Genomic DNA, 1,153,433 nt, shown 5'->3' with positions numbered 1-1,153,433 from the left:
AACATGTCCATGAGTTCTCTTTTTTTTTTCTCTCAATCCCTCCACCCCTAGCTTCATATCAATGTTATGTATAATAGACAATATTTGATTCTTTGTTTTCACAATATAAGCTTAATTGTATGTTCACCATCTTATAAACTCCTTAGGCTCTGAATTTCTCTTTATTTTTACTTTTTTTCTCTGCTTACTTAACAGCTAATCTCTAGATAATATTTTGTAATCTCTACAAAAATGCATGTGTTATTAAAAAATAAATGCCTCAGAAAAGCTCAAAAAAGAAAACTGTTAATATCAGAGTTCCACTAAAAATAGCCACTTAACATTTACATATAAAAATCATATGTCCCTGTCTATGTGCATAAACAAATATTTTAACAGAACTGGGACTGCACCATGCATGCTGTTTGAAACAGTTAATATATCATATAACCTTAAATATTATTTGACAACCACAGAACATTTCTACTGCATACACTACAATCTGGGTTCTATCAGCAACATGCCAGGGAAACTATTCCTGCAATCTCACCACTGCTTTTCTAATTTCCCAGTGGAAGGGACACTTTTAAGAATTTCTATTAGTAGCTAGTTTTTATCATTCAATTAGGGGATTCAATCTACATGGATGTGAATAAAAATATCTGAGTAGTCATATTTCGGTTAAGTGGTTTTTATGTGTACAATATCAGTGAACACTATCTGAAAAAATTTATTTGTGATAATATATGTATTTACTTTTCTTACTGATTTGTTTAGTAGAGTCAGCAACATATCTTACTGGGGTCATTGCAAAATCCACCCACGTCATCTGTTTATCACGTATTTTTTCATACCAACATCCACTCTAGGTACCTCCTTACAGAGCTGCTGCTACCATTTTTGTCTTTCTGATCTTATCTTCATTTCTTTCCTGTTCCATCTCAGGTCACTTGAGGTCAAATATATCTTTGGCTGCCCTTGATTCTACTCTGTGATCTCATTGGAATTTACATATTCTATTCTTTTTACCTTGAATAGCCTTTTCTTTTTTATCACCTAGTGATTGCCAAATATTTAAGCTTCATCTGAAATCTTCCCATTCACAATGATTATTTTTATTGTTTTAACTTTTTAAAATTAAATTTATTGGTGACATTGGTTAATAAGATTACATAGGTTTTGCCTTGGCCTGTGTACTCAAGAGTTAGAGTGTGGGCCATGTATGAAAGGGTCACAGGTTCCATTCCTGGCCAAGTGCATGAACCTGGGTTGTGGGTTTGATCCCCAGCCCCATTTGGGGCACATGCAGGAGGCAACCAACAGATGTCTCTCTCTTACACTGATGTCTGATGTTTCATTTTCCCTCCCGCTCTCCCTCCCTTCCTTCTAGTCTCTCTAATAATCAATAGAAAAAATTAGACAATAAGGCATGTCTACTCAGTTGCCTTATTGATTTGCTCTCCCTTATCAGTTATTTTGAAATTGTTCATGTATCTCATTATACTTATTTTACAAATAAAAAGTACAGTTAAAGAAAACAAAAGCATCCATGTAGTTTAACACTGATGCTAACTAAAGAATACAGAAATCAAAACACTTTCAAGTGATTCTTAGAGTGTACAGAGTCTATCGACATGGCTGACAAATAGATGGTTTGTAGGTAGTTTTCAAAACACATTTAATCATTTAGAATTAATCAGGAAATTCTGAATTGATTCTACTATAGTTTAATAAGCATTAGTTTGGTCTCACAGTGGAAATCTCAATTTCTTAGAAGGAGAGTTCATGGTTTAATTCTTACACACAGCCTATTATAGTCCTTTCCAATGTGCGTCCAGCACATCTCAATGCTAATATGGAACTGTGCAATAGACATTATTGATAACTCAGTTAAAGCATTTGAGGAGATAATAGCTTATTCCAAATATATAAAAATATTACATTTTGCATCTTATAAACTATAATTCCCATGTTAAATTTGGAATAGCGTATAAAGTAAGTTTACTTTAATAGGTGTATAAAAACAGTGTTAAGAAGTTACTCATTATTCAAATTCAAAATATTTCAGCTTTTGTTCGATCCACATATTTAACAGTGCTTAGGAAAAGGACAAAACATCAATTAGCAAAAGGTTGCTAAGCTTATAAAATAGTTTTAAAAACTACTGGGAGCTCCAACCTCCATAAAGAATGTCAATTTTATGTTAATGAAGCTATTCCTATGAAAGTCCTAGGAAACTTAATGGAGAAAAAGAAAGCATAGGAAAAAAGAATATGACTTGCCAAATTAGTAACTTAATCGCTCATAAATACCGGGGGGTGGAACAAAGCTCATGCAGAAATAGCTTTCTGCAACCTTTTTCTCTCAAAAAAAAAAAAAAAAACAAGAAAACAAGAAAAAAAAAAACACACAAAACAACCAAAGTATAAGCCTACTAGGAATTCAAGACACTTTATCTTTCTCCATGCTGCATTTAATAGAAAACACTTTCCGTAAAAGCTCTAGGCTGTGTCATTACAATATACATCTATGTCAAGACTTGATACCCAAAGGAAACATCTGACACAAATTCAGAGGTCTTTTAGCAAACATGCGGCTAACCAAGAATTATGCCTTGTATCTGAGTCCAAAGAGCTGATAATTTGTCACTTTATTTTTTTTTTTAATACTCACCCAATGATATTTTTCCATTGATTTTTTTTTTAGAGAGAGTGGAAGGGAAGGGAAAAAGAGAAGCATCTCATCAACTGGTTGCCTCTCACTCGTGCCCCAACTGGGGCTGGGTATAGAACCCAATCAGGAATCGAACCCACTACCCTTCAGTCTGAGGGTCAACACTACCCACTTTGCTGCATCAGCCAAAGTGATAATCTTCTACTTTAAAAGCTAGAAGTCCTTTATAAAATTTTGGGTTATTAACCCCTTATCAGATGTATCATTGGCAAATACGTTCTCTCATTCAGTGAGCTGTATTTTCATTTTGTTTATTGTTTCCTTTGCTGTGCAAAAGTTTTTTGTTTGATGTAGTCCCATTTGTTTATTTTTTTCTTTTATTTCCCTTCCCTGAAGAGATATATCAGAAAAAAACATTTCTACAAGAAATGTCTGAGATTTTACTGCCTATATTTTCTTCTAGGATTTTTATGGTTTCATGTGTAACATTTAAGTCTTTAATCCATTTTGAGTTTATTCTTGTGTATGGTGTAAGAAAGTGGTCTAGTTTTTATTTTTTTGCACATATTTGCCCAATTCTTCCAACATTATTTATTGAATAGACTATCTTTACTCCATTGTATGATCTTTCCTTCTCTGTCAAATATAAATTGACCATAAGTTGTGCATTTATTTCTGTGCTCTCTATTCTGTTCTTTGATCTATATGTCTGTTTTTAGGCCAGTACCATGCTGTTTTGATTACTATGGCCTTGTAGTACAGTTTGATATCAGGTAGCCTTAATTCCTCCAACTTTGTTCTTCCTTCTCAAGACTTCTGTGGCTATTCAGGGTCTTTTGTGATTCCACATAAATTTTTGGAATATTTGTTCTAGTTTTGGTTAAAAACACTGTAGGTATCTTGATTAAAAACACTGTAGGTATCTAAAAACACTGTAGGTATCACTGTAGGAATTGCTTTGAATCTACAGATTGCTTTAGGTAGTATGCAATGCAGATTGGTGCAGTCACTGTAGAAAGCAGTATGGAGTCACCTCAAAAAAATAAAAATAAAAATAGAACTGCCTTACCACTCAGTGATCCCACTTCTGGGAATATATTCAAAGAAACCTGAAACTCTAATTCAAAAGAATATGTGCACTCACTATGTTTGTTGCAGTGTTGTTTACAATAGCAGATTTGGAAGCAGCCCATGTTCCATCAGTAGGTGAGTTCTCACTCAAGTACCTTATCATTTTCTTCACACATCTTCTTCCTCACCTAATCTAGCTATATCGTCTTCAAAATATTCCATGGCTTCCATAGCCTCTTTGTTTCGGTTCATACCATTCCCTCTACATGTTCATACCATTTCCTTTTCTACTAGACTAAGTCTCCATTTAAAAAGACATCCTATCTTTTTCTGTCGTGAATTCCCAGACACTAGCATAGTGCCAGCATGCATTTGGTAAATATTTGTTGAACACATAAATATATGAATATATTAGTTAACTGACTGATTTATTATACAGTTAGGTTAGTATGCCTCTAGAGGCCAAACTTTTTCTTTTTTAATCATCCTCATTGGATATTAAGAAAAGATGTGACATTAAAAATGGTAAAATCCCAGCATTAGGAAAAGTGAGAAGGCTGCGAATGCCTCTTCTTTCCTCTATGGCAGATGACTTTAAATAGATTTGGAAAGCTTGTATATACAGTGCACTTATGTCCCAGTATTCTCAGGACAGAACTGGTTTATACTTGCTGTATTTGCTTAATTCTTGATTCTTTTGATTCTCCAGACTGGCTCAGTTTAGACAAAAAGTATATAGCTACCCTATTGCATATGATTTTGAACTAGAAGCTCAGGTCATCTATATTTGAGTAAATATAGGAATAAGTAAGTTTATTATGAATAGGGAATAGGACATGAAATTGACAAAATGTTTCCCTAGGAAAAAAGGGAAAAATAAGACAAGGATTCCACAAGTAAGTAAAAACTAAAAATATAGACAGCAATAATTATACTATATAAAAGATCTTAAAGATGTGCTATACATTATATCTGGACTTACATGCTTGATAATGTTGTGTAAAATCTTTGGAAGAAAATATACACCTTCCAGTAAAAGATACCATTCTATATTTAATGATAATGTACTGATTTAAAAAATTAAATTACAAACATTTAAATATAACATTGCATTTATATTTGCAAAGAAGTTTTAAATTCTATTAATTTCATTCTCTAAAAAGTACTAGTGTAGTGTAGCATCCAGACAAAAGGTATCCTTTTATAATTCAGAAAGAATCTTAGACTTAAATAGTATTAGTGCAGCCTTATAGCCCAATAGGGGCCTCTTTAAAAAATAAATTTATCCCTATTGGGGAAAAAAGCCTCAAAAGATGTCCATAATTAGTCTTATAAATGTGCTCTCAACTGTGCACAGAAAAAAGAAAAGAAAAAGAAAACAGTACAAAACTTAGGTTTGAAAATAGAAAAGGTGAAAAAATGCAACACAAAAAATACACATATACTCAAGTGTGTATATGCATGGATTTCTAATTCTACATTGTGAGACCTTGAAGAAGAGGGATTGTATTTTTTTAATTTATGTATTAATTCAGTCCCAGATTTAAAAAATAGTTATTTTTATAAATTAATTAGAAGAGGCAAATGTTAACTGGCTATAATGTGCTGTTGGATATTGCATAATATTATACTTAAAAGTATGGATTTAAATCTATATCCTGGGATTGAAGTCAGATTTTATAAAAGATCTTACCTCACATGATTATTACAAATATTAAGTGAGTAATTAATTATAAAGTGCTTGAACATATGCATATAACAGTGCTTGCAAGCTTTATTATTGTTATTGGTATTATTACTGAGATAAAAGATCAGCTTTTATTGCGCATTTGTTCTTCTAATAGTGGAGGAAATAGACAGATAAATCCATTAGGAAGGATGTGAAGAATTCCAGAGCTATAATTATTTTCATTTATATTCGCATTTAGTAATAAAGGCAGTGATATTTGCTCAATAAAAGATACACTGCTAACAATATAAATGACTTAGATCTATGTGTGTGTTTATCTATTATTTTCCACATCATTTAAGTAATTGTATTAACTTAAAGAACAAATAACATTTTTTCATTAAGGCTCAAGATTTAGAGTTTCATTAGTACTCTGATATTTTTTAACTTCTTACTAATACAAAGAGCTGCTATTATTTCATTATTTTTATAACCGTGGTGTGATGGAAGAGTCAAGGATAGTGAACGTTGTGAATCACTCAATTCTAACTATAATGTAAAATAAAGGAGTACATTAGCAGTAATAAGGTATTTTATCTGTTCAAAGAATAACACACTAGTTTAAGCTATTATGTGTTTCTTTCATAAGTTGATGGTTCAGTTTCATCAAAGGAGTGAAAAAAATTAGGAACAAAATACAAGATGATGACTTCCTAGCCCACTGGCTTTTATATTAAAATATTCACATTCGCCATAAGAATACACAAACTCATTTGTCTATACTATTAAATTTTCATGATTTTATTTCTGAATAATATGTCACAATTGTATGGGGTCCAATAATAAGAATAAGAATAAGAAATATTCTCTAATAAGATTGCCTATGCCTGCACCTTCAAAGGACAACTCAATTTTGAAATAAAACACTTTGGGAGCCAATACATTAATTTGCTATTGATGAAAATCACATTCAAGAATCTTGAGAGGTCTGAACATTTTCCATGTGTCTTATAAAAATATTTACCTATATCTACATTATTTCATACAGAACACTGATTTGTTATTTATATCATAACATTTAACATCATGCATTATTTTCAAATGGATTTTTTCAATATGGATTTTTCAAAATGGATTTTTTCAATAAATACATACATTAGAGTAAATAAATTTTCTTTATGATTTTCTTAACATTTTCTTTTCTCTAATTATATTATTGTAAGAGTACAGTTCATGATATTTATAACACACAAAATATGTGTTAATATACTATTTATGTTATTGGCAAGGCTTCTGAACAATAGGTCATTAGTAACTAAGTTTTTGGGAAATCAAATGTTACAAGAAGATTTTCAATTGTGGTGATGGAGGGGTCTCAGTGCCCTTAACGACTGCATTGTTTTAGGGTCAACTGCAATACAAATTCTTTTCTTGAATAGAGTGGCTCAAACTTTGCAGAAAGCTTTCTTTCAAAAACTCAACAATTCATGAAAGTAAAGCATGCTGCCTGCTTTGTTTTTGAGTGTATCTTCAGCACCTAGAATAGGACCTAGCATATAAGTACACAATTGTCATTGACTACACTTTTTTATTTTAATGTAGTAACCAATCCCATAGAACATCTCACTATTAAGTTATGACAAGCTTCTAATTTAGAATTGTCGGGGGGGGGGGTAGTAATCAAGCCCATTCATTTATTCATTCATTCAGTCAGTCAGTCAAAGTGAAAAATACCTAATGAGAAAAGCAGCACTAAGTACAGTATTAGGCAGTGAGAATACAGGAGAGAGAATTACTGGAGACTTGGTTACTGCTTTTATGTACCTGTAAGTATAGCAGGAATAAAATCACCATTAGCTCTTGATCATAAAAGTGATTTCTATCTCAGGTTTATCTATGACCCAATCAATATTAATATTTCTCCAAAGTTTGAATAAAGGGGAAGAGAAGAGAATACAAGTCTATTTATAGTCTTTAATATTTTCAAGAAGCAACTAATTTGATTAAGTATTCTTCTTGTATTTGACCACCTTATGTCAAAAAGTCAAGTCTAATATAATATTAATGCAATATATATAGTGTCTAAATTTGATTTATTTTACTTGTATCTTCTGAGACATTCCTTTTTTATACATTTCTGCTTGTAACTTTGCACAAAACATTATATAGCCAAAGTCACTGACAACATTTGCTAACCTCAAACCTAAGGATGTTCTTTGAATGCTATTACTTGAGTTAATTAGCCTCAGTAAGTTTCATTTTAGTGCTTAAAATAATGCTGATCTCACTACTACAATGTGCTTCCCATTCCCATAAGCACTTGTCCTGATAGAATAATACCATGGGGAGGCCCATAATTGTTTGTCTCTTTAAGGAAATTGCCATAAGAACTACTGTGCTTGGAACATTGAGAGGATAGCTTCAGAACATTTGGCCTCCATGGTTAAAGGGTCTGTGTAGTGAGTTACTTAGTTACTCTTCAGCATTCTATATTTTGAGTCAGGTGTGAAAATATAGGAAGGCCAGTAGGAAATGTGTGAAAATTGCTGGACAAGCATTAGCAAAATTAAACCTAGTTCAAGATATTAACATCAAGTACATTTTAATATAAGTTTATTTAATGATGCCTGTAGGGAGTGGCTCTAGGGTCAAGCCTCAGATTGACCTGTGGCAGAGCCACAAACAAGTCCCAGCTTGGAGGGCAGAGCCCTCTTAGCTTAATTAAGCTTAACCTTATAGCCCTCCCTAGTTCCTTCCTAGGTAGCTAATGAGCTGTGGGAGGTGCAGCAAGTGCTGCCAAAACAAGGTGAAACTCACAAGAACATTGTAAACATGTTGACCACTTCCCTTGTTTTGATCTCACTATAAAATAAAGCCTCCGCTTGTAGGCTGGGTCTTTCTGTGTCCTCATCCAGGCACAGGAGGTCAGCTGAGCCCCAGATGTATTCTCTTATCTGTCTTTTCTTTAATCCTTCATCACCCCACCTCAGGATCACCGAACCCTTGGCTGTGCTGGCCTGGCACAGAGGCCAAGAGAGGGTACTATAAAATGACATATGATAAAATCCAAAATCCCATGAATCCTTAAAAACTAAATTACCATTACATAGGAAATACAAAAATGAAGTCTATAGAAATAGCAAACTAATTTTTCTCTATCAGTTTATGTTAAACAATGTACCTGAAAGTAAGAAAGATGTTGAAGAATTAAATGAGGTTTAAATAATAGTGTAGGCTTATAAAATATAGTGAATCTATAGTCTGAAAAGATAAAACTTCCTACAAATTCTCATGGAACATTTAAAAACCTTGGCTGCATATTATTATGCAAAGGAAATCTCAAAAGTTCAATAAATACCAAATAATATAGGAATTGTACTTTGACTATTATAAGTAAATGTAGTAAAAATAATGAGAGACAGAGAAAACAAAATAGTAGAAAAAAAGCAATGGAAAATAATTTCAGAGAGAAAAATGGAAATTACAACCAAAGTTGCTAAATATCTAGAAAAATGTTTTTATGTAAAATTATATATCTCAACTTATGGATACTCAAAACCATTCTTATAGGAAATATCAGTTTTAATCTGTTTTGATGTTAAAGATAAAATATAATTGGATTAATCATCTACTTTAATAATCTAAACACAATAAAAATTAGGAAAAATGTATTTAAGTAATGAAGAATGAGTTGAATAATAAATATATACAAGACGCCAAAACTGGTTTGGCTCAGTGGATAGAGCATCAGCCTGTGGACTGAAGGGTCCCGGGTTCGATTCCGGTCAAGGGCATGTACCTTGGTTGCGGGCACATCCCTGGTAGGGGGTGTGCAGGAGGCAGCTGGTCAATGTTTCTATGTTTCTAGCTTTCTATCCCTCTCCCTTACTCTCTGTAAAAAATCAATAAAATATATTTAAAAATAAATAAATAAATAAATAAATAAATAAATAAATACATACAAGAAACAATCCTATCTAAGAATAATACCCTATATAATAAAAGGCTAATATGCAAATTGTCCCTTTGGGCGGGAGTTCGACCAATGGGGAGTTTGACCAGGTGGAGGGGCCAGCTGGCTAACTGCCTGTGGCCCCTCCCCTTGGCCAGCCCCGCCCCTGATTGGCCTCTCAACCCTGGTCGGGGGCCAGGCCAGCCAGCCAACCTCCAGTATACCCTCCCCCCGACCTGGCCCAATTGGCCCGATTGGGGCTAGCCGGCTGGACCCCACCCTTGCACAAATTTGTGCACCTGGCCTCTAGTATTGTAATTAAGGAAGACAGAAAGAACTATACATGCACTGAAATAAAAATGAGAAAAGTCACAACATAGCTAGAGTAAACTGAGTCAGAGTACTTTATAAAACTCATGCAAAAATTTAAAGTATTAGATAAAAATTTAAAGTACAAATTTTAAAATATTATTATGGCCCAGGCAGCATGGCTCAGTGGTTGAGCGTCTACCTATGTAACTGGAGGTCACAGTTTGATCCGGTCAGGGCATATGCCCGGGTTTCTGGCTCCATCCCCAGTTTGGGGAATACAGGAGGCAGCTGATCAATGATTCTCTCTCATCATTGATGTTTCTCTCCCCCTCTCCCTTCTTCTCTGAAATCATTAAAAATATATTGAAAATAAAATAAAATAAAAATTTCATTATGAAATAGAAAATTTAAATAGTTAAATACCTTGGAAGAAATTGGTAAACTGTCAGACTAATATCATTAGTAAAACTGATTAATATTTTCTGAATACGTAACATTCTAAGCTCTGACTAAAGAGGTTTATACAACTTATTGCATTTGCTTCTACTGGGATTTCTATGAGGAATTTTATGACTTTTTTTCAATTGTAGTGCAATAATATATACTTTTTTAATTTTGTAAGAAAGGAAGAAAACTTTGCTATTTATTTTGTAAATTAATGAATCTAGCATTAATATTAAATCTAAGAAAGATAGAAAAAGACTGAAATTTGCAAATTAGTATAACTGAAAAATGTCTATCTAAAAACTGGAAGTATTACCTTATTAAATTCATTCATATATTACGTATTTGTATATTTCAGGTAAATGAAATTTTTTCGTGGGTTGCAGTCTCATCTCTAGGCTTAACTGGGGAAAGATCTTTCTGCATAATCACTTTGTTTTGGCAGAATTCAACCCTTTTTGGGCTGTTGAACTAAAGGCTTCAGTTTCTTTTTGGTTATTAGCCACAGGTAACACTCAGTTCCTTGTCATATGGACTCTACATAGAATATTACACATAACAATTAGTTTTATTAAAGCCAGCAAGGAAGAGGATCCTCCAGCAAGATGGAAATTATTATCTTATGAAGCATCATAATGGAAAATTCATTTCATTACCTGTGAAATATGCTATTAATTAGAGGCAAGTCATTGGTCCCACCTATACAAGAAGAGAGAAAATTACACAAGTATGTACATACCAGAAAATGGAGGTGATAGGTAGAGATATCTTATCTCTTCCCATCAGAATTGAAAAGCAATATTTAAGCAATATTTATGGTCTAAATAATACACATTTAAGAATATCACTTCTCCTAAAATTACTAATATTTTGGACATAATTCCAATTAAAATAACCTTTTATTTTTTCCTTGGAAATTTACAAAATTATACTAAACTTTTGTCTGGAAATTAAGCACGTAAGAAAAATCAGGATAAAGGAAAATAATAGAGTAAAAAAGGACTGGTCAGCTACCAATTACTAAAATATTTATTATTATTAACACAATTATTATTGACAAAAAGAAAAACTTTGTTAGTAGAGAGAACAGAAAGAGTCTATAAACAGTCTCAAAGATATACTAGATTTTGCTAGATGATTAAGATGACATTTAAATACCAACATAAATTTCAGGTGGCTAAAAGATTTATATTAAAAATACAATTTGAAAACATAAATTATTAGAAGAAACCTCGCTTAATAAGTTTAAAATTTGAAGTATAGTCAGCCTTTGTAAGCTTGGCCTAAAACCAGAAGATCATAAAGTAAAAGGCTGAATAATTTGATTGTATAAGGTTTTTATATAAATATTTTATAAAATACCATTAACAAAGTAAAAAATCAAGAAACCATATGAAATGTTTGTGAAACATAATAATTGAAGTTCTAATTTAATTAGCAATAGTTTCTTTAAAAAAAAAAAAGAAAGAAAGAATAAACGGGAAAAACATAACTAGTGAGAGAACAAAATTTTAAAATATATATTGAAAAGACTCTAAAACACAAGATAATTTAAGACATGCAAACTAACCAACAGCAACAACAAAAAGATGAATTTGAATAAGCCATTAAAATAAGCTGACATCTAGTACATGTAAGGCAAACTAAAATAAAAAGTCTTATACTGTTCAAAATAATATAAAATTTGTTATTCCTAAATTCTAACGAGATGATGTCCTACTGTTCCATAGTTACTACGACATAGGGTCCAGAATGTTCTCAGGGAGTTGAAAACAGATGTGAATGCCTATGCTTACCAGCCAGAGAGAATCAATAAAAAGCAGGTTCACTGAATGTTTTAGCTGGTGTTATCTCATAAGAAGAAGTCGACAAGATTTCTGGAAGGAAATGTACGCCTAATGCCACTTGAGTAAGTTCTTGGGTTGGTAAATAATGATGTGGTGAATCAAAATAATGAATTAAAATGTGTAGGTTTTAAAAAGAATTATGACAAAGTGTATTATGCATATCTTTTTATTTTTTGTAATTTTGATCCTCTGACACGTGGGCCTCACTGGTATTGGAGGGACTGCCTCTCCCAGGGTTGGCTAATTTTTTTAGAGCGAAAGACTTGCCTGTGAGCCTGACTCCCATCTGCAAACCAACCAACTCAGAGTCCGTACTAAAACTGTTATTACCAAAATTTATTTTGTGAATAGTAAATGGTTATTTAAAAAAAAAAAGCATAATAACTGATTCAGAGAAAGAAATGATGATGTAATATAAAGGATGGTCAACTGACAAATGCCAAGGTAGTATGTTTCCTTAGGGATATTTTAGATTTAAATACATCATGATGTTCCAGTTTTAGAGTAAAAACAAAATTATGTTTGTGGCCTGGTATATGGGATTAAAGGGATTATGGCTTAGGGCTTAAATCAACAACAACAGCAAAACTTTAAGAAAGAAATAGCTTACCTTATAATAGACAAATATGCAAATTGACCGTACCTTCGCTACGCCCAAGCCACGCCCACCAACCAAGCCACGCCCACCAGGAAACCGTTGCAGGGACGCTGGGTGTGGTGGAGCCCAAGGCCGGGAAAGCCGCCCGAGGCTTTCCCGGCCTTGGGCGCCAGCGGGGTGCCTGCTGGGATCGCAGGAGACCACTGGGGGTCGGCTCCTGCGATGGGTCGCAGGGACGCTGGGTGTGGCCGAGCCCAAGGCTGGGAAAGCTGCCTGAGGCTTTCCTGGCCTTGGGCGCCAGCGCCAATCGCAGGAGACCACTGGGGGTTGGCTCCTGCGATTGGTAGCAGGGACGCTGGGTGCAGCCGAGCCCAAGGCCACCGCCCAGGGCCAAGCCCGGACCCTGAAAGAAGGCAGAAGGCGGTGGCCACAGCCAAAACCTGGGTCCCCGGTGCCGGCAGAAAACTGGTGCAGGCAGCCAGGTGAATGAAGGTCTATTGCATGAATCTTCGTGCAAACGGGCTACTAGTTTATTATAAGAATATGAGGAATATAAGCTAGCCCACAGAATAGAAGGATACAGGTAACAGGAATAAAAAGATAGTTTCTACAAGACACTAGAATATTAGCTCCAGAATGAACCAGTTGTTGTTAGCTCATTTTAAAATTCTAGGTGGAAAACATTACACTAATTTCACCTAGACCAAATGTTCACTCCTCACCCCAAAGAAGGTGAATATGGTAGTTTGTGACCAAAACTGATAAAAATGAAGAAGTGGTGAGAAATGGAATAGGGTGAACTCAATTACATCTTTGATCTTTTAGATAATGGTTGCACTGCATTTCTGCTGTTCCAGTAATAAACCAAAGTAAAAGCAGCTTTATACCTGATTCTATGTGTCATTTTTTTTTCTAGTCTGTGAAGCTGGGACTGCACATAAGATCCTTGGCAGAAGGATGTCATGACTGACAAACAACAATTTTCTACAGAGAATGGATAATTTCACGAAGAAAAATGTACTTGCTGTTACTAAAAGTGGGTGCTGTATGAAGAAATAAATGATGGAAATTCATCAGAGATAGTTAATTTGATGAGAGACAAGTAGGATAGTCATTTCAATTCAAAAAAGATTCCCACATGAGACAAGACACTAAACGGCATAATGCCTAACATTGACAATCATTCTCTATGAGTCTCCCCAATCATTTGGGAAGATTTTCTGTGTTTATCCGCTTGTCCAAACCTATTTCTGAATTAAATTGACATATGGAATCTCTCCAAGGCATCTTCTTCCTAATAGTAATTAAACCCTGGATACGGAAATATTATCACTTCCAACTGTCAACTAGGTCAATCCTAAAATGTCTGAATGCCAATGTAATAATCTACAAAGAGATATTCCGAATGTATGTGTTATCTGAAGCATAATCTGAGTTTCCAAGAATTTCCTCCCTCAAGCTGGACTCCATCTAAATTGGTAGTACTCTTCCCTGCCTGGGTCTTATGGTTAAGTTTAAGACATTTCTTGAAACCTAACATGTGACTGTTAGGTAATCTACTATTCCCTACAACTGTACATTACAAAAAAAGAAAAAGGTAAAATAATCATGTAATTGCCTTCATTGTTTCTAATCTAAATAAATTAGCCTTAAAAGGCATATTACTACATTTTAACCTTGGGAGAGTTGTTTGTAAAAGATAGTTCAAATAATTTAGCCCCTTTGTTGGCATTTTAGAAACCAACAAAGCAGTAAATTTTTGACTTTAGGATGTGATGTAACCTTTTAAATTCCACCATATATTTATTTATCTATAGGGTAACAACAGTGATGGCTCATAATAAAATGATAGATGTGGACCAATTTCTCAAAGAAGCTTCTATTCTGCAAATTGAAATAAAAGAAAGAGCGGCGTTGTATGGACCAGCAATTTAAACTGCATGATCATCTGAATTCCAGTTTCGCTAATAGCTTTATCTCATGCCCCACTAGAAGTTAGGCAATTGTTCATTTAGCTAGAAAGGAATTCTCAAAAAATGTGTCAGGCAATATGAATTGTGATCACTACTTTAGACGTTTTGTAGAACAATGAAAATGCTAGTCCAGAAGCTGCGCTTTTCTTGTAAAGAAAGAGCACTTTATCATCCACCTACTGGTTAACACAGAGCTGTGGATAAAGGGTCCAGCAGGCAGCACTGAAAGTAAAATGTGAATGTTTTCTTAAGAACTGAGAAGGAAAAGGAAGGTTTACCAACAAATGTTTCTTTTGAGACTTCAAGAACCAAAGTTAAGGGTTGTGAGTACTAATATAATTGCTTATCCAATTTCTCAAAATTTTATACACACTGATGAAATATTGAAAGGCGCGGGGTACAATCCAGTAAGATGTGGCCTTAAATCTTCCAGCCTTTATTAGCTGTGTGGCATCACATCTTAAATCTTGTGTTTCATTATGCATAAAAATGATCAAAAAGTTCTTGAGAAGACTCAAGGAAAGAAGGAAAGCACCTACCACAACTTCCAATGCATTAGTCAATTGTTTTCTTTTTTTTTTTAATTAAATTTGTCGGAGTGACATTGATTAATAACATATAGATTTCAAGTATATATTTCTATGACACGTGATCTGTATCTTGCATTGTGTGCCCATCACTCAAAGTCAAATCTTCTTCCATCACCATATATTTGACCATATATATATTTGCACTAACTCCTCCCCCTTCCTTCTGGTAACCACCATACCGTTGTCTGTGACTGAGGTTTTGTTTGTTTGTGTTTCTTGTTTGTTCATTTCTTGCTTTTAGTTTTATAACCCCCATATGAGTGAAGTCATGTGGTTCTCAACTTTTCCTGTCTGACTTATTTCTCTTAGAATGACATTCCAAAGTTCCATCCATGCTGTCTCAAATGACAGCATTTCATCTTTTCTTATGGCTGAGTAGTATTCCATTTATCCAGTCATCTATCAAATAATACTTCAGTTTTTCCCATGTCTTGGTCACTGTGAATAATGCTGCAATGAACTAGGGGTGCATATATCTTTGTGAATAAATGTTTTCAAATTTTGGGGATAGATACGCAGAAGAGGTGTTGCTGGGTCATATGGTAACTGTATTTTTAGTGTTTTGAGGACTCGCCATACTGTTTGCCATAGTGGCTGTATTAGTTTACATTCCTACCAGCAGTGAATGTAATCTCTAAAACCTCCTCAATGCTTGTTATTACCTGTCTTGTTGATAATAGTCATTCTAATAGGTGTGAGGTGGTATCTCATTGTAGTTTTAATTTGCATTTTCCTAACAGCTAGTGAGGTTGAGCATATTTTCATAAATCTGTTGGCCATTTGTATGTCTTCCTGGTAGATGTGTCTGTTCAGGCCCACTGACCATTTTTTAACTGTATTGTTTATTTGTTTTGTATAATAGCATATGAATTCTTTATATATTTTGTATATTAACCCCTTGTCAGAACTGTTGTTTGCAAATATCTTCTACCACTCAATGGGCTGCTTGTTTGTTTCATTGGCAGTTTCTTTTGCTGTACAAAAGCTTTTTTAGTTTGATATAGCTTTTTTAGTTTGATATAGTAGCATTCATTTATTTTTGTCTTTACTTTCCTTGCCTTTTGAATCAAAATTCATACAATTTTCTCTAAGACCAAGGTCCATGAGTTTAGTACCTATGTTTCCTTCTATGTAATTTATTGTTTCAGGTCTTAAATTTAGGTCTTTGGTCCATTTTGAGTTAATTTTTATAAATGGGGAAAAACAACAGAATAGTTTTATTCTTTTGCATGTAGATTTTCACTTTTCCCAGCACCATTTATTGAATAAAAGTATAGTTATTAAAATGCAAATATTATGGATGATAATCATAGCAAGAATGCAAGAATCTGTATAAAATAAATTGCATTTCTAATGATGCCAGGCTAAAGCCAAATCTGTTTTTAACAATGCTATTTTTTTCTTACTTTTAAAAACACTATTGATTAAGAATAAAAATTCCAGGATGGAAGTGGAGGTAAAAATCAACACCAAAGTATGGTGAGGCTTAAAACACATGCATATCATGTTTGGGTGTGATGATAACATGAAGCATCATATAATTCACCAGTAACTAATCTTGTTTCCATAACTATCCAGCATCTTAAACAATAACAATGATGCAATGCAATGGTTATGTGATTCCAGTGGTCCCTGAACTTCCATTTTGTAAATGAAGCTGGACTGTGACCTAATGCCTTGTCTAGTGGCTCTGATGTCTGATTTCCATCATTGTTCCCCTTTAAGATGCATGTGGGTTTTATGTTAATTATACTAGAAAATCCTATGTGATACATATTTTATGAGATTTAATATATTATACTAATTTCCTATGGTGGAAGATGGGTACTTGAATGTATAGACTTCTAAAGTAATAGGGTCACTTGAAAAAACCAGGTCTACTTATGACTTCTAAGATTCCCAACAAATTACCTAGAGAATAAAAAGAATAAGTAGATTTGGGATTGGTCTCTAAAATACTGTCAACTTAAATTCCATGTGACTATTTTAGAAATTCTGCTATCAATGGTACACATGGAAGCAAACTGAAGGAAAGCTTAATTTGGTTTCCATCTTCTTAATCTATATAAGAAGTTAATGGAAGTGGTGTCATTAAAACAATGATAATATTCCTTAACTCAGGAAGAGAGGATGAAGTTGAATTTGAGGACAAGAATGGGGCACAAGTTTTCAGAGGCTAACTATTCTGAACTCTGAGAAGCACATTATCTAAATGTATCCCTTCTGTTATTTGTATTTTTTAAATTTAAAATGCAGGTTATGGCAAAAGTATGTTTACTCTGATTCATATGGGAAGAAATACAATAATCCTATATAATAAAGAGCTAATATGCAAATGGTCATCACACCCTCACCCAGTAAGGGCTCAGACACTCAACACTGGGAAGAGAGGAATGGGGACCAGCCAGCTCTTGTGGCCCAGGAGAGGGACAAGCTGCCTGCCCCGCAGTCCCGGGTGCCAGCGCCTGCAGCTGCGGCCTGGGCAAAGCTGCCCACCCATGGTCCCCTGCGGCTGCGGCCGGCCTGGGTGAAGCTGGCCTGAGTCCTGGGTGCCTGCCACCAGCCAGAGGGAGGGAAGCCCAGGTCCGGGGTGCCTGCGACCAGCCGGAGGAGGGAATCCTGGGTCCCGGGTACAGGGCGAGGCAGAGGCGGTTAGGGGTAATCAGGCCAGCAGGGGAACAGTTAGGGGTGATCAGGCAGGCAGAGGTGGTTAGGGGGCGACCAGGCAGGCAGGCAGAAGGGTTAGGGGCGATCAGGCAGGCAGGCAGGCAGGCAGGCGAGTAGTTAGGAGCCAGTGGTCCCAGACTACGAGAGGCAGTCAGACATCCCCCAAGGGGTCCTGGATTGGAGAGGGTGCAGGCCGGGCTAAGGGACACCCCCCCCCCATGCACAAATTTTGTGCACCGAGCCTCTAGTTATTTAATAATAATATAAGAATAAACTGTATACCTACTTTTGCCACACCCTGTATTTTATCATCATCATCTTCATCAAACTACCAGCATCACCTACACCAGCCATTTAGTAATTATTCTTTTTGTTTATTTGTTAATCCTTACCAGAGGATATTTTTCCATTGATTTTTAGCGAGAGTGGAAGGAAAGGGGAGAGAAACATTGATGTCAGAGAGACACATCAGTTGGTTGCCTCCCTCAGGGGCCCAGACCAGGGCCAGGATGGAGACTGCAACCAAGGTACATGCCCTTGACTGGACTCAAACCTGGGACCCTTCAGTCCACAGGCCAATGCTCTATGCACTGAGCCAAACCGACCAGGGCTAGTAATTGTTCTATTGGAGAATATTTTAGTTTAGGCACAAAATCCTTTTCTACTTTCTTACATCTGGAAACCAAGTACTATAAACACTCAATAAACATTTGATTATATATTATAACCCTCATCCCTACCACCCCAAAAAGTGAAAATGTTTAATAGACATTTAAAGGTTCCTATTTAACTAACCTTGGCAGTAAAAACCACATGACTTCATGTATCACTTCAGAGAGCCTCAAAACTATCTCCCCAACTTCACACTGGCTCATTCTATTTTAAATGCCAGCAAAGGGCAGGTGATTGCATTTTAAATGTCTGGAGTGACTTTCTACTAGCTTTAAATTATTGGCTATTGCTAACCCACAGAGTTGACAACACACTCTCAGTCCACTTGGTGGGCAGACTAATAAGGATGTCCTCAGGGTTTGCATTACCAACAGCTCCTGTTGAGTTCTGCTCTGTGGGATCTTTAAAGTATTGTGCTGTTTTAATGGACTTTTCTCTATGTGCTTCTGTCTAGGATCTCTCTTAGAAGTAACTTCACTAAGTTTTAGATTAAAATGACAATTATAATCTTCTCAATTAGCTAATCAAAATGTGAATAAAGCTCATGCAAAATCAATTACTTAAATGATGACATTACAGATACTATAGTGCAAGATTCAGGAAAATAATGTAAAGTAATATTTCCAGACTGAGAATTTTAATGTAATAAATATTGTATTTTACTGATAAATCCCCATATAACGATGTTTCATGTTTACCATTTATTAATTTCTGTTACACAGTTATATAATATTATTTTTACGAACTGCTATAAAAGTTCAAGAATTCAATACCAGTAGCAATATCACTATAGAACCATCTATAAAATTCAGTATGTAAATGTGTGAGCTTAATTTTCCACATCTTAACAAGTGCTGGTGGCATTTCAATAACAATCTACTGGTCAGATAAGAAGGTAGCTCTGAAAAATGCAGCCAAATCAAAGAGCAAAATAAATGAGAATATCCAGTAATTCCTGATAGTGATATTTAATAATGTAGCATCCAGAAGTATGATTTTAACTCTGATTTAAAGAATGATAATACTAACTTTGGAGATCAGGGGGAAATATTATTGTATATACTGATAATTGCTATTTGCTCTCTATTTATTAGATTTTTTAAAAGGTATATTGTCTCTTTAAGAATTATTTTTTAATGTCCCCAAAGAATTACAAAGGTTATTATAAAACTGCAGTAATAATTTAAAGCAACCAAGTGTAAGAACAAGCTTAGTATTGAAAAAAATTTTAAATATTATAAATGCTTTTTCTCTATTCTCCAATTCTAAGATCTATAAACAAAAGACAGCCTACTGCCTTCTTAAAAATAAATCTTCGGTTTCTCATCTATTTTATAAAAGAGTAACAAATTGAATACCACAAAATTAGGTGGGTGAGTTTATGGCTTGTTTTAGCAGAATCAAAAATAGGGCATATGAGGCATTTTAAAAAATTGAGTTTCATATTTTATAATGCCTAACAATAGACTTTGGGATCAATGAATTACCACATCAATTGTACTTTGAGTAAAAATACCCCTACAAGATTTGGAAAAACATAGAGTATTAAAAGGAAAGGTTATTGAACTTGGAATTTGGAGAGCTGGATTTCACTCCAAATTTTGGCATGACAGATATTTAAAGTTTCTCACAGTTTTGATCATTGTTAATAAAAGTGTTTGAATCCCAGACAATTAGATATATTTTAAAATTTCCCAAACGAACTTTAGACTTAAAGAATAGTTGAACAATTGTACAAAGAGTTTTTATATATCCCTCTCACAGTTTCCTCTAAAATATCCATTTCACAGAACTGTAATGAAATTGTTGGAACCAAGAAATTAACATTGGCATATTACTATGAACTACACACAAGACCTTATTCGAATTTTATCAGTTTTTCTAGTAATGTTCTCTTTTTGTTCCAAGGTCAAATCCAGGATCACACATTACATTTAGTTATTCTTTTTCCTTTGTCTCTTTTAGTGTATAACAGTTCTTCAGACTATCCTTGTCTTTCACGACTTTGACACTTTCAAAGAATATTAATAATTTACCTTGTCCAATGTAAGTTGACTGAGTCTGAGGCATCTTCATGACTAGAGTGAAAATATGTATTTTTGTCAAGAATATCACAAAGCTGATGTTGAGTTCTTAAAGCATCACATCACAGGACCATACTCTGCTGCCTTGGTACTGATAATGTTGACCTTCCAGGTTTCTCCACTGTAATGTTGTTGTCTTTCCTTTGTGATTAAAGAATATTAAGGTGCGTATTTATTTACATATTTATGGATTCACTATTATTTTTATTCTCTGGGTTATAACCAAATACTATTATATTTATTTTGTTGGTCAAGTAGGTAGTCCTTACTTCAGTTTGATGGATGTTTTATACTAAGACTGCATCTTTTTGTGAGCATGACTTTATTTTTTAGTTTTGAAGAAAAGATAAACCAGAAACAAAAGAGTTTGGTTTTTTGCCAGGCATGTGTGGAAAAGAATTGGAAAGAAGTATTGTTAATAACATAGCAGAGATTAGAAGGAAGTGACATTTCTCATCTTTTGTATATTCAAACTGCTAGAATTATAGTAATATTTCAGATATTTCAAAGACAAATCAAGAATTAAAATCATCCAGGATGTGGGAAAACTCAAAGTGGTATACAAACGCTAGTAAATAAGCCTAACTCTATTAGCATCCTGATGGGTGCAAAGAAAAGAACTATTTTAAATAACTTCAGAAAATAGTACCTTGACTGGATATTGTCAAGGACAAAAAACAAACAAACAAACAAACAAACATATGTATGTAACAAATATGTTTCACACAGAGATATGAGTAGCAATTCTGAAACTTCTTTGGATGAATACTATAGTAATCAAACAAGTAAATATATTGTAGTTAATAAGAGCCAGGTTTGGAGAAAGAATTTATAAATACAAAAGGCAATTTGTCTGTGGTATTGGAATGAAGTTTAACTTATTAGCATATATATATATTAGGTCATTCATACAATTAGGTCATTCATAAAATACATTGCATATATGCATAAATAATTAGATGCAGAAACATCGATATGTTTATTTGCAGGGATTAGTGTACATGTATTCCCTAGCTCTGTGCAATGAGAAGTCTGGGAAGCAATGGCATCCCAGTAATAATAAATACACCTGGAGCCCAGATCTTGGATCCTAAATGCCATTGTTCATTTAAATATATTTAGAATACATCAAGACTCCTTGTGGAGTCAGTATCGTGGCAGAAAAAAATAGTTTAAAGTATTTTAATGTTCTAGCTCTAAATTATTCAGTTTTGTTCACTAGGGGAAGAGCATCAAGCAAATACTCTTCTATTAGTTTTAAAGAAACTGAAGAAGACATCTCCTTAATAGTAGGATTAGAGCAGAGGTTTTCTTCATATTAAAAGGAAAATACTGATGTTGATGCAAGCCAAAAAAACAACTAAGGAACCCTCCACTGTGTGTAAGTCATACGTATACTTGTTCCAATAAAAACTGATTTATTTCTTTATCCAATACCTCTAATAAAGGAACAAGCATTTTTATTTTTATGAGAATTCCCGAATACATTATGTAATAAACATATTTCCTCATTACAAAAAAAATATATGAAATATGCATAATAAGCAGTATCTAGTGAGATGAGTATGCCACAAGTTATGCTTCACAGGTATATTCCAGGAGCAGATGTATGAAGAATACACAGATAGCTATAAAACAAGGTATACTCTCTCAGCATTGCAAAACAATAAAAAGGCTGTATTCTGGGAAACAAATATAAGTAAATTTTGATGAGTAAATTTTGATAGGAGGCTGTTTTCGGAGAAATGTGACATTTGAAGAGGACCATGAAAGGTAGGCTTTGAAAGGGCATGAAAATGCTAGGCTGTGGAAATCTAATGTGTTAAGACACTGTAAAAAAAAAAAGTGAGTATTTCAATGTGTCTTAAGTTCAAGCAATTAGTTACGTATTGCCTTTAAAAGGTGGCAAAAAGTAAAAAGTTAGAAGTCATTGTGTTAAATCACTGTCATTTATTCAGAGTAGTTCAAAGCTGAGCAAATATAGGATTAATTATTTCTGCCCCCAAAGTTTCAATTTTCCTACTGGGACCAGTAGTCAGCCTGGGTATGACTTTCTCATGTAAGAGAGCATCTCTCGCTTGTGTTACATCAGCCAACATCCCTTTAGTCAAAACGAGTCATGTGCTCAGGCCCAGAATCAAAGAATAGGAAGTGTGACTTTGCCCTTGTAATGAGTAGAGAATGAATATTTTCAAAAAATAATCTTGTATGAAAAACATGTTACTATTAGTTTTCTTTCTACAAAATATCTTCTCTGCATTCTATAAAAATTACTATGGTTATCTCTTGTTATTCGAATGTTTCTGGATCAAGGAATACTAATTTATATTTTTTGTACCAGTTATGTAATCCACTACCTTGACTTTAATATTTTAGCTGCTCATGAAACAGACATTTGTAATAATTAAAGTTTACTATATTTACAATAACTCAAAACAATATATCAAGTGCTCATTTTGGTAGCACATGTACTAAACTTGGAATAATAATAGAGAAGATTAGCATGGCCCTTTCACAAACATGACATGTAAATTAATGAAGCATTCTGTATTTTCTTGTAAGGACTAGCAAATAAGCCATAGAGATTCAATGCATACTATAATGAATATCTTATATAATAAAAGCCTAATATGCTAAGTGTACGGTTGTCAGTTCAACCAATCAAAGCGTAATATGCTAATAATATGCTAAGGCTGCCCAACCGCTCGCTATCACGTGCACTGACCACCAGGGGGCAGACGCTCCAACTGGTAGGTTAACTTGCTGCTGGGGTCCGGCCAATTGGGACTGAGCGAGATGGGCCAGACATGCCCTGGAGCCCTCCTTTGGTCCTTCCCCCTGCTGGCCATCTTCCCACATCCCTCCCTGGCCCTGATCATGCACTGGTGGGGTCCATTGGCCTGGCCTGCACCCTCTTGCAATCTGGGACCCCTCAGGGATGTCGGAGAGCCAGTTTCAGCCCAATCCCGCAGGCCAGGCCAAGGGACCCCCCACTGGTGCATGAATTCATACACCAGGCCTCTAGTAGATAATAATATTGTACTACAATATTATGTGACAAATATTGCTTCAATAGCAATATATAAATGTATCAAAGTAACATGCTGTACACTTTAAATTTATGAAATGTAACGTCAAATTTAATAATTAAAAAAAGACAGTCCATAAAGTTATATATTTCATTGAATTCATTATTGATTTTGAAATGTTTGTCACAGAACTGAAACTGAACTATTTTAAAGGAGAGAAATATAAATGATATAATTGACTTAAATGGTGCATTTTAGCTATAAAATACTATGGTAGCTATACATGGTTTTAAAAAACATTTCCCCCTCAGCTTTTAGAGAAAACTGAATTTAATTAAAAATACACCTGAAAAAAATGCTTTGGGACATATTGGAAACCAGTCTAATCGCTCAAAGCATGGAAATATGTATTCTGTAAGAACTTCTGTATCCCAAAGTCAGAGTCTAGCTGGAGGATTTCCAACTGATGTCTAGTTATTGGTACAGAAAACCTCCTAGCTTTCCCAGTCTGAACATAATTCCATGTGTACTATCATGTACTTCCTGGGGAAATATTAGGTTTAAAAATGTGGTATGCATAGATGTGAGAGTTCATACTTCTGTTACGTTGCCATTATTACTCAGCGGGGAGTTCAAATGCTAATATAAGGTACTTTAAACTTTGGGTCTCCAATTTTTTATAAATTACTATATTTACCCTAAGTTTTAAATCTATAGTAGAGAGAAGGCAGGTATTTATTTGTTCATAGTTTTTTAACTTTAAAGACCTGGGAGATTGAGCTATCTTACACAAACAATATAGGAAAAAAGAATATATCTGGCTTTCAAAATGTGTAAATAATGGAAACCATCAATCTCTCTATACAAAGTTATTATGTTTTCAAATAACTCCTAGAATGTGTTTTGAAAGTTGATCCTCCAGTTTTACACATGTGGTCAAGAAAACTGTTCCAAACTTACTATATTAAAGCAAGCAATATACTACGAGTGTGTGTGTGTGTGTGTGTGTGTGTGTGTGTGTGTGTGTGTGTGTATGTGTGTAACAACTGGTGAAAGATCTGAGAACTTTAAAGTATACAAGTCATTTTAAGTTTGTATGTATAATCTTAAGACTCAATAAATATTAAACCCATAGATGATATATGTCCGTAATAGCTATTTTGAATGTGGACATTTATCTTTTGTCTGTATTTCAGTGGTGTTCAAAGTTTTTCTCATTTGATATGAGATTGTACTATATATATTTACTATATATATTTCAGAGGCAAGATTATGTGAATCTATTCTCCTAAAAAAAAATATATATATATATATATGATTTGCTTTAAAATATTATTTCCCCTCACCATATTCCTTTCTCAGAATAAATAAAATATAACCAATTGGAAATGAACAATTCACCAATTATCAATTTATATTCAAATCTCATCAATTTTTCTATGAAAATCATACCTAATTCCAAGAAAGAATACTAGTATATATGATACTGTATCTCTGCTTTCCTATGAATTCACAAACTGTGCTTTTTAAATGACTGCTGACCACTGGATATTATGACCATACCAGTTCTTTAGAATGTAGAAGTGAAATATAGCACCTAACAGACTAATTTTTTTGTTGACAATGTACTATTTTTACTACTTAAATTTAAATATTACAAAATCATGCATAGAGTAAAAGTTCTACATAAAAAGTAAAAAGTTACATTTGAGCCATCAATTTATTTTATTTGAATACAGCTCTTAACAAAAATTTCAGTGTGTCCAGGGCATGCAAAAATAATTATTCTCCTTATTACTTGAACACTGTGACTAACTTTGTTTACTATTAAAACCATGTTTTCAACAGCACCCCCATGAACTCAGGTTAGATCTAATATCATAGCCCTGATTCCTGAAAGTCATTAAAAATTGATTGATCTGTAACCTCTAGCGTATTGTTTTTCAGCAGAAGAGTTTGCTGAAAATTGTCCAGAAATATAAACTAAAGTATTACCTCCGATGAATATAAAATTTGTTACATTTCACCAAAAAACATCTCTCTTTTAAATAGGTCTTATTTTCTTCCTTATGTAATTCTAACTTCTCCTAGACCAACATCTGGGTTTTCTCTTCAACCCTAACCTTAAATCATCTTAAACTCGTTGAGGATGAATGAATGCTGTCATGGTTACTTAGATCCTGAAAGGGTGAGAGTAGAGAGAGAGTGGACCTGAGTTTCTCTTCATAGAAATAAGCACATTGCAATCATCAGTTGGATTTCCCATAGCATGCAAGAGAAATCAAAGTGGGATATTTCTCCTCAATACACCTAGGCCTTGCAGAGTTAGAAATTTGAATTTAATGTCACTTTTCTGTTTTACAGAATAGTCTATTGATTATTAGAAAGAGCGAAAGGGAGGAGAGAGAAATATTGATGTGAGAGTGAAACATCTATTGGCTACCTCCTGCATACCCACTATGGGGATTGCCTATAACCCAGGCATGTGACTTGACCCGGAATTGAACCAGCAACTTTGGGTACACATGACGATGCCCAACCAACTGAGCCACACTTACACTGACCAGGGCTAATGTCACTTTTCTTTATGAAATGCTTTTGTTGTGGTTGAGTCAAATAGCTCTATGGATAACAGCAGTCACATTCAGTGAGCTCTGATTTCTGATATGTGCTGTTGCTAAGGGTCCTTGGAGAACAAGAACTAAAGACCTTTGACCTTTCTGTCTTTAAAAAATGAGACCTGATTCATACCAACATTGCATCTGGACTTTGAGGTTTCTGGGGGTTTTTTGTTTGTATTTTTTAAAAATATGTTTTTATTTATTTTAGAGAGATAAAGAAGAAAGGAGAGGGAGAGAAAGAGAGAGAGAGAAATATTAATGTGAGAGAGAAACATGGATAGGCTACCTTCTGCATGCCCCTTACTGCGGATCGAGCCCAGAACCAGGGTATGTGTCCTGACTGGGAATTGAACCAGAGACCTTTAGGTGCATGTGATGATGCTCAAGCAACTGAGCCACACCAGCCAGGGTGAGGTTTCTGTTTTAAGAGGGTGAAGCAATCCCGTTCATTTGGTGATTGAAGAAAAAGCCTTCTCCACATATCTCCCCTACCTTTTGCCCCTTCTGCCTTTTCACAGCCATTATTTTCCTTAAGACAAAATAAAAGTATTAACATATTAAGCCATGTGAATCATGGAATATGCTAAAAGTTGTTTTTTTTAGCCATTTGGCTATGCATTCATTTAGTTCATATCTGTCTTGAATTCAAATAATCATGGGCACTTAATCTAATTTGTGGAGTTAATTCTGTGAGCAAGACAAACCTGGTCCTTGCTCCCATGGAGTTTATGTTGCACCTCTTAAATTTTACCACTCTCTCCTGTATTTTTTTCTATTTGCTTTCCAGCTTTAGACTGTTAACCTGTCATCAAATTTACTGATTCTGTCCTCAGCCACGATGATTCTACTCATGAGCCCATTCAAGGCAACATTCACTTTTGTTACAATGCTTTTGATTTCTAGCATTTTCTTTCAATTCTCACTCAGACCTTCTATCTCTCTGTTTACATACCTACCTGTTCTTGCATGTTGTATAGATATATTTTCCATTAGAAGCCTTGACGTGTTAATAAACAATTATTGTTAATGATCTACCTGATAATTCAAACATCTTTGTAATATCAGAACGTGGTGTTGATATTTCATTTGTCTTTTCAGATTGTGTTTTCTCTTGCTTTTTGGCATGAATAATAAATTTTTTTCTTTCCTAATAATTTTTTGAAAGACAGACATATTTTGGGTAATAGAAACTGAGGTAAATAGGCCTTCAGTGTCAGGATTTATATTAATTATGTTAAGAGTGGGGCTGTTTTATGTTTTCTGTAGCTTTAAGTACCACAAGATTAAATCATCTAGTTTCCTTGTTTTTGCCACCATTCTTGACTTTGGACTTTCCTAAATATTCCTTATGAGAAAGAGACTGCCTCGTTCAACTCTAACCCGCTGTTCTTATACTAAAGCCCTATTGGTATAGTGGTAGGGGATAGAGGAAGAGAAACATAATGTATAAATACCAGTCTTGAAATCTGGGCTGTAACTTTCATGAGTGTTTCTCCAGTGATTACGCCCCCTCCCCCCCCTCTCACCGCCTTTTCCTCGGTTCTCTACTCCCTCCCCTGACTTCAGTGTGTCCAATCTATTTTTTGAAGCCCTAACTCCTGTTGATGATATTCTTTCTCCAAACTTTGGATGAGACACCAGCAGAAGAGGCTGGGCTGGGAAAAATTCCTTTCCTCTAGTTGAGGTAAAGCTTTGGCAGTCTTTTCTTTTGGAGAGTAGCTCTTTGCTATGGAGAATATTCTGGGTTTATTTCTCAAGGATTAATCGTCTCCTCCTCCTTCTGGAGCCATGAAGGTATATTTCTCGGACTTACACATGAGAATCTTAGTGGCACCACTGGAAGTACCACTAAAGTGTGGGACCTCTCCAAACTGTGGCCTCAAAAGTTTCTCAGTCTCATTCTACTTCACACTCAGCCTTCCTCTGTTCATCAAAATTACCATTTAAGTTGTCTTACTGGTTTACCATTCCAGTACACATTACTCCAGCTAACCAGACCTCAGATTAACTCTCTAGATGGATCTGTATCATGACATTTGTGTTGGCAGTTTGCCCTGCAATGTTAATTCTCTGATGAGTGGAAGAAATCTCACTGCTTTACAGTTGGTCAAGATTTTTCTTATTACAAGAACAGGTGTAACTGTTGAATAAAATAGATCCAGAGACATAGAAGCATAAAACAAACTGTGGAATCTCAGAGGGGAGGTGGGGAAGAGTGGGTGGGTGGGAAGCATTCAACCAAAGAACTTGTATGCATATATGCATAACCCATGGACATAGACAATAGGGGGGTGAAGGCTTGGGGTGGGGGGTGGGGATAGGCTAGAAGGGGTCAATAGGAGAAAAAAAGGGGACATATGTAATACTTTCAACAATAAAGATTTAATAAAAAAAACCACAGATGTGAGAACTTCTAAACTTTACTGCATGGAACTGAAATTTGACTTCTATATTTCTAACTAATGAGGTTGTGGAAAACCATAAAAGGCATCATGAAGTTACTGGCTTGCTTACCCCTGCATATGTATTTGATATGAGAGCAAGAGATCATTGTAATTGATATTATTTTATATAAGTGTATTTAATAAATATTGGCTTTTTAAATTTTTGTGCTAAATGGTTTAGCTATTACAACATCCAGGGTTTTAAATTCAGCAACAAATCCATATCTGTCACATTCTCTTACGTTTAGTGCCTATGTGCTATTCCCTCGCCTGTATCTTCTTTTCATTATCATATTCATGACTTGCCAAAGAGTTAATATAACTCAACAGACAGTGCCAAATTGGCAAAGGGGTGTCCACCAAAGCTATTCATCTACTTCTTTTTAAATTAATTTGCAAATCAATTTAATAAGTTCTTGAAACTTCTGCCATCCACAATCAACACTTGATTTGGGGTGAGGGCATCTACATTCTCATTTTATTACATTTTGACCTGTGGGCCCATGTCCAGCAGAGAGAGAAAAGAATATAACCTTTGATCTCAATCTGGTACTTTAATCCACTTTGGCAAAGGGTGAAACCACTTGGATGGAATAGCCAATCGACAGATTTGCTGCTCTGGAAAATAAAAGTGTGCCTTGTGAAATTATGCTTACAGACTTTTTTTGGTCTTTAGAAAAAATTTCCCCCACAAAAGTTTATTTGAACATAAATAGAGAGAGAAACTCAGAAAATAAATATTAGAAAAGCAATAAAAGATCCCTTTATAGGAAATGGCTTGCCCTCAAAGGAAGAACCACATCAAACCCAGCAAAAGACCAAACCTTTCTGTTTGCTCCTGTGAGTCCACCTGCAAGAGGCAGACAGACATTTGGGATTTTGAGGTGATGGCCAGGAAAACAGATTTATGAAGCTAAGTCTCCTCTACAAATTGACCAAATGTATTTAGAAATGAAAATTTGATTTTATTATTATTAGAAAAGCCAACCTATACTAGATAAAGAGAAAAATCAAGACAAGATTATATATATATATAATATATATATATATAATATATATGCACACATATTTAATTTTCACAACAATATCCATAATTATTAACTAGAAAACATTATAGATGAAGCCAAACAGTACAGCAAAAAAAATTATTATAGGCCTGGCCCAGCTGCCTGCTTTAAAAGTATTAAGGGCCCATGACTCCAGCACATTCATTTTATGTGAAAATAAATTTTCCTGAACCTTTTATATTTCAGGACACAGAAATATATTTTAATTATACATTTTTGCTTTCATTTTTTAAAATATAATTTTTAATTGTATGTTCCTTAACATTCTTTAGTATTATTGAATTCTCACCATTCATCTTTGTCTCATAAAATATAATTCACATAATTGAAAAACAAGAAACTGAAGGATAATTGATAAGATCAGGCTTTGGTTAAGTTTCTAAGTGTTAATTTTCATAATATGAAATTCTTAATTGGCTATAAAGCTATAGTATTTTTAATTAGCGCTTATTTTCACAAGGAAAAAAAATAGATATTTCTTAGTATTTAATTTCTGGGAGGGATTTTAAAAAGTTTCGAAATTCTATAAGTCACAGTTGAAGATGCTAAGACTTAAGAGTAGAGATAATTTGCTTTGTTATCACAGCCAGTAAGTTATGGATTAATAACTCAAATTTCCATCTGTTGAATTTCAATTCTGTGTTCCTATGTCTTACTACTGTGTATATTTTTCATCTTCTCTAGCCATCCATTATTTTGTTGCTTTATTTTTCCTTTCTGCCTTTAATTTTTCCTTTCTGTCCTTTAACTGAAGCTCAGGACATTGAACATAATGCATTGGTCACTGTTTTTCCCTGTTTATTTTGCATTGGTGTTTCTGAAATTGGTTCACTTGAAAATTACAAACTGTAACATTTTGTTCACATAATAAAATTGAACTTGCTAGAGTTTTCCAATCCACACCCCCCGCCCCGCCCCAAATCCTAATACAGAAATATGATTTAGTTTATTGAGTCAGCAACTTTTCAGAATAAGTTACCCTTCTGTTCCCTACACTCTGGTGAGATTTCTAGAGTTCCCCCAATCTGTGCATCAGAAGAGGCTGCACAGAGTAGAGCATCCATGTAGGGCTGCTGCAAGGAGATCTTGGGAGGCACTGAAATGTTCCGAAATTAAGGTAGCCCATCACTTCGAAATAGAGTCTATGATGTATATTTTAAAAATTCATTTGAAATGTCACTGCCTTCCACTAAGTACTCACTATGACAGATTCTAGTTTGGTGCTGATTTCTTTTACAAGCAAGTCATAAAGTTTTTGAAAATAAAGTTTACATTGAAAATGCCAGCAAACATTTAATTATTTAAAAAATCAGAGCCTGAAAAGTAGAGAAAATATATATTTCCATAAATTATCCCTGTGTGTGTGTGTGTGGTTTTTTTTTTAAGAGTAGGGAACTTTGGTGATTGTTTATATATGATTCAGTAGCTTTGGTTCATTTTCCTTAAAATACTGTATTAGATAAGAAAATTACTAAAATAAATATATTAGTACACATATGTGCATTACAATTCAACAAGGATAATTGCTGGAAACTGTTATCTTTTTTCTAGCCTTTGGGCTACATGACACCAGAACACAAAAATTCCAAATGTCTTTTTAGTCTTTTCTTTTAAAAAGAAATGGGGCCAGCTAGACTGTGTGTAGCATCCAATAAGCTTCCTGTACCTAATTGGTTTCAACACACAAAGTGGCAGAAGTTTTAAGCAGCAGAATTGCATCATAGATACCAGCACAATGCAATGGCTTATTTTTAGCTCTTCTCTAGTCTCCATTATAGCATGGTCTATCCACAATAGCAACGTCTCAAAGTGAGATGTCCATTATTGTGAATTTCAAATTACACACTGCCGGAGTCTCTGTATCCTAAAGGACCATACAACCTCTCCCAGGCAATCATTTATATTTTCCCAGTCCTTTTTGCTTTCCAATCTGGCCTGTTACCAAGTAAGAGAGCAGAGCACAATTGGAGCATGAGTACCTGTTTTACTGATCAAGAGGAGTAGGCTGGAATTTCTCTGCTACATCCCGCTATAAATCAGTGCCTTAAAAAATACCTGCCATGTTAACAACAGATCACTATCCACTGACGCAGACAATGTTACCACACAGGAGGAAAGAAGTTGAGAAGTTAGGAGACAGCATTTGATTCGGCAAAGGAATTAAACCTGAAAATAGCAAAGAGAATCTCGGTTTGCTGCATATTTTAATACTATATTAAGTGTACTGGAAGAGCAAATGCAATGAGTATGAACTATAATCTTCATTTATTCCTTTTTGTTTAAATTATATTTTTATTTATTTCAGAGAGGAAGGGAAAGGGAGAGATAGAAAGATCAATGATGTGAAATCAATGATGCCTCCTCCTGGGGATCAAGACTGCAACCAGGGCATGTGCCCTGACCAGAATAAAACGATGACCTTCTAGTTCATAGGTAGACACTCAACCACTGGGCCACACCAGCCTTGCTATTCTTTATCATTCATTGGTGGAAATTTTCTTTGGGATGACAAGGCTAATCAATAGAAAAAAAATAAATCACTCAGTAATACTGGGATATAAAATCAAAAGCATAGAGACTTGTAATAACTAAAACATGGACATTTTTAGTTATAAAGACAATGTTTACACTTTCATAATTTTTATCTTTTTGGAGAATTTATAGCTCTATTCATTCAAGACTTGCACTATCCCAATATGATTACTAGGGCAACATTGCAATTACTCTAAGCAATTGAATAAGCTCAGAAGACTATAGTAAATAAGAAACAAAGACTCGAACAGAAACTGTTTCATCATTTACCATTTATGTTTCCATTCAGTTTTTCAGGACCCAGTTGCCTTACTTAATTTCTTTTTTTATGTGAATTGTGAGAATTCAAGATTGCATGCATGTGTGTCTACTTTCACATACATGCTTGTTGAAGCCTTATAAATGTGCACAAGGATGAAATAGGATTGGTTGACAGGCAGGATATAGAGCTAAGCGTAGAGATAAGATATTGGAGAATTACAGGCTGAAGAATTAATGCTAAAGGTAAAGAAATAAAATATTGGGGGAGTATAAGGTACTTTATAACTGGTATTATTTGAGCAGGGTAGGAAAACTTAGAGAGTTCATAAAAGTCTAGCTTTACATTAATATTTAATATTCAAGCCCTCATGTAAGAATATCAAAAACACTAGCAGACTGCTATATGAATGTGGTTGAGGGTTGGAACGAGATTCAGACTTGCTGGATATTTTTAAAAGCACTTAGCAGTCCTGTTCAATAAAATATTCTTCAACCAAAAATTGCTGTTTCAATCCTGAAACATTGATGTTTAAAGACCGCGGAGCTCTGATCGCACACCCAAGACCTTTGTTAATAATTATATTGTTGCCCAGTCATCGTAGCTCAGTGGTTGAGTGTCAACCTATGGGCCAGGAGTTCACAGTTCAATTCCCAGTCAGGGCACATGCCTGGATTGTGGGCATGCAGGAGGCAGCCAGTCAATGATTCTCGCTCATCATTGATGTTTCTATCTCTCCCTCTCTCTTCCTCTCTGAAATTAATAAAAAAAAGTACTTTAAAAATAATATTAATTATATTGTCCTTGATATTGCAGTAAAATGTTCCAATCTTGACTAGATGTTGTAAACACTACCATTGCTCTAGGCCCTGGGACAATTTGTCTATAATTTCTATTAGCAGGTGCCCCCGCAAAGGTTCTAGTACTTTCCTTACTGCCAGTCCCCAAAGTAAAGTCTCCAGGGAATTCTGTCTTGCCATAAGGAGTGTACGGGTTCCTTTTCTCTTTTCAGTAAATAGGGAAATATAAAATAATTATTTCCTTTCATTTAGTTTGAGTAAAACTGTCCAATTCCTTTTCTTACTGCCTAATTTCCTGGAAAATTCCTTGGTTATAATCCTGAATGAATTGGCATTGCATTTCACTTGGCTTCTACACGAAACATCCGGTTTTGAAAGTTACGTCATACCAGTGTTACAAAACTGAACTCAGAGTAGTTTTTACAACATGCCCAAACCTGTTGAAGTTGTAACCCTGTCAGATAAATTTCTACTCTCTTGTAATATTAATATTGAGGATATCTGCTGTTATTACATTTGTTCCTAATTTAAGCAGTTCATCAAAATCAGCAGAGTGGTACATCTAAAATTATAGATTCTCGGACCCAGTCATTACTTACTGAATCAATGATACCAGATGATATGCCAAATGCTGCCCTATGTATTCAGATATAAAAGTTTTGTTTATTGCTTTGTTGTTATTGGTTTTTTCAAATTGTTTAATAATTTTTTCACTAGAAAAAGAAAAAAACAAGGGGAGAGAGAGGGAGAGAGAGAGGAAGAGGAAGAGGAAGAGGAAGAGAGAGAGAGAGAGAGAGGAAGGAATGAGAACAAAGCATAAATTGGCTGTCTCCTGCATGCCCCACACTGGGAATTGAGCCTGAAACCCAGGCATATGCCTTGACCAGGAATCCAACTGCTGACCATTCAGTGAATGGGTCAGTGCCCAAACAAATGACCCACACCAGCCAGGGCTGGTCAATATTTATTTTAGAACCTGAAAAGTAAGTTATATTATTTACAAATTGAGTGTGTTTTCCATATAAGCAGTTTTACATATTTTGAGTATTTAGCGTTACAGATTTTTTAATCTTCATGCACATGCTTACAGTCTTCCTTTTGTTTTTCTCTTAGCACACAAATCTTAGAGTGTAAATCTGTCATGAAACTAGTTGGATATTTGGTACTTATAAAAGCTTCATTTTAAATTTCCTGCAAGGTAATAATTTTATCATTATTAGATAGATATATAAGTAGAAACAATTTTGATATTCAATAAAAAATTGTAAAAACAAAAACAACAACAAAAATTGTAAACACACACACACACACACACACACACACACACACACACACCAACAACAAAACAAACAAAAACACAAACACACATTGTGCCCTGGAAAGTTCCAGCCAAGAGAATTGAAATGTCTGCCCAGACATCCTAAAAAATGCTGCCAAATTGTGGAAAATAAGTGGGAGGAGTTACTCAAACAAACAGAAAAAACATTTTCAGGAACACAGAAAAAAGGAGATATACACAGACATGGGGAAGAAGATGCATCTTTAATGGACTCAATCACCACAGATTATAAGACACTATGCATTTGCAGCCAGTATTATTTAGTAATTTAAAGCCTCTTTTAAAACCTTCAGTAGACAAGGAACTATAGAAGTAGCAGAAGGTTTATTATACTTTTTAGACATATTTTAAAACTGAATAGGTCATGCAAATTCTTCTAGTACTCCTACCTTTCATGTTTCCACAATCATACATATTTTATCTACCTCCACCTCTTTCATATAATTTTTAAAAATATGTATGCAATGAATAGAGTAGAACCCTAGGAAGAACTGTCAGATTTATAGATTACCAATTAGTATTTTATTGAATAGTCTTCATATATGTGAAATAATAAATGCTGGTATAACATAATATAAATGGTTATTCACACTGTAATTTTCTAAGAAGCATGATTCTGAATAATTTCAGTATTTTTAAGGCTATCATTTAGAAATTGTAAAGCTTCATCACATGGGAAAGTAAGGTTCACAGAAAAAAAAATTTTTTTAAAGCCAATGTTTTATATATACAATGAGCATTAATATCTTTTTAAAATTGAGCATCTATAAGAAGTTCAGACTAGGGAAAGGATAAAGCTATAATTGGTAAAAAAGCAATAGTCACTCAGATTCGCTAGAAGACAGAGATGGAAGGGAGGAAAAAGCTGTTTCTTTTACACTCACACTGCACTTCTGACAGCAGATGTGTGGGCCTTTTCCCCACACCAACTAATTCTCCAACTCTCTAAGACACCAACTGGATGTCCTACAACTTACTTATGACAGTGACTGGAGTTAATACAGACCCCACTGGTTAAGAGCTGTTCCAGGAGACTTCACTACCCTTCTTTAGACACCAATTGTAAGTCCAGGTTGTCATTCAACTGTGCTTCTAATCAATTGACTATAAATCATAGATTTCCATAGCCCTCTTCTCAGGTTTGATTATTTGTTAGACCAGCTCACAGAACTCAGAAAAACTTTTACTTACTAAATGACCTGCTTATTATAGATTACCCCTCAGAGACATCCACATGGAAGAAATGCATGGGGCAATGTATGGGGAAAGGGGTGCAGAGCTTCCATGCTCTCTACTCTCGATTCCAATAATTACAGGCTGTTGTTGTTCCTTGTGATTAAGCCCCTATCACCACCTTTCCAGCACCTCCATGTGCTGGAAGCTCTACAAATCCCTGCAGGGGAAGATTTTGTAGAGGTTTTATTGAGTAGGCATGATTAATTAAATTATTGGTCATTGGTGATTACCTCAACGTGGCGGGAAGGGCTGGAGAGTAATGAGAATTCCAACCCCATGCCCTAGCTGGTTTGGTTCAGTGGGTAGTCAGCCTATGGACTGAAGGGTCCCAGGTTCGATTCTGGTCAAGGGCATATGCCTGGGATGCAGGCTCGATCTCCAGTAGGGGGCGTTCAGGAGGCAACTGATCAATGATTCTCTCTCATCATTGATGTTTCTATCTCTCTCTCCCTCTCCTTTCCTCTCTGAAATCAATATAAAATATATTTTAAAAAAAGAAAATTCCAACACTCTAATCACATGGCTATTTCACCTGTTAACCAACCTCCCATCCTTCTGCTATTCAGTTACCCTGTCACCTGTCATCACATTAGTACACAAAAGAATATAAATTCCTAGGTGTTATAGGAGTTGTATATCAGGAAATGGGGTCAGGGACCAAATATTATCATAAGAATTATACATTTCTTATTATGTCACAGGGATGTTTTGCACTGTAGCTTGGACAATTGTCATGTTTTTTATGTGTATGTTTATGGAATATAATGGACTGCACTGATTTTTCCCAAAATTTATATGTTGAAGCCATAACTCGAAGGGTTATTCTTTTTACAGATAGGGTCTTTACGGAGGTAATTAAGGTTTAATAAGGTCATAAGGCTTGGGCCCTAATCTTATAGGACTAGTACCTCCATCAGAAGATAAAATACACCAGAGCGCTCTCTAAAGTGTATACAGAGGGAAGGACACAATAAAAAAGCACTTTTTACAAGCCAGGAAGAGAATTCTCACCAGAAACCAAATCTTCCAGCACCTCTCTTTGGGACTTCTAGACTCCAGAACTGTGAGAACAAATTTCTGTTGTTTTAACCCCGAGTCTATGATATTTCTTCACGGCGGCCTCGGCAGACCAGTACAAAGAGGCTTGTTTTTATGTTGATCGATCATGGTCACAGACTGAAGTTGACATATGGAACTCCTGTGAGATTGTTCATTTCAATAGAATACCTCTGTCTATTTCTGACTAGCAGGGCAGTTTATATAACACTATGGTCTGACTGATGGTACGAGGGCAATTCCCGGTTGTTAGGGGCTGCTTTCCTCTTTAAACTTGCATACATCTAAGCTACTCTTGGGGTTTTGTTGTTGTAGTTGCTGTTTGGTTTTATTAATCTGAACTAACACAGACGGGACTAGGCATGGTCTGAGAAAACAGGCAGTAAGGTGAAGTTTTAAGGCTCTCTCTCATTATCCACTGTAGGGAAGGCTCCATCCTGAATGAACGTGGACCATAGTGATGCCCGAGGAAGGAGGACTATATCTGGAAGATTTTTATCAATGGTGACCTGGGAAAACATCCCAGGGGTGGGAGATGCCTTGACTGGTTGGTGAGATGATAAAGTCATTTGCAAGTCGTAGGGAAAACAATGTCTACAAAGGCAGTAACATTGCCTTTTTTTTTTTTTCCTACCAAGTTACATTAATGTCCTGACGCGGAATGATTGGGAAGAAACTGAAGGCAGTTAATACAGTTAAAGAGGATCAGAGTAGGAGCCTAAGATCCTACTTGGTAGCCTGTAAAAACGCCCTTGGCTCCTACACTAGAAGAGTGACTCAGGTGAGTATATAACTCAGGATCTGAGTCATAGAAGACCAGAGATGCTTAAATGTTGTCAAGACTGGCTGGTATGCAAACGTCAGGCATAATTTGTAAAACCTGGCATCCTTCAATGTGTGGTGATGTATTTCCACCTGGAACCCTGAGAACTTGTGGAGTGCACACCATTCAGAGACTGAAGAGGTGACCCACCTCTGTGCAGTACGATGCAGCACTCCTGTATACAGAAAGGTATATATAGCCTTTTCTCTACAAGACAACTGATGACTCTCTCAGGAGCTGCTTTCCTAACTGCCAGGCTCAAAACAGGAGTTATACCATAATTATCAGGGGGACATGTTGAACCTGATAGGGTGAAAAGTAATTAGAGGCAAAAAGAACTGCAGGATCTGACCAGCATATACCATATAAGCCAGCAAATGTTTCTGAGATTTTATTTGAGGGATCAAGGGGACTATAGCATAACTAAATAAATAATAATTATCATAGGCATTTTCTTAGAACAGGAAATAATAATAGCTAGGCAAGGATTTCAAGGGACTTTCTGCTATGGTGGTCCTTAGAAACCTGGAGAAAGTAATGGCTCAAGTTTAGCAAAGTGTAAATGCCCGAGTTGCCCTGACAGATAGTAAGAGTGATATCAAAAAGCTCAGGTAGGTGAGTGTGCTGACTGGTTATATGAGCACATGTTTTACCAAGGCTGTACTAGATGTATGATATATCATCAATTCAGTGCACCAGTGATAGTCTGTGAGATATTCAAACAGTCTAGATCTCTCTGGATAATATGAAAGGGAGCAACAGAGTTAACATAGCCCTGGGCAATCCGTAACTAAATGCCACTATCACTTCCAAGTGAATGTGAGGTTTCTCTGATTCTCTCTCCGATTAGAGATATAAACAAATAAATTTGATAAATCTATGGCCTCATATCATGTGTCTGTGATCATGTTAATTTTCTCTAGCACAGATACTGCATCTGGTAGAGTGGAATTAAAGTCACCACTTACTTGAGATAATGGAATTTAATTTTTATGCTCCGCATCCTGTCTCATTTTTCCAGGATCTGGACTTGTGAATTAAATTGAGATATAGTAGGGCTACCACTCCTGCATCCATTAATTTCTTTTTATATCCTCACCCAAAGATATGTTTTAGATAGAGAAGAAGGGGAAGGGATAAACAGGAGGGGTGTGGGGAGAGAGAGATGTGTGAGAGAAACACTGATGGGTTGCCTTCCATACTCACCCTAACCTGGTATCAAGCCTGCAACCTAGGTATGTGTCCTGACAGGGAATGGAACTCACAACCTTTTGGTGTACAGGATGATGCTCCAACCAATCGAGTCATCTGTCCAGGGTCATTAGTTTATAAGGTGCTATTATTGTTTGCTATACCCACAAAGATATGATTGTTATTTAATTAAAATCCTAACTGTGGGAGAGGATCAGTTTCAGAGGAACCACAGGCTATGACCAAATGTAGAAGTTATGCCTTATGCCAAACAGACTCATTCTGATTATGTATTTAGTAGTTAGTGTTAAGAAAAATGAACACCAGGTCAATCTGTGGACTCATTGTGGAAACACTGGGTCTGAACTCAATTTTATACCTATTCCTTTTGTGTCTCAAATGTAGAGCAGGGTAAGAAAAAAATAGTTAAAAACTGGGAAGCATCTAGGATTTACTCTGCTTGCAAGCTAACAAACAAGTCAGCCTGCCACAAGTTCATGGATGCTAGCAGAAGACATGAGTCCCCTGGGTCAGAAACAAATTTTATTACTCACAACATGGGAAGAATCTTGAGTTTCATGTTTTCATTAGTCCCCCCTGTTTTCCAAGTCCCATTGGGGGTCATGTGAGTAATCCAGGTGGATATTGCACAAAGAGTAGCTTTGCATCACAGTTGAGGATCTCATGCTTTCAAATCCAAATCAATGATAAAACACTATTAGAAAACTGTATTCAAATACCTCCCCAGAGGTAATGATAATTACATTATCATTGCCATAACTCAAATCTGACCTCTGCCCTGGAAGGATAAACTATCTTTATCTTCTAAGGCTGTTATATACAAACATTCTTTAAAACATATTTCAGAACAGAAGTTGATACAAGATATGTAAAAATTGGGAGTACCATGGAAAATTCTCTGCCAACATTCATGATGCTACTTCAGGTCTCCAGACATACATGTCAAATTGGACTTTGTGACCAGCATCATCAAAATTCTTGGGTATTCCCCCAATTCCTCTTCTCACCATCAGAGTGCTTCAGTTATTTTGGGAGAGGACTGAGGTAATTATTCCCATGTATAATTCCATTGTGGAGTCCTTCCTCCTGAGTACCTAACCTTTAGTTCAGTCAATTTTCTGAGTCAGAAAACTAACTTAGGTTTAGAAAGTAAACAAAGAATCATTATGTTTTACAGGGGCAACTGCCCTTAGAGACACAATCTTCCATCGTTGATATCTTTGGATTTTACAAAGTTAGAATAACCCTATTGACTGCCCACATATTTTGCCCTCAAGATACTGTGTGCTCCTAAATATTCCTTACACTCTTTAGGGCGTGGCTGTCATTCTGACATGATTACGATAATTGAACACGTGGTAATCGGGTCTATATAATTTTACACTTCTAATGTCCCAATTATTATCAGTACACACAATATTATAACGGAATCTTTCTAAGGTCTGCTCTGGCTTTCAGATGAAGCTACCAGTGAACAGCCAAGATGCTGGTGACTGCCCCACTCACCAGTGCATCCCACATCACTTTGGTAAATGGAGTGACCTCCAAACCTTCCCCTGGAACATGCTCATCTTGTGGGTTTTGCAGAGTGGATAGTACATTCGCCTTAACATGCTCATTGCAAGCATCTCCACCTCAATTAGTACAGCTTATTGCTTGTTTTGTAATTCTAGCAACCATCATTACAGCAGGTTGGTACTATCTCCAGCAATAGGAAGTAAATATAGTTGCTTTTTTAAAAATATTAAATAAGCTAATAAACTCTCTGCAAGACTAATCAAGAAGAGAGAAAACACAAATTAACAATATCAGCAATGAAAGAGTAGACAACTACCCAGATATACTACAGTAATCAAGAAAATAATAAAGATATGTATAATGAACAACATTATGCCAGTAATTTGAAAACTTAAATCAAATACAAATTTGTTTTAACAAAAAGATCAAATGAAAGTTCTCAATAATGAAAAACTAATTTTTCATTTAAAAATTAATTTATTACATTAACAATATCATGGAGAAAAGTGTATGATCATCTCAGTAAATGCAGAAAAAAAACTTTTCATAATATTCAACTTGCATTTATTTTTTTAAATCATCGATTTAGGAATAAATCATAGTTCCTAATAAAGGAAAACTTTAAAAAAGAAAGAAAAAATATAATATTAGCACATAAGAAAGCATTACATTGAGTAAAAGAAATCAGATTCAAAGTATATTTAATCATAATTTATTATTTTATTTGTATGAAACCTCAAGATAAGCAAAATAAATCATTGTAACATAAATCAGAAAAGGGTTTTCTCAGGGTAGGGGTGTAGAGGATTGGAAATTGACTGAAAAGAAACATTCTGGAACTTTTCATGATAATGGAACTATTCTATATCTAATTTTTTTATTTTATCTATTTTTCTGTTAATCCTCACCCAAGGATATTTTGCCATTGATTTTTAGGGAGAGTGGAAGAGAGGGAAAGACAGAGAGAAATATTGATGTGAGAGATTGGTTGCCTCCTGCACCGGCCAGGGAGAAGCCTGCAACCGAGGTACGTTACCTTGACTGGAATCGAACCCGGGACCCTTTGGTCCACAGTCCGACACTCTATCCACCAAGCCAAACCAGCTAGGGCATTTTTACCTATTTGTAGTCAATAGTGTTTATATAAAATGTAATACAACAAATATTTATTGAGTGCCTACACATCATTCATTGATGACTTCCAAAATCATATCTTCATCTCCCTACTGAGCACTGAATTCCTTTATCCAACTCTCAACTTGATTTCTACAACTGAATATATAATAAATATACCAAATATACAAGTCACTATGACCATAGGTCTCAGGTTAGCCAGAACAATCTAGTACATTTATACTTATAGTCATTGTCTTTGCATAATTAGTTTAATGCATTTCTAATCCACCTCAAAGGGATCTTGATTTAGGGACATTCTATGCAAACAACCCTCTGGAATCCACTCCCCAATTTAGTTTTATTCATGGTAATAACAGCAAATCAATTCACCTAAGCACTTAGTCCAAAATAATGTTTCATTCTTGACTACACTCATTTGCTTATATTCTGTCTGCCAGAAACTTCTATCATTTATGATTTCAAAACATATTGAATCTAACCAATTTATTACATGCCACAATCATTTCAGATTTATAATACTTTCATTTTCCTTAGAGGGTGCTTTTTCCTCAAATTTTACAACCACATGGCATCCAGGGTGAAGTTACTAAAATCTAAATTAAATCTTGCCATTCCATTACTCAAGCCCTTAAATAGCTTCCCATGACTCTCAACATGAGGTCCACATTAAAACTGATAATAAATATTCTATATAATTTTGCCTATGCTTATCTCCCTGGGTTAATTTTCTATCACTATATGCTTTATTTACTCTGCTTTTGTCAAATATAACATCTCATTGTTTCTCTAATGTGCCATTTTATGTGACTCCAGAGCTTTAAATTTATTGGCCTTTTCTGATGCTAGCTTCCTCGCTTTAATTCAAATGTCTTCTCAAGAATTCTTTTAGTTGGGAGAAGAAAATTTCAATGAATCTCTTACATTTCTTCATGCCCAATTATTCAAAACACACTTACTTAAATTTATTTACATTCAATGACTAAGATACAGAATCTATCTATCTATCTATCTATCTATCTATCTATCTATCTATCTATCTATCTATCATCTATCATCTATCTACCTACTACTTACCTATCTACCAAGATGGCAAATATAAAGGTTTCAATTCTCTTCCCAGAGAAAAATTGCTTACCTTTCAGGGTTATCGAAATAAGGTTTCTCTCTGGAGAGGAAGGTGAGCATGTTTTCTAGAAGTCACATTATAAGAATTCCTAAATATTCCTGAGCTGTGTCACAGACCACCGTATATACAACATCCACTGGGCCCGCCTATGAAGCACCCCAGTGGGACTTGCAAGCGTAAGGCAGTGATACAAACATGAAGTTCATGCTTCCTGCTGTACTCTGAGTAACCTACTTTCTAAATTCGTTTGGGTTTATTGTCTTCTCATCAGCTGAATCAACTGAAGTGTGGTGAACCATCCTAGAACCTAGAAGTTGCCACTGCACTACCCCTTAGGAACAACTTGGCTACTTAACAATAAAAAATACTATTCACTTAATTTCAAGGAGTGTGTGGCCACCTTATCAATAACAATTCTCAGACACCAGCTAGCGTCGGACAAGTGGTAAGGCAGTGATAACAGTTCTTAGTTTGGGAAATGGATTCATATGTTCTCACTTAAAATATGACTCTGTCAGAATTTATCTTTGATGAGATTAAATAGTACTGAATTGATGCAATTAATTTATGCTTTTAATTGAAAATTATTTGATTTTGGAATGTATGGGTTGGCATTCTCAAAATCACAAAGCAGAAACCAATTTTAGGGTGTTAAGAGAGATTTACCATGGTTATAGTACCGTATTTATCTTAGAGTGAAATTCACCAACTGCCAAGCATTTTATTCACTAAGGAATAACTTAAAAAGAATAATGACAACTACAGCAACAAATTGTCAAACAACAACAACAACAGCAAAACCCATCCAGCTATATATGAATAGGAGACAGATGTGCATTCCAACAAAATATTTAAAGGTAAAAGAAACTCGATACAAATAAATGTATGTCTATGGATGAATGTGAGTATGTCCTTCTAAAAGGAAAAGCATTCTATCGGTGTGTTCTGTGATTTAGAGTGAAATTCTGCAGTGTGTTTGGCTGCTTTCTGCTGGTAGATTCTTTCAGGTGTGATTTTCAATTTTGGTTACTTGTATGTTGAAAAATATTCTTCTGCATTAAAAATTCATCTGGAATCTTCTTTAATGGTTTCAAATTATTTTATCCTATATTATAATCTTGTTGGGTGGGATGAAATAGATAACTAAAAATAAGCAGGCTTATGACAATATTTTATTGAATAACTTTAATATGTGTTAGAGGCTCACATATATTAAATTCTTTAAATGTACCAGAAACTGTTGTAAACACTTGTATATATTAACTCTTTGAAATATCAGTATCCATTGAGCTAGCAATTGTTATCTCTATGCCAAGAAGAGGAAAATAAGACACAGATACGTAATCTGTGCAAGTTCACATAGCTAGTAAGGAGTAAATCTGAGATCTGTAGTTATTTTGATTATTTTGTTTAACTGCAGGCCTGATGCTAAAATAACTACATCAAGATCTATTAACTATTATGAACTTAAGAATTAAATATATGGAAAGGTTAGTACAGTGGTCGGCAAACTCACTAGTCAACAGAGCCAAATATCAATAGTTCAACGATTGAAATTTCTTTTGAGAGCCAAATTTTTTAAACTTAAACTTCTTCTAATGCCACTTCTTCAAAATAGACTCGCCCAGGCCGTGGTATTTTGTGGAAGAGCCACACTCAAGGGGCCAAAGAGCTGCATGTGGCTCGCGAGCCGCAGTTTGCTGATCACGGGGTTAGCAGAACTAAATACATGATATAGGGATGATAGACTTGCAAATATTTAGAATACTATTATGCATCCAAAATAAAAATCAATATAATTATCTTGTTTTTACACATATATACTTAAGTAATGACATATTTAAACAACTCCTCATTCCAGTTATAAAACACTCGAGTCTTCATTAGATACTACATGTAAGTGAAATCATGTGGTACTTGTCTTTTACCGACTGGCTTCATTTAACATAATACTCTCCAGGTCCATCTGAAACCTATATACTTTAATTAACCAATGCCACCCCAATAGATTCAATAACAATTTTAAAAAATACTCGAGTCTTTAAATGCCTAATCTTTGTAAGCATGGAACCAATAATGTGCTTTATTTATTCTGACCCTGGGATAAACTCTGTTATAATGCTCCTTTGTGAGCCATTGAAATGAGTATGGGATTTTAAAAACCATTTATCCTTACACATTGTGGGTCAAATCAATATAAATATAAAAATGTAGGTCCTTATAATATAGCTATATAAAAATGATAGGGGAAAAGAAAATTGAGTCATTTGATTTTTGTGTTTTTTTTTTCTAGTGCCCAGCCATTATAGAAATGATGTTAATATTTTCATTCCACCATACAAGTATACAGTCAGTCCAAAAACCATTTTGATCCAATGAAACACAATAAGAACAAAAAGCAACTCTTTTGTTTTATGTCAAATAAAAGTAATAGCAAGACAGGCGGAGGGGGTCAAACTGCTTCAGCCTTAGAGCTTTCAGAGCCCAGAGCACCCGATCTTAGCCTGTGAATATTTTGATATATATATATATATATAGTTTGAGAAAATAATCATGCAGATTTTAGTTTCTAAACCAGGAATTAGCAAACTATAGCCCAAATGCTTAGTGTGGCCTTTTGCCTGTTTTTGTTTTGTATGGTGAGCTAAGTAATTTTATCCCTAATATTTTAAAAAAATATCAAAAGTATGAAAATTATAGGCAGTCAAGCTTTAGTGTATGTAAATAAGGCTTTTTAAAAAACACAAGCATGCTCATTCCTTTATGTTTTGTCTATGGCTGTTTTTGCACTACAAGAACAGATTTGAATAGTTATGAAAGACGGAATGGACTGCAAAGCACAAAATATTTGTATCTGTATCTTTATAGAAATGTTTATTGCCCCTCACATATACTATCCTTAAATGAAACATTGAAATTAAGATGCTGCCAATTTAAACTGTGGCAGTGGCTGATTATTTCCATTTTTATTTAAAAATATGATAAGTAATATGTTTCCATTTTTTCAATATGTAGTATTTTTGTATTATACATATTATTCTATTTAGCCATAATGTTATTTAAAAAAAACTTGAAGGGAATCATTATTTGCCAGGACATGGATGTCATTTTTTTTATTTAAATCTTTAATGTTAGAATAGATTAATGTTGGGAATAAGGCTAATGTTTGGTGATTTTACTATACCCCAGATTTCCCAAAAGCAGTTTTCAACTCCTGGTTATATTTTTAAAAAGCTCTTGGCTTGTTTTATTAGCAATTTGATTTTCTGGCAGCTTACATTATTAAAAATTAAATTCATATTGATGGCCTAGATTAAAATCAATGATTATCCCTAGATAAACTGTTCTACAATATAAGTGATAGCTCTGGATTCTATCTTATTAGAAGAAAGCTTTTTCTCCAGACTTATTTTTCCATCAGAAAATATTCTGGATTGATTATATAAAAACTTCACTAGTTCTGTAGTTAAGTCACACATCTAAGAAAGAGTGGGATATCCTTCATACATTAGTGTAAATAGTACCATTCATTGACACTTACTGTAAACTGCAATTTGACTTGGAATAGTGATAAATGATCTATTCAATTATTAATGAATCCCAGTGTTGCTGTAACTATCTTCTCACTAAATTTTTATTTCTAAGGACCCCTTTATACACATAGTTTTTTTAATCACTTTTACATGCCCTTGACTATCCAAAATGTGCACTGCATCTCTAAATTCCTCTTGAGCACCAAACCAGTGTCTCCAAGTGTCTGGTGAATATCACCCTGTATGTTTCATAATTTAATCTCATAATGTCCAAATCTGAATACATCTAGTTTTCCTTGCCCCTTCCAACTTCACTTCATGGTCATCTTCTTAATTTCAGAGAATAGTGTCAGTCTCCTCTCACTTGAAGCCAAAATATCAGCATTATTCTAAACATTTTCCTCACCACTTCTCCTCATTGCCACACACTGAAGCAACTAGAGATCAATATTTATAAATGTTAGCTTCTACATATTTCTCTAAGTACTAAGTATCTAAGCATTCTCTCCTCTCCATTTCAACAATCATATCCTTAGTTTGGTTTATCATTCTGTAGGTTCTTGTTTTTTATATTAGTCTCTTTACTAGATTCCTAAGCTATCTAACCTCCATAATGTTTATAAAAACAGTTTAACAATTCGGTTTTAAATAATTCAGTTGACATTGCTCAAATTAAATGCAAATACTGTGTTATCGGCATAAAGAGCTCTGAGTCTCCATCCTATCGCCTTTAAAATTCATGCCTTTCTACTTTTAAATGTCCCCTATAAGTTAGCCGTGAAGAACTAAGGGCATTTTCCAGCACACAGACCAGTCTCCTTGTGTTTTGGGGCCTTCTGACCCAATACTGTCTCTACCTGGTCTGTTCTCTTACCTTTTCCACTTGACTAACTCCTGTTGGTTCTTTCAAACCCAGTTGTAACATCATCTTAAATGTTTTATAGTGTTGTCAGTGAAAATGGCAAAGAAATCCAAAAGTTCATCCTTCCATAAAGTCAATGAGAAACTTGTAAAAACTATCAGAACCAACTTTCTTCTAACTCTGGAAACTCACCAAAAGCTTTCAGCAATGAGAGTAATGAATGCTTAAGCAAGAAAAGCCATCTAACTCTTGGTAAGAACAGAGAGCTTAGTGGTACCTTAAGTTACCCCATTCCAATTTCACATTCCCTACTTATGCAATGTCTTTGAAGATAGCAACCCATAACCCTTGTAGGGCGCCAGTGCTAAAGGGAACAAAACAAAGCTCATTTGCAAAGAATGGTGATAGTTTTGACCTCTCTAGTGGTTCCCTGGAAGACCCTCCAAAGGTTTGCCATGATTTTGACTTAATAGAAACTCTTCTGGTGCTGAGTCAGATATCTAGGGCCGTGGTCGGCAAACTGTGGCTCGCGAGCCACATGCGGCTCTTTGGCCCCTTGAGTGTGGCTCTTCCACAAAATACTATGGCCTGGGCGAGTCTATTTTGAAGAAGTGGTGTTAGAAGAAGTTTAAGTTTAAAAAATTTGGCTCTCAAAAGAAATTTCAATTGTTGTACTATTGATATTTGGCTGTGTTGACTAATGAGTTTGCCGACCACTGATCTAGGGTATTTGTCAAGTAAAGGGAGATGTATTAGCCATTGCTCACTGGGACAATGAATAATCTTTGGGACACATCATTGACTAACTAAAAAGCTTAGGAGGAAAAGCTGGGAATAAGATGTATCAGGGTAATAAACATTTTTTTAAAACTCCAACATATTCCTGAGAGTATAGAAGGCCATGTGAAATATCAGAGCAGGGAAAATGCTTGAGAAAGAACAAAAATGGTCCTATGCTCTCACCTCTGACTGCTTTTCAGGTGCTGCACAGAGAGGAAGTAAAGATTAAGGCAGAGTTGTAAACCGCCTGGCTGAGTGTTGAAGGCATAACTAACATGCATACAGAGGCCATCAGCAAAGACTGGGAGTTTATTGTTTCCAGGTCTGTAAGCAAATCTCGGTCCAATCTCTATTCACCACTAAACTAACAGAACAGAGACATTAGTGGCAACACATGACAGAGAATAGACACTTTACAAAATTAGTTTAGAAAAGTCACACAAGTAATCAATAGCAATGGCTACGGGAGCAATAACAAACCTGGGGAGGAAGGATAACTGATTTACAGAGGTGCCATTTTTCTAGATTTAATATTAGCATATTTCAGTTTTCAACAAAAAAAAATATGATGCAAACAAATAAGCAAGAAAGGATGGCCTATGAACAGAAGGGGAATAAACGCAATAAATATAAACTGTCCATAAGTTAGATCAAACATTGAACTTACTAGACAAAGAGTAATCTATTTATATGTTTTTATTTATATGAAATGTCCAGAATAAGCAAATTCATTGAGACACAAAACAGACTAGTAGTTTTCAGGAGAAAGGAACAGGGGAAAATGAAGAATGACTTCTTAATGGAAATAGAGTTTCTTTGAGGGTGTTTAAATTTTTTTGACTTATAGAGTGTTGATGGCTACACAGTATTTTGACTATACTACATCTGACTGAATTGTAAATTTTAAATGATTAAGGTGATGGATTTTATGTTATGTAAATTTATCTCAATAAAAATTATTCTCTCCTCTCCTACCCCCAAAAAAGACTTTCAATGCTTCTCCACATTAAGTTTGGTCCTCCGTATAGGTATCATCTGATGCCTTACAAGATCACAGCACCTATTACATTATCTCTATCAGATTCTCTTGAAATTGCCGTTTTCTTCTGTATCTTTTCAACTTGACTATGTGTTCACAGAGATTAGTGACAATGTACCTCAGCCTGAAGCTAGATCTGTGCTTGATGTACATGTCAACTACAATGAAAAACTTAACACAGAGCCTTTAGATACCTACTAGGGATTTCTTTATGATCACAAGGCTGCTTCAAAAGAATGGTAATTGCCCTGAAAGGAAGTGTCAGGAGCTAACATGGTAAAAGGAAAATGCTATAGGTATTCACCTTTCAGAGGTGGCCAGAGAGAGCCTTCCTTTGAGATATCAAAGAGCTTACTGAGGAGAGATGATAAGCACAAATGAAACAGTTCAGCTATAGCACAAGATTTATAAAATTAAAATACAGGAGATTATATGCATTAAAAGATATCAGGGGGGAAAAGTAAAATATGGGAGGGAATGCCATAGAAAGAGCTACTGGGGAAATTGGGACTGGGTCTGGGCATGAATAATGGTTATTTAAACCTTCCTTGGGGAAGTGACTCCCCACTTCCCTATCTGTAGACTGAGTTCTGCCTCATCTAATTGGGTTGTTGTCAACATGAATGTGGTTAGTAGACATCCTCAAAGCCTAAGACAATTCACTGAATATTATGGAGCAAAAAAAAAAAAAAAAAAAAACATTTGAAAATTATCCTAAGTTTGCAGGATTTGTAATGCCTCTAACAGAATGAAAAAGACAAGAAGGGAAATCTATCTTGAGTGTAAAATGATGACCTTAGGGTTGGACTTGTTATGTTTGAAGACTATGTGGAACACAGATACAAAAATGTCAGAATTCAGAGGTAAGGAGTGAATCTTCCTTAATATAAACCCAGACTTTTTACAAATAAGTAAAAATAGATGCTCTTCAAATTCACTTCTGGGTTTTGTTGCTTTAAATGACACATAGACATTTATGTAACAAATAAGGAAAATGTTTTTTAGCAAACTATTATTTAATTTGGATTTCTACAGTAATCCTTGATGTAATGATTGATCCATTAATCCAATTAATCAATATTAATCAAGGCCCTAATATATGCTAAGAACAGAGGCTGAGGATAGATTGGTAAACACTATCTACAAAGTCCATGCCCTTATAGAGCATATATCATAATAAAGTTCGGCATATGTCAGTCAAGTAAGGTCTTAATGATTGATTTACAAATATCAGTATGAATGTGCATTGCATAGCTGTTGTCACATAAAGGTTTATTTTGTCGTTTTTTTACCTCCTGCTCTTCAGCAAATTAATTCACTGTTATTAACTTCATGGCAAACCTCATGTGGTACTGCCAAGGAGAAGCGTTTTTACTAGGCTTCAGTTCTGAGCTGTCCATACAGCTTCCTTAATTTGCTTTTGTTTTATGTAACAAAGACGTACCGAGTAAAAATAAGTGCTTATCCCTGGGGTACAGCTGAGAAGACAAGCATACCTAGGTATATCTGATGGTAGCCCTATACCAGAAAGATTTTATAGTCTAGAGCAGTGGTCGGCAAACTGCGGCTCGTGAGCCACATGCGGCTCTTAGGCCCCTTGAGTTTTTAGCAAAGGCCAGCTTAGGAGTACCCTAATTAAGTTAATAACAATGTACCTACCTATATAGTTTACTTTAAGTTTAAAAAATTTGGCTCTCAAAAGAAATTTCAGTCATTGTACTGTTGATATTTGGCTCTGTTGACTAATGAGTTTGCCAACCACTGGTCTAGAGGGTGAAGCAGAAAAATACACAAATATGAAATTTTTAGAGTATGGGATGAGATGTGTAGATTGTTAAGCTCTATATATCAAACCAGCGAAACTCAGTGTTTTAATCAGAATTAGGATATTATATTAAAGGTTAAATACCAGTGTCCCAGGATCATGGTCAGCATCAGAATACCTGAGTCACTAGTGTATTGAGCGGCAAGAGTGAGAGGAGGTATTTTGTATCCTGTTTCAGTCCCTGTGTATACATATAGTATACTCTCCATTTGCAAAATGCAAGATGGTACCATTTTGCTTGATTAAAACTATATTTAGAATCACACATTCATTTCTCCATACTTCAAATTTTAACCCTTTAAAATTATTGACATTGGAAATATTTTTAAAATTTAAAAAACAGTAAACTTACCTCAGAACTGAAAAACTGAAATTCTATAAACAGTTCTTAAACCATGGACACAGACAATAGGGTGGTGAAGGCCTGGGGTAGAGGGCAGGGTTAGAAGAGGTCAATGGAGGAAAAGGGGGAATGTATATAATACTTTCAACAAAGATTTTTTAAAAATTTTTAAGTAGATAAAAAGTACTTTTTAAAAAGACTAAAACCAGAATATATATTCATTTCAAATAAGCTGGGAGGAATTATAAAAAAATGATCATGTACTAAGCCACAGAGACATTTTTTACTAAGTTCCATAAGATGAATTAATTTGCATGGCTGAGGTAAAATTATTCTAGAAATTTATTTTGAATTTTTGAGCAAAGACATTCTGGTGACAGGCAACTTCAACTCTTATCACTGAAGAATGGATATGAAGATGATATAAAAAGTCAAGGAAAAGTATACACAAGGTAGTGCAATGCAGTGGAAGAAACTCATAGAGCAAAATACAGAAGTCCAATATAAGTGATGAGTTCAGGAGATGGCATATAGTTAAACTTGGCCAGAATTTAATTATTATGAAGGACATGCTGGGAAAAGACAATAGACCCAAAATTTAAGTCTGTATAAGCTATGACTCTTTCATTGGCAAAGTATGTATTTTCTATGCAGCTACAAGATTCTAGAATGTGCAGCTGGATAGAGAAACATATTTTCACATTTTTGCTCTTCCCAGGTAGCATGATAACTGGCATAAAAGGTTTAGTAGATAATGTTCTATCTGCTTTATCAGAAACTTCTTTAAAAGAATTTTGATTTACTTGGCTTGCTTCATTGTCCATCTCTAAGTCAATTTTTTTGAGTCAGGGGATGAAGTCCCATTTGGTTTTACCTAAGTTATGTAACCACCAACACGCCACCCTACTGTCAAAATTGTTCAAATGACTCATTGTTTTCTACCACAAATATAGAAGTTTAAAACAACAGTTACTCTTTCACATTTTCTGTGGTCAGGAGTACAACCATAACTTAGCTGGTCCTTCACTCAGAATCTCAGAAGGCTGAAATCTGGGTTCAGCCAGGTTGCGTTGCATCTATGTTGAGAGTTTAGCTAAACTACATAATATTGCCACCTCAGTATCCACGTGTGTGGTCGGGAGCCTTGAAATGACACTAGCCCTTTGCTAGAGTTCGTGCCCTAGAAAGCAGTCTCCAGAGTCCCAGGTAAGCATACATTGCTGATAAGACTCCTCCGACCTCCCTTGTGATAAGCACTGTACCCACCTCCTAGGGCCTTTCTCTGTGCATCTTTGATAAGATCCAATTGAAGCGTATAAAACTAGTGCCCTTTCGGGTTTGAATTGATCAATCCACCCTTAGCTAGGAAGCCCAAAGCACTCCATCCCATGTACCCTAATAAAGGCATGTGCCACAGGTTCTGAGGTGCTCTGTCTGCCTGCACCCCGCCTTGACATTCCCACCACATGGACTCTGGAGGTATGCCTGGCAGCTGCCCCAGGATCTGTGAGGAATAAACTTCTCTATTTTCACTTCCCTCAGTGATCTCTCCTTGAAGCCTGGCTCACCACCAACACCCTAGGGCAGTGGTCGGCAAACTCATTAGTCAACAGAGCCAAATATCAACAGTACAACGATTGAAATTTCTTTTGAGAGCCAAATTTTTTAAACTTAAACTTCTTCTAACGCCACTTCTTCAAAATAGACTCGCCCAGGCCATGGTATTTTGTGGAAGAGCCACACTCAAGGGGCCAAAGAGCCGCATGTGGCTCGAGAGCCACGGTTTGCCGACCACTGCCCTAGGGTATGCCGAACAAAAGTTAATTTAACAGAGTCACAATGTTCTGGAAGGTAGACTAGGGACTTATCCACTTCGAGTCCCTGAGATTATTGACAGATTTTATTTCTCGTGATTGTAGGACATTTCTCTGTGTTCTGTATGGTCATCAGCCAGGGAGCAGCGCCTAGATACTATTTGTGTTTTTTTTGCCACGTGGCCCTCTCAACACAGGAGACTTCTTCCAAGTCTGCAGATGCTTTTTTCTTCAATTTGCTTCTCCTTTCTGGACCTCATGCCATTCTTGAAAGTTCCATAATAATTTCCCACAATTATCATGCATTTATTTTAAATTATACTTTAAAAATCAAAACAGTCTGATACAACTTTCCACCTAGATTTGCTTGTTGTTTGTATTTTTGTTTTTGTATTATCACACATAAAAAAAGCCTTTTATTGACCATCTTTTTCTTTTATCACAACTCTTATAAAAACAATGCCTCATTTGTAGAAATAACCTTTTACAACCCTTTTCCTACTAGGCTAGTCCAGAAAGTTTCAATTCATTGATTAAAAGCAATGTCTACAGGTGAATGACATAAATACCTCTCTCTTGACAAGTCTAAGAAAACCACTGAAGAAATGGGCACATTTTTGAAATTCTGAAAGAAGACTGTTATGTGTATTAAATGTATTTGGAAGACCATGCTTAAAGTGTTAAATCTTCCTCTAGGGTTATGCACACCACTTCAAGTTGACCTCATTTTACTAACGAACACTTAGAGAATATATTTGTTATTTATAATTAAAGCCAATTAATTATATTAAATATCTAAATTTTATAGGAAAATGAATTTATTGGAAACCTATAATATGATGATAGTTTTCAAGGAAAATGGGAATTTACCATGTATTTAAAAGTAGAAGGGCCCTGGCCTAGTGGCCCAATTGGTTGGAACATCGTACTGTACACCAAAAAGGTTGCAGTTTTGATTCCCAGATGATCAGGAATAAAAATAGTAAGATATGATACTGAACAGATAGGCAGTTTGGTAAATAGGAAGTTTGGTAGAGAGAACATGTCCTTAAGCTTGGAGCCCAAAATTCCTCCATTAAAATTCTATCTCTGCCATTCATTAAACATGTTACCTTGAGAAAATTACCCAATTTCTCTAAACTTCATTTTAAAAATTAAATTTGGAAAGCAATGTATACCGATTATGCATTATGTGTGTAATGAGCCTAGCATAGAATATGACAACAAATAAGTGCTAAATAAATGTGAGTTATTGGAATGGAAGAGTTTAAGCAGGGAAAAGCCAAATCTTAAAACTTGTGATGGATCATGCATGGATTTTATCATGAATCACCCACAAATGATTTTAAATTACAAAGTATATTGTAGGGTAAATATATTCTGAACCATTTAAACTCAGCTTCATTTTCTTTGAAAAAATTAAAATGACTGCTTTTAGCACTTGATCAAAGATCCATTTTCCAAATGTGTTATATTTATTGTGTGTCATTTTTCTAGCATTTTCCATTACATAACTTTAGCTAACCTAGTTTAGTATTTTTCCACTCCATTTAATGTATGCATCTTATCACAAATAAGTGTGATGGTCTCACAGTCTTCCTGTATTTGGAGAAGAGATCTAAAATATAATTCAAATATTAAATTTAATAACTGAAAATCACATAATTTTTAAAAGCCATTTATCAATAGTTAGTGTTGACATGAGAGGAAAATAAAGACTTGATAGACAAAGTACATTGCATCCAAAGTGTTTCAAAATGCACTAAAAGTGACAATTTATAAACTTTAATTATATAAAATTATACATCACAATAAATAGGAACCTCAGACTTCTTCCATGATCAAACTAAAGACATATCCTATATAATAAAGATGTAATATACAAATGGTCATTACGCCGTGAAGCCTAACGACCCACCACGTAAAGACTGGATCATGGATCTGCAGGAGGGTGGGGCAGCGAGCTACAAGCAGGCAGCAGAGAGCTACAGGAGGGGGCACGGCAGCAAGCTATGAGGGGAGGGCAAGGGGGGATGAGGGGAGCTACAGGAGGGCAGGACAGCGGGCGGAGAGCTACTGGAGGGCAGCAGCGAGCTACTGGCGCACAGATTCGTGCGCAGAGCTACTAGTACATCTATATTTATAAAATAGCTTTCCAATGAAATACTGGGACTTCTTGGTAGCTTTCTGTGGCATACTAGCTATAAGTGGTATATAAACAATAATTTCATTTGGTTTATGGAAAACCGTAAACATTTAATCCTAATTCTAGGAGAGAGATCATCAGTTTGAATCTTTCTCTTCGCTTTTCCAATGCTATGATGATACCTACAGACAGAAAAGTTTTTAAAATTTCTGACCTGGCCAGTTTGGCCCAGTGGTTAGAAAGTCGGCCCACAGACTGAGGGTTGTGGGTTTAATTTCGGTCAAGGGCATGTACTTTGGTTGCAGGCTCGTACTTTGGTTGCAGGCTCAATCCCAGCCTCGGTCAGGGCACGTGCGGGCGGCAACCAATGGATATGTCTCTCTCACATAGATGTTTCTCTCTCCCCACCTCTCTCCCTTCCACTCTAAAAATCAATGGGTGGGGGGGAATTAAACAAATATCCAATACTGTGAATTAATAATAAATACATTCATGAGGGTATATAAATTTTTATATTATAGTTAAATATCTTGTTTATATTACATTTCATGAAATTATAGTCACTGTTAGATGGTTGGACTGTTTCCAACACAGTTTTCTCTCAGAAAAGTTAAGAAAGTCTGAAATTGACCTTAATCCTAAGGAAGCAATTTTAATTATTGGTATGTCATTTGTCTTTACAAATGTCTCCCTGGGTTTTCTCTATAATTAGTTATAGGGATCCTTTATTCTTTCAGGGTGGTCTAAGGCAATACCCTAAGTGAATTCCAAATATTTTCACTCCTATTCTATTTTTATGGCTACAGCTGAATCATTTGATGATAAATATTCATAAAGGATTTTTTTTCTTCAAGAACAAGTATACATTTATTTTTGAAAACTTTTATCCAAGTTTTTTATTTTAAGTAGAATTCCTCCGCACCCTATGCTACATAGATTTCCTTTAGATGCCCCTTCCTTTTATTTCTAATTTGAAGCATTCATAACTATAATATCAATGTTTTATTTTTGAGTGTCTCTAGAAGCTTCTGAGTTACTTTCTCATTTAGAACCTGAGGCTGTTGGGACCTATCTTAATTCTAAACTGGATGAAGTATGTATTCAAATGTAGACTCAGTAAAGTAACTCATTCTCTCACCAAATTTATTTTGTCTGTTATTTCATTTACCTGTTTACTCGTTATTTTTAGGGAATATGTATTGAATGGCTACCATGGGTCAGAAAAGGAACTATGTTACAGGTCTCAGTTACTACTATAAGCGAAATAAACTATAAATGTCAAGATAATGTGATAAAATCCATGCTAAAGAGAAACAGTTTTCCAGGACACTTCACAGGACAACTGAATATTGTACAGGTCAGGAAACCTTTTTTGGAAGAGGTGATGTCTAACCTGATTTTAAGAGGGAACATGCAAGTTAGGTAGTTTGGAGTATGACCATGCCAAGTATGACCATAATCTCTGTCCTTAAATAGTATAGAGTCTAGTTAAAATATAAAAATAAGCCAGGTAAATAAATGTAAAGGAAATGAAAGGGGAATTGCGGGGGAGAGACCACACTGTGAAAGCCTTGGACTATTTCCAAAACCTTCAATCACCTCATATTGGAAACATTTACATATGTTTATGTACCAAGGTCTCTATGTGGGTTTGAGGTCACGGGTTATGGAACAAGTGCTTCAAAAAACATTCCCTTTGTTTATTTTTCAGTAATATCTTTTCATGCGGACTTTGTACAATGTATTGAAGGTTATAAACAGCATGCTCTCTAGATGTTCTCAGTATCAGATATATATTCCCAAGGATGTCACTAAAACACTCATACTTACTTGCCTTTTCTCTTCTGCTACAAGATCAGATTTGTTCTACTCACCTTTGACTCTTTTATCATACATGCACTCCCAAATCAAATTAAGCATTGTGACAGTATTACTATTGTCCATACTAGTTATGATTTATTTAAAATAAACCACCAAAACCTAGTTCAGTTAGTTTTAAAGAATTCTTTCAAAGTTTACTTCAGAGGAAAACATTAGAGGAGAAGGACAAAGTTGCCATGGTTTTTATGCAGAGTCCTTTCCTGTCTTTAATAAATCATTGTGTGAAATCTACATAAATGACTTGAGTAAAATACTCTGAAAGACATTTAGTTTGCTATCAGTGAAAAGGTAATGACACAGCATGTATAAATGTAATAGTTTGACAAACAGCTATACAGAATATTATAAAGCAAATTGAGAAAAAATAGGATTATTTTTAAAAGGTAATCATAAATGTATATAGATTTTTAGTGGCAAATAAATCAGTGTTGATCAGTATAGCTGAGCAGTCTTTGATTCTAAAGATGTCAGGCATGGATTTACTTGATAGATATTGTGTTTACTGAATAATGACTGAAAATCAATTTGATTCCTCTTTATTCATGCTTAGGATCAGACTATGCAAAACATTTCATATTATCTAAATCCAACAAAGCTAAAATATTGATTGCACATCAGTTCATTGAAAGTGGAAGACACAAACAAATATAAAGAGTGATTATCAGATTGACCATATTGAGTAATTTTTTAATGGGGGAAGAAACACAATTTTAATAATGTACATACTTATGCGAGTCCCTCAAAGAAATGACTCCAAAATTACCTAAATTTTTTGCATCAGAAGTGTTATTTTTAAAAAATAAAGTTTCTTAAAAAACATCTTTAGTTTTAAAAGGTACTCTTTTATTTAGATCACTTCCATGTAACATGCATAATTTTTAAATACTGCACACTGATTCACCTTTCCTCTATTTAATTTTCTGAAAATAGAAATAATAAAAACACGAGAGAGTGATTGTTAAATTTAGCATAATAAATAGACATTAAGCTAATCAAAGGTAGTAAGAATACTAATTTAATTTAGCTGATGCTATGGTGAAAATCTATCCATCCTTTCTAATGGAGTCACCTATAGGTGTTTTGGATTTAATGTACCAAAATAGCTGCAGCATTACAGTAGATGTTAGTTTCAATAATTCATCTTTGTAATAATACTTGGCAGGTTGGAAAACTTCAATTGTACACCAAGTAGTATATAAGAAATTATAACTATCTAGAGCTTTTAAATCTTTAGTTGGGTGCCCGTTGAGTATATAGCTAAGGAATGCTATGTCACTGTTTGCATCTTTATTAGTTTCTATGAAGAAAGAAAAGCCAAATTTAGCGCTGTTAAAAGAAACATGCATATTATTTGACTATAAGTCCTGCAACAATATAATAAAAGGTGAATAATATGCAAGTGATATTCAGAGAATAAAGGATAGTTTAATTTATTCACAAAAATAGTATTTGAATAGCTACAAAGTGTCTAGAACTATGCTAGGAATTCACACTATAGACATAATCTCTGTCCTTAAATAGTATAGAGTCTAGTTAAAATATAAAAATAAGCCAGGTAAATAAATGTAAAGGAAATGAAAGGGGAATTGCAGGGGAGAGTAAGATGGTCTATAAGATGTATGTAACTATTTGATGGTATGTAACTAAAATTTTGAGAAGTTCTAGAATAAGACAATAACAAACCTGAAATTTCAAAAATCACATAAATAATGTTTCTTAACACTGCCAGGTCTTAATTTGTTTGGAATTCTGTTCACTAGCAGTATGGTTCACCCTGCCTCAGTATTTGCTGTAATGAAAGGTATCTGTTTCAGCAGTTGCCTCTTTTCATTGATCTGTTTATAATTTATAAATGAAAGACTCATATTTCCTATGATCTAATCCAATCAAATTATGTGCTGAACATCAATAATTGTGTTTATTATATTTCATTGTGAAATTTTCTTTCAATCATGATTATTGACCAGTTTTAATACATATCTTTTAAGTAGCCCAAGCACATGTTTGTTTGTGTGTGTTTTTAATAAAGTTTTTAATTGATTTCAGAGAGGAAAGAGAGGGGGAGAGAGAAAAAGAGGGGGGAGAGAAAGAGAGAAAGAGAAAGAGAAAGAGAGAGAGAGAGAGAGAGAGAGAGAGAGAGAGAGAGATCAATGATGAGAGAGAACCATTAATCAGCTGCCTCCTGCACGCCCCACACGGGGATTGAGCCTGCGGCCCAGGCATGTGCCCTGACAGGGAATTGAACTGCAACCTCCAGGTTCATAGGTTGATGCTCAACCACTAAGTCACGCTGGCTGGGCAGCACTTGGTCTTAAGCTGACTTATTCCTCAGTACTTCTACCTTGTACTCTTTTACCAAAAACTGCTTATGCCTATTAGGTTACAACTCTAGAATGAGCCATTATCCATGTTCCCTTCATTACTTAATACCCTATAATAATAACAGTTAGATGCAATTTAACTCCCAAACTCATCTGGCCTTACAAACAGACCTTATCTCCATAACTACAGAATATGTGATATTGACAAGAACATCTCTTTGATAATAATAATAGTAAATAACAACATGAATAACAAATTTGTACTATTTATAATTTACCAACCAATTACAAGTAAAATAATTGACCTGACATATAAACAAAAATTAAACGTAACCCATGAAAACAAGGATAATTGGCATTATTTAGATATCACAGAGATAATAAAAACAATAACTTCAAGAGATAAAACAAAGACTTAAAATAATTTTTCTAACTGTAGCATTTTTTCCAATCTGTTATACTCCCTTAAGATTATATTAAAAGTTGGTATATTAAACATGTATGATAGAAAGTTTATATGAAATGGACTACACATGTATGCTTATGTTTAAATTATTTATGAAATGTCATCTAGACAAGTAATTAAGCATGAATTAAGAAACCAAATTCATATTTAGTGTATTTTGTCTAATCATAAATAAATTAATGAATTATAAAAAATGTGGAAAGCATATTTGTGAGTTTAAATGAAAGCATGTTATTAATATGAATAATATCCAAATAGAAATATAAATTTTATGTTAAAGAGTGGATCAGCAGATGACAATCACAATTTTTCTATACAAGCTACTTAGAGTATATAAACTATAAAATTAGTACTCATCACTTATAACAATCCTTTAACATGTATATGCGTGCATTTATTTTCTAATTTTAAGGAACATAAAACTAAACAAAGGTTCCTTGAGGGATCAATTTAAATTATCTGCCTTTCAAAAGCTAAACACATAATAAAACAAAAACTGACAGATGCTGACATATCCCATTGGTAGTCCTGAGTTAAATGTGTTCCATAATTTCTGACTAAGAAGATAAGAATTATAGTGAAATTACCAAGTAGAGAATGGTTTAGAAATGAACTCTACACCACATTCTTTCAAAATGGTATTAAAATCATAAAGCATAAATGATCAAAATGAGAGCATAAGCAAAAGTTAATATTTGCACTGACAACTAAAATATTAATTTTAATTTTTTTAGAACAAGTCCTAAAATGGTTGGGGACTCACAAAATTTTAGAGATAAATCTTTCTAAACATAGCCACTGAATTATCACTGAATAAATACATGTAGAAAAACTGATTTGCCAAAATTCAGTGGATAAATAAAAGGAAATACTCATTTTTTAGAATCACTTACAAAAATTGATATTTAGTGTGTTTTCTTTTTTCCCTTTGCACTTACTCCTATTGAAGACTTGAAATATTACAGGTGAAGAAAAGCAGACTTATAATACTCAGGACTACTATAAGAACAGAAAATATAATTTGAAAAGAAATCCTAAAAATGGAAGCCATCAAAACAAACAACAGTTTCTGTATGAATATTTAATGTTAATTAATAGCAAAAATATATAATAATAAATCAATAGGTCTCAAATTATCTATTTCTTTAATCATAATGTTGTTATGCTTTTTCAATAAGAAACACTGTCAACTGCCTCATTTAACTATTTTTGCAGAATTTAAGCATCACTCATGGTAGATATGGAATCTTAGAGATTAGATGTAGAATTTAGTAATACTTTTTCTCTACTGATTATTAACATTTTCGCTCGATTAATGTAGCCCTTTTTGGTCTACTAAATTTTTGTTTTATACCTTTAAAATTTCAATTATATGTGCAACTACAGTCAAAATCACATTTTGAAACTACTTCTGGATATCAAAGTTTGACTCAAATAACCCAAACAATATGATTTTACAACCCAAATAATTACAAAATACATTGCATGTAGTGGGTGCTTAACGTATTCTGTTAAGGGACACATAATTTGTCTCTGCATGATGTGAAAACTTGCTTTGTATTGCTACTTTCTAGATGCTGTACTATTGGTGTTAGAATGAAAAGAGATCACCCTTGTAAAGACCGTATCTAGATATTTAATCTGTTAATTCTAATCTCTGATATTTCAACAATAAAATTTGAGGAATTTACAGACTATGTAGAGTTATACATATTGCACTTCACAAGGAAGAAATGAAAGTATATAGAAAATGAGAAAAATTACTTTTTATCAAAAGGTAGTAATCAATGATTAGGAGATAATGCATTCAAAACCAAAGTTTCTACCTGAAACAAAATGACAAGAACAGATCTCATGCTTGGAGACCACCCACACAGAAAAGAGTATATGACAGGAAAATATGACAAAGATCATTTTAATTGCATTGTGGTTGTACTTTTTCTTCATGCACTTACCAGGTTGGCAACTTGACATTATTATTTTTCATCTACTTAAAAGAGAGAAAAAAAGCTATGTTCTTTGTGCCTCTTCATATCACGAACTAAGGGGTCATGAACCAGCTAGATATAAATGATTATTTTATTTTCATTATTTTGAGTATTTAAGTATTGTTTTCATAAATAGTAATCAGTATTTAGTAATATGCACATCATTAACTTTGCAAATATTTAGAAAGCTATGTTAGTTTTGGAAAAAAGTTGTCTTTTTCAGGCAGATATATTTAAAGAGGATTAAAATAATGAATATCTTCTTCCCAATCTATTTAAGTTATGACAGTAGTAAATAAGTATTGTTTCTGAGTCAAGTAGAATTATATACTTAAATTAGATTAACTGTTTTAAACTCTTTTTACTAAAACAAAATAAAAGGCTATTTACAGGTTATGGAAATAGCCTGTTCCTATTTATTGAATGTAAAGATCTGCAAAATATTCTGCAATTCAGGTCTACTTTGGAGATTATAAAGAAATATCACTAATTGAAAAATACATGTGTAAATATATATACTCAAGTATTAAATGTCATTAGAAAAAAGGATTGATTGAAATCAATATGGGGTTAGCAAAACAAAAAGGAAAATGAAACTGTCCGAAATTATCTCACATATAAGAGGAGAGAGAAGATAAAGAAAACATTGGAAAGACTAAAAATATGATATCATCAAAAAATATGATATCAGATAGACTAATGCCAAGCAGATCAATAATCGAAATAAATCAAATTTGACTCTCACAAAGGAATATAAAAATTGTTCAAAATTGGTCTTCCTAAGAGGCACATATCTAAAATAAAACGAAGGCATGAAAACTATATATCAAATAAACGCTATCAAGTATAATAATTATGACAATATTATTACATAAATTATAATGTTTGCCAGTATTATTACATCAGGATGTGGCAGTCATGAGACTATGCCTTGCAGACATTCTATTGTAGGGAGTGTAAGTGACCCAGGGCTATTCCACCTTTGAAATCCATCCCCATTTGACTATATCATAATGCAGTGCATCAGAGATACCAAGGCACACCAGTTCTTGGCAGAGACAGGACCCCATTGTCAGCTGCCTTTGGTTCAAAGACTCTGATGGCTTTACAGCATTCTCCCCACACTGCTCAGCAGTGTAGGCTGCTGTCTACCCATCGTTTTCCCACTTTCCTTCCCTCAAAATTAGAACCTCAATCATTATCTGGCTCCTCGCCCACTCCTTTCCAACTCCCTATTTTCTATAACAAGGGGTCATGTTGATAAACATTTACTTGTATCAAGTTTTGGGCTATTTATCGTAACAATATATGAAGATACAGCTGTATGTCTTTGTTGGAAATAGGCATATTTTCCTTTTGGGTATATATTGAAGTGTGAAATTTCTGGGATTTGGTTCGGTCATATACTTTGCTTCCATAGCTAATACCTAAGAGTTGTCCAAAGTGCTTGTACTTATTCATAGTCCCAAGAACATTGTATGAGTTTTGTGACTGCTTTACAAATTCAGCCACCTTGCTATTATCAGTCTTTAATTTAGACATTCTTGTGGATATATTAAGAGCTCATGTCAATATGTTTTCTCCTAAAATATGAATCATGGTGTTTATTAATTAGTCACTCATATATATTTTCTTTTTTTTTTTTTTTTGGACAAAATGATTTTTCATACCTTTTGCCCATTTCTTAAAACTTGAATTGTGTATACTAATAATGAAATGTGTTTGTATACTCAGGACATGAGCCCTCTGTCAAATATCATGGTACAAAAATATCTCAGTCCATGGCTTGCCTTTTTATTTTTTTAATGGCACATTTGATGTCAATAATTTATAAATTTCAATAGAGTCCAGATAATAACCCTTTTATTTGATGGTGCTTTCTGTGTTCTGTTTCAGAAAATGTTGCCAATCTAAAAGGATAAAAATATTCTTCTGTGTTTTACCCTAGATTTGTTATTGTTTTACCTTTCATTTTTATGTCTATAGTCTATTTTAAATTAATTTGTGTTTATAGTATGTGGTAGGGTTCAAAGTCCTTTTTTATCTTCAATATTCAACTGATACGGCATGATCTATAGATTCTCTTTTCTGTTTTATTGGCCTATTTGTTTGTGTTTGCTCTAATATTACACCATCAGCAATTATAATTACTTCTTAGTTAATTTTAACATCTCATAGTGTAAATCTTCCAACATTCTTTTATCTAGTATGTTCTTGGCTATCCTAGGCATTTGAAATTTCCATATAACTTTAGGATGATTATGTTAACTTTTTAAAAAAGAGGATTCTGATTAGGATTGGATTATGTCTATGAATTGATTTGGGGAGATTTAACATTATAAACATTGTGTTTTTCAATACATAAATAAGGCTTAGCTTTTCGTTTCAGCTTTCTATATTAATTTTCCAGAGTAATATTTTACAGTTTCCAATAGAGATAACTTGTATATTTCAAAAGATATATCTTAAGGTATTTTGTTTTTAACTCTGCAGTAAATATTACCCTTTTATCCTTTTATAAAATTTTAGTTTTAATTTTTATTGATGGTATATAAAAATAAAATTGAGTTTTGATTGTTCCCTTAATGTGCTTAATTCACATTTAACTTTTAAGAGTATCTCTGTAGACTACTTGGTTTTTCAATACACAAAACTATAATGTCTATTCATAACAAAAGTTTTATTTCCCTCTTTTAAATCTACATAAACTGTATTCAATTCTATCTTATTTTCATTTCTAGGGATTACAGTGCAATAACTGTACACTTGAAACCTAGATAACTATTAACCAATGTCACCCCAATAAATTTAATAAAAAATAAGTTTAAATAGTGCTATTAGACAAGCTGTGTAATGTTTATTTTAAACTAGCGTTCCCATTGTAGGAAGTTTCCTGCAATAGGGCTTCCTGCCGCACTCTCCCCCACCCCGCCCACTCTCCTTCCTTCTCCCCCGGCCCCGCCTCCGCTCCTCCCTTCTCCTCTGCCCCGATTGCTTGCTTCTCCGAAGCTTTGCTCCCTTCTGCAGCTCTTGGCTTTTTTCTATGCTGTCTTGATATGCAAATTAACCGCCATTTTTGGTTGGGGTAATTTGCATACTCACCCTGATTGGCTGGTGGGTGTGGCTTTGACGTAGCAAAGGTGTGGTCAATTTGCATATTTGGCTATTATTAGGTAGGATAAATACTAGAATAAAATGAAGAAAGTTCCCTATGTCCTAGTTTTCAAAGAAGATTTGAAATAAGATGTTTCTCTTCAATCACCATATGCATGTATTTATTTATATGTATATTATGTACATAAATGTATATATGTATATTCATGAAAATATTCAGATTCATTTATCATTAGACCAATCCAAAATCATGATAAGCTACCAGTTGGAATATCTAAAATTAACAGGAATGATCAACTCAAAATTGACTGAACACTTAAACATAAGACATGAAATTGTAGAACTTCTAGAAGAAAACATAGGGGAAAAGCTTCTTGACATAGATCTAGAAGAAAACATAGGGGAAAAGCTTCTTGACATAAATGATAAAATGCAAAAATAAATAAGCATATCTATATCAAACTAAGATGCTTCTGCACAGCAAAGAAAACAATCGACACAGTGAAAATTCAACCTACAGAAGGGGAGAAAAATATTTGCACACCATGTACAAGATAAGGGGTTTAACTCATACAACTTAAGAGCAAAATTTTTAAAAATGTTAAATAAAAAGTGCGTAAAGGACCTGAATAGACATTTTTTCCAAAGAAGACATATAAATAGCCAAAAGGTACATGCAAAGGAGATCAATATTGCTAATCTTCAGGGAAATATAAACCAAAAGCACAATGAGATATCACTTCATACCTATTATCAAAAAGTCAAAAGATAAGTGTTGGCAAAGATCTGGAGAAAAGGAAAACTTTTTTTCACTATTATTGGGAAAGTAAATTGGTACAGCCATTATGGAAGATATTATACTATATGATACAGCAATCCGACTTATGGATATATATCCAAAGTAAGTAAAATCACTATCTCAAAGATATATATGAACTCTTAAATTTACTCCAACATTATTCATTATAACCAAGATATGAAAAGAATATGTGTCCATCTACAGAAGCATGGATAAAAATGTGTGAGACACACACATGCACACACACAGAGAAATATTACTCAACTATAAAAAATGGCAAAAATTCTGCCATGGAACCTTGAGGACACTATGCTAAATGAAATAAGCCAGGCACATAAAGACAAATATTGCATAATCTCACATGTGGAATCTAATACAGTCAAATTCATAAAAACAGGGTAGAATGGTGGTTACCAGGGGCTAAGCGGGATACAAGGGGAGATTGTCAAGAGCATGAACTTTCAGTTTTAAGATCAATTAAATTCTGGAGATGTAATTTGCAGGTGGTAACTATAGTCAATAGTACTAAAATGTATACTTGAAATTTCCTAAGACAGTAAATCTTAAGTGTTCTCATCACCAAAGGAAAAGAAGGGTGATTGATATGTTAATTATTTGATTATGATAATCATTTCATAATGTATACTTATATCAAAACATCACATTGCACACATTAAATGTATACAATATATTTACTTCAATAAAGCTAAAAAAATATAAAAGGAATGACTATATCCAGTAGTAAAGAAGATGAGACATGTAAAATGATATGACTACATTGAGAACAGTTTTGTCATTTCTTAAAAACTTAAGTATACAAGCGTTCTCAATTAGTTATATCATTCCATATACAGGTACTTACCTAAGAGAAAAAAAAGCATATGCCCATGGAAAGATTTATACACATATGCTCATAGTGGCTTTATCCTACCTAATAAAAGAGTAATATGCAAATTAACCATCACTCTGCTACACCCACAAGCCACGCCCACCAGCCAATCAGAGCGGGTATGCAAATAAACCCAACCAAGATGGCTACAGCCACAAAGAGCAGGAGGGAGGCTTGGGTTTCCCAGGCAATGGAGGAAGCCAAGCTTTCCACCTGCCCTTGCTGGCCTAAGCCTCCACTCAAGGCTACAAAGTTTCAATTGTAGAAGGCAAATAAACTCCAACAGAAATGGCTGCTGCCATGGAGCAAGCAGGAGGCTTGGCTCCGCTCCAGGCTACAAAGTTTCAATTGTAGACGGTAAATAAATTCCAGATACCAGGGCCTCCGGTTGGGTCGCCAAGGGGCGTGGCTGGCCTGCAAACCACTACAGGCCCCTCACTCGGGCCGCCCCATGCCCCAAGGGAACCCCCAGCCTGATCTGGAACACCCTTCAGGGCAAACCAGCTGGCTCCCACCCATGCACCAGGCCTCTATCCTATCTAATAAAAGAGTAATATGCAGATTGACCATCACTCCAACACACAATATGGCTGCCCCCATGTGGTCAAAGATCCTGCCCCCATGAGGACACAAGATGGCCACCACAAGATGGCCAGCAGGGGAGGGCAGTTGAGAGAGACCAGGCCTGCAAGGGAAGGCAGTTGGAGGCAATCAACCCTGCGGGGGAGGGCAGTTAGGGGTGACCAGGCCGGCAGAGGAGGGAAGTTGGGGGCAAACAGGCTGGCAGGGGAGCAGTTAGACATCAATCAGGCTGGCAAGGGAGTGGTTAGGGGGTGATCAGGCTGGCAGGCAGAAGCGGTTAGGGGCAATTAGGAAGGCAGGCAGATGAGCAGTTGGGAGCCAGCAGTCCTGGATTGTGAGAGGAATGTCCGACTGCCCTCGAGGGGTCCCAGATTGGAGAGGGTACAGGCTGGGCTGAGGGACATCCCCCCGCCCCCGTGCAGGAATTTCGTGCACCGGGCCTCTAGTCTGTAATAACCAAAAACTGAAAACTACCTCAGCATTTAATAGATGAATGTTTAACATGATAGTTTTTTAAATAGACTATACATATCAAAATAGAGGGAAGTTGCAAAATAATTAGGCAAAGTAAAATAAGTCAGACAGAGAGAGAAAGAATACTTTTTATGGTTTCATTTATGTAAAACTGTATATATGCAAGATAGCATATATAGTAATCAAAAGTAGAAGGAGTTTTAATTTGGGAGGGAGGAGGAGTGAAGGGTGGGAAGATGTAGAGGGAGGGGTTACAAAGGAGAAGTAGGAAATTGAGGCGAAGATGTGATGGATTCATTATCTTGATTGTATTGATCATTTTAAAAGCTATCAAATAGTGCACTTTAAGTATCCGTAGTTTATTTTATATCAATTATACCTCTATAAAACTGTTAAAAAGAAGAAAGGAAACAAATACTCTAAAGCAATTATTTGATTTTCAAACTAATGTGCAGCAGGACAGTCAGAAGAACTTATTAAAAAAAAACACACAGATCGCTGGGCCTCAATCCTCATTGGGTCCGCTATGATATATCTGCCATGGGACCTGAGAACTTGAATTTCTTAAAGCTCTCAGGCATTGCTCTGCTGGTCCAGAGACCGAAGTTTGAGATTCACTGCTTTAAGTCTTGGCTACTCAAAACATTATCCATCCTGGCTGGTGTGTCTCAATGGTTGAGCATTAACCAAGAGATCATTGGTTCAATTCCCAGCCAGGGCATTAAACTGGGGTTGCGAGCTCAATCCCCAATGGGGGCATGCAGGAGGCAGCCAATCAATAATGTTCCTCTCGCATCGATGTTTCTATCTCTCTATCCCTCCTTCTTTCAACTTTCTAAAAATTAACAAAAACATTTTTTTAAAAAAACCAGGTTATCCTTAGACTGGATGTCTTCAGCATCACCTAGGAGCTTATTATATAGTATCATCTCAGGCCATATCCTATAGCTCCTGAATCAAAATTTTCATTTAAACAGCAGATATTAAATGTCTTATAAGGAAAAAATGACACATTAAATAAGATGTGTGGCACGAAAATATTGTTCCAAACTGTGTAAAGAATTTATAAATCTCATTTACTAAAAGAGAAAGGAAGTTTGGTCTTTCCCCCCTGCCCCTTTAGATAATATACATGATGATTAAACTAGCCTCCTGATATGTAGCTCTCAATTTACTTTAAATTCCCGTGTGGGATTCTGCACAATTTGTACATTAGTACTCATTCGGACAAGGTTGAAAGCAAGTATAGTTTCGTCTCCCTCTACCTCATTCTGTCTGAAATGACTAATTCTCTGCTATGGTCTTTGATTGGAAATATAAAGTGAGACTGGAAAAATTATTAGCTGAGTTAAGGCATTGAAAATGTGCATTTTCAAGAGTTTCTGTTTGAAGGCTACCCTATAAAAACTTGAAATGATGAATCTAATACATCATTTAGAGTTTAAAATGTAGAACACATTAAAGGTTTATACATAAGATCATTTTCAGAGCTGTTGCAAGGTTATATTCATTGTAGTGAGTTGACTAAAGAAACCCCATTTCCTCCCAAACATCTCAGTGAGATTCTTTTGGTTGAAATTGAACAGGATAAAATATTAATATCTTTATTTAAATGCTTGTTGGACATGTGTGGACTTTTATGTCTTTAACTTAAGATATGTTATTCCTTGAATTCTAATTTCTTCATGAGATCTTAAACTCTTGGAAATACACATTTTTAGAGGATTTAATAATTTTGTTATCCTTTGACATTGATAATCTTAAAATATTTGTAAAAAATGTTATGCTGTCTTTTAGGCTCTGTATAACTTTTCTTTCGGACTAATACAAGATAGCAGATAGAACAGAGAGTACATTTTATGCCTAGGGAACTGTGTATACTTGATCCATATCACAGCCTATTAAGGACAAAATAAAAAAAATGCATTCCAGTGCTTCCAGATAGATACACAAAGCAGCAGTGGTTGACATTGGCAGAGCAGAATTATAAATATGGGCACGTGGCTCTGTTCTCTTCCCAGGAGGGCAGTTACAAGAGTAGTTGATTGTAATTCTAGCCAGTAAGTCCAATATACTATGCAATACTGACTGAACTTTATATTGACTCAGTAAGCATTTATAACCCAGAGGTTACTCAGCACCATTCTCAGAGCTTCTGACTTAATTGGCCAAGGATGGACCCAGGTAATGGTGTATTTTAAAATTCACCAAAGAGGATTCTAAGGTGCTGCTATATTTGAGGACCACTAAGTTAGTATAAAAAAATGGAGAATGTAAAATGGAATTCCATTCTCCGTTCCTCATTTTTTTTCAGCCTACTTCTAGTATTTTTGGCCATTTACGAATACCATACTCTCCCTCTCCATGGGAAAGGTGTGACCTACATGATTAGAGATCTAAAATGAAGAAATTAAGAAATCTTAATGCATCCCCTGCTGCATTTTACCACTTTTTAAATATCCCGTCTTCACAAGTTTTCTGATATTTTATGTGGAAAATTGTAGGGGCAGGCCTTATTCTGCAAAGTGATTTCTGTGTGGAAGAGGGGAAGAAACAATGGGAAGTTATAGATCTGAGTGTATGGGCAAAGTTGTAGCAGAACTATTTCATCATGGTCCTGTAGCAAATACAGTGGCTCTCCACACAGATGCTCCCTTCAGGATTGAAAGTGCTACCTACTGATGCCCACAGCTGGATCTCTGTGAAAGTTCTTAGGCAAAGGGAGTTGCTTGCCCAAAGTAACTCTTCCTCTGCAGAGATGGCCTTCTTCCAATGACCGTTTCATGCAAGGGTACAAAGCATTCCCATATCTCCTATCCATCAGATACAATGCAAGATATTGCTGAAGAGCTACTTCAGCTTCATATCAACTCATGAGACTGGTTGAGCATTTTGTTGCAGCTACATTGCAGGTCAAGTTTTCCCTCTGCCCTGTCCTATTTCCTTGAGTCTCTGAAAGGGATTGTTTTCTAAAGCATTTCCTAATATTCCTAGGACTCAATTTTCTGCAGAATCAAGCTATTGACAGATGATGTCAGGAGAAAGAATCAGTCCCTAAGAATGGTATTTTGGAGAAGAATTATTCATTGGCTATTGACAATGAGAATCCCTTTACTGGGATAGGTGTAATACTGATAGTTTCTGGCATGAGATAGTGTAATTACTAACATTTTCATCAATGATGAACTGGAATGGTGTATCAGTGGAAGGAATGCACTGAAGTATAAATATCTTGGGTAATTGAGAGGTTCTGGGGAAATAGTAATTATGAGAAACATAATTGTTAGAAGTATTGCTAGGAGTGATCAATAAATTGGAGAAAGATAGCAAAAACCTGAGTTAACACATCACCAATTTAAGACTATGTTTAAAAACCATAGTGCCACCTTGTAAACATAGATAAAGAATTCTACTTCCTGAAGCTAGAAAGCAGAAAGCTGAGGCTCAAGGTCAGCACTTAATTATAATAGTACTAATAATGCAGCTCCAGAGAAGATTGGACCCTCAACCCTAGAGATTCCATACATGATCTGAACCCTAATTTGGAAGGAGTGAGAATTTTATACTTGGGATTTGGGACATGTATGCCAATGCATATAAACATCTGAAATCTCCATATTCTCCTGAACTCTCTGAAGCTGCAGAATATCCTAAATCCTCTGGGACTTTTAGTGCTCCCCAGAATCCTGGGACACCTCCATGTTAAAATCATGCGTGCAACTTGTTCAAAGAAAATCTACCAAGCACTGTCTTAAAAGATAACATGTGTCTCCCACAGATTCTCTATCTTTTCTCCTATTTTGTCCATGAGAGCAATGGCCAGGGTTAGGAGACAACATAACTCAGCTGGAATGGCACTTGATCTACTAAGGGCTATAACTGAAAGAGCTACATAGCCCTGACAAATATATTTAACAGGAATCAGAGCCCATGTAAGAGACTGGAGCAGAAAGTCTGATATTAAGGGTGTCAGGACATAAAGTTAGATAAGGGAAATTTATAAAATTGGGATCAATCTCCTGTGAAACTGGATTTAAAACTCTATCGAGGACACAGGAGGTAGTACTCACCTTATAGGGAGGTAGTTGAAGGCCTGGAGAAGGATGTCCTCCACTAAGTGAAAAATAGGAGCCATAACTATCACAGCTGGCAGTATAAAAAAGGATTGAGAAGCTCAGCAAAATGGAATGTTGAAATGGATATCTATTATGTAAGGCTGAAAACCACTAGTCAACTCTATTTTAAAGGAGGCCTGAAGGACACTCCATTTACCCAGTCAATAAGGCATGCACTGGTGAGACACTGAGAAGTAGTTTCTCTGTGAGATTCTGTAGCCCAGACCTGACAGCTGGAAAGGCTGTTACCGCACTCAGTTCCTTGAGAGCAATGGTAATGGTGATGGTAATGGTAATGAGTTTCCTGGAATAAAGAAGACCATGTGAAGGTTCTTAATTGTCAAAAACAAGATGGAGTTTTTGTTGTTGTTTTTCATTATTGTCATAAGCCAACAATATCATAGTAAAACCAGGGTAGAAGATGACATCCAGACAGAGATTTTTTAATAGGATATGGAATCCTAGGGGGAAAGATATTTAGGGCAAGATGGCTCTATCTGCATAATCAGTCTGAACAATCAAGATGAATTATAGATGCATTATCAGGAGACTCAGGACAGCCACTCACAAATGCCATCAAAAAGTCATGATAGTGTGCCTACTTTCCGGTCCTGGGCCAGTTTTCAGGCCCAGAACTATTTGATTGAATGAAGGAGGGTCCAAGTTCCCAGAAGAAAGGACCCTGAAAAAACACATTATGTGTAAATAGTAATAATTCACCTAGGCTCTTCCAAAAAAGGGTCAGGGCTATTTACTCAGAAAACAATATACTACTAGGGAACTAGGAATACAAAAATATTTGGAAGATTGATGGACAGAGTCCTAGTTGGTGCTGATATATGATGCCTGAAGCAACATCACTCTTGTTAGAGTGGCAGGAAGGGGGGCCCACTAGCAAATAACTAGCATAGGTCTGGCCTACATCAAGGTCCGATAAGTAAACAGCCCATCACCTAGTCTTCATTCCCCTAATCCCTGAGTATATAATTTAACTGGACATTCTTGTGACAAAACCAATCCCAAGATTGGTTCCTTCGCCTGTATAGTAAAAGCCTATTGCCGTAAGGCCTGCAAAACCACCCATTCCCCTAGCCAAGTTACCAAAATAAAACAATATCACATTATCAGAGGAAATAGGAGAGGTCAGTACTACCTTTAAGCACCTAAAAAAATCCAGCATCATGGTCTCAGTTATATTCTCACTTATTCATCATGCCAGCCTTATAAACACAAGATAATGACAGTCAACTGCCTTAAATTTAAACAAGAGGTTTTACATAATGACAATACTACTGGGGCTTGCCATGCTTTCTAAGTGGTGTTATTCCTGCAGGGCCATATGGCCCAAGTAGTATAAGGGCTACTTGTACTACTTAACCCTAACCCATTTTGCTTCTGTACAAGAGGAGCTATCTCTTCAAGGGCATATTACCATGAACCTTACTGTAAAAGTGTAAGAATCAGTTGACATTTACAATGTCCCCAGGCTATGTTCACTCTCTCCCCCGTCTCACAGAATACTCCCTAGGAATCTAGACCGTCAAGATATTCAAGACTATCAATTGGTTCATTATATTAATGGCAGGAAAATCAAACCAACTGAGCAAAAAGAGCAAGTATGTTTGAAGATTTGTTTCAAAAGGTGGGAGATAAGCAGTGAAATGCTATGGAACTGGTCAGAGCCGTGAAGATTTTAGTTGTCCAAAGCTTTCCTCAAATGTAAAGAACAATAGATTGTATCTTGCCCCACTCAAAACTACAAAGGAAGCACAGAACCCGACAGACACTTTATATTCTGTGTACAGCATAATTCACACTGGGTGTTACTACTTTGATCCGTTTGCCAGGTGACTGGAAGTCTGGCAGCCTTTAAAGAGACCCAGAGCAGAAAAGTTATCTGCAGCAGACACAGGTTGTGATCCCAGCAGCCCTTGTACTACTTGGGCCATATGGCCCTGCAGGAATAACACCACTTAGAAAGCATGGCAAGCCCCAGTAGTATTGTCATTATGTAAAACCTTAATTTTCTACAGCAAGGTTATGTCATCATGTGAAAACAGAAGCTGGCATGCTACTATGCACTGGAAATATGGAACATCTTACTAAAAGGTATCAAGTGACCTTGAATTAAGAATGTCTGTCATAAATAGTTTCTGTCAGACCTACTGAGTTACTGAGTCAAAGGGTTGGCGAGGCCTGGTAGCAATGCATCATAAGACAGAAGTGTTATATGAAACACAGGGTACAGGTAAGTCCAAAGGGCATAAATGAGCTCCACAAGCAATACTTCTCCCTCAGTTCAGACCTCTGGGTGCCCAGGTGTGAACAGTGGAAGTGTTTAAAATAGACAATGATTAGCTTGGTTTGTACATGGGTCAGCTTATATATGGATACAAACTCAAGAGGCATTCTTTCTGTGCTATAGCCACATTCAGGTATGGCCCTGAAAGCAAACAGTGAGGTTCAATTTCCCTCTTTGTTGAGTTCTGACTTGAAAAATTCAGGTCAAGTAAACCTGTCTTTAGGGACCCCAGTGCTGTTATAATGGGCCCATGATAACAGCAATAAAGAGAGCTACCTCAACTAACTAAGGCTAATCTAGCTACTGATGCCCCTCAATATCCAACATAAGATATATTATGGAATCATCTCTAGGAGGCAGCAACCAGCTACTTGGTTCTAATGTAACCAAGGTGATTGATTACATTGGACTCCTTTCACCATTGGACACCTGCCATTTTGAATAAAACTGACGCACATTCTTAACATGGCTTTGCCTTTCTTTCTTATAGGACCTCAGCCAGCATCACTATGTAAATATTTGTATAGTGATCCACTGGAATAGGCCCTTCATTATATCACATAGGACAAAGCAGATCATGTGTATTACTGAGAACATGATCATGAAACTCATTTATTCCCCCACATACCACACACTCAGCAACCATGAGCCTGAAGAGGAAAAGAAACATATTTTGGAGGTTCACCTAAGACTCTAGCTTGGAGATGATACCTCACAAAGATGGACAGCCATCCTCAGGATGCAATATATATGCTAAATCAATATCAATGAAAATTATACAGTTCTATGTATGAAATATGTAGAGTACATGAGCCAAGAAACCAAGAACCACAGAAGTGGCCACTTTCACTCTCACCTCCAGTGACTCACTTAGGGTTTTTGCTTTCTGTCTCCACAACTCTAAGTTGTGTGGATAAAGGTCTCCTGGTGATCAGTGGTGGAGTTCTACCAGAGGAAATAAGCAAGAGTCTGATTAAAAGTAAAGTTACAGCTGCTGCCTGGTAATTTGTACTTCTTGTCTTAAGGGTCCAGAAAAAGAGTCATTATGCTGTCCTGATTTTCAGAGGGAAGCTATTACCCATGGGACAGGAAAGAATACACTGATATTAGGTGATCTATATAATCCAATGTAACTCCCCGAAAATGATGATGGTAAATGGGTAAGAGCAGCAGTCACAGCCTAAGAAGAATATGGCAGCTAGACCCATCCAGGAATGCAGAGGTGGCAGCTAAAGGTGAGGAGAAGGTAGAAGAGGAGCAAGGTGGTATATCTAAGTTGCTGCCCTGAAACCAGCTATACTGTCAGGGACTGTAATTCATTCAATTAACTATCCTATATAATAAAAGGCAAATCAACTGAACCGCGGAACTACCAGTCACTATGAAGCGCTCTGACCACCAGGGGGCAGACACTCAACGCAGGAACTGCCCCCTGGTGGTCAGTGCACTCCCACACTGGGGGAGCACTGCTCAGCCAGAAGCTCTGAGCCGGGCACATGGCAGGCGAGTGTAGCGGCGTTGGCGGGAGCCTCTCCAGCCTGTGCGGCAGCGCTAACAATGTCCGACTGATGGCTTAGGCCCGCTCCCCAGAGGGCTCCCGGACTGCGAGAGGGTGCAGGCTGGTCTGAGGGACCCTCCCCCCCCGCCCCCCCAGTGCACAAATTTCATGCACCCGGCCTCTAGTATTTTTATAAGTTTTCCCAAGGTAAAAAAAAAAAAAAAAAAGAACAACCAGAAGCCCTATTCCCAAAAGATACGATCTTTATGCATATACAAAACAGATGAAATAACAAAAATAGTCATTTCCCCAGCATCTTGAAATACTGCTTGGTAATAATAGTTGGCTCTTGGCTAAACAGATTCAATTTTCTTAAGTTTCCATGCTGCCTTGAAGAGAATCCTGTACCCAATGACTGGTCTAGGATAGGTAGAGAGGCCTGACTCTCTTACATCAATAAGGTACATCTGAGCTTCAGAGCTCCTCATGGAATTGCATGAGATCTCTATCACAACCACTCTCTTTCCCCTGTCATACTTCCCCCAGCCTCTTAGGTATGGTGGATGAGATGGAACATATAAGAGATGCACTCAGAGAAATATCCTGGAACATATCAAATAGGATTCTGTAAGCCAATGTAAGGAGCCTGTGTTTGACATAAGTATAATAAGAAACAGGATTTTTACCTAGGTGAGTGATATAGTCTAATTTTCCTTTTGAAAATATCACTTTTTATGTGGAAGTGGGTCAAAGGAGAATAAAAGTAAGAATACCCTTAAAATGCCTATTGTAATAGTCCAAAAAAAGTAGTTGTTTGAAATTTGGATACTAAGGAGTTGAAGTATGAATATGTTGGTGTGAAATCAACAAGACTCGACATTTAATTGAATTATGGTATGATTTACTAAAATAAAGATCTTGGAGATCAGGTTAGAGAGATAAAAAGAAAACATTGCATATTTTTATACAATGACTCTGACTGACAGAATATATCTATTTTCTACAATTAAACATTTTTATTAGGTATTTGGTGCCCATCCTGGATTAAATACTGACTTCAACATGTCAATTAGAATAAAATTAGGCTTTTTTACCATCAGCATCAACCTTATAGTCAACAACAACAAAAAGCCATATATTTTAGTCACAGTACTTTGGTATAATAGGGTTAACTTAAAAACTAGGAGCAATATACATTATTTTTGGACAAAATTGGTTGATTTAAAAAATTATACTAGAGAAAGGCAGTTTTTTCTTTTTCCGAGTAATTTGAAAATTCTTAAACATAAAACCTCAAAATATTTTGCAATCTTCATTTTACCAGAATCTTACTTAGTTAGATGATTTTATTGAATTTGTCTCACAAGTGACCTGTTATACATAGAGCAATTATGCAGGTGCCTAAATGTAGCAGAGACTTGGTATCCTAGGTAACCCTGTGCAAGGATATGAAAACTCTCCCAACTACAAAATGAGTTGGGTCGATGTTCAATTTATGCTTAAGGTTAAAAAGTAAAGAAGCAATCTCTATTTTACAAAAACAAAATCCCTTCCAGATCCTTCGGTTTCTCTAAATGTCTTTGATGGATTAGCTTTGGCAAAGTAATTGCTACAGCTGACCATTATTTTATATTTAGACTGTGAGGATTAAAGTGAGATCAAGTAGGTATAGGAGGAAAATGGTCACAATTAGGCAGTGATGCTTACATTTATTTTAATTAACTCCTCTTTAGACTCTCTATCCTTGAGAGCTTTCCAGATAAATTTCATGACTGAGCCTCTTATTCAACAACTAAGTACATCCATCTCTATTTTCTCTCCACTTTGATCCACTCTTTTCTCTTTCAGACATTTAACTGTCATCCTTTAAAAAAGAAATGTTGAACATATGTTTCTGTTAAAGATTTATTTCTGAGAATGAGGACAATTTACTCATGAGTAAAATTAGAGTAGGCCATTAGACTTCCAAATAACACCCTGAAACTATGCCAGATATCTTTTATGATAAACCTCTGATAGTATTTTATATATATATATTTATATATATATGCCTAAGCAACAGAACAACCAAACGACAGTTTTTCCACTCATTACTTTTGTGGTTTTCTATACGTTTTTTTTATTCACATACCCCCCCCCCAACCCCTCCCATCAAAATGCTCCAAGAATCACCTAGAATAAGTAAAGAGAAAGTACTCTGCAATCTATAAGTGTCTAAGCAAATAATGTTTACTAATGATTTTTTTCTCTTTTCTAGATAAATCTATCTGCTATTGTTAGGGGCAAAAATAGAATATTGGGAATTAGCTATGGTTATGGGAAATATTAATCATGCTCTGCTAACCATGATTGCTTTGTATTGGTTAAAGAAAGGACATTCTAACCTGATTGGGAGCTGTACGCCCTAGAGTCAACCTTGGACCTGGGAGTCAAACTTGAAATGTGGTCCATTCTCGTTCAAGAATTGCTTATTATTATGGAAAGATTAACAACATTGTTGCCCAAACAATGGCATCCCACTCCAGCCCACATTGCCTCCTTCCCCATGTAATCTATATAAGCAGCTGGCTTATGGGGGTTTGCAGAACAGATTTTTGTGGATGATCTACTGCTCTCCCATACTGCCGGCATTATTGGAATAAACATTTATCTCTGTGTAACTGGCCCAAGTAGTAATAGGCAGTATGGACCCATTGATTGTCTGGTTACACTATTATTTTCTTTTCAAATGTAAAGATTGTGCCATTCCAAAAAAAAAAAAAAAGCAAAAATAACAAACAAGCAATATGGCTAGGAACTAGAAATTATTCCAAAAACATGTCTAAAAGGTTATATTTTTTAAGTTTTAATAAAGTGTTTTGAATATAAACTCCAAGAAAATAATTTGCAATTTGCCACAATTAATTAAACCTGAGGGAATGAAATATTTTAATGGTAAGAAGGTGCTCTGTGGAGAACCAAAGAAGTTTATTGTCAAAACAACATAATTTTTAATGACAGATATTTTAATGAATGGGTAGTGGATAAATGGATATCTTTCATCAAATAATAGAAAAATATTTGCCTCAGAATGCTAATCATTTTTCTTTCTGGTGGCATGAAATAGACCAACTCAACATTCTCTGAAACCTTCACAGCCTGTGGCTACAAATATTCCATAAAGTCAAAAGATTTCTTCTTCCCCTCCCAATTTTGAAAAGTTAATATTTTGACATGTTTTTGTCTTGTCTTTCAAGAGACAGAATTTTAGTAAGTCTTCAGAGACTATTTGAGAGACTTCTAGTTATTATCTATAACTCTAAGTTTAGCACTTTAAAATTTACAGGTATAAACACAGGCATATTTATGTTTCAAAATTTGCTGTGATTTGTTTTAGCATAATTGTTTTAGCACACTGACCGTTGACCCAGAAAACATGATTTCTCATTTCTCAATGATTTATTTTTTAATTTTTTTGGATTTATTGGTGTGATCCAGATTAACAAAAGTATACAGGTTTCAGGTGCACAAATCCATACCACGTCATCTGTACACTGTATTGTGTGTTCAGCACCCCAAGTCAAGTCTCTGTCCATCACCATGTATACCCCTCTACCCTCCTCTTTGAAAAGAATTCTCATTCTCCACAGAACCAGTTTTCTATGGGTCAAGACATGTAACTTCTTCTACGTTCTGAAAACATGCAGCTCTTTTTGTGCACAGAGTACCTTTTTTAAAACCAGAAAAAGTCCTTTCTACTAAAAGAACATGATTCCCTCAGGATGAAATTTTATGTGAAAACAAAGAATAATGTATTTACTAAGCATTACTGTGTTCAAGAAACTTGACATAAATTATTTTCAATTCTCAAAGTTCTGTGAATACAGACAGGAAAAACTGAAGCCAGGGAGAGGTTAACTGACATGCCTAAGTTCACACAACCCAGAAAAGTCAAGGTAAAAAAACACACACAAGATTATCTAACCGAAAAACCTGTGTTCACTACTCATTGTTCCCAGAAGGTTTCCAGCTAGGAAAAGTTACTTCTGAGAGATGATGATTCACCCTTCTGTGTATAATTTTCCTGACCATTTAATGTTATGGCCTTCTTGGAGGAGCTTTTCATACTGAAAATATATCTGGTAAATCTTTTCCTAAGTACCACCCACAACTTAGCCTTAAGCATATCTGCATATTTTTTTAGCACAAATTATTATGTTCCAAGCCCTGTGCATGGAGTTGATGAGTCTAATCTAAATAAGAAAATGTTCCTACTTTTAAAGAATTCAGTACTTAGAACACATAACACATAAGCCATTGCAAGTTTACATTTTGCCAGAGCAAGAGAAGAGAAAAAGATAAATATTGAATGGGTCTTTTCTGTGTACTAGATTCTTCCTATTCCTTGTTATCATTTAGCTCTATAAGGTTAGAATCAGTGACCTCTTGGTGTTGATCAAAGATCAAGTTATCTACTTAGGGATACGTGAACATGTAAGAGGAAGAGTTGGAAGTTGGACCAAGTATGTGAATTCTAAAATATAAGCACTTCCATTTCTACCACACAGCTTCTAAAATTTGGTTTAAAAGGATACTTTCCATTTCAGTTAAGAAATGTTGAGAGCTGTATCCTTTCTACACTGACAAGAAAAAAAGCTGGAAAATGACAAGTTAACTACTTTACCTGAGGGAATTGAGATTGCAGGGCAAACTAACCCAAAATATGTTTAAAAAAACAACAACAAACAAACGAAAAATTGACTAAAAGGAGAAACAGGCAGTTGCTTACCTGGGACAGAAGTTTCCAAATGTCACAAAATCCAGGAAGGGGAGTCTTTTTTATAATTTTTTAAACAAATCTCAAATGGTTATGTGTGGAACTAGTGAGTTTTGAAACCCATAAGAGATGCAGACCTATGGAGACTGATACCCTCCTGTGGGCTTTTCCTTCTGGAACCCCAGCGAGTTCTAACAAGATGAACAAGTATCCCCAGAAAGCTTCCCGGTGGTGATGGTAGGACAAGGGCAGCCCCTGCTGGTACCCACCCAGGTTCCTCTTTGCTATTTCCCCTCAGGAACAAAAGCCTTCACCTGAAAGGGGAAGAGTTAGAGACTGTAGCCTGAGGGCCCTGATGGAAATCCACTGCTTTGGAAAGGGGAAATAGGAAAACAAAAGAAAGCCTTACTTCTAGGGGTGGGCAGGATACAGGCGGTCCTCGGGTTACGTCAGACTCCACATACGTCGTTTTGTGGTTACGTCGCCATGTCCCATTTATTTATTAAAAAAAAAAAAAGTTCCGTCATTTCGACATATGTCCATATGTGCTTTATGTTTTTTATTATTTATTTACCACAAGTAAAGGTCAGGAATTGCTATCTTTCTTTTACATTTTTGTTACTGTGTCCCTTCCTTACTGCTGTGTGTGTGCTCCGTGTGAGTGACGTGGGTGCTCCTGTAGGTGGGTTCCGACTTACGGCGAAAATCACGTGACGTCGCGCCGTAGGAACGGATCACCGACGTCACCCGAGGACCTGCTGTCCCCGCGAGACTTTGTATTTACATCTACAGAGATAAGGACCTTCTGTGAACACCACACTCCCAAGACTGAGGTTCACAGTGCCTGCAGTCACACTACAACCAAACAGGACAATTTATGCTTCTCCGAAAAAGTTCTATGCGTGCCCTGCTTGGTTCTTTCATGTGCACATTTATAGAGGTTAAGCCATGCATTAAGCACTATGCCTATACTGTATCTATCACTGGGAATAAAATAATGAATAAAAAATGTGTTCTCTGCTTCCTAAAGATGTTGTAATCTAATAAAGAGATATTCAAGTGTACCTGCCAGAAATTGAATCTAACTCGCTTAAGCCAAAAAGGGATTTATTGGCAGGATATCGGATTGAACTGAGGCTTAGGAACCTGGCAAAATCCAACAAGCTCTGAAAGCAAAGGCATTAAGAACCACAAGGAAGGATTGGGCTTGCCCACCGCGTTGCTGCTGTGGCAGATATGAAAGTGACCTCTGAGTAGCTCCGTGTTTTTCTATCACCCCTTTAAGTTTGAAAGTCCTGAAGGAGAAAATCTGATTGACTAATACATGTTCTATATTGCAAGCTGACAATCTGTGCTGCTATTCAAACATTCTTTAGGCAAGCAACAATATAATGACTTGGCTGTAGTAAAATTTCATTTTCTTTAGGCATATATTTTAAATAAACTTTGAGGCATAATGTGCATACAATAATATTCAACAATTTTAAGTGTATAATTCAAGGAAGTATGACAAATGTATACTCATGTTTACATTTCCATTCCTTCAAAATTCCTCTGTGTCTCGTTGAAGTAAATACCCAGGAAACCACTCTTTTTCTTTCCGTCCTTACCTTTTAGTTGTTTTTCTTGTTCTGATTTAATGTAAAATCAAGTCAAACGATTTAATTTAAATAAAATAATACAACATATCCAATTCTGTATTTGGCTTCTTTAGCTCAAAATATTGTTGAGATTCAATTCTGTTGTGTGATTCAACCCTCAAGATTCCTGATTTTGCTTTGTTGCTGTGTAATATTCCATTTTATACCTCAATATGTTTTATCAATTCACTTATTGGTGAAAATTTGAGTTGGAATACAAATTAAGGTAGTATAAGTTCCATCTTTCTTCTTATTTTTCCTAGTTATTTTGGCTATTCTAAGTTCATTGCTTTTTCACATAAATTTTGTACCAGCTGGTCAATTTTAACCAAAAAAGAAAAAAACCTGTTATTTTAATTGGGATTTAGTTAAATCTAAATCACAACTTGCAGAGAATAAATTAAAATCACATTATCAAGTTTATGTGCATAATATAACTCTCTGTTTGATAGTTTTCATTGTACATGCCCTTCACCTTCCTCAGACCCACCACTGTAACCACTTCCTTAAAAGTTTGCTCAGGAGATTCTAGACTCTCCATATCATTTACTCTAAACCACTATTGCATTCAAGTTTTAAGGACTCCTTCCAGCCTCACATTAAAACCATCTCCAGGTATTCACACAGAATATTATATTTTATGCCACTAGAGCGTGCTTCCAGGTAAACAAAGCCTTACTTCCCCAGCCTTATATATTTATCCAAAAAATATTCTCAATATTCAACTCTATACATGTTTCTGCTCATACATATTCACCTATTAGACAGTCCTAAGACTTGTCTGATAAAATAAATTACTCATAGCAGAGACTGTATTTCCTCTCTTTGACTATACTGACAGTTGAACACATGTATAGATTTGAGTCACAAGGAGAAAACATCTATCACAAGGCACTCACCTCAGGTAATGTATTTACATTGTCCACGGTCAAGGGGAGATTGCCTTCCAGCAATAGTGACAGCGCTCCTCTCCAAGTCCAAGGACATCAGGAAAATGTGGAGGTGCAACATTCTCAGCTCCATCTTTCCCAGCAATCCATCAAGTTCCTCGACCCCACTTATTCACACCACGCCTTGATGTCAGGACACCCACAGAAGCTGAGCATTCCATGTCTCTTGCGTGTGTTCAACGCTTATAATTAAACCCTGGGCCTCTTTTTGTTGTTTGGTTTGGTTTTCAGGGCTGTTTGTCCTCCAGTTGCAGGTAGTAAACAATGCAAGAAGGCCTTCTTGTTTTTCTAGCATGTCCAGAGTTGAGAGTTGGCTGAACTGAGCCTGCCATCCTTTTTCCTCAAGACTTGTGAGGCTACCTCCACAAGCCTTATAAATAGCTTGCCCTCAGAGCTTTCAGGTGCTGGAGCTATTGCATACACCTGTGATCTCCTCCACCTGGGTCTCATTCAACTCTCCACAGTTGTCTTAAAAAATGTGGTTGGTAAAGCATATCTAGAGTTTCCAACACCTCATTTATGACTGGTGATGGGGTCCTTGTTGACATTTGACCTATGAGGGAACCAATTTCAGAATCTCATCTTAAGGGGTTACTTTCTATTGCTACTTCCAGTACCAACTGTTTGGTTTAGGTTCCTCTCTGAAAGCAGGTCCTGAAACAAGCGATTGAAACATGTTTTTAGGTGTAGGGTTTTTTTGTTGTTGTTGTTGTTGTTGTTGTTTGGGGGGGGGGGGGGACGTTGGGAAGAGAGAGAAGTAACAGAATGGAGAGAGTGGGACAATGGGACAGGTAAAGAAGAAAAGCTGGTGGTTGAGCAACACAAGCTGGTTACCATTGTGCTTGAGCAGTGAGGACTCAAACCACTCTCAAAATGTGAGAAAGTACATTACATCTTCCAGTTATCCTTCCAGAGAGCATGGAGGATAAAGCATCTATCCTCTCATTCCACTGGCTGGGACTCACTTGAAGGGCATTAAATTCCCCTCAGTTCCTGATTCCTCTCATTGTAACTGAGTGGCATTCCAGAGCAGAGAGGCCTCAAGGGAACATTTGATTTAGGAAACGGGCAAAGGTGTGTGACCATCTATCCTAGTTGTGTGAGCTGAAATCTGATGGGCTGAAAGGACGTGGCACGGAGCCTCACGTGCAACCATTGTAACAGCACAGGACCTGTGTTCCTACAGAATGCCTGTCACTTAGTAGGATATCAATAATAATTTTTAATTTATTAAATTGTGGATAAATTAATAGAGTTAAATTCTAATGAAACCATGTGCTTAAAACATTAATCTAACATTTACTACTAAATTCTTGGGGAGGAGGGATTCCTTTATTGATTATCCCCATAAGCTATAAAGTCTCCGCAGAGAAGAGCTATCTCCTTTATATCATCAATAAACACTTTCCATTTCTGTGTTGCATTTTCTCATCCATTGGGTATGCTTGTGTCCTTTAGTTCAGTAGTGTGTTTGTCAGTAAGAAGAGTGTCTGAATTCTGATGTGCATTAACGTGAAATGTTCCCAGTATTTATATCCATTTTGAGGCGAGTGCCTATGATATATCTTTGACATTGATGTCCTAATATAGCTCATTCATGTCAGATTTCTTTTAATCCCATCTACCTTGGCTGGGAAATTATTTGAGGAAGGCGGGTGAAGGTGGGGGATTCATCTCTGTGCTTGCTCATGCTGCAATTATTTCAGAGGCTGAGGAAATTTAACAATGTGCTGCACTTTAAGTGCTTTGTGATAGTCATCATCTTTGATCAATGTTTTAAAGCTTCACCGCTGCTAGAGAGGATGAAAAGCAATTAAACAGAATTACTGTGGAGTTGTTATTCAAGGTCCATCATGTTTTTCATTCTTTTCCTCCTTCTGCTCTTAAGAGTAATATGTTTTATAACATTCTGACACAGGCCATCATGTTTTATTTTGAGTGGTAGTAAATATCCTGTCTTCCAAATGAAGTCATTGATAAAGCATGTATATGTTGAATTGAAAGATTTATTCTCAATAGGTTATGTTTATCCTCACTGGGAGACTACTTTTTTGAATGTGCATGTCTACTACTCCATTTAGATCTGGCTCAAAAATACAATCAATGAGGTTTGAAGTTGTTTTGCCTTACATAGCCATTCATTAGTTGAAATAGAGAAATACATAAATTTTCATTACAGTTAGAGTAATGATTTAGGAGTTATACTGACTTTTCATGTATTCTGAATTAAAAGAAGTAGAATATATTAAACAACAAATATTACATATAGAACATATATTAACTGTGAGAGCATTAATGGTCTATTTTGAATAAGGACATTAGCCAAACATTTAATTTTTAAAGCATATTTATGCATAACAAAAGTTTTTAACTTTAATATCATACTGAGGTAAAAAATAATTTAGTATGATTAAAATAATTTTTGCTATTGGGCAATAGGCATAGTAAGTCACAAATGTAATATGCTAATTCAGAATTAATGTAACTACTCTTTGGAGACAAATGCCATAGAAATTTTATTTGACAAAATTAATTTAACAAATATTTATTGAACACTATTTGGTGGATAATTTACTAGTCTTTGGAAATTTTAATAAAACATCTCAAGATGTCTACACTTTGTATTTTAAGTAAATAACTTGACTCCCACCATTTCCTGTCCTAGAGTCTATAAAAAAGGGTGTAAAGGAAAGGCTTTAATTTCACTTATCCCTTAGTAAGAAATTAGCAATCATTTAATATTAAACTATTAAATAACCCTGACAGGGTGGCTTAGCTGGTTGGAGTGTCATCCAGTACACCAAAAGTTTGTGGGTTCGATTCTGGTCAGGGCATATACCTAGGTTGTGGGTTCAGTCTCTGATTAGGGCACATATGGGAGTTAACCAATCAATGTTTCTCGCTCTCTCCCTTCCTCTCTCTCTAAAAAAGAAAAATAAATAAATTTAAAAAACTATTAAATAGCATTTAGAATGCCTGCTGTTATTCAACATACATATAAAATAGTCATTTAGTGGCACTAAATTTCAAATAATTCTGCCCAGTAAAAATAGAAAAACTTCTTATAAGAGATACTATTTAATTATATATCAGAAAAGGAGTCATTTTTATTACAAGCAGAGAAAACACATAAAAATTATTAAAGCAAATGAAGCATATGCATATATTCAAGTTGCTTTATTGGGAATAAGATTTAAACACAACATAAGAACTTAGAGATGAATATGGTTAATCACAATAAATGCAATAGTGGAAGAAAAATTTTAAGCAGTATTTAAAGTGAATGAATAAAATAAATTGGAGAAAGTAGAGGAGAAGATACTCCTAAGATAAATTGTCATAGTCAGAAAGAAAATTGTGTGGCTGGGAATCATATGGGGCAGGGGTGAGAGGGGGATGGCCGTGAGGGTTGGGGTGGTGGTAATAATGAGTGACCACAAATGTATGTACTGGGAATGATGGGAAAGAAAGACAAAAGAAAAATATAGAGCAATAAATTTGACAATTTAGAAGATGTTCTTTCAACACAAAATAAATTAAACACGAGGTAGCATAAAGCCCAGGTTGTACTGTCATTTTTTGCCATGATTTAAATAGAATAATGAAGACTCATCAAAAAAAATCTCAAAGAAAAGTTTTACTTTTTCTTTTTATAAACTTTTGGTTCGATAAAGCAGACAAAATCAAAGAAAATGAAACGAAGGAATGTATTTTTAATACTGAAATTAAGAATATGTCAAGGTCAAAACATTGATTTCTAAAAGAGATTTTAGAAGTATGAGAATCAATAAGTGTGGAACAGTGGGAAGACTATTTTAGACAATACATAAAACATCTCTACTGTTTTCTGTGATTATTTTAAAAGCAAAGACCATAAGGGGCTCTAGGAAGTAGGAGAAAAATAAAAGGAATTCAAATATGAGCAATAAAATAAAGTTGCTTTGGTTCTTATCCAGGTATAGTAACTATGAGTAAGTTTAAAAAATAAGAAAGCCTTTGAAAAGAATAAGCCATTGTTAGGAGATCTCATAAAATAATAATAATTTGATCATGTTTCTATATTAAAGAAAGAAAATATTTAGATGATTTTAGTAGTAAAAAATTTTAAAGGTTGGGGAGCATGGAGGTACTTCAGATTTAAAAAAAATTGAAAAATCTCTCAAAAAAGTAGCAACTTGACTCAGCATGCCCCATACCTCTCAAAAAGTGGTCGCAGGCCTGGCACTAGCAGCTGCTTGTCTTGGTTCACAGTTTGGCTTCTCCTGGGCTTCCCAAGCCCAACACAAGTAGCAGTCATCTGCTGGCCACCCGCCCTATAGCTTGTTCTAGGTGGCTGCAGGCAGGGCACAGGCAAGGGCTGACTTTTCACCTCCCAGGAGGCCCTAGAGCCAGTGCACCTGGCGGACAGCTTCAGACCACGCCAGATTACAACCCTATACATCTATGAGCAACACACTCAAGGGGCAGACTCAGTGAGCAAGAAAGCTACACTGAAGCAAGCCCTGTTCCATAGGGGTGTCCCCATTAGAATCTACACTAATAAAAGAGCAACATGCTAATTGACCATACCTTCACAATGCCCACCAGCCAATCAGGAGTGGGTATGCAAATTAACTCTACAAAGATGGTGGGCTAATTTGCATACACAGGTGCCAAGCAGCCCGGGGCGTTCCGCACCACCCCCGGCCACTCCGGGCCTCTGGGCAGCTTGGGAAGGCAGAAAGGTGGCCCCGGGTCAGAGCGAAAAGGTGGCTGCAGCCAGAACGAAGGCAGTCCCGGCTGCCAGGGGAAGGAAGGCCCATTCTTGCACGAATCTTCGTGCATCAGGCCTCTAGTTGCTTAATAAGTATAACCATTGCATAATAAATATTTATTGCATAATATTATTTTTATAAATATGCCATAATGTTGACATTAATATCATTGAGTCAACTTTATTTTTATTTCTACTTGAGGCCTGGTGCACAGATACATGCACATTGAAAATAAATTAATTAGAAGGTGGTCGGTGGGGACGGGACTGGGTGAGACGGGCTGGACATACCCTGGAACCAACCTCGCACGGTCCCTCCCTGGCAAGCCGCACCTGGGGTGGCGCCGGGGCTTGATGGGCATCTACGGAGTGAGCAGGGTCCTTCTGGCAGATGGGTTCTCTCGGCCTGGCCTCTGGGGATCAGGCCAAAACAGGCAGTCCAACATCCCCCGGGGCAGGGGGGGGAGGTGTCCCGGAGTGCAAGAGGGCACTCTGCAAAGCTGCTGTTGCTTGGCAGCTCCTGTGTTGAGCGTCTGCCCCCTGGTGGTCCTTGCACGTCATAGCTACCAGCCAGTCGGCTGGTCAGCCGGTCGGCTGGTCACTTAGGCTTTTATATATAGGTCATTTGCTTTGGTTTTATTACCAGAAATTGTCAAAGGTAAAAAATGGTTTTAACCGTTTTACATATTCTCATATTTCCTAGTGACTTTAGAGGGGGAAAAGTTTGCAGTGGTTTTCTATGGCAATCATAAGCTAGGGAAAGGTCTTTCTTACTCTGCTCTAGTGTCACAGTTATATTTCCAGCAGCAAACAGTGAGATGGAATTTAAGGGGCAAGATCTTTACTGGGAATCAATACCTGTGAATGGAGGAAGCTGGATTGAGCTAAAGGAAAAAAAAACAAACTACAGTACAGGACTGACAAAGGCTCAGCCAACACGGCAGGGAGCTCTGGAGTATACATTGCCTGTTAGGATGTCTCCTGCCCTGTTGAAATGACAGAACCTTTATATCCTCACCTCATTTAATAACTGCACATAGGTTGCCACAGGAAGGATGTGATGTTGGGGAAGCTGGCTCTCTGTGACTGAGGCTGGCATGTCTGAGCTGACAGTTAGACAGCTGGCTGCTCTCCCTGCTGGTGGGCATCAGTCCTTCTTTGAAGCGGAAATTGGGCAGCACATACCCATGTCTACAACATCTTGCTGTCTAGCTGTGTCAGGTTCTCTTAGTTGAATTCTTTTCTCTTGAGTTAAATCTTAGATTCTGCCTCTTTGAAATGCCTTATTCTATTCTTTTTAAAAATTTTTATTTAAACATGTTTAATGTTGACATAATTACCCACCTCCACTCGCACACACTTCCCCTCCCTTGGCCTTCACCAAACTTATTGTCTCTGTCCATGGAATATGCATATATGTTTTTCAGCTAATTCCTTCACCTTCTTTATCCAGTCACCCCCATCTTGATGAGGTTATTTTGTAGCAAATTTTCAATATTCCAACAGGACTAAGTTGTTTAATGTGGTTATTCCCATTTGCAGCAAGAAAATCCTAAATGTGTGTCCACTCTTAATAGTTAGGGCCAGAGAAAAAATAGCCAGGATGTTTAACATCATCAATTCATAAATTAAGTATATTATTGTATATTATTATCTGATAGTTTTCCCCATATTAAAATATTGGAAGAGAAGCCCCGCCAGTGTGGCTCTGTGGTTAAGTATCAACCCATGAACCAGAAGGTCACAGTTCAATTCCTGGTCAGGGCACATGCCAGGCTTGTGGACTTGGTCCCCAGTAGGGGGTGTGCAGGAGGCAGCTAATCAATGATTCTCTCTCATCATTGATGTTTCTCTCTCTCCCTCTCCCTTCCTCTCTCTAAAATCAGTAAAAATATATTTTAAAAAATATATATTGGAAGAGCAATTATTTGTTTCCTGACCCACTTAATGACCTTGCCCTATTGTCTCTGTCTGATGTAATAAGTAGACATCAATTATCCTGAACTGATTTACTGAGTTTTTTTTTAGTCTTGATACTAATAAAATTATAATTACCAGATATAAATAGTATACAAATTAATTTTACAAACATTACATTATCCAGCATTCAAAAAAATCTACAGAGGGAACAATAATAAAAATAACATTTATTAACACTAATATTAACAGCACACTGTGAAGTATTTACACAGATATCTCATTCAGTATTTCTGGCAACTTTAGAATTAGGCAGCATTAATATAGTCTCCATTTTACACATAAAAATATTGGAACTCAAAGAGAAGCACCTTGCATTTACTAAGCAATCAATGTGTGAATTAGAGCCAAGGACTTTAACAAAAACATTCCTTTGTTTCAGGAAGACCACATATAGTTATAATCCTCCCATCCCAGGTGAGAAACCTACATTTTTTTAAGGGAGGTCTCTCACACCATTTGGCTAAATGCAGTGACTAGAAATCTCAGTTAATAATAGAAGGAATAGTAGAGTATATTTTTTAAAAATTACTATAAATGGTTATTAAAAATAAATTAATATTTGAAAATAAAAGCTAATTTTCGTTCTGTTGGGAAATACGATTGACAATCAAATAATATTGAAAAATAATTAAATATATAAAAATATGTACTATGTATTATTTAAGAAAATACTATCACATTCATGATCAAAAAATGTTTTACTGAAAACAGCTTAATATAAGGTGTATTTTATTAAAATATTGCCAGTGCCAAATTTAATCTCAAGGAAATAATATAAAAATGATTCATGCGATTCTTCATTTTGAAATAGGAGACACTCTTTATGAGTGTCTGTGTACGGGTGTGTGAGTCTTTGGAGAAATGCTGAAAGAGAGTGAATTTATCATTTTTGGAAGTGATTCTCCAGATTCTTTTTTTGGGAACGGTGAAGTGCTCTCCCACTCGTTGGTTCCCTAGGAGTGTCCCCAGGTGAAATTCAAAACTGGTTCTTGTTCACGGAGGCCAAGGCGAAATGGAAGAAAAAGATAGACCACTCCAGACTGGTAGGTGGGAAGTACACTTGAAACTTTTATAGTTTTGTGAACCAATGTTACCCAATAAATTAAACAAACAAAACAAAAACACAGAGAACTTGTGTTCTATAAATAAGACAAGAACAAAAAATAAATTTTTACTTAGAATACTTGATGGAAATAGACACACCTTAATAAATAAAAACCCCATTCAGAAAAAAATATATATATATATTAGCAAGGGACCTTACATACAAGACTTATTTTGGGTGGCAGCCAGGAGATGAGATCTCTACACCCTTCTATAAGAATCTTACAGTTTATACAAAAAAAAAAAAAAAAAGTTTATACAGACGGCTTAATGGGACTCAGCATGTATGACATCCACCGGGTCTCAACAACACATTCCTCTCTAAAGGCTTTGTCCTGGAAATAGCAACTACTATGGGAATAGTGAATGGAAGGTACATTCCAAGAACAGGGGGTGGGTCAGGAACTCTGATTGCCCAGGTCCAGCTTGCAAGTCAACAGGCAGTTACATCCTCTCAATAACCTCCTCCATCACCACTATCTACAGTTTTACCAAAAAGGACAATCCTTTACATGACTCTTAGAAAGTATACACCAGACTTGGCAGCTTACAACACACATTTATTGTCTCACAGTTCTATGGGTCACAAGTCCAGGCATGGTCTGGCTGGGTTTTCTGCTAAGGGTCTGCGGCTGAAATAAAAATGTTGGTCAGACTGATTTTTTTTTTTTTCTTTCTGGAGAAGCTAAGAAAAAAATTGCTTCCAAGCACATTTAGACAGCTGACAAAATCCAGTTCTTTTGTAATATAGTATTGACGTTTTCATACTTTGATGACTGTCAGCCGGGGCTACTTCAGCTCCCTGAGTTTGCCTCCATACTTTGCTGCTTGGTGCTCTCCATCTTCAAAGCCAACTACAGAGAATCTCCCTAATGTTGAATCTTCTCACATTTTGAAGGAATATTTCTCACCAGGAAGATCCCATTTCTTTTAAAGACTCGCCTGATTAGATCAGGCTCACTGAGGACAATCTCCTTATCTTAAGGTCCACTGGTTTGGGAGTTTAATAATTACTTCGATAAAACACCTTTTAATATACAATATAAGCATAATCATTGAAATCATGGCTCATCATATGAACAGGTTCCACACATACTTAATAGGAGGTGCTTATACAAGAGTAAGGTCCATTGAATTAGAATTAGAATGAGAATCTATCTACCACACTCTCTTCCTGATCCTTATCAAAGACTCCTCCCAAATCCATGGAGGAACAGTCTGAGTTCCTCTCTTGATAGCAGGGCATGACAGTTTCAACAATTTGGCCTTGACATTAAAGATGATATCTCAGCATATTTATACCATGGTTACTTAAAAACTTCACTAATATAACAGGCCCCTGAAATTTTCCATCACTTTGGTGTATATACATCTTACTAAGGCATCCAGAGGACTTACTCAGGTTCAACTAGCACGATACCATTAATACAGCATGATGTTCTAGGAAATGTCAATGTTAACATCTCTGAGAACTAAATTGTGACTGACAAGAGCATGCACATATATGTGGACAAATGTGGACTAAGTTCTAAACACTTTTCTCAAAACCAATTTAGAAGATATTTGTTAGGACACTAGTTAAATACCAAATTTTCCAAGTCCCCTGGAGGTCCCCTCAGAGAATTCTGCTCATTGTATTCTGGTTCAACCCCTTGATTCAGGGGCTCATCAAATCTATATCTGGGATAAAAATAAAAGAGGGGTATTTATCACTCTAGCTGACCTCCAAATACTCATTGTCTCTTTGTAGTGTATTATGCCTATGTCTCCCCAATTGTGTTTGGTCTATTCCCCTCAGGAGTGAAACAGAGAGTCAGTTACATTGCTATTTTCTTCCCACTGTCTCAGAAATTGTTTCATCCAGGTGTAAATGTCTATTTATTGGCTGAAGTTGGAGTAGGAAAAGAGAAGTTCATCGTCACTTCCTATTTCTATACTTCCTTCATCCTGGAAGTCTGGGATTCCTGTTAAAAGCTCTGACTATTGTGTAGACACATCTTTCCTATCAGCATTCCAGCCTGTAAACAGCTCCAATTTGCTCCTTGAATCACTAAAAGCCAATCGGCTGGAGTTAGTAGCAAGCTCAATGGTACTAGCTTTATGTGGCTTTTGCTGAAGAAATAGAAGTTCCATGAGGCAAAGTTCAGTTTCCAGCGAGGGCTCTGGGGTCCACTTGACTTAGAATGTTGGGGGCTCCCTCTCTGTTCATCAAGCATCTGTTTGGGGAGGCAGTATTGCCTTCTTGGCTTTGTTGTCCTCTAGTCTGTGGAGACTCAGGGAGGCATGATGGCAATGTGGCAGTGGGAAGAACAAAGAGTTTTTTAAAAAGGAATATGGAAGATAAGATAAGCAAGCCTCCTTTACTGCGTGTTTGAGAACTCAGAGGCTGTGTGTTGTGGGGTTGAGAATGAATACCCCAGATCACTAAAGGACAGTAGTCTCCTAACGCAGGCCTTCCTAATGATATTTCCCCCTCCTCTTTTACGTTCCAGATGTTTCTTGTCATTACCCCAGTTTGTCCAGTCCTGACAGTTTTCTCCCCGTCAGTTGTTTTTATTTATTTATTTATTTTCATCCAGTCTGGTTTTTGAATCAGCCACACAGAACTTCAGTTGCTGGCAAACGTCCCGGGAGTTTGGCCCAGAGCTAGCAAACATTAATCTCTCAGACATCCCTGCAATTCAGGAGGGGAACGTTTCTAATACAGCAGGCTGTCCGCAAATGGAATCAGAGTCAAAGAGAGTCTCTTTTGATTCCTAAGTTCAGTGGCTCTCTTTTCTCTTCTGATGGGTCAGTCTATTGCTTTCATGAGAAGTGAGGCTCCTATGTTAACCACTGTCTGCCAGCATTCACTCATTGAAATCAGTATTTAAATTTCTAGCAATTCCAAATGAATAAAAGGTGAGTCTAGTTGTGTCTCACATCTACAGGGGGAAAGCTATTCTAGCAATTCCTCCAGGTATTTTTACATATCTATTTGTCCTGAAATGTTCCCAAAAGATCCTGGTGTTCTCTGCAATATTAGGATGCTTTAGCACCCCCTCTATAGGACGCTGGGATCTTTTATTGTTTTCTCCTTGTCCTTAACCTTAAAGTTCATAAAGGACTAGAGACTCAGGAGAGGGAGTCATTGAACTGAATTACAAACAGGTTTGAATCCTTGTAAACAAAGAAATGTAACTGGATACTGGTTACTAGCAGTTTTCTGTCCCAGGCTCTCATTTCAAGTTGAATGCACCTCACAAGGATGCCTGAGTGATCTCCCTTCTCCTGGACACTGCATTCATTCATGGTAAGTTGTGGCTTTTCAGGCAAACAATGAAATAACTAGACAACTGGCCCTCCTTATAACCCAGAGTCTTGACTCTCTGTGGTCCTGGTGACACTTGGGCAGGAATATAACCATTAACATTTTCTGTAACCCATCTTCATGCCCAAAGGGTATGTCTCTCATATCCAAGGTGGACCACCTGACCATGATCTCTGCCCCTCCAGGTGACTTAACTTCAACCAAAGATATGTGTGTCCCAGCCTCTAGGTGGTCAAAATGAACCCATCTACTGTATTCCAAAGGCCATTTCTGGTGCTGGAAGAATATGTCCTTTGGGAGAATGTAACATTTTAATTTTTATCATAGATTATTAAGATTGCTTTGCAAAATTGCACTTTGAACAGTCATGTGTATGGCCCCATACTAAAATGTAAAGCAAGAATTTTGTCATAGTACTCATTTATAGTCCTATATACTAACAACAAACAGGAGGAACATTTTGAAAAATTAAAGCATTCATCAATTGGAGCAAATGTAGCATCTAGGAGATGTTGATAATAGGGGAGACTGTGTAGTTGTATATTCAGAAAGTATATGGAAAATCTCGGTACCTTTAGTTTTGTTTTGGTGTGGCAAGGATGTCCTCTCTCACCATTCCAGTTCAACATAGTACTGGACTCTTTGCCAATGAAATAAGAAAGTAAAAAGAAATAAAAACTGTAATGATTAGAAATGAAGAAATCAAACTATCTATATGCAGATGACAAGATTACCTATGTAGAAAATCCTAAAGAATGGACCAAAAACTTCTATACATAATAAACAAGTATAGCAAATTCACTAAATAAAAGGTTAATATGAAAAAGAGTTGAGCCTGGCTGGCATTGCTTAATCGTTGAGCCTCAACCTATGAACCAAGAGGTCACAATTCAATTCCTGGTCAGGGCACATGCCCAGGTTGCAGGCTCCATTCCTGGTATGGGATGTGCAGGAGGCAGCTGAACAACGATTCTCTCTCATCACTGATGTTTTTCTCTCTTCCTCCCACTCCCTTCATCTCTCAAATCAATAAAAATACCTTTAAAAAATTTTTAAAGAGTTGAATAGGGAATGCCTATGGATTTCTTTAGACTGTTGAAACTATTCTGTATGATGTTGTAACGGTGAATACAAGACAGTAATAATTTGTCAAACTCTGTAAAACTTGACAACACAAAGAGTAAACCTTATGTTTGTAAAATTTTACAAAAGAATATAAATGTATTACAACTGTATGAAATAACTTCATTGAAGAGGGACTGGGGGAATAAGATGCTGACCTAGGTACCTTTGTAAATGAATGAAATTTGTGAGACTAAAGACAAAAGGAACTGTACTTAAGACTTGATAAAGTTGTTTACCATGAATATATAGGGTAACAATTCTGAAACAACTTTTCTCTAGTACTCTAGCCTGTGAATTATAGATGTCTTGGCTATCTCAAATTCTAAACTTATCAACTTACAAAGGTTGCCAGGCTCTGTTTGGGTTCTGTGCTTACTTAATTTGTCCTCTCAACAATCTTTATCTTGTACTACATTTGGTTCAAGCTGAAATTGATGATTCTTACATTGTGTCTGAATTTTAGTTGTTTAAGACAAATAGGCAAATGTGTTATTCTATCATGTCTGGAAGTACATTTTCTGATGTATGTTTTGCAATAAATTCTCCTACTATATGGATGGCTTATTAAAATTTTAAATGATGTCTTTTGAACATAAACTTTTTAGTAATAATTATGATACAATTTAATATATTGAGTTTTAATAATGTGTTTTGTTTTATGTTTAAGAAAGCTTTGTGTATTCCACTGTGAAAAACAATAGTCTCTTATTTTTCTTCTAAGCGTTTTATAATTGTAGGTTTTACTTTTAAGCCTATGATCCATTTTTGGGTTAATTTTTGTTGTTGCCGCTATACCAACTAGCTCTCTATGAAGCAATTTCCAAAAGAATGAAAAAGGTATGTTTTGTCCTGGTGGGTGTGACTCTGTTGATTGAGAATTGTCCCATGCACCATGAGGCCACCTGTTTGATTCCGGTAAAGGCACATACCAGGGTTGCAGTCTCCATTCCAGTAGGGAGCCTGTAGGAAGTAGGCAATAGATGTTTCTCTCTCATCAATGTTTTTCTCTCTCTCCCTCTCCCTTTCTCTCCCTCTAAAATCATTAAAAAGAAAACTTTTCTTTTTTAAAAAAAGTATGTTTTTATCATCTTTCTGAAGTTGTTTCTTAAATATCCAGTATATTTTATTAGCCTTTTTTTTTAATCCAGTGTTCCTGTTTTTACTCTTGGGTTAGAAATTATTTCCTTAATCCATGTTTATAAGTACTTGATATTTATAGGTAGATTTTATGTCCCCTGGTAGACTTTGCTCACTCTAGCTCATAAAATGTGAGGTATTTAATCTCTTCTCATTTGTCAATTCACTTTCTTAATCTCTCATATTGCTTCTGCTGTGAGCTCCTGTTTTTAATTTATTTATGTATTCCTAGGATTAGAATGTCTATAACTGAATATATTTAAGCAGGTGAGTTCACATCAAATAAAGTGAAAGCAAATCATTATTTTCATGTTTGTATAACTTTACAAAAGTTGCACAAACAAAAACAATTTTCTATATTAATTTTTTCAACAGTTGATTGAAATGTTTATATATGGGTTGTGCAGGAGGCAGCTGAAGCATTTATATAGTATTTATATAGCATGCTATTTACATATCACATTTTAGCCATTCTGTAACTTCACAATTTTACAACTGATACTTTTTAGAGTAGCTACTACATCTTTGTATGAAGCATTTATATAGCATGCTATTTACATATCACATTTTAACTTTTTAACTTATATATATATGTCTCATACTTTTGTCTATTGTTTAATTTCTTTGTGTTTTTAAATTCTCAAATGCCCATTTCTGTACTTAAGTAATATGTCTAAATTCTAAAATATGATTGCTTCTAAAATTTATTAAATATTTGAATCCTGTCTCTGTTAGTACCAATAATATTGCCTTATTATCCCTGTATACCTAACTTTAAAGTCACAAATGTATAGAAAGATGTAGTAGCTACTCTAAAAAGTATCAGTTGTAATATTGTGAAATTACAGAATGTTTACAAATAATGATGGGTAAATACCTTTTTTAAGATAGAAACCCTTTCTCTGATGAAAATCAATTTTTTTAAAAAAATCACCATATGAAAATCAGTTAATTTAAAATAGCTGAAAAACCCTTAAGTATGCCATCTTGGTATTGAGATTTTTTAACCTACATTTATTTTTGTTTGTTTTGTGACACCAGAGTCATGTGCATCTATTTAAAACATTAGTACATCAAAACATAGTCATGACAAATAGTAAATTGTAGTTAGGCTTAATATAAGAACCTGTTCCAGGCTTCCTTTATGTAATGATGATATAAATTAAAAATAATTCTGCCAGTTGATATCAGTTCTATTCCATACATTCCATTAAGTATGAAAATCTGATCAGTTTATTTCCCACATGTTGTTAAAACAGAAAGTTAATGGATACTTATAGCCTTCACAATGTGTAAAACCAACTCGAGCTTTTACTAAAAAGAAAAAGTTAACTTTTGTTAACCAATTATGCTCTTTATAATTACTAGCCAATACAGAAAAAGAAAATTGTAACGGAAAACACAAACTGTATTTTCCATGGAGTAAGTCTATAAAAATTAGATCTCAAAATCAAACAGCAACATAATTGAGGTTGTCCAGAAAAATTTACAAGGAGAAAGCATTTTCCACTCACAACTCTGGGAAAGGTAAAAATAGAGAGTTTGATGAAGAATTAAAAATTAAAAGAGAAAGCATCTCCATATCACTTCATCTATCCAGCCTCAATATTAGAAAGTATATTCAAGGACACTTCAATGTTTCTGTGAAGACATTCTGACTATCACCAGTTTCAACTTTCTTTGCAACATCTCACATTACAGTATTATACACACAAAGACACAGAAAACCTTAAATATCAGAATATTGCCATACACTAGGACTGAGAGTCAACCTAACACTGGGCTGTAAGAATAAAAGGTAGATAGAACTGAAATGAGAGAAACATTGTCTGACCGTTCCTTCTGGAATCCTAAGGCTCTGCCTCATGAAACTGGCCGGAGGAAAGAAAATATCTCATACCTCCCCTTGTGGATGCACTTTCCTTGTGTCACACAGGAAAAACAACAACAAAACAAGACAAAACCAAAAACCCACTCATATGCAAAATCCCTAGAAAATGTGGGTTTGTTGTTGTTTTGTTTGTTTTGTTTTGTTTTGTTTTGTTTTGTTTGTTTTGTTTTAAAAAGGGGCACTAGACCATGAAGAGAATCAGGATTCTGGAGATGCTGGGGGTACCTATTTCAGAACTTCTCTGACCCTCCCAGAAATACATCAACTTTCCCTAAGTCCTTAGAAGTTTCCAGACCCTTGACATTCGCTGATGGTTTTATCTAATAACAAGTAATGCACCCTATTATAATAATGTCAAGTTGTTAAGAGTGGCTGAGTACAACTCTGTGGAAATCAGTGATAAACAATAAACTTCCCCAAAGGATAGCAACCGAGATTTACTTACAGAGAATGATTAAATAGACTTGTTTCACAGTTCAAACACTCAAAAAGGTTTTTGCATTCTTCAGAGGGAGACTGTTTATTGCTGTTTATAACGCAGTATCATTGTCCACTTTGTAATTCCCTTAGATATCACCATAATTATCAACTATTAAGGAGCGCATATTCACAGTATACAGAAAGTTACAAAATACATCAGGGATTTTATCTACTCTTAAGAAGTTTTATACTGCAAACTCAAATGGCAATAATGACAATAATGATCTCAGATAATGATCTGTATTCTTCTCTCATTTTTTGGCTCAAGTAAAACATATTGATATCTCTTTGCATCTACTTTGCCATTCCCTATTGTCCATATGATAGTCTGCCACAATTAGAATTAAAATCACATTTATTCTGTTCTCTGTATGGCTTGAAGTCATAATGTGTCATTTTTCACACACACAAAAAAATTATTTTCCTCTATATACTGAAATCAAAGATGTGTCAGTACATGAAAAATAGTAAAATAAGGCTATTTGCAAGAATTTTTAAAGGCATATTTTACATATTCTACTTTAACTGCTAATTTTTAAAATTTGAATACTTTTTCCTGACATGAATGATTTAGTTAACTATTCCATTTTTGTGAATTCTTTTCCTTTCTGTTCCTACCCTTCTTATCTTTTCTACCATTCTCTATAATAATTTCTATCCCTTCAACCTCTCTTGTTTCTTTGTCATTTTTCTTTCTCTCCTTCCCATTGGCTTCCTTCTATCTTCTTTCTTCCTTTTACTTTATTTTTTTCTCTTTATTTGCAAGTATAAAGAAAAAAATATCCATTGTTACTCTCTTCAGAAATATTGAGCTCAGAAATTATATTTTCTCCCTTATCTGATTGATCATGTATGTTTGTGGGTGTACATGTGTGCAATTGTACGTATGCAATTATTATAATTTTGTATTAAGTTTTAAAAATTAGAAAGTGAAGTCTTCTAAATTAGTTATTCTTTTTCAAGTTTATTTTGGCTATTCTAATTCTGTTGCATTTCATATGCATTTTAGAATCAGCATGTAAATTTCCACAAAGAAGCTACCTGGGGTTTTGATGGGTTTTTTTGTTTGTTTGTTTGTTTTTAATCTGTAGATCAAATAGGGTGTATTGTTACCTTAAAAATGTCTTCCAATCCATGAATGTAGGAAATATATTTATTTGTCTTCTTTAATTTGTTTCTACAATGTTTCTTAGGTTTCAGCAAAAGTTTTGGACTTATTTTGATAAATCTACTTTTATGTATTTTTGATGGTATAGGAATTTAAATGAAATTGCTTACCTAATTTAATTTCATGTTTGCTTATATTTACTATGTAGGAAACCATTGATGTATTTTGCATTGATCTTGTGTCCAGAATACTTGCCGAACTCATTTTTCAGTTCCCATATTTCTTGGTGGATTCCTTAAGATTTTACATAGAAGAACATATCATCCTATATAATAAAGAGGTAATATGCAAATTGACCCTCACACCCTTGCACAAGATGGCCACCCCCAATGTGGTCAAAGATGGCCAGCAGGGGAGGGCAGTTAGGGGCGACTAGGGATCAGGCCTACACCAGCAGTCGGACATCCCCCAAGGGGTCCCAGATTGGAGAGGGTGCAGGCTGGGCTGAGGGACACCCTCCCCCAGTGCACAAATTTCGTGCACCGGGCCTCTAGTATGTAAATATATGCTTTATTTTTTCCTTTCCAATATAAAGGTCTTTTATTTTATTTTGTTGATTAACTGCCCAGGATAAAATATCCAGTACAATGTTGAACAGGAGTGAGGAGAGTAGACATCCTTTTTTTGTTCTGATCATAGTGGCAAACCATTAATTCTTTCATTATTTAGTATAATGTTATCCATAGGGTTTTCATTTTTTTTATCATCTTGGAAATATTCTCTTCTGTTCCTAGTTTACCACATGTTTTTTATGGAAGGGTGTTGGACTTTGTCAAATGCATATCTTGCATCAATTGAGATAACCATGTGTTTTTTTGTCCTTTATCTTATTGGTATAGGTTATTACATTGATTTTTATATGTTGAAACTACCTTGCATTCCTTTGACAAATTCCACTTGGTTATGGTACATAATCCCTTTTATATGTTTAGGACTTGACTTGCAGCAATTTGTTGAAAATTTTGTCTATATTGGTCTGCAGTTTTCTTTTGTTGCGATGTCCTTGTCTAGTTTCAGTATCAAATACAAGCTATCCTCATAGGTTAGGAAATACACCCTCCTCTTCTGTATTTTGAAAGACAAGTGTTATTCCTCTCTAAGCCTTTGCTGGGATCATATTCACTAGTGAAGACATCTGGTGATGATTGTCTTTTATTACTTTTATTGCTGACACATTTCTTCATGTGTTATGGATCTATTCAGAATTTTTATTTCTTCTTCAGTCTGTTTTGGTTGCTTATGTTATCTAGGATTTTGTCCATTTCATGTAGGTTATCTAATTTGTTGTCATATAATTTTTCATAGCACTCTATTCTCTTAAATTCCCTATTAATTTCTAAAGGGCCAGTAAAAAACTTTCCGTCTTAGATTCTGGTTTTAGTTGAATCTTCAGTCAGCCAAGAGGTTTACAACTGTGCTTTAGCCTTCACTTCCTGCTTGTGCAATATCAGTCAGAAGTGAGAGCTTAGGGAATTCTTAGGTCTTTCCTGAGCATGTGCAGAGCCCAATGCTTATGCGCACTCTTTTATTAGTTTGTTTATTTTTATTTATTTCAGAGAGGAGGGGAGAGGGAGAGAGAGAAATAGAAACATCAATGATGAGAGAGAATCATTGATTGGCTGCCTCTTGCATGACCCCTCACTGGGAACCGAGCTTGCAACCCGGGCATGTGCCCTTGACCAGAATCAAACCCGGGACCCTTCAGGCCAAAGGCCAATGCTCTATTCACTGAGCCAAACCAACTATGGCTATTTATTTATTTTTTAAAATATATTTTTATTGATTTCAGAGAGGAAGGGAGAGGGAAGAGAGAGAGAGAGAGACTCATTGATCAGCTGCCTCCTGCATGCCCCACACTGGGGATGAGCCCGCAACCTGGGTATGTGCCCTGACCAGGAATTGAATCATGACCTCCTGGTTCATAGGTTGATGCTCAACCACTGAGCCACAATGGCCGGGCTATGTGTGCTCTTTTAGGTTCTCAAAATACATGGGAGATTTTCAAAGCCCTTAGGGACACCTGACTACTCAGTTTTTCCTTTTACGTTTTTTGGTTAGTCAATCATTTGCTCCAACTGTTATCTATCAGGCACTCACAATGTTAAAATGTTTGATCAATTACCTCTGACTTCTAGAGAAATGTGTTTAGCACTGGGTGAATTGGGGTGAGATCAGATAAAGATGTGACTTTCTAGAGAGTATACCAGGGAACTACTCCACAGTTCAAATGACTATTTATTTTGGAAAGAGGCTTTGAAAAACAAGCTCTATTCTGCTCCCACCTATACCAAGAAAGCAGGCTATTATTTTTTAAGGCTACCACTGTACTGGAGAGTCGGATATGGGACAAGGGTCAGTTAAAAGGTCACAAAGCTCTGTGTTCTCATAAGGATTAAGTCATTTTTCTTGACTAAATGCTTCCTAGGTTGCTTGAAGCCTTATATTGAATTCCAGAATTCTGAAAGTATTGCTTCTGACCATTTTGGCCAGTTTTCGATAGCTTTTACGTAGGGGCAAACTCAGTGGTGCTTCATGTCACTGCCATTTTCATTTAACATACATATTTAAAGCTATGCTATTAAGCATACGTATATTTAGCATTGTGACAATTTTCTATTGTGTTTACCCTTTTATTTATATGAATTATCCTTTTATTTCTAGCTCCCTTCCTTAATGTGTATTTTGTCTTATATCCTCATAGCTACATTGGTGGTTTTGTTTTTTTAGGATTTTTTTTATATTTGCATGTTATATTTTTATACATCATTCAATTTTCTGCTTTAAGTGAGATCATATTATCTCGGGCTTGGGAAGAACCAGGAGCTTTTTCAAAATAACCAAATTCCCAGGTTTTCACAGATCCACCCCTTAGCCAATTGATCTCGATTCCAGGTTAGACTGACAAGCCTCTGTAGTCTAGAACCTCCCCTGCACCATTGTGACTCCTATTGTGCATGTGTTACCTCCTCCTGCTCCCCCCAAAAATCCAGCGCAAGAGAGAGAAGGGAGGAGTGTTCATCTTTGGTGGAGCAATGCTGTGACCCCCTGGAGTGTGTCATTTCCTGGTTGAAACAAACAGGGTCATGCTTCGCAGATGACCATGCTTAACGATGTCTGATTCTCTTTATTAAAAACTAGTTAACGACCTATGCTAACACTAGCTGCCATTTCTCTTTGGTTAAGTTTCCATCCATGGTAAGTGAACTTCCTTGCACTTCAGTTTGCAACATTCCGAACTTCTGCTCTTATTCAAGAAGCCACATTCCAAACCTTATGAAACAGCACTTAATTTAATTAGGAAAATGGGGAGAGGGCAGTCAAGAGAGACTAAAAAATATTAAGGTTTGTATCCCAATTTTCTGAGAAGTTCATATTCCTTATAAATTAAGTCTCACAACAAGTCTGTAGGGTAGGCAATTAATTTAATCCCTTCTTACACATGTGTAAGGGATCTTCTTCAAGGTCATACACCTAAAAGTGGTATAGGCATGATTCAGATTTAATATGATTTTCTCAAGTGCCCACAGTCATATATAATCACAGGCTCAATATTAAATTATTATTCTTTAATTAAACAAAAAGAATGCTTCTTCAGTCAATTAGTATTATACTGCTATGCAGGGTGTCTGCCCTTAGAGTGTTTTTTTTTTTTATCACATTTGAAAAGATTTAGTAACTTTTTAATAAAATGTTGCTCTGTGGAATTAGAATATAAAATATATGGAAAATCATTGGATTTAATCTGACATTGGTTAGATAAAAGTTATAGCAACATTGATAAGGAAATCTATTAAGTTATCTAGGAAAAGTACAAACCTCAATAGTTCTTGACACCCAATGCATTTTGGCCTAATAAAGATTATTATTTTCTTAAGGAAGTGAATGTGATAAATATTTGATGCTGAGCCAATTTTCCTGTACATTTCATAGTCATAACCAGCTTCTCCAATACTTTGTCCCATAAACAAAGCACACATTTTACTCCCTCCAAAGCTCAATTATTATCTAATAGCCTCTGAATGCAATAACCCTGTGATGTATATGAGACAGCAGATAATTAGAAGTTATTTTTCAGTATTCTGGACGTCCTTTCTTTTTGTGCCTCTTTAAATAGACATAGTCCACCTCTGCAAATCTTACTATAAGTAATATTCACAGCTTAGGTAACATGATACAAGATTATGATTTCACTTTTACTATCAAACCAAATATTATATATCTAAGATGCCAATTAAGTTCAAGTCTCTTATTCTAAATAACTAGAATGAAGTAAAATGGGAAAAAAGTTTCTTTTAATATTAGAATATATTTTTACTGATTTCAGAGAGGAAGGGAGAAGGAGAGAGAGATATAAATATCAATGATGAGAGAGAATTGTTGATCAGCTGCCCCCTGCATGAGGGCATGTACCCTGGCGGGGAATCAAACTGTGACCTCCTAGTTCATAGGTTGGCGCCGGTTTGGCAAAACAACGGTTTTTGTAATGCTTTTGGTTTATGCAAACACATTCATGTTCGGATTAGTCATAATTAAATGAAGGATTATGACTAGAACTCTGAGCACATTCCAATGGCCAATTTTGCAAATAAGGACATCAGTAATTATCACAGTAATTATAGAGACAAATAATTATAAAAATGCTCCTTCATGCCTCTATTTTCTTCTCCATCATTTAATTTGTTCTGTTTCTTCATCTTTTAGAGAAGTGTAAAGATTTATTTTCACATAAGACAATACTATTATTCAAATTTCAGATTTACTCTTCATTGTGTGTGTGTGTGTGTGTGTGTGTGTGTGCATGCGCGCGTGCCGGAATCACCTAACAGTTACAGAAGATAAAACAAATGGAAGACAGGCACCTTGACCTCAGTAGCTTTACCTTCCTTGGTTTTCAAATTGGTGACAATCGATTTAAATGATTTTGTTTCATAATTATCCATTTAAATGGGAAGTGTAACATTAATTTGAGTTTATTTATTGAAAAGCTATGTCGCTAGGAAGATAAAGTTAGGTGATCTAAGAAGTTAAATTTATCTTTCAATAAGCTAAATTGGATTTCCTTCTACTTTTTAAAGAGACTGTATTATTAAAAGAAGAGGCTATTCCTGCTTACGGTGAATTCTTGTATTTTGCCATGTTCTAAGTACCAGATAAGCTTTACCAATTATATCCTCCTGTTCAGCACTTAAAGTACAATGGGTCAGCTCTAAAATAGACCAACTAGCAGCTATACCAAATTTGATTGAAGTTTGATCTTTAGCTTCAAATGGAATAGATACGTTCACTAATTAAACTTTTTTATGGTGAGGTATAGTATGTTACCTTCTTTCTGAAACATTTTTAAAATTGTCTTACCTAAATTGCCATTTTTCTTCACAAGTATAGACTTTAAGATGCAAATTAAATCCAAGTCTCTTATTCTAAGTAAATAGAATAGAGTGAATTGGAAAAAAAAAAACAAGTTTTATAATATATATATATATATATATATATATTTTTTTTACTGATTTCAGAGAGAAATGGAGAGGGAGAAAGAGACTCCCTGATTTTGATGGCCTAAATTGAAGAAAGGAGACCTATCATTCTTCTGTCTTTTTTACCCAAAGGAGTTAAATTATTATTTTTTTCCTGAGAAAAATAATGTTGCTCTATAACATACTGGGTATAACCGAGGTATCTGAAATCCAATTGTGTTCATTCGAATGTCTATGTTTGAGTTTTCTAAATCCTTGAGTCTCAGTTTTTTCATTCATAAATGGTAATAAAATAGTAATCAAAGTATACAGATGCCAAATTATAATGTGTATACCTGAAAATTATACTGTTATTAACTACTGTTACCCCCAATAAATTTAATAATAAAATATAATTACTTCAAGGAATATAGTTTTACAGTGAATGTAATATTTGAGTACATTGTTGGATACTTTGTTTTCAATACATATTACAAATTATGTTATTTTATTATACTGATATCAATTTTAATTGACTAGAGCGATTTCATTAAAAATAGTTAAAAATTCGGATTAATGATTGGTATCCTGGAATGGATTAATATCAGAAAAGCATAATGGAGAACTGAGAGCCAGCATTTGAGTCTTAGAACACTCTTACCTCCACAAAAGGAGTTGTTTATTGGTAACTGCCCCTTACCTTAGGAATGGAAGAACAAAGCTAACCATTAGTTCTGGATTGCATCAGAAATGAATAGGTAAAACTCATGGAACTGCAGTCACCAAGAACTGAGATTTTCATTCTAATCCTCTCCACAGCAGTTCAATGCAAATTTAGCTCTGCCTTTTAACCAATTAAGAGGGAGTAAACCTGTCATTGGCTCTAGCATCAATCCAATAACCCTGTCTACAGATAATTGAAAATATTTTCTGCGTTAAGAAGCAAAATCATTTACATAATCAAGAGCTGTTGCTAAAATTCTATAAATCCCTTTTTATTGCCTATTTTTATAACTATAGAGGCAAAAATGGTAATGTACAACATGGGCAGCATCCTTAGCCAACAGCCATTCAGGACAGTAAGGTTCCAAGTAATTTAGTACTTAATTTATTCTAAATCCTCATAAATTCACTACATGTCAAGTATTATGCTTGATTCTGGGGAAAATGAGATAAAGAAGAAGACAAGGTCATTATTTAGTGAAACTTAGCCTCTGGTAAAGGGAGATAGAAAATAAATAAGAATATAATGACATTGATCAGTAGTACTAAACTACATAGTAAAAATATGTAAATTGAGATAAAGAATAGGTATAACATCACTACATTTCCAAGAAAAGCCTTATCCTGGTGATAGTCAATACAATACTCGAATGTCAAGAAATGAAGTCAACCAATGGAGTATTGTTAATGTCAAGCTTTTACGGATGTCATATGAAGTTTGGATATCATTCTAAACTTAATGGGAATCCACTGAGGTTTAAACAAAGCATCTTCTGGGCCTGAGTATCCATGGGAAAATCATTCTGTTCAAATACAGAAAATTAATGAATTGATGCATAGAGACTAAATTGAAAGGGGGTGAATTTTTGTAACAGCATGGATAGATCTGGAGACCATTATGCTAAGTGAAATAAGCCAGACAGAGAGAGACAAATACCTTATGATCTCACTTATGTGTGAAATCTAATGAACATAAATAAACTGACAAACAAAATAGGAACAGAGACATGGGTACATGGAGCAGACTGACAGCTGCTAGAGGAGAAGGAGTTAGGGGGGGCACTATATGAAAGAAGGTGAAAAAATTAATAGACACAGACAAGAGTGTGGTGATAGCTGAAGAGAAAGGGAGGTGAGGGTAAGGTGGGGGTGGGCAAAGGGGAGATGTTTTCCTATAATGAATTGTGCCCTTTCAATCTATAGATTCAAGTCTATTTTAAGAATATTTTAATGTCTTACATATTTATATCTACTATTTTATTTCCATTTGCACTGTTCTCTGTTTCTTGAATACCAATTATATAAGGTGTCCCCAAAAATGTATACACGTACTTTGAATCATTATAAAGGCAGTGTTTATTAAAATACATCTCATTTTCAAAACTGAGCCATCAGCTGTGAAAGTGTGTGTACATTTATTTTGGGACACCCTGTATATATCTTGATTCTACGTTGTGTCTGTAATAATTATCTTCCCTCCTTCCTTGTGCATATATTTTTGTTGTTGTTTTGCTTTCTATTTTGCAGTGAGGCTTTCGCCTTATGAATTGCTCAGGCCAGGGAATAGGAGCGGAAGTAATGTGTGCTACATCGGAGAGGGAGTATGAAGCATATCCCCTAGGAGGCCATGTGCAGTGACAAACTTTGTTTCTCCCAATGAACAATAGTTTAGATGATGAATAATCCACCCTCTGGGTCCCTGAGTAAGAATGAAATTGACCAGAACCCTATGCCAAGTTAAGTTGAATATATAGTATGAACAAGAAATAAACCATTGTTCTTTTACAGCAGTGGGATTTGGAAATTGTTTCTTACTGCAGCATAACCTATCTTTTCCTGACTGAGGATAAAGAACAATTTGATTTTCTCACTTATCAGTCATACAATGTCTTCAATTTTATTTTGTTTGTATCTTCATCCTCTTAGTTATGTTTCCCTTTTTCTATTAAGTAAAGTTTAGACTGTTTGGATCTATGTTCCATGTGTTTAAACTGTTTTCTCGAACCTTCCCTTTTTGTATTTTTCTACTGTTTTTTAATATTTTTTTAATGTTCCACTTCACTAATTTGCTTTTTTTGGTTAACTTAGTATCATAAAATGTCTTCAATTCAAGAAATAATTTTAAGTAATGTTTCCCCATTGGATTCAATATTCTTTGGAATCATATTTAAGATACAAATTACATTTTTTTCCTAAGACTTATTTTCTTATATTAAATTTGATTCACTGAATGATTATATATTAGTTTCTTTCATTCTTGGCATTATTTTCTTTCTAATTATTTCTCTATCTTTTGCAATGGATAATTCTTATTCACTAGTGTTTATTTCTGTAGAGTGTATGAAAGGGGTAGGGCTATGTTTAAGTTATTATTTCCCTAAAGCATTTCCTTCATTCTTCAGTGCTACCATTGACTGGCCAAACCCACCTATACTAAAGCTTTCCACTTAATAACTTTAGCAAATGCCAGAGGGTTCAATACTATTTCTATTAACTCTGGCTTATATATCCCTTGAAATATTCCTACTGCATCAACCATATATTTTTGCTATTGATTTGATCTCTGGTTTCCCTAGTTGTGTTTCTCTCTAGAATCTGAAGCTGAAATCTTCTTTTTTTACTGACAGAAACTTCCGAAGACTTTTGACACATTGACGGCAATCTTTCTTATTTTTATGTGTTATTGTAGCTTTAGTCTGAACTCTGTTTTGTTGTTTAAACTTTTTATGGGACATGGGAGCTTACAGGATAGGTGATCTTGATTTTGTCTGGAGTTTTTGTCTGGTGTCCTAGATTTGCTTCTCTAAAGCATAGTACAATTTCTTTAGAAAATGTGACTGTATTTTCCAGTCTGTTGTGGTAATTGTATACCTGCCTCTTGTTTCAATGGCTTACTGCCAGCTTCAGGTAACCTGTTAATTTCATTAGCATGTTTTGCATGAACCCAAATGAATCACAGATAAAGATACTCAACAGGATAATATCAAGAACCAGGTCCTATCCCTCTGTTCATTTCAAGTTGACATTGAGTCATTAATCAACATTCTCTTGGTATTCTCATAGAAAAGTTATTAAGCATACCTAACTATGTTATCGGGAAGTTCCAAATGTTCCACCAATTTCTCAATAACACACACACACACACACACACACACACACACACACACACACACACACACAAAAGGATTTGACAATAGCCCTGCTAAAATTCTTTTACTCTGTATCTTTAGCAATTCATATCTGGCCTCTCTGCCTCCACTGCTCACTTGACTGTTCTCTGTACAGGATCCAAAAGAATCTTTCAGATTTGATTAGAATACAGCCCTGATCCCAAGGCATCAATGTATTTATTAGTCCCTACATGATCTGAGCTCTAGTTACTTCCTACCAGTCTTGTAAAACATTGTCTTTCTTCAAAAATTTTTCAATTGCTGATTTTCTTCCATACAATGTTTTCCCCTTACATAGGGACATGGCTCTCACCTAAATTGTCATCTAGTAGATGACTTCCTTTATTATTCTGTTTCAAAGAATGTGCCCCTTCCTTCACTTTTTATCTCCTTATACTGTTGTAAGGTTTTTCTTAGTGTTTGTCACTACTTGACATTACATATCATATATCACGTATAGATAGATGATAGATTTCGATGTAGGTATAAGCCTTGATATAGATGTAGGTATAGGCATTGATATTGATATAGACATAAATATATACTTATATTAATCAATTATGTTTTTACCCTTTTTCTTTTCTCATTAATAGGGCAGGGCCATTGTTGTTTTATTCACACATCTACCCTTGTCCTTTTAATGAGTACCTGGCACTCAATAGCTATTTGCTGAATAAAAGTCTAAATTATGAAATGAAGGACTCAACTCTCCTCATCTATTTGTCTATTAAAAAATAAATTTAATTAAATGGCATGATTTTTTGCATTTTCATTTATATGTGGAATCTTAAAAAATAACTCACAGAGAGTTGAAAAGTGGTTAACAGAAGCTAGGTGTAGAAAATATAGGGAAATGCTGGTTGAACTGGTACAAACTTCCAGTTATAAGATGAATGAGTTCTGGAGGTAATGTACAGCATGGTAACTATAGTCAATATCATTGTGTCATATACCTTAATATAATAAGAGAGATCTTAAGCATTTTCACCACAAGCACACAAATAGAAGTAAACTATGTGAGGTCAAGGATGTATTCATTTTACTGTGGTAATCATTTCGAACATATATGTATATCAAATCATTATGTTCTATACTTTAAGTTAATACAATGTTATTTATTAATTATATCTCATTAAAGCTGGGGAAAAATAAAATTAAAAAGTTTAAAAGTTAAATAAAGTATTTCCTCTGACTCCAAGAGAATACACTGTAAATCAAAACAGAAAGACAGACCAGCCGGTGTGGTTCAGTGGTTGAGAGTCGACCTATGAACCAGGAGGTCAGGGCACATGCCCAGGTTGCAGGCTCCATCGCCAATGGGGGGTGTGCAGAGGCAGCCCATTGATCAATGATTCTCTCTCATCATTTATGTTTCTATCTCTCTCTCTCTCCCTCTCCCTTCCTCTCTGAAATCAATAAAAATATATTTAAAAGAAAAGAAAGACATGAAAATTCTCAGATACACTGAAATTAAATGATCAAAAAATAAAATAATAAATTGTTCAACTTTGGTTCATCAGACAATACAATGTAAATAGTAAAAAGGCAGGATATAAATTAGGAGAATTTTGCACAGGAATTTCAAAACAGAATTTGAGGCAAGTTCCTAAAAACATGTGAAAATTTTCTCAACCACAGTAGTCATCAGATAAATCAAGCCAGAATAACACTGTTCATCCAACAATACAAGTAAACCTAAAAACAAATAAAAATAATAAAACACCAAGTGGAAACAAGCCTGTAGAGCTACTGGAATACTCAAACATTGCTCATGAGAATATAAATTTTATACAACCGCTTAGTAACATTGATTGATATTATCTATGAAAGCTTAGAAAAGCACAGCCTATATATCCAGCCATTTCGGTATTGTATACATAGGCAGGAAAAGACACGTGCAACAATGATCATCCCAGCGCCGTTCAGAGTAGCCCAAACTTGAAACAAACTTCCCCACTTTAATTAATGGGGTGCGTTTGACATTTGGATGAGAGTGTCTTTCTTATTGTAGTATAATTACCATCCCCTGGTCCACCAAAAATAGCAGTACTGTTCCCTAGTCATTTTGACAACCAACGTGTTCCCAAATATTTTCAAATGGCCTCTAGTAGAGAAGTACAAATGCTGTCGTGAATTACATTACCTGAAGGCCAAAGAATGGATGATCCTGCAGAATAATAGATACAGAAATAGGACATTGCAGGAGGACAGGAAAATAGTTTCAGGGATTTATATTCTTTTTCATGTGCAGAAATGCAGCCTTTCTCTAAAGGATTGTGAGGAGTTTCGGGAAGAAAGACTTAACAGAGTACATTTAAATTACTTTGGAAAGTGAAAAATTTCACCTTTCTTTGTGGAGTTGGGATCTCATTATATAGTTACACAACCATTAAGTGGAAAGCTTCTACTTAGACTTTCAATGCCAAGGAAATTATCCTGGTAGGAGTGAAACAACGTGTCTCAAACCTTCTGGCCCTTGTAGAGAGAGGCAGCAGCCCACTGAACCTGCCATGCTTGGAGTGGTTGGAGGGAAAAGGTTGTACCAGAGGGTAAAAGTAAGATCCAAGATGCTCCAGGAGGACATCATACAGGATAAAGCAAAAAAAGTGGAAACAGCTCTTCCCCGCCGTAAGTCTCAAAATGAGGAACTCTCACCCAAGTAGATACCAGCAAGAAAATATGTGTGGGGTTCCTTAAGAGGGGGGCAATAAAGAGCAGACTCTTGTCCACCTTAGTCTGAATAACAAAGAGTAAGGGTAGAGGCTACTATATCATCCTTCTTATTAATGAATACTAGCGTGTGGGGTGTAGCTTAGTTTAGCACAAAATAGGACTCCCAACTAGATCCCCAAATGAGGCAAATTTACCCAGTCATTGCCATCTTGGACCTGAAAAGTCCTCCCATGAGCATGAGCCGAGAAGTGTTACACTCTCTGTGGGCTGGTTAGCTTCCAAGAGAGATGATAGAAACTGAGTTCAGTATGTCCAGTTCTTTCTTTTTTTTTTTTTCTTTCAAATTTATCAATAGGGCAATGTAACATACATCCCTGGGGATGAGTTAGTAAAAGTGGTAAGAGGCCAGGCCTCTATTTAAAGGAAGAAAATACCAGGCATGAGGAGAAAGTTTCCTTTATTCTGTCCTAGTATTTCCCTTTGACATATTGGGCTTAGCAATGGAACCATGGTTAAAGAACTTTGTGGTATTCCACTGGCTCAAGCGATTAGCAGTTTATCTGAGTAGTTCTATGCATTTCATGAGTCCGTTTCTCCAAACATCTGTAAATCAAAACAATACATTCATTAAACTAACTCCAAGATCACTCTACACTGTCAGCTAAAAAATCCCTTCTTCTTCTATTTTCATACCAAATTAAGTGCAGTCAGATTATTTAATATTTTATATCAATTAGAACAAACTCAACAAACACAAATAACATAAAAATACTTAAGTAATAAGATATACAAATATACTTCAAAAATAAGTACATACCAAAACTAGAAATGTCTTCTAATTTAACATAAAAGTTTCTAATACATTTTAGGGAAAAATTCAAATTCAAAGGTTATACTTCCTTATAATGATGTTAAAAATTCAATGAATTGAAGTTCAAAATGAAACCCTCTTCTATTGTGGATTACTGATTAAATTCTAAAGTATTAATTCAAATCCTAACCATTTTCCCAATTCTCTTAATCTGTTAATGTTTTTGTTGAAGGGATTCCTGATGTGTGCTAGGAGCCAGAAATTACATCTCTGGAATTGTATGTTTCCTGCTGAGTCCCAGAAGTTGCATTAGTTTTTCTCAAGTGTCATAAGTACTACATTTATTCATTAACCAAATATTTATTGTCTCCTGTGTGACAGGAACTTTTCTAAATTCTTAGGACACATTAGTGAATAAAACATGCTTTTTCTTTTTTTAGAGAAGATGACATCAGCTAAACAATTAATAATACATTAAATAAGTTACATAAAATTCTTGAATGCGCTATTGGAAAAGGGTAAAGAGAATAGTGATTTGGGGGCTAGGAGCTACAGATGGTAGTTTTAAACAGAATGGCTGGAATAAGCCTCATTCAAAAGGCACCATTTACACATGATTTGGGGTGGGTGACTTGGGAGAGTGAGCCATGTTGGCATTGGCCATGAGAGAAATAAAGTCAGAGTTGCTCCAAGATTCAGAGAGTAATTCGACATCTGGGAACAGCTGGGGTTCTTCCAGTCACTGTCCCTGAAGTCTCTCACTGATATGGGCACAATTCCTTCAGAGCTTCAGGAGTTACCATCATTTGAAGCCACAGACATCTAATAAATGTAGTTTACTTTTACTTGCCTGAATTGTATAATTCTAGCTAGGAGGTATGTTTTATTCAGCTGAGCCTCTAATCCAGAAATAGTCTCTATCTGTCATGAATGCCTTTGCTGTGTCTTCTCTTAGCTTGGGCATATTCCCCCAGGGTACAGGTAAATATGCCATCAACCCACCTACAATGGCTATATTCTAATATTCAGCTCACCCTCTCTCAACTATATCTAGAGTTTTTAACCTCTAATATGTCTGTAATAATTCTAATGGGTAATTTTCCAATTGCTCTTATTATCAATTCCAAAACCATAGCTTTCAGAAGTATCTCTCAATAGTTCCCTGAGTGCTGATTCCCTTTTAGGAGTAATTTTTATCTAGTCTGGGCTATTTTCTTTTTCCCTTTTAAATTTCTTTGGGTGTCAGTCACTTTTTCTCAATTGCATTTAAAATACTTCTTTCATTTAATGGCCTTGTTAAGAGCAGTTATATACCAGTACTTATCAGTGTAGCCTGCCCTTCAAGATCTCATTTTCCTCTTAGATATATCTAATCTGTCCTCTAAGATCTCAACCTTTTTCTTAAAAATATCTCTTTCTCCAATTTAATCATCCTCACTTGTTTCATTTTGTTTTTGTTTCCGTACTGTTTCTATCCTGATCATTAAACTGAAGCACTCTTCTCAAATCAATCCAGTTTCTTCTTGATTTTTAAGCAAATCTGACTCGAAGATTCAGAGGACTCCAGACCCAGATCATTAATGCTGCTTTATTAGTTTGCAATGATTTCTTTAAGTTGTTTCTCTGCTTCAAGTCATAAAAGTCACATTTTATTTTAATATACAGGCTATCACTAATATTTCTTTTACAATCAAACATTTTTAATGGGAAAAACCACAAGTTGAGTCACAGAATATTAAGCTCTGGTCAGAGCTTAAGTAATTAAAAAATCCAGTGCCAATTTGGTCTCAAAGAATGGAGAGGGATGCCTAAGAGTCTGTGGATAAGCCATATGAATCCAAAATTATCTAGCTACTTCATGGTTCCCTCCTTTAGCCTGAATGGAGAATTGAATTTGAGCCAGCCTATCTAAAGCTGCCTAAGTATGCCTGGTGTGAAGAAGTAGGAATTAGGGCCTCATCAATACTCTGTAGCAACATGAAGCCCTGCTTGAAGGCTTATCGTATTTTTATACAATATGAGAATATTTGAAGAGAATATTTCAGAAGCCAAAGAAGATGTGTTTTCATCCCATGTCCCACAAGTACTGACAGGATGATTTTCAACAATTTACCATGTCTATGTCTGAGGTGTTCCTTATCTGCAAACAGATTGGGATTGTTAATACAAAATAAAACTGAATACATAAAAAGTACATTGAACAGTGTCTTGCATAGGAGAACTAAATAAACGGTCAGTTCTTTAATGATATGAAAATATACACCTATTAAAAAAACATAAAATCTTTTTTAGAAATGAGTTACAATATAAAAAAGTGAACTTCACAGGGTTAGAGGATGCACCTCTGTGGAAGGAAAGGTGAAGGATTCCAGTCATCCAAGGACTACATGTGATTAACGCGGTTAAAGAAAAGGGGATCCAGACCCGACATGTATCAATGACTGATTGGGAAATATTATTTTACTTTTCATATGTATGACTGTCCCTTCCAACAAATCCTAATCAAATGTTCTAAACACAGCAATGAAAAAGAGAACCACTTAGGAATTTGGGATGATGGAGTTTCAGAGACGCCATTTCCCATCACATTCTTAAGCAGAGGGAAATATTTTAGGAATTTTGAGTTTCCCATATTTAATTCCAAGAACTACAGCCTTAGAGGAAGAGTATTTTGCATGCATTGCTTCTTAACACTTGATTTTTTTTCCACCAGAGAGGAACAGTTTATCACTCCCCAGTGCTTCCTGTCACATGGCCTTCAGTTGGGCGGGTCTCCTCAATGTCTTCTACCTTCTAGTTTGATTGATTGTGATTTTGAAGTAACTGATTCTATATTAGTCTCACAAGGTGTTTTAGTTTTGTTTTGTTTTGAACCAGCTTTATATTCCTTGATTTTCTAAGTCCATTTCAGTAGGAGAACCAATGTCAGAGAAACTTTATACAAACTCAAGCCTAATACCCACTCAATATGTGTCATTTTCTGTTAGCCAAACTAGCTCTTATGTTCTATATATGAAAATTATCATACTCTGGACTGTATAATTCTTTATAATTCCCCCATTGTTCCTTATACTAGTAATCCATGCCCAATAATTCAAAGAAATTTTTCTTAACACATTAAGCGCCCAGTCAGTCACCGGTGACTGACACTATACTTTCCGTCCGGAAGACAAAACAGGCTGGGTGCTTAAAGTGTTTAAGAAGAATACTCTGATGAAGAACATGAGTAGGGTCTCTAAACAGATTGAGGTTTTATGAAAAATTTTCTACTTAGTTAATTTACAACCCTTAGAGATTTATTTAAATGGTTTGAGTTTTAGCTATAAAACTAGAGGCCCAGTGCACAAAATTCGTGCACTCGGGGGAGTCCCTCAGCCTGGACTGCACCCTCTCCCAGTCAGGGAGCCATCAGTTACAGATACAAAATCAAAACATTGGATTCTTCTGTTTTAATTTTATTTCTATTAATGTTAGTTGAATCATCTAGGTCATTTCATAAGAAGCTCTACACATTACTAAATAATAACAAGCACATTAAGACAGAAACATCAATGGTAAGCAAGCACGAGTGTAACATCATTTTAATATTGGGATTTGTAATGTTTCCTCAGAATCTATATATATTTAAAAGCCTAAGCGACCATCTGACCATCTGACCAGTAGCTATGACATGCAATGACCACCAGGTGGCAGATGCTCTTACTGGTAGCTATGATCCACACTGACCACCAGGGTTCAGATGCTCAATGCAGGAGCTGCAGAGCTGTGGTGACTTGGCAGCTGCGGTTCGTGGTGACTTGGCAGCTGCAGTTCTCGGGTGACGCACCTGGAACCAGAGAGGAGGGAGCCCGATTCCGGGCTGTGTCATCTGAGAACTGCCCTCTTGCAATCCAGGACCCCTCAGGGGATGTCAAAGAGCCAGTTTCAGTCCGATCCCCACAGGCCAGGCTGAGGGACCCCACCAGTGTACGAATTCGTGCACCGGGCCTCTCAGAATAGTAATTTATAAGCAAATGTCTCATGTTTCATTCTCCTCCAGAATTTTAAAATCTTGGAAAAAAATTCCATTAAGCATAACAAATCCTTAACATGAAATTTAAATAGTTGATAAGCTTCTCATATTGCAATTGTTAGCTTAGGGTTCTCAAGAGATTTGGCTCTGAAATCACATACAATCACTTTTCTGCCAAAGAAAATTACAGCAATTTAATGAAACTGTCACACACTGGACCAAGCAATATACATATTAAATAGATCAGTTCTCAAAAATTGGACTTCAAACTTCACGGCTTTTTATTCCAACAGAATAGCAAAAGATGCTCAAACCTGGGCATCTTTTTAGCGTAGGGAGCAATTTTTTCTCAATAGTGAAAAGTCCTCTGGGATCTAAACTATTAGTCCTATAAATTTTATGTGATCATATCATTTATCACTCTAACTGGAACACTTTGAGAATATCAAGAAGGGTTATTAATAATTATATGAGGCAACAGGTATAAACTGGGACTATGTGGAACAAACGATGAGGTTCGTTCACTCTATTAAGTTCATCTGAATTGAATAAAATAGTTGTTTGGTTTTTTGTTGTTGTTAGATTTACAGGTTCTTTCTTCTAGTTCTGTACTAATGCCAGTCCTTGAAATGTCTCACCTTAGGGTACTTTCTATAATTTTTCAACAGACATATTTTTGGGTTTTTTTGTGTTTTCTTTGTTTGTTTGTTTCCTTTTTTTTTTTTTTTTTTAGGGATTTAAGATTAGCCCCTGGGTCTGCTTAACAATATTCTTGGCACTTCTATTACTCTATTTCTCTTCTCCGTAGGCATTAACTAAAAGCAAACAAACAAAAATCACATATCTGTCGGGGTACCTACATCTATCAGTATTTTTTCTTTGTGATTATAAATTAAATAATTTCCTAAATGTCTGCATTCCAAATAAGGCACCCTGCAGACAGTTTTGAATGTTGGTAAAACTTCTGTGGAAGGTATTTCTTATTTTAGTTCAAATCTCTCAGAAAATACCAAAGTCAATAGCATAATATGGGGAGTGTTCTTTTAAATGAATAAATGTAGCTGATTAAAAAATGTTTTAATTTAAAACTCATCTGTAAAGGAAACATAGATGACAAAAATGTCATGTACAGAATTTTCTGCCTGCAGCAGAGTGAACTGATTGAGATAACAACCTTCAATATGACAGTCTGTAATGCAAATAAATACGGAATCATAACACTGAAAACTCTATTAGTGCTGCTGATATAAAGCGAATTAAATATAATAACCTTGTAAATACTCATATTTCAATCAAGATCTGAGCATTTTTATGTCATTTCATGGTTCTACTTTGAAGCAATAAATCATTATCTATGTACTGCTTTGCCATGATTAAAGTTTAAATGGATGAACTAAATTCCACTGAGCTTTGTAAAACCTTTAAAACTGAATATTGAATAACAGCTCTGAGCAGTTTATAAATAAAAACATTCAAATTCAAAGCTCTTTCACTATAGCTTAAGGCCAGGATTTTGATACATAAAGAACATTACAATCTATAAGTAACTGGAGTTTATCAAACATCTTTTATTAAGCTTTCATGAACTGAAAGATGTGTCTCTTTTTTTTTAGTTAATACAGAAAAACTTTTGGCATTCTGTAAAGTAACATAGTGTTCAAGTTAAAAAATCACAACTTAGAACTTTCTAAGCATGACTAAAACTCATGGTGCAAACTCCAGAAACATACCTGACATATGTCACTCATCCAAACCGATATTACCATTGGAACTACATTACATAAATGAATGAGAGTCAGGTTAACAAGACGATGTAGGATGTCCTGAGAGCACACCTCTTGTTGGAGCTGAATCCTAGGTATATAATACATAGACAAGCCTTTTTATAATAGATAGATCTTCCATGCCTTAGTTGCTACTCTAATGGAGTGCAAGGAGTTCTGGTTTGAATAATTAAGTAGTGTCAGCAGTAGAGTAAAAAATCAAAGTATTTTCTAAATATCCTATTATTAATTCACTCATACTTCCATTTATTGATTTATCTACTCAACAGACATTCATTGTACCCCGTAGATGCAGAAATATACACTAAGTAATGTAGAGACTCAATTAAAATGAAACAAAAACTCCAGAACCCATCCATGGTAGACAGAAGAATAAGCACCAAAGATGTCTACTTGCTAGTCCCAGAAACCTGTGAATATTTTACACAGCAAAAGGGACTTTGCAGATAGGGTAAATTAAAGATTATGAGGTAGGATTATCCTGGATTATCCAGTTGGTCCCAGTGAAATCACAAGGATCTTTATGAATGAAAAACATTTGCATCAGAAAGAGGAATTTGAAACTATTACTCGGGTGGTGCTGAAGACACAGGAAAAGACCAGAGGTAAGAAAGGCCAGTGACCTCTTGAAGTTGGGGGAGCAGCCTCTTTCCTAGTTCCCCAGAAGGAGTGCAGCCTTGCCCACACGATGACTTCAGTGTGCTAAGGCCCATTTTGAACTTCTGGCCTTCAGAAATATTACATTAACTTAATCATAGTTTATATTATTTAACAAATAACTAATTTATGTTGTTTTTAAGCCAAGTAGCCTATAGTAATTTGTTATAGCAGCAATAGAAAACGAATGCACTGATTTAAAGGCATTTGTAGGTTGTGAACTACAGACTAACTATACAAGCTAACAAAAAACGTCAATATCTCTTTGAGAGATAAAAGACTTGAAAAATGATAATAAATACTAACAACTGGTAACATTTATTGAGCACTTATTACATACCAGGCACATTAATCTAGTTTTCACAGCAACTCTTAATGTAAATATATCTGTCACCATTTCTGAGGTGGAAATGTTTTTTTAACATATCATTACTGATTTCAGAGAGGAATGGAGAGGGAGAGAAAGATAGAAACATCACTGATGAGAGAGAATCATTGATCGATTGCCTCCTGCAGCCCCCCCCCCCCCCCCCCCCCCCCCGTCCCCCACAACCTCCACTGGGTCTTGAGCCCACGTGCCCTGACTGGGAATCAAACTGTGACCTCCTGGTTCACAGGTCGATGCTCACCACTGAGCCATGCTGGCTGGGCAATAAAATACAATTTTTTAAAAAGATTCTCTGGATAACAAATTAAATCCTGTAGATAGGTTGCAGGGAATGAGTATTAAAAGGGAAAAAAAGTTTGGAGATCACTTTTCCTAAATTCCTCAAATTATTTCAAAGGAAACATTTCAGAGGAACTAACTACACAGTCAGAATTCAGAATGAAATGGGCAAGATAAATAAGAGAGAAATACTTTGAGTTGGAAATGTGTCAAAATTTCAAAGATGTTAGTAAAACTTGAAGAGGTAAGAGATGAGGAAATTAGGGGGGAAATATTTTCAGTTAAGTAGGGCCTGCTATGTTTATTTGCAGAAGGAAACCATTAATAAAAAGACTAATGAGATTATTTTAGGTACAAGAGAGCGACACAGGAAAAAGCAGAAAAAAAAATTGAAATAACCTATAAAAAGTGAAGAAGTAGGGGGGAGGGGGGAAGGGAAGGAGATAAGAAAGACATCTTTGTAGAGATGAAAATGAAAGTGCCTCAGGTGAGATTAACTCGCTGTGAGAAGGCAAAGATTCCGGCAACATAATGATTCGGCAGGAAGCTGTACTGAAATGGGAAGATCATTGCCTTTAGTCACTTTGTAACTACAAACTGGGTATCTCTAACTTCTTAATCTTAGTTTTCATATTATTTTTGTGGAAAGTGGTTTGTAGAGGATGAAACTCTTAAAGCAGATAAAAGTTAGGATATAGTCTACCCACAAAAAGGTCACATAGTTTTCATTGCTTTGTCAAAGAATGTTTTATCTTTAAGGCACTCCGGCCTTTCTCCAATATACATGACTTTCTGCATTTCCTTTGTCCATGGATATTTGCAGTGTGGATTCTGCTTGGAGTTTCAGTGAGCTTGAGAGTCTCTGTTTGTTTCTCAAACTGCTCACTCTTCCCCCCTGTTCTCTGTGCTCTGGAAGGCTGATGTTTGTGGGTTTCATCAGCGGCTTCCCTTGCCTTTTGTCTTTCTCTCTCTCTTTTCTTTTTAACTGAATTTATTGGAGTGACATTGGTTTGCAGACCGTACAGGTTTCAAGTGTACAACTCAACAAAACATCACCTGCACACTGCATCATGCGTCCATCACCCCAAGCAAAGTCTCTTTCCATCCCCATTTCCCCCCATTTGCCACCTCCACCTAGCTCCCATCCCCCTTTCTCTCTGGCTATGACCACACTGTTGTTTGTGTGTGTGTGTGTGTATATATATTTTTTGGTTAATCCTTTCTCCTTCTTTCATCTAGTCCCCCCAAAACCCCTCCCCTCTGACAGCTGTCAGTCTGTTCCATGTATCTATGCCTCTGTTTCTATTTTGTTCGTCAGTTTATTTTGTTCATTAGATTCCACATACAAGTGAGATCATATGGCATGTCTTTCTCTGACTGGCTTATTTCACTTACTAGGAAGACAAACAATTCAATTAAAAAATGGGCAAGGGACCTGAGTAGACACTTCTCCAAAGAGGACATACAGATGGCAAAAAAAAAAAAAAAAAAAAAGCTCAACATCACTGACCATCAGAGAGATGAAGTTAAAACCAATGAGATATCACCTCACATCTGCCAGAATGGCTACCATCAATAAACCAACAAACAACAAGTGCTGGCGAGGATATGTAGACAAGGGAACCCTTGCACACTGTTGCTGGGAATGCAGACTGAAGCTGCCACTGTGGAGAACAATATGGAGTTTCCTCAAAAAATTAAAAATGCAACTGCCTTTTAACTAGTGATACACTTTTGGGAATATATTGGAAGAAAATCAAAACACTAATTCAAAAGAATATATGCACCCTCATTGCAGCATTATTTTCAATAGCCAAGATCTGGAAACAGTCCAAGTGCCCATTAGTAGATGAATGAATAAAAAAGCTGAGTATGGTACATTTACTCAGCAGAATACTACTCAGCCATAAAAAAATAAAATAAAATAAGGAAATCTTACCTTTTGTGTCATGAGCATGGATGGCCTCCTGTCTTTTAATCTGAGTCTACAAAATTAACTCCTCAGTGTAGGAAAGAGAATGGTCAGAGCCACAGGTTGACTGCTTCCCTCTACCAAGGGAATATTCTGATTATTGCATTATTGCTCCTTCACATTTCTCCTTCAGGCCTTCTTGTGATAATAGCTCCATCACACTGTTGCTTGGAAGTGTTTGTTTCACTCTCTCTGGTTTCCCTTAACTCTGCCAACAACTTTATAAATAATTGTGTTTTCTCTTAATTAAATTTATTTCAATTACCCCTGTAATGTGTGTAATCTGTTTCCTCCAAGTACCATGACTGATGCAATTGGTGAATACATGTGTGTGCACACAGCAGAGCAGGTCTACATTTAGACAGGTTCCCATTTATTAGCTATATTATAAGATTATATCCCTTATTAGTCCATACTGATTTTTCTTTCTCTAACACTGGAAGTGTGTTCTGGTCAGGTCAGTTACTTTGATACAACTATTTAGGTGTCTTTAGCTTGGGTGAGTTCATCTAGCCTACCATGCTATTTATTTATCTTCTTAATAAAGATGATAAAACAGAAGCAGATAAATAGAGATTATTTTGCAAGGTCTTATTATTATCTGTATCACCTTGAAAAAGTTATTTCTCACCTATAAACTGTGGATAATTATTTCACCTAACAGCTTCAATGACTAAATTAAATAAGTAATATATGGAAAGTGGTTTAAACTGTACATAGTACAGGAATATTAGCTGTTCTTTGTCTTTTTTTGTTCTTCTTGTCATTGTTATTATTGTTGTTGTTATTATTCCGATATAGTACAGAGTACAGGAATATTAGCTGTTCATTGTCTTTTCTCATTCTTCTTGTCATTGTTAATATTATTGTTGTTGTTATTCCAACATAGTGCATAGTAGAGGAATATTAGCTGTTGTCTTTTCTTCCTCTTTTTGCCATTATTATTATTATTATTATTATCATTATCATCATCATCATCATCATTATCATCATTCCAGTGGGATCAGCCATCCAACAAAAGATGTGAGTTTCTTAGGGTCCAGACAACTCCCAGTGAAGTCACAGAAAACAGCTTAGACTTAACACCCCTCCATTCTATGATTCTATCAAAGCTAATTTCATTATTCTCCATATATGCCTGTTTACCTCATTCAATACCATAAACCCTAGACTTCTAATATATGCATTATCACCCAGAATATTATTTCTATATCACACTTCATATCTCACAATCCCACTAAATTTCCTTTTCTCTTTTGTCTCAAAAGCTCTTCATTTTACCTCCTGAAACTCAGTTGTTCATCAGCAAATGCTAGAAATTCTTCAGATGTGTCATGCCACTCAGCTCTTCTTCAATGGCTATGTTGAGGACACCCCATTGACCTCACAACATTATCAAATCTATCCCTGTTCCTTCTTGTCATATTTATCTTTACCCAACCTAGAGTTCATAACTTATATGAAGTTCAATATAACTTATATGCAGGCACCCTCTATCAGTCAAAGATCTCAGAAGAACAGAACCAATAAGATGTATGAATTTGCTAACAAGATGAATTGATTGTTGCATCTGGCAAGTCTGATATCTGTAGGGTAGGCCGGAAGGCTAGAAATTCTGTTACAGTTTTTTTTTTTTTTTTTTTAAGTTATAGGCCAATATATATTTTTTAAATTGTTGTTAATTTCATAGAAGAAGGAAGAGGGAGAAAGAAATAGAAACATCAATGATGAGAGAGAATCATTGATTGGCTGCCTCCTGCATGCCCCCCACTGGGGATCGAGCCTGCAACCTGGCATGTGCCCTTGATCAGAATCGAACCTGGAACCCTTTAGTCTGCAGGTTGACGCTCTATCCACTGAGCCAAACCGGTTAGGACTGTTACAGTCTTAACCTTTTGCACTCGGATGTCGAGATTAAAATTACTCTTTGAATGTATCAACAATTTGAAATATAAAAAAAATCCAAATAAATAAGTTTGTATGAAAAGAAACTCCAGTTTTTTATTCTACTGCCGCGCTTTGTACAATCTGGGGTATTTAAAAAATTAAATCCCGAGTAGAATAAAGGAATCGAGAAAAAAGCAAGCGAGTGCAAAGGGTTAAGGTACAATTCCTTCTTCTCTAGGAAAGCTAAGTTTTTCCTTTTTAGGCCTTCAATTGATTTGATGATGGCATCCACAAAATGAAGTGTAATCTTTATTAAAATACATTAATTGTAAATGTTTATGGCATCTACAAAATACCTTCATAGTGATATCCAGACTCGTGTTGACAAAAGAATTGGTCACTATAACATAGTCAAGTTGACACAGAAAATTAATCATCATACATTCTTCCATTTAGATACTTTTAAAAAATGATTTATTGGTGGGGGGAATACAGCTATTAGTTTATTTTGACTACTTTCCAACTATATTTCCCCAGTAAAGTCATGGTTCCAATCATCAAGATAGGTATTTTAGATCTCTCCTATAATCTTAAACTTCATTCATTAGGTAACTTCAGAAATAAAAAGAATTCAATATTTTTATAATTCAAGAAAAAATAAAGTATGACTAAAGTATTGACAAATAGATTTATTTTATAAAAAGCTGGAATATGAATTATAACTAAATAATCTGATTATGTAATCTCACACATATCTGATAATTATAGCAAAATTTTATAAGGTAGTAAAGTAATATATATTAAGGATAAAGTTAAACCAAAAAAAATAAAAATTATAACAATGCATAAAAAGATGATCAGTTTCACACTCAGATATATTTTAAAATATATATATATAAATTATATACATGTAGAAATATTTAGATAGATTGAAAGATGCTTCTTAATATTGTACTTTTTAGCTTGTCAGTTCATTGGTGAACATAATGGATTTACTACTTTAAAAGAAAAACTGATGCTGGCAGGATCAATGTGAGTGACTGCTGTCCACCAACACACGAAATGGTGATGGATTCCCATTTCTGGCTACTGTTCTTGTTACAACCCAGGTGGAAACATTCTTCCTCTAGTCTATCATTAAAAACTCCTACACACAAATGAAGGCAGTCTTTGAATGCAATGCTATATGATTTTCACTCTTGAAAAATGAGGAAATAATTTTTTGAAGATGGAATGTATTACTATTTTTAGTATAATTTTTACATGTTTGTTTGCTTGATTGATCTCCTAATTCACATCTAAGATCAAAATTTTGATCTAGTGTATGAAAATGAAATATTTACACATTTCCATCACTATTCTCCATAGTAGTTACTGTCATTTATAAACCCCTATCTGACAGCAGATTTAATGAAATAGATTGCTATTTGCAATAAAAGATGAATGAGTGAGTATAGATATTTATTTTCAAAATGCCATTGAAATGACATCATATACAAATTAAAAATAAAATTATAACAATGCTAGTAATGGAACAAGATGCCACCAGTAATTCAGAACTTTGAAGAAATGTCTGGAAGAAAATAAGTAGATGGCATCAGAGTGATAGAGATTGAGCAGAAGAAAGTACAAACCAAAACAAGTTAATCTTTCTAGGATGTGAGTTTAACTTACATTATTATTATTATTATTATCATTATTATTATCATTATTATTATTATACACTCCATTTTTTTCTTCTTTATTGCCTCAGTGATGGGGTTTACCAAACCATTTAATACTTCCCTGAAAGAACTTTCTGATGTTAATAAAGGATCAAGAGTAAGATTCGGCCCTATAGGTCAGACTAAGAGATACTCTTGTGATGAGTATACCACACGGATCTTCAGGGCCCTGCAAGTCAGGAAACACGCAAGACAGATGGGGATACAGGGACTGAATCACGAGGTGAACTAGGACAATGCGAAGAGCCCCAGTGTGAAAAGCTTTATAGACACATTGGTAACAAGACAGCCTTAATTAATACCCTGAAGAGATACTAATAGAAAACACTTCTTTTTTTCAAACAAAAGTCAAAATGAAATTAGTTATTTAGAGAAACATAATTATGAGTTTAAGAGACAATATGATAAATAATGATTACAAACACCCACGATAAGAAAGATTGGTATAAGAAGGCTTTCTTGTAAAAATCACTAATTGCATCAGCTTTTGTTGTCATGTTCATTCTCATTCAATAACAATATCATAATAAGCATCAACTTCAAACATCAAGGACATGAATCATGAAAAATCAGTACTTTCAACCAGCATAGATAAGATCAATTATAAGCTCCTGGTAATAGCTCACAGATTTCAGTTTAAGAGAACTAGAGATTTTTCATGAAGCATTTTTTTCTTTGCACAGACTTACACAGAATTATTTCAGATATAAATAAAGCTTACTAAATTAATTAACTTTGATATTTCTTCTAAGGTGTGTTCTCCACAGCTATAATCAAAATATTTGTGAACCATTCTCAACAAGTTACCTTTCCTAAGGAACTTGTGTACCAGTAACTTTTTAATTTTTATAGGTAAAATTTAAAATGGAACAAAAGCTTTTTCAAACAAAGTCAAATTTAGTGATTTCTAAGTGAAGAATTCCTGAAGTTAAAGATTAAATCCACCATTCCACCACCACCATCAGTATCATCATACTTAATTTACAAGACCCACATATCCTGTTTGAAAATTTATTAAACATGGTCCATATTATGTAAAATGAAAATTATCTTCCTATCTCGCCCCTTTTCCTATTTCCATTCTTCTGGAATGTTTTAGAATATGTTTTTCTAGGTTATTTTTTTGTGACCAAATGGAATAAAAGAGTATTTTTATAATTTTAACAATAACAACAGAAATGAATTTATTGCTTTTTGATCATGTGTCCTGCATTGTCTAAATTGTTGATATATATTATCTCTTCTCACTTAATAAATGCAACTCCATAATACCAGAGTTGTTAATATCCCTATCTTATAGGTAAGGAAATAGACATTTTAAGTAAGCTCAATACACTTGTATCTGTATGTATGTATATCCTATCTAATAATCTAATAAAAGGGTAATATGCAAATTGACCATCACTCCAAACACAAGATGGCTGCCCCCATGTGGTCAAAGATGGCTGCTCCCATGTGGACACAAGATGGCCGCCACAAGATGGCCAGCAGGGGAGGGCAGTCGGGAGGGACCAGGCCTGCAGGGGAGAGGGCAGTTGAGGGTACCAGGCCTGCAGGGAAGGGCAGTTGGGGGTGATCAGGCTGGCAGAGGAGGACAATTAGGGGCGACCAGGCTGGCAAGGGAGGGCAGTTAGGGGTGACCAGGCTGGTAGGGGAGGGCAATTGGGCCAGCAGGGGAGCAGTTAGGCATCAATCAGGCTGGCAGGGGAGTGGTTAGGGGGTGATCAGGCTGGCAGGCAGAAGTGGTTAGGGACAATCAGGCAGGCGAGCAGTTGGGAGCCAGCAGTCCTGGATTGTGAGAGGGATCCCAGATTGAAGAGGGTACAGGCTGGGCTGAGGGACACATACAGCGCCCCACCCCCATTCACAAATTTTGTGCACTGGGCCTCTAGTATATTAATATTTGTGTATCTGTGCAACATACATGTACATAAATGTGCACATACATATGGATATGTTTGTGGACACTGTTTCTGGAAAAAGAAACCTTGAAGATAAATTTTTGGGTCAAACTATGGGGTTATTTCATGTTTGACAGTTATCAAAAAATTGTTTTCTAAAGAGACTAGAACAAATTTTCTTCTCATCATCTAATCACATATGGAGAAGTACTTTACCTCATATCTTCAGCAATACTGGACCTTATCAATCCTTTATTATATTTCTCAATATAATGATTTTAAAGATGTCAAATTTGTTCTGTTATTTGCAGCTATTTTTCCACTAAGATGTAAGGGATATTAACCCCAAATTATATATGTTTTATTTATTTATTTTTAATTTTATGTTTTAATAAAGAAGATGCTATCTCCTCACAGTATGTCAGACACTTGCAGGTATCAGTCAAGTAACAAGTTTTTTAAAGAAACTTATTATACTTGTACATTTTCTACTATTTTGTAAAATGGGATAGTTCTTACGATCAAATAATCTCTTTTTTTTAATTTCTATATTGATTAAAGTATCACATATTTGTCCTCATCCCCCCATTCCCATCCCACACCCCTCCCCACACATGCCCCCACCCCCCTGTTGTCCTTAATCGCTGGTTAGGCTCATATGCTTGCACACAAGTCCTTTGGTTGATCTCTCCCCTTTACTCCCACTCTCCCCTCCCCTCCCTCTAAGGCCCGACAGTCTGATCCATGCCTCCTTATTTCTGGGTCTGTTCTTGTTCATCAGTCTATGTTGTTCATTATTTCCCTTAGATGAGTGAGATCATGTGCTATTAGAAATACACTTATAAGAACCGAAAATGAGACAAGCAATAATGGTTATGGTGACAGGCAAATGAATCAGTCTATAGTGAGTTTCTTTCTGGGCCAACAGTTCTTTTGAGGCCCAATTTCAATGTCCAACAGTTCCTTATGTGTACATGTCAGCACTGACATTACAGTTCTGGATGATGGACAAAAGCAAGACACCCATGAAAAACACACAAGGTGTCAAAACAAGCCAGAGGAAAATCATTTGGGCAAAAAAATGAAATAGGATCCCAAGTCAAATTTATAGAAAATATTCCTTTATTAACTTTTGGTCGAGAATATATTTGTATATTTTCAGAAAACAACTCCGAGACCATGTGGATTCCAGCAACAGAGAGGAATTGACAGGACTACTCCAGCCATGAAGACAGAAGAGAAGCATTCCAGAGATGGAAGACGCTGACATGGCCTTCCCATACTAGCAGTTAGCAGCTGTGCATCACTGCAGGTTGCCGAGGACCAAACCAGAGAGAGTTGGACCTGCATTACCACCATTTGTCCACCATCCAGAAATTATATATGTTTTAAATATTTCTTGTCAATCAATTTTGTGTCTATCCTTGGATGGTTTTGATCCAAATCCTCAGCCTACTGAAAAAGTGAATACAAACCCTTAAAATTTATGCCAGATTGCTTTGACCTCTTTAGAGACCTTAGAAATGAATATGTCTCTGACCTACATTGTTTCTCCTGGGAGACACAGAAGGTTCTCTTTGTGTCCTGTTATCTAAGATAGAGCTATATTGCCTCAATAATCAAGATGAGAAACATCCTATTCTGAAGATATACTTCCTGGACCTTATTATGAAATTTCTGACTTGCATTATCCTGTTAAATACAATATAAACTTATTGAATTGTAATCATTTCAACCAAAGAGCTTATGAAATAAAATACTCACTTGAAAACTTTTATATGCAAGACAAAAAAAAATACTCTTTTGACCTGATTATTATTGTATTTTCCAAACTATATGGAAAGACAGTAACCTATTAAGTCATGTCAACAATATAAAATATGTATGCACAGGATTCAGGTATCAAGTAGACACTACCATAAATAAATCAAAAGTTTAAAAATTACCAGCATAATAGAGTGTTTATAAATATATAGCCATTTACAGGTACAGAGAGGGCTCTGATGTTTGACCACTTGGCGGTTAACACAGGAGACGTCCTTGAGGTGGATACACCTGTGAAATACTAAAAGTTTCTTTGCAACTGTTAGTCAAATAAGTGGGTTTAGGAGCATAGTTATGAATACAATTACATGCATTGTCTCTTTACTAGATACTTTAAATTGGTGTGTTAGTAAAGTTATAGCTCAACCTATTTATATATTCCACTCAATTCAATGGTTTCTTCCAAACACCCTAAGTAGAAAAATTAGCATTCCTATTTGACTGCCTACAACAGAGATTAGTATTTGCATTAGAAAGACTTGTATCTACTCTTACTATACACAGAAAGAAAAGTTGGGGGAGGAACATAAAATTTATAAACATAAAATTTATAAACTCCCTTTTATAAAAGAAGAAATGGACACTTCAACATGAAACTTCATTAATAACACAACACAGTAATGGAAACCAAAGTTTTAAAATACCAAGTCTATTGTTATTCCTGCTACATTATAAAATGCCAGGTAAATTATGAGCATCAATATTGAAAAATCCATCCATTGAGAGATGAATGAATAAAGAAAATGGATAATGAAATACATATCATTCAGCCATAAAAAAAAGAATGAGCCCTGACCAGTGTGGCTTAGTTGGTTAGAGCGTTGTCTATACATGGAAAGGTTGCAAGTTCAATTCCCAGTCAGGCCATATATTTAGGTTGTGGGTTCCATCCCTGGTCAGGGCGTATATGGGAAGCAACTGATGTGCGTTTTTCACATCGAAGTCTCTCTCTCTCTCTCTCTCTCTCTCTCTCTCTCTCTCTCTCCCTTCTTCCTCTCTCTAAAATCAATTAAAATAAAGAATGAAATCTTGCCATTTGAAACAACATAGTTGAGCCTTGAGAGCATTATGCTCAATGAAATAAGCCCAACAGGTAAAGACAAAAATACTATATGATCTCACTTATGTATAGAATCTAAAAATATATACATGTCAATACAGAAACCAGAGTAGTGGTCGCCAGCAGGGTTTGGTGTGCAGATGGTTAAATGAGAGATGAGAATCAAAAGGTCAAAAACTTCCAGTTATAAAATCAGTGACTCATAGGGCCATAATGTACAACACGGCAATTGTAGTTAATAATATTGTATTGTATATTCAAAAGTTGCTGAGATTCAATCTTAGAAGTTCTCATCACAAAAAAACTGTGTAACTATATATAGTGACATATATTAAGTAGACTTACTGTGGTCACTTCCGAATACATTCAAACACTGAATCATTATGTTGTACCCCTGAAACTAATATAATGTTGTATATCAATTAAACCTCAATTATTTAAAATAACATTTATACAAAAATTAAAATTCCAAGACATCTTTACCTTAATTAACTTAAAGTAATGGACCAGTAACCCTATAAATGATGTATTCTTAAAAAAAATAATTTTTAGAAAACATAAATATGGAAGCCCAATTTATATAATACTTATATGGACTTATGTTAGGGTTAGAAGTAAAAGAATATATACAACTTAATTGAAATAGTTATATTTTAAGTAAATCAAAACACATCATTGTATTTTTCAAGTTAGGGAAAGTGGAAGGGATGCTAAGAGTGAGATGCCAAACATAATTACTTATTTATGTTTTTAAGGAAATTGTACAGTGAATTTGATTTGTATATTTCTCTCTACATTTAGACTGAAAAAAACAAAACCTGAATGTAACATAGTCTACAATATCCTTTAAGTTTGACTGAAATATTTTAAAATAAAATCTAGGTATAATCAACTGATACAAGATTTCTGGCCAGAAATCCTAACCCTGCAAAATATGGTACAACTCATATTAGTTATTTTGCTAACAGACAAGAAAAGATTTGAAGCCCTGGAGATTTTGACTCAGCTTTCTTGTTTTAAATCAGTTTCATTTCTCCTAAGGCTGAATATGAGAAATATTTCTTCTTTAATGCTAGCCACTTTATCTCCCTTTTCTCATGTTAATTCCTATTGTTCTCCATTTCTAGTACAAATACACATCTACTACAGGCAAATCTTGCCAAGGGATGTTTCTATTGATGGTGAATTCTTGTGATAACTCTTAAAAAGTTAATATAACTATTATGGATCACATTTTGAATCATTTATATTAGATACGGTTTAACATTTTCCTTAATGTTGTATTTCCCCCCCCTTAGTGTTTTCTCTCCAGCATTAAGCTACATTCATTCATTTTGAATATTCCCGCTGGCAGGTTACTATTTGATTAGCTACATGAAAAATACAAGTTCAACATCAATTCTATTAAAATTCACTTTTATTTCAGTAAATGACAAAGAGTAACATCAAATATCTATAGGGCAGAATAATATAGCGGTGTCTTGCTTTTCTCTGATCTTACTTGTAACAAAGGGGCCCTCAAGAGACACCACATTGAGGCCTCAGTGACAGAAGGCTCTGGGAGCTCATGGTTGACTTTGTTATTTGATAGCTGACCCAGGAAATCTCTGACTGCTGCTCACAAGTGCCTGCTGAAAACAACTCAGCTGGGCAGAACAAGTGCTGAGACTAATGGCAACAGAGAATCCAAACACCTGCTGTCTGGTGAACTGAAATAGGCAACTACAAGCTGGAAAAAGAGATTTAGAAAAACAGATACCAAAACCACACATCTTCAAGAAATTCTGCCTTGTTTTAGGTATTACACAGTGCCCAACCTGAGTGAAGATTGTATTTCAAAGAATTGTTTGGAGCCCAGAACATACAGATCTGTGAAAAATAGAACATAGATATTTTGGATGTAAGGGGCTGTGTTGAGTCCCAGAATATAAGCTTGTATACAACAGTCAAGATTTCCCTTCAGCTGTGAGTGGCCTTATGCCTCCCTAGAGGGTTGCATGGAAATAAAAGCCAAGGCAGAGGGCATGGTGGATTATCAGGAATCCAAGGTCATAGAAAAGTGTGGACTTTTGTTGTGGTTGTTGTTGCTGCTGTTAATCCTGAGGATATTTTTTTCCATTGCTTTTCAGAGAAAGAGTGGAAGGGAAGGGGAAGGGGAAAAGAGAGAGAGAAATATCAATGTGAGATAGAACCATCGATTGGTTGCCTCCCTCACTGGCCCCAACCAGGGGCTGGAAGTGAACTCGCAACCCAGGTACCTGCCCTTGACTGGGAATTGAAACCACCACCCACTGTGCATGGGCCGATGCTCTAACCACTGAGAAACATGGGCCAGGGCCATCCTCTTCCTTTTCCTTAGTGAATAAGGACTGACATTCCAAAGCCATTTCTGAACTAGACCATAAAGCATTCAGGTATTTTCAAGCCAAGTGAAAGTAGAAATCTGCTCTTACACAGTAGATGTGGGCCTTGTGGCCTAGTGTAGGTCTAGAAATAGGGGGAAGAAACAGATCAGAATAATGGATATGCTGACAGCATTTCTGGATTTTTCATTGCTAATAGGAAGAACAAGAATGGAGCCAATATGTTGGAGAATGTCCAACAGAAGGAGCTAGTAAACAGCAAGGTCTAATCATACCATGAGACACTTGTCAGGATTCCCCTTTGAACTGGAGTACATAGAAACTTTCAACATTCCAAAGAAGGGCAGCAAGAAGTAATTTACCCTACTCAAGAAAATCTTTGGAAAAGCTGCTCCTTAATAGTTCTGCAAAAAAATATCTATTTCTACTTTTGAAGTATATGATACTGCACCTGAATATCAGCTGTTTTAATAATAATAATAAAAAAAAACAGTGATAGTTTTTGTGACAAATCCCATGCATCCTGAAAGGAATTGCCCTTTCTTCACTAAATGTTATTGGGTAGAATCTGACAGGTGTCTTCTCAAAGATTACTTTGAGGATCGGGTTGATCAGAGGGCTTAGTACAAGTGGTGGGGTAAAGGATGACCTCACTAGTTACACCAGGAGGATGGTTAGGCTACAACCCCCTACATTTGCTGGGTCTGATAAGAGTCTGTAGGAATTCAAGCTTGATGAAGTGAAGGTTGTCCCTGATGAATGTGGTTGAAGGCAAATGCATGTACACAGAGGTTTTTAAGTAGCATCAGCTCCAAAGTCACTGTGGTCTTGACAAGGAAGACAGTATTTAGGGCCTCAAAAAAGGAGCCCAGATTGTCTCCATAGGATCTTTTTTAAATAAATCTTTATTGTTGAAAGTATAACATATGTCCCTCTCTTTTCCCCATTGACCCCCTCCAGCCTGCCCCCGCTATTGACTATAGGATCTTTTTTAAACACCAGCCTAATGAAGGGAACTGTGAGCTACTTCTTTGTGGCAATAACATTGCTTAGTGCTGCCTTTCTGACTGTTGGAATCCAGTTCCCTCGTTCATGTTTGTCTCTAAGAGGGCTCAGAGGGCATTAAAAATGAATTTTATTGTTCCCATCAGAAGCATCAACTTCTGTAGTCTCCATGTAGTACCTCTGATTCTGCATCTGGGTGCACTGTCTACAGTGGTTTATACTGCTTGAGTCATTGCCCCTGCCCTAACATAGACTGGTTACTGCACTGCAGCTACGCCTGGCCGGCACTTTATGGGAAAGTTAATTTCTTTGCCTGTCCTTGGCTGTGCCCTGGGTCAACCTCTCTCAAGTGGCCTCCTAGGTCCGAGCGCAGGACAAAGCCAGCCTTGTTCCCTTCTCCACTTCCGTGAACACCATCTCTTTCACCAATACTGTCCCTGTCAACAGAGCACTTTCTGTGCTAGTTTGCAAATAGCCCTTCCGATGCCATAGACTCTCATAGGCTTTGTCGAGATGCCAATTCCCTGCCCCAAAGCCAGGTGCTAAAAGGCAGAATGATAATCTCCCTATTGCTCCCCGAACCCCAGAGGCCATTCTGCAGCCAGAAAGGCTCTCTTATTTCTGATCTACCAGACCAAAGTGTTCCAGCGTCTCCTGGTTCTTCCCATCATTTGGCTCACTCTACACTGAGAAGCATGTCTATGGCCACAATCCAAATGCAATATGAATAAAGCAAGATAGAAATTAAATGGCCAATATCTGCATAAGTTGTTTAAAATAAGCCTCAAGAGGACCATAGAACCTCTGTTTTTTTTCTTCTGTGTATCTTATTCCAAACAATTTATTGTCAAATAAATGAATTTTGAGTTTCTTTGCTATAAAATATGAAGTGGCCATTAAAATGAGGGAGAAAGTGCCTACCAAGAGACATTCAATGACCAATAGTTGAATAAATAAATAAAGAATGAATGGAGAACTACTTAGATTAGAAACATATGGCATGCAATGACCTCAAATTTTCCAAACACTTTTCAAAATGTTCTCCCTAAACTATTTTCACTTAGCTTATATAATTTTGTCTTTCCTTAATAAATATGAAATTTAAACACATAGAGTTAGATGCTTAATATTTTTAAGAAATTATATTATCTAAATATCATAGAGTATGCTTTCCTTATTTTATTATATGTGTCTTTGTATGTAGGTACCCTTTTTCTTCATATTGGACCTTCATTATAGGAAGAATCTGATCTGAGGTTTGTCATCTGGCAAAAAAAAAAATGAGTTTTTGAAGTAAAATAGGCACTAATGAATGCTCAGACAGGCTTTGTGGTCCTTCTTGATGAATGTGAATGAAAATGATCAATCAAGCCTATGATTCAGCTGTTACGATATACATCATTGCTGCTATATGATGACAGCTCCAATATGGTCTTCTTAATCTTGCTTTGACGCCAGTATGTCATGCAGATTTTTGTGTAATAGTAAGAATATGATGAACAGCCCTTACATTTTAAGAAGCTTCACATAATTGTATTGATTCTAAAGTTGATGAATGTTGACTCAGCTTCACCCGATTAGAGAGAGAATAAGGGAAGTGCGTCTGTATCATGAGGACTGGGGGCCATCCTTTCGGCTTCCTAAGGTTGTAGGAGAATTCTAAGGCTGTGGTACTTTGTGAGATACCTGGACATTTTTTAAAAAAGGCTTTTTGATCTGTAGCCCCAGAGTGGTAGCCACTAGAATTGAGTTACAAGTCGGTATTGTCATTTGAGGAAGGCAGCTCCAGTTCCACCACGCTAAGCATTGTCAAAGAGCATCTGCTGTCAGTGTTCACTTTCCAGGAACCCTGCGCCACCCCCTCAGAGGTCTCATCTGAGGATATGTTCACAGTACTCAGTCCACTAACTAAATCTGCCATGGTTGCCGACTTCCAAGTAACCCTTTCTAAAAAACCTGTGTGAGCACAGCAAATCTACCACTTCCAGACTTATTAATGGCATCATTTAGTCTGCCAATGTATGCTTAAAACAAATTCCTGGGTTGAAGTGTTATTTTGTTGTATTAAAATAAAGTCTCCACAGCACAAATCATCTTCTTTTGACTGAGAAGACCAGCCTCTTTTGAAAAACATTCAAGTCTTTTTGAAGTAGTGGAGAGAAAAAAACCTGACAATCAATAATATCTATCATTTATCTATCTATCTATCCATCTATCTATCTATCAAGAGTTATAGAGAAAGATACATACCAGTAGAAATATACTAGTAAGACAAATACAGATTAATATATTGATACATTATCCTCACTGGGAACCTTACTTACTCATTTATATAACAAAGTATTTATGGGGAAATTTTAAAACATGGTATATTCAGGTATATTCAACTTTTGACTATATTATCACTAGACCCAATTCTTCATGTTTTTTTTTACATTAAAAAAAGAGAATATAAACAAAATTTAAAATAAATTAGACACAAAATAAACCATATGAAAAAACTAGGGACCTTAAGATAGCTGCTGCTACTATGGTGTCACTTAAAAAACATTCTTGCTGATTAGTCGGGTAGCCCCAGACAATGTAAAGTAGCTGAAAGGATATTTTCTTTTCAAAAATACTTACAGTTGCTACATGTGAAAAATGATATCTACATATATCTGCATCTTTCTCTATATAGAAGAGTATCCTTTCCACAACTTTTACAACTTTAATATATACCATCCAAAATATGTTCTTGTGAAAAATAATTATGAATCAATGAAAAAAAGTAATTATTAACCACATAGCACATCAACAGTCCTGTGTTAATAAATCTAAGTAATTTTTAAATTAATGTGACATAAAAATGCCAGGATCTGACTCAAGATCAAAGGCAAAGACTTTTGAGAACATTTGCGATGAACACAGTTACTTCCTCAGGAAAGGTCTACCCTAGAGAAGAGTCAAATGAAGCATCTGTTTCTTGTTAATTTCCTGAAGAAAGAAAAATTGTGAAATGTTCTAAACTAAGCTGAAGTAATCAAACAGCTGCTTTTGTGGCAAACAGTGAAAGGGATTTGGGGATGTTTTACTTTAGGGGATCTCTGGAAGAGACTTTTATCATTAGCATAAAGAAAATGTGATAACTACATTTACCTTTTAATTGCGTGCCATTTTATTGTGGTTGTTTATGTGGTAATCAACTTAATGTCTCATCGGTACCTGAAAATAGTGCAAAGTTATGAAATTTGTATAAAGAAAACATAAAACATTCCACTCCTATTAGACATTCACAAATCTTACAATAGAATTGAATATAGAGTGTTGATTATTTTTGACAAGGTAGTCCAGAGGAAAAAAATAAACTGTTATTGATCTACTTAAATTATACATACACACACAGAGAACAGTCTCTCTCAACTTCCAGATACAAATATTTTTTAAAGTAAATAGTAATCAATATGTATAAAATATAGATGAACAACCTTACTTTTGGTTACTATAAATTATTGATCACCTGAAAGTGAAAAAAAGTATATTCCACTGGATAAGACCACTTATGCATTTTATCAGTTATTCACCAAGAATAATTTGATGTAAAATGACCTAGAGTTCTAATTCCACCAAAACATAAGTGTAATCTACCAAATTTGGTGGGAGGTACAATACATTTCAAAATTACTTTCTATTACAAAAGAAGATAACATTCTAAAATTATTTATTCAAATTGGGGGCGGGGGGAGAGATTTAAAATGGTGCTAAAAGTGATTTGGAGGATTAATCTAATCCAAAGATATGCATGTTTCCTTACCCATCACCATAAGTAACTTGAATATTACAAGTCTCAATTGGAAATGAAAATAATTTCTAAAGTCTCTGTACTATAGTCTAAAAGTTATGGAAACTAAGAACCTTTGCACAAAGGCAACAACCATGTTTAAGCTATTCACGGCTCTATCCTCAGTACCTCCCATGGTACTTGGCTTATAGCATAAACACTCATTAAATATTCAATAAAATAATTAGTAAAATCCATTCCCTATTCCTTTGGGAATTCTCAAATACAGGGTTAGACAAAGGAAGTGTTCAGGTGTGAGTACATGAAACAGTTTATTCTTGTGTTATTATTACTACTAGTGGCCCGGTGCACGAAATTCATGCACGGGGGGGTCAGGGGGGTGTCCCTCAGCCCGGCCTGCACCCTCTCCAATCTGGGACCCCTTGAAGGATGTCCTACTGCCAGTTTATAGGGATTGGGCCTAAACCGGCAGTTGGCCATCCCTCTCACAATCCGGGACTGCTGGCTCCTAACCACTCACCTGCCTGCCTGCCAGCCTGCCTGATTGCCCCTAACCACTCTGTCTGCTGGCCTGCTCGCCCCCAACTGCCCCACTGCTGGCCTGCTCACCCCCATCTTCCCTCCCCACTGGCCTGCTCGCCCCCAACTGCCCCACTGCTGGCCTGCTCACTTCAAACTGCCCACCCCCCCCCGCTGTCCTGATTACCTCCTACTGACCCCACTGATGGCCTGCTCACCCCCAACTGGCCCCCCCTGCTGGCCTGCTTACCCCCAACAGCCCCACTCCTTACCAGCCTGATCACCCACAACTGCCGTCCCATCCTGGCCTGATCACCCACAACTGCCCTCCCCTCTTGGCCTCTAACTGCCTCTACCTCGGCCCCGCCACCATGGCTTTGTCCAGAAGAATGTCTGGAAGGTCGCCTAGAAGGTCTCCCTGTCTAATTAGAATATTACCCTTTTATTAGTATAGATAGAGACCTGGTGCATGGGTGGGGGGCAGCTGGTTTGCCCTGAAGGGTGTGCCAGAACAGGGTGGGGGTCCTGCTGGGGTGACTGGCCAGCCTGAGTGAGGAGCTTAGGGCTGTTTGCAGGCTAGTCAAGCCCCCCAGTGGGGACCCTCACCCTATGGGGGTGTGGCCAGCCTGGGTGAGGGGCTGAAGACTGTTCTCAGGCTGGCCACACGCCCTTCAGGGTGGGGGTCCCCACTGGGGTGCCTGGCCAGACTGGGTGAGGGGATGATGGCTGTTTGCAGGCTGGCCAAGCCCCCCAGCAGGGACCCTCACCCCATGGGGGTGTGGCCAGCCTGGGTGAGGGGCTGAAGGCTGTTTTTAGGCTGGCCACAGCCTCTTCAGGGTGGGGCGGTCCCACTGGGGTGCCTGGCCAGCCTGGGTGAGGGGCTGATGTTTGTTTTCAGGCTGGCCATGTCCCCCGGCGACCTAAGCTCCCACCCCTCTTTTGTTTCTTTTTTTTTTCAGCACCTCCTTGAGCGGAGGCCAGGGCCGGCTGGAAGCAGGTATCTGGCATTTATTTATCTTCTATAATTGAAACTTTGTAGCCTTGAGCGGAGGCCAGGGCCAGCCAGAGCGGGCGAGAAGCTTGGCTTCCTCCATCGCTGGGGGCAACCCAAGCCTCCTGCTCACCCCAGCTCCGTGGCTGCAGCCATCTTTGTTGGATTAATTTGCATACTTGCTCCTTATTGGCTGGTGGGTGTAGTGGAGTGATGGTTAATTTGCATGTTTCTCTTTTATTAGTGTAGATAGCCTGTGTGTCTTTTTCCATATGAACAGCTGTAAACCTACTTTTGCCCACCTCTGAATTTGAGAATTTCTTTGCAGACCTATCGACTACTTATAAAAGTTCCTTACTGGGAGGGTGGGGGTAAGGGGGAGAGATCAACCGAAGGACTTGTATGCATGCATATAAGCCTAACCAATGGACACAGACAACAGGGGGATGAGGGCATGAGTGGGGGGGATAAGGAGGGGTAATGGGAGAATAAGGACACATATGTAACACCTTAATCAGTAAAGAAATTTAAAAAAATAAAAATAAATAAAAGTTCCTTTCTTGCACAAATGTGTATATATTTTTATCACTCTCAAACAGAATTAGAGTAAAAATGATCGTTGGAGTATGATAAATTTTTATCATTGGGCACACACCTGGTCTTACTTGTTTTCTTTACTTACTTGCTTGTTTACTTACTTACTTACCCTTCCACTCTCTGCCTTCCCTCTCTTTTAAAATCAAGTAATATGTTCTATAAACCAACCTCTCCAGAAACTAAGACTTTTATAGTAATTTGCATCTAGCCATGTGAACCTCCCCTATCCTATGCTCCTGCCTCCCTCTCCCCAAATTAACCAATGTACCTTAATTTTTATTTGTTATTTTCTTTACAAATATTTTTATCTCGTATGTATATATCCGGAAAGTGAATGTGAGTAAATAGACATATATGTAGTTTTGAATCTTTTAACTACTTAAGGACATCATTAAGTGTATAATTTGGGATGACTTAATTTTACTTATTGTGCTTTTAACTTCCATGTATTATTAAACCACACTACAGGTCAGTAATTTATATGATTCCACTAGTATCTCAATTTATTTATCCACTCTTGTCATAGGGGATCATCTCTTCATTTTTTTATTGTGCTATTGTTTATGGCATTTTTGTGAATGTCTTGGTACACATTACTGAATGTGTACCAAGTTCTAGGTTACCAAGTGCTAAGTAAGAGGATGTGTGAATGCTTAACTTTATGATGTAATGAGTATCAAATGGTATTTCTTCCTTGTCTTGATTTGCATTTCCCCAATTACTAATTAATTTGTTTTAAAGAACAAAAGACCTTAATTTCAAAATTAGCACATTTATTTATTTAAACAAAAAGCCCTATTTTGTACTGCTTAAGAAATATGTTTTAATCCATGGTATAGGGAAGGAAGTCTTAAATAGTGCATAAGCATTCTAATTGGTGATAATGTTGGAATTCTTCAAAATTGTTGCTTTTTTTTGGCCTTTAACACTCATATATAAATTTTAGAATCAACCTAATACATTTCATAAAGTACAAGTGGGAATTATGATTGGAATTTCATTGACTCTATATATTAAGAAAGACTAAAGAAATTCAGGTTTTCTATCTCTCTATTTATTCATTTAACAATACTTTATATTTTTGCTTGTAAGTATCTTTTCTATATATTGTGTTACTGATTATGAGATCTTTAATACTATTGTAAATTATTTCTTCTCAATTATCTTTTTTACATGTTTGTCACTGATGTAATGAAAAGCAATTGATTTTTGAATATTAATCATATCATTACCTTTAAAAATTGTTCTCTTTTTCAATGATTTTAAAACAAAACGTGTTTCTAATATTTTCCATTTAGATTCCCATTTTTGTCTTAAGTAATTATAATAGATGCTTTTTAACTGGTTAGAAAGTTTCTTCTTTTCCTAATTTACTGAGAGTTTTAAAATAAATTTCTGTCAAATTTTACCAAATTTCTTTTTGGTGTCTATTGAAATGTTTGTGTACTTTTTTTCTTCAACCACTGCTATGTCATATTCAGCCAAATTCAGTAATTTAGTTAATATTATTTGTATAGCTCTGCTAAGGACTACCAATTTTCTATTTTGTTTTTTTCCTCCTCAGTATTCAAATAAACATTCTATTTTGGAAAATTTAAGATTCTTTAAGACCCAGATTTAATTTAAATTAAAGTGCCATAGATTTGGTTTTCCCATATATTATTTTTTAAAGCTTCATGCCCTGGTATCATTACTATCTATGTAGCTATCTATATATAAGGCTAATATGCAAAGTGTCCCCTCGGGAGTTTGACCGGGAGACCAGGAGTTCGATCACACACTATGATGTGCGCTGACCACCAGGGGGCGACACAGAATGAAGGAAGGTCCTGGCCAGCATCTGGGGAAGGGAGGCCCTGTTCAGAGCTGGAAGGCCCCAAATCAGCTCTGATCACTGGCCAGGCCTAGGGACCCTACCTGTGCATGAATTTCTTGCACCAGACCTCTAGTTTTTATATATTTTTCTCATTTGGGGGCAAATATCTCTAGCAAATATCTTCAGGTTTTATGATAATGATAAAATGTAACATATCCAATACACAAATGCCTATTTGATATAGGATAAACAAAATTATTTAGTCACATAAGCCAAATATGAATCCCTATTGTACCAATTAGTTTTGCAACATTCTGAAATTCATGCTTCTTTGCATATTACTTGATTTTTCTGTACTAGTATAAACATTTTGTTTTGTTTATTATTATTAAAGGCCTGATCTGTATGAAGTAAACAAAATATAATAGGTATTAATTATTATTGTGCCATTGAAGGTACGATTATTGATATTGTTCTATAACATTAAATAACAATACGTAGGCATAACACAAAGAGAGATTATATAGGAAAACTTTTTAGGATATTATATTACATGTATAAATAGCAAACTTTCAAATAATTTGAGAGTGGTAAATATGAGTACTTAAAAGTAAAACCTCCCATTTCTAAAATTATAATTTAATTAAGGCTTGGAGTATCCAAATGAAATTCACATTATCTTCTTTTCCTTAAAGGGACCACTAATAACCATTTACATATGCACAGTATAAAAGGCAGACTGTGCAGAATTAGGCCACCTTTGGGCTGATTCCGGATACATAATTGTGGACCTAATTCTCTATTTTGAGTATGAATAAATGATTGTTTCCATAGATACATGATGACTAATTAGAATAATAAGCTTTTCAAAATTTATTTTTCTCATGAGAACTCATTTGTGATGCATTATATATAGTTCCTATATCTTTAAAAAATACTAATCTTGTGCTTTATATATCACTATGGGTTAATGTATAGAGATAATTTATTATGAAACATACTTTTGGTAATTATAATAGAAAAATTAAGTTAATAGACCACTTGCACAATCTTTGCAACAGTATTTTTAGAAAGCCTGATTTTACAAACACGTATATGTTATAGCCTTGGATTTTGTATGCACTTATTATGCATAAGTTAAATAGTTAAGGATTTAATGTATTCTTTCATATAATCCCTATATAACCTGCCAGGCTTTAAATATTATAGAATAAATTTATTTTCATGATAAAGGTTATATTGTTAAAATCCTTTATTTTTTGATGAGCTAAAACATTATTATGTATTAAATATTTTTAAATGTGTATCTCGCGTACTTTTATGTATTTGAGGTACCAATGACATATATAATAAAACTAGAAGCCCAGTGCATGAAATCTGTGCATGGGTGCAGTCCCTAGGCCTGGCCAGTGATCAAAGTGCAAGCATCTGGCATGGAAAGGAAGGTGCCAGCTGACCTCTGGGCCCTGGGCAGCACTTTAGAGAAAGCATTTTATTAAGGGCAGAACAATATGCAGTTTTGCTCATCTTCCTTAATATAAGAATATATATATGAATTTCATGGTAAATGGGTGATTTTCAAACAAAATTGTTTTCTTAAAACAATTGGCCATAAATACTTGTTCTCCAGTAAAGTTACTTAACAAACAATAAGGAAAGTCCCATTCCAGGCTAAAATCCTATGTGTTTTCTTCCAAAGTGAGTTAAGATTATGGGAGAATTATTCATTTACCAACTTGATCAGGGTTTAGTAGGATTGGCTGAAAATACAACTTTTTACAAGGGCTCAATTTCACAAGGCCTTGAACTTTTCTTTCTTCTCTGAGTCTAAAGTCCTCTACATTTTTTCTAAAGATCTAACATCACCTTTCCTAAGGCAAAATTACTATGGCATGAACAATCTCTCTTTTTAAAAAAATCCTGGTGCAATGGGAAGAATGAGCAATAATTATAATTTCTTCTGATTGGCTGGAAAGCACATTCACTCTTTTTTTTTTTTTTTAAATGATACACCTGATCAGATGGATTTAATTTATTTTTTAAATGAATCTTTATTGTTCAGATTACAATTGTTTCCCCTTTTTCCCCACATATCTCCCCACCACCCAGTTCCTACCCCCCCTCTGCCCTTACCTCCCCCCCGCCCCGCTGTCCTTATCCATAGGTGTATGATTTTTGTCCAGTCTCTTCCCATACTCCCCACACAGACACCCCTTTCCCCCTGAGAATTATCAATCCACTCCCATTCTATGCCTGATTCTATTAAGTTCACCAGTTTATTCTGTTCCTCAGATTTTTAATTCACTTGACTTTTAGATTCACTTGTTGATAGATATGTATTTGTTGTTCATAATTTTTATCTTTCTTCTTCTTTTTCCTCTTTTTAAAGAATACCTTTCAGCATTTCATATAATGCTGGTTTGGTGGTGATGAACTCCTTTAGCTTTTTCTTATCTGTGAAGCTCTTTATCTGCCCTTCAATTCTGAATGATAACTTTGCTGGGTAGAGTTAGTCTTGGTTGTAGGTTCCTGCTATTCATCACTTTGAATATTTCTTGCCACTCCCGTCTGGCCTGCATGGTTTCTGTTGAGAAATTAGCTGATAATCGTATGGGAGCTCCCTTGTAGGTAACGAACTGTTTTTCTCTTGCTGCTTGTAAGATTCTCTCTTTGTCTTTTGCTCTTGGCATTTTAATTATGATGTGTCTTGGTGTGGTCCTCTTTGGATTCCTTTTGTTTGGGGTTCTGTGCGCTTCCTGGACTTGTAAGTCTATTTCTTTCATCAGGTAGGGGAAGTTTTCTGTCATTATTTCTTCAAATAGGTTTTCAGCATCTTGCTCTCTCTCTTCTTCTGGTACCCCCATAATTCTGATGTTGGTTCGCTTGAAGTTGTCCCAGAGGCTTCTTACACTATCTTCAACTTTCTGAATTCTCTTCTCTTCATGCTTCTCTGGAGGAGTGTCCTTAGCCTCTTTGTATTCCAAATCTTTGAGTTGATTCTTGCAATCCTCTAGTCTGCTTTTGGGTCTCTGTATAATATTTTTTATCTCAGTCAGTGTATGTTTAATTTCTAGTTGGTCCTCATTGAATTTATCGGCCTTTTCCATGAAATTCTTGAAAAACCTTATAATCGTGGTTTTGAACTCTATGTCCAGTCGCTTGTTCTCCTCCGTTTCTTTGGTTTGTGATCTGTTTCCTTGCCTTCTCATATTCTCTGCTTCCCTAAGTTGGTAGGGTAGTTTTGTGTACAAGGTGTCCTATTGGTTCAACGGGTCAGCCTCCCAGTTACTTGAGGTGGACACTCTTGGTGTACCCTTGTGTACTGTGTGTTCCCCAGCAGGAGCTACAGCAAGGGCTAGTTTTCTCCTCCTTTGCTTGGGCGGTTTTGGAGCAGTCTGACTGGAGCTGCAGTTAATTTGGTTGAGCTGCCCCAGAACAGGCCATTTATATGCAAAAGCCGCTGAGTGGAGCCTGGGCGGGTTTGTAGAATGTGCGGGGCGGGGTCTCAGGGCTGGGCGGGGTCTCAGGGCGTCACTAGGCTGGGGCGTGGCCAACGGTGATTGCTGCCGTCAGGTGTCTCTGCCTTTCCACTTTTCCAAGTCCCTGCGCCCCGCGCTCCAGCGCAGTAAACAATGATTGCTGGGCGCACCTCTGCAAAAAAGTCACTCTCACTTTCCGACCCGATGGCCGAGAGTCCAGCTTCTCCCTGTAGGTGCCTGGGTCCCCCGAGTGTCCCCAGAAACTGGATTTCAGAGTGATCAGGAGCTTGTCTCCCTGCGGGTTGAAGAAAAGCCGCGCACCCAGCCGCCCGCCGCCGGCCCGATTCGCGTGCCTCCGTACCTCAGCTTTTCAGCGATTGTGTTCCTTTCTCTTCTTAGTTGTAAATCTTCCACTCAGCCAGCTTTCCCGTGGTTCTGGGTGGTAGACGTTTTTGTCTTTTAGTTGTATTTTTGAAATTGTTGTGTGAGGCAGCAGATTAGTTGTTTAACTATGCCGCCATCTTGGTTCCTCCTCTAGCACATTCACTCTTGATGAATTGCTGTGCTAGTGGAATGTGAACTAGTTTGATGGGGGGCGGGGTCTTAGTCAAAGGACTGAAAGAAGGATTATAAAATATAATATATGCAGATAACCTAGGTGCCAATCCACTTATGAATGTAGCCTTACCTTCATTGGTCTGAATGATTTTTAAAAACTCTCCTCTCTTAAGCAGTCCAGAGACGGAAGACACTGATGTGGCCTTCCCATACTAGCAGTTAGCAGCTGTGCATCACTGCAGATTGCCCAGGACCAAACCAGACAGAGTCGGACCTGCATTACCACCATTTGTCCACCATCCAGAACTGAAATGTCAGTGCTGACATGTATACATAAGGAACTGTTGGACATTGAAATTGGGTCTCAAAAGAACTATTGGCCCAGAAAGAAACTCACTACAGACTGATTCATTTGCTTGTCACCATAACCATTATTGCTTGTCTCATTTTCGGTTCTTATAAGTGTATTTCTAATAGCACATGATCTCACTCATCTAGGGGAAATAATGAACAACATAGACGGATGAACAAGAACAGACCCAGAAACAAGGAGGCATGGATCAGACTGTTGGCCCTCGGGGGGAGGGTATGGAAGAGTGGGGTTAAAGGGGGAGATCAACCAAAGGACTTATGTGCAAGGCATATGAGCCTAACCGGCGGTTAAGGACAACAGGGGGGTGGGGGCATGTGTGGGGAGGGGTGTGGGATGGGAATGGGGGGACGAGGACAAATATGTGATACCTTAATCAATAAAGAAATTTTAAAAAAATAAATTAAAAAAATTAAAAAAAATAAAAATAAAAACTCTCCTCTCTTTAGTTCTAGAGAATAAGGCAGTGCCAAGAAAGTTTACAAAAGGAAGCAAACCCAATGCAGGAATATACTGAGCAGGTGATTAACCTGGATATTCTATGTGGTCAAATATAAAGATAGTATTTTAACAAAAACAGAAAGAGGGAGTATTAAGTATCTAGCTGTGTACATAAAGAGTCAGAAAGTAGGGCTATATATTAAATTAGTTGCCAATGTCTTACATGGTGTCTTGGTTTTTCGTCTTCTCATTTTATGAGATAAACCCTAGCATTCTGAGTCACAAACTTTGTATGAGGAAACAGTTGAAACTTAGAATCCAATTAAAAAGACAATATTTTTTCTTTACCCAACATCCTGAGAGGAAGACTGCATTGCAGTGCTAAAAGCATAAATCTATATTAATATACTATAGCTAATATGGACTTGAATTATATAACTCTTGGATAATGATATTTATTTATCTAGTCATTAAACCATTTATTTAACTAACTCATTAATTTATTATTTAAGCAAAACTTACTCAGAATCCAATGCATGCTATGTATTTTGCTAGTTGCTGAGCGATAACATTATTTTATTTCTCCCTTTAGGAACCTTCCAATTATATAGTAAAAATAATCGGGGGGGGGGGGGTTCCATGTGTTTATATATTTTCTCTGATCATTAAAGTCCCAAACAAAATCTTAAAATTCACTTTAAAAAGTAATCAACTTGTCTAAGATCCAGTCCATCTTTTCCTATAGTATCTAAGTATCCTTAAGACTTGTCACCTCCCATCTCCCCTAGCCTTCTATCTCCCCTGACCTCCAGCAAGACTATAATTCCCAATTAAGCCCTGAGAATATGAAAATAGAAAATATGCATATCATATGTCTATAATGTATCAATAAATGCTTAACAATATGTGTCAAATTAAAATATTAACTAAGTGAGCAACTCACAAAAATTCAATAAACATCTTTCTTTTATAAAATATATTTTTGTTGATTTTAGAGAAGAAGGGAGAGGGAGAGAAACATCAGTGGTGAGAGAGAATCATCAATCAGCTGCCTCCTGCACGCCCCCTACTGGGCATGTGCCCTGACGGGGAATCAAACATGACCTCCTGGTTCATGGGTCCACGCTCAACCGCTGAACTACACCAGGCAGGCATATTTCTTAAGGTATATATAAGGTATATACTATGCTTGTTTAAGACTCTCAGCAACTAGCCCAATGTGTATAAAATATTTAAGCAAACTTTAAAATATGTATTAAATTTAATAAATTTTTAATAAACTTTTGGAGGTCATTTCAAATAAAATGGAAGTAGAATCTATATTACGTCATTCAATTAAAATATAGCAAATATATACATTTATAAAAATATGTATATAAGAGGAAGGGGTAGCATTCTATCCAAAGGAGAGAGAAAATGACTGTATAACCATAACCAGAGTTTCTAAATAACACTTACTTACACTAATGAGCTTAAGATTTCTGCCAAGTCTATTTCTGTTTCACATGCTACTGATAAAAAATCTATTAATAAAGGAAAAATGTAGAATGTAGGTTTAACAAACTTCAAATATAATGAGATAATTACATTTTAAAATGTCAAGATGCATGCACTTCAAATTGATTATTTTAGGGGGTAGGGTCAAGATGGCAGAGTAGGCACATGCTAAATCACTTCCATCTATGAACAAATCACTATTATTCAACAAACATCGCTGAGAATCACCGGAATACTAGCTGAACAGAATTCCTGTAACTGAAGATATAAAGAAGAAGCCACGTGGAGACAGCTAGGAAGGACAGAGAGGCAGTCTGGTCAGGACCCCCACCCCTGGTGTAACAATTCACAAATGGGAGGGGTATCTGAAGTGAGAGGGTCTTGAGGAGCAAAGGGCCTAAGCCTCACACCAGGCTTTCCAGCTTGGGGGACCTGTGCTTGGAAGAGGAATCCTCAAAATCCCCTTTGAAAACCAGCAGGGATATGTGAGAAGATGAAGACATTCAGATGGCCAACAGACACTTGGAAAGATGCTCAACATCACTAATCATCAGGGAAATGCAAATCAAAACATCACCTCAGATTGTCTTTTATCCAAAAAGACACCAGTTAACCAATGTGGGCATGTGTGTGAAGAAAGGGAACGCTTGTGCACTATTGGTGGGATTGTAAACTGATACAGCACTGTGGAGAACGGTATGGAGATTCCTAAAAAAAAAAAAAAAAAAAAAAAAGAACTATTACATGGCCTAGCAATTCCACTTCTGGGTATTTATTTTATTGATTTTTACAGAGAGGAAGGGAGAGGGATAGAGAGCTAGAAACATCGATGAGAGAGAAACATCGACCAGCTGCCTCCTGCACACCCCCCACCAGGGGATGTGCCCGCAACCAATGTACATGCCCTTGACCGGAATCGAACCTGGGACCTTCCAGTCCGCAGACCGACGCTCTATCCACCGAGCCAAACCGGTTTCGGCAACACTTCTGGGTATTTATCCCAAGGAATCAAAACCACTAATTCAATATATATATATATATATATATATATATATATATATATATATATATATATCCCTTTGTTCATGGCAACTTATTTACAATAGCCAAGGTATGGACAAAACCTAGATATAAATATTGAGGGGATATGCCCACCAATACATGAATGTATAAAATAGGTGAATGAATAAAAATGATGTGGTATAGCTCTGGCCAGTGTGGCTCAGTTGGTTGGACATCATCCCGAGCACCAAAAGGTTGCTGGTTTGATTTCTGGTCAGGGCATATGCCTGGGTTGCAGGCTCAATCTCCAGTAGGGGGCGTGCAGGAGGCAGCTGGTCCATGTTCCCCTCTCACATTGATGTCTCTCCCTCCCTCTCTCTTCTTCTCTCTTTAAAAGTCAATAAATGCCAGGGGGTGGGGGAGGCCGGGGTAAGGTCAATGGAGAAAAAAAGGAGACATATGTACTACTACTTGTAATACTTTAAACAATAAAACAAACAAACAAAAAGTCAATAAAATATTTTTTAATGATGTGGAATACACCATGGCATATTACTCAGCCACAAAGACAAATGGAGTCTTGTTATTTATGAAAACATGGATAGACCTAGAAGATATTATACTGAGTGAATTAAGTTCAACAGAGAAAGACAAATATCACCTGACTTCACTTTCAGGCGAAGGTAAAACAAACAAGCAAAACAAAATAGAGACAAACTCATAGATCAAGAACATACTGATGTTTGCCAAACTCGAGGAGAGTGGAGAGATGGGCAAAAAGTGTGATGGGATTAAAAAGCACAAAGTCTCAATTATAAAATAAGTCATGAAAATGTACAGCATTGGGAATACAATAAAAAATATCATAACTATGAATGGTGACAGATGGTTACCAGATTTATTGTGGTAATAATTTTATAAGGTACACAAATTTCTAATCACAATGTAGTATAATGTGGTATACCTAAAACTAATATAATATTGTATGTTAACTATAATTTAAAAATTAAAAAATGATTACTCTTGCTGAATTAAAATTTAAGGTTTGCAATTCTAGCAAACAAATTTGAAGTAGTGAGACATTATCTAGTTAATGACTGTCAATTTAAAACAATTATGATCAAGTTTTTCAGTTATGCAGATGTAGCCCAATGGGTACTTTTACTTAGATGATTTGCAAAACATTTTGTTATCAAACACAAATCTACTTAGATATATTCTGTACTCTAAAACCTATGGGGGAAATTTCTAGCTTTATCACATTACTTTACACAGTCATTTTTCCCCTAAGTTCTATAATATCGTTACTAACAGTATCTTATTCTACCATCTTAGAAATTAATGGCTATGTTGAGTTCTTTTAACTTATAGTCATTATTTCTGACCCTTCTTCTGATAATTAACCTTTCTTTCCTCTGTTTCTGTTAAAATTCTTCTAGAATAATTCATGAATTTAGGTATATTGGTCCTAATTAACCTAAATTTCTTGCTACAAATTAACCAAGATATTTAGTCTCTTAAAATAAGTTAAAGCAAAGAAATACATCACTATAAATAGAAATCTACATCATGAAAAGCATGAGAAATGTGTAACCACATGCAATCCTGATTAGCTTCAGAACTTCCTGGAGATTTATAGATTTGATTTGGTCTAATACATCTTTTATGAGTAGTAAAATCCCCAAAGTAGAATAATAATAAGGTGGAAATTAATTTTTTAAAAAACACTAAAATGTTCACATTGTTATCTAGTCATTTTTGAAGTTGAAAATCTTGTTATAATGCCACAGAAATTTGGGGGAATTGTTTGAGATGGAAGATGATAAATATAACTTTTTTTAAAGAAGGGAAAATCATAAACTTTCACAATTACTGAGAGGTGTATAGAGGAAACTTTTTTGAAGGAACAGCCCTTCTCCCAAGTACATAATTCACTCTTTCAGTTTAATCAATTAGAGAAGTCTCTGATCTACAGCTTCACTTTTAGAGGTTTTGGTCGCCTGCAATCAACCATGGCCTGAAAATATTAAATGCAAAATTGCAGAAATACCAGTAAACAAGTCATGAGTTTTAGTAGCATAATGAAATTGTGCACCAGCTCCATCCCACCTGGGCTGTGGATCATCCCTTTGCCCAGTGTATCCACTCTGTACAGGCTACCCACCCAGGGCTCACTTAGTAGCCATCTGGATTATCCATCATGGTATTGCAGTGCTTGTGTTAAAGTAAATCTTATTTATTTAATAATGGCTCCAAAGTACAAGACTGGTAAAGCTGGCAATTTGGTTTTCTGAAAGTGAAGCCATAAAGTGCTTCCTTTAACTAAAAAGTGAGTAAAATTATAAACATGTCCTTCAAGTGAAGAAAATCTACGAATTTTCTTAATTATTTGAAATAGAAAGCGTACCACAATGCATACTTTGTAAGTTCTTGCAAATGGCAGCCTAAAATCCTTTTACTTTAGTAAGTATAATAAAATTTATAATATATTGACCATTTCTCAGCATTTGTTTTATTTTTGATGTAATAACTTCAAGATACTTTCAATCTTTCTATTTTAAAACTCATATTAATCCAAATAACAAATGACACTATAAGGAATTTGTAAATGTCAACAAAAATATTTTTTCTTGTATAATGTAAGATGAACTATGGTTATCACTTGTTAAATAAAAAACAAACCAAATTTCTATATTCCTAGTGCACCCGTTAGAAATGTTTTTGACTACTGCTTACAGAACACATGACTGACATTTGTTTCATATTTCAAGAAGGCTAGCAGCAGTCACCTCTCTGTCTCTCGGCTTTTTCTCATGACCTTAATATGGCATAGCAGCTAAAGCATCACAATCTTACAGAACACTATCCATGATAAGGAAAAATTCTTAATCCCCTCTCTCCTAGGGAAGAAAATCTTGCCCAAAAGCCTTAAACAGATACTCACTATGTCTCTTTGGCGAGAACTCTATCATATGTCTGTCCCTAGAAAAATCATTTGATAAAGGAAAAGATGAATATCTTTATAGAATTAAACTCAAAATAATTACCCTCTGGGGCTGGGTGTTTTACTGTAGAAATTTTATTTGAGATCTGTTTGCAAGTAAAGAAGAGGAAGAATGCCTGTTGGGAAAGCAATCAAACATGTCTAATACACATATTAAAACATAATTAAAGACTGCATTAAAAGGACATGTATAATATGATGTTTAGCCATATCATATCATAACTGACATTTTAAATTTAAAAACAAATGTTTTATCATACACCATGCTTTGAAAGAGCTTCCCAAATCCAAGAGGATGGAGATAACTCTGTAAACATGAAACCAAATAAAATATTCCAAGAATAAAATGATCCAAGTTTTCATTTTGTATTATCCTCACATGGCCTGCCTATAGCATTTATGGCTTACAGAAAAATACAAGTGTTCTCCCTGACACATTATAATGGAAATTGGAAATCAAATGTGGTATCAATATTTCAACTGAAAAAGAGCCTGGATTTAGAAACCAGGATAATGGGATTCTTAGCTCCGTAGATACAATACTTCTAATCCTACTTTATCAGCAGCTCTGTGAAAACAGTCTTCATTTCATTCAGCTTTGACTTCGAATAATGCTCACCTGTGATCAGCATGTGGCTGTTTTTAGTACACAATTGTTATGATGTGTGAAGCCTACAGTAATAAAGCTCACTCTTTTGCATCTGGACCTAAGTTAAAACTTCAAAAAACTTATTTTGTAAAAAAAAAAAAAAAAAATTGAAAATAGATATCTACATACATGTAGGAAGCCTGGTACTGTCTGCACCTCTTTGAGTAAGCTGAGTGTTAAGAAAACATTCAAATTGCAATTTTTAGTACAGCCAGTTTTAATTATTTTTCAATATGGAAGACATGTTTATTCCGTGACGTTCAGCATCCTTTTATAATGTTACCCCAACACCATGCTTTGAGAAACTATCTCTTCCTCATGGGGCAAATCAAAGGACAGGTACATAATGTGACTGTGGCAAAATCTCCCCAGAATTCAAATCTTGGCTTGAAAATAGTTGCAGATGCTAATGATAACATTATTTCTGGGTGTTCTTGTTTAAAACTTTATGATGATCCTACTTCCTTTCCCATGTGCTGCCTGTTGGATTTGAGCCTAGATTCCCAGCCTACATTCATTTCTGTAAACTTCCAATGTATTTCCTTTTAAAATAATTTCCTTTTCAGTAAGGGAATAAAGGTCATTTTTATTGCTTTTACCCCCCCCACAGTTGTCTGATGTTTTTGCCAAAATATTATTATTTAATTAAGGAATATTCAGCCTGTGTATAGGAATTATAAAAGTATGTTCCTCCTATGGGATTTATTTTGTAATTTTGCTACTATATTGTCAAATCCTCATGCAAATAGTTAAAATTTAGAAAAAGCAATAGTCATGTTTGGGGATCAGTTTGTAAAAAAGATAAAAGTAGAAATAAATGTTTTGAAAATGTATTTTAAAACACCTTTTTTATTTTCCAGAGCAAAGCTTCATAATGAAAGGACAGATTTGCAGTATACCAAATCTCAATTTATTGGAGTTCTTCCATCAGTAGTTTCATTAATATTAAGCTTGTGAATATTAATGTCATATTATGTATATTATATATGGTAATGCATACTGGATTTCTATCAACTTCTGTCTAAATGTTTTCCAAATACTTTAAATTTCTTGAAGACATCTGTTACTACTACAAAAATAATAAGAGTCAGGGGAGCTAGCACGAAGCTTCTCAGATTTTAGTCTACACATATACGACGAGTACAGGTACAAGATCTGACTTCTGTTACATTCATCAGCTGGTACTTTCCCTACTCTGAATGAATGTAAGCAATTTTCTCAGCCCAGAGACTATAATAATAATTGCCTCCATCAGTCCAGTTTTGTCAAAATTTATTTGTAATTCATATGATAAAAATAACTTGCTTGTTAAAAAAGCACATTTCATGAAGAAAATTATCCTTTTTGCCAGTCATCTCTCATAATTTTAAAGCTTATTAATGATTTATTTTTTATTTCATTTTGGCTATTTCTGTTGGTTAGAGTATCATAATCATGATTTCAACCCCATTGGGGCCTATTGTTTTTATCCAGCAAAAACAAATATTGTGATTGTCCTCCAAAAAAAAAAAAAAAAATGAGCATTGGTTAATGTGGTATGTGCTGTCAGTGTGTAGAAGTTCAGAGCTCAGGGATCATGGACCTGAAGTTTAAGGGTATTTCCACAAGAGAGCATCCTTGCATTTTCACTACGATGGCCCAACAACTTTACAGTTTAAAGAACTGGCAATAAAAAGAAAGTCTTGGAAAATAAAAACTTCACTCCATGTCTCCCAGGCAATAACCACAAAGCTTTCAATACAACTCATAAAGGCAGAAATTCTTTTTGAAGTAGGAATATAAAAGAATTAAGGTTTAAAAATTTTAGATTCCCAGCCCAACTTATATTTCCTACATTTCTTACTATTTCTTTTCAGTTAAATGTTAGAATTGAAATGTGTAAATTCATTTCTCTCACAGATGGTAATGAAACAAAACTTTAACTTGACTGCTCATTAGAATCCTTTGGGTTGCATTTACAAATTCTCAATCCTGGGTTCCACACCCAGAGAATCTTATCTAATTGGCGAGTTTTGAGACCTAACAATCATGTTTTCAAAAGCTCCCCCAAGTGATTCTAATGCAAATCCAGGGGTAAGAACCATTGTTCTGAAGTAATGATGTTATTAATGAAAGATGCAGCGCATGAAAAGAAATATGAGCCCCGGGTATTCTAAACTTTAACTTCTATATTGAGAGAACTTCATAGTGATCTCTCTAATTAGTGGCTATTTATACCATTGCACAGAAAAAAACCTTCTATTGACTTTATTTGAGCTGTGCTAGTAGCGGTATCATATCTCAATGTGGTTTTAACTTACATTTTTTTTCTGATAAAAATAATGTTAATCACCTTTTCATTTGTTTATGCCTAGTAGCATAACCCCTCTTTTGAAGTATTATGATCATAATTAAGACTTGATAGCACTGATATAAAGATAAACAAAGCAATAACACAGATAGAATCCAGAGATAGATCCAAACATATGGACTCATAATTGTTAACTAGGTTACAAATGAAATTTATACATAGATTTTTTTTTTAGTCCCAAAATAAATTGTATATTATAATCTACATTTTTCTACCACTTGATTTTATAAATAGGACATTTAAAAATAAATGGTTAATTTCAAATGACTGTGGATTATTCAATTATATGAATGTAATTAAATTAGTATCCTATTCTCTTTTTCCATATATCTTTAGATTTCTTTCTGACTTTTTATTATAAATTTTATCTAATGACTATCTGTAAAATAGATTTATCAAATTATGCCATAATATTTTTAAATTGTGGTAGAAACATTTAACACAAGATTTACCCTCTTGCCTGGCCAGTGTTGCTCAGTGGTTGAGTGTCAACCCATGAACCAGGAGGTCATGGTTCGATTCCCCAGGCAGGGCACATGCCTGGGTTGTGGGCTTGATCCTTAGTGAGGGCATGCAGGAGGCAGCTGATGGATGATTCTATCTCATCATTGATGTTTCTATCTCTCTATCACTCTCCCTTCCTTTCTTTGAAATCAAAAATATATTTAAAAAATATTTACCCTCTTAACAAAATGTTAAGTGTACAATACATTATTGTTAACTATAGGAGCAGTGTTGTGCATCAGATCTCTATAACTTATCTTTCATATATGAAGCTTTATACTTGTTGAATAGCAATTCTTCATAGTCCCCTTTCCCAAGCTCCCAGAAACTACCATTCTACTTTGAGTTTATTTTAGATATCTCATATAAATAGAATCATGCAGTATCTGTCTTTCTGTGACTGACCCTTTTCACTTAAGTAAATGGTTAATTTTAAATGACCGTGGATTATTCAGTTATATGAATGTAATTAAATTAGTATCCTATCCTATAATATCTTCAAGGTTCATCCATGAAGCCACGTATGGCAGGATTTTCTTTTTGTTTAAGGCTGAATAGTATTTCAATTTATGTGTGTACCACATTTTCTTCATCCATTCATCAACAGATAGATATTTAGGTTGTTCCTAACCCACATCTTGGGTTATTGTGAATAAAGCTACAATGAACATAGGAGCAAATATGTCTTCAAGATACTGATTTGAACTATTTTTAATAATTGCCAAGAGTAGAATTACTGGATCATATGGCAGTTCAATTTTTAATTTTATGAGAAATGTTTATGTTCTTTTCCATAGCAGCTGCATCATTTTGTTCCAACCAACAGTGTACAAGTGTGCCAATTTTGCCACATCTTCACCAACATTTACTATCTTTTCTTTTTTGTTAACAGCCACCCTACTAAGCATGAAGTGATCTCAACATGTATCTGACAAAGGGTTCCTACCCAGGTTACATAAATAAGTCCTCCAAGATGATTTCTACATGAAGTTCTGATAATCACAAGAAATCCTAACCACTATACAGCTTGAGGTATTGACATAGTTTACGTAAAACATTGAATCCTACGCATCTTAACCTCTCTCGGAGGTCCTTGAGGAATCCGTGTAAGAGCTCTACAGTTGAAAACTAACGCTTGAATGTTGACATTTAAAGCAGCACTCTAAATAAGAAAACAACTTTGTATTTGGCTGCTTGCTTCTGTTTTCTCCCCCAGGAAGTCTTTCGGGGGGACCTCATTGTCAAGCAAGAAGGCACTGCCAACATTGTCAAGCAAGAAGGCACTGCCAACACTTTCCAGCAGCTGCGACGATTTAAGTTGTCCAAAGCTTCACCAAAAGCAACAGTTCACCCCTGTCACTGGCTGGTATGTTTGCTCACAAAAAGATGTTTCATGATTTGTTCATCGAATTGTGATGAACGCAGGCATATACTAGTTTTCCGATCAATTCTAACAAACCTTTACTTAGCTCCTCTGAAGAGCATGATAATAAAATATAAATACACGAGAGTCTCAGATCACAGTGAATGCATAGGGTGGGCAAAAATAGGTCTATAGCTGTTCATATGAAAAATCATACAATAATCCTATATAATAAAGAGGTAATATGCAAATTGACCATCACTCCAACACACAAGATGGCTGCCCTCATGTGGACACAAGATGGCCGCCACAAGACGGCCAGCAGGGGAGGGCAGTTGTGGGCAATCAGGCCAGCAGGGGAGGGCAGTTGGGAGGGACCAGGCCTGCAAGAGAGGGCAGTTGGGGGCGATCAGGCCGGCAAGGGAGAGCAGTTAGGGGTGACTGGGCCAGCAGAGGAGGGCAGTTAGGGGCGACCAGGCCTGCAGGGGAGGACAGTTGGGGGGACCAAGGCCTGCAGGGGAGGGCAGTTGGGGGCAACAAGGCCTGCAGGGGAGGGCAGTTAGGGGGGACCTGGCCTGCAGGAGAGGGCAGTTGGGGGGGAAAGGCCTGCAGGGGAGGGCAGTTGAAAGGGACAAGGCCAGTAGGGGAGGGCAGTTAGGGGCAACCAGGCCTGCAGGGAAGGGAAGTTAGGGGCAATCGGGCCAGCAGGGGAGCAGTTAGGCGTCGATCAGGCTGGCAGGGGAGTGGTTAGGGGGTGATGAGGCTGGCAGGCAGAAGTGGTTAGGGGCAATCAGGCAGGCAAGCAAGCGAGAGGTTGGGAGCCAGCAGTCCTGGATTGTGAGAGGAATGTCCGACTGCCCATTGGTATCGGGCCTAAACGGGCAGTCAGACATCCCTTGAGGGGTCCCAGATTGGAGAGGGTGCAGGCTGGGTTGAGGGACACACCCCCCCCCATGCACGAATTTCATGCACTGGGCCTCTAGTCCATATATATAAAAGCCAAGCAACCTGAATGGCGGAACGACAGAACAACCGGAAAAACCAGAACAACTGGTCATTATGATGTGTATTGCGGCAGCCAACTGGCCCGATCAGGTCCCGATCAGCCCCCCAACCTCCTGCAGCCCCTCCCCACCGGCCAGCCCCCCCACCCCCCATTGGGGGCGGGGCCGGCCAGCCAACCTCCTGCGTCCCCTCCCCCCGCTGACCAGGTCCAATCAGCCCCCATCAGGGCAGGCCGGCCAGACCCCACCTGTGCACAAATTCGTGCACCAGGCCCCTAGTTAATGAATCATAATACAAGAATAAACTGTGTTTTACATACTCACAACTGTAAACCTGCTTTTGCTCACCCCTGTACATTCTCTTGACTACCAATAAGTTATTTTATCTTCCTGACAGGAGGGCAATCTAGTGAAAAGGAAACACACGTACACATAAGAAAGATAACTCTAAGTACAGTGGGAGAATAGCACATCATTTCTGCTGAAAACATGATGACAACAGTCTCCTGCAATTTACTTCACACCTCATCTTACGCACCATGGTTTACCCCAGCAAGTAATAATAATGTCTTTCCACTGAACACCCAGTTTTCTGGTTTGGAGGGGACAGTTTATCTACCTCTTTTTGGGCCCTAGTTCTTAACCACTTTTGTATCATCCGTTCAATGCCTTGCTCATTGAATATTACCTGAATTGATTTCACTGTTTTAATTTACCATTCTTCTCACAACTGTACATTTGAATTAAAAATCTCTGCAGCTTTGTCTTTTTGTTCCAGTAATGCAATTATACCCAGGACTGAAGTAATTCAGTTATTGTGGGTTGATTTGGTAGCTCGGCACCATCTATAGCATTGCTTCCCCCAAAAAAGCATATTCCTGAAATATGAAATGCATTTATAAACAACTTTGAAATATAAATAATTCATAACTTGGAAGCTTACGAAAAAATAAGATGAACTTAGTTATTCCGAGAAGTCAGTTGGTAGCAGCACTTCATATGCATCTGTTAGCAGTAGTGTGTGTGTGTGTGTGTGTGTGTATGTGTGTTTGATCTATTCTCCATCCCACCCCATGCCCCCAAAATAATGATGATATGACCACGGGTGTTCCTTAACATTTGAAAAAGGCTGCACTAAATAGAAAAAAGAATATAAAGATAGCATTCAGTCTCTGGTTTCTCTGTTATTAAATTATACATTGCTTAATTCATTATTCCTTTTGGGGGCATTTAAACTATTCTTTAAGTAGCACACTTTGGGAATATTCTAATCTGAATATTCTAAAGGAAAATATAGTTTCACATTGAATTATTAGCAACCAATCATTTGGTTAAGTGATGTTAAGTTCTATGCATTCAAAATTACATAAACAATGAACTCAAGTATATGACATTCTGTAGCAAACAAAATAGGAAATTAATAGTTTCTTCATTTAGATTAGCCTCTGAGATGCAAATATGAAGCAATGTATTCATATTTGAGGACAAAGGGGGGATTAGGAATTTCCAGGTTTCTTCACATACTTTGTGACCAGGCCAGTGCTTTCAAATAATCAGAGCACCATGGAGCTGAAATGGGCTTTAGAGATCATCTCATCCAGCACCATTTTTATCATAAATTTTTGAATCTCTGAAGGGTGCCAATTCTCTAAACAAGAATATTCTAGCAGAGAAAATAACTTTATTATGTGTTTCTAAATAGTTGTTTGAAGTCCTGATTAGTGTAGTAAATCCTGTAGAACTTTTATACTCTGTATTGTTTGCATTTCTCTGTTATGTGAATTACACTTAAGAAAAATAAAATACAAAAAGTTTGGGTTTTCCATGATTTCTTATAAAACCCATTAGTCAAGCTGACATTTAAGTGGTTCTTTTGAAAAATAAAAATTAGTTATCCAAATAGAGCACATCAGAAATAGTATTACTTTTTTTTTTCTGTTAACTAGCAAATTCAATAATTTCTATTTAGCCATACATGAGAAGAGTTGACTATAGGCGCTAAAAAGGCAAATTCATTCATGTTAAATGCAAAATATGATTTATAAGTCCTATAGGTCTTGAGGTTATTTATATTCAAGAGCATTTCTATACAGCAAAGAAAACCCTAGAATCATTACTGAAAGATGTAAATTATCTCTATATATAAAAAGCCAGCAACCGGAACGCTGTAACGACCAGAACAACTGGTCACTATGATGTCCACTGTGGTCAGCGAATGGCCTGATCAGGGGGTGGGGCCAGCTGGCCAACCTCCCATGGCTCTTCCCACTGGCCAGCCCTGCTCCCAATTAGCCTCTCCTACCCCAATCAAGGGCAGGATGGCCGGCCAAACCCCCTGCAGCCCCTCCCCCCAGCAGGTCCCGCCCCCAAATGCCCCCCCTACCCCAATAGGGGGCAGAGCTGGCCGGCCAACTGCCTGTGGCCCCTCCACCTGGCCGTCTCCACCCCTGATCGGCCCCTCCACCCCATCGGCTTGAGACCCTTCCCCCTGGCCAGCCCGATTGGGGCCGGGCCGGCCAGACCCCACCTGTGCATGAATTTGTGCACTAGGCCTCTAGTATGTTTATAAGACTCAATTGAGGAGAGATTGTAAACTTCCTTCTGTAATTCATTTCAGACTTTTAAAATCCTATTGTCAGAAATTTCTTCTTTCTATCTAACCTATATTACTCATGTTTCAGTTAAATTCATTACTTTTTTCCCCCTCCATAAAAATTGAGAACTGCTGAGATCGAGCTGATTTAACTGAAACAAATTGAATTGTTTCCCGGATTACTATGTCTTTGAAGAGAATATTCTAAAAACAGAGCAAATGGGTAACTTAAGTAGAGTTAAATATATTGAATTACCAACAACAAAAATGTCCACTGAAATAAGAGGTAAAATAATTAGAAATAGTGGGATTGGTGGTACATTTACTTTTTCTTGGTTTCATACTGCTAATTCCTTAGGTAAAAATAGGTAAATGCTCTCATTGCATTAAAAACAACAGAAATAGAAAAATATGTAAGTACACATTCTCAGAAATGTCAGAATATGTAGAACTCTCCCTAAATAGAGAGTTCTATATATTCTGAAATTTTTATTTTTAAAAGAATGCATCTCAATTCTCTTTGATTTAACTGAGCTTACTAAATGAATCCTGCAGTTCCTATTTAAGTTGTTGAAACTTAGTCACCAAGTGATTATAACAACTTAGGAAAGATGAGAAAATCATAGCTTAAAATGCAAATCTAGGTGCTGACTTTTTGGAGTATTTTCAAACCAAGTTCACATACCGCACATTATTAGCACTCCCTAGTTTGATCAGTAGCTGCTCTGCCTATGACTTTCAAACCTTTCAAGGTTAGAGGAACTATGAGAAATCCTCGGCTTTGGAAGAAATGAAACAGATGGACACAAAGATCTGTCTTTGAAAGAAATGGTACTTCATACTCGGCATTAATCTGTGTAGTACCTGTAGTTGACCTGAAGATGTGTATGACCACAGAGAAAAATTAGCCAGTTCACAGCAAACTTGAAACATTTTATCCATAGAGAAGAAAGCAGAACTTCAACAGAAAGGGAAAAGTCACTGCCTTAACCGATTTGGCTCAGTGGATAGAGTGTTGGCCTGCGGACTGAAGGGTCCCAGGTTCGATTCCAGTCAAGGGCATGTACCTTGGTTGCAGGCACATCCCCAGTAAGGGGTGTGCAGGAGGCAGCTGATCGATGTTTCTCTTTCACCAATGTTTCTAACTCTCTATCCCTCTCCCTTCCTCTCTGTAAAAATGAATAAAATATATTTTTAAAAAAAGAAAGGGAAAAGTCACTTCTAAGAGATTACAAGTCAGACAACTTGCACTTGACTTGACTTTGCAGGTTCAGTGTTGAAAAAAGAAAAAGAAAAAGAAACGTGGTTGGCCTCCACCACTGCCCTACTCGAAACTGTAAGACTTCAGAGGTTTTTCTCTTAATTTTTTCTCATTTTCAGCCTTTCCCACCACTATATTAGTATCATTTTATGTAATAGAAATAATATATATTCAACTTCTCTTTTAGACTATTTTTTAAGCTTTAAAAGAATTCATGTGAAGAGAGAGAGAAAACAAAATTTGTACAGAAATATCTCATATGCATACAAGAAACTGCCACAAGATTAAAAGAAGGTCCAGGTTCGGTAAAGGAAGGAAACAAACCACAGATAATGCTTAAACCCAGAAATATATTTCCAAACTTATATGAACTCCGTACACTGAAGTTACGATTTTTTTTTTTTCTAAATAAGGACTACACCTGAGATACTAGTTAATGATACAGGTTTCTGAGCATCAGCCTTGACTTACTAAATCAAAATCTCTGAAGGTGCGTCTCGGAAATTTGCATCTGAAACACGCTTCCTACATAATCACCTGAGTCTCTAAAAGTTGACAACATCTCTTGTAGTGTTTTACAAAGATAAAAAGCAAACAAACAATAAACAATACCTCTTCTAACAAGAGACATTTTAATGATGTCAGGTTTAAGTCCCTTTAGACTGATTAGCTTGGTTGAAACAGGATCCCTTCCCCTTGCCAGAATGCCGCCTCATTAATACTGGTGTCGGCTGGTAACAAGAGTAAAAGCAATCTCCTTGAGGACAGAAACTATGTGGTTCATGGTTCTAGCCCCAGAATGGAGAAGGCACATAAATATTTGTCAAATGAATGGGTGAACATGATCAGAAAATGTGCCCTACCAGCCAAAGGGCAATCAATTGCCTATTCAAAGCACAGCGAAGTCTTTTCCAAAATGTATCACCGGCTCCAACACCTTGAATAATCCAGCTCTGAAATATATTGAAGGCAATGGTGTGTGGGGGAGACTAATGGAAAATTACCAGCCCAGAATGAAAGCAAGTTGAGTTCTTGACCTTCTCCACGCGTTTCCTTTTTACTATGCAAATCACACTATTATTGTTTTTATCACTGCTGCTCGTGGTACTCTTTGTGAGCAAATTTATTGACATACTATTATTTTCTCTACGTCTTTCTATTGCATGTCTTCCCTTTAAACTTTCAGTCATTTTTTTTTTGATGTAACTGTTTATTTTATTACAAACATGGTAAGTAGATACTTAAAAATCATAAGAAAGTTTACATTTTACTTACATTTCTTAATGCATTGATTTTAGAGCATTACACTTTTGGCAGAAATTGAGTGCTAGAAAGGGGAAAAAATCAATAGCTAGAGAATAAATGAAACACTCTAGCAGAGGGTGGTGATTTTATGGAGGACCAAAGCAAAAAGCTTTGTGAATAAGAGTGTAATAGTCTGAAGAATGCATACATCTTCAGGGATACAGTTTGCAGAAAAATGTTGCTATACAATAAAACTTGACAACCCAACAGTCAGGCAAGATAATCATTTGATCTATTTATTATAATTCCGACTTTCTGAAAACTTGGTAAAATAAAGTTCATGATTACTCAAATCAAACATTTTTATTTAAAAAATGGAAAGTGAAAAACTAATGGGTGGTTTTAAAATGAGATGAATTTTGTAAGAACAGAAATGGTACAAAGATTACCTACCACCATTTCCAATTTAATGTATATACAGCATACATTTCAAGTATTATATATTATTTATAAATAATATGAGTATCACCTTTATAAGTACATTAATTAATATGAAATATTTTACAAATACAATACCTACCATTATGAAAATAATAAAATGTTGACACTTACAAAATAAAAAAGTAGACATTGAAAACATGAAAAGAAGAAGGCAAGGAGAGCATCATAGACCATCTCAAAAGCCCTGAGATTTTCAAGGAATTATTATCAGCCCCAAATAACTTGTGTATGGGGGAAAGGGAGAATAGTGGAAACTGAACCTATGTAATAACTGCTTTGTTGATGACAGGTGAGAGCTTGACCCATTTTTACGGTCCATTTTGTTTCAAACCCGAATACCCCATTTTCCCATCTGCATGAACCTTTCCAGGTTCAGAAACACCTGCCAACAAACTGTCCTGCTCATCCCTTTTTCATGTGAAAGAAAATAATGGAACTCTTTTGCCTTTATAATTATTTTCTTCTGAATCTCTCAGTTAAAAAAATTTTAAAGTATGAAGCACTTTTTTTGCAGTCTCTACTTTATTGCCCTCCCTTCTCATCTGCTTCAAATTCCTTCACACAGCAAAATTATTGTTAATGCCTACAGGTAAAATATTTTAAAGATCCTTAACTCCAGTTAATTATCACACCTAAGAAGAATTGGATCTATTTCTCAGGCTTGATGGGTCCCTTTAACTTGTGGTTATGCTAGCAGTAAATCACCATGATCCATGCTTACTTTTGCTTATGTGTGAGAGTCTAGGAACATATTACCATTTGTGCTGAATGAGGCAAATATTTACAAAGTTGATAAAAAATAAACAGACATTTAGGAGTTTAAAAATGGTGTACTAATATTCAAATCTGAATATTTCATTTTCATAGAATTTTGTATATTTGAATTTGAAATATAATGTATTTAAAAACTCCATTTCTAAGCCTCCTCTAACACTGGCATTCACCATGGTGCATGAAACATTGTTTCTGCCAAGTATTTAAATGGAAAACCCATAGGCATGCAGTCCCTATGCATATGATAAACCATATACTAATAACAGGTATACATATTTCTTCACAGTTTACAGTGTTGGAGCATATATTATCCTATATAATCCTCATATCATTTGTGTGAGGTTTCATTGTCATCACATGGTCTTATTTAGAAAGAAATTAAGAACTTTAGATTATTCTTTATTTTAAATTAAGCTAGTAAATGTCAAAGCTCAGTCTTGAATTAAATTGTATTACTAATGCATGTGTCTTCTGTTAAATTCTGCTCCAGGTGACCAGAATGCATGGGTAATAAAGCCAAAGTCAAGAGTGACATCACTCCAAAACGTAATTAGATTTATTCTAATCCAATAATGTGTCATCTTAACATTGATTGAATGTTAGTCCCCTGGTAAATACTTAACACAGATAACTACAGTTATTAGAAAAAAAATTGTGGATAGTTCAGGAGAAATCATAACTGCTAGGTAAAACAAATCAAACTACATATAATGCTGATGGTATATTAATGTAATTCCAAAGGCACACTTGACTTTATTTCTTTCTGTCTTTTTTCATATCTGCCTATCTCTATTTATAAAGATATAAGTTTAAAAATATGAAATATCAATGTTGTAGAGAAACTACTATTTCTACTTTTTCAACATTTCAGCTGTAACATGCCTTTATTAGTATAAATATTTTTAAATGCTTTTGAAACACTTCAACAAATATAAAAATGTTTCACTGTTTTTATTATCTTCTCCCTCTCTCCCTGTGGTTTTACTTATAATTTTGTCTCTGAGTTTTAAGCTCAATCTAAGATGAAGATTGTGTCCTTTTACTTTAACGTATTAGTTCTCCATAGGTCTCCAAATCCCATCAATCAGTTAAATGACTTATTAGCATTTTTTCTAAAAATAGTATAGATTTGAAATATAAATATATATTTGGGTTTTCTATAACTTCTGCCTAGACTTTGCCAATGGTCCATGGCCTAACATAGTGATTTCCATGTAATATGTATTCATTAAGTGTTTATAGAATTAAGGTGGAAATGTAGGGGTAGGATTTCGTTCATGGAGGAGAAGTGATATTGAGTAGAATGATGGATCTGTCAACTTTTAGGCAATTTAAATTCTCTTACCATGTGTGATTCACATTCCCATGTGAATTATTCATTGCTCATAATTTTTCTTCCTCCATTTATAATCAGAAATGAAACAGGGAGGAAAAAAATCAGAAGTAAGATGAGAAAAGATTAGACTTCTAAACTTCATGAAAGTTAAAAGTTTGCAGATATGAAAGTTTGTCCTTTACATAATTCAAATTATTCATTTCTAGTAACTCATTAATGACAATTTCTTTGTAAGTGAATCCCTTCTTATTCATGCTATTTTAGATTGGTCATAGAATACTTTGAAAAGATGAAATTTATTCCTGTCTGGATTTTAATAAACTTGTATGTTGGAGTGGAATTTTGGGAATAATTTGGTTTCTTTTTCCCATCAGGCTGGAACTATTAGGGTAATCTTGGCCAGATATACAAGGGTCAGAGAAAATCTCATCCAATCTACGTAGCTTTCTTCATTGAGACAATGTTAAAGACATGATCTCAGAATAGTCCCGGAATTTGACCACCCAAAGCCAATTTTCCTGTTGATAAGCTTTTAGTTTGTGTTCCACTTCCATGCAATTTTCTTTTTCCCCCAAAGTGCAGGCATTTCAATTCAACACACAGGCAATGGAGCTGCAAACTGCTGGTTTGTGTGGTTGAATGTTTTCCTTCCTCAATCCTTTAAAATAAACGAATTCTTTTTAAAAATTTACTTATTTTTTTCTTGCAATCATTCACAACATTTTTTTTTGAAAGGCTTGCTAAGTGCACTGCACTGTGAGAGATGAAATCATCTTAGCTCTGCCTTCAAACCTAGTTGGGGACTCAGACAGGTAAACAAGTCATTACTCAATACACTGGGATGGGAGGTCTAAGAGAAGCCGATGCAAAGCACATGGTGGCATAAAGACAAAGATGTTTCCAGAGAAGGGCATATTGAGCAGGATTGTTTTAGAGAAGAAAAGAATGGGCTTGGGAAGGTACAGAAGTGAGACAAGTATTTCAGCCAAAGGGAAAACAGTGTGAACAAGATGAAGCATTTGGAGAACAAATGTGATTAAAAATACACCTCTTTAGGAGAACAAACATATATCAAACTAAAGTGGGAGGTTTATGAAAACCAAGTCCGCGGCTAAGTGTTCAACTCGTTGACCCCAGTGCCTCCAAAGTAAAATGATGGCAGCAAGTTCTCAGAAAGAAGAAGAGGAGAAAAGCATTTCTATTGGTTGGAAGCATGGAGTGGAAAACAATGCTAGCTACTAAGCAAGGGCTCACTACTTCTTACTCTTTCTCTCATTGCCAACAAATTTTAACACTTGGGAAAAGACATAGCGAACAATATAGAACAATGCAAAAGATGGAACATTCTTGATTCTTCTCTTTATATAATTCCTTACACATATTTTATTCATCAACTTGTCCTGGCACTAAACCTCCAAAACATATGCTATACCAGTTCACTGCTCTACTTTTTTATGAATTTTCACCAGTGTCTTCAACATATCTGCCTCCACTACTTAAGTAATCTCCCAACTGATTTACTGCTTGTCAGCACTGACATCATGCCCACTACTCCTTCATTCTCCACCCAATTTCCAAATAGTCTTTCTGAAATAAAACATATAGGTCAATCCCTTTTGTGAAAATACCCCAAGTACTTTTTATAGCACTTTTTAAAATTTATTTACATATTTATTTAAAATTTAGATACAGTAAAATACATTATTTTATGTGTACAGTTCTATGGGTTTTGTCAAATGCTCAGGGTTATATGTCCACCACTGCAATCAAGAAGTAAGGAAGGGATTTTACAAAATAAAAAGAAATAAGACTAATGGTTCAGCCCCCTGTTCAGCCTGTAGGTGCCCATGCATATTCTCTAAGTGGTAGACCTCACATCTCAGTGGACACTTGAATGAAAACAAAGAGATAAACCACATAAAGATTCAGAGGCATTGAATTCCAGGCATAAGAAATCAAAGCTGGGTGAGAATAACTTTTGCTATATTTGAGTTATAGAAAGGCCGGAGTGACTATAATACTGTGAACAAAGGGGAAAATAGTACAAGATGAGCTTGGAGAGGTGGTTAGGACCAGCTCTTTGAAAGCCTTATAGGTATGGTGAAGAGTTTGGATTTTTTTCTAATTGTGATAACAAGAATGATGTGCTTTAATTTATGCTTTGAAGATACTTCTGCTGGCTGCTCAGTAGAGAATAAATTGAAAAGAGAAGTAGAATCAGATTATTCAGCCAGCATACTGTAGCAGTAGCTCAGAACAGCATCTCATGGTAGTTTGAGCAATATCAGTTAAGATGATAGATATGGCTGAATTGGAGATACATTATGGAGATTGAAGAAGTAAGATTTTCTCTGGGATTAGATGTGATGGTGCAGTATTGCAAAGAAGAGAACAAAAGGATACATAATTCTATTCAGTTTTTGGCTGAAGAAACTGTAGAGTGAATGGAGACATTCTTAGTGAGAAAAGGTCTATCTATTGGCACTTGCTACATTTAATATTCATTGTTATATCTAAGTATTATTGTACAAATCACAATAGATTTTTAATTACACAGAGTGCGGCAAAAGTAGATTTACAGTTGTGAGTCTGCAAAACACAGTTTATTCTTATATTATTATTTAATAATTATTGTATTATTTTTCCATAAGAACAACAGTAAGCCTACTTTTGCCCAACCCTGTATTTAAAAGTGTATTATTTTCTCTATTCTCAGCCCAAGTGACACCTCTTGTAGAACTACTCCTTGATGTCTCCAGGCTTATCAAATACCTCTTCTCTGTTCTCATATTATTCTGGGTTCACCTCTGATATACCTGATAATTACAGATATAGCACTCCTTTCATGAGCCCTAGAAGAATTCTTACCCTAGGATGTAATCAATTAATAGCTTTTAAATATCTAGTGTTTCTTTTTCACATTTTGATTTTTTAAATCATATTTCCCCCCGAAGAAGGACTTTCTACAAGTAATATTTTGAAGATATTGAAGTACCAGACAAGCACATTGGTTGAAAGGAGCACAGACAGCAGGAGATAGAAGAGAAAGAGACGTATCAGGAGACAGACCATTACATTTATTGGGGTGGCATTGGTTAATACAATTTAAAGGAGTAAGAGACAATTTGCCCAAATGAAATGGCCCAAATTCAGGTAAGCAGATGTTCACCTACAGTCAAAAGTGCTGCTTTGATTCCAATAACTTCATAATATTTTATTTAATACTAGAGGCCCAGTCCACGAAATTCATGCACGGGGGGGCAGGTGTCCCTCAGCCCAGCCTGCACCTTCTCCAATCTGGAACATCCCTCTCACAATCCAGGACTGCTGGCTGTCAACTGCTGGCCTGCCTACCTGCCTGATTGCCTCTAACTGCTTCTGCCTGCCAGCCTGATCACCCCCGAACCACTCCCCTGCCAGCCTGATTAATGCCTAACTGCTCCCCTGCTGGCCCGATTGCCCCTAACTGCCCTCCCCTGCTGGCCTGGTTACCCCTAACTGTCCTCCCCTGCAGGCCTGGTTGCCCTAACTGTCCTCCCCTGCAGGCCTGATCACCCAACTGCCCTCCCTTGCAGGCCTGGTCCCTCCCAACTGCCCTCCCCTGCTGGCCTGATTGCCCACAACTGCCCTCCCTATCAGCCATCTTGTGGTGGCCATCTTGTGTCCACATGGGGGCAGACATCTTTGACCACATGGGGGTGGCCATCTTGTGTGTTAGAGTGATGGTCAATTTGCATATTACTCTTTTATTAGATAGGATACCTCAGAATTTTTTTAATGTAACAATTTATTCTCATCTTTTGCCATCAGGTTTATATATATTTTTTAAATATGTTTTTATTGACTTTTAGAGAGAGAGGAAGGGAGAGAGACACATAGAAACATCAATGAGAGAGAAATATCATCTATTGGCTGCCTCCTGTACCCCCCCAACGAGGATGGAGTCCATAACCGAGCATGTGCCCAGACCAGGAATTGAACTAGTGACCTCTTGGTTCCTGGGTCAATGCTCAGCCATTGAGCCACACCAGCCAGGCCAGTTTTGTATTTTTTGATAGTTTAAAATATGATTCTTTTTTCACATCCAAAAATTCATTTTATCATGGCTTTCTTCCTTAGTTCACATGGAGATTTTTTTTCACATCCCAGAGATGAAATTTTGCCAATATTCCACTTAAATTAATCTTTAGATGGTCTTTAATTGCTAGTTGTTATTATGCTCACATAAATATTATAGATAAAACTAACATTTTCTCCTGAACATAGTTTTGCCTTTACTCTATTACATGACCATAACCAAAGCTGAAACCATTTTTTGTTACTCTCAGCCCAAGCAAATTCCAAGATGTTCGAATACTGATCTTCTCCCCATAATTTTTACTAATATTGTTGATGCAGTTAACCTGTGGCATCCAGCTTCTATATAATATAACAGAATAGAGTTTTGCTATGGTTACACAGTATTATTAAAATACACTAAGTTAAAACAATGCAGCATATATTTTAAATTAATATCTCATATAAGGTAATACCATGTGGAAGTAATATTTTAGCTTAAATATCTATTATCTATACAAAATAGTTAGGAATTCAATTACCCAGATATTTTTGTTCACCCCCACACATTTAAAAACAACTTAGCAACAAGTGAACAAACAAGAAAAAACAAACAAATGAAAACTTAATAGAAACAGACAACAGTATGGTGGTTACCAGAGGAAAAGAGTGCGGGTGCTAATGAAGGGTAAAGGAGGTCAAATATATGGTGATGGATGATTTCACATTGGGTGGTAAGCATATAATGCAACATACAGATGACATATTATAGAATTTATACTTGAAACCTATATAATTGTATTAACCAATACCAACCCAATAAATTTAATGGAAAAAGAAAAGAGTACAATGGGTATAGAGACTTTGTAATCAGTTTACAGGAAACAAGTTTTGGAAAATTATTTAAAGAAAAGACTATAATGATGAATAATTTTGGAAATAGATATAGTGATGTTTGCATACTTTCAAATGCAACTAATGTCACTGAATTATACACTTAAAAGATGGCTAAAATGGAACATTTATGTTATGTATCTTTACCACAATAAAAAAGACTATATATATATGGAAAATAATAACAGCTTAACCACAGAAAAAGTCATGTAGCTCCAGAGACAGTTTCTAAAAATGCTTCATGGGTTGTTGAATTCAGGATGTAAATACCTCTTAATATCTGTTCTATTAGGATTTTTTAATGTATGGGCATTTGTGAACTTTATTTGCAAAGCAGTAGCATTTAATTAGAAATGTTTTTAGGACATTTCAGATGGACAATGGGTGTAATGTACGAAACATGCAGTCTTGTAACCACAATGGATCTAAGAAAGGCAATTTACAGAAAATAAAATATTTTGGGTCAATCAAATTGCAAAAACTCCAAGTATATTTTATCCACATAAGCAGATTGATGCAGCAGAGGTAGAAGGTGGTAAGGATGAGGAGAAACTTGCTTGACCAATTTGCTACAGATACCACATAGCAAAAAGTACTTGATACGTAGATTATGAACTAAACCTTATAATAGATGCAATGATATAACAAATGTTGTTTACTTTAAAAAGTGTACACATTTATTGGGAATAAAGGAAACTATATAATTGGCATCAAATTGATTTAGAAAAATCACAATTACTTACAACTTTTAATATCCTCATTAAGGCTACAAATAATAATATCTTATTTACTAATTATCTTGTGATTGACTTGATTATCATACCATTATTATCCAGAAACATTAAATCAAAGTGACAAAAGTTTAGTAATATTTTGTTTATTAAAAAAGAGAATGTCTGCATAATTTAATATTTTCTCTGATTTCACAGAGAAAACACTTTTTTCATAATAAGGTATAGATTATCTTTAATATTCTATATAATAAAGAGTTAATATGCTAATTAGACCAGATGGCAGAACGACCAGTAGACAGGGGGCAAGGGCCAAGGCAGCCAGGGCTGTGAGGGCCTACTGTTGCACGAATTTTGTGCATCGGGCCTCTAGTATATATATATAAAAGGCTAAGTGACCGACCGTCCAACCAACCAGCTGGTACATATGACATGCACTGGCAATTTAAAAATAGACGTTGACTCGCACGTGCGCGATACATATAAAGCTCTCACTGGCACCAATCAAACGTATGTTTTAATTTTATAATACTATATCATATATACTATTTTGATATGTAATTTTTTGCAGTAACATAATTATTGCATGAATCTTTCTTCTAATTAACTTCCTTTCAATGTGCACGAATCCATGCACTGGGCCACTAGTTTACTTATAAGAGATGTTACCATTTAAGTGGGTTAAAAGTTTCATTGCCTTTAATCTCATATTCAAATGTAAATCATTGTGTCTCTATCTTGTAATATTTTCTTGATTATTTCTAATTTTAAACTAAGTTTCACATTCTATTTTTTTCAAGTGATAGATCACACAGTAAATTTTTATATTCTTGAGCATCAAAATTCCTTATGTTTGAAGTTGTTTATTGAACCAGGATTGAACCCACACTTCTTATATTACATCCAAATAAATGATTATCTGTATCATATTATGCATATACCACAAACTAAAACATACACACATACAATATATTTCTTCTCTGTTAAGAAATTATAAAGTTCTCTTTCTAGCCTATAGTTCTCTAAGTGAAAAGTCCAGTTTTCACAGATTTATTTATTTAAATAAACATATATGGCAGCTATTCTGAAGCACACAACTTTATAGGTCTTTTCTCTAAAATTACTATTTATTCCTCAACAATTATACACAATGAGGCAACAGATACAAAGTTATTAATATGACTTACAATAAGGTCACTATGATTCATGTCTTTATTTTTTGTTTTGTTGGAAGATTTCAATTAAACACTATATGATACTGGAGCTAAAATTTTAGCTCTTTATGCATTTAAAAATTCATATTGGTAGTTAAAATTTATTGGGGCAGCATGCATGCCTGTTTCTACCAAGGGATATTGTGTAAGCTGCTTATCTTTCAAAAACTCAGTCAGCATTGCCCACAGCAAGGACATCATGGGAATATAGAGGAGATAAAAGGAACAAGAGATAAAAATAACAGTTATGTTTCATGATATGAGGCACTAAACAATAGCAACATAGCAACAGTTCAACCAATGAGAAGTGGGCTCCCAAATTTGGTGTGGAATCTTAGTAATAAGTAAGTCCAGAGTTATACACACACACACACACACACACACACACACACACACACACCATCTATGTAGCAATTCTAAAAATGTTCCATTGTAATGCAGGTCCAACTCCTGATCCTGTGATTAAGGAAAAAAAGCACTATTAAAACAATAAAATCTATAGCTTTGAAAGTATTCAACCTGCCTGTTATCAGATGATGCTGTGAGAACATATAAGTACATGAAGCAGGATCTTAGCAGCACCTAAGTCCTGGTCTAAGAAGCATCACCCCCATCACCATGATATCCATCACTAGCCAGAAATCTGGATGGAATCCCATTCCTTGGGATCCAGGATGAAATAATATTGAGTATAAGTATTTGTTGGTTAATGTGCTATTTTTACTTGATGCCTAATAAGTATTATGCTCCTTAGAAGTCTAGCAAAAATGGTGCTTAATTTGATCACTCCTAATAGAGGGTCAGAAAGAAGTGGGAGATGCTGTGAAAATCCCCACTCCTTTCCTTCAGATTCCCCAGATTCCCCAGCTCACTCAGAAGCCATTGTAAACAGAGAGATTAAACATTCGCCCAAATTCCAATCATTAAGCTCTTCGTGAGCCACACTTCACCTCCTGTCTAACTTTTAAACATTCAATTAATAAGGTGCTAGTTGAGGCTGCCTTATTAATTGAATGTGACCTGAATTTTTCTTGCCAGTCAATTTCTAAAAGACCTACTAGAAGGGTTGAATTCATGTTGCCAAGATGCTTGGATGGGAACAAAGATGGACAGAAATATATATGTGCTGCCTCAGTTTTATTAATTCTTTTTCCTTGCAGTAAGATGGCATCTAACTCTATAACAAGTGGCTATTAAATGAATTTCCATTTTTTTCACAGCCAATAGATGAAACCATCAGAAATCTTCAGCAAAAACCCTACTCTAATAAAACTACAAGATGTCCATGGAGACATTTCCCAACACATTGTATAACCTGATATGAGAAAACACTAACAAAATAAAGAAAGTGTAACCTCATGCTTTCATTTTGCCATTGGAATTAATGTATAAAATTGGCTGCCAATGAATATGACTACCCCCAGTATCTATTAGAAATTGTTTCTCTGAAAAATATTCTATGAACGAATTACATTAATTATCGGGCATAAAATGAATAGCACAAAGTAATTTGGGAAATTTTTATTAGTGAATTGGGAAAGGAGAGAATTTGGAATTAATTATTAAAGAAGAAAACTTACTATAATATTCAAAACTGATTAAAACTACGATTATGAAATAAACTTTTCAATTTTTTTTTTTCCAGACCCTTGGCTGGCCTTTCTAATTTATAGAAAAGCCCCAAGCTCAGAGCTGACCAAAGCAGAACAGGCATTCACTCATCATGCTACTAAGGACTTCCTATGATTTTTTAATAGTCTATGCTTGCAAAAGAATAAAATCAGTAATCTTTTTTAAAAATATATGTTTATTGATTTTCAGAGAGGGAAAGGTAGAAGCAACAATGATGAGAGAGAATCACTGATCTGCTGCCTCCTGCATGCCTCCTACTGGGGATTGAGCCAGAAACTCAGGCATGTGCCCTGACCAGGAATTGAACTATGACCTCCTGGTTCTGGTTCATAGGTCGACACTCAACCACTGAGCAATACCAGCCAGCCTAAAATCAGTAATCTTTACAGTAAACCGATATGAAAAGTAGTTAATTATAATATCATGAGCTAAGAAAATGTCTGAAATCTCACAAAGGCAAAAAGTGTCTGAGGGATTTTTAAACCTGTTTTTAAAACAAATAAGAGATCTCAGAATTGAGCTAAACACAAGATTTGCCAAGCTAAATGTCTTAGGAAGTTCTGAGTAAATGTGTTCAGATCAAAGTTTTCTGCCAAAAAAAAAAAAAAAAAAAGAGTTTGGGAAAAGAAAAATGTTGTTGAAAAGATTATATTGTGAAAATAAAACTGTGAGGCCTAGATGCTCTGTTTTAAGAGAAATAAAGTAAAGAAAAAGAGTTAGATCATGAATATATATATTTATTGTAAAGAAATGTTGCCAGAGGAACATTCAATATTAATTCTAGATTCCAAACTAAAACTATGCCTGTACTATTCAATCAGATACCATAGTGAGACCTTGACAAAATAAAATATTTATATACAAATCAAAGCATTCATAAAGGAATATAAAATTTACTCTTGGATCTGCTACTCTAACTCTATAACAGCAGATGGTATTCAATATAGCATAAGTTTACTTCCTTGAAAGAAAACATGATTTGAAAACCATAAGAAGTTCTCTGGTAGTAAAATAATATAGCACAGATTAGGGTTTTGTCCTTGTTGTTGTTAATTTCAAAACCCTTAGAACGTTTACAGAGACTTTTAAATTATGATTCATAATCATTTATTTATTCATTTAACTATAATTTATTTAGAATACTAGAAGCTAGAAAGCCAAGAGCTATAAGTTATATAGACTTTCTGTCTTCTAGCTTTCATTCTAGTTGAGATAAAATTGAAATAGAAAAAAAAATGATTAAGAACATGACAGTCAGAAGTTACATGAAGAAAGTAAACCAGGGTTCACTGAGTTACTTGCATATGTAACTACCTAAGAAATAACTTGAAAGTGCTTTATATGGCAGGGGTGGTGTGAGATATATAGACACTATATAAAAAGCAAAATTTGTTCTGAAATTTTAAGAGCAATTTCATAGCATTTATATAATGTTTCTAGTTTTTAGCCTTGATTTCAGAGTACAAAAATGTGAGTGGTTTTTTTGTTTGTTTGTTTGTTTTTCAAAAACTCAAGCTATAATTTGAACTTTTCTGAACTAAGAGTCAGAAAACCTGGATTCTGGTTATTTATGCATTACTCGTTCATCTTTCCTTGAACATGATTGTTCATTCACTCAATTATATATTTATTACATGCTTACTAAGTACCACAAAGTCTTGAGTGGAATTCTTGATATGCAGCAGTAAGTGCTACATGTAAAGACTACTTTTTATTTTCTTCATAGAACTTACAGCAACTTGGATTAAATGTGTATTTTTAAACCACTTGTATATTTTGTCTTTCCTTATCAGAGGGAAATCTCCAAAGGTCAGGTAATATATCTGTGATGTTGACCACTTTATATCTTACACTGCCAAATAGTAGATGCTCAGTAAACACCTACCTAAAAAGTAATAAAGAGAGGAGTGGGGAAAGGAGAGCCAGAAGGGAAGAAGGAAGGCAGGGACAGAGGGAGAGAGGAAGGATGGAAAGAAGAAAAGAAAGGATGGAATGTAAAGAAGGAAGAAAGGGAGAGATAGAGGGAATTTAATGTGTGTTTATTGACTGTCTACTATTTGTCTAACAGTAGAAAAGCCTTATTGTTTAACCCTGTCTAAATCCTATTGTTTAACCCTGTTAAACTGTTTCTTGGATCAAAATAAACAAGCGACAAACAAAACAAACAAACAAACAAACAAACAAACCCTACCAGTTTAATGAAACTAAATACACACTTGAAGAGCAGAATGGCTATTGCCATGGAAGAGAAAACCACAAATGAGGGCCAATAATCCAGTTTAGCCCAGAAATCAGAGAATGAGAGCTGGAAAGGTAATGCTGAGTTCTGTCACAACTGCATGTCTTCCGATGCTATAATTCTAACATCACACATTTTACTGAAGTTCAAGTGAACATTTCTAATGGCCTATTAGATATTCACTACAGCGCATTCTAGTGTTATATAAATTCACTGTTTCCAAACAGACTTTCTCATCCTATTCTCTACAACTGTTCTCCATCATGATTTTTTCACTTAGAAATCCTGATCACCAATCTGATTATGAGAAAAACAAACAAACACAACAAACTTGAGAGCTTTTTCTTATCTACTCTATCCAAGTGGTTTCCAAATCCTATCAATGTTCCTGATAAACATGTCACAAGTCCTTTCTCTCCATTCATACTTTGTTTCTTTGCTAAATATAATGGCTACTAACAAGAACTCCCTACCCCTCTTCTTGGAACTTTTATCTTGCAACATAAATAATTTTTTAAAACCCAGGTATAATTATGTCATCTCCTTGACTGAAGGACTGTAATGGCTCTCCTTTAGTAAGGATAAATGTAGCACAAATACAAGTTCCCTCATGATTTGGTCCATAAATATCCCCCCTACCTCATGTTCCCTATGCTCAAATCAAACCCAACTGCTTAAATTTCCCAAATGCATACTTTGTTTTCTCATCTCCATTACCTTGCATATGTTGTTTATTCTGCCTTTAGTGCCTTAGCTCCTTGTGTACATAACTACAAATTAATTCTTTCTTATTCTTCACTTTCCCAACCCCCTCCTAGATAATATTATACAGCCTTAGCAACCATGTGTATCTCCTCCTAGAAATTATCACAATGCTATGTAGTAGGTGATAAATTGTCTTCTCTATTGAATTTTGAACTCCAGGAGGGCAAAAAGTCTTATCTGATTCACTTTTTGGTGGATAAGTTTATTTCTAGTTATCTCCAATGATCAAACTTCTCTAATCTTTATTTTAAAAGAAGAAAAATATTCCAGGATCTTGCATCTTATTCTAAGACAGAATTCTTCTCACACAGACCATGTGTACATGCATGAACACCTGCCTATATATGTATATTCAGAATATTGTTTTCATATTAAGAGAAAACAGATCAAAAGGATGCTGAGCTCTGGCCTGGTGGTTTGTTAGTTGAAGAATCATCCCACACACAAAAGACTGTGGGCTCAATTCCCCATCAGGACACATACTTAGGTGGCTGGTTTAATCCCCGGGCAGGTACATACAGGAGACAACCAAAAGATATTTCTCCCTCCCATGGACATCTCCCTCTGGCCCTGCCTCTGCCTCTATCTCTCTCCATCTCCCTCTCCCTCTCTGCCTTCTACCTCTCTAAAAAAAAATAAAAAATAATAAATAATATATATATATATATATATATATATATATATATATATATATATATGTATATATATATATATATACCGTATTTTCCGGCGTATAAGATGACTGGGCGTATAGAAGATTTTCCTGGGTTAAAAAGTCGTCTTATATGCCGGAAAATATGGTGTGTGTATATATATATATATATATATATATATATATATATATATATTCGTGGGTGAGGATTAATAATGATAATAATAATATGTTGAAATATAAAATTTCCCTGTTGAGGCAAATTAGCATGCCAATGATTGATTACCTCTGATTGGTAGAGTTTTTCAAGTTCTAATGCATGTGAATAAAGTATTTTAAGCTACACTGTTTTCTTCCTATCATTTTCTTAAGATAATTCAAAGGTCTAAATTACTCCAGGTGTAAGTTTTAAAGAAGTAAGTTACACATATAATTTATCATTCACACACACACATACACACACACACTCATCTTTAAAAGTTGGAGATGAAAAGCAATGAAATGAACATTTAGTTAAGATGGATTAAACATATATATTAAATGCTAACAACAAGACAAATCAATCAGTACAAACCAGCATCTTTTATTCTTTTATAAAAGGAAAAAATACAAAACAGTCTTAGTAGAAAAAACAACAACAAAATCCTTGGACAGACAGTTTAAATTTATTTATGATTTCTAATTCTTGATTAAATAAAAAACAATACAAATGATTCAGTGTATGCTATTAACACAACAAGCTAGAAGCCAATATTGAGTAAGACAAACTATTCTATTATCAAACATACTCAAGGAGAAAAAAATAAATAACACTTGGTAATAGAAACTCTAATTATGAGAGGCAAACATCCTCAGACACAATGTACCAGACAGATATATCTTTATGAAGGGAAATATGAAACATGCCCACACCACTAATCACCGCCTACTTTCTTGATGCCCCAAGGTTGAATCTGTGAGGATGCTAATGTAAAAAGAAAATCAATTAGCATTTTTAAAACCTGAATCTAGTTCCTCCGTATTTTTTTTTTGTTCCTCCGTATTTTTGTTTACCCTTTAACTTTTTTTAGTGGCATTTCATACACAATAATGGAAACCATTTCTAAATGCTCAGAATGAAGGCTTATATCATACTTTAGTGAAATAGCTCATGTTTTTATTGTTCTCCATCCCATGCAACTGTAAGCTTCTTGAGAATAGAGTCTTTTTACAGACCATGGACACGGGCAATAGGGTGGTGAAGACCTGGAGTGGGGGAGGGGTTAGGAATGGGGGTTGGTGGAATGTAATATTATCAACAGAAATATATGTATACTAGAGGCCCTGATGCATGAAGATTTGTGCAAGAATGGGCCTTCCTTACCCTGGCTGCCAGCACCACCTTTGCTCCAGCCTGAGCCGCCTTTTTTTTTCTCAGGCCTGGAGCCACCTTTCCACCTTCCCATGATGCCCAGAGGCCCAGAGCAGCTGGGGCGGTGCAGAATGCCTGTGTATGCAAATTAACCTGCCATCTTTGTCGGGTTAATTTGCATACTCCCTCCGGGTTGGCTGGTGGGCGTTGTGAAGGTATGGCCAATTTGCATCTTACTCTTTCATTAGTGTAGATATATTTTAAAAGAAGACTACTTGGATCCAATCTAGAACTTGAGTTGTAGTCACTTGAACACCTTGGGTCCCAAACTCCAGATTTTATTACAGATGTTGTTTTTCCTAGAGACCCATTTGGTTTGAATCTCGTTCAAAGTGCATGTTACCAATGATCTAATGTCATTAAAGAGAAGCGTCCCAAGTGTTTCTGAGATATATGCAGTTTCAAAGGGCATAATACCCAAGGCTCATGTCAATGAGCCAAATATAGTCATTGGTAATATTTATGTGATGTGCTACTCTTTAATTATTGTGAAACTTCTTTCCAAAGGTAGGTAGAAATTGGAGCCAATTATCTATAGGAATATACGTCAAGGAAACCTGGAATAACAAGGAAATGGTACACCAGGCACACTGAGCTTTGATTCACCTAGTCCCATGGTCGGCAAACTGCGGCTCTCGAGCCACATGCGGCTCTTTGGCCTCCTGAGTGTGGCTCTTCCACAAAATACCACGGCCTGGGCGAGTCTATTTTGAAGAAGTGGCGTTAGAAGAAGTTTAAGTTTAAAAAAATTGGCTCTCAAAAGAAATATCAATCGTTGTACTGTTGATATTTGGCTCTGTTAACTAATGAGTTTGCCGACCACTGACCTAGTCCCACAGCAAACACTAAGGGATATATTTAAGCAGTAAGAAGTGATGTGCCTTTCATTGGCAAGCGGGGATATTACTCAAGTCTACACACATATCCTGACCCCATAAAAATAGCAGAGTTCTCTGGAAAAGGAGTAATGGGCTACACCCTTTATTCAGGGGGTGATACTGGGTGCTGTTGTAGGGATTTGAAAGTCACAGCAGCTTGCCCTTTTGTCTGAGACCACTATTGTTTTCCTGGCTTTGAATAGCCGTTTTGTGTGTATTAAAGGGCCTATGACACTGGACTGAGTCTTTAGTCACCTTCCTGGCACCCTCCTCACAATGGAAGTCCTGCTGATTGATGCCTAAAGTAAGTTTAATACAAAGCATCCCACTCTGGTATAACTGAATTGGGGACATAAAGAAAGTGGAAGGATATGATCCCAGCATAAAACAGGATCATAGTTTTAACCATTCATGGTACCAGACAACAAATGTTGAGTAGCTGGAGAACTGAGACCAGTTGCAAAAGTTTGACTCCAGGCACTTTGGCCCTTTGGCCAACTGGTTAAAAAAAAACAAAAATGCTAGAATCTGAAGTAAGCAAAATGTATCATTTCCCTGTGGCTTCTAATGGCTCAATAGAAGAGGCACCTGAGGTTTTGCAAAAGAAAACCACCAGATTAGATGTCTGGCTGGCAAGGAAGCAGATACTAAAACTGTGGTCCCCATGGCTGGAAAGAAGACAGCTGCAATGGGGGTGCTGTGATTGGCTGAGGTCCTGTGGGCCTTGCAAGACCCAGCCTGGCAGGAAGCAACTTTCTAGGCACGCATTTGCAAACTACTGAGGTATTAGATATGGGAAAGGGTATAAAAAGGAGCCAAGTGCTTTACCTTATAACGATGCAGTTCTAACTGCCAGAAAGGAAGCGGGGGGTAGTGGTGGGGGGGTGGAGGGGGAGATAAGGACATCAGATCACAGGAAGGAGACAAAATAATTTAAAGTTTTGCTATTATTTTTAATTGCAACTGTTTTAAGATGTGTGAGCTCGTCTTGCTGCTTTTACAGACAGGCTGCAATGAGAGCACTGACGAAGCACCGTGCTTTGTGCAAGCTAATTGGGTTACAACTAATGGTATTCAGAAGGCTGGATATCAGAAATAATTTTCTCATTAGAACAGGTGGCCTCCAAGTGCAAATGTAAAAGTACTTGAGACGGAAAACTTTAATTGATAAAGTGTGGTGGGTCTGTGTATGTGATCTGGCCGGAAATAAGGTGGCACCGTTGATGCCCTGAGTGCTACATGGCATTACGGTTCAGAGCAACCCCACTCATTAGAGGGCAATTAACGATACCGGAACTGGTGAGCAGGAACTTTTCCTGTGTCATGGAACCCAAGAATGAAGACTGAACCCGCAGCCCAGGGGAGTGAAAACCAAGCAGGAGTTTATTGCACGCAAATACAGGCTCCTAGCTCGGGAGGGAGAGTCAAATGCGTTGCCCCGGAAGCACTCTGCTCGGTCCCCTTATATCTGCGAAAGGCCTGCTCTTTGTCTATCTGTGCCCTTCTCTGATTGCTCACTGGCCTTTTTGCAACATTTTGATTTGCACTTGCAAGAAAAACATCCTGGTTTCAAAACACCCTGTCTTTCTGCTATCCATCCTGTTTTTCTGCAAAACACATTGTTTCAACTAGCTCCATGACTCCTCCTTCTTCCACCCCTTACCCTATCTACCTAATTCTGTTTTAACTCCTTTCATTGGGACCTCATAAAATGAATGGCATTATCTTAGGGTCCATAGTCATTGAGCAAAAGCACTTCCACAGAATTAAATCATAAAAATATGCCAGAGGATGTACCACCTAGAGCTGTACTTAATAAATATAAGCTGACACGTTTTTATCGGTTCAAGATTCTAATATGTTGAGTTAATATGGCCTTGGGACCATGCATATGTCCATTTCTGGCATAATTTTGGTGAGGTAAAAATGACTTCTTTGGGCTGAAGCTAATTGAAATAAGGGGGCAAGGGTGAAGAGCAGACTGGGTGCTGAAACCAGGGAGGGATTGTCAGTGCATCTTAATCCTCCCCCATGTGACTCATGTAAAGAAAAAAAAAGATATTTTCCTGTTTTTTATAGATTTTTTTTTTAAATTGTAGTTGGAAGCTACAGTCTCTCTGCTGGAAAGTGTCAGAGTGGGTAAATATATGTATGTTCTTTCAATATAAGGTGACTCACATTAGGGTAAAATTCCTCAAAAAAAGACTGCAACCCAGTGGGAGCTGACAAGTGTAAACACTACCCTGAATGATCCCAAATGGAAAGAAGAGCTCAAGCATGATGAGAAACATGTAGACTTGCTAAGATGCTAAGCCCTTACGAGAGGTGGTCAGCTGAGACTTTTCTAATGCAGGTCAAAGGTGCCGCCCCCCGCAAGGAGCTCAGGCTTTAGGTGGAAATGATTCCATCGCAGGAATGGCAATACAAATGCTTTCTGGTATAGTAAGTCTCCTGCATGAGTGCAGACACTGATTTGACAAGCAAAGCAAAAACGTTGGCATCACAAGCCACCAGGCAAGTAATGGATGTGAAGTAATTCATGGGGCATTTTTGCCAATTTTTACTCATGGTAACGCCATGTAGTTACCCTGCCCACACGAAGGGAAAAATAAGATGATCCGTGCCTTTTGGAAATTTGACAAAATCATAACTATCTGCTCTGTATGAATTTACCCAGATACAGTGACTTTGTGCTCCTTCTCTATTTAAGTCATGCAGTTGGTTCCTGCAGGGATGCAATGTCAAGCATGCCCTTATGGTATGCCTTACTTCATGCAGAATGTTGAACATTTGCAACTGAGCTTTCCATAAAAATAATTCACTGAATGCCTCATGTTTTAAGTGTAATTAAAACCTCTGGTGACAAATCTAAGATGACATAAAGTGATATATAAAGACATTGAGAGATGTGCAAATGTAATGTAACAAAAATAAATACGAGACAAATTTATTACCATCCTTTATGAATTGGGTCTTGGGAAACATATATCCCCAGCCTGATTATGAAAAAAACACACATAGAAAATCTAAAATCTAAATTGAGGAACATTCTGCACAATATCTAATGAGTATTCTTCAAAACTGTCAAGGTCATTAAAAACAAAGGAAGTCTGAGAGAAAATGTCATAGCTAAGAGGAGCCTAAGGAAACATGAGGACTTAACGCAATGTGCTCTCCTTGATGGGATACTGAGCAGAAAAGGGATATATATTTGGTAAAAATTAAGAAAATCTGAATGAAGTATAGACTTTAGCTAATTATGATGCATCAATATTGGTTCATTAATTGGAACAAATATACCATATTAATGTAATGTCCTAAATAATAGGGTGAAACTCTCTTCACTGTCTGTAACTTTCCCTAAATCGAAAGCTGTTTTAAAAATCAAAGTTTACATAAAAAATAGACTAGATCAGCCTTTTCTTAAAAGCTGCTTCTATTATTCCATGATAAAACCTCAGGCACTGTTAATATGTGTGATAAATAATAGCATTATTTATCACACATATTAACATTCTGGAATACATGAAGTCCTGGAATGATGGCATATTATAGAACTTTTATTCCTTTGACAATGAATATGGAGCATAATGAATGGAATGGGAAGAGATATGCAATGAAGATACCACTTTAACTCAGTTACACTTATGTTTTCCAGAGTTTATTTAGTATTAAAGTATGGTTTTGTATGTGTTGTTTTGGGGGTAGGAGAGTCAATTAAAAACCATGGCACACCCTGAGGAAGAGTATGCTTTAAGTTCACTAGGAATGAAACACAGCTATAAAGTTCTTTAAATGTAATGATTTGGAAAAAATTATAAATCACTGTCCTAACTGATGTTACAGACATATAGAGATAAAGGCTCTTTTCAGTCTATTTAATCCCGCCATGGAAGCTGTTTGATAGGGGTTTTTAGGCTATTCTCCAGTAACTTCTATTATCCAAACTATTTGGTACACCCCTTCTAGAGTTACTCTAGAAACCTAGGTTTCCTGGTCTGAGACCAATGATATGTTTATGGAATGAATATTCTCCCTGAAGTCCAGTTAAGAGCATTTTACTTTCCATTTTATTAAAAGAACCAAACCCAAGGCCTTGTAGTCAGGACTTGTAATCAAGAATTCAGATACTATCACACATTACAATGAGATTTAATCAACTATTCCTGAATAAGTTTATCAATGTTTTCTTGAGCAAAGCATCCATGCAGAAATGCAATGAGGAGAAAGCAGGTAGGAAGGAGAGGACATTAATAACAGTTCAATTTAGCAAGTATTTATTACATGCTCACTGTGTGCCTGGCAGGGAGAGGGAAAAGTTGTTTTACATCATTGTCCTCACGTTCATACATTTCTATTTCAAAATTTATTGTAGTGAAATAGAATGAGGAATAAGTCCTGATGTTATAAACAACATACTTCACAATGAATTACCTTAGTGCCAAGACTGCTTGCTTTAATGGTCTAATCAGTGTTTCTAGCCCATTCATATAAACACATTTTTCTATATTTTTTAACACATTAACTTGCTTATGGTTAATAATCAAACAAAATACAGCTGTTAAGCATATACTAGCTATGAAAGTCTTAGAATGAATATAGAGACAATTATTCCCATGTCATTCCAAAAGCTGCCATCCTGTGCAGTTTGTGAGAAAAGCCTCAACTGGCTCTTATACGTAATTTATCATCAGTTACACAATGATCCAAAAACTGAAGTATCCCACAGGAAAAAAAAAAAGGCAGAAAAACAAACTAAATGTTCAGATATCTGAATTTATACATTCCTCTTCCCAAATTTCCGCAGTAGGATTTTACCTATTTCACAAAATCTACCTTGAAACAAGATTGCTCACAATAGGGATAGCTGAAATTTGGAGGTATATATATATATATATATATAGATATATATATATATACACACACACACATTAACATTATATATATATTAACATTATATATATATATGTATCAAACAGAGAATTTGTTTTTGAGAAAATATTATCTGGATGGGTAACTTGTTTGACCACTTGACTGAATTCAACAAAGCAATTGATCAATTCATCAAAGCAAAATATTAGCTTATAATTTATTCAATAGGTTCATTCATTCATAACTGTTGGTGTAGATTTGTAGATACATGAAGACATTCATAACATCTTCACACTGCAATATTCCTCTTTTCTTATTTATCTTTAAATTTATTTTACAGTTAATTTTTATACTAACAAACATGACAGGGCTAAAATTACTTAGCTAAAAGAGACAAAACCATTTTACATTTCCTGGCTCTCAAGGTTTCCTTTAAGGTTCTACCCTTGGCTCTCTGATTTGTTTTTCCATTCAAGGTTCCATGGTAGATTGACCACCTCTTATTTCACAATAAACTTCTAATGAATTGTGTTTGCATCATATCACCCTGTACTCTTACCTATTGGCATAATAATATTCCTTCATTTTATCGATATCAAGGTTCCAAGCCTAACTTAGCAGCTAACACTATACCAAGCATTAATTGAAATATTTTTTGATAAATGCAATTTTGTTGCTCAAAATACACAGTGGACTTCCACCCCCAGCTGTGTGGTGGACTAGACATTCTGAAATGCCTTCCGGCACTGCAAAACACACAGATGTTGTTTCTGTTCTCTTTATTATATGCACAAGAGAATACTAAACAGTTCTGAAAGGTCAGCCCACATCTTTTATGTAATCCAGAGTGTGTAAAACTCTTCACTTTTTATCCTTCAACTTATAAAGATGCTAGCTTATGAGAAATTTGTAAAAAAAAAACAACAACCCACAAATATTGACTAAAACAGTATTTCGGTTTTTTAGTTGTTTGTAAAGGTTTGTATAGTTGGTTATAGAGTAACAGTTTGTAAATCTAACTATTGTATAAATTTATCGCCTCATAAAGTTCACTTAAACATATTAATCACATTTTTTTCATGGATCATCTGCAAAATAATTCTCCAAACAATACTGCATTAAAATTTTAAACAGAATTTTGCCTTGAGGTGTTTTGGTATTTTTTTTTTTTTAATTTCAACAAACTTGCTTAGAGACTTATGCTAAAAAGAACCTTTTAGGCAGAAATGTCAGAAAACATTTAATTTTTGAAAAAATGTTTTAGTTAGGCCAAACTTAAATTATTAACTAACTAGAGGCCCAATGCACAAAATTTGTGCAAGAGTAGGCCTTCTTTCCCCCAGCTGCCGGCACCGGCTTCCCTCTGGCACCTGGGACCCGGGTTTCCCTAGCTTCATCCGGAAGGTCGTCTGGAAGGATGTCTGGTCTAATTAGCATATTAGGCTTTTATTATTATAGATATTCTCATAGAGAAAAATGATTGTAATAGATAACATAAAAATGTGTTTATATGTTGATTTAAATTTAATACAGAATCTAATATTTTATTTAAATACACTTTAAAATATTTATTTATCTAATTAAGAACAAAATGTTTATTTTAATGGTATTTTTAAATCATCATGGTTGTACAACAGAGCTACAGCAAGACTGTTTTTAATGGTGGTGCAATCTATCCATTATCATCTATTAATTTGAAGGGTTAGGTATGACAAAACATTTTTAAAACTGTACACAAATATACATTCCCTTCAATCCTATCTAATAAAAGAGTAATATGCAAATTGACCATCACTCCAACACACAATATGGCTGTCCCCATGTGGTCAAAGATGGCTGCCCACATGTGGACACAAGATGGCTGCCACAAGATGGCCAGCAGGGGAGGGCAGTTGGGAGGGACCAGGCCTGCAAGGGAGGGCAGTTGGGGGCAATCAAGCATGTAGGGGAGGGCAGTTAAGGGTGACCAGGCCAGCAGAGGAGGGAAGTTGGGGGTCACCAGGCCTGCAGGGAAGAGCAGTTGAGGGGTACCCAGGCCTGCAGGGGAGGGCAGTTAGGGGCAAACAGGCTGGTAAGGGAGCAGTTAGGCATCAATCAGGCTGGCAGGGGAGTGGCTAGGGGGTGATCAGGCTGGCAGGCAGAAGTGGTTAGGGGCAATCAGGAAGGCAGGCAGGCGAGCAGTTGGGAGCCAGCAGTCCTGGATTGTGAGAGGGATGTCCGACTGCCCGTTTAGGCACGATCCTGTTAGGATCGTGCCTAAACGGGCAGTCGGACATCCCTCGAGCGGTCCAGATTGGAGAGGGTGCAGGCTGGGCTGAGGGACACACACCCCCCATGCACGAATTTCATGCACCAGGCCTCTAGTATTGAAATAAGAATGGTGCTGATTCATTTCTCCAATTAGAAAAGTAAAATATTAATATTAATGTTTATTTTTACCAGTTGAGGGCATAATCAGAAAAACAGCATTACTACTATTACTCCTCAAAAGGAAGTATATTAAAAAAGCATAAAGCCCGACAACATGCACATCACCAAAAATAACTAAAGTAAATCTAAATCTGAGTTATATCTTTATACAAAAAGGAAACTTGGACACAGTTTCAGAGGGAAGACCATATGACGACACAGAGGACAGCCACCTAGAACCCAAGGAGAGAGGGCTCGGGAGAAACAGCCATGATGACACCTAGATCTCCAGACTCCAGAATTCTAAGAAAACAAATTGCCATTGTTTAGGCCATACAATCTGTTGTCCTTGATTATGGCAGCTCTAGCAAATTAACCAACCCAACATAAAGTCATGTTATGTATATAATGAATTTATCAAATTAACTAAATTAAATTAATTCTAGAAGTTAGTAAAAACAGTATAAGCCATGAAATGAAATGAAATCCTAAAATTTCTAGAACTTGAAAAAGATACACAAAAATTGTTGGCTCAGCAGGAATTGAAACTTCAATATAAAATAAAACAAAACACAAAAGCTCAGCCCTTCAAAACTTATTGAATGCAAAGCTGTAATCAGGAAAAATGTTCATATTTAAAAGTTTGCATTAATAATCAGAGAAGATATGAAAATGAAATAAATTAACCATTTTTTGAAAACTTATAATAAAAGTGGTAATGAATATTGATAGAATATGATGACAAAATTTATAGAAATTGTGGAAAATCCACAGAATTGGTAATAAAATTTACAGAGTTGGCTCCTTCAAAAATGAAATGTAATCCCCAAATAAAAAAAAATAAAAGTGAGTAAACATTAGAAATATAGACTTGTGTCATAAATGAACATAATTATAGAAACTAAGTAAATATATTGTAGAAATCGATATGGACAAAAAGTAGATTAATGGTTGCTTAGGGTTGAGAGGGTAGGGCAGGGAAATAGGGTTGTGATTGCTAATAAATATAAAATTCCTTCTTAAGATGAAGAAAATGTTCTAAAATTGACTGTGGTGGTGATGGTTACACTTTTGGGGGTGGTGTGATTTATTTTTTTTAATAAATTATTGAGGTGACATTGGTTAATAAGATTATATGGGTTTCAAGTGTGCACTTCTATGATACATCATCAGTATATTGCATTGTGTGCCCACCACCCAAAGTCACTCTTCTTCTGTCCCCATATACTTGACTCCCTTTTCCCTTTACTACCTCCCCCCTCCCCTTTCCTCTGGTAACCACCATACTATTATCTGTGTCTATGAGATTTTGTGTGTTTGTTTTTTTTCATTTTTTTTCTTTCAGTTTTATGTCCAACATATGAATGGTTTTCACAACAGCATGGATGGATCTTGGGAATATCATGCTAAGTGAAATAAGTCCAACAGAAAATGTCAAGAACCCTATTTTTTAATATGATAAAAAAAAACGCATTGAATTGTGTGCAATGCAAGTATCTTCTCTAAAGAAGACAAAATCCAAAGTGACATTTCATTATTCATTTTCACATACTGTGGCCTATGAAAACCTTCCTTCACTCGTGCAACACAAAAAGCTAACTCTCATTATTCTATAGTCAGTCCAAGGTCACTTCACCTGGCTCTTCCAGCCCCATAGTTACGAATGTGATCTGTGTTTTTACAGCACTGTGTTGATACTCCAGTTACAAACATTACATATGATCATAATTATATATTATCAAATCAGTTCCCTCTATTACATTATGAGGTTTTTTAAAATATATTTTATTGATTTTTTACAGAGAAGAAGGGAGAGGGATAGAGAGTTTGAAACATAGATGAGAGAGAAACATCAATCAGCTGCCTCCTGCACACCCCCTCCTGGGGATGTGCCCGCAACCAAGGTACATGCCCTTGACCAGAATCGAACCTGGGACCCGTGAGTCCGGAGGCCGATGCTCTATCCACTGAGCCAAACTTGTTAGGGCCATTATGAGATTTTTTAAGGTAGGTCTTGAGTCTTCATTTTTATAATATTCACCATTTAACACACTGTACAGCTCATAGTAAAAATAAAGGAACACACAAGCTGGAAGTAACTTTCTCTTTCTGTATTTATATGCTTTATAATAAGAGGCAATTTTTTCTTTTTTTTTTTTTTTTTTTTTTTTTTTTTTAATATTTTTATTGAGGTATTATATGTGTACATATCTTACTATTACCCCCCACCCCACACCCACACATGCCCTCCCCCCCCCAGAGTTTTGCGTCCATTGTTTATGCTTATATGTATGCATACAAGTCCTTCGTTTGATTTCATAACTCCCCCACCTTTCCCAAACTTTCCCCCTGTACTTTGAAAGTCTGTTTGATGCTTTACTGTCTCTGTATCTATCTTTTTGTTCACCACTTTATAATGTTCTTTACTATCCCTAAATGAGTGAGATCATGTGGTATTTTTCTTTCATTGACTGGCTTATTTCACTTAGCATAATGTTCTCCAATTCCATCCAGGTTGCTGCAAATGATGAGAATTCCTTCTTTTTTATGGCAGCATAGTATTCCATTGTGTAGATGTACCACAGTTTTCCGATCCAGTCATCTGCTGATGGGCACCGAGGCTGTTTCCAAATCTTAGCTATTGTAAATTGTGCTGCTATGAACATAGTGGTGCATATATCCTTTCTGATTGGTGTTTCTAGTTTCTTCGGATATATTCCCAGGAGTGGGATTACTGGGTCAAATGGGAGTTCCATTTTCATTTTTTTGAGGAAACTCCATACTGTTCTCCACAGTGGCTGCACCAGTCTGCATTCCCACCAGCAGTGCACGAGGGTTCCTTTTTCTCCGCATCCTCGCCAACACTTGTTGTTTGTTGATTTGTTGATGATAGCCATTCTGACAGGTGTGAGATGGTACCTCATTGTTGTTTTGATTTGCATCTCTCGGATAATAAGTGACTTTGAACATGTTTTCATGTGTCTCTTGGCCTTCCTTCTGTCTTCTTTTGAAAATATTCTGTTTAGGTCTGTTGCCCATTTTTTTATTGGATCATTTATCTTCCTCTTATTAAGTTGCATAAGCTGCCTGTAGATGTTGGAGATTAAACCTTTATCAGTGATAGCATTTGCAAATATGTTTTCCCATGCGGTGGGCTTTCTTGTTGTTTTGTTGATGGTTTCTTTTGCTGTAAAAAAGCTTTTTATTTTGATGTAGTCCCATTTGTTAATTTTCTCTTTAGCTTCCATTGCCCTAGGGGCAGTGTCAGTGAAGAAGTTCTTTTGGCATATGTCTGAGATTTTGTTGCCTGTGGATTCCTCTAGTATTTTTATGGTTTCCCGTCTTATGTTTAAGTCCTGTATCCATTTTGAGTTTATTTTTGTGTATGGTGTAAGTTGGTGATCTAGTTTCATTTTTTTGCATGTATCTGTCCAGTTTTCCCAACACCATTTATTGAAGAGACTGTCTTGACTCCATTGTATGTTCATGCCTCCTTTGTCAAATATTAATTGAGCATAGTGGTTTGGGTCGATATCTGGGTTCTCTATTCTGTTCCATTGATCAATATGTCTGTTCTTGTGCCAGTACCAGGCTGTTTTGAGAACAGTGGCTTTGTAATACAGCTTGAAATCTGGTATTGAGATCCCACCTACTTTATTCTTCTTTCTGAGGATTGCTGAGGCTAGTCGGGGTCTTTTTTTATTCCAGATGAATTTTTGGAGAGTTCTTTCTAGGTCTGTGAAATATGCTGTTGGTATTTTGATGGGGAGTGCATTGAATCTGTAGATTGCTTTGGGTAGTATGGACATTTTAATGATGTTGATTCTACCAATCCAGGAACATGGTATATTCTTCCATCTGTTTACGTCTTCCTCTATCTCTTTTTTCAGTGTCCTGTAGTTTTCTGCGTATAGGTCTTTTACCTCCTTAGTTAAGTTTATTCCTAGGTATCTTAATTTTTTTGGTGCGATGGTAAATGGGATTGCTTTTTTAGTCTCTCTTTCTGTAAGTTCATTATTGGTGTATAGAAAAGCCATAGATTTCCTGGCGTTAACTTTATATCCCGCTACATTGCCGAATTCATTTATTAAGTCTATTAGTTTTTTGATGGAATCTTTTGGGTTTTTTATGTACAATATCATGTCATCTGCAAATAAGGACAGCTTCACTTCTTCTTTTCCAATTTGGATGCCTCTTATTTCTTCTTCTTGCCTAATTGCGATAGCTAATACTTCCAGTACTATGTCAAACAGGAGTGGTGAGAGTGGGCATCCCTGTCTTGTTCCTGTTCTTAGGGGAAATGGTTTTAGTTTTTGCCCATTGAGTATGATGTTTGCTGTGGGTTTATCATAAATAGCTTTTATTATGTTGAGGTACGAGCCTTCTATTCCCACCTTGTTGAGAGTTTTTATCAAGAAAGGGTGTTGGATTTTGTCAAATGCTTTTTCTGCATCTATTGATATGACTATGTGATTTTTATCTCTCAATTTGTTTATGTGATGTATCACGTTTATTGATTTGCGGATATTGTACCATCCTTGCATTCCTGGAATAAATCCTACTTGGTCATGGTGTATGATCTTTCTGATGTATTGCTGGAGCCGATTTGCTAGAATTTTGTTGAGGATTTTGGCATCAATGTTCATGAGGGATATTGGCCTGTAATTCTCTTTCATTGAGTTGTCTTTATCTGGTTTTGGTATTAGGGTGATGCTGGCTTCATAGAAGGAGCCTGGAAGTGTTCCTTCCTCTTGAATTTTTTGGAATAGTCTGAGGAGGATAGGTTTTAGTTCTTCCTTGAAAGTTTGATAAAACTCTCCTGTGAAGCCATCTGGCCCCGGGCTTTTGTTTGCTGGAAGCTTTTTGATGACTGCTTCAATTTCTTCCATAGTTACTGGCATGTTGAGCTGTTTAGAATCTTCCTGATTAAGTTTTGGAAGGTTGTATTTTTCTAGGAATATGTCGATTTCCTCTAGGTTGTCCAGTTTGTTGGAATAGAGTTGTTCGTAGTATTTTGTAACAATCCTTTGTATCTCAGCGGGATCTGTTGTTATTTCACCTCTTTCATTTCTGATTTTGTTTATTTGGGTCCTCTCTCTTTGCTTCTTGGTGAGCCTGGCTAGAGGTCCATCAATCTTGTTTATCCTTTCAAAGAACCAGCTCTTGGTTTTGTTGATCTTTTGTATTGTTTCTTTGGTCTCTATGTCGTTTATCTCCGCTCTGATCTTTATTATTTCTTTCCTTCTTCTTACACTAGGCTTATCTTGTTGCTCTCTCTCTAACTCTTTGAGTTGTTGGGTTAGGTAATTTATTACCATTGTTTCTTGTTTTTTGAAGTAGGCTTGTAGAGCTATGAACTTCCCTCTCAGGACTGCTTTCATTGTGTCCCATAGATTTTGGATTGTTGTGTTTTCATTGTCGTTTGTTGCCATGATGTTTTTTATTTCTTCCTTGATGTCTTTGGTAACCCAGTCATGGTTTAATAACATGCTGTTTAGTCTCCAAGTATTTGATTTCTTTGGGTTGTTTTTATTGTAGTTGATTTCCAGTTTTATGCCACTGTGATCTGAGAAGATACTTGATATGATTTCTATCTTCTTGAATTTGTAGAGACTTTGCCTATGACCTAACATATGGTCTATCTTTGAAAATGACCCATGTGCACTTGAGAAGAATGTATATTCTGTGGCTTTGGGGTGAAATGTTCTGAAGATGTCGATTAATTCCATCTGTTCTAGTGAGTCATTTAGGTTTGATGTTTCTTTGCTGATTTTTTGTTTAGAGGATTTGTCCAATGGTGATAGTGGGGTATTGAAGTCTCCTACTATGATTGTATTACTGTCAATCTCTCCTTTGATATCTTCCAGGAGTTTTTTAATGTATCTTGGTGCTCCTGTATTGGGTGCATATATGTTTACCAGAGTTATTTCTTCTTGATGGATTTCTCCCTTTAGTATTATGAAGTGGCCTTCATTATCTCTTGTTATGTCCTTCACTTTGAGATCTAATTTGTCAGATATAAGTATTGCAACCCCAGCTTTTTTTTCATTTCCATTTGCCTGGAAAACCTTTTTCCATCCCTTTACTCTCAGTCTGTATGCATCCTTTTTTTTGAGGTGGGTTTCCTGTAGACAGCAGATATCTGGGTTTTGTTTTCTTATCCAGTCTGTTACCCTGTGTCTTTTGATTGGGGCATTCAATCCATTTACATTTAAAGTTATTATTGATAGGTACTTATTTGACGCCATTTTTATTCTATACCCCTGTGTACCTTCTTTGCTTCCTATTTCTTTCTTTTTTTTTTACAGCAGACCCTTTAGCATTTCTTTCATTGCTGGTTTGGTGGTGATAAACTCCCTTAGTCCTTTTTTGTCTGTGAAGCTCCTGATTTCACCTTCAATTTTGATTGATAGCCTTGCTGGGTACAGTATTCTTGGATTTAGACCCTTCCTTTGCATGACTTGGTATATTTCATTCCATTCCCTTCTGGCCTGATGAGTTTCTGTTGAGAAATCAGTTGCTAGTCTGATGGGGGTTCCTTTGTATGTAACTGTCTGTCTCTCTCTGGCCGCTTGTAAGATTCTTACTTTGTCGTTGGTGTTTGCCAACTTAACTATAATGTGCCTTGGCGTCGGTCTTTTGGGGTTCATTTTGCTTGGAACTCTGTGAGCTTCTTGGATTTGTGTGGGTTTTTTCTTCCCTATATCAGGGAAGTTTTCTGTTATTATTTCTTCAAACAGGTTTTCTATTCCTTGCTCAGTTTCCTTTCCTTCTGGCACCCCTATTATCCTGATGTTGTTTTGTTTTGTATTGTCCCGAAGTTCCCTTACGCTCTCCTCAATCTTTCTAATTTTTGTTTCTAGAAGCTGTTGTAATTGGGTATTTTTTTCCATCTTGTCTTCTAGCTCACTTATGCGGTCCTCTGCTTCATCTAGTCTACTCTTGATGCTTTCTATTGAGTTCTTTACAGCAGCGATGTCATTTTTCATTTCTTCTTGGTTCTTCTTCATTTCTTCTTGGTTCTTACTCATATTGTCGAATTTGTCTTCCATCCTTTTCAGCCACCCTATGACCATTTCTCTGAATTCTTTCTCTGATAGGTTGTTTGCCTCTAAATCGTTTACTTCCTTTTCTGGTGATGCCTGTTTCTCTTTCCTGTGGGGGCTGTTTCTTTGTCTCCCCATGGTCTCTCTTCTCCGGATGTCTGGTTATATAGATTTCTCTCTCTGGCGTTGATTTAAAGGTATAAAATACAACACAACCAGGCACAACAGACAAGGCACTGAACAGAATTGTATTCACGATATTAATAACCTCCAATAAAGGTAACCACCAGAGAAAGACAAATTAGGGAATAGGAGTGGAAGAGGGAGAGTAAAAAGAAAGAACAACAACAACAAAAAAAACAAAACAAAACAAAAAAACAACGAGTGTGAATCTGTACTGGGAAAAGAGCAGAAAGAAAGAAAAGAAAAAGAAATAACAGAAAAGAAAAATAAAAGAAAAAAAAAGTAAGAGAGACAAGAATGATACTAAGAGAGAAAAGGGGAACAAACTATATATATGGGGAGTAAACTCCACTAGAACAACCACTATTCCCAGCAAATTCCAGCAACACGAGCCTGGAGATTAATACAAACTGCAACAGCAGATAATATCAAGTGAGGCAAGGGAAAACAAAAGTAAAAAACAAACAAAAACAAAGCAAATAAAAGAACCAACCAAACCAACAAAAAGAATAATCAAAACTATCTCATAAAAAAGCCTAAAAATTCAATCTAATCAACATTCAAGCAAACAACAACAAAAGGCCCGAGAGAAAAATAATTTTTTTAAGGTAGCGTAGAGAGAGGTTTGTATGGATTTGGAGCAGGGGGTTGGGAATTAGATATATAAGTAGGGTGAAGTTTTAGCAGGGAGTAAACTGAAAAAGTAGGGAAAATCTAAAGCCAGAAAGGGTTAAGATAAACTGGGGACCAAAATGGGAAAGGTTAGGAGGAGAGTGATGGCATAATGTTAGCTTTGAGATAGGGTAAAGCGATTGTAAGGGAAAGATGCAAATCGAATGTAGGACACTAATCCAAAAAAAAAAGAAAGAGAAAATCAAATGACATTAAAAAAAAAAAAAAAAAAAAAAAGTAAAATAATAGTAATAATAGTGTTGATTGAAAATAAAAATGTAATAATTAAAAAGGTGAAAATCGAGTGAGGAAAAAGAAAAAAAAATTAGTTTCTTAAGTAAAAGATGCAAAAAATGAAAATAAAAAAAATATGAGAATAAAAAATTTTAAAAATTGAAAAAAGAATTGAAAATTAAAAAATAGGAAGACTAAAATGTGCAGTAGCGGCTGTCATTCACTTCCTCTATTATTCTGTTTGGTACGCCTTTTTCCCAGTCTGGGCGGTATTTCAGTTCAGCTTCATTCCAGGGCTCCTCAGTGTTGGAAGCCAGTCCTGCTTTTTAAGCCAGCCGTGTCTTAATTTCTCGTATTTATTTTTAATTACACCAGAGACAATTAGCGTTTCAGCCCCTGGGTGGCAGTGTTTCTGAATTGACTTCCGGGCCTCTCTAGCTCTTTTTTCTTTTTTTCCCCTCTATGGCACTCACTACCGGTTTGTGGAGGTATGCGCCTCAGAGCTGCCTCTCTGATGGTCACACGCAGCCCTGTTCCCCAGGTTCCGAAAAAACACCTTCCCCCTGCAGTCTTTCAGGGTTTCCACCTGGGTTTTTCTATGTGTTGGGCTTAGCAATCAGAGTCGGAAAGAGCCCAGGTGTGCGGACCGTGGGTCTGTGCCCCAGACTAAGGAGCCTGCACTCCTTTGAAAATTATTAGTCTGACCCTCCTCGTCAGATTAAAATGAGTTGCTTTCAAGAGGTCACTTCTGTTAGCAGCTCAGAAGACCCCCCTCCTCATTCACGGATCAGGGCAGTTCCAACTGCCGCCGATTTTTCTAGGCACAGACCTCCCGGCTCCTGCCGGTCCTGCGGTCCTGCGGCTGCCGCGCTTCCCTCACCCAGCGCTTCCCTCACCCACCGCGGGGATTAGAAACCGCCCCTCATTTCAGGCGAAATCTGACCTTTCCGTGGTGCAGTGAAGAGTTTCTTTGAATCCGAGTGTTTGCGCTGATAGGGGACCGGTGGTCTGGTGCTCCCAGCAGTTCAGTGTTTGCAGTTGTCGCGGAAAGTCAGGTTTCCAAGAAAATCCTCCTTTCCTTGCAAGATGGCGAGGCGCCCGGCGAGCCCGCAGCTCCAGGAGGGGACCCAGCCCCTGTGGGTGCTGCGTGGTCAGAGGAACACTGCCCAGCACTCCCCCGCCTTCTCCTGGAGTTTAGCTGTCCCTTGGCTTGCCCTCATACACTCCCTCTGCGAGCCTCTGCTGCTCCGACTCTCCGCCCCAGGAACAGACTCCAAACCCGACTCTATTCCGTCGCCATTTTCTCAAGAGAGGCAATTTTTTCTTGAATAAGCAGATATACTGCTACTTTTGTTCAATATCCATGTCAAAGCACCAAGAGGAGCATAGCTGTATGTGAGATGAGACCATTGATTTTTTTTTGTTTGTTTTGTTTCTGTCATTGTCATAATTTCTCTTTGTAGTCAAGGAAAAATCATCTTCCCCATTCATGTTCTAATGAAAGCAATTGCCTCCTGATTATCCAACGGGGTGGAAATGTACGATTCTGCAACTATAATATCCTAGTTTAATTTACTCAGTATATTAATTAAACGTAATAATTATGTTTCAGGGGAAAGGTTTCATTTTTGTCAGAATCAACTAGTAATTTTGATGAAAATGATTGTTTTGTCTCATAAATCCATAGAGAAGATGAGCACATATTTTCATCTTTCTTATTTCATATTATTTATTTTTTACCTATATCTATCTAAGAGATATGGACCTTTTAGTTTAAGGTGATTTTAATTTGATTGGAAGCCTTTCCTCTCTCTCTGTCTCAAAAAAAAAAAAAAGAGTTGATCAAGAATGTCAATGCTATAAAAGGCATTTTGAGAAGTGACAGCTTCATCAAGTTCCAATATGCCTTCTAATGATACCAGTATTTAGATGACTATTTGCACATCTTTGAAGATAAATTTAAAAACTGACATCCTACAGCCAACCAAACTTGGAAGTGAGGGAAACTCCTCTTTACCCTCTGGATGCACTCACTTAGCATTGCCAGGAATGCTTTGATGGTGCCCATCTTTTAAAAGCATCTTCGCATGAAAAAGCAGAAAAGAAATGGACATTGGCAGGATGAAGCTTGAGGCTCTTTAAGCTGTCAACTTGTCATTTTTCAGAGAATTATGTGTAGCTTAAAGTGGTTTTACATTATTTCTAATGCTGTCTTTAATGTTATTTCCCATGAGTTGGTTTCACTCTATGGACCAGAGGTAAAATATTTCTTATACAATTTATTTTTCCTGGGTGTTAGATATATGTTTTTACCCTCTTTAATTTTTTTCCCCACTACACTACAGAGTTTACTTAAGGGAGTCTTACCTATGATGAGACTTAATTTTTAAGGGCTGAGGATATTTTTTATGTCATAAAGTATCTTGTTTGAAATTCGCTTCATCATTTTGAAGCACTAAGAAATGGCCTTGGCAAACCCATGAAAATCTGGTTCCTACCGTAAAGTGCACTGCCTTTAGTAACTTTCATTTTGGGATGAGAAAATTTAAAGCAGAGAAAATATATTTTCCTTTTTAGCTCATTATAGTCATAAATCCTATAACTAACAAATGGATAGATTTTTTTTTTTTGCAACAGCAAATTAGCTACAAAAGAAGCAGCATGATGTTATATAGATAGAAGAAATACAGAAAGGTTTGCTTTATTCTATCGTCATTCCATTTTCTGACCACTTGAAATCTCTTAACATCAATGGCATTTACACATAAAAAGAAATTACGGAATTTCTATTGCTCTAATGCATGGTTAATGCAGTCAATATAGTCAGGATGGGTCAATATGAGTTATGTTACCTGACCTGGAGAGAAAAGGCCTGGGTTCATAACTCACTCCTTCCCCTCACTGGTTGTGAAATCTTGAGCAAAAGGTTTAGCCTCTGAGCCTCTGATGAAATATCAGATGCCTGCTTTAAATGAGTTCTATTGAAATTTAAGATATATTTGCAAAGTTCTCAGCAGAGAGCCTGACTCAAAATCGGTTCTGAGTAAAATGCTAGTTTGCTCTGTATTGAACAGGAAAAAAAAATGTATGAAGGGATTAGCCGATGCTGCATTTTTTGCCCTGTATTCACCATTAGTCTTGTCTTCCCTCTTCCTCACTATCCTGCTGCTCCCCCTGCCCCCATTGTAGAAGCAGCTCAGTCTTTAACATGCATTACCTTAAGGGAGAGGACATGACCATCGCCTGCTGACCAGCCAGCTGAACCCGGGCGATGGGGGGCTTCTTACCGTAACCCTTTCCTGTCCTTGGACTTGATGTTCTGCCCTCTATTCCCACAGCCACAGCCGAAGCTGTTTTCCAGGACACAGCCTTGGAAAGAGCAGTGCATGGGGAAACCTTGATATATGTGACTGAATCCCTTTAAGGCCTCTATATAAACACTTAAGATTCTAGCAGGTGTGTATGGAGATGTACTCTGCTCACAGCCGCACAAAACAAGACTCTTTTGTCGGTTCTCTTATTTAGTAATCCAGTCGCCTACCTGCCGGAGTCTTCTCTTCCTGGGTCTCCATCCGCCCTGTGGGTACAGGGCCAGTTTCTGAACCAACCAAGAGCGAGCCAATGAGGAGACAGACAACATGAGTTTTGGAAAAGAGACTTGAGAGGTGGGAATCCCCAGTGCTCTGTGTGAGAACCAGTGGCCCGTAGGTTAGATGCTGTGGACCACCCCTCACCCCCCACACTCCATGTGAATACACAGATGTTCCGGGTGCATTGGCTGATCTAAAACACTTGTTGCAGAGCTGCGCTGAGCTCACTCAGGCAAAGAAGGGCAGAAGTGGCTGCAGCTGGTAAGGTAAAAACGTGTGAATTGTCATTGTTTGTTAGGATTAATTAATTATATGTTTATGCCCTTTCATGCAGTATGCCCTACTGTTTTTCTTTAGTTCAGAAATACATATAATTTAATTAGACATAAAACAAATACTGGGATGAATGTCAGAAGGTCTGAGTTCTAGATCTGACATAAAATAAGTGACTATTTGAATGTCGAGCAAATCACTAAATGTTTGTCAACATTGGTCTCATCACCAACTAATGGTTGGATTAAAATATCTGAGCTTAAATCTTTAAGTGGTCAAAATAAATAAATTTAGATAAAGAATTCGCTTTTGAGAAATAATGTTTTAACAGTGAAAACAAAGCTTGGTTCTAAACACTTCTTTCTTTTCCACAAGTATTGCCAAATTTCTTGTATTATATTGTTGAATTACGATAAATAATATTTTTGTGTTATTATTTGTACCACACTCTGGAAGACAGTCTCTACCGAGATAATAAATGAATGTACATCACCAGTATTGGCTGTTATAGTAATGTTGATTTATTTTGCAAAAGATGCATAATTAGAAATCTTTAAAGATGAAGAGAAACACATCCATCTTATTTCACCACTTTCTATCCACATCCCAGTGAGAACATCATAGAAGATCAATGACTTACAATAATAATAACTAAATGTGCCATTTGCTAAAAAGTTATGTCCACTAACTTTTTTTTATCACTATATTAAATAATACAGGGAGAAAAACCTAGGAGGAAGATACGATTCATTTTTACTCATGACATGTGGCAATAACCAATAATGAATACTAATAATTAAATATAGGACATTTACTTAATTAAGTAATAAATTTTTAGATGAGTTTCATCTTAATGATGAATTTTTCTTGCCTATTCACAGAATCTTTACCACAGTTTAATTATGTATATTACTCTTAAAGGAAGTAAAAATTGAAAAGGGAAACATTTTCTGTAAAAGTTGATCCAACAGAGATTAAGATTATGGATCTAAGATCTTTCCATTTGTAACCTATGACAGGTGAATATGTTCTTGTAAACTTTTCATATAATAGAGAATTATGTTCTCTAAGCAGAGAAAATGTACTGTTAAAGCAAATACATAACTATGTTGCACATGCCTGCAACATTTTCCTATGTATTTAGAAAGAGATTTAATTCATATAAAGGAATTATACTGTGTATTTTCTTATTTCACCTAATAATGTGTCTTGGCAATTTTTCATGTCCATTAATAGACATCTACCTCATTTTTTTCAGTATGAAATAATAGTACAAATTACTCACATTGAAATTCACACACTATTCACAGTAGTGGTTCTCGTTTTTTCTCTGAGAATCTATTTCTTATTATGTTGAATCAAAATTACAGAATTTAGTTGTGTGGTTTCCAAGCTCCTGCATAACTAGAATAAATAAATAAGGTGAGAGATAGACTGTTCCAGATAGAACTGCAGATAATGAGACAGCTTGACTGGAGAGAAATGAGAAGTAATCATCTACCAGAAAAGTGTGAATTATAAAAATGATAAAAATTAGCATAACCAATGGACACGGACACTGGGGCAGTGGGGGCTTATCCTGGGGGTTGGGAGTGGCCGGGGAGGGGCCAATGGGGGAAAAAGGAGACATATGTAATACTTTAAACAAAACAAACAAAAAAATGCCATAGGACTTAAAAAAAAGATAAAAATCAGATAAATGACTCAATTATAAAACCAATTTTTAAAAATATATTTTTACTGATTTCAGAGAGGAAGGAAGAGGGAGAGAAAGATGGAAACATCAATGATGAGAGGGAATCATTGAGGGGCTGCCCCCTGCACGCCCCCCACTGGGGACTGAGCCCGCAACCTAGGCATGTGCCCTTGACGGGAATCAAAACCTGGGACCCTTCAGTCTTTTGGCCAATGCTCTAACCACTGAGCCAAACCAACTAGAGCATAAAGTCAATTTTTATTAATTTAATATAAACATACACACCATGTTTATGCTCATTGTCTGCCTTATTTCAAAAACTATATGAACCTTAAAAGAAATTATTTTAAATGACATAAAAGTTCTAAAGAAAGGAAGAACAAACTTGTCCAGGCAGCGAGGTAGATAGGAGAAAATGTGGTTTGTACAGTAGAGTCAGCACTGAAGGATTCTTCCAGTCCACACCTTCAAGCAGTCATGCCCCCGTGCTGCCACCCGGCCACCTCCCTCATCCCCGGACGTGCTAGGAATAAGCTCTGGACCAGGAGCTGGAGAATGTGCACCATATCCATTCCAACGGAGGGTGCCTTTTGGTGGCAAAGGCAATAGAAGCTAAAGGTTGTGGTTGTGATAGTGTGTTCAGTAATAACCAGTGACTATGAGAGTGCTTTGAATAATGGAGCTGATATTGAACATGTATATAAAAAAAGAAAACGGCCGCATTGAGGCCCAGATTAATTTTTGCATCTAACTTATATCTAACTTAAGGAAGGTTTCAAATGAAAGTATATATATAATTTTATTTTACTTTTTCCATCACCATTTATCCCTCTATCCCCTCTTCTACCTCCTCCCTCTCCCCACTCCACAATTACCATATTGTTGTCCGTGTCCATGAGTTCTCTCTCTCTCTCTTTTTTTTGGGGGGGAGGGGGGAGTTCAATACTTCACCCATCTCCCAACCACACCCCACCCTCCCACACACACATGCACACACACAAACACAACCAGAGCTGTCTGCCTGCTTTCTATCTATTAATCTGTCTGTATTTTGCTTAGTAGTTTAGTTTGTTCATTAAATTCCACATATGTGTGAAATCCTATGGTACTTACCTTTCTCTTATTGGCTTAGGAGAACATTATGCTAAGTGGGGAAAAAAACCTTAAACGAAAACAGAGGACTCTTCAAACTAAGACTATTTTATTTATTTATGTATTTATTTTTTTATTTGCCATCTTGACCTTGTAGGCATTACAGGCCTGTTACTATTGTGGGGATACGCAATAAAAATCAATTCTGATTAGCAGATACAAAATGTAAATAAATTAAAGAGCTCTAGAGATACTGGGGTCACTCACAAAAATAAAATAAATAGACTAGGAAAGTGAAGGACCAGGTAAATAAAAAATTCTATGTAGCCCTAACTGGTTTGACTCAGTGGATAGAGCATCAGCCTGCAGACTAAAGGGTCCCAGGTTCGATTCCAGTCAAGGGCATGTACCTTGGTTGCGGGCTCTCTCTCTCTCTCATCGATGTTTCTAACTATCCCTCTCCCTTCCTCTCTGTAAAAAATCAATAAAATAAATTTTTTAAAAATTCTATGTAGTAGGAATTAATTCACAGCCATATTTTCAAGTCTTTTTGACACAGTTCAAGATTCAAAGCATCTAAAGTAAGTCGCATTGAACAAAGCTAAGTCCTGTGCCCATTTATGTCTAGGGATCTCCAGAAAACCCTGACAGACAGCTCTATAAAAATTATAGACAAGGAGAGAGAGGTAATAACTAGAAAAGAAATAAAAGTGTAATTTAAAAAAAAAAGAAACTCATGGACACAGACAACAATGTGGTGATTGCAGGGGGAAAGGGGATGGGTGGAGTTGGAAGAGGGGATAGGGAGGATAAATGGTGATGGAAAAAAAATAAAACAATACTGGTCTAATTATAAATAAAAACATAACAGTTGAAATTATATGATATGAATAGAAAAACATTCAAAACAAAAATTACTGTTTATAATAAGTATCTCAAAAGCTATTATGTGCATGTTGGTTAGACAGGAGTCATATGCAGGCTAGAGTAATTTCTGAATAATACCCAATAACATCATGTCTAAATCATCTAACTAAAGTGAGAGTGAAAGATAAGCAAGTCTGAAGACCCTATACTGTTATGAGGTTTGAGCTGCAATTTGAATTCAATCTCCTTGTCAACCAAAGCATGAGTCACATCAGAGATCCTATTCCACCATAGAAAAATTGATGTTAATACCTACTATTTGAGGCATCAAAACAATTGTTTAAAATATAAAACATATGTGCTGTATTTTGAAACAACTATTTTGAATGATACTTAAGCAGTTATGCCCTCACATATTTAAGAAGTTCTGATTCAAAAAAGGTTTTCTCACCTAGCCAGCATGACTCAGTGATTGAGCATTGACCTATGAACCAAGAGGTCATAGTTCAATTTCTGACCAAGGCATATATCCAGGTTGCAGGCTCAATCCCCAGTGTGGGGCATGCAGGAGGCAGCCGATTGAATATTCTCTTTCATCATTGATGTTTCTATCTCTCCCTCTCCCTCTCTGAAATCAATAAAGATATGTTTTTAAAAAGTCATATCCCATAGTTATGAATAACTGAGAGAAATAATTGTATTATTGCTATGATATATGTACAATACTGAAAAACTGCCATGTTAGAATCGCATAGATAGCCTATAAAAATATGAAGGGTTGATAGAGCTACTCAAGTACACAACATTTAAATGTAATGTGTAGAAGTCAGTGATATTTTAGCATTCTGCACTCATTAATTTTCTTACAAATTAACACACTGTAAATTTGTTAGATGTAAATGGCAATAGCTTTTGGTTACATACCACTTCTGAATTAAACACTGGTTTGCTCTGCAAAGGAAAAAGGAAATAAAAGCTTACAGGTGCATTAAACATTTATCTGTGCTATTCATATGAAGATGATCAATTTTAGAATTCTTCCGCATGCAGGTTTTATAAGAGCAAAATAATTGATGCAGAACTGTTGATCCGAGCAGCAGCATAACTTACTTATCAACAAGTCAACGACATGCTCTTTCCTGTTGCCCTAGCTCTCCCAGGGTCTCTGTGTATGTTAGCTGATTAGTGATTTTCAGATATTATAACAGCATCCCAAAAATCCAGTATTATAATTTCTATTGAGGAAAATCTTCACATATATATTTCAGTTAAATTAATTGTAAAAGTGGGTGTGTTTTTTCTTTCTTCAATATTTTTAAAATTTTTTAAAATATATTTTATTGATTTTTTTACAGAGAGAAAAGGAGATGGATAGAGAGTTAGAAACATTGATGGGAAAAAAACCTCGACCAGCTGCCTCCTGCACAACCACTACTGGGGATGTGCCCGCAACCTAGGTACATGCCCTTGACCGGAATCGAACCTGGGACCCTTCAGTCTACAGGCCGACGCTCTATCCACTGAGCCAAATGGTTAGGGCTTTCTTTAATATTTTTACACCTGTTTTCCATTCATTAAATAGCCATTGGCACCCAAAAGCTTATTTGAGTAAACCTGGGTGGGGGTGTCTATTCTCCTTCATGGGAAAAGTGACCTATGTGAAATTCAGTATCCTCTTTTAACTTCTGCTATAAAGGTGCATGTTTAAAATGCAGGGGCCTTGCTCCCATTCCTTTTGATACATTAGGTTGTCAGGTTGTTTTGATGTACACAAAAATCTTAAAAATTCGCCCATATATGGCCCAGAAAAATCCAAATGTCACTTCCAGAGAGAACACCTTTCAACATTATCAGAATTTGACTAACGCAAAATCATGATTTGCCTGAAAAAGCCCAATGTCCTAACATCTCTCTCTAGTGTTTTGCAGAATGACCAGCAAGCTTCTCAAAATGCCATAAATAGGTTTTCAACATGACTTCTATAATACCAGAAACCTTGCTGTATTTTCCTGCACATTTTCTCCTTCCATGTACTATCTTCTTAAATACTCTAAATAGACATTTACACAATGTATTGGTCTGACAAAGCCTCCCCATATTTTTTTTTTCTGCATTTTAGCAGGATGCCCTGAGCATAATATATCTTATCGACGCCAGATCAGACAAATCTCAGAGTAAAGGAAAAACCAACTGCTTGCTTCAGTGCAGAGTAGCAAGTAAAGAGGACCAATCAGCATGAATTATGTCAATACTAAACTAAATTTAGACCTAAGCAGCCCAAGCAACTCCCTTGGCTGCCCTCATTTCCATTGATTAGAGATGTTTAAAACCTTTCATTGATTAGGGTCAAATTCCTTGAGGATAATTTTAAAATAAAATGAGAAACAATGATGTTTTTAATACGTGTTTTTGTGTCTGTTACCAAATTAAAATAACTTCCTTGCTTCATTTATAAGGGGAACCTCTACTTATTCACTATGAAATGAGTCCTCTCCTGCCAAGTCCACTAATGATGTAGTTGTTAAACCATTCATTCATCCATTAAATAACTTATCAAATGTCCAATAATTGCAGGATGCTCTACAAGTATTTGAAGTTTTGAAGGGGGAAAAAAATACACTCTGTCCATCAGGACTGCAAACATTAATACAAAAACTAAACGGGGGGGGAAATGACAATAAATGTTCCAACAGGCATATGCACAAATTTCTACAAAAACATAGAAGAAGGTCATTTTGTTCAAACCCAGGAGAATAAGAAATGAATCCTACAAAAAAAAAAAAAAAAAGTCACCGGAATTTTGGTTTGCGGTTTCTGCAGTTTCCCAGGCAAAGTGGGAACAGAAGTAGAGTAAATGTTAAGGAAAAGGAGCAATGGAAACTGGTAGAAATTCACAGATTTTTCAAATATATTTTGAAGAAAACATATAGACATTGGAGAATTTTAAGGAGACAGACTAACTGGTATTACGTTTCAGAAAGATCACTCTAAGTCCTCAGTAGACAATGCACTGAATTGGCCTGGGGGCCCACACAAAGTCAGGGAGGATGGGATTCACAGGAAGACACTGCGGTGAGAGATACTGAAAAACAAATTTTGGAAGAGGTGAGGGACAGAGAGGGATTAAGAATAAACTTTAGGTTTCTCTGCTTTTGTCTGCTGTCTAGGTAATTAAGATTCAAAAGTTCTAGGCTTTAATTGTGAAATAAATAGGAAAATAAATTAAAGAAATTTGATAAAAATATAAGAACTATTTCAAACAATAATATTATTAAACTATATAATATTAAGAAACGATTCTATTGGATTACCTAAAACTAGCCTTGGTTTTAGTTCGTAAGCCAGTCTAGTCATCAATGAACTAAGTAGATACTTAGCAATATTGATAAATCAGAGTACTACTGTCTGCAACTCATCTGAGAACCAGCAATACATCCATTAAGACCCCATTATTAAGAGCCCAATAGGTATTCCTCATCCTCCATAAATGAATTATGAATAAAACAAAACCAAAAGCTGTTTGAGAGATAACAAGAATTAAAGAATTTGCAGCAGATGGTACCAGCTGTGCACATTTAATTCCAGCTCAAACAATCTGCCAAACAGACAGAACTGCCTCTGCATTGGAAATTGGAGTGTCTCAGAGCCAAGGAAGGAATCAGAGTACTCTTTCTGAAATTAGTTATCAAACCTTTTACTATAATTAATGTTAGTGGACACAACACTTTCCTTTCCCTGCTTTCTTTGCACAATGTGCATTCATTCTCTCTCTCTCTCTCTCTCTCTCTCTCTCTCTCTCTCTCTCTCTCCAACCCCCATAACTATATACAACCAATGTTTCCATCAATTAAAAGAAAGAACAAACTCAAAGAGTTAAATTGTCAAAATGCCAGATACTAGGCATTCGGTAAATGTATGATTGGATAGTATTAAAAAGGGTTTATTGAAGACATTTTAAAGATATATTTTTAAATAAACCCTAACATATTTTAATATATTTATAAGGACAATAACTATAAATAACAAATCATAAGTAAAGCAAAGTAGTATAAATGTCACAAAATAATCTATAGGCTTAAAAAAAAGATATGCTTAAATTCCATGGAAATTAACAAATACCACAGGACTGGAGAAAATAAGACCTGAATTCAAAGTTGAAATTTGGAGAGGCCAGTGAAAGATAAGCAAGTATTAAAGGCCAAGAGAGCAATATCAACAAAGGCCTAAATGCAGAATGCAAACACATTCAGTTGTGTACATTGATCAGAATGGACTCTGCAGAAAGAGGGAACATCCCTGAGTGGGCCTGACTGTGAGAGTTAAGACCATCAATTGCTCTGGAAGATAATGATAATGAAGAGACAAGAAGGTATTTTGAGAAGATAAGAGAGCCATGATAAAATGATTATACATAGTACATGATAGAATGGGTAGAAGCTGCAAGCCCGAAGACAGTCAGAGTAACTTAGAACTAATGTATGCCTGAGATCATTATTACCTAGCTTAGGTGATGGCAGTAGAATAGATGAAAAGATACACAGTAGAGTTGAATATAAAGGAGATATTTTCATATATTAGTGTTCAATTCTACTGCAAATATGAGAAGAACAGAGGTGTAAAAATGAGGTTTTTATAATAGTTGCGGTGAAAAAGGGAGTAACTACAGAGAAGTTCAATCAGAAGAACGAAATTTGGTGGAGTGCATGAAAGATGAGTACAATATTACTACCTTGAGTCTGAGATTTTAGGAAGATAATAAAATGCGCAGCTAGGACTCAAGCTAGGGCTTGAGAGTTCTAGATCAGACTCAAATATTTATGTAAAACTCATTCTAAAAGATGTAAGAGTCAAAGGAAGACATAACTGTTTTTGCAATAAAGGAATATTAATAATAATTTATGAAGTCTCAAAATATTCCAATGAAGAATGCTCCAAATTTAGGGTGGAGTAGAAAGAAGAACCCATCATCGAATTGAAATCCAGTAGCCATGTTCATAAGATTAATGTCTTGGCAATTTCAGGTACTGTGGTTTTTTAGGGCTGCCATAACCAATACTACAAACGTGGTGCCTTAAAACAATAGGAATTTATTCTCGCACAGTTTGAAGTCAAGATGTTGGCAGGATCGATTCCTTTGGGAGGCTCTTAGGGAGAATTCATTCCCTGCCCCTTTCCTAAATCCTGGTGACTGCCAGCACTCTTCGGTGTTTCTTGGTTCTTTGATTCATTATTCCAATTTTTACTTCCTTTTTCCCATTGTCTCCTCTTTTGTGTCTCTGTGTCTAAGTCTCTTTCTTTTTAAAGGACACATCACCGGATTTAGGGTCCACTGTAAATCCAGTATGATCTCATCTCAAGGTTCTTATTTTACTTATCTGAGTAGTTATATCTGCAAAGACTCTTTGGAAAAAAAATAAGGTCACATTCACAGAGTCCAGGGGTTAGGATGTGGAAATACCATTTTTATTTTTATTTTTTTGGCCACACTATTCAACCAAAATTCGAGGTACTATGAAAAGGTATGGAGTGATAAGGTAATTTCTTATACTATCACACCTGTTGAGTGAATTACTAAAATTCTGTGAAGTAAGCAGTTATTCTCATTTTACAGATGAAAAATTAAGTGATAGCTCTCTTACCCTAAAGGCATTTTCAATACCAGTTTGTTTGTTTTTTATCTTGAAGACATCACTGCATATTGACCCAGACTCAGAAAAGCATTGATTTTATTGCTTTTCCTTTGGAAAGGAAGAATTTGTGTTCATCTGTCACATCCGTTCTCCTCACAATCTTCTCATCACTTGAGTGAGCAAGCTTTCCAACTAGGCATAGAGTTATTTGTTTGTTTTGTCATTATTGTTGCTTGCTGATTAGAATTTGCTTGTTTGTTTGTTTTTATTTAGAAAAGGGCAAAGCTAATTGGGAAAAATAAAGAACAAGATTCATTTTGTCCCAGGAAAAACACCCTCTAAAAATTTTAAATGGGCAAATTGAGTTATTATGATATTGTAATTAAGGGATAGCTTAACCTCCTAAGAAATCGTATGACTATTATATCCGTATAGACATGTTATGTAATGCATTCAATTCGTGGTTCATTTGAGCCTAACCTAAACAGGTGAAATCTCCCAAAATTCAGATTGGTATTCATATACTGGATAATGAGGTAAATTATGCATTTTCAAATATAGCATTTGTTCATAGTGTTACTATAAGCAAAGAAAAAATATTCTAGGTCTAGTAACTGATTCAGATTATATATTGATATTATGTTGTATAGTTTATGTATTACATATTACATTTATAGTATCATATCATTTAAAAATTATTGAACCTTATTTAGTGTGTTTATAATAAATGCCTGAGGACTTCAATCAACTAAAAGGCTAAATTGATTCCTTTTTGTAAATCACTGCAATACAAAATACCAAAACAAATTGATTTGCTTATCAAATGAAACAATTCATTGACTGAGCTGCTTAAAAAATGTGCCACTGGAGGTTTACTTGAACTGACCAATCATTAAGGTCCATTAAAGAAAAAAATGTAGGAATTATTGGCAGGGACTCATTACTTCCCATTTCACACTTCTCTCTCACTAATTTTATCTTTCTGGCCTCATCTCCCATATCTTTTCTAAAAGTATCACTTCACCTAATTGACTAAATCCTAAATATGTTTATAGCATATAAAATTTACTTATATTTCTAAAAGACAACCTCCCCTCCAATGTTCCTGTCAAACATTCCTAGATGTTCTAGAAAGGCTCAAATGTATATCTCTTCCTTGAATTTTCTTTCAATTCCCCCAGTTATAATCTCCCAACATCTTAGCATTTTACAGGTATTTCTTCTAAAGTGGTTATACTGTATTGACATTCACTATTATTACTTGAAAATATATTCTATCCATCCTATTACATTGTAAGCTCCTTGAGGATAATGCGTAATTCTTATTTATATTTCCTTGCAATAGGAGCTCAAAATGATTTCTCAAATAAATGAATGAACACACAGATGAAAATGATACCTGCTACATAAAGAGTAAAGATGAAATTGATCCCTGCCCATGTGGGACAGATATTTGTACTTACAACCCAAATTGGATTATGTGCAGCTAAACCAAAATCAGCTGCATTGATTTTCTTCTCTTTGGTGGCCAAAATGATCATTCTAAGCAAAGGTAAATGTTATCTCTGAAGAAAGAATGCTTATAGTATTTGGCTTCCTGTACTCTTATTCTAGGAAATATTTCAACATTTGTTCATTTTAGATAAATTTGGAAAACCAATGAAATAACAGTTGTTTGTGATCATTGGGGAAGTTTAAACATTGGGACAAATTATGCAGTAATAAATATTCATTCTCTTAATATGGTTCAGACACAAGCACATGTATAGACTTAAATGGATTATAGACTTCAAATTTGTGAGTTTTTTAAATCTACTTCTGAGATTATGGTCAATTATAATTTGAAAATAAATGCTCACAACTTTCTAGAATTCACTTTCAGTAGTAAGTTTGATTATTGCTAGTGTTTAGACTCTTCAAGAAAACTCCACAAACTTATGTTTAAATAGGTAAATGAAATAAAACATAAGATCTCACACATGCTACCTAATCTATGATAGACTAGAAAGCTGCAAAATAAAATGTATTGGGGTTTTACTATATTCTGAATATTTGAAAATATGCATTTATCTCAAGAATTTATAATCAAGTTTGAAGATCAGCAGAGATTATGTGGATGAGAATAAAGTCAGAGTGTTAATTTGTAGGAGGTAACAATGAATTTATTGGCAGATATTTCAGGGCATGAAATAAAATATGCATTGCATTTTTATAGTAATTTTGATCATTTTGGTGTCTTTTGAAATCCACTCTATTTATGTTCTCTAAATATGTACATATTCTCAAGTGCATTTGAGGCTGATACCACATATCTATATTAGAGTTTAGAAAGGGATGATAAAAAGATCTGCTACACCGGGGAGTTGAGATTTATTCAGATCATGACAGCAAAACAACTTTATTACATATGAAGAGACCTGGATTTTCTTTATTAATCATGGAAGCTACCATTTGCTTAACTTTTTATTTATTTCTATTCCTCTACACAGAGACAAATGATATAGGCCTAGTGTTAACAGGAGAGTGAAATACACCTCAAGACAAACAGAAAAGTCTTTAAACATTTTCTCAATTCTTATCTCTTTTCTTTTAGGATTATTACCCACATGTGCCCCAACATGTTTCTCTTCTTTTTTTAAAAAAAAATCTTTATTGTTCAGATTATTACAGTTGTTCCTCTTCCCCTCCCCCCCCCCAATAGCTTCCCTCCACCTGGTTCCCACCCCATACTATGCCCTTACCGCCCCCCCCCGCCCCCGCACTGTCCTCATCCATAGGTATATGATTTTTGTCCAGTCTCTTCCCACACCCCCCACACACTTTTTCCCCCGAGGATTGTCAGTCCACTCCCTTTCTATGCCCCTGATTCTATTATATTCACCAGATTATTCTGTTCATCAGACTTTTTATTCACTTGATTTTTAGATTCACTTATACAATAAATAGATATGTATTTGTTGTTCATAATTTTTATCTTTACCTTTTTCTTCTTCTTCCTCTTCTTAAAGAATACCTTTCAGCATTTCATATAATACTGGTTTGGTGGTGATGAACTCCTTTAGCCTTTTCTTATCTGTGAAGCTCTTTATCTGACCTTCAATTCTGAATGATAGCTTTGCTGGGTAGAGTAATCTTGGTTGTAGGTTCTTGCTATTCATCACTTTGAATATTTCCTTGCCACTCCCTTCTGGCCTGCATAGTTTCTGTTGAGAAATCAGCTGACAATCGTATGGGTGCTCCCTTGTCGGTAACTAACTGTTTTTCTCTTGCTGCTTTTAATATTCTCTCTTTGTCTTTTGCTCTTGGCATTTTAATTATGATGTGTCTTGGTGTGGTCCTCTCTGGATTCCTTTTGTTTGGGGTTCTGTGCGCTTCCTGGACTTGTAAGTCTATTTCTTTCACCAGGTAGGGGAAGTTTTCTGTCATTATTTCTTCAAATAGGTTTTCAGTATCTTGCTCTCTCTCTTCTTCTTGCACCCCCATAATTCTGATGTTGGTACGCTTGAAGTTGTCCCAGAGGTTCCTTACACTATCTTCATATTTTTAGATTCTTTTTTCTTTTTTCTTTTCCAGTTGGGTGTTTTTTGCTTCTTTGTATTTCAAATCTTTGACTTGATTCTTGTGATCCTCTAGTTTTCTGTTGTATCTCTGTATATTATTTTTTATTTCAGTCAGTGTATGCTTAAATTCTAGTTGGCCCTTTTTCATATCCTTGAGGGTCTCACTAAATTTATTGGCCTTTCCTAGAAAATTCTTGAAAAACCTTATAATCGTGGTTTTGAACTCTATATCCAGTAGTTTGCTTTCCTCCATTTCTTTCATTTGTGACCTGTTTCTTTGTCTCCACATTTTGGCTGCTACCCTCTGTTGATAGAGTGGCTTTGTGTGCTAGGTGTCCTATAGGGCCCAGTGGCTCAGCCTCCCCAGTTACCTGAGGTGGACACTCTTGGTGCACTGCTTTGTGGGCTGTGTGCATAGTCTTGTTGTAGTTAAGCCTTGATTGTTGTTGGTATCACTGGGAGGAATTGACCTCCAGGCCAATTGGTTGTGAGGATCAGCTGTGTCTACTATGGGAGAACTTCTGTGCTGGAGACACGCTTATGAGGCAAGACTTGCTTCAGTGGGGCTTTGGTGCTCACTGAGTCTGCACCCTGAGTGTGTCCCTTATGGATCTGAGGAGTTGTAATCTGATGGTCCTACTCTGACGCCTCAGTACACTGGCTCTTGGATCTCCAAGGAGGTGCTAATTTAGCCTCTGCCTGAGGCCACCCAGCAGGTGCTATGGAGAGATCTGCAGATTCCTCTCTTTGTTTGGGTTTTGGAGGTGCCCAGATGAGGCCCAGCTGTGAAGCAATGCAAGCTGCTGCAGGGCCTTGGGCCTTCTTTTGGATATTCTGGGTCTCTCTGACTCAGCTGCAGTTTGTTAGGTGAGTTTAGATTTCAAAGGACCAGGTCATTCATATGCAAAAGCCTCTACGCACAGCTTGGATGGGGCGGAGTCTCAGGGCAGAGCAAACAGCAATGGCTTCCCGTCAGCCCTGCCCTAAGAGGCCCTCGGGTCTCAGTGTCCCTTGGTAATCGCTGCAAGCACCTCTGAGAGAAAGCCACCCTCGAGTTCTGCCCGCTGCCAGACAGTCCAGTTTCTCCCCGTATGAGTCTGGGTCCCCAGAGTCTCGCCTGGAACTGGAGTTCAGAGCAGTCCAGAGCTTGTGTCTCCCTGCGGATTGAAAAAGCCAGCCACGTACTCAGTTGCCAGCCCTCTCTGCGCACCTCCGTACCTCTGCACTTTACTTCCGCAGCTCCTCTGAGTCTCAGTGTGCTTTTCTCTTCCTTTCTAGTTGTAGAATTTCCACTCAGCCAGCCTTCCTGTGTTTCTGGATGATGCCCATTTTGTCTTTTAGTTGTAGTTTTTTTTTTTTTTAAATGTATTTTATTGATTTTTTTACAGAGAGGAAGAGAGAGGGATAGAGAGCCAGAAACACCGATGAGAGAGAAACATCGATCAGCTGCCTCCTGCACACCCCCTACTGGGGACGTGCCCACAACCAAGGTACATGCCCTTGACCGGAATCGAACCCGGGACCCTTCAGTCCGCAGGCCGACGCTCTATCCACTGAGCCAAACCGGTTTCGGCTAGTTGTAGTTTTGAAGTAGTTGTGCGAGGCAGCAAGTTCAGGTGTTTACCTATGCCGCCATCTTGGTTTCTTCCCATGTTTCTCCTCTTTCAGTGAAATGTGCTCATATCACTGACAGTAAACTTTCTATACATTGTATACTATATACTATATATTTAAAAGGCACTAGTTAATAAAATTTCAATGTTAATGTACTAAATTTATTATGTATGTTGGTCATGTCAAAAATAAGTTTTTGTGTGTGGGTTGTTGTGGGTTTTTTTTTTAGTTAAAGTATGATTTATTTATATGAATACAGCAATAGATACTGTTTTCAGTTGTAATATTTTTCCATTATTCCATTCTTAATAGACTATTATTACTCTTATGTAATATAGAAACTTTATTCTCTGATTTTCTTAATGTTGTTAAAGCTTAAAAATTCTTGAATGCCTGCTAAGCTTCACTATTCATGAAATTCAGAGGAGTCAGGATATAAGAATGCCTAGGAAGGCACACTTAATAGCATTTCCAAGAGCCTGTCTCCATCTTTCAACAATGCTTCCTGATGAACAGTGGGACACATACTTTTATCCACCTCATAATTGATCTTCTTAAATATGATTGTTTTTAAAAAGTTGCCTTATCATGAATATTAGAGCTCTTTCTTTTCTCTTCACCTGAATAGGAACTATTGCAAATCAAGGAAAACTTACAGACTTGAATTAGAATTCCCTCATTATTCAACATTTACCTTCCAATATTTTATTTCCCAAGAGTTAGAGAGGTCAGAAAAGACAGTTCCAATAATGGACATTTATAGAAAAATGAGGAAATAAGCTCCTCTTTTTCTCCTACTCTCCAGCAACAAATTCTATATTTAAAAAAATGCAAACAAATGGGGAAAAGCTTGCTTGACTTTTTGTAGATCATTAAAAATTTTAGTTTACTCTAACTAGATTTCTCCCACAGACTCACAGTTTTGAATTTGAGCCTTTTAATTGAGAAGTGTATTGACAATCATTGGGCATTCAGTTCTAAAAGGCAGCAATGTTTCTATAACAAAATAAATACTGCATTTGGACAATAATACGCATGGAAACTTGTATCTCTGTGACATCAGTTAAGAAAAAAACCCCCACACAACAAAACAACACTTTCTAAGTTCCTGACTCTGTCAAAAGGATATACACTTCTTTTAAAAATTAAAAGTAACCCTTTCTCAAGTCTTTGTTGCTTTTTTCTCAGTGTTCTCACTCTGCTTTGCTCATTTCTCTGTGATGTGGCCCCTATAATGCTAAACCAGAGTAAATACATAGAGAGGATCAGGTTTAATATAGAGCAATTTTTGAAAAGGTGCTTATTTTCTCCCTTTCAAGAGCCATCTGAGCCCTTTTTAAAGATCATGCTTAATGATATTACGTAAGTATTGTGGGCAAAACTGAAAAGGAATGGAAATCTGGCACTAAAAAACCCTGTCCATTTCTGATCTAGAGTCTTTTTAAAAGCTATCAAGGGTACTTAATCATTGTGATTGGCTTAATGATCCTTGCCAAGTCACTTTTTTCCTTGACCTGTATGTAAGATCAATAGGTTGCAAGTAGAAAAAAAAAAGAGAGAGAGAGAGAGAGAGAGAGAGAGAAAGAAAAAGAAGAAAAAGAGGATGGTGGCGGTATAGTAACTGGCAAATATAAACAAAAAGTTTTCTCTTTATATGTCTACATACATATTTTAAACTTGATCACCTTTAGAGTATCTTATAACTCTTTGTTTTTCTATGATTACACAGATAAATTTACTATAACAATTATATTTTTGTTACTAGACTATTTTAGAACAAGCATCTTTGGAAGCTAGCATAGTAGAGCAGAGTGTGCAAGCATATTGACTCAGAAATTGGACAACAGTGGTTCATATTTCCTTTCAGACATATTACCTTGAGTAAAGCAAGATGGTTAACATCTTTGTGTATCAATTTCTTCACCTATAAAATGAGGATAATTGTAGTACTTGTCTCAGCAAGTAGTATTGAGATTGAATAACATATGCCAGGTAAACATAACACAATGCCAGGCACACAGGAAGCACTGAATGTTTGCTATTGTGTTAGCTATTTTTTTTATCTTCTCTTTCTAAAAGTCTTAAATAAATTGGTGCACCCCTGTGCTGTTTTCCTACAGATCAGATGCGATAGATGGTTTCTACCTCCTAAATGTCGGCACTGTATTTTCCCTTCTAGAGAAATTGAGGGGTTTCTCATGCAGGATTCTGGCTGATAATGTTATGTTTCTGCAATAGCTTTGGAAATGCTCCCTTGAAGAGGAGTCGGTTTAGCTTAAAAGACAAGAATGCGATCCAGCACTAAATGTATTGGATTAAATGGCCATGCTCCTGATGATGACCTTGGATAAACACTTGATTTCTCTCTGCCTTAACTTTTCCCATCTGCACCATAGGATTTTCCACTCGGTCTCAGGAGCTGGCAGGTGCGAGTAAAGAAAATGTTTGTGATTTATTATGAGCTAGAGAAACTAGAAACTATAGTACTGTTCAATGTCTTACGAACTAGTAGATAAATCTTTTAACAACTTCACCTTAAAATGATAGGCAGGATTCATTTAGGAAAAGATAACTGGATTACAGAATTAGCATGTTTGAAAAGAAGTATCAGCAATTGGTATCTTGTAGTAGTCATGAGAGTCCCACAGTCAAAGTCTTTTTTTTTTCTTCCTCACAATAATTCCTGTTAAAATACTCCTGACTTTTGAGAAATAAAGATTTTGGGCATTTTTTTGTTTGCTTAAAGTCCTCCTCTCTTTAAATAATCATGTGTTCATGTAGATTACATATACCCAAGAGTTTTTGTTTTGTTTTTTCCTTTGGGTGAAAAGTGAATTGAGTGGAGGTGACTAACTCTGCACACCTGGTAAGGAGGGTTGTGTCCAGTGTCCTCATTAAGTCCAAGGACCTGTTTGCGTCTGCCTCCTTGTTCAGCCCAGCAAAAGCAGCAGCAGCGGCCACACACCCAGGCATCTTGACTGTCATCAGTGCCAGAGCTGCCACTAAGGCGGTTGACCCGGCTACTGACGTTTTCAGTGTTGACCCTCCTAAGTCACCCTTTAGTCCCAAGCTTGTGGCCCACTCCCCTTAGAAATCTGCACATGCGACCTCCTACGGTGGGAAGCCCCGTTGGGAAGGAGCTGTTTTCTGCCACACCGCCCTGAAGGTTCCCCTCCGTATGTAATGAGGTCAGCAGGCGTCTGCAGCTTTTACCTCTAGGTAAGGCTCCCTCCCCAGGAGAAATCCTTCGCTCACACACACACACACACACACACACACACACACACACGAGAACATACCTGAATGCACACCACACATATGCACTGCGCGCGCACACACACACACACACACACACACACACGGGAAAACACCCACGCATAGAAAATCGCACCTTCCATCATCTTCCATAAACACGCACTCTTACCCTTTACTACAGCACAAAGCGCGCATGTACACACGCACACACACACACACACACACACACACACACGCACACACTCACGCACACTCACTCCCTGGGAGAATCACAAAATGCCACGCACCCGGGGAGCTCAGAATCCCTCCTTATGCTGCAGACTGAACCCACTCACCACGCACGCCTTCTAGGCGGCTCGCTCGCAGCCGTGCCCCCCTTCCCAGAGCCTAACTCCCTTCCGATGCACCCGCCTTGCTCCCCCGAGCCGCCAGCTCCACCCAGGAGCCCAGGGACCCAAGCTGGCCAGGGCACGCTTGTGGCGTATGGGACGGGAGCCATCGTTGGTAGGCAGTGTGGGGAGCCCCAGACTCAAACTGGACAGTGCTCTAAGTTCTGTAGGTAGATGCCCATGTCCCGGATCGCCTTCAGCATGCAAACGGAGCCAGAAGCCCTCACAGGGATCTGTTCCAGAACCAGCCCGGTCTCCCTCCCCTCTTCTGAGATGGGACCAGATTCCCGATCACCAATCTGGCGCCTAGTCTAAGGAACTTGTTGGCTGTAAGATCTAGAACAGCTGGGGGGAAAACATTATTTAGGAAATTGACACAGCAACAAAGCAAGCCTGGCTCGGGACACTACAGCTCTCCCACACCAGGGGATGCGGGGGAAAGGGGTCCCCCTTAGAGATGGGGAGAGAAGCCGGCGAGCTAACCACGGCCAGTAGATGGCGCGAGAGCTCTTCCCTTGCACAATCTTAACCCTTGCGTGGCGCGTGGGGCTGCCACGTCCAGACGGATTGATCAGATACACGCATTTCCCGTTTTGAAAGAAACCTTCCATTTACATATTTGGGACCGATTCGGAATGAAGACCAATGGGTCTGTCCTAGATAACCATCACAGATAAAGTAGTTTAACTGCGGCACCCGTCAGCCGACAAGGCGGTAGGGCCGAGGACAGGGCGAACTATTGGGGGGAAATGACTCTGACTCCTTCCCCACCCCATCCCACCCCACCCCCGGCCTGGTCTCCGATGGAATCGGTTTACGGAATCACGAAAAAAAAAAAGAAAAGAAAAAAGAAAAAAAAAACGGTTCCCGGCTTACGCGTAAGCCTTTGAATATGTAAATGCCTGTGTGCAAATAAATTCTCCTCTGCGCTCTCCCCTTTGCAATTAAATCACAGGATAACAAATGCGAGGCGCCTGCCTGAATTATGCTGCAACGACAGTAGTAACACATGCCCCATTGTAACGCGTGGGCATGGATGGAGCCCGATTCCTCCTCATCGCCGTTTCCCCAAAAGCAACCCAGACCCTCCGGTCAAAATATTCCTTGAACATGCTCCTCTGCTCGCCGGCTGCCATGGAGAGCTCACTAGCATAATATTTCTTGGGCTGCTTTCACGGGCAGAATTGATCTATTCGGGGGAGGGAGAAAAAAACACACACACACACACACACACACACACATACCAAGCCCCCTGCATTTCAAACATTGTGGGGAGTTTGTCAGGGAGCGGAGCTGGGCTTTAAGAGGCTCACTAGTGGTGTCTGGTGGTTCCTGCAAGGAGCTAGAATTGAGGTGGATTTCGGTGGAGGGGAGAAAAAAAAAGGCACAAGAAAAGCCGGAATCCAGAGTACGGAGACTCTGTGCCCCCGTCGGAGAGATGGTTGAGTCCTCGTCAAGGTTGCTGTGGTATCCCAGAAACACCATTCACTCCGAGCTGTGACCGCGCACCGACAACAGCAACAACTCCGCTGCGCCGGGCTGAGGAGCAGGGATCGGGAGCTCGCGGATAACATGAAAGGGATCCGCAAAGGGGAGAGCCGAGCAGAGGGATCCAAGCCCCTGGAGCCTGGCAAGAGAAGATGCGCTAAATGTGGCCGCCTCGACTCCATCCTGATGAAGAAAATGGGGATTAAAAGTGGATTTACGTTTTGGAACCTCGTCTTTTTATTGACGGTGTCTTGTGTGAAAGGTAGGTCTGCATTTTTTTTTTTTTGCTTTTTTTTTTTTTTGGGGGGGGGGGGTCCCGTCTGCTTTGGATGGAGGTGAGCTGACTCGTCACCAGAGAGAGAGAGGCTGGTAGGTTACTTTGTCATTTGCACCGGTAAAATAATCGTAATAATACTGAAGAAGGAGTTGATTCACAGCTCTCCTTCTCCCCCCCCCCCCCCTTTCTCGGATAGGAAATGCATTTTGCTTGCCAGATTTGGCGTTCAATGCAGTGATTGAGCTTGTGCTCAATAAATATTCTTGCAGTATGCTCAAACGGATACGTGAGTTGGTTCTTATAGCCTCTCTAACTAGTGGATGTCCAGGCAGAATTCCTCTGCAAGACTTTTCTCGGTGGTGGGGATTACCTTGATTTCTAGTCAAAGCAGTCAGGTCTGATGCCTGGGTTGGAATATTTATATTGAAGACACTCCGGCAAATGCCTTTTCTAACCCTTTCCGGTAGGAAAGTTGCCGACAGGCTAGGAATGTGGTAGTTTTAAATGCATTAGGGCACAGGGGTCTTCCAAGCATCCCCCCCACCCACCCACGCAAATATCTTCATGTATATGTGAACAAATTCTATGTGGGCTCTTATGCGTTGGTACATGGTAGTAGGGGAGCTTAGCTTCTCTGGGTCCTGTGGTAGAGGTTTGGCTTAAAATGAGGCTTTCAAAAACGGTCTGAGACACCTTGAAGTATAAAGATCCACCCTTGGGGATGAATGAAGGTAGGAGGAAAGTCATTAGCTGACGACCAAAAAGAAAAATCCCCAGCAAGTCTCAGCGTTCAGACAGGTAGAGTGAGTGTCACATGCACAGACAAGGGGAGGTGGTGGGTGGGATGTACAATTTATTCCTAAACAGGAAGGCAAGGGGGGACAGTCAGGATCATTGGAAGGAGAACTGTCCTGGGGGGGAGCCGGAGGGGGGGAGGAATAGATCCCCAGCTCTATTCCACAACTTATCCTGCACCCTGCTCCCCATTAATTGCTGCAAAGAATACTCAGGGGGTGTTTATGACTCATGCCATCCTTTTTGAACAATCACCTCCCCATACTCATGTCAGCTCTAATAGACACGATGGATCTCGCTTTCAGTGAAGCTAGTTTCCAATCCGGGGCGTCTGTGTGTCACGGGGAGGTGGTGTGTGTGTGTGTTGGTGGGGGGGGGGCGGGGGAGGAGGCGGCGGGGGTGTCTTGGCCCAGGCGCGCCAAGGCTGTCAACACAAACTGGCCGCTTCTTCCTTTGTGGAGGAGCGCCTCTCCGAACCGCAATCCGCCGAGTCTCTATGAAACAGTTTATTGTCCAGCTTGCAGCTGGCTGCGCCCCCCACAGAAGGCAAGCCCATTTGCATTCCGTGGAAATGACAACTCATGTTTTGGGTGGAGGGGTTACCGCTCCCTCCATTAGGACCCATGATGGGTGGTGGCACGTCTCGAATTTTTAATGGACATCTCGAAATGCCAAGAAGTCGCCCTGGTCTCTCCGGCACAGCAACAAGCCCTGCAATCTCAGCCTTGCTCCCCAGAGCTCGATGCCCACCCCTCCGCCCCCAGCCCCGTGAACCTCAGCGCAGCTCTGCGCCCCGCCGTTGGTTCTAAGCTGCGTAACTGCCCTGGCGAGTGCACAGAACGCGTCTCGGGGCTGCTTGCTAGCACGGGGGGGATGGGGGTTCGTCGCCGGCTCCAAGTGCGGGGAGCCTCGCATGGATGCTTGGTTCGCCTGCCACTGTGGGAGTCCTTGGTGAATGGATGGCCCCGGGGCTGCCTGCTAGACGCGCGATCGGCGTGGGGGAGGCGCAGGGGAGCCGGCCACAGCGCCGCGCAGGGAGCCCGTGCGGGTGGCTCCTGCCGGAGGCTGACCCGGGGTTAAGCGCGAGTTTTCAAGGGATACCTGTTGAGCCAAAACGCATTCAGGGGGCAGGCAGGCAGGGGGGGGGGGGGGTCTCCGACGCAGAGAGAGCACGCCCGCCCCACGAACACCGAGCCTCGCCGCCTGCAGTCCCTGCCCAGCGGCCCGCACCTCCCGCATTTGCCGAATGAGGCGGCGTGCGGGTGGGAAGGAAGAGCGCCTTCGTTGGCCTTCAATGGCACCGGAAAGGGGACCCCCTCTCCTCTCCTTGCAACTTCGCGTGAAGCTAAGGGGTCACCACGAAGGATATTTCGGTTTGGGGGACATGGGGAGAAAAGTAGTGTGGCGCACTCTGCTTTGGTCCGGTCCAGAACCAAGGTTCTAACGGGCCGTTTAAAAAAAAAAACACAACAACGTGCTTCATGGTAGGGAGGTCCTTGAGTGTCACTTATCTGCCCCTTGGAAGGCACCTCCTCTATTTCACAACTTGGAACGCTGTCCTCAAATTCGGAGGAACCAACGCAGGCTGTGCGCTCTAGACCTGCTCCCTCAGGTCTGGTGGCGCCAGTGTGGGCAGGTGCTGCGGCTTCTCCTGCCCTCTCTCCCCATTGTGTTCCCGTTTCTCCCGAGTCTCCAGGCTTTCCTGAAAATGGCCCTGCTGACAGGGCACCAATGCGGCTGCCCCTCCTGTCTGTGCCCGCCTTGGTCTTCCACGCGGGCTCTTCTGGACTCTCAGGCCCACGGGGAAGCTCAGCTCTGGCTTTGCAGGTCCAAAGCCACGCGGGCTCCAGGGCGCAGAAGTTCAGGGGGCGCAGCTTTCCACGTGAGCAGCTCCGCCTTGAGATTGCCACCTGGTGTCCGCCCTCTCCGTGCCTCCACCTTCCCCCCTCGGCCTGCCACAGCCAAGACAGAGGGGCTCCGGGGGAGGAATCGCCTCCGAATAGGAGACAGAGTGGCCCTAGGTAGTAGGCCTGAACCTCCAGAGTGGGGTTGAAGAGACAGCCAACCTTCGCTGGGTGTTTGATCTCCACGGTCATCATCTAAATGTGCAGGGCAGCCAATTGGGGATGGGGTTGGGGGCGGGGGGGGGGGGGTGCAGGGCAGGGGCTGCTTGGAACGGAGGCTGGCTGGTTTCAAACGGAAACACTCAAGCACAAACCCACGCCGGCAGAGGCTTCTGAAATGCAGCCTGCAGCTGCAGCGTGTCTGCCTGCTCAGGGCTCACTCGGAGAGAGAAACTGTGGCTCTCCAAGTCGTGCTGAAAAGTCCCGCCCACGTAAACACACACGCGTGGGGGGGGGGCGCGGGGGGGTTTCCCACACGCCTTCTCCTGAGATCCCAGTGAACCGAAGGGACAGAACACGCTGACCTTGGTCCACAGCAGGTGGGAGCCAGGGTGCGGGTCCTGCAAGCCCACGCCAGGGCGTGCTTCTAGGGTTTTCTCTTGGGACCCTGGACTTCCAGAAGGATCCACGTTGGCCGGGAGCCTTAGCACTCCGAGGAGGTCTCGCTCCCACCACAAAGCTCTTCTGCAAGACTGGGGCTCCCCCCGCCCCCCACTCCCCCAGTTAATCACCACTGGAAAGGGTCTTGTCTCAGGCGTCCACGTGGTGGGAGAGCTGCCTCACCTTTCAACCTAGCCTAGGGGGGGCCCCGCCCCGAGATCTCAAGGGCTGACACCCTCACTCCCCGCCCTCAAGACTGGAGTCTGACCACCCGGGTCAGGAAATGAGCTTTTCCGAGAGGGGTGGGGTGGGTTAATGCCTGTACCAAACAATAACAGCAAACAAAAGACCGCCCACCGCCAAGCCACCATCCCCAACCAAAACCCTCCCCTGGAGGTTTTGGAGACGGAGCCTCCTGCTGGGAGATGACCTTTGCGTGTGAGTCAGACGTCCCTGTCTGGCCCGCGTTTGGACAGGTGTTCCTCCCTGCCATCTATTTCCTCTGGGAGTAGGAGTTCATTTCTTTTTAGCAGGCCAGACTCCCCGAAATTTCCTAGGACCTCTGAGGTTGCAACTGAGTGCCTGACTTGGGTCTTGGACGCGTGCCTGCATTCGTGTGTGCGTGTGCGTGTGTGTGTGTGTGTGTGTGTGTGTGTGTGTGTGTGTCGCTCGGAGGGGAAGGTCCACGTGGATGGACACGGAGGGGGGGCCTTTGGGAGGCCTCGTGAATGCGGGGAGGGGAGTCGGAGGAGAAAGCGGGTGGTCGGTAACAGTACGTGCATGTTCCCCAGACTCTGGATGGCCGGTGAGCTGCGCCACTGCTCTCCCACATCTGACCCGGGCGCCCCGGAAAGCTCCCTCTCCCCAAGCTGACCATAGTGCTGCCCTCTCTCAGCCTCAACTCTGACAGGCGCGGGGGAGTTGGAAAACCTCCCGGGGAGCAAGTAACGGGATTGCTGATCCTCTGCGATCGCCCGCACCCCCACCCCAGCCCCGTCGCTGAAACGCAAGCAGGGGAGCCGGTGCCAGGGTTCCAGCGCCGCAGTGGCTTGGTTGGACCCTAGAGAGGGCAGAAGAGAGGGGAGGGCGCAGGGTCACCCCGGTCGCCGGTGGTCCGCTCCCCTCCCAGCCCAGAGCGGAGGGCTGGGCGCGCTGGGGGACCGCAGCGCATTGCAGAATAGTAATGAAGCAGGGCGCCCCGGAAAGAGAGGTCCGCTCCGGCCTCAGGCGGAGTCCCTGCTCCCTGAGCGCGGCGCCTTCGGGGAGGCTTGGCACGGCCCAGGAGCTAAGCCAACCCAATTTACCGCCCTGAAAAGGCTTGAACGGTACCCAGAAATCTGAGTGGAACTTGCCCTGGACAGTTACCTGGTTGAAATTGTTCTGAAATGTCATTTTTGCAGCGACAAATTTTCCCGAATTTTCTTCTTCTGGTGTTTGGGGAGGGCTGGCGCTCTCTCTCTCTCTCTCTCTCTCTCTCTCTCTCTCTCTCTCACACACACACACACACACACACACACACACACACACACACACCAGTGGGAGCAAAAGTGTGAGCAGAAATAATTAAGGAGCACGTTTTAGCCTCTTGCAAACCCGATACCAGCTCCTTGGAGATCCTTCAAGGAGAACGGGGGTGTAATTACTCACTATATTAAGTACTCCAGGAGCATCGACTTAGTTGCAGGAGTTATAACTGTTCATGATATTACTTAGCGTTACTATTTGTGGGATAACTAAGTATATTTGGGGTATACATGTCTTTTCCCTGAACACACAACCTGGTGTCTACAGAAACAATGGAATAATAAAATGAAGCAGTAGCTAATGGCATCTATACACAGTTCTACATATAGTGTAAGTAAAACGCTACTATAAGTGAGATCCGGGAAAACAAAGCGCTAAGAGAAGTAGGACATTAATAATGCCTTGTGCTTATGTGGAAACAAACACTGATGTTAAATGCTTTCTACGATCTCAAATAGCAGTAAGTAAAACAGACTAAACTTCAGTTCCTTAGGCTCCAAATAGACTTCCTCCTGTGTCCCAAGTGGTGACTTTCTTCTATGTATTCATCAGGGTCTCTAGAAAGCACTTCAGGAAATCAAATACTTTCAATGTTTGTCCAGTTTGTAAAATACCTTGGAGGCACCCAACAATATGTCTGGCAAGGAACCTATTACTTTAGGCAACATGACTATTTGAGAAAATACGCCATCTTGCATTTTGAATTCCAGTGTTTGGGAGATTAGAAGTACAATGCTTGCAAAGGACGAGATTATGAAAAAAAATGTGTGAGATACAAATAAAAAATGTAAGGCAATTTTATTTGATCTATGTATACATTAAAACGTAACTCCTGTTTCTATTCTTTCTTCCATTCCCTTTACTCATAATTTAAAGGGGTTTATAATTTCGGGATACAATGGCAGTTCTGATTGGGATTTTGGATGAGGTCTGTCTGGTAAGGATGATAGAACAGACACCATTCTTAGCAAATTCATCTTTTCTCTCAGAGTGAGTGGGTGGGTGATTCATGGTACTTTCCAGGGAGATCAAACTCCATGTCTTCAAGATTTCCTCAGAATTAGACCCTTATGAGGCTCTCATTCTCATCAGGATTATCACTTTAACCAAACCCCCCCCCCAAACAAAAACAACAACAATTTATTGAATGTCTTCCAGTGTTCCTGGTCTTAGTACTAATGGTCAACTTTCTCTCAATCCTCCCACCTTGCAGCCATGAAATGTGTCATGCCATGAGGCCCTTCATTAAACTATTTCTTGGTGCCTGTTGAGAATTCATAAGGATTAATATTTTCTATTATTAATTGCCCACAACCCAATTTGAAATCTCCTCTAAGAAAGTCTAAATGTAGACCATTACCATATGCATCATCACTTGCCTTGTAATTGGATAACAGGAATATCAGTGACCAGCATGTGGCATTAGATCTCACAATATTATTCTACTGGCTCCTAAGTGGTTGCTCTACAGTGATTTTCTAAATGTTCCTGAGCAAGTAGCACCCTCTGGAAACATGTTAGAAAGATGAACTCCCAGATCCCCACCACAGGTCTATTGAACCAGATGCCCTGATAGTTCGGCACAGACATTGCTGTTTTTAATAAGTCATCCAAGTAATTCTGATGTACTCTACAATTTGAGGATCACTGGGGTAAAGTGGAAAGAGCAAGGGCTCTGGAGTCACCATGACCCTGATGTCAAATAATGATTCTACTAGCAATTCAACTTCCTTAGCTTCATTTTCATTATCTATTTTTTAAAAAGTTTAAAATATCAGAAGGACTATAAGGAGATTATAGAGGTAACATATATAGTGCCCAACACTAGCAATTGTCAGTATTATCAAAATACATGTCCATGTACAAAGCCAGTATGAACTCTCACACACTTTATCCCTTACACAAGCAGCCTTAACTTTTCCATAGCAGTAAATAAAAAAATGCAGCATCTTCTCACTAGCTATTATTGCACGTTGGCCAAGTTCCCAGGCTGTTATCCATTTGAGAAACACTCTGAAATGTCTACTTATCACCGTTACTCGGCTACTTCAGGTGCTGGCTATGTGAATCAAGGCCAGACCCATAGCTTCAAAATGTGACCCCTGATTCTGGGCTCATTTCATCTGTTACATTTCCATATTGATTTATTTTAATATTGATTAATTAATGCAATTACATGAACTTGTGTTATTCATCTTGTCACAGATCATAGTGTTTACAGTGCTGGAAGGATTCTTAAATATCAGCTAGTTCCATGCTAATATTTTGATACAATAAATGCACATGCCTAGGAAGGATAAGTGATTTTTACTAGGTTACAAAGATCATTAGCTCCAGCATTGAGACTAGATCATTGACATTCAAGTTCATGTTCAACTCTCTTTGTACTATGCCTTATCAGTTTTACTACAGAGCTTGCTCAGATGGCACCAATGAAGAAAATCACAACAGTTAATATTTAAGTACCACATATCAATTAGTGATTATATGTTGTGTGGTCAAATTTTTAAAATGTTAACCACTTGTTTTGTAGAAGACAAAAAGAAATAATTATGTAATAAAAACAATTTCTAAAACATATATGTATGTCAAATAAATAATCATGTTTTAATAATCTATTTCATAACAATATGTCTATAAAATAAAATCAGTATATTGACAGCTCTTTATGTCTCATAGAGAACTTTGAGGGATAGTACTTAAAATGAAATTCTTATTTATTTTTTCTTATAATCTGGACAAATTTCATATTTAAAAGCTTTTAAATCTAGAAAAATTATTCTTAATTTTTTCTGCATTTTCATTATGTTCAAGTCTTATTAACATAAAATTTATTCATTCTCTGTCATCTGCATTCTCATGTGCATATTTCTCTGACATGGTCTGTATAAGAAAATGCTGTCATTCAAAACTCTACCATAGGAAAAATAGTACATTGTGTAAACATTAATAGCACAAGAACAATCAATGATATTAAGGGGTTATCTTTAATTTTATTGATATAGGAGATCTTTTTTTTTAACTTTCTTCCAAAAGAATGGGATATGGGAGTAAAATATCCAAAATAATGAATGCTAGTAAATTTGAGTTTAAATGTTCAGAATGTGATTGAAATATAGAACAGTAATGAGTGATTCTCTTAAAAGCTGAGTTTGTAATATTCAAGATTATGAAAGTCTTCTTCCTGTCTTTGCTTTATATTAGCTGATTTTAAAGGAATAATTATGATTATATATTTTTAAATGATTGTAAGAATTATAAAAAATATTACATTTAAAATATGATTGGATACCATTTTGAAAGGAAATTTATAAGTGGAAATAGATTCTGCAGAAGTGGATTTATTACATTTTAATAACTTTGAAAAAGCCAGAGTTCCTGCCATAGTTTTCTATTATACAACAAATCCATCTGGTTGACTCCAAAATGTTCAGAGGTACTCATATAGAGAGAGGATATAAGACATTGTTATGTTTTGGCAAATAGTATCAGGACATAATTCTTTGTCTTTTTTTTTCTTATGTGGGAAGCTATATACTAAGCCCTTTATATTTAGTGTGTCATTTACATCTTAAACAGTGATTCTCTCCCTCATTTTCCTGCTTAGAATTCTGTCAAGCATCTTGTGAGGTAGCTGTTACCTCCTATGTACAGATTACTATCTCCACTTACAAATTATCCACATTTCTTGAGGCCAGAGAGGTGCATAGACTTTCCAGGATTATTTGATTAGCTAGTTGTTGAGTGAAACCTGAAATGATAATAGATTTATAACTTCATAGACTTATCAAAAACTAAAGCTATAAATGACTAAGTTACTAATGAAAACTTTTCATTTTTAAGAGAAAAATTGAGACTTCAGAAATTTAATTTAAAAGAAAGTCTAAAATTAATATTTATGTTATTTATATATCTCATAGTTACAGTGACATATATGTCTCAGTTTTGTAATTTTTCAACATATTTTACTTGTCGTCCTTTATTCTCTAAAAGATTCTATAAAATAAATGTGAAAGGTATTTTCTACTTTTATAAGCAATAGTAAGTGAAGTAAATATGCAGTAATACATAAGTTAAATATGTTGACACAATACATAAAACTCTTTAGTGCATTAAGTGCAAAAAACAATTCAACTATAACTCTTAGGTTCCAACCCAGTGTCTTGAGAGTAAAATTAACAATTTATGAATGCAGATGAATTTATGGACTTCACATATAAAATATATATGGGCATAAAAATTGTTTATGAGTTGTATTATGATCCTTGTAAAATGAATTTGTTCCTTTTGGTACCTTAATCTTCCATTTGATTCTGTAGAAATTTAAAGATGGGACAGCTCTGAAAACCTATTTTTACTACCTAGACTAGTGTCAAATAGTCAGGAAATGTACATTAGATTTATTTGTGGGCCAAGGGAAGATACTTAAAGATATTCGTATCCAAGTTCCATCAATACAGTCTACTTCATTCCGTAAGTACACCCTGGTAAAATGTATAGGTGTAGCTGCTTATCTTCACTTAAAGAGGAAGCAGGTAAGAGAAATGAAGTGACTTGCCAAGCTAGGGTGCAAACCAGTCTTTTCATTTCCTGTATAGGGCACATTTCTCTTTATTGGATGCTGCCTTATGAGCCTCCTTAATTGTTCCTAATTGGTTTATGGGAGTAAAGCTTCTTGAGATGAAAGCACACTGTGCTTACCCCAAAATCTTAACCAGATTTATGGTAAAACAGTATTTCCTGAAGCAATTGTGTTAAGAGACACACATACACACATGCAAATGGGAAACTTAATATACAATTTAAAGATTAACCTAAAAATTAAATGCGAGCAATGAAATATATATCATTTATAAAAATTAAATCTATTTAATAGATTACATTTTCTTGTGAACATGATAAAATGTGTTTTCATATGTAACAAGAGTACTATCTTTTGTCCTTTCTGAACGTCAGACACCCCCAATGTAAACTAGCCTTTTTCTTCTTGCATTATTAAAAAAATATTTTTTTTGGTATATATTTTAGAGATGTTATTTTTACCTACATTTAAAATTTTAAAGCTGAGATATCCTAATAATACCCTCTTGTACAATGTTCGTAGAGCATATTTGTTACATTGAACACTTTTTTATAATGGGACATCCTTATTTTGTTAAGTAGTTTTGCATCTTACAACAGCTGGATATAGATTTCTCCTCGGTTGGCAAAAGTCAGAGATAAAGGTACATCTACAATCTGTCTCCAAGTCTATTTCCTATAATTATGAATTCTAGAAGTTTTGTAATGTTGAGAATTGATTGTCAGCCAAGTTCTTTATTTTAATATCAACTCTATTTTTATAATTCACTTTAGTTCATTGAAATTTTAAATCAGAAATCGACTTGACATTTTGCTTTGATGATTTTGGTGATGGGAAGGGGAAGTGGATTGTTAACTAAAATACATTTTTTAAGCTTGTTCACATTCCCGTTAACCGCTTGTTTCATGGTTACTTAATAAAATTGTCAGCTGTGTTATTATTTTATATTATTCTAATTTTTCAAATATCTATTTTAGTTTTCTATAGGGACATATCTTTTATTATTTTGTTTCTTTGTTTACCCTATGAGGATTCTCTGATTTGAAATCCTGAAGAAAAAATATTAATTTTATTTTCTCTTATAACACCACATAACAGGTTCCTGAGGTTTATGAACTGAGTGGATACTTTAAAAATATGTTTAAGCTGTATTTTATTATGAGTATTTTAATGTAGAGAAGTGAATATGAGTCTACTCTTTTATTCTATTAAAGCATAATAAGATACTGTTAATTTCAGGTAATTTGCAATTGTTAGAAATGACTTGGCTTTCAGTCTTTAAATTATATTTTCAGATACAAAAATGACTCTTCTGAATCTGTTATTGGACATATAATTTGAATTTTCCCCAAATGTTGGTAGTGAATTTATGCTGATCTACCTGCATGTTCTATCTAACATTGAGCTCTGTGTTGCTAAAAGCTGCATTTGCAAGATAACAGATCAAAGTTAGGAGAACAGGCAGAATAAACACAACAGAATCTCCTGGAGATGAAACACAGGATACATTAGATTTATTGGCTCTGTGCTCTGATGGACTGAGCTATGTAGTCTAGACAAAATATTTACTCAGTATTCACATGTGTAGAGAAAACCCGAGTTAAGGTTTTTTGACTAATGTCTAAATCAAAACAGCTGAACTGATTCAAATTTTCGTGTAAACAAATTTGCATCCAGGCTGCTAATTTGTGTGCCAATTTCCAGCTCCATAACTTCTAAAGATGAAAGAGATGATAAACTCTCTTAAATGAAGTTTGCAATAGAAATGCTGACAGGCACGTGATTGCTTGTATTTAATTCATGTTCAATGCTCTCTGTTCATGACTTAAAAAAAAAATAAAACTTTCATCTATAAATTCTACTAGTACTTGAGTGCTTTTTCATCTGTTAAATCTTTATAAAAGAGGTCAAATAGTAACTCTTAAAATCAATTTTCTAGCAAAGTGCTAAGAAATCTTTAATTTCTGTGTTAGCTTGGCAGTATTCATTAACATATTACAGATGAAAATCAGAAATGACATTTTGAACTTAATTTTTAAGTATTACCAATATGTAAGTCCATAGAAATCAGCCATTTTTCAAGAATTTGAAGATTACTACCTATTTTTACCTGTTATTGCATCCATTATTAAAATCTCCCCATTTTATAAAGACTTCTTTCTAATTATGCAATTCTTTCAAAAGCAAAATTCTCAAAGGTCTCAAAAGAAATTGGAAGATGTTAGAGATGCTAGGTTATATTTTGTGCTAGTAGATATAATCTTAATTGTTTCTATTTTCTTTTGGTTAAAGTCAAGTTTGGTTATTATGTCTTTTATTAAAATAGTATTATCTTGAATTGAATATTGTAGCTTTGACACATTTTAAGTTAAGTGCTATGAAAGATGCAGTGGTCAGTAGATTTTATGACTACAAAAAGAAATGGTGACTTATTTGATCAGTTCTGGAACTTATCAATAGCTATCAATCATTTATTAAGGACCAGTATGTATGTGAAGTCTTTGCTTAGACTTGGGAAGCCAGGGCCCTGACCCTGTGTGGCTCAGTTGGTTAGGTGTGGTCCGATACACCTAACGGTGGTAGGGCTCAATTCCCTGTTAGGGCAGGGTGCAGGTTCTGACCCCAGTAGGGGGTGTGCAGGAGGCAGCCTGTTGATGTTTTATTCTCACATAGATGTTTCTCTCCCTTTCCCATCCTCTCATTCTAAAAAGTAAAAAAAAATCAATTAATAAAAGGGTATACCTTGTTACTACCCTAAAAGAAGACATAGCCTTTATTTTGAAGTAGGCGAACATAATACCAAAGCAATTTGGTGATTGTAAAATTGTTTAATTCTTCAATGGGCTTCTTTTATCATGAAATATCAGTGATATATCACCTTTATTTACACATCTTATATAGTAAATCATTATCTTATCATAGGTAAGTATTAACATTCTACAGACATTGTTTGAAACTTTGCAATGAAATGCATCATTTTGTGGTTTAATCTAATGTAATTTCCCTTGTAATTTTCCATTAAAATGTTTATTGACTCCCATCTGTTCAGCCAACTGATATTAACTAGTTTATCCAGTATTAATGATGATCCCACATGTACTTTTGTAACAGTGTTTGTACAGTTATATAATAGCTTGTGATCAGCAAATTGTGCTTCTTACCCATTTTATTTTTCCATGTTAGTTTTTGCTTCAGAACTCCTCATTTAGCTTGCTAATGCTTTCAGATTAAAATTTAAATTTCTGCCCCTTCACTTAGTGACTCATATGAAATGAGCCTTGAGCTAACTTATCAAGATGAATACATGCAAAGGGCCAAACAAATAAGTAAATATAAAATATAACAGTTTCTGTTATAATCTTCTATTCCTTATTATTGTCTTTATTGGAGACTTAAATAAGTAGATTATATTTCATTTTGCTTTTTTAAAATCTGTAATATAAAGGGCAATAGAAGAATTTATGAATGGCTATAGGATGAAATACTGGCATCGATTAATACCAATTTTGATACATAGGAGTCAAATAGAATAATCTATCTTTACAAGGTTAGGATATTCACCAAATTTGATCTAGTATTTCATATTTATTTCATTTCCCCCACATTGATTGCTTTGATGATACATGGTTATTTTAATGTTTGCACCAATACCCTACTTCATAATTTCCATCTCCTTAGTCCCTTTCACATTCCATAAAGCTTCTTCATTATCTAATGATGAGAATGTAATATGTAAGAAACCAGATTTGCTGTCTATTCATGCAACAAATATTGAAAGATTTTTCAATTTCTAAGTCTCAAAATCTTGACTTATTCATGTAAGATAAAAACCAAAACATATCTATTATCTATGTAAATTGCTATCTTCTGTTTTGATTACTTCAGCAGGGTGAAAAGGTAAATTCATAAGCTTGAAATATGTTTTGGATTGTTCTACTTAACTTGGTAAAACTAAAGGAAGAAATTTCCACATGCGTTATGGTGAATTTCCAATGCTTTCCACAATACGTAGGATTAGGTCCTTTTATTGAAACCCCAAAACGAATGCATGGGAGACACATCTGCAGGATAGGCTGACTTGTTTTCATCAACATTTCAAAACCAATGTCTTAGTTTCTTCCTTTCTTTGCCATAACAAAGAAAGTGGTCCCTTTACTTTTCACAAAGCTCATTACACAAATAACCAGCCCTGCACTGCCTTTCCATTTGTTTCATCTTTTCTTCTCAACCTCCAACTCTCTTTTCCATTCAAAGTATTACTGACACTTTATATATAATGACAGTGTTATAACAAGGACTCCTTGCTTATAATGAAGCGGAGAGGTTCTCAAGCTGCCTTGTTTGTTGTTAATACATAGGGGAATCTCACAGAAGTCACCTGTTATGATACACAGACAGCCTTGTTGAAAATTAGAAGGGGTCATAGATTGGTGATGGTTGCCTACTCAGCTAGTTCTAAGAAAGGTGTTTGGATGAAAGAGGCAACTCTGTTACACACTCTTCAAGTACTTTAAATTCCAAAATTAAGTGCAGTCAACAAAATCTTATTGATAGTGAATAAACACAATGCCCAATAAGCATATTTGGTCTTATTAATTGTATATTTAAGCACACATATTCACAATTTATGAATTCTGTCTCCTACATTTTTCTTCAACTTTCATAATGTTTTATTTTTCTTTAAAGTACTTGTGAAAACATTTTCCTCAGTAAGATATCTCATTAGGCATTTCTACTTCAGAATCTTTACTTCTTTTATCATCTTCATGGCAGGAAAGGAAACCAATTGTCCCTGACCACTGCTGTGGAGTGTTAGTGCCTCTCATTTAGGCATCTCAACTTGGCATGATAGATAGACTTAACTCCTTTTTAAATTTGAGGAAACAACTTAGAAGGAGGAATTTAGCTAGCAAGTGCAGAAAATGGAGTTCAAATGTGGCTTGCCCACCTCAAAGCCTTTGCTCTTTTTATCACATTGAAAAGGATTTAATTGACTTTGATGGGGGAAAATTCCAGAGATTGAGATGACTTCTTAATTTGTTCACATGTACAAGGTTATTTCTTTTCTGGAGTGAGTATTTATGAACATAGAACAATTTATTTCATATGCTGCAAGATGAAGGGAAGGCTATAGAAACAGGAGAATTCAGAAAAGTCAGACCGGTTAGGTTACCAGAGGGAAAGGCCTCATGTCAGTGTTTGGACATTGTTGAATCTTTAGTAAGTTACATATATATAACTGTACATATATGTGCATGTGTATATATATGTGTATATATAATAGGTATTGTATTTAATGCTACCTAATATTGTATATTTTTTACAAATTAAAATAGAAAGTCATAATTATAATTTATGTATAAGGCCTTATTTCATATTTACTTATCTTTTTCCTTATTTTCAACAGCCAAGACTTTATGGAAAACTTCCTATGAATTTATTTCTTAAAAATGTAAAAGAAATGAAACATATTTCCTTAATTCATAACTACTGAGTGAAAGAGAGTTTGTCAATGTTCGTAAATCACCTAGCATGGGATCTCTATACCTAACTTAGTTACCTTATAAACAGTATAAGCACTCCTTAAATATTAGGAGAATTGAATTGGATTAAAGTTAATTGAATTCATTAATTTAATTTAAGTCCAACCTGCATTCAGAAAAATCAATATATATTGCCCAAATCTTGTAGTTGCATAAACTTCAAATGTTTCCAACTCTTTCAATAGTGGTTAATGATATCCAACAACTTCTAGGAAATAAAAGAATACATAAAAATTTTGTGTATCTACTCAACATATCAAAGAATGAATTACCTTTGCTACTTTCACTTTTGAATATTTAATGCATTTCTTTTACTTGAGCGATCTGTATAAAGTTCCTTAGTCAAAATATCACTACCTCCATTACAATCAGAATAAGAGCTCAAAGAAACACTGAGCCCTGATAAGTTAATTACCCTGGCATCAAAAATAATTGTTCATTGTGAGGCCCCTTTAGCACATATTTTCAAATAAAATGGTGAACTAGCCTGAGAAAGACGAGATAAGTTTTATAGCAGGTTCATGATTTGAGTATTGCACCCATGTTTGTCAGTCTGGGGGCATGAGAGACAGTGGCCCTCCAGACTGAAGGACTTTAATGTGCTTTTTTTTTTTTTTTTAATCTTTAGCCCAGGATATGTTTATTGATTTTTATTTTATTTTTAAAAAATATATTTTATAGATTTTTTACAGTGAGAAAGGGAGAGGGAGTTAGAAACATCGATGAGAGAGAAACATCCATCAGCTGCCTCCTGCACACCCCCTACTGGGGATGTGTCCGCAACCAAGGCACATGCCCTTGACCGGAATGGAACCTGGGACCCTTGAGTCCGCAGGCTGACGCTCCATCCACTGAGCCAAACCGGTTAGGGCTGTTTATTGCTTTTTAGAGAGAGAAGAAAGGAGGAAGAGAGATATGAGAGAGAGACACTGCTCGGTTGCCTCAGGTACACAACATGCAGGGGATCAAACTTGCACCCTACGTGTGTGCCCTGATTGAGAATCGAACCCTCAGCCGTTTTGGTGTGCAGACAATGCTTCACCCAGCTGAACCACCTGGCCAGGGCTGTAAGTCATATTTTTATTGTACCCTCTCTACATCTGCCTCCATCACCAAGTAGAACTTTTCATGCAGGACAGTCCATTTATAAGCCACCGAAGGATGCTGCTAGTAAATATGTCTCATACCCCCATGTGGCAAACATTTTAAATGTTATTTCTTTGGCTTTCACAATGAAATATACTTAACCAGTTCACTGCCACGCATCCAAAACGGAAACCATCCCCACACACCGTGATATTTTGAATTTAATTTAAAAAAATCAATTTGCAACAAATATTATAAAAATAAATATATTACAATTCGGGTGTTCTTGAATATTTCCAGCTGAAAATTCTCACGAAAAATGATTTTAAAGTTGGTCAGGGCTACCACCTAGGGAAAACATTTCTTTTTATAGACGCACTCGGCGTGGGGAAGGTCTGCTGCTTGTGTCTACAGACACTTATGGCATTTAACAATTTGACTACATGACAAGACTTTTTTTTTTTTTCAGTTTACATGACATGAGATGTTAGATCATTGTTTACTCTTTAATACAGTAGCTCCCTCTTATCCTCAGTTTTACTTTCTATGACTTCAGGCCACAGTGGTCCAAAAATAGTAACTAGAAAATTCCAGAAATAACCATTTATAAGTTTGAAGTAGCCTGCTTTTCCTAGCAGTGTGATGAAACCTGCCATTCTCCATTACCACAGGGGTGTGAATCACCCCTTTGTCCAGTGTATCCATGTCACTTGGTAACCAGTTAAGTCTAGGTTGTCAGGTATACTGCTGTGCTATCACCGTGCTTGTGTTCAGGTAACCCTCATTTTTACTTCACAATGGCCCCAAAGCACAAGACTATCGATGCTGGCAATTCAGATAGGCCAAAGAGAAGCCGCAGAATGCCTGGCGGGTATGGCAGAACGTAATGGTTGGCTAACACTGTGTCACAATGCCTTCATAATGCACCTCCCTTCCTCTCATCACATAGCATTGCATCATCTCACTTCATCCGTGAGATGGGTGAGTACAGTTCAATAAGATGTTTTGAGAAACTGACAGAGGGAGAACTTCATTGACATGACTTTTCTTAAAGTAGAGCGCGTGCTTGAATAGCACTCTTTCCTTCAACATCGTTTGGATATAACGGTGATGGGGGCAAAAAAAAAAAAAAATGACTCCCAGCTGGTGCCATGTCTGTGTGGAGTTTGCACTTGCACGTTCGCCTCTATGTGGTTTTTTGCTGGGTACTCCAGTTTCCTCCCACATCCCAAAGATGTGCACATCGTTCCTGCATGTGTGTGTGTGTGTGTGTGTGTGTGTGTGTGTGTGTGTGTGTGTAGCCCTGTGATGGAAGGGAAGGGTGTCCTCTCCAAGAGGAGTGCCTGCCTGGAACTCTGGGCAGCCAGGACAGGCTGTGGCCACTCATGACGCTGAACTTGAATCAGCAGATTGGAAAAATCATCATCTAACGTGCTTTTATTCATTTTTCTTAAATGTACAGCTCACATTTATTCCAATGTTTAATATTCAAAGTGTTTGGGGTCTTTATTTAGGAGTGTGGTGATGTTTTTTGTGGACAGACCTGTGCTGCAGGAACTCAACTCCTGTTTACTAGTATATCACTTAGCCTGTGGTAAAATTGGTTCCATTGTTCTTCATACTGCTTGAAGATGCAGTTTCCAAGAACCACATGACAGTAAGTGAGAACCTACTCACTGTGTATTATTGTAATTGTTGTACCTTTTTATTAGTTATTGCTAATACTTTACTGTGCCTAATTTATAAATCAAACTTTATCATAGGTGTGCATGTATAGGAAAAACATAGTGTATATAGGGTTGGGTATTATCTGTGGCTTTAGGCATCCACTGGGGGTCTTAGAACATATCGCTCTCAGAAAGGGGGTTTATTAGATGAGGAAATTAATTTTGCCTCCCTAAAAACCTAATATTTTTTTCAAAAGGCCCCTGAATATCTGGCAGACACAGTAGTTGTGGTGCTAATGTGATTCTCTAATTATCAAATTGGCTGCTTATGGCCAAATCTCTGTATGAAAGCTTTTTCACCTGTTGAAAAGCTCCAAATACACTAACCATGTTTTTAAAAAAATATATATTTTATTGGTTTTTTTACAGAGAGGAAGGGAGAGGGATAGAGTTAGAAACACCGATCAGCTGCCTCCTGCACACCCCCTACTGGGGATGTGCCTGCAACTAAGGTACATGCCCTTGACCGGAATCGAACCTGGGACCCTTCAGTTCACAGGCCGACGCTTTATCCACTGAGCCAAATCAGTTAGGGCACTAACCATGGTTTTAATTTAAATTATTGCCATTCTTCTTTGACCATTGATGTATTTCCTCCTTCTGTTTAATTTCCTGATATTTTTTTGAAACAAAATTAAATCGGTTAATAACCTGTGGAGGCGGACAATAATCTCCAAAGGAAACTGTTTGCTACAATATGATCTTAGACTTCTTAGTGGTTCAGTAGTATGGGAGCAAATGGAGGAACAACCATTCTGAACAGAATAAAATTCCATTCGTTTACACTTAACAAGATAACACATAGAATTTAATGTTCTTCACCTACTATAGATGACCATGGTACTTCATTATAGTCGTCTAAAGTATGCATATTTATTTTGCTTTCTCGTTCTATATGTGCTATTTCTGCAGTGAGTTTTAAATTACTGGGCTTTTTTAAAGTATATTTTTATTGATTTCAGAGAGAAAGGGAGAGGGAGAGAGAGAGAGAAACATCAATGATGAGAGAAAATCATTGCTTGGCTGCCTCCTGCACACCCCCTACTGGGGATCGAGCTGGAAACCCAGGCATGTGCCCTTGCAGGGAATGGAATCATGACCTATTGAGCCCCACCACTCAGGCAAATTACTCTGTAGTTTCCTAGTTTAAAATATTTGCCTTACCTTATTGAAATATCATCTCTCCTCAGATACATTTCTCTAGGTGCTTTCAAGTTGAAATTAAACTCTTCTTTCCCCACATCAACCCTAAATTTTATTTGTATTAAAATTACAGCTATTACCATTATCTGCCTCATATTTAGTAATTTATGCATATTCTATCTCCCTTATGTAACAGAGAAATATGGGAGGTCAGTGGCTGTGTACTTAGCAATCATATATCTCCAAGGAATCTTGCACAGTTCTCTAGAGGTGGAAATTTAATAAATGTTGCTTGCTTTAAATTATACTGAAATACAATAGAATATGAACCGACCTACCATATTCTGACATTTTAAATATTACTTTTTATACTATTATTAAACTTTTTTTATTTCAGAGAGGAAGGGAGAGGGAGAGAGAGAGAGAGAAATATTAATAATGAGAGAGAATCATTGATCAGCTGCCTCCTGCAATTCCCCCCACTGTAGATGGAGCCTGAAACCCAGACATATGGTCTGACCAGGAATCAAACCGTGACTTTCTGGTTCATAGGTCGACACTCAACCACTGACCCATGCTGTCTGGGCTATTTTTATTAATTAATAATTAATATATTCATATTTATCCTTTTTTCTATTCCCTCTAATCTTTTGTTATGTTAAACTTTAGTCCTTTATCATTTTCCGTCGTAAGTTGCCATTAGACTTGATTATTTTTGCCATTTAACCTGCCCTTGTTAATGTTTTAATTTTCTTTTGCTTGTCTTTTTTACCTGTTTTAGAATTTGAAATGTCTCTTGAAGCATTATTTCTATTTCTGGAAGTTTATGACATTGCTTTAGGTTTCTTGTTTTAGAATTGCGCTAGCCTATTACTTGTATTATATCTTTTTCTCTTAGATATTCCCACTTCTTCAAGATGTATTATATCAGTTCACTCATAAAATTCTATCTTTATGAGCTTCCTTTTTACCCTTTTGAGGTATAAAGCAATAATAGTATTCAAGGTATCTTTGAAGTTTGCTTCCAAAACACCCTCTCTCCTATTTACATTATCCTTTTGACATGTCTTACCATCTCTATTGACATTATCTTTCAGATCATAAGATTCTTTTTAAACCATTATTTTCTCGTTTTTTAATTTTTTTTTTTACATATGTCTTCATTTATTATATTTAACTTGTGGAAGTTGGTGCAGATATTTAAAATCCCATGCATTTTGCCCTGACCGGTTTGGCTCAGTGGATAGAGCGTCGGCCTGCGGACTGAAGGGTCCCAGGTTCGATTCCGGTCAAGGGCATGTACCTTGGTTGCGGGCACATCCCCAGTGGGGAGTGTGCAGGAGGCAGCTGATCGATGTTTCTCTCTCATCGATGTTTCTAACTCTATCCCTCTCCCTTCCTCTCTGTAAAAAAATCAATAAAATATATTTAAAAAAAAATAAAATCCCATGCATTTTGAAAACTTTGTACCTCTATGTGACTGTTTGACTCACCAAATTGTTCCTTTCTATTGTTAAAAATTTTACTTTGCAAATTATTTTCCTCAATTTTAAACATTTAAACATGCATTTTATATTCCTATTTTGAATCTTCTTTATTGGGCATGAGAACTTTTTGGAGGAATGAAAGTGATGTTGACAGGATTTGCTCTGAGAGACACTATTGCTTGTTATGTACTATATCTACTTAAAGTTGCTTCACGAATAACTTTTTTATTTCCTTTTTGTCTCCAGGCAGCCAATTATATTACTATAATTATCAAAGCTGCTTATCATTCTATAATGTGCTTTTTTATATTACCATGTTGTAGTTATATTTCCAAAGAATCAATTGTTTAAAAAATGTCTTCTTCCTCAGAGTAGGGATACAGTAGACATCAATTTTTTCCCGATTTGATACACAGGGCATTTTATGATTGTTAGCTTATCTCTTGATTCAGAAAATAATAAAAGAAATCAACTAAGACCATATGAATTCAGATATATTTAATCTGTAGAAAATATTTTTAGTAAAAATAATATGACCCTACCAATTGACTGGTTTACAATAGGCCAATCACATAGCTGAAAAAATGCTTAGGTATTTAGGGGGTTGGCCATCAATGGTCTGTTTTTACTCACTTTTTGGTTAAGTGGGAATGAAGCAGAAAGTGAGAATAGCGGTATACTCCAGCAACTTTATTGCACTCCTGCTGCTTCAAATGCACAGGGGAGCTTAGGATTCTACAAGCAGCTTTCGGTGCTCAGGTAGATGTAACATGTGAGTGATTATTTGCAAAACCGACGTCGTTTATAGACATAAAATCATAATAGTTCTCCACAGCATGAATGAATCTGGCATTTGTTTTAGAGATGCAATCATTTCCAATGCCAATTTTTTTTTACTTTAAAAATTTAATAGCTTATATAGGACTACCTAGAGAAAGCTGCTGTTCCCCTGTAATGTTATTGGCAAGCAGAATAAAATTGCTGTAAAAAATATAGCATGCAGCCTGGCCAGTGTGGCTCAGTGGTTGAGCACCCATCTATGAACCAGGAGGTCACGGTTCAGTACCCAGCCAGGGCACATGCTACTGGGTTTCCTGCTCCCTCCCCAGCGGGGGGCATGGAGGGGGCAGCCAATCAATGATTCTCTCTCATCATAGATGTTTCCATCTCTCTCTCTCCCGCTCCCTTCCTCTCTGAAAACAATAAAAATATATTTTTTAAAAAAGAAGAAAAAATGTAAACCAGGAAAATTGCTTTACAAAAATATAACATGTAGGTAGCAAAAGTCTGTACACTTTTGTAGCGCAGCTACCACCCACAGAATCTGAAGCAGAACATTTTCAGATGGTAGGCTCCAGGTTGGATTTTTTCCCCCCCAGTTTTTAAATTTGATCATCACTTTGCTTCATCCACTGAAAATTAATTGTGGTAAGATTTTTTTAAGCCATAAAAAGTAAAAGATTCTGATGAGTTGATTTATGTACCACACTTAACATTCCACGATAACAAAAGCAATGTGTAGGACATAGTAAAAGGAGAACTAAAGTATTTGAACATATACTATTTATTTATGTACAGGTTTCTCCCATTGTCCAAAAGGAGAGTGTAAGCTGAAATGACATAAAGGGAAGAAACAATTACCATTAAATTATATGGAAATACTTTTTAGTATTCCCAGAGGCCCTAAATAATCTGCCAAATCATACTAAATATCTTAAAAAAAAAAAACTAAAGTGACACTGGCATACAATAAAAGTAGGGATTATATGATAAATACACAGCCTGTAAAAAGTAAAAATAATACATGTACAGTGTAGAGTTTTACTTATAAGAAAAGACTGATTTCCCCTAGCCAATTTGGTTCAGTGGATAGAGTGTCAGACTATTGACTGAAGGGTCCCAGGTTTGATTCTGGCCAAGTCTCCATCCCCAGCCCTAGTTGGGGCTTATGTGTAAGGCATCCAGTCAATGTGTTTCTCTCAAATCAATGTTTCTCTCTTTGTGTCTCTCCCTTTCCCTTCCACTCTCCCTAAAAATATCCCTGGGCGTGGATTAACAAAAACAAAACAAAACTATTTTCTCCTTAAGTATAAGTTAACAGAACACCACAATTTGTTCACCCATTAATCCACACATTTCATTTTATCTATTACTGGGTGCTGAATAAAAGAGACCATTGAGCGACTAGCAGAACCGATAGTATGTTCAGCAGCTTTTAATTCTTTTTTTTTGTGTGCATGCAAATACATTTATGGGGATACATTCTGAGAAATGCCTCATTAGGAGATTTCATCATTGTGCAAACATCATAGAGTGCCCTTACACAAACCTAGGTGGTATAGCCTGCTACACACCTAGGCTCTATGTAGCCTATTGCTCCATGGCTACAAGCTGCACAGCATGTTATTGTAAAAAAACAGCATGAGATTAAGTCAAGCACAAGAGAAAGTGATGCAATGAAAAGATGTGATAAACACAAGATGTATGCAGCTGCTGCTGATGTAGCATGGCATACTATGTTACAGCAAAAAAAATTTAATAAGCACAAAGAATACACTTTAAAATAGTGATAGAAGTTTAGTATAGTAAACATAACCAGTAACAGTCCATTCATTATCATTATCAAGTATTATGTACTATACATACTTGTATATGCTATACTTTTTATACAACTCTCAGAGTAGGAGGCTTATGTATACCAAAGACATGGGGAATGTGTTACAACTGAAACAGTGGATTCATATAAACAAATTGCTTCAAAGAGACTTTTAAAAAAAGTAAAGAAATGAATAGATTGTAAAGCAATGTGTGTTTTTTTTTAAATATTCTCATTCATGTTGACAAGCCTTGTTAACCAATTTTGAAAGACTTGATTCCACATAAAAGCAAAAGCCTATCAATTCCACAACTAATTCCGTTCAAGATCTGTAAATTCACTTAACTTTCGTGTTATCTGTTTTATTCCATTTTCTTTCCACTTGAACAAAGCGTCCTAAAACCCCAATTCATTATCACTATTGAAAAAGCATGTTAAGTATTTTTCTTCAAAATGTAACATATCCCATGTGTTAGGAATGCTCCACATTACTTTCTGTCTTCTCTTTGTATTTCATTATTTAATTTATGGTAGTTTGAATATTTGCCATATCACAAGACTTAGAGTTTTGGGAGTATGAGAACTGTTAATTTTTCTGTTTTGAGGGTTTCCCATCAGACCTGGAACAAAGTCGTTGCACAAGGAAGCTTAGTTAACTGCACAACTATGGATTTTAAACATCTAGACTTCTTTTCTGCTGCAGATGAGAAGAATTTGCAGTTACAATAAAATAACAGAAGATTTTCCTTCATTAGACTTTAAAACTAGTCTGTTTTGAAATGTCATTTGTATAGAATGCTGTCATTTTCTGTGAGGTATAATGTTAAATGAAACCATTTAAAAATAGAATAAAATACAATTTATTTAGATTCTGTTCACCTTAAAAATAATTTCAGTTATAAATAGATTATATATATTTGTAAAGCATATTTCAAATTGTATTTTTAAGTTTGTGACCTTGCTATGTGATATGAAATTAATTTCAGTATTATTAGGGTGTAATTAATACATCTAAAGTCAACCAAAGATGCATTTGTGATTAACCTAAAATGTGATAGCAATTTAATAAATATAATTTCAAAATAGCTATGGATGATTTATGTGGATCAGGTTAATGTACCATGTCCTATTAATTATATGTTAATTATATACTATTGTTATATTATATATTAATTATACACCATGTTTCTTCACCTCTATTTCTGAGACCCTGGTTCCCAAGTTGTAATTATGTGCATATGTGAGAGATAAACTGACTAGGTATTTTTATTTTCATACATATAATTATGAAAGTTAAACTATGATCTTTCATTCTTAAGTGGCCTCCCCTTGAGCTTTGGATGTTTCAATTTATAAAATAGCAAACATTTTCATTTTAACCATAGATTAATAAAGTTTCAAGTAAGCAGTATATTTTATTTCATAAAAAGGAAACTGGTCTTTGGATTGTTGTTCTTAGAGAAATTCAATTAACCTTAGCTTTCTCAGCTTCCTGACTCTTCAGGTCCTCCCAGTTCAATTAATACTTCCATCTGGTGAAGAAAAGGCAAAACTGCAGACACAAAATCCCTTGGAAAAGAAACTCATATCATCTACCATACTGCCCTCAGCTCTTAATGCCTGAGTTTATTCTTGTGTAAGGATTAAAGTTGGCTCAAAGTTGTGTTTCCATAACTGGACCTGGCTAATAAAACATGTACAAAGGTTGACTTAATAAAAATATTTTGTGACAAGTGATACTTCCTCTTATGTATAATAGCAATAAAAACATCAAATACTCTACAGGGCTTACTTCTGTAAGCTAAATTTAATCATAACAGCAACTCATAATATTTATTAAGTGTGGTATAATCACAATTTGTAAATATTAATAACTTGCCTGAGTCCACAGCTAGTAAATGGTAGACAGGATTTCAATACATACTTTTTTTTTAATCCTCACCCCAGGATATTTTTTCCATTGATCTTTAGAGAAAGAGTGGAAGGGAGGGAGGAGAGAGAGAGAGAGAGATAGAGAGAGAGAGAGAGAGAGAGAGAGAGAAGAGAGAGAGAGAGAGCAACATCCATGTGAGATAGACACGTGGACTGGTTGCCTCCCACACGTAGCCTGGTTGGGATGGAACCTGCAACTGAGGTATCTGCTTTTGACTGGGAATCAAACCCATGACCCTTGAGTCTGAGGGCTGAATCTCTAACCACTAAGAAACACTGGCCAGGGCACAACCCATACATTTTTGACTTCTAAAGTCCGAAGTCATAACCATTATGCTGCAGATAAGAAACTTTTGCAGTAGTTAGAATTCAAAAAAAATTTTTTCAATCATAAAACTGACCTAATACACTGAAAGGCTCTTGTTCTGAAACTGTCAGTCCCATGAATATGTTGCCAATGAGGGATTAGTTCAACAGCTTAATTAATATTTTAATGAATATGATTAATTTAGAAATATGGGTTCAGTATTTCTTTTTTGTCTAGAGTGCTATAATGTCTATAAGCAGAGGGAATGAATCATTGGTTTTAGGCTTTTACGCACTTACGAGGCATTGTGTCCTAATTTTGAAAAAAGTTGGCTCAGCTGATTCAGTCTCACAAACCAAACTACTTACAGAAGTTTGTGGCTTTAAAATTAGAATCCTATGAAAACCCAGAATTCATACATGCAGTGACATATATTTTTGTTCATTGAGTTCAAGAAATATAAAGGTTACTTTTCTAATGAGGGTATTGTGCTTTTAAAGAAGACAATCCAGTTATTTGATATGGGGCCCAGGTCAGAAAAAGATAAGCAGCACAGAAAATGTGTTGGTGTCACCCAAATCCTAGCTTCACTGTTTCCTGACTAAAGTTTCTTTGGCCTCCATGTCTCTGGTGGGTGGGGCTTTAGCAGGACATCGGTTGACTCTAGGTATGTGGAGTTGGGGCCACACAGCATGATTCCTTACTTGACAGTCAGCAATCTCACAAGCTAGAATGATTGTTTTTCTGTCACAATTTCTTGTAACAAAATACCTGTACAGATCACTGCCCCTCTGTGAGAGGTTAACCAAGGGCTCATTTCCCACCTCACAGCATGTTTATGTTTTATACATTCAAAGTGGGCTTTCCCATAATACAGTTCTAAAGAAAAGAAGATGACAGGTGCAGATCTGATTCTGCCTGAATCAGCTGTGTGGACATCGGAGATCCTTACACCTCAGGGTCTCATTTGCCTTCTCTACAATAGGAAGAGGTTGGACTGGATATACCTATGTTGTTCAACATAGATTCCACATACGAGTGATAACATGTGATAGTTTCATCAGGGATATTGGCCTGCAATTCTCTTTCTGTGTAGTGTCCTTATCTGGTTTGGAGATTAGGGTAATTCTGGCTTCATAGAAAGAGCTTGAAGTGTTCATTCTTCTTGAATTTTTTGGATTAGTTTTAGGAGGATGGGTGTTAGTTCTTCATTGAATATTTGGTAGAACTCCCCTGTGAAGCTGTCTGGACCATTGCTTTTTTTGCTGAAAGTTTTTTTTTTTTAATTATTTATTTATTTATTTATTTTTATTACTGCTTCAATTTCATCAGTAGTTATCAGTCTATTCAGGTTTTCTGATTCTTCCTGATTGAGTTTTGGAAGATAGTATTTTCCTAGGAATATGTCCATTGCGTCGAGGTTGTCCAGTTTGTTGGAAGAGAGTTGTTCCTAGTATTTTTTATGATCCTTTTTATTTCTGTGGGATCAGGTCAGTTGTTACTTCACCGCTTTGGTTTCTGATTTTATTTGGGTGCTCTCTTTTTGTTTCTTGGTGAGACTGGCTAGAGGGTCATCAATCTTGTTTATCCTTTCAAAGAACCAGCTCTTGGTTTTATTGATCTTTTGTATTTTTTATTATTATTATTATTATTTTTTGTCTCTATGTCATTTATTTCCACTCTGATCTTTATTATTTCCTTCCTTCCACTTACTCTGGGCTTTTTTTGTTACTCTCTTTCTAATTCTTTAAGATGTAGGGTTAGATAACTTATTACAAGTTCTTGTTTTTTGAGGTAGGATCCACTGATCCACCACTTGTGTCTGTCTCCATAAGCTTTGGCCACAAGCAGGAGGGGTCAATCTGCCCTCTACACTAGGCTTGTTAGTCACATGGGGCTTCACCTCTGCCTGTGCTTGCCTGTCAGCCAGCTGTCAATCTTAATCACCCAAAAGTCTGTTTCTGACAATGCTTGAGGAGGGGGCGGTGCTTTCTAGCTTTCGGGGAGTATGGTGGGTGTGTTTTCCTGCCCCAGAGCTGCTACTCTGTGAGTGTCCTAAGATATTACTCTGTCCTTGTCTGGAAAGAGATCCTTGTATGGAGATCAATGGGGTCCGCTGGGACCCTGGAGTTTTTATCAGTCTTGTTCCTAGAATAGTGAAGAGGATGGACCCTCTTCCAATCCAGTCACTGAGGCCCCTTGAAACTGCTGTTCTAGTCCAGAGCTAGGCCTCTGCCTTTGTTTCCAATTGTAAAGCTCAAATTGAGGGCGTGGCAGGCTGTATCACCTGCCCTGAGGCTACTGGGCGGGGCTAGCTCCTCTCCAGAGAAATGGCCTTTTAGGGTTGGAAGCCTATGACTCCTGGCTACTGCTTTTCCAGGTCTCCCTGCCCTGCTTCCCTCCCTCACCTCTCCTCACACACCTCAAGTCCACACCTCCCTCCCTGCACCAAAGCCTCAGGTGAGTGGTTGCAACGGAAAAATCTTGTGTTCTGGGTTCAGAGATTAAAAACAAAAACAAAACAACAAGGAAACTGCGACCTTCCTTCCCACCAGCACCGTGCTGAGCCGCTTTCCCCTTTCGTGACATCATCTTTTTTGGGGACCACCTTTCTCGGCTGGGTCTTAAGTCCAGACCCCAGGCAGCCAGCAGCTCTGAGGCTTTTTCTGTTCTCAGTTGGATGTTCCACCTGCCGCTGCTGGACATGACTCTGGTGCTCAGCCTGGGCCGGGCTTCTATTTTCCTGCGGGAAGAGACTCTCTGGTAAGCACAGTGCTCCCTCCCTGGGGTTGGGCCCACTCCTCTGGAAACCTTGGCGCCCTTCCTACAGGTCTCCAGGTGTTGTCTGTCCTTCCTTGCTCTAAGTCTCCTCCTCAGCTGGGCCTCATTTGGTAATTCTAGGTGAATGTTCTCCAATTTAGTTGTATTTCCAGTCTGGCCCTGGTGCATGACAGGTCTGCCTATCCAACTGCCATTTTTCTATTGCAAAGCTCTTTAAACATATTAGCCTAGTTAATCCTCACAGCAGTCCATCATTCGGGAGACTTCTTCTGCGGCCATTATTTTGAATGCACCTGAGTTGAGGAGTGTAAAGTGTGCAAAATTTAAAGAGTACAATGTCAATGATAGAACCTTGGAGACCACCCATTTCTAAAAGCAGAAAGTGGAAAATGGCCTAATGAAAGAGACAGAAGAACAACTGATGGAAGTTGGAAAAGAACCTTGAGGGTTCACTGGTAGGAAAGAAAAATAAGGGTGTACAAGGAGGAGGGGAAGATGTACAACACTGAAGGAATTAAAGATTAAGAGAAAAATAATTTAGGAAGGTTCATTGGATTTGGCCATTGATAAACAACCTTTTAATGAGTTGTCTCAGTAGAGTGGTGGAGGCATAAATCAATTTGCAAGGAATTAAGAAGATCATGGGTGATGATAAAATGTAGACACATTTACACAGTTTCCTTAATGAACCTCTGATGTGGGCTATTGGAGGGGTGAATAGAACAGGATTTCCTGGAGCCCTGGTAATAAGAATTTGGATACATAATACCCACTATAAAATATAGCACAAAAGCAAGCAATTAAAAATCCACAATTATCAGTGTCTGTATTTGTGCGTGAGAATTTATTTACCATGCAGAGAATATGGAGAATATATCAGCATCTATGTTGATGGATATAAGGCAAGGAGTAAATAAAAGAAGAACCAAGTAAAGTTATGTAATACAAATATGTATTTTTACATATTTGTCTATGTAAAAATAAAACTGAGCCTGGCCATGTGGTTCAGTGGTTGAGCATCAATCCATAACCAGGAGGTCATGGTCCCATTCCTGGTCAGGGCACAGGCCCGGGTTGTGGGCTTGATCCCCAGCAGGGGTGTGCAGGAGGCAGCTGATCAATGATTCTCTTTTTTTTTATTTAAAAAAAAATTTTTATTGATTTTTTACAGAGAGGAAGGGAGAGGGATAAAGAGTTAGAAACATAGATGTGAGAGAAACATTGATCAGCTGCCTCCAGCACGCCTCCTACTGGGGATGTGCCCACAACCAAGGTACATGCCCTTGACCGGAATCGAACCTGCCACCTTTCAGTCTGCAGGCCGACACTCTATCCACTGAGCCAAACCGGTTAGGGTTCAATGATTCTCTCATATTGATGTTTCTATCCCTCTCTCCCTCTCTGAAATAAAAATATATTAAAAAAAAATGAAACTGATACCAAACCCAGGTTCTGTTGCTTGCCACTTGGAAGCCAATAATCAAGAGACCAGGGCTGGTGGAAGGAGAGGAGGTTTATTCAAGAACAGGCAGTATGAGATGATAGTGGACTGAGGCCTTCATAAGAAGGGAGAGGGCAAACAGAACAAAAATCATTGGGAGGGGTTTGAAAAGTTATCTATGTGCCTGGCCAGCACAGTCTGTTCTGATAAGGACCTTGAAACTGGTCAAGGGATGGTTTGGTGCGGGTCATCCTGGTTTTACGTCATCCTGGTTTTACGGTTGAAGGTCAGCAAATCTCCCAGAGCTGGAACACCTAAAGGTGGGAATCTGCATCTTTTGAGGGTAGTTCCTAAAATCCTTACACAAACATGCTGTTTATCTACAAGTTACACATTTAGTCAGAGTCAGTATTTACAGAAACAACGTCAAAGGAATGGTAAAGAATGGTGGAGTGTGTTACAAAGCAATATGGATATTTTAATTAGGAGAACTGGATGTGTCTTTCCAGAGATAAGGAGGGCTATATTTGGCCCTCTACTTTCAGGCTAGAGATTTTTTCTTTGGTATGCAAAGGAGGTCAATTAGCTTTAAGTACCTAAATGTTATCCAGATTAAGAGTGCCCCAGGCAGCAGCTGTGGCCCAGTGGTTGAGCCACCCATGAACCGGGAGCTGTGGTTTGAGGTTTGATTCTGGGTCGGGCACATGCCTGGGTTGTGAGCTCCTTCCTCAGTGGGGGTGTGCAGGAGGTAGCCTATCCATGATTCTCATCATGCATGTTTCTATCTCTCCCTCTTCCTCTCTGCAATCAATAATATATATATATAATAAATATATATAAATATATATTTTTAAACTGTATTAAAAAATTAAGACTGACAAAAGAATTCCAGTCTATTAATTCCCACTGAGAATGAGGAGTGTTCTGAGGACACAGATCCCTGCTATGTCTATGATCATCCCTTGATTTAAAAATACATATGTAAGGTTTTATTATTTGCCAGGAACTGTGCTAGGCATAAATATATGATGCTGGTCAAGATATGTTCTTAGGGGATTTGCAGTGCCTCTCTTTTGCAGTCAAGCTTCATGACTTGTTTTAATGAAAATGGTTAGGAACTAAAAAAATTTAGATAATGTAACACAATGTCTCATTCAGGAATATTTTTCAGAAATAAATCACTTTTTGGTTCTGCACCTGGAAACACTGGGAATTTTGTTGCAAATATTCTCTCTACATTATGTGGAAATGTGTTCATACTTCTTTGCTCCTTTAATTTGCATTTATTCTTGACTATTAATTATGAATATAAATAATATTAATATTATGTCAATGCTTTTATTTTCTCTTTAGATCAGAAATGCCCTTGCTCATGCAAACGTTATAGAATATAGCCCCACATGTTTAGAATTATATCTATATTGCCTAATTTAAAGAACTTCTTGAGTTTCCTCTTTTATTATTTTTGCCTCCTAACCCTGTGGGTCAGCCTACTTATGTCAATGAATGTTGGCAACTTCATTTATTTAATTTCCAAGTTTATGAGGAAGGTCTTAATGTTGTAGGCAGTGGGAATGGCACCCAGTATTAGGCCCATGGGATGGGACTGACCTGGGTTCAGCAACCGTAGTACTTGGGTTCTGGCTAGGAAAGAATTCAGAGCCAAAACCCAAGTCTAAGAGAACATCTATTGATAAAATGACAGAGGAAAAGGTATTTCATAGAAGACCTGGGCTGAGGAAGTGGAAGGGCCTAGGGGCTCGGGAGTGAGGAAGCTAATGGTAATGCCCCTGAGGGGTGGGGGAAGGGAAAGACCAAAGGGAGCAGTGTCCCAGGAGGGTGCGCTCTGGGCCCTCAGTACTAAGGGTTTAAGGGTGGAGATTTCAGGGGAGGTCTCAGGGGAAGATCTCAGTAGAATATGGAGCAGTTTTCCAGGTGTGTCCTTTCAGGGTGGTGGTCTCCATTGATTGATTGGCAGACACCAGGGCAGAGGTCATTATTCAATGTACCTGACCTCAGCCATGGCTAGTTTTGCTGCTATTTTGGGCCTGGAGCTGAAATACAACAGAGGCCCAGAGGTTATCTACAGGGAGGAAAGGTCAGGTGGTCCAAACTGCATGACCAGCTATATGCGAGGGGAGATAATTAAGCCTGGGGATGAGGTCCCACCCTACAATTGTCCTTTGCTAGGCATGCAGGGCTTTCTGACCTGGTGACCTTCTGTTCCTGGCCCGTCATCTTGGCTCTGCTCGTGTCTGTCTAACTGCCTACCACATTACCATGACCTTCAACTACTGAAAACAATTTCCTGTGTGTGGGTTGTTTTTAATTTGTGTTTTTAATTATTTGTAACTATAATATAGAACCACAGAAAATTTCCATTGATTTAGTGGCTTTTCATTAAACTCAATTGAAGAACTATAAAAAATTATGTTGCCCATATTCTTATATATTGAGATTTGGAGACTTTTGAGTTAGATCCTTGAATTCCCTGCATATTGTAGAATATTCCGGTAGAATTCCTGAAGAGAGGTGGCTAATTTTATGTTTGTTTAATTTTTTTTCACTATTTTACAAAATAGCTTTGATTAACTGTTTAAAAACATTATTTTCTATCACTTTAAACATTGATCCTAGGTGTACTTTGAAGAGTTACTTAGAATATTAATTCAATGAGGAGTCTATTGGTATTTGTACATTGGCTTTGGTGGAATTATTTAGTGTTAATTTTGGCAAATGCTACAAATCAGGGCTTTTTTTTTTTTTTTTATAGCCCCTTTACTGGTAAACACTATATACTCTGTGTACCATCATACCACATATTAGCACATAGTATTTCACACAGAATTCAAAGTGTATCTATGAGACAGAAGTGTACATGGATAACTATGATGAAGTTTGCAATGTACATTGTTAAAGTCATTGTCAATGAATACCTTAAGTTTAGCTAGCTCCTTGAATGTAGCACTACCCCGATACCTCAAATTAGATCTTCAGAGCACAAAGACGTAGACTTTATCCTCATCCTGGATAAAGGAGTTGAAGTAGTTTCAATTTTAATGTTGTAAAGTTATTGTACATGTTGGCTCACTTAAATTTCAGTGAAGTGCAATTCAAAAGATATGTAATGAACTCTTGCTACATCCCAATCACTGAAGTAGGTTCTAGACAGAGCAAAAAAGACATATATCCTTTCTTCAAGGAATTTAAAGGCAAATTCTTTAGTGATAAGATAAAACTTCTACAGTCTATTAATATCAAACATTATTGATTATAGTTCTTAATTTAATTGGAAGATTTCACACTTATCTTTTTTTAAAATTGTTTTTCCTTCATGCCTATTATTTCAGCATGCGTAATTTTTATAAAAGTCTAATTTAGCTACCTTTTCTAACTTCTGTAATCTACTAAGTTGGTAAACACAACGTGTGTGCTGCTGTATGTACTCAATATTGTTAGAGACTATATTCAGCTGACCATAAATTTACTAACAGACCATTGTCAATACAGTTTTAGAAATATCTGCAATTCACCACTTTATATGTTCCTGGATTCTTCATATATGTACCACCATGATAAAATAGGATAGCTATATAAGCACTTAATAAATAATAGCTTTGATTATTAATTTGATCATTAATACTTAACAAATTTGTTTTTTAATTCAAGACATACACTCTGTGGAATTCTCTTTTAGTAGGTTATAAATCAAAATAAAAGACTCTGTAGCATAATCCTTGTTTTATATATTAAAAAACTAGAGCCAGAATACATATACATAAACTATGCCTAGTACCTTGATTAAATTCTGTAGCTTAGAATTATACTATAAACCATATTTCCTGACTCCTGGTTCATTGTTTTGTCCAATATGCCATGCTTTATAACATTTGTTCTTAGTAAACTGTTACTGGCATCTTGTTTTTCAAATGCACTGAAATGTCTGTGTTTCTTTATGTAAGATTCCAATTTACCTGCTTAACATTCATATTAAAAATTATTTCCTGTATAAATACTATTATCTCTTTTCTAGATAAAACTAGTGTTACCTTTACATGCTTCTTAGCATTTGTATACAAATCTATCACAGCCCTTATCACATGCCTGTTTTTCCATCATCCTGGTATGCTAAGAGTATACATTTTATGTCATGTGAATCTTTAAGTATCAGAATTGAACTTAACCTTTGTTTGTTTGTTTGTTTGTTAAATCCTCACAGGAAGACATTTTTTCCATTACCGTATATTCCGGCGTATAAGATGACTTTTTAACCCAAGAAAATCTTCTATACGCACAGTTGTCTTATACGCTGGAAAATACAGTAATTTTTAGAGAGGTGAGAAGGAAGGGGAGATGAGGGAGGGAGGGAGGGAGGGAGGGAGGGAGGTAGGGAGAGAGAGAGAGAGAGAGAGAGAGAGAGAGAGAGAGAGAGGAAGAAAGGAAGGAAGGAAGGAAGGAAGGAAGGAAGGAAGGAAGGAAGGAAGGAAGGAAGAAAGAAAGAAAGAAAGAAAGAAAGAAAGAAAGAAAGAAAGAAAGAAAGAAAGAAAAAAAGAAAGAAAGAAGAAAGAAAGAAAAAGAGTTTTGCGTCAAACTCTTTTTCTTATATTTCTGAAATCTGCTTTCTCTCTTACTCTGAAGTTTGACTATTTTACCACATACAGCTTCTAACACCACTTCTTAGCCTTGTGATTTATTAGGTGATGACAATGGTTGTAAGATCGTATCTGCAAGTTGTTATATTATCCAGGGACATAATTCAACACAACTCATTTAAAACAGTTTGATATCCTCTAAATAATCCTCTCTCTCACACTGACCTTCAAGCCACTCTTAATCATGATTCTTCTATCCTCTCTCTAAGAAAAAAAGAAAAAGCATGCTTTCACTTTATACTATGGACCATTATCCAATATTCCCCACCCCCCTCATTTGTCAGTTTTGAAGATAACCTTTTAAAGGTTTTTGTTGTTGTTGCCCTTGCACTTATAATTTTATAATACTTAAATTGTCCTAAATTTTAGTCTGCCTGATATTGATCATACAGGTTCTGCCATCTTCGTTTGTCTTTTTAAAAAAATATATATTTTATTGATTTTTTTACCTAGAGGAAGGGAGAAGGATAGAGAGTTAGAAACATTGATGAGAGAGAAATATCGATCAGCTGCCTCCTGCACTTGTCCTAATGGGGATGTGCCTGCAACCAAGGTACATGCCCTTGACCGGAATCGAACCTGGGACCTTTCAGTCCGCAGGCCGACGCTCTATCCACTGAGCCAAACATGTTAGGACCTTTGTTTGTCTTTAACCTTGGACTGTACTTACCCTTCCTGGCACACCCCACCTTCTGGATTTTCACATAACATTTTATGTGAAGTTTCCTTTGAAATTGATTTAGTGTTTTTTTTCCCTAATTATTACAATGATTTATCATTATAATTCCCAGATTTTTATTTGTATTTTTATAGGTCTTACTCCCCTTATTTCATCTTTTCAATTAATAAAAATGATATTACACTTCATTTTGCAGTTTATAAGTACTTTCATATACCATTTGGGTTGATAGAAATTATTATTCACATTTTATTCATGAGAAAAATAAGTCATATTAAGAAATTTTCCCAGGTACCTATCTCTCAAATGACAGAAATGCAATTTAAATCCACATCTTCTCATATGAAAGCTCATGAATTTCCTAATAGGTAATGCCTCCTCAGGTTTTGGAAGCCTATAATTTTTTAATGTTAATTTTGTGGAAATGATTTTTCTAATAGTAAGGATATTTGTATATATGTGTGCATATGTATATATCCATATAAATCAATCTTAAATTGATAGAGATACATATGAAAATTACAATAACAATTCTCATTCCTTTCATGTTTGTTGGGATTAAGTATAAAGAAAACTTCTTTTACTGCTTTATGAGATTGCTAAAGAAGTATATTTGTAGTAATGTGTTAAGTGATCTTCATAGAGTCAGATTGAAAATCTAGACAATTTATGTTCACCATTAATAACATGCCCTTCATTAGAACATTACTATTTTATAACTTATATAATAAGGACCTAACTCCATATCTTGCACATAACACATTCATAGCACACACACATATTTTTGTAAAATTTACATAACATTTTATATAACTTTATAGATATATAAATTTTTAAAGAAAACAAATGGTTGTCACTTGGTTTCTTTGGTTTTTAACCTGCAAAAAAAAGATATATTCTTGATTCTGGCAACCAGTGTCATTTTTGTGTGTCTTTCTTTTCCCAAAATGGTTTTGCCATGTTTGCTGAACAATGTGAGCGAGTGAAGAGATATCCTATCCAGACAGATATCAGGATGTAACATTAGAATTATAATAAAGTTGTTTCAATTTTATAATATGTAATTTCTCAATTTATAACAAAATACAGGTATTGAAAAGTTGCTAAATCTCAGTCACTGAATTGGGTTCTAGATAGAAAAAAAAAAAGATATCCCTGCCTGCAAGAAATTTGAGGCTAAATTCTCTTATGATCATATGAAACTTACATAGTTTATCAATATGAATAAACATGTTAATTCATCTTTTTAATGTTTATGTTAATAAACATGTTTATTCATTAAATGTTTATTAAGGTGTTTTCAATAGCTTGGAGCATGACTAAATTATCTGGTTGTTACATATAAAGCCATGGTAATAGAAATACATTATTTTGTGTATATTATGTATTTTATTTATTATAAAAAATTGCATGTATTGACATTCATTTTTGTTATTCAGAGAGCATATGAAAATATGGTCATAAATTTTTAAAATATAGAGCATATATTTAACCCATTCTTTTAAATTTTGGAAGAAATCTAAAATTTGTACGTTAGATTCATTTTAGAAATTCTACAGTACACATTTTTAATTAAGAAATTATTCAAATGTAACATTTCAGGAAAGTAGTTATTAATATTTCAAATCTATATAATTACTTCATTAAGTTGGCTTTGGTAATAAATTTGGTGGTTGATTTTTTTTTCCAGTGTCTTTTGCTTGAAACTAAAACTTTTCATGTGACTAGATCATAAGGCATTATTGTGTCATACATGAAACCTCAACAAGTACAGTGGTAACTACTCTGGTTCAGATGGGGGCCAATGCAATTTTTTCTATCATTCAGGGATGGAAAAGCTCCCTATTTTTAGCCAAACACAAATGTTTATAGTCAGGAAATATGGCTTGATGGATAATATGAAGTTTTTATCATTATAATTTCAAAAAAAGTATTTACTTTTACATTTGCTATGGCTTCATTTAAAACAGCTGTTCTGGGTTTTTCAGGAAAATTTTTCACAATATTAATGCAAAAAAATTGCTTTTTCTTTAGAAGTTCATAATCATAGTAAGCAATCATGTTTTATTATGGCTTTTTTCCTTTCTATGTCCTCTGAAAAGAAGAAGCGGGGAGAATGGGAAGTTTTCAAACCTCAGCCTGGTGCTTTTGCCAGATTTTTTATATTTAGTTTCCTTTTTTTGCCCTGGATTTGTTACCCAAACAGCAAGCCAAGGTTCTTTCTGGGATCATGTCTCACAAAGTCGAAGAATGAAACTGCAGACCAGAAGAATCTAGCAAAAACATGGAACTTATCATAAGCAGATACAGACTCCCCACACGGGGGAGAGAGAGGGAAGAGTAGGGGTTGGGGGCCAAGAGAAGGTTGCCACCAAATCTTACTTGTCTAGGGGATTTTATCCACTATGGACCTGTTCTTTGTCTATCTGTGTCATTCTCTGATTGGCTCCTTCTATCTCCCTTGTCTGGCAACAATTTCAAAATCCACCCAGTGTTCCCCATCTTTCTTCCTCTTTCTCCCCTTCTCTTGAAACATTCTGCATTTGAAGGATAAACATTTTTGTCTTGTGACGTCTTGTTTTCTGTAAGACAAATATTTCTATGGTTTTGGCTAGCTCAAGTGGTCACGTTTGCACTTCCTCCTTCCCGTGTTCCTACCCAGTCTGTCTATTCACTTCTAATTCCTCTCCGTATCCCCTCCAATCAGGAAATCCCAACTGCTGTTGGGAACAGGGGCGATGACCACTAAACCTGCTTCCTGCCGAGTAGGGGTGTTGATTGGAAGCAGCTGTCAGGGTCCCATTGGTGTTGGGTGATCTAGGGGGTCCACGGAAGAAGGTAGCTTTCCTTTGTGGTTTCATCTGTAGGACCATTTAGAGTTTTATATCCTCTATGTGAGAAGAAACAAAATGCACCAGGAGGTTAAATAAGCAAGGGCCAAAGATAAGTAATAAAACTAGCACAAATAAAGGGCCAAGAAGAGTAGTCAGCCAGCTTCTTAGGGATGGGATCATTCTCTTTAATTTGTGTCCAGACCTCTCAGGCAAGAGATTGTGAGTCCCTTTCCTTCAGCCAGGCTGCTTTCTGGAGGATTTGGGAAGTATGTTCCTCCACCTCACTAGAGGTGTTCATGGATATGCAGCAAGAAGTATTAATGGTGGCACAAACCCGACCTTGTTAGGCTAACAGATAATCTAAAGACCATGTGGGCTAGAGAGTCTCCAGACTTCTGAAGATCCCTGAAGTGTTGGCCAGTGTCCTCAGAGACTTGAGAAACTGTTCTGGTTAGATTAGTGCCAGGGACAGCTTTATAAGTGACTCCCATCTTAATCCTAAAATAGCCACAATTAGCCATTACTTCTAGGACAATCTGCATGATAGGCTCTCATCTGTGACAGATTAAGCCCTTTGATGACTTGGAAAAGAAATGTTGTTGAATGATGGAGTTATTGAGGATTTTGGTGGTGGTTTCATTTAACATGAGCTGTCTGTCCTCTGGTCAAAATCCAGCACACTTTTTCCAGTCCAGGCACCGGAGTCCCCATGATTCCGATTTATTGCCCCTTGCAAATAGATATCCTTCTGGGAGGCACAGGAGACCAGGAGTAGAGGGGAGAGTGGAATGGGGATCCAGAGTGGCATAGATCTGTTCAAATCCTGAAGGTTTAATGCGGGGGGAGAGTGCTTCAGAGGAGCCTGTGCTGGAAATTATAGGTCTTAGTAGAGTGTCTCATAAACTGCTGGTATATGGCTTTTATTTATCATAGTTGTAATTAATGCTGTTAATAATAGTACAACTCCTGGTCTCACTAGTAACCCTGAGTGGAGAATTGTTGCATTGTACAAGGTAAGGCTCCTGATGCTATTATAGCAAACAGCCTGCTGAGAGGAGTACAGGAAAAGTTCCTCTGAGAGATTGAATGTATTGCATACGATTCACCAAGGCAGTTGGGGTCTCAGGTTTGCTTACAATTAGGATCTATATTTGTCATATAAGAGTACTGTTCCATGGAGCTAGTTAAAGCTGTGTTTTCAAGAGCTCCAGGAATGATAATCAATGAATTGGAGATGCTCAAAGGTGCTCCTGTGAGGGTGAGATTACGTGACTCTGAGAGGGATATGGGAGAGATGAACACCTAATCATTAACATCTGACCCTGAGGTATGCTGCTCAGAACACACCCAACCGTCAGGGATTTGGAGAGTTAGTATAGCCGAGAAATTTATTAAAGTATTTTCTCCCCAGTCCCCTGCTGTGTAGGGGTTAAGGAAAAGGGCTACAAGTGAGGGTATTTTACTTATCCTGGCACCATGCAAAGAAATAGCTCTACCCTGATGACCCCAGCAGTGTCGAGCCCCTGTGTCAAAGATGATAAGGAATATCCCTAGGAGGAGAACTACCCAGAACAATGGCTTCTTTCCTGGTTTGAGACCCTATTAGCTTCCTGGAGCGCGGCTACTATGACCTTCTCCATTTTCAAAGCCTTGGCTTGGTCGCTCTTGTTTTTCTGCTTTTCCTCCTCCTGGTCTCTATGATAAAATACAGAGGTGGCAACTTTCAGGAGATTCTCTAAGGTACTCTTGGGACCAATATCCAATTTCTGTAACTTTCTCCTGATGTCTGGATTCAACTGGGTGATAAATTTGTCCATTAAAATCAGTCATCCCTCTTCTGTGTCTGGGGTCATATTGGTGTACTTAACAGTGCCTCCCTGAGTATCTCTAAAAAGGCCGAGGGGTTTTCATCAGCCCCTTGATTAATGGTGGGCAATTTAGAGTAATTAACAGGCTTTGTTTTACTACATTGGAGGCCCTCGACAATGTTTTATCTTCCACATCTCAATTTCAGGATTCCAATTAGAGTCCGGGATTTAAGACAAATTAAGAGTACTCTAGGAAAATTCCTGGAGTGAAAAGAGGACCTGTACCAGGGTGGGGCAAAACTCTCCACCTGCCCATTCAACTAAGGGATATACCCCTGGGTCAGGCTGAGTCCAAGTCTGGTTTAGGTGTGGGTCTCGTTGCCAGAGGAGAGGTTTTCTCCAGGAGCCCAGGATATGATGGGCAGGAGGCTGATGGTGGGATTACCATGGAGGATTTTGGGTAACCACTGTCAGAATCCTTGCATAATTCTGGTTTGTCTCTTAGGGCAAAGAAGCCTGAACATAGGGAATTTCTGACCACTTCTCTTCTACAAAAAAGATCTAGCTGTAAAATGGTGGTATAATTAAGGCTCCCATCAGAGGGCTAGCTCTCCCCATCCACTAGCTGATACTGGGTCCTGGGTGCAAAAAAGATCAGGCGCTTCTTCTTTAAGTCTGTGGGTTCAAATGTATCTCAGTGTTTAAGAATGCAGCCCAAGGGGATGTCTGCACGGGGTGTGGATGGAGCACTTCCCATCTGGAAGAAAACACAGGAAAGGATGCCCAGCATCCCCTCTTTTCTCTTTGGGGCATCCCCTACCTAGACAAAGGGATGTGAAGGAAACATTTTTAGCTCATTCCCCTAAAAGTGAATAAGTGCCTCATTGTGCACGACTGCAAATGAGGGTCTGCCAGACTAGTCAGGCTAACAGGCAAGGCCTGGGGTGCCCAGATGTGTAGCCGGTCGCCCTTCCTCCTGATGTGGGGAAGCTTATTGTAATCCTTGTTCCTGCTGGGAAATGTCTAAGGTGATCCCAGTGGTTCTGAAGCATCACTGAGACTCCCAAAGGAGTTGAAAAAGAAGGGCCGGATAACAGAGAGTTTTCAAGGGGCGGGGGGTGGGGGGCAACTTCCCGGTGCCCAAGGAAGGGAGTAGAGAGCTTGAGCTCTACTCTGGTGCCCAAATCTTCCTTCAAAAGACCTTCGCCTTCTACTTGACTTCCTGTGTTTATGATTAAGGATGGACTGATGTAAAAGGGATGAAACCCCACCTTTACCAGGACAAGGGACCTAAGGCTGCCTATAAGGTAATTCATTCTCCTTGGTGGAATAGGAGTTTATGATACGATGTCCCAGGGAACTCAGAGGGACCACCTGTAAATAATGTTGGAGGGCCTCTTCTAATCCCGGTTGTCCCCTTTTTTTTTCTAGTCCTCAAATCCGTCCGCTACTCTCACAAAAGGGGAGAAGTCCTGACCTTCCACCCCAGCTCATCTCAAATGCTTTCTGACAGATGGGGAGGTGCATGTACCAGGGACAAGCAGTACCTCCTGAACAGAGACATTCCCGTTGAGGTTTTCCTAGAATTCTAGTGAAGACTCAAACCCACTCAGGTCCCCACAATTCCATAACTAGTTGCCTAAAAAAATAGGGCTCCTGAGGATTAGGTCCGAAGAGGCATTGAGGAGTGATGGGAGTCCTCCTCTCTCACATAACTGGGTTCCTATGTGGTTGGGGACACCAAGAACGGCAGATCAACCAGCCAAGACCGGGACCTGAGGAACACAGTATCCCTCTACCTGCAACCTCGGGCAGGAGGAGGAAAAAGGCAGGAAAGCTTGAGCAGATCTCTGGCAGTAGAAATTCTAACAAGAAAACAGGCCAGGGTTGGGCTGTGTGTGTTTTTTCATAGCGTGCCTTTCGTTGGTCAGACTTTGTCTTTCAACTGGTATGAAGCCTACTGCTTTCTAACGCATCTGACAACCAATGTATCCTGGCATGGGAGTCTTCTCCCAGGGGCTGCCCTGCTGGCATCTAATTGGTCGACCCTTGCCCACAAAAAGATTACGCTTTGAGAAAGGAGTTGCCCATTAGGTCTGGCAGTCAAGCAAAGCTTTTAGGGGGCTGATGGGCATCCAGGGCTGCCTCCAAAACTAGAAGGATAGTGAAAGTAGAAGCTATAGGGTCCGTTTGCTCACGTTTGACATCAAGAGTAGAGGGTATATCCTGGATAAGGCCCCAAAGTTGATACCCAGACAGGGAGCTGAGGTTCTTTCTGGGATTGCATCTCACGAAATCAAAGAATGAAACCACAGGCCAGAAGAATCAAACTTTTCATAGTGTGCCCAGCAGCAACTTCAACATCCACCCAGTGCTCCCCATCCTCCTTCCTCTTCTCTTGCAACATCCTGCACTTGCAAGATAAACGTTCTTATCCTGTGACATCTTGTTTTCTGCAAGACAAATATTTCTGTGGTGTTGGCTAGCTCAAGTGGTCACCTTTGCACTTCCCCCTTCCCCACCCTTACCCTGTCTGCCTATTCCCTTCTGACGCCTTTCAGATTCTTTATGTACTTGAAATAATTGTTTTCAGACCAGAGACTCTTTTTAGTCAGATCCAAAAATACATCCATAGAAGGTACCATAGAAACCGAACGTAAATATAATTTAAAATGTTCAATTCCGCATTAAAAATCCTTGGCTTTTCTTCTACACGAGTATTCTATGTTACTCTAGCGATATTATCTTTTCAAGAAGACTTCCAGAAATAGAGCTGTCAAAATTAGTCTCTGGCTGTTTAATTATTCATCATATTTGTAATACAAACAGTTTTTCATTAGTTAAAATTTAAAAAAAAAAAGGATGAATCCTAGTGAAAAAGCAATGCTAAAATGGACACAGCTGCGGGTTTATTAAATTGAATTTATTCCTAAGAACTCCCACTGATTCTAAAGATAGTTTTGCCTGAGTAAGGACTGAAAAATTGTTCTTTATATTCAGAGGGTGCAGTTGTATTTAATGCTTGTATAGTTATTCTGTTCTGTCTTGATATCAATAGGGCACCTGGTTTATAACTTAATGTTCAAAACGAAAACACATTTCCTGAAAAAAAAAATGGAGGCTATAAAAAATGAACCAGCTACTTTAGAGATATACTTTACTAGTGCACATTGTTGTTGTTTTTATAACAAATTATTTACTAGTAAAATAAAATGTTTTACTCTGTACTAAAATCTCAGAGTTCCTCTCTATATTTAGTTACTTATATCTTAATATCAGTAATGGATGTATTTATTTAAACGTATTCATATCATTTTTTAAGTTAAGATAAAAAACCTCTGGCTTCAAAGAATACTATCAATTTTCCTTCAAGCACCACTTCAGAAAGAATGAATGAGGAAGATGATTATGAATAAGATTAGTAATTCTAAACAGTGAATAAGATTAGGCCAGATGTTTTATCTTATATTAATAAATATCCTCACTAGATTATTAAATTCTGGGACATTATATATTCACCATCTAACTTGCAATATTCATAGAAGGCACAGATATTCTTTTGATTAGTTTTAAGCAACTTCTCCTGTACTTAAACCCTGGCTTTACAGCAACCCACATTTTAAAGAAAATAGAAATCCAGAAATTGTATGTAGGTATGTATTAAATTTATTTAAAGTTGAAACATAATATTGGTATTTTTGGCAAGGGATTCTAGTTGCTTTCATGACTATTTTCTCAATTCTCCAAGAGTGTCAAATGTAAATTAATGTCATCTTATTATGATGGCTAATTTTATTATGATGTGTTAACTTTGGTGATAAGAACTAATAGTCCTTAGTCATGAAGAAAACTGTCAAATCAGAAAATTAAGGTAAGACCTTTTGCCTCTCAAATGATGATATAAAATGACAGTCAAAGCCGTGAAGAGCCATCTGCTTGAAGCAAAGATGCCAACTTTTCTAATGGTCTGCATTGTGCTTAATGGAAATTCCTGCCTTTAAAGGCATATTAACACATTTAATATATTTTTTCTTAATCTGGCTTTACTAACTTTAACCACATTTTTAAAAAGCTATTGAAATCATTTCACTTCCTTGGGTCTTTTTAAAAATCTGTGTATTTCAGTTGAAAGTTATGATTACTTGAAGGTCTCAGTTGCCTTTTATATGCTTCTTTATATACTGTTAGAGGCCCAGTGCACGGATATGTGCACTGGTGGGGTCCCTCGGCCTGGCCTGTGGGGATCGGGTCAAAACCAGCTCTCCAACATCCCCCAAGGGATCCTGGATTGCGAGAGGGTGGTTCTCAGGTGACGCACCCCGGAATTGGCCTCTCTCCTCCCTGGTTCCGGGTGCGTCCCCCAAGAATTACCGCTGCCAGGTGACTACAGCTTGGCATCTCCTGCGTTGAGTGTCTGCCCCCTGGTGGTGAGTGTGCATCATAGCTACTGGCCAGTCGGCCAGTCGGCCGGTAGACCGGTCACTTAGGCTTTTATATATAAAGATATGTATTAGCCTATATCTTGCATTTCTGTCTACTGAGTTTTAGTTCCAAACTCACTTAAGAAAAAAATAATGCTGTCTTCTCCTTTTCACAGACCCATTCCCTTAGATCTCAAACAGCATGAGATACCTCAAAGGCCAGTTTTATCACTGCCCCCATGACTTCTCCATCGCTGTAGAATAGTGTCCACATAATCCAGGCATTCACGAGTCTACAAGGCTCTGAACCTACATTTTCATGATCTCTTTCTGCTCCTCCAAATGGAAACTCCCTTTCAGAGCCAGTGGGCAACCCACCTTCTAAACTTAGCTATATCCTTTGCTTTTTTTCACTTATCTCACTCTGGAAATCTTCCCTTCTTGCTTACCCATTCGTATTTATCAAGTTTTTTTGGTTGTATCACATATTCCAGCTTCTTGGATGAGGACTTCTGAAATTGACCCCTTTCCACTGAAGCAAATATCAGAAAACCCAATTCTTGTCCAAGCCCTACCCCAGTTATTAAATGACCTAGCAAAATAATGAATCTCATACTCTCCGTCTATAAAATACATTCAAATAAGTGCCCATTGAGTTTCTTCCTGTTTAAATTTCAGCATGCCATGACGCTAAACATCCCTCCATAGAGCCAGAGGAACATATTTCTAGAACTCTGAGCAAGCAGTAAGGAACACTCAAACAACATTCTCTCTTCTTTATGTTTGCTACATATTATATGAAAAATATGAATAAGCATAATTCATTGAAATGCCACCCAAGGCTACCATTCCTGGTGCCTCCTACAGGTCAGACACTGGACCAGAAACTTTACATTTATTTTTTCCTAAGCCCCCACCCCAATTTTGAAAATATGTATTAGAGCCCTTTGAAAAACAAAACAGTAAAAAAAAACAAGAAACAAAAATGTGGAGAGGTTATATCATATGCCAAGAGTCCCAAATAATTCATGTTGGAGTCTGATTACAAATAAGGTTCTGTGGATTTCAAAGCATATCTCTTTTCTCCATGTTATTGCACACTCAAATTTACTATTTTGTAACAACTATCTCAAGTGCAAATCAGAGCTAGCTCTGAATGCCAGCAATATGTGGGTGCTGTGCTAAGTGCTTCTATGAAATATTTTCTATTATTATTTTTCCTTCTTTACTTGACAAAATTGAGAATTAGAGAACTTAATTTTTCTAAGTACTGTTGGTACAAAAAAAACCCCACACATTTTCAAACTTATCTTGCTTCTAGCTTGTATAATATAGTGATTCTATTTCACCCCATGAGTTATTATTTACCTCAATCTAGGATCTAGGACCCTATCAAACATTTCCCCTTTTTTCCTACTGGAAGTGGAAAATCTATGAATTAGTATATTTCTGGATTAGGAGACTTAGGGAAAAAACAGAACAAAACTAATTTATAAATGGGTGCAAATGGTTTGTCTGCTGCATATTTTATGTCTGATTTCTTAACCTCCCTGAAGCCAATTTCCATGTTTTTTAAAAATACAATAATGGTTTCTAAAAGATTAAATGTGAAGATATAAGTGCAAGTGTTTTGCCAAAGGAGATGCCAAATACATTTTTAATTTTCCTTTTCTGAGAAATGATTTTTTTTGGATTATGATATACAAACTGGCAAGATTTCTAGGTCAATTGCTCTTACTGAATTACTTGCCAAATGAGAATGAGACAGGTTTATTTCCATTTTTATCCATTACCTTTGTGAATCTACCCCTTTTCTATTTATGTCATTTTTTTTTTGCTTGTTTGTTTATTTTGGTATTGTTTTGGGGTATGGGTGCGCCTGCTTGCGTGCAAGCATGCACTTTTAGTGTGTGTGTGTGTGTATGTGTGTGTGTGTGTGTGTGTAGTTATCTATCAAAATTTTGGCCACTGGAACATTGTTCCTAAAATTATTCATTTTCATGGGAGTGTATCACCCTGCCTTTGATAACTACACAGTGTCTTGCTCAATTATTTTGCCAATGAGATGTACGTTGAGCACCTTCTCTTTTGGATAATGTTTCCAAGGACTTTTAGTTCTTTTAATTTTCTTTCCTCAAAATTTAGAGAAAACAGGGTGCACAGAGTTCTGAAGGTTTATTTTATTTTCTCTCAGTGATTGGTCTCTTCCTCATAGCAACTTCTTGCTCTTTATTTTTCCTTCCTCCTCCCCCTTTTACCAGCACTCCTTCTTTTCTTTTTGCGCCTCTACTACTCTGCTTTCTTCATTTTCAGTTAAAAGCCTTTTTAGTAAATTTTAACTAAACTAGAACATGATATTACCTTCAGAAGAGTTAAACAGGAGTTTTGTTAATGCCTAGTTATGATTTCCTGTAAATATGTTCTTTTTTTCCAATGTTGAGTTTTCACCCCTTGGCTACTATCTCAGTTTTAATATCTTAACTTTCTCATGGCTGCAGGGGCTTTATTGTTTGAATATAAATCTGGGAAGTCCTAGAGTAGCTAGGATTTTTAGTGAACATACCCCTATTTAATAACAGTTCTTTGCATAACTGATGAATATATGTTTATTAACTAAATTACACAAGGGTTCATTTAATTAATTATGGCTATAATTTCCTTAGTGAGGAAACTACTAATTTATAGTTTTTGACCTATATAAACAAATATTCTGGAATTTGATAAATGCCATACGTACATGTAAAAGTATCTATTGTCAAAATAATATGCAACTATCCATTTCAAATACCATTGACTTAAAGCAAAAGCATATGCTTAGCTCAAAAGTTTTCAAGTTAGTTGGAATTGTCTACTGATCTTAGCTGGATTTGATCACATGACAGGATTGGGGGCCACAGTGGGAGGGGCTGGACAGGGGCACTGAGGATGGGCCGAGACCCGCCCCTGTGCCCACTGCAGCCTTGCGGCCCACAGTCCCTTTCAAGATGCATGAATTTGTGCTCTGGGCCCCTAGTATGATTATAAATTACAAAAAGACTAGCTATTTTTAGTAGTTCTAGCATATCAACACAATTCCCCTTATATTTTAGTCTATATTAAAGTTATTTTATATACTTATCTATAGTAATAAAAGGGTAATATGCTAATTAGACTGGGTTGACTGGACATCTTCTGGTCATCCTGCCTTCCTTCTGGACAAAACCACAGTGGCGGGGGCCTAGGCAGAGGCAGTTAGGGGTTAGATCAGGCCAGCACAGGGGAGCAAGCAATTAGGGGGCGATCAGGCCGGCAGGATAGGGCAGTTAGGGAGTGATCAGGCCAGCAGGGGAGGGCAGGTAGGGGTGATCAGGCCGGCAGGGGAGGGCAGTTGGGGTGACCAGGGGAGCAGTTAGGGGGCGATCAGGCCGGCAGGCAGAGGTAGTTAGGGGCAATCAGGCAGGCAGGCAGAGGCAATTAGGGGTGATCAGGCAGGCAGGCAGGTGAGCAGTTAGGAGCCAGCAGTCCCAGATTGTGAGAGGGATGTCCAACTGCTGATGGATCGGGCTTAAACTGGCAGTCAGACATCCCCTGAGGGATCCCAGATTGGAGAGGGTGCAGGCTGGGCTGCACCACATATTTTGTGCACTGGGCCTCTAGTCCTATATAATAAAGAGCTAATATGCTAATTAGACCGAACAGCAGAACTACCGTCTGGACAACCTTCTGGAAGAACCCAGGGCTGCGAGGGCCAGCTGGGGCTGTGAGGGCTGGCCAGGGCAGCTGGGGCTGCTAGGGCCAGCTGGGGCTGCGAGGGGCTGCGATGGCCGAGACCCTTGCACGAATTTCGTGCATCAGGCCTCTAGTTGTTAGATAAATTTTCTTAAGTTTTGCATTTATGCAAATTTCAGTATCAGTTTGGTAAACTTAGTTTCTTTAAGCAAGTAGCATGCTACATATAATTTTATTATTATTTACTTGAGGCCTGGTGCACAAAATTTGTGCACTTGGCGGGGGTTCCTCAGCCTGGCCTGTGCCCTCTCGCAGTCCGAGAGCCCTTGGGGGATGTTCAACTGACAATACAAGAATAAACTCTATATGTAATACCTTAATCAATAAAGAAAAAAAAAAAAGAGAATAAACTCTGTGTTTTGTGTACTCACAATTGTAAACCTACTCTTACCCACCCCTATATATAGTGGGATACTACTCAGCATTAAGAAAAGATGAAATATTGCCATTTGCAATAACATGGATGGATCTTGAGGATATCCTGCTGAGCAAAATGTCAGCCAGAAAAAGTTAAGAACCATATACTTTCACTCATAAGTGGGATATCAAACTGAAAGCAACAAATGAACAAACAAGAAATACAAACAAAACTCAAAATTTAAAATTGGTATTATCTTACATCCACCTTTTTTTCATTTATTGTTTCAAGAAATATTTATTGGGTACTTTTTTATGTGCCAGGCACTATCCTATTTGGTGAGAATAACATAGTAAAGAAGACAAGAGCTCGCTCATATACACAACACAGATAGGCAATAAAAATAAGTAATGAAATAAATAACATTTCATAGTGTTAGTGTGATTTGATAGAAGGTGACTATGTATTAGACAGTTATATGTGTTAGAAAATTTATGCTACTGTTCCAAATAACTTCCCTGATGTTCCTTTAAAGAAAGAATATTCCTTTCAATATTCTAATTTGGTACTAATCTACAAGCTGATTAATAAGTTATTCAGAAAGGCACTTGCAAGCATGCCAAACTCGTGGCTGGCGGGCCACATGCCTCCTTTATTTAAAGCATTTACTATGTGCCAGCACTGTTCCGAGCCTATGACAAATATCGACATATTTGAAAATACAAAAACATCAGAGTATTTGAAGATCTGGTAGCCTATTTGAAAAAAAAGAAAAAGTACATGAGAATTTATTCACGAATCAAGTTTATAGATGTCAAATGATGAAACCGAGCTAAATAAGTAGAATATACATACATTAACTTCCTGCATACTAAATGGAAGTAAAATAATCACGAGTAATTGTAACTCAGATCTACATGCGACGGTACAGGTAACTTGGCAACTGATTGGTTGTTCTCTGATAGAATGCTTTATTAAAACATTCAGATTGCTCCTGAACACTTCTTAATGTTACCTGTGTGACCCATATTTCTCTTATAGAATACAAGGTCCTCTGGGTCATCTAAGAGCTCCATGGTGTTACATATAAGAATCACTTTAAAAAATGATTCCCAATGGGAATCTTGTCTGACTACCAAGTCTGAGTGCTCTGAGGTGCGTTTAAAGCATAATTAAATCCCTTTGCATCCCTTAGAGAGTTACTTAGAAGAAGGAAATACAGCATTCTTAATGTAATTAACTATGACATGGTTAGTGGAGTGGACATTGATTGTCATTTGGAGTTCCTCTCCTCACTGGTTTTAACTTAGGGAGAAGAAAATCAATTACTATTGTTGGCAGGAGGAAACTGATACCCAAGCTGGCTTCTCTTCCAGGATCCAGATAGCACTAACTCTGAGTAGAAATTTAAGTAGGAAAAAGTTCCTTCATAGAACAGGAAATTTGTTAACAGAAAGTATTAATAATTAAAGATAGTGTTGAATAAAATAACAGAAAATAAAACTTCATTTAGCAAAGGTACAAGATCAGGGAACGATAATGATGAAGTAAGGCTCAGTAAGGAGATTTACTTAAAATACTAGGAAATTTAATGTCTGTAATGACTACACAGAAATTTTTTAAAAATAATCACACACTTTCTTTAATACTTCATATAAATTTTTAATTTTTTAAGACAAAGCAGTCAAATTGGTCATTGACAGCCTTAATAAAGCCATGAATTAATGAATATGGGGACAGAAAGGTTAATAAATTAAATGGATTGCTTTTATTTAAATTATTTATTGTATTTGTGTTTGATGTCAAATTTTGGTAGTTTATTTACAAGGGCCATAATGATTTCAGAAAAAAAAATTGTCACTAAAGTAGTATCACATTGAATATATTTAAAGAGCACATATATATCCGCTATGTAATTTTTGACATTCCTTGAACATATACTATGCTATTTCATTCTCCCTACCTTAGGATTTGGCTTTCTCTATTCTTTTCTCAGCTTCCAATGACATGTCATCCTTTATGGCCAAACTCAGTCACATCTTATGCTAAATCTTCCTAGACTCCTCCAGGCAGTTCTTTATTCTGGTTTTCTTGGCACCTTGTTAACACCTGGACTACATTTCTTAATATGTTTAATTAGGATTTCATTGGTTTCTTTCAATACAATACTCAATTTCTTGAGGACAGGGTTTATGCCTTTCATCTATATATTTATATCATCTAGCAACTTTTTTTTTTCACTTGGTAGGTGAAAAAATGTTCATTAACTTGAAGAGCATAGAGGTGCTTAAGATTGTAGCTTAGAAAATAATGTTATAAAATGTAGCTTAAAATTTTCCTTTGCTACACTAAAGTGAAAAACACTTTGGAATCCTGAGTTATTTAGCACTTTAAGGACATTCTCTCGCCCACACTTCTATTTTTTAGAGATAAAAACTCAATTCGGATGGATTAAATGACCAATTTAACATTTCCTGATTTTGTTCCAGGGGACATAAAGTTAATAGGTGTTCAATGAATAAGGACTTCAAATGACACATTTGTTTTAGACAATAGTCTTATATTTGGAAATTCACACTGCACATTAGTGTATAAGAGATTCTGAAAATTTTTGTAAGCAGTAATCCTATTTAACTTTTAACTCAGCATTTTCCTAATGTGGTTGATCATGAAACCTTGTGTGTGTGTGTGTGTGTGTGTGTGTGTGTGTGTGTGTGTGTGATTCAACAGACAATAGAGTTCCTTAGTATCTACTTATAAAAATGCTAGAATATACTAGTATTTAACATTGCCAGCAAGATATCTGGGGACAAAATAATCTCCAAAATACATATTCCATACATTCTAAGTATATTTTAAAACTGCAAAAACCTTTCTTAATAAAATAAAGCATATAACTGTTTTATAAAGAACTTAAAATTATGTTATTTCATTTGATGTTATAAATGTGTGCCAGGCGGTTTGATTTATTTTCAAACAGATGCAGAGACAAAGGGCTCCCTCAAATTAAATGTTTATGTTGGATGCTTTTTCACAAATAAAATTGAGGAACAGAGTAATAGTTTTCTTGACCTTGAATGAATCTCCAAACATGAGTTTTTTCCATTGTCCATGTGTAAGAAACCTAACAAAAATAAATCTAACAGCTTTTGTTATTTATTGTAATGTATTCGTGCTTACAATTTGTGTTTGTTATCCTTGGCGCTAAATGAAGCTGTACCCACGGTGAAACTGCCATGCAGCTGTCTCTTTTCACTAACAACTTAACACCAATTGGTAATCTATAAGTAGTAGTATTTGCCCACTCTAACATTGGGAAGATTGCATTGTAATTTCTTCTCGGTATATGGAAGTGGAGAGTGTAGGCACCTTATTCATGAAACATATTTATCATGCTTTCTCCCACGTCATCTTGCTTTTCAAGTTAAATAAATACCTCTGTCACTATAAGGATGAGATGAATTTCCTTTCAAGCTTACTTGTTTTCATCTGATCATTCATGGTTATGTCTTGTACATATGTCTTATTTTGGATTTTTCAGTGAAAATTCTATCAGCCTCCATGAATTCTTGAGTGTTGTGCAATAGAAAGGGAGATGCAAAAGTCCTGTCTATGAAGCTTTCAAAAGCTACTTAGCACCAATAGCAAATTGTCAACAGTTCTTATCAAATACAGTATGCTCTTCAGATTCTATAGTGTACAGAAATAAAGTATAAGACATACATTTTTTCCCTCAACCTATAGAGAGATAAGATGCATACTTCTTTCAAAGCATGACTATATGGTACATGTAACATTATACATTTTTACACGAAAGTTAATTGTACAACAAATTAGAAAATATATCATAATAGCATATGTAGAATGAGGGGAAAGAAGGTAGGGAATATAAATGTGCAATGGAAAAACCAGAAAGTTATCACCAGTTCTTTTTAAAAAAATTAAATGTATTGGGGAGACATTGGTTAATAAAATTACATAGAGTTCAAGTGTACACTTCTATAATACATCATCTGGTATATTGCATTGTGTGTTCACCATACTTTTGACTTCCTTTACCCTTAACTACCTCCCATTGCCCGGCATTTCCCTCTGGTAGCCAATATACTGTTGTCTGTGTCTATGTGTTTTTGTTTGTCTGTCTTGTTTGTTCACTTGTTGCTTTCAATTTTATATCCCATATGAGTGAAATAATATGGTTGTTGATTTTTTGCCATCTGACATTTTGCTTAGCATGATACTTTCAAGACCCATCCTTATTGTCACAAATGGCAGTATTTCATCTTTTCTTACGGCTGCATAGTATTTTGTAAAGATATATGTACTCCTATGTTCATTGCAGCAGCATTCATGTGGCCAAGATATGGAAACAACGGAAGTTTCCTTAAATAGTTGAGTAAATAAGATGTGGTACATATATACATCATCAGTTCTTGAGTCTCCAAATAACTTTCTTTCTGAGTTGCCGTCTTCTTGCTGGTGACTTTATAGATTTCTTGTGAGGACCATCTGAGGTAATATGTATGAAACTGCTTCCTAATCTGTTCTTCAATAAATGTGTACAATATTAGTATCATCACCTATAAGTCCAAGAAGCATTTCCTGAATACCTGTTGACAAATAAATCATTATAGTGATAGGATCCTGACCTTATTTTACACTCATATTCTAATATTTTAGAATCTAGTGATACCATATTATTCTAAAAGTCAGTATATAATTCAGGTGAATGATGTGGCATCTGTACCAGATTTTTGCCTAAACTAACTTTGACTTTGGTTAAGTTACTTAATCTCTCTGGGCTCATTTCCTCATCTATTCAGTGAAGATAACAGTATGGCCTATACTATAGCATAGGATTTTTTATTTTTTATTTTTTTACTAATAATCTTTATTGTTCAGATTATTATAGTTGTTCCTACTTTTTCCCCCTATAGCTCCCCTCCACCCGGTTCCCACCCAACTCCATGCCCTTATCCCCACTCCATGCCCTTATCTCACTAAATTTATCGGCCGTATCTAGAAGATTCTTGAGTAACCTTATAACCATGGTTTTGAACTCTATATCCAGTAGTTTGCTTTCCTCCATTTCTTTCATTTGTGACCTATTTCTTTGTCTCCACATTTTGGCTGCTTTCCTGTATTGATAGCATGGCTTTGTGTACTAGGTTTTCTATAGGACCCAGTGGCTCAGCCTCGCCAGTTACCTGAGGTGGTCACTCTTGGTGCACTCCTTTGTGGGCTGTGTGCACAGTCTTGTTGTAGTTAAGCCTTGATTGTTGTTGGTATCACTGGGAGGAATTGACCTCCAGGCCAATGGGCTATGAGGATCAGTTGTGTCTATGATGGAAGAACTTCTGTGCTGGAGATCCCTTATGGGGCAAGACTTGCTTCAGTGGGGCTTTGGCGCTGACTGAGTTTGTCTCTGACCACTGGGTACATTGGCTCTTGGATCTCCAAGGAGAGAGACCACCCAGCAGGAGCTACAGAGAGATCTGCAGATTCCTTCTCTTTGTTTGGGGTTTGGAGGTGCCCAGATGAGGCCCAGCTGTGAAGCAATGCAGGCGAGCCTTGGATCTTCTTTTGGAGGCTCTGGGGCTCTTTGACCCAGCTGCAGTATGTTAGGTTTCAGATTGCAAAGGGCCAGGCCATTCATATGCAAAAGCCTCTGAGCACAAATTGGGTGGTGTGGGGTCTCAGGGAATCACCAGGGTGGAGCAAACAGCAATGGCTGACCATCAGCCCTGCCTGGAAGAGGTCCTGTGTCTCTGTGTCCCGTGGCACCGTGCAGGAGCAATGATCGCTGCAAGCACCTCTGAGAGAAAGCCACCCTCGAGTTCTGCCTGATGCCAGACAGTCCAGTTTCTCCCCGTATGAGTCTGGGTCCCCAGAGTCCTGCCCGGAACTGGAGCTTTGTGTCTCCCTCCGGATTGAAAAAGCCAGCTGTGTACTCACTCAGTTGCCAGCCCTCTCCACACGCGCCTCCATACCTCTGCACTTCACTTCTGCACCTCCGCTCCTCCTCCGAGTCTCAGTGTGCTTTTCTCTTTCCTTCTAGTTGTAAAAGTTCCACTCAGCCAGCCTTCTTGTGGTTCTGGATGATACCCATTTTGTCTTTTAGTTGTAGTTTTGAAGTGGTTGTGCGAGACAGCAAGTTCAGGTGTTTACCTATGTCGCCATCTTGGTTTCTCCTATCATAGGATTTTTGTTAAGATTAAATAAAAGTTAATATAAGATATAAGAACCGGTTACTACATGACAGTGGCACTCACCTGTCAATGTCATACAAACAAAATGCAACAGAATAGGCACTTAGGGAGTTTGGACAAGTGTTTTAATGTTTTATATAATGTTTAGAACTGTGATCTCTTAATAAATGGACAGTTTTCACATGAAGCATATTTGAATTTTTACAATAAAATGTTTTATTTCTTTAAAAAAGAAGTTAATATAAGCAAAGTGTTAACTGTTCCTGTCACCTGGAATACACTAAGTCTGTTAGCTACCCTTGTTGCTATCATGTTCCAAGATTAGATGCTATTTTAACATCATAAAACTGAGGGACAAAGGAAGCAAACCCCCTAGCGTCACACAGGCACAGAGTGGAACCCCTATAGGTCCTGGCATCAGGCTAAATTGTGTCTGAATTGTAGTCCCGTTGCTACAACTTATCTAGGACACTTCAGTTCTCTCTATTCCTCCCTCTTATCTTGTCAGCTCCCGAGCAACAGAAGGGAAATGTATCAGCACTCTTTTGTTCATTTGGTATAAGTGACATTTCTCTCTTTTGCTACCTAATTCTGTATTATATGTGGGTCAATATTCTCTACTTCAATTGTAATCTAGACCAACCAGCACCTTAGACAAAAGATTATTTATACTTTACTCTAAAAACGAATTCTAATTTGCTGTTTGTAGAGTTTGAGTGTTGTCTCTGTCAACTTTAGGTATGAGACACCTCTCTGTCTATTTTCTCTGGTATAATTAGTGGTCATAGTAAGGGTTTTTAGATTAGATGGGGAATTTTCCTTTAGGAAATGTTTCTAAACTTTTCATTAGAACAAAAAGTTTCATACTGTAAAACTTCAGATTTAATCAAGAGATATATTTGTCAGTTAAAAGATCCCCCAAACCAGCTATAACTTCTCATAATTTCTTAATGGCATGCATTGTCACAGTTATGGCATTGCTTTTCTACTATAAATAAATTGCTTCTAAAGTCAGGGAGCTCTTTGAGGAATTTATGCAAAGTCTCATGTACAAACTAATTATCCCATGTTACTACCATGGGAAACCAAGTGGAGCATTTATACATATTTGATTTGGTTTCTAATTATTACAGTGTTTCATCATAGCAAGCCAATTTGAAGAACACTTGGAATATTTGAACACTTGAAATATGCATACATAGTGCCTATTTTTTTTTTTTTTAGCAGCGATATCTGGAACAAATTTTGCTTCACTTTATTATGGATCTCCTGTATAGTATCATAATATTTCCAGATATTTCTGTTGAATGTAAATATCTACTTAACTATGTATATGCTAATCTCATCCATGTAATATCAATGGGATGTCTGAGAATGTGTCAGTATTTCTTTGCCAGTATTCTTTTCACCCCTTTGCGGTTTCTATTTCACTAGTGTATCAAGCCTGTCAATTTCAGAAAGAACTAGGGGCTTTCCCAGTTCTGTCTCCAATGTGAAAAATCTTTTCCTATCTCTCCTAACATGGAACTTCCTTTATAAATGTTATACTGCACTCATAGAACTGAGTTCTTTTAAGATTCCCATGCTTTCAGATGTAGGGACACTAGTAGGTCCCAGAGAAGTTCCACTATGTATATAAACCAAAGATAACATCATTCATACTTTAATTTAATCATTTCTTAATGAAGAATTGTGAGCTCCTTTAAGTGACAGATCTTGGTTGAGGCCAAGTCCATATATAGGAGGTAGTAAAGCAAGTCATTTTATCCATTAACTTTACGGATCTTAAAAAGAGTATTATTTTCTGTAATTAAAAAATATTCTGTAAAACTCTGAAGAGGTTCACACGTGGTGATGGGAAGAACTGAATAAAGAAATCAATAATTTTAAAATGTGTTATGCTCTTTAATGAAGATAAATGGTGCAGTAAGATTATCCTGGAATTTTATTAGGGGGGGGGGAGCGGGGGAGTTCCCTCAGCCCGGCCTGCGCCCTCTCGCAATCTGGGATCCCTTGGGGGATGTTGGGCCTAAACAGGCAGTCGGACATCCTTCTCACAATCTGGGATGCTGCATGCACCAGTGACCATACTTTTCATACAGGTGAAAGGCTTCTTGCTGTTGTATGGGCAGCTACATTTTTTTTGCCCTGATTATAAAAAGTAGTACATACATGATCCTTCTGAGGCAGTAGTAGCATTTCCATCTTATGGGTGGAAAAACTGAAGCAGAGAGAAGTAAAGTAATTGGCTTTGTCACACGGTTGTAATTGTCAGAATCAGGGCTGACCACAAAATGTGCAAGCCCTTATTTAATAAGCCAGAGTCCATGCATGCCATCGCTGCATCATCCTGTTTTTTCAGTGTTAGAGTAGCCTTGCCAGGTTTTAATTTTTAAATCGAAGAGACTGTTCCCAATATATAGGGTAGGGTCCCTAGGCCTGGCCAGCGATCAGGGTCATCTGTGGGGTGACGGGCAGGTGGCCTGTGCCGCCTGCTGGCCGGCCCTGCCCCCTGCCACTGCTGCCACCGGTTGCTTCCCTCTGCGGGGCAATGGTGGGGTGATTGATGGTGGGGTGATCGGGAGCCCCCTGCCGGCATCTGTCTTAGCTGGCCTGGGGCCTGCGGGCTGGGGGAAGCTCCTGCATTGAGCACCTGCCCCGTGGTGGTCTGTGCACGTCATAGCCACCAAAGAGGAAATAACATTTTTTTTCTGGGTCTTAAGTATAAGAACACTTCTCCAAATTAAGAAGTTGGAAATTATGTAGAAAGGAAACAGCATAATTGAATGAAATACTGTGTTGAGACCCTTTTGGCATCATTGTGTTGGGTTTATAGGTGTGGGTGCAGTGACAGATTTGAAAGGTAAGGCAGGTTTAACAAACCCAGAGGACAGAAATAAATGAGCTTTGATTGGAGACCTATTATTGGCAAGATAATTTATAATCATCATTTCTCTAATGTTTATAGAGATTCAATGAAGTAGAAATCATGACCCATCATTTAAAAATGAAAAATCTGCAATGTAGAGAGGTTTAGAGTTTCCCAAGGCCACACGGGTAAGAGACTGTAAACTGGATCCAAGGCCTGGAATAATATCTGCCAACAGAGCTTGGCCTGTTTACACCCCACAGACTGCCTCAAGAAGTTCACTACAGAGTGTAAAGGATGGATTGAAAAGAATTTAATATTAAATAATAGATATTTTATTAAATAGAAAGTGTGGAGTCACCACACATGATTTTAACACGAGAGTGACATTATCAGTCTGGGTTTTATAGGACAACTTTGGCAGCTATATGGACAACAGAATACAGCAAGGGAATCTAAGATAAGGATGACAGAGGAGAAAAAAATAGCAATAAGAAAGAACAGTACTGAACATTACTTATGTGTCGCTAATACTCTACAGATTATCATTTAATGCTCCACAAAATCCTTAAAGTTGGACTATTTTACTAGGCTTACTTTTCAAATATGAAAGGGTGATCAATTATTCAAGGTCTGTATCAATTTTAGCCCTAAAAATTCCTGTCTTTCAGGACATCCTTCAGTCTAGTGCAAACCTAGATTGTTGGTCCCCTAAGTCTTGAATTGGGCAAATAGTTCACCCAGGATCAAACATTTAGTATATGGTGAAGACAGAATTTAATTTTAGACATTCTTACCTTGGAAACATATATATCCTTGGGCAAGTTACTTAATCTTTTTATGATTTAGTTTCTTCAAGGGCAGAGTAAAAATAACCTCAATTTCCACCTCATGGAGTGTTTTAATGATGGAAATAAAATGCCATAATCCATACCAGTGCTTAATAAGCCAGTGTGTGGAACATCAGAAGTGCTCAATACACGTTAGCCACTTTATCCATGACTGCACAAATTTTATATGAATCTTTTTATAGGAAAGATAAGAGAATGAACTGATAGCGAAATAGGCAGAGTGAGTTAAGGGCTCAAGAGTTTTTGAAGGGTGTTGTTTTGTTGTTATTGCTGGTGTTTTTATTTTTTTAATTTAAATTCTTTATCGTATAAAGTTTTACATATGTCTCCTTTTCCCCCCATTGACCTCTCCCCAGCTGCTCCCGCCCCCAGTACATGCTCTCACCACCCTACTATTTGTGCCCATTGGATATGCTTATACAGTATGTATGCATACAAGTCATTTGGTTGATCTCTTACCGCCCCGTCCCACCCTCCCCTGCCTTCCCTCTGAGGTTTGGGTCTGTTAGATGCTTCTATGTCTCTGGATCTATTTTTGTTCATCTGTTTATGTTGTTCATTATATTCCACAAATGAGTGAGATCATGTGATATTTACCTTTCTCCAACTGGCTTATTTTGCTTAGCATAATGCTCTCCAGGTCCATCCATGCTGTTGCCAATGGTGAGAGGTTTTTTTTTTGTTTTTTTTTTACAGCAATGTAGTATTCCATTGTGTAGATGTACCACTGTTCTTTAATCCACTCATCTACTTATGGGTGCTTAGGCTGTTTCTAAATCTTAGCTATTGTGAATTGTGCTGCTATGAACATAGGGGTGCATATATCCTTTCTGATTAGCGATTCTGATTTCTTGGGATATATTCCTAGAAGTGGGATTACTGAGTCAAATCAGAGCTCCATTTTTATGGAAAAATCAGAGCTCCAGTTTTGAGGAAACTCCATACTGTTCTCCACAGTGGCTGCACCAGTCTGCATTCCCACCAGCAGTGCAAGAGGGTTCCTTTTTCTCCACATCCTAGTCAGCACTTGTCCTTTGTTGATTTGTTGATGATAGTCATTCTGACAGGTGTGAGATGGTATCTTATTGTCATTTTGATTTGCATCTCTCAAATGATCAGTGACTCTGAGCATGTTTTCATATGTCTCTTGGCCTTTTGTATGTCCGCTTTTAAAAAGTGTCTACTTAGGTCCTTTGCCATTTTTTGATTGGATTGTTTATCTTCCTTTTGTTAAGTGGTATGAGTTCCTATAAATTTTGGAGATTAAACCCTTATCAGAGATAACATTGACAAATATGTTCTCCCATGTAGTGGGCTCTTTTGTTGTTTTGTTGATGGTTTCTTTTGCTGTGCAGAAGCTTTTTATTTTGATGTAGTCCCATTTGTTTATTTTCTCCTTAGTTTCCATTGTCCTAGGAGCTGCATTGGTGAAGATATTGCTACGACATGTCTGATATATTGCTGCCTATATTTTCACAAAAAAATCTATGCCTCTTCAACTTCTTCCTAAATTAATGGAGCTGCTATCTAGTCAATCTGTAAAACTGAAAACAGCAACAATAGGTTTTTTTAGTTATACAGATTGACTAAATAGCAGCTCCATTAATTTAGGAAGAAGTTGAAGAGGCATATATTTACTTGTGGAAAACATAATAAATTCTGTGCTTAAAATAATGAATTTAAGGTGTAAAAGGCCATTGATTTTGTCCCAAATATGTATTCTTAGTCCATTGCAGCCTGCTAATAATAGAAATTAGCTGCAGATGGACAGGTCTCTGTGAACTGGAGTAATACAAATTTAACACTAATTCCCCTGGCCCTTCTCTACTCCATTAACAACTGTGTTGTGGTAACTTGCCATTTACATCTTGATTTATTTTCATAAATTTCACGCAGTAATGAGGCAGAGGAAAGAAAAGAGAATAGCGAGAGGAGTGACAGCTGTCCTCGAAGACAGCTGAAACTCAAGAATTTCAAGCACTCCGGTACTCATGCTATAATTACTCCCATGGTGCTTTAGAGCTCATGATAAACAGGTATCTTGTCTGATTACCAAACATGTCTCAGGAGCTAATATCTGGGTGCTAAAAATATCTCTGAAATGGAAGTCAATGAAGCTAACATTGTGAAAAGAGCAATTCAGATAGCTGAATGATGCCTTTCCTGAAAGGAATGCACGCTGGTAAATTCAGAACTTGAGTTAACCACAATCATGTAAATGTTTCTCTCTGGATTGAATTTCCTTAGTGATAATTTTGTTAGGTTGGTAGTCTATTTGAAAAGCCACAGTACACATATTCAGTTCAATACAACGACCATGCCTGGGTATGTACTGTGTGCCAGACATTGGTTTAAGTGCTGTGAGTTAAACATTTTTTAAAAAGATGTCAGTTTCCTACTCAAACTCAGTCAGATGGTTCAGAAAAGGCACCAGATAACTATAATTAGATAGGGCAACATGCCGTAGAGAGGATTGGAAGGTACAAAAGCAAACTAATCATCGTCCACTCAAAATGGCTTTCTTGGGGGGATGGTAACAAAATTTATTTATTCATTCATCCAAACCAGAAACCTGGTCTTTCTCCCTTGTTTTCCACCTTACATCCATTAATATCCTTTATCTCCACTATATTCCAGTGGTGCTTTTTAATCCATGCTGGTATAATTGTCCATGAGAACAATTATATTTGCCTCTGATTCATCTCAATCTTGCACATAAAAATGAAAATATGATTATGGATTATCCCCTGCTTAACATCATGTATTTTAGCTCTGTATTATCTATACTCATTAGCATGGCACATACAGATAATCAAACATTGGTTCAATTAATATATGAATGAATGCATTTATTAGCTATTGACCTATCCAAGTTCATTGTTGACCTTCCCCAAATATCAGGACATCTGGCTTTATGTTTATGCCATGGTCTGGTTCTTCTACATGCTACTGCTCCTCTGCTCTGTTATCCCTTTCAATAATATTCACATTATGAGATCCTTGTCACCTTCCCATATATATTTCATCTTCCCCAGCCACCTTCAGGAAGAGTTAAAATCCCCCCATCTCTGTTCTACATGCACTATGTCTAATTACCTCTGTGTTATTCATCTTTGGAACTCTTTAACTGACCAAGAAAAACTTGTGGCCATGAATTGTATCTTGTTTATCTTCTTAACACTATGCCTCATGTAGTCTTTGAAACATAGTAGGTTACTAATATACCTGCTAATAAAGGTCTGTATAAGGTGGGCAAGTGATGTGGAAATACTGCTGTATTCCTAAAAGAATAATAACAACCATTTCTTAGTCCATTACATTTTACAGGTTACCCAATTTCAACAGGCATCTAATTTCAGTCTCGCTGATGAGAGGTCAGTTATTATAAAGGTAAAATGTAACTACTAGTATGCCTATAGTAAATGAGAAAATAAATTGTCTGCTTTTTCCCCCCAACAGGTGGATATTTAACAATTAAACCAGCAAGCATGTGCCCAATTAATGAATGAAAAATAGCTGGACTTTGCTATCAAAGCCATACATACTTCATTCATTTTGAATCTTCTTTAAGAGCCAACAGAATGGTCTTCTGATGTAAAGGAACACTTCCAATTCAAAATATCTCTTGCCTTTCTGGGTCAAGAGGATAATTTTTCTAAGGTTTAATTGTAATAAAAGATTTAAAATGTTTCATAGTGTATAAGTTCCATATATGCCATCACTGGAAACTGGAAGCTCTCTTCCTGCAGGTTTCTCTTTTAAAAAAATATTTGGATCATACATTTTCTGCACAAAGATGTTCTCACTTAGTATGCTTGAGAAGCATTTGAAGTGGCAGCGTAAAATGCAATTTCTGGGCTTAATCTCCATAGACTGTTGTTCAGTGGGATTGAGTCAAGGTCAGTAATCTCTTTAAATAACCATTGCAGCTTAATCTGATCTGGTGGCCTAGGATCACATTTCAAAAAAGATTGGTGGATGTACCCTAACAACTATGAATGTCACTGAATGCCCATTCGTTGTTTTTAGGGTCAACATATTAATATCTTTAAGGCTTCAGTTTTCTTACTGGTAAAATACTCGTTTTTACTCGTTTACAGATACATATTGAGAGAGCGGTGTCTTAACAGTATGTGCTGATTATGTTAGGCAAAAGGAGTACAGAGATGAATAAATGTAAAAACTATTATTTATTAGAGGTTTCTTATGTGCAGGCACTGATTTAAATTGGTGTCACGTTATAAATTCACTTAATATTCACAATTACTTTACTTAGTGACAAAACTTATTCTCATTTTTCAAAAACGAAAAGTGAGTCAGGGAAGGTGCATAATTTACTCAGGAGCCTAAGCTTGTAATTGGTTAAAATAAGATGGAAATCCAATAATTTTGCTTGAGAAATAACTACTCCTCACCCTTAATAATCACGTTTGGATTCTGCCTACAAAAATAAAAAAGGCAGAACAGAGAAAAGGAAAATACTGGCACAGCTTCTGCTAAATTTCCATATATTTGGGCTTTTCCAAAACATTTTGTTTTTTTGGCACAACATTTCTTAAACGGCAACTAAAATTCAAGGCTGTTTTAGAGGAGCAGCTAGAATCTCATTAAAGATTTTCTACTATCTAATGATACAACTTTATATTTAACTAGAGGCCCGGTGCATGAAAATTCATGCACTGGGGCGGGTCCCTCAGCCTTCTCCTCATTTCACCTCTGCTGCTGCCACTGACGGCAGTGCAAGTCTTGGCTGGCCCTGGTTACCTGCGCCTCGGGCGACCCTGGGCGGCTGGGCAGCCGCCATCTGAGGCTTGCCTATGCCTTGGGCTGGCCCTGGGTGGCTGGGGGGCTGAGGGCAGGTCTGGCCGCATCATGCGCCTGCTGCCCCCACCCCTGGCTGGGCTGAAAGGACTGGGGGCTCTGGCAGGGCTGAGGGGACTGGATGCCGCCATCTTTGTGATGGTGTGATGGTCAATTTGCATATTCCCTCTTTATTAGATAGGAAGTTTCATAGAAACATCTAAAAGAAAATCAGGAAAGCTCCAAAATAAAAACCTAATAGAAATAAATAGATAAGCCTCATATAACAAAAAAAAGCACACCAAAAATAAATGACCACTAAATATGAGAAAACCATTCAATTGGATTTTAATAAAAATGCAAATTAAAATGGCAATGTAATAGCAGGACTCATCTCTCTTGAATTGCATCTTTTAGTGCTTTCCATTCTCTTCTTTTCTCTCCCCACATCCTGCCATAAACTTGAAATATTCTTGCTTCCCAAGTACAATCTTGGGTGCTTCATCATTGTCTGCAAATTTCTTTGGGACATTTTATTCTCTTTCATCATTTCAAGTAAATGTTAAAGACTCCACAAATTTTGTCCTCAGCCCTGTCATCTTATTTGAGGTTAAAAATCATATGTAATACTTCAGTTCTCCCAACAAAGGACAAGAACAAAAAATGTTAGGCAAAGCCATGGTGTGAAGTCACCACAGTGTCAATTGAGCACCTCTTCTTCAGGGTGTACTCCTGATCCGTTCTCAAACCATCCAGGGGGCATTCATGAATTCAGTGAGCTCAATCTTATTGTGTACATTATGTCATCATGGCTGGGCATAAGCAAGATCTTAATGTTTTAGGACATTGGTAAGCCATCTTTTATTATTTCGTTTTTGAATGGGTATGCTCCCCCCCACCCCCGAGTCCTTACTTCTTCTATTTATTAGGATGCTAGAATAAATTTTTAAGGTAAAATTGTGTTTGTGCATATACTGTTCATTAAACTATTTCCACATTTATTCATCTGGTTTGAATGTAAAAATAAAACGTAGAGTCTGTTTTGGGTACTGGTGCTGAGGTTATACAAATTCAAATGATCCCTTTGGCCACCTAGCAGGTAAGAATTACTAGGTTCCACAACTAAGGTCACTGGGGAGCAACCGAAAAGCCTGGCAGAGGAGAAGATATTTGTATCTTGTTTGCTTTTCCTGGTAGTGAAGCTCCATTGTGGACTTTCATGTCAGCACTTACATTTTATTCTATCCTCCGGAATCTTTTCGTACTTCTCAAAGCAACTTCATTATGCTTTCTCCCATGCTCACGAAGCAGCTGAGTGGGTGCAGGGAAGTGTGTCTTCTGCCATCAACCCAAGAATCTTGTGCCACCAGAGAGAGAAGAAGAGAGGAAGCACTAGGGCTTTTTTGTGTATATGCTTGCTAGCTCCTGATTGGACCTTTCAAAGAATTCTGTCTTAGTAACATTCTTGGGATGTATTTGTATGCCTCACTGCCTTGTGATTGGTTACCTGCATGTTGCCTATCTTAGCAACATCTACCGGTATACATTTTAAAGCTTGCTTTTTTCTCATGGGTTCCCTCTTTCTCCCCTCCCCCCGCCCCCAAGTTGGGGTGTCTTAGTAACTTCCTCCTGCTGGCTTCCCTGGTTCTATTTTCCCTTCCCATGGTCCCACCTCTATCTACCTAGCTTCCTTCTGTCTCCTCAGTGGGACTATGGGTATTATTATCTATATATATATAAACAGGTAATATGCAAATTAGCCAGGCATTACGACCATTTAGGAGGAGGCTGCATCAGGACCACTCAGGAGGAGCTGTGTGCGCAGATGGGCAGGAGGGGACTGCGTGCCGCCCCCAGCCCCAGTGGACACACGCCAGGGCCATGGTACAGCTCGGAGCATGACCCCGGTGGGTGGCGGCGGCGGCCGAAGCGAAGCAGCCCAGGTTCTGGTTGCTGGAAGGAAGTCGGTGCCAGCAGCCAGGGGAAGGAAGGCCTATTATTGCACAAATCTTTGTGCGTTGGGCCTTTAGTTTCCTTATAATTGTGTTTTTTCTAAATATTTTAGAGAAGCCCTCTTTCATATATTTATATATATTTCTTCCTTTACCAAAGTGGCCATTTGGTTGTTAAATTAATGTGTTTTTGACCTCCCAGACCGTATACTGCAAGGGGACATGCACTCTTCTTATTCCTCCTTGTATTCCTCAGAAACTTCCATGCGAGGGGGCATGAGTGCCCTAAATGTTTGTTTAACAAATGAGTAGATAATTGGACAGTACTTAAGAAGAGTTTTCCTTCTTTAATAGGGATGGGTTTATTTTAATGAAATTTGAGCTCCCTAGTCCTGCATTTGCTCAAGCCTCTTAAAAACACAGCAAAGAGTTTAGTGATTTTCTTTTTGTAATTTTGCATTCGATTTCTTAAAGTGGGTTCCCCAGCAGAATAAACTTCAGGCCTTAAAAGCCAGAATCTGTCTCTGCTCCTTGAATGTTCGTTATATTCATAAATTTCTCCTTCACATGTTGATGTTTCATTTTGTACAACCCTCTGTATTTCTCAAATATATTATATAAATTGGTTTTTCCACTTACACCTTAATTATCCTATGAAATCAATTTAATACTTCAGTTCTCCCAACAAAAGCCAAGAACAGAAAATGTTAGGCAAACATTGTGCTCCCTTTTCCATAGCATCTAGGAAACCATTTTAGTTTACCTGTAGTGATAAATTCTTATCAATTGTGACAAATAAAAAGAAAATCTCTTAAAATAATTTGATAACTTTATTGAAGAGAAACATCTAATTCTGGAGTCAAGAAATATTGTGCAAACTTGGCATTTATATCTGGAGACAAAATTTGGATCTATTCCTAGCTGAGAGAGCTGACTGCTTGGAAAAGGCCGGAGGGAAGAAGTGAGAAGCAATCTTCTGAGATTTGTCTTTTTTTTTCCTTTCTTCTTTTTGGCTTATTTGTTTTACTTCAGACTGTAGATCTTCAAGGCACCGTATTTTGGTTACATCACACATTTTGCAAAGCATTTTGTCTCTGAATAACACATTCTCAAAGGCATGAGAATATAAAGCATTCTTTGGGTAAGATGGAACTTTTATTTGATGACTTATTTATAAATTCAAAGTAATCAATTCAGTACCCATTGTTTGCGTCACAGAATACAGTACTAGTTTAAAATCGTTTTTGCATTTTAATGAAAGGTTATTGGGGCACTTTGGTTTCGAAATTGGATGTGTTAGTAAATTGCAGTTGCTGTTCATTGCCAGTCTCTGGTAAACTGGCCACTGTTATTCTTGATCAGCAAGTTGTAGGAACATTAGACCTGGGTGAAGATCTATTTCCATAAACGGACTGTATAGTGGTGCCTCTTTTCCTAATTATTTCTCCTTTTTCTAAATTAATAAGAGAGGGAACAGATAACCGTTTTTATGTGCAAACATTTCAATAATACAGAGTGGGACAAAAGTAGGTTTATAGTTGTGTGTATGCAAAGCAGAGTTTATTCTTGTACTATTTACTAATTATTGTATGATTTTCCATACAAACAACTACAAACCTACTTTTGCCACACCCTGAATATTCAGGAAAATATAGTTCACAGGTTGGATATTTTTTTCAACTATATTTTATCCATGTCCTAGTTTGAGGAATTTAAGGATGTGATGGCAAACAACTTGAACTGAACTAGAAAAACATAAATTGTTAAATTAAAATGTAGTAAAATACACATGTTGGAAAGATAATTTTCCAAGCCAAGGTTAAGTCATAGGTCATAAAAATATTAAAATGAACACAAGTTAACATTTTTATTGTACATACTAATCAGTGAAAGAACCAGATAGATATTATAAATGGTTAAAAAGAGAATCGTTTAAAGAGTAGACACATTTTTAGAACAGGAATACTGAAACGAATGTGCAAATGGAGGCAAACTGGAAAGTCAATTGAACACCTACTGGAAAGGGCCAAATTTGCATTGCTATCAGTTTTCTACAATTTGCATAGTTGTAAAATGGCTTCCATAGAACAGGAATCAGATAAACTGAAGGGGTGTATAAATAATGCATAGTTTTCTATTGATGTACAAAATTTTCCTGTACATACAAGATCATTAAAGTATAAAGTTATAATTTTCTGTTTTGTAGCTCTAAGATAAATCTAACCTTTGTTCAAATATAATAAAATACACAAAGGTTACATTATTAGAATAACACAAAATCAAAATGTTATTAACTTACAGGGGGAGTGGAGCATCTGGAGACAGAACTCATTGCAAAACTCTTTTCGTAACGACATCCTTTCTACCTTGCTTACTGGCACCTAATCTGCTTAAGTGCTAAAGCAAAAACTTGGGAAGTGTTTCTTACCAGGTCTGTGTCCTCATGTTACATATGCACTAGCCTATCAGCCAGTTCTCATATCTTACTTCCATTGTTTGTCTTAAATCCATCCAGTTCACTCCATTTTATTGCCTCCTTCCTAGAACAAGCTTGTATTATTCATACTCCTCCTGAACATTTGTAATAGCTTCCTTACTGGCACTTTTGTGTTTGCTCTCATCACACGCAATTCTGCTACCCACAAAATGCTCAGAATGTGTGTGTGTATAATTCACAGAAAACTCTTTATTACCAAAAGGGGATATGCAGGCTGCTTTTTGTCATATATATATATATATATATATATATATATATATATATATATATATATATATTTATATATTGCCTAAAATGAGAGAGAGAGAGAGAGAGATTGGTTTCATTGGCCCAGTGTTTCCCAGAGTGATGATTTTAAAATGTAAATGAATGTTATTTTATGCATTTAATGAAATTGAGCTGGGCAACTCTCCTAAAAGAGGTAGTGTAGATTACTGAAAACAATATATTATTCTAAGTAAATTCTAAGTTACTTATAAGTTTTATTATGTTATTTACACTAAGGAAAGATGAAAATGGAATTGAAATTGAAAAATATTGGGAGAAGTCAGGTATAATATCAATATACTAAACAGGGGCCAAAATAAAAGACTAATATTGTGTTTATAAAATCAAAGATAACATCACAAATTATTTTATAATACATGAATAAAAATATTTTTTTTCAAATAAATCAACACAGATAAATATTTTATTTTCTCCCAAGCCATTTTGAGTACAGATTTGTAGCAGGTGTTATGTATGAAGGCACAGAATATAGGAATACCATCTGTGTGTGTCTAATTCTAGCCAAAATCTTTTCTCTCACTGTTACTGAAAGATTAGGGGATTTGATTTTGCTTCAGAGTGGGTGCTGGGACTAGTAGCTAATCCTGATGATCAAATGAAAATGATAATTTTGAACACTCAAAAAGTTCTCTTAAAACATCAGCGAATTTTACATCATAATACCGCTCTCCATTTTTTATTTTTTTTTACAAACTTGGCATAAATATACATTCCGCATGTGTTTTAGGATGGTGTGAAAAAAGCAGCCAGATTTCTTAAAATTGTTTGCCAAAATCTAAGGACTTCTGTAATTCTGGGGATAACATCAGGACTCCCTCTACTGGATATATGCTTGCTTTATTTGCATTAAAAGCAGTGTTTAAATCACTCATGAAAAACTAAAAATTAGCAGAATGATAAATTAAGATCATACAATCCAGTCCCTCATGTTTTATATCAGGAAATTGAAGCCCAAGGTATTAACAGATTAATCCTTGTATTCATCCCCTATGGCCTCAAACATCTAAACTACCTAGAGCCAGCCAAGAAAAAGTTTACCAAATAAATATGTTAATTACTAAGGATATTAAGAGAAAAAAGATATTAATTGTAGGTTTGTGTGCTAATGTGAACATATTCAAAATAATATTGTTATGGGACTTCATAGAATTTAAAAATTACAAGATACCTTGAGGAACAAGAGTATTGTCTTACATAGAAAATAATTTTTCTTTCCAAATACAATACCAGGAATAATTATAATTGGCCTTGCAGAGTAACAAATCCTGAGTGAGCAATAAATCAATGGGTTTAATCATATTGACCTCACCTTTACTGTACTTAACTAGTATGGATCTGTAGACTGTAACTAGCTTTTGCCTTATAGTCACATGAGCTTAAAGTCCTTTTCAGTGTTTTTAACTTCTACTTGCTCTAATTTTGTTCTCATTGAAATACTCCCATATGAGCACTTTCCTGTAAAAAGTGTTAAATTCTGTGTTTTCTTTTTATAAGTTAATAACTACAATTCATGCAACCATTTCTCATAGAGGCTATTTCAGAATCTTTTAATATTTTTGTTGATCTCTTTGGAATCTCTTAACTTCCCTTTCCAGATTGAGTAGTTGACACTATTTTTTGCTTAAAGATTAACTTCACAATTCATATGTGTAATTAATCTGTGATTCTTTACCTATATCCAACTATTGTTTGTTGTGATAACCTTCCAATATCATTAAGTCACATTAACCTTATGAACATTGTTGCTGAGTTTCAGGGCAGCTGTCATCCAAGCAATGCAAAACACATAATAATAATAATAATAATAGGCTTGATTTGCATGAAATATAAATTGTGGAAAACAAAATAACAATTCTGCCTCTGTTATATAGCAAAAACTGCTGACATATATATAAAAATATATATATTATAATTATAAAACAATAAAAATTAAAAGTACAATACATATGCTGTCAGTATTCAATATGATATATTCAAATTTTATTCATATGCTTATTTATACTTGAGAAAGCATTTTAAAAATAATGTAGAAATTGATAAAATATTGTCTTTATCCTCAAAAAGGATATAGTTGAGAAATATGTTTGAGAAGACAAATATATAAGCAACTACCTATAGTAGAAACATTTCACATTCACTTAAAAATTATCTAAATTCTTGTGAAATAACATGAATTTTATAAATATTATACTTAAAAATTATGGACAATTTGAAATATATGCAAAAGTAGAGAGTATAATATAACCTCCGTATACCCATAACTCAGCTTAGACAATTATAACCTCATGGCTAAGGGTTTTTTTCTAGCTTTTGTTCAGTTATAATTGACGTATAAATTTAAGGTATACAACATAATAATCTATACTAATAAAAGGGTAATATGCTAATTAGACTGGGAGACCGGACATCTTCCTACCGTCTGACTTCCTTCTGGACAAAGCCATAGTGGTGGGGGCCGAGGCAGAGGTGGTTAGGGGCGATCAGACCAGCAGGGGAGGACAGTTGGGGGCCATGAGGCCGGCATGGGAGGGTAGTTGGGGCCATGAGGCTGGCAGGGGAGGGCAGTTAGTGGTCATAAGGCAGGCAGGGAAGGGCAGTTGGAGGCCATCAGTTCGGCAGGGGAGCGGTTAGGCAGTGATCAAGCTGGTAGGCAGGCAAGTGGTTAGGATCCAGTGGTCCCGGATTGCAAGAGGGCAGTCGGACATCCCCTTAGAGGACCCGGATTGGAGAGGGTGCAGGCCGGGCTGTCCCCCACCCCTCCCCCTGCCCCGTGCACGAATTTCATGCACTGGGCCTCTAGTTGTATATATTTACCACAATAACTTTAGTTAACATCCATTACGTAATATGGTTACAAATTTTTCTTATGATGAAACTTTTTAATATCTACTTTCTTAGCAACTTGCAAATATACAATATTGTACAATTAACTATAGTCAACACGCTGTACATTACATTCCCAAAACTATTTTATCTTATAACTGGAAGTAGGTACCTTTTGACCTCCTTCATCCATTTTGCTCTCTCTCTCTTGCCTTTGGCAACCACCAATATGTTCTCTGTTTCAATTTTTCTAGATTCCACATATAAATGAGATCATACAGTATTTGTCTTTTCTGACTTATTTCATTTAGCATAATGCCCCCAAGTTCCATCCATGTTGTAATAAATGGCAGAATTTCCTTATTTTTATGGCTGAATAATAATCCATTGCGCATATATATATAAACACACACACACACACACACACACACACACACTGAGTGGCCAGATTATTATGATTTATTTATCTTCTATAATTGAAACTTTGTAGCCTTGAGTGTAGGCCAGAGCTGGCCAGGGCTGGAAGCTTGGCTTCCTCCATCGCTGAGGGCAACCCAAGCCTCCAGCTCTAGCTCTGTGGCCACAGCCATTTTTGTTAGGATTTATTTATCTTCTATAATTGAAACTTTGTAGCCTTGAGCAGAGGCCAGGGCCGGCCAGGGCTGGAAGCTTGGCTTCCTCCAATGCTGGGGGCAACCCAAGCCTCCTGCTCAGCTCCAGCTCTGTGGCTGGCCGCCATCTTGGTTGGGTTAATTTGCATACTCACTCCTGATTGGCTGGTGGGCGTGGCTTTTGGGTGTAGCAGAGTGATGGTTAATTTGCATGTTTCTCTTTTGTTAGTGTAGATATATATCACGTTTTTTTATCCACTTATCTATCAATGGACACAAGTTGTTTCCATGTCTTGGTTACTGTATGGTACAATGAACATTGGAGTGCAGATATCTCTTTGAGAGTGATTTCATTTCCTTTGGATAGGTACCCAAAAGTAGAATTACTATATCATAGTGTAGTTCTATTTTTATTTTTTTGAGGAGCCTTCATACTGTTTTTCATAGTGGCTGAGCAAAATTCACATTCCCTCCAACAGTGCACAAGGATTCCCTTTCTCCACATCTTTGCCAATATTGTTATCTTTGATCTATTTGATAATAGTCTGTGGCATTAATTTGCATTTCCCTGATGATTAAATACCTTTTCATGTACTTCTTGACTATTTTTCTGTATCCTGTAGAAAAAATGTCTATTTAGTTTGCCCATATTTTAATAGAATTGTCTGGTGTCTTTTGCTATTGAGTTTTATGAGTTTTTTATATATATTTTAGATTTCAATCCTTTATCAGGTATATGATTTGCAAGTATTTTATCCCATTCTGTAGATTGTCTATTCATTTTGCTGATGGTTTCTTTTGCTGTGCAGAAGTTTTTTGTTTGTTGTAGTCTCACTTGCTTATTTTTCCTTTTGTTGTCTTTGCTCTTGGTGTCAAATCCAAAAACACTCATTGCCAAAACCAATTTCAAGGAGCCAAGCTGTTTTATTTATACTTGTAATTACTATTCCCTACTCATATGTTATTTTGAGACACACCCAAGGAGTAAAGATAATCCATTATTAATCATACAATAACTTTATATTACCTGACTTTAAGATAGAGCCAAGCCCCTTAAAGCTGTAGACATTTGAAGAAATGAATCATTTTTATGGGAGAATTAGAGTAAGCCTAGTGGGAAAAGACCAATACACAGTGCAGGGCTCGGAGAATGAGGAGGTTCAATAGGGATGTAAGTTATAGAAGATACTTCTTGTCATAGGAGCATAGTAATATCACTGTAAAGTAAAAGTATATAATATGTTTAGGAAAGGATAGATAGCCTGAGAGTGGTGATTATGTTTTAAAAGGTTGGACAAAGGCATTTGCAAATGGCTCTGGATGCCATAACTAGAGTTTTAATTTCCTTCTTTTAGGAAAATAGATACCATATTTTTGAGAAAATTTATGCATGTATTCAACAAATGGTCTATAGTGATCTTTCACAGTATTCATTTTTAAGCTTTAGTAACTATTCATTGATTCTACAGTTGTCCAAAGGATAAAGCCAAACACCTAAGTACAGCATATTTTGAAAGCTATTTTTGAAACCTTAGCTTCAAGGAAATAACCCAATTTTAATAAATAAGGGTTTATTATATATTTAAATACTGTGGAGAGAAGAGAGCCTCTTGGCTTTAACACCAATGATTTACATAACTGTGGGTCTTTTTAGTATCATTGTGGAAGCATAATTTTTCATGGTTAACACATCATCCCAGGACAGTAGATATTAAAAATGAGTAGATTTTATTTAAAGAGCAAATAAAAAACACTATCTCAGAGGAAAGGAAGAAAAGGGGATGGGAAGAGATTCACCAAAGAACTTACATGCGTATATGCATTGTCCATGGACACACACAATAAGGTGATGAAGGCCTGGGGCAGGGCAAGAAACGGTGGAGGGGGACAATGGGTGAAAAAGGGAGGACATCTGTGCTTTCAACAATACAGATACATTTTTAAAAAACACTATGGTTTAGAAATATTGAATATAAAATATACATTAAAGTTTCCTTTTAATTTAAAAATGCAACAGAAGGCAATGTTTGTGATACTAAATGTCAACATATTAGTTTTAATTCTATGATTTTCTTGAAAACATTCTCAGTGAAGTTACATGGAAATATGTAAAATTAAAAATTTAATGTGAATCTCTATCTCCAAAGTATTACATGTTTCTTTTTTTGACTAATTTGCAAATTCAATTTATTTTAATAACCCTTTGAATTTATTTTTACTCCTGAATTATGAAAATGTATTATTTTAGATGTAAGTAATTTATGAATTATGATTAAACTAAATGTCTCAAAAATCTAATGATATAGAGTCTGACAATTTTGAATTCTTAATAGCAGCTTAATTTTCAACTCTTGTGGCTGACACTTCCACGTTAAAGTGAGTTATCTAAAATTTTGTTCTGCTTATATTTACTCTAATTCATACACCCCTGCTCAGTTCCCTTAAGGAAAACTCATCAGTCCTTGCCTTAGGCCTTTTTGTAGTTCAGCATTTCCTATGAATGTATTCAATATTTCATTTGAATGGTCTCATGAGAGATATTGAGATGTGAGTTCTGAAAAAAAGGGTTCCAAGGCCATTCAGTTTGAGAATTAAGCTGGTCCATTAATTTCAACTTTAAAATGCACATAACAGTGTAACTAATTATAGGTTTTAAGAAACTTGTATAGTAAAAAAAACTATTTCCTCCCCCTGCTGGCCCGGTCACCCCTAACTTCCCTCCCTTGACAGCCTGGTCACCCATAACTACCCTCCCCTACAGGCCTGGCCACCCCCAACTGCCCTCCCCTGCAGGCCTGGTCCCCCCCAATTGTCCTCCCCTGCTGGCCATATTGCGATGGCCATCTTGTGTCCACATGGGGGTGGCCATCTTGTGTGTTGGAGTGATGGTCAGTTTGCATATTACCTCTTTATTATATAGGATTCCATTTGAAGGCAATTACTTGGAGAATATAAATGTAAAGGTAAGGCAATATGGTGATAAGATCTCTTCAACTATACACAAATAGATAATATTTCTATTTCTATTCATGTCCTCCTGTTTTATCCATAGTCTGTAATAGCCCTTTAAAAAAAAAATATATATATACATATATATATATTTTTAATATAATAATATATATATATATGTATGTATGTATTTCAGAGAGGAAGGGAGAGGGATAGAGAGATAAAAACATAAATGATGAGAGAGAATCACTGATTGGCTGCCTCCTGTATGCCCCACACTGGAGATAGAGCCTGAAACCCAGGCCTATGCCCTGACTAGGAATCAAACCATGACTTCCTGGTTCATAGGTCAACGTTCAACTATTTAGCCACACATACTGGGCTGTAACAGCTCTTTTTAAAGACCAACTCTAGTGAAAAAAAAAAAACATGCAAACAAAAACTTAAAGAGCACTTCTTCTAAAGATGCACATGGATGTTGTAACAAAAATGTGTCAGACCTACCTTTTATAAAATATTAACTCAATGAGTGATTTTAGTATGATTGTGGAATAGGAGGTTCAAGCCCTGTGCCTCCACAAATGAAAATACCTTTATGCGAGATCAGATTCTAGGTGAAAGATCAAAGCATTCCAGTGGCACACAGAAGTGAGAAAAGGTTTTATTGCAAAGGGTAAGAAGGACGGTTTCATTTGACCCACATCACCCTTTCCCTAAGCCAGCATTGAGAGAGCACCTGCGGCCTGCGAGTTCTCTTGTAGGAGAAAGAAAGGGTGAAGTGATCATTCACCTCCCCCAGATTTTGGGAGCAATAGTTGACAGGCCTCCTTCTGTTGCACTTCACCCAGAACACCGAGGGAATAGCATGGCTAGATCACTTGGGGTAGCTAAGAAAGAAAAGGGAAGGGGGCTCTCAACAACTAATGTGCAGCTCTCAACAGCTAGACCCTGGCTCCTTACACTGAGCCTGACTGTGTCTTCTCTTCCTGGCCCCATCCACCCATTAACTCTGCCAACCCACCCACACAGAACCTCTGACTGTGGTCATTGGGGAAAGGCTTGTCCTGCCTAAGGCAATCTGTAAAGACTGGAGACGATTATTGTTCCTTCCTATGAGCAGACACCAATGCAAGGCTACAAGAACCCAAAGAATCAGGAAAGCATAAGCCATGAAAGGAACAAAATAAAACTTAACCAGCACTAAGGAAATGGAGGTCTAAGAACTGTCAAAGAGAGAATTCAAAAATAACTGTCTTAAAGAAGCTCAGTGAACTACAAGAGAACACAGATATTCAAATAAATGAAATCAGGAAAATAATCCACAACAAAATAGAAGCTATTAAAAAGAAGCATGAAGAAATTTAGAGCTGAAGTATACAATGACTGAATTGAAAAACTCAATAGAGAACTTCAATAACAGCCTTGCTGAATTAGAAGAAAGAATCAGCAGACTCAGAGGTCATTTGAAATTATGCAATGGTGAAAGAAAAAGAAAAAATGGTTGAAAAGAGTGAAGAAAGCTTAAGGGTAATAATAATAATAATAATAATAATAATAATGATGATGATGGTGGAAGGGAACTTTCGAAGCTGATAGATATATTTAAAAAGATAATCAACAATGAAAAGGCAACCTTTAAAATGGGAGAAAATATTTGCAAACCAAATATTTAATAAAGAGTTAGTAGTAGTCATAATGTATAAGAAATTCTTACAACCCAATAACCCCAAACAAACTCAATTAAAAAATGGGCAAAATCACGAATTCAACATTTCTCCAAGGTAGACATATAAATGGTCAATAGTTATGTGAAAGGTACTGAACTGCAGTAGTCATCATGGGAATGCAAATCAAAATCACAATGTGATATCACTTCACGTTAAGGTGGTCATTATAAAAAAAAATAGATAAGTATTGGTGAGAATGTGGAGAAAAGGAAACTCTTGCACACTGTTGGGGGAAATATGCATTATTAAAGTCACTGTGAAAAACAATGTGGAGGTCTGTAAAAAAAATAAAAATAGAATTCCCATTTGATCTAGTAATCCCACTTCTGGGTATATATCTAAATGAAATAAAAACAGAATCTTGAGCGGACATGTGCACTTCCATGTTCATTGCAACCCTATTCACAATAACCAAGACACAGAAACAACTTCAATGTCTATCAATGAATGGATGAATAAATAAAATGTGATATACATGTCACTATTATTCATATTATTTTGCCTAAAAAAAGGCAAGAAATCTTACCATTTGCAAAAACATAGACACACTTGGAAGAAATTATGCTTAGTGATATATAAGCCAGACACAGAAATTTGATACAGTATGATTTTACTTATATAAGGAACCTAAAATAGTCAAACCCCTGGAAGCAGACAGTAGAGTCGTGGTGGCCAGGGGCTGAATGAGAGGGGGGGAAAGGAGTGGTATTAATATTATTTAAAGTGTACAAAATTTCATTTATACAAGATGAATAAAACCTAATGATCCATTGCACAGCTATAGCCTAAGATAATACTGTATTTGTATACTTATAAATTTGCTAAGAGAGTAGTTGTTATATTATGTTCTTATCACATTAATAATAATAATAATAATAATAATAATAATAATGGTAGAAAGCAACTTTTCAAGGTGGTGGGTATGTTTCTGGCTTGGAATGTGGGGATGGATTCATGGAAGTATACTTATCTCCAAACTCATCAGGTTGTATACATTAAATATGTACAGTTTGTGAAATGTCAATCATATATAAGGTGATTTTTAAAAAATAACTTAGAATTAATTATAGTTCTCAATAGATGAAAAATGCAAAATTAGAAAACTTCTAGAACACACAAGAGAAAATCTGTGTAAGCTTGGGTTTGGTGATGAGTTCTTTGATACAACACCAAAAGCATACCCCATGAGAGAAAAGTATTCATAGGTTGGACATTATTAAATTAAAAACTTATGCTCTGTGTAGTGGGTTGAGTCCTAATCCTTGGAACCTATAAAATTTACCTTAAAAGGGAAAAAGGGTGATTGTAAATCTGATTAAGTTAAGGATCTTGACATGGGGAGATTACCCTGGATTACCCATCCAGTCCGTAAATCCAATCCTTATAAATAACAGGTAGAGAGAGATTAGACACGAGAAGAGAAGAAGGTGAAGATGGAGGTACAGTCATACAGGAATGCCAACCCCCACCCAAAGCTGGAAGCTAGAACCTCTCACCCCAGAACCCACAGAGGGAGTATGGCCTTCCTGACACCTGTATCCCAGTAGAACGAATGAACTTCTTGTCTCCAGAACTGGGAAAGAATACATTTCTGATGTTTTAAGCCATCAGTTTTGCAGTAATTGGTTATAGCAGTCACCAAAACTAACACACTCCATGAAAGACACTGTTGAAAGAATAAAAACACAAGCAGTGAACCAAGAGAAAGTATTTGCAGATCTTATCTGTTGAAGCACCTATATTCAGAATCTTTCAAAGGTACATGTGAACGATTAATGGGCGATAAGGAGTCTTTGATGCAAAAAATGATTTTGTGTAATTTGACTATAAACTCAAAAAAGAAGAATTGTGGCCAAGACCCCAAGTCACTGTGTTATAATGATTAACCTTATAAGACTAAATGTGACTTCATGGTAAAGCAATTAGACTCAAAATATAGACACACCTGGGTTCAAATTCTTTTTTAAAATATGTTTTTATTGATTTCAGAGAGGAAGGGAAGAGGAGAGATAGAGACATCAGTGATGAGAGAGTATCACTGATTGGCTGCCTTCTGCATGCTCCCCACTGGGGATTGAGCCCACAATCTGGGCATATGCCCTGACTAGGGATCGAACCATGATCTCCTGGTTCTTAGGTTGATGCTCAACCACTGAGCAATACTGGCCAGGCTGGGTTGAAATTTTTGATATGCCACCTGCTAGCTGTGACTCCTTTTACTATTGTGAAACTCTCTTAAGCTGCTGTTTTCCCAGTTGATTAGAGGACAATGTAATGGTATCTAAAGCAGACTGTTATAAGCCATAATATCAAGTATATAAAAATTTGAGTACAGTACTGGCACATATTGAGTTAATGTTATTATTATAATATCTGAATATGATTGATATTGGTTTATAATAAAGCTATAGTTTTCGCATTTATTTTTAAAAGTCAATCAGAAGTCAGAAAACATTTTTACTGTTGTGATTGGAAAAGGAGCGGTGCTTGCACTAATTTTCCATTTGTGGTAGCATATGTTACTGGGCAAGAAAAACACACACAAACATAACTTTCTGTTATGCTCTTAAAGATCTTCTCTGAAGAAAACTTAGTGGTAAGAGGAGTTTATGTGTGAATATTTCAATTACATTTATTTCTGTATTGTGCTACTAGAAATAAGATAACTGTTTAATTAGTTGCCCCCAATGAAGATCAATTGAACAGAATTACTTCCTTTCTGTGTAGATAGTTGTGCATTAGAGCTGCAAAACAGTTCCGAGTCCATTAATATGGGTGCATTCTATTGGGAAGCTAGAGAGCATCATGGGATGGATGTTCACTGCTGCACCTGCACTTTTTGTATACTTATTTTTGGCAGGCATAAGTATATAGTAATCACCTGAAGGATGCAATTGAAATATACCTGCCCCAAGGCACTGCAGGTGCATTAGCCAATGGAGCTATTGGAAGCTGACATTTCTAAAATGATAGGATGTATTTAAGGCTATCCAATATCTGTGTTTCATAGGACCCTGGCAAATGAGCCCATCCTTCAAGCCATCTCTATACATTATCATGAAAAATGATCCACCCAAAGAGATCTCCTTTCGAGCTGACATAATTATACAGGCAGAGGAATGAATGTGATGTAGAGACACTATCTTAATTAAGATTTCTATTTTCTAGCTACGCACATTAGAAATGATGGCAGTGGGTTCCTTGAAATGAGGAGAAATCCTTCCTTCTCACTGTAAGACTGAAAAATTAGTAAGTCTTTGCTGCTCAGGTTAAAAATCATTTTCTTCTTTGGGGGTGTGGGAGGCAGTGATGCAAAGGCCAGGCTCTGTCTCTGAGATTTATTGTGAATGTGGTGAGGAACCAATGAGAGATTTCATTTAGAACATGTGGCACTCACACTGACATTCTGTGAAGATCACTGGGGAATCAGAGAGGAGATTATGGTAGCAATCCAGACAAGAGATCCGGGTGGCTTGGGCTGAGGTTGTGATAGCAGTGACTGTGAAAAGAAAATGGAGTAGAGAAATATTAAATGAAATCATTTTCTAAAGTAACTTATCCCCATCTTTTGTTGTTGCTGTTAATGATCATTCTTTACTGGAAGTGTGATAGGGTAAAAGATGGTCTAGAATATCATGTTTAGTATCTGTAGGAGATTTCATTTTTTTCCTCTGCCTGTTGGTTTTATGAAGTCTTTTTGGTTTGGACTATCATGTTGCCATTTTATTGCTTGATTTTGCATTTATCCATATAACAAATTTTTGCCTTTTTTATTTCAAATGCATATATACCATATAGAGTAAATATTAACCAATATTTATTTTGAATTTTAGAAGTTTGAAAATAAAGTGTGGTAGTCTCTATCTTCTGATTTCACCTCAGTCTCCTCAACATGCCACTATTTCCTAGATTCATTTAGTACTAGCATTTTTTCATTTTACATTTCCTCTTGAATATGGCTAAGTACATCTGTATTATAAAATGTTTTCCATTTTATCATTTTCATTGCTGATATTATTTTACTACAACTAGCTTTTTTTTTTTCTTAAGAATTTCCTGGTCAGGCGAATAAGTGTATTTCATTATTTTTAAATGGTGCATGTTGTTTTCCACTACATAGTTATAATTTTTAAAAACAAATCTTTCTCTTCAGGGTCATGTAAGTTGTTTCACAAATATTGTTATTATAAATAATGATGGAAAACATACTGTACACAATTAAGTGTTGTAATGATGATAGTTTTATTCTCAGATAGATTCTTAGATGTGGAATTGCACAGAGAATATGAACTTCTGATAATTTTTATGACTTTATCACTCCCAAATATTGACTGAGTACATCAATATTTTTTTATTTTACATACTTATTGTAAATATTTATTAAAATGTTTATTGGTTATATTGTGTGATAGTACATATTATCATAGCTTTAATAACACTGTATATAAACATACTAAATATACATTCTTATGTTTCCATACTTGATATTAAAAATATCTAGTGAAGAGAGATAGCTGCTTTGCCTAACCTATGCAATTTGCCATGGGCTAAACATTCTCATTAAGATATTAAGCAATACTACTTCACACTGTCATAATCTTGTTACCATAGCACAGTATCAGGAATGGTGGCTTTCTAACTATAGGGAAATTGGTTCTCAACTTTTATGCAAATTATTTTTATTACAAAAAATTATACAAGAAAATATCATGTGAAGATCAAACAATATACTTACTTTTGATCATGGAGGTTATCAAATGAGAAATATTTTCAATTTTTCTCTTTGCCTCTTTTCTATGGAGCATACTAGTATAACTAAATAATGACTTCTACTGCTACAGTTATCCTATATAATAACAGCCTAATATGCAAATCGACCAAACACTGAACGATCAGTGGAACGACAGGTCGTGGTGACACACACTGACTATGAGGGGGCAGATGCTCAATGCAGAAGCTGCTCCCAGCCCACAGGCCCCAGGCCAGCCAAGGTGGGTGCCAGTGGGGGTCCCCACGATCGCCCACTGTTGCCCCACAGATCAGCCACGATTGCCGGCCAGGCCTAGAGACCCTACCCATGCACAAATTTTGTGCACCAGGCCTCTAGTTTAATCATATTTTCCCCTGGTCTCTATGGATGTCACATTTGTCAGTTGTGTTCTGTTTATCCTTGTATACCCCCAAACTAGCAGAGTTCCTAGCCCGTAGTTTTTTTTTTAAATAGTTTTTAAATCAAAATGTTTGACCAGCTAGACTTATGTGTTCAACTTCAATTTAAAATTTCAAATGCATCCTTTTCCAATTGTAAGCTACAAATGCTGTTTCCCTGGAAGCTTTACAGAGATATAGACTCTTCTGGATAACTTATTTATATAGCTTGTGGCCAATCAAAGCTTAGGAATATACTTTTAAAAATCTATCTCAATTTCCCTTTGAGATCAGTCTAGTTCTTAATATACACTTGTATGTAAAATTAGAAATAATACTGAGCATAGCTTAAATTGGTCATTGAAGCATTATGATTAGTTTGTATTAGGACTATATTTCCTGCTGTTAATGAACTAGTGATATTGTTTTCTGCTCATATGATTTATATTATAAATTGTGCTTCACAGCTTGTGCAATGATACAGTTCCTATAAATGTCATGAATGTTCAGTTGTTTAAAATTACAATTTCACAGTAATAAATTTTAAGTGACCTATTGTTCTACTAAGACTATATTAGTTTTGAATTATTATTTTACACCACATGGTAGAAGGAACGTAGATTGTCTTATCTAACTTTTTTGACAACTTATTAAAAATATGGTATTTCAATGAAGTGTTTTATATAGAAAATTATTTTTATTTCTGCTAGAAGAACTAATGAAGGTATTTAATAAACATTATGAGAAAATATATTTGTTAAAGTATTTAAGGTATTTATACATCATAAGTTCTTCTTTCATTACATAATAAATTCCACTGCTTTATTGTCTAGTGACAAATGTGCTATGGGTTCAAAATACAGGTTTATATCATAATGCAAGCCTTATTCTGTTAGTCATTTTGTTTATTAATTGATGATCACTGAATTTGAAATATAAAGCTATGTAACATAGTGTGACATTTATAGTGACTAGAGAAGTAATAATATGCACAGTGATTGTTGTGGGAGGGGAATCAATTCAGAAAAGAACAGAATCACAATGAGTTTGCAGTGAAATCAAAAGCCAGCAGGTGGAGCTTTTCAGTTACTGTTACATAATCTGGAGTTAAGGCTGTTATCTAAAATAAAATATAGGACATTTAGATATTCCATAAATGGTCATTTTTTTCAATTAGAACTGTTCACTCACTACTAGTAAAACCTAGAATATTTTCAGTGAAATAATATTTAAGTACCCTTATTGATTTATTATACACTAGGGGCCCGGTGCATGAAATTCGTGCATGGTGGGGGGGTGTCTTTCAGCCCAGCCTGCACCCTCTTCAGTTGGGAATCCAGAACTGCTGGCTCCAAATCACTCGCCTACCAGCATGCCTGATTGCCTCTAACCACTTCTGCCTGCCAGCCTGATCAACGCCTAACTGCTCCCCTGCCAGCCCAATTACCCATAACTGCCCTCCCCAGCTGGCCTGGTCACCCCTAACTGCCTTCCCTTGCCAGCCTGGTTGCCCCTAACTGCCTTCCCCTGCAGCCTGGTTGCCCCCAACTGCCCTACCCTGCAGGCCTGGTTCCCCCAAACTTCCCTTCCCTGCTGGCTTGGTCACCCCTAACTGCTCTCCCCTGCAGGCCTGGTCCCCCCCAACTGCCCTCCCCTGAAGGCCTGCCCCCCCCCCAACTATCCTCCCCTGCAGGCCTGGTCTCCAACTGCCCTCCTCTGCTGGCCCAGTCACCCCTAACTGCCCTCCCCTGCAGGCCTGGTCCCCCCCAACTGCCCTCCCCTGCTGGCCTGGTCCCTCCTAACTGCCCTCCCCTGCAGGCCTGGTCCCTCCCAACTTCCCTCCCCTGCTAGCCTGATCGCCCACAACTGCCCTCCCCTGCAGGTCATCTTGTGGTGGCCATCTTGTGTCCACATGGGGGCATCCATCTTTGACCACATGGGGGAGGCCATTTTGTGTGTTGGAGTGATGGTCAATTTGCATATTACTCTTTTATTAGATAGGATGTTTTCCTTCCTGTGAGTTCATCAAGCATCACATTCCTGGTTATAGTACATTGAAATTCTATTGGGACTGAAGTCACATAGTGCTTTCATATTTAAGTAATAACTGTTTATAATGTAGTCACTTTCCATGTGTCACAGTGTTATATTGCCTCAAGCACAAAATGCATACAGTATTCCATCATGTGGTCATAGCCAAAATAAAACACTGTGGCCAGGCACACTACAAAGTTCTTTTTTAAAAAACAAACAAACATATTTTATTGATTTTTCACAGAGAGGAAGGGAGAGGGATAGAGAGTTAGAAACATTGATGAGAGAGAAACATTGATCAGCTGCCTCCTGCACACCCCCCACTGGGGATGTGCCCGCAACCAAGGTAACATGCCCTTGACTGGAATCGAACCTGAGACCCTTCAGTCTGCAGGCCGACACTCTATCCACTAAGCCAAACTGGTTAGGGCCAAAGTTCTTGATATGTCCTAATTTGTCTACAAATCATTTTGACAGAAATACTATTATCATAGCACTACTTTTTCATTTTACAAAATACAGAATGGCCGAGGCCAAGACACAAGCTCTGTATCACATAGCTGTAAGGGACTGAAGTAATCCCTGGTCTGCCTGAATCCAGAGCCAGTCCTCTTAGCACTAACGTGAGACTGCTTGTATAACTTATTTTAAAGTGTATTTGTATTGATTTCAGAGAGGAAGGGAGAGGGAGGGAGAGATAGAAACATCAATGATGAGAGAGGATCATTGATCAGTTCCCTCTTGCACGCCCCTATTGGTGATCAAGCTGGAAACCCAGGCAGGGGATCAGGGCATATGCCCTGACTGGGAATCGAACCGGGACCTCCTGGTTCATAGGTCAACGCTTAACCACTGAGCAATGCTGGCCGGGCTGTGTAACTTTTGTTTTTTTTAATCCTCACCCAATGATATTTTTCCATTGATTTTTAGAGAGAGTGGAAGAGAGAGGGAAATATAGAAAGAAATACTGATGTGAGAGAAACACATCGATTGGTTGCCTCCTGCATGAGCCCTGACCAGAACCTGGGCCAGGGAGGAGCCTGCAACTGAGGTACGTGCCCTTGGCTGGAATTGAACCTGGATCTCTTCAGTCCGCAGGCTGAGGCTCTATCCACTGAACCAAACTGGCTAGGGCCAGGATGTATAACTTTCTAACTGCCTCTGCCCCATCCCACTATTATCTTGGTTAAAAAACAAACAAACAACAGCATTGGAAATATACATCAAATTTGTTTAAGAAATCCCTACCAACAAAAAAATTGAACCCTAAGGGCAGATTTTAGGCAAACCTGAAGCAAACCTCCAAAACTTGTCATAAACTTGTCTATTCACTATTTGCATAAACATCTTTTTTGTATCTTTAGCTTGGACTTTGAAACTTAATTTCCAATATTGAAAGTGGTGGGTATATCTAAGGTAGCCCACAATAGCCCATTCCATTTTGAAGGCATACCACTATGATTTAAGAATCAAGTCTGGAATCCACATGGTCTCGGAGTTGTTTTCTGAAAATATACAAACATATTCTCGACCAAAAGTTAATAAAGGAATATTTTTCTATAAATTTGACTTGGGATCCTATTTCATTTTTTGCCCAAATGATTTTCCTCTGGCTTGTTTTGACACCTTGTGTGTTTTTCATGGGTGTCTTGCTTTTAGCCTTACAATTAATTTTCTAAAGTATTAATTTTCTAGATATAATTTACTTACAGGATATTTTTCCTTACATGATATTCTTCTACTATCCCCTCCTTTTTTGATTTAAATGTTAGGAGGCTTTTGAAAATTTTATAATGTAGTCTTGATGGCTTTTAAATTTTAATTTTTTGCACTATAATATTACTGTTTTAGGTTCATTACATGGTGCACAATTTTATCATGAGATGAACTACCAATAAAAATTTTAGTTAACACTTTAGGAACACCTTTTTGTCCAGTATAATTAATTTTTCTAGAATATTCGCTTGTTTCAGCTAGCCAATTTAAATTTGCCTGAAAACTTGACTACTATTTTACTGTCAAATTTATTACTCTAACAACAATCTTATTTTACCCTGTAAATATTAGTGGAAGGGATTATTTGCCTTGGTCGAGAATATGTTTGTATATTTTCAGAAAACAACTCCGAGACCATGTGGATTCCAGCAACAGAGAGGAATCGACAGGACTACTCCAGCCATGAAGACAGAAGAGAAGCAGTCCAGAGATGGAAGATGCTGATGTGGCCTTCCCATACTAGCAGTTAGCAGCTGTGCATCACTGCAGGTTGCCCAGGACCAAACCAGAGAGAGTCGGACCTGCATTACTACCATTTGTCCACCATCCAGAACTGTAATATCAGTGCTGACATGTACACATAAGGAACTGTTGGACATTGAAATTGGGTCTCAAAAGAACTGTTGGCCCAGAAAGAAACTCACTACAGACCGATTCATTTGCCTGTCACCATAACCATTATTGCTTGTCTCATTTTCGGTTCTTATAAGTGTATTTCTAATAGCACATGATCTCACTCATCTAGGGGAAATAATGAACAACATAGACGGACGAACAAGAACAGACCCAGAAACAAGGAGGCACGGATCAGACTGTCAGGCCTCAGAGGGAGGGGAGGGGAGGGTGTGGGTAAAGGGGAGAGATCAACCAAAGGACTTGTGTGCAAGCATTTGAGCCTAACCAGCGGTTAAGGACAACAGGGGGGTGGGGGCATGTGTGGGGAGGGGTGTGGGATGGGAATGGGGGGATGAGGACAAATATGTGATACCTTAATCAATAAAGAAATTAAAGAAAAAAAAAGAATCAAGTCTGAATGCTCTTTCCAATGTATCCTTCTCATATGTGGTGAGCTTTGGTTGACTGTAAAGAATATGGAGCTTGCCGAAACCGGTTTGGCTCAGTGGATAGAGCGTCGGTCTGCGGACTGAAAGGTCCCAGGTTCAATTCCGGTCAGGGGCATGTACATTGGTTGCGGGCACATCCCCCGTGGGGGGTGTGCAGGAGGCAGCTGGTTGATGTTTCTTTCTCATCGATGTTTCTAGCTCTCTATCCCTCTCCCTTCCTCTCTGTAAAAAATCAATAAAATATATTAAAAAAAAAAAAAAGAATATGGAGCTAAAGACTTTCAGTTCTTTTTAGGTATATAATTGCCATATACTGAGATGGAAAAGACTTAGGAAGGCACATATGTAGCATTGGGGGAGTAAATTGGAGAATATTAACATTTTTAATGCTATGTTATATGGAAAATCTCAAAGACCTCCATCCCCTGAAAAAAAATAGATATCAAAAAAATGTTTAGCAGGATGAACCAGTGTCATTCATTAATTTTGTAAGCCCTTCAGAATTTAGTTCCATTCTTAGTCTGTACTACTTTTTCCAGAAACTAATTCTATGATTTGTGTTAGGCATTTTTCCTTGAGTCCCCAAGATAGAGTAAATAAATTCTTATTGAAACTCCTCTAACTCACTTAAAATTTTTTTAGAGTAAATTCAGGCATTCAAATTTAGGAGTGCAAAACTAAGTTTACTAATTTTGAAAAGTGCCCTATTGCAGTTGTTTTATGCTTCAGGAATGATAATTGTGTAAGAAGCAGAAGTGAGAAGACCTTTGAACTCTATTTGACACAGCGTGTTCCGATTTTATCTGGCATCTCCTTTTATATACATACAAGGGTCTTTCCTTAACTTAAATTGGTGACTCACATGTGCAAAGGACAGCCTAAGGATATTGTATTCCTTTAGCAAAGATAACAGCAAACTAGAATGTTTTGCTACAAGGAAAGCAGATCCTATGAGGAAGCTTGGGGACAAGAGAAACAAGTTAGTGGGAAGTTTTAAAAAAGGAAAGTAGGTCACTGAGACAAGCAGAAAAATATCTTTTTAAAAAATGAAGTAATTCTTAAAAGGTATACTCCAGCCAGCGATTAAAAAAAAAAGAGGAATAGCTTGACTCAAAATCGCAGAAAACTATTTATAGAGAGAACCATTACATGATTCAGGGTGGGGGAAAAAAAAATGTCTTCTCTAGTAAGTGTGAAAAACTGATAAGGAACCTTGCCTAAAGAGTGAATCCACCTTAAGGGAGAACCCTTATAAGGTCATTAAGTAGAACTGGTGAGAAAAGCAAAAATATTGCCAGGAAGAAGTGAAAGAACTTTTGAATAAACTCACTTTGAATAAAATAATGCCAAATTTGAAACAAATCTAAAAAATGTCTTGATGCAGAAAATGGTCCTAAAACGGGCACACAGGAAAAGAATGTGAGGTTCACAACTTTGAGGCAATTGAATAATTTAGTGTGTCAGTGTTGTACATAATTACTATTCTTTATAGGCAAAGGGATATAAACAGAGCTCAACAGAAAATTGGTCTTGTTAGAAGAGCATTTAGAACAAAAATACTTTATCAACCCTTCTCTCTCCAGCCTCTTGTTTCCCACATTCATATGAGATGTTTTTTAAAATTAGTAAGCCACTCTTATTCATAGATATAAGAGTCTCTTCCTCTGAGGAACATTTTCTAGCTAAATTAAGACAGGAAAGGACAGAGATATCTCTGGCCTGCCTGAACAGCTTATAAAAGTAATAAGTCTCTGGCCAAGAGAGAGAGAGAGAGAAAAAAAAAAAAAGAAGCTGCTTTACTCGTTTGAGCAGAGAAGCCAGCGGTTTCAGTCTCAAGGCTTGGCAGGATGAGGTTGCTAGGTACCATAAGGTAGATCAAAAGTAACTCCAACTCTAACAGATAAGATGAATATGTGAAGGACAAAGACTAGACACGGAATATTGGGACAAAGGAAACATTTTCACAGAGGATGGAGGAATGTTGCAAATAGGGGAAAGAAGGAGAGGGCATGTGGACTTTGGCCTTAGTAGAGTGACCAATGAGGAAAGCGTGGGGTGGTCCTAAGCTGGGGAAGAGTCCAATTAGAAAGGGTCATGAAGAGACAAAGAGCCACAGCCTTTATAATGCCTTAAGACAGCGGCCACCCTGCTTAGGGGACCCCTCTGTCCCTCTGTGCCAGGAGGGACAGAGTCTTAGGAATTTAGAATTATAGTTTTACAGATAGTATCTGCTTATAATAAAGTTTCTTCTGCTTGCAATACCAGTAAAGTTTCTGTACTTCTCACCTACCTACTAATTCGCTCCACACCAAGTTGCTGGTGTTGTAACCCTCTTATGTCCTCTGGTATCTCAGTGCAGAGATTTGATGTTTCACTTCCCTTCCCTCTTATCTATCAGCATGGGGAGTAGGACCTCCACAAAAATCCCTCCAAGGTGTCTCTATTATCATTGCTGCTACCGGAAAAACCCAGTTTCCTCTCCTAGATAATTGCAAATCCTATTTCCTCATCTCCCTCCTTGCACCCTTTTAGCTTCTGGTTTGCTCTCCTCATGCCAGTACTTCATATCATCATTTGAAAACACACATTGGGATCATGTATTCTTCAGCTCGTGTCTCCTTTACACTTCCACAGAAAATATGAAATCGCTTTATGGCTTTGCATTGAACTGAAAATGCAAGGCAATTTCCTCAAGGCAAAGACCTACATGACCTGGCTTCTTTTTACCACACGCAAACCCACCTGTGTTCCCTATCTACTGCACTTTAGCCACACGGGTCTCCTTCTTGTCCTGCAAGCACTCTTTAGGTTCCTTCTCATCTTTGCATATTGTCTATTCCTTGCAGTCATCTTATTGTCTGTCCCCTCCTATTTGAAATACTCCTGGTATAATCTTAAATGTCACCCCTTCAAGAGAACCTTCACTAACCCACTGCATACACACAGCTCAGGCATTCATGTGCTGTTTTTGCCCTAGGCATAACATTGCCCTTGGCAGGTGTGCAGAAATGGGAAACAGGTGCTCTATTAGTTTTGTAGGGCTCCAGAAACAATTACAATACACTTGGCACTTTAAAACCAACTCAGAAACTCATTCTTTCACAGTTCTGGGGTCTAGACGTCTGAAATTGCATCATAGGCAGGACTGGGCTGCCTTCAAAGGCTCCAGGGGAGACTCCTTCCTTGCCTCTACCAGATCTGGGGTGCCACGCGTTGTTTTGATTGTGACAGCATACTTCTAATTCTCTCTGCGCCCATTTTCACATGGCCTCTGTGTCTCCGGGTGTCTTCCTTTCTCTAAGGATAACGGGTCGTTGGAGTTAGGGCCCCAGCTAATGCAGGATGATCTCGTGAGATCCTCACATTAGTAATATCTGAAAATATGCTAATTCCAAATCATGTCACACTCTGAGAATGAAAATGTCGGTTTTGAAGGGACAGTAGTCAACCCTCTACACACTGGTGCTTTTGTATGGCCATTGAATGGCACGTAGTCAACTGTAAAATATGTAAGAAATATCCGTTATTTTTAAGGAATGTGACTTTTGAAGTGACAGACATTCATGGAAGCTAAAGTAAAGTCATGGTGCTAAGAGGATTAGTGTTCATGTAATAAATAGAAGTTATTAAGCAATTGAAGAGAAATGGTAATTTTTAAAATAAAATTCTTGTCTGCAGGAAATTCCACAGTTTTATTCTGTTTTCCATTCTCACTGATGACAAGAAACCATGGGTTAAACCAGAAATCTTGCCAGGGCTCTGCCATGTTTGAACAGTGTCAACATGGACAAATTTAATTTCCACATTTAAAAGGGGAATGCTCATTCTTGTCTCAGAGTTTTCTTAAGAATTAAACTTGATAATGTCTGCAAAGCACTTAGTACAATGCCTGGAGTTTATGGATCACTCACCAGCTGCATTCAATATTGTCTCATTGTAATGGTAAATAAATTCAGTTCTGTGACTTAATAAAATATTGCTTAATTTAAATACATGATTCTAATTCTATTCAGTATAACAAATTTACCTTTACTTATCTCCATTTTTTTCAAAATCATTTTTAAAACTACCATGATCAAATAGTTAATTTCTTTGGACAAATACAATCTAAGGTAAATTATCACTTCCCAGTCATTACATTTATTTTTCTTTTCATTATTTCTTAATGTATTTAAATATAAATGTACCTTATATTTATATTTATTTTACAGGCAGCCTTCAGGCTACTTCTAGTGTATGTATATGCAACCACTTCCCACTTTCCTAGATATAGTAATTTTACTAATCTGATTTCAGTCTACTCTTATAGGAAATATTTTTATAATCTGTATGTAGAAATTATCAAAATAATATTTACAAAGTACTTCTAACTTTATAAAATACTAGAGGCCCTGCGTTGAGTGTCTGCCCCCTGGTGGTCAGTGCGCATCATAGTGACCCGTCGTTCTGCCCATTCGGTCGATTTGCATTTTAGTTTATTTTAAAGTATTTTCACATGTGTTATCCATCTCATTTATTATCCACTGATTCACCCAACAAGCACTGCATTGGCTAGCATTCTTGGCACTAAGCTAGATGCTGGGAAAAAGAACTAAAAGCCATGCTCCAGGACTTAGAAAGCACATCAATGGAGTGTGGTCTGTGCTGTGATGGTATATGCACCAAGTGGCACAGTATTTTAAAGGTACAGTAAGTGGTTCAAAGTTGTTGTTGTTTAACATACATAATAGGGTTACAGGGCAAAAGGGAAAAATAGGGAGAGGTAACAGCAGATGCAAAGGCATGGAGGCTTAATATGACTGAAGTCTTGATTTAAAGGAGAGGGGTGGCACAAATTATGAGCAAGGGAAAAAAACAAGAGTCAGATAGTAGAGGGCTGGAAAGTCCTGCCATGAATGTGGAATTTATTCTTAAGATAATGGAAAGCCATTGAAGAATATTAGGTTAGGTATGATTTTAACTAGTTTTAGAAAGCAGCAAATTAGGAATTACAAATACATTGGAGAAGAGTTATATAGGAGGTATGGGGAATAAGGATTCCTAGTAATCCTTGAGAGAAGTGTGAAGGGCCTAATCTTTACCTTATAAGTGAGGTTGAAAAGAATGGAATAGCTTCAAGTGACATTAAAAAAATGACTTAGAAAAATAAAAATTAAAAAGAGAATGAAAATTGGATGTCACTTCTCAATTAATTTAGGTGACTTAAGCTCATTTAAATAGTAATTGTTCACTCTTGAAATATAACTATTGGCATACATAACTGTTGCCTTTGGAGAAACAGTTTTATTGTAGGGTCTGGAATTTCCAAGGAGAGTCTGAAGTTAATTTTTTTCAGTTTAATTATTGTCTCTTAGTTTTTGATATGTTTTAGTTACCTAAAGCTGGAAAAGAAATTATACCCAAAATTTAGTGGCTCAAAACAAAAACGGTGTTTTATCTCTCACCATTCCCTGGGCTGCCTGGGATCAGGCGACTGGTTCTTCTCTTCTGTGGGGTGTTGCCAGGGGTCACTCTGGTGTGGTCTGGTCTGCCTAACCTAGGGCCCCAGTTGGGACTACAGAATCCAAAACGGCTTTGCACACACGTCCTGGGCCTCTTCCAGGGCTGCCGGAAGCCTGTGACTGGTTGTGTCTTTCTTCAGCAAGGCGTTTGATTTATGGCATGGTGGCCCCAGGCTCCAGGACTGAAATTGGAAACTGTCAGGCTTCCCAAGAGCTAGGCCCAGAACTGGCACGGCCTTCAGCTGCGTCCTATTAGAAAGAGCAGTTCATACAGCCTGCCCCGATTCAAGGAGGAAAAATATATTTCACTTCTTGATGGGTGACCTGAGGATGTAGGGATGGGAGGAGTTATTGGGAAACTTGCTACTATACTGCATCATTGGTGCTAACCCATTTTGCAGATCATCTCTGAAAAGGTATTATTTTTTTCTAATTATTATCTTCTTTGAAGTAGGTATTATAAATTTAAGGGTATATGGTAACTTGGAAATGCTTACAGAACAGCTTATTCCTCAGACTGACAATTGAATATAGGCATATAAGAAATTATTTTTTCTTTGCATATGCCCATGAAATATTCTTGAGACCTATGATATCTCTATAAATGCATTAAGCATCTATGCTGTTCCTTGTACTTTCTCCAGTTTCGACAGTGATGATAAAATTTCATGAGCGAGCAATTCTTTTGCTATAAGACATAAAATTTATAATAATCCCACATAGGGAGGAAAAATCTCTTTATAATCTAATATTTTCTGATGAGAAACATTAAAAGGAGTGGTTTATATGTCCCTTTGGCACGTGTGCTGGTCAATGTTAGAAATGGGTAAAGTAGGTAAAACAAATGATGGAGTTGAAGAGTCATTGATTTTGTGGGGGCGGTAAGAAACCCTCTACCTTACAACAAAAATTGTAATTGTGAGGCTCCTAGGAATCTTTTATTTCTGGGGTAAGGTGATTATTTTATTTCAGAAGGACTAGAGAAGTGTATCATTTTTCCCTTTTCACTGATTCCTCATGGTCATTCATACTTGACATCCTATATTCTAAATCAAAGAGTAGTAAACTAGTAACACTATTCAGGATATGATACTAATAAATATGTCTTGCAGTTGTATAGAAAATTATCTGTTTGAATGAGGCAAAAATCATATGGACTTTATTCTATATTGGTTAAGGGTCTTAAAATGAATGTAATTGAATTTATAAACACACTGAAAAATCTATATGATACATGAAAGCCTACAGTTGAAGAGGACTGTTGTAAAGAAACATAACCCTAACACACACACACACACACACACACACACACACACACGCACACACACACACACCATGACCACTACTACCTCCCCATTATCATAAAAAACAAAGCAAAAGCACAAACAAACAAATTAACAAAATGGTGTCTTTGGGCATTCTATGAATAATTTTCTTGGTTCAATTATGTTATGTATTTGGAAGGCTAAAACCTTTTTAACTGAATAGGAGGACAATCTGGGGTTAGCTCCTCACTGCTCCTCTTTCCAGAAACACCAACCCCTTTGATATCCAGGGCTGATTTTGTTAAAATTTATAAGCTATCTCTTTTCCTCCCCACCCTTGCTTCCCAAAGCTGTGTGCTCTGGGAAAGAGAGGCACCTGATCACGTCATATTTTATGTAGGAAGCTGCACTAAATATGTCAGAGCAAGGGCCAGGGGTTCACTTGGCCTCTGTTTGAGGTAAGGGTCTACAACCTATTAAAGCTGTGTGACCTTGAGAAATTATGTAAACTCTCTGTGTTTCTACTTCCTTTTCTGCAAAATGAGAATAGCAATAGTAAGTGCCTCAATGTGCTGTGATTAAAATCTGTGAATGAAGGTTACACAATTTAGAAGAGCATTGTGCACACATATCAATTAATAATTGCCTTTAATCTTTAAGTTTCCTGTGAATAGATAGCAGTCTTTGCTAAATGCATATTGTGGTCAGGACACATTAAGCTTTATCCTCACACTTTCTCGTTTCTAATTTTCTGCTGAGAGAACCTGAGGCAAAGGTCTTTCTCAGTTGTACTTATTTGGTGATTTTTGCCATTTTCAGGGAGCTCTCTTATCCTCATTGTGCCCAAGCCCAACACCGACCCTTTTTCTTAAGGATTGACTGTTTTCTTGGAGGTATTCACTCCTAGGAAATGTAGTCATCTTCCCTTTGCCAACTTCGGCCCTGCTTTGGGTTCTCAGATATTTCTTTTCACAATGTATGTGTTAAATATCATTTCTGTTTTTGTCATCATCCTTTGAAATACTCTTTAGAAAGAACGATCTTTGGTTAATATGAAAGCTTGTATCTTGACAGTAAGTCTCAAATATATCTTGCTGCTAGCAGCCATCTGTCAGCAGGTTGGAGCTGGACTGTCACTAGCGTTGAACTGAAATACACTTTCAATGGTGTGAAAACCCATTCAGCAACAATTTATCTCTCACCTCCTTTTGTTCCCCTGTACTACGTCATCCGCAGAATTTGAGTCCCCTAGAATGGCAATATCATCTTAGCTGTCACTCATGCTCTCAGTGCCTTCAAACAGCGCATGGAAGAAAGCCTACAAGAGAATTCAGAAGTCCTGGTGATTTGTTTGTTGATGTGCCAAGGGCTATAACTGCTCTTTGGAATCACAAAAAGCCTGGTTTTCACCTTTACATGCCTTTCAATGTACTATTCCTTCTAAAGTAAATAGTGACTCTAGGCCTATAGAAAAATCCACAGAGGTGTGGAAGAAGATAATACACAGAACCATTATTATTAGCACTAGGTTAACATGTGTAAGGTAATAATAAGAATGGGGAAAAAAAGAAAATCATATTATTGCAGCTGCAGTGAAGAAAAGTAAATGTCAAAAGGAAGATAAGTTGGAAAATACAACCTGAATGCCTTTCAGTTACTTTATTGGTATAGAAATATTTTCTCTGCTCTTTCCAGCTCAGCACTTTCTTGCAAAGATTTTTTAAAAATAGAAGTGTTCATTAAATAAACAAGACAGGCAGCTCATGTCTGGAGGACTATCGGACACCTCTCTCTGGATTTTGTCAAGTGTGAGGAGAAGGGAGATGGAATGAACAGTACCCCCAAATATAATAATCTGGAATAAAAATTTTATTGCCCATGGTATCTTTATTTTGTCATAAAGAAGAAATGGTGGAAAAGCAAGTTAAATGTTAAGACACTACCAAATCTTGTATTTCTCCACTAGTACCCCAAAGCTGTAAATTTGCTATAAACAGTAGAGAACATAATACCTGTTTGTATTCTTAGCCATGGCAAAGCATAAGATCATTAAAGCAATATTTATTGTCACATAACATAAATTATTTTATAATTTCTATGCATTGTGATGATTTTCTTGTGTATTCCTCACAATAATTTTATTATTTTAGTACTTGATTGGAGAGAAGGAGTTTCCCATGCTCAATGAATGATAGTGCCTTGAACTACTGAATTCCCTTTGAATTATTTTTGCCTGAATGAATATTTCAGTTGATTATTGTACTATTGTTCTAGACATAGGCTTTTAGAATGAAGAATTATGTTGTTTGAAAATAGATGCTGAGAGGATGTATAACTAAAGTCTACAAAAACAGTAGTACAAACATTAAAGGAAAGGGGTGGACTTATAATGCTCTGATGTCCTGACTCTGTTCAGGAAGTGATTCGTATTAATGTATAACTTACCCTAATAAACATGGACACACATTTTACTCTCTAGGGTAACGACTAACATAGGGGTCAATCTTTTTGGCATTGGTTTGGGCAATGGTCTATTGGCTAGGACACCAACTGTAATTCCTAACTAAAAACAATTAACTCAATCAAATGGGTAAAGGACTTAGACATTTCTCAAAAAAAAAAAAAAAACACATACTAAATGGACAACATGTCTAAGAAAACATGCTAAACATCACTAAACATCAGGAAAATGCAAATTCAAACCACAATGAGATATACTCACATCTGTTAGGATAGCCATCATTCAAAACATCCAAAAGAAATAAACAAACAAACAGAAAATAAGTGTTGCTGGGTATGTGGAGATTTTTGAAACCCTTGTGCACTGTTATGAGAGTGGAAAAGGATGCAGTTGCTATGGAAAGCAATATGGAGGTTCCTCAATAAATGAAAAGCACACTACCATATAATCCAGCAATCCCATGAATGCATATTTATCCACAGGAGTTGAAATCAGGATCTCAAAGAGATAATTGCACTTCCATGCCCATTGAAATAGTATTCATGATAGCCAAGAAGTGGGGGACCATCTAAATATCCATTAAAGGGTGAATAAAGAAAAAGAGGTATACATATGCAATTGAAATTAGCTTAAAAAAAAGGAAATTCTGTCATATTCCACAACATGGTTGAAGCTTGAGGTTATTATGCTAAGTGAAGTAAACCAGTCACAGAAAGGCAAATACTGAATTACTCTATGCCTATAAAGTATCTAAATTATTCAAATTCATAGAAGCAGAAAGTAGAATGGTGGTTGCCAGGGAATAGGGTGATGGGAAGATTAGAAGTTATTGTTTAATGGGTGTAGCATTTCATTCATGCAAGATGATAAAGTTCTAGAGATCTGCTGTACAATATACATAGATTTAACAGTACTGTACCTTTCAAAATTGGTAAGAGGATAGACTTCATATTATGTGTTGTTTACAAAAATAAAAAAGGATACTCTGACTGTTAAGTTTTTTTACTTTATAAGTCTTTATCACACAAGGGCTGTCTCTCTATAAGAAAAAGTGAACTCTTGATGATGAACAGAAAGAGCCATGTCAATATAATTGGGCACAAAATCCAGACTGTAATAAATAAACACAAGTGTGAAAAAGGTAAAAAGTAAATATAAGTGTAAATGTTGGTCTATCATGGAACTTGGTTAGCACAAAATAGAATAAAATAAATTTAAGCACATTCCTTAAAATACTGTACAAATAGTCTTTGCATAGTTCTCTACTGTTTAGAAAAGGTAATATATGGCATCAACAAAAGAGAAAACATTTAAAATATATATTGTTAATAAAACTCTTGTTGACAATGTGAACCAATTCTTATACATTATAATTATTTTTTTTTTCAAGAATAAATCAACTGTTTAATTTTAGTGGATATTAAAAGTTAAGGTGTGAAAAATACAATGTAAGGCACTCAGAAACTGTTAAAGACTAAATCTATGGAAATTTCCCATGCCAATTTTTGAGACATGTTTTCCATAAACAAATACTGAATTATCTTGATCAATTTGCTTTCATGGCAAAGTGTGCTTACCCCAGTCATTCTGTAAATAATAATGATCTGCATCTCCCTGCTTCCTTATGTTGTAGTTTGTCAGTTCCATTGAGACACTCTAAGGTAATGTCCTTTTAATCATGATATATGTGATGAATACATGAGCAAATGTGGAAGCAAGATCATCAGAGGAGATGGGTGGGAAAGGAGATAATGCTTCACATGAACTATAAAGATCGATAAGTAGCTGTGGATTTATGAGAGCAACGAGTTACAAAAAATAAGCAATTGTTGTTTCATTCAGAAAAGGCAAACATGGATTACCAAACAATAAACAGAAACCAAAGTGATTGTGTCCAAAAAGAGAAGTGAGTGTACATGGTGTACCCCTTAAAAAAACATGTTAAGGCTATGGAGAGGCAATTCATAAAATAAGAATTATGAATGAATGAGAAGCATATGATATTTGATTTCAATGGGAATCAGAGAAATGCAAGATAAAATACATGACATCTTTTGTCTTGCAAAATTTGCTTTGTGAAAAATCTGGTATTGCCAATATTGGGGTTGAAGGTAGGAAACACTTCCTAACCTGGTGATAGCAGTAAAAATTTTTATATTTATTGAGGATAGTTTGGCTCTTTCAGTTCCATTTCTGGAACTCCATCTGAAGACTATTTCACACAAGTATACAAGGCTATACATTTAAAGTTACTCTTTACCACTTTGTAACCACAAAGAATAAAGCCTCGAATAGGAGATTTATTAAATAAATCATAGTACAGGCATACCTTATGCCGTCTAGCTCTGTAGTCATTACAAAGAAATGTAGTAGAAGTACACATGGGAAGCATAAGTAAATGAGGGAAGATTTTATTTAATATATATTTTTATTGATTTCACAGAGGAAGGGAGGGGGGAAGAGAGAGACAGAAACATCAATGATGAGAGAGAATCATTGATTGGCTGCCTCCTGCATGCTCCCTTTCCCGGGCCTGTGCCCTTGCTGGGAGTCGAACTCGGTCTGCAGGCCGATGCTTTATCCACTGAGCCAAATCAACTAGGGCTTATTTTAGTTTTAAAAAACTCTAGTTACTTCTGATTATTTTGTGTTGGAAAAAGTGTACATTATGAATAATGTAATGTTCATCAAACAAGCTTAGATATAAAAAATGAAATGAAGAATACAGATAAAAAAGCTTGGGAAAAGGTATAATTTCTAGTTTGCCTGGAGAATTTAAAAAAAGGAAAGTAATTGAAATGCATGAATCAACAGGCCCTTGAGGAATTAGTGGACAAAGCTGAGCATGTTATTTTAGGACATACGTCCTTTATCTAAAACTGTCAGGGTTATGGGGCTTGAGAACATATAAAACCACCCATAGATCAGTTTGCAGATGAAGGGATTCATGCCTGCGTTTAGTTATGAAGTTCAAATTGGAAGCTGTTCAGGCAGAAAACTAATAGAAACGGGTGATAGCTAATTAACCTAAGGCTTCACAGTAATTGCTCGGCAAGAAGCAATTTAAAAGGGACCTTTCCCTTTTTTTACTTTGAAAATAGTAAAATGCCCTATTTGACATTTGGCGTTTTAGCAAAAATACATGTATACACACAAATACTGGCTTTTAAAAACTTCTACCTCATTCAACTTCTTAGTAGGTTTTTTAAAAGGCAAAGGAATCATAAGACCTGCGGTTCATGTCACAGTGAATATTCCAGGCTTAGAACTTTGCCCTCTATGGAGATAACTGGAGTAGATTCCTGAAGTTACTGTGGTTAGGAGCATAGGATTATATTGATTCATCCAGTCTCCAGCCATAGATCTCACCACTAGTCAGTATTGTCAGCTAGCAAAAGAAAGGTGCTCCTGAACGGGGTGTGGAAATAATGTACAGCATCCCAAATCAGCCTCTGTCTGCCACAATCTACAATCTGGCTTGCCATCTTTCTTGTAAGGTTCTTTGCCAGGAGTCAGTTCCAGCATGTCATAATTACAAGAGTTTCATCAAAAGGTTGATGAAGCTTGGGGGCTCAACAAGGGCTGAGCCACATATGTAATCATCTGTTGGAATGGCTATAAAGCATCTCCCCCAAACCTGAATAAGATAATTGTTTACTGCCAGACAGCTCAGGGCATCTTAAATCTGCATGTTATTGCCTCCTGTTGGCCAAACACCTGAACAGCTGTAGGCTATTCTCCAATCTGACAATGCTTCTGTAAACCCTACCCATTGATACCCTACCCTTTGAAGTGTATTATTGCCTTAGGAGAAATTGTGTTAATAAAAAGCATGGGGTCCTGAGACAAAGAGAGTCTTTAGTTCCTTTAGCTGAAGCTCCTCTGACCCCCATGCCTTTCAAACCTATCTTTCGTCTTTGGACTTCTTATTGAATCTACGCACAGCCCTTTCTCCAGATTGCTGAACCCTTCGTAATGCTGGGACAAGAACCCTGGCAGTTCTTCACACTTTTTTTTTTTTGTTTCTTTTTTAAAATTCATCTTATTAAGGTGACATTGGTTAATAAGATTAACAGGTTTCAAGTGTACATTTCAATGATACATTACAGTTTATTGCATGTGTGACCACAACACAAAGTCAAATCTCCATCTGTCACCATGTTTTTGGCCCCCTTTACCCTTTACTACCCCCACCCCTGTTCCCTAGAGTAAGCACCATACTGTTATCTGTGTCTCAGTTTTTGTTTTTTTTTCTTGTTTATTCACTTGTTGTTTTTAGTTTTATATCCCACATGTGATTAAAATAATATGATTCTTAACTTTTTCTGTCTGACTTATTTTGCTTAGCATGATAGTCTCAAGATCCATCCATTTTGTTGCAAATGGTAGTATTTCATCTTTTCTTATGGCCAAGTAATATTGCATTGTATATATGTACCATATCTCCTTTATCCAACCATCTACAGAAGGACTTTGGTTGTTTCCATGTCTTTACACTTTTAAAAAAGATCCGCCTATAAAACAAAAACTCATTTCTTCCCAGAGAGAGCAGCCCCAAGTTGCCTGCATTTTCAACAACTACTTCCAGGCACAGATAATTTGGGTAGTATGACATTCCATATTAGCCAAAGTAGCTAATTTCTTCTTCCCCGGGTTAGCTCAGTATCTCTGAATGACACTTTCATGGCACTTAAGCTTCATGTTTGACCCAAAAATGTGTAAATGATACCTGGGTAAAGAGTTGTCCGAGAGTCAAACCCTCAATAATTTAGACCTCCTATAGAACTAGTATGAAATCTATAGGATGGCTGATGACAGTTGCCCAAGATTCAATTTTTCAAAATATTTTCTCTCCAACATCAGGTTTCACTTGTTGCAATTAAATTAGGATTGTGTTCATTTTGGACCAAACCACTCTGGTTTATGACAGAGCAATTACATTGATTTTTTTTTACTTTTTATTTTTTAGGTCTGAGTCTGCTAGAATCAGACTATCCTAAAACACATTAATAGATGGTAGAGATATAGATACCCAAATGAGTTATCATGCTTTACCAAGAAAAAGTGGAGTTAATTTTTTAAGGTCCTAAGTGCATTCTAAAATCATTAGTTTTATTTTATTTTTCAATTATAATTTACATTCTATATTATTTTGTATTCATTTCAGGTGTATAGCATAGTGGCTAGACAATCATATACTTTACAATGTGATCCCCTGATATTTCAAGTACCAACCTGGCCCCAAACATAGTTACTACAATATTATTGACTATATTCCCTGTGCTGTACTTTAATTCCCTGTGACTATTTTGTGACTACCAATTTGTAGTTCTTAATACCTTCACCTTTTCCAGCAATGCAGTTATGAGTATCCAAAATTAGATTGGAAACTACCTCAGGGAAGATATCATGTTCTAGAACTGTGTTTGTCTGTTGAATCATGTAATAGATGATGAGTCACATATGTGGAAGATTTCATTTCATCTACTGGTATAAAATTGCTAAACACAATACATATGATAAATGACAAGTCTTCTAGTATTTTGCTAGTTATGTCTTACCTTTTTAAAAAATTTGGTAATTTACATAGCTCTAAAATTGTCATTTCTAAAATGATTGTAACATTGATCTTGGAAAAACAATAATGGATCTGGATTATTCTTGTTTTACATAGTGTTAATGTCTGTTTATTTGTCTTTTTGTTGCAGGATTTATTTATACATGTGGTGGCACTTTAAAAGGACTTAATGGCACTATAGAAAGCCCTGGTTTCCCATATGGATATCCAAATGGTGCAAACTGTACATGGGTAATAATAGCAGAAGAAAGAAATAGAATACAAATTGTTTTTCAATCATTTGCTCTAGAAGAAGAATACGACTACTTATCATTATATGATGGACATCCTCATCCCACGAACTTTCGGACAAGGTTAGTGGGTTTTGAATGGAAGAATGGAGAGAAAATATTTTATGAGTAAAAGCAGTTTATTTTACAAAAATGATTAATATTTGTGGTGCAATTATAATAAAGTCATATACACCATGTGTTATTCATTTGGAAATATATTATCCCATGAATAAATTAACTCAGAGTCTCTGACTTCATGATACGAGTATATTTATATTATCTTGCAAAAAAAGTTAATATTAATTGAATTGTGACCTCTTTAGAGTGGATAAAGATATTATGTTTTTAAAAATATTTATTTCAAGGCTTCATTCTTTAAGGGCATAACTTTTGATAAAGTGAATGCATACCAGGAAATGTGTCTTTCAGTGGTATGTACCTAATTTTAATATATATAACAATATGCAGAATGCTTAAAATAAATATTCATATGGTAGTAGAATACATGATTTGTAGATAATATGTATGATTTATAAATATAAATATCTGAAAAACAGGCCCTTTTATGTCACCAACTGGGACATTCACATTTCTGTCCATACAAATGAAATTATTTTTAAGCTGGCTGATAAGACAGATGTGAAATTAGCTGGTACCCTGTGTGTTATTTCAGTGGTTCTTCAGAATTTCTTTATGGCAGATAGAATATGTAAATATAAATATTTTTGCTGTCTTACCAAAAATTTCTTCTAAACATAGATCTACTCTTATTCAACCAGTTCAAAGTGCCAGATATTACATATTTCATTGAGTCCTAAAATTTCACCCAAGCGTGTACACATTTCTTTAACTGTAGTAAACTGTTTTTCAAATCTCCAAATCAAAATATTCTAAGCAGATAACCTATAAGAATTAAAGGCTTTTTACATACTTGACTATGTTTCCAGTCAGAATGACAGTTAAAAATGCCTGAATTGTTGTTTCAAACCACATGTCTATGCAAAGAAAAAGGTCACTGGAATGATTACAGGTGAAATTTTGTTTTTCCATTTTTGTGGGTGATACATTCATTAGAGTATTTCTAGTTTCTTCTTTCTTTTACACTGTGTAAGTCATTCAGTATTCATCCTATTAAAAAATATACAGTGTGGCTGACTTATTTGAGAGTGTTATTTCATCATCATTGCCACTATCATTAAAAAGCTGGATGCCTTTTGTTAATGACAGAGCATTAAGTCAAGATAGTAAGCAGACAGTGCAGTGTGTGTGTTTCTGCTTGCCTGTCGTACTGTGGAGGTGTGAGTGTCTGCCTTCACCTGTACCCAATCATATTACAGGCTGTAAGAGAATAAAGAAAACAATTCTCAAACTGTCAAGCCAGTTAAAATGGTATATATACAAGTTTAAAAATAAAGACTTCTGTATATTTTCTTTATAGTAGCAATGTATGCTCTGTAAGTGGTGTAAAATAAAAAAAAAATAAAGCTCTCTTAATGCTATCTGGTAGTTTCTAACCACCAATTTAGATAGTTTGGTTTGTGTAAGAATCTATTCTCTCTAGATCCCCTTGAAAATGAAAACACATTTTTATTTTACCCCTGCTGTCTCCTTAAAAACAATAATTGTGGCTCCTGGGAAGTTAAAAGACTTTGTCAGATGGGTCAAATCAATTTTTTTTGTCCTCATTCTTTGCTTCTTAATCTGTAAATGAAGGAATAATAGCACTTACCAGATATTATGAGGATTACAATGTAATGAAAGCTCAATAACCTAACACTTAATCATTTATTGAGTCCCTTGTACTGAACACTGCTAAGTATTTTTTATTCTTTATATTATTTAACTTTTCTCTTACTCAAACAATGTGAAAGATTTCTATTATTATCATCATTTTACAACTGGGAAAATGAGGCTTATGTTACTTGTCCATGTTTAATACTGTTGAAAGTAGAAAGAGGGAGAATTATCATTGCAACACAGTTTTTTAAAATTTCTTTATTGATTAAGGTATTACATATTTGTCATCATCCCCCCATTCCCATCCCAGACCCCTCCCCACGCATGCCCCCACCCCCCTGTTGTCCGCGACCACTGGTTAGGCTTATATGCATTCGTACAAGTCCTTTGGTTGATCTCTCCTCCTTACTCCCACCCTCCCCTACCTTCCCTCTGAGGTTTGACAGTCTGATCGATGCTTCCCTGTCTCCGGGTCTGTTTTTATTCATCAGTTTATGTTGTTCATTATTTCCTATAGATGAGTGAGATCATGTGATATTAGAAATACACATATAAGAACAGAAAATGAGACAAGCAATAATGGTTATGCTGAGAGGCAAATGAATCAGTCTGTAGTGAGTTTCTTTCTGGGCCAACAGTTCTTTTGAGTCCCAATTTCAATGTCAAACAGTTCCTTATGTGTACATGTCAGCAATGATATTTCAGTTATGGATGGTGGACAAATGGTGGTAATGCAGGTCCGACCCTCTTTGGTTTGGTCCTGGGTAACCTGCAGCGACGCACAGCTGCTGACTGCTATTATGGCAAGGCATCGTCAGCGTCTTCCATCTTTGGACTGTTTCTCCTCTGTCTTCATGGCTGAGCAGTCCTGTCAATTCCTCTCTGTTGCAGGAATCCACATTGTCTTGGAGTTGTTTTCTGAAAATATACAAACATATTCTCAACCAAAAGTTAATAAAGGAATCTTTTCTATAAATTTGACTTGAGATCCACTTTCATTTTTTGCCCAAACGATTTTCCTTTGGCTTGTTTTGACACCATGTGTGTTTTTCATGGGTGTCTTGCTGTTAGCATTACAAATGAAAGTTAATTTTCTAAAGTAAAAATTTTCTAGATGTAATTTACTTACAGGATATTTTTCATTACATGATATTCTTCTACTATTCCCCCCTTTTTAGATTTAAATATTAGGAGGCTTTTGGAAATTTTATAATGCAGTCTTGATAACTTTTAAATTTTAATTTTTTGCACTAAAATATGACTGCTTTAGGTTCATTGCATGTTACACAATTTTACCATGAGATGAAATACCAATAAAAATTTTAGTTAACACTTTAGGAACAGCTTTTTGTCCAGTACAATTAATTTTTCTAGAATATTTGCTTATTTCAATTAGCCAATTTAAATTAGTCTGAAAACTTGACTACTATTTTATTGTCAAATTTAATAAGATTTTTCTCAGTTCAGAGCTTATAATCATTAAAAATATGTTTAATGCATAATATATAACTCATAATCCTATATAATAAAGCCTAATATGCTAAGTAACCGGTTGTCCAGTCAGCCATTCAACCAATCAAAGCATAATATGCTAATGATATGCTAAGGTCCATCAACCGCTCACTATGACATGCACTGATCACCAAGGCACAGACAGTCGACCAGTAGACCAGTTGCTGTGATGCCTGTTGTACTGCACTGACCACCAGGGGCAGACGCTCCGACTGGTAGGTTAGCTTGCTGCTGGGGTCTGGCCAATCGGGACTGAGCGAGAGGGGCCACACACGCCCTGGAGCCCTCCTGAGGTCTCTCCCAGGCTGGCCAACCTCCCCTGTACCTCCCCAGCCCCGATCATGCACTGGTGGGGTCCCTTGGCCTGGCCTGCGCCCTCTTGTTATCCGGGCTGAGGGAACCCCACCCCCTGAGTGCATGAATTTCATGCACCGGGCCTCTAGTTAATATATATGTATATAATCTCCAGCGTTTATCTATTCACATATGAATTTAAGCCTATTTTTAAATAAAACATGGTAAGATAAATAATAAAAACAAATTTTAAAACATGCATAACAAAGATATAAAACACGCATAACAAAGAAATGTAAGCCCTAAATATCATACTGTCCATCCTAAATTCATTGGTTAATCTCTTCCAGCTCCCCCATCCCACCCCACTGCCCGTTTCCTCTGAAATAAGTCAGTCTGTTTCATGCTTCAATGTCTCTGGATCTTTTTTGTTCAACAGTTTATTTTGTTCATTTGATTCCACATATGAGTGAGATCATGTGATACTTGTCTTTCTCTGACTGGCTTATTTCGCTTAGCATAATAACTCTCCAGGTCCCTCCATACTGTCTGAAAGGGTAAGAGATCCTTCTTTTTTACAGCTGCTTGGTATTGCATTGTGTACATGTACCATAGTTTTTTAATGTTTTTGAGATTCCCACCACATTTTTGCATGTGTCAACCGTTTTTTTTTTACATTTTATTTCTGAGTAACATTTCATTCCATGAATTGTTTATTCTCCTGTTAATGAACCTTTAAGTTGTTTTTCTTTGGGGTCTATAAATAAAGACACAATGACCATTCATGTACAGCTCTTCTATTGGATGCATTTTCATTTGTCTTTGATAATACTTAGAAATAGAATTATTGGGTTATTGAGTATCTATATGTAGTTTTATAGAGGAAAAAACACACACACAGAAAACTCCCAAACAGGTTTCCAAAGTAGTTGCTTCATTTTATATTCAGCCATAATTCTATGAGAGTTTCAATTGCACACATTGTTGTCAACCTTTGAGGTTGTCAAGCTTTACTGTGTTTTTATTTTGCATTTCTGTGATGGTTAATAATATTGAACACTTTTAAAAAGTGTTATTAACCATTTATTTATATATCTTACGAAGTGTGTTCAAACATTTTGTCTACTTTATAAGCGGGTTGATTTGTCTTGATATTGAGTTATGTGTTTTGATGCAATCTTTATGCCATTTTTGACAAATATATACATTGTAAATTTTTTCTTCAGATCTGTGACTTGCTTTTTTCATTTTATTACACTATCTTTTGATGAGCTGAAGTTTGAAGTTTTAACAAAGTCTAATTAATAATATATATTGCTAATGCTTATCAAAAGATAGAAAAGATAGTGCTGTATTTCTCCTGAAATTTTAGAACATATTTAGGTCTATGATTGGTTTTGAAGGAGTACAAGAGTCTAGATTCATGTGGGTATAATAGTGAGCAAGAATTAGCATGGCCTATGTCTTAATGATAATTGAAACTATAAGTCCCAGCTGGCTGCTTCTGGGCACAACTATAGTTAAGTATATTTAAGGAGTTGTTTTTTTTTTTTTTTTGTTTTAAATTACTACCTGATCAACTAAATTTTGGTACAAGGTCTGTCATATATTTTTCCTATTTCTCTGATAAAACTTTTTACCCTTTCAGTTTATTTACATTGTGATTGCCCATAATCTATTTATTTCTTTTGGTCATAGTTATAAAATATACTTCAATTACTGTAGCTAAACTCTGTGCTTTATTTATCCTTTTATAGTTTTTGAATGTCAATTATTTAACCAGTTTGTGTTCTCAGTACTGTGAAGACAGATATAAAAGAGTAATATATTCTGCCATAATTTCTTGTTTATTTTTATAAATTTGCTGGATTCTTGACATAATCATGGAATTCACAAGCCTTGGGGACATAATCAAGGAACAGTAATTAGAAAGAATAAACAGCAATCTGAAGCTTGAATTCCCACTTGTGTAATTGGTAGACCTTTTCTTCCTCAGAAAATGTTGGCCGTGTGCCCATAAATGTTCTCGAGCAGCCACTATAGTTCTCTTCTGACATAATTAATCTTGTCTCCTTTCTTTTCTCCAATGCTCCCTGGATTTCCCATATCACTTCCTAATACTCGTGTTAAAATCCCTCCTCACCCTAACTGCTGCTCATTTTACTGAAACTCTCCTTTCCTGTACAATGTTGTGGTAGAAAACGGGTTTCCCACAACAATTATTAGAAAATTTCAAAAGGACTTGTTAGGCCATAGAAGTAAATGGCCGTAGAGTGTTCTTTGTGGCAGTGCACCCTAGTGATTTAATTGTACTCTAAAGGCCCCTTACCCAGGTTTGACTGAGAATGATAGAACTCAGTCTGATTTGCTATCTCTGCAGACCCCCTTCAGAGGTAGAATCAGTCCTTGTATCTTGATTATCTCTCTTGTATAATAAAATGCAGAGGCTATAAATATGTGTGTGTGTGTGTGTGTGTGTGTGTGTGTGTGTGAACTGCATGTGATATTAACAATTGTTTGCTCAATAAGAAAAACAATACCCGTTTTGCATGTTTATATATTATATGGATGAGTTCCACCTAATGACGTCATGAATTTTGCTTACTGTTAATCTAACTGTGACCTTGATAATAGCCTTGTGTATAATATATAGATTCCACAAGTCACAGGATTGAGGGTAGAAATAGGTTTTTCTCTGGGCAAGCTTGAAAAAGATATGTTGTGGTTAGTACCTTCCTTTTCAATGCTTTAATTGACTGAAGATTTGTTGTATCACCACGGGGCATGCAAGTGAATTAGAAAAAAAAAGCCAATTAAAATTTTGATGCACCTTAGGCAGTTAATGACTCTTCTCCTTAGATAGCATTCCTCACTTTGGAGCATTCAAATTAATAATTGGATAGATCTCAAGGATGAGGTTTCTAAACTTTTTGTCAACACAAAAGACTCTTTCACATCTGAGCAAGGCAAGGATTCAAGAGTATACACAATCAGTTGTTGTTTATACTAGGCATGTTGCCAAAAAGAATGGAGGTGGCTTTTAGTGAAGAAACAGACTTAATTAAACCATTAAAGCAGGGGTTAAAACATAAAACAAAAGATGTCAGCAAGCAATTTTAAACACTTTGTTCCCTGATTAATATTTATCCAATCTTTTATAGAAAATCTGTGAAACATTAACTACTGTTACTCTGCTCTCAGTAAAACAGCACTGACATCCTAAAAGCAAACTATGCATGGTGTTAATAAAGTACTAACTAGAGCTATTTTTGGGCAAGTCACTTATTCTCCGTAAACATTCATTTTTTTTTACCTGTAAAATGGCATAATCTAAAGCCTGTTTGATTATCTCACAGAGAACTAGTTGATGTTCTCATATATGTTTTAGCAAAAGAAAATTTCATATAGAAATCTCAAACCCTAAATAGAAATTTTAAATTAGACATCCCAGAATTAAATCCTGTGAATTCTTTTAAATTTGTTAATGTATGATATTCTACGGAAAGATACAGTTATTCTGTATCTGTTAAAAATGAACATTTTCTAATACACATTCTATGCCATGCTACTCATATACAATTCTTAGTAGATCATTTCAGATATTATTCCCAATACTTTTATTATACAGATGAAAAAAGTCAATTTCAGAAATACTGATAATTTCTCCAAGGTCGCAAAATTAGGTGTTTAAGAGAATGAACTTGTAATCTTAATAGTTTAGAGCACAGCTAAATAGCTGTATTTATTTACATTTTTCAAGCATACCATTTTTACAATAATGGATTAGAAAATTTACCTTAAATTAGACAATTACAGAATCAGATAACTTTTACTGACTACTTATTTTATAGTCATTTTACTAAATCAAAATTAGGAGGTTAATAACATTAAAAGGCACATATTCATATCAGAAAGTACTATTTTAAAAAAACCACCTATTTGCTGTTAAGACATGACATACATCCAAAGGCATATTTATAGTGTCATAAAAATAATTGTACAATGGGAGCAGCTAGAAGAGTTAGGTAAAGGGGAGATAAATGGTGATGGAAGGAGACTTGAGTTTGGGTCCTGAACACACAATACAATATACAGATGATGTATCATAGAATTGTACACTTGAAACCTATAAAAGTTTATTAATTAATATCACCATAATAAATTCAAACAAAATTTAGAAAAATAATTGTATAAAAAAGACTATTCTTTCATTAATGTTTAAAGCTTAACATTCTCATGACATGTAGAAATTATTGAGCCCACATAGAAAAAGAACTAAATGTATCAACAATGATATATAATTGGGGCTAAAGTTCGGGAAGACAAAAATAAATTAAATTTAAGAATTCAAGAAACTTAAATAATAGTTTTCTATATAATCTTCCTCATTAAATGCATGTTTAAAAACACTGATCATGAAGAATATAAGGGATCATAAATTTGTATACACACTTACATCAAACATAAGGACTTTATAAAAATCAGTGGAAAAAAGTGTGTCAAACTATTGTTATCCTCAAACTATATTAAAGTCAACGCATTGTATTTGTAATGTATATTTCTTTAAAATTCGCTTTTATGAAGTACTTGAAAATCAAAATAGAATTTCAGGATACTGCTATATACAGGTTATGGCAAAAGTAGGTTTATAGTTGTGAGAACGTGAAACACAGAGATTAATCTTGCATTATTACTTATTAATTATTGAATTAGCTAATGGGATATAATTATGTTTCAGACTAGTAGGAATAGTTCAGTAAAAAAGAAATTTTAATAATACCGAAGTAATAACTATAATTAGCATGTGTCCATATGTCAGAGGACATGGAGTCCAGTATGCCAGGTGAGGGAGTGGGTTTAGGACAATAAGCTTTTATATATATAGACTAGAGGCCCGGTGCATGAATTTGTGCACCAGTGGGGTCCCTCAGCCTGGCCTGTGGGGATCAGTGGATCTCCGCGCTGCCACAGCTAGGCCTTATCCACCAGCTCGTCGGGTTCCGGCCCACTGTCTGTGTCGATCCTGCACAGCACAAGTAGTGTGCGAATTGGCAGGCGGCCAGGGAGGAGCCCTAGCCTGGGCTGGGCACTGCGCCACTCCTGCTCATCCTGGCCCACTGCCCATCCTATGGCGATACCAGCGTGCCCATGACCGCACCGCCGTTTGTCATTGCAGCCTCACTCCTTGTGGCATCGGAGAAGCGGCCATGGGCTCATGCCCACTCAGTCCAGAGGCCTGTGCTGATCCTGGTCCTGTTCAGGATTGGGGAGGGATACGCAGGGGGAGTGTCCATGGGAGAGGCTCACTCTGCTGCAGCTGTGCTTGCCAGCCAGCCATGAGCCTGGCATCTGGCACCTGTTAGTCAGCTGAGCAGCGCTCCTGCTGTGGGAGCTCCTGCATTGAGTGTCTGCCCCCTGGGTGGTCAGTGTGTATCATAGCTACTGTCCAGTCGTCTGATCGCTTAGTCTTTTATATATAGATAACATGTCTCCAGAAGGTCATATGAATTCTTTTCTAAATGGAATGATTTTATTTATGGCTCTGATGGGCTCTGATATCAATTACAAAAAGTGTTCTATTCACCTTCATTCCTCTTCAACAAGTTGAGTATAAATAGCAAAGTTTAGGAATAACATTTTCATATAGGCATTGTGTGCAGACAGCTCCTCTAGGGGAAATCTTCCACATTACCTTCTCCTTGCTCCTGAGTTCTTACTGTTTCATCTCCTCTCTGTGTCCTTCATCTATAGCCAGACATTGAATTCTGTTTTATGAATTTTTCATCTCTGTTCTCTGCCATTAGCACCTCCCCTTGGTTAGTCCACATCTCTAAGATGGGCTGATATAATGACTTCATCTAATCTCTTGAAGTTCTCTTCCTCTATCCTGGGATGATAAGAGAATGTTAAAATAGTAAAATATTGCAATAAATGGTGAGAACATATTATGTTTTTGATTAATTCATAATAGATGCTCAATAAAATGTTGGTTGCAAGTGAAAAACAGTTTTTGGTTATGAAACTGATTCACCATATTGATGCATTACTTTTTAATTTTTAGGTCAACAATGAAAATAAAATTTTGAAAATGATCACATAAGTTTATATTCTAAGTGTTCGTAAATATAAAATGAATCCCACTAGTAATTTATAAATGACTTTTTATTCTAGTATTATCAAAATGTTTTGAGAGTAGCCCTAGCAGGATTATTGCCCAGAATTAATGAAAATCTTGGGGAAATACTTTCATGTAAAAGCCTAAGTTCTCATTTTTTAATTCTGACCTAACTATGCTCTCATAATGCCTTTCATCCCACATGAAATAACTAAATTTTTATTATGGTATCAATCTTATTTTCATACTCTCTCTAATTGATCTTGTTATTATCTATTAGTTCATGCAGCTAATATGTTACTGGGCATTGGGTTAAGGCCTTTGGGTTAAAAAATTCAACTTTGTTTATATCAACCAATTTTACTTTGTACATATTGCCTCTTCTGTGTACTGTCACCTGTAAATTACTGCATGATATAGAACAAAAGAGAAAATTGACATTTTTCCTAAAAAATATTAGGAATAGCTATCATTTTGTAGGTTGACCAAGTGCATGTTACCAAGCAACAATTACATAAATTTTCATCATTAACATTTTAAAATATAAAATAGTTTTTACCAAGATTGTACAACAATTAATATAAAAACCTAGTATAATCTCTTCTTGGTCTTAAATAGGCCTGAAATCTTTGTGGTTAAGAAAGACTTTATCTGTTTTTGTATCTCTGATATTTACTAAAATGACGTAACTATTCATTAACATTAGCCTAATGAGTAGGCCTGAGATGATCATAATTATATTTAATAGCTTAAATATAAGATTATACAATTTTATTAAATTGTCCAAATTAAACTTAATATTTTCTTGGGAAGATTTATTTGACTTATTTAGCTTTCCTATCTGATTTACTATTGTGTCAAATTGTTAGTTAAATTTTTCAGATTTCAATTCCCTTAGTTAACCTTACTATGGTCTGCAAACTAATTCTAACATGCAATTCCAGTGTGTTATATAAATAAAAATGATGAAAATAAGGACAATGTAAGATAAATATGAGTGGCTAACTTATACAAAATGTTGTGAAAAGGTATTATTGCCTAGCAACTATATAATTGGTATTGGTAATAAATTGATCAGTAACACCATTTTTGTAGTCAAGGACCATCGTATTGCCTATAAATACATATATCCAACCATATGACTTTGATAGTCACATCTGTGTGTGTGTGTTTAACATATAATTCCTTAGCTATATGCCTAAATAGATTTCATCCTCTAGTATTGAAGTCTACTTGAGAACTTCAGGAAAAAAACTGGTATCATCAGATTCGGCCAATCAAGCTGACATCTTCCTTAAATGAATCTTTTTTTTCCCCTATTATTTGACATTTAAAATTTTTTCTCTGCAACCTCCTTTTTTCTAATTTAATAATGAAGATTAGCTAATATTGATTCAAGGGATGTTGTACTCTCAGATTGTAGACTTTAATATCGTTAAAATATCCATACTACCCAAAGCAATTTATAGATTCAATGCAATCCCTATTAAATTACTCACAGCATATTTCACAGATCTAGAAAAAATACTCTTTACCTTCTTTTAATATTTAGATACATAATCTATATGAAATTGATTTTTGTGTAAGGTATGAAGTAGAGAGCAAGGTTTATATTTTCATTTTTTCTGTCCTTTTTTTTTTCTATATGAGTATATCTTTGACTAAGCACCCTATATAGAAAATAAATCTTTCTCTACACCAGATCAGATTATCACAGTCAAGTAGCTATTTATCTGTGACTGTGTCTGGACTCTATCTCATAGGTCTAGTTAGTAATAATTGAACTAATACCATACTAACTTAAATACTGTTGTTTTATAATAGCATTTTAGGAGAGCATTTAAGAATCACATTATTAAAAGTGAAACATCAAGATATACAGAAACATTATTTCTAAAATAAAAATGAAATATTCATACCATTATTTATTATGTTTGCTAATATGTAATGATCTTAATCATCATCAGCGTTATGCAATTAAAATTTTACAATTGTTTTATCTTGACAATGTAAAAGAATTTTTTAAAATGCTTTATATACAGTAAAACATCTCATAACAGTATACAAATAATTTATAATTTCATTTGACCTAGTCCAATTAAAAATGTTTGGTTCTGAATTATGATGATTTTAAAATAATAGATTAATGGACTGAATGATTTTGCACTTGACATTAAAATTTTCATTTGATAACACTAAATTAGTTCATAAATCATGTCTAAATTCACTAATTAATTAGGTAGACAAATGACTATACATATGTTCTGTCATTGCATTCTCATATTACTTTTTCTCCATAATGTATTCCAATGAAGAAAGATTATAACTTTATTTAACCTAAAATGACTAGAGAAAGTTTATAAGGTGCTATGCATTCACCAGTAGTGTGTATATTATAACTGGCTATCAGTACATATATATATGTATATATGTGTGTGTGTATATATATATATGTATATATATATGAGAAAGAGAGTTATGAAAATTTATGAGAAAGTGATTTTGGGCATAGTGGGTATAATTAATGGCTATGTACATCTTGTAAGAGTGGTTATGTTCTCAATTGCTTCTATCTAATAGCTTTGGGATGAAAAAGTTAAACAGAACCAAAATTTCTGAAAAAGTCAAAACTTTCCTAAATTTTAGACTAAGTCAAATTGTATAGTATCTTTATCATAATATCTTCAATCATTATCATCATAAAGCTATATTTAAACCTCTGCAATTGCAGTGTTCTCTTTTTTGTACCACATAATACTACTTCTTAATGCATTTATTACTTATATAAATCCATAAAACTGGTGGGTGGCATAGAATCTCAAAACCTTTCTTATAATCATTTTAGGTTGATGACAATTATAATCTGTCTTCATCACTGGAACATATCACAAAGAATATAGAACCCAAACACTATATATATATATATAATCTATCTATATCTATATCTATATCTATATCTATATCTATATCTATATCTATATCTATATCTATATCTATAGCTATAGCTATATCTATATCTATATCTATAATCTATATCCTATATCTATTTAGGGACATTGAATGTGCAATCATTTCTCTTTTTTGAAAAAACTCTTTGATGCCTGGAAAAAAATAGACAAACAAAATTCCATATTTCTAATATACACATGTTTTAAATACATCTATATGTATAAAGAGCCAGGGTTGTAACATCCAAAATGACCACAGGCTTGACTGAACACCAGACTGTGTGTGCAGCAGGTGAGCAGGCTGAACTGCTGACCTCTCAGAGAGAGAGAGGTGGGGCTGATCATCATCATCAGCAGCAGCTGCTGGTGAGGCCCGGAGAGAAAGCAGGGTGATCAGACCCTGCTTCTCTCTCTGGGCCTCGCCAGCAGCCAAACCTCTCTCTCTCTCCCAGAGGTCAGCAGTTCAGCCTGCTCGCCAGCAGCCTGGGGTGGCTGCTGATCAGCCCCGCCTCTATGATCAGGCCCGGAAATAGGCCGGGAGATGCTGACTGGCATAGAAACCGACCAATCAGAACCAAATCTGGGTGAATTGCAAGGAGCCAATGGCTGCCTAGGAGGTGGAGCTTTTGATGCTGACTGGCATAGAAACCAACCAATCAGAACCTACTCTGGGTGAACTGTGAAGACAGAACCTAAGGTGGGGGCTGAGGAGAGGTTTTAAGGACAACAGCTGTTTGGTATAAGGTGTAAGAAAGCAGCTCAATTTTTTAATGACTGGTTTGGCAGCATAGTGCATATGGCTGGCTATCAGTCCAGATATAGGGATTATGTGCTTTTGTCTGCCAAGAGCATCTCCTCCTGCTGAAAAAGCCTCCCCTCCCCCATTTAAGCAATCCTATCCTATATAATCTATCTATACTAATAAAAGGGTAATATGCTAATTAGACTGGGTTGACCGGCCATCTTCCAGACATTCGACTTCCTTCCAGACAAAGCCATGGTGGTGGGGGCCAAGGCAGAGGCAGTTAGGGGCGAGATCAGGCCAGCAGGGGAGGGCAGTTAGGGGTGATCAGGCAGGCAGGCCGAGTGGTTAGGGGCGATCAGGCTGGGAGGGGGCAAGGTAGGGGCGATCAGGCTGGCAGGAAGAGGGGTTAGGGGCAATCAGGCAGGCAGGCAGAGGGGTTAGGGGCAATCAGGCAGGTGAGTGTTAGGAGCCAGTCATCCCCCATTGCGAGAGGGATGTCCCAGATTGGAGAGGGTGCAGGCTGGGCTTAGGAACCTCCCTCCATGAACAAATTTCGTGCACCGGGCCTCTATTATATAAATAATATTACTCATATAAATTATATGTTTTGCTAAATCTAAGAGTTCAGCAATAATGCCTTTCTGGGAAATATAAAAAGCCATTAATTCTTATTGATGTGCGTTGCATAACTGGCTCAAACAAAGAATTGTCAGCATGAAAGAATGCAAAGTATACATTTGTAAAGTCATGTTTTTTTTCTTACTGAATGTAAATGACCCATTAAGAAATAAAGTAAAATTCCCACGTGTATAAAATGTCTGTTAGATGTCTTTGAAATGTACCAAAAATAATGTCAAGGTTTTGGGGGTTGGGGGGAATCAAATTGATTCCAGTGTCAGGAATTGTGAGTTCCTAAAGGCAGGTGTTCTCATCTGGTCTCTTCATCTCTTTGACTCTCCCTCCCTCCCTCTCTCCCACTCTTCCTCCTTCTTCTCCTTTGTCTAATTGAGAAGCTTTATTAATGGTTGGGGTGTAATAATGCTCTCATATCTTTCTTTTCATAGTTTTGTCTTAAATTTACCTTAAGCAAATAACATGTAATCAGTCTTTACTAATTTACATACATAAGTCTAGAAATGCTAAATTGGAGGAAAGAAAACAACAACACAGAAGAGCATAATAGAACATATTTGAAGGATTACACTTGTTCAAATAATCCAAGTTCATTATAAGTATCAAGAATTGGTGCCACAAGAAGAAAATTCTGATAGGTATGTGAAAGAACTTTCTGATTCTCACATCTGCCATCAAGAGTGGATAACAATGGTAGCAACTACGCATGTAATGCTTTCTAAATGCCATTTTCCAAGTGACATGCTTGCCTTAACTTATTTAAAACCGACCAGAATTTAAAGGGTAGGTCATAAAGATTTTCATCTACATTTTGACAGAAAACAGAATGGGAGGGAAGTAACCTGCCCAATGACACAAAATAGTACATGGCAACACTGAGATTTACTCCAGGTAATTCACCCAGGAGTTATCACTTAATGTGTTTATGCTATTTAGATGAGTCCTGGGTAGGTTTATTATCAATTTATGGTAGAAATAATATTTAACATGTGCTAGGCACTGTGCTACATTTTTACAAACAATATCCCATTCAATACTCACAATATTGCTATGGGATAATTTCTAGTATTATACTCATACTTATTTGATTTAGAATAGTACCTTACTCAATATCAAATTGATGAATAAGCAGTAAATATATATTTTTCCATTTGTATACTCTAGAATCCAAGCTCATAAGCACTAACTTCATCTTTCCAAAGCCCCGAAAGTTGGAAATAATATGTTCATTAACAATTGAAGGTGTTTATGCAAGCTGGGGACACTGTTAAATAGATTTAAATGTCTGACATTGATTAATTGACTGACATAGCTTTTCTGCACTTCATATTTCTCAGTTGTTCAAATAGATTGCCTTTGGAATTATGATCATTTATATCTTTAAAGATAAATGAATCGCCGAAACCGGTTTGGCTCAGTGGATAGAGCGTCGGCCTGCGGACTGAAGGGTCCCAGGTTCGATTCCTGTCAAGGGCATGTACCTTGGTTGCGGGCACATCCCCAGTGGGGGGTGTGCAGGATGCAGCTGATCGATGTTTCTCTCTCATCGATGTTTCTAACTCTCTATCCCTCTCCCTTCCTCTCTGTAAAAAATCAGTAAAATATATTAAATAAAGATAAATGAATCAATGAATTAAAAAAAGATCTGGAGGCAGGGGCAGTATTTGCAGCAGACAGAGAAGACATTGTAAAGGTTGGGTTTGGAAAGAAATTTCTAATAATATATTGTATGGTTCCTGGATAAAATATTGATCTTGCAGATGAAATTTCAACACCACTGGAAAAGTGAGTTTTATGTAGATGGAGTGACTGTAGACATGAGGTGAGGATATTCTCAAGCTGTTTTCTTTGCTGAATAGAGGTTTCTTAGCACTTGTGCATCCCTTGGGGTTCAAGCAAAACAGAACAACATGGAAATACTTAAAGCATAACATATTTAATAATAAAAATTTCCAATTTAAGGCTGGACCATGAGTGTCAGAGAGAATGTACAGTAGCTTTCAGGAAATAAGGAATTTGTAGAAATTGTAGAAAAATACCAGTGATAAGTTCAATTGTTTGTAGCACCAAAACAGTTGTTTAAATAAGAATTCTGGCAAGCTGGTGGAATAATCTGACTTTAACACACACTGAATCCCATGCACTTACCTGCCAAGACATAATGATAGCTGACGCTTTTAACTTACATTCCAAATTTTATGGAAGTGTGTTCTTTGGTAAAATCTAATGGAGAACACCACTGATAATGAGAGATATTCTGGCAAGTGTAGTTCTAAGATTTAAAGGCACTTGAATACAGTGGAAAGATTAGAAAAGTGTGAAAATGAATTCTGGCTGCTTATCTATTTATCTATATGTTTATTATGTTCACAGTCATATCCGTATCTCCCCTGATCCCTATCAATATCCAAATGTATATCAGCATCTATTCAATTTCCATATCTAGAGCTGTGCATAGTACATGGTCCTAACATTATGAATTTGCCTTTCTCACACATGATGCCCTCTCCGGGAATTTTATATTTGAGAGAAGCTTCAGATCATTTACTCTCAGCAAATGATCTAATTATTCAAATATGGCCATGGCCATCTTTTTCTTTAATAGTACAATTACTGCCATCTTGACATAACCATGAATTATTTGCTGTGCTTCATGTACCCAGATATCAATAGGGTATGCATGATTTATTCTCACAGAACAGTCATTACTTTAAATATCTACTTGTTCCTGCGTTCTGCTCATTCATTTTGAAATTAAGTAGGTTAATAGTTTGTTTCAGCAGAGAATTCCCTCTATATCACCTGTTTCATTTTTGAGAACTGTATAACTAAAGTAAAATGGTAAGATAACTCATATCCAAGAATCTTATTTTAAGTCATGATAAATCACTGTGAAAATGCTGGTGTTATAATACAATTTATCTCAACCACAGCATGCCAGGTTTAGACAAAAGGGCAGCGGGTTTTGAGTCATATCACTAATGAAATTAATTTTTAGTGGCTATTTTTTATGTTCCTGAAAACATACCAGGCCATTCCACATGAATTCTCTTATTTAACAATCACAAAAATCTGAGATTTTGGTAATGTTACCACTTTTATTGTTAAATAAAGCCTCTCTCTGTGTGTTTTACCACTACTCATGTCTATTTTCCTTCAACCTCATTATAAGCAGAAATATGCTATGGCTTTTTAAAATTGACTTTATTGGGGTGACATTGGTTAATAAAGTGATACAAGTTCCAAGTGTACAACTCTACAATATATTAACGGTATATTGCATCATGCACCACTGAAAGTCAAGTCTCCTTATACCACCATTTATCTCCCTTTACCCTCTTCTGCCTCCACTCACTGTCCTTTCCCTCTGGCAATCACCATACTGCTGTCTGTCTCTGTTTTTTTGTTTTTGTTTTTTTGTTCCTGTTTTCCTGACCCAATAATATTTTTTCCATTGATTTTCAGAGTGGAAGGGACAGGGAGAGACAGAGAGAGAGAAACATCTATGTGTTTGGATTGGTTGCCTCCTGCAGGTGCCCTGATGGGCTCGCCTACTAGGGATTGAGCCTGCAACTGAGGTATGTGCCCTTGACAGGAATAAAATTCGGGAGCCTACAGTCCATGGACCGCTGATCTATCCATTGAGCCAGACCAGCTAGAGCTGATTATTTTTTTAACAATTGGAGTTATTTTACATTGTTATGATTCTTGAGAATACTAGTTAAAAAGCACAATTTTTTGATGTGTTAAAGAAAGTGTTCTGATGGAATTCACTTTCTCCTACCACCCCAATTCATTAATTTAACTGTTACCTAATTGAGGACCTTTCATAAGTATGCATTTCATGAAAGCACTGGTCATAAACTAGTGAGTTGTTAGCATTGACTTCACAAAACTTCATGTCCAAAGGAGAAAGAGACATGCTTAGTAAATAGTCATACCCATAAATATTAAATTGTAATATGGAGACTTGTAAAGAATGTAACTAAAGGGACTCATAACTGAAAGAGTTTATTTTCAAATCAAGCAACAGGAGGGAATAAAAAAGGAGCAAATCCTCATAATGCTACAACTATTAAAAATAAGTTTAAAAGCATAAATCTTCCCTTATTTACTGAAATAAAAAAATTAAATATCCCATTATACAAGATAGTACAGCTGGTTATTTACCGTAAAGACAACGTCAGAAAACTAGATTTTAAAAAAAGGAAAAAAATCTTCAGATTATCCTCTCTATTATCTTGGAGAATTTAATAGTAAAAAATCTTTTAAATGCTGTCTAAAAACATTTAATTATTTAACATATCAAAGTGAGTGTAAATCTGAGATTACATATAAAATAATTTTTACGTTTATGTGTACATTAAAAGTTAAATTTTTTATTTCTTTTAAAAAATACATTTTATTGATTTTTTTACAGAGAGGAAGGGAGAAGGATAGAGAGTTAGAAACATTGATCAGCTGCTTCCTACACATCCCCTACTGGGGATGTGCTTGCAACCAAGGTACATGCCCTTGACTGGAATCAAACCTGGGACCCTTTAGTCCGCAGGTCGATGCTCTATCCACTGAGCCAAACCGGTTAGGGCTTTTTATTTCATTAATATGCCAAAGATAAAGATAATGAACAGGGTACTCACTAGAAAATGGGACACAATAAGTTACAGTCTTAGACATGACTCTGTTGTGAATTTGATCAAGTTGTTTAATTTTTCCCAGTTTCTTGTATCCTCTAATATGAGTATACAATTGCATGTCTTACCCACATAGAGAGATTTTTTAAAGTTATATTCAAATAAGTTTTACACTAATGGGCTCTGCATCTGCTTGCATTGTACAACATCAACATGGGTCTCAGTGTTCAATAGGTTCCATGCAGCTTCTATTTTCAATTATTGCATAAGCTAATATTTTAGAAGCTTAAAAATTATATTAAAGAGCCCCCAAAAGAGCTATGCATTGGTTTCTTATTGCTGCTGCCAAAAATTCCCACAAACTAGTGGCTAAAACAACATAAATTTATTATCCTGGAGACCTGAAGGCTGACGTCCAAAATGAGTTTTGGCTGAAATCAAGGCATCAGCATGGCTGCGTTTTTCCTGGATATTCTAGGAGTGAATCTGTTTATTGCCATTTCCATCTTGTAGAGGCTGCTTATTCTCTGGGTTGTGGTCCCCTTCCATCTTCAAGCCAGTAATGGCACTGGACCTCTGCTTCCATTATCATATGTCCTTCTCTTCCTCTGACCTTCCTGCCTCTCTGTAATGAGGACCCCATGGATTACTACTTTAGGCCCATCTGGATAATCTAGGGTATTTTCTTCTCAAGATTTGAACTTAGTCACAGTGGGAACTATTTTATTTTTTTACCTGTTTATTAAGAAATAAATTTGAAAAATATCTAGAAAAATATTTAACAGCTAATTAGTTACCCAATGACCCTGCGATTTCACTACTGGATATATAGAAATATGTATATATGCTTATAAAATTATAGTAATTTTTATGACAGTATTATTCATAAAAGACCTAGCTGTAAAAATATTCCACCAACAGCAGAATGGATAAATTAATTAAAGCATATTCATAAAATATAATCCTATATAGACATGAAAGTTAAATTCCATAGTAAGGCTATAAAAGTACAAACATAATGTTGAGTTAAAAAAGGCATATGCAAAATAATTTTATTGTATAATTTCATTTATATAAAGCTCTAAAACATGCATAACTAATTTGTTTTGTAGAATTTACGATAATGGTAATCTTTGGAGAGGAGTGAGATAGTAACAAATGGGAAGGAACATTAGCAAGTACTCAATATGCCTTGCAATATTTTTTTTTTTGTTTTTTGTTTTTTTTCTTTTTAAAAAACAAACCCTTGTGTCGAGGGCTGACTTTCAATAGATCGCAGCGAGGGAGCTGCTCTGCTACGTACGAAACCCCGATGCCTTGCAATATTTTTAAAAAAATATTTTTATTGATTTCAGAGAGGAGGGAGAATGAGAGTGAGATAGAAACATCGATGATGGGAAACATTGATCAGCTGCTTCCTGCACGCCCCTTCCTGGGGATTGAGCCCACAAGCCAGGCAGGGGCCCTAACTGGGAATTGAACCTGTGACCTCCTGGTTCATAGGTTCACACTCAACCACTGAGCCACACCGGCCAGGCACAATATTTTATTTTTTATCTAAAATATATTTAATTTGTGATAATTCAGCAGTACATATACTTTTGATTTATGCACTCTTCTATATGGATGTTATAGTTCATTGAACATATGTGTAAACAAGGAGACCAATATTAGAAGATTAAATATATAATCTTTTATGCATATAAAAGTATAACCCAAATATATCTGATTATACATAAGTGACACATTTAAAAAAATGATATCAAAGGATTAAAGGTAAAAACATGTTCTAGACTAATTCTAATAAATGGAAGTTGTAGATTTAAGATAAATTTTAAGATCACATTATTCTTAGAAATAGAGTGGAAGTTTAAGACAAAATATTTAATTCACCAGGAAATAAAATAAATTAAACCTTTATACATTTAATAGTGTAGCACCAACATATATTTTGAAATGGACATATTAGGAGCTATCATCATATCCCTTTAAATAACTAGTAGATCAGATTTAAAAAATACAGCCAATGCTAAACACCCATATTGTTGGCAGAGTAATAGTCCCAGAATAAGGGTTGCCTCAGAACCTGTGAATATGGTATCTCACATAGCAAAAAGGAACTTTGAAAATGGAATTAATATTATAGATGCCATAATAGGGAGATACCTGAGCCATCAATGTGAACACACCTAATTACATGGGAATCTGAAAGAAGAGAACTCTCTCATGCTGAAGGAAGAAGAGGCAGAAGCGATAACCCAGAGGTGAGATAGGAGGCGTGACCAGAGAGATTTGAAGAATGAGAAGGACTTGGAACTGCCTTTGCTGACTTCGAAGATGAAAGAACAGGGCCACAAAGCAAGGCATGCAGGTGATCTATAAACACTGAGAAAACCCCACTGAGAATAACCCCAAGTTAAAGCCAACAAAGAGACAGGATCTTAGTCCTACAACTGCTTGGAACTGAATTCTGGCAACAGCCTTCTGAACTTGGAAGTGGAAGCAGATGGAGTTCCAGTGGTTCCAGAAAGCAACACAGCCCAGCTGACCCCTTGATTTCACCTTTGTGAGACTCCAAGCAGAGAACCAGTTGAGCTACCCTCTGCCTAGACCTACATAACTGTGTGATAAGGATGAGTGTTGTTTAAGTTTGTGGTAATTTGGATTAGGAATAGGAGGATAATATGCTTATTCTTTATAAGAAAACCAGGCACATAATAAAAAAATTTACACTATCTGACCCATAAAGCAAATCTCAATGAACTTCAAAGTATTAAATTCATACAGAAAATGCTATCTGACTATAATGCAAATGAGTTATACATTGGTAACAAAATATAGCTAAAGCAACTCGTGTGTTTATAATTTCAGAAATATAGCTCAATGGGCCAAAGAGGAAATCACAGTGTGAATAGGTCTCTTGTGGGATGTAGCTTATGCAGCAAACATAAGAAAATTCAAAGCTTTAAATACTTTTATACTCTAGAGAAACTGCTACATAAGTGTGTACCAGTGAACTTTTAACAAAGGGGTTGATGAAAACACAGCAGACACATTCTAAACAACCCAAACGCCCATCAGCAGTAGGATGAATAAATGAAGTGTGTTATCTCTATTCCAATGAATTCCCATGCAGCAATGGTTCTCGAAATGTGACCCCTGGATCCTTGAAGGTCCTGAGACATTTTTAGGAGGCCCACTAGATCAAAGATATTTCTGTAATAATTCTGAGACATTATTCACTTGTTTCACTGTGCTCACATTTGTTCTCCTGTTACGAAAGTAACAATGGGTAAAACTGCTCATGCATTAAAGAATCTGAATTGGTGACCTCAAACTATGCTAGTACTCACTAGTCACTGAATTCTTTATGACAGCCTACCAAAGTGCAAACAAAACAATCCTATTGTACTTAAGGAAGTTCCTGTTAAAGCTATAATTATTTCATGAAACATCCCCCCACTGGTACCCTTGTTTTCAATGACCTGTGTGACAAAATAAAAAGTATGCAAAAAATCCTTCCTGTGTCTGCCAAAATATGATGGTTGTCCCAAAGAAAAAGTGATATGATTGAGCTGTCAGTTGAACTAACCACTTTTTTCATGGAACAAACTCTTTACTTAAAGGAATGACTAACATAAATTACTGTTGGTCACACTTGAGTATTTAGTATATGTTTTCTTTTTTTATTTTATTTATTTATTTAACATTTTTATTTTTTAAATTTTATTGGGGTGACATTACTCAACATGACCATATAGGTTTCATGTGTGCATTACTAATTTACAAAATCTGTATATAGGACCATGTGCCCACCACCCAGTCAAATCTCCTGTCATCTCGTATTAGGGTTAAAAACTTGAATCTGACTTGTTCCTTCAGGGAAAACAAATGCCAGGATTTGTTTTCAATAATGAAGTCTGAGTTTTCACGTAAAAAATTAACTTGTTGTGGTTGATTATTTTAAAATGAAAGAATAAATGTACATTTAAAATTTTCTCAGCTTCAGTTGAAATAGGGTAGATCTAGCCCACAAAACCCCTTTGGGGTTCTCAATAATGTCCTATAACGTAAGCAGTCCTAAGACAAAGCTGAGAACTACTGCTGTACAGCAATGAAAATCTAAGGTAATTTCAGCATAGATTAATCTTATACATTTAATGTTGATTTTAAAAAGCAAGTATAAAAAATATAATTACATTGCATGCAATTTTACATAATAATTAAAATGAGAAAAAGCAGTTCATAGAAATAAAAATTATGTATCTTCATTTGTTTTAGGAACATTATATTCCATGAATGTGCTTTTTAAAAATTTTTTCTTTTGGAAGTGTCAATTGTAAATTACCTTATTTATAATTGAGCTTGTAATTATATGCAATAAAGTATTAACCAGTTAAGTGATAAATTATGAGTAAGATGGTAAATATTTATTATGTAAGCATATGCAATATTAACCAAAATGTAATGAAATGTAATAGAACTTACTGGAATTTTAGAATCTGATAAAAACAAAATCACTTTAGAAATTTCAGTTTCAAGATTTCATAATTAGAGCACATCTCTTATTTCAGTATTAAATTTCACTAAATATTTCCCATTTTTACATACATTTTTAACTATTAGGACAATAAATTATTTGACAAAATTATAAATGCTCACTTGTTAAAATCAGCATAAAATATGCACAAACACATACTCTCACAATTCATTTCCCAAAGTTTGAATTAAACAATATTTTCATATAGATGATGAATATGATAGATACAATAAACATTAATGTGTACATATTCATAAATAAATAATAAAGTATTATATTTATATATACAGTAATTGCTTTTGGTAAGTGAGATCTAATCAACATGTCATAAACTCATACGTATGTATATACCTATATGTACATACATACTTATACAAAGCTTGGCGATATGATGAAATTACTCTAATGCTCTTTGAACCCTATTAGGTAAAATGTCTGAGAAACTAACAATTAATTCCTTTATGTTTTTAGGTTAACAGGATTCCATCTGCCACCACCAGTAACAAGTACCAAATCTGTGTTCTCACTACGTTTGACCAGTGATTTTGCAGTTAGTGCTCACGGGTTTAAAGTATATTATGAAGGTAAGTGATGTAATACAAAAAGACCACAGCATAGCCTAATGTAGTCATAAGGAAATTCTCCAGGGTGGAAATGGAAGAATCACCCAGAAGAAAGATACAGTTCATCCTGTTACCTCAAATCCTGTCCCGGATCACTTTGTTACTCACCATTAATGTATAATAAAATGCTGAAATTGATGGGTGTTAATGCTTCATAGCAGTATGCCTAGACATAGAACAGTCTTTCCCTGAAATCTTAGGAAATGAGACCATGAAATCACTATAAGGTTAGAGATTAACAAAGTGAATAAAATGTGAGAGTTAAGGGAAACTGGGCCTGATGAGAGATTCAGGCAGCATGGTCTCCACCCTGCCCCCCTCTGAGCTTTGCCTCTGCCGAAAATCAAACCAGTAATCTGTCTTCTCTGCAAGTTCAAGTCAAGAAAAAAAATCCCACTAAGACACAAGAGTTAACATCTCCTGTTGTAAACCCACCTTTCCAAGCCCAGAGATCTAGAATCCCTTAACAACAAAGAGGAAAACGAAAAAGTTCTTGATACTGAAGATTTTAATCTAGAAGTTTGGTACAAATTCATTTGGCACCAAAACATGACTTGAACTGATTGGAGGACACATCATCTTGATTGATCTCACATAGTGTGGGAATTTATGTGTTCACTACGGAAATATTGTTTGATAATGGGGTGGTAACCCAGGCTCTGTTGAGGGTGTTAAAAATGTATAGAATCTGCATGTTTTCCTTTTTAAAAATGTAAAAATATTCCAATGGCAAAATAATCTATTCCTGAGGCTTTCAGATAGAGGTCACGGACTTGTAATTTCTTCCATATGTGATGTGACAATAAAATTCACACCTAGTTGAGGTAACAGCCCCTGCTTTACTCATAGGAATAGCAGATCAGATTTCAGCCCACCTCCCCAGGACTGTATCACACCAGATCTAATCCTATTTTATAATAGACAAATATGCAAATTGACCACACCTCCGACACACCCACAAGCCACGCCCACCATCCAATCAGAGCGAGTATGCAAATTAACCCAAACCAAGATGGCTACAGCCACAGAAAGCAAGGTTTCCTAGGTAACAGAGGAAGCCAAGCTTTCTGCCAGCCGTTGCAGGCCTAAGCCTCCACTCAAGCTACAAAGTTTCAATTATAGAAGGTAAACAAATTCAAACAGAAATGGCGGCAGAACGGAGCTTGAGAGAGCAGGCCAGGGTTGCCGCCGGCAACAGGGGAAGCAAAGCTTTCGGCACACCCTGGCCGGGCCCACCTGCTTAAGGCAACAAAGTTTCAATTATAATCCCAACACAATTGGCTGTGGGCCTCGGAAGGAGCCTCAGGCTTGGCTTTGCTCCAGGCTACAAAGTTTCAATTGTAGAAGGAAAATAAATTCCAGATACCAGGGCCTCTGCTTGCGTTGCCAGGGGGCATGGCTGGCCTGCAAACCACCACAGGCCCCTTGCTCAGGCCGCCCCACGCCCCAAGGGAACCCCACCTGATCCTGGACACCCTTCAGGGCAAACCAGCTGGCCCCCACCCCTGTACCAGGCCTCTATCCTATCTAATCAAAGAGTACTATGCAGATTGATCATCACTGCAACACACAATATAGCTGCCCCCATGTGGTCAAAGATCCTGCCCCCATGTGGACACAAGATGGCCACCACAAGATGGCCAGCAGGAGAGGGCAGTTGGGAGGCACCCGGCCTGCAAGGGAGGGCAGTTGAGAGGGACCAGGCCTGCAAGGGAGGGCAGTTGGAGGTGATCAACCCTGCAGGAGAGGGCAGTTAGGGGTGACCAGGCCGGCAGAGGAGGGAAGTTGGGGGCAAACGGGCTGGCAGCAGAGTGGTTAGGGGGTGATCAGGCTGGCAGGCAGAAGCGGTTAGGGGCAATCAGGAAGGCAGGCAGGCAAGCAGTTGGGAGCCAGCAGTCCTGGATTGTGAGAGGGATGTCCGACTGCCCGTTTAGATCGGGCCTAAACGGGCAGTCGGACATCCCTTGAGGGGTCCCAGATTGGAGAGGGTACAGGCTGGGCTGAGGGACAACCCCCTTCCGTGCACGAATTTCGTGCACCGGGCCTCTAGTATTGTCATAAGTACAAAAACATAGTAGCAGGGGTGGTTACTCACTAAAGCACATGATCATTCAAAATATGATATGTTTAAAAAACACACTAGAAAACAACCTTATATAAAATGGAATTGCTTTAGGATAAAGGTTAGCAGTTTGCATGTGGGGCAGGTTTTAAACTGAACATTTCATCTAGTGCTACCTTTCTCATTAGAAAACAAAAATACCCTCTAGCAAACAATTGAGTAAAAGTGTTTTGTCTTTTTTCCATCTGAAATAATGCCCCGGTTGCAGCAGTGCTCAGCGCTATTTTGTACCTAGTACATTATTGAACTCTTTTGTCTAGCAACGGAGGATGCATCCCAACACTTCATTTCCTCCATTGTGATAGTAATAATCATTACTTTAAGGCGTTTTTACCACAGTTGAATATTTTTATCTTAGCAACTTAATTCATAGTTTAAAACACAAAGGTTTAATTTTAAGTAATGTAATTTTGGCAACATTGAAAGAGTTAGTAATGCAATAGTTTTTCTATTAAAGACTCCTTACTAGAAAATCTGTTTCTGTGCATGTACGTATAAAGGTATTTTAGGTTAGTTTATTATTTTGGTGAGTAATAAGTATGCTGAAAATGTAGCAACTTGGAAGATGACTTATGATATTGCTGTGTTTTCTGGTTTGACTGTCAAGTTGTATGAAATACACTAAAATATATTTTTAAGGCTCCCCATTCTTTCTACATATGCAACATTAAATTTCTGCCTGACATTTGTGCTTCAGTGAAATGGACTCATATGTTTTTGGGACATTTAAATGTATGTGTGGGAGTTCCTGAATTAAAATATAAGGTACTCGGCATCCAGGTAGAATTGAAGGATTGGCTATCACGCTGCAGAATCTTCAGGTATTGATTTGTGATGGGTATCTTTTACTATGTCTGTTAGTTTTATATTGCTACCATAACAAATGGCCACAAGTTTAGCAGCTTAAAACAATGGAAATATATTATCTCACATCCTGTAGATAAGAAGTCCTGCTTGATCTCTGCCAGTTACTCTGCTCAGGGTCTCAAAGGATGAAATAAAAATGTCAGCTTGTTGAGCTCTTGTCAGAAGACTCTGTAAAGACTCTATTGCTGATAGCTCCTATAGGCCTCTCTCTTCCTTACACTCACTTCCTTGAGTCCTACATCTGAGAGCCAACACTGGAGCATTGAGTCCCTCTCCCTGCCTTCCTCTTCTGATACATCTCTCTACTATCTTCTCCCTTGTCCCCCTCTACATATCTGACTTCAGCTGGAAGTATTTCTCAGCTTTTAATGGTCTATGTCAGTGGCCGGCAAACTGTGGCTCGCGAGCCACATGCGGCTCTTTGGCCCCTTGAGTGTGGTTCTTCCACAAAATACCACGGCCTGGGCGAGTCTATTTTGAAGAAGTGACGTTAGAAGAAGTTTAAGTTTAAAAAATTTGGCTCTCAAAAGAAATTTCAATCGTTTTACTGTTGATATTTGGCTCTGTTGACTAATGAGTTTGCCAACCACTGGTCTATGTGATTACATGAGGCTACCGAGTAATCAAGACTAATCCTTATTATATCTGCAAAATCCTTCTTGCCATGTAGCATAACATATTAACAGGTTCCAGAGATTTTTTTTCTGGAGCGGGTGTTGGTGGTCTTCATTTGTCTTACTGCCCCAGGCACAACGCTATGTAACACTTTACAGAGGGCATAGCTATAAGCGTTCATTATTTAACCAGGGTCAATGATGCTATAAAAGCCAACATGTATATTGGTTGTGACATCCAGAACACTTAGTTTAAAATTTGAAAGGCTGTCCTTTATTTTTAAAAATTTTATTGTTGAAAGTATTGCATATGTCCCTCTTTTCTCTCCCATTGACCCTTTCTAGCCCCTCCCCGCCCCCTGCTCCAGACCTTCACCACCCTATTGTCTGTAACCATGGGTTATGCATATATGCGTACAAGTTCTTTGGTTGATCTCTTCCCATGCACCTTTCCACTCTTGCTGAACAAAATAAACTGATGAGCAAAATAGATCTAGAGACATAGAAGCATGGAACAGACTCTTGAATCAAGCCTGTTCTTCAATACCCACCTCAACCCTCACATTTTGGATCCAGGTTATCATCTAAAGTTACCTCACACTACAACTCTGTACCCTACCCATGCTGTAGTAAAATTAATCCTCTAGTCATTTCCTCTACATTTATCCTTGCATCCTTTTTTTTAAATTTCAAGATGATCCTAATGTCTGAATCTCATTTATTTTCTTTTCATCTCCCTCTACATAATAATGTATTATTTTCTTCATTTTAAAAAACTTTTCCAAGACTTTGTCCTTATGGATTAGGATTTATAAAAATGCTATTTATTAGTGATATTTGTGCATTTATCTATGTTTGTCAAACTGCCAACACTGAACCACATGCATTAGGATCATCTGGCTAACGACACTGTTACTGTTAGGTATCATTTAATGAGTAATTTCTTTTCAGCCAATCACAGTGCTAAATATTTTATATGGATTTTTCTCACACTGAAAATTTTTTAAAAATTGCAATGAGCAGGGATTTAACAAAGCAATAACCTTAATGTAAAAATATGTTTAAATGCCCTGCCAATGTAAATTGTATACATTTAGGAGACTTATTTTTATATATAACTATAAACATAATTCCATTTATAGTTAAGTGGATGTAACCACATAGAATTTAGTATGAAAGAACATTACAAAAATAAGAATTACTGAAAATGTTGTGTATTGAAACAATATGTATTACAAAAGCTGCAATATATTTTTGTATATAATATGTGACCTATGTATTATTTTTCCTTTTAAATTAATTAATTAAATCATTTATTTATTTATTTTTATTGATTTCAGAGAGCAAGAGAGAGAGATAGAAACATCAATGATGAGAGAGAATCATTGATTAGATGCCTCCTGCATGCCCCCCCACTAGGGATCAAGCCCGCAACCCGGGCATGTGGCCTTGACTGGAATCGAACCTGTGTCCCTTTAGTCTACAGGCCCACGCTCTATCCACTGAGCCAAAGTGGGTAAGGCTATTTGTCCTTTTGAAATAATTGACATAAAAAAGAGTATTTATACTATTTACTATTCTATTCAGCTTCCTGTCACACATGTTTATTAAATGTTTATCTTTGAAAACATCAAATTATTTTCATGATTTTAATTTCAGGGGTTAATTTCAATTCCTAAGCTTTAACAATTTAAACTGTAATATGAAATTTAATGAAGAGCTTACAATTTAGAATCAAGTGAATTATGCTTCTGGCAAGATAGTTGAAATGTGAGAAGATAAATTTAAAATAAAATTACATACATAGTTTGCTGGCCATAAAGGCAGGTTAGATTCATAAAAGAAGTAAATGAATCTTCACCTTAAACACTTTTATGAATAAATGAGAAATATTTTTTAGAAAGACAGTGCAAGGAGATATCATATATGCGAACACATTTTTTTTTTGCTTCTGATCAAATTCAAGTCTTTTGCCTTTTGGGTTCCATAGAGTCAGCCTACTTAGGATTTGAAACATCCTAATTCTACAGTGGCCTTCTCACTAAATCATGAGTATCTTCTCGTCCATCTAAATAGTTGGAAGTGTTCAAAATCCCAATCCAGAGAATGATACAAATCAGCCTTTTCCTTAAATATTACCTTTAAAATGGAATGAAAAGACAGTTATAATAAATATGTGGATTTGGTTGGGTATACACAAACACTTATTACTACTTGTTCTACATCATTTATCCAGGAAGACATAAATCACTTTCAACTGTACTCACAACAAAGCTTCAACAGTATTATGAACACTATAAATGTTTTTAGAAATTAAGCCATACATTTTAAATGTTTTGTGTTTCTGCACAGTGTGGCATATACCACCTCTGAAACTAGATAGATCTCCAGCCTTGTTTCCCACCACCCTTTGCCTCAACTTATGAAACAGTCACATGAACATATTACATTTCCACATATACTATGCTTTTTTAAGCTATTCTACCTTCAACCTCCAACTCCTCTGCTCAGATTACCCTGCACAAACCTCTGACCAGCCCACTTATTTCTTATCCTTCCAGATTTGTGTAGACCTTAATCAACTTCAGAAAGTCATCTATGGAAGCCAGGATTGAGCCCAACAATGCCCAATGACCTTTTCTCTATGTGCACAGATATTTACACACCTTATCACAATACTATATTCTACCATTTTAGAGTTTTCACTCACACTAGTCCGTGAGAAACTTGAGGATATAGAATATATTTTATTTGTTTTGTAAAAATGTCCCATATTTCAGCACATTCCTGGAACACTGCAAGCACTTAACAAATGCTTGTTAAATTCAACTGATATACAGGATATCTAATAATGTTATCAGTGATGAGGAAAGATTAAATACATCTGTCTCTTTCAAAGAATTATAACTCCAGTGAATGTGTTAAAAGGCAGACATTTGCCATGTTTACCCACTTAGAAATTGGGTAAACATATATTTACATTAAATGAATAAGGTCTAGAAAAATTATTGGCCTTTACTTGAGAAAAGCCATAAATGAAACATATAATTATTTTTGCTATTTATGGATATTTTCTTTGCTTCAAAATCTTTACTACCTTGAACTAAATGGTTCCTTTCTTTTTTTGTGGGGAGGGAGTTCATTGACACCAGAAATAGTATTAAATAAAACAAAAGACCTTATACAATCTGATGGCATTTTATGCCAATCATTGGAGGGGGTAGTATTATAGTGCTGGGATTTAAAACACAAGGTCACCACTAACTGTAAACATTTCTAAAGCATTGTATGTAATTGTTTAAAACATAATATAGTGAAAAAGAATTAGAGTTAAATCAAAACCACAATTTCAAAATGCAAAAAATAGGAATATTTAGTAAATTTATTTAAATGAAGAAAGTGTAAATGATACAGAACTGAAAGTATTAGAAATCTCTATATAATGGAAAGTGAATATAAATTAGCCAACTCTATATGAACATTTCCAGCTAAGAATTCATACAAGCCCATTTTATATATACATGACATGATTCTGGCAAAATTAAGCCAGGATATTAAAAATATTCACACATTTTATAAATGGTGTGGAATAAGTTTTAACAATAACCTTTTACATGAATGGAAACCCGTGATTTAATTCCATACTTTATTCATGCCAGAAGCATAGTTGGTTTTAATTTTTTAAATTGATATTGGTATCACACACCTTGACTTATTAATGATTAAGACATTTTGTATGCACAGTATCTCACTGTGGACAAAAAGTTTTGTTACAGAATTTACCAGGAGACCGAAAAATACACAGGGAGTACCCAGAGATTCAGGATAAACCCATTTATTTTCAGATGTTTCAGGTGTACCAGTACAGTGACTCAGGGGGTCAGTTCTCCAAATCCCTGAGTGATTGAATATGGAGGAAGTTTTCCTTTATACCCTTTGGTTTCTTTGTCTCCCAAATATGGATCAGGCTTCCGGACCTTTCGAGGGCTTTGTGAAAAGCCCCATGTGTTGGGATGGGGGATGTGAGATTACACCCAAAGGCCTGGCCTGGCGCCAGCGCTGATAACTAATGCTGGATGTTGGGCGACATTTAACGCTGGTGGTCTTGATCTGGCATCTAGAAGGGTTCAGGAATCTGGAGAAGGGGCTGTGCGTAAACTAAATAAGAGTATAGAGACGAAACATAATTTTGAAAGGCATATTTGTGGGGAGGGCAGAGGAGCTTGGTTAAAGAAACCAAGTTCTCCTTGTCTCAGGACCCCTTGCTTTTTATTAACACAAATTGTCCTAAGGCAAGATGGAGTTATACACTTCAAAGGCCAGGGTTAATCTACAGACTCCATTGTCAGATTGGGGAATAGCCTACGGCTATTCAGGTGTTTGGCCAGTAGGAGGCAATAACATGGCAACAGCCCTGAGCTGTCTGGCAGCAAACAATCAATTTAATGCATCCTTTTCAGGTTTGGGGAAATGCCTTCAGCCATTCCCAACAAGCGATATATTTGACTTAGCCCTTGTTGAGTCCCCAAGTTCCATCAACCTTTTGATGAAACTCTTGTAATTATGACATGCTGGAATTGGCTTAGGGCAGATAACCCCCTCAGGGGTTTGTGTATGGTTCATGTTTTATGGCCTCTGCAAAAAGGGACTATTCTGGGAAATAGGTTCTGCAAGGCAGGACAGGCATCAATGGAGTTAATTATTGGCTAGCAAGAGTGTGCGTTAGAAGGCAGTTTACTGGCACAGATTCAGATTGCTAGCCCCCACAACAATGTCTTATATTTCCCATCAGTTTTAGAATTGATTATTTGCTATGATGTTTTGAACTTTCAAAGTCTTTTCAACATAAGAAAATAGCTACACGCATTTGAGTGTTTTCTTATAAAATACAATCTTAAAAAAAGTAATGATTCATCTTTGTGGTTTCTAGTAATGTTTTCTTATTTTTTCCCACATAGCATAAGGTATATTCTTATGCAGGATTGCACTAAGATCCAGTATTTTTAGACAATGTTACCAAATAACCATATAAATAGAAATGCATCCAAGGTGAACAATCTTCATAGGGCACCTTCACCTCATTTAAGTTGAAGTTGCTCTTTTCAGATAATTTTTCACTTAAATATAAAGCAGATTGTTACAGTTTTGTTAGTGTTTTCATTACGTGGCTATATAAAAAAAGGGTTTTGATTTCTTCCACAATTTACCATTTTATTATGAGGCATTTTTTTGGGAAATCAAGTAGTTCAGGGATGTTTTGTATAACCAAATGCTCTTTTATTAATGAAGTCTCTCAATGCAACTGTTATAAATAAGCATCTAGATCTTTAGCTATATTATCAGTATTATCCTGGAACCAAAGTTAGATGGTTTTCTTGTTCCCACAATCGCTTAATGGTTGTTTTAAAATGTGAATATTTTCATTATTTACAATTTCTGTTTGGGATGATAGTTCTGATGACCACCTTTTAAAACAACTACTATACAGTCTTCAAATTTGTTTTTAAATGGTGTCTTTACTAGAGACAATAAGTATACACTGCAGCAAAGTGAGGTGTAATGTTTTCTTCCTGTAAATTATTGGTCAATACAAAAGGCCACCCACCCCCACTCCAAGGTCTTTCTTCTATCTTCACCAAAATAAGCTGTAAGTTCACTTACAATTCCCTTTTTCCAGAAAGTTAAAGCTACATTCAATCGCAAATTTTTGCTGAACAAAACTTGTACCATTGTTTCATGATCCTGAGAAACCTCAGAAAAACAACACAAAACAAACACTGTATTTTGACGATGGGTGTCTGTGAAGAATCAGAATCACTGGAGTTAAGCAACTATGTTGGACTCTGATGGTGTAATTCTTCAGGCAGGTGGCCTGCACAGCCAGTTTACTTTCTTTATTTGCCATGTCACAGCCCCAACATCTAGGGGACTGTTCTTTTCATCACAAGGGCTTGGAAAAGGATAATAAAGTCTCCTTCTGCGGTACATCACCTTACGTAGTTTGTCTGGGCTATTCACGGCTTACCCCATTGTTCTATTTATGTAAGTAGCCGCCTATTTGTAGATGTCTTATCCTTTCTATTCATGTTCTTATTAGTGAAATTAAACATCCCTTTTTCTAGGAAGATCAGTGGAATGATCCTCAATATTATCACAAAAGTTTCATTTGTTAACATTGTAGATTTCAGATCTCTTGAATACCAGCCCCTCAGTCCAGCCCTGGTGCTGATGAATTGTGCCTGGAGTCCAAAAAGTCCCTTTGCATCTGGGAGAGCCCCACTCAGGGCCATTCAGATGTGGCTGCCTGCCATTTATTCTAATAGAAAAACAAACCAGTGGTGTGTTCAGTTCCTTGTTCCCTAAACACAAATGCGATGGGTGTGTTTTATTTTATTAACTACAATGTAGTCGGCAAGGGAAATGCATAAAGTCAGCTTTATACAGCTTAAACACAGAAATTAATAATGCAATCACTATTATATGAGTTGTCACACTGGTAACTGGAATCTAAGGAAAAAATATATTATGGATATTTTTATAAACTTTGAAATGCACTGGTGAAATACGTTATAATTATTTGAAAACATGGCTGGGTCCTGGTGAATATTTTCTCTCCTCTAAATAATGCTCCCTGTTAGCTCATGGACATTTTACAGACTGACCCCTGTGCCATTCCCAACCCACGTCTTTCAGGTGGAGATAGTGGGAGGCTGTCTTTAAACAAATTTAATGAGCTTGGGATCGCTTTTTCACTCTGGCTTGACCCTGTTCTTGCGGTGGAATGTTTATTTGCACAGTGACAGACTCGTCTGAAATATGCGTCTGGTCAGAGGTCCGACCCCAGAGGGTGGTGCTGGGAGGCCTGAGTAGACCCAGCCTCCCCTCTCGCTCCTCAGGTGGGGGAAAGGGTTTAATAAACAAGCAGGGCTAAGCCTGCTCTGCCCACCTCCACACCCCTGCTCAGGAGAGCCAGAGAACCAGTGACCTGGCACACATGTAACCTGGAACTGCAAAGAAGATTCTGCAAAATAAACCTGGTTAGGAAATTCACCAGATTGGCGCGTCTTCTCTGCGCATGACACTCTTCCAGGATGGGTGTGAGTCTTCAGTCTGCACCCAGTCTGACCATCTGCCTCTGGGTTCTGAGGTGCCCTGTGAGGAGATCCAAGTTGTGCTGCTGAAGCCCCTGCAGAGTGGCGGCTGCTGGCTCTTCCCCAGCCTGGAGGTGGAGAGGGAACCCTTTGGCCTAAGCCTGGTGGAGATGACTGAAGGCGAATACAGGCAGCTGCACCAGGAGGTAGCAGCGGAAGGCCAGGAAAGCCTGCTGGAGACAGGCCTCAACACTGCCTCCCAGGCGGGGCTTCCCAGGGGCGGAGCTTCACAGCAGCCAAGGTTGCACCTGAGGGAGCAACAGGGCAGTGGGAGGGAGGGGGTGATGGAGAGGAGGCCTCCGAGGTGGCCCCGCTGGCCAAGGGCAGCATTTTATGCTCATAGAGCATAAAAAAAAACACAACAAGCTGAAAATGAGAAATTGCTAAAGTCAGTGATATATGACCTACTTAATCTTTGTGCCTCATGTGGAAAAGATGAGATGGTATTCAAGGTTGTAGTTTATTCTCCAGAAATAGAATGATTAAACCTAGTAGGTAATTTCATTTCACATTGAATTTCCTTCTTTTATATAGGTTGCTGAATGTGTCATATTTGTCAACTGCTATAATTTATCATTTTGATATGAACGCTAGAATTAAGTTTAATTGAGACAGTGATTAATTCAATATTCTAATTATATGTCAAATGTAATTTTTGTGTTTCACAGATTCGAAGGCTATACATTGGGACAAGTTGTTATAATTGATAGAACAAAAATAGAAGTTTAAAAGAAAAAGCATAGTATGAGATAGGTCAAGAAATTAATGTGTGAATTTATCTTGATTTCCCCACTACCAAAATGTGGTACATTAGAAAAATTAATTTTATGTTTATTATTTGTTTTTAAGCATGATAAAATATCACAGAAAATTAAACTTAACATGGATTCTTCTTTATTAAAATACTATAGGCCCAGTGCACGAATTCGTGCACCAATGGGGTCCCTCGGCCTGGCCTGCTGGATCGGGCCAAAACCGGCTCTCCAACATCCCCTGAGGGGTCCCAGATTGCAAGAGGACACAGGCCAGGCTGAGGACCCCACCGGTCATGATAGGGGCTGGGGAGAGACGCAGGAGGTTGGCCAGCCAGGGAGGGACTATGGGAAGGCTCCAGGGCATGTCCGGCTCGTCTCACTCAGTCCCGATTGACTGGACCCCAGCAGCAAGCTAACCTACAAGTTGGAGCATCTGTCCACTGGTGGTCAGTGCACGTCATAGCGAGCAGTTGAGCAGCCTTAGCATATCATTAGCATATTATGCTTTGATTTGTTGAATGGCCGACCAGATGACCGGACACTAAGCATATTAGGCTTTTATTATATAGGATTATGCTATTTAATAGGGTAACATTTAATTTCATGAAAAAGTAAACATAGCTAAAATAAAATATGCAAATGAAATATTTCAATAGGAATAATAACAGGTACCAATCATTTTGATTCAATTAACATACCTACTGTATTAGAGGAAATGATATATCTTCATGGAGAAGTAATTATGTCATCAAATTCCATTTTCAGTACTTGTTACACAATTCTCAGCTTTAAGATGTAGTTTTTAGGAATTTTCACCATACACATTGGACAGCATAGTTTACAAAATGTCTTCACTATTTCAATAAAAAGTATATACCTTTTCTATGTAGTGTGATATGTTAACTTGTAAATATATTATTTAGATTTTGTATACTCTTTAAATAAAAAAAAAAATTAAAAGTGAACCTATAATCTTAATGAATGTGGGAAGATGTTAAAACCTTACTTAATGGACTGCCACAGTGAGAAAGGAAAAAAAAAAAAAAAAAGCATGCTTTTCAGTTGGCCAGAGTTGGGGGAGTGGAGTGGGAGAATAATCTTAGTTCCTGCAAGGACATAATGGACTAAAGTAGATGGGAAGTAAATTATAAAAAATCAAAAGAAATGCAAGAATCTAATCTGAAGCAATGTTAATTAACAATACTCTTTGAACAACATATTGGTTCTTCCTCATGGAACCAAATGTGAATTGACCTCAAGGCACTCTTTGTGGTACTTTTAGTATTTCAGGTGACTAAATATTAATTCCATATTGCTCTTTTTTTAAAAAAAATGTATTTTATTGATTTTTTTTTTTACAGAGAGGAAGGGTGAGGGATAGAGTTGGAAACATCGATGAGAGAGAAACATGGATCAACTACCTCCTACACGCCCCCAACTGGGGATGTGCCCACAACCAACATGCCCCTGACTGGAATCGAACCCGGGACCCTTCAGTCCGCAGGCCAATGCTCTATCTACTGAGCCAAACTGGTTAGGGCTCCATATTGCTCTTTTTAAATCTAATTATTAAATTAATGATAATATTCCCAAACATATAGTTAAAATAATCGAATCTTTCAAAGTAGTTTTCTTCATATTGATTTGAATTTATAATAATTTATTTGGTTATCAGTCATCTTTGAAGACACTTTTCAGTACTTTTGCTTCTGTCATGGTGCTTCCCATGGAAGACTTTATTCCTCAGTTTACAAACAGATCTCTGACAGTGAGCTCTTTTGGTCATCACTTCCAGGCACTAGTCATCACTAGCTATCCTTCATACAAAATTTCACTGTGTCTTTCCATGTCCAAACATGTCAAACTCGTGGCCGGCAGGTTTGACATGCTTGGCGTGCATTTGTTTCTCATTGGGATATTTAAAGGATTTTTCCCCCACAAAATTGTAATTTCCATCTGTTTTATATTGCTGCATAACAAATTGCCATCAGTTATTGGACACACATGGCACACCTTGTAATTTCATCATTCTGTAGGTCAGAAGACTGGGCAGGCGTCAGCTGGGGTCTTAGCTAAGATCTCACAAAGCTGCAGTCAAAAAGTGTTGACTAGTCCTGTGATTGAACCTAAGGCCAGGGTTCTATTCCAAGTTCACTTGTTGCAGGGATCATACTGCTTAGCAGCAATGTAACTATGGTCCTTATTTTGCCAGGTATTGGCCAGGAACTTTGCTTAGTTTTTATAGACTGTCTGTGGCTCCTCATTGTTCCTCCCCACAAAGACAATTCTCAGTCTGTCTTTCTTCCAGCTCAGCGGGAGAACATCTCTCTGACTTTACTTCCCGCTCCAGCTTGCCTATAACATAATCTCAGGAGTGATTGTCTCATCACTAGGATTGCTAGTGATGACTAGTGGCTGGTATACTAGTATAATGCTAACTAATAGAGGGGGCCGTTACTCCACCATAGCCAAAAATTCCACCTACACTCAGGAGGGGGACGGAAGTCTTGGAACCCATCTTAGAATTATGCCTCATATATCACTCACTTAGGTGATAGTTGAAAAAGGGATAAGAAGGGAAAGAACGAGTTTAGAAGATGCATTTTATAATCAATCAACTTAAATGGCTCCATTTTTAACTAAAAAGAGATACACTTAATGGATTATTTACATTTTTCCCTTTACTTTGTTAAATTACATCAGTAAATAGCATATTTTTAATATGTTAATGCATAGGTTAAATACAATTTAATTATAATCTTATGATTAAAGTGTACTTCAGATTTTTATTTTTAAGGATTACATTTTAATATTAATGCATATTTGATACAGCATGTCTTTCTTCTTAGTAGTAACTTTAGGGTAATGGAAATGTTGTTTGTTTTCTAATGCTAGACATGGTGTTGTAAAACCTAATATTTAATGCTGACTTCATCACTCAGATGTTGTGAGGCTCAGTTCTTCATAATGAAAAATGAGTAATATACTGATTCTTCAAGGTTGTTTTGAAGATCAAGGGAGTGAATGATGCAACATCTACAGAGTAGTGCCTCTTATATAAGCACTATTCAATACATTTTAGCTGGTATTTTTTTTTCAGTTCCACCATACATATACAATATTATATATTGACATTATAGATATACACTTAATATTACATATTGACCTAATAATCAATATATTGAATACATAGCCCTGGTGTGGCTCAGTTGGTTGGGGTGTCATCCTACATACCAGGTTTGACTCCTGGTTGGGGCACATACCTGGGTTGCAGGTTCGATCCCCACTTGGGGTGCTTATGGGAAGCAATCCATTGATGTTTCTCTCTCACACTGATGTCTCTCTCTCTCTCTCTCTCTCTCTCTCTCTCTCTCTCTCTCAAATCAATGAAAATATGTCCCCAGGTGAGGATTAACATATATATATATATATATATATGTATATATGTATATATATAATGTTGATATATATTATTAGTATATATTGATGTATATTATAATGTTTAGTCGTGCCATATAAACTCTTTGAATTTCTGTTTTTTTCCCAAAAGGAACTCTATATCCAACTATTGGTTTTGTTTTCTTTAGAGTGTTGTCAAATAAGAAAATAGATGTGACAATTTACCCAAGTGTTATTTAGGCTAAATAAGTCATGCTGGAGCATCCTTGGCTAAGGTTTCCCAGAACCATAGCACAGCCAATGGAGTAATTCATTTTTAGCTTGAACCAAGGAAACAAATGACACTTTTCATGGACACACACACACACACACACACACACAATGCTCTTCCAGTGACAAAGGTCAAAACCCTGACAGCGGCAGCTCTGAGCTAACAGGTCATTCATTGCTAGAGACAGAACTGGAACATGATGAGGCACTAATTCTAATTGACTTGAAAGGGGGGCACAATGGAAGAAAGGCAAGTTTTGTGTAGGGACTAATTGAATAATGATTGTTATTCAGTCCTTTGAATAAGTGCATAAGCAAAAATCCACAGGAACTTTAGGGAGAATTATAAGGTCTGTGAAGCAAAGAACACTTTATTGTAAAACTAGTTATGACTAGTATAAATCTTTATTAATGGGTGTCAAATATAATACAATGATGTAAATATTGATGAATGTAAATGAATGATTAGAAAATAATAAATCATATTGCTATAGGTATACATAAACTATTTACATTATTTACTAATTATATGCTAATGAAAAACATACTGTTAGGCCACAGAACAAAGGCGTATTAGTCAACATTGAAAAGCTGAAGAGAATAATGATTTTGACCTAGCTCAAGGTTTCCTAACTTGTGGTACATTGCTACATGTATGCTTTATATTCGATGTGATGGCACCTAGAATAGGCCAGATCCTCTTTTAATGTACTAAATTCTAGGAGTTTTGTTGTTGTTTGTTTCCTTTACTCCATTTCTGCAATTGTGTCTCTGTCTTGTGTATTATTATTTTTTTCCTAATAAATATTTTCCATTGCTTTCCATAAAGGATAAAGCTATTTCCATTAGCTTTCATCTTAGGGTAAAAAAAAAGCAAACAAATAAACTTTTTTTTTTTTTTAATATTTTATTGATTTTTCACAGAGAGGAAGGGAGAGGGATAGAGAGCTAGAAACATCGATGAGAGAGAAACATCGACAAGCTGCCTCCTGCACACCTCCTACCGGGGATGTGCCCGCAACCAAAGTACATGCCTTTGACCGGAATCGAACCTGGGACCTTCCAGTCCGCAGACCGACGCTCTATCCACTGAGCCAAACCGGTTTCGGCATCTTTTCTTGATCTTGAATTACTTCCATCCCTTGCTCCATTGCTCTGGTTCTCCTTATAATAATGTCCTCACAAAGTTTTCTATATTTTCTATGGTCACCGTCTCCATTTTTAATATGCCTCTTTGAATACATTTTAATTAGAATTTTGCCTCCATTCAATTGAATCTTATTGTCAAGGTTAACAATGATAAAAAATTGACAGATTTAAAGGTCAGTTCCCAAATTACTGTTCCTCTCTTCAGCATTTAACACATAGCACTTCTCATCGCTTCTTCTTAAAACATTTCTATCTCTTGCCTCCCAGGTGCCCTTTTTAATCAATGATTTCCCACTAAGATACCATCATTCTTTACACCTCCAATGCAGGTCCTCCTGATTTTATGTGTTGTGAACTGACTATAACATTCTTCAATAATAATCAGTTCAAAGTACATCTCATTGGCTAAAGGAAGTTTATTACTCAAGTTTCTAAAGAGGTTGGCTCTGTCACAGGTGATCTTGGCTAGACTAACTCATGTTTCTGCTTATTGACTAATCTGGTTTACCTCATCTACAATAAATGGAGAGATTTGGCAATACTCAAGGCTGTCATCCACTAACATGATACTCAGGTATGCTCTCATGCCTATACTAGAGAAATAAAACTGAGAAAAGTGAAAATGAAGAAGTAATTTTTAAATTTCTGCTTGATTTGGTCTACTAACATCCCCTTAGCTAAAGGAAGTCATAAAAGCAAGTCAAAGATCAGACCATGAGGGCCTGACAAAGTTATAAAAGGCAGAGGTCATATATAAGGGGGAAGATAGGATGAATAAATGGTGGCATTTTTGGAATTATTTCAGTATATATGCCTATCATATTTTACACCATGAATTCTAAATTTTTTCATCCCCATGTCTTTCTCAATAAATGGCATCACAATGGTTCAGAAACTATGAGGTCATGCTTTATTCCTCTCTTCACCTAGTAACTTACATCTAAATCAAATGAAAATATTGAATAACAATACTTTTTGAATCTTAACACTTGGTGAACATCTTGACTACTAAGACCCGAGTCCTAGCAACCATCATCTCTTCCCTGGATTAAATTAGAATACTACCCTAGACATTTACCTGGCTTCCTAGCTTTTCCCCTTGCCTTTCCAGTACCTGTGCATTCTTTAATAATGGTCAGTTCATTACACTTCCCTACTTAAAAAATTTATATGAGACTTCTACTTATATCTAATTGGCCAGATTATAGTCACATGGACCGTGGCTGCACTGGAAGTTGGGAAATGTGGTTATATTCAGGATTTTAATGTGCCCAGCTAAAACTTACATTACTATGAAAAAAAGGAATAGAGGCCAATGAGGAACAATAGGCAAGTCTCTGCCACAAAAACAGCACATATTCATGCAGATCTATCTATTATAGGTTTCAGTCCATTTTTGTTTTACTTACTTATGTTTGAGTATCAAAACTTTTAAAATAGGCTGTGAAAGTCCCTGGTATATTTTGCCTGCATTTATAGAAAGAGAGAAACCTTTTCATTTTTCTCCTGAAAATCATATTATAAAAGGTTAGTTAATAAAGGCTTTTGAGAAACCCTGTCATTACATTCTAGGTATAATCTACGCCCCCGCCCCATAGAAAGTTCCAATTTAATACAGAAAATCGTGTCTTATGTAGTAGGGTTTTACATATTGTAATAAGAAAAGAATGCTTGCAAACAGTTCGTATTTAAACATTGCATGTATAAAATGCATTTCTTTGTTACACAAATCTGCATCAAAAATAAATTAATTTCCCTTAAAAATTCAAAAGGACCTCAAACTTCATTCTGTTACCTAACAATGAGTTCTCACAGTAGAGAAGAATTGCTGTTAATGACACAGTTGGAAGCAGAGTGCAGTGTAATGATTATTTAATCTTGATTATCTAATCTCTTGTCTTTACTGTGGTGTTAGCTTGATTTCTCATTTTCAGATTGGTAAACTGCAGCTATTCTGGCAGCTGCCACAGAAATTTTCATCACTTATTGTAAGTAGTTGGATGTTAAAATCCAAGTCACAGAGATAGTACAGAGCTGAATGACTAGACTGCAATAAATTGAAAACATTAAATGTCTCCTCAGCCTCGGAAATGATACCTGATGATATTTAGAGAAATAAAAAGAATTCCATTATATTAATACTAGAGGCCCGGTGCATGGATTCGTGCACCGATGGAGTCCCTTGGCCTAGCCTGCGCCCTTTTGCAATCCAGGACCCCTCAGGGGATGTCGGACTGCCAGTTTTGGCCTGATTCCTGCAGGCCAGGCCAAGCGACCCCACCAGTGCACAAATCCATGCACCAGGCTTCTAGTGTGCAAATAAAATCTGGTTAATCTCTTCCTGCCCTCCCCAGTCCCCCCTTTCCTCTGAGATTCATCACTCTGTTCCATGTTTCCATGCCTGTGCATTGAGCATTTGCCACCTGGTGGTCAATGCATGTCATAGCTACCAGTTGAACTGTCGGCTGGTCACTTAGGCTTTTATATATATAGATTTCATTCTGGTCATCAAATTAAAATGTATGTGAGTGACTACATGTTCCTAAAAACACCAATGATAACTCTAAAATGTTGATTTTTCTTTCCATATAAGTAACATAAAGCTTTTTAATATGTTGACATTAAATATTTAGTTTTCATGATTATTATTTTATTAAAATTTAAATCTTAAATTTTAAATTCATCCCTAGCTAGTTTGGCTCAGTGGATAGAGCATTGTCCTCTGGACTGAAGGGTCCCAGGTTAGATTCCAGTGAAGGGCACATGACCAGGTTGTGGGGCTTGATCCCTAGTAGAGAGTATTCAGGAGGTAGCTAATCAATGATTCTCTCTCATCATTGATGTTCCTCTCTCTCCCTCCCTCCCTTTCTTGCTGAAATCAATAAAAATCTATTTAAAAAAAAAAATTTAAATTCATGTTGCAGTTACTCAATCTTAATGGAAAATTGAAATGATATTCTTCTGTATATAGAAAGGTGTTAATATTTTTAGTATAACACATATTTGCCTATTTAAAATTGTGTAAATATATTTAGTTATTTTTCACATAAACAGTTATCTTGCTTACCAAGTCTAATATTCAGTGCACATCAAGACCTATCAGAAAAACAAACAAACAAAAGCAAACATAAAAATAATCACAGCACTTCTCTTGTGTCGTCAGCAAGGAAGCTTTTCTGAAAAAGTCAGTGATGTGTGTCAGAGGACAAGATAGAATCCTCCCACTTGAATGATGTTTTTCATTTTGAAGTGACATCCATTCTTTGAAATTTCTAATACTTAATGCCTTAGGACCAACCTCTTTTACTGAGAGATCTTAGAGTGTTTTCCTTTCTGAAAACCTGTACTTCTTCGCTTTCATTTTGCAATTTACTTTTTTGTACTTAAGACATTCTTTTTCAGAAGAGTCTAGGCATTCAAATACCTGGTATTTAAAAATAGCATTCAAAGAACTCATCTGGCCCTGGCCTAATGGCTCAGTTGGTTGGAGCATCATCCCATACACCAAAAGGTTGTGGGTTCAATTACCAGTCAGGGTATAGACCGAGGTTGCAGTTCTATCCCATGTTGAGGGTACATATGAGATATAAGTATGGGGGGCAACTGACCGATGTTTCTCTCTCACATTGATATCTCTCTGTCACCCCCTTTCTCTCTCTCTCAAGTTAATAAAAATATATCCTCAGGTGAGGATTAAAAAAAAAAAAGAATTCATCCAGATGATTGTATATAATTTAGTGTATAATTTAATATTATTCTGAGTATTTAAGATGATATAAATTCTTTCTGTGAAAAAATACTTGTGATGAAATAGATCAACATAGGCATAATTATTATTATGTGCCTTTACTTTACTGCTAAGTGCCTTATATATGTAGGTGTGGATCTCATTCCACAATATTACGTGGCAAAAAACGAATTTAGTAGATAATAGGTAAAATTGATAATTGCTTCAGATTTTTTATAGGCTCAGGATAAACTTGTTATTTTTATTTGAAATAACAAAAGTCTCAGAGTTTCAGAATATTTTTGTCACCTGTCCTAGCAGCTTTAAAGAGAATGAAAACTACTTGGATGAAGAAAAGAAAAAAAGGGGAACTACAAGGAAAAAAAGCAAAACGATATTGGCAATATATTGACAGTATGATTAGACCATACATGTTAACTGAAATGTTCCTCTTTTTTAAAGGTATTTTATTGATTTGTAGAGAGAAAGAAGGGAGGGGGAGGGGAAAGAGAGAGAGAGAAACGTGGATGTGAAAGTGAAACAATTGGCTGCCTCCTGCATGCCCTCTGCTGGGGATCACAACCCAGGCATGTGCCCTGACTGGAATTCAAACCACAACCTTTCTGTGCTCTGGGCAATGCCCAACCAATTGAGCCACACTAACCAGGTAGGGCCTGAAATGTTCCTCTTAACAACCCCTTTTGATTTGTCTCATTATCTACAATGTCCAGGTTAAAAAAAAATAGACTAGAAAAGATTAAGTAACTTGCTTGTAACCAAAAATAATGTATCTCATTAAATCATCTTTTCATGTTTCAACATATTTAAGAATAAATAAGGTTATATTTGATATACATAATACTACATTTATTTAACATACAATTTTTCATTTAATTAGAGGTGTAACAGAAGTATGTTGTTTTTGTCTTGATGTGAAACTATATTAAGTACAGATGCAGAAACTCTTAGAAATTGTCATAAAAAATCCACAGTATAATACACTTGGCTTTTATTCATTTAAACATTGTATATATTTCTTCTTTCAACACCTTTTTATTAATAATAATATAGTAACAATAAATACACTTACTTAAAGGTAGAATATTTAACATTACTGGTCTATCAGATAATTTTATAAATACTGCAAAAAATTAAAATATTTTATCTTATTGCATAATGTCAAATTTTTAACAAGGAAAATTTATCTGCTATATAACTGAATACTTCTTTTAAACCCCAAACTACTCAGAAACACTTATTGGTTAATGCCTTATTCTAAAACTTCATTTCTTAGTCACAATGAAATGTTTAAGCTACCAGAATGTCTGGGTGAATTAGAGATGAATATCATTCTAACGTCTAAAGCAAATTTAGAAGATTTAACCTAAAGCTTATATTAAATATTTTAGTTAACATCCTCAACTTGGTTTACAAATATTTGTTCTTTTAAAAAGTCTTCACTTTGATCAAATTCAGATTCCCAAATATAATGCTTCTCCATGCACAGAGAATCCTTAAATTCCCATCATTAAGTCAGCAAACTGCTTACCAATTTTTATCAGTCGCTCTCTTTTCTTTAAAGAGGGAATTTATGTTTATTAGTTGCCTTTTAACATTTCAGAATCAGCTATCTGACCACCCCAAAATTGCCAACTGGAATTTTGACTGGGATTTCGTTAAATAGGCAAATTAATTTAGGATAACTAATATATATATTTTTTATTAACCTGAGTTTTCCAATCCAAGAACATGCTATATCCCACAATTAATCAGGTCTTTAAAATTTTCCCTTATTGACACTGTACAGTTTTTGAACAGAGAACTTAGACATAGTTAAAGTATTTGTTTTCATATATATGGAGGTTTTTATTTTAATGCTAAGGTAAACACTATTATTTCTAAATTTTTAATTTTTACTTATTTTTCAGTGGATTATAAAGAGCAATGACCACTTATTGGTTGGTCCTACTTACAGTTACCTTTTGAATCTGTTTGTAATTGTAATAGGGTGACTTTAGACATTTTAAATTTCCTACATTTGGTTTTTATGAATAATAATTGTTTTATTTCTTTTCCAATTCTTATATCTTGTCCCAGTTACCACTGCTGTGTAAAGAAAAATACATTTTTTTTTTTCGAAGTCCAAGATGTCTCACTCACAGTGGCTGAGACTAGATGCTAGCTGTCAACTGTGAGCGAGCTACGGGAGGACTCAGGCATGCCATCGCCCACAGGACAGCCTTGGGGTGTGGGACTTCTTACACAGCAGCCAAGCTTTCCAAGCACAAGAGGTCCACCGGCCCTAACCGGTTTGGCTCAGTGGATAGAGCGCTGGCCTGCAGACTCAAGGGTCCCAGGTTTGATTCCGGTCAAGGGCATGTACCTTGGTTGTGGGCACATGCCCAGTGGGGGGTGTGCAGGAGGCAGCTGGTTGATGTTTCTCTCTCACCAATGTTTCTAACTCTCTCTCCCTCTCCCTTCCTCTCTGTAAAAAAAATCAATAAAATATATATATATTTTTAAAAAGAGGTCCACCAATAAGGCAGCAGCTACATTGCCTTTTGTGTTCTAGCTCCGGTGTCACGTGGCATTGCTACTGCCTCATTCTACTGTTTACAAGCGAGTGGCACGCCTGCCCACACTTAAGCGTAGGGGCCATAGACCTTACCTCTGGTGAAGAGGAGTGTCAGCTCATCTGTAGTCACTGTTTAAGATGGTCTCCATCTGTAGTCTGCTCCCAAACTATTTGCATTGCTCCATCGTGCAAAATGCACTCACTCCCTCATGACCCCACAAAAGTCTCCATTATTTATGTTACCCGTCTCGAAAGCGATGTCCACTGTCTGAACCTTAATGTCCCTTTGAAGATGAGGTCACTCAGATTCAGATCCTTGAGTAACATCATCCCTCCAGTTCCAGAGGCCACGAACTATGAGGGCTAAGTTACCTTACTCCTCCTCCGCACAGTCAGCATACAATGATGGGATGGATCCTAGACTCTCCATTCCCATAATCACAGGCTGTTGTTCCTTGTGATTAAGCCCTTAGACACACAATCACCTCGCACACAAAGCACCTGTTAAGGAGCGGGGGCGGGGCTTCCTCAGTGGGACTCCTTGGCAGCGCAGGAGCCAGCCTCGGAGGCCTCTGGGTTGGTTCTGCGGCTGTTGAAGGTCCTGCCTGGACCCCTGCGGGCCAGTCTCCGCTGCGGTGCAAGGTGTGCGGGCGCGGGCGGGCGCTGCGGGAGGGCCCCGGGGGTTCCAGGTGAGAGAGGCGGTCGGTCTGCATGTGTCCTCGGACCCGTGCGGACCCCGGGGAAGTGGGTCTGCTGGGTTTGCGGGGCCTGCAGGGAGGAGCCATCTCCGAACCCGGCCGCTTCCATGGAGGAGCCAGGCCCAGGCCTCCCTTTAGGGGTTGGCAGGTGGTGGCAGGTGTCCTAGAGCCCCCAACCCTCCCCCCCTTTGACCTCCAAGGACACCCTAATTTATTCCTATGGCTTTGCTTCTAGGGGGTTCTTTGGCCTTTAGGTGGTGGTCCGGGGAATGGCGAGGTGGTGGGAAGTAACCGGGTGAAGGTTTGGGGTAACCGGGTGAAGGTTTGGGGTAACCGGGTGAAGGTTTGGGGTAACCGGGTGAAGGTCTGGCCTAGTCCGCACCCCTAGGAGCGGGGAAAGGTGATAGCCGAGCGCGGGAGACTATTTAGGGTCACTGTTAATAGGTCGACTATTTGAAAATAAATCATCAATGAGGAGCTTGGACCCTAAGACGCTGAAGGTAAGGAGGCTGTACCAGAACCCACAGTGGTTGATGCTGGCTTGAACATTTCCACCTGCTAGGGCCGCGGTCGGCAAACTGCGGCTCGCGAGCCACATGCGGCTCTTGGGCCCCTTGAGTGTGGCTCTTCCACAAAATGCCACGGCCTGGGCGAGTCTATTTTGAAGAAGTGGCGTTAGAAGGAGTTGAAGTTTCAAAAATTTGGCTCTCAGAAGAAATTTCAGTCGTTGTCCTGTTGATATTTGGCTCTGTTGACTGATGAGTTTGCCGACCAGCTAGGGGGATGGGGAGGAATTCCTGCGGCAATTCCAAGGGCGTTAAAAGCAGGGAAGGCCGGCTGTTTTGCAGTGGAGGGAACCGAGGCCCAGAGCTTAAATGACCGGCCCAGGTCTGCGTGATTGGCTTAATGATCACGTTGGGATTCAGCCGCCAGTTGTTGCTGTGTGAACTCGGACCCCTTATTTTCCCTCTTTGTGCACCTGCCTCCCCAAATAATAGATACACTAATACCTGGAGTTGCTCTTAGAATTAAATTACGATGTGTTTAAAATAGGACAGGGGAGCCGGTCCTGTGAACTGCTCGGTAACAAACGATTGGAACAAATTGTTATAGTCCGAATCTTGTTGGTCACTACACGGACACTGTAGTCTGAGTTGTGTAAGTCCTGTTTCCCGGGAGCTTAAGTCACATTTATGGCGATTCTGTACCTCAGTCATTTCTACAGCTGCGTTTGGGCTTTATGAGTGGAATCACTGCCATGATGTCCATTTGCTATAGTTACACTTAGAGGAGAGGGAAAGAATTGTGGGGAGTTCTGTGCTCCAGCCAAGGGTGCACAAGCAAGCAAGTTGGGTAAATGGATCACGAGAAGGATAGGATGATCGGTGTTATGAGAGTGAATTTTGCAGCACAAACAGATTTTCTCACCGATCTGAAAATGGGTTGGCAGCATCCCTCCACACCTTATTATCTTAACTCAACCATTCAACTAGCACATTATCTTCCAAGGACCACTAGGGGTAAAGGGTTTGTCAGAAGTTGTTGTTGCAGTTTTGGTGGTCAGGCTATTTGCATCCTTTCAATTACAGAGTTCCCTTTGTCCTGCAAGATAGCTTAGGGATTCTGTGGCAGTTGGTGGTAAGTATAAAGGCTCAAGAGACTTGAATTTCAGGCCCAGTATAGTAACTAGCTTACAGATGACCTTGGTTTCCAATGAGAAGTCTCTTGGATACCTTACCATTAGGGGCTATTGGGTGGGACAAATAAGATGGTGCATGTGTAACTACTTTTAAAGTGAAATGAACTGTGCAAAAATAGAAAAGTGGGCAGCTCATAATTAGTCCTAGGAAATGAAAGTGCTTGACCATATAATTGCAACATAGATAGCTTACAGTAGAACTTTGTCAGGAAAGTGTGGGTTCAGTGCTTTGCTACTGCAACAAATGTAGTTTTAAATGATGTTTCAGTGTGACTTGTGAACATTATTTGGAGAATTTTATCTTTAAAGAATTTAGAGAATCTTCAGCAATAGTTTTTGAGTGGTCACATCTTCAACCTCTCTAGTTTACAGAAAAAAGCAAGTGCTATGAAAAAAAAAATTGATTCCAATGTCACTGTTAATGGAAAACAAAATTTAAAACTGTAAGTAAGATAGTATAGGTCTATGTTTAAATGGATGAGCATTTACAATAAAGGCTACTTCAAAATGTATGAGCTTTTTTTTCACCTTTTAAATTTCTTTTTCTTTTTACTGGGTTCACATGTAGCAAAACCAGAATGTACAAAAAGTAGTAGTAAAGTGGTTTATCTATGATAGAATCAAATTTATTTTAAGTGGTTATATTTTCCAGTGTAAGACTTAACAGTTTCGTAGTTGCTTTAAAACTCAAGAGTTTTAGAACCATTAAAACTTAAATGGCATTTCTGGGCAATACCTAGTAATGTACAAAACACTGCTAATGTTGAGCACATACTGTAAGCCAGATGCTGTCATAAGCACTTTACAAGCATTTTGTTGATGCAACAAATCTAAGAAGTAGTTAGTGTATTATTCTCATTTTAGGGATGAAGAAAGCGAAGCCCAGAAGTTAGTAATTCACCCAATATGCCTTTTTTTTTTTTAAGTAGCTGAGGAGAAATTGTAACTTTTGAGTTGCCACATATAAACACTACAAATGTCTATGACCTTGGACAGATTATGTGATTATCAGCCTTAATTTTCTCATGTGTCAAGTGGGGATGATAGAACCTCTTGGGGTTCTTGAAGGATTAAATTAGACAACCTAAGGTATCTAAAACCCACAAGATTTAAAAATTTTTAAAATATATATTAATAGATGAGTAGATAGCCTACATGAAAGACTTCTTTATTTTTTTATTGCCCATTTTTAAGATCACATTTTTTAAAACAAGAACAATAGCTAGATCACTTCTTGTACACCAATCCTTCACAAACTCTTACAAAAAAATAGAAGACATGACAATACTTCCCAATTCATCCTGAGGCCAATATTGTCCAAACAAACCACAATAAAAGAAAACCATGGACCAATATTTCTTGTGCAAATAGACTTACAAATAAGCAACTTGAAAAGATAATATCTAAAAATTTAAATTTAAAAAACAAAAATAAATTGACCCTCCATTTGTTTAAAATATTTTTTTTCTGAATGCACCCTTACGAGGATAATGTTTCTGTCTTTGAGAGGTGACAGATTTAACACTTATTTAGTGTTTGCCCATTCCTAGGGTTGATTTAAACAGTTGTCTAGATTTGCTAAAATCCTATGCAGAATATGTCTGCTTCTGTTAAATAGAATGTGTTCAGTTAAAGTTTATGAGCATTATTAAATGTGCATAATAATATAGACTGTATTTAAGAATATATGCTAATAATTAACCATAAGTAGAACAAAACCTTAGATCTTCCATCATTCTTGACCCTTGTTCTGTCAATAATTGTACATGTCTATTTCTCTTTTAATTTTCATCATTTTTTTGCTTTTAGTATGTATGTGTGCCTATATTATTAGCTGCATAAATATTCTGAAAAAAGTATGATCCAGCCTCCACGAATTGTGGAAATAACAAGTTAAGAACTTGTAGTATCAATTATTAAAATTTATATCTTAACTTTTGTACCTACAAAGTATAACTCAACTTTAATTTGACTTTTAAATTTATTGCTAGGGAAGAGACTAGAGATAAAAAAACAAAACAAATGTTCCCCCTACATAAAAAAATAATGTTACGAGACATTAAATTTGTTGCAGTTGGAAACACAATTTTGGGAGGAACACTTACAATAGTGTTACACATACTGTTTCCTTTTTTTTTTTATTTTTAGTTTAGATTGAGTTTTTATGAGAGTAATGTTCATAAAAGAGCCAGTGAACCAATAAATGGTACTTATGGATGCTCAAATGCCATAATGCAGGCAAGGCATTTGATTAACTTAAATGTTATTGTCCAACACACTGGACATTACTCCTATAATAGAAGTTGATATAGATTTGATCATATGTATTTTATTTTTTAGCCATATGAGGGGTAAAAAATTCATGTTTTTACTTTGTTTTACTATTAGTCCACCAGATCCTTATATTAAAAATATATTTCTTAGAATTAGTGGCATAACCTGGTAGCATATTAGAAATGAAAATATTAGGCTCAACTTCAAACCATCTAGATAAGATTATGCATTTTAATATATCTCCAAATAAATTTTAATGCATATTAAAATATGAAAAATACTGGTCTAGGTCAGTGGTCAGCAAACCGTGGCTCACGAGCCACATGCGGCTCTTTGGCCCCTTGAGTGTGGCTCTTCCACAAAATACCATGGCCTGGGCAAGTCTATTTTGAAGAAGTGGTGTTAGAAGAAGTTTAAGTTTAAAAAATTTGGCTCTCAAAAGAAATTTCAATCATTGTACTGTTGATATTTGGCTCTGTTGACTAATGAGTTTGCCGACCACTGGTCAAGGTAATTTAAGGACATATCCAAACAGTGAAAAAGTTAGAAGAAAATTAGTTTAACGGCATTTGTTAATTGATCACATTGAAAAAAATAACATTTTTTGAAACACTCTTTTTCTTCTAAGTCTCCTGAAAAATTTGATGATAATAGTTTAGACCATTAATAGTTTCAAGAAGTCTTAGAAAAGTAATATGTAAAATATGAATTTTTCACAAGTAAATATAAAATTTTCACAAGTAACCAATCCTATATAATAAAAGGCTAATATGCAAATCGACTGAACAGCAGAAAGACCGGTTGCTATGACGCACACTGATCACCAGGGGGCAGAAGCTCAACTAAGGAGCTGCCTCCTGGTGGTCAGTGTGCTCCCACAGGGGGAGCACCACTCAGCCAGAAGTCCTGAGCTGGGCTCACAGCTGGTGAGCCCAGCGACAGTGGCAGTCTCTCCCACCTCCGCGGCAACACTAAGGATATCTGACTGCCAGCTTAGGCCTGCTCCCTAAGCCATCAGTCAGACATTCCCCAAGGGCTTCTGGACTGTGAGAGGGTGCAGGCCGGGCTGAGGGACACCCCTCCGAGTGCACAAATTTCGTGCACTGGGTCTCTAGTATTTTATAAATTACATGGAGATTACATAGCAATTCATTTAATTCATGGAATAAAATTTTGTCCTTTTCAAGTCAAAGGAGATAAAATTTTAAGAAAGTAAGTTCATTTTTAATTACAAAATAAAGAGTAATTTTGTCATTCACTTAAATTAAAAACTTTTATAAAGATTTATTGGAATAATGTTATTGATTTCCACTTAACATTTTTTTTGGGAAAAAATGACTTGAAATGACTCTTGAAATGAATCAGATTTTTAATATACAACTAAAATAGATGCAACAAATGGCCAGGAATACAGATATTCACCAGGGCTATAGCCTGTGTCTAAATCATTGTTCAGTTTTCATGCCAAACCAGTTGTTACTGACATTCCTGGTTTTAATGAAAAAAAAACACACACAAAAAAAACTCACTCAATTTCTTTTAGAAAACTACTTTCAAATTGCCTTCCTACTTTCTAATTTTTGCATAAAATGTTACCAATCAATGCCTAGTAGAATGTACAATTTATGAAGGAAAATATTTTTGTATATTATATTTAGTTCTATAATTCTATGTCATAAAATTCTCAATAAATATTAGTTCAAGGAAGGAATATTTCCACAGATATTTTCATAATCTCAAAATTAGATCACAGTAAGTTATGACATTAGTTGAAAATAACAAGATAAAATTTAATTTGTTCCATTTGAAAATATTTCCACAAAAGCATACTTGAGGTACCATTTTGTATTAACATTAATTATTAAGTTCCAAATGCTCATTTATAGTAAAGTGTACTCTATGCCTAGTTGACATTACACTTTAGAGAGATATGCATATGTCCATGACCCATTTTTTCTCACCTATTGGCAAATAACCTTGAACAGTTAATTATTCACTATAAGAGGAAAGTTTATGAAACAGAAATACCTATCATTTTTGTATAGCAAATTGAAAACATTTATTGACAATAAAGATATAGGGAAATGGTAAAATTATTTGCATCTTACTACCAAATACTAATTTATTTTACATATTACGACTATGAGAGAATAGGAAATATTTGTGATATTTATGTTTAGTAACAGAAAATAATTTTGTATTATTACAGTAATCCTGAAAAATTCACATGCAAAATAGTGTATATATTTGTATTCAAAGAAATACAGAATTGAAGTAGAGTTTAGGACATGCAACTAAGTGGGCTAATTTATGATTTTCTTTAATCACATCTTTATATAGAGGTGGCAGGTGTTATAGGGAACATTTATAAGCTAATGGGTGCAATTAGGATTGTTGTAAATCATGTCCATATGAAAAAAATTTAGCTGAGAAAATTTAATTTGAAGGAGATAAATGAGAGTGTTATAAAAATATGATAATCTCATAGCAATTTTCTAATTGTTTTAAAAACTAACATAGAAAAAATGGACTAAAAAGACTAATAGAATAGACTAAAGAACAGAATTACAACCAGATTTTCTGGGCTTCAGTGTTAAAACATTAGTAACAGGATAACGCCCAGTGTAATGTAAAACAAAATGAAATCTCTTTAAAATGGGAACAGACAGAAGTAGTTGAGTACTCTGTAATTGAGTGTTCAATAGTAGTTGAATTACCCTTGTATTGGATGTTTTCAGAGAGAATCATTGCATTGCATTTGATGGAAGTCTGGCTGAAAAAAATCTAAACTCTTACAATTTAATAGTGCTGCTCTTAGTTTCAGACAAAATATATCTGAGACTCTACAAAGACCTGAAGGTTGTATGAGCAGTCTTAATCATTTTACAGATTATTGGGCAACACAAAAAATAGCAAATAATTTTTGAAAGTAAAAGGAAGATTACAGATCATTTCAACCATTCCTATCATTCTACAAAGGATGAAACTGAGGTTCAAAGATGTTACGTGACATTAAACTTAAGTCAACAGATGTAATCATTGTTTATCCAGCACCTGTAAAAGGTATTTTTAAAACATCTGGCAACTTAGACAAAGTATTTAAAGGAGGTCTTCATTAACAGATCTGCTATTTCTCAATTTCTATACATGTATGAGTTTAAAACATCAGAAACCAAAGGATTCAGAATATAATCTCGACATCCCATAAACATGCTTTCATGGATGTAGTTAATTCAAGTCAACAATCTTGTGATAATTTTCCTCTCTGCATTTGGTTGCATGCTGAGCATGGTGGACACAGTGATAAATAAAGCAGTCATAAACCCTGCCTTCAAGTGGTATAGAGTCTAGACAAATGGCCATGAATCTACACTAATAAAAGAGAAACATGCAAATTGACCATCACTCCGCTATACCCACCAGCCAATCAGGACTGAGTATATAAATTAACCCAACTAAGATGGCACCAGCCACAGAGCTGAAGCAAGCAGGAGGCTTGGGTTGCCCCCGGCAATGGAGGAAGCCAAGCTTCCCGCCTGCCCTGGCTGACCCTGGCCTCCGTTCAAGGCTACAAAGTTTCAATTGTAGAAGATAAATAAATCCCAGATACCTGCTTCTAGCCAGCCCTGGCCTCTGCTCAAGGAGGCACTGAAAAAAAAAAAAAATTAAGGGGCTGGGAGCTTGGGTCACTGGGGGGGCATGGCCAGACTGAAAATGGCCATCAGCCCCTAACCCAGGCTGGCCAGGCACCCCAGTGGGACCTCCACCCTGATCCGGGACACCCTTCAGGGCAAACCAGCCAGCCCCCACCCATGCACCAGGCCTCTATACTAATAAAAGGGTTATATGCTAATTAGACTGGGAGACCTTCCAGGAGACCTTCTGGACGTTCTTCTGGACAAAGCCATGGTGGCGGGGCTGAGGTAGAGGCAGTTAGAGGCCAAGAGGGGAGGGCCATTATGGGTGATCAGGCCAGGATGGGATGGCAGTTGTGGGTGATCAGGCTGGTGGGCGGGGCCATTGGGGGTAAGCAGACCAGCAGGGGGGCCAGTTGGGGGTGAACAGGCCATCAGTGGGGGTCAGTTGGAGGTGATCAGGATAGCAGGGGGGGTAGTTTGGAGTGAGCAGGCCAGCAGGGGGGCATTTGGGGGCAAGCAGGCCAGTGGGGTGGGAAGGTGGGGGCGAGTAGGCCAGCAGGGGGGACAGTTGGGGGTGAGCAGGACAGCAGGGGAGGCAGTTGGGGGTGAGCACACTGGCATGGGGATGATCGGGCTGGCGGGGGTGGAGGCATTTGGGGGCGAGCAGGCCGGCATGCAGAGTGGTTAGGGGCAATCAGGCAGGCAGGCAGGCAAGCAGGTGAGCGGTTAGGAGCCAGCAGTCCCGGATTGCTAGAGGGATGTCCTACTGCTGGTTTAGGCCCAATCCCTGTAAATTGGCAGTAGGACATCCTTCGAGGGGTCCCAGATTGGAGAGGGTGCAGGCCAGGCTGAGGGACACCACCCCACCCCCCGTGCACGAATTTCATGCACTGGGCCTCTAGTACAGATATAAGAGGAGTAATTGTAAGTGTAATGAATGTTACCCTGACAAATTATGTCACTACAATATATATAGCAGACAGGTGATCCATCTAAGACTGGAAATGAGGAGGGAGCAGATAACATTAGAGAAAACTCAAGAGCAAAGATTCAACAATGGAAGATTTGACTGGGTTGTGGGCACACTATGCAACATAGAAATGATATATTGTAGAATTGTACACTTGTTACCTATATAATTTTATTAACCAATGTCACCCCAAAAAATTTAATGAAATATATAAAAAGAGATTCAGCAACATGTGAGAAAATGGGGTAGCTGGCATACTTAATGTCTTACAATTTAAAATTTTAATTTCTGTAGGAATTAATACAATTATATATATATTTTTCTCTGACTTTGCCAAACTTGCTTTACTTTTTTCTTAATTACTATTTTATAAATTCTATGAGCTCATATTATGATCGTAGGAGAGTGTCTAACATATAGTAGGATCTTAATAAATGAATAAATGCAGAGCAACAAATATGATTTTCACCCCCTGAGGTGTACAAGATAATTAACTTTAAAATTCTCTTTAGTTGAACTTAATTATTATGTCAAATGTCCATAATGGTGGGGAATTTCACATAAGCCATTCTTTGGTCCTCACCTTCTTCAATTTATGTCTTAGGCTTAAGCAGTTGAGTCATCTCCACATACATGTAGCATTTATCTGCTTAAAAGGGCCCTTTAGCACCAATGGTCCCCTTGCTTCAGTTCTGTGTTTGATGGGTGCATTTATTCCTTGGTCTCATTGGCCAAGGTGATGTATGCCACCTTCCCAGTTTATGGTCTTACCACCTCTGTGGCTCTGCTCAAGAACCATGTCACAGTTATGCTCTACCCAAGATTCATGGGTCTCTCTATTCCATTTCCATAAGGCAGCTTACCTTTCTGTATATATGTGTATACTAATTTCTTACTCTAGCCTGGCATAGGTAAGTTTGAGAAAGAAAGCTTAGTTAAGATAATTATTTCTTTAGTTATGACATAAGACTCACATTAAATGTTTCTCAATCATACCTTGAGATGACTATCATTAAATTTTATCAGAACCCTGTATACCTGTAGGTATAAGTAACATCACTCATTAATTTTTTTTTTTTTACTTGGGTTCTGACTCTCTCCTCTCTGACTAAGGGGAACACACTTCAGACATATTCATTTAGGGCAATGCAATAGGATCATTCATAAAGAATCACAGTATTTGTTCATATTAGGGAAGTAGCAAACAGGTAATGTTCCATCAATATTTATTTAAACAAAACTTCCATTAGAAACAACATATGAAATATTAACACCCAGATGATAGATTAACAGCTAGCATCTCATTTCATACTTAGTATTGGTGGTTTTCAAATATAACCTAATGCTGACTATAACTTCACAGACATTATTTACTCAGAGGAGAAAACTACTGATATGTCTGTCAAATTCTAGGTTCTTTGTTATTGCTCTTTACTCATCATTTAGAAGATATTATACAGCACTAGAAGGAGATATAACCACATATGAAGAGAGGAGGAATGATTAAGGTCTTGAACTTGCTGAATTACTAGTGTTTGGTTGTTTAAGTGGTGGAGAATCTTCTTTTACATGGATGGATACTCAATATATGGAGTAGGAAGAAAATGCTTTGGGACCATATATATCTGTTTAAGTTATTTCTACAGCTTCACTAATTTTACTATCCTCCTGTAAAGCTGCTTGACTGGAGTTCTTCCAGAATAACATTTGCACATCATGAAATACTAAATACTCAGCAGTAAGGTACTTGAATTTTGTTATAACCTTTATTGTCTTTGGGAGACCAGGAGGCAGAGTTCAGTATATCAATCAGCAGTCTATGTGGCAGGCCCAGAAGGAGGTTGCATAGGTATATGATCATCGAACCAGCTGTGTATTTGGACCACTTATTTTTTCAAACTAGCTAAATGTTATATTTAAAGGGTGAATTTAAAATAATCTTTTATGACTTTTTTATTATGACATTTTTTCTGGTATGGGAATTGGGACAAAGCACTATGAATACACATTTCATGTTTCTTTTTGTAACTTTAATTATTATCTTTACCATACCCCTATAATTAATGATATAGGGATGTGGAAAAGTGAAACTTGACTATGGAAAGTTAATAAATTAAAGATATTATGACAAATTAAAATATGCCAGAAGTTCTTAAAGAAATTGGGAATGCTTTCTTCTTCCAAAAAAGTCATCAAGACTATAACTATAGCTTAGTTTATGATATTAACAACCAATATAAAAATATACTAGTACTGAAAGAAAAAAGAGGCAAACCATAACACTGGTAACACTGAATTATAAGAATCAGAGGGGTATAATTTTAGAAAATGACCCAAGAACATAGGTGAACAACATTTTGTTCTCTCTAACCATCAGTAGTTCATGAGTTAATTTCATCTAAAGCATTGTAGAGCACTGTGTGGACAAACCAACCAACAGTGGCCAGAAAAACTAGCCGAGATGGACCACATATGTGTGATGGATCTGACTCCAGGTCAAACATCTGCTTTTTCAGGCAGACTCATAAACACTATCTGTGGAATTTAATTGCAAGGATAAGATTATAATGTATATATGCAATGAAAAGTTATATATACACTGAGTGGCCAGATTATTATGTCCACCCCATCAGTACTTCATTGGGCCACCTTTTGCCTTCAATACTGCGGCGATTCTTCTTGGCATTGACTCCACGAGATGTTGAAAGGTGATGCGAGGAATCTGACACCATGCCTGATGAATAGCACTGTCCAGTTCTGTGAGATCTGATGGTTGTAGAACCAGCTGCCTGATGGCTCTTTTAACTTCATCTCACAAATGCTCAATTGGATTGAGATCTGGTGATTGTGGGGGCCACCTAATCAAGGTAAAGTCTCCCTCATGTTCTTGAAACCACTCCTGCACAATACGAGCACTGTGGCATGGCGCATTGTCTTGTTGGAAGAAGCCATCTCCATTGAGATATACCTTCAACATGATAGGATGAACTTGATCAACGATACTTAGGTATGTTGTGCTATTCAGACGTTGTTCCACAAGAATTAAAGGGCCCAAATCTTGCCAGAAAAACATGCCCCAAACCATAACACTGCCCCCACCAGCTTGAAGGGTTGGACTCATGTATGTGGAGTGCATGCTTTCATGCGGTTTCCGCGAAATTCTCACTCTGCCATCTGCATGATGCAACTGGAAACGTGATTCATCAGACCACATGACTTTTTTTCCAGTGCTCGACTGTCCAATCCTTGTGTTCCTGTGCGAATTGGAGACATTTTATCTTGGTAACTGCAGACAGCAAAGGTGTTCGAACAGGCATTCGGCTTCCATATCACATACGATGCAGTGTACGGCTAATTTGCCTACAAACGTCAGGTGGTCATAATAATCTGGCCACTCAGTGTGTGTGTGTGTATATATATATATATATATATATATATATATATATATATATATATATATATATATATATATATATATATATACTGTATACATATTTGTGTAGAATTATCTAAAAACATTGTATATTTTAAATCATATTGTGGCTCTACTAATTCATATGGATTTTAATAATGATGAAGGCAGAGGCATTATTTGGTATCCATGCAATATTTTTAAGGGTTTATTTACTTTAGTTTCATACTCCATTCTAATAAGGAAAATACAATGTAGTTATTACTCAGAACTAACAGAAAAGATGAAACACTTATAATGATATTAACCCAAAAAATAATTTTTGTTTGGAAACTCACAAACTCAAAATTTCTTTTCATTCACTAAGTTTCTTTTTCTGAATTCTATGCTTACTTGTCTGACACTACTACCAATTGGTTTCATTTGAATTCTCTCAAAGAAATATGTCTTTGTAATTAATGGTGTCTTTTTAATATGGTACATTTGCTTAGTCATTATATCAGAAGTTAATAAGAGTAGAATGTGCCTCTTGAAAACCAAACTGCCTTGACTCCTCAGCATGTTTATATTAATTCTCACCCATGTAATAGCAGAGATTGGAACTCTGCCTAGTGGAAAAGAGAGCAAAAACAATGCATTAAGGTAAGAGCTGAGACACTTAGGGACAAGAGAAGAAGAACCCCTATACAGATTAAGCTTTTCCTGAATGCTCTTCCCTGATGTTTTTGGTCAAGAAATTCATGTAACTACTGTCCCCTCTGCTCTCTTCAATCCTTTTTACATTCTTCAGTGCATCATTTAGACATTTCTGGTGTTTTAGGTAAGACAGTGCTTTTCCATGCCTTCTTTAGGATTCATGTAAATATAGGTTTTAACACAGTGTTTGAAAAGAGTATGATACTTAAGACATAGTTCATCTAAACTCATCATTTTAATAATTATATTGATCATTCTTATAAAGAAATAAAAATACAATAACATATTTAGTTAACTCTATATTGCTTAGAAAAATTTAAACTTTAATCTATTCAGGCTCAAATTAATTACATATAGATTTTGAGATTCCATTTCAACAAGCAAAAAAAAAAAAGAACCCCACAAAAACATTACTATCGAAAACCAGTTGTTTTCTCAGATCATAATAGGAATCAAAATAAATGAGAAAAATAAAACCTGCAATTTTCTGGCAGGTGTTTCTTAGTGGTTGAGCATCACCCCATGAACCAAGAGGTCATGGTTTTGATTCCTGGTCAGGGTACATACCTGGGTTGCAGGCTGATCCCCAGTGGGAGGTGTGCAGGAGGCAACCAATGAATGTTTCTCTCTCATTGATTTTTCTATCTCTTCCTCTTCTCTCCTCTTTAAAAATCAATATGTTTAAAAAAAGAATATCATGAATAAATATAATTTAGGTGAATAATTATAACAGTATATATTATAGTTGCATCAAGTAATATATTTGCTATTTATAAAACTTCTAAGTTAAAATGAATATGCTAAGAAAAGATATTTGGGTGTTTACTAGTAATAGTTAATCAGCACATAGATAAGCCAAGACTAATTTTCACATGTATACTTGGTAGCTGAAATTATTAATCATCTTATATAATAAAAGCCTAATATGCTGAGTGTCTGACCGTTTGTTTGACCAGTAACTAAGATGTGCCCTGACCACCAGGAGGCAGATGCTCCGACCAGTAGGGACTGGACAATGGGGACTGGGCAAGACGGGCCGGACATGCCCTGGAGCCCTCCTGCGGTCCCTCCCCGCTGGCCAACCTCTTGTGTCCCTCCCTGGCCCTGATTGTGCACCTGTGGGGTCCCTTGGCCAGGCCTATGCCCTCTCACAATCTAGGACTCCCCAGGGGATATTGGAGAGCCCATTTTGGCCTGATCCCTGCAGGCCAGGTCAAGGGACCCTATTGGTGCACGAATCTGTGCACTAGGCCTATAGTATATTATAAAGGCTTATCTAAGAACTAGAACTTAGATTCAATGAAAGTAAATAGTGCTATCCATATATACAGGTAGAGGATACTAATAGATGTAAATTCATGCTTTTAAGAGAGAATAATTTATTATACTATTCCAGTTATAATTTTATGCAATATTTACTGTTTTCAGGAAATATAAAGCCTCAATTGTAGATGTCAATACATGGAAATGTTACCTAATTTTGGCTGATGACTTGAGTGGGTTATTGAAGCAAAAGAGAGAAAGAATGACCAGTTTCAATAAAGGCTAGTACAAAATAAGAAAATAAACCAATGCAAAATTAGTACAAAAGTCAGTTACATTAAATGTTTGAGGTTTTTTTTTTTTTTTTTTTTTTTAAAGCAGAAGCTGCAAGAATATAAAGCACAAAGTACAGAGAAAACATATGTCTCCTCCCCCCCGCAGGCCCCCCAAAAAGCAATTGAAAACAGAGTTCTTGAGAAAATCTCCGATAGGTTTTGGAAGGTATGAGGTTGTGGGACATCTATCTGATGGAAAAATTATGGTATCACTTATTTATTTGGTTTAATAGGAGATTACATGCTGTAACAACTTGCTATAAAATATGGGATGATTACTTTCATTTTCAGCCCACATTCAGGTTTTTCACTTTCCCTGAGTTTCTTCCTTGGGATTACTTGTCTACTTGCTTACTATTACTAATCAATAATATTGCTTACTAGTAATAATAATATTGCCCCTTAATGGTAGAAACACATCTTGTTTACCTTTATATTTCCTTTCATTTTATATCAACAGACAAATATATACAGAATTACACACACACACACACACACACACACACACACACAGCTTAGAATAAGTTTTGCCTAAAAAAGTATTTAATATAAATATGATAAATACATGAAAAATAAAATAATGAATAGACATTAAATAAATATTTAATAATTGTGAAGTATGTTAAAATCCTATATAATAAAAGGCTAATATGCAAATTGTCCCCTTGACTGGGAGTTTGACTGGGAGTTCAATGGAGAGTTTGACCAGGGGATGGGGCTGGCCAGCCAACTGCCCGCAGCCCCTCCTCCCAGCCGGCCCCACCCCGATCGCAACCACCCCCCCCCCCCAATTGGGGGCAGGGCTGGCTGGCCAATCTCCCACATCCCCTCCTCTTGACCGGCCTGGCCTGATTGACCCCTATTGGGATGGGCTGGCCAGACCCCACCTGTGCACGAATTCATGCACTAGGCTTCTAGTATACTATAAAATATAATACTATTGATATATTTTGAAACTAGTATATGTTATAAAAACCCAGTGACTAATACAATAATAAAGGCTAATCTTTATTTTTGCTGTGAGCCATTTCCTCTCTTGAGTGTTTTATAATCGTTAATCTTTTAAATATTCAAAGCAACCATATCAGGCAGATATTACTGCCATCCCTATTTTATAAATAAAAAAAAAGTAGGATGCAGAGAAATTTGTGATTTTCTAATGCTATAAATCTAGGAAGTTGTATAGCTTGCATTTGGTGACATACTTGGTTCCAGAGCTCAAGTTTAAAAAATGCTAGAATGATATTAAGTTAGGGTAAACTTGTAAAAGTAGCATTAAAATCTGACCTGCTATTTTTTTGAATTCAGCATTTATCATAGACTTGAATAAATATTAAAATGACCTATTTAGTAAAAGAAGTTACTAGAAAAAGAAATAATATTAAATACCCTTTTTTAAGAAGGAGAAAAGTAAAGTATACGTCCGGATGTAATAAACAGGAGGAGCATGATTCCAGAATAATACTTTATTTTTGCAATAACTACCTACAATTAATCTCATCTTAATTAATCTTACCTTGTAGATAACTGCCAAAACACAAAAGCAGAAAACATTTGTGAAACCTTAACGACAAAAGCAGGAACATTGAGTGATCTTCCCTATTTCTTTCAAAGTATGCCACAATGTATATAAAGCCATAGGAATAGTTATGAAAATGAAATTTGTAACTAAGTTATATGCTTGATTAATAAAAACAGGTCAAATGAAGTATTTCTTTACAAAGTGCATTTGTATTGATTTTCATAGAAAGGAAGGGAGAGGATGAGAGAGATAAAAGTGTCAATGATGAGAGAGAATCATTGATTGGCTGCCCCCTGCATGCTCTCTACTGGGGATCGAGCCTGCAACCCAGGCATGTGCCCTTGACTGGGAATAAAACTGTGACCTCTTAGTTCGTGGGTTGAAGCTCAAGCACTGAGCAGCACTGGCCATGCCAAATGAAATATTTCAATGAGTTGTTTAGAAATGTTTCTATTAGGGAAAATGATATCAAAGCAATAATAATTTACAAGTGCTAATAAAGAGGGTACATTTAGCATTTTAATTTGTAATCTATTTTGGTATGAAATAATTCAAGTATATGAAGTAACCATGGGCAGTTCTTAACTTTGTGATGATGATAAATGATACTTATTTCTTCTCACATAATTCTCTGGATTCATTTAATTATTTGTAACTATGTTATACTTTGAAAAACTTATTCTACTTAGTTTGTATTTTTTAAGTTAATGTTTTATCACACTTGGAACTTGTTTTCTTGAAATGATGCATTTGCTATTTTTTTATGATAATTTGCCATATGTACTACTAGATATTTTTCAAAATATTATAGAGACATATTAAAATTTCTTTTTTTATTTTTATAAAAGCAAATATTAGAAGAAAGAGAGGAATCTACCCTGTTTTTTATTGAATTGTGAATGTCTTGAGATTTTTCAACAAAAATTATTTGTTGAATTTAAGTAATTATTAGAAAAAGAACAGATTTCAGTATAAAATATTAGAATGCAAGAATTTTGGAACTCTACCTAATTTCTAAAGGCTTTATGAGAAAAACAGTGTTTAAAAATATGTAGGGATAGTTATCTTTCTTATATCATCTGCATTATTTGAAATTTATAAATTCATATTCCATATTTAAACTTCATGTCTAATCATTGCATTTATTGCTTCTTTCAACAAATAGTTAGTGTCTACATTACTCCAAGAACAGTTTGGGTTTTGGGATTGTAGTAATTACCAAAATGAAGACCCTGTGATCATTGACTAACATTCTATTCAGTAGAGATACAAAATAAAGTGCTCTGAGGAAAACTAAAGCACATTTAGGATATATAATTAGATATATGAGAGTGTTCTTTAACAAGACTAATAAGGAAATGTCTCTGTAAGACAATATTTGAGTGTAGACCTGAATAAAATAAGTTTGCAAAGTAAGTCCTTATCTAAAGAGTGAACAATCTAAATCCATGGTATAGCAAACTGATATTTGCTTGGGGTGTGGGAAAAGAAACACAAGGAGGTAGAAGAAAGTAAGATGAGGAAGCCAAATAGAAGAGGTACTTATAAGTCAGTGGCAAGATAAATTGAGTCCCCCTATATTGCTTTATATTTAAATAGTTTTTTAGACTTAAAGAAAAGTGGCAAAAATAAAAACAGGAAAAAGAACATTCATATAACGTTTTTTTTCAGATTGACCTATTACCAGTTTATTTATTTGCCCTGTCTGCTTGTCTTAGTCTCTCTCTGTGTGTATATATATATTTCCTGTTAAGCCATTTGAGGGTAAATTAAAGACATTATGGTTCTTTACTTCTATTATTCAGTGTACATTTCTTTAGGGATATTTTCTACATAGAGTGCAGTTTCAACTTCAGTATATTCAACATTGACAAATTGTTATATTTATATTCCAATTTTGTCAGTTGACACAACATTTATTCTTTCTCTTAATTTTTTGAAACTTGCTTAATTTTTCAAATTACAAAAAAGGCGGGTTTATTATCACAACTAGAGGACCAGTGCATGAAATTTGTGCACTGGGGTGGGGTGGGGTCCTTCAGCCTGGCTTGTGCCCTCTCCCAGTCTGGGACCCCTCGCTCCTTATTGCCCTCCTGCTCCTTGCTCCTTAGCACTGCTACGGAGGTGGGAGAGGCTCCCGCCACTGCTGCTGAGCTCGCCACGGGCGGCACTCCCCCTGTGGGAGCGCACTGACCACCGGGGGACAGCTCCTGCATTGAGCGTCTGACCCCTGGTGGTCAGTGCGCATCATAGCCACCAGTTGTTCTGGTTGTTTTGCCGTAATGGTCGCTTAAGCTTTTATTATATAGACTAGAGGCCTGATGCAGGAAATTCGTAGCCCCAGCTGCCTTGGCCCTCGCAGCCCTGGCTTCGTCCGGAAGGTCATCCAGAAGGACGTCTGGAAGTTCATTCGGTAGGGTGTCTGGAAGGTTATCCAGACAGTCGTTCTACTGTTTGGTCAATTTGCCTATTATGCTTTTATTATTATAGATTGAAAAATGCAAATAGAGTTATTAGAACTCTTGCCAACATTCCTCATACCTCATTCCCTGTTCAAGCTCACCAGTGTTAATGGCATAGCATAAAAGTTTCCTAACCATGTCTCATTTCCATGTGGATAAACAATTAGATCATAACTTTTTAGCTTTTTTTAAAGGCATAAGCTTAATGTATACATAACTAAGCAGGTACCTTTATCACTGATGAGTATCTCATGTGTATCACTCATAGATGTATTTCATTGTACGACTGAGTAACAATTCAACTATTTGTGGCTCAGAATTTTAGATTATTGTTACTACAAAATATAGTTAGTAAGCTTCATGTTCTTGTTGCTTTTTCTCTGTATGCTATATGGGATTTCTGGGTTAGACTAATACATTCTAATATGTTTTGGATTACTATCTGAAAGCATATGAGCAATTCTTTTTTACCAGCAATGTATGAAAATGCTAGTTTTCCTGCCTCTTTGTCAAAATAGATTTAGAAGTTGAAAATCTCTCTCTCTCTTACCAAATTTCTTTTGAAAATTATTTACAGAAGCTGAGCTTGACTGAGGTAGAATAAAAGACTGAATCAAGCATTATAAACTGTTTCAAAAATTTATAAATGGCTCAAAGATGATGAGAGAGTTTGAAAGGTTATGCAGTCTAGTAGAGAATGCAGCCACACAAAAATAAGTAGTACAGAAAAGGCAAGTGAACATAGGAGGATTTATCAAGATTTTCTTATTTGTTTTACATGTGCTTGCATTATACCATATAATGTTGGAAATAATTAGTGTGAAACTGAATTATTATCATATTTACTTGAGAGTAAACAACTTTAAGAAAATATTTGCAGTCCTAAGATAATGACCCAAAGTCACACTGACATTCTCTCACTTTTAATTGAACATCCATTGAGAAGATAATGATTTTTTCCAAGGTCAGCTGTAATTAATTTGAAGGCACTTTTGTCTTGATTAGTAATTTCACTGATACCATTAACAACAAATGGTCCACCAGCCTGATAAAGGTTAAATCTACAAATCTAAAGTTGTGAAGAACAACTTGAGCCTATTGTATTAATGTTTAGCTTTCCTTTGGCTTTCTATCTATGACAAGAAAATATTAAATGGAAACTCTTAAAACCTATGTCGATCACTTCTTCGGTTTTATTTTGAAACTGATCAATCAAAACATGTCAGACTTTTTATCCTCTTCTTGAAGCTTGAAATAGAGTCATTAAATTTTGTTGTTCAAATCACAGACAAAGCTAGTCTGTCAACAAGTTTAGATCAGTGAATTCTTCTGCTTCTCTAAAACCATAAAAATGGTATTTTATTAAGAAAACTAGAGGCCCGATGCACACAATTAGTGCAAGACTAGGTTTTTCTTCCCCCGACTGCTGGCACCGGCTTCCCTCTGGCACCTGGGACCCAGGCTTCCCTCACAGCCCTGGCTTCGTCTGGAAGGTCTTCTGGTCTAATTAGCATGTTACGCTTTTATTATTATAAATAAGAGCTTTTCCTGTGGTTCCATCACCAGGGCATGCTTTATGAAAGACTTAAATGTGTTCACACTCTAAGAGTCTTAATGATCTGATTCCTAGAATCATCTCTTAGTTTTATATCATGTTGGTATCACTATTATATATAGAACTAGAGGCCCGGTGCATGAAATTCATGCACGGAGGAGGGTTGTCCCTCAGCCTAGCCTGTATCCTCTCCAATCTGGGACCCCTCGAGGGATGTCCGACTGTCCAACGGGCAGTCAGACATCCCTCTCACAATCCAGGACTGCTGGCTCCCAACTGCTTGCCTGCCTGCCTTCCTGATTGCCCCTAACCGCTTCTGCCTGCCAGGCTGATCACCCCCTAACCACTCCGCTGCCAGCCTGTTGGCCCCCAACTTCCCTCCTCTGCCAGCCTGGTCACTCCTAACTGCCCTCTCCTTTAGGGTTGATCACCTCCAACTGCCCTCCCTTGCAGGCCTGGTCCCTCTCAACTGCCCTTCCTTGAAGGCTTGGTGCCTCCCAACTGCCCTGTCCTGCTGGCCATCTTGTGGTGGCCATCTTGTGTCCACATGGGGGCACGATCTTTGACCACATGGGGGCAGCTATATTGTGTGTTGCAGTGATGATCAATCTGCAGATTACTCTTTTATTAGATAGGATAGAGGCCTGGTACAGGGGTGGGGGCCAGCTGGTTTGCCCTGAAGGGTGTCCCTGATCAGGGTGGGGTTCCCTTGGGGCATGGGGCAGCCTGAGCGAGGGGCCTGTGGTGGTTTGCAGGCCGGCCACGCCCCCTGGCAACCCAAGCTGAGGCCCTGGTATCTGGAATTTATTTTCCTTCTACAATTGAAACTTTGTAGCCTGGAGCGGAGCCAAGCCTGCGGCTCCCTCCGCGGCTGGCAGCCATTTCTGTTGGGGTTATAATTGAAATTTTGTAGCTTAAGCGGTGGGCCTGGCCAGGGTGTGTGGAAAGCTTTGCTTCCCCTGTTGCTGGGAGCAACTCTGGCCTGCTCTCTCAAGCTCCATTCTGCTGCCATTTCTGTTTGAATTTGTTTACCTTCTATAATTGAAACTTTGTAGCTTGAGTGGAGGCTTAGGCCTCGCAAGGGCAGGTGGAAAGCTTGGCTTCCTCTGTTACCTAGGAAACCTTGCTCTCTGTGGCTGTAGCCATCTTGGTTGGGTTAATTTGCATACTCGCTCTGATTGGATGGTGGGTGTGGCTTGTGGGTGTGTCCGAGGTATGGCCAATTTGCATATTTGTCTATTATTAGGTAGGATTATTAGGTAGGATTCTACAGTGTTTCTGATCTATAGGTACTCAGAAATTATTTCACTTTAAGATGACCAAAACATATATTAATCTACTGTGTATTTCAGACTAGAGATACATTTAAGATTTTGTTTTAAAGAATTACATTATTGTCTGCTATGAATAATATATAAAAACAACATAGTACTGTAAGCATATCCTTATTAAACCATCACTCACCAAAGCACTTTCAAGCATTCCTTTTTTTTTTTTTTCCTGAAACAAGTTGATTCAGAGGGTGAAAGAGTGAAATGATAATTTGTAGATTTTTTTAAGGGAGAGTTATTGAATGTAAAAATTTGAAGGGAGAGAAAGAGACAGTAATATACCTAGAAATGTTTTCTTAATCAGAAGGCAGATGATGTAGAAGATCAGAAGTTATATTTTTCTTGTATACTGTACTCAGAAAAAAAATCATGTCTCTTCTGGTTCTCAATAAATGTATGACACTCATGCTAGGGCCATAATCAAATCCTCTAACATGCATTATGAATTTACTAGGGGTGGTGGTCAAGGAACTACTATGAATGTATAAAATAACATCTCCCCAGTTATTACACCCCAAACACACTCACTCTATCTAAACACATGGCAGTGGGTGGGTAAAAATAGATATCAGTATACATACTTTTCTTTATCACAGTATATTTTCTTACTGCTTTTTAAAAGATTAATTCAAAGTTATACAGATGTATCCCCTCCCCCCCATTAATCCCTTCTAGCCTGCCACTTCCTGTGCCTCAGGCCTTCACCACACTATTATAGATGTCCGTGGGCTATGCATATATGCATATAAGTTCTTTGGTTAATCTCTTTCTACCCACCTACCCACTCCTGTCTTCCCTCTGAGATTCATCAGTCTGTTCCATGTTTCTATATCTCTGGATCTATTTTGTTCATCAGTTTATTTTGTTCTTTAGATTCCACATGAGTGGGATCACGTAATCCTTGTCTTTCTCTGACTGGCTCAGTCTGTGAAATCCTGAAGAAGAAAAAAAAAAACTCGTGCTAGTTTTGTCGTCACACCTCAGACTTCAAAAGTTATGGTCACAGTGTGTGATAAGTGCTTAGTTTAGATGGAAAAGGCATTACATTTGTTGGTGGAAGATCTGAACAGAAAAAGGTATTTCAATTGATGGCAGCATGTTATGCCAAAAAGCATTGAGGCAATGCAAAGACTTCAGGAAGAGATCCTGTGAAATGAGTTACACCAAGTCACTTACTACAAGTAAGGGAGAGTTACAATAAGATATTTTGGAGTAGAGAGACTGCATTCACATAACTTTTATTACAGCAGTGTTATAATTTTATTATTACTAGAGGCCTGGTGCACGAAATTCGTGCATGGTGGGGGGAGGTGGTGTCCCTCAGCCCGGCCTGCACCCTCTCCAATCTGGGACCCCTCGAAGGATGTCCTGCTGGTTTACAGGGATCGGGCCTAAACCAGCAGTCGGACATCCCTCTCACAATCCGGGACTGCTGGCTCCTAACCGCTCACCTGCCTGACTGATTGCCCCTAACCACTCTGCCTGCCAGCCTACTCGCCCCCAACTGCCCCCGCCACCAGCCTGCTTGCCCCCAAATGCCCCCCCACCAGCCTGATCACCCCCAACTGCCCGCCGTGCCAGTGTGCTCGCCCCCAACTGCCCCCCCCTTGCTGGCCTGCTCACCCCCACCCCCCCCTCCCCACTGGCCTGATTGCCCCCAACTGACCCCTGCTGGCCTGCTCACTCCAAACTTCCCCCCCTGCTGTCCTGATCAGCTCCAACTGACCCCCACTGATGGGTTGAGGGGCTGATGGCTGTTTGCAGGCTGGTCAAGCCCCCCAGCAGGGACCCTCACCCCATGGGAGTGTGGCCAGCCTGGGTGAGGAGCTGAGGGCTGTTTTCAGGTTGGCCATGCCCCCTCAGCGATCCAGGCTCCCAGCCCCTCCATTTTTTCTTTTCTTTTCTTTTATTTCAACCCCTCCTTGAGTGGAGGCCAGGGCCGCTGGAAGCAGGTATCTTGGATTTATTTATCTTCTACAATTGAAACTTTGTAGCCTTGAGCAGAGGCCAGGGCTGGCCAGGGAAGGCAGGAAGCTTGGCTTCTCCATTGCCAGGGGCAACCCAAGCCTCCTGCTCACTTAGCTCCGTGGCCGCCACCATCTTGGTTGGGCTGATTTGCATACTCACTCCTGATTGGCTGTGGGTGTAGTGGAGTGATGGTTAATTTGCATGTTTCTCTTTTATTAGTGTAGATTATTAGTGTAGATTATAGTTGCTAATCTCTTACAATGCCTAATTTATACATTAAACTTTATGTATAAGAGAAATACATAATACTGTATGTACAGGGTTTGGTAGTGTTCACAGTTTCAGGCACTCACTGGGGGTCTTGGAACATATCCCCCGTGGATAAAAGGAGACTATGTATTTTTTTTTTTTTTTTTTCTGCTTCATCCACAAGGAGGCATAAATGTGAGATACAGTACTGGAATCCTGCTCTCTACTTATAGCTCAGATTATCTTAGCCTTCCTTTAGTACAAATTGTGCTGTATGTATTTTGTAAAATAAACTTTCAGAACAATTCATACCTCTAATGTAGATCTCATCTTAGCAGTGTGAGACTTCATCGAATTCCCAAGTTTGGATAAGGTGTTTTACTTCAGAACGTTGGTAGCAACACCTGTTATACTTACTGTTAAAATAGATGAAGGTATAATAAATGAAATATGGAAAAATCTTATATCCTAAATATAATGGAACAACTCACACCCTTAAAATAAGTATTGTATTTAATATAATTACTAACTTACATATACCTCAGCAGGTTATAACCTTTGAGAGGCCAGAAAACACAGGTATGTTGTATTCACACTGTGTCACAAGTGGCAAGCACATTCCCTGCTACTGTGGAGGTGCCACACATTTATGGAAAGAGTGAATAAAACAGTGTCACACATTGTGAGTCTTTGCAGATTCTTTTTAACCTTTGTTCTTTTGAAACAGTGGTGTTTTTCTTACAAAGAATCTATACAAGACTTCTTTTAAAGTACTAACTTACTGCATGATCTATTATAGTTCATAAAATAACAATATAAAATGGATCTTTCTCTAGAGAGATGTTTTAAAATGGATTCCCTACTGTAGAAAGTGAAAAAAATGCGCATTATTTTCAGAACATTTGTTTATTTAAAAAGAGAAAAATCAACTTATGCATATCAATACAGAAATATATGTATACCCACACATAGATACTACATATACACATACACATATATAATGTGTGTAATGCTATGTATATACACATAAATTGTTGTTATTATGTGGAAAAGTCATAATAGTGAGATTTTTTCTTGTATTATTTTAATTTTCATGTCTTCATGTTTTATTTATCCTATATACTGTATAGATTTGCTGAGAAACTTGAGTGTAATATTTTAAAACTATAGGTAGGAAATGGATCAAAATAAAGAATGATCTATGTTACATATTATAATATAATGTGGACAAAAATATACACTGCAGGAATATGTTTTGTATTATGGTGACACTTCTCACATTTAATGACTGGTTGTTATGTAACAGTCACTGTACCAAGTGCTTTCACATATTTTATCTTCACGCATCCAATCTAGAGAGATGTGATATTTTTCTCATGATACATAGAAGTAGCTTTTTATTATAAGCCTTTCAGTGGTATTTGATACTTCAGTTATATACATTTTATAAAAATTACTATACAAAAAAAGTAAAGAGAAAAAGCTTATAAAGCATTATAAAAGCACACTTAAAAAATTAAGTTGACAAACAGGCCAAAATTGGATCACCAATGGCGATTTATCCTTCTGTAATTCCACTAATTGTCCAAAACTAGGTTAACAAAGCGTCAAATACCTAGACATCTGCTTCGATGAAAAGTAGATTGATTCTAAAGATGATTCAAGGACACTTTCTTCTTTAAATGTCATTATAGAGCTATATATTCATCGCCTATATTACATGTTAGTGTAAAGTCTACTTATAAATAGGTTGCTGAATCATTCAATGTCTATATAACATGTTATAAATAGGTTGCTGAATCATTAGAGTGTATCATGTTGTTTTCACATTAAATACAACTGGGTTGGCAGCTTGAACCAAAGATAAATCAGTCTAAATCAGTCTACGTAGACATGTGCCTGAGTCACATCAGGTTCTGAGAATGATGACAAAAAAAACCAGGCTACCTTGACTTAAGTGCTATTTAAGTATATTGAGTATAGTTGTTATTTGAGGGTTGCTTATAGTATTACTTTTGGAGTTTCAGATGAAAATTTTTCAGAATGAAAGGCAACAACATCAAAGAAGGTCTGTTCAGCAGTCCCATGACAAAGGCAGTTCTAAGTGGCCTCTCAAAAGGAATGTCTACTGGTCATCATCAGAGTGCCCTCTGGTGGCCTAGTCAAGTAATTCAAGTTCCTTCTCACAGATGAACAAAGACAATAGAACTTTATTCAGTTTCTAAAAGAGGCTTTTCGTCACTGGCAACAACCCGGCAACAGTAATTTGCAAACCCTGCCCTTTATTAAAATTCATTGTTGCTTTCAGAGTTAGAGAACTATAATTTGAGAAATCTGAGCAAGACCAAGAATAAATAACATTTTATATAATCACTTTCAAAAACTGCTATGTAATTAAACACATGTGCAATTAATTTTAAGCAAAAACAGCAGCCATTATGCAGTGGAAAGTTGCTTGATATTAACCCTGGTTTATAGCAACAGAATGGGTATGATGTCAAGTGTTACAATTTAGCATGGTTTCAGTAAATTTACAATTTCATTAAAGTGCCATCAATAGAGCATTGATTTTTCTTTACTTTTACCAGCTTTGTCCCTCTGTCTTAGTAGCAAAACATGTGGTGCATTAGTTGTGGAAGTTTGGGCTACAGTTGTTGGTTATGTAATGCCAAAAAATCTATGTTGAAATTCCATTTATAAAATAAAAACTACCCCAGTGAACTGGGTGGAGGGGTACATTAAAAGGTGCACATTTAGCTATTCCAATTCCTTGTAAATGATTTATTAAATGCACTTTAAAAATGAACTAATAATGCAGTAATTTGATTTACAGGGGATAACATAAAAGCAAAACTGTGTGCTAAAGTTTTTAAAGAAAACAAACATACAATTTCAAAAAGTCACATGTCTTTTGACAAGGCAAGGGCCACCTTAAAAACATTATGACTATGTAACTCTGGTAAAACTCCATTTTAAACAGATGCTGTGAGGAATGCACGTATTTTTTTTAATGATATGTTTTCTGGTAATAATGCAGTAATAAAAAAAAAAAGGTAAAACAGGGCATCAAACAATTTACCATTTAGCTCAAGATCTAGTTAATGTTTAATTTAGACCATTCTGGGACACAGATGAGCAGAGAAGATCGGTTACATAAAGCTCATCATAATTTTGAAATGTAATATTTCCACTTTCAATAAACCTTTGATAGTAAGCTACAGGAGGATTCTGACATTGTACAATACCCGAAGACAACTGCTATAAAATGCAAGGGACTGAATTCTCAATTAACTTCACGCATTCTTAAAATGATGCCAGTAGAGGTTCAGAAAATAAAGAACTGCAAAACCCAGCTTTGAAATAAGGATATTTATCAGAGCTTAGACTCCTTATAGCAGACCTATGACTGCAGGAAATGATTTGAATCCATAAATAAGCTCCATGCAATGCCATCTAAATCAAGATAATGCAAGATCTTGAATATGAAGCTGTCTGTAGAAAGAGTTCTGAGATAAAAATGGTCTGGATTTGCTCCCTTTAACCTGATAGTGGATCTTGTTTCTTTGTGAAATTTCTACTCTTAAGACAATTAATTCAATTAGTGCTTAGCACTTTCTAGATGGCAGGGGTTACACAATGCACTGGGAACCATTGGTGAACAAGAGGCATAGCCTCTAACCTGAAGAGATTTGCAGTCTCCATAAATAATAAACTGGTAATTATTTTTTTGCATAAATGCTACTAAACACCATATGCATGTACTATACATATGTATGTATGTACATCTATGTATGTACGTATGTACAGCCTTCAGGTCGGTGCAAGTTTGGATGAGGAAGAAGGACTAAGTATGCAAATGGATTTGTTTTGTTTCAAAGAAACTGAAAGGAGGACTGTTCAGGCTGTAGTAGTGTGTTCAAGAGCACATGGTGGTGCTATAAATGATAAGAGAATTGTTACAAGGTTTAAACTGGAAGTGCCATGCTGTCATTTATCACTGTGCTGTGTAGGCAGATGGATTGCAGGGAGGCAAGAGTGTGCATAGGCAGACCAATAGGAGCATATGACAGCATTCAGGAGGGAGTGCTGGTTGAAAATAAGGTGGCAGCAGTGGAGATGGAAAGAAGAGAGCAGGTATGATGTATATTCTGGGGATAAATATGGTAGAGTTTGAAGATGAATGGAAGAAAAGGTATGAGTTGAGTCAAAGACAGGAGGAGGACTCCCAACCTTCTCCTTTTAACAGCTGGGAAGGCGGCAGCACTGGTGACTAAACATGGCAAAGACCTGGTAGAAAACAGGAAACTCATTTTGGACATGTTATATTTGAGATGCCCAGAAGGCCTCTGAATGAAGATGTGAAATAGGCAGTTGGGTGTATACATCAGGAGCACAGAGAAGAGGCTGGGTTGAGATAATTGAGGGAGTTTCAGCCTGTAATCAAGCACTGTTCTCCTTACTCATGTTCTGATGGCCGAGGCCCTCACCCTGAGAGAGCAGTCCCCCCAGCAGGAAGCTCATTGATGTCCAGATAATTCTTTCCTTTTTTCTAACCTCTAATAAATCATTTCATTATGTGTCCATTTACTCAGCACTTTGTGATGTCATGGCAATTACAATTTCCATGTTGTTTATATGTAGCATGGTGTAGTGGGGGAAAAAATCATTCACCTCACATCAAAACTGACAGCCACCACTTATTAATGGTGTGAATTTGGACAGGCTGCTTCAATGTGTCTGAGCCTTTATATATTCATCCTCCATGAAAATAGGCAGCTAAAAATACCCCGTGTACCAATAGAATAGGTATGTGCCTATTTTCTGTTGGGGAATTCAACCTAAAATATATCACAGTAAATAAATCAAAACACGTGATGAAGCAATTTTTAACTTAAGGGGTTTACTAAAAAGAACTAAGTAGTTTAATACCTGACAGTGGCTTAAAAGATTACCCATCCAGCCCGCCCCCACTCAACAGCCTAGGCCTTCATCCTCCTATTGTCTGTGTCCATTGGTTATGCTTCTATGCATACAAGTTTTTTGGTTGATCTCTTATCTCTGCCCCCCCGCAACCCACTCCCATCCACCCTCCCTAGCCTTCCCTGTGAGGTTTGATGGTCTGTTTGATGCTTCTATGTCTCTGAATCTATTTTTGTTCATCAGTTTATGTTCATTAATGTTCATTATATTCCATAAATGAGTGAGATCATGTGATACTTATCTTTCTCTGACTGGCTTATTTTGCTTAGCATAATACTCTCCAGTTCATCCATGCTGTTGCAAATGATAAGAGTTCTTTCTTTTGGGGACATATGCAATCTATAATAATAAAAGCATAATATGCTAATTAGACCGGACAGCCAAACGACCTTCCAGACGTCCTTCTGGACGACATTCCGGACAAAGCTGGGGCTGCGAGGACTGAGCCCCTTGCATGAATTTCATGCATCGGGTCTCTAGTACTTTCAATAATAAAGAATTAAACGACTATCCCACCCAAATTGTATTTTTATACTAGAAATATACTATACTACTAGTATATTACTAATACCCATTTTAAGTGTGAATTTAGTTCTTATTAGCATACTGATGGTTATAATTAATACTCAGCATCTATTGGAAATTAAAAATTAGAAATTATATATTACAGGCAGAAAATTAAATTGTTGATTTGCCTCTTGAGAGTTAAGTAATTTCATAGAACATCTTTAATATTGGCTCTTTTTAATGATTTTGATAATCCTACATATTATTCCAAATGATAATAAATATTAACTAGATTAAGTACAGATTCACAGAATCCGCTGAAGTTTCTGAAGTGGTCAGCAGAGAGCATCAGTGTAGCTACTGTGGTTACACTCCTGCTCTGAGGGAATAATAATTAAATAGTAATAACTAAAATTGCAAGTTAATTGAAACAGTTATTTAGCTTATATAAGAAAGGTTAATACTGAATTAAATGTAGTAATGTGCTTTGTATATCGGAGAAACAAACAAACAAACAAACAAAAACACCTGTCCTTAATCTATACTAATAAAAGGGTAATATGCTAATTAGATCGGGAGACTGGACATCTTCCTACTGTCCAACTTCCTTCTGGACAAAGCCACGGTGGTGGGGGCCAAGGCAGAGGCAGTTAGGGGTGATCAGGCCAGCAGGGGAGGGCAGTTGGGGGCCATGAGGCCAGCAGGGGAGGGTAGTTGGGGGCATGAGGCCAGCCAGGGAGGGCAGTTGGGGGCCATAAGGCCGGCAGGGGAGGGCAGTTTGGGGGCCATGAGGATGGCAGGGGAGGGCAGTTGGCGGCCATCAGGCCGGCAGGGGAGGGCAGTAGGGGGCCATTAGGCCAGCAGGGGAGGGTGACGATCAAGCCAGTAGGCAGGCAAGTGGTTAGGAGCCGGCGGTCCTGGATTGTGAGAGGGATCAGGCCTAAACCGGCAGTCGGACATCCCGTGCGGGGTCCCGGATTGGAGAGGGTGCAGACGAGGCTGAGGGCCCCCCCTCACCCCCTGGTGCATGAATTTCATGCACTGGGCCTCTAGTTAATGTATGAAAGGAAAGGAAATGGTATTTAAAAATATTGGTCAGGGACATTTTTGTTAATTTTGTATGTGTGTTATATAGTAGAAAGTTTAACATATTTCCCAAAATAAATATTTTATTTCATCTTTATTCAAAGGAGAACTTCAAAAGCTATATGTATAAAATCCAGGATAATTTTTTTTTTCAAAGAAGAATTGTAAAAGCTATATTTATACAATCTTTCCTTATATTAGGAAATTAAGTCCAATTATAGAATACAACTTGGATTGTTTTCTAAAGGGTAAAATTCAAAGTTTGAGTAACAACAATGTGTGTTTTATCATGAAAAATATTTTTAATTTGGTTTTATATATATTTACGCAGAATATTCATGATAGACACTATACATAAAAAACAAACCAACCTATGTTACTGTTCTTTCCCTTTATAAATGTAAGAACTCTACATCCCTGAAAAGTAAATTTTAAATGTTTTTTAAACCTGTTGAGTTATTGAGTTTATTGTAAAATGTGACCAGAATTATTATGTATATAGTATTTTATGGTTTATTCTGGGGATAGATAAGAATCATCCTTGTGTGAGCCACTTGAGAGGATGCTGCAAATCTCTCTTGAGATTGTTGGGATTTGACAAGATGATGGCATATGTGCTGAGTAATCGTGATAGTAACTAACAATAGCTTATACTCAGTGGTTACCATGTGTCAGGCAATGCACTAGGCATGTTATAAGCACAGTACCATATAATCCTCATAACAACCACTTGCCATGATTATTATTACACCCAGTGAATATACAAGAAAAATTGGAGCTCATGGAGATTAAGTGATTTACCAAAGGTCACCCAGGTACTAATCCATGGCAGAGCTAGAATGGGAGTCCAGGGTCACAATTCCAAGTCCACATGGTAACCATTACACAATAATGGATAGCAAGATGTGTTAATCTTTTTAGACATATTGTCAAGTAAATAAGTATCCATGTATCCAGCATTTATCCATTCATCAATACTATCCACCCTTTATAACAGAAACAACTATATTTATTAAGATCCTATCTGCTTATCAAATATATGTATGTAACATCAATGCTGAGTCCTACTATGGTGTTTTCTTCATTAAGTTGACTTCTTGTAAAAAACAACCTCTCCATTTAATTTTGTCCACAAAGATTAGAAATGGTATTATCCAATAAGTCAGATAATTAAATAAGTTACTGAATGTGAATATAAAAATAATGTACAGCTAAAGCCATGTTGTAAAAAACATTTAATGACATGCATAATTTTTATAATCTATTATTGAGAGAAAAATAGAGTATAAAATATTCTGTGCCATATGATCTTTATTTTAAGGCATATATTTCCATAGAAAAAGCCTGGATGTGAGCTCATATTGCTGATTATTTCTGCATAGCATAATAGTTCTGGTGAATTTTGTGATTTATCATTCAAAGATTTTCTATGGTAAATATGTATTATTTTTTGTGAGCAGAACATACATATAATCAAATAATAATCAGATGACTATTTTTACATGGTTAAACTGTTTATAAATGTTTATCCCTGCATTCTTTCATTTGATCCTTACAGGACCCCTATCTGATACAGAAGGCAAATATTATCACTCCATTTAATCAGTAAGCATTTATTGAACACTTATACAATATACTCTAGGCTAAAATGACACAGAGGACAAAGTAGACATGGCCCATGCACTCATGAAACTTATAGGAAAGGGAAATTGCTCTACAAAAGGGTTAAAATACTCACCTGAGGTCACACACCAGAGTATCTGGACCTGAGCTAGATTTCAGATCTTCTTGAAATCACTTTTTTTACTAGTTTCAGGAGAACTCTTAAACAAAAACACTAGAATAAGAAATGATTATATAAGAAGAGAGAGCTAAAATTGGGGGTGTCATTGATGCCAGCAAAACGCGAGGCTTTCCGCATGGGAAATAAGAAGTCATGATAGATTCCTGAGCCCGGGGCGTGACTTTGGCTGATGAATAGGAAATTAGTTCACCATCGGCATCAGGCCTTCTTTTCTCTAGTTGAAGAAACTTCCTCGCTGATTCTGGTGTCCTTTTGCTCTCTGTTTCAATTCAGCTTTGATTCTGTTGCCATAATTACATTTTCAATACATAACCCTGATCATGTCATTTAACTTTGGGGAAAGCCTTCCATGTACCCAGGCAAAATCTTAAAGTAATCAACAGTATTCACAAGCTGGCCCCGGTTTATTTATCTAACTTTGCCACTGTGTGTCTACAGGGCCATACGCTTTAAACTCTGTTCACTCCAATCTGCTTTGTCTTACCCAAACAAGTCTTGTGTATTTATGTCTCTTGGTTTTGCAAAAGTCCCTTTTCTGAATGCCTTTTATCTCATCCTCACCAAGCGATCTTTTATGCATAATTTAAGATCCATTTCAACATATATTTTCTCTGAGTTTTCTAAGTAAAATTAACTGGTTTTTCCTTTCTTTTCTGTCTTTCCCCTGGCGCTTTTCATATGACCTAATATCATAATCTAATATTCCAGCGAGTTTATTCTTCTAGAGCAGGGGTCCTCAAACTTTTTAAACAGGGGGCCAGTTCGCTGTCCCTCAGACCATTGGAGGGCCGGACTATAGTTTAAAAAAAAAAAACTATGAACAAATTCCTCTGCACACTGCACATACCTTATTTTGAAGTAAAAAAACAAAACGGCAAAAACACCCGCATGTGGCCCGCGGGCCGTAGTTTGAGGACGCCTGATCTAGAGAATGTCTACAGAGCAGAGAGAATTTTTGGGAAGACACAGAACCATGCTGGGCACACAGAAAGCCAATAATGGTATAATGAATTAATGGAGAAAACAGTAATCATTTTCAGAATGGATAAGAAATATATGCGCTGCTGTTAGGAGAGCGTGTGCTCTCTGACCTTTTCTGTCTGCATTTTAAAACAATTAGACAGTAATCATAGCAGTGATATATGGATCAGAATACTATCTTTATTACTCTAAACCTGGAGAGGAGGCTACCGTGAGCCCAGGACCTAGATTCAGCTTCCCATTTTTAGCCTCTCAAATACACCTACTCGTCCAAAAAACGAACAGATGGTAAATGGAAGGGCTCTCCTTTAGGGCCAGAGCCTCCCCATGAGTTTACTCCATAGGAAAAAAAAAAAAAAAAAAAGACAGGAATATATAAAAAGTTTTCAGACAAATAGCTTAAGGGGGCAATAGACAAAAGAGGCTCTCCTGCAGGTCAGCAGTGAGACAAGTCTCCCGTGGAGTGAGAAAGTGACATTTTCTGCAGACCTTAGAAGAGGATGGTATTTCCTCATAAAATGGACGGAAAGGCTTTGAAAGACAAGTTTTCTTGTTGTATAAGTTGTCTTCAAATATTTGTATAGGAGGGATATATAACTGTTTCTTTGAAGGGAAGTGAAGGAAAGTAGGCTAATTTTTTTTGAAGTTATGATGGATATGAAGTTATTCCAAAATACACTTACTGTTATGCAAAAAAAGCTATATTAATTTTTAAACATTTAATCACATTTAGCTCTAGGCTCCTTCTGAATGTGATATAGGAGATGAAGTCTGTTATGCATTGGTGAGTCCTGGGACCCCTCTCTGTTTACCCAGGAGTCCTTAAATGATCTCCCTGCAAAATTAGGGTTGTTAAATTTAGCAAATAAAAATACGGGACACCTATGTAATACTAAAGATATATAAGACATGCTTATATTAAGTGATTATTCATTCATTGTCTGAAATTCAAATTTAAATACATTTTCTCTAATTTATCTGGCAATTCTATTTACAAAAGAAAATCACAATGCTTATTTCTCTCTGGCTCACAAATTCCATTTGAAGGCTTAGTGCCAAAGCTCTTTTCTTGACTTCTAAGACCAAATGTTTTGAGTAAAGCTCTGTCAATATTCTGTGTTTTAATACGATTTCTATGAAATACAAAAGTTGTCAACAAGCACCTTAAGTGTGAAAAACACAAGTATATTAATGATTCTTGGAATGGGGAATGGGTAGTAATATGGAGAACTGGCAGTGTCATGGGAAATTATTTTCAGTCAGTACTAAGTGTTTCTTAATAAGAAATAAAGCAATAAAACAATATATCAATAACTTGCTTTTACAGTGATAATATATAAGATGATATAAAGAAAATGATGAATGCCCTAATCTCTTGATGTCAGTGAAGTAGAAGCACAATGACCTGAAATTAAGTGGAGGGGACTAAAGCAGAGAGAGAGCAGGGGCAATTAAAGATGGAGGAAAATTTCTATAGCCTATACTTAAAATTTAAAAACAGATATCTTATAGTAAGTGCAATTCTGCACTTGGACAAATAATGTTAAATCTACCTGGTGGCAAGCTATGTGTAATCCACAGGAAGGGTCAAGTAGCAGAAAGCCTTTGAAATTCAATAGCATCAATGTTAACTAGCATATTTTATTACTATTATTTTATTTTAATAGACTTTATTTTTAGAGCTTTAGGTTCACAGCAAAATTGAGCAGAATATGCAAAGTTTCCCTAAACCCCTTGACTCTATATACTCATAGCTCCCCCTATTTTTAAATCAACAATGTACATTATTATGCATCTTAGATTTATGCCTTTAACATTTATATATATATATATATATATATATATGTGTGTGTGTGTGTGTGTGTGTGTGTGTGTGTATATTTATATTATCACTGTAAAAGCTTAGGCCCACTCCCCGCGGGGATCAGACCTAAGCCATCAGTAGGACATCCTCCAAGGGCTCCCGGGCTGCCAGAGAGATGTCTGACTGCCAGCTTAGACCCGATACCCTGGGGAGCGAGCCTAAGCTGGCAGCTAGACATCCCCCAAGGGCTCTCGGGCTGCCAGAGGGATGTCTGACTGCCAGCTTAGGCCCGATCCCCCAAGGAGTGGGCCTAAGCTGGCAAGTGGACATCCCCTGAGGGGTCCTGGACTGCAAGAGGGCACAGGCCGGGCTAAGGGACCCTTCCCCCAACCCCACGAATGCAGAATTTTCATGCACCGGGCCTCTAGTGTGTGTGTGTGTGTGTGTGTGTGTGTGTGTGTGTGTGTATGGTATATATATATATATATATATATATATGGTATATATATATATATATATACCTTGGGGGATCAGGCCTAAGCTGGCAGTCAGACATCCCTCTGGCAGCCCGAGAGCCCTTGGGGGATGTCTAGCTGCCAGCTTAGGCTCGCTCCCTAGGGTATCGGGTCTAAGCTGGCAGTCAGACATCTCTCTGGCAGCCCGGGAGCCCTTGGAGGATGTCCTACTGATGGCTTAGGTCTGATCCCCGCGGGGAGTGGGCCTAAGCTGCAGTCGGACATCCTTAGCACTTCTGAGGAGGCTGGAGAGGCTCCTGCTATTGCCGCTGCGCTCGCAGCTGTCAGCCCAGCTTGTATCTGAGCGGAGCTCCCCCTGTGGGAGTGCACTGACTACCAGGGGGCAGCTCCTGTGTTGAATGTCTGCTCCCTGATGGTCATTGTGTGTCATAGTGACCGGTCTTTCCTGGTCATTCCGCCGTTAGGGTCAATTTGTATATTTCCCTTTTATTATATAGGATACATATATATGTAGAAGTGGTGCTCAGGCATATAAATTAGGAGGAATTTGAGCAAGTTTTTTTTTTCCTAGCATATAATGAACATTGTAAACTATGATAGTAAAATATTTCCTTCTGAGATAGGTGCTTTTTGATTGAGTTTTATTACAGTACACAGCTTAGTAGGTTTAAGATTGCTAATTAGAAAAATGAGACTTAAAATGTTTATAATCTGTATTTTCTTAAAGTCTTTAATATAAAAATGATTACTTTCCTCATAATATAGCTCCAAGATCATCTAATGAAAATACTGTCTATAAACTATCTGGGGCCTCTGCCTAAGAACCACTGCACCAGAATGGAACATCTGTTACAATCCAAGAACCTACATTGACACATCATTACCACCCCAAATCCATAGTTTACATTGCAGTTCACTCCTCTTATACATTCTAGGGGTGTGGACAAATGTGTAATGGCATGTATCCATCATTATAATATCATACAGACTATTGTGCTGCCCTGAAAATCCTTTGAGCTCTTGGCCTAGTCATCACTCCCCCTCCTCCACTGTTTTCCTTTGTTCATTCACATATCTTTGAATGCATACTTTAAATAAAGCAGTGTGCTGTACAAACAATAAGAACAAAGAAAATCAATCTTGTAGTTTCAGAAACATATGGCATTGTTGTAAAGTACATTTAGTTAAATATTACAGTAAGAATTAAATATTTTAACATGCAGCTTTATGCATAATTATCATATGATTGTCCTTTTAAAATGATTCAAGGGCAGTATGGCAGTATTATTTGTTGTTTCATCATGTTAAACAATCTGTCCTGTACAGGTCCAACAAGTTTAAAATGTACAGTGTATAACTTTTTGTCAAAGGCAGTTGGTTCTTGATGCAATGAACTTTCAGATTTGTTCAATTTATGGAAATCAATAGGCATTCTGTTTTACAACTTTAATGTTACTTTATGTTGTTTCTCCAGAATCAGAAGGTTAAACAGTGTGCATATTTAATTTTAATTAAAATGACTTATGCAGGTAGATCCAACATATTTGCTAATTTGATGACTCCAGATCCTTTAAAACAGTACATATTCATAGTAAATATGTTTTAATTAATTCAGAGATATAGTGCATACTTAAAATATCTCACCTGAAAGAGATCATTTGGTTTTAGGATTTTACAGAACTTTTATACACCTGTAACCAAATGCACCATATGCTTACTAAGTGATGCTCACTGTATAGTTCATTGATCGCTTTCCGATTGATGTATGAGCACTGGGTATGCAGTTTTGTGTCAAGATAAAAAGGTAAAAACATTGACTATTATTCTCTCCTGAAACATAAAAGGATTTTTAAATGGCAATAACTCACAGGAATATAGATAGATAATGTGAGATGATAAAACCAGACTGACAAAATTTGGGAGCTAGTAATTGGATGAGCCAGTAGTAATGAGTCTAAGAATTCACCAGAAAGTTGGATCTTCAGTCACAAGTTGGGAAAGCCAAGAAGTAATTGAATTTGCCTCTCTGAATGTCATGAAAGTCTTATAAATTGGTGGCAACAGGAACCTCTACAAGAGGCAGTGAAAGTCACGCTTAAAACAGGAAGATTAGTTGAAAATCCAACTAAGAAGCAGTGAGAGAAACAAACAAGCAACTATGTAACTTTCACTGAGTTTAAGTTGAATGCTTGGGAAGATATTCAGACAAATGGCAAAGAGTTTGAGGTTGAGTTTATACTGAATGTGGAATTTTTAAAAAGGGGAAATTATTAATACTGTAGGAAACAGAAACTTATGCAGGAAACAAAAGTAACCAATATTTAATGCATATTTATTCTAAGAATGCTAAAAATAGCACTTAAATAGTTATAATGTTAACACTAAATATTTCAGCTAAATTTTTATGGGGAAATGTGTTAGGAGGGGGATAGTTTGGGGTGACGAAAGAGAGTAAGTCTTTTTCTCTATTGTGAGGAAATAGTTTATATGCCTTAAAAAACAAATCATGAGCCCTAACCGGTTTGGCTCAGTGGATAGAGTGTTGGCCTGAGGACTGAAGGGTCCCAGGTTCGATTCCTGTCAAGGGCATGTACCTTGGTTGCGGGCACATCCCCAGTAGGGGGTGTGCAGGAGGCAGCTGATCGATGTTTCTCTCTCATCGATGTTTCTGACTCTATCCCTCTCCCTTCCTCTCTGTAAAAAAAATCAATAAAATATATTTAAAAAAAAAACCCAAAAAACAAAACAAACAAATCATGAAATAGCTATATAAACATTTTTTTCAGAGACAGAGGTCGATATCAACCCTCCCTCAATTCCCCCCCCCCCACCACATACACACACTCCCAGTAATGCACATCAACTACAACAGATTCTACCATTCCATGAACATGCAAGGCATTCTATGCCACAAAGTCTTTGCATTGCAGCTCTCTTTCCTGGAATGTTTTTCCCTGGGATATCCTTATGGTTAGCTCCTATACCTCCTTTAGTCAGATCTGCACTCTAATGTCACCATCTCAGTTTTGTCTTCCCTAGCTAACATATATAAAACCTCTACCTCCCCCATCAACCTTTTTTTTTGCTTTATATTTCTCTTTAACACTTATTATCAAATAATACCCTAAATATTATCTGTGTCACCTCTCCACCACCATCTCACAAGTTTAACTCAACAAGCTCCATGAGGGAAGGAGTACACATTGCTCTCTGTGGTATCCCCAGTGACTAGAACAGTGTGTGGCATGCAGTAGGTGCTTAATAAAAAAGGAACCATTAGATAATATAAGTGAGTAGATAAGTGAAAATAGAACATCAGCTTATAATGAAAGTAATTTCTAATTGTATATAGTTGCTGAATAAAATAAAAAGAAACATTTTGAAAACTAAAATAAAGGTTATGCTTTTAGTGCACATGAATTATTTATATTTTAATTAAATATTCCTAAAACATATTATTCCAGAAAATAAAACATGATTGATAAAATGCAGCAGAATATAATTAATGTTTTCTTATCTGAATTCACGTGGCTTGCTCTAATTTTTCAAAAGGAAAAGTTAGAGAAAAAGAATTCTGAGATCAGAGCTATTTTATTGTCTGATAGTTCTTGCAAGACTCCATTTCATTAACAATTTCATTATGCAGAGCTCAGTTATTGTCATTCAGAAACAGTTGAGATATATGCCATTATAGAGTTTGCATGCATAAATAAGCATATTATTAATAATCAATGGCAATTAGCACACCAATGTACTTCCTCTTAAATTTAATTATATGCTGATTAAGAATGTTTGGGTACGTAATTAAAATAAGAAGGTCCAATGATACTTAATTTTTGCTTATACTCATATTATAATCCTAATAACTCCAGTCCTCACTCAATCCATGCGTAGTTCTTATTAATTTTAATCAGAAGTATGCTTGATCACTGAATAAAGCCTGAAATACAATTGGTTAGGTTGCATCAGGGAAAATTGTCTGCATTCTGTCAGTATGGAATGAGGAGTCTAGTGCAAGCAAATGAACAGAGAGATAATTGTCATAATTGTTTTCAATTAGTTTTCATAGCTTTGGTGAAGCAATTTCTATTGTACTATATCATGAGTTATAACAAGTACCAAAACTAGTTGTCATGATTACTGTGTGTCAGTGCTGAAAATGGTAAAGTATATTCTTGTCCTGGCTGGGTTGCTCAGTTGGTTGGAGTGTCATCCTGTACACCAAAAGTTTATGTCCTTAATTTCCGGTAAGGTTGTGGGTTTGATTCTGGGTCAGGGCACACACCGAAGTTTCGAGTTTGATCCCTGGTTGAGTACATGTGGGAGGCAACCAATCGATGTTTCTCTCTCACCTCTCTTTCTCTCTCCCCCATTTCCTTTCTCTCTAAAAATCAATAAAAACATATCTTTGGGTGAGGACTAAAAAAACAAAATAAAATATATTCTAAATGTTAAGATCTCAGTGAAGATAAATGAATTGAATAATAATGTAAATGCATTGCTAGGAAATTTTTGTCGTTGTGAAATGTGATGTGGTTTCTGAATGCAATGAAATTAGACATATTCAATGAGCTCAAGCCTCATAAATACATATTTTCTGAGGAAAATGAGTGCATGTGCAAACAGCTATCTTTTAGTATGAAACAAGTGACCATTATGCACTACTATGTTCATTGCAGTCCAAGGGCCATCAGTAGATGAGTGGGTATAAAAGCGGTGGTACATTTACACAATGGAATACTATTCAGCCATAAAAAAGAAGGGAATCTTACTTTTTACAGTAGCATGGATAGACCTGGAGAGTATTATGCTGAGTGAAATAAGCCAGCCAGAGAAAGACAAGTAACATAATTTCACTCTTATATGGAATTTAATGAACAAAATAAACAAAAAGAAAATAAAAACAGACTCACAGATACAGAGAACAGACTGACAGCTGTCAGAGGGGGAGGAGTTTGGAGAGGCTGGTAATTAGAAAGGAGAGTGGGAGGAGGTAGAATAGGGTAAATGGGGATAAATGGTTATGGAAGGAGACTTTACTTGGGGTGGTGAACACACAATACAATATACAGATGATATATTGTAGAATTTTATACCTGAAACCTATATAATTTTATTAACCAGCCACCCCAATAAATTTCATTAAAAGTGAACTTCAGAATATAGAGATATCAAAAACACACAGCATGGTTAAAATCATAGTGAGTTACTATTAATTGGCTTAAGTAGCCCATACTAATATTAGTAATGCCTATGGTAGCAAAGAAGAAGCTGCAGTATTGAAATCCGCATTGGCCACAAACTAATACATGTCAGAGATAAGATTCAAAGCCAGATTTCTTTATATTTCACTTTCTAATGATAAGGTCAACTGCAAGGATGCAGATCAGCTAGATCAAGACCTTCTTTGATCTTTTAGTTTTTAGTTCTCTTCCAGATTTTCAGAGCTAGCCCTATAGGGAGGAAAGGTTGAGCATTATTTTGGAAAAGTAAAATAGTGTGGATCCATTATACTCCTTGTCATCCAGGAAACTCTCCAGGCCCTGGTTTCCACTTCCCTACCGTTCATGTCCCCATAAAGTTTGTTGTATCATCCTTTGCTTCAACTGGGATTTGGCCCTTTTCCCCGCTAAGGCTGTGGTCGGCAAACTACGGCTCGCGAGCCACATGCGGCTCTTTGGCCCCTTGAGTGTGGCTCTTCCACAAAATACCACAGCCTGGGCAAGTCTATTTTGAAGAAGTGGCGTTAGAAGAAGTTTACGTTTAAAAAATTTGGCTCTCAAAAAAGAAATTTCAATTGTACTGTTGATATTTGGCTCTGTTGACTAATGAGTTTGCCGACCACTGCCCTAAGGGAATTGAATTCTCAAGTAGATATGAAATAATTTGGACTTCTTAGATGTTTCTAACTTTCTAATTATCCTTTGAATTAAGCTAATTCTGTAAGTAAATAAGTATTAAGAGCCAAGTATATCTGAATTAAAGAGTTGAAAGATGCACATGAGAAACACAGTACCTGCCTTGATTATGGCCACAAGTCAATTGAGAAGATAGGGTTTACACATTAAAAGATAGAGAACAATGCAGAATTTAAATAAGGTGGCAAAATGAAATGTCATAAGATATTTGAATAAGTGATCAATGATTATAATAGAAAATAGAAACTTTTAGTTCTAGAGCAAAGGTGGTACTATGGACTGAAGTGTTTGGGAAAACTTCATGCAAAGGGATTGGTTTAAATCTTCAAGTGCAGAAACATTTAGATAGAAATAGGAGACACTTTAAAATGCTGTAAACCTATGAAGCAGGATCACGTGACATTTTGGGGGGAAGTGACTATTTGCTGAAATAGAGCATGTGAGTAGGAGTGCATAGGGAGATATAGGCAATGCATAAAGGGTATGGTTGTGGAGGATCTTGACCATCAGGTGAGACATTGGATTTTCTTCTGTAGGCAGAGTTGGAAGGATTGTCTAGGGCCGTGGTTTGCGGCTCGCGAGCCACATGCGGCTCTTTGGCCTCCTGAGTGTGGCTCTTCCACAAAATACCACGGCCTGGGTGAGTCTCTTTTGAAGAAGTGGCGTTAGAAGAAGTTTAAGTTTAAAAAACTTGGCTCTCAAAAGAAATTTCAATCGTTGTACTGTTGATATTTGGCTCTGTTGACTAATAAGTTTGCCGACCACTGGTCTAGGGGTATTTTGAAAGAATTAATTTATAATCTCTGAAAAAGGGTGAAAGGGGAATACCTGCATATTAGGCAGTTTAATCAGACACATTTTCTTGTTCTCCATTACACAGTTTTTCAATCTGAAAAATTTTTAAAAGAAACAAAATCACATTTCTAAGACTCATATAGTGCATGTGAGTTAAATACTACATCTGTATGTACCTGCTTGAGCCTGAAACATTGAATCTAGGCACAGGCCTAGATTGTCTTGCAGACTCAATGTTTTACTACAGCCCCTTCCAGCATTTTCTAGCTTCCTGTGAGTGAAACACAGTTGTTGTATGTGTTGCCTCTTGCTATGACTCCCTTATGCTTGAAATATAATTTCAACTGACTCTTTTTCAGTCTCCTGCTGTTCAGGGGATGGTGGTGAGGTGGCAGTGATTCCAGGTAAACTGAATTTCAGAGGTGGCCTCAAGGAAGCAATCCCCTTATGGGGCTAATGCTGTATTAATCAAGAGGTCCAGCCTAGAACCTATTCCTAAAAACTGTTAAATCCCATTTACGCTTTGAAAATTGGTTTTTATTTCTGACATTGATGAAGTATTTGTAACAGAAGTGGTGCATTGAAAGAAAAACCTAAGATATTTGTTACTGGTTTGTGGTTAGGAATGGTAGCAAGGAAACATATTATAGCAAGTGTGTTGAAGTAATTGTTTATGACAATGTGGATGGCAGACCGCTGAAGCTTTAGCTCAAAGGGATGAGGTTCATAAGAATGTTGTTAAGGTGGGCAGGCTGCTCTCGGCTGCCTTTTACAACAAAGACAAGAGCTCAGGAATATATTGGCTTATTTTTCAAGGAGAGATTTAGGGAAATATAGTCTAAAATCCTGGTTAAAGGGATTGGAAAAGTCAACTGCTCCTGTACAGCAGGGGTAAGAAAGCTTGATTAGTTTTTTTTTTATTTTCTTATTCAGGACAGCCCTGGGGCAAAGATTAGGTAAAGAATATCTCATGCCTGCACATTACTTCAGATCAGCCCTGGTAGTCCCAGTTGAAAAGAAAGAGAAGATACCTTAATCAATAAAGAAATAAAAAAAAAAGAGAGAGAGAAAGAGAAATGGTTAAGGTGGGTTTTGGGTAGGGCCTGAGTATTTACTGGTCCATGAAAATAGCTGGAAGCAAACAAACGAGTTGCCAGTGAGATTTGGAAGGAAATGTCAGCCAAATAAATTCTAAAACTCACTGGCCAAATCCCTTTGGTTGTTCAGTCCTTCAGGCCGTTTTCACGCACTGGACCTGCAGGCACTGTGTACTTCCAAGGGTAGTCTCCCTCCCCACACTCACCGCACATTCTGCTGCAGAGAACCTGGGCAAGGAAGAGCTGTTCACCAGGAAACGCCAGGGGCCAGCCGAGGGTACCAGACAAGGCAGCACTTCTCAAGGACAGGACCAGGGCCTTCCAGGATAGGAGGAGCTTCGTCATTTCTGGCCAAAATGACCTATTCACTTCCATGACCATTTTCTCCTCTAACGGGTCACGGATCCATGAGGAAGTGCAGGTGGCCTTCATGGAAAACACACACATGCAGAAGCTTCTGTGCTTCTCTGGGAAACCTTGGGTTTGAGAAGGATGGAGCCATGAGAAGGGGTTTTGTCAGGAGCAATGGGAAGGGAGGGAAAGTTTCTTTCTCTGAACATCCTCTGATTCAACTCCCAGACTTTTTGATAGTCCAGCTTCATCATATAAATGCAATGCCCCACAGGATGATAGAGCAATAAAATGGAAAAAAATCAGGGTCTTGGATAACCTGAGGTAATAGTCTGATCCATCCTAGCCTAAACCAGTCAGAGAATCGCATACAGAAAATCACTGCTGTCTCTTTAAACCATTTTATTTTGAGGCCTTTTGGCAGAATTTGCATAGCATTGTGACCCTGAGACAGCTCATTTAAAGGCTCTCCAAAGTGTGCCACTCACATTCTTTTCTGAAGTTTAATTCTGTGTTTCCTCATATGTATAGTATTCTGCTTAAGCCATTTGCTTTGCATTTTGCCCTTGAGCACATATTGTACATTCTTTTCTCTGGGCCTTTACTCATATAATTTATTTTACTCTTCTCTTGACTCCTCTCTAAATAAAATCCTACTTATCTCATACAGTATTCTTCCTTTTGTAAAAGTATATGATATATTTAGCTTATGGAATCCATTTTATTATTTAAATGCCAAAAGGTCACTATGCATGCTTATGCTTCTAAATGAGTTATCATTTCAAAAAGAACAGAATTGGTGTTCTATTTTTATATCCCTTTTACATTTATACCTCAGGCTTCAATAATTATTTGGTGATTAATTAATTGCTGAAATACAGTGGCATCTCGCACTCATTGGGTGAATATATAATTTAGTAAATTATCCACAATCAGTTTAACATTTTTTAAAGAATTAAGTTACTTTTATCTAAAAGTCTTAATACAGATACTTGTCCCAATTCTGTCATCGGGAGAGCAGAGTCTATTCATATTTTTTCTATTATTCTGAATCAAGCTATCAAATGCTACCCATGCCAGATGTAGCATTATTCCATTTTTAGAAACTGTAATGTGAGGATGGCTGCTAATATATACTTTGTGAATATTCTGGTAGCTGCACAGGATAGAGTTAGGTTTAAATAATCATATTTTTAAATACTTTATTACATTGGTGGTTAAATAGTTTGCAAAAATAATGTTTTTCATTAGTTTATTTTAGATGAGAAAATGTGTTTTGCCAAAAAAGGGCACAAATATTTGAAATTGAAAGAACATTAATTACCTTTTATTCACATATTCAAAATTACATATCCAGTAATTGCTAGTCCTTTGTGCAATTGAATTTTCTTCATGGTATCTGATTATTGCTTTCTAACTGACTCTCAAAAATTTATCTATATTGCCTGTGAGCTGTACCTTTAAAAACAGAATCTTGCCCTAACAGGTTTGGCTCAGTGGATAGAGCATCGGCCTATGAACTGAAAGGTCCCAGGTTTGATTCCGGTCAAGGGCATGTACCTTGGTTGCGGGCATATCCCCAGTAGGAGGTGTGCAGGAGGCAGCTGATCAATGTTTCTCTTTCATCAGTGTTTCTAACTCTCTATCCCTCTCCTTCCTCTCTGTAAAAAAGCAATAAAATATATTTTAAAAAAAAAATAAATAAATTAAAAACAGAATCATGTTGTCTAGACAGCATACATTTTTATGTATTTGATTTCACACTGACTCTTCCACTACTTCATACTTCCTTCACTTGGAAATATATTCAGCCCCCTGAAGATTTATCTTAATTTGAAAAAAAAAAAAAAAGGTGTAACGATAAACTTTTATCTTTCTACTGCTTGAAATGCTTGGTAATATATTTGCATCCTCTCCTCCTCCCACCTAGCCAGAGTACAGGCTATTTTCCTCTTATACATACTAGCTAAGAAAATGCTAATTTGCTCTCATTTCTCCTCCAGCGACCAGTAGTTTGTTAGAATTCCCTTTCATTAAGTGAAAAGAATAAAGGTGGTAACGGACATTCATCCTTTTGATTGCCAAATCTGAAAATAAGCTTTTCAAAGTTTCAGTGTGGCTTTCAAAATGCAAATGTGGCCTAATGTTTGCTCCATCTCTAGCATTTCAGTGCGTACAGGGTGTAACCAGTAGTTTATGAATTGTGCACACATTTACGAACTGTCTTATAGAAGTTAATGCACTTTCATAAAACAACAAAAACATACACATACTAGTATTTGTTTTGTTTCAATCTTTAATTTCTTTATTAAGGTATTATATATGTGTCCTCATCCCCCATTAACCGCCCCCCCCCCCGCCCCCACTCATGCCCTCACGCCCCTGTTGTCTGTGTCCATTGGTTGGGCTTACATGCATGCATACAAGTCCTTTGGTTGATCTCTCCCCTTTTCCCACACCCTCCCCTACCTTCCCTTTGAGGTTTGACAGTCTGATCGCTGCTTCTCTGTTTCTGGATCTGTTTTTGTTCATCAGTTTATGTTGTTCATTATATTCCATAAATGAGTGAGATCATGTGGTATTTATCTTTCTCTGACTGGCTTATTTTGCTTAGCATAATGCTCTCCAGTTCCATCCATATTGTTGCAAATGGTAAGAATTCCTTCTTTTTTACCGCAGCGTAGTATTCCATTGTGTAGATGTACCACAGGTTTTTAATCCACTCATCTGCTGATGGGCACTTAGGCTGTTTCCAAATCTTAGCTATGGTGAATTGTGCTGCTATGAACATGGTGCATATATCCTTTTTGATTGGTGTTTCTAGCTTCTTGGGGTATATTCCTAGAAGTGGGATCGCAGGGTCAAATGGGAATTCCATTTTCAGTTTTTTGAGGAAACTCCATACTGTTCTCCACAGTGGCTGTACCAGTCTGCATTCCCACCAGCAGTGCAAAAGTGTTCCCTTTTCTCCACATCCTCGCCAACACTTGTCGTTTGTTGATTTGTTGATGATGGCCATTCTGACAGGTGTGAGATGGTACCTCATTGTCGTTTTGATTTGCATCTCTCAAATAATTAGTGCGTTTGAGCATGTTTTCATATGTCCCTTGGCCTTCCTTCTGTCTTCTTTCGAAAAGTATCTATTTAAGTCCATTGCCCATTTTTTGATTGGATTGTTTATCTTCCTTTTGTTAAGTTGTATGAGTTCCCTGTAAATGTTGGAGATTAAACCCTTATCAGTGATAACATTGGCAAATATGTTCTTCCATGCAGTGGGCATACTATTATTTGAATGACACAATATGTAATTTGACCCATACAAGCATGTCAAACTTGTAGCTCGTGGGCCGCATGCCTCGTTATTTTGGCCTGTTTTATCCTTTGAGTTTGACATGCTTGGACCCATACAAGATCCCATGTTGCTAATGTGGTCCAGTGCTTATCATGACATTAGATTAATTCATGATATGCCTACAGCTCTCTGATATTCTACCATTCCACTCTGTTTTGTGTCTAAACATCTACTCTTTCAAACTCTGTGTGATAATCATCTTTTATGTTTTTACATTAAAGAAATCAATCAATTCTTTCTTTTGCTTGTTAACAATATATCAGGCAATATGCTAAATTCTTGAAACACAAAGATGAATTAGAAACCCTGTTCTCAATATGGTTATTGTCTAGCAAAAAAGAAAATGTATAAAGATACAAATTTTGCCTGGCCAGGATGGCTCAGTGCTTGAGCATCGGTCTATGAACCAGGAGGTCACAGTTGGATTCCCAGTCAGGGCACATGCCCAGGTTGCGGGCTTGATCCCCAGTGGGGGCTGCTGGAGGCAGCCAAGCAATGATTTTTATCGCATCATTGATGTTTCTATCTCTCCCTCTCCTTTCCTCTCTGTTACCAATAAAAAAAATTTAAAAAGAAATAAATTTCCTTGTTATATATGTAAATTCATATATATAAATTAAAGTCCATGGGAGCATGATAGATGAAATAACTGATTCAAAATGATCTCAGAATATTTGCTAAACAAAGTCTCCAAGAGAATTCTTAAGCAACACCATTTATATCCTATATAAATGAAATGACTCAATGCCTCAGTATCTGTAATAAAATAACATTTTGTACCACTAAAAAATATGGAAAAACGTATTACTTTGTTAAGTGCTTTGAAGTCTTAGGATGAGAGGTACTAGGTGGTTTAACTTAATGTTATGCTCTTCTAAATTATTTTAATCATCTGGGAAATAAAGCCCTGAAATTAATTTTCTGTAAGAAGTACAAACAACTTGATTTTCCTTCCCTTAGTAGATATAATTTTACAATGTTTTAAAGCATTGTTAATTGGTCTTAGCAGGATTATACTTCATATATTTGACTGGATAATTATTGAATTCCAGAGTAATGGTATCCCTTATCCTTTCATTCAATTTTCTAGATCAGGTTTTCTTCTTGGTGTTTTGCTAAATATTTTGCCTTTCATAATTATCCATGTGCTCCTAATGTATTTGGGTTTTTTTTGGAGCCAAGTTTGTTTTAATATGTTTACTAGTAAGTCACTCTTTCTAAATTGCTTGGTAGAGTTTTATTGAATTTCTCCAAGGAACACATGATGAAAACACTGTTCTTCTATAGTTCTTTGTATATGCCCTCTTTCAGGATTTACATTTTATTTTAAACATGTTTTTCTTTACAAAACAAAACAAAAAAAAACTACTATAGATTTCTTAGGCTGTGGTACATCAAATATATCATTTTATAATCATAGTGCCTGGCATAGTGCTTGATAAATAGTATCAACTAATAGAGGAAGGAATGCATGAATTAATGACACCTATAGGAAAGCTTTGTGAATTTGGTTATACAAATCTTCTACACGAGTTGAAATTATCCCTTGAATTTTATATATGACTTATATAATTAACTCAGTTTTACCTTTGATTAAATTGCTATTTTTTGAATAATTTTAAAGACAACAGAATGACATAACATAGTACATTAGCATTTAATAAAGACATGACTCTACATCTAGTAGATTATAACTTAAACACACCTAATTTAGATGTCTCAAATGCAAAGTTAATTATGATAATAAAGTTGCAATTTGATGAGCTAATAATATCTTCCATGTATTGAGTGCTTGCTCAGTATATAAATGAATAGTATGTATTACTTCATGTAGTCATATCAACAGCTCTATTTGATATTAACATATCTGAGTAGTATGCATATATTACTTTGGCTGCTCATTGTTTTAAAATTAATTTTGATCTATTAAAAATCATTCATATTCAATATTCTAGTATTAAGCTTGTAAACTCACACAGTATATATCATACATAGGAAAATCTCTGCTCATGTATATTTTGGATGGATTTCAGTAATTTATTCTCTATTTTCTTCTGAAGAGCTTACAGTATCTCCCCCAAGAGAAAAAAATGACATAAATAGTTCCTCTTTCTATTCATAAGCCTATGCATTGTACATGCATTCACTGTATGAACTTATCTTTGGTCAACCCTTATGTATTCCCCCCCACCCAAAATCAGTTTCTACCCTATCATATTCATAGAACCTATACTACCTATATTGCTAAATCTAATAACTATTATAGTAGTTTGATTCTCATATTTTAAAATTTTCCATATACTTGTTAACTCTTTTTCTTATCCAGCTAATCCTTATCCTATTTCTGATCTCAATTTAAACCTTATTTCATCATGAAATTCTTTTCAGACCTCCTATTAATCAAGAGTAATTGTTTTCTCAATCATATACTTCATTATAGCCTACACATTTGTTTATTTCACTTGTCACCTTATAATTACTGTTCTGTAATCAATTATTTATTGCCTTTGTCAACACCAGGTTATAAACTCCACGAGGGAAGGACCATGTGTGTCATTTGCAAATCTATATTCCCATGAGTATTGCCCATGATAGCTGCTAAATAATCATTTGTAAAAAGAACATCTGCTTTTCATGGGTAAAACATACAATTGTAAAATGATCTGAGACTTTAAACTTGGAAACATCTAAACTTGAGCCACAAGTCTACCATTTATTAGTTGGGTGGCCTTGAGAAAGTTACTTAATCTACCTGAGCCTCAAGATTTTCTTTCTACAGTGGGGGAGTCATCTATGTTGTTGTGTATTTTATGAGATGTAATTGGGAAAATGAATGTCTATGTATAGCTCAGAGCTGACCTCAACAGTTAAATTAAGATGGTTAACTTTCTTAAATTGTAAACTCTTAGAAAGCAAAGAAGATGGTGTTGCTTTAACTTGTGCACATCACAGAGCAATGTTAATAGTAACCCTCAAGAGCTTCTAATGAATAAATTAGTCGTATCACTTACCAAGTACAGTAATTATGCTTCTGTTTAACTAATATTGACAAGTGTCACTTAACTATAACCTCTGTATAACACAATTGGATTTTTTGTTTTTCTTAAATCTTTTCCAGGTAATTTTTTGTTGCATCAACAATACTTTACCCTTTAGAATAGTTTATGTTGCCAGAATGCCTTCATATTATTTGCTGATAATTGCAATAACTCTGAGGAGACAGAATATATAAAATATACATCTTTTCATAAAAAACACACGTATGAGTTTTAATTACTCAATCATTTGCTATGGATAGAGAAGTAAACTTACATAGAGGGTCTCTGACATTTTCAGAGAAGTGTTTTGAAAGTAAAATCTTCAGATATGTTTTCCAGTAATCTTCTCAATTCACTAAACTGTCTACTCTAAGTATTTCTCTTTTATCTACAAACTTTATCTCATGAGATAGATTCCAAGAATTAATTCAAATTAGATTGCAGTACATGGGGAGATTCTTTTATATATTTACTAGTGGCCCAGTGCACGAAATTCGTGCATGGCGGGGGGGTCCCTCAGCCCAACCTGCACCCTTTCCAATCCGGGAGCCCTGAGGGGATGTCCTGATGGCTTAGGCCCGCTCCATCCAGGCTGCAGTCTGGCCTCCCTCTGCAGGAGGCGACCGGGCTGATCAGGGGAAGGTGCTGCCTCCATCACCCAGCTGCTGCTGCCACTGCCAGCTGCCGCAGCTGCCAAGGTGTTTTCATCAACACGGACTCTAGTCTCTTCACCACAAATAAATGTCTGTTCTGCTCTGTAAAAGTACGTGATTTTCTAACCACTCTGCTATACATCTGCAACTAATGCAGAATAATAATGAATGTAAACTAATTGAAAAATTAAATAAGAGTTTGAATTTCAGGAGAAAAGGAAGACATACTCTACCATACGCAGTAAAGCAGATTATAAACCAATTATTAATATGCATGTTCTTGCCCTACCCAGTTGCTTAATGGTTAGAGCATTGGTTCAAGGACTGAAGGGTGGAGGGCTATATTCCTGTCAAGGGCACATACTTTGCTTGTGGCCTCAATCCCTGGCCCCCGTTGGGGTGCGTGTGGGAGGCAACCGATCAATGTGTCTCTCTCATCTCTCTCTCCCTGTCTCTGTCTCTCTCTCCCTCTTCTTCTTTCCTTCTATTCTCTTTAAAAGTCAATGGAGAAAATACCCTCCAGTGAGAATTAACAAAAAACAACAACACAAAAGCATGTTACTTATAATAATTAGTGATTTTAACTGTTATAAAATCATTATTAAGGGAAATAGAAATTTAAGATTTATCATAGAATCCATCAAATGTACATGCAAGATAAGCACATTGTGCTTGCCATATCAATTCATTTCTGAAGCAAATAATTACATCTAAAAGCAGAATTGTCAAATAGACTATTTTCTTCTTTCATCAAAGATATCACTAATATATTGATCAAAGGTTTAGATATAATCATAGAATCTGACAAATTATATCTGATAGTCAATCCTTAAGCAAGGATTAAAGTGGGGTTGAATGTGATTGGGGGGAGGGGGAGTACCTAAAGTTACGTTCACCATACTGTTGCTGAGCATTGGATCTATTTTTTAATGCAATAATCTATCTATATATAAAGAGGTAATATGCAAATTTTCCAGGATGCCATAACATCACGACCACTCAGGAGGAGGCTGTGCACGCAGGTGGGCAGGAGGGGACTGCGTGTGCGGTGAGGCAAGCCATGGATGGCACAGGCCTGCGGAGAACAGGGCCTACCAGCCGGGGCATGCCGGCAGTCCTGCCTCTGCGCGTGAGCTGCAGAGGAAACACCTTTTCTGACCACTCATTGGCTAAGCTCCCGGTACACCACTCTCAGTGTTCTTGGTAACTTGGGTAATAAGAATCCAAGAAGGTGATCTAGGGTTTTTCCACCTCATTCCTGGAGGAAAAAACCAAGGCCCGATGCTGGAGGGGCTAAGAAATGTCATATCCTGCCCTAGCCAGTTTGCCTCAGTGGATAGAGCCTCGTCCTGCTGAATGCAGGGTCCGGGTTCGATTCTGGTCAAGGGCATGTACCTAGGTTGCAGGTTCCTCCCTGGCCGGGGCCCAGGTCAGGGCGCTTGCAGGAGCCAACCAATAGAAGTGTCCCTCTCACATTGATGTTTCTCTATGTCTTTCCCTCTCTCTTCTACACTCTCTAAAGATCAATGGAAAAAATATCCTCAGGTGAGGATAAAAACAAGGAGAGAGAGAGAGAGAGAGAGAGAGAGAGAGAGAGAGAGAGAGAGAGAGAGAGAGAGAGAAAGGAAGAAAGAAATGGCATATCCTATGAAAGAGATACCTTGAAAATGCCTAAAGAAAGTTTATAGCACACCCTTCCTGGCACTGCATGTTAAAATGGACATGGAGAGCTTAGAGAGATTTCCAAAATTAAAGGGCTGGAAGAATATTAAAAATAGAATCCATGAACAATGGATATGGAATTGGAATATATTAATCTTGAGTGTGGAGCATCTTAACTGTCTTCATGGGTTACTCAGTTTACCGAGGATGATGGTAGTTGTTCTTACTTATGAAGGTCAAAAACAAGGGCAATCAAAAGCAGTAATTACCTGAAGGTGAGAACCAGATATGTTTTTTTGAGTTATTTATTTTAGTTTCTTTTGAAACAGCCTAAATATTCTCATCTGTCTATTGGTTTAGAAATAATTCAGCCACAGGCAGATTAGGGCAATTCATTAAGATTTCAACCAGTGTTATTATTCATTCATTGACTCAATTCATTTGTGTTCCATTTTTGCTTTAGGTACTTTGTTGTGGGTAATGTTTATTTGTTCATTTAGGTCAAAGTTAAATATGAGTATAACAGCTATTTAGAGCTTTCCTCTTTCTCTTTTCTTTTATTCCTCCACCTAACTGCTTCTTCTGAAATAATTTGGAATCTGATTTTCCTTCTAAATATGTAACTTTTTGATAATTGAAGTACTGACTTTAATTACTCTTTAGGGGGTGAGAAGGAAAAAACTTTATGGGTTCTAAGGCCACAAATAGTATTTTCATTAAAAGTATTCCTTTGTTAATGCTATATTCAAGGGATTGAGTTGTTATTCAGTTTGTCAAAACTGATTATGACTTCATCATTTCCTGCAGCATATATTTATTAACTAAATGAATTTTCAAAAAAAATAACTCAAAATTAACTATTCATTTTAAATTTATTTTGTAAAGAATTGCTAAAAATTCACAGAAAAGAAATATGTTTTAAATTTCACTGAAAATTAACTTATAGCATATGCCTGGGAAAAATAGTAAGGTGGAATATTAAAGATGATTAAACTTGGTTACCAGTATTTAAAATATTAATTTATGATGTATCATTACATGCTAAGGAAGCTTAAGGAAATTGCCTATTATTTATAAAAACATTGATATTTAATTTCATTAGTTATATTCTTTTTTAGGTTTGAATCTAAAAAATAAACATGCCTAAAAGAACTAAAAGTCTATTTTGGGTAAAAATTCAAAATTTCAGTTCTGTAAGCATTTCTTATCCATAAATGACCATTGCTTTTGTAAAGTTGTAACTTCATATTATGAATTTTTTTAATTTTGATGTTTATTTAATACTGTTATTGATATTTTTAATATTACAGTGGTTTATAATTATTTTGTTTTAAAATAAAATGATATGCCCTGGCTGATTTGGCTCAGTGGATAGAACGTCGGCCTGTGAACTGAAGGGTCCGAGGTTCGATTCCGGTCAAGGGAATGTACCTTGGTTGAGGGCACATCCCCAGTGGGGGGTGTGCAGGAGGCAGCTGGTCGATGTTTCTATCTCATCGATGTTTCTAGCTCTCCCTAACTGAAAAAAAAAAATTAATAAAATATATTTTAAAAAATAAAATAAAATGATAGCCCTAGCTGGTTTGGCTTAGTGGATAGAGTGTTGGCTTGTGGACTAAAGGGTCCCAGGTTTGATTCTGGCCAAGGGCACATGCTGGGGTTGTGGGCTCGATCCCCCCAGTAGGGGACGTGCAGGAGGCAGCCAATCAATGTTCTCTCTCATCATTGATATTTCTATCTCTCTATCCCTTTTTCTTCCTCTCTGAAATCAATAAAAATATATTAAAAATACAAATATCTTAAAATGAAATGATATTGCATGGAATTTACTAACTGCACAAATGGGATGAATATAAAAAATGTAAAGGTACTTCATTTTTGCCTTCAATGTCCTTTTTAGCTTTTTATTTTGCAGTAATTACATATTTTCAGGTAATTTATGAAAACAGTACAGAATTTTCATATATTTTTTATCCAGCTTCCCTTAATATTAATTACATACCTAATCATAACCTGATTGTCCAAACTAAGTTTCTGGTAGGAACTTAACATTTGAATAAAACCATTAGCTAGACTTTAGGCTTTACTCAAACTGGAATACTTTTTAGTATTCCTATTGATTATTACTTATAGAATAAAAGTACTATAATTTTATAAATTAGAAAATTTAGAAAATAATATAAGGAAAAAAAATTCTCTAACTTAATTAAGCTCTATAAATTCGTCTATTTCTATAAATTTCTCTCCATTACTTTATTTTTAAAGTGAAATTGTATTTTTGTCTGAAGTGAATATTACTTTAAATATTTCATATTTGTATGCTCATATATTTTAATCATCAACTAATAAGATCTGACAATAGGAAAAGTATTTTGATATATTGGGCATTTTCCAGATATTTTGCATATTGATCTAATTAAAACTTCACAATTTTATATACTTATTACAATTCTTATTATATTTCCAGGTTAAACAAATAACAGAGCTGGAATTCTAGACCAATCTCTAACTTCAAAGATGTGTTCATTTTTACTGCACTATATTTTCAAGTGAAAAAAAATTTCCATCCATATGTGTATTTTTTTCAGATAAATGCTCATGGTTTAGGCTTAAGTACAAGTATCAGAGTAAGGAGAGATATTAATGTTACTTGATTTGTTTATTACTATGTTAGTAAAATGTAACTTTAAAGAAGCGAAGCAAATGGTATGAATTTGTTTTAATTATATGTACAATATGAGTAATACTGATTTTAGCATTACTAAAAATATTAAGCAATATTAAATTTTTTCAGCACAAAAAATGACATTTGTTCAATAAAATTTGGTTCCCTTACCAATTTTCTCTGTTCCCTTTATTCAAATGAAATACTTTTTGTGTGACTCCTCTTAAAAGCATAGGATACATCTTGATCTACATTCTTACAAATCTAAAACATTAAAATATGTATTAAAATAACTGTAAACTCTCCTTTCCCTGTCTTCTACAGAATTACAGAGTAGCTCTTGTGGAAACCCAGGAGTCCCACCCAAAGGAGTATTATATGGTACAAGGTTTGACGTGGGGGACAAGATCCGCTACAGCTGTGTAACTGGATATATCCTGGATGGCCACCCTCAACTCACGTGTATAGCCAATACAGTTAATACAGCCTCATGGGATTTTCCTGTACCCATCTGCAGAGGTAAGGAGAAATGGAGAAATACAATGTTAATTTTTATGCTGATTGAATATTTGACACAATAAAATCATTTTGAAAGAGTTGCAGTCAGAGAGTATATTTGTAAAAACATGATTGGTCTTTGGTAATTGTTTCTTTTATAATATTTGAAGCTTAAAATTATATATACATATCATATACTACATGACAAGTTTAGAAAAAAATGCTTGCTAAGGAAATACTTTATTTTTAAAATGGGACAGTAAATACATTTATATTTATGTACATATTTCTGCATACATTGTGTGTAAGTGTCTTCATATTTATATTAGAAAAATATGGAGTTCATGATGTTTAGAAATATAATTAGACAGTCAAGTCATGTTTTTTTTAATTTTGAAATATTGAATCTTTTAAAGATTTCTGGTAGATAACTTAGCATAGGGAATTATGAAATTAAGAATGCTGTATAGTTTCTTATCAATACTGATTAACATGATTTGTATTATAGGGAAAACACAATCCTACATAATAAAAGGGTAATATGTAAATTACCATCACTCTGCTACGCCCACGATTGGGCCAGCGGGAGGCGCAGGGGGCGGGGACTCGGGGTGGCCGGGGTGGTTGATTGGGCCGGCGGCGCGAGCTCAGCATCTGCGCCATGGCTGTGCTGCGGCACAGAAGGGGCCTCTGGGGCAGCAAGCCCACGTCCTGCTGCGGACCATCAAAAGCGGGGAGCGAAAGCAGGGGAGCTGGCTGGCTGTCTGCTCCGGCACCAGGCCTTTCGAAAGCCTCCATCGTGCCGGAGGCTTTCAAAAGGCCTGATGCACCAGTGGACAGACAGCCAGCTCCCCCGCAATCAAAAGCGGGGAGCTGTGTGTCCGCTCCAGCACCAACGGACCCCCTGCCATCAAAAGCAGGGAGCAGGCTGCTATCAGTGTCTGCGGAGCGTGCTAGGCTTTGCGGGACAGTGGATATGGCCAGGATGGCAGGTTAGGCCTAGGGGACCCTACACGTGCATGATTTAATCATGCACTGGGCCTCTAGTAATATAATAATACTGGAGGCCTGGTGCTCAGGTAGGGTAACTAGGCCTAGCTGGCCATCAGGGCTGATCGGGATTTCCTTCCCCAGATGCTGGCTGCCAGCCAGGGCCTTCCTTCATTCTGTGTCGCCCCCTGGTGGTCACCACACATCATAGCAAGCAGTTGAACTCCCGAAGGGACAGTTTATATATTAGCCTTTTATTATATAGGATGGACAAAGGTTCAAAGTACAGAGACTAGAGGATAGAACAAATTCAACATTAGCTGAATTCATGGATGAATTGTGCCCACAGAAATACTGGGCACAATACTGTTTTCTCTCTGGCCTTCATATTTTCTAACAAAAGAGTATCTCATATAGCTTTTGACAAGCTTTTGTAATTCCTCTACAGATGGGATGTAGGAATGTCCAACTCCTCATCTAAATTACTTTGTAGTTTACTCTTAAACATGTCACCACAAATGCATGCAAGAGAAACCCTTGGAAATCAGACACAGCTAACTTCTTATCCCAGCTCTGACCTTTACCATGTGAGTTATTATCAGGCAAATCGTCAACTCTGTGAGCGTTATCTCAGATTTATCTCTTTTAACCAGTGAGAGAAAACAACCACCACCACCTGTTCATTCGTTGTGAGGATTAAATAAAGATACCTATACCTGCCTCTTAGTAAAATATCTGTGTATGACATTCTTTCAATGTTAGCTTCCTTTAATGCTGCTGCTACTAATGGTAATGCTACCACTGCTACTGTTACACTGTTAACTACTGCTGTTTCTGCTGCTGGTGATATTTCTATGACTACTATTAGCTACCATTTATTTGTGCACTTATAGTGTACTAAGATATCAGAAGCATAATCACTTTTCAATTTCACAACAATAGGAAACCGAGGTTCAAGGTTGCTCAGTAAATGTCAAAAACTAGGAAGAGTATGAGATTTTACTTAACTTGCAAGTTAACAAGTTTGTCTGCCACAGTTACTTGAATGGTCATAGAAGGCACAAGGCATTTGGGTCAGAAACAAAGGAAGTTCATTATTCACAGAGGTGTTAGGACCTAATGCATCACCATTTGTGTCAGCTCTGCAAGCCAGATGCTGGGGGAATGAGAGGAAGAATGTGCGATGTTTCCATATGTAGTTGGTGGCATTATCAGAGAGGAATCGTGAACTTAGGGAAATGGAATCCTTTACAGTGGGCACACCTGCCCTTTGCTCTGGAGAGAGACCTTACCTCTGTCTCGCAAGCTTGTAAGCTAACTTGCCCTTCCGTCTGGTGGGAGACACTATTTTTTTTTTTCTTTGCATCTATTTGCTACACAAACGTCTCTGAAAAGGCAGCCTGGTACAAAGATGTGCGGAACTATTAGAGTCCAGGGGAGAAATGTCTGCCACCGGTCAATTGGGTATGATGGCGATGTCAGATTTGAACCCATTCTGTCTGGTGTCAAAGCCTGAGCTTGCTACCACTTTGGCACTTCACCAAAATAATTAGCATCTCTCTTCAAAAGGGTTTTATTGTGAGAGGAAATGGTGCTGAATATATGAATCAGCCAAAAGACATATATTCAAGTTTTTAAAAGTGTAAAACTCCCTTTATCAAAAGGACTTAAGATCGTTAAAACCAGGAAACATTTGTACTAGTAAGCTGTTTCAATGGAGTAGTTTCAGTTCTATCTGAAAATTAAATTCTGTGGTGGGGCTTCTTCTCTATCTCAGTTTAGAGCCTGTTTAATAAGAAAGATGAGTCTAAATACTAATTCTGTCACATATTGACTAGGGCCTTTGAGCAAAAATTATTGTTATTTTGGATATTATTTCTTTAGCTATAATAAGATGAACAGATAGAAATACCAAAATCACACTACCGTTAGAGTTTAATATGATAGTGTAGGTAAAGGGCCAGGTACATACTAAGTTATTATTTTTGCTCACTTTATCTTTCTAATTTTCTTTAGCACTTGTCATCTCCTTCTGAGAGACAGGAATTATGCCAACAAAAACTGCATGAAAATCCATTATTCTTATATCCGCGTCTAAACCTAAAACAATGTTTCAGTCTTAGTTATTGTTGATATTTTGTTTGATTTTGCCATATACTCAGCTTCCCTACCCATCACCTTCAAGTACCTTCAGAATTACTTCCTTTGACTCTTTGACTTCCATTCTAACCTCTATGGTTAAAAAAACCCACTAAAATAAATAAAATAAAGTGGCTTCTACTGTTTTTGAAAATTCTGCCACTTCAACTTCATCTGTCCAATTTGCATTTTCTTCTCCTTAGCAGTAATACTAATGAATAATTTACTCATTGAAGTATATTTATTAAGGACCTATAATGTGCAAAGCATTATTTCTTGTACTGAGGATCAAAACATGATTCAGAAACAAGTTTTGCCTTTAAAAACCAAATTCTAGTGTGGCTGATCATAATGTAATCATATAATTAAAATAATATATGATAATTGCTTTAATATCAGAATGTGTAGTGTGTTAGGTACCTTGATAAGGAAAATCATAGATTCTCTCAGTTGAGTGGAAGGAAATTCGGTTAGGGACAATGTTTTAAGAGAGGCTCACAGAGAGGTCTTGCTGAAAACACAAACTAAATAGAACAAGAACATTTTCAATGAAGCCTCATTTTCCTTTTAACCTCAAAATAGTTCTCCGTGTTACTAATATTCACTGGCTAAGGTAGAGTATATAAAGTGCCACTTAATAAAGCACATAATCTAATTTTTTAAGGAGCAGTTTATCTCCCACTGACCATTTTTAAAAATGAAAACTGAAACAGTAGAGGAATAGTGTATTTTGATTTTGTGTAGTTGTCATTCATTATGAAAGAAACGATGGGAGACTGTTCAGTCCATGGCTTCCCTCCTCTGTTCTTTGCCATTTGAGAGTATGCAGATCCTTTGTTTTATAATCTCACAGGGGGCTGATAACCCTGTAATGATATCCTTATTGCTCTCCCTAGAGTTTACATAGAGTCTCTCCTTGATGAAACTCTTGTCTTTCAGGGAGTTCTTTGGATGCTTCCTAACAATGATAGTTTAATTAAGAAAAATGAATGCCACATCCACCTAGAGGGTATGGTGCAAGGGCTTTTGTGTTCATTCTTAGGCAAGACGAATTTCATCAACACCATCTGCTATTATTGGTAAAAGGCAGCTAACTGCCTGATGCTGGGCTAAAGAATATTCGATAAAAAGTGAAACCGAATCCTGTGCTCTCAGTCTAGAATGAAAATACCGGGCACACGTGCCTTTTCTGTATCCCTCCTTCAATAGACATTTGCATGACACGGACTGCCACTGAGCTTTGATGTGGCCTCAGAGTCCTCTTCATTCTATTGCTCCCAACATTGTTGACTAAATAAGAACAGTTGGCAGACAGTGTAAAATGAATATGCTCTTCCTAGGTTAAACAGTCTAAAATTCATAATGTTATTTGTATTAAAAATGGCATTTGATATACACATCTCAGAGCAAACTGATAAAGGTACATGTAAAAGTTACACATAAATTATAGTATTATCAATGCCACTAAATCTGGGTGTACACACACACACACACACACACACACACACACACACACACATCACGCTATTTGATTGGAAGAATTAACATTTTAAGATTTAAGGAGTCAATCATAGACAATTTAAGGTTGTATTAGGATGATTTTAGATAAATTAGAAAAAATATTTGAAAGGTGTTATATTTCCTTGGGTGATTTGATAACTTTATAGTTAAAAGTAAAGATTTTGGGCTCTATGTAAGGTTTTGCGATAGCACAAATTATTGAAGTGTATAATGTAAAATACTGACATTTATTTTGATCTGACAGGTGAGATGCTGATGGGGGAAGGCTTGGATGTTAGTGATGTAGATGTCCTAGTCAACTGGTGCCATCTAAAGCAAATGTTTGACAGTACAGATAGGCAAAAGGGCTAATAAGTGAACTGTTGTCTCTGACAAAGCAAAAGGAATTGCAGTTATGTAAATTAGCAGTGAAGAGTGAAAGGGTCTTCTGTGTTTTATTCTTGGGAATAAGTCTGATTTCTACTGCAACATGATAAAGAAAATAGCTAATGGAAAAGATAGCAGCAGCTTGTATAGTCAAAACATAATATTATTCTCCTACTTTAAACCTCTATCAGTGATTCAGGATCAAAGCATGATACCGAAACATGGAATTGGGATGAGCGGTTAAAGGCAATAGTGGGAAAGGGGAAAGAGGGGGGAGGTTTAGCCAGATGTTCTCTATATGAAAATTATACCGAAAGTCCCCCAAAGAAGTAGTGACTTCTAATCAAAGGTTAAAGGCAAAACAAATAAACAATCAGAAGACCTAGCAAAGTGTGTTAAAAAAATAGTAAACTTTGTAAAAAATTATTGTTTAAACTGGTGTAAGGGGCTGGTGAAAAGATATTCACTTTGTTTATGTGTTCCCAAGCTTAGGTCTCTGGAAACCATCTCAAAAGGCACTAGAAAACAGAAAATGCCATTTATTCTGTGTGTATGTACTGACCACACACTTATGCATGTATAAATGCTGAGATTTGATATTCACAGATATGATACTACATTAATAATAGATCTGGTTATTGATAAAAGCCAAGTAAAAATAATGAAAAATGAAGAAAACTGGAAACTGTGTTTTTGAATTGAAAACCCAAACACATAAATAAGTGTCATGTTTGGTTCATTCCCTTATAGTGATTAAACATTAATAAGCTGCAATGTGAAAAATGAAACTCTTTTCTATTGTGAGATTTTCTATACTAGACCAAACTTTACTTTTTTGAAAATATATTTTTATTGATTTCAGAGAGGAAGGGAGGAGAGAGAGATAGAAACATCAGTGCTGAGAGAGAATCATCGATCAGCTGCCTCCTGCATTCCCCCCACTGGGGATCGAGCCCGCAACACAGGCGTGTGCCCTTGACTAGAATCGAACCCAGGACCCCTCAGTCCGCAGGCCGACGCTCTATCCACTGAGCAAAACTAGCCAGGGCAAACTTTACTTTTTTAAGCTAAAATCTGCAGTTTATTATTATTTTTATTTGATCAAGAGAACCTAGTAAACAGCCTTCTTTTTTCCCCTTAAATACACTCCCAAAGCAGAGGATATTTTAGTGTAACTCCTTTAATCACAGAAAAAATAGTGTTAATGAGAAACTGATCGATGCCAAAGAAAAAATAATTCAAATTGACTGTTGAATATCAAACTGTCACGATCCAGGCCATGAATTAGGAATTCATTTTTAGAATCGGGGTTTTTGTGGTTTGATAATGTTGCTCAGAAATAATGGCAAGAGTAGTGGAGAAAGTTAAAGCCTGTGCTAAAACATTGCCATTATTTCTGAGCAACATTATTTGGGTAGAACATCTTGTTTTCATTTGTCCTATCATTTCATATAAAGTGATCTGGTCTCTTTATGTGAACTGCTATATTTGATAGTAACGAGGAAAATATTGTGTGTGTGCTTTTTAAATAAATAAGCAAGTTAAGCATGAATCCTTTGGTGATAGGGTTATATTATCACCTCAAAGACTGCCAGCAATACCTGAGTGATGTCTGGCCACAAGGAAGAATGACAAATGCCCAGGTCACCTGCTGCTTCTTCATTTCTCCCTAGAAAAATGCTGACTCTTTTATCAACAATCAGACCAAGATTCAGCTGCCCTCTCATGTACCCTAGCCTTGTTCTGAGAAGTCCATTTGTGTGATAAAATGATGACATTGTTTTAGTAGTAGCCAGCATGGTAGTGCAAAGGACACATGATTTGTACTTAGGGGCATAAGACCTGTGAGTTGATTTGTCTTCCTGCCACGTATTACCTGAGAGTGTTGTTTCTTATGTAAAAACTGAATATTTTGACCAATTTCAGGAGATTGTAAATGTTAGGGAGATTAGATTAAGTGAAATAATGTTTTAAAAAAATTGCTTATATAATGCCTAGCACAAAAAAAGGTACTCAAAACATGAAAATTGGTTCTAAACAGATAAAATAGTACTTTGTAAAAATAATGTGAAAATTATAGCTATCACTGATTATGTTATATTTTGTTTAAAATATTTAAAAATATTTATTGACAGTTAAATATGTGCCTAGAGTTTTGAAATAATGGAGAGTATTTTTTAAAACAAGAGAGTAAACTCTAGAACGAGTAGACATTGGCTTAGTAAAGGCCTTGGTTCGCTCTATGTTTCGGCTGCTGAGAAAATATAGAACTTTTATCTAGATATGTAATTTTTCAGTCTTGTTTTCTCATTGGTATAATAGGGAAATTCCTCATTATTTTATAGTATTATGATGAGGAGTATATTAGTTGATATGTGTATAAAATACCTAATCTATAATATTCAACAAGTAGTAATTACTATCTTATGCTTATTGTCTTCATTAAAACAGGTATTTGAAGTCCAATCAGCAGAGAATGGATGTTTCTAGGTTCTAGAACCATATAGTCATTGGGAATTAATTTTTTTTCAGAGTTGTAATGGTTAAGTCCCACATTGGTGTAGTAAACTAGTTTGGGATCAGCAAATAATATACACGAGTACTGAAAATATATTTCCCAAGGCAAACATAGCATTTCTGAGTCATTTATTTCTGGAAGTACTAATATTTAAACTATCCTATATAATTAAAGGCTAATATGCAAATCAACCAAACGGCAGAACGACCAGTTGCTATGATGCACACTGACCACCAGGGGCAAACACTCAACACAGGAGCTGGGCTCATGGCTGGCGAGTGCAGTGGCAGTGGTGGGAGACTCTCCTGCCTCCACGACAGCGCTAAGGATGTCCGACTGACAAATAAGAATTTAAAGTATTTGTTCCAAATGAAAGATCCAGATCATCTGAAGGAAGTTTAAATTTTTTGAGGAAGCTATAACAAATAGTTTTTTTTAATGTTGCTCCCAAAATAGAAATAGAGTTTTATAGACATCAAGTAATACTCATTTCTAACACATATCTACATTTTAAAACATGTAGACATAAAAAGTTATGTTATCTTTTATTCAAATGATTATGTGGGACCATGACTTAAATGAAAAATTTTGAGGCATGCTTAGCCAAAAATATATTGACAGCTTCAGAATTCCCTGTGGTGAAATAGACTGCTCAATGCATGATAAGAACCTTGAAAAGCAATCTTCTAACTTCCTGCTAGGACATAAACTCAGTGAACCACAATAATGACCATCTGGTATTCTGTTGCTCTTTGTAAAGCCACCAGTCTAAAGATAAGGAAAAATAATTTAGGATAAAAGAATGGAGGAAGAGGATGGTAGTGCACCAAAGACATTGGATAATGTTATGTGACACATATTCTAATGGACTATTGCCATGTCAGAGTCCTTATTTTTTTGTGCTAAGAAAGCAAAATAATAAGAATTTTTTATAGGAATTATTCTGCAAAACACTTTACACATTTTTTATTATTATTATTGAGCTCTTTCTCCTCTATGAAGTTTGATTGGTCACTACTAGTCTAGATAAGTTATGTTAAGGGTGTGTGTGGTTGAGACATTCAATGATGAGAGATCTTCCATACAGTTAATAATAGATGACAAAATCCAGTGTTTAAACTTGTATGCCTTTAGTAACTCTAATTTTTGGTCTTTGCTGAATGTGCTTGAAATCTAAAATTTTTCTATAGTTATTTTTCTTAAGCTTTTTTTCCAATTATGGATCTGACCCAAAAGAACAAATTATTTTCTTTTTATTATATAACTAGGAGCCCGTTGCACGAAGTTTCATGCAATAGACTTTCCTTCACCTGGCTGCCGGCAGCAGTTTTCCGCCAGCAGCAGTTTTCCTCTGGCCACCCGCCGATCAATCGCAGCGCCTCCCGCCAGCACGATCGGCCACCCCGAGAGGAACTCCGATCGGGAGGCACTCTGATCGGCGGGTGGCCAGAGGAAAACTGCTGCTGGCGGAATACTGGTGCCAGCAGCCATGCAATCGGCCACCCCGAGTCCCACCCCCCGCGCCTCCAGCCAGCCCAATCGTGGGCATAGCGGAGTGATGCAATTTGCATATTACCTTTTTATTATGTAGGATTATTATGTGTGTAAAACTGGCAGTAACTATCTTAAAAATGAAGTCTTGAAAAATAACTATTTTGTCTATCATTTTTGTTCTCATATTTATTTTACCAATTCCTTATGGTTTTGACCAAGCAATTTTTTCTTTACTTATTGATCCCTATATTTGAGGATACCATAGCATTCTAAATAAAATATTAAGGTCACTTATTACATATTTATATGTAACTTATAGCTAACATAAAAAATCAATTGATGCAGCATGAAAACATGATACACATAGCAAATAAGTTAAATGCAAATAGGGATATCTATGTTAAAAGAAAATAACAGAAGAATAAGGTGAAACCAAGAGCAAGGTTTATACACAAGCGTAAAGTTCTGCATTTTTAGATGCTTGATAGAATCAGCATTTCATTTCGTTATAATTCATCTGGGAATATAAACATCTGAAAAATATTAGTTCATAGTCTCACAAAGTAAAAGAAAATAATTTGAGTTGGAAAAATAAACTTCTAAGCAAAATGAGAAATTCTGTGTGTACTATATGACAAAGAAGAAACATTGTAATTTAATCATCTATACTCATTCTATAGAGAGTGGATACTATCTAGATTCCTATTTTATAGATATGGAAATAGAGTGACAGCAAGGTTAAGAAAATTTCCCAAGGTTAGTAAAAGGCAGAGCTAGGAGTTGAAATCAAGCAATTTGGCTCCAATACCATCTGTATTCTCTCTTTTTCGTTGTTTTGATTATAAAACTTTTTTTGCATTTTTTCTTTAGTCTTAGCCTATGCAGATGCTTTAGAATTTTTGTTTTTAAAATTTATCTTTATTGTTAAAAGTATTACAGATGTCCTCCTTCCCCCCATTGGTCCCCTACCCCCTGCTCTCCTCTCCTCAGACCTTTTTTTCCTCTTAAACATAACCAGTCAACCAACAGAAGTCTTAAATCTTAAAACAACCTATTGTCGAGTGACTGTCTTGTTTTCTACTTTATTTCAACTCAAATTTATTAAGAATGATCTTTTCTTGTTTGTATATTTTTTCTCTTCACGAAACACTTTTTCAAATTTCAAAATATTTTAATGAATGATTATAGAGAAAGTACTTTCTAGGTTTAGGGAACAAATGTATTTAGTCATATATAATGTGTATAGTCATTGAATGTTTATAGCTGTTTGTATAACTTGGGGAAACTAAAAGTGAGTTTACTTTGGGTGGAGAGGAGATAATACAATTTCAACTGAGAAGATCTGTTAAAATAATCTTTTGGAGAGTTTTTAAGCCTAGAATAAAGAGCTTGAAACTTATTCTCTAGGCAGGTGTAAGCCATTAAGTATATTTGAAAGGTTTTTTTTAGATAGTAAGCATGGTTTTTGGACAATATGGCAAATGCTGTTCATCTAAATGTATTCATCATAAATTAGAGACCATCAACAGTAGGCAGAAAGTTTGTCTTCCATTTTTGCATACACAAAAGAAATTTGCAGAGAAATGGAGGATCATTGATGGAAGTTTCTATTTGCCATCTGCATCATCCCTTCATACTACTGGAACAAAATAGCATAGAATGGGTAGCTAATAAACAACAGAAATTTATTTCTGACAATTCTGGAGTCTGGGAGGTCTAAGATTAAGGCACCACTATACTTCAACATATGAATTTTGGACCATTACATGCATTTAGTCTATGGCACCATCTCAAGAGTAATAATAATTAATGTTTATTAAGTCCTTACCATGTTCTAAGGATAGTTCTATGGATCACATTAGAATTATCTCATTTTACCTTTATAAAAGCTTGTCATTTAAGTATTATGATTTTCTTATTATAAGTATCTACTGAGGCTAGTGGAGGTTAAAATCTTGCCAAAATTCATGGTGAATAGGGATTAAACCTAGTGAATTAGAACCATTTTTTGTAACATCTTTGTGAGATTCTAGAACTATTATAAATGTCCAATTAGAGTAATATTTCCTATTTATAGTACTCTGAATTTATGGAAAGACTATCCCAATTGCTGGTAAAAGGGGAGTGAATCCACCATTGCTAATTAAGACAAATTAAGATCCATTCCCTGGGATACTGTGAATGCTCAGAGGATAGAGTAAAATTCCCTTTAGTGAGAAAAATTGAGTGGCTGTTGATATCTACCTTAGTAACTAGTAAAAGTTTAGTTAGGAACATGCTGCAGTTCGCTCTGGAACATTTTATTAGAAAGACCATCTTTAGATTCCTTGTGGGACTCTCTTTCCTTCTCCATAAGTTTTAGCATCTTCAGTGCATGGTCTATTTTGATTCAATATCTTTCCCCTGAACAAAGCATATTGTTCCTGAATTATATCGCAGATGATTACTTTAAAGATTAATGAGAGAATTTCTTGGTAATGGTCAGAGATTATATTGTATGGCATATGGGAGTAGATTATTCAATGAGGACATTTTTATGATTCCCTTCCCCAGCAATCCCCACTAATGTCAAAGGTAAAATTCAGTTGTAGGGGGATAATTTGTGTCCATGAATCCTTCTAAAATTTAGCTAAATTTTATTTTAGTTTAACAAAGTAAATATTACAAGTTATGGTTCATTTTCCTTTGTATGTTATAGATACACAAGGTCCTGAGAAAATTAGTTTGTTTCATACAAAGACATTCTTCTACCAACTATAAAACTTAAGAATTCTTTCTAGTTTAAACTACTTTCAACATAAAACACATGGAGTGAAAGTTAAAAATAAAGATGGAAAAGGAATAAAAATAGTAGAAAAAGAAAATGTGAAAATGATTATAACATAGCTATATGACTGAACGTATTGTGTAACTTAGCCATTCTTATTTATTGGATTCAATATTTAAGACTATGTATTACTCTTCCAGTTGAATCAATGGATATCATCTAATATGCATCAATGAACCTTGCATTTTAAGCAATTTATTATTGAGGAATATGTTAAAAAACCATGCTAAGTCTTTTATGGATTAGTGTAGAAGAAAAATTTAGTAAGACTATTTCTATTACAATCATCATTATAAACTTCCCAAATAATTTCCCAATAAAACTTGTTACCTAGTTATATAAATGGATAATGGAAAGCAGTTGACTCCATAACTTTAAATAAAGTTTATTCTGTCAACTTATGTTTTCAGAAAAAATCAAGGTATTCCTCTCACCTATAGTTATTTACAAAAATATTAATGACCACATTTATTTCACTCTCTGACATAGCTTTTTAGTATTGTTTTTCCTGAGGACAAGTGTTTGGATTTTCATTCTATAATATTCTGACTTAGTAGCCAGATAGATTAGTGAGCAGAAGCCCCATTTCATTTCATTTAATATATAAAAGTTGGTGTATGGCTTGTATCAGACTAGGCTAGATCATATGGCAGTAACAAATAACCCCACCAGCTCAGTAGCTTTGTAAATGAAGGTTGGTTTATTTTTTTTCTCAGTCTGCCTACCCAGTGGCAAGTGGACTTTGCTTACCAGAGTCACTAGCTATCTCAGGATTATAGAGGCCTCTTCTCAGGACATTTCCCCATAACTGCTGTGGCAAGGTAAAAAAGGAGGAAAAAGCAAAAGAAAAAGGCAATTAAAATTTTGGTAAGGAAGTGAATGCCATAGGGTATGCCCACTTTTATTTCATTGGATAAATAAATAAATAAATAAATAAAATAAATAAAATAAAAAATAAAATTCACCTGACTACAAATACTTTAAACTGGTAGAGAAGTACAAGCCTACCACAAGCCCAGAAGTAGCAGTCGTAATACCTAGTGACTTTAAGGAACAGAAATTATATCCGGATTTCCTAATAAGGTGCCGTTCCTGAGCTAAAATGCAATATTGATCTCTGCTAACAGGCTAAGATATCTCAGACACTTGAATAACTCTTTAGAAAATCTTGCTAATTTTAAGAAATCATCTAGCACCATCTTCTTTACTCGCCTCCATCATTGTTCTCCATCATGCATGTGTTGTAAAAGGGATTATTACTATAAATTTAGGACATATTTCCCATCATCAGATCTTTTTTTATCAAGCAAGTCCTGTAAAAATTGTGTACAATACTTACATATCTAAATCTAGATCTATATACAGACATTTATAACCAAATGGTTCTGATCATATGTTTTCACAGCACCATATTACATATGCTGCTGTGTCTAGAGTGAATGGCTGTTACGCTTAAATTTGCAACTTTAGTCAGGGAGAGGCTCTGTGACTTTTAAAAGGATAAGAGAAAATATCACTACCTGTTTCAATGTGCTTAAATAAAGGCTTGGCTTGGGGTGATGGGCGCACAATGCAGTGTGCAGATGATGGCTCATTGAGTTGTACACTTGAAAGCTGTATGGTTTAGCAAACCAATGTCACCCCAATAAATTAAATTAAAAATAAATAAATTTAGTTACTATAATAGGTGAGGAAGAAAAAAGAATGAAATTGGGTAATTTGCATTTGAAAACTACGAGCTTGGACAAAGTCAACTCAAGGGATGGTGTTCAACTTAATTTATTGTTCTCTTTTGTCACCTCATAAGTAAAATTTAAAAAAAATACAGAAAAAATCAGTGGGGGGATCTTGCTTATCTTACCTGCAGCTCGCAAATCCACAAATGTTCCGTTCTTGTTCCTGCCCCTCTTCTCATCGCGGAATCAGTAATGTCAGCTTTTCTTTCGGCAGATTGATTTAAAAAAAAATTTTTTTTTCATTTTTGTCTAGAAGTATTGGCTTACCATAGTTTATTACAAATCTGCCTATTCAGTCACAATTTTCGGTTCGGTTAGTGGTGATAGCAGTGTATTTTTTTCTGCCTTAGATGTTTGTGAACAAATATATTCTGTGTTTAAGTTCTGCCCCTCCTTTTACTACCTTTTACTGCTACTTATGTTTGGAAATTATTTCAAAATTTGTCATCATGAAAGCTGATCTATAAACATATTCTAAGAATTGAATTTTCTCAGGAACCTCACTAGAGGCGGAAATGTTATGGTTTAAAATTCAGAACAATACTTTATTTAGTATTGTAACTTCCCAGAGAATAGTATAAATTTGATTTCTTTGCTTTTCTCTGTGAGGTAGCCATTTTTACAGCTGTCACAAAATTAGATTTAAGTTCAGCATAAGGAAGTTATATATTCATGGAGAGATGTGTTTATAAACATATTTCATCTTCTGAAAATAGAACTATTTCTGCATTTTGAGCCTTTCTTTCTGAAATGCTGAGTGCAAACAGAGAAAGTATATGAAATACACAATGATTTTCATCAACTTCATCAATTCCTAATGTATTTAGTGTAACATTTTGTGAGGAAAATACATCTGAGGACCTTTAAGCATTAAGAATACATGAAGCTATTTAAAACATTAATTATTTTGGCATAAGTAGACTGTATCAGATGAAACGGCTCTATATTGTAGCATACAGAAATTTCCCAGATTTTTATTAGCTTTTGAGGAAATTGAGGAGAAACAAAAAAATAAAAAAGAATATTGTCAACAACTATTAAGATTTTAGATTTTGCCTTACTTAGAAGCTAGCAAGTTAGCCTGCCACAGACTTATATACACTGGCTAAAACCAAAACCAAAAAACAAAACAAAAAACAAACCCTCAAAAAACATGAGACCCTAGGGGCAGAGACAAAGGACCTTATTAATTTAAACACAGCAAACATCATGAGCTTCCTGGTCAAATCAGTTAACCTTGCATAAGTTGCCCTCTGAGAACCACAAAGCAATGTGAACTATCACAGGTGGACACTATATGCAGTGAGTTTGTGTCATGCTGAGGGATTCCAAACTTAAGAAACTCCAGTAGTGTAAATGCAGACTTTTAGCAAACCCACCTAATATTTGCCCCAAAGGAAGACATTCCTTGTGTGTGAGTGTTGTAAATATTTAACAAAGGTTTTATACTCTTACACATACTGTATAATTTATTTAAAAGTTATTAAGTACAGCTCTAGTAAACACATTGTATCTTTAAGGATTAATTACTCCTAAGATTCTTCTCTTCGTTTTGTAGCACAACGGGAAGCCAGTTCTTCATTTCACCCAACTTAAAACATCCCTTAACTTAAAAAAATAGGAATGGTCATGTGGGGATCCATAACTTTCAATACATTATTTTTATTATCCTTGTCAGGAAATCTCCTCTCTGCTCCAGAGGGAGACCCTATCTTTATCTCCCTATGCTGTTTGTTATACTAATGTCCTTATAAAGATAGTTTAAGACAAAAACTTAATGTTGTGCCCAGTCACAGTAGTCAAAGGATATAAAAGTGGGGTGGGGGAGAGAACATTTATCTTGTCTTTTTAAAAAATTTTACATCTTCCTCATCATATAATTTTTGCATTGATTTTCATATTTTTAAAATAACTTGTCTTGATTACTGAATTTTTAGCATCTGAGATCAGTGTCTTACTTCCCTGACTTTCCACAGTGGCTGCACCTTTTTACATTTCCACTAAGTGTGCACCATGGTTCTAATTTCTCTACATCTTTGCCAACACTTCGATCCTTTTTAATTTTTTAAACAGTGGCCTTTCTAATGAGTGTGAGGTAGCCCTGTAACCTTATTTTTAAATGATAAAAAAAACAGCCTTTAGAATATGATAACTCTTATGTCAATATTGTGGAAATATAGTAGTAAAAAGAGAAAAGCTAGACAGGAACAGATGATGATTTATTCTGTTTTTAGTATGCTAGACACTGGAGATACAACTATAGATCAAACAATATTAGCTATAGTTCCTACAATCAGAGAATAGGATAGTAAATGAAATATATATTTGCAAATAACCATACAGAAACATATGTAATTATAAATTATAATGGCTGATATAAATGAAAAGGTCCATAAAAAAGATAAGGTGCCATGAAAACATATCTGTTGATTGGCAATAAAATTTAATTGCTGTGATCCTGGTTTATGCAGCGATATTGCAACTGTGTCCTATTTCACTTACAACATATTTCTATTTGGCACTCTGGGAACCTGAATAGAGATAATCAATGCACCTACTTTTCTTATAAGATTAATTTAGTAATTTTCCTTTCCTAGCATTTTTTTTATTTTCCTTTTTAATCTAAATCTCAGTCTGCTAAGCTCAAAATTCTTGCTTTTGACTTGATGCCAGTTGTAAGGTACTTAATAGTGGGAAACAAAGAAGAAAAACATTCAAGAAAATGATTGGCCATCCATAATCCTGATTGTCTAACTCCTGATCCCAGGAAATGAAGGAATCTTTTAAAACTCATAGCAAGCCTAAGAAATTGGGAGGCTTCATATACTCATCTCCCAACAGTTCTGTAGACAGAGGATATGTCTACACATCCTCTATTAGTAGGAAAACTGAGTAACCTAAATGTTGTCATTAATCCCTCAGTATATAGTTACATAATCTCTCTCTATAAAAGCCTAAGCGACTGGCTGACCTGCTGACTGGTCATCCAGCCAACTGTCTGGTAGCTGTGATGTGCAATGGCCACCAGGGGGCAGATGCTCAATGCAGGAGCAGAAACCACAGTCATGGAAACATGGAACAGACAGATGAATCTCAGAGGGAAGGGGGCAGGGGGAAGGTGGGAAGAGATTAACCAAAGATCTTATATGCATACTAGAGGCCCGGTGCACAGATTTGTGCACCAGTGGGGTCCCTTGGCCTGGCCTGTGCCCTTTTGCAATCCGGGACCCCTCGGGGGATGTCAGAGAGCCAGTTTCAGCCTGATCCCCGCAGGCCAGGCTAAGGGGCTATTTATTTTAAATGGCTTTCTGAAGAAAATACCTTCATCTTAGGGCACAAAGAGAGACACATTTATATTAAGTTCACATGCGAAGATATTAGAAGTTTAACCAGGTCTAGTAGCAGTGGTAATAAAAAAGGAGGATGTGACAAATAGTGCACATTCAGAAATTTCTCCACCAGATGGGAGAAACATTCAGTATACAAAATATTTCAATATGCCTTATCTCTTTTTATCCTTAAACCAAAGCCCCGAAGTAGGTATTGTTACATTCAGCATTACTTTTCCTTATCCACTCCTGCACAATGTGTTCACTTCTGTTATTCTGTTGCCTGAATTAAAGTGTTTACTTACATAGGCAGCCCTGCTCTAAGATTCTGAGTTCCCCGAGGTTATGTTCTGTGTGCTCAGAATTCACCCCATAGTAAATGTTGATTGAGTCAAATGAGTTTCAGAGATTAAAAAAAAACGAGTTTTACAAAGAAGGACACACTTGTTAGGTAACAGTACTGGACTGTGAACTCGGATCTTGTGACTATCACTTTCATAGTCTCCAAATTCCAGCTTTGATACTCTCTTATTTTGCTTTAATAAATTTCAGTGATCAAAACTTTTATGATCTTCATCACTCCTCGCTACTTTTGAACACTCCAGTGACTGTTTTCTCTCAGTTATATTCAGATGTCCTGTCAATAATCACACTATTAAACTGTTTATAATTATTCAGTTCTTTAGATAATATTCCTTAAAAGCAATAAATCACTCATTCTTGTTTGTGCATACATTTTTTGTTTGAATTTTAAAAAGTACATGAAAACTCAAGTCAAAATGAAAAAGAACCAAAAATTAGAGAAATTTGCAGTAAACGGTATATTTTGCATTTGTGCATTAAATTTGACTTTTATTTTAATGTAATTTATCTTATAATGACATTGATATATATTTTAGAATATAGAGTGATGACTGACTGATGCAGTGGATAGGTTCATTTCTTACCTCTCATAGTATTATAAGCTGAAGGGAATCATTTCAAGTAATCTAATTTGGTATTAATGAACTTAAATGATATTCATATGCATTTCATAGAAACTAAATAAGAGGGTAGAAGAGAAGGTAAAAAAAAAAGAGTATGACTGTGATAAGTCAATCTGCATGACAATCATTTTTTAGTAGCATTAACATATCACTGCCTCCTGTTGCATCCTCGCTACTTTTGAACACTCCACTGACTGTGACTCACAATCTTTAACAGCTCTGTATAGAAGTCTCTGTTATATTGAAATGAAATCCCCATGAATTTCATCTAGTGATTCATATTGTTCCAATTTTGCAAACAACAGGTGGAGGAGGTCTTTCAAATATTGGAGAACAATTTTCATAGTCCTAGTGCCCATCACCAAGTCTTTCCTTTTCCAGAGTAATCATTGTTTATTCTCTTTATTATTCATCTTTTAATAATCATAAATCTTCACATATTCCACTATGTGGAATTTTCTCTTAATAGTTTAGACTTAGCCAAAGAAAAAGAACTTTTCTAACTGTATTAATTTATATACTAGAAAGAGCAATCTAGTCAAAAACAAACAAACAAACAAACAAACAAACGCACAGTATAAACTAAAAAGGACTTTAAAGACTAAATAGTCCTATCCCCTTATCCCATTTAATAAAGATGGAATATGCAAATTGATCGTCACTCCATCACAAAGATGACGGTGCCCATAGCCACAAGATGGTGGCGCCCAGCCCCTTCAGCCCCACCGGAGTCATCCTTTTAGCCCTCACCGCAGTGAGGGGCAAGCAGGCCCCCACAGAGAGCAGACACCAGGGCTCCTGCAGAGAGCAGACACCAGGGCCTGTGGCAGCAATGAGTAGGTAGGTCAGCAGAGAGCAGAGAACCACGGGGAGCGGGCCTAAGCTGTTAGTAGGACATCCCCTGAGGGGTCCCAGATTGGAGAGAGTGCAGGTCGGGCTGAGGGGTCACCCCCCTACCCCCCATGCACGAATTTCATGCACTGGCCCTCTAGTTTTATATAATCACAGTTGTCATTGGTATTTGAAGCTTAGGTACAGGGGATTGAATTAACCATGTTTTTTATTCCTGGAATATTGTTATCAGAATTGTTTGCAAGACTTCAAGATCCTTTTCTTGTCTGGATATGGGTATTTATATGTGGACATATGTATATTGAAATATTTTATCTCCATTTCATACTCCCATGCATCTCCCTTATGAGGATTGCTCAGATGTGTATGTTGCATCCTTTATTTTTGAATTCCTATAAAATACATAAGTGCAAATGAATTCTTGATTTGTCTAATTATTTCTAAGCTATTCTTCAGAATGGCCACACCTGGTTGTATTCCCACTACGAAAGCATGGACATGCCTGTTATGCCTTGCCAAACTTGTCATAATTAAAATTTCTAATATTTACCAGAGAAGTTTAGTATTTTTCCAAGATCATACAGTAAGATAACGGCAGAAGTAAAATGCAAGTTTAAATATTCTTTATTCCAAACTCACTACTTTTTTTTACCATATCAAAGTATCTGTAAAATAACAGTTTATTTGGTTCTATTTGCAATTTTAGGTTAAAAAAAATCAGTTGCAAAACTGACTAAATTCCTCTGAACATATGAGAAACTTCTGTTAATGTTATTATATTTTAAAATTAAATAAACTTGCCTCTGCAAATTTGCATGTCTTACTATTTTATATCACTTATTATTTGATAGGATGTTTTATACATTACATATATATTTCCTGTGTTTTGCCTTAAAATGTGATAATTGATAGTTTCCACTGGCTTCCAAAAAAGATCTTAGCATGATCTTTAAATTGAGAAACATTTTAATGAACAAAGTATGTTAAAAATAAACAGTAAATAAAATAGTAAATAAAAATTAAATCAGAAGGCTAGAAAACGGATAAGGATGCTTACTATAAGGTGTGAAACAATGGATGCACTATCCTGAGGCAGAGAAATGGATGTGGTGTTTGTTAGTGATTGATGTACAGAGAAATGTGACAGTTGGGAGCCTGCCAAGGTAAAATTTTTCACCTACAACTATTATGTATTCTCCAAAGTTAAAACCTGATTTCCTTTTCTATGATGCTCACATTTCATCCCCAGTAGCTTAATTATTGATGGGAAATTATTTGTGCTCTCAAATGAGATCTCTTATTGTGGAAAAGCTATACTTCCGATGACACTTTCAGACAAATAAGCAATGCTGGGTTGGCAGTCTCCACATGTGCTGAATGATATCTGCCTCCATTCATTATTCATTCATTCATTAAGCAGTATTTTACTGAGTCTTTTTCCTGTACCAGGTACTGGAAATATAGTCGTGAGCACCACAGACACATCTCATGCCCTCATGGAGGTTACTGATCTGTAAAGAAGCAGTTTAATGTATAATTTAAAGAATTATACAGAAGATACAACTGCAGTTGTTGTAAGTGCCATGAGGAAGTGATAAAATGTTCTGTGAGAAGATTTAACTGATACAGAGGGTTATGAAAGGCAACCCAAGGGAGTGACATTCAGACTGCAATATGAGGAATAAGTAAAGCCAACACTGCGAGGAGGAGAAGGGTGGTAAAGAGAGCTTTGTAAGCAGATGGAAGAACATGGTCAAAATAAGGTGAATTTGGGATTTTCGAAGAACTAAATAAAATCTGGTACATTTGCAGCAGAGTAAGTGAGATAAAGTGGAGTGGAAAATGTGGGTGTAAACCTACTTAGAAATGAGGCTGTGCTGCAGGGCATTGTAAGGATTTTACGAATCTGTGTCTATCCTGTGAGCAATGGGTTACCACTAACTACTCCGGGAAAGAGCAAGAGTGCTGGTGTTGTGCGACAATCAAACGTGCCTTTCAAAGATCCTAGTGACCAAGAAAACATGGGGAGCAGGAGCTGAGAGGAAGCTGTTGTAGTGTTCCCTGCAAGAGGTGCTGCTGACTTGGGCAAGGGTGGTCTGAGCGGAGAGGGTGTGATGTGATGAATAGGAGACATTTTTAGGAAGGGAATAAACATAAATTTCAGATTTTTAAAAATCAGTGGATGTGTGGATGAGTGATGAAGAGTTATCAAGCAAGATAGTTTTTTGGGGAAACTCACCTTTCATTGACCTGTATGATGGCAGGGAAGCATATTGGAACCAGGAAATATTAGTTTTGCACATTTTTATTTTTAATAAATACCATATAAATACCATACAGATATATGGTATTTAAATGGTAAAGTAAAAAGAAATGGAATTACATATATATAGATCTGAGAATCTCTGGAATATAAATGTTGGAGAGGAAGTGTGGAATGGGGAAGAGAAGCAAGCCCGGGTCTACGTCGAGAGGTACTGACATATATATAAGACCTACAATAGTGGGAGATCCAAGAAATGAGAAATAGTAAAATCTCCCAGACATAAGAAAAGACCAACAAAGTGTGTTTCATGACCAGAGTCATGAAAATTAAGCGTTTTGGGAAGAAATATGTACCAACTGTCAACTGTTATGTTTAAATTTTACAATTAGGTAGAAGAATGAGACCGTAAAGAGTTTTATGCAATGTTTAGTTTTTGTCTAAGTCTTATTTTTCTTTATCCCTATCATTCTTATAGAACTCAATAAATGATTACTAAACCAAACTGAGCAAACAAGTTATAATTAGAAAGCATCTCTTTAAATCATCTTCCTTTTATTTTTATGGAAGGAAAAGTATCAGTATATGGTACCTTAGTTTACTTAATTATTAGAGTCACTTTAATCATGTTAAATTATTAATAATTAAATATAAGGCTTCTACAGACATAAAATATAGACTGTTCAATGTTGTATTTGTGTTCTATGACATAATTAAACACTCCAATAGTATAAAATGCATGTGTGCAATTATGCATATCATTGCTTTAAGTCCAGTAATCCCAATCTAGTTATCCATTAAATCCATGGTCATTCTGATCCTGGCTGGCTTTTATTAAGCATGAATTGCTTTTTACCTTCAAGTGGTGATAATTTTCATTTCCTTATAATTCAATATTTATGAAGAATTACAGACTGTATTTTTAATAACCGGGATATTTAATATATTTAGTTCATTCATTAGTCAAAACAATAAAAAACAAACAAACATGTAATCACAAAAATTGCAAATTGCATACAGATCATGAAAGAAAGAAATAAGAGGCTAAAATGAAATAAAGGGATTAAATGAAGAATAATACAGAACTATTTCCATCATGTGGTCAGGAAAAACAGCCTTCAGTGGGTGATACATATCTGGACTCCAAAAGATGATAAATTTCCCATTGAGGAGTAAAGAATATTTTAGGCAGAAGAAAAGTCATACCATTCCTTGAAGTTTGAATTAGGCTGGAGTATATGGTGAAATGAAAAATGGTGTGGATCTGGCAGCACGATGGGGAAGGCACAATTCGGGGACCAGGTTGTGTTGGTTTCTGGGGCTTACAGAAAAAAAAAAAATCTCAGTTTGTTTTAAATGTAATCAAAGCCATTGAAGCATTGTGGGAGAGGAGTAACATGTTCTGATTTGTATTGTTAGACTATACATTTTGCTGCTGCTTGAGAGATACAGATTGGAGGGGTTTAGAATTATGTAAAGATTCAGTTGAGCAGGAGGATGCAGATGACAGTCTGGATAAAGGATTGAACCGGGAGATGTGAAGTTGGCACATTGAGGAGTTATTGGAGATGGAAAGAACAGGACTTGCTGCTGACTTAGATATGGGGCAGTGAGGGGAGGGAAAGGATGAAAAATACAGAGGGTTCCTGTGTGAGCACCCGAGTCAGTGATAGCGCTGGTGGTCGGAAGAGCATCAAGTACAGGCTGGCACGGAGCACTCAGTGTTACTGCTGCATGCCTGCATGGTCACTGCATGGAGGAATATGGAAGTAAATTACAATCTTTTATTGATATGAAGGTTAAGATGCTTGTGAGATATCCAAGTGGACATGACAGGTGATTGTTATGTGTGATTTTGGAACTCTCATCTATAATTTGTGAATCATTCTTCATTTAGTAATCTCCTTTTCACAAATGTTAATGAAATACTTTCCAGGAGCTAGAACTCCTCTATTTAAAAAAATAAAATAAAATAAAACAACTATTGAGATGTAAGACACAGCCCTGCTCTCAAAGCGTCTCTACTAGTGTCCTGAAGACAGAAAATTAAATGTATTACTATAATGTGGTGTTATTGTGCTGTGCAAACAGATAGGAACAGTTGTCTGGCCTGAAAAAGTCAGAAAAGCCATTCTTAAAGAAAATACTAACTGACATGCTGCTGAAAGCAAGGGTTAAGAGTGATCTAGTTAGGCGGGAAGAGGTCAATGGGGGAAAAAGGAGACATATGTAAAACTTTCAACAAAGATTTAAAAAAAATTATCTAGTTAGTAAAGGAGGCAAAAGGGGAAGGAATTATGGAGGAGGAGACGGGAAACAGTGAGACTTGTGCTGACGGTGGGAGTGTGTGCTGTGTTCATTAGGAGCAGGAGAGTGGTGGAGGTGAGCTTCGGAAAGAACTGAATCCTGGAAAGTAAACGGAATCTTCTGCTTTTTCTTACAAATATAAGAATACCTAAATTGATCAGTAAACAACAATATAAACAACAACATAAAGATGAGTCTGATGTTCTTTTCCCCCATTCTCTTCCTTTTGCTTTTTCCCCCTCATTTTTTAAAATTCTTTTGACAATCTATGTTACCATTTCCATATCAATCTCTCTCAAATTTTACTTTCATTAAAATTACCTTTATTGATCCCACCCACATTATATGTATTTTTATTTTTTGAGTATCACCTTTATGTAATATTCATTTATCTTTGTTACTATATTACTTTTCAAATATATACTTTATGTTTATTTCAAATCTATACATTCTGTTTTTACACACAAGTGTATGTGTGTGTGTGTGTGTGTGTGTGTGTGTGTGTGTGTGTGTGTTGAATTCAAACATTCTTCCAATTTGTCTCCTACTGGGATAATTCAGAGTGATGTCATGATTTCAACATCATCTGATTAGCAGCCTTAATCTACAACTTTTTCTCTTTTGCCTTGTAAAGTCACAATCATAGGTTGTTAGGGTTAACTTTAGAGTAGGTATTATTTTGCCCACCACACATTGTTAACACTATCTTTTTTAAATCCACATGTTGCTACATGTTAGCTATGTAATGGGGATACATTTTTTAACCTCTTTGAGCTAATTTCTTCCTGTTTAAAATAGTTCTGTGAATATGGTTTAATTAAACAATACAAATAAAATGTCTAACAAATGGTTTGCATGGAATATATGTTCAGTCAATGAAACTACTAAATCCAGTGTCCATAACAATTAGCTAGTCCCTGTAATTTCAGGTCAAATGATGTCTTAGGAAGGAACCATATAATTGTCTAAAACCCTTCAGCCGATGTTGGGCCGCGCCAGCACAGCCAAGGGTTCGTTGAGCCTGAGGGAGGGCCGGTGAAGGAGGAAGAAAAGGCAGACAAAGAGAATAAGCTGGGTCTAGGTGGATCTTCTGTGCCTGGCTGAGGCCACAGAACAGATCCAGACTGCAAGCTGATGGTTTATTTTATAGTCAGAGGTAATTTACAATGTTCTTGTAAATTTCACTTGTTTTGGCAGCACTTGCTGCACCTCCCACAGCCCATTAGCTACTGAGGAAAGATCTAGGGAGCAGTCACAAGATCAAGCTTAATTATGCTTAGAGGGCTGTGCCCTCCAAGCTGGGACTTGTTTGCGGCTTTGCCAGCAGGTCAGTCCGAGGCTTAACCCTATAACTGCTCCCTACACAAAGTGATTTATTTTCTTGATGTGGAATGAAGAAGGGAACGAGATAGACTGAATGAACAGAAATGTACAACATTATATACACTTCTTTTTATACATCACTAGAGGCCCTTTGCACAAAGAATCGTGCAATAGACCTTCCTTCACCTGGCTACTGGCACCAGTTTTCCTTCTGCCTTCTTTCAGGGTGGGGGCTTGGACCCCAGCGGCGGCGGCGGCAGCGTGGGGCGGGAGCTGCCCGGCCCCATGCCGCCATCCGCTATTGGGGCGCCGCCACCACCCAGGTCCCTCAGTGATAGGAGGGACCCGGACGCCGCCGCCGCTCCGACCCACAAACGCTGAGGGGCGGGACCGGGCGCCACCGCCACTCCCACCGCGCCTCCCGCCAGCCCCATCGGTCCCCCCTCGGCCCCATCAGTCCCCCCTCAGTGGCGGCCGATCTGGCCGTTGAGAGGCGCAGGGGGCGGGCTTGGAGGGCACAGCCCTCTAAGCATAATTAAGCTTGTTCTTGTGATTGCTTCCGCGCCTCTCAACAGCTGGATAGGCCACCCCGAGTCCTGCCCCCCAGCCTCCTGCCGGCCCAATCGTGGGTGTAGCGGAGTGATGGTTATTTGCATATTACCCTTTTATTAGGTAGGATGATCTTTACTATTACCTTGCTTATTTCTTAACTAGAGGCCCGGTGCATGAAAATTCATGCACTGAACGGGGGGGTCCCTCAGCCTGGCCTGGCCCCTCTCACAGTCTGGGACCCCTCGGGGGCAGGAGGTGACCTGGCAATCAGGGGAAGGCGACGCCCCTATCACACCTCTGCTGCTGCCAGTGCTGGCAGTGCAAGATTCAGCCGTCCCTGATTACCTGAGCCTCGGGCGGCCCAGGAAAGCTGGGCAGCTGCCATCTGAGGCTTGCCTGCGCCTTGGGCTGGCCCTGGGGGGCTGAAGGGACTGGATGACTCCTGAGGCAGGTGCGCAGAGCGGCCGGGCCTGCCTAGGGGCGGGCCCGGCCTTGCCACATGCCTGCCGCTCCAGCAGGGCTGAGGGGACTGGATGCTGCCATCTTGTGGCTATGGGTGCCTCCATCTTTGAGGGAAAGGCAGTCAATTAGCATATTCCCTCCGTATTGGTTGTGGGTGCTGCCATCTTTGCTATGGTGTGAGGGTCAATTAGCATATTCCTTCTTTATTAGATTGGATAGTAATCCCCTCAATCCATATTTGAAATACTATTTAATGGTATGAGATACATTTGGATAAATATTTATTTTAAAATATTTCTATTTTAGTTGTCTTTGATATCTTTTTTTTTTCTTTATTGATTAAGGTATTACATATGTGTCCTTATCCCCTCATTGCCCCTGCAACCCCTCCCCACTTGTGCCCTCACCCCCTGAGTGTCTGTGTCCATTGGTTATGCTTATATGCATACAAGTCTTTTGGTTGATCTCACAAGAAGAACTTTGAACAAATCTCAATTTTTTCCAGAAATTGAGTTTTAATGATCTTTAGCTATTTGGTAGGATTTTCTTCTTATGTTTTAATAGAAAAATTTAGATAATAAGCCCTTTTGGGAGAGAATTTACTTGCTGAATATTTTTGTGTGTTGATTGGTTTGTTTGGACATTTTCAGCTATTGTATAGCATTTTGAGGTCAGAGCCCAAGCCTCTTCAGCTCTAGATTGAGGGGAAAACACTGAACTATTGTATTCCTTGGGGAGAAGGTCTCGGGGCACAGTTAGGTCTGGGAATTAAATAGCACAGGACGTGAAGCTTTTACTTGTGTACCTCATTAGTAGCATTTAAAGTAGCTATGGTAGTTGGTTCTAATAAATCCATCTTCATAGAAAACAGTGGTATACTCCAAAGCACATAATAATATACACTGGAAGCATTAGCAATGCATCCTGATAGCCTTTTCCTGAGGACAAGAGAAGCAGATGGTTTTCCCCCAGTATTTAACACAGTCGATTGTGCATGACTAATTCTTTTGCTAATCTTGTCTGGTGTCAATCTTTTGGTTTTTAGTGGAGGCTTCCTTTGGGGATTTAGCAGCACACATGGCTGACCTGTATGCTTCTTTATCTTCAGGGCTCAAGTGAAATATTAGCACACAAAGCTAAATTGATTTGGAAACATAAGGCACAAAAAAATCTGGTTTTATGCAAATGTTAACACTGTGTAAAAAAGCCCTTGGACATCATTTAAAGTGCAGCTTTACCTCACTAACTGGCTCACTGACGTTTGGATGGATGCTAAAATTAACCATTTACAAAGACGTAAGCTTTGCTTGTCCTGGGGCCCTCCATGTAAATATGGATGTTCTATATTTCTGTTCACCCCTATGTGACTGCACAGCCAAGTTTTTATTTTTTCACGCCAAGAGAGAAATTATGCAAAAGAGCAGAGTATCCAAAACTCATTTACATTTGGCTCCAACTTACCTCCCCAGTTATAATGAGTTTGGACTCTATAACAGTCAGTGTGCATTCCCTAGCACATGGTAAGTGACGTTGTGAAAAGGTGACCCAGACAAAAAGCAGGTAGCAAGGTTTTGGATGAAAAATACAGCTAAAATTTATAGGTGAGATATAGACTGGCTGTAATTTTTGATAAATGCATTTTTGCTATAGCAACTTTTATTGTATTACAATCTGATACATACTTCTTATAGTAGTATGTTATATAAGCTTGGTATTCATATTATCTGCTGAACAAATGAAAACACTGTTTAATTTTACATCTAGCATAAGTCATTGATTAGAGGCATTCATTTCATTACCTTTGAATTTCTTAATCATATAAAAATCTATTTTTTTATAAACACATTCACATGTATATAAAAACACTTTGTTTTGAAATAGGACATTGTATTACAGGTAAAGGGGAATCAACAAAAATAGCAAAATTATCATGTGCATAATTTCCCATTTGATTTCCATCTCATTTTAACAGATAATTGTGCATTATACTATTACCATATAACAAACAAACAAACAAAAGGAAAGAAAGAAGAGAACAGAAGTAAGAAGCATACCAAACTGGCGTGAAAATAAAATACATCTGACCATTGCTGCTCAGAATGTACATTTGTGGTACAAAACATACAAATTCTCATTTACTTTAGAATAAATAATAAAATAAAGAACAAAATCTTCAAAGGGTCAGATTTACTCAGGTCATTTAATCTTAATATGAATGAATTTCTTGATGTATATTGGCAGCCTGCAATTTTTAATTAAGTGGAAATATTTCAAGGTACTGTACATTTTGTCAACATCGCTATAATAAAATAATGAATTTTCACAAGAATATTCTATGTCATATTGAAAACTTTAAAAATAATTCTACTTAATATTGCAGATGGATTCATTGTAACCATATTTTAAGACATTTAAGGGATGTGTGTATACATGTGTACACATTTGTATGTGTGTGTACATATTTTACATTGTATATTTAGGCTAACACCTCAATTGTTAATTTAAAAGCCACTAAAATTTTTTTCTATTGAATACTAGTAAACATCTGAATCATTTAAATAAAAACTTAAATACTCCATTTAAATCCATATTTTTCAGAAAATAACAAAACCTGTAGAAATATTATAATGATAGTTTTATTTTCATAAATCACTGTAATCTTATCATTACAATTTATTAATAAAACAAATAAAAAATGTAATGTGCAGTCCATATTTCATTTGTTTAGCCAATAAGAAATTTTGTATTGTTTAACTATTTTTTTCTATTGATTGTAATTTATATACAGAGGATGACAAATTGAGGTAGAAATTTGAAATAACATTTTTTTTTTTCATTATATGTGGCTAGACCTAGTTAGGAGGGATTTTCTAGAAAAAGTAAAAAGGATGATCTTTGCCTTCGATTTGTTTTTTTTCTCTCCACTTTGGATATCTTCCATTTCCCCATGCTGTCTCCGTTACTGTATATGGTGATACACTACATTCTTGACTTGTGTCACTTGTACTTTACATCACTCAGTAGTGAGTACAGTGAGTGGTTAAAGCTATTCACTTAGATGACTTCATTGAAACTTAGCTCTACCACTTTTTAACTGTGTGATCCTGGACAAGTTAGTGACCGATATTTGCCTTAGTTTTCTTTCCTGTAAAACACAATTAATTATTGCTTTATTTTGTTCTATTTTCCTGATAGAGGTATTTTAGGATTAAATTTGAGAATTTATTTTAGAGGCTTAGAACAGTACCTTTATGCACACAATGAATATCAGCAATTTTAACAAAAATTAACTAGCTTATGACTCAAAAATGTATGATGCAAAGAATTTATGGTTTCTAACCAATAGGATCCAAAGCAAAGTGATATTTAAGTATAGTAAATTCAGGAGCAGATTGAGAGAGAGCCTATTTTTAAATGATAAATCAGGTCTTGTAAAAACTTCAAGTTATATGACAAGTGCTCTCCTAATTTGCCTTTTCATGGGGCTTTTTCATGGACAAGGACTGGCTACTTCCCCCCCCTCACTTTCTATTGTCTTCTTACCACCATGTTTTGTAGCAGAAAATGAGAATCAAGCAGCAGCAGTAAGCATGCCATTTAACTAGTAGAGATGGCAAGAATGAAATGACAGATGTGGGACCGAGAGTGCCTTCTCTCTCCCCCGTGCTGTGACATTGTTGCCAGAGGTAATAACAAGTCAATTTTGCCATCACCTTGCTGGAACTTTCTCCTCACCAACAAACATAAAACTCTTAGGATACTGATAAAGAAAACAGAAAATACGTAAGTTGGAGATTGTTAGCAACATTTAAGTCAATAGACATGCATTATCAAAATAATGATAATTTTACAAATACGAAGCCAGCTAAGAAGGTTAAGTAAATTGATTAAGGTCACACAATTTGTTAGTTTCATATTTATCCCCAGGTCTCTGTGATTCTAGAGCACCCACTTTTAAGTTCAACGTAATAGGTACTACTCATATAATTGTCCAAAATTTCATGGACAAACTGGGGAGTAAAAATGTATATTTAATCAGGTAATATATTATTTTGGTACCTACCGTAAGCTAGTCCTCTGTTCTGGGAACTTGAGGTAGTGCTATGACTAATGTATTGGTAATGTAGTCAAGATGTCATGACAAGTGTATTCTCCGGTACATGAGGACACAATAACAAAAATTACTGACTAGTGATAAGATGAATAAAAAATATATATAACAAGGTGAGTGACAAGGACTGATGGGGGATTATTTTAGCTGGTATAGTGATTAGTTAAGGAAGCCCTCACTTGTTTGGATGGCATCATGTAACCAGTCTTAGGAAGATCTTGAGAAAGATGACACAAGCCTAGGAAACAGTTATAACACAGGTCCTCAAGGTGGAAGGAATTTTGTTAAACTTAAAAAATGAAAATTGAGTACTGAGGCTTGACTTTACTGAGAGCTTGGTGGATTAAGATCATTTATTGTCAATCATGGTAAGAACACTGGTTTTATTCCAAATTCAAGAAAAGCTGTTAAATGTCACAAACAGGAAAGTCTGAGTGACATAAACGAATTTTCATTAAAATATTCTTTTGATTTCCATGGGAAGAATATATTTTAATGGGACAAGTGAAGAATTGTCAAAGTCGGTAGCATATTAATTTGGTCCCAATGAGAAATTATGAAGCATGGATAAGTAAATCAACCAAAAATATAGTGAGACATAGACAAATAAATATACATTGATAACATAGTGACTGGCACAAAATGAATACTCAGATACGTAACTATTATTAGTTGTATTAAACATCTATGTTCAAAGAACTCAGTGTTTATCTGGAAAGATATGAGAAATACACATACTCTTAAGTTTAATGACTGCTTATCATAATGCTTAGAACAGTGTTAGACAAGGTTAAAATTATTTCTCTTAATAAAAGGATTTGCACACACAACTGTAATGATACAATATAAGAGTCAGAAAGATTGAATTGAAGAGGGAAATGCTTTAATTTTCTAAGAAATCATTCAAAGTCCACATGAAAGTCCCTGATATCCTCCAAAGACATTTTGTTCAGTATCATTTAACATAGATAGGTACTTTGGCTATGTTAGTGCCAAACATATTTCTAAGCACTGAAGCACTGAAAATATGATGATGAGAAAAACAGACATCGTGTCTTACATAGAGGGTTAAATTCTTTTTGCTTAATTGAACCTTCCATAAAATAACAGATGCACCCAAATTTAAAATTTTCCATTTTTTAAAGTAAATTAGGCTCAAGTTCTGTAATTTCAGATAAAGTAAAATACTTCATGAGATTTATAAAAATAAACACAAGACATGATGTCGCTCAAAATTGCATCACATTTACTAGTAAATCTGAAATTGGGAATTCCTTAGTTTTGGAAATTAAAACAAAATGCACTTGACAAAATGATTTCCAGTAGGATGGATTACCATTGTCTATATAACTAATAGTTTATATTGCAATAATAAGCACATCTTGACATCACAAATATCTAATTCAGTAAATATTTATTTCTCAGCCATGCAATATCCATCGTAGATTTGGTGACACATCTTGATCTTGTAGTTATTCCATTCCCATCTGTATTGTTTTCTTGAGAAGTTTGTGAATTAAGATCATTTAAGGCCATGGTTAATAAATTGGTCTTATTCCAAATTCAAGGAAAGCCATTAAAATCTTATAAACATGGAAATAAGTGTGACATGATCTGATTTCCACTTTTAAAAAATACTCTAGGATTCATCGTAGAAAATAAATTTTAAAGGGACAGGAGAAGATGGGATTAAAGTCATAGTCTAAGAGAGGAATCGTAAGTCACTTTTGCTCAATTCCCATTGCACAGCCATTAGCTCCAATGGACCAACCTAACTTTCTGATGGTCGTATATGCAGTCTTCTTGAGCAAAAGTGGGAGGAAATAGGTCAGTACACACATAATCTTATTTCTGCCTCATAATGTTTGCAATCAGAATCTTGGTAGCAAAGATTCCTCATGTATAAATGATAACTATTTCTTCATTTTATTTATCATCGGCCACTCTTTCAAACTCCTACACTCTGAGAGCTCATTCTCCAGATGAGAATTAATAATGCCTATTGAAATTTATACAATCAATCACTATGAACTGAAAAAAGATTTTTGGAAAGGATGATTGCCACCCAAATTAGTGAATATGTTTTATTAATGTTAAAGATTCTTCTTCAGCATTTGGATGGGTGCTGAAGAAGATGAAGCTAAATTACATAGATTGTGGGATGGTCGATATACTTGGAGGGTAGTTGAAGTGAATAGAGTAGAAAACACCACCTTGGGAGTAAAGTGGTATTTATAATGAGAATAATAGAGACCTTGGAAGACAATGTGCTTTTGAAGAATTCTCCTTCTTAATAATGTTTTTATTTAAACATATATACAGAAAAGTCACAAATTACAAGTGTGCAACTTGGTGAATTTTCACAGAATGAACACAGGCCAGATCAAGAACAGAATAGTACCAGAAAGTCAGAAATCTCTCAAATACTTCCAGTCACTACCTTGCCCTTCCCTGAATGTAAACACCCCTCTGATTTCTAGCACCACAGATTTTTGTGTGTGCCTATTTTCAACTTTTATAAAATGGAATCTCACTAATTTATCCTTCAACCAGTAATACTCTTTGTGATATCCATCATGTTGTTGCATGTAGTAACAGTTTACACATTTTTCATTGATTGATAGTGGTACATTATAGGACTAAAACACTATTTCTGTGATATTTTTGATGAACATTTGGATTGTCTCCAGATTTGGCTACTATAAGTGATGTGTCTATGAATATTCCCATAAAGATCACTTGATGCACATCTGAGAAAATGCCTAGTAGTGGGAACATTAAGTCATAGGATATGGGTAGCTTTATTAGGCAGCTTCTAATGAGTTTTCTAAAGTGGCTGTACTGATTTACAGAAGATTCTCTCATAAACTGATTTGTAGAATTAATTTACGGGCAAATTTGAATTCTAGTTGATTCATATCCTTGCTAAGTACTTATGGTATCGATATTTGTCATTTTAGACATCCTGGTGTGTGTCTAATAGAGAATCATGTGGTTTTAATTTGAATTTGGGATGACTAATGAGCTGAGTACCTTTCTTATATGTCCATTGACGGTTGGTTGATCCTCCATTGTAAGATGCCTATTCTAGTCTTTTGTCCATTTTTCTGTTGTTGTCCTTTTTCTTGGTGATTTATAAGTGTTCTTTATAATGAGCCCTTATCAGCTTTGTGTATTGGAAATACCTTCCACTGTGTGCCTGGACCCCCTTTGTGAAATCACTTAAGGAATAGAATTCCTAATTTTAATGTAGTGTGATGTATCTATTTAAGAAAGATTTGTCAATTCTAAGGACATGAAGGTGTTGTCTTATATTATGTTTCAGAAGCTATATTGTTTTTCCTTTTACATTTAGGTTATAGTTCATCTGGAATTTACTATTGTATATGGATAGATATCCAATTGACCAAGCACCATTCAATAAAATGGATGTTTTAAAAAGGTGGTATGTCTATATAATGGAACATTATTGAAAATAGAATGAAGTGATGATACTAGTACATGCTATAGCATAGACAATCATTTAATTGTATGCTTTGGATGAATTTTATGGCATATGAATTATGTCTCAATAAACATATTTCTAAATTTTTTTAAAAAAGATGTCATATTCCCAGTGCTCTGCAGTGCTGTTTTTGTCAAAAATTGAGTGTTTCACTGTGTGTGTGTGTGTGTGTGTGTGTGTGTGTGTGTGTGTGTGAGCATGTGGGTCAGTGTATGTGTATGTGATTCTGAAGTCTTTATTTGGTTCAATTGCTTGACTAGTCTATATTTACTTTTAATTTTTCATTGCTTTGACCAGTGTAGCTTTATAATAAATATTAATACAGATTATTTAGCTTTATTTTCCTCTTCAAGATTGTGTTAGTTATGCTTAACCTCTTTGAATTTCTGGATAAATTAAAAAAATAGCTTGTCAATTTACACAGACACCAAATTTTGATTGGGATTACACAAAACCATAATCTTGGGGAGAACTGACATTTTTATATTTTTAATCTGAGAGCATGGAATATCAATCTATAATATCTATAATAATAAAAGCATAATATACTAATTAGACTGGACAGCCGAATGACCTTCCGGATGTCCTTCCAGATGAAGCTACAGCAGCGGGGGCTGAGGCAGAGGCGGTTAGGGGCAATCAGGTAGGCAGGCGAGCAGTTAGGGGCATCAGGTATCAGGCAGGCAGGCACGCAGGCAGTTAGGGGCGATCAGGCAGGAATGCAGAATGGTTAGGAGCGATCAGACAGGCGAGTGGTTAGGGGCGATCTGGCAAGCAGGCGAGTGGTTAGGGGCCATCAGGCAGGCAGGCAGACAGAGTGGTTAGGAGCAATCAGTCAGGCAGGTGAGCTGTTAGAAGCCAGTGGTCCCAAATTGCGAGAAGGTTCAGGCCTGGCTGAGGGAATTTCGTGCACCTAGCCTCCAGTCTATTTATATAGATCTGTATATTCTCTCATAAACAGAAATAGAAATTCCTCAGTGTTTTCATGTTTCACTGTTTTTATTAAAAGGTATTTAAAATATCTTATTAGAAATATTTTAAAATTTCAGTTTCTAATTGTTTATTGATGATATATTTTTATATGTTGCCCTTTTATTCAATGGTTTTGCTAAATTTACTCATTAAGTTGTATATTTTATCTGGTGAGTCTCTTTATTCTACATTTTAGTTTTCTACATATATAATCCTGCATTTACAAACAATGAGGCTGTAATTTATTGAAGTTAAAAATGGAGAGAAGTTTAAAAATTAACTAACTTCCACCTCTGGGTTCTGAATAACAATAAGCATTTTCCAGTTTTGCTACCTCTCTTTTCCTATAAAGCTTTTGACCTGCCACATACATTTTGTTCCTCGAATTTATTTGGCAATTCCTCTCATCCTCCTACTTTGTTTTGACTTTGCACCAGTTATCATACTATTCCTCTCCTTTTTAACAGTAATGTAGTCCTTGTGATTCTCTTTTTATTCTACTGTATTGATGTATTAGAGATAATAATTAATTTAATGATCACTTTAAATAATTACTCTTTATTTTATATATAATTCAATGAATTAATATAAATTTCTACTACATGACAGTCTTTAAAAATAATAGACATATGATATTAACAAAAATGGACATAATCTCAGCCTTTATAAAGATGACAAATTAGAGATTTCAAATACCCATGTGGAAGAAACTCTTCCATCAACATGTGGCCTTTAAGGTCACCCAGGACCACAACATCCAGATCGCATAAGTAGAAAAAAAAGAATGAGAATAATATTTTGGTAGGTTTTTATGTGAAAAGCTTGCAATAGTAGCTCATTTCACTAACAACCAATTCACCAGAATTCTAACCACAGTTAAATGACCTGACTGAGATGTCAGGAGCTCTGGAAAATGTGCCCTGTTTGAGCAGCTGCTTCCCAGCAACAACTGTACCTGGGGAAGTGGAACAGGAATTTTGGTGCTTAGCTACTTGTCTGCCACAGAATGATGCCTAAAAAACTATGCTTTCTTATTTGAAAATAATTTCGGCCATTATACATTCAAGTAGTTTTATATGCTTTACATGTTCACATGCCCCACAACTTTTTTGGCATTTTACTATCACTTATGCTAAACTCCTTAATATTTTCTACAGGGGAGAGGTTTGTTTGTTTGTTTTAAGATTTTCTATGCTCCTTGCTTCATGTTGAATAGTTTCTGTTGCTCTGTCTTCTATTTCACTATGATTTATTCTGTAGTATCTAATTAGCTGTAAGGCCCAGTGAGCAATTATTTTTATTTCTAATAATGTAGTTTCCATCTCTTAAAGTTTCATTTGGTTATACCTTGTATCTTTTCTTTATTTCCTTACTATGTTCCCTGTGTTTACTTTTTCTGTAATGGGCTATATCATAGATATTTTAAGCTTTGCATGGCACCTGTGGCCTCTATTATATATTTAATTATCTTTGATTCTGGTTTGTTTTACAGTTGTATTTATAATCCTTTAAAATTATAAAAATCACTAGAGGCCTGGTGCACGAAATTCATGCACGGGGGGGGGGAGGTGTCCCTCAGTCCAACCTGCACCCTCTCCAATCTAGGACCCCTCGAGGGATGTTCAACTGCCCGTTTACAGGGATTGGGCCATGGGGGTGTGGCCAACCTGAGTGAGGGGCTGAAGGCTGTTTGCAGGCTGGCCACACCCCCTTCAGGGTGGGGTCCCCACTGGGGTGCCTGGCCAGCCTGGGTGATGGTTGATGGCTATTTGCAGGCTGGCCAAGCTCCCCAGTGGGGACCCTCACCCCATGGGGGTGTGGCCAGCCTGGTAAGGGGCTTTTTTTTTTTTTTTTTTCAGTGCCTCCTTGAGCAGAGGCCAGGGCCGGCTGGCAGCAGGTATCTGGGATTTATTTATCTTCTATAATTGAAACTTCGTAGCCTTGAGTGGAGGCCAGGGTTGGCCAGGGCGGGCGGGAAGCTTGGCTTCCTCTTGCTTGCTCCAGCTCCTGGGCGGCCACCAGCTTAGTTGGGTTAATTTGCATACTCGCTCCTGATTGGCTGGTGGGTTTAACGGTGTGATGATTAATTTGCATGTTTATCTTTTATTAGTGTAGATTATTAGGTCTCAGGCAATAAAACAAGGCACAGACAAGATATGGTCTGAGCTATTATTTGCCAACTTTTGCTTTAAATAGTAGGACATAATTATAATATCTGTTATAAAGTCCTGGTCTACTAATTCCATCATCTCAATCATTTTTGTTCTGTTTCTACTGATGGGTGTTTTTCTTCGTAATGGATCATAATTTTTATGCTTCTTGATGTGACTAGTCATTTTTACTGGATGTTGGTCATTGTGAATTTTAAGTTATTGAATGTCTGGATTTAGTTGTCTTTCTTTAGAGGATGTTGGGCTTTCTTCTGATATATGTGAAGTTACATTTGGTTCAGTTTGTGTCTTTTGTGGTTTATTTTAAAGTATTGTTAGGGAAATTCTAGAGTAACCTTTACACCAGGGATAGTTTAGCCCTTCAACTGAAGTGCATCCCTTCTGAACCTTCTACTGAATACCCTGGTTATTTAGAGAGGACTGTCCCCCTTAGCTGGAGGACACTTAAAAATTCCCAGCCCTGTGTGCTCTCTTGGAACCATTCAGCAATCAGATCCCTGGCCTCTCTTTGTCTGACTTCATGCAGTTTCACCCATTGCATATATTTGTTAGTATTTAGCTAAGATCCATGGGGCCACAATGCAGGTTTTGTGAGTTATTTTTCTGAAAAGCTTCCTCTCTTCTGGAATTCTATCTTACAACTTACAGACCTCATGCTCCCTGAACTCAGCTCAGGGAGAACACCATATTCTACTCATAATCACCCTCTCTAGCCTATTGTCCTGAATATGCTTAGACAGAAAGCCAGGCAATTATAGGGATTTCCGCTTTTGTACCCCCCTTTTCCAGGGATCACAGTTTTGTATGGCTCTGGGCCAGTGTTTGAAAATAATTATATTTTGCTAATTTTTAACAAAAATAAAAGAATGTAAATTTCCTCCTTGTTGCTCTGCCACGGCTTCTTGCTGTAAAAATATTATTTTTAATATTTAAACTATCATAAACAAATGCTTATATTTTTATTTTTAGATTCTGAAAAGTATTTTAAGCTGAATATAAAACTGAACAATCAAACTATAATCTACATATTTATTAATTACTTGCCTCAGTGCACTAACTATCCCTCTCATTTTCTCAACATGTCTCTTAGGAAGATAATTATAAATTAACATGGAATATTTTATCAAAAGCATATTTGAGTATTCATGAATAAACCTTCCATTTTGAGATGCCATTATGAATAGGTTTTTTTTTTTTCTCTTTCCATGAGGTGTTCATCTGCATGAATGATGAATGTTTTTCTTTGACTTAGAAATCTGTTTCCCAGATAAATTTAACTTCATCTGTTTTAGTATGAAAGGAGCTGGACTGAGAAATGAAGATGATTAAAACCCTTTAATTTTTCTTCATAATCATAAAAAAAACTACTTTTCTTTAAAACTTGGAACAGCATTAGTTGTTGTTCCTTGACAAACATAAAATAAAACTAGCAATCTGGAAGTGCTATTTAACTACCCAGGTTCTCAATTCTCTTCTCTATCAAGAAAAATTTATTTTTTAAACACAAAGATGCATAAGGTTGAACTATTAGATGTAAACAAGGACAGTTATACTAATGGAACTGCTGCCCTGTATCTATAATGTAATTGATAATTAATGAGTGTATTATTTAAATGTTTTGTCTAATTACGAGGCAGACAAAGGTGTCTTGGGAAGGAACACAAAGCCCCACATAGATGTCTGCTTTATTTGTGAGCTGATGGGGCTGATGCAATGTTGAGATTCAGCAAAGGAGATTTGCAGAAAATTTTCCCAAGATAAACTTGGAGATTGGATTGAATGCCTCACATATGGAATTGACCAAGTGTACTCATCTGCTAAATTTACAATTCTTTCTCTTTTGTGATAAACAAGCATATTTCCAGTCTACCTACCCTTATCCCTAAGCTATTTCACAAGAAACTAGTAGGGCAGAGCACAGAGATCAGTATCTGAAATTATGTGTTACAGAAAATTGTTCTAGTGGTTTTTGAAGCTTTTAAATTGCCATGTTTTGGGGGCAGTTCCAATTTACAATATCTTAAATGTAATGTATGATCTAAAGACAAAAAAAGTCAGGTATTTTTGGTACCTAATAAGTCTAACAGAAATTGAGAGTAAATAAAATTTAATTCTATCAAAAAATACATTTTTGGAAGGTGCTGAAATATTTTCTTAATTTTTGAACTTCAGTAAAACTAATTTTGATTTTATTTTCATACTTTCTCCCTGCTCTATGGCAAGAAATTAAAGAAGATTGTTTAGCAAGTTTACATAAATTCAGTTATTTTAAAGTTAGAAATAGAAGTTATTTGATGATACATTTACAATATTGTAAACAATTAAAATGAGATTTAATAACATTTTATATTTAACTAGAGGCCTGGTGCACAAAATTCTTGCATGGGGGGTGTATTTCTCAACCCAGCCTGCACCCTCTCCAATCTGGGACCACTTGAGGGATGTCCGAATGCCCGTTTAGGCCCAATCCCATCAGGCCTAAACGGGCAGTCGGACATCCCTATCATAATCCAGGACTGCTGGCTCCCAACTTTTCGCCTCCTGCCTTCCTGATTGCCCCTAACCGCTTCTTCCTGCCAGCCTGATCACCCCCTAACCACTCCTCTGCCAGCCTGATTGATTCCTAACTGCTCCCCTGCCAGCCTGTTTGCCCCTAACTGCCCTCCCCTGAAAGCCTGGTCATTCCTAACTGCCCTCCCCTGCAGGCCTGGGTCCCCCTCAACTGCCCTCCCTTGCAGGCCTGGTCCCTCCCAACTGCCCTCCCCTGCTGGCCATCTTGTGGTGGCCATCTTGTGTCCACATGGGGGCAGCCATCTTTGACCACATGGGGGCAGCCGTCTTGTGTTGGTGTGACAGTCAATTTGCATATTACTCTTTTATTAGATAGGATATCTATACGTTTTAGCAATAGACTTGAATACATTAATAAATTAAGAGGCAATTGATAGTATTTTTTCATAAGGATTTCAAGTCATAAGGATTAGTTTTTTAAAAATTCTTCTTTTTAAAAGACTGCATTACTTTCATTGATTCTATTGGCTGAATCAATTTTTTTCTCTATATTTTACAACACATTGACTCTGAAAGTTATTAACATGAAACTTGCAATCATCCAGCTTATGTATATGTGTATGCATACATACATAAAAAAATTACCACAGTATAAATTTTACAACCTATTCCCTTAGAACAAGAGTCTGTGCGTGCATATACTAACCTTTTGTTATGCAAATGATACATATAAAAAAGCAGTTAATATTCAAAATTTATAAAAAACTTGCACAACTTAATATCAAAATATTAACAACACAATTAAAAAATGGGCAGAGATCTTTAATAGACATTTTTTCAAAGAACACATAGGTGGTCAACAGGCATAGGAAAAGTTGCTCAACATCAATCATCGAGGAAATGCAAATCAAAACCTCAATGAGATATCACCTCACTCTTATCAAAATGGCTATTAACAAAACACAAAAAGTGCTTAAGTGTTGAGGATATGGAAAAAAGGGGGACCTTAGTACCTTGCTGTGGGAATGTTATTTAGTGCACCCATTTTGGAACATATTATGGAGGTTCCTCAAATAATTAAAAATAGAACTCTCACACCATCTAGCAATTTCACTTCTGGGTGTTTATCAGAAGAAAAAAAAACAAAACCATGAATTTGAAGAGATGGAAATACCCATATGTTCACTGCAGCATTAGTTATAGTAGCCAAGAAATGGAAGCACCATATGTGTTTATCAATAGATGAATGGATAAATAATTTTTGGTATGCATATACTATAGAATATTACTCAGCCATAGAAGAGAAATAAACCTTGCCATTTGTGACATGAGTGAATATAGAGGGTATTATGCTAAGTGAAATAAGTCAGATAGAGAAAGACAAATATATTATTTTACCTGTATGTGAAATCTAAAAAACAAAACTAATGAAGAAACAAAATACAAACAGACTAATAAATGCAGAAAACAAACTGGTGGTTGCAAGAGGGGTGAAGGGGTTAGGGGATGGGTAAAATAGTTGATTAAGACGTATGAATTATACAGCTTAGGAATATAGTCAGTAATATTATAATAACTTTTTATGGTGACAGATGTTAACTTATTGTGGTGATCATTTTATAATGTATATAAATATTAAATCACTATCATGTACACCTGAAATTAATAGGATATTGTATGCCAATTATACTTCAGTTAGAAAAAAATAAAGGCTACTGACAGGATTTGTACCAACTCACTTTGACCAGAGATCAGGCAATATTACTTAACAAAGGGAGCCCAGGACTAGGTTTAAGGGTGTCATGGCTTGTTCCAGTGCTGCATTTCATGTGTCCTATCTCTGCTTAAAATAAAAATTTTAGTTTATATAATACATTCTGCTCTCTGAGTCTATGATTACAGAAAATGTATTGATTTTTATAAATACTGTATTAAGTTCAGGCCAAATCATAATACATAGGTTCTAGCATTCAAATTGTGCCACCTAGACAAAATTCTGCCTATCTGGCATGTACTATAAAGCAATCTTTACCTGTTTCACAATTCTATCATGTAAGGATTCTATGATAGTTTGTGTAGTAAAAAAGATGTCAAACAGCAGTGCTGAACAAATAAATTGTTATAAGAATTGGCAAGAGCATTGGTTTGTATGCTAGAAGATCTGAATTCTTATTCTTGTTTTCAAGTATAAGCAGATCCATTTTAGGCTTGAAGTCATTTTGCTGTAAAATAAGAATTTGCCTGGAGTGATCTATTCTACAAGTTGCTCTCCATTTCAGGTGTCATACAAAGAATTTTATTTGTATGCCCTGGAGCTTGGAGAACACAATGTATTATTTTTAAAACCATGGATGAAATATTTAAATGTCTCTTGCAAACACATAGGGCTGCATTTGGGAAGAAACTGAATTTCCACAGAGGAAGAATATATAGAACATATTTTCCATTGACCAAATGCAGGACTTTTGTGAGGGATTTCTGGCCTGGAATGGGCTTAGATCCTGCCCAAGAGGCTCACCTCAGTGATAAGAAGACATAGTCAGGCTGAAACCGGTTTGGCTCAGTGGATAGAGCGTCGGCCTGCGGACTCAAGGGTCCCAGGTTCGATTCCGGTCAAGGGCATGTACCTTGGTTGCGGGCACATCCCCAGTAGGGGGTGTGCAAGAGGCAGCTGGTCGATGTTTCTCTCTCATCGATGTTTCTAACTTTCTATCCCTCTCTCTTCCTCTCTGTAAAAAATCAATAAAATATATTTTAAAAAAAAGAAGACATAGTCAGAAACAAAATGGAAATATACTATTCTATACCCATGCTATGAAGGGAAATGTAAGCAGTCAGCAGAGAAACATACTCAGCCAGGAAGGAATGATTGGGATATCTCGGTGGTTCCCATAAAAAGGCTCATGACCAAAAGAACCATCATTTTTTTATCATCTACCATAGTTCTTGGAAACTTGTACCAAATCAGGATCAAGGAAATGAAAGTTTCATGTCCCCTGATTTCTTCCTACCTCAGGAGGAGTCACAAGGAGCTCAGTGAGTAGGGGGGATGAGTAGAAATACTAGGAAGGAGCATGGGGAGGAAGAAGCCACTTCTCTTCCTCAGCTCTGCCCCATTTGCCACAAGCCCAAGCTATGGGGAGCAAAGAACTTTAAGCCAATGAAATATATATATATATATATATAAATATATATATATATATATATGCACTTGACTAATCAAGACTGGACATATTAATTGATCAGTTGACATTTTTGAATTAAAAAATGGAGAAATGTATTCCTTTAATCTGAGTGTGAGCTGAAATATCATATGTCTGCCTACAATTTTATCTGGAGACGGAAATAAATAACTCACAGAGCTGATTTCAGTAGGTTATGTACCAGTTCCACTACAAATATATAATAGTGTAACATTTTATTTCCAAAGCAGTACTCAACCTTGGTATTGGTACTGAGAAGAAAAAGAGTAGAACTAATTTGTATTTGAGGATGGGGGCAGCAAGACACATTTACCAGACACTAAAGGTAAAGTATTGAGGGAAGGCATTGTGTGCTCTGGCAAGAAAATTATAGTCCTATATCTCATAGTCTGGACAGGAGCACCAGTTCATTTTAATTACTCTAAAAATTGGTAAGACTTGTAATGAAAAGAAATATTTATCATATTTACATAGTTTGTGATTTAATGTAAATATTTTATATGTAATATATATATATATATGCTTTAAATTTATGAATTGTGGAATTAAATGAATAAAGAGTGGGGCAGAATGAAGCTAATGTTATTTGATGCATAGAACATGGTAATAAAGTTATCACCAGTATCAAGGCATTTTGCTATTTCCTGCCCTTTGTGGAGTTAGATAGGATGCTGCCCACCTCTATTTATGAAAGCCATGAAATATTTGTCTTTACATGAAATAATAAGTGGTCATTATAGAACTAGATTTTTCCTCAAATGTTTGACTTGAATTGGAAGAATTCCCTGAGTGGATTAAGACAACATAAATCTTGAGGCAAAAATTGCACAAGTAATTTAGTAACTTGTTAACTTGACTGGTCTAAACAGTGTTATGACAAGATAGCTTTTATAGCTTCAATTTCTTTATTAATCAGGATCTTGATCTTATACTTTCACACTAAACATAGCTGGTCATGTAGCCCCTCTGTTATTATACACTGTTGATCAAAAGTAGATTCATGTAGAATTTATAATTCCTATTTGGAAAATGAAAACCATAAGTCCAAAAGTATAGTTAATAGAAAATTTATAATATTGTATATCCATATATCATGTGAATACCTAGAAAAATGTATATTATACTAGAGGCCTGGTGCACAAAAATTCATGTACTTGGGGGTGGGGGGTCCCTCAGCTCGGCCTGTGCTCTTTCGTAGTCCAGGACCCCTCAGGGGATGTCAGAGAGCCAGTTTCAGCCCAATGGCCGAATGACCAGTCGCTATGACATGCACTGACCACCAGGGGGCAGATGCTTAACACAGGAGCTGCCCCCTGGTGGTCAGTGTGTTCCCACAGGGGGAGCGCCGTTCAGCCAGAAGCCGGGCTCACGGCTGGAGAGCACAGCAGCGGTGGTAGGGAGCGGGCCTAAGCCATCAGTCGGACATCCCCTGAGAGCTCCCATACCGCGAGAGGGCACAGGCCGGTCTGAGGGACCCCCCTCCCCCCAAGTGCATGAATTTCATGCACCGGGCCTTTAGTAGGGAATATATTACCAATGATATATTAGTTAATATGTTATTTCTCTCTAATTAAAGTTTTCTGGGCATATGATGTATTTTTATTTAAATTGCAGTTCCACAAATATTTTCTTTTTCTTTTTTTTTTCAATTTTTTTTTATTAAGGTATTATATGTGTACATATCTTACCATTGCCACCCCCCACCCCACTCCCATATATGCCCTCACCCCCCAGAGTTTTGCATCCGTTGGTTATGCTTATATGCATGCATACAAGTCCTTTGATTGATCTTTTATCTCCCCCACCTCTCCCTAACTTTCCCCCCGTAATTTGACAGTCTGTTTGATGCTTTACTGTCTCTGTATCTGTCTTTTTGTTCAAGTTTATAATGTTCTTTATTATCCATAAATGAGTGAGATCATGTGGTATTTTTCTTTCATTGACTGGCTTATTTCACTTAACATAATGTTCTCCAATTCCATCCAGGTTGCTGCAAATGATGAGAATTCCTTCTTTTTTATGGCAGCATAGTATTCCATTGTGTAGATGTACCACAGTTTTCTGATCCAGTCATCTGCTGACGGGCACCTAGGCTGTTTCCAAATCTTAGCTATGGTGAATTGTGCTGCCACTCCTGGGAATATATCCGAAGAAACTAGAAACACCAATCAGAAAGGATATATGCACCCCTATGTTCATAGCAGCACAATTCACAAATATTTTCAATAGCTTTTGAATCATGCCATTAACAAAACTCTATTGTATTCTCTCTCAAATTGTTTCTTCATTTTGTTCTTTACTACATAAAAACAAAAAACAAAGCTCAGCCTTACCATAAACATGCACAAAGTGATTAAAGATTTCTCGTTACAGACTTTAAGGATGATGTTTCTTTTATTTTGCTCACTTTATTAGCTAATCTATGAAAATAAAATCCTGGTTCTGTTATCCTGAGATCAATTGGAGTTTAGATTTTACTTGTATTGCTATTTCAAGTAATGGTTAAAAAATAGTCAAGATATACACTGAGTGGCCAGATTATTATGATCTCTAAATGCATAATAATCTGGCCACTCAGTGTATATATATTAGAGGCCTGGTGCATGAATTCGTGCATGGGTGGGGTCTGGCCAGCCTGGCCAGGGGGAGGGAACTTGGGTGGTTGGCTGGCCTGCTGGCTGGTCGAACTCCTGGTCAAGGGGACAATTTGCATATTAGCCTTTTATTATGTAGGATATACACTGACTGGCCAGATTATTATGCATTCAGAGATCATAATAATCTGGCCACTCAGTGTAGTTTATATGTGTGCTTAAATTTTTTTTCATTTTATTTTATCTCTATTAGGTATATGCACTTGGTATCACAGCATTTGGTCTGTTATTTTATTTGAAAATGTTAAAAGAGTTGCATTTCTCTTAATGACATATCTGAACATTTCATTCTTGCTCTTAACAGCTGAAGATGCATGTGGAGGAACAATGAGAGGATCTAGTGGTATTATATCAAGCCCTAGTTTTCCCAACGAATACCATAACAATGCCGATTGCACTTGGACCATTGTAGCAGAGCCTGGGGACACGATTTCACTCATATTTACTGATTTTCAAATGGAAGAAAAGTATGATTATTTAGAAATTGAAGGTTCTGAGCCACCTACAATATGGTAAGTAGATGTTTTTTATTAACCTAACATTGATGTTGTTGCCTAAGGAAAATTGGGGATCAAAGAATAGTTATATGTGGGCCTTTAAGGGTTTAAATTTTTGAAAGAACTTATAATTAACAGAAAAATTTTAAGTGGCAGCTGTCAGAGCGAAGGGATATTTTAGAAAGTCAGGGCAGTGATAGAGCAAATAGGTTAGTATTTTGAAAGACAGAGCTTCCCATCAGTATTTCCTTACCACTCTATTCATGGGAAGTGGTGTGGTTTCATCAAAACTTGAATAAGGAAATTACATTTCTAATGTAATCTACAGTTGTGTTCTTTAGTATGCCTGTCCATACTTGATGGTTCCTTTCAAATTAATGGAATAGTCCTGGAAGAAATTTGGCTTTATTTTTGTAGTTAAATCTTATATACCCTTTTATCTGAAAGCAAAATTTAAACAGTATATTCCGAGTGAGTATGGTCTCTTTCTTTAGACACTCAAGACATGTTCAGAAAACTGCAGTTTTCAAAACATAATTTTAGGATATGATAGTTTTAAGAGAAAATATTCCTTTATGCCATTTAAACAAATTGAATGAACTTATTATTAAAGGGTAAAGTAGATTATAAATCAGTAATTGAGTAAAGAATGATAAGATTAGTGAAGGACAAAAATGTATAAACATTAAACTAGGAAGGGCCTTTTAAGCCACACAAAGGATTTGATAAGAACAATCAGAATTTATTAAAGTCTTTTTTATCAAAAACAATTACATGAAGAGGTCTAAATTCTGACTTTTCAAATGGTTATTCTTATGTGTAAAAGTTGATGTTTCAGTGGGGCTCAATTAGCTGTGGGAAGACCACTTGAGAGGTGATTGCTGAAATCCAAAAACAAATCACGGTAGCTTGGATTATGATGGTATTGATGGAGATAAAAAAAAAAAAAAAGTAGAATGAGTTGAGAGATATTTAGGAGGTAAAACAAAAAGGGTTCTGTAGTGGATTGAGGAGTGATAAAAGAAAAGATAGTGCTAAAATAAAACATAATTTTCTGACATACAAATTGTTAAAGGCATATTGGAAAATGTTGAATGAAGGTCAAGTCTGTAGTAGAGATGCTATGAATATTGACATTTTTAAAGATATATTTAGTTTGAAGAATCTTTTAGACATTTTATCAACATTATCTAATAGACAACTATGTCTATATGAGTCAGGAACTCTGAATAGAAGCATAACTGGTATGTAGTCCACGGTGATGGTAATTGAACCAGTAGACATCAGTAATCATGGCTAGATAGAGACAGGATGGAATGAGAAGACAGGAGTGGAAGGGGACTAAGTCTGTGCATCAGTAACATAAAACCCGCGCTGCTTTATTTTCTGGAGTAAGCATGGGACAGTGGAAAGAATGAATTTTCAAATTGATATGAACTTTTCAATTCAAGAGAAAGCAGATGACAGACTCTTGGGAGAAGCTGCAGTCAAATTTCAATGGCTGTGCAAAGGAAAGCATGGAGATTTTAGCCATGTTTGCAATATACCACATACAACAGGACAATTTTAATAATTCAGTATCTCCTATATTTGAAAGTAATGGATTTTTAAAAATTAATGTTTATTATCTTTCATGAAAAAAATATGTTCAGGATTTTTTCATCTCTATATTCAACAAGATAATTACCCATTTGTTTTGGTTCATAGAAAATATTGTTAGTCTTCAATATATCATTAACTTTATGAGCTAGAGTATATAATTCATGCTATCATCCCAAACATCTTTTGGGGAAATTACTTCAGAATTTTTCTAAAGGAACTATTGTCTTCATTTAGCTAGGCTTGAATGATTGGAAAGTAAAAAAAAAAAAAAACAAAAAAAAAAAAACATTAAAAACACCTTTTTGGCATATCAGGGATTGACTGGGAGTACGAAAAAACATTAATACATTGTTCCAGGAATACTATGACAAAAATGAAACAAAACAAAACAAAAAACAGCAATACAATTGCAGAGGAAGAAGAAAGGGTCAGGTTGAGTGAAAATTACGTAATGAGAGAGAGTGGAAGTAGCTGAGAAAGACAGTAGAACACCAATGATATGCCCTAAAGCTGTGGTCAGCAAAGTGCAGCTCACAAGCCACATGCAGCTCTTTGGCCCCTTGAGTGTGGCTCTTCCACAAAATACCACGGCCTGGGCGAGTCTATTTTGAAGAAGTGGCATTAGAAGAAGTTTAAGTTTAAAAAATTTGGCTCTCAAAAGAAATTTCAGTCGTTGTACTGTTGATATTTGGCTCTGTTGACTAATGAGTTTGCCGACCACTGCTCTAGGGAGTTGCTACTTGGAGTTATTAAGAAAAATATACGGTTATTGTTCAATATTATGATACTAGAGGCCCGATGCACGAGATTTGTGAAAGAATGGGCCTTCCTTCCCCTGGCTGCCAGCACTGCCTTCACTCCTGCCAGAGCTGCCTTTCCGCCTTCCCATGCTTCCCAGAGGCCCAGAGCAACTGGGGTGGTGTGGACCGCCTTCGTCGTTGCCATGGTGATGATGCAAGCATCCTGCCCTGCCCCCTGCCACTGGGCACCTGCATATGCAAATTAACCTGCTATATTTGTTGGGTTAATTTGCATACTCACTCCTGATTGGCTGGTGGGTGTTGTGTCGTGAAAGTACAGTCAATTAGCATGTTACTCTTTTTTTTTAGGTAGATATGCTCAGGCCCTAGCTTATTTGGCTCAGTGGATAGAGCGTCAACCTGTGGACTGAAGGGTCCTGGGTTTGATTCCAGTCAAGGGCTCATGCCCAGGTTGTGGGCTTGATCCCCAGTAGGGGGCATGCAGGAGGCAGCCAATCAATGATTCTCTCTCATCATTGATGTTTCTCTCTCTCTCTCTTCCTCTCTGAAGTTAATAAAAATAAATATGTTTTTTAAAAAAAGATATATGCTCCGCTGGGTTGAAATTTAATCCTTAATTCCATTCTTGTGGGGTAATGTTGGCAATTAAAATCTGTTGAAATCAGCCTGAAACATTTGCCCCAGGGTTTGAAGAGAAATTCATCTCCTTTTGACATATGATCCCAAGGTATGTGGTTTATGTACTAGTAAGCAAAGTACAAACCTATCTGCTTACAACATTTTAAATGATCAGAAAAAGAACAATGATTTTTCTAACTTTTCATTTTTTCCTTATGGTGTGGATGTGTTGTATAGTTTCTTAAGAAATAATAGTTTTAAACCAGGGTTTTAAAGGAGTTGTGATTGGGGAAGGATTTTTATAAATTCTAGTGTTTCATAATTAAGAAATATTTTTTAATTAAATTGGAGTTCATGAACATACTAAATGCATACTGATTAACACTGAAAATTCAGTTAAAAAGAAAATTCAAGTTATACTTCCAATTTACTCAGGAAATAAAGTATAATATCACTCAAGGAAATTATTAGATGAGGTCATATTTAAAAAGTAAATACTTAACTTTTCAAGTTTGAGCATAAGTAAAACCATTATATTTGGTAGAAATGTCTTGCTGAATCCTCAGGTAAATTATATAAATTCTTTATATATATTCTTCATATTAATATAATAAATTATATATACACCCAGGCACATATGCTTCCAATAATGTCTTTGTACTTAATTTACCTTTGTCATATTATCTATTGTTAATATATATTTTTTTCTTTTTTAACTCTTCTTTCTTCCACAAGAACAGTTTATCTTCCACTATAACCACTTGTAATGATAAATTCTAAAACTTCATGGATTTCACTTTTTCAAATTATTCTGTTTCTTGAGGGAATGATTGAAGGAGCATGACAGGATCGGGTTACTAGGAATCACTGAGTGCTGAATGGCTATGAAGATACTTTTTGGAATGAGATCATGGATTTTGACAGAACTGAATCTGTCTTGTTAGAGCAGGATGACATTATGCAAACTCACACAAAATAGAGTGCTCATTTAGCTATTCACCATGTTCTCATCTTTACTCCCACCCTTGCTTCCCATGCTCCAGTAATAATGGCATCCCTTCAGTTTCTTAAAATAGGACACAATTAATAAGTCCTTTGCAAATACTATTTAATTTTCCTGAATGTTCTGCCCCTCCTTCTCCTTTTTTTTTTTTTACCTGACTAATGTTTATTCCCTCTTCTAATTACAGTTTAAAAAGTACTTCCTCTGTTATGTCTTCCCTGAGTATCTAAAGTAGGTAAAATCATCCTGTTGCACTGTCTACATCTTTTAATATCCACTAGAGTTTAAAATTCCTTGTTCACTCCTTCTATTCCTCAAATACTGTAATCTCAGTGGAGGCAGATACCATATCAATTTAATTTAAAAATCTTAGGGCTGTGTCCAGAGCATATGATGTACCTCATGCTTTTTAAGTAAATGAATAAATGTTATTTATTTATTTTATGCACCAGAAAACATGTCACCATAACAACATAGTCTCTCCCTGAGAGTAGATATTTATGGCAAGACATATTATAATTAGAAGCTTGCTCAGTGATCACAGAATTAGAACAGAAAAAGGCAGTTATTATTTTTAACATTCCTTAGCTACCATAGCCAAATTTAGCCATTCCAGAGTGACATACTTGCCAAAGGAGTAAGAACAATCAAGTCTATGGGCTGGTGGACTGTTCCATTGAGTTGAATTCTTTCCCTCACTATGTAAACTGGACAAGTTATAATCTGCCAGATGAAGATTTTGCTTCCTAGCTTTTACATTCCATTCTTGCCCCGTTAAAAATCTTCAGAAGCTTTCTTGATTGAAGTTTGAGTGTTCTTGAAATTCGTGCAAGAGTAGGCCTTCCTTCCCCTGGCTGCCAGCACCGGTTTCCCTCTGGCACCTGGGTCCTGGTCTTCCCTTGCACCCCCAGCTTCATCCAGAATGTTTTCCAGAAGTATGTGCAGTCTAATTAGCATATTATGCTTTTGTTAATAAAGATATACCATATCTTTCCTAGGAAAAATTAATCTTGTAGAAGCCTGGATGCATAATACATGCTAAAAATAAGGTCTAGTTTTCATTCATTCAACAAACATATCATACTTTGTCTTGGGGGATATATTTAACAGTACACTTGTTAATAAAGTATTCATGAATTCTGATTACACGGATAATATATTATCTTCTCTAGATACCTTATGATATTAAACACTAATGAACCAGAGCTTGTATAGAATAGTCCAGTGGTTCTCATCTTACAAATAATTCTTGTTATTGTGTAATATTTTTCATGATCTTCTTGATGATAGAACCACATTTGTCTGCTATAATAAAGATTACATACTAGACATAACTGAAAATCATCCTGGGATAACTTTTTTTTTCCTGAAGTATGTTGCCTTGTACTTATATAGTTGACCCTTGAACAACTCAGGAATTAGGAAAATTGACCCCTAGTACAATTGAAAGTCTGTGCATAATTTTGACTCCCCAAAACATAGGTGTCCTTTAGTATCTATGGAGAATTGATTCCAGAATCCACTGAGGATAACATAATGCATGAATGCTCACGTCCCCTATATAAAATGTTACAGGTGAATACATGTAGTCAGCCCTCCACATCCAAGGACTACCAACTGTGAACCAAAAACAGATATGTAAAGGGGGCCAACTGTATGGTAATAGATGGTAACTGGACTTTTAGGGTGATAACTGTGTAGCATATACATATGTCAAATTAGAATGCACACTTGAAGTTACATATTATTATGTTTTTTTAAACCATCTCTTCATAAAAATATGATTAATTATTAGATGATTAAAAATTTGACATATTTCTGTTTCTGGTGACATTATAGTTGTAAATTATCTTCCTAGACTTTCCCATGTAATAAAACATGGCCCACACTATTATAACCATAGTTTATAGTTTTATTACATTTTTTCACTTGGTGGTCACTCTACCCTGTAACTGACGATATGCTGTAATGAGATAAAGTTTCTCAACTTGTATTCATAAATGTCACAAAGAAAGACCTTTTAAAATATTTTTAAGAGTATAAATAATTATCATTTACACATGTGCTATTTCTACTACTAAATTATTGGGTAAGCTCAGGTAAAAGATTTACCGTTTCTGAGTTTTACATCTCTCACAATTTTCCTTGTGCTTTTGAATATTGAATGAACTCTTTAATATTGTCCTTCTGGGTATTGTGGCATTGCCCTCTATATTTAATTTATTATTTAAATTATTTAGAATTCATATTATCGAGGATTAGACCAATATTAAAGTCAGTTCATGAATTTGTCCTTGATAGTGGCAGCAAGGAAATGGATAACTTGCTGAATAGGCATCAACTTCAAAAGGTTAATTGTGTGATTCTTAATCTAGAACTCTCATAGATAACTTATTGTGTATAGCATCCATGAGTTTATCTTAAGTTCTAGTTGAATACGTTTTTATTTCTGTGATTTTATTATCACATATAAATAATGAGATCCATGAGTTCATAACTTCACTTTATAAGTAAAATTTCCTATTGTGTTTGTTTTCCTTAAACTTTGTCAGTTTTTCTTTTTTAATCCTTACCTATTAATTTTTAGAGAGAGAGAGAGAGAGAGAGAGAGAGAGAGAGAGATTAGTTGCCTCCTGTACATGTGCCAGGACCAGGGATCCTAAGTATGTTCCCTGACCAGGAATCAAACCTGCAACCTTACTGTGCATGGGACAACATTCCAACCAACTGAGCTACCTGGCCAGATCAAATTTCATCAGTTTTTAAAGTTGGCTTCCAGTGTAAATGCTCTGTAGGAATACCATATTTGTAGAGACCAGAAGAAATTATGACTTCTTGATTCTTTTATCTAATATTTCCTGTCAAATTATCTTTGATAAATCATAAAATTTACAACAGTAGTCAGCTTTTATGTTACGGGTAGAACATTTTGACCTTTCCAGAAGATCACTGGGACATTGCATTTTCTTTTCTGAGTATATTATTTGATTTCATGTGAGGGTCAATATCAACATGTATCAGTGTTAATTATCTTAATAATATTGGGTGTCACTTAAATAGATTGAGATAGATTAATTGCCCTGAATACTCTAAGCATATTTTATTACTGTTACCTTCATAAATATTCTTTCAAATATTCAATCCTTTGTCTTACTGTTGATGAGAAATGAATTAGTCATGGCTCTATTAGTCTGGTACTACTTACTATATATACATATTGAAGCTATTTCATGATCATCTTAATCAGAAAATATATAACACTTAGGATGATCATCTGAAGTTCAGATATTATATTTATAATGCAGGAGGGATTATATGTTTGAATAAATGGAAAAACTAAGAGTAATAGTTATAAATCATAAAAGAAAAAATTTGGTTCAAGATAAGTAGACATTTAAAATAAGGAATGCTTTACCCAAAAAATAAATGATTGCTTATAGGTAATAAGTTTCTTTGAAAAGATTTTTACATAGGTGTCAGCAATTTATTATTGGCAATAAAGTATTTATGAAGTTAATAGTGATTATTCTGAATGATTTTTGAAATGTGTTTCCAATGCTAGTTTTCTATTTTTATTGGCAATCTTTTCAGTACTTACCATATGTTACTAGCATCAAATGATATATATTTGTCAAATAAAATTTCATCTAGCCTGAATTTTGCTTAGAGACAATGCTTGCTACAATACCAACTGATTAGCATATATTGATCATTTCAGCAATAATAATGTATGCCACTATAAAATGTAAAATTATAAGAAACTAGTAGCCCATTTGCAGGAAGAATCCTGCAAACGGCCACTGTGGCTGCGTGTGCTGCCACTGCCGCTGCCGCTGCCGCCACCATTGCGGCCGCTGCTGCCCGGGCTTTCCCTCTGGCAGCCACCTTGCTTTCCGCTTTTCCTCCCTCTTCCTTCTAAGTTGTCTTCAGTCTTCACTCCTCCCTCCCTCCCTCAGCATATGCAAATTAACCGCCATCTTTGTTGGGTAATTTGCATACTCGCCCTGATTGGCTGATGGGCGTAGCGAAGGTGCAGTCAATTTGCATATTACTATTTTATTAGGTAGGATGAGATATAATAAATGTCTGAAAACACTGTTTTATCATAGTATTTGAACTGTTTAAACATAAAATATCTGTTAAAGTAATTGCCAAGTGTAAAATTAGTCATTTTACAATATGAAGGCATAATTTATAGAAAACCACTCATGACCTTGGAATAGACTGTTCTAGAGAGGTTAGAAATTTAGAATGGCTTTCTTTTCAGATTCAGTTTGTGACTTAAATACAGTTGTGCAATATTTTTATGGATTATAGGGAAACTCTATAGCAATAAAACAAAGTAAGTAGAGCTATAAGGGGTGTTGCAAAGATAATAAACACATGGCCTTAGCCTCCTTAGCTATCTGGTCTACCAAAGGTTCTGACTATATATAGCATGTAACATTATATGATACAAAATTTCATTCATTAAACCTCTGATTGGAGCAGGCAAAAAATATTGCATTCTCATTTCCTTGTTATACAAGTTTCTGCAAATGAAATACCATTAAAAACCTGGTGGAAAGGTATGCCTTAAGGTTATACATCCCATAGTTCTTGATAATATTCAGTTCAAATTGAAATAACTTAATTATATTCTCCAAGGATCCATTTTCAGAGTAGGTGCAGCTGTTGCATTTTCTGTTTTAGAAAGACAATTATAATTACAGGCAACTTGCTTAAGATGGGAGTTATATTGTGTTATAATTTTTAGGGAAACAGTGAGAGAGCACGTGTAAGAAAATCTATCAACAAATTTATTTTTTAAGAGGGTCATTTAGTGTTTACTACATACCAGGCAGTGTACAGTATATACAGTCAAAACCAGATATAATACTTAGCAAGATCACAATCTAGTAAGGAATTTGTCTATAAATAAACACTTCCATGAGATGTTCTCATATAAAGCATATCTGGAGCAACACAGAGGCAAAGACGGCTCAAGGATTTAAGGGAAACTGCACAGAGGGAGTACATTTCAGCAAAGTCTTAAAGCAAGCCTTATAATTAATGAGGGTGACAAGACATGGTGCCATGCTCTGGCCAGGTGGCCCAGTTGGTTGGAGTGTAGTACCCTACACCAAAAGGTTTTGGGTTCGATTTTCCATCAGGGCACTTACCCAGGTTGTGGACTCAACCCCCAGTAGGGGGTGTGCAGGAGGCAACTGATCAGTATTTCTTTCGTAGATGTTTCTATCTCTCACTCTCTTTTCATCTCTCTAAAAAAAATCATTAAAAGCCTATTTTAAAAAAAGAATGCTAAGAAGTTTCATTTGGGTAAAAGATAGTGTACTATTTTTTCCTTGAGAAGTGGAAATTCCAGGGAGATTATCTGATCATGAAGATCTTGGCATACTTTATTAATATAGTTGGCTTTTATTCTGAAGGTTGATTAGGAGTATGGGTACACATAATTATTTAAAACAGTAAATAACATAATCTGACTTGAAATTGCAAGTATCATTATGAGTATTGATTGAGGATGGAAAAAATGTAGGCAAGCATGCCAACTCAGAAGCTTTGAAAATTGGCCCCTGTGAGTGATGGAAAGAATAAGAACCAATAAAGTTGTTCTCAGGTTGAAGGTTAGGAGGATTATATAAATTTAATTTAGTAGATGGTGTTTGGTATTTGCATATTAGTTGAGTCTATGGGATATAAGAGATAGGGGAATTGAGCATACCTAAACATTTTCTGATTCTAAATGAAATGATAAATATTGGAAAAGTAGTAGTTTAATGGGAAACAAATATATAATTATTCAAATATTGAATTTTCAAAGAATAAGACAAGAAATGGTTGGTAGGAGAGGTTTTGAAGTTGAGTGAAAATAATTTTGAGGAATATGGATGAAGTTCCAGGATACCTGAGTTCAAAGAAAATTGTGGAATAATAAAAACTGAAAAGGAACAACTTTGAGATATGGACAGGAGGAGATATTAGTGAACAAAATTGAAAGCTATAAGAGGGGAAGGAGAAGAACACAGAAAGAGAGGTTCTATGGAAGCAGGGAGAGGGACAGTTTCAGGGTGGATAGTGTCCCTGAAGGTTGAAACTCAAAAATCAAGAAAGAAGTAGTTAGAAGGATTTGGAAATTAGAAGACCCTTAAAAATTCTGGAGATAACTTAATGCTAATTTCCTCTCCCTTCTTACCAATTTGGGGGATGGTGGAGTATTCAGTTAAAAATAGTCACCTTCTAATACTCCCAGGTAACCAAAACGGCCATGTGAAAGAACTTTGGTCAATGAAATTTGTGTACAAGTCATTGAGTTTTGCCTTCTGAGAGAGAAATTTGAAAAAGCATACTTGGTTAGGATTTTCTTTCACTATTTCCCCTTCACCTTCTCTCCTACCTCCTGGCCTGAAATGTGATAATGATGGCTAAAAGGGTGGCGATTATCTAACTGCAAGCCTCATGATGAAAGCCATCATTATGTATTAGCTAGAGTCTAGGAGTGAAACAAATTAATTCTGACATTTCAGTCGCTTACTAAACAAAGGTTTATTTCTCAGTTGCAGTATCATCTCTCTAGGGCAGTGATTTCCATCCTTTTCCATCTCACAGCACACATAAACTAATTACTAAAATTCTGTGGTACACCAAAAATATAGTACATTTTATGCTGATTTCACAAAAATAGGTATACTTTTAATTGATTTATAAAATAATAATTATACATCTTTTGTGCTCTAAAGTGACTTAAAAAAATCAGGTACTTGTATATCAGGATTTCTGGTACCAATAATTAACCAATCAGTTGCATCCTTATTAGGACATGTGACAAATTAATAAGATGCAACTCTATTATATGACCTATATATTTATGGTTCAACACAGGACATTCACACCGGATGACTATTGTTGTGTTGCTTGTTGTCATTGTTTAATTTGACTGTCTAAGGCAAAAGAGGTCAGTGCCCCTGACTAAGTAGTCAGGTACTGCATGTTTTAAAAATTCCTGAGGCACACTGGTTGAAAATTGCTGCTCTAGGGCAACTGCCTTTTAAATAGTAGCTTGGGGATTTTAGTCTGTTACTATCTTGTGTGTGCAGTTACAGCTCAGGGTTTCTAAGTCCAGGGAGGGAAGAAGTGAGATGGAAAGGGTCAGGAAAGGGCTTTTAACCGCCTTAGTTTGAAAGTAACACTAGACTTCTGCTCTTTGTCTGTTGGCCTGAACTAGTCCCAGGGCCTTGCCTGGCTGTAGGAGGGCAACAGTGCACATCTTCAAAGTGCTCAGGAAGGGCAGGAGTACTGGGAGGCAGGGAGCATTAGTGATGCAATCCTCTAAGGCACCTTAAGCAGTTTATCAACCCTGAAATGCCAACTCTGGAAATTTTGCTATATAAGACAACATATTCCTGCTTATTAGGGCTACTATAAACCAAGTTTTGTATCTGGAAGGCAAATAGAATTCTAACAGGTTTAAGAAATGTTTAACTTACTTTAAATTAGTTTACATTCATGGAATTTAAAATGTTAGATATTTTTTGTTCAAATTCTATGGTACCAAAACAAAAGCAGACAGAGGTAGCACCATAAATGAGTGGGCGCTGAAACAGCAGGGCTTGTTCCAAGCTTTCAACAGTGGAACCCAAAGGTTTGCTCTGTTTTGCTGTTTCCTGTACTGTAAGATAAGAGGATTTACCTTAAATAAATTAGGCAGGCGCGCACACACACACACACACACACACACACACACACACACACACACACTCTAGAGGCCTGATGCACAAAATTCATGCAAGAGTAGGCCTTCCTTCCCCTGGCTGCTGGCACTGGCTTCCCTCTGGCATCCGGAACCTGGGATTCCTTTGCAGCCCTGGCTTTGTTGGGAAGGATGTCTGGTCTAATTAGCATATTATGCTTTTATTATTATAGATATACTAGAGGCCCAGTGCACGAAATTCGTGCACTTGGAGGGGGGGGTCCCTCAGCCCAACCTGAACCCTCTCGCAGTCCGGGAGCCCTTGGGGGATGTCTGACTGACATCCTTAGTGCTGCTGCAGAGGCGGGAGAGGTTCCCACCAATGCTATTGGACTCACCAGCCATGAGCCCGGCTTCTGGCTGAGCGGTGCTCCCCCTGTGGGAGCGCACTGACCACCCGGGGGCAGCTCCTTATTTGAGTGTCTGCCCCCTGGTTGTCAGTGCATGTCATAGCAACCGGTGGTTCTGCTGTTGGGCCAAAACATCCCCCAAGTGGTTTCAGATTGCGAGAGGGTGCAGGCCAGGCCGAGGGACCGCACCGGTACACAATCAAGGCCTGGGAGGGACGTGAGAGGTTGGCCTGCTGGGGAGGGACTGTGGGAGGGCTCCACGGCATGTCTGGCTTGTCTTGCTCAGTCCTGATCGGCTGGACCCCAGCAGCAAGCTAACCTACCAGTCGTAACCTCTGCCCCCTCGTGGTCAGTGCACATCATAGTGACTGGTTGACCAGTCAACTGTGTGTCCCCTGGTGGTCAGGGCATGTCATAGCGAGCAGTTGAGCTGCCTTAGCATATCATTAGCATATTACACTTTGATTGGTTGAGTGGCCAACTGGACAACCAGACACTTAGCATATTAGGCTATTATTATATAGGATATGTTCTAAACTATTAGGTGTCATTGTAAGTGCATGCCAAATTAAGGCCATTTTAAAGTAAATTAGGGAGCTTAATAAAGTTTATTTGATTTGGTCATTGTGTCACAGAGCAAGGAATTTAAAATATATCAGAAATGTCTTTTGTTATCTCTTCTCTTTTTAATTATTTGTCATCTTGTTTGCATAAAACCTTTGTTTAAGTCATCCAGTGTGGTACTTTGTGATGATGGGAATCCTAGCAAACTATTACAAATTATTAGTGGAAGTGATTTCTTTCCTATGGGCCAAGTAATGTATGGAGAGGAGAAGGTTTGTTTTGTAGATTAGGTAACATGGTGTATAAAATGAGCTTGTCATACATAGTAAACAGGAAATGGTGTTGCTATTGAAATTATCCACACTTTGATTTTGTTAATAATGTGATGGTCAAGACAACTGAAACCAAACAATCTTATTTTGCATCCTTGCCCACCTCTTTTTAGCTGGGTGGCAACTTAAATTTTCTCGACTTTATTCTCTTTTTCTCTAAAGTGAGCATGATATTAATGCCCATGGAAATATGAGTTGTACACAGAAGAGCTCAGGGTGAGCTTACTTTGAATGCACAATACATTTTAGACATTATTTTCAGTTGTCCAAATATTTCCTTCTGTTACTTGACAGTAAAGATTACCTTCACTAAATAAGCCTTATCAATAACAGTCCTTTTACTTTCACCCCAAACTTTTCACTTCTACTGAAAAGTTGCTATTTTGCTAAAAAAATAAACTCACTTTAGACAGCACTCCCCCCCCCCCCCCCCCCCCCCCGCCACACACACACACCTTTTTCCTGGAAATGCGATTTTACATGAACAGTTTGTTTTAACTTTGGAACACTTCACTGAACAATAATGAAAGTAATGAAATTGTATTCAGTGTAGCTAAGTCAGTCTCTGTAGTTAATTAGGTGTCCAGAGAAGTGCAATTATGTTTTAAACCACCAGGGCACTTTTAAACCAGTGAAGTGAAAGGTTGCCCTGGTGATTTTTGGATAGTGCTATGGGAAATTCTTTCAGGCCATTTATTATCTTCAAGTTAAAGAGCCATATTAATTATTTCAAACTATCAGCACACTATGTATGAACTTCCACTATCACTGGTTTCCTGGGTGCTGAATTTAGAAGAAAAAAGAAACATGAGAAATATTTTATAGTATACTAGAGGCCTGGTGCATGAATTCTTGCACCAGTGGGGTCCCTCAGCCTGGCCTGTGGGATAGGGCCAAAACTGGCTCTCTGTTATCCTCTGAGGGGTCCTGGATCGTGAGAAGGTACAGGCCAGGCTAAGGGACCGCTCCGGTGCACGATTGGGGCTGGGGAGGGATGCAAGAGATTGGCCAGCCAGGGTGGGGCCACGGGAGGACTCCAGGGCATGTCTGTTCCATCTCGCTCAGACCAGATCGTCCGGACCCCAGCAGCAAGCTCACTTACCAGTCGGAGCATCTGCCCCCTGTACATGTCACAGTGACTGGTTGACCAGTTGACTGTGTGTCCCCTGGTGGTCAGTGCATGTCATAGCGAGCAGTTAAGCGGCCTTAGCATATCATTACCATATTATGCTTTGATTGGTTGAAAAGCTGACCAGACAACCGGACACTTAGCATATTAGGCTCTTTTATTACATAGGATTAGAAAAGCATCAAAATAAATCAGATAATTTCTGGGTTTTCCTTTCTACTATAACCTTTTCTATCAATTTACAAATATTTCAGCGTCCATTTTGCCTGCTAATATTACATCCAAGTAGGAAATATTTTATATTAAAGACTGGTGGCATTCTTTTTAAATCTATATTCTACCATTTTAGTGAATTCTTGATTATTCTGTCTTTAATGTGGATCCATAATACTGATGGCCATGTGTTTAGGGTGTAGTCTCAGTAATGGAGTTGAACCAGAATGTTTTCTAATTGATATTTGCAGAGGTGGACTAGCTTCAGTGATGTGCTGCTAAGTTCCTTCTCCCAAAATAAAGGGAACATTTGTCCTAATTTATGGTATGTTTCATTCCATGGTCCAAGCTACTAACCTGCTGTCTCTGAACATGGAGTGTGAAGACGTACAGAATTAGACTCACAAGCTGGTACCAGGAAGCTCCAGCTTACCACTGGTTGGCTTTATCTTATTCTTCTATTAATTGCCCTTCATTGATTTTCTTAAAAGCTTAGGTTTATCCCATTGTATTATTGATAAGAGTATCAAATGCTTTTAGAGAGTGAAGTGAGCTGAGAAAAATAAATTATTTTAAAAATGTCTTTTTAAAGAATTCCAAGTTTTGTGTAACTTGTTTATTATTATTTACTTATAGGTTGCTTGCTCTGTAAACATATTAAGTAAACTTAACATTAAATAAAGCAAAAAATACAATTTGTATGTATCTTTTAACAAAATGGGACAAAATGAGGCATTACTGATGCATACTAATTGTATTCATAAATTTTTAAAAATCTTATACACCACTCAAACTATTTAAAGTTAAGTAATCACTTAAGCTACTTAACAATGATTGAAGATGAATTCAAAGCAAATGATATAATATAAAGTTATTGAAATTATATTTTTAAAAAATATATTTTTTATTGATTTCAGAAAGGAAGGGAAAGGGAGAGAGAGTTAGAAACATCACTGATGAGAGAAAACCACCTATCAGCTGCTCCTGCACACCCCGCACTGGGGATGGAGCTGGAAACCCAGGCATATACCCTGACTAGGAGTTGAACTGTGACTTCCTGGTTCATAGGTTGATGTTCAACACTGAGCCACGGCAGCTGGGCTAAAATTATTGAAATTATTTAAACTTTCTGATTTAATAAACCTCTTCAAATTGTACCTATAATGAATACTATAATTTAAAGAATTTAGAAAACTCCTTTAATATATTGCTCAATATAACAGCACTTAGCCTGTTAACATATGATTTTTAATTCATAATTATTCTTACATTCATTGATATTTAGCTTGCTATAAAAATCTATAAGCATAAACTACACTGAAGGAAATAGGATATCTTTAACTGAACAAGCTCAATGGAAAAGCATTTAGTTTGTAGGCAATTGTTTCCAACAAATGGAGGTGAAAATGCTGTGACATGGATCAGTAGTTTGCAGACTGATTTGTTGAGAACAGCAGGAAGCTAACAACCAAACTTATAAGATAGTGTCCCTGAACAGTATGCTTGTTTTTCAGGTTAGCGTTTTAATTTTCAAAGGAAACCAAGTGTATAAGTAGTGAGTCTGACATGGATTGAGTTGCAATTTTATCAGCAAATTAAATATAAATCTGAAATGCAGAAAACAAATTCTATATTAAACATGGAGCATGCTATTTTATGGAAAATGTAATTTCTGTTTTAAATCAATATGGTTTTTAAATGAATATCTATGAATTGAGGATATGCTTTGAACAAATAACTTACTGACTCAAAGCAATGACTTAATATTAGTTGAATAGGAAGTTTCATGGAGGAAGGAAGAATGTTTTATTCTTATAGTGCACACTGAAAGGATAAAAATTGAAATGTGAATTCTAAATTATCCCTATAAGGATGTAAATATTTTTTCTTTTTTTATACTTTTCTGTTCATATTCTGTACTAGTTAAAATAAAGGGAAACTTTGTTAAAATGATTAAAACATTTGAATTACTTCTGAAAAAGGAAAAATGTTTATGTAAACAGTTAAAATTATTATTCAAATTAGTTCTTACTTGTAAATTTCCTTTAACAAAATGATAATCAGAAATCTCTGTATCTATAATATAGTGTAATTCCTTTCATATACACATATATGAACCACCCACAAAAACAGAGAATATTTTTGTGTAGTGTCACATGAATTCAGTGATGGTATAAATAAGGCTTTGCAAAACAAATTCCAAGACCATAGATTTGGGAATTAGTTTGAATATGTATATATGTAACTTGATGAAATGTCAATGAATAAGCAATGAAAGTTGTATGAAATGAATTTGAATGCTTTGATAAAACAACTAGAGGCCTGGTGCATGAAATTCATGCACTGGTAGGGTCCCTAGGCCTGGCTGGGGATCAGGGCTTTTCTTCATTCCGTGCCGTCCCCTGGTGGTCAGTGCACGTCATAGCAAGTGATCGAACTCCCAGTCTTCTGGTTGAACTCCAGAGGGGACACTTTGCATATTAGCCTTTTATATATATAGATAAGGATGAATGACTAAAAATCTCTGTAAATTAGGTATGAATAAGATACATTTAAAGATAGGAAGACAATAACAGAAAATAATAAAATTATAAAGTAATAGAAAATAGCAAAAAATAGAAAAAAAAGAGAGGGATTTAAAAATTGAGGTTGATTAATAGGGGTCTCATCATGGCTGGTTTGCTTGATGGTTAGAGCATTGGCCCTTACATAGAATGGCCCTGGGTTCAGTTTCTGGTCAAGAGCACTTACCTGAGCTGCAGATTTCATCCCCGGCCCTGGGGGCACATGTGGGAGGCAACCAATGGATGTGTCTCTCTCACATCCATGTTTCTCTCTCTCTCCACACCCTAAATCCCTTCCACTCTCTCTAAAAAAGATCAATAGAAAAAATATCCTTGCATGAGGATTAACAAAAAAGTGTCTTTTGTTATTATTTAATTTTAAAGAAATTGGAATGACAAGAAATTATGCTTCATGAATTATACATAAATATATCAAAATTAACTACAATTGAAACTATTAGACATTTATTTAAAGAAAAAATCTTGGGTTTATATCAGAAGTTAGATAAATGAGTACATCTACATATATAAAGATATAGTATTTAAGAATTTATGTGCCTTCTTACAAATTGTTTGATACCCTGCTTTAATTTTTTTTATTATCTATGTGTCCCAATAAAATAGAATAAAGTGTTTCTACTATAAAACATAAGCATAATTCTAAGGGTATAAATAATAGAGCTACAGCAATGAAATATTAAAAACACAAGGGGAACTAAACCAGTTCTTAAATTAAAAACAGCTTTATGAATTTCAAAGAGAAGGTAGGTAAAGGGAGGGGTAGAGAGGGAGAGATTAACCAGGGAACTTACATGCATATATCCATAACCCATGGACACAGACAGTAGTCTGGTGAAAGCCTGGGAGGGGTGGCTGCGAGGTGGAGGGGGTCAGTGGGGAAAAAAAAAAAAAATAACAAAAAACAAAGAGGACATCTGCAATACTTTCAATAATAAAGAAAAACAAGTAAAAATAACTTAATGACAAAAGTTTATTTGAAATATGTTAACAGTGAATTCCATCTATGGCTTTCCTATCATTAATTCCAAAATACTGGACAATGTCATTTGTATGTTTTTTCTCAGCCTCACATTTCCTTCCCCCCACTAATCCAGTATCCAGGTCATGTTCCGAGGACCTCAACAAGGATTTAACTTTCCAACATACACATTTGCTCTGCATTATGATTCACACAGTTATCTTGGATGCCTTTAGGGTTTGGATGATGACCCCTCTAATACTCCAGAGCAGTCTGTTTGGCACTAATGCTCATTATCTGTAGAAAACTGATGCATAGATGAGTGGATAAAAAAGCTGTGGTACATTTACACAATAGAATACCATATGGCTGTAAAAAAAAAGATCTCTTACCCTTTGCAACAGCATAGATGGACCTGAAATTATTATGCTAAGGGAAATAAGCTACATAGTCAGAGAAAGCCAAGTATCACATGATCTCATGTGTGGAATCTAATGAACAAAATAAACTGACAAAAAATAGGTCCAGAGGCATGGATGCATAGAACAGACTGACAGAGGTCAGAGGGTAATCAGGTGGGGACGGGAAGATATTAACCAAAGAACATATAGGTATAGCCCATGGACACAGTACTGTGGGTGGGGCAGGTGTTGGGTGAAGGGGGACAAAAAGGAGGAAAGAGGGGTATCTGTAATACTTTCAAAAATAAATTTTAAAAAAGATAGCTGATGCAGAAACCTTTGAAGTAGCTAAGATTTTTCAGGAGGAGTGTACTTTGCAAAACACAAGAATCATAGCATGAGATTCCAAACTAGAGAGAAGGGAAATATGGGATCATCAGGGATCTGAGGAGAAGCAGGCGCACACATGGAAGGAGATAGAGTTATGCCGTCATGGGAGATAAAAGAAGGGGGTGTGTTCTAGGAAGCCAACTGCATAGTTTCTGCGGTGTGTTCTAATACAACCCCCTTTTCTTCCATAGCATTTTTTCTTCTTGAAAATAAATGACATTTCTTTATAATATGTAGTACTTTTTACGACATTTATGAATAACATAGCTCTCAAGCAAATATTTTATTTTTTAAAACATTTTTTTATTTTTTAAAATTGTCAATTATTGTTAAGATACTATATAACAAAATAGTGATTAGACATTTATATACCTTACAAAATGATCACCTAGATAAATCTGGTACCCATCGGGACTTATACATAGTCATAACAATATTTCTGACTATATTCCCTATGTAGATATTTTAAAAATCTGTTTTTATTGATTTTAGATACAGAAGAAGGGGAGAGAGAGAGAGAGAGAGAGAGAGAGAGAGAGAGAGAGAGAGAGAGAGATCAATGAGAGAGAAACATCAACATGGATTGCCTGCCTCTTGCACACCTCCTGCTGGGGATCAAGCCCACAAGCTGGGTATGTGCCCTTGACTGGAAATTGAACCACTAACTTCTTGGTGCATGGGTCAACATTCAATCACTGAGCCACACTGGCTGGGCCCCTATGCATATATCTTAAATAAGCACAAATAGAACTGAGAAGTATTACTATTTTTATTTTGGTTAATTGTATTTTGTCACCAATTTGTCAGGTTTACAGTATTTTGTTCCAAATCGCTTCAGCTCTCAGAGTCCCACATAAGCCTTGGCATGAAAACAAGGCCCTGCAGTCCTCAGAACCTACTGCTAGGTTAATTGCTCTTAATTAACTTGTAGATCTTATTAAAAGAAAAAAAGTGTTATACTTCACTCATCTGCTGCTGAGTCTCTAGCTGCTCCCTAGAAATGCTTTCTGTTTTCCTCTGCTCTTCACACAGAAATTTCCTAGGGCCTACTTTTCCAACCCAAACATTTCCAATGAAAAACCCAGTAGCAAAGGTGCCAGCCCATCCTATCTAATAAAGAGGGAATATGCTAACTGACCCTCACGCTGTCGCAAAGATTGCAGCACCCACAGCCACAAGATGGCGGCGTCCAGTCCCCTCAGCCCCACCAGGGCGGCAGGCGTGCGGCTGCTCTGTGCGCCTGCCTCCGGAGTCCCCCAGTCCCCTCAGCCCCGCAGCCGCCCAGGGCCGGCCCGAAGTGCAGGCAAGCCTCTGATGGTTGCTGCCCGAGGCTCAGGTAACCAGGGCCGGCCGAGGCTTGGCTGTCGGCAGTGGCAGCAGCAGAGGTGTGATGGGGTGTCGCCTTCCCCTGATCTCTGGGTTGCCTCCCGCCCCTGAGGGCTCCCGGACTGTGAGAGGGGGCAGGCTGAGCTGAGGGACACCCCCTCCAGTGCATGAATTTTCATGCACCGGGCCTCTAGTATCTAAATAAATGTCTTCCTATCTTCTTTGTTCCCAATAGAGAAAACTTTCTTTAGAATAACTGATGTTTCAAAAGTCATTCAGGGTTCAGATACTCAGGTTAGTTAGCAAATGAGATTTGTATCTTTCATAAAGCTACAATTGCAGACTATTTCTAACATGTTAGGCAATAGACACTTTTAGAATTTACCAACAGACCAAATAATTTTATATGCAGTTTTAAGCAATTGTTTTATTACAGTGAATCAGCAGTTCGTGAACATATGAGCATGGCAATTGTATCTGATTTATATGTTAGCATGCATTGTCCTGCATCAAAGGCAGTATGTATGAAGTAGGAGGGAAATAGGTAGACTAGGGACTATGGAAGTAGTAGAATTAATTTAAGGGCAGCCGGTATCGGGTACGATGATCGGATAATTCTAAATAAAGAACAGATCTTTATTTTCCTTTTTCCATGTGCTAGATTTGTGTCTTGAAACACAAGTCTACTAGGCTTGGTTTTGTGCAGTGATAAGAGTGTAAGTTTGGGATATATAATCTAAAAATAAAAATTGTTCAGATTATTTTGAGTTGCCTAGAGGTGTGAGCCTTTGTGTTTTTACTGTCAATTTATAAACTGTTTAGTTGTTTAATAATTATGAAATATTTTTTTGGGAGTCATGAATGGACTCTGTGCTATGTTTATAAAACATTAATGTTATGTAATTTTTGAATACGTTTGCCAATTTCCAGATGATTATAGCACCCATCACCTCTTGCCGTGCTAGCTATAATAAATTTTGTTAGTTAATAATGAAGAATACTTATAAGACATTTATTGAAGTCTATATTATATTCAATATGCTTTTTGAGCTATGTAGTTTTTTTTTTTTGTTGTGTATGTGTATTTTAGTAGTTGACATTCAATTTTAAATTATGAACCAACCACAGAGTAGAATTTTATAAAAGTCTGAAGCTCAAGGGAAAAATTGGGATTTCAATTATAGACTTCAGAATCAAAGACTATGGGGGATATTTAATGCTTGGCGACTTGGTGAGATCACTTGGTTGAGTGCATACTCAGAAAAGAAGGTGGCCCATGCCTGGCTCAGGAGACTGGATCCAAATATTTTATAAGGAAAGGAGCTAGTACACTGCATTAAAAATGACGGGCTAATGGAACAGAAAGAAATATAGAGTGTAGAATGAATGATAGTAAGTAACAAAGTACTAATTGCATAGATGCTGTTGAGAGGTTGAATAATATTAGGATGCGAAGGGAATTGGCAAGGTTGAAGTTGTTTCTTGATTTCTTGTTGCAAGAAACTGTTATAGGATACGCTAAGAGTTGAGAATAAAGCAATGTTTGGTGTGTCAGGTAAACAGATGTAGTAGATTATAAAATATACTATGTGATTATAAATTTTTGAAAGAAAGTAATACAGGGAAAGGGGATAGACAATGCAGAGAGGAGATAAAAATCCTATATAATAAAAGCATAATATGCAAATCTGCCAGCAGAAGGACCATCTGGACGACCTGCCATGACACCCACTGGTGCCAGGCCAGCCAAGGCTACTGCGATGTGATTGGTCGGGGGCCCATCCATCGCCCCATGATAGCTCTGCAGAGGGAGGCCCAGGCCACTGGCCGGTGGGGCGATCAGTTGGGGGGGCTCCATGATCGCCCCAAAGAGGGAGGCCCAGGCCACCTATGGGCAGGCTGCGGTGGGTGGGTGGGGCCTCCCTCTGCGAGGGAAGCCGGGGTCCCGGGTATTGGCGGCCTGAGTGAAGCCTGGGTCCTGGGTGCCAAAGGGAAGCCAGTGCTGGCAGCCGGGGGAAGAAAGGCCTACTCTTGCACACATTTCGTGTATCTGGCCTCTAGTTTTACAATGATGATTAGATTAGCCATTACACACAGACAAGGTGTGGTGAGGAAAATGAGTGAGTCTCAGGCAGGTATGTCTGAAAAGGTGTTCTGGAATAAAGAATTACTAAGTGCAATACTCTTGGCACCTTTAGATTCATTTAAGTAAGTAGAATGGTTGGGAGCTTAAAGGGACTGGGTTGGAAAGACAAGTTAGATGAAATTAAGGAAATTAAAACTGTGTGTGCATAGAATTTTTCCCAGAAGTGGCACTTTGATGGGAAGCAAAGAAATGAAGTGAGGCAGTTGCTTAGAGGAAAACACATCGTAGTGGTAGGGTCTCTCCGTAAGAGTATAAAGAATTTGACTGAAATGAAATATTTTATATGAGTACAAATGAGTACTATATAATACAATTTTAACATGAAATACCTGACATTTATTTATCCTTAATCTATTCCAAGGTCATTCAGATAAATGTCCCCCAAATTTCCTTCTGTAATTATGAAAATGAAGAACATTTACATTTGCCATTATAATATCCAAAGCTTATTAATAGGTAAATGAAGTAAATTTTGAAAATGTACCAGAAACAGCTCTTCAAATTCATTATGAGAAAAGTGAAAGTAAGTTTAGGGTGAAGTCCTTAACAAAATCCCCTCTTAAAAAAATTAGCATGTAAAAAATTGCACGTAAAAAAACAACAACCCTTCTTTCCGCAGTTTGTTATTGACATATCATCTTGTCACATTTGCTCTTTTCCTTTATTGGAAAATGTGATGACTTTTTTCCTGAAGGTTAGATGTTGACATTTAATGCAATTCAGCACGCATTTACTGAGCACCTGTTATATGCTTGTGCTATAAACACTGTGAGGAATTTCAAATGAATCCCTGACCTTCAGGAAATTATAGTATAGTTCAGTGGCCAAAGTGGTTGGTAGTGTCTTATCACAAATCATCATTTTTGTTGAAGTCAGTGCATGAGGCCTTAAAATTATTTAAATATATATTTACATTGTATCCTACTTATATTGTTGGTAGCCAATAAACATCTTAAAAATTCTAAGAGGGCATAAAGTTGAGTAACTAAAGATTAAAAAACAGTAACATTTGCAAATATAGAATTCAGAAAAAAGAATTCACATTTAACATGAAAAAACAATATATTCTCTCTATAGAAAAGCTTTATTTTTTACCAAGGGAGAGATATAAAATGTATATATACTTTGAACAGGTACCCAATGTATTAATTTTTGAGATGTCACCAAGTTAGTTCACAAAATTACCTCATTTGAAAATTAAATATTGAATGGGTAATAGTTTGTCCATCCAGACTATGTGCTTTACTCACTGGAAGCAGTAGGTAGAATGAAATGACTCTTAGAATTTCCAGGCTAATGTAACCAACATTACCAACAGCATATTTCTCAATTTAAGTCAGAAATAGAGCATTTACTTAGCAAAACATCAGCTTTAAAATAATTACCACATTTTGAGTACATTGTAGGAAAATTGTTAGATTATTTTTTACTTTTAATGTTGACTCCTTGCTAAATTGTTGAAGTTAAATTGGAAGATGACAATTTGATAATAATCTAAATTTATGCCCTCTCCCCTTTTCACTCCCTTTCTCCCACCAAAATGTATCACTGTTGGAAGCTTCACTCTTTTGTAGAAATTTGAATTGTTAAAAAATGAGAATGCATAATTCTATCTGAAATTATACAGTTAAAAATAGGTCATATGGTTCTCTATATAAAGTATTTTGATATTTCTGAGGTGTTTGGATTGGTTCACATGCCTAATACTTTATACTTAAAGTGACTTCATGCATATTTACTTACACAAAATGCCCCTTAGACAACCGTATTTGGAGAGCAGTCATTACTGGGCACAAGCTATGAATCTAAAAATATTTTTATAGATTCAAAAAGCTTAAATATGTGGATATATACCAATATATATATTATGCTTTAAAAATGTTTATCTTTTAAGTTTTCAGCATTACTCTGTAAAGCTTGATATGCTCTTATTCTGGCTTTGGCGTGTTATTTTTACGTCACTGGAAGAGGTGGTCAATTCTTTTATGCCATTTTCTTCTTGAGGACGTGGTAGCCTTTCTGAAACACTGCCTCTGAACTCCGCTGGCAAGCTTAGAAATCAGGTCATACATAATTTACTGCTGTAGGTAACTGAATGTGCAGCATAGAATACAGATATGTTTAGAACAATGTTTTTGCACATCTTAAATTCAAATAGGTTTAAAAGTTTACAGAATAAATTAGTATTTCTGTTCTTGTATCCCATTCCCTCTTATCAGTCCTAATACGCGTTATGTTACATGCAGTCTTGCAAGCCAGACATGTGCCTTATGACTCCAAATGTTTAAACATGTTATTTCACTTTAGAAATCTTAGTGTTTAAATATCTATTTTGAATTTTTTGATTTGTATTAAAATTGAGGTTAATTTCCTTAATGAAAAATTCTTGTTTTATTTCCTCTAGAGATAACAGATTGTATCTACTGTTAAAAAACAAATCCTCTCATGAATCATCATTTTGCCATTGAGAGTATTTTTATAAGTTAGTGAGATGTGCTCTAATGTTGGACATTATCTGAAAATTCTGTAATGTGAAACAGTGTGACATTTACCCTATTATACCATATGGGCATGGGTGTATCATATACTTAAAAATCACTGAAAACAGACTCCTGGTCACAATTGATGTGGATTTTAAACAGGGAAGAAATATTCTAACTGCTTCCCTTAAATTTTTACATTCCTTCCTAAGCTTGTTTCTAAAAATGTGCTAGCATCAAATCTTTCTTATTTTAAAACCTTTGTACAATTAAAAATATATGTAAATGTGCCATAGAATATAGCTTGTCCTTTTATTCCTGAGATCTTCATATTTATTGATCTGTTTTTGTTTTGTATCTATTGTGTTTATCTGTTTTTTATTATTAAAAAATAATATTTTTTATGCAAAAACCAATTCTATACTGAGCAGTGGATGAGTCATTTCAATATTAGCACAACTGATTCGCATACTAGAAGCTCCAAGCACTTTGTTTTAGAAGAGAGACAAGTAAAGAAGACAACTCAGTCATCTGGGGTGTTGGGATATAGGCTCCCAAATATTTTGCTTGCTGCTTTCACCTGCCTCTGATTATTATGGAGTTTAGATTTGTACAAAAAATCAAAATGCACATGGCTTCTATTAGAGTCTTAAAAATCATTAAATGTTAGCTCAATGATTTTTATAGAGAACATTCAAACTTGTAGATCCTGATGATCATTAAATCAACTTAGTTTAAATACTTATTCATGTGACTTTGGTTTGCTTACAGAAAGTAAAAAGTGAAAGCCAATACAGGACAAGGAGGAAGGACCTTGCCAAATCTTTCCTGGTTTTTATTTCCCTGCTGTCTGTGTCTTAATATTGTATCACAAAGACAATGCAGATCCAATGAATCTATCTGACATGTAAAATCATTATAAAGGTCCAATGAATCTATCTGACATGTAAAATCATTATAAAGAATGACATCATGTGTATTAATACATTTTATACAATTTATAGGAATACATAAATGTTTACAGTTAATCATCTTGCTTTTTAATCCAGAGTATCCTTTGAGAAAATATTGCATAATGTTCTTAATCACTGCTTTTTTAAGACATGCATTTTACGTCATAAATTTTCTGCTCTTTAATAAAGAAGTGTGTGTAGAGAAGCCTTATGTATTCACATCATGCCACTTTTCTGCCAGTAGGAATTGCAGTTACATCAAACTACATTATGGTGCATGGCCCTCCATTAGGCATTATTTCAGAGTTGACTCATTTTCCTAGAAAGTCTGTCTTTTCTCTTTGGTACACATGGCCATAAAAAAAAAAAAAAAGAAAGAGGAACATAAAGCTTTATAAGATGCAGACTTTTTTTTTAAAGAAAGTCCTGGTAATGTTCTGAAACAATATTGTGCAATTATCTGCATCAGTTACGGTCTCTGTAGCATTTGGCTGTGCCTGCTAAGGTACATATGACACACACCCAGACCTTTGCTGATTATTGGTTGAGTTGAATGCACACCACTAAGCATAATTACTTTTAATTTGTTTGACTGTTCTGTAACAGTTTTGAGTCATGTCTTTAAGCACTTATGCGTGATAAATTATCTAAAATTTTATGATTTCTGAAATAACTACAAATTATTTTAAATTTCTAGGATACATACCTTGTTTATCAGCACATGATACTTTTTATTTCTTTTTTTATTGTTTCCCATTAAGACAATTGGGTGAAAATATACCACTTGGGATTTAATTGTTCAATACTCTAGGCTTTTCATTATGGTAAATTCAATAGGGGGGAAAAACACAACACAACAAAACAAAAACCTCTGTTCAGGGATATTTTTTACAAGATTTGGCAAATATTTTAATGACCATCTAATCTATGTTGTTGATTTTGTTGTAACCAATTGGCACTTTTGTTATTGAATCCCATGACCACAACTAAAAATAATTTAGGATTAGTTTATTCTGCAATATTTATTACCCATACTTTCTATACCAGAGCTGTTTACAATTTGAGAATAGATTAATGAATAAAAAAGAATAATTCTTCCCTCATGAAGCTTACATTTTAGGTGAAAGGGAGATAGATAATAAAGCTATTAAGTAAATGAATATTAAATATTCTGTTTATATGTATTTAGAAGGTGATAAGTGCTAATGGGAAAACAATAGAACATGGTAAAAGGTGTCAGATCTGAATGGCTGGGGTGGGATATGTAACAATTATAGTAGTCAGGGTCAGTCTAAATGACACATTAAACCTGATGCAGCTGGGTAAGCAATAGGAATATTTGATGGAAATGCTTTTGAGAATGATGGAACCAACAGTCCAAATCTTCTGAGAACCCATTCTTTCTTGGAATTACTTCAAGAAAAGATGTGTTTGTTTGGTTATATCACATTGAAAAGTTAAGTCCGTGTAATCATTTAAAGGCAAGCAAAAGCAAGAATTATCATTTTTGAATTTTCTAGATATTTTGGCATAAAATAAAGGAAAAACCATGATAAAAACTTGTCATAAAAATAATCTTTTTAAGATTGCAAGGATACTTAATATATAGTATTTTTACATTTTTTTTAATCCCAAACTGCTTTTTTTTAAAAAAACTGAAAGCAATGTGAAGTGGCCCGTGTTTCCTGTTGATCATATTCAATGCGGTTGAATTATGGAGAGACACGGAAATAATACATTAGCAGAGGTATGTGTTCTCTGGGCCACATCCAAGTTTCTAACGTCTAGTTCAGTTCAGGTGCTAGGGTAAATCTATTGTACAATATAGAAATTATTCAAGTAGGTAGGTATATAATTGCCTTAATAATTAAAATTTCTTTATGGTTTGTTTCAATTATAGCAATGTGATCAATGATTTTAATTTAGAAATTATATGTTAGAATAGAATTAGACTTTAGTGGCATATGTCATTGCCTTTAGATAGTTAGAGGACATGCATTTAGAAGAAGAGTTAAATTTACTCCAATGGTCCAAAGATTATGTTAGGACAAAAAGATAGAAAGTAATGTGAAACATCATGGTTGAAGTTAGGAAAATTATTCAAAAGTCTACAACTGTGTCAAACAGGAGTAACTGCTACTTGAAGTGTGAGTTTGGATAACTGCATTAGGATGTTGCTGCAGACATTCAAACAAGCATCTGAAGGTGGTTGATGTAAGTGTCCTAAACTTTCTTTTTTTCTTTCTTTTGATTTTAGATTTTTTACTCAACAAAGACTTGTAAATGCTAACACTCTAAGTTTGTACTAGACTGTATCTTTGCTTTTAGAGAATAATAAGGCAAGCCGGAAATACTTATGTGATTCTGAGAAAATCACTTATATAATAGAGGCAGCACAAAATGTTGTGCGATCAAGAAGAAAGTTCAGTTTCACAGAGAAATGATGTTTGTGCTGAAACTTTAAGGCAATGTAGCAATTTGCCAAGCTGCTTGGGCAGGAACAACATTTCAGAAAGAAAAGCAAAAAGCATAAACAAAAAGAGAGAAAAATAAAATGCAAGGATTGTTTGGAGGGAAATTAGAGATGGGAAGTGAGTCAAAAGAAGGATGAAATGGTACAGATCAGTGACTTTTGGACTTTGGTGACACAGGTGGGGCACATTCATGTTCATGTATTCACACTTTTACACGTTTTAAAGACTCATACTAACTCCGGCTTTTTTTAATAAGTCATCTAAGAATTCGCAAAATTTTATATGAAGTGAATTACTTTAAAACTTTGGAATTTCAATTATCAGTAATAAAAATTACTTTATAACATATTATGAAATTATATCTGCTCCATGTCTCTCAATAGTTGGTTCATTGTACCAGGTGTCTCAAAAATAATAGGATCAAAATAGAAAAAAAATAACAATCATTCATGGATTCATTCAATAGAATTTACTGAATTTCTGCTACATATTAGGCACTTTTCTAGATACTAAAGACAGAATTCTTTAAAAAGGGGGTTAAACTCCTATTGAAAATTGAAATTGAAAAAGAAAAGGAAAATAAACTTTGCTGTTCCATGTTTCGTATTCCCAATATTATTTTCTGCTCCCTTCAGCACTTATAAAACTTCCACGTATCCTCCAAAGACAGAATATCTAAATATTTGAGAATATCAATCTCAGATATTAATATTTCTTATTTCTTTATCTTTTCTGTTAGAGTTGTTGGTAGCAGAACTATTTTTTTTTATTTTATATATATATATATTTTTTTTTAAATATATTTTATTGATTTTTTACAGAGAGGAAGAGAGAGGGATAGAGAGTTAGAAACATCGATGAGAGAGAAACATCGATCAGCTGCCTCTTGCACACCCCCTACTGGGGATGTGCCCGCAACCAAGGTACATGCCCTTGACCGGAATCAAACCTGGGACCCTTGAGTCTGCAGGCCAACGCTCTATCCACTGAGCCAAACCGGTTTCGGCTATTTTTTTTATTTTATATTTTTAGTGTCTAGTCTATAGTTAACATCAAACAAAATGTTATTGATTTGAATAACCATTAACCTAGAGGAAATGAATTTATGTAAATAATATATTTTAATTTTATTTTAACTTTTTAAGTTCTGGTTTAAAAAATCCCAGGATACATGACTAAATATGCTAGGTTTCTTCCTTCCTATTTCTCATCGCTATGATTGTACAATCATATTTGCCCAATTTTATATCATGGCTTTGTACTGAAATAGGTTTTTAATTTTAAACCCAATTTATGTCTAGGATGGTTATTTCTCTTGTTTCTTTTAAACTATTGGAGGTGGAATTACAACTTCAACATGTTTATACTTGATCATACTCTTGGTTGTTGTTTTTAATTTTGTGGTTTAGATTTCCAGCATATTCCTGTTCTTACTTTAGCTCCAGTTTTGTAATGTAGGTTATGAAGAATCTCATTTAATAGCAAAACATTTTAGGGAATATTTCTGTTTGGCAAAGTTGTAAATAGTGAGAGAGAGACAGAGAGAGGGAGAGGGAAAGAGAATAATTTCCCAGGCTAAAGTTTCCTATACAATGTAATAAATGTTATTATCAAAGGATAGTGAGGGTATTGTGGGATCTCTGAAGAAAAGCAGTTAACACAGAATGATGGATTTCTGGGAATGATAATGTGTAAACTAAGTCTCTAAAAACTAGCCATTTTATTTAAAAAATTTTTTTTCTTTATTGATTAAGGTATTACATATGTGTCCTTATTCCCCCATTGTCTCCCCGCCCCCCGTCCCCTCACACTCATGCCCTCACTCACCCTGGTGTCTGTGTCCATTGGTTAGGCTTATATGCGTGAATAAAACTCCTTTGGTTGATCTCTCCCCATTATCCCCACCCTCCCCTACCTTCCCGCTGAGGTTTGACAGTCTGATTGATGCTTCTCTGTCTCTGGATCTGTTTTTTGTTCATCAGTTTATGTTGTTCATTATATTCCACAAATGAGTGAGATCATGTGATATTTATCTTTCTCTGACTGGCTTATTTCGCTTAGCATAATGCTCTTCAGTTCCATCCTATTGCAAATGGTAAGAATACCTTCTTTTTTTTTTTTTTTTTTTTTACAGCAGGGTAGTATCCCACTGTGTAGATAATACCACAGTTTTTTAATCCACTCATCTGCTGATGAGCTCTTAAGCTGTTTCCAAATCTTAGCTATGGTAAATTGTGCTGCTATGAATATAGGGGTGCATATATCCTTTCTGATTGGTGTTCCTGGTTTCTTGGGATACACTCCTAGAAGTGGGATCACTGGGTCAAATGGGAGTTTCATTTGTAGTTTTTGAGGAAACTCCATACTGTTCTCCACAGTGGCTGCACCAGTCTGCATTCCCACCAGCAGTGCACCAGGGTTCCTTTTTCTCAGCATCCTCGCCAACACTTGTCCTTTGTTGATTTGTTGTTGATAGCCATTCTGACAGGTGTGAGATGGTACTGCATTGTCATTTTGATTTTCATCTCTTGGGTGATTAGTGACTTTGAGCATGTTTTCACATGTCTTTTGGCCTTCCTTATGTCCTCTTTTGAAAGGTATCTATTTAGGTCCGTTGCCCATTTTTTGATTGGGTTGTTTATCTTCCTTTTGTTAAGTTGTATGAGTTCCCTGTAAATGTTGGAGATTAAGCCCTTATCGGTGATAACATTGGCAAATATGTTCTCCCATACATATGGGCTTTCTTGTTGTTTTGTTGATGGTTTCTTTTGTTATACAGAAGTTTTTTATTTTGATTTAGTCCCATTTGTTTATTTTCTCTTTAGTTTCCATTGCCCTAGGAGCTGTGTCAGTGAAGATACTGCTTAGGCATATGTCTGAGATTTTGCTGCCTATGGATTCCTCTAATATTTTTATGGATTCCTGTCTTATGTTTAAGTCCTTTATCCATTTTGAGTTTATTTTTGTGTATGATGTAAGTTGGTGGTCTAGTTTCATTTTTTTTGCATGTATCTGTTCAATTTTCCCAATACCATTTATTGAAGAGACTGTCTTAACTTCATTGTATGTTCTTGCCTTCTTTGTCAAATATTCATTGACCATAGTGGTTTGGGTCGATTTCTAGGTTCTCTATTTTATTCCATTGATCTATACTGAGTGGCCAGATTATTATAATCTCTGAATGCATAATAATCTGGCCACTCAGTGTATACCCTACCTAATAAAAGGGTAATATGTAAATTGACCACACCTTCGCTATGCCTAAGCCACGCCCACCAGCCAATCAGGGCGAGTATGCAAATAAACCCAACCAAGATGCCTACAGCCACAGAGAGCAAGGTTTCCCAGGCAACGGAGGAAACCAAGCTTTCCGCCTGCCCTTGCTAGGCCTAAGGCTCCAATCAAGCTACAAAATTTCAATTATAAAAGGTAAACAAATTTTAACAGAAATGGCGGCAGCCATGGAGCTGGAGAGAGCAGGCCAGGGTTGCCCTTGGCAATGGAGAAAGCTAAGCTTTCCACACACCCTGGCCAGGCCCAGGCCTCCACTTAAGGCTAGAAAGTTTCAATTATAGCAGGTGAATTAACCCCAACAGAAATGGCTGGCGGCCGAGGAGCGAGCAGGAGGCTTGGCTCCGCTCCAGGCTACAAAGTTTCAATTGTAGAAGGTAAATAAATTCCAGATACCAGATACCAGGGCCTCTGCTTGGGTCCCCAGGGGGCGTGGCTGGCCTGCAAACCACCACAGGCCCTTTGCTCAGGCAGCCCCATGCCCAAAGGGAACCCCCATCCAGATCCTTCAGGGCAAACCAGCTGGCCCCCACCCCTGCACCAGGCCTCTTTCCTATCTAATAAAAGAGTAATATGCAGATTGACCATCACTCCAACACACAATATGGATGCCCCCATGTGGTCAAAGATCCTGCCCCCATGTGGACACAAGATGGCCACCACAAGATGGCCAGCAGGGGAGGGCATTTGGGAGGCACCAGGCCTGCAGGGGAGGGCATTTGGGAGGCACCAGGCCTGCAAGGGAGGGCAGTGGAGAGGGACCCAGGCCTGCAAGGGAGGGAAGTTGGAGGCGATCAACCCTGCAGGGGCGGGCAGTTAGGAGTGACCAGACCGGCAGAGTAGGGAAGTTGGGGGCAAACAGGCTGGCAGGGGAGCAGTTAGGCATCAATTAGGCTGGCAGCAGAGTGGTTAGGTGGTGATCAGGCTGGCAGGCAGAAGCGGTTAGGGGCAATCAGGAAGGCAGGCAGGCAAGCGGTTGGGAGCCAGCAGTCCTGGATTGTGAGAGGGATGTCCGACTGCCCGTTTAAGCCCGAACCTGGTGAGATCAGGCTTAAACGAGCAGTCGGACATCCCTCGAGGGGTCCCAGATTGGAGAGTGTACAGGCTGGGCTGAGGGATACCCCCCGTCTCCGTGCACAAATTTCGTGCAACGGGCCTCTAGTCCTATATAATAAGGCTAATATGCAAATTGCCCCCTCGACCAGGAGTTTATCCAGCAGGCAGGCCGGCCAACCATCCATGTCCCCTCCTCCTGGCCAGGCTGGCTGGACCCCACCCACGAATTCATACACCAGGCCTCTAATATATATGTATATACACTGAGTGTCCAGATTATTATGCGTTCAGAGATCATAATAATCTGGCCACTCAGTGTATATGTCTGTTCTTGTGCCAGTACCTGGCAGTTTTGAGAACAGTGGCTTTGTAATACAGCTTGATATCTGGTATTGAGATTCCTCCTACTTTGTTCTTCTTTCTCAGGATTGCTGCAACTATTCAGGGTCTTTTTTTATTTCAGATGAATTTTTGGAGAGTTCGTTCTAGGTCTGTGAAATATGCTGTTGGTATTTTAATGGGGAGTGCATTGAATCTATAGATTGCTTTGGGTAGTATGGACATTTTAATGATGTTGATTCTACCAATCCATGAATACAGTATGTTCTTCCATCTGTTTATGTCTTCCTCTATCTCTTTTTTTCAGTGTCCTGTAGTTTTCTTAGTACAGGTCTTTTACCTCCTTAGTTTAGTTTATTCCTAGGTATCATAATTTTTTGGTGCAATGGTAAATGGGGTTGTTTTTTAGTCTCTCTTTCTGTAAGTTCACTATTGGTGTATAAAAATGCCATAGATTTCTTGGTATTAATTTTGTATCCTGCTACATTGCCAAATTCAATTATTAAGTCTAATAGTTTTTTTTTTATGGAGTCTTTATGGTTTTCTATGTACAGTATCATGTCATCTGCGAATAATGACAGTTTACGTCTTCTTTTCCAATTTGGATACCTTTTATTTCTTCTTCTTATCTAATTGCTATGGCTAGTACTTCCAGTACTATGTCAAACAGGAGTGGTGAAAGTGGGCATTCCTGTCTCATTCCTGTTCTTAGGTGAAATGGTTTTAGTTTTTGCCCATTGAGTATGATGTTGGCTGAAGGTTTGTCATATAATGCTTTTATTATGTTGAGGTAGCCATTTTAAAGTAGAGGAGAGACACAGAAACCAGGAAGAGGAAAAATCATATTCATGAAAGTGCCAGACATTTATTATAGCAAGAACAAGGTATGAAGGGGAAGAAATTGAGAAACTGAGATTTAAATGTTATGTCTGATTTTTAGAACACTGGATGTTTATGTTGAAGGGTGAACTATTCTGTATGTGTTTGAGTACCACTGAATACTTAAGCAAGGGATTGATGTCACAGTTTAGGTTTTTAATCAAGAATACTATATTGGCAATGTATAAGATAAAGTGAGGAAAATTTTACCTGGAGACAGTAAAACTAAGTAGGAAGATCTTGTCATAACTTTGGTTATATATGTTGAGTATCTGGCCTAAATACTTGTGGTTCAGAATGACAATAGTTATGAAGTAACAGTAAATAAACTTGATAAGATTCTGACATGATTCAGATGTTAAGGTTCTATAATATTTTCAAATTGCTGGATTGAAGGACATTATAGAGATTCATCCTGTTAGAGACTGAATTAGGAGAAGCAACGTTACGGTCTATAATATTTTTCTTTAGCACTTTTTAGTCTTTTTTATTCAATGAAAAGTACCAGCTTCACTTACATCCCTATATTTCAATTTATAACATTGTTCCACAAGTTGCTGTTAAAGAAAAAAATGTAAAATTGAAGTTGTTTTTAATTGAAAAGGAAGAGACACAATAAAGGAATTAAGTAAAGAACACTTAGAATTTGTAAGAGACTGCAAGAAAATGACATAAAATAAATATACAACATTTATTAGAAGTAACAGTTGTTAGAATATATGAGAGCAAAAATAGCAAACTCTTTAAAGTGTAAAATAAAGAGGAGTTATCCTAAAAAGTAATGTGAAGGAGCTGTGAGGAAACTAGGGATATATCAGACTAGACAAAGATATATCATTTAGAGATATCAAAGAAGACAGAGATAACAGCATCAGGCTGATACTTTGTTATATTGAGCTTAATTGGGTGATATTGGTTAATAAAACCACATATGTTGCAAGTGTACAACTCTATAACACATCCATCTGCATACTGCATTGTGCACTCACTACCCAAAGTCAAGTCTCTTTTTGCTCCATATACCTTCCCTTTGCCCTCTTCTACATCTCCCCACCCCCTTTCCCTCTGGCAGTCTGTGTCTATTTTTTTTTTTTCTTTTGCTTAATCCCTTTACCTTTTTACCCATTCCCCAATACCCATCTCCTCTGACAACTGTCAGTCTGTTCTCTGTATCTATGAATGTATTTTTTTAATTTATTTTTTTCATTAATTTATTTTCATTAGATTCCACTTATAAGTGAAATCACTTGGTATTTGTCTTTCTCTGACTGGCTTATTTCGATTAGCCTAATACTCTCCAGGTCCATCCATGCTGTGGCAAAGGGTAAGATTTTCTTCCTTTTTTATGGCCTATAATATTCCACAGCTTTTTGTTGTTGTTATATTTTGTCCACTCATATATTGATTGGCACTTGGGCTGATTCCAAATCTTGGCTATTGCAAATACTGCAATGAACATAGGGGTGCATATATTCTTTCGAATTAGTGTATCAGCTTATTTGGGATTATTGCCAGAGTGGAATTACTGGTCCACAAGATAATTCCACCCCCTTTCACCATACATGCAAGAATAAACTAAAAATGGATTAAAGACTTAAATGTAAGTCACAAAACCATAAAAATCCTAGAAGAAAATATAGACAGTAAATCTCAGACATTTCTCATAGCAATATTTTTTTCTGATATACTAGTATTTTCTTGGGCAAGGGAAATAAAATAAATAAAATAAACAAATGGACTACCTCAAACTAAAAAGCTTTTGCACAGCAAAAGAAGCCATCGACAAAATAAAAAGACAGCCCACTGAATGGGAGAACATATTAGCAATGATACATCTGATAAAGGATTAATTACCAAAAGTTATAAAGAATTTGTACAACTCAACACCAGTAAAACAAATAATACAATTAAAAATGGGAAAAGGACCTGAATACATACTTCTCCAAAGAGAACATACAGATGGCTAATAGACATATGAAAAGATGCTCAATGTCACTAATCAACAGAGAAATGCAAATTAGAACCCAGATGAGATATCACCTCACACCTGTTAGAATAGTTATTATTGATAATTCAACAAACAGCAAGTATTGGCAAGGATGTGGAGAAAAGAGAACTCTGATGCACTGTTAGTGGAAATGCATATTTGTGTAGCCATTGTGGAAAACAGTGTGGAGTTTCCTTAAAAAACTAAAAAAGGCCCAGCTGGTGTGGTTCAGTGGTTGAGCATTGACCTCTGAACCAGGAGGTCACGGTTTGATTCCCAGTCTGGGCATATGCCTGAGTTGTGGGATCAATCCCCAGTGGTGGGGCATGCGGGAGGCAGCCAATCAATTATTCTCTGTCATCATTGCTGTTCTGTCTCTCACTCCTTTGCCCTTCTTCTCTGAAATCAATAAAAATATTAAAAAGAAAAAGTTTTAATAAACTAAAAAAGGATTATACCTTTCTTGTCTTTTTAAATTGATTTGTGATTCCGCTGTGCCAGTTAACTATTTTTAACCATTATCCAGGCTGTTCTTTCCAAATGAATATAATAGTAGTCTACTCAGAACTTCAAAAATTATATTTTAGAAACTTGATACTTCTAAACAAATACAGGTGGACACAACTAAAACTTTTCAAAAATTAAATAAGGAAGATGGATCTTTGTACTAGCCATGAACATGGAAATACAGTGATGCAGTCATTAAAACAGTATTGTAAATACACATGAAAACAGATGGAATCAATGAAACAAGGTAGTAATTCTATTATATATTGGAAAATTAGGTTTGATAAAGCAAACTTCTCCATAAGAAATGAGAATAGAGTATTCCTTTTTCTAAGTTTATTTTTCCATTATTGACATTATTACAGATGTCCCATATTTTACCCCAACTTTCCCCTTCCACCCAGCTCCTGCCCCACCCCAGGCCTGTACCACACTATTGTCTGTGTCCATGGGCTATGCATATACTACCTGGCTGAATACACATATTAGTTCTAGGAGTTTATTTTGTAGATTGCTTGTATTTTCCTCATAAATAATCATTTCATTTTTAAATGAGAATAGTTTATTTCTGTTTAATGTATATTTTATTTAATTATTGTACTTACTGGAACTTCCAGCACAATGTTGAATAAGAATGATGTGCCATATTCCTGATCTTAATCAAAAGCATTATTTAATATGAAGTTGGATGTTAGTGGTAGGATTTTTATATATACTCTTTGTCAACTTGAGGGTGTTCCCTCTATTCCTAATTTGCTGAAAGTTTTTAGCATGAATGGGTGTTGGATTTTGACAAATGCTTTTTCTGTGTCCATTAATTTGATCACTTAAATTTTTTTCTATATGATGGGTTACATTGATTGATTTTCAAATGTTGAATGAGTCTTATATAACTTAAATAAATCTCACTAGATCCCGGCATATAATTATTTTATATGTTGCTGAATTTTATTTGCTAATACTTTATTGGGGATTTTTAAAGCTAAGGTCATGAGAGATATTGGTGTGTAGTTTTTTGTTTGTTTTTGTTTTTGTACTGATATTTTCTGGTTTTATTATTAGAGTAATACCTCACAAAATGAGTTCAGAAGGGTTTCCTTATCTTCTCTTTTCTGTAAAAGAATGGATAAAATTGTTAAATTTTTTATCTGTTTAGTAGATTTCTCTATTAAAAAACACCTGGATCTGGAGATATTTTGCCTGCTTTTTAATTTTGAAATGGTTAGAGGATTAATCACTTTTTCTGTTTTATTTTAATTACATTTTGGTAGTTGAATACATACGTGTTATATCTAAAATATAAATGTATTTTCCTGAAGCATGTGTTTAGACAAAATAAAACATTTCTCTGCAGCAGGCAGTTTTTATAAGAGAACTAGTAGCCCTATGCATGAATCCATGCACCAGTAGGTCGCTGCCACCCTCCAGTAGCTCTTTGCCCTCTGCCCTCCTCATAGTTGCTGCCCTGCCCTCCTGTAGCTCTCTGTCGACAGCTTGTAGTTCGCTGCCCCACCCTCCTGCAGATCCATGATCGGGTCGTTACGCAGTCGGTCATTATGCCTCAGGGCGTAATGGATAATTCCATATTCCTCTCTTATTATGTAGGATATGTGATAGATAGATCATGGGGGGTAAGTAGAAAACCAGAGTGGAGGTATAGATGGTGATAACAAGTGGGGTATGTGGGTGAAAGTGGAGGAGAGACAGAAAGTGAAGAAAATTTAGTATAGCCACTTCTGTCATTTGCTTTGCAAATATTTTATAACATCTGGTTTCAGAATAGTTGGATTGCATAACACAGTGCTTAGCTTTTTAATGCCTTTGTTAAAACCACATAGGATTGTGTGTTCTGCAGGCACTGACTTTTTGCATATCTAAACAAGAACACAGTCATATGTGACAAAAAAGCTTAGCCTGGTCATGTGGCTATCAGTACACTCCACACAAGAGTATTCATGATTACATAGCATGGAATATTAGTGCTTGCAATGTCATCTGAGAAATGGATTAATTTTGTTGCTAATAATAAATTTTCCACTTATACTACAGAACATAATATAAAATTTATTTTTTTGACTATTTTAAGATGCTGTATTTTCTTGAAACTAGGAAATGCATTATTTTTCAGAAATGAAGAAATAAATACAGGTAGTGGTTTCTTAAAGAGTTCTATAAAATAATTTCATTGTATGTTATTTTATTTTATGGCAAAACATGGAAGTAGGGGAGTGCTTGTTAAATTTAAGAAATTTTGTATTAAAGCACATACCAGGCATGTGACCTGACCAGAAACCAAACTGGAACCTCCTGGCTCATAGGTCAACACTCAACCACTGAGCCACACCGGATGGGCTAATTTAATTCTTGATAAATAATATCAGTGTACACATACTATGTGTCAATCATTCTGTGCAGCACCAGGAATTTAATAACCTACCTTTAAAGTAATGTTGATAGAAAACTCACTACTACGTAGAATATAAATGATGTGATAAGTGCTCTCTGAGGACAGAGAAGGAGATTAAGCATTTATCTTAACATTGAAACGTTAAGGCTGGCTTCTCTGAGAATGCTTAAGGGTAAAGTAAATAAAGGTACAGAATATTATATTTATCAGCCTCAAAGAGGAATAGATAAAAAGACCCTAAGTTAAATGAAGGAATGCATTTTAGCAACTAATTATAGTTCAATATAGGGCAATTAGTCTAACAGGATCTTGGAAAACAGCATGTGAAGAATGCATGTTACTAAATGCCACAGGAAGAAGGAGATCAAAGGAGGTAAAATAGGGGACCAGGGAGTTAGAGAGTGAAAGAGGAAGAGAAAGAAGTAAAATTAGGAGAGAGCAGGAGAACTGGAAAGATTAAAAAAATAAATGTTAGAGGCACCAAATATGACACTTGTTGTTACAAGTGCAGTTTTGAGAAAGTTGAGAATCAGAGATCAATTGGTGACAGCAATAGGGATCTGACAAGAGAATTTTGATCCAAAGGCTAAGGTCAGAATAGTTTTAGGGACTTTTTAAAAATGGTAAAGACCTTTGGTTCTCTTAGGTTTCTTACACTTAAGGACTATCTATAAAAGAAAATATTGCAGCTAATTTTAAAAAATATTATGATTTAGTTATTTCTGCAGAAAATTATATAAATAGAAACACTTTATGCAAAGATTAATTATGGAAAGTTGTACTATATTTCAGTATTTATACATTAAATATTCAGTGAAATTCAATGTCCTTATTAATTTATTAGGTTCATTTAAATTTATTACTCAAAAGGCACATTTTGAATTCTTTTTGGATACAAATAATTAGGCTACAAATTTAGACCATTTTATAATTATCATAATTTTATTTGGTTTTATTCTTCTAAAAGCCAGATTAGTAATCTAAGACATAATCATGAGTATGGCTGCTTTGAGTGTAATCAATTGGGACATTTGCCGTTTCTAGACATTCTTGATCATGTTACTCTTATCTATTTATTTATTCATTTATTACATAATTTACTACCATCTTAATTTATATCAGTAATTTACTTATGTTTTCTAATGTATTTTCACTTTGTAAGATCATGGATTGATCTGTCTTGGTACTACTTTATTTCCAGTGCTTATTTAGCATAACATTTGCCATGTAGTAAGTGATCTATAAATAATTATTGAATATACTTAATCTCTTCATTACCAAGTGTTGATTCTTACTGACTTAATATGAGAATGCACACATAACTGCTTGCCTTCAAATGACCATAGTGATTTGACATAGAGATAACAATTAATTATATTTAAGAAATACCTCCTTTAGTATTTTATAAATTAACTAGAGGCCTAGTGCATGAAAATCTTGCACGGGTAAGGTCCCTAGGCCTGACCAATGATCAGAGCCAATCTGTGGGGCAACTGGCAGGGCGAACAGGGCCGCACTGGCACTTGCCTTGGCCGGCTTGGCCCCACCTGCTCACCATCCCTGCCCCCTGCTGTTGCTGCTGGTGACCTCCCTCTGTGGGGCGACCAGCGGGTCGGTCAGGTGGGGTCCCCACTGGCACCTGCCTTGGCTGGCCTGGGGCCTGTGGGCTGGGGGCAGCTCCTGCTTTGAGCGTCTGCCCCCTGGTGTTCAGTGCATGTCATAGCAACTGGTCGGCCAGTTGACTGTCTGCCCCCTGGTGGTCAGTGCACATCATAGTGAGCTGTTGAGTGGCCTTAGCATACCATTAGCATATTATGCTTTGATTGTTTGAACAGATGACTGGACGACTGGACACTTAGTATATTAGGCTTTTATTATATAGGATTCTTTAAAATAATTAGTTTAATTGAATCTTTCTAGGTGGCATATATTTTCCATCTTCCATTTCCAAGATCTCCTCTGATAATATGTGAAATATGGTACAAAGATAAGTAGATTCATTTACTAGAGTTCTACATAAACCATAAAGTCATATTGTGTAAATTGTGTTTAAGTACTAGGTGACTACAATTTGGAAAGCCCATATAACTGCTTTAGAACCAATGAAGATGCTTTTCTTGTCTGCAGCAGAGGGGTACTGTGGCACAGTTGCTTTCTAGTTCAGTGTATTGGTTTATCCACCATTTGGCTTCAAGAGCTGAAGCATTGAGGGTATCAGGAATATCTTCTTAATTCCACCCCTGTTAATTTGCCATTATTTGTTCCACCTCATGGACATTATACACCAGCTACTGCAGTTCTAATATCTTCAGTTCCTCATTTGTCAATTTCTGAAGGTAAATTTAGGATCCAACATTTCGTGCCTTAGTAGCTATTACTAGTCTTAACTACACTTTGTTGGTGAAATTATCTTTGATGTCCCTGGAATAATGGGCATTTATCACTTTTATTGTCCTTTTAATCCTCTTTCTTATATCACTTTTCTTGATGTCTTTGTTGAGTTCCTTCTCATTTATTGGATCTTCTAAGGACCTCGCTCCAAACATTGTACTCATTATATTTAGAAATGTGTACAGCCTGTCAGAAATAATTTAAAATTTTGTGAATGGATATTTATGCTTATCAAATCAGGGAATTGAGGAGAAACATTGTAAATCAAAATCTGGCATGAACTGTGCTACTCTATTGAAAATAAAACGATATCAAACCCAAATTTTTAAAACTGAGTTGCTATTTAAACGGAACCAACCAACAAGCAAACAGAAGTAAACATAACTTGGATATTTTCTGAAAGCAATGAAGTGAAATTTTATACCTTGAGTTTTAAACTCCTATAGGTGAATTACATATATTTACTAAATTCAGATATGAAAAACCACCCAGCTGAACAATAAATAGAGACACCACTATAAAAGAGAAAATAGAGCATTGATAGAGAAAAGTTAAAGATGCATTCCAAAGAAGGAAGATAAATGAGAAATGTTTGGAATAAAACCCAGCTTGTTCATGTTAGAATGCAAGAAAATTGGGTTATATAGTAATGTTTCCAAGCCCATCCTCTATAGCCATGGGCACAGTCTTACCTTATAATAGACAAATATGCAAATTGACCGCACCTTCGCTACGCCCAAGCCACGCCCATCAACCACGCCCACCAGGAAACCGTTGCAGGGATGCTGGGGTGCGGCGGAGCCCAAGGCCCGGAAAGCTGCCCGGGGCTTTCCGGGCCTTGGGCGCAAGCCGGGTGCCTGCTCCGATTGCCAGCCAGGTACCTGCTCTGATCGCCAGCCGGGTGCCTGCTCCGATCGCAGGGACCCGGCTGGGATGCGGCAGAGCCCAAGGCCCGGAAAGCCGCCCGGGGCTTTCCGGGCCTTGGGCGCCAGCCGGGTGCCTGCTCCGATTGCCAGCCAGGTACCTGCTCCGATCGCCAGCCGGGTGCCTGCTCCGATCGCAGGGACCCGGCTGGGGTGCGGCGGAGCCCAAGGCCCGGAAAGCCGCCCGGGGCTTTCTGGGCCTTGGGCGCCAGCCGGGTGCCTGCTCTGATCGCAGGGAAGCTGGGTGCAGCCGAGCCCAAGGCCACCGCCCAGGGCCAAGCCGGGACCTTGAAAGAAGGTAGAAGGCGGTGGCCACAGCCAAGGCCTGGGTCCCCGGTGCCGGCAGAAAACTGGTGCAGGCAGCCAGGTGAATGAAGGTCTATTGCACGAATCTTCGTGCAAACGGGCTACTAGTTATACAATAAAGGTGGATTCATATGTCCATAACTTAGCTCATGATCATTCAATGTAAGTGTCCATTAGTTCTCAAAAATCCTAGGAAAGGTTGGTTTGGGGAGGTAAGGGAAAAAGAGTTGTAATCACCATGAAAACACACACACACACACACACACACACACACACACACCTATTTTGCCTTCTGATGAAGCAAAAGAGAAGTGTAAGCTTTGCAGAATGGAAAAGATACATCAGATACTGGTTATTAGAACACTTCAGTCTAAAATTCTCCTTAACTGTGTAATAGTATTTCTTTTGAGAATATTTTACCTTGGCTTTCTAACACACACCTGGAAATATCTAGGGCAGTGGTCGGCAAACTACGGCTCGCGAGCCACATGCGGCTCTTTGGCCCCTGAAGTGTGGCTCTTCCACAAAATACCATGGCCTGGGTGAGTCTATTTTGAAGAAATGGCGTTAGAAGTTTAAGTTTAAAACATGTGGCTCTCAAAAGAAATTTCAATCGTTGTACTGTTGGTATTTGGCTCTGTTGACTAATGAGTTTGCTGGCCACTGATCTAGGGCATAGTTTCAAGATCTTGCGTTAAGTGCCTTGCTTTAAGGAGGTTATAAAATGGCTTCTTTATGACTAGCTCTGTAGAGACTAAATACAGGGTGTCCCAAAATGTATACATATATTGTAACAGCTGATAGCTCAATTTTGAAAATGAAGTGCATTTTAAAAAATACTGCCTTTATAATTATTCAAAGTGTGTATATGCATTTTTGGGACACCCTATGTTTATGCCCAAAATACAATGTTTTCTGTCTGTCAATTGGAGCAGACCTCTGGCGCATTATAGGAAATTTTAATAATAAAAAGTATAGTATTGTGAAATTACATTAAAATAGTTCTGTCCTATGAAATTAAATTGTGAAATTTGCCATCAAATGTGAAATAGTGAGAATATAGTAGGTAGAAAAAGTATATCTACTGCTTTGAAGTCTTTTGGTTTTGTAAATATACTATATCAATACAAACATAGGAACACAATGACCAGCACCATTAAGATCAGTTTCCATTATACATATTATTATACTAGAGGCCTGGTGCATGAAATTCGTGCACGGGGGTGTGTGTCCCTCAGCCCAGCCTGCACTCTCTCCAATCTGGGACCCCTTGAGGGATATCTGACTGCCCGTTTAGGCCCGATCCTAGTAGGCCTGATCCCAGTAGGATCGGGCCTAAACGGGCAGTCAGATATCCCTCTCACAATCCAGGACTGCTGGCTCCCAACTACTCACCTGCCTGCCTTCCTGATTGCCCCTAACCTGCTTCTGCCTGCCAGCCTGATCACCCCCTAACCACTCCCCTGCCAGCCTGATTGATGCCTAACTACTCTGCTGCCAGCCTGTTTGCCCCTAACTGCCCTCCCCTGCAGGCCTGGTCCCTACCATCTGACCTCCCCTGCAGGCCTGATCACCCACAACTGCCCTCCCTTGCAGGCCTGGTCCCTCCCAACTGCCCTCCCCTGTTGGCCATCTTGTGTCCACATGGGGGCAGCCATCTTGTGTGTTGGAGTGACAGTCAATTTGCATATTACTATTTTATTAGATAGGATAGAGGCCTGGTGTATGGTGGGGGCCGTCTGATTTGCACTGAAGTGTGTCCTGGATCAGGGTGGGGGTTCCCTTGGGGTATAGGGTGGCCTGGGTGAGGGGCCTGTGGTGGTTTGCAGGCCAGCCATGCCCCCCGGTGACCCAGTCGGAGGCCCTGGTATCTGGGGTTTATTTATCTTCTAAAATTGAAACTTTGTAGCCTTGAGCAGAGGCCAGGGTCAGCCAGGGCAGGTGGGAAGCTTGGCTTCTTCCATCGCCAGGGGCAACCCAAGCCTCCTGCTCTCTCCAGCTCCATGGCTGCTGCCATTTTTGTTGGGATTTATTTATCTTCTATAATTGAAACTTTGTAGCCTTGATCAGAGGCCAGGGCTGGCCAGGGTGGGCAGGAAGCTTGGCTTCCTCCATTGCTGGGGAAACCCTCCTGCTCGCTCTGTGGCCACAGCCATCTTGGTGGGTTAATTTGCATACTCCTGATTGGCTGGTGGGCGTGGCTTGTGGGCGTAGCAGAGGTACGGTCAATTTGCGTGTTTCTCTTTTATTAGTGTAGAAATGCAGTAAATTTGGGTGAATCAAAATCCTATGTATGTTACTGTTGAATTTATAAATGTATGCAACGTAATTGGAACAATGCATGTTTTGAATTTCACTATTTTATGATTGACTTTTCTATACCTAAAAAAACTGTTTCATTTTTTATTAAAAAGTTAATGCAGAGTCATGAATATTGTATACATGTATATAAATTTGGGTGGGGTCCCAATTCAGTAAAATCGTTTAGTGCTGCAAGGCTTTTTAAATGTTTTTGTTGTTGTCTTCCATAATTCAGGTTATCTGGAATGAATATACCACCACCAATTATCAGCAACAAAAACTGGCTCAGACTGCATTTTGTTACAGACAGCAATCACAGATATCGTGGATTTAGTGCTCCATATCAAGGTATATTTGATGAATACTTCTGCCTCTTTTGATGTGTAGAATGTTTTTGGTATACACAAGTGCATTTTGTGATAATTTGAATAAGCAAAAATGGACATTGTCTTGCTATGGCAGTGATGTGATCATAACTAAATTACAGTATAAAAGTTAGTTGATTTTCATAGCACAATGTTTAGAATAAAGGATATTATGACCTCTAAAGGTCATATGTGACAGATGTTACATTTTACTTTCATGAAGTGCTCCAGCAATTGGACATGCTACCTAAAGCTACATCACACAACACTGCAGAAAACCCACAGTTGTAAATAGTCTTTTCATAAATTGAAACTCCTTTTCATATACAGTGTGTCTGCTATTGATAGTTCAATTAACCTTTTTTGGGGGCTTTATTACCTAACATTTATATGAAGAGGCATACTTTTGAATAAGTAGGATATAATATTTGATGCATTCACTTGAAAACACTCTGTTTAGGACAAGATTGTTATGAAGATGGAGTACTAGTGAAACTGTAGCTTCTACAGTGTTTAGTAATATTATGGGCTTAGTGTCCTTTATCCTCAGACTATTATGTAAATAATTCATTTTATTCTCAGTAGTGTATCAGCTACTGTTCAGGGAATGGTGAGCATTGCCACAGTTACATTTTTCCATTTACCTGTTTGTTTTATTTAATGATTTCCTTTGTAGTAGTCTTCAGACTTAAGTGCTTTGAAAACTTAATATGGTGACTTTAGCCAGCTTATAATTAATATCTAAAATAGTATGAGACCACATATTGTTTTCTAGAATACAAATTTCAGCAACCAATTTATATTTTGAGGACCAGCATCCTCTCTTTAGAGTCCTATCAATGAGATTTTTCACAATAATAGCAACACATTAATGTGATGGTATTTTGACACTTATGATAGTGTATTTGCTATCATTGTCATAAAATTCACTGAGAAAGTAACTTGAAAGTAAAGGTTTTACATAAAATTCACTATAAAAAATCTGTAATTTCTATTTCTAATGTAGTTAATTCAAATAGAAGTATAAATGCAAATGTGCTCTTAATGCTATACATTTTATTAACATTTCTCAGAATGTTACTCACCTTAGAACACTATATTTTAAAATTAAAAATTAAATATTCATAGAAATGTTTATTTTTATATCTTATTAAAAATAACCATTAAAATCATAGTAACTTGAATCTTATCCTTTAACCTAATGCCGCTTTTAAATTTGAACAATATTTTGAGTTTCCTATTTCAGTTTAAAAAGTGCTTGTGCACTTCAGAACTCAGAGGGCTTTTTATTATTAAAAAGAAGTAATTGTTGTGGAGTCCCTTTTTCTCTAGGTTGACCCTTTCTCTTGAATTTTCCAACCACATAATTTTATGGCTCTTGATTCCCCACTGCCCTGAGTTAAGGCAGATGGCATTGCGGAAATGCAAGACTCGCCATCTTTGACTCATGTGGTCATTGAACCTTTAAATAAGATGGCTCCTCTTCTTTATCCTAATATAAATAAAATAACACTTATCTTGTATTTAAATATAAATTTAATTTTTTGCTGGAAGAAAACTAGATCTCTCTCAAAAGTAAAATGGTACTTAATTTGTTTTATGCTGTATAGTTTCATGAAACTAGTATCTGTAGATGGGGTTATTTTGCATTAAAAGACAGCAGTGCAAAGCTGCGAGTAGATTTGTGTATTTAATTATTATTTTTAATATTCTACTTGCTGATCTTAAATTGAGTTTTATAGTAGTTTTAGGATTCAATTTTATTTTCTGGCATTGCCTCGCTTGTTTCATCATTGAAAAATAGCACATCAGTGAACTGACTAGTAAAATAGTAAGGAAGTGTTTTATGGGGTATGAATTATTTCTGTTTTCAGCAGGAAAAGGAGCTTAAAATATGGTAATTTTGGATATAATCTATATCTACCCAATATAGAGGAAATAAAGTGGCCTAATAGAAAAGAAGCAATGATTTTATAATAAGATAAAAAATGTTTTATTACATAAAAAATACATCTTTGTATTGTATCCTTTTAAGCCTTTCCTGATTCAGACTTGACTTTTTAATTGCATTATCTCCAAATAATATTTTACCTACTCAACATAAATTCAGTTGGTTAAGTCATTTTTAAAATTACAATAAAATAAATTTGGATTGAAAAGCAAATAAACTATCTTAAATAGCTATGAAAATCATAATTCTGACATGTTGAAATGCATGCCCCAGCATGAAGTAGTGATCATGCTTTTTAGATCCTCCCATGCTACCATTTAATTTCAGTGGTATCTAAATTAAAATCGAATTAAAACCAATTCAAGGTAGAAAATTTGTGGAACACACTATACAATAGTCAAAACCAAGTCTCCATGTAACAGTTTCTTAATAAGTCAAATTTGTAATCAGTAATTTTTGATTTATCAATTATTTTCAATATTTAGTATTTTATTGGAGCTTAGGTTTCCTCATAGCATTTCTGCTTAACCTGTGGTCTTATATAAAATACCAAGAAAATTAACTCAGTTTCTAAATGTTACTAGATTTTTTTATTTAATTGATTTCAAATGTCTAAATATAGTACTATTTCTGTATTATAGATTAAGTCTTCTAAATCAATTTATAGTTGATCTCATTTTGATTTTTAAAGTTTTTCCCCATAATATTGTTCATGTAAGTCTTCTTATGCAGGTTAATATTTTGTAGACAGTTATTTTCAATGTAACAAAGATACATTAATATAGGGACTATTTTAAATTTATGAATAAAATATTTTATATAGGTTCTCAAAGAAGTTATAGTAATTTTGGTATCACCTGTGTACTTTTTGGTAAGAAAACATATTTAATGGACCAAACTTTCAAATTGTATTGAAAGTGCACTGCTATTACCCTCAGTTAAACAGAGGCATTTTAGATGTACGTAATTTATGTGAAAATAATTTGGGGGTTTTTACTCCTATTTTACACTTGAAAATGTTTTGACAAATTTATGTACACAGTTACTGAACAAAGGTAAATAAGATTATTGGAGAGTCAGCATAGTGTAATAAGAAAGAGTAGGATTTGGAGTCAGAAAATGAGGGTGAAGTTACTAATTGCTGCTTGAGTTTCTGAGCTTTAGTTTTCCCATCAATTAAAATATTCACAATAGCTAGATACTGTTGTTGTGTAAAGCAAAAGGTATTAAGATTTCTAATAGTAAAAGTTGGGCATGCAGTGAATAAATACATTTCAATGGAAAGAGGTAATCAGCTATTTGGAATGGTGAGAAACACTTTTCAACCATGAGGTATAAAATATTTAAAATTATGATCAAGCATAAAATTTAAATTCAGCAAACAATTAAGAAGGGAAAACACTGGGTTTTATATTTCTCACTATCACAAATGAGGCAGCCCATATTCTCTAGGGAAAAAGCACTTTTCAACTTAGAACTCATTTAAAATAGGATTTATTTTCTTAAGTAAACATGAATTTTTAAAACCATATGTATAGCCCAGAGCACAGCATCAAAGCAACCTCTTCAATTATATATTTTTTCTAATTTTGTTTAGACATCAGTTTTTTGTTGTTGTTGTACCTTTATATATCCACTGTTAATAAAATACTGCGAGTCATATCCCACCATTCTAATTATAAAACCCCTCCTCTAATTTGATAACTGTCAGTGTGTCATGTTCATGATTTCAAGGTTGGTGATGAAAGAATAAATAAGTAAAGTTCAGAACTTTGGATTCAGACAGTGTAGGTGTAGTTCACTGTCATAGGAATATTGGACATAGGCAAATAGACTGCTTTTCTGGTAAAGACAGTGAACAATTCAAGAAGTCTGTATGAATATGTATTTTTTCATATTATAGTAGGTATTATTTAATTTTTAGTGAGTACATGCTGTGGGAAAATTCATAAACTATTGAATCCTTATCTCAAAAAATCTCCTTTTTATACATAGACAAACTGCATTATTTTAAGTTTGTGAAGTAAGCTAGTTATTTTTAGTTACTGTGTTTTGACAGAATAGGAAGGTGAGTTTCATTGGTGTTTAGTTTTTGAGAATGATTTCTGGTCTATATTTTGTTTTTATTTTCTTCTGATTTTTATTATTATTTACATAAATTTTCTTTAAATCTCTCTCAATTCAAAATAATTACTTTTACCTGGATTTTCTTCTCTCCTCTCCTCTCCTCTCCTCTCCTCTCCTCTCCTCTCCTCTCCTCTCCTCTCCTCTCCTCTCCTCTCCTCTCCTCTCCTCTCCCCTCCCCTCCCCTCCCCTCCCCTCCCCTCCCCTCCCCTCCCCTCCCCTCCCCTCCCCTCCCCTTTTCTTTTCTTCTCTTCTCTTTTCTTCTCTTCTCTTCTCTTCTCTTCTCTTCTCTTCTCTTCTCTTCTCTTCTCTTCTCTTCTCTTCTCTTCTCTTTTCTTTTCTTTTTTTCCTTTCCTTTCCTTTCCTTTCCTTTCCTTTCCTTTCCTTTTATGGTTAAAAATAAGAAACTTCTTTTTACTTCTTGCTTTATATACTTGTCTAGTCAATGGAATTTATAATTTTAAACAGTATAATCATCAGAGATAATCAAAATAACATATTTAGTAGTCAAATTATCTGTATAAGTAAACATTGGTCTAAAATAGCCATTAAAAACTCCTAATAGCATTATTTTCTGGGTGCCAATGTAATTTTATAGTCATGCCAATATAAAATTTAAGGCCTTTAACTACATCTATATATATAAAAGCCTATGCAACTGTTACGACTGGTCGAGGGAACAACCGGTCGACTGGTCGCTATGACAATTCACTGACCACCAGGGGACAGATGCTCAATGCAGGAGTTGCCCCCTGGTGGTCAGTGCACTCTCACAGCCAACCTCCTGGAGCCGGCCAACCTCCCGCAGTCTCTTCCCCGGCCAGCCAGCCCCAATTGGCCCCGATCGGCCCCCATCGCCGGCCAGGTGGAGGGACCCGTGCACAAATTTGTGCACCAGGCTTCTAGTTAGATGATAATAATGATTGCATGAAATCTTCCATAGCTTAACTAGATTTATTTCTTCATCACAATCCTTACAATTTATTTGCCAGTTTATATATCTTCCAGCTCACAGTTCTGTTAATAAATTGTGGGTGTGCTTGACAGTAAACTGGCAAATTGTCATTTAATTACAAGTTTTCCTGAAATAGAAATTCCACTTCAACACAACCTGGTAAACAGAGCTAAGGGTTTTATATCAGAAACACAATGCTGGTGACTTATTTGCTTAACTCTATTCAAACATAATTTCTAGTAAAATACTTTATCTTGTTAGACATTTTAATAGTTAATGAATTAAAAATTAAGCCACGAGACTGTATTTAGAGTTGAAATATAGTTTTGCAGTTTATAGATATACATATATGTAAAATGAGATTTAGAAATAAAGTAGAATATTAGAAATATTGTTATTTCCTTTATGTTGGCTGTTTTATAGTCCTTTTTATTCTGGTTATGAGTTAATGTTATGCATGAACACAGAGACTACCCATGAAGGACATTATTCATTAGGAAAAGTTACACTTGGAAAAATTAAATTCAGATTCTGATAAAGAGGATTGCTTAAAATCAAATGATAATGGATTTCTGAGCCAAGTACTAGTATAACAGGAAATTGTAAAATAAATTAATGTATATGCTTATGAAATAGTCATGGATATTAAGGATTAGGTGGAGATCTGTTACAGGATTTTTAGTCTTTTTTAAGGAACTGAATCAATCTTCATTGATAGGAGAGTGACAAGGACTAATAGTCAAAAGGGAAAAATATCACAATTGTTACTTTTTTTTAAAAGGTCTTTCATGTTTACTTTGCTAAGAATTCTTTCGTAAGCCAGTGTTTTGTTTCTTTATAAAATTATTAATGCTTAAAAATTGTTTAATGTTTGAGAAATATTCTTTCTTAAATCAGTGTTCAATCCATATATATGTAAACCTTGTATTGATATACCTTAAAAAGTGAAAGGCAAATTATATTAACCTTATATTATAATCAGATGAAATTCACGAGGTTCCAGAAATAGTTTAGTAAAATTATTGTGATTTAGATTGCTATCTTCAAATAGAGCAACTACTGTGGATGGGAAATAATCTATACAATATCCAATTGTAATATGGTCAATATTTTCTGAAACATGTAGTAAATTTAAAATGTAGCACTTAACTGCAAAACTGAAAAAAAAATCACTATAGAGCAACATTTTAGTTTGGCTCATGTATTCCTGCTGATGATAGAATAAACATAAAATTAGCCAATCTCTTTTAGGGCAAAGTCTCTTTTGTGTTAACTCAGCATCCTTGGGGTAAATGTTCAAACTTTTAAGGTTCAGATCACTGCCTTCTTCCTTTTTATATAAAGCTTCTAATACAAGTGATATCCGTTGAGCACTAGTGGTGGTAGGATGAAACTGAATGGTCCTTATATAAACCCTTGTTCTTATTAATATCAGCTGACTTCAGTGGAGAGGTCACTTCTTTGTAACTGAGAACCCTGCATTTACTGCTGGTGTCCTCAAGGCAACTTGTGCTATGTTCTTTTAGCAAGGTCCATTTTCTATCTTTCTGATTCTATTCCATGACAATTGTTTGCTGGGTCTTCCAGCTCCAGTTTAGCTAAAACTCTTTATTCCACATTTTCCTTTTCTGTTATATGCTGATAGCCCTGTGGCAGGGTTCTAGATTTTTTTTCTTATACCTATCTGTCACCCAATACCCATCGTTCAACACAGTGTAAGTCTACCAACTTGCTGGTCACATATTACTCTGGTGTTCTGCTGAATGTAGGTGTGTCTTTAAAGGGCTTACATTTTCTCTAAGTCCATATTGTAAGATTTCAGAATTAATTCCTTTAGCAAATGGAGTTTAACAAATCCATATAGATATTTGTCGTCTTCCTTACTCCATCCTCCATGAAAATTTTTACACGAAGGCACAGCTTAGGGTTTTTTATTCTGTTAGATTATGGAAGAGCATTTCTTTTGCATGTCCTAAGTTTTCAATAATCGTGGCTTTTTATAAAGTCTTCCAGACTTTTCTCTTGAGCTGAAAAGGAAACTGTTTGAAATTCACGATCTCTCTCATCATATCATGACTCTCAAGACTAATATCTGGATAGGACTTTAAAAATGTAATTGTCAGTCAAAGTAGTATAAGAACACTCCCAAAACAGAGTAATCCAAGGGACTCAAAGAATGAGGAAAGTCCACAGTGTCAAATTAATAGGAATGCGAAATACATGTTTAAAATTTTTTAAATAGCTTCCCTATATATTCAGTGAGAAATTGATCTCCTCAAGGAAATATTTATGTTATCATTCCTAAATAAGCCTAAAATATATTACATACTAGAGGCCTGATGCACAAAATTCGTGCAAGAGTAGGCCTTCCTTCCCCTGGCTGCCAGCACCGGGTTCCCTCTGGCACCCGGGACCCAGGCTTCCCTTGCAGCCCTAGCTTTGTCCTGAAGTTTCGTCCAGTCTAATTAGCATATTATGCTTTTATTGTTACAGATTGATTTAATAATGTTCAAGCTGCTTTTATAGCTGCAATTTGCTTTTTCAAAATATATATAAGTCTATAATATTTGCTATCTTTATTATCCCAACTAACTTTGGCTTAGCATTTTCCTTTTAGTTAATGTGATTTCTGTCAAGTATTTTAAATTATTGTAATGTAATGAGTTCATGAGTAAAACTTTTTAGTCTGTAATTGTATAAATTTCTTGAATTTAAAGTACATTTTGTAGATTACAGAAATTGCATTGTTTAATGGTAGTACTATTGTTCCAATTAGTATCCATTTGCTTATGATATATCTGATAGTTTTACTCACATAAGCCTCTAGTGAGGGCAGTTTTGTTATATCACCTAAGGATGATAAGCACATAACAAATGATAACAGATTAATTTGGTGTACAATAAACAAAATTCAGTGTTTTGTAAATTCTGTTGACGTTACAAATACACTGAACACGTAATTTGTTTTTATAATGATTCAGTAATTGCACAAAATGACCTACAAAAGCATCAATCAAGCACAGCAGGTACAAGCCATCAAACACATTGTAGATGATTGATCCTCTGTGTCGGTATAAAAAATGGGGTCTAAGGAAACAAGCCTTGGGACCTTACTTATATTTATTTTATAGGCAATTTCATCATGAAATTGAAAATGTCATCATGAAATTTAAATCCCTAGATATTTTCATTCAAATTCAAAGATATCCAGAAATAGCTAAAGGCAATTTAGGAAAGTTTATTCAGATGATAAAGATATTAACTTTGGATTTTCCTTTAGTTTAGAGTTGTAAAGTGATGAATACTTTGTAAACATTGGATTGAAAAAAATTAAGTTGAAATATTTTCTTTAAGCAAATAACTCCTTTCAGCTTATTTTGGAACTACTTATTTCTCAGGCCACATTTTGGGAAATGATTCTGTAAGGCGTGACAGTAAGATTTAACTTCATGTGACAACACATTTATCATTAGTTAGCCTGACCTTTTCTTTAGTTATTTAATTACCCAAAGTTATATATGAGGCATGCAAATTGCTAATGCTGTTTGCTGAAATTAAAATAATTTCTTAAATTAAAACCCCCATTTGAGATCTATGATGGCACATTTATTTATTTGTTCATTTGCCCATCTATCCCATTTTGTTTAACAAAAATATTACTGAGCACGTACTTTGTACCAGATGCTGTTTTAGGCTCTGATATTACATAGTCTCAGAATTCAGGGAGTTTCCTCTATTGGATTTGAAAAGATGAGTGTATATTATATTAAAAGAAAAATATGAAATATTAAAATTAAGAAATTATGAGTTCCTATAAGGAGTGAAGGAGAATGCTTATTGTCTAAATCACTCAGAGGTTCAATATGAGCTAACTGTAGCCCTTTCAAAAACAAGTATTAAGCCCAAAATCATAGTAGAAAATGGTTGAGCCAAGTCCAAACCCTTAGAGTTTTGTTTTGTTTTATTTTGTTTGTTTGTTTCTTCTAAGACCTATGATAATTTTACTATGAACTCCAGCCTTAAGTATCTTCAAATTTTCAAATTTACAATGGATTTATTTTATTTTTAGAAAAGGCTCAAATTCATTGATAATGAAATTTGGCGAGTAAAGAAAAAATTGTGTCAGTACACTGTTCTTGATTAAAAGTGACGTTAATAAAGCAGTGATATTAGTTATGTAATTAGTTAATATGCATAAAGCCTTGAACAGTGTCTGACAGAGCGTAGGCGTCATGTAAAATGTTAGCTGCTATTACTATTATCAGTAACAGCAGCAGGAGAAGCATTGTCACCCTTATTGTTTGACTACAAATGACGTGGAAGGCAATTTCAAGCATATTATTGGTAATAGGGGTATTATCTGAAATAAGAATATCCAACATTTCATAATAATATGTTGCAGACTCATGTTTACTTGATAACATAAGTGCTTGGTTGTTGATTTTTTAAAAGGAATGAATTTAATACAGGTTTCAATACAGTAGATATTATAAAGAAAATTATTTCTAGTAAAATTGTATCAAATGTTTAACACACATATGTCTTAAAAATTAACCATGTGATATATCAGCCATATATTCCTTGTCTATTATATGTGCATAGGGTGAAACAACAGTAAAACTATCTTCTCTTACAGACTTATTTATCCTTTTATTATATTAGGAATACTGACTGTTATTGGAAAACCCAAGGAGGAATCTGTAGCTATAAAATAGCTTAAGGTGAAAGAAGTATAATAACCCTTATCAGAAAAGGCAATAGTTTCAGAATACCCAAGTGCACTTTTGTTTGAAAAGGTCAAATTTAAACATTATGTTATTGATCTTACAAGAAAACAACCTTGTTGCTTTGGATTACATTCTTCTTTCCTACAGAAAATGTAACAAGTTCTACATAGAGTTTCCATATCTAACACGTGCCTCCAGATTTTGTGGTCATGCACTTCTGTTGAATTCCCAAGCATATACTAATTTTTCTAGCTTATCAATGTAACAAAAAATCCAGTAAACTTTTAAATGGGGCAGCTGTTTAAGTGATAAATGACAATAAAAACTAATATTGGAAAAGTAGAGAGAGGTAAAGATTCCCAGGAATACACTTTACTTCAAAGAGCACTGAACTAGAAGTTGTAAATTTTGGTAGAGACCCCACGCTGTGAACTTGAATGTATTCCTTAACATCTCAGAAGTTTAAGGTCATTAGATAATGGAACAATAGACTTTTTTCCAGGTCTAAAACTTTTTGGGCTTAATCTGTTCCCAGTGCCACTAACTCACAAAAGTTGGCCTAATGATAGCTCAACTTCACAGTGTTATGTATATATACACACAGACTTTTAGCTTTCTTTAAGATCAAACAGAGTAGCCTTGCCGGTGTGGTTTAGTGGTTGAGTGTTGACCCACAGTTCGATTCCTGATCAGGGCACATGCCCGGGTTATGGGCTCGATCCCTAGTTAGTGGGCATGCAGGAGGCAACCTATCAATGATTCTCTCATCATTGATGTTTCTCTCCCTTTCCCTTCCTCTCTCTAAAATCAATAAAAACATTTTAAAAAAGATAATATAAAACAGAGTAGAGAAGAAAGGGGGTAAAAATGCCTGACCTGGAACTAAGTCCCAAGCTAGCTACATGCTCTGTGGTCTACTATTCAGGCCTACTGGGGCCTAGACCATGATTTCAACTAGTCTCTCTCTTCTGTGATTTCTTATCCCAGGGCAATGCATCTGTATCCTCAACAAATACTTGCCCAAATTTGTCCTCAGTCACTAGATATTCCCAACATTCTTCTGATAAGATATATTTACCTTTCAGGTAGCCTGATTGGACAGGTCCTCAGATGATGCCAATTTTGAATCTCTGTAATGCATGATCCTCCTTGGTGAAAAAGGAAGCAAATCCTACCTCTGAGAAACACAAAAAAATCATGCTTATCTCAACATAGAAGCTCTTCTTTTCCCTCTAGATTTCCTCAACAGATGTCAGTTTTACTTTATTCGTGTGTGAGTTTGACTTCAGCTTTGTCAGACAGGAATAGACAGCAATCTTTTTTTTGTGTGCCAAGTGCCTGAAACAAATTTTATATGTGAGTGATTCCATTTAAACCCACGTTACCAGACTAGCACTAGAGGGTATAATTTTCCCACTGCTCCCTATAAATGGTGCTGGGAAGGGTACTGACCCATCTACCAGAGCTCTTTCAAAGGAAATAATTTCACCAAACTCCTCTCATTGTTGTCTCCCTTCTCCATCTTGTGCTGTCTAATAAAAGAGTAATATGCAAGTTGACCATACCTCCACTACACCCACAAGCCACACCCACCAGCCAATCAGGTGTGAGTATGCAAATTAACCCAACCAAGATGGCTGCGGCAGGAGGCTTTGGTTTCCCCGGCAATGCAGGAAGCCAACCTTCCCGCCCTGCCCCGGCCTGCCTTGGCCTCTGCTTAAAGCTACAGTTTCAATTATAGAAGATAAATAAATCCCAACAAAAATGGCTGTGGCCATGGAGCAAGCAGGAGGCTTGGCTCTGCTGAAGGCTAAAAGTTTCAATTATAGAAGATAAATAAATCCAGATACCAGGGCCTCCGCTTGGGTCACCAGGGGTCATGGCTGGCCTGCAAACCACCACAGGCCCCTCACCAAGGCCGCCCCATGCCCCAAGGGAACCCCCACCCTGATTCAGGACACCCTTCAGGGCAAACCAGCTGGCCCCCACCCATGCGCTAGGCCTCTATCCTATCTAATCCTCCTATCTAATAAAAGAATAATATGCAAATTGACAGTCACTCCAACACACAAGATGGCTGCCCCCATGTGGTCAAAGATGACTGCCCCCATGTGGACACAAGATGACCGCCACAAGATGGCCAGCAGGGGAGGGCAGTTGGGAGGGACCAGATCTGCGAGGGAGGGCAGTTGTGGCGATCAGGCCAGCAGGGGAGGGAAGTTGGGAGGTACCTGGCCTGCAAGGGAGGGCAGTTGGGGGTGACCAGGCTGGCAGTTGAGGGAAGTTCGGGGCGACCGGGCCTGTAGGGAAGGGCAGTTGGGGGGAACCCAGGTCTGCAGGGGAGAGCAGTTGGGGGGACCAACCCTGCAGGGGAGGGCAGTTAGGGGTGACCAGGCCCACAGGGGAGGGTAGTTAAGGGCAAACAGGCTGGCGGGGGAGCAATTAGGCATCAATCAGGCTGGCAGGGGAGTGGTTAGGTTGTGATCAGGCTGGCAGGCAGATGTGGTTAGGGGCAATCAGGAAGGCAGGCAGGCAAGCAGTTGGGAGCCAGCAGTCCTGGATTGTGAGAGGGATGTCTGACTGCCTGTTTAGGTCCAATCCTACTGGGATCGGGCTTAAACGGGCAGTTGGATATCCCTCAAGGGGTCCCAGATTGGAGAGGGTGCAGGCTGGGCTGTGGGACACTCCCCCCCCCTCTGTGCATGAATTTCATGCACCGGGCCTCTAGTTGTGTCACAAGAGTCCAAGAGTCTCAAAATAGATTAGCCTACATTTCCATTGAAACTGATTCGTATAAGAAGGTGAATGCCATACAGTCACTGAAATATCTTAATATCTACTAAATCAATGCTTCCATTTAAACTGAAGTAGGAAGAGTCCCAATTTTACCTCCTGGTATGCAGTCCTCTCATACACATACAAATATATGGAAATGCTTACACAGTTGCAGTCATTTATATTTATCATTGGTATGATATTTGTGCATATGGTGTATATCATTGACTTCTTTTAGTTGTGAATTTTCTCTCCCACTAACCTATCTTTCACATTGAGTTTGAACTTTCGTGATATTCTATAGTTCATAAACTAAATATGAAAAACTAACAAGGTATTGGTAATGCAAAATTAGCCAATAGTAGGGAATTTCTGGAGAGTAAGCTAAATCTGAGGTAAATAGAAAACTAGCAACTTCAAATTTGTTTTTTGGGTTTTTTAATAAGAGAAATTAAGAGATACACTCTTATTAAGCCAAAAATCTAAAATTATTCTATATAATAAAAGCCTAATATGCTAAGTGTCTAGTCAACCAGTGGGCCATTCAACCAATCAAAGCATAATATGCTAATGATATGCTAAGGCTGTTCAACCACTCGCTATGACATGCACTGACCACCATGGGGCAGATAGTCGACAAATAGCTATGATGTGCATTGACCACCAGGGGGCAGATGCTCCAACCAGTAGGTTAGTTTGCTGCTGGGGTCAGGCCAATCAGGACTGAGCATGACAGGCCAGACACGCCCTGGAGCCTTCCTGTGGTCCCTTCCTGACTGGCCAACCTCCTGCGTCCCTCCTGGGCCCCGGGGTCCCTTGGCCCTCTCACAATCTGGGAATCCTCGGGTGATGTTGGAGAGCCATTTTTGGCCTGATCCCATAAGGGGGAGCGCTGCTCAGCCTGAGGAGCGGACCCTAGCCATCAGTCGGACATTCCCCAAGGGCTCCTGGACTGCGAAAGGATGCAGGCCAGACTGAGGGACCCCCCTCCACCAAGTGCACCAATTTCATGCACCGGGCCTCTAGTGTGTTAGAATCCCAATTGTGTTACTGGTTAACTTTTTAAAAATTGTTGAATGTCTTTGCATCTTAATTTACTCTAAATAAAATGAGGGAGATAGATTAACATATTTATTATACTCTTTTTGGGGGTTAGGGTTGTTTTAAAATTGAATAATTAATTTTTTTAAAAAATGGTATATTAGTGATTTTCAGTGAATTATTTGCAGATGACAGAACATTTGATAGTGTGTTTACATTTCAGGTATTGCTCTAAATTTGTATATATAGTTATGAGAATGAATTTTTAGGGGAGCTGTTATTGGAGCTCTGACTTTAAGTGAGAATTAATCAAATAGACATCATTTCTATAGGGTCTTAAGTTACATTGTTCATGATTTCTGAATATGTTAACATATAGCATACATGTTTCTATGATGACTTTATTCATTTATATATTTACTAGTGGCCTAGTGCACAGATTTGTGCACATTGAAAGGAAATTAATTAGAAGAAAGATTCATGTGGTAATTATGTTACTGCAAAAAATTACATGTCAAAATAGTATATATAATATAGTATCATAAAATTAAAACGCGTGTGCAATTGGCACCAGAGAGAGCTTTATATGTATCACGCATGCATGAGTCAACGTTTGTTTTCAAATTGCCAGTGTGTGTTGGTTAGTTGGACGGACATATGGCCAGTCACTTAGCCTTTATATATATAGATTTTTAATAAATCTCAAGGAATATAAACCATTACTATGTAGCCACAATTATTTGTTAATTGTGTAATGTGGCAGTTGAATACCTGATTGAGGAAATGGATATGTACTTCTTTCTAGTTTATGCAATGACTCAACAATAGTTGGTGAGGGGTTTATTTTGGCCATTTATTTCTCTAAATCTCTTGCATCAGAATGTCTAGAGTAAAATCTTGTTTTTATTATTTATTCCAAAATTAATCATTTTTTTCATCTTCTTTCTGGAAGAGAGAGAGATAGATTATTAGATAGATAGATATCACTGATGCAAGTTAAATTACTCATCCATGGAAATTTAAGTAGGCCACCAAGTTCTCTCTATCATTATTAAAATTATTTTTTACAACTTTATTATTAAATTATCTATCTATTTATTTATTTTTTCATCCTTTAACTCAAAAGGTTTATTTATTTACACATAAACTGATTTTTGAAAAACTCATTGTCTTAGGCAATACATGGATAAGTTTGAAAATCTCTATAAAATATAATAAAGTACATCCTGAAATCTTACACAGGACATAGAAATAATAGTAAAGTATAATAAAATACACTCATTTATCTACTCTACATGATTTTTTAATTATGGTATAAATAGTTATGCTTTATTAGTTTTTTTAATTAGTGATGTTGATCATCTTTTATTTTTCTATTGTCCATCTATGTGTCCTTTTTTTTATTTTTAGACTTTATTGTTGAAAGTATTAAAAAATCTTCTTTTTTCCCCTGTTGACCCTCTCTACCCCACTCTGGCCTGCTCTCCATTTTATATATTTTAAAAATATATTTACTAAATCTTGCCAACTATGGTTAATACTTTAATCAGTAAATTCAAACCTTAGCCTCTGATTACCTCCTTTACCTAAAATTCTGAGTAAGAGTTACTAAAATATACTAAAGTTCTTTTTTGATGTACAGATTTTAATTTTGAATTTTTCCCATTGAGTTGTACTATTGATTCTACAGCTATTAAATTACCTTGAAAAAGAGACACTAACTTAATCTAGTGGTAAATGCTCCAAATTGGAATGATCTTCCTAAAACTGCAAAGGAAAGGAAATGAGGTCAAGTTCTTCTTTTAAGAAAATATTTTTTGCAAAAAGCACCCAATATTTTAAGCCTTTCTCTACATTGTTCAATAACTCTTCTGTTTCCTGTCCTGTTTATTTTGTTTTTTGGGGGTGCGCTGCTAACTGCCTTTAGCATACCTTTGTGTATTGATGACCCTGCAATATACTTTTATCTTCCTGAGAGAATTCTTTCTATATAATGTGTAATGTGTTTTCATGCTACATTTCCTTGTTCTTCTGCTACATGACTTACTTAATAGCTCTGCATAATGCATTCCCATTTAAGTAAGTGATAAATAGGGCTGTAGGCCAAAATCAGTCTGGGAATCTGAATGGGACCAACTTAGGATATTATTCCTATTTTTTTTTCTTTTTTTGTTTGTTTGTTTGTTTTGTTTTTGTTTTGTTTTCTTAGTACTTAGAAAACATATTTTAAAAAATATATTTTATTATACTTTATTGGTTTCAGACAGGATGGGAAAGGGAGAGAAAGATAGAAACATCAATAATGAGAGAAAATCATTGATTGGCTGCTTCCTGCATGCCTCCTATGGGGAGCGGGCCTAAGCCATCAGTAGGACATCCCCTGAGGGCTCTCAGACTGAAAGAGGGTGCAGTCTGGGCTGAGGGACCCCCCTTCCGAGTGCACAAATTTTGTGCACCGGGCCTCTAGTAAATAAATAAATGAAGGGGCTGGAATAGGGAATAAAATAGCAGATGTAGGATCTAGGTTAGGTAGATACCCAGGGAACATATCTTCCTGTTGAAATGGTGTAAAAGAAGCGAAGAAGCTTACTATGAGAAGCCTGGGGGAGGCAGTGCCAGAGCAGTGGCATTGACAAGAATGGGCCAGTCAGAGGAAACAAAGTTCCTGAAAAAGAAAAATATGTTTGAAGAACCAACAACAACCCATGTGGCTGAAACAGCAGAATTAAGTGAGAGCGACCTGAAGTAATGTTGTAGAATTATGTCCTCAGACAGTGATAAGGGATACATAGAATAATTTTAAGCAGGGGAGAGGAGAGATATGGTTTGATCTTTGAAGAGATATTTATTTTTCCACATCAGTGTGAAAACTGTAAAGGGGCAAGAATGAAAGTGGGAAAAGGTGACTTGTGTTGTCCTGTCCTGGTGACAGATATGGACTGCTTGAGTTAGGATGATGAGGAAAAAATGAAAGGAAAGCAGATTTAATATAAATTTAAGTTGAAATTGACAGGCCTTACTGATTATTTGGAAGTTGATCTGAGGGAAAAGAAGAAATTATGAATGATTTATAAAATTTCCTTGGTAAGATACTAAAGACCCTAAGGAGAAAATTTTTATAGTGGCAAGAAAAACAACAACACCTCTTTGAGGCCTGTTATATTTGAGTTCTAGAGTATATTTGTGTTATTATGGAAATGATCATATAGGTATGTTAAAAAGAAAGACAGATATTTTTATCTGAAGTTCAAGAAGAGTTATACACTGAAGTTTCATTTGGGATTGAGCCTATTAAACATTTAAACCAGTGGGATTTGATGACTTCCCCATGAAGACAGAAAAATGCAGAGTGAGAAAAGACAACCTAGGATTGAGCCCTGAAAAATTCACTATTTACATTTTATGTGGAGGAACAGAAACCACAAGAGATTGAAAATAATCTACCAAGATGAGTAAAGTTCAGTAGATGGAAACCTGAGAGTGGCTTTGTAAAAGCCCAGAAAACAGAATGTTTCAAAAAGAAGGTCCAATGAATGATAGGTTCTGAAAGATTTTCTGTTGTCCTTTATATTAAACTAGAAGCCCGGTGCACGAAATTCGTGCATGGAGGGGGGTTTTCCCTCAGCCCAGCCTGTACCCTCTCCAATCTGGGACTCCTGGAGGGATGTCGGACTGCCCATTTAGGCCCGATCCGGGTGGGATCGGGCCTAAACGGACAGTCGGACATCCCTCTCACAATCCAGGACTGCTGGCTCCCAACTGCTTGCCTGCCTGCCTTCCTGATTGCCCCTAACCACTTCTGCCTGCCAGCCTGATCACCCGCTAACCACTCCGCTGCCAGCCTGTTTGCCCCCAACTTCCCTCCTCTGCCGGCCTGATCACCCCTAACTGCCCTCTCCTGCAGGGTTGATCACCTCCAACTGCCCTCCCTTGCAAGCCTGGTCCCTCTCAACTGCCCTCCCTTGCAGACCGGGTGCCTCCCAACTGCCCTCTCCTGCTGGCCATCTTGTAGTGGCCATCTTGTGTCCACATGGGGGCAGGATCTTTGACCACATGGGGGCAGACATATTGTGTGTTGGAGTGATGGTCAATCTGCATATTACTCTTTTATTAGATAGAATAGAGGCCTGGTACAGGGGTGGGGGCCAGCTGGTTTGCCCTGATGGGTGTCCCAGATCAGGGTGGGGGTTCCCTTGGGGCATGGGGCAGCCTGAGCGAGGGGCCTGTGGTGGTTTGCAGGCCGGCCACACCCCCTGGTAACCCAAGTGGAGGCCCTGGTATGTGGAATTTATTTTTCTTCTACAATTGAAACTTTGTAGCCTGGAGCAGAGCCAAGCCTGCTGCTCCCTCAGCAGCCGGCAGCCATTTCTGTGTCAGTTAATTCACCTTCTATAATTGAAACTTTGTAGCCTTAAGCGGGTGTGCGGAAAGCTTTGCTTCCCCTGTTGCCGCCGGCAACCCTGGCCTGCTCTCTCAAGCTCTGTTCTGCCGCCATTTCTGTTTGAATTTGTTTACCTTCTATAATTGAAACTTGTAGCTTGAGTGGAGGCTTAGGCCTGCAACAGCTCTCGGAAAGCTTGGCTTGCTCTGTTACCTTTGAAACCTTGCTCTCTGTGGCTGTAGCCATCTTGATTGGGTTAATTTGCATACTCGCCCTGATTGGCTGGTGGGCGTGGCTTGTGGGTGTGTCGATGGTACGGACAATTTGCATATTACCTTTTTATTAGGTAGTATTCTGAGAATAATTTTTAAAAAATATTCATTATATGCAGTTCTTCTCTTCTAATTCTGTCTTAGACCATTTAAGTGTCTATGCCTATGATGAATAAGAGGTCACCATTCTCAAATTTTGTACTATTTAGTCTTTTAATAGAATTTCATACAAATGATTTTCCCCTCTTCATTGAAACACATTTTGCACTTGGCCTCAAGAATGGTATTTCCTTGCTTTGCCCCAAACTCACTGGTGATTCTCCTCAGAGTTCTTTGGCATCTCATGTGGCCCTTTGGTTTTAAGCAATCTGTGCTAATGACTCCAAAGATTGTACTCCAAATCAGACCTTCTGCCCTGAAATCTAGGGTCGACATACAAGCTCCTTTACAAAATCTCTACTTGGATTTTTAATATGCTTCTCAAACTTAACATCTCCATTATTGAACTGTTTTCTCACAAAGTCTGCTCCTTCCTGTCTTTTTCTCATATTAGCAAAGACAGTTCTTCATTTCCAGTTAATCAGGACAAATCTTTGAAATCATTCTTGATGCCTTATTTTTTTCTTACATATCAGCAAGTAATGATCAAGATCTACCTTTAAATATACATAATATAACTACTTCCTTCCACCTTCATTGCAAATAACCAGTTTTGAGCCACCACTTTCTTGCCTCTGTCATTGCAACTTCTTCCTAAAAGGTCTCCCTGCTTACATTCTTCATCTCCCATCATCAGTTAGAAATAAAGCAGCCAAAATAATATTTTTTAAAATCTAAATCAGATAGTGTCATTCCTCAGCTAAGAACCCTGTAATGGTTTTGTCCCAATCAGGGTAAAAGCCTATCTAATTTACTTAGAGGAGTTAGCCTTTTAAGTTGCTGACCTCATTCCTTCCCTCCCTACTTCTTCTCTTACATAGCAGCATCCTTGCTGGTTCTCAAAGTCTCTTAAATGTTCCTGTTCTAGATCCTTTGCATTCATTGTTCTCTCCATCTAGAAAGGTCTTCCCTCAGATAATTTGCATGGTTCAATATCTGATATACTTTATATCTTTGCTTAAATCTTACATTCTCAGTAGGTTTTCTTTAACCCTTTGCACTCGCTTGCTTTTTTCTCGATTCATTTATTCTACTTGGTATTTAATTTTTTAAATACCCCAGATTTTACAAAGCGCGGCAGTAGAATAAAAAACTGGAGTTTCTTATCATACAAACTTATTTATTTGGACTTTTTTATATTTCAAATTATTGATACATTCAAAGAGTAATTTTAATCTCTATAATTTTTCATGGTGTGATATTTTTTGAAACATTCACCCACATGAAGACCTGGTTTACATTAACATGTTTCGCAAATATAAATCGTCTCTCTTTTTCCTCCTTTGATTTTTCTGTTAGAACAAACAACACAATCTTTGTGTTTTTTGTTAGGGTGAGGTGTGATTATATGGAGTTTTCCATCTAAACGTTGCTCTAAGTTAGTGGATAATAATCTACCCCTGGAAGATAGTGTACCATCTCTGAATTCTCCAACAAGATCATGTACTAGTTTCCTAATAAATTTCACATGCGTTATCGGTTTTTCATTTTTTTCTTTTTTGGCATTCTTTGTACAATATATAGGAATTTACAACACTGACCTCAAGCCCCCAGAAAAACAATTTATGCCACCATTTTAGAGTCTTCCTCATAAAACAGTATGTGCCTGTGTAGTGATCAGCTATATCAACACCCCCCATAAACTTTGTATAGTTAGTCATGACCTTGAGTTTGAGAACTATTTCCTTCCCACCACCACACACTCTCCTTTCCACAGACTCAGTCTCTGAAGTGTCCCATGTACTGAGCATTGTGACTATCCTCTTGTCTTTCCACGCAAGAAGCATTACATTTTCATCCCTGAAAGCCACTATCTCTCCTTTCATTAGCTTTGGATGTTTGATAACAGGTGGATTATCTTTCCTATTGGGCATTATTGTCCCTGTCAAGTGTGTTTTTTCCTTGAACAATTCCTTTGCAAGAGTGACACTAGTGTAATACCTGTCAGTGAAGAAATGATAAACTTGAGAACCAGGTACTGAGTTCTTCAATCTTTCATGAAGCTCTAAAACTATTCTGCTAGTAAAAGGGAGATCAGGTCTCACCAACATTTCAGATGTTATTCCTCCATAAGGGACAAATGAATGTACGTAACCACATTTTGAATCTGAGAGGACATATAAACGAATACCCCATTTTGCTGGCTTTTTAGGATTATATGTGATGAAGTGTATCTTTCCCTTGAAACCAACAACAGCCTCATCAACAGCAATCTCTCTTCCAGGACAGAATCTCTCCCTAAATTTTATTTCAAGGTATGACAAGAAGCAGTTTACCTTCTCGGTTCTTGTTCTCAAATATTTACTTGACTTTTGGTCATTTTTCAAGTGTAACATCCAAAATATTTGCAAGAACCTTTCTCTTTTGAAAACAGATAGAAAAAATGGTATATGAGACTCAAAATCCATGGACCAATAACTCTGCAAGTTGGGGTGATTCAATACACCCATATTTAGTATTACACCAAGAAAAGCCTTCATTTCCTCTATTGTCACATCTTTCCAATTATTCCAAGTGGATCGCTGGGATAGTTCTTTCTGGCTAATTTTATGCCTAGCATACTCATTTGTCTCATCCGTTATATTTTTTATCAACGTCTCAGTAAAAAACAACTGAAAAAAGTCTATTGGTGTGGCACATCCAGAAGGAACTTGAGGTCCAACATGTAACTGACCAGTGGAGAAAGGGATTCTGCTAGGCTCTTTGTCATTCACAGATGTAGGTGTCCACTTTTCTTTTTCCTGTTTTCCCCTAGAAACGTAACTTTCACTGGGTCTTATACTCGATTTCTCAATGATATCACCTATATCTCCATCACTCTCACTGTAATAAACAATTGTGCATCTTCGTTTTGCCTTTATGAATTCAATGTCACTGTCACTGTCAGTACTTTCAGCCAGATCTTTGGGCAAAGCAAGGGACTTTTTCCTTTCTGTAGTTCAACTGGGACCAGCAATTTGTTCATCATCTCCACTCGCATCCTCGGAGAACTCACTTTCGTCACTATTACATTTTTCACTTTTTTCTTCGTTTTCGAAGTAAAATTCATCATCGCTGCTTTCTATGTCTTTGGAAAACTTATCCATCCTGAGGAGGGGAAATTCACTCAGAACGTGCAACTGCTAGGGGGCAAACCAATCATCCAACTAAACCCTGTGTCATGACAACATCTGTGATATGCTAATAGAAACCTAAACAAACCTAGGAGACGAAAAGATAAGGAAGGTTCTTTACCAAGGAAAGATGATGCAAGCTCAAAAAGGCATGATGCAACGACTCATGCCTTGGACCCTCCTACTCAAGATTGCTGCCTATGCAAAAGATAAGCTTAGGTGGTGGCATTAGTTGAGACGGCATTTACATTTTACTTGTCCTTTCATGCTAATGAAAACAAGAAAAGATACTGGAAAAATAGACAAAAATCCTCCTTCCCCCCCACTTCCCCCGCAGTGAAACTATGTGTCGAGTGTGGCTCGACATATGAGCTGCTACCGATGCTAACTGTGTTGAGTCACACTCGACATCCGAGTGCAAAAGGTTAAAGTACGTTTTTATTGATTTTAGAGAGTGAGGAAGGGAGAGGGAGAGAGAAATAGAAATATTGATGAGAGAGAAACATCGATCAACTGCCTTGTGCATGCATCTTACTGAGAATTGTGCCCATAATCTGGGCCTGTGCCCTGACTGGGAATCGAACTGGCAACCTCTTGGTCTATGGGTCAATGCTCAACCACTGAGCCACAGTGGCCGGACTCAGAGGGGTTTTTATAATATCCTATTTCAAATGGCATCTATTTGCTGGCATTTACCCCCCCTCCCCATTTTTCTTCATAGTGCTGTCTGTCATTTGAATATAAGTTCCTGAAGTCAGGGATATTTGACTCTTTTCCACACTGCTATATTCTGAATGACTAGCAGAGTTCTTGCTGTGTGATAGGTGCACAGTAAATATTTGTCACATGGGTAAGTTGAGGACATAGTATAAGATTTGGTAATATAGAGGGCATTTTAGTGGTAAAATGTGGGCAGAATTCTAAATGAAATTTTAAAAAGGTGTAAACAGTAATTGGGAAAGTAAAAATAGGTTGTGTAAATAATGCTTTCAAGAAATTCAGTTAAGAAGGAAGAGAGAAATGTGAAGCTGGTTAGAAGTGAAATGTAAGATCAGCATATGCTTCTACTTTACTGTGTGTTTTTGTTTTGTTTTTTAACTTTGAAAGTATATTTTTGTATTGTATAAATGACCATATAAATTAAGAGAGTAATACAGGAGAGCAAAGAGTATAACCATAGGACCAAGTTCTAGATCCAGAAATGCTGTTACATTGACTCTTATAATTAACCTTTTTAAATTAAAATTCCTCTCTATTTCAGAGCTCACCTATTTTTTAAGGCTACTAAGATACAGGCTATATAAATACACAAATTCGGTCATGGTTGTTCACCCGCTAATAGAAAACTATGGGGCAACTATTGGGCATTTTTTCACCTATCTACTTGAAACAGCCCCTCTCCCCCCCCAAAGAAAAACACCCCACAAAATTCTTTTAAAATATCCAAGTGACAGCTATGAAAAAACAACTATATAATTAATTTATCTCCATGAGGGCCCCATTACCTGAATTGCTGCGCATGTATGTTTCTTCTATTTAGGGTAAGGTTTGCCCTTCCTGTGACTATATAACTCCCAAAGCTACTCAGTCATTGCATACTTTGAAAATCCCCTTTCTCTTCATAGACTTCATTAAATTATATCCTAAAATTCATAAGATGGAAGGGAAACCTAAACTGCCCTGTCCCTCAAAGATAAATATTATTTTTAATTATATCATTTAAATGGGAATAGTAAGAACAGCTGCAAATACACCCATTTAATCAGATATAACATAATTCATGGAACAATTACACTTTACAGTTCAAGTCATGTGAATGAAAATTTTCAATCTGAGAAATACTAAGGATGTGAAAGTGAGAGACAAATATTCTCCTTTTCGTTTGAGTATTTCTGCTTTTATCTTCATAAAATGTGTTAGGAATTAAAACTAAATTATAGCTGTATCAGTTACTTTCATTATTTAAGGCACCTTAATTATTTATAACTTAAGTACTTGAACTCCTCAGTTACTTAAATTTTCCTAATGTAAATTTCGATTAAATATTCATCACACCTCGAAGTGAGACTTAGAGAGAATTAGAAATTAGAGATAAAAAACTGACACTTGTGACAAGTTAAAATCCTTCAAACAAATCTCTCATACTCTCACTAAGGTTTCTGGGTGGCCAAATAGTAACTAAGAATTGCTTTAAACTGTTTAATATATTTTACATTACTCTTTATATATTTCTTCTATACTAATTCCTCTCACATTATCTGCACAAACTGAACTATTTATTTTCTATCTTTTTTCATTCTTTTTGACCCTTATGCACACTTTTCTTTAAGCCTTAGTTGCCTCATCCTACAATTGCCTATATCTCTCAAATGCAAGCCTCCATATTTTCCTTATATAGCAATTCAGATACGATTTTTATCTTTTTCCATTCTTCCCTTGATTGTAGGTAATTTGTTTAAATTTTATAACTTTTTAAAGTTAAAATATATGCCTTATTAACCTTTATATTTATCTTCAGATTGAGAATATTGCCTTGGAAATGATAAATTTAGGTATCTTTTATAGAATGAGTACATGTAAAAATGTATTCATTAATTTTTGTAAAATATTTTATATCAGGTAAATTTTATCTGTTTCCCGACTCTTACAGATGTATTTTTTTTCAATAAGAATAAAATGCATGCTTACCACTAATACTAATTCTATTATTTTTAATTGGCAAGGCTATTATTCTTCCCCATTTGTATTCCTATATTTTATTGCATTTGGAAAGGAATGAACTGAGTTGCTTGTAAAAGTATTCTAATTTCTGAGTATAAATATGGATTATATGCATTAGGTGTACTGATTCTATACTTGTCTGCAGTATAATATGAAAAAAAGGGATGGATATAAAGATGTAGGGTGCTGTCCTGTTTGGAGCTGCTTAGTGATTAGAGCATTGGCCTGTGCACTGAAGGACCTGGTTTGATTTCCGTTCAAGGGCATGTACTTGGGTTGCAGGTTCAATCCCTGGTCCAGATTGGGGCATAAGCAAGAGGCAACCAGTCAGTGTGTCTCTCTCACATCTATGTCTGTCTGTCTGTTTATCTTTTTATCTCTCCACTCCCCCTTCCCTCTCTTCCACTGTCTCTAAAAATCAACGGGGGAAAAAAATATATATATCTTCTGTGAGGATTAACAAAAAAATGTAGAGTGTCAATGCAGTATAATAGAACAGAGAACATTTATTGGACTTGGATTCAAACCCGTGAAATTCTTAGCCCTTGGGATCTCAATTTTATTAGTGATAAAACAGTAATACTTTCTAATATATAATACTACTTGTATTATATATAGCCTGTGATAGTTTTGAAAGAATTTATCACATTACTTTGCCACTTTAGACATAGTAAGGACTAATATAGTTAATTTAAGTGTTTTTCATTATGCTTAGTTTTCACGAAAAAAGATTGGCAAAATAATCTTCCTTTATTGTATTTATTCTCTTCATCAGAGTAATAATAATGAAGATGCTTGTGGTCTTTCCCAGTTGCCTTTTGCATCTAGTTATTTTTTACAACAACCCTCCTTCTGTTAGTAGATGGAAGTATACATGTTCATTGAGTTGGACTTTTGTGATCAAAATAAAGAACATTACTTCACATATGGAGACTCTTTGCTTTTAAAACTTCCTTGCTAGGTGGAACCAGCATAACACAAATGTGTTATTGGTATTTGGAAGATTAAAGTAAATATTATATAATTTGAAATTCATGTTGATTTTAATTATTCCATGATTATTGATTTGTCTGTTGAGTCAACCCATAACCCCCAATTATCAAGAAATATCTCTATCCTTTAAAACTTCACCAGCCTTTTTTGAGGTCTGTGTCCTCTGACTTTGTTATCTCTCGATTCTCTATGCAAAAGTAGGGTGACTTTGTAAAATATAAACCAGGTTGAACTCCACACCTCACCATTATTTGCCAGCACATTATTTAAAAAAAAAAATGTTGACACAGCTCTTTGATTCTTCCATGATCAACCCTCATCTATATCACCAAACTCATCACAAACCTCCTCCTCCCTGCCTTATCTCAGCAACACTGACTTTCTTTCTGGAATTCTTTTTCCCAGCCTTCAGGTAATTTCCACTCCTCCTTGTCTTTTGGGTCATAATATAAATGGTCTCTTCTCAAAGAGCCTTCATGGACCAGACTCCAGGCACTCTCCATTCTGCCTCTTTTACATTTTTTTTCTTCAGTTCACTGTTGGATGTTTCCTCTCTTCGATAATTCATTGGCTTATTGTTCTCTTCTTTAAACATGTAAGTTCCTTGAAAAGAAGATTCTCAGCATCAATGGGCCTAGCACACAGAAGGCACTCAATAAATATTTGTTAAATGAATCAAGAATTAACATCTCATTTCATTCTGTAGAATGCCCAATCTTATTTTCTTTTCATTTTTAGCCTTGGCATCCTCCTTCTTGTTCCTAAAAAATTCAAAGATGAAAATGTTCTGAATACCTTGAATACACTTCCCCAGCCAGGATTGCAGGCTTTCAGGGTCATGAGAGAACATTATTCACAGTCACATTTGTGCCAGTTATGCTGGCGTCTCCCTGCTGCTCACAGCACCTGTTTCTTTCAGGGACTCACCCTCAGCTTTTAGCATTCCCATCGCTTTGTTATTTATTTGAAACATCAGTTTCAATTAGCCATTTGGATGTTTTTTAAACCTCAGTACTCATTGTGTGTTCCATATCATCCCAGGCAGCTCCTCATTCTGCATGGATCTGCTTGTGGCTCTTAATATGGGGTCTCTGGTCTGATCTATTTACCTCTTCAATCTTTGCACATGTGCATTCTGCTGCAGAAGCTCTATAATAGCTATTTCTGAACCTTTTAATCTTTGGAATGCTCTAGTGGGGCAAAGGGCCAGGAAATGGACTTCATTTTCTTCCACTGCTACTGTGTCACATATTTCTTGTCACAACAGCAAACTAGTAACATCATCAACTCCCCACTACATGCACACATACACATATACAGGCATGCCCACACATGCAACAAGACAATTTGCCCATTAAAAGCAAAGTGATTTGTTTAAATTTAAGTTAGCTCTTCATTCTGTGTTGCTTACTTAGAATCAATTAGAAAAAAAAGCCCAAACTTCTTACAATAGCATACAAGTTCCTAATCTACACTAATAAAAGAGTAAGATGCAAATTGACCGTACCTTCACGATGCCCACCAGCCAATCAGGAGTGACATGCAAATTAACCCAACAAAAATGGCAGGTTAATTTGCATATGCAGGCACCAAGTGGGCAGGGCGGGACACTTGCATTGTCACCATGGCAACGATGCAGGCATTCTGCCCCGCCCCAGCTGCTCTGGGCCTCTGGGCAGTGTGGGAATGCAGAAAGGTGGCTCCGGCCCAAGTGAAGGTGGTGCCGGTGGCCAGGGGAAGGAAGGGGTTCTTGCACAAATCTTCGTGCCTCAGGCCTCTAGTTTCTTAATATTCAGCATTATCTCACTGCCTTCTTAGACATACCATCCTTTTTTCTGCCTTAGGTTCTTTGTATTTGCTGTTCTCTTTGAGTAGAAGATTAGGCTCTCAAGTCTTCCCGTGGCAGGCTTTTTTCACCATTCAGGTGACAGCACAAGACTTTCCTTCTCTGGATAAGCCAGTATGAATTAGGCTACCCTCAACAACCTAGGCATTCACTACCACTACCTCCTGTATTTGTGCTTTAATAGGACTCACATATCAGCCCAGCTGGAGTGGCTCAGTTGTCTGAGCATTGTCCTATGCACCAAAAGATTGCTGGTTCAATTACTCATCAGAGCACATACCAGGGTTGCAGGTGTGATGCCCTGAAGGCAACAGACAGATGATTCTCTCACGTTGATGGTTTTCTCTCTCTCCCTATTCCTCTCTCTACGCATGGCCTGAGGTGAGGATTAAAAGAAAGTACTAACAGTCCTGAAATCTCCCTGCTTGCTTTCTTGGTATCTCCTTTCTTCCCTTGATCATTTTAGCAACCTGGAATGGCTGAAATGTATTAAGTTCATAGAAGGAAAGAAGAAAGATAGGAAGGGGTTCTGGGGGAGGAAGAGGAAGGCAGGCAGACATCTATTAAAATAAATGTATTATTTAAATTAAATTTTCTATTCTCATGGATTTGTAGAGCTGGATGGACCTTAAACACCTTGTAGCCCAGTAAAGCTTTCTGGGATTCCCTGAAAGAATAATAATGGTGCATTATTTTCTTTATTTCAAAAACCACATTTAAAATGTACCCATTATAGGGCATCTCGTGCTAACTAAAATATCAGATTTCTTTGCTTAGAACTATAATTAAGTTAACTTGTGGTAGATTGTTTACCTCATGGTGATTAGAAGTGCTGGTTAGAAGATGCCATGATTGGTGTTTTTAGATGCGCATACATTTCTTGCTGTGAAATTGATTTAGTTTATTTGTAGGCTAAAAAGTTTTTTTCAAAAATATAATTTCTTAGGGAAATATAATGAAAGTAGCATTTCATGATGAAACATTTGAGAGCCACTAATTCAGTCCATACTCTTCATATGATAAGTGAGGAAACTAAGGCAAATCACCTACAATTTTATTCCTAGCTTCAGCATTTCAGCATAGCCAACATGGCACCCAGAACTAATTTCTAACTGCTGTTTTTCCTCACATTATATACTAATCTATGAAGTGGTGTTAAAAATGTATTCAAAATAATTACATTTTGCAGAAAGTGAAAGCATAGATGTAGTCACATTCAAAATAATATTTAATTACAATGGATCATTTAACTGGGATAACTCAAGAAAATATTCTACATATAATTTATGTATACAGTTTTTACAGTCCAAACCTCAGTTTATGTTATTGACTGACTAGCATATTATTTTTTCATTCCAATTTGTTTCAAGGCATACCATATGCAGTTTTATTACGGAGGAGATGAGAAGACCTTGGTTCTTGTCTTCTTGAGACACAGATTTAAATCAAGAGACAAAATTTAGAAAAACAAGGAAGAAATATGGTGCTAATAGAGTGAGTGGGATTGAGGGACTGTTTCTGTAACTTCATGACAAGGTCCAAATATCTTCTCATGCCTTGTACCATATCTCCTGCGCTAAATTCTCCTAATATGCAGTTTACCTATGTTTTCAGCTTAAATTCTTGTGATTTCCTGCTTGCAGTCTATGCTATGAACTCCCATGATATCATTTTGCCATACTAAATGGTCTTTAATTCCTGGAAACCAACACAAGCTATCTTTCCTCATGGCCTTTTTGCATAAAGCATACTCTGGATCATCTCTTTCCTTCCTCTTCACCTTGGAAATCCCTATGCATCTTTCTGGTTTCAATCTAAAACATTTTCTGAGGAAGGTTCTCTTCATTAAATCACCCCTAAGATCAGACTCATGTCGCTATTTTATGTTCCGATAAAACTCTATTCCACTCATTGTGTCAGTTATTCATAGCTTGCAAAAGTCACCCCAAGTCTTACAGGCTTAAAACAGCAGTTATTTATTATTTTTCACAATTCTGTTGCTTGGCAGGCTGCTTCTGGCTCTCATATGGGGCAACATTAAATTCGAGTGTTGACTGGGCTCCTGGGTCCAATATGGCCTCACAGGTAGTATGTCAACTGAGGCATGTCAGTTCTCCTTCTTGTGCCTCTCATCTTCCAGTAGGCTGGGCATACTTGCTTATGGCAATCTCAGGGGAACAGCCCACAGCAAAGTTGGAAGCTATAAAGTTTCTTGCAACTGAGGTTCGAGAAATCCCCTGATCGTGTTCTGCTATACTCTTGGTCATGGCAAGTCATGAGGTCAGCCCAGATCTAGGGGTGGGGAAATAGACTACCTCTTGATGGAGAGAGTTGTAAAGAATTTGTGACCCCATCTAACCTAATACACCAACATATCATAATGATATTTTATTATTTTATTCTTGTTTGTTTGTTTCTCTGCTCACTTTATCTGTCTCACTCATCATTGTATCCTAGAATGCAACATGGCTAGCAAACAGTAGGAGATATATATATATATATCTTCATTGAAGAAAAAATAGTGATGATATTGCTATTAATTTAAATTTTATTCCTGAAATGTAGAACTTAAATATTTAAATTTTAATATCAATATATAGTATTTTATTAAATGAAAATACATATTACTTCATAGCATAAGAGACTGTGGAATGTAGTTGTAGAGAAAGTGAAATGTCCAATTTATAACTATAGGAAGCAGTATGTCACCAAGCTTAAAAATATGAGCTGTGGAATATGTCAGTCTGAATAAAACTGCCAGATCTATCAGGTCTTATATTTTTGTTTCACTCTTTCATTTTATTAAGGTTTGAACTCAAATGTCACTTTTTATTTCACCACCAGCTATTATACTAATCTGTTCGTTCTTTGTCTCTCCTACTTGAGTGTAATCTTTTCAGGAAACATACTGTCTCTACAACTCACCTCTGGATCATTCAGTGCTTGGCATAGAGTGGGTACTCAATAAATTTTTGTTGAATTAATACATGAATGAATGATTGAATGAATGAAAGAAAGAAAGGAATTGCCTAAGGCAACAAACACTTGAGTGAATACATCAGTGAATGTCTTTAATCAAGTTATTTACCTTTGTATAAATTATAATAATACTGGAGGCCCGATGCATGAAGATTTGTGCAATAATAGGCCTTCCTTCCGCTGGCTGCTGGCACCAGCTTCCCTCTGGCACCCGGGACCCGGGGCTTTGCTCTGGCCGCCGCCTTCCGCCTTTGCTCTGGCCAGAGCCGCCTTCCACCTTCACTCCGGCAAGAGCCGCCTTCAGCCTTAGCTCCGGCCCTGCCGTCCTCCTGCATCTCCCTCCCGCCCCCCCCATAGCAGGTGTCCCACCCTGCCCCGGCCACTCTGTGCCTGCCTGCTGCCCAGGGGCCCGGAGTGGCCGGGATGGGGCGGAGTACCTGCGTCATCGCCATGGTGACGACACAAGCGTCCCAGCCCGGCTGCTGCCATCTTTGTCACATCAATTTGCGTATTCCCTCCTTATTGGCTGTGGGCGCCACATCTTTGTTGCAGAGTGATGGTCAATTTGCATATTACCCTTTTATTAGATAGGATCTGCTGCACATGAATGTTGTGAAGATTAGATATAAAATGTTTATCATGGAACTTGCATTAAATAAGTAATTGTTAGAGATGATGATTCTTAGGAATTTGCATCTGTAGGGACCAGTTGCTGAGGGCTAATTGATTCCTGGGGCAAAACTTCTCATAGTAACACACCTCTCCATGAGGAATAAAATTTTTGTAGGATTGAGAAAAAAGATTACTCTATGACATTTTGTTAATATTGGAGAAGTCCTTGTAGGTAAAAGTTAGGAACTAGGAATTTACAGAAGCTTTATTCATGCTAAAAAAAAAAAAAAAAGGTCCAATTTAGCAACATAGTAAGAGGCCTCAGGAATGATTATATGAGTCATGTAACTATTGTGCAATTGATAATTTTCAAAGATAAGTGAAATTCAATTACTAAGAACTGTTTTATGAAAAAAAAAACACTAAAATAGTTATAGGAGGAAATAGAACACAGAGGCATCATGTCAAACTGAAAATAAATTATTAAAAACACACACACAAAACAGCCAGCCAGTGTGGTTCAGTGGTTAAGCTTCAGCTTAGAAACCAAGAGGTCATGGTTTGATTCCCAGTCAGGTCACATGGCCAGGTTGAGGGCTTGATTCCTAATGGGCGGTGTGCAGGAGGCAGCCAATTGAAGATGTTTTTCTCATCAATGTTTCTATTTCTCTATCGCTCTCCCTTCATCTCTTTCTAAAAAGCCATAGAAGCATATTAAAGAAAATGAGATTCCTTAGAAGCATGGCACAGACTGTGAAATCTCAGAGGAAAGGCGGGGGAAGGTGGGTGGGAAGACATCAACCAAAGAACCTGCATACATACTCAAATAACCCATGGGCACAGACAATAGGGTAAAGGCCTGGGGTGGTGGGCGGGAAGCAGGGGTGGGCTAGAAAGGGTCAATGGGGTAAAAAAGCAGGACATATGTAATACTTTCAACAATAAAGATTAAAAAATATAAAACAACAACAGCACAAATAAACAAGCCCTGGTCAGTGTTTCTAAGTGGCTCCCACAGAAGGCAGAAGGGCCACTGGTTCGATTCCCAGTTAAGGCCATGTACCTAGGTTTCAGGTCCGATTTAGGCCATGGTTGTGGATTATTCGGGGAGCAATCAATTGATCTCTCTCTCTCTCTCTCTCTCTCTCTCCTCTTCTCCCCCTCTCCTTTTTCCACCTCCCCTTCCCCTTCCCCCCTACCTTTAAATCTCTCTGGAAATCAATGGAGAAAATATCCTGGGGTGAGGATTAAGAGAAAAAAAAAAACAAGACAGGCTATTGGGGTAGGGTGTGCTTTTCTGCTGTATTTGCAAGTGAAACAGTTATGAAATTTAATTCACAGACTTGTATGAGAAAGAAATGTTACTTTGTTCTCTTAAATACAAATAAATTAGAGAGCCCCCATTGCACCTGGCAGGAGGAAAATTCTATGTTGGTCATTTGGAGGGAGAGTGGAAGAAACACTGGCGCCTTCTTCCCTTGAGTTGCACAAGAATTCAGGGGGTCTTTGTGGTGCCTGGACATTGGGGAGAAAGGCACACAGCCGTCACTGTCCAAGCCCAGATCCCCCAGGAAGGCGATGATCTTCTGCTTCCCGTGTCCAGCCTGCCTGGGGAATCTTAGCCAAAGGTGAGCGTCCAGGCTCAGGACACTTCCACTTCCTGCAGTGCCGCAGGGAGGGTGTGCATGCCATGCCCTCTCCTGCGCTTCCAGCCTCTATCCTTAGTCATTGCCCATTGCCTACCACTTGATGTAATCCCCTGAAGAGACCTTGACTTTCAGGAAATTAAAGCTATGGAGAGATCTTAGAGCAAATTTATCTTTCAGCCCTGCAGAACCATTCTCCCCTAAGGCAAAGGAATTTCAAGAAGGATATGGAAACAGACATGGAAGGAAAGGAGATGATGAGAAAGAAATACAACAACAAAATGAAAACAAAACTATTACAAAAATGTACATGTTGATGCAGACACAAGTGCTGTATTGTATTGGGGGGATAAGTAGAAATATACTAATTTCACAGGATTTAGGGTTGTGGTTTGGGGTTACGCAGTTTGGATCCAAATCCCAGCTTTTCCACTTACTAACAAAGTGAGTCAGGCTAGGTTTTGAAACTGCTCTAAGCTTTAATATCCTTGGCTCATAAGTATATTTGAGGATGACATGAATTAAGATGGTGCCCTAGAATATAATAAATGCTCAGTAAATACTGGTTGCTTTTTACAACATGTTTGTTTAAATAGTTCTGTTATCTAGTCATTTTAAGTAAACATGTTGGAATGTCAGATACATTTAACAGTGTCTTAAGTACCTCTATTCAGAACTTTGAGGAGATATAAAAAACCATTCTGCAGGTGAGAGGAGCAAGCCTCCATCAGCCTTACAGGAGTTAAAAGTATACTTCAAGAAAATGATTGGGTAGTTATATTATTACCTATAATTGGAATGTACCAAAGTTATTCAGTTAGATATAAATCTCAGATATTTAAGACCCCTTTAATGATCAAGAAAATTACCTTTGACTTAATATTTTTCCTCAGAAAGTCAACCAATTAAAATGTATATGAGCTTGATAAAATAAAACCTGTTTACTCCAAAAATCAGAATTCATAGTTGTTTATTTATATAGACCATAAGTGTGTCTATATTTTATATATGACTATATGTATATTACATACAGTATATCCTATCTAATAAAAGAGTAATATGCAAAATGATCGTCACTCCAAGACACAAGATGGCCGCCCCCATATGGTCAAAGATGGCTGCCCCCATATGGACACAAGATGGCCACCACAAGATGGCCTGCAGAGGAGGGCAGTTGTGGGCAGTTAGGGGTGACCAGGCCAGCAGAGGAGGGCAGTTGGGGGAGACTAGGCCAGCAAGGGAGGGCAGTTGGGGGGGACCCAGGCCTGCAGGGGAGGGCAGTTGGGGGTGATCAGGCAAGCAGAGGAGGGCAGTTGGGGGAGACTAGGCCAGCAAGGGAGGGCAGTTGGGGGGGACCCAGGCCTGCAGGGGAGGGCAGTTGGGGGTGATCAGGCAAGCCGGGAGGGCAGTTAGGGGTGATTGGGCCAGCAGAGGAGGGCAGTTGGGGGAGACCAGGCCTGCAGGGGAGGGAAGTTGGGGGAAACAGGCCTGTAGGGGAGGGCAGTTGGGGGTGACCAGGCCTGCAGTGGAGGACAGTTGGGGGGGACCCAGGCCTACAGGGGAGGGAAGTTGGGGGGGGGGGAAGGCCTGCAGGGGAAGGCAGTTGGGGAGAACCAGGCCTGCATGGGAGGGCAGTTGTGGGCCATCGGGCCAGCAGGGAGGGCAGTTAGGGGTGACTGGGTCAGCAGAGGAGGGCAGATGGGGGAGACCAGGCCTGCAGGGGAGGGCAGTTGAGGGGGTGGCCAGGCCTGCAGGGGAAGGCAGATGAGGGCGACCATGATGGCAGGGGAGGGCAGTTAGGGGTGACCAGGCTGGCAAGGAAAGGCAGTTAGGGGGTGACAAGGCCAGCAGGGGAGGGCAGTTAGGGGTGACCAGGCCAGCAGGGGAAGGCAGCTGGGGTGACCAGGACGGCAGGGGAGGGCAGTTAGGGGCAATCGGGCCAGCTGGGGAGCAGTAAGGCATCGATCAGGCTTGCAGGGAGTGATTAGGGGTGGGGATCAGGCTGGCAGGCAGAAGCAGTTAGGGGCAATCAGGCAGAGGGAGGTGAGCAGTTGGGAGCCAGCAGTCCTGGATTGTGAGAGGGATGTCTGAGCTCCCGTTTGCTAAACTGGCAGTCCGACATCCCTCAAGGGGTCCCAGATTGGAGAGGGTGCAGGCTGTGCTGAAGGACCGCCCCCCCCCATGCACCAGGCCTCTAGTGTGTGTGTGTGTGTGTGTGTGTGTGTGTGTGTGTGTGTATATAACATATAGTCAGTTTCTTTATATACACACACATACAAACACATATATGTATACAATATGGTATATATATATATACATATACATACACATACACACACACACACACACTAGTATATCATATCATATATGTATGAATTTCAGAAAGTCCCTTATATGAAAGAGTGTAAGGGACAGAGAAAGAAAACAGTTTTCTACTTTCAGTTTTGTATTTTCTATCATCTGAAAAGACAGGGGGGAAAAGAGTAAAGTGACTTACTGGATAATTTGAAAATAGTCAATTTATTCAATATCTGTTGCTATTTTAGTGCCTTGATACAACTCATTCTTGCAGCACGTATGTTCAATTCAGTTTGCAATGGACTGAAACATTGTTAAGAAAGCTGGCATGTTTTGTGTGTGCTATTGACCTTAAAATGAAAAGTTAGTATTTTACCAGAAAAATTGGTTTATTTGGGAACATTAAATAATTGCAATTTGGGCAAAGCAAGCTATATCAACAGCAATAGACAGGTCTGAAAAAACAAAAGAGAGGAAAGTTAGTTTATGGAGAAAAAGGAGGAAATTGGGATGAGTTGTTTTAAATGAAAGTCTGTTATAGAAAAGAGCGAATTTAAGGAGATGGTAGTTTCTCATTGGAGGAGTTGCTGGGGTAGTCAATTTCTTGTAGGAGAAGCAATGTACATCCTTTCTTTTTGGGGCCTATAATTGATCATTCTTTTCCATTGATTCTTCTGTTGGGGTCTGTAATCAACAATTCTTCCTGTGATTGAACATCTAGTGATACTGTGTGAGAGCTCCCCCTTCTGGCCTCCGGGCACCATGTTAGTGAAGTAAGTTTCCCGTTATTAATTATCCCAAGCATCTATAGATTTAATTTTCAGTATATATTTTCTTCCTTAAGTATAGAATATATGTTTTATAATTAATAAAGGGATAACCTAGAATATTCACTCTTTTAATAATAAAGGGGATTTAAATACAGATGGAATAAAAGGCCTTCACATACCTCATTCAGTTTGTCTTTTTATTTCTCATTAAAGGAAATACTTGCATGAATTTGATCTAGATGTTCTCGTGATGTTATCATGCCTACTCTTTGTCATTCCATAAGTTTTCACAGGATCAAAGAACACTTAAATTAGAAAGATCAGTGTTTGTTTATAGGTTTTACTTGCTTGGTATGCAGAAAATATTCAGAGTTGTAGGTCAGAATTACTTTCAAAGTAGTGTTTCCAGATAATATCCAGAATTCCTTGTTGAATACAAAATTCAGGTAAGTAATGGATAATTTTTTATTACAAATGTCTCCCAAGTATTACATAGGACATAGTTATAGAAAAATAATATTTATCTGACATTTAAATTAACTGAGTGCCCTATATTTTTATTTGCTAAATTTAGAAGTCCTATTGCAAGGTATTCATAGTCACATGGTTGAGTTACCTGAATGTTTGCCCTGCCTTTAGTCCATATATCTCTAATAGCTTCTCCATATTACATCAGTTACAAACTTTCTAAAATGACAATCTCGTCATATCAGTCTCCTACTTATCTGTCAGTGATGCTGATATTTTCAAAATAAGTTGAATTTTTTTGGCTCTTAAAGCATTGGTTTCTGTCTATCAAATCTGCTATGGCTCTTTTAATTCCTGCAAACCAAAAAATTTGTAATTGCCTGAATAAGTCTTACCTTTTCTCCTGCCACTCCTTTTTTCAAAGGTCTTACCTCTGCTGTTCTTTTTATTCTTTACTCACCAAAGTATGCTCATCCTTTATGATCGATCAATTCCAATACCTCTTCTACTAGAAAGTCTTTCCCATTTTAAAAAAATATATATTTTTTTATTGATTTCAGAGAGGAAGGGAGGGGGAGAGAGACATAGAAGCATCAATGATGAGAGAGAATCATTGATGAGCTGCCTCCTATATGACCCTCACTGGGGATCGAGCCTGCAACCCAGGCATATGCCCTTGACCAGAATCGAACCGGGGCCCCTTTAGTCCACAGGCTGATGCTCTACCCACTGAGTCAAACAGGTTAGGGCATCTTTCCCATTTTTGAAACATAAGTAAGGGCTATGTGTATTCTTTATTGAACATAACATGTGGCTCTGAATATTTAAATTTGTGATGGTTTACTTGCAAGGCAGGATGGATAGATGACTATATATATATGTATATCACACATGATATATATACACATATATACATATATACGCATATTGTATATGTAATTGTGTGTGTGTGTGTGTGTGTGTGTGTGTGTGTGTGTGTGTGTTTGGGCTTGTTTATAGTAATCAGTTAACTCATGTTTTTCAAAATAGAAAAGAGGGAAGATGGAAATTACTAGATATCAGAGTCATTTAAAATTCTACTGAAACACAGAACAGGGGAAAATCCTCACTTTCTTTGGTGTAGAAAGGATGGGGAATAAAAAGTTTCACTAAGTATATAAAATTTGCTTCCTCTAAAGTGAATATGCGATAATGTTTCTTTTTTCAGTATCAGCAAAGATGTAAAAGCACAAGTTCTTTGCTAAATCTCTTTGCTCATATTTCACCCTCATTTTTTTCATGTCTTTCTGAGTAACTTTTGCTCTGAGATGGAATGTATTTAAAACACAAACATATGTGTTTCTTCCCCAGGGAAGATTTGAGTAAAGGAAGCTCTAATTAACCTTCTGATTTATATAACCCAGAGGATCAGACTCTCTACTCCTAGAGTGGCAAGTGTCAAAGAAAGTAGCCAGATGTCACAATGTTAACACAGACGATTTCTGAGATCCTTCCCAGTCAGTTCTCCACATTTTATCTCTAAAATTTAACACCATCTATTTCCATAATCAAACTGAAGAACCAAAACATACTTGAAGTAAAATATAAATGTAAATCTTAGACATCATTGTTAGAATCTGCATGCCTTAGTTTAATTGATGGCATTAAAAGACAGTCTTGTTACTGTCTTGAAGGAAAATTATTCTTTGTAAAATGGAACTTGAGAGGGTAATTGCTAGTATATGAAGAGTTAAGTGTTTACCTTTCAATATGGAAATGTATTTTTAAATATCACAACATCCTATATAATAAAAGCCTAATATGCAAATTGACCAAACAGCAGAATGATTGGCGGAATGACTGGTTGCTATGATGCACACTGACCACCAGGGGGAAGACAGTCAATGCAGGAGCTGCCCCCTGGTGATCAGTGTGCTCCCACAGGGGGAGGGCCGCTCAGCCGTGGCAGAGCTAAGGAGCAGCAAGCTGAGTGGAGCAGGTGGGTTGTAAGGAGTAAGGGCTCCTGGATTGTGAGGGGGATGTCCGATTGCTGGCTTAGGCCCGCTCCCCGCAAGAGGGCGCAGGCCGAGCTGAGGGACTCCCCCAGCCTCAGTGCATGAATTTTATGCACCGGGCCTCTAATACAATTATATTTAATACCCCAATACATAATGTATAATATATTTGTCTTTCCAGTTAATGGTAGCCTTTGATGCTAAAACTTGTAGGTCTTTACCATTTCTGAAGGTTTTTTGTCCCTTTAACATGCTACTTTTCTAAGAAGATTGGTATTTATTTTTAAGCAAATCACTCCTACTACTAATTAATTAGCTGCTATAAAATAAAAATGTTTCAAAGACTTTTTGTGATTCAGGAAAATAAGACGTTTTTGGCTTGAGTTTCTTATTAGGCTGCTCAACTTCAGTATATTTATGCAGCTACTCACCAGTTGCTCAGCAACCTTTCCACAACCAACAATAGAGTTGTCTTTTCTCCAGAATGTCAGCCCTTGAAACCTGCCCACATCTCCCTTACAACCCACCTGCTAATAGTGAACTCAGTTTTTCCAATTATATAACCATCACATGAGATCACATATCAACTAATGATAAATGCCTCAACAGTGATCTTATCTTACTTCAGTGATCTTACTGCAGGCTTCACACTTTTCCCCAAAACATTATATTTCTCAAACTGTCCCTGTTACTTATTTAAAATAAACTATCTCAAATTAAATAGGTAAGCAACCACAGTAGGAGGCAGTTCTCTCAACCAGAAAGGTATTTCTCTGGTTGTAATAGAACAATATTGAGGGCAATACCTAATAGAGCATCATTTTTAGTCGCATCTGGGTTCACAGAAAAATGTGGGGGCAAGGATAGCTCCTTGGTTCCCTTTAAGTCACATCACATATATTAACCCAGCATTGTGTACATTTTCTAACTTAAGCATTAAGAAGAGGAGCATTTACAATCAATGAAAAATGATGAATCCTCAACCTCCCCCAACTTAAAGGCTTTTATAGGATTAAATAGAGAATACACATCGATGTAGTCAATAGTCCAGGTAAGCAGGACTCAGGGACATGAACAGCTGGTTAGGATAAAACCTTCTCTTATTTTTCCTTTCCATGATGATTGGTGTAAAGGATAACCTCACCAGTTTCTTTTCTTATTTTCTATTCTCTCCTTCACCATAGGAAATTTTATCATTATAATTTTTTTTGGGGGGATGGGTATGAGGTTGCTGGGAGTGGAAGAAAAGGGAAATGCTACCCTCATTGAGAAAATACCAATGGAGTGACTTACATATTCTTGGATGTTTCTTCCTCTTTTTTCTTTGCTTTTATTAGACAATGTGAAATTATAATTATGTGATTTTTATATTGTTTGAACACATCAGGATAGGTTCAGTTTCTTTTTTTTTTTTTTTTTTTTTAAATATATTTTATTTATTTTTCACAGAGAGGAAGAAAGAGGGATAGAGAGCTAGAAACATCGATGAGAGAGAAACATGGATCAGCTGCCTCCTGCACACCCCCGACTGGGGATGTGCCCGCAACCAAGGTACATGCCCTTGACCGGAATCGAACCCGGGACCTTTCAGTCCGCAGGCCGACGCTCTATCCACTGAGCCAAACCGGTTTCGGCGGTTCAGTTTCTTATATCCTTAAAAACACATGTAACACTAAATATTAATTAAACATAAAATAAAGTATATTTTTGAGAAATAAGAGAGAGGTATGTCGAGCCACATTCATTGTTCCCTCATATACTTATTAAACATTCAAGGGGAAGTGGGGGATGCACACATTAAGACATGATCTTTACTTTAAAAAAGTTATTAACACATTGATTATCATAGACAGCAAGCTCTGAAAGTAAAAGAGTTCCTGATACAGCATTTTGGAATAAAAGATATGTAGTATCCTTTTAAAAAAAGCCTTTAAATATTCTATGAGACCTGGCAGCAATTCCACAAGACTTTGTGTGGAAAATTAATCAAATGTGTGCTAACCTATGTTTTGTTTGTTTAGAGGAAATCCAGAATAACAAGCACTTCTACTTTAGCTAAGAGATAAGAGCTGTTGCAAGAAAGAGGTCTAAAAATACAGGATTCTGGGAGATGGCATTAGGAAGGTGTGGAGGGACATGTCTGTCCCTTTCTCTTATTCATATGAAATGTGACCAGGATGGCATGAATCTCTTTCAAATCCTATATCTCAAGTCTGGTCTCAATTGTGACTTTATGGAAGAACTTTATGCTTAATTACCAAGTAAGATAAAATACCAAACTTGGGTTTATATTTTGTGGATATTTATTTCTGTGAGTGGTGTGTGTGTGTGTGTGTGTGTGTGTGTGTGTGTGTGTGTGTGTGTGTGTGTGTGTGTGATTGGGCACATTAAAAAATGACACCCAGGATCCACTGCTGCACATTGTCAAGACTTCCAAAATATATGGAAAAAAAAGTGATGAGATGCTGAGGCTTGAATCTGCAAGTTCATTTTAATCAAGGAGGTAAAGGAAGAAATAATCCTTTAAGAGAGAGAGCATATCTTCAAGACTCTAACAGTCCTCTACTTAAAATCATTTTCCGTGCCCTAGCTGGTGTGGCTCAGTTGTTCGGAGTGTCATCCCGTCGTACACTGAAAGGTGACGGGTTCCATTCCAGGTCTGGCCAAATACCCAGGTTCCGGGTTCAATCCCCGGTTGGGGTGCATACAGGAGGCAACTGATTGATATTTTTCTCTCACATTGATATATTTCTCTCTGTCTCTCTCCAAAATCAATAAATCATATCCTTGTATGAGGATTTAAAAAATAACAATAAATTTTATCCTAGCATTCTCTTATTCTAAGAAATGAGATGTCTGTCCTCTCATATTTTTATGACAAAACAGTGATGATAATTAGTATAACATTCATGCATTCACAACATATATATGCAATATATAGAATATACTAGAGGCCCGATGCATGAAATTTGTGCAAGAGTAGGCCTTCCTTCCCCCGGCTGCCAGCACCGGCTTCCCTCCCTCCAGCCGCGGCAGGCAGCCGGGACCTGGGCTTCCCTCATAGCCCCGGCTTCATCCGGAAGGACTGAAGGACATCCAGAAGGACTTCCAGTCTAATTAGCATATTATGCTTTTATTATTATAGATTATTATAGATAAGATGTAGTTGCTGCACATTTAATATATATAACATGATATAATTGATATATGTGTATATATATAGTTTTGTCATAGTTGACTAAGACCGTACTTTCCACATGCTTTCTAAAATTTGATACTTTTTCATATTTCACTTTGGTAAAGATATTTATGTTTTTTGGCATGTGGGTTTATAAAATTTTCAAAATTCAGAATATGAGGTTTTATCTTGCATGTAAACAACTTGATATTACTACATATTTGTTGAGTATTTTTACAATCATTTACTCTTAGTAAGTGGATTTAGTAAATGCATCATTAAATCTTGCTATTATTAGTTTCAGGTTCGATTGCAAATATTTATTCTTTCTTTTTTTATATTAAATCAGTAAGATCACTTGTACTTGATAAACAATAACAAATCTATTTGCAAAACTTAATATTGCTTTTCCTATTAATACTTAGAAATGTATTTAGAAATATGTAACATAAGTAGAAACAAAAATATATAATGATACATCAATCGATTCAGAAAGATTATTTATATTTAAATTCTCAGTTCTAGTTTTAAATTAGTAATTTAATTAATTCATGTTCATAGAAAGTCTTTTACTTGTGTTACTGATTTTTTTTACTCTACAAAGATCAATTTGTTTTACATTTTAACATCTCAGAATATTGTATGCAGGTGACAGCATTATTTGCATTGCTATGTCATAGTTTAATTGGCCCATGTTTTCTTTATCAAAGGTACATCTATCTTACAATCAAGTGTATCTTATACTCATTTAATTAGATATTTTAAGTTTATAATCATAGGTAGTTTCAATATCAATTTAGAATTATAGTTTAAAATCAGAACTTTATAAGATCAATGGAGACTTACTCTTTAAAAACTAAATTGCAATGTTTTTCAACATTTGTTCACTAAAATTCTCCTAGTTAGAGACTTTTCTATTAGGTAACAATTAATCAAATGTAGATCATTTATATTTTACACTTAAAGGGCTACTTTCCATTTCAGTTTACCCATCTTTCTTAAGTTGAATATTCATACTACATACACTTTCACCAATTTATGCAATTAAATACTAAGCAATACAGATTTTGGGATACTGGAATTAGTAATGTTTAAAATGCAAAATACTTATTTTCCCAAATACAGTATGCTTCCTAAAACTTGTAACATGTAACAAAGCAGTGTCTTTGTTTAACTTACCCCTCATATTTCAATTAATTTTCAAGAGACCTCACTTATTGACATGTTCTTATAAAATAAATATAATATTAAATTACATATGCTAAAGTTTATAGAATATTTAAATTATGGCTCAAATTGAATTGTTGCATTAGTTTTGTTTAAATTTTATTTTGTATATATTTTCTTTTGCATGTTTCATGTTTAATGTTTTGCAATTTTCTTCATTAAATATAATGCCACCAATTATTCATTTAGAATTATTTTGTAAATTAAATTTTCTTCAAATGTTTTATTTGAATTACTAAAAATGATGGAACAGAATATATGTTTTATATAAAATAACATGCCAAACAAATATTTAAAAGCTACCACTTTGAATATGCAGTTATCTTTAATTATATATATACTAGGGGCCTGATGCATGAAAATTTGTGCAAGAGTAGGCCTTCTTTCCCCCAGCTGCTGGCACCGGCTTCCCGCCGGCACCTGGGACCCGGGCTTCGCTCCAGCCCTCGCTTCTGTCCAGAATGATGTCCGGAAGGACGTCTGGTCTAATTACCCTTTTATTATTATATATATGGTCACCCCTTATAACTGTAGCAACATATTCTATTATTTACTTCTGTGATGAGTTAGACAATAATTACAAAACTAAGCATATTTAGAATATATATATACTAAAAATTTAATCAAAAATAAATTCAAATTCAATTATGATCTGAGTATTTGGTACACTTTTTAAATGACACAATATAAATGACTTCATGACTTATGGTTAGTCTCTTGCAGATATAATGCTGAAATAAAAAAGCCTTAAAAACATTTTTTTCATAATGAAATCTAAATTTAATGTTGTAAATATTACTATTTAACAAATTTGCCAGTTTACATGTGTAATGTATGTCATTTTTCATTATCATAATTCCAAAGATTACATGTAGTTATGATTTCTAGAAGCATGTTTATATATGTAAACCATTTCATTTTTTTGTTATATTGGGAAATGTTTTGTTAAAGGATATTGGTAAATTATTTTTAGATGTGTTTATATTGTAAACATCTAATTTTATATATATCTCAAGCAATTTAATGACAGGTTAATCTAATTGTGATAGACTACATCTTGTATACATGATTTGATTTCAAGTGAAGAATGGATTTTATGAATGTACTCTTTCTTAAAAATTTTTGTTGTATGTTTTACAACATATGCATTTAATATTGTGTTATTAAAGATAATATTTACATAATTGTGTAGTAATCTTAACATTTTTAACTAAAGTAAAATATATATTTTAATTTTAGATTAGATATATTACATATTTAACATTGGATTGTTGTTATATATAATTCTAAGGCTTTTTATAGCATTGATAATTACCTCATAGAATAATTATGTGTGCAAAAATGTTGAGTGTCTTTAAATTGTTAAATAGTACATTTTGACAATTTAAAAATCTGTGTTTTACACACTTTCAATTTAGTCTAACCAAAATCAGTATTCTACAATGGTCTGCATTTTAAATTAAATCATTAGATCATGTATGATATAACTATATGATAGAGGATGATTTTATGGCCCTATTATGGAAATAAGTATTATTTCTTTATAGTTCTACTAAATATATCAAACATATCTAACTAAAGTTAGATGCACTCATACCTCCTGACCATATAAAATATAAGCACTTTTCACTCTGTAGAAATTTGAACGTTCTAAGTAAACCTATTTTACACAACAATGTAAGCTTTTATGTTTTGGGAATGATGACAAAATATTTAAAGTAACTCTTATTACTTATCTACAGATTCCACACTTTTTCAGTGATGTTTTTGAAAGTTAAAAACAAAATTGTTTTTCTTTTTGTTTTTAATTATTCTTGAATCATTTTATTGTTTGAAATACTACTTGGCCATGTTACACATTATAATCATATTTCCTTTGTGAAATTTATCCTCCTTATTACTGTTAATATTATAGTAGCATTATTATTAAGTAAATTAATTAATTTATTATTTCTTTTGAGAAATATTTCTTGATCATCTACTATGTACCAGGCAATAAACTAGATGCTAGTGAATAGAATCTAGCCTTCAGAGAGCTTGCATTCTAGTATGGGGAGAAAGAATGTAAACACAAAATATAAGTAAAGCATAAAAACTAGTTAGTAAAATATCTTGTTGAAGTACATATCTGGTTATACTGTGGTTATTAAGTAAATGGGTTGTTCAATGCTTTATTCCAACATTACATGTCATGCACTCGGGTTAAAAAAATAGTACTGAATCATCACCACCATTAGCCAGAAATAGAGCCTGTTATGAGAATGGCTAGCAAATTCTAGGTCTAAATACTACTAAAGATCAGTTCTGACTCTCAGATTTGGTCATAAACTGTATTTATCATCTGGGGTCTTTAAGAAAATGGGTTTGGAATTGATCTGTAGGTCTTGAAGATTAGTTATAGAAGCAGTTTAGATACATTTCCAAGAATTACCACAGATTTATTGACCTAAATATGAGAGATTACTTGGGCTTCATTGTGATAACCTCAGTGAAAGAATATAGTATCTATTCAGTTTACTTCTTTGTTAAAGGTAGGAACACTGAGATTTGAGACAGAACAAAAATTTTATTATTTTTCATACATTTAGATTTTATATGGCAACATGTTTGTAGTTAATGGTTTCCTTCTTTTTAAACAAAAATTTATTGATTTCGGAGAGGAAGGGAGAGGGAGACAGAGATAAAAACATCAATGATGAGAGAGAATCATTGATGGGCTGCCACCTGCATGCCCCCCACTGGAGATCTAGCTGGCAACCTGGGCACATGCCCCGGATGGGAATCGAACCATGACCTTCTGGTTCATAGGCCAATGCTCAACCACTGAGCCACAACACTGGCTAGGCAAATGATCGAAAAGCCTGGAAATTATGATAAAGTTATGAAAAGTTTTAAAGTATTAGTTTTTAATTCTAATTTCATATTTTCCTTAAAAAATGTAAAGGATAATTACATTATGCAGGAGAATAATATGAATCAGGTAAATGTTTTTATAGCAATGAGTACACGGGCATCACAAAAGTCTGATTTACCAGGAGGTCGATTACTGAACATTAGCTGTGCAAGCATAGTTATTGCTTAATCATGTGATTAGAGGAAACTTTTACCAAATATTAGTTTAGTAAATAATACTGGCCAGTTTGAATAGCCAACATGAATTGAGTAGATTCTAATCTTCACAAAATACCTTGGATAAATATTCAATAGCAACTTAATTTTTTTATTTTTGCTTTAAAATATATTAAAAGTCTTTAAAATAATCTGGTGATTATCATACTTCATTACCCTTAGCCCTGTCAAAATATAATAATCATTTAACATTTTTGAATTTCTACATCAAATTAAAACAAAATAGGACAACAGGCCGGAAGAATTATTAGCAGACATGTATCCCTTTACTTGCTTATGAATGAGTGAGCCCCATGCTTGACTTCTTTTTTGAGTTTAAAACAAAGGCCAGGATTACTTGTCCTACTAATCACCTGCCTACAAGAAGGAAATAAAGGCCACACATGCTCAAAACACATTAAGCAATGTAACTATTTTCTTCTTGCAGAATGGTTAAATATATCTCTATTTTTGTCTAAAATTCTAATTATTTTGTGGACTGAAGTTTTAAGGGCAGTTTATTGAGAAGGCATGTACTATATGACGGCATATGCCAATCATTGGCTTTAAAATTATTCAGAAGTTTTCTAACCAGTATCTGTTATTTTTAATTAGTAGCTATACATCCAAATTTTAGTAATTTTTTCTTATAAAGTATTTTAACTGTCAAGATTCTTTTAAATATATCTTCTTTCAGTTTCATGCTTCTATTATAAGGTTACTTATTTTCCTTATGTAAGAATTATTTACTACCATAGACAATCTTAAAAAAGTTTAAGTGAACAGAAAAAAATAAACTCTAATTTGGAATATTTAAAACATATTTTTAAATTATAGTGAAATTTTAATAATAAAAATGAGGATATATATATATATAAATATATATATATATATATGTAAATACTAATGAGATACTTGGAAATTATCAACCTTTTTAAAAATTAGTTTTGTAACAATAAATATTCCAAGGTAATATAGTTAATTTTTAAAAATATATCTTTATTGATTTCAGAGAGGAAGGAAGAAGGAGAGAGAGATAGAAACATCACTGATGAGAGAGAATCATTGATCGGTTGCCTTCTGCACACCCCCCAATGGGGATGGAGCCCACAACCCGGGTATGTGCCCTTGACCGGAATCAAACCCGGAACCTTCAGTCTACAGGCCAATGCTCTATCCACTGAGCCAAACCGACTAGAGCAATTTTTAATAATTCCTAAATAAAAATCATTTGTTTAATATTAATTAGTTAAAATTGGTTAATCTCAAATTTTACTTTAAAATAGAGAAATTCCAAAAACAACTCACTGAATAGCTCATGACATTGAATATTTGCTTTCTGCCAAATAAGGTTAAGATAGATATTTGCATAGAGCAATGATTTCAGTTTAATGTTTTTAAATCATTTTTTATTTTGACTTTGATTTTGAATTCTCCATTTGCTTGTCTTAAAATAGGTTATTTTGATATTTCCCCAGAAATTATGAAGAGAGATGGCACATATTATTCAAACTGTCCTTTTGAGAAAAGTGTGGTGACTTAGTTATCCATTCTGTCAAAACTTGTCACCTGAATGGCATTTGTTGTTAAAATTCATCTGTAGATAAATAATGAAGACTGATTCAGGGCCACATAAAGGGTTTACTATTTCCCCTTTTCCCCTTAATGTGTTACAGTTAAAATTTGGAATATTTTTGTGTACTATCTATTCATAGTTTGATTGATGCAAACCAACCCTTGGATCTGGTTGCTTCACATTTTAGTGGTGTGTGTGTGTGTGTTTTGCCTTTGAATGTTGATTATCCTTAAGGTGATAGAAGGGATTATAATTTATTAAACTTATCAGAAAAAAATAAAATTTAAAAGAAAAAGTTAGCATCTAGTGCTACTGTGTCCCACAGGTTCTTCTCCATTGACCCACACTACCTCCACTGGTGAGTTAGAGGAGCATAACAGGACTGCCACTGGTGCTATTGCTGTTGCTAGCACATCTGCAGATGTTACTGTATCCAGTGTTACAGCTGTCACCATCCATAGACTTTCCGAGGAACAGCGAGTGCAAGTTACGAATCTCAGAAATGCAGGTCTGGACCCCAACACGTCCAAGGACGGGCTCTCTCCTCATCAAGCAGATACACAAAGTACAAGGAGAAGACCAAGAAATGCTGAACAGATAGAAAGAACTAACGAGCTTGCAGTTGTTACTCATAGAGGTATTGGATGTTATTTTACTTGTGCCCGTTTAGTTAACAGCCAAAGCTTTATTTTGGTAATGATTCTAACTAGAGAATGAACGGAAAGACAACCAAGATGTAGGAAACTAAAGAAAAGAGTTCAAAGTAGTAGCTGAAAATTATAGATAGTACTGCCAAAACCTGAATAATTTGAAGGCACAGAAGGTAAAACAAATCAAAGTACAATGGAAATGTTAAAGGGGGAGGGGGTAAAAGCAGAAAGAAGAGAATGCATAAAGAGTAGTAAAACCAAGTACTAAACACCTACTGCATATTACATACCAGTTATGTTGTTGAGATAGCATGAGAATAAAATAGCCAGTTTCTACCAATGTGCACCTATTTCCACATTGATGACTTATCCTATGTAGTAATTTTCAGTATTTGCATGAGGTTTTTATGTTACACAAATAAATGCTAATTAATGATTGAGAAAATAGATAATTTGGCGAAAATGGAAACATTATGTCTGGTGATTGTTTTGCATAGCTTACTCTTCTATTTCTAAATAACCTATTGCCTGACCCATATGGGAACAGATTCTCATTTTGAAAAGTAACAGGTATTCATTGAAATTATGGCTCCAAATTTAAATATTCCTTGACTTCCTAATTTAATTTTTAGGGAAAAATGATCACAAAGCCAAATCATATATTGGTAATTTTCTAGTTGATTAATATTAGCCTGCCTACCTTTCACAAAATTTGGGAGTCTAGCAAGCATATTTTCCTGTGTCTTGGTAACAGGTTTCATTTAGCAGTTAAGGAAAAGTCAATGTAGTGTCAAAAAATAAATGGATTTCATTTATAGCAATATATGCATCATTGCAAATCCTAATTAATTGAACATATTTCAGATACAAAATATCTACTCCAACTCTGTTTTTGATTCATTATCATATATTCTCTCAAATGGTTATGTTTTATGTAGTGGGGTCAGGCATGGTTTATACTAAGTGTGTTATATATAAGTAATAAAGGTCCGTTCAATGCTTGCCACATACCTAGAGCCAAATTTTAATATTGGAATTGGTTGACGTCAAATCAGTATTCTTTTAAAAAATAATGTGAACTTAAACAACATGCCTGAAATTCCTACTGAGTACCATGCTCTGATCTATGGGAAATAAAGATAAATAATACATGATGCCTTTCTTTAAAGACAAATAAAGTGGGTGACTAGAGAAACCCATCTTGGTGAAACAAGGAAGATTTTCTGAAGCTTGTGGCTGATCGCATTACTAAAGGAGTTATAGGGTATGCAGGCAGTGAGTCACTTAATTGACATTTTAAATCAGTAAACATGATACAAAACCAATTGCTTAGTTTAGATATTTTAGGAAAAATAACTCTTCTATTATATTCTCCACAGTATAGTCAGAATTACCTTTTGAAAACGAAAGTTTGATCACATCACTCCACTGCTTTAAACCTTCCAGTGGTTTCCCAACAACCTTAGGAATAAAATCAAGGCTTGATGATAACCTACAGGAACCTTCATGGTCTGGCTTCTGCGCACATCTCCAACTTTATCTCATGACTCTCACTGTCACTCTCCTTTTTTGGTGAAGCAGAACTTTTTTTAGTCTGTCAAACATACCATGTTATTTTCTACTTTGAGCTACTCTCATAAGCTACCTCATCTTTCTTGAAACCTGGTCATTCTAATTTCTTTTCCAAGTTTTAGCTTAAATTGTTACATCCACGAAGTTTGTTTTTTCCTGTTATAACTCACCACACAATACTGAACTTCCCTTGCTTTTGTCATCAGCAGCCCTAGACTTGTAAATTTTAAATTCTGTGAGGTAAGGAATGGATGGGTCTTGTTCGTGTTGCATTCCCAGTGCCTAAAATAGCTTCTGACCCATAAATATATTAATATAACATTTTCTAAAATAATGAATAAATATTTACAATTTTATTAGCCAGAGCATTCACCTCAATTACTTAAAGACATAAAATTCTTCTTCACTATAATAAAATATCTACATATTTCATAATTAAAGCTAGCTACTTCTTTTTGCACATTTATAAAAAGACCAATGTTGTTGTTTTTTATCCCTGTTAAAGTGTACAACATTCCTGTTAACCCACATTAATATATTGCTTTTATTAGCACTTCAAACTAGATATAAGTGCCTTGGCTATAGCCTTTATATGTGTATCAAGTCAAAGGAAATTTATAATTAAATACAGGGAATATATAGTTAATGAATTTCAGATGAATAAATATTAATATAATAAAATAGATGCAATTTTGCTGACTTTACTGTCTGTAACAAGAGAGTGCAGTAGTCATTCTTTGATGACTACCAGACCATACTTTTCTGCCTTGTGTGACAATTTTTTCATCACTTTTCTCTATTCACACTGCACTTAAAGCTTTCATTTTATGCTTTTTTATTATTAATGATTCCTAATTTATTATTAATAACCTGGAGCAAATAAAACACTTATAATTTCCATCACTATCACTATGAACACAAAGAAAACCCAGACACTGAAATTGCATATAGTATTTAGTACTTGTGTGTGAATGTGGACTCAGAATCTATGTATTAATTTATGGTATATTAAATTTTAGATAATTGTGCCTAGTTTATTATAAATAACTGCACAATTAATTATAATCTGAAAACACTTGGAATATCTGTAAAAGATATTTTCAATTTTCTCTGTGGTACTTAATCCAACTAATTTATTTATTTATTTATTGTACTAGGGTTAAACAGCACTATTTCAATTTAAATTACATTCTTAATATAACATATATTTATATTTTGCTTTCTACTTGTTCTCATTAAAAAAAACCCACATTTTCAATTTTCACCATTTAAGAGTCTGTTGACATTGAAATAAAAAATAAGGAAAAGAGGAATTAAAATACTAATAAAAATATAGTTTGGATCTTGTCTAAACTGTATTAATACCACAGCACAATGTCTTGTATTAGTGGCCAATAGTCCTCATGAGAATTCAGCTTTTATTGACTGGATTTTAGTTCACTTTGTCACCTACTATGAGTGAAACCGTATGCAGGTCACATAAACTATTGGAGTTTAATTTTCATTTTTGTAAAATACAATCATAGCAAAACCTTTAAACTCTCAAAGCTGCAAGTTTTGAGAATACTTGCCTCATAGGTAGCTGTGTGTAAAACTAGCACGAATACTGACTTGTGTTCAACAAATACTAATTATTATTATTTTATCATTATTTACCCAAATACCTTTTAACTCTTGTTGTGAGCATGACTTTGTACTGGGTAGTAGGGGTATAACAGTGATCAGTGCAGGCTTTGCCACCCAGTAGTCTACATAACTTTTAAAAAAAGAGTAATTACAAATTTATTATGAGAAACTGTCATAGCAATATTTCTGAAATATTGTTGAAGTAAAGTAGAAGGACTGACTACCTCTAAATGTAAAATGAAGGATGGCTACACAGAGAATATTTAAACTAATTCTTGAAAGGTGAATAAAATTGTCAAACTAGTAAGTTGTGTTTATATCACTAAGGTGCATAAAGAATGCTTTGAGTAGATACTAGTGCTAAATAGAAACATAATGAGTCCATATTAAAATAAATGAAGTGTTCAACTATGCTTAAAGTAAGATTTATATTCATATAAATAAACCTAAAAACATTTTTAGGCTTAAAAACTATCCAGATATTTAATATTAGATAACATAGTATCTAGTGATATTTAAAATTTTATCAGAATAGTTGGTTGCCTTAACTATAAGATCTCATATAAAATTATTTATTAACATTTACATAAAATATATTTTCCAATATTCCCTAAAGCCATTAATTTAATATTATAGCCCTAAGATATTTCAACTCAAAGTTGTCTTAAAATAGCAGGTCCTATGTAATTTTATGATTTAAAAATTGTAAGTGCCCTATATTACTAGATTTATATATCTTAGAATTAGATGCAATCTTTTATTAGATCATATAAGATAACACCATTACTTTATAAAGTAAATTATGGTCTGGCAGAGCTTAGAAAACTCAGTCTTCATATTGCTGGACTAGTGTTCATTCATCCTTTCATTTATTCAGTATTCACAGGGTCCAATGTATGCAAAGCCTTGTATTAGGTTAAAGTACCATACTAGAGATAATAAGCGAAATTGAGTTTTCTTCCGCAAGAAGTGTATAGTCATACCATCTCAAAAATAATCATTAAAGTGTGTTTTGCTCCACATAATTTATTTTAACATTGTTTTTCTTGTGTATTGTACTAGAATTACATTTCTTTTTAATATTTGTGGGCAAGTTCTGTCAGCTGTTAATGAGCAGTCTGGGTAGGTTTGTTTTCATTTACAAAATGTGGACCTATTCTGGGAAAGCATATATATATGTATTTTTTTAAAAATTATTATTTGTAGTGGAAATTTAATTTAGATGGCTATAACATCTGTGGTCTCATATGTGTTATGAGCATTTATAGCCCATTGCTGGTGTTTGTTTTGACATAGTGTAGTCAGTTCTTCCATACTGGGTTTAATTGGTAGTGATTATATCAATAAGGTTAAGCATGGTTTTAGCTTAATTCATGGTGTAATTCAAAATTACCTATGTATAACTGAAATTTTATATGATGTAGAACACCCACCACCACCACCATCACCACCAACCAGTAAGGACAGATTAAAAGGAAGTTGATTTTAATAATCATTTTTAAAATAGAACTTTTTATTATTTTCAACTTGTGGTAAGAATGGCTAATTTAGCATAAAACCAGTAATTTTAGGTCAGTGATTTTAAACCAAACAAAAGAAGGAAGGTGTTTTTTTTTTTTTTTTTCATTTTTATCATAAGAAATATTTTTTTTGAGTAAGGTCAACTGAGCATTTACCTTGCTCAGCAAAAAAGGGAGCAGAGCAGACTATTAGACACATGTCTACACTAAATTTCCAGTTTATTTCAGAAGTGATATTCTAAAGTAGACAAAACTTTGTTCAAAGGATTAGACTGTAATATGAAAAAAATCCTATTATGTGGAAGTAACAGTTTTTGGGTGCCTACTAAGTGCCTTTCATGAATAGGCTATTTGGCTACATGTAACTTTTTAAAAAAGTTTTTTTAACTGTTTGCAAGCAACTAATACTGTGTTCAAAAATTCTGTTAATACTTCTATAGAACATTAATTTGTAAATCCAGAGCATCTTCTTTTTTTAAGCCATCATAAGAAATATCACAATGTGGAAGTTAATTTATGGATGTTAATTTATGGAAGTTAATTTATGGTTACTAATGGATAATGATACATGTCTATTATGTGTCAGGGTTTTATTGAACATAGTATCTTTGTGCTAAGTATGTGATGAATTCAAAAGTATAAGATATGGTGTCTATAAGATATGGTGTCTATTTCAAAAGAAAAAGTTGTAGAGATAAGACTACAAAGAAACTTTATCGGTCAATTCTAAGAGAAAAGTTGATTGAGAATGAGTATGATATGTGAGTATGGATGAGTTATAATTGTCTTCAAGTGTGACAGGTTGTTATTTGTAAGAGAAGTCAAACCTGTTCAGAGTTGTAGAACTTAGTGTATGGAACCACTAAAGATACAACTAGCTTACTACTATAGCTTACTACTATAAATTAGACACTTCTCAGATTGAATTTCGTTCGATTATATTAAATTCCTAAATCACTAATCAGATATCTAAGCATAGCTTGATGGAAAACTTGGGTATTTAGGAAGCATTTAAACATCAAACAGTGTTGTAGCAAGGTAATTATTACTATACCTTCTAAACCTAAGTGTTTATGAATTTATTCAGAGATATTGTATATTAATATATTTAACACCATCTATAGTTTCTTACTTAATCTTTGAGTTGACAGGGACTTATCATTATCTAATTGTATAGCCAGTGTTAAATAAGCAAAGAAGTGGCCAATGCTACCATCAAGAAAGTTAGAGATTGGCACCATCAAGAAAGTTAGAGATTGGCACTCTTCTAATTGCAGTAAATGGGAACTCAGCCATATATATATTTCTCCCAGGGCCCAATGCCTACAGATATACCTTAAATTCCCCAAACTCTCCATTTGAGGATCTAACTCTATCTTGTCTTTCAGGTAGTGTCCAAGACAAGAGTTATTTTCTTTAAGACCTACCAATCTGTCTTCCTTCCTTTTTTCTTCTCCTCCCCTCCCCTCTCCTCCCCTCCCCTCCCCTCTCCTTCCCTCCCCTCCTCTCCTCTCCCCTTCCTTTCGTCTTTTCATTTTTCTTTCTTTCTTGTTCTTATTTTTTCTTTCCTTTCATTCTGTTTCTTTTCTCCTTCTTTCCTCCTTTCCTTTCCTTCCTTTTATTATTTATTTCTTCAACAAACATTTGTTGTGTACTTCCAGGCCAGTTCTTGACTATCAAACATTGAACAAAATTAAGTAGACCTTGCTTAGTTGAGTTATGTTAATGTGGGGAGAAAAAGACTATAAGCTAATGAACAGATGTCTACCATAACGGATGGTAGCAAGAGCTGTGCAGAAAATTAAAACAGGTTATGGCCCTAGCTGGCTTGGCTCAGTGGATAGAGCATTGTCCTGCTGACTGATGGGTCCCAGGTTCCATTCTGGTCAAAACATGCCTGGGTTGCAGGCTTGATACCCAGTAGGGGCTGTGCAGGAGGCAGCTGATCAATCATTCTCTCTCATCATTGATGTTTCGATCTCTCTCTCCCTCTCCCTTCATCTCTGAAATCAATAAAAACATATATGTGCAATACCTTGAATTCTACTTAGCCCTTCTCTATTTTTATATATGTTTCTTTTAAACATATTTAAAAAAAAATAAAACAGGTTATATAATATATGGGTGACCACCTTAGTTTAGAAGGTCGGGAAAGGCCTCTTTGAGGAGTTAAAATTTAAACTGAGACCTAAATAACAGTAAGAAGGCAGCCATGCTAGAATTAGGGGAGACAGCATATCAGAGAAAACAACAAGTAGTAAAAACTTGAGTTTTGCTTGAGAAAAAGAAAGCACAGTGTGCCTGGCGCTCAGTGGACGAGGAGAGTGGTGGAGATAAGCTGGGAGACAAGAGGATCAGACCATATAGGTAGGCTCTGCGGCCTTGGGAAAGAGCTTCATTTTGATCTAAAAGAGATAGGAAGCCATTGGTGGGCTTTAGCAGGGAAGTGGTATTATTTAATGTAACTCTTTTAAATAAATCATTTTAGCAGAAATGAAAAAAATTAAATGACAAGTAATTAAAGGCAGGCACACAGATATGGAATGAAGAGTTGATAGGGACTTGGAGTCTGAGTCAGACTATGCTTCTTTCAAACTTCATTGTGAACACAAATCAGTGGGCAGTCTTACCCAAAGGCAGATTGTGACTTGATGTAACCGGGGTGCAATCTGAAGTTCTGCATTTCTAACAAGATTACAGGTTATGCTGATACACTGCATAACATGAACATAAATGAGCATGATTAACAAGCAGAGAGAGCGATGCATATCAAATAGTGCCTGCTCCCTCTCCTGGCTCCAGGAGAACTTGTTCTCCATTAGAATAATCGCAGTATTGACAAGCTATCTCAGATAATATACTAAAGCTAGACTTAGATTCTATAGGAATGAGTTGAATGGTAGCAAACTCATGAATGGAAGGGATATTTTAGGGCAGAAGGATTTTCCTGACTAACTTTAATAACAGTAAATTCTGTCTATCCTTAAGATAGAACTGATTGAGTTAGTTATGATTTTACTGAAAAGATAAATGAATATGTGAATAAATGATGAAGACATTCCCAAGTCAAGTTTTAACTTGCTACTTTTAATTTTTACCCTAAATTCTATACCTTAAAATTATTTTTAAATGTATTATCAAATAACAGAAAAAACGTAAGATTTTATTTTTTCTTTACTTACCATGTTTAAAAGCTCTCAAAGACTGATAGATGGAAGCAAAATATAGTAAAAAATTGATTGCCAAAGCAAAAAATTTTAAAATATATTTTATATATATAAATATATATATATATTTTATTGATTTCAGAGAGGAAGGGAGAGGGAGAAAGAGATAGAAACATCAATGATGAGAGAGAATCATTGATTGACTGCCTCCTGAAAGCCCACAACCTGGGCATATGCCCCTACTGGGAATTCAACTGTGACCTCCTTGTTCACAGGCTGATGGTTAACTATTGAGCTATGCCAGCTGGGCAAAACATTTTATCTTTGAATAATTAAGCATTATCTTCTATTTTATACAAATGGTGAAATTGCATTTGCTTGCTGATTGAATTCCCTGGTCCTTCTTTATGAGACTAATGTATTGATTTTCATGCATGTTCAGCATAAATAATAATGGAGAAGTTATAATTTTTTTAAAAATTATCTGGTTCCATATGTTTCTTGTAAAATACTTATTCTATTAAATTAATAATTAATTTTTGAGTAGGAACTTTCATACTGGAAAATACATATTTACTACTTAGATATATTAACTCTTGAATGCTTTATCACTATCTTATAATTTTTTATAGTTCTAATGAATTTTTTATAACTACATTATTTTGTGGGAAATTGTGGTCAGTGTTGATATTTGTAGCAATTTAAAAATCCATGTCCTGAAATATACCAATTTATTATTTAAATACATAATTATTTATTGAATATCATGATTATTTTATATTCTACTCCACCTTTCATCACATTTGTGTAATTGTCAGAACTATGTCCTTCATAAGAGTAAATATATTTATATTTTATATTTCTAATTATTTTACATTTTCTAGAATAAGTTACTGTTAGGGAGAAATGAAAAAGAAGTGTTAGACTTTACTTGAGAAGATATTTGTGCATTTTTAAAGGTATTAGATAAAAATACTCTGAATGCCTGAGAACCTTCATGACAATATTAAGCAATGACAGTTTATATTTTTCACCAGTGACAAATATGCAAGTAATGATTTGAACATGTAATGCTACCTCTCAAGCCATGCTTTTAATCTATTCTTACACAGATACAAGCCATGCTTTTAATTTATTCTTATATACATACTAGGGACCCGGTGCATGAAAATTAGTGCACTCAGGGGAGTCCCTCAGCCCGGCCTGTGCCCTCTTGCAGTCTAGGACCCCTCGGGGGATGTCCACCTGCTGGCTTAGGCCTGCTTCCTGGAGAATCAGTCCTAAGCTGGCAGTCAGACATCCATCTGGCAGCTTGGGAGCCCTGTGGGGAGTGGGCCTAAGCCGTCAGTCGGACATCCTTAGAGCTGCCGAGAAGGCGAGAGAGGCTCCCGCCACCGCCCCTGTGCTCGCAGCCATCAGCCCAGCTTGTGGCTGAGCAGAGCTCCCCCTGTAGGAGCGCACTGACCACCAGGGGGCAGCTCCTGCATTGAGCATCTGCCCCCTGGTGGTCAGTGTGCATCATAGCACTGGTAGTTCCCGGTCGTTCCACCAAGAGGGTCAATTTGCATAATACCCTTTTATAATATAGGATTAAGAACTTCTGATGAACAATGCTTTTGTTTTTCCTTTGAGTAGATCTTAGGAAGCATATATCTTTTAGCATTTAACTGGAAACATCCATCAACTTATAACAATGACCTTGTTTCATAAATGAATTTTTTCAGATTTTCAACCCCATTACTCGCTAGTAATCATTAATCAGAAATCTTAGTAGCTTGTTCATTGTTTTAACATACAGCTTCTCATTTTTTTAGAGAATGGGTAAGAAAAAAAAAGGAAGATACTAACATGTACTGCAGTAAATTAAAAGGGAAGGTTTACCTTTAAAGATAGAAAATGAAACTGGTTTTGTGTGTAACTGATTTCTGCAAATGGTTACCAGAATTATTTTACCTTTGAATCATGTGGTCACAGTGAATGTGACGCTTGTGACTTTTAAACCTTTTCTCTTTTAAAAATACTTTGAAGGGGCTAGACATTCTATTTGTGCTCAAAGCTGGTGCCAGAGCTGACTCCTCTGCCTTTTGGAGTATGAAGAAATGGTCCTATGTCAGAGACATTTTTATCTTGTTCAGAATTATTTCAGGGCATTTTCACCCACTTTTGCAACAAGCTGCTTCCCTTGCATGTAGTGTTCTAGAGCATATGGCTGCCCTGCTGTGCACAGAGTGAAATCGCAGCTTTAAAATTTTAGGAATAGCAGAGGCTTCATATGTGGCAGAACAGCATGGTGTTAGATTTGGGGTGCATTGCATAGAATATTTTTCTCTTCATAATTATACCATTGTATTCTAAGTTATGGGCTGTAGATTTTAGTGTTGATGCTTGATTTTTCTTTGTTTAAAATAGTCTTCAAATGACATTTCTTCATAATACCAAATGAGATTAACATGACAGAAATTCCTAGATTGTTTTTATCCAGAGCTCAGAGAGGTTCAAACTTTTTTCTTTTATTTGGCTCACATAAAGGACACGTAGTTCATCAACTCTCCTGAACTTTCCCATTAGAAAGGAATGCAGGCGATGGCTTACTAAAATACTAAAATGATTATATGATGATTGGAATTTCATATAGCAGTTGGCTTTTGCTATGCCTTTTTATTTAATTTGTTCACTTTTTAATATAAAGTATTAAAAGGCTCCAAACCATGCGATTAAACTTGGCACTATCTATACATAATCAATGACATAATCAATATTTTTATTCAATATTATATTTAATTAGTAGAGTTGGTTCTGTTCTATATTAAGTAAACATGCTTAACACGTTAAGCGCCCAGCCTGTTTTGTCTTCCGGATGGAAAGGATAGTGTCAGTCACCGGTGACTGACAGGGCGCTTAATGTGTTAAGGCCAGATATTGTTGACTACTTAACTTTTGACATTACTGTTAGTTTGCCTTGAAAAGAAGAAATGAGGACAGGGTACACTAATCCCATCTATTTGTGGTTTTCTAGGACATGCACTTGGGAACTTGATTGAATATGTGCAGTGTTGGTATTCACAGCAGGTGGTGGTATAAATGCTAGGATTGAAATTTCAGAGTCCATGAATGAACATGCTTTGCTAACATATATGTGCAATACCTTGAACTCTACTTAGCCCTTCTCTATTTTTATATCTGTAGAAAGGAGAGCAGTAGTCCCATTCTGAGTAGACAATTGGCATGGAGTACCTGTGCTTAAGAAAGACATCCAATAAATGATACTCCCCCCCTCCGGTGGCACTTTTACAATAAAAAGTATGTTCTCCTTATATAAAAATCTCATAATGTAAAATATATTTAAACAAAGAAAATAGCACATAATTTTAAATATCTTAGGTATCTGATTTTCTTAGAAATAAAATACATAGTTTAATGTAATTTTTTAAGAAAATTATGAAAACAACTAGTATATACAGTTCTAGCTACCACTATTTATATTTAACTCATGTACAAGTTATACCAAAGTAATGTGTTGCATTCAGTTCATCTTGAGTTTCTATTAGCCCCATATTTTTTCTTGCCATTTTTACCCTTAATTCGGTTACTCTATAACTTAACTTCAGTATAGCAAACTCACTTGCCTTTCCTTTACCTACTTTTTTCTTGTGAATTATCTATGCTTCTTGGGAAGATGGTTTCTAGGAAAGAGCAAATATGTGTAATAGAGGTCTTCAAAACATTTCCTAGGAAACAAGCAAACCACCAGTGTTAGGATGATGAGTACTAGCCACCTATAATCTTACTTGAAAATTATATTTTGACGATTATAAGAAGGGTTATAGATAAATTAAGAGATGCTGTTTAATATAGTTCCTAAAAAAAAAATCAAATCTCTAACGATTTCCTTGTAACAGTGGTATATCCATCAGAGTCCATTTGGAAACAATGGAACAAGGGCTACTTCAAGGAGCGTTTACTTACAAGAGGATTATTTCTCAATGAATGGATGCAAGGGAACCACAAGGGATCATGCTATAACCTAGAGTAGCAGCAGCCAGGCTGTTACCATTCCCAACCCATTGGGATGAGGGGAGAGAGATGTTGGGCAGAGAGCTATGTATAGTTGGCTGGCTTGAGAGAACTCATTACCTTCAGTGAAGGGTCCTAGTCAATACCAGTCAATGTAATGATGAGGGACACTGTGAAATAATCTTCCTTTCTTCCCACTCTCCATCCTCCTGCTAGAATTCCCCAAGGGATAAGGGAGTCTGTTGATAGAGTCTAGTCTAGTGCTTCACAAACTTAAGTGTTAATAAGATTCACCTGGGGATCTTGTTAAGCCATAAATTCTAATTCAGTAGGCCTGGGGGTGGGGGGTTTGATTGTCACTGTTTCTAATAAAGCCCCCAGGTGATGCCAGTGCTGCTAGTGCAATGCCACCGTTTGCATAGCAAGATGTAACCTATTCCAGTGGTCGGCAAACTCATTAGTCAACAGAGCCAAATATCAACAGTACAGCGATTGAAATTTCTTTGAGAGCCGAAAACCGACTTCTGCGCATGGGCCACGAAGTTCCAATCGCACTGTACGTGCACGTGGTATTTTGTGGAAGAGCCACACTCAAGGGGCCAAAGAGCCGCATGTGGCTCACGAGCCACGGTTTGCCGACCACTGGCCTATTCATACCAACCTGCTGTACAAAGAACAAGGAGGAGAATAGGTCTAGAATGGAATATGGGCAAAATAGAACATAGATGGGTTAAGACAGTAGCCATGAATTTAGCAGTATAACCCTGCATACAGCTATGAGAGCCATCTACACTTGATTTAAATAGAATCCAGGTAATGATACCAAGACTTCTAGTGAAGAACTTGAAAAAAATATAATAATCCAAAGTCAGAAGGGGTGAGGGGATATTATTATGCATTAAAGTAATTTTTCTGGATTTTTTTAAAAAATGTGTTGGTGTACCAGTAAAATTTCTAATGGAAGAATATACTCCACTGCCCCAAGTCTGATGATATTCATTATCTGTGGTCACTATTATTCAAGCAGTTACTTCTTTCCCAATTAGTGTTGTGCTAGAAAGCATTCTAGTGCACATATGTAGTTTCTGACATTGAGTGTAATTCAAGTATGTGACATACAATTACTTTATTTATTCATAGTAAGAATTTTTAAAATTAGGCCTTTAGGTGTGTTTTTGTTGTAGAGATAATATGAGGACTTTTGCCTAATCTTCATATTCTCTTAAGGCATCCATGTGAAAACCAGGGACATACTTAGTATCCCCCCAAAAAAATGTTAGCCATTTTTCATGTTACATTTTATAGTGAAATTATCTTTGGTAAAAGTGACTCATAAAAAACAAACATAGAAATTATAAACAAAGCAAACAAAGCCATTTCTGTTCAAAAGAATATGACATATCAAAATAAAAAAGGGCCGCAAGGAAATGAATGGAGGGGGACCTTCATATTTAACTGGAGGACTAAAGGTAATAAAAACGTTTATTGGAACCTGTGAGAAAGTGAGAATTAAAACTTAATTAGGTTAAAAGTCTGAGATAGTCTTCAAAAGTGTTAAAAGTGTCTGCAAACCTATCAATGGTAACTCTTGCTATGTAGAAATTTTATTTGCTCATTATAAGAACCCTCAAAGAGAATATAAACCCCCCACATTTTTCATCCTGACATTTTACAGCCCACCATAACTGCAAGACCTGCTTACGCCAAGTATTACAGGTACATCTGCTGGTATCTACATAAGTGTGATGGATTCCTGAATTTGTTTCATTTCTGGGAGGAAAAGAGCCTATATAAAAATTTTAATCTTCATTTAAATATTAGTTGTGTGATTTTCAACCAGTTTTTTATTCCATCCACTTTCTTTTAAATAAAAAGTAACAAAACCAATTCAGTCTCCATTTGTAAAATTTAACCATTTGATTTTATAAAATGTGATGTCTTCTGTTAAAACTCACCACTTCATTTAGTTTTCCAAGAAAAAAATTACACTTATTTTTTTAGTCTAAAGTGGTCGAAAAATAATATTCCAAAAATTTAGGCTCTGGGCTTGACTAGACACAAACTTTGAGACCAGGTAACTTCAAAATCTTCTTTTATAAAAGTGAAAATAGGACTGTTACATGAATACCTTAAAATATGCTGAATATGCATATGTTCACAAAACCTAATATAATTCAAGGATGTTTCTTTATAGTCATACAAAATTTACTATTTTGACCAATGGATTTGGGAGATTTCTAATTTTATATACAAAATAAAATTTATGCCAGGCCACGGTAGCTTAGTGGTTGAGCATCAACCTATGAACCAGGAGGTCACAGTTCCATTTCTGGTCAGGGCACTTGCCAGGGCTGTGGATTCCATCCTCAGTAGGGGGTGTGCAGGAGGAAGCCACTCAAATGCTTCTCTCTTATCATTGATGTTTCTCTCTCTCTCCCTCTCACTTCCTCTCTGAAATCAATAAAAATATATAATAAAGTTAGAAATCCAGGGAAAGTTTCTACACAATGAAAAAGACAACACAAAATAATTGAAAAAAGTTGTGTATATTACACAACCAATTGGAAAGGCCTCAGAAACTAACTATGTCTTAAAATTGTAACTGAGAATAGCCATAATGAAAATAACATTTACTGAACTCTTGCTATTTACTGATTCCTAGAATTTACTGTAGAATTTAAGCATAATGCTAGAATATATAATTGATTTTTTTCAACTAAAAATCAGGCATCACATAAATTTTATACTTACATTTTATATTTATATATTATATAGCAAGAATAAATGCTAGCCAAAAATTAGCATGTTAGCTTAAATAGAAGTTAGGACTTAAGAAAATATGGGAGTGTATGAGCCATATTACTTTTCTCTAGTGATTTTTTTTAAAAAAGGAGACTACATTACATTTTAAATAATTATAAAATTGAATATACATCATTTCTTGCTAAATTTAGTTCTAATTCCATCATTTTAAATTTGAGAAAATTTTGGATCTTGCATATCTCTAACATGTAATTTTGAACAATTGAATCTTTTAGTGCTTTTGAGCATTAGTTGTACCACTACTTTTCTCATCAAATGATGGCCGGTATTTGTTGAAAGAATTATAAAGCAAATATCATTTTATCAGAAATTTGTAGAGAGTGGTAAACTTTATGTGAAAGATGGTAAAGCAATCACCACAGGAATACTAGCTAGCTTTTACTCTGTGTCTGTATAGTTTCTTCATCTTTTTTCTTCTATGGATAATATGGAAGGAGTGACCAAATAGTGGCCTCCATGATAAATATGTTCTAAAGAACTGTTTTGGTTGAAGCATATGAAGAAACCCTAGTCTAATATAATGCAACATATTGTATGTAGAGGCAGATAGAAGTTGGGATGTCATATAGTTTTTTTCATTTTGAATAAAAAATTTTAAATAAAAATTTAACATGAAATGAGTTTATTATTTATTAATTTACTTAGAAATAACACCTTAAAATGTGCTTTTAATTTCTAATGCAATTGATGTTAATAAATATAAGCCACATAAACAAGAAGAAAAACAAAAGCAAAAGAATTGTTTTGTTTTGCCAGTACAGGGTATAAGAAAAAGTGTTAAATTGTAATGTTTTTAAGCCCATAGCAGGGATCCACCATTAATTTTTTTAAAAATGATGAAAACTTATCCTCCTAACACAGTTACATACATTTTAATCTTCGAGATAGAGTTGAGAATTCTGATTATATTTGTCTTTTCTTCTTCCTTTGGTTCAGATTCTACACCTGAATACTTAGTGGTAAATGAAAGAATCTCTTAGAGAAATAAAACAGAAAAATTAAACAATGTACCCTGTGTATTATGAGACTAGACACAGGTCTTCCAACTCTTAATCCAGTGGCTGAAATGCCATAAATAACGCCCTGGGTTTTAACATTACACTGACCTATGTTGGAATTACTAGTTAGTGAGTCAGTGATAGATTACATTTCTTGTTATCCATTTAAACAAATCTGTCAGTAGTGACATGTGCCATATTTTCAAATTCAAATACACATTAGTTTTAATAACTAAAATGAAAACTAAAAATCATTTTATCAGTATAGTTCATTGAGTATAAATATAAAGGTAAAATAATAATTAATTCAAAATAACAAGTAGGGATTATTCATCCAGCTTTCATGATATCAAATGCAGTGGGAGAGAAAGGCATTATTGTCCATTTGAAAAGTTAAAATAAATGACAAGATACAAACCACTTTCTTTTTTTTTTTTAATGATTCTTTATTGTTCAGATTACAATTGTTTCTCCTTTTCCCCCCCATATCTCCCCACCACCCAGTTCCCACCCACCCTTTCCACTTACCTCCCCCCCTCCACTGTCCTTATCCATACAAACCACTTTCTAAAAAAATTATTTTTCAGAAAAGTTATGATCTGATTTAATCACACATTTGTAATGCAGCTATTGCCACTTGCAAGATAAGTTATTGTAAAAATAAATACTGTAAATTTGGAAGGTTAAGATAAAATGAATATTGCATTGCATTCATTTTCTCTTTATTTGTGATAGAATATCATCTAAGGACATGAAAGGGGTTGGGGATGTTCTGTGTTCTGATAACATTTACTAAATAATGCCATAATAAATAAAGGTCTGTGAGACCTTTCCCCACATTATAAAATATTTCTATTATGCTAAAAAAAATCATATCAAACCTAAAAATCAGTGAATACAATAAACAAAAGTGCTTAGCTTTGGGAAAAACGAAGAAAGCAAAGGAAGTGGAGGCTTGTGCATGTCTATGTCTTGCATTTAATTAATTTCATTAAATAATTGTTAAAACGTATATAGTTTCTATGGTTTTAAAAATAGCTTTGAATATAAAAATGCTTCGCCTTGAACATTCTTTATCAGTTCCTCCCTTCCTAATTCATGGTTAGTAAAGGAAATAAAGGAAATTCTTTCCCCAAAAATGCCTTTGTTAAGTGAGCCTGGATATACAGTATTGCATTTATTTATTCAATCGTACACTCATGCAAGTACCACACATGTACAATACTATCCCTTCGTTTCAGAAGTTTTCCCAAGTATATGGTGACAGAAGATGATTTGACTTGGGTTGATGGGCACACAATGCAATATACAGGTCACATATCATAAAAATGTACACTTAAAACTTATGTGATCTTATTAACCTATGTCTCCTCAATATATTTAATTTTAAAAAATGTAAACACAGTACACTGGAAGAAATTGAAACATAAAAGACCACAACATACTTTATCTTTATGATAAAATAAAGTTTAGATGCTTATTACTGATATACAACTATTAAAAATGTCATTTTAATTTTATGTTTAATATGATTTATAGATGCCCTAATTGCTTGATCATGTCAATATTTAATGTATATACTGTGTAATACATAATAAAATTTACATTTTTATAGCATGTACTTCAGATTTAACATTTCATTGATAAATGACTTAGAGCAGGGTCTTGCAATTGGTAATTGAAATATTCATCCTTTTTATATATTCAAAAAGAGATGCACATTGTGTTCTTTCTATTGAAATTATAAAAGCATCCTAAGTATGGATATATCATTTAACATTTAAAATCTTTGTGAATTTAAACTTTGTGTCATTTTCAATTTACTCCTTATCCTCTCTTACAGTAGATACTCCCTTGGCCTTCCATCTTTTGCATTTGTATTACAATATTTATAATTTTTACTTTCAAAAATATTGATTTTTCTTTTCAATTAAAATTGACAAATGCTTTATAAAGGAAACATATAAAGTTAAGTCCCTTTAGAACCAGGAAGTTATTTCAAACTTTTTGGTCTGAGGTGACACCTTCTTAGCTAGGTGTTGGCCCTAACCTCACCCAACCAAATATTCAAGTTTAGATGTAAGCACATCACAGAAATGTACCCTTTCTACACACACACACACACACACACACACACACACACACACACACACACACAGCTTTTGTAGTGTTCAACATCTCTTATTCCTAGTAACAGTATTATCCAACTGAGCTCTTTAACCAATTGGACTTTTCTTCAATTTTCTTCTGTGGGCTTACAATCTTTTTTAAATTTTTATTTGTTTTTTAAAGAATCACAGATTTGTGTTGGAACTACCATGAAATCTTCAGATTCATTTGTAATACTTAAAATTAAATCTTAAAATGAAGAAAAAGTAGAGGTAGAATTCCTACTTATAATACATGTTTGAATTGGCAGAAATGACAATTATGCTTCAAAATACAAAATGCAAATTTTGTTAAAAGGAATTTTAAGACAGCTAGAACATTCACAAATGGCAGACACAAAATTTAGAGCAGTTGAAAACTCCAGTAGAACTAAACTTTAGCTTACCATAAGGGTGGGTGTGTGAAAGAGAATTACAACAAAAAGCACCACTTGAGAGAGTTGTAGTCATTTTTACACTATAAATAAAGGGTCATAAATAATCTCAAAATTGTAAAGAGACTGAACAGTCCTCTGATCATAGCTTCTTATTTTTAAGAGAAGAAACCAAGCTCTGGCCTGCGTCTTTCAGTTGTTAGAGTATGGATGGGTCCCAATCAATGGGAAAAATATTATTGGATGAAGATTAACAAAAACTAAAGAAAGAAAGAAAAAAAAAAGAGACCAACGTAAAAAGGCAGATTTTTTTCTAAAACCACGCAACTAATACTTGTTAAGAATCAGGTCTCTCTTTCTCTCTTTTGTTTTTATCCTCATTTTAGGATATTTTTCCGCCCATTGATTTCTAGAGAGAGTAGAAGGGAGGGAGGTGGGAGGGAGAGAGAGGGAGAGAGGGAGAGAGAGAGAGAGAGAGAGAGAGAGAGAGAGAGAGAGAGAGAGAGGGAGAGAGAGAGACATCCACATGAGAGAGAAACATCAATTGGTTCCCACACATGAGGATAGAACCTGCCACCACTTGTCTGTTACCAGGAATCAAACCTGTGACCCTTTGGTTCCCTGGGCCAACACTCTGACCACTAAGCCAAACCAGCCAGGGCAAGAATCAGGTCTCTTTAAAATACTGCTCCAGTGATCAGTTTCCTCTTTTAAAAAAAGTAGTATGGATAGATAGTTATCTATATATTCCAGTAGCGCATCAGATCCTGTCTCTAACTTTCTACTATTGAAAATATTAACAAGAAAAAAACACACCATAAACTGTTTAAAAACCAATAAAATATCCATAATTGGGTACAATGAAAAAGTGCAATTAAGTGAAAAGGTCATTTTCAACTAACAAAATCAGTTTTGTTTTTCTCAAATTCATGGCATGAATAAAACCTAATTGCCTGTTGTTTTTGTCCATTATTTCTACCTATAAGCCTCATAAAGAGCAATATGTAAAAAATTCTAAGTTATAATTGAGGAAGTTAACTATATCTTGCATACTTGTTCAGGCTTTTTTTTTTTTTTAAAGAAAATGATATTTAAGTATCTTGTTAGATAAGATTGCATAACTTTTAATTAGCGGGGTTTCAATTAAATAGATTTTATTTTACTTGGTATTATTAAATTTTTAAATAGTCTTCTGAACTATGGTTTATCAATTTTAAAAATGATATAGCAACTTTAATCAATAATTTTTACTTAAAAGGAAACAATTCTTTTTTTTTTTCATCCAAAATACTTTAAAAAATGTTTTTAGAAAAAGAAGTAGTAGACATTTTAAGATTAACTCCAAGTAGCTGTAATTCAGTTTCACAAATTTTAAACAGTATGGACTGATATCAATCATATTGTCAAAAGTAATGACTATGAAAGGAAATGGTTATTGGCAGAAATGTTAAAGTATATTTTAATTTTTCCAGTTATGCCATTTAATAAATGTATTCTAACATTTTAGTTAGGCTAAATTACCTAAAAATGCATTAGTTTATTTTAAAGACCAAGTTCATTAAATTCTTTACACTTTTATGTCTCAGTATTTTAATTTTTCCAGTTTAATACATAAAATTTGAAGAATTCAAGTGGTTTATGATAAAGTATTAATATTTTGCTCTCATAAAAACCTTGAATAGTATTAAAAAATACCTACAGATGTATGCAAGAGTCGCCCCATAGAACACTTAAAAATCCTTCTTTACTGCTTGGTATTTTACTACTTAGTGATTATATTGCTAATTTTTCTTTTCTAAAATTTTCTTCTGGGTACCCTATATTAAGCTTAAGAAAGCAGTTTTTTTTTACTTGCATAAATCCATGCTAACAAAATTTGTTAACTTGAATTTCATTTTAAAATTGCATATCCTGATACATGTTTTTGTTTGTTTTCTTAACTAGTGAAAAAGGCCATAGATTTTAAATCTAGAGGATTTAAATTGTTTCCAGGGAAAGACAACAGCAACAAGTTTTCTATCTGTGAGTGTACCCCTTTTTTTGTTACTTTCTCTAGTGCAAGAGTGAAGTTTGTGATGTCTGTGTTGTTTGTGTGTGTTTTATAAGTTTGTATATTTACCAAATTAACTGCATTAATATCTATATAACATGCATGATTTTTATTCAATATCTTATTGTATTTAAATGTGTATTGAGTTAATGGATTAATATGATAAACTCCCAAGCTCAGCTTATTTCAAAAGATAAATAAACTCTTTTAATTTAGTATGTTGATAATACTCTAGTTTTGTAATTCCAGGATGTGAGATTTAAAAAAAAAAAAAAAATGGAGGGAAATTCCTCAAATCAGGGGTTTCTTGTAGGAATTTTTGTTTCATCATATCTAAATTTCAACAAAATTACTTTTCTAAGAAAAGGCATTAATAACAAATTTTTATTTAAGGAAAAAATATATACTTAATTTGAGTTTAAATATCCAAACCTTTAACTCAATAGTCTTTTGTGAATTAATTATGACGTTCATCCATGAATCTTATTAGGAATCACTGAATGAGTGCAGTTATTTACATTACTTTACATAAACATATAAATATTTTAGGAGCAGTATGCATTTTTATAATATAAATCAATAGCAGTTTGTAGAAATTCTTGCGTTGCTGTTTTATACAGATAGATATTATAAATTTTGAAAGAAATCATTTATGCAACAGCATCTGATTTCTACAATTGCATGTTGGTAGTAAATAAGATTAGTTACTGTAAATAATGTGTTATTTTAACAAGAGTATATTTTAGGATTGTTTTTTATTTATTTTCAAATCATCCGATAAAATTAGTTTAATACTGTTTCTTTAAATATTCATTGATTATAGTTCTATCAAAAAGTACCTACATATTTATTGCTTTCTATATATAACAGACAGTGAAAAAAAATGAGCAGTTACATCAATTATCTAGAAATAAATTTGGAACCTGTATGTTATAAAAATATTTTTAAGTGTCATAATTTTAAAATGTGATGTTTATATTATGTTAGATTTGAAAATACTAAACCAAAAATGTTAGCTAGCTGTTGGAAATTCTTTATCAAATTGGATTATCTGTTAGGAAAGCACTAAACAGTTTACTACCTTTATTTCTAATATTTTATCTGGCCAATATAATTATTTTGGAATTATTGGTAGAATTATAAGACATGACTATTCACCTTTTCCTCATTTTGGCTACACTGTTATTTTATATGCTACCTGCTTTATACTTTATATATGCTAGAAAATTCAAGCTATTTATACTAAAATATATTAGATTTATTAAGACAGTAAGATGTATGTAACTCTGTATACTTGGTATATTGCCTTAGTGGGCATATATATTTTGTTCATTGTTTTTGTATACATGGGTTATGAGGATAATTAAGAAAGGAAACAGACATAACAGTATTTAGGGAGTATGGGGGTGACCTAGATTAAAAAAAAATTCTTTAAAGAATATTTGCTTTAAATTTTCAATGAAGTTAATAGGCCAAAAAACGTTAATATGAAACAAAAAAAGTTAATTTACTTAATAATGTTATAACAAATTTTGTACTTCTTTATTGTATTTTATGTGAAAAGAAAAATACTCTTGTACTTATTTATTTTTATTTTTGAATATAAATAATCTCACTTCAATCAAAACAAATTATGCCAAATTTTTATAGTCACAAAATAACAAGCCGTTATTTTACATTTTATTTTACTATAATTTTTTTTAATCTAATATTTAATCACTACTTTCAAAAATACATTCTCTATGGCTGTTTAGAGAAAAATGATTATATTTCAATTTTATCATTATTATATATCTGTTATCAAATAAGCATTTGGGGCTTCATTTCTTTGAGATCATTTATTTAACACAGGACCAAATAATTTTAAAAGGAGGCATTTTTATCTGACACTCACTTTCAAATGAAAAAAAAAAAAAAGTAAAGCTTGTGGTCTTTGTAAAAACAATAAATTCTGTTACTGGAACTGCTAGAAATGAGCACAATTGTGCAGGACATGAACTACGCATACTGCCAAAGCATGCCTTTCCACAACAGCACCTGAAAAGTTTATCAAGAAACAAATTAATAAGAGGTTCGGGAAGCTGCAGGTAGTCCTCCTGGGGAGCATTTGGTTGTTTAGATGGCTAATTCCGATTCTTCGTCTAACTTTAGTGAGTGAAATTAAATAGTCTATATTCCTCCTTTGTTATTCTTCATCAAAAAGAGTACATTTGCTGAGAAAGGAAAAGTATATGTACAAGTTCTTATACTTAAAAATGTGGGATTTAGTGAACTAGAAATCTTGCCAATTTTTCTACTAAATTCTTCTAGAATATTCAGGTGTAATAAAGAAAATGTGAGCTTCCTATAATGCATCGTTTTGTTTATTTTTTTCATCTTCTTCAAATCCATACTTTCATTCATTCCACAATTCTATTTGAGCTACTTATTCATTGCAGCACCATGCTAGAAGGTAAAAGAGTAAATGAATAAATTATAGTCTCATATAGCAATTTATAAATACATATAATAAAGACACTTCAATGTTATAAGAAATGATGATTTATTTGATTTTTAAAATGCTATCAATTTTGTCCTCTCTTTTGCCACAGATGTTTGGGGAAAAGGACTCATGTTGAAATATTGATAATAGTAATAATACCCTTAAAGAACAGAGCAAAAGGGTATGCCACATAGTGATGCTCTTTTCAAGAGGCAGCACCCTGTTCATCTATTTAAACTTTTAAACAATACTTATGTTTACCATTCTGCAAGAAATAAAAGTGATCAACCGCCCCACCATTGTGGCTCAGTGGTTGAGCATTGACCTATGAACCAGGAGATCATGGTTCAATTCTCAGGCAGGGTACATGCGTGGGTTGCAAGCTCAATCCCCAGTAGGGAGTGTGCAGTAGGCAGCTGATCAATGATTCTCTCTCATCGTTGATGTTTCTATCTCTCCCTCTCCCTTTCTCTGTGAAATAAATAAAAATATATTTTTTATAAGTGATCAATCTGTTCAGTTACCTAAGTAGCATTATGTAGTGGAAGCATCTGATTAAATGAATGCTAACTTCATTTGAATGTCTTGCCATCACTAGCTATGGGCAATTATGAAATATCTAAATATCAGATAAATAAGCAATTATACATTTTGTTTTTTATTTTTATTTTAAATGTTTTTAATCAGTGAACATTAAATACATGCATTATGCAGAAGGTTTTCTGTTATCTTTGCATTTTAAATTGAGAAGTCTTTTCCATATTGCACACGTTCAAAAACAGTGGTCTAAAGGACAATCCCAAATAGACACAAATAATTGACAATTAAAATCATAAGATCTGGGATTAACTAAGTGAAAATGGTTAAATTAATATCTATGCTTTGCTTTTTAAGATAAAATGTATAGAAAGTGTTTTCAGTTTTAATTAATGATGCTGTTTTGTCCTGGTGAGATTTCTAGACAATATATAGGGCTCAAGAGTTAAGAGTAAAATTTCTTGAATTAATCTGCTAAGGTTTAAACTGGGATTAAGCATTAACTAACAGTATGACTTTGGAAACATTTCTAACTTCTCTATGCCTCAGTTTCCTCACCTGAATGAAGTGTATAATATTAGTAGACACTCTTAAGATTGTTGTGAAGAGTAAACGAGTTGATACACATAAAATAGATGTAGAATAGTTCCTGATACCTAGTTAATGCTATGTAGGTGTCTTACCTATCATAAAAATTTATACAACCTAGGCTTACTTTTTGAAGCAATAATGACAAAAAATGGAAAAAATGTTTTATTATTTTCATTTCAAATAATGTGTTGATAAAGTACTTCTAGATTATCAACACATATAATATTTTATATATTGTAATTTAATGTTATATATTGTAATATAATAAAGTAGGTAAGTATAGTCATACCACTTATTTTCCTTCTCTATCTCATGTTAAAAATTATTTAGCAATAAAGGAAGATGCTTATTCTTATAAAATATATAGTAATTATTATAAAAGCCATTTAAAGATAGAAAAGATAGCGCTTCCCATAGAAAATACTTGACTCATTGAAAATCATATACAAGGATATAGTCATTAATCATACAACTAGGACATATTTACTGGTACGTTATTAAGTCCTTAAGTCCTTTTAGGCATTGTATTAAAATAATTATAAGTATTCCCACTGTATTTATCATGGATATACTATTGTGTATCTATGAATAAAGCATGTGAAACTACTCATAATTTTATAATATGATAGAATAATTTCGAAATTAACTATACATTTTCCATGTCATATAAAAAGAGGGATGTGAATAATCTGGAAAAAATGGAAGGTTGTATTTTGTAAAAAGTAGTACATGAGATGAGTCTTGAAAATTAAATAGGATTTTAATAAAGTGGAAGAAAGGGAAAACATGGAGATATGGAGAAAACACAAAGAAGAATAAGCAAGGCTAACCACTTTTGTCACCATGAGACATTTTTGATCTGTTGGATATAACAAGTAAAATTGCAGAATGATAAAGAATCTGTTGCACTTGAATTATGGACGTGTCTTGATGACCAGTGGAAAATACAATTAATACACTAGAAATCCAGAATAATACAATTGAACAGTTATAAAAACTGTGTTTGAGGAAGTTTAGTCCTCAAATAAGATGCATTGGAGCTGAGTAATAATGGAATCACAAAAGTATATTGGTCAGATTGGATTAGAGCATGCATGTGAGGTGACAATAAGAATTTTGTTGGTTTAGTACAGTGGTCGGCAAACCGCAGCTCGCGAGCCACATGTGGCTCTTTGGCCCCTTGAGTGTGGCTCGGCGTTAGAACCACTTCTTCAAAATAGACTCGCCCAGGCTGAAAACCGACTTCTGTGCATGGGCCACGAAGTTTCAATTGCACTGTACGTGTGCGCCCGCACGTGGTATTTTGTGGAAGAGCCACACACAAGGGGCCAAAGAGCTGCATGTGGCTTGCGAGCCATGGTTTGCTGACCACTGGTTTAGTATGTCATTGAAGGAACAAGAAAGGAACTTGGAAAAGATGGCAAAACCATACATTAAAAGTCATGAGCAATGAGGTAATTTTTCAAGCTGTGAGGGAAATATAAACTATAGATAACTATTGGTCAGTGCCTTTGAATTTGTTCACTATATGTGATATCAACAAAAGTAACAGAATAGTCCCCCCCAAAAAAAACAACAAAAAAAACAAAAAGTAAACAAAAAACCAAAGACAGGTAAAATAGAATTAAATAGCAAGTCAACAGACCAAGGAAACATAAATATCACATTCTTTGCATGGACCAATGAATATATAATAAAGTCAGCAATGAGAGTATTGTTGGGCTATGGCTATTTAGGAAAGTGATTTTTTTATAGAATAAAGGACACAAAAGTAAAATTTAATATCTAATTGAAAATATGTCAGCTTTATTAGAGCCACGACTGTTAGGACATCATCTGACAATTATCTTGCTATCTGATAAATCAATGTAAGCACATTGACTAGTCTGAACTAAATGATGCAGGGATCCAGTTGTTCTTAATAATGACTTTACATTAGAATCACTTTGAGGGTTATTACAAAGTAAAAACAAACAAAACTGATGCCAGGATTTTGCCATAGAGTAAATATATTAGAGTATTTAGAGGTAGAAGTAGTCATCTTTATTCTTTAAAGAAAACTCCACAGTGATTTTAATCCATTGTGTAAGATGAGAACCATTATAAGGTTTATATATTTTTTTCTTTTCTGAAATCTCTACTGAAAGATACTATTCTTTTCTTTTTACAAAAATTAATTAAATTTATTGGATTGACATTGGTTAATAAAATTATAAAGGTTTCAAGTGTACAATTCTATAATACTTCATCTTTATATTGCATTGTGTGTTTACCACCCAAGTCAAAGCAGATAAATTGATGAAGAGCAAAATAGAAGTTATTCTCCAGTTTATTATACATTGAATAATAAATGATATCAGTCAGATATTTTAGAACTATCTGGTTTAATAATATTTTCATTAAAATATCTAGCTTAGTAATTTATCCAATGTGATCACATTCACTGAACATATTAATTAATATTTCATTAACTGGGTGTTCTGAAGAAACTACTGAAAATGTGTACAATGTCTAAGTAAAACATAGTCATGAAAATTGCTAGAGGATACGTCATTATTTTGCTTTTCAGCATTATGTTATAACTAGAGGCCCAATGCACGAAATTCATGCAGAGGGCCTGGTCCTTGCAGCCTCTGTGGCTTCCCTTGGCCCTCACAGCCCCGGCTTCATCCGGAAGGTTGTCCAAAAGGATGTCCGGTCTAATTAACATATTATGCTTTTATTATTATAGATAGATTCTAGGCTTTGCTTGGTAATTTGCACCATAATTTTATTTTGGCATTTGTAGCCTAAATTTGTAGACTAAATTGCTTTGTTATAGACCACATAAAAAGTGCTAATAACCTTAAATTTTTTTCATAGTGTCTTATTTTTTTATTGTACCTTTAGAAATAATAGGTATCCAAATTACATTGTTATAATTGGTTATGACTTCTTTACTGCCAATAATTAATGGAAACTCTGGTATTGATGCCCTGGGAATGCATATCCAGAGATTTCACAATTTAATGGTAATTAAAAATAAATTGTTAACTGTTGATGTATTACTATCATAATAGTATGTCATTTAGAATATGACCATCAAACTCTTAATTATTTTAGGTATACAAATAGAAAAATTGGTTTTGTATTCATTACTAGATGATAGAATTATATTTTAACTTTGGATATTTAAACTGTAATGACAAAATGCAGGAATGTATTTTATGTAATTTAAAAAATTAATATCCTTACTTTTCTAATTATATAGGTTTTGATTCTCTTTTTCCTCTTTTCTGTTGTTACAGTAAATGAGGGAGGTATTAAAACAGCTTCCAATTTATGTCCAGATCCAGGTGAACCAGAAAATGGGAAGAGAGTTGGATCAGATTTTAGGTAATATTTAATTGTTTATTTCATTATTTTATTAAAGTTTATTTTAATTAAAATGTAATTGATGTGTTGCTATTAATACTATTTCATTATTTTAAAGTATCAAATGAAAAAAAAACATTAAATAGCTTTTTTGGAGTTGAAATGATTAATTTCTCATCATGTACTAAGGGAAAATCATGGGATTTGGATTTGAAAGACATGAGTTTGAATTTGAGTTCTACTGCTTATTAGTTGTCTGATACTGGGTAAGTCACTCACTTTTGTTTGTCCGAATTTTCTTCTATGCAACATGTGAATCAAATCTACCACATGTGATGGTGAGTTTCAAATGAGGTACTACTGCCAGTGAAACATTCCTGCAAACATTTTATATGTATTTTTTAGGAAGTAAACATAATTTGAATATGTTTCATCTTAAAATAGTATTAATTTTGTTAATTTTAAATTAAGTTAATAACAACTTGGAGAGTGTATGTTATACTTATGGTAGCCATTATTTTACATTACTAATAAATAATATATTTTAAATCTTGAATTTTCAGTTGTCCTCTGGTTATAGCATTTTACAAAAAAAATGTTTAAAAATCTATAAAATACTAAATGACTTATTAAAAATAAATTAAATTCTCAGCTTTGATAAATAAAATTGATAGTTTATAGACTACAAAATGGTAAGCATTTACATGCATTCTTTATTTATTATAAATTCCCATCATGTATTTATTATTTTAGCCCCTCTTTACAAATGAGAAAATTGATGTTCTGTTTACCCAGCTAATAACTTGATGGAACTGAAATTTGAACTCATTACTTCCTGAATCTAAAACCTGACCTTTTAGTCACTATATTACATTATATTTTGAAGGCAAACTTCATTCAAATCCCATCTTCGCAATAAACTATCTTGTCTTCTACAAGAGTTTATGTCCTTATATTCTTGAGGGGAAGATTACATGAGATAAGTTATGTGTGGTAGTAATCATAGAGCTTGAAACAAAACAAGTACTCAATGGTAGCTGCTATTATGGTATGCTATAAACTGACTTTTATTAATGTTAATATTTACTTAGCCCCACTATTTGCAAAAATATATGGTTTATTAGAAATCAATTTATTATAAAAGCAATACAGTGAGTTAAATACCATTAAGTATTGTGGATTTCAAGTCTTAAGATCATCTTTCAATTATGTTTCAAGCACCATGGTAGATGTCAGGCATCAAAAATCCCACACAGGACTACATTATAATATGGTCATTATCATTTAAGAATGTGCCCAGCCGGCATGGCTCGGTAGTTGAGCGTCGACTTGTATATGAACCAGGAGGTCATGGTTTGATTCCCAGTCAGGGTACTTGCCCGGGTTGCGGGCTCGATCCCCAGTGTTGGGCATGTGAGAGGCAGCCAATCTATGGTTCTCTCTCATCATTGACGTTTCTATCTCTCCCTCTCCCTTCCTCTCTGAAATTAATATATATAAAGAATGTATGAAATGTTATAGAAGCACAGACAATGTATGGTGTTTTGGAGACTAGGAGATAATGGTCACAAAATGCTAACATTGAACTGGTTCTAAAGGATTACTAGAATCTGGTATAGATAGGAAGGGAAATTCAGAAAAAAAATTATATATTCTTTATCTATATATAGTTATTGTGTGTCCATTATGTGCCTGGCCTTGTACTAGAAACTGATAAAAACAGACATAATACATGCCTTCCATAGTTCTTATAATTTAAAGGCAGAAAATAATAAAAAATAAAATGAACACTTGTAGATGTAATCATAAATTTGTAAGTGCTTTAAAGTAAAAAACAATTAAAACTGTGTTCTATGAGAGAGAGAAGAAAAATGTCATGGTGGGAGCCCACCCAATTTAAGAAGGTCCCATGCTCATATTTACTGGAATAATTCCCCCCCCCCCATATTTTGTGTATATATTCATTCTTTGATGGACGTTTTAAAATTGTTGACACTATTACAGATGTCCTTCATTTTCCCCACCTTTGCCCACCCACATCTAGCCCCCAGTCCTTTCCCTGGTCTTCACCAGACAAAGAAGGGAGAGCCTCAGCGTGAGGAACAGCTTGATTAGCTGTTCCAGGAAAGTAAAGATCAGAGAGTCTAAATTAGTGAATGTTCTTGGGAGAAAAGCATAGAATGAAGTTGAGGAGATAAGAGGGAAACTAGATATCTTTTGCAAAGGAAGCTAATTGGCAGCCATTCAGCCTAATATGAATTAAAGATTTTTTTTTAAACACAACGTTTTTATAATGTGGGAGCTAATATTTAAAAAACTGTTCTCTCTCTCTCTCTCTCTCTCTCTCTCTCTCTCTCTCTCTCTCTCTCTCTCTCTCTCTCTCACACACACACACACACACACACACACACACACACACAGTTTTTGCACTTCCCGTTAGACTTGGCAACTGAAACAAATGTACGTTCATGTAGACATCTGGTAAGACCGGTGAATAGCTGCTCTCTTTGGGCTGAGAAAGCTTTTGCTGCTTCACCATGGTCACCCCTAGGCTACTTCAGTCATTTAGGTGTAAAGAGTTGTAAGAGGGTGGCCTAGTGCAACTTATATTTTCAGTTGATCATGCTTTATATTTTAGATAGATGGATTCAAGGAAAGAGAAGTTTTAATTAAAAGGCTACTGAAGTAGTCTGGGTATAAGAAGGTGGAGACTTGGACTCCAGTGGTGATAACAGTAAACTAAACAGATTTAAGATATATTTTGAAGTTAAAATTCTCAGTATTTAATGATAATTTGATGTAGAAAGCAAGAAAAACAAAAAATAATGGAGATACCTTTTTTTCAGCTTAACATTGTTAAAATGGAAGTCCAGAGTTTGAGGAGAAAAATCACGAGTTTGGTTTTGATATTGTAAACTTCAAGTGATCTAAATATTTTCAAGTGGGAATACTAAGTTTGTAGTTGAACATAATTGATATTCAGAGATTGTAGGGAACCATCAGCATTAGATTAGATATTATAAAGAGTATTAAAGCAACATGAGTAGATGACATTAATTAGACTATGTAGAAAGACAGGAGAATCTATGACATAGTCCCAAAAATCTATGCTATTTGATGATCTGATGGAATACAAGGAGCCATCAAATCATGCTTATGAGTGGCAAGAAAATAGTAGTGAGTGGAGCAAGAGTAGGAAGTCCTTTAGAAACAGATTCATAGATAAATAGGAGACTGATGGCTGCCAGAGAGGAGGGGCTCTATGGGGTCTGGATGAAAAAGGTGAAGGGATTAAGAAGTACAAATTGATAGTCACAAAATAGTCACAGGAAGGTAAAGCACAGCACAGTGAATATAGTCAATAATATTGTATTAACTATGTATGGTGCCAGGTGGGTGCTGGAAATATCAGGGGAACACTTTGTAAAATTCAGGATTGTCTAGCCACTATGCTGTTAACCTGAAACTAGTAGAAAATAATAGTAAATGCAGGCTGTAATTAAAAAATAAGTTTAAAAAAGTTAATACCTCCCCCAAATAAAACTAAAAATAAAAGAGTTAAAGGAATGTTGAATTACTATTAAATATTTTGGAATGATGAGAACAGAATAGTGTCCCTTAACTCTCCATCCCCACAAATAGAAGTGAGACTGGTTGTTGGATTGAAGTGCCAGGCTCTACCCTACAGCTACAAAGGAACTCAAGCAAGCCTTCCTGGTGCCCTTACCCATGTAATACTCCAGTTCTTTCTGGTATCAGGGCCTGTGCATGTCTGCAATTTAGCAAACATACAGGCCAGGGAAGGAAGTGAATATCCGCAACCATTTAGTGTCTCTTGACTCACTGATTTAGATCTTTATTTTTAATTTTTTAAAAAAAGATTGAACAAGTCTTCCTCTAGAACAAGTATATATTATTGCAAGTGAAAGAGCATGGAATCTGGAATCAGATAGACCTAATTTCAAATCCTGTCATTCTTTTTTGACTTGGAGAAGCTAATTATTCTCCCCAAATTTGTTTCATTTTCAGTACAAATTGAAATAGTAACAACAAATTGTTTTGCTATAGTGGAGGACTAGATTATCTAGCAGTCAAAAAATTGCCTAGTAAAGCACCTAGGATAAAGTAGAGATCAATAAATGATAGGATACTTGTCTGCACCTTTCTCTTCCTGATTTTCCTGTGATTTTTCCAATAAATTCAAATTTAAAATTATTCATTCTTCCCCAAAGTCTGTAACCCATTGATTCTACTTCTTCAATATCATTAACTAATTCTCTCAAATTTTCATTGCCTCCATCTTACTAACACCCTTAAACTTCTCACCTGTATACCAGCAATGGTCTCCTATTCTATTGTAAGTTGTATTACACACTTAGCTTTCAGATAGATTCCTATTGCATAGCCACTGCTATTACAAAGCCTTGCATTTCCCCATAGCTGATTGAATTAAGAAATGGTTTAATATCAATTATCGCACAGACATATATCATATGTTAGCTTAAAAGCACTTGTAAAACTATTACTTTGTTTGCTACTTCTTAAAACATTCTGTGTGTCAGTGTTTCTATTTTGCTGATGAATACACCTGTATACAAGAAGTTTGCACACTTAGCAATAGTAAAGACAGACCCTGAGCCCAGGGCTCACAGCGTGCTATTTGGTATTCTTCATGCTTGTACATTTACATTCTGGCCTTTAACTTCCTCCTTAATACAGTCCAAACTCCAACTTTCTGACATTATATTTCTAATTCAATCACATTGTGTTAAACTGTCCTCTCACAGAAAATAAATCAGTTGTATGATATGTGTTTTTAAAAATAAATGTAAAAGAAAATTCTATTCCCTTAAACCAGTGGTCGGCAAACTCATTAGTCAACAGAGCCAAATATCAACAGTATAACGATTGAAATTTCTTTTGAGAGCCAAGTTTTTTAAACTTAAACTTCTTCTAATGCCACTTCTTCAAAATGGACTCGCCCAGGCCGTGGTATTTTGTGGAAGAGCCACACTCAAGCGGCCAAAGAGCCGCATGTGGCTCGTGAGCCACAGTTTGCCGACCACGGCCTTAAACTAGTCAGTTCCAAATGCCTCCACTCTTTATATCAGTCATAGAGCACATGCTACTCTCTTTCTAGAATGTGATCTTGCCAATATGGCCCTATAATCTATCCATTCTTCCAGTGGATTTTTATCTTTCTTGGTTTCCCATAATGTGTACTAATGCTCTCCTGGCTCATATGACATAAATAATATTCACATATGTGTTTCTGTTATTGCCATACTGGAATTTATTCTATTTCTTGAAGGCTGATACCATCATATTATTTTTTCATCACCAAGCCAAAATTAGTTTTTAGGTGCTTAAGAAAGCTTACTGAGATGAATCTGAGTAAACCTGCATTGCAACTTTCTTCTCATGTTATAAGACCAGTGAAGTTAAGATTTATCAGATTGTTATTGTCCATATGGAAAGCTATGGACCTCTTTAGAAATTCTTTAAAATATATATTATCTATATCTGAAAACAAAGATTGATAAAGCATAAATATTCTATTATTGCCTGGGCCCAGACTGTTCAGGACAATATGGCCATATTAAAATTTGCGTTATTTAAAAAAATCTATTTTGCATTTTATAAATATACAGAAGAAAAACTGGGACTTGATTTATGAAAGTTATGCCAATTATGTTATCTAAACTGATAGTACATTTAGGAAATATGAAAATACAATGGCTAGGAAATTTAAAAAGAAAATAAATAACATATTACAAGACTTAGTACTTCCACTGTGTATTCTTTCTGAGGGGATTAGCAGTTTGTATACACTTGTCTACTATCCTCATGATCTTATTACTGAAGGGGAAAACAAGTTGTTATTGAAATGTTATGATAAAAAATAATAAGGAAAGGTGATACAAGGAACTATTTGAAGGCACAGGTAATTCAAATCAAGGTAATCTTTCATTCTAATTATGTTTAAGAAATATATATTTATTCATAAATATATTTAAATATCCTATTTAGGCCCTGGCCGGTGTGGCTTACTGGTGGAGTGAAACCAGGAGGTCAGGGTTCGATTCTTGGTCAGGGCACATGCCCATGTTTTGGGCTCAATACCCAGTAGGGGGGATGTAGGAGGCAGCTGATGTTTCTCTCTCTCATCAATGTTTCTATCTCTCCTTCTACCTTCCTCTCTTTCTAAAACAAATAAAAACATAATAAATAAATAAATAACTATGGATAAGGCAAGTATTTCTGCTTGTGTGAAGTGAGAATACTTTCCTTATATTAATAGGAATTCAAAATCTATTAAAATGAGAAAATGGGATTTTATGCCACACATTGTTAAATGACATTTAAAAGAATAAGAATAAAATAAATATTAAGAATCACTTGTAGTGTTTCCATTAATGACGAGAAAAACTTAAATATCAAACTCATTGCCAGATCTGTGAGGCTTCCCATGCTTTATTTAAACAGTTACTCAGACGTAGTATTCTGTAACATAAACAAATGCTCAGATTTATTAAGTATATGTGATTTTTATTAAAGAAAACACCCTTATAATGGTGGAAATGATATGTGACTTGAACAAAGTGGAAGAAATGATATGACCTTAATTATGTAATACTAGGGTCCCAGTGCATGAATTCCTGCACCTTGAAAGGAACTGTGGGTTGCGAGGCTGCAGTGGGCACAGAGGCAGTCTCGGTCCATCTTCCTCGCCCCCACCTGGGTCCTTCCACCGCGGCCCCTGGTCCCGTCTGCCAGCAGCCCCGCTCCCGCCACCTCCGGTGCCCTCTTCATAATCTGGGACCCCTCACGGGATGTTGGACTGCTTGTTTCATCTCGATCTACACAGGCCAAGCCGAGGGACCCAACCAGTGCATGAATCTGTGCACCGTGCCTCTAGTATGCATATAAGATCTTTGATTAATCTCTTCCCACTCTCCCCCCTCCCCTTTTCCCTCTGAGATTCATCAGTCTGTTTCATGTTTCCATGCCTGTGCGTTGAGCATCTGCCCCTTGGTGGTCAGTGCATGTCATAGCTACAGGTTGAAGGTTCACTTAGGCTTTTATATATATACTAGAAGCCCGGTGCACAAAATTTGTGCACAGCGGGGCGGGGGGCGGGGGTTGTCCCTCAGCCCAGCCTGCAGTCTCTCCAATCTGGGACTCCTCAAGGGACCTTCATTTTTTCCTCTAGGAGTGTGGTGGAAAAACCCTAGATCACCTTCTTGGATTCTTATAACCCAAATTACCAAGAACACTGCAAGTGGTGGCCTACAGGGAGCTTAGCCAATGAGTTATCAGAAAAGGTATTTACTCTCAAACTGTTTTGGCTCAGTGGATAGACCGTGGGCCTGCAGACTGAAGGGTACCAGGTTTGATTCCTGTTAAGGGCATGTATCTTGGTTGGAGGCATATCCTCAGTGGGGAGTGTGCAGGAGGCAGCTAATGGATGTTTCTCTCTCATTGATATTTCCAACTGTCTATCCCTCTCCCCTCTTATCTGTAAAAAAAATCAATAATTTTTTTTTTTTTAAAAGGTGTATCTTCTGCAGCTCTTGCAGCCCCTAGGTTGTGTCCACTGGGCTAGGGGCGTGTCCCTGCCACCCAGTGGTGGCTGCCAGGGTCTCTGCACACCCCAGAGGCCAGCAGCAGCCCCCGGTCCTGGGTGCCTGGGAGCCTTTGCAAGCCACTGGGGGTGGGGCGGGAACATCCCCACATCGCTATAGCAATGTGGGGATGTTCCTGTCCCGCCAGGTGGCTTGGCGCCTACACCCATAGCTTTTGAGTGGCCAGGGGGCATTCTGGGACCCCTGCCGCTCAGGACCTTAGCACGGGCCTACAGGCTAGGAGCAGCCTGGGTCCGGAGGATGATTCCTGGACCCAGACTGCTCAGCGCCCGCATATGCAAATTAACCACCATCTTGTTCACTCTGATTGGCTGTGGGTGTAGCGAAGATGTGGTCAATTTGCATGTTTCTCTTTTATAAGGTAGGATATAGATAGATATGCATAACCCATGGACACAGACAATAGTTTGATGAAGGCCTGGAGTGGGGTGGGAACCAGGTGGAGTGGGCAATGGAATGGGACAAAAATGGGAGACATGTGTAATACTCTCAACAATAAAGATAAATAAAAACAAAACAAAACAAAAAAACCTTCCTAATTTAAGCCACTATCATCTCTCCCTTGAACCATTAAAACAGCACTAAATTATCTGTCACTATTGTTATCTATGATGCATTCACCAGAGATCAGTCTGAGTGATTTTTTTCAAAAACACAGATCTGATCATCAATTCTCTGCTTAAAATCCCCCAATAACTTCCCCCTTGGACTTAGAATAAAATTCATACTCTTAAAAATAGTCCTTATAGAACCTGCTCTGGTTTTCCCTCACTGAGCCCATTTTGGATCATTCTCCTCATATCCCACTCTGATCCAGCCATCCTGGCCTCCTTTTTGTTTTAGAAACATATTTAGCTTATTCCTACTTGGGATCCCTTCTGGCAGATGCCTATACCAATAGTGTCTCTTTGTTATTAAGATGTCAGATTAAATTTTTTATTAACTTTATTTTTATTGTTGACACTATACAGAGGACCACATTTTCCCCTCCTTTGCCCACCCACCTCCACCCAGTCCCCACCCCACCCCACCCCCACCCCCTTTCCCTTGGCCATCACTACACTGTTATCTGTGCCCATGGGTTGGTTATGCATATATGTTCTTTGGCTAATCCTTTCAACTTCTTTCATCCAGGCCCCCTCCTTCATCCCCTCTGACAGCTGTCAGTCTGTTCCATGCATCCATGCTGTTTCTATTTTGTTTGTCAGTTTATTTTGTCCATTAGTTTACTCTAGCTAAGATCTGAAAATAGCTAGAAAGTATTTTCTGACCCCATAAGACATTTATCACTCTATCTTTGATGTTATTTCTCTATAGTATTTGTTATGGGGTACTGTTCCACTTGTTTATTCATTTGTTTGCTATCTCTGTGCTGATCCATGATCTGATTGTTCTCAAATTCACTCCTAGACCTTCCCTGCTCTGCTGTCTATCATGGGAGAGTTAGGGAATGAGCCTTGTAGGCTCAGTGTCCTAGGCTTCTTGCTGACTTTGACCAGTCATAGACACTAGCTTGAAACTGAAAGATGTAAAATAGGGGGATTCCAGGCTTATCCTTATCTCCTTCTCTCTCTCTCTCTCTCTGCCTTGGTGGCTCCTGGACATGGCTGGCTCAACAGTACTGTCACTTAAAAACAAAAACAAACAAACAAAAAAACAGCAAAACTAACAACAACAAGTAAATCCATCCCCTGAGATCTAGTTACACTAATCTCTGAGTACAGGCTGTATTTTTAAGTGCCCCAGCTCTTTCATTGACTAACTATAACCAATGTCTTGTATTAAATTGCCTCCCTTGGAAAGGCCTAATGTGATTTCTATTTTGCATTTGGATCTTCACTGATAGAGTTTGTCTATCCCCACTGGGATGCACACTCAATGAGAACAGAACCTGTCCTGTCTGTTTTATCTATTTATTGGCATGCTTATAATGTGTGGTTTAAAAAAGAAAACTTTTCTTTTTGGTCTAGCCCCAGAGATTAAGGTAGTTGCACCTAGCATAATGAGTTTAACCTTTTTAACAGTATACAAAACAAGCTTTTATCAAATCATATTTTAGAATTATAAGATCTCATATTAGATAAAATTTTCAAGTAGTTTTTTTTTTTTTTTCAGTGAGCCTAAATATAGTTTTTATATTCTTTTTTCCAAAGTACTTAGAATCAAAGGATAATAAAGAGGGCAGATTCTAACACTGAGCTAGGGCTACAAACATTGCAGTCATTCAATTTAATGAACATTTACTACATGCCTACAATGTGTCAGACATATCAATTGCTACAGATACAAAGATAAAAAGGGAACTTTTGATTGTATAGAAAAAAAGTTTATGATACACTGTGATATGTGAAATTATAGATTTTTAGGGTGAGAGTGGGCCGTAGGCAGAAACACAGATCTCTGTAAACCAAACCATTGTTGGATGTAAGTACAAAGTGAAGAGGTAGATACTGCCCATGGAGGAGATTGCCAAGTAGACAAGGGATTTGGATATATTCCCAACTGATGGCATAACAGCATGAATTACAAATTACAAATACTATATAATTTTAAACAAAAAAAAAGGGAAAGGCAGAATTATATATCATAAGGTAACTTGTTAAACTCTATTATATAAGTTACAAATAAGGGAATACCCAATGACCATTTTACAAATGATTATTTTTTCCAAATAACAAGAATTGTAGAAGAAGTACTTTCTGACACACATTCAGCTGCTCAGTAATGAGAATTAGGTCTGAGTTACTTGCTATCTTTTAAAACATTTTTCTTCATAATTCTTTGTATATTCGTTTTGAATCTTATACTGAATGTCTCATGATGGTGAGATGGCTGCTATTCCTCTTGTTCTAGATATCAATCCTCCGGATATAAAAACTAAGAGTAAAGAGTTTTCTCTTTTTGAGAACTTACGTTTTTGTTCAGGAAGAAAAGTATTAGCCAACTGGCAGTTCATTCGCCATAAATGGTTGACATATTCACCTTTGAAATAATCAATAGCCTACTGCAGTGGTCGGCAAACTCATTAGTCAACAGAGCCAAATATCAACAGTACAATGATTGAAATTTGTTTTGAGAGCCAAATTTTTTAAACTTAAACTTCTTCTAATGCCACTTCTTCAAAATAGACTTGCCCAGGATGTGATATTTTGTGGAAGAGCCACACCCAAGGGGCCAAAGAGTCACATGTGGCTCGAGAGCCGCAGTTTGTCGACCACGGGCCTAGTGGAAAGAGTTCAATATTCCTAGTGGAATGAGATCACGTTTACACTAAGCATGAGTCTCCCCCAGGATTGGCATAGAAAGCAAGAACCTCTACCCATACCCTGAATAAGTCACGGTTCTGTTTAATGGGTAAAGGATAATTATTGAAAGATTCTGTCAGGTAGAGTCTGCCAATATGGACAACATAAAAAAGCTTTATATGGACCAGATCACTGGTCCCCAATCGGCACAAACACGCGGATTCAAAGAAACTCTTCACTGCACCACAGAAAGGTCAGATTTAGCCTGGGATAAGGAGAGAGAGAACTATATAACCAGACATCTGGAGAAGAGAGACCATGGGGAGACAAAGAAACAGCCCCCATAGGAAAGAAAAGCAGGCATCACCAGAAAAGGAAGTAAATGAATTAGAGGCAAGCAAACTATCAGAGAAAGAATTCAGAGAAATGGTCATAAGGTAGCTGAAAAGAATGGAAGACAAATTCGACAATATGAGTAAGAACCAGGAGGAAATGAAGAACCAAGAAGAAATGAAAAATGACATTGCTGCTGTAAAGAACTCAATAGAAAGCATCAAGAGTAGACTAGAAGAAGCAGAGGACCACATAAGTGATCTAGAAGACAAGATGGAAAAAAATACCCAAGTAGAGCAGCTTCTAGAAAAAAAAAAATTAGAAAGCAGGAGGAGAGCCTAAGGGAACTTTGGGACAACACGAAACAAAACAACATCCGAATAATAGGGGTTCCAGAAGGAAAGGAAACTGAGAAAGGAATAGAAAACCTGTGTGAAAAAATAATGACAGAAAACTTCCTTGATATAGGGAAGGAAAAACCCACACAAATCCAAGAAGCTCACAGAGTCCCAAGCAAAATTAACCCCAAAAGACCGACACCAAGGCACATTATAATTAAATTGGCAAACACCAACGACAAAGTAAGAATCTTAAAAGCAGCCAGAGAGAGACAGAAAGTTACATACAAAGGAACCCCTAATCAGACTAGCAACTGATTTCTCAACAGAAACTCATCAGGCCAGAAGGGAATGGAATGAAATATACAAAGTCATGCAAAGGAAGGGTCTGAATCCAGGAATACTGTACCCAGCAAGGCTATCAATCAAAATTGAAGGTGAAATCAGGAGCTTCACAGACAAAAAAGGACTAAGGGAATTTATCACTACCAAACCAGCGATGCAAGAAATGCTAAAGGGTCTGCTGTAAAAAAAAGAAATAGGAAGTAAAGAAGGAACACAGGGGTACAGAATAAAAATGGCGACAAATAAGTATATATCAATAATAACTTTAAATGTAAATGGATTGAATGTCCCAATCAAAAGACATAGGGTAACAGATTGGATAAGAAAAAAAAAAAAAAACATATATCTGCTGTCTACAGGAAACCCACCTCAGGAAAAAAGATGCATACAGACTGAGAGTGAAGGGATGGAAAAAGGTTTTCCAGGCAAATGGAAATGAAAAACAAGCTGGGGTAGCAATACTTATATCTGACAAATTAGATCTCAAAGTGAAGGACATAACAAGAGATAACGAAGGCCACTTCATAATACTAAAGGGAGCAATCCAACAAGAAGAAATAACTCTGGTAAACATATACACACCCAATACAGGAGCACCCAAATACATAAAAGAACTCCTGGAAGATATCAAAGGAGAGATTGACAGCAATACAATCATAGTAGGAGACTTCAATACCCCACTATCACCATTGGACAGATCCTCTAAACAAAAAATCAGCAAAGAAACATCAATCCTAAATGACTCACTAGACCAGATGGAATTAATCGACATCTTCAGAACATTTCACCCCAAAGCCACAGAATACACATTCTTCTCAAGTGCACATGGGTCATTTTCAAAGATAGACCATATGTTAGGACATAGACAAAGTCTCTCCAAATTCAAGAAGATAGCAATCATATCAAGCATCTTCTCAGATCACAGTGGCATAAAACTGGAAATCAACTACAATAAAAACAATCCAAAGAAATCAAACACATGGAGACTAAACAGCATGCTATTAAACAATGACTGGGTTACCAGAGAGATCAAGGAAGAAATAAAAAACATCATGGCAACAAATGACAATGAAAACACAACAATCCAAAATCTATGGGACACAGCGAAAGCAGTCTTGAGAGGGAAGTTCATAGCTCTACAAGCCTACTGCAAAAAACGAAACAATGGTAATAAATTACCAAACCCTAAACTCAAAGAGTTAGAAAAAGAGCAACAAGAAAAGCCCAGTGTAAGCAGAAGGAAGGAAATAATAAAGATCAGAGTGGAGATAAACAACATAGAGACCAAAGAAACAATACAAAAGATCAACAAAACCAAGAGCTGGTTCTTTGAAAGGATAAACCAGATTGATGAGCCTCTAGCCAGGCTCACCAAGAAGCAAAGAGAGAGGACCCAAATAAACAAAATCAGAAGTGAAAGAGGAAAAATGACAACAGACCCCGCCAAAATACAAAGGATTGTTACAAAATACTATGAATAACTCTATTCCAACAAACTGGACAACCTGGAGGAAATGGACATATTCCTAGAAAAATATAACCTTCCAAAACTCAATCAGGAAGAATCTAAATAGCTCAACAGGCCAGTAACTATGGAAGAAATTGAAGCAGTCATCAAAAAGCTTCCGGCAAACAAAAGCCCGGGGCAGATGGCTTCACAGGAGAGTTTTACCAAACACTCAAGGAAGAACTAAAACCTATCCTCCTCAGACTATTCCAAAAAATTCAAGAGGAAGGAACACTTCCAAGCTCCTTCTATGAAGCCAGCATCACCCTAATACCAAAACCAGATAAAGACAACACAATGAAAGAGAATTACAGACCAATATCCCTCATGAACATTGATGCCAAAATCCTCAACAAAATTCTAGCAAATCGGCTCCAGCAGTACATCAGAAAGATCATACACCATGATCAAGTAGGATTTATCCCAGGAATGCAAGGATGGTACAATATCCGCAAATCAATAAACGTGCTACATCACATAAACAAATTGAGAGATAAAAATCACATAGTCATATCAATTGATGCAGAAAAAGCATTTGACAAAATCCAACACCATTTCTTGATAAAAACTCTCAACAAGGTGAGAATAGAAGGATCATACCTCAACATAATAAAAGCTATATATGATAAACCCACAGCCAGCATCATACTCAATGGGCAAAAACTAAAACCATTTCCCCTAAGAACAGGAACAAGACAGGGATGCCCACTCTCACCACTCCTGTTTGACATAGTACTGGAAGTATTAGCTATTGCAATTAGACAAGAAGAAGAAATAAAAGGCATCCAAATAGTAAAAGAAGAAGTAAAGCTATCCTTATTTGCAGATGACATGATATTGTACATAAAAAAACCGAAAGACTCCATCAAAAAACTAATAGACTTATTAAATGAATTCTGCAATGTAGCAGGATACAAAATTAATGCCAAGAAATCTATGGCATTTCTATACACCAATAGTGAACTTACAGAAAGAGAGACTAAAAAAGCAATCCCATTTACCATCACACCAAAAAAATTAAGATACCTAGGAATAAACTTAACTAAGGAGGTAAAAGACCCATACACGGAAAACTACAGGACACTGAAAAAAGAGATAGAAGAAGACGTAAACAGATGGAAGAACATACCATGTTCATGGATTGGTAGAATCAACATCATTAAAATGTCCATACTACCCAAAGCAATCTACAGATTCAATGCACTCCCCATTAAAATACCAACAGCATATTTCACAGACCTAGAAAGAACTCTCCAAAAATTCATCTGGAATAAAAAAAGACCCCGAATAGCCACAGCAATCCTGAGAAAGGAGAATAAAGTAGGAGGGATCTCAATACCAGACTTCAAGCTGTATTACAAAGCCACTGTTCTCAAAACAGCATGGTACTGGCACAAGAACAGACATATAGATCAATGGAACAGAATAGAGAATCCAGATATCAACCCAAACCACTATGCTCAATTAATAGTTGACAAAGGAGGCATGAACATACAATGGAGTCAAGACAGTCTCTTCAATAAATGGTGTTGGGAAAATTGGACAGATACATGCAAAAAAATGAAACTAGATCGCCAACTTACACCATACACAAAAATAAACTCAAAATGGATAAAGGACTTAAACATAAGACTGGAAACCATAAAAATACTAGAGGAATCCACAGGCAACCAAATCTCAGACATATGCCAAAAGAACTTCTTCACTGACACTGCCCCCTAGGGCAATGGAAGCTAAAGAGAAAATTAACAAATGGGACTACATCAAAATAAAAATCTTTTTTACAGCAAAAGAAACCATCAACAAAACAACAAGAAAGCCCACTCTATGGGAGAACATATTTGCAAATGCTATCACTGATAAAGGTTTAATCTCCAACATCTACAGGCAGCTTATGCAACTTAATAAAAGGAAGATAAATGATCCAATAAAAAAATGGGCAACGGACCTAAATAGAATCTTTTCAAAAGAAGACAGAAGGAAGGCCAAGAGACACATGACAACATGCTCAACGTCACTAATTATCCGAGAGATGCAAATCAAAACGACAATGTGGTACCATCTCACACCTGTCAGAATGGCTATCATCAACAAATCAACAAACGACAAGTGTTGGCAAGGATGCAAAGAAAATGGACCCCTCGTGCACTGCTGGTGGGAATGCAGACTTGTGCAGCCACTGTGGAGAACAGTATGGAATTTCCTCAAAAAACTGAAAATGGAACTCCCTATTTGACCCAGTAATCCCACTCCTGGGAATATATCCGAAGAAACTAGAAACACCAATCAGAAAGGATATATGCACCCCTATGTTCATAGCAGCACAATTTACAATAGCTAAGATTTGGAAACAGCCTAGGTGCCCGTCAGCAGATGACTGGATCAGAAAACTGTGGTACATCTACACAATGGAATACTATGCTGCCATAAAAAGAAGGAATTCTCATCATTTGCAGCAACCTGGATGGAATTGGAGAACATTATGCTAAGTGAAATAAGCCAGTCAATGAAAGAAAAATACCACATGATCTCACTCATTTATGGATAATAAAGAACATTATAAACTGATGAACAAAAAGATAGATACAGAGACAGTAAAGCATCAAACAGACTGTCAAATTACAGGTGGAAGGTTAGGGAGAGGTGGGGGAGATAAGAGATCAACCAAAGGACTTGTATGCATGCATATAAGCATAACCAATGGACGCAAAACTCTGGGGGGTGAGGGCATGTATGGGAGTGGGATGGGGGGGGACAGTGGTAAGATATGTACACATATAATACCTTAATAAAAAAATTAAATAAACAAAAGCTTTATATGATTTGGTTTCAATTTGTTCTCAATCTCATATATCATCATTCCTTTATCCCACATCCTATTCACTCCCTCTTTCCTCTTATACTTACACATACATGCATATAACACACAGACCAAATAGACTTGCCATAGCCAACTATTGTTGTTCTACGAATCTATCATTCTTAGAACTAAAAAAGATGGTAGATCCAGGACCATGTCTTTCCTAATAATTATGTTAAGATATGTTGTAACCTAGCTGAGCTATAATGAGAAATTTGAACTAGCCCTAGCCAGTTTGGCTCAGTGCCTAGAGCATCAGCCTGGGGGCTGAACGGTTCCAGGTTTGATTCCGGTCAAGGGCACAGGCCCAGATTTTGGGCTTAATCCCCAGTGGGAGGCATGTAGGAGGCAGCCAATCAATGATTCTCTCTCATCATTGATGTTTCTATCACAGAATAAAAATTTCCGCCCAGATTTTTAAATTAAGTTTTATTTTGTCTCTTACATGTGTGCTTATATCGTGATTTTTAAAATATTATGTCACTTCCTAACCCTGACTACTACTAATATCTAAAAGCACTATTTACTACTTTATTTCTTTTCTCCAACACAGTATATCATTATCCTACTATGTGCCTTTTTCTTAGTTTATGACATAGTTATACCTAGTAGATCTGCCTGGTTCTTCACTTGTAATGTAAAAACGCGTTATATCAATGATTGAACATCTATAAGAAATTTATGCTCAATTAAGACACACACTTTGATCTAGCAGATGTTGAATATAAGATGTAAACAAAACAAAACCACAGGAAAAAAAAAAATAGCACATAGTGGCAAAGACTCCAGAAAAAAAAAAAAAAAAAAGAGAGAGAGACAAATATCAAGATAAAAGTAAAAACTTTTGTTGCCATTTTATTCACTAAAATTGTATTGAATTTTTAAATCAGGATGTAAATAATGAGAAGGAGAGGTGTACAAATCCAAAACCAGGTGGAGAAATAGCCTTTCTATAAGAAGAGATAATTGTTCTGAAATTATGTTTAAAATGTGTTAACAATTATAGCTTAAAGTAATGTTCACTTTTTATTGCTAATCTCCATTTCAACATTTTCTATATAATCATAATTCACTTTTGTAACTTTAAAAGATAAAAAAAACATGTTATAATAATTTTCTGCTACAAATTTCATTTTAGTAAAAATTACCTCAGATTTTCTATTTTGCAATTAAATTATTTTTGAAATTACTAATATAAATACATTTAGAGAAGCATTTGACTTTCAAAGTTATTAAACTGGTATTTGAGGTCATTTTGATACTTAGTTTCTGCATGTTTAGTTTTTTTAATTTAGAAATGATTTGCAGATTCATTAATTTTTAGGTCATTCTGCATGCCTAGATAATTTCTACTTGTACAGTGTTAATTTTAAAAAATACACATTACTTTAGTGGGGAATTTCTGCATTTGTCAGGATATTATCTGGACCTTTAAATCAAACACACACAAAAACCCCCCCACAAAAACTGGAAAAAACACACACACTTAACTACAAATTCACTCTTTATATAATGCTCTGAAGATTCCTTGCTCCATAGTCCTTAAATCCAGCATCATGGCTTGTGTTAAAATATGGGGGGAAATGTCATATTTTATTATTCTTTTTTTCTTTATTGATCAAGGTATTACATATGTGTCCTTATATCCCTATTGTTCGCCCCACACCCCCACTCATGCCCGTTCCCATCTGGTGTCTGTGTCCATTGGTTAGGCTTATATGCATGCATACAAGTCCTTTGGTTGATCTCTCCCCCTTACCCCCACTCTCCCCTACCTTCCCTCTGAGGTTTCACGGTCTGATTGATGCTTCTCTGTCTCTGGATCTGTTTTTGTTCATCAGTTTTTGTTGTTCATTATATTCCACAAATGAGTGAGATCATGTGATATTTATCTTTCTCTGACTGGCTTATTTTGCTTAGCATAATGCTCTCCAGTTCTATTCATGCTGATGCAAATGATAAGAATGCCTTCTTTTTTACCACAGCATAGTATTCCATTGTGTAGATGTACCACAGGTTTTTAATCCACTCATCTGCTGATGGGCACTTAGGCTGTTTCCAAATCTTAGCTATGGTAAATTGTGCTGCTATGAACATCGGGGTGCATATACATCCTTTCTGATTGGTGTTTCTGGTTTCTTGGGATATATTCCCAGAAGTGGGATCACTGGGTCAAATGGGAATTCCAGTTTTAGTTTTTTGAGGAAACTCCATACTGTTCTCAATAGAGGCTGCACCAGCCTGCATTCCCACCTGCAGTGCACGAGGGTTCCTTTTCTTCTGTATCCTAGCTAGCACTTGTCATTTGTTGGTTTGTTGATGATAGCCATTCTGACAGGTGTGAGATGGTACCGCATTGTCGTTTTGATTTTCATCTCTCAGATGATTAGTGACTTTGAGCATGTTTTCACATGTCTCTTGGCCTTCCTTACGTCCTCTTTCGAAAAGTATCTATTTAGGTCCCTTGCCCATTTTTTGATTGGGTTGTTAATCTTCCTTTTGTTAAGTTGTATGGCTTCCTGTAAATGTTGGAGATTAAACTCTTATCGGTGATAACATTGGCAAATATGTTCTCCCATGCAGTGGGCTTTCTTGTTGTTTTGTTGATGGTTCCTTTTGCTGTACAGAAGCTTTTTATTTTGATGTAGTCTCATTTGTTTATTTTCTATTTAGTTTCGATTGCCCTAGCAACTGTATCAGTGAAGATATTGCTTCATCATGTGTCTGAGATTTTGCTGTGTGTGGATTCTTCTAATATTTTTATGGTTTCCCCTCTTATGTTTAAGTTTTTTTTTAATCCATTTTGAGTTTATTTATGTGTATGGTGTAAGTTGATGGTCTAAGGAGGTAAAAGACCTGTACTCAGAAAATTCAGGACACTGAAAAAAGAGATAGAGGAAGACATAAACAGATGGAAGAACATACCGTGTTCACGGATTGGTAGAATCAACATCATTAAAATGTCCATTCTACCCAAAGCAATCTATAGGTTCAATGCACTCCCCATTAAAATACCAACTGCATATTTCACAGACCTAGAACAATCTATAGGTTCAATGCACTCCCCATTAAAATACCAACTGCGTATTTCACAGACCTAGAACAAACTCTCCAAAATTTCACCTGGAATAGAAAAAGACCCCGAATAGCTGCAGCAATCCTGAGAAAGAAGAACAAAGTAGGAGGGATCTCAATAACAGATTTCAAGCTGTATTACAAAGCCACTCTTCTCAAAACTGCCTGGTACTGGCACAAGAACAGACATATAGACCAATGGATTAGAATAGAGAACCCAGAAATCGACCCAAACCACTATGCTCAATTAATATTTGACAAAGGAGGCAAGAGCATACAATGGAGTCAAGACAGTCTCTTCAATAAATGGTGTTGGGAAAATTGGACAGACACATGCAAAAAATGAAAAAATGTCATGTATTTTTAAAAATTCATATATTCTTTCACTGAAAGCTTTGATGTTATAATGTGTTTTGCAGTAATATGTATAGTTTTTTTCAAAAGATAATAGCACTTAAACGTAGGCCAGCATAACCATGGTGAAAATCAACACTGTTTTCCAAACTGTGTAGTTGCATATTATATGCTTGGTTATTTAGTACTATCAGTTTAAAAATGTGTCCAATAATTTATTTGAGGGTATACAATCAAATTGAGTAACCTACTAAACTGGAAGTTTTTTTTTTAGCTGGACCAGGCAGGTGTCTCTTCAGTGGTGACAGAAAAATTATAGTGAACACAGCTTGTCTTCCTTTATTGTCACTGCAGTATAACTACTTATTCAAGAAATACATATTTTTTATTAAACTTAGTTGTAAGTGCTCCTTTAAATTTGATTCAAATATTAAATCAGTTCATAAAAAGAAGGTGGTGCATTTGCTCATGATAGCCATTCCCTGGATGTTACTGATCCTGGATTATACTGGAAAGACTAGTTCTTTCGGTGATTTTTGTCCTCTCTATGCTATTTAGTACTTCTATATTTTTGTTCAGTATATTTTAAAGTTTAGCTGTGATTCTAGGTAATAGTGCTTGCAGATGACAAAGAGTATTTCTCATAAGAGTAGGTAAGAAATTAGTAATTTTCACAATTATTTCCAGTTGGAGAGAAATAACTAAGTGTTCAATGTGTGTTAAACCCTGTGTACTTTATAAATTATATTTCATTATGTGATCATAGCAGCTGAAGAAGCTTGGAGAGATTTTTATTGTCTCTGAGCCATAAAGCTGAATGAGGGAAATGTTAGGGTTTGAAAGACCCCTGGGACTCTGCAGCTCAAACTGTCAACTGCAGTCCTAAACTACTTCTCCAGTGTAGTAAAGGAAGAAAACCTTGTTAAGACTGTTAAACGTCGGGTGGAGGGGAGGGTATTTGATTCAAATACCTGGCCAGTCTTTGGTATCATAGCAATGTACTCAGTTGTTTGTTATTGCCAGTTGTCTGTCTTCATGGTAAGTGAATTGCTTTGCTATAATCAAAAGAAACAAGCTCAAACACTTGTTACAAGATGCAATTTATTATTTTTAGCAAGAAGAGCCTGGTCAAGCAAACATATTATAATCATGTGACAAGTAGAGTGACCTTGACAGAATCATTAATTCATTAAGTTAGTAAGAAATTAGTAATTAAAATTACTTCTGTAGACCAGGTCTATTTTAAGGCCTTCTAAAAGTTTTTTTCACCATCTTTAGTTTCTGAAAACCACGTCTGTAATTCAAACCACCATCACAGCATCTCCATGAGGGCTAGGATTACTGGCTAGATTGTTAACCATGCTTCCTCATTCTGCCTTTGCCCCTTAAATTTCATTCTTCACCCAGTGCCAATATTATCACTTTAACACCTAAAGTCACATAATGTCATTCCTTTGGCTCTCAGTCCTACAATAGCTGTCCAATTCCCACAGACTAAAGGTTATAAACTTTACTATGACCTACAAATTCATAAATGATCTGACCCCAATTTCTAGTTGCTTCCTTAACATAATTTCATACTTCTGTCTTTTTCATTTGATCTGCTCTGATCACATTACTTTCTTTGCTGTTTCTGGACCACAGCAAGTGTGTCTAGTGGTGGGAGGTGAGTGCACGTGGATTAAAAGCCATTAAAATAGCCTTGAGAAGGTATTTTATCTGAGAATAATTTTGTCCAACTATAGGGGTATGGTATTCAAATACATATTTTTGTTTATTACATATTTTATAAAGAGCATTTATTCACTCTCAAATATATATGTATGAATAGACATATCTAACAATTTACTGTATACTAGGATATATTTGACAGGTTGGGAAACAAAACAGATAAGCACTGTGAGTTTTTCTTGTAGGATGAGAGATGCAATAAATAGACAAATAAATGCACAATATATCAGAAAATGTAAAGGAAACAACATAGGGCAATGGTCAGCAAACTCATTAGTCAACGGAGCCAAATATCAACAGTACAACGATTGAAATTTCTTTTGAGAGCCAAATTTTTTAAACTTAAACTTCTTCTAACGCCACTCTTCAAAATAGACTCTCCCAGGCCGTGGTGTTTTGTGGAAGAGCCACACTCAAGGGGCCAAAGAGCCGCATGTGGCTCGCGAGCCGCAGTTTGCCGACCACTGACATAGGGGAAGATTATGGAATGGGACTAGCTATTTTATAGAGAATAGTCAAGGAGGACTTATGAATAAGGTGATGTGAAGAAAAACTAGAAATGAGGATGTGACAGACATGGACTTGTGCTGAGCATTTTCCAGACCGGTATCAGAGTAATGTAAAGGCCCTGAGGCAAGTGCATCCTTAGTATTTTCCAGCCAGAGCAAGGGAGTCAATGTGGCTAAAGAACAGAGATTGAAGGAGAAAGGAGAGAAATGGGGAAACAATAGAAGGTTTGATGCATAGGAATCACATGATTTGAGCCATTTTCTAAAAATGATCGCCATGGATGCCATTTAAGGATATATTGCAAGGAGCCAAGAACAGAAATAGGAAACCAACAGATAGCAAAAGGGCTATTGGCAATAACATATATGAGAAATTATGATGGCTCAGATCATGGTGGTGACACTGTAGGAGGTGAGAAATGTTAGGTTCTTGATTTTGAAAGTGTCGCTAACAGGATTTGCTCCATGGGGAGTGGGTGTGTAAAGTAAGAGAAAAAGATGACTAGAGAATGACTTCATGGTTTTTGATCTTCAGTTGGAAGGATGGACTTTTCATTCATGAGGTGGGGAAGAAAAGGTAGAAAGTTAATCATTAGTAAATGTATAAGGCTGCTCAGGCTATAGGGTCATCTGAATAAAACTTGGGAGTCATTAAGAAGTCCAAGAAGACCCTAGAGATCATCTATTTCTTGATATCTGGGTGTTTACTTCATGATAATTCAATGAACTGTGGATTTTGTTTTGTGGATTTGTTTTATATTTAAAATAAAACCACTTTTTAAAAAGAAAGAGAGAAAGGAAATAACTGGTGAAGACTAGATTCTAATGACTAGATTTCCCCTATACTAAACCTTTCTGTTCTTTGCCATGCCACCACTTACTTCATACCTTTTTGTCTTCATTAGCCTAGAACAGAAGTTGGATAACTTTTTCTTTAAATGGTTAGATAGTCAACATTTTATACTTTGATAGGCCAAAGTGTTTCCATTGCAACTACCCAATTGTGGGTAGTTGGATAACTTTTTCTTTAAATGGTTAGATAGTCAACATTTTATACTTTGATAGGCCAAAGTGTTTCCATTGCAACTACCTAATTGATAGCATGAAAACGGCCATAGATTTTGTAATGAAAGAGGTTGGCTGTGTTTCAATAAAATTTTATTTATGGACAATGAAATGTGAATTTGATGTATTTTTTTTTTCATTTCATAAGATAGTATTAATTTTGTGATTTTTTTCAAATGTTTAAAAATATAAAGATGATTTTAGCTCCTACAGGCAGGGGACCAGATTTGGGCTGCAGGACATGGTTTGCTAACTCTTGGCCTAAGTTATTTGTTATTTTCTTAGTGGCCTCCCTTTCTCTATTTGTCTTCCTTTTAAATTGTCCTTTGCATTGTTCCAGAGATATTTTCTTGCAACACAAGTGTGATCAGGTGCTCACCTGGATGAAGAGCTCAGGGAACTAGAGGAGCTGTTCTGGCGCAGGCCAGGCCGGGTGAGAGGGTACAGGGAAGGCCCTCTGGTCAGGAAGGGCCGGGAAGAGCAGTGCAGACAGAGAGCAGCATGGCAGGCAGGCACAGAAACTCAGCCACCAGAATTGCCCATCATGTGTGGGAAATGCCAAGGATTTAACTGCTTGAAGACATTGTATGTCACGTTAAGGAAATTGGATTATCTATCTATCTATCTATCTATCTATCTTGCTGGTGAGTTTCTGTTTAAGGATTTTAGTGAACAAAAAATGCATGGTCAGTTGTTTATTTCAGAAAAAAATTTGTTACACCTAGCAATTAGGGTTTTTAAAAATAAACATTTTAGTAACTTTAACTTTCAGTGGAAAGGGAAGCAAAATTCTAATTACAAAAGGATAAATAATAAAGGATGGGTTAATTTTATAGAAATGATCACCATTTTGCAGCCCTAAATATATGTAAACATATAAACATAGACATGTCCAAATCAATCTATAATAATAAAAGCATAATATGCTAATTAGACCAGACAGCCGAATGACCTTCTGGACGAAGCCGGGGCTTCGAGGGCCGAGCCCCTTGCATGAATTGTGTGCATTGGGCCTCTAGTACACATATTAAAACCTGCTAGAGAAGTACAGTAATGTGGTATGAATATAAGCACTGGGATTCAAGTTAGGAAACCCACTTTTTGCCTCACAATCACTACATACTTAGAGGAGACACTCAGTTATTTAGTCTTGGCTTCTACAATTAATAACAAGATATTTAAACTTGATGCCAGTTTTATATAATTCCTATCAATATCTGCATGTTACTGATTTACAATAGATTAATCTGTCTATGACTTTTACTATACATTTGCTCAAGTCATTTTTTGCATATTCTGCTTTCACAGTAGACACTTTTGTCACCATGAGACACTTTTGACCTGTTGGATAATGCCAGTAGAAATGGAGCCTAATCATTATGTTATATGCTTCTAATCCTGCTTTTTAATCCTTTGTTCAATTTTAGCCTGGGATCAACTGTGCAGTTTTCTTGTGATGAAGATTATGTCCTACAGGGTGCTAAGAGCATCACCTGTCAGCGAATAGCTGAAGTCTTTGCTGCTTGGAGTGATCACAGGCCCGTATGTAAAGGTAAAGTCTTTAAAATAAAAATGGTCTTTTAACACATTTGAATAGTTTGAACTTTGTTCTATTGAGTATAAATGTTAATGGACTCTTTGAGGTGAAATGCAGTCTTTAAGCAAACATTTAGCTCATGTATTTAGCAATGTGTATTGAAAATCTGTAATATATGAACCACTATCTTAGGTTCAGAAGGAGTTTCTAATCTAATAATCACATAGCAACAGATTGGAGCATAAAATATGTAATACAAGGCACTGGTAACTTTGTTGGCCTTTTTTTTTTAAAATCACAAATTACTATGTATAGGCATTGATAGGGATGAGATGAATTTTTAACTGTAATTCTACCTCTGTTTGTACAGTTTGCCATTTTAATCACTTATATGTCTAAGAGCAGTGATGTTGGGGCAGTGGATGTGTAGCACAGGTTCTCTAGTTAGTTAATTTAATCTAAGACCAATAATGAATATTCTAGTTTTCATATTACCAGTAATCACTGATAAAATTTATTCCCAACACCATTCTACAAATTAAATATTTCCATCTCAGTTAAATGAAGCCCCCTTTTTCCATAAACTTTATTAAGCTATGTTTGAAGTTGAGCACCTCATCCTCGACTCCTGGCATTCTTGATTGCTTATTTGTGATTATGGCATCTCCGCATATTTCAGTGTCTGACATACACAAAATCCTGTTAGCTCTTCTTCTGCCTCAGAGAACATTTTCACCGATTCACCGCACCCAGTGGATTACTCTCTGATAAAATGAGGGTGATGTCAGAGGGACAGAGAAAAGACACATTTGAGAACTATGGTGAAGAGGAAAGGACAAACTATTGAACAATTGGCTAGATAGGGAAGGAGAAAGTGGCAAGACAGAGTCAAAGATAAATGTTAATGCCGATGGGACTAGAAACATCTCATGTTGTTAAGAGTATGAAGGAACTGAAAAATCAGGTTGTATGGGAAATTATCCACTGTTATTACAACATTGCTCTCAGCACCATTTTTTAGGCACTTAGTGCATGCTACGCATCGCTAACCACTGCATGTACTCCATCTCATTTAATCCTCAGAACAAACTGATAGAGGCATTTCCATCTCAATTTTATAAATGAGGAATATAAGGCATAGAGAGATCCAGCTACTTTCCCAAGTTCAAATACCTAGGAAATAGCAAAGTCCTTAATAAGGCTATCTATAGAATGGAGAGGGAAGACAGATTTCAGAGCATTAAGGAGGAAGGAGAAAAGGATAAAATGGAAGCCACATGTATATTCCACTCACTTGACAATGGCAATGCAGAATAAGAATAAGAATCTAGATTTTTCTCAGGTTGAAGTAAAACTTTCTGGTCACAGGTAGATTTTTATTCATTACCCCTTTGGCTTTGAAAGGCTGAAAAATGAGATATAGTACGATAGCATAAAAATATTGAAATAGGGTTAATGAAAAAATAAGACAAAATAGTTACAAAAGCTTACGTACAAGTTCATCAGCAACTTTTAAGGAGGTTTACGGTGCTGCTCAGTTGGTTGGAGCATCGTCCTGTGCACCAAAAGGTTCAATTCCTGGTTCGAGGCGTGTGCAGGAGGCAGCCGATCGATGTTTTTCTCTCTCCCTTACTCTCTCTAAAAATCAATTTTAAAAAGAGTGTTTTATATATTAGACAAATATGAGAACTGCCAAACAAATAGGGAAACATCAGTTTAAGCAAACTATTTTCCTGGCTTTAGGGTCTGAAATATCTTGCATTGTTCTTTATAAAGTGAACACTGAGTAGTAAGTGTTTTGGGGTTACACTCATCAATATCCCAAAAATTAATAGAACAGTAAACTGCAAAAGGTTGAATTTTTTATGGTGTCCTCCACTTAAGACAAATTTTATTTATAAGAGACAATATATTGAAAATCATGTTTCACAATGGCGAGATCCAAATGTCCTGTCTCATTAGATGTATGCATTTTTTTTTTTTGCAAAAAGAATGGGGAAATAGATATAAATTCAATAAAAAGAGATTAATTTAATACAGAAACAAAATGTCACATAAGAAGAAAAGTTATAACCAGACCATGGAATTTAAGGTATACATAAAGTAAGATTGAGACTATAAACCATCTTTTTTTTCATTCAATCCTCTCATTTCAATAAAAAGAATAATAATATATATTATAATTGTAAGTTGTTCAAAGACAGAAATGTTACTTTATTTTATTTTTCATAAACTGTAGCACAATGAACAGCTCTGTACTGACATAAATCTCAAGAAATATTTGAATATTAGTGTATGATTATTTTTCTTCAATTCTAAGATATATGTTATACTAGTATATACAGATGATATATATATATATGTACTATATATGTACTAGTGTATATATATATATATATATGTATATATATATGTACATCTACATATACTAGTACATACATTCAACAGTTATTCATCAGTAGCTGGGAGATATAAAATTTTCATATTCAAGATTTATATATTGATATTTTCATCTAAATTTTACTTTCTCTGCAGATATTAATCATTCATACATAGCTTTATGTGTTCATTGCATGCAAGGCACACGTGTGTATGGTTTATAAAGTACATTTTGCTATTAGAAATTACTGGCTGTGGTGCTGGAAACGGTAATGGAGGGAACATGCTGAAATAGTAATTGAAGTTTTGAAATGACTATCTACTGTGAGACTGAAGAAAGAATAGTTTTCCTGTCTCATGGGTACTTGAACAGAATAAATATGCTTTTCTCCAGACAGCAGCATAAATAGCCGTATCAGTGCACTGCACCTTTGAGAGGTTATTAATATAGCTGCTGTCTATGTATTGCATGGTTGAGCAATGAAGAAATGGGGATTTTATAGAAAATTAAAGTTCACAAACAGCAAATTATGAATTAAAAGTAAAAGCAATTCAGAAATTAATAATAATGGATTTTATACAAACTCCGATAATATTTTTTATTCTCTAAATGGGACATATATATTAAATATTTGTCAGTTTACAGTTATGGAAACATTATTTCTTTGTTGAAAGTGCAATAGATATCCAAAATCTGGAGCTTATACAAATAAGCAGACTTAAGCACTTTAATGGCATATAGAATGTTTATTTTAGACATTGATGTTGTTCAAAGAAGTAGCATTTGTTTAAGAATTGATAATTTGTTGACTAAGATACATTTAAGAGAGTTCATACTGATTGATTTGACTAAAAATGTTGACTAATTTTCAATTAATATATATTTGGAAACCCACAAATAAGTAATGATTTTTGTCTGTTAGGTACATGGCGAAAAGAAGGCAAAAGGAATAAAAAAAATAAAAACTGGAAACTGGGCTAAAAATTAGGGAGTCACTTTTTGTGATATTCAATATTGTGTTAGTTTCAGGTATACTGCATAGTGGTTAGACATTTGTATAACTTACAAAGTGTTCTCCTGATAAATTTTGCACCCACCTGACACCATATGTAGCTTTTACAATATTACTGACTATATTCCCTAAGCTGTACTTTACATCTCCATGACTATATTGTAACTGCCAATGTGTATTTAATCCCTTCACCTTTTTCACTCAGTACCTCCACCCTCTTCCATCTGGCAACCATCAGTCTGTTCTCTGTATCTATGAGTTTGTGTCTGTTTTGTATGTTCCTTTACATGTTTTTTAGATTCCACATGAAATCATATGGTATTTGTCTTTCTCTGTTTGATTTATTTCACTTAGCATAATACCCTCTAGGTCCACCTCTTTTGTCACAAATGGTAAGATTTCATTCTTTTTCATAGCCAAGTGATATTCCATTGTATATATGTACCACCTCTTCTTTATCCATTCATCTTTGTGATTGAAGCATTTAATCATTTACATTTGAAGTATTATGAATAGGTATGTAGCTATTGTCATTTTATTAATTATTTTCTGATTGTTTTTATAGTCCTTCTCTGTTCCTTTTTTATTCTCTTGCTCTCTTTTCTGTATGTTGATGACTTTCTGTTGTATTTGGGTTCCTTTCTCTTTATTTACTGTGTACCTCTCGTAGATTTTTGGTTTTTGGCTGCTCCAGTGGTGTCCCTTGTGTGGGTGGTTTGTGCTCTTCTGTTGTAGTTGAGCCTTGATGCTGTTGGCACATTACTGAGTGGGATTGACCCTCAGATGACTGGCCTCGAGGACTGGCCATGACTACAGTAGAACAGCTGTTGTGTGAGGGCTGAGCCCATGGAAAATGATTCACTTTAGCGGGCTTGGTGCCTGCCAAGAACACCCTTTGGGTGTGTCCTTTCTTGTGCTAATTGGGTGGTGTTCTGGTGTAGTCTGAAATCATCCACCAAGTTGGTTGGTCCTGGGGTCTCCTTGATGCAGAACAACCTCAGCTGCTGCCTGTGCCTGGCCCTGGGCACCTGGTGGGAGCTACAAAGTGATCTGCAGTTGTCAGCTGCCTCTGCGTAGAGGCGCCTGGGAGAGGTTTTGTTGTGAACTGAGGTTGGCTGCTATTAGTGCTGGGCTTGGGGCCGCTCAGCAAGAGGAACAGGGCATGCCGATGCCAGCTGTCACTTGTTTGGGATTTGTGGAACTATACAACTCAACACTAGGAAGAAAAACAATCCAATTAAAAAATAGGCAAAGGACCTGAATAGACACTTCTCAAAGAGGACATACAGATGGCCAAAGGCATATGAAAAGATGATCAATGTCATTAATTATCAGATAAATGCAAATTACAACCACAATGATATATCATCTTATACCTGTCAGAATGGCTATCATCAATAAATCAACAAAAAATAAGTGCTGGCAAAGATGTGGAGAAAAGGGAACCCTAGTGCACTATTGGTAGAAATGCAGACCAGTACAGCCACTATGGAAAACAGTATGGAGTTTCCTCAAAAAATTAAAAATTGGAACTGCCTTTTGACCTAGCGATCCCAGTTCTTGGAATATATCCTAAGAATCTGAACACCAGTCAGAAAGAATATATGCACCCCTATGTTCATCAGTTTATTTTGTTCATTAAATTTTCTCATTCCCCTGTGACGTAGAAAGCCTTATTTTCTGTGTGTGCTGACAGGATGTGCCATTTAGCACAAAGCACCTGGAAGATCTGTGATGACTTAATAGGCTTTCCACTAATTCTGGTCACATAAAAAAGGAGAAGAAAAGATAGTGGAGTGAGGACTCCACTTCCTTCCTTACTTCTCCACAGTGAAAACACCCTTTTGTTTTAAAATAACAGTAGAGCTACCCTTTGGCAGCTACTATTTTAAAAGAAAAGTGAGTTTATAAATAACATGATCACAGCGTGATTGCTGAAAAGTCTGACACTTTGCATGTGTGCACAAAATATTAAATTGTATGATGCAAAGTGAAAGATACAATGTGAAGTAAAACTATACAAACCTGCCCTGGCTAGTTTGGCTCAATGGATAGAGCATCAGCCTGCAGACTGAAGGGTCCCGGGTTCGATTCCTGGCCAAGGGCACATGCCTGGGTTGCGGGCTTGATCCCCAGTAGGGGGCATGTGGGAGGCAGCCAATCAATGATACTCTCTCATCACTGATGTTTCAATCTCTCTCTCCCTCTCCATTCCTCTCTAAAGTCATTAAAAATATATTAAAAAAAAAAAAAAAACTATACAAACCTGGGAAAGACATAAACACCAAAAAGTAAACAAAAGGCATAGGCAAAATATAAACAGACGTAATTGGTGAGAAGAGGGAAATTTTTAATACTTAAATTTTTAATTTTATTTGAAATTTTAAAAATCATGACTTTTAGCCTTAATGTGAATGTACATAATTTATCACATCTGACAGACCTTTTTTAATATTAAGGTATAAACTATGTTGTACTGCTTAGCTGGTATTACAGCAACTTGTATGGATATAGGTATAAAGCATCAACATCCCCAAGATTAGCAATGCTCAGCACTTGCCAGGCACTCTCAAATATTTAAATGAATGCATGTTTTGTTTCCCACTATTCTAGACACAATTTAAGAAACACAGGAAATAACTGAACAAAGCATGCCCTTGAAGACTTTACAGTCTCATTGAAAGCACAGTACATTCAAAATAAAACAAGCACAGAACACCCCTTAAGCAACAGAAGCATAGCTGCACAGGCAATATTTTAAGTCATCAGGACGATTCAAAACAAATGAGGGACAGAAGACAAAAAATGATAATATTAACCTTCGGGAAATAAATTCCATTGACTTTGAAAATATTACTTAGTCACTTTATCTCAGAGTTGAATATTACTACATATTTCTTTATTTTGGAAATAATTTATTTAACAATATTGATATTTGAGTGTTAATTCTTTATTAGGTAGTGGGAGAAAAAAATATGACCAAGAAATTATCTTTCCCTCAAGGAGATCCATGGTCTATTTTAATGCAAACACACACACACACACACACACACACACACACAACAGAAATATATACGTTATCTTACATCACAATAAGAGATATTGCAGATAAATTAACACAGTGCTTTGATTCAAAGATGATAAAACAACAAGAAAATTTTATTTAAAAATGAGTAATGATTTAAGAAGGAAAGGCAGATAGACATAGAAATTGAGAGGTGGAAATATATTGAAGACAGAGAATAGTATACATAAAGTTGCAGGGTTATTAGAGAGTGAGACAATGGTGAATGAATTGTGGAAGAGCATGAACTTATTGAGGGTGGGGAAAAATTGGGAGGTAGGGTTGATCTTATTGTGAAGGGTCTTATATGTCATTGCCAAGGTGAATATTGGGTTTTAGTTTAGATACATAAAGAAAGGGAAATATTTGCTTTTTGCCTTTAAAAAACACACAAGATGTTATATTAATGTAATTCATTGAACAGGTATTTATTGAGTCATGATTATGTGCCAGTCAGACACTGTGCCAGATACTAAGAATAAAAATAAGCTAAGGCAAAGGCCATACCTGCAATGAACTTACTCTCAGTGGTAGGGGGAAATGGAGATTCCAGAGTTAATAGAGTTATATTACTTTGTTATAAACTCCACGCTACAGTTATGTAAAAGGTGAACATCCTGGGGCTCATCAGAGAAGGCTTCCCACAGGAAGAAGAACCTGAGCTAAACCTTAGCACGTAGCTGACAGGCTAATGAGAATGGTGGTGGATATGAGGAGTACACCAGTTAGAGGGAACCACATGGGCAAAGATGACAAAATACCAGGGTGCAGTATGTTATGGAAAATAGAGTATTAAAGGAGAGAAGCAACATTGAAGGCAGAGTTTCCAGTTTGGAAGCTATTGTAATAATTCCGGTTTAAAATATTACTTTATTAGACTAAGTCAGTGATAAGAGAAATGCAGCGAAGGGATTAAAAGAGAAGTAGACTGCAAGGACTCCAGGATGCAACAGACAAGGAGAGGAAGTTGAGCCTGGGAAGGAGCAGCTGGAAACAGATGGATAATACGAGAGAATGGTGATATAACACCACAGGGAGAGATCTTGTAAATGACATGTGGTCAACACTTGAAATCTGCAAACTGGTTAAGAAAATAAGAACTCACTGAATTCAACAACCAAGAGGTCACCAGTGACCGTGGCAGAATCATTTTCATTGGAATTGTTGATGTGAAAGACACATGGCTATAGTTGAGGAGTAATGAGGTGAGAAGATTGAGTCTTAAAGTGAAAACCAGAAACTTGATTATGAAGCAAAGGCAAGAACTGGGTTAGTAGAGAAGGGAATGCAATTGGGGAAAGATAGTTTTTTTTTTAAGATGTGAGAGGTTTAAAAGCAAGGACAAATCTCCAGTGAATCTGAGAGAATGAGATACAGGTGAGAACTGGGTCAAAATTGGAAGATATAGTTCAGGACACGAAGGGTCTGGGATTCAGAATAGAGGGGATGGCATGTCCCTTAGATAGGAGCTAACGTACTGTCTCCTTTGAGGGAGCAGTCAGTGAAGGTAAGGATAATTTTACAGGTGGGAAGCAGAAAGCGGCATTCTCAAACAGTGCACTACTCCGCTCCCCATTATTTTTCTATAAAGTAAGTGAGGCTTCTACAAGGACAGGAAGAAATCCAGAAGTTCTGTGATGAAGTAGGATGGAACTGAAGATGAAATTAATAAAAATAGGGAGCTGGGGAAGTCACCAAGCAGTCAGCCTCTGAGAAACACAATCATATCCTGTGGGTTTCATCTAGCCCAGTGGTCTTCATCCCTGGGTGCATATTACAGCCAATTGGAGAGCTCTTAAAATAAAAAGCCATGCCTGGGTTCCAACCCATAACAATTAAATCAAAGTCTTAGGAGGATAATTCAACGAATATATCCCCTCTGAGATAAATTGGTCAATTTCACTGCATTGAGGATTCAAAAAAACAAAAAGAAACCAAACTTGAAATGATATTCCGTTTTCTTAGGGTCTCTCTTTCACTCATAAGGAGCAATGTCCTCACTGCCAGGCTGGTTGGAACACTTAGTTACACATGTCATATCCCTGCTCTACAGAGGGCAAAGTGGACCTTTGATGTATTCAGGTCACAGAGCCAAACAACAGCTAACTGCTTCCTCCTCTTACTGGACACATACAGATACTGAAAGCAATATAAATTTGCATGTTAAATGTCAAAGATGGACTCATTTTCATACTTCCCATGTATTAGCAGCTGGAAATGGCGTTGATTTACTTTGAATTAAGTGTTTCTTGGGAGGAAATGAAATGGGGTCACACTGAAGGAGCTGCCCTTCACTTGCATTCCCACCGCCCCTTTCCGTCACCTTTAGCTTATCCATTCCAAGGAAACAAGACAAGTGTAGGTTTGCAGCATGGAAATAATCCCGAGAATAAAATTAAGTAACTAAACATGGCTTTATGTAAAATGAATTCTTTTTAAAGTTTGTCAAAAGTGCAAACATTTCTACATATGCATTACTTTTGTATTGTTTTTGTGTATTGATAATCCAATTTATGTATTTAGCATTTGCTTCACTAGCTTATCATTTAAATTATTTTATAAAAAATATTTCTGGAGATTCCAAGATGACTACAGATTCGGTGGAAGCTGGACTCACATCCTCCCAGCACCAAACCAGATTTATAGCTAAATTATAGAGCAGACAACCTGACTAACCAACTGAAGGCTAACTGAACTGAAATATAAACAAGAATTTACAGAAGAAGTCACATAGAGACTGGTAAGAAGGGCAGAGATGTGCAAAGGGCTGGCCTCTTGCACACAAGTGTGGCAGCTGAGAAGCAGAGGGATATATTTCCCCAGGAGTGTGGGGTTGCCCCCACCACAGGGATCCCCACCTCAGAGCAACAGAGATGGGAATAGCATTTGTTAGCAAAAGTCACTGGGGATTCAGTGCATCTGGGAGAGAAGGGAGTCTGCTAGAGACATAGACGCCTTCTTCTCAGGACCAATCACTCCAGTTGTTACAGCACCAGCCTGGGGAGTATACTACCTGGTCCTCCAACCACTGGCAACACCACCCTGAGGGTGCACTCTTTCTGGGAAAGTTCTTGGTGGAGACTCAGACTGTGATTGAACTGTTTAGGTTTGGAAAGGGAACCCTTCTTCCCCACCTCAAGTGCATAGCTGGTGCTCCCTCCCCAACCTGTTGAATCACTTAGTCTGCCCTTCCACTCCCTGTGGCCCAGCCCTGCTGAGTTCAGTTTTGTAGGAGGATCCAAGTGCCATGCTGAGCTGGGACTTATGGAGCATGAATCCCTGGGAGACTTCTGTCTGGGAAGCAGAGTGCTGGGTGCTGGATTCTGTGGCTATATCTTGGTGGGGGCAGCGGGGAGATACTATCTTCCCTGTGAGCTCAGCTCATGTTATGCTTTCAACAGGAGACTCATTTGACCTGTCTCAGGCAGCTGGGAGCCATGCCCTGCTGAGCTCAGTCCCCTTGCGGGGTGGGAATCAAAGGCTCTTGTCCAGAAAGGGGAAGAAGTGCCCTCCCCGTGCCACCCCCCCCTCCCCGTCTATAGGTTTGCCTGCATCACCCCCAAAGAGAGACTTTGTGAATCTCCCCTCCTAAATCCTACTTATGGGAATATATTGAAGAAACCTGAAACACTAATTTGCAAAAATATATGCACCCTTATGTTCATTGAAGCATTATTTATAATAGCCGATATATGGAAGCAGCCCAAATGCCCATCAGTAGATGAGTGGATAAAAAAACCTGTGGTACATACAACAATGGACTACTACTCAGTCATAAAAAAGAAGGAAATCTTACCTTTTGTGACAACATGGATGCACCTGGAGATTATTGCGCTAAGTGAAATAAGCCAGTCAGTGAAAACCAAATACCATATGATCTCACTTATATATGGAATCTAATGAACAAAATTAACTGATGAACAAAATAGCAACAGAAACATGGATCCATGGAACAAACTGACAGCTGTCAGAGGGGAGGGAAGTTGGGTGTTGGATGAAAGAAGGTGAAGGGATTAAGCAAAAGAAACATATGTATATAACACATATACACAGACCACAGTGTGGTGATGGCCACAGGAGAAGGGAATGGGGGTAGGTGGGCAAAAATAGGAAAAAGGGGAACCGAATGAACTTTGCCTGGGGCATTTGCCTGGGGCAATAGGTGCACAATGAAGTGTGCAGATGATGTTTTATTGAGTTGTACTCTTGAAACCTCTATGGTTTTATGAACTAATGTCACCCCAGTAAATTCAAGAACAATGAAAAATGAAATATATTTTAATTTCATATTTCCGTTATACTATTAAGGTCAATATTTATGACTGATTTTTTAAAATAAGTGCTATTTCACCAGAAAAATGTTTTCTTAGTTCTAGCAGAGGAAAAAAGAGACATCTTGGCTAATTTCATATGTTCACCTTTTTTAAAAATGTTCTGAACCTATTTAAAGTTAATAAAATTTCATGGCCATTTTCTTGGTATTGAGTAAACTTTTATTTCAACTTCTGAAGGATAAATATTCATGCTTAGCAGGATCTGAAATCATCTATTCTGAAAATAAATACTTTGGGTTTTATGACATTGTTGCTTTTAATAAACATGAACACATCTTACATCTCCCTGGAAATGTGTACCAAATTCTAAAGGATAAAAAAGCCAACAAAATCTTTAGATATAAAAATGATAAAGCAAAAGAAATGAACTGTTTTATTGCTTTTCTAAATCTGTTCCTGAAGGATCTAGCGTGGCTTTCTATAAGACTACAAGAAATGTTTTCTGAATGCCTTACCATTGTTCACATTTATTTTGTTCTTTTCTGCATTGAATTTATTTTCAAATCATGGAAGGATGGCATGTGTAATTTTTTTCTACCTGTTTAGAGTATTTTAAATAGAAAATGAAAACATAAGAGCCATGTTATTGGAAAATGTTTTGTGAGGTTTTCAAAAAAGGAGTGCAGTTTTCTTCATTTTCATAACCATAAAAGTATTTACTAATTAACATTTATTCTGACCTATGAATACCAAAAGTCATATTTAGCCTCTTTTTTTTTTTTTGCTTGCCCTTTCAGTTATTTCACCCCTCAGAAGTAATTACAGGACTGGCTAATGTGGACTTTTAAAAAAATGTTTTCTCAGTAAGGCAAAGCTGTCTGATAAAGGTAAAACCTGGGAGGAATATGATTAGAATATTTTATAAATTATAATAACTATTGAGGAAAATAGTGGGCATTATCAGACATTATATTTAGAATTTAAAAATAAGTTTATTCAAATTATAAGAAACATTGTTGAAATGTACCTATAAACTTATAAAGATATTAAAGCTCAGTAGTACTTTCAGGTGCTGAAGACTACAGTAAAATAGAACATCTAGAGGGAAGACATCTGAAGAAACTAAGGTGGCATTATAGAGTCCTGGCTGAGGAACTCTGGATTTAAACAGAAAGTACAAATCATACATGGATGCACATATCACCAGTAATAAATATTTAATATGTAATACATACTTGTAAGAACACTGCCAGGCTGTCTAAAGTCAAAATTAGAAATGTGAAATATGCTAAAAATCCTAACTTAAAATTTTTACATATATGAAGTAAGAAAATCAATATATATATATACATATATAGTCATTTAGGCTAGTGTTTTCTAGTTATCTTTGAATATTAATAATAAGCATGCATAAACGGAACTCAGTATTATCCAAATGTATAATTTGTTGTGTTACTTTGCATAACTTGTCAGAATTTCTAATATTGTCATCTTCTCTGTTTATCATCAAAAATAGAAATGTAGCGTATAACATAATCTCCCAAAATATGCTAACCTGGACTAAAAATTTTGGAAGCTGCTGATTTGAGGGCTGCATTATTGCACTCATTTCCTAACTTTTCTCACCTCTAATTTTCCTCTTTTCACCTTTGCTTCCCATACTACTAGAGTACCTTATTTAAAAACCACTTTCAGGCCCTCGCTGGTTTGCCTCAGTGGATAGAGCGTCGGCCTAGGGACTGAAGGGTCCCAGGTTCAATTCTGGTCAAGGGCACATGCCTGGGTTGTGGGCTTGATCCCCAGTAAGGGGCGTGCAGGAGGCAGCTGATCAATGATTCTCTCTCATCATTGATGTTTCTATTTCCCTCTCCCTCTCCCTTCCTCTCTGAAATCAATAAAAAAAATGTTAACCTTTTGCACTCGGATGTCGAGTGTGACTCGACACAGTTAGCATCGGTAGCAGCTCATTTTATACTCTTTGAATGTATCAATAATTTGAAATATAAAAAAAATACAAATAAATAAGTTTGTATGAAAAGAAACTCCAGTTTTTTTATTCTACTGCCACGCTTTGTAAAATCTGGGGTATTTAAAAAATGAAATCCCGAGTAGAATAAAGGAATCGAGAAAAAAGCAAGCGAGTGCAAAGGATTAAAAACAAAACAAAAAACCCACTTTCAGTGTGCCATTCTATTTTACAAATAATTTATTGGTTTACTATTCAAGTCAAAATTTGTTGACATTTGGAGCCTCTAAAAAATGACCCAAGCTTCTCTTCAGCTTTATTTCTTCTTAGTCCCGTTCATAAACACTGTTCTCAAAGGCATATACGACCACACCCCATGTTCCCTTAGTGAAAAGAATCTCAGACTTAGAGTCACAATACCTAGTTTCAAGAACCACCTCCTCCATTGCATTTTTATGCTAATATTATATATCAATATTTTAAATTACTCTCTGTAACAGAATTTGGCTGACTACCTTCCATATATTATCTATAATTAATGCAATAATTTTGCCTTTTATAGCTGAGAAAATAGGCCAAGTAAATTGCTCAAGGAAACACAGCTCTTAAGTGCAGGAACTGGGGTGCAAATTTAGATGTGTATGATTTCGAAACCCACGTTGTGTTCACTATTCCATATTGAATTAAATAACTCAAAACATCAAAAGATGCAAAATATACAAACTGTGGACATGAGTAACAGTTACATTTTGCAAAGGGTCATATAAAGTTTTGGCTGTTAGGAAGTTTCTTGCAAATAAGGTTGACTCCAGTTCTAGCCTATATAAGACTTTGGCCTCCTTGGGTAGGAACTGCCATTTCCTGTGCCACCTACACCCCAACTCAGCAGTATTTCTGGATTTTCTTCAAATAATTTTTCTGAACATGTACCTTCTCTTATTCATCCCCTGAGTGGTCCTTTGGAAAAGTTCTCACTTTCTTCTTAAAATTAAGTTTCTCCCCAAATTCCAAAATGTAATTAATCAACTTGATAGGTGGCTATTCACATTTTCACCCTTTATTTTATTCATAGGCAAACATTGTGATAAGCCTTGGCATACCTAATTATTCTTCAATAATGTATTCGGGGGAGCTTGAGGTTACTGTTAATCCATACATCAACTAGTTTTGAAAGAAACAGGAAATTTTACATACAGATATTCAGATCCTATTACCATAATCTGGAAGAATAAAGGGAAACAAAAAGTTTACTCAGCAAAGACTTTGTATGTAGGAGTGAGAAGAGGGGAGATCTAGAAAGTTGAAGGAATATAAAGCAATATGAAAGGAGGCCAGAGCCTTGGGAACAGGAAGCCAGTTAGAAATCCTTGGGTCTGATGAAGACACAATTATGAGAAGGGAAGGATCTATTATTTACTTTCTTATTTTAATTTTAATTTTTTTTCTCACTGCCTTTGATCAGTTTTTATTCAAAATTAGCTGTCCAAAGTGATTTGACCTTTATGGAATAAACACTGTTAAATCTATGCCACAGGCTGTGGTGGGTTTCTTTTCTTAGGGCTTCTTCTCAGCTGCTGGTGACTTGGAAGCTGCAGCCTTTTCTCCCTTCCTCTGCTTTGTAGCACCAACAGCCTCCTTCCCCCAACCCCCTTCAGAGGGCTTCTTGCCTGGAATCCCCTTCTCATCTGATTTGGCTTCTGGTGCTGCTGCCCTATCCCCCCGGAGCTTGTGGTTCTTGGCCTGGTGAAGAATGGTGTCTGGCACATGGTCTTTGCATATGGGTTTAGCTTCGACATGGTTCTCAGGTTTTTTCAGTGGCTTTTTCTTCAGGACTGCGGTGAATCTTCTTGTGTGATGCTGGGAGAGCTCTTGGGACGTCTGGGCTTTTCAAGATTCTGCTAAGGTCTGTATTGAGCACCTTGTGCATGGGAAGGCTGTAGTTTCTCTTGAGGGTGGCGGCTTTACACCGAGTGCCATACAGATCATCTAACTTGTGGAAAGCACTTTCAGCCCAAATGCAGAAACAGCCCACATGCCCATCAGGAGCAGTTTCGAAATGTTCAGTTTGCTCACAGAGTACAGTGTAATTCCAGGGATGTTGCTGAAGGCTTTGATGCTACTGTTACTGGTGAATCAGAATCCCCTGTGGCTTCTGGGAGTGAAGTTCTTGTGATATCTTTGGAAAAGGAGAATGCATCCCGCCCCCCATCACAGGAGAGCCAGGAACCCGTGTGCCAGAGAGAGGAGAGCAAGAACTTCCTTAGTTTGGAAGTTTTATATATTCAAGTTTCGCTCACTTGCAGTGGCTATACCTACTCTGGCCATGACTGGCTTTCAGGTGTGATTGATGAGCAAACAGGTAGGCACCTTCCTATGTCACTCAGACCTTACTGGACATGTGTCTAAGTCTAAACTGCCTTGTCCAGTCCCTTGCCCCATCAATCGGTGGGGAATAGACTTGGAGTGTTAAATGCGGCTTTTTGGCAAAGCTGTATAAATGGCATGCCTGTGTTATTGGTCTTCCCTTGCTCCTTTCCTGTTAAATAATAACCAGGTTATTACAACAGCATCCATACTGTTGTCCTCGTTATAGATGATGCAAGGTTCCCCGCGCTGCATAGGATGACGATTTGTCATTTTGCTGTTTCCAGCTCTCATTCGTTGAAAAGGAAGTTAGGATCTAATAATAAATCTTAAATTGTTTGTGTTGCTGTCATGTAAACTCCCTACCTGTCCCACTGCCTCAAACCTTAAATAATTGATCTAGTAGTTGATAGTAGCTAGGGAAAAATAGGTAATAAATATCAAGGGCAGTTGTCACCTTTTCCAATTATTAGAGGGTTTTGTTTATTTTTAGTGAAATTGAGAGTTCTCAATTGTTATAGAGGCTGATTTCATTAAAGCACGGCAGATATGTGGTTTGTTCTTTTGCTAAGGCTTTTGATTGATTGCCAAATAGGTACTCTGGTGATATAAACAGCAGTCATTCTTTTTCAGCCTGTGGATCCAATATACGCCTCACAGAATGTTCAAAGGAATCTGTCAAGAAGTATGAAGGGCCTGAGATTTTACAAAATTGCAAGTTAACAAGTTAGCTTTAGCTTGCCGCCGTTTTACAGTTGCTAAAAGAAAGTAAAAAGACCCCTAGTTCAGAGACCAAAGACAGTTTTCTACTCACAGCCAGAATGGGAGCTAGAATATCAGCATTGTTGCCACTCCCCTGAACCCCTGTTCCTACATGGACACACAAAGAGGACCAGGCAACAGTTGCTCATGCAATGGGTTGTTGTCACAGGAAAGGAATCAAGAATATAAGAAATCCAAACACTTTATAATAGGCAGTATGTATGCCTATTCCTTTGCTCTGGAGGGATACACTCTCTGTATCTCCCAAGACTGTAAATAAACTTGCCCTTTGTTCTATAAGGAGACACTCTTTCCATCTTCCAAGGTTGTCAAATGGTCGATGTATTCTTCAATATACAAAAAATGTTAGCAGGTTATTCCAGAACAAAGGCAGTTAGTGCCTTTGGTTGCAAAATGTCTACAACTATGATAGACCCATAGAGAATTGCCTCCTGACAATAACCACCCATCATTTGTATAACATTTAACTTCTGGTACATTTTCCCATGAGAATTTCCATTATTAGTATGACACTCTGATTAATCTGAATGCCAGAGGCTGGAAACAAATCCATTCAATTTTTATCATACGGCATTTAATTAAGATTATTCTCAAAGGGACTCCAAACTGGAGAATGAGGCTAACCTACAGGGACTCAGATCGAACTAGCAGAACAAATCACATCAACTATCAATGTCTACTTTAGAAAGCCAGATGGCTTTTTTCTTTCATTTCTGTATTTATCTTTGCCCTGTCCCAAGGCATTAATCCAAGTACTTGGGATCCATTAGCAATTGCTATGGTCCTCAAGGTAGAAATCTTGGGCAATTCTGCCATCTCTAACAATTCTGGACAGTAACTTGAAATTGACCTGAATGTCTTCCAGAATCAATGTGGTGTCATTGATCAATTTAGCTAAAGTCAGAGACAAATTTCATGCAGCCTTTTCTAATTCAGAATGTCTCACTATTATAGGATAAGTGCCTACAGGGGACTCATAAATAATGAATCAGTTGTTCCTTCTAGTACCTCCCAGGTAACCAAGGTAGACTCAGATGGCAAGATCTTCCCAGTTACCTTATGGCTACATGGCCTATATGTGGTGTTGTTATTAAACTGTTGGGTGTCTCTTATTTAGATTGTTAAGGTGGATGTCACCATACTTTGGTAAAGGAGGCTAGTTAATACATATCTTCTACATAAGAACAGTCCCCAGTACATACATCATGCCTCTAGAAAGAAAGTTTTGTTTAAAAGCACTGCCCTCATCTCCCAAGGAAAATCTTTATTAGTCAGGGAGCCAAGTTGATAATGCCTTTAAAGTGCCTTCACGTGGTTGATAAACTTATGTTTCCCAGTTAAGTTCAAATAATTGAGTTTGGCTCTTGTTTCTAGAGGGACTCTCTGTCATATTTATCTATGCCACCAGAAGGTTGGCATTTGTTCACCCATGAAACAATGGAGTGAAAACTAAGAATGGAGACGGAGAGAATATCTGGAGCCCCAGTTTTCACATGGCCAGATAAGGAGGAAAGACATCAGCTGTACATGCTGTGCATTATAGGAGAGGAACACTGTGCTTAGGGAACTCTAACCTTTTACCATGGTGGGAGGTATATCCTTATTTTCCAAAATTGTAAGTAAATATGTAATTTGTTCTAGAAGGAGATACTGTCTCTCTTTTCTGAGGCTGTTTGCTACATAAAATTCTTGAAAATATAGTCCAAAACAATGGGTCTGCATTCAGAAAACTGTCTCCCAGCTGCCCAGAAAGAAAGTTCTTGATCCTGAAGGCACCAAATTCTCCTCAGCAGCCTGCTGTGACTCCATGGGCTATGATGCCGTGATGGCTTTACAGGGCATTGATTACTCTCCTTTCCAGGGACACAGTGATTAGAAAAATATGGCCATTGGTAGCAAGTGCAAGAAAATAGAGAGAAAAGCATTTACAAGTATGAAATCAGTATAATTTACTATAATAAGCATTATAATATTCCATAGTGAATTAATTTATGCTAACCAATGAAATGAATATCAGACAATAAATCTTTTAAGTGCTGAAGCTGATCAGAAGATCTACCTATAGATATAGATGGTTGCTAAAAATGTTATTGTAATGCTAATCTTGCAAATGATAAGTGAAAATAATTTACATTTATAAAAATATTTGTATATGGATAATGACTTGGCTGGCAAATACAAGGACAGTAGGCAATATCTATTTTATTTTGTTTTATTTATTTATTTATTTATTTATTTTGGCAATATCTATTTTAAACTTGAACTCCTCCGTCTTGGTTTTTGTAAGTAAGTCACTGAAGAGGGGACCACTCAATGTCTGTTCTGTTAGTGTTTTTGTTGTTGTTGTTTGTTTTTTAACCTGTAGGTTAGCAAATATAAATACAATTGACTGCCACATCTACTTATTATTCCTTTTATGTTGTAGTTTGAATGTATTCTCTTTGTCTTTCTTTTACTTTATTCTGTGCCTATTTTGTTCACTCATATCTCTTCTTGCTCCCACTCCTGTTCACACACACACACACACACACACACACACACACACAGGAATTTGTATCTTCAGAAATTCTCTATTAAAATGCCTCTTTTCCTGAAATATTAAGATATCATTACAGGCCAGCCAGTGAGGCTTGGTGGTTGAGTGTTGACCTATGAACCAGGAGGTCAGGGTTTGATTCCCGGTCTGGGCATATGCTCCGTTGCAGGCTTGATTTCCAGTAGGGGGCATGCAGGAGGCAGCCGATCAGTGATTCTCTCTTATCATTGATGTTTCTATCTCTCTCTCCCTCTCCCTTCCATTCTGAAATCAGTAAAAATATATAGAAATATCATTCCATTAATGCAAATATTCACATTAATCTGAGTTATTTATTCAATGAGACTCAAAATATGAATAAGTCAGAGAAGGTGATCAATAGGGCAGAACAAAGCCCTGCAGATTGACATCTAGTTTATTCCTTTCTCCTTTACTTCTTAAACTGTTAGCATCATGATTTCCTCCTACACTGCTGACTAAAATGTCTTTATATTCCTTCTTAATTTATTCTACAAATATTTGCAGATTATTGATTGCATTCTATATGTCAGGCATCATACTAGGTTCATTGAATTGTAATGGACACAGTCCCTCCTCATTGAACTTACTGTTTAGTAGGGGAAGAAGACAATTAACCACATACCTACATATACACATAAGTGCAACTTTATCAGAATAATGACTTTCTAAGGAACATTTGGCTCAATAAAAACATTAAATTGGGTGATTGCCTAGAAATGGGAAGATTTATCTGTCCATATAATGATTAAATTGATCTCTTTAGAATGAGTAAAACTTAAGAAAGGGAGAGAAAAATTTTCCAGCAGAGGATGTAGTATATGCAAAGGCTTTGGTTGAAGGGAAAGTGGGTGAAAAATGAGAAGGACCTGGAGAGTATTATGCTAAGCAAAACAAGCCAGTCAGAGAAAGGCAAATATCTCACTCATATGTGGAATCTAATGAACAAAATAAACTGATGAACAAAATAGATCCAGAGACACAGAAGCATGGAACAGATTGACAAATCTCAAAGGGAAGGCGGGGAGAAGGGGAGAGATTAAACAAATAATTTATATGCATGTATGCATAACCCACAAACACAAGACGACAGTCTGGTGAAGGCTGGGAGGTGCTGGGGGAAAACTCCATATGATTCAGAATCATAAATGACTTCTGAATATCTGGCTTATATCATTTTTTATTTATGTATAGCTATGTAATAGATCATTCCAACACTGATAGATTAAATACCAACAATAGTTATTTTGTTCAGGTATCTGCAAGTAAGGGCTTAACAGTGAAGTTCATGTTTGTATCATTTGGCATCTCCTGGGAAGTTCAAAGGCTAAGACTACAATCACTTGAAGTTTCTCTGATTCACAGGTCTGGAGTGTGATGCTGAGTGATGTTGAAATGTGTTAGAGCTTTGGCCAGAACACCCACATGTGGACTTTCTGTGTAGGTGCCCGACTTCCCCCAGCCAAATTTCTTCTTATAGAATAGTGTCTGGCTTTCAAGGATAAACACTGAGAGAGAGTGCCAAGCAGAAGCTGTAGAGCCTTTTATGACTCTGCCTTGAAATCACTCAGCATCAACTCTACCATGTGATATTCCTTAGAAACAAGTCAATAAGGCTGACTTCTGTTCAAGACTCGTGATGTCAAAGAATTTGTGGACCTGTTTAAAAGTATATAGAGAACTGGATGGCAGATTAGACCCACTATTGAGAGATAAGATAGAAAAAGATGACGTTTGGGAAAAAAATAATTTCTTCTGATTCTGGTTGATCTGTAAGCAGCTGTTCTGCACCCTCTGCTTTTTTCAGGAATTTATCTATTACTTCTAAATCTGTCTTCTAAAACTTAATCTAACCTTGACTCCTCATCGAAGCACTTGTATCTCCAGCTGCTTGTTGTCCATAGGATGTGTCAACATCATCTCCAGTGTAACTTGTTTAAAATCAAACACATTATTTGTCCTCAAATATTCTTTTTATCTTGAAATCTTTTTTCAGTTAATGGAGAAATCATTCTGGTTCAAACTCTTGGGTTTATTTTTTACTTGTTTCCCTTAGTACCAATTGCAAGCAAATGCCAGATACGGTCAAGTCCACCTTATTCTCAGTATTCTGGAAAAGTGACATTTTTGCTAATCCTAGAATATACCAACTCATTATCTCCTTAGGATTTTGCTCTTTATGGAATAATTCTCCCCAAAACATATCTGGTTTCTTTTATTCATTCATTTCTCTGGTTAGGCTCCCATGACCAGTATTGCTAATGTGCTTCCCTATACTAATTATTCCCTTTTAAAATTCTTTTTGATAAGATTAGTAAGTGCTGGGGATAAAATGTATAGCATAGTGACTACAGTTAATAATACTGTGTAATTATTGTAGTTAAAAATGCATCTCAGAGATGTTAGAGTGCATGTCAACACAGCTAAAAAGTGGTGGGACTGGTTTTCAAACCCCAATCTTCCTCACTTCAGGCCTGTGTTATTTACCACTGTATAATGGTAAGTAATACCAATGCATTGCACTGTCTGGGTGCATAAATCTGTCTGAAAGTGATGCTCACACAAATGAATCTCTCTCTGATGGGGTTATCATCTTGAAAAGCATTGTCAGACTTGGAGATATAATGATCGCTCAGAACCTAACTTAGTAAAAACGTTTGAAATTATCTGTTTTCAAAACTAACCCAAGTTTTGTAATAGGAATATATTATCAATATTTTAGTTTTTTTTTAATTGTCAGACTTTGCTTACAATGTAATGTATTTGGCACTGGAAATCTCCCTAATTTTGTTTTATCATGTCACAGCACAATGCTTTTGTAACACATTTGTGCTTTTTAAAGCATTATCGTGGTCTTTAAAGGCATAGGGCCTGGCCTTTGCTCTATATAGGCAGGATACAGACCTCCTCTCTCTCTATGTTATTTCATAAAGGCACCTTACCGTATAGAGAAATGAGCTCTCTGTTTTTTGTGTGTATGTGGTTTTATCCCCCACTTCTATTTGTCTTTCAGCAATTGAGCACCTATCTATGAAAATCATATAATAATGAAAATGAAATTTACATGTTTAGTGTATGCTTTTTCCCCAAGATGCACAAAAGTTTAAGAGGACATAGATTTCAAAAAGTTAATGTGCAGAATTTCCACGTGACTCGGGAAATTAAGTAAGATCTTGAATCTAGGTGCCTCCTCCGGTAGCATGGGCTTATCCTTGGGTATCATCTGCTTATTTTAACTTGGTATTACAATGTGAAGTCATTTAATGAAAAATAACTTGGCCTTGTTTCTGTCATTATTATGAAACTATGTGTATTATAGAATGGGGAAAAAGATAGTATTACCTCATGTTTCTAAAGTAGCAGTCCTTATATCAAGATTTGTTTTCTCTCTATGCCAGAGACTTAAAACAAAGACATTACCATCACCTCCAGAAGTGCTGGCAATCTCTTAAAGAACTTTCATCTGTGAAAATAACTTTCATTATTTGGATAATGGCAAAATCCTATTTCACTGTTGCATTTTGATGGAATGCCATGGATGTTTTATTTCTCCCAGGAATTTTAATAGGAAATAAACCATTAATGACAAAACTGACTACAGTATACATCAGTGACACTGTAAAATTGTTTATTTAAACATCAACAATTGCTTTCTTATTTGTTTTTTAAAACTAAGCTTATTTCACATATATTAATCACTTATAAATTCATTCTGAAGGCAACTTCAGCAGTGATGATCTGTCAGGCTGTAAGGACATATCAAAAGATTGGAGTTTTACACTTGAGGTCAATTATAAATGAATTCTGCCCTGAAAACTTATCTTTGGATATATCCTCTGACAAGACTGTCTGGAGGTGGAGAGGGAGGGTAGAATCAGTAAGACCTCAGCATACTTGGAGTATTCTAGTTTAAAATTACTTTTAAAAAAAAGGAGTTGATAAAGACTTTACATCTATAATTAATACTTTTATATACATATTTCTTTCTTCTTTTGAGGAATTCCAAGTTATCAGTTTCATAGGACCAACATAACCAACACAAATCCTGCTTACCTGCTCATAAGTCAGTGTGAAAACTTCCCAGGCAAACATCAAGTCATTGAATAAGGTTTGCAAGGTTCAAATTCAATAAAAGAAGACAAAAGGCACTCATTTCCATAGGCACTGCCTGGAAATGCCTGGGCAGATTGAGATCTAGAAATAGACTGACACTAGGTCTGCGTGAGTCAGTTCACCCGAGAAAGCCCAAACTTCCTCTTTGCGAGTCCCTTGGTGTTTCTCGAGCATACCAGCCCAATCTCTCCGTCTTTAATGATTTGGAAGTGTGCCAGCTCATCTCTCCTCTGGACTTGGCTGCTGACGAGAGCATGGAGGCTGAGTGCCATCTGAGTCCAGAGGAAATGAATGGCACAGCTGAATAGCATCAGGGTAATGATGGTATCTCATTGCTCTCTAAATCTATTATTTGGGACAGAAATAGAGCAGGGGATTTTCCTGGCATTTCAATTATAAGCATTAGAAGGAAAATGTGAAAAATATAGGGGCTGTGGGGGGAAAGTTTTGGAGAAAATTCCACAGTGCATTTAACTTTCTCTTTTCCCGTTAGAGAATGCAATATTGCAAACTAGATATTTGCTTTAAGTTTTAAAGCATTTCCTGAATGATGTAACTTTCTAAAAATATTAAAGGGAATTAATTTTTGTTAATTGGTTGCCTTAGTATTAGAATTTTAATGAGGGAAGCAATGTGTCCAATACCTCTCTCCGGTCTATACATCCCCTGTCTTATTCCAGTAACTGTTGTGGTGACAGGTAAGTATTTTGCAGGTGCACTTGATCGGGCCTCTCTCTCTGCATCTTAGTTTCTAACCCAGGGCCTCTCTGACACGGGGCCAGGAAGTATATGAACTGGCTGGGGCGCTACTAGGTACCACCAGACACTGAGGAACTAATGCTTTAGGAATCTACTTGTGATCTGCAGGGAGATAGGAGCAAAGAAATGCATCCTTCCTCCTTTCTTCTGCAGTTTCCTCTGCTATTCTGAGAGGTATTTCACCAGAAGTTTCTATGGGGTCTAATACCATAGCCAATTGGATAACACATCCTTGTATTGACTTTCCTGCATTTCAGGCCTGTTTCACTCCCAGCTTTTGCTCATTTCTGCTTCCTGAGAACATATCACCAGTTAAACCTGTCACACATAAGCCCATGTTTCAGGCATAGTTTCTGGGTAACATAATCTAAGATGTCACTTTGTGGGCTCCTCCTTTGCCCCCACTTTGGCTCTCAGTCAACATCAAGGTAATGATGGCATCTCATTGCTCTCTAAATGAGATAGCATCATTGATAGCTCCAATCAATCCCTACTTGACCTTTGACTCTGGGTCATATAATTAGATTACCCATGTTTGGGAATAATCAGAAATTTATATCCCTAGAGAATGATCCCATAGGACATTTAGGATAGCAAACACCTCTGTTTCATGCTCCCTTGGTTCAATGGATGGTCCTAATTCCAAAGGAATTCAGATATTTTTCTAACCCACATGGGCATTGTATGTGCTGATCTCCAGGGAATGGTACAATTGCTGATATGTTTATAGGGAATAGACACTGAGGTCAATCTCTTCACAAAATTTATAATTGTGTTGTAGATAGGCTTGGTTTCTAGTTTTATGTTATTAGTGTTTTGTTTTTTTCTTTTCTGTTCTGTGGTTATATATTTATACATACACATAGGGGGAAATAGCAGGTGCTGAAATAATTTACTGTGACTCACTGCCGAGTTGAAAATGTCACCTAGCTTCCCACCCAGCAGTGCATTATGTACACATTTTGCAGTGACTTACAGGATTGTATTACCGGGTAGAACACTAATGGTTTGAATTGACTGATGGACTAAATAAATGTGACTTTTTACCGTCTCTTTTTCGGTGATGGTTTACATGCTGTGGGAAGTTCTTGATAATCCTGAGTTCTTGGATTGTGAGGGTTATTTTCCTACATAAAGACTTTTATCAAACAGATTATGGACTCTTCATCCTTTGGAGGCCAAATAGTCTTTAAAATCTTATTAAGTATACTATCCATATAGTAAAAATAATATGCAGAAAATGTAGAAAAAATTATGTATTACCTATTTATAAGACTTTATTCTTCTAGGATCCAGGGGTTAAGGAGAGTTTCTAAGTATTGGTATAAGCATATATATATATATTAATAAGAAATGTTTTCATGTAATCAAATATGAAAAAAATAGACATACTATAAGTGCACATAAGTAATGGTATACTAGTATTTATTTATATTAGAATATATTTATACTAGAGGCCCAGTACATGATTGAATCATGCACATGTAGGGTCCCCTACATGCTTTCGCTTTCGATCGCGGGGGAGCTGGATGCCTGTCCGCTGGTGCACCAGGCCTTTGAGAAGCCTCCAGCTCTGCGGAGGCTTCTGAAAGGCCTGGTGCCGGAGCAGACAGGCACCCAGCTCCCCGGTTTTTGATGGTCCACGGCGGGACGTGAGCTCGCTGCCCCAGAGGCCCCTTCTGTTCCGCAGCACAGCCATGGCGCAGATGCTGAGCTAGTGCCGCCACTGGCGACACGAGCTCAGCGTCCCACTGGCCCAATCGGCTACCCCGGCTACCCCGAGTCCCGCCCCCTGCACCTCCCGCTGGCCCAATCGTGGGCATAGTGGAGTGATGGTAATTTACATATTACCATTTTATTAGGTAGGATATGCAAATAAAACAGCTACAGTGGCCAGTTAGAATGTTTTCTCAGTAATATTTGATCATAATTTTACCTCAAAAATAAACCAAAATTGACAATACTGTAACCAATATTTATAGCACATTAGCTAAGAACCTATACTTTGACATGTAGCTGCTATGAATTCAAATAAACTTGTGGGAGTAATTTAAATTTCTACTCTCAGTTACATTCTTTGTAAAATTCAAATAATAATAGTAAATCTTAATTATTATAGAAACTAACACTAATACAGAGCTTACTATTTGCTAGACAAGCTTTAATTATATCAATTCACTTGATCCTCTCAACAAATCTGTGAGAGACTGTGCTACCATTTCCCTCTTACAGATTAAAGAACTGAGGCGCAGAGAGAGTCAATGATTCACTGTAGATAAACAGTAGAGCCTGGATTTGAACCCATACAGTCAGGCTCCTCTGACTGAGCTACAGTTCTCAAAAGTGCTATTTACCTCCTGGGTGCTGTATTTTCTTGTTTTGTGTGTTTTTTAATGATTAAATTCTATAAAATAGAGAGAGCTTTATACAGTGCCTGGCATATAGTAAATGCTCATGATAAGGTTATTATTACTGGTGTTTCTTAGATTCATGTAACGATGCCATCCTATCTGACAATCTCTTAGGAATGGGGATGCATAGTAGAATCACAAGTGATCTTGGCAGTCAAACATCCTGTAGAACTTCTATTTTGTTCTTGGAAATAATAATTCAGATTTTTAAAACATGCTTTGTACCTCTGCTGGGGCACCCTGTCCATTTCCTTTGTAGCATTTTTCATGATTGTGTAAATAATCCTGTTAAAGACTGCTTCAGGTTTGTACATCTCGCTATAATGAGAGATGTGTGAAGGCAGCACCTGTACGATCACTAATTCTCATACAGTTGAGTGTATCTGATTTCTTGAACGCATAGTGTGAATTGAATGGATGACTGAGTAAATAAGTGAGTGAAAAAATGTGTTATGCTCTGTATTTAAAACTAAATAGATCTACCTTTTAAAAAGTAAGTGTATAGGGAGAGTGGGTCAATACTTGACTCTTATGCATGTCTTCAGGCCTCTAGTTTTTACTTACTTAAATTCATCCTGAGTTTGGCTCCTGGACTGATCAAATTAAATTCAGTCATGGTTAAGTCAAATGTCCTTCAGTACCTCCAAAAGTATCGTTTAGTTTTGACATAAAGCAAAAATCCAACAACTGCCATAGTGTATCATATATGGCTCTCCTAGAACTGTTATTGTTTTACCTCTCCAGCTCCATCTAAAGAATCTCGCCAGCTCAAATCTAAGGTGTTTTGGGAATTACGAAGTTTTCTTATATCCAGTATGTTATTTAGTGCACCTTTTTTCCTTCTGCCTGGAAGCCCATCCTGAATTTCTACTTGGTGTTTCTGTGTTGTAACTTTTCAAGAATCAACTCTGACATCATCTCAAAGACACCTTTTCTAACCTGCCAAGTTGCAAAAATGTCCACCTTTTATGTTCCCATGACACCTTTATCTTACCTTTATCTCAGGAGTTACAACACTATTAAAATAACTTGTTTGTCTAACTCCTCTTTAAGACTTCAAGTTCCTTAAAGGATTCTACCTGATTTCATTTTGGCTTTGAAACAATGTAGGTCAATGTTTGGTGTTGAATAAATATATTCATAAAAGAATGATAATAAATCATCATAAAATATTTATTTGACCTTCTGCTAGGAGGAAAGATTGTCTTTATAGAGTGACAAGTGACATTCAAATATCCCTTAGATACTTGTTTTGATGAATTGCTTTTTTCTTGCATTTTCATTGAAACATTTAAATTGTAAACTTTGACATTTTTATTTTTTCTATGTAGGTACATTTAATGTTATTTATTTAATTATTATTAAAGAAAAATTTTTTGAGCATTAACTTTGTGTTATACTCAAATCCACCTTCTTGTCACTAGATGAAAGATGAAGTTTGTGGACATAGAGAAACTCAGTAGCTAACAAATATTTAAAGTAAAGTATTAATGCTCTAATACAAGTAAGGATATGGAAGAATGAGTTTTCGCTACAAGTTAGGAACTAAAAAATAATATTCCAGATGAAGGAAACAGCATGTGAAAAGCTATGGAAGTGAGTTAGAACACAGTACATTTTGAAATTAAAAATTGTCAAGTGAAGTTTCCTGCCTTTGTAGATGTAGATTTGATAGTTTAACACCTGATTTTAAATTTTGGGAAGGTGCATAGTCTTTTAAAATATTTCAGTGTATTTCTTGGACCAGTAAGTAAAAACTTAATGTCTAATGGTTAATACTCCAAATTCTTGCTTTCTTATTTTCTGTGTTATGTAAATTTTACATAAATTCAAGTAGCCATTGTTCACAATTTCATCTAATCAAATAAGCAAGGACAGTGTTTAAATGTACAGGAGGTAACTTGCTCAATTGGGAAAGGATGGCAGCAGTCTACACCAAAATAGGCAGTCAACTTGTGACTGAATTTTATTCTTATCTTTTAAATCCTTCATCCAGCCAGTTGCTTACATTTTTCTGTTTACTCCTGACTTCACTATACACCATTGTCCTGCTCACGCCATCTTTTTATATTTTTCTCTTCTTTCTACTTCTCATTTCTCTTCTACTCACCTTTCCTCTTGAATGGCCTCAAGAGCACTATAGTTTCTGTATATATTTGCATACCAATTCATCTCATTCTGTCTTACAACATAATTTGTCTAATTTTCTTACTGACAAACTTATATTAAACTAGAGGTTGGATACACGAAGTTCATGCATGGGTAGGGTTCCTAGGCCTGGCTGGCAGCCAGTGCCGATTAGGGTCTTCTGGATGCCAACTGGGACCTTCCTTCCCCAGCTGCCAGACCTTCCTTCATACTGTGTCGCCCCCTGATGGTCAGTGCATGTCATAGCAAACAATCAAACTCCCAGTCGAAAATGTCTTCCGAGTGGACAATTTGCATATTAGGCTTTTATATATATAGATTGCATTTTTCTCTTTTATGGAAACGTTTAATGAATCATTAATTCATAGAAATCATTTCTATTACTAATAGAATGCTGTATGTGCTTTCATCCTAGCACACAAATAGGTGATTCAGTGGAACAAAGCAAGCAGAGGGAGTATTGTATAAATAAACATGACCTTCATGACTAGGGTAAATTACTAACAACCAAGAACCGTGGGTGGGGTGGGGAGGAAAGAATTTGCTTACTTTTTTTTTTTTTTTGCCTCAACAAATCTGTACATTATATTTCCTCTTTTTAATAGGAATTGCATTTGCTGGGTTTTAATTAAATTTATCTGATCCTGTGCAATCTGCTATTGCTGATTTTATTTCTGTTCCTTTCATAGCATCTCCTCTGTTTTTCAGTTCCCTGCTTTGGGTTTATTTAATTATTATTTCACATTTATATGCTTCCTATCAGTGAAGACATAGGTTAGACTTCCATTCTTATGCAGATGACAGATGGATTTGAAGATTAGCCCTAATTGTCACTCCACTTCTGACATTTTATCAGCTTCTCATGAAGACATAGAGCCTAGGATGTTCAATTAAATGTTATTAAACTGAACTACTTATTGATAGTTCCAGACACTGACTTAAATGAGTTTTATCATTCACTTTCAGGTGTGTGTGTGTGTGTGTGTGTGTGTGTGTGTGTGTGTGTTTCATGACCAACAATTAACAATCTGAATTTTAATTGATTCAGAGAACAGTTTTTATCCCTGTTTATCTACAGTTTAATAAGAGTTTGTTGATAATTAGTAAATAATTCTGCATTTTTTCAGGTATCTTATATACTATATTAAACAAAGTAAAATACGAACAAAATAAAATTCTAACATACTAAAAGTGTTACAACCATATTTTAAGGCATCACTTAAATCCACACTTTTGTGTGTAGCTTGTTATAAATTCCAAGGCAGAATTTCAATTTATAATATAAATAAAATTGTATATGACTTTTAAAACTACTAGGAGTTTACATCCCAGAAAGAAAGTGCAAGAAAAAGATGAAGTGTGGTTGAACATAGTCCTTCAAAATATATATATATATATATATGCAGATGTCATGCAGAAAGATTAAAATTGTGATTCAATCCATAAATCTGTATCTTTTTAATGGAATTCTACTTTCTGTGTAAAAACTTCAGAGTTCCTATTTATGTCCATTAAGAGAGCAGACACTCTATTTCTGGTGCTGTTCTTCTCACATGTCCTATTTTCCTTTGTCCGCTTTGATAATAGGCTTCTACCAATTTTTATTAATTTTTTTACAGTAAATATTTTCTGATCTGAGTTGAAAATTTCCCAACCCTTTTCATTTTCTGAGCATTTCCCCCCTTCCTAGATTACTAATCCCTTAATTAAAAATATTTGTATCAATTTATTAAGTATTTTTTACCACTTTGGAAATATTTATTTTGTTTCAGCTAATAGATCTTTAGTACTTCCTATGACTTCTGTCTTAGACGTTATTTAATTTTCCAAACCAATACATTTTCTGAAAGTCCTTTTTTCAAAGTGCATTGTTTTATATTCAAAGCACATTCATCTGCCAACATGGTGTGATTTTTTTCTTAGAATGGTCCTAAAGCATTTCAATTTAGCCATCTCTAATAGTAATGATCACATGCTAATTTTAAAAGATAATGTCTCATGAAATGTTGCCATGGAAATGGAAACTGGGTCATTGTGTACAAGTTCACCCCAATTTGATTAGAATGAGTTTGTTGTTTATAAGGTTTCTACAAAAGCCATAGGAAAAGACTACCAAATTATTCTGAGAGGGGGATGGGTGAGGGGCCAAATGTAGAAACAAAACAATTATTTTTCTATGTCACTTCCTACGAATAGCCTTTCCTGACTTTTTATCTAAATCCATAGCCTTTCCTGATCTATTTACTCTCCTAGCCTCTTATAAATCCAATTCTATCTACTAGTTTAGTATTTTACTTTTCTGCTAGACTATGAGGTCCATCATCAGGGACCAATATTTATCCATTTCTGGTCATTTCATATTTGTCCCTAACAATATTTTACCTTGCCACCTCCAATATCCAGCATAGTGTTTCAAAGAGAATTTGCACTGACTTAATGTTTGTGAAATATGTAAATTTGCAGAATAAAAGTTCACAGCATTTAACTTTTACAAATGAATTAAACATATATTATCTAATATTGAGTAGGTAGAATTTATTAGAAAAATATACATTGAAATATAAACATTGATTTTTTTCCCAGTGAACAATTTGATTTAATATTTCACTGATTAAAAACTCTTAACCATTAGGTCATATTTTTTTAAGTGTAGAACATATTTGATCAATGAATAATAAAATATTAATTTTGCTTTGCCATTAATTTGGCATTAATCAGATATTGCTATGATAGTAGTTTATGTCAGCTTATATAATATATGCTATAAAATATATGATAAAAATCTTAATATTAGTTTATATCATAGACATGGAGTGTTTTAAATTCTAGATTCTTATTGAAATTTCCAAACTATAATAATTCTGATTCTCTTAAACAACCAACCTTAATATTTATAATAGACTAGGGGCCCGGTGCACAAAAATTCGTGCACGGGGGGTAGGTCCCTCAGCCCGACCTGCACCCTCTTCAATCTGGGAACCCTCAGGGCAGCCCTCTCCAATCTGGGAGTTTCTGTCTGTCTTTGCAATCATATGAGCGAATTGTCTGAGACCCCAACCCAGTTTGGTGTGTTGCTCACAGAATAATAGAGGCTTTTATTTTCTTTGCTTCATTGGTGGAGATTTCCTGGAAGTTTTAGGATATCTTCCCTTTAATTTTTCCTAGACACTCTCACCTTTGCTTTCCCTCCATCTCCCACCACAACAGTAACTTGCTCCAGGCTCATTTTGCGCTAGTGTCTAGGAGATCCATCTGCCACCAGAGCTACGATTCCCAGCATTTCTGGTGCTCCCCGCGCTCTGGGCTTCTGCTTCTGGTCCTGGGGCTGCCACCAGAACTACTACTCCCAGAATTCCTGGTGCTCCCCTTTCCCTTCTTGCTCTGTCTCCGACCCATGGCCTCCCACTTTGCCAAGTCCTCTAAGCCACCAGCTCTCCCTCTCTAGTCTCCGTCTGGCGGCTTGGGGAGCCAAGTTCCCCAAGCTGCTCCACTCTCCGCAGGCTCTCCTGCTCTGCTCTCCGCCCAGCGCCTGTGTATGCAAATCAACCTGCCATCTTGTTTGGGTTAATTTGCATACTCACTCCTGATTGGCTGGTGAGTGTAGTGGAGGTACGGTCAATTTACATGTTTCTCTTTTATTATATAGGATAATGTGCTTATTTCATTAGCCTAGAATACAAAATAAATTAACATTTTTAAAATTATAATTAAGTCACTGGGAACACTGTTACCAGTCTCTTACTTTTCCCTCTTGGGCTTCACTAGGTCCCAGAGGAAATTCTTTGCCTCCTGGAGAGAAAATAAATAATTAAAATCCATCCCCCAAAACCCCACGTTGTGCTTTATTTGAAGGTCATGATGAAAACACAAGCATGTTGCAAAGTGTAGATGGTAAGGATAGAGTTCAAATACCAATGGTGGTGGATGGACAAAGAAGGATTAGGAAGAAATAGTGGGTAGCACCTGCACTAGCTTATCTCTGTGAGACCAGGGATAATTCCCTTTTAAGTCTAGAAAGTAGCCACACCATGTCTCTCCGTGTTCAGTTTCCAAGGTCTAATAGAAGTTGTCCATCATCAGGGACCAGCATTTATATACTTCTGGGAATTTCATATTTGTCCCTAACAGTATTTTCTGTCCTGCCTTACAAGGCCCCATTGGAAACCATTAAACAACTAAGACTCTTATTGGGATATTTCCCAAGGTCTGAGCCACTCTCACTTGATGCACTTTATAAAATTTGAGCTGTTCATACTTATTTATTATTACATAGTTATTAGTATAACTTACTAACCTATCTAATTTCAAGGTACGAGTTGGATAGTCTAGAAGAAATAGAAACTCTACTAAGTTAAAATTAGTGTCACCTGCTTTGTCCACCACCTCTTGTGTAACCAAAGAAATATAGTTTATTCCATGGCCAATGGCCAGTTATTCTCAGAGGAAATTTAACACTATTACTTTTTTTATCCTAGTCCCTGTCTAATGAGCAATAAAGTAACAGTGGATATTGGAAGATAGAAAAAAAGAATACTTTTGCTAAGGGGAAGATCACAATGTTTCCCAGCTCACAGGTGAAAAAAGAAAAAGAAAAATTATAAATATAACTGAATTCAAATTGATTTTATAGTGGGTCCATCATTTTTTAAAAGTGTATTTTTATTAACTTCAGAGAGGAAGGGAGAGGGAGAAAGAGATATAAACATCAATGATGAGCGAGAATCACTGATCAGCTGCCTCCTGCATACCCACCTCTGGGAATTGGGCCCAGAACCTGGGCATATGCCCTGACCCAGAATAGAACCATGACCTCTTGGTTCATAGGTGGATGCTCAACCATGGAGCCATGCCAGTCAGGCTGTATCCATCATTTTCCATGTTTTATATGTCATGAAATAATTTTAGTAACAAGGCTATTTTTCTGAGATAGTAAAAGCCTGATTAGACAAAAACATAACTTTTTATTCCTCAACCCAGAATTATGTAAACTAATTGTCATATATTATTCTCTTAGTGAAAGGCTCTCCAAAATTTGCAATACTTGTATCAGCTATTGCTTGTTTGCACTGTTGCAATATATTAAATACATTTGCTTATGCTAATTTGGAATAGTCATAATGATATGTAAAAACAAAAAGGCAAACAAAATATAATTTCTGAGGAATATATATGGAATTAGCTCAATTTCTTAAAACACACAAACAACAACAACAACAACAAAACCCCCCACACACAAAAATAACAAGCTCGGACAGTGTGGATCAGTTGGTTGAGCATCCTCCCATGCACCAGGAGGTTGCTGGTTTGATACCCAGTCATGCCCGGGGTTGCTGGCTTGATCTCCAGTAGGGGGCATCCAGGAAGCAACCAGTTGATGTTTCTCTTTCTTTCTCCCTCTCCCTTCCTCTCTCTAAAATCAATAAAAACCTATTTAAACAACAACAAAGCAAGATGTGTGTAAAAGCACATACACCTGAAAAAGGAAAATGTCTGTAAAAATAAAACCTAACTTTTTAAGTGGGTTACTCTTTGGTTTGGATGACTGTAACAAGCAGGAAGAATAACATATTTACAGGTGATTTTTACCTGTCATTTTATGAGGATTTTTTTTCTTTATTTTTATATGAAAGAAAATCATTTTCAAAACGGAAAATTTCTCATTCTGAAACATATTGCTAAGGATTCTTTATCAGCATGTAGAGTACACTTATTTTATAGTCTATTTAAGAGGTATGCCAAGGAACTTGGGTATTCCTATAGCAAACATTGTTGCATCATGAAAGCCACTGCAGGAGTTAATGAATGAAGATGATAAGCAAGGCCTTGTCCACAATAGACTGTAAGTGCATATTACATTTTAGAAATATAATAGAAGCATGTAATAGAATTACCAAGTAGTAAGTGCCACTCAGAGAAGCACTATGTCCCATCAGAAAGCTCATTCTACTAACTTCAAACCAATCATTTGATTGCTGTAAATTTTGTATTGCTATAAGTTCTTAAAATATTTATAACTACATTTTCTATTAGTCACTAGCACTTACACACCTACTCAAATAATGTGCCGTGAGTACTATTATCCATTACAGAACCCTGAATGGAGGGAACACTTCCTATAGAAAAAGTGGCACATCAGCATGGCTCTGTTTAAATAATTACGATTTTTGCAGGCAAATGCAAGGAGGAATAAAATTTTAGACTTTGAGACCATCATAGCAAAAGTAGAAAATTGTAAAGGGTATGGTACATTTAAGGAAGAGCAAGAATTCTTTTCTGGCAGAAGTTGCACATATGGTTGTATAAAGTGGCAGGAAATTGTATTGGAAAAGCAATCTAGGTCCTCACAGGAATCATTTTATGTTCTATATAAGCCAGTTTTAATTTAGTAAAATAATCAAATCTGTATTTTAAAAAGAGAAATTAGTAACACTAGCGAAGAGGAAACAGAGAGAGAAAATGGAGTATAGGAAGGATTTAAGTAGCTATTTCTAGTCCTGGAAAAAGATGATATGAAGCAGTGGGTATTGAGAGGGGAAGAAGGAAAGCAAGATGTTTAGAAGAGCCCTAACTGGTTTGGCTCAGTGGATAGAGTGTCGGCCTGTGGACCAAGAGGTCCCAGGTTTGATTCTGGTCAAGGGCATGTACCTTGGTTGCGGGCACATCCCCAGTAGGAGGTGTGCAGGAGGCAGCTGATAGATGTTTCTAACTCTCTATCCCTCTCCCTTTCTCTCTGTAAAATATCAATAAAATATATTTAAAAAAAAAGATTTTTAAAAGAGGAGTACTTATGTGTGGAGAGGGGTTAGATAAGAAAGGTTTAATTAAAAACATATTTAAGCCCTAGCCAGTTTGGCTCATTGGATAGAGCGTCAGTTTGTGGACTGAAGGGCCCTAGGTTCAATTCCAGTCAGGGGCACCTGCCTGGGTTGCAGGCTCAATCCTCTCTGTGGGGCTGCAGGAGGCAGCCAATCAATGATTCTCTCTCATCATTGATGTTTCTATCTCTCTCTCCCTCTCCCTGCCTCTCTGAAAAGCAATAAAAATATATTTTAAAAAGTCTTTAAAACATTTAATGGAATGTCCAGCAAACAGAAAATCCTATATAATAAAAGGCTAATATGCAAATCGACCCAACTGTGGAACAACTGGTTGCTATGACATGCACTGACCACCAGGGGGCAGATACTCAATGCAGGAGCTGCGTCCTGGTGGTCAGTGTGCTCCCATAGGGGGAGTACCACTTAGCCAGAAGCCAGGCTCAAGGCTGGTGAGCATAGTGGCAGTGGCGGGAGAGACAGCACTAAGGATGTCTGACTGACAGCTTAGGGAGCAGGCCTAAGCCATCAGTCGGACATCCCCCAAGGGATCCTGGACTGTGAGAGGGCACAGGCTGGGCCCTCTGAATGCATGAATTTCATGCGCCAGGCCTCTAGTTACTCTCTAAATCAAGATAGATGGCAAAATTATTGATGCAGGCTTGAAAGCTATCAATATATAAGTGACCATTGTAGAAGTGAATTGGATGAACTATTCGGAAAGATCATTAAAGAAAGAGAAAAGCCGAAACCGGTTTGGCTCAGTGGATAGAGCGTCGGCCTGCGGACTCAAGGGTCCCGGGTTCGATTCCGGTCAAGGGCATGTACCTTGGTTGTGGGCACATCCCCAGTGGGGAGTGTGCAAGAGGCAGCTGATCGATGTTTCTCTCTCATCGATGTTTCTAACTCTCTATCCCTCTCTCTTCCTCTCTGTAAAAAATCAATAAAATATATTTAAAAAAAAATAAAAAAAATAAAGAAAGAGAAAATTGGCCATTAAGTCAATTTATAATTATGCTATTTCAGGGTCAGATAAAAAATAGAACCAGGACACAGGGTATGGAGCATAACTAATATTAACAAATGGAACCAAGAATCAAGAGAGTTCAGGGCTGTGTGAGGGAAGGAAGGGAATTCCAAACAAAGTTTATCATTACTTTCAGTTACTGCTGGAGATTAAGTTTGTGGAAAAAATGAAGAGATGTTATTAAATTTAGCAAGTAGGTAATCTTTGTTAGCATTGAGAATGCAATTTCAACATTGGAATGAGAGAAATCAGACTACAATGCTTTTAAAAGTAAATGGAGGGAAGAAAGTGGAGTAGTGAACATGGATGATGTATAAAATGTTGTAGTGATCTCAATTATATATGAAACCTAAAAAAGAAAAACTCATAGAAATAGAGTATAAATTGCCAGAGGTGTGGCTGGTGGTGTTAGGAGAAATGGGGAGATTTTGTTTAAAGGAAATATATTTCCAGTTATAAGATGAATAACTTCTGGTGATCTAATGTACAGTATGGTGACTATAGTTAATAATATTGTATTAACATATTGCTAAAAAAGTGTAAGAGATCTCAAATATTCTACCACATAAGCACATATACAAATAATAATTATTTGAAGTGCTTATGTTAACTGACTTTATTATTTTGCAATGTACATTTATCAAATAATGTTGTGCACCTTCAACTTACACAAAATCACATTTTAACTAGTCAATAGAGCTGGTAAAAAGAGCCAATTGTGAAATATTCAGAAATTGGTGAGGTCTTGATAAGCCTTTGGTAGCTTAAAATCAGCCAAGATGGGACTATTTATACCATGTGACTTGAAAACAACAAAAAGGAGTGAATGGAAGAGAAGAAAATGAAATAGTAAGCATACAAGAATATAAAGAAATTAGTCAGTGAATAGGAAATTAAAGATTGGTAGTTAATGTTGGAGAAAAAATAATTATTTTCTCATTACAAAATGACATAGCTTTATTGTTTAGAATTTATAAATCAGACAAAAACAAGAAAAAAATGAAAAGTAATCATTAATTCACCATAAGATATACACTTCAAGTTAAAGAAAAAGATGGAAGTGAAGACAGATGCAGTGTGGTGACAAGCTCTTTTGTTAAGTAGAAGAAAGAAGGGTTAGAGGAAATATTATAACATTTAACTTTTGTGGGACTTTAAATTATTTTAGTGTAGCTCTTTGTGCAGTCTGAGTGGTTTAATTCACAGTGATAAGAACAGAAAGAGTAGTTTTAATATTTATGCCTCAATTATGTTATTATGTGTCCTAGGGTATTTAATAAATATAAATGAATAAATATAAACTCTACCCTTTAGATTGCTTAACCAATCCAAGGCTTTGCTTCTTTCTCTGTAGATTTTTGTTAACATAATATTGGATAAATATACCTTTCTCTAATTAAACTAACCTATTTGTAGTCAGAAGACATTTCATCATGCCTCACACTTACTCATCACTAGTTTTCCATTGTTGTTGAAAATATTGAGCTCGTGAACTGCAGTGTGTAAAAATCACCCTCATTTTGATAAATGAACATTACCAAGTCGTCATATATATATATATATATATATATATATATATATATATATATATATATATATATCAACGCAGTTATAATTGTGCAATTTTGCATTTAAAATCCATTTGCAAGTTATTTCATCGCTATGATTTTGCACCTGGTTGGTATATGCTCATCTTTTAAAATGCAATTTCTCTTCCAGTGAAGACATGTGGCTCTAATCTTCAAGGACCAAGCGGAACCTTTACGTCTCCCAACTTTCCCTTCCAGTATGACAGCAATGCACAGTGCGTCTGGGTCATCACAGCGGTGAATACAAATAAGGTAAGGACGTCACCGTGGGAGAAAAGCGTAATCACAGAGCCAAAGACAAAGAGATTGTGAGGAAAGTGCGGCAAAGAAAATTCATGTCTCAAGTATGATCTCTGCAGTATTTTCTACTTACCTGTTATATAGAACATAAACTTATCTGAATGTTTTTGAAAAAATAAATTTAAAATAATACAATTTTACTCCCAGTTACTAACATATAATTGTCAACACATTAACATTATAAATTAATGTTTTCTGAGACATGTTTTGGAAGGTTGTAAGTGTATATTTCTTTTTTTAAAAAAGAAGCCATGAATAATGGCTTTTCACTTCATATCTTTTTTGCTTGACATATTATTCAGGGATATGGTGTTTTTAAACATAGCTGACTTTTAATGTTTCTCTACTGCCACACAGCTTTTTTTTTATTATAAATTGTTGATTTTAATGTGCCCTGCGCTAATAGAAGTTCATATTCTAACACCTGAAAAGGTTAGGTTGTCTTTCTGTTTCACTAAAAGTGACTAATACATCCAGATATGTATGTAACATGCCAGGTAAAATTTGCAGCACTCTTCATGAATTATTTAATCTTCATAACAACCCCCCCCCATGAGGTAGTTTTATTTCTGCATTTAACAGAGAGGCTAAATAACTTGCCTAAGATCACATAAATAGTAAAGGTCAGAGCTGTGAACTTTATAAGATACACAGCTTATCCTATTTATGAGACTATATCTCACTCTAAGATGTAAGTATCTTACACTAAGATAAGCGTGGAGTGAGTTCATTGTGAAATACAGAACAAACACTTTGAATTAATCCTGCATGGAGATATAAAATCTTTTTGTGTCATGGTAATTACCTATAATTTTCATCAAAATGTGGTAATTATGTTCTATTCTATACAATATCTGCTCTGCTAAATTTAATTTATTCTCATTACTGAGTTACCTGAAGTTTCACAGAGGTCGTCACATCTCTTCTTGTTTATCTTACCTAATCTGCCAAACTTTTATCTCTTCTCTTTCTCCCTAAAAAAAAAATTAAAAAAAATTCCAATGTATTTTCTAAGGAGGACATAATTACTTTCACCTCTTTATACTTTTTTCAAATAGCTGACTGAGAATATTAATGTTTAATCTGTTAGTTTACCTCCATTTTCATATAATGTATAAAAATTGGTTTTCAAGCATTGTTAATCGTGACACACAGTTAGAATTATATTTTACATTGTGCTATTGTGTCCCAGATCCTACACACACACACACACACACACACACACACACACACACACACACACAGTGTCCCAAAATAATATTTTATCTTACTACAAAAGTGTACTTCTCTATTTTTTTAATTTATTGTAATCTATTTTTAAAGTATTGTTCATGCCTCACTAAATCAATGTCACGGTGCACTAAGAAGTTACAACACATAGTTTGAAAAATACTGTTTATAGTTTTGCTTCCAGGGATCATCACAGTAGAAAGTCGTTTTGGAAGGCAGTTACTGGCATGAACTATAGACAACACAGCTCTCCTAATTAACCAGCCTTCTTGATTCCTTGATAGCTGTAATTTTCTCCAAATGTTATTGCTCATATTTTTCATTATGTTTGGTAAACTTGAAAAGTAATCATTGTATTCTAAATGTCCAAAACAAATATATGGTAGGTGAAAAAACTCTGAGATTTGAAACTAAATGAAACTGGATGGAACTGGTTTTCTATCTGGGCTTTCCCTCTTGACTAATTATACAATTTTAGGCAGGTCTTATCCTAGAGTCCTCTGAGCACAGTTTTATGTGTTTTTTAATATTTTAGATATAATAACACCATATCATAAAGTTGTTTTACTGATTAGATAAGAAAGTGTAAAATGTCTGGTTCAGAGTAGGATCACTTTAAATGATAGTGATTATCATTGCCAAATGTTTCCATCTCATCAAGAAATATGCTGCTTGCCCTAGCTGGCTTGGCTCTGTGAATAGAGTGTCAGCCTGTGGACTGAGGGGTCCCAGGTTCGATTCCAGCCAAGGGCACATGCCTGGGTTGCGGGCTCAGTCCCCAATGGACTCTCCTTCTCTCTTCTTCTCTGAAATCAATAAAGAAATAAATTTAAAAAAATAAATATGCTGCTTCTCTTCAGTTATTTGAGAGATTTAACTTATGTATTAATGTAGAAAAACACTACATACTTTTTACTTCCACATTTGATTATGTGGCAGAATAACTTATAGATGACTGTGTCTTATACTAAAAACATTAAACATTAAATTATAGTCATTTTACTGATCATTCTATCAACATTGCCATTAAACTTACTAAAAATCTATACTAATAATATAGAAATATGCAAATTATCCATTACAGTGTCAAGTCATGACCCGATCAGCAGGCTGCATCCCCGCCCTCTGTTCAGGTAGCTGCAAGGCCCGGGGTAGGTAGGATAGGATACGATAGGAGGAGATAAGAAAGGAGAGGGAGAGGAAGGCAGGCCTGCATGCAGACAGGCCGAGAGGAGAGACAGAAATACAGAAAGGGAACAAGAAAAAGATGCAGGAATGGAAAAGGGAAGGAAATGCAGGGCTTCACAAGGGAGGGGGTGGCTACCTCAGGCGGGGGGGGGGGGGAGCAGGTGTGCCTGGTGAGGGAGGCACTCATGGGTCCGGGATGGAGTGGTGGATGGTCCGAGGCCTTCTAGGTGGAGGCGCTCCTGCTTCACACCGATTTCCATGTGGGCCTCGGCCACCCTCGCTGGGCCGGGCATCCTGGACAGGGAATGGGAGCAGGATGGTGGTGGGGAGTCCAGGGAAGGGGGGGCGGCGAACACCTGGCTGGGGCTGAGCCCTGGGCTGGGGGTTCACGCCTCCCCCCCTCCCACGGAAGCTTTATGAAGGGAGGGAGGGGAAAGAAGAACTTTATGAAGGAGTCAGTAGAGAGCAGAGTTAAAGAAAGAGGATGTATGCGTGAACTGTAGGAGCTGTAATGAAAATCAAGTATAGTTGTGTACTGGGGACAGATTTTAAAAGTAGGAGTCAGAAAAGAAAAGATAATAAATGATAGTGAATAATTAGGTAGGTAGATAGATAGATATTAAAACAGTGGAAGTAGAGAAGAATATATGGGAAAGGTAGGATGAGAGAGAAAGAGGGAAGGAAGAAAAGTTTTAAAGGGGAGCTAGTAGAGCTTAAAAGGAGAATGGGAAGAAGGAAGAAATGGGGGAAGGAGCAAAGCAGGTCCAAGGGAGGAAGTGGAAAAAAAAATAAGGTGGGAAGGAAGGAAAAGGGGAGGAAGGGGAAGGGTAAAGATAAAGGAAAAAAGGAATGTGGGGAGGGAGGGAGGGTAGGAGAAAGATGGGAAGAAGGATGATGGAACAGAAGTAGGAAATAAGGAGGGAAGAAAAGTTTATAAATGATGAGTCAGTAGGAAAAAGTGTTACATAAAAGGAGAGAGAAAAATTGTGTGAGAGGGAGAAGCCAATAAGGAAGTCAAATACAATTGTGTGTGAAGGGGATAAGATTAAAAAAAAAGGTAATAGGGGCAACCAGGCCAGCAGGGGAGGGCAGTTAGGGGGATCAGGCAGGCAGGCAGAGTGGTTAGGGCAGGCAGGCAGGTGAGCAGCTAGGAGCCAGAGGTCCCGGATTGGATCAGGCTGAAACTGGCAGTTGGACATCCCTTAAGGGCTCCCGGATTGGAGAAGGGTTCAGGTTGGGCTGAGGAACCCCTCCCTCCCCAGTGCACGAATTTCATGCACTGGGCCTCTTGTAAAATATAATGACCGAGCATTACAATCTTAAAGTAATATGTAATTTTAAGGTTATTTTATACCCCTTTCAGAAGCTTCTGTAAGGGAATATTTCATTTAATTATAGCATTTCAGTAATGGGTACAATTGAGGATTTCTTCATAATAGCAAATTAAAATATTAGAGCTGATATTTTAAATAATCTGATCATTGAATTAATTATTCTCTTTGCATTAAGATATGCATCTATGATCTGCTATGTGTGAAATAATTTTCTGTCTTGAACAGTTTTTTAATTTTTATAAAGATGATCTTCCTCAGTATTATAGGTGGGTCTAGTGCATTTGTCTTTAATCTCAGGTATGTGGGTTACAAAAATAATTCCCAAGGTGTACCTGAGTTGCCTGGACACCATTTGAAGATATTCCACTTACTACCACTGTCCTGCCTGATGACCCTCTTCTATCTGTTTGCTCTCTTTTACCACTCTCCCTTTTATGATTATCTTGTGCAGTGACAAAAGAAAGGCATACATTACTTTTCCAGCTGAAATATTAATATCCTACTTCACCTTAGTGTAAATAAAACTCTGAACATTCAGAGTAAGAAATTCAGAATCACAGCTCCTAAGTAAGAGTCCTTGAGAACAAATCCAAACATAGATTCACTAAGATATATTTGAAGGAGACAATCTTATTTTAGTCAAACAACAAACTTATTAAATGCCCCATATCTTTATTTATGCATCTGTGCACATAAGTATCTATCTATCTATCTATCTATCTATCTATCTATCTATCATCTATCTATCTATCTATCATTATCTATCATCCATCTAACTATACATCTATTTTTAATATATCTATCTTCCTGTTTATCTCTATCTATCCTAGAACTAGAATTCACAATACATAGAAATATATTACATAACAATTGAATTGAAACACAAAGTTTGGCTTTTAGAACAGAAATAATTTCTGACTTGTCTGATTAATTTTATAGTTTATCCATTTTTAACATATGAACATTTTATAGAAGTCAAATAAACTAATGATGCAAGATTTTAAGAAAACTATATTCAAGGTATTTGTAATATTAGAGTATAGTAGAAATTGCATTATTTGCATCTACTCACACTTGGAATTTAAAAAGAAAATAGATGTCTGTTTAAAATTGTGTAAGAAAGTAGTTTTAAAAAATATTTGATCTATGTGTGTAAAAGTATTTGAAGGCTCTCTAGACCAGTACTGTCCAATAGAAATATACTGTGAGACACATACTTAATTTTACACTTTCTATTAGTCACTTTTAAAAGGATGAATTAATTTTAGTATTATATTTAGTTTAATCCCAATACTATAATTTCAACATTTAATTAGCATAAAAGTATTAATGTGGTAATTTACCATCATTTTTTTTTTCATTCTAAATCTTTGAAATCCAAAATGTGTTTAGTACTTAAGTGGCATCTCAATTCAGACAAGCCCCATGTCAAGTGCTCTATAGCCACATGTTGTTGGCAGCTACCATATTGTACAGGGAAAATATTGACTAGTTTGACTGCTCCTTAGATAATATAAGGTGATGATGGTGACTCTTGAGGAGAATAAATGCCCCATTGCAAGGAAATTGCCTCAAGTGACCTTTCTGTAGGGGCTTCATGGAAAGAGAGGAGGGAATGCTCCCATTGGCAGAGGCAACTCTGGAAGACGGGGTTTTAAGATGCTCAGCTTTATTCTGAGGCATCCAGATGTCTCTATTTCAGATTCCGGGATCACTCTCAATTATTGCTCTAATTTTCACATGAGAAATTGTGAATCTATAAGTTAGTCATACACTATAATTATGCAATGTGTGTAATTAAATCATGGGTATAAGTTTCAGCCCTATCTGCCCAGTGCTACAGTGTCACCATAGAAGGACTCTTGTTCTCTGACCATGACTTAAACTATAATTGAATTTTTTTCTGACTTCAGTAAAGTCATCTCCTTCCATAATCCTAATAGTTTTGGGTATGATGGTCATCAAATGCATCAACCAGTTGTCTTGCCCCCTCAAGCCTTGTCTTCAATAACTGTTTCATTCTAATCACAAGTAATGAATTAAATCATTTTTATGCCATTTTCTACAGACCAGGAGCTCCATGTCAAGACCAAAAAATAATCAAAGCACTCTCCAAAATCCCATCATTGAGAATATATTTATTGGGCTCTTCTTGATACCAAAGGATATATCAGTCAAGGTCTGGTCAGGAAATACACTGAGTGGCCAGATTATTATGATCTGTGAACTCTGAACGCATAATCTGGCCACTCAGTGTGTGTGTGTGCGTGTGTATAATATATACATATATACATATATGCATATATATATATGTGTGTGTATATATAATATATATACATAGTATATATACATATACTATATATATACTATGTATATATATATATATAATATATATATATATAATTAGAGGCCCGGTGCATGAATTCATTCATGGGTGGGGTCTGGCCAGCCTGGCCAGGGGGAGGGGACATGGGCAGTTGGCCAGCCTGCTTGCTGGTCGAACTCCTGGTTGAGGGGAAAATTTGCATATTAGCCTTTTATTACATGGAATATGCACTGAGTGGCCAGATTATTATGCGTTCAGATATCATCATAATATGGCTACTCAGTGTATAATCTACATTAGTTATTTAAAATACATGGAATTCATTTGGAGGATTTTTATGCAGGTGTTTTAATTTGAAAATAACAAATTAATATAGAAGCAATAACCGTATACACAGACACCATATTTACTGCTGGAGGAAGAAAATAGAAAACATGGTATTACAGAATCTAAGAGTTTATAATGGGGGCTTTGTAAAACTGGAACTCAAATTTCAAATAAGGAAATATCCCGTGGTTGGTTAGAGCATCATACTGATACACCAAGGTTTTGGGTTCGATCTCCAGTCAGGGCACATACCAGAAGCAAGCAATGAATGCATGCATAAGTGGAATAACAAGTCAGTCTCTCTCTCTCTCTCTCTCTCTCTCTCTCTCTCTCTCTCTGTACATAAAAGTTAAAGAAGAAAAGAGACCAGAATAATATTTAATAGCAATAGTTAATCTATATTAAATGTCTACTATATAATAGGCATTGTTCTAAACCCTTGTATATAACATTTAATTTAAGCTTTACAACACTCTTATATCATCAGTACCATTATTATTCAGATAAAGAAACAGATTCTGGTAGATAATTTTTCCAACACCATAGTGTAACTTTCAGAGACAATATTCTTAACCACATATTATGTTTCTTATGTTCACTTTTTTTTTTCCTACTACCTCACTTCCAAAGTCTTACTGGGCTCCTGTTCTTTCTTAAATCTGGGATTTTTAGCTTTTTATTATTTCTATGAACTACCCCATATTTTTATATACTTGCATATTTTTCTTAAGTCAGCCAAAACAGTTTTGTTTTTTTATTACTTGTTACCAAGGAACACTGAGGCAGGATGTAATGACACAGTTGCTGTTTCTATTATTGTCTTCTGATCTAGCATAAGGAGTCTTGCAATGTTTAGCTCTGCCAATTTGCCCTCTGATACATTACAGAATATTTTGCCAATTGATAATATGCACATTTCCTCTGTTCTTGTCTGTATATAAGTAGGAGAAATCTACCCCAATATATGGTAATGTTAGCTACCTTTAACTTCTTGGGTTTCTAATGTCCTTCGGAGAAGTGACTCTTCAAATATAAACATATAAATTAATGATTCTTCAAATATAAACATATAAATTAATGGTAAAGTCAAATAGTCTTTTTAATTAAATAATTATTCAGTGTAATATGCACAACCAAGAGGAAAAATGTGAAACACAATTTTTAAAAAAAATTTTGACCAGTTTTTGTTCTCACTTTAAGTGGAATGCACTTTTATCCACATTGAATGATTATTAGAAGAATAATGTTGATGTCTCCAGGATGTCAGCAATTCTCACAATGGAGAAAATAAAATCCATTGGGAGTAATGAAAGATTAAATTAACTGAGCATAGAAGAATGTAATTCAGAGAGAATAAAGACAGGCACATGAGGTCAACCTCAGTTTAGGTTATAACTCTCAGTAGTTTAGCAGGCATCTCAAGTGTCAGAAGAAATAAAATTGATCATCAAAAGAATAAGAATTAACTGTTTTGTTTTAATGTTGTGTAACACTAGCCAAAAGCACAATATTTTTTTGTACTACAAGGCTCTGAATATTTAATTTTTCTTTCTAAATTTGGCTCATATTTGCACCTTAGGATTCATAGAATATTGTTTACTATAACCTAGGTACACCAGTGAAGAGGATCAGTGGCTGGCATGATTTTAAATTGTATATATTTAAGAACCCACTTTGAAACTTCCTGACTTATGTATGTAACTTCCTTATTATTATATTAGAGACCCAGTGCACGAAATTTGTGCACGGGGGAGGGAGGTTTCCTCAGCCCAGCCTGCACCCTCTCCAATCTGGGACCCCTCGGGAGATGTCTGACTGCCGGTTTAGGCCCGATTCTGGGGATCCTGCACCCTCTCACAATCCAGGACCACTGGCTCCTAACTGCTCACCTTCCTGTCTGTCTGATTGCCCCTAACTGCCCCCCTGCTGGCCTGGTCATTCCCAAGTGCCCCCCCTGCCAGCCTGGTCGTCTCTCACTAACCCCCCTGCCAGCCTGGTTGCCCCACGCAGCCTGCCAGCCTGTTATTTGGTCGTTACTATTACTGTGATGGCGTCGCAGACAATTTGCACATTCCTTTATTATTAGTATAGATATAGAACTAGAGGCCTGGTGCACGAAATTGTGCACTGGAGGGGGGTCCCTCAGCTTGGCCTGCGCCCTCTCGCAGTCCAGGAGTCCTGCCATCACTCGCCCAGAGACGGAGGTGCTGCCCACCCTTCACAATACTGCCAGACAGGTAGCTTGTGCCTCCCTCTTTGGGACGATTGATAAGGGGGCTCCGTGATCCATCGCCACAAAGAGGGAGGCCCAGGCCACTGACTGGTGGACTGCAGTGGGTGGGTGGCCCCCCCCAACTAATTGCATCGCACCCGTTTTGGCTGGCCTGGTGCCAGTGCATGTCATAGTGTGGTCGTCTGGATGGTCGTTCTGCTGTTTGGCCATTCAGTCGATTTGCATATTATGCTTTTATTATTATAGATTATTATAGATAATGTAAGGACAGAGTTTTTATCTAAGAGGCAAAGCCCTGAATTCTTGTGTAGATTAGCTCACCTCTTTGACTCTTGTTTCTTCCTATTTCAAGCAGGAATTATGACCCATGCTTTCCATTCCATACAAGTGTTGGAGGATCAACAAGTTAAACAACACTTTATACATTGGAAATAATCTTGAAAATGTTAAGTATTATAATGCCTATTATTTATACCAGACCTATTTCAAAAAAAATTTTAGGTGTATGATATTATCCGATAGACTATAATACACAGGTTTAGATATGTTGAGTAATTAAAGATGTTCAAACATAAAAATAGTACCTAGCTAATAGTGGGTGTTCAGTTAGCATTTGTTGCATAAATAAATAAATAAAAACTAATAGAATAAGCAATGTATATGGAACATGTGAGAAATTATTAGGCATTTTTATGCCACATAGTCTAAAATTAGTGGACAGTTGGCAGAAAATATTTTGTTGTCATTATACTGCTTTATAAATAAATGTAAACTATATTTGTATTAAATAACATTTATACTTGTATATTATTTTCTCTAACGTTATCATAAAACAGAGTTCATGGCTGTTTCATATAGTTCTGCTAAAATTTCACTATTATCCTCACACGGATTTGGTTTCTGTTGAAGTGACAGGATAGATGGGAGTTTCTCCCCTTACCTTTTCAAACGTAAATGCAGGAAAAAGGGCCAACCTTTTCTAGAAGGGAATACAGTCCCTTTCTAAGAGGTACTTTATCCTTTTCTTTATTTATTAAAGAAGTAATGAAGGTCCATTTTATAACATGGTAAAATACATTTAATGCAACACTTAAGCCCATGGTTTGTGTTCAGACCCATAGAATACCCACTCAGCGCTCCTTCCTATACACTCTGCAGGCGTCAGAAAACACCCTTGACTTCCACCATAACACTATTATTAGGAGTCTTTCCATATTGTCACTGTTCCATCACTGAAGCTACCCTTTTGCCACTTAATTTAGCCTGACCACTTTAGGCACTAGTTCTTTGTGCCAAATAATTGGAGTTTGAGGATCTATGCCAAACCTCAGTGCCAGGTCTGAGACCTCAGCCAGAGACCAGAGTGTTATTTTTTTGTAGGCTGCAGCTGTCTTTTGCAAATAGCACACCTAAGGTAAGGATTTGTATGCCAGTGATTTATTGAGAGAGTGTGCCCAGGAAACGATTAAGACAGTGGGGAAGTAAGATAGAAAATAAGTATAGTTAAGCAAGAGTGCAAGTTCAGGCAAAATCCCAGGTGCTGCCTGATTCCATGCAATGTACATTACATCTGAAAGTTTATCCCAAATTGGAGCAGGGGAGCTGGGATCTCTTACTCCACATGCCATCATCGTGGGCTAAGGGTTACCTGGTCCTTCAGGGCTCATGTCGGGACAAAGCAGTTAGTTCCCACAGCCCAAAGGCAGTCTCCAGAAGACTTAGAGGCAAATGAATATGGAAGATAGCAAACAGTTAACAGAAAGGACAAGAAGCATCCAGGGAGATCTGGGTGGAGTATTGACAGTGTCTGCTACACTAAGTAGAAACTAGAGGGAGTGAACCTGAGGAGAAGTTCAGGGATAAACTGAAATCAACGCCATTTGGGCTTACCACATCTTACCAAGTAATGATTCAGAAAGAGCTCAGGAGTACTAGTAAAGTGCAGGTCAATAGGTTAGAAATCAGAGAAACAAACTAGAAGCTCCTATCCCCAAGCCAGGCAGAGTGGCTGTGATCTCCATTTATAAGACACCCCCACCTTGGGTGCAGGGGGATTATCAGAGGTGCTGACCTTCATTTCCCCTCCTCGTGGCTTACTCACACCTGTCTGTATAGCACTTCTTGATTATTCCCAGCACCTGTCCTCTTGTCAAAATGACTTATTTAGTTGAAATCTTTTATATAAAATTAATTACTCTAGGCGGGCACGTTGAATAGACATCTAAAAATAAACAAATATCAATTTCGTCTTGAAGGGTATTTGCTGGTTTCCATTGTCCAAGAGCTGAGTTTAATGCCAGATAAGACTCATCATGATCCCGCTTTCTCAAGCTTTTAACCAGCAGAGCTGGTTGCTGAGAAGAGGGCAGGGGTGGTTTCCCCAGGATTTGGACAAATGTATCTGGATTTTTTTTTAGATTGGATTAATCATTTTGCTACTGGGATTTGCTGTGGCCACTTTCTTATGGAATCATCTACATTTTTCTCTTGCAATGATAATGGCTGTTTCTGGAATTGTTTTTGTTGTTATTATTGTAATGTTCATTTTCTATGAAGCACATCAAAACTCAGATTCACCTTTCAGCTTAGAAGAATTATCAAACCTTAGAAACACCCAGAGGCTCAGAAATATCTATTGTGAAATGGAGGCAGCGAAAGCAAACACTAGACTATAATTTTTATTAAACCCAAATATCTTTGGGCTTTTGGACCCTTTAAAACCCTGTGAGCATTGTTTTAAATAGAAATAAACTCTGGCTTCTAAAAAAACGCACAAATATTAACAAAGAAAAAATAAATATTTCATAATGTTAAAAGGCTTATTCCTGGATAGAGCAATGCCTTTATTACTTTTATGCTCACAAAAGCATTCTGTTTTAAATATCAATAGTACATGTTATATTTTATAATAAAATATAGTTTAAACAATACAACTTAATTAAAAAAAAATACAGGTAGAGGGTAATTGACATTGCAGATTACTTCCTGCTTTTTGAAACTTTCTCTTCCCCTGGCTTTTTTTATTTTCTGATTCCTGAATTTTCTCCCACCTTCTCAGTCTTCTCTCAGTACTCAACTTCCTCTGCCATATTATTAAAATTTGTTCTTCAATATTCTGAATTCAAGTTTTTTTAATATAAATTATTTTCTTCTTCGTTCACACATCTAAATAAAAAATCTGACTACTTCAGTATAGCTCATGAATGTGCCTCAGAGTTGCTTAATTCTCTCCTCTAGATTTCCATTATTTCTCTTTTAAATTATCAATCAACTTTTTAACTAGCAAAACTTCATCTCATTTTACTGCTTACCCTGAGACTGTTGACAAATCCAGTGTGACATTTTATTGTAAAATAAAATATCTACTTCCTTGGTAAAATATTAAATAGATCTGCAATCTGAACGACTCTCACCTTTCTGAGATAGGTAAGAGTCGTGCCCCAACAGTCTACTTCATGCCAGTGCGTTACCTGAGCCCTCTGTTTTGGGACACGCTGCTCCCTCTTTAAGGAATACCCTTCCACACTCTGTACCTCTTTAAACGTGTGATCCTGGTTATTCTTGGCTATTTATTCTCTAGGCCTCAATTCATGTTTCACTTTTTCATGGAAGCCTTTCCAGTGATCTGTTAGATTAGTTTAGGATCCTACTCTGCATACTTGCTCACCAATTATCATTTTATACTGTGATTTTCTGTTTACTCATCTATTTTCTTTAGTTTAACTTTTAAAGACAAAAATCATGCTTGAGTCCTTGCATCCTTAACATTTAGTAGAGTAGCTGTACTAAATGACTAAATGTTAGGTGGGAGTATTTCTAACAAATATTGAAAGAACTGATTATGCCGAAACTGGTTTGGCTCAGTAGATAGAGCATCAGCCTTGGGACTGAAAGGTCCCAGGTTCGATTCCGGTCAAGGGCATGTACCTTGGTTGCGGGCACAACCCCAGTAGAGGGTGTGCAGGAGGCAGCTGATCGATGTTTCTCTCTCATCGATGTTTCTAACTCTCTATCCCTCTCCCTTCCTCTCTGTAAAAAATCAATAAAATATATTTTTTTTAAAAAGAAAGAAAGAACTGATTAAATGTTCCCATGTAAAAATCTCACTGGTGTATTTGCATATTTATTAGCTTTTCCTGGGAACTTCTGTGACTCTTACAAAAAAAAAAAAAAAAGGAAGGAAAAGGAGACAAATTATGCAAAAGACAAAGCCATTTTTCTTTTAGTTTTTTTCCCCCCACTACTCCTCCCATTACTAACTGTTGGTGTCCCTACCACATTTATTTCAATATTGTAATTGCTTTTGAATGATCAGAGCTGTGCTGTATGATAATTAAGCATAAACATTAATTCACATAAATGGTGACAATTAGTATACTTTATATAACCAAATAAAATTTGGGGGCCTGCCTTAGGAGAGGAAAATGAGAGACTAGACAAAGAAATCCTTAATTAAAAGTAGCAGGATACACAGACTTACCAGTTAGGACAGGTTGTCTGTCAGTGATAGAAAACCCCATTACAAGAGTGATTTAAACAATATGTGGTCCAAGACTCACGGGGGCTCTGCTTTAGGAATTCCTCGGTGACAGGCTAACTCACTACTCTGCCATTCCTATGGAGGGACCCCTACCCTCAGGTTCTAGCATGATGTCTCACACATTCTATACAGCATATTGCAGGAAGAGAGAAAAAAGAAGGGGGGCAATGGACAAATGCAAGCTATTTCTTAAGAACGGTTTCTGCAATCTGCTAAAAAGAAACATTTATTTGTTTGTTTGTTTACACCAAAATTTAGCAAAATGATCATAGTCAGCTGCAAGAGAAATGGAAAATATAGTTTTATTTAGGGTAACTTGGCATCAACTAAAAATCCAACTACCATGGAAGAAAGGTTAATAGGATGTTTGGGAAGGTTTGACAAACCCTATGACACCCATTTAGTGTAAAATTGATGGGTAAATTAGGAATATTCTGTTTAAGAACTGCCTGGTAAGAAGACAGATATTAGGAAAATAACAGTATTAATAATATTATTAATAATATTGATATATTAAAATGGACAAGAATTGAGTGCATATATCAGGAACTATTCTAAGCTATTTTTATATACATTCTCACTTAATCCTCTCATTAAATATATGAAGTGTTTGCTATTATTATATAAATTTTATACATGCAGAAACCAGTTTAGAGAACTTAAATGACGTGTCTAAATTTGAAAGACAAGTGGCCACACTAAAGAATGTAAAAGTTATGATGGTTGGATGGCATTATGATGGTGATGGTTCTATTGCTGCTATAACAAATTATCATAAACTTTCTTAAAACAGCACATTTTATCACCTTACTAGAGGTCCAGTGCATGAAATTTGTGCACGGGTGAGGTCCCTAGGTCTGGCCAGTGATCAGGGTACATTGGGGCCAGGCCGATCAAGACTGGGCCAAAAAGGGGGTGACAGTTGCCAGGCCGGTTGCGGAAGGAATGGACGCCAGGCGCCACTGCTTCCATTGTCAGTGCCCCACCACCGTGCAGTTCCTCCTTCCCTTGGCTCTGCACTGCCACAGTGGTGGGCGGGTGGTGTGCTGATTGGGGCCTGCCAGTCGGGGGGAGGAACAGGGCATGTGAGACTGGCTGCTGGCCCCAAGGAGGGAGCTGGCCCTTGGCTCCCCTGGGAAAGGGGCCGCGTCTGCCACCACCCATTCCCGGTTCTTCATCCCAGCCTGGTGGCCAGCCCTGATCAGGCCATCGGGGCCTGCCAGTTGTGAGGAGGGACCACAGGAGGTTGGCAGGTCAGGGGAAGTTGGCTATAGGAGAGCACTGACCTCCAGGGGGCAACTCCTGTGTTGAGCATCTGCCCCCTGGTGGTCAGGGTGCATCATAGCGGCTAGTTGTTCTGGTTGTTCTGGTCATTCCAGTTGTTCCAGTCGCTTAGGCTTTTATATACACTGAGTGGCCATATTATTATGATCTCTGAACTCTGAACGCATAATCTGGCCACTCAGTGTGTGTGTGTGTGTGTGTTAGAGGCCCGGTGCATGAATTCATGCATGGGTGGGGTCCGGCCAGCCTGGCCAGGGGGAGGGAACATGGGCGGTTGGCCAGCCTGCCTGCTGGTCGAACTCCTGGTCGAGGGGACACTTTGTATATTAGCCTTTTATTACATAGAATATACACTGAGTGGCCAGATTATTATGCATTCAGAGATCATAATAATATGGCCACTCAGTGTATATAGATGGTTCTCTGGGTCATGAGTTCAGTACAGGCCTCACCACAATAAAATTCAGGTCTCAGGAGGCTGTTTTTCTGGAGCTCTAGGGAAGAATATTTTCTGTTTATTAATGCTGTTGGCAGAATTCAGTTCTTTATGGTTATAGGACCAAGGTCCTTAGTTTCTTTGCTGGCTCTTAGCTGAGGGCCATTCCCAGCCATCTTCAAATCCAATAAAGGCAGGTATAGTGCTTCTTGTGTCACATTTCTTTGCCACAATCTTAAGCTATTCTCTTCTACCTTTAAGGACTGTGTGATTAGATCAGGATATCCAGGATAAATTGTTCATCTCAGTGTTCTTAACCTTAATCACATCTGCAAGTCCCTTTTAACATGTAAGGTACATAGTCACAGGTTCCCTGGATTAAGGCGTCTTCATCTTGGAGAGGCCATTATTCCGTTTACTACAGGTGGGAAAGAGAAGGGGCAAGGAAATTGGAAAGCAGGTGACTTTTAAGGGATGATGTCTTTAAATGGGAAGCTCTGTCCAGCAAAGGAGACAGAGAACTCTAATTACTATCTGAGATATAAAAAAAATGACAAAGGCAAAGCTTAAAATCTTGACTGTGTCCCATTCTGTCCCCTTTTTTCCCCCAAGAGGGATTCCTTTATCAGTAGACAGATTTAAATATCATTTAATTATTCCAGAATTCCATGCCATTTTCATTCCATGCCTTCCCTCTATCCCTATCACTGGAAGATTATATTTCTACTTAGGGTGAGAGGAAGTATTCACAGAAAGCATTTTATGTTCAGAGTAGTTCCTCAACATTTCCTGATACCACTTGGGCTGGTCAGCAAACCCCCTTCAGTATATAGAACCATCGATGTGCATCTTCATTGTTTGTGTAGGGAAGTGTAGTGGGGATCCGGTTAAGGCAGTGTTGAGACACTATATTTTATTTTGGGAGAGCATTCCTTTCCTGCTTTCCAAACTCCTCATCTACCCATCATGATGCCTTTAATGGTGAAAAACACAGGCAAAAAGGGAGAAGGTGGTAAAATATAAGTTAGATAAAGAAGAATTGCTTGTATAAAAGAGATATCAAAACATCTTCAAGCTAAACCATATACTTGTTGCATCTGTTAATTAAAAGGCCCTGTTAATCATCTTGAGTAAGAGTTATGGAATGGGAAGCGTTCTTTCATAAAAATGAGAAAGGGAGAGGTTGTTATGAGTTAGAGTGTAGAAAAGTGTCTGGCACACAATAAATATTTAACAAATATTTGGTGTTGATTGTATAAATTTTTACATATCTGTATAAGCAAATATTATATACAGTTTCATATTATAGAAATCACCTAAATGCAATAAAATAATGAATTATAAAACATTTATATTCTTACTTTAGTGAAACAGTTCTCAAATATTTATAACTTACTGTGTTCAAGGCACTGTACTGGCTGTAAAAATATATGTAAGCTGAATTTATTCATGACTTATGTATGATTATTTTATAATTTTTAAAACAGCTCCTAGAATTGTACAGTTTTTCATATTATATCTTTTTATTTCTATAAATATAATTTTTAATGTATTTTTCTGCTTATGATTATCATTTTTCCAACCAATGGCACAGAGAAGTATTAAAAAAACACACAGAACAAAATCTTTCTTCTTTGCATAGGATATATTTATTTATTTTAGAAGCATTATATATCACTTATTCTTAAAACTAGAGTCCCGGTGCATGAAAATTCATGCACTCGGTGGGGAGGAAGCGGGGCGGTCCCTCAGCCGGGCTCTGCACCTCTCGCAGCCCGGAAGCCCTCAGGTGATGTTCCATCTGCCAGCTTAGGCCAGCTCCCCAGGGGATCGGGCCTAAGCTGGCAGTCACACATCCCTCTGGTAGCCTGGGAGCCCTAGGGGATGTCTGACTAACGGCTTAGGCCCGTTCCCCTGTGGAAACGCACTGACCACCAGGGGGCAGCTCCTGCATTGAGCGTCTGCCCCCTGGTGGTCAGTGAGCATCATAGTGACTGGTCGTTCTGTCCTTAGGGTCAATTTGCATATTACCCTTTTATTATATAGGATAATATTTAACAGCTCATCACATGTATATTAGTTAATTCCATAATTACATGACTAATATTCTAGGTTGCAGTTTTAATAAAGTTAGATGTTATTTCATGTATATCTTGAAAACTGAAGCAACATCGTGTTGTTGTTTTTTTAATAACATGAGATTTTTATCATGTTTTTTTAATAACATAGACTTTCAACATTTTACTTTCTCCGGGAGGTGAGTCACCACCTACCTACTGTTATACTGTTTAGGATAAAAATAAAATGTTTATTCTACTTCCTTTCTGTATTTTCTATCATCAGTGCTACTGTTTTATTATATTCTAATATAAAATATAAAAATTTCTATTTGTATGCAAATATACATATTGCATAATGATATAATGAATCACAGATCACCAATAATTTAACCTACCTGGGCTTTTGTTTTCTCAATAATAAATAAAGATAATAATGCCTTCCTCATGGGGGTTTAGGAAGGATTATATGAGGTAATATACACAATACACTTAGAACAGAGTCTAGAATATAGTACGTGTTCAAAAAATGGTAGCAATAATAATTAATAATAATAATAATAATAACAACAACAAATGTTACTGCTACTACTAGCACCAGCAGCAGCAGCAGCAGCAGCAGCAGCATACTCCCCGAGTGTTCTGAGACCTAATGCCTCCAACAGCATTTGAGCTTAACTTTCTACTGTGCTGATAGCACAGGCTCTCACACATTGCAGAACTCGGAAAACCTCGTGGAGAATCCCTGCTGAAATCAGTCATCAGAGCCATCAGCAGATGCTTCTAAGAGGTCAGAATGGTCTTCTGCTAAGAGCCTGTGAAAGGAATTGAGATACTTTATTATAGATTAGAAGGTTATCTTAATGACAACCTTGGAGTTAGAGCTATAGCACCACTCGGGGACATTGTTTTCTGCTCCAGCTGCCCATCATCAATAGCTGAAGCTAGAAATGTTAAAGGGGCCACTTAGCAAGTGGTACAGGGCATGACGAGGCCAGCCACTGCTTGATTTGGGGGTTGTGAACCTTTGAGAGATTTTAAGAAAGTTCATAGCCTGTGCAGAGGAGACGGGCCATTTGAGTGGAAAAGCCACTGGGAGCGGCGTGGTCGGGGAGGGTGGGGTGGGTCTCAGGGAATCACCAGAGCAGGGTGAAGGGTGTTAGCCAGGTCGATGGAGGATGGGAATTAGAATCCACTTCATGATTCATTACATGTAAAAGTGTATAGTAGGTGGTTCTCACTACCATAGTGTTGTGTTTAATCATTTTGAACTAATCTCAATTTTTAAGAATGTTTCAAGTTAAAGATTCTTTGTATAAAAATAGATATAGATGTATAAATGGGGAAACAAGTAGATATGGATTAGGCTGACCATTACTAACGAGGAAAAAAACAGCCAAAGGCCCTTCTTATCCAACTCATTTTAATGAACTTCATTTTCATTTGTTTCCAAAATATTTGGATATGTACAACCTAACATATACAAATTTGTCATGAATATCCTCCTAAAACCAATGACATTATCTGAAAGCATTTTCCTCAAAAATTTTTAATTCAAGTTGATAAATTATATGTATAATGAAATTTAAATTACGTCTGCCAGTAGCTAAGCATGACTAAATGACAGAAAAGAACCTACAGTTTTGTACCGTTGTGTTATAGATTTAATATTTGATGCAATTTTTATTTTTACTTGTGTAGCTTCTTCCCTTCAGTGAAACATTTGTAATGCCATATTTAATCTGTCACTGTGACATGCCAGCAGTCCCCTGAAGGGGAAGGCCTTGCACAAAACACCAAAGGCATAAGGAAACTAAAACAAAGCTGAAAGCTTTCATCATCCCATCAATATCTCTGTGTCTCCAGGCCCCCCTCCTCCCCTGCCTCTAATGTATGAGCCCTTGTAAGAACGGAAACTACTAACCTGATGCTGGCAGCAAAGTGGACGAACCTAGAGAACTGCCTAGGCTGGCACTTCTCATTTTATATGGTCTAGTCGTGGACTGTCTTCTGTAATAAAGTACCCATGTATTCTATTACAATGCATAATTCTTCTAGAATCTGAGATTTATCCTTTATTTTAAGGAGACAAAATTACTTTCAAATGAGTAAATGTTGGATTTGCATGTGTCATATTTAAGCTTTTTATATCTTACAATATTTACCTATTTCACAAATTTCATGTAAATGTAGCTTTGTAAATATCTTTTTACAAAAATAGGCAAATTGAGATGATTACTAATTAAACAGTTATTAAACACTAATTTTCCTTAGGCATATGAAATACATACCACATACTATATGTATTACAGAAACAGGCACATTTTAGGGTTGTTCTGAAATGTGGCTTTTAAAACAAATGTACTGCATATTCTGCTCTGTCTGAATTAGACTTTACACTCAATAAAATTTGATACAATAGTTCTGAGAGCTATAGTTTTTGTAGTGGGCTTTTGAATAGTGTTTTTATATGTCTGAAGAAATAAAAAAGATAAAAATGATTATAATTATTTTTACTTAGGGTAAAGAATCATGAGGGAGTCCACTCTTCTTCACTCCCACTTCCAAAGCCAGTTTAAGTTCTTGACCATAACCGTGCTCTGCTCCCCTTCAAATTCACATCGCTCCTGCTGCCAACGTAAGCAAGCAAAAAGCAAATGCAACCCAGTTAACCCTTTGCTCAAAACTCACTGCTTGCAGCTCTTCATTTACAAAGTTCTTACACAATTTGTTTCCTACTTCCATCTTTAGTCTTCCTTCTCATCATTTCTTCTCTCACAGTTTCTATTGCAGAAACAAAAAGAATATTCCTTTCCACTGTGCCATTTTTTTGTCCATTCCCCTACAGTGTTCTTTCTCAGTTCCCATCTTCACCTTCCATTGCACTGCCTGGGAGTTTTATCCTGGGGGAAATCCTCCTTCTTTACTCTCCAATTGGATTAGGGGCTCTCATCTCTGCTTCCATGTAACTCTGTGTGTCCATGTCCAAAAGCACTTAATACAGAGTGCTGCACTGATCTTGCTTACCTCGTGTCTCCCCATTGTGTTGTGATTGTCAAGGTCTCTGGAAAGTATGTGGAAAAGGAAGTGCTTTAATTAGATGTTAAATTGATTAGGTGACATGGCATTGCATAGCTGAAACTTAATTAAACTGTGTATATTTTTGTACTTATGCATATATTTTGCATTCTGGATTTCCTCATCTGGCAACAAAAATACTTGTTAATGTTGGATTGAATTATTAACATTCTAAAGTGAACATAATGGAGAAAACTATTTCCAGAAAAGAGAATTTCTAGCAGCATAGAGTTTTGGGGGGAATCTCTTCTCTTTGAATCATAGGGGCATTGCAAAAAAAAAAAACAAACACAACCAAAAACAACCACAAACAAACAAAAAACACACACCAGAACCCAAAAGAACTTTATCCTCAAGTGAACAGATATGACCATCTATTTTATGCTGAATTAGTTAATATTGCTAATAATAACTGCCACTTATTGAGGATCTAATATATATCAAGTACATATGTGTTGTTTTATAAACTCTGTTTAATTAAATACTTGCTTCAATCTGAAAAATGTATGAACTTTTTATAGATATCAGAGACTCCCTCCAAATAATATAACATTATATGGCAGTGATGGGCCTTAGTACCCTAGGCTTTGCTTGTGCACTTGACTTTATCATTCTGTCTCACTAAAAAGTATAGCATGGTATTGAAGTTAAGCTATCATTAATTTGTTTAGTTGAACATCATCAAGGGATTATTTTAATTCTGTACTAAATATATTGGTACAAATGCCTAATACCAGCATCAGATGCTAGAGAAATATTGAGAAATTTCATTTGCTTTCAGATTTGTTTTGAAGACAACAAAAACAAACCAGAATTTACCATCCTATCTAATAAAACAGTAAAATGCAAATTGACCACACCTTTGCTATGCCTAAGCCCCACCCACCAGCCAAGCCACACCCACCATCCAATCAGAGCAAGTATGCAAATAAACCCGACCAAGATGGCGGGTAATTTGCATACATAGGCGCCCAGAGCTGACCCCTGCCATCGGAGGCGGGGAGCTGGGTGTCCACTCTGGCTCCAGGCCAAAAGCTGGCGGCGGCTTTTGGCCTGGTGCACGAGCGGACCCCCTGCCATCAGAGGTGGGGAGCTGGGTGTCCACTCCGGCACCAGGCCAAAAGCCGCTGGCTGCGGCTTTTGGCCTGGTGCAAGAGCGGACCCCCTGCCATCGATTGCAGGGAGCTGGGTGTTTCTTTGGCCTGGTGCACGAGCGGACCCCCTGCAATCGATCCCAGGGAGCTGGGCGTTGCTTCGGCCTGGTACACCAGCGGACCCCCTGTGATTGATCACCTGGGCAGGGAGCTGGGGGTCTGCTTTCGGCCTGGGCAGGAGCGGACCCCCTGTGATTGATTGTAGGGAGCTGGGAGTCTGCTCCTGCCCAAGAGGCTTTTGGTCTTGGCAGGCCTGGGCAGGGGCTGAGCCAGTGATCAGAGGGAGCTGGAGGGGCCTGCCCAGGCCTAAAGCTTCAGCCAGAGGCTTTAGGCCTGGGCAGGGCCCAGCCCTCCATTGGTGTGAACTATAGAGGAAACACCTTTTCTGACTGCACATTGGCTAAGCTTCCTGTATGCCACTGGTAATATTCTTAGTAACTTGGGTAATAAGAATCCAAAAAGGTGATCTAGGGTTTTTCCACCATACTTCTGGAGAAAAAAACGAAGGTCCGCTGCTGGAGGGGCTAAGAAATATCATATCCTGCCCTAGTCGGTTTGACTCAGTGGATAGAGCCTCAGCCTGCAGACAGCAGAGTCTGGGTTTGATTCTGATCAAAGGCATGTACCTAGGTTGCAGGCTCCTCCCTGGCTGGGGCCCAGATCAGGGCTCATACAGGAGGCAATCAATCAAAGAGTTTCTCTCAGTCTTTCCCTTTCTCTTCCACATTCTGTAAAAGTCATTGGAAACATACCCTCAGGTGAGGATAAAAAATAAAGAAAGAAATCCATATCCTATGAAAGACACATCTTGAAAATGCCTAAAGAAAGTTGTCGTTTTTTCTTGGTGAAGGGACTGGAGTCCGTGTTGATGAAAACACCTTGGTGGCAGCGGTGACTGACAGTGGCTGCAGCAGTGGGGTGATGGGGCTGGTGCCTTCCCCTGACCAGCCCGGTCACCTCCCACAAAGGGAGGCCAGACTGCGGCTTAGGTACGCTCCCTGTGGGGCACGGGCCTAAGCCGTCAGTAGGACATCCCCTGAGGGCTCCCAGTAAGTGAGAGGGGGCAGGTTGGGCTGAGTGACCCCCGACCCCCAGTGCACGAATTTCATGGACTGGGCCCCTAGTAGAAGATAAAATAGCTTATACCAATCCACCCTTCCTGTATTTTCCCCCAAGGATTTGACATACTATTTATTAGTTATTATATCCAAAATTATCTTCCCTTGCCAACACTACTAGGTATTTAACACATAGGGCATATGCCCAACATCAAAGAGCATAGTTAGAAATTGTTATTGTATATCAGTATTTGGCAGACAGAGAGGATTTCCTAAATTACAGACTTTACTATACAAACACAGAATAGTGTGATATTTAAGCACACAGATTGTGGCATCAGACAAATCTGAAATAGGTTTTAGCACCATCAGTGTTTGCCAAATAAATCTGGGCAAATTATTTGGACAAGGTATTTTTTTAAAAAGAGAATAGATTAGACCTATTTATCCACTAGAAAGTTTTCAGTTTTAAGTATAGGAAACCATAAATCAAATGGTTTAAATAATGAGGAAATGCATTCTTTGGCACAACATGCTGTCCAGAGGTATGCAGTCCTCAGGTGTACAGTGAAAGCATCTAATCTTGACTCTGGGCATCTTCATGCACGGGCTTTGTCCTCAAACCACGTCACACAGTGGCTGCAATGGTGCCAGTCAATACATTCAGTCACTTCCAAGGCAGACTGATCCTTTGTTTTTCTTCTTTATTTTTTAATTAAATTGTTGTGGTAACACTGGTTAATGTCATTATATAAATTTCAAGTATACAACTTTATCATACGACATCTGTGTATTCTATTGTAAGCTTACCACCCGAAGCTATGTCTTTTTCATCACCATGTATTTGGCATAGTTTACCTTCTTCATCCTCGCCCTACCCTTCCCCTTTTGGTAACCATGATTCTGTTGTCTGTATCTGAGTTTGCTTTTTATTTGTTTCTCTTATTTATTTGTTATTTTTGTTTTCTATCCCATATATGAGTAAATTATACAATTCTTGTTCTTTTCTGTCTGACTTTTTTTTCACTTAGCATTTAATTTGGGCACCAAGAAATCCTTTCCCAAAAGCCTTCCAGTTGATTTCTCACTTCTCCCTGATCAGAATTAGGTCACATACTAATATATAATCTTATCCATGACAAATTGAAATGAGACTGCTAAGATTGGCATAGGCTGATTAGGACCATTCCACAGAACTCAGAATACGGTCAGCAATCCATAAAGCATGTGGATGTGTAGAGTAAGATACATAGTTGAACAAAACCAGTGTTCTCTGAAGAGAAAGGTCAGGGGTGAACAAAGGAGAGGGCTGTGGGAAGGCAAGCAGTTATTTCTGCCACAGTGCTCCCTTTTGATTACCAGATTTCAAAAGAGATAAAACCTTCCTCTGCATTAACTTTGTAAAAAAAAAAAAAAAAAAGCCAAGAAACATATTCTTCAACTATATTAGTGGAGAAAACCCAAAATATCAGCCTGTCACTACATACAATGAGCTTAGAATCTCCAAGTATTGCACTGGCATCTCCATTATTTCCAATTGTAGTTTCCCATTATCCAGAGACCTCTGGTCAAAAGACAGGTTATCATCACATCCCATCTATAATGATAGAAAACAAATGTGATAACCATCATAAAAACTCCCATTCAGAAGAAGAGAGTACTGAAATTCACAAAACAATACCCTGTTGGTCAAGATTGGTGAAGTTGACTACCTTCTCTGGAAGTGGAATGAGTTCCTTGATGAGCATGGCACGTAGCAGAACTCTGTCTCTCTAGGACCTTACTCTGTTACAGTGTGACATGGCTTCTGGTTCTGACTTCTGAGAAGGTATTCTTTTTTCTATGGGGCAACGCTGCTCTAAGACTTTAGTATTATAAACACTATTGTATCTACAATTGGATGTTTCGGTTGCTTTTGCCACCCTCTGCCAGAATCCATAGTTTCTGATCCTTCGGTCAAATGTCTATACTCTGTTGATTGGGAGATGTGCTCCCAACCCCTCAAATCCAAGGAGGATATGTAGGTGCTAAGTGGCCAAACGAATGTACAAACATACACTACATGTAGTTTTAGGGTTAAAGTAAAGCAATGCGTGTAGAATAATGATCCTAGTGTCTTACACATCATAAATATTTGTCAATTTTAAATGTTCCTGGGTAACAGATATGCAGTTTAAAATTAAGCATGAATTTCACATGACTTCATAAAATATAATGATGTAGAAATCATGGCTCTGGGAATACGGAGATTGAAAATTATGAGATATAAGTTTTACACCAGTTTTGTCAAAACACCCTGAAACTATTAAGTATTTAATGTTTAATGCTATGTATAGATTTCAAACTTCTGTAAAGCCAATGCTAAAATGCATGAGGTTATTCTTAACTGACTGCCTTAGTAGCTTCAAAGTTTTAAATAACCCTCAATAAGCAGCACTGTATAAGCCGTTTGGAATTACCCCCCTACAAATGGAAGTAATTGCTTTTAAAAATCAAGACAATTATAAGTAATTTCTGCATTTTATCATCACAGGTTTTTTGGCAGTACTCTGAGCTAAATGCAGCTCTCTTTTTCTACTCACAAGTGATTAATAATAAGGCACATAAGGCAAAAATATATGACATTTCTTTCTTTACTAAAAAACATGATATTCTTCCTGTTTCCCTACTAATTATTTCAGCCCTAATGCCAACTAAACATGTAAAGAAAGCATTCATATTATATTGATGATGATTTGTTGATTTTTAAAAATCTTTCTCCATTATTTCCGCATTATGCCAAGATAAAGGGATGGAAAATGGCTATTTGGTCAACTCCATACTATAGTAGAATCTGTAGAAATAAAATTTCACATCACACTCCTGATGCTACATTTTATATTCTTGCACAGACAAAAGTGTGGTGTTTTTGTTTTTTTCTTTTTTTCATTTTTCCAAATTACCTTTGTACATTCTACTAAATTGTATTTTCTCTATTGGGAATATCTAATGCACTATTTTTGAGTTTTATTAGCATGCTTTATTTATATTAATGTGACCATTTGAGGGAAAGTTAGTTTTTGTTTCTTTTTTCATACGTAGATTTTACTTTCAAACTACTATTTTAGAAGCAATGTTTAAATTAAGCCTCAGTGAATTAAATGATAATGAATGTTTTCTACAAATCAGACTATTCTAGCTTCTCAGTGATTGGGTGTCATTGAAACTGTTCAATAATTATAACTGTCTAAAATTTTAGTGACAGCTCAGTGGCTAAGTGCTTATCAGAATGTATATGGATTATTTAGTAATTAACCCATCACTTACTTTAAAATGAATCGAGTTCTCACTGTGGCATATATACATGCATGAATCTCAGTCACAATTCAGGCAAAGTAAAGTCTGCCGTTAAGTGGATGTCCAAATTCTTTAGGACATGATTATACAAGAATGACTATCAAAAGATTTGCAAAGAATTAGCAATCCAATTAATGAGTCATTTATTAGACATATATTGTGTATCTACTAGTCTATTAGGCTTTTTAAGCTATTTTAAAGGAGATGTTCCTAAATTTTAAATGAAATACACTCATGGATCTATTTTGAAATGTTTGGAGTAAAGTGGACCATGGAATTTCTTCTTTTAATAGGATGACAGAAGTATTCTGAGAGGTCTACCCACTGAAAACAACAAAAACAACACCATATTTTTCGTCAGAGCATTGCTAGTTAACAAGAAAGCAAAGGAAATGCATACATACCATCCAAATATATACATATATAATGAAAAGAACAGTGAGCTGAAATGAAAGGAGATTGAATCGGTATAAAGCTCTGTTTTCCTTGGAGCAGATAGCAATTAGTCTATGAAATTCTAAGATTAGGGCCTCGTCTCCTTAGATCAATAGGTAAAGAAGTTAAACTTGAAGCTTTAACAATTATCTAAAAACCCACAAAGGGTGTTTAAATTTACACTAGCATGCTAGTAAATCTTGGATCTAGTTAGCAGAAAATGAATGAAATTATACCCAATTTAGGCCTTCAGGATTCTCAAAGCTTAAATTCAAGTAAGATATTCTAAAGAGATCCATACCTAGACACAATATAATCAGACTGTTGAAAGGTAAAGACAATCAGAATCTTAAAAGCAGCAGGAGAGATACCACTTCACACCTGTTAGGATGGATGTAATAAAAAACAAACAAACAAAAACAAACAGAAAATAAGTGGCGTTGATGTAGAGACATTTGAAGCTTCATGCATTTCTGGTGGGATTTAAAATGTTGCAGCACTTCTGGAAAACAGTTTGGCAGTGTCTCAAACAGTTAAACATAGGATTAATATATGACCCAGAAATTCGACTCCTATTTTTGGAAGCTAAGTTAAACTATCCTGTAAAAATATCTGAGCCTCCTTTTGGGAGAAGTAGTTGACATTTTACTGCTTGTTTATTTCATAGTTTAGGCCTCTTATTTTATTTATTTATTTATTTATTTATTTACTTATTTATTTCATGAGTCAAGTTATTGTTTTCTTTTCTAGAAACATTCAATGGTGACAACGTTTTCAAATTCACTGTCATATAGTTATTCACTTTCTTTTAATCTGTGCCGGGCCTGCATTTCTGTCTTGTTTCTATTTCTAATCTACACTAATAAAAGAGAAACATGCAAATTGACCGTACCTCTGCTACACCCATAAGCCATGCCCATGAGCCAATCAGGAGTGAGTATACAAATTAACCCAACCAAGATGGAGGCGGCCATGAAGCTGTCTCAAGCAGGAGGCTTGGGTTGCCCCGGCGATGGAGGAAGCCAAGATTCCTGCCCGCCCTGGCCTCCGCTCAAGGCTACAAAGTTTCAATTATAAAAGATAAATAAATCCCAGATATTTGCTTCCAGCCGGCCCTGGTCTCTGCTCAAGGAGGCGCTGAAAAAAGAAAAGAAGAGAAAAAAAGGAGGGGCTGGGAGCTGGAGTCGCCAAGGGGTGATCAGGCCAGGATGGGATGGCAGTTGTGGTGATCAGGCTGGTGGGGGGGTGGGGCTGTTGGGGGTAAGCAGACCAGCAGGGGGGCCAGTTGGAGGTGATCAGGACAGCGGGGGAGGGCAGTTTGGAGTGAGCAGGCCAGCAGGGGGGCCAGTTGGAGGTGATCAGGACAGCGGGGGAGGGCAGTTTGGAGTGAGCAGGCCATCAGGGGGGCAGTTGGGGGTGAGGAGGCCTGCACGGGGAGCAGTTGGGGGTGATCAGGCTGGCAGGGGTGGCAGTTGGGGGCAAGCAGGCCCACAGGCAGAGTGGTTAGGGGCAATCAGGCAGGCAGGCAGGCAGGCAGGCAGGTGAGTGGCTGGAGCCAGCAGTCCTGGATTGTGAGAGGGATGTCCGACTGTCAGTTTAGGCCCAATCCCTGTAAACCAGCAGTAGGACATCCTTTGAGGGGTCCCTGATTGGAGAGGGTGCAGGCCAGGCTGAGGAACACCCCCCCACCTCCCGCACGAATTTCGTGCACTGGACCACTAGTTAAGCTATAACCACCAATTATCCTGGTAACTTCTATCTCTAAAATTTAACTTCTATCTCTACTTGTACTTTCTCTCTCTACAAATTTACCTATTTAGATATTTTATATATGTGGAATCATACAATATTTGTCTTTTTGTGTCTAGTTATTTTCAAAGTATTGGAAAGTCTTCCATAAGAGAAAAGAACTTGTACATTTTTCAACTTTTTTTATGGTACCAGGAAATTTTAAGAGTAAATCAGCAAGGAAAACTAGAGAAACAAACTTCCTCATGTTTATAAAGTATTACCTACCTTAAAAATATTCTTAATGGTGAACCATTACATATATGCCTTTTAAAATAAAATACAGTTTAATGAGGTTAACTATCACCTATTCTAGTAAAGATTATATAAGATATCCAAGGCAGTTAAGATAAAAGAAAATTTTAAAAGGTTTAAAAGCATGTTTTAAAATATTATTTACAGAAGACATGCTTGTTATATAGAAAAATAAAGATACTTTACAAAGATTTTTAAATAATAGGTAAGACTTATCAAGTTGCCTAAATATGAGATCATTAAGCAAAAATAAATTTCATTTCGACATACCAACAGTTGAAAATATAAAGATATATATAATTTAAACAACAGCAAGAAAGGATTTCAGCATATGCATAAAAAAAGAGTTAAGCCCATTTGTGTTGGTTCAGGGACAGATAAACTGATCAAGAGAATAGAATCTAGAGCCCCCAAACCAACACCCCCTTGTATAGAATCGTTATATATGTCAGAGTTTGACATGCAGATCACTGGGGAAAGGAGGACTATTTATTCAGTTAAACTACAGAGACAATTTCTTGTTCATATTGCAGTTAAAGAAAAATTGAAAGTGATGCTGTGCTTGCTTTCTGTTATTGCATAACAAATTACCCCAAATTAGCAGCATGAAACAAAATACATTTGTTATCTTACAGTTTCCATGGGAAAGGACTTCAGGCACAAGTTAGCTGAATCCTCTTATTAAGGTCTCACCAGAATAAAATCAAGGTGTTGCTTAGGGCTGCAATCTCATTTGAGACTGTGATACCAAGCTCACTGATTGTTGGAAGAATTTAGTTACTGGGGTTTACGATTGAGGTTCTCAATTTATAAAGGCCACCCACTATTCCTGCTACCTGGACCTCTTCACAGCACCAATGTGTTCTTGAAAGGCAAATAGGAAAGAATCTCTTCTGATTTATTTTATCCCTCACTTCTAGACCTTCTTTAAAGAACTTCCCTGAACTGGGTCAAGCCCACCCAGGATAATCTCCCTTTTGATAAACTTGAAGTCAACTGAATAAAAACCTTAATTATATCTGTAAGTCTATAATATCCCTTATGTTATCCATATAATGTAACCAATTATGGGATTAATTCTCCATCATATTAATAGGTTTTGCCTACATTCAAGGGGCAGTAATTATACAGGCCATCTAGATGGTTTGGGGGAATCTTAGAGAGTCATAATTCTGCTCACTATAGATACCTACTTTATCCTTTCTATAAAAGTCAGTTCCCAAAGATTAAAGTTTTGCAGGAAATATCTTTATGACCTTGGCTATAAGCCAATGCAAAAGTGCTCCTTATAGGTTAATAAGTCCAACTTCATTAAGATTATTTCTTCTAGACTTAAATATTTAATACAGAAAGTGAAAAATCAGATTATAAACTTAAAGAACATATTGCAACACACATAACATGTAATGTATTAGTATCCAGAATATATAAAGCTGATCTTCTCAACAGGTAAGCCAGGCTCAATGATATATTATGAATGATGCATTATGAATGAGTTACAGATAGAACTAAAATATTGATCTTAGCTCTCAATATCTTAAGAAAAAAAACACTTCCATTGTAAGCAGCCTCATCAGCTCCACCTAATTGTGTCTATTCTTTCCTTATGTGTGCTATAATGGAAAACTGTGGGGAATCACTGATATAAAGGATTATTGCAATCAATAACAAGCAAACAAGCTGTCCAAGTGAAAATTAGCCAAAATACAAATAATCATGTCACAGAAAAGGAAGTAAATGACATATACATGAAAAAACATGCAACTTAATAATTAATGAAGAAAATGCAAAACAAATATCATTTTTATATACTCTAAATGGGTAGAAATAATGAAATCTAATGTAAACATGTTGTGAGCATTTAAATTAGTAAAATAATTTTGGAAAATCATATGGCACAATGTTATAAAATTGAATTTTTCCTTTATTATCCAGATATTGCACTCCTAAGTATATAACTTAGAGATATACTTATATTTTTGAACCAGATGTTTAATATTGCTCATAACCATGTTGCTTATAATAGCAAAAAGTAGAAACAACCTAAATCTCTATTGACAGGCAGTTATTAAATGAGAGTATTTATATTTAACTCAGGTAAATTGGGAAACATTTTTTTTAATTGCAGTCATATAAAATGTATAATTCAAGATATTTTGTATCACTCTGTATTAAACTTGACAACAATTTCTTTAGTCAATGCAAATATAAAATACTTTTTTAAAGAGTTATAATCACAATTTGTTATATAGCTTTGAAAAGCCAGGTTATGACATCTGTTTTTAGAATTTCTTTTTATGATACCAAAGTTATAAATAGTTATAATAAGTATTAAATATATGCCTTTTTAATTTATTTTCTAGTAATATTGGCAATCTAAAGCATTCATTTTCTTTATGTGGTGATGAGTTAGATTTTACTATAAATTAATTTTTCATCAAGGACTTATTGAATATAGGATAGTATTTATGTAATTTCTTACAGTATTGATTCTTAATTACATTATTCTTAATATTATATTAGGTTCCTAACTTAAGAATTACAATTTAGTTAAATGTGGGTATTTGCATAGGAGCATAAACAATATGGATGCATGAGTATGCTTTAGTAAAAAAATAATAATTATCATGGATTGATGATGTGTCTTCCAAAGTATTGTGCTTTGTTTTCTAAGCCAAATGTTTTGGGGGTTGCCTCTCTGGTGCAGCTCCCAGGGTCTGGGGTCCCAGATATTGGACACCAAACCCTTGCTCCTCTGGGAGAGATGCCTGTTTGGTGAGATCCCTCCCTATTGTATGTTGCCAAGTCAGGGGTGGGTTCTTTGCAACAGTGTCTCTGCCTCTCCTTCCGTCTGAAATGGTCCTTTTATCTTTTGTTGTGGAGAGCAGCAGTTCATCTAGATTCCACGTTATTTTCAGAGGGAAATGATCCATATTCAGTTGTAAATTTGGTGTGCTTGTGTGAGGAGACGTTCAGGATCTTCATATGCTGCTATCTTGGACTCTGCCCCCGATACTTTTAAATCTGGTGATCTAGATTCAAATTTAGCTGTAACATTTTTTAAGCTATATTATTTAAGCATACTCTGTGTCTTATTGAGTTAGCTTTATAAAAATATCTGCAGATGTATGGAAAACCACTCTCCACCTACGTGAACTTTTTATAAAACCTTCTCTAAGTAGATCTGCATTCACCATTCTTCAAATACTTCATGTAAGAGTATTCTATAAACAGAAGCCATGCCATTTCATTGAAAATTATTGCAGAAAGTACAATGTGCCAAATGAAAATTGTTTGACAATCATAATAATTGAACTTTAGCAATAGTCTGACAGGATCTGCTGCCATAGTATGAAATGTCTGAGGTGCATTTTAAATATTTTCTCCCATTGCTTTCTTTTTGTTTTTATTGCCTACTGCTAAGTATTTGAGATGTTTGTTTCTGTTTATTGCTAGGTTATCCAGATAAACTTCGAAGAATTTGATCTTGAGATCGGCTATGATACTTTGACAATTGGTGATGGGGGTGAAGTTGGAGACCCCAGAACAGTGCTCCAAGTGTAAGTTCTCAGTGTTTTCCTCTTGACTTTGCCTGTCAGGTATTTTTGGAAAATGTCCCTTATTATTCTTTTTCTTTATGTCTCACTACCACCAACAAAAGCATTGTACCTTATTTGTTATCATCAACCTACAGGTAAGTACATTAAATCCCCTTCAGTGGGACTTCATGTACTTAATCCAAACACAACTTCTTAGAATGTGTTTTCATACAGGAGCCCATTGGACATAGACATCTAAAGTGAAATTGTAAAGTGGTTGACTGGGTCTTATATGGAAAACACATTTGCCCTCACATAATTTAAAAACAGACTGAAAAAAAGTATAAAATAGATCCCAGAGACTTAAACTGGTACCAAAGACTGGTCCGTGTTGCTCAATTACTGGCGGCAAACTCATCCCTAGCTGCCAAGAGTTGGAGCTGAGAGTTTGTCAATAGTTTTAAATTTGAAATCTTTAGCAATGAAACTTGAAGTAGTGAACCAGCAATGTACCTCTTATCACAGAACTGAGATAGTTAAAAATAGACCAAATATGGTTCTTAATGGGAGCTAAAAGAATGAAATTATGTTGAAAAAAAAAGGGAAGTATTAAGAACTTATTTATTGCTGGGTCCTTGGGCTGTTAATTCCAATTATCTACCTCTGATGATCCCATGAAGAAATGTTACAGGGAAAGTCTATTGTTTACTTTGCTATGAACTTCAAAAGCTTAGGGTATGCTCTCTCTCAGAATTCCTTTCATAACTCTTGATTTGCAATTCAGGCTTTATCAAATCAATATTTCTAAAAATGTGATATTTTGCATCATAATTACCTGGAACACTTTTTAAAAAGTAGATTTCTGGACCCCGATTCCTGACCTATTAAATCAGTGTTCTGGGATTTGCACCACAAAATATACATGTTTAATCGACTCACCAGGTGATCCTTATGCACATCAACAGTTTGAGAACTACTGGTATAAATATTTATAAATTATTTTCAGCATAAACTACTCCCAGATACAATGTGCTTATCATGTATGTATTTCTTACTGTGTAAATTGATTGAAGGTAAGCTAATTTTATTTCATTCTTTTTTCTCTTATTTTTCCCCATTTTCTTTGATTATTAATTTTACAAGTTCTTCTAGTATTATTATTCCATAATCCTGTAATAAAGCCTAGAATTTACCTTATGTGTACATTATAGGCCCCAGTATTATTCCTTCTTTGTTTTTATAATTCTAGGAAAAAAACTAAAATGAAAACAAAACAAAAATTCTAGCTGTCCTCATGCATACTTGACTTCAACTTTAACCTCTTCCTCTCCCCACAACATGTATTATCATTGATCAACCACAACTTTGTTGTCTATCTCTGAGCTATTATAATTCCATTTTGTGATTCTTAAGATAGAATGTGTAAAAACATCAGCATTTTACATGTTTGGCTGTTGTGCTCAAATTGTTTGTAACTTTACCCCCCTTAAAAAGTCTCAGCATTTTTATCAGAATGGTGAGCCTGGTAGGTATTTTACTACATTGGAGTACTATCTTGTAGAAATAATCTACAGTTTCTCCTAGATTTCCTTGTGAGTTTATACATGATAGCTTAGATTTCATTATGCTGTAATATCATATTAGAAATTTGCAGCCACAGAGCTAATATGATCAGTAGATGTGTTTGTTTATTGTTGTTTGGGAAATACAAGGTTTTAAAGAACTGGATATTACATGCAAGAAAATCTAAATTTATGGTTTCTTTTGTCAAACTGGTCACATAGCAAATAATGGCTGGAACTATCTTCTTGCCCCCTTTAGAGAGGGTACAGGTTCTCCATGGTCACTAATTCTTCTATTGTTTTGTACCTGAGCTTCTAAGAACATTTGCATTTGCCTGCCTGGGCCTGTAGCCATTTATGTATATGACTCCTGATACAAAATTTGGTTTTATCTTTGAATTTATAACAGTATTTTCCAGATGGTCTCACTTTTACTCTGTCAATATTTAGATTGCTAGATTTATAAGAACAGATTATGTCAATACTGGTGTAAGAGAAAAAATATGGCAGGCCAGTAAAACAGCCAGGAAGACTTTACTCAAGACAGTTGCAATAGGAATCAAGACTATTGGAATAGGGTCCCAAGTATTGAACAGAGTCAACACTATTTCAGTAGGAAAGAGAAATTGAACTCAACTCTGCTGAAACCAAAGGTAGGATTGTTTTTGTTGTTGTTGCTATTGTTGTTTAAAAAAAACAAACACCTCACTCAAGGACATGTTTTTCTTTTTTTTTTTTCTTTTCTTTTTTTTTTTTTTTTTTTGAGAGAGAGGAAGGGAAGGAGGGAGAGAAAGAGTTCAGTGGCATTATCAGTTGCTCTAGAAAATTTAAGTTTCAAGTCCTTTGTGAGAACCACTGTTCAGCCCTCCTGAGGTGCTGGCTTCCCTTGGCAAGCATGTATCCCCCTGGACTCCTCTTTCACTTTGATAGGAATATTTGGTTAGCCTGCCAAGTATAAGTTTACAGGGAAAATATAATGCTTGCTTGCAGGAGTTGCTCTCATTTTTAACGAAGTTAGCAATAAAGTTATAGGCCATTTTAATCTAATGTATTGCTGAATCTTAGCAAATAAGTTTGATTCAACTTATGGGAATCTACAAACATTTGCATAATTACTGGATGACATTGGAAACAAGACAACTCTCTTTCTCTGATTCCTTATGCTCTAGTATCCCCAAAATAGACAATATGTGAATTAAGAGAGACATTACCTTACCACCACCTGAGCATTGGCACCTGAAGAGGGAGAGACTTCAGACCCTCCAGACATCATATACAACATAACTAGATAAAATCTTTTATTATCCACTAGAGGCCCAGTGCACGGATTCGTGGAACGGTGGGGTCCCTCAGCCTGGCCTGCACCCTCTCGCAATCTGAGATCCCTTTGGGGATGTCAGAGAGCCGGTTTCGGCCTGATCCCCACAGGCCAGGCTGAGGGACCCCACCTGTGCATGAATCTGTGCACCAGGCCTCTAGTATGCATATAATATCTTTGGTTAATCTCTTCCCACCTTCCCCCGACTCGCTAACCTCTGAGATTCGTCAGTCTGTTCCATGTTTCCATGTCTGTGGTTTCCACTCCTGCATTGAGCGTCTGCCCCCTGGTCATCAGTGCTCATCATAGCTACCGCTTAGGCTTTTACATATATAGGTAGGCAATAATTCTATGAAATCCAAATGCCACCAAGTTTCCAGTGAAGTTGTTTGGGGAATACTGCCTACATATACCTATATGTAGGGAATATCTATACCTAGGGAATATCCTGTAAAGAATTCTGCTAACAAATTGGCCATCTCCTTAATAAGTTTTGAATAACTTCATATAGAGATTTTAAAGACAGAGTCTTCTTCAAAGAGATTTTAAAGACAGAGTCTATCTATCTTTAAAAATCTCTTTTACTTAGATGATTATGATGATGAAATGACATTATTAATCAAGAAATAAGGACTGTGGTATAGGAATTGCTTTGTTAAATTATTCCCACAATTTAGTAAAATTTATTTTACAGCTCTCTCATCAAAAGCATTGCCTTTTCGCAGTTTTCATTCTGCCCTGTGTGAGGCTGCAATGGATTGTTGGCCTGAACAGGCAGAAGTTCATCTTCTCACAAACCAGTTATTGGTTTTCTGTAGGATATGTTATTTCCCCTCAAAGTAGAAAATTTTAAATTTTTCCAATTTTCTTCTGTTTCATGACAGACATTGGATGACTTTTATATACATGTTGCAATTCTCTTGTTACTGTCATTGACTAGGCCAGTGATGGCGAACCTCTGACAAGCGTGTCAGCACTAAATATTTAGTTTTTGGTTTATTAAATACAATTATATATAACAATTATACATTTATGCTATTTATAAATATTGCAAAATAATGTTTTTTCCTCAAAGTGACACACTACCTGAGTTATGCTCAGTTTTTTGGCGAAGTTTGACACCAAGCTCAAAAGGTTGCATATCACTGGACTAGGCTGTTGTGCCAGCTTAGTTCTAGGAATTACATCTTCCAAAGTTTCATGAGAAGTCACTATAGCATACAAAGCTTTAGGCTGACCACTTTCATTCTGAATGCATGATCCATCAGCAAACATCATTATATCGGCATTATGAACAAGAATATCAGACAAATCAGGTAAGGGCCTAGTGCCTTATTCTATTACTGTTGTACAGAAATGCTCATCTATTTGATCAGGATCATGTAAAAGACAAACAGTATATTTGCATCTCCCAAGCACAATGTTGGGATTGAATAATAATTCTTGTTTACAGCTAGTCTGATGGCACACTCACATAGACCTGATCTTAGGCACTTTGTAAGATAGCTGTAACAACACATAGGACATGCAATTAAGTCAAATGACTAAAGGCAAGGGTTTCAATCTTTTTAAAGTATTCTGTGGAGTAGAGTCTTCATTTTCATGACAAAACAAATAGGAAGGCTTTACAAAACTTAGAATCTTCAAAACTGAGACCATAGTCAATTTTAGGTTGCAAGCCTCTTCAAAATCCATAGACTTAACCAGAAGATCTGAGAAATTACCATGCAATCACTCCTTCAGAAGTATCTTCCTCACTGCAAATGCTGGAATCCATTGTCTACAATATCCCTGAGTGTCACCAAAATTGTCTAATTTTTTTTTTTTTTTGCAATAATGCATTTCATTTGCCAAATGGGCTGACTCTTTTGGGGCCTCAACAGCAATAAATGCCCTAAATATTTTACCTCAATTTAGCAATAATGCAATTTATCTCGTGAGGCCTCATGCTCTTGCTAAGGGGGATTGTGGCAAAGAAAAGGCATTGGTTTTGCTTTGCTCTTTAGTTTCTGACTCTACCAGCCAATACTTGTAGATCCTTCTGGTGGGATAGCTTCCCTCTAAGTTTTCCTGTAAATGACTAGAGCAATATAGGAGAGCACTGAAACTCTTGAGCAATACTTTGCCCATAAATATTGGACTTCTTTAAAAGTAAAAGCAAATAAAAATTTAGACTTGTCTATTAGAGAAGCAGGATCCCCAAAAAGGAGATCACAGATAAATTGCAGAAAATGGTATCAAAGTTATAATGTTTCAATGATAGGAACTATAAAGGCATTAATGGACAGTGAATTTATTTAATTCTTCAAGATCTTGACAAAGGTCAGCCTTCTTGATCATATTTACCTTCCTTTTTTACTGAACATTTGGCAGTGTTAGTATCACAGGGTGAGTTTCCTTTTATAATTATTCCTTATTTTTCTAATTTGTTCTGTAACTGGTTTATTCCTTCTAATTGAGCTCTCAACAAAGGGTAGCGTTTGACAACACATGGCCATGGCTTATGCTTTTGATATGCTATATCTGTTGGTTCTACATATTATTATTCCTAGGACCCAACATGATACATTGATTTGTTTCTGCTCAAGGTACTTCTCCAGTGCCCTGTGAGTCTGTCGCTCTCTGCTATACCCCTATTTTTAGTAAGAAAATCAGATGCTTTTATTTCCAGAGCTTTCCACAGATGCTCCATATGGAGTATACAATATGGTAGTCTTAATTACACGAGAGATATCTCCACAATAGGCTTACATGAGAAGCAAGAGAAAGTAAGAAAACATGTTCCTCAGTTACAGGATCTATTCATGTGGGAACTACAGAAGAAGAAAAAACACACACACCACAATTATAACGCTTATTCAAAATACCAACAACCAACCAGATGGAAAGTGAGGGATTTCTGGGGAAATTTCAGAATAAGTAGTGCCAGTATCTACCATAAAAAGCAAAGATATGTTAACTTGAGAGAAAGTTGTTGGAAGTATATTTCACCAGTTCCTACCTCTGAGATTCAGTCAGCTCTAATTTACTTGTTAATTGTGCCCTAGCCTTCTGTACTTTTCTGATCCCCTGTTTCTGCAGTTTCTGCATCATCTGGATCTTTCTCTCCAACCCCTGTCCCAGTGCCCCAGCTTCTTGCAGTAGCGAAGCTTCTTCCATTGCTTCTTTTCTAGATTGGACAGAAGAGATGTTATTTCCTTTAGTGAACAGTTTTAACTGAACAGTAAACACAGCAGTTTTTAACTTCTTCACATTTTTCTGGATTGTCTCAAAACTGAGTAATTGCAGCTAAGATTTGAGTAATAACCTTGTTATCAGGATATTTGGGGTGTCCCCTTCTCCACTGAATGTTGGGGATGGAGTCATTATGATATATTGAGAAAAATAATTTTCTGAGACTCACATGAGAGGATGAGTGATTTTTGTTTGTGTGGCATTGCATCCCTGGGTTTCTAAAGTCTCATTTCCTTTAATTCCGTCCTGAATTCCTGTAACCTGGAACTCAGTAGAGCTAAAAGCTAAGCCAGTGTCCAGTTTCTGTTCCATGTGGCAGCCAGGTCCAGTTCACCATCAGGTTGTGTGTGGTCCACATGGCCATGGGCCATGTGGGCAAATGCAGGGGAGCAGGAGCATGAGAGCCCTATGAGCCTGGAGTCAACCAAGAGAGCAACTCCTTTGCTTAGGGAATTAAGTGTCCCCAATCTTCCCATGCTTGCAGGTGGGACTGACACACAAGTACCTCCCAGACATCACTTTACGGAGCATGCATCTGTTATCTTCCTTGTCCAGTCCCTTCCCCAGCCATCTGCAGGGAATAGACTAGTGGCTCCCTGAGGAGTGTTAAACTGCAGCCTCCTGGCACAGTTGCCCAAATGACATTCCTGTAGTATTTGGCTTTCCCTTTGCTCCTTTTCTGTTATTCACAACTAAGTTAATTACAATGGTATCTGTCGGTCCTTGCCATTCTGCCACTTTGTCCTTAATTTAAACTTGGATAGTCAGCAAGAGATCTGGGTAGGACCAGAGGATGATTTTGATGTGTCCCTGGATCAATGCAAGTAAATTTTGATGGAAATTGCTGATGGAAATAACGGGAGACTCACCTCTTTTGGAATATAACACGGAGTTTCTCCCAGCTCACCTTGAGAGGAAAGGCTATGAGCAGTCTCCTCCGATGGGTCTCCCAAGCCCTTAGGTCTTCTGCAGTTGTGGAGGGTGGTGAATATTTGGCTACTCCTTGATGTGGTGGGTCATGTTCTGGTGCCCAGTGTGCTTGCATCATCAAAGTCGCCAGGTGCAGAATTTCATACAATAGCTTGTGCACATATACAAGCATGGGGGTCTGAATTGAAAACATGCTGTGAAGGACATCTACAAACAGGGAACTAGGGAAAGCTTTCCTATGAGGAATATCAGCTGGCAGCAATGCTGGGTAGCTTCTCAATGGCATTAGCATCACTGGTGAGCAAATAAGAGAAGCTTGTTTTCCTCACATTGTAACAAGAAAAATGTGCACTTATATGGCTCTTTGGCTCACATTATCATGTTGCTGTATTCATCAACATAATACTTATTAAAACATTTGCCTTTTTCCAAGTAACTAGAGAAACTTGTTTGCATCATGTTGTCTTCATATAGGGACAGAGAATTTTATACAAGTTCTTAACTACTCCCTAAACATATTCCTTTGTAATTTCTGCTTTCCTAGACCCATGATGTATAGATGATAAGAGACTCCTGGAAATAGAATCTATAATGAAACATAGAGTGAGCTCAGGGCTAGGATATGAGGAGCACAAGCCTGTATCTTCCAACAAGGCAGGTAACCCATTACCAGCTAAAGAAGTTGTGTCCTGATCCTTCTTTGAAGGGAAACCCATTAACCAATGGAACTGTATATCTGAAAACTCATCACTTTCCTTTCCCCAGGATCTATTTGAAACAAGAAAGGATAAGGAGATATAGGGGGAACAGAGGGAGTAGAAATAGCAAAGAAAGGAAGAAAATGTTTCTATGAAAGAGAAAGTACCTTTAATTCTCACATGGCCTCTCCCATTCTTCTCATTCTCTCCTACCCGCTATTCAAATCATTTTTAACTTTCCTCTTAGAATGATATCCACCCAATAAATACCCATAATTAATTTGCTTAAAATGAGGCCCTCCTAAAGCCCTCACAAACCCTGAAAGAAACAGGAAGACAGGGCGATATCCTCCTGGATGGTCACTTTTCAAAGAGGTGGTTCCACAGCTTCGAAGAAGAACATTCATGACCTGAAAATTGACAAGAGGCTTATTTAGCTTAAAAGATGTCTGCCCCTTTGAAAGAAACAGATACCATTTATAATTTCAAGTTTTCTAAAGAAACTGCTAAACAGAAGGGGGGATTTGTCTTTCCCTTCTAGTGTCAGGAACATTATTACTTTAAAGATTTCTTCTTACCTTTACACCAAAAGTGAGGTGTGAACTAGAATCGTGGCCAATAGGAGAACAAGTTAGTCAGGGAACAATTTGACTATATGTTTAGCTGTTCTTTATGAACTGACAAAATTACCATGCTAGAGGTTTATTTTTTTGTGAAATAGATTGTTGGCATGTTTGATAGAGTGTATCTAATGTACATCATATAGTTTTAAGCTCTCATGCCCATTTCATAATGGATTTATTTTACTTTCTGTCACCTCTCTACCTTGAATCCTCACTCTTGCCCATAAACCTGTTTTCCTATGAAGTTCAAAAGACTGGTACTTACTAACTCACCTATTTGCAAATTAAAAGTTCACATCACAATGTTTAATTGCAAGATGTTTTCAAATGATAGTGTGTTTCTGTGTATGTGTGTGTGTGTGTGTGTGTGTGTGTAGATATATACATACAGATACATATATATATTACAAAGGGGAGTTATGTGTGCGTTTATTTTAAATTTGCTTGGCGAGTAAAAATTAAATATAATCTAATATTTTGTGGTATCTTATAGGATCTTTATATCATACTATTAAGTTTTCCTCACTATCATGGATAATTCCATAATTAAATCATGATATTTAACTGGTTTCTTTGTGATAGATTCCCATAAATTCTGGGACATTGGACACTGGGGACACAGCTATATTGCTCATGCAGTCCACTGATGATATTTTACAGTTTTGATGGCTGACGTGTCATGCAATGGTCATGTCAAGGATATGTTCCTCCATGCTGCCCTCTCCTGGTCTAATTACAGTATAGCCACCATCCAAGAGCTTCCTGCTTAGGGCAGGCACCCTTTTCATGATGAAGGGTAACTTTATGTAAAGTCCTCATGTAATTTTCCAGCAATTCTCTGTTTATAGCAACAAAAGAGGTAGACTCTTAGAGTAATTCCTTCTTTTGAAAAGAAAACACTGTATTTTTAATGTGTGACTTAGAATTCCCGATCACTATGGATATTTTACTCAGCAGTGAATCTATTTTCCCCCTCTTTCTATTCTTGATAGCTGTTTTCCCCCCAAGACCTCATTTACTTATTAATGCTGTCCCCTTTATATGACCTTTGGCTTTGTTTCAAATATGTGACTGCAACAATATGAATGATAAAGAAACATGAAGTAATTTCCCTTGAGAGGGTTATAAAATTAAGCATTACTGAATGATATTAATGCATAGATTTAGTGATGCCATATAAAATTAGCAATATATTTTTAAATAGAAATATTTGCATTAAAACATACATGAAACAGGTAGCCTAACATTGGTATTGCAAAGGGTTATATTATAGTCCTTGACATTTTATTGTTTTGTGCAGTGATTAAATATTTTTATAATATTTCTTTAGAACAGAGTTCTGTGAAACTTGAAAGGTTAAAATGAAGTGCATCCCTGGTGTGTTTATTTTAAGCTGTAAGACTTTTATAGAAGTATACAATTCTCAGAAGGCCTAAAATTTAGTATGTTGTCTCAGGAATATGAAATATCTAACCTAGTTAAACACATAAAATGGTACTTGTTTATAACAAACCTTGATCACTAAATTGTGTTTGTTCTGTTACATCACTGCATAGTGTTGTAAGTTTATCTGACAGTTGCTTTTTTCTAGCGGAGAATATATTGAAAACATGTCTTTCTCATAATTTGCCTGCAGAGGGTGTTTTAATAACCCATTTCTCCCTTCTTTGCCCATCTCTTTTTAGTCTTACTGGAAGCTTTGTGCCAGACTTAATAGTGAGCATGAGTAGCCAAATGTGGCTGCACCTTCAAACAGATGAAAGTGTTGGATCTGTTGGATTCAAGGTTAACTACAAAGGTAATGGTGAATTGCTACTATGGGAAATATGTTATTTTAATACCACCAGAGAATACTTTTAAATTCTAGTTTAATTGCATCTACAAAGTAAGTTTCCCAGAACACAAGCAAGAATATATTTTAAAAAATGCTTTTCTTTTAAAGTCACCTATGTTTATTTCACTTTCCTTTACATGAATTTTTTTTTAATTGTGTCTGTTTTGCATACATCATGTCTCCCCTAGTCTACTATACTATCCCTGTGCTTTAATCACTCTGGACTCTTAGCCCTTCCCAAAACAGACAGTGTAGTTTTATACATGTCACACAGTTTGCCTGGCTATGTATATATTATATATATTTATATATGTAATCTATATATAATTTATATATATATATATTCACATATACAATTTATATATATTTACATATATATATTTTATATATATACATATACTTATATATATGTGTATATATATATGTGTTTGTATATATATATGTGTGTGTGTATTATATAAATATATATATATATAAATATATATAAATTATTAAAAACTTAAGTACCAAGTAAAGGACTTAAAAATTTTGGAATACTTTAAAAAAATTTATTAGTGGTTCTCTCAGATCAAATACATGGTCTTAGTGTTTAGATGATCAACTCCTGTGTAACTGATAGACCACAAATGTGTGAAATTGCTACTGCCCATACCAGTGTTGGTAGTGATATAGATTAATTACATGTGTATAACAAAATATTTTGTTCTACTTCCACTTATAAGAGATAGATGCAAGCATTTTGAAATCATGAATATCTTTGACACATGATGAACCTTGGTTAAAGTTAGAAACAGTGGATATATATACACACAACCTACATATTAGAAATGCTAATTTGGAATTCTGACTGAAGAAATATATAAATGTTAATAAATTCAATTAAAATCCATGCTTTAAAATATGAAAACATATAAAAGAACCCTTCAGAACATTGTCACTTGAATTTATTATTTCTGTTGTGGTAAAAATTATTATTCTTTAGCTTATCAATTAAACAATGGCTGTACAAAAGTCTCTTACTTGCATAACAATAACTTTTAATCAGAGTTTCCTTTTTCAGCATTGGCTTGCCATGCCTTTGTATCCGGACACAGGGAAATGAATGCATGATGTTGTCAGGGAGACAGGACACAGGCATTCTGTGTTTTTAACTTTTGACTAAATTGGTTCTATATTAATTTGAATAGTTCATGAAATCTGTATAAATGTCAATTTAAAAGTAAAAAGGTTACCCTGATTATAATTTAAAATATATGTTTCTTCTATTTAAAAATCTACATCTGTCCCCAGTGAATAAAACAATGTTACAAAATTTAAAGAATGGTCAGCTCATGTTGAAAATACCTACATGATTTCTCTTTTCCCTCCTCTAAGTGACTAATTGAACCTGGCATCATTATATTCCTCTTGGTTTTATTATTTTCTTCACCCTATGAAGGAAACCTACGTTCATTTAAACCTTAGAAACGATATTAATCACTAACGACAGTGCTTCAGCAAAGAGCACAGTTATTACGCTCATGACCAGGTTGGAGCAGCAGAAGAGCATTCTCGGTGTTTACAAAGCTCTTCACTCCACTGCAGTTCAAGAGTTCAAAGTACAAAAATTAGTGTTGCTTTGTTTTCTTTCTGCTCAGTTTTGAGCAAGAATAATTCAGAAAATATTTCCTAAGGATCTGCTTATGTGTCAGCTACAGAATGAGTTGTTGAATATAGAAGGAACATCCAAATATGATCTCTCTCAGCAAGATCATAATATAGAGACAGAAAATAAAAAGCACCTAAGTATTCATACACAAATATCCACAAAGATGAGATATTTGAAACTAACCCTGGAGATTCTTAGTGAATAATGCCCTTATTCTCCCTCCCTTCAATCCATTCTCTTCCAGTCTAACCACCACATCACTAACGGTGATCTCCCAGCAGCAGAGAGGGAATCATATTACTGTGTTTCCATAACTTTCCATTGTCTAGAGTTAAAGTCCAAAACCGCCATAGATCTTATCTTCTAGCTCCCTTCATCCTGTTTTTGTCTTTTTTCCTACAATCCATTTTTATCAAATTATCCATAATTCTCTGAACTCAGCAAGTTGTTTTACACCTGTCCTCTGGACATTCAGTAAATTCTACCTGAATCCCTATTCTAATTTTAATTCAACATCACATTACTCATCCTTGAAGACGAAGTTCAAATATATTTTCTTCTGTGCAGCTTTCCTTAACTCCACCCATCACAAAATAACACTTCTGTGTTTTAAAACATTTTCATATATATCATATTCATCTTTATTTTCCCAATAGCAACTCCCTGATTTGTCATCACAGGTGATTAGTGATTGTTCAATAAAGCTGGACAAATTATTTGACCTGTATAACTTGCTGTAACATAGGGTAAAATATGTCTTCAAAAATTTATTTATCATGATTTTTTTTACACTGAAAATCTTAATTTTACATTCTCCATAATTTTAAAACCTGAGCTCAAAGTTGAAGTGGGGTTCATTTTAAGAAGTTTCAAGTTTTGATATGCAGATAGCTTCAGCAACCTCGCCTACTAAAAATAATTTTCATAATTATCATGCTCCCTGTTAAGTAGTGTGTTGGTTTTAAATGGAACACTTGCTAAAATTGCTTTCCAAATTTGATCTAAAGATTTCTTTTTTGGTCACCTGTAGATTTTGCATGATATAGCATTAGATGTAGCTCTCCTATAAATTAAACATATATTGCAATATATATATATATATGTGTGTGTATGTATATATACATACATATATATACATATATGTGTGTGTATGTATATATTCTCTTCTAAATTAAAAAATTAAACAGTGACTCAATTATGTAATTTATATATTATTTTTCACAATATATTTTAATTCTTAAATTATGCTTTGCTAATTGCCTAAGACAGTGTATTTTAAAAAATTAAATTTAGCCCTAGCGGGTTTGGCTCAGTGGATAGAGCGTCGGCCTGTGGTCTGAAGGGTCCCAGGTTCGATTCTGGTCAAGGACACATTGCCTGGGTTTTGGACTCAGTCCCCAATAGGGGGCATGTAGGAGGCAACCCATCAATGATTCTCTCACATCATTAATGTTTCTATCTTCTTCCTCTCCCTTCCCCTCTGAAATCAATAAAAAGTATTTTTAAAACAATTAAATTTATTGGGGTAACATTATTAATAAAAATATAGGTTTCAAGTGTATAATTTTGATACATCATCTGAATATTACATTATGTGCCCACCACCCAAAGTCAAATCTCTGATACCATATATTTGCCTCCATTTACCCTTTACTACCCTATCACACCCCTTCTGTCTAATAACCACCGTACTGATTCTGTGTCTGTGAGTTTTAATTTGCTTTTCTTGTTTGTTCAGTTGTTGCTTTCAGTTTGTATCACACATATGAGTGAAATCATATGGTTCTTGACTTTTTCTGTCTGGCTTATTTCAGTTAGCATGATATTCTCAAGATCCATCCACGATGTCTCAAATGGTAATATTTCATCTTTTCTTCTGGCTGAGAAATATCCCATTGTATATGTGCACCACATCTTCTTTATCTGATCATCTATTGAAGGACACTTTGTTTTTTTTCTATGTCTTGTTCGCTATGAATAATGCTGAATGAAACAGTATGGAGGTTCCTCAAAAAATTAAGAATCCAGTTACCATATCACCTAGCACCCTTTCTTCTGGGTATATACTCCCCAAAAAACTTGAAAAAATTTATGCACAGATATATGTATCTCTATGTTCATTGCAGCATAAGACAATTCTGTTAGAAACTCAAAGTAGAAAAAGATTAGATCTAGAGCTCTAGTGTCTCATCAGCTATACATATTTGTGTACGCACACACACACAACACTTGATTTCAAATGTTTATACATATTTAGTTCAACATGTTTACTTGATATTCTTTAGGAATATTTAGCAGAGGCATATAAAGAAAAATCTCTAGTTTTTATGGAGCTATGAAAGTGATAATATCTTTTTGAAATCCAACATGTTTTGATTAATTTCCAGTTGTCTAATAGCATACATTTTCAACAATAGTATTAATAGCAAGCACTTATTGAGTAGTTATGTACAATTGTAAGCACGTTTCATCTCATTTAATTGACTACAACAAACCTACCAGGCAAGTAATATTATTATCCCTGTTTTATGGATGAAGTAACTGAGGCAAAGCAAGTTACCTAATTTGTTCAAGATCATATGGCTAGTATGCGGCAAATTACAAATGACTCTGAATTCTATGTTTTTAGACTGTTGCCTTTTAGAAACATTATATTATTTCCATAAATCTTAGCTTGAAGTTAAATTTATTTAGATTTAAATATTAAAACTTCTCACAATTAAAGTACATAGCCATCTGCTTTATGGGATCACCTAAATTTGTGAAATGTGACATTTTCATGAAAAATGATTATTTTTCTTAAATTTTTAGAATCACTTATTTTTATGGTTTAAAGCAGGCGTTTTCAAACTACGGCCTGCGGGCCACATGCAGATGTTTTTGCCGTTTTGTTTTTTTTACTTCAAAATAAGATATGTGCAGTGTGCATAGGAATTTGTTCATAGTTTTTTTTTAAAAACTATAGTCCGGCCCTCCAGCGGTCTGAGGGACAGTGAACTGGCCCCCTGTTTAAAAAGTTTGAGGACCCCTGGTTTAAAGTAAACTAAGAGTACCTTTCTTTTACTAGAATTTAGGGATATGAGTCTTTCTTTTTTCTTTGCTTTGTCACCCCAATAAATTCAATTTTTAAAAGATCAGGTACATAAAAAAGAACTAAGGAATAGAATTTCTGTTATTTGATCAAATGCAAGTCTTTCATAATTAGGACAGATGCCAGAGATAAGATCGATACCAAATATTTGATCATTAAACAATTATTTACAAGTGTTTAACTCAAATATAAGTTCTAATTTAATTATAAAGGTACATTTCTTAAAAATGTATATTTTAATGATGTAGATGTCATTTTTACATATCAACAAATATTTTGGGTGTTTGATTAGAACATTTTGCAGAGTCTGATGATCCTTAAATATTAATTTATGTAGCAAAAATCTTAAATCTTAAATTTTTCCTCACTTTTCTCTATTCTTATGTCTCCTTTCCTCTCTCCTTTCTTCTTTTACCTTTATTTTTATATGAAATAATACTCTACCTATTGCACTTCAACTGCTTTTTATTTATCACTATATCATAATTGTCTTTCACTCAATTCATATAGATAGGGGGCATTCTTCTAAATAAGTATAAAACAGTCCACAAAATGAATACATCATGATTTAAAATGAATTAATAGTCATTTAGATCATTGCCTTTATTAATTTACAATGTTGATATAAATATTCTTGAACAAGAAGTATTCATATACTTTTCTTCTATTATAATGAGAAGCCAATTGTTAAAAAAATAGTATGGACATTTAAATAAATAATGTATCCTGAATAATTATTGCCTAAGTTTTATATTTCCCCTCTCCCAGAAGTGTAAAAATGACATTTTTCCCTACAACCTAAAATAGAATGCTACTAATCTTTTAGATGTTTGCCAAACTGATGTGTTATAAATACAACTAGTGGCCCAGTGCACGAAATATTGGTCATTTATATTTTGTTTCAAAATTTTCTAGGTTATGGATACTATTTTTCAAACATGTTGCTACTTCATATATATTTTGTTTTTAAAGAAAAAACATTTTCTAAAAAATAATGACAATATCTTTTTAGGTGCTCTATTTATAGTATATACTAGAGGCCCAGTGCATGAATTCGTGCACGGGTGGGTTCTGGCCGCCCCCATCCCAGTTGGGGAGGATTAGGGCTGGGCTTGTTGGGAGGAGGAGATAGTGGAAGATTGGCCGGCCTGCCCACCCCAATTGAGGCCCAGTCAGGGCTGGGCTGGCTGGGTCATGGGGCCATGGGCGATTGGCCAGTGGGCCCCGATTGGGTTGGGGGGCCAGTTGGGAACCAATGGCCTGGGGAGGGGCCATGGGTGGTTGGCCGGCCAGCCCTGCCCCTGATTGGAGTGGGGAGGCTGACTGGGGGCGGAGCTGGCTGGGGGGAAGGGCGGTGGACCGATCAGGGTGGTGGGGGCCCCTTGGGGGCGGGGCTTGCCGGGGGGAAGGGCTGCAGGCAGTTGGCCAGCTGGCCCTGCCCCTGATTGGGGTGGGGCTGGCTGGGGGGAGGGGCTTTGGGCTGATCCAGGTGGAGCAGGCTGATCGAGGGCAGGGCCGGCCCAAGGGGAAGGGTTTTGGGGGGTTTGGCCAGCTGCCCCACCATAGATCAGGGTGGGAGAGCTGATCAGGGGTGGGGCCGGCTGGGAAGAGGGGCTGCAGGAGGTTGGCTCTCCAGTTCCCCGCATCCCGATCAGGCCAGTTCACTGGCCATAGTGGGTTTCATAGTGACTGGTTGTTCTGGTCGTTAAGGAGTTCTGGTTGCTGGCTTTTTATATATATAGATTAATTCCAAGGACTAAATTTCTCTCTGTCTCTTTGCCTGCATCTGCTTTTCTGCCTACTCAGCAACCCTTCCTCTTTCTTCTAGTAACTGAATTACTCTAGGCTTTGATGAACCTTATCTCTTCTAATTCTGTACAGCTCTATAGGTTTGGCTGAACTAATCAAAATTTCCTTTGATACAGTTATCAGTCCAGGATGTGGGCCAATTGATATAGATTCTGGGTGAAAGAAATCTGTTTTCTGAGGTTGTAAACCCTAAGGGTCATTTAACTTGGTGCTAAACGAGGTCAACTTTTGTTACCTTGTGTCGCTATCTTGCCAACAGAGACAAGGGATAACCAACAGATGGAAAGAATGAAAACAGTATTGTGGACATAATTGAAACTCTGAAGTGCCCGAGGGGAACACTGTACCTTGGTTTTCCAATTGTATGAGACTATAAACTTTTCCTTTTTTAAGCCACAGCGAGTTCAATTTTTGTCACTTATAACTAAATTGTCATCTCTTTACTGTTTAATTCTTTCAACATAGAAAAAAAAGGAATATCAATATTTATATTATAATTTAATGCTTTCAGAATCATATATATTTCTTTATTTTTAAAAGATGTTAGCATAGAAAAACACTATAGACAGGTCCAATGGAGAATATGTACTCATAGAAAGGAATAATTATATTTGAGTAAGTAATATTTAATACTTTATTTGCTTTATCTCAGGAAAGGAAACAGAAATACTAGAGTTCTATAATTACTTTCTACTAACATTATATTTCCCAGTGGGCAAATTATTTATTAATCTTAGCTTAGCACCAGTTCTAGTCTTGTTTTATTCTCAAATCATATCATGAGATTGATTGAAATGTGTAGCATCAATTTCTTGGTTCTTTCATGATTAACTATGACACTGAAATAATTTTGTGGGGGTAATGGACAAAATGTGTGTAAAATGTTTTGTATTCTGTTTTCTGCCTTAAGATTTCTGTTATGAATAGTTCATAAATAGATCCACATATATATATGGCCTGTGATTTTTAACAAAGGTTCTAAACATTTCAGTGGGGAGGGGATATATTTATTTTTAATAAATAGTACTGAAACAATTGGATAGCTATATGCCTCCTCCCCCCAAAAAATCCCAACAACTCTTACCTTATACAGTATACAAAAATTAATTTAAAATGGAGTGTAGAACTAAATATAAGAGCTAAAATTGTAAAACTTTTGGAACAAAAGCATAGTCATTTTATTTTAAGAAAAGTTTTCCCCCAAAATGTATATGTTGAAACCATAACCCCAATGTGCTGGTATTTGGAGATGGGCTTTAGGGAGGGAATTTAGTTTAAAGGAGGGTAAGACTTCAGGTTGGGATTTGTGATTTTATAAGAAGAGACCACAGAGAGTCTGCCCCCGCTCTTCAACTACTTGCCCTGAAAACAAGCCCTGTGAGTGTACAGAGAAAAGGCAGCAGTCTATAAGCCAGGATACGAGTCCTGGCACCCTGATCTTGGACATCCCAACCTTCTGAACTCTGAGAAAGAAGCATTTATGTGTTTTAAACCACCCAGTAAATTGTATTTTATAATGGCAGTGCAAACCAACTAAGACATTTTAGAAGAAAATAATTGATAAGTTGCGTTTTATCAAAGTAAAAAAAAAAGACGCCTTTGGTCAGCAAAGGACACATTGAAAAATACATAAAAAAGACAAATTATAGACTGAAGGAAATTATTTCAAATATATACATAATAAGAGACTTATATCTAGAAAATGTAAAGAATTTTAAGAGCTCAATAATAGAATAAATCAAATAATCTAATTGAAAATGGATAAAAGAATTGTCCAATCACTTGAAAAATGAAGAGATACAGATGGCCAAAAGGCATATGGAAAAAAATGCTCACCATCATGGTTATTAAGGCAATATAAATGAAACCACAAGGAGATGCCACTATTTTGCCCACTAGAAAGAATGGTGAAGAATAAAAAGTACTTACTACTTGATGAGGAGAAAGCTGAACAACTGGACTTCTCATGCACTGTTGAGAACTGTTTAAGAGTTCCTTAAACATATGCCTACTATAAACATAGACATTTCACTCCGGGATGTTTTCCCAAAAGAAATGAAATTAAATGTCCAAACAATCTTCTAGGGCCAGGGAAACAAAGGAGAAAATAAACAAGGGGAATACATCAAACCGAAAAGCTTCTGCACAACAAATGAAGCCAACAACAAAATGAAAAGGGAACCCACGGTATGGGAGAACATATTCACCAATGATGCATCTGACAAGCTGTTAATTTCCAAAACATCTAAAGTTATACAACTCACCACTGGGAAGACAAACAATCCATCCAATTAAAAAATGGGCAAAGGAACAATATGGACTTTCCCTAAAAAAATTAAAAATTGAATTGCCTTTTGACCTAGCAATCCCACTTCTGGCAATATATGCTAAAAATCCTGAAACAGCAATCAGAAAGAATATATACATCCCTATGTTCATAGCAGCATTATTTACAGTAACCAAGATCTGGAAACAACCCAAGTACTCAACAATAGATGAGTCGGTAAAAAAGCTCTGGTATATTTGCACAATGGAATACTACGAGGCTGTGAAAAAGAAAGAACTCTTTCTTACTCCTAGGGACAGGTTGGATGTACCTAGAAATTATTATGCTAAGTGAACTAAACCAATCATAGAAATACAAATACGTACGATCTCACTTATCTGTGGAATCTAATGAACAAAATAAACTGATAAACAAAATAGGACCAGAGGCATGAAATGGACTGACAGGTCTCACAGGGGAGGAGTGTGGGGAGGACTGGGAGAGATTAACCAAAGAAATTACCCCATGGACATAGACAATAATGTGAACAAGGCAAGGTGGGGGTTGTGAACGGGGGCAAAGTCGGGGGAAATGTATATCTGTAATAGTGTCAATAATAAAGAAAGACTTGTACAAGAATATAATAGCAGGGGTTTTTTTTTAAATCCCCCAACTGTAAACCATCTGAATCCCTATTCATTTGTGAGTATAGAAACAAAATGGAGTATTATGTTTACACAATGGAATACCATTCATCAATAAAAAAGAGAAAAGTATTAACATATGCAACAGCATGGATGAAAGCAAAATCACTAAGCTTGGTGAAAAAGCCAGACGAAAAAAAAGAGTACATCCCTGTATGTGTACTAGTATTTATGTAAATGTCCAGAAAATGCTAACTAGACTTTATAGTAACAGAAGCAGATTATTTGTTTTTTGGGCACTGAGATGTATAGAGATATGAATTATCGAGTGAAACTTTTGTCAGTGATAGATAAGTTAATTATCTTGACTGTGGTGATGTTTTTCACTGGTGTACACATATATTAGAATCTGTCAAACTATATTCTTTAAATATGGGCAGATTATTGTTCAACAAGTATATCTCAAAGAAGCTATAAAAAATTTCCATGTTAACCTTATCAAGTGATGTTTTAAATGAACATTAAGTTGTGTTATTTTTAATGATATTAATTTGAGAGAATATAAAAAGTTTGTGTGCAAAATGTTTTGACAATTTTTGACAAGAACAATATTTCATTCAAAATGCTTTTTAAGTAGAAGATAATATATTCTCAGAATTTATGTTTTAAGAACTAAAGTGGTTATAACTGCAGAATTCAAGTTTTTCTCTTTTTTTTGGTAGGTGAAAAATCTATGACAAACAAGAGTGTCAATGCCTTAACACACATTATGTTAAAGAAAATTTATATCTAAGCAACAAATGAAGTGCTGACTATTGTATTGTTGTGTTGTTGTTTTTTTTTTTTTTCATTTTTCATTAAAACACTCTTAGGCTTATGCAAAGTTAAAACTCATTATAACAAACCACTTACTGCTTAATCCCAGTGGTCAGCCTAAGAAAACCTAACTTTTCCTTGTGAGGAACGGATTCTTATTGAAACTGAAAGCATTCTTCTTTTCTTTTTTTATTCTAGCTGTATGAGCGTTTTTTTTCATTTTGCTCCATTTATATGATTTTATAAGCTATTTATTAAGCTATTTCTACAGAAGTCATCATTTGTAGAATCCCCAAATTAAGCATTGATATATTTATGATTAGAGTCAGTTAAAAAGAAATTTTTCACCATATTTTTATAGAGTGGAGAAATGATGGTATATGGCAAAAGTTAATTGTATGTATACTTCTTGTACTTTAATACAGTACATTTATACAGCGATCCTGCATAATCCATCATTGCACCCACAGTACTTACCACAATTCATATGGATGGTCCAATAAATATATCAAACTTTAACCTTCATGAGAGCTCATTGAGATTAATGTAAAACCAGAATGGCTTTCAGTATTAAATAATTACTTTACTATTAACAGTTGATTCTTAAATCTTTAATTTTAAAAATATGCCTTAAGAAATAAAATAAATAGTAAATATAAAAGATTTTTAAAGATTTTGTTTGAGATTTATAAGGATCCGAAATCTTTCCATGTATTTCTTAGTTTTCTAGTGCTATAAAATCAAATTAGTGAAGTAAAATTATTTATGGCATAGTTGTTTCATTATTTTTTATATTTATTTTACAAATATTTCCATATCCTGTCACTTAATTCAAATGAATTAAATTTAACGAGATCAGAGTAATCTATAGAACATACTTAGATAATGTTTTGATCTCTTAAAAAAAGCATCATGCCCTGACCGGTTTGGCTCAGTGGATAGAGTGTTGGCCTGCGGACTGAAGGGTCCCAGGTTTGATTCCAGTCAAAGGCATGTACCTTGGTTTCGAGCACATCCTCAGCGGCGGGTGTGCAGGAGGCAGCTGATCGATGTTTCTCTCTCATCGATGTTTCTAATTCTCTATCCCTCTTCCTTCCTCTCTGTAAAAAATCAATAAAATATATTTTTTTAAAAAGCATCCTGTCAATAATAAAAATAATATTTAATTATATTGAAAATAAAACTGAAGTTTCTAGTTTGTTAGGAACTAAGTCATTTGTCATATACTGACATAATGTTAGCATGTTACAGAGATATATTTCAATTTTGATATAATTAAATTGGAGCCTAAATGCATTTATGTAAATAACTATATCCTTTGAGGGAGGGGGTCTAATACATCACTGACTAATTCAATATTTACATAAAGAACAATTTCCTTATCTTTAAAACCAGGAGGTTGAACTAAAATGTGTCTGCATTTCTTCTGAGTTCTAACATTTTCTTATTAGATTTCATAACTTAAATGTTGATATATTTATTATACTGTCCAATAATATTAAACTTAATATTCGTTCATTGTAGTAAACTGATATACCTTCACTGGGATGTTTATTGTATGAGTTCCAAGATAAATCTCTCCCTCACAATTTAGTACCAGATTTAGTACCTTATTATTTGATTGTGGTCTGTTAATATCTCTCCTCTTCCTATTACTTTCCTGTTCTTTGTTGAAATCTTGCAATCTATAAAAAGAAATTTCTCTTTCCTAGGAAAAGTTAGTCACGTGCATTTTACATGGAATTTTCATGACAAGGTTTCATCTTACCTATATGAAAACGTTGATATTAGAGTAACATTTATACTTTTTGTTTTTGCTTTTTCTTAGCTAGTAGGATTTTTAAATTTTTTATTTTTACATTGAATGCATCAAGTTTCTTCAGAAAACTACTGCTCCTAAAATATCCAATTTGACTTTGTTTATCTCAATCGACTCTAAGCCCTTTGTTTCTCTGCCCCCAAAATGAGAATGAGTGGCAGTAGAATATTAAAAGTAATGTTTTGAAATATTCATTGTGTTTCAACTATGTGCCAGGCATTGTAGAGAGAATAGGGTACATAGCAAAAAATAGGAGACTTACTCACAGCTTTCAGTCTAGTGGGACAAAGACTGACACTTAACAAATAATTGTAAATGTGATAAGTACAAAAAATGAAAACCAGAAAGTGCTTTTTGGAGACTGTAACAAAATGCCTAATGCAGGCTTAAAGGAAAGCCGTCCTGAGGAGGTGACCTTGAACTGAGGCTGAGCAGGAGTTATTGAAGCTGGAAGCTGGGTGCATGACGGGCATGTGTTCCATTTGGGGAGCTGGTAGAATTCCAGGGTGTATGGCAAGAGTGAAGAGAGGAGAAAGAGGGGCGTAGTCCTAGAAGAGGCTGGAGAGCTGGGAAAGAGCACATCATGCTTTGGTTAGGAGCCAAGCTTCAATCTGTGATGGTGAAAGAAGTCCATGTCCCCATGGAAACAAAGGATCACTTCCTCTGCTCCCAGGTAGGCAGCTTTCCCAACTTTCCCCTGAGGACAAAGACTCGTATTTAACATATAGAATCATGGAACATTGGAGCTGGAAGAGACTTTTAGGCAATTGAATCAAATATACAATTGAATCTAAATCAAAATAAATGATAAAGGAATCTAATGAAGAAAATAAACTGGTGAATAAAATAGAACCAGAAGCATGGAAACATGGAACAGACTGACAAATCTCAGAGGGAAGGGAGGAGGGGGAGCTGGAAGAGATTCACCAAATACATCGTATGCATATATCCACAGACACAGACGATAGGGTGGTGAAGGCCTAGGGTGGACCCGGAACCAGATGGAGGAGGGGGCAATAGGGGGATAAAAGAGGAACATCTGTAATACTCTCAGCAATAAAGATTTAAATTTTAAAAAGTAAATAAAATATGTCTTTACAATAAAATTAAAAAATGGGTGAAATACATGAAAAGACACCTCACCGGAGATGAAAAGATATTTAATATAACATGTCATTAGGAAACTGCAAATTAATATGAGATACCCCTAACGCCTATTATAATGGCCCAAATACAAAACATGAACAGCACCAAATACTGGTAAGAATGAGGAACAACAGGAGCTCCCATTCATTGCTGGTGGGAATGGAAATGGTACAGTCATTTTGGAAGACAGCTAGTGGTAGTTTTTTACAAAGCTAAATATATTCTCTTTGTTTAATATATTTTTATTGATTTCAGAGAGGAAGGGAGAGGAAGAGATAGATAGAGACATAGATGATGAGAGAGAATCATTGACCTGCTGCCACACTAGGGATCGAGCCCAAAACCCAGCACGTGCCCTGACCTGGAATGGAACCTTGACCTCCTGGTTCATAGGTTGACGCTCAACCACTAAGTCATGTCAATGGCGCGAAACTAAATATATTCTTACTGTATGATCCAGCAATCTCACTCTTTAGTATTTACCTAAATGAATTGAAATCGTATAGCCACACAAATCCTGTACATAGCATATTTACAATAGTTTTATTCATAACTACCAAAACTTAAAGCAACCAATATGTTCTCTAATAGTTGAAGAGATTAATAAACTATGGTACATCAAGATAATGAAATATTATATAGTGCTAAACAGACATGAGCTATCAAACCAGGAAAACACATGGAAGAAACTTAAATGCATATTACTAAGTGAATGAAGATAATCTGAAAAAGCTACATATTGTATTTCAACTATATGATATTCTGGGAAAGGCAAAACTATGAAGACAGTAAAAAGATCACTGGTTGCCAGGAGTTAGGAAGAAGGGAGGGATGGATAGGCAAAGTTTGGAGGATTTTAAGGCAGTAAGTTTATTCTATATGATATTTCAGTGATGAAGACATGTCATTATGCAATTTTCAAAGCCCATGGAATGTACAACAGCGGAGAGAACTCTGATTTAAACTATAGACTTTAGAGGATGATGTGTCAATGTACATCCATCAATTGTAACAAGTGTGCCATTGTGGTATAGGATGTCAATAGTAAGGGAGGGTGTGTGTGTGTGTGTGTGTGTGTGTGTGTGTGTGTGTGTATGTAGGAAAGGAACATATAGGGACCCTCTGTACATTCTGGTCAATTTTACTGTCAATATAAAACTTTTCTAAAAATAGGTATATAAATTAAAAAAATAAAAAAATAAAACTCAATAGTACTCATAAAGGTGTTTAGAATATTTGTAAAATGATAGTATTTTATATTAATGGAAGTATTTGAAAGCTTTAGGTTACTGTTCACACTGATCTATTAATATAGTTTTATGATTTAGGCCACTACTCAATTTCCATGGCTTATTTCCAGGCTAGAAAAAAAAGAAAAAGAAAAGCAACAACTTTCTGAGGGCATCACTAAGTGGCACCTTCTGGCCAGTACCCTCAACTGTCATTCATATTGATTGTAGCTTATACAGCATTTCAGACTACATTTAGTTTATAGCAGAGGAATAACTTTGATTCAAATTGACCTCCAAAATCCACTCAAAATAATAATAATGTTATTCTCTGCTTGATATATCCCTCTGATAGCAATATGATAGAAATGTTCATCTCTCTATTGTAATTCAATTGTGAAGCTTAAGTATGGTGGTCACCAAGTTAGGGCATTTTCCAAGCAACTCCTAAATTACTTTGAAGAACAGTAAACACTTGGATTAAATGCTCTTTTTATAAATATCTTGGTTTACACTTTTTGAAATAATTATGTTGTCTATATATGCTGCCAATTTTTATGGTTCATAAACATCATTAACAGCTAATATTTATTAACCACCCATCTGTATATGAAACTGTTAGATACGTTAAAGGGACATCTTAAACAGGATGAAATGACTCAGACAAATAATAAAAGTATAAAAGAACACATACAGTGTAAAATAGAGTATAAAATAGAAAATTATATTGACAGCCAATATCTATTTATATTAGGTATAATTATTTTCTGTTTATGGTTTGTGTGCTGTGAAATTATGTAGGAAGAGAAAGCTCATCTTGCTTCAACTTCAGCAAAGAATCTGACAAAGCCTGGCCAAGTTTTCTGAATTTTTACACATATTTAAAAAGATGTGTGTAATCACAATATTTGCATGTCTTTTATTTTGTGGCACAGCATATTCAAGTTTTGGTTAGAAAAGAAGCATAACCATCTGAAAATCCGATACTTTGAGGTTAAAAGAAATGAAAGTGGAAAAGTAAAATACTAATAAATGTGCAAAGGCCGTTTACATGCTAAACCATCAGATTCAATCCAAAGCCATAGCTATGTTTAGGGTCCTTTTACAAAATAAGTTGGAAGATCAATAAAAATGTAAGATGACATGAATTAAATTATAATCTTATCAATTTCAACACTAGTGAACCAATAAAATTCTTAGACCAAAAAATACACCAAAAATATATATTTTTCAAACAGTCAAGATGTAGAATTGAAAGACCAAGGCTTCTAAGGGAAATGTAATGAAACAATAGAATATTCATAGCTTTAGGACTGAAGCATAATTTTTAAAATTCGTTTAAATGTTCATTAACATTTAGAAATATGTAATAGGGTTTTTGGTCAAGCTCAGACTACTTTAAATCTGTTGTGCACAATGTGTTTTAAGGCAATTTTTGCATAACTTTTAGATCTGAAAATAGGAGAGCAAGTTCCAACCGAATGGAAAATTTCAAGACACTGTACAAAATAAGCCTTCAACAATGAGATATGGAAAGCTAGGGGATAAGATTTGGCCACAAGTATACCCAAAGTAAAAATGAATGAATGAATGAATAAGTCTTTCTGAGCAGTTCAAATTCGCACCACCTAAATCTTAGCCAACTTTAAAATTTATATTTATAAGCCGATGGTTTATTTTTCTAAGAAAAATAATTGTGTTTTTTTGTTGGAAATTGATGAAGATAATAAAGAAATTAGAAATATGAATTTTTATAAAGGAGAAAAATGTAATCATAAAAAATAATCACATTGAAGTAGAGCCCTATTTTGTGGTATAAGTGCACTTCCTTTGTCAGTGTAAATTAGCAGGACATGTCCATTGTGTTTATTCAATTTGTGCTGCTGTTAGAGCTCCCATAGTTTTTTTAAACACTTTCCATATTTAGTTTCTAATTACAGTTGACATACAATATTATATTAGTTTCGGGTATACAACTAAGTGATTAAACATTTATATAACGTAGGAAATGACCACCCTGATGAATGTAGTATAAGTTAGGAGCCAATTTAAAAATGGAAATTGGGTTCTATTACTCTCTAAAAGGTAACTGGCCTCTGAAAAATCTCTCTCCATCTGTGCTTAGAACTGTCAGGAAAGGAACAGTAACTAACATTGTTTGTATACCTATTTTACACCGGACATCACGTTAGAAGTTGTAAATATGCTCTCATTTAATCTTCCTATGTTCAATTTGTCAAGTACTGAATTTAAATAACCATGTGACATTGAGACCCGCTCAATTGCAAATGATATGTACATGTATTTTGCTTGCTTCCAACTAGTCTATATTGAAAAAGTTTGTGTGAATATTTAAATGTATTAATTTATTCACAAAAATATTTAAAGAAGATTTAACTGTAAAAGAACGGTGGTTCCAATTTAGTTTATAAATAACCTAATTTATAAATTATTTTTAAAATATATATATTTTATTGATTTTTTACAGAGAGGAAGGGAGAGGGATAGAGAGTTAGAAACATCGAAGAGAGAGAAACATCGATCAGCTGCCTCCTGCACACCTCCCACTGGGGATGTGCCCGCAACCAAGGTACATGCCCCCGACTGGAATCGAACCTGGGACCCTTCAGTCCGCAGGCAGACGCTCCATCCACTGAGCCAAACCTGTTACGGCTATAAATTATTCTTAAAGATGTAAGTTAAAAGTAAGAAATTCAAAATGATGAATGCTTAGTGCAGTGGTATTTTAAATTACACTTCATATTATTCACACAAATAACATGTATTAAATACCTCTAGTCTATGTGCCTACCCTGCTAGTTTATGTGCCTACCCTGTGAGGTGCTGTGGACATGAGCTCTTTTAAGGCAATCTCTGCCTTGTCAGACCAGAAGTAGACAAAGACACAATAAGATTGCATTGTTATGAGTGCAATAATAGGAGCTTGTACTAATTGCAATGATAGCTCAGGGGAAAGAGTAACTGACTTGCCAGGGGACAAAGGATCAGGGCAGGCTTCAGATAGGAGTGATGTCAGGTCAGCAGTGGTGGAGTAGTAAGGGGTCAGCATCCTAGACAGAATAAATAACATGGGCAAAGGGATAAAATCATGACTCAAGGGGCTCAACTAAAAGTAATTATTATTTTTTAAGCATAGTGGTAAGAAGGAAGGAGCACTGGCAGATGAGACCAGAAATGCGGCTTTAGAAATTACGGAGTCTAGGGAGGGATTTAAGCAGTCCATAGTAACTTGTGCCTATGTTTGGATAATACTGTTTTGGAATTTGTGTAGAAGGGGAATCAAAGGGGAAAAGTCTATGAAGATGCTATTTTAATCATACATAAAAGAGATAAGCCAAATCCAAGATAATGGCAGTTGAGGTTATAAGAAGACAATAGAAACTGGAGACACAATTGGCAATTGCTAGAATCCCAACAGATGTTGTTAGAATTGTGTTGAATAAAGTAGAGGGGATAATCAAAGATTACACCCAGCTCTTCTGCTTGAGAGACTGGAGTAACAGCTGTTACATTAAGGAAATATGTTGAGAAGGAAGATCAGATGTAAACGTAAGGACATAAAATAGATTTAGGCGCATTGCATATGTGAGACATTAAATTGAATTGGCTGTCAATATGCAACTGGAATTCAAGAAAGAGATCTTGGTTCTTTGTTTGGGAACCTGGATGTATCTCATAGGGGACTCTCATGGGAAGATTTGAGGAAGAAGTAGTTACTACCAGCTAAGATGCAGTGATTATAACTCATGTCAGTATGTTGTAGAATAAATTCCACAATTCAGAGATATATTACATATCTGAAATAGAAATCTTGTTAGATGTGGTGGTAATTAGGTAGATGGAAACTCAGGTATCCCTGAGAAAATAGTTAGACATTGGAAGACCAGCATAGATGGCATAGATGTGAGCAGGAATAGACGTGGTGTCAGATATCAGTAGTAAATGTGTAAAGATGGCTTAAATGCAGATAAATTTATAGGTATGGGGAGGAGGGAGGAATCAAGAAAGTGTGGGTTTTCATACTGTATGGCTTCAATTTCCTATCAATTAGAAAACACAGGGTGCTCAGAACATCTACAATAAGAGGAAAAGGGGGTGAGGAGGGTATCAAGATGGAAGGAATTGCTCTAACCTCACAATACCTTAGGTTGAAAGGTAGCAAGAAAGCCTGTCTTACTTTCCTGAAAGCTGTAAGTGTTCGCTCCCTGATTTTTTGTTTGTTTTTTGGTAGAAAATGTAAAGATAAATCATTTTTAAATGTATGACCTCACCCTTATTTTAATCCTAGTTCTAAAATTAAAATGAATTTCTTACAATCAGTTCTCGGCCACAATTTTCTCACTGGTGTCTTGATTAGACAAAGCTCCTCCCCAGTACATTCCTTAGAAGCACACACATAACAATATCCCATTAGTTCTTCATGTTCAAGACTATTTTTCTATAGCCCTTTACTCAAAGGACAGCTTAGTTGGCATTATATCCTGTGAATGCATTCTGTCCCCTAAGTTTCTTGACCATACCTCTTCCCTGTTGCTTTACTTTGCATGTTGTTTTAGAAAAGGCTGATAAGAGTCTAATTCTCATGCCTTTGTGAGTTATTTCAACTTATTACCTAGAGTCTCTGAAGGCTTTCTTCTTCTTCTTCATAAAATTAATTAAAATTTGCCTCACCTTTTTTTGGCATCCAGTAGGTCCTTTCAATTCTAGACTTGCAACTTCTTTTATCTTTGGAAATTTTCTTAGGTTATATAAATGTAAATACAGGTTCTGTTTTACTGTTTTGATTTTCTTTTTCAGGGATACTAAATTAGCTTATGCTGTTTTTCTATCTTCCATTTCAAGTATTTCATCTCTGATCCATTTTAGATTTTCATCTCATTGTCATTCTCCTGGGCTTTTCTTTCTTTTCTTTTTTTTAATATATTTTATTGATTTTTTACAGAGAGGAAGGGAGAGGGATAGAGAGTTAGAAACATCGATGAGAGAGAAACATCGACCAGCTGCCTCCCGCACACTCCCTACTGGGGATGTTCCCGCAACCGAGGTACATGCCCCTGACCGAAATCGAACCTGGGACCCTTCAGTGCGCAGGCCGACGCTCTATTCCCTGAGCCAAACCAGTCAGGGCCCTGGACTTTTCTTTTTCCTGCTTTTATTTGATTTCATTTATAAAATTTTCATTTGGATTTTTCTCCTTTGGCTGCCTGTTGGTTTATGTTCACTTTTACTATAGTTTTATATATTATTTTTTTCTATTTCTTTCCTGTGTTAAATTAACTTTTGTTTCAATATAACCTTTCTTATGTCCATTTATTGACCTACTATTCTGTTTCAAGGAGATTTTTAATCTCCCTAGTTGCTTGTTTGAGTATATTTAATTTAATTTGGGGAGTTGTATTATAATTTTATTAAACTTCATGGTTGTTTTCTGGTTATTTTACCATCAGGAATGTATTGATTCCCATTTCTGATTTCTCACAATAGTTTTGCATAGATGTGGTTGGCTTTCTCCTATTGATTATGCTCTCTTCTGTTCTCTTTGCAGTTTTGTTGTTTTTGTTTTTAATGGAACAGTGTTGGTCGGGGTAAGAGATGGTTTGGCAAGTTTTATTTTTCTCTTGTATCTTTGGGATTCTTTTAAAAATTTTTTCTGATGGTTTTTTTGTTGTTGTTTTCTTGTGGAATTTGTTATTTTCATTATTTTATTTTGCTGTCTCATTTCAGTGAGTACTATCCTTTCAATATATATGTATATCTGCTTTCTGAGACTGCTACTTTTAATTCAATAGACTTTAAATTCCCTCTGTTTAGCCAAAGCTGTGAACTACTGAGTATCAGTAATGTGTTTAGTATTTTGGCACTTAATATTTTACTTTTTAACTTTTCTTTTTATGGGGATGATTCTTTCTGTGCTTTGTTTATGTCCTTTGTGCCTTTTACTCTATTTTTCACAGACCTTCTTTTTCCCCCCAACAGATCTCTTCAAATTTCCCATCCTATACTCTATATTTATGGTCATGAAGATGGATTCTGTAGTTTTTTCTTTTCTCTGTTTATAGACAAGTAGTGGTGTAGTATTCCAAAGGCATAGGTCATCCATGGTTTCATTTTCATTCTTGTTTATTTATATAGTTTTTAGGGGTATTTTAGGGAAGATTCATTATCAGGCAGCCATAATTTTTCTCCAGACATCATCATGTAGTCTTGATGTTATAGTTGACACAGGTCTTACAATTCATCAGGTTGAAAACCTTAGTTTACATAAGACAAAACAGGAGGCCAGAGAAAGCAAGTAAATTGGTTGAAGTCAAATTACTATTTCAGGCAGGATATGACTGAATTCCAGGTTTCCTTCCTTTGAGTTCCAGTATTTTCCCAATATATTGTATATCTTCCAAAAATTAAATGCAAGTCAATAATTTTGGCATCTAATATGATACCTAAAATGATGTGATCAAGATCATAATTGAGTAATAAAATAGTGATTGATATTTTGCAACTGATGAGGTGAATATTTTCAGTACATTTTACAATGAGTGAACAAGGCAATACCTAATGAACATGAAGCATGGTTTACTTGAAGGAGCTGAGTTTTGTGTTTTGTGTGTTTTTTGTTTTTTGGTGTGTGTGTGTGTGTGTGTGTGTGTGTATGTGTGTGTGTGTGTATTATACCTGAAATATGTTGAGAATTGAAAGACAGATTTATTTGTATTTCAATAATATTTGCAATAATTGGAAAACTATAATTGTGCTTCTATGCTAAGAGTTATCAATAAGATTGTTTCTTTCACTTCACTATCTTTTTTTAATACGTTTGTATTGATTTTTAGAGAGAGGTAAGGAGAGGGAGAGAGAGTTAGAAACATGGATTATAGAGAAACATCATCAGTTGCTTCCTATGTAGCCCCTGCTGGGGATCAAGCCTACAACACAGGCTTGTGCCCTGACCAGTAATCAAACCAGTGACTTCCTGGTGCATGGGTCGAAGTTCAACCATTGTGCAACACTGGCCAGGCTATTTATCTTTCATGTACAACTTTCTTTTGGTAGAAATCTATTTAATTTTGATTTATTGTAGTACTCAGTTATACATAAAAATAATAGACTTAAAATATTATGCATTGATTTATAGGTTACCATTGTCACATATTTTCTTTAATTTAGATGTATGATCATCATCTGTGGAATGTTGAAAAATGCCGATTACATGTAAATAAAACCAAAACTATGTATGTAAGTGTATATGTATATGTATATGTAAATACAACTTTACCTAGTTAAATGATTTTCCCCATAATTGTGAGAAAATATTATGTAACTTTTTTATATAATTCTGATTCTAGCCAACAGAAAAGTATTTTATATACTCCAAAAAGTTAAATGAGGATTAATTAAAAGACAACCAAAATATCTGATTAAATGAAATTTCATCTAAAATTGTAATTTCTGAGGTACAACTCATCAGAAATATTATTGATCAATTATCTACACTAATAAAAGAGTAACATGGTAATTGACCGTACCTTCATGACGCCCACCAGCCAATCAGGAGTGAGTATGCAAATCAACCCAACAAAGATGTTGGGTTAATTTGCATACACAGGCACTGAGCGGCTGGGGGCGGGGTGGGAAGCTTGCATCATCGCCATGGCGACAACACAGGTGTTCCACACCACCTCATCCACTCTGGGCCTCTGGGCAGCATGGGAAGGAGGAAAGGTGGCTCCAGGCCAGAGCGAAGGTGGTGCCGGCAGCCAGGGGAAGGAAGGCCCATTCTTGCACAAATCTTTGTGCATTGGGCCTCTAGTGTCTAATAAAGATTACAGATATGGAATGTATAATGAAACCTTTTACCAATATGATATCTAAATCTTACCTGATAATTTCATAATATTCATAAGATTTAAAATTTAATACCACTTTTAAAATAAGCAATGAAAAATTTGAATCATGATTGCCTTTTAAGCCTTTCTGAAGAGTGGTTTTGATAATAGAATAGAAAAGTGACCTCTGTGGCCTTAGTGTCTGAAAGGTACAATGCTAGGGGCCGAGATCACAGAGTCAGTGGCAAAACTAGAAAGTGGTCCTGTTTAGGTCATGTAGGGTTGGAATTATATGCAGAACTGGGAAGTCATTGAAGGATTTTCAACAGAAGAGTGATCATGTGTTTTTTATTTTCCAAGAATCACTCTGGATGATGTGTTGAGAAAACACAGTAGGAGGGCAAACATTGAAACAGGGGAGTATTCAAGAGTCCAGGTGAGAGATCATTGCAAATTGAAACAAGGTGGTAACTATGAGAAGTTAGACTATGAGAAGAGCAGGTTCAGGGATACAAATGAAAAAATTCTGTTGTTCGTATAAAAAATTTGGGATGCCAACTGATATTTAAGAATGCATATGGAGTAGGTAGTTGGATACGTGAAGCAATATCTTAAAGGTAGGGTTGCCACAGATGATCTACTGCGTCATACACTACTGAGAAATCAAGAAAGAAGACTGAAAATTGACTACTGATGTGGCAGAATGGGTATTTTTTTTTTTTTCATAATGGGTATTCTTGACAAAGCATGATTGGAATGGCCTTTTGAGTGATTCTAAAAAAGCAACTGTAAAAGGACAGTAGCTGGAGGGAAATGTGGGACCAAAGGAGGTTTTGATTGTTTATTTTTAAATGGGAGGTATTCAGCAAGTTGTCATGCTGATGTGAGTAATCTAGTACAGTGATACTCAAAGTACTGGTCCATCACTCAAGCCTGAGAAAGCCACCAAGAGATAATGAGTTGGTGCCAGAATGTATATCAGTGCACCGCTTCTTTCACTGATAAAGCCTCAGTATGGAAAAAAAAAATGTCAGGGGAAATAAACATTATGATGAATGATATAGTTGATTTATGTTATGGAAAAAAAAATTCTTATTTTTATCAGATTATGGGCAAACATTTGGTGGGTTTTACTTTTAGTAGCACCAAAGTAGTAGAAGGGAGAAAATTGTTGAAGGGATACTATAGAGAGCAGTGACAGGTAGAGAAAATGGTAACAGCTTCCTGATCTTGCTAGCTCTGAGGAACAGTACTTTTTGTTAGTTTTATCAAACTCTGCCCACACCCAGGCTCAGTGTGCCATTTGTTGCCTGTCAGGATCCTGACTGATGTATTATGAAACTTTTATTAATGCCTTCTGGGAGTCAAACTCTTCTTCAAATGATAGATAGATAGATAGATAGATAGATAGATAGATAGATAGATAGATAGATAGATAGTAAATCATTAAGTTTTGGTTGAAAGAAAGGGCATAAATAAATAATATGTCAAATTCCTTTTAAAAACACTACATATTCACTTTCGGGTGCACATTAAAATTACCTGGGACAGTTTAATGAGATAGCTTTTCCTGCAGAGAATCCAATTTTATTCATCTAAAGTGGGTCCAGAGATTAGCATTTGTAAGTTTCCCTAGGGGAATAATGTATAGCCAGGTTTGGGAACTACTTTAATAAAGATGCAGAGATATAAAAGCCTTGCTCAGTGAACTCCAAGAACTAACAGCCTAGGAGAGGGAGAAGATCTTTTAAATAAATAGTTTCATTTAATGGACATTAAACAGAAAGGTCATCTATTAGAATAATTTAATTGTTATTGATAACATTATGAGTAGATATATAGTGGATAATCATATGCAAATTATTTAGACATCTATATAACTGAGCATTATTTAGCATAATAATAATAGCCATATTTTTAAGGTAGTTAGTAGGTATTGATATGTGGAATTGGGCGAACTCAGACTCTCCTCGCAGGTCCTTGTTTTACGAAGTTTGAAGAACAAAATTCGCCGACTAAAAGATTTTAATAAAAAATGTGGAAGTTTATGCCCTAGCCAGTTTGGCTCAGTGGATAGAGCATTGGCCTGTGGACTGAAGGGTTCTGGATTCAATTCCAGTCAAGGGCACATGCCTGGGTTGCAGGCTAGATCCCCAGTGGGGGGGGCATGCAGGAGGCAGCCCATCAATGATTCCCTCTCATCCTTGATGTTTCTTCTCTCTCTCCTTCTCCCTTCCTCTCTAAAATCAATTTTAAAAAAATGTGGAAGTTTATTGCAAGCATATACAAACTCCCCCGGGGGAGGAGTCCCCACAAGAGAACCCCTAGGGAGGGGATCCCCAAATGGAGGAAACCTTCTCTTTCTCTCTAAAAAGGGATAAAACCTAGTCCTGTCCCATAAGTCTCTTTGTCTGCTGGTTTATAAATGCTGGAAGCTTCTTTTATCTTTTCATGACACTTTCTAATTGGGCCCTTGCTTATTGTATGTCCCTCATTCTTTCCTAATTGGCCAGTTTCCCTGCAAGGTATCAGTTTCAAAGTTTTAAAGCTTCAGAGCCCACTCAGTGCTCCCCCTCCTTTTGTAAGAGAAACATTCTAGTGGCTTGGAGCTGTCTCTCCCCATCAGGTATTCATTCCTTTCCCATGGATCCTCCTTCCCTAAAACTGCCTCTCCTGTCTCTAAAAACCTGTCAGTATGACATGTTAATCTTGAAATAAAAGGCCCAAGTGAGAGGCAACAGCATTTATTTGAGATCAAAATAATAATATAAGCACTGATTCAGGCAGAAACCCAAATAGTGTTCCCATTAGGAGGTGAAGGCAAAGGGTGTTTATGAGAAAGGGAAAGGGAACAGTTCTATGAAGAGAAGGAAGAGATTTCTGTGGAAGCAAATAAGCTAACATAGTGATGCTAATTCTAAAGAATGTTTTTAATATTCAGTCCTATAGTGATAATGTCTGCTTCCTGTTAGCTTTGCAAGTAATTGTTTGGAAGGCAGTGCTGCTGCAGGCCCCTGTCCAAAGGTTAATTTGTCCCATTTTAACATTCCAAGGGTTTGAGGAATAAGACTTGCAAAGCAGGTCCTCTGGGATGGCAGCCCCAAATCCATTTTGAAGTTTTTCCATTTATATTATCTTTTACAGAAGCATGAATCTAGTGTTTTACTTATATTGACTTTAATTTAAACTCCCTACAATTCTAAAGGGGGTGGGTATTGTTACTAAAGAGTTTATACATGGCCGGTTAGGTTAACGAGGCATAGACAGCTTAAGTCACCTGGACATGGCCACGTAACTAATAGATATTCCAAGTCAGAATTTGGACCCAGGCCATGTGGTTTTGGTGTCCATGTCCTTGTTCCTTTCTAAGAGATTATTGGTCTGTTTTTTTAAAAGTATTTTTATTGATTTCAGATAGGAAGGGAGAGGGAGAGATAGATAGAAACATCAATAATGAGAGAGAATCATTGATTGGCTGTCTCTTGCACAAACCACACTGGGAATGGAGCCCACAACCTAGGCATGTGCCCTTGACCAGAATTGAACCTGGGACCCTTCAGTCCACAGGCTGATGCGTTATCCACTGAGCCAAACCAGCTAGGGCTGCTCGTTTTTTTTTTTTGTTTTTTTTTTTTAATCTGGCTACATTGATATATCATCCCATATTTCAGTTCTGTTTTCTTTTGCAATAATATAATTTTCTTTTTATTTCAGTGGTTATTTTTATATACTTATTTTACTTTATTGTTTTATCCATCACCATTTGTTTTATTTGTTGTCCTATTTTATGTTGTTTCACAATGCCGTTCTGCATTTGTGCAAACAAAATCAACCGCTCTCCCTCTGCAAGTACTCCAATGTCAAATTATTATAGTATTTCTAAGGCACCATCTTTTGCTGTAAATTCTTATAAACCTAATTTGCTTCTATACTAGCCCCCCCTACACGTTTTGTTCATGTGCAAGATTCATAGTCTCAGCTTTTCAACAAAATTTTTCTTGTACTTTTTTATCTCACTTATTTTTACTTCAGGAATCACCCACTTTTCTACAGCAAGTGAATTATCAAAGATCACTCTACCATTTATTGTACATTCCTATGAGCTAAGCCCTAATTAATTGTCTATTACTCTTGACCTCCTGTAATCTTTACAAAAGACTTGAGAGCAAAGACATTATTTACATTTTGCAGTTGTTTTAAAAGCTCACTATCTTGGCCAAGGTCACAAATCTAGTAAGTGGCTGAGCTGGGATTTAAAGCCCCCAGTTCTAATTCCAGAGTTTTTAACTACTGCAATTTGCTGTGTGATTAGGAAGACTGATCTCCAAAGTTAGAACATAAGTTCTGTCTGGTACTGCTTGTCCTTTTGCATTAAATTGTCCCTTGGCCATAGCAAAGTGGCCAACTATCAAAGAAATCGGCCTTTCTACCCCTGGGGCCATGAAGAACAGTAAGAATGCTTTCCCAAGGCTTTGCTTTTAGTATTTATTGTCTACCGTATGATAGTTACATCACCAGTAAAAATTCAAATTTTTAAAAAATGGCAGCATAGCCCTCATTAGATTTTCCCAGGTACTAGTTGCTGAGACATCTTTATTTATAACAGTGGCCTGTTGATATTTTATGAATATACTAGAGGCCCAGTGCACGTATTCGTGTACTGGTGGGTCCCTCAGCCTGGCCTGTGGGGATCGGGCCGTAACTGGCTCTCTGACATCCTGCGAGGGGTCCCAGATTGCGAAAGGGTGGTTCACGGGTGACACACCCGGAATTGGGCTCCCTCCTCTCTGATTCTGGGTGTATCACCCTAGATCCCCCACTGCCAAGTGACTGTAGCTCGGCAGCTCCTGCGTTGAGCATCTGCCCCCTGGCGGTCAATGTGCGTCATAGCTACTGGCCAGTTGGCTGGTCGCTTATCTTACCAAATAATAGACAAACATGTAAATTGACCATACCTTCACTACGCCCACAGCCAATCAGAGTGAGTATGCAAATTAGAAGGCCAAAGATGGCGGCCGCCCAGCTGCTCCAGGCGCAGAGTGGCCAGGTGGGGCAGGACACCTGCTATGAGAGGGAGGGTGAGGGGCGAAGGGATCTACAGGATCGGAGTGCCACAGCGAAGACAAGAAGACTGCAGACTCCAGAATCTGCAGCGAAGACGAAGATGGCAGACTCCAGCAGGAGTCTGCAGCGAAGCAGGGAAGATGAACCGGCCGCAGTCTGCAGTAAAGACCAAGAAGGCAGACTTTGGCCGGAGTGAAGGCCTGGGTCCTGGGTGCCAGAGGAAAACCGGTGCTGGAAGCCAAGGGAAGCAAGGGCTATTGCATGCAACGGGCCTCTAGTGATTTTATATATATAGATGTATTTTTTCATTACCAAAATATATCATATAACACCAAATTCAGGTTCCTGGAAGACACAAAAGGAAAAAAACACACACATACAAAACCATAAAAGAGAAATTGATTTATGATCCTGGATGCAGAAAAAGGCCCTCTGTTCTGTTGTTTCATGTCTTTACAAATTCCAGCCAAAATTAAAATGCTGCAAGGACACTCTTCTTCTGAACAGTTTAATTGCCATTGATCTTCCCAGTGTGGAGTAACATTGATTAGATTCAATTCAGAGAGGTTAAATTTTTCTATGTTACATTGTTTAATGTGTGTGAGTTTCTTCTCACAAAGTAGAGGTGTCCCTGACTCCTCCCTTCCTGGCAGAGGATACGCAGAGAGGAGAACTCTTTATCAATACACTCACCGATCCTCTAGAACTCTTTTCCAACAGAGGAAACTCAGTAAGGGGAGGCCCAAGGAAATGGGAGCAGTATGAGGTGGGCTAGCTCACAGGCAGAGAAGAAACAAAATACTTTCAGGAACTTGACTTGATTAAAAATGTCTATCTCATGTATTCAGTCACCCAATGATTATATTCACCTTAATGATCACACACTCTTCACTTCATTAGTCCCCACGTCCACCCTGACACTGACTCTTCTTGATAGCTCCTCTTTATTTATTTCTCAAATTCATTTCCTTATTAGTATTCTTTCAGCCAGAGCCTCAGGACCTCATCATTTAAAACATCTCCCATCTAATTTTGGTTTTCCTCAAAACTATCCTCTTCACTGCTCTGAGTAAAGATCTGAAATATAAATATTGCCATATTATTTCTTATCTTTAGTGGCTACCATTTATCTCTTTAGTGCAGGGGTGGGGAACATCCGGCCTGCAGGCTGTTTGAGACCCCCAAAATCATCTGGCCTGGCCCTGCCGAGGCATTAGGAGTTAATTAAATGTTTGACCGAATATAGCAGGCTAATTTTTAAGTTGATAATTTTGTTTAGGCGAGAAAAAATAATTATCCAAATGACCCTTGTCAGAAAAAAAGTTTCCCCAACCCTGCTTTAGTGAAATCAAATATCTTTTTGAAGGTTTTAAAGGCTCTCCACGATTCGACCTTTTGACCCTATCCACCTCTTTTCCTCATTTTTCCCATTTCCTATATTCACTGTTTTCACCAACATCATTTTGTTTCTTGAAAAACCATGCTATTTTATCTCTCTCTCTTCCTTGCTCATCTTGTATATCAGTCCTGTAATGTACTTCACTCATGCTTTTCCGAATCTTCCGCTGCTATTCTCTTGATCAGATCACAGTCATTACCTTCACAGAATCTGAACTATTCTGCTCAAATTTGTTTGCTAACCTCCGTTGTGAAGGTTCTGTACTTTTCAAACTTACTTATGCAAACAATAAAGTCTTTTAACCTTTTGCACTCGGATGTCGAGTGTGACTCGACATGGTTAGCATTAGAATAAAGGAATAAAGCAAGCGAGTGCAAAGGGTTAAATTAGTTGTTTTGAACATATAAAACATTTAAAAATGTAACAGTACAGATTTCCCGCCTAATTATTAAAAATAATTAACTTGGCTATATTCCACAGATTGTTTTTTTCACTAATCATATGCTGTTCTTTTATTTACCATCGTCACATACTTTCAACAGTGCATGTTTTCAAGAAAAACCACCATTGTGCCACAGAATACTGCAAAGTATCATCTTTCATACATGCTAATACCTCAGACAGCTCCCATTTACATATATCAAATGCATAGAATTCTGTAACGTGGATTCAGAAGTAAGGCAGAAGGAGCCAGGGAACTAAACACAGAAAATAAAAAGGCCCTTCTTTAGGAAGATGTCTAACAGCTTCCTAAATCACTTTGTACACAGAATTACAAGAGCCAGACTTTGGACAAATCTCAATGTCTTAATGCTTGGTTATGAGCACTAGAGAGGTAAGATTAATCATTAAAAATATTTCCAGATTTTATCTCTGGTGTAGACTTCAGTAGTTTACTTTGAAGCCATAATGTTATTTAATTCCCAAGTCAGCCAGTAAAAGAGAAAGGGCTAAACAGACTAAATTAACTAAGTAATATGAAACTCTGTTTGCATATATTTATAAACATATCTGCCTATATGTTTTGCAACATGCCTGTAATATTGAAAATAATAATTTTGCAGTGTATTTCAAACAAAACCTAGAATCAGTTTTTTTGAGAATTCCATTGGTGGTCTTTTCGGTGGGTGATAAGGTATTTCTGTTCAGAAGCATGTTTAATAGGAATTAAATGAAACTGTAGCATGGTCCACCAGTAAGTGAATCTCGAGTTGTCTCCATGGTAGTAAATAAATTACAGAAATCGACAGGGTGGTTTGAAGGTATCCCATGGTAAATTGAAACAGAGATTACATCTACTTCTTTAAAAAGGGATATGGAGACCTCTTAATCAATTTTCCACTTTTTTCTCATGAACATTCCTGTACTAGCAAAGACCATTTGTAAAGGGCACAACTCTGGGGACAAGTTTATGTGAATAATCGCATCTTCACAAAGGAAAATATTGTCCTGTACTGTGGTTTTAAATAGAAAAGATTTTTCCAGTAACAGATACTTTAATCAATGCTTCGTAAGACTTTTAAATCAAACCAGAACATATTGAAATTAGAACTCTTAGGGGATCCACTGAGCATCCTCCTAAATGAGCAGCACTGTTCTGGCTATTCCTGCTTAAGTTGATTAATCCTGGAGATTTTGGAGGAAATAAGACTACAAAAATGTGAAAATACCTTAAGTTACAAATTGCTTTTAAAACTCATAGAAATTCAAGAAGAAATATAATAAAGTTATTTTATTTATATAATACCTTGTTTGGCCCCAAAAGCAATAGAGTAGGCACTATTTAATGGCTTTAATTTTCATGAGCAAATATTTATATTATTTTTTGTTAATGCATGATCTACATTTATATATTAGATTTTAATAGAAATTATAGACTAAGCCCTTTAATTAATAATAATGTAACATTTAGGTGTAGAGCTATGGATAAAATAGGAAAAGTAAAACTGACATATTTTATGTTTTCACAAATAATAGCTGAAATCAGGCATCTGCCTGAGATCGTCATAGTCTATCCCTACCAAGGGGAGTGAACATCCTGTCCCTCTCCGCCGACTGCTCTCACAGACTAAAGACAGATTTAAGCGTTTATCTATTTCTGCTAAATAAAATGTTCTCTTCCTGAAAATGTTGACCTAGAAGATGCATGTTATGTTAGTTATTTGTGGTCATGTATTAGTCTCAAAATTTTTTAACAAAATTGATGATATAATAGTGTCATACAGGGAAAGCAGGAGGTGTTTGTGGGAAAACAGTGAGTGCAATGATTGAGAGTTTAATGTTGGAGTCAGATGGCTTGGGTTGGATTCCAGTACTTATTTTCAGTGTGACATTCATGAGTTACTTATATTGCCGCAGTTTTCTTACCTGTAATGTGAGGTTAATAATAGTACCTCATGGTGCTATTGAAAGGAGCATATTTAAAGTATTTAGAAGAGTGCCTGGATACAACATAAAATAAGAAGTTGCTATTATTCTGAGAATTATAATTATACCTATAAGGCACAGTTTTTTTTAATCAAAAATAGGATTGCTTTCAGTCAAAATTTTATTCTAAGAAAATTATAGTGACTATAATCATTAGAAACTGAGCAAATAACATATTTTATAAACATAGTTTAAATGTGGTAAAATCAATTTATAGTTTGCAAATTGAATAACATAAGGCACTCTATATATTAATCAAAGGCAGAATAATATGCTATCACAATATTATGCTCTATCCCCATATGCAGTCATTATTCAACAGTTACTCTTTGAAGATTGCTAACAAAGATCTAGTTACATTGTAGGAACCAAACAGAATTTATAAATTCACCATTAGGACTTTATCATTCTAAAACCTGAGTTTTGCTCCTTGTAGAAAATCTTTATAAGACACATTATAACTAATTGCTGTGAAGACAGTAACTGATTCTTGTGTAGTACAGAGAACTTCTTCCAGGATGGGTTATCAAAGACATGTGGCATTTCTGGAAAACGGAAATTACTCTGATGTTTCAAAGGTATGCTATCTTAGTTGCAAAAAGACAATAGATAGACTTAATTAAGATAAAGATGGAATAGTCATTGTGTGTGTGGTACTTATCATACATTCTGCTGTACAGGGACATTTATTAGGCTTGTGCACATGCTGTTCACTCTCCACACTGCTCTCCACACACTTTTCTTCCTGGTTAACTTCCTTTCTTACCCAGTTCAAACACCACCTACACACACTATGTATCTCAACCTGAGTTTCTTAGGGAAAGTATGTGAGCCGCTCTTTTGAACTTACACCTCATTTTTAATAAGTCACTTTCTTATGTTATAATTATATTTTATTTATGTATGTATTATCCTCACTTGACTTCTTAAGGACATTCTATTTCACTCCTCTTTGAACTTTCAATATCTCAGCTATAAAAAAAGGACAAGGAAGATCTACATGAACCAATAGGGATGATTTCCAGAACATGCTATTTTAGTGAAAAAAGCAAAGCATAGATCAAAACCTTATCCTATATAATAATAGAGGAATATGCAAATTGACCGCACCTTCGCTACGCCCAGCCACGCCCACCAGCCAAAGCCACGCCCACCAGCCAATCAGGGAAAGTATGCAAATTACCCAGGCAAGATGGCGGTTAATTTGCATACTCTGAAGGAGGGAGGAGTGAAGACTGAAGACAACTTAGAAGGAAGAGGGAGGAAAAGCGGAAAGCAAGGTGGCTGCCAGAGGGAAAGCCCGGGCGAGGCGGGGGTGGGGCGGGGCCAGGCGGAGCATGGTGGGTGGCAGCAGTGCGTGCGTGCAGGCGCTGCGGCCGCAAGGGTGGCAGCAGCGGCAGCGCACGAGGCCGCAGCGGCCGCTTGCAGGATTCTTCCTACAAATGGGCTTTTTATCCTATATAATAAGAGAGGAATATGCTAATTAACCGTTATGCCCTAAGGCCACCGACCAACCGTGTAATGACTTTATCAGGGATCTGCAGGAGGGTGGGGCAGTGAACTACAACCAGGCAGCAAGCTATGAGGGAGGGGGTAAGGGGACTGGGGGGAGCTACAGGAGAACGGGGCAGTGGGCGGAGAGCTACAGGAGGGCGGCAGGACCTACTGGTGCATGGATTCATGTGCAGGGCTACTAGTGTTAGATAAAGAAATACGTTTTTATCATTATAAGCTCTTCATTCAAAAAAATTATAGGTTAAAAGTTAGTAAAGAAAACATATTAGAAATGGGAATAAGATGGGTAGCGATAGGCTTGCCAGTGCACATTGAAATGGATCAAGGCATATAAATATGTCTTAATGTTTGTATCATAATTATATACAATGAGAAAGTAGTGCCAAAAGTTTTGAGACTATGCTTTTTTTATAAAAATTTGTGTACAGATATTTTGGAAATGTCCAATCTTGCCACACTTCTCTTTCCAATGAAAATTTCTTTCAAGGAATTCTCTGTGGCCTTTGATATCAGCATTAGTAAGAATGCTGAATGAGATTCACATTGTATTTTCTCTAATTAAGCTTTTGTGCTGTTTCAGTTTCCTACAACACATAATCATGTGAGTGTTCAGTGGTAATATGTAATGATATCCAAATTAAAGGATAGATTATAAATTAGGGTAGAAAGTACAAAACACATTGAAAATTAGGTGGTTAATTAACATTTAACATTCAGACATACAAACAAATATATATTGATATTGAGATAAAATATGCATATTATCTTACTACACTTAATTTTTTTCTTCATTTTTATTTGATGATTATAAATGTGGTATAACTTTATTGAGGTACATAGAATCTTAGAGGTAGGAAACAATGACTACTTTTTTATCTTTCTACCTTACATGTGAGAAATTGATATTCATAGAGGTTAAGAGACATTTTTAGTGGAATAGATTTTAGTGGAATTAGTCTTAAAATACTAAATTGAATTTCTTTTCATTATATCAAAAATATTTTCCCTAAACAATCTGTGATCTTTCAATAGATAAAAATTAAAGAAGTATTGATAAATATGAGTTATGGATATAACAACAAAGCAGAGAATGCAGTGTTTTCGGGCGTATGGCCTTAATGAGGAGGGTGGGCGATACTTATGAGTTACTATAATCAGACATAGGAGAAAACAGATTTAAATTTCATAGAAAACACTACACAGAAAGAAGCAATATGGAATATGAAATTGTACAGAAAATTATATAGGAAAGAATTACAAAGCATAGGTATTAGGTATCACATTAAAACTTTATTTATATAAATACTAGAGGTGCAGCACAGGTACAGTTCCTAGGCCTGGCCTGTGATCAGGGCCATCTTCCCTGGCTGCCGCAGCTGGCTCCAGCCCCCGCCGCCACCCACCCCCAGTTCCCTGTTTGCCATCGGGTGATCAGAGCCTGCACACTGGGGAAAGTGACCGAGAGGTGGTCAGTGTGCCTCGTAGTGTCTAGTCAAGTGGTCGTTCCACCATTAGGGTCAATTTTCATATTACCCTTTTATTATATAGACTAGAGGCCCATTGCATGAAGAGATTCGTGCAATAGGCCTTCCTTCCCTTGGCTTCCAGCACCGGTTTTCCTCTGGCACCCGGGACCCAGGCCCTCGCTCTGGCCAGAGTCTGCCTTCTTCGTCTTTGCTGCAGACTCCAGCTGGAGTCTGCCATCTTCACTGCAGACTGCTGTCTTCATCTTTGCTGCAGACTCCGGTTGGAGTCTCCCATCTTTGTCTTTGCTGCAGACTCTGGCCAGAGTCTGCCGTCTTCACAGCAGACTCTGGAGTCTGCAGTCTTGTCTTTGCTGTGGCACTCCGCTCCTGTAGATCCCTTCGTCCCCCGCCCTCCCTCTCATAGCAGGTGTCCTGCCCCTCCTGGCTACTCTGCGCCTGGAGCAGCTGGGCGGCCACCATCTTTGGCTTTCTAATTTGCATACTCACTCTGATTGGCTGTGGGTATAGCAGAGGTATGGTCAATTTACATGTTTGTCTATTATTAGGTAAGATAGAGGCCCAGTGCACAGGTGGGGGCCGGCTGGCCTGCCTTGATGGGGGCCCTGGATCGGGGTAGGCATCCTTGCTGGGGGGTGAGGCTGGCTGGGGCAAGGGGCCATGGGAGGTGTGCAGGCCGGCCACGCCCCCTGATCAAGGTGGGGGTCCCCACTGGGGGGCGGGGCTGGCCATGGCGAGGGGCCTCAGTCATTCTGGTCTCTGGTCGTTCTGCTGTTTCGGTTGCTTGGCTTTTATTATATAAGACAGAATTTCAAGAAGAGTGAATTTTCCATTTCAAATTCCTTACTTTTTAAAAATATATATATTTTATTAATTTCAGATTGGAAGGGAGAGGGAGAGAGAGATAGAAACATCAATAATGAGAGAATCATTGATTGGCTGCCTCCTGCATGCCCCACACTAGGGATTGAGCCTGCAACCCCAAGCATTTGCCCTGACCTGGAATCGAACCATGACCTCCTGGTTCATAGGTCAACGCACAACCACTGAGCCATGCTGACCAAGCTCAAATTCCTTACTTCTTTATCAAGTATTCATGGTTTAAAAAAGAAACACAAACAACCTTTCTTAATTTTTTAAGTTAACCTTTTATTTTTACACTAGCTTTCCCGTTGCAGGAAAATCCTGCAATAGGATTTTCTGCTGCACTCTACCCCGCCTCCGTTCCTCCCGCCACCTCACCTTCTCCTCCAGCCCGCTGGCGTTTCCCTTCGCCCCCGGCCCCACCTCCACCCCGCCCGCCCCGCCTTCTCCTCCAGCCCGCCTGCCTTTCCCTTCACCCCCGGCCCCGCCTCCGCCCTGCCCTTGTCACCTGCCCCGCCTTCTCCTCCAGCCCGCCTGCATTTCCGTTCATCCCCGGCCCCGCCTCCGCCCCGCCCTTCTCCTCCCACCCTGCCCCCGGCTTGCTTGCTTCTTCGAAGCTTTACTCCCTTCTGCAGCTGTTGGATTCTTTGGACTCTGTCTTGATATGCAAATTAGCCGCCATCTTTGTTTGGGCAATTTGCATACTCATCCTGATTGGTTGATGGGCGTGGCTTGGCTGGTGGGCGTGGCTTAGGTGTAGCGAAGGTGCGGTCAATTTGCATATTTGTCTATTATTAGATTAGATTGAATGCTCTTTACATGTATTATTTCTATTTGATTTGAATTTGTTTAGGTGAATATTTATAATTTTTATAACATCTTTTTTAAACTAGTTCAAGCTCGTGGTTTAGAACTATTTTTAGATAGATATTCAATTAGTATCTATTCAATATCTAAATTATTAAATTATAGGAAGTCTATTCTTAAAGATAATTTTCATGGAAAAAAATCCATGTTGGATGAATCCTCTTAAAAATGTCCAAAATTCTGCAGCAGTATATGGTGATTGAAAAGAATTACAGAAAACAATATCTTGAAAATAAATAAAAATATTGAAATAAATTAATTGTATTCAATTTTAGACAGAAGTTAAACTTTAATTGCAATGGAACAATAGGTCTTAAAATACAAAAAAATTAGTCAAGAGCTACTGGGCATTTTAAAAATATTAAGTGCAAAATAATAGCCATTATTTCACATGTGACTTATATAACATGATTATAATGAGAGTCATTTTTGAGAAAAATTTTTAGTGATTTCCCCCTTTTGCCCAAGAGCCTGTCAAATCTTTTAAATCCAGATATTTCTCTTCTGAAGTACCTAGCATGTTACCATTCTTTTGCAAGTGTTGCAAAATTTACTTTCTGAAAAACTTTCACTAAAGGAGCTATTTACTAGTGTTAAATGTATTGGGCCTTAGAATAATAATAATTATATAACTGGTCAGTTGGCTAGTGAATAAATTCATAATATAATGCTTTATCATGTAAATGTTGTTACTGAACACTTACATAAGGACTTGCCTGAATAACTAGTTGGAATAATAAAATGGCTGCAACTTTTGATATTCTGCCACTTAGAAAGCATTATTTAATCAACCTTTGAGATGCAAACTTCATATTTATAAAATGAGGTAGTCATTTTAACTATTAGTTGACTTTCTACTTGAAAAATGCCAGACTGACACATAAGCACACTTATGGATCCCTGGGCTAATCCCTCCTCCCCCCACTTTCATCTGTAAACCAAAGTCAGGTTCTATCACTATAAACTTACAGGTGTATTGTTGATCAAGACTATTTTTCATCTAGCTATCAATCAAACTATCATCAGAATGCAATCATAGCTCTAAGAATAGGAGATGAGTTTATACAATGATTTGCATTAATAAATTATCTACCTAAGACACCACGTGTTTTAATTTGCAATAGAGGTTTTCATGGGTGGAAATTTAAGCTACAGTAATGGATTCATAAACTCATTACTTGGAAAGGTCAAAAAGGTTTTTCTTTATTGTCACTACTTTTCTCAACTGCATAAATGAGATACACAAGTAAAGCTTCCTTAGGAATGGTAGGTATTCGTCTTTGGAATCAGGGTCAGTTGCTATGATGTCCGTACTTGTTTTAAGCACATCAAGAAGCTTTATTACATATCTCATCAGCCCACTTACTCTTTTTTTTTTCTTATCGTGAGGGTGGAAATATAATTTATTGTTCAAACCCGAACACTTCTCCGAATGATATAGAATGTTATTAATAACGACAGTGATATAATAGGCATAGACTGGAACTGTCCAAAGAAAGCCAGGACTTATGGTAGCCTGTCTTAGGACTTTTTTCTCTAAAACTTCTGTGCCAAAAGCTCTGCTCTTTACCTTTCAGGAAAATCTACTTTTAGCTATTGATCACTTTAAGTGTCAAACACCAGTAGGTAATCAAAATATTATCTCTGTGAAAAGTTTTAGCATTTAGTACGCCCTAAATGGTGCTATTATGTGCTTGCCTCTCCACTTATTACTAATTTGGTATCCTGTCAAGTTCTCAGAAATGATATACTCTTTTATATGCAGTCTTTTATATACATTTACCCACTCCTTCCTTCTAGCAAATCATGCTGGCCACAGAAAGCCACATGGTGGCTTATCCAGTTAATCAATTTTGCCTTCCCTCCAGTCTAATCTCTTCCCTGGAGTTTAGTTCCACTGAAGATTGCCTTACCTTTTCTAAAAGTGAGCATGAGAGTAAATGTTAGCAATACCAAAGCACTCTCAACAATTTTTAAAGAGAAAACAATTGAAATGTGAAAGCAGTAAATTTTTACAAAGCTGATACAGTTATTTCTATGAGCCTATTAGAAGAAACATCTCTAATATCTGTCAGGAAACTAGATCCTGGCTGACATAGATCCAGGAATTCTTTGCTGGGGGAAAAAAGTCATTCATTCATTCACTCACTTACTTGCCTATTTAAGTCAACTGAGTTTGCTACAGTCAAGCACTACACTAGAAATATGAAATGAAAGTTGATGTAGTTTCTATCTCACAGTCCAGCAGGGGAGATAAATACACAAACATGGAATTACAATAGTATAGAACCCCCAAACCCTATAGAACAGCAAAGAACATCAAGGACTACCAGAAAGGATTTATTCAGCTAGGAAAGCTGCACAGAATTCATAGACCAGTGGAATCCTGAAGCAGGAGTGAGTATTTACCAAGCAGAGAAATGGAAAATTATCCTGCGGGCTGAGGGGAGTTCACCTACAGCATGAAAGCACAGAGGAGAAGGTGATATTCAGGAAGCTGTGAGCAGGTGCATGTGACTAGGACCCAGGGAACCCATGGTGTGATGCCCATGAAGGCAGGTAGGTCAGGGTGTGAGTGGACCTAGGTAATACAGGAAGGGGTTTTTAACTAAGAGCTACCAGGATCTAGCAAAGGCATTTATGAGGAAAGCTAATTTTGTTAGCAGCATAAAACAGCATTTGTAGAAATATGGGGGAGGGGGATGTTGAGGGCTTAGAGAAGCACATGGATGACAAGGAGGTTAGAATCACTTCATGTATAAGGAATGAAATACCATATTTATTCACCCTACATGTGGTTATACTTATGTGCCAAATACTATGCTAGATGGTGAGCATCCAAACATGAGTTAGGCTAATAAAGTATTATTTAAAGAGAAGAGGATTTGAATACAGTTTTTAATGAAAATGAAAATTGATATATGATCTGTTTCCTGCTTAATCTAGTCCTTAAATATAGAATTATAATTTTTAGATTTTGTTGATGCATGGATGAGGATTTGTGTTAAACTCCTACATCTTAGCCCACAACTAACTCCTATTCAAAGAGTTACAGATGGATGATAAATCAGTAAAAACAGTAAAAAGCATTATGTTATTCTTGGCAGATTTCTCCATTAAGTGAGCGAGAATGTGACAGTGATCAATATTAGAGTGGCTCTGCCTGAAACATATATTTTCCTAAAATGACTTTGACCCAATAGACCCAGACCTCTCATTCAAAGAGAGAGCTGACCTCAACTTGTTGAGCACCTTTTTGCAACCTGCAGGTTTCATCAAGTATTGGTTTACATAGTCTTTCTTTCTCCTGGACTATAAGCTGCTTGGCAGCAAGAATTATGTCTTTGAATTCAGTCTAGAACAAATGTGGGACATAAAACTGTAAATGATTTGTTAAATAAAATTAAGATAAATGGGTATCTGAGATTTGACTACAGGCTTACTTCAGTTAACAGTTATATGGGAACCTCTGATCCAAATTATTTTTCATTGTTAGCAAGATCATGGACTTCTATTCGGTTTTAATATACTTAAGTTGTTTGTTTGCTGGGTTATTTGGGGCCAAGAAAAGGCAAACTTATACCTACTTTTTTGCTCCATTCTCATTGTACTTTGCTAGCTTTTCTAGGATATTCTGCCTATTGATTCATTTTAATTCTCAGTATTCTTTAAATAGCCATCACCTATAAAACTTCAAGTCCATTGAACTGTATGTAGGGCAGCCAGATTGGTAGAGTAACTAGGAGGTTTGGATATAGGTTATTTTTAGTTTCATTTTTTCACTCAAGCATTTCTCTCAGAATTGGATGCTTTAGTCCCAAATAACAATTATTTTTCTTATTTGTTTGCTTTTTAAATTGTTATATATTTTTAATTCATGTATGTTCTCTGACACCACCAGAGGGACTTTCAAAACAAGACACAAAAAGAAGACTTTGCAATGAGCTGTCCTTATGCTTCCTTCCATTTTTATCAATTTAAGGGCCTTTCACTGTGTATAGCCTTTTGCTTGGTAAACTGTAAAAAGCACAGAGGAATGAGTGTAATGGGAGGAAGTACTTTATTAAATACTAGAGGCCCGGTGCATGAAATTCCTGCAAGGGGGGGGGCGGTCCCTCAGCCTGGCGTGCAACGACACCAGCATCTAGCACCACGGCTGCTATGGGCACCACCATCTTTGTGATGGAGTGATGGTTAATTTGCATATTGCCCTTTTATTAGATAGGATATTTTCTCTCTTATGAATTAAATATCATGTACTTGGAATTTATCTTATATAGCATTTATTGTCATATACTCACATATTTGTGTATTTTAATCCTCTCCACTAAATAGTAATCTGCTTTAGACCAACTTCTAGTATTTTTTTTTCCCTGGTATATTATCTCACAACAGTATAAAGTATTGTTCAACAAATATCCAGGGAATGAATTACTCTCTGCTAGTCATATTTTAAAATAATGAACTACTTCCTTTGGAACAAACATTTATATGTAACATTGATTCTGTGGGGAAAATATGTTCCAAGTTTGAAAATAATTTAGAAAACTTCCTCACTCAAACCATGACTTCTTAAAGTATCTGGCATTCACAGTTAATGTTTTAAACATAAAATATTTGACATAAAAGAGAAAAAAGGATATAGCAAGAAATTAGTGCAACTTCACCTAGTGCATTCATTATAATTTGAATAACAGTAATTCCTAAAAAAATTGTTGACCATTTCCAATCTGCTAAACTTCCTGCTGAATAGTTTATCTGGAAATGTTTCCAATAAATCCTCACAAAAATTTTGTCAACTTATTCCTGCTTAGAAGATCTTATATTCTATGATTTCTCTGAACTACACAGCTCACTAAATCATTTGATTCTGAATATCAATCGTAATTCTGCTGCATTTTTTTATTTTGAAGTGATATAACAGCTTTCTGAGCATTTTAGAATTTATAACCTTCTGAATTCATATTTTATTTATTTATTAGAGTTTAACAATGACTTTCACCTATACACACTTCATCCTGCTGCTCTCCCCCACATCTTACATCCCCTTACTTTTTCTTTCCTTCATGTAAGATATATACATATAAAAATCTCTCTTATCTTCTTTTTTCCTCTCTCTCTCCATTCCTCTCTCCTTCTCTTTCAGGACCTTCAGCTTACATACAAATATGTGTGTGTGTGTATGTGTGTGTTTTCTTTTTGTTAAACTATAACTTATAAAGTCAATTTATTTGGTCCCGATGCCATCCCCAAGTGGTGAACTTTTTCACTTGCTCTAGGGTCCATGCAAGGGTCTAGCTTTTAATTCACTTGTTTTGTTATTCAGTTCGGTGTTTCTATTCTAACTCCTTCTTGGTGTTTAGTAACCTGAAAGTCTCCCATCTGGCCTCCTCAGATAATACCAAAGAAAACTCCCGGAGGAGCATTACTGATGAAATGCCCAGACGACATGTACGTTTTCTCATGTCCATGAAACTCTGAAGAAATTAATTAAGCCTCACAGATCCTCTCTGAGAGTTTGTTATTATCTGCATTTTACAAGTACAAATCTCCAAGAAAAGTGTCTCACTGGTTTTCTCTCTCTCCCTCCCTACGTTTCGCCTCTGTTTCTGAATAGAATTAGCATAATCTCACTATCATAGGGCTAAAAGCTCTTTTTATAATACGATGTTTAAAAAAGTAGTAACTACACACATTATTAGTTTTTTATTAGATAAATTCCAATTACCATAAAATTTACAAATTTATGCTTTTCTCAGTTTTCCTTAAAGTTCTTCAATTCATTTGTGCATAATTGAGCTTTATCCTATTTGTAATTGTGCAGGCGACATTTACAAATACTGTATTCTCTGCTTAGTCTTACTGATATTACAAAGAGGATCTTCCTTTATGAAAGACTTTACATCAAGTTCATTTTAAAAACAACTAGCAAACACTATGTGAAAAACTTTTTTTTTCCAAACTTAAATTTTTTAGCTGAAACAGAAATATAAAAATTTGTTTTAATTGTCAAATAAATTATGCATCAAACTATTGACCTAATGAATCTGGAATGGCACAATTGTATATCCCCCCCCCCTCATTTTTGCTGAATAAGGGGAAGGATGGACATGTATTGTTAGAGGGAGAACTATTATTATTTTACTAGGTCATAATATTATTTACTATTGCTATCTTCCAAATATAATTTATAATTTGGAGATAGAGTCACACTTGTGAAGGGATAGTTGATAAAATTTAAAAAGTCAAACACATTTGTAACTGAAAAAGGTTAACATAAAAATTACTGGATATTTTAAAAATAAATATTGAAAGCAATCCTACCCTTTACTTGATCATCCTCAGTTTAAGTAAATTATATATTCTTTTTATATGCACTTAGTCTATTGTAAGATAAAAATTTGATAGTTCTTACTAACCGTATAAGGTTATACCAGTGGGTTTTACTATCTCTCTTGATCAAATTTTATAGAGTGAACCATTACTTTTTAAGTGAAGATTGAATTAAAATAATTTGTGGGAATAATTATTATTTGATATGCAGGCCTTCTAAAATAGATCTATTGGGACAATGTCTATTCTTGGTAAATGTCATCCCAAATTAATCTAATTGAATTAGTTCAATTAAAAAGTATCAAAATCACTAAAATTAGTGGACACCAGCCCTTTCAGCATATCACCACTTCCTTCCTATCTTAGTTGGGAGAGAACTCTTAAAGGTTTTGAGGATGTATCTGTTATGTTAGTTTGTGCTGATACAAGTTTACTCTCTTAGCATCTTGATGTCAAAAGAATAATGAATCTTCTCCTCACTTTGTTGCAAAGGTGTGGTCTCAAGGGTATAGCTAGAAACTTAATGCCACCTGATAAAAGATGAGCAATACATTATTTCATTGTTCCTGCTGTTTTCATCACTCCACAACAGCAGAAAAGAACTTTGAAATTAATCAGTATGACTGGACTTTCCTTATACTGGCCATGAGACAGAATTATAGTGGCATTGGCATAGTCAAGGCAATGTCCTAAACCATTTCTGCTTGTCTTGTTAATTCGCCTGTAACATCCATGGGCATGATCTAGACAGGTTTTTTCAACATTAGTCCTTCAATCGCACTGACTCCTACTCTTGCTGTACGCCTTTTAACACTGACAATTTTCTTTCAATAATCTGCCTGTGGATTTACTTTATATTAATCCAGATAATCCAATTCAAGTCAAAGAACAAATGCTCATGGAGCATGTTACTGCAGATTATTGCCTGAAGAATTAGAACAAGTATATTTTTTTCTGAAAAAAAATATTTCTAGTGAGGGTGGATTAACAAGCTGTAGAATATGTTGTGGAAAATGCAGTGAGAATTGGCATTTTACCTTACAGGACTATAAAAGAACAGGAGATTATAGAAAGATTTCTGCAATTCAGGTTGTAGATGTATATTTTGTAGAGTTACAAAATAATTGTGGAACCAGAACAAATTTCAAAGATGTGACTCAACAAGAACTTTTAAAACTGAATTTGTCTAAAATGCTTTCCTATAAGGGGTGTTATTCCTAATTCGTACATCTTCGGTGGTTCACGTGCTATCTAACATATAAACTCATACTAATAAAGATGAAGCATCAGTTGTAGGAAACCAAGATTTGTGTACATATAATGTACCAATACAGATGTAGAATTTGAAATTCTACCAAGCTTCCTGATAAATATTCTCTGCTCTTTCATGTCATCACTATGGTATGACCGTTCTCAGCGGGTGGTTATTTTTATTAGTTGTCATTTGTGGATGCAGTAATGGTAAAATTTCTGTACCTCAGGAGAACTTGACGCATTTACTTCACTTTTAGAATAAATCCTTCCTCTTTAAAATGAGATTACCAGTAACATTGATATGGTAGCCTAAGAGAGCAACATCAGGTATCTGTAACGGCTACTATCTATTTCTTGTCACAGAGAAAGATAATAGCAATGCCACCCCAACTGGATTAATTTAGAAGATTGATTAGGGTTTGAGTTTCTGAACAGGAGTGATTTGTCACCCTCCTTCCTTGCTTTCATTTTCGTTGTGGCACCTCCATCCTTAGGTGCTTCCTCCCATGTAGTTTCAAGAGGACTGCTAGCAGTTTCCTGGGCTCCAGCATGGGATGGAATCTCTGGGCACTGGTTTTGATCTTAACCTTGCTGAAGGCAAAATGGGACCTTTTCCTTGGTGGGACAAAGGGAAATGGGACCTTGGAAACTCAGGGGTTCGATTCCACAGAAATAAAGCTTTCTACAATATCTCATCCTTCTACGGGGGCCTCAGGAAATTCTTACTCCAGGGTACCCTAAGAACCCCACTTCCACCAATAACACTTCCAAATGATCTTCATTTTCTGTCACATAACTATCATCAATTAACCAGTGTTAATGCCTTTTGTTTTTATGATTAAAGAAAAACAAGAAGAAAATGCTTGTAGGAAAGGAAATTAGCACTATACCAGATAAGTCCAAATTGATATCAACACAGCCCAAGATTTCACAGTCTAGAAAATATGATAAATCACATTTTCAATACTAAGATTTAATTAACTGATTTATTCAAAATCACTTTTTTTTGGTTAATGATATGACTTCACATATAGTGAATCCACAATTTAAATGATTTAAAAATATCATTTGGAAGCCAACAGTATTTCACTGTTGCATTTCATTTTGAACAAGATTGGGTGAAGTGTACTTATTTCAGAAAAGTAATATAAAGTAGACTAATGCTATATAATCAACCCTAGGTCACAAAAATCATGTGTTGTGAAATAACAAATATACAATGGCATTAGTGTGAAAATGGGAACAATTAGTTTTGATTCTATCCTTTTTAATTATACTTATTGGCTGATGGTAAGCATTTTTTAAAAAGCCAATTTTAAACTATGAAGGAAAATTATGCCATTTCTACTGAAGTCATTAAGAATCTTGAAGCATTATGTAACATTCTCCAAGTTTAAATGCTCAATCATCTTCTTTGTGAGTTTAATTCAACAGAAAATATCTTGTTCACATGTTAAACAGAGTTGGAAAGAAACCACAGAAGATTATGATTACTCAATAAAAGAGATCCTTTATGTTTATGTTGCTTTGCTCAGAATCTCATATCTGTAGCACTACAACCAATTAATTATATTCAGTTGGTGGAAAATCAGATGCAGGACACAATTTATCTCTTTGACAAATTGTTGCTGCTGATTTTATATAGGGCCTTAACACAGTGTAAGAAAACTCCCTGTAAATAAAATGATCATTGGTAATTATACATTTTTATAGTTTTGGCTTTGATTCAATACATATGTAGAATTAAAAAAAAGAGTATATTTAATAGCATATGAGACTACTTAATGATATCTGTATTTTTGAGGTTTAGGAATGCCTAAAGAATGATGCTAAACAAATTAAGTAGCATAGTCCTTGTGCCTTTAATTCTTTATTTATTTGGTCATAAATTAAATTGAGGAATAAAGTAAGATTCAATCAGCCATTTTGTCTTGAATTTTATCCTCATTGGTTCTTATCTTTATCCATTTGATGTAGCATAATTTTCTTGCCTGATGTTATTAATTATTATATTTAATACCATACATCAATTATCAAATCACTCAATCACTTTATCTGCACCATTTGCTTTAATTTAAAGAGGGTTCTATAGTATTTGGATTACTCAATCACTTTATTATCTTAATTATGCAAATAATGGTATGGGATAAAGAAGCACTTCAAAGTAGTAAAGACTAAAATCCTGTTAGTTAGATGAGCAATGCTCCCTCTTCCAAAATACAATCTGAATCTAATTAATATCGAATCAACAGGCACTGGTGTACCAGTATATGGTGCACCAGGCACTCTTCTCAGTATTAGGCTTACAAAGATGTATGACCCTTTCTCTATCTGCATCTTCTCCAACTACCTCCCTGCCTTAGTCCATTCAGTCTGTTAGAATGAAAATACCATAGAATGAGGAGTTTGTAAATTAAAGACATTTATTTATTTATCACAGTTTTAGAAGCTGGGAAGTTCAAGATCACAGCACTGGTAAATTTGATATCTGGTGAAAACCCCTTCCCAGTTTGCAAACTTCTCTCTGTGTCCTCACATGGCATAAGGAGCAAGGGAACAGTTCTCTGGGGAGTCCTTTATAAGGAGTCTAATCCCATTCATAAGGATTCCATCCTTATGGCTTAGTCACCTCCCAAGGGCCCCTCCTCCTAATGCCATCACTTTGGGGATTAGAATTTCACATTCATACACTAATAAAATTATCTTGAGTATTGACCCAACTCATAGTCAATGGCTAAATACTAAGAATGCACTTTAAGCCTAAGAGGAAGCAGAGGTGATATGCTAGTTAGTATCAATGGCCTCACCTACCTAAACAGTAATTCTATAATTGCTATTGATATCTCTCAATAAGAAGTAGCCTGCATGCTCAGAACAATAATACACAATTTGCAATGTTACATTTCTTCTTTCCTGCCTAAGTCTCATTTCACTCATTAAAACTTATTAAGAAATACATGTTTAGTGAATTAAAATCCAAATTAACTGGAATTTTATACCTTATATAACAGTTAATTGGAAATAAATGCTTTGGATATTTTTTTCTTTGTTCTAAATTAGGTAAGAAATTTTGAGGTACTACATCTTGATGTTACAAAAGCAAATAAAAGCAGTTGCTGGTCAATTACCATTTTAATTTATAGAAAATAATATAAAAAACAAAATATACTTCAGTTGAGTTAGAAACTAGTTTGTATAAATATGTTTTGTAAAAATGGTTTAGATTCAGTAGATTTATATTCAATCAGCTTCCATTTGAATTACTATGGGATAAGTTAAGGAACTAATTAGCATTCACAAGTTTCCCATTAGGGTTAGTCTTATTTTAGTTGACATTAATTATTTGCCATACCTATTGCTAGATCTACACAGATATTCAATTTTTTAATCTACTTATGGTGTCTTTCTGACTGTTTGTAGAAATAAAATAGCAACGCTTTTATTTAGAGCCTCTACTAGGACACTAAACCCACTGCCTCTAGCTTGCTCCAGAACGTTGCTCCAGCCAGTCTTCCCTGTTTTTCCTGCACAAACTTTCTATCTCTATAGACTTATCCCCTTAATCATACAAAAAGGGATAAATGGTGATGGAAAAAAGGAAAGAAAGAAAGAAAAGGGGAAAATAAGTTATTTTGACCCTGATTCCCTTGCTAGCTATTACCCCATATCTTTGCTTCTCTTTGCTACAACATTTCTCAGCAGAATTGTTTACTCTTGCTTATCTTTGATTTGCCTTTCCCCACAGTCTCTTAAATCCATTTTTTCAGACAAGTCTTTACTGCCATGGTGATATTAAAACTTACTTTGTCCAGGTAAAAAATAACCTCCACATTTGCTAAGTCTGGTAGTTGATTCTCTACACATCTTACTTGACAAATCAGCAGTAGTTAACTCAGCATTAAGTACCCGGCTTTCCTCTTTCCTTCTATGCACTTGTGTTCCAGAGCACTGCACTTTGCGTTTTTCTCCTACCACACTTTCTCCTCCTCTGCCCAGTCACTTAATCTTTGCAGCCCTTAGTCCTCTTCTCTTCTGTAACTCATTCCCTCAATGATTCCATCTGGTGGTCTGTTGTAAATACCATCCATATGTTACCTCACATATACATTGCCATCTACAGCTCGAGATCCAGAAATTCAACTGCTTTCTTGATATTTCCACTTAGATAACTAACAGATTTCCCAAACTCAACTGAACTGATTTTCTACCAAACTGTTTTACCTATAGTCTTTTCCATCTCAGTTGATGGAAATTTAATCCTTCCTTACTAAGACCAAAATGATTGGAGATATCATTGATTAACTTCCTTCTCTCATTGTCCCACCTCAACTCATCTATCAGCAAATCCTATTAGCTCCACTTTGAAAATATATCTAGAATCCAATCATGTTTCACCACCTTCACTGCTCATAGCGTGGTCAGGCCACCATCACCAATCACCTAGATTGCTGCAATAATTTCCTAATTAATTTATCTGCTTCCACCTTTTGTACCCATCAACACAGCAGCTAAAATGATCCTTTCAAAACTTAAGTCATATTGTGTCCCCCTTGCTGTTTTCAGCTCAGGGACTTCGAGCCTTTCCCTTTATAGATGCATGATAACTCCCTCATCTTTTACATTCTCAGCTCAAATGTCGTTTTTTATGGAGTCTTGCTTTAAACACTATTAAAAATTGTAACCCACTTACCTCTCCACAATTTCCCTATTCTCTATTTATCTACACATGGTGCTATCTCTTTTAATATACTATAAATTATCATGTTTATATTGTCTTGTCTTTCTCTGTCTACTCTAATATAAACTCCCCAAGGGCTGGTGTTTCTCTTTGTCTTTTGTTTTCCTCTTGTTACTGGATTGAAGGGGTGCAATTACCTGTGCACATCAAAGCCCAATAACAAACAAACAGGTGTCTTCAACCAAGAAAGTAAAGATTCATTTAGGAGATGGCACTATGCCTGGAGTACAGGTAGCTCATGGTCAAAGGCCTGGCTCCCCGATGGCTTCCAGGGGATGGATTACATAGGGGGGGGGGGGGAGTGGTGAGGGGGAATCATTAATCATGGTGAGTTAGTGCCGTGGTCTCTACTGATTGGTTAGTTCTAGGATAGGGGGTAATTGATCATTGCATCTAGTACTGATATCAGCAATAGAGTTATGTCCAACTTCACAAGGATTTGTTCAGTGGGATCCTTCTGCTTTTCTGGGTCTGGAGCTAAAACACAACTGAGGCCAAGATATTATATGTGGTTTGATTGAAAAATTCTGTTTCTGTAGTCAATAGACCCAGGACCTTGTACCTAAGACTACTGAATACTGACCAGAACCTCTTTATCTTGAAGGCTTAATGGTTAAACCAAGGGAGAGGGAAATGAGTGAGTCAAGGCACTGGGTGAGGCCAGTTTGACTCAAAGGAAAACAAATCAAAAGGAAAAGCCAGATTAAAGAAAATAAGGTTTCTGTGCCATTTACATTGTTTTTGGGGAAAGAGGTGCGATTGAGGTTCTCTTTTGTTCACTACAATGTCCCAAGTGCCTAGTGCAATACATGGCACAGATTGGGTGTTCAATAGATATTTACAGAATAACAAAACCTGTGTGCTTTGTATGTGCCAGACAATGTGATGTATTAATTATGTGATTTAAGCATGCTAATAATTCTATGAAGTGGTTATTATTGTGTTCCTTCTGGTAGGCATGGCATAACTGAGTCTTCGCAATTTTAAGTAAAATATCCAAAGTACAGAATCATCAGTAGCAAAGGGGAGATTTAAACCTAGATAGCTAGACTCCAAAGCCTGTGCTTCTAAACTCGGTTTCCTCCCACATTAATATCAGCTCATTATTGCATCTAAAACCACTGTAGCAACGTGGGTTGAACTCTGAAAAAATGGCTCCTGATGATACCCATAGAGAATAATACCCTTATTTCTTGACAAGAAGGAAAAATAGTTGTCGGCATTTGATGTTTAGAATTTATCTTACACTTTAATGAAATATATCAGCTAAGCCATTTGCTGCCTTCATGAGTGGGAGATGTGACATGTCAAGTCTGATATACTCACCACGAGAACTAGAAAATACAGATTGAAATGCCTGTGAGAAATGTACTGACGTGTTTTGACCTATTGGTTGCACAGGACAGAATAGCTCCTTTATTAGGAAATAGGGAAAGCACATATTCTGTCACTATTGACAAGAAAAATCATGAGAAAATGAGTGCTCATCATTTTTTTGTTGGGATCTGTAATATCAGTGTTCCTTTTTCTTACTCTCTGTGTTAATAGTTCTACATGCTTAAGTTAATGATTATGGCATTTATAGATTTTCAGATTTAAAACTGATAATTTAACTCTACATTGTACAGATGCATTGACAGATAATTTATTTTTTGTTACCCGTCAACAAATGGTTAAGTAACCTGCTTGTCACTTACAAAATATGTCATCTGAATTTTTTATCACTAACTTAGGTCTTTATTTTAGACTATTATATTGTATATATTCAGGGACATACAAAAGAAAATGTGTTTTGATTTTTTTATATTCAGTTAGAAATGAATCATTTTAATATTCTTTAAATTATGACATCTGTTTTATTGTGATTACTATTAATATGTATACTAACTTATGAATAATGACTTATTTTAAGTGAGTGGTTTGTTTTTTTATTTTTATTTAAAAAATTTTTAAATTGAAAGACATCTAGGAAGAATGATAAAAGTGGTACTGATATACTGTTCACTAGTTTTCAAGATTTTGCCATATCGATGTACATTGTCTCTCTCACTCTATACACACAAACACACACACGACTTTATTTCCTTTCTTTATTTTAATGAAAATATGGGAAAGCAAGATACAGAGGGAGCACTTCTAACTTAATATTGGCATTTCACCATATGCATGGGGACTGACTTTGTCGTAGGCCTTATTCCAATGTTAAAGCACAATAGGATCACAGATGAATTGGGAAATTGAAGTAGACTTTATAGAAAGTGTAACAATAGAATCATTTACAGTGAAGGATGATGATATATTCCAAACTGATCATTTCAGAATAGTAAAGTCATCTAAACTTCCCTTGAAGATTATTCTCTCTCCACTTCCATATTATTTAATAGAAATTTGGATAAATATATGTATGTGTGTGTGTGTGTGTGTGTGTGTGTGTATATAGTTACATTAGAATATTACCTATATTTACATTATCTGAAATCTAGACTTTGAGCTTCTCAGCCAACATATTTTTTTTGGTAAGAATCTGTGCTTGGCACATAGTTTCAGGGAATGCTTATTGCATAAATTGCCCACAGTCTGGAGAGGGAATGAGCTACTTAGTTGAACTACAAGTATCTCAGTCCAGAACTTGTTCTGTAGGTGAATGTATATAGTTCTTTGTGTGTATTTGGGATTGACATTGGCCTAGAACTCTTTAAAATATAAATGTTTAGAAAATTATTTTATAAGTGAACTAAGTAATATTTGGCTTTTATTGTAGATGGTTTTAATGTCTTATGAAGAATAATTTGAAAAAAAAATCTTCTCTAGCCATTTTAAATAAAAAGGGCTAACTTTTGTTTTGTTTTGTTTTTTGTTTTTATGAAGTTGTTAGAAGGCCAAAAGAGATGGTTCTAGATCTGGTTTTCATGAGAGACTTCCAGGACAATGGCAAGAAACAAACTGACAAATGGATGCTATCTCTACCACAGTCAGGAGGGTGGGAAGTCAGAGTGTTCACATGGATGTCAACAAGGCTTCCTTTCAGGAATCAATGCCTTTGAAATCATGACTGGACAATGGGTTTCAACTCTAGGGAAACCCAATGTTCATGCGTGCCTTCATGAACAGAAAGCACAGGGAAGATGATCAGGATGCCTTCTGTCTCTCTGAATTTTCAAATCTCACCTGGATACACCTAACTGACTATATGTCATTCACCTCTAGAATGCTACCTGCAAAGGACTTTAAATCTTATTAATTCCTTTTACTCCTTTACTTTTCTTTCCTTGCATTCTTTGGGGCCTTGCTATATTGCCAACCTTCCTGCCTTAAATTGTAATATCTTTCTGGAAAATAAACATTACTTTTACATTATATAATCATACTTCTAATTTTCTATATATATCTAAAGAACTAAATTTTCTTTCACATGAAATTTGATATAATTAGAATGGTTATAACAAATATGATTACTTGATTTCTTGTATTTTGATAACAGAATAACATCTCCATGAAATTTTTAAAAAATACTTTAGATGAATAATTTCTGCTCTATTAAGAGGTATTCAGCCCTAGCCAGTGTGTGTCAGTTGGTTGGAGCATTGTCTCATACAACAAAATGTGGCAGGTTTGATTCTGGTCAGGGCACATACTCAGGTTGCAGATTCAATCCCCAGTCAGGCACATACGGGAGGCAACCGATCCATCTTTTTATCTCTTTGTCTATTTCTCTCTCTCTTCTTCTCTCTAAGATCAATTAAGAAAAGAAAAAAAAAATGAGGGAAAGGCATTCAGTTATAAATCTTTTTTTTTTAATAGCAACAACACTAATTCTAATCTTATAAATAGATTTATATTTGCCTTTAAGAACTGTTTAAATTGCCTACTGTGTCCCATGCACTGTGTTAATGAAGTAGATGAATAAAAAGATGAAATAGGCAAGGTTCCCATATCTACAGACTTTCAGAAAAGTGGGGTCAGGTACATCTAAATAGGTCATTTTAATACTTACTCTTAGCATTTAGAGCAAACAGAAATGATTTGCTAAAAATGGGGTACAATAAAGGCTGCCTGAAATGACGCCTTACATAAGTCTTGAAGAATGAGTAGGAATTTTCAAGGTGAAGTAGTGAAAAGTCTGAATTCCAAACATGTGAATGAAATTAAGTTTTGTTATATGAGCCTTTTCTCTCTTGCATTGCTATGTATATAACTGTCATCCATGTCACCAAGTCCATAGGCCTCAAGGGCATCGGGACAGGAGTTACTAAGGTAGTAATGCAAAGAGAAGAGGGTAGCTCAGCTTTTGCCTACCCTAGTGTGATTTTGAGTTAAGTTGAGAAAATAGTCTTGAAATCCAGGTTTTGTCAGAGAGAAAAATACATTTTATAAATTGTTTACTTATGAATCCTATCACCACAGAGCTTCCTCCATAGTTTATAGAGATGCCCGTGTAAATGTGTGCAAGTTAGATCTTTAGACTCATTACAATAGAGGAGAAGAATATGAAGTAGAGAAAATAAAAAGCCTAGAGCCAGCACCACCATCAGCTTGAGGAATTGTGGGGAAAAGTAAGGCTATGCTTCAATGACAGAGTAATAACCAGCTTTCCAAGTGCTGAGTTGGATGGAGAAATCTTCAGGCCAGAGTGAATCCAACTTCCCTTTTCCTAGGTATGGGGGAAACTTCAGACTCTGTTTTTCTGTTTTTGTTCCACACAGTCTGGACATGTGTGGGGATGTAGAATCTCCTGCCTGCCCTAGTGAATACATGCAGAGCTCTTTATAATTCTAATGGCTGGACCCTCAGAGAACCAAGTTAAAAGCTGCAAAGCCAGATACCTTGAGAGCAAATGGCCAGAATCCTTGAATGCCCAAAATTCTAGACTGGAATAATTTCACCTGAAAACTCATCAAGCCAATTAAGATATTAAGCCAGTGACTCTTCATCAGTGACAACAAAACTATCAAAAGACATAGGACAGTTACTGGCCTCCTTAGTCTTGCTAGTCTTTTTTATCTTTTTTCTTTTTAAATCCTCATTTGAAGATATTTTTCCTATTCATTTTTTAAAGATAATCATTTTATTTATTTATATTTAAATATATTTGTATTTATTTCAGAGAGGAAGGAAGAGGAGAGAGAGATAGAAACATCAGTGATAACAGAGAATCATTGATAGGCTGCCTCCTGCATGCCCCACACTGGGGATCAAGCCTGTAATCCAGGTATGTTACCTGACCGAGAAGCAAATAGTAACCTCCTGGTTCATAGGTCAACACTCAACCACTGAGCCATGTCGGCTGGCCCCTATTAGTTTTTATAGAGAATGGAAGGAGGGAAAGAGGGAGAGATAGAGAGAGAAACATTGATGTGAAAGAGACACATCAATGGCCCAGAGCAGGGATGAGGATCTAACCTGCAAGCCAGGTACATGCCCTTGACCAGGAATGGAACCCAAGACCCTTCTGTACATGGACTGATGCTCTAACCACTGAACACACAAGCCAGGGCTTGCTAGTCTTTTTTATGTCACTTAATCCCACCCCTTTATGTAACCACTTTGAAGAAGAGCAGGAGAAGATAAAAGATTTACATAAATCAGCCTCTTAAACTGTAATATGTTTAATAGAACTGAGATCTGTTTAATAGAAAGTAACTGAGTTTCCTAAAGAGATTACTTGAAATATTGGATCAGTCTACAATTACCAAATTGAACTATAATTGGTTTTTCCTCCACCAACTTGACATTTTTATTTATTTATGTTTTATTATTTTAATCAAAATAACGTTTTGCTGAGAATCCTGCTTTTCTGACTAAACTACCTTTCAATTGTTGGTCGTGTGAGCTCACAGTTTAAACCCTGAGAATGCCTGGAGTGGTAGACATGAGTGGCACAAGTTTTCTTTTTTTTTTTCTTGTTTTTCATCTAAAGCCTACAGCACCACTGACTTGTTCCCAGAATCACAAATTTTTCTTCTAACCCCAACTTCACTCTCTGAAATCAAAATCTTTCCCATGGGTCAGCAAAGGTTCAAAAATCAGTTCCTCAATAATTGTTGTCTCTCTTCTCTCTCCCCTCAGGCCTCTGCACACAATTTTTCTCTCCTTCATTCCTGTCCCCATATATATCAATCCACGGAGGCACACCGACCACCAGTCACATAATAGTCAGACAGGATGTCCTAAATCAGTTTTTTTCTAGAATGTCTTGATATACAAGTAGTAAATAACTATTTTAAAAAAAATGATGGAGATAATATGTCATACTTTTATTTATGATGTTTCTCTGTAAATCTAATACAGCACCTATTCATAAATCCAGATCATGATGCTTGGGATTAGTACAGTTACAAATAATTAGTATAAAGTAGAGTTTCTAATGAGGTCCGGCTTTGATTTCCAATTTCCCTACCTCTGATTTCCCTTATGGTTCATTAAAACAAAGAAGAGAAAATAACACATCAGACGCTTCCCATTTGCTGGGTCCCAGGCATATGAAGATAATTTAGAAATGTTTACTGCTCAAGGAGTCCACAACCCATTGAACTAGTTCAGCTGCTCCTACTTTTTTCTCTCTCGTTATTTTTTTCTATTTCTCAGTGCCTAGATTTTGTCTAAATATTTTGAGATGTACTATATTCTCATTGTTGATGTGGTCTCCACTTACAGTATTCTGGCTTATTTTAGGGCATTTCAAGGAAAATCTCCTCATGAAGGCTGAAATTTGCCTGGTAATACATTTTTTTCTTTTTTAAATTTTTAATTTTTTCCAGAATTTAAATTACAATTGATATATAATATTATATTAGTTTCAGACGTACACTATAGTGATTAGACATTTATGTGCCTTATGAAGTGATCCCCCAATAAGTCTAGTACCCATCTGACACCATACATGGTGTATTATTATAATATTATTGGCTATCTTCCCTGTGCTGTGCCTTACATTCTTGTGACTATTTTTATATAAAGCTGGCAATTTGTACTTTTTATTTGTAAAATACTTTCTATATCTTATTCAGTGTTTTTTTTTTTTACTTATGAGAAGTTACTTGATGATTAAAATTCACAACTTGCAAGAAGATAACTTGCAAGAAGTTATATAATAATTCAAATTCAAACTAAGATATGTATGATTGATATAGGGTCCTCTTCAGAAAATAAAATTTTGTTTGGCACAGAGGCCCTGGAAACTGAAATACAGCCAGATTCAATGAAATAGTGCTTATCATAGTAGCCCTAAAAACCTAAATTATATGAAGAAACCACATCCAAAGAGCTCATGTTGTATTTATTTGTTATTTCCATATTTCTCACCAGTGCTTCAAAAAGCCTTAATTAAATGCTGTGTTTATCTTCTTGAGGAAATGCCTAGTTCAATTCATCTAATATACTTCCCTCCAACCCCCAATGACTAGCTCAGCACATATGGGAGCTCAATACCTGTTTCTTAGATTGAAAAAGTCATACGAATAGAGCCAGTGCTTAATTCCATAAAGGCCTAATACTGTAGCAGTGTTATTATTTTTAAGACAGAAGGCATATTCTGCTCATTTGTTGCACTCTGGCTTTCTCAATGTAGTCTTTTTTTAAGTAATAAGAGTGGTTGATTTTTCTTACTTGTTTTATAGCTATGCCTTCAAATAATTATAACTCCTTTTTACCACCTGGTAGATACAGTAAGAGCAATAAATGTTTAAATGTTTTTGATGGCTGCTCTTAGGCTCCTAGCAGTTACGTTTCTTTCAAAAGAAAAATCCATTTACTTTGATTGGTATTACAGTTCAAAAAATATTGATCTACCCCCGCTTGCAACCTCTTTTAAACAGGTAGCTATAGAGATTTAGACAAAAATCTATATTTCACTTTGTTCTTTCATTTAAGGTACTTCAACGGAAAATGTTTAACGAATAGACAGGTTAAGTGAGGCTGCAAGTGAACAATGCTATGTTGAGTCTTCTTATAAAAAGGCATTCTTCCTGATACTTTCATTTTTACTAGTCCATTATTAGACTATACATTTGTAAGGGAGTAGGGTCATGTCTCTTGATTGACTCTTTATTATGTTTAGTTCATTTTACACAAGATTAGTGTGCCTGCAGTCTGTGGAGTATTTACTGGCTATGCATTATTAGAATGCTTTATCAATGGCTTATGTCTGCTTAGAATAAAGTCAAATGTCCTTTATATGATACACAAGGGCATCCCACATCTGCCCAACCTCATCTCGTACCTCACTCTCCTTGCACCCAAATTCCAGCAGTACTGAGCTATTTGCACTTCTCCAAATTGTGGCATTGTACAGTATCATCCCTTTGGTCACACTGTTCCTTCTACCTGAAATATCAAAAACTACCACATACCCTATACCCAACCCCTCAACCACACACATTCATGAAAATCTGCCCAAACTTATTTCATGTTTCAGTTTATAGAATCTTTTTTGCCTTTCTATTTCTAAGCAGGATTGTTCATTTGCTTCTCAGGTCTCCTATATATCTTATTCTAAAACTACAGTATTTATAATACTTTTATGTATCTGCATACTTAGAAAGCAATAATATATTGTCTTCAGTCTACATTCCCAACATTTAGAATATAGTACAATTTCAAGACATCTTTTTTAATAAAAATACTAATATTTAATTGAATGGATGTATAAATGGGTAAGGTCACTGTATCTGAAAAAAATGATAATGAAATTATCTGTAGTTAGCTGGCTTACTCGTTGATGTTATCAATTCGTATGAGATTTTTACAGGGAAAATGCTCTTGAGCATTTGTTCCTGGGTATCCAAGTCTCAATCAGCCCTCCATATTGTCCTGTCATGGACACTGTACCCTAGTCCCAAACTGAAGGAAAATGCTAAGGAAGTTGTTTGAAGGACCTTAAATATATAAATAGTAGGTCAATTTTTAAGGATACTACCTCAGGGCAAGTCAGGAAGGTGGAATCACATGTCATTTGACATTTTATACGGAAAATAGCCTTTAAGTCAGAATCCATAGGAAATACATTCAACTTCTCAAATTATCTTGGATTTGAGATTTGAGTTTTCAAACATAGTATAGGTGTTGTTCAGAACATAATCTCTTCTCTTTCTCTTAAAAATGTGTGCCAAGAAATTAAAACATATATTTAAAACATCTATTTGGCAGCTATTATAGACTGTGTTTTTTAAGAACTGGGATTATTGACATACACCCTTTTGTGGTTATACTTCATGGCAAACCCTCTTGGTACACAGTGCACAGTTGGTCCTTAGTAAATAATGAACTAAGTGAATTTATTAAGTACTTTTGAGTTGGTAAGTACCCTTAGTTCCACTCCCCTGTATTCCCGCATGTTCTCTTGAGAAAGAAAGAGGGTAGAGTTATAATTGTTGAGTAGGATCTTACATAAAACCCCAGGAAACTAATGGCCAAAAGTCTGATAATCACTGGGTTGGAGCAAAATGCTATATAATCCAAATTCATAGTTTGTATACCTATCCTATTAGTCCACTTGGGCTGCTATAACAAAATGCCAGAGGCTGGGTAATTCATACACAATAAGAATTTATTTCTCACGTCTGGAGGCTTGAAGTCAAAGCGCATGGTGCCAGCAGAGTGACCGCCTGGTGGGAGTTCTCTCTCTGAATTGTAACTGGCACCTTCTGACTGTGTCCTCCCATGGTGAAAGGAGGCAATGGCTCTCTCTGGAACCTCTTTAATAAGAGCACTAATCCCATCTATGAGGCTCTGCCCTCTTGATCTAATCACCTCTCAAAGGATCCGACTCCTAATACCATCATCTGAATTTGGAGGGGACACATTCAGACCATGGCACCTATGAAGGCTAGGAAACTATTTTTTTTTGTAACCACAGACATTAGCTGTAGGTCCCTCAGTTACTCTCCAAATTTAGACGTGGGCACTGAGATGACGGAATATAAATGATTTGCCACAAATAAATAAATACAACAATAAGAAACAAATTCAAGTTAATGATATGTCAAATCTATACTAATGAAAGGGTAATATGCTAATTAGACCGGGAGACCTTCCAGGCATCCTTCCGGACAAAGCCATGGTGTTGGGGCCGAGGCAGAGGTGGTTAAGGGCAATCAGGCTAGGTGGGGAGGGCAGTTGTGGTGATCAGGCTGGTGGGGTGGGGGGCAGTTGGGGGCAAGAAGGCCGGTAGGGGGGGCAGTTGGAGGTGAGCAGGCTGGCGGGGAGGGCAGTTGGGGGTGAGAAGGCCGGTGGGGGGGGCAGTTGGAGGCGAGCAGGCCAGCAGGCAGAGTGGTTAGGGGCAATCAGGCAGGCAGGCAGGTGAGTGGTTAGGAGCCACAGGGATCGGGCCTAAACCAGCAGTTAGACATGCCCTGAGGGGTCCCAGGTTGGAGAGGGTTCAGGCCAGGCTGAGGGACACCGCCCCCTTCCGTACACGAATTTCGTGCTCCGGGCCACTAGTTACATTATATTTAGCACCAAAGAAAAGCACATTGTTTTTATCACAAAGAGTTCTTAATTCTATTAAACATATTAACATATTCAATAATTTTTAAGTTGAAATGTGATTAAGAATTGGGGTGGGGGTGTTTTGTTTGTTTGTGAGTGCCTCTATTTGCTACATCTCAGAAGAGTGTATAATTTAAGTACTGACTGCAGCGGTCAGTACTTTCTATACCAGCTCAGTGAAAGGGTCAACTTTGGGAATCTTGTCTCAGGGCATATTTCCAGCCTTCGGAATTTTGCATATTTTTCATTAAATGGTTGTGCAGAGTCTGAAGCTTTTTAAATGTCAGTGTTTTCATCATGATTATAAAACACTTTACACATTTATTATTATAAATATGTCCTTCATCACTTTTCCTAGGAAGTTATAGACTTCCCTCTCAAAATACCTTTGAATGTTGACTGTAGTCTCATTTGTCTGAGATGCTTGAAGGTGAAATAGAGTTTAACTCACAAGGTCTTTTCTAGCTGCATGATTCAATATTCCACAACCTTTGTAAGCCCGTTGCTAAGGTAATAAGATTCTCAAGAGGCTTCTTAACATTAAGAATCAGCAAAACTGCAAGTTTCACAGATCACTTTCTTTTAACCTACACAGTTTCTCTGTGAGGTATTTGAATTACAGTGTCAACTGTTGTCAAGTCAGAGATTGATCAATAAGAATTTCTATGTCACTTTAAGACCAAATGTTAGTCTTTGGTTGGAAATCTGATTGAATTTAAATTAAAGTTTATTACTTTAGGCATCAAAGATCAAAGTTACTTGGTCACTAAAAAAAAAAAAAAAATAGGTGTTGAAAGAGTCCTGTTGTACAAATTTTAGCCACTGTCATTTAAACCTGTATTTTCAATTTTGTTCTCAGCTCACTGCAGGAGAGTCTTCCCAGTAGTCTTCTTATATTTCCTCTAATCTCCATTCTCACTTATTTTAGCACCTCTTTCTCAGCTTCTGATTTCTTTGCCTCTACAGCAGGGAAGAAAAAGAGCAGAACCAGTTGCTATCCCTTGAGCCCCAACCTCTGACTCTGCAAATGGCTACTCACTTTGTTTCTTATTTAGTTGTGAATGGTGCATAGTATTTACCCAACTAGTGGCCCAGTGCACAAATTCCGTGCACATTAAATGGGAATTAGTTAGAGGAAATATTTTAATATTGCTATTTGCCCTTTCTCTATAACAGAAGTGTCAGAGGTGAAAGAAAATTAGTAAAATGTATATGAAAATCTCCCTGGGGTATACCGTGGGACCCAGAGTCAATTCCCCGCCCACATGCGTTCACCTTGAAATCGCGTGAGACCCAGACCCGGCCAACCCCACCCCCGTGAAGCCTCGCTGGGCAGGGGGTGCAGCCACAGGTCCCCCGGCCTGGTGCCAGGCAAGGTGACTACCTCAGGTCCTCCAGTGCAGCCTCAGGTCCCCTGGCTCCAGTGCTGGGGTGGGGGGTGCAGATTCAGGTCCCCTGGCCACAACGCGAGGTGTGAGGGCGTTGCGAGTATTTGCATATTAGCTCTTTATTATATAGGATTCCCAATAGAGACAACCCTTGTTAAAGGAATCTCAACCCCATTTTATGTTCTAAAAAATAATAAAATATTATAAATAAAATCAAGTATCAGTAGGCTGCTAACTAAATTATTTCTTTGTGTTGTACTGAGATTTCAATGGTAAATTATATTTTCAGGAACACTGCAGGTAACAAATGGCACCTTCGCACTGGGTGTGTCTGGGCAGAGCTTAAGGAAATGAAGAAGGGGCTATACAGTATCCCTGGCTAGTGATAGTAGGGAGTCCTTATCATCCTCAGGAATGAGAACCACAGCTCTCAGAGGGCAGCTGTAAGGAGAAGGCCACCTGAAATAAACTTGGCTTTCAGTAAAGGGTGATCCAGTAGAGAAGAAATTGGGGAAGGGAGGGGAGAGGGGAATTCTCTTACTGCACTCTTCCCCTGACCTCCTGCCAGGGCCACCTCTTTCCTGACCACCCATTGTACACACAGGAAGTTGGGTAGCATAGGAGCCTATTAATGGGTCCATGTGGGTCAGCCTTTACCCCCATCCTTGGGGCGGGGGTAACAAGCAGGGCAGAAAAGGGTTCAGAATGGTTCTTGAAAAGAAAACAGAAAATACCCACCACACAAATCCTGCAATAATGATACAACTATAAAATTTAAATTATTCAAAAGCTGTAACTGTGTCATTCTATGATTTTCTGTCTATGTAGTTCTGTATACCTACACAACTTTTTAGATGGCTTATATTGCTTACTAGTAGAACCACATGCTTTTGTATGCTAATTCTTTATTGCCGTTCTTCCTTTGTCTATTTCACAACTATTCTTGGAGAGGGTATAATGCTTAAGAACTCATATTCTGGAACCATAACATCTGGGTTCAAATCCATTTCTGCCACTTAAAATGTGAGACTTTAGGCAAGCTATCCCATTGGGTCCTCATAAGGCTGTGTGCACGTAGCAGAGCGGCCCCGTAGGGAAACTGTTGAGGAAGATAAAGCTTCCAGCTATTCTGTGGGTTCAAATCTGGCTACTGGCGATTGTACCAATGGTTGCTCCATACCTCAGTCCTGCAGGGGCTTGAGACAACTGGTAGTGTTAGGAGAGAAGCCAACGTAAGTGGTCATGAGTGATGCTGTGCCACCTTGCGATAATTAGAAGCTAGTCACTAATGCTGACCAGAGAGAGAGGAGAAGTCGAGCCCACCTTCAGATAGGAGGAACAGTAAAGAATTTGCAGACATGATTTAAAATCACCAAAGAACCCTCTGAGGGCAAGATACAAACATAATGCTTCATCACTCCCAAGTGCTGTCTGAATTTCAGCAAAAACCAAGACTCTCACATAACAGCCATCCAAATTAGAAAATCAACAGCAATACAACACTACCAAATAACTCACGGACTCCATTCAACTTTCTCTATCCAAAAATGTCTCTTTTTCCTTCCTTGTCAGGATTCAACCCATGGAACTTTATTGAATTTGCTTGTCATGTCTCTTTCATTTTGTTCAATTTGGATGTGTTTTTTCAGTTTTTCCCTGTCTGTCATGCCCATGACAGCTTTAAAAGTAAAAGCCTTTCATACTGTAATATGCCTCTGAATCTGGGTCTATCCAGTCCTTCTTCATACACAGACTTAGGCCATTCATTTTAGGCAAAAATGATGCTCATCATCATAGTTTATCATGCACGAGGCAAACAATGGTAGGATATTCTACACTGGTTATGTGATCCTTGTAAAATTAGTGTCTCCTGGGTTTTCCCATGGTAATATCACCATTTTCACCTTTGTGATTGATAGGTGTTTTACAGAAAGGTAATCCAAAATTATGTCAATATCTTGTTTTTGTTTGTTTTATTTATTTTTTATTTTCTCAAATCATTATTATTTTTAATAAATTTTTAATTGATTTCAGAGAAGAAGGAAGAGAGAGAGAGAGATAGAAGAGGATGAGAGAGAATCATTGGTCGGCTCTCCTGCATGCCCCCTACTGGGGATTGAGCCCTGGCATGTGCCCTGACTGGGAATCCTCCTGGTTCATAGGTTGATGCTTAACCACTGAGCCATATTGGTTGGGCTCAAATTATTACTTTAAATTTATCTTTATTGTTGAAAGTATTACAGATGTCCCCTTTTTCCCCACTCACCTCCCTTCTGCCCACCCCCACCACCTCCCCGGGCCTTCACCACACTAGTATCTTGCTTTTTATCAAACATGCACCCCAAATCCAAAATCACTATGTAGGCTGCTGTTATTCTATATGGAATAACTGTTATTCTATATGGAGACAGAGTTTTCTCTTCTCTCCTGTTTATTTATATCAATATGGATTTATGAATTTAAATTGTATTCAATTAGTAGTAATCTGTCATCACATTGTTGATTAAACGGCCTCAGAATGGCAGTAGAGTCCCTCAAGCTTGTTTCTCTGCCTTTTGATATGTCCCATCATTCTTCAAGCATGTTGCTATTGTTCTTTGACAGAACAAGGTAACCCAGTCTCATCTCGTTCATCTCAGAAGCATCCTTTCTGGTTACTTTTAGTGAAAAATCATATTGAGGTCAAGATTTGGACATTCAATATATTTGTTAGTATAGGGATATATTGCTTTTAGGACTCTTAGTGGATATAGCTAGAAAATGCACATACATATATGTGTGTATTTTTTATATATATGTATTTATATACACATACTCATGTCTAGACCTATCATCTTTTTTATCTATCTATGTTTATATTTTAAACATGAGTTTCCAACAATTCACCCAATTTTAGTTCAACCACCTCAGGATTCTTTGTAGCCTTCCCTTTTTCCACATCCCCTTCATGATAGTGAAATGTTTGGCTACCATTATTATTTTTAAAATATATTTTTATTGATTTTAGAGAGGAAGGGAAAGGGAGAGGTATAGAAATAGCAATAATGAGAGAGAATCATTGTTCAGCTGCCTCCTGCATACTCCCTACTGGAGACTAATTCCACAACCTGGGCATGTGCCCTGACTAGGAATTGAAACATGACCTCCCGGTTCAACCACTGAGTCACACCGGCCGGGCTGGCTACCCTTATTTTTAATGCATTTGTGGTTTGCTCAATTCCTACCTATGTAATTAATTCCCCAACATTACTGGCTGCCTCCTTGGCCTTGCTTCTACTTGCTTGGCTCTCAGCCACACCATCACCTACTTGACCTCAAGACGTCTTCAACCCCTGGCGCCACCATCACTGCCTCTGCTATACTGAAAATGTGTGTCCCTCCAAAATTCATATCTTGAAACCTAACCCTCAATGTGTTGGTATTTGGGGAAAATACATATGTACAGGGCAGAGCAAAAGTAGGTTTTCAGTTTTTCATATGGAAAATAATACAATAATTAGTAAATAATAATATAAGAATAAACTTTGTCTCACATACGCACAACTGTAAACCTACTTTTTGCCTCACTCTGTATGTATGTGTGTATGGATGAGTATATGCACATTACAGACAGAAAATCTGAGTTGTTTAAAAATATATTTTTTATTGGTTTTTAGAGAGAGAGGAAAGGACTGTGGTAGATAGAAACATCGATGAGAGAGGAAGTTATCGATTGGGTGCCTCCTGCATGGCCTGGGGATCAAGCCTGCAAGAACCTACAACCTCTTGGTTTCTGGGTCACAATCAACCTCTGAGCTCCACCAGCCGGGTCAGAAAATCTGAATCTTGTCATAACTGTTCTGTAGGAACAGTGACAATAGCTCTGATGACCTCAGTTTCCCCCACATCAGAGAAATACACTATTTCCTACAGATCATTTTATCAAAACATGTCCATAAGAATAGCAAAAAAAAAAAAAAGTAATAATAATATCAGATACTTTTCATCTTTTTCTCTGAAATATCTTAGCTATATAGAGTGTACATATACTAACTAAACTGGATGTATGGATATCAAATGCCTGAAGCCCTTGGAAAGTGACTTTAATCTTCTATTTTTACAGAAATTGAAAAAGAAAGCTGTGGCGATCCTGGTACACCTTTATATGGAATTAGAGAAGGCGATGGATTTTCTAATCGTGATGTTTTAAGGTTCGAATGCCAGTTTGGGTTTGAATTAATAGGAGAAAAATCCATTATTTGTCAAGAGAATAACCAATGGTCTGCAAACATACCCATCTGTATCTGTGAGTACCAAATGCTTTCTTCCAAATAGCATATGTTACCCTGTCCTTGCATATAATTGTTTTTGTAATTAATTTCAAAGAGCTGGGACCGTGTAATTATTTTTGAATGAGTAGCACTTTGTGATACTATCTTTAACAAGTGTGTTTATGCCAAATTATAAATTTCATTACAGATTTAAATAAAGTTAACAAAGTTTACTTGGTAATTGCAAAAGTATATATTACATGTTCTCATAACACTTTATTGGTGGCACTTTATACTTTATAGATAGCATACTTATTATGGAAATTATACATCTGAACTAATTCTAATAAACTCATTTATTTTCACAAGATAGTATATGCTTAGTTGCAAACACACTTAAAATATTTAAAGCTTATATTTTGTGTATAATGCCTTAACTTATTTTTGCTTGTAGATGCTCACATTAATGCATACTTATGTGTCATTTATTTATATTGCACAGAATAAAATTCATTAATGTTTATGAAATATAGTATGCTTGGATTACAATAAAGTATTTTTAAAATACATTAAAATGTTCCAATTTAACTGCAATAAAAATATAATCTGTATTGTATATTGAGGCACATTTAGGTTCAATTAAATACTATCTTCATTACCAACAGATACAACTTGCCAGGTGTGATTGCAATATTAAAATTTTGAATTTTAGTTTTGAATATTCCCAAATGAAAGCATATAAGCCAATAATCCTGAAAGTAAAAGTAATTTTTCTAACTTTTAAATATGGCTTTTAATCTATATTCAACTTATAATGTTAATGCTTTTTATTTGTGAAATCCTGTATTTCCTGCAAAGACATTAGCACAGACCTCACTTCAATATTTCCTGGTTTAAAAAAAAAAAAAAAAAAGACCTACATTTTATCTGATTGTAATATATGCTTTAAAATATATTTTCTATTGTTGGAAATGTTGATCATTTAACATTTTAAAATTATTTAACACTTTCAAAAGTGTAAGTGAACTTTTAAAGTGAATACAGGCCAAATATATGTGTGTGTATATATATATCTAACCTAATAATACCCAAACATGCAAATTGACCGCACCTTCGCTACGCCCACAGCCAATCAGAGCGAACAAGATGGCGGTTAATTTGCATATGCGGGTGCTGAGCAGCCTGAGTCCTGTAAACGTCCTCTGGACCCAGGCTGCTCAGAGCCTGTAGGCGTGCACTTAGGTCCTGAGCGGCCTGGGTCCCCTAAACATCCTCCGGACCCAGGCAGGATCGCTTAGGTCCTGAGCCGCGGGGACCCCAGAACGCCCCCTGGCCACTTGGAGCCTTGGTGGGCGGGAACATTCCCGCCCCCAAACACTTGCAGCAGTCTGGGGTCTGGGACCTAAGTCACTCAGAGCCTGTAGGCCCGCGCTTAGGTCCTGAGTGGCAGGGGCCCCAGAAGCCCCCTGGCCACTGGGAGCCTTGGCTGGGCGGGAACATTCCCGTGTCGCCATAGCGACACGGGAATGTTCCCGCCCCCAAACACGTGCAGCAGTCTGGGGTCTGGGAAACATCCTCCAGACCCAAGCCTCTCAGATCCTGTAGGCCTGCGCTTAGGTCCTGAGCAGCCTGGGTCCCATAAACATCCTCCGGACTCAGGTGGATCGCTTAGGTCCTGAGCGGCGGGGGCCCCAGAACGCCTCCTGGCCACTGGGAGCCTTGGTGGGCGGGAACATTCCCGCCCCCAAACACTTGCAGCAGTCTGGGGTCTGGGACCTAAAGCTGCTCAGAGCCTGTAGGCTGGCGCTTAGGTCCTGAGTGGCAGGGGCCCCAGAACGGCCCCCTGGCCACTGGGAGCCTTGGCGGGGCGGGAACATTCCCGTGTCGCTATGTTCCCGCCCCCAAACACTTGCAGCAGTCTGGGGTCTGGGAAACATCCTTCATACCCAAGCCTCTCAGATCCTGTAGGCCTGCGCTTAGGTCCTGAGCAGCCTGGGTCCCATAAACATCCTCGGGACCCAGGCCGATCAGAGCCTGTAGGCCTGCACTTAGGTCCTGAGGGGCAGGGTCCCAGAATGCCCCCTGGCCACTTGGAGCCTAAGGGTGCAGGCGCCAAGGGGCTGGGTCCCGCAAACATCCTCAGGACCCAGGCCAGTCCAAGCCTGTAGGCCCCTTGCTTAGGTCCTGAGTGGCAGGGTTCCCAGAACGCCCCCTGGCCACTTTGAGCCTATAGGTGCAGGAGCCAAGGGGCTGGGGGCGGGGCGGGGTGGAAACATCCCCTGTCACCATAGTGCCCCCAGCCGCTTGGGAATGCTCCAGCACCAAGAGGCAGTTTGGGTCCACGCCCCCAGCCTGGCGCACATGATGGGGGGCTGGCTGCTGGCCTCTGGGGTGTGTGGAGACCCTTGGGGGCCACCACTGCGTGCGGCCCAGGGGTCCCTGCATGCCCCCCAGCCTGGCGCCCATGGTCAGGGCTCATACAGGAGGCAACCAATCAAAGTGTCCCTCTCACATTGATGTTTCTCTCTGTCTCTCCCTCCCTAAAGAAAGTTGTCATTTTTTCTTGGTGAAGGGACTGGAGTCCGTGTTGATGAAAACACCTTCGTGGCTGTGGTGACTGGTAATGGCTGCAGCAGTGGGGTGATGGGGCTGGTGCCTTCCCTTGATCAGCCCAGTTGCCTCCCACAAAGGAGAGTGGGGAGCGGGCCTAAGCCATCAGTAGGATATCCCCTGAGGGCACCCAGTATGTGAGAGGGGGCAGGTTGGGCTGAGGGACCCCCCAATCCCAGTGCACGAATATCGTGCACCGGGCCCCTAGTGTATATATATATATATATATATATATATATATATATATATATATATATATATTGCATAGTAAAATAAAATACAGAAACTAACAAATAGGCATTTCTGTTTCTCATTATAGTGTTCTAGAGATATATTGCCATGATAATTTATCTTACATTTCAGTAAAATGGGTATTTTTAGAATCTGGCAGAAATTTCCCTAGTTGTAGTATATTGGATTGTTCTTTGGGAAATCTAGGAGAAGAAGATTGCACAGACCCTCCTAAGTAGAACTTTTTCAGTTTTGGGACAGTGTTCATTTTTAATCAAGATCACCTTGGGAAGTTCCTGTTGTGGGAGAATAAAACACATTAGGATAGTCTGATTAAATTATGTCAGCATCATCTAAAGCTTAGTAATATTTCAAAAGACTTCAACTTGAAGATCTTTAGTTCTAGGTGTTCTTCCAAGGAGATAATGTTGGTGTAATATTGGATACTCATATTAATGTAATATATCACATAAAATGAGAATACTATATAATTTTAATAAATGATAAAATGCGTTTAATAAAATATTTAAAATATGCTAACTAAAACAAATTTTAAAACTTTGGAAATGTAAAGAACACTTTTCACTATTTTAAAGAAAATTAAATCTTTCATCCTGACATATGTTGATAATATTTTTCTTATATACTAACAATAGCTAATTTAAAAGTGTAATTGGAAGAGAATTTATTCACAAAATAAAGTTATAAAAATATAGAAAGAATCCTTACATAAAGCCAAATAACTCATAGAAAAAAAATCAACTTATTAGGGAAGGAAATAATGAAAAAATAAATAAACACCATGTTCCTGAATGAGAAGACAATATACTAAATATGTGAATTATATAGAAATTGCTTTGAAATTTCAATTAAAATTTCTAGTATAAATTTTTGGGGAATTTGACCCAATGTATTAACATACAGATAGATTTAAAAAAACAGGCAAGAATATATGTTTATGTGGATACCAACTTTATGTGGATAATAAAGATGCTTATGTGGCTACTAAAGCATTTTATTACCATAAAATCAGTGTGGTGCTCACAGACATATAACACTGGGTCAAAGGAAGTCACATAAAAATGGAATCTATAATAATAAAAGCATAATGTGCTAATTAGACCGGACAGCTGAATGACCTTCTGGATGAAGCCAGGGCTGTGAGGGCTGAGCCCCTTGCACGAATTTCATGCACTGGGCCTCTAGTCTAATATAATTAAGAGTTTAGAGTATAGTAGCCCCCCCTTATCTGAAGGACGATACGCTCTGAGGTCTCCCAATTAATGCATGAAACAATGGACTGTTTCAAACCCTATATATACTGTTTTTTATACATACACTAGAGGCCTGGTGCACAGGATTCGTGCACTGGTGGGGTGTGTGGCCTGCGGGGATCGGCCCACTGTGGGAACACTGCTCATCCTGGTCAGCCAAGCGACACTCCCACAGTGGGAGCGCATTGACCACCAGGGGGCAGCTCCTGTGTTGAGTGTCTGCCCCCTGGTGGTCAGTGCACATCATAGTAACTGGTCGTTCTGGTTGTTCCACCATTCAGTCGCTGGGCTTTTATTATATAGGATAGCTATGATAAAGTTTAATCAATAAATTAGGCAAAGTAAGAGATAACAATAACTAATAATAAAATAGAAAAGTGGTCACATATAATTACATGTAATAAAAGTTATGTGAATGTAGTCTCTTCCTCAAAATATTGTATTGTACTCACCTTTTCACTTACAGGAAGCACTTTATGGCTTCTCTTTGGCATATCTGTATTGCCAGCATTACTACTCTTGTGCTTTGGGTTCATTATTAAGTGGAATAAGGGCTACTTGAACACAGCACTATGATACTAATTCCTAGACAACACATCTGATAACCAAGAAGGCTACTAAGTGACTAATGGGTGGGTAGCATATAACAGTGTGGATAGCTGGACAAAGGATGATTCATATCCCTGTCAGGACTGCATGAGATTTCATCAAGTTACTCAGAGTGATCCACAATTTAAAATTTATAGATATTTTACATTTAATATTTTCAAACCAAGATTGGCTGTGGATAATGGAAAACTGGAAAATGAAGCCAAGGATGGGGTGGGGGAGCCTACTATGTTATATAGACTTCTACCTATCTTTCGGATGAGATTAGAGTGGTAGAGTTTGGACAGCTCTTGCTCCAGGTGGGGATCATTTAGATGAGGGATTGACAAACTAAGGACTGGGGCGAAATCTAGCCTGAATCCTGGTTTTGTAAATAAAGTTTTATGGGAACATAACCACTTTCACTTTCCTGTTGTCCATGGCTGCTTTCCTGTTTGCAGTGGCAGAGTTAAGTAGTTACAAAGGAGACCATGAGGATTGTATAGACAAAGCATTTACTGACTGTCCCTTCACAGAAAAAGTTTGCTGACCCTTAATTTAGATCAAGGCTATAGAATCAGTGGTGTCAGGATGCAGTCAGGTAAGAGTGTGAAAAGCTAACAAGAAATGATAGGGAACTGTACTGCATTAGAGAAGTTAGAACTCCATATTTTGTCCCCTCGAGTGTGAAATATGATGAATTTAAAGGTGATTTTATTTTTTTTAGGCATAAGAAAAGAATAAACCAAACACTTTTGCAGTCTGGGTTCAGTCCAATGGTTCTCAGTTTCCAAGTCTTGGCTTTAACTTCTAACATAATTACATACGGAAAAATCAAATTGAAGTTAGACAGTGTATATAAAAATGACAAATTTTATAATTTATATATTTTGATTATTCTTTTTACATACTTTATATAATCTACATACATTTAGATATAAATTCATCTTTTTCTATTCCTCTAGATAGATAGAAATTGGTCATTTTTCTGTCAAATAAGAAAGGTAAAATAGTCACACCCTTTTATGCTGGTCGGGGTATTGTACTCACTAATATATTTGTTATATTTTAGTATAAATTAATACAACTTTTCTAGGCAGAAATTTAGCAAACTATTTTGAAGCATTTTTACCCTTTGTAAATAAAATTTGGTGCAAAATTGCATGAATTCAATTTTGTTAAAAACGTAATAAAAACTGAAAGAAAATGCATCATTATGTTAACTGATTTCTTCTGTGTGATCATTTACTTTTCTATTTTTTTAATCCTCTTTTTGCTTTTGCTTTCTAAATATTCTATGTGAACCTTTAAGTCAGATATTCTTAAAAGTTAGAAAAAGAAAACTGGAGGTGGGTGGGTACTTCGACTTAGTATGGTGTGAGAGTTTACTTGTTTTTCCAGTGTTAGCCACAGGGGTGGCAATTATAAAAGTTAATGAATTTCCTTATCTGTGTTATAAACTATCAGAGTATCCCTTGGCCATGGTAGGAATGAAACTGACCAATCCAATTCTTATTACAAGTTTCTCTGGGCTACATCATCCCATTTCTATTAATATTCACATAATATTTTGTTGCCTTCAATCATTCATAAGCATATTGCTTTCTATAACATCTCAAAATATTTCTCTAATATTATTTTTAAGTATAGGACCAAATTTTGCAGCATTCTAACATAAACATGATAAATGTCTAAATAAATAGCTGTTATTGCTCCAATTATATTTTTGTGCATATTTAAGCATACAGTCATCTAATTGCCATTTCTGATATGTAAAAAGGTAACTTTTATTTTCTGTCTTATAAGATATTTTAAATTGTTAGTATTTTTCAAGCATAATTGATTATCATAATTGTAGGATAGGGCAAAATAAGGTAAAATATGACTTTTTAACATTTATTCTATTTTGTAATCTTCTTTTAACAGTCCCTTGCCTCTCTAACTTTACTGCACCAATGGGAACAGTCCTTTCTCCTGATTACCCAGAAGGATATGGAAATAATTTAAACTGCATCTGGACAATAATCTCTGACCCAGGGAGTCGGATACACCTTTCTTTTAATGACTTTGATCTGGAATCTCAGTTTGACTTCCTTGCTGTTAAAGACGGTGACTCTCCAGACTCCCCAATTCTTGGAACCTTTACTGGGGCTGAGGTGCCCTCCCATCTTACTAGTAACAGTCATATCCTGAGGTTGGAATTTCAAGCTGACCACTCAATGTCAGGACGTGGCTTCAACATCACTTATAACAGTAAGTTTATGTTTTCCATATAACATATTTCTACAAAGTTCAGCTAGACAGGAATCGTGCAAACCAGCTCTCTTCTTCCATAGATGAGGAAAGTTGAACAAGCTATACACATACTTGGGCCAGGGATGTTCATTTGATCCTGATTGCCAACCCTATTTTACTCCCTATTGTGTTTGAGAGGCCTGCTATTAAGGGAATATGTTTTAAATATCATTGTTATATCAGCCAATATGTTAACTTATTTTATTAAGTCTTATAAGCATAACCTCAAACCTACTACATATCACAAGTTTTGCTCTGTTATTAAAAGGGAGCTAGAACTTTTCTTAATATGTTATAAACCAATAGGAGACATTAATAAATAATAACAGCCCAGAATTATAATTCCAAAGACAAATTCACATGGCTGGAAGCACAACGCAGGAAATCATTCATTTAGGGGCAGCAGACCACTGATCTGATTTGGCAAAGCCACCAAGGAGGTAAAATACCAGCTCTTAAAAATTAAAAATATGAGCTTTAAAGGGAAACTATGCAGCTTCAAGTCTTGTTTGTGTACATATTCAGGTTTAATAACTGAGCCTCAGTGTCCCCGTCACTGAAACCCTGGGGTCTCTGTAAGGACTAAAGTAGATGATGAATGTAAATAATTTAGAGTATATGATACTTAATAAATTATCAAAAACATCAGCTCTTACTGTTTAGTTGGCTTTTGACTATTACCTTGACATTTGTTAGTTTATTATTTTGTTTATTATATTGCTCTAGATTTGAGATGTCTTTGGGGTTATTTAACTATTGTCTATCACTCATTCTTGTATTTCAAAACAATGGATATTATTTTTCTGAAAAAAATAATGGCATAAATATAACCAAAGGATGAATTACATAAAGGGAAAACTATCTTAGTAGGTTAATATACTTAGGTACTAATGCTTCTGTTTGTAAATGTTTTACCTGAAGCTATAGAATACTAGTGATTTTCCTTAAAACTACCACAATATCAGATATTAACCAATTTAACAAATTGATATTTAAGTGTCATGTAACAGTAGGATTTAGTTTTCTGCTCTTCACAAAAGAATTGAACCCCTTACCTACAGCCCTTCCATTCCATTCCAAGCTTTGGCATTTAATAATAAAACACAGTTATTGTCTTTTCAGAGTGTCACTAGTGGTGAATACTGTCGCTAATAAGTGTCAACATGTAATTGCACAACATTAAATTGGTGATGACATGTGTCATAGAGACTTGCTATTTACAATTGTTGCTTTATCTGGAAGTCCTTTTAGAAATAAATTATATATGTATATATATAGATAGATAGATATAGATAGATAGATAGATAGATATAGATATATATATAGACTAGAAGCCCGGTGCACAAAATTCGTGCACGGCAGGGGGTTGTCCCTCAGCCCAGCCTGTACCCTTTCCAATCTGGGACTCCTGGAGGGATGTCCGACTGCCCGTTTAGGCCCAATCCTGGTGGGATCGGGCCTAAACGGGCAGTCGGACATCCCTCTCACAATCCAGGACTGCTGGCTCCCAACTGCTTGCCTGCCTGCCTTCCTGATTGCCCCTAACCGCTTCTGCCTACCAGCCTGTTCACCCCCTAACCACTCCGCTGCCAGCCTGGTTGATGCTTAACTGCTCCCCTGCCAGCCTCTTTGTCCCCAACTTCCCTCCTCTGCCGGCCTGGTCACCCCTAACTGCCCTCTCCTGCAGGGTTGATCACCTCCAACTGCCCTCCCTTGCAAGCCTGGTCCCTCTCAACTGCCCTCCCTTGCAGGCCGGGTGCCTCCCAACTGCCCTCTCCTGCTGGCCATCTTGTAGTGGCCATCTTGTGTCCACATGGGGGCAGGATCTTTGACCACATGGGGGCAGCTATATTGTGTGTTGCAGTGATGATCAATCTGCATAGTACTCTTTTATTAGATAGGATAGAGGCCTGGTGCACGGGTGGGGGCCAGCTGGTTTGCCCTGAAGGGTGTCCCTGATCAGGGTGGGGGTTCCCTTGGGGCGTGGGGCGGCCTGAGCGAGGGGCCTGTGGTGGTTTGCAGGCCGGCCACGCCCCCTGGTGACCCAAGCAGAGGCCTTGGTATCTGGAATTTATTTTCCTTCTACAATTGAAACTTTGTAGCCTAGAGCAGAGCCAAGCCTGCTGCTCCCCCCGGGGCGGCAGCCATTTCTGGGGCAGTTAATTCACCTTCTACAATTGAAACTTTGTAGCCTTAAGCGGGTGAGCCCGGCCAGGGTATGCGGAAAGCTTTGCTTCCCCTGTTGCTGCCGGCAACCCTGGCCTGCTCTCTCAAGCTCCATTCTGCTGCCATTTGTTTGAATTTGTTTACCTTCTATAATTGAAACTTTGTAGCTTGAGTGGAGGCTTAGGCCTGCAACGGCTATCGGAAAGCTTGGCTTGCTCTGTTACCTGGGAAACCTTGCTCTCTGTGACTGTAGCCATCTTGGATGGGGTTAATTTGCATACTCGCCCTGATTGGCTGGTGGGCGTGGCTTGGCTGGTGGGCGTGGCTTATGAAGCGGAGTGATGGTTAATTTGTATATTATCATTTTATTAGAGAGGATATATAGATAAATACATATATATAGGGTTATAGGGTATCCAAAAATGTATGTATAGTTTTAATAGCTGATAGCTCTATTTTGAAAATGAAATGCATTTTAATAAACAGTGTCTTTATAACTATTCAAAGTGTATGTATACATTTTATGGGTACCTTATATTAATAATTTTCAGTTTGTCTTAAATGAGTATTTTTAATTTCAATGTTTTGGTATCTTCAGGGTATCATAGAAATATGCCTCCTTGTTCCCTATTTTGTTTATCTAGTAGATAACTTAATTCAGCATATGTAAATTCTTATATTTAACTAGAGACCCAGTGCATGATCGAATCATGCACGTGTAGGGTCCCCTACACACTTTCACTTTTTGCGGTGGAGCTGGGTGCCTGTCCGCTGGTGCACCAGGCCTTTCAGAAGCCTCTGGCTCGGCGGAGGCTTCTGAAAGGCCTGGTGCCAGAGCAGACAGGCACCCAGCTCCCCCACTTTTGATGGTCCGTGGCCGATGAGGAGGGCTACCCTGCTATTGAGAGGCCTCTCAACGGCCTCTGAGGGGGGCTGCCATGGACACCTGGCTACCCTGCCATTGAGAGGCGCAGCTGGGTGTCCGCGGCAGGCCCCCTCAGCGGCCGCGGATCTGGCCATTGAGAGGCACAGGGGGCAGGAGTCCCGTCTCCTGCGCCTCTCAACAGCAGGGTAGCCCCCCTCAGTGGCAGCGGATCCAGTGCCTCTCAATGGCCGGATAGGCCAACCGGAGTCCCGCCCCCCAGCCTCCCGCCGCCCAATCATGGGCGTAGCGGAGTGATGGTAATTTACATGTTACTCTATTATTAGATAGGATGTTTACTACTGAAATTTTTATTTATTCCTGAAAAATACCTATCAAGAATTTTGTATAGGAGCAACTATACAAAATATTATATAATTTAATATTGTTTTATACTGTTTAACTTAAAAATGAGAATGAGTAGTAAAATTATATAATACATGAACAATATCAAAGTGATGATTAGTGAGAATATTTAAAATAACTGCACGTATTTATGCAGTCTGAATATAATAATATGAAATTATAAACCCTTTGTAAATGTTTTATACATTTAACCTTAGCTACTTTAAATATTCTTCCATTTATATTATACTAGTTTAAAATTTTATAGTACATATTGGGTCATCCAGATAAGAAAGGAGAAAAATTTGTAGTCCTCATGCAATCTATAATCTCTGAGAAATTAAAAAAACACATTGTCATTCCACTTCTGCTACTTGCTGGGACTGAGCTAAAAAATACACACTGTGGGAGACACAATGTAAAATTGGATAGTGGCTCTGAATTTAAGAACTCATATTCTCTTGAGAGACAGACATATAACCCAAGATATAATATGTTGTTGAGAAAAAATGAAAACCACACCAGCAGATACATTTCAGTCCTATCTTTGATCTGAGGCAAGCTCTTTAACTTTTTCTGAACTCGCAAAGTGGTGATACTTTGCTCATCAGGCCATTCTAAATGTTAAATGAGTTAATACCATTTCTAAGGCTCCTATCATAGTGCCTAAAACATGGTAATTACAAAGAATGATCTCTTTTCCCTTTTCCTGGTTGGCAGAAAATAGGTGACATACAGCAAATGATAAAGAACTTGTAAGACCTTCATGCTAGATTGAAACATTTCACTTTAATTCCCACAATGAGACAATTCCTTCATTCCAAACGGTGGCTCATAAGAGAAGTCTGCAATGGTATAGAGTTATCCTGCTCTGTATTCACATTTGTTGGAATTCTGACTAGCTTTTACTGTAAATTTTTGCATAGACTAAGCCTAATAGTGTCCAGAAATAAGCAGAAACAGTTCTATTTTGAAATCTTGTGAAACTAATATGTTAAAGCCATCACTACTATTACACATCACAGATTAGGCAGAGACCCTCCAATTTTTATTTATTTTTTTTTAAATAAAGGCTTTTCTAGATATAAACATAACTTTTAAAAATCACTTTTTCTCACCCCAGATGCACAAATGATTCTCTCATACTGTTTGTTTTTGTTTGCTATTCTCAAGCATTTGGACATAACGAGTGTCCTGATCCTGGAATACCAATCAACGCAAGACGGTTTGGGGACAACTTTCAATTGGGAAGTTCGATTTCAGTCATTTGTGAAGAAGGATTTATTAAAACCCAGGGAACGGAAACAATTACATGTATTCTCATGGATGGAAAAGTGATGTGGAGTGGACCAATTCCAAGATGTGGAGGTAAGCACAATGGCCATTGAAAAATATAACCCCATCATGATTATGCACTAGAGACCGTAACAGGAAATGCATTGTTCTACCAGAACTGTTGTGGTCATTTCCTTGAAATATGAGTTTTATACATTATACATATAGTAATTAAATAAGTTACACTTTTAATTTTCCATGTTAATTTTAGAGATATTTTAGAAGTTTCCTTTAAAAAGAGCTCTTAGGAAAAGATATACATTAATAAATGGTAAATGTTGATTGCATGTACAAATTCTCTTTAGTATACTTTATAGTTATAGTATACTATACTTTATATAGTTCTATTCATTATTTTTGGTATTTTAACCATTCTTGGTATAAATTTATTTAATTTAAAAAAATGTGCTATTATTAATTACAATAAATTATGCTAATGCAGCCATTATTTAAAATGTATAATTTTTGTAGGCATAGTTTGCTATTTTTTTTTCATTTTAATTGGCCCAATAAAATGTAGTCAAGAAAGTTCAGGACAATATATATGTGTTATATATAATGTTTGAAAGTATATATCTTTGAATATATATACTCATATAAAGTCATAAATTATATTAGTAAGAATGAAGGATGATCATAGGTAAAAATAAAATACTTCAAGTATATATATGGTATATCAATTTGGGATCTATAGGAATATGGGCAGGGGCTTTATTTAAGAATTATCACAGTAGGAATTAACATCCTAAATTCTACTATTTTCCTTCCACTCTTGTACTTAAAGTTATAAATCTATTTTATTAAAAAAGATATAGTAAGAGCTTTTCCTAAGATATTGATGAACTTTTAATAAATCAAAAAGCACCTTTTAATAAATCACTCTGTAATGATCAGGTGATAATTTTTAATGTTTTATTCTTTTTCTTGCTTTCTCAATTTTTATTCTTACCTATGCCCAAATTAACAATGCAACCTATGCTTTCAGTTCCTAGCTGATAAATTGAGAATATTCAATATGTACTATTCAGGAGTATAGCAGACTTAATTGAGTAATACAGCCATTATCTATAAATGCTGAGTTTCATTGAATGAACATTTTCATAATGTTGCATGATGAAGTAATCCAGACATGCCATTATGTTTCCTATTAGCCCCTTTAATTTCCTCCCTCCTTTTCTAATGCCTTTCTCATTTTTAATACCTGGGGTGGGGGAGGGGGCAAATAAGATGACCTCGCTGTTCTCCAAACCTCAAATGTTATAGGCTTATAGTAGAGGCTACCTTGCCAAGGGTTATGACTATGCTATTTTGTTTTACAAACAATGGATTTTCACAATAAAGGACTGAAATAAAAAGGGAAAAATGGAAAGTAATGTTTAATTTTGCTCAACATACTTTGCCCCTTAATTCATTTCTTATTTTAGCACAGTTCCTGAACTGGACTTGGGGAATCAGTCAGGAAAGCCTACATTAGTATTTGAAGGAAAAGTGGCAGGAGGGAGAAAGGTTTTTCAGGCACAAGGGAATAGCACTGGTTCCATGTGACTGGAGTGGAGAACAGGGGTTTGACGATTGACCAGTGGGGTCAGGAGTATGACATGCTTCCTAAACAATGCTAAGCAGATTCAAAATTATCCTGTAGCCAATGGGAAGCCACTTCAGCTCAGAGGCGACATGATCTGTGCCTCTCCCTCCCCACACTGGAGCTGTCTACAGTCCCAGTGGACAGACACAGAGACCACCTCCAGGTCATTGTTGAGGCCTGTTGCCTAACTTGAGTGTTGGTTTAGGAGCTGCTTGGTGCCTAGCTGCATGCAGAGGTAAAAATAATGAGGTTGATACAACAAATCATCTTATGAATTGCTGCTTAATATGAGAAAGCAATTTCAGTGATCATTTTCACTGTAAAACAAAATATTTAGAACTATCATTGGTCATAGGCCAATAGGACCCCCAGAAATCCTAAAGAGAACTTTATGAAAGTTTCTGAAGGACAAGAATCTTTTTCTTCTGCATATAAGTGAAGTTACATGCAGTTGGCTTACCTGCCAAGTTCTAGATCAAACACCAAGGTAGGGACATCACTAAGGATAAGGTTGAAGCCAGAAAAGGCAGAATTGTAGTGGGCTGGAAGCACTCTTACCATGGCACTCGCCAGGGTACCTGCCATATTCCAGGCCATGTTTTGAGCCAGTTTCCTCCCAATAAAGCAGACTGCTGTCAACTCCTGAATAAATAAGATGAGTTTCATTTCTTAGATTCTAATTAAGGTTTGTAAAGAATTCCTTTAGTTTTGCCTCAATTCTACTTAGGTACTAACAACAAAAGCTTGAGACTAGTTGAGTAAAGCTTCTTTTTCACTAAGTTTTATTTTTTCGCTTTTTATAAATCACCTCTTCCCCCTTCACCATTCCTCAGCCCTCCTCACAGCCACTTCCACTTCCACTGAGAACTATGTCTGGGAGCCCTCTGCCTGTTGTCTCAGTTCTTCAGATAGTCCATATTTTGACAGAAAAGGTTTGCTTATTATTTATTATAGTTTTTCATTTAAAGCACTATCACTGCCTCTAATACATGCTTAATATTTTTGCTAAAACCTTTTTTATTATCATTATATAGGACATTTTATGTAAATAAAATACATACACATTTACATGTTCTGATTAATGCAAATAAATTTCTACTTATATTTTATTATCTTTACACAAAACATTCCAAAATCAAATGCATCATTAAAAGTTGCTTATGTGGCCCTGTCTGGTAGGTTCAGTTGATTAGAGCATCATCCTGTGCATTGAAAGGTGTGGGTTCCATTCCCAGCCAGGGCACATGTGGGAGTAAACTGAGCGATGTTTCTCTCTCCCTCTCCCTTCTTCTCTGTCTTGAATCAATGAAAAACATATCATCGGATGAGGATTTTTTTAAAAAAAGCTGCTTATGTGTATGGATTGTTGTGTGTTAAAGTTAAAAAGTAGGAAGTCATTTGTTTTAATTGGAATTTATAGAGCAAGGGAGATCAGTATAAAATGTTTTCATAAGAAAATCAAGGCTTCAACCTACTCAAATATTGCCCTCTCCCTACAGTTCCTCTCTATCTCATTTATCTAGAAATTTAGACATATTGCCAAATTAGTGCTTTACTCATGTCAACCAGTCTTCAACCTTAAAACTGTGGAAAATCTTGGAGAAAAGTGAAAGGAAACTTTTTATTTGCCCTAGTCCTTTAATAAGAATTGTTTAGACCAAAGGGAGTTATGATATCATAATGTGTTTCAGTTCTGTGATCCCACAGCTGAACTTAGATTAATTTCAGATTGTTGAACAGAATTGGGTTATGTTTTTATTCACTGACCTGAAGTTCAACATTAACATGAAAATAAGGATAGATTTAGCCTATCTTTGTTAAAATTTAATCTTTCTCTAGAATGGGTTGATCAATTTCTCTCATGAGGATCAAAGATTAGATGTTTATTAAAGCCTTGTGATATTTCAGTTTTGCTCATGGAAAACAAAATACATGAATCACTGTACTCAGCATTGAAATCATTCACTTTGAACTGCACAGTCAGCCTAACTGAGGTTAGTGACAATCAAGGACTCCTCTCATGCTTTGGTAGCCTAATATGACTGGCTCAATCTGGGGCCAGTCTCTTCATGGTGTCCCCTTCAAAGATACGTCCCAGAGCCATGAAAAATGGTGTAGATGGTTATCACAGATCTCCTGGCACAGGGATTTTCGTGATGTACCTCCTAGACATTTCCTAAAAATCTGTCTCCACTAAAGTCTCCCACTCATCCAGCTGCATAAACATCTTCCTTTCCTGCTTGGGAGTCTCATCATAGCCCTGCTGCCCTTACACTCATCTGTTTTTCTCTTCAGTGCCGTCCATGCCCCCTGTTGGGCACCTGTGAGTCTCCTCACTAAATTCAGAAAGTGAGATTTATCTCTTTAGAATCTTCTCCCTTGGGATTCCTCTTACCACACCCTTTTCTTACTCAGAATATGGACAGCATTACTTTCAGCAGTCGCTGAGGGCACTGCCAGGCTCACCCAGATTGCGTTCTTCAAAGTCCCTTCTACAAGCCTAGGTTCTGGCAAATTTTGAGAAGGGAGGAAAGAGGCATGGCATAACTGATTTAGATTTACTTCTCTTTTCACCTGTGTATGTGTGTAGTGTCTGTATGTCCTGACACATGGATAAAATGCTGCTTTCACTTTATTCTATTTGTCAAGGGAGTAGTGGGCAACTAGATTTCCTTTACTGCACTGAGCGATGCAAACTGGAGCCACTACTGACCCTCAAATCCTGGAAACTTTTTATCAATGAGAAAAATCCCACAGGATTTCTAGTCACTGGAATTTTCCTTGTGACCAGCGCTGCTATAGAAAAGGCAAAATTTTAGGTAACATATCTGACCCACTCAGAGAGGCCTCCTTATTGGACTTGGGGAACCCCACTAATTTTTGCCACCTACATTCTGCCTCAACAAAGGCCAATCCAAGGAGCTGAGACTGCCTTATTGTCTAACCTCAAATGATCTTAGCATTTTCTTTCTTCATTGTCTCTTTTTACCATTTTTAGTTTAAAATCTATATTTTGAGGCTTTCTTTCTTAAGTACAGCCACAGTTCAAACCTTTTTCTCAGCTCTGGTTTGCTTCACCAGATTGATGACTCCCTTTGTAGGAGGGCTTGAGTCTGTGGTTATTTTGTGAATTGGCCAAAAGTCCACCCTGCCATGAACTTGTTGCAGGTGTTTCTGATCCTCCCATCAGTTCCTAACTTTTCCTAGTGAATGTCTAGCTTTTAACCATTTCTGAGTTTACCTTATATTCCAAACATACCATTCCAACAAGTCGCACTGAGCTCAAATTTCTCTGAATATTTATTCCCCCAATATGGCGTGGCTGACTGCCATTAGGAAGAGGTCTTGATGGGTCTGAGTCCACAGATAGCACCTGCTGCCCAAAGCTGTAGATCAGGAATCATGACCTCAGATGCTTACAGGAGCAAGGCAGTAACAGAAATTCATAGGTGAGTGGATGAAGCAGACTACCTACCTAAGTGTGAGGTGTCATTTCTCACTTTTTATAGAGACATAGTTACAAGTAAACATTTTTCTATTTAACAGTAATAACAACAACAATAATAATACAAGAAGGATATCATTGACAACTGACAAGTGTTCCCATTAGCCCATACAGCCCCTCATGAACAGTAGGAAAGGGCATTTTGTAAAAGGGAAATGACTTGATTTAGTGATTACTAAGGTCACTTTACTTGGAAATCCAACAGCAGCCACTAAAACCCTGGGGGAGTGTGATAGGCTAAAGGAGTGGGTAGAAGCCATAGACTCTTTCCCTTTTGAGAAAACATCCCAATGTTCCAAGAATTTGGTTGTACTTCGGACTTCCATAAGAACCATTCTCCAGAGACTTATTTCATGGAAAGTCTTTGGAGTTTCTTCTTTTTGTAAATTTGTGTAACACCGCTCAAGTCTGATCCTATAACTCCCAGAGTCTAGCTGGCACACCCTATCTTGAACTGTGCATTCTCCCCAGATTGTCATTTCAATCTCAGAGTAAGTCTCTACTATAGCCTTTGGGGTTTGCATTGCTATTCTGCTGGTATCTGATTTCTTTCCACCATTTGGCAATACAGTATTTTCCAATAATTTAGCTGCCAATGTGGCTCAGTTGAGTAGTTTGACTTGATTCAGGCAGACTCAGGAACTATAGTTATTCAAGAAGCATTAACAAATAATGAAGATTTTTACTTTGTTTTTTTCTTTAGAATTAGGATAGGAAAGTTTTATACAGTGCAGTAAACAGATGACTTATCTTTCAAGCCATCTCCCCTTATTTTCCCATTCAAGGTAGCTGATACATGTAAAAATCATTATCATCATCATTATCATCATCATCATGATCATCATGTTTTCTCTCTCATGATTGTACACACAATTCTATCATTATGAAACTGTTCTTCTTTCCTCTCAGCTCCATGTTCTTACTCATATGTATTCAGAAACTTTTCTCCGTATTTAACCCTCAGTTAACACAAGACCTACCCAATGCACTGTACTCTACCCCTAGGAAAAATTAGTTTATCCATCCTAATAGTTTTCAGTTAAGATTCTGTCTCCTTGGAAGCTTGGTAAATACAATCTTTTACTCACTCTAAGTAATTATACATTGTTTTAAAAACAAAAAAGAAGAGAGAGATCAAATTTTTTGACATTTATTTTCAAGCTAACCTCTGAGTTGTGTTTCTACTTTATAAGTGGCTGCTTCTGTATTTGCCAGTAATAAACCAACCAGTGCATCTCAAAAGAGCTTGAAAGAGTTACCATCCCATGAGACTCAGAACAAAACACAAAAGTTCTCTTCCTAGGTGTCAGAGAGCACTAAGTCATCTAGAACTTTTTGATTTAAAAAGCAAGACAGTTAGACATAAATTGTCTCCTATCTCCGTTTCAGTCACAGAAGAAAATTGTTCCTAGGTATGAGGATTTATTATTCATTGGTGAATGTCATTTTTAATACTACTAAACTGTACTCATATAGACTGTAAGATGAGAAGGATTTATTTGCAGACCAAAAATGAGAGTTGGGTTAAAATGTATTTGTTATTTTGTTATAAAATCTGAAATGTATACCATTTACCTTTTTTTAAATGAAATGTCTCAGTAGTTTAAAGCTATAAAATTATTCAATTATTCATGGAAAAAAGAAGTTACACAAGTCTAAAAATTGTATATTTTCTTTTTAATATTTTATTTTATTAATTTTTATTTTTATATAGTTTATTGATTTCACAGAGGGAGACAGAGAGAGAGAGATAGAAACATCAGAAGATGAGAGAGAATCATCGATCAGCTGCCTTCTGCACACCCCCCACTGGGGGTCGAGCCTGCAACCCTGGCATGTGCCCTTGACTGGAATCAAACTTGGGACCCTTTAGTCCACAGGTTGATGCTCTATCCACTGAGCCAAACCAGCTAGGGCAGTTGTATACTTTTTTGAATTTCATTTTATTAAATATACTACTCAGGGTCATTTATTTTATCTTCCTGGTTTCTCCTCATGTCTTTGATCTCTGCTAGTGTTTTTTTTTTCCTCTATTTCCACTTACTCTATTAGTAATTTTTATCCAGTCTTTTATTTTATCAACTTTAAATAACACCTATGTACATGTTTCTCAAATTTAAATCTCCAGGTTAGTTCTCTTTCCTGAAATCCAGACTCATATATTTGACTTCCTACTTAAAGTGTCCACTTAGGTGTTAAATAGGTACCTCAAACTTATCCTGTCAGAAACTGATCTGATCACCCCCAATCACTCTAAACATGCTACTGTCACAAACTTTCTCCATCATCTTTAATAGCACTCCCCTTTTCCAGTAATTCAGGCTGAAACTCTTGGAGTAATTTCTGACTTCTTTTTTTCTATAGCAACCAACCATATGCAATCAGTTAGAAACATCTCTTAGCTCTATCATTGAAATATATTCAAAACACATCTACTTCTTACTTCCTCCACCACTGACAGCCTGGTACCAGCAATCATCATCCCCACTCTTGTTTACTGCGATAGCTTCCAAACTGGTCTCCTGCTTCTGTTCTTATTACTATTCATTTCAGTAAAATTGGTTTGTTGTTCAGTTCACTTATTACCAGGCATTAATTTCTTCATAGTCATTTCTCCTCTGGGACTCAGAGGCTCTGATGCATGTATACTATCTTCTCTTCTTTTTACTTGGTTCTTTGTCTTTTACGCCCTTTGAACTGTAGCCAGCTATGCCCTCTTTGATCTAAAACAATCCCCTCAACAAAAATGGAAATGAAATACTGGCCTTCTGGATTACATGGTCATGTTCTTGAATATAATTAGGACATAATACATTCACTGGACTGCTTTAAAGATAAAGAGGATTACATTTAATAAAATACGTTGGAAGAGTTGGATGAATGCTGTTGGCTCAAAGCTGTTGATTTAATTAAGACACTGAGTTAAGACTAATGAAAACAAGTTGACCCTTCCTGGTAGAGACATCATATTTTGAATATTGTTATCTTTGTAACCTCCCTGACAAGAAAAACAAAATGCATAACAAGGTATAGAGGCAAACTTTCCATTTGCTTTGGAATTGACAATTTGGAGCTCTAGTTAAGGAGAAAAAGATTCAATATCCCTTTCCAAAAAAATTGAGCTCAAGATACCCCGTTCATGACTTATTATGTGGGTTCTAACTGACTCGACTCTCTCAATCATAATCTCAGATATCTGATTCCCAATTTATGTATGTATGCTTAGGGCAAATCTAAAGAGGTCATTTAAGCTAAAATAAAAGTGTATCTAAAGAAAATTAATTATATAATATAAACAGTGCATGGGTATGATAAAATTGTAAGATTTGGGCAACTAAGTTATTGCCTTTCTGTTTGTATTGTTATTAAGACTATAGTTAGGTTTGTGTGTTTTTTTTTTTTTTGTGTGTGTGTGTGTTTGTGTGTGTGTGTGTGTGTGTGTGTGTGTGTGTGTGTGTGTGTTTCTCTTGAATGTTTAGTTTATACTTGGTTTCTCCTTATTCTGCCCTGCACTTTGTCCACTCCATACTCTGCTGCTGCTGCTACCATGGCGTCTCCATGTGCTCATTTTCCTGCCATGTGGCTGCTTATCAATGTGAATGCGAGACTTTCCTGACTGACCTGCACCGAGCATCTCTCTTAGGTTTCACACCCTCTTGGGGAGTCCAGCACATACGAAGAATTTTTGTCAGAAACTCTCCATATTTCTAGGACCTTCTCTCACTAAAATACTTTACTATGTCATTTACAATTCAGTAATTTAAATAACTATTATGCACATAATTTCATTTTTGAAAAGCATAATAACCCTATAGGAGACCTAATTATATGTCATTATAACAAAGAGTAAATAATCTTCATGAAAATGGTCTCCTTTAAAAGCCTTTTAAGAAACAATTAAATTCTAAGGAGGAGAGTTTAGTTTTATATGAAAGGATTTTTTTTCTCATACAAATAATAAATTTTGGCAATTTTACATTTTTTTTTTTTCAAATTGACATAGTTCACTAATGCTTGATTTCTAGGACAATTTATAAATATTTCCTATTTTATTTGGGTTATACCAAATTATTTGAAGAATGAAAAATATAAAATAATGTCTAGAGCAATCAGTTTTTAAAATTCTGTAAGGTAAAACAGAAAGAAACATATAAACAACAAAAATAAAAACACAGGGGATAGAGTTTAAATGGAAGGATTTAAAGAAAATAGAAATACAACATGGGAGTTCCTTGGGAATGATCTCCAAGGAGTTGAAAAGCTGATATGCACTTTATTTTTTTCTTCCTGAATAATTTTCAACAATTCAAGTACACTTCACTCCATGTTTTACTACGTGTACCTCCTGAAGGTACAGAGCAGGCTAATGTAGTTGGGCTGCAGAGTGAAGGGCAGAAGGGCAGAGTCTAGGCTAGAGAGTAAGAAACAGCTAGATCACACAGGGCTTTATTACCAACACAAAAAGAAGCCATCGAAGGGTATAATCAGATCTGTGGTTTAAAAATGGCTCTAGTATGGAGGATAGCTAATGTGAATGAAGAGACCGGTTAGGACTGTCAGTTAAGAGGGTTTACTTCATGGATGAGATGATGGTAATTTAAACTATTATGGCAGCTACAGACTATAGAAATAGAGATATAAGAGTGAGCTTTGGGCCTGGCCGGTATGGCTCAGTGGTTGATCATTAACCTATGAACCAGGAGGTCATGGTTCAATTCTGGTCAGGGCACATGCCTGAGTTTCAGGCTCAATCCCCAGTAGGAGGCAGCCGATCAATGATTCTCTCTCATCATTGATATTTCTCTCTCTCTCTCTCTCCCTCTCCCTTCCTCTCTGAAATCAGTAATATATATGAGCTTTGGACTGGATTGGATAAGGGAGGAAATGGAAGGATAATGGAAATATGAAAGATGACTGCTATAGCTCTCTGGCTTATGCAACTCCATGGATGGTAGTTTTATTTACCAATACTACAGGGAATAATGGTACAGGACAGGTTTTGGGGTCTCATTTTGTAAAACCTGACTTGAAAGTACTTTGGAGACTTTCAAATCTTGTGAACTTTGGCAAGTTGCTCTTCTTAGAACTTTGTTTATCTACAAAATGAGCTGTTTATACTAAGAGACCTAATGCTATCATTATGGTTTCAATTGTAAGTGTAGGGAAAAGCAGATATGGAATACTTGGTAAGTATTTCAATAACCTGGATGCTAAAAGGAAAGGGATGATAATACATGTCTAGGAAAGGGGAATGGTGTGATGAAACTTAATTTGAAGAACGTTCTGACAGCTGGACTGAAGCAAGAGAGCCATTAGCAGATGGGAAGTCAGAGAAGATCAATGAATCAATGAAGGCCTAAACAGTAGTAGGGACTCTGGAAAAAGGAAAATTAAAGTTTTAGATAGTGTAGCATGAATTAGCAGTGTTTGAAAATGTAAATCAGAAAATGAAAGAGAGAAACAAACTAACATATTTTTCCCCTAAGCTTTGAAGATGAAAAGGATGATGGAGGCACAAGAATGTATTTAAGGGATATTATTGGGGGACTTGAAATGATTAGTTTTTCTGACATGCTGAGTATGTAGCTATGCCTTTTATTATTATTATTTTAGTTATGCCATATTTTAAAAAAGCAATTTACTTTTATAAGGAAAATAATCATTCAATAGTAGAAGAGTGAATGCAATTTACTTTAAAAATTTTATAAAGAAGCATTTAATAAGTCTGAGATTCACTGTGCAAATCATAGGAGTAGGAATAGTTCCTGCAACTTGTTCTGAAAGTTCTATTTTCACTCTCTGACTTCATTCCTCAGCTCCATGTGGTGGCCATTTCTCAGCTCCCAGCGGACTGATTCTCTCTCCAGGATGGCCAGGATACTATAAAGACTCTTTGAATTGTGAGTGGGTGATTGAAGCTGAACCCGGACACTCTATCAAAATTACATTTGAAAGGTCTCTGGAATTTCTTTTAACCTTGAAAAGATATTATGTAAAGGAATAGTTGACTTCCTCCATTTTATTTACCAAATCATTGGAAAGTTTTACTCCAATAGTCCATTGTTGTGCCTTGAATGCTTCAGGTGATTGGCCCACCTTTTCACATTTCAGCCTGTTTTCAAGCTGGGTTTTATTCGTTTAATGCTGTATCAGCACTATTGGGATATGTAAGATGGACCTTTGAGCTTTAAATATATATTCATATTACTGAGTAATGAACATGTGACCTTTAAATTAATGACTTTAGTTGTCCTATACTTTGAAGGGCCTGTAAATTCTGTACTAGATTTCAGGAGGCAAAGGTGCTATAACACATTCAAATCAGTACCTTGTTGCAGCCTATGGCAGTTACACTACTCATATACCTACACAAACAAGTCCTCCAGGAAAATGACTCTTATCAAATTAATTCATATTAATGATTGGTTAGTTGATATTTTTCTTAGGAAAATTAGTATTACAATTTTGAATTAGTATTACAATTATCTGTATGGTAAAAGATTGTAATATCAATTACTAAAAGAATGAAGCTTCTGATCTGTGATTGGACTGCTATTGAGAAATCCAAATAGAAGGATTAATATATTTCCCAATTATATTGTTCATTGCATTTCCAAACCCCTTTCTTAAAAAAAAAAAAGAAGAAACCTCTGCAAGCATTGCATTTATGTGATAAGCATACAAATATATTAATACAGTGGAATTAAGTTCTGATGATTGAATTTGTCAAACATGACACATACATACAAGCCAATAAGATTCTTGAGTTGGAGTTATTTGAAAGGAAAATTAAATATCTTCCATTTCTTCTTTCCGAAGACCCCTTAAGGGTATGCTATTTTGCTTTAGAGCTATCTGTACTTCCATGTACTTCGTCAGAAAACTAGTTCCTTAAAATAATATACATCTTAAAAAGCTGTCACATGGTTAATAGTAGCTCAGTATCAAAGCAAGTTAAAAAAATAAATGAGAGTTTTATCCATTGGGGTAATGGCATAAAATAGTCACTTCAAGTCAGATAGATGAAATCATCTATCACTTCCTTGTTTTGTGACCTTATAATATCTTGGTGCTTCATTTTCCCCTGAAGATTGTTTTAAGAAACAAGTTATCTATGAAGTATATAAGTATATAAGAATTATGTTCTTGAAAAAACTCATTTCCTTCTGAATTCCAGCCAAGCTCTTTTAAGGATAATGCCAACTCTTTAATAGTCCCTCCTATTCAGAGAATATGTTTTAATAGAATGTTGTGCCAAATAACAAATTGTATTTATTATAAAGTTATGTTACTTACTTTCTAGTACTCATGAATAACTTAAATTAATCTTGTTGAAAAAAATTAAATATCAGATAACATAATTAATATGGTGGCATAGATATTTTTTATTTTATTTCTTCTGATATTGTCCAGGGTAGTGATTGGTTAGAATTAATTTACAGAAATAAAACCTAAAAACATTATAAATATAAGCCATTAGTTAGCTTCTTAAGATTGTCTCAAATACTTAAATCAATGAAATCTTCAGAAATATAATTTTGTATCAAATACAATACAGAATGCCAATAATACTAATGGGCATATGTGATGGTTTTTAGCATTTATCTCTTCCTAACATAGTCAAACACAGTTAACAAGTCTTATCCTTTGATCTACAGATAAACTTTTGCTTTGTATCTTCCCACAGTTCCTAAATTTTCTCAATCTGTGGCAGCTCCTAACTGAACTCATCCTCTTTTCTGTTCCTTCTATTCCTTTTCCTGTCTTCAACTACTTGACCACAAACTATCAGTATCAGTCTTCCAGAGAGCAGTTTTTTTGTGTGTTTTTTTAATCAATGAGAACTATCAGAATTTGGTCAAAACAGGTTTGAATTAACACCAAGAATGTCAAAAGAACAAAAATTGGGTAAGATTAGATCCAGCTTCATTTTTTAATATCATCTAGTGCTTTTATAAGTTATGATAAACAATAAATTTATTAATCTAATCAACAATTAATGAGACATTTACACAAATAATTTTAAAATACAAAATGAAATTCAAATTATTGTGTAACCCTATCCTATTCCCTTTGTTAGTATAATGCATTTTTATAGTCCCTTAGGGCAAATTTGTGATGATTTTCTATATAAAGATTCACTCCTACTGCACAATGTTCTCTGTATCACCAGTTATTGGTCCTATTCTATTAAGAATTAAGTCTCTTTATGGTTCAGCTCAAAGTAATCCCTGACTCTTCTGTGCATTTTAATTCGGTTATTATCAACTGACTAGCTATCAAAGTGAAACTCCAATTTCCATACTACAATAGAAAGACCACAAAACAACCAATTATGGATTCACAATGCACAGTTGCATGATTGTGCATTCTTATACAAACACTTGTGTTCCTGTACATTTCCTATTCTAGATTATATTATTGGAAAAGTTATTTTAGACAAATACAATATATTCCAGGTTAGAAAATGAAAATTATGATAAACTTACGAAATCCATTCATTTTACTAAGTGTGTTGCTTAACAGAATGTAACAGTAGTACATATTGAAAGGTGTTCCAATTGTACTTCTTAACAGCATTAAATTACACACTTAATTTTGACTACTTGCATGCCATATTCATAATAATATCAGAGATTTTATAATGAAGTAAAGTTTTTAATTTTTAAATGTCCCACTCAATTTGTTTTGACCAGGTTCTGAGTTTTACTTGTCTGCTTTTGTTATTTTTTTAAAAGAATAATGTAGTTTATGCCTGTAATGATGAAAAGACTGGTAGATATGACAATAAAAGTGATTATTTGAACATTAATGGACGTTTCAACTCAAAATTATTTCCTAAAGTGTACCAGAGATAACGCGTTACTGAAAATGTAATGCAAGATACATTTTGAAAGGATGAAAATGCATGGTTAAAACTGGAATGTCCCAAATTATTGAGTGCTTGTTTATCAAGTTAGTAACAAACCTAGAGAAAAGAAGGATACTTTTGTCATTAAAATACATTTATTCATTCATTTATATTTATCTAATAAATATTCGTTGCATGTCTGCTACATGCAAAGCATTGGCAAAGATGACACTGTCTGACCTCATGAAGTTTATGGACTCTTCAAGGAGACGGTTATTAAACAAGCGAACATGACTATGATTAATGTCACAAAAGACACAGTACATTGTGGCAATATAGTGAGGGAACTAACCTACACTATGAAGTCATGGAAAGGTTTCCTGAGGAGGTGGTTAAGCTGAATGAATACTGTAAGATCTGTAGGAAAACCTTGGTGAAAGTGGGAAAAGAATTTCCTGGTCTATAGGATCATTATGGGCAAGGAAATAAAATCCTCAGTTTTCCATGATTCCATGTGAAGTTTTTTCACAGCTAAGATTTCTGATACAGATTTAGAATATGGTATGATCTTGAAGTGCAAGGAAGAAATTTTTTAAAAAAATGCTATTTTACTTACATGTTAAGCATGTTAAAAGGAGCTCTGTATTGATTGCAGTTTACAAAACAATGGTATCTTATTTTTAAAAAATTGAAAATGGTAGGAGCAACAACAACCAAATATCTAAAAATAAAACCAGCCACCAGCCAGAGTAGCAGAGTGGATAGGAACTGAGATACTTGGGTTTAATAGGCTAAAGCAGATTCTAAAATGGTAAAAAATTGAAATAGTGATTGAAATAGCAATCTAAAGTATTATGTCCTATATACTATTATGCTAAGAAATGTATTTCACATGTGTCTCTTATTCTTAGATTTCAGACTGAACTAAATTATGATGTTCTGGAAGTACACGATGGGCCAAATCTTCTATCACCCTTGCTTGGATCTTACAATGGCACACAAGTGCCCCAGTTTCTATTTAGTAGCAGTAATTTTATATACCTTCTATTTACAACAGACAACAGCCGTTCTAATAATGGCTTCAAGATTCATTATGAAAGTAAGTATTGCCAGTGTGTTTTTTATTTTCCTATTCTGTTTCCCTACATTTAAGTTTAGCACTATATTATTTGGCAAACTAGATTTTTTAAAAATCGGAGCTCTCCTTGACCTATGAGAATGCTAATAGTTTGCAAGTTATATATTTTAATAAACTCTGCGCTAGATTTTTCAACAACATGAAATAGACTTTAGGAACATAATCCAATTTTTGTTTTTGTACAGTTTCCCCATCCCCAGGAAAAAATACTTTTGTTTATTATGTCATATTTCTTAAAATACAAATATAATTAAGTCTTTGGTGGTCTGAATATTTTATAACACAATCTATATATATAAAAAGCCAGTGACCGGAACACCATAACAACCGGAATGACCGGATGCTATGACACCCGCTACAGCCAGCGAACTGGCCTGATGGGGGAACAGGGCTGGCTGGCCAACCTCCTGCAGCCCTTCCCCCACCTGGCCCTGCTCCCGATGGGTCCCCACCACCCCGATTGGCCCGTGGACCCTCCCCCCAGCCAGCTCTACCCCCGGTCACCCCACCAATTGGGGGTGGATCTGGCTGGTGAACCACCACGGCCCTTCCCCTGGCTGCTGACCCCGTATAGCACCCCCACCCCATTCAGGGGTGGGGCCCACCGGCCAATCACCCGCAGCCCCTCCCCTCAGCCAGCTCTGCCCCCGATTGGCCCCCACTACAACAATCGGGGGTGGGGCTGGCCAGCCAACCTCACGGTCCCTCCCATGGCCTCTGACACCCTATTGGTCCCCCACCCTATTTGGGGGTGGGGCCCGCTGGCCAATCACTCATGGCCCCTCCCCCCAGCCAGCCCGCCAACCTCCAGCCGTCTCCTCCTCCTGACAGGCCCAGCCCTGATTCACCCCAATTGGGGCCAGGCCAGCCAGACCCCACCCATGCACAAATTTGTGCACTGGGCCTCTAGTATATTTATAAATGGGTACAAAACAAATCCATAGCTACAGAGACCCATCTCTAAAGACATATTTTTCATATGCATGAGTAGATAATCTTCTTTTTTCCAACTATGGAAAATGCTAGAAATAAAAAAGAATGTACAATTTAAATAGCAGTTGTTATAATGGGAGGGGGTAGAGAACCCCAGACTTAAAATGATTATATGTTTTTATTACATATGAGAGGCCTGGTGCACAAAATTCGTGCACAGGGAGGTGTCCCTCAGCCAAGCCTGCACCCCAGCCCAGCCTGGGACCCCTCGAGGGATGTCCGACTGCCCGTTTAGGCACGATCCCACTGTGATCGGGCCTAAACAGGCAGTTGGACATCCCTCTCACAATCCAGGACTGCTGGCTTCCAACTGCTCGCCTGCCTGCCTGCCGGATTGGCCCTAACTGCTTCTGCCTGCCAGCCTGATCACCCCCTAACCACTCCCCTACCAGCCTGATTGACCCCTAACTGCTCCCCTGCCGGCCCGATTGTCCCCCCTAAGTGCCCTCCCCTGCTGGCCTGGTCCGCCCTAACTGCCCTCCCTTGCCAGCCTGGTCACCCCTAACTGCCCTCCCTTGCTGGACCAATTGCCCCTAACTGCCCTACCCTGCTGGCCTGGTCACTCCCAACTGCTTTCCCCTGCTTGCCTGGTTGCCCCTAACTGTTGTCCCCTGCAGGCCTGGTCGCCCCCAGTGCCCTCCCCTGCAGGCCTGATCACCCACAACTGCCCTCCCCTGCAGGCCTGGTCACCCCTAACTGCCCTCCCCTGCTGGTCCAGTCCCCCCAACTTCCCTGCCTTGCCAGCCTGGTCGCCCCTAACTGCCCTCCCCTGCTGACCCGATTGCCACTAACTACACTTCCCTGCAGACCTGATCACCCTTAACTGCCCTCCCTGCAGGCCTGGTCCCCCCCAACTGCCCTCCCCTGCAGGCCTGGGTTCCCCCCAACTGTCCTCCGCTGCAGGCCTGGTTGCCCCCAACTGCCCTCCTCTGCTGGCCTGGTCACCCCTAACTGCCCTCCCCTGCAGGCCTGATCATCCCCAACTGCCCTCCCTTGCAGGCCTGGAACCTTCCAATGGCCCTCCCGGCTGGCCATCTTGTGGTGGCCATCTCTTGTCCACATGGGGGCGGCCATCTTTGACCACATGGGGCAGCCATCTTGTGTGTTGGAGTGATGATCAATTTGCATATTGCCTCTTTATTATATTAGATGTCAAGGTAAGAAAGGTCCAAACTTGTAGAGAATTGTTATGAGTTTATTTGAGTCAAAACTGATGACAGTTGCCAGAAAGTAAGATCTGAAATGCTTCAGAGAATGGAAGTTTGCAATTTATTTTTTGCATTTAGATTAGAGGGAAGGCAAGGAAGATTACATGAAGGTGGGAGAAAGCAAGGTGGGATTGGATTATAGGACAGCTAACAAGATTATGTGCTCTCTTGAGGATGGTTATGTTTATCTCAATGTTGTGCTAACCTATGGACAAAAACAACAAAGCACAGGCCTTGGTTAAGGCAAAGATAAACCTTTTACTAAAAGAGTCATATGCCTGGAATGTGACTACTCACCATGACCTGCCCAGATAGGAACTTTTGACTAGATGAGCCTGTGAGGTTACTTTCCATACACCCCCTTTTCATCCACACATCGAATAATCAAATAAGCAGAAAACCTATTTTGAGATTTTACTTTAGTAAAAAGCAAGTTCTATAAAATACAATAAATGAGAAGGTGATAATGTATTTCATTATAATGACATGAACTTTGAAAATTATGTATATTTCCAAAATGTAAGAATGTTCTAAACCTGCTTAACTAGCAATTACATTGTAACTTTAATGATTATTTATCAGTAAATTATACTATCTGTTTATCATGACCTTTCTGAGTTTCTAAATTTTGCAACATTTGCATTGCCTTGACTTATTTGCTTGTCAATCAATTATGAAATATTTCTTTAGATGTATTGTGTGTACAGTACAGTTGGGAACATAAAAGAAACGTATCATCTTGTTTCATGTATCAGTTGGAAAGACAAGGACAAATCAAAGGATTAACCTTATACTATTCACTGAACTCTACTCTGAGTAATCTGAAAGAATTAAAATCAGTTTTGATTAATTAAATTGGCTTGATCTTGCTTTTTCCATAATTTACATTTTGTGTGACCCCATCAAACCCCCATTTTCATGAATTCTTAAGATATCACTCCAACATAAGAGTCCTGAGTAAAGGAAAGTCATATATACACTGGAGCATTAGATCAAGACTTCAAGGAGAGGAGATCTGAGCTTGTCTATTAAAGATTGAGGCAATTGTGTAAAATAAAGGGACAATTGAGGGTATTCCTGGCAGAGAATTAAAGCATAAAACTAATTAAGAGAATCACCTGACTGGAAATGGAGAATGACTATGGGGAAATAATGGAAATTAAGAATATTGAGTTCAGTTTGGGAGCCTTAAATTTAAGAGTGCTGACTTTGAACATGGTGCTATTAACAGTAAGGTACAAAGCAATGAAATAACAGGTTTTAGGGATGTATATGTCCAAAATGGTATATAAAATAGATGGGAGATGAAAGATACTGAAATAAAGGCCAGACATTATTGTTTGTGTTTTAGACTTGAAGTGATGAAGGCCTTGAGTAGGGTGAGGATAAATTGCATTATGCTTTTCAATGAGGGTAGATTTCAGACATATTTTATAGAGCGAAAAAAAAAATTTCTGAGAGGGATTCATGATGAATGAGTATTTCAAAGAACTGGGTGCCTAGAAGAATAATGGTCACATTTAGAAGAGGAATATATCAGGTCAAAGTAATTGTGTTGAACATAAATTTTTCTGACACATTTTAGTTTCTCATTAAAAACAACAACATTTAGATGAAATGAATGTGGTTGATAAATACACTTAAAATGTACTCTTTACCTCTTTAAAATTAGATTTATTTTTTAAATATTTTGTTTAGCTTTAGTTTAAAATTGTGTAGTTAATACAAATAAAAACTTTCTCATGTGAATAGGATTTTATAAGACATAGAGTTTTTTAAATTAAATCTTTATTGTTGAAAGTATTACATATGTTGCCTTTTCCCCCCATTGACTCCTTCTAGCCCCTCCACCCCAGGCCTTCACCACCCTGTTGTCTCTGTTGTCTGTGTCCATGGGTTATGCATATATGCATACAAGTTCTTTGGTAGATCACTTCCCCCTCACCCACCCTCTTGCACCTTCCCTCTGAGATTCCGTAGTCTGTTCTATGATTCTATGGTATATAATTTTTAAAATGCTAATTATTATTTGGGGGAATATAAAATAAGTACATAGTTATTTGTTGTCTAAATCTCCCTTCTAGGAACATTAAGATAAATATTTTATCTTTTACCCCAGTTCTCAACTGGGGGCATTTTTGCATCCAAGGGGACATTTGACACTATCTGGAGATATCTTTGACTGTCATAACGGCAGGAGTTCTATTGGCATTTAGAAGGTTCAGGTCAGGGACACAGCAAAGAATTACACAGCCCCAAAATTAACAGTGCCAAGGTTCTGAAACCTAAAATGTCGTATTAAAGCGAAGGGCATAGTCATGATATGGCCTTAGCTAGAGATTATACATCTCAAGGAAGATTATCATCAGGAGACACCAATGTACACTACAGGTTATTGAAAGTCCCATCAACCCTGGCCAGCATGGCTCAGTGGTTGAGTATTGACTTATGAACCAGGAGGTCACAGTTTGATTCCCAGTCAGAGCATATACCCTGTTGCAGGCTCGGTCCCCAGTGGGGGTGTGCAGGAGGCAGCCAATCAATGATTCTTTCATCATTGATGTTTCTATCACTCTCTCCCTCTCCCTTCCTCTCTGAAATCAATAAAAGTATATTTAAAAAAAAAAAAAAAGGTAAAAGAAAGTCCCATCAAGTACCCACAAGAGCAGATGCACAGTTTTACTTAGAAAGATACCGGTGATCATACTTTCATATATGGCAAAATGCCTCTACTCTTCTAGATATTTGCTATCAAAATGATAAACTTCCAATTTAAAAGTTGATTAAAAATTTTAAAAACACATAATAAATATTAGGTATAATATTGGCTGTTGGCAAGGGCTCCAGAGTCAGAGTCACCTAACAATCAAATGAAATGTTCATGGTAAAACTAATTTCATAGGATTCTTTTAATAACTAACTGAAGAAAATTTTGCAAAATTTTTAGTGTTGTTCCTGGAATAGAATAAGCTCAAGAAACATTACTTAATGCTATGATTATATATATCATTTATAATAATACAATGTTTGATAATTATATATTTTCATAGAGTTCTTATATAACAAAATGACCTGAATTTGGTCTTTGTGGGGATGTCAAAGGAAATATCAAAACAAATTTGTTAAATAAATTGTTGGTTTTAACATAAAGCTGTGATTACATTAATTTATTAGTAAAATTCATCATTTACAATTGTGTGAAGATATAATTTCAGCAAATCTGATTCCCATCAAGCTTACTCTTTGTTTTCCAGGTGTAACAGTGAACACCTATTCTTGCTTGGACCCTGGCATACCTGTACATGGCCGTCGCTATGGTTATGATTTCTCAATCGGATCTACTGTTTCATTTAGTTGTGACCCAGGATACAGGCTAAGCCATGAAGAGCCCCTTCTCTGTGAAAAAAACCACTGGTGGAGTCATCCACTTCCAACCTGTGATGGTAAGAATTCATTCAATAGGCAAAATGAACTGATTTATAAACCAAAAAGGAATCAATATAGCCTTTATAAAAGACGAGACTTAACTATGAATATTTTATATTTTGGAAATTTTATGTTATCACACCATTAATAAAGAAAAGAAAGAATGAATATTTATAATCACCCAAACCTATCACAGACATAAGGATGCTATATGTATTTTTTTAAAGTGCTGAGAAAATCATTTTAAGTGTGTATTGTGTGCATGGGCCTTTTGACAAAATAGCGTTGAAAATGTCAAATTGGTATCAGATGAATGCACTGATGGAATAGAGCATTTACCCCCTGCCTTGGAAGGCAACATGTACCAATTCAAATGCTAGCTAGCTACACAGCACAGTGGCAGGGTACCCAGACTGCCCTGTTGTGGCATGTCCCTGGTCATGATGAATAGCATACTAGTGCCCTTATTAGTTTTTGTTTCCATGGAGAATAGTTCAGAAATGCTTCATTTTTCAGGAAAGACATAAAAATACAATGGAAGGCACTGCTTCCCTAAGATTAGAAAGTGCTTTCATACTTGCTTTATTAAAAAGCACACAATGTAAATCTATGCAGTGTTTAGTTCTGGGTTTTAATTTTTATTTATAACACTATTTCCAGCTTCTATACTTTTCTAAGTGGAAGATCACATTGTTCATTATATGATTAAATTTTCAAGTACTGTTGGTGCCATCATTTTTAGTAGCAGCTTTAGTCCAATTTATTTTTATAACAAGGTTTGAAAATAATCATCAGCATATCTTTCTTGTATTTGTACAGTACCATTTATAATAGTCAGCATTCTTGTGATTGTAAGTGACAGAAACCCAATTTTAACGGGCTTTAAAGCATAAAAGCAGAATTTGTTGTTCGACTACCCAGATCTTAGGCAAGGCAGAGGTGGTTAGTGACATCTAGGCACCAACAGGGATCCACGGAAGAGCATGAAATCTCTAACTCTCCTTGTTCCCTGTCCTTCAGATCACTGACCCCTGCTTATCTCAGTCACATCTTGCGGCTCCCGCGCGGCAAAACTTTGATGGACAGTCATTATTTTGTATTTATTTTCCCTCCTCTTTGGGAGAGGCACCCCCTGACGATAGGGTTGTTCTTTCAAACACTCAAGCTGCAAGCAGAATCTTTCTAAGAATTAGCTGATGTGTAGCAGAAGCCATTTGCCTGAAAGACATGGGGAAAATCCAGGCTAGAATTAAGTTACATGTAGAGGCAAGAAAATGAAGGCAAACAAAGATTCATTACCTTGCCTAGTGTCACCCCACCAGCTGATCACAGTCAGGATTCAAACTCAGACAGCCTAAATCCAGATCCTATGCACTGGCCTTCTACTACACTGCCTCCAGCCCACATTCTCCACATTCAGAGTGTCCTAAATTTATTTAAAATGAAAGTGTAATTATAGATTTGTTTACTCGGTGATACCACATATTTATTTTAAGACTCTTATATAAAAATATGTTTTAATAGTTTATGGATACTCTGTACATCTTGAAATGTGTGATTGAAAAATGTGACATTGTCCTTTTTTGCTATCAATTATGTCATATGGAAAGAGTACTTTGAGGTCAATTATACTTTCTGTGTACATATATTTCTGAGTAAAAATTGATTCTTTTGTTAATGGTGAACAATACCAGATGTTACCTGTGAAGTTAGATCTTGGTCCTTGAAATTTGCTAAGAGAGAATTCAGAGCCAAGAACTCAAATACAAGGGGATGTTTATTTAGAAAGTCACAGAGGTAGAAGAAGTGAGCCAGGTGGGCTGGGTGGACTCAGAAAACAAGTGACAGAGTCAAAAGAAGGGCCCATGTAGCTTAGGAGAAAGAAAGCACAGATAAGCACCTGAGAGGGAAGGCACAGGCATGCTCTAGAAATAGAGAGTGGGTACATGGGGTCCTTCTTTTTAAGGGTTTTTAAAGGGAGGGGGGCGCTTTAGGACAAGTCTCAGGGGAGACTCTCAATAGAATATTCATTAGCTTTTCCAGGTGTGTCCTTTCAAGGTCTTGGTTTCCACTGATTGGTGGGCACCAGGAAAGGAGGTCATTAGTCACTGCATCTTGTCCTGATGTTAGTCATGGTGCCGTTTCCTCTGGTTTTGCTGCTTTTCTGGGACTGGAGCTGAAACAAAACTGAGGCCTAGATGTTATCTTTAGTTTGACCAAAACTCTGTCTCTGTGGTTAACAGACCCAAGTTTTGTTGGTAAGATTATTTGATGTGGCTCAGAACCTCATTATGGAGAAGACTTAATGCTTAAGAAAGTGCTCTTGCAAGGAATTGTATGGGAGTCATATGAAGCTATTCTCCAGACCCTTTTGTTCCAACCACATGACTATTGACATGTCAGGGGAGGAAAGGTCAGGGGAGGGTTTGAACTGCATGCCCAGCGATATGAAAGGCCAGGGGTGTTAAACTACATGACTAGTGATATGCTAGGGGAGGAAAGATCATCCTGGGGGTATGTCTCATCCTACAACACTGATAAAAATTTTTTGCATACCCTATCCACTGATGGTTATTGAATGTAGTAGAAGGCATTATAGACTGTGATTTGTTCTTGAATAAATGAACATTGAATAAAAATTTAATTTATTTGACCTCAGTTCATAAACATTTATTTATTTTCATTATCTGGAGCATCTACTTAAAAATCTATACTCTCTCTCTCAAAAAAAAAAAAAATCAATACCTTTTTGTTCATGATATTTCCCAGAGAAATGCAGAATTCCAGAAGCAGCCTTCAAAATTTTCAGCTTACTTCCATATTTTAAAAAGAATTCTAGGAGGAATGACAGATATCCCTTTAAGAATTTAAAAGAAAAAAAAATTATATAATTAACAATTTGTTTTCTTTAAGCTTAGTAAAAGAGGGGCTGCTAAACAATTAATTGCTCATGTTTAATTCACAACCAGTATATGCAAATGTTGCTTATAATTAGAACTGTATAAGTATGTACTTCAGATTCAAATGTGGCAAGTTGAGCTACATTCTGTTGGGGCCAGTGTTAATTCTCTGAGGCTATTACATACCCTTTTCTTCTCTAGTGCTGCTACAATGGATGAAATGATTTCCCAGTATTGGAGGAGGTCTTTACACACTCCTGTTATTTACTAGGAAGTAGCTTAAGCTAAGAAAACCAGACTCAAGGGAGGAGACTGGTTTGTTCAGCCTCTGTCTTTCTAAGTATGACTGTTAATAAGACTGGATTTCTTTGTATTTTCAGCATTATGTGGAGGCGATGTTAGAGGGCCTAGCGGAACAATCTTATCACCTGGTTACCCAGAATTTTATCCAAATTCTCTGAATTGTACTTGGACTGTTGATGTAACCCATGGAAAAGGTAATTTTCCTCATAGAATAATAATTGGGCTCTCTTCTGAATTCTTATTGCATCTATTTTTATTGCATTGTCCTTTACCATGTCATTTTTGCATGAGCAAAACTAGATCAGTAGTAAAATTCATTTTGAGTAACTACAACAGAGGATTATAATGTGCTCATGTTTTTACCAGAATAGTGATAAGAAAGATATACTTTCTTTTTTTTTTTTTTAAATATATTTTATTGATTTTTTACAGAGAGGAAGGGAGAGGGATAGAGAGTTAGAAACATTGAGAGAGAAACATCGATGAGAGAGAAACATCAATCAGCTGCCTCTTGCACACCCCCTACTGGGGATGTGCCCGCAACCAAGGTCGAACCTGGGACCCTTGAGTCTGCAGGCCGACGCTCTATCCACTGAGCCAAACCGGTTTCGGCAGATATACTTTCTTTTTGAAACGTGGGGTTCGGGGTGCAGACTTTTCTTCCTGTGAGTTCTTCTCTTCACAAAGTTTGAAGAATAAACTCACGGACCAAAAGGCTTCTTTAATAAAAAATGTAGAAGTTTATTAAAAGCAAATACAAACTCCATCTGGGCAAGAGTGTCCCCAAAGGGGGCCCCATGGGGAGGGGCCCCCTAATGGGAAAAGCCTGCTCTTTCTCTCTAATGGGAAAAATTAAAAAAAATCCTGCCTCACGTCCCTTTGTCTCCAGTTTGTATATGATGCAGTTCTTTGTTTGAATCTGACCTTATTAACTGGTCCCTTTCCTTTATTTGGGACCACCCCCGCTCCTCCCCCACCTCCCCCCGCCCCATGCTTTCCTCATTGGCCATTCTGCTACATAGAATTAGTTTCAAAGCTCAAAGCCCACGTGGTGCCCTCCTCTTTCTCTCCCCCTTATCTTGCTGGTTGGAGTTGCCTTTGATCTCCCAGCTGCCCAGGCTAGAGATACCCCTGTCCTTGGTTTATGGCTGTTTTAATTGCTCAGGCCAGAAATATTTCTATCTGCCTGTGGCATTTCTCTATCCTCTGTACAAGTAAGATAAACATCCTGGCATCTTCAAGTTTCCATCTATGTATTCCTCTCCCGTGGACCCTCCTCATTCCCTAAACCTTCCTAATTAAGCAAGGTAGCTATTTCATTTTGATGTGTTAAGCTAATGTTATTTGGAATTTGCATATCAACAAAATCTTAAACAGATGGCTTTTGTCTCCAGAATAATGTTAAGAGGTTGATTTTTAAAGTTCAAAAGTTTGTATCAAAGATGGTTTGTAGTGCTAAGGCAATTAATTGTAAAGTCCATGTTTATATCTACTTGAATATTAAAATGTTTATGATTATTTATTAAAATTATATTACCATATAAATTTACCGCTATTCTAGAAATATTTGTGTCTCAAATTTTCTATCAGAGCTGCAGCTATAACTCACATGGGGTTATAAAATTGCACTGTGCATATGATAGATGTTAACACATCTTTAAACAAATAAATGAAAGCCCTGTAGTACTAAATATAGTTCATTCATGTAACACCGCTAAAATAATAAATTAGCAATATAAGTGATGAAGGCAATAAGTTAACAATGGGGAAATGGTCATCCTAATATATAAAAAATGGCTTAAAGTTATTTACCAGAAAATCTGCATGTACTAGTATTTTAAAAGAGTTAATTTATTCATTTAAAAAAACTCCTGCAATAATAGAAAAGTTTAATGAAGGGAGCTCTGCTTGTTGGAAAAGTTATCTATTGATTATGGTGCATTTGCAAAGGTGTGTTCAGTTTGTGAAAATTCAATGAGCATGTTTCAGTATATTCTATGCACAGGGTGAAGTGTGTGCAAGATAAATAAATAAAGAGCCGTACATTCGTTTAACAAATAGTTCCTCTTGATGTCTGCGTTGGAAGTTGAGCACTATGTTGTTCAAGGGCTTTGCAGTGGGAGCCCAAGGAGGCATGTGCCATGTTTACCAGAAAGCTGTACTTCTATTATCAACAGAGAATAGACGTGTTCCCTGAAATGTTCAGAAAACTCGAGTTATTTCTTTTCAGTCACTGTTTTTAAATTTTATTTCCAGCAGCTTCTAAGACATGATCCACTATATCCCTTGTAAGGATGCTGGTAGAAAACAAAAGATAATTTTATACTATACATTTGGAAAATTTTATAGCAGTGTCTCTCATTTTCAGAGAAATCAGTTATGAAGAGGGTCTTTTTGTTGTTGTTGGTAGTTTGGTAACTCGTATTGACTGTTTTGGTCACCCTGGGTTTTACTGATATACGTTGTAAATCTAATTTTCCTCTTTTTCTTCACAGGTGTGCAGTTCAACTTCCACACCTTTCATTTGGAAGACCATCACGACTACTTACTGGTCACAGAGAACGGGAGTTTCACGCAACCCCTGGCACGCCTGACTGGGTCAGAGCTTCCTTCAACCGTCAATGCTGGCCTCTATGGGAATTTCAGGGCTCAGTTGCGCTTCATTTCTGATTTTTCAATATCATACGAGGGATTCAATATTACATTCTCTGGTAAGAAAATAGTCAAATAAAAAATCCTATTTTGGCAACAAAAAAAATCACATTTTTTAAAAAGGATGAACATTATTTGTGTATGACAAAATAAAAAAAATAAAAAGGAAAAGTAGTAAATAACTGTCAACAAATTTTAAGGAATATTTGAAATACTTTGAATAAATAAATTAATTTGCTAAAAAATCCGCTAGTTACTTTCTTTTTAACTTACACACCTGTAGAATTCTAAAAGAGAGAAAAGCTAGCTAAAATGCCCAGTGAACTTAAAATGGAAATTCAAATGCATATTTTAAAGCTTCAATTAGGCTTTAAAAGTAAAATTTGACTTAAGCCAGTGATAGTCTAGTTTTATTTGTTTTGAAAAAGTTTATAGGCCAAGATTCAGATAAGCAATTTATTCTTTTGGAACTAGATGTTGAAAAAATAATTAATGTGCTTCTTCCTTTATTTTAGAATAACCTCATCTATAGGCAACTTTATGACTTGGATTACAGAAAATAAAATCTATAAGACTAAAGTAAATAAAAACTGTTCTTGTCAGTTAAATTTCTATGGCTGAGTTGAATGGAATTGTGGAAAAGTAGTTATTTCTTAATGCAGAAATGATAGATAAATCTTATACCAACTTGCTAATATTAAAATTGTAATATTAGCAGTATATATAAAATCATATAAAAGCTAATCTTGTTCTTCAACTATCCCAATATTTTCATAGAAATACTTGTCTTAATATATAATTTAGGTATTCCAGAATGAGTAGTGAATGAGCATAGACAATTTAGGCTAGAATATTGAAAGTATGTACAAATATTTTTTTAAGCAATGCAATAAAGGTCATCAACTTGAAACAATTCCTTTGTTCACCATTGCAATTACATAGTTTTATGCTCTGGGCATATTTTTAGGTAAGCTACATCTTTTTAGGATGATATATAAATTACCATATTGTTGTTCAATCAGCTCTACTTTCTCATACTCTGAAGAGTGTTTAGCTGTTCATTTTCATGATGTTTATTCATTGCTTCTGTAATGTAAAAGAGAGAAAAGTGTGAGGGCACTTCAGTCTTACATAAATGCTTGCTTCTGAAGTCAGATGTTTTCCAAATTATGAATTAATTAAATTTGTTGTATACTAGAGACATAAGACTAAAACCATTAGGTAAAATGCATTCCAAAATGATTTAATTCCAGACGTTTTGTGTGTGTTTTTGAAAATATGCATCAATTATCTTAGTTTTATAAGTAAAAAAAAAAAAAAAACACTACAAAATGGATATGTTTCTAAAGCAGAAGAAAGAATGAGATAAATAGCTACATTTTCAATTTATCACTCAGAAGGTGACATTTTATCATCTATATTGAATTTCCCAAATAAAAGTATTCATTAAGTTATTAGATCTTTTACAAAAAAAGAAAATTATGTGGGCCATTTGCATGTTCCCTTAATTAGACAATAGTTACTTTTTAAATGTATTACTAGGCCCTAAAAGCATCCAGATTATAAAGTATAAGTATATTCCTAAAAAGTGACTATCATTTTCTTTGTCCTCTCCACCTAATTTACAGAATATAACCTTGAACCTTGTGAAGATCCTGGAATTCCTCAATATGGTAACCGAATTGGGTTCAACTTTGGGGTTGGTGACACTCTGACCTTCTCCTGCTCATCAGGTTATCGACTGGAAGGGACATCAGAGATCATCTGTCTTGGTGGTGGCCGCCGAGTGTGGAGTGCACCTCTGCCAAGGTGTGTGGGTACGTGGTCAGCTGCTTTCATTTGCTTGTATGTGTAGTCACTGTTCATGGAGTTGCATGGTTATACACCCTTCGTGTTTTTTTTTAATAATTTGTTGAATTTCTTCATTTATTTCATATAAGTTATTTCAATTTTTTTTTCCACTTGGCAATCTGGTGTACCTCAATTAACTTCTCAACTGCTCCATACAAGCAACCATGCTTTTAAATTTGTTTTTAAATGGTGGGTATAAGGAATGAATAGATAGATAGAAGGTAGATCTAGCTAGATGATAGATAGATAGATAGATAGATAGATAGATAGATAGATAGATAGACAGAAAGCATCATATTTAGAAACCTTACAGAAAATTGCATTCTTGTTTTCTGTTGATAGGTGGTTTTCTATGACTTCTGAGTGAAGTTTTGACAATATTTTACAATAGAATTAACATCCATGAAACAAGAGTATATGGGAAATGACATCCAATAAATAAGATAATTTAAGGGTGATGAGGGTGTGTATTGATTGACTCAATGTAAACATCAATAAAATTATTCTATTATTTAGATTAGTTAATATGGCAACTCATTTCATGATGTAAGATAAAGAATAGCAATAATTAAAGTATTGAAAGTTGGGACCTACCACCTTAACCTTTGGAAATGAATGTTTTGATTGATAAAAAGAATAAGAAATTTCTATAAAGAAAATGAAGGACTTTTTTATTAAGATTTAATTCATTTTCTATTTAAATTACAAAATAAGGAGGCCGGAATTTCTTCAGGTCATTAGCCTTTCAGCCATTATCAGTACTTATTTTATGATAGAACAAGTACGAATGGTCATTTTGCAATTATTTCATGAAACTATTAAAACTTTCAAAAGCATATAATTTACAATTAGTAAATTTAATTGTGGGTTATGGATCTGTATAAGTTATAATATGCTACAAGATCAAGCAAATTGATCTATGGTTCAGGACCTTGTCCTTTTCTATGGAAGTCTCAGATGAAAAGTAAGAATGAAGAAGAAAATACCTCATGTGCCTTATTCAATATATGCCTGTAGATCTCCAAATCAAGTCAAAAAATGATATTCCAGGTTAATGTGGTTCTGAAAGCTTTTATAGTAATGGTATTGTTTTTACAACCCCTATGGGTTATGTAAAAAACAAGTTGACATACAACACATGGCATTTCTTTTTAAAATCACAGGCTTCTATAGAAATGGCATATGCGACCTCAGAGGCTTAAAGCTGAGAGGTGATGACCAGCCACTCTCTCAGAACCTTTTTCCAAGAAGCTATGTAGGGTGCAGTTCTTCTGAGTTTGTTGTTGTTTTGTTTTGTTGGTGTGTGTGTGTGTGTGTGTGTGTGTGTGTGTGTGTGTGTGTGTTCCCCTGCTGTTGCCAGATTTGGAATTCCTTTCTTTACCTGTATTGCCCCCATTTCCAATTTGGTGTGAATATTTTTAAAGGCCAGTTAATTAGAACCTTGGGAATAGACCAAGTGAGGACTGCAGAGTGTCTGGGTGTATATCCTGGTCATTTAATATTGAGTTATTTCACTTTTCTAAACTTTATTTTTCTCATCTGCAAAATGGTTCCAACAGTAGCACCTAGTCATTGTCATGAGTTAGTTCTGAGGATTAAAAGAGGTTAGCTCTGCCAGTCAGATACCCAGCACAATCCTTGGATCATAGGAAGGGTTCAGAACTTAGATGTTGTTATGACTCAATATTTTCAGTATAATTGGCTATCTATTCAACCCATAAATTTAGTTTATAAAAGCAACACTAGTAGGGATATGGTTGCATTTCACAAAACACTAACATTTATGAAGTTCTACTAGGCTCTTTTATTTATAGTCATCTCATTGAATCCTTACTTCAATCCTGTTATTGTTATTCCCCTCATTTTTCATCAGAAGAACCTGAGCCTTAGAATTAAATAACTTGTCCAACCAAGAGCATCAAGGTTGTACATGGCAGAAATATGATTTGTATGTAATGTTTCTCATTTCAAAACCCAACTCTTTCCCCACCAGAGGATTTTATCTCAAGAGGTCTAGGGAAAGGTGAATCTTGAAGGATTCTCAGTCATACAGAACTATAAAAAGTTAGTGTTGTTTTTCTCTCCAAGTATAAGGCTGTTATGCAGGCTGAGTAGAAATCATTGCATGTATATTTTGAAGGTTTTGTCCATGTTTACAATAAATTTTAATAAGTGGATTTATGAAAATCTGTCTTTGCAAAAAAAAAAAGTAACTTTAAGTGAGTTTTATTTTATTAAAGAATTTTTTTTTTGAGAGAAAATTTTTTTTTTGAGAGAAGAAGGTTCCTAAATCTTTAATGGGAAAGAGGAAATAAAACCACCCTGGGGGCAAATTTAGAAAGCAAAATTATTTCTATGGAAATTTTCCCCATTTCAAATAAGCTGTTTGCTTTTGAAGTTTAGGAAATTTACAATTAAGTCTATGGACCTTAGTAAATTCCACTATAGGTATACATATAAGTTATAAGTGATTTCTAAATGCTAGTTTATTTGAACAGTTTTACTTCTTTTTAGATTTTTTGTTTCATTTCATATACCTATAATACCAATTCTTTATTCCATACTTGCATAAAAGCCATTGATTAGTTCTCAGCATTGCCAACTTCTTAGAAAGCTTGTTATAGTGGCCATATTATACGTAGGTTGTATTCCAAAAGTTTACTTCTGTTTTAGTTGTTTGGAATCTAGATGGTCTTTTCCTGGCATAAATGTGCAAATAATTGATACATTCCCAAAACTAACCATAAATAAGGTTTTTAAATTTTATGTCAAGTGTAAAACTAATACACTAAAATGACTTATTTTTATATTGTTATATAAGAAGGTGACTGAAAGTAAGGCAGGTAACTGATAAAGCTAACTTGGAAACTTACTTTTTGGTCTTTTTTTTTTTTGGTTATGAATGTTTAATTTTGGTTCTACGTTTAGTTTTTAAATTAGTGGACGCCTTTCAGTTTCTGTTGATAGAATTAAGTGAAAATTATCTTAATTCTGAATGTTAGTTTAATAATAAGTAACATTTTTATTTAAGCAATTTCCTGAATAACCTTTGCATTTGTGTTTGTGATATTTTAACAAATATTAAAATATAATAATATTGTATTATGGTATTTACAATTCATAAAGAATTATATCATGTAGTATCTCATCCCCACAATCCACTGATGCTGTGAATGTAGGTTTAGCATAACTATCAGTGAAAATACAATGTCCGTAAAAAACTCAAGGTTAAACACAAACTTAGGGGAAGAGCCATGACTGTCACACTGTCCTTGTCTCAGGCCTGTGCTTGGTCCACAGCAACACACCTCTGTCCCTGACTGGAGGCTTCAGGAAGTTAGGGGGAAATCTGGCCTTAATTATACTTGACACATGGCTTCAGAGAACTTATACTGTCCTCTATTTTAATTGGAGGAAACTTCTTCAATCTTGACCCATTTATCTGGGGTTACTTAAGTACAGGGAAATTTGGAGAAAATCTCGATAGAAATCAAGATGGAAATTGAGACCATACCATCCACTCAGAAGCAGGGATTCTACCCTCTAAGCAGTGGCCTCCATTGCAAGCACATAGTTCATATTTACCCTCCAGGCTTTCCTAAGCTGTGTGGCCTTTTGGAAGTTGTTCAGATCTCTTTCCTGCCAATGTAAAGAGTGAATATTCACATCCATGATGCAAGATAGCTATAGCTCTAAGCAATGGAAGACATGTACTAGTAAATCACCCAGTGCACTCATTGACCCATGACACTTGCTCAGCGAACCTTTGTCCCTTTTCCTTGTACCTGTATCTCTCTCCACCACCATATTGTCAGTTCTCCTGAGAGCCATAATGACTGATAGCTGTGAGAAGTGATTTTCACAAACCAGCAGGAGAGGAAAGAGAGGAGGAGATGCAAGTTTTAGTGTGCTATCAGCAGCTAAATACTGTAAGTACACATACAATCTCATTTACTACTTAGTGATCAAGATAAAAGTTTCACATTAAAAATATTCTTAGGTTTTACATTCTAGAAAAGATAAAAATAACAGGTTAAATCCTATTTTAGTAAAGACATTTCATATGTAAGTGATTGTCCTGGAGAGCCATGTTTCTAAGGAAATGGATATCCTTTCACCATTTTAAGTAGCAACCAAATGTCACAAAGAAAAAAACAAGTTTATGAAAGCTGATTACTTTGAAAATAAGAAACACTGTTCTCTTTTGGGTCAGGAAATAAGTCCCTGATTTCCTTTTGTGAAGGTCACATTATAAAAAAAACAAACAACTGTCATTTTCATTGTCATGTTTCTAATAAAGAAAAAACTTGCATGTCTTCACTTTGCTTCTAAATATACCAGGAACTAAGCCAGGTCATGTTGCATATAAGCAAGGATCTGACAAAAGAACAATTTGGAAAGTAGATTAGTAAGTTAATATTAATACTGATTTTTTTTAGGCAGGAGTCCACACCTTTTGAAGTCATTTTAAAGATATTCATTCATTCATTCTTAGAATTCTCCATTTAACACATCTTCTTCTGTATCTAATTTTATGTGTCATTAATTTTTTATCTGACCTTGGGCAAGTAACAACATCTTACTGTAATCATAAATCAAATGAAAAAATGATAACTCTACATGCACATCTACATATTATTCTCACTTTTGTGACTTTTTAGATATATATGCTGATCATTATTTATTATTAGGTTTAAAAATGAATGTTAATAGGGGAAACAAGATACAGCATATATGGGAACTCTTTGTACTATCATTGAAACTTTTAGGTAAATCTAAAACTAATCTAAAATGAAAAGTTTATTAAAATTTTTTAAAATGAAGGAAGAAAAAAAATGTGCTTGATAGGAACTGAGTATCTATAATGTAAAGAACCAATGTACATTTCCTATTTAATGGAACTGCAGCAAAGGCTATGACTCTTTTCATTAATTTGGGATTTATAAACACATGGATTTATGGAGAGCCTTTTATTATCTAAACTAGAGGCCTGGTGCACGGATTTGTGCACTGGTGGGGTCCCTCAGCATAGCCTGTAGGGATCGAGCCAAAAACTGCAGTCCAATGCTATCTGCTGCTCCTGCTTATCCCGGCCCCACTGTGCCTGTTGCTGCTTGGTAGGCTTGTTGCTGCTCTGCTGGGGTCTCTGGGTTGCAGCGGCCAGCTGTGAGCCCTGCATCTGGTACCCATCGGTCAACTGAGCATGCTCCCGCTGTGGGAGCACACTGACGACCAGGGGGCAGCTCCTGCATTGAGCGTCTGCCCCCCGCCGCTGGTCTGTGCATGTCATAGCGATCAGTTGACAGGTCGTTCGGTCATTTGGTGGTTCGGTTGCTTAGGCTTTTATATATATAGGTGGTCCATTAGTAGATAAGCTACTAAACTTTATTATACTGTAGCTGACAAATGAATACATGTTCTTTTGGAGGTGGCAGCTGTATCTTAGTTATCTTTGCACCTCCTGTGTGTCTACCATAAACATTGGCTTATCATAGGTGCTCATTCTGAGCATAAGACAGTATGAAATGAAGTTAATGTGATCGTCCTGAACCAAGTTAATCAGAGTAGAGCTATCCAGAGTGATTCACTCACAAGGATTCTTTCATTGAGATGATTCTCTGTGTTTATTAGAATCCTAAATTTCTTTGAACATTTTTTAAAATTTTATGATGACAAAATAGTAGAATCCTAAAAACACTTTATGCCCCATATATGTTTTCTGACTATAAATCTTGTTGCAAGACAAAATTTGCCTGCTAATTGGAACAGAGTTAGTTTTGGGGTTACAAAAGGGGCATTAACTGCCTTAGAGAGTTGAGTTGCAGAACAGGGGCAAAAAGTGGAACATTTATTGAATCTATGCTTCAGGATCACGTCCTTGAAACAGTTGCAACAGTGAAGGTCTCACACCAGAAAGAATCACAAAAGAACCAAAGAAACTTGCTTTCTCTACAATCTGAATGAACCTCTTCCTGATCTTGTGGAGAATATGCCCAAGGTCAGGAATACCTACAGTATACTCTTCTTTCACCTGCATCTAATACACTTAACCTAGGCTCATTGGAAAACCTGCCGGAAAGAAAGGGAAATGATTAGACCTGTAAGTAGTGTTTTAAAGAAAACTAAATGTAATAACCTATAAATCATGCAACTCATCAACTTTGTCATTAGAAAAACTAATTTTGGTTTTTAGCCTAATATATCCTTACTTCATTTGAAGGTGACTGGTCCCTAGTACATATCGGTGCCAGAAGAGGAATATTTTACCCGAGGTAATAATAAAAGCTAATAGTCGCTCTGTGTTTACTATTTACCTAGCATGCTCTTATGAGGTTGGACTAAGGACACCAAGGCACAGGAAGGTTAAGTAATTTTCCCTAGGAGAATATATTAAAGAAATTTGTATTTGAAGTAGGTTAGATGTGAAGCAAATGTTTGCTGTATGCAAATATGAGCCATAAAGAAAAAAAGCATTAATATGCCATGATGGTTCTGATATTCTGTACATATCCCCAAACTGGTTCTTTCTTTCTTTTTTTTTTTTTTTACTTTTTTTTTTTCCAACACCATCTATCCCCTCCATTCCCCTCCATGCCCTCTTCCACCTGAACGCGCACGGTCTCGTCTGATCCTGAACGGGTTCTTGTTTACAACAGTGACATCTGTGGCTCTGGAAATACTATCATTTGGCAGTGTAGTTAACTGGAGGAGATAATTAAATGTTATTACTACTTGTAACTGAATTAGTCTCAGGAGAGGGTAAGATTTAATTGAAGTTGCAATAGACCCACAGCACCTAAAAGCCTTTTTAAACTGGGAAAAAAAGGTCATTGTCACATTAGGCAAAAAAGGTTTTAAAATTACTACTTCCAATTCCATGTTTTTATACAGTTCATGTGTCTATTTGTTTTTGTATTATATATATATATATATATCCACTTCAGTCTCATAATCTTGAAAATAATAGCAAATATTGTGCATGTCATTAGTACAGAAGCTGATTTGTAATAAATGGTTTTGTTGTTTGTCATCTGGTAATGCACTTAGCTTAGATATATTTAAATGTACCTAGGGCTTTGAAAACAGATGAAAGAACATTGGAATAGACTAGAAGTATCAATTAGTAACAGTGCATTGTACTAAGGAACCAATCAGCCTTAAGTTCAGTGGCACTAATGGGAGTTGGGTTATGGTGTGTCCAGCAGAGTAGGAAGGACTGATTATCCTGCCTAGTAAGTGCATTCAGCGTCTAGTCAGGGTTATGTCATAAATGAATTTCATTTTTTCATCGTTATTTCTGTTTTAGCTGTTTTCTCCTCAGTTCAAGCTTACCAATTTGAAAGCCAGCTCCTTCACTGCAGGACAAAGCAGCTGAAGTCATCCTCCTTTGTTTATTATACCAAGACAGTTACCATGGGAATAATATAATGTCATTAAATAAGTACCATAAATTAATTCCAGAATCAAGAAGGGACATATGGGTCAGGTATGAAAGAGTGTGTTTATTTAAATAAACAATGGCCTTGGTAATCATAAAAAATGTCAAAGTAAATTACTAAGAAGGCACAGAGAAAAATGAACAAAGCTTTAGGAAGATATTTGCAAAATTCAAATATTGCCCTTCGTGTGTGTGTGTGTGTGTGTGTGTGTGTGTGTGTGTTTTAAGGAGCTAGAAGATTATTAACCCTCCCACAAACTGAATTTCTGTCTATAAGTCAGTTTTCAATATCTCTGCATTGTACACAAGCATTCTCTTTGTAGCTCTCTTTGAATCCCAGTTCAATTATTGGTATGCTCAATGTGGAGGTCACATTTTTCTTTTCACTAGTTTTAATCAGTCTACAAAGACTGTGTTTCAGATGGTGATGGTAGTTTTATTTCATGCATTTTACTATACCTTTTGAATTTATACCAGTTGATATCCAGTAGATATTTTTATTTTATTTTATATATAAACATATACACACACACACACACACACACATACACACACACACACACTAGAGGCCCGATGCACGAAATTCGTGCAGGAGTAGGCCTTCCTTCCCCCAGCTGCCAGCACCGGCTTCCCTCTGGCACCCGGGACCTGGGCTTCCCTCAGGCCACCAGCAGGCACCCAGGACCCGGGCTTCCCTCTCAGCCCCCGCTTTATCCAGAAGGACGTCCAGTCTAATTAGCATATTATGCTTTAATTATTATAGATATTATTGATTTCAGAGAGGTGAGGAGAGGGAAAGAGAGATAGAAACATCAATGATGAGCGAGAATTATTGATTAGCTTCCTCCTGCACGCCCCTTACCAGGGATCGAGCCCACAACCCCAGGCATGTGCTCTTGACTGGAATCTAATCTGGGACCCTTCAGTCCACAGGCTGATGCTCTATCCACTGAGCAAAACCAGCTGGGGCCCAGTTGATATTTTATTATGCTTGGCTACAGAATTCTGCAGACATAAAATATTAACCCTTTTCTACCATGTAAATTGGAATATCAACTGAATCTGATCGCTGTTTTCTAAAAGCAATTCTGGCTTTTGTTCTGGAAAACTTTGTGTTCTCCCTGCCAGGTTGTTCTGTTCTTCTGATAATGTAAGGTAATATCCCACTCGTTCACTCATGGTGTTTAAAACCATTTGGTGTCTTTTACTGTAAAATAACGTATGAGCACTTCACCACCTTATCATTGTTTCACATCTGAAAAAGAAAAACCAGGTTATATCTTTTCTTCTTGGAAAATTTGTAGAAAAAAACGCCTCTGATTATGTATGGTCTAGGCTTCACATGCCATCTTGTGCCAAATTCCTTCATTTATCTCATACATGTTCATGCTACATTTACTCTGTGGTAGTTTGTTGAAAAGGTATCTTGCCTTCTTCCTTTTAAAAGAGGACAAATAAAAACTAGTGAATTTTTTAAAACTGCAAACCCTCCCCTGTTCTGCTAAGATGGTCTTCTCTTCTACCCACTCTCAACCCCCAGCACTCTTCCCAGGAAACAAGACCACTGCAATAGTCAGCTATGATGCTAATGACAAATACCCTCAGGTGTGTGGGGTGAAGACAAAAGGTTGAGATCCACTGGTAAAGAGAGTAATGTGACAGTGAGGGTCCTTGCAGGCCATGTTTTCTTGTGACCTTGGGAAACATTAACACACCATTCTAGGTTTTTGTCTCAGGTACAGTTTCACAGATATTATCATTGATTCTATCAAGTCTTATTTTCTTTTTTATTTATTTATATATTTATATTTTCCTAAAACCCTCCCCTGAAACATCCTCTTTTGATTGTAAGTGCCGAGTTGGATGGCAATGATCTATATATATAAAACCCTAAGCGACCGGGTCACCAAATGCTCATACTGGCAAGTATAGCTGCCTCCTGCCCCGCATCAGCAACAGGCACCATGGGCCAGGATGAGCAGGAGTGGCATGGCTCCCGCCCAGGCTTGGGCTCTTCCCTGGCTTCCTGTCGCTTTGCGCACTACTACATCTCTATTCCCACAGGCCTGGGCCGAAACCGGCAGTCTGACATCCCTCCCCAAGGGGTCCCAGATTGCGAGAGGGCACAGGCCAGGCTGAGGGACCCCACCAGTGCATGAATCCATGCAACGGGCCTCTATTAAATATATAAACATACCCTCTCATCAAGGATCTTCCACTCTGCTATTAGGGTAAATACCTAAGACTAATTATGATATCATGTGATGGAAATGATAAATCAAACCCATAATGCAGCAAAGAGGGGTAACAATGGTTTTCTGAAAGGGTGGGGATCATCTTCTCAAAAATGACATATTTGTAAAAATGAGCTGCATTTGTAAATAGAAAAGGTGGGGAAGGCATTTTAGGCAAAGAATGTAACATCAGTCAAGTAGGTAAAACTAATGTGTTTACAAATCTGTTTTGAGTCTGCTCCTTTTTGAATCCCAGTTCAATTATAGGTATAGTCAATGTGTAGCTAACACTTTCTTCTTTCTGCTTTTTAATCAATTCATGAAGGCCACATTTCCTAAAATGATAAATAGTTCTTATTTCACATCTTTTTCTGTATTTTTCAGAAGGCTTTGTAAGTGGTTTATTAGAATTGATATATTAATATGTAACAACTCTGCAATATTTCATATTTCTGGGCTTGGGAAAAAGACACCCTAGGTTCAAACCATGCTTTTACAACCTAGTTCTTGTGGCACGTTGGACAAGATATTTAACCCTTCCAACTCCCATCTGTAAAATGGAGATACAATTTTTAAAATATTTAAATTTATTATTGAGTTCCTACTATGGTGAGGCAATGTGCTGAGTTATCTACATGTATTAACCCATTCAATCTTCTCAGCAATATAAAGGTCTAACTAATTCAGCATGGATGAGCTTAAATTCATTCTCTTATATGAAAACCAAATTAGAGGGCTTAATCTGCCTTGGAGAAACTTGAAGCTGCAAACATGACATTCATCATGGCTTGGTGCAATGGGACAAGAGGGGAACGAAATAAGAGGCAGATGGAGTTTGAATGCTGGAGAATCTTCTCTGCTATGTTAAGGAGTAACCAATACCCATTGAGATGTTTAAGCAAAGGAGTAATATGGTCAAAGTTGCATTTTATAAGATCTTTCAGATCTTATGTGGATAATGATTTGGGTTTCTCTAACTTTAGTTTGCTTTACTGAAGCTAGGGAAATCTATTGGGAAGGAGCTCTACTACCCTACATATAAGCTCATGCAGCAGAGTGCTAAAATTGGAGAGGAGGAGGCAGTTTTAAGAGCAGAAGAATATTTCTGCTGGAGATCTTCAGAATGTTTGGTTATCAACTCTTTAATTTGTTCGAGTTACATGCAACAGCCTAGTAAGGTCCCAGTTCCTGGAATCCATTTAGTGAAACATTTTCAATTCAGAGGCATATTCTTGACTTCCCAATCAGAATTCACAGAACTCCTCTTATTTATGCTCTTCCATTGCTTTTATATCATAGCCAGACCTCAGACCATTCCAAGAACCAGCCTCCTCTTGAGTATACCGCATAGAGAACAAAAGCAGAAGTCCTCACTGCTCCTGTGTTACGGTCTCCAGGCTACGGACATGGGGGTGGTGGGGGGGTGGTGGTGATGAGGGGATTCCAACCAAATGCACAGTCTGAAATCATGGGAGAGGTCCAGGCTGAGAAACATTTATAGATTTTCAGCATATCGATGCTACTGAGAACCATGAATTTGGATGAGATAAGCGTAGAAGTAAGCATATACTGAGAAGAAGCCAAGCCCTGGGCCTCGCCAGTGTTTAGAAATCTGGGAGATAAAAGAGAGCCAGAAAAGGAGACTGGGAAGGAAGATCCTGGAATGTAGGAGAAAAACAGAGACGGATGTCTTAGAGGCTAAGTGAAGAATGAGTTTGGAGGAGAAATAAGTGATCCCTGCCCAAAAGGCTGCTGAAAGGGTAAGTAAAATGAGGGGTGTGGATATACATAGCAATGTTGGTGAAGTTGGCAAATGCATTTTCAGTGAATGATAGGGTGAAGGTTTGAGGAAAAGGGAGGAGAATTACAGAGTAAATTCAGACGGTTCTTTTGAGGCGTTTTGCTGAAAATATCTGTGTAGTGAAATGGTAGCTGTAGGAAAATGTTGGGTCAACTTGTTATGATAAATTTTTAAAAATATGCTTCCGGCATAAAAGAATAGGATGTTGATATAGGTACCATCGTGGTTTAACTATTGTTGAAGTTTTTCATATTCGTTTTTATATTTTTTTCTATAACATTTGAAAGTACATTGCATACCTCAGATATTTCATCCCAGAATATTGTAATATTTATTGCTAAACATAATGCATAATTGTAATGCTATTACTACACCTGGAAAAAATTAACATCCAGTTCATACTTAAATTTCCCTAACCCCCAAAAGTCTTTTATAGTTGATTTTGGCAAATTAGGTTCCAAATCAAGTTTCAGGCTGATATTTGATTTTGATTTGTTAGTTTTTTTACCCTCATAACATTACTTTTTGAAGAGACTAGGACAGTTTTTGTGTAAAATATTACATATTCTGGATTTTTCCAATTGTTTCTTTGATGGGTCATTTAACTTATTAAATTACATCACTCCTCCACTCATAACCCCCTGGCTATTTGTCATATAAACAGCAAGTTAGGTCTAAAGACTTGATTAGTTCTTGATTAAACTTTTTTTTTTAACCATAGTCCTTCGTGGGTGATGCTTGTATATCATTAAATGTTACATAAACATTTAGATGTCTCACTATTATGGATGCTGTTTGATCACATGATTGAAGGTATTTTAAAAAAAAGAGATAGCAGAAAAATACATGTTTGTGTGCTAATGAAAATGATCCAATGAGGAGGAGAAATTGATGACAAATCAATAGAGTGATGTCATTGCATAGGCAAGACTAATGTGCAAGTGGAAGGGCTATACAGTGTACATTCCTTAGGTACACACATGATCACCAAAAGCCGTGGATCCCAGGAGAAAAGCAGAGAACGTGGGCACAGGCACAGTAGGTGGGAGAACGTGGTGCTCTCCTAGTAGAAACTTGTAAGATGTTCCCTTTCTCTGTGAAGTAGGAGGCAAGATCACTAGCTAAGAGGACTGAGGAGGACACACTGCATTTTTGAGAAGAGAAAGGAAGAGGTGAATAGTCATAAAAGAGTGGGGGAGTGAGTGGATTTTGAAATTTTGAAAGCACTAAGAAATAGGACAGTGGTTATGTTTGAGAGTAACAATGAGCCTGGAGTGTACATTTAGCCAAGAAATATGGGGGCGGGAGTGGAGGGTTGTAATGACTGCAACACGAGAAGTACAGTCTGATCAGGTGTTTGAAGCCTAGAATGAGGGAAGGAATAAGCAACAATGAGTAATAAGCAGTCCTGCTCCATCTCCAGGCAGAGTAGGAAGTGGAGCGTGGGAGGGAAAAGAACCACTGCCTGAGAAGACTGCAGAGAAAGCAATGAAATGAACACTAGCAGTGCTGAGCACTTAATAACACACCAAGCACTGGTCTCAGGTTTTACATATATGTCATCCTCAGAGCAATCCTGTGTGGGCACTAGTATTATAGTCTTCATTTTATGAATTCAGAAGCTGAGGCACAGGGAGATAAAATAAAGTACCATGTCTTTGATAAATGAAGGATCAGAAATCATAGCTCTCAGTCTGATTTTTTTTTATGTAAAGATTATCCAAACCAAAATAGAGATTCAAATCATAGATTGGAAAGGAATGAGGCCCAGAAGAGCCGGTTGTAAGCTTGACTTAACCATGAGTATATCTGTAATATATGCAGGTGTAATTACAGTACACTTCAGTGTTGACTCTCCCATCTAGGATACTGATTAAAAACCTTTAGCAAGTCCTGGCCAGTTTTGCTCAGTGGATGGAGCATTGGCCTGCAGACTGAAGGGTCCCGGGTTCGATTTCAGTCAAGGGCATGTGCCTTGGTTGCGGGCACATCCCCAGTGGGAGGTGTGCAGGAGGCAGCTGATTGATGTTTCTCTCTCATCGATGTTTCTGGCTCTCTGTCCCTCTTCCTTCCTCTCTGTAAAAAGTCAGTGAAATATGTTTTAAAAAAACAAAAACAAAAAACCTTTAGCAAGTAGTGACTGTAGTTATTGCCGTTGTTCTGGCTTGAGTCCCCAACTTACTTTATGATCCTTGTTCTTTGTTGCCAATCCCAATCATCTGTGTCTATACTCCGTGATGGTCCACATTGGACTAATAGCTTTTGGAGATGGATTTAGGTTTTGTAGTAACTAAAACCCAAAGAATTTTGGAGCCTTTCCTAAGAAGAATAATGGAAAGCTATGGATATAAAATTAGGTACAGAGCCTTGGAAGGAACCCATCACATGAGGGTCCCTGGAATTTGCACCCCATTGGTAAATCTGGTTTGGGATGATTCCTGCTGATATTAGGATAGCAGAAACATTGCATTTCCTCCTTTTTCAAAGACATAATGCCAATCCTTAAAATATAAATAAGCCTTCTGTCTTGACTAGGGCTTAATACTTATATTTCTATTCTGCATTCTATTTCTATTTCTGTTCCTAATTGCTATTTCTCAATTTGAGTTAACTTAAGAGCTATAAGAAATGGGAGTCTCCTAGGAAATTTCTTCACAATGTGAAAATCCTCTGTTTCACCAACCTTCCTTTCCTATTCTGAGTCTTATTATATGCCAGGATATTAGGTAGGAAAAAGTGTCTTTGTACTGCTTTGTTTTTTTTAAACCCAGTGCACTTTCCTCAGTAGTCTCAACTCTGTTAGGAGGTTGTTCTTCCCTTTCTTATCATCCCTAATGAATGCATTGACTACTTTCCCGAGTTACTTCTATTTAATCACTTCATGTTCCTGATTTTAAATAATTGGCATGGTAGAATGACTTTAGAAAGTCAGAGGATCTGGAGTTAAGTCCTGACTTACTGCTCACTAGCAATGTTGTCTTTCACAAGTCACTAGTACTCTGGCCTTAATAACTTGTGATTGAAACAGGTATAAAGTTAAACTGAGAGAAGATTGTATGGAAGAACACATTGCAATATAAGGGAATATGTTTTACTCTGTTTCCTAGTATTTTCATATAGGTGACAATGAAAAATTTGCTGTAAATAAAGTTCTCTCAGAACTGCAACTTCATTAAAGTGCTTAGAGGGGAAAAAAGTCAAAGCCAACATCTGAAAAACATAGCTACACCATTTCTTTTTGCTGAACCTTCTCTCTGGAGAGGGAAGATAGTGCTTACCTTTGTGTAAGACTCAGCCAGAAGCATTTATAGGTAATCTGGTTGAACCCTAAGTCTTAGAGTTCTGTAGTAATAAGGCACTCCAGATACATGAGTAATAATTTATCCAAGATGAACCCCAAGCTCCAAGTGGCTGAAGCACTAGGCAGTGTCCCGATTCAGCACTCCCCTCAAGCCTCTGTTCTATAACCCTATCTCCTCCTGACCGCATGGTAAGTCTTTTTTAAAAATCTTTATTGTTGAAAGTATTACATATGTCCCCTATTTCCCCCCATTGACCTCTTCTAGCCCACCCACACTCCTGCCCTAGGCCTTCACCACCTTATTGTCAGTGACCATGGGTTATGCATATATGCATACAGGTTCTTTGGTTGCTCTCTTCCCACTCACCCACCCTCCCCTGCCTTCCCTCTGAGGTTCCACAGTCTGTTCCATGCTTCTGTGTCTCTAGATATATTTTGTTCATCATGTTATTTTATTCATTAGATTCCACATATGAGTGAGATCATGTGATACCTATCTTTCTCTGACTGGCTTATGTTGCTTAGCACAATACTCTCCAGGTACATCCATGCGTTGCAATGGCGCATGGTGAGTCTTGTTCAGATTTTTTCTCCTTGGATTCTAGCCTCCACCAGGATCACTCCTGTGCATGAGGCCCATTTTTAGGTGTCAGCCTCAAAGGCAGAGTTAAAATAGAGGGCTGGTGGGTGTCAGGTTTCATTACCTCTTTTCTCAGGAATTTTTCTTGCTCCTATATATAAATACATGGATGCAAAGAAATACACAATGGAGTGGTCCTGGTCAACCCCACCAGCAGCTGCAAGCATGTATGCTGAAGGAAAGTTAAGTTCTCTCTACACCTACATTGAGTTGAAGGCCCAGAAAAAGCCTGATAAACACATATACACACTTAAGTTTCTTGCTGAATTCCTGTTGCATGCATCATTTATTTTACTCTGAAGGTTGGGGAAAGAAAGGAATCCCCTGTATACATCTGGATAGATAGTACAAATCATAATCATTGAAATCAACTGGACAGTGTCATAGGCCTAGGATTTGACTCATAAAAAAGACAGAGAAAGGGCAGGTTACCTGCATGTTTCCTGGCCATGGAATTTATTTAACATAATTTGAAATTTTGAGTTTTTGACCTTTAAGCATCAATGTGAAATGTGATCTTTTAAATAACAGAAGAGAGACCCTATTCAGTAAAGTAATTACAGATTTGAAACTCCTGCCTGCTTTACTAATGAGCCCAAATACTTTCAGCTATTTCAAGTTGTTTTCTCTTAGGCATATTTACACATAATCTACCTCACATTCCAAAAGACTGTACTTGTGCTTTAAGCCCTAATTCATGCTCTTCCCTACTCTGGTTCAACGATGGCCTGGGACCAAAGTATGCATGTTTAGATAAGTAGTAATTTTTTCATGTGAAAAAAAAAAAGTAATTCAGCTGGCTTCCTTTATAGCATAGATGTTAACGTTTTGCATAAAGATGAAAAAAAAAACTAACACAATATTATTTTATCCTTGTGCTGGAACATGAGAGATCAAGTTCACATTAATGTGACTCTACATCATTTTATTGTGAAGATTTTACACTGTATTACTCTTAAATCTTTCAAGGGAAATATGCCTGTAAGGAAACAGCTTTGTTGTGTAGTGAGTACCCTGACGATCTTGCGCATTTCCATGTGGGTCACGTGTGTGAGGCTTGTCTGTCTGTCGTCTGACCCGATTCTTAGTAGAATGTGCTGTGGCTCCTTCTGGAATAAGGGATTGATAAGCAGCCTGCTGAAGTGCTGCCACCAGGCTCTTTCTCACCCATCTCCCTAGTTTCTGTTGAGCACACAAGACTTTCTGCTGCTCCCTCTCAGGGTACATTTGCCAGCTTTTGCATAAGCTTCTGACACTTCCTGCCTGTAAGTTTAGAGTGAGCTCCTCAGTGGCATAGCGACCTAAAACCCATGCCATCTGTCACCTGACCTCTTTGGTTTGGTGTCACCCTGTAGGAAAAGGGATACAGGGAGATGACATTATGCTGATCTTGTGTTTCCTGACTATGTGAGTAATAAACTGGCTTGCTATCACCTCACCAGTAAAACCTATGGAAGAGTGCAAGCCAGTCTGTCAGCTGTAGGAATGGCTTTGTGGCTTTGTCAGCCATTGCACTGCTACTGAGGGACTGTTTGACCACTTGGCAAGGACATAACTCATCCGAACAATATTCTTATTTCAAGCATTCAATAAATGCCTATAGTTTACTTATCTTATAGCATAGGAATGCTGTGTAGTGGGATGAGAACAATAGATGTAACACAAGCATTGTCAAGCTTTGTGTGTTGACGTCATATATTTCCATATCTTTAAAATAGGAACAAACAAGATACATGGCTCTGTTTCAAATTCATTTCATGTGCGAACTTCTTTAATCCTCATGAGAATATGGAATTTGATACTGTCTCCTCATTTTCTAGATAAATATACAGGGGATTAGCTTGCTTGATGCCAGAGCCTAGATGAAAACCCAGGTATTCCAACTCTCGACTCCCTTATAATTACTGTGTTATAGTGCACCTCTAATTAGTGAACATGATGTTCCCAAACATTACCATTTTAATAGTAGTTCAAAGAGGGACGATAGCCACTTTTCATAGAAATATCTGCTCCTAAAATTAAATAAGCAAAGAATGAATTTTCTTTCCTTAATTCCAAAGATAAGAAGTTGATGATGCCTTCCAGTGAAAACAATGCTGATAATTATTTCAAATAAATATTTTCATGTTCAGATTTATCTAACAGAATTTATATAATAGAACTAGAGGTCCGGTGCACAAAATTCATGCACGGGGGCGGGGGTTAGGAGGGCTCAACCCGGCCTGCCCCCTCTCACAGTCCAGGATGTCCTCCTCTGTGGGAAAGTAACAAAATAGAACCAAAAACCTTTATCACAATATTAACAGTAGTGGAGAAAATAGGAGCAAGGAAAGAAAGAGCATAGTAAACACAGATAACAGAAAAATTAATCACCTTTAGGTAACAATATGCAAGAAAAACACTCAAAGCATGTATAGAGAGATCACTGTATTTCAGTCAGTTTAGAATGCATGGACTTTGATGTACAGATTACATTTTTGTTCAGTGTTTGTAGTTGGGAATGTCTAAAAATATGTACTGCAGGATCACAATATGTTAGTCACTCTTTCTTTTATAAATGTTTTCAAAAGAATACTGATCCAAAACTCTGCTCCTAACTCATCTGCTTTAGAATCAGTACTGCTGCTATGGAAAAGTCAAGAGGGACTAGTCACGGCTCTCCAGCTCATCCTATGATATATAATCTTCTGGTGTGTCATTCCATACTGCTATCATGCCCCTAAATTTGTATTATTTCTTACTTACAACCTAATAAGTTATGAAACAGAGAATATACAGCTACAATACAGGGTGAATGGTACAAAGGATAGTGTCTTCAAGGAATCTTCAACCCATTTACTGATCCTGAGAAACTGATGTGTTAAAGACGAGAGAAGTGGAATGGAATAGTTTCTTATTCACATTCATGCAGACCTTAGTTCTCTTAAAATAAAAATCCCAATGTTTATATAGCTGTTATACCTGATTAGTATGCCTCTTAAGACCATAAGGAACATAATGAGATAAGATATTTCTTAGGAAATCCAAATATATCATATGATTGTTTTAGCAGATTGTGCTTCATGCCTTCAAGACATGATTAAGTTTCATTTTCTCTGTAGGCTTTTCTTAATCCCATGGGAAAAATTGGTTATACCTTTTAGAGTGTGCCCATCAAACTTATTCATAATTTTTTATAGCTCTTAGCACATCACATAGCATTTATCACTTAATTGATCTATTTAATCTACTGTTCTCTACTCCCAGCAAATACCCAAGTGCCTGTACTAGAATTTATATGCATCTATCATATGTTTAAAATGTAATATTTTAATTTAAGGTGCTTTATTTTAGATGCTTAGATTTTTGTCTCTAAAGGGAAATTAGAATTTTTTATGTTTTATGCTGACAAATTATCTATTCTGTATGCTGCCTGGTTATCCAATAGACTCAAGAAGGCACATTTGAATTTAATTTTATTAACTAGAATCCATAATGGCAGTATAAAAAACTCAACATGTGTTGTTACCAGCAACAAGCACCACACTAGTATCAATGATTTCTGTCTAGTTTGAATGGAAAGCTGTCTTCAAAGCCAATAGTCTGTTAAAAATCAGGCCTTGAAACAAAATATACATCTGGCACTATCAATACATAGCTATTTTGCTGTGATTGTATTATTTTTAAATTTCTGAATGCGTCTCTCTCTGTGTGTGTCTGTGTGTGTGTGTGTGTGTGTGTGTGCGCGCCCATTCCAAATTGAACTTCTCTTTTCTGAAGATAATTTTGTCTATATATTTTTGCTATTAATATAAAGAAGACAATAAGTGACTAGCACGTTAAAGTGGCAAAACTCAATATTCACTTTCTGGGATTAATTTGTTGTATTTCATAGAATGTAAATACTCCTCATGCTCCATATAAGGAGTCTTGGAAAAGGTATTAAGCAACCAGAAGGAGTTCCTTTTGGCATGTATGTGGTCCTGACATTTGTATTGATAGATGTAAAGTCAAGGGTTATCTGCAATAAAATTGTCATTTCTCAGTGATTCTCTCTCTATGAAGCCTTAGCTCTTAACTTCTCTCTGCTCATGAAGACCTAAACTTTGAGTAAGGGCAGGGTCAACCTAAAACGTTTTAAATTGTTAGCATGTTGATGTTGTTTATCTTAATTTGCAAAGAACTTTCAATCCATAGTAAATCCTCTGACATCTGAAAAACTCATCTATAGTGGCACATTTTCCAAGAATTAGGTGTATGAATAGCATTACTGAGTACTTAGCATGGTGAATTTTAATGCAATCTGAGGAGGAAGGCATGAGGCTTCTCTGATTTGTAATTGTGGCATTTCACACATTGGCCACAGAGAAGACAGTCAATAGCCTTCCAGGGCCTGGAGTACACTCCCTTCAGCCACCAGAGATTAGCTAAGGGATGAGAATCAGAAAATGATACTCAGCTGATGCAATGGCACTCAGACCTAGAGACTTTACTCACTATTTAATCAGATGATATTAAACAATTGTTTTATTATTATTATTATTATTATTATTATCAGTAAGATGGAAAGAAATGGTGAAATCAGCAACAACTTGGATTCAAACAGCAAGGAGTCTCATATTGATGAAAGCCATTACACACTTGATGGGAGGAGCTAGGGAAATGTGAGGGCATTGAGATTATATATGTTGCTTGTTCCTCAAAGGATAGGGCATCTAAGAAAACAAAATAATTCCCTCCCGCTTTTATTTTCCTGAGGCTCCTTCACAGTGTTTGCATGTGAGGAAGAAATAGGGGCCATTTCTCTGCTCATGAAGACCAAAGCTTAGAGTAAGGGCAGGATCAACCTATCATGCCAGTAATTCTTTCTGATAAATTCTAAGCTTTATTATGATTATATTTGTGGAGTTGAGCCTTGGAAATTGTTCTTAATGATTTCTGAAGTTTTTTTAATATTTACTAAGAGAAACCTGGTAACCTACCCCCACCCCTATTTCAACCTGATAAAAAAAAAAAAAAAACTTCTTTATTAAAATGAAAAATTGCACATTACAATTTGAAAAAGTTAAATAATATTGATTTGGGACAGTGTAAGTGGGGGGAAATCACTATGGTCTTCACCTGGTAATAATTTTTATTTTATGTACAAAATGAAATGTGAATTAATGATTCTACATAAATGACTAATTTGCTTAATGTAGAATTTAGTTCCGATAAAGTAACTGGGGGGGTGGGGGGTGTTGTAGTTGTTGTTGCTTTAACCAATATTTTACCTAACACATGTCTCATGAAAGTTTAGATTATAAACTTACATCTTTAAATGTATTTTTACATACTTTAAAAAGTTTGCTTACTATAACATTTGGATCAATAGGGGCCCCTCATATCATGGAAATGACCCTAATATTTAAGAAATGATGTGCACCTTATTTGCTTTCTTATTCTTCCATTAGAAATATTAGAGAGTCAGCCTCACACTAAATTAATGCAGGAAAATGAACAAAGAAGCTATCTGCTCCCTTTTCCTACCCCCTCTTCTCTTGTCCAGTAGAGGACTTTATGAAGCTTATGCTAAACCTGTGACTATTTTAAATAAAAATATTGCATTTTAAACTCTTAATAAGACACACATTTTGAACATCCCTGATACCTATGGTTTAAAATGAAGTTTAATATTAAGTATTTAGCCCGGCCGGTGTGGCTCAGTGGTTGAGCGTAGGCCTATGAACCAGGGGGTCACAGTTCGATTCCTGGTCAGGATATGTGCCTAAATTGCAGGCTTGATGCCCAGTGGGGGGCATGCAGGAGGCAGTCAATCAATGGTTCTCTCTCATCATTGATGTTTCTATATATCTCTCTCTTCCTCTCTGAATCAATAAAAATGTGTTTTAAAAATTAAGTATTTAATCAACTCATTACAGAGAAAATGTCCCCATGGCTATTACGAAGTTGGGAGGGATAATAAAGATACCTGTTGGAATAAGCAAATTAAGTTGCTCTTGCCTTTTCTTTCTTCTATCAGGAAAATTAATTATATTCTTCAATGATATTTTTTTCTTTCCCCTGAATCCATTCTTTCCCTTCTTGGCCCATCAGAATTCTACTCCTCCTTGAAAGTGCAGCCCAAATGCTACCTTATTGTCTGACTTTTTCATAAGAAAGAATTTCTCTCTAATTTAAACCTGTAAATACTGTCTGTTCTTCTTTTACACCTATTTTGTAGCAAACTGCAGTTCCTATCTTTCTTGTGAAAATAAAGTTTCTTGATTTTATAGTTTGTATCTTACTCATCTCTCAATGGAAATATCAAGTAGGGGTGATGAGCCAGACAGAACTGTGTTTGAATCTTCACAACTTTGTGATCTTGACTAGCTTAGCTGCTCCTATCTTCAAATTCTCCTATAGAAACATAGGTTTACTTCACTGGGAAGTGCAAATAAAGTGCTTCGTAGAGTAAGCAATTAACAAATCCTATTAACTATTTTTATTGCTTGCATCCCCTCCATATGTGGAGCTTTTTATATGTATGCAGAGTAATTAAATTCTATTAGATGAATTATATTTTGTTCTTGTTTTCTACAACTACTACTTTTCATAAGTTTATTTCAAGGATAACTAATTTATTATTATTACCCCTACAGTCTTGTTATTAAATTAACAGTATTTATTGAGCTTTCACAGGGTCCAAAAACATACATTCAAATATTTGGATATGAGAAATATTATTAGATGTTGCCTTCCTCTCACTATATTTACGACTACAATTTGGTTCTCTTCACTGAAGTAGTTCACTAGGAAATATAAAAATGTTCCTACTGCCTAATGGACTCTTTTCTCTTGCCTTATAAAATTAATAACAATATATTTACTCTATACAAACATTTTTTGACACAACACCAATAATAATAGTATTATTTTACCAGTTGAGTTTAAAAAAGTAATCAAAGGTAATATATATGCTTTTAAAATCTTATTATAAACCAATAACTATCTTGGCCCACTATGCAATCTTCAAAAGTAAGCTAATCAACATATCCAAAGTCACTCCTCTTCATGTCTTCTCTCTCTCTCTTTTTAATATATCTTGATTGATTTCAGAGAGGAAGGGAGAGGGAGAGAGATGGAAACATCAGTGATGAGAGAGAATCATTGATAGACTGCCTCCTGCACGATCAGGGATTGAGCCCACAACCCAGGCATATGCCGGGACCAGGAATTGAACCAAGACCTCCTGGTTCATAGGTTGACATGCAACCACTGAGCCACTGGGCTGGGCAATCTCTCCCTCCCTTTTTTCCTCCACATCCAACTTGTCCCCAGGCTCTTTAACTTTTGCTTTCAGTTTCCCCTCTCTCCAGGGTAAATTCAAACTCTCCCCATTTCCTGTTGACACAACACAATAATCTCTAGGTTTTCCTCCCTCTAAGAACCCAGGGCTATAATCCATTCCCCATACTGTTGACCAAATGGTCTGTTCTCTTCATAAGGACCTCCACTGCCTGAATGATAAAGCCTGAATGTGTTAGAATAATATATGAGCTACTGGTTCTCCTCGCCATGTTAATCCAGTTTACTCGTTCTACTTTCCTTCAAGCAGTTCCCTCTGCCTGGAATTTTTCTTTGTGCATTTTGATTACCTTTAGAACCACTCCCACTCAGATCAAGGATAACCTATTCCATGAAATCTTCCCTGACATTATCTTACTACATCTGTAAAATGTATTATTGCCTCATTTTTGCCACCCCAGGTCATCACACAAAGTTGTATCACACTACAGACTACATATCAGTATGCATATCAATCTGTATGTTTGTTTCTCTTCTAGACTACATATTACATGAGAACAAAAACCTTCTTCTTGACCTAATATAGTACCTGGTATATCCCTGGATATTATTGTTTACATAATTTTGAATGAGTAAATAAACTTAGAAGATTAAACCCTCAGTAACTATTTAAGGAACGAAGAATAACAGTACAATGTCAAGTTAAGGAATTTTTTTCATTTTTTTGCCTGAAAATTATACATTTGATTAAAACAAGTTTAGAACTTATGCTCTCCAATTACATCTGCAATTCACAGAAGAATAATTCTGTGTGGCAATAATGCATGATTTTTCATGGTCTGAAATGCATATAGAAAATGAATTACAATGAATTTTAAGGAGAAAACAAATCCAAATTAAATTCTTCCAGTGAAAAAAATTTAAGAAACTCTTGATATGTAAGTAAGTTTAACAAGCACTATCAGTTTGCACATGAACACATAAATGCATTGTATTTAGAGATGCTGGAAAGAGAAAGCAAGTTAAGCATCACTCTTGTCTAGGAACAACAAAGAAAAGGAAAAAAACAGCCTTTATGCAAGTTATATTCATGGATGCTCATACTTTAAGTCAGGTGTCCTCAGACTACGGCCCGTGGGCCACATGCGGGTGTTTTTGCCGTTTTGTTTTTTTTACTTCAAAATAAGATATGTGCAGTGTGCATAGGAATTTGTTCATAGTTTTTTTTTTAAACTATAGTCTGGCCCTCCAACGGTCTGAGGGACAGTGAACTGGCCCCCTGTTTAAAAAGTTTGAGGACCCCTGTTTTAAGTAGTGGTGTAAGAAATTAATATAGCCCTGTTGGTATGGCTCAGTTGTTTTGAGTGTCATCCCATGCCCCCAAAAGGTCACTGGTTCAGTTCCCTGACAGGGCACATGCCCAGGTTGCAGGTTCAGTCACCTGTCAGAGTGCATATGGGAGGCAACAATAAAAAAAAAAAAATTAATGTTTTTGAAAAGAAAAAATATTTATTTCTACCCCCTACTTTCCAACCCCTTCTGAATCCAAGCATTTTTCATGTAACTATTTGAGAGAAAAACATTTTTATTAAAACTTTCTAAGGAACAATGTATTATTAATACTGACAACTCATAAAGCATATTAGAAGGTCTCCTAAATATATTCAATCTTAACACAATTTATCACATTTTACAATTTTCAGATGCTCTTTTGAAAACATTTTAACATCTCTGGAAGTTATATGTATTTCATAATCAATGGCTATTATATATTACTGTCAACATTTTTTTTCTTAGAGACATGTAAATTAATGATGCCTCTTATAATCAATGGTATCTTAATTTGATGAAATACAGTAGAAATTAGATTTGGAACATAATGGGCTCAATTATCTAAAAACAAAACAACATAATCGGCAAATTCACATATATGACAAAAAAAAAAAAACAACACACCAGTTAATTTGGATTTGAAAGTTTGAATCCACCCCTCCTATCTGAACACAACCACATATTACTGTTACTTTTTCACTGATAAGAATTAAAATATGGTAAATATATTTCTAATTAATGCTATACCTTAATACTTGACTTAGCATACCATATACAGTATTTAGGTTTGAAAACTAATATTTTTAATAATCCAAGTCAAGTTTATTTTAACTGTTTTTATAAGACAATTTTAAAATAACCTGTGGTGCTATCAAAATAATACAAAAGAAGGAATTCACTTGCAACGCAAATTCTTAAAAGTAACGGCAAACTTCACTCATAGACATTTTTCAAAATTCCCAGCCAAACTACAGAAAAGCATTTTACCAGTTTATCTGAAAATATATGACTGTGTGTAAACAATAGATGCTACCAGATTTCCTTACCTCAGTAATGGAGATTAATGATGCATGGGCTAGCCTGTTTTTCAGTACACAAGAAAAATGGAAATTCAATGGATTCGCCCGCTCTCTTGCATTTCTCACTGTAGCAGTGACTCTTATCACCAGATTCCAGTATACATATCTCCCCTATTCCAGTCCAGCTAGAGCTGCATTCATCAACATATTATTTTCAACTCAGCAAAGAGTTTCATACTGGTAGCTCAAAATATTTCTTAATCTGTTTGTTTAAATAAAATTTATTTTACATGAACAGGATTTGTTTTTCACAAAATAAAGTCTTCATAACAAACAGAAAATACTTATAATTTTATAACGAGTACTGAAGTCCTATTCTCCAAGAAAAATTTCCCTAATAGTCTGCTAAATTATGTAATGTTTTCATATTATTTTTTTATTTAAAGATGACCTCCCCTCTCAAATCAGAGAGAAGAGACATGATCACCTATTAATATTTTAACGTTAATTATTTTGTAGGAAATTCACATTAATAGCCTTAGGGTTTAAAAGAGAGTGATCAGTTCTCAAGAACATAAAATTCATCCCAGATCAAAGCACGAGGGAAACAGAAGCTAAGCTCATGTTAAGCTAGAGAAAATGTGCTTACCTCCCTTCTGGAAAACATGGCAATCCTGAATGCTGAAGCAATGGTTTTCCAACTGAAAATCTAAAAAAACAAACAAAAAAAACATCCCTCATTCAGTCTTCTCCAGGCCTTGAAGGTAAAAGTATTTAACCACCACAAGAACAGCAGCCTGCTTACACCTTGAGACATTAGTGACATCTCCTTTCAAATACACCTAAGAAGAGCATTTGTTCCCAATCATACCAGCTGAACCACAAAAGAAACCCTCATCCTGAGAGACCTACCTCTAGCTCAGCCTTGTACCAATACAGCCTCTCCCTTCCTGGGGCTTTTCAGTCCTTAGCATCTGTTTCTCCCCAACCGCAAATAATGTTTTCAGAAATGTCCCTCCTACTTGGGATAGGTTCCCCTCTACCTGTCTTCTCCCATAACCTTTGATTTACTAAGTTCAGTCCTTCAGAGAAGTCTTGACTTTACTCAGAACAGGTCAAGGCTCCAGGTTATGAGTTTTCACAGACTATAGAAGTCCCTCGGTTCTGTGGCGGATTGGTTCTAGGACCCCCGGGGTTATGAAAATCCATGGATGTTGATGTAGTATTTACATATAACCTATGCACATCCCCCCATATACTTTAAGTCATCTCTAGATTGCTTACAATATTTAATACAATGTAAATGTTGTATAAATAGTTGGTGGGAATAATGACCCTCCAAAAATGTCTGTGCATGTTCAGTACAGATGCAGCCAACATAGGTCTGATTACATAGCACACATCAGCAACAATGTAGCTTTTTTTCTGCATATTTTCAGTTTGAGGTTGGTTGACTTTATCGATGCAGAACCTGTGGATACAGAAGACCAACTGTATAAACATATTTAAATGATTACACGGTAAATATGTCTTCACTACTGGAAAGTATGGTTTCTGGGGTGTCAGCTCAGTACCTCCCATGCCCATTATTTATTAAATGAGTCAATTTGTTTTTTTTCCTATTATCTCCCTCAAGCCACTTTTACTATCTTAGTATGAACTCTTTACCAAGGTGTCCTGTTAAGCAAATACATTCATTGTTTATATTAGAATGACATGATAGCTTTATTTCTATTATGACAGATGTTTCTCATATGTGAGTTACTTCATATGTGCAATTTGTTATGGCACCTGCCTGGAGAGCCTGGCGCTGCCCTGACATAGTGAGTCACTGATTTAGTTTGGTCCGTTACAGCTGTGTATTGTTCTTATACATCACTATGGCTGGGGTGGTGATGACTATTTTCAATTCACCTTTGCTACTTGGATTTCTAGAACTTCCTTTACTCAAACTCCTTTTCCCCATGTAGTTGATGTTGTTTTATGTAACATACCTTCCTAGAATCAAACAATCCTTCTCTCGGGGGCTTAGCTGTTCTGTTGATAGTTCTTTTTCTCAGTTAACCTGAACATATCTTGAGAATATTCACTCGCAGTTCGCCAGTGGTCACATCTTCTCATTTAAGTATGCTTTGTGAAAACTCAGTTCTATTCATGTCATATACCATGAAAATCTGTGGTTGTGGTATTTTTCCCGGACATTGCAGCTGTGACTATTATTTGTGAAAATTGTCCTTGATACTTCAGTGTGACATTATTTCATTTATTTCATACACCATCACAGATAGCTGATGCTCAAAAGAATCATAAAAGTATAACTCCATATCAAGTCATTTTTTTTTCTTTATTTGGACCCTGAAATCACATCCCTTCAGACTCGAGGTGGTGTTTACATGCAGAGAAAACAGCATGCACAAAGGCCCAGAGTATAGACTGTGACAAAGGGCCAGTAGTTCAGGATAACTGAATTGCAAGGTCCAGGGGAGAGAATGGTGTGTAATAGCTAGAAAGCTAGATTGTGTTCACATTATAATGGCCTCGTATGACATTCTGTGGACTTTGACTTGCTGATGGGGAGTATAATTTAGGCGGAAAGTACAAGAGCAGATTTGCATTTGGAAAATATCATCATGTCAGCTTATTATACAACAGAGATAGAAGCATGTTCATTGCTAGACTTAGGCATATGTGCAAAGTTTGTTGTTAATTTCAACATTAGATCTTGTTCGATTCCAGTTGGCAAGCAAGGCCGCTATAGCAAAGTGCAGAAAGAGAGCTTATATAAGGTAAATGTTAGTGCTACATTGGGCACTGGGAAGCCAGTGTTTGGTATATTTTAATTTCAGAGATAAACTCAAAGATGAGATTCCATGTAAAAATAAATTGTTTATTAATCACCTAATTCCTAGAGTTTGGTTTTGTGATTAAATAAGTTTTCCTCCTTAACCTATTAGTATTATTTTATTAGAACCCTTATTGAAAAAAAATTAATTTGTTCATGTTCCTGTATGTATAAGTAAAACACTGAAGTGATTTTCAGTTTTTATGTTTCAAGATCCTCCTTTCAAATGAGATAATCATTCTGAACATTAATAATCTATATATATAAAAGCCTAAGTGACTGAACAACCAAACGACTGGTTGTTATGATGCACACTGACACCAGGGGACAGGTGCTCAATGCAGGAGCTGCCCCCTGGTGGTCATTGCACTCCCACAGCCAACTTTTTGTGGCCAGCCAACCACCCACAGTCCCTTCCCCTGCATTGGACGATTTGACCCGTCTCTATGACGTGCACTGACCACCAGGGGACAGATGCTCCGACCAGTAGGTAAGCTTGCTGCTGGGATCCGGCTGGTTGGGACTGGACACGCCCTGGAGTCCCGCCGCGGTCCCTTCCCTGGACCCGATTGTGCACCAGTGGGGTCCCTCAGCCTGGCCTGTGCCCTCTCACAACCTGGGACTCCTCAGGGGATGTTGTTGAGCTAGTTTTGACCCAATCCCCACAGGCCAGGCTGAGGGAACCCACAGGTGCACAGATCTGTGCACTGGGCCTCTAGTTATGTATAATGGAGTACAGATTTATACATGATATGTGGGGTAAATATGTTCTGACCTCTAGGACATACCCCAGCCCATATAAACTAATCCTCTTGGTTTTTAACAGAATGTTTTTAAATAGTGTGTGCAGAAGTTAAAATAAAAAGAAAAAAATGACCTTGTACACCAATTCATCTGAAATAGTCTCAATTTGTACCGGTTGCATGGGATAATTATTAATAGTGCCTCCTGTCACACTAAAAAAAGTATTTAGATGAACACCATGTGCAATGACAGATGTAAATCCCAGCTCTGATATACTGTGTGACTTAGCAAGAAAGCTCACTTTAGTGTTTTCATCCGTAAAACTGGAGAAGAGAGGTTTTTCTTGCAAAGTTGTGAGGAATAAATGCAGTGTTGGCTTCACAGGTGTGAAACACATGTAATTACACAGGGCTCCACGCTAAGATGGTCCCTGTGCTTGGTTTAATCCTCTGTTGGTCCCCTGAAATTCTTAATACATTTCAGCAAGGGTCAGTGCATTTTCATTTTGCACTGGGCCCCACAATTTATAGTCATCTCGATTAATTGAGAAAGGGGCTAATTAAATTCAAATTTTCTTTCTTAATTCTCGCATTCTGATTTAAGTCCTGATTTTATTTCACCAAATAGGAAAACCTTTTTATCCATTTTCAACCAACAGAAATATTAAAATATAACAAAAGCAGGTTACTTTTCATAGAAAAGCAAACCTCCTTTAAATTATACAGTATAAACCTAATAATATTTATGGCAGAAGATACCGCCTATTCAAATGTTGAGAACTTAAAAAGAATATATTAATATACTTTAAAGGGTAGTTGAAGTAACTTTTTACTCAGCAAATTCTCAGTTTATACAAGTTGTTAAAATGATTTAAATATCGTAAATGACTCTCCAAAATTAGAAGAGCTCTCTGGCTTTTCCCACATAAATATCTGTCTACACCTGGCTAGTCGCATTAGGGGCAATATAAATGTCCTAAACTTTTTTGTGTGTAAATAAGATGATATAACTCGTAGTACTTGTACTTAATGATAGCTCTAGTGTATTAAGCTATCGTTGTATGCCAGCGCTTTGCTTATGCTCTAATTATATATGTTCAACTCATATACACACAAACTAACCATCCCTCTGAGGAGGGTATTATTTTTTACATTGTAGTAATAATACTATTGAGGCTTGAGAGAGAGAATAAATAACTTGCCAAATATATACAGATAGAAGATGGAGCTTAATTTTGTAAACTAAATCTCTGAAGTTTAAAGTTTGAGCTCTTAATCAGTATAGCACTCTTTTGCAAGCTGGCATAAAAAACACATTGGCAGGCACTGTCTGGTGTGGCTCAGTTGGTAGGAGTGTCATCCTGTACACCAAAAAGGTGGCAGGTTCAATTCTTGATTAGGGCACATACCCAGGTTGTAGGTTCCGTCCCTGATCAGAGCGGACATGTGTGGGAAAGCCATCGATCGATATTTCTCTCTCACGTTGATGTTTCTCTTTCTCTCCCTAAACAACAACAACAAAACGTATTATCAGAACTCCATGACTCTATAACATCATTAAAAACTGTTTGCATGCTCTAATAACCAAACAGATAAAAATGTACTTGCATTCTGGACCATCTGTATGATCCAATACATCTGTCTTCATTTCCCCACAAGCACACCTAGATACTAATAAGCTAGTGAGAAGGAAATGAGGCAGACTTAACATATAAATGATTCTTCCCCACCAAGTGAAGGACGCATGGTGTCATGTTATACTATACAGATGAAAGTTTCTCAGCAGTTCAGAGAGGGATAAGATGAGGGAGAATTGAATCATTACACAGCACAGTGTAATTAAAGGCATAGCAAACTCCAAAAGCCAGTACTCTAGCAGCTGGTTCTTTATCCACATTGCCAAGGGCAATTTAATTTCAGGAAAACAAAACCGTATGCTACATTGGATACATGTTGCTATTTTTAATTTTATTGTTTTTGTAGTTTTGTTCCTGTATTTGTAAACTTGTTTTGGTATTATAATTGTATACAGCTAAAAGCATAAGGAGATATCTATTATTATGTTTGAACATATTTATGGAACATTAAAATAATTTAAATTAGTATTGGGACTCTGCAAGGTTTTGTCTTGGTTTCCTTTTGTTTAAATGAACTTGGAGGAACTGTATTGGGCCACATTTCTTCATGTGATTGGTAGATTTTTAACATTACAGCATGAGTTTTTATTATTTTATACTATGTTGATATTGTACTGATTGCTCAATCTTGATCATTTTCATTTCCTCATTAGGCTTTCTTCTTTTGCCTTACTTTTGTTAATGTTTAATCATTTAAATGTAAAGCAATTCATTGTTCACTTTGTTGTATACTTCTTATGACTGTACCAATGAATCATTATTTTTTAAAAATCTCATTTCTGGAAAATAGTGACTTGATATATTTTCTGGTTAGTAAAACCTCTAAAAAAGTGTAACTCTCCCTGGCCCATGATATGGTAATATGAAGCAAGTTATTCGATAAGATAGGAACCAGAGTTCATTGAATTTCTGAGACCTAAGGAACATGTGTGGGGATTGTCAGGCCTTGTCTGATATTGCAATAATGCTACAAGTTTTTTAAGTAATAAGTTGAATTTAAATTTTAAATAAATTAAGAAATGTTTAATTTTTTCTAAGTGGTTAGACATGTCCACAAATTTTGCAAAATTAGTTCTGGAGAGTTAGCAGTACAATATACTGGTTTCAAGAATGCCTTAATCTGTTTTTTTAAACTGAAAGCTAATATTATTATTTCTAAAGATGCCCAATTTGTTACAATTATTGGTTAGTGGGTTTTCCTTGTTATATCAGTTGGCAAAGGCAAGGTAGTATTTATTTACCTTTTTGTTACTGAAGTTCTTGAACCAGGGGAATGCTAATTATTGGGAGGAAAAAGGGCCAAATTAAAAAAAAAAAGGTAAAATTAAAAAGATCCAATTAGAATAATTATAAAACAAAATTGATTTCTTGACTTTTTTAATACTTTAAACAATTAAATTATAAGTTCAAAAGAAAAAAAATAATCAGATTTCTAGAAACGTACAATTTATCCTAGTAATCTCTTGCTCTCACCCTTTTCTGTGCTATCCTTCCATGGGGGTGGGGGCAAGTGCTGAAACTCTTGTCTATTTCCACTTAGGTACAAGTGTCCTGTCCACAGGCAGTAGTTCTTCCCATATAATATTTGAGAGGGAATGACTCATCTACAACACACAGCCATTCCATACATGATTTTCCTGTTAGGCTCCAGTTAAAATCAAAAGCATTTACACGTCCATACATTATATTACTTAAAAATGATAATGCTTTCTATTAAACTGTACTTCAATATTCTGTTTTACCTGCAGCTGAATGTGGTGCATCTGCAACAAATAATGAAGGAATTTTGCTCTCTCCAAATTACCCACTCAACTATGAAAACAACCATGAATGCATTTATAGTATTCAGGTTCAAGCAGGAAAGGGGATCAATATTTCAGCCAGAACATTTCATTTAGCACAAGGAGATGTTCTTAAGGTAGGTGAAATCAGACATTGCATTTTGATTATTTTTAGTCATTAAGTATACATTAATACATATATATGCGTATGTAATCAACCATAAGCTGATTCTACAATTCATAACTTTAAATTATATATTATTTCCCATTTTTGTATTATTTTCATTGAGATAAAATGTTTTGTTTCCAATGTATTTCATAATGAGTAACTTCTATTTTATGATAAAGTTGAATGTTTCAGTAACACCAAAATAAAAACACTTTTCCTCCCTATTCAATAACTATTTATATAAAAATCATAGTTAATACATGAATGGTAATTTCTTTAATAAATATAGTAATATTTTTTTTTTATTTTGGTGTGTATTAAGTAAGTCACAATTTATGTTGACATGTATAATTCTTTGCATTTATGACTATAAAAATTCATATTTCATAACCATATAAAACTAAAAACTCAATTTTTAGAAATTATTTAGTAAAAATTAACTTAGTTGATAATAAACATTTAGTGCAAAATTAATTAATTAAAGAGCTATAATTTTAGGCAAATAAATATTTCTGTAATTGCTAATTTATATTTTTCAAAGTATATTTTTGATAAATATAAACACAATATAATAAAAATAAAACTTCTATAAAATCAGATTAAATATTTTAAAAGTAATTACAAGCCTTTTTCTTAAATGTTAAGATTTTCTTAAGCCAAGTTAGAAATTCAACATAATTCTGTTTTCACAAATCTTGAAAAAAATTATATCATCTCATGTTGGCAGGAGATTCTTATCTAAGCAGTGATTTTAGATGGTTGGTCATTTTCTTCTTTTAAAAAGAATATCATTTTGATGATAATTCATGATTCTCTAACACAGTCGGTACTGTATGCATGTAAGATTTGTACAGACGTGGGAAGACTTCCTGCACCTCACACATGTATAGAATTTTAGTATTAAGTCCATTCCCGTGTTTTGCACTTTTCTCCATCAGGCTAACTATGTGAGAAAAAATGCATCCAGACATAGATGAGAAGGGTAAGCCCAGCCACTAATCTGTGTCACACAAGCTACAATAATAAACATGTGTTTATATGTTGAAGTCAGGCAGCACTTCCCCGCCCTTCCTAAAATATCCGTCTGCTCTCTCCATGATGCTTGAAATGTATGGAATCCTTTTCCATACTGAATAATGTATATTATTTGGAGATATAACAATAATCAGGTGATGTCTTTTAAAAATAAAATTACTCTAATGTGTTCCTCAGCATGCTCTCTGACTAATGCCATACTTGTTTGGAGGAAGGTCGCATGCACCTGTGACATGTGTTACCTTGAGAAAGAGCAGGACCTCTGTAATAGTGACTACGTAAGGGGATGTGATGGTGAGAGATAATGGGAAGAAAGAAAGAAAAGAAGAAAAACACTTCAATTTAATGCATTATGGTGGATTTAATTAAATAATGATTTTTCCTTCATTAATGAAGGGATGAAAATTTATATTCCCAGCATTTTTTAAAGATTGTTTTGGTATTTTCCTAGAATAATTCCCAAAGTTGAAAATACAATATACTAAATGTTACAATAGAAACATATCAATTCTATTATCCCCCTACTGCTGGTCTTGCCTGGGATTTATTCTAAATTGTTATTTAAAAATGACTTTAACAAGCCACTCTATAGAGATGATTTGGGATGGGTCTCTTACCTTCCACATTTGTCTTCTTCATGGTCTCTCCATCAGTGTAAGATGTAAGATGCTTATATGTTACATTTTCCTCCCATTAATTCCAAGACCAATGATTAGTTCAGACACCTACATGCACAAGCAGTCAGATGCACACTCCAAAGCAAAAATGGAAAATTCTCAGATTTTGGACTCCAAAGTCCTCTAAGGATGAAAGATCAGTTGCTTTAACTGCAAACTAACTGAAAGATCAGTTGCTTTAACTGCAAACTAGTCCACAAGAGCCCATCCCAAATCCCCAGCACTCCCCAGATTTTATATGTGTGAATTGCATCCCTGGGTTTCCAAAGTGCTATTTCCCTTAATCCAGTCCTGGAATATGTGCAGCTGGGGTTTCAGTAGAGCTAGAAGCAAAGCCAGTGTCTAAACCTAGTAGAAACAGTTATCTTAATACGTTCAGATTAGGAAATAAGAAGAAATAAGTAAAACAATAGGCCATTATAGAATCCCCTTGACTAAGAGAAGTTAAAAGCATTGTTTTCTTTATGTGTAGGATTGGCTAAATTCTCTTGTAATGTTTACTAGAGTCCCGGTGCACAGATTCATGCACAGGTGGGAGTCCCTTGGCCTGGCCTGCAGGGATCAGGCTGAAACCGGCTCTCCGACATCCCCCAAGGGGTCCTGAATTGCAAGAGGGCAGTTCTTGGGTGACACACCCCAGAATCGGGCTCCCTTCTCTATGGTTCCCGGTGTGTCACCCGAGAACTGCAGTTGCCAAGTCACTGCAGCTCGGCAGCTCCTGCATTGAGTGTCTGCCCTCTGGTGGTCAGTGTGCATCATTGCTACCAGTTGGACAAACAGTCTGATGGTTGCTTAGGCTTTTATATATATAGATAGATAGATTGGCGTATAGAGTTTGCAAAGTTTTGTTTTTTTTTCTGATTTCTCTTAAACTATAACATTATTGAATTGGGTTCTAATAAAAACAACAATAGAAAATATGTGTATGTACTTAGCTTTATCTAAAGACACACACACATACTTTTCCTCTTTGAGAGTTCACAATCTATTTTGCCACTAACTTACTCACTCATGCTCTCTCCCTCCCACCTCTTTCCATACACTACTTTATTTGTAACCACATTAGTAAAGTTTATATCAAGTGTACAGGACCATATGCCCCTTCTAGGCAGTCTATTCCTGGCATCACTACGAGATTTTCTGACTCCTTATATCTGGGGAAACTGTTTCAGTTAGTCTACACCTAGGATTATGTATTTTTATAAAACTCTCCAGATTATCTGGTGACCAGCAGGTTTGGAATTATGAATATATACTTTTTTGGTTTGATTCCTTTCAATCAACAAGAATATTGAACTTTCCAAACCCTCACTCAAAATGTGTGATGTAATTAATTCTCTCAATTCACATTTAAAGGAGATGTTTAATTAGATGTAGACTCTAAACAATCAACAATGAATAGTTCCCATTGTCAGCCTGTTAGCATGAAAGATGAATACCAATCAGAAATACTGTTTTTGTTTTTGTTGTTGCTGTGTTTAGCAGAGACAACATTCAAGGGAATCATTCTACCACAGTCAGCATTGTGAAGTTTAAAGACTTATTTCTTATGCAGAATAGACTAAATGGATGATTATGGAAAACAGCCAGCAAAATAACTCAAAATTGATTTTGAGAGTCAAAAAAAAAAAAGGGTTAGGGAAATTAATGTCATATTTATGAAAAATTCAATATTTGAAGGACTTGATTAATAACCTCTTTTAGGGGTATGATATGAAGGTTATTAATGTGTTATTACTGTTGTTTTCTAAGATGTGTTATTTTCAAGCTTTTTCCTAACTTGCCTGTGAGTCTTTGGGAGTGCCACTTGTAAGACACTGTTGTTAAATTTTCAGTAATTTTGTGAACTAGTTGTTATACATGGCCATTATTAAAAATCAGATTACACTTATATTATAATTAAATTAATTTAAATTATATTAAAAACAAAGGTAATAAACACAACTTTAATTTCCTAATTATTTTACTACTTTTACTATTATCTGTGCTTTTTAGGCTCGTTGTGTAGTGTGTTGCATCTCTAAGGTGGAAATACTATGTCAGAGTGTGCATCTCTTCCCAACTCTGCATTCAATGATGTTACACTGATAGTGTGATCTTGGTTATAGTGTCATCAGTGAAAGTGAGGCATCCCTTTTCCCACATAAGTGCTCAGGGCAGGGTTCTTCTGATAGCTCGAGAAAAAGAATTTTCTGAGACTCACCTGGGAGGATGAGTGATATTTATTTGTGTGGAAGTACATCCCTGAGTTTCCAAAGTACTATTTTCCTTAATCCAGTCCTGGAAGATATGCCGCTGGGGTTTCAGTAGAGTGAGAAGCAAAGGCAGGGTCCACAGTTTCTGTTCCATGGGGACCTGGATCGGGTACAGCAGTAGGCTAGTTGCAGTTCATCAGTCCATTGTGTGGGGTCCACATGGCTGTGGGTCATGTGGGCAAATGCAAGGGTCCCAAGAGCACCAGGAGCCAGGAGAAAGAACTCCTTTGTTTCGGAAATTAAACATCTCCTATCTTCCTGCGATTACAGTGGCCAGGCCCACTCTCACCAATGATCTGTTCCCAGATGTGACTGATAGAAAGTACCTTCCCTATTTCATTTGGACTTGACGGGGCATGCCTCTATACTGTAGCTTCCCGGCAAAGCTGCACAAATGAATGCCTGTACTATTTGGCCGTCCCTTTACTTCTTTTCAGTGGTTAATAACTAGGTTAAATTACAGTGGTATCAATAGTAGGAGTATTTATACTGCAGACATTGTCAAACACCACAAATACTGATTTGATTTATTGTTTTGCTCTTATCTACACTTAGAGATGTGTTGTGTCTATAGCAATTACATTGTACATAGCACAAAAAAATGAGAAGAAATCTTTCCTAGTATTTGAAAACTATTATTCCACTTAGAAAAATTGCTCATATCATTTAGAAATTAGTTTTGTTCTGATAGAGTCATTGATGGGCTGCCACCTGCACACCCCACACTGGGGAACAAACCCGCAATCTGCGCATGTGCCCTAACCAGGAATTAAATCGTGACCTCCTGGTTCTTAGGTCAATGCTCAACCACTGAGCCATGCTGGCTGGGCCTAATATGACTATTTTTTGATGTTTCACTTTTATCTAACTTCACATAAAAATAATCAAACCATATTCTACTCTTGTTTGTCAGTTGTAATTGTAACTTGCAGGAAAAAAAAAAAAAAAAGGTTTGGCCAAAAAACACTGAAAACATTTTGTGACAACCAATTACCTCTATGGAATTTACAATAATGAATATTGTATATTTTATTACTATTTGTAAATTGCATGCTACACATCCATTAAATCAGGGATTCATAAGCCACAGTCTAAGGGGCAAATTTGGCCTAAGACCTGTTTCTGTAAGTAAAATTTTATTAGGAGAAGGCCATGTTTATTCATTGACATATTGTTTATAGCTGATTTTGTGCTGCGATGGCATGATGGAGTAGTGGCAACAGAAATGTTATGACCCCAGCAGCCTAAAATATTTACTATCTTATTCTTTTCAGAAAAAGTTTGTCAACTTCTCTTTATGTCAACAAAAGTTATTTTTAATGATGTGCATGAATATATACATTCCTCAGTTTTGTTTGTTTGAGAGCTGGTTGCTAAACATTTTCCAGCACATCCGTTTAGCACACATATCTATCAGCTCTGCTTGTTGTGCGCTGCTAATCCTTTACCACTCCTCCCAAAATCACTCTAAATATTCATTAGCATAAAGTGCTGTAGTAGGCCTCAAAAAACCCTTCGCTCTCTCCCATACTGAGGATCACAGATGTAAAATCATTTGTGATAGGCCATACAGCTTTAATGGTAGAGTTGGGACTTCAACTTTGTTATCCTATATAATAAAAGGGTAATATGCAAATTAACCCTAATAGTGGAACCACTGGTCGCTATGATGTGCACTGACCACCAGGGGGCAGACGTTCAACACAGGAGCTGCCCCCTGGTGGTCAGTGTATTCCTACAGGGGGAGCTCCGCTCAGCCACAAGCTGGGCTGAGGGCTGCGAGCGCAGTGGTGGTAGCCTCTCCCACCTCCTCAACAGCACTAAGGATGTTCAACTGGACATCCCCCAGTGGCTCCCGGGCTGCCAGAGGGATGTCTGACTGCCAGCTTAGAAAATTGGACATCCCCTGAGGGGTCCCAGACTGCGAGAGGGTGCAGGCTGGGCTGAATTTTCGTGTACCGGGCCTCTAGTATAGCTATAAAGCTAATGCCCCTGAAAAGCAGACCCTTCATTGTACCGCAACTCCCTTATTAGAATATGCTGGCTCATATAATTGAGGACACAATATATAGCTATTTCAGAGACATAAATATTTTTGAATACAAGTTCTCTGCTTTGTTTCATATTACTTTTGGAGAAAACATAAGTTTCAAATAGAGTCCTTTTTGATTGACCATTGTAAAACATTCTTTCTTTGACAGCTTCCTTACCTTGTTAGAAAAATGTTTTTAAGTTTACAAATCAACCTATAAAACAAATGACGAAAAATTAAATTTGTAATGTCCATGAGTAGGAATAATTTAAAGATTCATATACATAAGTACAAGTGTAATTTCTCTCTTACTTTTTTATTTACTATCTGTTCTTGAATTTAGGTAACACCTTTCTTGCTAAATCATTGGAGAAATGACTGAGCATATATCTTATAACATACATTCATTATAAAATTAACAACAGTTTTGAGTGTTGATCAGCAGTTCATCATAATAACGTTTGACCTTTCAAACCTAGGAGTCTATATACCATAACTCATTTCAAGCCCTGATCCATTACAAAAGCTTTGATGATTGAAACATGGCAATATTAAATTTTAGTCTGTTCTAGTGTTAAACTACCAGATAAACTGCAACCTTTTAACAAATTTGTCTTACCAAAGATCTTTATTAACATTATAAAAGGACTCAATGACTTTCATACTATTAATTCTTAAATTGATTTGAAATTCTATATTTGGCATAAAAGTAAGTCTTTATTATCTGAATCAGGTGCTAAGTAACTAAGAATGTTTCTGTGGGAAACACCAAGAATTTGTTCATTTCCAGTTAAGAAGTATAATATTATACAGTTATCTTAGTCCTTTTAGCTTTTTGAGAAAAATCAATATTAAGATATATGCTAAAAATAATAATAATAAAAATATTATATTTTTGAAAAAGAAAAATAGGCCCAAGTAAATAAAAATATTCTTAAAGATCCTTATTTTAATAAGAATATAAATATGAGAAGTAACATCTCAAATAAAAGTTCTGTATGGTTCTGATTAGACCCAATAATCACTCTGTAAAGTAAATTTACTTTTAAATGAAAGTACATTTTGGTTCTTTTATCCTCTTATTTCTCTGCTTATATTCATGTCTCTTTCAAAAGTAATTTGTTTTTTACTATACTACATTGTCCTTCCCTGTTGGCTGTATGCTTCCATATGTTTTGAATACATTTGAAGGATTTTATTTACCAGTTAAAAGCATTGACTTGATTATTACTATAAAACTCTTCTCTTTTTAAAGACTTCCTAATTTACACTTGTGTCATTGGATTTAATAATTTTATGCATGCTTTTAAAATTCATGGTTGAATGATCATGCTTCATTTCACTTTGTTGATAGAGTAGTGCTTCTTTAGTGTTGGTTTTCTACCTTTTGACTGTACATTATTAAATAATCTTTATTTAGTGAGTTTGGGTGCTGAATTAGGTCCTCCCAGCTGGCATATGATAATTCTTTTCCTGTTATATGTTTTTTAACATTAGTGCCTTTTCTTTTAATAATTATTCTTAAAAGTATGTTTCTAAGAAAGTTTATTTTGAATAAAAGAATTATGCTAGCTTAAACAATAGAAAGACTCGAAATAAATATATGTCTCCAATAACAAAATATTGGATCATTTTTTAAAATTTTCTTTGGGTCAAGAAAGATAGTACTTAACACAATGCATAGAAATATGTGTTGAATTATTGTTTCATATGTATGTATATATGGAGAGAGAGAGAGAGTAAAATAATGTTTCTTGCTATTATTAAACATTTTTTTAATAACCATAAAAAATTTGAGGGAAAATTATTAGGAGAGACTTTAAAAAAACAAACAAATTTTAACAACCAACTTTTATCTATTAAGTTATATCAAGTAGTTGTTTAATTTATATTTCCCTTTTCTTGACCTTTTTTGACAGACTGGAAGTTCTTACAATGCATCCACACATGAAAGTAGAACTAGTTGAATCCAATAAACAATTTCTTATATTTAACATAAAAATCAAATTATATGTTGATGAGAAGTAAGGGAAACAAAAGGAAGCTATTCTTTGGGGTTACCTTGACAACATTAACCACAAATAAGATCCACTGGTTTTATAAACTATATCCTATATATAGGCATAAAACAAATGTATTCAGAAGTGGACATCTGAGAATATGGAACATTTGAAACTCACAGACAAAAAAGCTTGACTTTCTGATAAGTAATGTTTCCTTGCATCTGAAGTATCCCTGATTAATATTGTTCTTAAATAAAAATTTGAATCTTATATAATCAAACACAAAAACCATTTCTAAGCTAAAAAACCTCCACATTTGCTTCAGCATTGTTGAAGACAAATAAATTCTTGCTGTTATCTAAAACGGAAACTTATTTGTATGATAAACTAGATTCCACCAGGGGTTCACTGTATTTCCATATAGTTTTAAGAAATTTGTCCATACAACCCTCTATTATTACAACACTCTTTAAATCATCAACACTCTTTTTTTTTAATTGTCAGAAATACCTTGAAAAAAAAAAAAAAAAAGAAAGACAGTGACCAGTAAGTCATTTGTTATTAGGAATTAAATGAACATGTAGGCTTAAACATATTTCCAACACCCTCTATGTGTAATATAGCAGGTCAAGAAGCTAGTGGAGCTTAGAGGGTGCATGTGAGGCTGTAAATTTCTTTGGTACACAGGGAGAGAGCAGAAAGGGCCTGGTCATTGGAGACTTAAGAATTTTTATACAGAAAAGGGAATGGGTATTGTGGTTAGAAGAGGATATTAAGGGTCCTGAACAAAAGTTATATTTGTATAGTATGTTAAATAAAATGTTTATTGTTTTTATAACATTTAAACTTGTATCAATAACTAGAGGCCTGGTGCACAAGATTTGTGCACTGGGGGGGCGGGGGGAGGGCGTTTCCTCAGCCCTGCCTGCACCCTCTGCAGTCTGGAAGCCCTTGGGGGATGTCCGACTGAGGGCTTAGGCCCACTCCCCAGACATCCTTAGTGCTGCAGCAGAGGCGCAAGAGGCTCTTGCCACCGCCACTGTGCTCGCCAGCTGTGAGCCACTGCATTGAGAGTCTGCCCCATGGTGGTCAGTACACATCATAGTGACTGGTCATTTCAGTTGATTTGCATATTTGCCTTTTATTATTTAAGATAAGGAAACATAAAACTATAAATAGCTAAATATAAACAATCATAAACTTAAGGGCATTAAGTAAACAAAGGGAGAAAAGACCAAGTTGAATACATAATAACAGGTGATATGCATTACATTTGAATTACAGAAATATCCTATCTAATAATAGACAAATATGCAAATTGACCATAGCTTCAACACACCCACAAGCCACGCCCACCATCCAATCAGAGCGAGCATGCAAATTAACCCAAACCAAGATGGCTACAGCCACAGAGAGTAAGGTTTCCTAGGTAACAGAGGAAGCCAAGCTTTCTGCCTGCCCTTGCCAGGCCTAAGCCTCCACTCAAGCTACAAAGTTTCAATTATAGAAGTAAACAAATTCAAACAAATGGTAGCAGAATGGAGCTTGAGAGAGCAGGCCAGGGTTGCCACCGGCAACAGGAGAAGCAAAGCTTTCCGCACACCCTGGCCGGGCTCACCCGCTTAAGGCAACAAAGTTTCAATTATAACCCCAACACAAATGGCTGCTGGCCTCAGAGGGAGCCCCAGGCTTGGCTCCACTCCAGGCTACAAAGTTTCAATTGTAGAAGGAAAATAAATTCCAGATACCAGGGCCTCTGCTTGGGTTGCTAGGGGGCGTGGCCAGCCTGCAAACCACCACAGGCCCCTCGCTCAGGCCGCCCCACACCCTAAGGGAACCCCCACCTGATCTGGGACACCCTTCAGGGCAAACCAGCTGGCCCCCACCCCTGTACCAGGCCTCTATCCTATCTAATAAAAGAGTAATATACAGATTGATCATCACTGCAACACACAACATAGCTGCCCCCATATGGTCAAAGATTTTGCCCCTATTTGGACACAAGATGGCCACCACAGATGGCCAGCAGGAGAGGGCAGTTGGGAGGCACCCAGCCTGCAAGGGAGGGCAGTTGAGAAGGACCAGGCCTGCAAGGGAGGGCAGTTGAGAGGGACCAAGCCTGCAAGGGAGGGCAGTTGGAGGTGATCAACCCTGCAGGAGAGGGCAGTTAGGAGTGACCAGGCTGGCAGAGGAGGGAAGTTGGGGGCAAACAGGCTGGCAGCGGAGTGGTTAGGGGGTGATCAGGCTGGCAGGCAGGCAAGCAGTTGGGAGCCAGCAGTCCTGGATTATGAGAGGGATGTCCCAGTTTGGAGAGGGTACAGGCTGGGCTGAGGGACAACCCCCTCCGTGCACGAATTTCGTGCACCGGGCCTCTAGTTAAAAAATAAATTTGCAATAATTTTAAAAGTTATAAGAAACCTTAATACATTTAGAGTATGAGAGAGACCTTCTAGATTTTTACCAGTGATTTTTAAATGTATAATTTTATTAGAAGACCTAAAAAGATTTCTCTCTGATGAAACTCTAGTTGTTAGTGTGGAAGATCCAGTGAACTGTTGTTTACAATTCAGAGGAAAAATAGGTAAACTTCAAAAGAGAAAACATTTGAATTGTAAACAAAGAATTGCAAGATAGTTTTGGAGACTGCATCTATATATATCTACATATATAAAAGGCTAATATGTTAAGTGTCCCTCCCACTGTCCAACCAGTAGCTATGACGTGCACTGACCACCAGGGGTCAGGTGCTCAATGCAGGAGCTGCCATGACACACACTGGCCATTTACAGAGAAACAGCAGTGTGGACCTAGCGCCAACAAAGCAACACTTGGCTTCCCCCAAGTGGGACACAGGCCCTACTACCACCTGGGAGCGACAGCCCACCAAATCTCAGCTGACACTGCCGAGACCCCATGGCCAGCCCGGAAACGGTCGCTATGGGCGCCAGGTAATGACGTCACATAGCAACGCTTGGCTTCCTCTCCCTAGTGACTAGCCTCCTTGCAGTTTCTTCAGCCCAGGAACACGACTTGCTTTATACCCAGGTGGAAATACTTTACACTGTAACCAAATGTCTGTGAAGCATTTTCCCATGCCTCATCTCATTTGATCCTCACAGAAGTCCTGGAGTAGGTAGAAAGGAGACTTGGTGGAATCCTATTTTCTTTTCATTAGCCAGAAAATGGAGATTTAGAAAGCTTAGAAACTTGACTAAAAAAAAGTAAGAAATGGTGGACCTTGAAAATGACTTCAGGTTTTCTCACTACACAGAATATAATCAAACACTGCTACAGTTAAATATTTTACCCTTTGTTCTCCCCGCATGATCTGCTTCATGTTGATATTTACTGCTGTGTTGCTGTCAATTACCTGAAAGAGAAGTTGGGGTGCTTCACTGGGCTGGATAAAGTTTAGCTACATCAGAAAACAGGTCTAAATAAGCAAGTTTATTCTATATCTATAAAAGGCTAAGTTGACTGGCGCACGTGTGATACATTTAAAGCTCTCGCTGGCTCCAATCACACTCGTGTTTTGATCTGTCATTGTCGATCATGAATTTGGTTGACACTTCTATTACAGAGAAAGGTTGAATAGCGATATTAAAATATTTCTTCTAATTAATTTCCTTTCAATGTGCATGAATTCATGCACTGGGCCACTAGTATGTAAATAATAGGCATTTTTGGAAAAGAATAAAAGTTTAATAGAGATGGGGAATAATTAAATAAATAAAAACTCAATAACCTTTTCTTGAGTTGAAGAAAATCTTGAATCTGCACACAGAAAGGATTCATAAATTTATGTGAATAATCCGGCTTAGAAATATGGTGAAAATATTTTATTCACTTTATTAAGTTAAACATAACACTAAAACCTGATAAAGGTAATTTGAAAAAAGGAAAATAAATAGTATATATGGTATACATGTAAATAGTATACATGATTTTTAAAAATAAGTTATAGAAAAATATTCTAAGTAGGTTTCAAATTAAACCAAACAATTTAGTACAAGTAACGTATATCATGCAAATCAATATAATAGTAAGTTTCATTTGCACCAACTAGAAATCATCTTCTGGTGATATCAGTGTAATAAATACTACTTTTGGGAGCATTGCTGCTAAGCCAAGATCACTGTCAGGCAAGAGACAAATAATTTTGAGGAGTATTTCTCAGCTTTTTCTACTGATTAACATTCACCTAAGAGCTCTCAACCACAACTCCATGAAACTAAGTACTATGGAATAATATTTGTAAAATAAAGTTGATCTTTGTAGGACCACAAATCATAATATCTAAGAGTTTATGAACCTCAAGAGCCAATTTTCACCTCCTTGGAGGTAATAACCCCACATTGAAAGCACATGCTTCTAAGGAAAAACAGTGCTAACATGCATTACTGGTAAACCTTCAGTTTAATTACTGTACACTTTTTGGAAAATAATCTGGCAATACGTTTTAGCCCAGAAATATCATATTTTGAAAAATGACTTATTGAAATACAAGTACCAAATAATGAGAGTTTATATATATTAAAAAAATGTTGCTTATTTCAGCGTTAGTTTTTTTGGTAAAAAAAAACAAAACTTGAGTTCATTAATATGGGAATGATACAGCAAGTTGTGGTAATGTCACTGTATGGAATATTACACAGCCCTGGCCGGTATGGCTCAGTTGGTTGGACATTGTCCTGGGCACCAAAAGGTTTGCTGGTTTGAATCCCAGTTGGGGGGCATGCCTGAGTTGTGGGCTCAATCCACAGGAGGGGGCATACAGGAAGCAGCCAGTCTATGTTTCGCTCTCTCATGGATGCTTCTCTCTCTCTCTCTCTCTCTCTCTCTCTCTCTCTCTCTCTCTCTCTCTCTCTTCCTCTCCTTTCCTCACTCTCTAAAAATCAATGAAAATATATTTTAAAAAAATATTACACAGTGTTCAAAAGGAAGCCTCTTTATCTTCTGACCTGAAGAGATGTCTAGAATGCATTGATAAAAGAAAAGCAAGTCAGAATGCAGTGAGAATGAGAATGATAGAGGGATACTTGGGAGCGTATCAAATTTGCTTTTGTATATTTTTGACTTGTTAAATTAGTTTCTAAAAGCATTTAGTACTGTTCTAGATTAATAGTTTAAGAATGTGCCCTAGCCGGTTTGGCTCAGTAGATAGAGCATTGGCCTATGGACTGAAGGATCCAGGTTTGATTCTGGTCAAGGGCACATTCCTGGATTGCAGGCTTGATCCCCAGCAGGGAGCATGCAGGAAGCAGCCAATCAATGATTCTCTCTCATCATTGATGTTTCTCTCTCTCTCTCTCTCTCTCTCTCTCTCTCTCTCTCTCTCTCTCTCTCTCCTTCCTCTCTGAAATCAATAAAAATATATTTTTTAGAAAATGTAAAAATTAGGTAAGTTAAAGTAAATGGGTAAATTATAGAAATTGCAAAAGAACCAAGTACATTTTGTATTATTTATATTATTAGAAAAGTAGGTGTTTGGTCCCCTTGAGCAAGTTGTAGAAAGAAAAAAAATCAACCAATCAATCAACCTTGGAAACAAATCTCTTTGTAGTTAATCTCAACTTTTTAAGTCTGACATTAAAAAAGAAGAAGAAAGGTTTGCTTTCATAATAAGAGAAAAAGTTATATAACATGGGTTTGAGTATTACTTAGCTTCTATTGAGTTTGGAATTTTAAAATTATTCATGTGAATTTGAACTCTTAACCTGATATTTATAGAAATTAATATGCATCTATAATTTTCCTTTGAAGACATGTATTAAACTTATTTAGGAAGATTATAATAATTTTTCCTTTTATGAAGATATAAATACATCATCTGAATTGGCACATTTACATTTTAATTATAAATATATTTTGCAGATTTATGATGGAAAAGATAAAACGACTCATCTATTAGGTGCTTTCACTGGAGCATCTATGCGAGGACTGACTCTTAGTAGTACTTCAAATCAGCTCTGGCTAGAATTTAATTCTGATTCTGAAGGGACAGATGAAGGCTTTCAACTTGTCTATACCAGTAAGTATTTTGGAAAAATAAAGTTGTCAAACACTAATGCTGAGTATTTGTTAAATAATTGAAGTATACTAGGTGAAGAAAAATCCAACATTTGATCATCAGTTTGTAATTTGCAGCTGCCTTTTACATATATATTGCATTTGACCCTAACAATAACTCCATAAATTACAGGTATTCTAACTGTTGCTCTTTTACATTTGAAACAACTAAGGTTCATGAAGGTTAAGTAATCTGTGACTTTGAGCTTATTTGTTTATTTTCAAAATGGTACTATTCTCCCTATCGAATACTTAAGAAATACAATTAAACTCTTTAGTAGATAGAAATCCAATATTTTGGCTCCCACCTATAATTGCAAAACACACACAATTTGTGTATGATAGTATAGTTGGACAGTCATTGATGAGAAATAATGGTTTCAGGTGATTTTACACTAAAGAGGAGCTAAGTTTTTATTTTGTTTTGCTTTTCTGTGTTGAATTGCCTTATTAAAAATAACTTTATACAAACCTATTCTTTTATACTCAAACAACTATTCTGACAATTAAACAGGTAGCAGTTCAAAGACCAAGAATCATAGTTAGATTACATCATCATATGAATTAATTTTACAAGTGCCAAAATATAAGAAATAGACTACATCAATGAACAATAAATTATCTTCAAATAATATATTTATGGAGTTTCTACTCTGTGTAAGACACTGTACTAAAAGTAAAGCACAGATAAAATTGAAGTGGTTACATGTGTTTAATAAACTTACCATCAGATCAAATCAATTCTTAGAAGTTCAGAATACTCATTTAATATAGCAAAATAAATTAAGTAGCAATATTCAGGCATCTTTAGTATTAGAATACTTGAAAAAAATCTAATGACCACTCTAAATTTTCTCAAGAGGTCAGATGAGTGGAAACTATTACAAAAACAGGGAAATTAAAAAGGTAAAGCATTAAAGTTATTCACATGGGATTCTAAAGAGAATATGAATCAAAATAATTTGTGAAAATATTCTTTCTTAATGAAATTTGAAATAGAGAGAAGAGTATAACTATTATATGAACATATTCTGGTGTATAATACTGAGAGCTTACTCTTGTTCCCTGATTATGTCAAGGCTTTTTCTACTTGTTCTTTAATTGTTACAGCATTAACATGAAGGAAAAATAAATTAACAAAATGAATGTTCAATACCTTTTTTTAAATCCTGAGAACTGTGTGTACAATGTGATATTTTTTATGAAGTCCTTGCAAAGACAAATGAAAATCCAAGCAACTCATGTTACAAGTATACTGTTTGATGGACTAAAAGTAATGGTATTGAGGATTATTGTTCAAATATAATTGATGTGATCTCTTCGGAAGGGCAAATCTTTTTAAATATGCTTTCTTCTCCTCCTTTCTCTGTTTTCTAACAGGGCTGCTGACATTTTTCAAGTCATGGCTCAGTGTTTATAAAATGGCCTTTCTTTGTTCTGCATCACTTTGCATTTCTCCACGTCTAAAATGTTAATGGGTTTCTTAGAGGAAATAGACATTTTCTTTTCTGATATTTAAACTCTATGCATCTTGACGTTATTGATGCAAAGATACTGGATATTGTAGGACACACCTGGATTCTTTAATTGAATTTATTGGGGTGACATACCTGGATTTTTAAATTGTGTGGGGAGCTTGGGAATCTGGGATGAGGAAGATCATTGACTTTATTGTCATTGGCATGAGTTATTGGATGCCAAAAAAGAGGAACCTTAAAAAGCAAATATTTGAAGTCACTCTTTTTTAATGACCCTAGTTGTTCATCCTTTATCATGTCTTTATGAAGATGGGAAGCTAAAGAATTTGGGAAGAAAGTATAAAAGCAATTATTTTTAAAAAGGGTATATCTATAAATATGTGTTTATATCTACAATTAATATGACAGTTATCACACTGTATTGTGGTTATATATTTTTTGCAGACATATTGTGCATAGTTCTTCGGGGGGCATTTCCCTTCATAATGTCTTTAGTCTGTTTTAGTTCAATTGTATCTATTTACATATTTGTTGGTAAAATTAACATATGGTCTCAATACTGTGTTTATAAAATGCCTTTATGATACAGCAGATTCTACTAGGCCACATACTTTAAATATTAATAAAATTCTTAGCAGCAATAATTCATTTCCTAACCAGAGAGAATATACCAGGTGTTCATATATGGGAAAAGTGAAGCAGCAACAACTGTATTTGTGTTTGAATTCCTTGTCCAGCTCTTCCTAAATTCAACTCCACCTCTGCCATTAAGAGAATTAGAGACAGGAGAGAGGACATTAAGGTGGGCAGGTCAGGTAAGGATTCGTGAATTATGTGGTATTAAAGGTAGGGTTGATAGGTCACAGAAAGAAATGGGGAGTATTCCAGGCAAAGAGAATAGGACAAGGAAAGGCATTGAGATTAAAAAGAACATATTAAGCACTTTTAAGGCATATGGTACAATTCAGATTAATCCCACTTACCTAGCTTCTAGTCTTATTCTTATTCAGATTAATCCCACTTACCTTATTCTAGTCTTAGCATAAAGAGACCTTTAAGACCACCCTTGTGTAATGACACACTATCTAAGGATAGTCACTTTCTAGCTATCTTTCTACTGTCCATTTTGATGAGTTAGTAACACTTGCCGTTGTGTGGTTATTTTCAGTTTGAGGTAGACAGAATCTCATTTGGCTGAGATAAAAATAAAGAAATATTTTAAAACAGGCCATTGAGGTTCATTTTATTTCAGTTGTCTTATTGCTCCATTATGTATATAATCACCAAGAATAGCAAATAGTGGAACTAGTGACTGAGAGGCTGCTTTTGGCTTGGAGTAATGGAAAACCTTCCAACGGCTTAAACAACAAGGATATATATGAGAAAGCTGACGGGTAGGTTTTGATCCAAGTGTTCAAACTAGTCAGTAAGGGTCTTGCTACTGTGGCCTCCCTAGTGTTCACTTTTTCTCCTCAAGTTTTGTGGCATGGTCACAGGATAGATACATTCAAGGCAGGAAGAAAGAGAGAAGAGGCAGTGCCAATCACACGCATTCCTTTGATCAGGAGTGCACATTCCTCTGTCAGACATTCTCTTATCTCTTTTTGTCTAAAACTGAGCCATGTGGTTATGCCTGAGTTTTTTAGAAGGCACCCCAGGAAATGGAGTATTTGGCAGACTAAATGGTTTAGTATTAGGCCGTCAAAATATACTATCTGATAGGATTCTATAACTGCTGGTAACGAAATCAGGGGTTTATTTTAGTGAGGAAGAAGAGGAAAAGAGATACTGAAAAGGCAACTTACGGTGTCTACTATAAGGTACAGCTATAGCAGAGATTCTAAAAATTAATATGTCCAAAGGTATTGTATTAATATATGCTTCCATGATTAATGGTGTCATGGAAGCCCAGAGAACCTTGGGTGTTTAGAAAGGAAAAGCATTGGTTTACCCGTCTATATATATATATATATATATATATATATATATATATATATATATATGACAGTTTGACCTGTAGCTATGACGCTCATTGACCACCAGGGGGCATATGCTCAATGCACAGGCATGGAAACATGGAACAGACTGATGAATCTCAGAGGGAAGGGGGGGAGCGAGAGGGCAGGAAGACATTAACCAAAGATCTCATATGCATACTAGAGGCCCCGTGCATGGATTTGTGTATCAGTGAGGTCCCATGGCGCCCGCCCGGTCTCGGGCTCCTCCCTGGTTGCCTGTTGCTTTGCGCACTACTACATCCGATTCCCACAGGCCTGGGCCGAAACTGGCAGTCTGACATCCCCCAAGGGGTCCCGGGTTACAAGAGGGCACACTGCTGAGAGACCCCACTGCTGCATGAATTCGTGTACTGGGCCTCTAGTTATTAATATTAGCCTTACTGTGCTAAGAAAACAGGGGGCTTGTCTCACTTTCTTGCAACAATAGATACGTTCGTTATATGCATACCTAGGATAAACTTGAGGGGAGAAAATGTTACACCCTTTGTCACACCCCTTTATTTCCTCAAGCAAATTAGATTTCTTCAGTCTTTACCCTTTAGAATTATCAAGAAGAATCTTGTTTAGTCTTTTACTCCCAAATAAGTTTTTCAGTCAATTCCAGTTTGATTAGTCAGTTGAAGTGGGGGCAGCTGTACAGATTAAATATAAAATCTCTGTGACACTTGGTCAGACCTTGACTGCAGCAGGGTTTCCCAGTGTTCCTCCATCCCTCCAGCCTCTCAGAAGTAATTACTTCCTTGAGTCAGATCGCTCTCCTATTCTTCTCAAAATAATGGCCATCAATACTCTTGCCCTTGAGAAATCTGAAACTCACCCAAATGAAGATCTAGATGAAGCATATTTTCAAGTGCTTTATATAACACAAATTGGTTGTTAATTTCCCTGTGTTCCATAAAGGCTTAGCTATTTTTCTGAGAAAGTGTAGGGGAGTAAACTAGGGGGAAAATTACCATTCCTTTTTGGCAGAACAAATCAGAAATTTAGGTCTCAATACAGTATCCTTGCTAAACCATTACTCTGCTCTGGCTAACACTCTACTATAATTTGGAAAATTCTTATAGGATATTCTGACCAGACTCCTTCAACCCCTCAATGCAAATTTCAAGAATGCATTTCTAAAACCTGGTGTCTTTTATTGTATTTCTCTCTCTGAAGGCTAAGTTGTAAAAATGTCATTTTTTATTTGGTGACTTGTCTTGTCTTCCCTTTTACTCCTCTACTGGAAATAATTTATTGTTGAAATTACTTACTTGGTCATAGGTTTAAATTTTGTCTTTCCCCACTGAAATGTTTAAGGTCTAGAGATAAAGAAAACAGTGAATAAGACAAAGTTTATGCCCATATGAAGCCAATGTTTTAATGTGATAAGACAGAAAATAAAGATACGAACAAAAGATAAGGTAACGGCATCTAGAATTAGTTTATAACAGGGCCATAGGACAGATAGTACCGGAGATGGGGTTTTTGTAATTAGTTTGCTCTGGGACTCCATCTCAGATGAAGTATCACCTGAATTGAGACCTGGGTTAAAAGAAGGGGAACCTACATTCTTTTAACCCAGGGGGTAGAGGGTAGAGGGCAGATCTGGGGGTAGAGGGCAGATAAGTGCAAAGGCTTAAGAGAGTCCCGGCCTTGAGTTGTGTGCCTGGAGCTGGATCAACGAGAAGAACAGGACAAAGTGAGAGGTAAAGTTGGAAGGTAGGCAGAGGGGAGATGGACTATTTTAAGGGCTTAGATTTTATTTAAAGGCAGAGACTTTCAATATCATCATGTCAAATGTGAGGGTTTAAAATAATAACTGACATTTATCTACCACTTACTAGATACAGTCCTATGAGTGAGGTGCTATTATATTCCACGAGAAGAGGAGGAAACATAAAGCACAGAAGAGTTATGTGACTTGCCCAAGGTCACGTAGTTATTAAGTGCAGATATGGAAGCAGAACTGAGGAGCCCTGCCTCTAGAATCCATGCTCTTTAGCAGGCGTCCTCAAACTACGGCCGCGGGCCACATGCGGGTGTTTTTGCCGTTTTGTTTTTTTTACTTCAAAATAAGATATGTGCAGTGTGCATAGGAATTTGTTCATAGTTTTTTTTAAAACTATAGTCCGGCCCTCCAACGGTCTGAGGGACAGTGAACTGGCCCCCTGTTTAAAAAGTTTGAGGACCCCTGCTCTTAATTATCATACTGTATTGCACCTAACCTGTTGTAGTTTTTTATTTATTATTTTTAATATATTTGTATTGACTTCAGAGAGAGAGGGAGAGAAAGATAAAAACATCAATGATGAGGGAGACTTTATTGCTTGGCTGCCTCCTGCACGCCCCACACTAGGGATCAAGCCTGCAACCCGGGCATGTGCCCTGACTGGGAATCGTGGCCTCCTGGTTCATGCTTCATAGGTCGATGAGCCATGTTGGCTGGGCATTTTTTAAATTTTATTTTTGGAAATTCCATTAAGTAATACTCTTTCTTATCACTGATGTAATTGTAAAGAAAATTAATTTTTTAAATGTTAATGCACTTCTTCCCAAAGCAACTTTGTCATTTTATTCCTGAGTATCTGAATGCTTTCCTATTGGCCAAATGCACTATAGGGTCATGACACACTCCTAGTGTCTTTCAGGGTGTTTATCAAGTTTTAAAACTCTGTCTATTGAAGATACGTTTCATTGAAAATTCTTTTAGCTTTTCATTTGTACTTACCCCCACTTTCATCCAGTAGAAAGGAATTAGATATTTAAACTACTTATTAGAGAGCTAAATTAGACCTTTCTGATGGGCTATAGCATTGTCTTTTCTCAAGCCGCTATGGTAATGTCCATAATGTCCATTCATTAGCAGTGCCTCTGGGTTCAGATGTCCCTTTGTTATCACTTCTGTACATTTAATTGACTAAAATGCCTGAGACATATGTGTTATTATTGCAAGAGAAAAGTTCAGCTATATTTGAACTCTCTTAGCCTTCCAGGCTTTTGTTGTTATTGTTGTTTGTTGTTGCTTGAAATGATTCAATAATCCACACAGAACATGGCCATTTAAAATTTTATATTCAAATTAAAGATGGGCATTAGCTAATGTTTGATGCCTGTTCTTGTGTACTAGCCTTATACATATGTAAGAAATTACCCTCTTTAAAATCTTTAAATTCGTTACAGTATGTTGTTGGCAATGTTAACCGTGAAAAATAATCAGATGACCTATTAACTCTAATTTTATTCTTAGTGTATAACTTATTTAATGCAAATGCAAGTAGAAAATAATTAAATTACAAAAGAGCAACAAAGTTATTCCTTGTATTCCCGTGTCCTATAAACCACTTAAGACAGATATTTTTGGCATTTCCTTTATTCTTTAAATCTTGAATTTAATCAAGTAATGAAGGAAGTATTGATTTATGCTGCATTATGTAGTATAAGATATTCTAACTAAAATATCAAAGAAATATGTCTTAATTATCTATTTACAGACAATATTGGATGCACTTGCTTTGTACTGGAATAACAAAGGAGTCATTACCATTTTTATAGCCTTCACATCCCAAAAGTTCTGTGAATTTTGAACATAAATATTTAAAGTCCTACAAATTTACTGTTTACATAAAATTTAATGTCTGGCAGGTTGGAGACATATATGAACATCAAAACTTTACAATGTTTAGAAAAAAAATGTTGCCTAGAATAGCTATGTCTTTAAGTAGGAGGAATATTTCTAAAACAAAATATACAAGCAAAAATCTCTCCATCCTTGCCTTTCTATCCTGAAGTACAGATATTAAGAACCTGGCAGTACCTTTCCCATATTCTTTCCAGCGAAGATCTCTTCTTAGAATCTGCCCATTAAAGGCAGTCCCCTGAGAGCGGAAAGGTGGGATCAGTGGAGAAGCCATTATTTTCCAGCATCTTCCAGCTGGATTGTGTTGCTGGCACCTGGGCGCATGTGGCAGCAGCTTCCCAGAACTGGATTTCCCGAAAGGCAGCAGTCATCTTCTGACCTCCACTCCCTCACGTGTCTGATACTTTCCCTCTAATTTTTTTTTTATATTGAATCTTAGCAACTCAGGATACTAAGTGGCTCTGCTTTCCTGACCAAGCCCCAGTCATTATTTTTTAAAATTTTCTATAACAAACATACCATAAAAAAACTAAAAAGATGAGACAGTTTAGGAGGTATAATTTTAGGAGGTATTATATATGTATATTAGGAGCTATTATATACATATTTTTATTATGTATATATAATATAAAAACATACACTATATAGAAAGAATCCTACAAGTCAATAAGAAAAAAAAATTCTAAAAGAAAATTTCACAGTAAAGGAAACTCCATTGGCCAATAAATAAAATGCATAATAGAAATTAAGACATGAAGAGTAAACATTAAATAACATGCTATTGCACATTCATAAAATTGGTAAAATTAAAAAGGTGCACAATACCAAGTGTTGATGACAGTTTAAAGAGCTTGAACCTCTTTTACCTTAGGTAAAGCCACCTAGAAGAGTAATTTGGTAATATCTCATTAAATTCCATTCCCAAATATAATTAGAGTACACCATTTATACATTTGGCCAAATACCAAATGGCTGATTGTTAAAAAGAAAAAAAAGGAAATGCTGAACCCCACCACTCCAGAATAATGTACAAATTTATGCTGTACAATACACTAACTAGCATTTTTTTTCAGACTTTATGCATAGAATTTAGAGCACTGGCAGTTAAAAAATATGTATTCTTTACATTCCACCTGTTTCTCCAGGTGGAATGCATAGCAGTCATTTCCACAATCTTTTTTTGTTTGTTTGTTTAAAGTCTTAATGTCTATAAGCTCAAAACTCTGATTTTTTTTAAAAAAAAACAAGGACCTTTTTATTTTAAGTTACATCAAAAATGCTACTTACATTCAAAAAGTTAATTTTCAGATATCATATATCTCTAAGCCTTCTGCCTTATTGTAGCATTGGTTCTGTTTTTCTGACCAGGTATGACATGTCCCTATGTGAATACACAGTTGTTGTTCCTAATAAATTGAACAGGAATTATGTTGAGGTAGGGATTCAACTGTTTACCTTTCAGTAGGTCAAGGCAATAGTTGAATAGTAGATTAGCAAACTTTGATTGAATCTCAAGTACAAAATGGATCCGGACATGGGGCATAACCTATAGAAAGAAACACATACTTTTGAGAGGGTACGTAGAAGCAGAGCCTTTTTGTAACCATAGTGATTGGAAATGTTATAAATGCTCATCAGCTGGAGAATAAATAAATCACTTTTGGGGTTGGCCTACAGTAGAATTCCACAGAGTAGTTAAAATAAATACAACGTATATGTGTATAAATATAAAGGTTAAAAGAAAATGCTGGGCAATATATAAAGGCTCAGAAGAATTTATTATGTATTTTATGTATTATGTATTTTCATAGACATATAGATATGTGGTCAAATATATAAAATATGTGTGATAATGGTAACTAATTCAGAATATTTACCAGCTCTTGGTCAGGAAAGACCACAAAGGGATTGAGGAGGAGAGACACGAATGGAACATTAACTTGTTTTGCAATATTGGTTCTCTTAATAATAATGTTAATTTGAATGTTAATCAGTTACTATGAGTATTAATATGAAAATGAATCTGAATTAAAACTAACTTGAGCAACTATGATTCTAGAATGTGATAGAGTGAGTTGGTGAGGTTACATTATCCTTTGTAGGTTTCAAATTATAACTCAAAACTAAATTGGAGCCCAGCTGGGTGGCTAAGTGGTTGAGCATCGACCTATGAACCAGGAGGTCATGGTTCAATTACCAGTCAGGGCACGTGCCCAGATTGCGGGCTCAGTCCCCAGTGTGGGGCGTGCAGGAGGCAGCCAATCAGTGATTTTCTCTCATCATTGATGTTTCTCTCTCTCTCTCTCTCTCTCTCTCTCTCTCTCTCTCTCTCTCTCTCTCTCTCCCTTCATCTCTGAGATCAATAAAAACAATTTAAAATAAAAACATATAAAAAACTAAATTAGAAATCCTTAAAGAAATACTATACTACATGGTGACAAAACAGGAATTAGATCTTAATTTAAGTTATTCAGCAAGTCAAAAGAATTCAGGTAATGGGGATTTTTCAGTTACCTTTGTGCTCTAGAAATTTTCATTTCATGAGACTATCAAATTTCACAAGGAATGGGGGATATTAATACCATATATGATTTTTATACAGTTCTTTATTTAATTGTAAGTTTCAAATATTTGAGCTTTTCAGTGAAAAGACTGGCAGCTGAATGTTTCCATAAAGTTCTGAATATTTATGAATAAGCAATAATAATTCCACCAAACTGGACTAAATGATCTTATGCTTTGTAGTTTATATACTATTGTCCATGTGCATTTTCATCTACAATGCAAAGTATTATAAGTTATCTTAATTTACAAAAACTATCTCCATTTTACCACATCACCAGCAATTGCCAACCACATTTGCAGAGCATTCACATTAAGAAAGGATGAATTTGGTAATGAACCTTGAAAAGAAAGCTTGACTGTCATTTTTGTTTTTATTAAAGATACATGCTCAAAAGTGGCTGCAACTTGAATGACAAATTCAATCTTATGTCTAGTAGAAGGAATGCAGTTTTGCAACTTTTGAATAGGGCCACTTTAAAAGTAGTATCAAGTATGCAAATTAATGCAGACTGGTGCAGCCACTGTGGAGAACAGTATGGAGTTTCCTCAAAAAGCTAAAACTGAAACTCCCATTTAACCCAGTGATCCCACTTCTAGGAATATATCCCAAGAAACTAGGAAATATGCACCCTTATGTTCATAGCAGCACAATTTACCATAGCTAAGATTTGGAAACGGCCTAAGTGCCCATCAGCAGATGAGTGGATTAAACAACTGTAGTACATCTACACAATGGAATACTAAGCTGCTGGAAGGAACTCCTACCATTTGCAACAGCATGGATGGACCTGAAGAGCATTATGCTAAGTGAAATAAGTCAGTTGGAGAAAGATAAAGATCACATGATCTCACTCATATGTGGGATATAATGAACAACATAAAGTGATGAACAAAAACAGATCCAGAGACAGAGAAGCATTGTTCAGACCATCAAACCTCAGAAGGAAGGCAGGGGAGGGTGAGGGGAAGGGTGAAAGATCAACCAAAGGACTTGTATGCATGCATATAAGCCTAACCAATGGACACAGACACCAGGGGAGTGAGGGCATGAGTGGGGGAAGGAGAGGGTTAGGGGAGTAATGGGGGGATAAAGACACGTATGTAATACCTTAATCAATAAAGAAAAAAAAATAGTAAGTAAAAATAGTATCAAGTATGCAAATTAATGTTCTGAAATTTTACAGTTACAACTTATGCTGTTTCTACTTCTGTGTTTAAAAGACTGACTTGTTAGAACATGTATCCCTTATACCTTATTATATATATAAATATGTATATTAAATATAATATATGTACATGTATATGCATGTATGTATGTGGATGTGTGTATAAATATATGTGTGTGTGTATATATGTGTGTGTGTGTGTATATATATGACATATGTCATAATTTGAATTAACTTCTAACTTTTTGTCTAGCTCTGTCTCTGAAGCTGTTTAAATTTCCCTTAACATATTTTTACCCAAATCGGGCTGTCACAAATTGATCCGTAAGGGAAATTTCTGAAGATGTGTTTTTTTAATCGTCTCATTAACTTCAGTTTCTCATTAGCATTATTTTAGGTTTTTTTTTTAGTTGTTTCCTAGAAGTAATTGCCTTTAAGAATTCAAAATCATCCAGGAGCATTATTGAACATCTGCTGTGTGCCAGGATTTGTGCTTGGTGGGCATTGTGAGAAAGAAAAAGTAATGAAATCATTCTACTTGGGAGGGAAACAAACACAGAAGCAATGATTGTAAATGAATTGAAATATGCAGAGTAATTCTATCAGTTAACTGAGGAGGGAATGATTAAGAACCCCTAAAAGAGACTAGAAAAGGATCCTTTTGTTCTCCAAGAGCAAATGCATCCCTCAACACACAGAATTTATAGTATAAAACTCATTACTTCCAGCGTACAGGCTTTGGCAATTTTATGTACGTTTTGATACTGTATAAAAGCCAATGAGGGAAGTTTTACTTTCCACTTCCTATACTAATTTGGTCAAGGATCTGTGCCTATAAAGGAGATGCACATCTTTTTATTATATAACTTAAGACACAAATGTTTTCCTTGTCTCCAACATTTTTGTGTTGAAATCACAGATTTCCCTCATACATGATGCTATCTGGAATATTCTTTTTCATCTTCTAGTCTCAGAAGTCATAACTTGCATAATTTTGCACCTAATTATCTTCTTTTTGTAAAACATTAGAGATAGAGAACTCTACAGTTAGGGAATTTATGTTTTGATTACTAGTGTTATATTTGTTTTAAATTATGAAGTGTCTTTTCTAGTTATTTCAGAATCTCAACAGTTCATTGTGCTCCAATTGTTAGGTTTTTTAATATTCATCTTTATTAATTTTATTCTGAATTATACACAAGGTCTTCTGGATCTTGAGAGATCAAATTATTATTAAGATAATGTAATCATAACAATAATAACCCTGTGGGCCCCGTTTGATCCGGCCCTTAACCTTGTAGTAACAAGATGAAAAATCATAGAAAAATCTACACGAGTGGACAGAGACAAGGGATGAAGAAAAATAGGCTTTCTCTGTTTAAAGTAGCTGTCTCGCCCTCCTGTCTGGAAAGGAGAGAGAAAAACCTTTGCTTCTTTGAGATTGATAGAAAGGACTCTGGCTTTTTATTCTAACCTTTGTAAAGTAAAGACATCTCTCCAGAGGCCAGATTAGCCTCCTGTGCATGCAGTTTTTGTAATCTGAAAATGTCCTTTAGGCCCTGGCCTCGTTTTCCCTTCAACTATAAACACAAACCTCCTCCAAAGTTAGGTAAATCTCTCTGGAATTCTCTTACGAATGTTATAGTTGTAAAATAACTTATTAAGGGTTGCTCTGGCCCCAGGGTCCTGACTTTCCAGTAAAATTAATGCAAGAAGCCCAAACTCTGCAGAATCACAAAAATATTTTCTTTACACCCCAGAGTGACAACATGTAGGAAGAATAATATGTGTTTTGGGTGTTTTTTTCCCCTGAGAATTTTTTCAGAGCTGTAAATTTCTGGAGAAGGCAGAATATAACAATTCAGAGTTCTTCAATCTAATTACTATTATATTATTTTTTGATAAAGTGTATTTTAAATATAAAACTATTTCATGTTCTAAGACTATAGCAGTAAAGCGTCTAAATTTATATTTGCAGTGGACATATTTGTTATTTGGGCAATTATGATTTCACATATTTTTTATGTTTTAAATTTTGATGTAGTAGTTATAATGGCCAGATCTATTATTAGCTGTAAATCACTTAAAGAATGCAAGAAGCTTAGTACTAAAACAAGACATGATATAGTCATATAGACCATGGGAATCATTTGAAAAATACAAAAAAATTCTAATTTTAAAAAGTGTAAAAACTCTGTTTGGCTGTTGCCTAGTATCAAAATTAAATGTGGCAGGAGTATTATAACTAGGAAAGAGAATACAACTAGGTAAGGGTAATGTAGCTGTATGAAAATAATAGGAATAAATGATTTGTAGAATTTTAATTTTTTCTGTTAAATTTCACCTTTAATAAATTTATATTCTTCTCACAGGTTTTGAACTTTCACATTGTGAAGACCCTGGCGTTCCACAATTTGGATACAAGATCAGTGACCAAGGCCACTTTGCTGGTAGCACTATCATTTACGGATGCAATCCCGGCTACACTCTCCATGGAAGTAGCCTTCTCAAGTGCATGACTGGGGAGAGAAGGGCATGGGACTACCCTCTGCCTTCCTGTATTGGTAGGAGACTCGTTTAGATTGTCAGAAAATATTTCTATAAGAGTGTTACCAAAATACACTGTAGGTTTTCAAGTGATTCCATCTTTCTACTCGCAACTCATACCTTAAGTCAAGAAGTTAACATGTGCTCTCCACGCGCAGTCTAGTCTCCTTCAGTCACCATGTAGTTGACGCCAATTACACTCTGTCCTCCCTTTACCCTTTTTTCTCCTCTGATAACCACCATTCTCTTGTCTGTATCTATGAGTTTATTGTTTGCTTTTTTTTTTGTTTCTTTGTATGTTTGTTTTGCTTGTTCTTTTGTTGCTTTTTATTTTATATTCACATATGAGTGAAAAAATCTTTTTATTGATTTCAGGGAGAGGAATGGAGAGGGAGAGCGAGATGAAAGAGAATCATTGATTGGCTTCTGTCTGCACGCCCCACACTAGGGACCAAGCCTGCAACTTGGGCATATACCCTGATCAGGAATCAAACTGTGACTTCCTGGTTCATAGGTCGAAGCTCAACCACTGAGCTATTGTCAGTCAGGCAGTTCTTATCTTTTTTTTTTTTTTTTTTTTGCCTAACTCATTTAATAAGATCCATCCATATTGTCATAGAGTATCTTACCTAATAATAGACAAACATGTAAATTGACCGTACCTCTGCTACGCCAGCAGCCAATCAGGAGTGATATGCAAATTAACCCAGCAAAGATGGTGGTTAATTTGCATACACAGGCACTGAGTGATGGGGGCGGGACGCTTGTGTCATTGCCATGGCGACGACACAGGCGTTCTGCCCCATCCCCATCTCTCAGGGCCTCTGGGCAGCATGGGAAGGTGGGGCCGGAGCAGAAAGAGGTGGCTCCCTGAGTGGAAAGAGGCAGCTCCAGGGCCTGAGCAGAAAGGGGCTGGGCCGGAGTGGAAAGCGGTGCTGGCAGCCAGGGAAAGGAAAGCCCATTCTAGCACGAATCTTCATGCATCAGGCTTCTAGTACAACTATAAAGTTGTACACATGAAATTTATGTCAGGTTATTAGCCAGTGTTACCGTTAATATAGCTAATAAAAATTTTAAAAATATATTAGTAAGAAATACACTATTTTCAAAACCTAAAAAAGGGAAGTTAATGAACTAAAATTTGTCAGAAGGAAATTAATGGAAAGTGAAGGGCTTCCTTTAATAATTGTTATTAGTATTTTTGATGCAATATAGCATTATTTTGTTTTCTCTATCTTGATAACATTTAACTCACTACAGAAAGATGTTAGGATTCTTAACCATATAATTTGTTAAATCACATTGTCCAGATTTATCCTATATAATAAAAGCCCAGCGACTGAACTGTGGAATGACCAGAACGACCGGTTGACCAGTCACTATGACGCACAATGACCACCAGGAGGAAGGCACTCAACACAGGAGCTGCGCCCTGGTGGTCAGTGCGCTCCCACAGTGGGAGCGCTGCTCGGCTGACCAGCGGACTGGGATGAGCAGTGCTCCCACAGCGGGCTTATCCCTGCAGGCCACGACCCCCCCACCAGTGCACGAATCCTGTGCACCGGGCCTCTAGTTTTAATATAAAAAATTATTGCCTGTCCTGCTATCAAGGTAGATTAAAAACAATAAACTATTCTTAATAACTTAAAAAGGTTTTGTTTATATACTCAACTTTTCAAAAATCTAAAGACGTTCATGTGCTTTTTAAAATGTGTATGCAGCATAATATAATTAACCAGTTTCCATAAGATTCTTCTGAGTGATATCAGATATATAGTGTACATGAAGCTAGACAATAATCATTCTCTACCATCTCATAGCTCAATAATGAATACTGGGTATGTGTGGCTGGGAGGGTGGATAGAAAAGTGTTGTAAAGACTGCTGCTTCCCCTGCCTCCCCACAAAATCAAATATGTGCCAGGGCGGATTACTAGGGCAACAACAAAAACCAACATTTTAACAAAACACTAACTTCTTAGTAGGGAACAAACAGGCAGTGATTCTTTAGTCATTCTTATTTTTTTTAAATATATTTTTATTGATTTTAGAGAGGAAGGGAGAGGGAGAGAGAGATAGAAACATCAATGATGAGAGAGAATCATTGATTGGCTGCCTCCTGCACGCCCCCCACCGGGGATCGAGCCTGCAACCTGGGCATATACACTGACCAGGAATCGAACTGGTGACCTCTTGGTTCCTGGGTCGACCCTCAACCACTGAGCTACACCTGCCTGGGCCTCATTCTTATTTTGTAATGGCAATTATGGAGGCACAGATTCATTCTGTCATATGCCCATATGTATTAAATTGGCCAAAATATTTTTCTAAAATAGTTTTATTAAGGTTAATTAATACCCCCAAAAACTGCACATTTTTAATGTGTATGGTCTGAGGACCTTTTGAGACAAGGTTTAATCTTTGTTAGTTGGCATGGTCAACATAGGAATCTCCACAAAACTTGCTAGAATACAAATTATTAAAAAATAGAATTTTAGTCATTAAAGGCCTTGTGACTAATTGCAGTGTCTTTGATGCCTTGGGACCTCTATTGGATTTTTAAAGCATAGATTCATGCAGAAAGCAAACACGTTTTTAATCCAACCAAAGTTCCATTTTAGTTTTTTTCTTTTCAGACAGCAACTGAATTTTGGATAGATTATGAGGATAATATCTATAATAATAATTGACCTAAATTGATTAAGCTTGGGGTTCTGGAATAAGACCAATAAACAGCCCACTGGCAGTGATTATGAGAAAAATGTAGCATTGATTAATTCTCTCTAGGTTATATTCTTTGATGTGTACAGGAAATATATTTAGAAAATCATTAAAGATTACAATAACATAAAACTATAAACTTGTAAACACTGACTTGCATGCTGTCCTGAAAATTAAATTCACAAAACAAATACATTAAAAACCATATGTTTTTTAATATGTGTTGATCCAAGCTGAAAATATTCTTTAGTTTTTGGAATATTATATGCAAATGGAAAAACATTTGGTCTGAGATCAGAAGATTTTAATTATGTTTGCAATGAATCAATGCACTTTATATTTACAAATATCCCAAGACAAACTTAGTGACTTAATACTGCTCAAGATCTCATGAGAAGGGTGACGTTTATTTATTTATTTTTTCAATGTTAGATGATCAGGAATAACAGCTGAAAACAGTTGGACACATGGTGATGATTTCCATGAAAACAGAAGATTAAATTCTATTTTGGATAGTGTTCTCTATTGGCAACAATTGATAGCTTTACCACCTGGCCTAAGATTATAATTTTATGTGCCTATAAATATTAAATATTTATGTGACTATATTTTTTCCTCTATCAAATAAACTTTTTCTCCAATATATGGATAATTACATTTTTGAAACTTATACTTCGATCAAATAAAAATTAAATTTTTAAGCAGTATACTTTCTTTAAACACTATTTCATTTTTATCCTGCAAACATAAGTCTTCTCACAGAAATGAATTCTAGCACTAGAACATACCACCCTGGCTCATTTGAAGTCAAAATACTAAGTAAAGAAAAATGGAGAGAAAAAAAGTTATGTTTAAGTTCAAGATATAACATAGTGCATATAACTCGAATTTAGCCTGTAATTGGTTAAACATTAATCTGAAAAAAAATGAAGAATAAAATTTGTTTGCATGATAAATATATGCCAACATTGATAAATCATAAAAAATGATGAAAAATGAATTAATATAGGTATATAGTTCTAGTTGTTCAATAAAGTTTTTGTTAAAAAAATGAGAAATACCACAAGTGATAGTGACCTCTTGAATACTGATATCTTCTTATTTACTTAAAAATGATAAATTTCTGCCTGGCTGGTGTTGCTCAATGGTTGAACATTGACCTAGGAACCAGGAGGTCAGTTCCATTCCCTGTCAGGGCCCAAGCCTGGGTTGCAGGCTTGATCTCCAGTAGGGGGCATGCAGGAGGCAGCCTATCAATGATTCTCTCTCATCACTGATATTTCTATCACTCTCTTTCTCTCCCTTCCTTTCTGAAATCAATAAAAACATATTTTAAAAAATAATAACATCCCAGCCAGTGGCTCAGTGGTTGAGCGTCAATCCGTGAACCAAGAGGTCACTGGTTTGATTCCTGGTGAGGGCATGTGCCCGGGGTGCAGCCTCGATCCCCAGTAGGAGTCAGCCCAATGATGTTTCTATCTCTCTCTCTCCCACTCCTTTTCTCTCTCTCTCTCTCTCTCTCTCTCTCTCTCTCTCTCTCTCTCTCAAATCAATAAAACTTACTAAAAAAAAATACTAGTAATAAGAAGTAAATTTCAAACTATTAAAAATTAATCCCAATATAAATTAGGTTGAATTGTTGTTGCAATACAAAAAACTGTTAGTCCTCTATGAATGTGTGTGTCAATCCCTCTAGAAAAACAGAATCAATAGAATACTAGATCTAGATCAATTGATCTATCTACCTACATACCTATCTATAATCTATCTTTCTAAAGAGATTCATTTTAAGGAATTGATTCAAGCAATTGTGGTGGCTGACAAATCAAAAATCTATAGGAAAGGACAAAAGAATGGAAGGTCAGGCAGGAGTTTAGACTGTAGGGAGAAGTTCTTCTTTTCTAGAAAATTCAGTTTTTGCTCAAAAGGCCTTCCAATTGATTAGATGAGGTCCAACCACATTATCAAACACAATATCAAAGGTAATCTCCTTTACTTAAAGTAAATTGATTGCAGATGGTAACCACATTGATGAAATAACTTCACAGCAACACCTAGGCTAGTGTTTGATTAAATAGCTGGGTCTTGTAAACCTAGCCAAGTTACCACAAGAAACTAACCATCACAGTACAGTGAAAGATAATATCTAAAATCTTTGAAACGAATATACTTATATGAGTAGAGCCTGCAAATTTGAACCATTAGGTTTTGTTCTAAGGTGTCTCCCAAATGCTAAAACTTTATCTTTGACCTTTGCTCTAAAAAAAAAAAAAAAAATTAAGAAGATTAATTCAGCCATTGAATTTGAGTAAGATAAAAACAAGAAAAATATAAGAGTATCTTCAAATATTTATGCTAATAGTAAGCTTTGTTTTGGTTCCTTTTTGGTAGGAAATAATTTGGAGAATTTTCAAATTTATAATATATAACTAAAATATTTAGTTTTCTCTTCTTGAATACAGTTATTTCTAGAATTAAGACTACATCAGGAATCCCAATATGTTAAAAAAAGTATTAAAATTGAGAGGGAATCCCCCAAAAGATAAAAATCTTATTAGATTATAGGACAATATTTACATTTTAACTTGATGAAGCTTATAAAAATTAGAGATAACATTAAATCAAAACCAAACTAGATTTAACTGAAGTAAGAAATCTCTAATAAAAATGATGCTTTGACTTTTGGGAGGTTAAAGTGAAAGTGTTTAGAGTGATTTAAAGGGGAATAAAAGGACAATGAAATTTAGAAGGCCTGAGGGACTGCAGTAAAGATTAGTTTTTCTCAGAGGTGGGTTGCAAGATGATGAATTATTCAGCCTGCAACCAACTAGCACTAAGCAACTCGCCATCTGTTTCTCCTTTTTAAATTGTCATTATTTAACAACACATCTTAAAGTGTTTGGAATCCTAAACTTAGAGTTTTTGAGGGTCTCTCTCTTTTTTTTAAATCCCTAGTTGCATTCATTCCATTATCTTTTATGTGATCTAACTTGACACTCTTGTTTTATTGTGCAATATGTTCTTTCTTCAATTAATACCTTACTCTGAGAAACCATATACAGTTAAGTCCTCGGGTTACGTCAGAGATCTGTTCCTATGGCACGATGTAATGCGATTTTCGCCGTAAGTCAGAACCCACCTAATTAAGCACCTACATCACTCACATGGAGCACACACACAGCAGTAATGAAATGAAACAGTAACAAAAATTTAAAAGAAAGGTAACAATTCCTGACCTTTACTTGTGGTAAATAAATAGTAAAAAACATAAAGCACACATGTACATACGTGGAAATGACGGAACTTTTTTTTTATAAACAAATGGGAGATGGCACCGTAACCACAAAATGATGTACGTCGAGTCCCAAGTAACTCGAGGACTGCCTGTACAAATACATACTTTTAAGAAAAGGGGGAATCAATTCTTATTTTTCTTAAGGTACTAGATATTGTAAAATTTACAGATTGTTTTCAAAAGACTGGCATTAAACTGTGAGTTAAATTTTCATTTTCTTATTAGCTGAATGTGGAGGTCGTTTCAAAGGAGAATCATCAGGAAGAATCTTATCTCCCGGTTACCCCTTTCCATATGACAATAACCTGCGTTGCATGTGGATGATTGAGGTGGATCCAGGAAACATTGTCAGGTAAATGGATTTTATTTTCTCAAAATTATTAGGGAATCCTATTTCCTGAGGAACCCCTAAGTATAATATCAATCAACATAAAAACTTTTCAAGATTTTTATCCTTGGTAAGGAAAAATGTAGATTTTATCTGTTAAACATGAAAAATAAAAATATTAATAATTTATTGATTTATGGGCCACTGTGGTAGCTGATATAACCCTGTAGAAAGACGCTTCTCATATTTATAAGAGGGTACAGAGGAAGAGAAATTATTCTGCTTCTTGGCACTTTGCTCACTTAATTCTTTTGTTTTTAATCCTCCCCTGAGGACATGCCTAGAGAGGAAGGGAGGGCAGAGAGAGAAAGACAGAGAGAGAGGAAGGGAGGGCAGAGAGAGAGAGAGAGAGACAGAGAGAGAGAGAGAGAGAGAGAGAGATCAGTTAGTTGCCTTCTGTACACTTTTCAACTGGGGATCAAACCCACAGCCCAGGCATGTGCCCTAACTGGAATCAAACCAGCAACCTTTTGGTGCATGGGAGGACCCTCAACCAACTGAGCCACTCTGCCTGGCTACACATTTAACTCTTGAAGACTCAAGAAGCTGAGTCCACCATTTTGATAAGTATACAATATTGTCATGGTCACTATAATAAATTTAGCCTCACAAACATTTAGAAAAAATAAGAATAGAAAGGGGACTCAATAACTAGTTACTCCTTGTCTCCCATGGCTTTAGGCATATCTCTGGAGCACCTGCTCTCTGCCCCTTTACCCAGGCTCGATTCCTGATTCCTGCTGAGGACAGAGATGGCTAACAGTTCTTCACATCATTGCCCTTTAGATGAGAGCAGACCATTGACTCCTATGTCAACAAGAGTCAGGTTTCCAAGGCTGAGACATGCTCTCAGTCTTAGGTTAAGTATTTGGGTTATGGCTAGGGATGGATTAATAAATGAACAAATCGTCCTTGACAAATGAGCCAGTGTGTTATTGTTCACAAAACAATGACTTTAAACCTAGGAATTGATTCTTTATATAAGTGAAATTTCAGACAGTCTTATGGGTGGTGGCAAGTGGTTATAGATAACAAGTATTACCATTTAAAAAAATTATGAAAGATATACTGAATGCATTATTGGATGTAAAATGGTATACTGTTGGATATGAACTGGCATGTCATTTTTGCAAGGGAGTTTGCAGAACTCAAAATAGATTATACTAGATCAATTCTCAGCCTATTTTTATTTAGTATAGATAATGCATTGTTTTATTTAAATATTAGGAAACTTGAAAATATTGATTTCAACAGGATTCTGGGATTTTGTAAAAATAAAGAGCAATACTTGATATTGTTCAAATTTAAAGTTGCAACAATTCACACCTGTATATATAAAAAGCCAGCAACCAGAACGCTATAACGACCAGAACGACCAGTCACTATGACGCCCACTGCTGCCAGCGAACCGCCTGATTCGGGGTGGGGCCAGTGGCCAACCTCTCACAGCCCCTCCTCCCAGCCACCCTGCCCCTGATCGGCCTCTCCCACCCTGATTGAGGGTGGGGTGGCCGGCCAACCCCTCTGTGGCCCTTCCCCCTGGCCAACCCCACCCCTGATCACCCCTCCTACCCCAATAGGGGGTAGGGCCGGCTAGCCAACCACCTGCAGCCCCTCCCCTAATGAGCCCCCACCACCCCAATTGGCCTGCGGCCCCTCCCCCCAGCCAGCTCTGACCCCAGTCGGGCCCCCCCACACCAATCAGTGGTGGGGCTGACTGGGCAACCTCCCATGGCCCCACCCCTAGATGCTGACCCCCAATCAGCCCCTCTACCCCATTCAGGGGTGGGGCCAGCTGGCCCACCTCCCACAGCCCCTCCCCATGGCTGGCCCCACCCCTAATCGGCCCCCTTACCCCAATCGGGGGCGTGGCCCCCTGGCCAATCACCCATGGCCCCTCTCCCCAGCCAGCCCAGCTCCGATCTGCTGATTGGGCCCTTGCCGGCTGGACCTTACCTGTGCACGAATGTGTGCACTGGGCCTCTAGTAACAGACATAAATGTGACATTTATGTACAAAGAGTTGAGTTGAGCTGTTGACAAAATTGAATTTCTAATTTTTGGCATTAGTCACAGATTGTCATATACTAATTTTGTTTAGATTAGATATAAAACAGATTAGATTTATTAAAAAACAAGGTTATTTGGTTTTCATCCATTTTTTTTGGAGGGTGGGTAAACATTTTTTATATTGAGGAAGTTCCCTTTTATTCTTAAATTGCTGAATACCATTATAATGTATAAAGTAGTTTTTTCAACTACTTTTCTCTCTGTATATATTGAGATGGTTATGTTATTTTTTCCTTATATCTATCACTGTGAAGATATTGATTGGTTTCTGAATGTGAATTATTCTTGCATTTATGGAATAAGTTTCATTGTAATCTAATCAAACAAACAAACTTGAAACATTGGTAAAAATATATACTATGCAGTAAGAAAACTTTAGTTCAATTTATGACTCTGCCACCCTTGGGCATTTATTTAATCTACCTAAACTCCATTTGACACATTTATAAAATTGAGATAAAAACTGTTCCTGCTTCATAGAGTCATTATAACAGTTAAAAACAGCAACAAAATGTAGTGCATTTTGCATGGTGCCTGGCAGATCCTCCACAGTATCACCTGCAGTGGCCATAGTTGAAATTCATGAACACTGAAAAGAATGTATACCTCAAAGTTGATAATTTGCCAGGTGATATAATAGTACATTTAATCATTCTAAAGAAATAAATTATACTGTTCAAGAAAAATTTATTATGGTTAAATATTCTGTTAATTTTTTACCTGGTAAAATAAAAGGAATAATTAATAAGAGCAAATATGCATATGTGTTATATTCTTTATTTAAAACAGAATTTGTACTTAAAATTATCAAACAGATATATGTTTCTCCCACAGCCTACAGTTTCTTGCTTTCGATACGGAAGCATCACATGATATACTGCGAGTTTGGGATGGTCCACCAGAAAATGAAATGCTTTTAAAGGAAATTAGTGGATCTCTTATTCCTGAAGGAATCCATAGCACCCTCAACATTGTAACCATCCAGTTTGACACGGATTTTTATATCAGCAAATCTGGATTTGCAATTCAGTTTTCAAGTGAGTTACTATTTTATTTCTTACATGCAAATGAGGAATGCTATTCAAATAGTTCTGTTAACTTTACTCCTAAAACTATAATGACTTTAAATATTCTTACCGGATCTTCTTAATCTGCAGTTCAAGTAAAATATATTTGGAAAAAAGAAATGCAATTAGTTTCAAGTCAATATATTAATTGCTGAGACTGTCTCTTCAATTGGCAAACCAATTTTCCTTAAAATATAAGTGGTGTTATAATTATTCAGCAAATGAAATAGTTATATTACAAAAACTTGCAATCTGGATTTACATTTAAATTTTTTTTCATTTTTAATTTTATATTTACAGATATACTTAACAAAATAGTTTAGATCTCCTTTTAAATTAAAAATTGCCTATAACAGGAAAATACCATGCATAAGTAATTACCAGTGTCCATCGCTCATCTGTGTGTGTTTTCTTTCCCCAAGACACTGATGCCTGACTAAATATATATTGTTCTGTCAAAGGAATTTTGTTTTAGTGGCTGGAGAAAAATAAATGAAAACTTAAAAAAATTTTAATTGCTATTTTTTATTTTATTGCCAACACACATTGTCTCTTTACGAATATTATCTGATGGATTTTTTCATTGTATCTGTTTTAAAAAAAATATTAACACAAATCTATCCAAATTTCCAAGATCATCTATAAAAAGAGTGCAAACCAGTATTCTTCAAATGGCCCTGAATTAAAACCCCAGCTCCTTACTAATTTGGGCACCTTACCTCATCACCTAAGGCTGAGTATTCTGTTACATGTAGGAATAATAATGCTCATCCCATAAATAAGTTATTAAGATGTAACATGGTTACATGTGCATAGTACTTGGTATTGAGTAGATAGTTTGTGCCCAATGCACTATTATCATTATATGAATAAATGTAAATTTGAAATCCTTTGAAAAAAATGGAAAAAGCATGAAGGACTTTTGAAATTTGACTCTCCACAAAATATATTGCTTTAGATAAGTGACTAGTTAATACATTTAAACAATTGGTGGACTTTTTGTTCAGGGAACACAGTTGTTTGACATAATTAACTAACAGAAATGCATTGTTTTGTATTGTATATAAGCCAAGCTTGTGTGAAAGATGTAAATCAGTGTAGAAGAGTCAATATTTGTAAATTTGCTCTTTAAATTCACATATCTTTTGAAAAAAAGTATGAAAAATAAGAAAAATGTTTGTAATTGGTGAACAGAAATGGCTTCTAATTCTAAAACACCAAACATTTTTCATTTTTATGTCTTCTGTTCTCTGCTGTTTATCTCTCTCTTTTTGAAGTTAGGGACAATTTATCAGAGAACTGTTCATGACTGCTGTCCAATTTCAGTTCGAATTGTAGTTTGGAAACTAACAGTGCTCCTTTCCTTTACCTTAAATTAGTAATATATATTTTTACACTTACATGGTCATTGTGATTAAATATCTGAAAACACTCATGCTTGTGCCTCAGGCTAGTGTTTGTGAATGCCAAGTCCACGTGTTAAGGGAAACAGGCTGTTTCATATGAGTTTTGGGGAATTTTTAATGCAGCTTTTTCTGTAAAATTAGCAATGCATCTTTACATTTATTATATTTGTCAGGCATATTAAATTTATCAAAACAATGTGCATAATACCAGATCTTTACTAAATCTGCCTTCATAATACTCTTAAGATGCATAGAAATTTGTACTACTGATCTGAGACTAAAAACCTATCCATTAAAGTATTCTTTTGAGGGTTAATATATTGTGAATAGCATCAATCATTGAAAATTAGTCTCTTGGTGGTAGGTCTTCTGTAACTCATGCTTACACAGCTTTCCCAGTGCCCAGATTTCAAATTTGAAAATATTATTTTAATGAGTAAGTTCTTATTTGTATGTCAAGAACCATGTTAAGTGTTTTATATACATGATCTCATTCATTTAATTCTCACAAAAGCCATATGAGATATGATACGTCACTCCCACTTTCCAAATAAATAGTCAAAGGTTTAGAGAGTGAGTTAATTTGTTCAAGGTCAACTGCTAGCAGTGCCTGGAGCTGTGACTCAAATCCATATGTGTTTGAAAGGAACTCTACACTATGTCTGGAGCATAGTATATGCTTGGTAGTTATTATTATTATGCTGTCATTATTATTTATTTTTAAATATATTTTTATTGGTTTCAGAGAGGAAGGGAGCAAGAGAGAGAGAGACAGAAGATCAGTAATGAGAGAGAATCATTGGTTAGCTGCCTCCTGCACACCCCATACTGGGAATCAAGCCCGCAACCCAGGCATGCGCCCTGACCAGGAATTAAACCATCACCTCCTGGTTCATAGGTCGACTGTTAACCACTGTGCCATGCTGGCTGGGCATACTATTATTATTATTTAGATACATGTATTAATATGCTAAGAGGAAATAGGAAGCTCTTACTTATATATTATTAGTCACAATGAAGTTCTACTATTTAATCAGCTGTGCTTCTGATTATGCTCCCAAGTACCACATCTAAGGTCACACTTTGGAAGGCAGGTGATTCTTACAAGTGAAACAGGGAGGAGGAAAGAGAAAGCTGGAGTGTACACATACCCATTTACAAGGGACAGCTGCCCTTCCTCGCTATAGCCATTTTGTCCTGTAGCAAGACAGGTTAAAGTGGAACTTGAAATGGGTAATTCTGTGTAAAGTCATCTAATTTTCAAGGAAAACAACTACACTTAAAGGAATGTTAACAGACTATATAGGCCAATAAACCACTACTATAGGTCAAATTTGGCTTGTAGGTCAGTTTGCCCCTTTAGGGCCCTTGCTAAAGTCCTCTTCCCTGGATAAATTTATCTCATGTTACTCATCAGTTCATTCATTCATTTGTTCTTTAAGGATCATATTCTAAAGGGCATATTTATCACCAATTATTTCTCAGTTGTGCCTTCCCTTTCACTGAGGCAAATCTTAGTTTCACAAATACACACACACACACACAGATACACACACACACACACACACATGCACAACACACACGCTGTACTGCTTCTGTGTCTAAACCTTCTTCCACCTTAAAGGTTTCTCTGTCTGCTCTCTTATGCTTCAGTCTTGCTCATTCTTACAGACTCAGCACCAAGACCTCTCTCTAAAAAACATTTTCTGACCTCTTAATTAAACATTTTTAATGTTTATAAAATATCTCTTTTAAAACATTTTCTGAACTTCCTTTATTAAACATAGTCAAGCCCATGCCCCAGGCACCAGCTGTGATTTATTTCCAAATAAAGATGAGAATAAACTGTTTAACAATTCATTGTCCTGAAGATACTTGAGAATTATGTGACATTTGCTCCCCAAGGATATTTTGGGTTCCTTTGTCTCCCTAAATCTTTATAAAGAACAAAGATCATGTTTGGGATGGTTATATAGTTTATTTTACTAATCTAGTTTTTGAGAGTGAAAGGAGAAACTATTAAAAATTAAGCTGGACAACAGGCATAAAGCAAGGACAGTTGTGGCCAAATCATGATGTGTCATTTTAATTGTCAGACTTTCATTCTGTCCTCATTCTCCTCACTGTCACCATGTGCATTCCTGTTCTGAGCAAATAGCTGTGGTTTATTGAGTGTCAAATAATAAAGGAAAAAAGAAAAGAAAAGAGTCTGGCAGCGGTAGCAGATCAGTCTTAAGTGACAAAATGCAACCAATGAAATCTATTTCCCTGAACTTGGTACAAAGTGAACTAAACTGAAATGTAGGTCACATACCAACTTCATAATCATCATCAAGCCCCTATCAGCAGCTTCATGCCTTCTATTCCGCGATCTATTCATTCTTTGTAGTCTGTCGTTACACTTCCTGGTATTATAGTCTGCAAGGCACTTTTGCTTAATCAGAGCTACTTAAGTCTGACATTGCACCTCATGCTGTCCTACGTGGTGTCCTTGGTCTCAGCAGTCAGCCTCTCTATCTGCTGCTTAAATTGTAATCTGCTTGTCTCACTTTAGTTCCACAGGGAGGACATCTCAGAGGATCGTGCTGTCGTTTGCCCACAGAATAGTTGATTTTGACAGAGTATTTTCTGTGCTCTTCAGTCTTTGACCTCTCTCTTAAGAATCTACCCCTGCTGGGTAATACAAAATGTGCTGTTTAAAATTCTCAAGGAAATGGATCCTTAACCATGAGACGTTGATGGCTCCCAGCCTCAAAGGACTGCAGTGCCCCTGCCCATATTCCCTTCCTCATTACTGCCTGCATTTCTGGCACAGACAGTCTACCAGCTACTTACTTCATTAGTGTAGTGTTTCTACATTTCCACCTGACATCACTTCTCTATTTAAAATACTTTATTTGCCACACGGTCATAAGCTCAAAACTTTGGGATTACATTGAAATCCTTTGCAATCTACATCCCAACTTCATCCCTCATCATTCATGTACACACGTCCAGTCATTAACACCACGACGTGTCGTTTCACATTTCTGCTTCTTTTGAAAACTCTCTCCCATATTCCTGGAACACTAATGCCCACATTCAAAATCTATAAATTATTAGTCATTGTCCAAAGCCCAGGTCAAATGATACTTCTAGTACCAATGAACTCCTAATTAATCACTACCATATCAGCAGTGTTCTGACACTGTGTACATGTCATCTTAGAATGGTCATATGTCCCAGTTTGCCCTGGACGTCCTGGCTTATGCCTGTTGTCCTGGCATCCTGACTGGTTTGGCATATGGCCTGTGTTTTCCATTTCTTTTAACAAACAAAGTATCATTATTAATAGTCCTGTTAAAATAGCCAAAGCATACTTATTAGCTCTCTACTTTGCATTCAATCTCACCCAGGAGTATGTGAGATACGTTTGCAGTGCTCAGAGTAATTATAATACTTAGTTCAATTTGAAAGACAAAAACTGGTAACTCCTCTCTGTTTCTCAGTCTTTTCCAGATGCTAGGTTATTCACACTTGCCTTTCAAGGATAGCATACAGGGCGCTTGTAATGAAATGAACTATTCTCAGATAGGAACACCTAACCCATTCTAATCCTGGGTGGTAGCGGGAGAAGCTTTAGATGCTGCTGCCCTGCCAACTATTTAGTAGTATAAAAGCAAGTTATCTCCTTGTCTATGCTGTTGTTTGAAAGCTTCATAAAGGTGTCAGGCCATGAATTGGCGGAATTAGTGGGAATTGTGCATGGAAATAGAGGCTCAGCAGATGTGCTGTAGAGCTCTGGAGCTGTAATTTTCAACCTTTCATCTCATGGCACAAATAAACTAGTGACTAAAAGTCTGTGGCACACCAAAAAATATGTTATTTGCCGAACTTACAAAAAATAGGTGTGATTTATTTTAAACATATTTTTATTGATTTCAGAGAGAGAGAGAGAGAGAGAGAGAGAGAGAAACATCGATGATGAGAGAGAATCATCGATTGGCTGCCTCCTGCACTCCCCCTAATGGGGATTGAGCCTGAAACCCAAGCATGTGCCCTGACCAGGAATCTAACCTTGCCCTCCTGGTTCATAGGTTGATGCTCAACCACGGAGTCACACTGGCTGGGCAGGTATGATTTTGATTCATTCATATTGGATGGCTATTGTTGTGTTGGCTGTTATCATTTTTTTTTAAATTTGACAATATAGTCTGAATGCTCTTGCATATTTATATTTGTTACTTTATGGAGTAAAACCACAACTATTTATTTTATCATAGAAGTATTTTAAAGATTATTTTGCAACAGATATTTATGGCAGCAGTAGTATTTTTTAAAGTACAAGTTTAATGAAAAAGTATGTACTGAATATTCATTTCTTAAGAAAGCTGATTCCCCCAAGATGTCCAAAAGGAAGGTCAGTAAGTTCACCTGAAGGGTCTGTCAAGAAGATCACAAGCAGAGATCAACAAAAATATCAAACAAACTTATCCTTGCAAAAGTTGAAACTAAGACCAACATATAGCAGGAAGGAACCTAGAATAATTTTTTATTACATTTACAAGTTATTTTAGTTTATATTATATATATGTGTATGGATGGACCTAGAGGATATTATGCTAAGTGAAATAAGTCAGACAGAGAAGGACAAATACCATATGATTTTACTCATATGTGGTGGAATCTAAAGAACAAAATAAATGAACAAACAAAACAGAAACGACTCATAGATAGAATAAACTGATGGTTGCCAGAGGGGAGGGGTGTTTGGGCTGGGTGAAGAAGGTGAAGGGATTAAGAAGTGCAAATTGATAGTTAAAAAATACTCCCAGGTATGTAAAAAACAGCATAGGGAATATAGTGAATAATACTGTAGTAACTATGTATGGTTCCATGTAGGTACTAGAATTATTGAAGAATCACTTTGTAAATTATGTAATTGTCTGACCATTATGCTGTACACCTGAAACTAATCTATAATAATAAAAGCATAATATGCTAATTAGACCAGACATCCTTCTGGACATCCTTCCAGATGACCTTCCAGACAAAGCTGGGGCTGCGAGGGAAGCCCAGGTCCTGGGTGCATGCCAGCGGTGGGTCCCAGGTGCCAGAGGGAAGCCAGTGCCAGCAGCTGGGGGAAGAAAGGCCTACTCTTGCACAAATTTTGTGCATCGGGCTTCTAGTCCTATCTAATAAAAGAACAATATGCAAATTGACTGTCACTCCAACACACAAGATGGCTGCCCCCATGTGGACACAAGATGGCTAGCAGGGAAGGGCAGTTGGGAGGGACCAGGCCTGCAAGGGAGGGCAGTTGGGGCGATCAAGCCTGCAGAAAAGGGCAGTTGGGGGGGACCCAGGCCTGCAGGGGAGAACAGTTGTGGGGGGGACCAGGCCTGCAGGGGAGGGCAGTTGGGAGGGACCAGGCCTGCAGGACAGGGCAGTTAGGGATGACCAGGCCTGCAGGGAGGGCAGTTGGGGGGGGACAAGGCCTGCAGGGGAGGGGTGTTGGGGGGGACCAGACTAGCAGGGGAGAGCAGTTAGGGGTGACCAGGCTGTCAGGGGAGGGCAGTTAGGGGTGACCAAGCTGGCAGGGGAGGGCATTTAGGGGCAATCAGGCTGGCAGGGGAGCAGTTAGGCATCAATCAGGCTGGCAGGGGAGTGGTTAGTGGGTGATCAGGCTGGCAGGCAGAAGCAGTTAGGGGCAATCAGGAAGGCAGGCAGGCGAGCAGTTGCAAGCCAGCAGTCCTGGATTGTGAAAGGGATGTCCGACTGACTGCCCATTTAGGCTCGATCCTGGTAGGCAATTGGACATCCCTCGAGGGGTCCCATATTGGAGAGGGTGCAGGCTGGGCTGAGGGATACCCCAACCCCCCGTGCATGAATTTTGTGCACCGGGCCTCTAGTATAAAATAATATTGAAAGCAGCGTAATTTAAAAAAACAACAAAAAACTGTGTGATACAAAACATAGTTCATGTAGAGCAAGAATGTCGAACTCAGAGGCTAACATGGGCCAAATATACAAGGTTTAAGTTTATGTGGGCTGCAAAAAAAAAAAGGCTTCAATTTTCATAGAAACATAGGTTTATTTCAAAAAGTATAGTGTAAAAAAAAGAACAAGAGCAATGATAAAATTAATGTTTTCTTCCTGACACTTGGCATCTCTTCTCTGCTACTGTCTTTCCCACTTCGGGGGAAATCGTGTTCACAATGATTCCTTTCAAAACTGACCCAAGGTGAATGTCAGTAATTCTGGACCTGACAAGAGACTTGTTTCCTTTCATAATTGTAAATAACTGCTCACACCATTATATTGGCGAGGCCGCAAAAATATCCATTGTGGGCTACGTGCGGCCCACGGGCTGCGAGTTTGACATGCTTGATGTAGAGATTATTGACCTCTTCGACAGAAAGGTGCCCTATTAATCTAAGCCATCAATAACACCAATGAGAATGTTTGCCAGGTACTTTGCTTTTATGTTGAAGGCTGCTATCAAAATGTGAAATACTGACTTGTCACTGTTAATAGTAAAATCATTACTGTTACCGGTGGAAGTGGGGTTCTTGGGGCGCTGCGAGGAAATGAATTTCCTAAGGCTCCCACAGGAGGAGAGGGTTTCCTGGAATGCTTTGCTGATGATGTAAAATTAAAGGAGGGCCCCTCCAAGGTCCCATCTCTGTCCATCCCACCAGGGAAAAATTCCAACAGTACCTTCAGCAGGGTCAGAATAAAGGCCACTGACCATACTTTCTGCTCCATATAAAAGTCCAGTCCAGCCCTAGCCGGTTTGGCTCAGTGGATAGAGCGTCAGCCTGTGAACTGAAAGGTCCCAGGTTCGATTCCGGTCAAGGGCACATGCCTGGATTGTAGGCTCGATCCCCAGTGGGGGACTTGCAGGAGGCAGCCAATTCATGATTCTCTCATCATGGATGTTTCTATCTCTTTCTCCCTCTTCCTTCTTCTCGAAATCAATAAAAAATATCTTTTTAAAAAAAAAAAAAGTCCAGTCCAGTCCAGCTTTTGGCTATCTTAGTTTGTGTTCCCAGCTGTAGTGCATTGCACGTGGGGTCCACACAGCCATGGGCCGTGCAGCTGCTAAGGCCACGTGGCTATGGAGAGAGAACAGGTGAGCGCACAGGTGAGTGAGTCCAGGTCACAGAGCAAGAGCAAAGAAGAGAAAGAGCAAGAACAAGAGCACAAGAGCAAACAAGAGAGAGGGAACTCTTGGTCCGGGGAATTTTAACCAGGAGCTTCTTCAAACTCACCAAAGAACTTTTCAATATTCCACACACTTCTGATGGGGTCCATTCCCTAGCCAATCCATTGTTCCCCAGACTAGACTGACAGGCAAGTACCGCCCCTGTGCCCCCCTGACTTCTACTGCACATGTGCTTATCTCTCCCTTCTTCCCCCAACAATCCAGTACCAGTTGGGGGAAGGAAGGGGTGTTAATCCTCTTGGAGGAACAATGCTGTGTGAAGCTGTAGCTTCTTGGTGAAGCTTCCCAGGTGACCATACTTACAGTATCTCACTTCCCTTTGCTTTCTTTACAAATTAGTGTTAACTAGCGAATTACAATGATAACATTACCATACAAATTGTCAACAAAAGGTATTCTGAAAAGTAAACATTCAGTGTCTGTGAAAATAATTGAGCTGAATTATATACTAGTACACATTGCTGTTGTAAAAAATCTAAATAAAAATTTCCAAAATTAAAAAAAAAAAATAGCCCTAAATTTAGATACCTCAGTACCTACAAAGAAAATCTTTTCTTAATTAAAAATAGTATGGCCTATAGAGACATCAGTTGCAGATACCAACAATTTAAAATGTATTAAAAACACCTATCACAATATTAATAAAATAAGAATATGGGAAAAACAATTCCTCAGAAAGAGAGTAAAAAGGCACTAAATATGTCTAAGAAACAAATTTTAAAATTGGTTGTACTACAAATAATTATTTTGCTTCCATTATTTTTAATGTTTAGGTAATTCAGATAAAGAATGTGTTTTGTTGTGTACAAGTAATAATAATATATGGCAATTTTTTAGAAATTATTTTATTTTTAAAATAGCTTTTGTATAGATAACTATTTTGAAGTGTTCATCAATATATTACCAATTCTGTTAGTAATTACATATTTTTATTATATAATTTAAATTATTTTAGCTTCCTTTTTCATTCCCAGAATTTTTCAGTTTGAATGGCAAAAAGTCACCTGATTTTAATAGCCATTTTATTATATTAAAGCCATGTACACATCGGCTGTTTCTCTTAGATTGTGTTACTTTGAAGGTCAAGAGTGTTAATCTGTTGATATTTGTATCCCTAAAACCTGGTCCTGTGCTTGGTATTTAGTACTTAGTAAATGTTAAATGAATCTGATTGGATAGAAGAAAAAATAATAATGTAAACTTAAAAGCACACTCATGCTGTTTATGTACTGCCTATCAGAAATAATGTAAAAGCATTTTATGTGTTTTTTTCTTTGATTTTGCTAATTTATTCTGGTGATCTCCAAGTATTAGAATTCTATCTCAAATTAGACCTTTATAGATACTATCTTTTATAATCTTTAGATATGAAATCAGGTTTCTGTATAGGTCATTTTGACTGTCTCCAAACTAATATGCACACTTTTTAAAAAGATCTTTTAATTGATTTTGAGAGAGAGAAGAAATGAGAGGGAGAGGTGGGGAGAGAGAGAAACATCGATCAGCTGCCTCCTGTACATCCCCCCAATGGGGACTGAGTCTGCAATCCTGCGTCCTGACCAGGATTCAAACTCACAACTTTCCAGGACCACGACCAACCACACTGGTCAGGACCTAACCTGCCTTTTGATTCTACAAAAATTATATCAGTAATTTTACCCCCACTAATTGGAGCATAATAATGAAAGTAGGGAGATGTTTTCTCATATTAAAATGTATCTCCAATATTACGTATAATACCTGCTTCATTGTCGGTAAACAATTTTCTGGTGAAATAAATTAATAAACATGTCTTTAATGAAAGAGATTTTTGTATACTTGGAAGTATATTACAACATTGACTTTGAGGTTTCTTTTGCATCTCCTTTGCTTGGTTTCCCTCCTGAGTTGATGGAAATGACTCTGTCATGCTGCCATTTACTTTAACCTGACTTGCCATATCATTAAGTGTATCCTTAGAAACATAATGAAATTCTAAAGATAGCCACATTCCTGGGTAGCTGGCAGAATATAGGCCTCATAATGATGTTGAACATTCTTTATAAAATTGATGGATCTTGTACAAAGCAAGGGCTCAATCAAGGTCAAAATTCTCCAGGGTGAAATCCACCTCTAGGTTACCATCTGCATTTCAAATATTTTCTGATTGATTTGACTCTGGATGGGATTTCCTTCCAGGTTAAGTATTCCCATTACCCAACTTGATTTCCTTATAGAAATCTAGAATATAGTGTCATTTCTTAATCAATACAGAATTAGAAGGAAATAAAACTAGAAGAGAGGAATGTAAGGCTTTGTGAATATCAAATTTGGGCTACAACTTCTCTGGTCTCCTGATATTGCAAAAATATATAAAACTACTTCATCTTCAGACAAACTACACAATGAATAGTAAAATATAGTGGTTTAAAATTTTTATTTCAGAATTGATGTTTTCTTAAAAATTATTCAATACAGTTGTTAGAATAGAACTTTAGGATTTTATATCATACTAAATCAGGCAGGTAAAATATTACTCTGCCAATTTTATAGTTGAGACAGCTAAAATTCAGGAAATTTATACAACTTGGTCAATCTTCCTTTCTTACTACAATAGAGTCTAAAACCTAGTTTCTCCTGCTTTGATAATATCATTTATTCAGCGATATGAAATTCATTGTGCCTTAAAATCTTACTACTAATTTGTTTATTAAGAGAAAAAGGAACAATAGGGGTCAACCACCTCTCTTTCTTCAAATAAACCAAACCCAAAAGGAAATGCATATTTTTACATATATTAACTGTCATTTTGCATATTATACATGTTATTATAGCTACTTGGCTTCACTTAAATATTTAAGCACAGAAAATCTGACAAAAGAGTAAAAACATATTTCCCCCTCAAATTCACCTAAGACACAATTATACTGACTAATTTCAGTATGCTTTTGTAACTTTGTTATGTGCATATTTTTGCTTTTGAGAAAGTTATTAAGGTTTAAGCTTCTTGCAGACACATAGTCCAGCACATGGGAAGTCTCAAAAAATGAAGTTTTCTCATATATTTATATTATTTCTATTTTTCAATTTAAAAGCTGAACTTCAGTTTAATAGCACATTTCACATTTCTGTCACTTCTTTTCAATAAAATGTAAATCTGTGTGTAGAACATCACTTTCCACTTATATATTGCAAAACCAATCTATAGATCAACTTTAGTTTTGGTGAAAACCATCCCAGAGCGCTTCAAGAAAAACATAATGACTGAGTTTATCACCAAAGCATTTTACAAAAACTATCAATATTGAAAGGCTATAATTGCCCCGGCCCTGTGATGCATGATGGAGACTGCCAAGGAACACAGATGATTATACAGAATACACTCATGTGGAAATTGGAATCAAGATCCTATCTAACTACCCTTGATATTCTCTAATATGAGTTCAACATTTAATAGATTGATTAATCCATTGACTCATCTATTTATCTGTCTATCTACCTATCTACCTACCTACCAAATAAGAATGTATACAATAGAATGTGTTAGTCAGTACCACCACTATACAAAAAAATCTGATGTATGTTCAATTCTATTTGCATCTGCTTGTTTCTTCTTTGTATGACTACCACCTACCACGACTGGAAAATATTAAGTCAGAAAGTAAATGAATGAGTGAATATCAGTTATGTGTCTGTAATCCAGCAATTTATCTCATTATTTTAATACACAATTTATAAAAGTAATTTGTTCAAGTGCTGAATCCTACATTTGTAAATATAATTTAAGAACAGTTTAAATGGAAAATTTAATAGCTTCTTTGTCTTGATACTTAATTGGCATATGCTTTAGGGTAAATCTACTTTGTGATAATTCTAAATAATATTTTATTCCTTTAACCTGAATAATTGGAGCTAATTCCATAATTAAATGTGCCATTTACTGTGTATAGAAAATACTGTGGTTACTTTCCTATGGTCTTATACTTCTCTTTTCTACTGATACATTTAAACTTTTTTTTTTAACTTTTAGATAATTTTAGATTTACCTGCAAGAAATAATAAAGACAGATCCTATATACTGTTCACCCAGTTTACCCCAATGACAACTTTTTGCATAACTATAACAACTATATAACAACCAGAAACTTGACATACAATCCACCAATCTTATTTAGTTTTTATTAGTTTTACATATAATTGTTTGTGTTTATTTAGCTCTGTGTAGACTTGTGAGACCACCATCAATACATCAAGATACAGTACAGTTCATCACAATAATCTCTTACGGTACTCTTTTATAGCCACAGTCATCCCCCTCCATCTTCTACCCCTACAGTCCCTGATAACTACTAACCTGTTTCTGATCCCATAATTTTGTCCTTTCAAGAATGTTATATAGATTAAGTGAAATAGTATATAACCTTTTAGTAGTGCATTTTTTTCACTCAGGTTAATTCCCTTCAGATCTACCCAAGTTATCATGTGTATCATCATTCTTTTTTATTGCTGAGTAATACAGGGGTGGACAAAAGTAGGTTTATAGTTGTTCATATGGAACACACAATGATTAATTAAAAATAATAATACAAAAGTAAGCTGTTTTGTGTACTCACAACTGGAAACCTACTTTTGCCCACCTCTGTTGTATGATACCAGTATGAATTTCCCACAGTTAGTTTAATTATTCACCTTTTGAAAGGCATTTGGGTTGTTCCTAGTTTTCAACTACTATAAATAAAGCTGCTAGGAACATTTGTGTTCATGTTTTTATGTGAACACTAGAGGCCCGATGCACGAATATTTGTGCAAGAATGGGCCTTCTTTCCCCTGGCTGCTGGCACTGCCTTCGCTCTGGCCGGAGCCGCCCTCCTGCCTTCCCACACTGCCCAGAGGCCCGGAGCAGCTGGGGCAGTGCGGAACGCCTGCGTTGTCACTATGGCAATGACGCAAATGTCCTGCCTCCAGCCGCTCAGCGCCTGTATATGCAAATTAACCCACCATCTTTGTTGGGTTAATTTGCATACTCACTCCTGATTGGCTGGTGGGCATCACGAAGGTACAGTCAATTTGAATATTTCTCTTTTATTAGTGTAGATAGTTTTTATTTATCTAGGGTAAATGTGCAAGTGTGCAATTATTGGGTTGTATGGTAAACACATTTAATTTTGCTAGAAACTGCCATACTTCTTTTCAGAGTGGCTATACCATTTTACATGCCCACCAGCAATGTATAAGTAATACAATATTCTCCAGAATTTTGCCAGCATTTGGTATTATCTTTTTTTTTTTTACTTTAGCCAATCTGATGGGTATGTAGTGATAGCTCATTGTGGTTTAAATTTGCATTTCCCTAATTCAGTGGTTCTCAAACTTTCTTTTTTTTTTAATATATTTTATTGATTTTTTACAGAGAGGAAGGGAGAGGAATAGAAAGCTAGAAACATCGATGAGAGAGAAACAGCAACCAGCTGCCTCCTGCACACCCCCTACTGGGGATGTGCCCGCAACCAAGGTACATGCCCTTGATCGGAATCGAACCTGGGACCTTTCAGTCCGCAGGCTGACGCTCTATCCACTGAGCCAAACCGGCTTTGGCATTTCTCAAACTTTCTAATGCTGCAACCCTTTAATACAGTTCCTCATGTTGTGGTGACCCTCAACCATAAAATTATTTTCGTTGCTACTTCATAACTGTAATTTTGCTACTGTTATGAATCATAATGTAAATATCTGTGTTTTCTGATGGTCTTAGGCGACCCTGCTAGCGGTCCCACAGGTTGAGAACTGCTGCTGTAGAGCCTAAGACCATCAGAAAACACAGATATTTACATTACGACTCATTAACAGAAGCAAAATTACAGTTATGAAGTAGCAACGAAAATAATTTTATGGTTGAGGGTCACCACAACATGAGGAACTGTATTAAAGGTCGCGGCATTAGAAAGGTTGAGAACCATTGCCCTAATGGCTAATGATGTTGAACATCTTTTCATGTGCCATCTGGAATCATCTTCATTGAAATGTTTTTTGCTTATTTTGTAACTGGATTGTTGTTTTGTCGTTTTATTATTATTTCTTCTGCATTTTATCTTTCTCATAGCTGAGTTTCAAGAGGACTTTATTTATTTTAGATTTGAGCACTTTGTGGAGTATATTTCATGCAAACAAGTTCTCCCAGCCTGTATCTTTCTTTTCAATCTCTTTATAGTGTCTTTCACAGAGCATCTAATAATTTTGAGTAAATCTATTATTTAGCTACTGGAATGCTATGTCCCTTCTTGAAATAATTTAACACACAAATTACTTAACAAAAATATTTTAAAGTATACATTGTGCAGGCATGAAAAAGGCTGAATTATTTTTTAAAGTTAATTTTCTAAAAGCACATAGATATATGGAAGGTACTAAACTGTATTTCCTGGAAATTCAGACTTGATTATGATACCATCAAAACTAAAGGTTTGTTTCTATCTTTTGATAGGTTCTGTTGCCACTGCATGTCGTGATCCGGGTGTTCCCATGAATGGAACTCGAAATGGGGATGGACGAGAACCTGGGGACACTGTTGTCTTTCAATGTGACCCAGGATATGAGCTTCAAGGAGAGGAAAGAATAACCTGCATTCAGGTAGAAAATCGATACTTCTGGCAGCCCAGCCCACCAGTCTGTATAGGTATGAATTAAAGAACAATTAAAATTTTATGCAAGCATAAAAAATGGTTATAAATGGGCATTAATATCATTAAGTAAGAACTATATTCTAGAATTGGTTATATATAAGAGTCTATGATTTCACAGGTCAATGAACCTCCAAAAAATGTACAATGATCCTATTTAAATGATAATTATTTTCCCCTGAGGGGCAGGTTCATCATTTTATTAGATTTTCAATGGTTCTAAGATCCAAGTTAAGAATTGAAGCTCTTGAAAAGCCCTGATCTTCTCTATCTACTATATAAATGCAGTTATCCACTGCTTTTAATATTTAAAGAGTGATTTAGAGTCTACATTTTAAATGGCCCATATTGATCTTGCCTCTTAAATGGTTATTTCTTCTAAGAAAGAACACTTTATTGGAACTTATGCTTGACTTTCAAAGCTTTGGCTTTTTATTCAGTTCATGTATTTTAAAATAATATTGGTTTTGAATTTGATGATCTAAGGATTTGTAGCTGCTTTGTTCATGCTTCCAACTCTCTGCCTTCAGTCTCTATGCTCTGTTCTCCAATCCTCAAGTTACACTCCAGAATATTAAGATACATATCTGCTGGATCTGAGAAAAAGTTAGAAGAATGTACCGCCTTTGCAATAAAAATAGTGAGAAAACCTGCTATCTAATCTTTGTTTCACAACCTCATTGTTACCTTTTTTACATTAAACTATAATCTCAAACCTTTTAGCTTAAATATTTTAGAATTAGTGTCATCTTGAATTTATAATACATTTTGAGCAAAGTATGTTCTCTGTACTCAAAATCTTATTTCTTTATGTATTCTCCTTCTTACACTATAAGCAACTTGAGAGAAGATTCCATAGGTTATTTATTATTATATTTCTTATAATATTCAGCACAAGCAAATTCAGCTCACTTAGGAGAAAAAGCCTTATTTTTCTTTACTTATATCCAACTCATAAATATATTTAAATAATCATCTTACACATAATTTTTTAACTCACATGGTAATAGGAAATAAGCATTTTATACCCCAGTCAGATGTGAACAAATTCAAGGACTCAATTATTTAGCTTTATTTTATCCCATCACATTTTTTTTTTTGTATTTTATATGTTGGCATTTTAAGAGCAATTATGTACAAAACAAAACACATTCAATAGCTCAAAACAGCCAGAGAGTAAGTAGACAGTTCTAGAAAATATAGCAGATAACAAAGGAAAATCATTTTTAAAAATGAGACATTTCTTAAAAGCACAAAATAAGGGCTTAGCTTGAAATCCTATATCTCTCTCTACACTTTATTATTCTCACTTACACTTCTTTATGTATATCTGCACAATTTTAAATCAAATATCAATTAATTTATATTTCCATAATTTAAACTCATAAAAGCAAGGAATAGATATTAAGAAATATTTTTAAAGGAAAAAAAAGACTGATATAATTAAGTTTTTGTTTGTTTACTCCTCAGTTAACCTAAAAACATTCCAATTAAATTAAAAATGCCACATTCCAATTGGAATTTAACTCAGTACTTGTAGAGAGAATCTTTGTGTAAATGTATATTATATAAAGAGGTAATATGCTAATTGGTCCTAACAGTGTTCCAGTCACAACTGGTCAACAGACTGCGCGTGCACAGGAGCTGATGAGCGGGGATGGGGGCGGGGACTTCCACCCCAGTGGAGGCCCACGTAGGCCTGCCCAGCACTAATATTAGGCTGCCTTGGAGGCGGTGGCCTTTCCCGATGGAGGCATGCGCAGGCCGGAGCTGGTGGGCAGGGACACAGACAGGGGGGCATGCCTGAGCCTCCGCGGTGCGGCTTGAGCAGGCCTGGAGCGGACACAGATAGGGGCCTGGCTGAGCCGCTTGTGGTGTGGCTTGAGCAGGCCCAGAGCATACACAGATAGGGAGCATGCCGGAGCCACCGTGGCACAGCTTGAGCAGGCCAGGAGTGGACACAGACATTTTTTCGTGGTGAAGGGACTGGAGTCTGTGTTGATGAAAACACCTTGGTGGCTGTGGTGGCCAGCAGTGGCAGCAGCAGTGGGGTGATGGGGGTGGCACCTTCCCCTGATCATCCCGGTCACCTCCCGCAGAGGGAGGCCAGACTGCGGCTTAGGGGAGCAGGCCTAAGCTGTCAGTAGGACATCCCCTGAGGACTCCCAGACTGAGAGAGGGAAGGCTGAGCTGAGGGACCTCCCCCCCTCCCCAGTGCACGAATTTTGTGCACCGGGCCCCTAGTAATGAATAATAAAAAAACACAAACTTACTGTAGAACTTCTTTCTTCATTGTGATTCTTAGACTTAGTTAAAGTGTTGCTTACTAGAATTACTAGAAGGACTCTATTATATGTTTTTATGTTTAGAATTCTAAAATATTGCACAGCTTTTTACTGAAATTCTAGTAAAAACTAAAATACAAAAGAAAGGAAGAGTTTTGAGATAGGCTGTTACAAAATTTCATTTGTAGACAAGATTTTAGCAAGTCCTAATTCTAGAAAAAAAAAAAGTTGAACACTAAATCATACTTAAACTGTTGTGGGAAGTTTTTGTATGGATTATGGTGCTGGGTATTATTTTTTGGTAGGAAAAGATAGCTTGAGGAGAAGAGATGCATCAGAGCTTCTCTGAGGAAGAAAAGAACCTAAAAATAAAATGTCTGAAAAATTGCTAAGGCTGTAGAAAGTTTGACCTCTGAAACTGATAAGAAAGAACTGCATGATTGGAAACTCTATGCCAAAGATTAAACCCTGAACTTTTTAGAACTCCGTAAGTCTACATTTTAGAGCCTGGAGCATGCATTTTGCTTGCATGTAGAAGTAGTTAGCCTTATAGCAAGTGACACACAGAAGGACGTCATCTTTAAGAGACTTAATAGAATTCATTCCAGCAAAATTGACAGTGTGAAGATTACTCTGACATTGCCAGAGGGAAAGTAGCAGCACTCAATATGAAGGTAAATAACAAAGACATTGGTGTGGGTGGGCTGCTGAGGTAGACAGTGGAAGCAAATAAAACTGAGGAATGAAAACATTAAGGCAATTATAAAATAGTTATTAATAGATTCCCTTATAACTAACTGCCTCACAAGAAACTACCCTCAGAACAAATTATTAATGTCAGAATTTCATGGAACCTGAAAATTTAATCCATAAATCTATTTGACTTAAGGAGAATATTATACTGAATGCTTTATGATTAGATGCATCAAAACAAATATGCATTTCCCAAATGGTATTAAAATTTAGTATATTTAAGGCAAATAGAATATTCTTTACTCACTGAGTGTTTTAGATATGCAAGTGTCAGATAATGTCTTTAATAGCCTCGATGTCTTTTGTATATTTTCAAAATCAATTAACAGCAATAAAATATATCTGGAAAACCTTGATAAATAGTTTAAATAATAGAATAAAAATAAGTTTTAGAGGATCTTATACCCAAATAATAAAATATTCATAGGCCCTGGCCAGTTTTCTCAGTGGTTAGAGCATTGGCCCACAAACTGAAGGGTCATGTTCAATTTCCAGTCAAGGGCACATATTTCAGTTACATATTCAATCTTTGGGTGCAAGTGGGAGGCAACCAATTGATGTATCTCTCTCACATCAGTGTTTCTCTCTCTCTCTCTCTCTCTCTCTCTCTCTCTTTCTCTCTCTCTCTCTTTCTCTCTCTTTCTCTCTCTCTCTCTCTCTCTCTCTCTCTCTCTCTCTCTCTCTCTCTCTCTCCCCCCCCCACCTCCCTTCCTTTCCCTTCCAATCTCTCTAAAAAGGCCAATGGAAAAAATACCCTCTCTCCTGGAGTGAGGATTAAAAATAAATAAATAAATAAATATTAACATAATATAATCATGGAATATATCCAGTAAGATACTTAAAGTATATGTAATAAAGTTTCTATATATTTTATGAAAAAAGATACGTATACATAAGTGTGTATATGAGTGTGTACATGTGTATAAAATTTCTGCTTCCTGTGAAAAATAAGGAAAATTGAAGCAAATGATACTCTACCATGCTCCTGCAAATTATGTGTAATCCCACCACTTTATACATGAAAAGAAACACAAAGAACATTTTGCTATCATTTGTCTTTTATGCTTATATGCATACATATATCTGCTATTATGACACATATTTTCTTTTTCTTTTCAAATTCATGTAGTTTTGACAAGTTTCAAAGCATAACATGCTATTATTTTTATCAAAATGCATAGATACAAATTAGATTTGCACATTCATCTGTAGTCATCTTAACTATCTTCAAAATCAATACAAAGAGCCACTAGCAATTCCACAAACATGCATGGAATGTAGAGTATGTGCTGAATCCCAGGTATAAAGTCACATGTAAGACACAGTCTTTATCTAATAGATTAGTGATGAATTCAGACACTTGAAAGGAATCTTTAAGTAAAATATGGTAATGGAAATAATGGAGATAAGCAGAGGTTGCCATGGACACCAAAGTGATTTGGAGACTAATTAAACAGAGCCTAGACTGGAAATTTCTGTAAAACTTCCTAGAGACAGAATGAATCTTGATATGTAAGTAGGGGCTATCTAAATATAGAAGGGAAAACAAATAGTGTAGGCAAAGGCCTGGAAATCCTCAGAACTATAAGCATCCTGATGATATTTATATGTTTAGAGTGGTGAATGAATCAGTTGGAAAGGTGGGAGAGGTTAGGTTGTGAAAACCGCACTAGAGGAGGCATTCTCTGTTAGGCATTGTGAAACAACTGCAGAATTTTGTGCATGGGCATAGTATGATTCGATATTTTTAATAGGGCAAAGATGAATTGGAGAATTTTAGAGGCATGGGACACAAGAAGCCATGACATAATTCAGGAGGCAGATAAAAAGGTCAGATCTAGAAATATGGTAGCAGGCAAAGAAAGAAGAGATGGGTTGAAAAGTATCCATGAGGATCAGTGAGGTGGAGTCCTGGCAGTGCTTCCTGAGGGACTAGACACAAGTATGCAGTGAAGGGAAGGGAAGAATTTCACATACACAAGTATGAAGGGAAGAATTTCACATCTCTAGTTAGGGGAGATGATAGTGCTAATCAAACAACGAAGGGATGCAAAAGGAGAAGCAACTTTGAGTTGAGGTTTGGATATATTGGATATTTTGTGTTTGATGTACCTATAGGCTATCAGGTAGAGATAACCAGTAAGCATTTGGGCGTATGATACCACAAAAATACACAGGTGATAAGTAAAAATATTTATTCTCCATTGAGTAGGAGCTGAGGTCTCCTACGGTGACTGAACCACTAAGGGAAGGGTATCTGGGGACATGGAGAAAGGAAATGGTGGACATCCATAATTTAGATGACAATTTTATTGATAAATTCGCATGTCTAGACTCAGGCAAAATAACAGAGATTTGAAATGTTACCAGAGAGAACCAGAATTGTCCTCCTTCTCAAAAACATTTATATGCTGTCAGAGAATCAAGCATGCCTTATAACTGAATGGTAAAGTGTACCTGAGAAAACTATAATGTTAAAAGAAGAATGCTGATGTGCTGATCATGTGTAGGACACATCATGAGAATCTCCCCCCTTCCCCCCTGCTCTGTGTGTGTGTGTGTGTGTGTGTGTGTGTGTGTGTGTGTGTGTGTGTGTTTATTAATAATCCCACTCCACCACCAGGGACCTCCAAATCTTTTTTTCTCTATTTTTCTGAAGCTGCTAACTCTGTATATCTATCTATCTATAGATACATATTTCTGATCATAAGCTGTGTTTAATAGACCTCAACAATAATCTTCTAAAGAATCTGTTCTCTGAATTTCACTAAGAACTTTTTGAGCCTGTCCACTGAAGTGTTAAAGAAACCTTTGTTTGGGGCTACACCGTTTCGTTAGCAAGTTAGGCAACTAGAATTTAGGAATATCTTAACACTCAATATAAGAGTCTTTTATTATAAAGTGCTGTATAGGTTCTCAGATAATTATCCATTCTCACTCATTAACTATATCAAAGGCTCACCCTTCATAAATATATAGAAAGGTAATGGGAGGATGTAAAAAGGGCCAAGTATCATATATCCTAGTATTCCATTTATTATTAGAGGTTTTGATTTGCTTTGTTTTGTTTCTAACTTTCATAGTAACCTTCAGATTATTTTTTTTTTTAGTAGCAATGGGGAAACCATCCTCTACCCCTTTTCTCAATGCTATTTTTGTACATAAAAAAATAAAAGGGAACATAAGTCCATATGTAATTTTTCTTATCTTTTGAAGCCAGTAGAAGGAGCTAAATCCAATATATTCATGTATGTGTGTATTTACTATTTAAGTGGTTTTTCTTCAAAGACAATGCAATATTCAAGCATTAAGCCCTATCAAAAAGTCAGGTCTGTACAGAACCTCCTAAACCTTTTTAAAAAACAGTTTTCGCATATATTGGTAGCTAATAAATTTTACTAATCACTTAAGGGATTTTCTTTGTTCATTTAAAGCACCCTGTGGAGGCAATTTAACAGGATCTTCAGGCTTTATTCTCTCGCCAAACTTCCCTCATCCATATCCCCACAGCAGGGACTGCGACTGGACCATCACTGTCAACACAGACTATGTCATCTCCTTGGCCTTTATCAGGTGAGTGCCTACACATTGCCACATTTGTCGCCCTGACTGGTTTGGCTCAGTGGATAAAGCGTTGGCCTGTGGACTGAAGGGTCCCGGGTTCAATTCTACTGAAGGGTCCCGGGTTCGATTCTGGTCAAGGGCATGTACCTTGGTTGCAGGCTCGTTCCCCAGCAGGGGGCGTGCAGGAAGCAGCTGATTAGTGTTTCTCTCCCACCAATGTTTCTAACTCTCTATCTCTCTCCCTTCCTCTCTGTAAGAAATATATATGTATGTATGACATTTTTATTATTTCTAACTAATTGCAACACTACTACTTTATAATCAACATTTTACAGAGCCCTGTATCATGGCAGAGATGCCAATTCAGTTCAGAAGGCTGGAGGGTGAGCATCTTCCCAGATTCCATTGTAGAGAAAAGGTGTTCAAGGTTGAGTGGTTTATTGACTCTCATGAAATGTGATCTCTTTATAACCTTTTCTCCCTCCCTGTACTTGCCATCACTGCTTCAGAACTTCAATTTTTCCTAAACTTCATGATGAAAAGGTCAGTACTTCAAGAATTTTTTTCCTCCCTTCTGCAACATCTAAATATCCATGTGTGCAGAGTCACCACTGGGCTTGGGAAGACAGATAGTCTACTTACCACCCTTTCTGGTGGTCTCATTAAGTCAAGCTAACAAAGAATTTTACCGATCTCCATATTTCTCAGCAGAATTGTCTCTTTTTAAAAAAAATATATTTTTATTGATTTCAGAGAGGAAGGAAGTAGGAGAGAGAGATAGAAACATCAAAGATGAGAGACAATCATTGATTGGCTGCCTCCTGCACGCCCCACACTGGGATCAAGCCTGCAACCTAGGCATGTGCCCAGACCGGTTATGGAACCATAACCTCCTGGTTCATAGGTCGACATTCAATCACGGAACCACGCTGTCCGGGCAGAATTGTCTCATGACAGAATTTTACAAGGGAGTGTTTTAAAATTCACAATAGCTGTTTATCCCTGTAATGAGTTGCAGGGTTAGCTTAGTACTGAAGCAGTGGAGAAGGTAGCTTCTTGTGTGAAAAAGGAGGCAGCTGAGTTTGAAGCCGGGCTCTGCCACGGTTGTCTGTGTTACCAGGATAAGTTATTTGAATGAGCCTTTGTTTTCTCACATGGAGTTAATACCTGTGATCACCAAACCTGGCCTAACCCTCCCCCTTAACATTTCAATGGGAATATTAGGTATCGGCAAGGCAAAAACTTCCTAAACAGAAATGTTACCAGTCTTCAGTGTCCAAGACCGATGTACATGGGCTCTATTAACACAACTCCTCCTCCTGCTATAGTGTTAAACCTGCTTGGTATCTTAAATATGCGTTTTCTAACATATTGGAGCTAGGTTTTTTTAAAAATTAAAGATAGTTTAAATCCATGAATATTTGAAAACATTGTAAATGTATAGAATTTTTAGTTCTATAATTTTCAGTGATACATTGATCATTAGTAATAACAAAGAAACGGTGATGATGTTAGTGTTATGCCAGCACCCAACTAGAGGACAACTCCCTGAGGTAAGTATTGTTATTATTCCCATTTTTACAGTAGAAGAAAGAGCAGTACAGATATTCAGAATGAAAATGTATAATACAAGACTTAGTTTACTTATACAAATTATTCTAATTAAAATGAGTGGTAGAAGGCTGTTTTACAGGAAGTGTTTGACCTAAATTTGATTTCCAGCTGTTATATATTATGTGACCTTAAGGAAACTACAGATGTTCTTAGTATAGTCATTGGGAAAAGGAAAATGATAATCCCTTCCCTATACCACAGTATTATTGATAAAACCAAGTTAATATTTATGAAAGTGCCTTGTAAAATCGATGTACAACTAGAATGTACTCTCCAGTGTTCTAGGAAAAATAATCATTATAGTTAAGATTTGGAGATTTCCTAGAAAAAAAAAAAAAAACACACCTGTTTTTGTTTTATTTTCATTTTCAAAGAAGTTACAAATCATTATTTTGAAGTTTTTATTTAACCCCAAACTAGAAATTAAAAAGAAAAATACTGCAATCCATTCTTAAATGGGTTTTTGGACTTCAAGGATAATACATGCCACTATAATATATCATTTACAAAGCAATTGTTTCTAGTGATTCTCCTAACAGTGAGATAGATAAGGAAGTTGTAATTCTCATGAAATCTTATATCATATATATATATATATATATATATATACACACATACATATACACTCGAGGCCCAGTGCATGAAATTAGTGCATGGGGGGGCGGGGGCGGCCCTCAGCCCAGCCTGCACCCTTTCCAATCCGGGACTCCTCAGGGGATGTCTGACTGCTGGTTTAGGCCTGATCCCTCTCACAACCCAGGACCACTGGCTCCTAACTGCTCACCTGCTTGCCTGCCTGATTGCCCCTAATCACTCTGCCTGCCAGCCTGATCACCCCTAACCACCTCTGCCTTGGCCCCTGCCACCGTGGCTTTGTCTGGAAGGACGTCCGGAAGATGTCCGGTCTAATTAGCATATTTCCCTTTTATTAATATAGATATATTATTGATTTCAGAGAGGAAGGGAGAGGGAAAGAGAGATAGAAACATCAATGGTGAGAGAGGATCATTGATTGGCTGCTTCCTGCACACTCCTTACTGGGGATTGAGCCCAGAACCCTGGGCATGTGCCCTTGACTGGAATTGAACCAGGGACCCTTCAGTCTGCAGGCTGATGCTCTATCCACTGAGCCAAACCAGCTAGGGCCTCATGAAATCTTAATATTGAAAGAAATGAGTTCAGAAAGGTTGTGTTTTACCCCAGAACCAAGGTAGTAAGCAATAAAATAAGGCCTTATTCTCCATTTTCTGCTATATTATACAAAAGTCACCAAAATTTAGACCTTATATCTACTGAAAGGTTTTGAGCAATTACTTGAATTAGACTTGTGAAGCTAATGAATAAATAAAAACAAAATATAGCAATGTGGTGGTGCCCCAATTTTCTTATGTCACAGGTTCCCTAATATGTGGAAAGGTTGGGAACCTCTAATTAGTCCAGTCTTTCTTCACCACTATTTATGCACAAGTAAGCTAGCTGGATTCCTCTCTCTTATACACGCATACAGAAATGATTAGAATTGATTTGTAAAATTAACTTCTATAAATCCAGTATACTTTGGAAATATCTCACACCTAAGTTTCTTATTTAGATTCAAGGATGATAAAACTTGTAAAAATAGTTTCTCCACTGATGAATGTTCAACATTGGCAAGCTTTACTGGTTTTGTCATAAACTTGTTGGCTTTTCTTAATGACCCAATTAAGTCCACTTTTTCTCTGCCACAATATGAGCTAAGAGAGAGACAAATGATTCCAAAATGTACTCTCCAATGTTCCAGGAGAGTACATATCTTCTGCCTTCTAAACATGTGGGTTCTATAATCATTGTAGGACAATGTTCAGACTTATGAAGACTTCTTGAGCAAATTTAATATGCAAATCTGCAATATTAAAATATTAATTGGAATAATTTACATGCTAAAATGTCTTTACTAGCATGTTATTTAGTTTTGACAAGTAGTTTATTGGTTTGATTTCTCCTACATTAAGTTATTAAACAATACAATATATTTATTTTTAAGAAAAGGTATACCTAATGCAAAGTACAGTGCTTCATTTCTGTAATTTAAATGAAAATTTGTATCTCAAACTTTTGTTTAAATATGACATATGGAGTTGACTTTTAAAACAGCAAAGCTACTTAAAAACTTTGAAATTCAGGGTATAGTAGTACCACTGATATAGAAAAAGAGATGTTCATTTTCTGAAGCAAAATATCTGATTAAAAAAAAGTAGGTATTGTTCTCCACATTTTACTGATATAAAGTAACTCTATAAATTAACAAGGACAGAAGCAAGGCTTAAACCTGCATCTCTGGCTCCAAATCCTATACCCTTTCATCAGCTAAACTATTTGCCTTACAATCATTTGCATTTTCTGTAGAGACAATGCTAACTTAGAAATATTTGAAAATATTAAGATGTCTTTTCTGTTTTTCACTGCTAATTTGATATTCATATTTAGTGTGTTTTTGCCAGGCAAATTTTCCACTTAACTTATTTTGACAGTCTGTTGTTATTTTTAAAGATATTGGCTGAATTAATATCTGATTATATATATATGATTTAAGCTTACTATCTTAGTAATAACCATTCCATGTCCTTCTCTCTCACTCTATTTTTTTTTTTTTTTTTAGTTTCAGCATAGAACCAAACTATGACTTCCTCTATATATACGATGGGCCAGACAGTAATAGCCCACTAATTGGAAGTTTTCAAGACAGCAAGTTACCAGAGAGGATAGAAAGCAGCTCCAATGCCATGCATTTGGCTTTTCGGAGTGATGGATCTGTGAGTTACACTGGATTTCATTTAGAATATAAAGGTAATTGTGAACATTTGATTTTAGCATCATGATTTCACTTGTGAGTATTTTCTACAGGAGGATAACTCTGCAGTGGCCATTGTCAGTGGTTATCTGTGCATTTCTCAGTGCAGGCTACCTACAGTTCAGCTCATAAAAGAACTCTGACTTTTCCTATCAGTGAGGAGGAAATTAGTATTTCCCTAATTACTACCAAAGGAAATGTATCAGCAAACAAATTAACAATTAGTATACTCTGAGAGTTGGCTGAAACCACAAAATAATAAAAAAACTAGTTTTTTTTGGAAGCTGAATATTCACTTAAATATCTTTTATTTAGAGACTATGATCAGTGATAAAGAGAACAAATTATAGTGATAATTATGTTACACAAAACGTCTAAAGATATTTAAATATGTCAGTATTCAGAATAGGGGTAATAAAATATAGTGACAATTATATTTTAGAATATTTCTGCAAGCATTTAAATGAATTAGTATTATAATGCCTATGGATTCCTATAAACATATTTTTCTTAAGTTATATACGCTGTGATTATAAGAACAAATTAGATCTTAGATGTTTAAAGGTAAAATTTATTTTTCAATAATTGAATCCTTAAAGGAAATACTGATAATTCATCTCAAGTTATTAATTGAGTTCTGAAAATACATATTTTGGGCTTGTTACTTACCACTCAGCTTTTTCACTATGAAATATTTTCAATAACTGAAAATTTTACAGAATAATAAAATAAACTTCAAAATATATAGCATCCAACTTGACAAACCTTAACATTGTTTCATATCTGCTTCAGATCTATTAATTCTTGTTTTAAGAAACATAATATTGCATTTACAAGTAAACACCTTTTGCAGTTGCCGTGGAAACGGGTTTGTCTGTTGAAGGCTATCAAATAAAGTCAGGATAAACGCTACAACTTCACATAGCCTGGGATCAGAAAGCCTTTTTTTAGGGAAAGGAAAAACTCACAACTCAGCGAGATGCAGATGCTTGGAGTCCTCCGGAATGTCATCATTCCTTGGAAATGAATGCCAGGGCCAAGGCATCTGCTCAATATGGACATGCATTTCTGATGCAAAATATCTGACTGGTTTTATTCCAATGGGAAAATTGAGCCCGCTGTGAGTCCCTCACTTGACAGAGCAAAGTAAGAATATGGCCACATCACAGGGAGAATATACAAGACAATAGGTGCGAGACCGGGGGATTCGGTGTGCCAGCTATCCATTGGGGCTATCTGCAAATGCTAACTCCTCCAAACCAGAGGCCCCGGGGCAGTTCAGACCTTGTGATTGTGGGCTCAGAAGCACTGGTCTTATGGAGAGTTGATCTTGAAGATTCTATCAGTCTCTTCAATTGGAAGAGGCTCCCCACATCATATTCCAGGACCCAGCTGGCTGACAATTCAGGCAAACCAGGATGAGAGCCCAAGGCCATTTTCACATAACCATGTTTTTTTCATGGCAGTATCTTCCTAATTCTGTATTGATGCTTATCTTTTCCATGTATGAAAGCTTATACATATTTTTATATTTTCTACCATGTGCACATCCTTCATCCTATATCATATTTTTTTTCTTCATTCCCATCATGTGCATATCCTTGTGAAAATGTTCCCCTTTATATTGTATTTAAGGTTTATCAATGACAGAGACATGCAGCTTTAGTTCATTAGTTTCTTTATGATATTCCATCATATGACTGTATCACAGCTAATGTATAAGTCATTCTGATAGACACTTAGGTTGTTTCAGTTTTTCACCATCAGAATTGAATCATGATGAAATGAAAATTGTTTTATATGCTTTTTTCAATATATGTGTGAGTGTCTTTCTAAAATAAATATATACTAGGAGCGGGATTACTGAGTCAAAGGCTAATCTAATTCCATAATCAATCTAAGTCCATATTGCCAAATTACTCTCAGAAGAGGTTAACCAATTTATTTTGTTAATAGCAGAGAAAGTGTTTCAGAAACTCCACATATGTTTTAAGATATAATTGACCCATGATATTTTATTAATTTTATATGTACAACATAATGATTTGATATATGTATATCTTGTGAAATGATTACCACAATAAGTTTATGTAGTGTCCATCACTGCACAGTTACAATTTTTTTCCTGGATGAGAACTTTTAAGATCTATTCTCTTAGCAGCTTTCAAATATATATAATGTAGTATTGTTAACTATAGTCACCATGCTGTACATTGCATCGCCAGGACTTACTTGTCTTATAACTGGAAGTTTGTACCTTTTAATCACCTTTATCTATTTCACCCACCCCTGACCCTGAACTTTAGCAACCACCAATCTGTTCTCTGTATCTGCTCTCTGTATGTGCACTGGCATTTAGTTCACTAACTCTCTAACATACTAAAATGCAAGCCTCTTAAGAGCAAGAACTCTATTTACAATGAGTACCTTAGAATGTTGCCTATGCATAGTAATTGATAATTATTTAATTACTAAGTTTTTTCTGTTTTAAATAAAGTCATACTTAGAATCCTAAAATAATAATATTATTGAAATATTAGAAACCTTGAAGATACAATTCTGCCCTGCATGTTATAAATGAGAACTTGCCTCTTTAAGAATAGCTAGTTATATCTGAATATGGACAGGCTTATAAATAAGACCAATTGTAAAGGAGAGGACAGGAGAGGAGGAGGGAGAGGAGAGAAAAAGAGAGGAGGGAAAAAAGGCAACAAACAAGGTGGGCAGGGGGGGTGGAAGAATGGGAGGGAGGGAGAGGAGAGAGAAGAAAGACAGAAAGATGGAAGGAAGGAAGGAAGGAAGGAAGGAAGGAAGGAAGGAAGGAAGGAAGGAAGGAAGGAAGGAAACTGTAAGCAAGTCAGTAGAGCTCTGTTCTGTTGTGAAATAATACTTAGTAAAACATTTCTAGAGATCACTATGATAAAAGATATAGAAAGAACATTATAAGCACTACCATGCTCAGGGAAGATGGTGCTAATGGAATACAATATTATTCTCATGGAAACTGGACTTGACCTTACAATCCTTTCTCCACATTACATTCCAGATAGCCATCACTAAATCCATGCAATGAAGTACTTGAGATAAAATCTATTTGGCATATCTCTGCTAAATGCATGTCTGTTTCTATTGCCCAGCTTGATATAATTCTGTGTCCATTATTTCAAAAACTAAGATTTATGCTGTCATAGGACAATGGCCATAGATGCAAAATTTTAAAAAGAAATATTATTTATTGTGTACTTACTCTATTCTATGTAGTGATTAGTTCTTTTAATGCATTATCTCTGTCCTTCCCAGGAGCAGGCATACTTATAAATGTAACAAAAATATTAAACTAACAACATTATGAGATACGTACTGCTATCTCTCCTTTACAAATGATAAAATTTGTAAAGGATCAGATTGTTAAAATGAGTTACACAAGATGAAAACTTATTATTACCATTTTGAGTAAAGACAAATACAAATGTGAGTACAGGCAGAGGAAAATACATAATCATGTATTGAACTATAATCCTTTTTGGACCCTACAATTACTCCCCACCATCCTTAGCTACTATACAAACAGCCACTTACAAACAATTCTGCCATGAGGTCCTTTTTTTATTCTTTAGAATCCAGATGTTATTTTTTTACTATGTTAGTACTGAGTTCATTTTTCCCAAATCTAATTTTTATTTTTTGTCTTTACCAATACATTTATTACCAAGTGTTGTTATATATCAAGAACATATAATATCTAGAAGTATGTGCAATGATCAGACATCCACCAAAGAATACATATTTTTAGTTTAATAGGGATTTGAATAAATGAACTGTGTTTTAAAGAGATCACAATATTTCTTTTGAGATAACTCCATACGTTTACATCCTCTACCAGAGCATGCATTTACACTAAAAATGAGGATCCAAGACTTATACCTAAAAGGCAGTGCCTATTTTTTATAGTTAATGTGATCTTTAATAACAAAGCTTAAAAATCATAAATTAATATTAAATTTAAACTATAGGGTGCCCCAATAATAATGTATATACACACTATGAATAATTATAAAGGCAGTGTTTATTATATACATTTTATTTTCAAAATTGAGCTATCAGTTGTTAAAGTATATATACATTTTTGGGAGACCCTGTATAATAATGAATTGCAGATATAAAGATACCTTCTTTTCTTTAGTGCTTCAAGTCTATTTTTGTTTTTTAATTAAATCTTTATTGCTGAAAGTATTACATAGGCCCCTTCCCCCCCCCCATTGCCCTCTCCCACCTCCTTACCCCCCCCCCCCAAGCCTTTACCACCCACTGTCTGTGTCCTTGGGTTAAAATGGAACTACCATTTGACCCCATGATCCCACTTCTTGGAATATATCCCAAGAAACCAGAAACACCCATCAGAAAGAATATATGCATCCCTATGTTCATAGCAGCACAATTTACCATAGCTAAGATGTGGAAACAGCCTAAGTGCCCATCAGCAAATAAGTGGATTAAAAAACAATGGTACATCTACACAATGGAATACTGTGCAGCTATAAAAAAGAAAGAAATAACTCTTACCATTTGCAACAGCATGGATGGACCTGGAGAGCATTATGCTAAGCAAAATAAGCAATTCAGAGAAAGATAAGTATCACATCATCTCACTCATATGTGGAATCTAAGGACCAACATAAACTGATGAACAAAAATAGACCCAGAGACATAGAAACATTGAACAGACTGTAAAACCTCAGAGGAAGGCAGGGGAGGGTGGTGGTGGGGGGGGGAGGGGGGTGAGAGATCAACCAATGAACCCAAATGCAATTTAATTAATTTTCTGGACTGGTCCTCAAATGCTCATTCATGGGAAAATTACATTCCCCACTTCAAGGTCTCCAGGGTCTGTCTTTTCTTATCAGCCTCCCTATTTCCTATCTTTATTTCAAAACATTGGTACCTCTTTAATTGAATAATTTCTTAATGAAGTGGCCCTCATGTTTAATTCTAGCACAGACAGACAAATACCTCAGAATTTTCAAGATAAACTGTATACCCCCAAAATGAACTGACATATACATGGAGGCCCTGGATAAATTGTTTCCATTGTCATTTGTAATACGTCATGTACCTTGAATTAAACCTGTTGATTTCTGTTAGCACTGAAAATGTAAAGCTTCTAAGTCCTGACTCACTCTAATCAATGCTGGTAGTAGGCCTTTAAGTAAAAAGCCATAGGTGCAGCACCTACCTCAATTACAGCTCATACCAGAATTTACTTACCATTTCTTGTGTTCATGTCTATATTCCCTTTCCTCCCTTGAAGACAGACACTGAATCTTATTTTTATTTGTGTGCAACTATGTCGTAGTTATATAAAGCATTTGAAGAATAAATTACACCTATATTGGAGCATCACAAAAACACAAGCCTAATATGGATTCTGGAAGAAATACCAGTTTATGTTTATATAGAGCAAATGATAGAAATGCTCTAATGTTGTAGACAAGAGTAAACTGGAGCAGAGAAGTAGAAGTGTGGGGTGAGGGGGAGATATTTCACTGATTTGAAAGCAATGTCCCCAAAGAGTTTAAGGCAAGACAAGTCTCCCTTTATTTCCTTGTAATTTTAATGTGGCACAATATTAACAAATTTAGAGTTGAATAAATATTTAGAGTTTAAACAGTACTCTCATATTAAGAGCATTTAGACATAATATTAATAAGTGTGTCTTAAAATATATAATTGTAATATATAGTATATATAAATGTTACTCATATAGTAGTGATACTTGTATTATTATAACAAAACTAGAGGCCCAGTGCATGAAATTTGTGCAAGGGACTTGGTCCTCGCAGCCCTGGCTGCCTCTTGGCCCCGCCCCTCGTCCACTGGTCATTCTGGAAGGTGGTTCTGCCATATGGTCTAATTAGCATATTAGCTCTTTGTTATATAGGATACATTGATATTGATGGAGCGGGAATATACACAGCATTGTTCTACTGAAGAGGACCTCCTGACAACTCGTTGCTGTTTTAGCTGGCAGGAGATGTCATTTATAGGCACCAATGTGTACAGTGGTAAATGTATAATTGGTTATTTATATGTGCAATAAATTAGCCCAGAACCTTAAAAATATCTTAAGTTACTTTCTAAATTAACATATCAGTTTATGATAAGCTATAGAGCAATTTATTACATTTCAACTTTTCAACTTTATCCTGAGATATTTTGGGATCAATCATTTAATTTCCATTGCAGCAATATTTTCCAAAGTAAAAGAGATAGAGTATGGTTTATATTTATTCTCACAAAGCACCCTGGGAGATCTGGCCCAATGTGAACTCTGAGTTTTCCAATAAGGAGGGCCTCTTAGGACTGATTATGATCAGAAAAGAGGACTACAGTGCATTCACAACTTGAAGTAAGCTTAGCTCTCAGTGGCTGAACTCATGCCAGCAAGCATATGCCCATCCACACATGTCCACTATTCTGGAAATAATAGGCAATTGGATGTTATATACTTTGGCCACCTCTAAAAAATAAAAATAATGTACAACTAATTCTGATTAATCACAAAATAAAGTTATTTATAATAATTGACTCTAATATACTTTATTTGGAGAACATAAGGCAAAGGACTCTTCCCTAGGGTCTATTCAGTAAGAAAACTAGTATTAAACCAAATAAAATTAATTTTTATGAAAAATAATGCTATCAATTCTTTTAAATATATTTTATTGATTTTTTACAGAGAGGAAGGGAGAGAGATAGAGAGAGAAACATCAATGAGAGAGAAACATCGATCAGCTGCCTCCTGCACAGATGTGCCCACAACCAAGGTACATGCCCTTGACCAGAATCGAACCTGGGACCCTTCAGTCTGCAGGCTGACGCTCTATCCACTGAGCCAAACTGGTTTCAGCAATGCTATCAATTTGACTGCTTTACTTTTCTTTATAAGAAAAACTAAAATCACCTTTCCATCTACTGCCTAGACCTTTATATAAAAATTCTCCAAATGGCCGAAACCGGTTTGGCTCAGTGGATAGAGCGTCGGCCTGCGGACTGAAAGGTCCCAGGTTCGATTCCGGTCAAGGGCATGTACCTTGGTTGCGGGCACATCCCTGGTAGGGGGTGTGCAGGAGGCAGCTGGTCGATGTTTCTATCTCATCGATGTTTCTAGCTCTCTATCCCTCTCCCTTCCTCTCTGTAAAAAATCAATAAAATATATTTAAAAAAAAAATTCTCCAAATGATTTTAATATTTCCAGGTGTAACAGCTATGGCAAACATGGAAATAAACAAAGGCAGTATTATTCACAGAAAGCTATTCACCAGGATTTAAAATAGTATGTAAACATAACAATGAGATAATTGAATCCTCTCAAAATGAGGCTATCAATGTAAAACTGTTGTACAGGCAATATTTTTAATTTGTTTACCATATTTTCCTTACCTCAAAAGGTAGGGTGTTTGGATTATAGATTCATTGATATATCACTGAAACTTTTGGGAAAACTTTAAAGAAAAAGCAACTTTTCCAAAGATGAATATTAGACTGTTAGGCCTGTCAAGGAGATGAATCCTTTTAAACAGTAATTTCAATCCTTCCCTTTCCCTCAAAGGATTTAACTCAATTTCATGAAGGCCGGCTATAAATGCTAGGCTGCTATTCTGCCTAAAAATTATGTTGTGTTTTCCTGCTTGTTTAAGGAAAGACTCTATGTGAGGTTTTATTCTTTAAAATAAGCAAACCAGCCCTCCAAGGATAAAGCCCCATTCTTAGTGACTAAATTTACTATTCATCCTGCTGGTTCTTATCTGAAAACAGTGCTGTGTGGATATTTATCTGGGAGGAAACATAGTTTATTGGATTGGGAAATAATTTTCATAGTGGAGTCTGAATATAATAGATGGGGTGCAAATTGTGTGTGTGTGTGTTTGTGTGTGTGTACATGCACATGCACGCATGCATGCACCTGCATGGGAGATCAAATGTTTTAGCTTTGGATTGAAACTCAGGAATTGTGTTTATTTGACTTGCACACTCCAGTACACTTCCCCCACTTCATACTCCTCATCTTTCTGAGACCTAGTCAACTCAGTTTTCTTAATCTTCAGTTTGCATGTCAATTCTTCAGGTAAGTTCCTGAATTCCTCCCCTTTTGCATACTCAGCACAATTACAAGTATTTAATATAATTCTCAATAGACTGTAAGTGGCATAAGGGCTAGAATATTTTCTGATTGTCCACTGCTATGTTTCCTGAGTTGGCTGGGTAGTGGGCTTTTAACTATTCGTTGGAAAGAAAGAAGGAAGAAAGTGGCCTTCTTCATTCCTCTGATAATCTTTTGAAATCATTGAAGTGTTTGGTTCCAACATTTCCTCTTTTGTTGATTTGGTAGAAATCTTACATAGTGCTCTTCCTAAAACACAAATTTCTCATCATTTCTTGTGAATGTTAAAGTAATTTAAACTCTACAAACTTTTATGAATAGAAAAAAATATACTTTTTCTGTTGCAATTAATTAGATTTGGACATCTATATATATAAAGAGCCAGGGTCCGTAACACCCAAAATGACTGAAGGCTCGACCGAACACCAGAAGTCAATCCTGCAGTCAGTGACCCAGCACTGACTGCCGAGGGGGCTGGGATCAGGCCCGGACAGAGGCCGGGAGAGAAAAGCAGGGCCTGATCGCAGCCCCCGTGGCATTCAGTGCTGGGTCGGCGCAGCAGAAGTCAGTCTTGCAGTTAGTGAACATAGGGTCAATTAATATTAAGTGAACATAGGGTCAATTCATATCTTTTCGAGAGGAGTTGAGAATATAAAGTACAGTGTAGAGCAATTACTTATATTATTTCACATAAAACTCTTTTCAACTAAGATATTTTCATTTATTTAAAATGTATCTTTATTGTTGCACGTATTACAGATGTCCCTTTGTTTTAGTTTGTTTTTTGTTTGTTTTTTCCCCGATTGATCTCCTCCACCCTGCATCCACCCCTTCCAGGCCTTCACCAGACTATTGTCTGTGTCTATGGGCTTTTTCTATCTAATACATAAAAATCTAGAAAGATTTTGAGAAAAGAAAATGAAAAATATGCCTGGTAAATACTGAATAGAAGAGCTGAAGTTGCTGCATAAATACTGGATACAGGTTTGAAGCCAAAACATAACTCATGAGATAAAGTTAGTCATTGTAACATAACAAAAGGTTCCTTTCACTAAAGAGATAAGATAGTTCCCAGTACAATACACATAATAGAACAGTGTGGGGGTTCAGAATGAGCCTCACCAAGATGTGTATCGGTGGTATGCAGATTTTTGGGCTAAGGGCAATTTTAGCTTCAGGCACAAGTGAAAATTCTGCCCCTCCCTTTAACTACCTAAAAAATTTGAATTAGAGGCCTTGCCCATAATAAGACGTTATCCTATATAATTAAAGGCTAATGTGCAAATTGACTGAACAGCAGAACAACTGGTCACTATTACATGCACTGGCCACCAGGGGGCAGATGCTCAATGCAGGAGCTGTCCCCTGGTGGTCATTGTGCTTCCACAGGGGGAGCGCCGCTCAGCCATAAGCCGGGCTCATGGCTGGCTAGTGCAGCAGTGGTGGTGGGAGCCTCTCCTGCCTCCACGGCTCCCGGACTGTGAGAGGGTGAAGTCCAGGCTGAGGGACGCCCCCCTCTGAGTGCATGAACTTTGTGCACTGGGCCTCTAGTATTAATATAATTTTTGCAATAGCCAAACACCAGGACATTGTTGAATTAAATTCCAATGATGCCATGATTTATATCCAGAGATATGCCTACCTTCTGACTTCCCATTAACTAAGATAAACTCTAGTGTAAAAAAAAAAAAAAATCACACTTGTTATGCTGAATTTGTGATGGTCCTTACATTGCACATTTCTCTATTATTTCTTAAGTAAATTATAATAATAATAAAATGGAAATATTAAGGTATTACCAGATCTTTTAACAACAAAGTGTTGTAGTGTCTATTCTCAAACTGTACGAACTAGCATATTTTTTCTACATATTTTCCTCTTCAGTTCACTGTCTGGGTGCACAGAAAACAGTTCCTTTGTTGTGAATGAACTGAAGTTTTACAATTGTCTGGTACTGTTAGCTTTGAAAGTGCTTGGCTTTGATATAGTTTCTCTGTCCAAAAAGATATTGGCTTGGGTATATAAAGATTTTGTTGCTATTTATAATGGACAGACCTCTGATGGAAATGTGGGAATGATAAAGCAGGTAGGTTAAGAAATATTTTCAGGACAGAAAAAAAGTGTCTTTTACTTTCCTCTTAGTGGTGAAATGAACTGAGCTCGACATAGACAGTAGTAACATGGAATAAGTGCACATTAATAAAGGAATATTAAATAAGGAAATAAGCCCTGCCTCTTTCTATAATCAACTCTAAAACCCTATGTTTGACTATATGTATTAGACAATAATTTTAATGAGAAAAACAGTGAAGAATTTTATTCTCTTACCAATTGGTATGACTTCACAAAATGTCAAATATGGTTAAGGGCTGGTTTGTACCTCGGGCACTCAGAGGCTGAAAGGGTGCTGGTGTTTTCCTTTCCATTTAGTGCTAATAATGAAGAAATCTTAAAGGTTGCATAGAAAACACTATTGTAAAACAGTTCATTTTACATCCACATTGTTTTACAGCAAAACTCCGAGAGTCCTGCTTTGATCCAGGCAATATAATGAATGGCACCAGACTTGGGATGGATTATAAATTAGGGTCAACAGTCACCTATTACTGCGATGCTGGTTATGTTCTTCAAGGTTATTCAACACTCACCTGTATCATGGGAGATGATGGAAGACCTGGATGGAATAGAGCCTTACCAAGCTGTCATGGTAAGAAATATATCTATTTCTAATAATTATTATTAGAAAGAATCAATAAATGTTTAAAGTCAGTTCTGTACTTTAAAAAAAATCAACCACTTAACATACAACCTACAAGTGTGGAATAGCAATGCAGAGATTTCCATCAAAGATTTTTAAATTGGATTCAATAAAGACATGGGTTTGGAAAGTGTTTATATTCCCAGGTGTGTCCAATGCAATGTGTCTGTTATGGTAGGAAAGCTAACTGAGAGCAGCAATAGGGCCCGATCTGTTCATTTGTGTTCAGGACTTAGAGGATTGCCTGAAATCATTTGGTACCTAGAAAATACTGGCAGAGTAAATAAGGAACAAAACACAATAAAACTGGTATTTTAACAGAAGTAGATAAATGCAATAACTTAAATAGTGTCATTTTTTTGTGGTAAATCTTTATAGAAATAGGAACATAGAAAATATATATTTCTAAGAATTAGGTTGTCTAAAATCGAAAACCAAATCAGAGCTGCTTAGGCAGCTTCAGTAGCACAAGGAAAACTCAAAGACATAGAAGGATGGAGAAGGACCTAAAACTGGTTTCAGTGACATAATATCAGGTCTGAGATTGCCAGATGTGCTCCAGCAGAGTTAGTAAAAGACCAGGGTACCAGAATTGGGTTGACAAAGGATCAGACAATGATCATAGCCAGGAGAAGACTTCTGATACTAGAAAAAGTCCTAGGAAAATACAATTAAGGGGCAAAGACATAATATTTTTGAGATTAAGGCAATTACTGATCAGAGAGGCACCTGAAACAGATACTACCTTCACTTGGGGAGTGCAATTTGCTAAGCAGTTAGCTGCAATAAATAAACAGCTCTTTGGGAATGGTTTTGAAGAGATCATCCAGTGAGCACAAGAGGGGAAACTGTGAAAGTCCCCAGGTAAAAAGAAGCAGGCTTTGATGATGGTGATTCAGAATTTTATGAATATATTTCTGGATAAATTCCTAAAGTATTTTCCAAAACAAAGATCAGTTCACCACTTTATGGAACTGGTGACTTGTGGCCTTTCCAAAAACTTATATCTTAGTGTTAAGCAGAAAGTCAAACACAGAGTGGTTTAGAAATTATTTTAATGAAAGCAAGACATCTATATAATAAAAGGCTAATATGCAAATCGACCAAACAGCGGAATGACCCATTGCTGTGACACGCACTGACCAACAGGGGCCAGACGCTCAATGCAGGAGCTGCCCCCTGGTGATCAGTGCGCTCCCACAAGGGGATCTCCACCAGAAGTCAGGCTTACGTCTGGCTAGCACAGCGGTGGTGGTGGGAGTCTCTCTTGCCTCAATGGAAGCGCTAAGGATATCTGACTGCCAGCTTAGGCCAGCTCCTATAAGGGCCTCCAGACTGCGAGAGGGCACAGGTTGGGCTGAGGGACCTCCCTGCCCTCGCAAGTGCATGATTTTTTGTGCACTGGGCCTCTAGTCTTAAAATGACAGAGAGTTCTATTGCAGACCATGGGAATTTTTAGTTCAAGCTATTGGAAATGGATATTATAACTAAATAAAATAATTATATTAGAAAAAAATAATATTGCACATTCAAAAATCATGTTTGTATGTAACTATATTTATGAGAATAGAGACACAGTGGAGAGAAAAGTCAGTAAGGAGAGAGAAACAATGATATCACTGTGGAAAGTTATCACAGACTCTCTAGTCAGATGAATGATTCTGATTTGTTGTACAAAATTGACCATGGAGATGACCTCATCTAGGGCCGACTTTCCAAACTATGGGTCACCACCATGAGTCATAACATCAATCCACTGAGTCATGGCTAGCATTTTTACAAATGATATAAAGTTTTAGTATAATAAAATAAAGAAAATTAAAAGATGAGAAAAACACTATAATTCAAAGAACACAGTAAGAATAAATAATAATATTTGTGGATCTGTTTTTGGTTATATACAGAGATAAATAAAATGCAATAAATATACATATGTGTGTGTCTTTATGTAGGTGTTCATGTTTTCATTGATATAAAGTATATTTCTTACTATGAACAACCCTGATCTGATGGTTAAAAATATGATTTTTTTGTGTGTCTAATACACATGGTAATTTTTCCTAGTTGTGTAATATTCATATATTAGAATTACATGTGTGTGATTTCTAACTTAAACACAAGTTATTTAACTTCTCTATGCTTATTGTCTCTAATCTAAACAATAGGGAAAACTGAATTGTTTTTACTTCAAAATGCTGTTATAAGAAATAAAGAAAAGGTAGATATCTACTAAATGGTCATTCTGTTATTAAAATAGCTGATTAGTTCTTGACTTGAATTGATGATTTCACCTATCAGAAAATGAAGGGAATAAAAAGAAAATTACTTTGGATTTAATTCTCACAAAGCGAAAAAAAATCAGTCTATGACATGGAAGTTAATAGGAAATTTAAGAAAAAGAGTGAGTATATTGTGTTATAATTTAGAGTTATACAGAAGGGAAATCTGTTTAAGCTAGAAAAACATACTAAAGCACTTTTCAAAATATACTGTCAGTGATCATTAAGAAACTTTGGGGAATTTTGGGAGCCAGATAAAAAATAACTAAAAATTCTGATGGAGAAAACTCAAATGATACATAAAATTATAGATAAAAAAGATAGGTGTTAAACAAAGGCATAAATTATTAAAGAGATGGCTTTCATTGACTTAGGTAAGAAAGACAAGAGTACCAGAGTTTAGCATGCATTCACTAAGTATACACATACCTAAAATAATCCTATTCTTTTTGAATAGTGTTTTTTATTTTTATTTTTATTGAGAGGTCATACCAATGCCAATTTCAGCATGGAATATGCCATAACATATACAAATAAATTCATCTGAACCAAAAATATTTTACGGGCTCAATTAGAGCCCAATCTATACTAATAAAAGGGTAATATGCTAATTAGGGCAGGCGTCTTCCAGATGTCCATTCGGACGTCCATCCGGACAAAGCCACAGCAGCTGCGAGGCCCGGGTCTCAGGCTGCCGTGGGCTCAGCCAGGTCGCCTCCCACAGAGGACGGCCAAACTGTGGCCTAGGCCCACTCCCCATCAGTAGGACATCTCCTGAGGGCTCCCAGATTGTGAGAGGGGGCAGGCCGGGCTGAGGGAAACCCACCCCCAGTGCACGAATTTTTGTGCACCAGGCCTCTAGTTAAGTATATGATGCAATGTTGATTAAATAATAATATCTATAGACATTGTAGAAGGAAGAATAGATGTGCATTCAAGTCCTCTCATTGTACCTATGGCCTGGGGCAAGCTGAGTCTTGATTTTTAAATCTCTAAAACTTGACAATAGTTTTACTTGAATAAGTTATCGTAAAGACTCAATTAATTAACACAACACATACAGAAGACCTATTAAAATTTCAACAAGAAGCATATCACTAGAAAACATGCATTGCATGTTATATTTTAGTTGAACTAGTATATTTTTGTCATTTTAATATTAATTTAAATGTAATTTATTAATGTCATTGTATGGCTACATATTCACCTCTTCCTGAAGGTAGTGCAGGAGTTTAGTATTTTTAAATTTCTTAAGAGAAAACATTTTATCAATTAAGAGGCTATCACTTGACTTTTAACTACAATACCAAGGTATTATGGAAAACAAATAAAGTTATTCAATCCATGTTTTAAGCCATTAGAGCAAAACTAAGATACATTTATGTTAAAAATATAACCACAACTGTTCATTTCTAGTATATTTGAAGAAGAAAAATCTATGTTATAAAATTAGATATGTTAAACTCTAAAAAATGATTTAAAAATAAGCAAAAAGCCTGGGTCAACTCTGTAATTTTGTTCAATTTATTTATCTTGCATATCTAAGTGAGATAATATTGTGTAAATTGAAGGTTGTTAGGAAATTATATTAAATAACTTATTTAAAGCATTTGGTCCTGTCATTGTTAATGTCACACAGTAAGGAGAGATTAATACATTTTAGGGTGTTTTTTTTTTCTTCTATTTAATTAGTATAAGACATATCTATTTGTTTTCCTTCATAGTCATTGCATAGAAATCCAAAATACACAGGACTGGCTGACTTTTTTATTTGTTGATTTAATAGTTTAAGAGTCAAAATTAGTGTGTAAAGCCTGTGCATTAGAGCAAGAGGGTTTGTTGTTTATAAGAATATATTATTTTTAACTAAGGTAAAATTTGTATTTTCACTAAAGTAAACTATGCATACGTGCTGTAACTAAAATACAATATGAACAGCTTACCATTTAAAGCAATGGTTATCTCCTCATTCTCTTATTCTTCGGCTGAGTCTTCTAATAAGTTCTATTTCTAATTGCTCTAATGGGCCAATCTGTGACCCTGCATAACATATGAAGCTCCATTTCTTGATTCACCAACTCTAGACAATATTGATTGATTTCCTGAAATAAGAGATAAAGAGTTATGTCACATCCACAGCCCCTCTCTTCAGTGTTCCAGATATGTATTATTTTTGGTTTTTCTAATAATTGCCGTTGCCATGTGTTGCCAGGTTTTGCTTTAGAATACATAGTAGGGATTATTGGACTGTGATTAGCAAATGCCAAAATAAGGAAATAAAGTTTTTATTTTTAATATAAAAATAAACATGACCATACTCTGCAAACTTTTTAAATACAACCATACATATTTTCCTTTTTCTATAATATTGCCTTAGTGTTACCTTAGACTCCCAACATAAACTTACTAAGTCTTGGGATATATATTATCTTTTAGCATGAAACATGTTAATTTATACAAGGAGGCTCTAAGTAAATATTTTTTAACCTGAATTGAACCATAAGAATGCACCAAGGTTTTCTATTTTAGAGTATAGATTTTTATCACTGTTAAGGATTAAATATACATTTGAAATCTTAAGAAAATCTTTTTAAAAGCTTATGTTGGACACTGGGAGATTATTTTCTTCAGAACTAGATCCAAAATGATATCATTTTGTGCTAAGTCCTGCCCAGAGATGAGAAACCCTGCAGATTATCTCATGAGACTGTCACATACATTAAATGATAGTAGAACAGGATATATATACCTGCAATTCACTTTGGATATAAAAATGAGTTTAGAAAATGATTTCTTCCCTTGTTATTTTTCATCTTTTGAAAAGCATCTGTTGAAACAAAATTATCTTATATAATTCTTATCCATAATCTGATTCAATATTAGGTAAAAGTAATAAAACACAAACAGTGACTGATTCATATTTTCCCCTTAAAATTCATCATTTGATTTATTTCACCTAATGGCATTGGAGTTGTTTATATAAACACATCTCTACCCTGATCTAGGCCGCCAGCTATCTCTTATCTCTTATCCTATTTCCCAACTAGTTTCTTCCCTTCCCTGCTTCTCCAGTCTCTTCTGAACACAGCAACATAGTCTTAAAAGCATATGTAAGATTATATCACATATTTGCTCAAAATCTACCAGTGGTTTCCTAAATCTGAATGAATGCCAAAGATCTTATAATGTTCTACTTCATCTTCTTCTATGCTCCCTACCTCTCTACTATTCTCCCTCTCTACCACACAGCTGAGCCACACTGGCCTCCTTCATGTTTCTTCAAAGCACTGTTCACATTTCTGTGTCAGGGCTTTTGCATTTGCTGCTGTCATTTCCGTCTGAATGCCGTTTCCCCAGCTCTCTAGCTGGCTAGCCCTCTGACTTCCTTTAGCCATATGATTGCTTTTCTTCTTAGTAGGAAAAAAACCTTCTATTTGTTCTCCCCCTATCCCCTAAAGCTCAAGAGTGGATTCATATGTATATGTCTAAAATTGAAACAATTTATCCTGGGTGAAGATATCTCTTATGTGTGCAAAAGCCTTAGTTATTTTAAGGCCTTAGAACTTTGAAAGGTAAAAACCATTGACCTTGGGCACAATAATAATCACTTTTTAATTGAAGTAAAATTGACATATAACATCATATTAGTTTATTCAGGTGTACAACATAATGATTTGACATTTGTATATATTGACAGATGATCACCACAATAAGTGTAGTTAATAACCATCACTACACATAGTTACAAAAAAATGTTTTTCTTGTGATGAGGACTTTTAAGATCTACTCCCTACCAACTTTCAACTATGAATACAGTATTATTAACTATAGTCATCATGCGATACATTACAGCCCTGTGACTTATTTATTTTATAACTGGACTAATGCAATATACTTGATCTTTTCCATTTCCATAGCATATGGCAATGGGGAAGATCAAGTATATTGCATATGTAGTGAGCATTCAAATGATAATTATAATAACAAGACCTTAAGAATATATGTATTTGGACTGTTAAATGATTACTAGTTTGCCAATTATCCTAAAGAAGAAATAGCATCATTCATTATTTTCTTAGGCTTTCAAAAGTGCCAATTATCAGCCTGATCCTGCACTAACAGGGATAAAAACATGAATTCACTATGGTCCTTTCCTGTAGAGAGCTACAATCTGATGAGATACAGAGAGATAAGGTCCATTGCTAGAAATAAAAGCAAAGTACTGTGAGCACAGCATGGAGGTGCATCTGACCTAGTTACAAAGAGAGAGCAGGGAGGTCTTCCCGATAAAAGTGGTGCATGAGCTGAATCTTAAAATTAGAAATAAGAAGGAATCAGGTGAGTTATAAGACAAGGGGATGGTGCATTTAACCCGTAAGGTTCAGCATATGTGAACATACAGTAAAAAGAGTAAACAGGGCATTTTGGATAGAAATTAAAGATGCTCAGTAGGGCAAACACACAGAAGGAATGATGAGAGGTAATAGCTTACCTGTATTGAGCACAATATGAAGTTTTATACCCGTATCATTTTACACCTCACCACAACTCCATGACTTAGGGAGTACTAATATTCTCATTTTACAGATGAGGAAACCAAGACACACAAAGCGGTTCAGTCTCTTGCTCAAAGTCACACTTGCCTAACAGTCTTGTTTTGGAGTCCATGCTCTTACTTTCCTATAGGTAGGCTGGTTAATTCTCCATGACCTGTATTGATCTTTTTATATCTGTAGGGCCTAAGGGTACCTGGCATATTTTAGTTGGTTAGATGTTTCAAGAAAGGATGCAGTTGTGAGACACCAAGATGAAGTTGTGAGACTGAGCCTGAAATCTTCCTCCAGGCAACGTGTAAGAATTAAGGGAAGGTAAATCCCTACCGATAACTGATAAAAGCATTTATCTAAAGTGCATTTTTTCCATTTTATTTGAAATCAACTTTGCACAGAATACAAATGCCTTAATAGATATAGTCAGTGTTAACTCAGTTCTTTGGAAAATCTGCAACCTATTTTATTTTTATTTTTATAATCCTCACCTGAGGCTATTTTTCCATTGATTTTTAGAGAGAGTGGAAAGGAGGGGGAGAGACACAGAGAGAGAAACATCGATGTGAGAGAGAGACATCACTTGGTTGCCTCTGGCACATGCCCCGACCAGGGCCAGGAATGAATTCTGCAACCAAGCTATGTGCCCTTGACTGGAATCTAACCCAGGACCCTTCAGTCCAAGGGCTGATGCTCTATCCACTGAGCAAAACCGGCTAGGGCTGGAGCTTATTTTTAATAACTGTTTCATTCATGCTAACCTAAGTCTTCGATTCTGGGGATGGAAATTAAAAGACTCAAGTAACTCAATCACTGATGACCCATAAGTCTGTCCAAAGAGCATAAACCTGAATATGTTACTATTAGACATCAAGTAGTTATCTGACATCATTCTTTGTTCAACTGCCAACTAACTATATAAGGAATGATAAAAACTTTTTAAAAACTCCTTCTTATCCTATCAAATGAAGAGAAAACTTTGAAACAAACAAAAAAATAAAACAATTATTTTGTAATTACAGCTTTCCAACTTTATAGTTATCTCTCATTAGTAACTTCATGTGGCCTACTTTTAATTAAATCATATTGTTAGACTCTATGAAGAAATAAATAGCTGAACTTTTATTCCAGATCTTCTGCTTAAATGACATAACTTGCCTTAGATTAATTCCTTATTTCAACTGTCCTTGAAGTATATACATTTTAAAGGTGTGAAAAAAAGTCTGGAGTCCCATTTCATTATACATGTACATAGAGATTATCTAGTTTATATACTGAACTATTAGAATATTATCTCATTTAAATATATGATATAAATAAAGCATGTAGATGAAAGATTCATAAAACAAAGGCTTAGTGGTAAATTATTTCTGAGTATCATCAAATATCTGCCTCTATCAGCTACACATAGGAATTTTGTTCATAGACAAAATATACAGTTTATGTATGAGAACCATGTTCTACAAAGAAGTGAAATGTATTTTGTATTGAAACAAGTTAAGGTAGTATTGGGAGAAGACCAAAGCATATTTCATTTTCATAGGATGGGAGGAAAGTATTATTTAAAAGGAAATGGAAAGAGAGACAAATGTTACTGAGCACCTACTTTTTCCAGGCACTCTTATGTACATTAACACTGCAGTTGGCCGCCTGCCTGCTAGTCTAGAGTATCATTAACATTGTTATAAATCCACCCCCACTGCTGTGAATTCTGGAGCATACTCTGTAAAATTTCCCATGTAAAAAGCAACTTGACTTACAAATCAGTGGCTGTAATTCACAGAATATTTTCTTGTGACCACTGATTTGGAGCTCATATTTAATCCATTTTTATTTCCCCTGCCTTTGGCATCTCAATGGCTACTCCATATCTCCAGAGGGGTGGTCATGTGAATGGGTAGTTTCTCATTGTACTAAGATGTCTCCATTCTCTGCTATCACGAACTCTATTTTTAAGTCAGACTTCAAACATAACTTCCAAATGTGATGCCAGGTTTTGCAGAGAAACAGGAAAGAATTTATTTATACAGAAAGTTGAATCAACACCATGGCCAGGTGGCTTAGTGGGTTGGAGCGTCATTGTACACTAAAAGATTGCGGGATGATTCCTAATCAGGGTACATACCTCGGTTGTGGATTTGATCCCAGTAGGGGCGTGTATGGGAGGCAACCAAATGATGTTTCTCTCTCACATAGAAGTCTCTCTCTCTCTTTTGCTCCTCTTCCTCTCTCTCTAAAACAATTTTAAGAAGGCATGTCCTCAGGTGAGGATTGAAGAAAAAAAGTTTAAAAAATCAAGTTAAATGAATCCAGTGATTCTTTCCTTATCTATAATAATAAAAGCATAATATGCTAATTAGACCAGACAGCCGAACGTCCTTTCAGATGTCCTTCCTTACAAAGCCATGGCGGCTGCAAGGGCCAAGGGCAGGCAGCTGCGACAGCAGCAGCGGGATGATGGGGGTGGAACCTTCCCCTGATAGGCCTGGTCACCTCCCACAGAGGGAGGCGAGACTACAGCTTAGGCCCATGGGGAGCGGGCCTAAGCCATCAATAGGACATCCCCTGAGGACTCCCAGACTGTGAGAGGGGGCAGGCCTGGCTGAGGGACCCCCCTTCCCCTGCCCCCCCCCCCCACACACCATTAAACCATGGTGTGGTTTAAATTGTATTATGGAATGGTATCCTATCTAATAAAACAGTAATATGCAAATTAACCATCACTCCGCGACAAAAATGGCGGCGCCCATGGCCACAAGATGGCGGTGCCCAGTCCTCTCATCCCTGCCGGAGTCCCCCAGTCCACCCAGCCTTGGCAGCACAGGTTGTCCAGCTCGGAGGCGCCTGTGCCCCCACACCACGATTCCCGCCCAGCGGCGTCAGCCTGGGCTGGGGTCTCAGCCTGCGAGGGGCGTGCACCCCAACAGCACGATCCCCCTCCCAGCGGCCATAGCCTGGGCTGAGTCTAAGCCTGCGAGGGGCATAAATCCCAACAGCACAATCCCCCTCCCAGCAGCCATAGCCTGGGCTGAGTCTAAGCCTGCGAGGGGTGCACACCCCCATGGCACGATCCCCCTCCCAGCAGCCCTAGCCTGGGCTGGGGTCTCAGCGTGCGAGGGGCGCGCACCCCCACAGTGCGATCCCCCTCCCAGCAGCCATAGACTTATCTGGGGTCTCAGAGTGCGAGGGACGTGTACCCCCAAGGCGCGATCCCCCTTTCAGCGGCCGTAGCCTGGGCTGAGTCTAAGCCTGTGAGGGGCGCACACCCCAACAGCCTTAGCATGGGCTGGGGTCTCAGCATGTGAGGGGTGTGCACTCCCATGGCGCGATCCCCCTCCCAGAGGCCATAGCCTGGGCTGAGTCTAAGCCTGTGAGGGGCGCACACCCCCATGGCACGATCCCCCTCCCAGTGGCAGCAGCCTGTGGTCTCAACCACTGAGTCACACCAGCCAGGCAGATATGGAGAAGTCTTAAATGTTTCTTTTTTTGTTACATATATTTTATTGATTTTTTACAGAGAGGAAGGGAAAGGGCTAGAGAGCTAGAAACATCTATGAGAGAGAGACATTGATCAGCTGCCTCCTGCACACTCCCCACTGGGTATGTGCCCCTAACCAAGGTACATGTCCTTGACCAGAATCGAACCTGGGACCCTTGAGTCTGCAGGCCGATGCTCCATCCACTGAGCCAAACCAATTAGGGCTGTCCAATATGTTAAAGAAAAAACCCTATCTAATAAAGAGGAAATATGCAGGGGAGGGCATTTGGGGGTGATTGGGCTGGCAGGGGAACAGTTAGGCATCGATCAGGCTTGCAGGGAAGTGGTTAGGGGGTGATCAGGTTTGCAGGCAGAAGCGGTTAGGGGCAATTAGGCAGGCAGGCAAGCAGTTGGTAGCCAGCAGTTCTGGATTGTGAAAGGGATGTCTGACTGCCTGTTTAGGCCCGATCCCTCAAGGATCGGGCCTAAACAGGCAGTCAGACATTCCCCGAGGGATCCCAGACTGGAGAGGGTGCAGGTTGGGCTGAAGGACACCCCCTCCCCCAGTGCACGAATTTCATGCACCGGGCCTCTAGTTAAGTTAATAAGACAAGATATGTACATTTATAATGATATGGGACTCCAGACTGGATCTATGGATGGCCAAATCTCCACTTTCATTAGGAAAACAAAAATCCTACTAACAAAGGTCATTCCACAAAACCTTAAAGAGAAAGAAAGCAGTTTTATTATTGAATACACATACCAGGAATAAAATACACATTGTACTCAGTTTGTGGAAACACACTAAAAAGACCAGACAGAATCTCATGCAAATGTATACATTAAAAAAAGAACAAATAACACTATCTCCTTGAAAGACCAATTGATGCACCTTGTCTCTTGAATATATTGTTAAGAACCATGAGTTTATTTAAGAAGTATGTGTTTATATTTCCAAAGGTAAGAAAGCCAGCAGCCTTGCACTATAAAATGAAAAAGGTTGCTCTATTATATTTCTGAGGAGACACTCTGCAAGAGGAGAGGGGAAGTTGCTGTTTCCTCCATTTTATTAAATACAGAAAAATTTCATTTTACTAGAACATTTACCCTGCAACCAGTGAGCCATTCACTCCGTTTCCTAATGGACATATATGCATACAAGAAGACAATATAGAACGTCTCTCTGTGCAACCAGGAATCTAGTTAGTTACATTGAAACACATAGGAGAGTTAGTGAGTAAATATGAACCATACTTAGGCTATGGTTCTAAATAGCCTTAAGCTTAAGACAATCCTATAACTGGGCATTTCTCCCCAAGTTCCAAATCTGAGGTTTAGAACTTTTCTGACTCAGGGAAGAATTGATCCATCCTGCTAGGTAGAGACAAAAGAGCAGGAAAGAAAGAATCCTCCAATAAAACTAGTATTTTTTCAGATCTCCTTAGGCCAAAGCAACAATATGTGAGGCAAGCTCCCTTAAGGAAAAGAGTAGATGAATCTAATTAGCACAGGGTTTCTGTGTGTGTGTGTGTGTGTGTGTGTGCAGTCTTATAAACCAAATAGACCTAAGAACCATCTTTTTAAGTGTATAAAATAAAATACATAAACTTGAAAGATAAATTAATTACAAAGTACTTAAAATCTATAATAAAAACACATTTGATGTAATAATATGTTGCTTCTTAATCAATACCTTAATTAAAAGTTATAGCATCAGGTCTAAGAACTACTATAATTTTTAGTAGTGATGAGCATAAATATTTTGAGATATCTGCATCATTTATAATGTAATATAAAAATATCTGTGATTTCTATTGGTGACAAAGTCCCAGTTACTTTTAATACTGCTGTGCTTTGTTGACTACATTTGAAATTAAAGGAAATGCTAAAATCCAGTTAGAAAAAAAAATCAGTTAGGGTCTAGTAAAAATATAGACATTCCCTTACCCCCACTCCCGCCCCCTGCCCCGCCATCTAAAATTCATGGAACAAGGAAAAGAACCCCTGAAGTATATAGACAAGAAGAAGATGGGCAAGTTTGTCTACCTTTTTCATGAATATTTTCGGCTCTTTTTTTCTCCCTGGACTTGTAAAGAATAGAGTCCTCAAAAGTAGAGGACTGACCATGAATGAACAGCTGGGCACCCCTTGAGAAAGTAGCTGAATTGAAGTTGTAGGTTCCTCTTGCTTTGGGATTGAGTATTCTGCTCTTCAACCTTAGGAAAAATTAAAAGGAGAGGAAAATAAAAACCATGAGACAATACCGTAGGTAGGGTAATAAAAGGCACCTCTAGTGGTCTCAAAAGAAGAATTTGGCAAAAACACCAGGGAAGTTTCTCCTGCCCTTTCACTACCCTTTGTGTTCCTTCCTGAGATTTATGAGGTCAGTTCATCTTTCTAAGACCTTTATGAAAGCCTCATTGTATCGCCTCCAGATGAATCTGGAGTAGGTTAGGAGTTTCTTAATTCATTTTACCTAAGCTCACCTCATATATCAGATCTAACAGACACTTCCTGTTCTAGTTCGATTTTCCTCTCTTCCAGGGCTGCTCAGTCAATAAATAGTGAAGTTGGAAATTAAACCTAGTCTTTCCTGATTCCAAATCTTTGGGTTTTATATGGCATTCCACTTTGCTACTCTAAACAAAGGCTTTGAAATATCCATGAGTTTTGCATTCTGTGCATTTAGTCAAAGAAAAGATATTAATATAATTTGTATTTTATTTTTCCTTATATTAATTTTACTAGAGGCCCAGTGCACGAAATTCATGCATGGGAGGGGTGTCCCTCAGCCCGGCCTGCACCCTCTCCAATCTGAACATCCCTCACACAATCCAGGACTGCTGGCTCCTAACCTCTCGCCTGCCTGCCTGCCTGATTGCCCCTAACTGCTTCTGCCTGCCAGCCCGATCACCCCAACTGCCCTTTCCTGCTGGCCTGATTGTCCCCAACTGCTCTCCCCTGCCAACCTGGTCTCCTCCAACTGCCCTCCCTTCAGGCCTAGTCACCCCCAACTACCCTCCCCTGCTGGCCTGGTTGCCCTCAACTGCCTTCTCCTGCTGGCCATCTTGTGCTGGTCATCTTGTGGCAACATTGCGCATGACGCCACCTAGGCTTTTATTATATAGGATTGTATAGATAAAGCTTATTGCATAAACAAACATTATACTAGGCTCCAGAGGTATAAATTTTATGAAAAATAATAAAAAAAGACATGGAAACTTTAATTTAATAGATCATGGAATCTAGAGATAGAGACAGACTTTAATCCAAGAGCCATAAAAATAAATATATTATTACAAGTTGTAATCAGTGTCCTAAAAGTAACTGCTCAAGTGTTGTAGTATGAAGGCTTCTGAAGCAGTCTGGAGGACAGAAAGACTTTCCTGAGGAATCAGCATTTGTGGGGAGATTAAGTAGGAGTTAATAAAATATTGTTACCCTCTAAACTTACTTTATACTAATATATTAACTGTTTTAAGTATTTTTCAATAATAAAATTTTTCAAAATAAAAGATCTATGACTTAGAGAAAAATAAGAATAAACTAAGTGATGAAAAAGAATTTGAGTTTTTTAAAAGTGCCAATAACTCAATCAAAATCATTTTAAGAACTTGTCTTCACCTACAGTTTCCATAAAATCATAGGTTAGGGATTGCTAGGGACTTGGGAGTAGAGTGAATGGGGTATGACTGCTAATGAATACAGCAATTCTTTTTGGGAAGACAAATTCTGAAATGAGACCATGGGGTTGGCTATATGACTTTGTATCTGCTTTTAGAAAAACATTCATTCAAAAGGGTGAATTGTAAGGTATGTGAATTATATCCCAATCTTGAAAATGAGGTACAAATGAGTGATTAGGTATTAGACATGAACGACAAGATCACTACTATTATTAGAATTTGTATATAGTAACATGGAAGAACTATTCCAGGAATACAGCTATTCCTGAGGCTTTGTCATAGAATGACTTTTTTTTTTCTTTTTCCCTAAGAACACATCTCTGATGGCGAACAGAACTCATAGTGTACCGGAGGAATGAAGAGAATGTGTTCTTAGGGTGGAGGGGGTCAAGGGGGGGGAAAAAGGGACATCGGTAATACTTTCAATGATAAAGATAGAAAGAGAGGAAGAGAAAGAGCATGCCTTCCTAGCCAGCAAAATCAAATGACTGTGTCTAGGCAGTCAGTGCGGTGGCAGATGTAGAAGCTCATATCCTACTAAGTTGACTTAGTGGGTCATTAAAATGGTTTACAAGCCACTGGTTACAACATTGAGATGGATTTATTTTCTTCAGTGTGAAACAAGAGTATGGAATTATAACACAAAATTAATTCACATATAATAAAGACTGATTTTTTTGTTTTTTTATATTTATGTGAACAAATGAAGCGATAGAAAACTCAGGGCACATAAATAAATGTACACATATCAAAATAAGGCAGAGGAAAATGAAGAGCAAAATAAAAAAGTTACTTAGAGTAATGATTTCTACTTAAACTAGTATTTATCACCATTATGATAATATAGCCTTATTGGAGGCTTATGATCTAAGGCAGGTAAACAAAATGAAGTATGTATGCTTACATAGGAGACATGAAGAAGAGAATCAAATGAATAGATGAATAGTTAGGCATTTTTTTACTAAGATCAAGATTTTGAACAAAGGGAGAGAAAGAAGCAATAGTAATTTTAATCTTAAAGTCAATACTGGCAGTAATGGCTGTCTAGCTGTCTGCATTACAAATTCACATCACAGAGATTAAGGTTATGAAAGTCCTTCTTTAGAAATAAAGAAAAGACCCCATGGGAGATCTAGCTTTCAAACACATTCTACACCAGGATTTATGATTTGTGACATTCAATCAGGGCATAAGTATTGTACTAGACCTGGGCCAGCACTTTTGTAAGGTACAGCAGTTCTTTCAAACTGAAGGAGTCACAGGCCACATCTAGTAAATTATTGATTTAATATATCATATTGCTCTTTTGTGACCTGTAAGAATTCATCACTTTTAAAAGTACCAAACTTGCTTTCTGAGAAAAAAAAATTAAACATTATATAATAAGTTTCATTATAGGGTATATTTGGTAATAAATTATACATTGCACAAGTGAGAAGACAGATTGAAATTGCAAGTAGCTTGAGGCTATGTTTCATGTATTATAAAATCTCTGAGATTCAAGTAGTACCTCTTCCCTATAAATGGTCTGGGACCCTTCTATGTCACTCAGTGGGAAGACTCCTCCTCCTTCCCCTCCAGCTTCTGCTTTTCCTCCTGCTTCTCACCATCCTCATCCTCATCTTCCTCCTTCACCCCACACACATGACCAAGCCACAGTGGGAAGTAGTTTCATTGGCTAACTAGAAGCCTTAGAACTCAGTTGCAGTCTCATCCTCTGATTTCCCTGGAAACACCACATCTGTCTATTCCATCATTGCTCATATCAGGAGCGAAGGAAGCATGTACAGTATAGTTACAGCATGGGCACATTTTACTTATACACATCAAACAATAAATTTCAGCCAAAAAAAAATTTAAAAAGTGGACAGAGAAAGAGAAAAGGGAAAGAATAACACATAACTAGACTGTGTGGCTGGTTTCGCTTGCTCAATGAGGGAATACTCCAGCATGAATAAATGTTAGCATGGATTTGCTACTGTGAAGTGATAGACATGAGTTTGCTGTTTGCTATTTCCTCAGTGGAACTCAGTATCCATGTGGCTCTCCTACTGTAAAAATCTTACCTTTGCATACATTTCTAATGTTTAAAGATATATAATCTTTCACATAATAGTAGTGATTTTAATCACATAAAGAAAAAAATAGGTTTACCAGTATAAGGACTTATTAAGAGAGGGTTTGTCTCAATTCTGCCTTGGATTTAAGTGAGCTTCTGGGGTTATTTCAACCAAATGAAATGTTTGTTTTATGTGCTGACTATGCACACCATTTTATAGGAGCCTGGTCTTGCAAGCATAGTACATTTAATCATCCAACTGACATTTATGAGGACCTACTGTTCATCAAAACTGTTCTAGGAAGAGAAGAGTTGCTAAGACTTGTGTGTTAGAAAAATAACTACCAGCGGTAAGAACTCGTGGAAGTGAGGTGAGCTGGTTATCCACTGGAAGAGTTCTTGTGGAAATTGTTGGGAGTCTGGATAGTGGCAGCTACCTTGGCAGACTGGAGAGAGAGGCTGATAAGCTACATAGGGTGCAAGCTACAAATCAATGATGTATTGGACCCCAAAAGTCAGGGAGAGCATATCAAGAATAATGGCATTTTATAATAGGTTAATTTTTGCATTTTAAATCTTTAAAATACTTGGGCTCTAAAAATAAACACTTTGGTTTTATATGTATACATAACACATAGTTCTATAGTGCTGCAAAATAGTAATTGATTCCGGTCAATAATATAAATGTTAGAATTATTGCCAAAGTGATAGCACATTTTAGAATCATCAGCCTGGCATTTTGCAAAGTGTGTCCTGGGGAACATTGGTCCTGTGAGATGTTTCACTGGAACGTCTCCATGATCAAATAAATTTGTAAGAAAGAGCATGATGTTCCCCAAACTTCACTAAAGTCTCAATGAAGTCTTATAGGAAAGAACCTTGTTTCTTTTATCCATGTATTTCCCAAACTTAGTTAACCATAGAACCATTTCTCCCCATAATTCATGTGCTCTACAAAAATGCTATTAAAATGCAGATTTGAGGTACTCATAGTATCACATAAGTTATCATCAGGAACAGGCAAGTTCTTACAGTTAATGCATTCCAATAATAAAGGCTGTCTGGAGAAACAATAGGCCCACATGTGTAAATCAGATAGCAAAAATACGGGTAGAATTAAAAGCCCTGGCTTCCTTTTATCTTCTACTGATTGTTAAACGGAGCCAGAAAGATAAAGGCTGCCCTTTTCTCTACTAGCCAACAAGATGAAATTAAAACAGGAAGAGAGAATGTGAAAAGCATTTAGGAACCAATATTAGAAGAATTAGCAAAGTTAGCTTGGCTTAGTCATTATTCCATTTAGATTTTAATAAATATAAAACAGATTACAATAAAACTATCTCAATGCATAGTTCATTTTCCCTTTTTTATGATATTGATATGCTGCATAAAATATTTTCAGTCATTACAGTATTCAGCACAATTGAGTATGAATTAGGCCATGCTGTAATCATTGACCAGATGAAACACAAAATTATTGCTACCAGTACAAATAACAGAATCTAACATAATATTAGTCACCATAAGAATGTGGCTATATGCAACCTCATATATATTCATCACTGGTTTAAAATGAAAACCTTTATTTTTTATATTTATAAATTCTATTGTCAACATAAGCTAAATATCCTAATTATGCAAAATAAAATATACAGAACAAATTGAGCTGTCAGATGCACATTAATGTGGAATGACAGAATATTCATGACTAAGTCACAGAGCTAAACTTCAATTAGAAGCTCTCATTGCTATTCATACTTTCCAAATTTAAAAATAAGAGTTTTGTCACATACATGCTAAGTATTGTAATTTTGGAGCACCTTAAATCAGAAAGAAAGTTTAACATAAAACATACTACTTATCCTTGAATGGTTATCTGAGAGTAGTATTATCGGTTGAATAAAGTTATCAGTGCTGAAATAAGAACACACCTAATTTCAAACAATAATGAGTGATGAGAGTGATGCACCTTTGCTTATTATCATCACTGTCAATTTGTTGTTATCCTGGGGAGTTCTAATTTTAGTATCTTTAAGTCTAACTAGTTATTACCATTTTATGGAAAATGAAAAGAAAAAAAGGCCGAATTCATTAGCCACCATCTCAATACAACATACTGTTTGTGTGTGTGTGTGTGTGTGTGTGTGTGTAAATACATTGCTATATTTTAAACTTTGGTCAGGAATCAATAAAAATGTTTCACTTTTTCAAACATTCATGACTCTTCTCAAGCCACATAACACACCCCTTCCAGTTCTTGTTAACAGGAAAGTCGGGCATTACCTCTAATAAATTGCCAACATAAACCCAAACCTTTGTCTCCCCCAGCCCTTTTCTCAGGTACAGAGGCATGTCACTGACGCCTCTTATAACTAGTCACCCCACTTTTGTTGCTAATCTCATCTTTTCTGAGCCTCCAGGTCAGTGCCCCTGATCTTCCCTTGGTGAAAACCCCTCCACTATTAAACAAAACGACCTGACAGAAACCCACTGAGCTTTGCATCTGCCCCCAGCTACTCCCTACATTCTCCTTCCCTTTATGGTTAGGGTTCTGAGTACTTTTGGATTTCTTTATGCACCACTTGTTCTTCATCCAACTACAGTCTAGCTCCCTCCTCTCTACTCTGTTTCAAGGGTTAGCAAACTTTTTCTGTTAAGGGCCAAATGGCATTTTGGGCTTTGCTGGCCACGTGTCTGTTACATCTTCTTAGTTTCTGTTTTGTTTATAACTCTTTAAAAATGTTAAAACCTCTCTTGGCTTGGGCTGGATTTGGCTTGCTGGCTATAACTGATAGAAAGCTGCTCTGGTTGAAACTACTGTATTAATAATGCCAGAAACTTCATATATGGCGTTTGAGGGGAATCCTGCACAAGTTCAAAGCCAATTAAGAGGTAGGCTGAAAGAAATCGGCCATCAGTTTTAATATTGATAAAGGTGAGGGGCAGTAACATTGGGCTTCCCATGCACTTACAGGTGCAGTAAGTAAGGCCACCCCCTTGCTTAGACTGTAGAGGAGGAAACCAGCAACTGTGCTCTGCAGGAGGGTGGCTCCCACTGGCAGTAAGTTCCTGTCCTGAGCTCACCAATCAGGAAGCTCATTCCACCTCCACAGGGTGAGTGGTGGGGCCAGCAGGCAGGCAGCTATAGGCAAAATCCCTCCTCAAGGAAACCATGGGCCTAAAGAAGTTCCTTGTTCCCTGATACTCCAGATGGACATTCTACTTAGACTCCTTTTTCATTTATTACCATTTTGCAAATCTTAACTTTTTGGAACAGTTTTTTAAAAAATTAAAACTCTTCTCTCTTGGCTCCCAAGAAACTAATTTCTCTGCAGCCACCTCTGTCTGATCCTACCTGGGCATTCTCCAGATCTCCTTCTTGGCCATCTTTTCTCATTCTACATACTTTTCTGGGTGATTTTATTTACTTACAGAGTATCAGCTATCTTCTTTGTGCTTTGTATTCCTAAATCTCTATTAGTAGCTCAGTCTCTCTCTGATGCATTCACATTTCTTGTGAACAACAAAACAATCACCTACGAATTTGCCAGAAACAGTGATTTCACCCTCAACTTTTTAGGAACATAGCACACTGGGGGCTGAGGTAGCAAAAAGTCTGCCTCTATCACCATCAGCATCTCCTCAGATTTAAATGTAAATTATATAAACAGGTAAAGGTTGGTGAGAGAATATTTTCTCCAGACGAGTGAGTAAATGCACAATCATCCTTGTACCATGTATAGAAGTAATTTGGTGACAGCATAATCAGGGTTGATTTTTCAGTAGATTTTCAAAGTGAAACAATTTCTCCCTTGCATATGTAATTTCTTATCATTATAAAGAAGATGATTATCATTACACTTTTATCATAAAGGAAAGTAGGCCCACCATTATTACCTCTAGAGATAGCATCATTACAATCTATATATATATAAAAGCCAAGCGACCAGAACAATGGAACAACTAGAATGACTGGTCGCTATGACACGCACTGCGGCGGCCAACTGGCCTGATTGGGTCCCCGATTGTCCCCCGCAACCTCCCGTGGCCCCTCCCCCTGGCCGGCCCCACCCCTGATTGGCCCCCCTGACCTCCCTGCCAGTCTGGCCAATTGGCCCCCATCGGAGCTGGCTGGCCAAAACCCACCCATGCACGAATTTGTGCACCAGGCCTCTAGTATTACTATATTACTTTATTTCTGAGAAGAACAAAATCTCTTTATTTAAAATCTTTCGTGCACAATTTTTTTATTTTTAAAATACTTGACAATGGGGGATCTTGTTAAAATATGGAGAAACATGATACGCCTTAAAATCTAGAAGCCATATTTTTATATTAAGAAAATGCTCATAATATTGTTACTGGACAGGGGACCTGGCCCTAAGCAGTAGGGTGTGGGTTCTTGACTTTCTGTAGAAAAGATTTTGCAACAGGAGTCCAGGTGACTGTGCGGGTACATTTATTAAAGCTGGGGACAGTGAAACAAAGAGGGGCTCAGCATAGAAGAAGCAACAGGAGAGACCTAGGTTGGGTTGCTTTGGCTCACTGGGAAGTCAAAGAAAAGGGGGCCTTGGAGACAGGTTTGGGAGGGTAGCCCAGGACATGCTGCCACTGCCCATTGCTTCCCTGGTTGCAAGTCTCATGGGGTCCCTTAGAGTTGAAGAGATGTGTGCCTATGAGGAAAGAAGTTGGGGGAGGAAAGGAGGAAGGGAATGGCGTGGGCTGCTCCACAGAGGCAGAGCTCACTCTGGGTCCTTGGTCTTTTGGGTTTTATCTCTCTCTTGCAGGTGGGAATCTTAAGAGAGGTCTCAGGGGAGAGTTTCAGCAGAATCTTCATCAGTTTTCCAGGTGTGCTCTTTCAGGGTCCTGGTCTCTACTGATGGATCAGTGCCAGGACAGGGGTCATTAGTCATTGCAGCTGGTCCTGGCATTGCCCACCTGGTTTTGCTACTTTGCTGGCCTAGAGCAGAAATACAACTGAGGCCTAGATGTTATCTCTAGGGAGGTGACGTTCTGTATCTGGCTGTAAATTGCTCGGCCAGTTTTTCAGTTATCTCTCTGTTTCCCTGTTTTACTTGTGTTGGCTTATTGGCCTGTCTCAATATGATTTTTAATTGATTTTACTAAAAATAACGTGTTATCATTTTTTATTTTCTAGCACCATGTGGAAGTCGTTCAACAGGTTCAGAAGGCACTGTCCTATCACCAAACTATCCAAAAAATTACAGTGTGGGACATAATTGTGTTTATTCTATAGCAGTTCCCAAGGAATTTGGTAAGTCAGATTCTTCTCATCATGTAGCATTTCATTACAGACATCTTTATCTTTCTCTACATGCTATTCAAAAATGTTAGTTTTTTATGAAAATATTTACTATTCATAAAGTACTTTACTTTGCAATCCTTTTAAATAGCTTTATAATAATAAAATTTGAGGTCATTTTATTCCATTTGAATTTACAGTCAAATACACAGGTGAACAACAATATAAAAATGAAAACAGGATTGTTTTTAATTTTTAAAAATAAGTACATCCAGTAACTTTGCAAGTGCCTTCATATTTGAATGATATAAAATGGGAAATTACCAGAGCATAAAGCAGTCTGCTCTGCAAAATATGCAGTCAAATATAGAAGTATTATAATAATGACAAAAGTATATAAATAAACAGTCATATAAGTTTTATACTATATTGACACATTTCCAGAAAGAAATAATTTTGTTTTTGAGCACTTAGTTCCTGGGACAGCAACGAATAAAAAAAGATAGCAAAGGACATTTCAGCTCATCTTGTCAACCTGACAATCTGTTCTGCATTGGCACTGAGGAGACAGCGTGTCCTTTGCTGCCTTTACGTCTCCCTGATCACAAGTCTTAGAGTCATTTACCTGGCTTCTAAAGGGTTTGGATCTGAGATCCAGCTGGATCTAACCCAGGTTAAGCTCTGTTTATGGATGGATGGGCAAAGGAAATTTAGTGAGCAGTACAATGTGGGAGAGAGGCTGACAGTTCAGACTTCTAGAATTTAGATTTACAGCATCGTGTTATATGGTAAAGGATTTGCTATAGCTGTAATGGATGTGTGGGGTCTGGGTGACTATTTTAGCAGAAGGACATGGATTTTGTCGTATCAAGGTTTTTGGATCGTATCTTAATGTTTCTGCTAATATATAAAATAAGCTGATGCTTCCAGTCCAATTTCTTATGACCAGATAAAACCTATATATCCTCCTTTTCTCTCTTCTGAAACAAGTCCAAGATTTTTAACTTAAACAAGAGAACATTGTCATCAGAAATGAAGTACTAAGCCTTTTAGTTCAACCTTGAACTAGAGTGATGATGCCAGCATTAACAAGGTGTCTTTCTGTACTCTACAAAACATTTCTTCTTCCTAGCATTTTGATCATTTGAGTCAGAGCTGACCTCTTTGTGAAGAGGACAATAGTTTAGAAAGAAATACATCATCTACTTAATTGTGTTTATTTTTTGCCTTTTGAGCCCAAGACAGTTCTCTCTTTGCTAGAAGGGTTATAGTTTCCAGCTGCCAAAATTGTTACATGGTTGCAGACATGATCCCAGCAATGGTGGTCCCAGAGACTTCATGGCTATCTGAGTCCTCTTGAGAAGCCATCGATTTGTTTTATTATATTCTGTTCTTAGGATGCCATGTGGCCAGAGGAATGAGAAAGAGGATAAACAGTTATTTTCTTCCCTGACAGGTAGATATGCTGATCACCTAGTGATGTTTTACAGTAGCCTACGTATGTTCAAAAAGAGAAAAAAATAGTAATTAAAAACCTATATAATAAAAGCCCAGTGACCGAACAGGGGAATGACCAGAATGACTGGTCTACCAGTCACTATGATTTGCACTGACCACCAGGGGGCAGATGCTCAACACAGGAGCTGCCCCCGCTCTCACAGTGGGAGCAACCGCTCAGAGGGCGGGTCCACAGCCACTTGGCTGACCGAAAATGAGTGGCGCTCCCACAGTGGGCTGATCTCTGCAGGCCACGCCCCCCACCAGTGCAAAAAAATCCCATGCATGGGGCCTCTAGTAAAAGTATATTAACAGATTTCTAAAGAATGGAATCTTTAACAGGCTTAATGTAAGGTAAATTTAATTTTTAATGTAAAAATTGTGCAACCAATCAGTGGTTTTTAACACTTTTTTAAAACAAAATTTGGATTATTTGTGGATAAAATCAAATATACTTTGACTTATTAGTAAGGGAACTGATTTTATTTTTATAAATGTGTCATCATTTTTTATTCCAAAGTACATATAAAGTTAAAGAGACTAGGATTCTAATTTAAGCTATCACATTTTAGCTTTTTGTATTTGGAAAATCATATAATCACTTTGAGACCCAGTTTCTTTATTTGCAAAATGAGGATCATTATGTCTACAGAGCAGAGTTGTTGTGAGGAATAAATGAGGTTGTATATACAGAGTATGTTTCACATAGTTCATGCTCAATACCATTAGGTTTCAGAAGGCCACTTTTAGAGTAAGATTTCTGCATTCAGAGCCCATCCCAATTAGCTTTTTTCATTGGACAAGTCATATCATCAGCCTGAGCCTTACTTTTTAAATCTATGAATGAGAGATGGTAAATATCTACCTCAAAGGCTTATAATTAAGTAATGTAATTTATATAAGTGACTGGCATAATAACACATAGCAAGTCATGTACACATGTGTGCACCTACACACACACTTTTCTTTATGTTCACATTCATAGACTCCTCCCCCTCAAAAAGATGAGATAAAATGGATTGCCAGGCTAGGGTCTTAAGAGTAGCGTGGCTAAAAAGAAAACATTTATATTGTGTAATGAAAGCACAAAAACAAATATCTTGTGTTTTACATCTCCAATAGATCACCAGTTACCTAATGATTTCCTAAAATTTGGGAGCAGACCAGCAGAATTAAATAAGTACTGATCATTGACCTCTTCCTATCTTTACCTCTGCCTACTTACTGTGAGATGATCAAGCAATAGTCACTACGTCTATACAAATAAAATTCCTGTTTGTTTCTGCTTCCTCTCATCCTCACTCTGCCATAATTTCATTCTGTTGCCACATTAGGCTTTATTTTATGATTTTTAAAATATAATTTGATAATATATCACTTCTTACTATTTTTTCTTGTCATTTATCCCAAATTATAACCATGTCTTCTTTTATAATTTTTATATGCTGAATATATATACACTCTTAGAATTTTACTCTGTAAATGTATTTAGCATAACATCTGTCAAATACACTCCATTTATTCATTGGGATTGCATTTTTTACATGGATTAAGGTTCAAAGTTGTTCTATAAGAAGAAAATCACATATAGTCATTACCCTTGAAATGCCTTAAATCTCCCATTAAGATCATCTACATGATTTTGCACAAGCCATATTGTCTTCTGAGTAATTTTAACAGGACATTTTCCCTCCAATGTCAGAACAGGTAACAGTTTCTTCAGATAAAACCAGATGAGCTATTTTGGTTTATTACATAGGTCATGTGTCACGAAATTATTTCCATTATTTTTGCCTTGTATAGAAATGAACTCATATAAGTTAAATGTGCATATATGTGACTCTACTTTACTGGTTGATTGAGTGAATACTATTTGATCTACCAGTCAATTCCTATCTTTCAGTTTATCTCAATAAATGAATTATCAATTATAATACCTTCATAAGCATCATTGGATTTCATTTTAATTTCAGATATTAGGTTCACTTGGGGAATATTCATTCTGCTGGATTTCAACTGTGTTATATACTTAGAAAAATAATAATTCTAGGTCAGTTGGATAGCATTTATCAGAATTTTACTTTATTCTATACAATTAAACTATTTCAATTGGATTTGTAGATTAAAAATACCCTACTTTATAAATAAAGTATGTCTTAATGTTTCTTCATCTTTCTAATTTCAATGACAGTTGCTTTCCTTTTTGGTTTGGTTGCTTAAGTCTTTGTGCATTATTTTAAGTGCCAAACACATTGAGGACATATTTTATTTTATTTTTAGTTTGGTTTACATAAAGTGCTTTAGAATGTAAGAAAACTGTTGATATTTTTAGAGTTGAAATATTTTTATTAATATGCACTCACACCTAGAGTGTAGCTGCCAACATCAAATTGCAGGGAGGGGGAAATTAGTAAATTCAGTGAATAAACATTGTGAATTTCTATTTTAACAAACCTGGCTGGGGGAAAAAAAGGCTAGGATGGCAGCCAAAGTAGAATATAAATCAGAGGGTAGTGTTTGTTTTTGTCTGTTTTCTTCTGGAATAGAAGATAATGGAGCTTTTATTTTAGGTAAAGACACAGTGCAGAGGTCAAAATTGAATGGACCAATTGGCAAAGCTAGATGCAGGAAACAATTGAAGGAGGAGGGATTTAAAAAATAGAAAGCTCTTTAAAACTGTAATTCAGAAGAAATTATTTGTATTTAATAACATAATACCTGAATTAGTTTCACATGGACTGTTACCTTTTGAAATTATCTTCGCTTCCCATTCTCTCATCCCTGTCTCCCCTTAATCACCCTCTCCTTACATTCTAGGGATTATCTGTAAAAGCATATGCATTTGTGTTCTGGGGTAGTCATAACAGAATTTCATAAAGTTGGTGGCTTAACATAACAGAAATGTACTTTCTCACAGTTCTGAAGGCTAGACCTCTGAATCAAGGCATCAGTATGTTTGCCTGCCCTCTGCAGGCCCTAGGGAAGAACTTTCCTGGTCTTTTCCAATTTCTAGTGACTCCCAGGAATCTGTGATATTGGGTAGTTTACAGATGCATTACTCTAATATCTTCCTTTGTCTTCACAAGACCTTTCTCCCTGTGTGTCTCCTCTGTTTCTGTCTGTATCTCTGACCCTCTCTTCCAGTGATACCAGTTTCTGAATTTAGGGCCCACCTTTACCTTTACCCAGTATCATCTCATTTTAATGTTTAATTACATCTCCAAAGACCCTGCTTCTAAATACAATAAAATTCTGAGCTTTTGGGTAGAAAATAATTGGAATGGGGGGACACTATTCAACCCACTACAGAGAATAAACTGCATTGCCACAGTTTTATATAGAAAATCTTAACATAAATTACTCTATGTAAAGTATGTACTAGTATCAAATATCAACTGTATAGAATGCAAACTGACATTCAGATTTCTTAGAGAATTCCAATATATAAATCACCTTGAGGAGATTTAGGATAATCTGTGGTGACTTAATTTTGTGTTTAACCTCCCAGATCAGTGGTCACCGCACCAACCTTTCGGACCTCACGGACCACCAGTGGTCCATGGACCACCGGTTGGCGACCGCTGTCCCAGATGATTTTACCTACTAACAGACTCACAGGAATACATGTTTGTTAAGCTACAAAGCTTACTCTTTCCCAAGAATCTTGGAAGTGTGCATAAAAACCTTTTCAAGTTTTTCTCCTTTTTTTGAAATTGTATTTATTGAGGTGAAGTTGATTAACAAAATTATATGGGTTTCAGGCATACAATTCTATAATACATCATCTGTATACTGTACTGTGTGTTTACCACCCCAAGTCAATATGCTCTTTTTCATATCTTTTGTTATTAGTGTGGGCTCTTGGTTGATAGGTTTCAAATGTATGAATACCCCGATAATGCAAAATTATTGTCAGTCTAGTCCAGTGGTCGGCAAACTCATTAGTCAACGGAGCCAAATATCAACAGTACAACGATTGAAGTTTCTTTTGAGAGCCAATTTTTTTAAACTTAAACTTCTTCTAATACCACTTCTTCAAAATAGAGTCGCCCAGGCCGTGGTATTTTGTGGAAGAGCCACACTCAAGGGGCCAAAGAACCGCATGTGGCTCGTGAGCCGCAGTTTGCCGACCACAGGTCTAGTCTGCTCTGTACAATGAATTACTCTATACAATGGGCACATAGAGTTACTAAAACCTTTTGTGTATTGCTGGGGGAAAGGCTTTTTCTTAATTTTTAATAGCTATCATCATCTTGAACTTCTCTCCTACTTCCACATATCCTATGTGTGTTTGTTAGTTGTAGCCATTATATTTCTTAATTCCCATTACAGTATTTTTTTTCTTTCAGTCAGTCTCAAAACATCTTTCTCTATGCCATTGACTATAACATAGAATTACAGTTTGTTTTTGTTTTTTTATTCCAAACATTACCATAATATTATATTAAAACATAGGTAATAACTAGATAACTATCTCAGTAAGAATGAATCTCTTATCTGTGAAATTTTGAAGAAGGGGAAAAAGTTGCATTAGTTTTCCTGCCATCCTTTCACACTGCAAAAGTTATGGCCACACTGGCTGATAAGGCTTAGTCACGATGGAAAAGGCTTTGAATTTGTGGTGGAAGATAGGAACAAAAAAACATGTTCTAATTGATGGCCACTTGTTGCCCCAGAAAGAATGGAGGCTATACTAAGAGTTCAACAAGGGATCCCCAGAAATGAGGGATACCAAGCTACTTTCTGCAAGCAAAGAATGGTCACACAGAGTCAGGGATATGTTTTGCATTTTAGCATCCCACATCATCACAGCAAGAAGGGTAAGATCTTTTGAGAGATATCACATTCAAATAATTTTTATTATATACATTACTAGAGGCCCAGTGCATGATTTAATCATGCACGTGTAGGCTGTCTGTCCGCTGGTCGGGACCGGTGTGGCCAGCAGCTCCGAAGTCCCTGGGCCCCTAGGGCGAGGCAGGGCAGGAGCATGGTCCTCCTGCGGCGGAGCCCAGGCCTGGGTCTTGCCTTCTCCTCCTCTGCCTTCGTGGAAACCCGCGTCCTCTGCGGACACCGGGACACCAGGACACCAGGACACCGCTGCGCGCTCCTGCGGCCCAACTGCCTCCAGGCTCCTCCCCCGGGAGTCGTGCCGCCTCCAAACCTCCAAAACGCTGGCTCGCTGCCCCAGAGGCCCGTCTGTGCTGCAGCACAGCCATGGCGCAGATGCTGAGCTCGCGACACCGCTGGCGACGCGAGCTCAGCATCCTGCCGGCTCAATCACCACCCCAGCCACCCCGAGTCCCACCCCCTGTGTCTCCTGCTGGCCCAATTGTGGGCATAGCTGAGTGATGGTAATTTACATATTACCTTTTTATTATGTAGGATTATAATTATTCTATTTTATTGCTATTGTTAATCTCTTACTGATCCTAACTTACAAGTTAAACTTTATCAAGGATAAGTGTGTATAGGATAAAACTTAGCATACATAGGGTTTGGTACTATTTATGATGTCAGGCATCCACTGCAGGTCTTGGCATGTATCCTCCATGGATAAGGGAGGACTACTATATGCTAATTTTGTGCCCATAGGAAAGAAAACTCTTACTTTTTCTGGCCCTAACATTTTAGAGTAAGGAAAATGTGGTTAACACGTCTGTCTGTTTATAATTATATTATCTAATGCTTTGGGGACTAGTTATATAATTTGATCAGTATGTGTGTTCGGTCACCAGGTAGAACCAGAACCCCTCCCCATTTGCAATTTGATTTGAATGTCAAGACTCACGACACCACATGTGCACTAAGAGGGTGTGGAAGGCTTTCTTACACATGTAATGAGGCTTTCTGAGCAGAACAGGGTAGGATCTCAAGATGATCCAAAATGGCTTAAGGGAGCAAGGAGAGCTAAGTGGTTTTCTTGTGCTCAGGGGAAGGTATTGGAGTGGAAGTTTCCTAACACAGGTCAGGGCTTTGCGAGGTTTGAACTTTCTACAGGTTCTAAAGGAGCTTATACCCAGACGCTTGACAGCTGCTTGCCCAGATGTGGAGCAAAAAGGGGAAGGGGAGAGGGAGGCAGGGAGGAATAAGAGTGGTAAGCCTGGAAAGCTGTCAGCAGTCAAACATCAAAAATAGGTTAGACCTTATCACAATTCATTCTTGGTGTTTGACTGATGAGTGAAATGTGCCATGCTTAATTTATAATAGAATTTGAACTTGTTTAATTAAGCCATGATGGTATTTTATCAGGCCTGTCTCCAGAGATTGGTTAAAGAGGTAAAAATCCTATTGAATGCCTAGTACAAGAGCTCAGCATTATGTATTGTGGGTGCCTTGATCACTGTCACTTACAACTAGAATGCTGAAGAGGAGGTGGAGTACTAGGAGCTTGGTGAGGCCTTGTACTGTGGCTTTAGTATGCATAGGCCATATATGTGGCACTGATTTATATTTTAGGTATCTCTGAGGCAATATTTCCAGAAAATTTTACCCCAAAAGGGCAACCTTGGATTAGGAATTGTTGTTGCTTTCATTGCTGGATCACATGGCCAAATGACTGACAGTGGTCCAAGGGTCTATATTTAGCTGGAGCTACTTGCTGACCTCATTACTGACCAGGGCATCCAGGATAAAGATGACTGCTCAGAGATTGCCCAATTGTATTTATCACTGAGTGTTTTATCAGGAATGGCTTGATTAAGGTATTATAAGCAGTAGTGCCCTGGCCAGCATGCCTAAGTGGTTAGAGCATCAGACTGTGTGTACTGTCTCAGGTTCAATTCCTGGTCAAGGGCATGTACCTCAAATCACAGCCCCAGTCTGAGCCAGTATGGGAGGCAACCAATCCATGTGTCTCTCTCATTTAAATATTTCTTTCTCTCCCCCTCCTCCTCTCCTTTCCACTCTCTAAGAAAATTAATGGGAAAAATATCCTCAGGTGAGGATTAACAATTTAAAAAAAACACAAAAAACAGCAACTTACCAGGGAGGTCATTTATGTGTGATGATGGTGGCCATACTGTCTGTAAGGTATACAGACTTCCTTTGCTGTTCATTCAGTTGATCCCAAGGAAATCCTCAAATAGCTAATAGGCCCAGAAGAGGAATGATGGTCTGTAAAATCATAGTGTCTACCAAGGAATTGGGTACAAGGAAGGCCATATTCTTATCCAAGTGGGATATGCCAGAGGACCTAGGTTTGGCTCTAATATGTGAGTATTATTTTTATTTTAGCAAGGAGGTCTTTGTGGCCATACCCAACTTGCAGGGTACTACTTCCATGACTCAAGGCATAATGGACAGCTGGACTCAGGGCCAATGAGCACCTATGAGTTTCCAGGAGATTCAGTATGCAGAATTGCTGCTATCATGGCTTATAATAAGGGGTTTAGGAAGGATCTTTTTACATCAGAAGTCCATGGACAACATATGGAGTCTGTAGGAGGTAGTGCCTATTATATTATTATTAGGAAAGATTCTAAAGACTTTTTGTAGGAGGCTCCATTCAAGGTGACCAGTTTAATAGAAACAGCAGAAATGAGCTTAAGTAAAAGTATAAATGAGGAATATGTTGCCCTCAAAATCTAAGAATTCCTAAAAGATTTTGATCTGGGTTTAACATTGTGGTACCATGAGGGTCAATAGTGCTTTCTTAATGGTGTCATAGATGGAGTTGCTTTTGACTGACCAATTACTAGAGATTTAACTAGGGCCTTCTATTATGGATGAGGAAATAGAACCTGCCCCTCTTTGTGAGCTCCTCTGCATTTGCGTGCCTTGAATGATCATGGCAAGTGAATCTCCTGGAAAGAAGATGCCATCAGTGTGATGTCATTACCCATACTGCTTGAGAAAGTTGGATGCAATCCATGATCTCACCTACAAAGACAGAGTGTGATGGCTGGGCTGTTGAAAACCTCATTGGTAGCCAGGACCATGAAGTTTAAAGCAAAAAGTGATGTATTCCATCAAAGGTGAAGGTAAACTATGGCTGAGAGGCTTTGAAAATAGGCATAAAACAGAACATATGAGTCAAATCAATAATAGCGAAATGTTTACCAGCTGATGATTGGATGGAGTCAGTACATTCAATAATAGTGATTATGGGGCCTTTAATGGGTGGAACCAAAAATGAATGTTGCAGTAATTTACTATGAGGTACCATGGATTCTTTCCAGGTTTCAGAACAGGCAAATTGGGCTGTTAAATGGAGAAATGGTGGAATAAATACCACTTCTCTAAATAATTCTTTTATTTAAACTTTTAAGCCTCTCTTTTAATATATATTGAAACACATTAACTATTTTAGTTGTGGGAAAAGACCCGTGGGATCTCAGTTTGTCAAGCCTATTTATTATAAGTGCCAAAGACATGATTTAATTTATTACATTTTTTGGTCAATGTTTTCATGACCACTATGGGATATTTAGTCAGGGCAATAATTCTGATGATTAAAATGAAGCATACTTCCTTGTTTACTGTTTATATTGCACAATCCCTTAAGACTATAGGATATGCCATTGTTTAAATTTTGTGGGATCCCCAGAAATAACTCTAATTCCATCCTCTGTATTAAGACCATGGAGGTTTGCAGCTCAGTTGTTATTAAAATTAATTTAAAATCTGCCTTGTAGAGATTCAAGAGCCAATTAGAGATGTTTTATATTTTTATTGGATAAATTATTATTGTAAATTTTTGTTTTCTCATTGGCTGTAATTGTGGACCTCTCTTTCAATTTTCTCTTTTCTCAACTTTTATCTATTTTATCAGTTACTGGACATACTTTAAAGAAAGGATATTCTCTTTACTCCACTCATATTTCTAAGTTTTCTCCAAATCACTAACATCAGGGTTAAGTATTTTCCCATAGCAATTGATGCTTTATAGAGTTTAAGGATAAGGAATTTAAGTAGGGTTTGAATTACCTCCTTACTTGTGCATTGTGAGTACCATAAGTATTTTCCTCAGTAAGCTCAAGGGTCAAGATCTGTATTGCAAAGAAGCCTGAACAGCAGCAAAAGCATTTTTATAGGGACTTAGTGAGGCATTGGCTTTAAGGAGTATAGACTTCAGCATGCCACCTGTTAACTGTTCTTCCACACAACTGGCCTCCCAGTTGACCCATATATTGCACATGGTATCAGCTATTTTTTTTTCCTGAGCATTCTATAGAAGGAAAGCCAATGCCTGGTTGAAACTCACCAGCAACAGTCACAAAGTAAGAGTCTTATCTCTGAACCAAGAATTACTCACAGCTTATGCTGGAATCAGCATATACAATTCAAACTGAGACACACCAGTAGATCCAGGCTAAGGCACACAATCCAGAGTCACTTTAAGAAGGTCCCTAACTCTCTCTTCTAAATGCCATTTATCAACACTTCTGATGTAGGTCAATTAAATCTATGGTAAAGATTTGGTAGAAGTCAGCAAATTCAGCCCAAAGCAGCACAGCACAAAGTACAAGATTTCTAGCAGGTACCAGAGCCAGTAACTAAGACAAAGCAAGAGAAAAGAGACCCCCCAGTCATGGTGGTCATCACCTGAACACCCTCCTCACTGCATCAGTTGTTGTGGTTACCCCACAGTTGGTGTAGATTTAGACACTGATGTCACCACACAAACACCAAGGAGTAGGAAAATTTTTATTCCTCACATAAACGAAGCTTTCTGGGGAGAGCAGAGTAGGCCCTCAAACAAGTCCAAAACGTCATGAGAGAGCAGGAAAAGGAGATTGGCTGTGGAGTTTTATTGCAGTTATGGAGTTGTAGAGGTTTTTTGTGTTCAAGTCAGTGCTTGCATGGGCAGAATGGGGAGAACAATGGTGAGACTTGAAAACCATTGACAGTCAAGCATCAAAAGATGTTTTAGACTTTTTAATACAAGCTATCCTATATAATAAAAGCCTAATATGCAAATCGACCAAACGGCAGAATGACTGGTCGCTATGAAGTGCACTGACCACTGGGGACAGACACTCAATGCAAGAGCTGTCCCCTGGTGGTCAGTGCGCTCCCACAGGGGGAGCACCGCTCAGCCAAAAGCCCTGAGCCAGGCTCATGGCTGGTGAGCACAGTGGCGGTGGCAGGAGCCTCTCCCACCTCCACGATAGCACTCAGGACGTCCAATTGATGGCATAGGCCCATGGTGAGCGGGCCTAAGCCATCAGTTAGACATCCCCCCGAGGGCTCCTAGACTGTGAGAGGGTGCAGGCCAGGCTGAGGGACAGCCCCCCACCCCCGAGTGCACAAATTTCATGCACTGGGCCTCTAGTAATTTATAAAGCTGTAATTTAGAAATTATATAATATATCATATATATTGATACATATATATCAAACTCTCTTGCTATAATATTCTTTCCATTTTATACAAAATTATTTATTTTCCACCTCCAAGTAAATGACTATAACATGCTCTAGAATGTGATCAGTTGTATTTTCAAAATAACTGTCAAATGACTTATTAGGTCATTATTGTAAATGTATATTTGCCTTTATTGTATAATGCATATCAAAGTTGATGTTTCACATTTCTCTCATTCTCTTAACTCATTTTTAAGAAAAATTGTGCTTAAAATTCTAAGGAGATTATTGGAAACATAGTGCAAGAGTATTAGGCTAGACATTTTACAATTTGTTTAAACAGTGGTTATATATAACCATATATAACCATTTCATTATATCAGTGTTTTTCCCATTCATGTTTGCTTTTACTTTTTGTTTTCTTTTACAAGATGATAAGTTTAGTGGTTGCCTTATTAGACTATTTATTGCCAATTTACTGGCATCAGAGTGCTGAAGATTGTTTTGAAATAAGGTTCAAAGTAATAAAGCCAGTGATGGTAACAGTAATAAACTGATTAAAGAGAAGATTAAGAATTATTGTGGAACTAGAGGCCCGGTGCACGAAATTCGTGCACGGAGGGGGGTTGTCCCTCAGCCCAGCCTGTACCCCCTCCAATATGGGACCCCTTGAGGGATGTCCGACTGCCCGTTTAAAAGTACACACCGGGATCGGGCCTAAATGGGCAGTCGGACATCCCTCTCACAATCCAGGACTACTGGCTCCCAACTACTCAGACATCCCTCTCACAATCCAGGACTGCTGGCTCCCAACTACTTGCCTGCCTGCCTTCCTGATTGCCCCTAACCGCTTCTGCCTGCCAGCCTGATCACCCCCTAACCACTCTGCTGCCAGCCTATTTGCCCCCAACTTCCCTCCTCTGCTGGCCTGGTCACCCCTAACTGCCCTCTCCTGCAGACTTGATCACCTCCAACTGCCCTCCCTTGCAGGCTTGGTCCCTCTCAACTGCCCTCCCTTGCAGGCCGGGTGCCTCCCAACTGCCCTCTCCTGCTGGCCATCTTGTGGTGGCCATCTTGTGTCCACATGGGAGCAGGATCTTTGACCACATGGGGGCAGCTATATTGTGTGTTGCAGTGATGATCAATCTGCATATTACTCTTTTTATTAGATAGGATAGAGGCCTGGTACAGGAGTGGGGGGCAGCTGGTTTGCCCTGAAGGGCTTCCCGGATCAGGTGGGGGTTCCCTTGGGGCGGCCTGAGCGAGGGGCCTGTGGTGGTTTGCAGGCCGGCCACGCCCCCTGGCAACCCAAGCGGAGGCCCTGGTATCTGGAATTTATTTTCCTTCTACAATTGAAACTTTGTAGCCTGGAGCAGAGCCAAGCCTGGGGCTCCGTCCGAGGCTGGCAGCCATTTCTGTTGGGGTTATAATTGAAACTTTGTTGCCTTAAGCGGGTGGGCCCTGCCAGTGTGTGCGAAAAGCTTTGCTTCCCCTGTTGCCAGCGGCAACCCTGGCCTGCTCTCTCAAGCTCCATTCTGCAGCCTTTTGTTTGAATTTGTTTACCTTCTATAATTGAAACTTTGTAGCTTGAGTGGAGGCTTAGGCCTGGCAAGGGCAGGTGGAAAGCTTGGCTTCCTCTGTTACCTAGGAAACCTTGCTCTCTGTGGCTGTAGACATCTTGGTTTGGGTTAATTTGCATACTCGCTCTGATTGGATGGTGGGCGTGGCTTGTGGGTATGTCGGAGGTATGGTCAATTTGCATATTTGTCTATTATTAGATAGGATAGTGAAAAATAAGTTGAACTAGGATCCAAAGGTCTGAATTATAGTTCTTTATCTTCCTCTAACTGATAGTATGGCCTTGAGCAAGTTATTTAAGTTTTCTGAGTCTCATTTTCTTGATTTATAAGAATAAATATTTGATTCAGTGGTCTCTAAGGATCTGCCCATTTAAAAAAAAAAAAGTGAAATCTACTTTTAAATTTAAAGATTATTCTGCTTGCAGCTAGAGAAGTAAATTATAGGAAAGTACTAATAACTTTTTCTGAAATTCAAGAGTCTGTTCATAGAATTACATGGATTTATATAATTTCAGTTAATTATAAAGGTGACTATAAATTTAACATAAATTCTGAATCTTTTATGTTCCTTCAAAAGTAAGATAAGCAATATAACAATGATATACCACATTATTTTTATTTTCTTTCTCTTTTATTTCTTTTCTTTTCTGTTTTGTTTGTTTGTTTTTATTGCATTAGAATATACTCAGTGGTTATCTTTACCTTTGTTAACTCTATTCCTCATCAATGTTCCATAAACACTTTTAAAGGCATTTTATATATTTTACTCACTACAAAAGTTAGAAGATTACTCTTTACTCTATTCCCTTGTATTTAGGTACCAAATAATTCTTTAGATTAGCTCAAATAGTCATATCCAAGGAGAAAATATTACCTACAATTTCACTATAAAATGGGTGGTCTTCCTTTAAGAATATGATATGGGAGAGCATTTGAAATAACGAAAAGGAAAAAAATGCATATGTATGCATAACATTTTCTGGAAAAGTTTTTATGGAGAAATTATTAAATATAGCATTTTTTAGTGTTTCATTATTCTGTCATGCAGAATCACATTTGTAATATTTCATAGTATGACAGATTAATGGTAAATGATAAATGATTCACAAAAGCACACAGCATGCCACAGGCAGAGTCTTTTGTAAACATGGAATACTCATCATTTTTGACACTTTCCCTCTGATATTTCAGGATAGCATAATGATCTCTGATTGTTCAACACTACAATCCAGTGCTGACTACAATTAAAATGCAGATGTTTATATTTTTCTGTTTGGGTGACTCATATGATATAATTTGTCTGCTTTGGGCCTAAAAAAAATAATTTTGAAATAATTCATTTGTTTGAAAACTCAATGAATTGTATTTCAAATAAGTTAAAGAATGAAGTGTTTATTATCTAGTTGGTATACAAACACATGGTACATATCACACACTATAGAAGTGTTGTTTTAGTCCCTGAATTCAGAAGGCTTTAACTACATTCTATTATATTTTATACAGACTCTTAATATTTTAACCTAACTGCTTTTGCTGAGAATGGGAAACTCTAAAACAGATAGGTAACTAGAATATTTTCCAAATTCACTAAGGATATGTTTTCTACTAAAATATCAAACTAAATACCATAGTTTCACTAGTCTTATTGCTTCTGTTAGCAACATTTTATATAATACTAGAGGCCCGGTGCACGGACTCATGTGCTGTGGGGTCCCTCGGCCTAGCCTGTGGGGATTGGGCCGAAATGATCTCTGGGTCCAGAGTGTGGGTGAAGCAGATTCGGAGCCGACAGTGCCCCAGCAGCAACCTAACCCATGGCTGATTCTGTGAGGAATTGGGTTCCCTCCTCTACTGGTCGGAGCGTCTGCCCTCTGGTGGTCATTGAGCATCATAGCTACCGGGAAAATGGTCAAATGGTCAGATGGTCGATTAGGCTTTTATATATATAGATTTTTTTAAAAATATGCTGTAATATTTATTTTATTGGTACAAGGGTTGCCAATTCAAATTCAAATTTAAAGCTTTGACTTAATGGCAGATGAAATAAATGAGACTAGGATGTGGGCCTAGTAGTAAGAAATGGTGGTACCATGGGGAACTAAAGATTTCATGCCCTCTTTATTATAGTTAAATTTCAAAGTGTTTAAAACACAATATGATCCAAACAAAACTCATCTGTGGAATGAATCTGACATCAATCTAGTATGTTTTGGTGTTTAGTTGAGAGATTTGGAAACTCAGTGACTTCCTTTTTCTTATCCTTGTGCTCTTTTCTATCATCTCTAAATTTATAGGCATATAATTCTGTTCATTCTAACCTTATGGTGGGTAGAAATCTATATTATGTAACCTGTAAGTCACACTTTTTCACTAATTGGATCAATTATTTATTCAGACAGCATGTATACTCAGCCTGGAGCTAGAAGCTGAGTACACAGGTTATATAAACAATGGTTCCTGCTCTTTGAGAGATCATAGAAAAGGAATTAGATGATTGAAGAGATTATTTTAAAAGAATGTGGAAAATGCTATAATAGATGTTTGTGATGCCACTAAGGAAAAACGGAGGAGGTATAACGAAGGCAGCCTAGTGGCAGGCTTGAGAGATCGGCGGCCTGGTGTCAGAAATATTTACCTGAAGGGATTGTGTGTGACCTGAGTCTTAGAGCCATTTGAACAATATTGTAGCCAGAGAGAACAGCACAGGAAAAGGCATAGACATATGGTAAATGGTGTCTGAAAGAAACTACAGTGCATATTTTTCTCTCTGGTTGAAGAGAAAAGCACTATTCAGAAACAAATATACTTGAAATTGGAAAAGCAGATTATGGAAGGCTTCCTATGCCACATTTAGGCCAATTAAAAAATGCTTATTGAGTTCCCACTCTGTTTCACAGAGACATTTTCTAGGCTGAGAATATCTGATGCCCAATGAAACAGAAATGTTTAATTGGTCTCAGTAGCATGCACTCTATTTAAGTCGTCTGGCAATCTGGAAATAATATTCACCTGGTTCTTACTGGCACAGACATTTTACTTGTTAGAATTTTGAAATATTTCAATGCTGCTGGTAGTCCTGAATGATTCCTCATTTTTCTGGCTATCTAGCCCTTCCTCTCAGCAAGTAAAAGAATTATACATAAATACCTAGCCTAGCATTAATTCTGACTGATCTGGGCCCTTGTCATATTGATTATGTATTTTGAGAGTCACCCTGTAAATATAATTAAATATGCTCACCTCAAATACACACACACACACACACACACACACACACACAAATTATGACCACAAATTCTGCTCATGGGAATGAAGAGTGAGAAAAAAAGAAAGGATGCTATAAGAAAAAAATTACAAAAAGATCAAAATTAGATTAGGGAAATTCGTGGAGATTGCAATATTCTATAAACCAAAGGATAAGAGGAGGTTGAAATGGATCATGTATGCTGTAGAAACTAATGAAACTATTTATGAGAATAACACAGCCTGTTGGGTATTTTAGGTATATCACTGGTGGCAGGGAGATAGTGGCTTTCTGAGAGTCACAGGTAAGAGTCAGTGAGGGCAATAGGAGAAGGGAGGAAAAACTCATTGTTTGTAGGGAATATTAGAGATGAAGAAAACATATATAGTTAGTATTCTAAAGTAATTCATGGTATCAAAGAGAAAATGATGGAAGCAGGCATATGAGTACAAAGGGCCAAGTGATATCACAGAGGCAATGAGACCTGGAGCCAAAGCCATTCCTGGTATCTGGACTTGAGCCAAATCAGGAATCCAGTCAAGCTTTCCAGTTCAGAAATCAGGTGTTGTCAGTCTTTAGGAGATTGGTTCACATTGATTACCACTTAAAAAACCCAGAAGATACTGATATATTTAACACACACTATCAGTTACCTAATTTATTGTGAGAGAATATCCAGCAAGCTTATTTGTCCTTGCTATTTGCCTAAAACCCTCCATATTGGTGAGTAAATCTACTCCTTGGACAAATGAATATAATTATTTATCAAATTATAGATAAGCATTTTATTGAATGTTAAGGGTATCAGAAAGGAAAATTGATTTACTTATGGAAAATGTATCTCAAACTACTAGATCTGGAAGAAGTATTCCTGCCTACACTAGGGAAAAGAATTTCTTTCATTAGAATTCACTGCACCAACCTTTCCCAAAGTAACAGGAGGGAACAGTTATATTTGGGCAAGAGGGCCAGGGGCAGAAAACCTGAAAAAAGTTTGTAAATACTGGGTTTAAAATGTTTGAAAGTCTTTTTGGTTTGTTTCTCTTAGCCTTCTCAAAACACTTAATACGTCAATATACATAACTTAGCTGTGTGTATTTGTGAGTGTGTGTATACATACATTTTCATATATTTGGTTGGGGCTCTTTTCTGTAAGTTGCAGCCCAATGGCAATATCATATTAATGTGTAAGGTTTTTGTGATCAGAAATTTTATTTTATAATTGAATTCCAAGAACTTAACAATCCTTCACAGTTTATAAAAACCCAATTTATGTTTTAAGTATATGACTGGTTGGAGTAATAAATGAATCAAGTAACCTTTTATCCTGGGTGGGAATGGCACATCCTTCATATTTTTTCTAGACCTTATGTATCATACTTAGTAGCAAAAAGATTAGTGTACCCATGTTTTCCATCAACCAGATGCTTGCTTCATTGATAATTCCTTTATATTCCTTATAAAATTAGGCTACACTTAATTTTTTAAGGAAAATTTTATAATTGATTATTTTAGCAGACAAGTCCAACCATGTTGTTATTGATTCTAAATTATTTTATTGATCTACCTTGGCTACCAATTAAACATTTAGAACAGGTGTTATAATAAGCCTGGTACACAAAAATTCTAATTTTTTAAATTATAGGAATAATATTTGGGAAGTTAAAGATGAATCTTTTATTAATATATTTTATTGATTTCAAAGAGGAAGGGAGAGAGAGAGAGAGAAAGAGAGAGAGAAAAAGAGACATCAATGATGAGAGAGAATCATTGATTGGCTGCCTCCTGCACAGCTGTGATGGGGATCAAGCCCGCAACCCAGAATATGCCCTTTACCAGAATTGAACCAGGGACCCTTCAATCCGCAGGCTGATGCTCTACCCACTGAGCCAAACTGGCCAGGGGGAAGATGAATCTTTAAAGTGACAAAACACTTGTTTTTATTGGCAGTGATGTTATCAGTTTTTGGATTGTTTGGACATAGTGACCCTGTATATTTTTATTGAGAATTTCTAGTCTAAATGGAATTCTAAAAGGAAGCAATGCTAATTAGAACCCTGCAGCATGCTCTGTGAACCATATTTCCTGCTGAAATATTTTAATTAATTCTGTGGAGAAATATTCTGTGACAGTCTTAAAATATATTAAATGATACAATTCTCACATCACAAATTCAACTGTTCAAGAAATGTAAGCTCCAATCTTACCCAGTTTGAGCTACATGCTTGAAGTTTAGAAAATGCCAAGTCAGAGTAAATATGGGGAGTTGTGAGCAGGGCGGACGTAATGAGGAATTCTGGGAGGTTATGATGTAGCATTTAGCCCTGTGGTCCCCAGTGAGGCATCATTTCTTTCTGATCGATGTGCCAGTACAGCATTTGCTGCTCCATCCTCCTTATTGTGGCTACAAGGTGCCTCTTTCACCCAATTTCTCCCAGATACAGCTGAATGCCCACCTGTGTAGGACTAAGCCAAGGACTGATACTCACTTGAATTTCTTCCAAGAACTGAGACTCAAGTAGCTACTTATACTATTCAAGTAGCCTCCCGGGTTTTGGCATGGAGAAAACTGTGCAATAACACACCTAAGAGATTGTCACCTGTGACCAATTTGCATGCTGGCCTGCAGATTCTCCTCTCTCCCTTCTAGTGTAGATAAATTTCTACACTAGATAAATGATGATGGTGGTGGAATATGGCAGAGGAATAAGTCCATCTGACTAGCCACACATGTTTCCCTTTTTTTTCCTCATTTTGATGCCTAGACTTTATCTTTGAGCTCAAAAAGTGCAAATTTGACTGTTACTTTTATTCTGTATGTCAAGCAAATTTGACTGTTACTTTTATTCTGTATGTACCTCCTAAGGTAAGGTAGAAGGAGTAGAATTAGAATCCTATACAGGAAGAAGAAGGGAGCAAGATGCAAGGTTCTGTAAATGGAGGGAGGAAATATTAATGAATATCAAATATCATAATGTATTTTCTTGCATTAATATAAATCAATTTTATAATAGATTCATGAATGAGGCTTAGTTTTTTTATAATTTTTCAGTAACATATCTTTGTATTTATAATTGACTAATAGATTAGTATTTGTGTTTTTTAACTTTAATAGCTTTTTTGGTTTTTTTGCATCATGTTTTGAGCTTACTTTCCTATATAATGAGGGTTTGTATCTAGCCATTTCCATTTAAACCTAAGCACAGCCCCTTCTGTAAGAAGGCATACATTATATAGTTAATATGAGTTAGGTTCTAGTCTTGTTTTCTCTCTGTCTTACCACTCTTATGACCTCAGGCAAATAATTTATCCTCTTTAAAATGATCCCATATAAAATAGGGATAATTTATCTGTCCCGCCCTAGTCCATAAGATCTTTGTGAGCATAACAAAAATAAATGTGTGTATACATGTATGCTCATACTATAAATTGTAGGGCTCCAGGAAAAGGTTGGTTATAATATTTTCAATATTTTTTTCTCATTTCTTAGTTTTAAGAAACAACACTTTAGAATTATATTTTAAATATATTTTGAGTACTGAACAAGTGCTTGGTTCTGTTTATTTTCGCCAGATAATAGACTCTCCTCCACCCGAGGAAGTGCATGCATATTTCATTAACAGTTCTTCAGAGAACCATTTATTTCTACTCAGCGCTTTCTGCACTTGAAAAGAAACTTTGTACTAGAATCCTTTAGTTAATAAAATCTGAGCTCTTTAAGCTGCTATGCTGATAAATTTCATCAATCTGGTGCTTGTCTTCCACATCAATTTGCTAATTTTTAAAAAATTATCAAGTTGTTTCCCTTCATTTCACTGATTTCTGCTGTAATTGTTTGGGGTTATCCTGTTTGAAAAATTAAGTCTACACTTACAGTTCTTGTCTAATTATAAAGCATATCATTAGTCATTTTATTTTCTCTATCACTCATTTTTCTTCATACCATTTAAAACGGAATCATCCTCAACATTTTTTTCTGTTTTTAAATTGTGTTTTTCTATTTATTTAGGAAATGATATAAGAGATTTGCTTCCACATAATCCTGGGGGCTGGAGCTGGGATGATTTAGATAGATGAATCTAGACTATTTGTGAGTTGATAATTTAAATTTTTCTGCATGAAAATGTTTTAAAAATTAATTGACCTCTCACCACCATTCTTTTAAAAAGTGGGATAAAAATAAATATAAAATCTATATCTTTAATTATTTTAATCTCCAATTTGCATCACCAATAGTTGATTGAGGAATTGCCTGGGATAGTTGTCCCACTGAGGCAGCAAACGATGTGCTATTATATACTAAATCACTCATTCTCTTATAACTTAGATCTGCTTAGATTTAAATAGTTACAGTTTCTTATAGACCAAAAGACCAGCACCTACCCCTTAGTCAATCAGTTAACAAGCTACGTGAAACTGAATAAGTCATTTAATATCTCTTTGTCTCAGTTTCCTCATTTATAAGGGCATTAAAAATACTACTTCTAAAGATATATTCACTATAAATTTCTTTATACTTTGATTATGCCTTGGCTTATTTATTATGTTCAATTCATCTGACTTTTCTAGAGGTTAGTAGAGACTCATTTTTCATCCCATTTCTGCCATTTATTTGCTGGTTATTTTGATTAACTTACCTACTCAAGTTTCTTGATCTGAGGAAATAACTGTTTCAGCCTAAAGACTTTCTAGTGAGAATCAAGAATCTGGCCTGGCCAGTGTAGCTCAGTGGTTGAGTGTCAACCCAGGAACCAAGAGGTCACCTTTTGATTCCGGTCAAGCCACATGCCTGGGTTTTGGGCTTGAGCCCCAGTAGGGGATGTGCAGGAGGCAGCTGATGGGTGATGTTTCTCTCTCATCTCTGTTTCTACCTCTCTATCCCTCTCCCTTCCTCTCTAAAAGAATAAATAAATAAATAAAAACATAGTTTAGAAAAAAATATGATGAGAAATAATTTATGTAGAGTGCTTAGCATAGTACATGCCATGTACAAAATGCTCAATTAATTTTAACTATTTACAATATCACTGTTCTGACCATTATTATTTTTTAATTTGATTTAAATATATTTTTTTAATTCACTATGTTTCCTAGATCTGGTTCCGAAGATGGGAAGTAGAATTCTGCAAAAGCTTTCAGAAAGTAATTTTTTTTATAATTTGTGTCACAGTGATAAAAGCAAATATTAGTCACTGAAAATTAAACTTAAGATGTACAAAATAATTTATTTTTATTGATCCATGTTGCATATTACCTGAGCAGTATATGTTATTTGTGTACACAAATACCATGGTATATAAAGGTATATATCTTACTAAGTGGTTGAATGTCCCTGTTTATTCATGTGAATTGACTAGTTAATTTATAGCATGATATACCCAGAGCAGCCATATCATGGCACAAAATAGAATTATGTTAGATGTATAAAAGTTTAGTTGTTTGCACTAAGATTTCATTCTTTTTTATAACTGAGTTATATTCTATTGTATATATGCACCACTGCTTTTTTATTCATTCACCTACTGATGGACACCTAGGTTGTTTCCATACCTTGGCAGTTGTAAATAATGCTGCAATAAACATATGGATGCATATATCTTTTTGATTTAGTGTTTGGGTTCTTTGTGTAAATACCCAGAAGTGGAATAGCTGGGTCCTTCTTTACCTCTTATTATAGCATTTGTTTTAAAGTCTATTTTGTCTGGTAAAAGCATTGCTACTCCAGTGTTTTGTTGTTGTTTTTTCTAATCTATTTCTATTTTCATGAAATACCTTTTTAAAAAATATATATTTTTTTATTGATTTCAGAGAGGAAGGGAGAAGAAGAGATATAAACATCAATGATGAGAGAGAATCATTGATCAGCTGCCTCCTGCACACCCCCTACTGGGGATAGAGCCTGCAACCCAGGCATGTGCCCTTGGCCGGACTCGAACCTGGGACCCTTTAGTCCTCAGGCTGATGCTCTATCCACTGAGCCAAGCCACCTAGGGCATGAAATACCTTTTTTCATCTCTTTACTTTTAGGCTATATATTTCTGTCTATCTGAAGTGGGTCTCTTGTAGGGGTCTCCTAGGAAATGCAAGGATTATGTAAGGATTTTGTTTTTTTATCCATTCAGCCATCCTCTGTTTTGTGATTGGAGCATTTAATCCATTTTTATTTAAAATAATTAATGATAGATCTGTACAGGGTTGGGCAAAAGTAGGTTTACTGTTATTTATATAGAAAATAATACAATGATTAATAAATAATAACACAAAAATAAATTTTGCTTCACATACTCACAATTATAAACCTACTTTTGCCCCACCCTGTATTTATTTCCACTTTACTATTCATATTTTCTACCTTTTTGTTTTCTTCTTCTTAAAGAAGACTCTTACATTTCTTATAGTACTGGTTTGGTGGTGATGAACTCCTTTAGCTTTTTCTTATCTGGGAAGTTCTTTATCCTTTCATTCTAAATTTTAGCTTTGCTGTGTAGAGATAACTCAGTTACAAATTCTTGCTTTTAATCACTGAATATTTCATGCCAATGCTTTTGGGCCAGCAACTTTCTGTTGAGAAGTCAGCTAACAGTCTTATTGGAGCTTCCTTGTAGGTAACAAACTGCTTTTCTCTTGCTGCTTTTAAGATGATCTCTTTGCCTTTAATCTTTGGCATTTTAATTATGATGTGTCTTTGTGTGGGCCTCTTTGGGTTTATCTTGTTTGGGATTCTCTGTGTTTCCTGGACTTGTAAGCCTACTTTCTTCACCAGGTTAGGGGAGTTTTCTGTCATTATTTTTTCAGATACGTTTTCAATTTTTTGCTCTCTTTCTTTTTCCTTCTGGCATCTCTATTATGTGAATGTTGTTAGGATTAATATTATTCCCAATGCCTCTTAAACTATCCATTTTAACAATATAGGTTTTTGTTTGTTTGTTTGATGTTCTGATTGGGTGTTTTTTGCTATCTTATCTTCAAAATCACCATTTGATCCTCTGCTTCACCTAATTTACTGTTGATTCCCTCTAATATATTCTTCATTTCTGTTATTGCATTCTTTATATATGACACTTTAAATGTTTTCTATTTTCATTTTTACATTTACTATCTATTTAAGTTCTCACTGAGTCCTAAACTTATTGAGCATCCTTATAACCAGTATTTTGAACTCTGCATCTGGTAAATTGCTTATTTTCATTTTGTTGAATTCTTTTTCTGGAGTTTTATCTTGTTCTTTCATTTGGGACATGTTTGTCTCATTTTTGTGACTACCTCTTTACATCTGTTTCTATGTATTAGGTAGAACTGCTATATCTTCCAGTCTTAGAGTGGCCTTATGTAGTACGTATCTGGTAGGGCACAGTGGTGCAGCCTCCCTGGTCACCCAAGCCAGGCACTCCATGTGTACCCGCTATGAGGTGGGCTGTGTGCACCTTCCTTTTGAAGTTGACCCTTGATTATTGGCATGTCATTGTGATGGGTTTACCCCTGAGCCAATCAGCTATGACGACAGTGGAGGAGCTACTGTGCAGGTTCTGACCCCATGGATTAGGATTCATTTCAGAGGACCTCTGGTGCCCACTGGTTTCGCCCATTTAGTGTATCACTCTTGGAGGTGGCTAGGTTGTGCTCTGGTGTGGTCTAAAGCTGTCCAGTAGGTGTGCTGGCTCAGGGGTCTCCTAGAAAATGCAGCCTAATGTCAGCTGCTGCCTGTGCCCTGCTGAGAGCCACACAGTATGAGCTTAAAAAGCAATATGCATTGGCTACTACTTGAGCTGGGCTAGATTTCAGGCAGTTCTGAATTATGGTTGTTCTATAGTTTAGTTGTGTTTTTGATGTGGTTGTGGAAGGATGAGAGTGCTGCATTTACCTACACTGCTATCTTCAGCCGAAGCCCCTTAAGGAAAATTTGATCACAAAAATTTTACTAGCCTGGAAAACCTGGTTTATTTTTTGTCTACTCTTAATTTTTAAAACCGTATGAATACATTTTCAGAAATAATATAGTGTATACTTAAAATATTTTTTATGTTCTTTCATTCTTCAATTAAAGATCCGCCTGTTTTTAGGAAGCTGAGAGTGGTTTGGCAAGGTGTACATATTTTAAATTTCCCTCCCAACAATATATTAAAAACTGGTATCCAGCAGTGAAGAATAAAGTATACTAGGTATTTCAGAAACCCCTGATCTGAGTTTGTTTTATAAATATTTTGGTTCTTTTATATCCAAAGTCACTTTTATAGTTTGCTAAGATTTAAACAGTAAAACATAGGGTAGTTTGGGATAGGCTATACAACCTCACTTTCCATTTAGTTGAGAATCTTGCAGGCTTTATTGCAGTGTTGTCTGGCAGATTGTGTATAAACAGACCATAAATCACAGCTGGGGTGGATTTCAGTCACTGGTTCAGTGGTGGAAATGTAAGCCAAATGAGCAGATGCTGTGGGGAAAATTAGTGTCTAACCAAGATAATAAATTATCCAAAGATTTAAAAAATAATTCTAAACAATGTATATCTTTATATCCAATAAAATAGAAACATCATTAAAATCCAAATTTAAAATTATATCCTTTAAAATATTGTACTTTCATATAGTTGTTAATTTAGTTTACTAACAATATTAAAAGGCCATATAATTAATCAAGCAAAAGGGAAGGCACACTTAAGAACACAGTAGTTTTATTTTTAAATCATATTGAATGCTTTCTAAAATCTTCAAGAATAATGTACCTACAATTTTTTTAAAGATGTAACTTTGGACTTATTTTAAATATTTTATACTAATTGTAGAAAAAATAGAAAACACAAAGAAAGAGTTTGTTTTGTTTATTTACTTTTAAAAATATATTTTTATTGATTTCATAAAGGGAGAGGGAGAAAGAGAAAGAAACATCAATGATGAGAGGAAATCATTGATCAGCTGCCTCCTGTATGCCCCCTACTGGGAATTGAGCCTGTAATCCAGGCATGTGCCCTGAACAGGAATCACACCGTGACCTCCTGTTTCATAGGTGGATGCTCAACCAGTGAGCCACACCAGCTGGGTGAAAGAGTTTGTTTTAAACCATGCATGATGCCACTATCCAGAGATAGTTAAAGTAAATATTGAAGTTTTTTTTCTAGTATTTTATATTTAGTTTTAATGATAGTGAAAACATAGTATATACATAATTTTCTATTCAATTTTTAGCCAACTATATTTTAAGTATTTTATCAGCTACTAAATATTCTTTAACATCATGAGTTTTAATAGTTGCATAATATTTGTTTCATCATATATTTGTACCTAAATTTATTTAACCATTTCTACAAGGCTGGATAATCAGATTGTCTTACCTCCCCACAAATATCATTGCAATAAGCATGCTTTATGTAAGTCTTTGTCTGCATCTCTGATTAATATCTAGACTAGGTTCCAAAATAGGAATTGCTAAGTCAGAGGGCATGAACTTTTTTGAAGTTCCTGATGATATATATATTTCTAAATTGCTTTCCAGAAGGGTTTAGCCAGTTTATAATTCCATCAAAAAGTGTGAGAAATTGCCTACATCATTGTACTCAATTGCACTTTGAAACAAAGCTTATGCCATTTAGCTAGAAGTTGTAGATCAATCAGCTACAAATTCCAAAGTACATCTTACTATTAAAATGTCCAGGAAAAAGACATTTAATAGGAGTCTAATGAGGTGCTCATACCCAGATGTACTCAACAGATTCAGTCCTCAGCTTTGCTATTTCCAAATGAAGCCTTGAGTGGCTCTCTAGGGACTCATGCTTTTCTACCACACTTACAAATACTGACTTATAAATCAGATGACAGTCCTAGCTGGTTTGGCTCAGTGGATAGAGCATTGGCCTGCATACTGAAGGGTCCTGGGTTTGATTCCGGTCATGGGCACATGCCTGGGTTTTAGGCTCGAACCCCAGTAGGGGGTGTGCAGGAGGCAGCCAATCAATGATTCCCTCTCATCATTGATATTTCTATCCCTCTCCCTCTCTCTTCTTCTCTGAAATAAATTAATTTTTTTTAATTAGATGACATTTTGTTGGTTTGCACAGAGAAATGTATATGCCAAATAGGCCAGCATACTATTTTTAGCAAGCCAATACATTAAAGTCTTCTTAAAAAACTAAATCTGAAAATTATGTTTAGTGTAAAGAATCATTTTTGTTAAATAATTCAATGATAATAATGTTTAATTTTCAAACTATGACAAGCTAAAACAATACTTCTTTGCCATAGATTATATACTCACATTACCTGACTTTTATTTTCTTCACCACAATCTGGGCTTAACCTTTCAGTTACAGCATCTAAGTTTGGGCATCTATCATTTTTAGAAGACTATAGTATATCAATTTTTATTAAGTTGGTATTTTGAAATGACTGTGCAATTATCAGCAATATTACAAAAACAGTTATAGCTAGGTGTTTACAACCATCTCGATTTCTTCAGTTTGTTTGTTTTTTTCCGTAGCTTTCCATTCCAGAAGTGAAATGTTTAGAGCTTCCATATTTTGGTGGTTCAAACTATTTTTTAGAGACACCATTCTTTATACTAATTACCATGTAAGAAAATGCAATTTGTCTTATATTTCCCTTTTCAGAAATCATATTAACCTTTATAGTCTGGTTTATAAATGTGTAGTCAGGCTAATTTTTAAATCTGGTGTCCAATCGTAATATAATTATGATATTGACAAGTTTCTTAACCTCTCTAGGCCTCAGACTCCTCATTTGTAAAATGAAGATAATAATTGTATAGAGTTATTAGGAAGATTTTCTATATACAATAATTATATTCAAGTTCCCAGTATATAGAAACTGCTCAGTAAACATTAATTATTATTACTTTATTTACACAAAATAAAAATAACCCAGTCTATCTTTTCCCACATGTTTGACAAAAACATCTTAACAATTTTAAAGGGTTGTATGTACTTTTAGGAAAAAAAATGATTTGTAACAGAAGCATTCAGAGACATAATGTTATTTCACAATCTCTCTGCAGTATTGGGATTTTTGATGCTCATTCCTGACTGTTATTTTGTCTTCTTAAAGCTTTTCTTTCTTTAAATAAGAAATTATTTAGAATTTAAAGATAGATATACGTCCAGGTAAAAGTATGTTTCTAATTGATAAATCTATAGAACATTCCTGTTACAACTTTAGAACAGAGCAAAGATGTCTTGAAAGCATTATTATTTAATCTTATTTAGAAATGTGCTAAGATAGGAGGCATGTGTATGAATATTGAAGAGAAACTGTCAAAATATCATTACCTGCAAATGATACCATTGAACATTAGAAAATTCAAAGAAATTGAATGAAACTATTAAAATATAATAAAACAGACTGAATAAAAGAGAAATATGCATTGACTTGCCTCTATGCCAGTAATAACCAGGAAGAAATATAGTTAAAACAGATCAGTAGTCACATGATTTCAAATAAGCTTTTGAATAAAAGATTCCCAAAATCTCTAAGTCATTAGGCTTTATTTAAAGCTGAATTTTCAGACTCAGGTGCTTATGAATTAACTAGAGGCTTGGTGCATGGATTCATGCACTGGTGGGGTCTCTCGGCCTGGCCTGTAGGCATTGGGCCAAAACCGGCAGTCTGACATCCCCCGAAGGGTCCTGGAGTGTGAGAGGGCACTCTGCAAAGTTGCTGTCGCTCAGCAGCTCCTGCATTGAGCATCTGCCCCATGGTGGTCAGTGTGTGTTATAGCTACCACCCAGTCAGCCAGTCACTTAGGTGCATATATATATTAGAAGCCCAGAGCATGAAATTCATGCACGGCGGGGGGTGGGGGAGTGGGGGATGGGGAGGGGCAGTCCCTCAGCCTGGCCTGCACCCTCTCCAATCTGGGACCCCTTGGGGGATGTCCGACTGCCGGTTTAGGGCTGATCAGGCCTAAACCGACAGTCGGACATACCTCTCACAATCCAGGACCACTGGCTCCTAACCGCTCACCTGCCTGCTGGCCTGATCCCCCTAACTGCTCTCCCCTGCCTGCCTGATCGCCCCTAACTGCCTCTGCCTTGGCCCCACCATCATGGCTTTGTCCGGAAGGACATCCAGAAGGTCATCTGGAAGATGTTTGATCTAATTAGCATATTACCCCTTTATTAGTATAGATAGATTACAGCATCTAAAATGATCAGCTTTATTTTTTCTTTTTAACAAATACTGAAATCTTAAGGAGGTTTTAGTATAGATAAAGAGGTAAAATATATCTTAAATGTAACTGATAGAAAGTGTTAAGCACCCTCTGAGAGATACCACATCATATGTATCATAGCAGGAAGCATGATTGATGTTGGCCTGGGATTTGAATGGTATATAAAATCATCCAGTGTTCAGACCAGCGTACCAGCGTAGGAAGATAGTCCACAGGTAAAAAAAAAATGGGTTTTAAATCAGGAATTTTAATAGGATCACTAAATATATGATTTTTTCTCCATCTGGCAAGGATAGTGAAATATCTTGGTGCCATGCAATATAATAAAAGCCTAATATGCTACGTGTTTGGTCGACCAATTGGCTGTTCAACCAATCAAAGCATAATATGCTAATGATATGCTAAAGCCACTCAACTGCTCACTATGATGTGCACTGACCACCAGGGGGCAGACGCACCAACCAGTAGATTAGTTTGCTGCTGAGGTCCTGCAAATCAGGACTGAGCGAGATGGGCCGGACACGCCCTGGGGCCCTCTCATGGTCCCTTCCTGGATGGCCAACCTCCCACATCCCTCCCTGGCCCTGATCATGCACTGGTGGGGTCCCTGGGCCTGGCCTGCACCCGCTCGCAATCCAGGACCCCTCAGGGGATGTCAGAGAGCTGATTTTGGCCCAATCCTGCAGGCCAGGCTGAGGTGCCTCACTGGTTCATGAATTCGTGCACTGGGCCTCTAGTATTATATAAGACATAAAAGACAAGGAACATTTCAAGGAAGGATTACTGGCAAGAAAGCTTCACAAGAAATAATGTGAGTGAATGAATGAAGGAATGAGTGAGAAGAAAATGCAGGGAGGCAGATTTTGGCACAGAATAAGAAAGGGTATTGTAGAAACTAGGTTTTTCTAACAAGAAATGGGGTTCGTTACCACATGGTGATTTCTCTCTGTCCCTAAAAACATTTAAATGGAGATTGCAAATGGGTACCTGCATGAATTGGGAGGCTGACCTGATGCTGCCTATGGTCCATTTGAGCCTCATTGTCTTTCTCTAAACTTTGAAGTGGGAGAGTATACTGTGAAGCAGTGTTTTAGGTAAGTAGTGTTTGTACTTCAAAGCACTCCTTTCATTTTAAATATTTGCTTTGGAGTATCAATTTTACAGAACACTTTCAAAGACTGACTTTTTAAAAATCGTCTTTATATTAGCATATAATATATTTATTTTGGGCTATGAGATTTATTTTGTAATATAAGATTGTTATCTTATGAGTTATTTTCCAAAAAAAAACAAAACAAAAAAAACTCAAGTCTTATAATTGGCTTCTATTATGTGAAATATTTTGGCTCAGTAAATGTTAAAACTGTTTCTGATATGAAAAAACTAAAATGAAAGGTGATAGCATCAATTCATATCCAAGTATTCTTATTCATGTTTTGCTTCTAATATCTACCTCTATTAAAATATAATTCTAAGATAATGAATTCATATTATCAACTTTTATGCCACATTTTATTTCATATTGTGCTTTTCTGATTTTTTTTATTTTTAAGAAAAACTATTACTTTCCGATTATAGGTGAAAATTGAACTGTTAAATCCCTTCAGTTACAGTGTTTTAAAATAGAAATATTAGACAATCTTTATTTTCTTTCAAAAGTGACTAAAATCTCAAGACACATAGATCAATCTTTCAAAACAAATTTCAGATGATTGAGTCTAAGAAACATAATATATAAGTTATTGCTGATTTAATAAATAATATACATACTCATAATTTCCAGAGGACACTGTCTTTAGGTTACACTTGATCCAGCAAAAAATAAAAAAAAGTAAAAAACAAAAAATACCATGGCACCCAGTTCCTGGTTCTGTGTTTCTGCAGGAAGCTTTTCAGATTGTCAGTTTCATCATCAGATGTCCCAGTGCTCCGTGTCCCTGTCCCTAACCTCACTCCCTAGACCACAACTCAAAGCTCTCCCTTCTTGGAGCTGAAATTCCTTTGAAAATTTTATTTTATTTTATTTTATTTTTAAAAATGTATTTCTTTATTGATTTCAGAGAGGAAAGTAGAGGGAGAGAGAAACATCAGTGATGAGAGAGAATCATTGATCAGCTGCCTCCTTGCATGCCCCCTACTGAGGATCGAGCCCGCAACCTGGGAATGTGCCTTTGATTGGAATTGAACCTGGGACCCTTCAGTCCACAGGCCAAAACTCTATCCACTGAGCCAAACTGGCTAGGGCGCCTTTGACAGTTTTAAACCTCATGATTTTATACTACATTACAGGAGTGAACGCCTCATTGATTTTTTTTTTTTTTTAACAAGAAAATAAAAGGACATTTTTAGTTGTTGTTTTTTTTTTTCTTTCAAGAATCTCCACAAAATCATTCCTGATATTTCAAGGACTTTGATTGGGTTACCTTTCAATCCCTGAACTGCTCCCAAAGGCCAGTGAATGGGAAATATCGATTCACTTGTACCAACTCAGATTATCCCTGGGTGGGGTGTAGAATCAGTCCCATCCAATTTATATGGGTTGAGAATGAGGTTTGTAATTTAGAAGGTGGGAGAAAATCAAGGTACACTTAAAAAAGTGAATGAATTTATCAAACAAAACAACAAATCCATCTCACATAGAGAACCATGATCCTTAAGATTCCCTCCAGTTCCTAACAAAGAACACCTTGAGTATCTTAACTTTACTCGAACTTTATAATTTTAAATTCTTTCAAATGCTTTGAAATAATTTAGCACTTATGAAGTCAATTAAAATGTGGTAATTATAATCTTCATCATTATTCCTTTACTGATGGAACTAATTGTTCAATTTATATGAACTATGTCTACCTTTTCTAGGTTCTCAAAAGTAAATTAGCTGAAATTTTTTGAGTGGGAGTTAAAAATACTGTAAATAAGTAAATATTTTTTTAAAGTAAAAAAGAGAAATTTCATACAAATAACAAATGTTAGCACTATTTCTGTTGGAAAAAAATTAGAAAAACTTTACAAAATAATCATGGAATAAAATCTCAAAACTCTAACAATCCACAAATATGCATTCTGGAGCTTTGATACCTTAAGTAGAAAACAGATGTAAACAATTGTTTTAGGGTATCATATATAAGACCCAAGCATCATCTGTTTTTTACATATAAATTTTAAAACCCCCTTAGTAGTATGTCTCAAAGTGTGTATGTTGTCAACATTAGCAGGCCACTGTGCTAGAGTTCTTGCCATATTTAATAATATTTTTGATGTTTTTTGAAAATATTTGTGCTTAAGTAAGACGATTTGTAACTGAGCATGAGATCCATTAGGAGACATGGTATAGTCAGGGGGACATAGGATATGAGTTAAGAGTATAAGCTGTATTTTTAGACTTATAGCTGATTTTTAAATTCTGATCACAAGACTTCTTAGATATATGCACTCAGAAAAGTTCAACTCAGTTGACTCAGTAAAATATAGAGAAACATTAAATTTTAATTTTTATAAAATCTCCTTGGGAGGAAAAGTGTTTACCTCTTCCTAGAACCATTTTAAGAAAACGTTTTGTTGTTGTAGTGGTAGTAAGAACACTTAGCATGAAACCTACATTATTAACAAAATTTTAAGTGCACAAGGCAGTACTCTTAACTATAGTCAGTGTTATTCAGCAGGTCTCTAGAACTTACTCATCTTGTGTAACTGAAACTTCACACCCATTAAACAGCAACTTCCCATTTTCCCTTACCCCACCCCTAGGCAACCACTATTCTACGCTTTGTTTCTATGATTCTATTTTATATACCTCATGTAAGTGGAAGCATGACATATTTATCCATAAGAACTTTTACTAATATTTATCCAAAAGAACTTCTGTTAAAAAAGAATCTAGCCAAAGCTGAAATTAAAGTAGTTACTTCTCCATGATAAATAACGTTGACTCTTTAAGTGCAGTTTGTAGCCTCCATTACATGAAAGAAGGGATTGAAATGATATGCACTAGTTTATAAAATTTATAACACTTGGTTTTGGGAACATGATTTCATAAAAATAGTATTATCATAAGGTCTGCTGCCTGTAGGCTGTTCCACATATGTGTCATCACTGAAGAATGACTATGTGTATTCCTACTTTGGAAAATATTCAGAAAACTCATTTAAAAACTCATTGGAAATGTAGTATAAAAGGGTATATTGTAAATATCCTGAATCAAGGAGTTACTATACTGATTGTAACTCTTTTAAATTTTATTTAACCAAATTCTCTTTTTTATGAATCTGTGCTGTTGAGCACTAGCTATATCAAGATGAATAAGATGTAATCTATGACCCTTTGGCCAATTTACTAGTAACACTGCCTAGAGAAAATTGGGCATTTGCTTTTATTTATTTAGTAGATATTTATAAAAGGAAAAATATTTAAAAGGTATTGAAATTTTTTCTTTACTTTTTAAAATTAGCTGTTACTCTGCTATATCTTGTTACTTTAGATTTCAAATGGAAAATCCAAGAACAGAGTTAGGATTTTTTTTTTTTTTTTTTACCAATGCTGGAATTAGTACTGGTGACAGCATTCTGAAAATTCAGGTCAGTGTGTGATACCAATGAGATTACTTTAGTCACTTAAATAGAAAAGTTGAAAGTGAACTCAACAAAATAGTACCTTAGTGACTGCAGCCAAAATCTGAATGGTCAGCATTCTGTCACATGTTAGATTTTGTAATCAAAATCTAGCTCCAAGAAGTTCTACCTCCTCATCAGCTCTTTTCACTGTCATCTCTTAAAATGGCAACAGCTGGTCTCTTAAATTCAAATTGGTCGGTTTTCACTTACATTCCTATTTTTTGTCACTGTAACTGCTATGAAAACTTTCAGTATGAATGGAAGGAAAGTGACAGAATCCAGAAGCATATGAAATAATTCTTCTGCACCATGATTCTTTGGATGTGGTTGGAGAGATTAGATGAGATGGAGAGATCCAAGTTGACTTTGTAATTCAATGATTGAGAACATGGTCTTTTTTTATTTTATTTCTTTATTGATTAAGGTATCACATATTTGTCTTCATGCCCTCATTCCCATCCCACACCCCTCCCCACCCATGCCCCCACCCCCTGTTGTCCTTAACCACTGGTTAGGCTCATATGCATTCACACAAGTCCTTTGGTTGATCTCTCCCCTATATCCCTCTCCTCCCCTACACCCCCCCTCTGAGACAGTCTGATCCATGCCTCCTTGTTTCTGGGTCTGTTCTTGTTCATCAGTCTATGTTGTTCATTATTTCCACTAGATGAGTGAGATCATGTGCTATTAGAAATACACTTATAAGAACCGAAAATGAGACAAGCAATAATGGTTATGGTGACAGGAAATGAATCAGTCTGTAGTGAGTTTCTTTCTGGGCCAACAGTTCTTTTGAGACCCAATTACAATATCCAACAGTTCCTTATCAATACTGGAGCTGTTTTTGAGAGAGATTTGAGTCTCTGGTCTTCAAGAGTTAATAGTGTGTGGAAGTAGATGAGACACCACAAATATAAAACTAAATGAAAATAGATCATTATGCTAAGTGTTAGAATGGACCTTGAATAACATAGGAGGGAAAAGGAGAGAGACATCACCGAAATCTGAGTAATGGAGGTTATCTTTGTGAAAGTTAGAAAAGCCCTCGTGGACTTTAATTTAGTAGCATGAACTTAGAAAAATTCCCTTTTTGCTCTGAATAATGCTACTATATTTACCATCCTTGTGTCATTTTTGTAAGAGTTAACATTAATGAAAATACTGGAAAGCCATTGACTTGTACAACTGTAAAAACACTAAACTCTAACAATAGCAATGAAGAGTAATTTCTATGAATATAAGAAAAGCTTTATGTATTCAAATTATATCACTCAGATAATTCAGATTTGTATAGGTACATAGCCCCCAAAAGGCTTCAAAAAGGTCTCTCTTCCTGTAAAAGAGAGGAAAATAATGTTTTATGGATGCCTACATTTTATTGATATATTTATTCCCGATGCCAAAGATTCTTTTATTCATCTGTTCAGTGAACATACAGTGAGCTCCCATCATGTCAAAGGCAGTGTGCAAAGATGACTACTAATCTGAGATGTTTGCAATCTGTTCTTCTGAAAAAAGCATATTCAAATCATAGATAAACTCCCCTTTTAAATAAGTATACAATAAACTATGGTTTTATTTTCCATTTTATGGGATATTTAAAATGAATAGCAGAATTTACTTGCTTGTTAGAAATGATAATTGACAGAAATACATGGAACATGTTGGAAATAATTAAATCTGCTGATGCTTCAACTGATTGCAACTGTTGATTTTATTCCAAAAGCTATTCCTTTCCGACATCCTAATGTTGACATAATTCTTCATATCCCTTTTGGTTCAGGTGTTAAAGCTTATATAAATTCAGCGAATTTCATTATGGTGTAGCCAGAACCTAACTTAATCAGTCTCTAGCTGTGCTCGAATAAGAGCCTGTCATTCTGCCAAGTGTGAAGTCCACACTGGATAAAGACTAGACACAAAACCATGAGGATTTCCCACTGAGCATCCACAGTTGACTACTCACAGTGGCATTCACGTGCATCCAAATGCCATATGTCTCTGCTTTGTGTGGATTTGTAACACATTTCATGTTGTTGACATTCTGATTTAATTTCCAATAATATATTTAAAATTCCAGAGCTTTACTAGATTGCTGTTACACCAGTGTAAAACATCCAGCTAGAACCTAGGAAGAAACATTTATTACTGACTAACAATACAGGTAGGAGTAAAATGTGCCTGTGTATACACAATAAAATAAAAGATGTCCTCGAAGTTTTTAAAGCAGAAAAACTATTTTTATAGCTTGGAACAGTTTATTCTAGTCAGCAGTACATGATGTAGTGTATAATACTATAAATAATTTATATATAAATAAAAAAGGGGGGCTTTCTTTAGATACTTATGTTTTGTCTCAAAAATTGTCCTTGTAGCCCAGCCTGTTAGGCTCAGTGATTGAGCAGAGGCCCAAAAAACAAAAGATCACCTGTTTGATTCCAGGTCAGGGCACATGCCCAGGTTGCAGGCTCAATCCCAGTAGGGGGCACACAGGAGGTACCAATTGATAATTCTCTCTCATCGATGCTTCTATCTCTTTGTCCCTCTTTCTTCCTCTCTCTCTCTCAAATCAATAAAAACATTAAAAATGTTTTCTTTATAAATGAAGAATGACTATAACAGTATTTTTAATCCAAAATAGATACATAAAAGAGTTCATCTTCTCTTACTTTATAATTTTCTTTATTATATAATTTTAATATATATTGCAATTGGTTGTATACAAGTATGTTCTTTCTATTAGATCAGTTTCTTGAGGTGAGGACAAGCCATCCAATAATCAATAGAATACTTCTTTTAAAATGTAGATCCCTTAGTTAGGCTCTATGTCAGAGTTATAGCTAAGGTTCTCAGGAACAGCTCCTCCCTAAATTTCTAAAGCATCCAAGCTGATTCCTGCATGAACTCTACTGAGCAACCATTGCACTAGAACTGAAACCATGTGAGGGAATGTGGCATGTCAGAGTCTTTATCCTCTTACGCTCAGCACATTGCCAAAATTATTTTTAAATTTAACTGATTAAAAATGTTTTTATTTTATGTATAAGGGAATGCATTATGCCTATAAATACCCCCAAAATAAAATAAATAAAAGTCCTTCAGAGTGTTCAAGACATGGCCATAGATTATATCCACCAGTTAACAGTGACAACACACACACACATACACACACACATACAAAAAAAATGCACATTGTATTCAGTGCCCTGTGTATCAGGCACAATTCTGAAATATAAATCATATATCATTTTTAAGCTATCTTGAAAAGTACTCAAGTTTAAAAAAATGTGTCGCATCTATTGTTTTGTCTTAGTAAGCACTCTACAAACTGCTGTGAAAAATGATTATTTAACAAAAAATATTTTAAGATGTTACATCATATATCCAAGCCTGGATCTGACTTCATTGAAATGCATGCAAGAAATTTGACCTTAGGAATGAGTTTATAATAAATAAACAAGCTTTTCCAACTACTTTTCTATCTTTAAAAACCAAGACTTTCTTGTTTGATATATACTATATGTGCAATAGTACAATGGTTAAAAGTGGAACAGACTAGGTTCTAGTGCTGGCATGTATTTTACTAGCTGTATGATTATATGAAACTAGTGGCCCAGTGCACAAAATTCATGCACAGGAGTGGGGGCGTTCCCTCAGCCCAGCCTGCACCCTCTCTAATCGGGGACCCCTTGGGGGATGTCCAACTGCCAGTTTTTCTGTTAATATAAGAAAAGCTTTATGTATTCAAATTATATCACTCATATAATAAACTGTGGGATCGGGCCTAAACCAGCTGTCGGACATCCCCCTCACAATCTGGGACCACTGGCTCCTAACCACTCATCTGCCTGCCTTCCTGATTGCCCCTAACTGCTTCTGCCTGCCAGCCTCATTACCACTAACCCTTCTGCCTGCCTGCCTGCCTGATTGCCCCTAACCTCTCTGCCTGCCTGCCTGATCGCCCCTAACTGCCCTCCTCTGCCGGCCTGATCTCGCCCTCAACTGCTCTCCCCTGCCAGCCTGATCTTGCCCCCAACTGCCCCTGCCTGCCTGATTACCCCTAACTGCCCTCCCCTGCAAGCCTGATCTTGCCCCCAACAGCCCTTCCCTGCCGGCCTGATCTTGCCTCTAACTGCTCTCCCCTGCCAGTCTGATTGCCCCTAACTGCCTCTGCCTGCCTGATTGCCCCTAACTGTCCTCCCCTGCTGGCCTGATCTCGCCCCCAACTGCCCTCTCTGCCTTGGCCCCCATCACCATGGCTTTGTCTGGAAGGAAGTTGGATGTCCGGAAGATGGCCAGTCGACCCGGTCTAATTAGTATATTACCCTTTTAGTAGTATAGATAGATTATATAGTATAGATAGATTATATAGGATAGGATTGCTTAAATGGTGGGGGAAGCCTTTTTCAGCAGGAGGAGATACTCTTGGCAGACAAAAATACATAATCCCTATATCTGGACTGATAGCCAGCCATATGCACTATGCTGCCAAACTAGTCATTAAAAAATTGAACTGCTTTCTTACACCTTACACCAAACAGCTGTTGCCCTTAAAATCTCTCCTCAGCCCCCACCTTAGGTTCTGCCTTCGCAGTTCACCCAGATTAGGTTCTGATTGGTCAGTTTCTATGCCAGTCAGTATCAAAAGCTCCGCCTCCTAGGCAGCCATTGGCTCCTTGCACTTTAACCAGATTTGGTTCTGATTGGTTGATTTCTATGCCAGTCAGCATCAAAAGTTCTGCCTCCTAGGCAGCCATTGGCTCCTCACAGTTCACTCAGATTTGGTTCTGATTGGTTGGTTTCTATGCCAGTCAGCGTCTCCGGGCCTATCTCTGATCAGAGAGGCAGGGCTGATCAGCAGCCTCTGTGGAGGCCCGGAGAGAAAAAGAGGTGAGGCTGCTGGCCAGATCCAGAGACAAAGAGAGAGAGGCAAGGGCTGATAAACAGCTGCCACGGAGGCTACAGATCAGACCCTGCTTCTCTGTCCAGGCCTCTCTCCAGGCCTGATCCCCAGCCCCCTTGGCAGTAAGTGCTGGGTCACCACAGCAACCCAGCACTAACTGCAGGACTGACTTCCAGTAGGGCAAGCCTTTGGTCATTACAGACCTTGGATTTTTATATATTAGGATTATTTAATGCTAAGTGTCTATTACCTCATATATGAAACAAGGAATATCAATACCTGCCTCACAGGATTACTTAGAGTTTAGAAATAATGTTTATAAACACTCACTGCTTATTTTTGATATTATTTTGTTGCTGTATTGCAATATTCTTCTTGGCAGGCTTGATGATTCAGTGCTCTCTCCCATAACCAAAAAGTGTTCTTAATTTTTAAGAAAAATAACTACTGTTATCATCTTTCTGTACAGTATTTTACCTGAATAAAACCTGTGTTTACTTAAAACATATTGTCCCATAATTGAAAGTTCCCAAGGTCTCTGGTTTCACTCACTCTTCTAAAATATAAGTGCTGCTTGCTGACTCCAAGAATAGCTTAAGAGCAGTTGAGACAATGTGCATTTCCCTGTATGCAGTTAGTCAAGACAACTTGTGAACCTTATGACCTACTCTGATGAACTAGTCTTTGAATGTGTTTTGAAAAAATTAGAGAGTCAAAGATTCCATGTTGGAGGCAACTGTACAAATAAATGAACTCTCCATTTGAGTTCATGCCCAGAGTGGGAATGGATGCAGGTTTGGTGTGACCTAAAGCTGAGCTATTCTGGTGACCCCTCTTTAAGAAAAATAATATGTTACTTTTGCAAATTTTGCCAAACCATATGTCTTTGTGAATGCATTGATGGTCCTCTTACAAGGTCTTGGAAGGAGCCTGTGCAAGGCAGGAGCTTGGTGGTTAACTTCATAGTACACTTACATAATGGTACAGCTTCTTAGACAGTATGAAGTGGCATAAATTAAAAGGAGTCCGTAATAGAAAGAAATAATGTTGTAGCTGTTTATAGAAGGAGAATAAAAGGAACATGCTTATAAATGTACATGCGCCAATCATGATGCTGATAATAAAGTAGTAGAGTGGATTGGAAGTTTTATTTCTGTTCAACAACCAACCTGATACTAAATCCCAGCTCTGCCACATAAATTGTATACAAACGAATGCAGTCATCATGATCATATGCCAGGCCTTATGCTAGGGGTTTGCATCTTTATCTCACTTAATTTTTATAACAGTGGAATGAAGTAAACTTATTTTATTAACTTGCCCCACATCCTTTTGTTAGTGAGGTTTAGTGTTGGATTTGTAACTCAAGTCTATCAGTCTTTACTCATAAGTACCACTTCACACTACCTTTCCAAATCCTCAAGAATGCTTGGGCATGGGTGAAGATCTCTAAATTTATTGTCAGCAAATGGAAGTAGTCTGGAGTTAGTATATTTGAAAATCCATCCAGTTTCCTGGCAACTTCATCCTCTCTATTCCATTTAAGAAACAAAATAGCTACTAGACCTCATACACACATTAGTGGTACTTTTCCAGTAAATTCAGTGCAATTACCATGATAGATTCATACAATAAATTCAAGAAATAGTCAATCCTAACACAAATAATTCACCATGGAAATAGCTGATTTACTGCCGTCTTTTTTACTCACTGAATTCAAACCTTAATTATTAACTTGAGTACTTCTGCAGTCATTTGTAAAGCAAAAAATTACACAGGTAGATACATAAATATGTTGCTAAATGTTTCTGCCCAGAAGAACTTATATTATGTTCCACAAAGCTGGTAAAACACATAAAAGGAACATTCCTCATTCTTTCCCTGTTGTAGGTCATTTCTGCCCTTGGGAGAAAGCTGTCTACAATGCTGAATTATTTTGTCTTCTTGTAATATGAGCTTACTTTCCTAATGTATTTCTAAATAAGCAATCATAGTACTACTCTCACACAAACTTTTCTTTGAACTGATCAGCCTGTACTTTTGGAATAAGAATTTATTTGGGCCACAATTACTTATCTGTTTATTTAATTCATGCCAAATTATGGTTGGACCTCATGTAATAGTTCTGACAAAAAAAATTAAACTAAAAATATGTCAAGATCAAGTTGTTGTCTTTATGTAGAAATTAATCGTTTAGCATGTAATATAGTTACAGACTTTCACACTTTGTGACTGACTCACATAAAGAAATGTTTGCTTCTCAACTCAGTTCCCAATTAATTTCCGTTTGTTTCTGAGATGTCTCTATCTATTCTGTTCCGTTCTATTCTATTCTACTCCACACTGCTCTGATTCAGTAAAAATATAATGCTTGTTCTAATCTAATTAATTGATTATAAACTATTAGAGTTGTGATGTCACGTTCAGTATGAGCACACTGTTAGAAAACCTTGAGTATGTAACTAAGGGCAATACAGGCTGCAATAGGCATGTTTCTCTAACTTTGTATAACAGGAATAGATTTATTAACATATGAGTGTTCTTAGCCTTACTCCTTCCCTTGCTTTATTCACTCTTTTTTTTTTTTTTCTCTTTGTCCTATGCAGGAGGTATTTGCAAGTTTTCAGATTCGTCAGTAGGGCTGTGTAATGTAAAATCAAGAAAAGGGAGAGCCGAAACTGGTTTGGCTCAGTGGATAGAGCGTAGGTCTGCGGACTGAAAGGTCCCAGGTTCGATTCCGTTCAAGGGCATGTACCTTGGTTGCGGGCACATCCCCAGTAGGGGTTGTCCAAGAGGCAGATGATCGATGTTTCTAACTCTCTATCCCTCTCTCTTCCTCTCTGTAAAAAATCAATAAAATATATTAAAAAGAAAAGGGAGAAAGGGAGTCAGAAATAGAAAAGTGAAAGGATAGGAGAAACTTTAGAGTTCTCTAGAAGAGAGAAAAGTCTTGCAAACTGGGTATGGGAGAGGAGATATTCTTTAGAAAGGAAAATGGATGATACTAAGCATTATCTCCTCTCTACTCCATTTTTGGTCTGTTCATGCTTGTGGTGACTATTACTCAATATGTAGCACTTCTTGACTGCTTACCACATAACCAGTTAATCTCTGAAAAGTAACATCCATCTATAAAGTACAGGAAGTTTCACATTCAGGGTGACAAGTGTGGGTCAGCTCAATTTTATTTATTTTTTATTTTGTAGAAAGAGTAGGTTTCACAGCTCAAGGTGGCCTTCAGATATTTATTGAGTAGTGCAGTCTACAGAAATCATCCATCATTTCTCTGTTGTTCAAGCTCTGCCTCTCTAAACAAATTAAAGAGTAGACACATCCATACCTCATCCCCATTCATTTTTCTTACTGTCCTTCACTCTAAGTCATTGCTAACAATCATTAGCTTAAAGTGTACTACTGTAAGTTTTAGGTATGAAATAAATAAATATACAATGAGAAACTGTTTTTTTCTTGAAATTCATCTTAAAGAAGTCATCACCTCTGCTTTATATTATCAGTAGCTTTAAACAAAAATAAATTTTAAAGTATTGATTTTTAATAATAAAGCCAAAAATTAATTTTTCTATTTAGAAATAAGACATAACCTTTTAAACACCAAAACTAAAAGGAACCATCAGGTGTGTGATATCTAGGCATAATGCAGCCTTCTTTCACTTCTCTTTCTGTTATTAGATGCCTATATTCTAATGAGGTTTATTAACCTTAATATCTGTGAGGTTAGGGACTGACTTTAATTACCTTTAGAGCTTGATTTGGTGGCTGAGAGAATTAAGGCATCAATCCACAGAATAAAATTGATCCCATCCCTGTCCAGAATCCCTGCCTAATTACTTCAAGTGTAAATCTTTATCTCCTCTCTCTCTCTCTCTCTCTCTCTCTCTCTCTCTCTCTCTCTCTCTCTCTCACACACACACACACACACAACACACACACACACACACACCCTTCCCTAACAACTAAATCAAATCCCTTTTTCCCTCTGTTGACCTATCTCTCTTGAGTACATTTGGGACAGGCTAATGTAGGATACATATTACATCTTATAATGTGTACCTTCAATCTCCAGATTAATAAACCGAGTATTATACAAAATCTGCAGTTGCCATTCATTGAAATTCTGAAACTTAATGCTGGACATAAGGTTGTTCACCAGGTGATTTACATGAACAGTTTATGTCTCCTAAGATATTTATTTTCTGGTTCATAAGTAATGTTTTGTAGATTCCATGTTTTGAACATAAAAATGAATACTATTTTAATTACTTAAAAGCCAATGCTTTGCCAACCTCAGGAAGTAGGCTGACGATGCCTATATGCTTCAAGCTGACCCTGAGCACCAACCATAGATAGTTATTAATTTAACTGATTACATAAAGTAATTAATTTAATTGTGTTATAATTTTTACATGAGAGTGTACTTACTGGGAAGAGTTATAGAGGGAGGTGATGGGGGGTGGTGATAACTGCTTTCTCTTTTCCTTCTTAATCTGGCCTCTGTCACTTTTCCATTGAATACACTCATTTATGACTGATTTTTTATTTGTTTGGAGCAGCAAGTAATGAGAGGAGAAATAGAGAATTGAAGTTGGAAAACTACTTTTAAAAGCTTCCTGATGTGATGCATATAGTATAAGTACTCCCTTTAGGTAAACTTATAATGGCTCTTCTCCCTGCCTCAGACATATGGGCAAAACTTACAGACATTCCAAAAGGAATTTGTAAGAAGATTTTATGCAAAAAATATTAGGGCTATATAAAGACACTGGCCTCAGTTGCAAAAAATGATTGACATTAGAAATGCATGACTGTTATTTAGAATTGTATTATTAACTTATATTGTTTTAAACTACTCAGGGTACCACAAAGCTTTCAAAATCTCCACCTGTTGCTGAAGTACAGAAAAAGTGACCTCATATTTGTTATATCTCTATAAAGGTCACAGGATAGTGACTTCTCAGTGAATATTTTTTAGTGACAAATTACTGATAATTTCTAAACTTTCTGTATTTTATAAAAAAGAGATAAAATCCCTGGTGACATATTTCAGCAAAGATTATATACTTTCATATTTATACATGAGTTTTTAACTTTGGATATTTTAGTCATAACTGTTTTTAATTATTGAGTGGCCAGATTATTATGATCTCTGAATGCATAGTAATCTGGCCACTCAGTGTATATCCTATATAATAAAAGGCTAATATGCAAATTGTCCCCTTGACCAGGAGTTCAACCAGCAGGCAGGCTGTCCAACTGCCTATGTCCCCTCTAATATATACACTGAGTGGCCAGATTATTATGCATTCAGAGATCATAATAATCTGGCCACTCAATGTGTGTGTGTGTGTGTGTGTGTGTGTGTGTGTGTGTGTGTGTGTATTAAAGTTCAACCGGGTTTTAAATTAGGCTTCCACAGTTTTTTTGGTAATTAAAACAATTCATTTTGAAAGTTTCTGCCTAAGAAGAAATCTATGTTGGAGGCTCTGTATGAAGCCGTTCTCTTATCTTTTCATACTAGTAATGCAGAAATATTGTTGTACCTTTATGTTATCATATCACACCCTGTGGTCATAGTACTTATTTGAAATACTTAAAATCCAGCACTTACTGACTTTCTTCTATGCTAGACTGTCAGTTCTGTGAGACCTGGAACTGTGCCTGATTTTTTAAGACTTGTGTCCCAATGCCCAGTGCAGCATGGATTTATTTTAAATAAATGTTACTAACAGTAACATGTGCGGAATGGGTGGTGGAGATAGTAATATTTAGGAGTTCATGTGGGTTACAAATATGTGGAGTTGAACGATGGGAATTCAGAGAGGATTCATGGGAACAACGAGCCTTGTTTTCTGTTGGGAAAGTGGCACATGTCATACAGGTCGAGGGAAAGTGAAAAGGCATTCCAAGCAAGGAGAAGCATGAACAGGAGGCTAATTTTTCACTACTGAATTTGCCATACAGGGTGGTAAGTAAAGGTTAATATGTTGTCTCCTCCACTAGCTGATGAGATCCTTGAGGGCAAGGACTGTATGTTTTCAGCTACAAGAATATTTATTTATACATCCTCAGTACTCAATACATACCACTATGTGTTGAATAATTGGATATCAACCTTCTAATCTGTTCATAAATTTCAAGCCAAGTTTCCATTTCATTTCACCCCTTTCTTTTTTCTAAGATTAAATCTCTACTTAGTTGCTTGGTATATCCAAGTTTTACTTTCTATGGTGAAATTATATTATATCTTTGTTTTGAAAACAATGTTCATGTATACTTAAATTCTTGATACTCTGATCTTACCTTGGCTTTTAGTACTTCCAGATCCCTTTTCCAAAGATTTGATTACATATCAAGACTTTAAAAATTGAAAAGCTGTTGCAATTGTTTAAGTATAAGTATTAATAAAAGACTAAAATGGCTTAATCTAGAGTTTACTAGTATATCAGAAAGTGAAAACGTGTCCATGAGTATTTTTCTTAACAGCAGTCACGGTGGTGGTGGACAGGGATCTAGATAAACTTTAGAAATTAAATGCCAAGGAAACAGTTGGGGGGGAAAGCAAATGAAAATATCAAACTATTCATGTAGCCCATCTGCTCAATTCCACAGCACAACTGTCTTATGCAGGGAAGTAATATGATTTGCATTTTAGATTAATTACTTCCATAAAGGTGTGGAGAATGAAGCGGAGTTGCTCCAGATTTGTACCCAGGGACACCACAGAGAAGGTTAAAGAATTGGGGATGTGGTAATGGGAATGGAGAGGAGAACAGGTGGTTGGCTTAGAATGAAGACAACATTTAGAAGATAGAAAGTAATGACTTCAATGCTACCATATATGAGGCTGTCCGAAGGAAGCGGCTCTGCGGGCAGACCCTGTGCCTGGGGCCTAGCATAGATACAGAATAGGTCATCGTAAACATTATAAAATGGTTCTGGTGACCAGGCACATGTCTTTTCTCAAGTTAGGAGAGATTTGGCAGAGGGACAGGGAGCTAGTTTTTATTTTACTAGTAGCATTCTATCTTACCTCCTTAAATGAATACTAGGCCATCAATCTCAAGTGAACTGAACTAAATACCCTTATTTTTGTTATCCTTTTTAAGCAACTTATGACAACTCAATTTATATTTAAGGAAGCTCTGTCAGATATGATTGATAATTGCTTAAATAAATTGATTGTTTGTAATACAAAACAAGGAAAGAAAAAAAGAGAGCCGTGCTGACACAATCTTTTTTAACACTGGGTATTTGAAATGATTGCAAGGTATCGTGAATGCCTGAAAAGAGTGAAAACATTTTCTCAGCATTTTTTATTCCTTTTATTTTTTTCATAATTGAAGTTTCTATATTCATCTCACAAATATGTGACGAGTGCCAAGGAAGTAGGTACTAGGATAAACAAATAAGTAATCTCAAATAGTGGAGGAAAAAGACATTTAAACCAAAATTTCAAAATAATGTGATAATTTATATGACCTGCTTAGGGGATATTTAAGCAGCCCTTAATCAATAAATGCTGATGTAATGGTAGTGAGTACTGAGTGACAGCTTTTCTGAGTTGAGTCTTCAGAGGTGACCAGACATGAGACAGAGGGTCTAGACACACAACTCAGAGAAGTTGGTGAGAATGTACAAGACAAAGGGGTCACAGAGTACCAGGAATCACTCATGGATTTGAATAATTCAGTTTCATTAGCTTTTTACCTATAATTAAAAAAAATAAACTGGACACATGATTCTGTTTAGTTTATTTTATTCAAAGAATTGTTTTAAAAATATTACAGAAAGTTTACAATCAATACAATACATGCAATGTAATTATTTTTTTTAATGTTTTGCCCATATCCACACCCACACACCAACCTAATTGTGCTACTTTATTATTTTTTTTGTTTTTGCTAATCTTCACCAGAGGATTTTTTTCACCCATTGATTTTTAGAGAGAGTGAAAGGGAGGGAGAGAGACAGAAAGAGAGAAACATCGATGTGAGAGAGACACATCAATTGGTTGCCTCCTGCATATGCAGACCAACCAGCCAGGGATCCAGCCAGCAACTGAGGTATATGCCCTTGACAGGAATCAAACCACAGCCCTTCAGTCCACGGACTGACACTCGAACCACTCAGCAAATTGACAAAGTCCGTGCTATTTTTATTTATTATTTTTATTTTTTGCCTTTGACTCACTAGAATTAAGCAAACACAATCCCTTTTTAAAGTAAGTTTTTAATGATTTGGGATCACTCCAGCTCACTTTGGTTCATGTCTCCTGCCCCATTGTCCTACATATTCCTTCATTTAAATAGTATCAACATGACAGAGCAGTGATTGAAAAGCAAAGAAACTGAATTTGATTTGTTTTAGTTAAGCCATCCTATATAGACACTTGGAGTTTTTACTTCTGTTTAAGATTTAAGAGTGAAATGTAGTCCAAACTTCAGTAAAAATTTGTTTCTTCATATTTTTCAAAATTACATTTATATAATTAAAATGTTACCCTGTATACTTGAAACCTATAATGATCCTATCAACTAATGTCATAAATTTAATAGAAATACTTTTTAAAATGTTACTTCATTATATCTTTCCTCTTTGCATCATAACTTTTATTTTCTTAATTTGAAATTATTACTACTATAATATCTATATATATATAAAAAGTTAATATGCTAAGTGTCCCTCCTTTCATCCGACTGGTCACTATGACACGCGGTGACCACCAGGGGGCAGACGCTCAACCCAGGAGCTGCTGAGCTGCAGTGACTTGGCAGTGATTGTTCTCGAGTGACACACCCCAAAACTAGAGAGGAGGGAGCCTGATTACTCATGGGGCTGCGCGATTCCACCTTCGGCCATGGGTGTCATGTTGTTGCTGGAGCACTGTTGGCCCCGAATTGGTTTACTGCACACTTGTGTTTGCATTCCACACCCTGTACTACAGTAACTTTGCAGAGTGCCCTCTCGAACTCTGGGACCCCTTGGGGGATGTCAGAGAGCCGGTTTTGGCCCAATCCCTGCAGGCCAGACCAAGGGACCCCACCTGCTGGAGGGACCCCACTCACTCTGCTGATGTCTTTTGAGCCACAGCACCGCCCCAAGTACGGCCGGCCAGGGAGGGACCGTGGGAGGTTGGCTCCAGGGCATGTCCAGCCCATCTTGCCAAGTCCCACCCTGATGGCCACCTTCTAATTAATTTCCTTTCAATTAGTGAATCCGTGTACCGGGTCACTAGTAATTATATAATTATGCATATCATATTACATATATTATAACCATTATGTATAGAACACAGTTCAGTTCCATCAAGAAAACTTTTGCACTATCTATATTTCTTTTCTGGCCATTGTTATTTGCTTATTTTCTAATTATTGGTGAAAATAGTTTTAACATATGAGGGATGACAGAAATGATTCATACTGAGTGTCCAGTGTGTTTGATATGCCATTGTTCACTACCGTGGTTAAAAGTGGGTGCTAGTTCAAGAGCCCCTGGGTGTGAATCTCAGCTGCACAAGTGTCCCTTGAGTGGCCTTCAGGCCTCAGTTTCCTCATCCTCAAAATGGGGATAGTAACACTGATCACATCCTTATTAGTAAATCCTGAGACAATACACATACTATATACATCAAACTCCTGGCAGGATAAGCAAGGGCAGCAATCGTAGTCATAAGAGTGCCAATAGGCTTCCTTTGGATTTTTTCTCGAGGCCTCTCCTCACCCTCTGCTGAATTTAAATGCATTATCTAATCCATAAATTATGTCCAAATTAACCTGAAAGAATATTTGGAGCTCAGAAATTGAAGTTAGAATATTATTTAATACACAATATCCATCATCTCTAAACATGAAAAAATGTATAAAAATCTAATTTACTTTAAGATTTCTTATAGTTAAGATTTTCAAAATTTACTTGTAAGTTACATGTGACCCTTTACAATATGCTATCCAATGGCTTGCAGGGTGTCTTATTTATTTTGAAATATTTATCAAATAAATTATATGAGTCCCATTTTAAAGTACTCTCTTTGCTTAATAGTTACTGATAATTAGGGCCCAGCATTATTTAAGTGTAATAAATATAAAACAACTAACAATTAAGAAATAAAATTTAGTTACTTATTCTGAATAACTGTTATATAAGAATATTTAAACAATAGAATTCCTATTAAGTAAAAGAGAAAAAGAAATAGAAGAATGGAGATGTGAAAAGAAGTAAAACTTCTGGGATGGTAATTTGTATCAAAGTCAGACATGATTGTGGGAAGTTGAACAACATTTAAGGAATTACATATTATGTCCTTGATCTCCAGTGAGAGTCCTAACAAAAGCTTCACTAAAAAGATTTTATTCATTGAAGAAAAAAAAAAGTGTTCTATTTGTGTTTTGAAGCTGGTTACTATAACTTAGTAAACCATTTAATAACAAATAATACAAGTTAGTCACATACACAGATAACTGTTTCCTTATATATAGGTTATTAACTAATAATTATAATGTGATTATAAATTAATTTTTAAATATTTAGTTAAAACATTAATTATTCTTATCTTTGTTATGATAACTAGAATCAAATTATTTAATAGATGAGTTTTTTTTTGAAATACATTTTTAAATTATATTTTTCTATTTTTACCATCGATCAGAGCTTTAAACAGTTAACTCTTCTTACAAGTAAGTTGGGAGGAGTGAAGGTGATGCTATTTTAGCTTCCTCTGCTTTAAGAGCCATAATGATTAATTTGCAACCATTTTTCCATTGAAGACCATCCAAAACACATTTTTCACACAGCTTCTGTTAACAGCTAAATGCTCTATACAATTCTATGAATAAATTTTGTAAATGTAAGTAAAATGCTTCTACATAATATGAGCTATTTCCATTGGAATTATAGCTTATTAAGTAATTTAGATTATTTAAAATTATTTTACATCTCACAGCTTCTGACATATCTAGACAACACAAGGAAAAGAAGACTAAGCAATGTTTTCCATTTGTGTCAGGGGGTTTTAAACTCTCTTCTCCCAGTGGATCCCAAATCCTGCTGGGATATGTTTCTTGCTATTCTAATTGGAACTTAGAATGTACCCTCCTATGGGATTGATGCTACAAATCAATTATTCAACCTTTTTGAGCCTCAGTTATCTCATTTCTAGAACACATAATTGAACCAGATGATTGTGAAATTTCTTGTCCAGTTAAAATATCCTGTTATTTTCATGAATTACACTGATTTCAGGTCAAATTGATTTTGTGAGTTCATCTGGGCACCTATCATTTGTATACTGTTTCCATGAGAGTGTGCATTTTAAAATCTTAAGATCCTGCTGGCATTATCTTTCAAACATAATCCATTTATAGGTTGTAGATTGACCTGGTATGAGACCACCTGTTATTAATCACCACTAGCCTTTGTATCACTATTTTCCATGAGATGCAGTTCTTTGTAAATAAAAGGACACCTTTCAAAAGTGAGATTTTACTAGTTCAATGGAAGATTAGTTTGTTTTAACATATCTATCAATTACCAAGTGAAGGAAAAAAGAATCATCTCAAATTTCTTTCTTCTATCTGTATACTTAAATGAATTTCTAGTAAAATATCCTATATAATAAACAGTGAATATGTTAATCGGTGGTCATGCTGTCACAGAACCACTGATATAGATAATAACAACCGATCAGCAGGAGGCTGCGTGCACAGCAGGCGCACACGGGTGGGCAGGGCTGCGTGCTTGGCGAGGTGTACACGGGTGGGCGGGGACTTGACACTGTGTCCTTCCAGACAAAGCCGCAGTGGTTGCCTGAGGCTCAGGCAAGCTCAGGCTGCCGCTGCCCAGGTCTGGCCCAAGGATCAGGCAAGCCACAAATGGCAGCTGCTGCTGCCCAGGCAACAAGGGCCAGGCCGTGGCTCAGGCAAACTGCGGTGGCTGCCAGGGCTGAGGCTCAGGCAGCCACGTGGCTGGCAGTGGCAGCAGCAGAGGTATGATGGGGGCATCGCCTTCCCCTGATCACTGTGTCACCTCCCACAGAGGGAGGCCAGAGTCAGCAGCAGCGAGGGGGTGATGGAGGCGGTGCCTTCCCCTGATCAGGCATGGGGAGGAGGCCTAAGCTGTCAGTAGGACATCCCCTGATGGCTCCAGAACTGTGAGAGGGGGCAGGCCGGGCTGAGGGGACACCCCCCAGTACACGAATATTTGTGTACCGGGCCTCTAGTTTTTATATAAAAAGCTGAAATATATTCATATTTATAAGGTCTAGAACTTGCATTTGTTTGTAAATTTGTCAACAATTAGTCTAGTGTTTTTCACATGGTAATAACTAACTGAATAAAGGTATGCATATTTGCCATGACACTGGATGCATATTAGGTGCTTTCTATAATGATAATGTCAAAATTATATGATGAGAGCAGAGATAGTGATAGAGAAGTTGTAAGACAGCATTGATGAGATGTGTTATTTTAGTTGTATTTAGAAGTGTAGCCCTTTTCCACACTAGATAAAAAAAGTTTTTTGATAATGGATAATAACAGTTTGAGATTTTTTCTGAAAAATATTAGAAGAAAATCTTTTGGGAAACTGAAGCAATAAATAAGACCTTTCTTCCACTAATATATTTCAATGTGTTCCTTGAATACACATTCTGTAGAATTACTTCACCAACTCCTTTGTATACCATTATGTGTGCATATACTCTCCAGGGAAGGGTAGGGACTGAAAAGATATTTATAGCATCTGATGATTTGGACTAAATGACTGATAAAGTTTTTATCAAAATCATCTATTATTATTATTGTTTTCATTGTTAAGTTTACTACTGACCATTATTGCTAATCATCACATTTGACAAAATTAAAAAAAATAAATGCTTACTTTATTTTATTTATAACATTATATTTTACTAGAGGCCCGGTGCACAAAATTCATGCACGGGGGTGGGGGCGGGAGTGGTTGTCTCTCAGCCCAGCCTGCACCCTCTCCAATCTGGGACCCTTCGAGGGATGTCCGACTGCCCGTTTAGGCCCGATCCCAGTAGGATCGGGCCTAAACGGGCAGTCCTACTGGGATCGGGCCTAAACGGGAAGTCAGACATCCCTCTCATAATCCAGGACTGCTGGCTCCCAACTGCTCACCTGCCTGTTTTCCTGATTGCCCCTAACCGCTTCTGCCTGCTAGCCTGATCACCCCCTAACCACTCCCCTGCCAGCCTGATTGATGCCTAACTGCTCCTCTGTCAGCCTGTTTGCCCCTAACTGCCCTCCTCTGCAGGCCTGGTCCCTCCCAACTGCCATCCCCTGCTGGCCATCTTGTGGTGGTCATCTTATATCCACATGGGGGCAGCCATCTTTGTCCACATGTGGGCAGCCATCTTGTGTGTTGGAGTGATGGTCAATTTTCATATTACTCTTTTATTAGATTAGAGGCCTGGTGCGTGGGTGGGGGCCAGCTGGTTTGCCTTGAAGGGTGTCCCAGATCAGGGTGGGGGTTCCCTTGGGGCATGGGGCAGCCTGAGCGAGGGGCCTGTGGTGGTTTGCAGGCCAGCCATGCCCCCCAGCGACCCAAGCAGCAGCCCTAGTATCTGGGATTTATTTATCGTCTATAATTAAAACTTTTTAGCCTTGAGCGGAGCCAAGCCTCCTGCTTGCTCTGCGGCTGCAGCAATTTTTGTTGGGATTTATTTATCTTCTATAATTGAAACTTTGTAGCCTTGAGTGGAGGCCTGGGCCTGCCAGCGTGTGCGGAAAGCTTGGCTTCCTCCATTGCCAAGGAAACCCAAGCCTCCTGCTCACTCTGTGGCCGCAGCCATCTTGGTTGGGTTAAATTGCATGTTTGCTCCTGAATGGCTGTTGGGCGTGGCTTGTGGGTATAGTGGAGTGATAGTTAATTTGCATATTACTCTTTTATTAGATAGGATTTTAATTTTAAGTTCTTTAAAAGAAGAGATTAGAAAGGTTACAAGGTATGTGGTATGTTTTTCAGTATATATATATATATATATATATATATATATATATATATATATATATATATATATATATATATATAACTAGATGATAGTAAAATTTCAATTAGTTGAATTGTATTTATTATAGTCCCCCTAACTTTAAAAGGCCCATATTTTTCCGTAAGTATATGATATTAAAAATAAGATGGGAGTCAGGGATTCTATACAGTAGAAGTCTTTAGTGATAGAGCAACCAAATGAAATGTATCAATTTTGTTTGGATCCTGATTTGATCAAAGCAACTCTAAAAATACCTCTCTGGGGAGAAAAATCTAGAAATGCAATCAAAAAATGGTTTTTAAATGATAGAAAGACATTGTTAGTTGTTGTTGTTTTTTGGCTTGTTTTTTTAGATATGGTAACTACACTGTGCTTATTTTTTAAGTCCTTATCTGTTAGAGATAAGCATTATGGGAAAAGGATATGACATTGGGAGTTGCTCTAAAGCTTTCCTAGGTTGGGGATAAGAGAAAACAAATGACACAGAATCGGCAAATGTTGATAAGTTTTTAAAATGGATGATGCATTCATGGGTGTTTATTTTACTACTAGTAGCCCATTTGCAGGAAGAATCCTGCAAGCGGCCGCTGCGGCTGTGTGCGCTGCCACTGCCGCAGCCGTTGCAGCCACCGCGCCTGCACCCACACACTGCTGCCGCCCGCCCTACTCCGCCCTGCTCTGTCCCACTCCACCCCGCCCCGTTCCGCCCCGCCCGGGCTTTCCCTCTGGCAGCCACCTTGCTTTTCACTTTTCCTCCCTCTTCCTTCTAAGTTGTCTTCAGACTTCACTCCTCTCTCCCTCAGCGTATGCAAATTAACCACCATCTTTGTTGGGTAATTTGCATACTCGCCCTGATTGGCTGGTGGGGGTGGCTTTGGCTGGTGGGCGTGGCTTGGGCATAGCGAAGGTGTGATCAATTTGCATATTACTATTTTATTAGGTAGGATGCTCTCAATTTTGTATATGTGTGGAAAATTTCTTAATAAAAAAATATCTCACAAATTTATGTTATTATCCCTATGAGAATTTTTTCCTGATCTAAGTCTTCTGGTCTGGTTGGTATTTGGAAGACATATTATGCCAAATATGTAGAAAAAAAAGTCATAGGGATGTTAAAGAAGAATACTCATCCAAATTGAAATTGAGTTTTTTAAAAAAGTGTTAATAAAATATTCTAACACTTAAAACTTTTCACTTTGTTTTTCTTTTTAAATTTTTTAGACTTGCTATAGAATTTCTTACTGTATTTTTCTTGATTTCGTTGCTTCTTAAACAGCAAATTAATTTTCAGCTATTGGGAAATGTGACAACTGCCAAATTGCAGATAAGCTATTGGTTTGTAGTTGAATAGATATTTGGTCCTAGAAAAAACTAAAGAAAATTTAACTATATTTTCTATAAGATGGGTGTCTTTACAATGTCTGTATGTTTACAGTATGTCAAATGAGCAATTTTGAGATTTGTGTAGTAAGCAAATGGTCACAATATAGACAGAGGGCCAGTTGCTAACCCACTCCTTCTAGATTGTTGCTCTAGCATAGGACTGGCTCCACCATCTAGGTTGGAGCCAAGCTTCCAGGGGAGATTGTAATAGCCCTTTGGATAACTATTATGTGATTAACATGACTCACGTTAATGAAAATTCTCTATTAGTATAAAGCACCTCATTCTAAGTTCATAGTTACTGCTATTATACTATAATAATAACTAAGAGTATTTGAAATCTAACTCTATAGAAATTATATTTCCAAAATACTAATGAAACTCTCACATATTAGTTTATCAATTAATGCAACTTTTCCCCAAACTTTTCCACTAGATGACTTTTTAAAAATAAGTAGCACACTGATTTGATTTGAGATTATTTTTAAAGTTCTTTCTTTTGGTGCTTTTGAAAGCAAATTTTCATAATATTTAACATTTATTTATATATTTTATAAACTAGAAGTTATAATTGGATACCTTGTAATTATTTTTAAATAAGAGAACCTTTAAAATTGCGATTGCTTATGTCACTAGCAGCCATTTTTTATATATAATCAAGTACAGTTTCAAACATATCTTTCATTTGAATATTCTTTATTTCTATTCTGTTTAGTAGTGTGGGTAAATGTATGTGAGTTTTCTTCTACACTGAATTGGTTAATAAAATGCAAATTTAGCAAAGCAGGGTGACTTAAAAATTAACATAGTGAACAACCGTCTGAGTGCCAAAAATAATCAAAATGAATGCTAGAATACTAAACAAGGAGTAGATTTTTAAAGAGCAGTTACAGGCATGTTGAGAATCAAGCTGAAATATAATAGGAATTTACCGGTATATTTTCTAATTCTTTTTCTTCCCATACTTCCTTATGTGTGAAAATATTTCTTTGTAATGGAGTTTCCTTTGCAACAGTGGGACACAGAATTATGATGAGAAGGGAGTTAAAAAAAAAAAAAAAAGTAGAATGCCCTCTGACCTTGCTCCTCTTTTCTTTGCCCAGTTAGAAAGTTGCTAATTACATTTTCATATCCCACCCAAAGGGATAGAATGTAATATCAAGTGGTTAGAGAAGTACATAGCCATTTTGAAATCATAATGAACCTTGACCAAAATAGCTTTAATACTCTGCTAACACAATTAGTTCTATCATGTGTTCTAAAAAATGCATATATGGAAATCATAGGATGAGATACAATATGCTGTCTAATAACAAAGGTCAATTAAATGTAGTCTATCAGTAAATGTTCAGAATGAATTATCAGCAAATAACAATAGCTGAGTTATTAGGAATAGTAACTAATATGTATTCCTATGTTTGAGTCACCGTCCAAAGTGTTTTACAAGTAGCAATTTATATAATACTTGTCCTACTAGGTTAGGTATGTTTATTATCCCTAGTTGACCAATGAGGAACTTGAGGCATGAGAAGGTAAAGAAACTTTCCTGTGTGTTACATACTGGATTCTATCCTAAAGAATCTGATCCCAGAACTTGAATCCTTAAGTCTTCATTAGATAGTTTTCTAAAATGCCCTGATATCACTTATTACATCACTTATTAGGGCCTTTCAGTCCCATAAAATGGTAATGTGAAAGCATTAGTCCTTTTAAATCTACTCCAGCTGGAGATGCTGACAATCTTTAAACTGCTTTATCCATTCTGTCATGGAGCAAAGAAACCTGGTCATTTTAGTATCTGGTGCCATAATTAATAGGGCAACAGCCATCTGACTAGTAGAACCACCACTGCCCAAAGAGACCTACTGTCTTTCTCCACCAAATTTGAACTCTTTTACATCAAAGGAAGTTTGAATCAGGTCTAAATTCACCATAAGCCCTTAGACATTTTCATCTTAACTTAATCACCGTCTTCTAAAACCGTTGTTAGCCAGGGCACCATCTGATTCTGGTAGTGTGTGTGTGTGTGGGTGGGGGGGAGGGGGACGGGGGGGGGTTCTCTCTTCTCACATTAGTGTGCCATTAAGATACACTGTGAAATATTTCCTTCTGAGAGAAAAACAAAATTTACAAAAACAAAACTGAAATCCTTCTTTATTTGATAAACCCAATTTTTATTTTTATTCAATAACTCCAATCCTGATCACTGAATAAGAGTAGTCATGTCCATGTTTGTTTTATTATCCTCATTCTAAGTTAATTAATTACTAAATCAGTAAGCCTCTGTACAATGACTAGCTAGTTGTTTTGAGGGAACAAGAATTAAATGTAACTTCCAAAAGTCCCTGACTTGCTTAGGCAGTGGTGGAATGTTTCAGCAATGTTCCAGAGTCCAGTTTAGTGGAAAAGGGAGCTTCTAACATCTCTGTTTATTTATATTCTAAAAAAAGAATCACACTTCCCTGAGCACTAAAAACCAATCAGTGCTTTATGCCACACTGCAGGTATCTACTTTCCACAATTAGACTTTCAGAGTGACTGTTGGTCTGTACTGAGCACTATAAAAATCCATCCATCCTGGCCAATAGGCATATGAAAAGATGCTCAACCTCAGTAAACATCAGAGAAATGCAAATTAAAACCATAATGAGATATTACCTCACACCTGTCAGAAAGGCTATCATCAATAAATCACAAACCAAAAGTGTCTGCCAGGATGTGGAGAAAAGGAAACGCTATGCTCTGCCAGTTGGAATGCAGATTGGTGCAGCCACTGGTGGACAGCAGCATGGAGTTAACATGTGATTGCCTGATGACCCAGTGACTCCACTTCTGCGAATATATCTGAAGAAACCCTAAGCACTAATTTTAAAGGATATGTGCACCCTTATGTATATTGCAGCATTATTTAAAATAGCTAAATAGCCATTGAAAAAGAAGAAAATCTTGCCTTTTGAGACAGCATGGATGGACCTGGAGAGTAATATGCAAAGTGAAATAAGCCAGTCAGAGAAAGACAGGTACCATATGATTTCACTTATATGTGGATCTAATGAACAAAATAAACTAACAAACAAAATAGAAACAGACTCATAGATATAAAAGAACAGACTGACAGTTGTCAGAGGGACGAGTGGTGGGGGACTGGGTAAAAAGGTGAAGGGATTAAGCAAAAAAAAAACCCCACAAAATAAACAAAAACAACTCAAACTCATAGACAACAACAGTATTGTGATTACCAGAGGGAAAGGGGGAGTAGAAAAGGGTAAAGGGGGGAATAAATGGTGATGCAAGGGGACTTGACTTGGGGTGATGAATTCACAATACAATATACAGATGATGTATTATAAAATTGTACATCTGAAACCCATATAATTTTATTAACCAATATCATCCCAATAAATTCAATAAAAATATAAATATAAAAATGTAGCCATACTAATGCTCAGAAGTTTGTTTATGCTATCCCAAGCAGTCTCTCATCGCTTATTGACTTATGTTTGACTAAATTAAGCACAATGGACAAAGTTAGGAGTTAAATGATTATAGATAAAAGACTTGACAGAATATGGTATAGAACAGGAAATAAATGGCCCTTAAAACACATTTATTTATTTAAAGATTTTTTATTGATTTTTAGAGATAGAAACATCGATGTGAGAGGGAAACATTGATTGGCTGCCTTCTGCACACCTCTTACCCCCTGGGGAATGAGCCAGAAACCCAGGCATGTGCCCTGACTGGGAAAAGAACTGGAATGTATAACACCTTATATATATATTTATTTATTTATTTATTTTTTCCTTTCAGTGCATGGGAAAATGCCCAACTAACTGAGCCACATGGGCCCAGGGTGAAATCTATTTAAATGAACATTTATACCAGGCTAAACTTCTCAATAAAGGGAACCCTGCCTTTCTGTATCAGTTGAATATGATACTATTAAAATTAGATGTCAAATAAATCTTGCTTTAGCTACAAAGAAAAGTAAGATATGTTATCAGCAACTGCACGTGGGTTCTACAGCCTCAGTACTTGAGTTCTAGCTAAGAGAGAATTCAGAGCCAAGACTCAAATATAAGAAAAAGTTTAATTAGAAGGTTATAGAGAAAAATGTGAACCAGCTGGGCTTCGTGGGCTCAGGAAACAAGGTACAGAGGCAAAAGAAGGGCCTTGGAGCTCAGGAGAGGGAAAGGCAAAGGTACCATACCCAGGGGAAGAAGAAAAGGTGTGCTCCAGAATCAGAGCATGTGAGGAGGGGGTGGGGAACGATCCTGGCATTCTCAAGAGAAAAAGTGCTGGGTCCTCTGTCCTGGGAGTATTTATTTCCTCTCCAAAGGTGGGGATATTTGGGGAGGTTGTAGCTTTTCCAGGTGTGTCCTTTCAGGGTAGTGGTCTCTACTAATTGGTCAGGGCTAGGGGGTAGGTCATTAGTCACTGCATATAGTCCTGATGTTAGCCATGGCATCATGCCGCCTGGCCTTGCAGCTTTTCTGGGCCTGGAGCTGAAATACAACGGAGGCCTAGATGTTATCTCTGCTTGACCAAAGCTCTGTCTCTGTGGTCAACAGACCCAAGGCTTTATTGGTAAGATTATTTGATACAGGTCAGAACCTCATTGTCCTGAGGGCTGAATGCTTAAGAGAGAGCCCATACAAGGGCTTGTATTGAAATCATAAGAAGCTATTTTCCAGCTCCTTTGTTCCTCCTCTAAGGGGGTCTGTCTACTCATGTCTGTCTAGCTGCGTGCCGTGCTGGTACATCATAGATCAGAATCAATAAATATTAGTTGAATTAATAAACTGTATTCTATAATAAAATGTATGGAAAATAAGAGGCTCAGAAGTAGTTTCAGGCATAATAATAGATGTATGCATAAGCTTATGTGTAGGGATATTTCACATGTTTATTTCTTACTAGGCTTCCCTTTTATTTTTTTAAGCTTACATAATGTTATAAACATGCCTTTTTTAACAAAAGAGTTAAAACATTTTTACATCTATTACACTTGAAGAAGGAAAAGAAATTCCTTTAAAATGATGTTTTTCTAAGAAGCAGCTTGGTGTGTATAGCCTACTCTAATGGCCTAAGAGTAAAGTGTTTTTCATATCTACATGCACATCTCAAGAGAAAAGGGAAGAAACTTGGAGCTGAGATGCATAGAATTCAGTGTCTCTCTTGGAAACTAAGAAAGAAGATATACTGTTGCTAATGATTCCAGAAGGCATAAGCAGCCCATGCTATGGGAGTTAATTATAGTCCTAGAAATAGAAGGGTGGTCTAGCATTAAGTTGACGTATCAGCATCTAGATCTGTGTTAAAATGTTTTTAATTTATTTTTTGTTTGTTTTAAAAAGGGTATAATCATGGCTCCCATACAAATAAACATTTATATATAAATTTAAGTCATGAATTAATGAGGGAACCAGTAAGATGCTACAGTGGTTCTAAAGAGAATTCAAATAAACCAAGATGATGATGATTGATAGATAGATGATAGATAGATAGGTAGGTAGGTAGGTAGGTAGATAGATAGATAGATAGATAGATAGATACATAGATAGATAGATGATAGATAGATAGATGATAGATAGATGAAATGAATTTCCAAATAGATACAAGTCTGTCCAGTGGATTATTAACCCACTGCATATACCAAAGCCCCCATAAACACAGGCTACTCAGAAGGGTGTGTTGGACAATATCCTGTTTACAAAAATTAATAACCAGTTATCTTTTGGTCCACTTTAAAGTCTTTCACAATGTTTTCCTACATCAGTCTCAAACATACAAAGGGTGCAGTTGGCCATTCAGAATATTTTACAAGCAGAAGGCCTGCTGCTATCTGGATGTAAGAAAACTAAGTAAATTAAAAAAATTTACAGACAGAATGGCAAAACAAACAGTAAGGTTACCATTTAATTCTTAAAATTTGTGGCTGAGAAGGGGGGGATTTGGTTCAGAATTGTAATGTTCAGTAAGACAGTTGTTAGCCCGATAATGTGTAAATATCAGATCTGTTGTGCAAGTGTTCTTGATTCTTCATACTATAAAAAACTTATTAAAATGTACTTAAAAGTGTCATCTTTGATATAATGGTTCAGTATCCTCTCAAAAATAACATTTTTATTCTAACAGAAGCTATTTTTAATTAAAAATTTCCATTGGCCAAGGGCAGAGGGCTGGGAAGATGGGTGAAAAATGTGAAGGGGAATATAGTCAATAATATCAACAAACCGTGATATGTTTGCACAGTGACAGATGATTACTAGACTTACTGGGGTGATCACACTGTGAGGTATAAAAATATAAATATCGAGTAATTATATTAGATGCCTGAAAATAATATAACTAATATAACATTGTATACCAACTATGCTTAAATAAATAAAAGGAGTCATTATATGAAAAAATAAGAATGGAATAGAATAGAATTTCCTCTGGCCCTGTTAATGCAAAGTTAGGTCACAGTTAAAGAAAAGTAGCTTACTGATTGCTTAATGAAACAGGTTTCAACACTTCCCTCCTTAACCCCCTACATTTCTTTATTCTCCCTAACCTCACTTTAGAATTACTACAATACATTATAGGCATGAGTCTATAATGACAGAGCATGTCCTACAGCTTTCTTTACTTAACATAATGCAAATAAATGGTGTTAATGGCTATATTGTTAAATGTTATGGTCTACATCAAGCATGTCAAACTCAAAGGCTAACATGGGCCAAATCAACTAGGCATGTGGCCGGTGGGCCACGAGTTTGACATGCTGGGTCTACATACTCAATTTATAGGTGGTACCAAACTCTGGTGTACTGATAGATAAATAACAATTGAAAACAAGAGCCTACAAACTAGTAAAAAGAAGGAGATTTTGTGCTTGTTTTTTGTTTTTCCTTAGAAAAAGCTCTTGGATCACTGTGTAGTTTGGTTGTTTTAGATGTTGTTTGTAAATGTAGCAGTTTGCTTGGAAATTGGACATGCTTCCTAATGGAACTTGGAGATATTTAGGTATAAAGAGTAAAGGATGTTGAACCTTAATGTTTTTTTCTAATGACTCCCAAAAAGATGTAAAGAAAGAATGTTATCTGTCAAGAGCTTTGTTGCACAGTGTACTTGATTTAGCAAAGCCCCTGTGATAGTTCCTGCATAAGAAAAGACAGTGGAAATGTCTGCAATTATAATAGAAACTTTTAAAGACACATTTGAAAGCAGGCAATCCAAACGCCAATCTAAACAAATGGAAAAACAGATAACAAAAACTGTGCTAATATCTTTTGGAGTATTTTTGAAATAGCTTGGATTTGGTAGACCAAAATATGGATATTTTTAAAAGGTCTGAACTGACAATGTTTTATATGACTTGTAAACCATTAAAATAATTTACTACATATATATGACTAGGTAAAAATATAATTTTGCTTTCATGACTTCTAGAAAATGGCGTAAGAAGGATTATTTATGAAATTTAGCACTTCAGTGTTCAGAAACTGTTCATCTTCTTTACCCTACAAAGAACTGGACTAAGATTACCAGCTTATTTTAGCAGGCCCAAAAATAAAATAAAATAAGGATAGCTTTGTACACAGTATTTGTGTGTGTGTTCTGTTCATATGCAAAACTCAGCATGCTTCCAATGAACTAGCCTGTCTTCATAGAACCACCAAAGGATGACCATAACCTTGATTAAGGTGTAAAATATGAAGAACTTTATATATATATATATATATATATATTTATATATATATATATACATACATATACACATACATATACATATTATACTGTATGGTTTAATTACAGTAATGTGATCTTGAAATTATTAAAAGTTACCTTGCTTTTACATTATCAAACTTTAAAAAAAAATCATGTTCTTTTCAACCCTATAGTATTTCTACCTAAGAAATGTCTTAAGGATAAATTTTATTATCCATTTCTTTTTTAAAAAACACAAAATTCTAGCTGATTTCTCTTCTGGAGCAAGATATTTTAAGTTATAGTTTGGGTAGTTTCTGCACATAAAGTTAGTATAGAATTTAAGAAAAAGTATGAAATTAAGTTAAAGAGACACTTATAAATCTCCTTTGGTACTTACCATGAAAAAGCAACCACTTTAGAAAATTGTATAATATCTCAATTACTGAGGCATCATAAATTGAATTTCTTTACTTTGGCAGAAGTTTATCAATAAATGTGGATTAAACACTATACCTGAAAAGTATCTTATTGATATTTTTCTGTGAAACTATTATTTATAATGGTATAGTATTTTAAAAGTGATATACAGAAAAGTTCCCCCAAATTAAAACTTTCTCTATTTCATATAAAAGAGGAGAAAAAAAATTAGAAAAAGAGAAGAGAGTCACAAAGTGATAAGAATCAAAATACCAATGGGAAAATTAAAAAAATAGTTTTTATAAAACATTAATCACCAACCATATGGTTTCTGATCTAAATTAAATGTTATACACATTTCATTTATTTAAAAAAAATAGTCTTCCTAAAATCTTATTGCTTTTAGGCCATGGTCATTACTTTTATGACCTGAAATAAATGTGTCAGGCATATCAACCAATTGGCACCTATCCTTTTGTTAAAGGTAGAAAAAAGATGACTATTATATTGTAATACTTTGTTCTCTCTCTCCTCCTCTTTCTATTTTTTTTTGTTTGTTTTTTGTTTTTGTTTTTGGATGGTTGGTGATTTGTTTGCTTCTCCTGGTTCCTGTTGATCAGTGGTGTTTGGCCAGTTTGTATTTTTCCAGACATCACTCCACGATGTTGTTGAGGTGTATGATGGGCCAACTCAGCAATCTTCTCTGTTATCTTCCCTCTCAGGATCCCATTCAGGTATCCTTTAATAGAACTGCCATGCATCAGTTATTGCTTAAAGACTGACTTTGATTGATATTGTAGTGAAAGTTGAGATTTATGTCATCCATATTAGAGATAAAGTAAACTGAAACTGGAATTACTCGTTATTTCTTTTAAAAAATAGAAACACAATTAATAGTAAATCAAATGCTTGAGACAAATACAACCATTTGCTGGGATTGTAATCAAGTAAATATAATATTTAGTCACTTAGTCTCTGGTGTTTAATGTAATATAAAATATTTAAGGATTCTTTAAAGAATGAAGCGATATGTATCAAAATGTAATTAAAGCCTGCCAGTAAAAAGTTGCAATTAAAGCTGAACCCATTGAAAATATATTGTCAGTGGTAGGATATATTGACGTAATTTGATAGAACGTAGACTCACATTTTCAAATGACAGTGTAAATTAATATAATTTGTTAGGTTTACTGAATGAAATTATTTATGATATCTTAGTGTTTGTTTTGTTGAGTAGGAGAATCACTTCCACTGAGTTCAGGTAATCAGATCACAATTCGATTTACTTCAGTTGGACCAATAACAGCTAAGGGATTTCACTTTGTTTATCAAGGTAAGTGACCCGGTAGCCTAGAAACACGCTAAGGAATGATTTTGATTTCCATGCTGTGTTCAGAGTTATTGAATGATCAAATCCTCATAATCATATAGGAGAGATAAAAGTTGTTTTTCTTTTAACAGTTTTTCTCTGTTCCTTACCCATCACTATAGCACTATTACCTTAGCCAAAGTAAAAAATTACCTTTTGCTTCCATTATCATTCTCAACTTAATAGTATGATTTTTCCTTTCTTCCAACATATTGTTTTCAAAACACTTATTTTTTTCTGACAGTTCTTTAGTTTCTGCATAATCTATTTTGCTCATAGTATAGATCTCTAAATTGATATGTACAAAATTCTGTGCTGATGTACTTAGATATGCCAAGGAAATCATTACTTCATTCAAAAATTTTAGTTTCTCATTCTCAGGAAAATTCAAATGTTCTTCATGGCTACTAAATATTTTTGTGCAATTGAACATCCGTTTATACAGTTTTTCTCACCTTTTATGGATAATTTTCTATATTATCATTAACCTAAATTTAGGTATTATTTGAAATATTTTGTTTTAGATATATGTGATCATGTAGTATTCTCAAATGTATCTTGAACTTTCTTAAGAATTATAATCATTTGTGATTTGATATTTTTATTAAATCCTCTTAGTCCATTTATAATATTGGTTATATTACACTGTTTTATTTTTAATAGTATTCCCTCTGTAAACAATGTGGGGTATTATGAATTTTAAAGGCACTATTAAAAGTTGAATTACTTTTACTCTAATCACATAATAGGAATCAATCTATTTGGATTTCATCATATCATTTTTTGGGCTGTTGTCAAACTCTGTAATCCCATTTGTATGTGTTTTAAAAAGAAAAAACATCCTGTTATCATTCTATTTTACTAAACCAAAAAACAAAACAAAACAAAACAAAAACACCCTCACAATTAAAGAACATAATAATTCTAAGGGCAATTTCACATTTGATGTTGTACGATTACTAAAAGATAAACTATTGTTGTTAATCTGTCTGACTTCTGCTTAGTCTGAATGTAGTTATAGTATTCGTCAATAACAAACATGTTTTGAACACTAAGTTTGTAAACATGCTATGAAATTAATAAAGTGTTGTGTTTCCTTTTTAAAACCTATGTTTTTAAGAAACAACTACTGAAAAAAATTGTGACATTACTTCATGTAATCTGGCATGTATTTTTGGACCTCAGTATATCAGTTTAAAAAGAAAAAAATATATATATCATTCAGTGATCATCCCCAAAATTGAAATATATAACTTATACTACTTTGCTATAAAAATAAGAGTTTGGTGAAACAAAAAAAAAATAGAAAAATAATTTAGTTGATGTTTAAAGGAATGAAGCAAAATATTTTTAACTAAAAGATCTTTGATGACAATATTCATTTTAAGTTGTATTCTGTATTAATTTTAAAACTTTTAGAAATGTGTTCAAATTTTTAATTGAAGTTTTGATAAAGGGTGGAGATTTCTTTGAAATCTTAAAAAGCTACGTTTTGAAGTCTGAAGTCTGTATTTTCTCTACCAAATAGAAGTTAAAACCAGTAATTGTTTGTATGCAGCTGTTCCTAGAACAAGTTCTACACAGTGCAGTTCTGTGCCTGAACCAAGATTCGGAAGAAGGATTGGCAATGAATTTGCTGTTGGTTCATTGGTTCTCTTTGAATGCAACCCAGGATATATTCTCCATGGTTCCATTGCAATTAGGTGTGACACAGTGCCCAATTCTTTGGCCCAGTGGAATGATTCCTTACCCACCTGTATGGGTGAGTAGTACATTTCTATGCTTTGTCATTGTACATAGTTTATATCAAAATTAATTATCTTGCATCTTTTACTATTTCTGCTTCAGATCTTATACATTGATTTTTAATTATTTTATTAGTTATAATGTACCTAAATTTGTAAGTTAGAGTGGATATTTGATGCAATTGGGGTGTGCTACAATCAATGAAAAATAGTTTGTTTTAAATTAGCTGGAAAGTTTCCTCACTTATTGATTCATAGGGATAAAATGTATATCATATTTCCAATAACAGAATTTGAATGCTCCTAATAAGGGATTATTGAAATAAATATATTATTTTTCATTTTTAAAAGTTTATGCAAAGAATTCTATGCCAATATGTAAAGAATTTGCATGTCTTTTAAAGCTCACAGAAGCTTATTAAAGTAGCTACATATGCAGTATAGGTACTGAAATGTAATGCTGTGAGTTACTCTTTATCTGTTTGTATAATTATGTTAATGTCCTAATTAATGGGGTAAAGTTGTAAAGAATCATGTAAAACGGAATAAAATCCTAACAGCTGGGTAGTGTAGTAGGTTCTCAGAATAGGGTTAATTAAGTCTTGAGTAACAGTCTGGGCTTTTATTGTAACACTGAAGAGCAGTGAGTTACTACATAATCCTGGAAAATTTACACAATTTAATTCTCAATTCCCATATGGATAAAACAAACAAACAAATAAAAAAACCACAAAAAAATAAGAGGACTTTCCTTGGATTTATTGTGGCTATTAAATGATTTAAAGCCTTGGCAGAGTCCTTGGAACCTAGTATGTATTCTAAAATTAAGTTGTTTTTATTGTTGCCAAATCCTCCACCATAGAATCAGGAGATTCTAAAGGTATTAGATCTGAAATATAGAATTTATATGCTGTGTTGATAAAGTATTTGATATTATTGATTTTTATTTGTTGATAGGTTGATTTAATAACACTTAGAAGTTATATTTAAAATTTATGTTTCACGTAAGATTTTGCATCTTGGAAAGGGCTAACACATGGTATCTGTGTCATTCTTTCCAATTCTACTAATTTGGCATTTGCTGAATGCAATATTTTCTGTTACAGTTAAAATTTTTAAGAAAGGCTTTGAGGAAATACCATGACATTTTTTTTTAGAATTATAATAATTATTTATTACAATAAGCTATTTAGAGAGACAGAAATTTCTTTCCATCAGTTGCTGCATTCAAGAACAAATAGTTAGCCCTGGCTGGTTTGGCTTAGTGGATAGAGCATCAGCCTGCGACTGAAGGGTGAGTCCCAGGTTCGATTCCAGTCAAGGGCATGTACCTTGGTTGTGGGCACATCCCCAATGCATATAATTATATTTGGTTTGTTTTCATTGTTTGCAAGGGTTAAAAATAAGGTTAAAATTAAAATAACAATCACTACAATTCTAATTGGCCTTGAAAATACATATTTAACTAATGGTTTGCACTCTGTGTTTTTCTAACCCTGCAAAATTTAAACATTACATTATCCAAGGAAATTTCTTTTATGCATGAAGATATGATGAGATAGAAGTAGAAAGAGGAAGAAGATAAAGGGGAGAAATGAGCTGATATTAAAGAAAAGAGGGAAAAAAAGAAAATGAAAGAATATTTTAGGGTGAGGAAAGAAAAATGAAAAAAAATAAGAATATTTTGGAAGGTGGAGATAGAGAATAAAAACCCTAAATTTTTAAAACATAAACTATTTTTGTTTAGAGTAAAACTCCTATATGATTATTATAAAGTTTTTTGTATGTCAAACATATCCATTTGCTAATCCCATTGTTTTTGCCATCAAAGTAAAATTCCATGTAAATAAAAGGAATTTTTTTTACATCATTGAAAAAAATTTTTTACAGCGTTCAATAATGGATTCATCTTGGCAAGGTGCTTCTACCAGTCAGGAAAGATTATGCAAATCTGTGGCTGACATTAAAATGCTAATGTACTGTCCTCTGTCTAGATGGTTTCAGCCACAGTTTCTCCTTTAAGGTCAACAGATAGCATACTGAGGAGCCATTACAATCTCTCTGTCAAAAAGCTATCTCTTTGTAGATTCCCGGGGCTTTTTGAGAAACTTGCCACTGCATCTGTGGAGCGTCTTTAAACATAGAACAGACCACATTTCATTTTTTATTGGTTTGAAAGTGCATACTTAGAGATAGAAATTGTATCACATAACTTCTATTTCCTGCCAAAATCACATGAAAAGGACATATTACCTTATACCACTTAAAAAATATTTCACCCTATAGAAAATGGAATACTAACAGAAGGACATAGGGGCCTGTGGGAGACAGGAAGTAGAAAGGCGATGATTCTAAATGACAGTTAGATGATGGCTCAGCTTAGGTTTTACCATTTGGTCCAACTGCTCATCTTTCCATAAGTGAAAATATACTTTGCATTTCTATTTTTTAACTATAAATATTTTTAGATTCAAATATTCTGACCGAAATTTGTTGTCTTGAAATATTCAAAAAAGAAAAGGCTTATGTCTTAAAGATTCAAATATGAGTTGAGTACAGAGTTATATACTGATATTAAAGCATTAGCTATAATTTGTGTTCATTTTCAATATCTGTTAATGGATAAAACATTGAACTTTGTATTTCTTTTCCTTGGTACATGCATCCTTGAGATTTCTTTTGGATTTACTGAATTACTTCATTATTTTCCCTGGATATCCTATCTAAAATAATATTCTGTTGTCCATCCTCCATTTCTTCTCTTCATCCTTACCCTGCTTTTCTTTTACAGCAACAACCCACTATATTATATAGTTTTTAAATTTTGTTTAATCTTCTTGACCTCTCCCCTGCCACTATATTGGTTTTTTTTTCTACTCCACTGAGAGAGGATCTGTCTGGCACATAATAAGTGTTCAATACACATTAGTTTAATGATTGCATTTTAACAAAGAACCGTTATTTTCTGAATTTTTGTTGAGGTCAAATTAAAACCAAAATATGGGATGTTGAGTCTGAGTTCATTATCTTGTGAAATCGGAGAATGAAGTCGAGGACAAAAACCAGTTAGTGGAGCCAAAGTTCATTGAGAGCATCCATGGGGATTAAAGTCTATTAGTCATGTGTGGAGGTCCACATGGCCATAGCCATGTGCTCCCCACCACAGCAAGGTCAGAAACCCATTGTGTGCTGGGGGGAAGAGAGCGAGAGGAAGCACTTTTAATTTGGGGGTGGAGACAGCCTTGCTAGCTCCTGATTGGTCCTTTTTAAAAGTTTATGCCTTTTTGCATGCACCCTTTCTTCCCTGTCCAGTTGGGGTGCCTTAGTAACTCCACCTTGCTGGGTTCCTGGTTCTGTTTTCCCTTCCTGTGGCCCCTACCTACCTTCTCTCTGACTCCTCAGAACAATTGGCCAACTTCTTGGGTCCAGGGTCCATGGGTTGTTTTTCATTTGTTTTGTGTGTGTTTTTTTTTAATTTATCTTTATTGTTTAAAGTATTACAGATGTCCCCCTCTTTTTATTCCCCCAGAGCCCATGCTTTTTAATTTCAGCCTTTTACCACATGGTGATGTTTTTGCTCTCTTTGCTTGCTTAGACCTTTATAAATCATCAAGTTTCATGCTCCTCAGAGAATCCCTAGGAAAGATCCTATATCATAAAAGGCTAATATGCAAATTGTCCCCTCCACCAAGAGTTCGACCAGGGGGTGGGGGCAGCCAGCCAACCACCCTCAGCCCCTCCCCCCAGGAGGCCCCCCCAACTGCCAGCAACCCCTCCCCCTGGCCAGCCTGGCCCAATCTGCCCAGATTGGGGTGGGCCGGCTGGACCCCATCCATGCATGAATTAATGTACTCTAGTACACAGATAAAACACAAACAATAGATTTATACATTGTATGTGTAATTTTATTCTGAGAGAGAAAAAAATTCTCTATACTTCATAGTTTAGATATAATATTTGACAATTTATTGTCAGGATTTTATGCATAATTATTGTATTTTCTCAGCCTTTACTGTTCAATGAATGCTCCAGTTAACAGCTTAAGCCAAATGAGTATTCAATTGAAATGAAAAGAGTTTTGTATATTTTTAATGATTTCCATCTCAATTGTATTGTTTCAGTTTCACAGTTCATATTACTGCTATCAACACTTCTTTTTTTTTCTGCCATAGTAAGACACAATAAACTGTTCCATAATATGGCTTAAACTGACATACTGGAATTAAATTGTTGACTGGAAAGCAGCCCCATTAGGCATGTTATGCAAGCTGTGCTTACAGTTAAAGTGGTCAGGTACTAGGTTAGGTGATACACACATTTAAATAGTAGTATGTAAATAAAATTTAATAATCTTATACAAATCTGTTATATCAAGCCATTCTCAGGTTAATTACAATACAGCACAGTAATATTTTGATAAGAACATTTGACTTGGAACAAATTTAAAATTGAAAACTATGTTGAGGACTGAGTTTTCATCTTCCAAATTTGACCTTGTCTCATAAAACCTCAAGTTCTCTGAGCCTCTGTGATTCAAATAACCCCTGCAGCCACTAATAGCTCCTGCAATATATGGCCTTAGGCATAAGTATTTGTAGTGGGAGGTCTCTTTTGAAAAGTCCCTGAACCTGCCACTTACTAGCCTTAGGCACAGAGTCTTTAATCAGCTGCTTATTCCATTACCCTTATCTGGGATTGTTTTTTTCAAAGTTCTTTAGAGACTCTGAAAGAACTACTTTATTTGCATTGGCTCCATGACAACACCTATCTATATCATCTTTGCTTATAGTGTGAAAGGAATAGATGAAGAAATATATACAGGATCTGAACCCTCATTCATTGATTCATTGATTCATTGATTCATCCATCCACCCATCCATGAAAAAGTTGTAAAATATAATAATAGCATTTATTAACATTTGTATGAAGCACACTATTAAGCATTATCTCATTTAAAATCAACACCAACACTATTAAAAAACATTTGCCAGTACTCTTTTGAGTAATTACCCTAGGTTTTTGCATTTGACTTTGGAAGTGGCACTGTACTGTACTATTAACTTTGTAAAAAATATCACAAAAGATATATTTTGATATCTCACCATTAGAGCCACACTAGGACAAATGCCCTAGGATAACAGTGTCATTGGTACTTAAAATAATAATAGTTGGACTCTGCTCAGTTGGTTTAGAGTTGTCCCATGCATCAAAAGGTCACCGATTGGATTCCCAGTCAGGGCACATGCCGGGTTGTGGACTTGATCCCAGGTAGGGGGCATGTAGGAGACAACCAATTGATCTCTCTCTCTCTTTCTCTCTCTCTCTATCTCTCTCTCTCCATCAATCTCTCTTTCTCTCTCAAAATCAATAAAAACATTAAAAAATAATAATAGTTGCAAAAGGAAATATGATTTATTGACTTCTTTCTGTCTTCTAAGTAATATACTAGCTTATTTATGTAAACTATCATGCTATATTTTCACAAAAGCCTTTTGGAAACAATTATACTACCTTGTCCATTTCACAGACAAGGAATCTGAGTTTCAGAGAGTTTAAGGAACATTCCCAACATCACACTGTACTTAAAATTGTAAATTAGGACATGCTCCGAAACAAGCTGATACTACTAGTTGTATGAAAATTTTGCTTTAAAATTAATACCTTTGATAGAAACTTTTTTTTTAACTTTAGAGCATGTCCAAATACTTCTTCTTTTATATAATGGTTGTTCTGGCAACAACCAGACTGGCACTGCCATACCGAGTATCTTCCTTTCACCGAAGAACATGGGATTTGGAGTCAAACTACCAGGATTCAAATCCCAGCTTCTTCTTGTTAACTGTGTGGTGTTGGACACCTTATTTAATCTCTTCATGACTCTGAGTCCTCAGCTGTAAAATGGGGAGTATATGTACTCAGATCTCATTGGATTGTTGGGAGGTTTTAATGAGTTAAAATATATAAAGTGCTTATAAGAGTGCCTGGCAAATAGTAAGCTCTTTGTAAATGTTATGACAGTAACATAATCCTTATCATCATCACTCCTCAAAGGATGCTATTACTCCTCATAGGAAGCATAAAGGGAAAGGTAACAAATATAAAATAATTCTTCAAAAATTTGTATCTAGATATGTAAGTCTTTTAATATGAATAAAAGACTTTAGTATGTCAATGTACCATACTTTTTATTAATGTACTATAAATGGCATGCTTATTATTGAGTTAATTATATGATTTTAGATGTGGAATTATAAGGTTATCCATTAATGTGTCCTATTAATTCTAAAAGTGTTTGTGATATAGAAAGATTTATTGTTTATTGTTCTTAAGAATTTTTAAAAACAGCATGATTTGGTTGTACTGGAAAGTCTAGCATCTGTCCAAGATATTAGCTCTGACCTTTAGTCTTCTTTCAGTCTTCTGCATCAGCATTAACTTCCTCACTTGGACTGCTTTACTTCTTAGTGCCTTGTGGAGGAATTTTAACTAAGCGCAAAGGGACAATTTTGTCTCCTGGGTACCCCGAGCCTTATGACAACAATCTGAATTGTGTATGGAAGATCACAGTGCCAGAGGGAGCTGGCATCCAAGTAAGGATATTTAAAAATTTCTTCTTTTCATTGTGTATTTGGAATTAATCTTTTCAGAGATGATACGATATACATTATTGCTAAAGGTATAGCCTTTTGACTGACATGGTTGAATTTATTAGAAAGGTACTTATTATTAATTTTTTTTCACCTACAAGTAACAGAAAGACAATGCAAAATGGCAAAAACAATAAGAAAAATGTATTGCTGCACGGAGTATGTAATCTTGGGGTAAGGTGATTCAAGAGTTTCTTATTTTCAAGGTTCAGTTGTGTCATTCTTGACCCAGGTGTTCTCCATCTCTCTGCTCTGCCATCCTTAGCATGTTGGCTTAATTCCTGAGCTTCCTATCCCATGGCCTTGAGATGGCTGGAACAGCTCTACGCATAGCAATGCCCGATGCCCAAAGTCTGATGTCTCTGTCTTCTGTGCCTTTACAGTTAAGATAACTTTTCAAGAAACCTGCCAGCAGGCTTTCTCCCCTATACTATTGATCAAAATTGCAACCATATCCATTTCTGAGCCATGCACTGAGCAATAGCAAAAGATTTACTATTTTTGGATTTACCTTTATAATATTTCAGAAAATTCAAAAAATTACTTGATAGGTGTCAGGAGTAACATAGGTCAGAAAACCAATGAGAAAACATAAAATGCATATGTTCAGTCTTTTTAAGGGTATTAAAAATCAAAAGGTTGTAGATCTAACCTTACATTCCGATTGCATTCTGTGGCCAATTTATAAAATGGGAGATAACCAATCAATCCTATCTTATTAGCAGTAAAATTAACGTGGATTTTAGAAAAAAATAATTTTGGAACAGGGAATCTGAAATGAGACAATACGTTGAGAATCTTCATAAAACATTTACTACATCATCTAACTCTGAAGATTAATCTAAAGCATCTTCTATATTAACATCATCTTGTCCATTTCTATCTCATCCTAAAATAATGAGCACACTGGCCTTTTCCTTCTAGTCCCTGCAATGTGGCTTCAGCACCCACTGCTCTAACTGAGCCACTTGCACAGTGATCACCGAGGACTAACTATCTCATTGAATCCATTGTGTGGCTCCTCCTGTTTATTCTGTGGGTAACATTCTGTCCTGGGATTTCCCCCTCACTCTTAAAACCCTTTTCTTAGTTTCCATGGCACCAGTGCTCTACTGGACTTTGTTTTGTTTCCTATAGCTGTAGCTCCTGCTTGGACATCTAGGGACAGGAACCCCTCTTCCTCTTCAACTCCTCCAATGTGTGTGAGTTTCCATGGCCTTGGTTCATCTCACCTCACACCACTCTCTCTGCCACCTTGTCTACGACTCTGTCCCCTGCTGCCCTTACATGCTGATGCCTGGGACCTGAATCACAATAGCCAATCAGAAAACATTTTTTAAATTAAATGTATGGGGGTGACATTGGTCAACATGGTCATATAGGTTTCAGGTGTGGGTTTCTGTGTTACAAGATCTGTATATTGCACCATGTGCCCCCAAAACATTTTTTTTTAAATAAAGGACTGAATAAATGATGATTTAAAAACTTAAATATCTAACCTAAACCTTTTACCTAAGCTGTATGCTATACAAAGTGTGGCAAAAGTAGGTTTACAGTTGTTCATATGGAAAATAATATGGTAATCTGTATAAATAAAAGCCTAAGTGACCGTCTGACTGTTCGAACGGCTGACAGTAGCTATGACACACAATGACCACCAGGGGACAGATGCTCAACGCAGGAGCTGCTGAGCTGCGGTGATTTAGTAGCCACAGTTCTCGGGTGACACACCCGGAACCAGAGAGGAGGGAGCCAGATTCCAGGGTGCGTCACCTGATAACTGCCCTCTCGCAATCCGGGACCCCTCGAGGATGTCGGAGAGCGAGTTTCAGCCAGATCTCCACAGGCCAGGCCGAGGGACACCACCGGTGCACGAATCCATGCACCAGGCCTCTAGTTAATAAATAATAATACAAAAATAAACTCTTGTGTACTCACAACTGTAAACCTACTTTCGCCCCAAGCCCAAGCAACTGTCCAATTGGAAATTTTCTGCTAGATTTCTTGCTGGCATCTCAAATTCATTCTGTTCAAAATTGACTTCATTATTTTTTTCTCAAAATTGGGGATTTTTTTCCAGTGTGCTTTGTCTCAGAATGCGTTCTAAATCTATTCAGTTGCACAAGCCAGAAATCTTGATGAGTTTTCTCTGTCCTCTACTCTTCAAAGTATACTGTCAGCCTGTCTTCTACAAATTAGGGTGTATATTTCTTTCCATCTAGACTTCTACCCCTTAAGATTTGGTAGCCATCATCCCTGTCCCAGGTTCTTATTCTCTGTCAGTCTATTCCCCATAGGACAAATAGAGTAACCTTCTAAAACTATAAATCTAATACTATCGCTTCCTGCTTACAATACCTGGATTGCCTGTCTCTTATGTCCTTAACTCCTTGACACCGTTGATTACTCCTTTGTGCTTTGTGTCCATTCCTTGCCTATTCCACTGACACAATTTTAGTTCTTTATAAAAACCTAGCTCTCTCTTGCCTCTGGGCCTTTGTGCGTGTTGCTCCCTCTACCTGCAACACACTCTCCAATCTCCTTTTACTTGGCTACTCTTAATCATTATTTGTGTGTCTCAACTAAGAAACAGTTTCTGTGGAAGACCTGCCATGAAGGTCTTAAGGCAAGATTAAGTCCCCATGCCATACGTTCTCATAGATTCCTGTATTTTCATTGTCAAAACACCTATCCTGTTTTACTGCTATTACTTATTTGTAAGCTCAGGAGGTTAGTAATCAGGTCTGTTATAGCAGATAGCACAGTGCTATTTTGAAAATGAACCAGTGAATACCTATCCAATCAGTGAAGTTTGGGATTATTTTAAGGAATTAACACTATATGATGAACTAATAAGAAATCTGCAGCCCTAGCTGCTTTGGCTCAGTGGATAGAGCATCAGCCTGCAGACTAAAGGGTCCCGGGTTTGATTCCAATCAAGGGCACATATCTCTGTTGCAGGCTCCCCGCTGGCCCAGGCCCTTGTCAGGGCATGTGCAGGAAGCAACCAATCGATGTGTCTCTCACATCAATATTTCTGTCTTTCCTTCTCCCATTCTCTCTAAAAATCAATGGGAAAATATCCTCTGGTGAGGATTAAAAGAAGAAAAAAAAAGAATCTGCAGAAAAGTATGTTATATATCACTTGTTCTAGTCAAACACTATTCAAAATTGGACACACATAAATGACACTATAAAATTACTGAGAAAGCATTTTGTTTAATGATTGCACTTTGGAAAACAGTTTCAAATTTAGTAGAGCATTTATCAAACTTACAGAGTGTGAAGCATATTGAACTTATAATTTTAAATTCTCTAAAGGACTACCAAGCACTTTTTTCTAATTAACCTCTTGTAAGTATGCTAATTTTAGATATATCACTAAATCATAGGAAATTCTGTAACAGTTGCATACACACATACATATGTAATACATAACATATTTGAACATTTCACTAACTTCACCTTAAAGCCACCTGGCTAGTACACCAGGTATAAAATAATGCTGCTTTTATTTTACTCTGTTGGAATGAATATATGTATTAATAAGGAATTTTATGAATTTCCAGTAAATCCTAAATGAGATGAAATGGGATAACCACTTGTGGAAAGAAGAGAAGAAACATTTGAAATGCTGAGCATCCTTTGGAAATAACCTCAACAAATAGATCAAATTTTTCTATTAATATTGTGTGTGAAGTTTGGGGGGGAGAAGGATATTCATTCATTTGTTTGCCTGTTCATTTTAGCAAAGTATATGGAAGGGAGAATTCCAAAAGGACTACATTCAACAGAGTTACGAAGCAAAGAGCAATCTTTACGTAATGAGCCACAGAAAAAAATATTAATTGCCTCAATTTATAAAATGATAACCATTAACATAATATTTCACACAAAGCCAAATGGGATTTGAATATCTATATGAGGGATATCTGGCTTTAATAATTGCTAATTCATTACCTTAAAAAATTGTCCATGATGGATGACTCCTAATGCAAAGTACTTCCAAACACTGAATCAGTTGCTCCTTCTTTTTATATCTTTTACTTGACTCTTCCTTGTTTTTTGTCATAGTTTGTCCTCATTCATTTTACTTGTGTCTTGTACACCCTTTATTATGCCAACCGACATTTATGATATGCCCAGAATCGTAGTAGCAAATTGTATTAATCTTCTGTGGCTGCTGCAACAAATTACCATGAATTTGGTAGCTTAAAATGATGTAAATTTATTCTCTCACAGTGCTGGAGGCCAAAAGCCCCAAGTCAATTTAAATGTACTGAAACCATGATGCTGAGCGTGGAAAGCCTCCACTCTCCCCTTACCCAGGCTGCTACGGGGGGGAATCCTTCCCCCGGCCTTTTCCAACTTCCCGTGGCTGCCTGCATTCCTTGGTGTCTGGTTACATCCCTCCAAGTTCTGCCTCAGCGGTCACATTGCCTCCTCCTCTTCTGTCTGGGTCTAATCTCCGTTGGCATACTTCTTATTAGAACAGTCAGTTAGATCACATTCAGGGCTCACCTGAGTCATCCAGGACAATCTCCCTCTCTCAGGATCCTTAGTTTAATCAAATGTGAAAGAACATTTTTCCGTATAAAGCAATATTCACAAGCTCTGGGGATGTGGACTTGATATCTTTGGGAGCATTATTTAGTCTGCTGTGCACATGTATCTAGAACCAGAATTAAATGTATTTTCTTCCTCTCACCGAGGTAATAGGTTTTTCTGGAGATGTCTACATTTTTGTTCTTACCACCAATCTGATCTCAATGAGTAAGGAAGAAAAAGATAAATTACTCTTAAATGGTGTTTTTTTCACTTCCTTCCCCTGTTCAAATCATACAGAATCTAGTAACTTTCCCTATCTCAACACATGTGACAACTGGGTGACTCTTTCTACTATTCCTGCCTCCAGCTTACTTTTTTAGTCTTTCATTGCTTCTCACACAGGCTACCGCAATAGATATGAAAATTGTCTTTTCACCTTTATTTCCTTCACCCGGTGCGATGCTCCAAAGCACAATCTTGGTTATGCTCCCTCGACTCCCTTCTAAAACCTTCGGTGGAATACACTCCTCAGTTGCATAATTATTTTGGTGAATATAAACTGAGCACTATCCTAAGCTAACAGTAATTTGATTTTTACAACAAAGTTATGAATCAAGTACCTTGATTACAATGATTTATGTAAGTAATCTAAGGCATAGTGCGTCACTACTCTTCTAGGGTGACACGTCAATAAAACCCTAGAGATTCTTGCAAAAGCTCCAGAGTAAGAGGGAGCATGAAGTTGCAAATGCAGGCATTCTAACTCTAAAGTCACCTTTGTTAATTCACTAAGCTCTGCTCTAACTTTTCTCTATTTTTCCAAACTTTGCATGCATATTTCCTTTTATGTAAATTCCCTCTACCGTGGCTAAATTGGATTATTAATGGTTCACTAAATCCACCTCAGGGCTTGACTTCTCTACATTTTTACTAACTGAATAATTTTTTTTTTTTTTGGAGGAAAATCTCACAGTACATTTAGCTTACCTTAAATGTCAGTTCCTGCAGGAATCCTTTTAAAGCTGAATGTGATCTTTGCTTTTCCTGAATTGAAGGGAAGGAAAACTCAGATAGACCTGATCATAGATTGAGGAGGTGGTCATTCTGTTACAATCCTACGGCTTTAATTCTGGTCTTCTTCCTGTCCTGGAACGTTGCCAGTGGGCATACTGCCTGTCACTCAGGCAGGGCATGTGTTGCCAGGTGGCACTCACCCCTGGAAAGGAGACACTGGCATTCACTTGAGTGGAAGAATGGTGAGGGACTATTTTGTGGATTAGACATTTTTAATGAATGTGATTGTTCTAACTATTTAGTGAATGTGTCGTGCTCACATTTATACATATTTTAGCTAAATAAAATAAATGTATTTTCATGGCTATTCCTTTCCCTGCTCCAAAACTACAAAATCTGTGATAAACAAAGAGAAAGGTAGATAAGATCCACAGTTGTGAGGGTCCTGTGGGTTCTTGCGAGGCTCAAGCTGTGCCAGCTGAAGTGCAACAAAGTAACACATGCTCTTTCTTTAAATAAAATGTAAGGCACCGAGAGAATTACACTCCAGCGTTTCCCTTCTCAAACTTACGGACTTTCACAGTGATTTAGTTATTACCCTTCCATTCATAAAATAAAAGATGTAGATAAATCAATCACAAAGTATCATTTTGGTCGTGTATATTGAGACCTATTAATTATGTGCATCAGGGATAATAATGTTAAGACTTTTGTGTATGGTTAATTTTGTTTGATGTATTGAAAGTTCCTTTAAAACTTGAAGTATTTTCTAGAAGGGTACCGAACAAAATGAATCATCATTAAGCTGTTTAATTAACCTAATAAAATAATTTGATAGGGAATTTTTTTAAAAATAAAAAATGGCAGGAAATTGAACAAAAGTTATGCAAATAAAGGGAAATATAAGTATCCAGGATAATTCGAGGACAGGTTTTATTATAAGGTCCTACAGACTTGTGGCCAACAAGTCTGGTTGTTGCCTCATAGCTGAAGAAAATGGGAAAATTCAATCAGTGGCAAGAATCTATACTCCAAAGCATAGAAGTTAGCCAGTCATTTGGAACACGCATTGGGATCCTAGCTCTGAGACATCAGATGACCGCAAAGCTTTTAATAAAGCGAGTGCGCTGAGGTGGTGACAAAACTCAGTGTCCTATCCATAGTGAACACTGCTGGATCCCCCTTAGGCCTTTCTTATGACAGAAAGCTCGTGCGGGCCAGTGCCGTAATGGTGAAGTTCAGTTCTGTTCGATTTCTTGTATGAAAGGCCAAAGTGATGTGATCCAGGCTTTGAGCTATTTTGTTAGAAATATGTGATCTTAACAGTAATTACTGTTTCACAGGTACAAGTCGTCAGCTTTGCTACAGAACATAACTGGGACTCTCTGGACTTTTATGATGGGGCAGACAACAATGCTCCAAGACTCGGAAGTTATTCAGGTAAATAAGGGAGCTGAGCGTAAGCAAAGTACAGTTACACTTAGTAATTTTACAGTCTCTCTCTTTTAAAAAAGTGTTTCCTACAACCCTGACTTGGTGGTTTTAATTTGCTTTTTATAAACTATATGCAATGAACTAAATCACAAAGTTAGACGCTCTAGAAGCATTACAGGTAATGAAATAGAAATGGCTGTTTAAAACCTTACTATATTTTTATTATAACGGTGTAAGTATGCTTTTATGTTAAAGGTAATATTTTCAGTTGTGCTTCAGCAATCTTATGTGGGCTGTGCCCCTTACCCTTAAAAAAAAAAAGAGCAATAATAATTAAACATTAGATATTTCCTGGTAATTATGGTATATGCACATAGTAGAGCGTTTTGCAGCCATTAAAATAATTATAGAGACTGTGTAACAACATGGTCAAAGCTACAATGTACTATTGAGTGGCAATAAAGAGAATATATAATTATTTCTCTTAAATGAATGAGATTATATAAAATTAATGTATACATATGTACTGACTAGAAGGTTTTAAAACTTACTAAGATTTTTTAAAAAATTATGCAATATCTAACAGCTTTTTTTTTTTAGCATATAAGAGGTGAAACGAAATTTTATTTTAATTGAAACTATATATTTTACATTAACTTTAATTATACTTTAACTAGCGGCCCAGCGCATGAATTCATGCACATTGAAAGGAAATTAATTAGAAGGTGGCTGGCAGGGCGGGACTGGACAAGATGGGCCGGACATGCCCTGGAGCCAACCTCCCATGGTCCCTCTCCGGCAGGTTGCACCTGGGGTGGTGCAGTGGCTTGGAAGGCGTCTGTGGAGTAACTAGGGTCCCTCCAGCAGGTGGGGTCCCTTGGCTTGGCCTGTGGGGATCGGGCCAAAACCGGATATCTGACATCCCCCAAGGGGTCTTGAAGTGCGAGAGGGCACTCTGCAAAGTTGCTGTCTTACAGGGTGTGGAACGCAAACACAAGTGTGCAGTAAACCAGATTCAGGACCGACAGTGCCCCAGCAACAACATAACCCATGGCCGAAGGTGGAATCGTGTGGCCCCAAGAGGAATCGGGCTCCCTCCTCTCTGGTTTCAGGGGTGCGTCACCCGAACCACCACTGCCAAGTCACTGCAGCTCGGCAGCTCCTGCATTGAGCATCTGCCCCCTTGGTGGATATTGCGCGTCATAGCGACTGGTCGGACGGATGGAGGGAGGGACACTTAGCATATTAGCCTTTTATATATGTAGATTATACTAGAAATAGAAACATAATCTATTAACTTATACATTTCAGATATACTGAAATAAGTTTGAATGCTTCAAGTTTATATATATATATATATTTTATATATATATTATATTTATAAATACACATATATATATTTTTTTATTGGTCTTTAGATGAGAAGAAAGGAGAGAAAGAAACATCAATGTAAGAGCAAAACATCAATTGGCTGCCTCCTACCTGAGACTGAGCCCAAAACCCAGGCATGTGCCCTGACCAGGAATTAAACCAGCAACCAAAGGATGCCCAACCAACTGAGCCACACAGGCCAGGGATTTAATAGATTTTCAAATGGAGTATTGTAACCAGTTTTTTAGCATCACCATTGAGGAAAGTAAAGAAGAACTATCTAGAATAGGAGTGATTTGATTTAGCCATAAAATACATTTTAGATATTTAGACAGGAATCTTTTCTGAAAAAAATTTTTGTAAAATTTGAGTATACATTTGTTTATAATAGACTAGGTGTAATACATTCTTAAGAATGAACACACAGATGAAGATGATAAAAAGTGGTCAGCAACATGCTCGTGACGACTGCATGTTAGCTCTGTGTGAGGTTTGTCTCACTTTCCTCATTTGGTCTTTCTAGCAGTCCTCTTAGGTGACTGGAGCTTAGAGAGATCAAGTTGCCCAAGTTGTCCAGACAATGTTCAAATCAGACTGGAATCCGGCTGGTGTGACTTCAGAGCCGGAGAATGAAACTTAGATCCTCAAAGGTTGAAAGGCAGGTCAAGGGACCTTTGAGTTTTTGTTAATCTCTGTCTTCAGTGATTCAATTAGGACACGATGGGCTGAGATCAAAAGCACTTATATGTTCTGTAATGAATTTGCCGTGATTTCTTTTATAGAAGAACTAGAGGCCCGGTGCACGAAATTCGTGCACGGGGAGTATGTCCCTCAGCCCAGCCTGCACCCTCTCACAATTTGGAACTGCTGGCTCCCAACTGCTCGCCTGCCTGCCTTCCTGATTGCCCCTAACCGCTTCTGCCTGCTAGCCTGATCACCCCCTAGTCACTCCCCTGCCAGCCTGATTGATGCCTAATGCTCCCCTTCCAGCCTGATTGCCCCTAACTGCCCTCCCCTGCAGGCCTGGTCACCCCTAACTGCCCTGCCCCTGCAGGCCTGATCACCCCTAACTGCCCTCCCCTGCAGGCCTGGTCCCCCCCCAACTGCTCCCCTGCAGGCCTGGGTCCCTCCCAACTGCCCTTTCCTGCAGGCCTGGTTGCCCCCAACTTCTCTCTGCTGGCCTGGTCACCCCTAACTGCCGAAGGTGGCCTGCAGGTGGCCTTCTCTCTGCTGGCCTGGTCACCCCTAACTGGCCTCCCCTGCAGGCTTGATCACCCCAACTGCCCTCCCTTGCAAGTCTGGTCCCTCCCAACTGCCCTCCCCTGCTGGCCATCTTGTGTCCACATGGGGGAAGCCATCTTTGACCACATGGGGGCAGCCATCTTGTGTGTTGGAGTGATGGTTAATTTGCATATTATTCTTTTATTAGATAGGATTAGAGGCCTGGTGCACAAAATTCATGCACTCGGGTTTCCCTTAGTGTGGCCTGCACCCTCTTGCAATCTTGTAGCCCTCAGTGGATGTCTGACTGACGGCTTAGGCCCGTTCCCCCCAGGAGGTGCTGGCCTAAGCCGGCAGTCGGACATCCTTAGCACTACCACAGAGGCGGGAGAGGCTCCTGCCACTGCTGCTGCACTCGCCAGCCGTGAGCCTGGCTTCTGGCTGAGCGGTGCTCCTCCTGTGGGAACACACTGACCACCAGGGGGCAGCTCCTGCATTGAACATCTTCCCCCTGGTGGTCAGTGTGCATCATAGCGACCGGTCGTTCCACCTTCAGGCCGAAACTGGCTGTCCGACATCCCCCGAGGAGTCCCAGATTGCAAGAGGATGCAGGCTAGGCCAAGGGACCCCACTGGTGCACAATTGGGACCAGGGAGGGACACAGGGGGTTGGCCAGCCGGGGAGGGACCACAAGAGGGCTCCAGGGCATGTCCGACCTATCTCGCTCAGTCCTGATCAGCCAGAACCCCAGCAGCAAGCTAACCTACCAGTTGGAGTGTCTGCCCCCTGGTGGTCAGTGCACATCATAGCGAGTGGTTGAGTGGCCTTAGCATATCATTAGCATATTACACTTTGATTGGTTGAACGGCTGACTGGACGACCAGACACTTAGCATATTATGCTTTTATTATATAGGATCAGTGATAAAGGTCCACAGAGTTGCGCAAAGTAAATGTACAATAACTAGTTACTTACCAAAGAAAATACTTGTAACACTATCAACTGATATGTTTTTTGAACTTTACCTTAAAACATACAATTGACACTTATATTTATGCTGCCATTTGAAACTGCTTGAGTTATAATCTTGAGGATTTTTAACTATTTCTCAATGGTAAGTAGTCAAGAAATATTAAGCAGGTATTTTATATTTTTACTCAATAATTGAATAAACTAGTTTATTTCCTTTAGAAGTTTAGAAGAACATCATCATGATGCATTTACTGAAAAATAAAACTAACACTAGCTCGTATTTGGGAGTTTTGAGTGCTAACTATCAGCTTTGCTATCAGAGTATAAGAAACATCAAACAGATGGCCAAGAGACATATGAAAAAACTGCTCAAAGTCACTAATCATCAGAGGGATGCAAATTAAAATGACCATGAGGTATCACCTCACACCTTTCAGAATGGCTAACATCAACAAATGACAAGTGCTGGTGAGGATGTGGAGAAAAAGGAACCCTAGTACATTCCTGGTGGGAATGCAGACTGGTGCAACTGTTACGGAAAACAGTCTGGAATTTCCTCAAAAAATAAAAAATGGAACTGCCATTTGATTCAGTGATCTCACTTCTAGGAATATAGCCTAAGAAATCCAAAGCATCAGTCCGAAAGAATGTATGCACACCTCTATTCATAGCTGCACAATTTACAATAGCTAAATTCTGGAAACAGCCCAAGTGCCCTTCAGTAGATGAGTGGATAAAAAAGCTATGGTATACCATGGAATACTATGCAGCTGTAAAAAAGAAGGATCTCTTACCCTTTGAGATAGCATGGAGGGACCTGGAGAGTAATAGGCTAAGTGAAATAAGCCAGTCAGAGAAAGACAAGTATCACATGATCTCATTTATATGTGGGATCTAATAAGCAAAATAAACTGATGAACAAAATAGACTGAGAGATATTGAAACATGCAACAGACTGACGTATTTCATAGGGGGGAGGGGCAAGAAGAGATTAACCAAATATTTTAGGTGCATATACTAGTATATACAGAATCCATGGACACAGACAAGTGTGATGAAGGCCTGAGGGTGTGGGCATGGAGTGTTGCGGAATCAGTGGGGGGATAAAAGGGACATCTGTAATACTTTCAATAATAAATATTTTTTAAAAAGAAATAATAAGGTACTTGACCTGGTATAAAATATATTATAATAAAGGACAATAAATGAATATATCCTCTGAACCCATAAGCTAATATACCATAAAAATCACCTGCAAACTTTAAAATTAAGTGTATGGAATATTGAAGTCCACATGAAATTCAAAACATCCATTTTAGCCCTGGCTGGTTAGGCTCAGTGGATGGAGTGTTGGCCTGCAGACTGAAGGGTCCCAAGTTCGATTCTGGTCATGGGCACATGCCCGGGTTGTGAACTCGGTCCCTGGTGCAGGGCGTGCAGGAGGCAGCTGACCGATGATTCCCTCTCATCATTGATGTTTCTATCTCTCTCTCTCTCTTCCTTCCTCTCTGAAATAAATAAAAATATATTTAAAAAAAAACACATTTATTTTAGGTGACCATAACACTTACTACTCTGACTTTTCCCAGCTCTCATTGTTCCTATCTATTTTTAGGCAGTAATGTAAAATGATCTCAAAGGTCTGTTTCCTTGGAGATAGTCAGGAACAATAAAATTAAAGAGAAATATGGGAGATACATTTTTATTAAAAATTCTTGAAAAACACTTGATGGATACATTATATATATATATATATATATAATATGCTAAGTGCCTAATCATCTGGGTAATGACATCACATAGCAACGCCCAGCTTCCTCTCCCTAGCAACTAGCCTTCTTGCAGTTTCTTCAGCCCAGGAACACGACTTGCTTTATATCCAGGTGGAAACACTTTACACTGTAACAAAATGTCTGTGAAGCATTTTCCCATTTGATCCTCACAGAAGCCCTGGAGTAGGTAGATAGGAGATTTGGTGGAATCCTATATTCTTTTCATTAGCTGGAAAATAGAGATTTAGAAAGCTTCCTAAACTTGACCCGACTGAAAAGAAGTAAGAAATGGTGGAACTTGAAAATGACTTAAGGTTTTCTTACTGCGCAGAATATAGTCACTGCCTCAATTAAATATTTTATCCTTTGTTCTCCCTGCGTGATCCTATATAGTAAAAATGTGGTATGCAAATTGTCCCCTCAACCAGGAGTTCTTCCAGGAGTTCGACCAGGGGGCTGGGCCAGCCAGGGGAGGGGAGGGAGGCCCTGGCTGGCTGCAGCAGGCAGCCAGGGGAAGGGAGGGAGGCCCTGGCCAGCAGAGGTGGCAGGCCAGCAGCAGCGGCAGGCAGTCGGGGGAAAGGAGGGAGGCCCTGGCCGGCGGCAGGCAGCCAGGGGAAGGGAGGGAGGCCCTAGCCAGCAGCAGGCAGCCAGGGGAAGGGAGGGAGGCCGTGGCTGGCGGCAGGTGGCATGCGGCTGGGGGAAGGGAGGGAGTACCCGGCCAGCCACTACCAGGCGCTAGGGACCCTACCAGTGCACAAATTTTGTGCACTGGGCCTCTAGTCTACAATAATAATCTGCTTCATGTTGATATTTACTGCTGCATTGCTAACAATTACCTAAAAGAGAAGTTGAAGTGCTTCATTGGGCTGGAAAAAGTTTAGCTCAAAAAGAAAGCAGGTCTAATTAAGCAAGTTTATTCTATATCTATAAAAGGCTAAGTTGACTTGCACATGCACAATACAAATAAAGCTCTTGCTGGCACCAGTCGCACCCATGTGTTTCAATCTGTCATTGTCGGTCATGAATTTAGTTGACACTTCTATAATAGAGAAAAGGTAAATACTGATATTAAATTATTTCTTCTAATTAATTTCCTTTCTATATGCACAAATTTGTGCACTGGGCCACTAGTTTAGTGATAACCTATTAGCTGATAAGTAATTAGCTTGCTTAATTTTATTATAGTATTTATTATGTGTTTGATGACCTGCTTTTTAAATTATAATTTCAGGAACAACAATACCTCATCTTTTGAATAGTACATCTAACAATTTATATCTAAATTTTCAATCAGACATCAGTGTTTCTGCTGCTGGATTTCACCTTGAATACACAGGTAAGTATAATATCATGTATTATTAACTATAGGCACAACACATCAGATCTCTAGAATTTACTCATCTTGCATAACTTAAACTTAAATTTGTTGAATGGTGACTTTCCATTCCTCCCTCCCCTTAGCCCCTGGAACCAACATTCTACTCATTGTTCCTAAGAGTTCTCCTTTTTGATATTCTACATGTAAATGAGATCATACAATATTTGTCTTCTCTGTCTGGTTTATTTCACTTAGCATGACACTCTAAAGGTCCATCCATGTTGTTGCAAATGTCAGGATATCCTTCTTGTCCATGGTTTTAATAATATTCCATTATATGTATACAACACATCTTCATTTCTTCTTGTAGGTGGACACTTAAGTTGTTTCTATACCTTGGCTATTAATAATGCTGCAATTAATATAGAACTGATATCTCTTTGAGATCCTGATTTTAATCACTTTGGATCTATACCCAGAACTAGTACTACTGGATCATGTGATACTTCTATTTTTAATTTTTTGAGGGACCTTTATGGTGACTATAACAATTTACATACTCATCAGCAGAGCTTGAGGGTTCCTTTTTGCTACATTCTCATCAATACTTGTTAATTCTTTTGCTTTGATAATAGTAATTCTAACAGATTTGGGGTGACATCTCTTGCTTTCAATTTACATTTGCTTGATGATTAGCGATGTTGAGCATCTTTTCATGTACCTATTGGCCATTTGTATTTTCTTTGGAAAAATGTCTTGTAGATATTCTGCCCTTTTCTTTTTTTTTTAAATTTACCTTTATTGTTGAACATACTACCTATGTATGTCCCCCCTTTTCCCCCATTGACTTCCCTTCACCCCAAACCGTCCCCCCAGGCTTTCATCGCACTATTGTCTGTGTCCATGGTTTGAGTTGTATGAGTTCCTTATACATTTTGGATATTAAGTCCTACTTTTGTGTGTTTTGTTTCTTCTGGGATTTTAATTTTTCTGTGCAACCCCCTCTTCTGGTTTAGGAACAGTCTGCTCTTTTTTAGTAATGATCATCTCAGTGTGTTGTGGAGAGCTCACATATGGGTTAATCCACCCGTGAGCTGTATAAGTTCTACGCCACATCTTGGGAGCTTTGTTCACCTGGATGTGCTCAGAGAATCTACATCTAAACCCTTAAGTTTAGCATTAATCTGTATTTTTAAATACGTGTCGTAAAAATTCACCACTGACCCTTTGTCCAGCCTCATTGTTTGGCCTGAGAACACCTACCAACTCCACCATTGTAATGAAGGAATGGAACACACTGCTTCTATAGTAACATCCTTCGGATACTGGGTGGCTTTTCAGATATGCATACCCATTATGGCCCAGACAGTGTCACAAGCATTCTTAAAGTGCACAAGAATATCTGAAACTCTTGATTTGTATTATTTTGTAGGGTTTTCTGGGTAAGTGAATAGCAAATCATTTTCAGAGGTCACCTCAGTCCACTTATGGGAGGAGAGAGTGGATATTAACTCCTTATCAGATAGATACATTGCAGATAACTTTGCCAGTTACACAGGTTGCCTTTTGATTTTGTTATTACTTGTGCTGTGCAGGAGTTTTTTGTTGTATTGTTTTTGATGTAGTTCTACTTAAGTTTGCTTTCGTTGCTTGTGTTTTTGGTGTCATATTAAAAAAATCAAAACCAATGTCAAGGAGCTTTTTCCCTATGTTTTCTTCTAGAACTTTTATATATCAGGTCTTATATTTAAGTTTTTAATCCATTTCCAATTAATTTTTTAAAGTGGTATAAGATAGGGGTCCAATTTTATTCTTCTGCAATGATTATCCAATTTCTCCCACACCATTTATTGAAGATACTATCTTTTGGTCTAAGTGTCCATTTTTATGCCGGTACCATACTGTATTGATTATTATAGCCTTTCTAGTTTGGTTTGAAATCAGAAAGAATGATACTTCCAATTTTTATTTGTTTGTTATTCAGTATTGCTTTGGGTATTTGGGTTCTTTTGTGGTTCTAATTGAATTTTAAGATTTTTTTGTATTTATGTGAAATATGTCATTGGAATTTTGATAGGGTTTGCATTGAATCAATGGGTAGCTTTGGGTAATATGAACATTTTAACAATATTAATCATCCTAATCCATGAATACAAAATATCTTTTCATTTATTTGTGTTTCTATAATTTATTTTATTAGACTTTTATTATTTTCAGTGTGTAGATCTTTTACCTTCATGCTTAAATTTGTTCAGTTATTTTATTGTTTTTATGTTATTGTAAATGGAATTTTCTTTCTTTTTTAAATATGTTTTGTATTTAGTGTATAGCAATCAATGCAACTAATTGATGTATGTTGATTTTATATCCTGCAACTTTATTAAATTTGTTTATTAGCCAGATATTTTTTGGAGGTGGAGTAGTTATGATTTTTTGTATATAACATCATATTATCTGCCAACAGAGGCAATTTTACTTTGACTTTTGGGTTTGTATGTTTTTTATTTATTGTAATTATGTGTTTTTAGGAATTTGTCTTTTTTCTAGGCTATTCATTTTGCTAGTGTATAATTATTCATAGTAGTCTCTTGTGATTCTTTTTATTTCTGTAGTATTACATTTGTAATGTCTCCTCTTTTACTATAATATTTTCAAATTCTGAAAAAGGAACTGAATCCTGTAGAAAATTTAAATCTGAAATGGGAGTAGTGGCTTTTCTTGTTGGCATAGAAAAAATATATTTAATCTCTCAACTTCCTACTAAACTTTTAGATACAAAAAAAGTCTTATGCATCCAAGTTAAGTTAAATACATATATGAATTTGTAGTTTGCTCCATAAAATGATCACAAGTTTTAATTGGGTGATTATTGGGGGTAATTTTGAGCTTACTGTCCCCCTCTGCCATTAGTACAGGATCATGTCCATTTAGGATATCCTTTTGTCTCTTGCACTGAGCCCAGTCCCTGAATCTTATTAGTATTCAAAGCAAATTTGTTGACTGAATAATGAGTGATGATACAACATCTAGAAATATAAGATAACAGATATATAATATTGGAATATATCATTGCCATCAGTATGCCTACACTGATGGTGTTCATAAAGGTATTTAGCACCTCTGTCCGTATATATTTTATAATTCTGTCAACTTCTGCTTCCTGAAGGTACTGATTATTATTTTCTCAACATCACTTTATCCATCACTGTAACATCATTACCTCTACTGGAAATTCTGAGAGAAAAGAAACTTGCTATAGGGAAAGACAGAGGCTACACCGATAGGCATGTACTAAATTAATTTTTGACAATACTTTTAGTTTTTATATTGAAGTTCACTTTTCATCTATTGCTAATCTCAGATACAACAAATACATCATTGTAATGTTAATAGATTATAAATAAAAGATTTATTCTTCATTCAGCCAATATATTTTTTTTTAAATACCTACTACATGTCAGCTACTATGCTCAGCATGGGAAAAGCAAAGATAAACATGTCACAGTATCTTTTTTTTATGAGATTATAGCATAGAATAGACAGAGAGATAAAGCAATAATACAGTGCACTGAATACAGGAATAGAGAGATTTATGGTAGAGTGTACAAAAGCGATAGTAATCAGTTCCATTTATGAAGTTCAGGAAGTATTTCAAATAGTAGGTGACAATTTGGCTGAGTCTTAAGAAACAGGTAGGAGTTTTGCAATTAGACAGCAGTAGATATTTTCAGCATGAATACTGCAGGCTCAGACAGTGCTATGATATATGGCATATTAGGAGAATTGCAACTAGTTCAGCAGGGCTGAACTAAGGTTTGAAGCAGCACAAGGAACTAATGCTTCTAAAGGTAAGATGACTCCTGAAAGTGATAGGATGCCATAATCAGAAATGTAACTTTATTGTAGATAACATAATATGAAAACAGCAAATGTTTCAATATTTATTCATAATATAGACCATTAAGTAATCATAATCATAAAGAAATTGTAGCAAGTTTTTTTAAGTCCCTTGTATATGACTTTTGCATTTATAAAATGTTTTCTTAAATGCCCAAAGGTCGTTTTTTGTATAAGATAGATAATATAAGATCATTAAAATTTAATAGGATAAGTTATCCAATGATCTTTAATATTTTTCAAACTGTTTTTTTGGTTGGAAACTCTTAACTATATTCAGTGAAAGAAATTGAGCCATATCCTTATCAACAAATAGTAGATACAATTATACAAAGAATTTAGAGCCTGACTTCTCTTCTTAAGGGAAAGCAATGATTACTGGATTTAAATCTCACAATTTTTAAAAATATATTTTTAGTTATTTGAGAGAGTAAGGGAGAGGGGAGAGAGACAGAAACATCAATGATGAGAGAATCATTGATCAGCTGCCTCCTTCACAGCCCCTACTGAGGATTGAACCCATAACCCGGGCATGTGCGCTGACTAGGAATCAAGTTTGACCTCATGGTTCATAGGTCCATGATCAACCATTGAGCCACACAGGCCCAGCAAACCTCACAACATTCTATCTTGAAAACTTAAATCTTTTAGCTAAAAAGTCATACTGTAAGTATAAGGAAACTTTAATCATGATCTTGAATTGAAGAAGTAAAGTTGAGTACCTAACTATGACAAGAAAAGTCTGATTAAAATGGTAGAGGGATTGGATTATGAATGAGACAAACCTCTGTCCTAACAAAGTTTAAACATATTATGTAAAACTAGCGTTCCCGTTGCAGGAAAAAACCTGCAATAGGATTTCCTGCTGCACTGTACCCCACCTCCGCCCCACCCTTGTCCCCCGCCCCGCCTTCTCCTCCAGTCTGCCTGCTTTTCCCTTCGCCCCCGCCCCGCCTCCGCCCTGCCCTTGTCACCCGCCCCACCTTCTCCTCCAGTCTGCCTGCGTTTCCCTTAGGCCCCGCCTCTGCCCCGCCCTTGTCACCCGCCCCACCTTCTCCTCCAGTCTGCCTTCGTTTCCCTTCGGCCCCGCCTCCGCCCCGCCCTTGTCGCCTGCCCCACCTTCTCCTCCAGTCCGCCTGCTTTTCCCTTCGCCCCCGGCCCCGCCTCCGCTCCGCCCTTGTCACCCGCCCCGCCTTCTCGGCCAGCCCACCTGCGTTTCCCTTCGCCCCCGGCCCTGACTTCTCTCCTCCCTTCTCCTCCCTCCCCCCTCGCGGCTTGCTTGCTTCTTCGAAGCTTTACTCCCTTCTGCAGCTCTTGGCTTCTTTTGATGCTGTCTTGATATGCAAATTAGCCGCCATCTTTGTTGGGATAATTTGCATACTCATCCTGATTGGCTGGTGGGCGTGGCTTGGCTGGTGAGCGTGGCTTATGTGTAGCGAAGGTGCGGTCAATTTGCATATTTGTCTATTATTAGATTAGATGTGTGATTTTTGGGGGTATTTTTAATTATTCATCCAACTATGTCAAAATTAGCTATTGCTATAAAATGAGCAGTCAAAGAATGCTAACATTTTCTAAAGTACTTATCTGATTTGAACTCAACCATGTGGGAAAGGATTCACCACTGCTAATGAGTAAGCCTAGCTTCCTAAGAACTATTAGATATGTGGATTCTCCACCCAAGAGAAAAGCAAACAAACAAAACACGAAGCACCATGTTTAGATGACAGGACAATATTAACTGTAGTTTTCAAAAACCAGAAGGTGGAATATTATCAGAAGATGGTAAGATGATCACCTTTTTTTTTTTTTAAACATTGTGTTGAGGAGCCTAAACTAAGACAACAAAATATTTGCTGAATGTTTCCTTTTAATTGTAACAAAATTCTAAATAACTTCCTAGAGCAAAGTAAATATAATTTTTAAAGTGCCAGCATTACAAAAATCCTGTAGAGTTACATTAAAACATTATTTTTTTATCAAATAATAACTTAAAGAAGTGAAAATATTCTCTAGGTATAAAAGACCTTCCTATTTGGAGAATTTAAGTAAACGCTTACTAAATAGTCACACTTAGTGATATTGTCACCTAAAAATGCTCCAGTTGCATGTGCTTTTATAAAAACAAAGTGAGTGAATTTAATTAAAATGGGAATTATAAATTAAAAAATGAAGGTGTATGGAGAAATATATGAGAAATAGAGTTACAGAGGATGGAAAAAGTGGAGCAAGTAGGATGGAGAACTGAGAAAGAGAAGAGAGAAAGAGAAAATGATACATTTAGTGGACAGTAGTGAAATCAGTGACAGAGGTTGTCTATTGTTCTTTTAATTAATTTTAAAGTTTTTGGATTATCCTTCATGTTTTCAAATCTATTATCTAGTTAACATTGACATTAACATAGTAATTGCAAAATATTAAGTGAAAGGGAAGGTGGGGGGGTGGGAAGATTTGAAATACAGCCTTACAAATTAAAATAATAACTTCTGCTCTAGTCTTTAAGGACAAATTTATGAAACAAGCTCTAGCAGTATTTTTGGCTGCTTTGCTAATAACAGATTGAAAAGCTGTTAGGATGCATTTGGTGGAACAAATGCTGTGTAGAAAAGCTGTGATTTGGGCGCAGTGACCAGCAGGACAAGCTCAAAGGCTGTCTGATCACTGTGCACACTGGAGGACACTGCTTCAAGGAACTCCAGAGAATGCACCCAACAATCCATCTTGCTTGTGAAAAGGGCAACTTAATTTCTGTCATGTTTCAAAATAGTAATTTCCCTTGGTGGAGAAATGTCAATTTTGTGTTAATGCAAGAATCTGTTCACTGGTGGAGACTGGTTATAATAACTAGCCATAAAAATAAAAATTTGAAAGAACTTCTTTATATAATCAGAAGCCCCCAGAATTACAGTCTGAAAAGTGAGAATGCAATAACCTCTACAAGAGAAAATTGTACTTTTTAATGAATATAAAAAAAGCACTAAAAGAAAAAAACACTATGATTTTAGGCTAAGTAAAAGTGGAAAAAATAATTATGTGTGTTCTAAATAAGATAGTTATATTAACTTTTCTCCATTGAGAATACACCTATTTCACTGCACATCTTTGATGTTTCATTTGTGACAGTATCTAAGATAAAAGTTCTGTCAGCCGGTAATATAAGGAAGGAATCACAACAGGCCAACAGTGGTCTCATAATCACACTATGAATACCAGCAACAGATGCATAAGACATTAAGGTTTGCTATAAAAAGGACAGATTTCTTAATTTTTTTTTTTTAAACAAGAAGGTAAACTCTTTCTATATTCCTAAAGGAGTATTTTAAATGGTAAAGGTTTCAGGAAACATGACATGTGTTCTTCTCTCTGGGGAAAGGAAAATTTGGCTGAAATTCCTTCCATCCTTCCAGCGAGTATTTTCCCCATCTGATATTTCTACTCACTCATGAGGTTTATGGGGAGGGGAGGAGGGGAGACAAAAAACTAGATTATCTGATGGCATGGGTACTATATAGATATGACTTGCTTTTTAATTACTTAAAAAGTAAATGCTGACAAGTATCTGTCTATAGTGTTCTTTTTCTCTTTGAATTTGAGATCATAACACTTTAACTTGGGAATGCCTGAATACTGCTATAATTATTATTATTGTTATTGCTATTTTATTATTATTATTATCATACAAATCTGATGTTCCTTCTGGACAGTCTATTCTTCACATGCCTTGGTCTCATTAATATTTCTAGAGTTCCATTGTTACCTAGTAAAGAAAGGCAACACTTCATTTCCTCCCTTAATTTTACATTTCAATATTGCTTCCCAAATATAAGAACAAACCCAGTTGTTTATCCATTAAATATTCATTGAATACCTACTAAATGCTAACTATATTTGCTAGGTGTCAGTACTACAAACTTGCATAAGATCTAGTCCTGAAAACCTTCAGACTTAATTGTGAATATGAACATGCAAACAAATAATTGCAGAATTACAGTGTAAACACTGTAAGTATTGTGTATTTAAGTCAGAACTTCTCAGATAATTGTGGATTATAGGCATCTTGAAGATGACTAGGCCTGGTTGGGTAGCAAAGTTAGTTAGAGCGTCATCTCAATACACAAAGGTTACAGGATCAATCTGGTCAGGGCACATACAAGAACCAACCAATGAATGCATAAATAAATAAGTGGAATATCTATAAATCAATTAACAGGGGTTGTTTTTTGGTGTTGAAATTATAAAATGTACATGTTTTAAAAGGGGAAACTACATGCACTAATGGTGTTTGTAAATTTAGGGGTGCTCAAAGGTCTCAAGACATAGTCTCTGAGGAAGTCAAAGGCACATGTTAACCCTACCAGACTACAGGGGTCCATTTGCCTGTGAGCATTAAAACCCAATCAAATGCAAATAGGAGTTTGCAGCCAAGAAAGTAAACATGTATTTTTAAGGAAATAGTGCCATGCCCAGAGTCATAGGTGAGCTTTTGCTCAAAGACGTGGCTCCCAGGCCTTCCTGGGAATGAGTTAGGTTTGTGAGTTCTACTGATCAGTTGGGGCCAGGGTAGGATCTTGGTGTCAGTCCCTGATTCAGCCATGGCATTGTTCTGTCCGGGTCATGAGGGGTGTGGTTCCTAGGGTCATTCTGTTTGCATTGGCCTGGGGCTGAAACACAACTGTAATCAATAGACCCGAGGCTTTGTTTTTAAGACAGTTTGATGCTAACCAGAATCCAAAGTCCTAAGGGCTTGCTGATTAAGGAGAGCATGGACTGCATGGACAGAAAGGAGAAAAGGTCATGTTAAAGAAACAGTTTCTATGTGGTTACATTACCATAATGAATACATTTTTCTCTCCTCCCACACCTGAGAACACTCCTGATATCTGCCACTAGTAAGTTTGTTGTAAATCCTGGGAAATTTCAGGTAGTCTAGAAAACATCTTTTTATCCCATGCAATAGTTGGAGGGTCTGAATACACCAAAGCACAAAGCTAGTCGTAAAATAGTAAACATCCAGAAATGTACCATTTAACTCTAGCTTATAAATAATGAAAGATTCAATTCAGTGCAATAGTTACTTTATTGCTCCCCATCCTTAAGCAATATGCTTAAGTGATAATGCATTAGGACTTAATGAGTTTACTTTTATAATCACTAAAAATGGTTTCCTCCCTTGGGCTAATTAGATAATTATCTGAGAAAAATAGTGATTTTAAAATTAATTATATTTTCTTAAACTAATTATTTTGTTCTAACTAGTTTATACAAATCATCACATAAAATACTAATTATAGAAACACCTCCTGTCCAAATTAAATTATTAATATTTGTCATGTCTAATTTCACTTGCCACTAACTCAAAATTTACATACAAATAAGTATAATTGAGCTTTATAAATGCATTTCACTCATTAACCGTATGAGGACATTATAGTTGTATCATGGTTTGTTTCCTGTTTTCTGTTAATCAAAATTTATTTCATGATCATCTCATTGACTTTTCACCTCTTTATGCTATTAAGTTAGAGATGGTTTTAGTCTAAGTTTCTGGATTCTGGAAACATAGTAGAGACAGCGTTACAGAACAGAAGGACTTTATCCACCCGGTGCTGGCAGAGGCAAGCACTAGAAACAAGAATTGCAAAGGAAAAATATTGGCTATTGGCTATATTATTATTATTATTATTATTATTATTATTATTATTATTTTATTTTCTATACTACATGGTGCTGACATAAGCTACCAAAAACTTTTTTCCCCTTTAAAGATATTTTATGGATTTTTAGAGTTAGAGGAAGAGAGGAGAGAGAGAAAGAAGCAGAAAAAGCTAAGTCTCTGAGGGAGGGAGAGAGAGAGAAAGAAAGAGAGAGAGGGAGGGAGAGAGACTTTTTTCTAGAACTAGAATTTGAAACTAAATATAATAAAAGTCATAAGGACCCTCAGCTTCACCAAAATGCACACAGAGGCTGTGTTCTTAATAACTCTGAATTTTCCCTCCATTACTAAACAGAAGGAAAATACAGCTTCCTACATTAGTTAAGGTTCTATGACTGTTTACAGTCTATATCCTGCCTCCCTTTATCAGCTTTATTTCTTGCCACCTTTCCCCAAATTCTACATGTGTTTGTGGGGAAAACACTTCTCTTGTCCATAAAAGAAGGAAAAATCACTCAAAACTCCACGCCATTTTGTCTGCAAGTACATCACACATACTTTCTCCCTTATTGTCATAAATTGGTGAAATATATCATTTTTAGTGCTCACTTAGGTTATTTCCTATAAAATTATTATTTAAATTAAGGACAACCTTTATTTATTGTGATTATTCCACTACACTGTAATCATGTTTTAAACTAACACCCTCAGTAGTTCCAAAAAGGGTTCCTTTAGAGCATGGTTAAATTGCTAATCTATCTTAACACTCCCAGCATCTAACATGATGCAGAGTATACAATAGATGCTCAGTAATTACTTATTTAATGAATGAATGGAACCTGCATGTCAGATTCCATTGAACATTTTATCATTTAATTAAGCATTATTGTGTAGGCTAGAATGTTGTAAGTAGTATCTATTACTGAATATCCAATTAGTTTTCATACTAATGCTAAGTTAAATGTCAGAGAAGGTAAACAGAGGTAAAGTAAGAAAGTGTTGAAAATCAAGGTAAGTATGAGCAAAGCCTGTACATGTTCCTAAATCACTGCTCCCTGTTGAGATTACTGTCAGAATTGTTCCTTCTAAAAAAAGTATCCACAGTCAAGTTACATGCTACAAAATATGTATTTATTTAGTAGATTGACTAAGTGATTCCAAGGTACTTTTACCAGAAATAAGTCTGCATACTTACTATTGCAGTTTTCTTCATTCTCAAATTAGACTAGCTCTTACTGAATTCACACTTTATCACTGACTTCTATGTGAGTTTCAAACTGTTGTCTTATGGTGATAAATGTGGCATGCCAAATGCTAATTCTAGTACATTAAAATTCCCTCAAATGTAGTAAAAACATAGAAATAATAGTTCTTTCTTTCATATCCATTATTTAGGGACAATTTTTAAATTGAAGACATGCAATATATTTAAAATAATGAGCTCTTCACTTTCACTGAACACTACCTCTTGTGCAAAGACACAATTCAATTCCGATTCCTTTCTCACATGAATGCAAATCCACTGTTTTTGGTCTTCATTTTCAATAAATTTCTACATGGATTGTCATGTAAAATTTGTGAAGGAGTTTTTCCTTTTATAAACAATGTTACTGGAAATCTTAGCAGTAATTAAGCTTTCTTATTCCTGTCTTCCTCTCTTCATGCATTAAAGACTCCTTAAAATCATTGTGAAATACAAGGTAGTAATATATATGTAATTATGTAATCAGAATTATCTGATATAAATGATATGATTAACAACATTTTAGACTCTAGATTGATTGCCTTGTAAACAGAATTGGAAAGAATATTTAGTTACAAATAAATGTTAGAAATATGAACTGCGGTTTCAATACTTCAGTAGGGGTAATTGCCCACAGTGATTCAACAGCAGAAATAACTGCAATTTTTGATATGGATTTATTTGTTCCTAGATTTGTTTCTGTCTGTTTGGGGCTACAATTGCAGATTAATTGATCCAAATCTCATTTAAAAATTCAGTCAAAGAGTATATTTGATTGCAAAGGGCATAATTTTACAAAATCTACTCTCATGAAGCTGAAAATGACTATTTTGATTCCCTTGGATAAGCATGGGAAAATACTTTCCAACATTTTTACAAAAATTATTTTTTGTTGTTGATTTTCACAACTAATAACCTATTGGTTTTATCACTTATAAAGAAGTAAAAACTAACTCTTATAGAAGACATTTTAAAATTATTTAATACTCAGGTTTATTTGTATAAGTAAAAAAGTGTCTATAAAATATGAACTACATGACTTTCAAATGTTTCTGTTTTATTTTATTTATTACATATAAAAAATGGATGCAAAGAAATGAGAGGCCACTAACATATGACTTTTCCTGCTTATCTGTTTACCTCATCACCTTATTTCCCTGAAATAATCTTATTCAACAGATTAGCTGGTTCAACTCAATTATTTTTAGAAAAATAGAAGGGAATTTGTTTTGTACTCCCTAAATCTCTGATAGTACTAATTTATCTAATAGACAAGTGATTTTATTACTTACAAAAATAATTTATGTTCATTATGAAAATTTTGGAAATGCAAGAAAATATAAGGAAGGACATACAAATCACTAAAAATCTCAATCAAAATAACCACTGCTAATAGTTGGCATATTTTCTTTTTTTCATTTTTCTCTGTGATTATATACTTATAAGAATTTTAACTTACAAAATTATTATAACATAGTTTATAAGAATTTGTATCACTTTTCAGAATATATATATATATATTTACTGTTTCAGAGAGGAAGGGAGAGGGAGATAATCAATAATGAGAGATAATCATTGATTGGCTGCCTCCTGTATACCCCCTACTGGGGATCAACCCTGCAACCCAGGCATGTGCCCTGACCAGGAATCGAACCGTGACCTGGTTCATAGGCCGATGCTTAACCACTGAGCCACACTGGTCAGGCCCGTATCATTTATTTTTAAGTTAAAATTCTTTCATAAATATTTTACTATATATCTTTTATGTAATAACATTGATTAAAAACAAGATTCTCAATATCTATGGCATCACTGTGTCATAATTTTATTTATTCTCCTCCCAAAGGAGGATATTGACACTTATAGTTATTAATAGCTTTCTGTGTATATGACAATGAATGGAGAACTTGACAGAAAGGAAAATAAATGAGCATGTACAAAATCTGGTGAAGAGAAATAAACGTACTGTTCAGGACTCACAGAAACCAAAGGAAGGTAAAACAAGGCATGCATGTTTATATCATAACATACTTTATTTTTTGTATTCAGTAATTCCTGAAAAGAGCTCTATGTAATCAGAAGAATGTAATGTGTAAGGCCCAATAATGGGAATTAAATGAGATATAAAACAATTGTGAGGCAGTTCTTTTCTCTTCTTGGATCTCAAATTATAGTTGGGGAGGTGAAGCTTTAACTCTTAAAAACTTAAAAGTAGGTCACAATTTAATGGTAACATCTTTCCTACGTTCATAAATTCAAGATTATAAAAAAAAAATCAAGAAATATGGAACATGGTATATGTTTAGAGACCTAGCTAATTGAGGCACCAGGCACTGGACTTATATTCCACAGATTCTCCTAATTTCTTTCAGAACTATCTCAAATGCATTTCCAAATGAATAATTTGTTCCTCCTCTTTACTGCCTTACTTTCTGATCTAATCATAACTATATCAAGTTACTGCTGTTATGCTGTTTCCTACTTTTAAATGTCACCTAATTAGGCATTACTTTTAGCTGTTCATTTATTGTATTATTAGGTAGAGAAAGCCACTTCCATTTGCAGAGATAGAAATTTGTATTTATTAAGAAGTAATTAAAATAATTTTATTAAAAAATAAAAATCACTTTCATTTTTTATATTATTCATTCATACCAATGCTTATTGAGTGCATCCTTAAAATGCTGTGCTCTGAGCTGCCTGTACAAAGCTCCTATTCTGAGAGTGGAGATCAATATTGAGTAGCTATTTCCAGAAGCATTTATTCATTTATATAAAGTGTCATAAAGGAAATGTAGAAGTTGGTGCTCTGAGAGTCTCTATCAGAAGGAAACAATGTTGTCAAGGAGTGAAGTAATATATGAGATATTGTCATAATTTAGGATTTAGGTTTTATGTATTTTTTATGAAATGAATACACATACACACACACACACACACTAGAGGCCCAGTGCACGAAATTCTGCATGGGTAGGGTCCCTAGGCCTGGCCGGCTATCAGGGCCAATCTGTGGGGCGACCAGCAGGGTGATTAGGGGACTCCCGCTGGTACCTGCCTTGGCTGGCCTGGGGCCTGTGGGCTGGGGTTAGCTCCTGCATTGAGCATCTGTCCCCTGGTGGTCAGTGCATGTCATAGCGGCCAGTCGTTCCACCAGTTGTTTTGCTGTTTGGTCGATTTGCATATTAGGCTTTTATTATATAGGACTAGGGGCCCAGTGCACGAAATTCATGCACTGGGGGTGGGGGGTCCCTCAGCCCAACATGCCCCCTCTCACATACTGGGAGCCCTCAGGGGATGTCCTACTGATGGCTTAGGCCCGATCCCCACGGGAAGCGGGCCTAAGCCGCAGTCTGGCCTCCCTTTGTGGGAGGCAACCGGGCTGGTCAGAGGAAGGCACCAGCACCATCACCCTGCTGCTGCAGCCACTGCCAGTCACCACAGCCACCAAGGTGTTTTCATCAACACGACCCCAGTCCCTTCACCAAGAAAAAATGACAACTTTCTTTAGGCATTTTCAAGATGTGTCTTTCATAGGATATGCATTTTTTTTTTTTTTATCCTCGTCTTAGGATATGTTTCTATTGACTTTTAGAGAATGTGGAAGAGAAAGGGAAAGACAGAGAGAAACATCAAAGTGAGAGGAACACTTTGATTGGTTGCCTCCTGCATGAGCCCTGATCTGGGCTCCGGCCAGGGAGGAGCCTGCAACCTAGGTACATGCCTTTGATCAGAATCAACTGAGACCCTGTGAGGCATTATCCACTGAGTCAAACCGGCTAGGGCAGGATATGCCATTTCTTAGCCCTCCAGCAGCGGACCTTCATTTTTTTCTCCAGAAGTGTGGTGGAAAAACCCTAGATCACCTTTTTGGATTCTTATTACTCAAGTTACTAAGAATATTACCAGTGGAATACAGGAAGCTTAGCCAATGTGCAGTCAGAAAAGGTGTTTCCTCTATAGTTCACACCAATCACTGTCTGTGCCCTGCCCAGGCCTAAAGCCTCTAGCCAAAGCTTTAGGCCTGGGCAGGGGACCCCAGCTCCCTGCAATCCACCACAGGAGCAGATGCCCTCGCAGGAGTGGACCCCCAGTTGCCTGTGATCCGTCGCAGGCTCCCCACTGGTGCCCAAGGCCGGAAAAGCCTCCGGTGGAGGCTTTCCTGGCCTTGGGCTCAGCCACACCCCAGCGTCCATGTAACGGATCGCAGGAGCCGACCCCCAGTTGCCTGCGACTGTGTCCTGGTGGGCGTGGCTGGTGGGTGTAGTGAAGGTACGGTCAATTTGCATATTACTCTATTATTAGGTAGGATAATTTCAGAGTGGTGACTGCTTAAAACTGTAAATTAAAAGTAAATAATAAACATTTGCTTTATTAAAGATAAAAATACCTTAATAATATGTAATACTTTCAATATTTAAAAAAATGTTTTGGCCAAAAGAAAATCAAACAATGATTTTCTTTAAGTCTTTAAATGAATTGTTTAAGAAAATCTTTCATATTTTGTATGCTTTTATTCTTTTATGTTGAAAAGTAAATTACCAATGTAAAAATAATGGAAGTGTTTTGAATTATATCATTATCTTCCTCTCAGAAATAACTGATTTCATGCATTGCACAATGCTTTTCAGGTCTCAATAAGATACTTGTTTTTCTTCCTTCTGATTATATTTGGAGAACAAGTCTTACTTGTAATTATATCGTAAAAATTTTACATGTAATAAATATATTAAAATGTATCTCATGAATTAAAAATCCCATTCTTTATGAAGGAAGAAGGAACCAGCTGATATGAATGAAACAGTAAATAATTTTTAGTCATTTTACTAAAAACATTTTGCAACTACAATTTCATTTTATTTTCACAGTAAATTATTATTCATTTTGGGAGGTTATTTTTATGAATTTTTATTTTTATTTTACAGTAGAAGAGATTTAGGCTGGGAATTAAAAAAGAATTTAAGTATAATCACAGAGCTACTTAATGTTTAGTGGCATAAAAATTCAAAAGTTATGTGGAGTTCCAAAGTCATTGCTCTTCACATATGCAGTTAAATCTTGTTCACGTAATATTCTTATTGCCACACTGTAAATGTAGTTTTAATGACCCAGATATTCAATTTTAATAATTTAATATGCATGATTTAAGCAGTCATTATTTGAAAGTTACTTATATTATTTTCATTAAATATTCTTAGCAATTGGTTTGGATTCCTGTCCTGAACCACAAACACCCAGCAATGGAATTAAAATTGGAGACAGATACATGGTTGGTGATGTGGTATCATTTCAGTGTGATCAAGGCTATTCTTTGCAGGTAAGTTTATTTTAAAAGCATAGTTTTTATTTTCATTACTCTTTCAGGATATTTTAATAAACCAATTATTATCTTCAAGTTTTAAAACTATATTGATCTTGGGCTTCATTAGCCTGAAGTCAAATGGCATTCAATTTTTCAATAAAACATGTGTGAGAGAAATTTGCTGAAATGAAATAAATTTGTTTTAATTGCAACAAATGAAAAATGAACTTTGAATCAAAATTAATCATTCACTTTTCTCTATTCACATAGGATGTCACAACTGAACTCCTGGATTTTAGAATGTGAAAATAAAAATGAAGTTCTACTTAAATCATTAAATGAAATTTCCATGACAATAAATTCCCCAAATAAGTGAAAATCAACCACAAATATATTTTCTTAAAGTAGTGGATTGGCAATGTATATTCAGATATTTTTTTTGTATTTATATTGATCCTCTGTTACACGTTTTTTGAAGGGTCTCAAAATTATGGTCTCATAAAAATCTCCCTAAAGAATAAACTTATTAAGAAATTAAAAGAAAAGAAGCACAAACTATTTCACATATTAAGTAAATAAATTTCTTAGAGGAAGCTAAATTAAAAATTAATAATTTATAGTCTTTATGGTTGTGTCACAAATGATTAGTCTCAGAAGTGCAATCAGGTCTATCTGGATATTATATATCAATTTAAAATTTAATATACCTCAACACCTGTTTTAATATTTTTATGAAAGAATTTTATCATTATTTAATCTCATCTTGAATAGTACAGCAATTTATTATAAACCACTATATATGGCCATTTCACTTGTGTAATCATTGTAGTAGAATGTTTTGATAAAAAATGTAAAATACAATTCTAATGTAATATGGAATCTTAATTTTTCTATCTGGACCTTTTTAAAAAATTTTATCAAAAGTATATATAATTACCTTTCTTATTCCAAATACTATACTAAGATTTACGTAAAAGTCAAAATCTATAAAAGTGACAATATGTATTTAACCTTGTTTTCATAATAGTCTTCCACTATACTATGTTCAATCTAACTTTTAAAGGCTGTACTGAACCCGGCCTTAGTGGCTCAGTGGTTGAACATCAACCTATGAACCAGGAGGTCACAGTTCGATTCCTGGCCAGGGCATATGCCTGGGTTGCTGGCTTGATCCCCAATGTGGGGCGTGCAGAAGGCAGCCGATCAATGATTCTCTTTCATCATTGACGTTTCTATCTCTCTCTCCTTCACCCTTCTTCTCCAAAATCAATTTTAAAAATAAAATAAAATAAAAAGCTGTACTGAACTGCATTGTCCTATTTACACAGGGTCATTCTCACATAACATGTATGCCTGGACCTGTAAGAAGATGGAATTACCCAATCCCAATTTGTTTGGGTAAGTTAAAGAAATATAAAACAGTTATAAGGTTCATGAAATTTTAAAGTTACACTCTTTATATGGTATTGTTCAAACATATAGTTTGCCTTTTGTCAAGTTTTATGGAAAAAATACTTTGAGATAAATGTTTCATTTTTTAATTTTAAATTTTTACATTTTTTTTTACCCCAATTTGATATCAGTGAATGACTTTAAACTTAAGAAAATTGAGAAAAGACATTAGGCTTTTTGATCCCCCAGAGAGTTTTTTTCAGTATAACATGATAGGAGTACCCAGGGATCAGGAATATAGTAAATACCCTATTGCTTACTACTGAGTCAGAGTAGATAAGGAATTTGGAGACTCCCAAAGGGAACATGACACTCCAGGGGATGTCTTCAGTGGTGACAGGCAATGGTGATATGGGATGTATGTCAAAAGAACATTAGGGGCTTTGAAAATAGGGGCACAAATGTTTGCTCTAAGTTAATGCTGCTTCCAAATATTTCTATCTCGCCCTTTATTATTATTATGTTTATGTTCCTCATTTCTGTTATCTGTATGCAACCATTAGTATACTGGGTTCTACAGAGTATGAAAAGTATGTGGGGTAGGATCTCTATCATTAAAATTTCCATTTACCATTTAAAGTGGTAGAAATAAGAGAAATGAAATAAGAGTAATTTAGTATTAAATTATACCACTGATTATATTATGCAATTTCAGAAATATGAGACTGGTATTGACTGAACTGGTATTGGCTGAGAAATTAGTCAGCCCATTTTATTTACACAGTTTTGGATGGTTTGTGTTATTAAGATAAATGGATAAAGAAGAAAGCCCTTTCTGAATAGCAAGAAGGGCAAAATCAAAAGAATTAGTGTGATTTTTATACCTACTTATATAAATCTAGAGGCCCAGTGCATGATTAAATCATGCACATGTAGGGTCTCCTACACGCTTTCGCTTTCGATCAAGGGGGATCAAGGCATGGCGGAGGCTTCCGAAAGGCCTGGTGCACCAGCAGACAGGCACCCAGCTCCCACACTTTTGATGGTCCGCGGCGGGACGTGAGCTCGCTGCCCCAGAGGCCCCTTCTGTGCCGCAGCACAGCCATGGCGCAGACGCTGAGCTTGCGCCGTTGCTGGCAAAGTGAGCTCGGCGTGCCGCCGGCCCAATCGGCCACCCCAGCCACCTCGAGTCCCGCCCCCCCGTGCCTCCTGGCCAATCGTGGGCATAGCGAAGGTACAGTCAATTTGCATATTTGTCTATTATTAGGTAGGATTAGAGGCCTGGTGTACAGATTTGTGCACCAGTGGGGTCCCTCAACCTGACCTGAGCCCTCTTGCAATCCAGGACCCCTTGCGGGAGGGATGTCAGACTGCCGGTTTTGGCCCAATCCCTGCAGGCCAGGCCGAGGGACCCCACTGGTACATGAATCCATGCACTGGGCCTCTAGTATGCATATAAGATCTTTGGTTAATCTCTTCCCGCCCTCCTCCCTCCCCCCTTCCCTCTGAGAGTCATTAGTCTGTTCCATGTTTCCATGCCTATGCATTGAGTGTCTTCCCCCTGGTGGTCAGTGCACGTCATACTTAACAGTCAAATGGTCACTTTGGCTTTTATATATATAGACATACAAAATGCCTATTGTAAAAATTTATATATACAGATAATATCAATTATGTGTGTGCTATGTGTGGGGTGTGTATTTATGTGTGTATCCAATTGAGTATAAAAAATAGGGGACATAATCCTACCTAATAATAGACAAATATGCAAATTGACCATACCTTTGACACACCCACAAGCCACGCCCACAAGCCACACCCACCATCCAATCAGAGCGAGTGTGCAAATTAACCCAAACCAAGATGGCTACAGCCACAGAGAGCAAGGTTTCCTAGGTAACAGAAGAAGCCAAGCTTTCCGCCTGCCCTTGCCAGGCCTAAGCCTCCACTCAATCTACAAAGTTTCAATTATAGAAGGTAAACAAATTCAAACAGAAATGGCGGCAGAATGGAGCTTGAGAGAGCAGGCCAGGGTTGCTCCCAGCAACAGGGGAAGCAAAGCTTTCCGCACACCCTGGCCGGGCCCACCTGCTTAAGGCAACAAAGTTTCAATTATAACCCCAACACAAATGGCTACCAGCCTCGGAGGGAGCCCCAGGCTTGGCTCTGCTCCAGGCTACAAAGTTTCAATTGTAGAAGGAAAATAAATTCCAGATACCAGGGCCTCTGCTTGGGTTGCCAGGGGGCGTGGCCGGCCTGCAAACCACCACAGGCCCCTCGCTCAGTCCGCCCCATGCCCCAAGGGAGCCCCACACTGATCAGGGACACCCTTCAGGTCAAACCAGATGGCCCCCACCCCTGCACCAGGCCTCTAATCCTATCTAATAAAAGAGTAATCTGCAGATTGATCATCACTGCAACACGCAATATAGCTGCCCCCATGTGGTCAAAGATCCTGCCCCCATGTGGACACAAGATGGCCACCACAAGATGGCCAGCAGGAGAGGGCAGTTGGGAGGCACCCGGCCTGCAAGGGAGGGCAGTTGAGAAGGACCAGGCCTGCAAGGGAGAGCAGTTGAGAGGGACCAGGCCTGCAAGGGAGGGCAGTTGGAGGTGATCAACCCTGCAGGAGAGGGCAGTCAGGAGTGACCAGGCTGGCAGAGGAGGGAAGTTGGAGGCAAACAGGCTGGCAGCAGAGTTGTTAGGGGGTGTTCAGGCTGGCAGGCAGAAGCAGTTAAGGGCAATCAGGAAGGCAGGCAGGCAAGCAGTTGGGAGCCAGAAGTCCTGGATTATGAGAGGGATGTCCAGTGGGATCGGGCCTAAACAGGCAGTCGGACATCCCTCAAGGGGTCCCAGATTGGAGAGGGTACAGGCTGGGCTGAGGGACAACCCACCTCTGTGCACGAATTTTGTGTACCGGGCCTCTAGTGAAGTATAAAAAACAAAATAAATATTATGTATATTCTACTGATATCAGAATAGAGAGTGAAGATATTTTGTTCATCACTATATTGCCAATGCCTAGAAAAGTTCTCATCTTAAATATCCAATGAATATTGTTTAATGAACAAATTAATATAAAGTTTTGGGATTCTACACAATGTGTATATTTTTATAAAGTTTTTCTTCTTGACAGTAACTTAGAAAAATTTCCCATGCCATAACATATTTTAAAAAATCGGATTTTTAAAATGGCTTCATGGCATATAGCGTAAGTCTAATTTGTGCAGTTTTTCTCTTTTTCTTAGTTTAGTGTTTTGTCTTTTTAATACACATTTAAGTCCTTTTCACATGCTTTCATATAAACTTCTAATTGTTTACTTGAGATTTTACCAAAGTAGACTAATTATGTCATTGTAGATAATGCTTAAAAGCTTTGAAAAACATTGCCAAATTTCTTTTAGAAAATTGTGTTATGTTAAATATTACCCTGCATTATATGATGATTTTCATCTTGTTATATTAGTGGAACCAATTATTACTCTTAATGAAAGGTTAATTTTTAGGTAAAGTATTGCATTTTGGTTAACTATGCATTCTCTATTGTATATTATTAATGAGAAGTATTCAATGGAAATGATATTTTAATAAAACTTGGCTAGAAAATTTAAATTGTCTTACATAGGGGTACATTGGTATGAAACTACAAGGAATACATAACAGATTTTAATGTCCAACATATCTCTATTCAAATTTCAGCTAGGGTGCATTAGGTATGTCCGGTGAGTGTTTTATTCTTTGTACTACTGTTTGCTCATCTGTTAAATGGAATAATATGTTTGTCGCCCAGGCCTGTTGTAAAAATTAAAGGAGATAATCTGTTTAAAATATTTATCACTGAACCTGGAACACACAGGACATTCAGAATATTAGTTATTATAGTGAAAAATAGATAACTATATGATCCTAATTTCATTATATAGGTACACGTATAAACACGCATGCATATATATATATTTCTGTAGAGAAAAAGAAATATAAAGTTGTATGTGAGTAGTGGAATTATAACGCATTTTTATTTCTTTTCTACTCATCTTATTTTTGAACAACAAGTTTGTATGATATTTGATTGACAAAGTATTTGAATTGCCATCATGGCTGTGTAAGGAGGAACTGAAGGCAATGGGGCTGATTCAGAGAGTATCTTAAAACTCTAGTTACCCGGAAACAAGGTTACAGCGTCATGAACTGTAAAATAAACAACCTTCCAGATGTTTGATGGAAGAAAGGAAAAGTCACTTGAGATTTTTAGGTATTAGAGACAAATTAGAAGGAAAAAAAGATGATTTTATCTTGGAGGACTATGCTATGGTTATGCCCTTAACAAAAAGTGTAATGGGGCACAAAAGTCCAATACAAAGCCACTGAAGAATGGGAAGGTATACGGTATATCTTTAGCTCTCAATGGTAACCACATTTGGAAAAAAAAGCTTTGTATGCAGATTGACTGCAAGGTTATATATATATTCCCCTAGGAAAATAAGATTGATACATACTTTATTCGGTTCATATAAAGAGAGCAGCCAAACTTGTAATTGCTATCCTACAGAACATGGATAGACTTTCTACCTAGCATTCCTTTCTGATATACTAGTTTACCATGAAGTTTGATTATCTATCTGTTACTATTCTTAACATGAAATTATTAACAAATGAGATTTTTAGTCCTATTATGATGAAATGATAAAAATACTCAGAAGAATTAGCTTCCAAAATGCAATTGCTCTTTCAATGCATGTTAAATAGTTCTATTTAATCATTCAAAATTAGAACTTGGGTAATTATCTGTTCCTATAAATTTTACTTAGCTTATCAATAGTAAATCAGTATAACATTCTAAAACAAGCACATTGATAAATTATGCCTATGTTCTCAAAATTGGCTGCATCATTTTATGCCTTATACTTCCCTATTCTCTGTTTAAATTATTTTAGGATAAAGACCATATCCCATATGTGATATGTAAATTCCTCACACATTACCATTAGAAACCAATATTTTTCTTAAAATTCTTTATTTAGCTTTCTTACAAAAAAAAAAGTAAAAGGAGGCAAGATTTTGAAAACAGTTCCTTCTTGAGTGTGGTACTTAGAACTGATGTTGTTGGCTTGATTTTATTCTAAATTAGGTCATCTTTGGAGTGAATCAAAACATTACTAGAATACTTAAGGCTGAGAAGTAAACTGCCCGCTGTGGAAAAGGACATGTGCTTCTTGTTTGATTGCATTCAGGGCACATGAGCTACTCCTTGCTGTGCTATAATTGTTTTTACTTGCAGTTATTGCTGAGAAAGAAAGTACCTTGTCTTTTTATGCTATTTTAGAAAATGCATTGTCAATTGATTACATTTCATTACTAGTGTGTGGTGAATGAGAGTTGACAATATTCAAATTTATATCAAACAGGTTTACTTCAGAGACTTGCTTAAGAATTGAAATGATTTCAATCTGTTTTTAATGTAGTCAACTATTCCACTACTCTGGCTTACCGGGGACCTCAATTATCTTGCAGCTCAGTGCGGTGGTGCAATGTCAGATTTCAGTGGTGTGATTCTCAGCCCTGGGTTTCCTGGAAACTACCCCAGCAGTTTAGATTGCACGTGGACAGTAAAGCTGCCTGTAGGTTTTGGTATGTATATTAAAAACAGGTGAAAATGTTTTCAATATCATTAGAAGTATCCTTAAAAAATATCAATGTCTAACATAATATATTCACAAATTGTAGTTTAATTTGGGTTACAGACAGTTATATAAATTGAGGAGTGCAATTTGGATAATTGTTGATAAGCCAAATACATTTCAACTGGACTACTTGGATAATGGAAAGAATATGGGTATTTTTTAATTTGATAGGTAGATAGGTAGGTAGGTAGATAACTTCATGATATTTTCTATTTGATATGTATGGATGTAGCTTGAGTTAGATGTGTGTGGCAATGATAAATTCAACCTAATTTTCATGTATAGTTGTTTTTGTAATTCTCCACTTTGTAGCAAAATAGTAAATAGAAAAATTATTTTCTAGTAATCTATTCATTTCATTTACTATTCATTGTAAATAAATAAAACTTTACATTTGAAAAATAATATAAATTTTCAAATGTTAGGTTTAAATACCCCTGTTAATATAATACCTTTTTAATTCTAATAATACAATTGCCAGTGTTTTGGATATATTGCATTTAATAAATTCTCACTCATATCACAAATATATTCTCTTACAGCTTCTTCATATCCCATGAGTCTGTAAATGCATAAATAGAAGTGCTAGATTGAGGATCAGCTTGTTCATTAAATTTCAGAACACTAGGATGAGTAGACACTTCCTTAAACAGAAACCTAGTGGATTTAGAGCAATTAAGAAATTCTGTACTATCTCACTTATTGAGGACTGAATTTAAGTACCTGATTACCCAAAAACATCTATAGCCTCAGAATACAAATTCATATTTAAATGTTTTACATGAATTTACAGAAACTCATACTTACAATAATTCTCTACTGAGTACATATAATTCTACAGGTACTATGCTAAGCACTGGGGATAAAATGCCTAGTAGAATGGACTTTGTACTTATCTCCAAATAAGTTACAGTCACAATGAGGAGACAGAGAGCCACCTATTCTTTTTATTATTATTATTACATTTATTGGGTTGGAATTGGTTAATAGGTTCATATAGGTTGCAAGGGTACATTGACCTGTATATTGTATTGTGTACCCACCCCCATAGTCCAGTTATCTGCCATCACCATATATTCGGCCCCCTTTACCCTCTCTCTACAAAGTATAATAAAGAGTATAGGGTTGTACTTAGTGCAGACATCCAGCCTGGTCCAGTAAATGTAGAGATGTCTAGCCTGAGGAAGTGATACCTGAACTGTGGCTTTAAAGAGACAGTCCTGCAAAGAGGATCAGCCTTATGGGGAATGGGAAATAAATTCTAGATAGAGTGACGCATTGAAAGACACAGATGAGGAAGCGAAAGAAATTCAACAAGCCGGAACACTGTATTATTGGACTGAGGTTTTGAGAGAACAGGAAGCCACTGAAGGATTTAGTGGCTTGCTAATGAGTATTACTCTGGCTACAAGGTGTAAACACTTTTTGTAATTGTCAAGTTCTATGGCCATATATTGAAAGAGAGTACTGACATGTCTGAATAATAGATGTGAACCAGTATGGTTATTCTTATATGTCTTTTACTAGTTACTTGAGAAGGCTCATCCCTTGTTGCTTATGGAGCTAAATGAATTAGGTTGAAATAAATTATTAAGCAAATTTTCAATAGTGTCATTATTTCTGCTGCTAATGCTTCCTTGATTTTTAAGAAACAAGTTCATTAAACGTTTTTATCAACACTTCTAATAAAAAGAAGAAATATCTTGGTTTGAGCATCATCCCGTACACTAAAGGTTGTGGGTTTGATTCCCGGTTGGGTACATACAGGAGGCAACCAATGGATGTTTCTCTCTCATATCTATGTTTTCCACATCAATGTTTCTCTCTATCTATTTTCTTTCCTCTCTCTAAAAAATGAATAAACATATCCTCAGGTAAGGGACTAAAAAAAATAAAAAGAAGACATCCTTATTTTAGAAATGAAAACATAAGAGAATTTCTGAGTTGATTACATTTAAATAATCTGTTTTACTTGAGTTTGGGTTAAGTAAAATGTTAGTTCTAATATATTTGAACAAGTGCTTTATAATTTTTTAAAAATAAAATTGAATATAGAGCAACAATTATAAAATCATATTCTTATGCTTGAGAAACAATTATTGACAAGATAATTTATGAAAAGGGGACTCGGAAAAATTTTAGAAAAATATGCACATATATTAAGATATCATGTCCAAATTCTAAGAAGTTTGTCTGATTGTACAGGAATGTGTTTAATATTTTAAAGCATATTTTCAGTATTCCCTATCTTTACTGTCCATGGGACTCTTTTTCCATGGAACTCTTTTTCGAGTAACAATATACTTCACTTGAGAACCCAATGTAATTATTATGAGCAAAAGCTCAAGAGCTAGTATTTTTCAGTTTTTTAAAGTTGCTGTGTAAACTTAACATATTTGTCTAGCTTTTCTGTGCCTCAGCTTCCTCATTTTTATGAGTAATTGTTAGTATTAAATAAGTTAGTATATACAAACTCTTAAAACAGTGCCTACTAAATAGACAACATTCAATATATGTCAGGTTTATTATTAACAATTGGAGAATGGTAGTTGTAAGAAAAAGATCAAATTTACTGAAATTGAATATTAATTGAATTATCAAACATACCCTATTGAGGCTTTTATTGCATTTATTCCATCCCAGAGACATTTTACTATCTCATACTTTAGTTTTACTTATAAAGATATTAAGACTGTTTTGCAATTTGGTAACACTTAACACTGATCACTAGATTTTATTGAAATTATTTCATAAAATTTAGCATTATCTTCTGAAAAGCAAAGTGCTAAAAGAGCACATTGATAAATTAATGCCACCAAATTATATTTTAGAGAAGTTAATTTATCCCCTATAGATAAATTAACACCATTATGGAATCTGATTCCATTATTATATATAAACTTTGCCCTCAAATTGACATTTTACAAAATATAAATTATTGAGTGGCTTTTTACCTTTAAAAGTTAGTTGATATAATTTTACTATTTTTAAGAAAAATTTTCCAAATTTATTTATTTTTTAAATTTACTTTTATCATCAACAGTATTACAGATATCTCCTATTTTCCCCTCTTTGCCCTCCTCCACTGTGGTCCTGCCCCACCCCAGGCCTTCACTAGCACTGTTGTCTGTGTCCATGGGCTATGCATATGTGCATATATATTCTTTGGTTAATCTCTTCCCCTCCCCTCCCTCATTCCCTCTGAGACCTGTCGATCTGTTCCATGCTTTCATGATTCTGGACTGATTTTGTTCATCAGTTTATTTTGTTCATTAGTGAGGTCATATGGTATTTGTCTTTCTATGATTGGCTGATATAATTTTAAAGAATATTAAAAAGCAAGAAATCCACTTTCCTGATTCGCTTGCTATGGGGCATTGTAGTAAAATGAAAGACATTTTCTCATGTGACACATAGTGGGCATTTGAGAGCAGTAGTGTTACTTTGAAGTTAAATGTCCTGGGCAGACAGCAAACCCATGGTCCAGGTCCCGAGAGTATGCCTCTCAACCTAAATGGAAACATACCTAAGTGCATTAAAGTGAGTGTGTGTGTTTAATGTGGTAAAAACATCAAGTAATATTGCTTGTTTTTCTTCTTTAGGTGTACATCTCCAGTTTGTAAATTTTTCTACAGAAACTATACATGATTATTTGGAAGTAAGAAGTGGAACCTCAGAGACTAGCACTGTTATTGGCCGACTTAGCGGTCCTCAAATCCCATCATCCTTATTCAGCACGACTCATGAAACCAGCCTGTACTTTCACAGTGACTATTCACAAAACAAACAAGGGTTCCACATCGTATACCAAGGTGAGATGTGTGATAAAATGTGAAAGTTTATTTATCCCAAATCAGTTATTAGCAATCTAACTCTAAGTATTTTCTATATTTTGTTTTAGAAATAAAAAGAACCCACACCAAACAAACATCAGTTAGAAAGATCTTTTTTTAATGCAGTTTTCAGGCAACTATATAGGGGGAATGATGTCTTTCTGAGGCCTTAGAAAATCTTAATTCTGAAAAAAGAGTTGAGTTAGTCTTAGTGCACAGTGAAATTAAGCATGTCAAGGCAAGGTAGTTAAGCAAGGCAAGCTAGATAACGAAGTTTTATATTTGCATGATGGAGTTAGTATCTCTCAGATAAGTTGCTTTGAACTTTATATGATAAAATGAATGTAAAATATATATGGTATACATCATTGAATTTTAGCTGTTATTATTATTACATTATTCCAGCTCTGAAGTCTAAAATTTAAAATCAAATATTTAAATTTATGATATTTTACACAAATAATGTAATTCCAATGACTTGGATGTTTAATCCAAATACCTTAACATTTTATAACATCTCTGCCCTAATTATTAAAGGATTTCATAAGTATATAATACCTTTTTATTGTGATTTCCAAGCAGTGATCTCTGTATTGTTTCTTGATGCATCTCAAGTGCCTAGGACAATAATAGCACAATAAATACTTTCTGAATAAAAGTATATACCTAAGAAGACATTTAAATCTAGTTAAAATAGACATTGTAACATCCAACTACATGGGTCTAAATAATTAAAATGTGTGGTATATTTGCAGACATAATATAAGAGCACTACATCATACATCATCCTTTACATAAAATAGGAGTCATTTCTACCACCTCACAAGACAGAATTAACTGTGCTCCCAAAGAATTTAATTATTCGATAAACAATTGGGCAACAACTGATTTTCTTCTTTGTTGCTAAAAGACTCAGAACTATAATGTGGTCCTTCTCCAGCAAGTATACAGAACCTTATGCCAACACTCAAACCTGGCTTCATGTTCTTATTTCTGCCCTCATTTTCTTCTCCCTCTAAAAATAAAGTTCATATTTGAATGATATAAAACTGGAATTTGAACTTTATTAATTGCATTTTTAGTCAATATGTCCTTGAAAAATATTTATTTACATAATAAAAGCATAAAAATATAGAATTTATTACTCATTGATCTAATAGTAATATTATCGACATAAGCCACAATGTATTATAATCATGAGTACATATTATTTGTAAGTTACATTGAATTTTAAAACTATCTCTTCTTTTACTACATTGATATCATTGAGCTTATGCCATTTTTGAGAAATAAGTTAATTTATATAAACTCACAGAACCAATGTTATTTTTAAATGATCTTGCAATTAGACTTGAAGCACTTTCTGAATTTTGGAAAAGTGCATAGTGTACACTGTTTATAGGCTCAAAATTTATTCAGCAGTGTTTATTAAGCACTTACTATGTGATGGGCAATGGACAAGGCTTTTAGGATACAATGATAAACAAAACAAATAGGAACGTTGATCTCATGTAGAATGTAGAACAAAAGGAATATGAGCAAATGAACACATGGTTATACTGCAGTGCCAAAAATATAGTGTTAACTAAAGTACAAAATTTATACTAGGAGGACAATGTTTCCTAGTATTTTATATTATTACATAACTACTTTGGAGAAACTCAACAGGGGTTTATTCTTAAAGAAAAAAATAAATAAAAGAAAATTCAAAAGGCTCAGAATGAAGCTTACATGTGTTTATTTTATTCTATGTATGTGCAGTGTAACCAGGAAGCTATTGTACTCTATGTAAAGGAATCAGAATATGTTTGATTAAAACTGTGGTGGTAATAGTAGTTTACATTTTCATTAAAACTTACAATTTAGATAGATTCTATAAGTGGGTGAAGAAACTGAATGCATTTTGTAAATTATACTAACATTTAATGGAAAAGTATAGACATGAGAAGCAATTCATATCATACTCTGATTAATATCATTTATCATAAACCTAAATTGCTATTTGTAACCAAATACAAGGAGCAGTGCATCTATTTTTCAAGTTGCGAATAGTACCCACCTGTGGTCTTTCAAAATTCAGAAAGGAAAAACATTTTCCTTTTTTCCCTTTTGCAGCCTATCAGTTGCAAAGCTGTCCTGATCCACGCCCATTTCGCAATGGCTTTGTAATTGGCAGTGATTTTACTGTGGGTCAAACGGTTTCATTTGAATGTTTCCCTGGATACACGCTAATTGGACATTCAGCTCTCACTTGCCTTCATGGAGTGAGTCGCAATTGGAATCATCCACTTCCAAGGTGTGAAGGTATGCGTCATCTATGTTTAATCATTTTTGTTTGGGCACTGTTTTGTCTTCCTCTTCAAATAGCATGGGAAACATACAGTCTCTCTTTCAGTTGAATAATTATAGTTAGTACAAAGGTTAAATCTTTAAGGCTCCATAATGAATAACTGATTTTATTATTATTGGTAGAAGCCCTAACCTTCTTCATTGCCAGTAAAAATAAAGTTTATACTTTAGAGCCCCTCCTATACGTGTGTCTGTGTAGCTGTATGTGCGTATGTTTAATAATCATTCTTATAAAAATCAATAGCCCAGATATTGCTACTGAATTTGGGTACATTTCCTCTTAAAAAAAACCTTTTAAATAAAAATTCCTGAACCTCTTTTAAGGCCATCTATATATATGATATAAGACAAATAAGAGTTGAACAGTGTAAATATATATTGATAAAATATTTGGAAAGAGAGAATACAATGTAATTTACTAATCTAGTAATAGTTAATAATAACTAGGCAGCATGCTTCATATAGAGAAATAAATACAAGCTAAAAATATTTTGTTCATGGTTTGCAACTTTATTTTATATACCTAACTGAAGTAAAAACATAATACAGATGGATTTTATACTGCTTAAGTATTAAATGTGCGCCTCTCTCTTTATAATCAATTCATTGTTATTTATTTTAACATTTTGTTTTGTGTCTTTTCTGTAGCTCTTTGTGGAGGGAATATAACTGCTATGAATGGCACCATTTATTCTCCTGGTTATCCAGATGAATACCCCAACTTTCAAGACTGTTTTTGGCTTGTACGAGTACCCCCTGGGAATGGAATCTACATCAATTTCACTGTCCTTCAAACAGAGCCAGTCTATGATTTCATTACTGTATGGTAAGCCAGGACCATTATTACTTATTGATTCAGCAAGGTAGAAATGAAAATATATCATAGTCCTCTGTAAACAGAAATTGCCATCTGGTGTGACTGACGGTGACAATATGTGGTTTGTAGAATGAGACAAAGAAGAGAAATAGATTTAGATTTTGCCCATAAAGTAACTAAATACTGAACAAAAACTTTACATATGGAAAAATATTTTAATTTATTATTAAACTGATATGCAAAAACAAGGAATTAGTATCAGGGTAAGTTTAAGGTAAGAAAGTTATATATTTACAAAACTAGTGAAAATTTGAAAGCTTATGTACAAATCATAATGATTTAATATAACTTTTGAATTTCTCTCATAATAATTTGTTATAAAATATATTTGTATTATTATCCTATTAATTGAAACATCTTTATTTAAAAATATATTAAAAATAAACTACCTGAATTAATTGCTGACAATTGGTTAATAGAACTACTGTGTGAGTTCTATGATTCCTTCTAAATTTACTCAAGATTAATTTGAAGAAAATAAAAGGAGGGCAGACCTCAAGAATTTAGGAAGCTCGGGTTGTCATCAGGAAACCAAAGATAGTGTCATCGATTACAACTAATATGCGTGCATTTCAGTTAGGTAAAAATCTGGTCTATTTTTATACTTTACATTTTTAAATGTTATCACTTATATAAACACAAATATGATACGGCACTCATTGGTTATTTCATCTACTGTATCAGCTCTTACGTAATGCCTTTATTAAACTTTGTGGAAAACTCACCTAAAAAATTAGTCTTAATCTTTCTCCTATCTCTGCTCTGTCTCTCTCTAACAGGGATGGACCAGATCAAAACTCACCTCAGATTGGGCAGTTCAGTGGCAATACTGCTTTGGAGTCAGTCTATAGCACTTCAAATCAGATTCTAATCAAATTCCACAGTGATTTCACAACAAGTGGCTTTTTTGTGCTCAGTTATCATGGTTCGTATTATCTAATAGTTTATGTTTCATTTGGTACTGTTTAAAATTGTCCTGGAAAATTGACTGCAAAATATATTTGACCAATGATTGAAAAGGTATTAAATTGTGACACTTAAAAAAATTACTTCAAATACATTTTCTTGCAAAGAATAACCTCTTATAAGCATTTAGGAACATTAGAATTTAAACAAATGGAAACAGGATATAAATCACTCAGTAATTACCCAGTAGAAAATAATATTTTTTCCACATGAAAACCAATAAGAGAGAACCAGCTGTTCATATTTTATTGCATGTAACTTTGAGACATTAATAGACTTTTCAACAGAAAATGTTTAATCTATTCAACCTGCTGTGAGTCTTTCAAAAACTAGCATCCAATATCTTTTTGCTTTGAATCATATTACTCAATCATTTATACTTTGTTTCAAAACTATAGCTAGTCTAGAATATTACAGTTTTCAGTGACTATTCCAGATTATTAAGTTCATAGCTTTTATGCCTGTGGAATAATTTATGAAGAATTGCAACCTTAATTCTGTGTATACTTCTGGGTCTTCTCTTCATAATGGTAATTTCTTGAGAAAAACATTCAGATGTTTTTAAATATTTTTATTTTATCTCAAATTGATGTTAAATATTTTTATTTTATCTCAAATTTATTTTATTTTATTGATTTTATTTCATTATAAACAAGAAAGTGTTAATTTATTTCTAATGATTAAATACCTTTATCTGCTATGACCACACCTCCATGAAACACACTCTGCCTCATCTAACTCCGTTGGACCAATTCCATGAGTATTTCACAGAATCAATACCTGCTGGATTAAATTTGCAAGTTATATAAAAATTTTCAACATGAACATGTGCTTTGTCCATTACATTAATATACAATTTTATGTTTTTATCTCTTTAAACACAATGTAAAGCTTTGATACCCACATCATGTATTCCATGAAAAATATGGTTATGCTCACATTTAAAACACATCAGGTTTAGATATACTCAGAGCATAGGCCAGAAAATATTTTGTTTGCTTTATCTCAGCATTTATCAGCCAGTAGACAGTACCCACTTTGTACTTCCCAAGAGCCCACAGCTGCATGTACACTCCAGCATAGCCATTAGAAAGGGGCATTCCATTAGGTAACTTTTGTTCAGGCTTTTTACAAAATAACTCACTTGCCTTCTTTACTGACTTGGACGTTGCTGCTGGTATTATGTAGATATAGTCTAAGACCATAACAATAATTTTATTACTTTCATAACTAATCATAACTCGGGAACCAATAAATTAAGTAATAGTTAAAGTTGAAAAATGAATTAGTTGCTTAACTGCATTTGTACATTTTATCTTTCATGGATCCTTGCATAAATTTTTATTATTTTGTGTCCTGCCAGAACAAATGACAAAGGAGGGACTAATTCATTGATGGACTATAAATATCCATAAGATGACCTTGTAGGGAATGTACAATTTTTGTAAAATGTAGGGTAAATATCAAAAGGGAAATATTGTCAGAGAAAAAATGTCTGTGTATGTGTATTCATATAGAAAACATTAGGATTACATAATGTATATGTGTACACACAAAGCATGAATGTGGATTTACATAGACACTTATGAGTGTCTGAGAGAGAGAGAGAGAGAGAGAGAGAGAGAGAGAGAGAGAAGCCTAAATGACTGAACGACCGACCAGTCACTATGAAGCACACTGACCACCAGGGGGCAGATGCTCAATGCATGAGCTGTCCCCTGGTGGTCAGTGCACTCCCACAGTGGGAGTGCTGCTCAGCTGACCTACCCATCCCGGCGGCCCGCTAGCCCACGCAGCAGTGGCAGCAGGAGCAGCAGGTGGCATTGGACTACTGGTTTCGGCCCAATCCCCACAGGCCATGCTGAGGGACCCCACCTGTGCACAAATTTGTGCACTGGGCCTCTAGTATATATATATCTATATATATATATATATATATATATATATATATATATATTCAAAATGTTTCATCTGTTGTGTAAATAGGTTTTGAGTCATGTATAACAGTAACAGAATTAGTTTAGGAATAAGGTAAAATAGATTAAGTATTTATTTAGTGCTTAGTTTTCCAATGAACTTTGGACAACTTACCTGTTGCTATTCACTTATCCTATCTAATAAATGGCTAATATGCAAATCAACTGAATATTGGAACAACCAGTCGCTATGATGCACACTGCCCACCATGGGGCAAATGCTCAACGCAGGAGCTGCCCCCTAGTGGTAATTGTGCTCCCACAGAGAGAGCACTGCTCAGCCAGAAGCCAGGCTCATGGCTGGTGAGTGCAGCAGCAGTGGCAGGAGCCTCTCCCGCCTCCTCAGTAGCCCTAAGGACCCCTCGGCGGACATCCCCCAAAGGGTCCCAGACTGCGAGAGGGCGCAGGTCGGGCTAAGGGGACCTCCGACCCCCGCCCAGTGCAATAATGTCGTGCACCTGGCGTTTAGTTTTAGCTATAAAACATCATGGTAGGATTGCTGAGATTAATGAGATATGTATATATAGAAATCACTTCAATTACTGGCATAAATTAGATTGAACAATATGAAATTTTTGGCAAAAAATGCTCAATATTGCATTGCTCAACCCAAATAATTTCTGTCATTATTACTATTATCAGCATTATATTGCAGAGATTATATAAGAATTGGAGACAATGGATAATGTACGGTTATTATAGTGCCTGACAGAGTAGATGTTTAGTAAGTTCTCTTTTCCTTATCATAACTTATCTCACATTTTACATTTTCTGATAGAGCATTTATTTTATGCTTTAAATTTCATAATAAGGCAAAATTACCAGAGCCTAGAGAATCCTAACATTTGAATCAACATCTCTGGAAATTTTATTTCTAGAAATCTTAAAATGACCTTGAAATTTGAGCTAGGGCTCATTTTAAAATTGACAGAGGCCTTACATTCCAACAGCTCACTTAAGGATAGTTTTCCTAAGCACTGCTTTCATCCGGACTCACCTTTTCAAGAATGCATGATGCCTGCATTAAATCAAATTTATATCTACCCTATAATCAGGTTCATTGAACCTTACTCCCCAGTGTCTATCTACTCTGACTCCAGGCAGATTTGTTATCTTACTTCCTCCTAAACTTCAGTTCCTAAATGGTTTCTTACTCGTCTTTAGTTCTTTAAGTCTCCCCATCTTCAGTCCCATCGCCTCGTTCATTTCTTGATAATTTGCACTCATAGGTATCACTACCATATTCTCTATGATGCACTTATTCTTTTTGCGAAACCTTTGAGAACTTAATGATGGTATGGTGTATTGTTTTATAAGCCTGGGAGTTTAATATTAGTAAATGCATTTTTGAAGACACATCTATTTCTGCTTTGTAACCCTTTTATATTTTTACTAGAGGCCCATTGCACGAAATTCGTGCACTGGTGAGTGAGGGGGTCCCCCTCAGCTCGACCTGCAGTCCTGGACCCCTCGGGGGATGGCAGTCAGACATCCCTCTTGCAGTCCAGGGCTCTCACAGTCTGGGACCACTCGCGCCTTACTGCCCGCCGGCAGCGGAGGCAGGAGAGGCTCCTGCCACTGTTGCTGTGCTCGCCAGTCATGAGCCCAGCTTCTGGCTGAGCAGCACTCCCCCTGTGGGAGCACACTGACCGCCAGGGGCCAGCTCCTGCATTGAGTGTCTGCCCCCTGGTGGTCAGTGCGCATCATAGTGATGGTTATTCTGCCAGTCATTCCTCCTTTTGGTCAATTTGCATATTAGGATTTTATTATATAGGATTATTGACTGATTGGGATTGACTATGTTTTGGTCTTACAGTGGGAAGTGTGTTCACATTCTTTCAAAAAAGTTGTTTATTGAATTTTTTAGCTATGCTAGTGACAACTTTTGAAAAGATTATTTTACAATATGTAGATGTGTACCTATTCCCTCTCACAGCAACAAAAAAGATGTGTGTTTTCTAATTAGTATCAATACAACTAATATAATTTAATACATCTAAAATATAATATTCCTATTCTGGGCCCATATTCAGTACCTATAGCTTAGTGCCAATGTGAACTTTTGTAATGATAAAAAAATGTTCAAGTCATTTTGTATTTGTAAAAATAAATAAACCAGTAGACAATTTATTATTTAACACTTACTTTAAGATGGTTGAGTATAGCTAAGCTTCAAATGGTTTACTCCCACATTCAATTTTCTTTAAATTCTCTTAGTGATTTAATAGCTCCTTCTGTTATGCCCTGACCTGTTAGGTCAGGAGTGGTTTTCTTAGGACTTGTGTATTTATTTTATAAATCTGACAGATCTATACTTTCATATATTTTCTTAAGGTCACATTAACCATTTAAATTTTACTTATTAAGATATTTTAAATATGTTTGAAAAGAGAAAAAAGTGTTTTTTCCCCCTCTCTCTAACCTGACTTCTTTTATGAGATCCAGCTAGCCATCTGTCTTTTATAAAATAACACTTTCAAAAGCCTTTCCTGATCAAAAATAACATTCATAAAAAGCTTCGCAAAATGCAATTTCTGTGCAATGAAAAAATAGGACAGGGGTAAATGTTGAAGCACTTTATCTCATCTATCATATTTCTTCTTCTGAGGAAATGTTTTTGTCTCTCTCAGTACTGCTGAATTTTCTTGATATCTGCCATAGAGTCAAGATGGGGTTGGATTATAATAAACCGTAACAATTTTCAGTCCTAATCAGTGACTCTTTGAAAGTAAACTACACAAAACCTTTTTAGCTACATGTTTTTGCAGACACTGACTTTGTATGATGGTCACTGTAATCGCCATAGCTGCCATTTACAGAAAACTTAATATGCCCAGTGCTATGCTAGGTACTTTCCATGTATTATTGCTAATTTTTGTAATAACTCTGCAAGGTAAGCCTTATGATCCCCATTTTAATAATGAAAGAACTGAATAAAAATTTTGTAGCCTACATAAAACCAGAGAACTAATAAATAGAAGGGCTGCCTGGAATTCAAATAGGTCTGTCTGACTCCAAAGAATGACCTCTTTTTAAATAATGCAAGCAGCTGCAGCAATAAAATGAGTGCCGGGCAATGTCCTAAACAGGTACTAACTAATGCATAGATTATACTTAATGGTATGTAAATCTATGTTTTCTTTTAAAATTTAGCAAAAATTACTTTCATTTTTGGCAAGATGATAGGTCATCTTATGTTCTAGAAAATACCCCTTCTAGTTACAACTTGAAGCTTCACACTTCTTAGCGCTTTCCCCCAGGACCTACAAAGTAACTGCAATATATTGGTCAGTTTATCGCAACTTAGTATGTTTTCTTCATAGTTCCCCAAACGCTCCATGGTCACTGTGTGAAGAGAAAATACGTTTTATTGAGGGTCTGACTTAATGCCAATCAAAACAACCAGAAGGCAATAGTATAGAACACATATTTATTAACTTAGGAGAGAAGGTATCATTTTAATGTTTAAATCGATTATCCAGGTCACCTCTTTTTCTAATATCAGAGTATTAGGGTACCTCGGTTCACACTCAGACTTTTCCTCTTAATTAGAACTACAAGAACATTTATTTAAGTTCACCTACAAGTGGAGCTTATTTCACACAACTTTTAACATTGCCACAATTACATAACTGAACATGTAATTTACCAATCCTTTTTCTCCTCCAGTTTTTCTCCAAATCATGAAATTATCATTCTTGAACTAATCTGGGTCACCACGGAAGTCTGCCCATGAATATAGAGATCTTAGAGGTTATGAGGGAACAGAGACCACTGTTATTATTATTTTTTCCTCTGTAAGAAAGAGTGCCCTTACCTGACTGAAAGGTTGTGCACTTATGCTTTTTTGGTTCCGAGGAGGAATGGTAATTTGCCAGTGTTCTATTCTGTCTTTTCTTTTTTTTTTTTTTTTTGAAGATGCCTTTAATAGCTCAGTTGAACTGAAGTAGGTAAATACAGCACTCTTTTCTGGAATTAGGTTGGGTATTTCATGACAAAGAAAATAGGAAATTAAAAGTAACAAAAAAATATTACTAGAATCAAACCCTAAAGTAATCTCAAGAAGCAGGAACCAGAGAGCTACACACATTTGAACAAAAACAGGGTACAATTCAAATGATAGTCATCCTCAAAAGATACTGACATGTAGTCTGGCCAGTGTGGCTCTGTTGATGGAGCATTGTCCTGTGCACCAGGAGATTGTGGGTTTGCTTCCAGGTCAGGGTACATGCCGGGTTGTGGGCTCGATCTTCAGTAGGGCACCTGAAGGAGGCAGCTGATCTATGATGTTTCTCTCTCATTGATGTTTCTATCTCTCTCTCCCTCTCTTTTCCTGTCTAAAATAAATAAAAACATATACATTAGAAAAAAGATACTGACATGTAGAATATGATGTCCTCATTCAGTTATTAAATCATAAATGGTATTTTAAAGCTGAATGACATGTCAAATAAATGATTTTTCTAAAGATAATACAGATTTAGATAAAATGTGTAGATATATGGTACACAGCTTTTTCATTAAGGGTCATAACTCTGAAACTGTTTCTAAATAGAAGAATCCATGAAAAGCATGTACTAAAATATATGCTAATACTATTTAAAATTTAAATGACAGAATTTAAAAGTTTCACTTCTGCTCATACTTCACTTTGCTAGGTCACCTCCCTCCACTGCATCAAGAGAAAGATATTAGAATAGGTGATTTATTAGGTGACTTTCAGATCAAACAATGATTCTAACCTGTACAATATTGGGTATATCCATCCTAGATCTGTTTGTTTTCTTCCAAAGTAACCAAAGTATATACATTATACAGGATGAGATATTGTTTTAATTCAATTCATCATCAGTTGGTATTTATTGAATATTATTCCCAGGGTATTGTGCTAGCAGTTTTGTTATATATCATACAGGACTTTGACATAGGTTGCTGAACTCAAGGATTTTATATTACAGTATAATGTACATTAATGAAAAACACGTAAGTAATCTCTGCATTTGCAAAGTATAGCCAATTTAAATAAGAATAGAAACAAAACAACTTGTTTGATATGTTGTGGGAAGTCCCATGGGCAGTAGCCTTGGGAATTACATCGGGTTGTGAGTAAGGTCAGTAATTGAGATTATATGTATTCAGGACACAGCTGCCATCCCAGCGGCCATGTTAACCTTATATAAGCAGGGAATGTGCTTTCCCTTTGAAATAGGTGTCAGGCACTCTTCTAAGCACATTACCATTTATCAGCTCAGTCTTAGTTTTGTGTTTATTTTGCAGACAGAAAACTGAAGCACAGAGTCTTAGCAGTTTGCCTAAGGCCATGGAGCCAGCAGGACCGAGATGGGGGCACACGCAGCCTGCTTCCAGAGTAAATAGCAGTGTAGGCTATTATGTGCACAAAAGTAATGAATAACCAGCACAAATTGGCAGACATATATTTTCCGGGGATGCTCATTGCTTTGATAGAAACATGTCCAGAAAGGGATGTGGAGCTATAGTGTTTAATTCCTCCCTATGGCCTTCATCTGATACATCCCACCACAAACCATTGCCTTTTATACCCTGATCTTGCCAACAACGATAACATACCTAAATTTTGCTTGGAATTATTTCAGTAATTACCAAAGCAAAAAGTCATTCATGAATAAACAGGGAAACTTGGGAACAACAGAAAGTATTATTATTTTAACAAATGGTTTTATTTATCTCTGAACACCAACTATCTGGAAGGAATGGCATTCCAATTTGATATAATAAGGACTTACTCTTATAACGTGCTTACTATGTGCCAGGCACTACTCCATGTTCTTTGCATATATAAACATGTTGATCCTTGTAGATATCTTTTGAAGTGGCATAAAATTATTACTGTTATCATTACTATTTTACAAATGAGAAAAAATGAGGCAGACAATAGGCAACTTGTCCAAGATTTCCCAATTTGTCAGCCTGAGAAACAAGATTTAAATCTAAAGAGTCTGGACTGAGTTTATACTCAATATCATAGAAAGTGCTTTATATATATACTAGAGGCCTGGTGCACGAAATTCATGCACTCGCTGGGGGGCGTAGTCCCTCAGCTTGGCTTGTGCCCTCTTGCAGTCTGGAAGCCCTTCGGGGATGTCCGACTGACAGTTTAGGCCCGCTCCCCTGTGGAGAGCGGGCCTAAGCTGGCAGGCAAACATCCTTAGCGCTGCTGCGGAGGCGAGAGAGGCTCCCGCCACTGCCGCTGCACTCGCCAGCCATGAGCCTGGCTTCTGGCTGAGAGGCGCTCCCCCTGTGGGAGCACACTGACCACCAGGGGGCAGCTCTTGCATTGAGCATCTGCCCCTGGAGGTCAGTGCGCATCATAGCGACCAGTCATTCCACAGTTCAGTTGATTTGCATATTAGCCTTTTATTATATAGGATACTTACTCACCATTTATTCTTTCATTTTTCTATAATGCATTCACTCAGCAATATTCATTGGATATTGTTATGTTAATTACTGTATTATGCCCTTAGGAGTTAGAACTTAATAATATAAACATAAGCCCCTGCCCTCACACAGCTTACATTCTAGTGCAAGAAAATGGACAGTAAACAAATAATTCTTACAGATTGTGAAAACTGCCAGATGGAAATAGAGAGATGTGAAATGGGGTAATTGTGAGGAGTTAACTCCAGGTAGTATGATCAGTGAAAATGTCTCTATTTCAGTCATCTGAGAACAAAGTTTAAAAAGAGAAAGGAAGATAGGTTTCAAAAAGGCAAGGCCGATTTAAAAAATTACAGAGAACTTAAAGTTTTAGCTGCATGATCAAATGTTACACCACCAACCATTTCAGAGCTATGTTGATTAGAGAATAGAAGGGATTACGGTAAGGGTAGAGTGTAGACTGGTTTCATCTTTCAAAGTTTATTTTGAAAAAGTGAAGAGAGGTGGTTTAATATTTTTGTGTGAGGTGAGAATGGCATCATCGCAGGGTGATGCGACAAATCGGGTCCTTGAGTTTTAAGTGGAGGAGAGGAACGACCTGTTTATTTGCAGCTGAAAATATAAACTGGTTAATATGTGGGGCTAAAGTTTATTAACCAAAGTGAGAGACTGTTGGAGGTCATAATCAAAACTTTTAATATCATGTCATCTGTGGACACCTGTGAGTTTTTTAGAATCCATCAACAATTGTTTATTGAACACCCACAGCTATGTAGAGTGTAGGTATCCACCTTTGTCCCCTTCCAACTGTGTGTGTTTTTCCTACTGCAGCCAGCATTATTTTTTTTTTTTAAAGAAATCTGATCATGTTACTCTCAGACTGAAAACTCTTCCCAAGTTTCCCACTGGCCTCACATTAAACCAACCCTGAGCCCAGTGCATGGACTCCATTGGACTCAGCCTTAGTTTACCTTTCTTTCTCATGCCTTCTAATCCTCCCCAGGGTTCTCTCTCAAGCAAGCCTCCCTGACCTCTTTGTTGATTTTATACAAAATTCTGCTGTTCCTTTGCAGAATCTTTGGCACACAGTGGATTTCCTGTAAATACTGTCTTAATTCCCTTCCACCACTTTACTTATGTGTAGGAGGATTGTACCAAAAAGACACAAGAACCAAGTAACAGTCTGTAGGCCAATCCTATCCTATCTAATAATAGAGTAACATGTAAATTACCATCACTCCGCTACGCCCACAATTGGGTGGCGGGAGGCTGGGGGGGCGGGACTCGGGGTGACCTATCTGGCCATTGAGAGGCAGGATCTGCTGCCACTGAGGGGGGCTACCCTGCTGTTGAGAGGCACAGGGGGCAAGACTCCCACCCCCGATGCCTCTCAACGGCCGTTGAGGGGGGCTGCCGCGGACACCTGGCTACCCTGGGGGGCCTGCCGCGGACACCCAGCTGTGCCTCTCAACGGCAGGGTAGCCAGGTGTCCGCAGCAGCCCCCCTCAGCGGCCGTTGAGAGGCATAGGGGGTGGGAGTCTCGCCCCCTGCGCCTCTCAACAGCAGGGTAGCCCCCCTCAGTGGCCGCGGACCATCAAAAGTGGGGGAGCTGGGTGCCAGTCTGCTACGGCACCAGGCCTTTCAGACGCCTCCACTGAGCCGGAGGCTTCTGAAAGGCCTGGTGCACCAGTGGACAGGCACCCAGCTCCACCGCGAAAAGCGAAAGCGTGTAGGGGACCCTACACATGCATGATTCAATCATGCACTGGGCCTCTAGTCTAATAATAGACAAATATGCAAATTGACCATACCTCAGACATACCCACAAGCCATGCCCACAAGCCACACCCACCATTCAATCAGAGCGAGTATGCAAATTAACCCAAACCAAGATGGCTACAGCCACAGAGAGCAAGGTTTCCTAGGTAACAGAGGAAGCCAAGCTTTCCGCCAGCCGTTGCAGGCCTAAGCCTCCACTCAAGCTACAAAGTTTCAATTATAGAAGGTAAACAAATTCAAACAAATGGCGGCAGAATGGAGCTTGAGAGAGCCGGCCAGGGTTGCCGCCGGCAACAGGGGAAGCAAAGCTTTCCACACACCCTGGCCAGGCCCATCCGCTTAAGGCAACAAAGTTTCAATTATAACCCCAACACAAATGGCTGCGGGCCTTGGAGGGAGCCCCAGGCTTGGCTCTGCTCCAGGTTACAAAGTTTCAATTGTAGAAGGAAAATAAATTCCAGATATCAGGGCCTCTGCTAGTGTTGCCAGGGGGCATGGCCCACCAGCAAACCACCACAGGCCCCTTGCTCAGGCCTCCCCAGGCCCCAAGGGAACCCCACCCTGATCAGGGACCCCCTTTAGGGCAAAGCAGCTGGCCCCCACCTCTGTACCAGGCCTCTATTCTATCTAATAAAAGAGTACTATGCAGATTGATCATCACTGCAACACACAATATAGCTGCCCCCATGTGGTCAAAGATCCTGCCCCCATGTGGACACAAGATGGCCACCACAAGATGGCCAGCAGGAGAGGATATTTGGGAGGCACCCGGCCTGCAAGGGAGGGCAGTTGAGAAGGACCAGGCCTGCAAGGGAGGGCAGTTGAGAGGTACCAGGCCTGCAAGGGCAGTTGGAGGTGATCAACTCTGCAGGAGAGGGCAGTTAGGGGTAACCAGGCCAGCAGAGGAGGGAAGTTGGGGGCAAACAGGCTGGCAGAAGAGTGGTTAGGGGGTGATCAGGCTGGCAGGCAGAAGCGGTTAGGGGCAATCAGGAAGGCAGGCAGGCAAGCAGTTGGGAGCCAGCAGTCCTGGATTGTGAGAGGGATGTCCGACTGCCCGTTTAGGCCCGATCCTTGGGATCGGGCCTAAACGGGCAGTCGGACATCCCTTGAGGGGTCCCAGATTGGAGAGGGTACAGGCTTGGCTGAGGGACAACCCCCCTCCGTGCACGAATTTCGTGCACCGGGCCTCTAGTTTAATAATATAGGAGCATTAGTTTTCTAGGGTTACTGTAATGAAGTACCCCAACTGGGTAGCTTAAGAAAACAGATTTTTCTCTCTCACAGTTCTGGAGGCGAGAAGTATGAAATCAGAGGATGTATCGAGAGGATCATACTGTCTCTGAAGGCTGTGGTAGCTTCTGGTGGTAGCCAGACAGCATTGGCATTCCTTACCTTCCAGATAAATCACTCCAATCTCTGTCCCCATCATCACATGTCTTCCCTGTGTGTCAGTCTCTATCTCTTCTCTTCTTATAAGGACAGCAGTCATACTGGTTTAAGGACTCACCTTGATTCAGTGTTACCTCAACTTATTAGATCTGAAACAACCCCATTTCCAAATAATATTTTGGGATTTCAAGAAAGACATACATTTTGGAGGACGCTATTCGGCCCACTACAAAAACTATGAAATGACAGCGGTTCACACTAAAATGTTGTCAGCAAGAACGAGAAGACACTGGACAAATTTTGAACTTATTTTTAACAGACTAGTAGACATTACAAAAGTTGAAAAACAGAATTGTTGGGAGCTGTTTATGATTTAACTTTTTATAATTCTTTGCCTTCAAGGGTCTAAAGAAAAACAGACACAAAGGGTGTGGTTTTTGAATCCTTTATGTTATAATCAGAATTATATAGTTAAATGCTGAAAAGCGTCTCAGGCAGGTCCTATTTAGATCCCCATCTCTAGCACCCTGACCCAAAATTGCCCTATTTCCTCACCATTTGCAGTTTTAGAGATGAGAGTTATCTTAGGTAAGACTATGTGTTTAGAGACTATGTTCCATATGTTATTTGGCAAATATTTGTTGGATAATAAGCATAGTGATAGGAGCTAATGACTTAACTCTGAAAAAGTCACATCCCTTATGTTACTTAAAGTCAAGAGAGAGGCACAAATAATGAACAAGCAAGCCAATAGATGAACAATAATAGATTTTGAAACAAGTCATGATTACATGTGCCATAAAACAGTTCTATGATTAGAAAGTAACAGTAAGGGGTAAGGGAAGGTAGGCAGTCAAGAGTTCAGAAGAAATGATTATCCTGGTAATCTAAAATTGGGATTTGAAACATGAATTCAGATTTGAAGTCAAAACAATCCATGAGCCCTAGCTGATGTGGCTCAATGGGTAGAACATCAGCCCACGGACTGAAGGGTCCTGGGTTTGATTCCAGTCAAGGACACATGCCCAGGTTGCAGGCTTGAGCCCCAGTAGGGGTCATGCAGGAAGCAGCTGATCAATGATTCTCTTTCATCACCGATGTTTCTGTCTCCCTCTCCCTTCCTCCCTGAAGTCAATAAAAATATATTTTTAAAAAGGCATCAGTGAAATCACTTAGGTGCAGACTAGAAAATTGTTTCAAAGGAAAGTTATTTAGAATTCAAAACTATAAAATTAATCCAAATAGAATTGTTCTTACTGAGGTAGAGGTAGCAGGGGAAGGACATTATGCCTCCTTAGACCCTCCATGACTCCAAGGTAATTAATTCCTTGGCTCTAGAGACAGTTGGTAAAGTGCTAGTGATGGTCATTGACAGAGAATGAGATAGAATTTAGCTCACAGCACCCAGGTAGTCTTGGGAAAATAACATATCTCTGAACATCATATTTCTCAATAACAATTTATAAACTCTGGTCTTTTAAACTCTGCAAATGAGTTATCTAAGTCATTCTAAGCATGTTCTATACATGCAATAGTCATGGATTCCTCAATGATAAAAATGTGCTTCTTTTACAATAAGAAAATAACATGATTATCGTGAAGATTAAAAATAACTATAGGCAAACAAAAGTTAAATAATTTACATGTGGGCATCTCTACACTTCTCTAACTTTTGAGTTGACCTCTATTCTACTTAAGAGCCAATAAAATGCTATTCTTGAAAGCCTAGTTTTAAAAGGATTTCTCCGTGTTAAGGCTCTCTGTATCTCCTCCCCTTTTTCTTACCTCTTTGTTATTTCTAAGGTCTAAGTTCAGGAAAATGATTTTCAAAATTCCTAATGTTATTCTCACCTAAACTCTTTCTCAAAAATCTAGGCTAGACTTCTCTGCCCTGGGCTTCTTTCCCAGCAAGTCTTCTAGTGGGGACTCTTCTGTGTAGAGCTGTGTTTGCCTTGCAAATGAGCTTCCCTGCACAGTGAGTGCTTTTATAAACAGGTTAAAGTACTGAAAGGAAGATGTTTGAAGAGACAGACAACGATTAACAGCAGGATATTGAAAACAAATTTTCTTTGATTTATCCTTCTTTGTCTACATTTTGAAATTTTTTTTCTTTGTCCTTAATAACATGGAAGTTTATTAGACTGTTAAGCACTTATAAATGGGTTTTTGTTATCTAATGATGGATTTGGTACTCAACTGTTTGCCTGTTTTCTCCTACATCTGAAATGCTCTTAGGCCCATGATTACCCTTCAGAATTGGAAATACCTTACTCTTTTAAAAATTTTATCTATTTTTTTCCTTTTTTATTTACATTTAAATTCTTGTTTGAAGTATTACATATGTCTCCCTTTTCCCCAATTGACCTCTCCCTGGCCACTCCCACCCCCTAACACATGCCCTCACCCCCCTACTGTCTGTATCCATTGGTTATCTCATTCATCTCCTTTTATAGGAGTCTCATTAACTGGCCTAATTGATGTACCTCAGTACTCTCATAAATACTCTGATGATAGAGAAAGCATTGAAGGTATGGTCTTTGAAGGTAGAGGACTTACTAGCTCTGTACTAGTTGTTTGATTACAGATGATTCACTGTGTCTTTTAAGTCTTATTCTCTCATATCTGAGCACAGAGGTACATACATAACTCCTAAGTTTAAGTAATAAAATTAAACATATGAAACACATTGTATTCAAATGTTATAATAGTTTGAAATGCGTTCTTGAATGAACAAGAGTACATTTTTAAAAATACTTCAATGAAAACAGGAGTTAATCAAGCAAATGATTATGATGTAGATATATTGAGCTAGTAGTCATGATGCTTAGATTCACAGAGATATTTGGGGGAGTGGTATTTAAATTATACCAAATAGGAATCTATCTAATCTGATGGGATGACCTGTTTAAGAGATATCAATAATTAGAAAGATGAAACTTAAAATATGTATATTTTGTAAACATGCTAAGGTAGCATGGTTAGAGAGGGCTCTGGGACCAGACTGTCTAGGTTCAAATTCCAGCTCTACCACATCATAGCTGTGTGATTTAGACCAAATTCTAAACGCCACTTTAACAGTTTTCTTTTTTATAAAATAGGGATAATTATAAAAATAATTATGTAAATGGAGCAATAAAATAAATAATTTATAAGGACTAATATAATTACTGTATGTGAAGTGCTCATAATACTTTCTGGAGTAGAGGAAGCATGGAGTACTTGTTTGTAGTTATGCCTGTATGCCAGGCACTTCCGTTGGTGCGGGGGATTCTCTGGTGAGCCTTGGGGAAGATAGCATTGAGCACATAAACAGGCATAAATGTATAATTCCAAATAGTGATTACTCCAAGAAAAAAATAGCAGGTGTTATGAAGCATATAACAAAAAGTAATATAACAAGGGTAAAATTAAGGATTTTAAATGTAAGCATTCTTACTATGGGATAATATTTTGGCATCTAAAGAAGGATTTATTTTTCCTCAATGTTATAGAATTTTTAAAAATAAATAATTGAAACTTTATAAATTCTACCATTTATTGTCATTCTTATGTAAAAAATCCTTGCATAATTTTCTTGCATATGTCAGTATATATATATATATATAGCTGCTCAGAGAAGGAATAAACATATTGTCTCTTTTCATAGCCTATCAACTAAGAGTGTGCCAACCTCCACCACCCGTACCCAATGCTGAAATTTTGACAGAAGATGATGAATTTGAAATAGGTAATGTCTGTTATATTACTTTCAAAGAAAGTACACTGTTAACAGAGGCATTTGCTTCAAAAGAAACAAAAATAAAGAATAGAAACAGCCTGTCTTAGAGGCTCTTTCCTCTATGGTGGGGATTGCTTAGCATTCTTAAGAATGGACAGCAGTGGAAAGAGGAAAGAAGTATTAAGCAAGAAGAAGGAATTCTATATTTCCAGGATGTACAATTAGAAAACTGTGGGAATTTGAATAATATAACTGAATAATGTTGACATAGTAAACTTTTATTATCCTATTTATTTTGGTTGAGAAATATAAGAAAATATAATTGACTAATGTAAGTTAAATCTTAATATAAAAGCAATAACTATAAATAATTTTACTTGCTTGATACAGTTTTAATGACTACCTTACCTGTACTGAGCAGATTATTTCTTTCCTACTACTGCTTATATCCAACTGGCATGCACCAGTGCAGTCTCGCTAGTAGTTTACTCTTGACTTCAGTTTTGATTGGTCAGTGCCTATGAAGTACTAGTAGTTCAATATTTTGAATATCAGTCCTACTTACTGTTAACAGGATTTTTATACTGATTAAAAATTAACAGGTGTTTGTATTGCTTTAGAAACATCTGTTAATTTTCACCTTTTTACTCACCTGAAGCCACCTCTGCCTGTTCTTTCATTTACAGGTGATATTATTAGGTATCAGTGTCTCCCAGGATTTTCTTTGGTGGGCAATGCAATTCTCACGTGCAGATTAGGAGAACGACTCCAGATGGATGGAGCACCTCCAGTTTGTCAAGGTACCAATTATTATGATTATTGATTCCTAAGTATCTATTTTATGTTCAACTCAATACCAGGAATAATTTTAACTATTTAATATTTAACAGGCAGTAAAAAGCTATGCAGTTCATTTATGGTATTTTTAAAATTCCATTATTTCTCATATTTAATTTTAAACATTTTTTTTCTTCTTCCAAGTTTTAATTTTTTCTAGTTTATTCTAAAGTCAGTTCAACTTAATTTTTTTTTTTTGCCAAGAGGTAGAAAATGCGATAAATCACTTTAAATAAAGGATCCAATGTTGATTGCCTTAACTTGAAGGTAGTTTCTGATCTAAACACTACATTCGTTAAACTTGATTGAGCATCTTTAAGTATGAGGATCTGAGGAAAAAAACCAAAAAATAAAAACACAAATTATAGATGGTCCTGTCTATGAAGGCAACATAGCCTAAGGGATATGGCAGGGGGCTATAGAATCATATAATGTGTAACTATTTATGGGGCAGTGAAAGCTTGAAGGGGACATTGCCCTGAGTCATGGGTTCCAAATTACAAGTGAGACTTTCTCTGTTACAATAGAGATGGCCCAAATGACAAATGTATATGTAAAGACACAGAAGTGAAAAACAGTAGGGTGTGGACTACAAAGAATTCCCTCTGCTACAAGGCAAGACCATGATGGACCTTGAATAATGTGCTAGAGTGCAGTGCTCAGGAATCATGTATTGTTCATTGTGTAGCTTCTAGGATCCAGAAAAGTATCTAACGCATAGTAACTAATTATAACTGTGTGGTTAATTCAAATAAAATTATAATTGGATTTAATTATCCTTTTCAGATTTTCTTGGATTATTTTCTTCGTTTAAATTCATTCTGAGGAATGGAAACCTATTTCCTGGGCACAATATTTACTGTTATAATAAGCCTAAATCAAAAGTTATGTTGATTATATCAAATGTGCTATAAGTAAGAATTAACATTTGATTTTCTATGTCATTGGAGTTCTTACAAGAAGATGGAAGTATTTTCATAAGGGGCTTTTACAGTAGCAAAGAGAAAAACTTGTTTGGAGGTATAAGCCAGTGCCAATGTGACCAATTCCATTGCTCTTAGTCAGTGGTTTTAGAAGATCTTAAAGTTGATAGAGTATTTTGAAGTCTATCATGTATATTCCTGATAGTTAGATGTCATTTACTTGGATATCATTTATTCAACTTCCTCTTTTTATATACAATTAATTTGGGGGGGTATTTACAATAAATTATTTAGGATTCAGATTCAGATGTTTAGACATGTGAATGGAGAAGATAGATTCTCAGTCATTTGGGGGAATTATGCATGGGAGAATTGCTTGGGCAGACACAGGAAGGTGCAAAAAAGCAATTATATACCAGGACATTTTTCTTGACCCTAGTATACACACTGCATTGTGGACTCTTGGAGGGGAACGCTTCTGTTTATATTTGGATCCAAATTTAATAATTTTTAAGAAATAAAATAAATAAAACAATTTGGATAACCTAGATATTTCACAATCCCTCATCTCTTAGACTTCCAACATCTTATTTTTAAAATCCGAATTTTCTATAGGTTACTAATTGCACATGTTTTTAAACTATCTGCTGTGGGGAATACAAAAAAGACAATACATTTTCATCTCATAATAACAACAGATACTTGCTAACAGTTAATAAATCCTACCTCAGAATGAGTTCATTCTGAGTTACTATGTTAATTAATGGACCAGATGCGTAAGCTAAGTAGCTGACTATACATTTTAGTTTGTGTTTACAAGCTTGCTAAAAAGTCAGTTGTTTGGAATATTTTAAAACTAATCTACATTGTTTTTAGTCTACTTTAAATTATTTGATTTTTTTCACTTTTTCTAAATGGGGATACATTATTATTTTTTTTTAATTCTTCTCTGGATTCACTTTAAGTTTCAATCTCACAGTTAAAATATGGAAAGCAATTGTAAATGTGATACATTTAAAACAGTTTGATATAAATAAAAATATAATGGAGGATTTCATTTGGTGGTTAAAAATATGGGTTCCATCCATTTGAGTCTGTGAGACTTTGTGGACTTGAGACTTTCTGAGTCTCAGTTTCCTCATATGAATAATATGGAGAAAAATTGTACACACTTCTTAAAGCTGTTTTGACAAATAAGTGAGATACTACACAAAAGGTGCTTAATAGTATTTAACATAGAGTCACAATCAAAAGTATGTATTTACTTTTAATCTTGATGATTGTCAGGCTTCTTGGTATATGTTGGATTTATGAGAATGGGTTATTTTGTAGATTTTCAATAAATTATGCTGGATCATATCAGTATTTTGAAAGTAATATGGAATATTTACTCAGCTCAGAACATTGGGGCCAAAACCTTTCATAGGACATGACGCTTATTTTTCAATAATCATAGCCTAGAAAGACAGCCCCAAAATAAGTAAATAATAGCCATAAAATTGCTAATGCAGTAACAGAAGCATGCATTACAGAGGCTCTGAGAAGGAAATCTGCAATTCTGCTTGGGTTGATGGAGAGGTTCAGGCATGGTTTTAAAGAGGAGACTTTTCATCTGGGCCTTGAAATGCACTAACACTTCAAATGCAGCAGACAAGAGAATGGCATTTGAAACAGAAACATGAAGGAATGTGCTGAGTTCAAAATATCTGATTGAATTAAGATTTGAGGAGAGAATACACTAAGAAAGGAAGGAGAGGGAAAGGGAAAGGGCAAAGACATAGACAAGAAAGACAGAGGGGAAAGGGCATAAGAAGATGGGAAGAGGCAAGGAAAGAATGCAAAGAAACAGAACGAAACAGATGCCTCATCTTTTCATTATTTATTTATTGTCCAGAAAAGTAAAGCATCCTCTATGTAATACAAACCATAGAAATCAATACCATAAAATTGTAGGTCCTTCTTCCATGTTTTGAACTGCAAGCTTAATACAAGTTGTTCCTTCTAACACGTAATTCAAGGTATTGTCTCCTTTCTAGTATTGAACATGAGCAGAGTATCCAGTATTTAAAGTGTGGTTTTCACATACGCCTACACACTAACTTTATTTAATGATATCTTTCTTTGACAGTTCTCTGTCCCGCCAATGAATTGCGGCTAGATTCAACGGGAGTCATATTGAGCCCTGGATATCCTGACAGTTACCCAAATCTTCAGATGTGTGCCTGGAGCATCTCTGTTGAAAAGGGATATAATATCAGCATGTTTGTAGAATTCTTCCAGACAGAAAAGGAATTTGATGTTCTTCAGGTGTATGATGGTAACCATGGTTATATTTATTGGATATTCAGAAATTCAGCCCAAATACTGTATTATGCACTCAGACCTTCAGTATAAAAAAACTGCTTATATGATTTTATATTATATATATTTTTAGAGTATCATCAAATTTGCTTATATACCATACAAAAATTGTACTTAACTTGGTTATTGTTTTACAAGTTGCAGATTCTTTAGTATGAAATTAAAATGTGTAAAATAAACATTTTCTATTGTGTTTTAAATTATTGTCAATGAGGTAGATCATTTGTGGAGCAATTTCATCATATTTAATACTGTTCTAAAGATATAAAATACTAAAGATAAATTGGAAAATATTTTTTCAGTTGTATCTAAATTGTTTTATTTTCTTTCCAAAGGACCAAATATTCAGAGTCCCATGCTTATTTCCCTCAGTGGCGATTATTCATCTGCTTTTAATATAACAAGCAATGGTCATGAAGTATTTCTTCAATGGTCAGCCGATCATGGCAATAACAAAAAAGGCTTCCGGATCAGATATATTGGTATGTGATACATATACATATAACTTCAGTACAGATCTCACCTCCATCCTCAGTATGGTTGTGATTAAAGAGCACAGATACCAACACTAATGAATTAGACATGAATTTAAATCACAGCTCCTTCATTGATGATTCTTGAGCAATTTATATATCACCCCCTCTCAGTTTCCTCATTACTACTTGGTCCTTTGATTTTTGAAAAGATTAAAGCACTTAGAATATTTATGTCTTATATAAGTTAATTATAAATTAAACTCTGACATTTTAATGCTTTTTCCTAATAGATTTATTTCTTTTGAATTCTCACACATAAATAGTGTATATCTGATCTATTTAATAACTCCTTTAAATGACAAGTTTAAACAAAAGATAAAAATCTTTGTTTTCATTATTATTTATTGATTTGTGATACTTTCTAACTATATAAATATTGAAAGAGAATGATGAACACATTACTTAAAAACTTTTTAAAAATATATTTTTCTAGTCATTACTACTTTTCATTCAGTAATATTTAGAAAGATATGGGCTGAAAATACTATCAACATGGAACAGTCTTTTCTAAATGCCTTTCTGTTGATAAGGTCTACTGATACTGAATCAATAATTTTCTTATCAAGTAAGTATACATAAATAGTTCTCCACTATGTGAAGGTTGTATTCCATTTTTGTTGCTATCCTATTCATGTCAGATGCCATGAGTATATGCTCCATAAATGAATACTTCAGAATTAGTCAGTCATCTCTTTCTGTACAGTGTTAAGATATGTTTCCCTAAGTCATGAGTCATTATTAATTAGCTCAACTGAAAATTACTTTCATAAGTATTTTATAAACAATTGTGACACAACAGTTCTAGTCATAGACTAAAATGAGTTTTCAATTTCAGTTCTAAAAATATACTCTCAAATTTTACTCATTAAGATACATTTGTATAAGTACATACGTACAATAAAAATTTTCTGTCTATCCACTTTGATTTTAAAACCACCTGATGATAGTTTGATTTTAATTTATTAATAATTTGTCTTTTGCATTTTAGAAGTAACTTATTACTAACACCATATTACTATGTATAGGTTTTATCCTACAATAGATTTTTAAAAATGTTTTTAGGCATGCAAAGGAGAAATATTATAAAAATATATAATTCAGTCATAATATATGCATTAGTCCTTAAGATTTTTCATATTTGAGTCTATGTTTAGGTCATTTGAACAATATAAATTTTTGTATTAATGTTGTGCCCAAAGATGGCATTTAAAGTTGAGCACATTAAATTATACTTTTAAAGACCATAATAACTTAAAGAGAAACCATTCAAATCAAACAATTGTAAGCATTAGATTATGTTCTATAATTTATAACAAATTTGGATATAAATATAGTGAGAGCACCACTTTTAACCCCCAAAACAGTTTGACATGTTGAATAACTATGTATTTTTCCTTTAGAAGTGATAGGCTATGACATAAATATTCTAAGTCTAATCTATTTTCTACCATTTATCCATAAAGTCTTATTTTTCTCAGATGCATATATTGAAGTTTCAAAGGGTAAATGGATTCTGCCAGGCTGAATATTCTCAAAGTACATATATATGAAAAAGCCATTTGACATTATCTTGTGACATTTCAGACTTCCGGAGATGAAAAAAGTTTATTTTATTGGCTTTTTAAAAATCTCCATATGTAAGCACTTTTGACAGCATGGAAACTCTTTAATAAACTGGGAGAAAGGATTATGGGATGTAGGGGATCTTTTTTAGACATCAAATGCATGATCTAACATGATATAGATATCCGGAGATAACTTCAAAGTGACATGTAAACAACATGCTCTAAAATATGCCTACCAAGGCTGTGACATTTAGGCCCTTCAAATGACAGGAAATATAGCTTCCAAATTCACTGAAATATTTGTAGGGCTTTTGAACCTCTAGGTTGTTAAGAAAATATGACATTTTAATTTAGAAGGCATCTTGGGTGACAATAAGAATTAAAAGAAGAGTCCAGAGATTGTTATGTCTCATAAAAGTTATGTCAGTAGATTGTCAAGAGGATAGCAAATAATTGGGCTGCTGTGACTCAGTGGTTCAGGGTCGATCCATGAACCAGGAGGTCACTGGTTCAATTCCCAGTCAGGACACCTGACTGGGTTGCGAGCTTGATCCCTGTTAAGAGTCATGCAGGAAGCAGCCAATCGGTGATTCTCTATCATCGATGTTTCTATCTCTTTATCCCTCTCTCTTCATCTCGCTCTAAAATCAATAAAAGCATATGTTTTTTTTTTTTAAAAAAAAAGAGGATAGGAAATAATATAATCATATGAAACAAAATTCACATGATGGCCTATTTTTAAGTCTGGTATTCACATATAGATTTTTATACTTCTGGGTTGTAAAGAAGTTCTGGTTAATTAATTATACAGTGATACTTTTTTTATTTTGAAAAGCTTTCTACTGTAGTACACCAGAATCCCCACCTCATGGATACATCATCAGTCAGACAGGTGGGCAGCTTAATAGTGTGGTCCGCTGGGCCTGTGATCGAGGATTCCGGCTTGTTGGGAAAAGCAGTGCCGTGTGCAGGAAGTCTTCCTATGGGTACCATGCATGGGATGCGCCTGTCCCTGCTTGTCAAGGTAAAGTATTTTATTCAAGAAAAGATAAATCCTATCTAATAAAGAGGGAATATGCTAATTGACCCTCATGTCATTGCAAAGATGGTGGCACCCACAGCCAGTAAGGAGGGAATATGCTATTTGACTGCCCCAACCTCAAAGATGGTGGTGCCCAGTCCCCTCAACCCCCCAGCTTCCCAGGGCTGGCCTGAAGCACAGGCAAGCCTCGGCTATCGGCGCCCAGCTGCCCAGCGATGCCCAAGGCGCAGGCAAGCCTCAGCTGTCAGCTGCCCAGCCATCCAGCGATGCCCAAGGCACAGGCAAGCCCTGATGGCGGCTGCCCAGCTGCCCAGGGCCGCCCGAGGCTCAGGTAACCAGGGCCGGCCAAGGCTTGCACTGCCAGCCATGGCAGCAGCAGAGGTGTGATGGGGGCATTGCCTTCCCCTGATCACCAGGTCGCCTCTTGCCCCTGAGGGTTCCCGGACTGTGAGAGGGGGCAGGCCGGGCTGAGGGACCCCCCTGTCCAGTGCATGAATTTTCATGCACTGGGCCTCTAGTATATTAATAAAAGATTAACTCTTCTTACTTCTTTCTTTGGAACACTGTAATTTCCAAATATATAGATATTCAAAAGCATATTATTGATGCTTTTCATACAAATAAGGCTTAAAAACATAGAATGATAAATTTGAGAATTTGACACATTGTTTTAAATTCATTTGTTGTAGTGTGGTTTATGCCTTTCCTCTATTCACTGTTATACATACTTTGCTCATACATCTACCACTTCCATTACTTTGTTGTCAGAAAATGATTGACCCTGAGCTGGAGAGTGTTACTGTGGAGTCTGCAGAAAGAATAGAGAGGATAAGAGAGGCCAAGTTCACTGATGACTTTCACTCTGAGTATGCAAAAATGTACTCTCAGAGCAACACATTTAAAAGGAGAAGATATAGCTAACCACCACATTATTTCTTCTTCACTGTTTGGCTAAATCAACAGAGATATCTCTTTTATTTTCATTTCAATTTTGTTAAAAAGTGAGGCATGGTTTGAGCATTGCATACTGCTATAGCAAACAGAATGACAAGCTACTTAATAAACAAATGGCACATTTTTAGAGCTTTGTACTAAGTCTTGTTTTAAAAAGTTGTTGAGTCTCTTATAGCTAGGTATAGTCATAAAGACAAATTCAGCATCAAGAAGATCTTACATCATTGGAATTTGAATATTTTTAATTATTTGACATATCACATTATTTTGTCAATATGAAATTTCATTTTATATTTGATTTAGTCTACCCAGAATGTGGAGGTGTATATCACAACTATGAACCCTCACATTAAAATATACATAACACTCTTAGTTAATAAATAATGGTTATTATTTATAATCTACTTAAGGGAGATGATTTTTATAAAATAAATAAAATGTAAAATAGATCAATTAAAATTTATAATTAAACAACAGCAAGTTAAAATGAGCAGAGAATACATATTACCTGACATCCAAAATGGCTTTACATACTTATTAAACTGTGATTTCTAATTCATGAAAAGGTAAATCTCATAATCATGTATAAATTAATGAGAAATGAAAGAATTATGATTTATTTGTTTTATTGATGCAGGAAACATTAACCACTTATTAGAATTCTGAGAAGTGGCATAACCTTATTGGATTACAAACACTGAAGGTGCTGACTTCATGTAGAGTATCCTACCTAATAAAATCCTACCTAATAAAATGGTAATATGTAAATTACCATCACTCCGCTACGCCCACGATTGGGCCAGAGGGAGACGCAGGGGGCGGGACTCGGGGTGGCCCAGGTAGCCGATTGGGCCGGCAGGACGCTGAGCTCACGTTGCCAGTGGCGGCGCGAGCTCAGCGTCTGCGCCATGGCTGTGCTGCAGCACAGAAGGGGCCTCTGGGGCAGCGAGCTCACGTCCCGCCGCAGACCATCAAAAGCGGGGGAACTGGGTGCCTGTCTGCTCAGACACCAGGCCTTTCAGAAGCCTCCGCCGAGCCGGAGGCTTCTGAAGGCCTGGTGCACCAGCAGACAGGCACCCAGCTCCCCCGTGATGGAAAGCGAAAGTGTGGGAGCTGGGTGCCTGTCTGCTCTGGCACCAGGCCTTTCTGAAGCCTCCGCCACGCCGGAGGCTTCCAAAAGGCCTGGTGCACCAGCGGACTGGCACCCAGCTCCCCTGTGATGGAAAGCGAAAGCGTGGGAGCTGGATGCCTGTCCGCTCTGGCACCAGGCCTTTCGGAAGCCTCCGCCGCACCGGAGGCTTCTGAAAGGCCTGGTGCACCAGCGGACAGGCACCCAGCTCCCCCGTGATGGAAAGCGAAAGCGTGTAGGGGACCCTACACGTGCATGATTCAATCATGCACTGGGCCTCTAGTATATTAATAAATGTGAAAATCTCTGCTTTCCATTGACCAATGAATAGCAGGAACATTTACCAATTCTTAGTATTAAATAATTTCTAGGAACTGGTTTGGTGAAAAATCTTTGATCTCATAATTTTAGAATCATAGGAATTTAAAATACCCTATATAATAAAAGGCTAATATGCAAATCGACCAAACAGTGAAACAATGGTCACTATGACATGCACTGACCTCCAGCTCAATGCAGGAGCTGCCCCCTGGTGGTCAGTGCGCTCCCACAGGGGGAGTGCTGCTCAACCAGAAGCTCTGAGCGGGGCTCACGGCTGGCGAGCACAGAGGCTGTGGCGGGGCCTCTCCCACCTCTGCGGCAGCGCTAAGGATGTCTGACTGACACCTTAGGCCATCCCTCAAGGGCTCCCGGACTGCGAAAAGGCACAGGCCGGGCTGAGGGCCCTCCCAAATGCATGAATCTCGTGCACCGGGCCTCTAGTATATAATAACCTCTAAATCATATAGAATATGAATAAACATTGAAATAAATTTAAACATCTAATAAATTATTTTTCTGTTTCTATGATTTTGTATCTATGTGTTTATTCTAGCAATTTCCTGTGGGATTCCTAAAGCTCCAACAAATGGAGGAATACTCACAACAGACTACTTGGTAGGAACCCGAGTTACCTATTTTTGTCATGATGGATATAGATTGTCATCTAAGGAACTTACCACTGCTGTATGTCAATCAGACGGAACTTGGAGCAATCATAACAAGACCCCTCGCTGTGTTGGTATGTGTGCTACTGAATATCATCATTTGTGTTTCTATTGGCATCTTACATGATTTGAAATTATATGTATTGTTGAAGTTTTAGAACTAATCCCTGAAATCTTGAAGTATGATATCTAAGAGGAAAAGGTAATTTGGCTATCTTACATAACAAAGTTTCATTTAATTTGCAAAAAGTCGTCCATCAATTAACATGTGTTTTAATATACAGGGAAAAAATGTTTTAGGCTTTCATTAATAAAATTATATTTCAGTACACCCAGCCCTGATTTTTAGAAGGATAAATAAATCTTCTGAGATGATTCATAATTTTTGACTTTGTTAGTATTCATTAGATTACTTATATTTAGAATATTTTCCATTGCTACCATTACCACATTAAAAGGTAAATGAATATTATGTAATGGTAATATAATATACTTCTGGTAAAATATTTGGTAGCAAAAGGATTAGAGAATGTTTGGGTTAAATAAGCTCTTTAATTTGTCTCTGTATTTTGATTTTTTTTTTCCTTTAGTACTAAAATTAGCTGTGATTTCATTTAAAATGAGGGTTGTTGTTTTTTTTTCCAATCTTAGCATGTGTGTAACAGTACTTCTACTTATATTGAGCAAGTTTTGAATTAGCCAAAGTTTATATCACAACTTTTGCATAAAAAGACCATACTCATAAATTTTTTTTTCCTGAAAATATAGTCCCTTCAAAACTTCTGAAGAAATAAGAGAATAGGTTGTTTCCCTATCTTGCCTATCATGACTAATGCTGCAATGAACACGAGAGAGCAGATATCTCTTCGAGATCCTAACTCAGTTCCTTTGGATATATACCCAGAAGGGGGATTGCTGAATCATATGGTAGTTCTACTTTTAATTTTTTTTAGGAACCTCTTTACGAGCTGTGTGTATGTAGTCCATAATGGCTGTACCAGGTTAAATTCTCACCAACTTGTATAAGGATTCCCTTATGCCACATTCTGTCAATTATACTTCTATAAATCCGTACAAAGACTTTGAAGTGTGAAATAACAGGACATATTCAACTTCAAGCTCTACCACAGAACTGTGGAGTGGAAAAGATTACATGGAAAAGAAATAGAAAGCAAATGCTAAAGGACATTGTATGGCACCATAGTGAATGAATGAAGGCAGTGGTGATGTAAATGATGAAATAGACATGAGGTATGGTTAAGAGGTAGAATAAACGTGACTGACTTATTCACATTTATGTTCTTGGTTTTTATATAGTTGTCACATGTCCAAGCATCAATTCCTTTACCTTGGAACATGGAAGATGGCGAATTGTGAATGGCTCCCACTATGAATACAAAACCAAGGTAGTTTTCAGCTGTGACCCTGGTTATCACGGACTAGGTCCTGCTTCTATTGAATGCCTTCCTAATGGTACCTGGAGTTGGAGAAATGAAAGACCATATTGCCAAAGTAAGTATGCACTCTGCTCAACTTATTTCATAAGCTATCTTTGGTGATTGATGGTCACTTGATCACTTCCTTTTCCAAACACACTAGAGCAATGACATAATATAATTTTTAAGAGGTCATTCTCATTACATTTAAATTTTTTTCTAACTTATTTTTCATTATTAAGTACTTTTGAAAAAGGAATTGGCTTTGGATTCAGAAATCTGTGAATGAATTCTTGGTCTATCACTTACCACAACAACTAGAAAATACTTATTGCATATGAACAATTTGCCAGGCACTGCTTTTAGCCCCTGACATGTATTATTTTATTCCTTAGTTCCCATACTATAAATTAGTTGATATTGTATCCATTTTCTCAAAAAGGAACCTATGCCCCAGATTTTATCATTTTGCACTACTCATCAAACCTACTAACAGTGAAGAAATAGGACTCAACCCAAGCAGTCTGACTATAACCCCATCTTCTATTCATTATCTATATAATAAAAGCCTAAGTGACCCTTACAGTGGAAGACCAGAAAGACTGGTTGCTATGATGCACACTGACCACCAGGGGGCAGACGCTCAAAGCAGGAGCTGCCTCCTGGTGGTCAGTGCGCTCTCACAGGAAGAGAGCTGCTCAGCCAGAAGCCAGGTTTATGGCTGGCGAGCACAGCCACAGTGGCGGGAGCCTCTCCCGCCTCCACAGCAGTGCTAAGGAGCAGCAAGCCAAGCAGTAAGGAGCTGCAAGCAGGCAGGCAGTAAGGAGCCAGGGGTCCCGGACTGTGAGAGGGTGCAGGCCCGGCTGAGGGATCCTCCCCAGTTTACAAATTTTGTGCACCAGGCCTCTAGTGTTTTATGATGTTTATCCCTTTTAATTCAATTTTTAAAATTATAAAATTATGATAATGCATATCTCATAGTTATCATAAAGATTTAATGGTATGATTTCTTGAAAAATGTCAGCTAGAACTTGATTCACAGCAAGAGCTCAATATTTATTGAATCAAATTGAACATATTGTCTTTCTATGCATTCTTATAAATGTCTTATTTAGAGCAACTAACTATACATAGAATATTGAGATGAAATAACTCAGACTCCCTTTGAAGTAGTTTCCTTCACTGCATTTATTGTTTACTTAGTGCCAGGAAATATGCTAGGCTGAAAATTAATCCTTTTATTTTGTGTCCAACGCATCTCTATGCTGCCTATGGCAGACACACCATATTTTATAAATAAACTGATAAAGGAATCAGAAGTCTAATGATGAGTAAGAAGTTTAACAAAGCAGACAACTACCTATGTGTAATAAGTACATACTTACATAGTTTTCTTCTACTTATATTCTATTTTATAATTTATTTTTAATCTCTATGTAAACATAGGACTTTGGGGTTGTACTTTTATAAGATAGTCATATTAATGGATTAAAATCCACAAAATATATATTTCTAAATTTTAGTTGATATTCTAAAAATATGGCATCTTTATTTGTAAATTCTTACCCTATTCCTTAGGGTTTTCTCCCAGGATCTTTCCCTGCCTCCACCCTCATTTTTAAAAACAAAATTTCATTAAAAAGGCACATAACATAGAGATACTGCAAAGAGTAGGAAAAATGATCTACAGCAGGAACATTAATCTTCCAATAGATGTTTGGTTTCTTTGTGCTCAATCCTCCATTATGTAGAAGGGTCAATTGATCAATATGATCAGGTTCCTGCCCACAGCTACGAATGGGAAGTGACAAGGACTCTAACAAGTGCAACTCATTGAGAAAATAGAAAAAATAATAAGTGTTCTGGTCCATTATTTACTCATCGTTTAAATTAAAACAATATACATTAATATTATTAATGTTAATAAATAATATAGCTACCTCAAAGGGTTATTTGGGGATTAGTTAAAAACCATCAATACATTTTAAGTTTTGTATGCAACTATTTAAAGTTTGCAAATTTTCTATTTGTCTATCTCATGGCTATCTAAAGCCAGGAGCTGAAAGCCAGAGCTGGAGCCAGAATAAAGTATATGGGCTGATGGTGAAGTGTTGGATTTGGAGTTAGACTGCTGGACTGACATTTTGATTTAGCTATTTACAGGCTGTGTGACCTTATTACTTAATTTCTATGTGCTCATATCATATCCTAATGTATACAATTCAGAAAATGACTGAATCTACTTAAGAGTTCTTCTGAGAATTACATAAATGAAAAGATCTGTAATATTTTCTGGTACAAAATAAGGACTCAATAAACATAATCCATTATTCATTTCTAGAAAGAGACCTCATTTGTAATTTTTAAATATGACAGAGTCATAAGAGCTGGGTTCTAAATGACCTAGCAAGTGAGTTAATCTCTCTTTTTCAATTTTAAAACCTACAAACACAATGTGAAATATAATTATATCTAATGGTTCTTGTGAGAACCAAATGCTTCACATATAAAACATTCTTTATAAACTACAGGGCCCTCAACAAAAGTAATTATAATGACTATTTTAGCATTGTTTCGATGATGAAGAAACTTTGGCTCAGGTAAGTCAAAGGGATTGCCCTGTGTCACTGGATAAGTCAGAGAAAGATCTGATGATTTTCCCACCCCACTAAAACCAGGTTGGCTAAGTAAAAGGTGCAAATAAAACAGCCTCATCACATGTCACTGTAGCTTATAAGACTTTTATGGAAAGTTAATCAACTTCTAATTATGCCGTCTATTTTCTCTACATTTGCACATTCATTCAAACATGGTTTATAGATGTCAAATTCATTGTAAATATGTGAAATCATAGGAAATTCAAAATGCTAAAAGCATGTTTTTTTTACAAGTGTTTATTAACTATGTATTTAAGAGTTTTCCATTTTTATTGTTTTGTAGTTATTTCCTGCGGAGAACTACCTACACCTCCAAATGGGAATAAGATTGGAACTCAAACCTCATATGGCTCCACAGCCATCTTTACCTGTGATGCAGGATTCATTCTCGTGGGCTCTGCAGTACGGGAATGCCTTTCGTCAGGTCTTTGGAGTGGATCTGAGACCAGATGCCTAGGTACAGCATTTTAAATCATTTTAACCAAACATTTCCCCCCCCCTCTGGGAAAGGGGAAACTTACATTCACTCAGTAAGGATTCTAAAAAACTAGAAAATATTCAACTTTAAAAATGTCTCATGGTAGAAAAGCTATTAAACAGATAACTCGGAAAGTTAATCAACTAGAATGGCAAATGAGACTCATGTCATTAAGGAGAGACACATTGTATTCCAGGCATGGTGGAAATAAAAAGGAGAAAGCTAATTTCTGATCTGAAAATCACATGTCTGCCTACTCAGCTGCATTACTCATTGTAGCAATTAATTCATTCTAAACCATAGTTTCACTCACCCATTTGCTTAAGATAATGACTAAAGAAGAAAAATAATTTCCACATTTAAATATCTTTCTCCCTTTTAATTTTACAATTTCAACATGTGTAATATTACTTTCTATGAAAACTTTAAAATATCTATTTTTTTCAAATCTGATTTTAGGACAAATAGGATTTTCCCCCATAAGGATCTTTGAATTTATTATTAAAAAAAACAAAAAACCCATATAGTAAAAGAAACTGAATTAGCCCTGGCCAGGTAGCTTAGTTGGTTGGAGTGTTGTCCAGTACACCAAAAGGTTGCAGGTTGGATTCCCAGTCAGGGCACATATCTAGGTTGTGGGTTAGATCCCCCATTGGACTGTGTGCAGGAGGCAAGGAGGCAACTGATCCACATCAATGTTTCTCTCTCTGTCTCTCCACTTCCCTTCCACTATCTCTAAGAATCAATGGGAAAATATCCTCGGTGAGGATTAACAAAATAAATGAATAAATAAATAAATAATAAATAAATAAAATAAATGCACACTGTTTTGCTAACAAGCTTGAAAATATTCATGGTAATATGATGACAACTTGAAATTGCAAATGTTTGCTTAGAGGTTTTGTAAAATTCCTCCCCCAGGACATACTTGTTAAAACACAGCAACAACAATTCCTTTATAAGAGTACAAACATTTAATGTGCTATACGAATACTGTATAAAAAGAAAATAGTAAATAAATTATATCTTTATGTATTAATATAGGGTTAAATAATCAAATAAAAATGTTTCCTAACAATTTCTAAACTGCATTTGGATATGCTGAGTTCAAGTACGGATTATTTAGTGTACTTATTCATTTGAAAATCCATATGAAAACTAGAATTAAAATATTATATTTTATGCCTCTATGCCCTTATGAGCTGTTATTGTATATTATTTGTTGACTATTGCCTGTAGAGCAAGGGTGAGGAACCTTTTTTCTGCCAAGAGCCATTTGGATTTGTATAACATCTTTCACGGGCCTACAAAATTATCAGCTTAAATATTAGCCTGCTATATTTGGTCGAACATTTAATTAACTCACCACTAATGCACTGACAAGGCCAGACCAAATGATTTTGTGGGCCTTATATGCTCCCCCGACCCCCAGCTATAGAGGGTGGTTTCATTCATCTACTTAGAATCCTGATTCTGTTCTCTGAAGAGACAGGGAATAAAAGGAATATTTATGAGAAAACATTGTCTCTCAGTCTGTGAAGACAACATCATCATCCATTGCAGAGGACAAAGTGTTGGCATCAGATATAAATTTAAAAGGCTGTTGGTAGGAGGAAAGTGCAGTTGCCAAACAAGCAAATCCTAGCTTCTTATGCTTACAGTGACCTTACAGATTCATGTCGTCCAGTCATTCTCCTCATGTTTGAAAACAACTTGTCCTTAAAGCCCCAGACACTTGTGGCTTGGAATGACACTAGAATATGCTCGTAATTGTTTATATAAATATAATGCATTTATTTCCAATCCACCAGTATATTATTATGCATTTTTCAATTGAAAGACTTAACTTTGAACCCTCATATGCCCACCCTCTAGTCTAGATTTTACAAGTAGCATTTTGTTGTATTTGCTTATTACCTATCTATTATCCTTTCAAGCCTCTATCAATCCATAAATTCATTTTATTTTTGATGCATTTTGAAGTAAGTTGCAGAAATTGGTACACTTCATTGCGAAACATTTCAGCGTGCATATCATTAGCCAGAGTTCAATAATTCCTTAACATTCTCTTTTCTTTCCTTTTTACTGTGATAAATTGTATATACAATGAAATGCACATATCATAAGTACACTTTAGATGAGTTTTGACAAGTGTGGACTCCTGTGTAACTCAAATCACAGTATAGTTATAGAGCATTACCCTTACCTCAGAAAGATTCCCACGGCCCTTCACAGACAGTCAGCAGCTCTTCTCCCCAACCCTGAGACAATAACTATTCTGATTTTTTTTCATGTCTGTTAGTTCTTCCTGTCCTAGAAATTCATTTGAATGGATTCCTAAACTATATACCCTTTTTGTGTAAGGCTTCTTTCATCTATGCTGACATGTGTATCAGTAATTTTTCTCTTATCACTGAGTAGAATTCCATTGTATGAATCTGCCATAATTATCCATTCCTCTGTTGATGGACACCTGGGCTCTGGTCAGTTTGGGACTATTATTAATAAAGCTTCTATAAATATTCATGTAAAACTGATTAAAGCTGCTATGAATATTTGTATAAAACTCTTATTATAGGTATATGCATTTATTTTTTTGGATATTCAGGTGTAAAATTCCTGGTAGAGTTCTGGTGGTTTCACAATTTCTCCAGCATACAGTATAGTCAGTTTTTTAACTGTATTCATTCTGTTGGGTGCATAAAGCTATTTTACAATATTTTAATTTGCATTATATTGATAACTACTGATGTAGTACAGTTTCTTAGGCTTAGTTGCCATTTGTAAATTTCCCTTTGTGAAGTGGTAAAGTATCTTTCATATTGAATTGCCTTTTATGATGCACTGTAAAAGTTCTCTGTATATTCTGGTGGCAAGGTCTTCATCATTATGTGTTTCCTGAATATTTCCTCCCAGTCTGTGACTTGTGTATTCATTTCATAATGGTATTTTTTGATGTGCAGAAGTTTTAAATTCAGATAAAGTTTATCTTACCTTTTTTTTTTTTTCTTTTTGGTTATTGCTTTCTGTATCTTGTCTAGAAAACCTTTGCTCAACCATAAGTCACTACGATTTTCTTTCATGTTTTTCTCTAGAAATTTGAGTTTTGGTCTTACTTTTATACCTATGATCTATTTTTAAGTTATTGCTGTTGAGGTGTTTGTGTGTGTGTGTGTGTGTGTGTGTGTGTGTGTGTGTGTAAAGAGTTTTAAGAATATAAATATTTTTAATAGATAAAGAACTAGTCACATTTTTTTTTTTATTTTGTGTTCACTTTGGTATGATATCATTTTCAAAGAATTTGTCTTCTTCTGACCTGTTAAATCAAGCTCTTCTTTATATTTTCTTATCATTTTATTTTTGGTAAGCTTGTAGTGTAAACACTTCATTCATTCCTGTTTTTGGTAATTTTGTTATCTCTAATTTTGTGTTCATGAGATTAGCCAGGGGTTTTACAACTTTGTTGCTGTTTTTTAAAAAAATAATTTTTAGTTTAGATGACATTCTCTATAGTTTTTCTGTCTTATTATTTTTGTGATTTCCTTAACTGTCTTTAATGTAATCTTCCATCTACCTACTCTAGTTTTACTTTCTTCTCTTTTTTATTTTACTCCTCTTTTTCCTCTTATTAAGGTAGAATCTTAGATCATTGATTATATATCTTCCTTTCTAATAAAAACTTAATCATATAAATTCCCCCAGTGAGCACTGCTTTATCTGTATTTTTCAAATTTTGATGTTACATTTTAATTTTTAGATTGAAATTCTAATTTCTTATAGACCCAAGTGTTACTAGAAGTGTTTTTTTAAATTCCCTAATACATGGCATTTTACTGAGTATCTTATGTCATATAATCATATTTGCATTATATATGTCATGCTTCTAAGTAAACTTTAAAAGTTTAGTAATATTACATATGTATATACATACTCAAATAAAATGTAGGTCACAGTATTAACAATATTACTTTCTGACCATTTCAGCGGGTCACTGTGGAATTCCAGAACTCATTGTGAATGGTCAAGTCATTGGAGAAAATTATGGATACAGAGACACAGTTGTTTATCAATGTAATCCTGGTTTTCGATTGATTGGTTCTTCAGTGAGAATATGTCAGCAGGATCACAATTGGTCTGGTCAGCTCCCATCCTGTGTGCGTAAGTAAGCATGGCAGAAGTAATTAGAGACCTCTGTTCTCATGCAATAACTAGTAAATTTTTTTGCTTAGTTAAGTTATATAAGTATACACACACACACACACACACACACATGCACGCACACACACTCGTGTATGTATATGTAAATTATATTAAATTTCCTTACACCACTGAATCCCCAACAGTACATAATAGTTTCACATCATACTCTGTCCTTTTTTGGACCTAAAAGTCATTATCAATGGGTTTCTTATTTTTTTCTCCTAAGTGTTTCCTTTCCCAATTACTGACATTTATATTAAAACTGATGTTAGAAAATGAGAACAAACACTGCAAATATGTTGTAATTGTAACATGATAAGATCATGCAATTGAGATTTGGGCAGCTTCAGATAAATAATGCATGTGACTTTTAGTGTATATTCACAGAAAATATTTATTCTATAACTAATTACATCTATATGTATAAATTTCATCATTGTCAATTTTTATCCAATCAACAGAAATTCTAGTTTCATGTAAAATACTTTTGTTTGTTGTGATTTAATAAGATAATATAACATATATTTAACAATTGAAATTACTTTTCTAAGGTTTGCACACTCCCCCCCCCCATATACACAAACACTGAATGTCTGATGATGACTTACAGACAGTAAAATTATGTTTGTGCCTTTCCTAGATTTTTTTCACTTATATTCAAGCATAGCCAACTAATACCACTATTTTTCTTTTTGAATAATTGAAACTATAAATGAAAATTGGCCCTTGGGGTAAAACAGATTTCTTTGTCAATAATTTTAACAAGAATAAGATGCAGTTAAACTTCCAAATGAGTAGGTTGACATTACAATACAGCTGAAGAATAACTGCTCTCAGGTAATTTCAAAGATACTAAAAGTGACTCTGGTTTTTCACTGTGCCCACTTATGAAGGACTATTACTGGAGTTGCTCTGATTATAGAGTGAGATGATTCAGTGCAATAGTTCATAGAAACATGGAGTGTTTGGGAAAAGCCAGCCCTGCATAAAATCAGGAGTGGAACTGTAATACTTAAAGGATTTAAATAATTCATTAATTGATACCATTATTTACTAACAAAATTGTGCTAAATTGTCCAATATCAATTGTGAAGAAAATAAATAAACCAGTCAGAATTCTAATACAGCATCATTTTTATGGTTCACATTTTATAGTCACATTAAATTATTCTTCAAACACAACTTTGCTTATCAATCTATTATTTGTAAAAATTAATGGTATAAATATTAAAATAAATAATTTCAAAGTTAAATACAAAAAAAAACTGCCTTCAACTATCTTCCAATTCTTGACTGGAAAAGGAATAGTGGTTCAGTTTCATTCCTTTCTGCTACTAATGACTTCAGTCGTGCCCAGATTTTTAAATTTCAGTATTCTCTCCTCCTTCCCGCCCCAAAATAAAGAGAATAAAAAGGTACCATGAAACTCTAAACATTGTGCACCACAATTGCAAATGATTGTCTACTTATTAATGTAATATTCCTTTTACAGTAGATTGTTTTACCATTCTAAATTGTTCCTTTACATTAGTAAATGTACTTTAGATATGTTTTCTCATAAAAAGTCTCTTCTTTCTACCGTGTTTGGAATGGTTAAAGGTAGTTGTTGTGATTACTGATAACCAAATATTGTTTTGTGTTTCCCCTGCCCCAACTTATTGCTCTTAGCTGTCAGCTGTGGTCACCCTGGCAGTCCGATTTATGGAAGAACAAGTGGAAATGGATTCAACTTTAATGATGTGGTAACATTCTCTTGCAATATCGGGTATCTCATGCAAGGGCCAACAAAGGCACAGTGTCAGGCCAACAGGCAGTGGAGCCATCCCCCACCAGTGTGCAAAGGTAGGAGTCTAACTCTGGGCCAGCTTAGAGCAGAGTAAGAATGTGTCTGTGTAAACATAGATGATAACATTTGAAACTGCTGGGGTAGAACAGTGGACAGTTTTCAGCTACTAAAACAAAAAGATTTAATGTTAATATCATCTCATTACCAATGCTTTCTGTTTTCCTTACTTTTTAACTTAGTTCTTTTTTAAGTTAAAACGGGCAGGCTTAATTTCAGCTGCTTAACTTTAATAGCTTTTACCTATTTTGTGGCTACATATAAAAATCTTTAAGATTCTTTTACCTCCGATTTACTCCATAATTAATGGAACTTAGGTATGGCATTTATTTATTTTTTTCATGTTTTGGAAAAATATGTTTGAGGCCTGAATTACCATGGTTCCTGAATTGGGAGTGGGTTTATTTATTGTTCTCTGTATAGAAACCGATTAAAGATAATTTTTTGGTGCTTTTTCATTTTGCAAAGAAGTATGGTATACTTCATATTGTCTGATAAAATTCAACTAAATCACCATAATCTTTACATTATTTTATGGCTTAACTACAGTTTAACAGGTATCATTTTTAAAATTTGTACTCAGCATAATGCTTATGGAGTTGCTGTTGTTAAAAATATTTGCAAAAAAGTTTTCTTTTCTACTTTATTTGAAAAACCTCCCAGATTTTGTTTCATTATCTTAGATAGTCAATATATTAATTTTATTTCTGGAATCTTTAATTTGCTTTATTAAATGTACCTTTACAACTAAATTTCTTATAATAATCTATGTTAGGTATATACATGTTATTTCAAAATACCTTTTAAATTTGTTCATTTGTTTAGTGGTGAACTGTTCTGATCCTGGAATTCCACCCAATTCCAAAAGGGAAAGTAAAATAGAACATGGAAATTTCACCTATGGTACTGTTGTATTCTATGACTGCAATCCTGGATATTTTTTATTTGGATCTTCAGTTTTGATATGTCAACCAAATGGACAATGGGACAAACCTTTACCGGAATGTATCAGTAAGTAGATAATGTGAATTCTTCCTTCAAAAATGCCATGTAAGCCACATGGATGTTTATTATCTTAGAAAATATCTAGAGCTATATATCAGAAGGATTTTGTTTTTAATTATTATTTTAATTTGCTTTTTATTTTATTACTTCATTGTTTTGAAATTACATTTTCCTACATTCTTCCAATTCAGTTCCCAGATGTAATTCGTATTAATATTAATGTGCTGAATATCTCTGTCATTCTCTGACTTTGAATTTTGATAGAGCAGATAGAATATGAAAAGCATACACCTTTCATATTCATCCCAAAAGGGCAATTACATTTTGATTGTCTTTGGTACTACTATTTCAGATTTCATTTAAGGTAATAGTATTCTTAATATAAACAACCACTAGAGATTCAGAATACTTGAGGATTTAAACAAAAGAGTTACTTAAAATGTACTGACCATAAATATTTATCATATTTAGGTTCATACACATATGGATGCAGTACGTATTAATAAATAAAATCTTTCAAGTCAGTGAATATTTAGTGAGTGTATTTTGTTAAATGTTATGTTGGAGTTGTAGAATATAAATAAGATAAATTATAGCAGATATGCATATATCTATAGTGATATAATAGTGAGAAAATAATTTAACAGAAATAAATAAAAACTATGTAAGGACATAGGGAAGTGAACATAAATTCTAGGAATTAAGTAAGTATAGCTAAGTTTCTCAAAGTATTGGTAAATCTTGGAAACGATAGGAAAGATAACTTTATAGATTGAAGGAGTATTGTGTCAAAAAGTCATTGTGACCCAGACAGCGTGGCTCAGTGGTTGAGCTTTGACCCATGAACCAGAAGGTCACAGTTCGATTCCTGGTCAGGGCACATGCCCGTGTTTCAGGCTCAATCCCCAGGATGGGTGTAGGAGGCAGCTGATCAATGATTCTCTGACATCATTGATGTTTCTATCTCTCTCCCTTCCTCTCTGAAATCAATAAAAATATATTTTTTAAAAAGTCATTGTGCACAAGAAAGAAAAAGAAAGAAAAAGGAAAAATTCTATGAAAAAAGTCCTTGTGCAAATAATTTTTGATTATGCTTAATTTTTAAATTATAAAAATATTTTATGGTCATGTTTTATTTAGAGGAAATTCCTTCATGGGGGGGATTTTAAAAAAATTGTAGCACCATTCATGCACTGATGAATAAATAAAAGTTTATGCAATGTCTATTAAATTTCAGATTCTATGCAAATAATTAAGTCAATTATTATTCCTTTTCTTAAAGTGCATTTGACTTTCTTATTGTGCACTCACTGGTTTAATAGCTTGGCTAATTTAGTTACGTGGCCTTGTGTGGCTATAACATTCAAGTTAAAATATTTTGTAGGACATGGAAACATGAACTTCAGATTTTCATAGCTCTCCTATACATTTTTGCCTTTCTTTGTTTTATATTGTACTCCCTGATAGTGTGGGATTTATTAAGTTTGTATCTATTGTGTGCTATTTAATATTCTAGAGTATTATTGTGTTCAGTATTTTTTCAAGTCCATTTTAAAGGGAGCATACAGTAAGTTCCCAAACTACCTCTACATTATAAAGAAAATTCAGCCTCAAAATTCTTCCTTTTTAATTGCTATATGGGCTCATTTTAAATCTTATTGGCATCCTATGTCCTTAATTAGCCAACCCACATATAGTCTTCTCACTAATTTTCACATCCTTGTTTGGGCACATATGTACTTCAAACCCATGCACATGTGCATATGAACATAGAGTCACCACCCCTGTACATGCAGACTTATACTCATTCAATCATGTATGCTTACTTACATTGTTCCTGTTAAACTCATGCTCACTGTGAGTGGCATAATAGAATTGCTCCTATAGTTCCAACTTCCATTTTATTTTTTTTAAAGTCAGGTTTCACATAGATTGTTTGATATCTGGTGGTTGTATATATTGAAATAGATCATTTACTTTTGGTTTATTTTGTAGAAAGTTGGTGCAGGTTGTTCGATAGGAGATATAAAAAAATTTTATATTCAATAATTATGTATTGTAGTGATTGACTGTGGACACCCTGGCGTTCCTCCTAATGCAGTCCTGTCTGGGGAGAAGTATACCTTTGGGTCCACTGTTCACTATTCCTGCACAGGAAAGCGTAGCCTTCTAGGCCATTCATCAAGGACCTGCCAGTTAAATGGCCATTGGAGTGGATCACAACCTCATTGTTCAGGTACCACTTAGAAAATTGGACAATGTGTGTTGGAAATTACATTATTAGTATTAGTATTAGTATTATTGGAAATATATGCACAAAAGAGATAAAATACTACATTTGTTTTGTAAAAATCTGAGAGAAGCTATAACATTATTTGTACATTTATAGTAATACTTCTTAAGGTAATATAAATTCAGAGCCTAAATTAATTCTAATCCTGTAGATAGTAAGTGACAGATACATGTTTTGAATTGTTTTGTGGCTAATGTAAAGAATTATTGGTTTTAGAATGCTATTTTGTGTAAAGTGCTTATGTTCATTAAAATGGTGAACTACTGAAGTTTATGTAGCTATTCTATTTTAGTGGATAGCAAATAAAATTTTTCCCAGAAGGTGATGTTATTTCAGTGATTTTCTGTTAGAATTTGTGTCCATTAAACTTTCTAAACAATTGGTCACTTAATAGCATACTTTAAAATAAAGACTTATATGTTTTTTTCAATTAAATTAAGCCAAGTTTTATAAAATGTATTTATCTTTCCTAACTTTATTTTTTACTAACAGGGAACATATAACTTCTGAGCTTCCATAGCCCCATGTTGCTCTGTTATTACTATCTTAGAATAAGTGAATATTAGGCATATTTTAATTAATAATTTGCAGAGTGAGTGTTTGATAAATCTTTCTTGAGTTGTTTAAACTAATACTTTTCTCAAAATATCATTTAAATTTAGATTTGTGATGTCTCCCTATTTGATCCTCCCTATTTGATCCACTAACCAGATAGTGGTGCTTATTTTTCTGCCTTTTTTTAAATACATTTCCATTATCTTTATATTATTTTATATCTGTGGAGAGCATGGTGAACACTTATTAGGAGTTCTTTTTACATTGTTTTTCATGTAGGGTTATTTCAGAATCTCCTTGTAACTAGTGGTTAATATCTATCAAGTAAATTTATGGGACTTCAAATTTAATCTATAGACTTTTAAAACTATCAGATAACTGATTATACATAGTCACATAACCTTACATATATACACCCCAATGTATTTGGAAATTGGTGCTTAATTGCTAAAAATAAATTGTACATAGATATTTAAAGGTGAAATACTTATCTTAAAGTTTGTGTGGTTGTTAATATTACATCTCATGAAAATGAGGAAGTGTAAAGAAGGATTCCAAATACACAGGGCTTGTCCAAAGGCATGTACATAGAGAGAGAGCATTTGCAGTACTTAAGAAATTTAAGAATCTCTCTCTCTCTCTCTTTTTCTTCCTTCCTTCCTCCCTCCCTCCTTCCTTCCCTTCCTCCCTCCCTCTCTCTCTCTCTCCCTCGCCCTCCTTCCCTTCCTTTCTTTCTCTCTCTCTCTCTCTTAATATATATGGATACTGCAACAATTTTGATTAGAATTATTTAAGAAACTAGAGGCCCAGTACACGAAATTCCTGCTGGGAGGGGTGTGTGTCCCTCAGCCCAGCCTGCACCCTCTCCAATCTGGGACCCCTAGAGGGATGTCCGATGGCCCTCTCACAATCCAGGACTGCTGGGTCCCAACTGCTCACCTGCCTGCCTGCCAGATTGCCCCTAACCGCTTCTGCCTGCCAGCATGATCACCCCTAACCACTCACCTGCCAGCCTGGTCATCCCTAACTGCCCTCCCCTGCCAGCCTGGTCACCCCTAATTGTCCTCTCCTGCAGGCCTGGTCACCCCTAAATGTCCTCCCCTGCAGGCCTGGTTCCCCTCAACTGCATCCCCTGCAGGCCTGGTGTCCCCGCTGCCCTCCCCTGCAGGCCTGGGTCCCCCTCAACTGTCATCCCCTGCAGGCCTGGTTGCCCCCAACTGCCCTCCCTTACAGGCATGGTTCCTCTCAACTGCCCTCCCCTGCTGGCCTTATCACCCACAACTGCCCTCCCCTGCCTGCCATCTTGTGGTGGCCATCTTATGTCCACATGGGGGCAGCCATCTTTGACCATATAAGGGCTGCCATCTTGTGTGTTGGAATGATGGTCAATTTGCATATTACTCTTATTAGATAGGATGATAAGGGACTAAGTAAATTCTTAAGACTAACATAAAAAGGTGATCACCTAGTCATGAACAAAATCCTTATTAGAACTTACGTGAGAGTTTCTAATCTTTGATTATTTGCAATTTGTTTTTGTTTTTCATATATGAGATTTATGCAGCTCATTTATCTTGGTCAATAGTCATTGGTAGAGAAAATTAGACAGTGAAATTTTAGTGTTATAGTAAATATTGTATTGTAACATTAATATTTTCTGGTACATTATAATCCTAATTTAACAGCAATAAAATGATTGTCAGTAATTAGAAAATTCAGAGAAGGACACATCAAATTACCAAATCCAGTTCTTTAATTTTAGTTTTATAAACCCATTGTCAAACATAGAACTGTCAGTTGTAAATTTTCCAATAACCTGATTATTGACCAAGTTCTGGAAATACTAACATGACATTAACCTATTTAATAGGTCTAAATATCACTGCTAAGGAAAATGACACCATACTCTGCAACTACTTTCTTTTTCATGTAGGCTTTTTCTTACGACTGGACTCAGATGGGAAATGTGAATTATGATTCTACCTAGTCAACTTACCACGTTAAAAACAACTTGCACAAAATCCATGCCTATAAGAATATTGGACAAAAACATGAACATATTAAATGCTTATTGAAATAAATTAACCTGTACTGTACTAAATTACAGGTGATGCTACTGGCACATGTGGGGATCCAGGTACCCCTGGTCATGGTTCTAGACAGGAAAGCAATTTCAGAACCCAAAGTTCTGTACATTTTGCTTGTGATATTGGCTATATCCTTCATGGTTCAGAAGAAAGAACATGTTTGGCCAATGGCAGTTGGACTGGAAGGCAGCCAGAATGCAAAGGTAAGCTCAAGCAGAAATTAAATAGATTGAAATTGCTGGAATTTAATGTGTACCCAAATTCAATTTGTTAGTATTACTGAAATTACTCTTACCAATTCTTTGTGTCTCCAACCATGGAATAAAAGCAGGAGTATTCCAATTTTACTGACAGCATCCTATATATGATAGGTAATAATTTTTAAAAAAATATTTCTGATGAGTCATTTATATACAAACATTGTTCACATCTTAGCAAACATCTGAGTTGAAAAGTTAAACATATTTGTTAAAAATGTTTTATTTTCCCCTTTATCACAGGGCTCTATTGTAGACACTTTCAGGTAAAACAATTGGTTGTTCTTACGTCAACATTACCTCAAGATCTATTTTAGTTTTTAGGTTTGTAGCAATGGAAAAATATAAAGATGCATAACTATAAATGAGATTTTTATTCATACATTACATTGTGTGAAACTAGAATTTTTAAAATGTAGGGTGCTTGAATAAAATTTTTAATTGTTCTGATTGACATTTTTAACAGAGTTAAATCTTTACAAGAATGGATAGAAAATAAAATGTTGCTGGAAAATTATTCTGACAATTTAAATGTTCTTTTCAAGATAATTTTAGTGTAAAAACTCAACATGCAGAGGTATTTTTGAAACTTACTTAATATCATATCAAAATGTATTGGTTTTATAAATAGGAAATAACTCCCAACAGAATTTCTTGACAGTTTTTGATTGATTGTATTTCAGAAACGTTTTATTGTGTTTAAAATTAGGATCCATATTCTAGGAAAGATAGTTATCCTTTTTTAAAATGGACCAAATTTAGAAATCTTAATTCAGAGAGCATTACAACTCAGTTGCTATTATAGGGAAAGGAGTTGCTAGAGAAAGTTGTTGAGCAAAAGACAGTAAAACTTAACTATTCACTTTATTACTCAAACTGACTTTGCAAAGGCAAAGTCTCTATAATGGTGTCATACAGTAGGAAGCTAGCCCTTTGCTCAGCTTAACTGCAAAATAGTTTTTAGATGGAATACAACCTGGTTCTGACTTTTTACCTGTAAAGTGCACTTTATAGATAAAAAAGAACAAGGAATTATAAAAAAGCAGCAGAATTAATATTTTTCTCATAAATGCTGCTCATACAAATAATTTAGAACAACAGATTCTAGTAGATAAATGGACAAAGAAAATGACCAGAAAATAAAGAAGAGCACAAAATGCAACCTATTGAGAAATATTCAACATATCTACTAATCAGAAAATGATAATTAAACATCCTTTTACCAGTTTTAATATGACATTTTTGCGTATATGCAACAAAACTAGAACTTTAAAACATTTCTAGAGGTATTGTTATTGTTACAGTAAATTTAGAGTAATTTGACAAAAATGCGTATATATTCATAGAATGTAAATGGCTTTGTATTATTAATTGGAATTTTGAGGATTTCTTTTCTACAGAAAATTAAAATATTAAAGAAAACACATAATAGTAAAGTTGCGACTTTTATGTCTAATTGATTAAAATTAGCAACAACAGGAAATAATTTTAACAATGGGGAGACAGAAGGAAGCTAGATAGATAGGGGTGGGACCATGGGAAAGGAAGTAGAACTGGGAACCCAACTAGGAGTAGTTACTAAGGCACCCCAACGGGGCAGGTAAGGAAGGGCACTCACAAGAGGCATGAACTTTAAAATGTATGGATATTGCTAAGACAGGCAGGGTGCAAATAACCAATCACAAGGCATTAAGGCGTATAAACCAACGCAAAGGATATTTGCCGAGACAGAATTATTTGAAAAGACCAATTAGCAGCTAGCAAGACTGCCCACCCTAAATTAAATCCCTCTCTCTCTTCTCCCTGACAAACAATGGGTTCCTGACATTCGTTCCTGTTGTGCACTATTAGACTTTAATTAGCTTGGATACTAAACTACTAACATGAAGAGGAAGCTCTGGACACCAGTCTGCTCCTGGAACCTGAGCTATACCGTTTCCAGGACTGGCTTCTCCCAATGAACTTTGCTCCTGTTAGTTGTTTTTGTCTACAACTTCATGCTTTGATTTTCATGAGATAAGAACTCGACTCAACAACACCCATTATTTCTGGTATCAACAATATTAGAAATAATATTACATAAGCAAGTGTATATTTATGACATTATAGCATATAGTCAATAAGCTATTAGGATAAAAGCCATGGAACAATATGAGAAAATGTAAATCATATAAAACTTAGTTAAAAATAAGATTCAAAAGTTTGCACTCTGTTAAAATCATGGGAAATGATATTCATTTGAGAGAAAGTTTATAAAAGGTGGTACACAAAATATGATAGAACAGAGTGGTGAAATTTGAAGTACTTTTACTCTTATTTTTCTAAATGCTCTGAAATATTATATTACTTTAGTAATTTATCATAAACTATAATATCTTTCCTATAATATAATGGATAAAACACATGTAAAAATAAAACTATCAAATGAATGTGTTAAAAATCTTAATTTAATAAATTTAAACAGGCAAATTTAAAGCATATATCATTTTTTTACAAACTGACAAGGTTTTTAACAATTATTGCACATAGCATTGATGAGGATGTATGAAAACAAGCAAACTTCTACATTATGGATCCAACTGTGTATTATGACAATATCTTTGGTAACTCTATATAAAAATATTTTAAAATATTTTTCACAAATGAAAATTATCCAGAACTTCCACTCTCGGAAATTTATCTTAAAATAGAATCAATGTACACACTTGCATTAATAAGCTAGAGTATATTATAACCAAAAATGATAAAGAAATAAAACTAAACTAAATTTTGTGTTTAACAACAGGGGATTGGATAGGTAAATTATGAATATACATAAAATGGAAAACTATCCTGTTACTGCACTTTATAAAAGAAAGATGCCCTAGTTGTTATGTTAAGTAAGGAGAATGAGATTATAAAACAGCATGCATAGCATAGTTCTGTTTTTAAAAATGGCAATATTTCACTATTGTATACTCTTTGCTTTACACAGTGCCTAAAATACACATCAGAATGAATATATATTCATATTTATATATATATAGCTATATAAATATTTTATCAACTTATTTCTTTGTTTATTTATAAAGGATCTTTAACTTCTTCATTATGCTTCCATTTATTTTTGTCTTTTCAGAGAAGTCACCTTGATAAAAAGAAAAAGAATGGTCCCCTAATTTAAAAATTATCTCTAGAAATATATAAGGCAAATATAAAATACTCTTTCTATCATTGGATACAAAAAATAATCAATTGATAAAAATATGTTATGTTTGAGCCATTTTCTAGCCCGAATAAGATCCAATACTTTCATTATATGCTATCAGAATCTTCTGAGGAATTTGTACTAAATGAAACTGTGCCATGAACTAGCTGTGGGACCTTGGAGAACTAATTTATTCTCTCTGTGCTTCAATTCCCAACCTATACACGGTGTTGAAACCAATATCAACTCATAGTATTTGTTGTGAGGTTAAGAATATTGAAAATGTGGCTATCATAGTGAGTTATCAGTGAATATTACATGTCTTTTATATTAGGTTAGGTCAATTATTGAGAATAATGAGAAATTATTCTTTCTAAGAGAGATGGCATTGTCAGCTAATACTAACATAAATGGGGCTGTGTTCACAGGTATAAATAAAGCCATTTCCCTCCAAATGTCCACAATACAGAGGCAAAGTATTTGCTGCTTCTTTTCATTGTGTCCTCAGAGCTTTCAGCCCTCACTCATGATAGGTGATGCACTTGTCTCTTTTCATTTAAAGTTATTTTTACTTGTGTTTAATTCAAATAATTCTCTTGGTAAGAAAAATGTGTCTACTAAGCGTGGAGGAATTAGAGACAAGGGGACAGAAATGGCAGTGTTATTTGTCCATATCTGTAAACCATCCTAACTGGAGAAGTTCTCAATTTTTATTAAGTGCAAAAAAATGAACTGAGCCTGGGGTTCCTATTTCAAAATGCAAATCACCTGACATTGTAAAACAAGGATGATATTTTTCAAATCCTACTTGGATTGTTTCAAGATTATGGATCATGATACATAAATATGACTGGATTGTTATTTTAGGCAGGTGCTAATATAGAAGAGGCTAATTACTCACAACAGAAGCAAACATTTTTTTAAATATTATATGTTCTTCTGAAAATTTTACCTAGAGTTTGATCTTGTTGTAATTGTTTACAGTGTGTAAGTCTCCACTCTAGCCGGTTTGCTCAGTGGATAGAGCATAGCCCCCCCAGTCTGGAGGGTGGTGGGTTCGATTCCACTCAAGGGCATGTACTTTGGTTGCAGGCTCCATCCCCAGGGAGCCTGCAGGAGGCAACCAATTGATGTCTCTCTCTCACATTGATATTTCTCTCTCTCTCTGTCTCTCCCCTTCCCTTCCACTTTCTCTAAAAATCAGTGGAAAATATCTTCAAGTGAGGATTAACAACAACAAAAAAAGTAATAAAATAAAATGTGTAAGTCTCCTGTCTCTATACACACACACAGAGAAATATGCAGCACCACTGTAAAGGAAGGATAGGCAAAATTAAATATTTTAGATGCTGCAAGTGATATAGATGGTACTATCTGAAACTATAATTTCACTTTATATTCATAGAGATATCTTTAAACTTTTATGTTACAACAAAATTTAGTAATACAGTGACATAGGCTCGCTTTTAGGATATTTAAAAAATTTACCATGGTATTGATGGCAAATAGTAAAACATAATAAAGAGGGTAATACAGAGGGTATTGCATTAGTGACTCCTGCTTATGAGATGTTGAAAACTTAATGAAAACCATTTCTAGATTTTGTTTGTATTCAGCTTATTTTTTTGTATGCCTTGGTCCGGAAATAGAGATTATACAGTTTTAATTCAGATCAGTTATATATGCTTATATAAATAAAAATATACATGGATTCTTAAAATATTTAAATTGTTTTTATGATTCTTAAAATATTTAAATTGTTTATATGATATCTGTCCTCTTATATAGTAAATTTCTGTTGCATCTCATTGTTTCATATCTTTCCATTTCACTTTATTTGTTTTTTAGGCAGAGACTCTTGTAATCATTCCTTGAAAGATTTTGTGGTACCCATAGGCAACACTCTTGAGTAATTACTTTACTTTCTGAAGTTTTTACCATAGCTACTAACAAAAACTTTAAAAAATAGCTGTTGTCTGATTTTTATTCTAGTAATTAAACTAATAAAATTAATATAAATTTATCTTGAATTTCAACCATTGTAAAAGATAATTCAATGTTTATTTTAGAGGATTTTATAGCTCCTTTGGATAATTAAAAAAATCAGTCATTAACTTTTTGTGAGAAGATTTCTAATTACAATATTCTTATACTCTTAACTATTATAATTATTTTTTCTTTTTTGTAGCTGTACAGTGTGGTAACCCAGGAACAACAGCCAATGGAAAGGTCTTTCGGATTGATGGCACAACATTTTCCAGTTCTATCATTTATTCCTGCATGGAGGGATATATCTTGTCTGGACCTTCAGTTAGACAGTGCACAGCCAATGGAACGTGGTCTGGAACTTTGCCTAACTGTACAAGTATGTTTCTTGTCAATATTTTTAAACATCACTAGTTATGTGAAACTATTTGAGTATATTTATCTACATGAGTAACTTGTAGTCAATCAAACGATGCAAGATATTGAATATTTGTATTGTACTTCAGATTAAAAGATGATAGTATTCTATGGTTAAGAGTTTATACTAGTGACTTTAAGAATGAGTTCTCAGCTCTAGCTGGTTTGGCTCAGTGGATAGAGTGTCGGCCCGTGGGCTGTAGGATCCCAGGTTTGATTCCAGTCAAGGGCATGTACATTGATCCCCAACCCTGGTTGGAGGTGCGTGATGCAGGCAGCCAATCATTGTGTCTCTCTCACATGGATGTTTCTCTCTCTCTGTCTCTCCCCCTCCTCTCTCGCTCTCTCTAAAAATCAATGGAAAATTATTCTCTGGTTAAGATTAACAAAAAAAATAATTACTTGGCAGAAGAAAGAAGGATCACAGAAAATCAGTGACATTAAGTGAAATTTAATAGCATCTTAAGAATAGAGATGAATTATCAGCAGTAACCAAAATTAATACAAATAATGCAATTCTATTTTGCCAATTTAACATATATCAATAACTACTTGGTTTTTTATTTTATTATATATTTATTTTTATGTTTTTATTTTTTTAAGTTGATTATAGAGAGAGCAGGAGAGAAAGAGAGGGAGAGAGAGAAACATTGGTTGGTAGCTTCCTTCACCTGCCCTGACTAGGGATTGAACCTGCAACCTGGGTAAGTGCCCTGACCATGAATCAAACTTCCACCTTTTGGTGTATGGGACAATGTTCCAACCAACTGAGCCACATTGGCCAGGGCCTGACTAGGCTTTATCTATCTATCTATCTATCTATCTATCTATCTATCTATCTATCTATCTATCAAGTTTATTAGGGTGACATTGGTTAATATGATCATTCAGGTTTTGGTGTGGGTTTCTATGTTATAAGATCTGTATATTGCACTGTGAGCCCACCATCCGAAGTCAAACCTCTTATCACCATACATTAGGACCCCTTTCACCCCCACCCTCTCCCCCTTGGCAACCACCACACTGCTGTTTGTGTCCACGAGTTTCAGTTTTATATCCCACTCATGAGTGGAATGATACGGTCCTTGGCATTTTTCTGACAGATTTATTTCACTTACCATAATATTCTCAAGGTCCATCCATGTTGTTGCAAATGGCAGTATTTCATCCTTTCTGATGGCTGAGTAGCTTTAGCTGGTTTGGCTCAGTGGATAGAGTGTCGGCCCGTGGCATTCCATTGTGTATATGTACCACATATTCTTTATCCAGTCCTCTATTGTAAAACAATGGGCAGAGGACCTGAATAGATACCTCTCCCAAGAAGACATACAAACAACCAATAGATATATGAAGAGATGTTCAATCTGACTATGGGCTAATGATTCATCTCCAATAGGCTTTGCTGGTTTTATACTGCACCAACCCATCCGAGCCTTCAAGTTCTTACTGGTACCTTTTAAGTATCAGTTATTTTGTTTGTTTGTTTTTCTTTAAATTCTTTGTATTTGTTTATCCTGAATGAGTGGGTCAAATGAATCTACTCAGTGGAGGATGTCATCAGAGTAATGGCATGTCATGCCTGTAATTCTGGAGAATATTGGTTGTAGTTAATATCTTGCCTGCACCAAATTGTGTGGACGACAGGGCTGTTGAGATACTCCATCTGCATTGTGTCTCTTCAAAGGTGAAGGCAAACTATGGCTAAGAGACTGTTGAAATAAGCACTGAATAGAACATAGCAGCCACATCCTATATAATAAAAGCCTAATATACTAAGTGTCCTGTCGGCCATTCAACCAATCATAGCATAATATGCTAATGATATGCTAAGGCCGCTCAACCCCTTGCTATGATGTGCACTGACCACCAGGGTACAGACAGTTGACCTGTTGACCAGTTGCTATGATGTGCACTGACCACCAGGGGGCCAACCCTCAATGCAGGAGCTTCCCCCTGGTGGTCAGTGCACTCCCACAGCAGGAGAGCCACTCAGCCAGAAGCCGGGCTCTTGGCTGGCGAGCGCAGCGGCAGTGGCAGGAGCCTCTGTCGCCTCCATGGCAGCGCTAAGGAGGCCCTCAGGGAGCCGGCCTAAGCCATCAGTTGGACATCCCCTGAGGGCTCTTGGACTGCGAGAGGGTGCAGGCGGGGCTGAGGGACCCCCGTCTCGAGTGCATGAATTTCGTGCATCAGGCCTCTAAGTCTGTAATATAACAGCAAGACATGTCCCAGTTGTTGATCGGAGTCAGTAACAAGTAATATTTCTGGCTCTGTGTCTGCACCAAATGCTGTCACAGCTAATCTTTTGGTAGTTCTTTACCTCACCGTAGGCAGTTGCCTCACCAGCTGGCCAGTATTCTGCTGAACACCCAGGAGTTCTCTCCCTGGATCTCCAGAGTCCTCTTTCAGTGCGTGTCCTCTCTGGCACTGTCTCTTTATTCTCTCCTGGCTCTAGAGTCATGTCTCCACCCAGGGAGCTGGGGGGCTCTGCAGGAGGGCTCCCTGTGCTACAGCCTGGAAACCCTCTGAAAGCAGTATGATGTGGCAGTTTTAGGACTCATCTCATTCATCTCCTATCACTCAGGGATCACTGTGCTTTGCTGCCTTTGAAACCTGTTTTTTGGTTGTTGTTATTTTTGTTTTAATATTGTGTCTTATTTATTTATTTATGTATGTATGTATGTATTTTGGTTGTTTCAAATGGAGAGTGAAGTCTTCTCTATTTCTCCATCTTGAAGGAAAGAAGTCCTCCTATTTGCTTTGAAAATGTCTCAATTTTGCAAGACTGAACAACTTAACAATTAACAAATAGCCTCTGCTGGTTTCCTACTACACCAACCCATCCGAGCCCTGAAATTCTTACTGGTACCTTTTAAGTATCAGCTGAAATGGCACCCATTTGGCAAAAGCCTTTCAGGACACTTCTTCCTCATATCGCATTTAGCTAAGAGTGACCTCTCTGTACCGTATAATTCTTCTAGCAATTACCTATATGCTAACCTACAAGCTTCATATGGCATTGGTAACCTGGTCTGTTTCTCTCTCTCAAATCAATGAAAACATTTTTCTTTAAGTATTGTATATCATGAGATCAAGGTCATGGATTCAAATATCATGCACACTTTGACAGAGGAACTATAAATATTAAGAAACATTCACAGAACTAAAACAAACTGGAAAGGAAAGATATTTGCTGTAATACTATACTAGGAAGCTCATAACAGTACACTAATTATAAAATTTGCTTAAGCTATTTTCTGTGATGTTCATACTGAAAGAAAATATTAAAAAACTAAGCACAGGAAAATACTCATTCAGAGATACAGAGTTTTATTGTTACTGTTTTTTGTTATCTCTTTTTGTTTTGTTTTATTTTTTGTTTTTGTTTTATTTGTCAGCACAAAAACCCCGTGGGTATAAATAGTACAGGATCCTTACCTTGTGCTGTCTAACAAGCAGGTCACCTCTGGAACCAAAAGCACACAGTACTCAGAGTGTTTTGGGAAAAATATGCAATCTGCCTAAGGACAGGGCTTGTCAAATGGAGTAACAATCGACCTTCAGGTCTAACACGAAATATGTGCATCTGTTACCGGGGTTTTTAAACCTACCAGAACTTCTTCCAAAGTGATCACTGCTCTGCATCTGGCAGGTCTTGTCATTTGGGTCAGGTACGATATACTTGATCAGATCCCGTGATAAATGAACCTAAGGCTTTTGTTACAAGTGGTCAGCCCAGAAATGGTCCTCCCTGAATCTTTATGACCAACCCGAGAATTCTCAAAGTTTTTTTTGTTTGTTGGTTTTTGGTTTTCTTTAGAAGATAGGCCAGGGAAATGGGGATATTTTCACACAAGAGAAATCTGGGGGATATCCCAGCATGAAACTGGGTGAAGTGAGGCTAAAAAGTCATCTAAATCTCCTCAAGGGAAGAGCGCTATCACTAGTTCTTAAACAGGGGCGCTTTTGCTTCCCAGGGGACATCTGATAATGCCTGGGGACACTTGGCTGTCACAGTGCAGGTGAGTGGAGGGGCTATCAGTATCCAGCAGGTAGAGGTCAATGCTAAATACCTTTAGTGATAAAGCAACCTCACGTGATCAAGAATGAATTGGTCCCAAATGTCTATAGTGCCAAAATTAAGGTAAATGAAATCTCCCTTGCTGAGATCTAAAAAGAAAACCAACTTTTGAATTGAGAGATTGGATCACCTTTCTGGAACTTCATTCTGCTATAGTAGAATTTTATTCTGGGCTTGAAACCTGGCAAAGCAAATGCATAGGATGCCTGAGCTAGCATGTATATTGCTATATTGTCTCTAATAGGAAAACAATGGGATAACTCAAACATCAATCCACAGGGGTTTGGTTTCATGAATTATATTGCATGTATATACATGTAAGAGAATATTATGTCATTAAAATGTTACATGGATCTATGTGTATTTACATGCAAAAATATCAATTAGATATTGAGTAAAAAATTAATTCTGTTATAAAAGTGTGGATAGACTGATCCTATTTATTTAAAAATGCATATTTATAATGCTCATTTAAGAAGTTAAACGTTTTGAAGTGGCATAAATTAATTTACTAAATTATGTTTTCTTTTTAGCATAGAGGTTTATCTGCTTTAATTTATTATAAATGATGCCAAATGGACATTAATTACATGATAGAAGCTAATGAGAATACCTCCCATGAAAACAAATTTATTTATTTATTTGTTTGTTTGTTTATTGTTGTTGTTAATTGTAAACCAAGAATATTCTTTCATTTTATTTTTTTTAGAGAGCGTAGAAAGGTGGGAGAGAGGGGAAGAGAGACAGACAGACAGACAGAAATGTGAGAGAGACACATCAATTTGTTGCCTCCTGCACACGACCTGATCAGGGCCAGGAAATGAACCTGCAACTCAGGTACATGCCCTTGACTGGAAATCCAACCCGTGACCCTTAGGTGTAAGGGCCAACACTCTAATTACAGACCCACACAGGCCAGACAGAAACAAATTTAAACCTTTAAATAATATATGTGTTTTTGTGAATTTGAGCTATTTAATCATTCCTTATTCATTCATCTGCTGATTTATTCTTTAAACAGTATTTACTTTATGTCTTATGATGTACTAGAGGAGGTTGTGAGAACACATCAGTGTAGAAAAAAGCAAAACATCTGTCTTGGTGGAGTTTATTGGTGTGTGTGTGTGTGTGTGTGTGTGTGTGTGTGTATGCTTAAGTGTGTACGTAAGTGCTGTGTCCTTAAGGATTTTGGTGACTTTAGAAAAGATTTTCTTGCAATAAACCATAGCACTCTGAATTTTAAGGTAAAGCTCTAAAGAGCTACTATTCTAAGGTTTTGCTCGAAAAGACCAAAAGCCTCTTTTTGTTGTTGAAAACAAGCTGGTGTAATGAATGAATTGACTTGTGGAGCAGGTGCTGTTTACAAAGATCGTTGCTATTGGAAACTGCCTCTTTGACTGGCCTTTGCTTCCTTAGAAAGTCACCAAACAAATCCTTCTGAAGCTGTTGTCCCGAGTCCCATTCATGATGCTGCCTCGTTACTCAGAACTCTTTCCCAGCGCCTCTGCAGAATAAACCCTCTGTCCTCTGTTGGTGGCTGCCTCTCAGCTCCTGTGCCTTCCCACTCGGTTAGCTGGTCTTTCTTGCCAGGATTCGAATTCAGTCTGTAAAGCGCTGTCCACAAAATAGCAATTTGTGGGTGTTCTCTTTAATTTTCCTCCTCTTAATTGGAATCTAGATTAAAAATATAAAATGACATAAAGTAAAATAAAGCAAAATAAATTGAAGGGTATACTCACAAAATTCAGGAATTTTGAAACTGCAAATAAAATAACATATTTTTTGGTAAATAAGCTGGATTTGATTTCCTATCCAACTCAGTTATATAATTTAAAAAATCTTTTCATCATCAATAACCAAAAGAACAAAAATCATTCTCTATGCAAAATTCTTATTAGGAGTGTGATAGGAACACTCAGAGTGTTAGTTCAGCAAGCTGGGTCCAGGGCTCTGAGGGCTAGAAGGGGAGGGCTGTGAATATTGCTCTTTAATTTAATTGCCATTATTCTTGGTCCTAAAAACTTGCTAGACTCAACAGATTAGAGTAATATGAAAGAAATGTTGAGATTCATCATTTTAAATGGTAAGTTAATAAATACAATGTAATTAAAATACTATTAAGGTCGCCCATGACTTAATCTATTTTTAATTTTTAACCCTAGACTTTCACATTTCTGGGAAGAATTACTTAAAAATAAAAATGAGGGAATATAACTCAGATTCACCTGGTATAATTTTATACTCTTTTATAAACAAAAAGATTCAAAAGGCAAAAATGATAGTAAAAGGCAAGTATGCCACATTTCTTTTATCTCCAGAAAAGAAAAAGTGTAAGCTGGTATGTTTTTTCCTTTTCTTCTCTTCTCTTAGCCGCAAGAAAGCTTTTAGCCAACTCATTGCCCAAATCATGTTTAAATCATGTACTCAAAACAGCAAGTGCTTTGATGGCCTATATATAATTTCTGTTATGCCTTATTCTTAAATGTCATAGTAGGGTTGATTTTTTTAATGTTCTATGCTGTTTTAAGTCTTCTTGAAAGTTTTTGGTGGCATCCTAAGTGATAATATACGTAATCAGAGCCAGCTTTATGGATGAGTGCAATTGATAGAACCTCATGCCCGAGGGCCTGTGCTTGGGCTGTCTCGGCATTATCAATAATACTAGAGGCCTGGTGCACGAAATTCGTGCACAGAGGGGGGTTGTCCCTCAGCCCAGCCTGTACCCTCTTCAATCTGGGACCCCTCAAGGGATGTCCGACTGCCCGTTTAGGCCCGATCCCAGGGATCGGGCCTAAACAGGCAGTCGGACATCCCTCTCACAATTCAGGACTGCTGGCTCCCAACTGCTTGCCTGCTTGCCTTCCTGATTGCCCCTAACTGCTTCTGCCTGCCAGCCTGATCACCCCCTAACCACTCTGCTGCCAGCCTGTTTGCCCCCAACTTCCCTCCTCTGCCGGCCTGGTTACCCCTAACTGCCCTCTCCTGCAGGGTTGATCACCTCCAACTGCCCTCCCTTGCAGGCTTGGTCCCTCTCAACTGCCCTCCCTTGCAGGCCGGGTGCCTCCCAACTGCCCTCTCCTGCTGGCCATCTTGTGGTGGCCATCCTGTGTCCACATGGGGGCAGGATCTTTGACCACATGGGGGCAGCTATATTGTGTGTTGCAGTGATGATCAATCTGCATAGTACTCTTTTATTAGATAGGATTATCTTTGAAAGTGTGATTTGTAACTGAAGTCCCCTGGATGCTGGAGCATGTGGTGAGGGTTTGGAGCCTATGCTCATGTAGTCTGTCAGCCTCCTGCCTCCTGTCTTCCTAGGCTGGGTTTATGGGCCATTTGCCCCCACCACCTGGTACCCCTGTCCCTGCCGGGCCTCTCCATTCCCACCACTTCTTTGCACAGTCGTTCCATCCTGTCATCAGCAGAGGGAGGCTCACCCTGCAGCTGCATTCTCCACCCTGTTTGAGAGGCCTGGATGTAGCATGGGGCAAGTCAGAGTTTGGTGTATTCATGAAGTCTTGGTGCAGAGTGGGTAGCATCTATCTCTGCCCTGGGCTGGTCTTGCTGAGTCATATTTAGCAAGCACTTGACAGAAGCCTTGACGGAAGCCCTTCGTTCACACTCAATCCAGGAAGCAAGTGGATTCCAGAATAGAGGTTTCAGTTTTTTCTGGGTTGTTCTTTTACCTGGGTTGCCATTGAGTTAGTGGAAATGGGAAATTTAACTCTATCCCTAGCTGTAGCATTTTTACTTTATACTTATACTGAGCCTCACAAAGTATGTATCCTACCCTGTACATGATAAATTCACACTTTATGGTTCATTCATTCTTTTATTTATTCAATAAAAAGTATTCTTTTTATACCTATCATTGTTTTAGTTAAAAACTATTATAATAGAAAATTGAGTAACACTGTGCAGAAAATACTCTCTCAATCCACCAAGTCTACTAAATCAGAAACTTCAATAGCCATATATAAGAATATAGATTTGAAATATTACATTAGAAATCTTGATTCTATAGGATGGCTTCTTCATGATCACTTAATACATGTTAAATGAGGTTACCATGTCACAGTTTCCTGCACTATAATAGCATATTAACTTAACCTTTTCAAAGTCTAAATGGCAGTTTCTCAACCATGTTTATAGAATCTGTAATAAGCATATCCGGTCATAATCAAGAATTGCTAGGATGTGGTTGAAGTATGCTTATGTTTTATGATTAAAAATGAACATGATAACTAATTTTCCCTACTGATACATTAAGAATGCCATATGCTTACTATTCTTCTCTATTAAATATATGCCACATTAACCATCTGCTTTTTGAATCCAATATTGATAGTCATCAGTTGTGGAGACCCAGGCGTACCAGCCAATGGACTGAGATATGGGGATGATTATGTGGTTGGACACAATGTTTCGTACATGTGCCAGCCAGGCTATACCATGGAATTGAATGGTTCCAGAATCAGGACTTGTACAACTAATGGCACATGGAGTGGAGTAATGCCAACCTGTAGAGGTATAATAATTTCTTAATTATTTATGTTATCACTGCCACAAAGTTCCTTTTTAATATGTAAATTTAAAGTAGATTTAAATAGTGTTTTATGTATAGTTTCACTTTTTGAAACTAAAAAAAAATGATTGTTTCAGTTTTTATTTTTAAACCATACAGATGATAATAATATATAGAATGTAAAGATATTTCAAAAAATCTTTTATTTTATTGTGAGTAGTGACAGTGGACTTTAATGCAACCCAAACAACAAAAATATCATGTACTCTGCTATTTATATTAACTTACGAATATTTAAAAGGTAATATTACCTTAATGATTTAGAACAGCAATTTCCAACCATTTATTTCATGGCACACATAAACTGATTGTGAAAATTCTGTGGCATTCCAAAAAATAGATTGTATTTTTTGCCAATCTGAAAAAAAAATAAATATAATTTTGATTGATTTACAAAAAAAAAAAATAATAGTAATTATCTATTCTTTTTGCTCCAGAGTGACTTTTTTAAAAATCAGGTGCCTATACTTATATATAAGGATTTCTGATTCAAGGAATTAACCAATCAGATGCAACCTTATTATGGGACATGACCAATAAAATGCAATCTATTATATTACCTATGTATTTATGGTTCAAGACAGGCCATTCACACTAGATGGCTACTGTTGTGTTGGTTGTTGGCATTTTTTTAATTTGACAATCTAAGAGAAAAGTGGTCAGTGCCCCTGACGAAATAGTCAGGTATTACATGTTTGTAAAATTCTTGTGCATGCCAATTTAAAATCATTGTCAGAATTTTAATTTGATAGTCCACTTTATCAAGTAATTCATGGATAGGGAGAAAACCTTTCAGTAGTTTGAGAATAGTCAATTGGAATTATGAAACTATAATTTTCCTTAAAGAAGAGAAACTGTTTATTTAAAGAATGTAATCTAGAATTAATATTTTAGTCAATATAGGCATAGATTTGCTACCTTATACTAATTGTTTTTTATTGAAAACATTTTCATATTTTTCTGCCAGTTTTTCTGATTACTTGTGGAACAGTGTAGATGCAATGTAAGGTAATTTATTTTGTATAATAACAGTATTGATTCTTTAATAATTGAGATTTCTCATTCAGGTGTCTATAAACATCTATAAATTGACAGTTTAGTATCTCCCTGACATCTAAAAAATATAACAAAAAATAATAATTTTGATGTGTATCTTTTTTTTTGATTTCACAGTTTCTGAATCAGATCACTGTACATAGTATATAAAAATATGTAACAGATATTTTATATTTTAGAAGTTATTTCATACACAATTAATTGATCCTGGTAAAGGCAGTGTTATACAATTCCAAAAAGTATTCAGCTATGTTGCTAGCCATTAGAATATAACCATTCCTCATTTTGAGATTTTGTAGTTGGTACCCTTCCTTTTCCTCTCATCTCTGTCACCTCATCCAACCTATCTCTACTTGAGGACATCTTAAAACAGTTTTTAAAAAATGAATGTTTAAAACTTTGATAATACACTTAAAATTCTACAGTACATTTTAACATGAGTCTAAGTATTTAATAGAACCAATTGGATATTTTAATGAGATACATGATTTACGTTTTCAGAAATATCACAGAATTACTACCAAATTCCTTGCCACAGTGCTGATACGCTGTATATAGCCAAATAACCAAGTCTGTCTAAAGGTCATTGGAAAACAATATAAAACCAATCATTTATCAGTTATAATACTGGTTAGAAGATCAGCCTTTATTTCCCTTATATATCAGGCAGCTTGATATTTTGTAAGAGGATCTCAACCAGTAGCCATTATGTTGTCAAGAAATAGTCAGTCCTATTATAGAGGGATTAATTCTAGGGATGTTTCAGGGATACAACCAGGAGAATAAAACGTGTCACACCATATTGTCCTTCAAAAGGTTAAGTTAGCACATATGCTTCTCCTAATGATATTTGTTCATTTATTTTCCATACCCAGGATATCTCAACAGCTGTGTCTAATCGCTTTCAATGTAATTGCAGCTGTTACCTGTGCAACTCCTCCCCAGATCTCCAATGGAAGGTTGGAAGGAACAAATTTCGACTGGGGCTTTAGTATTAGCTACATCTGTTCTCCAGGCTATGAGCTATCCTTTCCTGCTGTTTTGACCTGTGTAGGGAATGGCACCTGGAGTGGGGAAGTACCACAGTGCTTACGTAAGTATAATTTCCAAAATTATATTTTCCTATTTTCTCTCTCTTAGAACTGCTTTCCTGAGTTTACAACTGTTATTTAAATTTTTCAAGTTTTGCCAGAATACATATGAGATTGTTAAACTCCTTCCAATGGGTAAAGTTTAGTGAAAAATCAGTATTTACCAATGTAGCCACTTTTCATCCAACCATTATGTGCCTTCTGCTTGAACTCTAAAGTTTAGGCTAAATTGCTTTGTTTGTAAACTTTACTTAATTTTCACAATTATTCCTCAAAATAGAAACCTTCTCAGCTGAATCTGCCAGAAAATTATTCTTAAGTCCATTGTATCTCAGCTGAATGTTTTAATTTAACCCCAAATTTCTTCCTGCAATAAATTCATGTCACTTCTACATGTTTATTTCAATTGAGTTCTTATTCTGGTATTTGCCATGATAATGATTGTAATTATACATCAAAAATTACTAGAGGTTGCTGTATACTATATATCAGTATACTATATATCCCTTCAAGACTAATTTGGAAGATTACAAAACAAAAAAAGCCAGATTTCCATTTTACATAAATTATTGTAACACATGATATGGGCAATACTCATTCAGAGACATCCAGTGCTATCTTGTTCCAAGTCTTTTCCTTCCCAGCATGTGGTAGGAAGAAGAGTGCTGAAGCTGTCCCCATGGTCTTGGAGTGAGCCAGAGCTAACCAACTAAACTGCACAGAATCCTCCAGTCTTCTCATCTCATTCAGAGTAGAAGCCAGATTGCCTATAGGCTCATGCAAATGTTTTATTTTTCCCTGATCTCATCATATCCTGTTCTCTCCCTCATCCACTCTACTCCAGGCACACAGGCTTCCATACTTTTACTTGGTATTGTTGTCAGTATTCTAGATGTCCCCCATTCCCCCTCTTCCTGCTCCTCTCCACCCAGCTCCCCCTCCAGGCCTTCCCCCACACTATTGTCTCTGTCCATGAGTTATGTATATATGCATATACTAGAGGCCTGGTGCACGAAATTTGTGCACAGAAGGGGGGTGGTTCCCTCAGCTCTGCCTGCACCCTCTGCAATTTGGGACCCCTACACCTTTTTCTTATCTAGCTAACCTCTTCATATTTAAAAAAATTAACTGAAATATCACCTACTCTAGGAAATCCTCTTGGAACAAATGTCTTTACAATCTGTTTTAAGTATTTTCATAGTATACCATTCTTTTTCTTTAACAGCTACTTAGAGTGAATGCAATGTGGTTTTCATTCTTGCATCTGAATTTTTTCTTCTTGCTCTTGTAATAGCAAAGCTTATCCAATTTACATTTGCCCTTCAAGGGCTTATATTTGGTTCAGTTTCTAGTTGGCTCCCTGCTTTTTTTTTAAGCAATAAATTTGGGTTGTGATAGTAAGCCTCACTTGTAATCAAGCCTGTAGTTCTCTCTATCTGAATCTTACTAATAATAGACAAATATGCAAATTGACCATACCTCCGCTACACCCAAGCAATGCCCACCAGCCCAAGCCACGCCCACCAGCCAATCAGGGCGAGTATGCAAATAAACCGAACCAAGATGGCTACAGCCACTGAGAGCAAGGTTTCCCAGGCAACAGAGGGAAACAAGCTTTCCGCCTGCCCTTGACAGGCCTAAGCCTCCACTCAAGCTACAAAGTTTCAATTATAGAAGGTGAATTAACTCAAACAGAAATGGCTGCCAGTGGAGCATGCAGGAGGCTTGGCTCCGCTCCAGGCTACAACGTTTCAATTGTATAAGAAAAATAAATTCCAGATACCAGTGCCTCCGCTTGGGTCACCAGGGGGCGTGGCTGGCCTGCAAACCACCACAGGCCCCTTGCTCAGGCTGCCCCATGCCCCAAGGGAACCCCCACCCTTATCTGGGACACCCTTCAGGGAAAACCAGCTGGCCCCCACTCCTGCACCAGGCCTCTATCCTATCTAATAAAAGAGTAATATGCAGATTGACCACCACTCCAACACACAATATGTCTGCCCCCATGTGGTCAAAGATCCTGCCCCCATATGGACACAAGATGGCCACCACAGGATGGCCAGCAGGGGAGGGCAGTTGGGAGGCACCAGGCCTGCAAGAAAGGGCAGTTGGAGGTGATCAACCCTGCAGGGGAGGGCAGTTAGGGGTGACCAGGCCGGCAGAGGAGGGAAGTTGGGGGCAAACAGGCTGGCAGGGGAGCAATTAGGCATCAATCAGGCTGGCAGCGGAGTGGTTAGGGGGTGATCAGGCTGGCAGGCAGAAGTGGTTAGGGGCAATCAGGAAGGCAGGCAGGCAAGTAGTTGGGAGCCAGCAGTCCTGGATTGTGAGAGGGATAACCAACTGCCCAGTGGGATCGGGCCTAAATGGGCAGTCGGACATCCCTCGAGGGGTCCCAGATTGGAGAGGGTACAGGCTGGGCTGAGGGACACCCCCCCTCTCCGTGCACGAATTTCGTGCACCGGGCCTCTAGTATTTCTATAATACCTATCACTTTAGCATACCAGAGATTGTGTTCATTTATAGAAAATAACAATAAATGTCACCTGATCATTTGATCTTCTAGTAATATTTTATAGCAAGATGTATTATTCTAGTAATTTAACTATTACAAAACTGAGGCGTACAGAAATAAATCACATTGAACAATAAACAATGACTCAAATATCAAAGCATGGTACACTTAGGGCCTCCCTTGTCCTATGCCTCAGATATCATAGCATAGTTCACAGTTCACATGGAACTCAGCTTCCTTTAAAATAGGAAAGGATGCCATACTCATGAAGCAGCTACTTCCACACATATTTTTTTTTATTTAATTCATAGCACATACTCTTTGTACTAATTATTGGAAAATCATCTTAGCAATTGCCTCTGTTCCTCTCTGTATTGTTGCCTTACATTCTGATGTTATTACTGCGCTTTTATCATCCACTCGCTCTAATAAGATTGTGCATTTTTTAAGGGCAGAGATCATGACTTGAGCTTGTGTTTCTCTGTCATGGTGTCTAGATAAATACTCAAATGCCATCCAGTCCAAATGACTGTGATGAGAGAGGCCCACTGTTACTGGAGACCTCTGATTTTTATTTAAGGGCCTCACTTGTTCTGTGCCTTTACAGAGGGGTGAGTAGGGACTGAAAGAATTTGAGGAAACCCAGATAGAATTCTCCTCCTAAAAGATTTTGCTAAGCTGGCTACCGGGACCTCCAGGCATTTGTCCAATTAAAACCCGGACACACAACAATAACAAAGGCACTGGTCTCCTACTGCTAATGTGTGGGGATCAAACCCCAGCCTGCAGGAACTCACCCCTGCAGTCAGGACCATGCCGCTAGGTAGACCTGGGCTGGTGCTTCCAACTCTGGGGAGAGGGAGACTTCCCATGGCTGCAGGCTAGAGGCCCTGGACTCCGCACCACGCGCCCAAACAGGCCCCTAGTGCAGGTTGGTCAGCTGAGTGGCTTCTTCACCTGGGATTGCAGGGTGGCTTGGCCAGGCTCTGCTGGCCTGTTCACCCCATGATCACGGGTCAGCTCGGCCTGGCCTATTCACCCTGTGATAGCAGGGTGGCTTGGACCCAGGCCCTTCGCCCCGTGATCATAGGGTGGCTTGGACCCAGTTGGACCTGGGCTCTTTGCCCCGGGATCGCAGGGCAGCTTGGACCCGGGCTCTTCGCCCCGTGATCGCAGGGCGGGTTGGACCCGGGCTCTTCATCCCGGGATCGAAGGGCGGCTTGGACCTGGACTCTTCGCCCCGTGATCGCAGGGCAGCTTGGACCCCGGCAGGCGGCGGGGCAGCTTGGACCCAGGCTCTTCGCCCCATGATCGCAGGGTGGCTTGGATCCACCGGCGGCTTCTCATCTTGGATCCACCAGTGGCTTCCAGCGCTGCCCCCCGCTGCTTGCCCAGGTCCCTGACTGCAGCTTGGATCCCATTGGCCACATAGGGCCTCTGCCTGCGCACCTGTGTATGCAAATTACCTGCCATCTTTGCTGGGTTAATTTGCATATCACTCCTGATTGGCTGTGGGTGTGGCAGAGGTACGGTCAATTAGCATTTTCTCTTTTATTAGTGTGGATGATCTCTGGCTAATCTCTTCCTCTCCTCTCCAACCCCCTCTCCACTGAGATCTGTTATTCTGTTCCATACATCTGTGCCTCTGGACCTATTTTTTCATCAGTTCATTTTGTTCATTAGATTCCACATGTAAGTGAGATCATATGAAAGACAAATACCACAGGCTTCCTTACTTTTAATTGAGCACTCTGACTTGCTTTGACATCAGAGATTTTTGTATTCACTATTTACTTTGTCTAGAAATTTCCTTTTATTCTTTTAGCTTTTTACTCAAAGTCCCGCTTCTCGGTATTCTCTTCTCTCATCACCATAATTAAAATTTTATATGTTGGTATATAACACTGCCCTTTTAGACTTTATTTTTCTCCTTACTAGTCTCCTATCATTCCTTCTTTTTTCTCCTTATAACAACTATACATTCTACGAATCTTGTTTATGTGAATGAGGCCCTCCATTCAGATTTATGCTCCTTAGAGATTATGTTTTTGCTCACTGCTGTATCTGGTATGCAGTGCAGCCCTCTGCAGGCATCAAAACTGAGGATGCTGTAGTAGTTAAGACAGTTTGGTATTGGTGCAGGAATAGAAAGTAAAGCAGCATAATAAAGAGCACAGAATCATTAATTGATACTTGGTACATTATAGAGCAAAGCAGTGGGGGGAAAGAATGGACATTGCAGTTAATAATTCTTTATTTATGACCCCTTTTAATTTTAACTGTTTAAAAAGGGAAAAAGGTTTCTAAAATGAGGTCTGAAAATTTAACTTTCTTGTAGTATCTTAAATTTCAGGGAAGATCTTTCTTTGACCATTGAGCTTAAAGCTGAAGTATTCTATAATTAGGGTATTCATCCATTCCAGTTCACCTGGAGCATTCCTAGTTTACTCCTGTTGTCCTAGTAGTCATCTGATCTGGTTAGAATCCTCCTTTCACTCCACAAAGTGCCTTGGCTGGGATAATGCACTTTATGGTCACTCAAACTATAGCCATCTGAAGGCAGAATTTATAACGTTTGGTTGTTGCTGTTTGTTTTGTAGGGAAGTTAGTTTTTAGGTGCTGAATCTACAAATTAAAAAAAAAAATTGAGCACATGTGAAGATAGTTAAAATGGTAAATTATGTATTTTTTATTATAATAAAATAAATTGGAAGCACAGCATATATGTACCTTCACCTCGGTTGTCTACTAGCTTTGAAACCATCTGGTTTCACCCCGTTACACTTCTGCAAGCTCACTGTGCTCCAGCCGCACCGGCCTTCTTGTCCCGATGTGCCCGCAGGCCCCCCTGGGGCTGGCGATACTCTTTCCTCTGTCCCTTGGGATATCTGCATGGCCCAATGCTTTGTTTCCTCCAAATCTTCTCTCAGTTAGCGACTGCCTTGCCACCTTATTTATAATCCACTCTCTCCCCTCGCCATTAGCTCATCCACACATTCCCCAGTCCTGATCTTCGCCTACACAGCCTTTCCTCTGAAGACCTATCACCTTCACACATTCTAACTTTTTACTTGTTTATTTTTGCTTTTCTCACAAATACATACAACCTACAAGGGCAGGAATCTTGGTTTGTTTTCTAATAAGTCCAAGTAACTAAAACTACCTAAAATACTTCTGTCTTTTAATAGTTAAACAAGATAGATAGATAGATGATAGATAGATAGATAGATAGATAGATAGATAGATAGATAGATAGATAGATGATAGATAGATAGGTAGATGATAGATAGATATTGAATGGAGTCATCTAATCAATTTATTTAGAAATCCTGTCAACTTAATCTCTTCAGAGGTTGTTGTAAACCATTGAGATTCCTTAGTTTTGTCTAGTTTTAGACTCTGATGGTTTCCTTTTCTCTTAAAAACACAACAACACTCAAAATTCTCCACAGTGCTCTCACCCGTGTTGCTAAGTGGTTAGAGTGTCAGTCCCATGCACCGAAGGGTCTCAGGTTTGATTCCAGGTCAAGGGCAGGTACCTGGGTTGTGGTTAGCTCCCCACCCCCAGTCAGGGTGCTTACAGGAGGCAACCAACCCACGTGTCTCTCTCACATCCATGTTTCTCTCTCTCCCTCCTCCTCTCTCTCATTCCCACCCTTCCATTCTCTGTAAAGCAATTGAAAAAAATATACTTGGGTGAGGATTAATTTAAAAAAAAAAAAAGGTTTTAAAACATTCCCCAGAGAATTTTAAAGAGGAAGGAACAAAATACCACGGTATGTGCTCTGACTGTTCAACAGAATAGAACAAAACAAATAAGTGTGTATTTTATAAACCCAGCAATATGGGGGGGACAAACTACACATGATGGGTTGGGTTTTTCTGGAAGAGCTATCTGTGAATCACATGTCTGTTCAGGATTACATTTCACCTCTGCAGCCCATATACACAAATGCTGTGTGGCTTGATTATGGCCAATATTTTTATAGAAACTAAAATTATTAGTACTACTAGGTGGAAAATATCTGAATCAGACTAATTTTTAAAATGTTACACTGAGTCGAACATGCAGTGTTCATGTAGACCAGTGATGGGCAACCTTTTGAGCTTGGTGTGTCAGACTTCGCCAAAAAACTGAGCATAACTCGGGTAGTGTGTCACTTTGAGGAAAAAACATTATTTCGCAGATGTTTCATCCTCAGGAGCAGCAAATGTTTCATCCTCGGCATGCGGCCACCTCAGCGGCCGCGTGTCATCAGAAATGGCTACGCGTGTCAGTGCTGACACACGTGTCATAGGTTCGCCATCACTGATGTAGACAAAAGCTAAATCATTGGAATAGACTAACATGGATTCCATGTCACTTTAGTCTAATATTCCAGTTCTCACCATTTTTCTAAATTGTTTACTCCGATGAATCCTAAATCTTTATCGTCATTGTCTTTTTTTCACTTCCAGCAAAGTTCTGTGGTGACCCTGGTACACCTGCCCAAGGAAAACGAGAAGGCAAAAGCTTTATCTACCAGTCAGAGGTTGCATTCAGCTGCAATTCTCCTTTCATATTAGTGGGAACAAGCACCAGGATTTGCCAAGCGGATGGCACTTGGAGTGGTTCCTCACCTCACTGCATAGGTAATATCAATGGAAGGTTGATTACGCTCAGTGATTCTGGTTATAATAGGTAGTGGTGACATTTAATGGTTTTCCTATAAACTCTAGTTGACTAAATGTGGAAAACAAATGTAAAATATAGAAGCAATTAGAAACACTGAAAATGAATATTGGTAAAACATAGGATGTTATTTTTAGCACGCAAAACTTCCAGAAGAAACATTTGAAATATTTTTTATCAATAAAGTGAAAAAGTAAAAAAGCTTTTATATTGATAGCATTATTAAGTACTAACATTAGTATAGCTCAATAGCATTAATAAAACATATTCAAATGAAATTAAACTTGCTCCAAAAATAAACAAAAGATATATTGATTTAAAATGGCTCTTAGTTTATTTTCTTATTTTAAGATTTTTTAAAATAGATTTTTAGAAAGAGAGAGAGAGAGAAACATCAATTGACTGCCTCCTGCATGCCCCCTACAAGGGATTAAGCCCACAACCTAGGTATGTGCCCAGATTGGGAATCCAACGGCAACCTTTCAGTGCAAGGGATGACACCCAACCAACTGAGCCACACCAGCCAGTGCACTTCCTTTCTTTCTTTTTAAATTTATTTTTAAATTACTTTTGACATACACTGTTATATTAGTTTGAGGTGTACAACATAGTGATTAGACACTGATGTACCTCAGGAAGTGATCAACCCCAAGAAGCCTAGTATCTGTTTGGCAGCATACATAGTTATTGCATTATTATTGACTCTACTTCCTTTGCTTACTTGACATGCCTGTGACTACTTTTATAACTGGCAGGTTGTCAAAGTACATTACTACAATCATAAAACTAAATGACACATTTGGTAAACTCACCAGATAATCTGTCATGCACACTAGCCACCTCAGGGATGACCAGCCCTACCATTCCTATGTCTGAATCTCCTACAGCTATCAGTGAAAACTCCAAGTAACTAAGTCCCGTGTGTGGGAAAAACTCTTACTTCTTGAGGGGACTATTATTCTACCTGAGATTATAATTTATCAAAGTCCTTGGGCAAATATTTTATGCATGTGTTCCTCTTTCATATCCTTTATTTTTCTTTAAATTTTTATCCACAGAGTTAGTTGCAAATACAGGCTACAGAGTTCAATAATTGCATCATTTATATAAAATGCAGTTAAACTGAATTTCTTGCTTTAGGATTAGTAGGCTCTGTCCATGGTGACATGCTATTAGATTTACACCCTTTATTATTACCCAAGGCCATTCCATTACAGCTGATATCACTTAAAATTGTTTTGTATGAGAAAAATACTCTGTGTAAATGCTATTTATAAATGAGAAGTAAAATGATCAACAAAATTGAAAAAATGTTAATAAATATAATAGTAAATTTTGAAGAAATATTATGTTTTTAATCTTCATTTTAGAACCAACTCGTACGTCATGTGAAAACCCAGGGGTGCCCCGGCATGGATCTCAGAACAATACATTTGGATTTCAAGTGAGTGCTTTAAATAAATATTTCCATTTAGTATAAAACTATATCATTATGCTTCTTTGGTTCATGTGCATTCATTCAGCCCTGTTGATTCAAACAGAAGAAAAGTTATGTTTATAACTGCACTTATAAACATATTATAAAAAGGTAACAGTCAACAAAAGAATGGACATAAGGAAAAGGAAATCAAGAGAAGAAAAATATGCTTCAAGAATAGTAGCCTAACTGACCATAAAGATGAAAGAAAAGAAAAGGTGGACATAGCTATGAGCATAGGAAAATACATAAGCAATAGGTAGTACATAAGAGAGGGTAAGTAAGAGTATGTGAGGTAGTAAATGAATAAACTCTATAGGAAGATGTGGGGGCAATGGGAGAAAATAAAGATGAAACAGGTTAAAGGAGAGACAACTGAGACAAGAGTTCGCTATTACATAAAATGTGATTATTCAATAAGGCAATAAGACTAAAATGGTTTTGCTTTATAATGCACACATAATACATATTTTTTACATATTGTCATTGATGTGGGAAATATCTGAAAATATAATTTAACCAAAACCTATTGTTACACAACACATAGTTAGACTGTTCTATTACAGTTCTTTAGCATGCCCAGTCATGTGTGGCTGACTTTCTTGTTCTCTCGTTTTCCCATTTAGATTTTATGTAGAGATTCAGCGAGTTTTTCATTACAGGGCCTAAGGGGAGCCAAAGTGCATACTGATTCTAAAAGGAAATTGTCAATTTACACATTACCCAGCTGCCTTGTTTTGCAGGCTTTTCTAAACTGTGCTATTTTATGTGAAATTCTGTGTGAACCTGAAGAACATCTATTTCTAAAGGAAGTATTCATCAAAGGTGCCATATTTTTGTTGCTAAAAATAGTTTTCATTTACCTACAGTTCAGGCTCAGTATGAACATTGATTTGATAGCATTTTCAATTCTCCCAGTTTGCCTCAGGCCTCCCTAGATAATACAAATGTGTAAAAAAATGTCTCAGTCTCTATTATATTGATGTTTTTAGAAAACTTTAGATTCGTAAGTACATAAAATATTATCAGTTGATCTAAATCCTGAAAATTGGACAACTAGCTAAACAGCATTAGTCCTCATTATACAGACAAAGAAACTGAAACAGTTGTGACTTGGCTTTGATCACAAGTCATTGACAATATCCTGAAAGAATACAGAATTGTGATGTTAATGTCTGTGCATCATATCAGGTATTTTTTCTGAAAAATATGAGTCCTTTCTAATAAATACCTTTTGAGATCATGGAAATAGAAATGAGTAAAATTGAGTTTGGAATAGCTATCCAATGAAATGAATAAAATTATTAATTGAATTTTAAGAATCCTACCAAATAAAAGAGTAATATGCAAATTAACCATCACTCTGCTACACCCACAAGCCATGCCCACCAGCCACGCCCACCAGCCAATCAGAGCGAGTATGCAAATAAACCCAACCAAGATGGCTACAGCCACAGAGAGCAGGAGGGAGGCTTGGGTTTCCCAGGCAATGGAGGAAGCCAAGCTTTCCGCCTGCCCTTGCCAGCCTAAGCCTCCACTCAAGGCTACAAAGTTTCAATTATAGAAGGTAAACAAATCCAAACAGAAATGGCAGCAGCCATGAAGCTGGAAAGAGCGGGAGGCTAGGGTTGCCCCTGGCAATGGAAGAAGCAAAGCTTTCTGCACACCCTGGCCGGCCCAGGCCTCCACTCCAGGCTACAAAGTTTCAATTATAGAAGGTAAATAAACCCCAACAGAAAAGGCTGCCGGCCACGGAGTGAGCAGAAGGCTTGGCTCCGCTCCAGGCTACAAAGTTTCAATTGTAGAAGATAAATAAACCCCAGATACCAGGGCCTCCACTTGGGTCGCCAGGGGTCATGGCCATCCTGCAAACCACCACAGGCCCCTCGCTCAGGCTGCCCCATGGCCCAAGGGAACCCCAACCCTGATCCGGAACACCCTTCAGGGCAAACCAGCTGGCCCCAACCCATGCACCAGGCCTCTATCCTCCTATCTAATAAAAGAGTAATATGCAAATTGACCATCACTCCAACACACAAGATGGCTGCCCCCATGTGGTCAAAGATGGTTGCCCCCATGTGGTCAAAGTAGGCTACCCCCATGTGGACACAAGATGGCCAGCAGGGGAAGGCAGTTGGAAGGGACCAGGCCTGCAAGGGAGGGCAGTTGGGGGTGATCAAGCCTGCAGGGGAGGGCAGTTAGGGGTGACCAGGCCTGCAGGGGAGGGCAGTTAGGGGCAAACAGGCTGGCAGGGGAGCAGTTAGGCATCAATCAGGCTGGCAGGGGAGTGGTTAAAGGGTGATCAGGCTGGCAGGCAGAAGCAGTTAGGGGCAATCAGGAAGGCGGGCAGGTGAGCAGTTGGGAGCCAGCAGTCCTGGATTGTGAGAGGGATCCCAGATTAGAGAGGGTACAGGCTGGGCTGAGGGACACATACCCCTGTGCACAAATTTCGTGCACCAGGCCTCTAGTATCTAATAAAAGAGTAATATGCAGATTGACCATCACTCCAACACACAATATGGCTGCCTCCATGTGGTCAAAGATCCTGCCCCTATGTGGACACAAGATGGCCACCACAAGATGGCCAGCAGGAGAGGGCAGTTGGGAGGCACCAGGCCTGTAAGGGAGGGCAGTTGAGAGGGACCAGGCCTGCAAGGGAGGGCAGTTGAAGGCGATCAACCCTGCAGGGGAGGGCAGTTAGGGATGAGCAGGCCGGCAGAGGAGGGAAGTTGGGGGCAAACAGGCTGGCAGGGGAGCAGTTAGACATCAATCAGGCTGGCATGGGAGTGGTTAGGGGGAGATCAAGCTGGCAGGCAGAAGTGGTTAGAGGCAATCAGGAAAGCAGGCAAGCGAGCATTTGGGAGCCAGCAGTCCTGGATTGTGAGAGTGATCCCAGATTGGAGAGGGTGCAGGCTGGGCTGAGGGACACATACCCCTGTGCACAAATTTAGTGCACCAGGCCTCTAGTATCTAATAAAAGAGTAATATGCAGATTGACCATCACTCCAACACACAATATGGCTGCCTCCATGTGGTCAAAGATCCTGCCCCTATGTGGACACAAGATGGCCACCACAAGATGGCCAGCAGGAGAGGGCAGTTGGGAGGCACCAGGCCTGTAAGGGAGGGCAGTTGAGAGGGACCAGGCCTGCAAGGGAGGGCAGTTGAAGGCGATCAACCCTGCAGGGGAGGGCAGTTAGGGATGAGCAGGCCGGCAGAGGAGGGAAGTTGGGGGCAAACAGGCTGGCAGGGGAGCAGTTAGACATCAATCAGGCTGGCATGGGAGTGGTTAGGGGGAGATCAAGCTGGCAGGCAGAAGTGGTTAGAGGCAATCAGGAAAGCAGGCAAGCGAGCATTTGGGAGCCAGCAGTCCTGGATTGTGAGAGTGATCCCAGATTGGAGAGGGTGCAGGCTGGGCTGAGGGACACCCCCCTGCCCCCATGTACGAATTTCATGCACCGGGCCTCTAGTTCTATTATAATCATTAAAAATGTTGTTACAGCACTAGCCAGTTTGGCTGACTGGATAGAGTATTGACCCAAGAACTGAAGAGTCCTAGGTTCAATTCAGGTCAAAAGAACATACCTTGGTTGCAGGCTTGATTCCTGGCCCTAGTCGGGGTGCATGCAGGAGTCAACCAATCAATGTGTTTCTCTTGTATCAATGTTTCCTTCTCTCTGTCTCTCTCCCTCCCTTCCACACTTTCTAATAATCAATGGGAAATGTACTCAGGTGAGGGTTAAGAAAAAAAGGTTGTTACAAACTTAACCTAGCCCCAAATTCATACTATTTTGCTAATAAAACTGTATTAGATTATTATATTCTATCTAGGTAAATATGAATTTGAGTAGATTTCAAATATGGTTAGGTGTACATAAATTATATTAATTGCTATTATAATTGCAAATGATATATTGAGTATATTAAATTAAAGACATCAACTTTTGCCCAGCTGGTGTTGCTCATTGGTTGAGCATCAACCTATGAACCTGGAGGTCATGGTTCAAGATTCCCTGTCAGGGCACATGCCCAGATTGCAGGTTTGATCCCCAGTGGGGGTGTGCAGGAGGCAACCAGTCAATGATTCTCTCTCATCATCGATGTTTCTCTCCCTCTCTCCCTCTCCCTTCCTCTCTGAAATCAATAAAGATACATATTTTTAAAAAGACATTAACTTTTGCACATGCATATGGCTGGTGTGTGTGTGTGTGTGTGTGTGTGTGTGTGTGTGTACTAATTATATTTACTACTAGAGGCCCAGTGCATGGAAATTTATGCACTCGGGGGGGTCCCTCAGCCTGGCCTGTGCACTCTCGCAGTCTGGGAGCCCTCGGGGGATGTCCACCTGCCAGCTTAGGCCTGCTGCCCAGGGGATTGGGCCTAAGCTGGCAGTCAGACATCCTTCTGGCAGCCCAGGAGCCCTCGGGTGATGTCCACCTGCTAGCTTAGGCCTGGAAGTGGACCTAAGCTGCAGTCGGACATCCTTAGCACTGCCAAGGAGGCAGGAGAGGCTCCTGTTACTGCAGCTGCGGTCACAGCCATCAGCCCGGCTTGTGGCTGAGCAGAGTTCCCCCTGTGGGAGCGCACTGACCACCAGAGGACAGCTCCTGCATTGATTGTCTGCCCCCTGGTTGTCAGTGTGCGTCATAGCAACCAGTCATTCCCCCGTTAGGGTCAATTTGCATATTACCCTTTTATTATATAGGATAATTATATTTACTAAATCTGTATAGAGCCAATAGAATTTTAAAAATTCTAGTTCTAACTAATATCAATTTATTGATAGATTGTAATGATTATGTTCATATGTAACTAGGAAAGGCATCTTTATCAGTTGAGAAAAACTCTTGCAAGTAATATATGGTTTTGAGCTAGCTTAAGCCTAAAGGCATTACAAATCAAATTTTGGGTATGTCTGAGACACAGAGAAGGAATTAAGTGAGAGTCATCAAGCCCAGAATTTAGGAACTGGACTACAGTACTCAGTCCTCACTCTCTATGTTTACCACATTTTCTCTCTCTGCAGATTGGCCATATGGCCAGGGGTGCGTCATTTCTATTAACATCTCAACCACATAGAGAAGTGATTAATTACCTCAATCTCAGTTCCAAATTTCCAGAGAATCAGAATAGTCCACCTTTTGTATCTAACTCTTGTTTTATCAGGTGGCCAATGGTGAGTTAAGTAAAAACAGCTATAGTAACCCCACTTCTGGGAGGGACAAGAGAAAGGAGAAAGTTATGAATTGCAATGGAATTTTCTTAATTTTCTTTAATGTGTTAATTTATTCACTTGCCTTTTCTACGTAGATTTATAATAGATTTTTTGGACATATACATAATTATTAATATATAAGAATAAATTACATCTTGATAGAGATGATGATAACTCTAGTATTGAAAAATAATACTGAATATAATTTATCTTTTTATCTAAAATATTGAAAATTGGAACAATATTTTTCTGGAAATAGATTGCTAGTGAAGGGTGCAGCTGTCAAAATGATTGATACAACACCTAGATTAATTATGGGATAAATGCCAAATACATATTTCTTTAACTATTTGACTAAAAGTAAGTGGCTAATGATGATGCTAGGGATATGGCCAGTGGTCAGATTATGGAGGCTTTTATCTGCTAAGGTAACACAAAGTAACTGTTTCCTCTGGGTGATAAGTCAATTAAGATTTAAGGATAATGATAAGGTCAAACTTTTATGTTAAATCGATCACTGATTTGAGTGTGGAAAATACATTTAATGGGGTCAAGAGTGGAGAAATAGAGACAAGTTAGATGATTATGATAATTGTCTATGCCAGTCTTTTTCGAAGTGTGGTTCATGACCAAGGAGCAGCAGTGTTACCTGCAAACTGGTTGGAAATGCAGATTCTACCCAGTCAGAAAATTTAGACGGGTGCTCAGCTACCTGTGTTTTTGTAAGTCCTCCTGGTTATTATGACATCTGCTAAAGTTTGAGATCCAAAGCTTGTAGAAAAGATGTTGAGGACTAAAACAGGTTATATAACTGGGAGAGAGAGAAAAGGGACACCTTGAGAAAACTTTAGGAGGTAAAATTGTCCAAATTTGGTGGTAGATGAAATGAGGGAAGATTTGTGGGTGAAAGATGGCACCATTAACTGAGATCTAGCCTAAAGTAGGATTGTAGGATTGATAGAGGTTTGAAGAACTGTTTGAAGAACAGAATTGCAAAATCTTCAATGATCAGTTACAGATTCCAGGCCATAGGAGAAAGTAAAAATCTGTAGCACCATATTGTACAACCTCAGGGTGTATGTAAATGGCATGCTCTGGGACATAAATGAGGCCACTGTTTAGATGGAATACAGCATTCTGGCATTGGGCAATATAGCAGCCTTGGACAAAATGGGGCATTCGGGGGGTAAGAGATCTCCTAAAGGCTAAAGTGAATGTGTTATGAGAGACACAATACTAGGAAACTAGAAAGATAAAGGTTGTTATAAGAGAATGACTATTGGAATTGAATGTTTCTGGTGTAGCATGGTTCTGGCAGGTAATGAGAGTGTGAGAAATAGTGGATTTAGCTAGTCTCAAGGTCCAAATAGAATCTTGTATTAAATTATGTCACATTAGGCTTAGCCTCATGTTGCTTTAGAAGGTGGGAGTAGGAACTAAGGGAAAAGCAGAAAGCAGGTATCTGTGTTAAGTACTAAGACAGCGATTGAGCATTCTCAGCTTCCAGTTGTTGGGGAAGGATAAAGTGGCAGATCCTAACTATTCCTCCATCTCTAATCATTTAATAAATCATGGAGGTTTTTTCTTGTAATTTATTTTGGGTAAACAACTTCCTTCCCCCATGTACTTCCACACGTTAGTCCAGCTTTTATCCACTCATTTCTAAAATGTCAGTGCCAGCCTTGCAATCAGAACTGCCATTCATCATTCATTTTGTTTAATAGTTTCTTCATACAATGTAAAGTTAATTTCCCAAAGATATTTTTTTCTACACAATTTTTCACTTGCTCTTAAAGCTTTAGCAACTTTGCTTCTATTTAAAAAGGATTTTAAATGTCATGGCTTTCCATTTGAGACCCTTGATTCTTACTTATGTCTCTGACTTAATACTTATAGCTAGAATTTATTTAAAATGTATATGCCATCCCTGTGTGGAGTAGATTATGTATCCTATTTTATTTAATCCTTAAAACAAATCTCAAGACAAATATTATCATCTTTATTTATAGATGGGAGGTTAAATCTCAAAGATGATATATTTCTTATTTAAGTAAGATCAGATCCAAAGTAAAGCCAAGCATGGATTAGTCTGGGGTCTGTTTTCTTTTTCTTTCTTTCTTTTAACATTTTTTTACTTATTTCAGAGAGAAAGGGAGAGGGAGAGAGAAAGAAAATAGAGACATCAATGATGAGAGAGAATCATTTGATTGGCTGCCTCTTGCATACCCCCTACCGGGGATCAAACCTGCAACTGGGGCACATGTCCTGACTGGGAATCAAACCCTGATTTCCTGGTCTATAGGTCGATGCTCAACCACTGAGCCACACTGGCCAGGCTCTGTTTTCTTTTTAACTCTATTTCATTGCATCCCATTTTAGCCCAGCTGTGAGAACTATCCATGTATCCAATGTACTCTCGTTTTTCATCAACTACATGATGTATATTTTAACTTCCATACATTTTTCTCATCATTTTCTTACATTGTTTAATTTTATATCAGTTGCTCTCAAACTTTAATATTCGTTAAAATCACCTAGTAGGGCCCTGGCCAGTGTGGCTCAGTCAGTTGGGACATTGTCCCTTACACCACCAAGTGGTCATGGGTTTGATTCCACATCAGGGCACATGCCTAGGTTGCAGGTTCGATCCCTTAATGGGGAGTGTGTGGGAGGCAACCAGTTGATGTTTCACTCTCACATCAATGTTCCTCTTTCTCTTTTCCTCTCTCTCCCATTCTCTCTCTCTAAAATCAATAAAAGCATGTCCTCAGGTGAGGATTTTTTAAAAAATCACCTAGAAGTTTTGTTAAAATACAGATTGATAATACCTACCCTAAGAGTTTCTGATTCAGTGGGTCTAAGGTAAGGTCCCAGAATTTTCATTTCTAACAAGTTCCTAGGTGATGGTAAGGTTACTGGTCTGGGGACCACACTTTTGAGAACCATTGTTGTATCTATTTACCTCTAGTCCACATCCTTGAAAACACAGTGCAAACTGCATGTCTTCCATTGCTTATTTCTGTCACCTTTATAATGTTCAGTAAACACTTTTATGTCTATATCATATTGCATTTACTGTCCCCATATTCATTTGCCTCTTATTTTGTTAGTAATCTTTATTTCCATATCTATTTTTATCCACCTTAATTTATCTTTCTTAACCCTCTGTCTGTCTGTTATTCTATCCTGTATTCATATGTAACTTACTAGAGACGCAGTGCACAAAATTCATGCATGGGCGGGGGGTGTCCCTCAGCCCATCCTGCACCCTCTCCAATCTGGGACCCCCTGTGGGATCGGGCCTAAACCGGTAGTCGGACATCCCTCTCACACCCGAGACTGCTGGCTCCCAACTGCTCGCCTGCCTGCCAGCCTGATCAACCCCTAACCACTCCCCTGCCAGCCTGATGGACACCTAACTGCTCCCCTGCTGGCCCGATGGCCCCCAAGTGCCCTCCCCTGTAGGCCCGGTCGCCCCCAACTGCCCTTCCCTGCCAGCCTGTTTGCCCCTAACTGCCCTGCTCTGCAGGCCTGGTCACCCCCACCTGCCCTACCCTGCAGGCCTGGTCGCCCCCAACTGCCCTCCCTTGCCAGCCTGGTCACCCCTAACTGCCCTACCCTGCTGGCCTGATTGCCCACAACTACCCTCCCCTGCTGGCCATCTTTTGGTGGCCATCTTTGACTACATGGGAGCAGCCATCTTGTACGACAAAGTGAGGGTCAATTTGCATATTACCTTTTTATTAGATAGGATTGACTTTTTTGGTACCTATATATCTTCTTCATATTTTGGCAAAAAGTTTGGCATCTGTGTATACTTTGGGTACTCAAATATTTGACGATGTTATATACACAAAGAGATCTATGCTTTTTTCTTTAGCCTTGATTTTCCCCCCCAATTTTATTTTAAATCAGATTTCAATTTCTTTTTCCTCGAACTTCTATGATGCATAATTTCTTTTGAAAACATTTTCTCATTCAAACTTCTTTTTTTAACCATATTTGAAGTTGCATTGGAACATTTGTTGTTTCTTTTTTCTTCTGTAATTTTCTGCAGGTAGGGAGTGTTGTACAGTTTCATTGCAAAAAGGGACACCTTCTCCAGGGGTCTACGACACGTACCTGCCTGCCAGACCTCACATGGAGTGGAATTCAGCCCGAGTGCATACGTAAGTATTGTGGCTAAGAAATTATACTTTAATCACAGAAGAATTTATATGCATTTCCTTCTAATTGTGAAAATAAATGCATTTCCATACCATACATGCATCACGTTAATGCTTTAGACTACTATGAAACATAATTCATGTATATATGTTGATTACTATATCATAACCCTATGTCCATCGGGAAGCATTCTTTCTAAAGAAGGCAGAAGGCATGAGGTATAATTTTATTCTTCTCTAAAAGCTCATGTAATTGTGTTCAGTTTAGTCACCTGGTAATTTTAAATGATTATTTTTTAGATTTATAGATCTACATTATGAATCTGAAATACTCAGATACAGGGGGCTCCTACATAGTGACTCTTAATCTTATCACTTGTGAAACTCTCTGAGCTTCTGAGGAATGCTAGAAAAACCCATGTAAGGAAATGTACACCTTGACCAAGAATTTGAAGATTATTTCAGGATTTCCTGGAGCTGGTAAATGTGCACTGACCCTAAATTGAGAACAGTTGCTGTACAAATTAAATTAGAATGAAATTCAAAGTCACTAAACTATCTTTTCTAACAGTTAGTAATAAATGTTAGCTGGTGAGTTATTTATCTCTTCTTTCCCTCCCATCTCCTCTTTTTTATCTCCTCCTCCATCTTTATACATTCTGATCCTCTTGGGGGAAAGAAAAAAGAGTAAGAGGGAGGAGAATGGTAGATAACTTTTAGGATTTGCTGAAGTTAAATAAAGACCTACAAATGTACTCTAGCCCTGTTCTTAGCCACTCAAATATCACGGGAGCCCCTGTGGACCTGAAGCTTGCTGAGAAACACCCAAACACTCCAATGAGTCATGTCATAAGCCTGCTTGGTTTATATTTAAATATGGAAAAATCTCTTAAAAGAGAATTCCTCAGTATGTACGTTAGAACAGCTGTGTGGAATGTGACTAGGTATTTCATAGTAAATCAAGATTCTCTGATGACCTACATTTAGAACATGATGATTTAAATGAAGATAAACAGCTTCGGTTACTGCAAAGTATCTCAGAATTTTAATATGTGCTTAATGTGGGGGTTAAGAATGTAGCAGAGACAGACTTTGTGTTTATCCTTAGCAATATCCCCCTGTGAGGATTAAATTTCATTAACTGAATTGAATTAAATATAAACCATGTAATACAATGTTTATCACAGTGTTAAAAAATGTTATTTATAGCTTTGTAAATCTCCATTGGGAAATTTATTTTCCAAACAATTTTGTCTGCAGAATACTTTTCTCAGAGACCACCTTTAAGAATTTTTATTCATGAACAAGTGATCAGAAATGTTGTCTTATTTAGGGAAAAAGTTCTTGCAGCATCTATTTCTGATTGAGAAAGGCATGGTCTTTAAAATACACAAAACAGGTGAACTGGAGGTCAGGGCCAAGAAGTGCTCTACGTACAGGCAGAGTGGAATCAAGGTAGAGAATAGGAGTGAGAGGAAATGAAAAAAGGAGACAAGAAATTAAATGATTGAAATAATACTGCTAGCATATAAATAAAAAAAATATGACCAGAAAAGTTCATATGTGGAAAAAATGTTAAATTGTACTTTCTATATTAGGAATTAGTAATATCAGAATGACATAATAAGCTGTGGTGGGATTTAACTTTAGAAAAAAAAAAGTTTTACAATTTAAAGTAAATGTAATACATTTTAAAAATCATAAACTAGTATTTTCTAAACTGGCATAGAAAATGTGAGTTTGAGAAACTTTAAGAAGTATTTTACCATGAGACCTTTAAAATGTTAATATGTATTGTGACTCTCTAAAATGATGATGTAGTCTACATTTATGAGCTTAATTATCCACAGTCTTTTCCCCCCTCAGCTGACCTATTAACATAATGTTCAACAGAAGATTGTTTAGGAAATGCTAGTCTATGAAATCAGAATGTATATTTACATTCATGTATTTCCTTTGATTCATTAAGTAATTATTTTAAACTATATTTATATAAAGGCATTGACATGCCTTTAAAAATATATCATGACTCCAGTCTCAAAATTTTCTTAACATGTCTATAAAAATGAACATTTCTCTCTTTTTTTAATATAGCCCACAGCTGTAAGCAGCCAGAAACTCCTGTTCATGCAAATGTAGTAGGAATGGACCTTCCATCCCATGGGTATACACTAGTTTATACCTGTCAGCCTGGCTTCTTCTTAGCAGGTGGAACAGAACATAGGGTGTGTAGATCTGATAACACCTGGACTGGAAAAGTTCCTGTTTGTGAAGGTAAGTTTTTTTCCTATAAAACCTTTCACAGAAGATATTGTATTATTTTGACCTCCCTCAGATAAAAGAGACAAAAAGCAAATAAATTAAATTAGCTTAGGAGCAAGGGAAACTTGTTGGCCAACTCTAAGGAAAGGAGTGATCTAGATACTTCTGAACCCAGAGGCACAGAAATATTATTCAGGTCTTTAGAGCTTCCTTTCCATGCTCTGGTGTTTGTTCTTGCCCTTATTACTTCTAGTTTTCTACTCATGGTAGGTGTACTGGTTTCATAGGGCTAACCATAACAAAATACCACAAGCTGGGTGGCTTGAAAGAATAGAAATGTATTCTCTCACACTTCTGGAGGTTAGAAGTCCAAACTCAGTAGGCCCAAGTGCCCTCTGCAGGCTCCAGGGAGAAGCATTCCTTACCTCTTCTAAACTTCTGATGGCTTCTGGCTATTCTTGGCATTCCTTGGCTCAGACCTGCCTCATCTCAATTTCTGCTTTCATCACATGGCCTGTTCTATGTATCCCTGTATGTCCTCTCTTCTTCTTATAAAGACATCAGTCATTTGATTTAGGGATTATTTCACCTTAAGAGCCCCAAATAATTATATAAGCAAAGGCCTGATTTCCAAATAAGGTCATATTCTGAGGTTCCTGGTGAACATACAATTGGGGGGATACATGCTTCAACCCACCACAGTGGAAAAAAAAAATGCTTCCAGCATTCTTGGCCCCATACACTTCTGGCTCACACCCTAGTAAGAAAGAATCTTTCCCAAAACTTGGTCATGAAAGCACTATTAAGGAGTTCCATTGTCACCGTTTTGAACAGAGTCCATTTCCAAGTCCATTACTCAGCCTGAGTGATAGGGTACATTGACCTTTTCTAGGTATAGTGTCAACTGCTCTTGCTGCTTCGTCAGGACAGTCCCCATCTAGACAAGATCTAAGGAATTTATGGGAGGGAATAGGGTTAGTTTTCAAAAAGAAGGAGCAAAGGAAATTTTTTTCTGAATTCTTGATAAAGTTATCAAGAAACTATCTTTTCCTTTCATTTTATTTTTCATTTTTTCAGACCTTCTAAATCTTGATCTCTTGCAGCATTCACAAATGTTAATGACTTTATCCTTCTTGAAAGGTTTTTACTCTCTTCTTTTAGCTAGAACATTACTGTTTTTAATTTTTTATGGTAGAAATCTCTACAGTGTGAGATCATATTATTTTATTTGTATACTTGTCATTGTGTTTCTTCGCTCTCTGCCCTTTCATCTGCTCCTCCCCAACTAGAATATAATATCAATAAAAACTTTACTTTTTACAACTGTGATTTTTAACATCTAGATCAGTTCCTTGCATGTGAAGGTGTTAAAGAATATTTGAGTAAATAAATATGTTATTCCCTCATAATTCTGTCTGTCTGGTCTCCATTTCTTTTATTATTTTGTATCCATGGTTTTCTAAAGGCTTGGTTCTTAGCCATCTCTTTGTTTTACTCTATATTCTCTCCCTAGATAAGGTCATTTAAGCCAATGGCTCCAACAGTCTCCTTTATGGAGATTATTTGCAGATTAATATTTATAGTTTATGTTTCTTCTCTTTGCTTCAGAATTTATTTTCACTTGCTTACTTGATGTTTCTTCTTGAATTCCTCAGAGATGTTTCAATACTCAATATATGCAAATCTAAACCCATAAATTTTTTTCACCAAAGTCTTCATTTGGTATTCTCTAGCTTAGTGGTACCATCGTCATATAGTACATAGACATCTAGTAGTCAGCTTTGACACCTTCTTATCCCTTTAAATCCACCAGTATTTCAACAGTTTTTATTTTATCTGCTTTTCTGTTTTATCTTCACTACTACTGTAGTCTCACTGAAGATTACCTCTACTGGGACCATTGCTGCAGCCTTCTAACGTCCCTGCCCATGTCTATATTCACTTCTTTCCAAATTGTTCTCCATCTTTCAGCCAGAGTGATGTTCAACCACATAACCTCCCACTCAAACCTTTTAAAGACATTGCATTGTCCTTAGGATAAAACTCTAAGTCTTTATGGCCTGCAAGCACTGCCTTTCATCATTCTTATAGCTTTCCAGGCACAACTAGCTCTGCACAGGATTTGTTTGGTTTTAGGGCTACCTGTGGTATGACTTAAAGCTTTAGTTTTAAGTTTTCTCCATTGAGCCTACCCAATTTCTTATGACTCTATGTGCTATCTCACCATTGTTTTATTATTTTTAAACAAATGATTTCTGCCTTTTTGCAACAGGAACATACTCTCAGCCCTCAGCTTTTATGTTGGAATCAACTGCTTCCATGATAGATATGCCTCTAAAATAAGAAACAGTATCCCATCATGTGGCAGCACTAATCTTCCCCCTTGTTTCTCTGGACCATAAGAGGGGTAATTACTGAAACTGTTAGCTGTAAAACAGGAGTGTTGAGTGGGGCCAGACATACTATGATGAACAGGACATATTGGAGAAAAGTATATGATATGTCAGAGAATAAATTTGACAGGCGATCACGTTTTGGGGGGTGTATGTAAGTGTTATTAATTATATTAACTTTTATAAACTTTTTTTTTATTTCTTTTCATAGCTGGTTCCAAAATATTGGTGAAAGACCCCAGACCTGCACTCGGAACACCCAGCCCAAAGCTAAGTGGTTAGTAACTTCAGTTGTTTTTCTAAAAGCCATGATACCTAAAATGACTATTTATTTATAAGAATAATTTTCAGGATGTGAAAACTATGTATTTGACAATTTGGAATTTGATAGTTTGTGTTATGAGATATTGAATTTCCAGCAGTATAATACTATGACATGTTACAATAATAGCAATTATTTCATTTAAAATGTTTAATAAATGGAATGTTATATAAAATTTTTAATTATAGATTTTTAACAAAATGCACTTGTTATGTGACTAAAAGTTTAGGAACTTCTAGAACTCATTCAGTTTGTTTTCAGTTATTAGATTTAAAAAGTGAATTTTTAAAACCTGGCATAGTCATTAAAACATGGACTTCGAAGTCCAACAACATTGATGTAATTCCTATGTTATACACTCCCTACCCTATGACTTTGGAGAAGACTCTAAAGATCAATGGAAAAAATATCCTTGGGTGAGGATAAAAAAAAAAAAATAGTAAGGGTTCATATATGAAAGCTTAGTCAATATCTTATTTACATTGATATAAATGAAAAGCTACTAATAAAATTAAAGGCTAAGTGTCTAATCTTTACCTTGGAGATAGATTGGCCCAGTTGTATTGAATCAGGAAGAGTGATAGGATCTCATTTTAGTTGGGTTCAGAAATTCTCAATGTACATGTTACAAAACTGGAGTGCTCACAAAACTCTGAGACACTGATTTATTCAACACTCAACAATAACAGACAGAATGTCACTAAGGTAGTCAAATAGTATCTATATATATAAAAAGGCAGCTACCATAACGGCCATAACAACCTAACAACCAGTTGCTAAGATGCCCACTGTGGCCAGTGAACCGGCCTGATCAGGGGGTGGGGCTGGCGGCCAGGCGGCCAACCTCTTGGCCCCTACCTGCTGCCGGCCTGCCCCTGATCAGACTCTCCCACCCCGATCAAGAGTGGAGCCTGCCGGCCAAATGCCCCCTCCCTTCCCCCCTGGCCAGCCATGCCCCTGATCACCACCCCACCTTAATAGGGGGCAGGGCTGGCCAGCCAACCTCCTGGAGCCCCTCCCCCCAGCTGGCCACACCCCCCAAAGGGCCCCCACCATCCTGATCAGCCCGAAACCCCTCTCCCTGGCCAGCCCCACCCCTGATCATCACCCCCACCCCGATAGGGGGCAGGGCTGGCCAGCCAATCTCCTGCAGCCCATCCACCAACCCAGCCCCACCCCAGATCGGCCCCTCCACCCCGATCAGGGGTACGCCGGCCGGCCAACAACTCATGCCCCTCCCCCAGGCTGCTGGCCCCCAATCAGTACCCCTCACCCATCCCATTTGGTGCAGGGCTGGCCAGCCCACTGCCCACAGCCCCTCCCCATGACTTGCCCTACCCCCAATCGGCCCCCCAACCCCAATCGGGGACAGGGCCCACTGGCCAATCTCCCGCGGCCCCTTCCCCCAGCTGGCCTGGCCCTGATTGGGGGCCCTGATCAGGCCCCGATCCAGTCGGGCTGACTGGCCAACCTCTCACCATCTCCTCCTCCTGACAGGCCCAGCCCAGATCTGCCCCGATTGGGGCTGGGCCGGCTGGATCCCACCCATGCAAGAATTCGTGCACTGGGCTTCTAGTGTCAACATAAGAGAGGAAGGTGAGCAATAGAGTCAGACAACAATAATGGTCAATTAATGCACAGAATTTTCCAAGAGAAATGCTTTATTGGGGAGCAGATGGATGCTCTGAATAATAACTCCAGCACATCAAGTATAAATCTGACTGTCCTGGACAAAACATTACAGTGGTGACCAATAAATAAATCAGGCAGACAAAATAAAATAATATGGAAGAACTAAATACCATATGAGTTTAACTAATATTCAATAGTAAATATTTCTGCATCAAACAATTATAGGATATATACTTTCCTAAAGGCACATAGGACAGCTATAACAATTAATCATATATTAAGTAATAAATAAATCTACACAAATTTCAAAACACAGTCTTTTCTGATCATGATACAGTTAAAAGTTAAGAAAATGAATACATTTTAAATTTTTTTGAATGCTTAGAAATTAAGAACAAAATTTATGCCGATGAATAAATCATGAAATAAAGATGAAATTAAAATGAAAATTATAACACAAGGGTTTAGTTATTTTGAAATCTAAATATCTAAATTTGAACAATGAAGCAAAAGAAGAGTTGTGAAGGGAATTCATACACTTAAATCCTTACATTAGAAAAGAAGAAAGCCTCAGAATTAGTGAGTTAAGTGTTTCTGTTAAGAAGATATAAAAATTCTAACAGAAAAACCAAAAGAAAGCATTAATCAAGGCAATAAAAATGAACAAATAATATAATAGAAAATATAATAGAAAAGTATAAACAGAGCCAAAGGTAGTTGTTTGAAAAAACAAAGTGAAAATTTTCTGGTAAGATGGATCAAGAAAGCAACAAAAAGTAAATAATATAATAAATCTAAGTGTGAACATAACTACAGAGAGTAGATAAATGAGAAATACATTAATCAAAAACTATCAAAACCTTCTTTATAAAAATTAAACAAAATGAATAAATTACTAGAAAAGTATATTTTATCAGATCTAACTAATAAACCAGAGTAATTCTATAACAAAATAGTAGTTAAAACCATTTCCACAAAGAAAAAACAGATGTATATGGCTGTACTGATAAGTTATACCAAATTTTAAAGGAACAGAACAGATCGTCCAGCTTTATAAAACCTCATCCAGTCAATAAAACTCATTCTGTGGGTACCTCAAAACGAATAACTCAGTAAATACATAAAAAAGAAAAATTACTGACCCATTTGACTCAAGATTAAAGATGGAAAAAAAATCTACACAAAATCTTAGCAAATAAAATACATTATAATAAAGATGATACATCCAATTGGGGTCATGATAAACATACATAAATATGTTTATGCTAAATAATTATTAAAAGTAATCTATCACAGTAAGAGATTAACATGTGCCCAGCCAGTGTGGTTCAGTGGTTCAGTGTCAACCCATGAACCAGTAGGTCATGGTTTGATTCCCAGTCAGGGCACATGCCCGAGTTGCAGGCTCAATCCCTGGTGGAGGACATGCAGGAGGCAGCTGATCAATGATTCTCTTTCATTACTGATGTTTCTATCTCTTCCTTACTCTCTCTCAAATCATTTTTTTAAAAGAGAGATTAAAATTCAAAAAATATGATCATTATAATACTTGTACCAAAAATACTTTTTGAGATTTTCACATATATCTATGCTTTTTAAAAACCTCTTAATAAATTAAAAGGAAAGGAATTTCTTTAATCTGAGTAACGGTATCTATAACACTAGAGCAATGTCATGCTAAATGGCTAAATATTAGAAGCATTTCATTTGAAGTCATGAATGAGTCAAAGTGATTAGATTGCTAAAAAGAAGCATTCTATGCAGGCTGACAGCTTGGCTGAGTAGGAGTGGATGGATTGAGCAAAAAAGAAAAAAAAAGGGGGTTGCTGGAGGAGGATATAGGAGGATTAATGGTGACGGATGGACACTTGGAGTCGTGAACACACACTACAATGTACAGATGATCTGTTATGGAATTGTGCACTGAAACCTGGATAATTTTCTTAACCAGTGCCACCCCAATAAATTCAATAAAAAGGGGGAAAATGAATGAAATTTGTCAGTGATTCAAAGTCAGTAGCATAAAAGTCTATTTAGCAAAGACGTGAAGCCTATGAAGCAAAGTTTATATTCAAACTAGAGGCCCAATGCATGATTGAATCATGCACGTGTAGGGTCCCCTACACGCTTTCGCTTTTGATCACGGGGAGCTGGGTGCCTGTCCGCTGGTGCACCAGGCACCAGAGGCTTCTGAAAGGCCTGGTGCCTGAGCGGAAAGGCATCCAGCTCCCACACTTTCCTTTCGATCGCTGGTGCACCAGGCCTTTCAGAAGCCTCCGGCATGGCAGAGGCTTCTGAAAGGCCTGCTGCCTGAGTGGACAGGCACCCAGCTCCCACACTTTCGCTTTCGATCGCTGGTGCACCAGGCCTTTCAGAAGCCTCCGGCGCTGCGGAGGCTTCTGAAAGGCCTGCTGCCTGAGTGGACAGGCACCCAGCTCCCACGCTTCCGGCTTCTGAAAGGCCTGCTGCCTGAGCAGACAGGCACTCAGCTCCCCCGCTTTTGATGGTCCGCGCAACGGGATGTCAGCTCGCTGCCCCAGAGGCCCCTTCTGTGCCTCAGCACAGCCATGGCACAGACGCTGAGCTCGAGCCGCTGCTGGCAATGCAGCTCAGCGTCCCACCGGCCCAATCAGCTATCCCGGCCACCCCGAGTCCCGCCCCCCCCCACGCCTCCTGGCCAATCATGGACATAGCGAAGGTACGGTCAATTTGTATATTTGTCTATTATTAGGTAGGATGTCTTGAAAGGAAAGGATCATGACCATCATTGTTTTCCTCCTTTTCATTAATAACCACATCAATGGTAGTTGGATGACACTTTAGCATTTATAAAGAACTACCAAATACACAATCACATTTAAATTTCAAAATAAACTTAACAATAGAAAGTATTATCATTCCCATGTATATAAGGATTTAGATGAAAAAATAGCATCTGCCTCTCTAAGGATTTAGATGAAAAAATAGCGTCTGCCTCTCCCGCCCTATAATGAGTTACATTTCTCAGTTATGTATGAGGCGGGGGGCGGGTGGGGGGGGAGGTGGTACTGGCATGCTGGAGTTTGCAGGTACAGGGTTACCACAGCCAATTTTTAAAAATACATTTTTCTTGATTTCAAAGAGGAAGGGAGAGGGAGAGAGAGAATCATTGATTGGCTGCCTCCTGCACATCCCCTACTGGGGATCGAACCCACAACCCGGGCATGTGCCCTTGACCAAAATCAAAATCAGGACCCTTCAGTCCACAGACTGATGCTCTATCCACTGAGAAAAATCTGCTAGGGCTCACCATAGCCAATTCTTTGCATTCTTCCTAACTACAATCAGTGATGTCTTGTTCATAGTTTGAAATCTGCCATTATGGGAGTAGTTACACTATAGAAATCAGCAAATACTACAGATCTTCTGTTGTTGCTGTTGTGGAGAGTCAGTTATTAAACATTTACTACCACATCAATGATTAATCCTGATGCAGTGTGCTTTGCTGCAGATGCTACCTACCTCTTTCTATTGCTGTTTCTCCTGTCACTAGATTCTCTTTCATCTCCTTCAACCAACACTCTGTAATTTTTCTAAGCACCATGGACAAGATCATTAGGTGTAGCAGATTTTCATTAAAGGTTCAGGGGTGGCAAAGAGTAGTCACAGTGTGGGGCAGGGGAAATGAACAATCACAGGCAACAACAGCACTTATTTTTTGAGTGCGTACTATTTGCCAGAACATCCTTCCCCTTACTACTCCTGTTATCTCTACAACTAAGAGTCTGTTATTCCAAATTCCTGATTTTTGTAATGCAGGACAATTTAGCTCGTTACTCACTCCTGCGAACTTGTCCTAGGTATACTGTTTTGTTTTAAATCTGATCATTTTAATACTTTTTATTAATTTTTTTTGAGAGAGAGAGACATCGATTTGTTGTTCCACTTATTTATGCATTTATGGGTTGATTCTTGTATGTGTCCTGATTAGGGATTGAACCTGCAACCTTGGTGTATCTGGACAATGCTCTAACAAACTGAGCTACCCAGCCAGGGCTCGATATACTTTTTTAAAGTTAAAAACTCTGTATGGTGCTTAGTAAAATCAGGGGCTTTTTCCATATCCACTGTATCAAATTTTTAGGCAAGGTCTGCCTATACATACAGAGCATAACTGTGTAGTGTGAGGTTTGGAGAGAAAATGCCACTAGAAGGGTGACTTAGCAAAGTTCACAGGGTCAGGAGTATGGATTTTTTCATGATATTAACTACATGTCTGCCAAATATATGTTTTATTAGCAACTACACAGTGAGGTATAATACCTAAAGTTTCTCTATTTTATCTTCATAATAGTACTAATGATAGAGAAGATTAGATGAAAAATGTGAATGACTTAAGAAAAAAAAGAAAGCTTTTCCCTAAATCCATGCCATTCACTCACTCACCAAACGGCCAAAGCTCCATTGAATGGCTGATTTCTGGGGGGGGGGGGGGGGTCTGGGGCAGGGAGGGGGGCTTTATTATGATGTACAGGATTAATGGAAATTTCGCTAACACAAAGAGTGTTTTTTCTTTAGATGAAAGTTTTATAACATTGAGAATGTTCTTTGGTTCTGCTACCATTTGTCTCTCTCCCAAAGAAAGACAATTCTAGTGACAGTTCTCTGTCCTCAGAGCTGTGAATATGGTGGAGCCCAGCTCTTCCTCAGGAGCACCAATTATTGGAATAACTGAGCTAGCATTCTGTTTAGGGGACAAAGGCATGTCCCTCCTGGCAGTCTTCCAGGGCGATTTTGCAAGGAGGGCTTAATCTCTATGTCCTTCCTCCAATGAGTCCATTCCCACTGCCAGGAGAAGAGCAGTCCTCTCGGGACTGGTACATAGACTGACTTGACTCAATAAAAATCATTCTATTTTCTTCCTGAAATAAATATATTATTATAGGAGATTAAATATAAGTAAACTTGATACTTACCTGGACTGTAAGTATAAGTCTCATGTCTTTTATTGTTGGTGTTTATTTTTTATTGATGACTCATGTACAAATCTATGTGATTGCAATTTTGGTTTCTTCTAAAATAATGGAAACATTCTTATGTGAAGAATTTATTTTATAATACACATTCCACATTATTATATATTTATCAAATATCACTAATCCAATAAACTACTCTTCATTAACCTACTGTTTAAGGCTTGTATTTATAGGACATCATAAGATTAATGTGTGTTTGTTTAATCTATTCACAGTTCCTGATGATGTGTTTGCCCAAAATTATATATGGAAAGGCTCTTACAATTTCAAAGGAAGGAAACAACCCATGACCTTGACAGTTACTAGTTTCAATGCTTCCACTGGGAGAGTCAATGCCACACTCAGCAACAGCAACATGGAACTGCTACTTTCAGGTATTACCTTAAAGAGCAACAAATAATGCCTTCATTTCCATCGTTTTTATTAGTGATTTTTGTACTGTGAGATATGTGTTACTTTTTTATGACATAATTCATTCAGAAACAAGGCTTTCTGTGTTGTTTTTGTTGTTGTTGTTGTTGCTGTTGTATTGATGCACAAATATTTCCACACACATATAAAACGCTGTGATACCAAATACAGCTCCCTTGGGAATATTATTATGTACCGTAACTGGAATGAGACGTCATGAAATAGAACAGAACTTTAGTCTGAATATAACTAAATCTTCCTCTGTTCTCATGACACCAAAAAGACTGGATTTGTGATTTGCCGTCTGTTTTATGGTCACAAAATCATGTCTTCAAATGAAAATGTTTAGGGCACCATAAGTTAAGACAGAAGAGGTAGAGCCACACTACTGTAAACAGGCATGAGGGACCCACACCACTGTCCATCTGCTTGGCCTTGTCAGTTGTCTATTTTCTCTATCTAGTGCACGCTTCTCTCATTGTCCTTAATTACTGTTTTTTCAGACATTCAGATGTTTTCTCAGATGTCATCTTGTCAACAGTATGCCTGATGAGCCTCCTAAAGTAGCCTTCACACTACAAACACAGTCAGACCATATCTCAGAGGTTAGAACAGCATCTGAAACAAAATAGGCCTAAAATATTGTCAAAGTAATGAATTTGAATTATTGCTCTCAATAAAAATATTTTTAAAATGTTAATATTGCAAATATCAAATATATATATAGTTTTAAACACCTTGACAGTATACATATTCTAAATACAGTAGTTCCCCCTTTTCTGTGGCTTCACCTTCCATGGTTTCAGTTACCCAAGGTCAATTGTGGTCCAAAAATATTATATGGGAAATCCCAGAAATGAACACTTCATAGTTTTCAATTGCAAGCCATCTGTGTAGCATGATGAAATATCGCTCTATCTTGCTCCATCCCTCCCAGCCAGGGAGTGATTCATCCCTTTGTTTAGTGTATCCAAGCTTATGCTACTTAACCTTAGTCCCTTAGTATATCAACAGAACTGTCAACAGTAACCTCATGGTAAGTCACAATGCCTGTATCCTTCTCGCTTCATCTCATTACATAGGCATCCTGTCATCTCACATTATAAAAAAAGAAAAGGAAGAGGTGACTACAGTGCAATAAGATAGTTTGAGAGAGAGGCATGCACTCACCGTTTATTAGAGTATCCTAATATATACAAAGAGCTAGGTGGCGTCACAACCAAACTGGGCGACCGGTCACCATGAAGTGCATGGAGCACCTCTCGGTTCCCCCTCTCCCCCAGTCCCCAAGCTGCTCACCATGAGGGGGTGCTGGTGGCTGGGGGGGGGGGGGGGCAGGGGGCGAGACTGGGGACTGTTGAACAGGGCTGGGCGGGCTGTTTTGCAGGGTGGCGGTGAGCTTAGCGGAGCAGTCACCCAGGCGGCAGTGAGTTTTGCGAAGCACTCGCGGGGTGGGGGAGCCTCGTGGAGCAGTGCAGGGACGGGGGGGGGGGGGGGGGGGGGGGGGGGGAGTTTCTTGGAGCATCCAGCAGCAAGCTTCACAGGATGGCAGCAAGCTTCGCGGAGCAGTCGAGGGGCAGGGGGAGCCTTGTGGAGCAGTCGAGGGGCTGCAAGCATCGTGGAGTGTCCCGGGGCGGGAGCTTCACATAGCGTCGCAGGGCGGCAGAGGCCAGGCTAGACCTAGGGACCCTAACCGCACACGATTTCATGCACGGTGGACCTCTAGTATTGTTATAATTGTCCTGTTTTTTAGTTATTATTGTTAATATCTTACAGTGCCTAATTGGTAATTTAAACTTTATCATAGGTATTTATGTTTAAAAAGCATAATTTATATAGAGAGTTCTGTACTATCTATAATTTTATGCATCCACGGGGATCTTGGAAGTATACTCCATGGGTAGAAGAACTGTCAAGCATCATTTAAAAGAATTGAATGATCCCATAAACCTAGAGTAAAAGTATTAGGAGTAAATATACATATATTGTATTTTTAAAATTATAGATAGTTGAGCCTGGCCGGAGTAGCTCAGTTAGTTATGCAACACCCTGAGAAATGAAAGGTTGCGAATTCAATTCCCGGTCAGGGCACATACCTGAGTTATGGGTTTGGTGCCTGGTTGCAGGCATGTATGGAAGACAACCAATCAATGTTTCTCCATCAATACTTCTCTCTCTCTTCCTTTCTCTCTCTACACTTGTCCTGGGAGAGACTTTAAAAATAATATTGATAGTTGCATGATATACACAAGAGAAATGCCTTTAAATTGTGACTACTGATTTATGCAACCATGAAACAATTTTTTAAAAATTGTCTTTAAAAGTGTTATCACCAAATAAATGTATATTGCTGACCCTTGAACAACACAGATTAGAACTACATAGGTTCACTTATACATGGATTTTATTTTCCGATTGACCTATACAGTTTAAACCCGAGTTGTTCAAGGGTCAATTAGCAGTTGAAGTCTGCCAGTGTAGAGGGCAGACTTCAGTTATACACAGACTTTTGATTGCATGAGGGCAGTCAGTGCCTCTAACACCCATGTTGTTCTAGGGTTGACTGTACTTGTTCTAATCTAGAAATTTTTCTAAACAAATTTTTACAAATATAGAAAATAAAACATGAACAATTAGATTAGTTTGCTGTCACTGTCTCTGTATATATCACTTATAACACTTCCCAGCAATATTATTTTTATTACTCTTAAGTCTTTTTCCTATTAATTATAATTTACATTATGTCAAGTTCTACTTATCACTATCTTTGTATTCACAGCATATTCTTATGATACATAGGCATAATATTAAGTGAATGAATGATTGAGTCAAATTTCAACCATCAGTTAATCACAAAATTTTAACTTAAACCTTTATTTATTTCTAGAGGCCTGGTGCACGATATTCGTGCACAGGGTGGGGGTGGTCCCTCAGCCTAGCCTGTGCCCTCTCACGGTCCGGGACCCCAAGGGGTCCTTAGCACTGCCACAGAGGCGAGAGAGTCTCCCACCCCTGCCTCTGCACTTGCCAGCCATGAGCCTGGCTTCTGGTTCAGTGGTGCTCCCCCTGTGGGACACACTGACCACCAGGGGGCATTTCCTGCATTGAGCGTCTGCCCCCTGGTGGTCAGGTGGTCAGTGAGTGTCATTGTGACTGGTCATTCTGCGGTTTGGTCGATTTGCATATTAGCCTTTTATTATATAGGATTATTCCACTGAACACATTTATAGTCCAGCTTTTTCTACTATTAAAATATTTACCATTAAAAAAAAAAACAACAACAAAACAAAACATTGTTTATATTTTGGCTTCTCTCTTTTATGCCATTGCCCATTGACCTTCTTGAACTAAAAATCCTACTTGATTTCTCTAGATATAGCTCAAATGCTTTTTAAAAATAAGAATTTCCTGATGACTCCAGTGTGAAATAATCCCTCTCCTTTCTGGGTTCTTATTTATCATATTCTCTCATATATTTTAGTTAACTGTATACATTGACTTATATCTCCTACTTAATGGGAAATGCTTTTAAGCATTGTATCTTTATTTATAGGAACAACATATATTCATCCACTTGCATCTAGAATACTGTCTATCACATGGTTGGCACCCAATTTATTTTAAGAAAAATATAAACAGTTTAAAAATTTGATCCATATTTTTAGATATTTTAAATGTCTTTAGGGGAAGAAATAATTTTGTTTGTAATATAATGGAATGATGTTATTAAGGATAGAATACTTAATTTTAATAGCATAGGTCATTTAAACCCACAATGAAGATTTACTAGTCAGTTGAGAATTTCAGCTGAAAGAGAAATCAAATGTACATTGTAGGATTTGTGAATAGCATCACAGATAAAACTGGCCTTGACTTGGCCTTGTTTTATTTTTTTTCCTGTCTAATCTATTACATGATATATGTAAGGAGTTATAGATAATAAAATGAAGCATAACTGTTTTTACAGGTATATATAAAAGCCAGGAAGCTCGCCTAATGTTACACATCTATCTTAGTAAAGTACCAGCTCATGCTTCTGTGAAGAAAATGAAGGAGGAAAATTGGGCTATGGATGGCTTTGTAAGTATAGTTCTTTAAAAGTCTGCTGCTGATTTTAATAACAAATTTGTGCTTAGATCTGTCATTAAAATTCCAGAAAAAGGTAATATTCTAAATTATGCTAATTATGAACACACACACATACATAAAAAATGACAAAATTACTATTATGAGTATTTTTTTAAAATAAATGACTGAGTTTATTTAGTAATCTAGAGGTTAAGCCTAGGACTTTTGGATTCTGATGAGCTTTGCTTACTTTTGTAATATATATGTGTACAGGAGCATATAGTTTTTTTTATTGCTCTCATTAAATGTATTTTGTCTACAGTCAGTACTATGATAAATAAATCTGAATAAAATATAATTCAGTCTTTGTCTGGAACCACTATTTAAAGCATATGCAACATATTAATAAAAGGCTTCAGAAAATTTAAGTATACCCATTCAATTTAAGTACAGATTTAGAATATTTTCTAAAATTGTCTATGAACAGGAAGTTATGTAAATCGCTTCATGTGGGGAGATAGTTGCCATAGTTTCACCATGGAGTCACCCTGTCCTATTCAGCCACTTATGTGAATGGAGTTTCTAAATTGGGAGTTGGGAACAAGTCTTCTATCCACATACTGCCCAGGAGCTTTTGTTGAAAAATGAGCATGAGAGAAAGAGCTCTGACCATATTCTCTCAAGTAACAAGCCTTCTTTTACAAGAAAGACCTAGCAGGGAAGAAGATATATAGTAAGTTATAGGCTTCAGTAAGTTTGGTTCCTGAGGAAAAAATGTCCATTCTGTTTCCCTATCTGTGCCGTTATTCATGGAGTTGGAGACTAAATCTTGTCTTCAATGCACTTAGGCTGTTTAACAGTGTTATTTCATTTAGGAAACAAAATTAATGCATTTTAATATTAGAGTTTGAGCTATTATGTTAAGAAGTATTTCATTTTTAAAAAACTGCCATGCCCAACCCCAGCCGGTTTGGCTCAGTGGATAGAGCATCAGACTATGGACTGAAGGGTCCCAGATTTGATTCCTGTCCATGGCACATGCCTGGGTTGCAGGCTCAATCCCCAGTAGGGGGCGTGCAGGAGGCAGCCAATCAGTGATTCTCATCATAGATGTTTCTATCTCTCTCTGCCTCTCCATTCCTCTCTGAAATCAATAAAAATATTTTAAATAAATAAATAAAATAAAATAAAATAAAAATAAAAACCACCTTGCCCAGAGTATGATGTCTGATAATGAAAAATAAATTTTACCACTTGTGCTATATCAGACTTGTGTGGATGGTTTGATGAGATATTTTGCTTTAAAGAGAGACAGTCAAGATTTTGGTGGTGGTTTTGTTTTACAACTTTTATAATAATACACATGATTTAGGTGGCCAATTGCAGCTAATGAGAACAAACATCAGGGTTAATCATTATTATTACTTAGCAGGAAGATTGAAATGTTTAGATGCCTATTTTATGTCTGAGATCAAATGATGCTACCCATATACAGTCTTTTTAAAATATGATAGTAATCAGCATTTACAGCATTAGACATAGCCACACAATCTCAGAGTCACTGAATCAGGATTTAGTTCTTGCTCATGTGTCTGAAGGTGGTTGTGGCTAGGCCTATTGTCAATGTCACCCACATTCTATTAGAGGCCATGGCAGCGAGTTCAGATCTGCTCCAGGACTCCTGGGGCCCAGGCGGGAGCTGCCACAGCTCCCTGGAGCTTACTAGTATTCTTTTTGTCAGGTCAGAAGCACCGAGGAACATGTGGAAAGCATGCACCTTCTTGTTTAATAGCTCTAGTGAAATATAATTCACATAGCCTACACTTCAGCCGTTTATAGTGCTGTCTTCCATGACTTTTAGTATATTTGCAAATGTTTAACCATCACCACAGTGGATTTTAGAATACTTTTCACCTCAAAAATAAATTCTATATCCTTTAGCTTATCATCTCACCCAGCCAATCCCTATCACCACCCCAGCCCTAGGCAGCCACAAATCTATTTTCTATCTCTACAGATTTCCCTGTTCTGGACTTTCATATTCATGGAATCATATTCTATGTGGCCTTTTGTGACTGACTTACTTAACTTATTATAATGGGAAACATGCCTCTTAAGACCTAGGCTAGGAACTGACATTGTCAATTCCACCCACATCCTATTGGCCAAAGGAAGTCACAGAACCAAACCCAACTCAATGAGATGCAAAATATACTCTTCCCATGAAGGCCATGGGAGTGGGGAGAAGTGCATATATGCTGAAGAGTAATTTAATTTGAAAACATGGTATTTTCATACTTTAATTTTTAATTGAGTATTTGCCTCTTGTTTCATCATATCCTTGCTCTTTTCTTTGACAGTTGTTTTCCTAGCCTAAAATAAATCTATAAATCTATATTAAAATATTAATTATCAGCCTTACCTTTTTTTAATATCATAATTATTTACAAATTAAAATTTTGCTTTTGCTTTTAATGATGGCAAATTTGTACAATGTTCTGTGGTTTATATAGGACGGTGATCTAGAGGAAGGAACTTTGCCTAATATTCATTTCAGAATAACATTGAATATTTATTAAGGCTGGGAAAATATAGCCGTGGGCAGTCTTCACATTTAATCACATTATAAATATTTTTAGGTTTCTGCTGAGCCTGATGGAGCTACTTATGTGTTTCAAGGATTTATTCAGGGCAAAGATTATGGGCAATTTGGACTCCAAAGACTGGGTAATGTATTCATTTTCATTTCCATGTAGTTTACTTATACTCCAGACATCATAAGAAAATAAAGTAGATTCTGTATATTAGGTGCACTTACTACATTTTGAATTTTGCATTGTCAGGTCTATACATTGATCCATTTTGATAGCCTTTTAAATAATCTCATTCTTCAAAAATATTGGTTCTCTATGTACCACCTCTGTACCGTGTGGTTTTTCATCATAATTCCAATAAACATGACAAACTATCTTGCCCTTAAGCAAGTAAAAAGGAGAAAAAGTGATATAGATATAAAGGAAAATATTAAACTGTAAATTATGTTATCTTATCTCATGAGAACTGGGATACTTCTCTTCAGTTTGAATATTATTGCAATTTTCTTTCTTCTTTGAGAATGTAGTAGCACTTTGAGAAACTCGTAGGGTCTGCAAAGGGAAAATAACTTTGAGAAATGGGCCTAGCATCAGGGCTTTGTGCTCTTCAGATACGTAAATTTGCTGTGGGAGGTACAGGGTTTTGTCATTCTTATTTCCAATTCTGCTAAAATGTGTGTAAACATGTAATGGCCTTGCCTGAAATGTATTTATTAACATAGCTTTGGATGTATAAGTTTTTCGGGGTATAACATAGTTTGGGGGTATAGTTTTCTTTTTGGGGGGTTGTATAATTTTCTTCAGTTATACTGTCTGCCATTATCTTGTGTTGTTGCTACATAAAGGATAAATTCTGGCTCTAAAAAACTATTATTTGACATTTTCTTAGAAATTCAATTACTTTGAGCTTTTACATAAGTATTCTGAGTCCCTGGAAAAATATGTATACAATAAGGTAATAACTTTCTTTAACCTGGCCTGAGGAATAATATAGTTGAATATAACTATTTATCAAAAAGTGAAATTAGCTTTCTCTAAATGAGCAATAATGGTAAGTAATTTCAGATAACGTCTTACCTAAAATTGTGTTATTTTTAAAAACAGGATAAAACATTAACATGATACAGTAAAACAGTTGTGTAATTAAATGCACAATGTTATCATGTAATATTTCCAAAAGCATCTCAAACACTACATAACTAAAACAGAACCTATAAAAAGGGAATTGAAAAATGATTGTTATTAGTTCCTTTTGACCCATGTGCCAATGTGTTGACAAACCTGACATTTCTCATTTTCTGACTGCTACTGTCATCGCCATTTACTCAGCCCCAAGTAAAGCACTCTAATTCTATGCCTTTAACCTCTTTCATGTGGTACACAAACAAGTTCTGCTGGTTTTAACTTCAAAATGTTCCCCTAAACCTATCCTCTTCCTAGAGTTCTCATTCACATCTTAATTTTGTTTTATCTGGGTTGTTACTGCAACCTTTAAATTACTCTGCCTTCTGGTCTGGACCCCCTCAAGTCCATCCCACACCAGTCACTGTTCTAATTCATGTCTTACCACCAGACCTTTCATTACTGAACACCTTCCGTTATCCCTCACTGTTAGTGAGCAGTAAGTTTGAGCTCTGTGGACTATTTATGCCTTTTCAACGTTTAATCATAGCTAACCATGTTAGCCTCCTATTTCTACCACAGTCATTTCCACACATCTATGCCTAATGCTTGTCACATCCCATAAATATGCCACCGATCTTCCCATTTCTAGGTTATTGATGGTCCTGCTTCCTCCTCCGTTCATTGTCTGCTCATTCTTCAAGGCCAACATCATATAGTATATCCTCCAGAAACATTCTTACATACCACCCGATGGAATTTCTCCTTCCCTTCCTAAAGAGCATTGCTCATTATTTCATGCCCAATGCATCCATTTACTTATGTCTCAGTTTTCTCACAGTTATATAAACTCTTCAGTTCAAAGACGCTGTATCCTTTCCTGAGAAAATATTTTATGCATAATAGGCATTGTGCAAAATTGTGTGGAAATGAGTTGAAGGAGTGTCATTAATTATTTTTTATACTATGTACATTTCCAAAAAAGAGAGAAATTATTTGATTCAGAAAATAAAAATCGATTGTGATCAATTGAGTTGATTATTTACTTATAATTTTATTTTATTTTATAGGATTGAATATGTCAGAGGGTTTAAATTCTTCAAATCAACCTCATGGTACAAATAGTAGTTCTGTGGCCATTGCTATTCTTGTGCCTTTTTTTGCACTTATATTTGCAGGATTTGGATTTTATCTTTATAAACAAAGGTAAGTTTGTTGACTTTAACTACAAATATTTTCCTAATCTATATTCATGTTCTTTTTACTACTCTACATCAAATTGTAATTTCCATTTTTTTCTGGGTTGTTGCAATATCTGTGTGCTAAATGTTGCCACAGTTGTTGAAAACCTTATTTCCCTGCCTTCCTCTTCACCAAACTTATATACACACAATAAAAATTGCTTTGTTAAATTGCACAAGCATTCAACTTAATCCTTTCTTCTTTCGTCCATCAATGTCCTAGTACATAACTAGTTGTCCAAGTTATTTTTAAATTACCCATAATGAGACTTTGGAGATATGAAATCTAGGTTAAGTTGTAAATTAAAGAGGTGATATCTATTGTCAGACTTATTTAGAGAACCAGGAAGAACCATATGATTAAAGCCCTTTGTTCACATGACAATATTGACCAATTTCACCCAGGCAGGTAGTTGGTAAAATCCTCTAATCTTCTTGAGTACCTGCTTTTGCTTTAAGAAGATTATGCAATTAATATGTTATATTTGTGACATATCTAGTACAGGATTATACATATTATTATTGGTCCTTCTTGACTACATCCATTATAATATCCTGGTGAGAAAGGCTTTACTGTGAATTCTCCACTATTTAGGACCATCACTTATCAAGAAAAAAAAAATTAGGTAATCAGATAATTAAATGAATATTACCTAAATGTATTTTCCCCAAACTGACATTTTTGTTATAAATGTCATTCTCTGTTTTATCTAAGAATAACTTATTTAATATTACATACATTTGTATTAATTGTGTATAAGCAGCTGTTTAAAAAAAGTAAAATGACTTCACGTTTTCTCACTGCACAGAATATAGTCAAACACTGCTACAGTTAAATATTTTACTCTTTGTTCTCCCTGCATGATCTATAATAATAATCGGCTTCATGTTGATATTTACTGCTGTGTTGCTGACAATTACCTGAAAGAGAAGTTAGGGTGCTTCGCTGGGCTGGAAAAAGTTTAGCTAAATCAGGAAGCAGGTCTAATTAAGCAAGTTTATCCTATATATATATATAAAAGCCTAAGTTGACTCACACATGCACAATACATATAAAACTCTCGCTGGCACCAATCGCACATATGTGTTTTGATGTCATTGTCAATCCTGAATTTGCTTGACACTTCTATTATAGAGAAGGGGTGAATAGCAATATTAAAATATTTCTTCTAATTAATTTCCTTTCAATGTGAACGAATCTGTGCACCGGGCCACTAGTTTCATATCATTGGAATCATACAGTACATGATATTTTGCATCTGGCTTCTTTTTTTTTTTCTTTAATCTTTATTGTTGAAAGTATTACATATGTGCCCTTTTTCTCCCATTGACCCCTTCTAGCCTGCCCCCACCCCCCACCCCAGGCATTCACCACCCTATTGACTGTGTCCATGGGTTATGCATATATATACACACACACAAGATCTCTTCCCACCCACCCATCCTCCCCTGCCTTCCCTCTTAGGTTTGAAAATCTGTTCCATGCTTCTATGTCTCTGGATCTATTTTGTTCATCAGTTTATTTTGTTCATTAGATGCCACATATGAGTGAGATCATGTGATGCTTATCTTTCTCTAGCTGGTTTATTTCACTTAGCATAATAACTTAACAATGTTTTAAGTTTCATCCATGTAATAGCCTCAATACTTTATTCATTGATAAGACTGAATAATATTTCATTGTATGTTTGAATGTGTTCTGTTTGAATATGTCCATTCATCAACTGATGGACATTTGGATGGTTCCTAGCACTTGGCTACTGTGAATAGTGCTGCTATACATATTTTATATAGGTTTTAGTTTGGATACCTATTTCAATTATCCACATCTTTGCCAAAACTTGTTATTTTCTGCTTTCTTCTTTTTAAAAAATAATTATAGCTATCCTTGTGTATGTGAAGTGGTGTCTTACTGTGGTTTGATTTTTATTTCCTTAATTACTATTGACATTGAGCATTTTTCAGATGCTTTTGACTATTTGTCTTTTTGGAGAAATGTGTATTCAAGTACTTTGCCCATTTTGTAATTGGATTGTTTGTCTTCTTGTTGAGTTGTAATAATGCTTTATATATTCTATTAGACTGTTAACAGTTATATGGTTTGCAAATATTTCTCCCTTTCTGTGGGTTGTATTTTCACCCTCTTAAAAAAATGATTTTTAAAATTGATTTTTAGAGAAAGAGGATGGAAGAGGGAGAGAGAGAAACATGTATGTAAGAGCAAAACATCAGTAGGCTGCCTCCTGCATGCCTCTTATGAAACCCAAGCATGTGCCCTGACTGGGAATCAAATTGAACCAGCAACCTTTCAGTGCACAGGACAACACACAACCAACTGAGCCACAGTGGCCAGAGTGTTATTTCCACTCTCTCTCTTTTATATGTTTTTATTGATTTTCTTAGAGAGAGAGGAAATGAGGAGAGAGAGAGATCGAGAAACATCAATGAGAGATAACGATCAGCTGCCTCCTGCACACGCCTATTGGGAATTGAGCCCACAACCCAGGCATATGTCCTGACCAGGAATCAAACTGGTGATCTCTTGGTGCATGGAATGACGTGCAACCACTGAACTATACCAGTTGGGTTCCTCTCTCTCTCTCTCTCTCTCTCTCTCTCTCTCTCTCTCTCTCTCTTTATTTTTAAAAATATATTTGTATTGATTTCAGAGAGGAAGAGAGAGGGAGAGAGATAGAAACATAAATGAAGAGAGAGAATCTTAATGGTGTCCCTTCAGTACAAAAGTTTTTCATTTTTATGAAATCTGATTTATCTATTATTTCTGTTGTGACTTGTTCTTTTAGTGCCATATCTAGAAAACCAATGCCAAATTCAGGGTCATGAGGATTTACTTGTATGTTTTCTCCTAAGAGTCTTATAGAGTTAGCTCTTATATTTAGAACTTTGATTCATTTCAACTTAATTTTTGTTGATGGTAAAAGCTTTTCTTTTGTAAAGCTTGATGATATTTTCTTAAGCTGTTGCTAAATATTAGCAAAAGGAAATTTCTTTACATCTTTATGATTCTTACCTTTTTGTAAGGAAATTATGCTGCTTTTGGTTTTTTATTGTGAATCTAGTTTGAAAAAAATGGAGACAAATCTGACTCTTTATGCACCTGGGAAGAGTAAGTGTAAGCAATATAACTATAGAGGTGATGCCTCTGAAAGAAACAGAAGATAGCTCTTCATTTGTGTGGGTTTCTTTGTTTGTTTGTGTTTGTTTTTTTAATATTGTCTTGCAAATTACCTAACAATTTTCAGTTTAGGAAAAAAGTTCAGAAAATGCATTAGGGATAGTAAAGCAATGTAATGTCAAATATAAATTAGGATAAAATATAGTTTAAATTTGTGGTGCTTGGTATAAAAAAAAGAGTTGAGAAACATTTATTTCAATATATATCTTTTTTAGGAATTAGGTCTCAGAAACAAGTAGGGGCAAGTCTGCTTCTGTTCCATTACAAATGTCAGCAAATTGTGCAGTGGCATGTGGGAAAGAGAAACTAGAAATAAGCATTAGTCAAAGGTGAGAGAAATTTAAAAAAAAAAAAATGAAGTAGGAATGCAAAACAGCTAGATTCTACATGCTATATTAACTAAAGACAAATTTTCAGTCCTCAATAACTCTCTGGAAATTATTTTCATGACTTGAGTATCAGTCTAGCCTTTCTGCTTTGAGATTTTGAAGGTACATGCTCTAATATAGAACATTTTTAAACAAATCACATATTTCTGTCTTAGAGACACTCCAAATACCTTCTCAGGTCAGGCCTCAGCGTCAGTTGTCTGCTCTCCTGGCGTCCCCTTCTGTTTAGTGCACAACCAGCTCCTCTGGTCCTTCAAGTCCCAGATTAAATTTTACCTCCTGGGGCTCCCGGTTACTTCCTATCAGAGCAACCTTTTTTCTTTTCATCAGAATAATTCTGATTAGCTATTATTTTTTGTTTTATGTATTTTTAATTTTTTCTGTCACTACAATATGAGCTCCATGAGAGCAATGATTATGCCTAGGATCACGCCTGGCATATTATAGATGCTCAATAAATATTTGATACGTGAATGAATGAATAGTAATGCAATTTAAATTCATCATCATCATCACAATGTATTTATATTATACATACTAATTCATAATGGTAATTTAATACTTATAAGAAAATGTATGATAGCCATAATATATCATTTATTTATACTTGTATTGCTCAATTCAGTACTGTATATAAATAGGTATTATGTGTAAATAAAGCCATTCAGGATTTTAAAAGTGTCAGGTAAATTATTCAAATCTGATGTATTGAATTTATGACTTGTCAGTAAATACTTTTAAGTTACATTGTCCATTAACCATGATAACTCAAGAATATTATGTTTGAGCTCCACGCTGCTGTTCCTAGAAGGAAGCTGACACATAGCTAACCAATGTTCTCATCAACAGGACTGCACCCAAAACACAGTACACAGGATGTTCGGTTCATGAAAATAACAACGGTCAAGCAGCTTTTGAAAACCCCATGTATGACACCAATGCCAAGTCCGTGGAAGGGAAGGCTGTACGATTCGATCCCAATCTGAACACGGTCTGCACAATGGTATAACATGGCAACCCTTTGCCTTCTTCAGAAGCTTGGAAGTCGACACACAAAACAGTGCACATTAGTCCACTGGTAAAAAAAAAAATTAAAGCACACTTTTCAGGACTTGCTGGGTCACCTTTTCCCGAGGAATGATAGAGAAGAGTGTTTTTTTCATAAACTGGACTATAATTCTTCTTCATGTTTACCGTGGAGAGTTTTACAGAAATCCGCTGCACTCTGAGAGTGCTTACTCACAGTTTATTTGCTTTTTTAAAAAAGGAGATTATTCTAAAACATAAACTTATTTGCATATATTGGAGGAGCATCCATATCAGTATTTCTGTGCTTTATAAACTATATTAGAGGGACTGGGTTTTAAAGAAAAAGACATAGGGTAGACAATAAGAGCTATACTTACAAGAGTCGGTAGATCACTGACTTCTCTTTAACCATCCTGTGCTGCATCACACCCATAAGTCTGTATTTCACACCACTCCATCAGCTATGTGTTCTTGTTAATTGAGTCATTATTTTCCTTATTTCCATGAATATTTGAGATTGAGTCAAGCCCTGAAATGTTTATGAGCTAATTTATGCCACAGAAGAGATAAGATTGCCCAGTCTGATTTGACGCTTTCTAGTTTTTGTTCTTTAGGATCTTATTGCTATTCTTGTTTCTTTTTATAATTTCTGCAAATGGCAAGATCATCATGCTATCCTCCCGATTCCCCTTGTTTTGTTGTGACCGATAGTATTCAGTGAGCGATCGGGGTAGTGTTTAACTCCTTGTTTCAATCAATTTTGTCACCCGGAAACTACTTTAGCTGGCAAAAATTATCTCTAATAATGATGATTTTGCAGTTATCTGAGACACCAAGCTTATCATCCTTAAACAAACTTTCCAGTGTTTATGAAAGACCAAATAAAACATATCAATCTATTGTAATTAGTTTATAACATTTATATTTGTCCTCCCAGTTGAGCCTTCAAATTTATTTAACGTTGTTTTGAACTTTTATATAACGAGTTAGACATATATTTGGATGAGCCCTTAAACATAATGACCAAAAAAAAAAATAAAATAAAATCTACTCTTTCAAATCACCAATATCATTTCCCCCCCTAAAGTTGTGGATTTACCAGGTTTCTCTCACTGTCAAATTAAGTCATGCATTTGCAAGTTATTGGTGTCTCATTTACAACTGTATCACAGGAATGACAGCATTTTTGTTTAATAGGTCATTGTCCTCCTTCAATAGCATGTTTTACTTCATTGAATAAATTATGTACCCAGTGTGAATTCTCTGTTGTTGTCCCTTTCAAGTATGGATGACTCTGTAAACAGTCTTGACTCTTCGTGCCATGAGACAGAGTGCCTAAGACAAACCACCCCCGCCGGGAGCGCTGCTTGGATCTCTCTCTCTACCACATTGAGTGAATTTCTTGTAAACCACTTTGAGATACTTTGTTTTGGAAATTCGTACAATTTTCTCAACATTGTACTCTACTGACAGGATGCTGTTTTAGATTTTATGCCATCAGTTATTTATTCTTGTTTATTCGAATGACTGCAATAACAATGATTCATTCATTAATGTTAAGGTTAATACATCTAAGATCTTGTTTAAACAATGTTTCTTCGGCAACTGGCTACTCCTCTTATATTAATGCGTACACTTTTGTAAAGAAGTATATTTTTATGAAAAAGAAAAACTTTGTAAAAGTATGATGTAAATTTTCAGTGCAATGTAAACAAAAATAAAAATGGATAATTGCTTTTGTAAAATGTGTATTCTTTTAAAAAATTGCCTGATGGTGTACTGGTCAGTAAAAGGAATGAACAGCCCATATTTATTTGATGTTTTAACCTCTTGCACTCGGATGTCGAGTGTGACTCAACACGGTTAGCATTAGAATAAAGGAATCGAGAAAAAAAGCAAGCTAGTGCAAAGGGTTATTTAAGGTTCCAGAAATACATATTATATATACTTAGCAACCTAACAATGAAATATAGGTGTTTTTGTTCTTTACATTCTATTGTTCCCCAACTGTGACACTCTTTTAGAAGTGCATAGATTCCCAGTTAAAATAATAGTATCATAAGGGCCTTATCTCTGAATTTTTCTTGAATGTAAACATTTTAATAATACTATCTGAATGTAGGTATATCTGACATTTCTAATATTTCTGTAGTATATTTTCTTAGAGATACTTCTGTTTAGTATGCTTCATAAGTACAAACACAGTAACCATTAAACTAATGCTCAAAAACAAATATATCTTGTCAGGATGGAACATGTAAAGTTTTATACTGAAGAAAGTTATCAAATTTCTATAAAGTGCAAATCACAAGTTATTTAAGTTCAATTTTATTAGTGAACTCTTTTTTCATAAAATATATAGTGCTTTCTTTATATTTCAAAACCTCAAACTCCATTTAAAGTCTGTCTCTGGTTATTACACTTTCATTTTAGAAATAAATTGTTCTTGATATAATTTTAGTTTCTGGTTTTATTTTATTAACTATATTACCTCCAGCTTTCACTCTTTTCATATCTTCTATATTTTCCCTGGTAGTTCCTAGTCCTTTTTTTTTTTCCTCTCTAGGTTTGTTTTTTTTATTTTTCACTTTTTCTTACTTTTTTGTTCTCTCACTTCTGATGTTTTTCTTAATATTATTTCTTTGTTTTACATGTCTTCTTCTTTTTAACCCTTTATAGTTTATCTTTTACTATGCTCTTTATTCTTAACCCTCTAAAAAGTTAGAAATAAGGTTAGTGGAAGCAGGTTTACTTTTATCCCAACTTTATTGCAGTATAATTAACAAAATTATAAGTTATTTTTAAAGTGTAAAACTTGATGATTCAATAAATGTATACTTTTTTTGAGAAATTTGCTACTTTCTTAGTAAATTTCAATTAAGTAAGTAGTTTCAGAGTCTTCCTGTACTTCCCTTATATGTAAAAACATTAAAGCTATAGGTTCCACCCAGGATATTGATACTGGAGCCTGATGGTAATGATTGTGAAAATGGACCAAAGGGTCAGATTGATTTTGCCCTTCCTTTTCACTTACAAGTGAGGGGGAGAAAAAGAACATAACATTGGCTAAAAGAGTCAATAAAAATAACTAGGTGATTCTCTCTCAAAGAGAATAAGAGAATGCATTGCTTGTCAAAAGTATTAATCTGAATATCTATAAATTTAAAATAATAGTTAAAGTAACTTATAGAAGTATAGAAGCCATGTGTCTAAGAAGTAATTTAGAATAGGTAGTTTGAAATTTAGCTGAAAGTAATATTGATTTGCTGCTTCTTATTTTTTCTTTTTAGGATGACTTTGGAGGAGAGGGAATATTGATCTGAGAAGATTATACATGTCATAAAAATCCAAGAAATGTTTTTCTGCCATCACTTTCATGAGCTTGGTATTCTAAAGTAATTTAAGAGCAGCTGTAAAAGCTACTGGGGAGGAGAAGTGGTCACATGACATCAGATTTCATTCTTTAAGTATGCAAAGCAATGGACATAGTGAACACCTGACACTTTCCAAACTTTTAATAAGTTCCCATGTGTAATCATTTTATTCATCTCAAAAAAGAAGTATATTCTATACATCCAAATTCATAGCCATAAATTGTATTGCAAAACACAGTATAAGAAATCTGTGTTTAAACTCTCATAAAAGTCCAAAACTTGCTTGTAACTGTTAGCATATCTATGAAAATAAGAAGGAACCCACGTGCTTTGGCAAAACCAATGAGATACATAGATGTAGAGAAAAATAGAAAACCATCCACATGATATAAAGTAAAAGAGCCCAAAGGGCCTTTTCTCTCATCCTCGAGTTAAGATTTTGCAACTCCTAAAGGAACTTGTTAGAATGAAATGTTATCTGGAGAATATCATATGATATCATCATAATCCCAGTAAGCAGATTAACACATTAATTACAGAGCAAGTCAATAGAATATGCATTCCTAATCTTTTTATTTTTAAAACCAGGCTTTCCCACATATGGCACTCTTAAATATGATGTTTTAAAATGCATAAAAGGAAATACAAAATAAATTAGTCATAATAAAATAGTTACAATTTTTTAATTTTTTAAATTGATTTCAGAGAGGAAAGGAGAGGGAGAGAAAGAAACATCAATGATCAGAGAGAATCATCGATTGGCTGCCTCCTGCACGCCCCCTGCTGGGGATCGAGCCCACAACCCGGGCATGTGCCCTTGACTGGAATCGAACCTGGGACCCTTCAGTCTGCAGGCTGATGCTCTATCCACTGAGCCAAACCAGCTAGGGCGTTACAAATTTTTAAAGTACTTTAACATATATACTAATATACATATATATGAATATGTAAAATTATATACAAAGACATACTAATACATGTATATGCATTCTTCTGATGCATTACATAATCAGTGGAGCTAATACTTTCTGTAACTTTGAAAAGTATCATAATCTATACTTTGAGATATTCATAATATTTGACATGAAAATATCTGTGATTTTTACTGGTGACAGAAGCAGAGATTATTTTTGCCCAACTTTTTACTAAAGGAAATACTATATTTTAATTACAAGATTAGGGAGCATCAGAGTATAATTTTTTTTCTCATCCAAGTTCACAAACTTTGAATTCTGTCTGCATACCAGATTAAGAACCTTGTCTTAGAGGTTTGAATTTACAGCAAGTACATTGAGGTGGGCAGGAAAGAAAACATTGTTTGCTCTCTGGTTCTGTTGGCAATAGAAATATAGTAATTAATGTGGACTTTGATTACCAAATAACAGTATAAAGTCTAAGAAAAAATCCCCAATATGAAGGAGTGAGTATAAATAGTAAAATGCCACTAATCAGCCCTGGCTGGTTTGGCTCTGTGATCAGAGTGTCGGCCCAAGGAACAAAGGGTCACAGGTTCAATTTTGGGTCAAGGGTACATACCTTGGTTGCAGGTTCGATTACCAGCCCTGCTTGGGGCGCATATGACAGGCAACCACTCCATGTGTCTTTCTCACATTGATGTTTCTGCCTCTCTTTCCTCTCTTCTCCCTCCCTCCAAATCTCTAAAAAAATCAATGGAAAAAATATCCTCAGGTGAGAATGAAAACAAAACAACCAAAAAATGTCACTAATCAATTAATTTGTTAATGAAACAAATATTTCTTAACAAACTGGTGTATACTACTATCTATGAGGTATAATGGATATTGGATGAATAAAAAAGTAAGAAACATATGGATCTTATCCTGAAGTAACTTCTTGTCAAGCTATAAAAAATTCTTAAAGTATATCTTAAATATGCCACACATTAATTCTGTTATCTATTGCATATGTATGTTTTCACTTACTTTCTATTAATTAAAATGGACTTTTGTGAAATTACAAATGTGATAGTTTTAAAATTATAGTCTGTTGAATAAGATGCTACTTTTTTGTCTAATGATTAAGTGGTAAAAATATTTAGATTGTATGGCACTAATACATATTCTTCAGAATATTCAAAATTTGATGGACTTTACTTTAAAATTGCATATTAGGTCAATTTAATTATATGGAAAACTTGGCATTTCTTGGACAGGCTCTTCTCAGTTTGAATGGAGAATGTATGTTTTAACTTTTATTTAATTTGCATATGTTTTCTTAGGAATCTTTATTAGTTGAAGCTTTAGCTATAAAATACTATTTGCAGTTTATTTTAAGAGAGAAAAAAAGCACCAAGAATATCGATTGAAATCAATTAGACAAGATAAAGGTCAAGTGTGTATTAAAAAATATATTATCTTCTGGGTGAGCAAAATCAGTATTCTTTTCACCTAGTAAATCTACTTAATAGGTTATCCAAAAGAAATAAACAAAGAGGGGGATTTGACAAGGCTTTTCAAGTGATGATTGATTGATTGATTTTAATCCTCACTGGAGGACATGGTTAGAGAGAGGAAAGGGAAGAGAGAGAGAGAGAGAGAGAAGAGAGAGAGAGAGACATCAGCATGAGAGGGAAACTGAGCAGTTGCCTCCTGTAAGCTCCCCAACTAGGGATCAAACCCAAAACCTAGGTATGTACCCTGACAAGGAATCCAACTGACAACCTTTTGGTGGACAATGGTCAAACTGAGTCACTCCAGCCGGGAAAATTATGCATTATTTATATGCGGTGAAAGAAAATCACTAGTTACAAATGTTTCTGCAATACAAATGTTCACTGGTCTGAGAGTGTATTAGAAATGACCATACATTTATAACTAATTTTGAAAACTTATGCTCAAAGTTTAATGATGTGGAGATTTCAGTGACAAAACAAAAATGACTGTTTCTTTTTCTCTTCATTTTTCTCTCCTTTTCTTTCAAATACACACATATAAAACAAAAATGTCTTAAAGCAGAGAAATTAAATATAAACAGTAGACTGGTTTATCAGGAGTGTATGTGAATAATTATAATTTTCTTGTTTTATTCTTTTCCAGAGTACATATATTAATTTCATTATAAAAATAATAGCTTTAAATAAAAAATAGTTTGAAATTTAAAAAGTAGATTTTACTTTGATGATAACTTTGCATAGATAAATATGCAGCTCTAGAAGCAATTGAAGAACCTGAGTTTAGGTGAATCATATCAATTGTGTCAATATGAGAAATAATAAAAGTCTAATAATTAAACAGCAAATTATTTAAATGAGTTAAAGAAATGAAAAATTAATAAGTATATTGAATAATTAATTACCTACATATTTTCACTTTCCTTTAGCTGTTTGCAGTGCATAAAATTTACTCAGAATATTATTGACAAACAGGTAATTTCTTTTCTCATGAAAACTAAACTTCTTCTAAAAATGTAACTACAGTACTAAAAAGAAGCTGAACCAACATTTCTATATAAATTCTATGTAATTTAGAAAACAAGTACTTCTCCAAATAACTATAACAGCAGATTTTTGCCTAACATTTTTTAAATAATAAAAACCTTAAAAAATACCTGACCAGAAGTTGGCTTTTTTTATGATTATTCCTTTGAGCCTATGGAGTTAATGGATCTCTTTTTTCTTAAAGCAATTACACTATCCAACTTAATTTTTAATTGCATTTTCTATACTCTGGTTCTCTTCAGATTGTATATATCTTTTGCCTTTTACATTGAATTTTCTGTTACTAAGATATACTTACAATACTTTTACCTTGAAGAGTGCCATGTAATTAACTAAGTGCATCATTATTAAGTGACACTTAAAATATTTCTAAGCACTTGTAAAAAAAGCAGAAACCATATTATTTATGCAGTAATTTAATAAGTGGTTTCTTTATTTAAAGGAAATTTTAGGTCTTCATAATTCCCTCCACCTCTACCTACCCCATGATGCATTTAATGGCAAAATTTAGTAGCAATTGATTTTTGAAAGCAAGCCTCTATTTTTCACATATAAAGAATCTTATGCACTATTTTTGTGATGAGGAGGTCTTAAGTCCAATATTAAATATATTTAGTCTCTGGGATTCAGTCATATTTCAAATAAGTAGTTAGAAATCTGGATCAAACAAGTAGTTAGAAATGTGGATTCATAGAGTAGATGAATTTGGACAGCATTTTTATTTGGGAGACCATTTATATTAATATATGTATATGAATATACTAGAGGCCCAGTTCACGAAATTTGTGCACTCGGGGTGGGGGGGATGGTCCCTCAGCCCAGATTGCGAGAGGGCGCAGGCCAAGCCGAGGGACCCCACTGGTGAATGATAGGGGCCGGGGAGGGACGTGGAGGGGTTGGCCAGCTGGAAAGAGACCGCGGAAGGGCTCGAGAGCATGTCCAGCCCATCTTGCTCAGTCCCAATTGGCTGGGCCCTAGCAGCAAGCTAACCTACTGGTCAGAGCATCTGCTCCCTGGTGGTCAGTGCACATCATAGCAAGCTGTTGAGCAACCTTAGCATATCATTAGCATATTATGCTTTGATTGGTTTAATGGCCGACCAGATGACCAGACACTTAGCATATTAGGCTTTTATTATATAGGATATTTAATCTCCTATAATTGTATATTTGTAGGAGTTAAAGGTTGGGTAGGGTTTTCTATAAGAATATGGAAAGAAGATGGTTAAGACAGACAGAACACTACAGACAACTTCTATTTATGGGCAACTCGTCTGGAATGATTTCACAATGTTTTACATTTGCACTTTTTATTCTTCTTCTATTTTTATTTTTGAGGTTTGTTTAGTTGTTGTTTTAACACCAATGTATTTCAACTATCCTCAAGGAAAAGGAGAAAGACCACTTTTTGTAACAGAGCAATAGAAGCCATATGAAACTAAAGCCGCAGGAGCCTGAAAAGTTTGTGAAAACTATAACCGATCTTAGAGAATTCTAAGGAACAAATTTTAAATTCAGTTTAAAAAGTTAAGGACATTTTATCTGATTTCTTTTTTTCCTGTCTAGTAGATTCTCTTACCAGGGTGAAATAACTTCAAAAGTAAGCAGACTTATTTTAAATTATTGCTCTACTTTTATCAGGTAAGTTCTTAAAGGTGATTGACAACTTATATCCTAAAAATATGGGTATCTACAATATAATTACAAGCAAGCTTACAAAATCTTTTTCAATTAGCCTGGTTTTCACATATACATTTAAAAATCCCTCATATATATGGGTATATATGTATTACATATAATTGTATATGTACATTTATTGTACATTTCCTGGAGATCTAAGCATAATGTAAAGCATGGAGTAGCTACCCAATACTGCATAATTGATTATTTGATTATCAATTAATTCTAGCCCATCAACCACATTTGAGGACAGAAAACTTAAATTATGGTTGATAAACTCTAAGAATAGATTTAAAAGTGCAGTTAGGAAACTGCAGATGAGACTTAGAAAAAATACTTTGTAGGAAGAAAGAGGAAATATGTCAAATGAAAGAGAAATAATGATCAATGTGGAAGAAAAATGAAATAAATAGAAAATACAAAAGTTAATAAATTAAACTATTTGATTTTAAAAGGAGTTCAGTTTAATTTTCACCCAAATTAGACTACTAATTTGTGAACAAAAGCAAATTAATGAATAACTTCTTCAAAATGTTTTCTTTGAAAATATGTGTGAGAGTAGTTCAAAGTATGGTATCTTTGACTTGATGGGAATGTGTGTTTTCAGAACTTTAATCATTTATAGGAGGACATGTACCTGGCTCTTTGGACTACTATATGGTTTAAATAGATTAGTGCCAGTAATGCACTTAGACTAATGCCAGTTATCTCTTTATCATCACAGTATTATATGAAATGTACATCTAGATATGTATTATCTCTAAAGCAGTGACTACCTTTCTTAGTTATTTACATTGTTTATTTCCTTTTCAGAAGCAGGCATTTATTTGATGAAACAACAATTTAACCTCTATAGTTATTATGAATTAATGATGCAAATTCACCATCTTCCTCAAAATTAGTTCAGCAAAATTGTAAATGTTATGAGAAGTCTTGATGAGTTTTTTATTCTTTACTGAGGGAAACATTTTCTTTCACTATATATATATATATATATATATATATATATATATATACACACACACACATATATATATAGTGAAATTATAAATTTAAACTGAACTCCATTTAAAATGAGTATCACTCTGTTAAAAACATATATATATATGTGATACTCATTTTGACTGGCCCTTATCAGAGAAACAGAGGATTTGGTTTCTTTAATTATTTTGAATATTGCTAGAACATGTATAGAATAAAATGCCTTTAATCAGGCATTGCCCAACATGGAATATTTGAGGATCCAACAAAGATTGGAGATTCATCAAGTGTAAGTGCAGCTATATGTCCAAGTATCATTGTCTAATATACCCTCCTGTTTGCTTTAAAGATTGTATTAAAATGATCATAATGGTATTTACCTCTTAGATTAGCTCTTTTTTTTATGGTGGAGCTTATGATTTATTTATAACTTTCATACTGTCTAGCCCAGTGCCTGATTACAATGAAAGCCATTAATCCCCTCTACCTCACCAAATAAATGTAGAGAAGACTTACTTCTTTTTATGTAAAACTAGAGACCTAGTGCACAAAATTTGTGCACTGGTAGGGTTCCTAGCAGCTGCCAGCTGCTGGCCAGGGCCTCCCTCCCTTACCCTGGCTGGCCCCAGCCCCTGGTCAAACTCCCGGATGAACTCATGGTAGAGGGGACAATTTGCATACTACGCTTTTATTATATAGGATATCCTTAAGACTTGTTTCTTTTTATGTAAAATTATTACTTGAAAGTAACTTAAAATGTTCATGGCAGCAACTTTAGTAACATTTTAGTATTCACATATATAATACATTATGGACTGAACCACTTAACAGTAATTTAAATAGTCTAATACTTTCTATGTAGTCTACAACCCTATAATTCTGCTAAAATCAGAATTGAAACTGTTAACTTGTGGCTGATATGATTCTGTCCTAAGCAATTTTCAAATAGTCCTGGATCACAGAATACTTTCTTTCCAATTTATATCTAAATAATGTGATTGGACTGTTTGATTCATTGGCTCCATGGCCACATTCCCTCACTTGATTCAGTTAGCGGACATCTACTGAACAGCTAGCTGATTGGCATATGATAATCACAGAACTCACTTCAGGGTCTATAAAGCAGAATAAATTCATTCTGGACATGCCTACAATCCGGGAAGAGTAAAAAGGAAAAGACATGAATGCAGCTAGAAAAAAAAAATGTTATTGAGGTTAAGATATAAATGTGTAGCCAAGTAAAACAGGAGTGATTCGTTTTAAGAAAAGGGAGGAAAAGAATGTGAGCTACATAAAGCTAGTCTGAGAGGCAGAATTAGGTCACAGAGGATACTCTTTAGGACCATACAGAAGTCAACACTCCACATAGTTATTATTCTTATTATCATGCACATTTATGTGTGTGTGTGTGTGTGTGTGTGTGTGTGTGTGTGTGTGTGTGTTATTCATAGCAGCTTTACTGTTGGCTGCCCTTTTTCTAATCTGTTCACGTGGTTTTAATTATTCTGGTATTTCGGAGTATTTGGGATTCTTATTTAGTTATTGCCACAAGGAGAATCTCATAGCAATTGCATTAGACAAAAATACTGTCAGTATTCTCCAATATTTAAGTAGGTGGAATAATGGCCCTCTCAGGAAATCCATGCATTAATCCCTGGCATCTATGACTACGGCAGGTTCCCTGGCAGAGGAGAATAATGGTTACAGATGAAATTCATTTGGCTAATGAGCAGACTTCACTAAGAGTCATCTGGATTATCCAGGTGAGTCCAATGTAAATCACGCGAGTATTTAAAGGTGAAAGAAGGCCTCAGAAGAGAGAACAAGATGGCAGGATAAGCCGGCGTCCATGTCAGTGAGCACTGAGCCAAGGTAAGCAGGTAGTTTCTGGGAGCTGGGAAATAGGAGGAAAAGACCTCTTCCCTAGATCCTCCAGAAAATAACGCAGGCCTGCCTCCCTCTTGACGTTTAGGACACTGAGACCATGTCAGCTTTCTCATCTACAGAACAGGAAAATAACAAATGTGTTGTTTTACGTTCCACGTTTGAAATAACTTGTCACAGCAGCTATAGAAAATGAATAGAGCTATCTTCGATAACTTCCTCTCTTAAGAACTTGAAGTACATTTTTTGTTAACTTATACTCACACCCAACCCCTAAAATAGTATAGGCTTACCTGGTTCAATTTGATTTAATCGGCAGGTATTGCTGGGGCCCTTCTCTCATGGAGCTCAAAGCCTGCTGAGGGAGCAGGATAAAAAGCAAACGATGACTGTCAGCTATGAAGATCAACTACAAAAAA

General features: G+C 36.5%; 1 protein-coding gene and 1 non-coding gene across 4 annotated transcripts; both read left to right on the top strand.

Moving 5' to 3' along the window:
* Positions 1–22,978: 22,978 nt before the first annotated feature.
* On the top strand, positions 22,979–23,086 carry LOC114232145 (U6 spliceosomal RNA). The gene has a single exon (XR_003618192.2). It is a non-coding gene; the product is annotated as a U6 spliceosomal RNA (small nuclear RNA).
* A 195,456-nt stretch (positions 23,087–218,542) lies between these two features.
* Positions 218,543–1,141,619, top strand: CSMD3 (CUB and Sushi multiple domains 3). 3 transcript variants are annotated; one of them, XM_008143384.3, is made up of 71 exons: positions 218,543–218,720; positions 319,237–319,459; positions 343,008–343,120; positions 421,354–421,548; positions 466,624–466,831; positions 511,474–511,586; positions 558,843–559,154; positions 579,374–579,451; positions 586,377–586,464; positions 610,879–611,003; positions 648,378–648,499; positions 680,063–680,166; positions 690,196–690,308; positions 754,577–754,759; positions 761,354–761,680; positions 766,329–766,523; positions 777,397–777,535; positions 781,343–781,530; positions 787,025–787,213; positions 790,477–790,593; positions 792,895–793,110; positions 794,680–794,868; positions 826,904–827,073; positions 840,982–841,138; positions 854,395–854,586; positions 860,810–860,936; positions 863,876–864,078; positions 879,182–879,373; positions 885,850–885,988; positions 890,232–890,419; positions 901,097–901,291; positions 922,553–922,669; positions 985,117–985,230; positions 985,734–985,829; positions 987,424–987,627; positions 994,076–994,200; positions 1,001,163–1,001,259; positions 1,007,821–1,007,925; positions 1,023,896–1,024,014; positions 1,025,328–1,025,397; positions 1,030,903–1,031,019; positions 1,034,675–1,034,884; positions 1,037,021–1,037,209; positions 1,037,903–1,038,080; positions 1,038,911–1,039,056; positions 1,054,308–1,054,388; positions 1,055,066–1,055,179; positions 1,058,268–1,058,456; positions 1,058,836–1,058,982; positions 1,061,437–1,061,625; positions 1,064,601–1,064,786; positions 1,066,030–1,066,224; positions 1,069,089–1,069,262; positions 1,073,268–1,073,441; positions 1,075,152–1,075,325; positions 1,076,152–1,076,337; positions 1,078,394–1,078,567; positions 1,081,287–1,081,469; positions 1,086,899–1,087,075; positions 1,095,540–1,095,719; positions 1,097,752–1,097,925; positions 1,104,894–1,105,067; positions 1,106,478–1,106,551; positions 1,115,857–1,115,968; positions 1,118,060–1,118,239; positions 1,120,832–1,120,897; positions 1,127,805–1,127,963; positions 1,131,968–1,132,080; positions 1,134,708–1,134,795; positions 1,136,855–1,136,990; positions 1,141,460–1,141,619. In XM_008143384.3, the coding sequence occupies exons 1-71, from the start codon at positions 218,543–218,545 to the stop codon at positions 1,141,617–1,141,619; spliced, it is 11,124 nt and encodes a 3,707-aa protein (XP_008141606.2). The 3 variants fall into 3 exon arrangements, with proteins under 3 accessions (XP_008141606.2, XP_054564448.1, XP_054564449.1); XM_054708473.1 differs by lacking the exons at positions 558,843–559,154; positions 1,066,030–1,066,224; XM_054708474.1 differs by lacking the exons at positions 558,843–559,154; positions 579,374–579,451; positions 985,117–985,230; positions 985,734–985,829.
* The last annotated feature ends 11,814 nt before the right edge of the window (positions 1,141,620–1,153,433 follow it).

This window comes from Eptesicus fuscus, chromosome 19 (assembly GCF_027574615.1).
Source record: "Eptesicus fuscus isolate TK198812 chromosome 19, DD_ASM_mEF_20220401, whole genome shotgun sequence".
Classification (NCBI taxonomy): domain Eukaryota; kingdom Metazoa; phylum Chordata; class Mammalia; order Chiroptera; family Vespertilionidae; genus Eptesicus; species Eptesicus fuscus.
This window is presented reverse-complemented; position numbering and strand designations above follow the sequence as displayed.

Coding starts and splice junctions, on each gene's coding strand:
- CSMD3 (XM_008143384.3), top strand. CDS start 218,543: ATGAAAGGGATCCGCAAAGGGGAGAGCCGAGCAGAGGGATCCAAGCCC. Junction 922,670..985,116: donor AGCAGTTCCCAAGGAATTTG/GTAAGTCAGATT, acceptor CCTGTTGATCAG/TGGTGTTTGGCCAGTTTGTA. Junction 1,038,081..1,038,910: donor TATGATTTCATTACTGTATG/GTAAGCCAGGAC, acceptor TCTCTCTAACAG/GGATGGACCAGATCAAAACT.